The sequence below is a fragment of the Leptosomus discolor genome, chromosome 1, assembly GCF_034619465.1.
Source record: "Leptosomus discolor isolate bLepDis1 chromosome 1, bLepDis1.hap2, whole genome shotgun sequence".
NCBI classification, from domain to species: domain Eukaryota; kingdom Metazoa; phylum Chordata; class Aves; order Leptosomiformes; family Leptosomidae; genus Leptosomus; species Leptosomus discolor.
Window position 1 is genome coordinate 137,633,055 of NC_141391.1, and position 1,111,468 is coordinate 138,744,522.

General features: G+C 40.9%; 9 protein-coding genes across 11 annotated transcripts in view; 4 read left to right on the top strand and 5 right to left on the bottom strand.

Moving 5' to 3' along the window:
- CCDC91 (coiled-coil domain containing 91) overlaps window positions 1-24,761 on the bottom strand; it is a 128,767-nt gene extending 104,006 nt beyond the window's left edge. Inside the window, exons 1-6 of one of the 2 annotated variants that reach the window (XM_086465886.1) lie at window positions 24,732-24,761; window positions 24,544-24,622; window positions 14,618-14,775; window positions 13,685-13,729; window positions 11,358-11,546; window positions 9,216-9,320 (exon numbers count right to left, since the gene is read on the bottom strand). In XM_086465886.1, the coding sequence (XP_086322012.1) occupies window positions 9,216-9,320; window positions 11,358-11,546; window positions 13,685-13,729; window positions 14,618-14,775; window positions 24,544-24,622; window positions 24,732-24,761 (606 nt within the window). The remainder of the gene's footprint in view (window positions 1-9,215; window positions 9,321-11,357; window positions 11,547-13,684; window positions 13,730-14,617; window positions 14,776-24,543; window positions 24,623-24,731) is intronic. The other variant, XM_086465891.1, reaches the window with a different exon arrangement.
- A 141,045-nt stretch (window positions 24,762-165,806) lies between these two features.
- Window positions 165,807-171,970, top strand: PTHLH (parathyroid hormone like hormone). The gene is made up of 2 exons (XM_009954005.2): window positions 165,807-165,907; window positions 171,544-171,970. The coding sequence occupies exons 1-2, from the start codon at window positions 165,807-165,809 to the stop codon at window positions 171,968-171,970; spliced, it is 528 nt and encodes a 175-aa protein (XP_009952307.2).
- Window positions 171,971-246,006: 74,036 nt separating this feature from the next.
- Window positions 246,007-258,567, bottom strand: KLHL42 (kelch like family member 42). Its single transcript, XM_009950365.2, has 3 exons — window positions 257,660-258,567; window positions 250,327-250,520; window positions 246,007-246,458 (listed from the first exon to the last, which is right to left on the bottom strand). Exons 1-3 carry the CDS (start codon window positions 258,565-258,567, stop codon window positions 246,007-246,009), a joined length of 1,554 nt encoding a protein of 517 aa, XP_009948667.2.
- A 10,844-nt stretch (window positions 258,568-269,411) lies between these two features.
- MANSC4 (MANSC domain containing 4) lies at window positions 269,412-275,639 on the top strand. The gene is made up of 3 exons (XM_009961493.2): window positions 269,412-269,637; window positions 273,851-273,985; window positions 274,951-275,639. The coding sequence occupies exons 1-3, from the start codon at window positions 269,412-269,414 to the stop codon at window positions 275,637-275,639; spliced, it is 1,050 nt and encodes a 349-aa protein (XP_009959795.2).
- Window positions 275,640-284,155: 8,516 nt separating this feature from the next.
- Window positions 284,156-310,177, bottom strand: MRPS35 (mitochondrial ribosomal protein S35). 2 transcript variants are annotated; one of them, XM_086465925.1, is made up of 8 exons: window positions 310,024-310,177; window positions 307,951-307,991; window positions 306,559-306,726; window positions 306,097-306,157; window positions 302,742-302,881; window positions 297,966-298,075; window positions 296,141-296,210; window positions 284,156-284,668 (listed from the first exon to the last, which is right to left on the bottom strand). In XM_086465925.1, exons 1-8 carry the CDS (start codon window positions 310,175-310,177, stop codon window positions 284,390-284,392), a joined length of 1,023 nt encoding a protein of 340 aa, XP_086322051.1. In that variant the 3' UTR covers window positions 284,156-284,389. The 2 variants fall into 2 exon arrangements, with proteins under 2 accessions (XP_086322051.1, XP_086322057.1); XM_086465931.1 differs by lacking the exon at window positions 310,024-310,177 and having other exon boundaries at window positions 307,963-307,987.
- Window positions 310,178-324,780: 14,603 nt separating this feature from the next.
- Window positions 324,781-843,673, top strand: LOC104347009 (potassium voltage-gated channel subfamily KQT member 1). The gene is made up of 16 exons (XM_086465940.1): window positions 324,781-325,163; window positions 355,422-355,512; window positions 374,894-375,020; window positions 381,780-381,858; window positions 384,801-384,897; window positions 389,694-389,834; window positions 396,796-396,906; window positions 397,930-398,025; window positions 398,895-399,023; window positions 401,243-401,405; window positions 429,382-429,496; window positions 619,821-619,896; window positions 623,434-623,528; window positions 624,511-624,551; window positions 633,507-633,568; window positions 843,518-843,673. Exons 1-16 carry the CDS (start codon window positions 324,781-324,783, stop codon window positions 843,671-843,673), a joined length of 1,962 nt encoding a protein of 653 aa, XP_086322066.1.
- Window positions 843,674-901,608: 57,935 nt separating this feature from the next.
- CDKN1B (cyclin dependent kinase inhibitor 1B) lies at window positions 901,609-905,456 on the bottom strand. The gene is made up of 3 exons (XM_086465947.1): window positions 904,923-905,456; window positions 904,190-904,320; window positions 901,609-902,905 (listed from the first exon to the last, which is right to left on the bottom strand). The coding sequence occupies exons 1-2, from the start codon at window positions 905,395-905,397 to the stop codon at window positions 904,199-904,201; spliced, it is 597 nt and encodes a 198-aa protein (XP_086322073.1). The 5' UTR covers window positions 905,398-905,456; the 3' UTR covers window positions 901,609-902,905; window positions 904,190-904,198.
- Window positions 905,457-1,029,322: 123,866 nt separating this feature from the next.
- On the top strand, window positions 1,029,323-1,030,570 carry GPR19 (G protein-coupled receptor 19). Its single transcript, XM_009951846.2, has one exon. The coding sequence runs from the start codon at window positions 1,029,323-1,029,325 to the stop codon at window positions 1,030,568-1,030,570; it is 1,248 nt and encodes a 415-aa protein (XP_009950148.2).
- Window positions 1,030,571-1,041,380: 10,810 nt separating this feature from the next.
- Window positions 1,041,381-1,048,399, bottom strand: CREBL2 (cAMP responsive element binding protein like 2). Its single transcript, XM_086465964.1, has 4 exons — window positions 1,048,271-1,048,399; window positions 1,047,494-1,047,691; window positions 1,046,201-1,046,348; window positions 1,041,381-1,042,096 (listed from the first exon to the last, which is right to left on the bottom strand). Exons 1-4 carry the CDS (start codon window positions 1,048,397-1,048,399, stop codon window positions 1,042,092-1,042,094), a joined length of 480 nt encoding a protein of 159 aa, XP_086322090.1. The 3' UTR covers window positions 1,041,381-1,042,091.
- Between the last annotated feature and the right edge of the window lie 63,069 nt (window positions 1,048,400-1,111,468).

The window sequence follows — 1,111,468 nt, forward strand, 5'->3', positions numbered from 1 at the left end:
TGTAGTATAATGGCAACAGACAACTTCTTAGATGTTAACTTCCATCCCTATCATTTTTTATTCCCAAGAGCTACCCTGCTAAATAGAAAAATTGGTGTCTCTATCAAAATAGGATAAAGACATATCTGTTTGCATGGGGGTACACTATATTTACTAGAGTATTAACACGCAGGGAATACGTCCTCCAGAGAAAGTTGTATTTCCGATACAGGATACGAAATTTATTAATCATACGGCCAACCACCATTGGAAAAACATGACTATTTCACCCTGTCACTTCAACTGCAAGTGCTTCCAAGAGCTCGTTTTGTTTGACATCCAAGTGCAAGATGGCTTCTTGAAATTACTTCAGGAAATGAATGTTCATACAAGGCCAGGACTGCTTACATACATTAAAAGCATAATACAGGGGTCTTCCAGAACAGGAAGATTTCTCTCTGGGATCATTTGTGTTCATTCCAAATATACATTTAACACCTTCCTATTGTCAACATGAACAGGCCTACCGTTCAAGGAAGATGCGCATTTCAGATTTCTCTCATGCGTCCTCAGGTTTCAGCAACTAAGACTCCTCACAATACGGACAGCTGGTGGGTCATATATTGTAGGTCTAGCACTAGGTAGAAATTGACAACGTTCCTCTATCAACAACAAAACAGAGGCCGGAGAAGTTAGATACCTGTTTGCTCCTCTCTCAAATGCTGGGAAGTACCCATACTAGAGGCAAAATTAAACTCCCCAGTTGTCAACAACAGATAAGGAAGAGGTGAAGGCAGACAAAAGGCACAGGAGGGCTGAGTTTATCCATTAGGTAAGCAAGGTCAGGAGCAAGTGAGGAAATAGAAGAAAGAATAAAAACAGAGAAGGAGGAGAGGGCAAAAATCCAATGATGCAAGGAACTGCAAAGGAAGAGATGCTTTAGGAAAGGTGCAAACCAGAAGAGTTATCCCTAACTCAGAGTCATCTGTGCCCTACGCACACCAGCCGTTCTGTGTCCAGATCAGCGGCGCATGGCATCACCGTTATAGGACAAGGTCCCTTAGAAGAAGTACTAGCCCTGGGACAAGATCACACTGGGAGTAGTGAGGAGGGGTGCTACCTACAATTAGCTTCCCACTCCCCTATCCCTGTTAGTATGTTCTATTCACTTTTAACTGCTATCCTCCTCCCCTTCTTGGCACACACTGAATTTTCAGCCCTCAAAACCAAAGCTCTCTAAAGCTGCTTTACCCTTCTCAGCAACCAATATCCCTACTTAGTTCTGGAACATCTGTCATCATTGTAAAAGTGAATTTTGCCATCATTAAGACAAAATTAGTTAACTTGTTTCTTGCTCTTGGAATTGAAAAAATGTAATGACAACTCTCCTCCAAGATAAATTCTTTTCATTATAGGAAGTTTAGCATGCAACCACTAGAGCTAGTTCTCACTTATTCAGCCATTTAATTTATTGAGATTACTATGATAATGAATCTAAAACCAAAGATCTTAAGAACAACATTCTATGATTCTGTGATTATGAGGCTTAATTCAATTCTGAAAGCAAGAAACTACATGGTGAGGGGGAAACAGTTAGGACACATATTTCTAAATACTAAAAGAAAGAGGAAAAAAATCAAAAGGATCCATACACCTGAAATCAGGCATCACATTAAGCCACATTATTTAACACTCCTTTTTCAACACTTTACAAATACAAGCAAATTTTCACATGTATTACGCGCAAAGTTTGAGATTCGCACTATGTTCAGTCCTAAATTATTTTAAAGGCAAAACTGTGCAGTGAATCACAGAATCACAGAATGTTAGGGGTTGGAAGGAACCTCGAAAGATCATCTAGTCCAACCCCCCTGCCAGAGCAGGACCACCTAGAGTAGGTCACACAGGAACATGTCCAGGCGGGTTTTGAATGTCTCCAGAGAAGGAGACCCCACAACCTCTCTGGGCAGCCTGTTCCAGTGCTCTGTCACCCTCACTATGAAAAAGTTTTTCCTTATGTTAATGTGGAACCTCCTGTGCTCCAGCTTGCACCCGTTGCCCCTTGTCCTGTCATTGGACATCACTGAGAAGAGCCTGGCTCCATGCTCCTGACACTCGCTCTTTACGTATTTATAAACATTAATGAGGTCACCCCTCAGTCTCCTCTTCCTCAAGCTAAAGAGACCCAGCTCCCTCAGCCTTTCATCATAAGGGAGATGTTCCACCCCCTTAATCACCTTTGTGGCTCTGTGCTGGACTCTTTCAAGCAGTTCCCTGTCCTTCTTGAACTGAGGGGCCCAGAACTGGACATGCTATTCCAGATGCAGTCTCACCAGGGCAAAGTAGAGGAGGAGGAGAACTTCTCTCAACCTACTGACCACACCCCTTCTAATACACCCCAGGATGCCATTGGCCTTCTTGGCCATGAGAGAACATTACTGGTTCATAGTCATCCTGCTGTCCACCAGGACCCCCAGGTCCCTTTCCCCTATGCTATTCTCTAACAGCTCAGTCCTCAACCTATACTGGTACATGGGGTTGTTCTTTCCCAGATGCAAGACTCTACACTTGCCCTTGGTGTATTTCATTAAATTTCTCCCTGCCCAGCTCTCCAGCCTGTCTAGGTCTCTCTGAACGGCAGCACAGCCTTCTGGTGTGTCAGCCACCCCTTCCACTTTTGTGTCATCAGCATATTTGCTGACAGTGCACTCTGTTCCCTCGTCCAGGTCATTGATGAATGTATTGAATAGTAGTGGTCCCAGTATCGACCCCTGAAGGACTCCACTAGATACAGGCCTCCAACTAGACTCTGTCCCAGTGACCACAACTCTCTGACTTCTTTCTTTCAACCAATTCACAACCCACCTCACTACCCAATCATCCAGAACACACCTCCTCAGTTTAGCTGCAAGGATGCTGTGGGAGATGGTGTCAAATGCTTTACGGAAATCAAGACAAACCACATCCACTGCACTACCATCATCTATCCACCTGGTTATGTCTTCATAAAAGGCTATCAGGTTGGTCAAACATGACTTCCCCTTGGTAAAACCATGTTGACTGGTCCTAATGACTCTCTTATCCTTGATATGACCAGAGACAGCACCAAGGATAAGTTGTTCCATCACTTTTCCAGGGATGGAGATGAGGGTGACCTGTCTGTAGTTAGCTGGGTCCTCCTTGCCCTTTTTGAAGACTGGAGTGACATTTGCTTTTCTCTGGTCCTCAGGCACCTCTCCTGTTCCCCACGACTTACCAAAGATGATGGAGAGTGGTCTAGCAATGACTTCAGCCAGCTCCCTCAGCACCTGCAGGTGAATCCCATCAGGGCCCATGGATTTATGTATGTCCAGATTGCTTAATTGATCCCCAACCCAGTCCTCATCAACCAAGGCAAACTCCTCCTTTATCCTGACTTCCTCTGGGACCTCAGGGATCTGGGGCTCCTAAGGACAGTCTCCAGCAGTATAGACAAAGAAGGCATTCAGTAGCTCCGCCTTCTTTGTATCCTCTGTCACCAGGGCACTGCCTCATTCAACAATGGGCCCACACTGCCTGTAGTGTTAGTTTTGTCTGCAATGTATTTGAAGAAGCCCTTTCTGTTGTCCTTGACCTCCCTTGCAAGGCTTAACTCCAAGGAGGTCTTAGCTTTCCTAGTTGCCTCCCTACATCCTCTGACAACAGTCTTATATTCCTCCCAAGTGGCCATCCCCTCTTTCTTCCTTCTACAGACTCTCTTCTTCCATTTGAGTTTGCCCATCTGTTCCCTGTTTAACCATGCAGGTCTCCTGACCCCCCTTACTTGATTTCCTACCTGCTGGGATGCTCTGATCTTGAGCTCGGAAAAAGTGTTCCTTGAATATAAACCAAATATCTTGGGCCCCTTTACTTTCTAGTACCCTGTCCCATGGGATTTCCCCTAGTAATTGCTTGAAAAGGCCAAAGCTGGCCCTGCTGAAGCCCAGGGTTGTGATCCTGCTTGGTATTCTGTTCCTACTGCACAAGATCCTGAACTCCACCATCTCATGACTGCTGCAGCCAAGGCTGCCCTCAACCTTCACCCCTTCAACCAGACCCTGCTTGTTAGTGAGTATAAGACCCAGCAGTGCTCCTTTCCTAGTTGGCTCATCCACCATTTGCATCAAGAAATTGTCACTGATGCACTGGAGGAACCTTCCGGACTGTGAATGGCTGGCTGTGTAGGCCTTCCAGCAAGTATCTGGGCAGTTAGAAACCCCCATGAACACCAGAGCCTGTGATTGCGAGGCTGCTGTCAGCTGCCTGTAGAAGGCCTCATCAACTTCCTCATCCTGATCAGGTGGCCTGTAACAGACACCCACAACAGTATCTCCCATGCTAGCCTGCCCCTTAATTCTCACTCACAAACTCTCAACCTGCTCCTCATCCACCCCTGGCCAGAACTCAATACATTCTAGTTGCTCTTTCACATAAAAAGCAACTCCACCTCCTCATCTTGTTGGCCTGTCTTTCCTAAAAAGGACATGGCCATCCATGACCACATTCCAGTCATGTGAGCTGTCTCACCATGTCTCTGCAATTGCCACCAGATCATAACTCCTTGACCGCACACAGATTTCTAACTCCTATTTATTCCCCTTGCTGCACACATTGGTATACAGGCATTTGAGGGAGCAAGCTGAGCACACTGTCTTCACCCTAGGGGGATGGGAGGCCTTCTGGTCCTCCTTAATGCTAGAACACTGCCCCACTGGCGCAAATCCAGCTACAATCCCACCCCGCTTTGAATCTAGTTTAAAGGTCTATGTATGAGCCCTGCAACCCTTTTCCCTCTACAAGATAAGCCCTTCCCACATATTACCATCAGGCCTGGTATCTTATAAAACCAGCCATTACCAAAGAACCCAAAACCCCGCCTGTAGCACCAGTCTCGGAGACAAGTATTTATGGATTGGATCCTTTTATTGCTTCCCATGTCATCACCCGCAACTGGATGGAGGGAAGAGAAAATAACTTGTGCACCAAGAAAATAACTTGTGCACCAACTTTAGCATTAACATGAAGTTTTAATTCTTATATACCTTACAAAATATTTTAAAGTTTTGAAGCAGCATCTCCAAAAACAAGGAGACAGACACAACCAAGTATGCATTCTGTTTTATATGAATGTGTGTAATATATGAGTCTAATATACAAAAACCCCCAAATTAACACGCAAAATTGATCAGAATAAAACTCATCCCTCAGAATTAGAAGGGATGAAACTAGCCCAAAACCTTAAGTTTACCTTTTCCTGTCTTTACTCAATGGCACTTAAAGTCTTTTCCTCATAATTTGAAGCTTTATAATTTAAATATGACATGTACTCAAATGAAAAATTCCCCAAACATCAACAGTTACAGAGATAAATAAATGAAACAACGTCTAACACCAGTAATGACTGTACTTAGGTTACCATGCTATTTAATCCCAGCTAGGTGTTACTGTATGACTTAGTGTAGTTTCTCTGGATCATTATGTACTGATCTGTCAATGTTTTCTTCAGTATAAACTTTCTCTTTTACCTTTCTAAAACATCATTTAAACAGGGAGTCTATCTGACCTGCCTCTTTTTTTTTTTTTTTCCACACAAAAATATCATTCAAAATGAAATTATAGTACTAAGCTAATTCATTTTTAATCATGACTCTTTGCAACAACAGGAATATTGCTAAATAAAATAAGCATATTAAAGTCACTTTTTCAATAAAAATTTAAAAGATATTCCCCCAAAAAAAGGCGGAACAGAAACAAAGGATTCCAAAAGAAAACATTTTTGGTGCTTTCAAAACAACTATAGATTTATTAAGTTAGAAGAACAGATGTCAGTTGCCAAAGGAAAAAAAAAAAGCCTATTTCAAAAAGAAGGATCACACCACATCAACAATATTGTTCTTTAAAAAAACCCAGCTTGCTTAACTTCCAGAAAGGGTTGATGATGGGAAAAAATGTGTATAACCGCAACTAGAATTTTCCAGCAGCAATGCAGTATTACTTCAAATGCGACTGTGTGGTATTTTTTTGATTATCACAGGAAAAGTATGATCCAGTTCTTAGTGAATCATCAAAACCAGTTGTCTGTAGATAGACCAAACATCAGAAGTCTTATCAGCTAAACAATCTGTCCAAAGAATTAAGTTTACACTCAGACTGCTAGAACCCAGGCACTATTTTCCTTTCTCAAATTAAATCTTCCCTCTCTGATTTGCAAATAAGAGAACAACACCTACTAAACAGGAGTATTCACTTTGCTATTGAAGGGTTTTTTTCACTATATTACGAATTGGGGTTTGGTAGTTTTAAAATACAGCATTTCTTCACTTCTACAGCATATTGCAATGGGGCTGCAGCAAAATTTTAGACTTACAGGATTAAAATAACCACTAATTCTACATTATAGTAAAACATGTGTATCACCTGCTAGCACTAAATGTCTCGAAAATATGCAGCACCTCGCATTTTAGAGAAGAGCCAAGTTGTTACAAGTTGAGATGACCATATACGACCATGTGATCAAAAAAAGGGAAAAAGATAAGACTGACATATCAACCGAAAAGATAGAAAAATCGAACATACAGTTGCACCTGTTTCCTTCCTGTCTAAATAAGCAAGGAATTATAAGCCTAACATTGCATTTATGCAACTTTATGGTTGCAACACTGCACACAAGGCAAGAAAACTAAAACTACACTTCCCACAGCAATTTTAACTCAGCTACATTTTGTATACAAAGAAGTTAGAATTACGGTATGTTATTCTGCCTCTTAAATATTAAAAACATAGAAGTAGGAATGTGGGAATCATAATTCTAATTTTACCAGCTTGTATGAATTCAAGATCTCAAAGAGACCATTGCATTAAATATCTAAACAGCTCTGTAATACTAGTTAATAGCAATTTGCTTATCCTATTTACGAACCCACTGCTGCCCCTTTACTGTCTCTGGTGGTTGTAGAAACATATGGAAACAACATTAAGACTGTGAAAATACTACACGCTCTGTTCAATCTTGATTTTTTGAAGCTAATTTTATTTATATGAAACACAGGACTTTTTACTTTTCTTTTTTACACAGGCATAAATATGGAAACACTCCGTTGTCATTCATTGGTTAAATGCTAACACTACACTTAGATTATTGCCTCCCTCTGCTTAGGAACAGGGAGTATCGCTCCCCTTCAATTCTTCCATTTTCAGTACTATCAAATTAAGTATAAGGCTTTTCCCACACCTACAACAAAGAAAGTTCGTGACTAGTCCAGAACACAACTTACTTCACCAGCATGCTAACCCTACTCAGAGAAAACATCTGTAATATGCTTTATGTTCCCACCTTGTCTTTCAAAATATTTTTTTATATCAAAAAACCTGAAAGCATATTCTATTGAAACAATTTTGTCACAATGGAACTGTGATAACCTAACTATCACCCTTGACTGAAGCAGAAATCAATAGCAAAAGATTAAAAAAAGGAATTACTGGCTTAGTTGACAAAGATTAATGAAAATTTCTCTCAGAACTAAGCACAATAACTTCACCAAAAAAAAAAAAAAAGACTCTAATCTAAATATCACCTTGTTAAAGATCTGACTAACTGGCCCTATTACCTCCAAATCAGCTTTTGAGAATTCCCTATGTCGCAAGTGCCACAAGTTAGTTAATTAGTAAATATAAAGGTGCATGAAACAATGCATGTTTGTGTAAAAAGCAGTTTACCATCTCATGAGGCATTTGTTTCACATATTATACTAAAATATTAACACAGACATTTCATTTAAGAGGAATTAAGTCAATGCACACCTACAGCTTAGGATGCCAGAATCAGTTTGACTGGAAGTCTTATCCTGAGAGTTCCCAAAGCTATGCCAGAGTCATGACTACAGTCTGCTCTTAAGCTTTTCAAGTCAAGAGCACTAATAACCAGCTGTTTCTACTGGAAAAAGAAACGATAGCGAGACAATTTGTGTAGCTGCCAGATTTACTCAGTGTGTGGCCACAGGTGTTGACCCTAGTGTTGTAGGAGCCAAAAGGAGAAAGATAAAAGGAATTGGCACTAAAAGCTGTACTAACAGAAGGTATCCAGTATTCAAGTTTCATGAAAGTAATTTTAACTGTCAAGTCTTAGAAGCATGGCTCACCTTTCTTCTCTGATTTGATTCTGGCTACATCCAGAAGACAACAAGAGGAAGTACACAAGTTTTTCTACAAAAAGTTAAAGGTTATGATCCTTTCACTGCCATTCTTGAAAACTGTAGTACCTGACTCAAAGAGGTATGATACAGACAGACTGACACTTGCAAACCTCAGTGACATTTCCACTACTGAAATACTTCTGCTTGAAGAGCATTGTGAAAGTATTAAAAAATGAAGTCCACTAATTCTATTGTGAAGAGTTTATGACTATCATTAACTTTAGCCAGTATGATACTCCATAAATCAGGTTTTTAAGGAAAACTTATTTTTATAACATAGCTAAGCGAACATTTCTTTCATTGAGTAGGATGTTACACACATAAGAAAAAAAAATTAGATTATTATATTACCATAAGTTCTGGGAAGTACTGCAGCCAGGAATTCAATACAGATTATTACAGCAATGCTTAAGTACAAATGGGAAATAATGCAGTAGCTACTTGAAAACCATCCACAGCAGCAACAAAACTAAGTGAAGCTGAATTACCAACAAGAAACTTTTGAAACATTGAAAATCTGTAATACTGAGTTTGTCCTGCTATAACACTGGAAAACTGAAAACTTCAATGAAAACTTTGTCTTGTATGTGAGGCTACAGACACTATTTAATGAATGATGTTGATTTTTGCAATGGACACAAACTATTATGCAACACAAACTATTCTATATTCAAGACAGCTAATACTTTACAAATAATTGGCAATAGCTACTCTAGAACATGTTAAGTCATACTATCAAACATGTCTACTGTGCAAAGTATTTTCGTTTCATCTGTTCTATGAAACAGATCACAATAGGGATGAGTGATCTGAGTTACAATAATGTATTTATGCAAGTGGGTTATTAAACCTATACTCTCGCTAATGTCAGAAGTCAGGCTCTGATCCAAAGACGCTAGAAGTTTTTTTAATTTAAAAGGCTTTGGAGCAGGCCTGGAGATATCTAACAGAGTATTTGTTGGACATAAACTTACTCTATACGAAACCCTCATGAAAAAAAATAAGAAACTGGAAGAAAGAAATTACCTGGAGCATCTTGTAATGATCTTGATGTGAAATTACTTTTTCTTTTCTTTCCTTCAAGAAATCCATTTCTAGAATATTATGTTTTTCCAGTAAATATTCTAACTCCTATAAAGTTTACAAAATAAAATAAATGAAGTTACAAACATTTGTGAACTGCGAAAATACAGATTCAGTCAATCATTCAACTAATTTCATTTTCGAAGACTATGACATTTGCTGTCGTAATATAGACAAAGATAAAGGGTTGTGCAAGAAAACTCTGACCACAGCCTTTAAACTGAGACAATATTTTCAAGAAGTGTAAGGTATTTAAAATCAAAGGCATGTCCTGGAAGGTATATCCTATGAGAAGCACCTAAGGTCACTGGGTGTGCCTAGTTTGGAGAAAAGGAGGCTGACGGGTAACATCATTGCTCTCTACAGTTTCCTCAGGAGGGGAAATCCAGAGGTAGGTGCTGATCTCCTGTCTCTAGTATCCAGTCACAGGACATGTGGGAACAGTTCAAAGCTGCACCAGGGAAGGTTTAGACTGGACATTAAGAAGCATTTCTTTACCAAGAAGGTGGTCAAACAGTGGAACAGGCTTCCCAGAGAGGTAGCCAATGCCCCAAGCCTGTCAGCGTTTAACAGACATTTGAACAATGCCCTTAACAACATGCTTTAACTTTTGGTGAGCCCTGAATTTCTCAGGCAGTTGGATCAGACGATTGTTGTAGGTCCCTTCCAAGTGGAACTATTCTATTCTACTTATTTCCGTGTTTTTAATAGCTTGCTCTGTCTTTCTGCATTTGAAAAGCAGCATATTAAATGTACTTTTAGGAAATTATTTCACTAAAAAGGAAGAGACCCCATTACGTACAGCCCTAATGACCTCTACCTATATCTCCAAAATGAGTAAAATTTTAAAATATTCTATGATTCTGCAGAAAGCCTGTGTGATCTACTCTAGGTGGTCCTGCTTTGGCAGGGGAGTTGGACCAGATGATCTTTCGAGGTCCTTTCCAACCCCTAACATTCTGTGATTCTGTGAAAGCCAGTCTGGAAGCCTGCCCAACATAAACCAATAGAGAGGAAGGAGAATGACACTACTGACAGTAAACTTAAAAATTATTTGCTATACAAAGAGCTAAAGATTTTTTTTTTCTTTATGCAGCTGTTGCTCCTATCAAACTCATTCCTACTATTCAAAAGCTGTTGGCACCCTTTCAGTTGCTCAAGAACAACTATTGCTGCAGCCACGCAGGAAGCCAGTATAGAAACAAATGACCTGCCAGATCACTGTACAGCTATTCAAACAAAGGAACAACTGAGAGGGTCATAAGGAGGACAGAAAGAGCAGGTTTGCTTAGTTCAATTCTGCTTTTGGATGAAAAAATAAAAACAATTCTTGAGATTCAAAGTCTTTGATTCAGCTGTAGAGACAGAAATTGATTATGCAACACTTCTTCCATTCAGAGCCTAGCTCTCAACCTATCTCCTCTTATATATTCAGGCTTCCCTTTCAGCCCTCCTTTATACACTTAATTCCTAGCAAAATCAATCCATTCCAGACCTCCTCATCTTTGGCTCTAGTTACTCATCCTCATTTTCATTTGCAATAAGCTATTTCCTTCCTCCCTAGCACACCTTGATAGCTATCAAGGAACAGTATTACGAATCGCAGAAATTAAACTTACACTCCCATGCCTCTGACCTTTCGCTAACTCAGATGCACAACTACAGGCAGAGACCTGCTTGGTACTCTATCATATTCAGGTCAGAAGGAATATGAAGAATTCTAGTTACCAGAACTCCCAGGGGAGGGGGGGGAGGGGAAGTGTTAAGCATTATGTTCATAAAGATAGCCAAAGATACTTTCAACTTCAGTGACCACACACTCCCAAAACATGGGGGAATCACTATACCGTCTAACCACATGGCTCCATGCTAAGAAAACTTGTCTTTTTTTTTTTTTTTCCATTTAGAAAACGCCAGCCTAAAATAGACAAACATGAAAAAAAAAGTATTTGGGGTAAATTTGGTCAATCTGGAGTTTGGCTAATTTCTACAACAAAATACATTACAAATCTCTGCCAGCTCCAACTATATTTAAATCCTATATAAATGCCAAACATTTCCATTAAAAAAAAACCCTATCCATACCTTTTTAATTTTTAATTTTTCTTCCTCAGCAGTGCAAAGCTTGATTTCTAGATTTGCAACAGCTTGTTGAAGGTAGCTCTTTGGTTCGTTTTTTCTCTGATTTCCAGCATCACCCAAAGCAATGGTTGATGTAACCAAAGTCTTGTCTTCAATTACATTCGAAGAGGCAACTGGAGTATCTGCTTGAATCTAATTCATATGAGACACAAAATGGTAAAGGAAATGGTAAAGGGAATTTAACATTCCAGTCAAGTCAAATTTTTTTCCCGATGACATTACAGAACTTAAGAACTGTAAATACTAAAGTTACTTTTTTGAAACCACACTTCTCTCAAATTGGCCATGCACACTCATATGTAGGATATGCTCGCCAAAAAGAAAGCTCCAACAATGGAACAGTAGCTAGTAATTCTAGATGGATTCACATCAATTCTTCCAATCTCCTCGACTGCTTTTCAAGAACACTTTAGGAGAAGGCTTTAAGAAGGAAGATGGCACAGATACCTCAGTTTCCAATGAGGTCAAAATACTCAAAAGAGGTGAAGAGAGACAGAAGTGAAACTGAATCATCTGGCTCAAAGCATCAGACTTAGAGAGAAATAAACTTTCCTTGGATTAGTCACTCCATGCTTTCACCCAACACAGACTGCAAACAGTAGCCATGGAAAGGGAATACAAATTTTTTATGCTAAAATAAATATCTCATCTTGAGGCTAGACCAACAGAATAAGAGTAATTGGGACATGTCCACAACATTTAGTTAATGCTATTTCAGTGAACTGTATAAGTATAAAAACTGAAACGGAGGATTCTAGAATACACAACCCAAACCAGATGAAACACTGATAATAAGCTTGTATTTTCAGAAAAGCACAAAAATAAATTAGGTGAGGTTTAAAATATTTTGTGGTATAATTAACAAAAGCCAAAGCTTTTTTTTTTTTTCCTTCTTTAAAAAAAGGCAGAAACTTGTTTATATCACAGCAAAGGAACTTCAAAGGAAAAAGTTGGTAAATTAATTTCAGCTGCCACTTTTTCAACAACAATTTGAAAGCCAAGAGCACTTGAGGAGAGGTGGTAAAAGGAACAACTCAGTGTGTTTATTAAGAGAGATTTGACTGATCTGATTTAGTCCATTTCCTTAACACCTTTATTCCAAACAGATATTCAAACAATAGGTTGGCTTTTCAATAAATAACTCTCAAAGGATTCGAAGAAAGAAACAAACAAAAATAGTAGCTCTTTTAAGATAGCTCTTAAGTGTACAGGATACATAAGATCCAATGGGCAAAACAGCCAGAAAGAAAAATGCATTTTGTGCTCTGAACTCCCCCCTCTGTATGAGGCAAAAGAGAAGCTAGGTGTGCTAATTCTCCTTTTGAGTACTACTCAAGATTACAGTCTGGCACTGGTAAAAATTGTGATGTGGGAACCTGAAATGTTGAAGGTTTTTTAACATGAAACCTCAAGAGGCTCCAGAGATACAATGATAGAAGAATACAGTTCTCCTAACATCCTCCTCTAACAGGTGTAAGAATATTTTGTTATAGTTTTATGCCCATCGTTTTCCTTTAGTTTTACTGAAAAGTGCAAAGCCTGATCTCCATTGCAAAATAATGTTAAAGGACCTCCTCTTAACTCCCTTTCTCCCTTGCTAATGTTGTATTCTTTAGTTTGTAGTATTTCCTGCATTAAAGAGAGAGTTTATGGAACCACGGGTCTGTCAGTAGCTGACTAAAACAAGATGAGGAAAACTGAAACATGGCCTACAACTAGAATTTGCACACATAATTATTCAGAAGTAACACGTTGTATTTCTTATTTTTAGTAAGATTACCTAACCAAATGACCTTTTAGTTTTAAAAAAATACATCTAAACCTTTGTATTCTGGAATATCCAACATGCTCTTTCCAGATTACACACAAGCTAAAGCTGCTGGCCTAGCTCAAACAAGAAAGGATGCAGGTTATTCACATTTCACTGTTAGCCAAAATCAAAAAGGGTAAGATCTGTTGCGGCTGAAGAAAAGCATATTTTGATCATCCTGCCAGTAACAGAAATTTACTTATCAAAATATTGTCAGAGGCGCAAATGAAGAGCTTTCAACACAGAAAATGACCCTGGCTGGCATCAGTAAAAAAAGAAAACAAACAATCCCCCCTTTCAAGAAAAAATCCCACAACTTTTGGATTTCTAAGAAAATTTCTTTGGTATCACTTGCATCTGGGCACATTACTTCACTTGTTATAGGCCTTCCCCAGAACATTAGGCTGGGAATAAATATGAAACAGTAACTAATTTGTTACTAAGACTGAACAATTGGAGCTGTAACAGCCACCGTCTCTCTGGGAGCGTGAACATATAGATGCTGCTCAAAGGAAAATCAGTAAGAGTCAGTTTAATCAAAACAAGTATTTTGTACAAGTTGTTTAAATAGCTCTAGAGAAATGCTTTTAAATGGTCAGATTAGGGAATTCTGACTTAATTGTGAAATTAAACTTTCACCATGAATAGCCCTAGAACTTGATGAGACAAGTAAAGGTGTCACTGCAATCAATTGCAATAAAAATTCACTTGGGAGGGTAAATCTAATTCTTGTCCACAGTAATCTAGCATTCTTGTGTTAATCTCCAGGCAGAAATTCTTTTCCCTCCCTTGCCCACCTAATCATTTAGTTAAAGACTGAAGACTTTCACCCCCGCTAAAGAAGCTGAGATCAGTTCTCAGCAGTAAGGCAGCCACAAGGAGAGATCAAGATGAACAACTAGGACTCTGTCAGACCACACACACAAAAAAAAGTGGGGAAAAGATATAATAAAATAAAAAATAAAACTAATGTAACTATAAATAAAGATTGAACACTGATTCTCTAATCCTAAAACCACTTAAGAAAACATTCAAGTACGACATATATGTACAGCCATAATCTCTACAGTTTTAACAGTAACCATTTTTTTTTGAGAATGTTCCTGCTATTGTTTCCTACTTTCATGACTAGCACTATCAGCATGCCTTTAATTTTTAATAACTCTTTAACACACTTATCTCTCTTGCAGTCCATACCCAAGTAGTATGGTGTCTCCCAGTTATAGGATTTAAACATAATTTAAAAATTATTTTACTTCAAAGTCTGTATCACAGAAATTCAAGGACCTTTTGCTCTTAAAATGCAATTCAATCCAAATTTGCACAGAAAAGATACAATGCTAAGTTATTGTTGTATACCTTACTTACTGAAAGGCAAAAATTGTGGTTTTACCTGTTCTTCAAGAACAGCTGGGTTTATAACATTGTTGGCTGTTTGAATAGCTGCTGCCACATTATCACTTGATAAACTGAATGAGTCAGAAGTAACTAGGCAGGAAGAAGGCACAGAGTGCTCCAGAAGAACATCAGGAGATAGATGGACTTCAGACACTAATGCAAGAAATAAAAGAAAACACACACTGAATATGAAGAAGTATTCAAAAATGAATTCTGTTTCTGAAATCTATACCTAGCAAAACCTGTCACACTAGCAACAAGTATCATCATACTAATGTAAGGTTATGTACCTCTTATAATCTAATTGTACTGAAGAGTAACCATACAAAGTTCCTGTATTATTGAGTACTATCAACTTGACATTCAAAATTGTACAGTCACACCAAATTTAGACTTGTAACTTACACAGGTAAGTTTCACAAGACAACTGCCATCAAACCCAGCAGTTTTAACTTTTGTCTCTTTCCATTCACATAACGTCTCAGCTTCAGCATAATCTTTAATCATTTTAACTCAACTGTACTTACAATTTCCTAAGTGTTACAAATTCTAAAGGTTAAAAAATCCTCAACTGTCTTAGAAGACATATACAAACAGTTTATCAAGATACAGGATAAAAGCAGTTTTAAGCTTTATAAGAGATCAAAAGATAACAGAGTAAATAACTCTCTAGCTAATAAAACTTAAGTGTAATTAATACTGGAGTGAAAGCTCTTCCACAGCAATTTCCAGTTACGCCATAAAAATCCTGAACAGTGGATCGTCACTATCAACCCGGCACAACAAAAACTTGAGCACTTTTATGAAAGATTCAGATATAAACTAAAAGAAAAAGGAAGGAGAAGAGAAAGCTTTGCATACATTTTTAAATTAACAACTAAGTCCTGTAAACTTTGATATGGTCAGCTACAGGTATGCCTTTGCAGTAGACAAAAAAGTACATTCAATTGCTTTAGAAAAAGCAGTCCACATTATCGTTACAAATCTGGTAGAACATAAAAGATGCCGCTAGCCCAGAGCAAGGTTCAGCCTCTCAGGAACATTGTTTAGTACCGCACGAATGCGCATATACAGCACAAACAAGAGTATACATTGGCCTAAAGGCATTCAAAGGGACAAACTAATCTTTGAATTCAGGTGCTCTGTGTCCCATCTTTACCCCCCAGTTCTGGGATTCAGGTTAACATAAAGGAACATACAAACTCCATCTGACAGAAAGAAGAAAGAAGAAGAACAAAAAAAAAAGAGAGAGAAAGAAAAGTAGCAGGATGCTAATTGCAGCAACAGTAGATCTGGACATGCAGGGACAGCAAAAAAAAAAAAAAAAAAGCCAACCAAAACAACAAAACCACAAACAAAAAAACAACAGCTGAGCAGAAAATGCAAACTTGGATGAAAAGCCTAGAGGACAGTACTTCAGCAAACAGAGCAGGAACCAATTTAGGAAACCAGGACAAAACAAAGGACTGAGACACAACTGTATCTTTAAAAGTAAACTCTTCTTCAGAATTAGAAATGAGACTTTTTAGGCTTTCTTTATGTACATAAGACAACCCTCCCCTTCCAAATGTCTGCTTACAAAGGCAGCTTCCTATAACCATTCCCTACTCTGTTAGTTCAAATGACGGTGAGATGACAGAGAAGCTGATACTTCTGCTTCTAAAAAAAAAAAAAAAAACGAAACAATAAAAGTCTCTGGTTTATGCTATCACTTAATACCCCGAATTTCAGTCTGAAATCAATTTCCAACACATAGAAAACCAACTAAAATAATGTACCAGGCAATTCTGACTGAGCAGACAAGCTGTTTCTTACAAAAACTGTCAACTCACAAGAGAAAATGTAGCATGACATTGATCCTGGTGGTGTTAGTGTTCATCCTTTGGTGATGATCACCCGGTATAGGCACAGTTCACATATAAAATCACAAAAGTGAAAACAGAAGCTTGAGTCTGGATATAGGTAAAGAATGGAGACTTACAGAGATTAAAGCTTAAGGTTTTCGCATATTTTGGGGTATCTAATACTAGACATAAGACTTTGTTTTTCAGATAATAGTTACATGTGGAACCTTCTACAATCAAATTGAGCTTTCAGTGATTACAGTTATAGTAATGAATGCTTCACGTTTTAAGGGGGGGAAAAACAAAACAGAAACAAAACCCCACCTCTTAAGTTGTCAAAATAAAGCCTAGGAAATAAGGAGCAACAACTGGTAACCACCTCTGAACACTGTGGTTTAAAACTATTCAACTAAATACATGACCTTGCAGAAGACAAGAAAAGGCGGCAACTCTCCAAGGTATCATTCAAACATCTTTTTTATAAAAACCTTCTTTTCACTTTCAGCAACGTTAGAGATTCATAAATTAGACATTCCTAGAATTACATGTGCTATGTCTGTAATTCAAGCTCTCTTAATTCATTCCTCTTGTGTATATACTGGTGAAATTGCATTAGAATTTTACTTCAGCTCAAAATTCGCTTATGAAGACGACCCCTCAATCGTTCCTGCTCACCATGCTTTAGTTATCACAACGACACAGTTTCAGAACCCCTGAAACAAAAACTTGCCTCTGATAAAACTACCTGACTGGATTACAACAGCTAATGCATGTTCCAGTCCACAGGACCAGGCTAACGCTAGTCTGAAATAAATCTCCTAAAGCACATCTAGTATGGACATTGGCTTTTCAGCACCACTTTACGGATCTTCTCCTCTTCAACTGCTGCACCACCTGCTATGATACATAGCCATTCTAGTAATAATGACAAAATATTCTTTCACAGTATCCTGCCCCAATGCAGTATATCTCCTCTAACTTTTTCAGTAAGCAAGGCAGGAGTCAGATAGTCCTGATGAATTTCCAAATAAAACTTATTGTTCATTGATCAAAGCTGCAGTACTATAAAGAAAAGTAGCATGTTTTCAATTACAGCTATATCAAAAGTCATATGCCCTAGAAGGCTGAAATAATATGCAGGTACAAGTTCTTTCCAGAACAGTACTTTAAAAAAATCTGATACTTTCTTAACCCTTGACTTCCTAATATTAAGAATCTTCTATTATAGGTTTGTAAGTAAGAATTGACAAAATCATGCAGTTTCTTAATAGAAGCAGAGATCAGCAACAGCCTGCAATCTTGCTCACACAAGAAAAATTCTGTATCTTTATGCTAGCAAGGAAGCTCAATTATTAAAAGCACTGGGGGATCAGAAATTCTGAAGACAAAACCAAGAGGATGAACATGAAATGTTAAATCAACCTTCCATATTGAGTTGTATACTTCATACTGAGCTTCAGAATAAAGATATTAGATATGAAATACACCACTGTAAAAATAAACATGAGTAACATTTACTAATTGAATGTTATTTATACCCAGCAATTAGGAGATATGTCAGCAGGGATCTTAGAAAAAGACCATCTAATAGTTCTTTGACATAATTTTGTAGAACTCTGCAAACTACTTGCAGCACAGTTCCCCTGCATGTAGGTTTCAGCTGTCAAAAATAAAAACTACCCACATCTTCGATGATACAACACAATGACCCTTTAAATTGTATACACTGTAAACTGTATTGATGAACATTTTCAGTTAAAAGTAACATTCAGATAGAAAGTTTAAGGCTGCTTTAGTGTGTCCAAATTTCAGTGATCTGTTAAATCCCAGCCCCACATATGGCTGCTCAAGCACAACTGTAAGAGACAGAAAACTGTATTGTACAAGGCAGGAAATTTTGTGAACTGTAACATCAGAGCTAGAACACAAGGACCTACAGCCTGCATAATGCTGACTAAGCAGCTTAGGGAAAAATAAACTGAAAATTACTGTATTTAGAAACATCAACCAATTTGTTTTTGCCAATACATAGCAAACTAACACAAAACAGAATATGTCAAATACATTCCAAAATCTGTAAGTAACAAAGACCAAATTGTTGGTGAAAAACAATTCATGAAAGAAGAACAGAACCAGTTTAAAAATAAAAATCTTCTTTTCCCACAAAACAAAAAGCAACAACTAATAAACTTAATTCAAAATAGACAAAGTATTTCCTGTACTTACACTGCTTTTAGCTCAATATAACTGGATAAGTATCAGAAAGGGTTAAAATGCTCAAAGAATGAGTGGCGGGATAAATTAATAGATACCAATTGACACCCAATATGCCCATAATAAGTGTTGTAGAGTCTCAGATGGCATGCATAGCATTCTGCAAAGCTGTAGAAGTTTTAGTAGCTCCCTTAGCAATTTTCCTTTTTTTTTACCTTAGCAAATTTCCCAATTTTTCCCTTTCCGAAAACATTTTTAATCACTGTATTTGCAGATCACCGCTTCACCAGAATGAGCTGCATTTCCACATCTGTTGTATAACTAGAATTAGATCAACATGTAAATGTCTATATAATGCTTAAGTGGATAGCAATTTCTCTGTTAAATTCAATGAGCATGAATGTCCTATCAACAGGAAACACTTGGCTGCTTCTCTACAAATACCAGTTTACAGCAGTGCATCAACATATAGAGAGGAAGAAAAACCACTCTAATGTACTTTCAAAAGGATTTCTTAGAGTTCACAGCAGAAAGTTCTTCCTCACATTTTATTCTTCCAAAGTCAAACTATTCTAGAAAATAAGTAATTACATATACTATTCCAACATCTTAAATCTGAAGCCATATGTAAATACTAATTTTATTTCCTAACTTTTTATTTATTTACAGCTACCAAAAGTTTACAACACTTAGTTGAACCTCAGAAATAAATCCTTCAGTATGGATTGACTACACAACATAGGAAAACTGAGAACTCATTCCCATCATTTTTGGTTTATTTTTTAAAAAGAAATTGGTTTCCAGAAAACTGCCAAAATGTTCAGTCAATATGACTGTCTTTTAAAGCATTTTGGACAACTGTAAGGCAGACAGAGAGGAGGTGTTATGTGTCTAATAAACAGGCAACAAGACAATCTTTTAACCATATGTAAATTCTAGATAGTCAAATCTAAAAAGTTACATGACTCAGTTTCAAAGCAGCATACTGCAGGTAATGGAAATGTTAGCAAACCAAAACCATTCCAGAGTTAATTGAGGCTGTATATCATTATCAAAGACTTTGAAACCTGTCCAATTGTGGCAAGGAATGAAAACAGTTCCCTCAAATCTACTTAGGGATACATTAGTTTCCTACTACTGTCTCCCACCCCTCCCAAATCAAGATGCTAATATTCTGCAGAAAATAAAAATTTATTATGAAAAGAAACAACTGAAAACAACCATGTCAACACAACAGCTAAAACCAGCACCTTTCAAGCCATGCAGTCGTCTGCTTACATGTCTGCACACTAGCAGAGATCACCCCATCTCATGTTGTACAGACTTCAAAACACCCGTTCTTTCAATGCTGCAAACAAGACCATCAGAAATACTGAATTCTCAGTTGAAACATGGAAAATAGGCTTTGCATGTATACAGTCCCTCTGCATTGTTAATGAAAGAATATTAGAACAAGGAGAAAAATCTTCTCCAGTAACTTGGAGGATGATCTGCTAGTCAAGCAGGCATTGAGAACTCTATCAGACCAAACATAAAACTTGGCCAAATTAATCCAAAGGGAAAATCAAGAGCTTCAAAATTACATACGCTACCTACAGATCTTCTTACAGAAGGTAAACATGTTGACATGATACAAAGCACAGCAAAGATTCCCAAAAGAACTTAATAAATAAACAAATAAATAGAGCTCCTCTGACACATCTTTGCTCCAGGAAGTACAGAAATAATGTTTCAGTCAAAAATTAGTAAGTGAAATAACCTTGGATCAATACAGATCAGAAGCCACACATAAAACCTAACAATTTTTCTAATGTATGTGGCCAGAGGATAGAAGAAAATTAAAGAAAAATGTTACCCTGTAAGCAGCCAAACCAACGAAACTTGGCAATGTGACATGGCTCCACATTAAGAGATGTAAACTCACACGGCTACGTGAGCATTACACTCATCAGAGACTTAGTCAATACAACCGATGGACACAAAGAAGCTACTCAAGCTCACCCTAAAAGCTGAATTCAACTTCTGAGCATCTAAACAGCTCTCCAGTTCATGGACTTAACTGACTACATTTCCATTAAACAAATGAAGGTCACCTAGGTCACATAATTGTGAAATTAAGATGTTTATACTTTAGTACTGGCTTCCATACATCTATGTTCTTGTCCCCTAGCTCTTTTAGTTCTGTCATCTCCCATGGTCCTAGATGGCAGCTATAGGCTTTAGCTCTTCTGAATCTCCAAACACATTTCAACATCAGACAGCTTCTACAGAATCTACAGTGGCTGGATTCAACCTTTTCTCTGGTGAAGCACCAGGTCAAGCTCTATCATTAATCAGTTCTTGATTAAAAAATAATAAAAAAAAATAAAAAAAGAGAAAAGTGTAATTAACTGAGACTCTAAATGATTCCACTAAAACTAAGCAACATGTTCAAAATCTATAATGGGAGAACATGGACTGAAAGCAATAGCATAAACCACATTTCCTCAAGGAATTAAGCTAAAAAAATTAACACTGCCATTAATCTAGTTTCACCTAACATTTGTAAACAAAATCATTCTGAATCCCTAGAACTTGAATGAGAAATGCCTGCCCAGACAGCACTTCCAACCCATTCCCAGATGGGAATTCTGTCTTAATTTCACTGAAAAAGCATTTATCACCCCATTTGTTTGTTTGTTTGTTTTTAAACAACTTTTGTTTTACTTAGAACAATTCACAACAGCTATCTGTGGCAAGGACTATTCTACAGTCTAAAATACTTGAGAGTTACTTTCTTAAAAAAAAAGTGTATCAAGTTACCCCCACTAACACCTCTGACGTTGGAGAATTAGATTTGGCCATTGTATTAAAAAGTAGCTCAGCTTAAATACTAATATTAATGTTCAATAAACAAATTTGAGAACAGCATAACTGTTACTTTTTTTTTTCCTCAAAAAAACTTAATTTATGAATCCAAAGAGCAAAACCTCCTGAAAAGTGTCTTACAATACCAAAACAACAAAATGAGTTTTCTGGCCAGCTGTAATAATTAATACAGTCAGCCTCTTTGAATCTCTTCTGGGAACCAGGCAGACTAGTGATAAGGCACTAGAATATTCCATAATTTATCTGAGTTCTTAAAAACTTAAATTTTTGTTTTCAGTTCTGAAATGTATTTAAGTCTGAAGCTTAAACGTAACACTTAGTACTCCATTACTGTTCTTAGAGAGATCTCATCTTTCCGAAGAACAACTTTTTATTCTCAAAGTGTTTTGTTGGTTTGGTTTTGGGTTTGTTTTTTAAATAATTTTTCCTCTTTTTCAACTTTATGAATACATTTACTGAATCCAGGCTAAGAAAACACTGATGTTTGAATAGTTTCCTCACAGCTTTCCAAAGCCCAGACATTGGGCGTACAATAGTGATTCTTTTAGTACTTCATGTTAAGGCTGGAAAGAAAAAAAAGGAAACCCATCACATATTTAATGACAGTAAGTAAGAACTACTTATTTCTACCTCAGTTAAGCATCAGAAGGAACAGACCCAATACAACAGGCGGCTCTTCGGACTTTACTAACAGTGGTAGCAAAGACATCTAACAGGATCACACAAATGCATATTATTTGTCTTTCACTACTTGCTCATTCCTTCATACTCATAATGCACACTTCCTCACAGAGCTAAGGTCTTTGGACCAGCCCTACTTTCTATTTCCATGTTCATGCAGCACCCAGTATGATGGGTTCTAATTCAAACTTGCAACCTTGAGAGATAAAAAATAAGTAACCCTGTTCTCATTTCTACCATTTAGAATAAAACCAGTGTTTTCCTATTAGGTGACACTGCTAGAGAACCCTACCAGAAAAACTCTGGTAATTGTCCTGGTGGAAGGGGAAAGAATGCTATAATATTTCTGCTGTACCAATTCTTATTTTTCTCCCTTTCTGAACCAGCAACCACAATTAATAAACATTTTCTGTTTTTAAGTACTGCATAGACTATTTGCACATACCAATAAACATTTTATCATACTGTAAGTCTATTGAAAAACTGAAATCAACATTCAAAAAGATTGTAAGAAGAACAAATTTCAAGGGCAAAATTGCTCACTGTAATCAACTCTGAGGCCTTAGAAATAATTTCTGATTTCTTCCTGCACGCTGAGAAACACTGCAACAGGTTTCAGTGGGTTTTATCTTCTTGTATCTTACAGACATCAAATACATAGTAACCGATGAGATTAGTAACAGACGACTCCTTAAAATTCACCAAATCTTGAGTGTATATAATGGTATCAACTCCAAATTTATCAAAATCATCTCAACAGCACTATAATACATTTGAATTTCTGACATTTTTCAGCACATCTTACAGACTGACAAATTTCTAGGGTAAAATAAGAACAACTTATCTCTAAATAACACGGGGCAGACAATGCAGTCATTTCTGTTACTGAATCCATCAACTTACAACTCAATGCCTAACAAGCATTTTGATCAATCCTATTAAGATCCTGCCTTTTCCAATAAGCTGATTTACTCACAGCAAGACTGGCATGAAAAAGTCATGTAACGATTTTACAGTAATAAAATATAATGAATTTAAGGGGTTTTCTTTTCATTTTGAAATACTTACAATACCTTGGTATAACCTACCCTAAGACTTCTGTGTCACTCACAAATCATACAAAAAAAATCTGTGTTACTGAGAAATCATTTAAATTCTACACACCTTATTAGATTTAAATTAGACTTCATGAGATAAATCAAATATAGCTGTGCAGTGTCTAACACATTCAAATATGCTAACGAGTTTAAGCAGTACTTTTGAACAACAGTCAAAATGACAAGGTGAATAATAAAGTTATTTAGGAAAATACAGTTTCCTTACTATTTGTTTTCCTTTATTTCAATGAGAAATAAAACTTATTATTCTGTAATGGATGAAAGCCAGTAGCACCAGAAATACATAAAAACATTTGAAGGACATGATTTACAGAGAGCTCATATTGCAACAAATCCCCGTTTTATTTTCAAAACTACAATTAGGTTGCATAATTTATTCAGCATAATAATACAGTAACAGGCAGAAATCTTTAGTTCTTGATCAAAGAATAAAATGTGGGTTGGTTTTGGGTTTTGGTTTGCTTTGGTTTTTTTTACTTAACACTACTGAAGTGATGTTTATTTTTGTGAAAGCAGTGAAATCTAGACTAAATTCCCACAAAAAAATCAATTGCCAGTCAGTAACACCTCCTTTGTCTTTTAGTTCTACCGATATTGTACATTTATCCACTATCAATGAGCTTTTATTGCTTTCTTAAAATCCAGACAGGCATCAGACATTTGTAGAAATTAATAAAAGTAGCTCCATAATGTTTCAGCTTCTGCTTGACTTAAAGGATGTGTAATATATTTTCTAACTGTAAAAACTGCTTATGTAAAAAAGATGATTCCTTTGCCTCCCCCAAGGCAACTAAAAGACTTTATCACAGTCAAAGAAATCTAATGGAGGAAGCAACATGTTCAAGCCCTACTTTTAAGTTTACTTTTTGTACATTTTCCCGTCATTTGCAACAGACCTTCCATACTCAAAATTAAGAATATCCTTTGAATGAAGAAGCCCCATTTCTTCTTTCTATGAGATGCCAATCAGCCTTTGAACTGGATAAACTGGTTTTCTCTTTCATTCTTCAAGGAAGTTTTAACTTTGAGAAGTTCAGCTTCCCAAAATAATTACTCAAGAACATTCTTACGCAAGGTTTTCCCTGCTCACTATTCTTTTATTTTGTACATACACCCTTCTGGGTACTAACATTTACAGTGAATACAGATGGGCAGCAATATAATATTATGAATTTTTATAGTAATTTTATCAATACCTGTAGGAAATGCTGCCCAAGCAATAGCAGGGGACGTAGTCTGCTTTTCACCATTTCCAAACTCATAACTCTCTGCTGCCTAGAAACGCAAAAAAATTATCATTACATATTTCAAAAAATGCTATAAATTCCTGTAAATATAGTTGAAAATAGTTAAATTTCAAAATTAAGTCATCCAAATAACATACCTCAAATCCTCCAAAGTCATCGTCATCCATCATTCAACTGGTACTAGAATGCAGCAGAAACCTTGATTCAAAAAACAAAAACACTAAATTGTTATATCCCTTTTACCCATGGAAGAGCAATAAAAACTTTGTAAAACCAAAGGTACAGTGTTAGTTTTAAAGGACAGACTTGGGTAGAACAAGTTACTGTGGTCAAACCCTAAAAGCCCAGCTTTTAGGGTTTCCACTATATCACTTCGATCGTATCGAAGTGATACGATACCCTAACCCTGAAGAAAAATGGGTACATTCAATTGGCACAGAAATGTGCTGATTTTATGATCAATTAGGAATCAAAAGACAAAATTACTCATGTATTTGTACTTCAGTTACATGACAGATGAGTAGAGACCTTCACTCAGATGCAACTGCTACCTAGCTCATCTATGTGCTCTTCATAACCTCACCACCTTCTCATTTAGAAATGAGTATTCAGTCTTTCATCCAAGTACGCATCTCCACAGGTTACTTGAAGTCTTCCTAATTTACAAGTACTACAAGAGATCGAGGTACCTAAATAAGAAATTTTCACATATAGGATGCAAGGGCTAGAAATGCAAGATCTCTCTTAAGAAGCACTTTTTTATTGATCAAGATAGTGAAAAAATTGAGTATTTTATGATGGGATTTGAGTATCTTCAAGGGAAAAGTTAAGCATTACCCCTCAATATCACCAAACACCTTTTCAAAATGAAACTGTAGCAAAAGCTTTCCAAGAGAGGAAAACAGATGATACTTTAAAAGCTTTCAAGTATAGCAGTCAAGTCCTCAATACCTCAACAAATGGTACTGAAAACAGCAAATAATCTAGTCTGGATATATATATTGGAAAAAAAAGACCAGCAAGTATGATTTCTGACCATCAGATTCCAAAATGAAGAATTTTCTTCACTAGTAATGAAGATGACCCAATTTAATGCAATCATGATCTACCACGTACTTCATAGTTTTTTGTTTATGATTTAAAACACAAAAACATTTTCCATTGTTAAGTTGCTTTTCCAAATCAGCACTGTGATTAAATCCAAAAAGATTTCCTGCTTTTCCCATTTCTTCTTAGCTGTCTGGCAACATCAGCACAAACTGTAACTTAGAAAAAGATTGTGGTGAATTTCTGGAAATTTTTCTGCTACCACAGAGGTCCTTCCCTGGGTTTCATGGAGGGGCTCATTTAGATTTTACAAACTGATCAGCATTTTTGAGTTGTAGCCCTGAATTCTGTGGCATTTTGATATATTTATAGTTAAATCACAGCTCCTTTCACAAAAATGCAGAATAAGTTGCTCAGCTAATGAAAGTAACTTGAGATATACATGGCTGTTCAAATAATAGTATTATTTGTATTTAAAAAAATGTCATTCTGATACGTGAATGAAGCATGATCAAAAAACCTTTAGGGTCTTTTTAAAAATACCAAAACGTTTGTAAAGTTAATTGCCTTCAGTTAAAATAGACTATAGACTGGAGAAACTTCTATTACTGTGAAAGCACATGCCCAGAAACAGAAGAGTTCAAAGGGTTTGGAGAAAATCTCCAAATTAAAGTATTAGAATGTCAGAAGAGGACACTTTCAGTTTATATCCACTGCTGAAAATCACTACCAAGAAAGACCTCAACTCAAACACACCTCTTGCAAAGTTTAACAAATTATTTCCCCATTTCTTATTGATGAACTTAGTTTAAATCACCACTATCACAGTGTAAGCAGATTTAGTTAAATTAAAGAAGAGAATTGTTCAATATTCACATGTGGTGTAAGAACTAAATATATTTCTAGGGGCTGCAAGGGGTTTTGTTGGTTCTGTGTCAGCTGGGTTTTCTGTTGTTTCATTTTTTAAGACAGAAAGAAGGTAATTGGGTATTGGTCGAACATTCACGTATTCTATTAATATTCAAAGCTTTAATATATAGTTCAAAAAAATAACACACACACAACTGATAGCAACGGAAGTTGTATAGATAGAACACCACTGCTGAAGCAGACAGTAGTGCACAAACAACTGAGAATGCCAACATATTCACACTACCCTGACTATTAAATACCATCCAAACAGACTGGTGATTTATATAGGTACTGCAAAATGCAGCATTCAAGTAGCAATCAGGGCAGTCAGTTGAAGAAAGTGAGGCTTTAGAAAAGCAAATAAATATTTTATCTACACACTGTGTATCACATCAACAGGCTGTGCCCAAAGTTGCTTCGAAGGACCACAGTAATTGCTTCAAAGGACCATAGCAGATTTTCTTGCCAAAGAGCAAGACATATTATTCCCATCATCTCAGAACTGGTTATGTCTCAACGGAAGAAAGCACATTTCATATTCAGCACCGTGTTTTAAAAAGACGAAGTGGAACAAATTCAGAGGAGTGCAACAGGAACTAAAGCAATTTTGGCACACTAAAATGGAGAGGCTTTTTTAAAAAAAATAAATTAAAAGGCAAACAAAAAAATACAAAAAATAATGTTCTAATAAATTATTAGCGACTTTCATTTATCATCAAATGCAGCGCCGAGATAAGGCAGTAAAGGACAGCAGGTAAAATGGATGTTAAATACCAGTGAGGATTTCCAGGAAGGCAACAGAAAACTCTACAACAAAATTTATAAGAAACTATGTATACATAAAACAGAAGTAACTTTTGATAGAGAAAAAGGATGTAGGACAGAAGAAAAAAATGGAGAACAACCTGTTATTGAATCCATCATCTTTGTTGTTACATTTCACACACAGTTTTCATAAGTCTGGTAATGATCACAACATTATTTTGACCTAAGATTACCTTACTCCACAAATTTTAACACAGACATTTCATGGCTGTAACAGCATGATTAGTCTATGATTATTTCACACATCATTTAAACAGAAAAAAACGAGAAACAGACTCCAAGCAAGTCTCAGTAGTATCAATGGTGTTTTCATGCCTAACTGCTAATCCTCCAATTCCCAGTTCTTCAGAGATCCCGCAGGAATTCTAGGCTAAGTGATTCGAACCAGCTAAGAAATACTGTTCGCTATTTGCCTATGTATAATATATATTCATACATGTACACGCACCTCTGTTTTCAAAGACAAAGCTAAGCTTTTAGTCCATCAAAAAGAAATTCTGATTTGTTCACATTTTTATGTAGGCAAAAAAAATAAAAATACCAGATTGAAACTGGCAAACTTGGCATGTACCACAAGCAAGCAGCACGCAAATTAGGATAGAGAGCATGGATTAAGACCTGAGGGACACTGACATAGGGCCCTTCAAAAATGCAAAGGGAGAGGTTTTGTTTTTAAAGAGTGTTAGCGCAAGAGATTTTACAAGGAGATGTCTTTCCAAAAAGATATTTCTTACTGTATAAGAATAAAAGGTTATTTCTACAAGGAGGAAGAAATAGGGCTACCCCAATGTTTTAAGAACTGTTCAGAGGGAGGAAAAAAAAAAAAAAAAAAAAAAAAGACGACTATTTTTAGCCAGAAGTCATTCATAGCCCTCAAAAGTACATGGGCATTTAGCTCTAAAAAATGTTTGACTAATTTTTTACAAACTTAACTGATAAAAATGCTGAAAATACGACCAAATACACAATTTATCAATTCCACCCCTTATTCTGGTGATGGAAATGCATTCTGGTATACATAAACAGCAGAACTAGCCCAACACCTCACATAGAACTGCAACAATTTCGGGAGCAACATTTTTTAAGCAATCATCTATTCCAAAACGGGTAATCAGACTTTTCTTTCCTCACAGACTAGGAACATTATTTGTGGCACCGGAATAGGAAAGAATACATTAAGTGCTGACAATCTGCAAAAAGATTTAAAAAATAACACAAAAAACCGAAACAACCCACACAGTCTTACCATGACTAAATGTGGTCTCTTAAAATATGCTTGATACTGGAATTAAGTAACTGTAAAATTGGGCAACAAGAAGTCAACCTCGAATTTACAGATTCATAGAAATTATGGTTGGAAAAGGCACAGTAGATCACCCAGCCCAGCCATTTCCAAAATATTACAGTTCTCAAGTCAGTCATGTCCTAAAAGGATAGAGAAGCTCTCCAGTCACACTCCTGTGAAAAGAAGTAAACTTTTCTTGGATCATGAATATGTAAGCCACTGCATTTTCAGCAGTTTTTATCAACAATTTTGTATTCATCAAATCATACTATGATTTAGGCCAGAATTCAGATCAGCCGGTCATACGATCCAAGCTCCTGCTCAAAGCAAGGCCAACGCTGCATTCAGATCAGGTTGCTCAAGACTTCCTTCTCTATGACTGATAACAATGCACGAGGAATGTACTCAAACACAGATAGCTGTGCATATCTGAGATGCTTGAAAGCTTTCCTACATAAAACACAGTCACCAAAGCCTGACCATCAGCTTAACCTAGGTCATGAGAACTTTGTGAAATGCACTTACAGAACAGACATACCAAAATCATGGTTTTATATACAGGAAGATCAGGAGCCATTCAGAAGGAATAAGACAGGAAAATGTACGCTGGGAAAAAAAGTCCCTCTTCCCTATTCCAACTGTTAGGAGGAGAAGGAATGCTGTAATCTCACCAGAAATCCCAGTATCCATATCCAAAGAGCAAAAGTGGTAGAGAGATCAAACTGAATTAAGGATTCCTCCTTCACCTAAAGGTCTACCTCTGGTTAGTAAGAATTCAAATTAATCAAATCCTGATCTATTACTTAATAAATCAAATATAAATTTGCTTCAGTAACAAAGACAACTAATTTTGCCAGGTATGTTCAACCGGATAATATATTACCTGGCCTGTAATTCTGAGTAAGTAGCTAACTTATTTGCAGAATTTTATCCATTTTAAGGGAACAACTCACAGAGCATATTGCCAGAACAGTATGTGAGGAACTGGCTGAGGGTGGGGCTGCTGCATTTCTATTTCTGGCAAACACTTTTAGTGGTTAACTCCACCTATGGCAACGTATTGGTTTTACTTGCATGTTTATGTTTACTAAATGTCTCATTCTTTGTCGGCGACAAAGACACTGGGATTGAGCACATCCTCAGCAAGTTTGCCGATGACACCAAGGCACGTGGTGCAGTGGACACGCTGGAGGGAAGAGATGCCATCCGGAGGAACCCTGACAGGCTGGAGAGGTGGGCTCGTGCAAACCTCACAAAGTTCAACAAGGCCAAGTGCAAGGTCCTGCATCTGGGACGAGGCAATCCCAAGCACAAAGACAGGCTGGGCAATGAGTGGAAAGACAGCAGTCCTGGGGAGAAGGACCTGGGGGTGCTGGTAGATGAAAAGCTGAATATGAGCCAGCAATGTGCGCTCGCAGCCCAGAAAGCCAACTGCATCCTGGGCTGCATCAAAAGAAGCGTGGCCAGCAGGTCTAGGAAGGTGATTCTCCCCCTCTACTCTGCTTTGGTGAGATCCCACCTGCAGTGCTGCGTCCAGCTCTGGGGCCTCCAGCACAAGAAAGACATGGACCTGCTTGAGTGGGTCCAGAGGAGGGCCACAAAGATGATCGGGGGCTGAAGCACCTCCCCTGTGAGGACAGGCTGAGAGAGTTGGGGTTCTTCAGCCTGGAGAAGAGAAGGCTCCAGGGAGACCTTATAGCGGCCTTCCAGTACTTAAAGGAGGCCTGCAGGAAAGGTGGGGAGGGACTCTTTATCAGGGAGTGTAGTGACAGGACGAGGGGTAATGGTTTCATACTGAAAGAGGGGAGATTTAGATTAGATCTTAGGAAGAAATTCTTTCCTGTGAGCGCCGTGAGGCACCAGATCAGGTTGCCCAGAGAAGCTGTGGCTGCCCCCTCCCTGGCAGCATTCAAGGCCAGGCAGGTTGGATGGGGCTTTGAGCAACCTGGTCTGGTGGAAGGTGTCCCTGCCCATGGCAAGGGGGTTGGAACTAGATGATCTTCAAGGTTCCTTCCAACTCAATCCATTCTACGATTCAACGTGTTCAATCTAGAACAGGCTGCTTCTTCACCAGACATAACATAGACCGTATTGCTTGAAGAATAAATCTTTGGCTGAAACCACAGGCTCCAAAAAGCCCATGCAAAGTAACTACAAGATTAAAAAAGCCAACAATAAAATAAAAAAGTAGACATTTAGAAAGCATATATACTGTCAATACCTTTGTGATACAGAGCAGAACAGATGATAAATTTCTGTACACATTCTAACCAGCTCACATGCACTTTTCCTCATGGCTCTTCTGCCAAAACAGGAACAGACTTTCTTCTTCTTACCCAGCTGACACAGACTTTTCTCCTTATCTATACCAATTACACCTGCAGGATAAGCACGTGGCACCATAACAACTTTTAGTAGCTACTAAGACATTAATTAGAAATTTTTGATTACAGAGTACACATCCCAAAGGATACATAGCCCAAGAAAGACCAGAATATAAATGTACAGCATGATGGAGACTAAACTAAATTTAGAGCACCTGTAAAATTTTCAAAAAAAAAAAAACAACTTACATTTCTCACTTCACTCCTGCTTGAGATCTCAGCACTAAAAGTAACCTGTTTAATAACACTTAGACCATAAACAGAGGAATACTTTTCATTTCTTATGGTCAGGAATTCAGTGGCATGAAAAACAATATAAACATGACCAAAGACCACTGTCAAAACAAAAATTAAACAACAGCTACTGGCAGGTGTTTGTTGGGTTTTTTTTTTTTTTTGAGATCAAGGAATTCTAACTTCCCTTCCTAGCAGTAAGGCTAAATTCTTCTAGCATATCTGTCAGCTACCAATTTTTAAAAATGGTAGCTGTAACAAGGTACTGAAGTGCAGATGATTTTTTCTTTTTTCTTTTTTTTTTATTTTCAAAAAGAATTAAATAGTATGATGCAGTAATTCCCAATCCTTCAAATCAATGGAGAGTTCAAACATTTTAGTGTCTCATTTTTGTAACTTCTAATTCTGTAATTTGCCTCATAGGAATATCTTGTTTGCAATGAAAAGCTGTACAAACTATTTTTTCTTCCTTTTCATTAAAGCAGCTGACTACACAATAAAATTTGACGCAAAAATTGCCTACAAAGATAGTTTGATCCATGTGGTCAACATTCACTTAGTGGTTTGTTATTTAATTAATAGAGTTCACACTCTTGTTACAGAAAAAAAAAAGTTTTCTGTATTGGTTTTTAATGGGAAAGCTCTTAACAGCTTCTAAATTCTGCATGAAATTTTCAGCATTTATCATCTATATCTAAAAAAGAAAGTATATAATTGAGCAGGGGCTAACATCACAAGACCATGAGGACCCAAGAGCAGAGGGAAATTCAGGGCTGTCTTTCAGTTTGGAAAATTATACTGCATTGGTAATTACAATAAACATGACCTTAAAAAAAAAGAAATCTTTGGAAGTAACAAAATTAACACAAGTCTTCCATAAGAAATTAAGCATTTGAGCCAAAACCACAATAGACCAGCTATATAAGAAGAATTTTGGCTAATTATTTCCTCAGAGATACTTCAAATACTTTGACCCCTCCCTTCAATACTTCAAGGCCAAGTTGGATGGGGCTTTGAGCAACCTGGTTTAGCAGAAGGTGTCCCTGCCCATGGCAGGGGGGTTGGAACTGGGTGATCTTTAAGGTCCCTTCCAATCCAAACAATTCTGCGAATCTATAGCTATTAAGAAGTACAGTACTTCAAGGGCAATGCTCATTAATGAATCTTGGATAAGCTATAATTTTTTAATGAGATATCTGTAAGACTTCTGGCTAGAACCAAAGGTAAACATTAGGAAGATTTTTTAAGAAGAAATAGAAATACAAGTTTTTAATCATTTCAGAGAATGGAATGCCCAAATAAACTTGGAAATTCAATTAAGTTTTCTACTTTTAGAAATGGGGAGGGGATACAGCTCTCAGGTTTTGGTTTGGGTTGTTTTGGGGGGGTTTATGTAATTTTGAACCACAAGGCAAAATACACTTTCAATATTTTAAGAAAAACGAGAAAATTAACCACTTTGGAAAGTACCATTTAACATTATCCGAACCAATGAACTGTTGCCAAATGCATATAGCATCCACAGCTCTATATTACAGAGGCAAACTTTGATTTTATGCTGTATCAGAATAAAAGAAGCCTATCTTTTTTTTTCTCCTTGATTAGAACATCTAAGTCCGTGTAGTTATACAAACTTATGTCTGTCTGTACATGCCAATTGTTAAAGAAGGTGGTATAGACGAGGGGACTGAGAACCTGTAACATCTAAGATGCAAGGCTGAAATTGAAATATTTCACTTCTTTACTCAAAACAACTGCCCTTTTATCTTTCAAAAAGACAGCACCACCCCATACAAAGTTGTTCAAGGGCTGTAAGCTCTACTCCTATTATGAGAAAGTGAAAATCAGGCATCACCAAAATGCCAATGTTCTCCCTCACATTACAGTGTGTATCCAGTCATATACTGAGACATGGAGGAAATCCCAACCACCATGAAGCAGTATGCCTGTCAGTTCCCATAATGAAAGACACAATAATATGGCCGTTAGCATCTGTATTTGAACACACAACAGAAGCATGCCCAATCACATATCAAAGGAAGAGACTTCAAGGTTATGGGGAAAAAGATGACAACTCAGAACAAGTCACAGCAATCTTCTCCTGGGAAGTGAAGCTGGTTCATTTAGTCTGGAGAAAAGGAGGCTGAAGGGAGACATTATTGCTTTCCACAACTACCTGAAAGAAGGTTGTAGGGAGGTGGATGTTGGTCTCATTTCCCAAGTAACAAGTGATAGGACAAAAGCAAATGGCCTCGAGCTGTGCCAGGGGAGGTTTACATTGGACATTAGGAAAAATTTCCCCACCAAAAGGGTTGTCAAGCACTGCAACGGGCTGCCCAGGGAAGTGGTTGTGTCACCATCCCCGGAGGTATTTAAGAGACACTTAGTGACATGGTTTAGCGGTAAACTTGGCAGTGTTGGGTTAGTGGTTGGACTCTATGACCTTAAAGATCTTTTCCAACCTAAATGATTCAATCATTCTATGAGTTCGATCCCAGTATTGACTTAATAAACACTTACTAAATAAAATACCTTTTTAATAATAACTAAAAAGAACAACAACAAAGGAATCAGATGCAAAACGTCACCTACTTTACAGCAGTAGTAGCTTATACTACAATTGAGTCAACAGAAATCTACGGGACTTTTAAGAAAAATGCGAGTCTGGCCCTTTGTAACTAATTCTTTTCCACAGCCCAAGTAAACAGATACAATTTAATACAGTCAAGGAATCACAGAATAAATTTAGTTTGGGAAGCATTTCAGAGACACCTGATGCAACCCCACCTGAAAGCAAGGCCACCCTAGACACAATATCAGACTGTTTAAGGCCACACACAGTCAAGTTTAGAATAACTGCAAGGACCCACTCTAACAAGACAACAGCAGTCAAACACTAGAGCAGATACCCAGCGAAGTTTCTTTTCCTAGCCACCATTGTTATCTATTCATTCATCCATTTATTCTGAAGAGTGTCCAGGAAGTTTCAACACTTAAGAGATGAGAACAGCACATTAAAGAATGTGACAATAGAAGTCAACAATTAATTTACACAAAATAGAATATGTAAAACAAAAGCCAATAGCTAAAATTTTTCTATCAATTCATACAGTGAATTTAAGACTTTTTTTTTTTTTAAAAAAAAAAAATCGAACCACAACCCAACCCCCTCAAACCAACCAATAACTTTTTTTTTACCATTTAGTCCTTTTTTCTCAGGAGACACTCCCTGGACCAAAAGGTCCAGATCCTGTAAGAAGCACATAAGATTCTATATCCTATGACACGGTATTTCATACCTAGCTTTATGAGTAATTTTGAAATAACACTTCTTATATGTAACAGGGCAAACAATAGCAGCAAAAGCTGTAACATTTGTATGTTTCATGTAACAAGATGATCTTATGTAATATGCAGGACTTCTACAACTGCCTTTCCCACTTTCATTCAAAAAAAAGCATTTTAGAAGAAGCATGAACCACAGCAAATGATTAAACTCCAATAAATACACCTTTTATAAGGATCATAAGGGTGGCAAAATTTCCAACAACTGCATAAAACAACAAACAAAACTTCTTCTTTAGGTGAATATAGTCCTTATTAAAGAAATTGGAATAAAAACGCTGTTTACAAATTATATTCTCATCTGAAAGGTACTGAGCTAATACGAGCAAAAAGCTCAGAAATTCCACAAACATAGGTATTAACATAATCTGCAAAATCAATTCCACAAAAATTTGTGTTTTAGAACTTGTGGGTCCTTTTCTTCAGTATACACTTTTGGCTTTTTTAAACAGTGCTTAAAGCAGAAAAAAGCAAGTCCATTTCACTTCCCTTCAGAGAAAAGAAAGCGAGAGTTCCATTTTTTACCCACGAGAAGAAAAGGGTCTCTAATAGCTCCTACAGAGAAGGCAGGTACTGGTTTGCAAATTCACCTAAAACATATGAGAGAAAAAAACACTACAGTCTTGTGTGGAAAATGTATTCAAGAACTGGCAATTCCTCAGACATATCACAGAAGAAACTAACATCCTAAAACTACCAAAACCGTGTTCTGTGAAATCTGATCTCTGCAAAGCTATTAAGAAATGTATCTGTAAAAGGTACAGTGCACTAAAGTAATTTAGAATGGTATTCTGTAAGTGACAAAGAACACAAGGGTATAGACTGTGAGCAAAAGAAATTACTAGCGGGGAAAAAAAGGTGCAACATTAGAAGAAACTGTATGACTTTTACTCATTGTTCCTGAACTCTAAATATATTAAACTCACCAAACACATGGTGTGCATTTATGTATAGGAAAGAATGAATATAAATTGGGAGAATACACACTGCTTTGGCCTCAATCAATAAAAAGATGCAAACCCTAGGCCAACACCTAAAATTCTACTCTGCTTGTGATTCAGAAATAATTGCTAAGGTTGACTTCGGAGAATTTCCTGAGGTAGAGATCTACCACATGCACATACTGTTTTTGTCTCTACACCAGACCACAACCCATGGACCACATGGGGATTCCATGCGTAACCCTAAGTACTCAAGAGGATAGCATCATTCAGAAGAAAAGACTTTGCAAGTATCATGGTGGTATTTTTAGCACATATTTTCAATTAAAAGGCTGAAGAGGAAAAAAAGTCTGTATACTTTGGCTTCCAAATGTCTTGGTCACTGAGCCCTATCTATGGTCAGGAAAAAACAAACAAACAAACAAAAAATCTCTAACAAGACAAATATACATTTAATTCCAAAGGGTTACCTATTGACATGCGTACCTATAGTAACACATGTACTTCTTGACTGAGGATCTTTTTAAAATTTTTCCCCATGATTCTTTGTCAGCTTCTCCCAAATTCAAGAATTTTCCACTTAGAAAATACCAACTTTTTCATTCTGGATACTCAAAGATGAGTTCAAACTCCAGCAGAAGTATCATATTACCATATTATTCAGCTTATTTGCCTCCAGAATCTACAGACATTTTCTGAAGACTACTACTGCAGTAACTCAAGATTTTATAGGAAGTCCTTCCAAGTTCTTCAGTCTTCACCATAATCGGTTTCTTGTGACAAGAACACAGAAAGACTAGTTTTTGTTTCATCCTTCTATGATGGGGTTAGAGCATTGGTGGATAAGGGAAGAGCAACTGACATCATCTACCTGGACTTGTGCAAAGCATTCAACACTGTCTTGCACGACATCCTTGTCTCTAGATTGAAAAGACATGGATGTGACGGATGAACCACTCAGTGGATAAGGAATTGGCTGGATGATTGCACTCAAAGAGTCACAGTCAATGGTTCAATGTCCAAGTGGAGACCAGTGATGAGTGGCATTCCTCAGGGGTTGGTATTGGGATTGGCGCTGTTTAACATCTTTGTCAGTGACAAAGACAGTGTGACTGAGTGCACCCTCAGCAAGTTTGACGACGACACCAAGCTGTGTGGTGCAGTTGACATGCTGGAGGGAAGGAATGCCATCCAGAGGGACCCTGACAGGCTGAAGGTGGGCTCATGCAAACCTCACAAAGTTCCACAAGGCTAAGGGAAAGGTCCTGCACCTGGGTTGGGACAACCCCAAGCACAGAGACAGGCTGGGAGATGAGTGGATCGAGAGCAGACCTGCAGAGAAGGACTTCGGGGTGTTGATTGATGAGAAGCTCAACGTGACCCAGCAGTGTGTATTTTCAACCCAGAAAGCCAATCACATCCTGGGCTGCATCAAGAGAAGCATGGCCAGCAGGGCAAGGGAGGTGATTCTCCCCCTCTGCTCTGCTCTCATGAGAGCCCACCTGCAGTGCTGCGTCCAGCTCTGGGACCCCGAGCACAAGAAAGACCTGCTTGAGTGGGTCCAGAGGAGGGCCAAGAAGATATCAGGGGGCTGAAGCAGCTTCCCTGTGAGGACAGGCTGAGAGAGTTGGGGTTGTTCAGCTTGGAGAAGAGAAGGCTCCAAGGAGTCCTTATAGCGGCCTTCCAGTACTTAAAGGTGGGGAGGGATTCTATCAGGGAGTGTAGTGATAGAACCAGGGGTAATGGTTTCAAACTGAAAGAGGGGAGATTTACATTAGATCTTAGGAAGAAATTCTTTCCTGCGAGGGTGGTGAGACACTGGAACAGGTTGCTCAGCGAAGTCACGGATGTCCCCTCCCTGGGAGTGTTCAAGGCCAGGCTGGATGGGGCTTTGAGCAACCTGGTCTAGTATAAGGTGTCCCTGCCCACGGCAGGGGGGTTGGAACTAGATGATCTTCAAGGTCCCTCCCAACCCAACCCATTCAATGATTACAAAAACAATCAGACAGTCAACTGATTTTTAAATTTCTCTAATGTCCCTCTATAAACTCTCTATCACAAATATCTTTTTACTTCAAAAGCCACACACTTTTACAAAATGTAAATGAACTGCTCTGAAAAGTGTGACAAAGCCAATACAATTCAAACATATTGTGCTTTCTGAAGGAAAAACCTCTCCCCTCAGCAAGCCTTCTCCGCATCCACCGCCAAAACCCCCTTCAAAAAGTAGCTTGAATTAAAGTGGAATTAACATTTCTGTTATGAACAGCTAGGCAACACAGTATAACTATAATTAATCAAGTTCAGATTAACAATCTCTGTAACCCTTATTCAGAATAATGACAATCGAAGCCCTGGAAATTAGTTTGTAATCTACAAAAATAGGTAAGAAAAGCATGACTTGTCATCCACTAACTAGTTCACAAAGATCAGAAACTAACAGCCTTGCAAATGCCTGAGCAAAAGTGACCACAGTAGGCTAAAAACTAACTCTCATATTTAAAGTATTCTTATTGTACTGGAGACCATAGAATTGGACACAGCCCTCTAAAAGACAAAGCCAGGCTTTCCTCAGAGTTGCACAGGGATTAGGACAAGATCCATAAGACAAAAGTCAAAAGTGAAAATTCTGACCAGATATTGGAACAGGCTGGCCACAGACATTGTGGACTTTAAAAACAGAGGTTTGGACTGGAAAACCTCCAGATGTCCCTTCCATAATCAGTCTATGATTCAATGCTTTCAGTTTTATCCAGAATAATATAGTAAGAAAATTAAAAAATAAATAAAAATCCAGAATCATGGAAGTAGAGGCTGTAAAAAAAGTAAATCCACCTTTGAGATTGTTCTTCAGTTGAACTGTACTAATACCTATGAACATCTCTCCAGGATCATTTTAGGATTGGGTTTGCTACTAACAAATGAAACAACTTCAAGAGAGAAGCATGAAGGAGAACGAGTACGTCTAGAAATCTTCATTGTTGTAGGGTGCACAAAAGTAACAAAAACCTAATGAAATTTTTTCATCACGAGTTCAAAGAAAAAATGTCTTGCATAAATCTCTGTACCCCACAGCCATATTTCTTGAAGAAGGCTGAGGTAAACTTAGCATTAAGAAAAAAATCTTAAGAAAGAAAAATTGCACGGAGATGTATCTTCTCTGGAATCATAGAACCATAGAAACTTTCAAGTTGGAAAAGACCTCTGAGATCATCAAGTCCAACCATCAACCCTACTCTACCAAGTACACCCCCAAACCATACCTCCAAGCACCATATCTAAATGACCTTTAAACACATTAAGGGATGGTGACTCAACCAGCTCTCTGGGCAGCCTGTTCCAATGCCTGACAACCCTTTCAGTAAAAATATTCTTCCTAATGTCCAGCCTAAACCTACCTTGCTGCAGCTTGAGTCCATTCCCTCTTGTTCTATCATTAATTACCTGTGAGAAGAGACCAGCACCTACCTCTCAAAACCCTCCCCAAAAACAATTAAATTGCATGATTTGACTGTGAATATGGTAAGACCACTACAAACAGCAATTCTTTTTTTTCCAAGAAGTCTAATGTTTCGTAACAAATGAACGGCTTTTTGAGCCAGTTTTAGTAGTCTCAGTCTGTATCTTTCTGTTGGCTTTGACATATACAGAGCTTTGTTATTTAGTTCTATTTAGTGCTCTCTCAAGAGAAGAATTGGATAGCAGTTCCAGACAGTTCATGCAACTGGACACTCCAAAGATATGCTTAGTTTTTGTAAAGTGCTTATTCATGTAACATAATCTTTTTACTTAGAAGCAAAGAAATTAATGGTACAGAAATATCCACTGTCAAGGGTTTGGGAATGCTTGGACAAACAGTGGTCTTTCTTCTACAGTCTATGTTTGATAAACTTAAGAAATGGAGTGTTGAAAAGTAAAATAGAAGGGTCATAGTTATTTCAAATGCATTTCCACTTCAAATATTGAGCTTCAAGAACACAGACTAACAATTGAAATACTTCTGCTTCTCTAGTCTTTTTTGTTAATATCCAATGTTCCTAAATGTAATCAATTCTCTTACTTAGAAATCGCACTAATGCGTTTTACTAGAACTTAGAAAGAGGTGTCCATATGATGAAGGAAGAAGCTTTCTGAGAGTAAAAACCACCAAGTTCTGCCTCAAGGGAACTTTGTTACAGATTTAGATATCTGAAAATAGAAGGTTTGACACAATCTTAGTAACAGTTAGAGCATCATAGCAACACAACTTAATATAACAACATGTCAAACAAAAACATGTGTCTCAATACACACTAACATGGATGTGTGGCAACACGTACAAATAAATGTCATTAATGCTAATAAAAATAGTGCGCAAGTCCTTGCATATTAAGAAGGAATACATCCTTTATACGATTTTTTTTTTTTTAATAAACAAGAAACAGGATAATACCAAATTTTTGGCATGATGCACCACCTAGGAAAATTTGGTGCTGGGTGAATCACTGATTCTGAAAACCAACACTATTTCCACCAGAAAATGAATCTTTCATGTAAAAAAAATAAAGCTTAAAAAGTCAGTAGATTACCTTGATATGCAGTTAAAAGTAGGGTTTTTTCTCTGAATTAAAAATAAAATAGAATAGTAAAGGTCAAAATATAAAGGATGCTCAGTAAACCTGACAGTTAAATATTATGAAAGAGATTATTTTCCTTTAACTTGTGTATAGACAGTTTGCAAATCTGCAAAATGTCAGAGTTTATGGAATACTAGTCTATTTTTATGTTAGAGAACCTGACAGGTCACTACAGATAGAGAAAAAAAAAAAAAAAAAAAAAATCACTATCACCTTGTAACTCCATTACACAAAACAGGATGTGATACCATTTACACTAAATAAAAATAAATAGCATTCCTTTATTATTACTGTATGTCTCCTAATAGACAGGAAGACTCACTTTTCCAATTGATAAAACTCCTCCCCTCAGTTTCCTCCAAACCCTGGCAGTACAGTAGTTCTCATAGGGACATGGTACTAATTTGAGGCAAGAAAAAGATACTAACCTATTTCTCTGATATGAGATGATACTTTTAAAAAGAATAAGAATTATGTCTCAGATTTTCAAGTCTTAGTGACTTTACATGCCTCAGCTGCTAGTCTTGAAACAGCACACCTTAAATAACCATAATAATATTCTTCCCCACCCCCAACCACCTACTGGTAATTCAGATTCTATGAAAGTTTAATCCAAACACTGAAATAAAACATGACTGGTCATTTAAAAAACTTTTAATCCTTTGTTTTGCAAACTCTGAATATACTGTTAGAAGCCAAAAAGACCAGGCATTACTCCCTCCCACACAGAAAGAATACAGCATCATTGCACCTTCTCCTCCCTTTACTAATACGTGAAAAGAGTTGATGCCTTTTTTTTCACATATCAAGCAGATGAATTTGATTTTTCATACTCTCCTAAACAGAAGGTTCAATTCATGGAGAAGCAACTCAAGATGTGATTTTAAATTCATTTTTATGTGACTCCTATGAAGCGAACTGGAAAGGTTTCACATCGTCCAACTCCCAACCCTTAAACAAGCAAAATGAAAATGCTAGTTTGCTTTCCAACAGAAAACATTGTTGCCAGAATGTCTGTGCACATTATCTTTCCTTTTTTCCTTCTTCATTTTTGTCCTACTCCTAAGCATGTAACACAACACTTTAATCACATGATCCTTGACCAAATGTATATTGTCATAATTGTATGTTCTCTGTTGAAATCAAGACAAATATATTTACTTCTTGCAGAAAAGGCTGATTGCCATTGATGCCTGAGGAAGCTGGGCGCAGAGACCACAGACAGGCCAGAATGAAAATGGGATAAACGCTCAACACCCAAGTCCTTTTCTTTTCAATCAGAACACAATGCTTTAAAATAACTTCTTTCTCCAAGTTGATTCTTTATACCTACTACGCATTTCTAGAATACTCTTCTTCTCTAGTCCCAAAGCTTTTGACAAAGATGGGTATGCACTACCATGCCCTTTTCAGAAAGAGGGAGACATTTTCTAGGAGGTTCCTTATCTAGCACGTTACCAGGACATTTAAGTACCAAGTGTGTGATGAGCGCATTGATATCAAGGATATTACTCATCAGTTAACAATTAAGCAAAAATTATTTCTCATTAGAGTCAAACACCCCCCATTTCCAAACAAATAGACAAGATACCAGTCAGATTCTCCACCCATCCTGTAATGCATTCAGTGATCACCTTCCCTAGCTAGCCTACAAAGATATGGCAGGGAGTATGCCAGGCATGCCCTAGAAACACAAACCCAACGATTTTCTGTTCCAAGATCTGCACAACTCCTTTCAATTCTATTAGCACTTAAAATATCATCCTATAACAAGGGTCATCAAGCAGATCCTTCTAGAAACAGAAAAACACAACCATATTCTGCTATGCCACTAGGCAGACGTTATCACCTTCAAAACGTCCCTGCCTTCCACGTTACTTCACTTTGCAGCAATGACGGCACCGATGGCAATGTGGTATTAGAGGACTAAGGATATCCATCCCCATATTACAGTAGCATGCACGCACTCTACAATGAGGTAATTCATAAAGCATACATTACCTCACAGCTAAGATGCTGAATAAATTGGATGCACTAAGTTTGTTTGCATTAAAGCAATGTATGCTGACAAGCCTCCATTCATCACAGAGTGAGTCTAATTCAAAATGGTCCACGTCTTCTCAGTCGAACAGAAACTAACTGTTCTTTCTCCCCTGAAACTTATTTTAAATTCACAATTTTGTATATCCTCCAAGACCTTTGTTAAACTGGAAACAAATGCATGCCCTTGGAAATAATTGCATGCCTAACAGATATTCATCCTAAAGTATAAAACCACCATGCATGTAGAATATATATACAAGAACTAAATAGTAACTAACTGTAGTGCACATTTATTTCTTTATATATATACATATAGTGAACTTGTAGATAATATACTTGAGAATTCGTGGAATTATTTAAGTTAACAAGGACCTTATATATTCACAAAGCTTAATAGCTTTGGAAACCAGCACTTTTTAAAAAGAGAACTACTGAAATTTATCCAAAAATTACTATGCAGAAGTGATCCCTTCTGGCAACACTTAGAAAACAGGCAGAACATTGAAGTTCCAAAGAGTAAACTACATGTAGAGTGATATCTTTTGACTACATTAATTACTGGGCAATTATATAGTCTTTAGTCAGCAGAATTCCAAACAAAGACAAGTTTTTCTTGACTTAAGTTAGCAAGAAAAAGCTTGAATACTTGAACAATAACCATTAATATCCTATACTTACACTCAATAATAATTAAAAAGCAATGCATTTAACAATTAAAAGTTCTAGGTAATTACTATAATTTTCTGTAGAGACTTCAAGAAAAAAAAGTAACAAGCGATAGGACAAGAGGAAATGGCCTCAAGTTGTGCCAGGGGAGGTTTAGATTGGACATAAGGAAAAATGTCTTTACTGAGAGTGGTTAAGCACTGGAACAGGCTGCCCAGGGAAGTGGTGGAGACGCCATCCCTAGAGGTGTTCAAAAAACAGCTAGACGTGGTGCTTAGGGACATGGTTTAGTGGCCGTGGTGGAGTGGAGTTGATGGTTGGACTTGATGATCTTGGAGATCTTTTCTAAACTTAATGATTCTTCCACATAAACATAAGGAAAAACTTCTTCACGATGAGGGTGACAGAGCACTGGAACAGGCTGCCCAGAGAGGTTGTGGGGTCTCCTTTTCTGGAGACATTCAAAACCCGCCTGGACATGTTCCTGTGTGACCTACTCTAGGTGGTCCTGCTCTGGCAGGGGTGGTTGGACTAGATGATCTTTCGAGGTCACTTCCAACCCCTAACATTCTGTGATTCTATGATTCTAAAAATTTATGTGAATGAACAACTTCAGGTAATCCAGTCATTTTTTAAAATATCAGATTGTTAAAAGATATTAACAGAAATAATTTTCCTTTAGTCATAATAAATGGTATGTTAGGCTACTTCCATAATCAAACTATTTTCCCAGGACAAATACCACTGAGCACACAACTGATATGGAAAACTTATCATAAAACATTTCACTAAACAACAACAACAACAAAAATCGTTTTTTTAATCCAAAATAAGTTTAAGAAGGCCAAGCTAGTGCATTTAATGACAGCAGCTCAGAAGGCAGCCTGGCGAATCCTGTCACCAGGATACTGAATGGGAGGTGCAGTCCTCCAGAAGACTATAACTAAATCCCCCTCTGCAAACTGTTGGTCTTCTTTCACCCTTGCCTCACTTTTTTATCTAGCATGTGGTTCTATAATTCAAACCTAATGGAGGAACCAGGATTGGTTTTATAAGCAAGAACTACACAGTAGCCCCTGCTGTAACAAAGATACTGCCAGTGTTCTATCCTTCATCAGTTTTACTAACTCCAGATGATCCACAGTCATCTATAGTTTAACCAGGTTAATACAGATGTGTGCATTTTTCCATGTTGACATAAAATTGAACAAATTTTAATTTTTTAAAATAAAACCCCTTTTTTATTATCTAGGCTTCTAAGCTAGACACTGTAATCAGATCACAGTGTTATTTTGTATATGAGGAAATCCAAACAATTTAAGTACCGCTGCTACCTGAAGACGACCACTTAAAATAAAAATGTGTTATGTTCCTTTTTTTAAGAAAAGTGATTCAGGTATGTTACAAAGATAATCACTTAATTTCTGAGTGTGTGTTTTACAGATACCACCACGTGGATCAGTAGTAATAAAAAGTGACTTTTTTTTAATAACTATTTTTGAGCACTCTTGCTACTCAGTATTCTTTACTCAACTTTGGTATGAATCCATTTTACTAAAACGTGTCTTTATTACAGTTCACAAGACAATAACTGGATAAATTAACTTTCTAAATCCTTAAACACTAAGGCAATCCAACAGGTCAGTATCTTTACCCTCGTAAAAAAATTTTAACCTTTTACTGATAAGTTCACTTTCTAACAGTATTACCTTGGGCCCTTTCAAATGCATCACAAAAGTGGTTTAATGCTGTCCTGGTTTGGCTGGGATAGAATCACAGGCCAGCCATGCTAGGCAAGCTCAAGCCAGCCAGGGCAGCTGACCTGAGTTAGCTACAAGTGTAGAACCATCCCATAATGTCATGGTCATTATAAAGGGAGAAGGCTCACTAAGGAGAGTGAGCTCCTGTGGAGTTCTTGCTCCTCTTCCTCCTCTGACTTTTGTTGAGGAATTGGCTAAGTATTTTTTTTGTTTGTACTGGTGGTTTCACCAAATCTGTTGTACTTTTACCTATGGGTCTTCTCTCCTTTTTCCCTGATTCCCCTCACTGGTTGGTGAGGGTTTATTGTGTGATAGAGCAACTGTTATAGTTTAGCCCTGTGTACAGGCTAAACTTAGACAACCTCTAAAAGTGTGCACTGAAAGTATTAAGGATGTATTTTACATATTTTCTGCTTGCTATAATTAAAAAAAAAGAAAAAACAACAAACTACTCATAACTTGCTCAACCATGCATATACCACCGGGGCAATATGTGTGTGTGTCTATATGGAGAGAGATCGCACATGCTTATTTTGAGATAGTAGAATAAAAAGCATTTATGTATACCAAAGTCTTCAGGGCACACAGTCAATTTAAATTTAATAGTTTCCAAAAATAAATATAATTTGCCTCTATCTTTGAAAATTTTCAAGCACATTCATTCCTGTCTTTTCTCCTTTTAAAGAAAATATGGTTCCTAAACCAATATTGCTCTTTCAACCGCAACAAAGGCTAAGTCAAGCTTCTTTATAAACATTAAAGGCAGTTCATGTATGTATTTATAAGGATAACTCCATCAAATCTCAGGTACCTTCAATATCGATAAAGCTAGATAGCTGTATCACACACTTTTTAAACACTTTTTAACTAGAAAAAAAAAGTATTCACAAAAATCCTAAAGCAGAAGCTTTTTTATCTTCTAATACCCTTTCCACAGCCATTTTACAATGTTACTATACATTAGTGTAATCAAGTGTGCAAGAACTTGTCCACAAAGAAGAAAAAAAGTAGTAAATCAAACTGTTTAAAGTTCCCCATGTAACAGACAGAAACATGAGAAGAACTTGAAAATCCACCAGCAGAACATATCACAGGCCGCAAGATTTGACAGAAGCCCAGCATTTCAAACTAGGTACAACTTTTCTTCAATCTATTCAAGATACTGATTTTCACTCCAGTGGCTTATAAACTAAAAGCAAGTCGACTGGCATGTGTATCATATGGAAACCTCTTTAGAAGATCTGCATTATTTCAGAAGTTGCACCCCATAGAAAGTCCTTTTAAAAGCTTAACTGGCAAGTGTATGGTAAAATATTTTGTTTTCCATCTAAAACTACACTAAATTCCAATCTTCAGAGACAGGATTTCCAGTTTATTTCGCTCTATACACAGGCACACTAAACTCAAGAACTGTAACATAGGAAAGTGTTGTTAAAGTTTTGAAAAAAAAACAGTAAGCTGAGTGCAAAGTTGACTGTAGGTCTTTCTTCCTCAGAAATTTAAAAAACAAAACGCTGTCCTGTGTTCTCTGATAAATAAAAGATATTTAAGTGAAAGCGTAGGCCTTTATATAAAGGGGTGTTAAAACAAATTTAAAGTAATGCAATTCCAACCTTCTTCTCAAGCCCACCTCAAAATAAATGAAATCTATTCTAGTTGTGTGTTCTGGCAAAGTATTTAATGAGGAAAAATTCAACTGTAAAGAACTAGAAGACCAAATTTTGGCAAAAGTACACAGAATATTGCATAGCTTTTACCTACATTCACCTTATTCAAAAACCTTAAGGAGATATGTAATGAACTTAAATTTAGTGCATTATTTAGTATATTTACTTATTTACAAGCTAAGAGAACTTCAGAATCTAGAGCACATACAGAAAGCACTGTAAGAAACAAAATGTTTTCATGGTACTAGATGACAGGTTTCAAACAGACCAAGTTCTACAATCAATATTTTCCTAACTACTTTTTATGTGTACTTACTAGTGGCCCCCATTCTACAAAGACTTCAACTGTAATTAAAATAAGACTTTCTTTTTCTTATTCTTCTCCTTACAATTTATTGTGTTCAAAACTAATTTACAGCTAAATAATTCTTCTGATTAAAAACAGGCTCTTGCATTGGCAGCATGGTTCATCACCACCTTCTTGTTTACCAAATAATCACTTCTGTGCAAGAAATTACACCGTAGCAAAAACTAAACCAAATACTAAAGCAAATAAATCAAGAGCAAGCACAGCATATGAGTAGGCTGTTGACTTCTTTGGCTCTGAAACATCTGAAAATAAACCATTCCACAGGACCTATAATGGAAAGCAGAAGAGGAATAGCTTAAGAGTGAATTCAGCATTTGTTTTTATTTGTCAAGGGTATCTATACATATTTACATAGACACCAAGACTACTTCAGAAGTATATTGTTAGTATGGGCTTCTAAATCAATATCCAAAGCACTTTGTTTTGGTTTAGCAGTTTGGTGCCTCAATCTGACTAATTTTCCCTTCACCGCTGCACACTGAGCTAGGGACTCATTGTCACATCCACTAAATAACCTCTATGTGCAAATTGTCTCAGGTTTTTCAGAAATATTAACAGAAAAGCACAGCCAGTGCTGTTTCCCTTCATATACAAAGCTACCTTTTTGCTGGCCTGAAAGAGAAAAGAATTGACTAGCAATGAATAAGTACTATTTTCATGTCCCCTATTTGAAGTTCAAATTAGTTTGGTCCCTCAACTACCTACAATAACCTAGCATCACAAAATCATTTCCAAACCTTTGGAAATTTTGTATTTTGAATCTTCAAATTTTACCTGCAGCCTAGCTCAATTAATCAGTGTCTATTACTATTATTACCTACTCTCTCACACACACTAATTCTCACAGATAACATTTAACATCCAAACTCATTTACTTCTCTGATCTAGATGGTACCCTGAATATAAATTTCACTATTATACCAAGGGATGTCTTCTAGCAAACAATCAGAACTGTTGATCTCTTCAACACCTAAAAACTTTACATATCACTCTGTCTTTTACAAAACAAGAGCTTCTTGTAGCAAGGCATGGCTTTTATGTGCCTTTCAATGGACTGTGATCAGACACAAACACCTGTAGGAAGCAGATGGTAAAGCATGACACACAGTAACTTAAAATAGCTATACCCTTCTTCCCAGTCCATTCCTTGCAGATACCGCCAAAATCAGAAGCATATTAAATCAGCAAGCTTTTAGTCCCTTCCTTTACCGCAGGGACCAGCAGTCAGAAAAATAATACCCACATATTCAGCCTGAACACACAGAACTAAAAATGGAAAAGAAGTTCGCTCCTTGGACAAACCTCTCTGAGGAGAAGAGCATGAGAAAAAAGTTGTAACTGTGCCAGCGATGCTTACCTGTTGATCAATGCCCTCTGTTCAGGCTTAACCGCAGCCTAACAACACAACAAAGAATCTGCTGCCTGGCTTAGCACAGACACCCATTAACCAAAGATACTGACAGTCCCTTGCACGAACCATCAGGAAATTGCTGTAGAGAAATATAATATGTAAATAAATGTTAGATGAGCCACTCAGAATTTTTTTTTTATGTCATCCCTCCCCACCTCAGCTTAGGTCAATAGTTGCCTATTTCTACCATATGCAGTTTTATTTTATTTTCCTAATAGGTCTACTATCAGTCAATTAATTCAAATTCCTAGGCTGTACCTATTATAGCCAAAACCATATGCAGAAGGTTAAACTAGTTTTCTGACAGTTCCTTTTACCCTAACTTTACACCCCAGCAGAAAACAGAAATCTAAACAAAGTACCAGTGGAATAAAGACTGGTTTTATCTTGAATTATTTCACTTGAATATAATCTCCACAGAAGGAGACAAAATATTGCTTATGAAATTCTAATGTTAAGGCTTGTAACACATTGTTACAGAGAATCTCTTCATAATTTTGTATATTGAGTTTAAACTGTTAATGAGTTTCTGCAATGGGTTGTTAGTTTCTGCTTATCAGATGAAGGGGGCTTGTTCATTTGGTTTTTTTCCACGTTAAACTACTTTCAGGGCTAGGTTAAGCAACCTGTTTTGCTCTGCATTTAAATGGAGTATGGGATTGTAATCACTTTTCCCAACTGAGTTAAGAGAGTAGCCACCATTAACCAAAACTGAAGCCTGCTGCTGCCTAGAGAGTAGCAAGGCATAAAACACATTTCAAAGGGGCACCAATTGCCCTCCCAGTTTTCTCTAATCCAAAGACTATGCAATGTATTTCTTCCCTTACCGCTTAAGATGTTTGAGGACACAAGATCTTTATCTTACTGAAAAAATCATTAAAAAAAAAACCCACCACAAAACCCTACCATCTCCCTTTTCTTTCTTAGAATAGAAAAGCAACTGAAACTGGTAAGTCCTACATCAGGTGTGCCTGGAGCTCTTCACCAAAAATACATACAAAAATATATTAAAAATACAAAGTCTTGGTCCCAGCTGCTATATCACTTCTGCTCAACTAAACATGTATCCAACATCTTGGCCATAACGAAGTGACTACTTTAAATAATGCCAAAAAAAAAAATCCCCCCAAAAATAACAAAAGCCACCCAAAGATAAAGCACGCTGAACAGCCAGTCCTGAAATTTTAAGTTTATCTTACAGCTACCGACAAAGCAGCATTTTGATCTAAACACAAATGGAATTCATAGGTGTGTATGGCCTGGTCAACTTCCAGGCTCATTTTATACAACATAATTTGCCTGCTAACAAGCTGGACTGAATTTAGACGACTGATTTTGAAGTGGTAGATTCCGGACCCCCATCACTATGTCCCCAAAGCATTCTGATCTGCGCTACCCTCACCCCTTAAGAAGGTCATTAACAACATTTTTAGTAAAAGACACATACAAGCTGCAAGACTTCTAGAAAACTTCAGATAGACACCAAATAAAAATCAGTGGTTTATGCTAACAGATCAGAATACATGTAGTCAGTTTTGCCTTTTTTTTTTTTTAAATAAGGAATGTTTATTATCACTTACAGATTTTGCCTTAAAAAAAACCCAAGTTGTGAGTAGTGCAGATGTTTTCGAAATCATCACTGTCTTAGCAAACACTTCTTTCTACAGTCAGTCTATAATTCCTCTAGGAGTGAAGCACAGAATGTTTTCCCTACCACATGGAATATTTTTTTTTTTTTAAACAGGACTGTCATTGGCCACAAGCTCCTACCACATCACAGATTAAACCCTTTCCATTTTCTTACAACTACTCATACAGTAATTGCAAATCTAATGTGGAAAAGGAATGAAAACTGACTTCTTTCTGAAATCCAGGCATTCCAAACAAGGGCTGCTATACTAAACAAGGCCAAAGGCATACCTACAAAAAGACAGATACCCGTCTCAACAGAAGATACAATCCAAACTGGAAATCTAATTATAAAATCATATTACAATCTGTTCTCACCTTATGAAGCTTGTCAATCGGCAAAACATTTTTATTTTTTTTTTTTACATTTAGTTAAAAAAATAAATTAAGTAAACATTTTAATAAAAATTAATGTTTAATTTTTCCTTTTACATTTCATTAATTCATTATTAGTAACATCAATGATACATAAAAACATTAGCAAAGCATGCTGGAAACAGTGACAATAAGTACAAATCCTACAATAACAAAGTGAAAATTGAAATCCACAAGACTTTCAGGGAACAACTAATAACTCTGTGTGACCCCGCAAATCATTTCTAAAAGTGTCAGCTGAACTCAGAATGAATATGTGGGGAAAAAAAAGAATAAATGCATCTTACCTCCTTTACATTTTTCCTAATCCTTTACCATAGAACCTGAATCAAGCTGGGATATAACATATATAATAAATAAAGTTTATATAATCATATACTGCAGAATCACATTGCCCTGATGTTACCGTTCCCTTTAGATGCTGACCTAAAGCCAGAAGAAACCTCATTTACCCACTGAAATTTTCAAAGCTTTAAGCTTTCTTCAGCATTACAGAACATATGCCTCATTGAAGTATGTGGACAGAGAACTCAGGAGCCCAGTTCTTCATTTGTAGGTGGCACCTACATGTCATAATCTTTAAGAACATCTTTTGCCCAGTGAAGGTGCAGGGCAATCCCTGAGCAATTTCCAGTACTTTAAAATAGCCTTTACAGACGGTAACAGTAATCCTCTGGAGCCAGGCTCAGGGGGTAGTTCATGACAGAGACATCCCCTATATATAATGAAAAGCCCCAAACAGTACCAAGGAAGCACAGAACCCAACCTCAGCAAGGATTAATGATGAGATTTTCCCACAAAGCAGGTACCTACTCTGGGTACGTAAAAACAGTTGAAGCATCTCTAAACTTGCTCACCTTCTTCTGGATTTCTCCTGCCTTCATTCAGTGTGCCCAAAAGAACATGTTCAACAGCAAGTATGTCTACAGCAGTAATTTTCTTGAAAAGTCCATAGCTTAGAGCAAACATTTGTCATCCTTTCAGCTCACATTTATTCAGTATCCTCACCCAGAGATGCATCTCTTCCCCAGAGTGTTCACAGAATAGTATAGTTCAGTTGGAAGGGACCTACAACGATCATCTCCATCTGCCTGACCACTTCAGGGCTGACCAGACATCAAAGCATGTTGTTAAGGGTGTTGTTCAAATGCCTCTTAAACACTGACAGATTGGGGCATCGACCACCAGTGTATGACCACCCTCTCTGTAAAGAAGTGGTTCCTAATGTCGAGTCTAAACTTCCCCTGGCGCAGCTTTGAACCCTCCCACGTGTTCTGTCACCAGATCCCAGGGAGAAGACACCAGCACCTCCCTCTCCACCTCCCCTCCTCAGGAAGCTGTGGAGAGCAAGGAGGTCACCCCTCAGCCTCCCTTTCTCCCAACTAGACAAACCCAGAATCCTTGGCTGCTCCTCACAGGACTTGCCTTCCAGCTCACAATATTCATATTGAAGAAAGTATGAAATTTTCATTACATTTTATACACGTTCACTGTCACTCAAAACAGATGACTAAATTCTTTGTTTTTCTGCTTCTGTTCAGATCAAAAGACTATAGTGCTTTGGCATGGCTGTGTTCTCACACAACAGCTTGTAAGAATGCAATACTTCAATACAGTTCTTCAATACATACAAAAACCAAAACACAACCAATAAACATACTCAAACATTGATATCCTCTTTGGTAATGCCACCATGAACTGCTTTTAAGTCCTTTGTTGAAGTAAAAGCAACAGCTGTACTAATAGATTCAGGGCTACAGCCTTGAAATCAGTATTTTTCCAACTGGAAAAATTTGGGTTTGGATGTTTTGTACCTTAACATGTGCTTGCACACCCTATATCCTTTGTTTCCAAGAAAATAACTTTTAATATTATCAGCCCTTAGTGCCAATTTTCAACTGCATTACATGGGCAATGGGCTCTCCAGTAGGGACTGCTTTGCCCTGTACAGTATCTGCTACAGCCTTATAATCCAAAGAGAAGATGAACAGAAGCAAGTCACAATTTGGAACCACCCCTGCTACCAACATAATTATTTCAACTATTTTTTCTTAAAACAAACAAAAAGTCCCAACCATTATTGTTGCACAGTCATCTAAAATGAGCTTACACATGGGCGCAAAAGCCTGACACCTTTACCAGGACTGCACTCAAATAAGAGAAGCAACATTCCTGGAGTTTAAAGGAGGAAAAATCGGGCAAGACCTCACTTATGTGTCACTGCACGTGAAAACTTGTCCAACTACTTAATATTGGAGTATTACGATATCATATTTTATCAGTTACGGAGATTCACAAAAATTAGCTACAACATTCAAATGTGGTTCTTTCCTCAAGAAAAGTGCTGAATAAGTGAAAACTATATTCTAAAACTATGATCAGAGTTGCTAGTGTGAACCTTAAAAACCAGAATTTAGTCCTGTAATGTTTTCAGTAAGTGGCGGTTTTTAAAGCCAGGGTTCCTTAAGCTGCCTAAGATTTTACATCTTTTTTACTAAGCTAGCACTATAGTTTGGGCATGCTTGATTTTCTTAAAACTAAAACTTAAAACTTTGTGCAAACGTAACAGAAGACTTACTCTACATAACCAAAATGGAAAAACAACCCCTACTCTGAATTTCTGATGTATTCTTCTGATTATAAATATCCAAGTAACAAAGTAGTGAAACGTAACAGATGTTAAAATGCAATGTCTGAAAGTCACCTTGCAACACTTTAGATAATCTACCACTTGTAATGCACTTAAAGGCAGATTTAGTCAGCAGGACTTGAATTTACACTATCTGCAGCCTGAAACCTCTAGCGTGCTAGGGAAGAAGCCCTACACAGAAGAAAAAAACATAGCTGAAAAAGTATCAAGATTGGTTTAACAAGAGTTTTTCCTTCATTGTTATGATCTAATTAGCCTTGCATAAGCAGAAAGAACTTTCTTCTAAGAGCATTTAAGCACCAAAACCAGCACAAACGGACAATAGCAGATTGCAAAACACACAAGCCTATCAGACCATTGCAGACTGACACAACCACCTTGTGAGCCCGAGTGGACTCAAACAAACATGAGCAAGAAGGTATTGTGAACTCGACGTTCAAAGATTCACAAAAAGCTTGTCTCCATCATACCGCAAACTTTTTTCCATTTGGTGTTGCAAGCCTTCCTGGAAGTTGGTTTTCAGTAAGCCAGGAGGAATCAAGCCAACTGCTCAGATACACACCATACTTAGATGCCTTAGCAGCTCTATAAACATTTGGAGAATGCCAGTTATTGCCCTTAAGATTGCGATCCAATTATTCCTCTGGACCAGAAATACGCATTATAGCATAATTGTATTTTGGCACCTACAAATCTATGCAGCTATCATCACGCTGAACATCAGCCTGACACCACATAAACAGCTAACATTGTCTAGACAACATATATTCTTCACCAAGCTCTGGCAGGAGTTGTGTCACTTGGAAAGAAACGCAAAGGAGCTGGCCTAACAGTCCACGATGTTCAAAGACATGCAGAAAATAATCAAGGAGCACACAACTAAATGCAAAAGTACTTAAACTGCATTGAGAGCTCTAGTGAGGCACTGACTGATCAGTAGGTGTCAAAATCCTTGTGGAGGTTTATGTATGAACATCACAGATGTAAATGTGTCACCAGGTATACTCAGTTTTCAATCATTTGTATCTCTAAGTAGAATTAAACTGGAAGGAAGCCTTAAACTTAATTATAGCAATGGTCAGAATAAAGATTTGGATAAAAAACATGTCCAAAGCTGACAGACTCTATTTTAACATCCACTGTCTCAACCTGGGGTGTACAAAATCCACCTACCTCCTCAGATGAGCTACAATAAAATATCGTCTCAGCCTTAAGGTAGAAGGAATCAGCATGCAGAGGCTATGACGTCCCAGACTAACAACAGAAGGCATTATTGGTGAAGCTATTCACACGTCGAAGGCTCACAGCACTGACGTTACTCTCAGCCTCCTATACTTAATCGTCCTCCTTTCAAAACAGCTTAAATTAAATTTGCACCATATTCTCAAGAACCTCTTTAAGAGGTTGTGAAAAAGGCTCTGGGATCATTCACTATTCATTGAGCATCCAGGCGTCACCCGTTTGAACAGCACTGTGATTTTCTTCTTTCAGATCCTACTAGCACAGAGTTCACTACTGCACTTGTTAACAGACATGGTCTACCCTGCAAACTCTATTTGAAAATGGTCAGCAGTCTGTTTCCTGTATCTGTGACAGAGAAACTGACATCCCCGGAGAAAAAAACAACGCGGTACTAGAATACTAGCACCAACAGTTACTTAGACATTCAAGCCATGGATATGGAGGCACTCAGAACAAAGTCATAATTTTAAGAAATATATGCAGAAAAGCAAAATCTGAAGAGCAGGAGAAAGCAAAACAGACAGAAAGTGCTGAGAACAAAAACAATCAAGCAAGTCTACAGAAACAGGTGCTCAAGCACTGTGACAAAAACTACCCAAGGTCCCGCTAAAATGCTGCGTTAAGATGGCAAGAAATGCATCTGCACTGTGCATCTGACAGGCAAAAAGAATTGCTAAGATAGTTAAGGAAAACTGCTTGTAGTCTCCAGGGAAAAACCAAAGCTGCAGAGAGAGGTCATCAAGGAAGTATTCCAAAGCAAAAGGTTAAGCTCAGGTGCTGAGGTATCAAGAGGACATAGTCAACCCTATTATATGCATGGAAACCTCAAAACCTAAAATGTTTAAAGATCAGATTTATAGACAAACTTTTAGCAGCCTGAAGATTCGGATAGCTTTTCAGAAATATTTCAACACCTCACTCCATTTACAGTAACAGATACTAGGCACACAGATCACCTTTGAAAAATGAGACTAGATATTTCACCACGACTTAATATTCCGCACAATGTTTGAAAATTTGACCATGCAGATTTTGGCCTCACAAGTGGAGGAGCAGAGAAGCCATAGCCAAGATTTCCAAACCTCTGGGCTAGAGAACTACTCACAAGGTTCTCCTTCCTGTTGACAGGGGTATCAGTTTTCTGGTGCAGGGAAGGAAGGCTCCTAAACTACTTTTAAAATCTCCTTTTGTAGCAACCCTTCCTCCCCAAGAACGGCCCCCACAGCACACGGATATCGATACTGGCGGGCCCCCGCTGTGGCACAGGCAGGGCCTGGACCCGGGGACAGCGCTGAAGGAGTAGTCAGGCCTCGCAGACACCATCCCCTGCAGCAACCACTGCAGCCAGGCTCTACCACCGCCGGTACCAGGCCGGCTCCACGCCCCGCAGCCACGGTGAGGGGCGGGCGGTGAACCAGCTGGAAACAGCGCCTGCCTCCCCCTGCTAGGCTTATTCAGAGGAGGGCGGGAGGCGGCTTCCCCCCTTCGCTTCAGCCCGCTCCGCGGCCGCCCCCGCCAAAGACCCCGCGGCCGGCGGCACCGCTGCCGCTCCGGGCCCGCCGCCGCCGCCGCCGCCGCGCCTCGCTCCCGCGCAGGCAGCGCGCGCGCCTGCCGCTCAGGGCCGGCTCCCGGCCCCCCGCCACGGGAAAACCGCCCCCGCGCGCGCGAGCCGGACACGCACACAAGCCCCAACCAGCGCGGCCTCACCCGGATGTGGATTTCGCGCCGCTCCCGCCCCCCCCCCCCCCCCCCCCCCCCCAACACACACCCACTCCCTCGGGCACCCCGCGCGTCACGTGGTGCCGGCCCGCACGCGCGCGTTGGGAGACGGCGGTCGCTGATTGGGCGCCGGCGAGGGCCCGCGCGGGGTGCGGGGCTGCGGGCGCGAGCGCCGCCGGTGCGGGGCCGCTGTGGCCGCCGTGACCGCCGCAAGCGCCGCTCGGGGCCCAGCGCCGGGGCACGGGGCGCCGCCGGCCGTGGGTGCCGCGGGGAGTGGCTGGTCATCCTCGGACGGCTCCCCGGCCGCCGCGGCGCCTTGTTGTTCTTTACCGGGCCAATCGCGGAAACCTGACGCCGATGGAATCACCGGCTGGCGCCGGTCTCGGAGCAGCCCCGGCCCCTGGATGGAGCCTTTGCCTCTTGGCCTTTGGTGCTGCAGTCAAAACGTGGGTGCTCGCCCTGCCTGGGCGGTGACCTTAGGCTCGTTGCCTCAAGCGTTGGCCTCCAACAGCGGCACCAGCTGCCAGCCTCGTGCGTCATCACAGCAAATGAACGGACGGTGAAGATCAAACCGCCCCCCGGTCTGGACAGGAGGAGAAGATAAGCCTCTGTCCTCTGCAGCCGCTGCAAAGGTGCTGAGAGGACATGGCGTGAAGTGGCGAAAACTGAGGCGGAGCATCCGAGTCGTGAATGCCATGTCATAGTGTGATGAACTGGGCAAAGCTGACTGGTGGTTTTCGCTGCTGAACCTGGTCTGTGGACAAAACAGTTTCAGTGTCTGATAGAACACATACTTATTTAATGAGCAGTGCATTAAAAGGCATAGAATGAAAAAGATAAAGCATTATGGGACAGGAACAGTACGCTGCAGTAATGTTCACATTCCATGCCACAAGAAGAAACAGAAAATGCAATGTTTTAGGCAATACGTCCCATTGCATCTGACTGTCAGATGGTGTCGCCAAAGGTGTCGCCAGAACATGAATCTTTTTGTAAATAACATATGCGCCTTTATCAGTCTTTTTACAAGTTAAGCCACGCATTAAAAAAAAAAAAAAAAAAAAAAAAGGCTTCTGCCTGAGTCACTATAAAAGTTGAAAGTTTAATGGACATTTCTGAAACATTTTATTCTCAGCAGACAAAAAGAGCAATTCTAAGGGCTCTTCTTTTCTGCATTAGTTAATCTTCCATGGCAGTATTATCCCAGCTAAGACCATTATGTAGGTCAGTCAGATGGTATAGTTTCTTCTTGGGTGTACAGGAGGAAAAAAGTCTTCTTAAGAGAACTTTTTGGATATATTAATACATGGACATTGAAAAAGTTCTATAAAGTTTTAGTCAGTAGTTATCTCACCGGTTTCTGTAATACTAAAAGTGAAAATTCACATTCTCAGGGCTTCAGGAGATCCTTTCCAGAACAGTGTTCAAATGCGCTCTCAGGCCAGGACTGCCTGCTCCTGTTTTGTCAATAAACTGAAGATTTCGCTTTTTTTACTATCATGGTATTACTCGCTTTGTACAGATTAATGCAGTTTTCTATTACTGATTACCAAAGGCAGTACTCCCTATGTTTATAGTTTATGTTTATAATGAATGTATTCTGTTTTGCCTCTCTGCAGCATGTTCCTTTTCTTTTTTAGAGTTTGCTGTACTGTTTTTGCAAAAGGCATAAGCATATTCTGGGCAAAAAGCCAAGAAAAAGTAACTCTTACCAAGCGAAATTTGGTAATTATATTTTCACTGTGTTTTTAAAGCACAGCTGTATCTTTTGGGTGGTGAGAATTGGTATATAATATACTTAACTTTATACTTTTCTTCTTATGTAAGGGAAAATGTCCCTTCAAAATGCAGACTTGCCTAATTAGGTAATTTTCTCCATTTTGAAAATCAGTAAAAATAAATGCATTGCTTTTTATAATTTTATTTATTTATTTCCCCCAAATTTAATGGTTTATAGTGTGACCGTTATCAGATGTGTCTTACTTTTTTCTGTGTCAGAATTTGCTAGATGAGAAAAAAATGAAATCACTTTTGTTTTAATTTTCCACTAAACCAATTACATTAATATTGTAACAATACTTTTCAGTACTACTTTGATGACAGGTAGTAAGTATCAATGAAACATGACATATAGTTAGTCAGTTTTCTCTGTGCTACGAAAATGACACTTAGTGCCATTCTCTTGGTAACCGAAGAACGCTGATAAAAATTATGTTGTGATTTTAAGTAGATACGCACTAAGATTACAGTAGCTTACAGAGTTCCTTGAGGCCTTCAATCTAAATAGTCACTAATATTCTAAGACTTTTTTAGTGTTTGTAAAAATTGGGTGTGCAGCTTCTATGTGCATGTACAGTAACCTAATACTGGTCTAGAAAACAAATTTGTAAACTACTAAATGTAGGCTTCCTTAATTTCAACTGCTCAAAAATTTCTTGAAACAGTATGCAAAGGTATCTTCACGTATCAGCGTCACAAGAGAGAAAAGTGTCCCTGGTGTGCTAAAACAGTTCCAAAAGGAAACAAAGTATTAAGGTTTTTCATGTACAATAATGTTTATCTTGTCCAAATATCACTTTCCGCATCAATTCTGCACAATTTAGATTCGTGTAACACAAGCCACTATCTCTGCTTGTTTTTTTTTTCCCCAAATTAACTCAAGTGGGAAAAGTCCTTTAAGTCTATAATTTTCTAAATATCTGTATTTTATGGTTTCCTTGGGGTCTGATGTGGTTTTGTTTCGATAATCATCTTCCCTGCTGAGCTGCCACACTGTAGCCCTTGAAATATGCTGCTATTGGTGAATCAGCTTCGGCTTTTACTTCAGCTGACCTGTCTCAAGGCACTTGTCAGTTAATTTTTAAAATCTCCCTGGATAATGCCCCTTATATTTTAGGAGTCTTTCCTATTTTAACGCAGGCCAAGGAAATACAACAAAAATTTTCTTGCCGTCTATCACTGCAGTTCATTGAATACCGATTTGGAGAGACCATCAGTATAAATTGTTGGCATTCTTCCAAAGTAGTCCTGATTCTTGATAGCCACCATATTTTGGGAAACTAAAGAATGAAGAAACAAAAGGAAACATGAAAATCCATTTGTCTCACTCTCAGACTCATTCCCTGAAGCCTGAAATGGACAATTTAATAAATGTAAATTCAGCAAATAAAGAAAAAGCAAGAGGAGGAAACACATTTCAAGCCATACACTGAATACAGTTTTGAAAAGGAGTCAGGAAGTAGAAGCTGTATAGGAGGCTTATATTTTGACTTAAGATTGGATGCAGCAATTAGCAAAACGTTGATTGTTTATGTTTTGTAGGTGTACTCAACTTCAAACTGTGTTTCTCTCTAGAGTTTTATGAAACATGAAAAAAGACCTTTTGTAATACTCTAGATTACTGAAAAATAGAAAGTCCAGTATAATTGCACCCAAAATAGTTTGAACCAATCTAAGACCAAAAACTTCTTAATTTGGCCTGAATGTTATTGTTATGTCTCCTAGAGAGCAAAGTTTATAGACATTCCTGACAGTTCTGGAACTTTTTTTTTTTAATTGATTCAGCCTTACATGGTGATGTTAGGTTGTTATAAATAAGTGGGTAATACCACCCTTCAATGTAGCAGTTTGTGTGGTATGAAGCCAGTCGTATTTGTGGGTCTTCCAAATCAAACAATGTTTGTAATGTTATTGGACTGGATGGTTTTTTTAAATCTTTGTAGAGAAGTGAGAAAAACTCTGTTGAACAAGCATGATTGATGAAGTAGATATGGATTGATTTACCCCTATTAAATGCCGTCATTCACCTAAAGAGCTGAGTTCCTTACTGAGGGAAATTGGTGATATAACTGACAACAAAATGAAATACTCACTTTTTTTAATTCTGCAGCAGATTGAGACAATGGGACGTAACAGCAAGCTTCTTTATATGAAAGATTGCCACTGTTTTAATACCGTGCTATTCAACATTTTCAGCTACAGTCAAGGCTTATAGCATCTCAAGTCTTTATGATCTGTTATTTGGTGAGCAGCAGGAAAGAATGGACCAGCTTCAGCTGGTTAGCAAACTATCACTTCTGTGATAAGAACCAAGGTACTCCCTCATTCTTGTGGTCAACATTATGAGCAAGATCCAAACGGTTGAACAGTTTGAATGGGCAGGAGAAGAAAATACTGTGTCAGCCCTGAAACTAGCCATCATGTGTAGAACTACAGGGTCTGTTTCATCAACTTAAATCTCTGATTCCTCCCATATTGAGGTCACTGCTCCCATCACCACCTAGTTCAGTCCTCACTGGTATTACCACAATTGGCAATAAAGCAAGAAGCGTATTTGTTGCTGAACCACAATCCGCCTGCTTAGAAAAATTCTGCCACCCTTTGCTACCCACTGAAAAAACCCACAGTCAAAGCATACTATGCTTGTTTGCCTTTGAAGGTTTTATAGGAAAAATCATGGTATAGAAATCGTTACAATTTCCCATCAAGAAAATTTACTAAAAAGTAGACATTTGAAACTCCTGCTGTTAAACAAAAAGCCTTCTATAGAGTACTTTTTTTTTTCCCCATCCTATTGTAATATATTTCTCCTTTTGGATGACAGTAGCAGAACCCAGAGGCCAAGTTCTAAAGTATTTTTTCCCGTTTATAGAATCTGTCTATTGGCAAACTCTTTAGGCAGTTACAGGCCAAAATGTAGTTTTCTCCAGGTTCATCGAGTAGGCATTCTGCTAAAGTATGATACTGTAGCTGCCATCTCAAGTCCTGCAATCCTGTGCATGCAGTGAATTAGTAGTTCCCACTTTACCAACCTTCTCTAATTGTTACAGCTTTTGTGCATCTAAATAGACACCATACTAGGGGACTTGGTGTTTTTCTGTGTTGGGTGTTTTTCACTTAAATATTTGGTCCTGCTGTTTTTTAAATCTTGTGGAAGTACTTTTGAATTTGCAATCAGTGGTCTGTTTTTCAGCTACCTTTTCCCAGGTTTGATTGATTTGTATGTTAAGTGCATTTGTATAAGCAGCAATGCTACACTGGAGACTTTGTGAAATCATGTTAAAAGGTTTAAGACAGATTTTTGATTCACAAGGGCAACTCTTTTTAAATCAGCTTTTGCATACATCTGCAGGAGCAATTTATGAACAGTGCTCTTACTTCAAGTGGTATTTTCCTACAGTATTTTAGTTTCCCTTATTTAATGTTAAAATAAATAAATATTTGAGTTCATAGAAATTCTAGAGAAAACAATATTGCACAAAGAAATCACCTAGTTAATCATGGAAAACTGCATAAGTGCTGTGAGTTTGGTTAAGCTGTGAGGGAAATGTCCAAGTAGTCCTTTTTAAAGCCATTACAAGCATACTTGCAGCGCTTTAAATCAGTCAAACCTCGTCAACAAGAACTAGGGCTGTATTCTTCAGCTGGTAGCTAATGTACACACATTTTTGTGGGGATTTGAAAGAGTGGACAAACAAGGTCCGTAAATTTTCTCAACGCCAACTTCAAGAACTCTGAACTTTGCCCAAAACAAATAGTTTCTCCGGACAAAGGTATTACCATTTGAAAATAATTCTATTTTTACACTTGGCTTTGTTAGAACTTCAATATTCAAGATGTCTATGGATCATTCGGAAACATAATTTTATTTCTAACGTAATCAGTGCCTTCTCCACAATGTTTCCAAAGTACATGAAGTTAAGCATATGTTGTGGGTTAACCCCAGTAGGAGACAAATTCAATGGGGCAAAAGTTTTCCTGAAGCTTTTGGTCCTCTTCCTAAGTTTTTGGCTGTGTTGTTGGTTTTCTGTATTTATTTTAATTTTTAATAAAGTCATCAAAAGGAAAGGACAGGCTTTGCAGCACTACTTATCCCGTCAACATGGTTTTGTGGAGACTACCTCAAGGAATGAGAGAGCAGTTAGATCATGCCACTTCACTGACATTTAGTGCCTCTACTCAGAGTACCGATATTTGAAAGGTAGAGCTTTATCATAAGGATTTTGTTTGTCTATTTATGTTTTGCTAAAATTACTGAGGAAATTTATAATAGTAAGTTTGCCATATTAATAGCAATGACTTGATACAGACATTAAGTAATCTAGGAAGTCGTGCAGTCAGTCCTGAACTTCCCTTAAGCATGAACTGGCACAGTTCTCTCTAAGCTGTGGAAATCTAAAGCTGACAGTGTAAACAAATGTGTCCTAGGAGGCATCTAGGAAACTTAGTTTCGCTTGCAATTTTACCAATTTTAAGTTCTGCCCTTAGGACTGAAGAATATTAAAAAGTACAGCCTTGAGAATCATTCACATAACATGGTACAAGTATTGCTTTACAATGTCAAGCCCTTTCTTAAATGATGTGCAGTAACGTTTGTATCTAGCCTATAATCATTCTTGACCTTTGGCAAGATTATAGACTCTTTGGCAAGATTTGATATCTCACTGACCCCTACCCCAAGCCATAGAAACAGTTTGCAAAATTTTCATTGACAGAATCTCTGAAATCTCAGGTGGATGGTCAAACAACTTTTTTTCGGAGAACTTGAGTGAACAACTGTCCCAATTACTGAGTCATGGGCTGAGCTGGAAGGCTACAAGTGAGCAAAGGCAGGATTCTGTAAATGAGGTCATCATCTAAGCACCAAAGAAGGACAGATACTGTTGTTTTGGAATGGCTACTTGGAATTGCATGTCCTATAGTACAAAGCATGACTTTAGTGCAGTAGTTGAACCAGATGCAGTACCACATTAGTCAGTCCTGGAATCCACTCTCACCAGATTTGCTGGAACCAGGTACTACATCAGAACGGTCAGCGTATTAGCATATCATTCCTTATGAGTAATTTAATATCTACTCTTAAAAACAGCTTGCAGTAAGACCTAATTGTATTGCAGATGAACTCCAAAAATTATTCCAAGAAAGTACTTTACTGTCTCACATGAAAATCTTCAGACTTGCCTCTTCACAGTCCTGGAGTTATTTATAATCAACTATGACACTGTTATGTTTGAGATAGGCTCAGGCAAACAGCCAGAAATGTTCTGGAACAAAAATCCCTCAATTAGTTCTCTTTCTAAAAAGTGTGCATCCTTTTTAAGTCCTGGACTTTGTCAGCAATGGTGGCTGCACCCACTCTTGTTGGACAGCTATTACATAGGGAATGGCATTCTTTCCACCATCAGTCAGAGGGGACTGACCATTCCTTTCTTCAGCAGTAATCCAACAGTGTCAGACAATGGCATCAAACGGGAGCCCTGAAGGAATTTCAGTCTGTTTTAATGTATCCATGTCTAGATATAGTCAAAGATTGAGTTTGAAATTACAGTACTAAAAGGAACACAGATTTCTGTTCCACTCCTGTTTCCTGAACGAAGACACGTTTTTTCCATCTCTTCACACTAAAGTTGAGGGATAATGATCTGTCTCTGGAATTAGAAGCAATCAACCATTTTTGCTGGTTGACCACTTGCAAAAGAGCTACAGTAGGAATTTGTTCATATTAGAGTTCAGAATATTTTATTTAGGAATGCAGATAACTGAAATGTATCAATGGACAATTACACTTCTCTTTCAGTTGTAGATAAATTAATCTCTGTTTTATTAATTAAAGTGTCTTTAATGCTGCTAATTGAAGAGGTTTAGACAAGAACTTATGTAACCTGTGTAGTTGTGTTTCATTATGGAAGGAAAAAAATAGTGGAATGAACACCTGAAACAATAATTATTTCTTGTATTACTGTCTGATAGACAAAAATCATGACATGCACATAGCAAATGTTTTGTATAGACTGCACCTTTTCATTGTCGAACCTCTTGATAAGCCCTTCCTTGGGATAGCATTATAGTAATAATCATCAAACAAATAGGTGATTATTATCCAAATCCTGATTATTTATACATCTGCTGGAGCTTGTTTTTCCATTGGAAGCACTCCCAAGTAATCCAGCTGCTAAGCAAAAAAATAATTAAAAGCATAAAATGAGAGTTTTACTAGGTATTTTTATTGAAAATAGATAAAGCGTGGAATGTTTGCTAACGTGGAAGTGTAGCAGAGAAACTGCCTGAGAAGAAAGGAGTATAAGTAGCATTGAAGACTTTTAGCATTCATAAAATACATTGTCACCTTGGGGAAATTGTTATGAGAAGGCACCCCTTGGTTTTGTTTTTTTAAAAAAAGTGCATTGGGCAAACCTGGGAAGTTGATGAGCAGATTAGAAATGCTCCCAACTCTTACTGCTTTCAGTGGAATAACTGGCTGTTAAACACATTAAGATTTGGTATTGTCCTGTGTTTAATTTTTTTTATATTGATTTGCCCTTTTTTCCTCAAATCGTAGAATCGCAGAATGTTTTGGGTTGGAAGTGACCTTAAAGCTCATCTGGTCCAACCCCCCTGCCATGGGCAGGGACGCCTTCCACTAGGCCAGGTTGCTCAAAGCCCCATCCAGCCTGGCCTTGAACGCTGCCAGGGAGGGGGCAGCCACAGCTTCTCTGGGCAACTTGTGCCAGTGTCTCACCACCTTCACAGGACAGAATTTCTTTCTGATACCTAATCTAAATCTACCCTCATTCATCTTGAAACTGTTACCCTTTGTCCTATCACTACACTCCCTGAGTCCCTCCTCACCTTTCCTACGGGCCCCCTTTAAGTACTGGAAGGCCGCTATAAGGTCTCCCCGGAGCCTTCTCTTCTCCAGGCTAAACAACCCCAACTCTCTCAGCCTGTCCTCACAGGGCAGGTGTTCCAGCCCCTTGATCACCTTCATGGCCCTCCTCTGGACCCACTGTAGTAGATGCATGTCTTTCTTACACTTGGGGACCCAGACATGAACACAGTACTGCAGGGAGGGTCTCACCAGAGCAGAGTAGAAGGGGAGAATCACCTCCCTCAACCTGCTGGCCATGCTTCTTTTGGTAGCAACAGCTATCAAGCTGTTGCCGCTCCAAAAAAAAAAAACACCCTGTTGACCATTTAGCAAGTATTTTAATTACAAAGACAAGATAAAATATTTGTTACGCTATAAACTAAGACTCCTTGCATCTTAACCTCAAAAAATGCCAATATAACATTAGAAATAGACCTATACATATAGTCTGTCAATAGTACTTTAAATGCTTGCCAATTATTTATACCAAAAGAAGCAATTAAAAAAATGAACTGTTGGCTTTCTGGTGAGATGTTTCAGTTGACAAAATTTGATGGCCGCTACTGTTGTGATTTTCATTAACCAGCATTTTGACTTCATAAATAAGCAAAGGAACATTCACAACTGCAAATACATTTGCAGCACCAGAAAGTTATTTGCCAATATTTTCTATTATCATACCTATTAAAGTGCCAGTATTAATTGCATAGAATTACTCTGAGCATTCAAGAAACTTATGAGAAAGTACTGAACACTGGTATGGCCTGAAATATTAGACTCTGAGAGCATACTTGCAAGATGTTTGTGAAACAACTTGTGCATATATACAAAATTTGTATTTCTCAGTTGCACGAACTATTACTAAACCTTTAAAGTAGTGGAAACATCTGTATTCTGAAAATATTTTTTAAGAAATTTGTCCGTATGTTGAAAAAATTATATGAATATTCACAACATTATTCAGGATAATTTTGACCTTAATCTGTTGATCCACATTTTAGTATACTATATGCATTAAAAATAACATTATTTATTAGCATATTATAATGGAATATCACAATGGAATAGTATTTGTATGAGTGAATAAAGCGAAAACATAGTTCCAAACCTGAAGATTTTCTGGTTTATTGTGAGTTACTACATATGAGAGAGAGTAATTTGTCTTCCATTTAAATAATTTAGACAAATATGTACTTTTCTTATATTTTATAAATATAAGTCCATTTATAAGTAAATGTATGTACATTTCTTGTATTTTTTAAGTTTTTATGAACTTAACAATATGAAGTATTTTAAGCAATGATCACATTTTGTATTTATCTTGGTAAGGAAACCAAAATAACATGTAAGTAAGACAAAAATGCATATCAATAAGAAAAAAAAAAACAATAGTCTTATTCCAGTTTAACTAAATAAGTAATAAATCCTAAACACTCTAAATAGTGGCAAGTAATTTAGTTCTGAAACATTTTCAGTTTTGATCAATTCAAAGTCACTGTAGTACAGATAAGGAAGGGGTTTTTTTAGGCATTGTTTTGAGACATGTCTTCATAATGTCATTTTCATTTAATAAGCAAAGACAGACCAACTATTTCCATAACTGGAAAACTAGATCAGCTATATAGTAGATAATATAGGAATCTTTTGACAAGTGTAGGTCACATACAGACATCATCATTCAAATACCTTTGTCAAAACAGCACTAAACAAGGGGCAGCCCTCATACCTTGTAGATTTCAGCCAGACCATGTTGCTAAATGTCTTTTGTATTTGTTATTAATGCTTATACTTTTTAAACATTGCACTTTGTGCATTTATTTATATGACTAATTATTAGATAAGATACACAGTAAAGTGGAAATCATATGTACAAAGTATCTGCTGAGCAACTTTTTTAATATCTGAAAATACTGTCTTTCAGTGTTTTCCTATCTGAATTTCAAGTCCTTACCCACAAAGAGTGGAGTAGAGCATGAGCAAAACTCCTTTTAGTTGCTACTGTGGGGCTTAAATCCCTCTCAGTTTTCCATCAGTTTGACTTGACGGTTATTCTGTACTGTGGACCCATACTGTATCATTGCATAGTCTCAAAAAAAACCCCCTCATTTTATGCACCTGTGATCCAGTCAAGAGTCATTCTTGCTGCTGCACAACTTTCTTTGAAGTGGGGCTAATTTTCATCGAAAACATAGTCCCACTACTATCAATTACATTATTCTGAATTGTCTGCAAATCTGGCCTCTGTGGTACTATGTGGGGAAAGCTAACTTACAGAAACTTTAGGAATTTCTCCTCAGTTATTATCAAAGTAATTGAGGTTGGAAAGGACCTCAGCAGATCACCTAGTGCAGCCTCTGGCTCAGGTCAGGATTAACATCGATTTCAGAGCAGGTAGCTCAGAGCTTTACCAAATCTGACCTTGAAAACCTCCAAGGACAGATTCCACAACATGTTCCAATGCTTATCTGTCCTCTTGTTTTCTACTGTTCTGCTATAAAGCTCTGGAAATGTCTGTTCTCTTTTATCCTCATCTTTATAGTCTCGAAAAGTAGAAATCCTATTGAAGCAGGTAAGCTTTTAGGAAAATGCACCAGAGATGTTAAAATTTATAGAGCAAATGAGGTAGAGCACTGCTGCAGACATTAGAACACAATGAACTGAGCTGCATTCTCAGTTTTCTCCTTGTAGTGCAGTCTAAGATCAGTATAAGCCACTCATTACCGGGGAGAACAGAGAGTCCAATCTGATATATTCTTATCCAAATCACAGCATCCTTACAGTAATGCCACATCACCAGATGTTTTTTTTCCTCCTGTGAGTACTGTAGAGTATCCTTCCTAGCCAAGAAGAGACAGGCAAGAGGAAGGGGAAGTAGCAGGAGGGGAGACAGGAGCCTGCTGCACAAGAAACAGAGAGAAAGGCAAGTGGAACGTTATGCAGGGATGTCACTCATTTTCTGAAACAGCATAGTTGATTGACCTCAAAATTCAAGCAGTTTTCATCACACTACAAAACAGCATTAATCTGAGGAGAAATTTCCTTACTGTGCATTTTCCCTGCTACATCTCATACATAGATGAAACAGCCACTCTTCAAATTTCAGTTTCCTTTGGGTTTTATAGTTCTCTTAAATTCTTTTATTTTTCTCTCAGGATCCTTGCTTTTTTCTATTGTTTGGTATTACTGTTAATTTTTCATCTCCATAACCAGGTATTTCCATAGGAGTGTGCTTCAGTATTGACAGATTAACTATACATACGAAAAAAGTATGTGAGGCACAGGTAATGGTGACATAGTGACATCTTCAAGACTTCTAGAATACTGGGGTGGAAGGGCAGGCTAAGAACCTCAGAAGAACTCTCCCAGTATCACCTATGTATTTGTTAAACAGCTTCTGTATCTCATACAAACCCATGTCTAAGGCTGCCCAATATTAGTCAGGTTGCTTCAAGAGAATCAGTGCTGTTTATTGTAGTGCTAGCTTGCACAATACAGACTTCCAGAACACTAATGACCCTTCTGTTGATAATGGTTCTCTCAACATTTGCAGATTGTATATTAAGTGACTAGAAAAAGGGAAACGTTACACTCATTTTTAAAAAGGGTAGAAAGGAGGACCCTGGAAGCTACCAACTTGTCAGCCTCACCTCTGTGCCTTGGAAGATCATGGAACAGATCCTCCTAAAAGCTATCTTAAGGCACATGGAGGACAGGGAGCTGATTCAAGACTGTCAGCATGGCTTCACCAAGAACAAGTCTTGCCTGACCAACCTCTTGGCCTTCTATGTTGGAGTGACTACATCAGTGGCCAACAAAAAAGCTACAGATGTCATCTATCTGGACTTCTGTAAGGCCTTTGACATAGTCCCCCACAATATTCTCTATCTAAATTGGAGAGATATGGATGTGATGGGTGGACTGTTCAGTGGATAAGGAATTAGTTGGATGAACACATCCAGAAAGTGGTGGTCAATGGCTTAATGTCTGGATGGAGATTAGTTACAAGTGGGTCCCTCAAGGGCCCATATTGGGATCAATACTGTTTAATATCTTCATCAATGACCTAGTGAGTGGGATCAAGTACCCACAGCATATTTGCAGATGACACCAAGCTGAGTGGTATGGTTGACACACCTGAGGGATGGGATGCCACCCAGAGGGACCTGGACAAGCTTGAAAAGTGGGCCCATGTGAACCTCATGAGGTGCAACTATGCCAAGTGTGAGATTCTGCACTTGGGTTGGGGAAATCTTCAATATCAACACAGACTGGGGGATGAAGGGGTTGAGAGCCCTGCTGAGAACCACTTGGGGGTACTGGTGGAGAAAAAGCTGGACATGAGCCAGTGATACATGCTTGCAGCCCAGAAGGCCAACCGTATCCTGGGCTATATCAAAAGAAGTGTGGCCAGCAGGTTGAGGGAGATGATTCTCCCCCTCTACTCTGCTCTGGTGAGACCCCACTTGGGGTACTGCATCCAGCTCTGGAGTCCTCAGCACAGGAAAGACACAGACCTATTGGAGCAGGTCCAGAGAAGGGCCACAAAAATAATCAGAGGGATGGAACACCTCTCCTATGTGGAAAGTCTGAGAGAGTTGGGGTTGTTTAGCCTGGAGAAGAGAAGGCTCTGGGGAGACCTTACTGTGGCCTTTCAGTATTTAAAGGGTGCCTATGAAAAAGATTGGGACAGACTTTTTTGTAGGGCCTGTAGCAATAGGACAAGGGTAATGTTTTTAAACTAAACAAGGGTAGATTCAGACTAGATAAAAGGAAGAAATTTTTTACAATGAGGGTGGTGAGACACTGGAACAGGTTGCCCAGAGAGGTGGTGGAAGCCCCATCCCTGGAAACATTCAAGGTCAGGTAGGATGGGCTCTGAGCAACCTGATCTAGTTAAAGATGTCCCTGCTCACTGCAGGGGGGTTGGACTACATGACCTTTAAAGGTCCCTTCCAACCCAAACCGTTCTATGACTCTATGCTTTTAACCACTGATACTGTTGATATACCTTGTGCAAAAGACCATCAGTCACGGTTCTTTAAATAGCTTTAGAGTACCAGATTCTTACTTAAATCACCAGGATCCAGAATCTTTTTCTTGCCAACTCTCTGATTTGAATGGAATTTTAGAGTTGTATTGTTACTGAAATAGGTCTTTTGCTAGGGACAAAAATCATTGGGGTCTTCCGTACAAACCTCTGAGATCCTATTCATATTTTTCAGGCCTTAATGAGTCTCCTGGAATGTATTTCAAGCTAAAGGGTTTGCTTCTAGCACCTGGGCAAGATCATGGGATTTCCATTCCCTCAAGGTTCTGAGAAGGATCCAATAAATATGTCCATATTAGCATTTTAGTTTAGATCAGGAATGTGGCTTTGAAGTGAATCTCTCAATTGTCCCCACTTACAGCACTTCAAGTCACATCGTGGAATAGTCTTGGAACACATGAGCTGAATTCCTTTTGAATGAAACGAAATTGGAAGATGCCTACCAGGTAGCGCACCTAATATCCCCAGCTGTTAATAATTGTTTAGTGTATAAGACCAGATAGAGTTAGTCATAGAATCATAGAATTATTTAGGTTGGAAAAGACCCTTAAGATCACTGAGTCCAACTATTAACCTAACGCTGCCAAGTCCACCGCTAAACCACGTCCCTAAGAGCCAGATCTACACGGCTTTTAAGTACCTCCAGGGTGGTGACACAACCACTTACCTGGGCAGCCTGTTCCAATCCTTGACAACCCTTTTGGTGAGGAAATTTTTCCTGATGTCCAATGTAAACCTCCCCTGGTGCAACTTGAGGCTGTTCACTTCCATCCTGTCACTTGTTACTTGACAGAAGAGACTGACACCCACCTCCCTACAACCTCCTTTCAGGTAGTTGTAGAGAGCAATAAGGTCTCCCCTCAGCCTCCTTTCCTTCAGGCTAAACAACCCCAGTTCCCTCAGCCACTCCTCATAGAACTTGTGCTCTAGACCCTTCACCAGCTTCATTGTTCTTCTTTGGACACCCTCCAGCAAAAAATAAACACCCTGGTAGCAGTTCTCTAAAAAAAAAAATCATGGTTTTGCACCTCTTGCCTCTACTCTTAAATTTAAGAGTCTCATAGAAGCAGTTGTGCTGAAAAGGACCTGGGAGTCCTGGTCAATAACAGATTGAACATAAGCAGCAGTAGGCTCTTGTGGGGAAAAAGGCCAACTGCATCCTGGGCCGCATTAACAAGAGTGTTGACAGTAGATTGAGGGGCAATTCTACACAAATCTCATTTTAAAGATTGGGATTAATCAAATAACTGAGAAGTTTCACATAATAGTGAACTCAGATCATAAAAAGACTGCTAGATGCTGCTGCTAACATTCAGTAGGTACTTTTCTGTTGTGTGGATTATGAGCTAGTATTAGGCCAACTCTGAAGTTTTCTTCATTGTGACAAAATGGCTCCACTGCTTTCTTTGCAGTGGATGGAAGATTTCTTCTTCCAGTGCTCCTGAGCAAGTAATACAGCCTAGTGGTTTTGTGGCCTACAGCTGAGATGGAAACAGGACTTGAGTCTTAAATACAACAGAATCAGATCTTGTAACACATAATCACCTCAAATATTTGGTTACAATCAATTCTCTGTGTATTGCTAAAGGAAGGGGATTTTTGCTCATTTGTTAGAGAATGAATGAATGACTCTATTGTAATTAGAATCAGATTGCAAAAAGTGTTTGCATTTGTATGAAGAAACTTCAAATTTAAAAGTCACTGTTCAGTCTTGCCCACAGTTGTGAGCACATACTTTCTAAAATCAGCAAGTGTTGGCTAGCATTGTAGCAGATAAATGACACATACACATCTGTCTAGGGGCAAGATTGACCCCACAGGCTGTAAGACTTGCCACCACCTAACTTTTCACATTCCATAGACATGGTGTGGATAATTCACACTAATATGCGCGCCTGTACATTTTAAAATTCTGATAACATTATTGTAAATGTTCTTCTACATAGTTTAAACACCTGTTTATAAAGCAAAATGTGACTTCCATTTCTGTGTACATTTTCTATTCACTCAGGTTTACTTTGTGAGAGTTTTTATTTAATGAGGGCATGCTAGCTAGAATTATGGAAAATTAATTTTCAGGCACATATCAAGGAAATTAACAAAGGTATGTAAGACAGGAATTTTCATCAGGTAGTTGTTTTCTATAGTATGATACCTATTCTCTTGTACTTTACCCTTCTAATGTGTCTATATTTTTGTGTGTTTCTCAGAGATATGAAACATCTGCGAAGGTACAGCCTCTGGACTTATGCACAGACTGCCCTGATAGCTCATGATTAGACTCATCCTAGGGTCAAAGAGTTAGAGAATTTTCACAGTAGGAGTTTGGACTTGCCAGTTATTCCATATGTGCTGCACCTTTCATGACAGACCCTCCATCTGTGCTCAACACTGCAAGCATCTACATTATGCATGTGTAGTCAGACAGATTTGATCTATCAGACCTTCAGTAATGGTCTGCAACTGAAGCAAGTATAAGATACACATCTGTAGCAAGGGGATTTCCAAACTCCTTCTGGCTGGCACATTAGGGGTCGATGCCCTATGACCTCACACCTTGAATGCATCATGGAGGCTGTGGCCTAACTTGCCTATTTCACTTGCAGTCACGCAAGTGAATCGCAGGTGCTCAAGAATTATGTAATATAGATTACATCCAGTCTGCTCATCATGGAACAGGCAAGTGTGCTCCTGCATGGCTTGTTGAGGTTCCATATGTACAAGTATAAATTCTTCATTTTTTAGTCTTGTAGTTGTATTCTCCTGTTGCATCCAGATCAGAGTCATATTCCCTCTGTGGCCTTCTTTGTATGCTGGTTAGAGACTTGTTGGAAGAAAACTTTTTCTTCCTTTAACTGTTTCCAGAAATCTTGGTTTTGTCCTAGGCCCACATAATTCCCTTGTATTTCATTATTTACTAACCCATTTCACGTAATAGCCATGTAATTATATAACTCCCCCCCCCGCTCCCCACCCCAGGAAGCAAAAGTCTGTTTCATGCCTAACATTTTTAATAGACCACCAAGATTATGTTGATATTGAGTCATGGCGGAAGGGCATCACAAGCTGATACACTTTTGGAGGACTGGAGCCAGGACAACTTAATTCAGCCATGGCCATTACCTTCTGTAACAAAGAGTGGAGACATAAATCAGATCTCAATCCTTTGTTCTTGTTCCTTCTCTAGCATAGAATTTTGCTGCAAGTGAACAAGCCATCATATGCTGAAGTTGGGTCTGAACATGCACTAACATGTAGATGATAAAGGTGTTACAGGAACTAAATTTTGAGATTGTGCAAACGTGACAGTGCAGATGCGTCCTGAGGAACCAGGAAAGTTTATGCTCCAGAACAGAGGCTTCTGACAGAAAACATCCTTTATTTAGGAGATGACTGTCATTCTGAAGTCCAGTGACACATTTCAGGTCTATTGCTTTGTTGTAGCAGGTATTGTAAGAAGCCATGAGAGTAATTATGTGGTACTGATAGAATCTATTCGGCTTCAGGAACACAGGATCAAACCTGTTCTTAGTTTTGGGAAGGGATTAATTCTCAGGGATTCCATTTTGTTTAGGGTGGGTTGGTTTTGGCTTTTCTCCAATAAATATCCTGAGGTTTTAGTGAAGTTTCTCTTCAGTCAAAATTTAGGGTTTTTTTTTTAAAAAAAGGCATTCATTAAGCACATTCTTTCGAAACAAATTATGAGACTACATCAGCACTGCCAGTTATGATTCTTTGCTGAACCGAAAGATGAAATGAGAGGAAAAAAACCTCATGAATCATGTATAAGTGTAGATAGTGTCTGGTTGTGAAAGGTTGTCAGTGGCAATCATGGCTTCTTTGAAAGGAAGACAATTATCAAGTAATGATAGTCATACCATGGTCATTCCCAGATAACTGTCAAAGGCATAAGGCAGTTTTTTTAAGTGAGAAATCACATATGATTTCCAGAAATGGGTAATAATCTACTGAAACTGAAGATTCTTCAAATTACTTATCTTCTGTATTGTTTGCAGTACTTATCTGCAATTTAACTTTTTTTTTTTAAAGATTACAGAGCTGGGTAGTTGAAAGAGGCCTTTTCCTTTACAGAAAGCAAATGCCCTGCCTACAATCCTCCAAAAGGTGCTCTTCTTCTATGTAAGACTTATAAATAGGATAAGACATTTGTAAGACAGACAAGTGGTGGCTAATGATACTAGAACTGCAGTTTTTCTATAATTAGTTTGTCTTAACAGCATGGAACCCAGATAACATCAATTATGATGAAATAGTGACCATCTGATTATGCTACCCTAATCATCCTGAACTATCAGTGGTTTAGCAGCAAATAATGTAGTGCTGTAATAATGCTTGTTTATACCTACACTTTAAAATGTTTATTTACTGTTATATATGTTTCCCTTACAAATTATTTTAAAAGAGTGCAGTTCTCATAGACAGCTACAAAAACAAACATTTGATGTGTGAATGTGGCTGTGCCATAATAAAGATATTTTATGTTATTAGACCATTCTCCAGCTAAACTATAGGGTTCTTGAGTTTAATTAAAATAGATAATAAAATATGCTGCTGCAACATAGTAAAATAACTTAATATTTTTCAAAGAGAGGGGAAAGGCTATTATACGAAATAGGTATACTGTTATGCATAAAACATTTAACATTCATTTGTATGTAATTACTTTCCTTGATTGCTTCTAGAAGTCTTTCAGGGAGCGGTAAAAATGAAAAACTTTATCAAAACATGGTTATGTGTCATTATATTTAGTAGGATTTCAAGTTCATTTTAGAAACACACTAAATTTCATTGGGTTTTGCATATGGCACATTTAGCTTTTTATTTCCACTGGAAAACAAAATAATCAGGCAGTTTATGAAAGGCTTTAAAACAAATCTGAATTGCAGTTTCCTTTTCTTAACCTGTTTTATATTTTCAGTTGGTGTGTGATCGAGTTACATTCATTTCGGATGCATGAAAACAATTTTAGCAACTACTTTCTACCAAAATAAACAGCAGTAGAGCTAATTTGCCATAGAATTATCTACTTAGCCCACCCTGTTATCTGTGTAGAAGGTGCGTCTGAATGGCTTCTGTAGAGCTTGAGAATGCAGCATTTGTCTGCAAATATTTTAGTTGAGATTTTAATTGAATATAAACATGACCTGCATGAACTTCGGCACTTGAAGGACTCATGAGAAAAAGCCATCACTGGTAATATAGGACTGTAAGTACTCATATAATGTAAGGATATTGCATCAAAGCTGTCGCTTGGTAAGCATATCGGCCTTTCACTTCTGTCTTAGAAACCAACAGGATGCTATCTAAGTGTGTTTAGCCAGCTGAAAGCTATCAGAGAGTTCCTCCAAACAAACGTTGTTTGAATTAATACGTTATTTCCAAATGAGTTACATTGGCAAGGTATAAGGTAACATGTGGTTTAGAAAAATAAGCCTAAATAAAATGAAAACAGAAGCAGCAGAAACTGCTTGAGTCTTGTATGAACTCTATGTGGATTTTATCTCATATGGTAAATGACTGAAAATTAAAAGTAATATTCTGAGGAGAAAAGGTCAAGAAACAAAGCAAAAATTTGAATATAGTGGAAGCACCCAGTAAGTCTTAGTTAAGTGTGGAAGTGAACATTCGGTAACATGAGAGTGAAATTGCTACACCTTATAATATAGGTGTTATTCAGTTCTGATAGTACTACAGGTATCTGTTTAAATGAATTTCCTTTACATGTGAGACCTGATCCAAAGGCCAACAATGTCAATGGGCCAATTATCAATTCTGTGATTTCTAAATGGACAAAGGTGAAGATTTGGAGAAGCTGGGAGTATTAGCTGATGATCAAGAGTGACTGACTGCAGAGCTCATGGAAGGAAGCAATCCAAGCATTGCTGCAGTCTAGTCACCTGGATGCTCTGCAGATTCTCCAGTCCTGCCTTTTCCAGTTTTATTTCATACACAGTATTCTCTGCTAAAGCATTTGTTAATCAGAGACTACTTATGCTGGTAGTTTTGAGATATGAATAAAATGGGACTGTGATAATAACAGGAAATAATTTAGGTGCAGATTACAGATTATTTATTTTTAGAAAGCTCATCAGCACAGAATCTGATCATGTTCAAGATCTACTCTCAGAACATTTTGTAAGTTAAGAAAATACTGCCTGTATTTTTCAAATGAAGGGATAAGGCTCATGAAAAAAAGGTGAGGATGTTGATAGGTGAGGTTTAGGCATAACTGGGGAATGAATCCACAAGTCCACATTTCCTTCAAGGTATTTATTCTATACAAGTAAAGCACATTTAGAAAGACTTTGAGCTCTGGTCTTCTGAGCTGCAACTTGCAGAATCAAATCAGTAAGTAGCGCAAGAAGTATGGGAGGTGAAAAATATCACCTTCTCCCTTTCTTATGTAAAAGAGCATTAATGTAGAAAAGGTTAATGAAATGAGAAATTTCACTGGATTTAACTGATTTTCTGTTTGCTTGTAAACTCACATTGATACTAAACATTAATTTGTAAAACCTATACAGGTACTTAAATTTTGAAATGTTCACTGAAAATCATTTATGTTCTCTTAAAGTCAATTCTCATTTGTTTTTAAGAAAATCATATTGGTTTAGTATTTTTCATTTAGTGGAACCTATTGGTCGATGACTAGACATATTTAGCATTCAATATACATTCAGTGCTCAGTTGCTGATAAATACATAAAAGCATGTTTGTCAAGAACAAGACACAGCATGGTCTTTAGGACCTTTTTGGATTTTAATGACATCTAGTAAGCCACAAAGTTTTCTTCTTCTCTATTTCTTTATGGATTACATTTTTTCATGGCCATGAAAGTAGACAATACAGATGCATCCTCAAAATGAACTGGTTTTCTTAATTCACAGACCCATACAGACCAAATGGATGTCTGTCCTTTTTTGAAACACCTTTGATCTTCTGCATATAACATCTCCTACCACAAATAGAAGAAACTTAGATACAAATCTCTTTCCAGAAGTTGTTAGAATCCATGGATGAGAAATTGTGTTCTAACACTCTTAAGCTTAACACTCTATTACCCTTAAGCAGTGAAAGTATGTTTTATTTGTTTTCGGCTTGGTTTTTAAATAATATTCTTCCTTAATAATACCACAAACTGGTAAAGGATTAGTCAAAAATGGTTGAGAGAGCAAGTTAAAATAAACAAAGAAGAAAGAGGTGTCAAGTTGTACAACCCAATTTCCTTAAAGTTGTTAAAACATAGTTATGCCCCTTTAGGCCTATTTGGAGTTATACCGCAGGCACTAGAGAGGACTGACCCCTCATCTTCTGATTTACGCTAACCTTTGGTCTAAACTAAAGTCCAGAGGGAGCCCAAGTTTTGGTTAGACATTTGCTTGATTGACCTTGTCTGTGTTTATCTAAGAATAGCTCATTGTCCAAGTTATAAGCATGCCACTTCCTTTCTTTGCAGCATTTTCCCCCCATGAAATCCCAGGAACTCAAATTCACTGTATAGAAATGTATGCTCACTGATTTTTTAGCAAAACTATCCTTGGAACAATCTTAGTATAAATTACTATCAGAGGGATAAGAGGTTTCCAGTGTCCTTATCCTGACAGATAGCATCCCCATTATTTTTTATACTTTCAGTCTTAAAATATCTGTCCCATCTACAGGCTAGATGGCCATGATCCAACTACTGAAGAAGCAGATTAAATACTTCAAAAGCTGAGAAAACCCTATAATGTCAGATACTGTCAAAGAAAGTTGTTCTGTGCCAATGTTGTAATTATTTATCCAACCTTTATAGACATGATTGTATGTCCACACAGATTTTACATGCCACTATTTTTCATACCATCTGTAATTTAAGAGTTCTCTGGTAACTAATTGTAAACAATTTATCAAGTATGGCATGTTTATAAAATCTCTACCCATTCTGGCTCGTATTTAGTATTCATTCACTTTCATCAGCTGTTAAAAAAAAAGTTTTGGAGAGATCTAGATCAACCAAGTAAATTCTATTGAAATTTCCAGCATGTTCTCACTCTAGAGCTTCTCAGTTTAATACTGTTGCACATTATAATCTTCCTTCACTTACTGTGGAAGGGGAAGTGCGTAGGTAATTCCATGTCATCTGATACATGTATTGTGGTAACTATTGGGCATCTAATATGGAAGAAATAAAATTATTAGTCCTTTCCTTCATATGCATGACTGCCTTGAAGATCTCTGGGAACTGCATATATGTAAGGCAAATTTTCGTTTTAAATTCTTATCTCTGCATTTAAAGAGATAAAAATAGCCTTGGAATGAATGACCAGTGTCATTAGAATTGTACTCAGCCATTACAATTGTAGCTGATCTTTATTTTGTAGACAAAAATTGTGAAAGCTTCAGTTTGAACATGATATTTAACTGCTGCAAGTCTTACTCTTCATAACGCTGGTTTGAGCTGTATCTTTCTTTTTTAAACAACTTAAAACATATTGCATATTGTAATCCACATATATAAGCATATTGCTGCCATCATATGGTTACACGCTTATTTGCCAGAATGGTATAATGAAAGCAGTTCTCCATTTTAAAAGAAACATTGTTATGTAAAGAAGTATAAAGTTGCACAGTGAAGTAGTAATGAGTGTAATAAGGTGTCTAATCCTTTTCCATGTTCAGGCTTTAACAGCTCTGCCTGTCTGTGAATATGAAATACACTGTCTTCTGAAGCTAAATGAGTAAGATGATGTTCTGTGTGATCCATACAAGATAACACAAAGATAATGTACTTAAATATTAATCAGAAAAAAAAATACCATGGGAGAGAAGTTAGTGGGAGTTCTGCCTGAGTAAGGACTGAATAAAAACTAGGAAAAGCTGTCAGAACATATCCCAGGTGGTTACAAAAGTAATCATGTCAGTGTGTTAGAGTATGTTAAATCAAATTCAGTCTTACTCCTTTTGTCTCTGATCATCTACTTTTTGGAGCTTCTCATGCAAACTTCATCAATTAATATGTTGGCTGTCCTTGACTGATTTTTTAGAATTACATGTACTGTCTTTTCAATCTCAGGCCTGTGTTTGTGCTGGCAGGCACAAGTCATGTTGAAGCAAATGCTCTTTCCTTTCTGCCTATTTGTCCCATGGAGATCATAAGCCTAGCCAATCTGACAAACACACAGTAACAGTGTGGCTAGTAAGAAAAAAAACATGAAAGGGTGGGATACAAAAGGAAGAATATATCCATATGAATATATTATGTTAAAACTACTCAGGTAGAGAAAACTAGTGCTAAAATTAATGCAAATTTTGAACTTGTTTTTTTAAATAGTAATCATCAATATGACGAAAACTGTCAGTATTTGAAGAAAATTGCTTTTTTTCTTTTAACTTTCAGTAGTATAAAATCTCACATGATCAGAACTGTTCAATTTACCTCACATCATACGGCTTGCATTAATTTCTACAATGTATTATTTACTTTGCAATAATTCTACAGGAAATGACATGTACACTTACATGTTTGTACAAGGTTAACTTAGGGTTAAAATAGCTGATTCGTGGTGTTGGAGGAAATATAGCTAAGACAGGTAAGTCAGACACCATAGAATGGATTCTGACACTATAATCATGCTAGAGGAAAACAGCAGAATAAAAAGGGATAGAAAGGACAGAAATTGAATATTCTGGTCAATCAGCGTAATGAAGTTTACGATGTTCAGAAAGATGTGTATCTTCCTCAGCTATAAAACAAGGGTGTATCATTTCCAGGTGAGATTCATTGTATTGATCCAAAATTTCAGAGCAGATCAGCAAAACAGTATATTCAGTAGAGATTTTAATCCTAAGTAAAACTGCCAGATTGCACTAAACAAAAAAGATAAACCTAGTTCTCAAATATATTGGAAACAGATGTTGAAGGGATGTAACAGTTTTATAAACATGAGTTTGGAATTACTACATTGCTCATAAGTGATGAAATAGCAAGTGCAAGTTCTCATAACTATGCAGGGTTTATTGATACAAAGGAAGAAATGATAGAAGAAAAAAAAATATCTCCAGTGGTGTTCTCTCCTTATAGAAGGATTTATTTTACTTTTTTTTTATCCATGAGGTTGCAGTGTGGAACTGGTTTTGCACCTTCCATTGCCCAAGGATGCTCAGGTACTGAAACAGGCCAGGAGTCTTCTATTTCACAGGTATCTTTAACATTTGTGTTTAATAAGACTTATAGAAAAGCAGAAGAGGAAAACTCTATAAAGTCTCTGGCTATCCCTACCAGATATTATAGAAATAAAAGTGAAGACTCAAACCTCCCTCGAAATTCCACTCCTGTGGATGCCAACTGCATACTACTTCTAGCATACAATGGAGGTCAGTAGAAGAGGAAAATAGGTCATTCCAAAGCTGAAACATTCTAACAGAGTGTAGTCTGTGGCTAGCCTTCTGTCTTTCAATCAAGAAGGATTTAGCTAGAATATTTCCACTTGAAGAGACAAGCGTTTAGTCAGGCCACAAGAACACTGTCACTCAGGACTGACTACCAATACCTTAGAGCCAAATCCAATTTCTTATATTCCAGTTAGGAGCCATTCCACAGCGAGGAACACAGGGGCATATATTGCTGCTAACAACAGCAGCTCTTCTTTTGGTATTCTGTGTTTTGTAGGATTTTGGATTGTACCCTGTATAGTTCACTTTGACGTAATCCAGTCCTGAAGTATGAAAACAAGTATCCTTACAGCAAATTTCACAGTCAAAGGCAATGTTTCAAGCACAGACAATACAGCATTTTTGATAGCTTCTTCTACATGTTCAGACAGCAGCTGGTATCCAACATAACTGCAGATTTGCAAACATCAGTAAGAAATAGTGAAACAATGAAGGATTTAGTGGTTTTACAATTCAGTTACTATGCCCAACCATGCCATCAGTTTAATCCCAGTTGCACTGGATGAATCAGCAAGATTTCAGCCTTCTGCAGTTTCCCCAGACTTTTGGCAAGATGCTACTGCACTGATTGTTAGAGCAGTGAATAAATTATGATAACATCCTGGAAACAATACCTGGCTCCTATTACTCCAACTCACCCAACAGCCTCAAATCCATTGAACAGGAAAGATGACAAGGCAGATCTTCAGTGTAGTCTCCCATCACAGTGCCTTAAGGGGAAGGAAATTTCACACAAGACGTTCTGGGAAAAGCAGATTAGGAGAGAAAACAGCAATTCAAAGGCAGGGCTCATGTCTGTTGTGTAATATGAAAGTCAGTGAAACTTGGAAGAGAAGTCTAGCAGTATTACCATAGACGTGCAGCCATAATTCATTCTCAGATTGATGGAACCAGTGCAATTTCCGTCCCATACCCATGCAAATAAAGGGACTGAGAAGGATCAAGGAGTTCTGAGACAAGTAGATCTTTGGGAATTTTCTTTGTCACAGGGTCTGATGTGATTGTAATGAAAAATAGAATATAAATTATAGGTTGATAGTTAATCAAGTCACTCAGCTTCAAGTGTCCATTTTTCTCTATTGCAAAACCGGTTATTACATATATCTCACACATGTAAAATTGAGTTAAAAGGCTTAAAAGATCATGTAGGATTGCAAAATCATAAAGTCTTCGAAGTAAGGGACTCTCAGAATTTCGGGTCACCTGATGTGTATCCACTGAGATCATGAGATTAAAGACCATATTGTTTTTTGTTTTCCCCAGGGAAATCTCTGTCTCATTGAATACATAGCGTGGACAGTCCTCAGTTAATGAACAGGCATGGACCATCTGTAATATGTTTTTTTTTTTCAGTATGTGATTTTGTGCCTTGTGTATTGCAAACTGTTGGATCCATGATGTAAAAGCAGAATTGCTCATTTCTCTCTGGCTTTTTGTTTACTATTCATGTCTACAGTTTATGAATGCTTCATAAATATTTGTGGTATTATTTTCACAAGACAATCTCAGGGAACATGGTATTATATGTAGAGAACAGAAGCACAAGGAGGTCAAGGTCAAAAGTTTTCACTGATTGGATGGGTCAGATCTTGCTTGCCTGGGAGTAGATCTTTTCAGAATGTAAAAAATTATCTGCTGCTTAATGTGCTCAAAGCACAGGTTCCATACATGTCAAATACGGTCCTGAGCTCTAGGCATTTCTATAATTGAGGCCTAAGGCCTAAGGCAGACACCTAGAAAACAGAGAATATGCTTACCAATCATCTGGGAAAGACAGATTTAAGTCAGCTGTCTGTTATTACATGGGAATTAGTAGAGTCTGGAAGCAAATCCTCCAGGTTGGTATCCGATAAGCGTTAAGACATTCTTTCTCTTACACTGTGTTCTCTGCCTAATGACTCCCTTTGCCTTGGACTTCTGCTATAGCTAAAATTTCCTTCATTATACTGAAAAAAACGGTGATCTTGTGTATAAATAGCTCTTTGACTATGTAATTAAAGATGATGTTATGACTATGTATGTGGTGGCCAAATTAAGGTTGCATAAATATTCTAGTTTGGGCTTTTCATAAATGGTAACATTTGACTTTATGACTATAATGCATAATTCTCATGTAATGTTTTGTTTCTTCATAAGTTTTTAAGAAATTATCTGGGAAAAAAAGTACTGTATTCTGGCAGCATGTGAAATGTCAGCAGGATTGGAATCTAGATCCACTGTACTTCTTTGTCCTACATAAACTGACAGAGTAATTGATTGCAGGATGACTAACCATTGTCTAGGTGAACCAGCACAACCGGAAATAGTAGTTTTTTCTACCAGAGTAACAACATGATGCCTGGAAATTCCTAATTCTACTCGGGACTGCATTCTGCAGTTTCCTCTTTCCAATCCCAGTCTCTTTGCCTTCCTCTGGGATTTTTATATTTTCTATGTACTGCTTCTGAAAGACCCACCTGGTATTCACTGAACAGTTGTCCAGCTCTTCTTTCTCCTCTCACTTTTGCTTATCTACGTGCAGCAGACTGGGAATGTCTGAGCTCAGCTTTCCTGCTACGCACTTTAGTTGTAGCTTCAGACAGTTCCAGTTCCAGGTTGATGAGAATTACTGCTTATCAATTTCTTCTTCTCCTATGCACAGACTTCAACAATATCTCCCAGTGTCTCTTTCCTTCCTGTCAAAGGCCAGCTCAGCTCTACTCCCTCCTCTAAGCTCTCACAACCTAACTGCTGTTCTTCTCTTCCCTGTACATTCAAACATCCTCCTTCCCTCTCCCTGCCTTTCCTTGCTAAAGGGACAAAATACTTCAGAGCGTTTCTCCAAATACTTGAACTTGACCTGTATGACTAGCACGAAGCAATCCTGGCAAATGTGCATCTCTGTTTCCCACAAGATCTGTAAATACGTAATCTTAGGGTGTTCTTCTCCCCTATGCATTTTGATCAGCTGCTTTCTTGTTTTGCTACAGGTCAGCACTAGTTTGGTTTATCTGTTTTCAGACATGTACAGAATACTTACTATGTTGTGAAGTGGATTACATAAGGAATAAAAATGCATTCTCAATTAGATATAATCAAGGTTTGATTTCTGCCTGTAAGTTTGAGCAGGGCTGGTTCTATCAGTCCTCCTAGTCCCCACCCTGTATCACTTTACTGCAAAGAGAACAATTTTACATACGGAATAATAGTGTCTTAAGTTAGAGAAAATTGAATGTTTTGCCATTATGGGATTATGGTTTTGCAGAGGTGCAAAGAACTCCCCCCCACAAAACCTGGTGATTAATTTGGCATTGTGGGTGCTTGTTTTTTGTTTTTAATTTAGGCTTTTAGAGGTTGGTAAGCCCTGCCACCCTGTGATAAATAAACTTTCTTCATCACAAAATAGTAAGTATTCCTAGCTTTTGAGCCTATAGACTGCTTAATAACGGTTTCTTTTGAGAATTAAAACAAAAGAAATGTTGGACTGTAACTGGGAGCATTAGCCATTGCATTTAAACTAATTTTCAACACAATTGAACTGAATAACTCTCCTTACCAGATTTTGTTAATTTTTATTTTTAAGTGAATGTAGTGTCATTCATCTGTTTTGAAATGCTGTATGCTGCTGAATGGCTACATTTCAGTGGGCTTGCTTTATGAACTCAGTTTCTTTCCAACAGCAAAAGTCTATGAACAGCTGGTTCTCAGCGACAGGAAGGCCTTTTGGAGAAAGCTGGGGCAGAGAACGGAAAGCAATGTCAAAGGTACTCAACACTTTCTTCTCCTCCAGGGGACCAGCCAACTCAGCCTAGAAATCGCGCAGCAGAGTGAGAAAGCGCACTGATTCACTGTACATCCTGGGCAGTCTTGGCCAGAGCAGGTTCTATGGGACCCCACCCCTTTCTTTATTCATGGTAACATTTTATTCACTTTTGATTGCCTTTTCACATTAAGCAGATGTTTTTATTAAGCTCTCCAAGGTGACACACAGGTCATTTTCTTGGGTGGTTACTGTTAATTCAAAATCCAACAATGTGTATTAGTAATATCCTTCCAACACACCTTATTTTGAATTTTCCTTCATGAACTTCCTCTGCCATTGTGCTGCTTAATTGCCTAGGTTTGTCTTGACTAACTTAAATAACTGCTTAGTTAAATAACTGTTACTTGTTAAAAAAAATAGTTCCATGGCATATCTTGCCACCATGCTGATTAAGCCCTTTTCTAGAACATTAATGAATATAGTGAAGTTCTGGTAGTCTTACAGTGTACTTCTGCTAACCACTGCCATATTGAAAACTGACCATTTTATTCTCTTCTGTTTTCTTTTAGCTATTTTGTGATTAAAACACAACTACACCTCCCACCTTACAGCTTCTTAGTTTCCTTACTAACCGCTTGTGAGGAATACTGTCAAAAGCACTTCAAAAACCCAAGTAAATTATATCAGCGTAATAGCTCTTGTTCCTTGTCCAGCTGAATTCTCTCAAATTCTCTGAAAACTCTTAAAATATACTAATCTAATTCAGAAAAAGAGTCAGGAATGCTAGTAAATTGTGGTTGATTTATTTGTTTTTCATAGTTCTGGCACTAGTAGTACAGGCAATAACTGTATTGATGCTATGTCTGGCCCTAAGCTATTTATATTCATGTCAGAAAAATTAGTAGCATTAATTGTTACTCTGGGATTCCACTGAACCCCAGACAGTTTCCGGTACCAAAGGGAGGCAAAAAGCTCTCATTGCGCACCTGGTCTGTCTGGGAACTGTATGTTCAGAAGTTCTGGGCAGTAGTAGCAATGGAGGTGCTGGGCTGGAGGTCAAAGAGCACTTTTAGAAACTGGGTGAGGTCAACAACTCTGTGTGAACTGAGTCCCGTCACATCCCAGAGTGTCTGCCTTTCTGCTGCCAGAAAGCTTTAATTGATTCCATGGAAATCCTCTCACAGCTGACCTAACCTCTTCACTGCCAGTTTTATGTGTCTGGGGGACAGGAAATATTTTTGGCAGGGAGAAGACAGAGAACATGCTGAAGGTAGTAGAGAGAAAGCACAATCACAAAGGGTTGAAATTATTTTATTGGAGTTTGTAAATTGACTGGGGGGAAAGGAAGTAACCTGATTCTGTGAAAGATAAGATCCTAGATAAGGATGATGGTATCATCTTTATGGCTAAGAGATAAAGATATATAGTAATCTTTATGGAGAATGCTTACTGTCTACAGGATTAAGTTCCATTCAGCCTTTCAGCTTCAAGAAGAACACCAGCACTGCCATACTCCCAAGCTACAATCTAGACGTGCTTTAAGCTAAAGTTTCTGATCCAAACACTGTTAAAAACTTTAAGGTGAAAATTGGCTAGACTGGGAACCTCTTTTCATATACCTGTAGGTTTGGTGATATCAGGAAACACCTGCTTTTGCATTTCATATGTTTGCAGTTCGTAATAAGTAAATTTCCCTGCAGATGGAAAATTAATTTAATGGAAATTTGGATGATTCACTAGCCAAGTTTCATCTATTACATCACTGAATGGCTCATGGAAGCAGTTTAAAACATGTGGGTTAAAGCCTGGCCTCTCTTATGCTAAGGGGAGTTGCACCATCAATTTCTTGTATTCATCAGGGCGTCAGACTTTGAGTGATTCTTCTGCAGTAATGTCAAGCAGGAGCAATGCAACTGAAGTTCTTAACATAATGCCAAAACAAAGTGAATGAAAAGAACTGCAAAGCACAGTTGTTGACTCAGTGGCATTTCTTTTTTTGACTAAGGCATCTGTAGCTTTGTCAATAAGAAGCAGGATGAATTACCATTTGTTGTAATATTTGTTGCACTATGTTACACATTGCTGGCACAGAAACTGAGATGCCACTAGTTCTTACAGCTAGGCAGTTCAAAACCAGCTTGGGAACATCTATGTCATGCTGCAAGCAATGGCTACAGTGGATTGTTGAATGTCTTTATCTCTTTTATTCTTGTTTTAACACAGACTTATTTCATACAATGCATGGCCCACAGATGGCACCTGAAAGTACAGTATCTGTTCCAAAAGAAATTCCAGGCTCATTTTTTTCCCTCATCTTCTTCCAAGAGAAAAAGCACACATACTTTTTGTGTTATGGCCTTATGTAGGACACCACCCACAACCTCACCCTTTTTTCCCCTTCCATGGATAATCTTTTCACAGGGTGGAGAGGGGATGGGATGGGAAAAAAAGAGTTGCTTTCATGTTTTCTAGCAATGATTTTGTCTATAACTATTTCCTTCTTGACTTCTTACTCACTGTTTATGAAATTTCCCTGCACTTTAACAATAGTATTGTTGCCACAGCTGCACTGATTATGTTTCCCTAACTTCTCGCATTTTGGGGCCTGGAATCAGTGTGGTTTGTTTTCATACATGGTAACTTGGAACAGCCTATAATAACATTACAGAAAGCCTTGATAATATAATTGTAATGTGCACACACACTACTTTCTCTGCTTCTTTGTCTCCATGATCAAATACCTAATTTGTTGGGGTTTTTTTCAATACTCTGTCTACAACAAATAGTGAAGTGCTGATTCCAGATAGGAACATTACAAAATGTAGGTTTTTAATAAGCCTATTAATAAAGGGTCAGTGAATGTTGTGTTTCATTGCACAGGCATGTATCTCCATGTGTCGTGGGGTTTTTTTTTGATCTGCTATATCCATTCTCCTCTTTAAAATAAAACAAAAATATTGAGGAAACCATTCAAAATGTGTAACAATTTGATTAGGTTTATTTTAGGTTATTAAAAATCTTGTGCCCTTCTCAGCTGATACTCAAAGATTTGGTTCTTACGCTAAAACCTGTATGAGCCCTTTTGCAGGATAAAGGTTCATCCCGACTCTGCTGAAGTTCACCCTTTGAACTTCAGGGCAAGTCCCCCTTTGCTGGAACATCACTCAATATTCTTGATGTACTTAAATAAGAAGGTTGTATATTAAATGTCATTTTAAAAAGTCCTTCATTTGCTGGATTATCACCTGGAGACATATAGGTGTGTGTGATGAACAGCTACTGCAATCAGAAGTTCCCCGGCATAAAAATATGGGTTATGGGACATTCATTTAGACATATTAGGTAATGCAACAGGACTGTCTCACATTTAGATTGCATCAAATACCTGTGCAAGTCTTAACACACTATACACTTTCTTTCCATTGTTTTCAGGGCTGATTATTGCTGACAAAAGATGGCTCACTGACAGTCAAGGACACAAAAATTCCCTTAACCTGCAAAACCCAGACAGGATGAAATGTGGAAGTCAGGACATCACCCTCCTGTCCTGCTATGCTGCACAGGGGCTCTCAGAGAGTTTTAAGGTGTTGGGGCAGAGTGTGAATGATAGTGCACAAGTTCTGGGTTGCCCTGCTGCAAGCCAGCCCCTGAGAGAGGCATTCTGTGATAGTAACCTTGAGCAAGCTGGGCAGACCCCTTGTTGACTACAACCAAGACAGAAGAAAATATCTTTTAGAGTTGTCCTCCATTGAAAAGTTCTCTTTACAAAGACCTGTACACTAATGTCACATAAAAGTAAAAGGAATTGGACACTGACGGTATTCCATCATTACCACTGAATCATCCAGTCTCAAACAAATAGCTTAGAAGCAAAGCAGACTGTTTTTTTTTAATTATTCCATTAATTATTCCATTCCTCATGTTCTACATAGTGCATCCCAATTACAATATTTTTCCTAGCATGTGGGTTATAAGTAAGGTAGTTATTAAATCCAGAGTCAATGAACAGCTTTGGCTGTTTGCATGGTACCATTTGCTTTTATAGCTGTTCCCTATATGATGACTTCTAATGAACTAGGATTGCAGCATTCATGATTTCTTTTTGTAGTAGCACTGCATATATTTAACCGATAAGAAACAGGAGGCAGCATGCTGAGATTCCTAACACATTGAAGAAGAAAGTGGATTTAAAATCCATAAGGCAAGTTTTTTGCAGCTCCCTAGTAATTGCTTTTTGGCAAATTATGTTTGAAAGGAGAGCCAAAAACCCTTTAGAACCAAGCCTGGGAACCAGATTATATGTTTCAAGGATAATCAATGCTCTCATCATCAAATGCTCTCACGTATTGTCTAGCAGATGCAGAAAAACCTGAACACAATTAAAATCAGGATTGTCTGCACAGGCCACAATAGATTTTTCTCTCAAATAAGTAGATGGTTAAAAAATATAAGTGTCTGATGTTGAAAGAAAGTGTTTGCACCAAACAAATTAGAGAGGTCATCAGTCAAGACTGTTTAATACTAGTCAAAATAGCACCCTTGCAATAAACTGGCAAATTGAACATCAGTTTTAGTTATCTTTTGTTGTAAGCGTACAAGTTATATATGCCTAAGGGAGTCTGTTGTAACATGCATATACTTAAATCCACTTCAGATGATGTTTTCATTTTATTTTATGAACAGAGGTTTCTATCTCTCTGCTTTTCACAGATTAGCTTGCCTCTTACCTTATCGAACACGTTTGTAAGCTACCAGATGCATGTCTGAAAACAAAGCCATGCTGGTGACTGCAAGCTAAGGCCGAATGATAAACCTCTTGAGAAACTGGTGCAGTTTTAAGGTATACCTTATACAAAGTTCCTCAGTTTTTACTGGAGTCAAAAGCTTTCTCTTAATATGGCATCAAAATTTACAACTGTCCTTTGAATGCACTACTATTTTTAATCCACTGGAAAAAAATCCCAACAGCCACATGTATGTTGCACTTGTAATTTGAGTACCAGCCAACTGTCATGAGGTTTGAACATAGCCTCAGTTCTTCTATGAGCTCTGAGCAATTTATTTCCATATTTTTCTTTTTGATCCCTATTTTTGCAAGCATCTGTGCTTCCTAGTTTCATCTAATGTGAGAAGCAGAAATACTGAAACATCTTAGAGGAAGTCATATGGATTTGTCTGGAAATACTACTATAATTTTTTTTTCCTAAAATTTCAAAACTGCATGCCCAAGAAATTTGGGAAAAGTGTACCTGTTTGAAATGCTTTCCTGCACCTAAACTTCCAAACTCTCTGATACTGACCAATTGGAATAATATGAGAAAATTCATTGTCCTGGGTTACAGTGTAAAATGTGCCAAAAGAAAAAAAATATATTCTATTACCATCTTCAGGAGCTGTTGAGACCAGGTGGGGCGGTGCTCCCTGCCTCCCCCCCTCTGGACTATCTCCTGTCAATGGGCACAACAATGCCTTATCGCCTGACCCATCGGTAACTCGCTCCTGGGCTATCTCCTGTTAATGGCCCATCAAGGAACTGCCTCACGACTCCCCATCCCATTGTGAGATACTCCGCCCGGGGAGGGGGGGGGAAGGAGCCAAGCAGTCCATGCCAAATAAAAACGGAGATTTTGAACACGCTAGCCGCCTTTCTTCCACTGGATTCCCAGAGGAGCTTTTCCCCCCACCTGAGTTCCAGAGGACGAGAGCTACCTGCCGACCACTGGACCTTCGGAGGAAGACCAGACTCTTTTACCTGATTGCTGCTTCCACAGAACTACACCCATCACTTCAGGAGGACTGCAGCCAGCATCTTATCGGACTGCTACTGCCACCCTAACAGGGTGTCAGGTTGTATTCCTGACTCTGTCAGTGTAAACCAGTGGGTTGTTTGTTTTTTCCCTGCCTTGTGTTATATATATATATATATTAGTAAAGAACTGTTATTCCTATTCCCCATATCTTTGCCTGAAGGCCCGTTAATTTCAAAATTATAATAGTTTGGAGGGAAGGGGGTTGCACTCTCCATTTCAAGGGAGGCTCCTGCCTTCCTCCACAGACACCTGTCTTTTTCAAACCAAGACAGATTTTGGCGCCCAACGTGGGGCTCGAGGGCATCGAGAGATAAAAGGAATAACGGTTCTTGTGCGTTGGATATAGATTCCTTGTTAAGTGGCATCATGTGGGCTAGCTTATCCCGATTCGTGTGGCATGTGGTGGTGGCTGTATTTCTCCCATTTGCAGGCCCTTATCTAAACATGGGTCCTATAACTAAGGCTACCGTGACTGTTATCCAGTTTGTTTTATGGATTAATAAGGTGAGGAATTCATGGCTTATTAACTTCCTCTGGAAGGCGGGCACATGGATTCGGAGCTATCAAACACTAAATGTATGCTTTTGGGGTTACTTTAATAATGGTACCTACTGTGAGGAAATGACACCGGGAGAAACTTTCTCCCAACCCCTAACCCAGCTCTTTGGGTCTACTCCACCAGTTTTCGAAGGATTCAGAGCTTTCCTAAGTGCTAATGATATCATACAGTGGCTGGTGTTGCTGATAATCCTGTTTTATTCAGTATTCAGAGATCAGGGGAGATTGGCTTGGATAACTACCCTGACTAGGAATGCTGCTCCAGAATCTGACCCTGCCTCACAGCTCACATCAGAAATGAACCACTCGGATTGGGTGAAGGAGATACGTGAGATGGGCCAGATGCTGAAGGAGTGCATTCTCTCAGCTGCTGGGAATCCCTCCTCCTGCCTTGAAGAGGGAGAGTCTAATGGTGCAGCAGTAGAACCCACAGACGTTACAACCGTCCAGGTTCCAGCTGAAACGCAAGGGCAGTCAGAGCCAGCAGCAGTCGCCCCTGTGGAAACGAGGAAATCTAAGATGAAATCAGACCACTCAGTTAAGAAAGGAGGGCCCTCAGAACCTGCAGGCGAGCCAGTGGTTGAGATAATCACAGAGTCCCTGACGTACGACAGTCTCCGTAATCTGCACAAAGACATCGTACGGCGGGGGCGTGAGGCTTTTACAACCTGGTTACTTCGGGTCTGGGATCTTATGGGTACGGGTGTGCAACTGGATGGCAGTGAGGCAAGGAATTTGGGACCCTTGACTCAGGACTCAGGTGTCAATCTGGTATTTGTAAGGGAGCCAGGGACCCTTTCCCTCTGGGAGCGGCTTTTAATGAGTGTGAGAGAGAGGTTTGTCCACAGAGAGAGAATGCAGGAGCACCATCATAGAATGCGCTGGAAGACCCTTGAGGAAGGGATCCAGCAGCTGAGAGAAGTGGCAGTATTGGAGGTACTCTTTGGGAGGGATGGACAGCATGGTAATGACCCTGACAAAGTCAGGTGCACAGGGCAAATGTTGTGGAATCTGGCAACTCTAGGGCCATCCGAATACTCCACCTTCATTGCAATGATTAATGCAGATAACGACCGAGAGACAGTGGGTTCTGTCACGAGCAAGCTTAGAAATTTTGAAAGCATGATCAATGGCCCAATGCAGGCTAACGTTTCTGCTGTGATTAAGAGCCTACAAGAGGAGATGAGGGAAATAAAGCAGGAGGTGAGGAGGAGCAGTTCCCATTTGGCACCGGTACAAGTCACAGGCCCCAAAGTCGGAGCCCAACGTCCCCCAGCTAGAGGGAGAGGGTACACCCCACGAGCTGAGCTATGGTACTTCCTGCGCGACCATGGGGAAGACATGGGAAGGTGGGATGGGAAACCCACTTCTGTCCTGGCAGCACGGGTGCGTCAACTCAAGGAGGGAAACACTAACCGGGGGAGTAACACTAAAGTGAAGGTAGCCTCAACCTCCCAGGACCGAGCTGCCAGATATTACAGAAGGGAGGATGATCTGACAGATCCCCTTGAAGGAACCTCTAGTATGTATGTCCAGGAAGGGAATGGTAACCAGTGCTAGAGGGGCCCTGCCTCTAGCCAGGGAGAGGCACGGGAAAACCGGATATTTTGGACGGTGTGGATCCGATGGCCTGGCACGTCAGAGCCACAAAAATACAAAGCGTTAGTTGATACTGGTGCGCAGTGTACCCTAATGCCATCGGGACATGTGGGGGCAGAACCTGTTTCCATTGCCGGGGTAACGGGGGGATCGCAGCAATTGACTCTGTTGGAAGCCGAGGTGAGCCTTACTGGGAAGGAGTGGCAGAAACATCCGATTGTGACTGGCCCAGAGGCCCCGTGTATTCTGGGCATAGACTTCCTCCGGAATGGCTATTACAAGGACCCAAAAGGTCTCAGGTGGGCATTTGGGATAGCTGCTGTGGAGGCAGAGAGCATTAGGCAATTGAACACCTTGCCCGGACTATCAGAAAACCCATCTGCAGTAGGACTCTTGAAGGTGGAAGAGCAACAAGTGCCAATTGCCACCTCGACAGTGCACCGCCGGCAGTATCGGACGAATCGAGATGCCGTGATCCCCATCCACAAAATGATCCGCGAGCTGGAGAGTCAAGGGGTGGTCAGCAAGACCCACTCACCCTTCAACAGCCCCATTTGGCCTGTGCGCAAGTCTGACGGAGAATGGAGATTGACTGTGGACTATCGTGGCTTGAATGAAGTGACTCCACCGTTGAGCGCTGCCGTGCCGGACATGCTGGAACTCCAGTACGAGCTGGAGTCCAAGGCAGCAAAGTGGTATGCCACTATTGACATTGCCAATGCTTTTTTCTCCATTCCTCTGGCAGCAGAATGTAGGCCTCAGTTTGCCTTCACCTGGAGGGGCGTACAGTACACCTGGAACCGACTGCCCCAGGGGTGGAAGCACAGTCCCACCATCTGCCATGGACTGATCCAGGCTGCACTGGAAAAGGGTGAAGCTCCGGAACATCTGCAGTACATCGATGACATCATTGTGTGGGGGAACACAGCAAAGGAAGTATTTGGGAAAGGAGAGAAGATCATCCAGATTCTCCTGGAAGCTGGGTTTGCCATCAAGAAGAGCAAAGTCAAGGGACCTGCCCGAGAGATCCAGTTCCTGGGGGTAAAGTGGCAAGACGGACGGCGTCAGATCCCCACCGAGGTCATCAATAAGATCACTGCGATGTCTCCACCAACCAGCAAGAAGGAAACACAGGCTTTCCTAGGCGCCATAGGTTTTTGGAGAATGCACATTCCTGAGTACAGCCAGATCGTGAGCCCTCTGTACCTGGTTACCCGCAAGAAGAACAATTTCCACTGGGGCCCTGAACAGCAACAAGCTTTTGCCCAAATCAAGCGGGAGATCGCTCATGCGCTAGCCCTTGGCCCAGTCAGGACGGGACCAGAGGTGAGGAACGTGCTCTACTCTGCGGCCGGGAACAATGGTTTGTCCTGGAGCCTTTGGCAGAAGGTGCCTGGAGAGACTCGTGGCCGACCACTGGGATTCTGGAGTCGAAGTTATAGAGGGTCTGAGGCCAACTACACTCCCACAGAGAAGGAAATCCTAGCAGCCTATGAAGGAGTCCAAGCTGCCTCGGAAGTGATTGGCACCGAAGCACAACTCCTCCTGGCACCCCGACTACCGGTGCTGGGGTGGATGTTTAAAGGAAAGGTTCCCTCCACCCACCACGCCACTGACGCCACATGGAGCAAATGGATTGCCCTCATCACACAACGCGCCCGTATTGGAAACCCAAATCGCCCTGGGATTTTGGAGATAATTACGAACTGGCCGGAAGGTGAAGACTTTGGCCTCACTGACGAAGAGGAGCAGGAACAAGTGATGCGGGCTGAAGAAGCTCCACCGTACAACCAACTACCAGCAGAGGAAACACGATATGCTCTTTTCACTGACGGTTCCTGTCGCATCGTAGGGATGAACCGGAAGTGGAAAGCAGCCGTATGGAGCCCCACACGACAGGTCGCACAAGCTACTGAAGGAGAAGGTGGATCAAGTCAACTTGCTGAACTCAAAGCCGTTCAACTGGCCCTGGACATTGCTGAAAGAGAGAAGTGGCCAAAGCTCTACCTTTATACTGATTCATGGATGGTAGCCAATGCTCTGTGGGGCTGGCTGGAAAGGTGGAAAAAGGCCAACTGGCAGCGTAGGGGAAAACCAATTTGGGCTGCTGATGAGTGGAAAGATATTGCCACTCGGGTAAAGAAGCTACCTGTGAGGGTCCGTCATGTAGATGCTCATGTCCCCAGGAGTCGGGCTAACGAAGAACATTGTAACAATGAACAGGTAGATCAGGCTGCAAAAATAGAGGTGTCCCAGATAGACTTAGATTGGCAACATAAAGGAGAGTTGTTCTTAGCTCGATGGGCCCATGATGCCTCAGGCCATCAAGGCAGAGAGGCCACTTATAAATGGGCACGGGACCGAGGGGTGGATCTAACCATGAACAGTATCTCCCAGGTTATCCAAGACTGTGAGACCTGCGCTGCAATCAAGCAGGCCAAGCGGGTGAAGCCTCTGTGGTACGGTGGACGATGGTCGAAGTACAGGTATGGGGAAGCCTGGCAAATTGACTACATCACTCTTCCCCAAACCCGTCAAGGCAAGCGCTACGTGCTGACCATGGTGGAAGCAACCACTGGGTGGCTGGAGACCTACCCTGTGCCTCATGCTACTGCCCGGAACACCATCTTGGGCCTGGAAAAGCAAGTTCTTTGGAGACATGGCACCCCTGAGAGAATCGAGTCAGACAACGGGACACATTTCAAGAACAGCCTCATAAGCACTTGGGCCAGAGAACATGGAATCGAATGGATATATCATATCCCTTATCATGCACCAGCTGCCGGGAAAGTTGAACGGTGCAACGGGCTACTTAAGACTACCCTAAAAGCACTTGGAGGGGGGACTTTCAAAAATTGGGAACTGAACTTAGCAAAGGCCACCTGGATGGTCAATACCCGAGGGTCCATCAATCGAGCTGGTCCCGCCCAGTCTGGACCCTTGCACACAGTGGACGGAGATAAAGTCCCTGTGGTACACACGAGAGGTATGTTAGGAAAGACTGTTTGGATTAATCCCACATCAGGCAAAGGCACACCCCTCCGTGGGGTTGTTTTTGCTCAAGGACCTGGTTACACTTGGTGGGTAATGCAGAAAAATGGGGAAACCCGTTGTGTACCACAAGGAGACCTAATTTTAAGTGAGAACTCTGTGTAAGGTTTCATTGTGTATATATGTATATATGTATCTGTAAGGGGGCATTGGGTTGGGTATGGTGTAGATGGTAATAGAATAAGGGGTGGATTATGTCCTGGGTTACAGTGTAAAATGTGCCAAAAGAAAAAAAATATATTCTATTACCATCTTCAGGAGCTGTTGAGACCAGGTGGGGCGGTGCTCCCTGCCTCCCCCCCTCTGGACTATCTCCTGTCAATGGGCACAACAATGCCTTATCGCCTGACCCATCGGTAACTCGCTCCTGGGCTATCTCCTGTTAATGGCCCATCAAGGAACTGCCTCACGACTCCCCATCCCATTGTGAGATACTCCGCCCGGGGAGGGGGGGGGAAGGAGCCAAGCAGTCCATGCCAAATAAAAACGGAGATTTTGAACACGCTAGCCGCCTTTCTTCCACTGGATTCCCAGAGGAGCTTTTCCCCCCACCTGAGTTCCAGAGGACGAGAGCTACCTGCCGACCACTGGACCTTCGGAGGAAGACCAGACTCTTTTACCTGATTGCTGCTTCCACAGAACTACACCCATCACTTCAGGAGGACTGCAGCCAGCATCTTATCGGACTGCTACTGCCACCCTAACAGGGTGTCAGGTTGTATTCCTGACTCTGTCAGTGTAAACCAGTGGGTTGTTTGTTTTTTCCCTGCCTTGTGTTATATATATATATATATTAGTAAAGAACTGTTATTCCTATTCCCCATATCTTTGCCTGAAGGCCCGTTAATTTCAAAATTATAATAGTTTGGAGGGAAGGGGGTTGCACTCTCCATTTCAAGGGAGGCTCCTGCCTTCCTCCACAGACACCTGTCTTTTTCAAACCAAGACATTCATCCAGTAGAGATGTTCTTGCAGAGGTTAGTATTTAGGTCAAGGGGCACAAAGGTCTCATTCCTGTTCCTTCCTCTTCTGATGTGCTGAAGAGAAAGCCATGTGACCTCTCTAGGCTATGTTCTATAGCCCTGATGTTGATAAGTCAGGGGAACTATTGCAAAATAAGGTATGGCTCAGTGTGAATAAAAGGTCATCAGGAAGTTTCTCTATACCACTACCTTTTTAAAGGCACTCCAGCACTTTGATTTGGTGGAATTTGGGTACCTTGGTCCCTTTTGTACTCCCCATCATGTCTCTCTGAATTTTGGGGTAATTACACCGCTTAAAAGAAAGCACTAATATCTTAGACATTGAGGCTGTGAATATTTCTGCATGTGCTCAGCTTTAAGCACATGAATTGATTCATTTATGTTACCGCATCCCAGATGTAACAACTCAGAGGTTTATGCAAAGATATAAATATTTGCAAGTCAGTAGTCTTATTTTCCCAAAAGCAAATAATATTTAAGGGATATGAGGTGGGGTGGGGGGAAGTTACAGGTTCATTTGCAGCCTTCTTAAAGTGTGATGTGATCCTCACACACGGAAGCAACATTGTTTGGTGTAGCTCTTTGTCTCGTTTGGTGACTGAAAGTATTAAAATACTTACCACATGATAATAGAATTGCCAGTTTTAGAATGAAAATGGCACTACAGGACAAGGAAGAAATGTCTTTTTTAATCCATATTAGTGCTGAGTCAGTCTAATCTATGGCACAAGATGGCTCTTTTGCTCATATAAATGACTTGGCTAAGGAAATATCCTCCCCCTCACATTACAAATGTCTATCAACAAAAGAAATAAAGGTTACCTAATATGTCATTCTAAGATCAAGTCAAGATGTTCCAAGTATATTGTGTTTTTCCACTGAAAATGGATTCTGAGTTACTAGATCATTATCTCTTCCTACGTTGTTTTGACACTCTATCCAATATTAAATGTACATATTGTTTTCTCCAGAAAATAATTAATAAATTTTAAATCTCTTTATAGCTGTAAAAATTGCACAACAATTTGGCTTTGCAAAACAGTGAACTAGTGCTTTGCATCTTTTAGTGTTTTACCTCTGTACATGAAGATATGCTTAGGAAAGACAATTGTTGCGGTCTACGTTCCTGCAATTACCATACATTACATTTAATGTGAAAGAAGCTATCTACTTAACACAGTTTGTCAGATTATTTTGAAGTACAGACACAGAGAGGTTGTAATTTTTTTTGCAAATTGTAAAGACAGAGAATGGCATTTTTATTAAAAGAGAGGTTTAGATTTCCCAGGAGGACTGTAAATTGTCAAAATAGCTAGCAAAATTTTAGCCTTAAGAAACAGTCACAGTGAGTAACATGCCTTTTTGCAGATGACGTTCACACAGCCTCGCAAAGAGGAATTAAAATGGAACATCCCTCTATGAAGGAGGGTAATTTTAGAGACGTTCGTGCAGAGAAAAGAAAGAACTGACCTCACTTTGTTGTGTGCTTTTGGGAGGATACTATAGCTACTGCTGGCAGCCTATGGGAAGCTTGACAGTCAGTTTAATCAATGTTCCTCTTCATTTCACTATTCAGGCATCCCGGCTTCGTCAGGAGAATGTTATGACTCCTTTGCTCCATCATTACCATTTAGCTTTGCCAGACTTTCCTCTATCAAACTATCTGTCTTCTGTTTTACACTGAAGGAAGACAAAAGCCAGGGATGAGTCTAGTCTCTAGAAATCTATCTTATTAATCTCTAGCTTGTTTGAACAAGAATCTGCTTTCCAATAATATTACCACTAGGTCTGTTTTTTTCATGTCACTTATCTTGCCTGTAGCAAAGAATATACTAGAATTTAGAAACCACAGAGGTAGGTCTCAGAGCAGCTTGCAATACACTAAGTCATAAAATAAGCTTGAGTGATTACTTTAGAGCATGCTTCTTTTTGGAGAAAAGCGTAATTCGTCTGTGCTGTCTTGATAAAGTTAAGGATTGTAGAGTCCACTGGTATTTTGATAGCTATATTTTTTCATTCTTCGTCCAAAACAACGTGGTTAAAAGTTTCACCTTTCTCCCGTCTTTCCTTTACTGATAATAAAAGAGCGCTAGGGGATCTAGGGTGGTCAGGCAAGGTAGTGATTATATTTTCATGTGCTATGGATAAGCATTAGTTCTTTTTCTGTAAAAAAGAAAAAATGATGAAAATTGGAGGTGTTTAGAAAACTTAAATACTTTTGTAGTACTAGAAGTCTCCTCAGACATACCCCACATTTGATCTAAAAAGCATACAGAAAGAGGACATTACTCAGCCCAAATATTGTCATACCATCTGCTGCCTTGCAGGGGGCTAGCTCACCATCAGTAAGCGAGGGCTTAACTTTCTTCTGAAGTCATCAGTTGCCATTACACATGGACATGAATGTAGCTTAGTAAATGGGCTTAATTATTTTTTTTTCCTACCTGAAGAAATATGTATTAAGAAGAATAAGTCTCTCTGAGAATTTATGGCATCTATCCCAAATGAGTCTGACAAGAAGCATTGAGAGATCAGAACTCTTCCACTTGCACATCCTTTCTACACCATATCTGGTAGAGATCTCCCCTTGGCTGCATCAGGCACATGTAAGACGAAAGAAGAAACAAGACCATATCTCCTTCACTGATTATTTATGTTCTGGTCTTACTGGCTACCCCAATGAAAGAGTGACTTGCAGAGGAGCCATGAACACAGGTCTTTTCCAAGTCCTGGCCACATGGCTACCTCACAGACAGCCAACATCAGGTGGCAAATTGATGTATTGGTGCATTTGGACATGGGTTGTAAAGATGGGTCCCACCCATATGCTCTAGAGGACTTGCTTTAGACATATCTAAGGCTGTGATTTCAGGTGGGAAATACGAAATAGGTGGTTTTAGTTTCAGGAAGGAGATTGCTCTTAAGAAGCAATGCAAGCAATGCAGTGCAGTGATTTCAGGGAATTTTATTTTTAACTCCAGGGCTAGTTCAGATATGTTTATAATAGTGATGGAGTAGGATGATATCTGGGTAAGAAAGAGACTCATCTTTGTTTCCACATCTCCTGGCATGGATCAGGCTTTCAGGAGTTCGCGTTCCAGCACTGTCAACACTGGCCTCATCTTCAAGGTTTTTTCAGTCCTTGTTTTTTCTTTGTGATGATCATGGAATATACTACTCGCTCTATCTCCGCTCTGCGGGAGGAAAAGTGAAATCAGATCAATGAAGACTGAAGGGATATAGTAACAGAGATGTAATGCTAGGACAGAGTGAAGAGAAAAAGTAGAGCAAATGCTGGATGCAAGAAACCTTCACAGCAGAGTGGGAAGGTCTGTGGAATCACAAGAAAGGACTTCAAAAATAAACAAGTTTGGAATATTCAAAGACATAACAAATTATATTCTAATAATTAGCCTAAGGAAAACAAGCCCAAATGGGGGAAAAAGACCCAACTCCAAAACCAAAACCCCCAACCCCCTCTCAAAAAAAGAGCAAGGACCAATAACACAGGGAGAATACGTTATTTATAGCTGTCATGCCGTGTAAGTCATGCTGTGAACCTTAATTTGCATTAAGTATTTAAGAAATAGTGCTAGTTTCTAACCCACAACAGTTTCCTCCTTTGCTTGGAGGAGGTGGGTATTGCATGGCCACTCATCACCTAAGATTTTAATACTTTCTGAACAGAATCAAAAGCAATAGTGAAATTCAGAGATTTTCTGACATTTGCTTGGAGTCCTAAGGTAACCTAAAACACTATTTTGGGTACAAATTTTACTTTTCCCGCGCATCTTCTAAATTTAAGTGAAAAGAATCAACATCTCTTATAAGACTTCACCTCCTTTTTTGGCTGCAGATATTGTTGTTATTCATCAGTTATTCTGTTAGAGCAGCTCTCTGATGGCCTTTTCTGACATACTTCATGAACACAGAGCCCTTTTCCTAAACAGCTTCCAATCACTGCATATTTGGACTTACCCAAAGTAACAAAGGAATAAACCCACCACTTAGAATACTGATGAAATTCAGGGTGGGAGCACTGGTATAAAGTCATTATTAGATTTATCTCTTAAACCTGCATGCATATCCATGGTTACATTTAAATACTTTTGAATGAGATAAACTTCTATAAAATAAAATTAGAGAGAATGTTTTTTCAAATGGAATTAGGAATTTTCCAGTACTGAAACATCTAGCATGCCTGTATCTTGACAAGGCTTTCATGATTGGTGTACAAAAAAAGAGCTTTCATGTTACTCAGAACATCTTAAACAAGAGCAACATCAGAAAATAATAGCAGAGTTGTTCATATTAGGGCAAATATATAAACCACAGTATCTCTGTGAGGAAATAGACTTCCTGTCTGCTGGTTTTTGTGTGTCTAATTAAGTACAGATTTTTTTGGCTACTAAAGCATTTTTCCAGAGCTACCAAGAAATAAACCCTAAACAAGTCAAGTAAAACCATGAATGGATAAATACTGTGGTACTCTTTCACAGAGCAAGCTCCACATGCAGGTAAGCCCAGCTCTTTTAACATCGCTATTTTTTAGCCGTGCTATTTCTAACAAGCTCTTAGCTGTCCTGGAAAGACCATCTCTAAGCAAGTTGTTTTCACCTTCATGTGCTCAAGAAAATCACTGTAATTCACCTTTTGATCTTGTAACTGGCTCCACTTAAAAAGAGATGTTTATACCAAGCAGATGGTCATGCAAGTGCTTCCCAAACCACCTAGCTGCTAAAAAAGACAGAAGGGATAGAAAGGGGCAGAGAGAATGAATGGAGCAGAGAATTGGGTTCCACAGTACTGAAGATTGAGGTTCTGCCCCTACTTTGTGAATTTCTAGCCAGGGGTCCATGACAGCAACTACACTCAAGTTTGTTCTCTTTAACTGACAGACATCACGTGGTAGGCTGTGCTGTATGACTCCTACAAAGAGCTATGAGGGGTGCAATGTTGCCTGGTAGATCCACACAAGTTCCTATGCACTTTTGACTGTGGGAATTTCACTGCACACCACATTCCTGCAGCACTTCATATATTTTGATCCATAAGTAAGGAGGATCATATAAATTACTTTCTTCAAGTCTGTTCCTCCCTGGAGCTTTGCCTGAGGCCCTCTAGGCACATCTGACTTACAGATGAAGCTGGGGGGTATATGCAGAGATTTTCAGTGAAGAGGAGATGGCAGTGTTTCTTCACAGAGTTGTGGGAACCAGTGGGGTTTGCGAGAGGGCATGCTATATGCTAATAGCTGACATAAATTGAAGGAAACAATTTACACACATTTTAATGGTGCTATAAAATGGGAACTCTGCTACCAATCCTGACCACCGTCTACTAGCAACTTACCTATTCCATTTGTATAGATGTAGAGTACTCATGCATCACATAGAGACTACATTTTTTGGCTGACAAGTAATCACCTTCGTTCCCGTCAAAATGTTTGAAATGGTTTTTATCCTGTTTTCCTTGCCCTCTCACCATGCGACAAGGACACATTAAGGTAGGAAAAACTCAGTGAATAGGTCTCCAGAAGCTGATCACCACCATTGGCTGGTGGGAGTATTTCTTACGGAAGGAAATGAAGCAGCAAACTGGCTCAGGAAACGTCTGAACTGACCAGTACCTTTTCTAGGAACTCACACAAAACCCAAAGCAGAAAGGCTTAAAATATTGGAGATGGCAGTAGAAGGCTCAGTCTTGGGAGATTCTCACCAAAGTTTCTGAAAGGAAGAGGCTTACCAATCAGGTTGGGCTTGGTTTTGCAGAGGGATGTGTCAAGTGAAACATACAGAACCTCAGATACGAGAGAGATTTCTTTAATCAAAATGATATAATGATTAATTTGGGGGTTTATGCAAACTGACAGGTCAGGGAGAGACTTAGTGTATATGTTAAGGAGTCAAAGGATGGTGTCATAAAGAAAGAAATGATAGCGAGGTCCTTTTCCTGCTAGTTAGCCACCTCACCATGTTCTAGGACATCCTTGCAGACTGTGCTACAGCAGCGTAGGGCTTTATCCTGTTACACAGCTTCACAAGGGTCTGTTGTTACTGTTGCTCCTTAATGAAATGTAATAACAAGTAGCTGCTTCTTCAGTCTTCCTTTTCCAAATGCAATTTCTTTAGAATACCATGTGCTTTAGAATGAGGTAGTTTCCCACTTTAACAAGACTTTCACAACTGGCTAGAGAACAAGTTTGTAGATGAATGGACTGAGAACTTTATGACATCTCTAGCTCTCAGTTTTTAGAAAGCAGAAAAGCTGTAAATAAATGCCTTATCCTGAAATTTGGAATTTATCTATTCTGCATCCAGAGGATATCAACAGGAGAGTATAGCAGGACATAACAGTCAAGCTACTAATTTCATTTTCAGGTAGGAGTAGGTTGAGAAGTCGGGTACAAAAACATGGGATTTTGAATATGTGTGGTTAAGTGCAAGAGTGAAGTAAGATGAAAGATTCATCTTATTCATCTTAATAAACACAAGGAAAGCCACAAATAGTATTCTCATATTCTTTTATTTTTGAGTCACGGGCCTAAAGGGAATGCAGAGAAACTAAATCATGCTTGTCCAATGTATTTTCCATCAGCTTCAAGTTATATATCACTGTGCACGTTTACATGTATTGAATCTTTCTGCAATATCTTTATGGCTGATAGCCAGTGGGATTAATGGAATGTATGAAATACCAGAGAAACTGAGTAGGCTGAATCCCTAAAACAAAAGCTAGAAAGCAGGGTGGTCCTCTGAGTTCAGTTTTCACTTAATCTACTGAGTCATTTGGTGACCTTGGACAAGCAATCTGACATTCTGGCACTGTGGTGAAGCCAAGTGCAAAGCAGCATAAAACCAAATGTGGAAGATTAATTGCTGCAAAAAAAGCTGGGTTGCTTTGGTAGGATAGTACCCCTTAAGCACCCCTTCTGCTCATCAGAAAAAATCCTAGATAAGGCAACACACTAATATGTGTTTGCTCAAGTCTGTAGTGATAAAAATTGGAAGAACAGTTATTCTTTGAAGGTAATTGCCAAGCCTTACTGAGCTACTTCCTCTCTCTGCAGTTTTTCTTTTCTAGGCTTCTCCATTGCCAGGCTTATAGGCTCAATGAAAAAAAAAAAAAACATGTATCTGCCACCAGGCCTTTCGATGATTCCAATTTTTCTAAGCTGGGAATCAGAAAAGCTACTTCAGAGGAGGCTAATCACTAGGTTCTGAGCCTATTCTGAAAGCAAAATTTTGAGGTTTGAAGGGTCCCTCTGGTTTTACTTGGTTTTAGTTTTGTTTTTTAATGTCTGTGAGGTGAGCCCAAGGCCAGACTGAGGATTGCATCAGGAAAAAGGAAAGATGAAGAGAAGAGAGAAAGAATGGCCTCAGCCCTAAAATAGCACTGTAAAGGGCGTTTTACTTGGAACTTTTTTTCAGCTGACATCAGTCCGGGTAAGAAAAGGTTTTTAGTTCAAAAGTGTAAAGTTAAAACAGAACATTTAAGGCCGGATGTAACACTCAGATCTATTTGGTGTCTTGAAAAAAAATGAGGTTCCACCTGGACCAGAAGTTTAGTGTTTTTTTCAACTTCAGAAACATTCGGTTTGGTTTGATGTCTTTGACCCTGGATAAGACAAAGGCAGCACACAACTCAAGACACACTCAGAAAAATAAAAGGAACTGAAGTGCAACAGCAGCTATTGGGTTCTTTTATTCCTGGTGAGCTGGAACTTTCAGGAAAAGCCAGTTTAGAACAGGGGGTTTTTAAGCCAGGCTTCTGCTAATCTCTGATGTCCAAAGCCAACACCACTGGGAATTTTCTAGCAAAGCCAACAACACTGAAAATTTTTAGTATAATGTATAAGCAAGAGACCATTTCCTTTTTGTCCAAAAGCTACAATTTCACTAATGGAGCTCCTTCAGCCATGCCTTGTAAACCAAAGAAGGTTTTTATGCATATTTGAACTCAGCAAGACATCATAGCTAGCCAGGGCGCCACATAACTATGGCTGTGCTCTTCAGCAGAAATAGGTTTGTCTGAATCAATGCTTGCAATGATACGTTACACAGGTCTACCCCGTGCTCAGAAAATTCAGTGAAACTATCATGTTACCCAGAACAAGTAATCCCCTTCTTCTACCAAATTGTCTGTCACAGATTCAGATTGTAGTGCATAAAATTGACATCAAGCAAGTTGGGCCCAGTGATGAGACCCCTCAGTGATGAGGAATAGGAGGATTTGTTACTTCTGCATTCCAGTTGCTTGTGCTCCTCATATGCCTTTATGCAACTAGGGATGCTTTTTAACCCTAAATAACTCTCCATAGACTAACCTCATCAGTAAAGGGATATTGGAACAAGTGTTTTCAAAACAGTATCAGACATATGCCACAGTTAGTTATTATAAAAATTATTGCTACATCCAAGAGATTGGCTTCTTTAATTAAGATGACTTGTGTGGATGCAGTGGTCCACTGGCAAGTGAACAGATTGATAATCTGCTAATCACTTACCCTAATTCATAACTCTAAGCACTATGCTACTTAAACTCTGTTTCATATTTGTATTAACATTAAATGGAAAAGACGGGGTGAGGGAAAAGGAAAAACAAGTCTTTTCATCAGGCAGGTTTGTACATGCTTAGCCAGCTCTTCTGTTCTGGTTTTAAGGCAGAAGAAAAAAAAACACAACACTGAACATAAAGTAGTGTGAATTGTATGGAAAATTTGACTCAGATCAAGTGCCTGGCCAACACCACAAAATGGACTGGAGACAAATCTGATAATTAGAAAAAGCAGTGAATAACAAAATATTTTTGACTCATGCCATATCAGGCAGACTCCGAAAATTCTCAGAGGCAACAAAACAGGATTTCATTCCCCGCAGCTTATTACAGTCTTATGCTAGAGCAATGCCACTGATTTCAGAGGTATTATACTGATGTAATACTGGAGTTGGGCATTAAACCCAAATTCACCTTATTCTTCCATGACAGTTCATTTTTGCAGCTATTTACTGAAATTGCAGAAACAACCAGGTAAACCAGGAGTGACCACGCTTACGCCAATTTTGTACAACTGACATAAACAAGATTAGAAAAACTCCTATTGTATTAATATGATTTACAGTACCTGGGGTTGGGGTTTATTTTCTTTTTAGACCAACTGGCCAGGGTAAACACATATGCTGACCGGTCCACAGCAAGGGTGGAATAAACATCACAACCATCACACAAGACATACCATATAGGGGTAAGTATGTCTGATGCCTGGTTTTCATCTACTGCTGCCACTGCCTCTGCCAAGTCGAGCAGGTAGTGGAGGCTGGAAGGCACAGTGATAATGTCTGGAAAAGAGAAATTTGCCAGAAAGTAGTCAAATAAGAACCAGAAAAAAATAATGCCTGTGAAGGAGCCAGAGCACAAAACAAGGACAATACTAGGCAAAAGAACCTAGGAAATATCTGGACCAAGCAGTAAAGTAGACAGATAAGGAAAGCCTTCAGAAGAAGCTGGAGCTGAGAAGAGATGAAGCAGGAGGAGGTACAAAAGGGGGAAACAAGCACCTGAACAAGAATCTGAAGTGAGGTAAGAGGATGCACAACAACCTCTTGTCACAGCTGTTGCACAATACATTTAGCAGAGAAGCAAGATGAGAGTAGTCATAACAAGCATATTTCTTACCTGGATGCTTTAAATGACTACAGAAGATTAAGGCCAGTCTTTAGAAAGCAGTGTTCTCTGTTGCACCAGCAGGACTGCTGTTTCTGCTTAAAGAGAGTCTCAGGAGTTATCAGAGACACCCAGTATGGTCTCACATGGCTCTGTTTTTTCTTTGGAGGTATATAAGGAAACTCAAGTAAGCAGAGTCGGTTTGTGCTTGTACCTCTCCCCAGAATGTTTGATCCTTATGGGATTTTCAACTAGATTTTCTCACTCTCCTCAATACTAATGAACAGCAAACAGATGTTTGATGTAACAATTCTGGCTGGAAGTTTCTTGGACTGTGACAGTGTATAATGACCCCTCTCCCAAAGATCTCTGTTGGCTTATGCCTTCCTGCCTCTCTCCTGGTACTTCACTTCTAGAGTAATACATGAGTGATCCAGAGGAATGGGGAAGTGCAGTATGAGGATGACTTACAACCTCTGGCTTGGAAGGAAGCTTCCCATTTGTAACTTGCAAGTGGGAAAAACTGGGGCTGAGTGAGGAACTCCACCTTTTCTAAGCTACACTGAGCTTTGTAATTGCATTGGGTTTACATGACAAGGTTTTGGCAACAGTGGAGCTGCAGGAGTGGTCTCTGTGAGAAGAGACCAGGGGCTGCCCACCAGAGTACACAGATGAGCCCATCAGTCAAGCTGATGGCACCCCTGGGAAAATATATTTTAAAAAGGACAAAATTCACTCATGGCAGTGTGAAGAGTGAGGAAAATAAGTGTGAGAAACAACCCTGTGAATATCAGGGTCAGAGAAGGAGGAGGTGCTTTAGGCTCAGAAGCAGACAGTCCCCTGCAGCCTGTGGAAGAGACCACAGTGGAGCAGATATGCGCCTGCAGCCAATAGAGAGGACCATTTCGGAGCACATATCCACACTGCAGCCTATGGAGGACACCATGTTGGTGCAGGTTTATCCTGCAGGACTACAGCCTGTGGAGTGGACCCATAGGGGAAAGTGTGAGGAGGAAGGAGCAGCAGAAAGGGATTGTTATGGACTGAGCCCATAACCCCCCACTCCCCTTCCCCTTGTACAACCCTGTGGGATGAGGGTGAGGATATAGAGGAGCTGGGACTGAAGGAGTGAAGTTGAGCCTGGGGAAAAAAAAAGGTTGCTGGGTGTTTTAATTTTTGTCTTTGTTTCTCACCGTCCAACTCAATTTTTATTTGCAATGAATTAATTTTCTCCATTGAGTCTGTTTTGCGTATTGACAATAACCGGAAAATGCTCACTCTGTATTCATCTTGACCCAAAGCTTTTTCATCTTATTTACTCCCCCTGTCTGTTGAGGATGGGTAGTGAGAGAGTAGCTGGATGGGCATCTGGTAGGCAGCCAAGGTCAACCCACCGCAGTGATACACATTTGTATTTTGCCACTCCCTTCTTCATCTCATTTCTTCGAACTTCCTTCCTCTCTAGGAATACTGAAGCCTGATAAAGAAAGAAAAGTACCCCATGATGTCACCCACAATGACTCTGCTCTAAGTAGCAGGTTAGCTGAACAAAATAGCCCAATATGTAAAAGTTAATGAAGATTTTCCTTTGAAGAAGAGGAACACTACCGAAAATAAAGTATAAAGCAGAAAAATTGCAAACATCAAATAAAACTTTTCCCCCTTTGTGATTTGTGTGCTTCAGTTGTTGGATAACAGGGAAAGCCTTGTTTCCAAATGAGCCATAACTAAACAGTTACCTGCAAAGAGCTAAGTACTTACTGCTTGTGTATTCTCATTTGCATAGCAAATTAAGAAGATGTAGCAATGCCCTCAACTTTCATAGGCTATTCTGCTGTCTGCATCATACATAGGAGAAGCAATGCCAAATTTTAATAGTTTTGGCTCAGAATTATAAAAAAAAAAAAAAAGAAATCTTTATGTGGAATTCAGCAGCATGAAATTGGATCTTTTTGAAGCTCTACCTTAGCTGCCAATGCTGAAGTCTTTCTATGATCAGTCTTCTCTTGAAAGCATTGGTAGTGCTGAGAAAGCACCCACAGGAATCACAAAATTCACTCATTTTAAACCCTTAGGTTTCTGGATTTCTCCATGGCACTAAAGCTGTTGTCAGAAGCCCAGCCCACTGAAGGCATTTCAAGGTTGACACTGATGTCAACCCCATAACAGCTTCAGACCATTCTCACTTGTCCTACATATTCTGATTCTGATTCATGCCTCTTTCAAGGTTTCAGTTCAGAGCATGATATGCCTACAGCCATGTTAGGTTTCTTTTACCTGGACAAACTTTAAGTAGGTATTTCTATCAAGGTAACTGATGACGGGGTGATTACCATCAAAAAAAATCAACATTTTTCATCTCTTTCCACAAAAGTATTACCAAAAATGTATTTTTATTTCTATTTCCAAATATTCTTATTTGGATGACAATGCTTGTGTAAGTAATTTGCTTGTGTAGGATCTCTGCTAATATTTTAGATAGTGACTACAGAATACTGAATCATAACTTGGGATAATTCAAAACATTCAGCTCTCCATTTATGAAAATCATTCCCATTTCTCAGTGATACCATTATCTACAAACCTGCTTAAATTGCACAAAGCCTTACGGCTGAAAAACTGATTACCAGAAAATATTTATGGTTCCTTATTCCTGGAAGACTCTCCTCAAATGTAGCAGACATTTTCTGAAATCTTTAAATTCGCTGTCCAGAAGCTGTCCTAATGCAGGCACATTCTAAAAAAACAATTTTTTTTCGTGCCAGTCTGTATTATTAGAGAGGTCAGTTAGGAATGTTTAACAAGCTAGAAGAATCTGCATCTGCAAAAGAGGTACAATGTTTGTTGGAATACTTTTTACCTTTCAAATTTGAAAACTGTTTAACAAACAGCTATTCTATTTAAATAAAACCATTTAACCCCAAAATTAGTCTAGAGTCTCTTCCTCATTCGTGTTTCTTCCATTTTTGAATCTCTATCCACTTTTCTATAACAGATTAACAAAATAAACAAATTTAAATTAACAAGAATAGGTATTCATGTTGTATTCACTGTGTTTTTATGTAGTCATTTATATAGATATATATGTATTTCAATAGAAGAATGATAGATACATAGTATTAAAAAATCTGACTTCTATCTGTGAGTGAAATAAAATGTTTTACACAAAATAGGGAAACTGAAGAGTCATAATTTTAATCTCTACAGTGTCTGTATCTTGGACTACCCTTGTTTCTTGATATGTAGTAGTTCTACACATCAGACATCGACAAATCTATCAGTATCATGAAATTATCAAAGCTGATTGACTTTATTCTGATTTGGATCAGAAACTAAACATTAAAATTTTACATGAAACAGAAACAACTACAACAACAATTATTGGAAAAAAAGTTAAGTTTGAAATCTAAAAATGCTCTCAGAATGAAAGCTGTCCAGATTTATGCAATGAATGTTACTCATGTAACAACCAAAACTCACTGAAGTCACTGAAATGGTGGAAGTTTTTTTCACTTATGTCACTAAAATTTGGATGACACCCATAACACTCTATTAGTGTCTATAAAATGCTTTAAAAATAGATGATGTAAGGAAAATGGTCAGTTATGGAGCTTTTCTTCTCATTCTTTGTGTCAGAAACAAAGAATGTATTTCTATGTTAAGTGTTTTATTAGCATATATTAGTGGTAGATGGAAGCAAAGGTTTTAAAAAGTAAAGACATTGTACTGTCCTGGAATCAGGGATTACAGTACAGAAAGTGGTTTCTTTGTGATTGCATGGAGAAGTTGTACTAAATAGTATAAAGTCCAGTTCACTATGAAGAACAGTAGCAAAATGAGGTTAATCACCATTTGTGATTTGGCACTATGACACATTTCAGGATCATAGGAGCTTCTGAAAGAGGAAGCGTTTTGCAAATATTACTGCACTATTCAGATTCTTGAAATATTTCAGGCTTTTACATGTCAGGTTGCATATTCCCTATGCAGGAAGAGAACTTCGAATCTGCAGCTACTGGTACCTCAAAGACAAAACAGAAGGTAGAAAAACATAGCTTTTGCAGACCCGTTATCCTCAGAAATCCACAGCTTTCTGGTACACATCTAAATGCTGAAAGGGCAGTCGTACCTGTAAAAGGGTTTCTCTGGATTTAAAGGGAGTAAAACGGCTAGCAGAAATACTGAAGACCTTTCCTTGTCCTGTCTTGGCTCCTGACTTCCTCATCTGTCAGCTTTCATCCTCACTACAGCTGTAAATATCTGTCAGCTAGTGAAATAATTCGTCCAGTCTGTGAGCTCCTTGTATCAGCTAATGGCTAGCTATATTACATGCCAGCCCACGTTCTAGGGTAGATAATACTTCTTAATCCTGGTCATATGGTCACAGAAATTGAAAGGCAGTGTCTATAATAACCTCTACAGTAATTGCTTTAAATAAACTGAGAAAAATAAAATCAGTAATCCTGCCCTGAATCTATATTCTACTTAAGTAGAGACAAGACTTTCCAGAAACATTATTCTTGGGGCAGTTTTATGCCATGCAGATTTTCAGTGCTTTTTAGAGATCAGATTTAATCAGGTCAATTATATTTTGGCTTTTTAAAGTATGTCTAGTATATAAAGAAGTTGCTGAATTCTGATCTGTAACACTTCTACTATTCTAACCTTTAATCCTCACATGGCTTTGCTAGAGCGTCATAATTTTACCCAACAGATACATTAGCTGACATTGATATCACCCATGGATTCTCAGATGGCTCTTTCTTACATTGTAAAGCAAAACCATGCACAAAGTGCATACATATGCCACCCATGTTACTACTGCTTTTTTTCCCGCACTTTGTTTCTGCTGCTTGCCGCTATTTGGGTTATGATTTAGTGAACTGCTTCAAGTGGATGCTTCCATGTGCCCAGCTGTGGCTCAACTAATCTCAGCAGAGCTTTGTGTTGCCATGAAGATCTGTTCATCTAGATCATCTTAGAGGAGAAGAGGCTGAGAAATACCTAAGAGCTTTACATGAAGATGTATGTTTTCCTGGAAGTTTGTAAAACACATAACAAGTTGAAATCCTGGTTCTAAAGGGCTTCTTAGGAAGTTGCAGCAGTGCGAAACCCAAGAGTTAAGGAAATTGACCCACGTATCTGTCCAAATAATTAAAATTATTTGACACTTTTTTTTTTTTAATACTAGAAGTTTGCAGGAAGTCAAAACGAAACACTTTTCTAAAAAACAATTTACAACTGTCAACTTTCAAAAAGTTGCCAAAAGGTGGAGAGGCGGAAAAACCACTCTAAAGTCTGTCTCACCTGAGACAAGGAGATTTATGACAGTAAGGTAATAAAGTCAATATGTTCCAAGTTCACCATCCTCGCTCCTTTAGCTACCGTTCTGTTTCATTAATGCTCAACATTAATTGAATATGCTAGAAATGTTATCTAATTAAAGATACAAAATCTTAACATTGTTTACATTGCATTGTTTACAGACGGCAACTTGACTGGAAAGGGCAGTTATGATGATGTAGAAAACTAAAGCTAGTCAAGTAAGAAGTCAGAAATGAAAAGCAGAACATTTTTGATACATATTGGCACAACCTCTCTTCCTACCAGTTGTTTCCAAGTTCTGGTTAAAGCACCTTTTTTTTTTGTTTCAGCTTAAGACAGGCCTTTTTTCTGTACAGTGATTGCCAAATGTGACAAACCGTAAACTGTTTGTCAGCAATTTAGATCATGGTGAACACAGTGCTCCATGCTGAGTTTATGGATGAGTTATGCTGACTGCTCTGTTAAAGAAATCTGTACTCAATCATTTAATCAATTGAAAAAAGAAACACTTTCAATTTTCATGTGATCAAGCCCACAGTTATGTCAGACTGACAGCATTATTTGGCAAGGAACTCTTCCTTCTCTTTGCAGAACTGTAAAGGAAAAACGAAGTAAATTAAAGAGCAGGGCTTTTTTAATTATCAGTGAACAATGGAAAAACAAAGGTGAATTCTACATCTGAGATACAAGAATGACCACAGGGGAGTTCAAGACGAAGATACCGTGCTTGCCTCAGCTAAGATTGGAAATGAATTCTTAGATTAAAAATCTATTTCTGGCATAGGGTGTATGGAGATCACAGAAGATGCCATCCATAAAGGATCACCCTGCAATTTTTGTAATGACACTGTTGGGACACATCTCTAGTTGCAGTTTGTTACCACTTGGCACAGACGCTATCAGTAGCATTTAGACCTCAAACATTTGGGTGCTGGTTTAAGAAAACTCTCGCAACTGGTAACCTGCAAACAGTTTCAGTTCATTTACTGATACAATACTGTAGCCTGCTAGATTGCGTAAGTAAGTACAGCTGGTTTACTGTAAAGCAAAAAAAGTCTGGAAAAGTCTTGGAATAAAACACCCTGAAGCTGAAAACCTTTCATCGGTTAGCAGTAATATTTTATACTGATATTTTTAAAGTATTTCTATTTACCTATCCGGTTCTTCAAATTACTCCAGAATGTTCTTACAATTGACTTTCATTTTATGTTTCCAGTTATACTTTGAGGTCAGAGTCTGATTTATTAGCTTGTCCTAAATAAAAATTGAAAACGTTCGGCGGCTGGAGCCTTTCATATTTATGCTTCACCATTATGGAATCAGCTTCTTATTTATATTCAGAAATCAGAATCCAATTTGGTTTTTGAATCAAAACTGAATAGGCATGTTTTTGATGCTGGTTTTAATTAGCTCAGATCTGTGAAATTTACTGGGACTTTTTCTGGATGATGATGTAGAAAAACTGTTATGAAAGATCCTTACCTTCTTTTAATGATTAGTGTATTGTCAGACTTTGAAAACATAGCACAATCCAGAAATCTCAAGCATTTATTTGCATAAAGCTTATTTTATGTGGGAGAAGGTAGTGAAATGAGATACAAGAACTCTAATACATAAAATTGCATGAAATATAGCCCCTTAGTACATAGATGGAAAAGTCTCTGTCATTCTGGGTCATTCTGACACAAAATTAACCTGCCTTTAGAAATAAACCCAATATATCAAACCTTAGCAAAACCTTGCCCTAGATTCTTATCTTCTGGTTAGCTACCTCCGCCCCTACTGACTTCTCTCTTCAGATTTCCTGGCCTCTTGTTTTTCTCCTCAACTTACCTGTTTTTCTGTTGGTACAGAAATTGAATATCCTTTCTCTTGGTAAAGAATTGAATAGTATTGAACAGCTAGAAAGTCTTGCGTGTGAACCTAATCTGCTCAAGTACTGACTTGCAATTTCAGCATAAAATTTTTATCTTGGAATGTAGACACACGTCATTAGGTGGGTTTTTTTTTTGTTTGTTTGTTTGTTTTTAAGAATTATTCCATCCTTATCCTCTGCGTGGGAGTCAGTAGGCTTTCAGAGGAACAGAAAAGAGAGAAAGAACAGTGGCACTCCCATGACCCCAACACTACTTCATGCCGTTGGAGAGAAACTGAGCTGTTAAACAGATGTCCAAAGGCTAATTAAAAAGGATCAAGTAATGATAGCAAATAATTGCTCTTTCTGCTGTGGCAGGGAATCCCCACCCAACTTCGCAACTGCTGCCAGGGACTTGCCTAAAGCTTTCTATCTTCTTGTAAGAGGGGAAGTGGAGAGGCTGATGACTAATTCCAATAAGGTATTTACCTCCATTTCTGCTACCCCATTTCCAGGCATTAAAGCCAAAATAAAATTTGCTTTCTGGGTAGTATACTTCTCTCTAGCTCTTTTTCAATGCAGGGGTTTTTTTAGCCTGGAGAATAAATTCTTCATCCCCTTCAGAAAGCAGCCCCTCAAAAGAAAAGAGTGATTAGACCTGACAGAGAGCAATGTTATAGAGATACATAACATAAAAAAAGCAGATGATAAAAGAAACAGCTGTCACTGGGCTAGACTAACTAAGCCCTTGCGAAATGGCCCCAGGCAGGCCTTACTGCGAGTATATGAGGGTATAAACTGAGCTCACTGAATTCTCTGACTTACCCTTTCCTTCTCCATAAGGAGCTGTAATTGCCCATTGCAATCATTGTCTGATGGCAGCTAGTGATATCACAGGGGAAGAGGCAGAACTGAGCAGCTCTTTCAGAGGGTGCATGATATACTTTTGCTAAGATCAACACTTCAGCTTTTCACCTCAGTGCTTTTTTTCAGCTGAAGAGAATAAGCCTTACTGTTCCCAGGCTCTCATTTACATTGAGACCTCACCTGGAGTACTATGTCCGGTTCTGGAGCCCCAACGCAAGAAGTATGTGGACCTGTTGGAGTGGGTCCAGAGGAGGGCCACGAAAATGATCAGGGGGCTGTAGCACCTCTCCTATGAAGACAGGCTGAGAGAGTTGGGGTTGCTTAGCCTGGAGAAGAGAAGGCTCCAGGGAGAGCTTATAGCGGCCTTCCAATACCTGAAAGAGACCTATAAGAAGGCCGGGAAAAAACTGTTCACAAGGGTTTGTAGCGATAGAATGAGGGGTAATGATTTTAAGCCAGAGAAGGGTAGATTTAGGTTGGACAGTAGGAAAAAGTTCTTTAATATGATGGTGGTGGATCACTGGAACAGGTTGCCCGGAGAGGTAGTGGAAGTCTCATCCCTGGAGACATTCAAGGTCAGGCTTAATGGGTCTCTGAGCAACCTGACCTAGTTAGAGATGTCCCTGCTTATTGTAGGGGGGTTGGATTAGATGACCTTTAAAGGTTCATTCCAACACAATACATTCTATGATTCTATGATTCTATGATTCTATGATTTGGTGTAACTCAAAGACTGAAGTTTGTGTTTTTGAAAGAATATTTGAAGTGTGTTCTGTGAATAAAACATTACTCTTGAACACCAATTTTCTGTCCTTATGCAGAAGGCAGTTGCTACATATGCCACAGAAGTCTAGCCAGGACTAAAAACAAGGAAGAAGAAAAAAGAAATCTCTTACATCCTACTAGAAATTTCCAAGACATCCATTCACCCACTGGAAGTGTGTTTATTTTCACCCTCCTGTCTCAACAGGACCGGCAGAAAAAAGCTGAATGAAACCATAAGAATGCTGAAAATGTTTACTAATGGAAAAACATTGTCGGTAACAATTCACAAAGAGAAAAAAAATGAAAAGAGCCCATGGGAAATGCTCTAGATTGGATCGTGTTTTGTTTTTGCCAAGCTCTACATGCAGCTAGACCCTGCTGATAAGGTCAGAGACCGAATGGTGTGCAGTGTTGCTCCAAGGTGTCAGGAGCAATGGCAAAAGTACATTTTCCTCCTAAGAAGTCATGGCAGACGGGTGCTTATGAAAGATTTTTGGGTGCAACATGCATGCCCTGTTTCTTAATAGCTTAGTGATGGTAGTTGCTCAAGTACAGCAGAGAGGTCAGTGAAAGGGCACCAATGCCATTTCAGAAAAGTCTACTGAGCTTTGTCTTCCTTGCTATCATTTTGTGACATAAGCTTCTGGGAAGGGAAGAGGCAGCTTTCACCAGTAGCTTACTTACAGAAATGGAAACTCACTCTGTTGTAGTCATATGGTGATGTTACTTATAATACTGGTCACACATTTGACAAATGCAAACAATGTTGGAACCATGGAAGTTAGTATGTATATATTGTTTCTATAAGTATGTGTATGTGTGTATAAATATGTGAATATATGTAAAGTAAATATATATAAAGCTACTCACACTGAACTTTTGGACTGGGGTGAGCTGTGGCAAAAAAAACAGAAATCCGAAAAGCAGGAGGCAAGTCTTTCATTAGGCCTCTTGAGGAAGGAGGCAACAAAGTACTTAATCCCTTTGCCCCTTCTTGCCCTGAGCTTAGTGTAGTCAGAAGGGTGTGCAAACTCAGGCATGTTATGATTCATTCTGCATGTGTCATCTGGTAGAACTTAGCTGTAAATGCAGCAGTCCAAATTACCACGTAGTTTATAACATGGCATAAAGTGCTTATTATACTATTCTTGCTCCCTTCTTTTTGCCCTTACAGCATGTTATAGACGTTCTCAGGAGTCTGAGGAAGACAAACGATCATTAAGACTACTGGAAGCAGCAGGTAAGCAACTTAAGGGCCAGGTGTTGTCCTACTCGTGGCTACCTGACAAAGGCTGTTTGTTTCCTGTCAAGGACAACTAAGTTATAAAACCAGATCAAAGATATCTCAAAAGAACAAATGAATGCCCGGCCCTAATTCATCACAGGAAAATTACCCTGTCTAATGCTTACTTCCTTTCATTTGGTTTCTCAAGATCTTTGAAAAACAGCAGCAGTTAGTCTGCCAAAGTAGAGGATGTACCTGTGGGATAAGGAAGAAAATGATTCACGATCACCCAGCAAACTGAGCTCCTAAAGGCCTCATGGAGCTGATCCAAAGCCCATGGAAAGTAACAAAATCCTTTCCATGGCTTGCTGGATGGGGAGTACTGAACTGGTATTCACATTCTCTTCAATATCCAATTCTTAGTGGAGAAACAGAATAGTGAAATACTTGAAAAAAATACTGCACCAAAGCACAGTGCAACTCTCTAGCCATTGACTCAGTCTCTCAAATTCTGCAGTTAACCTCAGTTCTCACTAGCTGGTTTTCATTAACCCTGGTCACAGAACTGCTCTTTTCAGCTTGGGCTTTGGTAACCACAGTCTAACCACATTGTTTCCTAGCTAGCTGATCAAGCCTTCATCTGTAGCTTTTGAATCCTCCTGCACTTTCAGACTTTGTCTTTTGACACCAGGTTTAGGTGCTTTCACTCCTACTTCTTTTGTTCCATTTCCTATTTCTGCCTTGACTCTGACCCTAGATATTGCAAATTAAAGGGTTCTTACTTTCATGCCTTATTTCTGCTGTCTTCCTTTCAGGTGACACCTGTATGCAAGGGTTTTCATCTGTCAAATCAGTTCTTCAGTGTTTGTGAGGAGCCTTGGAAAAGCTCTCCATTTGCAGTGGTAGATTTTTCGTTAACAATGGGCTGATGCACTCTGACATAACAGCTGCAACAGGCTCAGGGTATGTTTTTATCAAGTGACGGATATCCCTTGAGCAGTGAAACAGTGGGACTGCGCCTCAGGGTGCCTTAGGGAGAATCTTTCAGCAATACTATCCACTTTAGGAGACAGAGATTGTCAATTTAAGCACTGATATTTACATGGTTTTCTCTAAGGAAAAATGAAGCTGATTCCCAGTGAAAGAAGATAATCTGAGAAGTCCCAATAGTGAACAGACCTATTCACAGGAGCTGTGTGACACAGGGGGCAGAAGCATACACTCCTTCACCATTGTTTTGACATTCATCTGAAATTTGCTGTGATAGACCACATCCAAAGAGCAGAAGAGTGATTTATTCCCCTTGCTCATTAAATCATTGGTTTCTCTGAGGCTGCCTGTGGAGAAAATAGGCAATTTCAGCAAGGATCATTTTATTTATGGTACAGACAACCTTGTACTAAAACTTGAGTAACTGCTTGCAGGCTCCCAAATAGTTGTGAAGTGGTCCTTCATATCAGAAAGGAAGCATCAAAACAGAGGTGAAAGCTTTCTGGTGTTTTGACAGCCCTAATAATCCATCATTTTCTAATAGCTGCCACTAAATGCTGGTTTAGATTCCTTTCCTTCTGGTATTCACAATCCCACTGCTGGCTTCTAAATTAGATTGACATTCCAAATCAGATTGTGCAAATCTGAAATAATTCAGATATCTTCTTTGAGTGTGCAGTACTCAGCATCTTAGCATTGGTTTCATGAGCTTCTAGAAAACTGATATGAATCAGATGCCTGCCCTTATTGACCTGCCTTGGGAAAGAAAAGTCAAGTTGTTTACCATAAGTAAGTAATGGCCAAGCGCTGGTGTAACTGGTCTGTGACTAGTTAGAAGTCAAGATCTGTCTGCACTTAGATATGACATGAACTTGAGCATTGCCATTTACAAGGTACAGTTCAGAGTTTAAAAAAATATTGGTTCAAAAGGGTAACATTGGAAAATCCTCCTTGCTTTATCTTGATATGTTATCTTCTAGCCATGTGGCCTTGGAGAGAAGTGAAGCACATGCATGCTTGAGAAATTGTTGCTTATGTTCATTCCAACAGGGGGAAGTCAGGGCTTTCATATATCTCCAGAAGCTGTTGTAAAAGTTTTCAACTGGTAGGACTAACTGCAACTTTTTTAAAAAAAGGTGTTCTTTCCTCTCTCATAAATAACTGATAGTCTTCTATTCCCTCTCAAACTGTAGTATATAGCAAACCTGATATTTCTGGTTGCACACACAAGCTTGCCCTTCCCTGTTAAATGTTCCTATTGACTCTCTGCAGAGATTTTTGTGTCAGTATTTCTTTTGGATTCTGTATAAAAATAAAATGTGTTTTTTTAGGATTCTTAGCTTTAACCTCCAATCATTCTATAATGGCATTATGGGTTAACATGAATAAGCAAGTCTAGTTATAATTGTTGATAATAATGTGTAGTTTATACATCCTGAAATAAAATAGCATATATTGCTTCAAGGACACATGCCAAGCATGAAAGTAAATTGTGTCACCCTTTTAGCAACAGTGCTTACAAGAAAGCACTTTTATGGATTTAAGTTATGCATCTAGTTATCAGAAAACAGCCCTGAATTGCTGTAAGTTTAATAAACCCCAACCATTCTGTTTCAAAACTAAGAGTACTGTAAAAATGGAACAATATCACATATCTAACATAGATTTAGTAGTAAGATAGTACTTAAAGAATTATTTTATTTACACTTATTTCGTATTAGGAGTCTACCTTATGCAAAATAATAATAATAAAAAAAAATCATTGGTATTTCTTTCAAAACAGAAGTACTTTAAGGTCTATTCAGCTTCACATGTTGAAGGTTAATGGGTAGGTCCTGCTTCCGAAAACCTCTGCCCGAAGGTGGTACTACTCAGCCACAGAGATTTGGTAAGGTAAAAGAGTTTAGCCAAGAAGATCCAGCAGCAAGTTAAATCATCAGCTTCCACAATATAAGCACATACATAATTCCTTGAAATTCCCACAAATGATGACACTGTGCAGAATAACAGCAAAGACTGTTTAGAGGACTCCATTAGGTGCTGTCTTACTAGCCTGGGAGAAGGATTCCTTCCCAAGTTTCCAGGTACACATGGGAATTACAAGTTCACTGCTCTGACTGTTCTTCGTGTTTAGCTTATTTGTCAACTATAACAAGACTAGCTCCACAAACAGATAAGCCTGATCAGAGCCACCTCTCTTCTGACCCTCTCTGGCTTTCCCCCAAGGATATTAACTCCTCACAAAGCAGTCTTGCATTGATTATATCCTTTAAAGCAACCTTCTTCCTTCCCCCAAAACAACGAAGCACAATCTGGTCCATGTGACTACAGATTTGACAGATTATTTTTTTGAAAGATTAAAAAGCTATATAGAGTGTAGAACTGGGTAAAGTGTTGATGTAGTAACAGTCTATGAACAGTTAGAAATTTGTGAATACTGTCACAGGTATAGCTCCCAATTCTATGATCTGAATGGTACATGAAATACCTGCATTCTAATCTCTTGACTTGCCCTCTCCAAATATGAGGTTGTTTTAATTGTGAGAGAGGAGAGAAAGGAAGATTTCAGATTTGGGGGATGTGATGATAAAGAAGAGGAGGTAGGGAAATTTCCTAAGATCTGTGCAGCAGTAACCCAGGGCCACTTCCATAGAGTCGTAGTTGAGGTTGGAAGGAACATCTGCAAGTCTCTAGATTAATCTGCTCAAAGCAGGGCCTGTTTTGAAGCAAGATCCTGTTGCTCAGGGCCTCGTCTGGCTGAGTTTTAAAAATTTAAGGAAATCCAACAGCCTCTGTGGGTACCTTTTCCAGTGTTGTGCCTCTCTCAAGTGAATACATTTTTCTTATGTCTAACCAGAACTTCCTTTGCTGAAATCCAATCCATTTCACCACACAAGTTTGAGAACAGTCTAGTTCTGTTTTCTCTGTAATCCTCCTGTGGGTAATTGAAGACAAAACCAAGATTCCCCCCTGTCCTCCACCTAGCCTTTTCTTCTCCAAGGCGAACAAATCCAGCTTTCGTACATCATGTGCTCCGTGGACTAACTGCAGTATGCCCACATTTTTCTCGCACAGGAAGCCCATAACAGGACATGGTACTACAGGAGCAGCCTCAGGGGATAGTCAAAAGGGAGGAATCACTTCTGTTGGCCCACTGGCAACACTCTTGCTAATACAGCCCTGGATGTGTTTGGCCGCCATCATCACAAGGACACACTGCTGACTCAGGTTCAACTTACTCACCACCGGAACATCTCAGACCTTTTCTGCAAAGCAGCTTTTCAGCCAGTGAGTCCCAGCCCATACCAAGGCATGAAGTTATGCTGTCCCATGTGCAAGTCCCTGGATCTGCTTTGTTGGACTTCAACAGGTTTCTGTCTGACATTTTCTGTAGCCTGTTGACATGGTACTGAGTGGCAGCCCCCTCCTCCAGCACATTACTCACTCCTCCAGTTTGGTGCCATCTATGGACTTTCTGCGGGCACACTCTATCCTGTCAGTCTGGTTGTCGATGAAGACGTGGAACAGTATCAGCCACAGTAACCAGCTACCAGTTTTTCTTCAAACCTCTCACCATTGCCCTTCAAGCATAGCAATCTAGGCAGATTTTGTAGTCTACATATCCAGTCCCTTCTGCTGCAGTTTACTAGCAAGTCTGCTATGGGAGGCTATATGGAAAGCCTTGCTGAATTCAAGGTTTCGCCTTTTGTTGTTTTCATCTCAATGTTTTCAAGTTCACTGTGTGAACTCAGCCACAGCAATATCACCCCAAATTTGGTATGGGGGTGGGAGGGAGTGGTTAGATACTTAATGAGAGATAAAAGTTTGAGCTATTCTATTGCTTAGAAAATATGAGACATGAAGAGTAACTAACAGCGGGCACTGTTATGGACCTGTGAGCATACCTTTCTCTTGTATGGCAGAAATATCAGTTTCTCCAATCAAGACAAGCTGTACAGCAATGAAGATGGATGCCTTCTCTGGAGACACATAGGCATGTCTTTCTTCCGAAACATCTATTTAAGACAGAGGTTCCTCTCCAGTCTCAGGAGGTAACAGTTAAATTCATTAATTCCCTGCATGAGTTCCCTTTCCCCCATCCAGCTGCATATGAATTATTTGTGCTGAGTCTGGTTATTCCATCCAAGTGTAAACCTTAAATAAGAATAACCGAAACTCAGGAAGGATGATTATCTCAGGCCACAAAAATAAACATTTCCAGCTTTTTTGTTTTCAAACTTACTCTAAGCTTTTTAAACACAAACACAATAGCCCTGAGAGGCCATATCTGACCTATAAACTAAAGGCTGCAGTGAATTAAGTGTATTTGCTTTGTTCTGCAGATGTTAGAAGAATTGCCCACAAAATATGACAGGTTCAGTTAATTTTATCTTAGACAAATGTAATGAGCATCTGTTTTGATTTTTCTCAGTCATTGATACGATTTCCTTTTAAACTTGATACCAGCTGGTTTATACAAGTGTGCAAAAGTTGTAAACAGCCAAAGATGAAGCTATTCAAATGCTGAGGAACATTTATTCATTCCACTGTTATCTTTATACTAATAATACCAAAAAAGTCAGCAATATTTCAGAACACAGCAGGATATTTATGTATAAATAGGGTCCTATTTACAGATGTATTTTGTGTGTCTATGTAAATATTATACACAGCATATGCATAAATATATGGATGGTGTTATCCTCATGGTAAGCTTAGATAAACTTAATTATCTTAGATAATCTTAGATAAGATAAACTGCCAAGCCATGCACTAAATAATATTTATTACATGGCTTCACAATTTATTATGTGCTTCTGAACACCTCATCTGGCCTTTCCCTGCTAACCTGCCTCTTCTGGGACTATTTCTACCATTCCATACTTCTCAGCACCTTCAAACAGCTGTTCTTTTCTCTCTGGGCAATGTACCACAGCAAAAAAAAAATTTTCTCAGAAAGTACTTCTGTAAAATTCTCAGTCTTGCCTCTCAGCTCGTTGAGATGAGATAGGCAGGCAGCACCACTAACCTCTTAAGAGGTTTCTGAGCCCAAGTGCCAGTGCAGTCCACTTATCTCATCACTCTTCCACTCACACACCAAGATGGAAACTCAGTGTCATCTCTACTGCTGAATACTTGTCAGCACTCCACAGTGCATACACACAGAAGGAAATGGAGGGGCCATTTTTCATGTAGCCACAGAGTCTGGACTCTGCTAAGATGGGGATGTGAAACACCACAATAGGGCATGCTTAGTGCTACTGAATGTAGCACAGAAGGGTTTTGAAATGCTTCCAATCCCCCCCCCTAAAAAATAAATCCAAACCTCCTACAATATTCAAACTGTGGGCTGAAAAATGCCTGTTCCATAATTATAAATCAACCAAATGTAAACTGACATTTCTGGAACCCACAAAAGGCACCTCCCTAAGTCCAGATTTATCCTTCCAGGAAATTTTCAATCATACTGTGAATGATAGAAAAATTAGAATAATAAAATAAAAAGAGTTTATGTGTACTTGCATGCATGAAGATGCAACAGTAAATACCGCTCTTCTAACAACAAATACAGTGAAAAAAAAGCACTAAACATCTTTGTAATGACTTATGATGCAACATCATCTCTGGCATTAGATATTGCATTTGTTTGCCTAGCATTTCAAAAGCTCCTGGCTAGAAATCCTGACCACATGGCCATTTTCAAGTTTCTTTGTTCCATATCTTTGGTGTAAGGAAGGCTCATTCAGCTTCCTTGCATGCACTCAGCTGTTGTGAAGAGGTACCATTTTTTTCCCATTTAATTTCCAGTGGATCTTTGGTATAGCTCAGAGGTAAAATAAAAGATAAAGAGAAGACAGGGATATAGACAAGTAGTAGGAAGATGGACAGAATAGAGGAGACAAGGAAGCTAAATTTGTAAATCGGCAATGTTGCCTACTGAACTCCTGTATTTTGCAGAAAACACAGATGCTAAAATGTTCTTGCTTGACATTAGTGGAAATACATAATAAAGCCACTGTTTTTCAGGGAATGTATCTATACATATAAAGGTCTTATCATTCATATTGTGATAAAGCCAAAGAGGAACCTCAATGGATAAAGAGCCGCTGTGCTTGATTTCTACTTATAAAAAAAAAGAAATAGACCCGAACTGCATTGCAAATGAAAAATTTCTGATACACTATCAGGTATCTCAAAAAGCCACTTTAAATTGTTTCTTTGCATTTAGTTGTACACTAAACTCTTTTGTAAACGTGCTGCTTGCTTTCCTTGCTAAAACAACAGCAAAATAATGTAAGGTGTTAGGATTGTTTTTAAAATAGTTTTTAAAATTGTCTAGTAATTTGCTTTCTCCTTTGATGGAGATGCTAATAGGCATAATTGAGACATTATTTATTTAGTGAAATAACTTTCAGAGTACTCTCAGTTTCCTTCTGTTGAGGTAGGTTTTCTTCAACATGTTTATTGCATATGGCATGGATTTTGTTTATCTGGAACAAGTACAGTCTCGCATAGGGAGGCAATCTGAATCGGAATTGGGTCAAAGGGAAAAGATTGTGTAGTATTTATTTGTGTATTTCTTAGATTTAGTTACTTTAGCATCACTTTTCATCTGAATGTTTTTTTCCTTTTTATTAAACTCAGTGTGTAATAACTGCCATCTATACCGGCCACAATTTGGTCCAGTAATTATGCTTATTGTTGTGGAACAAAAAAACATATGGATTGAAAGTTCAACAGATTGAGTGGCACAGCTTAATTACCTGAAAAGGCTGTGGTTCTTTCTTCTGCTCTAAGCACATACGGGACAACAGAAATATCTAATAGAATTTTATATATTATACAATATATAATTCTCTCCATATAGTACAACACAAACATAACAGTCACAGCACTCGATTGTATGCGTCAGCACAATCAATTTAGATTCTCCAGGGGAAAAACTAGTATTTGTTTGTGATTATGGTCCAGATGATAATTCTTCAGAAGTTTTATAAGAATGGTAAAAATATTCTTTCCTCCCTGCCTATAGATTTTTTTTTCTTTAAGTGTTGAAGTCTTGTAACTGGTCTGAAGTGATTTCATGCTGATATACCCATGAACTGGTTGTATATTGCACAGGAGTTTGAAAACTCTGGAATGTGAAATAATGAACCTTCATTTCAGGAAAAAATGTAAATACAAGTAGCTGAACTAAGATTGTCATACTGCAGTCATGTCTATGCAGGTGGTCAAGTGCTCTTGATATGCCTCCATGGGGAAAAAAAACCTGTCTTTGCCATTTAAGTTAACAGGGCTCTTCAGACAAAGAAAACACTTGATAAGGAATACAAGACCATATAATTGCATGTCGTATCTCACTAGTCTGTGGATAAGATACAGAACATAGGAATATATCTTGATTCTATTTGGACCAATCTCAAGATTAATAAATGTTACTCTGATGGAAAAGCCTATCATGTGTCATCTAGGGGCATAATCCTTCACTGTTACAGAATGTAAACCTTTTGAAATAGTTCTGACTAAAAAAAATTTTAAAGTTAACAATCAGATTAGTGAAAATGGTGGCATCATAAAAGTCTCTGTTTTAATCACTGGCAAATATTACCTGTAAACACTGTAAAACGTAACAGCTGCTAGAGCAAACCAGTGCTATTATGGCTTTTTATGATTTATAACTGTAACAGTCCCATTCCCAGAACAGCCAACTTGTTTTAATGAAATGTAGCTTTCAGTTTCATACTGTAAAGCAATCAGCCTCTTCTATAAATTATAAATTTTTTTGGAGTAGAGACTTAAATTTCTTACAGGGGATGTACTGAAGGAAACATATCTGGAAAAGGCATTCTCTTCCTGTTAGTGGCACTGCTTATGTGAAGTTAATAAGAACATAAATCTTTAAACAAGTTTAGCAAGCAGATTTCCCTTCTTTGTATTGAACTTCAGAGGCTGATACAAACAGGGATGTTATAATATTGGTATTTCACATAGCCGTGTGAAATGACGAGTGAGAGCGCAATATCCATCTCTCTGTCTCTCTTTGTAAAGGCTTTTGACTGATTGTTTTCTGATGATTTAGACAATTCCATCCATGGAAGTCTTCCGTACACTGTTTCCAAAATTCACACCCAGTTTCCAGACTTCACTCATATTCAGCTTCATCACATTAAAATGTTATCTTCAGGAGCATGTTCTCTCTATTACCAAATTTCTTCTCTCCATGTAGGCGTGCGCAATTTGTTAACAAGCCTTTCCATATCATTCTTTTTGTTAAACTGAGCAACATGAGATCCTTTCTATTTACTCTTCATCATTCTGACTCCTCTCTGGACCATCTGATTTATCAGCATAGTTTTTGATTTCTGGCCCAGACATAGTGACTGTGTGTGTCCTCTCCTGCTAGAATTGCCTCAGTGAATATTTCCAACCTGCCTCTGGTGGCCTCTGTCCCCCAACAAGCTTCAGGCATGACAACACTGCATCAAAGCTGAGTTGCCTTTGGAAGTACCTACTGCCCTGTAAGAACATAGACCTTCTGGCACTGATACTTAGTAGTCTGCTTTGTCTTTGGCTGCTAGATCCACTGCATAGCACTTTGTAAGAAGTCCCATCCAGTGCTGTCCTTCAGCGTTCACAGTGTTCTTGTTACCTCAGTGCACTGCAACAGGATGCTGGCACTGAGAAAGCACACCAAAGAAGTTAGAGGCTTTACAGACAGATAAATAGGGGTACAAGCTTCTTAAATACTGTGCTGCCCTAGCCTTCTTCAAATAGGCCACTCTTTCATATGTCAAAAACACAACTAGGTTGTTCAAGGTGCTACCACCAAGGTGATGTTCACCATGTACCAGTGGTTGTGGTTGAATATCTAGCACAGGGATATAACTCCACAGGCATACTCATACAGATCAGAGGTATGGCAGATGGGCATTGCCAGTCCATTGTCTGTAATCATTATGGAAACCTTTTGGTCGCATGCTGGCAGGTCTGCCCATGAGTGGCTGCTCATCAAGAGAGCATCTTGCCATTCAGCGCATTCAACCTTAAACAATTCCTATTTGCTGTATGTCAGAAAGATTCCCAAATTATTCTAACTATTCTAACAGTGCTATCTTACTTCAGAGTCAGAGTCTATGCATCTCAACAATCCGTGCTTCTCAACCACAGCAGGTTGGCTCACCTTTTATATGGCATTTTTTCCCCCCAAATCCAATATCTATTTTACAAGAAAATACAGCCCCCACTGTTGGTATCAGGTGTTAAACCCTGTGGTTAAAGGTACCTGTATGTCTGCCAGTCTCCTGCTGCTTTTTGTTTGTGGCCTTACTGTGACAACCCAGATACCAATATGTAGTGCAGCTTGGTCCTCAACTTCTGTCTGTTGACCTCTGAGTACACTTGTGGAGTCTCAAGGATAGCTGTTGCTTCCTGCTTAATCAGATGGACATCGGCATGGAGAGCACTGGTAGGATCACAGTGACCTGTTTATCTTCTCTCTATGATCCGCATGAGGATAGCAGCAAACCTGTCCAGCCTGAGCAATATGGGAAGTCTGAGTGCTTTGGAGACCCTCTATCCTACTGGAAGAGCCCCTGGGTATGTTGTCCTCAGTAGCTGTAGCTCTGCTCAAGGAAGGGTTTTGTAACATGTCCTGTATGTGCTAGTGAAATTGTCTCCACCTTTGTGTCATGGCCCTGTAACTTGGCTCTGCCTCACTTGTATACTCTTCTTTCTTTCTTCTCCCTCCCTCCAGCAAATTTCCCTAAGCTTCTCCATACTCCCTCATCCATTGCCTTGGTATTGGGAAGCAGGTTAGTTGCACTGCTCATGCCAGAGTTTCATGCTTCCTCCATCAAAATTCTTCCTGTTTTGAAAAATGTTTGCCACCTCCTGGACTCTACTACTTGAACAAAATTGAAGAAAGATTTGCTTCTCATTGCCATCCCCAGCTTAGAGAACACGCTTGACAATGCATCACATTGACACACACAACATTTAGTTATACTGTCAGTGTAATTCTTTCAGACATGCCTTCTTGCAAGTCTTACCCATGGATGAGGGAAAAGCTGTAGTTCTGTTTTTTGTTCAACATACCACTAGGTAGCTAGCATCTTACATATCTGCAAGATAATAAAATCATCCCAGAGGATGCTCTCTTCGTGCTTTTCAGTCACATAGAACTTGAATATTGATTAACTTTACTTCTTATTTGAAAGCAAAATGGTAAACATTAAGATTTTTAATATATTTTCTATTGTGCAGCTAGACCTGCATTTGTGGGTTGGTTTTTTTTCATGAAAATTGGGTTTCCTCAAAATCAACTTACTTCCTAGAGTGGACAGTCTCTAGAGGCATTCCTTGCATGGTAGGTCGTTGATTTCACAGGGGGCAGCCACTAGTGGCAGGCTCACCTACCTCTGCCTGTCCTCAGGTGAGTTTCAAAAGAGCTGGAGGCAACTCCTGCACTCCTGAGATCCCAGTCTTCATGTGCCTCTCAAATTCAAACAGCAAAGAGGCTCCTCCTTTTCTCAGCTTTAATATCATGGATTGGGGCAGGGAGTCTGTGACAAACTTCATGCTTACCAATGTGGATGCACACAGCTTAAATGATATGAGCAAAGAAAGTTTCCTAAAACTTCTAGAATATTTTCTTAGTAGAGCTAGTGTATATGATTTAATGAAAAAGAATGCTGTGAACTTATCAATCCACATTACCATTCCTTAGTAAGGATATCTCACTGGAGGTCATAAAAAAGCCCATGGTATCTCTGTAAATTTAGTTAAGATACATTTTAACCACTTTCCCTACACAACACCTGCAGCCTCAGGGATTCACATGTTTATCTCACTCAGCAGTTGTTAAATTCTTTAATGAGTTGCAGTAAGTAATTCAAGAAATCAGTGGAACTTCTATACATTGTCTGATGCAAGGCAAGGTCACATGCGCCATGAAAGTCCCTTCTATGAAAACTATTTTTCTTATTGCTACTAATTGCTTGAAAAGTGGAAAAGATGAATTAGCTCCCAGGCCAACCTCATGGTGTGTTTCATACATATGAAGTCTTGCTCTCATTTCATATTGCAGGTCACCACCCATTATGGAGGTGTCAAGGACTTTTTATTTACATAGCCATTGTAGACTGTAGCTAAGGAGTCAGGTTCAGGAATTTCCACTCTGAAGATCCCCTTCATTTATGTCAAACATCCTGTGTGCTTATAGATGAAATTTATATTCTTTTACCTTTTTTTTCTTGTTTGAAACAAGGTGTGATGAATCTGGCTACATTAAACGTCTTTTGCTGTTGTACGATTAAATTTACAATCAATGTACATATTGTTTTATAATGCATACAGTTATGCTTAGTTTTATACACTGATGCTGCACAATAAAGTAGTGTTAAGTCTAAGAAATTCCCCATCTGTGGGACAGATCTTTGTTGCAAACCCCTTTCTGGATGAGAATACAAACATTTCCAAAGAAAAACACATTTTGTAAGAGTCAATACTATTCAGTTGCCATTAAGCAACACAGTAATTATTGTAATAAAGAGTGTCTTACACCAAGCCATCTTGCGGTTCTTAAACGTCTCAGTCTTGCTTTAGTACTTAGAGCCAAATTCTGCTTCCACTCAAATCAATGGGGAATTCTGCAGACTTCAGTGAGAAATAGACTAGATCCTTCATCAGCTGCAAAAGCTACTTCTTTGTGTATGGTAACTCTTCAAGTACCATCGCTTTCAGTTGTACAGATATGCGAACTTGTAGCTCTCCTAACCTTAGTCAAGCAGGAAATACTACCTCAGAGGACTTAAAGATGTCTAGTAATTATCTTCACTGTATTTTTACTCCTGAAGCAAATTTGAACTCCTTCATGGCTCATAATGCAGTTTTGAGGCCTTTTATTGTAGGTCAGCAAAAAAGGAGCAACATCTAACTTTTGGTTCTTCCATGCTGCACATTGCTGGTTACATTTCTAACATTCAGCTATTCATTGAAAGAGTTAAACTTTCACAGTCTACCTGATGTAAAACAGGGGAGACTTTATGTCTGGAGAGATGGCCCAAATTCAACTATCTCAATAGCAGCTCCTCTCTGCTGCCCTCCCTAAGTATTGGTGATGAAACGCACTTCTACTTGTCAGCATTGAGTTACACAACAGAAGCCTGATAAACCTTTCTACATTCTATGATTTTCATACATTAATGAGAGGGTGATGATAAGATATTACAACATACATGTGCAAGACTGGGCACTGTTTGTTACGACAGACGTACTAACTAGATTCGTTAGAAACAATCTAACCTCTCCCTACAAGAAAAGCAAGCACTTAATTAGCACCATGCGCCCAAGTATCAGTCACCACCTTGTAGATTTATAAAGCCTGATGCTTGTGCAGGTACAGCAGTAATTAAAGAGGCAGGCGTGCAAGCTGGGTAATGTAACAAAGTGATACCACCTGCGTATTGGCCAAAAAAGGAAATATGTAGTACAAAATGACCACAATTACTTACAGATCTAATTTTTTCATCATCTGGAAGTGGAGTTCGTCTGTCCATATGCTTGTGTTTGAGTTCAACGAGAGACAAAAAATGAACTGGAATGTATTTCAGCTGGAATAAGATGTGTAGGCGGTCTAGGCAACTTTGTTGTTTCTTAGTCTTCACAGGATTCAACAGAGGGTTGCTAGCATCAGATCCCACTGTGCTACTGTCCTTGGAGCTGGCTTTTCAAAAACTGGTATTTACAAACAGATTCTACTTTGGATGTATATTAGACCTTTGATAGTAAAGTTTGCTCTGTTTTCTCACTGTGACTAGCTTTGCCAAACTTCTGACTCTTTAATGCCAATCAGTGTTTTTATACTGTTTTCAGAGGGCTGATTAACCCTTTTATGGACATGAAACTTGATTCAGAAGCGGCTTTAGTTGTCAAGTAGTCTAGGCAGAGCACTAGTGCTTAGCATACTGGAATCTTATGAGGTACCCTAAAGGCTCTTTTTTTTTTTCTCTGGTAGAGGTGCCGCCATGGACCCACAAGGTCACATCAGAAAAATTTGCATCTGCTCCTTCTGCAGGTGCACTTGTGGTGTTCGTCATGTACAAGAAAGAAGAGATGGAAGCTCACTCAAGAATAAAAAATCTCCTGAGGACAAGGGACTAGACTCATTGCTGAGCCAAGAAACTTTTGTGTGAAAGAGGAAACAAGGAGCAATGGAGGGGAGGGGCATCAAATCCAGACATTACCTCAGGCATTAATGCCCTAAGGGCTAGCAAGAGATATGTTAGTATGTTTATAGAGACAGATTAAAATCAGATTTCACGCATAGATATCCAGCACACCAAGGGTTATGAAAATCCTCCTTGACTGGTGAAAGCACAATAGCATGGTCGTTGGTTGCCCAGCAAACCTGAGCAAGATTCACTTTGGTTCATGCCAACAAACAATAAAGAAACCGCACAATGAACAACTGCTTTCGTACCAAACTCAGATCTTTTACCCTCTGAGGAAATCTTCTCAAGTGAAGGAGGACAAGATCTAAAGGGTAAGCTTGTAGTTACACAAATCCACCCTGTCTTCTTTTACGTACACCTCAGTAAGCTATTACTCAGAATGTGAAACCATGCATTCACCTTCTGTGCCTTCTTACAGCAAGCGTTAGATACAGTCAACCACTTCTTTAAGCCTTTGAGCAATCTTTTTTTTTTTTTTCCAGTGCCCTAGCCTAACATGGTGGGAATGCCGACATGACATTTAGTATGCAGACAAGAGCCAGGATTGCATGTGCCTTGACCAACTGCCAGCTCAGCCTACTTGCTCTCTAAGCTGCCCAGACCAGAAGCAGTCAGTGACCAGAATGTGGTCAGTGCTGAGCTGGAGCTAACCTTGCTGTGCCAAAGCTAATAACGCTTCTCTCCCAGCTGAGCTAATGGAAGCTTCATGGTGGCTCACAGAGCAGCCTAAGCAGACTCTCATCAGCCTGGAAAATACCACGCAGATAAAACCAGTGTAGCTTTCAAAGAAGACAAGAAATGTATATGCTTATAGGCAGAAGAATACATGCCACCTGTAGATCCAGAGAATTTAGCACGTGTGATGCAAAACAACTCGCTCTAGCTATCTGAACTCTGTCTCGCTCCAGCAGTCATGCATTTCCCATTATTGACTGCACTTAAAACACTCTAGCAGGCAGATCTGGGTGCTCCCAGTGAACCAGTGAGTTTTTTGTAGTCTGGACCTCAGTTGTGCAAGCTATCTACGCTCATAACTTCTGATCTGAAAATAATGTAGGGCTCTGTTAAGACATGATACCGGAAGGACATTCCCCCACTACAAAATTAGGAAAGAAAGTGGTTTCAGTATCTCTCCTTGCTCTTGTAGTATGAGAATTGAAGCCATACACACTTATTTTTCAATCCTAGAAACTTATTAGCCAAAACTAGCTATTTCAATACTGTCTCCCAAAGGAACACTTTTGGATGTTTTCCATTAAATAAAACGAAAAGGTAATATTTCTCCTTTATGTTTTTTTGTCATTCCAGCTCAAGAAAACTATAATCATGAGTCTCACTGGGGCCAAAAGGCAGGTATGACAACGTCTCAAACTGTAGGGACAGTATTCGTGTCCCATAGGCAAGAAAAAAGAGCGTATTACTATCAAATTACTGAGTGTTAAAATCACACACGCGTGGAGATGTATTTACAAACAATCGTATTACAAAGTTTAACTTAGCTGAAGCTTAGGGGAGCATCAGTGAAATCTATGGCAGCACTTACATATGGTTAGATGCACAGGAACACTGTATTATAGTTATATAATTATATACTTTAGCCAGAGTTTTATTATTAAGACAGTATCTTAGCTGACTTTGCCTCCTGTTTTTGTGCTCTGAGTAAGCACATTTATTAAACCCATTCTATATTGTCTTCAAGTACACTGAATCTTCTGTAAAGAAAATACAATAGGTCTGTGCACAGAAATTTGCGTAGCTCTGGCATATTAAAAATTGGTCATAAGTAAGTGATTCCCCATAGGCCTCTTTCACTACCTGGGACCAACTTGCTATAAAGCACTTTATAGAAAAATTGTCAGGGGATTAAACATCAAAATGTAAGTAGAATCACACAAAAAATAGTCCTGGAAGAGACCTCAGGGGGTTATACTGTCTACACTGCTGCCCAAGATAAGACCAACCAACTTAACCTTGATTGAGGTGTCTCCAATCTCTTCTCATAGTCAGTAACCTCCACAAGCAACTCTTCTTAATATTGGAAAGATTTTTCCTAGTATATGTATTAAACACTCCTCCCTCCGATTTGGCCTATTACTTTAGTCCTATCTGTCATAGACACAAGAAAATAAATTTTTACCTTTGTCTTTGCAGCAGCTTTTTTATAGATCTGGAAAAGTTACCTCATTTTTTTTTCCGTAGACCATTCATCCAAAATTCATTCAATTTTTCTTTATATGACATTTTTTCTAAACCTCCAGTCACTTTTGCTGCTGTCCTGTTGAATTTCTTTGCCTGTGCAGAGCCAAAGAGAGCGGTAGATGTGACACACTGATTAACACAACCTAGTAGGACTTTTGCCTTTTTTGCAATTAGATTATTATTGACTTATTTTCAGTCTGTAATCTATTATCTATAGCATCTCTGTGATCCTTCAAATGCCAGCTTTATTTCATTCTTCAAAAAATATTCTGAAGAATTTTATCCTCTATTTTGAAAAGTGTTGCAATAGATAGACAAATTTAATTTCAACCACATAATTTGCTCCCAGCACATTAATCCATCTTGCTTAATATAGGAGATGGAAACCACAAAAAATTCTGATATTCTTGCAGGAGGCTTAGCTTGAGCATGGTTCTGTAGCAGGCCACAGCTTTTGTACCTACATGTATATATATATATATATATATACACACACATAAACATTTAATTATCTTAAAGTTTGATAAATGAAAGCCCTCCAGGGTTAGATAAGGGAACTTTATATCTTTTAGAAGAGGGAATTTCCCAGCATCCCACTGAAGCACACAACTATTGCTTCTAGCTATGTAAGGGCCCAAAATAAAACTAATTAAAGATTAAGACCAATGTAAGTGAAATTCCTCTAAAAATAACCAAGAATAACCTAGCTGTGTTATTTTATCCTGCTCTTGAGTTTCAACTGTATTTACAATAACTATGGTATTATATGCTCAAAATAGAAGAAAAAATACGCATTTCAAAGCTTTTAAAAATCCATTTTTGTAGTACATGCATATTTTTACAATTTTTTTAATTACTCAGCTGAGATTATCTACACACTTACTATTGCTTATTTTTCCTGATCCAACCTTAGATTTACTCATGGACTTGATCATAACATATATGCAAATAGTTTACATAGATATTCATGCGTACAACTGATTTACAGGAAACTGATGTGCTATGGATGAAATTTTCTGAAGTGCTGAAACAGGACACTTTGAGTATTTTGAAAACATAATCCAACAAGTTTCAACATGTGCAAACTCATGTAGCATTTCTCTGGGTACTGATTCTTCTGGAAACACTACAACTAAATGTATATACATTTTAATCTGCCTCTTGCCAGACTAGGTATAAAACTTTTCCCATTTCTCTGGTATGACATCTTCACAACTGCTATTTGCAAGCCTTCAGTTTAGTATGGTCTGTGCCACTTTTGCATGAGCAATTCTTATTCATCCAGATAAAAAAAAAAATAACAGTTGCATTCCAACTTAGTAGTGATCTTATCTTTTCCTCAGTGACATTTTAGGTCTTTTCTTTCTTCCTCTCTTTCCTTCCATGTTAATTTTAGTCTTTTATACAGTAGAACTAAGAATTTTCAGCTGTAGTATATTAGTATCAGTTATTAAATTATACTGAAGAATGGGGTTCTTTAAACAACAAAAGGTTTCTTTAGGACAGTGCATCTCTAGCCTTTGGAAGCACAGACTATATCAAAGTATCTGTGTAGTAATTTCACTTTGCAACTAGTTAGTGCCCACAGATCTCAATATGCAGCTGCTCATATTTCACAATGCTGTAAGAAATATTCATGGACTATGACTCGTCTCAGGCAACTGGTTAGTCTCTTCTTTTTTTTTTTTTTCCTTTTACACACAAGATGGAAAGGATGTGAAGGGAAAGTAGAAGAGATGAGAATAAAATCAGACTTTCAACATGAGAAGAATGTACTGAATTGCTTGTAACTTTTAGTGACAAAACAAAGATGAAGAATAAAACAAAGAGCAGGATCATAGCAAATATTCTGTAAGATCTGATGTCCCACTTCTTGTGTTTGGGGAGCAGGACTGAAGATATTAAAGTCTTTGTGCTCAGTACATCCTTCCAGAGATTGGAAAAACTGTTCATCTGGCTTTCTTGAGATTACTTTCAGAGGAAGGTGAAAATAGAAAAAAAAAAACACCAAAAACAATTATGAGGACAATTTATCTGAACCTTGGCAAACACCAGTGATGCAAATCAGCTGTTCCTTTTTAAAAATTGTTTCAGTACAGTGTTGCCTAAATGGGTTCCATAATTGTTTGCTCTTTTCAGTACAAAGGACATTTAGGATCAACAAAAGAAAGAGTTAAGTATGGTAGATCATCAAGTTTAGGAAACAGTTGCCCAAAGGCATCTCCAGAAATGTTTCAGATGGAAAGGAAGTGCATAATAGAAATGTACTACCTTACTTTTGCCTATCCTGACATACACCGTGTTTGAGGTGTAGCTTCATTCACTCCTAGAAAAGAGACTTGACCTCAGAAGATGATTTGGAAGGTGAGAGAAGTTAGATTCAAGAAAGTTTATTTGGACAGAGACCTGTCACATGTTATGTCTCCAAGATTAAATCCTTAGAAAGTAAGTAGGGCGGGAAATACCTAATCTGTCCTGCATATCAACCAATCTATCTTCCCTCTTCCTTCCTTCCCTTCTCACTCCTTTGCTTCCTTCCAGGTTTCAGTAGGATAGAGCTAGGTGCTTCTCCAATATATTTTGAAAAAAAAATGCTTTGCTCAGTGATCATGAATTTTGCATAGAGACTGCAAGACCCAGGAGTAGATCCCTGCTTTGCTTACTTCAGATAAAGCTCTTAAGCCTGGACCATCTGTCTCTGGTAGGAGCATTCTGGTCCAAGGAGTCTCACCCTTCCAATCCTTTTTTCTATTCATCTTTACATTTCTGAGATTTTCCTGACTCAGATTTCTTCACAACTGATGTAGTTCATGGAAACATGAACTTCAGCAGGTCAGCATTTTCCATAAATGAAATAAGTAGTGTCAGATAATTCTCTGCTAACTCTGTATGTGTTTCTCCTGAAATCTCTTCTTGGAGAAAAGATATACTCCCTGTGACTGCTTGGAGAGAATCTTTGTGTTTAGTTTGTGCAGGTAGTTGGGAGTATAGGAGCAGAATTGGGCCCTTGTAGCTGAGTGGAAAGGAAGTCTGCAGCAAAGTACGGGCTTCTCTTGAATAATTTGGCTACAGCTCAGAATTAACAGTGTCTTCATTAACCAATAGGTCAAGCTCTGAAATTTGTTCTTCCTCAAACTTAAATACTGCCACAAGGAAACAACCCTTCTCTCCTTCTGCCTGCAAATGCCATGCAGAAAGGTGAGGTAGCAACCAGCGGTGAACAGACAGCTAGAAAGAAGTGAAGATTTTCATTTTATTTTTGATGGACAGGCTGACAAGAGGCCATGGAAGTGTCAGAGGAGGAAAAAGAGTGGGAAATCTAGGAAGGACACCAAATCCTTGGGATTGTATTCATCCAATTCTGAGCAGGACTTGCCTAATAGTACAGGAAATGTATTATCTAAAAATCCCATTTATTGCACATACCAAAGTGAAGTTGTGTCAGTTATAAAATTTCCCATACCACTATCCTGTACTCATTCAGAATACCAATGATTTCAGCCATTTCTTAAGAAATAGCCACCACGATGTTTAAGAAATTTTTGAAGCTTACTTTCACAGTGGCAAATTTAAAGTGGAACTGGATTACTTCAAAACATGTTAACTCTTCAATCCATATTATAGCCACTTAAGCATCAAGAAAGCCAGAGAATAAGAACAAGTTTTAAGCCTTTATTTTAAAGGGTGCTCTAATGCCTGGCCGCAGTGTTAGTTGTGTTCTCCCAGTTATCAATCCCTGGGAAATGCCCATACATGTTGTTACTCAGTTTTGAATCTCAATTGCTTACCTTACCTTGCTAAACCATTTACTACAGGGAAAAAAAAAAAAAAAAAAAAGGTGCTCTAAGTTTCAGTTCCTACCTTTGGTTTCTTCCTTGATACTGCACAGAGGTATGCTTAGTGATGCATAGTGTGAAGCATAGATCAGTGAAACATAGTGTGAAACATAGATTGATGTAGTTTTATTCATTCAAGGAAAGGAGCACTTCCATCTGTTCTGACTGAGATTAAGTGAAAGAGTAATAGCAAACCCATACTGCTAGCCTATTTTTTATATGGTGGGAAATGGAAAACATAAAATACAAATAGGATAACAAGCCTGCAATAAATCATGACAGTTCTGAAGTCTGCCTAATAAAAGTATCCATTAAGGCTTTTTTTTTTTTCCTTCCAGTCTTTTGGGTTCACCATGTACCAGACTGATGAAGTCTGAACACTTATTATTGCTTTATCAACAGATTCTCAAAGGGAAAAAAATAAAAAGATAGAGGGCATGAAACAAAAATAAGTTTTCTACTTTGTTTATTTATACTACACTGCACAATTAGGATACTTCTTTTGTTTTAAGGAATTAAAATGTTAAGCAACATATTTAATGCATAAGGAAATAACTTATTTGATTGAGCTCCCTTGAAATATGATAGATGGCAATTAGATGTATTCTAGCCTACAGGATGATATGTTTTATTCATTTTCTACCAAACAAACTCAAGAGTTGAAAAGATATGAAAGAATACATTTTGCAAAGCTAGCACAATCCTGTGTGAAGCTAATCTTTTCTAACAACCTAACAATATTATCCAAATTGCCTAAGGTAAAGAATGAATATAAAGGGAGAATGCACATTATGTTTCACTAAAGAGAATAAATGTTAATTTAATTAAATAAAAAGGCTTCATAGTGCTTTCAAAGTTACCACAAATGTAAACACATTTAATCCCTGGGAAAGTGTCTATTATAGTAGATGGTACATCTCAGCTAGTGAAACTGCAATGGGAACATGACCAAAGCCTTCACATGGAAGCAATACTGACCCAAATCCCTCTTTGCAAAGTAAGACTTGTTTTGACGCCAGCTTCTGGAGTTTAAAATGCCTGCACTCATGTCTCTGCCATGACACTGCTGCTGTAATTCTTGACAGGAGCAAATCTCTTCTCAGTTACATAAAGCAATAACCATACTTTTAATAGTTATTTTGCATTAGCCTTTATGTATCCGAAAGCCATATCTGTAACATAGTAATGATGATTTTTTATGTCACAGAGCCAAAATAACACCCGCTTTTTCTCAAAATCTGGTAAACGTCCTTTAAATTATATTCCAGTTTAGCAAAAATGATCCAACAAAACTTGGGTGAAATGCATGCCTGTGCAATGGACTAACATAATCCATTCAAGTTCCGTTAAATATTCAAAGCCAGTATGAACAGAAATGATACCTTTATTTAACGGGCCTTCTATGAAGGTATTTAAACAAGAATTGCTAAGGCAAACCACTAGAGGAAACATAAAGTTGACTTGGACAATAAGCAGTTTTTGCTTGGGTGTTCCCTTGCCCTTCTTTTTCTAAAACATTTTTAATGTGATTAGCAAGGACCAGATTTTATTATCTCTATTACTGCTGTGTCTAATTTGGTGGGTCCTACTGATTCTTCCAACTGTAGAAAATAAATATTTCACAAGGTGCTCTGTACACCCCTAGAGTCACAAATGTAACACTATGCCGCTCTATACCCTTGCAGAAAGCCTTCAAAGAAAGTGGAAGTGCATGTGGATTTGTCTATGCACACACATGTGAATACATACATGAGTAAAGAATGTCTGTTCCCACTGTCATAATAGGTTGTAAGACAAAGAGTTATTTTTCCATCATTTGGTTGTTAAATCAGTGAAGTCACATGTGTCTATGGCATCTTAGGAAGAAATATATGGTGCATGGAGAAAAAATATTAATTTAAAATGTTTGAGAATTAAACCAATAAAATTGGTCAACTGACAACCAATAAAGCTCTTTAAGAAAAGAAAAAAAATCCATTAAGAGTTAATTATAATTAATAGTAACAAACATATTGAAATTTCTAGGACCTTCTGGAATACAAACCACAGAAGACAGAGGTAGATGACTGTCAGCACTTTCCCTCACACACAGACATACACACATTTTACTAATGTCCCTTAACTAATATTAAAAGTAATCAGTTTTCAAAATGTATGCAAACTTTATTTGGTGGACAGCAAATGCATTACTAACTTCTTCATTGTATAACTTACATTGGGCATCTTATGCAGAAGGACATGAAAAGGTAGTGGACAGCCCCCTTAGCACCCTCAGTAAATCTGCTCCTGGTTATCCAACAGTGCATGGGGATATCAAATATACATCCTTTCTAATGTCTTTACTTTCTAATAGACTAGAAACATTTAGGTTGGAAAAGACCCTTAAGATCATCGAGTCCTACCATTAACCCAGCACTGCCAAGTCCACCACTAAACTATGTCCCTAAGCACCACAACTACACATCTTTTAGATATCTTTAGGAATGGTGGCACAACCACTTCCCTGGGCAGCCTGTTCCAAAACTTGACAACCCTTTCAGTGAAGAAATTTTCCCTAATATCCAACCTAAGCTTCCACTGGCACAACTTCTTGTCCTATCACTTGTTACCTGGGAGAAGAGCCTGACACCCACCTCACTACAACCTCCTGTGGTGGGTTGACCCTGGCCAAAACGCCAGGTGCCCACCAAAGCCACTCTATCACTCCTCCTCCTTAACTGAACAGGAGAGAGGAGAGGAAAAAAAAATAACAATAGGTTTGTGGGGTTGAGATAAGGACAGGGACGTCACTCAGCATTTACCATCACGGGCAAAACAGACTCAACTGAGGGAAAATGTAATTTATTACCAATTAACTCGGAGAGGAGTAATGAGAAATAAAACCAAATCTTAAAACCCCTTCCCCCCACCCCTCCTTCATTTCCTGGGCGTAACTTTGATCCCAATTTTCCTCCCTCCTCCCCCCAGCGGCACAGGGGCAAAACAGGGAATGGGGGTTGGGGTCAGTTCATCACACTGTTGTTTTCTGCCGCTTCTTCCTCCTCAGGGGGAGGATTCCTCACATGTTTCCCCTGCTCCAATGTGGGGTTCCCCTCACGGGAGACAGTCCTCCATGACTTCTCCAACGTGAGTCTTCCCACGGGTTCAGTCCTTCATGAACTGCTCCAACGTGGGTATCCTTCATGGTGTGCAGTCCTTCAGGAACTGACTGCTCCAGCGTGAGCCCCCTTCACGGGGTCTCTGGCAGCAAACCTGCTCCAGCGTGGGCTTCTCTCTCTCCACGGGCTGCAGGTTCTGCCAGGAGCCTGCTCCGGTGCAGGCTTCCCACGGGGTCACAGCTTCCTTCAGGTATCCACCTACTCCGGCATGGGGTCCTCCACGGGGTGTAGACAGTCATCTGCTCCACTGCCCATGGGCTGCAGGGGGACAGCCTGCCTCACCATGGTCTTCACCACAGGCCGCAGGGGAATCGCTGCTCCAGCGCCTGGAGCATCTCCTTCCCCTCCTTCTTCATTGACCTTGGTGTCTGCGGGATGTTTCTCTCACATATTCTCACTCCTCTCACTCGCAGCAATTACTGCTGCGCAACAGCTTTTTCACTCTCTTAAATACGTTATCACAGAGGTGAAAAACGCTGTTGCTGATGGGCTCGGCCTTGGCCAGCGGCAGGTCTGTCTTAAAACCGGCTGGCATTGGCTATATCTGACATAGGGGAAACTTCTAGCAGCTTCGTACAGAAGCCACCCCTGTAACCCCCTCCTGCTACCAAAACCTTGCCATGCAGACCCATTACACCTTCTTGCAGGGAGATGTAGAGAGCAATAAGGTCCCCCCTCAGCCTCCTTCTCTCCAGGCTAAACAACCCCAGTTCCCTCAGCTACTCTTCGTAAGACCTGTTCTCCAGGCCCTTCACTAGCATTGTTGCCCTTCTCTGGACATGCTCCAGCACCTCAATGTCTCTCTTGTAACAAGAGGCCCAAAACTGAACACAGTATTTGAGACGTGGCCTCACCAGTGCAGAGTGCAGGGAGACAATCACTTCCTTGATCCTGCTGGCCACACTATTTCTGATACAAGCCAGGATGCTGTTGGCCTTCTTGGCTGCCTGAGCACACTGCTGGCTTATATTCAGCCAGCTGTTGACCAGCACCCCCAGGTCCTTTTCTGCTGGGCAGCTTTCCAGCCACTCTTCGCCAAGCCTGTAGTGTTGCATGGGGTTGTTTTGATCCAAGTGCAGGACCCGGCACTTGGACTTGTTGAATCTTGTACGGTTGGCCTCAACCCATTGATCCAGCCTGCCCAGGTCCCTCTGTAGAGCCTTTCTACCCTCCAGCAGATCAACACTCCCTCCCAACTTGGTGTCATCTGCAAGCTTACTGAGGGTGCTCTCAATCTCCACATCCAGATCATTGATAAAGATATGAAACAGAACTGGCACCGATACCGGTCCCTGGGGAGCACAAATTGTTGACCAGCTGCCAGCCGGATTGAACTCCATTCGCCACCACTCTTTGGGCCTGGCCATCCAGCCAGTTTTTTACCCAGCAAAGAATACACCCATCCAAGCCATGAGCAGCAAGTTTCTCCAGGAGAATGCTGTGGGAAATGGTGTCAAAGGCTTTACTAAAGTCCGGGTAAGCAACATCCACAGCCTTTCCCTCATCCACTAAGTGCGTCACCTTGTCATAGAAGGAGATCAGGTTAGTCAAGCAGGACCTGCCTTTCACAAACCCATGCTGACTGGGCCTCATCACCTGGCTGTCCTGTATATGCCATGTGATGGCACTCAAGGTGATCTGCTGCATAATGTGGTGTGTCGGACACTCTTGTTGTCATAAGCTGGGTCACATATACTTAGGTACTTTTTCAGCACTACAGATGAATAACTGTGAAAGATTTTGATTACAAATTTTTTTCTGCTTTATCCACTAGGCTCAAAATAGGCAACATCTTTCATGAATATACCTGTTAGTGGTTCTTTTTTATGCCTTTCAGTATTGTTCCATGCACACTGAAAAGGCTGAAGCCCAGCAGTGTCAAACGTTTTCTAGGAACCAAGAAAACTGAGCAGGACACTTTTCCAGAATCCTAAATTTTGCATTTGATCATGCTCTGAACTAAGTGAAACACGACTGTTCCATCCTTTCCCATAGACAAGGAGTTAAATGCTTCCTTTCATCAAGTTTTCTACTATGTCCATATAAATCAGAGTGAGTGCCACCACCTTGAGGAAAGTGTTCAATGCCCATTTCCTTCGAATTCTGACATTTTGCGCTCTGCAGTAAATGCAATAAAGCATTATTAACAGAAGGGGGAACTGGGCACCATTTCCTAAGGACTTAGGACTCCTGAACTGGTCTGAAATCATGCTGAACTTCAAAAGAAATGTGAAAGGGAAAGAAAAAAATAGACGAAAAAAAGGAAAATAATGAATGACAAAAAGAGGAGAAAGCGGGGGAAAGGGAGAATAAGCTGGGGAAAGGGATGAAGGATAAGAGAAAAAGAGCAAAAAAGAAAAGGGGAAAAGGACAGGGGGGAAGGAAGAAAGGGAAAAGGAAGAAAAGTGGGAGGGGAAAAGAAAGGGAAAAGAAGGAAAAGGGAAGGAAGGAGAAAGACTGGGAAAGTGAATGCATGACTGGAGTTCCAGTCAAGCCAGGATGTAAATCTGTACAGCTTCAGGTCTCACTTGTTTTAATGTTTATGTATATCTGTTTCTAGATCCTGACTGCTCTTTTGTCTAGTGTACCGGTTTCTTACCCTTTTAAAATCGGTACACATACTAAGGCATTGCGCTGTCTGGGAGTCAAAATGAAACGTAAAGCCCTTATCAGTCACCAAGGAAAGGGTATTCTTCCTCCAGCAAAAACAAGATGCCATTTTGATAGCAGAGCTTCTGTCTAGAATACATATAGAATGTAGGCAACCTCTTCATTTTTATTCAGTCAATTAAGTATCACTGGTTTTACCAGTGAAGGCTCATGGAGATGAGTCCTCATTTAGCCTTCCATGGTGTTGTAGAAAAAATAATTTCTTTCATCACATCTTTCTACGAAGGGTTGGCTTAGAATATGACCTGCTAGAAAATTTAGAATTAGTTCTCATTAGTCCAGTACAACTAATTGCAAGCCAGGAAATATCTCAGTATTTTTATCATATATTTATATTGTTAAATCTCGCTTAAATTCTACCTTAAGGCTATTTTTGAGACTCAGGTGTTGCACGAGCCTCATTCTGACTTTCAGCACAGATATTAATTCATTTCTCAGTGTTAGCAGTTCAATTCACTGCATTTTAAATATATTATTTGTAAAATGGTTTCCTTCATATATTTATCTTCATACGCACATGCAAATGCACACACATTTGTGATTTTAGCAAATGAGAAACATTAAAGGAAATATGCATTGATCAATTCTTAAGTGTGGCCACAAAGCAGAGTTTCAAGAGCTATTAGTTGTTACAAAGATTAAGACTTGAAAAGACGAAAGCAGAATTCAGAAGAGGTGTGGTGAAAAGGAATAAATAAAATAATTCTCCCAGATTTTGTGTGGGTGGACCATGGCCAGAGGCACCCCATTTCCATCTCCTCCTCCAAAAAAAACCAAACAAAAAACAAAACCAAAAAACCCAACCAACCCTCTTTTGAAAGCAAATAAATACCTTAATAAAAATCAAGACTCAGAGTGTATCCATTGACCTAGCCGTGAAAACTTTAGCAATCCCATGGTTTAGCAAGACTATCACATACTGTTTTTCTTTTCCTGTTAATAAAGTTTGATAGATTTTATTTAAATTGTGCAAATAAAAAAACTTTAAAAGAAGTTATAATTGGCATTTCAAAAGGATTCTTCACAATTTAACTGTAAAAAGACAGGTGATGATGGGAAGGAGACAGGGAACTCAAAACTATACAAGTAAGACCTGAGGTCTACTATCTCTCATTCCTACTAATTTTCTTTTGTTCAAAGCGTGAGAAACAGTGATCATACTAAAACTAAATGAAGCTAGCAACTGGCATTTCTGTGCTGAAATGGTCATGGCAGCACTCACAGGAATCTTACAGTTCCCCATTGTATTGAGAAGGTGTAAAATAATAGTGCAGACCTGGCATAATTACGACAACTGTGTTTCTTCAGTCAAGTATGAATTCTGAGGCTTTTCATAGGCCTTTTTTTTTTTTTAACCGTCACTGATGTCCCAGACCATACAAATACTCTGTCTCCATCATCTCTTTAGATCAAGATTTCATTAGGACACAGTTTATATTTAGCAAAAATGATACATACATTCACAGGAATCCATGAATGAACGTGGGCAAAGTTTTCCCCTACAATCATGCTTGCCTGGGCAAAGAATCTGAATGTAATAGAGCTACATAAAATTATTGTCCTACGTGTTGCTTGAATATCTTTTTTTTTTTTTCAGCATAGACAAGATGGCATGCGTAGATAGGTATTTTCAAACATACCCTCGTTAAGACACCAACAGTTAGTTGGAAGTGATTTACCTTCCCTTACTCACCATTTGTTATCACAGCATTTCCATAACCTAAAATCCAGCAGACTGAGGAGTACTGCTGGAAAATTCCCCTCCCCTTAAAGGTGTAGATTTCACACACTGCCAAATAAAATAAAAATAAATAAAAATAAAAAATAAAAGAGCAGCTTCAGACCTCACCCTGTACATCTGGTTTCAGGATATTGGCAGTTACTTCACAGAGATGCAGAGCACCAGTAGCCTGCTATTACATTCACAACAGCTGGAATCACAGACCCTAATTTGGAGTAATAAAGTAATACCATAAAGGCAAATGCTTATTTGGGTTTGGTTACAGCACTTCAGCTTTCACAACATCTGACCCCACCCACACAGAGACAGTTTCATCTTACAAAAATGAGGATAAGGCCTATTATCTGTATAATTGTGTCTGTAGACATGTGCATGACTTACATTTCCAGATTATGTCTGGCAATAGTCCTTCTAGACGAAGCCTTGTCCCCTTCAAGGCGTAACTGTAACTTCAGCAGCTTGCTTGTCAGGTCTCTTCTCAGACAGTCCACCTTCTAAGACCAGCTCATTTCCTTGGTATTGCTCCTCCTCTGTGGCCCCAAGCCCCTTTCAATATTTTACTTTGCTACCCTCCCTGATGGCCTCCATCCCTCCAGTACTAACTCATTCCACAGTAACAGCAGACAGCACAGTCCTCCAGCATGGGGACCATGTTTAATATGGCAGAGGGAACCCTTCCGATCTCACCATCACTTTCTTAACAAGGGGCCCTTTAGCACTTGAAAAACACCCTAACATTAAAAGCAAACAAACAAATACCTTCCTTGAAATTTTAATAGCTCACTTTTAGTGGTGGTGACAGATGTCAGGTTGACACCAGTGCAGAAGAGAGTTTTCAGTGATGCACACATAGGTTCTGGGTAGGCACTGATATTCCTTTTTGCTTCCTGTGCCACCCCCCAGACCTCACCTCATGAATACAACATGGTGCTGAAGCCATCACCTGGAGAGACCACCTTGAAGAACAGTGTAATCCCCATTTCAAATTAATGCTTAGGTTCCTAGCTGATGCTGCCAAGAGAGGTGCCAGTCTTGATGGCCTTTGTAATGTAGATACCTGCCACCCACTGAGAGCCAGACTAAGAGTCCATCAATTCATAAATTTATTCTATTTATTTTATGACATCACATCAATTAAACTTCTATTCCAAAACCTCGGGTTGTAGCTGAAAATAGCTCCAGGCAATACCTTCACCTCTAAATTAAAAAAAATATTTCACTTCATCTGGCTTCTTCTGTTCCTCCTCCCCCTCATTGTACCTCAGAAATGACATACAACAGATGAAGAAGTATAGAAACAAACTTAAAATCACCATTTTAGACATTAACCCAGCAGGTGTGCTTGTTTTACTTGGAATTTATGAGATGTAGTAAATATTGCTACACCAGTTCTGCCTATCTTGCCTCAGTTTCTTTCTGGCCAACCTACATGCAGTGTCCCGTTGCCACTGGTGGCAGTGGGCATGGCTATCAAAACTCACTACAGTAGACTCTAAAAAGCTAACGCTTTCTAGTATTGCCTCCCTGTAATGCTTTAAACTTGTCATAAAAGCTTCTATATTTTGTCTATTTGAATGTATATCAGCAATCAGCAGAACAAATCTCTCGGTAAAGTAATGGTTTCTGTTCAGATGCAAATCACTTGGCCTAAATAAGCAGCCTGTCACTGCTGAATTTCACTACTCATTTCCTGTCATTAAACTAGTTGAGATTAATAAGCAGAAACTGAAAGACAGTTGGCCAAATTCAGCTCTCCAGTGAAACTCATCCCCAAATGAAACTGTGAAGAGAGACTTCTTCATTCACTATATGTACTATGGAATCTTTTTTGGTCACTGTGGAGATGCTCAAGTATAGTGGGATTGCTTTTCCTAATCTCTTTTCTTAACCACATTTGTCCCAGACAGGAGTCCCAGACGTATACCTGATAGGAAGCACTCCTAGACACCAGGCAGGTTTTGAAACAAATGAGAATCCAGTCATACAGCAAAAGCGTAACAAATTAATGACACCTCACTGAAATATGGTAGTCACCCTGTCCTAATGCGGCCAGAGACGAGAAGACATTCACAAAGAGAAGCACCAGGCAGCCTACGCAGCCTACACAGCCTTCAAAGCGGTTTTCTCTGCAAGGATACCGTAAGCCACACACCCCACTAGCACCTATTCTTCTGAGGTACTGACTTGAAACTCTCCCCAACATCCATGTTTCCCCACTTTCCTCCCCAAGGTTAGACCACTTGGTTAAGCAAAGAGGGCACGTGAGAAAAGCTGAAAGAGAAATAAAAATCAGACTGCAGTTGACACTTTGTCCTGAAACTGATCCTATAGTGCCTGGGCATGGTGAAGCAGAGGAGACTGTTATTGTAGTGGCAGTTGGCACCAGTCCCTGTATGTAAGTTGCCTGATGCTTTCCATTGTAAGATTACTGCAATCAATTTTTTGAATGACATTAACACCTCTATTGTTTGTCTTTGAAATCTGGCAGAAGCGGGTACTGCCTTAGGGCCAGTGTCATGCCTTTCACTGATAGCGTTTAATAAATTCAGATTTGGACAAGTAATAGAGGTGTTGAAAATCACTTTTTTTTTACTGTATTTTCCAGAACCCAGAGTTATTTTGGCAACTAGCTAAAACACCCAGAGATTTGATGTGTCTACCTTCATTCTGCACCCACAACATCTCCATGAATGGCTATGTCTGGCTGGTACAGGCAAAACAGTTCTGACAGCCCACCAAGGGGACTTTGTAATAGCCACAGGATTACAATGGCGAGTGTGGGGACATGGTACGGTGGCAGCTACGTCATGAAACAAGGAAGGAAGAACAAGTCACTGGGATGAGACATCCAGAGTGTGGGAGCAGTTGACAAAGAAAAGAGATTGAAATTAAAGGAAGAGGGAGGTTTGTTGGCAAAGATGTGATGAAGACATCACTTCAAAGGAAAATTGACTCAAAGAAACAGAACTCACTTTACATCTCCCTCAAATGTCCAGTTCACACAGGGAAAGACCTTTTTTTAATAAACTGAATAACCTGTTTCTGTTTGATGAGGCTCAGTCAGAAATTGTCCATGTTTTTATTCCCGGAGGTCAAGTTTTATCAATGGAGAACAATAAATGACTGTTAGAGTAGAGCTTTTTTTGTTAAATTTATTAATTAAAAGCCCGCAACTAATGTGACAGCAACATACATAATGACAGAAAGTTGTCATTTTAGTTGCCATCTGAAGAATTCCGAAGGTAGAGAAACAACAAATTTACAATTGCCTGCTGTAAACCTATGTATTGCAGACCTTAATGACAGGAAAACATCTATCTTTTCTCACAGGAACTCTGTGTCAATCTGGAAAACAAGTTAGCTCCTAGTTATCCTGAAGACATGGCAACTTGAACCAAGTGAATTTGGACCCAATACAGGAAATGCTGACCAAAAAAAAAAAAAAAATAAAAAAAGAGAGAGGAAAGAAAAATAGATTAATGAAATAAGGAAATACAGCATATCTCCTTAGGTCACGACTTATGTGGTCATAGTTTCCTTCATTGGTTTACACTTTTGTGCTTAAAGGTAGACCTCAAAGCAGGAACAGAGAATGACAGGGAGGAAGAGAGGAGCACCGCACTAGAAAGCAATGAACTGCGAGGCATTCACATTGCTGATAGAGGATGGAGGCAATGGCAAACCCACACAGCATCATCAACTAGGCACAACGCTCACGCTTAAGAAAATGGGAAGCAGGGTTGAAATCTGGTCTGCTTTGAACTAGGCAGAACTGCTGCTTTTAGCTCAATTAGCCCTGTAGCTCAGCATCTTAGCAGAGCCCTGGGGACTCACATCCACCTTCAGCCTACATGCAGTTCTCTAACCTTTGTCTTCCCAACATCCGAACAAGCACTGCGGTTGTGCTTAGAGTGCTCCCAGGTTCAGCACTCTGGCATGCACTGCTTGTCTGCTACTGTCTTCAAAATCCAGGAGCTCAAAGACTTCATCTGTATGTTTCCAACTGCAGAGTCAGTTGTGTAGTTGTTATAACAGAAGTTATAGTAATTGAGTGTTACATCTGGCTTAGCTAAGATTTCTTGATATGATGATAGCCTGCAGTAAGATTTTGCAGTTGTTCAGCAGGGGTTGAACATAAGGCATTCCAACAAGGCAGAAGTAACAGTGGCCTGCTTTGGCAGGAGAGGGGAAAACTCTATTCCTATGGTTTCCGTGTCATCTCTAGGCACATTTTTATAAAAATCGCAAACTCAGCATGCTGTATAAGCACAAATTCAAACAAATCTTGCAAGGCCGCCTGAACTTCCTTGGTCTATCTAACAAAAGGGAAGAATTCCTCAAATAAGTGTGTGGAAACTAACAATTCCCGTTCCAGCTGAGACTATTAGGATTACCTCTGAGATTACTGTTTACTCATTTCCCAGCAATGCTTACACATTAATTATTCCAAGGCAATGTTCCAAACTTTTTTCCCAAGGAGTCGTGTTAATATAGCCTTCCTGAGCTACGCTTTTAGTTGGTATACACCAAACAAAGATTTGATAATGTAGAGGTAAGTTCTTCTGCTATAAAAAATTCCACGGTGCTTGTAATAGACTAGGAGAAGATAATGTTCATGTCCCACTGAAACTTCTCTTCAGGTATTGTGTTTTAATTGCACTGCATCTTTTGATGAGTGTTATATTCTTTTTCCGTGTGTATTTTCTTGAAATATTACCAAGTATTGCCACACAATACTTTTCTATTCCATCCCATTTTAATAATGAGTGAAGTTATAGTATCTTCTTAGGAGTCATCAAAGCTAATGGAAGTCATTCCTTGGGCTTTAAATCAAACTCATGTTAAGATTTACAAGTTATATTTTAAATCTGCACAGTATTTTGAAAGTTCCTGGAAGAAGGGTGTTTTGGAAAGAGGAAAAATCATTGTAAGGTGTAGTGGGTCCTATAGGATAAATTATTCTTCAATAATAGAGTATATAATATAATTCTTATGGGATTGTGTACTACAAAAGAAAAGAAACCCCAAATCCACCACATCCAAAACCAAAAGAAACAATTTGTTAAAATAGACATTAATCACAGTTTCAAAATGTAACAAAACCGCCATTTTTATAATTTTAAATTAATTGTTTCCATTTAGCAGTCAGACCATAGCGGGAGAACTGAATCAGTTATGACATGGAAATAGTGCTCAAATAAACGTATTTAACTTTAGGGAAAAGGCTTGTTCATCTCTGCATTAAATGTAGAATGATTAATACTTCAGCTATTGTTTTAATACCTAAAGGGCGACGACTACTATTTTCCCATTATACATTAGTACTGACTCAGCGTGTGGTTATATGAGGTGTTCCTTTTTTTGGATGTGTCAACTGAAAAGGGAGCCTATTGCAACTGCAGTGCAACTCTGAAGTAAATGGAAAGACGCACGTAGTCAGAACTTGATGATGTTGGTAAAAATATTTTTTTTGTGTGTCAGTCTACCTTCCCATTAAAAGTCAGTTTCGTTTTAAGATTTTATTATTTAACCATACATTATAGTCACACCTGTTAATCTTCTCGCTCACCGGTACTATATACTGCTAGGTGTGTGGTATACTGGGAGAAACCAGGAAAGCCTCACAATGGATGCTTTCTAGGTGCAGACATGCAGTTTACAGAAGTACAGTTTAGCATTTTGGACAGTAAAAGCAAAAGTTCGTTTAAAATGGATTTGCTGAGAGAAAGGAGGGAAGGGGAAAGGACTTTCAGCTCTCTCCAGTACACATTGGTTGGTGTGGTAAATGTTTCCCTACCACAAGATGCAGTCCCAGACATGAGGTTTCATAACCCCTTGCCAACCCTTTCTCACTAACCAGATCAGTTCTGAGTCCTCTCCTTCTATACACATTTCTAATCTTGGATTTTCAGTTGCTTAAAACTTTCCCAAACCAGTTTACTTTGGGATGAAACACCCTGTGCCCACTTTCTACCAGAAGGCGATTTCTTCTTTAGCTTAGTTTCAGTCTGAGTAAATCTAATTTATGTATATCTGCACTCTCAATGCACATGTTTCCCATGTGTTCCAAGTGAGGTCTTGCACTTGCATAGCTAAAAAATCACAACCAAAACTGTAACTTTTTCATGTGGAGGTTCCTGCATCTCCTACTGTTGTGAATAATGCTACCAAAGAATGCTACAAATTTCATGGGACAACTCAAATAAATGATGTAACTGATACCCACCCTAACAAGCCAGAAGCTAGGAATAATACTCTAAATCAGGAAAAAATAACTAAAAAGAGACAGGAGAGAGAATGAATGTAGTCCAGGACTGTAAGGCATTCAGCACCAAACCACAACTCTGTTGAGCAATATGTGAATTTATATCAGGTTCATAAAAGTGGAGTGAACATAAATGCTACACTTCAGTTGTTTACCTCAAACAGGGTCTCCCTAAACAGAAGAGCTTCCTATTATTCCCCAGACTTACTGCTGTTTGCAAATAGATAGGTCTGCAGATATGTACAAATATAATGCATGTATCAAGTATAGGCTGCATATGTATACTAGATACGTGTAAAATACACATTAAACATATTTTTCTGTTACATATAAAGTACAACCTATCTAGACACATGCATATGTATGTATGAATAATCACGTTTTCTGGTTTTATATATTGGTCCCATAAACTCAAAGTATTAGGACTGAGCAACCTGAAGTATAGCACTTCATTCCATGCCCAGATATCTCCGTGATAAGTGGGCTCCCCAAGAAAGTTGAGCTTTTCCCCAGCAAGAGCAGCTTAAAATGCTGAACATGGCTTTTTTTTTCTCTAGCCAGACCACAAAACCCTTTCTCAAGAAAAAATGACCTCATATCTTATTAACCCAAACACAAAGTGAATGAGCTCACGCGCACCCTAGCACACACACACACACACACACACACGTACACATGCAAACAAACAGCCAAGCAAAAGCTGAGAGACAGACTTTTAGGAACAGGACTTCCAAGGAAAGATGACTAAATACGGATTATGGAATCTAAACTACTTTCTAAAGGTAATGCCTGATGATGGTTCTTCAAAAGTTTTGAAAATTACATAAAGAATTTGCAGAATTATTTTATACTTTCTTTTTTTTTTTCCCTTCTAACAGACAAATCAATAAAAATTCCTTTCCTTAATCTAACAGACAAATCAATAAAAAATCCATATTTTTCATCTCTTTGGGTTGCTTAGAGGAGAAAGGTAATTTGATATTTTCTTTATAAATACTCCAGTAGGACAGAATACATAGAAACCATTCAGGACAAGCAGCACTAAAGCTGCCTACAAAAGCTGCAGAACAGCAGTGAGTAACTGGACATTACTGTGGAAATGACATACTATAAATGTCTGAGGGAAAAGTAATCTGAGTTCTGCATATTCTTACACAGTGTGTTTGCACTCTTTTGAATAATTTCCTAATTCTGATCATCCTTTGTTGATAATGATACAGTAGAAGTGGAAAAAATACAGAGCATAACTCTTCTAAGAAAACCAACTTAAATTAAGGAAAGGCTTGCACAGGAAGAGAAACAAAATGGACTACAACTTCCCTGCTGGAAAAAGAAATGACAGAGGAGAAACATAATAGGGTCTACAAAATTATGAATGGCAAAGAGAAGATGAGCAGAAAATGACTATTCCCTATTTCTCATAACATAAAAAATTAGGGAGAATTCAGTTCCCTCCACATTAAAAACAAACAAAAGGAAGTACTTCTTCACACAACATAATAATTAAACTGTGGAAGTCTGCCACAGGATGTTGTGGAGGCCAGCACTGTAACCGAGGTCAGAAAAGGTTTTAGTAAAACTCAGGAAGAATAAGTCTATTGGTGGCTATTCAAAATGACGGTACAATGCATCTGCCAATCACTCTCTAAATCAGCGATTACTGAGAAATGGGAGAATTTAACTAGAGATGATTCACTTTATATTAGCCTGTGCGTCTGCTGCTGGCCCCTGCCACGGGCAATCCAAAGGGCTAGCTGCATCTTGATTCTGACCTAACATGGTTATTCTTAGCCTCTCTGAAGCCTTTAGATATCAAGGTCTGTATAAGTGTAGGTCCTATGAAATAATACACATAAATAGAGAATAATTATATTTTCCTTATTTCCAATATTCTCAAATTGATGAAGAGATGAAGCTACCATACATGTTAACATGATTCAGCAAAATCTTCACAACATGTGATGCGGGGTCATTTTTCCCCTTAATCTCCATGTACTTTCACTTACTTTTGACAACATGTGCGTGTTTTAACATGTGAATGCTGATTTTAAAAAGGACTACTTGCAGGCTGAATGCTAGGCATATTCTTAGGCTGGTTTGTGTAAATAAATGTAACATTATCAAAGAATTTACTTTTTTATAAAATTAACAAATATATGGTATAGACTTATGCAGGGCATTGTGTAACCTTAATGTTTGTTTAAGATGCTAATACTGCCCAAGGCCAGGCATGCACTAGAAGTTTTCCATGTAGTCCCGCCATGCCTCTCAGTCCTGACATAGGTTCCAACCCTCTTAGTATTTTAGCCCCTGTTGTGCTTGGTTCTGAACCAGAAAAACTCAGCAGCCTTTCCTTAGCTTAAGCACTTGGGTAGTCTCTGTGAAGTTGGTTTGGCTATTTGTACTTCCTATCTGTTTTTTTTTCTCATAGGTCTAGCACACAACTTCGGCTTTCAGCACAGTTTCTGTTCCACTTCTCTGGACTACTTCAAAGTACGGATTTTGTAGCAGCTGTATCTTTATTATTCATTAGGTATCAAGATGAAGAAACCAAACTCGCGTCAACTTATTCAGGATGTTAGCCCAACTCTCATGAGATGAAAATTCTGTCAGGGCCTAACTAAAAGGACACTGTCCCAAATTTATAATTTATTCCTAACAAATCCTACTGCAGTTTTCTTGGGATTGCTATAAATTTTCAGGGATCAACATTACTTCTGGAGTGCAGACTACCTAAGCAAGGATCTTATATGAAAATTGGGAGGGATAAGTGGTAATTTTTAAATTGGTTTCCTTTGAACTTCTGCAAGTGCATTATTCTGTTTACTTCCCAATGGCATTGTTATGTGAAATGCTGGTAAGTTTTCTGCCAGCCTGTGTAATCCATAGTAGCTGCTCATATTTAAAGCATGTCACACTCCTGAAATGTTGGGAAGTGTCACAGCCCAGTATAATATTTGGCCTTCATAGTTTTGTTTTGCAACAAGAGGACCAACAGTCTAGATCAGCAAAAGCGACTTTGGTTATTAGAGTTTGAACATGAACTTGGCTTGCTAATACCAGAGAAATACAAGAGCCTCCTTTCATGCTCTTAATGAAATCATTAATTATGTCAGCAGCTCAAACGATATATCTCCAAACACTTTACATTACTTTGCAAGTGGGTAGTCACACAGAAGTCTTAGAAAAAAATATTCTTAAATTCTAAATTCATAAATTCTAGTCATAAATAGATTTCTAGTTGCAGGGATTTGTACAGTCATGTTCTCTCATCCTCTTATTCTGCCACACTGTGACTAGAGATTCTGTTATTACTTTGGAAAAAAAGTAAACTGAACAATATATCTATATACTGTTGCCTTGTTGCAACCTAAATGAACTTCCTGAGCCTGAAAATTTGCCATGCTTCTGATTAGCAAGGAAACCAACTCAATAGACTTCTTTCTTTTTAACTAAGCATTTGCTGTACCTTACTGTGACCCTTACTGTATTTCCTATAATTACTAATTAGCATGTTTTGATTAAATAATCAACCTGTTGACAATACTATAAATAATAATTAAATTATTTCTCTTTCTTGATTTAGGTAGACATAGCTTCACCTTTTAAAACAGCCTCCATTACAGAAATGAACTTTTATACATGATACAAACAGATTTCAACTGTTAAAATCAAAAGTAACCTTGGGGAAAACTGTTTCTCACAGAGCTACAATAATGCTGTCTGTGCTGTACTCTGTTGTACGCTTAGCGAGACAGGGAACTTGTGAAGTAAAGCAAGACCAGCATTCAGAGTGGTTTTGTTAATCTTTCACATAAAATTTATGATCTAATTCTTTATTCCAAGAAGGCAAACTCCACTGCTACTGTTTGTTTCAGTAAACAGCCATTTGTTTGTCCTTCCCACACCACTGAGAGATGAGTTTTCCTGTTCTGTGATGGCATAAAAAGAATAAAAACCATAGTAGCATGACGAATGAAGCAAAATAAACAAGATTACATAAATAAATTGAACTTAACACATTTTGTTACAAAGTCTGTCATTATGTTTACGGCTGAGCACTGTATTCACATGTCTTTTCACAACAGAATGAGACTTATAATAATAAAACTTCTGCAGAAGACACTGGAAAAAACCTCCCAATATTTCTTCACACAGCAATGTTTTCATGGAACTCTGTGCAGGGATTTTTTTGGACTTAAAGGTGTGATTACATAATTTACAAAGTACTTCCAGCAAGACCCTGGAAGTAATGACAGTAGTGCTGAAAAACTTCAGATATGTCCCCCGCCCAATATACTTAGGGAACCTTCCAGTACAGAGATTAAGCAAAGTACAGATTAAGCAATCAGCTTTAACTGGGATTTGAGAGAATGGTTTCAGGTCAGTGAACTGGCTGGCTTGGTTTGGTTGTTTGGAGAAACTTGAAAGGCTCAGTATCTTCCATAAGAATTACCTAAGGAGGTAAAGTAAAACTTAAGATGTTTCTAAAATAACTGTGATAACAGAGGGGTATAACCAAACTGTACACAAAAACGAATAAGCCAGGGTAGAAAAGCTTGGGGATCAAGATATAAACCAAATGTAAGAAGCAAACTTATTACAACAGTGAGATATCCACGAAGGACAGTGATGGACCTGAAGGATTAAAAACAAAGAGAGAAAAGACAGACTTTTCATATTAAGGTAAAAGTTCAGGAACAGGAAGACTAAAATATGCTATGTTGTAAGCCAACTGAATTGAAGTTTGTACAAGAATTACAGTATACAAGCAAAGTTACATACTTGTGAACTTCGCACTTAGCAAAATATTCCTGTCCTACACTAATGGGATGAAATAAGACAGAGAAAGCCACAGCATTGTTTTAAACGTGCTATAGTTCTTCCTGTCTTTAAACAACCCATACTTGACACCATTCCCATTTTCTTTCTCCCCTCAAATGAGGAGGCATGCCTTTTGTAACACCAAAAAAAAACCCCTAGAATCCTTCTCACTAGCATCCTCCTCACTAATACTATTCACAGCTGTCTCTAGTTTGACTTCTAGCCTCTTCTTTTGACTAATGCAGCTCTCGGATAAGTTTCCAACCTCTTTCACTCAGCTAAGTCCCAAATCTCCTCTATCCACATCTTCATAAACTGTTCAGTTCTTCTGTTGGGCAGCACCCTGTTTAAATTCCACATTGCACTGGGGATCATGCATCATTACGTTTCTTTACTTGGCCATTTAGAACCTTATCCAGACGACCTTTCCTCTTTTTCCCCCTTCCCTTTCTTTGGGTTTTACATTGTGCTGTTATTGAACCCTTCCTTTATGACTATTATGTGTTTCCATTATCATAACAGCTAAGAGCTTAACTACAGACCGAGACCCACAGTGTGTGGCCTCTCTAACACAGAACCCTTATTCATTCTCAGGCTTTATGATGATGACACATGAAACTGCCTCCATCCAATTCCCTTTATTTATATTTATATTTATATTTATATTTATATTTATATTTATATTTATATTTATATTTATATTTATATTTATATTTATATTTATATTTATATTTATATTTATTATTCCCTACTTTATTCCATCTCTCACTTGTATAGGCTTCAGCTTAAGCTGAACACAGTTAAGATCTCAGCTGAGCTCTTCTCCAAACCCACATTCTTTTTTTTTTACTATTTCTCCCTGTTGATAAGAATTTTATCAAACACACAGACCCTTGGGTCCTGGGTTACAGATTTTTATTCTGGGGATTCTTTTGAGGTGTTTTAATGCTTCCACCACTTGGCTTATACTCAAATACTTCCCTCTTTCAACATCTCCAGAATGTATCCTGAAAACAAAAACTTTGCCTGAGTGCTTCACCCCTGCATCTTAACCCTCAGACACTGCAAGATGTTCACCACCTGGTCGGCTCAAAGAATTGCCCAAATTATCCTCTTTGCTAGTTATTTGAGTCCTACTCCTTATGCCATTCATAGCCTTCTTCTTCCTCCCTCTTCTTCCCTGAAATGACAAAAAAAAAACCCAGACAAACAAAAAAACCCCACCTTCTATCCCTCCCTTTAAATCCTTTCACAACTGAACTGCACCTTACCTGGCTGTTCAGTTCTTGCCATATGCCCATCTTCACTCTACTAGCCCTGCCAGCTTTCCCTGCCTGTTCATCCACATCTACCTTGCACCCTCTGTCCTTTCTCTCCTTTTGTCCCTTATGCCATTAGCCACCTCCTTACACACCCTTAAATTCCACCTGAAGTTTTACTTCTGCCACGATGTCTAGCAGTTACTGCCTTATAGACAGTGGGCTGGACTGATACAAAGGTAACTGAAATGGATTTAGGTTTATTGTTATCCCATTTGTCCTCTCCCTATTTGCTTGTTTTGTTTCCCTATTGCAACTTGTTCCTAAACTGGATTGTTAAGCAGAAGATATTTTTGTGCCACAGGATGGTATATCACCAAACACAGCAGAGCTCTTATGCCCACTTGGAGCCTGTAGATGCTGTCTGTGGTGCAAAAGCTCTGTAGAGCATACATGGGATCTCAGAGGCCCCGATGCTTGGCAAAACTTAACAAGATTATCTTAGCTTTTGTGTGCTTACAGAAAAAGGCTTTAAAATTTAAGAGAGATGTTGTTTTGTGCATTCTTACATGCACTTTTTTTCTTTTTTTTTTCAGTAAATGCATTTTGAGACATAACGAGTAAACAGCTTGCACAAGCCTGGGCCTGAAGCTGAGCACCTGCAACTTAAATAAGATCATCATTGTTTGAGTAGGGTTTAAATAATTGAGTACAAATTGGCTTTCCTATAGGTGTTGACAAGCACATCATCACTACCTACTAATGAGTACAGGATTCCAGAGGACTGCACAGATTATCACACTCCTCCTCAGACTGCGCATGTGTCCCTCAAAATGAAGTATTTCATAAACAAGCACCTGGAGAACTTGATTAAAAAACACCTGCTCTGAAGCTGTTGGGAGGACAGATTGCACAGCGTGCAGATGGCCTTCACAGGCATGGGTTGCTGATGTTTCTGATATCTGTAGTCACTGAAACGAGGTTTGTTTCCCTTCCTGCCCCACACAGACCCAATCCTTTATGCTGCCTGGTTTCATGAAAGGAGTTTACAAAAGTGCCCCTAAAGAGGAGGTTGAGGAAAGTCTGACACAGTCTGACAGTGACTGCAACCATAGAAATGATGAGTCTAACAAACCCTGCCTTTGTGACAGGACAGGCTGTTGTTATCACTGATTGTCTTTTGGTCTGATATTGCAAGAATAGTGATATTTGGTGAAAAGTGGATAAAGGCATCCCAGGGGTGATCAGTGATAAGCAACCATCTGATAAGCCTCACCACCTGTTGCACAATTTTTCCTTATTCATGCCTGTGACTCCATGGATTGTTAACAGAAAAAGCATACAGATCTGACATTCCCCGCTGAGTCCTGCAAGCTCTTTCTCTCCATAAAAATGGTATCTCTCAATTTTAATGTCAGCTTTTCTGGTCTGCTGGTCCTGGTGCAAGATTCTTGTAGGAGTTTCAGTGCTGTGCTTTCAAAGATGGAAAACAATAAAGTGAGGAAGAGCTCTGTCAGGTCTGGGCACACATAAGAAATTTCTGCAACGACTAGGGTCTGAGAGGGTCTCTGAAAAGGACTGGGATAGCCACATGCCCTGAATTACTTAACTCTTTGTGGGAAGCCTGGGAGGCTTTTCTGTCTGCATGTACGCATGGTTTCAAAACTGATAACTCACTTAGGGCTGGAAGCAAGAATCTTGCCACATTTCCATGCTTAGCTACTGGCGCTCTCCAGAAAGCAACATCAAGCAGGCACCTTCTGGTTACTTTAGACATGCTGGTTGTACTGCAGGGGCAAGGCTTATTCAACAGGATATACAGTTAGCCGGATAGCAAGTGCAATACTCCGACAGGACAAAGATGGGAAAACCACTTAAAGATTTTGTTTCTCATCCTACAGTCTGTAAAGCAATTGAGAAATGGAAATATTTTTAGTAAAATAGAAGCCAATCCCTTGCTGCTGTTCTGATCTGCACGTTGAAATGTTGACTACAGCCTCCTTTTGTCAAGGCTGTGTATTACAACCTTGGATCTCAGTCCTGACAGCATAGCAGCCTACAGATCCTTCCTAGAGCTGTCCTCAGCCTGCACTAAGTATAGCTTGCTTTGTTTTTACATGCATTATGACTACAGAGGCCATCCCTGAGTCATACCGGCTGGTCTCAGAAAGCTCTCCCATGTGTCGTTCCCTCATTTGCCAGCTCAAGTCATCTCAAGGGCTCGGAAGATGGAGTGATTTCAAAAAGGGCAGCAGAACCCAGGAACTCTGACTGTCAACGTCCAGTCCTGCTCAAAGCCAAAACTTTTTTTTTTTTACTTTTAGCAGAAAATTAGACCTTGCCACCTTGGCCTACTAAAGCCAAATATTGCTTTACCAACTTTTTGGCACCTTTACACTTCTGTTTCCCACAGCCACTTCAAGCATTTGGCAGAAATAAAGTAGTCAATATTCCCAAGAAACAAAAAACAGCTTCTAGAGAACACCATTGATAAGTCAGACCAAACACACAGAGTGTGGTTTCTGTTTTTGAGAGAGGTGAAATCTGGAGATGAAAGAGCAATTAGCTTAATCTCAGTGTAAGACAATGTGTTAGAATGATAAAAGAAACAGTTTCATCTTCTTGGGATGAACAAATAGCAGCTAATATATAACTTTTGCAGTTGATCGTTATTTATGTATTCAAGTTAATTGAATTTCACATTTGATAAGCTAGTAAATTTAGAGCCCTAACCTGCAAGGGTTAATTGAAGCTCCTCAAAAAATGTGCTTTCTCACATCTCCTGCTGTTCAAGTAGGTTATACAGCATGACATGGGTGGCTCTACAGGCTACATTTCACTATGCATGGCCTGTTTAAAGCAAGTCACGTGATCATTCTACTTTGCTTATTACAGCTTAGGCTTCACACCCTACAGGACATCGTGTCTGAAAAAGTGACCACACTGCAAGATCAAACAACATTCACAATTTGGAGAAGGGATGGGCGTGTAAGATGCTGACCACCACCCAAATAAAGTGAATGAAGAGAATCAGTTTGACTTCAGTGAGAGCTGGACCAGATCCCATGACTTCTGGGAAAAGTTTAAAGATGCAGTCTGTTCTGCTAGGAATTAGGGATATGAAAATGGATAATTAATCTGGTATGAAAGGAGAGAAAGCAGGGTCCTTTTACTTGTATAGGAGCAAAGGAAGGAGCAAAGCACATCTGAGTCAAAGCAGAGGATGTACATAACAGTTCCAGTCATGTCTATGCTTTAAAACAAAAAACAAGAAGCAGCAAATTTCCTGGAAGGTGGACTAGAGATTACCGAAAATAATTAGATTAATAAAACCAATATGCATAAACCAAACATATGTATTAAAGAAATGCTAGAAAATAAAGGCTATGCTCATGGTAGAGCATGTTATGGTACCTTGTTGTCCAGACTCACAGGCATGACTTCAAGCTTCACACAAACAAGTTATTTCCATCAGCCCAGGTGTGGAAAGGCAGCCTGTCTTCTGAGCTGGGAAGTCAAATGAGGCTAGAGGCGATCCTAAGTGCAACTTTCTCTCCTGATCCATTTGGTAAAGAAAGATAAAGATCAAACAAAACTGTATCTAAGGAAAGTATACCTTAACCGTACTAGCCCCGTGTGCCCATGGGGAAAGTCAGAGTCCTCCTTTTTTCCAAATAATCGGCAAATGTAAAGCTGAAGAAAGTATGTCTTAACCACACTAGCCCTGTGTGCCACCAGAGAAGGAGACTCCTTCCTTTTTCCTAGCACACCACTTCTTTTCACAACTTACAGTTCCCTTCCATTGTTGTATGATGGCAGTCTGGACTTCTTGTTTAACCAAAAATCCCAGGCTGCTCAACGTAACTGTTAGATGGGAATTTTTCCTTAACTAAACATTCATTTTTCACCCATCGGAAAATATCAGTTCATTATAAATGTCATCGGAAAGGTTTTTGGGTCTGGGATAGAACTGAAAGAAGTCAACAGTCCAGGGATTAGGCTCTGAATCAGAGAAGGGAAGAACTTGAACTCTGGTGTCCCACATCCCAGATGAGTACACTAACCACTAAGCTATTCCAAGGCAGGAGGTGAAACTGTCTCCTTTCAGAGAAAAAAAGAGAAAAAAAAAACAAAACAAAACAAACAAAAACAAAACAAAACAAAACAAAACAAAACAACCTAAAGGGCTGGATTTTGTTCTAACATAGAGCAAAACCAAATTACAAATCTTCTTCTCTCCCCGCCCCCTTTAAATTGAATTCTTGTTCTCCAGCCAGCCCAGCTTGGTAATAGTTTTATGTAAGTTAAATAGACCAGACACATTTGTTCCTGTTAGTATTTAGTAGATATTCAGTCACCAAAAAATGGAACAAAATAAAACATCCCAATCTATGTTAAGATGTTTTTAAAGCTGATGTCAAGCCCAGACCCAGAGAGAGGCCGCTTAACAGCTTGGGGTTTCAGCGCACTGAATGAAAAGACATACATCACTGCGAGCGGGGCTACGTTACCATCAGCATCGCAAGCGCCACGAACGTTCGGAGCGGGTGCGTGTGCAAGAGCCGCCCGTTTCCCTCGGGTCACCTACCTACGCACTGGGGTTCACGCCGGAGCGGCAGCGCCCCGCCGGGGCCGGGGCCGAGGCCGGGGCCGGAGGTCGGGGGGCGCCCGGGGGGCAGGGGGCCGGCGGCGGTCGGTCGGTCGGTCGGGCCGGGCCGGGCCGGGGCGGGCCGGGGCGGGCGGAGCGGGCGGGCGGGCGGGCGGGCGGGCGGGCCGGCACCACCATGGACAGCTCACTGGGGCTCTCCGGTCCCGCCGCCGCCCGCTGGAGCCCGGCCACGCTCCGCCGGCCGCGCCGCCGCGGGGTGCCCGCCGCCCGCACCGCCAGCGATCGGCACCAGGGACGGGCTTTAGGAATTAATAACTGACGCTTTGCCCTCAAATTTGAAAATTACTCCTCGCAGTGTCTACTGGATTCTAGGAACCAGACAGAAGATTTGGCAAAACCCACCTCAATTCCACACAGATTTCCCCCCCCCCCCCCCCCCCCCTCCTTTCTCGAGAGCATTAAATTAGATACATATTGTCTAAATAAACCGCTCATTGTGTCAGTCGCTGAACTTGGGGAGCTCCGGCCGCCTCTCGGGTGGGAGAGGCAGCTCTACTCAGCTACTCTATCATTGTTTAATAAAGGAGATTATTGTGCACAGATGGAACACCACGAAACGTCTGGGTCTTGCTGATGGGGAGGAAAAAAACGGTTTTCTCCTTCTCCCCAAGCAATCTTTTCACCTAATTAGAGGATTACTCCAGGTCAGACATGGACTAAGGAGTTACTTATCCCTGACAGCCACGGGAAAGTCAGAGGGGAGGAAGGCAACCTGTATGAAAACAGGGGACGGCAGAGCGCACCAGGGCTAGACTGGGGCCAGGAATGAATATGTGCTGGAAAGTCTGCCTAAACCTGCAAGCAATCGCGTTTGCTACTAGCTGCTTAACAGCCTTGCCCTCAAGACCACCCTGGGAGCTTTGGGGGGAAAATAAAATAAAATTTAAAAAAAATCCCTGTGACTTCGCACTTCGCCTGCGGAGAGCTGCTCTCACTGGCTTTGAACCTTGCGAGATCCCAGGGGCTGTGCAAGTCTTCAGTGATCTCGGGTCCTCGCAGGACGAGCCCAGCAATCGCGGTTCTGCCGCTCCCTTCCCCTCCCCGCCAGACTCTCAAGCAGTCAGCGCGCCTGTGTTTTTTTGCTGAACACCATTTTTTCCACCCTGGGAAGACTTGGGAGGTTAAACTCCCCGTCTGAACCGAAGCCCTGGATGAGTGCAACTGAGGTTATAGAAATCCGGGAGGGGAAATGACGAAAATGCTTTATTGTGAATAAAACAAGAGGGAGGAGGGAGAGGCGGAACTTCACAAAGGTGAAGGATGGGAAGTTTGGAGAGCTGAGGATTTAGCCTGTCCCTGAGCCCCGGGCGGGGGGTTAGTCATGATTTCCCTCTGTCTCTCTGAGGCTGCCGTGGCACCTCCTCCCCAAACAGCTGAACCTGTCCCACTTGTTGGCTTTTGTTTCAGGGGAAGGTTTCGCTCCTGAGCGGCTTTTGGGGGAGCCCGATCACACACACACACACACACGCCCGTAGCCCTGGCCCTATTCCCCGCTCGGGAATTACGTGCCAAACCTGGAACAGGGACTTATCTTCCTAGCCAAGCTCCCAGGTCAACTTCCTCGTAGGAAAGCTGATTTATGCCTGTTTATACGTATGGAAAAAGGAGACAGAAGCCAAGCGCGGCATCCCTCCAAAATCTCATTGTCTCTGAGGCTGGAAGACGGGAAAAAGCGAGAGGCAGAAACCCTAAAACGATAAGTTTTACCTTGTCGCGTCAGGGAGAGCTTGACCAGAAAGGCAAACCCAAGGTTTTGCCTCACCTCCCCTCGGCTGAAGCCTTTTCCAGGTCCGACAAAACGACCGATCCCTCCGTGCGTCCCGGCTGGGAAAACAACCAGCCGCCGCAAGCGCCTCGCCTTGGCTGGGAGCCCTGCCGTAACCGAGGCCCCGGCAGGTGAAACCCAAACAAAAACTGTGGCTTTTCCCCGCTCCTAGACACGGGACCAGCCGTGCCCGGGGGTGCCGCATGAGCGGAGCGATGCTTTGGCACAGGGGTGGGGACGGGAATCGCGCGATTCCCGTCCCCACACCTGTGCCAAAGCATCGCTCCGCCGGTCCTTCCTCCAGTCCAGCCTCATCCTCTCCCCCTCTCCCCCCTTACTCCCGAGGCCAAGGGACAGCCGGAGCTAGCAGGGAGGAGCGGCCGGGACCGGTGGGGTGAGATGCTGCAGGTGGCGGCTGGTCCCTGCCGGGAGCCGCTTCCCCCCGGGTGCGCATCCCTCCGGCCGGGCTTCATCCTGCGGGGAAAGGAATGTGTTTAAATCCTGGTAGAGGGGATTTTTCGCCCCTTCCTGCCACGGAGAAGGGCTCAGGCTTGCCGTGGGGATAGGTACCAGGAGGAGCTTGCTCACGGGTTAAGCATTTGTGTAGGTGGCAGGAGAAAAAGCACTGCGCCGGTAGTTGCAGATGACAGTCTTCAGCGCGGGGGGGCGGGCAGAGGGGAGGTGGGGAGGTGGGGGAAAGAGCATGGTATCATGGTGTGATAGTAAGTCTCCTAAACGTGTTTGGCACTGCTCAGTTCCTGCCATATTAGCACAGCCATAGTTGGGTTGTTGTGTTGGTTTTTTTCTTTTTTTTTTTTTTTTTTTTTTTTTTTTTTTTTCCCAAGCCCACTGAGGCAGAGATGAGGCAAACTCAGCCATAGGAAGGTGGTTAGTGATGTCACAAGTTTGGTCTTTTCAATAAAAGCCATAGAGAAGGGTCTCCCTCACTATATATATTAGGAGAAGCTTCTGTTCTTCATAATAAAAAGAGCAGCAAGGGAGAAAAGCACCTGCTTTTAACACCCTTTATTTAGCACTAATCTGTTGCAGACAGAATATAAACTTTGTAGGGCTGGAATTCTTTTGAAAAGTATTACATTTTTGATTTATTTCACCTTTTTTTTTTTTTTTTTCTTTTTCTTAAGGATAGAACATAGTTTTGGAAGCGATTGCTGAGAAGATCAACCACTGTTGGCCAGGGTGATCTCTGAGAGGCACAGAGGGCTGTAACTCAAGGAAAAGGTGAAGTAATAAATTGTGAAGAAACTTCAGTATATTTATAAAAGCTATTTATTTTTCCTGAGTCTGTAAGGGTTGGGGTGAGGTTTTTTATTATTATTTCTGGGGGAAAGGAAAGTCTAAAAATATTTGATGGACATTTACCTTTAACATGAGCAATAGACCTGTGAGTGTGGGGGGGTTGTTTTCAGGGGATCTCACAATTATTTTTAATTAGTCGAAAGCACAGTGTAAATCAAAGAAGCCTATTAACTATACACTTCAATTTATAGCCTATCAGGTGTTCAGGCAATTTATTTACAGCATAAACGATTTAATGCTTTCAGCATGATTTCTATTTCAGTTCTTGTGTTTTCGGTTTTATTTGCCTGTGTGGTATGACATTTGGCTAAGGAGCTGGGCTTTTAAATGATGGCAGCAAGTGTCGTTTAAGGTAAAATAACCTGCAGGTAGAAAAAGGGTTTGCTTTGCAGCTAAACTTTCTCCAGAGAGCGTTCCTTAATAGGGGGGAGGATGAGAAGGAGCAACCAGCCGGCACACCTCGGTGTTTTGTTGCGGCTTGTGAGGGTGTTGGGAAAGAATTTGCTGTAAATCAGGCTGTCAGTGGCAGAAACCAGCGACCCCTCCATACCTGGGGGCAGTGGGTCTCTCCGCGCAGGCTTCGGCGGGGAGCGGAGCGGTGCTCCGAGGAGGGTGCGCGGCCGCGGAGCGATGAAGTGTGCCAGGATGCTGCCGGGACGGAGCCGGCATCCCCAGGTCTACGGTGCTGCCCTCCTGGGCAGGGCCACAGCGTGCGGGAGAGCCCATCCTCTGCCGCCCAACAGCAGATTGGCTTGGGAAGCATTTCGCTTTCGAAGAGCCGCCGGGAGGGGTGCGGGGCAAGGGGCGCACCAAAGCCCCCCAGCCTTTCTCCCTCTCCCTTCCTTCTTGTGAGCCGGGGGCAGTTTCTTGCGCAAGCAGGGTCTATAAAGGGGCGGATTGTGTTACATTCGCTTTTTTTACATAAGTGTTTTCCTGTGATGGAAAAATTTGGTCCCTCCGTCGGGGGGTGCGGGGCGTGGGGGGGGGGGGGGGGGGGGGGGGTCGGGTCCCGGTGAGGCCCAGCCGCGCTGCCGCCGCTCCGGGCACGGCCGGCGCGGCACGGCAGCGCAACCTGACACAGATATTTGCAGCGCCCTGGCCAGACTGGCGGAGGGCAAAGTGGAAGGCGAAAGAGGGAGAGGAGGAGAAAACTTTCCACTAGTTTACTTTTTTGGCCAGGAGCGCCTGTGTTCATAGCCTGCGAGTCCTTCCCCCAGCCCTCCCCTTTAGCCCCCCCCGCCTCCCTTTTTTACTAGCATGCAATTAACATCATTAGGAATCAACCCTCCAGCTAATAGGGGAGCTGCGACGAACAACGGTAGGTGTGTGAAAGGAAAGGTGGCAAAGATCCCAGGCTGGGCTTTTGGGCTTGATCTAAAAGGCGCCCCCACTGATGGGGGGATCGCCCTTTCCACTGTGCTATGGCAGGGGAGGCGCTGACCTAGGGGTAAACAGAGAAAGGGGGGGTGGGGGGGGGTGGGGGGGGTGGCGGGAGAGAGAGTAGCCCGTCTGCAAAAGATGCGAAGAGCTTGGCCGGAGTCCTTAGGGTCTGCTGAGTGCATGTGCTGTCGGGTGTTTCCCTTTCTTCGCTCCTTTTTGATTCCGGTCCCGGGCAGAGCTGGTTTCTAGTCTCTTTTTTGGCTGTGGGTATCCCGCCCGGGCTCTCGCTCTCTCCGCACATGTTCCTAGGGCGCCATCTCTTTGCAAAAACCCTCCGTCCTGCCGCAGGTCTCCCAGAAGACTGCATCGGAGCGTGTGAACATCGCAGGCTCCAGCCCAATCCAACCTGCGGAGCCAAGCATGCTTCCCAGCCCCTGAGCCTCCCCGGGCTACCGCTGCTCGTAGAGCTCCCGGGCTTTCCAGCTAGGCAGCGCTCTTTGCTTGAGGTCCCTTTCCTTGTCACAGTTGGGGACCCAACTTTCCGGAAGCAGAGGACGTGAACCTGACCTCTTTTTTTGTTGCAGAGGTATACTTAAAGACAGATGTATAGACGCATCCCCCTCCGCCCCGCCTGAATCTGTGTGTGTATGTGTGTGTCCGCGCGTGTGTTTACAGAGAAGCGGAGAGCTGAGCTGACTTTTGGGAGTCTTTCCTTATCTGCAAAGAGGGCTTCTCCTGTAACACAAAGCCCCGAGGCAGAAGTTTAGCGGACTAGAATTGAGCAGGGCTCAGGGAGACAAATGGACGCGCCCTCTAACTCGGTTCAAATAGGAGCTAGAGGATTTTTTAAGTAATATTGAGACAGATCTTGCCTGCGGGCAGCGAGAGACGGAGAGAGAGGGAGGGAGGGAAGGAGGGAGGGAGGGAGAGGCAGACGGCAAGGAAGGGAGAGAGACGGAACGAAGTTTGGAAGAAGTGAGCCGCTGCCGAGAGCTCAGAAAGTTTGTTTTTCCTTCGCAGCCGGGGAGCTGGGAGAGCCGAAAGCGGGGACTGCTTGAGGACGGCGCTGGCGCATGTGTCCCTCGGGACTGATCTCCCTTTCCTTGCAGGTTTTAAGACCCGGAGGATACAATGTTCACTAAACTCTTCCAGCAGTGGAGTTTCGCAGTGTTTCTGCTGAGTTATTCCGTGCCCTCTTACGGCAGATCAGTAGAGGGGATCAGCCGCAGACTGTGAGTTTCTTCTTGAGTTTCTTTTTTTTTTTTTTTTTTTTTTTTTTTTTCCCCTCTCGCTTCGGTGACGGTGCGGGTGGGGAGGGAGGTGGCCGGGCACCCCCAGGCCGGCAGCGCCAGGGCTGGCGGCGGGAGCAGCCCGGGAGGGAGGTTTTGCAGCCTCCAGTAGCCCTGCCGGGGTGGCTCTGCAGCGAAGCGGCGCCCGGTTACCTGCCTCAGGTGCTCACTGCGGGGGTCTAAGCCAAAGGCAGAGGCCGTTTGGGGCAGGGAAAGGGTGCTTAGCAGCTGGCTGACCTTATATAGCTTTTGGGAAGGAGATGCTAAAGGTGAGGGTCTCTTCTCCCGAGGGGAGCAGCAATGCAGCGGTGTGCTTGTCCAGCATGTGCTATTGCCCGTGCACCTTTCTGCGCCCTGGGAGGGTCCTAGCGGGGAGCATCCCGTTTCATCAAACTGCCGTGTGTTACATTAAATAAAATATACTTCTTCGGCACTGGCATGGAGCCAATATTGATAAGGGCAGGGGAAACACGCAGCAGTGAGGGCCATTATAAAACTGAAGTACTGAACAATTTCTTGGGATTTCTGCCACTTCAGCAAAAAAAAAAAAAATAAAAAAAAAAAAAATTCTAAAGGGAGTCCAGTATCTGACTTGGAGGCAGAAGTGTGTTTTTTGATAAATGATAATGTAACTTAAGAGAGTCTGTTCAGGAAATGACCTTTTTGCTCCTTCCAAAATAATCAGCATGGTTTATACGAATACCCCTACGCAAAGTGCAGAAGAGAAGCCACTGGGCTGATGTAGGAGCAGCTGTCTCACACATCTAACTCACTGGCTTTCACTGGACTTGCATCAGATTTTCTAAGGAAGAAACACCTCAGTCATACTGTGGAGGGCTGTATTGTTACTAAGTTGAAAAGGAAGTCAGGTTGGAGAAAGAGGACTGGAAAATCCAATCACAACGTACAGGGAAACATGACACAGCAAACAATTTCAGATTGGCTTTCCTTGTAAATGTTTTATTACATACATAAGGACAAGATCTCCAAATAGCACTTCCTCTGCCATTTAAGTAACAAAAAAATCCCCCAGGTGAAGTGATTTCAGACACACCTAAACTTTGGCACCAGGCAGACAGCTGTAACAAATCTCCTACAGCAAATTGTGTAGAACAGGTTATTGCTGATAACGCTACAGTCTATTCTTCCCAGTCCATTCATGCTTAGCTGTTTCGTACTCCTGCAAACTATTGCTGAGCTATTTCTGTCATTTGACTCCATTTTCTTCTCTTTGAATATAGAGGAACCAAACTTCAGCCTTAGAAATAAAAAAAAAAAAGAAAAAAGAAAAAAAGAAAAAAGAAAATAATTGAAATCAGTCAAATGCTGTTATTTTCTTGGCTATGAAACTCTAAACTGGATCTAAGCCAATTTTGGTTGTTTTTTTTTTAAAAAAAAAAGTTAGATTTGCTAAGAAATACTTGCTCTCATTTTGAAGTTAATGTTGTTCTAACACTTGTTTTTAAAGGTCAGGATTACAGGTCTTCCCAACATCCCTGTTCCATCCTGACAGGCAGGAAAAAAAGTGGAAGCTAAACAGTCAAAATGCATTTCTCATCTCCCTCTTTGCTATGGCATGTAAAACACACACAAGAAACCAGTTAGCTGTCAGTTAGTGGCATTCACGTAGTTTTGTTTGTGGGTACAGCACAAACACAGACACCACACTCAAACACGTCTCCTGTTTTAATGTCACCACAAACCATTCCTAGAGTTAATGGTTAATAACTCACTTAAGCGTAGAGATTTTTTTTTTCAGTCAAAGGCTTAAACCAGTAACGGATGAAAATACTGAAGTACATTATTATAGCCATGCGAAAATAATCAAAATGACATAGGCCTGGTTCTACAGACTTTACTGAGGCAAATCTCCCATGGAAAGCAATAGAAAATTGTCCCAAGAAAAGATTGCCAGACATATTATTTGTTATAGAAATGCTTTAGCTGTTAAAGGTCTTCTGAGAAACCCAGTAATGCCTCAAAGTGAAACTTGATATTTTTATCAGCGTGCCCAGACACTGCAGCATCTTGTCCCCAGATCTGTTCAAAATATTTTTCCTAACTCTGAGATAGGTTGAGCAGTTCTCACTCCCTCTGGAGCCAGTGGCAAGGGCACTCAGTCGTGCAAAATCCAGACAGAGAGCTGACTGAATCCTTTCCAGCTATTTTGCTGAACTTACGATCAGACCCAGCGTGAATAGTCAAGGATAACAACAATTAAATAAGAGCAACTCTGAGACAGAAAGTTGTCGCTTGAAGAATGTTGCTTCTCAGTGACGCTAGATATCTAGAGGAAAAAATGAAGAAGGAATGTGCTTGAAAGGAACAGCTTATCTGGAAGTACATTAAGTCAGGATAGTCACAAGTCATGGATTTCTACTGTTTTCCCCATAATGAGACATTGTCTCGTATGTGCACAGTGTACTTGGTAACAGTAATTAGTTTGGACACTCCAGTCAAATACAAACCGTCAATATCCTTCTCTCAAAAGTGCCTACCACATGTAAGCTTAGCATTTACTGCACTTGATTTGGGTACAGACTCTTTTTCCTTGAATGAGAGGTGCGTTTTATAGAAGGATGGAAGGGACCTCTAGTGGGTCATCTTAACCCTAACAGCCTAATATTTTTTTTACTTATTGAACCCACTATGTGAATGCAATCTTTCCAGTTTCTATTGCCTTCCTACTCTGTATGTGTGGGTGAGATATTGTTGATATCTCCATTATGAAGCACTTCTTACATCAGCCTTCTTGGGCAAGTGTTTTTTTCCCTGATTTACAAACATAAGATTTGTTTGAATAACTGAGGCAGAAGGAGGCAGAAGGTCAAAGAGATATGTGTCTACCACATCTCTTTTTTTTAAGGAGATTTTTGATCTAGAGCATGCAAAGGAAGTTGGTAGGCAAAATGTAATCCTTAAGTCTGTCTGGGTAATAAAAGTCATGTGAAATGTAACACTACATAATGTTATACAATCATCTGGAATAGCAGAACGTTATTTGGGACCAGACTTGATGCTAAATATCATACAGACATTTAAACAGAAACCCACCCTCTTTGGCACACTGACCCCTCACACTTCAACCCCTGCATTATTTTGGAAATGCATACTCACTCAAGATGTAGATCTTGTAATGCTCGTTGACTGCATTGTGTGTACTGGAATCAAATCTTTAGATTTCAGCTCTGTAAAATGGGGTGGCTTTTCAATCAAGAGTACTTTAATAACAGGCTTTAGAGAGTCAATATTTTGTCACAGTGGGTAAACTAACCAAATACACATTACAGGATTAAGGCAGCTTTAGGTCGTCTCTGATAAAAGCAATTATCCTTGGTAGTTTATAAGAGGTGGTAGGAAAGCTTTGCTCATCACATGAGATACACTGTTTTAGACTCAGTAAAGCACTGAGATTTTTTAATGCTTTTTATAAACTAGGAGAACTGCATTTCCCATGCAAATATCCTGGGAAAATAGATTACTAAAGCTAGGAATGTAATGCGAGCCACAATGGACAGCTTGACAAGCAGCATAGAAGTATGCCACTCAGAGGAGTCCAGGGTGCTAGTTTCATTAGTGCACTGCAAATCAGACTGACCTTAATGAGAAGATTTTGGAGATGGCTCTTGAAGAGCTTCAGGGAGTGCACTGGTCAAAAAAATTCTCCTGGGGGAGATCTTGAGCTTGCGTCAATGGTCACAGCTGCGCTGAAGAGAGAGAAACTATATGGGTTCATCTCAGTATTATCACGTTGCATTTTTGCTTAAGGACATTGAGTTGAAGGGCATAAAATATTTGCCCTAAAGCCTGAAGTCATCCAAAACTGATTGTGGGATGCTTAAAACATAGATAATGTTTGGTCAAATGTGTGCTCACAAACCCGAGTATATCTAGGCCTGATTTTGAGAAAGTATCCGTATTGTATGACTTCATGAAAAAAAAAACAGTCATCTTTCAGTCTCATTGTGGAATGGGGGAAAGCTGCTGTTTGAATTTTAGACTGAATTGTAGTATCACTTGAACCCAATAGTCCAAAAGTGCAGCTCTGCAAAGACAAAAATGGGGTACTCTTAAACCAATGCTACTTGAAGTTGCCAATTTCAAATAGCTTTACTATTGATGGAATCACAAAACTTCAGTCGAAGGGACTGAGAAAGATAAATGGCAGAATATTCCCAATCATTTAGCATGCTATCTTTGTCTACCACATTTTGAAACCTGGTAGCGTAGCAGGATAATTAGGGATGGGGTGGAAGGAAGGAATATTCACTCGCAGTTAGGTATCTTCACCCATATGCAGAAACAACTTTTTATCCAGCTAACTGAACAAATTATTATACGATGGGCAAGGCAGTGAATTCTTTTTCTTTGGCCGGTAAGAATCCAGTCACATGCAGTACCCTGATGCAAGATGAGAGGATACGTGTAGCCTATCTCTGCACACTGAAGTAGGGCAATTGGAAGGATAAACTGTATTCCAGCATTCTTGGGAACATAGCTAAAATCCCAGCTTGCGCTCTTTCTGTGTTCACAGTGCAGCTGTGCATCTATTCCACATCAAGGAAAAAGCACGTATTTTCTCACAGTTATTTATTATGCAGGTGCCACTTGTATCGTCTTTCCTCTGACATTTCATACCTTCTTTGCCAGTACAACATCTCTAAAAGATAGCTAGCTAATGATCTCCCATTTCCTCTAAAACAAGACAGAAGTTAGTGAACCAAAAGGTCACAAACTCTGGAAAAGCACTGGAAACCCACTCCAGGATGCTGTTGAAGAAGATCCAGTGAAAAGGGCTAGCACAAAACTCAGAGAGCATAGCAGACAAAAAATTCGTCCCCAAAAGTTCACACTTAAAGGAACTAGTAAGGCATCTAAAACCATAATTAGACACAAGTGGCCAAGCAGTAAAATCAACAGGAGTGGCTGAGGCTCATCTCTGCTGATGCTCAGACTGCCTCTCTGGATAGCTCATTATGGATTGAAGTGCCTATGTTTTAGGCACCCGAATTTGAACATTTTTCCATTACGCTCCTGCAATTGCACTTAATTTAAATTTAGAAATGAAATGCACTTTTATGTATTTATGGTTTTGAAGTACATGACTGAGCAGAAAAAAATTATTAGAATGATGCTGTATAAACAGTGCTTCCGGCTGCAGTACAAGTACTTGTTATTCCCTCTTTTGCTTGACTGCAGTGCTCCATTATCTGACCCTTTAGTTTTCCTATCTCTGACAACTGCCTTCCTGTTTTTACTGCCTGAAGTGTGATATATTAAGAGCTATAATGCTTTCCTAGAAGAGAGCAGTGACTAATCCAACTGCAGGTCCAGTGGTGTGTGATCGGTCAGCTGAGAATTATTACCCGCTTAGGTCTTTCCCTTCTCTGTAGGGAGCAGCTACTCTGAGAAGCAGAATATGCTCCAGTAGTCTGACTTAACTGGATGTCTCCAAGCCTGAGGGCTGGTACACAGTCGCTGTGGCCACCGCTGCCAGAGGAGAGAGGAGCTTTGCCAAGTACTGGACAATAACCAAATCCTAAATATTTTTCCCCCCTTCCTCTCTTCTCTTTCTGCAGCAAACGTGCTGTATCAGAGCACCAGCTATTGCATGACAAGGGCAAGTCAATCCAAGACTTACGAAGAAGAATATTCCTTCAAAATTTAATTGAAGGTGTCAATACTGCAGAAATCCGTGCAACTTCAGAGGTTTCACCTAACCCTAAGCCTGCTACTAACACGAAGAACTACCCTGTCCGATTTGGTAGTGAAGATGAGGGCAGATACCTAACGCAGGAGACAAACAAATCACAGACCTACAAGGAGCAGCCCCTGAAGGTATCGGGGAAGAAAAAGAAAGCAAAGCCGGGAAAACGTAAGGAACAAGAGAAGAAAAAGAGGCGAGCCCGCTCAGCTTGGCTAAATTCTGGCATGTATGGAAGCAGCGTGACCGAGAGCCCACTCTTGGAGAACTCTGTTACTACACATAATCACACTTTAAGGTAATTCCGCTATATCCTTTTGGGGGGCACACTGTATATTTGCTGAAATTGTTATCCTTCAGTCTAAGAGGCCAAGGCCTCACTCAAACCTGGAGTAATAGCACACCTTTATGCTCATAACTGGGCAGCGGCTTTTCAAGCAGTGCACAGTCTCAAGGTGTTTTCTGGAGGTAAGTACCCTTTCTACTTTGCATTGGTGACAAAGTCTTTCTTTCCTATGACAAACAATTCAGGTAAACCACTTATTGCCAAAATGAGCTTCCTGAAGTTGAGTGAGTAGTAAGCAAAGTTATTTCTACAAAAAGAAAGCACATCATAACCATTAAAATTTCCTTTCTTGTTTTAACCATAGTGTCTCTTACGTCAGATCTTGGTCCCATACTTGGGCCTCAGCAGATTGAAAGCTTTGAGTTTTATTTAAGGCTCTGCATCTATAAAATGGTGAAGTTTTCTTTCCTCCCTCTCAACACCTCCCCTTTTTGGCAACTCTCCTACCCTTACTTTACAGTTTTTCATTTTACTGTTTAACCTTAGGGGAGAACATGGAAAATTTCTCTCTTAGTAATATCTGCAAACAACGCAGACCAGCCTTTCACCATAAAATTTTCCCTGCCATTAGGACCTTTTAATTCAGCTCCATCTTTTTGCCAGCTTGTGAAACAATTACGTTGCTGCTGAAAAATGTTGAGCATTGCTTTTGGAGAGAGACGTGCTTCCTTCATGTATGACAATGAAGGGTTTTCAAGGCAATGGTGAGCTGGAGACTTGAGCCTAGGTGCCCCAAGTGATTCATCTGCCTGCAGTCTTCTCAGCTTGAGTGGAAGTCTGCACACTTGCAAAGTCAAGGAGTCTGCTCCTCAGTTCTCCTCAAATGTTTGCATTTTCAACAGCAAAACCCCCACCCTTTTCTCTTCTTCTCCCCTTCACTTCAGCAGAATAGAGACATAAAAGGAGTGTCACTTGTTCACAATAAATCCCTTTTTTTGAGAACATGGAAAGACATGCCAGCTGTGGGATTTACTAAAATCCAGTCTTGGGTTAAGTTTTACAGTCCACAGTTTGCAATGTGCTCCATCGCCTCAAATTCTGCTGGCATCTACAGGAGTTATCAGCATTTGGGGCTAGGCATTCAGTGTCCCAGACAAACCAGTTAGTGTGGCTGTAGCAGTCAGTAGTGAAGTAAGAGAAGCAGGTTTGCCTCAGTGCCTTAGGAAGGGCATGCTTTGGGACTCCGTCAGGAGATGCCTGATGTTTCAACAGATGTTAAGGAATTGTGGTGACCCATAAATAACGTCTGTCTTCAGCACATAGAAATCTTGAATGTACAGAAAAAACATCCTAGGGCATTTCAACTGTTATTTCTTTTTCTTACCACTCTGTCTTTGCTTGTATAGCCAGTGGAAGATGTAAAAGAATTGCAGGTACAACCCTGTTGATTTTCCTGGTTCAGCCTTCCTGTTTCAAGTATGGTTGGATGGCTGAAGGCAGTCCAGCTTTACCTTACTGATATTATTGCCCAAGATGCAGTATTTCTCCAGGGCAAGAAGACCTATATTTTAGATACTTAATTGAAGATGATTAAACAAAGAGAAGCCATAAAACAGGAAAATGAAATCCCTTCTTCACAAGTACAGGGCATAATGTGCTGGGTCAGCTCTTAAGAAAGTGTTAGTATACGAGCTTGTAGATATCCCAGTAGGCTGGCAAAAGATGTAATTTCTAGAAAGCAAGACCCAACTCCCTGACATATACTTTAGATAGGGAGAGTCAGGTTCAGTGCAGTTGTCGACGTGGTTGTTGGCACAAGGTGGGCAAGCACATTTTAGATGGAGCGATGACCACATCTGAGTGAGGTTGATCCCTCACTTGTACTAAGCTGTATTAGGAACTTCTACTCTACCTGCTGGTGAAGGGCAAGGAAAGTGTGTGCAGACAGGATTTCTATATGCCACACCAGCAGAAGCTGCTTTTGTAGCACCCCTAAGGCTAGCTGCAGCTTAGGAGAAGCATCATAACTTTACAGTGAGTAAGTGGATATGCGTAACGCAGCAGGGTAAATATCAAGAAATTGCAAAGATAAACTTTAAGTATATTTTTCACTGTATCTTTGTGCTGCTTTTCTGCTCAACACACTGAGTTAAAATCCATGTGCCTGATCTTGATCCCAAAATTTTTGGTTTAGGTCAGAAAAAAGATCAAAAATAATGTGTTCTCTAAATCTTTTGACTTACTATGGGAAGTATCTGTTAAAAGAAGCTGATCTTGCAAAATCTGGGATCAAATCACAGAAAGCAGCTTGCAAGTAAGTAGTGATTAATACAGAGCCCATTGTCAAGATGTGGCTTAGCTTAAACTCTAAAACAAAGCGTAAAATCCAAGCCAAATTGAAAATGTCACCATCTTAAAAATAGGCCTGTGTAGTGCAGACACACATGTACAGTCACGCTGTATGAATTGTGTGCCATTATTATACATATTGTAATATAGCCTGAATACACCCTAATATTACTAGTTAATTATTAAGGAGCTTCATGCTAGCGTTTCCATTCCAGGCACTTAGTAAATTCTTTCTCATGGACATTCCAGCTATATTCCTATTCCCATTCAATTAAGCTGTTATTACCTAATTTCCTTAGAAACCTTTCAAATGAGTAAACTCCCTGATGTAAAATGTAGTCTCACTTTCAACGTGCACATAAAACCCCCCTTCTTAAACTCTCAAGGATTTGATTTTTTTTGTGTCTCATGCCCACACATGTATGCCATGTGCAGTGCTACCTGCAGCTTTGATGATCAGTCCAGCAACAGTGTGAATCCTGCTCCATCCTACAGCTTTGCATTCCACCTATAGCTGTTTCACAGGAAACTAATGTGCATTACAGAAATGTGCTGTTCACAGGGACAGGAGGGAAAAAAGCCCAACCCTTCAAGCCCAAGCCCTCCTGCAGTACCGCTAAGAAGTAACTTAAAACAATATTGTAGTATAAGTAATATACTGACAGAACAGAAGCAGGCTCTGCTTTTGTTCTCACGCCTTCACAAGGGAGGGAGGAGTAGAGAACTCACACCAGGCTTCCAGCATCCCTTAGAAAACTCCCAGATCTTAGGACTGTGCACAGCTGACTGCTTCAGCTTGGACTGAATGCAGCAGGAGTCAGAGCTTAACATGACAAGATGCTCATTTTCTTTCAGGAGCAAGCTCTGGCTTGCAAAGGGAAAGTTTCAGGACTATAGACTTTCATTCATTCAAGCACTTAGAGACACGCTATCAAGGGTCTGTTCACTTCAAGACCTAGGCAGCCTTTACTGCGTAAGGACTGCATATACTCATGCACATGACACCACAGAAATATATACCTCTAAGATGAACAGACCTTTGTCTAACAGGTGGTCTATCAGTGGGAAAGACAGAGCAAGTAAATCCTGTGGGACTATTTTAATCAGAAGCCTGGCGTCACACTCAAGCGGTTAACACAGCAGGGACATGATGACACAGTGTTCAATAAGGGCTTTCTTATTCTTGTCTTCAGAACAAATTTCTCATTTCTCCAACTGTATTATTTTCTTTTTAGCACTTGGTACATTTATTATAGGTTGATACAATTTTTCTAGCTGTAGCACTCAGCAATCTTCTTGCATAGTCTTTAAAAAAAACTAAAGCCCCTTCCTGTATCTCTGAGAGTACAATATAGGGGAATAGATGGCCTCAGTGTCATGACAAACTGCAGGTCTTCATACTGCTAGCTGAGTTGCACTCAGAAAGAAGTGAAGAAAATATAGCAGAGGTCTTGAAAAGATGTCTAAAACTGTAGCATTGTTAAAGAGACCCTACTATTGCAAGTATTTACTAGCAAGGCATACCTGTTAGAGTCTGTGGCACTTGTGTTATTAGTTTTATGTCCATGTATTTGAACTGAAAATTAATTTTTCTATTTTTTCTGTTCTTTTTTTCTTTGCAGGAGGCGCTGACATTTTCAGCAAGATATTTTTGGAAGACATATTGCAGTATTCTGTAATAGTGAACATATGGGAAGTATTAAAATATTTATTACCTGTAAATATTGTAAATGCTCAGAATAAAACCTTTTTCCCCCATTGCTCTCTGAAACTGCACATTTGGTTATTGTGAATTTTCCTTTTTTTTTTTTTTTTTTTTTGCTAAGGCTAAGACAATTATTATTGTCACATTTACCATAATTTATTTTTATTGACTGGTGTATTTATTTTGTGAACATATCTTGGTGCTGCTGACTTTCTATATTTTTGGTAACATAATGCACTTTAGATATACATAATGAGTACATTGATAACTGACATAAAATGTTCCTGTTTTGTGGTTGACTTCAATGAATCCCTACATACAATTGTTCAAACTGATTTTCCTTTGTGCATGTATAATAGCAGTATTTTAAAATTTGTAAAAAATGTCTAATAAAATATAATCTAATTAAATCATGACTCAGAAGGAAAAATGTGTCCTTTAGGAATTTCAAGGGCAGGAACACTATTTTTTTCTTTACTGCGTTTGAAAATCGTTTTAAATTTAATGTGTTTACATTGGTTCAGACTCCCACATTTTCACATTAGTTTTTACTTAAAAATCACTCAAAACATATTTTGTTTCAGTGCTCTATTTCAAGTCAGCTAAGCTGCTGAACAACTCGGGGGTACTGTCATATAGCTCAGACCCTGCTGCAGGGAAAGCATAGTTCCCAACATTTCCAGCCCCCAACGCTGCAAAGGCTGAAGCACTACGCTCTCCTAATGAGAGGATATGAAGAGCAGCCCCAGGGGATGCATCACTTACTACACTCTTGGAAGGTGCTCACATGTCATACCCTGTAGTCTCATTCAAAAACAGACAGATGCTCAGTATCTTTGGCTCCCACCAACTTTACTCAAAGGTGCAAACATCTACCACATGATAGAGTCTCAGCTCTTTGTACTTTGGGACCACCTTATGTTAATGTGAGGGGGAAAAAAAAGGTGTTTCCTCAGGTGAATATATAAAGGAAAGAAAAAAATGGAAACTGCAGTAGGTGACACATCACTTGGTACTGTTGCATTGCTTGAACAACTTTTCCCCTCTCCCACCACAAAGATGCCTCACATGGCTCTGTTTCTGAAAAATATCTTCATCAATTTTGCTTCTGCCTTATACACATAGATAATTGCAGTTAAGGGGGAGACCACCTTCGTTACTTCACAGCCACTGGCTGAAGAAAACAGAAAAAAATTATGATCTGTCACTTTTTTTTAAGTGAACATGTTAGCCCTGCTTCCTATCCCTTTCACTACTACCCTCTCCTTAATCACAGCAGCTGCTATGGGGGAGATTGTTTCATGGAGATATCTGTACTTTTTAAAATCCTACTGAATTTCCTCTGTCTCACTCCTTTAACATCAGCAACATCAGAAAAATGCAAGCGTGGAAAAATAAATTACAAATCCTGGGAATTTTAGGATAGTTCTCGTAATTGTTGCTCCATTCTGTAGTTGCCAAGCTTTTCTTTTTTATTGTTCTTTCCTTTTTTTTAAGTGCCATCTTCTTCCATTGCCAAAGTACAGCCATCATATAATATAAACCAGATGTATTTCTGCTCTCTACCCAATCCTGCAGAAAACTACCTCCAAGAAAGCACAAAAAGGAAGGAAACTTGAGAAAAACTTACCCATCTTCCCCCATACACTTCTCTGAAGCATGAAATTCATGCTTCCTTATGTCCAGTTAATTACTACAGCCACAAAGTACATGCATACATACATACATCCTTTTCAGATGAAAAATATTATACATCATGAAACGTAGCACAACTTTGGGGCTGCATTAAAGAAAAAAGTTCTGGTTTCTGCACATTTTCAACTTGGCCTCCTTGCACATCCTGCCTATTTATAGTATCCAGCTAATGCTTGGATTTATACAACTGAAGTTAACTGCAATATATTCAGAAGACGATTTTGTATCTCAGGATTAACAGCATATCCCAGCTGGAACTAAAACCTGAAGCTACGGTTGGCAGAGGCCATTTATCTTTGTCAGAAAGCATGATCCTCAGCAGACAGGGGCCCAAAGAGCATAAAACAAAACCATACACCCAAATGCTAAACCTTGGCTCCACAGAACTGGCCACTTTGCGAAAGGAGGCCTGATTTTGAAGTGCATCCAGTCTCCACCATATCTTTACACTGTCCGTTAAGGGCTTGCAGTTTTTTCCTAGTTTCTATATATTTGTGTATATTTTTCTATATAAAATTTGTGATTGTAGCAAATTTAAGCAAAAGTCCTGTTTTTCTTAAAGACCTTTACCCAGGCCTTACGAAAGTTGTCTATGGATCCTGTGGTTCACAGACTGTGGTTTGAAAGTTACTGCTGCAGACTGTTGGCGTTAACTCAGCAAAGCTGAATGCAAGTGTTTTTTGAATTCTCAGCTTTGCAGGAAATAAATCCTGAAGACCCCTGTTTCTGAGACAAACTACAGCAGCTTTACCTTCCTAGCCGTGGGGGGTTAAAATCTTCCAGAGATTTCAGTTTCTCAGACAGTTCAACCCAAATGACTCAACTTGTCTCAAAGACCCTGCAGTAATCAGGACTTAGATTGATGTTTTATGATACACATGATGTCAAATGTAAGTGGAGGAAAAAAATGGTGCTAGAGTTTCAACCTTTGTATTGTATAATCTCTTGGAAGACTACACTTTTACGTTCATGTATATCTGCCCACTTAATGTTCCATGTGGCAGACATACACACCTTAACAGGCCTAAAATGGACAGCATTATGGGTAAGTAGGCACTTCAAGTGTTTGGGAGTACCAGAAGGCAGGTTGCTCACCCAACTTTCAGTTGGCCTCTTTGCTCCCGTATTACAGTCAGAGCTAGGGTTACAGAACTAGATGTTAGTTCTAACTTCTGCCATCTATTTTCTTTTCCCTCTCTCTCCTCCCACCTCTGCTTGTCCATCCATGCCTCATTCCTTTTCCTCTGCTGAAACCAAAACCCAGCTCTTGTCTTTTGATCCAACATCAGCTGTCCTATCCTCTCCTTGGCTCACTGTTTCTGCTCCACACCATTTCTGTCACCATCCATCTACTCACTCCTCCTTCCCTCTCCACACTCCAAGTCCTTTCAGCTCTGTTTCTCCTGGTCCCCACCAGCCCCAGCAACACTCCATCTTCTCTCGCCTTCGTCCAGCTAATCCCAGACCTCATCTCACCCACATCAGCTTCTTTCACCAGTCTCCTAGCTCAGCAAGTCCTTCCTCCGCATCCTCACTCACAGTTACTGATCTTGTGTTTCTCCAAGCTCTTTGTCTCGGATTTCCTCCTGGTGGGTTATACTCTCCCCTCAGCAGCCATACCAGCTTCCTCCTGCTCTCTACCCACCTGCCAGCAGGAAAATCAACCAGAGCAGTGCAGGGAGGTTTCCTCCTTACTGTTGATTTACACTGCCCTATCCCAGCCCCTTTTCCTGATCTTCTGGCTAAGCAGGCATTGTGGGGGAAGTCTGCATGAACCTGCTCAGATGGCAGGGTCTGCACTCCTAGTGGAACATGGGAGTTGGAGGGTCATGGGGTACCTTTGGTTGTTTGGTAAGGGATGTGCACTCAAAGTCCAGTCATGCACAGGAGTTGGACCATGATCAGTGATGAAGGCTTTTGCTGATAAAGGAGTCTTCATTAAATTAGTGTGATTTTTCAGAGGGCTACAACATGACCAGGTGTTCTTCAAGGTAAAAAACCATTGCCAATGCAGAGGATGCACTTCCAAATTTCTGTTTGTTTTTTTTTTTTTTTTTCCTCTGAGCCACAAAGATGTCAGGACTTCTTAGAACAAATTCCAGAATATTTTATATTTTTAACATGGGTAATACAATGGATTTTCCTTGTTTTGCACTTTAAAATGGTATAGCAATTTGGCTGAGATTTTCTAAAAGACAGTTTACAAGTTTTCAGCTTGAGCAATCAAAGATGAGTCAGGACTACAAAGAAATGAAGCCAGGGTGTCACGCTAGAAGATGTTGGACTACCTCAGAAATTCACTGAAAAGCTTCTCAGATCCAGCTAACACAGTCAGAAATGTTGTTACTGCCCAAGACCTCCGAGGAGAACCTGCATTTGGCACTCCACTGCTGCTCTGGTTTTGAAGTAGTCATCATGTTTACTACAGAACTTAAAAGCTGTTAAGAAACATCAAATGATGACAGGTCTTCACAGCAGCTACCCTGTGCTGGCCCTCAATAACAGACCTTTTTAGGCTCTGTGCCCTTGGCAGCAGTAGCTTACTAACAGTGGAGTTCCACTCACAGTTTGTTTCATGGTCCTTTGTAAATACAGACACTCATCTGGCATTCAAGACACACCAAAAAAAAAAAAAGCCAATGTAGTTTATGCCTGTACTATGAAATGACTCTATGCTCTCAAGGAAGGGACTTCAGCCACAGGAACTATTGGCTTAGTTTTAGGTATTCACCATCTCAACATGTGGACAGCACTATTCCCAATACAATGCACCTACAGTGTAGTAAGCATGCGTGTTCACTTATGAGTAAGTGCCCTTGATCTTCTGAGGCACCACAGAGAATTTGGCTGTCCTGCAGTAATTCAGAAAGTAGGCGAATGCTGGCTGCATTTAGTTACAGCCTTTGAGAGTTTAAAACATTTTGTTATTTGGTTGTAATTTACTGCAGAGAAATGGTGCTGGAATAGTTTCTCTGGAGTCTGAAGGTCTCTAATTACAAAATAGATACAAGTAGAGGAAGCACAAATGACCTCTTAAGAACCACACCACAATATCTCCCATAATAAAATGGAAACCATCAGCATGAGGAGCCAGGTCATGTGAGCAACAAACCTATTAAAAAGTATATATTTTGTGCTCTACAGAGACCATCACCAGTTTCTTCTAAGGACTTCAAGAATAATGTTCAAAACGGGGTCAGACTTGCCTACTTTTAAAAAATGTTCTGATCTCTATTAAAACTTGGTGCAGAAAGGCAAAATACTATTTTATAGCCTGCCTTCCTGCCCCTAGGTTTTTGTTTTGTTTTGTTTTTCCATGGTTGGTTATCCCAGTTCTTTCACTCAGGCTATGAATACAGTCATCAGATAGTAAGTCGCAGGGTTTCAGTATTCACCCAGATAGAGGTGACCACGCTTAAAGACAGTTTCTCCTCACCCATCCACCACAATGCCCCTCTAGACATTGACTTCAGTGGAAGTTACGCACACAACTTCCCACACAATTCTTTGAATACATACCCCCTAGAGTCCTCTCTTTTAACTGCTTTCCTGGACACTTCTCCTCACAAATAATTTTTTCCTATAGTTAATGTTAACTAATTTACTGTGGAAAATATCTATGATCTAACCCTCTCCACGCCTCTCCTTCCAAATGAGTTAATGATCCAACAGTGTGGTTTGCAATGCATACACCATGGACTGTCTTTTTCCAACAGCTGAATCCTGCTCTTTGACAATGCAGGTGAGCATCCTCTGCACCTTACTGGGTGTACTACTACACTACAGTACGTGTCTGGACTTTAGAAAGCGTGTTTGAGACCACTCTACATATTGTGGACAAGCTTCCCCTAAGGAAAACTTCAGAAAATTTGAAAAGAGTGTTTTTATCGGTGGAACTACAAGGTAAGTTCTACTTATGCAGTAATGAAAATCCTTCATTAGCAGTACGGTATTGGAACAGCCTTTCTTGCCATGACTGTGCATGTACAAGCGTGTTAGAGGTAGGAGGGATTTGTGTGGATTAATGTCATTAGAACTACATTTTATAAGTTCTGGATCACTGAAACAGAAAACCAGGGCATGAGAAAAAGAAAAAGTATCCCACCTTGTAACCTGAGTTTTCCAGTATGTATCCATATGTCTCAGTCCTAGCCTCCAATGCTCTTCCCTTTCATTCTCGTCCTCCATCAGCCCTCTTCAGAGCACAGGTTTATATGCTGTACCTTTAAGCTGAGCAGGCTTATAGCTTCAGAGCTTCTGGCACAATTTTCCTTTTTGTCGCTACACTGGGGGAGTGAAGAAGACCTACTCTGATACATGTCAAGTTTTCATGCTGTTAGTCACTTTACCTGTGTTCAGAAACTTATTCTTGCCCTCTTTCACCCTCTAGTAGCTGAAAGGACATGGAAACACACAAGCATGTCAGAGTAAATCACTGAGTGAAGATAAACTCTTCAGTTGGTCCAAATAAGACCAATTCTTTTCCCAATAAGAAGAAAAACTGGCTGTGTACCACGTACTTTGTTAATGGTTCAGTCCTGCAACCAGATCAACTGTCAGTGTGAAATGTGAACTTCTGCAAGGCTCCTCTCATCCAGGCTGGGACTCATAGGTGTGGTGACCCATCAACATGAGAACTGGGGGTATTAGCAACCAATTCCTCAGTCAGGCTTTTGGGCCAGTCTGCTTTTGCAATTCTGAGACAAAACGGGGAAGATTTAGTGCTTTGCTGTACCCGCTTAAAATGTCTACAGTTTTCAATGCCAGCAGGCAAGAAGTGTCTTTCCTTTCTACCTTTTGCCTATCTCCAGTTCCTGTTCCAATAATAACCAAGAGAGATTTACCAGGAAAGCACATAAACTTACTAAGTTTTTTGTACGACAAAATGGCCTTATCATGCTTTTGGGGGTAACAATGGGTCTCCTCATTGTGTAGTGATGACATTCCACTCACATATATGAAATCACAAGACATGAAGGACAAGCCTCTTTGTAACTCACTAACTATACGGAGAAGTTAGCTTAAATGTACCTTGGGTTGATAGGCTTGCTTTACAGCCTCAAGCAGTTTGAGTATTACACCAATGAATCCCACACGATCACTTACTATCAATAAATAAGCGAGGATTGCATGGTTTCCTTGACCACAGAGTGGTTATTCACACACCTGAGTGCTCAGTATTGCAAGCACTGATCACAGAGAGGTCCTACATGTTTGTTGGATATAGAATCTACCAGTCACACATAGCAAAAGCTTGACAATGCACAGACTCTGCAAAGCCAATGTACTCCTGGGAAGAACAGGGGCAGAATCACCATCAGTAACTGGGAAGATCTGAAGACTCACTTCTCAGTACAACTGGGCAGCACAGGACAGCATTACTGACAATCACTTGGATGACAGTCATTTCCAAATGATACGCTGTGAGGAACAGGCATCAGTATAGAAACGTGACAAAATTGCGGGGTTTTTTAAGTGTGAAAGAGACAGAGAGGCTAGGCTGTTCTTTAAAAGGCCTCTTTTCAACTAGCCTAGTTGTTGTGCAATGGCTACAGGAAGTTCCTTACAGGACAGGGTAGATTTGTTTATATTTGGAACACCAGATCACGAAATAAGATACAGAAAATGCTATCTATTTTAACGAAATGCAGCTGACATCCACTGATTTTTTTTCTTTTTTTTTTTTACATTGCATTTACTCTCACTTCAAAACTCTGTAGGGCTAAGCAGATCCAGAACTCTCAGCTTTGCTCAGTTTCAGAGGCTCACTATTGGCAGGAGAACAAAAACTTTAAATAAATATATCACAATCACTATGACTATATTGAGTTATTCAGATAATAAGATGACATGGGGTAAATACTTGGAGTTAAGAGCCGCTCTAACGACAGATGATCCGTCACTTATATTTAATCTGTTTAAGAGACATTTTTATCAGACAAAGATCAACCCACTGGGACCATTAATAATTACACTTATAAAAAAAGCCAGCAGCCAGAGACCAACAGAGACAGGCATAACAAGAGTTAGTCTCACAGTCCAAAATCACCAGTAAATTTAGAACACACATGAACAATTTGCTGTGCATGTTATTATTTAAACAGCATTGTAGTAAGAACATATGCATGCATAATGAAAAACAACTACAGGGATCTAATTAAAGTTTTGGGAAAAAAAAAAGACCTTTGGAAAATGCGCAGCTCATCCTAGGTGATTTTAACACACAACAAGAAAGAGAGCACAATAGCCAGTCACTTCAAGCTGGGAAAGAGCAGTCCGCAATGTGGTCTTATTTGTCAGAGCCTAGGTGTGGGATTATACGGAACAATTTACAGTAGTATATACAATGTCTGTTATGTATTCTGAAAGGAATGCTTGCCTGGGTGCACTATAAATGCCACGCAGAAGTTTTGTTGATGTTAGCAGGAGCTATCCTGGGACCAGTGCACACGCATCAGACATTGTGCTGCAGGCTGCACTCACCTGCTCATCATCTGCCTCATGTGCACAGGTGGACTCAGCTTGTCTGAAGGCAGGCTCTTCATCCAGCTGGAAATAAAATATCAGTAGCTAGCACATAAACCAGAGGTTGATCTTACACTGGATTCTTGGGAGTCATCCTGCATTTCACCAATATTTTCCCTTCTTCCACTAGACAGGGCTAGCAAGAATGTGGAAGGTCTCACAGCTGGTGAGATGCATAGCTATCTCAGAACAAAAGTGAATACCACAGGCACTTCCGAGTGATGAAATTTATGTGTAAATTTTCCCCGCTACTATTTTCAAAACCAGACTACAAATTCATTCATAGTTCTTTTCTGTAACACCCAGACATCTGCTTTTTTTTTTTTGTTGGGCTTGGGCAAGCAGGGGTAGGAATGCTTTAGGGCTATATTCAACTGCCCTTAATCAGGCAAACCTTCCACTGAGTTCACTGGCAGTTTTGCCTGCATAAAAAATATTCCCAGGGGCCCCTTGGAGTTTGACAGTATTTGACTCGTTTTCAACACAATTCCTCTTCTGGCCTCTAATGATCTGTGTCTGCGTACAGAGGTGTCTCAGTCCCAGCCTCTGATGCCCTTCCCTTTCATTCCCATCCTCCATCAGCCCTCTTTAGAGTACAGATTTATATGCTGTACATTTAAGGTGAGCAGGCTTATAGCTTCAGAGCTTCTGGCACAAGGTACAAAGTAATAGCAACAAAAACACTGACAGATGCAGCTGTTACTTTAAATAAGGGAAGGCCAAGCAAGGTGACCGCTGCCAGCCAAGTCTGAATGTATAAAGAGAACCACTTCCAGAAAGAGGGCTCACAAAGTTCTTGAAAGTGGGACCACCTCAGAGATGAAGTTAGTCTCTTCCCCTCCCCCAGTCTTCCCTGACCTGCTTCAAACTTGAGCAAATCAGTTTTTCCAGGCCTCTCACCCCCTCCCTTCCCTTGAGCAGCCTGATTTTTCTATGTGAACATTTTGGCAGATCTCAGAAGAGTTTTACTCATTCATTTAATAGTCACAAATAATGGTCTTGTTTCACCAACTAATTATTTCACCAGTCTTACAGATGCATGCCTTTCCTGCACGTTCAGCAAGGAGGAATCCAGTGCCCACACAAGCAACAATAATAATCTGATTAAAAACCTGATGTGTTCTGATTTCTTCCCTGCATCAGATTTTGTTCCGTGGATGTTTAAAAGAAAAGAAAAAAAAGAAGGAAAAAATTAGCCCAGTTTCTTTAGAAGGACACACCGCGCAAGGACATAAATGAAGAGAACCACTGGAGGTCACTGTGACAGAAAAGGAGAATGAGTCAGATGAAAGCAGACCTCCAATGCACCAGCCACCCTTTTGAGGTGGTGGTGGTGGTGGCGAGGGCTGAAAGGGTGAGAAAAGAGACTGAATCTCCAGTCTGACTTTACTGGAACTTGGAGGGACTGGCTGCAGAGTCAAGGCAGGAGATGAAGCTTGTGTCCACATCAAAAGCTTGAATTCTGACCAGGTTTCCCTCCAAAGAATCTCAAACTTTTATCTCCTGTATGTGTTTACCGTCTTGAATCTGACTGTGAAGTGACCTGCACTGCTCAGAACCTCCCAGTTCCACACCACGCTGAATAGGAGCTTTTGTAAAAAACAAAGTTACATTATATGTTACATATATAACACTATTTTGCTTTCAGAAATACCGTTTTTTCCAGCACCAAGGGAACTTTAACCAAAGGCTGTAGATGCTTTGCCTCTGCCCTGGCTGGCAGCAAGGCTTTTGCGCCCCAGCACTGTACACAGTACATGGGATTTGTTCCTAAAAGGAGAATCACACATTGGTTACAGTGCTGCCGGCTCTCCAGCCTATTTCCAAGAACTGCATAGCTTGAAATCCTTATTCGCTTTATTAATGCGTGTGTAGGAGGAAGGGAAGGAAGCGCGGTGGGGGCGAGGGGGTCAAGGCAAGAAACATCACGCCTTTCAAATGTAGGGGGTCATTTTCTGCTTTTTCCACCCTTCCCCCCGCCAGCTGTTAAATCCCACGCTTCTCCAGCGCTGCCTGCTGCCTCTGCGACAGAGGTATGCGTAGCAATCATCACTTGCAATGGCTGAAATCACTTGGCTGGACACACAGGAGAAGGGGTTTGCAAGTTCGTTTGAAATAAGAATCAAAAAAACTATACAAGGTTTTTTTGCCCTTTAGAGGCCCCCTCTTCAATCTTCCTCTTTAGCAGCTTCCTTTCCACCCCATAGTCTCTCTCTCAGACCAATTTCTGCTGTGCCCTTAATCCACCCTGTTGCCCTCCACAAGTTTCTGGTAACTTCATATTCAGCACAGAATACCTTACAAAAGCAGAAGAAAAGTGAAATATCTGCTATCAAATAAAAGAATGAAAACGAAGTCTGAAATGCTACATCTTGCAAATGACGTCCCTTCAAGAGCAGCTTTCATTTCTGCCTTGTTTTTTGTGTATGTCTGAATGTATTTTTGACTAATAACTATGCATACATGCACATGCACGTACGAGTGTGCGTGGGAGTGAGAGCCAGAGAGCATATAAAGGGTATTTGGGGATTCTTTGGTTTTGGACTCTCACACACTGTTGGGGGAGGCAAGTTATAAACATATAGGTAGATCCAAGAATGAATACTTTAATATTTGCAGATCTTGATGGCTGCCAAATGCTAGCATTTCAGGGATGCATATTCACATGCAGCTGGCGACACACGTTGGAAGATACCCAACATTTTGCCAGTTAGGTTCCAGACTTGAAATATCTCAGCAGATCCATATGTGTATCTTAACACCAAGCAGGGAATGTTTCCCCTTATTCTCCATACTTATTAACTAATAAGCAAGCAAAATGGTTTGTTGAGAATAGGAGAATGGAAATTAATCCTTTACTAGAAATGCTGGCCTTTTAGAAAGGGCACGTTATCCTTCTCAGCGCCTCCAAGTCAACCTGTTAGCTCCCTAACCTGGAGAAAGATACCAAAGATTGTTAGGCTCAATAAAAATCATCCCCCTTTGGGACACCTCACCTTCATGATACTTTCTAGGCATTTGTGCTAAACAGTTCATTGCAGCTGGACATTTTATTTAAGTTCATTTTCTTAAGGCTATCACACAGCTCCAACATTCCCCAGCTTGTTTACTGCTAGTCTCACCAGTAAGCTGGGTGCCAGTTTTATTCAATTTGTTTTTTCCAGTGGCAGCAACAATCTGTGTGGAAAGCATAAACAGAGAGAAAGAATCTGGAATCAGCAAATGGCGTGCACAGCTGCACACCATAATTTCTGCTAGTGAAAGTTTTAATTCAGTTCATCAGAAGAAGAGCAGAAGAGTTGGAGGCAAAGAAGAGGTGGAGTAGTGGAAGAAATATAGCAAGAGGAAATAGTAAAATCCAAGGCAGCTGGAGAATCTTGGAGTCATTATAATTAAGGCCCAACAGGTTACAATTTCTCCAAAAAAAAGAAGTCAAAACCAGAAACCAGCCAACAGGTCTTCAGGAGGGATTGCTCAAAGATGTGATTCTAAAATACATTGCAATGGAAACAGGAAAATTGCATTCTGCCTTCATTTCTCTGGCAGATAAGAGCATTTCACCAAGATAAAAAATGAGGGGGAAAAAAAGTCATAAGAGGAGGAAAACTACAGTAATCCAAAAGAAAAAGAAGTAAATAAATTTTAAAACCTGAAGTTCAGAAGCATAACTACTGGAGGTGAAATGTCCAAGACGGCATTTCAAAGCCCTCTTTAACAAGAATATGTCAAGTAAATGGTAAAGTTGGAAACCATGGCAAAAAGCAAGTGTAAATAAAGAAATTACAAGAAAACATACCCATCACCTGTTCCTTGAAGGCACCACACAGCAGCCATTATTGGTCCTAGGTAGAAGCAAATTAGCTAGTGAACAGGCTGAAGTGCTAATAGCTACATTTCGAAGTAATTAGGACAGGTAATGGAAAAAAGTATAAAACCAATAGTGCTACTTAAACAGAGAGGAAGGAAGGATGAATGTTGCAGTCAGGAAATAAAATTTCAGCCTGTAATTAGAACAAAACTGCAAATGCACAGAGAAGCATCCTCACCATTTAGAGGCTGGTAGGTGAGTCAGGAGGAAATATGGCTCCTGATTTGTCTCTGGCTAAGTATCTTCTAATGTCAAGTCTTTCCCTTTAAAGTTTTTGTACTTTCTAAACCATCACATTTTAATTAATCTGCTCATCCAGACGGATTCTGCCACTTGCCTTGCTGAAAGCTTGTTGTAGCCCATGTTCATGCCTCCACGGTCATAACTGTCTTTTATGCCTCTACTTGTGAGATACTATTAACTGGGCCATGTTCAGAGGCAGGGGATGATCATGACCATTGCTATTGTTGTTAAGACTGAGCTCAACAGAGTAATATAATCCTCCATGAGCTTGGATGATTCCTTCCTGCCACCCCCCAGCAGATCTGTTTCATGGGAGCATGCAGGCTTTCATCTAACCACCTGTCTTGTAATTTTTTTAATGTATGTGTTTGTGTGAGCCTAGAGAGGCTTCTACAATGCTTTGGGTTGCATTTGAATGCCCAGTACATTTAACTATTTTTTCGCAGTCAGATCTAGTTGTGTCATTGCTTCTGGATCAGGCTTTCAAAACAAAAGCTGTTAGATCAAGCTGGAGGTAACACAGATGGAAAGAATCTAAGTTACCACCAGGAGCCATGTTTCATCCTTCCTTTGCCAGAGACTGCACTTCTGTTCAGTTTGAGGAGCCAACCCTGCTCTTCTCCTGGTGGGTCCTGAATTAGCACTGGTGTCTGGACGGGCCTCCTCTTCCTCACAATCCTTGATTTCCTGTGGCTGACAAACCTGCCTAGAGGTCACCACTTCTTTCTCTTCCCTGGTGAGCACTTATTAACAGTTAGCAGAAGTCAGGGAGAAGAGAAGGCGATGGCCCACAGCTATAACCTCCCAGTACAGCATGTACCAGCAGGCCTTCACTTTTGGCCTTCATCCCCTTTCTAGATAACAGCTCCAACTGGCCTTGTCGGGCTCAGATTATTGTCCAAATAATGCTCCTTGGCAGCCCTTTGAGCACTTCATTGATCGCAGATACCAGCAAATTGTTTGTCTTGGTGATGGCATTAGTACAGAAGTGCAGCATGCTTGTGCTTCATGTACTCCACAGCTACCTGCTGTCTGTGAGGGCAACTGGAGACTTAGGCTTAACCTCAGCTTAGGGCAGGTACTGTAAGGCTGGTTCCAATTAATATTTTAAACTCTGCCTTCTCCCCTCTATAACCTTCCTCAGCTGAAACAGAAACAACCCAGATAAACCATTCAGCACACAACACCTGACAGAATAGCCAAGTAGTAGGGCCATGGTTACGGGTCTGCTTTAATCAGATACTGGTTTGCGCTGTGTCAGAGGAACAGTCCTACCCACAGTCATCCTTGTTCCACTGCTAGAGTTTATGCAGCCATGTGTCAGAAAGATCAGGCTGAAAAATAATGCTAGTGCTGCCACAGGAGAGGCAGAAAAAAGTGGTAGGGGAGGATGGCAGAGATACCCTTTTGGCTGCATAGATTTATGCCAAATTAGTGACCATTCAATAGCTGGGCGAGATCTGAAAAACCTGTGGTTGTTGAATTTGTTGATGAACTGACATATTCTCAAACTTTTTACAAATGTTGACAGCCCTTGAAATTTTCTTTTAATTCACCATCACAGAATTGATGGAAGACTTGTCCCTTTCAGCAGTGGCTGACATTCACACTAAGGTATTTAAAAGAGTTTTAAAATATATATGTATAAACGCCTGAGTGCCAGACATGCAAAAAGAACTGTTAAAAACACAAATAAATGCAATAAATATAAAAATTAAGTCTTTTCAGGTAAACAATATCTTTTTTATTATTATTATTCTGTACTAAAAGAGTTACAGATGAAGCAAACACAGTGAAAACCATATCTGAGTGTTAGCAAAGATTTCAAGGTATTGCTATTGAACTTTCCTCATTTATTTGAAAATTGACTTGAACCTCTATATGTCAGACTGGAAATTGGCTGAAAGACCATAAACAAAAGGGCAATAAGAAAGACTGCATTTTTGTCACAGCTGTCATGTGAGTCATGGATTTTCATGTGCTTTCAAAGTATCCGTGACTTTTGATATTTAGGGATTTTGCATGTGGGCTGGTAAACGTGATGGTTAAAGAGCTGAACCAATTTCTCTGAAAACCCTGAGTTCTGCCAAGCTAAACCCTAGACTGCACGGGAGGCTAATAGAGAGCAGGAGCTCAGCAGCAACACTGTGGTTACCACAAAGGATCAGAGCAGTGAATTCTCACTGAGAGCTCTAATTCCTCCAGGGATAGAGAGTTTTCTCTTTCCCCACAGCATTTGCAGTTAGGTTGAATTTGCAAAGGCGAGCTCTGGCAAAACAATGACTGAAGCTAAAAGGCTTCCTGTGGCAAAACATAACACATTGATTACTTGGGGGAAAAAACCCCCACCAAAAACAAAAGAAAGAAAAAAATAAAAGAAAGAAAAGGGGGGGGAAAGAAGACGTGTTACCTCTAACAAAAAAAGCACTTCTTCACCTGCACCACTGCAACTGTCACATCTCTGTCATGACACTTCTCTAAAATTGTAACAGTACTGAGTCAAACCAAAGATCTGTCTGGCTCAGTACCCTGTCTCCAACGCTGGCCAAAACCAGATGCCCAGGGAAAATTATAAGCAAAAGATACAGTTATACTTCCTTGGAACACTCTTCCAACTTCCAGAAATTTGCAGTTTAGGGACTTTCTGGTTTTGCATTTAATAGTCTTAGTAGATTTTTCTGCCATGAATTTGCCCACACACTTTTTGATGCTGTGTAATTTTTTCTTGAAGTAACTGTCACTGAAGATTAATCAGAGAATTCAGTACTAAACAATGATACTGAATAAATATTCAGAAAGCACAGGCAAACTTGCCAAAGGAGTTGACCTTGGTCCTGTGGTGAGCATTCCTTTAAAAAAAAGGAATGAGGAGAAAGAAATCTTTCTATTGCTCCATCAATTGCCTGGTCACATAACCAGTATGAAAAAGTAGTCAAGTATCTCAGAATACACTAGAGCTAATTATAGACCAGAAATACTATATATACAAAATACACAAACAAGAAATAAAGATGGAAAAATAGTGTTTACAGTAAGAGATGCTGTTAATAGCTATTACAGCATAGAGAGAGATTTCAGACAGACAGATGATAGTTTCTTTAAAAAGCAATGATCAGTGTATTCATCTTTCTCCAACAGCACTTGTTCAAGCAGAAGATGAGTTTTGCAAAGGGGCAATGAATTTTCTCCCCTACTTTTTCTTCTTTTTTTATTTAGCCAGGGCACCTAAGGCTTAACCGATCCAACCGAAAGTCTTAGTACCTGTTGTTCCTTGTTTAACTTCTGTGCTGTAAACAAAACGGCAGGAGCTGGAGTATGCTTGATTAACTGTGCACTTTTGAAAACTCCAACTCTGAAAGCTCTTACCACAATAATTCATTAACTTATCATAAGACTGTATCTTCCTCATAGAGCTCTCTTATTTTGTCTGAAGTGAAATCCTGTGCATATGCATCTGTACATAAAAGTGTCATGTTGTCTGCTCTGACATGCCAAGTTCCTTGCTGTAGAGATTATGTACTCCACTAGCAAACATAAGATGACATTTTTTTAAGACGATATTTTATTTTCAAAAACACAGGTAAGGAATGGCAATCAAAAAATCAAGCTGCAGAAAAGATTCTTATGGACATTGCAGAAAATACAGGCCACTAAAAGCAGATTGATTACCCTGAGCAAATTAAAATTCTGCATTGAAACTTAGTTTATGAAAATGCTAGGGAAATCACCTGTCCTTGATTTGCATGCATAATTATAATATTCAAGCATACAAAAGAATGTTCATAAGGGGAATTATTGAAATGACGTACCAAAATAAGGCACTTGGTAGGGCAGCCTCACACAGCTTTCTTATCCCTGTATCTACGGGTCACTGTGGATACAGTAAATCTCAGAAACTATCATGTGCATTGAGTTAGACCTGTGGTGTGGAAGATGTCAATTGAAATTATTGCAATTCTATAAATTCAAGTCCAATAAAAGTAGGGTCTTACACCAACAGGTAGTACTGCCAGCTCTGTCTTAGCTATCTAAACCGTACTTTTTGTACCAGGCTTTGGAAAGCCCTACTGTCTTGCAGATGATGTTTCCTTGGGCTTCAGAATCCTACGGGCCCAAGACTGCAACGTTGTGGTCCAGTTGGAAACCCATCATGCAGTACTTTTGCTCAGCTTTACCTGCTTCTGCCATTCAAAAATCGTTAGTCAAAATAAAGAAGCTTCTTTTTTTTTTTTTTTTTATGCTGTTTTCTGAATCTATTATGTATCTTTTGATCTGAGTTACAATACATTAGTTTTCTGTTCCATATACAAATCGCTGAGACCCATATAGTGTCTTTAATACCTATAGGATAGACAAAAAAAAATCTGCTTCCCTGTTCAATATCTGCTTTTAAGGCTACTTCCCTTTAATGTTTTCTGAGTTTCTGGGGTTTTTCCTTTTAAAGAACACATTTTCTACCTTATTGTCTATCAATTTGTATTAGGTTAATATTTACTTCTAAAGTCCTTGATCACATCCCTTGAGGAGGAAAAGAAAGATTTTTTCAATTACTCCTGCTTCAGTCTCATAAACCGTAGTGGCCCATGGGAATTCCACAGTGCCATCTACTGCAAGGTACTAGAATGACTGATAATGCATCACGGTTTTTTCCAGTTCATCTTACCTTCCTGACTTCTTCCAAGGTCTCTTTTCCTTCTGCGTAGATCCCAGCACATTTTGTTACCATGCCAGTTTCTCTGGCTCTCTTTTGTGCTGTACTTGTGGTCGTAGTATTGTGCTACTTATTTCCAACCCTAATTTCACTACTCATATTATTTTTTTTTTTGTGGGTAGGTGTGGCAGAGCCGCATTGGTTTCTGCGACATGACTGTACCCCCTTGTCAGATCACTGGCATCATCTTTCTTTTAAGAAAACCTTGAGAAAATTCCCTTCAGAGTCTGCACATGTTGATTGTTCATTGGCTAGAGGGTGAGGTGAGAGATTCAAACCAAACAAAGCACTAACACCCTTCCAGAGAGAGACAAATGTGCTGTCTCTGCAGCTTCTGCTGTCCTTGGAAGCAAGAGATCAGGAGAGAGAAATATACCACTGCTCAGTTTGAGAGCAATAGAGCAGAGCCTGTGTTGACTGACAATTCGAGCATGGCCTGGCATGGGATCAAAGCAACTAAGGTTCACAAGAGTGATGCTTTTTCCTTTGACACTCTGAGTCGTTCCATTAAGGTAAAATTTGGAAGCCCAATGCTTAAGTGGGATGTAAGTGGGCTGTAGAGGCCTTGGGTTAACACTCTCTGATGGTCTGATTTTCAGGCTTTGATTTTGTTTTAGGGAAACTTTAGGGCACAGTGAGACACAGTAAGAAACTATCAGTTATGATCACCTGCTGATGATGTAATTCCAAATATTACTTGGAATAGAAGTTTTTTCAGTATCTCAACAGTGTATTAGCTTTAATACATCTAGAATAAAAACAATATTAAAAAATAAGTATTCGATATCATCAGACTCCACTACACTCAGGCAATTATTCAATCCTGCATAGTTCTGCTGAGAGATCTACCAATCAAGGGAGCTTCATCTTTGACCATGGAGTATGTAGACAGAAAGGCACTACCTAGCACTTGCCCAGAATCTGGATAGATTGTATTAAACTGAATGTTCTTCACTGCAGCTGCCAGTAACTGTATTCTAAAAATCCCTGTAGAATGACAAAAAGGAAAAGGAATGGAACAGAACGGGGAAACTATTAGGCTGCAAATCACAATATCCTTCCAAGACAAAGTAAGGCATATTTATTTCCCAGACCAGTTCTCACCTCAGATTTGATTGATTACTGTCATGTTCTGACCGGATTTGAGAGCTAATAGTGAATTACGCATGTTATGCAAACACAGAAAAGAGAATGAAGTATGGTTATCTATGTGTGTTTCTTTAAATTATAGGCTTTTGTGTGCACTGGTTATATGCAAATGTTTGAACATTAGTGTATGTTTGACAATTCCAGGCAGGAAGATTGCCTTCTTTGCTATAAATAGGGCTGTAGCTGGTTAAGCACTAACACAGTCATTAACAAATTATGTTTATTCTCTCATCAGAAAATAGACCTACCTAGCCATGCCAAAAAGACACTGATAGTTCTAAAATTAGACAGAGGAGATCTAATCTTTTAATAGCACTGTTAAAAATTTTCATCCTAATTAAGTTATGATTTGCAAAAGGCTTTTCAAGCTGGAGCTACTTCCTTAAGGACCAAATAGGTGTATAAGGAGAAGTTCCTCATTAAGTCTCAATTCCTTTCTATACAAGTAATGCCCAGAAATCTTGAGTATGGATTGATCCCAGCTACGTCAGTGTCTTGAGAGCTAGTTAGCTGGTTGATAGGTGATCTAAGGAAAGGATAATTGTAATTGTGGTTTTATTTTATTTCTGTGTGTCTGTTTTGTTAATCTCTGAGTAAGAAGAAATTCATTCTTTACTTTCGCTTGGGGTTTTTTTGTTTGTTCCATGGAAAAGGCAGTTGGCAAACCACTGGGGAATTTCAGCAGAATTAGAGTATTCCTCAACAGGGGGACAGGACCACAGCTGTAGTGACCAACATTTCCAAGGTATACTCGAGGTCACAGAGGAGGTAGTAAGGTGGTTCCTTGCTAAGGCGTATGGAGGCGAGTCTGGCAGGGCCGCTGTTAGGAATTGCTCTGGAAGTGGGCACCTTACCAGGCTGTCCAGATAGTGGGGCTGTGGCTTCAGCATCTCAGCCTTGATGGTCACTCAGGGTTTTCTAGAACACACAGAGGAAACTTGGTGGTGTGACCCTGTTTAACACAGTCCTAAACTGTTTTTTAAAGCATTTTAAAAAATATTAAATTAAAGCTTCCTACTTCAAAACAAAGGATCACCTTGGACTGCTGATGGTCTACCTCTGCAATTCACTGTAAATGACCAGAAAGGCCACTCATGTTCTCCCCTCTGCAGAGGAGTGCAACTTTTCATTGGGTTGGGTGCTATTTTCCCATGAAGAAACGACCCCTTGGGCATTACAACATGTGCTCAGTTCATATTTACCTGATCCATTAGAGGCAAAAGCAGTTCTGACAAGAACAGTAATTAGAAGAATGTAATGTTCATTTCTACAGAAGCCACGGTGTCTGCATGTCTGGGAAGGGCCCAAGATGCTTACAGCATTTCTATTTTCCATGCTGTGGTGAATTTGGAACCTTTACACAGCTTAAGACAGAATAAATTTCACTCCAGCACAAATCTCTTGATCATTTCTCCTTCAAATGTGGGAAAACAACACTGAGAATGTGGAAAGTGTAGAGCACATCATAAATCCATGGACACAGGAACTCAGAAAGCTGCATAAGGCACATAAGGTCTGCTATAAAGGAAGCTCTGTGCTTTCATATTATTTTCTGTTTAAAATCTACATGTGTGGTTTGGGACAAAGGTCTTTTAGTGTGGAAGAAAGAAGGTTCAGTGTTTTTTTTCTCTTTTTTTTTTTTTTTTTTTCCTAAAGAGAGGTATGTCTCTGGAGGGACAGTGGAGAGATGTGCTCCAGTCTCTAGCATACACTGCTGCAGGAAAGGTGAAATTTTTGAAACCACAGAAATAATACTGAGGACCCAGCATAACTCAGCACCCAGGATATAGTTCACATCTGAATAACCAACAAGTGTTTAAGCAAAGATAAAGGTTTGCATGCTGGCTGTCATTTGATGAGTTTCATTATGGATTTCTGATCATAAAATTGGGGTGTCCTGGGGAAGTCTTCCTCCACTACTTGATTTTATCAGAAAGCATGTATGTTCTTTCTCAGGAGGGTGGAGAGATCCAAACACTCACTCTGTGTTCTCAGTAGCTTCTGAAAGTAGCTATCTCAGTAGCACTGCTAGAAATGCCACCTATATCTTCCTACTGCTGCTTTAGAATACAGATGCCCAACATAAAAGAAAAGTTTATATATCTGTATCACATGGTTTCTTAGGGCGTCTGACTCTGTGTTTCACAGAGCCTGGGAAATCTTCAGGTTTCCTTTCTGCATCTTCATATGCTCAACATGCCTGCTGTTTTCCTTGTCACAGATGAAATGTAGAATTACAATCCCCAAAAGGCTTTAAGTACACATAATCTAGACAACCTAAAAAGAAATTGTAGATGAGTCATCTGTTTAATGGAAGAACTCAAATCGTCAACATCAGCTGTCACAATTAATGCTATCAACTCTATTTTTGCTAGCATATGCTCTATATTAGGGAGAGACATAGAAGCTGAATTTTGCAATTCACATTCATTGTGCCTATCAATGGCAGCAGAGTTTAGGTGGAGCTCATCTCCCCTCACTTTGAGTCTTTACACAGCTAATTTCACTCTATAGCCAAATGAGTCACTACTCCAAGCTCCCTGGATAAATAGTGAAGAGAAAGTGGCACTTCTGGAGACCTATTTTAGTTGTCTAGCTTTGGATAGGATAGATTATGCTCTAGGTATCATTAATTATACATTTTTCCTCCTTTCCTTATATAAATGCACTTTTTGCTCATTCAAGGAAGTATTTTAAAAACTACACACCTAATAGGCAAGATTTCTAATCCAAATAAATCTGTGCAGTATACAGTATACATACGTGTTTGTACATCTTTGTTGAATTGTGTGTTGGAAAGGAAAAGTAAGATCATATTTTCCTCAAAGGAAACTTGTTTAGACGCAATGAATTTCAAAAGTTATTATTATTGCTTTAGGAAAAAATTATTTTTGCTTGTGGCACAAACATACAGAAATGCCAGAGTGCAACTAGAACTAAAACTACATGAAAGATTAATCAAATTCATGGACATCACAAAGACTGTTCTTTATGCAGATAATGTACAGCACTGCAAATTGCAGAGCAGTGAGGTGGCTTCTATTTTGCTACTGCTGCTCCTGTGGGCTGCTCTGGGAGAACAATTATTCTTCTCTGCTCCATAAATGTGGGTTTTGACAAATTGGGGGACTGTAGAAAATCCAGGTTCCCTATTCAAAGAGGTTTGCCTGTGCCGTATTTCATGCCTGACCATTTACTACTCAGAGCTACAGCCACCCCAACAGCATCTCCCTTTGTAAGAAGCAAAGTCCTCAGTAGGATCCAGAGGATCGATGAGAAGCCCTCACATACATGGGATCTTGATACCATTAGAAACCATTGTACTACCTGATTCCAGGCACCCAGTTCCCCTGGGGTCCTTCTACAGGTGCTGCTGGAGGTAATTATGTCCCCCTTGCATCAGCCTCAGGAGAATCTTGTCACCCTTGTGTATACAAGGAGACCAGGGACACAGGTAACTTAGCCAGCTCAGCTCAGTTCCTAACACTGGATGTTAAAACTGGACTCTCCTAAATAACTTAATTTGACTTCTCAACAAGAAGAGGATTAACAGCTGTTGCCCAGCTGGGAGGCACCAATTTTCCCGTGATCTACAAAGATCTGGCTGTTCACCATAGTGCCATTTCATCTCTGTTTCAAGAGGTATGTAGCAGAGAGTGATCCAGGAAGGCAAGATCTCACCCCAAATTTCTACATGTCTCTGGATTCTGAAAAAGAAAAAGCACAGTGGTGGTGTAGATACCAGGATTTGTTCACCCCTGATAATACTGGATTGGAAAGCACCTGTAGAAGCTTTAAGCTTCACCATTAAGATGCTGACAATGTTCAATTACCGGTAAAAATCTATAGCCACAGAGCAGATAATGAAAGCAGTAAGAGTACTTGGCCTACTGATCTCTTTATAATACCCTCGCCTACACATAGACATTCCTCTTCACATGTACAGTACCTTCTGTGACAAAGTATCTTTAATTCTGCATAAAATCAACACAGGAGTCTGTGACAAACAAATGTCATGGTCTCACACACATGCAGAAATTTCTAAATACTAATGCAAGCTTTTATTGCATTGTGTATAAAGAGGGAAACAAACACACAACGTATTTAAATTTCTGCCTTAAAATCCAGGCAGATTCCAGCAGGCACCACAAACCTGTGTTAGCACTGCAAGCAGGAGACAGGGGGATGTATTGAAAAATGTTGTTCTACCATACCATGCAATAAACAGCTCTTTAAAAAATCTTTTCTGGTTACTGGCAGTGTAGGTAGGAGAGCTAACCTCCCACCTATTGGAACTCTCTCAAATCCATGGAAAGAATATCAGTGATTTTATTTTGGAACAGGCTTTAAAAGTGTGCATATCTTACATAAAATCAAAGAAGTTGCCTTTCTGTGAAACAAGAGCGTATATATTGTCAAACTTTTCCAAATGGAGCTACCTTATTTGGCATTGGAATCACACCCATCAAATATCTGAACACATTTGTTCCCGTGATGAACTTTGTTATCCCTAGAATCCACAGTTAACCCTTATTGAGAATTGCTATATTTCCTATAAATTCTTAGAAGTAAATATATTTTTTCCTAAAACTGTTACTAGCTTATCATAGTTGACTGTCCTCTGTGGTTTTCCAAGGAATCTTTGGGATCCTGTATGGAAAAGTATGGTGTGTTACATATGGAAACATGTTTGCAGTATTCACTGGTCTTGGAAACTCCCACGGCTTGGAAACTTCATGACACTGAAGGATTTATTCTATCATCAATAGAAATATTAGATCCTTCTGAGAATCTTTCATGGATGTAGGCTCTTTGGATCTATAAAAGAGTGAATTTTCATCTCAAACAAGTGCCCAGCATTAAAATCTCCATCTTGAAAGGACAGAGTGAATTTTAATATGCATTTCAGTGCCAAGCCATGTCAGTCAAATTATTATTGGCTCTAGCTGCACTCTCACAAGCTGTTACATTCTTTACCTGCAGCAGAGTGGCACTCAAAAAGGTGCAAAATTCTTCTTTGCTTTTGAAAACACCAATGAAAGTTTAAAAAACCCAAAACCAAACCAACAACCCAAACCCTCCAATCTAATTCACGCAACTGAAAACCTCTGATCTTCATACAAGAAAGGCAGACCCACAAACTTCAGGAGAAGTATCCTTTGAGAGACAGAAGTCCACAAAGCCAAAATATTTAATAATTAATGTGAAATCCATACAAATATCTGATTCCTGACATAAACTGAAGCAGGCATGAATTCTAACCTTATTATGCCTGTTACCACACATGCATGTGTGTGCATGTACGTACAGTATTACTTAAAGGTGCATAAGTCACAATAGTCTCAGGCTTGCTTTTATCTCAGTTGACAATTTTTTAAATCATAACTGCATCTTGCAAATAAAATCTACCACACTGAAGTGTTACATGGTTTAATATTCTCAGGATGGGATTTTTTTTTAGAGAAAATGAATTATATTGAGAAGGGGAAGAGGGAGAGAAAGAGAAGGAAGGGGAAATCAGAATTGTTATTTTTAGTTCACAATGTTTTGAAATGTGATCTGTCCTTTAGTCTAAGATTTCCCAGCTGCCCTGTCTTCTTTTTTTTTTTTTTTCCACTCCTTTTTCTTTTTTGTGAGGGAAGTGTTGAGATGGGAGGGAAAATCATATATATACAAAATAGCTTTGCCTAGAAACTCTAAAAGTGTGTTTGGCCTTGCAGAAAATAAGTCCTATATGAATTTGGGGAGTGGAGGCTAGGGGGTGTTTTGCAGGGAATCATACTACTATGTAATTACAGATCTTGTATATGTATAAACAAACTCCACCTTAAGATAAGCAGAGAAAAGACTTGCTTACTTGTCTGATGGCCAAGAAAAATTAAACTAGAGCAGACTATAAATAGAAAGAAGAAGAAAAGTGAGGGGGAAAAACAAAAGCCCTAATGGCTGAGAGAAAATCTGCTTCCTTACAAAAGGGTTAAAGCTCTGCTTACAAACTTATGCTAGAGCTGCTATAAGCCTCTTTTTCTTCGGACTTCATAAGAGCTATCATGACACAGATCTTTCCTGTAGAGCTTTTAGACCATTCCTTGGGCATGCCTCCAAATAAGTGTCAAAAGGTTTCATTTCAAGACAAGCCTAAAAGTGCGTTTCAGATAACATGGAACGACAACAGCAAAAAAGTCACAAAAACTTGCAACGATTCCTTGCTTGTGTCCTTTCTTCCAGGTCAGAAAAGTACAGCCTGTTACAGTTCCCAGTCTTCCACAACTCTGGGATTAGCTCACTGTGCTGATCCACGCTTTCTGTGACAGTCTCTAAGGGGTGATCTGCCACCTGAGAACTTCCAGACACAGCTACACCATCTGCTCACAGCTCTCCCGCCTCCCGACATAGAGCTGGAGCTGGAGCCAGGCAGCAGGAAGCACCTGTAAGTATTTTACATCCACCAGGGACAACACCTCCCAACTTGCAGACTTCTCATCTGGCCAAATACGGTCAGGGACCTACCCCCTCCTCCTCAGGTAGCCAGAACCCTGGCCAGGGTGCTCGTAAGCAGCCACAGCTCATGGGATGAAGGCATTTCCTCTCTGCCATAAAATGCATCATTTACTATCACAGCCTTTTTTCTCCATCGGGAATGGCTGGCAATGGATATTTGCTCCTCTCACCCTTCCTCCTCTTCTCCCTCCCTTTTTTCCACCACCACCGCACATGCTAAGCCCCAGAAGGTTTCACAGGAAGGAAGGAGGAGGTTGTACATTGTCTGAGAATAGTTTATAAACTGCCCTTCTGGCACAGAACTAGCATCAAGACACTGTTTAGCTACATGTCTGGAGTAGAGGAATAGGCACAATGACACTGGATGCCATTGAGTGGTTCAAAATGAGTAAATTAGTCTACAGTATGTTAACCAGCATACCAGTGCAGCTGCAATTCTCTCTCCCTTCCTCTCCGACCTCGACTATGCCAGGTAATATGCTCACAGCTACAGCGCAATGCCAAATGTACTTTGGATTATTCCATGTTTACTGCATAACACAACAGCCTCTGGAGACAGAGCTGGAAGCAGAGCTGGAGACAAGGATACCTACACAGTCTGAGGTCCATCCAGGAAGTCAAGTCAACTAGTCAAGATAGGAGACAGAACCAGAGACAAGACTACTGATGTTGTAGCTCAGACCAGAGACAAGATCAGAAACAAAGCTACAACACAGGCCTGGTGTCCATCCTGGAAATCCAGTCAGCAACTCAGGACAGCAAGAGACAGGCACATCCACAACATCTCTCAGGCACTCTGGGGGCCCAGGCCTGAGCTTAATGGAGCTCGTGGACTAAAGGGTAGGGTCTGCATGGACGGAGGTCCTGGGTAAGGCTGGTCAGGGCAACTAAAGGCTTTTGGTGCACTCGAGGCCCTGACTGCTGTAACTAGGCAGCAGAGGTTGTAACATGAGGGAACTACTGTCCTTCAGTAATCTAGTAGTGCTCTGTCCCATTGCTCAACTCACCTCAGCACACAGACTCTTAAAAGGATGGTCTCTCAAGTGACTGGTAAGGTCAATAGATCCATATATTAAATTTCCAGACAGTAGCTGTCATGCAGATAGCTAGTGCTTGTCCAGGTACCTCCACCCAAGAGTCCAGCAGTGCACATGAAAGAACCTAGCATCTCTGTGTAGACACTCAGATCAATAGGGAGATCGAGCGTATTTCATGGCATCTTCAACACCTTGCCCACTTTAAGAATAAAGCTATGAATGAAGTACAGAAAGTTGCAGAAGTCTGGAAATAAAAGAAATATTTCAAATGGGTTCCTCAACTCTTTATTCTCATCTTTAAGATTAGCGTATCTAGTACCTTGACTGGATCCTTGAAGGAGCTACTGGAGGAAAAGCATCACTTGCTTTTGTTTGAGTTCAACTAGACCTCTTAGTGACACTCGTGGTTACATTAATCATTCAAAGCAGTCAGAATGTCCTCCTTTTTGAAAACTCTATGAGATAAGACCATCAGATGCTCCCACAAGCCCATCTGAAGACACCATATCTCTGCCTGAAGAGAGCCACTCTTAACCCTGTTTTCTAATGTAACATCTTTACCAACAGTACTGTCTCTCTGCTCTCCTGTAGCCTAAACACAGTTTTGCACTCTAAATCCAAAGTTCTGCTTTGGTACAGCCAGGCATTTAAAGTTTTAATCTTCATGTCTGAGAACAAAACCCCTCATCTAACTGGTGCCGTTTCCAGTCAGAACCACCCTTGCTGTAAAGCGTTCCATTTTATAAACTCCAGTCCTTGAGGGCAAAGAGCTAATTGTTTAAATGTGTTCTGCAAATATTCTAGAGGTGAACAATCCCCCAAACACCTGTTGCTGTAGTTGCATTGTGCCTATGCATTTACTTCTAGCCATAACATGCATATGTATAATCTCTGTCTATGAAAAGACATTACGGAAAAAGTTTTAAAAAGGCAGGAATGTTCAAGCCACTTTCTTCTAGCTTTTCTTTACCAAAAAAACAGAAAGATAATGTGCAGATAAGTGTGATCTCGGACCAAATGGTGAAAGGATTTAATTCCTTTTTATATATTCATGTGTCAGAAGACACACATACATAATGGAGGGCTTCTATTTTGTGTGGAAAAGTGGCCATGCAGTGACTGGACAATAAATCACTTCCCAGCCTTGACAATTTTCTGCAAACAAGATTTAATATAAGGCAGCCCACTAGCTGTGCTTCTTGCCTCCCACACGAGCTGTGGAATCCCTCAGAAGCAGGGGGATCAAAACCAGTGTGGCAGCCCCTGCTCCACAGTAGGGCTATTGACCATTCCGGTTTGCTGTCCTCCCCTTGGGCATCAACTTACTCGGGTGCCCCACACCCACTGAAAGCATCCCACAAACAGCTCAGAGCAATAAGCAAGAGCAGAAACAAGTTCTTTCACAAGCTGAGATGGCAGTTTATGCCCAGAAGCAAAAGAACTGATAAACCTCATAATACTTTAACCTCACAAGTTAACTGCAGGTATTTTTCCTATTCAAGTGCTTAATCCTGCCCTGACTTTCAAACTGTTTGCCTCCATGTCCCACAGCAACAAATTCCACAGGCTGATTAGATGCCACTTTAAAGTTTACTGCCTTTCAAGTGCTTTAAACACGTAGTCTTCATTTTACCATGTTGATCCAGCATGAAGAGATAAATGGAAGTGTCCCGTTAATTACAACCCAGTCAGCTCTCATCCTAGTAGAATGAGAGCTGGCTAGGTAACCAAGAGCTCCTAAATGTAAGGATGTTCTTAAACTAAGGATACAAGGAGCTGAGGTTTCAACCGTCTTAGATGGATGTGAGAAATGACAAGGACTGTGACTCCGGGTTTTCTGAAGTGGCCTGCCCTTGTTTCCAGAGAAATTTTATAACATAGTTTAGTGGAAGCACAGTCATTTATGGAATAATCCTCACTTTAATTAACACCTGAAAGCCAGTTTATTCCCTCTGTCAAAAACTGGTTAGGATACTATCATAAATGTATTTTTCTTTCAGAGGCAAATCAGTTCCCACAATAATCAGTATAGCTGGACCTGTTTGGCTAAGTAGGAGCATTGCAATGGTGGTTTAAAAACTTTGAATCAGTATGTCAAGTTCTTCAGTACAACTTCTGCTCCTTCTTTGCTCAGGTCAGGATGTTCACCTCATGTGAGTCTGCAGAAAAACATAAACATCCACTAGTATGACTTTTACCATGCATTTTAATGTCAAAAATACCAGTTCTATAAAGCCAGAATTCTTGTTGGGAATATGTTAATTTAGAATAACTTTGTATCAGGAAATCACTTCTGAATTTTGAACAGAATTTTCTGCAAAGTTTAGTATCAGTAATTTGACACTCACCTGAAATATAGGTCAAAACCTTGTTTCATTGAAAAAATACTAATTTATTTAAATAAGTGGGACTGCTCTGAGATGAAAGAAAGACTAAGCTACAGATCTCCCAATAGACTCGCAGCCAGCAATCATCCAAAACAAACTGTAAGTATCTAAGTCTCAAGAAAGCAGAACAAAGAACTCCAGTGAAGCCAGCCACTGTATAGCCAGGACCTGGGGGGAGCTTGAAACAGATTAAAATCACTCCGTTTTAAAGCTTGGCAGAAATTCTCGTTTTCTTTGTGCAAAACAATTAACATGGAAATCCTCTTACTGTGTGTCAGAGATAAGACTGCCTGTGAAGGAGGAAAACCAAAGACCACAGTGATATGAGACAGGAGAGCTACACACAAGAGGCTGACCAAGTAACTTCAGTGTAGATGATAGCCTACTGATTTGGGCTGTCAGCTGGGATATAAAAAAAAGGATTTAAACCTCTGCTAGGTCACTCTCTGCCTATCTACACAAGTGCCTTAAGTAGACAGCTCTTAGCTGTCCCAAGGTGTCTTTGCACATGTGTGTGAAAATATTTTACAAGGTCTTTTAGTTTTCCTTGGCCTTGCCACTGTACAAGTAAAGAACCTTTCTTGAACCTCAAACACTTCCATGGGATGAAGCGCTCATCTTTCTGCCGTTGAAAGCTGTGCACTTTTAAAGCTCAACCTTCTGAAAATTTTGACACATGGAACTGGCTGTGGTAGTTCTATAGAGGATTCTGCTATGCAAATGGGCACTGAAGTAATAAAATCATCAAAGCAATGCTAGCTATTCAACAATGAGCTGCCATTTGTTGCCAAAGAAACACTGTGTTGAATGAAATGCATTTAGAAAAACATTGCTACAAAGGGAAAATATGAGTAATCAACCTAAAGCAATGAGCCATGGAAGCTTGTTTTATGAAATATCTTCCGGACTGTCTCAAAACATTAGACATGCTGACAGAGATATCAGAGAGGTTTTCTGTTATTTCTTATAGAAGTGGTTTCAATTTTAGATTCATCACCCCATCACTATATCATCTTGGTCTACCTGTCATGTTAAGTTTTTGAATGGAGGAGACTGTAAGTCTGAATGTCATGAGAGAACCTGAAATAACTTCATTCTAACCAGCATGCTCACGGTTATGAATTTTTTCTTGGTTTCTTTTTTGTGTGTGAATGTCCTTCTCTAGTTCCTCCATATGACTTCCTCCCCCTTCCTTAAAGACAGAGAATCAAATCCTACCCCTTGCACCATATAATAGAGGCAAAGAAACTCTCATATGAGTATAGAAGGAAAATGAAATTTCAGGAACTTAAACTGACCTCTCCAGAATGATCTCCAAGCTTGAAGTCTCTTGTTTTATTAAATCCAAAGATTGAAATATCACATAGTCGAACTGACTTATGACGAACACAAATTCAGTTTGTACGTAAGCAGCCTTCTTTACGGCATGCCATGTTCTGCACAGAGAGTTGCAAAGTAATTGCCGATGATGTGGGCTAGTACAAAAGTAATACTTTCTCCACCAGGAACAGGAAGACAGCACAAAAGGAAATGTGCCTCTTTAAAGCACGCATTTTTTTTCCCTTGGGTGCTCCTGGAGTTGCACAACTTTAGTTATGCTTACATTGAGAAAATATACATAGAAACACACTGTAGGCCTCACCCTACTGGGTGATTTTAATAACCTGCAAATATTTGATTTGGAAAAAATTATCTCCTTACAAATGAAGTTAAGGAAATATACAAGCAAGTCTGGTCATATCAGCATTCCATATGTCGGCATACAGATGTGATTTTTGACATCTGCACGGAATAAATAAGTGTATTGGCATATTCTCTATCCTGTAAGATAAGCAATAGCTATGATATCAACACCAAGAGACATTGAATCCATCGCATTTGTCTTTTTTGTTTCAAAGGTACAGGGTGAGTTGCAAGTTCAACAAAGTACCTTTTCATGTAAAACATGGAGGCAAAGAGAAATCACAAGTCGATATGAACTCCCACCTGGGCCTGGAGATTTCTTGATTGGCCAGTCAACAGACCAGAAAGGTAGAATAAAATAAATAAGACCTAATCCCCTTACCCTTTGTATCTTAATTGGCTGTAAAAACACAGACTGCAAAACACTCATCAAATAATAAAAACACTGACTCATAGCAAATATTTTTCTTTCCTTTTCATTTTAATTTTTTTCCATCTTGATTCAAGCCTTCTTAGCTAATTTAGGTGTCAATCTACCTTGTAGAAATACTGTCAACTTTATGACATTGTTTCCATTAGAATGTGCGCTTTTCCATCTTGGCAACTCTCCTTAATAAGAAGTGCCATCAGAATTAAAATACTTGAGGGTAGGATTATGTCTAAGTATATCCATTACGTTTGCTTGAGGAAAATAAACTGCTGTTGTCACTTGATAGGTACTTAATCTGTTACAACAGGATTTTTTTATTTTTTTTTTTTTCTTTTTCTGTAATTCTGCTTTTACTGACTGATGCATATTCTCCTATGACACTTTCCTGGAGAATTTTTCCTCTGGCCATATGCAGTGGTCATCAGCAAAGCAAATAACATTCCAGGAATGCAGCTGGTTCTAACACACTGCAGGCACAATATCTGAGCCCTTCCTAAGCCACTGTCTGTTCTGTGCTGCCATCATACCTCAAGGACCTGCTCTACCTCCTCCAAAGTAACCCATATGCTAATCCAGATAGCTCTGAGGACAGATCAGTAGCCTATCAAAACGAAGTGAAACAAAAAGACACATTCATCTGACCAAATATTATTGCCTAAATACTCTTGGTAAAGAGCAGGTAAAAAGTCAAGCAATTTGAGATGTGACCTTTCTCCTGCACTTGGAGACTATCTGAATCAAAGGCTTTAGTCCAGCCTTGCCGTTATGACCTACCTAGTTGAATGCTACAGCTGAGGGAAAGGCTGTTGATAATACAGACACATTTGACAATGCCCACAGAGGGATGATAGTTAGAATCACAGGCCAAAGGACACCAGCAGGGCTAGATGGAGATCAACTGTTCAGATCTTTCATTGCTTTTATCTCACTCTCCAAACCTCTTCATTAGAGTTACCTTCATGCTTATCAATGACGTGGGAAGTTTGCTGATATCCCAACAGTCCACTGAAAGCACTCCAATTCTTGTTCATGTACTGAGTAAGGCCCAGCCCAAAATTCAGTTATGCCAGATGAAGTACTGTCTCCCAAGCATCTCTGAATGGATTTAGGCAGCTGAAGGAGAGGGATTATTCCAATATTCTCATTACACTCATGTACATTTAGTGCCACACGGTCAGCCTCAGGCATCCAAGAACTATGAGTAAGCACTCTGCTGCCACACAAAATGGTGAGATTTAGTTTCACTGAAAACAGAAAACACAACAGTGGGTTTTGTCGATGTTCAGTTTTTAACTCCCACTAGCTCAGCTGTGACATTTAGTTTTGCCAACTCCTGCATATTTGTATAAAGTGACCTTTGGCCTCAGGATCCCCATATGAATTAATTATGCACTCCTTCAGCCCTATGACAATTCTTCAGTGCCCAAAGAAGTCTGTCCTTTGTGTTCACTACACATCTGCTGCTTCTGCATCTGCAACAGATCTTCACCTTCTGACCTAGCTTGGGAATGGTAGTTTCCAGATTTCTCTACATCTCACTCTGTGCCAAGGCACAAGTAATTAATTGAGAGGTATTTTGTCCCATTTATTTCCTGGAATGGAAATTAAAGGAGGATGGTAAGGAGGGAAGAGGCAATCAGAGTGCAAACTGATCATTTTTCTGTATAGTGATGGACGCAGCTCAACTGTCCTAAAATAGTGGGTAGTTTCTGTTCCACTCCCATCCCAGGAAAATTACATCAGATGCTGTCTCTCCTTTAGATTCTATGGTAGCCTGAGCAAAATGAATAGAGGAAGGGATGGCTTAGCCTCCTGCAGAAACCCTCACTAACTGCTCTTCCCCACAAGGCAGGCAGACAGAAGCAACCTGTGAAAAAGCCAGCTGTAGACAGCAGCTTGGCACAGCTACCTGGCTGCTAGCAGCAGGGGTCAAAGACATACGATTAAGGTGAGAGGTTCACCAGCTGGCACTGTTGCTACAATGAACTCAGAGACCAGGGTGGCTCCAGATGGAAGTAGTTGCTGATGCTATTAATAAATCATGAGCTTTCTGTCCAACCCTCCAGCTCCATTCTACTCCCCAAATATCCAACTAGACTAAATAGTAGATTTGGGCTTCTTTGTACAACTCCACCGACAGAAAGTGAGAGGAGCCAAACCTGCAGAGTATTCTTGGCCTAAGGAACTTTCCTGAATGGCCAAGGGAGGGCATTGTAACCCAAAGCTCTCACAGCCTTAACATGACAGGCATGGCTGAGGAAGAGGCAAGTGCCTCGGGCTGAGGCAAATTAATTTAGTCTTGTGGCTGTTTTAGTTCACCCTGAGCCAAGTGGGGATCTGGCCTAGCTGGGAGTAACAGCATGTGGCATAAAGCCAGCTGTGCCATCCCCTTCTGTAGGGCTTCAAAGTTGGAATCCAGATTTTATTTGGCTGGATTGCTGTGCTCCAGCATTGCTAGGCTGGACATCTTTTTTAGATATTACATTTTACATGTATGTTTAAAATAAATAGCCTGTATTTTAGGAGCACTTAGCCATAAGTATATAAACTGCTCTGAGGTTTACCCCATTGGAATTAGAATGAACCTAATTCATAATTCAGACATCAGGCTAGAAACAGCTCAGCTTCGCTCCATGGACCTATAGCTTGATGTCTGAACTGCCCACGAGACGCCCTCTAATCCCAATAGCTGTAACCTAACCTCAGAGTGGTTTCTAAACTTACTAAATAAATATACTTTTTAAAGAGGAATGCTCCATATTTATTAGGGTTTTTGCTCTGTTCAGGCAGACTATCATTTTAGAGCTGTTCCTATGAGAGAGGCTGTGGAGAAACACAACTATATTCAAGAAAAATTTCAGAGCATCCTTTTTTTTCTTTTTTTGAAAAAGGAAAAATCCAGCATACTCTATTTAACTGAATACAGAAAGTATCTGAAGATACAAGTTCTTAAGCTACAGAGGGCTACCTCCCATTAGCACTTACCCATACAAAAACTCTTTTTGCATGGGTAGCCAAACTGAATTCACTATGACTGCCCACTTCGTAAAGTTACCAAAGAATGGGCTTAAGCTGTCTACTCTTGTGTTTGTTCTTCAATCAGCATGTTTTTTGCATGCTCACACATGGTACTCAGGTAAATTAAAAAAAAAATACTTTCCCAGTTAAACTGCATTTTGTTTTTCATTAAAGTGTGCATTCAACCGTCACTCCCACTTTGTATCAAAATCTGGTTTATTACCAAGAATTATTTTATACGCATCAATGTCTGCAGACAGAAAAGCTGAATTTTTAAAACAGCATTTTTTGCAAGAGGAAGGAATATATTAATAGCGTGAAAGTCTGGCTGTCCATTCAGATCACAGCTTTCAGATTTGATATTCATTGATAAATTTTCAACTTCATTCAACACTTCATATACTGGAAAAGGGCCGTGCAGCAAGGACTATTCTGAATACCTTAATACCACAAACTGTATCTGGTCAGTCTGTCTGCTCTCCATGTGTGCCTGGCTTCACAGCAAATAAATGCCAGAAATAGCATTCCTACAGGATTTCCAGTTCAAAAGCCACAAGAATGCTCTTTCTCATGGTATGGCACCGTGCAATAAAATGGTGTCATCTGGAAAATTACAGTCTTGGAAATAAATGTTTTTCCCTCTTCACTGATTTAAATCATCTAAAAATAGATGGGTTGTCACATAACTTTTACATTTGTCAGGGGAGCCCCTCATTTCATCTCGTGACAGTACATGAAACGTATCCTGTAGCAAGGCAGACGCATCTTCCTAGGGAATCTCCTAGGAATATCTTTTTTCTTTAGTTGTGCAAAATCCTCAGAAATAAAACCTGAACGCAATGCATCAAATGTTGAGAACCCATTCAAGGTCACTCTAAGCAACGGTTTCAGGGAGTATTTATATAGTACAAATGTAGGGGGAGAAGGAAGGAAATGTCACGGACTAAACTTCTCTTCAGCTCTTTTTTATGTTTTCTTAAGACAGACTTCTTGAAATTGACACCATATAAAAACAGACTGTCACATTTGTTGTCTGAGAGAAACATCATCTTAATCCATCTCCCTAATCAGCACAGCTGAGCCACTCTTGAATGATGTTTATCTCTTGACTTCAAAAAACAGGACAACCTTGCAAGTGAGAAGTCATTTAAGATAAGAAATCAAGGCTTCTCAATGGTCAACTGATCAAGGAAGAATTCTTTGTTTTTTAACTAGGATAATAGCTCAAAATTATTAGGATGGATTTTTTATTGCTTAAGGAAGGTCACCAAACTATCAAATCCACTGTTATGTTCTTCCCTATCCACTATTTCTGACCTCCCTCCTCAAACTTCACTTAAAAAAAGATTCCCAAACCCTTTTGTCACCATTTAAAGCCAGTGTAAGCACAGAAGGGTTTTCAAAAACATCACCGTCTCTCCCTAAAATCAACCACTCATGGATCAGCAATAGTTCCAGCCTCCATATACTTACTGACTCTTGCACAAGCTCAAGAAAAAGCATATAAGTAATAAGACACATTTTGAGAGTAGCTTATTCCCTTCTTTTTTTGACACTTTTTGCATGATCAGCAAAAATCTCGAACTATAAACTACCTTATTACATGTCTAGCTCTTTATTTCCATCTGACAGGATTCATGCTTTCACTATTAAGAGTTCAAGGGTTCAGGCCACACTGATGGTCTGAAGTTGTGCAGACACAGAAACTCTGGCAGTCTCTTGAATACTACATTTGCAATTCTATATATAAGCTATATCACATCAAGGATCAGAAAGTCTTTATAAGCAAAGTAAGCAATAAATCGCAGTGTCTGAATGTGTCTTCACAGTTTTCAGTGACTCACTTCTCAGAAATGCTGATGATGGAGAAAAGAACAAGTTTACAGGTAGAGAGAATATTAATTATCATAACTGGCATACCAAATTTCAGGTAAGGAAAGTGCATTGCAACAGTTAAAAATAGTATACATCAATTAAGGGCTGAATTGTTTTTCTTCCGGTGTCAATCCTGGTATTACCTCTATCTACTGTACCAAACTGATATATGCAAGCAAAACTCCAATACACCTTACAAAACTTTTAGCCTCTCTTTCTTTTAGAAAAAGATGTTGTTTTCTTCATTGGCAACTAGCTTTCTGATAGCAGCTCTATACTATTTAGCAATAATATACACTGCAAATTGCCCTATAAACTCTAGATTCAAAAGACATATTAAAAATTAATTTTTCTAAGTGGGGAAACCTGCCATTCCTTAGAGCAAAAGTCCTTTTCTGAAAGTACTTCATTGCCCAGCCCAAATAATTAACATCTTCTGGACTGAAAAGAAAACACCTCTATTTGGCACACATAGAAGAGAGATTTGCATGCAAGCTTTCTTCCACATACTTTTGTTCAACAGCTGTATACAAGATCAGCCAGGACAGGCATATGACATGCTTTCACATGAATACACATATGAGCCATAAGCCTGCTAGAAATTCCCAGAACCACAACATTTCACTTGTCATTTTATTTGGCTTCATTCCTACACCTATGGAGTATCAGCTTCAGAGACTCACTAGAAAAACAAGCATCTTACGTTTTCATTTCAGGCACTTGGTGACCCACATTAACAGCGATATCGTAGCCATTTTTTAACCATATATCATTCATAGAATCATAGAATGGTTTGGGTTGGAAGGGACCTTAAATATCATCTAGTCCAACCTCCCCTGCCATGGACAGGGACAATTTCTACTAGACTGGGTTGCACAAAGCCTCATCCAACCTGGCCTTGAACACTGCCAGGGAGGAGGCATCCACAATCTCTCTGGGCAACCTGTTCCAGTGTCTCATCACTCTCATAGGACAGAATTTCTTCCTAATATCTAACCTAAATCTCCCCTCTTTCAGTTTGCAACCATTACCCCTCATCCTATCACTAGATTCCCTGATAAAGAGTTCCTCCCCATCTTTCCTGTAGGCCCCCTTTAAGTACTGGAAGGCTGCTATAAGGTCTCCCCGGAGCCTTGCTCTCTACCTCTCCTCTCCTCTCCTCTCCTCTCCTCTCCTCTCCTCTCCTCTCCTCTCCTCTCCTCTCCTCTCCTCTCCTCTCCTCTCCTCTCCTCTCCTCTCCTCTCCTCTCCTCTCCTCTCCTCTCCTCTCCTCTCCTCTCCTCTCCTCTCCTCTCCTCTCCTCTCCTCTCCTCTCCTCCCCTCCCCTCCCCTCCCCTCCCCTCCCCTCCCCTCCCCTCCCCTCCCAACCCCAACTCTCTCAGCTTGTCCTCACAGGGGAGGTGCTCCAGCCTCCTGATCAGCTTCATGGCCCTCCTCTGGACCCACTCGAGTAGGTCGAGGTCTTTCTTGTGCTGGAAGCCCCAGAGCTGGACACACAGTACTGCAGGTGGGGTGTCATGAGAGCAGAGTAAAGGGGAAGAATCACCTCCCTCGACCTGCTGGCCACATCATTTTTCTTCATCTTTACTTATGCTTTCTGAAAGGTTATCTGGCAGTTACGAGCAACAGACATATCCTTCTCTTACAGGTGACAGCAAAACATTGGCTGGTGACAGTTTCAACACACACAAAATTGCCTCAAAATCTGTATGGAAAGAAAGCTCTGATGACCAGATTTTAAAAAGTGATTAAGCACCTGAATAAGCTGGCAGACACTGACCAGAATTTTTAAATTACTAGATTTTTCATCATCTAAATCTCTTAAAAATCTAGTCCCCTTTAAGAAATGGAAGATATCATTAAATAAGCCTAAGATCTTAGTTACTTTTTGTGGATATTCTTTCTGTTTCACTGTGTTCCCTCCCTCCAGACCATTCGTAATTGTGCCTTGGAGCACAATTTCCCTCATCTGGGAAAGATTGATGGCAATGAAGGGATAAGCAAAAGCTGTGTTGATAAAAGCTTGCGAAGGTCAAAGCACTTTCACCACAGCTTTCCACCCTCCCAAGCCAATACTTGAGATTTGCATAAGCAGTAGCCTCAACTTCTCAGCCTCTCACAGCAGCATAGCTTTGCAGTAGAGAGCTAGGAATGACAGGGAGAAAGAGACATTGGGCCATTCCCTGCTCCTTGACCAACAGCACAGAGCCCAGCCCCAGCTAAGAAACTTGAAACCATCCATAGAGTTTAATTGCCAGATCCCACCTCATTCTTGAGCTTCTGCAAGGTTATCTCTTTCCTTTCTGCCTTTCAGTCACTGTGATACAAGGGCTTACTAACTGCATGAGGCTGAAATAGCAGCAGGCCTGGTAACTAAGAGACGGGAGGATGAAGCTCCAAGCTGACAGAAAACATCAGTATCTTCTAGGGGGCAAAAAGGAAGAAGTTGTGAGAAAGAAAAGAAGCTCTCTGCCACTCTGAACTATTTTCATAATGAGAAGGAAATATCCACAATGGAGTAAACGTATCAGGTTGTATAAATCAGCACCAAAGAAGCTACGTGTCCAGGTGGACCTTGAAGTGGATGGAGTACCTTTCTGAGGGGCCCTTCCACGCAGATCAAGAGTTGGATTCAGTTGCGATTCTTCTGGTCAGAGCATCGAAGTATCTCAAATGTAGATGTTACATAGCGCTAGTCTCAGAGCAATATTTTGCTAGCTGGAATTTGTGAGCATTTCTGAGAGCAGCCACAAACACAGCATTTCCCCCAGTTGCAAACAGTTCCCTGCTAACAAACGTTAGCCTGAGAGCTCCCTGCAGGAAAAAAAAAGGAACATAAGGCTTGTATCAGCATCAGGACGGGAGCTGCTGTTGTCCACTAAGTGTCTAAGTATTAAACACAGATAGAGCTTGTATCTTTATTTTTATTCTAGGTCTGCCAAAATCAGTGCAAGTCTCACAGCACTGAATTGCCACTTCATTTCCTAATACAGGTTAGTTTAACTATCATGACATCCTCAGTGACAGCACTGAGGATGCTCAAGCGGTTACCATTACTTGGAAAAAAATACATCAAAACTGTACTTTAATTGTGGCGGTTTTGCATCTGCTTCACATGAAAGACTGTAGTCTGACTTGTAGATCCTGTACAAACTAATTGTTCATATCAGAAGTACTGTTACTTCAGAAAATGCTGGACCCTATTTTTTTGAGGCCTGCTCAAGAAAGCCAGTAACTACCATATCCCTACCGGGCTGACATAATTTTGTCTTCATGCAGGCATTGTTGTTCAACAACTTAGTGCTTGTTGCCGAATTCAAGATTAAATATGTATTCAGCTCATGTCCACACACATCCTGCCAATGTGCAAAACCATGTACTCTAGAAAAAAAGCAGAAGGAAAGAGCATTAAGCAGCAGGAAGAATCCTGTACCAACATAAATGTTTTGCTCATTAAATTGTATTTTTGTTCATGTTACTGAAAAATGGAAACAGCAAAATACAGCTTGTCACAACACTTTCAAGCTTTCTGTGTAATCAGATCTCCTTGAAGAGAGGCACGTTGGTGAAGAAATGGATGAAATTTTCAGAGCATTTACAGAAAACTGAATATGAGCCAGCAATGTGCGCTCTCAGCTCAGAAAGCCAATTGCATCCTGGGCTGCATCAAAAGAAGCATGGCCAGCAGGTCGAAGGAGGTGATTCTCCCCTCTGCTCTGGTGAGACCCCACCTGCAGTGTTGCATCCAGCCCTGGGGCCCCCAGCATGAGAAAGACCTGGACCTACTCGAACAGGTCCAGAGGAGTGTCACCAAGATCCTCAGGGGGCTGGAGTACCTCCCCTATGAGGACAGGCGGAGAGAGTTGGGGTTGTTCGGCCTGGAGAAGGGAAGGTTCCAGGGAGACCTTATAGCGGCCTTCCAGTACTTAAAGGGGGCCTGCAGGAAAGGTGGGGAGGGACGCTTTATCAGGGAGTATGATGATAGGATGAGGGGCAACGGTTGCAAACTGAAAGAGGGGAGATTTAGGTTAGATATTAGGAAGAAATTCTGTCCTGTGAGGGTGGTGAGACACTGGCACAAGTTGCCCAGAGAAGTTGTGGCTGCCCCCTCCCTGGCAGTGTTCAAGGCCAGGTTGGATGGGGCTTTGTGCAACCTGGTCTAGTGGAAGGTGTCCCTGCCCATGGCAGGGGAAGTTGGACTAGATGATCTTTAAGGTCCCTTCCAACCCAAACCATTCTGAGTCTATGATTCTATGATTCTAGAAATATGTTTAACCAGTGGTGGAGTTGTCCATCTAAAGAATCTGAATTTATCAGAAATGTCAATCAATAGCTTATGCTTTTGTAAATTTTAACTAATCATTGTTGCTATGGACAGAGTAGAATCCACTTCGGCTTTCAGGGAGGACAGTGAAGGATTTGATATCATTTAGCGAGAACATGACTAGGCCCTGAGGACCATATTCAGATGGTTTATAACCCACTTAAGTCCCTATGTTTACTCAGTGGAGAAAGCCAAGCACATCTGAAGGCCTCTGAAGTATGGTTCAGAGGACTGAAGTAAGCTGAGGATAGAGACAATAAAAAACAGCTGATAGGAAAAACTAGGCACAGGCACTCATGGGATTTAGGCTGCCTGATTATGGCCTTAGTATGTAGGCACCTTGCCATTTAGTTTCCATGCATGTTTCTGCAGACTGTCAGTGCTTGACAGAGATCTTCTTTTAATTGTCTTCTTTTAAGTGTCAAGGACCTCTGTTTCGGAGCTGCAGTACCAGAGTTGTAGCCCTGCCCTTCCAGGTGCCTGGCTTGTCAGTTGCTTCCTCACAGTTATAGAAAAGTTGACAATTTTCCTAACTTAAAAATAAGAGAAGTGCGTACTCCCACACTCAGTGCAATATCACAGACCACTTGAATGTTTTCTGAATATTTGCAATAGGCACTTTATAAATTAAGAGTTCTTATAATTGGTTTTAATACATATTTGGATCCCTTCTTCTGTATATCTAATAAAGATCTTTTGGACTAAAAAATCGGGAACAAAGACAGACCAGGGAGGTTTTTAAAAGTAGAAAGCATAAAATGTAAACAAAATTTACATTGCTGGAAAAAGAGAATTCTCTGAAGAACTGGAATGGAGACATACATTGTTGGTCTCAGAACTGAATTGGCTAACCTTCAAGAAGCAAGAGAGACTCCAAATCTGGTAAAGCGACTCCTCATCCTGCATTCCCCCAACAAAATGCCCCCCTGAATTCAGAGGAATTTTCCAAAGGAAGGAGCAGAGGAAGAGAAAGTTTGCCAGAGGTTACATAGGGAATTTGCAGCACAGCCAGGAACGGAGTTAGCTGCTTGCTAAGGAGTTAGATGCAGGTCCTATCCATTAGACTACAGCAATCTCCATATTTAGTTAGACCAAGAGTAAAAGCAGTCAAATAACACCCATCTCCCCACTTTCCTAAAGGTGTTGAGACTTTCAGATGAAAAGTATAACATGTGCTCAAAACATTACTTGCCATCGTTTTCAGAGATGAAGCTGTGTGGGTTTCTGCCTCAGCTAAGGACTAAAAACACAGTATGCCATTGTTTTGGCTGCACTGTATTATGCTGAGTTTCATGTATACCTTTTTGCTGTTTAGGTAGACCTCCTGTCTTCTCCCTGCACTGCCACAGATCTGTAATGGAAACCAGAAGCCATAATCTGACAGCCTAAGGCCCACCTTAGCCTAATGATCCCCATTGACTTGTGCCACTAAATATTTAGACGCAGCCAACAGTAAAAACTAGAGAGAGGGATTTAGGTGGAATTTAAGGCTGTGTGAACACAGTCCCAAGCGATGATCTGAAAGAAAAAGTTTAAAAGTATGTCTCCTGCTGCAGTGAAGATAGCTATTGAGACCTGAACCCATGCCATCACTCTGAAACAAAACCAAGTCAGCGACAGCAATAAAAAGGGGGTTAAAAAGAGCTAAGCTCTTCCAAACCTGTATGTAACTTTAAACCAAATATTAAGAGAAAAAAAACTGGCATTTAAGTTGGCGCTTAACTCTATTTAATGAGGAGTTCAGATTTCCATTCTAACCCTCTTTTACTGTTGCTTATAATTTTCTCAAATAAACTCCATTTTGGGCTGAAATTTTCCATACTTGAGATTTTTTTTGGAAAGTTTATACAAAATCAGTTAAACAGTTTATTTATGTTAGCACTGAAAACAAAAAAAGCCACACAAAAAAATTTTCCATCTACATTCTGATCAGATATTTTCTGCTCAATGAACTCAAAATCAGACACAGTAAGGAATTTCCAAATTTTGCTTGTAACTATCATCGATCTGAATAAGTTTAGGAAAACAACAACAACAAACAAACACAAAAACCTCGAGCCAAATCTGAACATTAACGAATTTAGTGCTATAAGTCTTTTAAATTTTATTTTCAGGATTAACTTAAGTACTTTTTGTATTTCAAGATGTAGTGGGAAAATTTATAAATACCTAGAGTGGCATCACCACGATTAGCCTAACTACGCTCATTGGATATGTCCACACAGCTCTGAAAGGAAGTTTTAAAAGTATCTATTAGCATAATACGCCTTATATTGTGCCTCTATGGGTATATTATGGACTGTACATTTTTTCAACCAATTGAGTTAAACTTACCTGAGAGTGTGCCAAACCGCCTTGTGGACCTAGGCGAACTGAATTCCACTTGTAGGGGCTGTGCTTTGGCTGCAGCAGTCTGTGAGCTGTCTTGTAAGTTCATAAATCTAGTTTCAATTATCTTAAAGCCACTGGTTTCAATGGGAAAAGATAAGGTCCAGTAGAGCAAGTTTTCTGAAATCCTACTCTCAGAAGCAGCAAGTCTTCCCATGTGTCAATAATTCATCCTTGAAGACTGTATATCCTGAAGACAAAGTCAATGTATACACACTTCAGTGTGGTCCTTTTTGGAGAAGCAAATAACTTTTTTGGTCTAATTCATCAAAATATCTAATAACATGCATAACTATATATATTTATATATATGTGTACATATGTATATATATATAATATACACGTTAATTGGCTAAACATATTTCATTGAAAGTAGTTGTTTCCTTGCTGACTTGAGGTCAAGGAAAAGATGCCAAAATATAGTCTAGCAGACATTTTGGTATGGCAAAACACAAGACACTAGCTATGCAAAACACTTTGAATATGTGTGACATTTCTTAACGCAGACAACCAACCGAAGCAAGATAAATCAATTTCCCTACTGGCACTGTGTAACAACCTTTGTTTTATTCACCACTAAACATTTTGTTATTAATGGCTGGGTATGTTCAGTATGCTTGTGAAGAATGTATTTCAATCCCTCTGATGAACGATCTATACATAGACTAAATAGCTTATTTCCACTGAGAAATCTTGCTAGTTGATAACAACAAAAAAGGAAGAAAAAGGGAGGGGGGGGGGGGGGGGGGAAGTAGAGGTCATTACTTGCAACCAGCAACTCCAGCAGTCAGGAAGAGTTCGCTTCCTTCGTGTTGAACTTTCTTACTGCAGTCATTTCATTTCTGGGAGAAAAAAATCACAAACATTGTTCTCTTGAACACAAAATTCTGTACTTCATTGTAGACTAGTCTGTATGAAGCTTCTCATATGCACCGTGATTAAAGCCTTATTTTACCAGTGGGAATATTGAACAGAAATATCACACCAGACACAATTCACAAGTGAAGTTACAGGGTCACAGTTACACAGAGCACACCGATGGCAGTATTTCTGCTGTATAAACTCACAACTTTGGCACTAGTTCAGCTAAATACTTAAGCACACATGCAGCATAAGCACAGGTATTTTCACTCAACTTTTCTGCTTATGTTAATATTCTGTTGTTTTCAACTAGGAGTCTTATTACAGTATGTTTCTGAGCAGTTTGGAAGAAGAGAAAACAATGGGGAATGGTCCTGCCTTTGGGTAACCTGCTTTCACAGTACTAGTAAGTAAATGATGCTTGGCAAGATCTGATGTGAGGGAAATGTATTAACTAAAAACATTGAAAGCCCCTGTGAAAAAAATCCCTATCAACATATTTTTCTGCCTTCAGAGAAAAAAAGAAAAAAAACAGGCAGACTGTCTGAACCACAGACTCCCCTCAGTCTCTGAAGCCCACAGACACACACTTTGTACAAATATATGATCTTACATACAGACACACAGATACTCCCCCCCACCCCCCCTTTCCCTACTACATTGCTGCCATACTTACTCACAAAGGCGGTATGTAGGCTGTACCTTGTAAATACAGACACTATAACATATCTTGGCACTCACAACATTGAGTGTTGGCACAGACACACATGAGGATGTGCACATTATTCCCGAAGCCAAGAAGTGCATAACACATTAAGAGGAAGCAAAAAAACCACCATATTCTCTTTACATTAATACTATTTGACACTTCCAATGGGACCTCAAATCCAAGAAACTGAAGCTTTCTCCAAACACAACGAACACTTCAAGTCACTCATGTTTTCTTGATAAGCACCACTAGCTCCATTCTACAGACAGCAAAGCTGAGGAGCATGGAAGTCAGAGTAACTGGTTCAAGTCAATGGCAGGGCTGGAAATAGAAGATTGGGCTCTTAATTCTTCATTCAAACTCATCCTTACAAGACAGTCTCACATGACTAGCTGAGTGTAGATCTGAAGCAGTGTAATGCACAATGGTTACCTTTTATGTCACAGGGCATCCACAAACAGGTGGGGAACAGGACAGGCAGTGGCAGGAGTAGTGCGTAGGAGGGCATAGGAATTTTGCCAATGAATTGGTCTGTCCTGGATCCACAAAGCTTCATTTATTCTGCAGTTCCTCCCACTCTATATCAGCTTCTAGCATGGGCTGAATTGGCAGAGGAAACACCTCTTAAAGGGTTGGGAGAAGCTCAAAGGATCAGGGAGGGGGATGGGGAAGAAATGCATCCTGCCTGCAGGGACCACTCTGCTCAACTCTGCCCACCTAAACTGCACGGCTTCTTGACAGTTCACAATAATTGTACTCTGCTCTCTCTCCTCATACTGCATTGGAAGTACCAGCTTCCATTAATTCACTTTTCTTCTCACATATCCTTATGTAAGCCTTATGTGTTAGATATGGCATTTTTGGTACCTAGGAGAAATACGTACAACTATGAAAATGTCTGGTATTAGCAACAGCACCCAGACTTTTATTAAATAGCATTTTGCAGCAAAAAAATACAAACAATTTTCTTTCTCTCTTGATCAGTTTTATTCTGTATCACAATTTACAGATTGTAAAATACAGTAGTACATCTAAATGGGTGTTCAAAATTCTTTATTGACCCGCTCCAGTTTATTTCAGCAAATCCTTCTTTACTTCACTCCTTTTCCTGCCAAAGATTCTCCACATTGCATCCTGAATCAGGGGTGGAAGAGCTAAAACTGCCAGCTCAGCATTTACTGCAATGGCAGAAACAGTGTGCTGGTAGCAAAGATGATATTAGAAGATCAGGAGCTCAAGTGGAAGACGGTTAGTATTTTTCATGGTAGACAATTGTCTTGGGTAATACATTTCAGTAGATAATACTTATTTACAGGAAGTCATTCTGCTTTCAGAAGAAGAAAGCTTTTTACCCCTCCCATCCTTTTTAGGGATATATTTCTGTACACGTAGTAGAAATATGGCTGTACATCTAGTGGTGGCGGTGGTGGGGTGTTATCAAAATGTGGTGCCTGTACACCAAGTGATGCGTAAATTACTTCATTCTGGAGATAAGGAATGGCTGCCCAGCTCTGAGCATGTGAATGGTCCAGCATGGAGCAGGTGCTGCTGGTGGGCCACCATGTTACAACACAATTCCCTTTGTACTGTTGTGGTTCCACAGAGATTAAGATTGGTCCCCACCCCTGGTATAATATCCTTTCTGCTTGAAAGGATTATATGTCTGTTTTGGTATGAGACAAACCATAAATTGGGTACTGAGGCACCAGTTCACTTAAGCAAAAACAAATTTGCTGCTGAAGTCACTTAATATTGGTGGGTTTCTACAGTACTCAAAAACTAAAACTGAGTAAGCCAGCTATCATCTAACACGATAAACAAACAGTACACTAACGCCAAACTTTATGAGTGGTTAGTTTACTAAAATTAACATGCTTGTTCACAAGATGTAAAGTTAAGCACATGCCTAGGTCTCTGCAGGACTAGGACTGAACTGCTGCATTTCGATCAAAGCTGAGAGGTCAGCATGGGACACAGCAGAATTACTGAGGTCCAAGAACAGCAGAGATCTCCTGCTACTTGGGGATCCTTGCTGAAGTCAGTGCTCTGATGCCATCAGATGCAGATTTAGCCCAGAAGAACCCTGACGCTGGGATGAGAGCCACACACAACAATGTCTATTAAGTTGATGTTCGTTTTAACTTGTTCAGGGATGGAAATCTATAGTGTCACAGGAGCCCCAATGTCCCTTGGTGGGACAGGCAGTTAATTCCACATTACAAAAGGTCTGCTTGGAGACTTGAGGTCAAAAGGGCTCCTAAAAGGATTTTGTCTTGCAAATGCTGAATGTTTAAGTTATGATTAAGTCATGTTTACCCATTAATTGTGCAGTAAATAAAGCTGTGGCTTTAACCTTCCAGTCATAGCATGGCAGCGTGTTAATTAGGGCTGAGAGACTGGCAGCCTTCCAAAGCTATACTGTATGGGAGGTTGAGAGGTACAATTTGGTTATCAGTTATGTTGACATGTGCTGAGCGTTATGTGGTCACACTGCATACCCAACAGATCTAGTGCTAGCTCTCCCAGTTATGAAAGGGCTGCTGTTTGAAATATTTGGCTCTCAGTCAAAGTTTCTAAGTCTGAAGATCAAGAGTTGGTTGGGCTTTTTTTTTTTACTCTCGCTTCTATTACTTTTTATAGATCCACTTTCCCACTTAGAGGGGGGTTGCGGAGGGAGAAACAGACTGACTCATGTAACAACAGTGCGTGAGGCAAGGTTGTGGGGAGAGGGAAAAGAAAGGGTGTAAAGATTTGACTTGCAGCTCTGTATCTATTTACTCTTTTCCCACTATTTCTAACCTCAACCATTTAACAGTGCTTGGAGCTTAGTCCTAAGATGGGACTTGAAACTTTCCCACGGGTTGAACCTCCTTGGATTCAGAAATCTGCACATGAGCTATTGCTAAACATTTACCAAAACTGTCTACTTTCAAGCTCCCAAGATCTCCTATGTTCCTACAGCATAGAACAGAGATACAGGATAAAGAGATGGAAGGGGAAGACAATTAGGAAGTGTGAGGAGGAGAAAGGTGAGAAAAAAAAAACAGCTGTTTTTTCATAGAAACAGTCTTGCAAAAATGCTTCCTAGATAGAAAACAAAAATCTAAAACTTCTCATGTGAACTCTGTCATTTGCATCTACATCTCAGATTTCTACCACTCATGCAAGTACCTTTTCTTTCCACCTCAATTGCTTCTCCACAGCATGTTTCTTATGAACTTGTAAGGATACTAACACATAAAATTCCTATGATCTCTTACAGTAAGAAGTCAGTTCTTCAGTCCTGATTCACCAACCCAACTCACAAACTGCATAATCAAAATACAAAGAAATTCCAAAAGAAAAAGGAAGAGATGTCAGTGGCTGAGAAATTATCTGGTGGGCAGAATTGGATGGATCTTGAAATAGTTCAATATTTTGTTGTTTTTTTCCTGGTAGATTTTTTTAAAAAGAAACCATAGTGGTTGAGATATTACAGTCCTGCAAGCACAGATCTAGACTAGAACCCTGGAAATACAGATCTAGTTCTCTCTTCTGATTCATTATGCACTTTCTGCCTGTTGTCCCCCTATTTTTGTCTGCCAGCAACATTTGTTATAATAGCAATCAAAATTTTGTTATAAGCTTGTTGAAGCACAGATTATATCTTGCTATTTTGTTTGCAGAATAAGCACAATGAAAACATTAAATCCAACTATAGCAGAGAGTGATTTTTCCACAAACACATGGTTTCTGTCAGAAAACACAGCCCACCTAATGTTTATTCTCTACTTAAATGAAAAAATAGATTTGCTTTTTCATTACTCCAACAATGAATTATCATTATATACCCGCTGTCTGCAAAGTAATGAATGGGATTCTATGCAGATGATCCTCAAGCAACAAAAAAATGTGGATGAAACTTGTTCCAGTATGAAAGCCATCATGTTACTTATAAAGAGCTTCCACTCGAGGTGATTCTCCAGAAACCTATAAAACTCACGCAAAAATGCTCACTATGCCATTCAGAGGAGAATATTCACATTAGGTATGTGGTAATATTAGCAACACGAGAATAACATAGATGTATTTCCAATTCATTCAAGGTGGAAATCAATCAAAGGGCAGTTAAACACTTTGCCTGGTCAAACAGCAGGTTATTGGCATAGATTAAATTAGAATAGAAAATTCTCCAATCCTCATATTTGTTCTTAATCCATTTTGTTCTATTGGCCCAGAAATTGCAAACTGGATGCAAGGCAATTAGTTTTACGTTTCTCACTTTTTAATCAGCCACAACAGGAGTATTTTGTTCTCATTCAAGATAAAGCTTGAAATCAAGGACAATCTCTCTTGCTATTGTTTGTCTGTCAAGGATATAATTTTTGGAAGACAAATTCTCATGGACTGTTTTGACAGTGCAAATTACTGTGGGATCCATGCAAAGAATGAAAATCAATTTCTTGTTCCCCAGAGGTGTCTCCACACATGGTCATATTAAATTAAAAGGCTTGAAGCAAAAGGTCCCTTTTACTTCATCTTGGTACAACTCTTATTACTTGAAAGAGATATTTTGAAATACCTCATGCTTACATGCAGCTATGCATGAGGGTTGCAGACACAACTTTAATTGGTCCCCAGGACCTTGCTTTGAAGTGATGACTCACAAAGAGTATTTTGTCAAGCCAACTGTGCCGTAAAAATATTAAGTGTGGCTTAAAACAGTAAAGGTTTTATTATCCCGTTCACTTCCTGTCATGAAGCATTGCATTAAATTGTACTTTTAGGGGATTAATGACCTATTTGCTTCATTCCACGCTGCATTTGTGGTTATAAAAGCTATTAAAAGCCATGTTATCAACACCAGTGTTAATGAAGATATTGGAAAATCAGTCAAGCACAAATATATTCTAATCCATAGTATTAATCTAATTGCCTTCCCCTAGAAGATTTTTTAGTGTTCCCTGGTGACCTTGCAGCATTGTGACCATTTTGTGGGCACCATCAGGAAAGTTAAAGGCTTGAGAAAGAGAAAACAGGGAAGAAAAATCTGAATCTATGTTATATAAGTATAAAGCCCTCTCACTATAAAGGATCGTACGGAAGCATAGGAAATGTCCACATCAACACAGACAACAAATAGCACGACGCGTCATTGCCACAGCTGAAAACAAAAACAAATTTGAAACTATGAGAAACATTCAGGACTTCTTGTTTTGCATTTTTGAACAGACACACCAGAAGACTGAAAATTAATCCAATTTATTCAGTAAGAAGCAAGTCTGCAAAATAAGCTTTGTAGAACAATGACGAATTCTTAAAGTTTTTGTTTATAAATAGAACCGAGTAGATTGATTTCTTCGCTTTTTGGCAAATAGCCTATTCACAGAACTATGTAGTTCTGGGAAAGCTGAAACCATTCACGAAATTGTGCTGAATTTCACAAATGCTTTTGACTAAAAAAGACTAAAATGTAGGAAAGCTGAAATGTTTCGCACTGATGCTAACTGAAATATTTCAAAGTTTATTTCAAAACAAGCTTTTTCACTTTTAAAAAAGGAGATTAAAAAAAGAAGTTAAAAGTGAAACATTTCAGGCAGACCTAAAACTGGATCACATTTTCATAGCTTAACACATGCTTTTTTTGTTTTAGCTATCTAATTGTCTACCATAACAAAACAGCAACAGACTGCTTCGTACTATTATACTGCTTGCTATCAGTGGATCTCACACCAAGTTGCCACCACCCACAAGGACACTAGGCAATTAGTACAGTACACTTACAACCAATACACTGATGAGACAGCAGTGAAAAACACTCTACGTTCAACACTAGCAGAAAGAAGAGTCAGGACAAAACAGGAAAAAAATAGAAACAAGAAAAACCCCACCCAAAATCCTGTCTTGTTTTTTTGTACAGTGATATAGGAGGATAGGTCACTCAGTCACTGACACCCTCCGTATGTGGTGACTTTTACCTCTACATCCTCAAGTGCTTTACTGGGAGAGAGGCTATCACAAATGGGGTCTCCAAGGCTCAGCAACTTTCTTAACCCCACACAGCCACTCCGAGAGAGAACCTACACGAGAACCCAGCTCAGCCAATTCCCAGTCTGGTCCCTCATCAATGGACCTATTATCCACACAATACAGTTTTTAACATCTTATATGAAAGACCCATACATATTAAGACACATGGCACTCAATTTATTTACCTCAGAAAGGTGAAGAGATTCAAAAATTCTGTCTAGTGAGTAATTTGTGCCAAAGTAAGGAAATAAATGTAAGCTTTTCTTCCTTCTAGGTTATCTTGGTATTTTACTGACAGCATGCACAGTCACTGACAGAAGAAAATTTGAATGTGACTCTGCAAAATATTGAAAAACGTTTGAAGACACTGTTCTCACGAGCTGAATTCTAAACAACTCTAACACAAAGTGTATATTTAGTAGGTCATTGCTTATGCATTGCAAATTAGGTGAGTTCTTTCTTTACTCCACCATTTCATTGTAAAAGCACCAGAGTTGCAGAGAAACTTAGGACAAGTTTTCCTTCATGTCTGCATTGAGAAAGCAAGCAGGGGCCAGTGTCATTGGTCTCTCTCTTGTGAATGACCAGGGCAGCACCCACAGGGGGATCCTCTCCCCTTTGGGACACCTAAAACTGGAAGAGACAGAAGTTTCTCTGTCTCCACTTTGGCTGCTATCATCCTCACACACAACCCAGCTATCCCAACATGAGTAAAAGCTGACCTAGAAGACGCAGTGGGCAACAAAAGTCACTGCTTCTCTGCTATGATTTCTTTTATTCTTCATTCTTTCCTTTTGTGAGGTTTCCATAAGATCTATGATCTTTCAGCGTAAGTGACACTTTTCTCTCACAAGAGAAGACCAACATGTAAACACAGGTACTCCCCCAACAATCCTGTTATTTTAACAGAGCGGCTCCACCAGGCACAAGATCTAGTAGCCAAATTCATTGCAGTGAACCAGGAAAGAGTTGTGAACTCTTGGCTTTACATAGACGTTTGATTTTACTCTAAAGTAATGGGATAGGCTACTTGAGAATTTCTGCACAGGCTCAAAAGTTTGTTTAATACTCCATTAGCACCAAAAAAGAAGTGAGGAGCGTTTTCAAAACTATTTCCAAGGTGATGAAATTTACTAACAGCTGCGTGTGGCTTAAGAACGGGTTGATACTCGAGTGGTATTAGAAGCACAGGTATGTCAACTGAACTGGTTACTTCTTTTTTGTACTTCCCTTTTATTTCTCTGATTCTTCCTCTCTTTTAATCTCTCTTTTTTACTCCTCTCTCTTTTTCTTTTTATCTTTCCTGTTTTAACTGATTACCTTGGTAATCAAAGACTATTGCTCATCTATTTCTCCCTCCTTTCAGGACAGTTGATGTGCCCTCTAACTGTGTATTTCAGAAGAAATTATAGTTTGAGGTGTTTAGGTTACGCAGGTTGTCGTTAGGAAGCATTGACTGTGAAAGAGGAGCAGCCTTCAGTAGACAGCAGAGTTAACAGCATTGAACACACAGACGCATGCCATACCCGTTTCCAAAGCTTGGATGTAGACCATGCATCAAGCGATACCAAATGTCATTAATGCAAATGTTGATACAGGTTGACAGTAATTTGCCAGAGTTTTGTCTCTGTATAATTTGAGTTGACTGTACGCAACTCTGAAAACTATTTGAAACAGAAATCTATATATACATTACAGGTTTAAAACAAAGCCAACAGTTTATCAAGGAATGCTCTGCATTAGGGAGCTTTCAGAGATGTTAAAAAAAAGGCTTTTGTCTCAAATTTCTAGCGAGTAACTAGGGATTATATTTTTCTAGGAGTTGTTTTTTATAAATCTGGTATGCTATACCCCTAAAAATCCCAAATGATCGTGAACTTCTAAAGCTTACAATCAAGACAGAGGTGGGGAGACAGGCAAAAAATTATGCCCACAACCACGCACACACTTTGGGAAATGCACATAGAGCATAAGCCATAGCACTAAAAAATCCATACCAGATCAGCTCATCTAGTGTCAATGAAACTAAAGCACATCAAGATTTTTATTTGATTAAAAGCACTTGGGGAGCAAATGCTTGTATCTAATATTACATTTCTCAATTACTCTGATATATTTCATATTTATAAAAATTAAATAATTCTACATACAGGGAGAATAGAGGTAAATACAGGCTAATATAACACTGGCTGTTGATTCTGATTGACAGCTGTGAACTAAGGCCACATATGGTGGTTGAAGTTTAAAAGGATTTTAAAATTAGAAGTAGCATTTCTGAGCCTAGTACTGAAAAACCCTGACATTTGCAGTGCTGGGAGCAGGCTGTGAGAGGGATTTCTATCCTGGTTTCCCACCCAGAAGAATATATTTACTGTTCAAACATTTTGAAGCAGGCACCCATGGAAATCAATGGGAACTCTGCCATTGGTTTTAATGGGAGCAGAATCTGTCCCTATGTGTAAATATGCAGCAATATTTTTTTTCCTCTGACTGTTAAAAACCACCATCACAACTGGATGGAACCTGGTTTTAAAGACTCAGACATGGGGCCTCTTTACCGCAGGAGTCTCCAACGATGTCCATCCTTAACACCACACCAGCTGCCAGCTGAAGGCTCTGAAATGCTGATTTTAATCAAAATCTTTCCTTTCAAATCTAGCTTACAGTTTACTCATAGCGCAAAAGTGCTTCTCAGCACTGGAATTTTCAGGATGCGATGCTGAGCCAAATACTGCAGGCACAGCTTGCTCATAAGACAGCAATCTTGTGGCCCACCTTGGAGGCTGTAATAGGGCTACTGTACTCAGCCTCCCACCCTTGGTGAAGCCCACTAATAACATCTGTTTTATAGCATTCACTCCTGCAACCTGCTAGTTCCTTGGCTCTACTGCTGTCATAGAGAGGATGTGCTTTACTATGCTGCAGGTCTGGTGGAAAGTTGTCAGACTTCAAGCCAAATGTAAAAGGAGCCAGTGCTGAATAAATGACTTGAAGTGCTTTCTCCAGGGACCCCTTCCAGGTCCCAGATAGGCAGATTTGGCCAGTGTTTGTAGACAGTCTTGCTCAGAGGCAAATTAAAAATCAAAATACAGACACCGTTTGAAAAACATAGAAAGCTAGACTCAAACATCCACCATGTATTAAGACATTCTTATATAAAAATAACCACAAGGTTGCAAATTCATACTTTCCTACTTGGTGAGACCAACTGCAACCAGGAATAAACCTGGAAATGTGTGGGGCAGACTGCAGCACTGCCTTTAGAGAAAGCATAAAACTGGAGGCGAAAAGCTGGAGCGAGAAAAACAAGACACTTTGAACCGAGCAATTGAATCGAGCAGTGGGTGGCACACAGGGTAGGACTCCCACCTGTACCAGTGCTGCCTGGGGGAGCTGCCCCACTCAAGTCAATGGAAGCAAAGCAGGACACTCACCAACTAAATATCTAAGCTTTAATTGGGTAAGCCCATGGTATACTCAATACCTGACTCCCAAACAAACTAAGCACGCTTCTCACCTATCGCACCAGCTCTGCTGTGACTGAAGCCCCCGCTGCAGTTCAGGAGTTTGGATACCAGCCCTCAGTACCACAACAGCAGTAAACTATCCTGCTTCTGCTCTGTGGGGGTGAGAAAGAGGAGTGGAAGGTTTGCCAGCAGACCGGCAGGATACCAAGAGTCAGGTCAGAAGCAGACGCAAGGTAGGGCTTCTCCACACAGTCCAAACCAATAAGACAAAGATTTCCAATTGCCATGTGTTTTGACAGGAGAGACCAACACCTTTTGTTCCAATGGGGAGCCATTAGCAAATGCCAACTCTCTTATTTCATCATTGGTTTTTTGTACATCCAGAGCATTAGGAAAGCCTGCACTCCAGCTGGCAGGCTTGGCTGCATGAATGGTTGTGCTAACCAAGGCGACAGGGCACCACAGAATGAGTACAAAAGAGTTGTAAGGTGGGAAAAGGGGAGAGATGAAAAATTCAAGTTTTGCTGCCAGACTTTATCTGAGAGCCACAACTTCAACAAAACTAGCTAGACATCTTTCAAATCATCAGCCCCTTCACATGCCCCTTCACCTTGGCAGTCTCTTTTTAAGATTCTCTGACTGGGTTTATAGCATGGCTATGTAAGTGATTTATTGGCACAACTGAGTGGGTAGTGTGACGTGGTACAGAGGCAGGAACGTGCGGTGAGGGCCGTAAGCCAGGACTGCCACCAAAATCTTGATACCATCAGACCACAGGCTGTGGTTGCACACACATGATTTTGGCAGCAACCCTGGCTTCTGCAGACTACGCTCTCAAGCACCCAGTCATGCCCCAGCATCACACTCTTTCTTGTGCTGGCAGCCCTGCACCTTCCGAATCTGAACTGACTCATGACGCTGTGAGAATGGTGGCAGCCAGGGATGACTTCAAAGCAACCATGCAATTCTTAGTGCAGAAGCATGTATATAGCCATCACTCTCCACATACAGAAAGACTAAGCTCAGCATATTTCTCCATGAACCTCCTTTAACATCATTCTGCTCTCCTTCATCAGTCATCCTGCCCTATAGCAGGATCATATCACTTCTCTTCTTCCTAACCTGGTTATCATTGTAAAGCTTTAGAGATCCAGGAATGATAATTCTGCCTCTTCACATGACTCCTCTTGCTATACAGGACAGCCAGAACCATTGTGAAGACTTACAGGGCTCCCATAAGTGCCACTTATGACAGTACCGCTGTCTTGATGCTGACTGTGGTTTAGACATAGCTTGGTCATCTGCTTATCATTGCAAATCCATGCCACAATCAAAAGAGAATGTCCTGACAGTCAGCGCTCTATCAGCCACACCATCCAATTCTTCTCACGTAGCTTATTCTCTATTTGATCGTAGTCATGGTGATTACTTTCACCTACATCTGGCTAGTTCTTTTCCTGCACAAAAGTCCCATGATACCCTTGCTGAGTTACAGAAACACCCAAAGAGCCTCTCTAATGAAGCCACTGCTACCTTCCTAATGTGCTGGCTTCCACTGTACATCCTAGAGCTATGCATCTACTGAGAATCTACTATCATGATGGCATTTGGGATACTTTTTATTTTGTCTGCACTGTTCATCAATATTTTCATCCGCTCATCAATCTTCTTTTGCATGTGTTACTGTCCCAATGGTACAGAAGCAGCAAAACAAAGAGAAGCCTATGCTTCCACTAAAATAAAGTCCATCCTTACATCCATACCTTAACAGAATCTCTCTAAAACAGTTTATACAAGGTTAAAATCTTAAATAGGCTATTTCAGGATGCACTGTTTGTACAGTTATCATAAATGCTCTCATATTACCTGGATTTGGGAATAATTTGAAATGTGTTAAAAATGCTAGTGAGGAAAAAAAAATGGTTCCCCATGCAGTAAGGAAAAGATCAGAATTTGTGTCATGTTTCCAGATTGGTATTTAACATAATCTTCAGCCAACTCAAATCCCCCCATGAGACAATATTTGCCTTCTTTAAAATGTTTGTTTACGCACCAAAAGTTAAGTTCTGCCAAAAACCATCACAGCTTCACTACAATGTAGTGGTGGCTGGAGATGTTGTTTGCAGCAACTATTTCAATTATCGTCTTCATGAGAAAACTGTGAAAACATGAGTTAGGAGAAAAAAGGTAGAAATAGCCTGGAATTAACCACATGCTCCAGTTGTTCAAGCATCACAAGGTTTTCTAGGGTAAGCAAGCCCTCTGAGCTGTTTAAGAGCCCAAATTTCTACTTTAAAAAATAACACCAATCTTGCTTCATTTATATTCATTAGGCATTGACAGTACTCTTCGTGCAGTATCTGCTCTGGTGAGACCACACCTGGAATAGTGTGTCCAGTTCTGGGCCCCTCAGTTCAAGAAGGACAGGGAACTGCTCGAAAGAGTCCAGCGCAGAGCCACAAAGATGATTGAGGGGGTGGAACATCTCCCTTATGAGGAAAGGCTGAGGGAGCTGGGTCTCTTTAGCCTGGAGAAGAAGGGGCTGAGAGGTGACCTCATTAATGTTTATAAATATGTAAAGGGCGAGTGTCAGGAGGATGGAGCTGGGCTCATCTCAGTGATGGCCAGTGACAGGACAAGGGGCAGCGAGTGCAAGCTGGAGCACAGGAGGTTCCACATAAACATAAGGAAAAACTTTTTCCCTGTGAGGGTGACAGAGCACTGGAACAGGCTGCCCAGAGAGGTTGTGAAGTCTCCTTCTCTGGAGACATTCAAAACCCCCATGGACGTGTTCCTGTGTGACCTACTCTAGGTGGTCCTGCTTTGGCAGGGGGTTGGACAAGATGATCTTTCGAGGTCCCTTCCAACCCCTAACTTTCTGTAATTCTGTGATCTGAGTGGTTTTGTCAGTGGGTAAGTTAAGAGTAAATTGCTATAACCATTGGGGAAGGAGATAGAAAGAAATAATCTCACTCAAAATCGAAGCAAGAAAGTGAAGATACTTCACCTGTGCTGACCCAGTTAACCACACAGTTACTAGACAGCAAATAATTAGTCAAAGTGGTGGTATTTTAATCTTTCTTGAAAGTTTTTCTAAATTTGAAAAAAAATAAAGCAAACCTTCTCCTTCCCTTCCATGCACACGAGAGCCTGAAAGCCCCAGAAGATGCAAGGAGAACTTCTTAATGTGCTCACTCATGGAGAAATTGCTTTAAAAGATTACACATGAAAGTCCTCTTTTCAAGAAACAGATGGGACCTCGTGTCAGTTCTGGGATACCTTTACTGTTGAAAAGAGCTGCCAACGCTTATTATTTCACATCCAGTTTGTTGTCATAAACAGTTCAAAAGAATGTGATTAGCTTCACATTAGAGAGACTCCACCACCAAGCCAGTAAGGGAACAGAGAGCGCCAGGGACGCCAGAGCCTGGGGCTTTGCTCTTGGCCCATTGGGAATGCTTTCAAATCATACAGCATCAGACAGAAGACGTGCTGGAGGCAAAAGAAGAATAAACGTAAAAGTTAAAACAGAGTGTGACCATGCGTATGTGTTATTATTGTGTCTTACTGGAGTGCTGTTATCACAAGCCTATAATGACATCATGATAAAACCGCAGGAAAATGCACCATATTTTTGTAAGTGATCTCTAGCCTCTGGAATATTTTGACTAGAAGGGAAAGCAAAGCTGATCTCCCATCTTCCACAGATAACAAGAACTGACCTTTCCTGAATTTCCTTTGAAGACTGTACGGTCCAGCAATAAACATGTTTCATGCCATATGTGTATCTTTAGTTGAGGAAAATCAGAGTTCTACCTTTAAATATAAGAGGTGAAATGGAACCATAGGACAGGGAGAACAGACATACAGTTAAACCCAGGATACAGCCACAACATTGCTAACACAAGTGCCAAAAACACCAATAGCATATTGCCCTGGGAACATGGGATTTGAGAGGCCAGGTCATACCCTGTTCAGCAAATCTGCACCTTCCAACCCTGCTGGTGTTTTTTAGTGCAGTTTGGCTCTCTCCTTAAACAACTGGGAATTATTACTGTTACTGAAAAGCCTAAGAAAAGAGATTTCCATCATGATCGTGAGCTGCATAAACATACGATTAAAATAAGCCTTCACTCATTGCAGGTTTTTATTTCCTACAAATAATCTTTTAACAGAGTCAAAACCATGTATTTATTCTAGATAACAGATGCACCACTATTGCAAAAAGCAGGTTGTGCACTTGGTATAGCAACATCTTCTCCCCCCAGCCATGGGGAAGTCTACATCTGTGTTGGAATAGATTAGATACAGCTACTTAAATATTTACTAAAGGAAATGTATTATATGATAAATGTTTATAGAATGCATGGTATGCTTCTCGAAAGCAGTACGCTAAAACTGTGGAATAAATGCATCAGATTTATCCTAGGTGTATAAGTTTTACTTTTGAAATGTTCTCAAACAATGCAAGGTACGACATTTTTATAACATTTGACAAATGGGAGTTTGTGTCAAATTCCACGTTTGGAATTGTAAGTTTGTGTGGGGCAGAGTACATGCATGATTAAGAAGTCATTAAATCCATCTTACCTAGGGTGTAGATTCATACAAAATTTGATAATTTCTAACTTTTTATGTTTCAAATAATAAGAGTATTTTAGCTTCTCTTTATTTTTGTGTGCTCAAAGTGTTAAGTTTGTAATTAGGCATTCAAAACCAGCTTGAGTGAGACAGACTATGTGGAAACTGATCTCTTTTAAATTAAACTTCCTATAAAGTTGAAGGAAAAGCTTTGCAGAGATAACAACGTAAGAGATTTTTGGAGCAAGGGCCTGGATGAATGCGTACACAGACTCATTTTTACACATACACAGAGACCAAAAGCAATGAAATCACAACCTTCCTACAGGCTCTCACCAGCTGGAGAGCTGAAGGTATCACAGACTGACACAAAAGGTACCCTGGTGCCATGGCCAAGCAGAGCTGGTTGAAATGCAAGCAGAAAAGGGAGTTTTCACTCCTAACTTCACTGGGCTGCTTCCACCGAGGCAGATTAATTCCTGTCTGAGCCTTCTGAGTAACATTTCTTCATACCAAAAAACCCTGAACACTATGCAACCCATTTGACCCAGCACAGATTAAACTGTCAACTACCTGGAACAAGTCCACTGTGAAACATTACAGGGTTATAGGAAAGGAAATAGATCTTTGCCTCCCCCACACAGCCACCTCTTACTGCTTTAAAAAAACACTCTGTGGTGCAAATCAATATGATGCAGCCTGAGACTTCTGTTGTGGATACTCTGTACTGGCTCCTTATTCATATAGATCATCTGCAAACCATGGAGACCTGTGATGACAAAGCCCGCGAAGTGGCTTCTCTGAGGTTATCAAAAAAATACTCCGCAATATTCTACAACCCTGCTAGGTCTTCATAGCAAACTATCAGCTAAATAATTTTCACAGTTGTTGGCAGTTCTGGGATTCCATCAGCGTCATAACACATGACATCAAAACTGATATTTGTTCTGCAGATTTGAGTCACAAATTAATAGATCATTCCTTCCAATAGAATGGCAGTTTTAGGTGAATAACGCTAAACAGTGCAGTAAAGAACTTCGGGTGCTAAATATTCTCTAATGGCTACTGCTGTCAGAAAATCAGTGGAGAGACAGAAGTGCAAGGCTGCCCCCTCTTCCCAAAACCATCTATAACATGCAAGGAATTTCCCTGCCACAGAAAACACAAGAAATAGGAGAGGAAATGGAAAGGTGAAAAAATACAAGACAACTCTTAGCATTTGATAAAACAAACCTTGGCTTAAGGGAAGTACAAAAAATGGGTGGATGGGTAGACAGACACCTGCACAAAAGCAATGTGCATCCAAACCCAAAAGTCTGTTTAGCACTTTGTTGTATAGATATAGACCCTTTATTTCCAGGTACTTCTGTTTCTCTATCTCTTCCTTTGAGTATGCATTCTCTCTCTGTTGCTTAGCTTAATGCTTAACTAAAACAACACTGGGTGCTTTTCCTGCGTCACGCTATTCTTGTTTACTGATCACTGTTCAATAGCTTTTAATGGACGGTACAAATACAATCTATTTTGCAATCTCTTATCTAGAATACACTGCACAAAAACTGAGGAGATTTGAATTGGAAGAACTGCACTTCCACACTGGAAGTGAGGCAAGTGCCTCACTATTTCTGTCCAGATAACACGGTTTGAGGGAAGCCTACCCAATTTAACTAGTTCCGTTGTGCAAAAATTGCTTTCGAAGTTGCAAGGCATTCAAAAGAGGAAGATACAGAAAGCTGCTTAGTAAAATTTACAGAAATTTCTCAGAGCGATTGACTATAACTTCTAGATGCCCAATTAGAAACACTTTCAGAAAGCGTTTAAGTGCTGAACTTGCAAAATATCAGAGTCCATTCTGAAGTGCCTGAAATCTAAAGTTGCAATGCTTAAGGCATTGTAGATCATACTGAAAAACCTTTCCTCTTTTTTTCTGTCTATGTCTGTGTCTACTGAGTTGCCATTGCTGTACATACCTGTGAACACTGCAATTACCACTGTGCTCTGTACCCCAATTCACATTTCCGTGCACCAGAACATTTTCTTGACCTTTGCACAAGTGCATTTTAATTCTGATAAAAAGACAAGTAGATTTTAGTATTACTATGCATGGTCCATGCTTGCTACAGAGGGTGGAATTCAAATCCTGTACTTGCTGCCTCTTCAGAAAATCTTGAACTTCTGTTAAGACCTCCCACAGAAATCAGGAAAGAATTAATGGGCTGCTGAGTTCCTAATATGTCCCACCCTACAGCACCTGAAGAAAGTAGGTGTTAGACTGGCAGGGAAGAGCTTGACAGGTTGAGTATCCAGCTATTAATGGTGACTAAATGAGAGGCCTGAAGCCAAGGGAGACTGTTCCCAATTAAAGCCTCCCTTTAGTGGAGAAAGCCTGGCAGAAAATAAGTGATTTTTCTGGCTGCCAGTGAGTTAAGGGTCCCTGATCCCAGGCAGGATGGAAGTATTTGCCTTTTTTTTTTTTTTTTTTTTTTTTACTTCTATTGACCATCAGAGGAGTGAGGAGTCTGCTGAGTGCTGGGCCCAGAAAGGGTGAAAGAGTTTATGTTCCTGTATGTTTATTTTGGACTTCAGGGGCCACATAGAGGGTGGAACTTTTCATGCAATGCAGCTGGCAGAACATCTCTCTGATTTGAAGGTGTTGGAGGTAAATGGATCAACCAGAGATCCCGAAGGAAACAATGTCAGAGTTACTATTACATTATGCTGCTTAGAAAGAGGATGTTCTAGAGGTGTCATGGCCACACTGGTCAACAACAATCACTCCTCAAAATCATAGACAGTCTTTAAAACTAGTCTTGGAACAGCTCGTTGAACCCACTCTGACCAACTGCCCTAATGAAACCATGGCACCATAAAGCCCGTGCCCAGTTCACAGAATCACAGAATCACAGAATGGTAGGTGTTGGAAGGGACGTCTGGAGATCATCTAGTCCAACCTCCCTGCTAAAGCGAGTTCACCTACAGCAGGTTACACAGGATCACATCCAGGCGGGTTTTGAATATCTCCAGGGAAGGAGAGTCCACAGCCTCCCTGGACAGCCTGTTCCAGTGCTCTGTCACCCTTAACGGTGACAGAGCAATGGAAGTTTTTCCTCACATTGAGGCAGAACTTCCTGTGCTCCAGTTTGTGCCCGTTGCCCCTTGTCTTGTCACTGGGCACCACTGAAAAGAGCCTGGCCCCACTCTCTTGACAACCATCCTTTAGATATTTACAAGTGTTGATAAGGTCCCTTCTCAGTCTGCTCTTCTCCAGGCTAAAGAGCCCCAGGTCTCTCAGCCTTTCTTTGTAGAAGAGAAGCTCCAGTCCCCTAATCATCTTCGTAGCCCTCCGCTGGACTCTCTCCAGTAGCTCCCTGTCCCTCTTGAACTGCGGGGCCCAGAACTGGACACAGCACTCCAGATATGGCCTCACCAGGGCAGAGTAGAGGGGGAGAATAACCTCCCTCAACCTGCTGGCCACACTCCTCTTAACGCACCCCAGGATACCATTGGCCTTCTTGGCCACAGGGGCACACTGCTTGTTCATGGCCAACTTGTTGTCTACCAGAACTCTGAGGTCCTTCTCTGCAGAGCAGCTCTCCAGCAGGTCAACCCTCAGCTTATACTGGTGCATGGGGTTATTCCTCCCCAGGTGCAGGACCCTACACTTGCCCTTGTTGAACCTCATTATGTTCCTCTCTGCCCAGCTCTCCAGCCTGTCCAGGTCTCGCTGAATGGCAGCACAGCCTTCTGGTGTGTCAGCCACTCCTCCCAGTTTAGTATCATCAGCAAACTTGCCGAGGGTGCACTCTGACCCTTCATCCAGGTCATTGATGAATATATTGGATAAGACTGGGCCCAGTACTGACCCCTGGGGAAAACCGCTAGTCACAGGCCTCCAACTAGACTCAGCATCACTGATCACAACGCTCTGAGCTCTGTCCTTCAGCCAGTTCTCAACCCACCTCACTGTCCACTCATCTATCCCACACTTCCTAAGCTTACCTATGAGGATATGGTGGGAGATACTGTCAAAAGCTTTGCTAAAGTCAGGGTAGACAACATCCACTGCTTTCCCCTCATCCACTGAGCGAGTCATACTATCAGGCTATCAGGTTGGTCGGCCATGATTTCCCCTTGGTGAATCCATGCTGACTATACTCCTGATAATCTTTTCCTCCACCTGTTTAGAGACAACAGCCAGAATGAGCTGTTCCATCACCTTTCCAGGGATGGACGTGAGGCTGACTAGTCTGTAGTTACCTGGATCCTCCTTTTTTATTCTTTTTGAAGACTGGAGTGACACTGGCTTTCCTCCAGTCCTCAGGCACCTCTCCTGTCCTGTCAAGGATGATGGAGATCAGCTTAGCAATAACATCTGCCAGCTCCTTCAGCACTCTCTGGTGTATCCCATTGGGGCCCATGGATTTGTCAGTGTCCAGTCTGGCTAAATTCCCCATAGATAGGTACAATTATACCAGGTTGATGAGAGACACTCTTGTTCCATGAGCTGTTTTGCAGATACTCAGAGGACATTGCATGAACAAGATGTATTTGAATACTGCAGTAGTTGAAACAGATTTAGAGAAAAAAAGACAGGAATTAATACATAGGAAATGCAAGCTTGAACACCCTGATTTGGGGGTGTTATATGTAGACAGCTTGAGGTAAATATTTTATTTTCTGAAAAAACACAGTTTGATTATCCCATATAAAGCCTGAGAAAAAATTTTTGGCTTAAGCAAATAACAAAAACTAGTTACACATACAAGCTGAAGAGAGAAGGGACTATGTTTACTGGGAAATTTGTCAAGACATAAGAGATTTGGGTTCAAGTCCATCTTCTTCCTCAAGGATTTCAACTTGGGACACACCCCTATCTTTCCTACAAAGGTGTAGCCCTGAGGTGGTGCGTTCTCAAACAGTTCCTGGAGCTGTTTCACCTTGCATGGAATATCAGCCAAAGTTACGATCCTTTTGCAAATAAATCTTTTGCATTTGTACATATTGACAATGTAAAACAGGAATGATGCCTGTCTATTCCACATGACCATACTCAGCATTTTGTTGTGTATGGCATTATTACAGCATGTGAGAGAAGGATCCAAATGACTACACACAAGATTTTTTTTTTGAGGGGACATTGTGAAAAAAAAAAAAAAAAAGAAAAAAATCCCCCCCCCCCAAACCAAAACAACCTCCCATACCACAGTTCTTGGTACAAGAAAATGTAGACTAGGGCACACAACAGTGCTTTGCTGTTCAGAGTCATGAAGTATCAGCAATATTTTCTCAGTGACTCCCCAACAGTGTAAGTGCAGAGATGTTCACCTTCTCCCCAGATATGCTCAGGAAAACACCATTCTTCTGACTACTTCAGGGCCAATATATTTGAAAGACTTGTGTTAACAGACGTGGACAACTTCACATAGAAATTGAACAAAAAAAACACAGATGGCGCATATCACAGATCACACTGTAACAAGATTCTCCAAGTCTTCGGTCTGTGCCTCTTCTTTCATCAGCCAATTGTACAGTTAACATCTCTTTGGATTCTTTCACAATTATCTAATTCACTGAAATATGTGCCTAATTCAAAGCTGGTTCTTTTTATTAACATCAAAAGGCTTTGGATCAGGCCCTATTAAAAATAGTCTTTCTACAAGCCTATTGTGCATTTGCTATTAGGTACACAATGGGGCTTCTGTGATTCCTCTCCCTGCCTCACCTATCATTATACATACATTAGCAGATAACATGTCATTAAAGAGTCATAAATGTCAGTCAGAGAATCATCCAGAAAAGCTGAAGGAAGGTTTTTTGGTCTGCCAAGCAGTAGTTCTGATAAGGGATCACCTGCCCAAGTAGTGCATTCCTACCTCACCACTAACATTTGCTTCCAAATGCACAGATGCCTTGCCACAAATTATTGTGGTTGAAAGCATTTGAGTTTCAGGGGGAGAGATGGGAAGAGGGAAGAAGGAGCTGTTATTTTAAAACCATTTGAAACTTCTTCTGCCTGCTTCTGCATTTGAAAATTGCTTATGCCTGGAGGTTAGAGAACAGCTGTTCCTAAGCATCTGTTTTCTAACTTTATCTCCACCCCTACCACCCAAAATCATGTTTTTATAGGCTTTAGAGCAGTTATCATCAATCAATAATTTACAACTGAAAATACACGTTCTCAAATGACACAGCTCTGGTCTTCACAGTAAATCAAGGCCCTACCTGTAAAAGGGCAAAATTTTGCTCACAACCAACTAAAAAGGCAATACAATGTGATACCAGACATATATAATATCCCCAGTAGAAAAAAAGAAAATTGTAATAACAATATCCAAAGATGAAAACAGATCCTTTCTAACATCACCTCCCAAAGCACCGTTCAGCTACAAGTTTTTAACCTCAGTGAATAGTGTAAACCTTGAAATTAGTCTAAGTTCCAAAGGAGACTAAGTAATGCTACTTTTTATATTTCAAACCTTGCATAGCTGAAGTCTCATCCTTGAAGAGCTACAGATAAGATTTCCCTACCCTTACACTGCGTAAATCCCTTATATTGTGAATACTAAGTACAAGAAAGTACTCAAAATTCTACAGAATCATTTTTCAAAGCATGACAAATAAAAGCAAACCAGAAAGTTTATAGACTAAGTCATTTTGAAGATGCAAGAACTTAAAATTAGGAAGATTCCTGGAAAGAGGATTTTAAGTTTTTCTAATTATAGAAGGTGAATGGAGAAAAAAGCTGTTTCCTAGGAAAACACTATCTGAAGAAAAAACAGCACACAGAAGATACGGATTGATCTGTGTATCCTTGGATAAGTTCATGTGGTATCACAAAGGGGAGGAATGGGAAGACCCAAACCTACATAGCAGTTAATTTTCATTTTGAAGTGTAATATCCTCAGGAATTCCCTACAGTAGGTGCCTTTATACTAGACTTGCACTTGTTTACAGTAATCTTGAACAAGAAGGGTTAGGTATGATTCCAAAAGAGACATGCAAGACAGCATAGAGGAGGCTGACACTTGCATCAGAAATCTGCTTTCTGCAGTGATTTGTGGACTGACAGTGCCTCATTAGTCAAAGTTGAGTTACTGTACAGTAGAAGCAGTGAGTTAAAGTTTTGTCCAGGGAAAGGAATTTTGGACTTGCAGTACAACATAAGATATTATATGATCAGCTTAGCCTCATCTAAGAGTGCTACCAGTTTGGGGTGCTCATAGAGGATAATATCGTGATCAGGGCAAATGTGAGGCAGCTTTAGAGCAGCACATCAGCAGAAAGATGACAGACCTGGCTGGGTAAAATCTTCACAGGCAGAAGACAGTGAATCAAAGTAAACTGCTTTAATTTCTGAAAATTATTTATAAAGGGTATCTTATCACAAGGCACACCCTTAAAAACATCTGGAAAGCATCAGAGAGCAGAAAATCAACAGCAGATCAAATAGTCATAAATTTCAACTGAAAAATGGAGTGAGGGAAGGAGGATTCAGAGTTTGCATTCACTGCTGAATCTTAAATAATGGTATAAGTACCAACAAACAGGAAATATCTTTGCTTAGGTGCTGAACATCTTTCTCTCCTACTGAAGCATATATGAGTTGAAGATGTGCAACACATCATATAACTGGATACTCTAAAACCAGACACTGCCTAATCTGCCTTCCACTAGAAAAATACAGTAATTGCAGTAAAATCTTTTCTTTTGTAAGTCACAGTTTGTATTTCAGAAATTAAACATGTTTCACTCTTCTAATTGCAATAAAGAAACCAAAAGTTACTTTAGAAAATACCGCTATTCATAGGACATAACAGCATATGTTTACTGGTAATGTCAATGCTTTTAGAAAAAAAAAATCCACATACCATATATAATTGGGATAGCAATTTTAAGGCTGTGAATGCTTGATCCCTATCAGTTCACAAAATCCAGATTCCTTTTCCAAACTCCACTCTCCTTTTGGGGAAAAAAAGACAAGAGATTACACTAAAATAGGCTCTAAGTTGATTAGATAGAAAACATACTCCAAGAATAGCAGTGTTAATATTGTAGAGAAAGACATTTGAACTTTCTGTATCTTACAGCATTTGTTCTGGTTCCTAAGACTTACTGTGGGGATGGGGAGCCACCCTTTGGTCATTATTGTAAATGCAAAATCAATATAACGTACCACAGATGCTAACAGTTTCTGCCCTCTCAGGAGGGTTCTTGGTAACCACCTATAAATTCATTGGTCATACTGACAGATAGTCTTTGAGGATTGTCTCCGGTTTAACACCATTTACGGTATGTATCTTACCTTCCAGGGACAACAGGGATGAGTAATCTCTGCTTGTGCAGGGCTTTGAGCATTTTACGTGTTAAATGTTGTCATTACATTCTGTGCCTTCCGTTATCTATCACATTACTGACGCATATCAGTTCCCACAAACTGAACGTCCATAGCATCATTCTCACTAAAATGTGGATTAAATGAAACAAAACATTTGTAGCTTCACAGACTTCTCTTCCAAGAGTCCAAAATTGAATAAATGAAAAGGTTCAACCCGAGTTACAAATCACTTTACTTTTTCATCATGGTGATTGACGCTCACAGATCAGTGTGAAAAGCTGACTAACAAATAGAAAAGACCAGTAAATTGCTACCATATAATTTCAGCAAAACAGGCTGGTAGATGTAGATGTAGGCAAAATCCTCAAAGAATGGAAAACACAAATATTAAACCCAAGGAAGGTCAACTGACAGGGCAGAAAGGGAAACCTATGGAAACTGGCCAGGGAGATTAAAGTTAAGCCCCATACAACTCTTGTTTCACATCAAAAACCACAAACCATTCCCGGAAAGGAAGAAACTATTATGTTCTCCCTTAGCGTTGATGTGAGCAACCTTCTTAAATGCTTTTCTGTTTTATGAGAATGGACTAAGTTCCCAGACTTTTCCATTTACTCCTCCCTCAGGATTTTGGAGGCTGTTGTGCTCTCTTTTTAGTTGGGATTGTCCTCTACCACAGTCAGCTTTTGCTGGTCAGTATCAAGTGGAATTGGTCCACGAGACAGAGAAGATGAATAGTGGATATGCGAGCACTGAATAACCCAGACACGGAAGGAAAGCAGCAGTTTTGAATTTGGATACAGACTTCAGAACACCAAGACTAAGAAACTTAGATGAACTACAGGGTATTAGGTGACCAAAAAAACCCCAAAAAGAAACAGAGAAACAGACTGGAAATGGGCATCACTTCAAAATAAAGGTAATTAGCAGAGACCACAATGAGATTCCTAGCCGCCTTCTATCCTGCCACTTGTCATGAAGAAGTTTGAATAACCAAATAAGCAGTTACAACAATGATAATATACACACTTCCTCACATGCTCAAGATGTCTTATAAACACTACACTACTACACCAGACAAACCATTTGTGTTCCCACCAACCGAACATTCCTACTCACGTGTTACATTTGGGAGTGAAGATGCAAGAAGGTGGAGTGATTTCTCCAAGCCCACAGAATAAGTTTAAAAGCAAGATCAGGATAACACAGGAGTTCTCAGTTGATCAGATGGCAAGGCCCCTTGGTCTCTGCTTGTATCACTGTCATGCAAAAGAAGCTTATTTGTCCTTAAGTTAAGGACTTTTTCCCTCCCATCACCAAAGTAAAGCAAGCACACTGAATCACTGAACAACAGTTCCAATGGCTAAAAAGCAGCTTTTTAATTATGCTCTGCTAGTGACTCTCAACCAGTTTTCCTTGCCTCAAAGGGCAGAAGCTGCCCAACAGTGCCTTATGTGAAATATTAAAGTGACAGAAAGAACACAAAAAGGGCATGAGAGAGTCATTACAACGTTTAGGTTTTTTCCTGAGGTACGGGGTCCATCCACATTACATACTTTTCTGTAATGAACTTTGTTTCCAAAATTATTAAAATTTATTTCAGCCTGTAGTTATACAGGCCATTTAGATCATTATAATCTGGTGCGACCACTAAATTCAACACTAGTTTTGATTTGTGATTGTAGTACTGAGATGTCAGTATATGAGGAATTTGCACCATGGATTGACAAAAAGGTCTGACTATATTTACAGTCTGAGCCATCTTTCTCTTCTACATTTCAGCAGCTTCTCCAGATTTTCAGGGTGGTCACTTGATCACTGGAAGCTGAAACCAACACATAGATAAACACAGTGTGGAAAGGCCTCTTGTGAAATAAAGTAATCACACCTAAAAGATGACGTCATAGCTTTTGGAATTATGACTGAACTAAGAAATGAATGCATTTGAAAGGACTTGATTAGATATACAATGCTGTAATTATAGGAGTGACGGATTTTCACAGTTAATGCTAGGCAAGAGAATGCTACAACTCAGATGTGACTCCCTCCACCAAATCTGGGTTGATTTATGGATGACTGTAGGGTACTGAATCTGGAACAGTCAAGAAATGAAGGAAAGCAAGTAATATAGTGTGACTGAGATAATTTATCACCAGACAATGACACATTGCTTATATTTCTTCTAAAACAATTCTAAAAGAAGAATCCTATGAAAGTCACCTTATTTCTTCACTGCAGAAGAGCCATTGTTTGGTCTGATACAGCAGCTGCTCAATGCACTGTGTTTTCAAAGGAATAAACACTAACACATAGACATTGACTGAACTAATGAAATTCATGCATACAGCTGAATGGTAGACACTAGTTTGGGCTGAAGCACAACAGGTTACTCCACCAGGCTGCAAAAATTCCGTCCAAAAGGTAAATCTTAGACACCCAAAATACCTTGCTTCATATCCACCTGTATCCTAAAGTGTTCAAACCCAAATGCCCTCATTCTGGACGAGTTTCCTGGGATTTTCTGTTTGGGTTACCATGCATGATTGGAAGCACCAAAATTATGCACCTAAGCACTGAACTGTGTGAGCGGTAATTGGCAAGGCATTTCAAGTCTGATAGATCTTTTAGTCAGCACTGATTTAATTCAAAACCATGGAAAAGGAGGGAGTTAAAAGGACCTTGAGGGAACCATTTCTGCCTCTTTCTCCTCTGTACAACAGGCACTTATCTTCAAAAGGAGATTCAGATTCCTGAATTCCAATGAAGAAAAAAAAAAAAAAAAGACATCTCCACATATTGGGAACCTGTTCAGGTGAATTAAGTCTCTTGTCTTCTCATGTGGAGAAACTGCTGGTGCAGAATCAGCACCTCTGCAATGGGTTCAGCACATGTCTAATCTGGTTCTCTCTTCCCTAAAAGCAGCCGCACTGAAACCTTCCCATGGTGACCAAGACCTCCTTTTCTTGTTGCGAGGACACACGTTCCATACCTGGGCAGGTGCCTTCAGAAGATGCTTATGAACATGTCAGCTACAAAAAGAAAACGGGCCAATCATGACTATAATTCTCTCAGGCAATAGGCAAGAACTGGGTGAAGCTCCCAGAGTTATCTACCCCTGAAGCCTCACAAAGAAGTATTCATGGTGACCATCTTACAGTGCTCTTTGTAGAGGACTAACAACTTTGAGTGGCAAACTTGAGGTGATCTCTATCAAGCTACTGGTAACACAAGAAAAAGCCAGCATTCATGTGCACCTGGGTGGTGTTGGCAGGAAGTCATTTACACAAATCAACCCTTCCATACCAAGTGATGGATGTCCTAGATAACTGTTATCAAGCAGGATGCTACTGGTGAAGAATCACCAGTAACTTGATAATAACTTGATCTTTAATAACTTGATCTTTAACACTCAGTACTACAGAATACAAGGTAACTGAAACTTAAAACCTTACTGAAGATGAGAAAACTTCTCTGTTTGAATTTAGAGCCTTTTTACCTCTATCTTAATGGTAGCAATAAATGCTGCCAACTTCCATTACAGAGCATCTAGTATCCAACCAGCAACCGTAAGCCTCTACGCAATTCCTCCCAGTCCCTGTCAAAGCATTTCACTACAAATAATTCAGGGGAAGTTCTTATTTCTTGATGGTATCCCAATTGCCAGCACCTTTGGGAATCTCTCTTGTTACCACAGAAGAATTAAAAATGTGATAATATAAACAATTTTAAACATTGTGCATTCGACAGAACATAGTCTGAGTAAAAACTGTATTTTAAAAGAAATCATTCCCTTTGTGATTTTTATTATACTTACTTACTTTATTGAATTATTTCCACTTTTACCATGTATACTTCTTACTCATCTTCTATACTGTCTATTAAGATGGAGAACAAAACTAGACTGATGAGTTTCGCCTTCGCAATTCCTTTACCAGTTACCAACACAACATTTTTATGTTTAAATTGCAAACAATACCTGGCAGAATTTTAATCCAAAACAACAACATTTTTAAACTGAAAACTTAAAACTGTTTCTGGAAGCATTTCTCCTCATATTGGATTTTGCAACTTTTTTAAAGAACAGAATCAGTATCTTATGCGTATGTTCTGCAAACACATTACATTCTGAAAATGGAATTATTTAGGAGTAGTAATATTTCTTCCAAGAATGATTAACGAGCTGAAAAGAAAGACCTAATGCTGTTACACTTCTTGCACATCAGGCAAATACATAGAACAGATCAGCATGTTTTGTCCAAAGGCTGGAAAGCGTCTTAATGACTCCCAACTGTCTGTAAATATATTATACTTAAGAAAAACACGATGCTCCAAGCTTGTAGATAGAGTAATATCCCTACTCAATATATAGACTCCATCATTGTGGAGAGTGCAAGTCAAGTTAAGACCCGATTTTGATGTGTTCTCTTTGAGGTAGAGCCATTCTTTGGTAGCAATGTTGTAAGACTGCACAGTTAACATGTCCTCACTTTGGCTGGATTTTTGGTTTGGTCCAAGTTCATGAATACAACCCCCTACCAGATATATAGTTTCTTCAACAGAGAGCATCTGCTGTTTGCGAACATGGACATCACAAAGTTCAAAGTTGGTCCAGGAATCAGAAGTCGGACAGTACTGCAAAATGTTCATGTTCCTATCTGAAACAGAGAAGAGATATTTACAAATAAATAAATATCTTAGAAGGTACTCATGGAGGAGGATTCATCCTCAGTACAAACTGTATCAGCCATCGTTACAGATTGCTAATGTATCACAGTGCAAAAGCATAGTAGACTAGGGAAGAAATATTGATTATTCAGAACTGCAACTCTTTGCCCTTGACAACAAAGTCTGAACATTCCGTTCCTTTGCAGAGAGAAAAGTTAAGCTACTTCTGGCACATTACATGCTGTAAATGGTCTGGGGATGCAGATTTTAGCAGAATAATCCCTACTTTTTAATTTATGCTTTTAATTTCGTCTCAGATTGATATGTAAGAATTTTTTATGAAAAGGGAAATGGAGCAATATTCTGCTCTCCAACAGTGATCACAGATTAATCAAATTACCATGAAGACAGTATGCTTCATTAATGGCTGTCAAGTGATGATTTATCATCCAATCTTAACTTTGATACTTTGCATTTCATTCCAGAAATCAAAGTTTTATGGAACAAAATTCATAAAGCTAGTTACATTTCAGCAAGTGGCATGGGCGACCTAAGGGTACATGTTCAGTACCTTATAAATAGAGAAACACACATTGTCAAAATCATTTAAGAACCAGGAACTCTGTGCTCCAGCATCAGACAGAGACACAGGAAAAAGCTGAAGCCATATCTATACTTCAGTTACAACTCAGTGGATGCACGTGCTTGCAATACTGTTATTCTATGAAATCGTTACAATACCACCCTGATTTATGGTGCAGTGGAGACCTTGGCTTTATCCAAGTCTTCACTAAACTAACAGAGAATGTGCAGTACTCGTTAGCAAGTAAATTCAGTTTCAATCTCTGGAGACCTAAGCTTAAATCCAAACTCAAGTGAGAAGCAGCAACAGGTTTGCAGACTCCAGCCCGGTCTTTTAATAAAATCTGCTCCATATTACAAGTCTATCCTGCATGACGATCTCCAGATGAGCTCCTAAGTGAAACAGCAGACGGTGACATACTGACAAGTTATGTAAGGGCACAGGTATAAATAGCCATAAATATAACTGGGTTGTCATGAATGAAGTGCATTAGCAGCATGATTAGGGAGGTGCTGCTGTAGCATTTGCTTGCACTCTGACGATTTTCAGTCATTGTTTATTACTTTACATTGCCTTCTTGAACACCTAATCCACTTTAAGTAAAGAAAAAAAAAAAGGAAAATATCACAGTAATGCTCTATGAAATTGCTGATCAAAGCTCTATGTATAGATGATCTTTGTCTACAAACAATGTGTCATTCTCTGACTTATTGTGGGGGGAAGAAATCCCAATTAAGTTTCTATGTCTATCTATAGCAATAATCTTCCCAGGTAAAAAGTGCCGTGGTTCGAAAGGGAGAATATGAAATGGAAGTCAATTGCAATATGGCCCTCATTTGCTCAGTCCAGAGCCTGAGCCTTTTATATGCACTCAAAAAAAACCCAAACAACAATACAAAACATAAACATTATACTGCCTGACATGGAGTTTCTATTAGGATCTAGGTTCACAAGTGAGAGCTGAGAACTGGAAGGAGAGTCTTTATTCAAGAAGTGTCATTATAATTTACAGTGGGAAATTCCAGATCCTACCATCTTCTGCAAAGTGCAGTCTCAGGAGAAAGCTTACAACAGATTAAAACAATAGCCCACAAAATCCACCAAAACTGAGGTATATGCAGAAATATTAAAAATAAAATTAAATAAAAATTAACATACTAATTGCTGCATGTGGTTTATGTAATGAATGTAGTGAAATAGCAAATGAACCTCAGTGTCTCTCAGATTGTTAGGCCTTAACACTCTCCAACATCTGCATAACTTGGAAGATGAATCTCCAGTGCAATTGTGTCAATTCTGGTTTCTAAGTCTGGTAGCTGTCCTGAGCAATGTGTCACAGGAAAACTGATTCTAGATCCTCATTCAGGAAATGTTCTTTTTTTCTAACAAGCACAGGCGTTTGTTGTCCTAACAGTCTTGGATTTAAACATAAGCCTAAATGTGCTAGTTATCCACTGCTCACAACTTTATAGTGTTTTACTATCCTGTTTCCATCAAAAATGGCTTTTAGGAAAAGATCTAGGAAAAGACGGATGCCTGAAGGTCAGGCAGTCCCTTGAGGTGTGGAAGAAGCAAGAGGTAACTCACTGACTATCCTCCTTCAGTTGAAACCACAGGTAATAAGCACCAAATAAGCAGCTTGACACAGGGCAGCAATCCTGACTAGACACACTTTGTTAATGAATTTTAAGGGAATAGGAACTGCATCAGCAACATGCTGACCTTCCTATCCATGACACCAGAAGCAGGCAGCCTGAGGAAAAAACAGCACAAGCACCAGAAAAGGAACTTGAAAAGTGCAGGGGATGTAGGAGAAAAGCTGGTACTCCCATAATCTTGTAGCACTATTAAACAAATCAGAGCTTTTTCTTCTTACCTCTTCTTTCTCTTTCTCTAGATAAAAATGACAAAACAAAGTTAGTCTCTAGAGACTAACTCCAGTCTCTAGAGACAAGTCTTCCCATTACTCTGTTTCAGTCCCTTCCCTTTGCTCTCTGCTCTCTTTTCTCAAAGGATGTTTCCCCTTGGGTCTGACTTTTCAGCACAGCACGTGGTGTGTGCCAGGCATCTTCCAGTCCTAGTGCTGGACCATCAGGGAGCACAATGCACCCCACAGGTTCTTTAGTGGGGATGACAAAAGGACTGGGGCTGCAGAGCACAGCACAGAGTGGCCCTCCATAAGGACACAAGCATGCTGATATCTTTTGTTTTCCTCAGTGAAGCCACCAGGTTCTGTGTCAGCAGGGACTGGACAAAATGCTTTTGAAGGTTATCATCACCACAAGGACCATTAGGGCTGGAAGTGTGTCTTTTATAAACCTTATAATGATGGAGAGCTAAAATCTGATTGGACACTAGAAAGGACAGATTGTTCTAATGCCAGTTTGATTTTGCTTGCAGTACTCTTTGTAAAAGCTGATCTAATTTTATTCTCAATTTGGAAAAAAAACAATTAAAACTACTGGGGTCAAATGAAGCGGGCAAAGGCCTACAGACAGGAATTTAAATTTAGGAAATCCTGGTAAATACTGAACATTTGACATGAAAAAAAAATAATTGACTTCTAAAACACTGAGAAAATTGTATTCCTCCCAAAGAATGGCACTATGTGCTTAATGAACGAACAGGTAATTGTCAGGACAGGACGCAACTTTGAATCCTTCCCTCTGTACAGTATCCTCAGAAAACAGGTTATAGAAAGGAAGTAAGTTTAAAAAGTTGGTTCTTGCTTAAGCTCTTGATTAATTATCCAACTAAGTTATTTCAGCACTGAGAATTTTACCTATAGCTTGAATTGGCCTGTGAAACACTGAAATGCTATAGTGAAAAGACCAAGACTTCTATTAATACGAGAGAAATACGGATGCAGGCATATATTTTCTTCATCTTTTTCCTCTGACAATCTAAAACAGGTATTTAGAAAATAAACAGTGTCCATTGAGACCTCTCTACTGTGTGATCAAAATATAAAAAAAGGAGGGCTAAGCTGGATGCTGAAGTACCCATGAGTCTGTTCCCTCAGAATAACAGAGCTCCAGGTCCATATAGGCCCTAAGAAAAAAAAAAAAAAAATATCTGATTCCTCTAGGACACAGCTGATTTTTTAAATTTAATTTGTCAATGATTTTCCACCGGTGATTTATTTCTAAATGTTGTAATAAGTATTATGCAGCTTTCTACATCAGTTCAAAAGATCTCCTGAAAAAGAGAAGAAAATTATCTGGGCCTTAGAAGCAATCAGGTTGAAAAAAAAAAAGTAAAAGCAAGTTTTCTACCTCGTGTAGTGTATCCTCCGATAACGTAGATCTTGCCTTTGCATTCGCAAGCTGAGAATTCTGCAAGAGGGTTTGGCATGGATGCTACGAAACTCCACCAGTCGTTTTCTGGGTTATAGCACTCCACGTTGGAAAGGGATTGACCACCAATGGCATAGAGTTTTCCACTTACAGCCAGAAGCTTAAAATTGGACCTGAAAGAAAAGATTGCAGCATTGAAATAGGTTGCATAGAGGTATAGAAAAATGTAGGAAAGAAAGTTCTTCCTAGCTAGGCTCCAACATACTCATCGTCACTTGTACCTTGTACCATCACTTCATATATTACAGCATACGAACTCTTCTGTGCAAGGCCAAAATACTGTAATCACACTCAGGATAGCAAACAGTGACATTATGGATGTTAATGATGTTTACACTGAGACTGATGAGTATTTTATTTTGGATTTCAACCCGTCACAGTTTGAGCTCTAAATGTTTAGTTAATTAATGTGTTCAGTACATGTCTCATTTTTTACTAGGCTTTTAGTAAAGTAACTTTAGTACGGAAAAACATATTATATGTGCACACAGTGAAGGATATTATTTTAGTTAAAACTGCAGAAATTTCAAACAAGACTTGATGAATGCCTGTGTACTCATCTTAGTCTGTAATATGAATCTCTTTAATAACCCTAATAAACAGATATTTAAAATGGTACACATTGAACCACGTTCTGCAAAAGAAGGAAGAGAGAATCTCCTGTATCTTATTCAGCATTAAACTACTAACTACATCCTCTGTCCCACTGAAGCAACATATATCTATAAATTAATGTTCCACCCATAGCTGAACAAAATACATTGCACTCCACGGGCAAGGCCCTGTTCTTTTATTTCTTATTCTGTTCCACTATGCTGTTATATTTCACACATGGCAAAGGCCAGCTTTCTAACTGAAGCACAAGAAGCCTTATATCTGACACTTTTAAGATAATATAGGCAGAAACAAATGGTCTGTGGAAGCTGAAAGTCTGTAGGAAGAAATTGGAGGACTTGAAGACAGAGGGCTTGCTCAGCTACTCCTTCCAGCTATGGATGCAGGTCTAATAAAAGATGAGGCCTTCCTCTCCTCAGAAACAGTGTCATTGCTTAGAAAGGTTGCTCCTTCTCTACTGCTGAACCAAATTGAGATTTTACCATGCAGTATCCCCATTAACTAGACGCGTGAAAGTCACTGGAGTGCGCCAGTCCAGCATAAAGCCAAATAGGGAACTGCATTATGTCTGTAAAACTGAAGTAGTGCTTTAGACTCGCATTGGCCTGCTGAGCAGTAAAGTGAGTTTCACTCTGCATGAATCCAAGATTCAAAACTTACCGCTAAGTAGTTTTGCAGGGGTTTGTCTGGACAAAATGAACCCTGCCTAGCAGCAGACTGCCCTGCAATTTCTTTTTATTAAATATATTTGGAAAAAGAAGTTGTTTCCAGATGGAATCATTTTGTTCTTGTCATCCTGATATAGCTTTGGAAACTAAAACGCTCTTTTGAAGGAATTAATTGCTTTTTATTCATTTTATTTTTTGCTGACATTTACGATTAGGTCACTGTTCATCTCCTCTCTACAGCAATTATGTTTTCCATCTTAGTGAATCCAGAATAACATGGCAATCAATAGTGGGTATGAAATGAGGATAATTACTTGCAAAACATTATGATTTTCAAAGCAGTGTACCTGTTCTAAAAGTTACGGTGGGAAAAAAAATATCCACACACTAACAAAGGGACAAAAACACAAGATGTAAATGCATTTTCCAAGCAATCCTTTACAATCTAAAGTACGTCAGAAAGTCTGTAACTCTGTGCCTATGATGGTGACAGTGGAGGAATTTGGGCTTATGAAATGAGTTCACACACACAGATAGCATTTTCTAAGATCTTCTAGACATTTTTTAAACATGCTAAAAGTTCTGCCCCAGAGGACGTGACATAAACAAGTGTGTAGTGTCAGAACAGTAAAGAATTCAGGTTTCCTAATTCACATGTGAGTCTCTAGTTACCCTTAAAATTGTAGCCTCTTACTATTTTGTCTAAATGGAGGTAACTTACCCAGTTTTTGCTTGATGGCTTTCGCATCACTGAATTGTTTCTTGCAGCACAAGGAAAACTATCTAGTGAAAGACGTACGGCACAGCTTTCAACTTCAATTATTCTAGAAGGAGGCCACTTCCAACACTTGTTAAAATGGACGACATTCAGTGTAAGTATCTCAGATTTATGGAACACATTAACTATAAGGTTCATTTTACTCAAAAACAGCTAGAAGTATCCATCAGCACACTTTATATGAAAGTTTGGACAATGGCTCAACATGTTATGAAAAACTTCTGCCATTCACTTGCCGTTCTTTCCATGCCAATAACAGCAGGTGTTTTTATGGAGAGTGAACATTAGGAAATATTTAGTGTATTTTTACACTCTTTTAATGTGTTGGAGCAGCTGGAAACAAGGAAAGCAAACATTAAGCAACCAGCCAGCTCTCCACAACTAACAACTGTTCCATGGACTACAGCTTGGAAACAACGGAGCTGAGCAGTCTGTCAGATTCAACTGCGATGTAACTCCACTCACACCAGTGAGATACTTGGGAGATCAAAAGTACTTTCCAAATGCCAGGCCTAGTGCATACCCTCCTTGCTGAGACAAGACTGGGTATGAGCTGTCTTCTGATGTCCCTCGTTTCCTCTGAAGGGCAGTCACGGGGTTTTACCATAGTTCAAAATACATTTTTCATTCAATAAAGACAAGTGCAAAGCACTATATGCACAAAGGAAGAAAAATACAATGCATAAATGCAAAGAATCTAGGGGTCAGGGTGCATAGCTTTCTGAATACAAGATGACATTCAGCAGCTTGCAAAACCCCCTACATTGCTCTGGATTGCATTAACAGCCATGTATGTATTTGTAAGAGAACACTATGAACGTGACTATAAAGACTGTAGGCATTCTTCTTCACTGACAGATACCATTTACTTAGTATACAAGACAAAGTTAGCATAGATATTAGAGAGGTTTTCCTGATCAGAGGGGTGGCTAAACATGGGAACAAGTTACCTGGGAGGAAGGAGGTTGGAACCTATGTTGCTAGAAGGTTTCAAGAACAAGTTAGACATGTATTTGCAAGGTAAGCTTGGTCCTGCAGTAGAACAGGAGGCTTGGACTAACTAACCTGTGCTTCCTTCCTGCCAAATGATCAACTTTAACCTTAAAATTTGTCAAAAATTAGATGACTTCTCTGTACTCAAGCTAAAGCATTTACAACAGAGATAAAGAATCATGAAAGCACAGTTACGAAGGCAATTTCAAAGCATTTTACATTTTTTGCATGAACTACTTTTTTTACATTCCTTATATAAGTCTGCAGAGCACACTCTATGCAGTATTTAGCTTTGGAAGAGTGTGATAGATTTATGATAAATACAACATTAATATTTCTAACTTAATAATTTTTGAAAAGTCTATTTTCCCTCAACACAGAGAAATTTTGAGTTAAAAAAAACCAACCTAAAACGTGTAGAAAGAGATCTCATAAACCACTACCATTCCCCAGGAACATCCTCTCCTATATTCCTGTAAGAGTCCTTGGAGTGGCAGCAGTTCAGACACAGATTGCTCACAAAACCTATGTTCCACATGCATGTGTATAATCCCAGCCAGGGGCTTACAAGGGTCTTCCAAGCCTGAGAGATTTACCTGCCATGAGTAGGAAGGTTCTGAAGGAATATAAAACTTAAATATACAGCTGTAACTGGCACATGCAGTAGAAATCCTACGAGTACATTATTTTTAAATAGCAAATTTCAACTGACAGTTTCAGTTTAAAGGAAAATAAGGAAAGGCATTCAAGGGCATCACTTGAACAGTCCCCAATGCCCCCAAAGACCACAGTGGTCTTGGGCGATCTTTACATGAAGTTTCCTCCATGAAAAAGTCCAGGTCGTTGTCTGAAGACACTAGTACAAGTACAGCAATAGCTCTAGAATGAAAAGATCTAGAAACTGTGTTCTGTTATGGACTATTTGTGTCCAGCACTAGATTTAGACCTCAGATGATGAGAAATTCCAGGCTCAGTCATGGGCTTCCTATAGGAGCCTGAGCAAATTATTTTATCTCCCTTGTATATGCATAAACAGGGAACAACACTTTCTCAAGCTTACGTGGGCATCACAAGAATAATATACAGAAGTTACTATTGTGAACAAATTTGAAACTACAGTAATAAGACCTCTACGTCTAGAAAGAAAGCTAACAGCTATAACCTAAACCAGAATGACTGCTAAGTATTCAGTATACATCTGATGGCCTTTGTCTTCTACTTAGAAGTAAGCTGGGACTATTCCACCTAAGCACATGTAGAGAATCCCAGCATCCTGGGATTCTATATTACACTAATGGAAACAGTTAAAGATAAAAATGTCATAGAATCTACAAGGTTTGTTGACAGCAGAGAACTCCTTACTTTAACAGCAATTCAGCACAAATATTTCCATAACTCCTCAGCCTTCCCTTAAGGCCAACATACACATCCATTCATACAGGCCAAATCCAGATACTCTGTTGTCTGAAGTCAAACCAACTTCAATGGCAACTAGAACCCTCCCTCAAGATATATAAAAAACTAATCCATGGCATGTAATTATATCAGCTGACATAAATTCATTTGGCAGACAGTCACATGACTGTAATTCCTAAGCAGCACGCTAGGCAACTGCCCTGCTTATTTTACTACAGCATAACAAACTAAAAATACAATGCCGAGCAAAATAAAGATCTAACTGCAGCACATCTGTGTGGCAGACAGGCAACAATTCTGTTTCATGTTGAATGCAAAATCCCTGATCCTAAAAATCTCCCTGCTTTTGGCTCCTATGGCACAGGCCATCCCCTCCTACATTCTGGCACAAAATGTCAAGCAGGTCAACAGAGCGCTGAAATGTTATGTAAGAGAGAAAAAACAATAATTAATAACTTCACAGTTGAGACTCCATGAAAATGTTAAAGTCAAAAACATGTTTTGTGAAGCGATCAACAGAGTTTCCATGAAAAAAACTTTCCCCTGATTATCCTTCTAGCCACTTGCTGCTATCTTGCAGTCTAGGGACAGACATATTTCTGGGTTCTTTTTGGCCTGCAAAAACTACCATGAAATGCAAGAACAGAGACTATTCAAATAATGTTCATATGTTACTCTTCTGCAGTACGTGGACAATGTGAAATTCTGTTCTAAGGAATACCTTACTGTCACCTGTGCTGGGCTTCAAGATTAAGTTGGTATGGCAGTGCAGTTGAAAATAGTAATATAAGGAGAAAATATCCATGTGTTTATTTCAGACATAATGATTATATATCCTAGAAGAAAGGGAAAGTGTGGGGGGAAAAAGGCTGATCTAGAGGTTGAACAGCCAGATCATAAGATGAAAAAAAGGGCCTCAAAAAAGCATTTTTTAAAAAGCCCTCATTTGCCATGCTGCAGAATCACCGCACATACTAACATCTCTCTTGCTATACATATCACACAAACCAATGCCAAAACCTCGTAACTTGATCAAACTTCTATGTTTAAGTTAATTTCCATAGGAAACGCTGCATAGGCTGACCCTATCATCCTTTCCTACCAAGGCCAATATACTCTCACTCGTGCTCATATAGGCAAGACTGCTGAAGCAAGGCCGGCTAAAACATCTAGGCTCCCACAGGCGCCTCATTGAAGACTGCTCATAGGCTCAGTCTCTAAGATATATGTCTGTAAGAAAAGGTGTTTGCAGTGTTTAAAAGCTAAACACTCCTTTTACAGGGGAAATTTTTCACACCACATTTCCAAGAAGCCAGTAATACTGAAAAAACCCTGTTTCTGATCAATTCTGGTGACTGATTATGAAGGCAATCATCCCAGTGAAACTCTCACAACAATATAGGAAGTGGAAAAAAAGGTGAAATGGGAAAGAACTAATTTTAGGTCAACTCTTGTTTTGAGGGGGTTTAGCTGGCTAGAGCGAGAGACTGGACTTGAGACAGTTTTACTACCCAGACACAAAGCATTTTTGCTAATGGTTTGGGTCTCCACGTGCTCTTTGAATTTACTGGATGAAGAAGAGAATTTCCATTCTACAGTGAATTTCGGCCTCCTTACTTGTTCTTTTTCAGACAGAGAAGATAAAAACTTAAACACTTTTCCTAAAATGGAAACAATGAGGAAGTTCACATTGGATAACAGAAACATTTTGTTTCAGTGAAGTAAAAGGCTTTGTTTTGATACCTCTGCAGCACGACTAAGGTAGAGCAGCCACAACCTTGGCCAGGGAGATGGCCTCTCTTCCTGGGTTCCCCTCAAGGCTAGCTCTCTATTCTCTTTCAAATGTAAATTATACAAGTGTTTCTGAATACTAACTTAAACATGAATGTCAAACAAACAATTCAAAATGATAAAAGAAAAAAAGTAAAATGGTCAAAATTATGAATGATTCCCAGATTCAAATATTCTCATGAAGTGAGAAATTTCTCACAATCTTCCTGACATTTTTCTCGTGAAAATTTCCCTGAAACGCCGGCCTACAAAACACTCAGATTTTTATGAAAGTACAAACCAATGAAAAACTGCTCCAACTAAATTTTTTCAGCCATCTCCAGCTCTGATAGATTGCATTAAGAGCAGGAAAACTTGTCACTTACAGTACTGGAGTTAAAGTATACCATAAAGTACAAGAATTTATTTATTTATTTATTTTTGTAAATCTTTGTTATTTCAAAGATAATTTCAACTACCAGCAAGACAGGTCTTTGGAGAGGCTGGCTCCTTGTATACTACAATCCAAAGGAAAAGTGGTAGCCCACCACCATTTCACACTGAGGTCAACAATCACACATGGTGGAGGGCTGTATTGCAATCCTCTACCGATGCCTACCTTGTGTTCTCCCACAGCTGAGGCCTTAACCACCAGCATTCACGCCACAAAGTCCCGTCCCCCTCACCCTTCCCTCGCCACAGCAGCTCCCTGCGCCATGCAGAGGGGGCCCCTAAGCAGGAGAGCGGCAGCAGTGCTGTGCTGTGGTGGGATGACTGCTGCTGGTAAAGACAAGGTTTGCCAGGCCTGCCTGGTGGCGTGCTGCCAAGCCATGGCCAAGCACTGCAGTCCTTCCCACCACACCATGCAAGAGATACAGGTCATTCATGGCACAGACACGCAGGGCTGAATCACTTCTCATAACGCTGAGTCCAGTCAACACCACGTGATGTAACAGGGTCTATTTTGACAATATAACACGGACACATGTGCATTTCAGGGAGCAAGGGTTACCTCTTCTGGTTCATTGAAGCCAGTTGGCTCCATTCGTTTAGGCAAGGGTTGTAACAATGGGCAGCCGAAATCTCCTGACTGGTGATCCTGTAGCCCCCGACGATGAATAGGTAGTTGTCCAGCATTGCCGACCCGTAGCCTCGGACGTTCACCAGATCAGTGGGCAGGTTGTTGGCCAGGGGCAGCCACCTCTGTGCTTCCTCATCATACCTCAGCATAGACCAGGGGGCTTCCACCTGAGCCTGACAGCACGGAGGCGGGCCCAGGCAGGAGGGACCCATGAAATCCCCGATGGCCACGAGGGTGGCGGTGCCCCTCATCCGCCTCTCCTTCAAGTGCTGCTGGAGAGCGTGGGGCAGGAGGAGATGTGGCCGGGCATCGGGCCTCCGCAGCACTTGATGATAATGGCTGGCCATGAAGTCTAGACAGGCATCGTGCAAGTCCTGGAGCCCGTAGACCTGAGCCAGGCGGTGCAGCTCGAAGCAGTTGCCCAGCCTCACCTGGGAGAGGAGCAGGCGGAGCAAGGGGGTGACCTGCAGGTAGGAAGCGGCCTCCACCAGCTCCTCCAGCAAAGGGGGTTCCTCATCGCCCCCCTCCTCCTGCTCCAGCCTGGCCAGGCAGGAGGTATTGATGAAGTCCAGCACCAGCTCCAGCCCCAGGGCGCTCAGCCCCCCCCGCAGCAGCTGCTCCTCCTGGCCCTGCCCTGCCTCCCGCATGCCCGAGCGGTAGAGGGCTCGGAAATAGTCACTCTGCTCGATCAGCTTCCTCTTGCACACCGGGTAGCACTTGTCCCCCAGCCGGATCTGCACCACCTCCTCCCCCGCACCGGCCCCGGCCCCATCCCCTTCTCCTTCCCCTTCCCCCTCCTCTTCCTCCTCCTGCCGCCGCCGCCGCTCCGCCCGAGACATCGCTCACCCCCTCCCCTGGCTGCGCTTCAGCCCGGCCGCTGCCGGCTGCGGGCAGGCTCCTCCTCCGCCCCGGCGGCCGCTGCCGGGATGGGAGGAGCGGAGCGGAGCGGCGCCGGGCCGGGCCGGGCCGGGCCGGGCCGGGGGAGGCGGGCGGGCTTGCAGGCAGGCAGGGAGGGAGGCGGGGAGGCGCAGCCGTAGCCCCGCCGGTTCCGTCTCTGGAAGGAGAGAAGGCGGGAAAAAGAAAACAAAACACACAGAGAGGAAAGAAAAAAAAAAAAAAAAAGCCCTAAAAAGGCAATGTTGAGCGCTCAGGCGGTGGCCGGGCCTCCCCGCGCTGCCCGGCTGCCCGCCGGGGCCACCAGCGCCGAAGGGCGCGGCAGGGCACCCCCCCCCCCGCCGTCCCCGGGGGCCCGGTCGTGGGAGAGGGGCGGCCGGTTCGAGCACGGTGGGAGAGGCCGAGGGCTCGGCTCCGGGGTGCGGCACCCGGGAAAGCCCGCAGCCGTTCCTCCGCCTCCCCCGCTGGCGCTGCCGAATTGGGCCGGGATGGCAGCTCCAGGCGGCGGCTCGGACCTCTTGCCATAAATGTACTTCTGCAGCCCTGAAGAGGGGGAATATTCTCGAATCAGACGGGCAGGGGAAAAAAAAATAATGGTATGTGTACATGTATTCGTGCACAGCCAGAGAGGAGGAGGGAGGGCTACAGGCGGCCTAAAGCCACAGCATCCTGACACCGGCATTCGCTAGCAAAAAAAAAAAAAAAAAAAAGAAAAACAACAGAAAGGACCACTTTGCACGTCTAGTGTGGCAGTAGGATTTAGGAACGGCAAGTACGATACATAGTTCTGCTATGACGTCCCCGATTCCACCTGCGTAAGTCCCTCCGTGCCTCAGCTCCTGGTTTGGCATGTAAAGATACTACATAACCTGTTCTGCTACTCCATCTTTCCTATTTAAACTAAGTTCCTGGAACAGGACATCTACGTTATTCATGAGTGATCTACATACCAGGGCCCTGAGTTTGTTTGACAGGAACAAGGAAAGAGCACATTAACAACTGAACATCTTGAGCATCTTGGGCATGGATGAAGTGACTGTTTTGCTGTTTGACTTGTTAGATTCTTGAAATATAATGACAGTTCTTTTTTTTAAAACAAACAAACAAATAAAACCCAAACAAAACCACAACTACTGAAACAGATGAGGAAGTCTGCCATCCTGTGTGTTCCTATATCATGATGCTTAATATAAATACTTTAAAAATATATTTTATACTATTTATATTTACAAAGGTATTTCCTTCACCTCGGGTATTGCAGACCATAGAAAGCCGTTCCCTTTAGGAGTAATGTGACTCATCTCTAGTTATTGCAGAGTGCTTAGTTTTCAGACAACTCTCTATTTCCACTACTCAGAAGGGGTCATTTGCCCCAACTATTAAAACTCTTCAGAGTGGTATTAGGTTGTTTCTTTATTTCTCTTTTTTTCCTCTTTTCTTTAAATTTTTTATGGAGGTCAGAGTTGTTTGCTTTTCAGCATTTCCTCTGTGAAATAATCGTCTCTCACTGTTTTGTTCATCTTCAGCTTCTTAACTCTAGCCCATACAGATGACACGAATGTCAGTCTCAGAGGTACAGGTGTTCTTTTCTGTTGACTTTTATAAAAGTATTTGTTGAGATGAGATAGAGTTCTCTGCATTTTTGTTTTCCACCTCACTTCAAAGGTTTTTCTTCATCGTGCTTTTGAAGGGCCCATTTCATGTTCTGAAATCCTTTTATATAGGATTTCAACCAGTTCCCAAGTGCTCTCTTCAGCAGCCTCAGTCCCTAGCTAGGTCACCCTCACCTCTCAGTTTATCTTGCTTACAAATGAATTTCAATGTTTGCTTGTTTTGTGTTCCTCTCTTATTCTCCCTCAATAATTAATTAATTTTCAAATTCCACTTTCCAGTCTTCTGTTCTTGATGAAGTACTGCATTGTTTGTCTTTTCGCATTTCTCACACTTGGCTGAAGCCTGAGTTTAAGCACTGGCTGTTTTTTTCTCTGCCTTAGGTTCAGCCTTGAAAAGATCATCACACACAAGTGTCTTACCATTTCAGTAGGAGTCCAACCCATATTTCCTTCTTGTACTTTAATTCCCATAGACATTTCCATTCAATTTCCATAGGCATTTCAAGCAACTGTAACAATTCATATTCCAGAGGTAAACAGAGAGCTTGTGTTTGTCGTGGCCATTAAGCTCCCCTGTTGGAATACAGTATGATTGCCACACACAGTGGTATGATTGCCATCTTTAGACATGTTTTGGAGTCTCATCTGTTTGATGTATTGGCAAGTTAGCTCCTAATTGGTGAGTGATTTTTTCCACATAGTCAGTTATGATAAGTTCTGTTTCCTCAAAGTCCTGACACTGCAGCCTGGATCGATGGAATATTTCTTCTGTCGCCTTATGTGCCTTTCTGTTGCCTGTGTGCCTGCACTTGCCACTCTGCCGAGGATTTCAAGTCCATCTTCCTCACAGTCCACGAGGTTTTTAATAGGCTGGATCATGTGCTAATATGTATTTTCTTCCTGCCAGCAAACTTCCAAGAGCACTGACTTCTACAGCTTTCATCAGGAGCTGTCACATGCACAAGGGGTCAGCAGTACTCTTTGCTGAATGGCCCCTTTTGCAAAAGGCCTAAATCTGTTTCCTTAACCAATTGATTTTACTAGGCTGATTGTCAGCTATCTGTGCTTTATCCAGGCTTAGGACTGGGCAATTGCGTTAAGTCAGATCATGCTAACAGGGCAGTTCCCTTGTTTTTTAACTATGCTAATCAGCCAGTCTGTATGGTGTGCTTATATAGTACTTACACTGCAAATGCAGCATGGCAAGGACTACCTTTTTGTTCCATATTTGTAGACACAATTTAATCTGTCTCCCAGTCCACAGCTACACTGTTTTATGTTAAGATTAATAATACATATTATTATACTGGAATCAAAGAAAGGTCTTGCTGTTTCACCAGCAATCATCTTGGTTGATCTTAAGAGAGTAAGACATGTATTTTCAAGACTTAAAAATGGAACTCTAGTGCTAGAGCTACAAAGTCAATATATGTAGTTAAGAGCCATAAAAGATTTGCACGATCTTTGAAACAAATATGAAAGACCATCTATCACTCTTTAAGAACATGCTGATGATGCATGAAATAACATGAAAACAAGTTGGCATCATGGTAGATATGAAATGAGTGCATGATAAAAAAATGTGCCGTGAATAACAAGACATTTACACAGTGAGGAAGGCAAGGGTAACTATGCTCAGCTTTTCAATACCTAGCTTTTAGAGCTTGGCTTCTGAAGCAAAACCTTCAAGCTGTTTTAGATAGTTCAGGTCTCTCTTTACAGTGCCTGAGAGACAAATATTTCTCAAGGAAAAGGATTCTCAAGCACCAGCAAATGGAGCGGGAAGGCACCACAGAGTGTCAATAAGGGCTCTCTCACTTTTAGTTGAGATGGCCATTTCTGCTTGGGGTTCACAGTCTAGACACTTTTTCCTGTGCTTGGTGCCTGAACTATTTTCTTGTAGTTAATGCCTGAATTATTTCCAAGGCTGAAGAGAGATCACTCTTTTCTTTTAGAAAGACTTGGAAATGGAAGAAGCTCTTTTATACAGCAGCTGCATTGTAATAGACCATTCAGCCATGATACGGAAAACCAAAGCTTCTGACCCTTTCCCTGCCTGGGTATACATTTCTATAGCCCTCTGACTTTTCCAGCGTAGCAAAAGCAAGGAAACACAGAGAGTCAGGAGAAGCTACTGCTACAAAGGTGGGAAAAGCAAAGCCAGAGATAACTAGACAGAAGTAGCACTTTTTGTGTTTTGTGTGGAACTCAGCTCATGCTTCCTGACTGGCAAGGGATGTGCACTTGCTGGTGCAAGCTTGCTCTGGGTGCTAAGACTGAAGCCTGCTTACACTTTAGATTCCCTTCAGGTACTTAACACTGCTTAGATTTACTTAGAAAACCATGGCCACTTGTTTTTGCTCCCCAAACCACTCAATGGCTTTGTGCAGTAAGCTGGATGGGTCTCCAGACTGGTAAGGTCACAAGACACAGCAAAGGCAGGTAACGGAAGTACCAGTGACTGGGAATCAGAATGATAAATGCTTTTCTTGGCAGGAAACCTGGTTTGCATATGCACGAAATATAGCCTGAATTTCTTTGTAGGTCTAACCCAAGATCACACACAAAAATCTGCAGCAGAGGAGAACCAAACCCTGAAGCACCAGTACTGTGTCTAAAGGAAGACTGCAGTGGCTTTGTATTTGTTTTAGGCAAACCTTCTCTTGATTCAACACAGAGACACTGGATAATACATGAGAAAGTAACACCAACCTGATTGCTCTAAGGAAAGGACCACATAGAGGGAAAAAAACAAAGGAAAAATTGAATTCCTTTCAGCCTTATTAGTCTAAAATGTGAACTGGAACCAAATCAGGGGTTATTTAAAATATACATGCTATCTAATATAAAATATAAAGTGCCACATTCTTCCCTCTGAGACGCCAGGGAATTGTACTGTACTGCCAGGGAACTGTGTATTGAGTAATAGTGGAATTACTCAAGAGAGGAATTAGTCTTTTGGAAATGATTCACCAACTGCTGCCATTGTTTAGTATTTTCCTTGTCACAGGATACAAAGTAAGCATCTGTGGAACATAGGAAATATCCTGCAGTATTTCAGCATTAAAAACATCAGTGTGCTAAAGGATCTTGGCATTTCTGAGAGGAACTGACTGGAACATAATTTTATTTCAACTGAAATCTCTATCATTTTTGAAGGATGAGCTGCTAAATAAAGGTAATTTCTTTTTTCAGATTTGCAGCCAAACAAAGCACTTCTTACCCAATGCCATTAGCAATGGTATTTCAAAAAAAAACTCACTGCTATTTCTGATAGTACTTGTTTATTTCCTATAATTTTCTGTTTAATTTTTCTGCTTTTGATATACTATTTAATACTTATTCCTTGTAAGAAAAGTATGTTGTAACATTACTGAAAAAACACTTGGAATGGCATTTTTATTTGAATACTGATTATTTATTATCAAGTACTTAACTTATGCTTTAGTCAAGTTTAATGAGTGATTAATATTAAAGTGTTTGCTACTAAGCTCTCTCTGGGCAGCAAAAAGGCTGTTCCAACAGCTTGTGTGCTAGTGGGCATTCTCTGTGGATCATGAGAAAGTTCAGTCACCAGACAGCAGAATAGAGGCACGAGCATGTAAATCATTACAATGGTGTTCAATCTGTTCTGGTTTTTACGCCAAAGACCCAGTAAGGAATTTCCTTGAAACTCTCTCAGGTGAAATAAGTGTTCCCTGACAAAACGTGAATAAGGGTCAGGCTGCTGGAGTGCTCTGCCTGAGGTTGAACCTCCCGTTAGGGATGTTTGTTCTGCATAAATGCATCATGCATCCCCAGACAGAATTTTCCTGTGTAGCTCTGTCTGGATGAGAGTAAACGGGGTGCTTTTAAAACAGCATATATTTTTAAATCCTGGTGCAGACAGGCACAGCTGAATTGTAGTACAACATAACTAGGTAAGATGAATGGTAATCCACATGGAAGACTTTCACTAAGTATCCAGATGTATGAAATTCACAATATTGAAACTCCATTCCCTTTGCCTAGTTTCAAGTTCTGTCATAAATAAGCATTCATTCATTAGTGTTTTCTAAACATTGTGCCTGTTGTCATAAACCTTGGCTCAAGTTTATATGTATGCCAGTAGATTTATATTTGTATAAATCTAATCTGGCTAAGACTTCTGTTGCTCTTTGTTTGAACACATAGACTCCAGCCTTCATGCAGAGGTTTTACCAGAATTAGTCTGAAGCCAAGCTCCAAGAGAATCTCAAGGCCTGGCAGCCCTTTTGAAACAAGGGTTTAAAAAACGGTTTGCACAAAGTCTCAGCAACAGAAACTGTAATATTTCAGCTCCTTTTACTGTGTTGCTGGGATGGGGCTGAAACCAGAATCTTGGACCAAACTGTCCCAAACCTTGGAGAAGGTCAGATGCATTAAAAATGTGATGTGTTGCTCCAAACCAAAATCTGACCACTAATAGCTGTTTTTGACAAAACAGTTCTCTCAAAAAATGCTGGTTTGTTGGACTTAAGACATTTTGTAAGAATGTTTTGATTTCAAGGAAATTTTAAAGGAGAAAGACAACAAGCACAGTATTTCAATAATGTCAGAAAGATTTGCTTTGATATTTTTTCAAAGTACTTACATTTCATTATTTCATGATATATTATATTAGTATTTTACAACTTTTGTACTATAATAGAGTTAGAGTGACATATTCTGGCATTAACAAAATACTTAGGTAAAATTTTGACCTTAATACTGCTGTAATAAAGGGAAAACACATGTACATCTCTAAGAAAAATGAGATAAAGACTATTTCAACACAGGCCTGCAATTCAATTTATTCACACGGAGTGCAACACAGGCACAGAGCTCCACTGACTTCAGCAGAGATTATTAAGGCTGACGTTGCATGGGATTAAGCTGCACTTTTGATTACATAAGCTTACTGATGTTCAAAGGAGGACATAGGCAGGTTCATACCTCACCTGGGAAAGTGCAGGCTCTGGTCTCACTTCTCAGCTGGTAGTTGTCATCTTTCAGCTGCTCTGTCACAGGCAACCTAAACCACAGATGATTTAAGCTAGTATGTTTGGCTTTGTAGCAGAGAAGTGCTTTACATAGTTAGCACTGGTGTCTTCCCACGCCTGAGACCGGCTGGGACTGTGCTAGCAGCAATCATTCACTGCCTACTTCTGCATCATCATGGCAGCATCAAGGAGCGTTGCATCGCTGCGTCTGGGCCTCGAGGGCTATCTCCCAGTTGTCTCCTATAATCTTCTTGGGAAAGGGAAGATGCAGATAGGAGGCCCAACTGTCCCCTCTTTTCTAGTTTGCATTTATATGAGGGATGCATCTTTCTCTGATCATACTGGTTTAACTACCACTGACAGAGCAGAAGAAAGAAGAAACTATCAAAGACAGGCAGTAGCCTTTGCTGGGACATAGCAACTAGCACCACTGTCTCCCATAGCTGTTCAAGCAGCATAAATACCCAAGCTTCATCTTCACCCAGGAAGATTGACTGTCCTCCCCAGTTAGGGCTGAGACAGGACTTCAAGACATTCAGCAGAAAGCACAGGACAGTAACGTCGTGGGCAGCAGGTGACCCATGAACAAAGCTGATGTGCAATGTAGTTTTAGATGCACTGATCGGACTACAGAATGAAAGCCTTGGCATTTTTAGTCCTTTTCAGGAGTGCTTTCCTGTACTATATAGATTCTCTTTCTTCTGGCCTTTACATATTATGAGTACTAGAACCATCTATTCTGTATAAGCTAAATATAGTGCCAAATATCAATACATATGTGTTACTTTATATGGAAAGGGTGTGCTTTTTTTTGTATTTGGCAAAAAAAGAGTTAATGCCTGATGATGAATCCTTTGTGCTAGGAAGCTCTTGGATTGTGCCATTATCACTGCCAGCCCAGGTGAAAAAATTCAAGTACTGTTTCTGTTTATAAGAAGAATCATTAAAAAGATCATTCTCTCTCCTTGTGGCAAGTACATTTATATCTCTTTTACTGAAAGGTCTGCAAACACATCCATGTTCTCGCAGAAAACAGGCAACTGCCTTTTTGTTTTCCAGGAAGAAATTTGAGAATCCTGATGAAAAGAAGTACTAAATAACATGAAGTGCTGGTTTGATACTGGCCAGAGCGTCCTTACTAACAGTAAAAGTCTCTTGATCCCTCCTTGCAGAGCACATGGAACAGTCGGTCACTGGTTGGCAGGTAAGACTCGGATTTTCCTTCTTGCAAAATGTTTGCGATTTAAAAATTCATCCTTAAATTATATATATGCATTTCCTATAGAAAAGTCAAAGTGAAATTATGGGGAAGCTGGCACAAGGCTCTGAAATGTAATAGAACTTTTCAGTTTTTAATCGAAATTGCCTAAAGCAGCCATTTATTTACTTATTTCAATCTCTTTATATTTAATTAAATAAAAGGTTTCCCTGCAGCTATACATGCTCTCATAATTTATACGGAAACAGAGAAGGGAGAAAGAATGACAAGTAATGAAAAGGAAAAAAGGCTGCTTGGTTGAAGCACACAGCAGAACAGAGTAAAAACATGAAGGTACTAAGACTAGCAATGTATCTGTTAGCAAACAGTGGCAAACAAGCAAACAAAAAAGATGCTTTAAATGTACACTGAAAACACGGAGGTCTGTACACAACAGGACTGGTTACCCAAGCCTATTTTTTTAAATACCTAATTAAATACTATGCACAGTGAGCACTGTCACTTACTGTGTTTGGTGACTGCCTCAATGGAAGCAACAGGTACTTGAGCATTTTTTACTTTATTCAAAACACGATACCAGAGGAAGACCTTATTGAATGGTCTGAAAGACGCATAGATGCTCAGGCATATTCACATCCAGTCTCGCACTTTATCTTAATGTCTGGACAGAGCCCCACTGAAATCAGAGATATCCTATGGTATTTCAGGTCCACCTAACTGAATTAGGTCACATGGGTAGTCCTTTTTTTTTTTTTTTTTCCTGAAAAGGAAGAAGCAGACATATCTTTTATCTACACATATACTTTGCAGGGTATCAAACAAAAAAAACCAGAGGAGCTGAGACAGCTCCTTTTTATGTTACTCCTCTTTATGTAACTACAAATACATATGCCATTAAAGCTACCTGTTACATCTAATTTTTTGCTCATGCAAATAATTCTATTAATTTAAATGGACTAAAGACATTCAGCTTTACCCAATAGAAACACTTGGTTTTTATCATTTTAATCTCCTTTTTAAATACTTCCCCAAGTTATTCAGAATCTTCCAGGTTTCTCTTCTTGGAGATATGGGAAGAGTAAGAGTGAGGAAAACAATCAGAAATCAACATTTTTGTGTGCAAGTCTTGCAGAACAAAATAGATCCAAAGTTCATACTAAATGCTGGAGCTAATGCCAAAATACAGACATACCTTTCAAAATTCTGAGTGTGTCCCATATCAAATGATGCCTTGGAATATCTGGAAAACAGAAACAAATATTTTAGAAAAATACAGTGTCAATAGTGCTTGTGGCAATGGTAGGTAAACGCCTAAAAACATCCCTGTGCAGTCCACTGAATGCAAACTAACAGGTGTATTGAAACATATTCAAGGTTTTAAGTAGTGATGTTCACAGGCATGAAAATAAAAATAAAGCACATCAAACTACCAAAACAAATACCAAAAGCTGGTTTTCAGGACAGAGGCTTAAAGAATTACCCACTTAGGCTCTTCCTTACAATTTAATTCTCATATTCCCTACAACAGACATGCAGTCTGCATAAATCAGGCATTTATTTGGAATCCTCCTCATTGTAGCCAGTAGTTCCACTGAATAGATAAATGCTTTGGTCTTGCTATTGGATCAACAGGAGTTAATCTGATTTGAGCTTTATTAGCTTCTAAGGAGCTCTGTAAGGAAAAAAAATGTATACATCATCTCATTTCCAAACTGGGGGTTTTGTTTTGCAAAACAAACACCAGCTATAATGAGTAAAGAATTAAAATGCATTTAAGGCTTCCCCCTTGCATGTAACTGTTCTATACTTTATGTAGAACTGTGGAAAACCCTTGATTCTAATCTTGAGGGAAAAAAAATGCAGTCAAAAATATTTTTATATATTCAACATAAATTTTTTATTGCAGACAAACATATTTCTACCTAATTCTCTCAACCTCACTATATAGTCCATTGAGTTTAAATCGACTCATGCACTGCAATATTTTAAAGCCTTTCTGCAAGAAGCGGGAATCAGGGATCAGACTGGGCCCTTGTAAGAAACAAAACACTTGGGAGTTTCAGGTTTCAGACCAGGTGCTTGAAAAATTGCCTCCCTATATGCCAACTATATTTTCTTTCTTTCACTCTTGTAGGCCTTTTCCAAGCTTAAACATAAGTAGAAAAAACCCATACAGACTGCACAATATTCTTAAACTTATTAGGGGCAGGACTTTGACTACCTGTCTGGTCCAGAGATGAATGTAGGTTACAGCCTTCTCCATTCATATTCAACTATTCCCAGATCTTTGCAAATAAAATTGTATTGTTCTTGCAACCAAAACAGATTAGGGAAGGGGAACAAATTTCCACCTCTGGCTGGCAGACAGAATTAGATAGTTCCATTTGTTATTAAAGAAGGAAACTATATTTGCAGCCACCAGATAATTCAAAAAGTGTTAAGAAACTAAACAGCTGTTTCTTCTGTGTTGAGTGTAACAATGCCCGAACAAAGTGGCAGACCAGCCTGCTCTCAAGTGACTGTACTGCATACTTTCAGAGCTGAGGTGAAACAATATGCTGAGCTTATCATTATTCAGCACATGTTAAGGCTGTCTGCCTAGTTTGGTCTTAGAAGGACAAGAGACACAAACTGGGGACCAAAGAAACAAGCTCTCTGAATGACTAAAAACAAACTGTGCCTTTTGTGTCTCAAAAACTGTCTCCAAATAATTAAGTCAGAGAACAACAATAATAACTGTTATAATCATACGAAGATCATAAAATGGCTGCTTCCTTCCAGCAGATGTCCAAACACCATCATGGGAATTCTTTGGAAAAAACATCCCCTGGCTCATGTCCCTGGCAGAATTGGGAGTATCCTCACCACTCAAGAGATTGTCTCTTAAAATGCTGGTCCAAAAGTTAGTGCATCCATGGAGGAGAAAGCACGCTGACTGAGCCCATTCCATTGAAGAAATGGTTCTGCTGGCGGCAATAGCAGTGCTGTTGGTTCTGGGTTTGGCTGTGGAGTCAGACTCTCTCTGCTCACCCACTACCTTTTACAAGAACTGCTGGATCCGACGCTTCCCAGGTCTTCTGATTGACCTGCAGGAATCGCAGAAGAGGGGAGCCCAAGTGCTGAAGATTTATGCAGAAGTCTCACCCCAACAGTGCAGCAGAACCTGCTGCCTGCAGAAGAATGGTGAGTGTTTATTATCAAGATCACAGCATACATTAAAATTTACATCGTAATATATAAGAAAAAACATTCTGGATAGTTTTAATATAAAAATTCCTTTATTAGAAGAAAAAATAATGCAAAAAAAAAAAAAGTATTTTTTTGAGGCAGGAAAGCAGAGGCACATTGTATAAGTGTTCCTCCATCTTCAGTCCCTTAGAAAGGAATTTGATAATCTTAATTTTTTAGAAGACTAGTCCAGAAACAGATGAAAATCTTAGGGTCTACTTTGAAATTTTAGATCTCTGTAACAAAGCTTGTGGGCAATGCCAACATTAAAACAGTAACTCTTCAGTATCCATCACCATCTACTGCTGTAGAGGAAAACCAGTGACACTGATTCCAACAGGACTCTTCTTCATGGAGTATGGTATTAGACAAGGGCATAGAGAGGGGAGAAGGGGAGGGAACACACAATTTGTCCTTCTCTGAAATACAAGAATATTCGTTTTCTTGGACAGAGAACTCTCTTGTTCTGTGATTACATCATGTTTCTGGTGCAACCCAGGTATTAATATGAACAATGAAGTTACAGCAATAAATAAAGCAGTTATTCAGCTGGCAGCCCCTGTTCCCTAGCCTTGTAAATTCAGACTCAGAATAAAACCAAGAAAAATCATTGCTTGTCTTAAGTCCAAGACTATGCTTTCTCTGTATCACACTGCATTGGTACACTATAAGAGTATATTTTAGGAGTGTATGTGAAGTGTGTCCGTGATGCCTGAATTTGACTTGAAAGGTTTTTGGATATGGAGGATGAAAGTGAGATACCAGTTACTAAAACACAGGCAACATAAATTTTTATGGCATTTTGAATTATGAGCAAAAATATGACCTTGACAACCTGACACTGACATAACTAATGCCAGCAGCATTCCTGGGAAAAGTCAACTTTCATCTTAAATATTGTGAGGAAAGAACAATTATACACATTTCAGCAATGCATCTCCTATTTGGACAACAAACTACTTCTCCTAGAACATGAGAGTGGATACCTTACAGAGACAAGTAATGGTAACTTGGAATGTCACTTTTATAACATTACATAGTGAAGCACAACTTTCTTACAATCTTTACTAAAATACAGACATTAGATGGCATTTCAAAGGTATGCTTTAAACAAGCCTGTGGTTTCCTTATAATCCCAAAGAGACAGAAGTAGTCACTACCACAATATTGCCAATAAATGTCCTAATTAAGTTTTCAAGAAATGTTGATAAAAAGTTTGATAAGAGAATTTTCTTTGCTGGATTCTTAGTAATAGCACAGTTACTGAAAGCTAATCTTACAAGATAAAAAGAAATTTTGAAGTAACTTAAAAACAAGAAATAAAACATGTTGTTTATATCTCCTCAAATGAATGCAAAATATATAGCATGCTTTTAAAGTCTTTTTCCTGACCAAAGAATCAGCCTTCCTTACAAAAAATAGGCTTGTGACTTATTTTTCTTACCTGATTTTATGCAATAAAATCCATCACAGATCCCAAAGGGAATATACCCACCGAAGCCAAGTTCTTCAGATGAGATTTTTTTTCCTGGTATTTAATTATGTTTTCATAAAGTATGCAAAGTAATTATTAAAATGAGAAACATTTATAATTATGTTGTGCTAAAAACCAGAGTTTCTAATGACAACAGAACTTTGCAGAAGATTGGAAAGGTTTCGAAGATTTCACTCCTCCCTTCAAACAAATACATGTATTCCCAGGTGTTTTATATATTCTTAAATAAGATGGTCTCTGTATCAGAAACCTGCATAGTATTCATGCAGCACACAGAAAAACAAACATACTACTAGCACAAAACATCCATTCTTTGACAAAATCCAGAACATTGTATACTTGGGTCTGAAGGCAAGGGTACATACTGCTGCATGTAACTCAAGTGAACAGTTTTCTGTTGGAAGAAAAATCATCAACATGAACAAATATCTGAAAATTGTGATTTTTCAAACCACTACTTCAATAATACCTCCTTGTTAGTGTTTGCAGAGTGTTTAAGAATCCTTGAACAAAAGATATCACAGGAAAGCAAGTACTACATAGATATTTCACAGAAATATTTGAAGGACTTTGCCTTTTAAAATGTTAACTTGTGTGGAAAACAATACAAAATGTTTACTGATGCCTAGAAATATGTCTATATTCAGAATTACGTTCGGAAAAATAGTCACTGGATTTTAAATTCCTTTATCCATAGAAGCCAATGGTTTGTATATAACACCTGTAGAAATGCCTGTAGTCCTCAGGAAATATGTCAAAATAGTTAGGTACTGGCTAAGTATGCTTCTCTAACATCACAAAATGTTTCTAATCTTTTAAAGAAAAATGTAAACCAGTTGGCACATAATAAAGCCAGAGCTTTCTATAATCCCTGTAAGATTATTATTCTGTGTTCCACAAGTTATGTTCTTCTATTGTTTTGATAATCATAACCTTCTTGATACCAGTCTTATTTTCATAATTATCTACTCTAAGCTCAAGTTCCTGTGACATAGAACTGGAAACTGATGAAGCCTAACTAGAAGTAGATCTAGAACAAGAAAATTGTATCAGTGAAAGAAAAATTGCTGACTATCATCTTTGATTTAGCTTTGAAGACAAATTGTATCTTTATCTTGCTGTCGTTAGTGTTTAGGTTCCCAGTTTTACTTGTAAATATTAGTGTTTCTATTTCAGCTAGGCAGACAGCCTTGATCTTTATATGTAAGTGGCTAAGACCCACAAGACAATATAAATTCTGTAACAGCACTTCTGCCATTTTTTCTTTCGTACAGCCACTGAATTTGAATTGTTCAGACAGACAGAGTGCATTGTTTTCATTGCAAATTTTTATTTAATTAAGCTTCTACATTATTTTAAAATAATGCTTCTCTCTGAGTGCAAGTAAGTTCACTATGATGGAAAAAACCATTTTCCAGGTGTGTGTTTACTGCGCTAAATCTATGATGCAGTATTGAGGCTAGTAATACAGAAAAGACAGTAAGCACAAGTTTAATGTATTTTCTTCCTTTTCTCATTTGTAGACAGGTTACGGGTGTTTGGGTTTTTTTTTAGCTACACACAAAATGGAAACTGTTGCATGACTTTTTCTGTTGTTCATTGCAGAAGTATTGTAAGTTATTTTCATTACTTATAAATGTGAGAAAAAGATTTGGAATAAATACCTAAGTAAATAGAATAATTTATAAAGCCCTGCCCTGTCAATACATTTTTAATAGCCATATTGGTTCAGGTATAGAGATTACATTCAAGGCAGGTAAAATGAAATAAATAAAACCCCCAAAACTTTATATGACTAAAACCAAAACTAACATTGATCCTACTCCAAGCACATTGATAAAACGAAATTAACTTTTGACTTGGTATTTTGACTTGAGATTTTGACGTACTGTAAGACTCTGAAAGAAGAATCTTTCCTGCTTTTTATATATTGTGACTCTAACCATAAGTATTTGAGCATATATTTTCAATCTAAGTCTTAAACCACTACGATTCACATATCTATATACTTTTTTAAAAACTGGGTTTCAGTGACAAGTTGTTCAGGCATTTTTTCATTATTACTTTAGCCCTGACTCCTGATGTGGGCAGACAAAACTGAACCCCCAAACAAAAATGAAGAATTGTCTAAACTGCTCTATTCACAGAAATACAATAGCCCAAAGGCTAACAAGGAAAACGAATAGGAACTGGCAGCAGGGCAGGATGTCACTTACTTGCTGTAATTCAGGGTGGTTTTGTTAACTGTCTGGGTGAAATGAATGGCTGCAGTCCAGTTGCAAGTAGACAGGTGTATTACACAAGAGCAAACACCTCAAAGTTTTCTTGATTACTTTTAGAAATGGTCCACTCACTGCATCTGAGACGTGAAGGCAGGCAACTGGTAGGAGGACTACAAGCTAAAGCATATAATTTTATTTAATCAGAGACACATTTATAATTCAGATGGCTATTCTATTCCTTTTCTCCAGATGTAAAATAAGAATATTATTATAAGTAGTTCTACTTTTATGGCTGGATGCTTAGTTTGCATGATAATAAGAGAACCACAGACTTAAAGTACTATGGAGCTGCCCAGTAATAATGATCTTCTGATCTTAAATAACATACTAACATGCAAAATGCAATGGTCAGTATGCTGATAAATTCAACTTTATTCTTCTTGTATTACAGTTTCCTGCAATCTAGCAGTGTTCTACCATGGAGCCATTCACGAGAATATGAATTGCCTGCACATGTCTTGCCCAGCATTGGAAAGTTGCATACTAAAGGCTAGAATCAATGTCGTTTTGTACAACATCACAACAGGTAATTAACCATTTTTTTATAAAGGCTGAAAACATAGCAACTATAGGAAATGTTAAAATTGTACTAGATCAGTTGCTGTGCTAGAAGATCTTCTGAAGTAACCTGCAATGCTAAAACAGCATAAGACTTCTTTCCTTTTTCATTAATGTACCTACTTCTGAGAATACTTTCCCCTTTTCTTCCATTCAGTATATGAGAAAGGACCTTGAAGATACACCCTGCTCTCAAGATTCATGCTCTGACTACCTAATCAATACCATGCTTGGGGAAAATACCAGATCTGAGAGACTGGGAGGCAAGGCTGCTGCTGCTCCATGTCCCCAGATCCAACCAGTAGCGAGGCTGACAATGTATTCCCATTAGGCACATGCACAAAGACACATACATACCACAAGTGTACATACGTACACAGCCAGCCACACAGATAACACAGACAAATGCATAAAGCAGACGCACAAACACAGGTAGCACCAAGAGCCTCATCCTGCTTCGCACAGGATGGAGATCTGCTAGGGAAAATATATATACACACCTATGTACAATGCAAATCTCCCCAGCAGCTGGGCTCACATGCTCAGTCCACCCAGTCTGGGCCCGAGACTCCCCAGTTGCTGCCACCCAAAAGTATGAGCCCTTGAGGGCACAGCCCCTCTCCAGTTGCTGGTGCAGACTGTCATACATGCACACACTGAGCTTGCCAGGACTCCTCTACTCCCCAGTAGCCTAAGTCCCTCCCTTTCCTCACCTTTGGTTCCTTCCCTAAGCATCCCATAGTAAGTTCTGTGCAATCCCCACTTCCCTTGCATCTCATAAGATGTCACATAACCCTGGGCAGTGACACCCCCAGTCCAAAAGGTGTTGATGGGTATTATTTAGGCTGCCCAACCTCCATTGTCTCCATGTGCTCCTTTTGTGGATCTGATGAGCTTTTATCACATAAACCAACATTGTTTATTATTTAATAGGGATTGATCCAGATCTTCTTATTTTTGAAAAACTGACATCCAACGAGTCAGATACTCACTCCTCACCGAGTAAATATGAAAAACAAAACAGCACGAAGACGACCGAGTGGGAAAGATGCCAACATCATAATGCCACGTCAAGCTCTGTTCTGCTCCAAGCTCCATATTCTACCACTAGCCACAGCTTAACGGCAAACACTTATACCTCCAGCACAACCTGGACAGTCCAAAAAACTGAAGTTACTACTTATTCCACGGCAGAAACTTTTCCACCAGATGATCATTTTGCTAAGAGAACAAGCACAACTTCAGTAAGCACTAGGTCAATCACCAGCTCAGGCAAGAAGCCTGTACACTCAACATTGATGTCCAAGTCTGCCGAGGTATCATCCCACATGCCCACTCCTCCTCGGCTGAACAGCAGTAAGCAACACTTAAATGAAACCAAAGGCTACAGTGGTAGGAATTACACTTCAGATAATGAGGCACCTGCTTGGGAAGCTGCAGCTTTGGGTGTCTGGTTGATTCCGGTTGTCCTTTGCTCTTCTCTCGTCTTCCTTTGCTGTTGTACTGTTGCTTTCACAGCTGGGCGTTGCAGCAATAGGAAAGGTCAGTATAAGCCCATAAGGAGAAGAAGAACAATGTCGAGACAGTTTTTAAAATATACTACTGTCAAAGGTAATTGGTAAAATACTGTCACCATCCTTGTTTTGGAACAAATAGCTTTTTGAAAATGAATCATATATACCAGCTTATTTTTTTACAGAATCAAAGATAATGTTTTCACTGATGGTTTCAGAATCTTTTGGTTGTAATTTAATTCTTGACAGATGAAACACAATTATCTTGTGTCTTTAGGCAAGAAGTACACACTTATAGCTCCCACTGCATGCTCAGAGGTGTTCGAGCACATTTTGGTTCATAGTCTGACTCGGACTAATGCCTAACAAACAGTATAGCATTTCCCTAACTTAAAAGAGCAGATTCACTGCTGCTGTATGTATTCTTTCTCCAGACTTTAAACTAACATTCTGAGAAAAATCAGTAAAGCTGGCAGGTTTATAGTATCGTAAAACCATTTAACTCTAATCATCCTTTAATTGCCGCAGAACTCATTGTTTCTATAAAACTTTGAATTTTCTCCAGACTTTGCTTTTTTCCCTATTTATCCCTAATACTGAGACAAAATAATTTAGCCAGCATTCTTTACTTCTTCAAAGAAAAACACCAAACCCAACCCAGGTCCCCAAAATTTCTGAATTCCATTAACTCATACCCAAAGATCTGATGATTCAATCTTTATGCTTTATTTTTACCCCAATTCTCACTTCACTCTTCTGATAACAATCCCTTCAAATGTTTTTCAAGCCCCTCCAGAAGCTTCTTCAGACTTCATCTGCTCTTGTGAAGTTACCTGCTCTGCAATGCATTGACAAATCCATCCTGTTACTGGCTAAGGAAAACATAAATGCGACTAACATTTGTTCGTGTCTTGCAATTAGCATCAGTCTGCGTTGTCCACCTTGACCTGCTTTTTCTTCCCTACTTATATTTATCATTTACATTATTAGCTTTTTTAAAATAGGGACAGTCATTTAATGTATGTTGCACCGGAATACACAAAATGTTTTGAAAGCTCTGTAACTTAGCTTTATAATAAACCCTTTTTTTTTGTCTCCTCATCCTGTATACCCTCTTCATAAAAGTGCTCCTACTGAATATAAATCAAGCAACTAGATCAACAAGGTAGCAAGGTATTTCCTTGCCTTACCTTACCCAGCAAGTTTGCAAAGCAAACTTTTTCAACAGTAACCAGGATTGTTCTTCCTCTTTTAAACTTGTTGGTGTCTCAGAGTTTCTCACTTTCTTCTCTTGCTGTAAGAAGCTTCTATTTCCCAGACAAGTGTAAATGTTATAAAAGAAAACAATAAAAATATAAACCTGATTGTCACGTCTATGTGGCAGAAAATTATTTTAAAACTAGTAAGATTCATGCAATGTTCGAAGACCACAGAGATGAGGTTGTAAGGCCACATGAATACCTAATTACAGTTGAGCAGGTTGGTTTCAGAGGAAAAGGCCTTGCTAAAATTCTATTTTAGCCCACATTGATCAGCACTGTAGCTTAGAAAACTGAAGTTTAAGAACACCCTTGTTTATAGTATTGACCTTGTATGCTAATTTGTACTAACAGAAGAGAGCCTGACACAGGATAAGAACATTTTAAAGGAGTGGGGTTATTTCATCAGTAGAAATAACACAAAAGACATTCCTTCTATTTTAGCTAGAAAAATTAGAATTAGGTATGATTTGTTTTTAAGGGCAGTTCTACACTTATATGTAAAGTGCTACAAACTCTAGAGATGTACCCACTGCGTGATGTACTTTAAATTTGAACAAGATTACTTTTATCATCAAATTGTACTTTCCTAATTCATCATGTGGCTGAATCTAGCACACAGTTTAACTGTCATTAAAAATGATGAGACCCCCAAGAGCTCTTCTGAGTTAGTTAACAGTTATTCTTTTCCAGGCTTTTAACACCAAAAGGAAAGGAAGTAGGAGAAAGGACCAAAATATTCTATATTATATTGAAGGATGAATGTGGTGATATTGTAAATAAAGAATGTCCGTCCCATGTGATGTGCTCATCATCTTAGGGCAATCCTCATGGATCTGACCCTGAAATGGAAAAGTATCAGGTTATGACTCATTTCATTAGGCAACAAAGGCACACACCTATCAGAGGCGGCGCTCATTCCTCAACCTGCGGCTTACTGTGATGTGCTTTATAGCCTTAGTCCACAACTTAGACTGGAAATGGTGATGTGCACTGAGACTGTCAGCATGCTCTTTTACAGACTAGGAGCTGCAGACCATGTGGTTCAGGATTCTCTTTATGCAGTGCTCTACCAACCATTCTCTGTCAAATTCTGAAGGAAATTCATGTTTTGATCTCTACCACAGATAACATCCAGATCCTTCACACATCATGACAACCTGATCAAATAAACAAATTGATTAACCACATGCTCCAAGCCATGTTGTGATACTTTTAATCTCACTCAGTACTGATGACAAGCACATTTTGACACAGGGTTCTCTCACAAAACACTTCAGCCAGCATTGTCACATCAATTTGCAATGAAAGTACTTTTAAAATTATTTTTTCTCCCCATTTTGGAATTCATGTAACCAAGGAAAACACATTTAAAAACAACTTACATCTAAAATGTGCAGATGTATCAAAAGCAGATCTAAAATCCAGCTAGTTATCTTTCTGCTTGTCTCTCTGCTACCACATGAATAAACATCCATGTAATGCAGTAGTATGTGTCTTGTGAAATTGTCTCTTTGTTTGAAATGATCAAAACAATCAATGTGAAGTGTACGTTCACTGACAAAGGGCTCAGCAAAACCCACACTGTAAAGAATGTTGCATTTTTATATCATGAAGAATTAAAAAGCCTAAACCTAAACTCAGAAAAATACTTTGTAAGAGAACAAGTTCTGCACTCTGTGGTGGGTTTCTTCAGGCTGAATACAGCCATTAAAATTCTGCTTGTGTTCACTTTAGAGTCTCAATTGCTCCCAAAGATGTTACTTGAGAAATTAAGGCATTTCGAACTGCACAAACTTTCAAGACCTTGCAGTACTGAATTCCAAATATAATTTCTCCTGAAAATCAGGGAACATACTAAAATTATTATTGCTACATAATTGCATGTAGTTTTTAGAATACGGAATTCACATGCAGGCAGTTTAGTCCAATTCAGGTAGAAAAACTGTGTTCTGTTTACCTAAAAATTGCCCCATAGCATTGGCATTGAAATTAAAGGAATGTAAAATGTTATTGAAGCAATGAGGAAGCTGCTCAGAGCCGTTTGTATGGTCCTGATCCAACTTTGGTGAAACAGTAACTGGACATGATTTAAGACTAAATTTAAGAACTAACTATGGGACAACGTGGCTCTGTCAGAAAGTGTGATGGATTGTGGTTTGGCCAGCAAACCACGAAGAACTGCTTGGGACTGCCAAGGTTGGAGAAGGAGTAGGCAAAAGGTAATTCCGGCAAGGGGAAATTGCAACCACCAACTCATTGACCATCTACCCAAGTGATACCACCTACTCAAAAGGGGCAACAGAAGAAGACGACAGAGACTGTGCACTAATTTGCATCAGAAGCGAGGAAGAAGAACCAATCATCGAAGAGAGTAATGATGAACATATAGTTAGTTAAGTGTATAATTACGGGAAACTCTTGAGGCCAGTTCCGCTGTCTTGGGACAGACACCCGTTGGTGCACATCAGTGAAATAATGTACCTCAACTGTGTGTGTGTATTGGCGTTTCGCACACCGGGTACCGGACCTCGCTTGTGGGACAACAATAGTTTCAGATGGATAGTGTATTTCAATTTTCTTAGTCTAGGGTTTTGCCAAGCATTGCTGAGCATTAGTTATCTTCAGTTAGAGGCACACACATTTTGTATTAGAATTAGTTGTTTCATACTTAAAAAAAAAAAAAAGAATATATATTTATTTTTTATTTTCCAGGTTTTAAAGACAAGAGAGTGCACAATACCTCTTTCTCCTTGCTTCATACAGTAAGATTTGCAGAACTGTTTAACAGTTTGAGGCAGTAATATTATGTGCCCTTTACTCATTAATTTATCATAGTGAGAAGAATGCACTTCTCATTTAAGTCGTTATTTAATCACGCACATAAAATAGGGGAAGATGCTTAAATTCATAATATAAGTATTTATAAACTGTTGCTGAACTTGAAGTCACAGAAGCAAGATCGCTGCATGTCTAAGGCAACATAGTTCTTGCAGTATCAATATGGGTAACATTCAAGACAGGAAACAGAAGTAAACACGAACATGGGACGCCCCCTCTCTCTTCTTCCTGTGCTATTAAGGCATCACTGTTCTCAGATAAATATTATGCAATTCAACTGCAAACTGACAGGTTCTAACATATTCCAATAGCTTTGTTATACGAGGCTTGAACTAATTTCATTGTCCCCAAGTCCTTAGTATCCAGTCTCACTCTGACTCTTCTTCCTATTCAGGCTGGGCTGATACCTAAATGCCCCACAACACATCTGCTGACACTCTCCAGTGCTGCAAACTCAATACTGCTTGGCCTCTTCCAGCTTGTTTAACTCTTCCCTTTGTTATAAACAATCCTCCAGAGCAGATTGATTCAAGAACAAAGAAGAAAAGCTAGTCTTAACGGATAAATACTACTACTATTTTTTTTTTTTTTAAGGGAAATTAGCTACTGAAAAAGTGAAAACATGCTATTCTTGCACCAGGGATCTCATATACCCACAAATGCAAAGACTAGCAAAGAAATCCTTTCACTAGATGGGAGACACTCCAACACGCCAGAAATGCACATCTCTGCAAGAAGGCATTAGTTTTAACAGAAAGAAGTCATAGGTAATGTATTTTTGCTTTCAAATAGGTGTTTTTTTCACCTCCTTTTATTCTCAGAAAAGTAACTTCTGATCATTGATCAGTTGTGTGATCTGCAGCAAGTCACAGTCATCCCTTGTGTCCATGGTTTCTCCATTTCCAGATTAATGACTGTATAGTGCAGTTCATAGCACCTTGATGCTCCTTTGCTACTTACCCTCAGTATTTATGTTCTGTAGAATTCTATAATGGAACTAGGACCTCAAAACTTACCAGAAAAAAATGAGATAAAATTTCATATAAATGAAAATTCCTATCTGTCTCACTCATAAATGCTTCCGGGGCAGAAGGGAATGACTAAAATACATAAGGTCATGTTCTGGAGAGTCTTCTTTATTTGATGGCATATAGAGGAAAAAATAGGCAGGAAAAGGGTTATATAAAGCACAGTAGCAGGACTGTTTTATTACAGATTAGGGGAGTCGCAAGAAAATAAATACATACATTTTAAGTATGAGGGAAAACAAGAAATGGGTAGAAAGATGGTTTGTCCAGACAGCACATCCCTTTTCAGGCAGCTGTCCCTTTATCCTTTACTTCTGCTTGTAGCAGTGCTACACATGAGAATAGGGGTCCAGTCAGGAGTATAAATTAGTTCCCTGAAGACCATGAGATTATCTGTAGGGGTTTACCAACTCTTCACACACAGCCAGTCATATCCAGGTCTTAGGGCTTGGTGAAGTTAGAAGTAGTTGTAACATCTACGCTCCTTGCCAAAGACCAAATTATGTCTCTTTACACGCCTTCTTGTCTAATCTGAGCGAGGGATTCTGCTCAGTGTCCAACAGCCCTTCTTTAAAGGGCAAAAGTGTGACAGAGCATAAATCACCTCAAGAAGCTATTTAGCGACACTGTGAATGTTCCACTTCACAACTCTTAGCACACCGTTTAACTAAAAACATCTTATGCCAGTGACTACAGTAGTTTCTAGATGCAAAAAATTAGCCAGAACACTGACAAAGCAAGTTCTTTTCCAGTTTGACCAAGTGCTAGATCTCAATCTTTCTTTGGAATGTTTGTATGGGAGATAAAAGAAAGGTTAGTCTCCTCAACAGCACCAGCGAAACTATGCATCACAACTATTCCAGATGGCCAAGAACTTAATTTGTGCGAGTTTTTTTTCCATTGGAGACAGCTTATTTTTCCTTGCCGTAAGGAACTAACTTACTTTTCCAGTTTACAGGGGCAAGTATTTGGATTTGAAATGAGACATCTGCTACTTGGAGGTTAGAACAGTGACCACAAAGAAGCGCATGTAGTAGACTTCCTGCTCAAGTTTCAGTTTGTGATGGACAGGGTTGCCTAAGGTCAGGGCTATCATGAACTATGTCCGTGTTCCTCTTGGCCAGGAAACACCAATAAAAGAATTACCTATGGAGACAGCCAATGCCTCTAGATATTACGTGTGGGTTTTTGTTCCTTCCTTTCAAATTTGTGCACTGCGGGGCCTAATCTGCTGCTTATTTCAGTGTTATCTGTCTACATTTCTATTTAAAAGTAGTATGAGCACTTCCATGCAACAAGAATGTACATATACACAGGGATGTAGAGGGATATACACCTTAAGAGTTATGCATTTACGTTATAATGTACATGATACATTAATAAGTGACCATTGCTAAGGATGTGCTTATTACTGTGCTGTAGAGTTGCTTAACCTGCAAGTCCACTACTCTCTAATTCTTCGCAGTTTTTAAACTTCAGTGCAGGTTTCCAATGAGATGGTCTGCAAAATTATTATACAGGGAAAGAAAAAAAAAGAAAAAAAAAAAGATGTGTATTTTAGTTCATAAAAACACGTGCTATATTATACATCAGCTCCAGTGGGAATCTTCCCAAACTGGGTAAGATCCCAGTGTTCTACATAATCAGAAAGAAATATTGCCACCCTCAAACACAACGAGTTTAAAGGGAGAAACAGAAAAACAGAAAGAGAAACATCCAAGAAGACAAAGAGCTCAAAATACAACTCAGGCTACCTTAGATCCAGTCCACTGCATTACATAAGTTCCGTACTGTAGCATATAAACCATTGGTAAACATCACAAAAGTAACTCTGAATTTTATGTTGCCTTTGATTCTAGCAGCTTGACTGGGCACTTACAGGATTATAAAGGTTTTTAATTTTGCTTGCATGTTCCTTAGCAAGGAGAGGAAGTGAAGATGACATTGAAAGGCAAGGTTGGAGGTCAGTCTTGCAGATTTCTAAGGCTAGGTGGCCAAGTGTTCTATAACCATAGGGTCATTAAACCAGATACTACTGGAAAACTGGTATCTTTAACAATTAATTACTGATGGTTAGCGTTGGATGCGGTTATGGAACATAGTGAATTAGTCTCAACGTAGGTTTTGGCCAGTAGGTATAATCTACTGGTGGCAGAGACATTCGAGTGTTCTGGCACTCAGAAGACAGCCACCTTTTTCCTGCCTGTATTTCTTGAAACATTTATAGGATGTATACATGCTGGGCTTGAACACTTCAGCAGGAAGTCTAGTAACCTGTGCATTTTAGGTTTTCCATGAATTAGCTGTGAAGCTAATGAAATGCTAATACCATCAAACGAAAAATCATTTCACTTGCTGTACTGTTCTACCAGCAATTATTATTAGTGAAGTCAAACTGTTATTTTAACTACAACTTTCATACAGAGTTCTGCTTCGCTCCATTTCAAGCCTATGAAGGGCAAAGGAAAATTGATTTGTCCTTTGCTGCAGAGAAGATTTTATCAGGTGCTCGGTATATTCTGAGCACATAAGAACAACTTTATGGAGGAAAGCAATCTTATGAGGTTTTGAGTTTCTTAAAACATTTAAGGACATTACTTGTGATAGTCTAGTAGAAGACATGCCACTGCAAAACAGAAGTTAGTTACATACGCTTGCTGGTATGCCAGTCCTTATGCAAACACTGACAGAGCTAATTAAGGAAACAAGTTTCTCTTGTGTACACACTAGAATCAAACCAGCTTTGGAATAAAACCAGGCACAACTCCACCATCCATACCATTCCCTGAGTCAAACTGCAGTTACTTCCTCAGTAATTTTCATCTCATGCCGTTCAAAAAAAGATCAGGAATTACACGGATGTACTGTTTCAAATGAGAGTTTTAAACATCACCCTCATTATCTCTGAATAAAGGAACAACCTGATTACAGCTAAAACTTTCCCCCTATCAAGCTTCTGCTAAAACTTCACATTTATACAAATCTAAAAGGAAGGACCACTAAATAACCAAGTTGGTAAGTGCAAAAATGGCATTACAGGACAATCATTTTCAATCTTAGCTACAGCTCTGGCAAATTCTCACAGGGAGAATGAAGCTGCATTAAACTGTCTCCTGCCATACGAAAACAATATCTACCCAGGAAGAATCCTTCCAAAATGGACAATGTTTTGGAAACTGGAATACACACGCCCTTTGACTGTATGTAAACACAAAACACACAATGAGAAATCCTAGCAGTGAGTGACTGGAGGCACACAGAACACTCTGCAGAAATCAATGACCTTCAGTTTTCAATGTCCTTATTCTTATGCTGTTTCCTCTCAATGAGTTCCTGGAAGGACCATATGCTAGATTGTTCTATAGGTATGCAAAATCCTTAAGTCTGATGAATAAAAATTTGTTGCTCTGAGTTATATGCCAAAAGAAGTTGTGATTAAGCAGAGAACTGAACCAGAGTCTCCCAAGCTAAAAAAGCACAGAATAGAATGCTCAAGTCACCAACATTCAAAACATACTTTATTCAAAGACAAGATTCATGGACAGGAAAATTATGTTTACAAGAAAATCCAGCAGTAAAGAAAAATCTGATTACTACTGAAATTAATTCATCATCAAGTTCCATGTTTTTGGTTAAGGTTCTGAATAATTGTATATCCATCTCATATAGAAATATTAACATAGTAGTTTAACACCTCCGTAACAATCAGGTGTACCTGCAGAGCCTGCTTTCATGATAATGCTTGTATATTTAATAGTTTCTTCACAGATTCCTTATACTGAGATACGTTATTTTCTGTTTCACCTTCATTTTTCAGTGCAATTACAGAGTTTCTGTAATTCTTAACCACTTCAGATGCAAGAAGCTCTTCCTTAGTTACATTACTGACATTCTCTGAGGCTTTTATTCGAAGCAGCGTATCCAAGGCATTTTTCTGAGAGCAGCTATTTTCCCAGATATACTCTTCCATATCTTCCTCAGTCTTCTCGCTCTCCCACATTTCAGTTTTCTGAAAGAAAATACAAATCATCTTAAAAACTACTCAAGACTGAAACAAAGCTACAATAATTAGAAGAAACTTATCTCTCACACCAATTCACTTTAAAAATTACATTCCTTGTGGAAGACAATTCCCCTCCTCTAAAGTACGAGGCATGTAAATCAAGCCTCAAACAGAGTTTGAAAGGTGCCTGTATGCCATACATTTTCTGTGCACAATGAGTTTCTTTCTTCCCACTTATCAAGTTCTTTATGTATCTGGCATATATAACTAGACGAGTCAGAACGGGAAGAAAAGCTTATGGACTATACATAAAGAACAACAAAAAACTTCGTAAAAGTCTTCTTTTATAAATAACTTTAAATAACCTTAAATGCTCAAGCTTTGGAAGTAGCCACCTAGCTATTATGTCCCTGGCATACGATTTTGCTATGTTTACATTGGCTATAAGATGCCAAGTGAGACAGCTCATACCAAGTAACCTATGATGAAAGACAGCAATCCTCCACCATTTGGGAAATGTTTTAATTGTGACTCATGAGGAAAAACACCACCAATTAATCCATTTTTCTCTTCCTGCAAAACAAATTGCTCCTCAAAAGAACCTTTATCCACAAGGTGCTAATTTTTACGTAATTAGTGTTGCAAGATTAGACAGGATCAAAAGTTGAACACAGACAGAAGACATCATCCCAGTGCCTGTAAATACTTGACTTGTGCAGTTGTTGTTTATAAATTTTGTCCCTGAACATTTCTCCAGTTCAGCAGGCCTTCCTCTAGCTTCACAGACTGTTTAAGGGATATTTCAAATGTTATAACACGCTACTTTTGTACATTTAATTTTTATTGTACTTTGGTAAATAAACATGCTTTGTAGGTGTATTTGTATTTTTATATATTGTAGATTTTATATTTATTTGTATAGTTATTTAGTACTTTACTGATGTAAACAATACATAGTATCCTTGTATTATTTCAACCATAGAAGAATCACAATTTGAAATATTTTTAATGGTCATGTTTTTCTTACAATTATTGTAGAAATCATGTCTAAACAAAACATATTTCTCTGGGAGTAAGTTCAAAGAAACATTATAGTAAAGCATTCACATCATATGTTGAGGGGGTTTTTTGTTGTGGGTTGTTTGTTTTCGTTGGGTTTTTTTTGTTTGTTTGTTTTTGGGTTTTTTGTTTGTTTGGTTTTTGGTTTGTTGGTTTTTTTTTTCCCAATACGTTGCCAGAAAGTGCTCTTCAGTAAGTTTTTAGCTATGCTATGCAGAATCCAAATAAACCTGGCAATCACGGGAGGGTTAGTGTGTTGCCTTTTTTTTTTTTTTTGGGGGGGGGGGTGGGGGGTGTTGTTGGCTTTTCATTTGTTTATTTTAAAGTATTCTGTCCACTAGTCAACAAGGTCAAACCACAATATTTAATAACACCTAGTTAAGACCCAAGATTCCGCTGTCCCGTGTCCCCGTGTTCACCCACCACCACCATGCGCTTGGGTCCACCTATGTGAATTTAAAACTACTTTTAACAAATGCTGCATCCTGCACCTGATAAATGGAATCTCATCTTTTAAATCTCTCAGTCCAAATGTTTAGTCGGAAACAGTGTTTAACACTGCTAAAAGGCTCATATGACTGACATTAAACCTGCACACAGTACAACACAGAAGTAAAAGAACCTCATTCAATTTCTAGAGGGGGGGAAAAAAAAAAAAGGACATACTGTAGCCCGTATTGCTAAAACGGTAGCAGAGCAACTGGGTAGAGCAAAGTATTCCTTATATATTTGAAATAATGCAATTCAATGCGGAGATTTAGATAGTGTTACATTAACGACATCATCCTGTTTTACACATCCCTTGTTTATCTGCATAATGGCTAAGACATTTCTTTCCCAAACTCCAAAAGAATTTTAAAGCAAATGAGTCTCTCACAGAGATAGGGTTTCTCAAGAGTAAGAAAATATGGGTATTGCCCCTGGTCACTCCCTGGACCAAACTCATGTATGAAGTTCAAACTAAAAGCCTCACAGTAATCTTTTAACACCTTTAAGTTATAGCAGAGACAACAAGAACTAATTACAGTTATTACATTTATTTCTTCAGGAAAACCCTTCTCTGCACACATTAACTTACAGGACTTTGGAGACACACGCCGATAAACAGATTAAGATTTCCCCGTATCTTTTGAGTGATACAGAGCAAGACGACTTTAAAGGAGGCCAACGAAACTTTTCAGTATTTCTTTCTTGGAATCCTTCCCAGCAGAATGGTGCATCAAAATGGATTTTAAAATAAAATCTGACTTCTGGGGAGGAGCGAGGCAGGAAGGGATTTAACAGTAGGGGGAGATTTCAAAATCCATTCCTCAGCCCTGCTACAAGCAGCCAGTATCCATTGCTGCAATGTTGGTGGCCATGCCTCAAAATGAAAAGTTACCCTACTGTACACAGCTCCAGACATATATCACAAACAGGAAACTGAACAGAAACCAGATTCTTGCAAACTGACTGTATTGAGTGAAACTTAAATACCTTTCAAACCAGATTTATTGCAAGAGAAAAAGTGAATCTGGAATTATATTTTCATTTGAAAAAGTACCCTAAGTAGACAAGCACCCATGAACTCTGAATAGTGGAAATGTTACAAGCGTTGCAGTCTCAGCTTAAGGTGTTATGAAGAAAACTAGTAAGACAATGAAAGAAACTTCAAAAATTAGGTCTTCATCAGTCGAAGTTTTGTTACTTGATTATTTTTGTCCCCTGCACATTAAAATGTTAGTAAACACTGCAGTAAGTCTTACAAACAAGAATAAAACCATGAAAACTGGAATACAAGTGTGGCACTGTGTAATGCTTTTCTAGAATCACCATTTAGCGAACAAGGTTAAAAATTAAGAATGTGTATTTCTTCAATGAATTCACTGAAAATGACTGCTTCATTCTATCAGAAGTAAGACAGAATTTCAGTAAGTATTAACCAGCCTGGCTGAAGATGCACTCCGCTGATAATTTCAAATGTTTCTCTTACCAAAACTTCCAATAAGAACCACCAAAAAAAACCAACGCAAAAAAAACCTGCACAAGAGAAAACAACTTTTCATATAAAGTCAAGGGATCTAAACCTATTATTAAAGAGGCACAGAATAATGATTTTTTTTTTTTTAAAAAACACATCCTAATGCAAATATTTTTTTAATGTCATAAACAGAATGGGGATTTGTTTCTAAGCAAATCTTTTATGCTACAGTTTAAGCCAATATTTTGGGAGGTTTACAAGCCTTTACAGTGCTTAATGTGAAGTGCTGACAGTGTAAATACTAAAGTAGTACTCTAGCCAGTGAAATTGCTTTTTACATAAAAATCATCATCAAAAAGCTTCAATTTATATTGTACCTTTAACTATAGAAGGAAGAAATCCATTTTTGATCACTTAAGCAGGCATTTTCACCATTATTTTTCTTGGGGTTTTTTTCTGCCAGTTTAACTTTCATGATTTTGCTGTCACAGTGATATGGAGGAGGATTAGAACTGTCAGTTCTCTGGTGTTTCTCTTGGGCAAAACATTTTAGTTAAAATTTGTAACTGGCATACAGAAATCTTAAAGGCAATTAAAGACATTAAAAGTCAATTTTCTTGTCAATGGTTTGAACAGTTAAAAATCTAATACTGTTTAACAAAGACTGAGTATTTTAGTGGTTTTTTTTTTTCTGAGGGGAAGGAAAGTTAAGTTATAAGTCAAATTTCAAACTGTATAGCTTTGAATAAATACACTTATTTCTTAGTACTACATTGAAAGAAAAGATACTCTGTGTGGTACAATAATCACAGATTTTCAGGTAGCATGTGGCAGCTATGCTAGCATTTTCCAAATTACTGTGTACCTTCAATCCAAAGAGGAGTTGCCAAAACAATTACACACTTACCTCTTTGGATATATTTACCTTTGAACTGTACTATTTAGTTAGCAACTTAAAAAGAAGTATCATCACAAATTTGTAATGAGACAAAACATATTTGCATCTGATGAAATTAGATTAAAAAAAATAATTGCTTTATGATGCAGACTAGGCTAAAAAACATTTTTCTGAAGGAGCAGAACATTATTTTCCAGGACACAGCAATGGCACAGGGCAGATAAGACCTCTAGAGCACCAGAAAAATCAGGAGAAAGACTCTGAGGAATAAACATTCCAGTGAGGTACAAATGTATAATAGAAAAGGAGAACAAGCAGAGAAGAAAGAACATAACTTTGCCTCAAGAAAATAATACTGGATGTAAGAGATGCTCTCATACTTAATGATACTCACAGGCTTAATCTCTGGTTCTGTCACTAATTTAAGAGTCTTCAGCATAATCTAGATTGCCTCTTTCAAAAATGAGGACAGCACCTAATTTCTCTGTACTGAAGTGGCTGCACGTACTTTCTGGAAAATCCAGGCTTCTGAAAGGGTCATTTGTAAGGCATTTATCTAACTCAGTTGGTTTTCTGAATGCCGATCGGATAACATCCTGGCCTCATCAAGAAAGATCAGTGATATAAAGGGTCCAAATCTTTGATGATTTTCCGTTCATTTTGTTAATATCTATGCCCTCTTAAGATTTCGTTTCACTCCAACATTCAGACTGAAAATTAAATCCCTGTAAAAAAATCTATTTATGCATCAAAAAGAAGCCTTGTTTTGCCAACAACTAGAAACATGGGGCTTGAACACAAGGTATTGCAAAAAGCCTACCACAGTCTGAAATAGTACAAAGAATTTTTAATTCAACTTTTTGCTTGAATGTTCATCTTTTGTGGTTCCAAGCAAGAGGTACTAAAAAAAGTTTAACCTTTTTTCACTACAATACACATTTCCTGTCAGCAAAACTCTTTCCTTTGACTTTTAATGTTTGAATTCAGATCGTTGGAGAAAGTTCATTAAATTTAACATCTACCATGCCACTTAGCTGTATCTTTTCTGACTCACATTAACGATGAAAACTCCTTCAAGTTAAGATTTTGAGCACTGGTGAGTGTACAGTGACACGTAATACGTACATTAAAACAATTACAACATTCAGAGACCAGCCTTACTTCAGCCTCAGTTTGCATTACTTAAACCATATATGATGACATACTGAGAAAGAACACTGTTGTAGGAATATTTAATTATTCTAAGATCTCAGTCTCAGGAGATTTTCACTAAGCAGTCTTCAGTTAGACCAAATGGTGCCCAGAGCTCTAGAGCATGGACCTGGAAGAGACAGATTTGATCACTAGGCTACAGCCCTCCTTTTCAGTTCAGTTAGTCTTGAATTTTCTTCTGCCCAGGGAGAGAGTTTCAGGAAGACTTAAGAGTGTCTCCCTCCACCTCCCATTTTAACCCTACAGCCCACGTGTCATAACATCCTGAGTGGTCAGACCATGAACTGAAATTATATTTTTGAAACCTAAGTAGCCAGAGACCAGCTTAGGTTTCAAAAGTGGACTCCTATCCTTTCACACATTTGAGTCTGAATTACAAGGTAAACTCCTGCTATGAAAAGTGCAAAATCCTACTAAGGTCTACTGGCACAACCTGAAGCGGTAAAAATTACAACGCTTACTTGTAATGGCTTAAAATGACTGTAGATGAAAAACAGACAACATAATTTAACTGCTAAGTGAAGTCTAGAGAAAAGCTATACAATGGATTTTAGGATTACCACCAATGGCTATGTCAAAATACTCATTCAGCTGCATGCATACACAGACTGCCCATCCCACCAGTGCCTTGGTTAAACACTACTTAAAAAGAATGTAAAAGCCATGTGGGACACTTTTCTCAAATTCATTCAAACTACACAGCTTTGGGGTTCATAGATAAAATTTTAGTCAAGCTTCTAGTGTCACTGTCCACTCTTCGGGTTTTTTTTTTTCTCCTTCCCTCACCTTTCTACTTCAACTTCCCTGTCCTTTCATTTCAAGCACTATTAACATATACAATGCAAGCACAATGCAAAGAGATGCGCACAGAACACCCTTTGGTTATTACTGTACATATTCAGTAGCTGCTTTCCACTTATCCCTACTTCTATATTCCTCCTTCTTTACTGTTCTTTCTACATCTTGAATCTTTTTTATCAGACTCCTGTAACTACACTACCAGAAAAAAACAAGAGAAAGTTCAAAAGTGTGTACAGCATTACTCTACTGTTATTCTTAGTAAGTCAGATTAGACCTTTTACTTTAAGAAACACACCAGAGAACAGAAAATGCAAGCGCAACTTTTCACTGCTCTCTCAAGATCTCGGCTGTGTGATCCAGAACAATATCCTCCACTCTCCATCTTGCATTTGTGTATGTTGAAAATCATGTGGAACTCGAGCAAGGAAAATTGCTGCACTTTTTTGTAGTCTTGACTGGTTTAAAACAACTGTAAGTTATTTTCTCCTCACTATCTTTTTCAGATTTCTCCCCTTTATGACGACTACAAATATCTTTCCTTACTGGAAAATCAACTTCCTGCTCCACTTGTTTCTCCTTCCTGCTTTCAACTCACAAGAGAACTTTACTTTTTAGTAATAAACTATTAAACTGATCCAAGTGTGAAGAAATAAGCTTATGAGCTTTTTAACCACTTGAGGGCAGCAAACTCTTACTGTTTAAAAACCGCTTGCTACCATAAAACCACATGCAGGTTTAGAGAGCTGTTACAGCATTCAAGAAGTACCATCCTTTAAAGGTAGCAGAAATACAACTGATTGAGCTGCTGCTACGTAACATATCTCACCCTTTCATCGTTTAGTTCAATCCAGGCACAATCCTGGGGGATAGTTTGAAAGGAATCACAGAAAAAAGCCCAAAGTAGGTAAATTCAATTCTTACCAGATGGTGCAAATCAGATATTTACTGAGTACATTCTGAAAGCTCATAAAACACGAATAGAACCATTAAACAGAAAGCAAAAGATCTCAAAGTATTTTAAAGTAAGAGAACAAATTGATATTCCGAAGTTTTAAAATCTGAATGTTTTAAAGATAACTGAACTCATGGGCCTGATATCTATCTGCATTTATCAAAACCAAGGTGCCAAAAGCATCAGCCTGCGATGATCTTACTTCTTATCCATCTCTGTAAGTAACAAAGACTACAACTAAATTGTGCTCTCCATTAGATTTAGGCAGCCTCATTAGCCAAACTGTAATTCAAATAGGTTGAACCAAGAACACAATATGCAGATCCCTAATTAATACTGCTCCCACTGTTCAGATCCATCTTAAGAAACAGCAAGCAACTACTATCAATCCACCAATATGCTGCCAATATTTCGAACAGCTTCCCACAGTTGTTCTGCTTTACAGTGTATCTAATTTTAACCTGTGATAACAGAGGATGTATCAAGAACCAGAGGATGAATTTATGTTTTTCCTCCTCTCTTCCTTCACTTCCTCTATTCAAACAAGCAAGAATTTTTCTTTTTCCTGCCAGAAAAGAACGAGCACTAAAGATTTCCTTTGCCAAAAGCAAGGGTAGCATTATCCCCTATGGGAACGCATTCAGACAATGAAAGAAAATCACCACACTTCTTTTTTCAAAGTAAAGGGGGTTATTTGTTTAAATCCAGGTCAAATACCAACTGGTAACACTACACTGTGTTTTGGTAAATTCTACCACAATCCTGAAAGATCCTGAGCATCCTGAGTTTTTGCAGAATTTTGCATGGTCAAGTCCATTGATGGCATTTCTGTGTGAACATGAGAAGACAGGAAAGACAATACAGTTTCAAATGCAACACTACTTTCAACTACCAGGGGTAGCTAAGGTAGGGGCTATGTAGCCCAGAAGGCTACTTGTAGAAGTGGGATACTATGGGGTAATCAAATAGTTTCAGCTACTCTCTCCATTCCCAAGTCATGAATGTACCTTTTTGCACTCTGGCCACCTTTGTCAGCTTCTTCATCTTAACTCTTTATTCTGAAAATCTATCAACAGTCTGACAATTCTTTCCCCCTGTCCCCCCCCCCCCCCCCCCTCCCACAGCATGGAAACTCTGCTTTTTCCTCCAACACTCACAAAAACAAATCAAAAAGGACATTCATTTACTCCTTTCACAAAAAAACAACCAACCAACAAAACCCCAAAAAACCAAATAAAGCTGCTCCTTCCTTTCAATTCCTTTCCTTTTTCTTATTGTCCCATGCATTCAAAAAAAAAAAAAAGAAAGGAGCTCTTACATATGATTATAAAAAACCCCTGAACTTCTCTGAAAACTTCTCTACACCAGGTACAATCCTCCAACATATCCTCAAAGCCTTTCACAATTTTGCTAGTCTGTCTTGCAGCATCCCTTGATGGCTAGCAGGTTAGTGACAAAAATGCTAGTCAGTGCATTAACCTACCAACACGCTTCCCTTCCTTTGGCTGCAGTACCTCTCAGAAACCAGTTTGCCAAATTTGATTTGGATAACCTTTCATTCATTTATTTAAATGCAAACAATCTCTCTTCCCCACACGGCAATCCAAGGAAGAAATCTATTCTTAACAAGGTATTCAGCGCCTTAAGGCAGAGCAATAACTGTACCAATTGTTGGTAATCTCCTCCTCTTTCTTTTCCATTTTGTCTGCATACTTCAACTGTAACTCCATTATAACAAGGATCCTTGAAAACTAATTTCACCTGGATTAGTGCAATAGCGATACAATTAGTGAGCTATGGATGCCTTGGGTTTTTACTGAAGCAGAGACTGGAAAAGCATATGAGAAAATTTGTAAGAGGCTACTGTTGACACAGAGATAAATTTTACCTTCTAACCATGCATATAGAAACAGACAACCCAGAACTAAACTCTCCATACTCATTACTTTAAGAGTAACTTTCTGCTGGAACTGCATCTCTACGCAATGGAGCTTTGTAGCACACAGTTCACTACATACCCAACAAAACTACAAAGAACTGTCACTGTTTTAAAAATGTTTCCAACTCCTGAACTACTTGGATGCCCTAGTTCATAACTGTAATAGAAGAATTATGCATCACTGGCAATTAAACTATAATTACGCTTGAAACGACACTTTCTGATGTATATCTGCATACAATTTTTCCTTTTATATATATTCACATGCTAGCTGGTTCACAAAATTCAGTAATCCAGCTATTAACATACATTGTAGAATTATGCCATATTTAGAGATATAGTAGGCAGAGTTTTCAGGATTGAGAGCAGAATTTACATGCAGCCAGCTTTCCCTTCACTTAGAATGGAACACTGCCCTCATCTTTTTATTGAATTCCATCATGCACATGCATGAAAGTGTGGCACTACTTTGCTGGGAAAGTCACCAAATCTTGCAATTAGTTCTTTAAACAGGATTGATGTTACTGTCTACATGGAATGCTAGTCCCTGTCCATCCACCTCCAACGTTAAAATTCACACAAATTAAAACAAACCATACATTGTTTGCTTATGGTTTACAAAACATACCCAAACTGTCTCTGAGCAAGTTATTAAAAGGCATTACCACTGATCACGGAAAAAAAAAAGAAGCCACAAAACATGTCACACAAAAAAACCCATGTCTCAGGAGACCATTAATCTTTTATGGAAATCAAAGACAATTACAACTGATTGATGAACTCATCAAATATTAACATGGAAGTTGAAAGGTAATAAAAGGGCAAGAGACTTGTGCATATTCAATACACACTGAACACTCACGTCGCAATATCGTATAGCCCTGTCTTCCATCACTAAGTAATGCTAGAGCAAAGGACAGATGTGGCATTTGTCTGGAATTAATAAAGTGAACAGTGTCTAGCCTTCTTGTCATTGCTTAATAGTGGAAACCGATCTGCCATTAATTTAAGATTTGTAATGCAATGTAATGCTGTTGAGGAGAAAAATATCCACGTGTACAAAGCACTTGAAATCTAAAGTAAATGTATCTTTTAATATGTTGGTATAAGCTGAATTTAATTTGATCCATTCTACAACTACAAAACGTATCCTTCAAGCCAACTTCCAGTGAAAGGGAAATACAGCTTATCCTCCTTATTATGATTTTCATGTCATCATGGCAACAATCAAAATCAAGAACACTGAAATTCCTAAAAATGCTAAATATGGATATTTAATTTAAATACTATAGAACAAATGAAAACAGTAAGTGTGAATTTTGGCACCTAATCACCTACAACTTTTTTAAAGGAGTACCTCTATGGAAATATACTGATGATGAAGGCTTTCACTGTTTGTATCAAACAAAGTGGCTAATAACTTTGTTTAAATGTAGTATGTTAAGTTATCCAAAAACTTAACTATGGGTTTTCAACAATAATTTAATTTCAGACTGGGAACTTGTTTCCTGTAAAAAATGGCTGTAAAATTGTGGAAGGCACTGCTTATAACCAACATGATTAAACACAAAAATACAGGAGACTAGTCTGAAGAATTCACTGTAAACGAAAGGTCTAAAGATACCTTATTCTATTTAGAGGACTACTTAAGAATTGTAGTAAACTACCAATAAATTGGAATAGTACCTTTAATACATTTATATTGGGCATTTCACATGTATAACGATTTAACAAAAACTACTGGGAAAAATTCCAAATATGCCACATCCTCAATGATTATAGAAACATCTACATTACACTTGCTTTGGTAGAAATATTTATCTAAAAGAGTTACAATAATTTTATATATTTTTTCAGAACACTAACTTTGACCCAGTGAAATCATAGAACTAACAGTAAGTGGGGAGAATGTCCCTTTTCTGAGCAAAACAGAGCTCAGAAAAGCAGCCTAAATCCTCACTCCTTCCATCTTGAGGCAAGATTTGTGAGAGAGCACTTAATAAGCAAAATATTTCCACATTACAGACATTGTTTGCTGTAGCCCAGAAAGAGATCAAAAAGACAGATTCTAAGCAAGAGATAAGAGTCTGGAATCAGGCAAAATGTAGATACTGTGCTGTATGTTTGTTTTTATACCTTTAAAGCCAGTAACACATTCCTTTGCTTTTTTGGAATAGTCTTTGTGTTTGTCTTTAAACATGGTCACTGTTAAAAATGCACAGATAACAGGTGATAATCACAGAGTACACCATTTCTCTGGATGCACTCAATTCGTATTTGAATATTGAGCATAGGCAGCCCAGCATGCTGCCAAACTAAATCCTGAGAATTAAGGCATTTTCCGCTAGGCTCGTGGTCAGTTTTAGGTTCATTGTTGTGAGAAAAAGTATTGGGAAAGGTCGAAAACCAGAGAACTTCTGAAAAGAGACAAACTATGTATACAAACAACAGAACAGCACCTGTGCTAAAGAAATCCACTTTAAGTTGACTGGGGAATTAAGATTCAAACATAAGCAACTTACCTTAGTTGAATTTGAAGAAGAGTGAGGTGGAAGAGGAAAAGAATCTAAGATAATTTAAGCTGTGCACAGTCATGGAATTTTTAATAAGTTACGAGAGAGCGTGTTAGAGAGTGTGTGTTATTCACAACTGCTTACCCAAGACTCATGGTACAAAACTGTGAGGAGGTGTATGCCATAGTCATAGTTCTGTCTTCTCAGCGGACACCTGAAAATTCATAAACAAAGCTAGTCTTTTTGAAATCAAGCCACAGCAATATACTCTTGAACAAAATGTTAAACTTACCATCAGAATTTCTAATTTGTAATGTAGGAATCTTAGAAAAACATGCGTTTGATTCACACGCATTTTCTGAATTACACATAATCGGGAATAACATCACAAAGGCATGAGTATTAAGAACATGGAAGAATGGGCAACTGCAAGTCAGTAGGAAAATGTACAAAATACAAGAATTTACAAATCTTCAGGAACACCCAAAACTTCCTTGCCCTCTGTGCCAAACTGGAATCCAATGTACATTAAGCCTGAACTCTCTTAAAACATGATTTATTTTTTTTTCCCCCCTCAGACCTGAAGGGAGGAGGATGACTGGTGAAAACAGCCATGAAATACAGTTCAGACCAGGAGATCTAGCCAACTATTTAAGAAGGAAAGTTTAAGTCAATGTAGCTGTAAGTCAAAACAGGATCACAAGTAAAATTTGTTGTGATAAGACACAATCCTGCAAAAACAGTGTATTTAACACTAGTCATGAAAACCTTCTGCTGAGAACTTGATGACATTAATCTCTTCCTCATGCTGATCAACCATAACCTCCTGTTTCTTTCTCACACTCACTTCCTGCAAGCTCCTTCACACCCCTTTTTGATGCAAAACAAATTGAATCATGCAAGACTACATCTGAGACACTAAAATTTAGCTACTCATAGGAATGACTGTGGACTATGATTACTCTAGCAAATAAAACTTTAAAAAGGACTCAAGCTTTTGACTCATAATTCCTTCACAGTGAAAGAGTCTTTGTCCAAAAGTAACCTAAACAGCCACCTGGAAAATCCTGTATTAAAGAAATGGATACCAATCAGAGCTTGCACATTTGAATTTACTAAAATTAAAGTGAAATATCAACAGGCATATTATGAGTTTCTTCTGGAACTCAGCACGAGACCATTTCACAGATGCTGTAAAGGGTAAGCTCCTTTCAGCTACGCTAATGTTTTAGCCACACAGTAAGTCTTGCTAGAGAAATGAAACTTGGTAGTACAAGGGGTCCCAGCAAACTACCCAGATTTCCAAATTTAGTCAAAAGAGATATGCACAATTTTATCCATTTTATATTTTTTCATGTAGAATAGAACAGTATATCATACTGAAGGACAGAAAATTTAAAAGGGCGAAAAATTCTAATAAAAACATGCAAAGACTACCAATGTTTTTCCTACCACTAAAAGCAGCTGTGAATTCAAGTGTACTGTGAATCTAGGAATACATATGTATTCTTTTAAACAGTTCAGAATTCAACACAAAAGACCAAGTTTCTCCAATACAACCTTCTGAACATAACTAAGTAACTACAGTGATTTGTTTATATCTAGAACATCAAAACATTGAGAAATGTCTGGTCACCAATGTAATTTTTCTTGCCTGAAACTTCAGATCATTGTTAAAACTAACAGAACCCATGGGTTCTGTTGGAAAACATGAGATCTGCTTTCATATTTGAGACTTCTAAATATAGAGCTTTAATAACTACAAATATTTAACAAATAATAGGTTTGACCTTATGTGATTTGCCAATTGCAATTCTGAAAGTTAAGAAAGGAGTGCTGCTATATTTAAGTCATATTTTGGTGTTAAAAATATAAAATTTACCAATAATTAATATTACTGGAAGTCACCCAGCCCTTTCTATACTGTGACCATTGTTACAGGCATTTTTTTTTCTTCTTGTAACCATACCTGTCCGTTGTAATTGTGAGCATATCTGTATCCTTACAGTACCGCTCTCCTACAAGTTTAATGAGCTTCTTCTTTGCATGTTCATCCAAATTCAGGTTAGAAAGTTTAACCTTCAAGTACAAGAGAAAACACCTTTAACTACTTGGATAAATTCAATCTCTGCACCCTGAAAATATTTTGAGAGAGTTAGGCACATCTTTTATCAAGAATTAAAAGGATAGCTATTAAGAATGTATTTGCAGAATTTCTTCTGATTGTATCACATCAGAAGTCTTGACACAGGGTAAATATAATCTGAATAGTCCAACAATAAATTTCTTTTCATCCAAATACCAGAGGTGCTAGGGGAGAATATTTCTACTCAAACTTTTTTTCAGAGGAAAAAAAGAGCTGTTAGCTTAGTTTGTAACTGTATTTCATATTCACATGTACTTTGTATGGAAAAATAAATCTTTTTTAGCTTTTTTTTTTTTTCCAAATAAACATCAGTAAGATTAATACTAAGATATATCAAAGATACTTACTGCAAGCATCCAGAAGAGGAAAGACATCAATTCAGGAGATATCAAATCAGAATTCTCAAAATAATTTCTGGGAGATTAACAGCAGTATGCAAAGATGCACACAGATAACAATATAATGGACCAGAACAGACTGATCTCACATAATTGATCAAACAATAGCGTGAATGGCTTGTCTCCTGTTCCAATACCAGAAACCCCAGAAACATAAGATATACAAGTAACTAGTATTTCTTTAAAAAAAACATTAAAATCTAAGAAGTTAGTGTGAAGTTAGTTTCAATATGCAATAGTATAATAAGTAAAGCAAGGTGGTTTTAGCTACCTGTTCACACAATAGCAAATAAGAAGCCTGTGAACCTTAATAGTCTAAAGACACATGGCGTTGGAAACAAATTTCTATTAATTGAGAGTTGCTGAGGAATATTAACAACATGAAGATGTAATAGCAGTCTCTTACTAATTTGTCCACCGTTTTTCCTCTATATTCTTTCTACTGTGTCATGGCTACAGTACTAAAAACCTGTTCAAAAATCAAGAAACCTGCATCAGTAAAACTAACAAGAGTTGGACGACTAAAAGAAATTAGAAGCTCCAATAAATACCAGAGGAAAAAAAAAACAAAAACAAAACCACACCTGAAAAGAAAAAACCCTACTACTGACACCAGAAAACTGAAGTACTAAACCTAAATATGACATGAGACAACAGGGTTTCAATACCAAAACTTCTAATCTTGAAACACCCCTAACATTCATTATCCCATAGATTCTATGAAAAATGTCTCCTTTTTGAGGAATTACAGGCTCATCTACTATGCATGCCTGGAATACTGGTGAGCAGGAGCTCACCTAACTTTGTTCCCTAGCTCACATTTTGTCAAGTCTAACTCTACCAGACCTGTGAGGTGCATCCAGCCTTTAAGGCAATGGTCAAGCGACAAGAAAAGAGATTTATCCTTAGTGCAGCCTAAAATGAATATGAACAATCACTTCTGAGGGCTCTATACTTCCAAGACCCCTTATGCACACAGCATCCCCTTGTAAAGGTCTGGCTTGCACTCAAGGCTACCTCACCACAGTACCCTTCAATACAAAGCAGCCATGTAGCCTTGAATCAGTGGCGACTCAAAACAAAAACAGGAGCTATAAGAAGGTGAGCCTGCCCCACCTTTACTGAGAAGCTGCACCTAAGCTGAGGCACCCTGCCTCAGTCTCTGCCTAAGCCACCACACAGCGATGTCCAGGCCTAGCCACAGCCCCCACTGACCCAAACCTGGCCCCCACTGACTGAACCCTGGCCCACATCCTTGATTTCCTGGCTTGACCCCACCTCCTGCATGCATCGCTACGGACTGGCTTGCCAGTCACCAGACTGTTGACTGATGCTAGTTACTGTCACCAGACCTAATCCTGATCCACTGACTTGCCTTCCCTCTTTGACTTCAAACCTGTCTTATCATTGTGAACTTGCCAGGAGATTACTGGGCTGTTGGATGGACAAGGTTAGTATTACCAGACCCGTCCTGCTCATCTTGCTCAGGTAGTGGCTGCACCCTTTTTAGAGAGGTCACTGCCCCTGCCTGCCTTACTGCCTTTGGATCACCTTCCCTTACAGAACAGCCTACCCTCACTGCTGGCTGGCAATGCTGACCCAAATTGATGGGAAACACCTTTTTGTAAAACACATTTTCTCAACATTGTCTAACACTCACAGAAAGAAAGAATGCTTCAAACTCTAAAGGGTTTCAGACACAAATTTCTGGTAAGCACACAACTTTCCACTAATCTTTCAAGATCTCAGCTGTGTAATGCAGAACGTGTACTGTGTAAGTGCACGAAAGCACTTTATGGCCATGACTATCTAAACTTAATGGGATACCCCAGGCCCAGATGTCCAGCATTAGCTGCTTGAACCAATAATGCAAAACAATTTCAGTGAGTAGTACTGTTTGCACTGTCTTAAAAGGACAGCTGTATCATGCTGCCTTCATGCAATATGATCATCTGAAATTTACTGTTAAAAAAGCTATGATTTTATTCTGCATGACTTGCTTTTCCTATAAAAACTAAAAAGCTATCTCGTCTCTTGCCTATATTACAGGATCACAAAAAGTACGTTGTTTTTACTAATCCAAAGTCCCTTTAAAGTGAAAAACATTTATATGGCTATTTGTTTCAAAATGGCATAGCAATTGGACAGCTTATAATTGGTAGCTGGAATGCTGCAGACTATTTTACGTTGAATTTTAGAAAAGTCTGAGCTCCACAAAGAACAGCAGTTGATTTAAAAAAAAAGTCTCATTTTACATCCTGTAGTACTATGTGGTCTGGCACAATGTGGGCAATTCCACTTGGGAGTAGACTAGGAAAAATGTAACGACAAGAAATACTGGCATTAGGCTACAAGAGATGAAAAATTAGCATCTCCAGTATGATACCTGGGAGAAAGAGAGACATTTTTTTAATTAAGACTAAAAAGGTTTAACTTTTAAACAATATTTAGAAAAGGAAACTTTACCATAAAGATCCACCAGACAGTTTGTCATTGTCTATAACACAGCGCACAGTAAATGCTCTCTCACTGATACAAACTCAACCACTATCTGAGCTGGTGCTATCTGCTTTTTCCCCCTCCCTAGGCAGATTTTGTTGTCAGAAGATTAATCAGAGAGAATTTATTAATGAAGTCTGGGATCAGAACACCAGTAACTAAAAAAGCATATGGATAGTTGCTCCATTTTTGTCTCACACCCCAACCCCTCCTTTTTCTAATATAAACTCAGAATACACATCCACATAATGCCTTACAAGTACCAAGGCCAGTTAACGTTAATGGACAGATTTATATAGGATAATACAGACACGCTTATTTGTGTATCATTTTGAATTATCCTCTCAACTGCAGCACAGCCAACCCCTAGTCCAACAGCCACATTTAGCAGAAGACATTTGTATCTAGTAATGTTTCACATGATTTATAAAGCAATAAATTCACATACACTCACCACCTCACTGTTTTTAATGTGAGGAGATTCAAGGCCATGTGAGCAAGTAAGCTCTTCCCCCTACCTGTGACACCACACTCAGCACTGACCTGCAAATGTCAGTGTTAGTCCATCTGAGACAACAGAACATGGGAGCAAGGCGGGTCCAATGTGTGCCTCCTCTGCACACATTCACAACCCAGAATGAAGTCAGGGGCTTCTGTTCTCACAGAAACACTCATTTTCTTTTCTTTCTAATGCATATAAATTCGTGAAAACTTGCTCTTGACCATGGATCTGAATTAGGAGACAAAAGGCTAAACTCTAGCATGCAATGACTACAAGGGGAAGGTGAAGTTACTGCTAACAGTGGTGTAAAATATATAAGTCAATGACAGATCAAATTAAGTTTCAGCCCAAAAGGTTTTACAACATAAAGGCAAAGTGGAGACTCCTACAGACAAAACGAACTACTACTGTTCAAAGCTGCCATGATGAGACGTATAGGTATTATGAGCATGGGGTATTTTAACTTCTATACCGACAGAGTAAGAACACAACTTATCACTGACCCCACTGCTGCTGCTGTTCTTAAGATAGGCTCAAATCTCACCTCAAAACGCATGTTCAAAAGCCACAGGACAACCCTAACTTTACTACCATGAGGACAGGGAAGCACTGGAACAGGTTGTCCAGGGAGGTTATGCAATCTGCAGCCCTAAAGGTTTTCAAGGCCTAACTGGATAAAGCCCCAAGTAACCTGGTCTGATCTCATACCTACCTTACTTTGAGCAGAAGGTCAGACTGGAAAACTCCTGAGCTCCCTTCCAACCTCAAACATTCCATGACTTTATGATCAGAAAGCTGCTGCTCCTACTGCACACACACTGGTACCTGGAGGCCTACCAAGTCAATACTTACGTTTCAATACTTGTGCACTTCTAGGGGCTATAAATTAGCAATGACTGAGTCTAAGGAAGACATTGAGTACAAAGGCAGTTACTGCCTTTTCTATAAGTGGATCCTTCAGAAGGTACACTATTTTGTTTATATCAGAGCTTAGTCTTCACTCATACACATCCATAACCTTACAATCTCGGTTCCAACATGTTGCAATATACTGAAGAAAATCCACTGCTTTTTATTCAGACATTCAGTACACCATTACCCTCCTTTCCTTACAATATTTCATACTTGCACATGTTTTGAAAAGAAAGCCAAGCATTCAGGTTTTTGAAACAAAGTCCATTTACCAAAAATACTACTTACCCTTAAAGTCACCACTCTTGCTTGGGGATTACGAATAGATGTCCCTGAAGAAACATAATCTACTGTTTCAATTTCAATAGGAAAATGCTGTTCACATTTCTCATCACTGTCCAAAGCATTTGGCCATTCAGTGCAGAAATCTGTATAATAAAGAGAAACACTCCACATAGTATCTGTTGTTTTGTTTGTTTGTTTTTCAAATTTATTGCAGTGAATCTTCTTAAAAGTACTACTTATAGAAACCATACTCATCTAGATAATGGCAGCATCTCTGCTAGACTTGCTCCAGTTTTTCAATGTCTTTCTTTGTACTGGGTTCCCCAAAACAGGATTCAGTACTCCAGACACAGACTCACAATTGCTGAATAGAATCATGGAACGGTTTGGGTTGGAAGGGATCTTCAAAGATCACCTAGTCCAACCACCCTGCCATGGGCAGGGTCATCTTTCACTAGATCAGGCTGCTCAAAGCCCCATCCAACCCCACCCTGAATACATTCAGTGATGGGGCATCCACTGCTTCTCTGGGCAAGCTCTTCCAACATCTCACCACCCTGATAGTAAAAAATTTCTTCCTTATATCCAACCTAAATATCTACCCTCTTCCAGTCTAAAACTGTTGCCCCTTGTCCTGTCGCTACAGGCCGTAGCGAAAAGTCTCTCCCTGTCTGTCTTATATGCCCCCTTTAAACACTGAAAGGCAACAATAAGGTTCTCCCAGAGCCTTCTTGTCTCTAGGCTGAACAACCCCAACTTTCTCAGCCTTTCTTCACAGGAGAGGTGTTCCAGCCCTCTGGTCATTTCTGTGGCCCTCTAACAGGTCCACGTATTTCTTGTACTGGGGACGCCAGAACTGGATGCAATCCTCAAGAGGGAAAAGAATTCCTTTCCTAAAAGGGATGGCTCAACTCTTGTTAACACAACCCAGTATGCAGTTAGCCTTCCTTGCCACAAGGGCACGCTGCTGACTCATGCTCAACTATCAAATGCCCACCAGGTTCCACACGGCCTTTTCTGCAAAGCTTCTTTCTAGCTGCTCGCTCACCCACCCACCCCATGCTTGTACTACTGCATGGGTTATTCCATCCCAGATGCAGGACTCTGCAGTTGCCTTTAACTTCATGAGGGTCCTTGCAGCACATTTCTTTCCTGCTGCTGACATCCCTCTGAATTTCAGCTCTGCTTTCCAGTGTATTACTTGTTCCCTCCCAATTCGTTACCCAAGTCCTAACAAAGCATGTTTCTGCTTGCTTGGAAATGGCTTCCAGGAAGGTTTGCTTCATAATTTTCCAGGGAATGTCATGACACTGACTGACCTGCAGCTCTCTGTATCCCCTTTCTTGCCCTTCTTGAAGATCGTTAGGCAAAAATCTCCTGTTCCCTCTTGGGTAGTCTTTACCTGCTTCCACTTCCTGTGTACTTCCTTTGTGCATCTCAGGTCACTCAGGAGTTCACTGCACACCCATGCTGCCCTTCTGCCATGCCTTCTGCACACTGGAATGACCATTCTTGCTCTTTTAAGGAGGTTGAACTTAAATATCAACCAGCTCTCGTAGGCCACTTTCCTCCCCAGGAGAGTCCCCCATGAGATCTGCCAAGCAGATTCCTGAATAAACCAAAATCATTCTCCTGAAGTCGAGACCGTACTTCCAATGTCTGTCTTGCTCACTTCTCTCAGGATTTTCAGCACCACAGTTTCATGACCACTGTTACCAAGGATGCCACTAACCTTCACATACTTGACCAGTTCTTCCTTATTTCTGAACAACAAATCCAACAGGGCATATCTCCTAGTCAACTCAGTGACCGTCTGCATTGAGAAACTGCCTTCAATACATTACTTGCCTTCCTCACATTTCTCAAGATCTTAACCTCCATGATCTTCTTTTCGTAACCAAGGCTGCCAGCAACCTTGACATCTCCAACCAGTTCTTCCACACTTGCGAGCACCACGTGCAACACAGCACCTTCCCATAGACAGTTTGTCCAGCATCTGCATCAAAAAATTATCTGCAACATGCTCCAGAAATCTCCTAGATTGCTTCCATCCCATTCTGCTACCCTTCCTGCAGATGTTGAGATGGCTGCAGTTCCCCACAAAAAACAAAGCTTGCAGTTGTGAGGCTTTTCTCAGCTGTTCACCCACTTCCTTTTCTCAACCAAGCAGTCTGTGGCAGATGCTCACCAAGACATCCTTTTTGGCTTCTCCTCCAATCTCTACTCTCAAATTCTTAACCAGCTCACTACACATCTCATTGCAAAGCTCTGCATCTCAGCTGTTCTTCTGGGTACAGGTCAGCTCCTCCTTCACGTCATCCCTGCCTGTGCGTCAATCACACAAGATTTCGCTCTGCATTTCTGTGACTCCAAAGACTGACTAATTCCTCCTGTTTCCTATGCTGCATGTATTTGCATACAGGCAACTCAAGACAGGCCTCGTATCTCTTATCATACAGGCTGAGGGGAGACGTTATAACTACCTACAACTACCTGAAAGGAGGTTGTAACGAAGGGGGTGTCAGTCTCTGTTCCCAAGTAACAAGTAATAGGACAAGAGGAAATGGCCTCAAGTTGGGCCATGTGAGGTTTAGATTGGATATTTGGAAAAATGTCTTCACCAAAAGGGTTGTCAAGCATTGGAACAGGCTGCCCAGGGAAATGGTGGAGTCACCATCCCTGGAGGTGTTTAAAAGATGTGTAGATGTGGGGCTTTGGGGCACGGTTTAGTGGTGGGCTTGGTAGTGATAGGTTAACAGTTGGACTCAATGCCCTTAAGGGCCTTTTTCAATCTGAATGTTCTCTTATTCTATCTCCTCCCTGTCCCCTTGTACCTCCACTCCTCTTTGGGCTAACCTCCTCATCAGGTTCTCCTTATTGTCTTGCTGTCTGGCAGAGACACTCTTGATCTTCACTAGATCCTGTACCTGCCCAGCAGACCTTGCTCTCATAAAGGGTTTCCTTTATTAATAGCTTTTTCTTTTTAGATGCATACCAGAATGGATACAGATTGAACCCTGGTTTAATTACAGGTAATCTGAGAATTGAGTCACGTTCATCATTCACTTTCCTTAAGACGCTAAACTGTAAGTTCTCTGGTACAAGCAGAGATTAATGGAAAAGTAAAACTACAGTCTTACTGGTGTGCTGAAAACCTCTCAAGACACATCTGCCTACCACCTGTATGACTCAATGCAGCAACAAGAAAGCATACGATACTAGCTAAAGCCTGACAAATAACCAGCTTCAGAGGCAGACCATCTCACACCTTCTACATCACCACAGAGTTACATTTTGCATAGTCTTAAAACTCCAAGAGAGATGTTTTTTAAAAACAGAAAAAATAAAAACCCCTCACCTTTAAGAGCTGCACAGTGTTTCTTAATTGCAGGAGGAGTAAGATGCAAAAAATTGGGAATCTGAAATAGACATATTAAAAGATACCAACATAATAGCTTTTTGTCTGTTCGTAAATAAAGGGGCATTACTGAAACCTGATTACACTTTTAAAATCTGTTAAGGTAGTACAATACACTCCACAAAATATTCAGATACAATGACTCTTTTCAAGTATGATTTAGCAAAAGACTTAAGGGAACCCCATTACAAAAAGTAACAGGCATGATAATCCTAAAAAAGTCTCCTGATTTTGTTCATTACCTACATTTGTATTTGTTATGATTTAATTCAGAAATTAAATACAGTGTTATCCTACTTAATAATAGAAAACAGTATTCTATACAATATTCCAATCAAAGCAGTGCAGTCTTAGTGAACAATAATTTTAGAAGTTAGCACACACCGACAGCATGTGTCTCACCTTTATAAGTTCTAAGTTGCCTTCTTTCGGTGGAGGTACTCCTCTCTTCACTGGGTAACCCATTCGAATTGGGAGAGGCACAGAGGCAGGTTTAAATGCAGCTGCTGTTGGATAAACACTGGTCCAGTCCTGATCAACAGTCATCCTCTCAGCTCTGGGAGGCACATGCTAAAAAAATTGAACATTATAAAAGTTTGATGAGACAAAGCAGGAGCAATACACACAACAAGTTATTCCAGGAATAAATTCCCAGAGCCAGAAAGTTCAAGACACCTTTACATCAACAGTTAAGGCTCATTTGTAAAGGGATTTTTAAAAGATGGGCTCTAAAAGCTCGGGTAGCAGGCCTTTCCCAATCTTTAATTGCATTTTATTTCAGAAATGCTTAGAAAGAAGAACGTACCATCTTCTTGTGTGGTGGTAAGTCAGCAGGGGTAGGAAGGGGAATCAAAGAGAATTTAATTGCAAATTCTATTTACTATAGTGTCTAAGCATTTGGTGAGGGGCAAGAAAATGAGTTTTAAAATTCTGGAATTCTGAAAGTCTGTACAAGTTCATATTAAAAGAAATAGTTGTTAATAACTCCAAAATGGCTTGCTATAGAAATTTCAGTATAGGAACGATGTATTACTATATTGCAGAAATAGTTTATATAGACTATATAACCAAGGTTTCAGTCAAATGCTCTTACCAAAAAAAAAAAAAAAAAAAGCCCAACAAAAAGCAAACAAAAAACCCCACAATCAAATAATTGTTTCTTTCCCCAAAACCTTAATTTTCAATTTAGAAGGACAAAAGACAAGTCGATACATGCAGTCAGCTGGTCTGACTGCTTTTGTGTATCATTAAATCTCCTCTTGGAAGTTAACAAAAATTTAATACATCCCAGGTCCGCTTTTACTATTTGCCTTTAAAAAAATCATAACACATAATACACTACTTTTAAAATTTATGTGTGGAATAAAGAAGAAAATGTTCAGTGATTAAACATTCAGATATCAGTTTTAATTCTACTGTGCAAGAACAGTTTCACTTATGCACAATATCAGACCTTTTATGCCAAAAAGCAACCATTACAAAACCTGTAAACTCATACTGAAAAGAACATTAAAATGTCTGGTTTTATTTTAAATGCAATTTTAAGTTACTTTTAAGACCTGCAGGACATGCTGTCAATACAAGCTAACTGTTAGCTTGTTATTGTTCATGTTTTTCCCTTTATGGGAACACAGCCTGAAAGCAGCTGGGAGATTAAAGAAGCCAGGTGCTGGTTCTGGAGTGTTTCACTAAGTTTTGACCGCAGGAGGGGTTCCTGTACAAACTGTTAAGATGTATAGCTTAGAAAACTTTTTCAAACACCCGAGTTAACTGCAAATAAGTTTCAGTATTTACTGTTCTTACTACCTGTGGTGTCCTGCCTCTTCTCATTGAAGCTGAAAGAAAAAGAAACATTTTCAATGCAAACTATTATACAGTTTTGTAGAAAAAAAATGTAACATCATCCTGTATGCTTTCTTTTCTTTTTACAGGGACAATATACACTAATACTTCCCAGTCTTTACATGGAAGAAAGGGAAGATCGGATACTCATGCTGCAGATGGAGTATTTATTTTTTGAAACTTAGAATAAAAAGCAGCTTGGAAGACATTTTGTCTGGGTCTATCCTAGAAACACATTAACTATAACTTAGTGGTTACATACCTAAATGCATTTTGTTAGCATCATTTATTCCAGCTTGATTGAGGAGGAAATAAAAATGAGATGACTGAAAGTACACTTTTACCTTCATAACTGCGCTTCCTTTTCGCTTTCCCACAGGACTGTTAAGTCACAAATCACTCTCCACCAGCAATACAAGACAGCTAGACCTGTCAGTTCACGATTACCAAAAGGAGAATCCCATGGCTCCATTCTTTCCTTCTGACAGCTTCACTTCACACCCTCTTCTGTGCCACTCTCAAGCTCATTTAACCTCTGTATAAAGTTAGCAAATCAAATTGGTTTTCTTCTTGAACTGGGGATGGGGAACAAATTGATGGGTTTGTTTTCTGTCATTTTATCAGGTTACCTGGCTTATTGAGCAGTTCCAGAGAAGATGCAACAAAAAGTGAAAGTTTACTCCCTTTCAGCAGGCTGAGCCACCATTTGGCTCAACTTTTTAGCCAAGTGACTTCAGTTGGAGCTGTGGTGAGGGACGCACAGAGATGCATGAAGATACCAAATAGCACCAGATTTTCAATGTAACCAGAGATCTTCACTGTCTTGTCTTCATTTCCTCACCCTCCTCAAATTCTAATTTAATCACATTCACACTCCCTGCCCATCCCCAGAAAAACCCCACACCAAAACAACATTCCCTTTATAAAAAGTCAGACAGGTCAAAGTGAATCTGATGACATCTATTTTCAAATGTCCTGTCTGAGATTGGGTTTTTTTTTTGATTGTTCTTTTTTAACTGTTGCCACATCATGATACTATACATACTTAGCAAGAAGTTGAAGGAATTTAGGAGTGGACCTTTGGGTTCTTTTAGACTCCTTAATTTGTTTTACAACCCTAACCCAGATAAGCCTTGGAAAAACTTGTGAATTTCACAATTCTTTTGTTTTCCTTATCTAAGTATTTCATGGACCCAATTCCTTTCTTCCTGTTCTTGCCATACAAAAATTTAAATTTAAGAATACCTAAGGGGCTCTGCAACAGCTAAGACACAGCATACTTTTATCACTTGATCTGCCATTTTTGCGGTGCTTTCGCAAACAAGACACACTTCATTCATACCAATTTCATCACTTCTGTTACAAACATCTGTAATTTCAGGTCAGGATACCTTTTATTCCCGCAGTGCCACGGGCCTCAGCATCAGACATCACTTAAAGGCCCTTCCAGCAACCTAGTCTGCTCCTGAAGCTGCAGATGGCAAACGCCCACCCAGCCTTCAGAAAAGGTCGGTACGACCCTGTCCAAGTTTCCCTTTGCCCTCAGAACACCCCGACCAGCTCAGCTGGAGGCCGGGCACGACGTGAAACGTTCAACACGAGCACACAGCCCTGAACAAGCGACGAAATTCCCATTTGGAACACCCAAATACAGGCAGTGCACTACAGGGCCACGGCACCACTGTACTCCTGAGCTGAAAACCTGTCTGGCAAACACACTTTTACTCACTTCTTTCTTCAGACCACTCACAATATTTGCGCTGCCAAAATCTGTGACCTTTACATACAGATTTTTTTTTTTTTTCCTTAAACAAAAGGTCTCCAGCAAACACTTGCAAACAAAACGTCTTTCCCAGAGCCGCCTGCAGCCGGAAGGAAGGAGGGCGGCGGGCCCGAGCTCCCCGCCCGCTCCCACGGCCCCGCCGGCCCGGGGCCAAGCGTAGCCCGACCCCTGCCCCTGCCCCTGCCCCCGCCCTCGGCCGCCCGCACCCCCGCCACCCCCGCAGCGGGCCGGGCCGCTCTCACCTTCCCGCTGCTGGCCCGCTCTGCTGCTCACCGCAGGCACGGAGGAATAGGCTGCGCCCCCGAAGGGAGGCGCGACCACGACCCTCCCGCAGCACCGGGAGAGCACGGCCCAGTAACCCGCACCGGCCCGCACCGCCGCACCGGCGGGCGCCATCTTCGGGACCTGCCGCGAGTAGTCTCCCCTCCCCCGACCCAAAACAAGCTCCCGGCAGGACGGAAGCCCGCTCGGGCCAAGCCGGTTGTAAAGGAGAATGGCAGCAGTGCCCCGCCCTCAAGGAGGAGGGGAGCGGGGAGCGGCGCGGCCGGCGAAGCGAGGGGCGGGGCGGGACGCAACGCCACCCCGGCAGTGATCTTCCTGCTCCCCAGAGGGGGGCGGAGGGCGAGGGAGGAGCGGAGAGGGGCTTGGAGGGGTGTGCGTAGAAATTGCCTTGCCCGTGGCTTGTGCTTCCGCCATCTTGGTGCCTGTTACTCCTCCGGGGGCGGTGGGACCGGTGCCCGCCGCCGGGCCTGGCCGGGGCCGGGGTCGTGGCAAGTGGGATGGGATGAGGATTTGTGCCGGTGACTTTTTCCCGAAGTCAGTTTCTTCCTCTCACAAGCGAAAATGTAACTTGTCAGTCCCTGCGTGCTCTTTGTAGCCTCGAAACAGGGAGAGGCTCTTTCAGCGACCCCTTTAAGCAAATCTCCGTGGATTTGTTAAGCAAAATGCAGATGGGTTAAGCCTTGTCATATGGAAACAAGATGATCGTGCTGTCGTGTGTAAATCCGGACTAGATAGTGCTGCTTTTCTTAAATTTAAGCTTTTTTCTGCTGCTGAGAACCTGTTAGGTGCAGGTGTTGGGCGGACGGGATGTATGTAGGAATATACTTGTACCCCTGGCCACACTCAGGAGTTCCTGGCTGAAATCTGTTTGTTTCAAATTACAACGTACCTGCATTTTACCCTCTTACAGCACTTACTCAATATACTTTCAATTATAGATTTCCACAAGATTTTTGTTAATTTTACAAACTGTGAATGTCCATCCCATTGTTAATGGTGGGTAGAAAAAGGATGAAACAAGATGTGATAAAATTCTTAATAGCAGTGACCGATAATTGCTCCAAATTAAGAATGAGTTCATTAAATCTTTACATTCTCGAGAAGTTAATTATGAAGCTAAAGTGTCTCGAGATCAAAGAGAGCTAACTATCCAAGTGAGGATTCGGGCTTGAGTGCCCAAAGAGGTTGAATCTATCCTGAAATACAAACTGAATGTTACTAGTAGTGAGATGCACAGACACACTTCTGGAGACAAAGTATATGTTCTTCATTCTGTATGCACAGGATATCTAAAATTGCACTGAATATCATACAAATATCCCTTTTAAATAACTGCTTTTCCAATTAAAAAATGTTATTGTATCTTCATTTTCGGAATATGTCAGGCACACCCTATTGCGTTCACAATAACAGGTCGAGAAAAACACTATGTTTATGAACACCTACGCTCCTGTCTATATCCTCATTACAGAAACTTTGCAAGTCAGTTTATGCACATGATGACACAATGGAGAATGGTGTGAATATGTCAAGTTTGATAGGTCTTAGGTTTACATTAATGCTTAGTATAGTTAGTGAATTTTACAAATACCTTCTGAAGTGTTGCTGTATATTCTCACTGGAATATTCTTACTTAGAAGACACTCTGAATTTTCTCTTATTTTCACATTAGGGTAACATAAGATAACATCTTTTGTTGTTGACAGCATGTCGTGCTGGTAACAGAACAAGATCCAGCTCCAGGTGTTATGTGTTCTCTAGGAGTTCCTATTTCATGGCTTGCACGTGTTGGGTTGCAGTGTCAAAAGCTATTAATTTATTTTAAAATCATCTTCAAATTTTTCATGCTTTTCCTAAAAATTCTTGTTTAAACATCAGCTTTCAGTAGAATGGTTCATGTTCAACACACTGCTGCTTGTGTTAGATTTTACTCAAGAAAGTGAGCAAATTGTCCACTTCAGAAGGGTTTTTAAAAGAAACATTTGTGGGATGTTCTAGTTGGTAGAATAAACAGCTCAAGAATCACAGCTTCCTCCAGAATCCTTACTGTCAAGGCAACCTCTTTTCTACTGCTACTTTTAAACAGATTATGTCTTATCACAAATTTCTTTTAGATTTCTTTGACTCAGCCAAGCTAAACACAGTCCCATATTTCCAAAAGGTAGACAAAATTAGACTGAAGTGCCTCAGATCTGGAGTGTCTTTGCTGAACTCATCATATTCAGCTGATTCATCACCGTGTGTTATCACTGGTTTGTAAACTGCAGGTGCTACAGTCATAGAGAATTACATACATAGGCTAGGAAATGCACTAGAATGAGAAGGATCTCTGCAGCCACCAAGGTTTGCTCAAAATATTCCATCAAGACTCTTTCTCCATTCCACTTTGACTGGCTTCTGCAACACATGTATACCTAAAAAAAAAAAAAACCACAACAGTCCGCACAGCCAGAGCTTTATTTCTTGTAAAAAAAAAAAAAAAGGCAGAGAAAAACCTGCCAGCACTATTTTTAGGATCAAAGGAAACTTTTAAAATAACATATTTCTTACTCTTTCCTGGATTTGAATTATATGGTGTTTGCATGACAAGATATTAGAGGTCTTCTATATTTTTTATGTTTGGTTTATGGTTATTTCTCTGTGAAGATGTAAACCAGATTTTCTCATCATTATTAGTCCTGTAATACTCGAGAAAGAATTGTTATTTTTAGAACTGAAGAGTGAAAGGGAAAAAAAAGGAGAAATAGATGCAGATAATAAAGCTCTAGTTTTCATACAAGTAACGATGAGACAAAACCAAGAATGCAATACAAATACATTGTTTTTCAACTTTTCGTGCACCATCACTAGTTACTAAAAATTACTACACAGATAAAATCCTTTGTTGCTACTTACTATAGCTGCTACTTATAACTATTTTTGACAGATACTACTGTTCAATTAATACACGTCTGTGGTCATTTTTTAATTTAATCTCTTTTTCATCCTAGCAAGCTTTTCCGGAAATCTAAAAGATAAATAGTGTAATTGTATTTTTATAATTAAACGCTTCATCTGAGTGGTTTTTCTTGAGCAATAGCTTAATTCTGTCACAGAGAAACTAGTTAAAATTAAAGAGATATTCCTAACACTACTGCTATAGCCATCCACTTACAAGTACATTAACTTGAAATCCATAGACCTATAGACTGGCCTTACAAATTTGCCTCGGGATACATTCTTTGTATATTTCTTCAGCATACGTGTTCTTCCTTTATTTTGAGATGCACATGCATTTTGAAAAGCGTTTCCAGTAACTGTACAACTGAAACCACTTCGTTTTTATTTGAAGCTATGATTTTGCATAAAATTGCTATATGGGGAAGAAGAACAGACAAGTTATTTAGAAACTCAGATGAGCAAAACCATACTGGAGATGTTAGATAAGTGCACATTCACTGTATATAGCTAAATCATAGATTATGTTACTGGTTTCCTTTTTCCATTTTTGTGCTTTCTTTTCTCATCTTCTTCATGAAAAAGCCAGCATTTACAAGGGCTCTGTCATCTCTCTCAGTCAGAGATTATGGTTCCTCTTTCATTTTCCTAGTCAGATTCAATTTCACATTGATAATTCATAAAGCAAAAATTTATTGCTGAAAGAGGGATTTTGCTTCTATGGTTGAATGATGCCCCTGGTTAACATTCTGAGTGCACAGAGCATTGGCATGGTAATTACCAGGTAGTTATATACCCTTCTGCCTGTACTGAAGCTAAGTCAACCTAAGTTAATTTGATTGCTTGGAACACAGTGGGAAGGCACTTGGCCAGCCTTTCTGTGGTCGTGCTCTTCAAATCTGTGCGGAATAGATTATGTGGACTGAAGCCTGACTTTCTGGTCATGTTGTGCATATCCACTGCACATTCCATACTCTAGAAGCGGTAAAGAATTTAGAACTATCAGAGAAAGTAATAGACAGTTGTCTTAAAAAAAGGACAAGTGATGGAAGTGATAAATAGGAGATTTCTTGCTGAGGATATTCTCCATTTTGGGAATGAGGTGTACATTTTCAGAAGAATTCCTGCCTCAGACTTTCCTTATATGGAAAGATAAGGTAATGTGCACCTGTTAAATTAAGAATTTCAAGTTTAGTTTACTTCTCTTTAATATCAACTTGACAATCAATTAAAGGTTGTACACAGAAAAAAAATTTGTGGAAATCTTTAAAATTAACAGAATGTCTTAATTGACAAACTCATACATGTAAATGTAAAAATTTACAACTACACTTAACCTTAAATGATCGTTGCCATCTTTCCAAACTCTCTCTTCACTTGTAACAGACAGCTCCTATGTAAAAAGGTCTCTCCTGAAGCAATAGTTACATTCTGATCAATCTTTTCAAATATACTTGTAGTAAGCATCCATTTCTGATGGTATTCTGTTACAACCTCAGTACCGATAACAGTATCCTTCTCCTCCAGTGCATCACTAATGAGTTAAACCAAATAAAACAATGCTAGGACACTTAATATAATTGAAGATAGGAATCAAGTAACAGTTGAGGTTTACTGTACAAGAATTTATATTGTCTCTTATTATTTGAAGGCTCTCCATGACTGCTATCTGATACCTCTTCATCAATTAGAATAGGTACGATATTTCAAGCAGTAGTTTTGTCTTCCTTTTATGCAACATAAGCATATCAACAGATACTTTGTCCTATGTGATAGCAGTTTATTTTGCTGTTTGGTGGTTTTATTCTTATTTACCCAGGTATTAAAAATAGTATGGGTTTCTATGAAGGTATACTGTGGTCATAATTAGTTTAAGAATTCTGCTAACCTAGTAAAGAGCACTGAACTTAAAGACCAAGCACACCTTAAACTGCACACCAGGCTGTTCTCTGTTGTCCAGGTAGAATAATGACCTATCAGCAGAATTTGGCTTCAGCATTGTAAAAAGTAACTCATGGAACGCATTATAATTATTGCTTGATCTACGATAGTACCTAAAGTAGCAGACAGGATCAGGACCCTATGACACTGACTTTCAATAAACAAAATTTTCTGAATCAGCATATAATGCCAGATTAGAAAATGCACTCTCATGATAGAAACTTCTCATTTTTCTCTGTATTTCAATCGAATAATTCCCTTCTTCCCAAAAGCCTAGTGAAAGGTTGCTTACTTTGTCACATTTTTTTTTTTTGTCACAGTGCAGGATTATTGCTGTGCCCAGTGAGGTCCAAGAATAGTGATGCCTGAAGCCATGACATCCCAGAGTTATTTCCTTTCTGCTATGGATCTCTCAAACTCTTGAATACCAAATCTCACTCTGCCCTACAGCTATTAACCAGACAGAGCACTGCTCTGTGCAAATGAGAGTGACGTCTCTTCCATAGCACATATAGCCCACAATGGCATTGGCACAGCGTCTAACTAAAAATTCAGTGCACTTGAAACTTGGCTGAACCGTGGTGCAAAAGTCATGGAACTGATCACTTTCACAGTTCCTTCCTACAGAGGAAAGCATACTACTTTGTCAACTCTTTCTGCTGATTCTCCAGCTTTTATCTCACACACACACACACCTTGCGCTGGGAGACAACATAAAGTAGCAACAAGATACCAAGCTAAGAGACTGAGGCACAGAATGTATATTCTTCATGGAAATTTAAATTTATCCTGAAAGACTGTGGAACGATAGTTAAGACACACAAGAAATTTGCTTATCTGAGATTTTTCCCACAAAAAAAAAAAAAAAAAGATAAGCTGAACACATGACATCTTTGCTGAAATGTGTGCATTTATTAAGAAATGAGCATCGGACTGCTGTTGACCCTGCAGAACTCAAAGACGAGAAAAACTCAGAAATAAAGATTGTGAAGTTTCTGATGTTTTGTGTGGGAACAAATGGACGGATAGATTCTTTCCCCACCAGCATGTTCCTTCTTTCAATTATAAGGAATGTCAAATTTTACCTAGAAATAGTATGCTGGTCTAAGGGTAATAAGTATCTAAGATCTTTAAGGTAATTAATAACTAAGGTCCTTTATGAAATAAAAACAGCGTTGACTTAGAAACAGATGTTTTACTTAACTAGTGACATACAAGAGAAATTGCACAAAAGCAAAGAGTTAACAATGAATAAAAATAATTCTTTCTGTTGCTCGTCTCGTCTCATCCTGAACCATAAAGCAATTAAAAGCTTGGCAACATAAAGAGATAAAATATATAATCTCAGGAGGCATTCCCTCTTCTTATCTTTATAATGAAAGTATTTCTCTGCTTTTTGTAACCAATGACCTCTAAAGTATAAGTCTGCTTTGGAAATGTTCCCTTAAAAGACAAGTTGTTCATAATACCAGTCCAAAGGGAGACAGGTGGCACTTTGTTCCTGGGTTTCATCTTGGCGAGTTAAAAGCTTAACTGTTTGTACTGTTCTTCCTGGACAGAGACCTTGTAAGGCATCATGCACTGCTATCAGAGGTGCTCCAGCTGGCCTTTGAATGGGTTTGTTGTTGCTAAACTGGGTTGAAAGCTAAGTGGAACAAGCAGCTCCCTGTTGTGAAAGATTATGGGAGACGGGGGGCAAACTGTGTGATATGACCTGAAGAGATGGAGTGTCCCACCTAATCTGAATGGCTTGTGTCTGTCTTCTGCCTGACCTCTCTAACAAAGCGATGATTTCACACATAGCCCTGAATGAGCATCAGATAGCAGAAGTACAAACAGAAAATACTTAGCCAGATGTATATGCTGTCATTAGAGTAGTCCTCAGCAGAAGCAGAGGAGGAGCAGGAAGAACCCCAGCAGGAATAACCTCACAGTAAACCTCCTCTGTTTATAATGAGCATGACATTATGGTATGGGCTACATCTGAGGCTAACTCAGATCAGCTGCCCTGGCTGGCTTGAAAATGTTAAGGCCTATGTCTGGCCTATGATTCTATCCCAGCTAAACCAGGACACAGTTTTTAGTATTTGCAAGTACACAGCTTATTTAGAAAAAACAAATCACACAAAACATATAAGCATTTTACAGCATCAACATTTGGGAGCACTGTTATCCTTTACTCACAGTGCTGCTGCCTCTGCTGTCCCATGCTGTCTTCATACCTTGTTCACATGCACATTTCTTTGCATCGGAGCTGCTTTCCATAGTGACGTTCAGTATCCCACAGGTGCACTCACCCTGTATAAGGACACAGTAGCCCATGGCTCTTTAATGATCTAAATCACTGATTTGAGAGTAAATAGATATACAAGTTCACAAGTGTTAGTCCAGATGCTGTCCCACTTTCCCAAGCAACCTAATCATAGAATCATGGAATGGTTTGGGTTGGAAGGGACCTCAAAGATCATCCAGTTCCAACCCCTCTGCCATGGCAGGGACACCTCCCACTAGACTAGGTTGATCAAGGCTCCATCCAACCTGGGCTTTGAACACTGCCAGGGATGGGGCATCAACAACTTCCTTAGGCAACCTGTTCCAGTGTCTCACCACCTTCAGGGTGAAGAACTTCTTCCTTGTATCTAGTCTGAACCTGCCCTCTCCCAGCTTCCAACCATCACCCCTCATCCTATCACTGCAGACCCTTCTAAAAAGTCCCTCCCCAGCCTTCCTGTAGGCCCCCTTCAGGTACTGGAAGGCCACTATGAAGTCTCCCCAGAGCAATCCCAACTCTGTCACCCTGTCCTCGTAGGAAAGGTGTTCCAACCCTCTGACCATCTTGGTAGCCCTCTGGACTCACTCCAACAGCTCCAGGTCTTTCTTGTGTTGGGGGCTCCAGAGATGGACACAGTATTCCAGGTGGGGTCTCATGAGAGCAGAGTAGAGGGGCAGAACTATCTCCCTTGACCTGCTGGCCACACTTCTTTTGATGGAGTCCAGGGTGTGATTTGCTTTCTGGGCTGCAAACACACTGTTGGCTCATGTTTATCTTATCATCCACCAACACCCCCAAATCCTTCTCCCCAGGACTGCTCTCAATCCACTCATCACCCAGCCTGTCTCTGTGCTTGGGATTGTCTTGACCCAGGTACAGGACTTTACACTTGGCCTTGTTAAACTTCATGAGGTTGGCCTGGGCCCACCTCTGCAGCCTGTCAAGATCCCTCTGGATGGCCTCCCTTCCCTCCAGCGTGTTGACCTCACCACACAACTTGGTGTTGTTGGCAAACTTGCTAAGGGTGCACTTGATCCCGCTGTCCATGTCGCTGACAAAGATGTTAAACAGCACCGGTCCCAGTACCGATCCCTGAGGAAGACCACTTGTCACTGGTCTCCACTCAGACATCGAGCCATTGATCACAACTCTTTGAGTGCGACCTTCCAGCCAATTTCTTATCCACCGAGTGGTCCATCCATCAAATCCACGTCTTTCCAATTTGGTGACCAGGATGTCATGTGGGACAGTGTTGGAGGCTTTGCATAAGTCCAGATAGATGACATCAGTTGCTCATCCCTTGTCAGTTGATGCTCTAACTCCATCATAAACAGCCACCAGATTTGAAAGGCAGGATTCTCCCTTGGTGAAGCCGTGTTGGTTGCCACCAATCACCTCCACATTTTGCATGTGCCATAGCAGAGCCTTCAGGAGGCTGAACAACCATTCTGAAAACAGGATTTCCCTTCTTTTTACCAGGACTACCTGAAGAAAACATCACATATGCACCTTGCTGTCTTGGGGGGGGTGGGGGGGGGTGTGGGGGTGGCGTGATCTGAGAGCTCAAATGTTTTGTGCATTTCTGTAGAAGTTTCGCACGAGTGAGGTTCCCTTTTGGTGAAGTGCTGGTGATGGGGTGGGGTGCTGGTGGTGGGGTGGGGTCCTGGGAGCGCGCCTGGGCGGGGGGAGCGGGGCTCGCCGGCGGGATCCCCGCGCCTTCTCCAGGGTCCTGAACCAGCGCACGCCCGAAACGGCCTCTCAACGTACGAGCTGTTGCGCTTTCCCCCTCTTGCCATCCCTATGGGCCGAGGACTGTGATCGTGGGCAATGCGATTGGATGTATACAGTGCTATTATTATTTCCAGATCAAAACCTGCATCCTTCAAATGAAGACACTCTTTGTGAGCAGATGTTTTACATTGATAGCCTTCTCACCCTTCTCTTTGGGTTGCATCTTTACCATGCTGCCCAGTGCTTTAGTATGGAACATTCAATAGCATTATTGTACCTGTCACTGCAACCGGCACTCCTTCACTTTTCATTGCACAAAATAGCAGAGTTTGCCTGGATAGAGTGGACAGTTGAGGTAATGGAAACAGAACAAGCAAAAGGAGGCGTACTATATAGTTTGTTTCAGTTTGGGATTGCTATATGTCTGTTGTCAGTGGTTTTTAATTTAAAAGATCTGGCTATTTTTATCTGTCTATGGTCATAGGTTGCTGAATAACTTTTTAACCAACAAGTCAAAACCAGAATTAGAGATGCCCAAAATAAGATTTCAGTCCATAAGCTTGCAATGTTGATGAAATTTCAGAAAAAAAAAACATATAAAAGGATGGGTGTGGTAGGAAGAGATGGACAAACCACTCTGGAAGTTGCTACTAGTTCCCCCTATAATGATCATGTGAATTAATTAATTAATTATTTAACTAGTGTTTCCACCAGGCAGATAGAATTTGTTTCATTAGAGTTGGCGTAACAGTCAAATTTTGAAGTATAAGACCTAGCTTAGTTCTTACACTAATGTCTAGTATAAGAGCTATACATATGTGATATATACCATAGTAAGAGACCAACGTTTTCACATCACAGCTGTTACTAATTTCAGGCATTTCTTTAAGGACTTGTGTTTTCTGTTTTGTTTTTCCAGTAAAATATTTTATTTTCAGTTTGAACAAAGAGAAAAATCCTGCATAACTGAAGGATTCATCTTAATTTCTTACAGCAATTCCATTATGGAAAGGAGAGATTTATAGAATTGTTAGATACTACACTGGGTCAAGCAGTTAGCCTTGTAGACTATCTGTATTAATACTAAAATAATGAAGCAGTGCCAACATGCGTAAAAGGCAATTTAGCATTTCAAATCTTCCCCCATGTAGAAAAATACTACAATATATTTTACTTGACAAGCTTTTGGGAGTGAATGGAAGCCCAGTGTCACAATCTGCTGGTTTTCATATACCATCCTTCCAATATCATAGTATACAAGTCATGATAATCTTAATTTATCTTCAGCATGTCCTTATGAAGAAGAATAATGCTATTCATGGTGCACATTACATGAATTGCAAAGTGCTCTACAGACAACTAAACTACCTAACATATTTGCAAGACAAGTATTACCCCATTTTCAATATGCAGTTCAAAAATGAAAAGTAGAGGGAATACTGTTATGTGAACTTGGAGCTCAGGCCTGTACCCCATCCAAGATCCCTGATTACCCGCAGAAAGCTTTGGTTTACAGTCTCTTGTAAGACCATTGGCTCACCAGGCTTGGAAGCTCAAGCAGAAAGCAAGGATTGGCGTTTTGCCCCTTGCAGGCAGCTTGGGCACAACCAGCTCAAGCCACACAACATGCTGAATTTGTGCCCCAACATGATCATTGCTAAGACAAGATTCTATAGCTAAAACAGAAGGGTACATGGCACTCAGCAGGTATCCGGTTCTAGAAGTGGAATTTACAAACCCGAAGTGGATGTTCAAGACCACTGTATGCAGCAAGCTTAGGTCCTGAGAGTGGAATTTGAAATGAACAGAGGAGCATGGGAAAGTTTTGCAAGTCTTATCTGTTATTTATCATTCGAAACCTTTTCTAGCATTTGGGTTCCAAATTTTCCTTTATCCCTTTGTGTTTCTTGCATGACTGATTAACACTTTTCTTCCAAAACAGCCCCCGGAGGAGACAGTGATGGTGATATAAATGGGAAGTGGGTTTGGCCTTGAGTTTGGGATAGTTTCCCGAGCAGTGTCTCCTTGTCAAGAAGGGGTTCAAATCTGCACCTCAAAACCAGTCATTTCCCTGTGCCTCCCCATCCTGGCCTTTTTGTTCTAAGTTACCAGGCTTGCTGTGCCTAGTGCTAAATACAGTGCTGTCAGAGTGGGGTAGATATGCTCTCTGAGCATGTGGGCTTCATCAGGCACATCAAGATTAAACATGAGATGAGAAGTGAGCCCAGCCATAAAAGCTATGCTTTTGTATATATGCAGTTGCCTGGCACTACATGCATATGTAATTTTACCAGTGAAAACTTCAGCAGTTAAGATATTCCTGAAATCATGCATTTCCATTTCTCCTAAGTAATAAATGAGGTGACTAATTGAGAGTTTGACCTAAAGATGTGATATACTACGTTGGGGTGTGTGTATGTGTGAAGGTGTTAGTTCATGTCTTCTACAGTTCAGTTTAATAAAATCTTAACACTAAATCATCTTTTTCTTGATCAAGAAATGGAAGTCAGATGATCTGGTTCTATTTCTGCAGTGGTTTCAGGCCTGCTGCTATTATGTTGAGTTTCTATGCGGTGAAGCTGGGTACTACTTTTCCCTCAAAGGAAACTTATTTTAAATCTTAAAATATCCAAGATAATAATTGTTTGGTTGTTTGGGCTTTTTAAAATGTTTTGTTTGGGTTTTTTTCTACATACTTCGTCTGAATGATTATGTTCAGGAGAGTCAGAGTTGACAACAGACAGCAATTTTTGCATTTAGGAAATTACTGTCTGGAAAAATTAACACAGCAGAGAGTATAAAAGTATTAATTGATGCAGGGAAGAAGCATGAGCAAAAACGTGTAGAAGGATCTCTGTGGATCCAGTCAGGTATTAATCCTCAAAGGCTCACCTACAGTCCTTTCTGGAATACTGTGTTCAATTCTGTGCACAGTGTAACTGTAAATTGAATCACACAGCATCCAAAGGCAATGTTTTGGAGGGGTTGAGTAGAGAAGTAAAAACATAAGACCAATCAGACCTAGCAACACTTTTTTTTTTTTTCTTTTTTAATGGTGTGTAATTGTGACTGGGAAACTAAGAGTGTAACTTTCTGGGATAATCTTTCCAAGGAATGAGACGTCTTAGCCCCATGAACAGTTATGATAAAGGTCGAAGACCATGTACAATGGCAACCTTCCACCATTGCCAGAACAAAAGATGAAATGGTTACCTCTGTTTCATTCTCAGCCACATGACCATGGAAAATGAGAAATAACTCATGTTCAGAATGCTGGCATTTTGGACAACAGTCTTATTTCTGTTACAAAAGGGAGAAAAAGAGAGAAACAGCAATATTCACTTTCTCCTTCCTGATTAGCAAGTTCAACAATAAAATGAGGAGTTTTATGATGGAATGGTTATGTCTGGGATTCTCTTCCTCTCAAATTAATAATAAAAAAAAAGAGCCATAGTTCACAAAGGCAACAGTAGAGAACTCTGATTTTCCATTACTTAATGTAACATAATGAAGTGCTGCTTTTGGTTTTGCCAAAACTTCGATGGAAAAAAACCAAAACAGCTGAAGCTGCCTGTTTAGACTTACTGCATATGAAAGCCTGCTGCAGAGCTGCCAGCTAGCTACAAGCAACACCTAATTCAGTTTTTTAAAAGATGCACAGTAAGGAAATGGCACTTTTAATCCATTGCAATTAAGTGTTTGCAGATAAGAAAAAGGCTGGGAAGGAAAGGAGGATGATCCTCAGCAAAATTAAGCTATTGCTTGTGGTTGCTAGTTTTGACAACAGGAAAAAGCAGAAGTAGCTCCTCTCTGAAATCGTCAAAACTGTTGCCCAGTTCTTTCTTTGCCTTTCACAAGGGCAGCCATATAAGGCAGATAAAAGGGAGGGACCCTGCCTTACTCAGGGTGGGACTTGATAAGCTGGGGGCAGAGTCAGGCAGCAGCTCCTCTCTCTGCACCTATCCAGGGAGTCTGCTGTGTGGAGCTGAGGGAGCAGCAAAGAGAAGGATTAGGAGGACATATGACAAGAGAAAGGAGGTACTGTTCGCCAGCTGGTTTCAGGTTTTTTTCTGTGCTTTTTGTCTGACTATGTGGGATCCCTGTTTTGATTAAGCAGGTTAGCAAATATGTTTTAGTTAACTTTGTTTGCAGCTGCTGGCTAGCCAGCCATTGCTACAAGCGATTTGTCTAGGTAGCCTCAGCACCCTAAACTGAATGATATGGGAGGAGCGTACGTCTTACAGGTGTTTCTTATGTTCTGTTTTACATTGATGTGGATGAAGGGCTTTGTGTTTTAACTTCAATGTTTGGTCCTTCCAGCTTTTTGTTGTTATGAGAACTGATGAGGGAAAGGAAGTATTTCTGTCTGCTGTAGGACTAATGTAGAAATGTATCAGTCCTCCTTATCATGACCAGTGTTAAGAAATGAGCACATTGTAAGAAGTCCACTATTCCACTGTTGTGGAATAACTTAGAGGGCTCTGTTCAGATGTCCTACAATGGGGGTTCATCCACTACACACGAGGATTTAAGCAACAGCAAAAAGTAAGCTTGATTTAATAAGAGGGGGTAAAGGCTGAAATTCTCTCTAAATTACTGTATTGTGCTGAGGTTAAAGTAACTAAAAAATGTGAGTGTGAGTCTCTTCTAACAGAGGAGCAGTCAGCTGCAACTCCTAGGCATGTGGACATTATATTGTGGATAACACAAAGCACTAAAATGTGATATTACAGACATAGTTTTGACATTCACATCAGCAGTGCTTTGAAGTTAAAAGTCACCTCTCATGATACTTTTAACGTTCTCATATTTTCATAATATTTGTATTTTCCTTTTAGCTAAGCATTTTAAATAAGGAAACTTTTAATGACTGCAAGAAATGAGGCAGTACAAAAAATGACACTTCAGAAAGGCAGCTGCTCTCAGTCTCACAAAATGTTTAATGTTGCTGCTAGTATCTGTGTATTAGCAGCAATTTAAGTCTGCCCTATGACATATATATTTATCTATATAAGTCTTATTTTCTATTTTTCTCTACGTACTTGAGAATAGCAAAGTTAGCAGCAAACATTAAGCAGCTTGAAGAAAATCAAGAAATCAGACCAGAAGTCTTTGATCTTTTCCCTTGTAAGAGAATTAACCTCCCAGTGACAGTTACTGTTAATGGCATCCTCCTTTTTACACTTGAGAAAAGTTGTTCCTGAGTACTGTGGACTGTAAAATCAGATCCCATGAGATGACTGAAATAATTTATTCAAGTCCTAAAATCTTTCTGTCATTGACACTCTAGTCTAGATAAGATCATTTGAGATGTTGTAGGTGTTGAAGTTCAAAACCTCGATCAGATGTTTCAGGCAACAGCAAGTTTGTAAATTCCAGGAATTTTTTTCAGTTGCACCTCTAATCAGGATAATTCAGGAACTGCTCAGCTTAAAATAATATCATAGGATCAGCTCTCAAGACAACTCTGCTGCTGTACTAGTGTTGCACTATTTAAATAGTTTTAAGCTTCCTTTTTAACAAATGTGACTTTGAATCTTAATTTTCTTTCTTCTTCCAGAAGTCTTAACCTCTTTCCTTTCCCAGTCTTCTGTTACTTCTGATGTCTAGCTTGTGTTGTTGTCTAATATGTTTTTCTGATTTAATTTCAGAGGCTGTGAGTGACGGCAGGTGACAGCTGACAGCTCACACTCGTGTCTCAGCGAAGCTCTGTGATAACAGCAGAAAGTCATCTTATCGGCTGCTGGAGAACACCCTGGGCTGGGAGGACATACAATACCTTCTTTATGATTTTAAATATTGATCAGGGTTACTAATACCTCTGCGTTGTTACAGAATGTCCTGTGATAGCGGAGAAACTGTTGGGCATCCGATGTATAACCGCTGTGGACATGTTCAAGGCTCCACTTCCCAGCTTAGCAGTCTGAATGGAAATAGGAAGTCTGCAGCGTTGCTGGAAGTCAGGGGGAACTTAAGAAAGATGCAGTATTCTTCTGTGGCGCTGGATCCAGAAACCCTGGTGAATAATGGATCTGGGATTCCCTGCAACTCTAAGGAAGGCACGAAGGCTGCAGCCTTGACAGAAAGTGAAGTCCGCAGGGCCTGTACAACAAAGTGTTTCCATAGCCATTATTTAACTAAAACTAGTACACAGGGAGATGTCTACAATTTCCTGGAGAGGCCCAGTGGATGGAAGTGTTTTATCTATCATTTTACTGTGTGAGTACCTACATTTTCACATAGTCTTTGGTGTAAGAAAAATCTGAAACTGTCCACTTAATCAGACAGAAATCATAATACTTGAGCTCCTGGGCTTAAAACCTGTTGCATGAGTAATCTCACTGAAAGCAATGGAAAATCCAGTTTCTCAAAGGATCAGCCTCTATGTCCATTAACATTTCCAGAGGAAGGCTTTTTGTTCTTCACGTGATATTTGTCTTCAAAGACGTACAGTGTATATTTGATATTTCTGAGGGGAAGTCCTATGTGCTCACGACAGTTTTTATTGCTTCTTTGCCTGCTTTTACATTGTTCTAGCTTCAGACACTGCAGTTTTTAGCATGAGATGTGGAAGGTTTAGCTGTGATCAGATAAATCACATTTTTATTTAGCTGTGGTCAGATAAGTCACGTTTTTATAAGGTCATTTTGCTCATGTTGAAGTGCCAAAACAATTGATTTCTTGGATAAACATTTAATCATAACATTACTAATTTGAACTGATTCACAGTCATGAACACACGAGTACAAATTTAATGAAAAATTTTTCATTGTACCATGTATATAGTACATGCAAGGAGGAAATTAAGGCTTCTATTTACTCTTGTAAAACATTGCTTAATACATTAATACAGCTGCTACTTTTTTCTTTAAGCTGATTATGGTACCTGTCAAGCTTAGCAAAACCTCAATTACTATTTTGAATGCTGCTTAACAGAATGATAATTTGTCACCTTAGCTGTAGAAAGGGTCCAGTTGTGCTCTCATTGAGGCAAGAGGAAGTTTTACTGGCTATGGTGAGTGCAAACTGAGCCAAAAGACCTTGCTTTTATTATAAAATTAGCCTATATCTTAGAGAAGTGCAGACTGTTGAAATTACTCTGTTTCTCAGGTGAACTATGGCCTGACTGCATTTTGGAAAAAGTGTCAGGAACTGCCCAGAAAAATATATGGCAATTGTAAGAATGAATCATGATGCTTCTATTTGGCTTAAAATAGATGGTGTTATTAATCCTAGCTTCCTTTCACCCCTCAAGATCATATAAGGATTTTTTTTAAATTATTTTTTTGATTAATGAAATTTTGCCAAGTAAAAGGATAGGGCCTCTTTTGAGGACTAGGCTTATAGTATATAATAACTCCTAAGGCTTAAACAGATGTAATTTATGTAGATTTAAATATGTGAATGGTCTTGATTCAAGCCTATTTGAGCTTGGGACTTATCTTGCTAAAATGCATTTGTTTCATGATCTGTGTTGCTCTTATCTCAGACTAAGGTTGACCTTTAATATGTACTTATATTCTGCAATGGGTATTAAAATAAAATAATAATAAAATAAATCTATACACCACCCCACCCCGCCCCAAATATTTGAGAAAATATTTGTATTACTAACAGGAAACTCTTTTTTTAACAGTACAAGGATTTCTAACGTAAATGAAAGAATATGTAAATTGACATATTTTTAAAACTTTTCCTTTGAGATTGCTTGAAAGCAAACTTTCTAAACATAGGGGTTTTTGCCAGCATTTTGTCTTAAGTATATCTGTCCTAATAATTATCCCAATAATTACATGATGTGCTCATATATATAACAAGTTTCTGTTTTGGAAAGAGCATAGTATACGACATCGAATATCATTAAATTTAAACATTGTTAAAGCAATAAAGTGCTAATCTAAAATACAGTTACTTTTATAATGCGAACCACCTGTAATTTGTTTTAAAAAAAAGTTTCCCATGTTATATCTGTGGTTTTGGGGTAATTTATGTAGAGTTGATCTGATGATGATGACTATTTTCATAACAAATCCAGTCTTCCAATTATATAGCTGATATTTGTGTAGCCTGGAGGAAATGGATGTGCAGCATCCCTTCGTTGTCCTTTTGTCCTTCATATGTCACAAAGACCACATAACTCATGTACAAATTTCTGGGAAGTGTCTATCCAAGAGGGACTGGAGTCTGTTCTGATCTGGAGCCAGTTCTGCTAGAAAGAACCTAACTTTCCAGAAACGTGCAAGGCGAGGGAACAGCAAGTGCTCCAGGAGGTGACCTTCCTCTTGCATTCTGAAATTACCAAGATAATCACATGTTCTATAACATTTGTAGTGTACCTGATACTTCAAGTTTCTTTTAAGGGACTAAACTCACGCTTCTTAAGGAACTTCATAGAGAGTGTTAGAAAAGGGAACTATTTTTGCCTAACTAAATCTGGAATTTGCGTTATTTTAGTGAAGTTATTGTAGGCTAAAAATTATGGTTTCAAAACGAATTGTGTGAAGGGGTGAGTGAATTTCCTTGAGAATTCCCCTTCCCAGTCCTGAAAACCTTCTTAGGTAATTTTCAGCTTCACTGGAAGTACTGTGAAAAACTTAACTCCTGAAATTCCTGAGAACGAAAGAGCTCACTGAGAAGTTAGAAAGAGGTGAGGGCTTGAGAAACAGCTATGCAAGAGCAATACAATGATCCTAACCAACTAATTCTTGTGGCTATGTAAGAGCCTTAAGGTATTGGATGTCAATATATGTTAGAGTCCACCTGTTTGCCATATGGTCCTTAGTCAAGAAAAAGAAGTATGTGCCTGGCTTGAATTTGATTTCTAAACTCAGCTATGCACTTACTTAAATCACATCTGAATGTCAAGATATTAGGGTATAACCCACATATTTTATCTTTTGAATGAAAAGTACAATATATATTGGCGATGAGTTATGTATGGTAATGAAGTTACTTGGTAAATCCACACATTTAAATAATTCAATTGTAAGTGTGATGAATTTGTTTCTGGAACATATATACATTTAATTACAACTGCAATGGCTCAATTATAGTCTAGAATATTGTGTTCATACACATACATGTGAACTGGGTAGTAAGGGATGAAGTCAGATAATAAGATTATTGACCCCTTTTCAGACACCAAGGTAGCAATGATCATAAACAAAAACCAGAATCCAATGTACGTGTTCAGAGTGCTAGAATGTAGTTGTGGTGGGGAATGTTACACTGCCAAGTCTTTGCAGGCCACCTCAGATGTAGAAAAAGCGTGGAGAAGATAGTCCAGTTTTAATACCACGTTTGTAGAGGCAAAGAATCAGAAGCAGGAAGGCATGACTCAAGCCTATCGAAGGAAGATGATCACTATATGTGCACCGACACGCACGCACACACTGAAGTGGTGACTGGTGATAGAACACTGTGGTTTCACTGGTGTTCAGGGAGAAGAGATAACTGGTTGCTGTCATACATTATTTTTTTCACCTCCATTCCTGGAAAGGTGATGGAACAACTTATCCTCGGTGCTGTCTCTAGGCATATCAAGGATAAGAGGGCCATTAGGAGCAGTCAACATGACTTTACCAAGGGGAAGTCATGTTTGACCAACCTGATAGCCTTTTATGAAGACATAACCAGGTGGATAGATGATGGTAGTGCAGTGGATGTGGTTTATCTTGATTTCAGTAAAGCATTTGACACTGTCTCCCACAGCATCCTTGCAGCTAAACTGAGGAAGTGTGGTCTGGATGATCGGGTAGTGAGGTGCATTGTGAATTGGTTGAAGGAAAGAAGTCATTGAAGGAAAGAAGTCAGAGAGTTGTGGTCAATGGGACAGAGTCTAGTTGGAGGCCTATATCTAGTGGAGTCCCTCAGCGGTCATACTGGGACCAGTACTACTCAATATATTCATTGATGATCTGGATGAGGGAACAGAGTGCACTGTCAGCAAGTTTGCTGATGACACAAAACTGGGAGGGGTGGCTGACACACCAGAAGGCTGTGCTGCCATTCAGTGAGACCTAGACAGGCTGGAGAGCTGGGCGGGGAGAAGTTTAACAAAATACAAGGGCAAGTGTAGAGTCTTGCATCTGGGAAAGAACAACCCCATGTACCAGTATAGGTTAGAGAGTAGGGTGAGGGAAAGGGAGCTGGGGGTCCTGGTGGACAGCAGAATGACCATGTGCCAACAATGTGCCCTCATGGACAAGAAAGCCAATGGCATCCTGGGGTATATTAGAAGGGGTGTGGTCAGCAGGTTAAGAGAGGTTCTCCTCCCCCTCTGCTCTGCCCTGCTGAGACCGCATCTGGAATAGTGTGTCCAGTTCTGGGTCCCTCAGTTCAAGGACAGGGAACTGCTTGAATGAGTCCAGCGCAGAGCCACAAAGATGATTGAGGGGGTGGAACATCTCCCTTATGATGAAAGGCTGAGGGAGCTGGGTCTCTTTAGCTTGGGGAAGAGGGGGCTGAGGGGTGACCTCATCAATGTTTATAAATATGTAAAGGGTGAGTGTCAGGAGGATGGAGCCAGGCACTTCTCAGTGATGTCCAACAACAGGACAAGGAGCAACGGGTGCAAGCTGGAGCACAGGAGGTTCCACATAAACATGAGGAAAAACTTTTTCCCTGTGAGGGTGACAGAGCACTGGAACAGGCTGCCCAGAGAGGCTGTGGAGTCTCCTTCTCTGGAGACATTCAAAACGCACATGGACATGTTCCTGTGTGATCTATTCTAGGTGGTCCTGCTCTGGCAGGGGGTTTGGACTAGATGATCTTTTGAGGTCCCTTCCAACCCCTAACACTCTGTGTTTCTGTGTGATTAGTCTGTGAGTGATAGAGGCCATCTTGTGTCAGCCTAAGGCTGTGTCTGCATCACAGTGCAGCCCTGTGCTGCACAGCTGCACTGGCTCAGGTTCCAGGAAAAAAAAAACACCTGAGTTTGCCCAGGTTTGCACTGAGGCTAACTGGCCTTATATCTCAACAAGCAAGGTGCATCCACAGTACCTTTTTCCCCTCAGATGTGCCCTGTTGTTTTCACTCACTGCAGTCCAACCACCCTGTCCTGTCTTTTCCATTTCTCTGGAACATCCAGTGACTTCTAATTTTGGTCTTTTCAGCTGCTGTTGGCTGGGTGGCTGAATTTTTCAGTTAAAAGCCAGAAGCTTAGAGAGAACCTGAGTGGGTAGCACTTGGATTAAGACATGAGGAAGCAGAACAAATGGCTATGCTGGGTCTGGTGAAACAAGAACAGGGGAGAACCTGGGACCAAGAGACAGGAAGCTAGATTGGATTGTCATAGAAACTGGGACTGGTGCCAGGGATGCTGAAACTGGAGGAAAAGCAATACAAGAGCAGGCTAGCTTAAGAACAAAGAGAAACAGACTTAAGCAGGAAGGACAAAGAAAAAAGGACTAGCAGCTTTTGGACATCAGAAGGCTGGATATAGGCACAGAGACCTGGAACTGTGGGACAGTGGAAAATGGTCAAGAAGCTCAGAGAGCCACTGGGAGGAAGAAGGGGTAGGAGATGACAGCTGGAAGCTAGGGGAAAGAGGGAGCATGGAATGCATGACAGGAGAAGGAACCTTTCACCCGTAGGCAACTGGTTTGAATCTCATCCAAGTCAATAGCAAAGAAGAAGAAGTAATGACTCTGGGGAGATACAAAAAGTGCTGTTGGTCTCAGTCCAGTTCTTAGTGAACGGATGTCAGCATCACTGCTGGAGTTAGCACAGCTGGAAGGCTTGCTGGCAGTCAGTAGAGAAACCACAGGCTGGTTGAAAAGGGAGGCAAGTCTAAGGCAAGAGGGAGGCTCATGAGAGGGTCTTTTAGACTGTGTTCTCAGGCCTACTATGATCTTGTCGTGTAACACTGCGAAAGTTTAAGTGAGAAGTCACAGCTGTTCCAGGTTACTTTGTGCTGGTTTGGCCACTTGTTAAATGAGTGTTAGATCTTGCTCTCATTTAAAAATTAGACTAGTCTTTATATTGCATAAGTTCCCATGGGGTGGGGTGATCTGATCTAACAGCCCATTGCTAACAAACCACCTCCAGTTCTGCTCCCCTTGTCCACCTTAGCCATTCAGCTTGCTCCTGCCAGCTTTAGTTGTCCTTGGATATCCTTAGATAGCCAGTTCAACTTATTATGCCAGCAAAGACCTAACCCAGCTGGAAAAAGTGGATGGTCTTCTGTCAGGTCAGTAATACACATTCTTAAATGTGTATACACATACAGCATCTTAAAGTACTGTCCACTGTTTTTCTCTTAGTGCTCCTAGTGGAGCATAATCACTGGTTAAATTTCATATAAAATTGTACAGAATAATTGAAAAGTAACACTGCAAATCATCTGGCAAGGACTGCAGACCACCTGGTTTTGACTGCAAAACATTTCACAAATGCAGAGTTTGCCTAGCAACAAGATCTACTCTCCAGGCTCCCTTATGATTTATGGGGAAACAACTCCTCCAAATGGTGACTCAGAGAGAATAATGGCTATTGCTGTAAATCATTCCTAGGGGATGCTGTCTGTCTTTCTGTCGACTGTATGGGAAAGATAAGGAGAATGTCCTTCCTGGAATATGGTTTCACAAGACCTGGCATAATACTTTATGAATACCAAAAGGGTAAGGTTCCCATTCTCACCTTCACGTCTTTCCTGGCCATTCAGTTCTTCTGCATAACGTGTGCTCCTTCTGGCACTCGCTGTAGCCCTCCTAAGTCAACTCACTGTAATGGCAGAAATCTAGCCCAGCAAGAAAGTGAGTAGCTTTTGATACCTTAAGGAGTTACAGCATGTCAGCAAATGGTCTGTTGGTGCTGGAACCAGTACTAACCAGTTGGCCAAGACTGGAATGGGATGAGGGAGAGCTCTACTTTTTTGCCAGCAGACAGCTGCTCAGTTTCATATGAAAACATGCCCTAAGTTTACTTTGTTATCGCTCTTCTCCTTTGGACTGACTCCCACAGCTTCTTCATAGAGAGGAACGCATCCACACACACATACAAGTTCCTGGCAGCTTGTTGAAAAGAACTCATCTAAGGAATCATTGTTGAGTAATTTGAAAGTGAATTTACCTTACAAAAGTGTGAACAATACCAATAATGTCACTAACTTAAAACTTTGGGAGGAGAGTACAGAAGATCAAGAACATGTGTGTAAAATGGGGTTGGCCAGATAAGGGTTTTCTCCTTTAGAAAAGATTCTGTGTAGCAAAGTCTGTGTCACTGTGAGTAATACAAAAAGAAGAGAGTTCAGATTATTGGGAAAAATTTAAAATTGTAATTTTCTCTTATCATTTTTTCTCTTTGAAGTTTGCTTTCTACTTCCCTCAGCTTCAGGTAAGAAATGCTATAGTCATGTTGTGTTAATGCAGCTGGTTAACAGCTACCATTCTGGCTGATATTCCATTTTCATTTGGCATGCAACTGCTGCTGATGTAAAGAACATTCAAAGGCAAAAATATAAGGGTCTAGTGGTTCCTTTTAACGACTGTGGGACACTTGCCTGCATATCCTTTAGTTCTTCGGGTGCAGCAGCTCTCAGTGAAACTAAATATCTACAGCAAGTAAATTAGCATAGTGTTCTTCTGCTTCTGTTTTTATCTGTAAATGGAGCATATAGCCCATTATTTATAACTGTTTATCTCAAAGGGACCATCAAATTCTCATTTCTGTCCTTTTCATGATTATCTCTAGAATGCAAGCAGGTATTTTGCTTTTTCCAATGATGTGATTGTAATATGACCAACATGAGCAACAACTAAAGTTCAGAATAATTATAAGCATATGACTGCTTCAAGATTCTGGTTTTGACCTTGATGTCACAGCTTAGGTCTGGACACGATGTGCTTTCATAAGTGTAAGTTAGGGACTATTATTATTATTATTATTATTATCGGGTTCAGGGTGTTTCTTGCCAGCATAACAGTTACTTATTTGGACATTTTGCACAGAAATTGAACTGACATGTTTTCCAATTTAGAACTACAGTAGCTACTTTTCATCTGTACACTAGCTACAGAGAGATACTAAGCTGATGTCTTGTCTATGATGATAAACTTTAGGTTTGCAAGTGAGCAGTATTAAAGGGAAGAAACTCAAGAACTATTAATTTTATTAAAGTGGAATATTTCTTTTACTGCTTAGGGTTGCATGTTCAACTGGATGATATGATGGAATGGCTTATGTTGCTAGTGGAGCTGCACAAATATTAAACAGAATTGTCTTTATGATTTTGTGAAGTTCCAGGATTTGGCTGTTCTAAAAATACATGGGGATAGATATTAATTTTTAACCTCTTTTCCTAAGGAAATGAGGTTTATGCAACCACACTGTCTAAGCGCGTCTGTCTGAAAGTGCCTTACCAAAAACTTTTGAGCCAGTTGGCAAGTTTCAACTAATATTGACAGGGGATGAGACACATCAGAGATATTAAATTTCTTCACCCAAATGTTAAAATAAACATTTGGATAGAGGACAGAGAAATTCGTAACCCCAAAGATGAAAAGACTTCACTTTGAGCTCAATTAGATTGTTTGGCACCAAAGAGTCTTTTCAGGAGAGAGATGTTACAAAAGTTAGAAGGAAGAACTTTGATCTGAGTGTACTTGACTTTAAGCACAGAATAACCTAACCACAGGGCACGAAGCCACAGGCTACGTGAGTTTTATTTTATTCCTATGAAATTATTGATGACTTTTTCCATCATTTATGTAAGAAATTCAATCCATCTTATTCTAGAAGCTGAATTTTGTAATAGGCTGAATATGCATTAATGTCCCTGCAGGCTAACATTGTTTCTATAGTGAAACCATTTGTTTCTATAGTGAAAACAAATACTGTATTGTGGCATTGATACGGTGCTATTGATGGAATTTGGTTACACTTTTGTGGAAAACCCCTCTGTTCTTACAGAAACCAACAAAATAAAAAGATATTCCTTGATGTTAACATTACAATTGCTTATTAACTTGTGGACTCCACAAATTCAAGAAGAAAAGTGTTTTGGATGTCTTCATAATAATCAAACTGGTGTTAATTTATTATGGGCTGTATTTGCACAGCATCATTATATGCCTTTGTTCTTTCCCTTTTTTGATACTGAACCTGAGAAACATTAATTAATGTGCGTACTACAAAGAGGTTGGTGTTACTTTGTAAATGGTAGTAGTAATTTCCCGTTCCAGTGGAGATGTGTCATAGGTCATATGCCAAAACCTCCTGATTTTTTTGTCTCACAGTCAAGGTTGATGATAAATGTATTGGAGCCATGAACACTGATCATGAAGTCATGATGACAAACTGTTTCTGTGAGTGTTTAAAAAATTGATTAGGTCTCCTCTAGAAAGTCTTAGTGATATAGAATCCAAATGGAAACATGATTCTGGTGCCCAGGGAAGGAGAGGACATCCAGATATTCTGGTAACAAGACGTAGGGAGATAAGAGTGAAAAAATACAAACATAGCAGCACAGACATTAGTGGGAGATACAGGCACTCAGTTGAATTTGGGAGTTTAAATCCTAGGAATGGCAGAGCATTGAACTAAAGGTTTCTGTAAGGTCAGTGCTTCTGGTGATTGTAATGGATGCATGAATGTAATTTGTCAGTTCTGGACCAGTGCCAGCTAAACTCAGAGAAACGGCAAAATCCAAATCTTAGTGGTCTTTAAAGAGCAGCAAATATGTTAGGCTGTTAAATGCTTTGAAATTGTGAAGTACTCATTACTAATAGGAGCTGTGGATGTTTTTTAAAATAACATATATTTGGGCAGTTGATTCAGAAAGTTGGAGATCTTTTTGTATGTGTGTCTCATGCTGTGATTTGAACAGTGTTGGTATTAGCTATTGATTCAGACTGCTTTGTAAAAATTTATACATATGAAGGTGAAAGGTCTCAAGAAAAATACAAAATAGTAGTGTCTATTTATAAATTAGTTTTAAAATTTTCTAGGTGTTATAGAAATACTAGCTAGTTACTTCTGATTGGAGCCAGGTGGACAACTTCATGTTACATGCAATGGGGCTATCAGGCATTTCTGGATGCAACCTAGAATGAGCTGAAGAAAAAAATAAAAACAGATATCCTCATACGCCCATGTTATAGGTAGCATTTTCCATTGGTTGAGGGCTTCAAATCCCTGAAAATATTTTATTTTGAGGCAAACCAGAAAGTCAGATATGCCCAAACTCCCTGCCAGGCAGGCTGCCTGTTAGTAGAGTCCAAAGCTAGGCAAGTTTCCATTAAAACCTGTCTGGTCTCCTTCTCCAGTTCTGCTGAAACCAACACATTCCCAGACTACTTTCTAATTTAGACATACTGGTATTTTCAGCAGAAAAATTGTTCCTTTACCACAATTTCCAACCAACTCTAATTTGTGTATGATCCCATACGTATAAGCACAAGACCTTTCGACAAAACATCAAGCCTCAGGAGCCTGGAAATAGATCTATGAGAGAACTGAGGGACATCAAAACTTGCCTACAAAGGCACATGGACAACCTTCTCTTTATGACTTAGAAACTCCTTTGGATAGCAAAAATATGTAAGCACCAGGAACGAGGTTTTATTCAGACTGGCAGGAATGTTTTCTAGAAGCATGTGGCTATTCAACGTATGACAGGACAGTCCCATTTAGAAGAAAGTGAAGAGCTTCATGGACCCAGGAATAGAATATCTTGCACTTTTATAGCATGAAAAAATGGAAATGTTCTTCTAATTTTCCTGCCACAAAATAATCACTTAAAATAAAAAACAGCCTGTGCCTCTGGAGCCCCTCAAAGAACTTTCTGTTAGCTAAAGTCATTTATTCTCCCTAACAACAGGCTGTCTTAAAGCTATCAGTCTCTGCTGGGCAACTCTGTAGTCTGTCATCAAGCAAAAAAAACGAAGCTCCAATGGCTGTAGTTGCACATAGATTTACTTGGACATATTAGCCTCAATCCAATCTCTTTTTCTTGTAATTTAACTCCAGCTGAAGCAACTGGTTTTCTTCTGTCCTGGCGTGTTAGCAGAACAGAATGTTTTGGCTTCGTATCTTGCTGGAGCAAACAGTAGATAGGATAAAAAAAATTATCTTAGAATTTTAAAAAGAAAAGGTTTTGGATATAATTTAAACTGGACACATGTATAAGCCGTTTGCAATTATCTAGCTGTAGGGCTTTCCTATAGTGAAGTAAGTCACAGTAGCTCGGTTTTGAGGAAGGAGCACAGTAGGGGAAAGACATATCTGATTGTGTTAAAAACATCAGTGACCCATGATCAAGGCATCTAAATACTACAAAGCATAGTTTTCAATAGCTTTTCTATAATAATTTTTGTTGATTTTCTTTCACTATAGAGCTCACATTTTTCTAAAATTGTTTTCTTCGCTAAACAGAGCTTTGCAAAGTCAATTAATTTTGGCAAGCCCAAAAGGCCACAAAGCTACTATTTTGTATTTGGTTGCCAAGGAGTATATCTCTGTCTACCAGTTTATAAGTTTGTCCCTCCCTCACCCATCCCTTTTTTGTTGTTCAAGAGATAACATTCCCAGAAGCATCTCATATATCAACACTTCAAGTACACTTATCTGCGGTAAATAAACATTAAAAAACATGCATAGATAGTCTTTGCTAGAAATGGCATTGTTTGATACAAAACTTAAGAGGAGAGGTGATTAATACTTCTCCTTTGAGAGCTTTCATTAGGCTTGTGTTCTATGGAAAATGAGATTGTTACAGCACGACCTTGAAAGAGTTGACCCTTGATAAAGTACTTGACATGATTTTGCTCTCAGTGTTGTAGTTAACCTACTAGTTCCAAGTGTTTGTAGGCTTCAGTAGAGCATGCTCATGGCCAATTAATCTATTAGACAGAATTTGTCCCTGGCTACAATAACAACAGAAACATGTTTATGCAGTTGCAGAAGCTACTCTTCAAGATGAAGCAATGTTTAGGAAGATCGGGACACTCAGAGGCACCCATTTGTAACTTTTAACCCCAGTTGATCAACTGTCTAATGCACCATTACTGCCTATTTAAATTTGTTAACACATGAAACATTTAAGGATGATGGTTTAAAAACACTGTATGCATAAGCTTAAGGAATTCAGGACAAATCAAAAAATACTAAAACTTAGTGTAAATTAGCAAGACCTGTCTTGGGAAAGCATGGCACCTTCATCTTCTGTTGATGTGAACTGCGTTAAGTGAGAATTCAAAACCAAATGAGAAATTCTCAGATAGTCCTCTCACCTCTGATTAAGTAAAACTTTTTTTTTGTTTCATTTTTCTTCTTAAAGAGAATGAGAAAAAGTCTGCAAATAGGTGATTTTGGGTTAAGTTTCTGTCTTCAGAAAAGTGAAAAATTGAAGGAAAAGCAAGCCATATGTTTTCAAAGGAAATACTTCTCTATTTTTAGCAGCTATATGGTCAAAAAGGAGAACAGTGTTTGCTGAAGTAATAGCTCAAACCATGGCTTGACATTCTTGGGAATCACAGAAAGACTCAAAGAGGAACACAAAATACCAGAAACCAGCACCTCAGTTCTTTTAGGACAGGAAAGAGTAGACCAGCTCTACTAGTTGGTAATTATTTATGTCTCCTCCTTATCAGCTCCTTCCATTTAGGAACTGAACAGCCGCCAACAAGTGAGACTGTTCTCTACTGATGTAAATAACTAATTGCAAGCAAGTAAACAATCACAACATGTTTTCACCCCCTCACAGCACAGAGAACTGCCATTTGCAGGAGACAGTATGGATAACAGGGAACATGAGAAAGGCAAACTGGCAGCCAGTGGAGAAAGGGAAATTGCCACATGAAAAGCTTTAAATACTTTCGCCCCAAGCCAATAATGTTAAACTCACACCCATCTGCTTACCCTACATATAAGTATCCCAGAGATCTAACCAGAAATATTTAGGGAGATCCAAGATCTGGTTGTCACTTGTCAACCGGTTAATGCTGGTAGACTTTGCCACTGCATTTTTAGGAACACCTTGTTTCTCAAAACAAAACGTGAAGCAAGACCTAAAGACAAACCAGTGATATTTAGTGGTGAGTCTTGCTCAAAGTTTGTATGTGGAACCACATATTCAACTATTGTTCTGCTCTTTATAGGGAATTTGGCTCTCACCCAAGGTTTTTTTCCTCCAGTGTGTTTAAAAAGGTCATTGGTTAGAGCTATGTTTAGCATCTCAGAGGCTGCTAGGAGCAATCCACAAGGAGGTTTCCCGGCTGCCTGAGAGGCAACAGAGCTGTAGCTTGTTGGATTCTGCAGGTCAGTTGGCAATTAAGCCATTTATCTCTAAGGTTAGACTTATCAAAACTAACATGCATTCTGATGCATGGCTTAATGACAGAGGTGGTAACCTGAAAAAAATATGAGGGCAGTATGCACTGACTGCTGCTTTGAAGTTATCAGAGGGAGAAGGAAATGCTGTTCCACTGTATTAGAGAAAAAGGTGCAAGAGGATTGCTTGCTTCTGTGGAAGTGGATTTACTTGAGGTACAGGGAGGACTTGACCATTGTTTCCACTACTTGTCTCCAGCACTTTTGTCATAACACAGATATCACTTACCCAGCTCAACTCCATGGCTTCTTTCCAACAGCCTGTGTTGTGCACTGAGAGTATAAACAGCTCCATTGCTCTGGCAAGGGCATTGCCAGCAATGGCTAAAACCTGTCTCTGGGACTGCTATGTAAACCATGGGTCCTGAATGGCACCTCAAGGGTCTCAGCTTCAACCCTTTCCTGCCTCCCTCTCCAGGACACACGTATCCAGTGAGAGGGGAGAGCAGTCCCAGCTTCCTCACACTGAGATTGTGTCCACCCATGAACTGCTACCAGTGTTAAGTGAAAGGGAAATTATGTACTGTAAGATCATTGCGTGGAACAGTACCATTTTGGGTGTTGTGTATGTTTTTATATATACCTTAAAATGCTCCTGTTACTTCTGCCGTCTTCAGTCTATCTGACTCTGGCTGATAATACCAGAAATTTTCCCGTACCTGTTTCAAGTTCGGTTTCTAGACACTTCAAATAAAGAATGGGAAGATCTACTTCCATGTTGGTTGTGAGGAGCAGTAATTATGTACTTGCCATTCCCACTCACTTCAGCAGGCTTTTCTGTCCTCATGGAGATGACAGACTCCAGTAGCCCACAGACTGTACAGCAAGATTATTACAGCATCTCAGGTCTAGGTCCTCTGTTTGGGGTTACTTGGAAAAGGGAAGTACAGATGTGTTTGAAATGTAAAGCATCGCTAGTGGGGGAGGTTTCCAGCATTTTGGTGAGTTGTGATCAAAAAAGAGTTCTTGGTTTTGGGAAGGCCTTGGTTCTTGCACTTAGAGGAACCTGTCTTCTGGGATTCAAAACTGGATAGTATAAGGCTGTCACAGAGCCTGGAGGAAGCCAACAGAAAATTATCCCATTAAGTGCATGCCTGAGCAGTAGGACTGAGAGTCTTGGTTTGTCCTTTACCTTCATCAAATAGGTAGTACTGGAAAGACAGAGCTTTTTACTGAGATTATACACACTAGAAAAAAATACTTGTTTCTGTATTCTGGATCTTCAGTGTAATAACTAATGCTGTATATGCCTGCTGATTTTTTTTTTTTTTTGTTCATGTTATTATTGGAAAGAATGGAATATAGATAATCTTGTACAGTATTTCCTAGTGATACCTGAAATGTAATGGACAACAAAATACAGCTTTTGTCAATGCAGTGTGGTTTGTATCACATACAAAGGACTGTGGAACAAAACGCAAAAGTGGCACTGTTGCTGAAGCTATTAATTTCCATACAGTTAAGGATTATTTTTCATGCTTGCATCCTGCTTTTCTCCTTTTCTCAAGCTAATACCACTGACCTAATATAAGTCATCCTGCTGTTGTCTGAATGCTGGCTCAGAATCTCACTTGCTCTGCACAGACCAAGAAGAAACCTTGTACTGCTCATCAATACATGGTCTTGTGGGCTCCTTTAGCCTTCACTGTAGCCCTGTTTTGCCAGCTTTCCCTACAACCTAGTGTGTAGCTCTGGGTCCTCTGTGTAGTTCTGTGGAACAGCATAGGTAATATAGAGTGCAAGAAATGTGCTGGTCAGGTGGTGGTAGGGAAGGTGCAGAGCAGGACGCAGCTGCAGGCAGGTAGCAGCAGGAGGTGGGGTGGGAGATGCTAGGTGTAAAGAGAAACTTGAGAGCAGAAATGCTGCTTTGTTTAACATCTGAAAAGACTGCACAGCTATTGGACTGCAGGTTTCCTGAGCTGGTCCCTGAGGACATGTTGCTCCAGGACATGGCAGCATATATGCATTCACTTTAAACTAGCATGATACTACCACCACAGCAGACCAGAAAACACACCTAGCATTTTAGGCAGCTAACCTGTGGTGAGATACTGTGCATCATCAGTTCCCAGGCCATCTAGTTCAAAGCTAGCTCAGGTGTATCTGTTTCAGCTCCAGTAGCATTTGTGTAGACAGGCCTGGAGATGAATTTAGGAGGTAATCACACATGTTGCCAGCACACTGAGTGTACCAAAAGGCTGACCAGAGCAAATACAGCCTGTTGATGCACTCAGAGCCCCAAGAGCAACCCTCTCTTCAAGGTGCATCCCTGCACTTTGCAGAGGTCTGGTTTTGGAGGGGGACTTGTAAAAAGGTCTTGTTTTAGCTTCATGCATGGTGTCCACTGGTTCCCAGGAATGTTAATCTGGTCCATAGCTTTGCCAGTTGTTGAGGTACTGGAGCTTTCCACAAAATAATCCAGTAATCAAAATCTGCTTGCCAGATTTTGACAGATTCTAGCTGTCCTTGTACCATGACTGATGGAAAGTGGGTGGTAAGGCATTAGCAGGAAGACCTAATTTACTGGGTATCAAGCAGTCATGGTTGATCCATCCATCTGTCATGGATCTCAGGGCAATTAGAGCCTGTTGGTGTCCTCATAGCCTTGACACATCCTTTCCATTGTTTTGGGTTCTCTGTAGATTCAGATGGACAATGGCAACATGTAGTGTAGTATTTTTAGGGTTATGTTTTCAAGCAGGACCTTAGAGAGCAGAGCTGAAGTCAGGATCAAATTCTGCTGTCGTGGAATCAGCATGTTTTACTGCTTCTGAAATAGTCATTGCAACATACAGGCAAAAGACTTTTTAATTTTTGTTTTTTTTTAACACATCAGGAAGTCAGGTAATTATTACTTTTTTTGTGGTATGTAAAAACACACAGCATTTAATTGCAGTGTGAGCTCTCATGAGCATGAAAACTGATCTTTGGATACAGAAAGCAATAAACACCATCTGCTTCTCAAGATGCCTTTGCTTTTGCTAGTAAGAAGCTTAACTTTATTTTGATGTATTTGAGTGTGTTTGTGTTCATCATCCAAATTGTTTACAACTAATAACACTTTCAATAGTTCTGTTTTGGGATTCTTACGTTTATTTTATCTTAATATTCAAGGTAAAAATCTGAATTATATTAACAGTACAGCTGTTTAAATTTAATTATATATATTTTTAACTTTAATGTTTTAAATCTAAAAATTCAAAAATAAGAACATGAAGAACCCTCCAAGTGTTGTTAAATGTCTATGAGTTTTAGTCTCAATACAATTTTGAGATATCAAAATATTAAAATTAATAATTTGTCCCATAATTGTAATTTTTAGGATTGATGTCCATTTAACAGAAATTAAAGTGAGACGCAGGTATTACCTGCAAAACAGGTTCCTGTTGTGTCCTGTTTGGCATGTAAAATGGTGTCCAGTCTCTGTAGAGAATAGCCATTTTAGCTGCAAAAAACTGTGGAAGGAAATGACATGAGAAAACACACCATGAACAGAATCTTTGTCATCAAAACCAGACAACAGAAGCACAAGACATTATCAAGGGAGCTAAACCCCAATCGACAGTTTGAGGCACTTCAGTCAGAGATTTTATTTTGCCGTGGCCATTTTACACATTAGCTTCCCCCTGTAATCCTCCATCATAGTCCTTTGCCAGGAATTACTCTGGAAAGTAATTATAGAGGAAAATATAGTGCTTCAGTCCTTTGACTAAGTGTATATTATATACTTAGAAAGCTCTAAAAAGCATCAAATGATAGTTCTGAATGGAAATTCATCATGGTGGGAACCCTTTTCTTGTATATATGCAGACCATCTTAAACAGGTTACAAAAACTCAAACTGGCATATCTCTTCTTTTCCTTTTTGACTTTTTTCCCATCATAATGAACTAACTGAGATCTGAACAGTCCGCGGCTGCTTTCTTCAATCTGAGCCCCACTCTTAATTTCTTAAGAATCTTCTTAAGTCAGGCTTGATTTATAATGTATTTGTCTGTCTCATCCTCACCAAAATATTCTCATTTTGGATGAATAATCACATGTTAGCAGTCATGCAGCATTGGCAAAACTGGGTCAGATCATGGGATTTGTGCTTTCTCTCAATACATCAGGAAGCAAAATGATCTTTAGCAGTCTGGGTGATCTGCTGGTAATATGTTCCCTAACAGCCTCAGAGGTAGATGTGCAGCAGTCATTCAGTTAGGTTTTGTGTGTGAAGGAAAACACATTCCTGCTGTGGGCTACAACCTATTTTAGAAATGCCTTGATCCAGTGGTAGCTAAAGAAGCAGTATTTTTATAAAGGCTTCCATAAGATTGCTATGTAAGGCTTTTCTCTCCTATGTGTGCATAGTGGTTTCTGGGTTCTTTGTTAGAAAGGGTTACATATACTCTTCAGATGTATTTTTTTAAATACTAAATGCTTAGGTACCAGTGCTGTTGGTGTAGTAAACAAATAAAACAGCTGTTCAGCAAGAAAAAACTTAGACCAACATACATTATGGTAAAATCACAGCTGTGAAGAGTGATTTATAGCTTCTGGTATTTAATAGTACAGATTCTACCAGGAAGAGGTTCCTCATTAATCCATGAGATATTTTGGAACTAGGAGGGCATGATCAACGCCACATCATGCCTTCACTTCTGTAGCATTTCATTGTTACTCACTTAGGAAAACTCAATTCACCTTTGGTGTAATAAATAGCAGCTGCAGCCTAAAATGGCAGGTGAGCATTCAGTAAGCAAAGTTTCATATCTCATTGAAAGGCTTCGGGATAGGACAGTGGATTTAAAAACAATTCTATGAAAGTGCCCATTTCAGTGCAATTTGAAAGCTTCACATGGAAGCGATAACACAATGTTACAATGCAGAAAGGAGATCAGTAGGAACAGTTAGTCCTCCCTTGCCTGGCGAGGGAAGGTTGGATGATGTCAGGGCTCTGCAGGGGCTGGTGGCTCCCCAGGGGCTGGAGAATGGAAGTATTGGGGGCTCCCCAGGGCCAGCAGGGCAGGGCTTTGCAATCAGAGCCCGTCACACCATGCCAGGCAGGCAGCAGGGAAAGATGGAGCAGCCAGGGCAGTCCCAGCCCCAATGCCTAGATGCATTGGGCATCTTCTTGGGGACTGGGGTGGGCTGAGGTCAGGGCTTACAGGGTCCTGACAGTTATCTAGGTAATTATTAACAGTTTTAATGTCTATTATCACTTTTTTCTCCCTATATAAAATGCCTAGCTGGAAAATAAATATGGGCTTCCCCATCAGATAAAAGGGAAAAATCACTGTGATTGGTTTAGGATTAACAACTGAGGACACTTGCTGGTTTTATCTTTCAGCCAAGGTGGGCTCAATAAGAAGAGAACTTCGTTTTTATAAAACACAGCTTTCTCTGGTGACAAACTACTTGCAAGAATGTTGCTGCTGCAGTTTGGTGCTGGGCTGTGCCACAGAATGATACCTACAGCACGTGTCTCTAATTCCATACACTTTATTGTACTGTCTTCTTTTCTAAACCTATTGTTTCTGTGACAGAGCTTTGCTGTGATTAGAGATTACTGGAACAGCATCTTTACTATCAGTTCATGGCTTACTGGTTGACTAGGTGAACTGTCTTTGAACTGAGCTTGCTTGCTTTTTTTTTTTTTTGCCCCTTTTTTTTTCCTTGCTGTTCTTGTTGTTGGTAATTGTGAGGAATTTGATTGTGAGGAATTACTCACTCATTAGTCTGGTTATCTTTGACTTTTTCCTTACTGCAATATCTGTACTCACCTCATATGAGCTGCCCTCATGCTTGTGGTTCAGCTACTTTTGCCACTGCTTAGCATGGCTTTTTATCACTTGGGCAAACAAACCACTCTTTTCCCCACTGTGATGTTAATTGCTGAAGTCTCCTTGTGCTTTCTGGCATTCTGGCTGAATATCGGGCTTTCTGACATTACCTAACGTTTCTGTGTTTCAGTGTCTCTTCTCGACGCTTTGCTCTGGTTTTATTTTTTGGATTATCACTCGCCAGTAGCGCTGCCTACAGGAAGAAAGTGAGGCTTTAGCCCCCTCTGCTGGCTGCCTTATCTTTGGTCAGTGTAATGGCTCATTAAAGCAATACATCAGTTTTATTATGACTTGGCCAGATCTCTGTACCCGCTATAACATACCACCATTTTCAAAGAGATAAACATTTGGGGCTGCAAGTAAAACCGCTCAATACACTCGGCAACTTGTGTATGTTGAAATGAAAGAAGTAGCAGGATTGGATGATGGCTGTGTAACTAGTAAATCATGAGAATGTATCTAGGCTCTGTCCCATGCTAAAAGCACTGCTAGCCTTGACTAAGATATGTTAATTGGATCACTTTTCCCTTTCAGCCCTGGGTATTTGCCATTAATGAAGAACTAGAAATCATTAAGATGCTCACCACAAACACATTTTTCTTTGTTAACATCACCAGAGGTGGTGAAACAGCTTCCTGAATATGAGAGACTCAGAAAAATACGATTTTAATTTTCATTAAGCATAATAAACATGTTTGGCCATTGGCTCCTTCTCTCCTTTCCTCCTGGCAGCGCAGGTTTGACTCGTTCTTCTACTCAGTGGTGCTGAATCTTAGGCCTTTACTAGCTTGCTCTCAGCTAAGACAAAGCAAATGCAGGACATACTCAGGAACAGAGTTCAAAAGAACCAGGTAGAGGCTAGGTATCAGGAGAAGCTTACTGAAGGTGTCCAGAAGATTGTTGCTTTGAGGAGTTAGATAGGAACCTCAAAAAGCATGCTGCTTTACATGACTTAGTCTCCTTTGATCAGTTTTCAGAAAAAATACTGAACTGTTTCAAATTCCCCTTTGGAAATCAATGCAGTATCATATTTATTTATTTATTAATTCTACTAATAGATCAAGATGTCAGGCCCTTGGGATAGAACCAGCAGCCCTGAACCGTACACCTAGGTAAGAACAGATTTTACAATCAGAAGCCACATCCTTACAACTAGTGCCTAAGGTTTTAGGTGCCTAAAATCATTCCCCTATGTTTGGCCCAGTATTTCTACTTGGTGCTAATGACTAGCTCCTGCTGCTTCTGCTTAGGAGCTAAAGCACGTGCTTGGGCTTAACACCCTTCTGAGACTGAGGAGATTCATACCCTCATCTTCCACCAACCAAATGTTTCTTAGCCGAAACAATGTGGCTAAGAACGTGGAGTCACAGGCAGAACAGTCTAGAGCCAGTGAATTCTGAGGGATTTGTTGCCCAACAACACAAACTACTGATCTGATGATACTGAAAAAAAAGAGACCACCACAGTCAAACACATTAAACCCCCATCCTCCCCCATCTCTGGTCTCAACTTTCTGTATATTCAGCACAGGTTACACTTAATCCATCAAAACTGTTCCATTAAGATGTTGGGCATTTTGGGAGACTGACGTGGTATGTGACCATTTCTTCCTGTGACTCAGCATAACAATCTCTTTCTGCTGCTCTTTCCTATGAAACCTATGGGTTTGTAAGGGTGTAGCAAGGTCAGGACTACTCCACGAGAGGGAGCAAACCAGGGGCAGAGTCTGACCCTGCCATAAGCAGGAACAGTGTCCTCACCAACAGGGCACCTATTTTAATCCACAGCATGCTAGTAGAGTAGGCAAACCAGGGCGCTGATAACAGGGTCCATTGGCAGGTCCAGATAAGCTGCACTGGGAATTGACTCCATATTAACTGTGATTTGTAGCAGCCAGTAAGCACTGGAAATAAAAGCTACCTGCAAGAAGAGCTCACAAATACTACGGTTCATGAGACTGGTTTTCTTAATCATTCTTCTATTATATGGTATGGTAAAGTCATCCTTCACATGGACTTAATTTACACAGTTCCTTTTCTATTATATTCCCATTGTATTTTTAAAAGAAAAAAAAGACCATTTTCCGTTTTGTGTTAGATAGGAGTAATGGTTTAAATCCCAAATTTTGATTTGTACTGAAATCAATCAGTAGATAAAGATATGAAAACAATTTAAAATGTTTATTAAGATGATGAAAACAAAAAAGTACCATAGAGAATTACCTTTAAGCATTATAATAAACATCAACATTCTGTCTAATTCCTTGTGAGTTATGATTTACAAAGCTGGAAAGAATGGCGTTTATTATTGCTCCCTGTTTCCTGTAGCATGCATAGTGGAATTGCATGTCTGATTTTCAAGGATTCGGTTTCTGAATCCCTAAGTTTTGCCAATCAAATAATTTAGACTGGTTAGTCCTTTACTTCTGTAGAAACCCCGAACTTATATAATAAGCATTAGAGCTATTTTCTTTTCAGTTATCATCTTACAATAGTATGGTACTACACTTATCTGAAAGCATCTGAAAATCTGCTTTACAGTAATACCTGAAACAGAATACATAGTGGTGGATAGGCATTCTTATCCCCATAGAGCTCACAGTTCAGAGTAAACAGAGAGGAGCCATTATCTTTGCAAGCTCATCACCAAAAGAATTTTAAAAATACATCTATCTAGATGATCTTTTCCCCTTCCATTTCACAGTACTGATTTACAAAAAACCCACAGACTTAATTGGTTTTTTTACCAACTACACCTACACGTGATGTGCCTGGGCTGCCAGTGTAAACTTTCTCACCAAAGTAGCTATTGTTTCAGCGAATTAGAGATGTACCACTTGCTACCCATCACTTATACAAGGTTTGAAGGGAGGCTACAAGTTCAAATAAATAACTTTCACACCTGTAGCTGACAAAAATAGTTCAAAATAACCTAAGAACAGAATCTAATCACACAAATTTCTGAGTTGCACATCACACAGATTTGTCCTGTGCAGATTTGGTTTTCAGCTTAATAGAAAACAGTAACTATAAAGCACATGTACTTTGGCTAACTCTTCATTAACTACACAATAATTACACTGTAACTGTAAATAATTGGTAGAGAGCTTTTTAAAGTGCAAATAGGTGTCAGAAACCTATGCAGGGGGAGGATACTAAAGAACTTGAGTTGTCATGAAGTGATGGAGAGAAATGGAGAAATTAGCTAGAGGTGGTGGGGAAGGAAAGTCAGGTGAGATGATTGTGGTTTCCAGTGAATGTACAAGGCCTGTGCTAAGTGTGTTGTCCTTCCTGAACGACCTCTGAAGGGATGCAAGAGGAGTAGGAGAAATAGCTGTCGTCCAGATGACATCCTTGTCCCATTTCTGGCAGTGGACAAGAGCCATTGGAGGGCCTTTGCCACTGCTGCACAGTGTGCTCGGACTTGTGTGTTGACTGAGCCATGGTGGGCTTCCTGAAGGAGCTGGGCCCAAGCTGGTGGGGAGGAGAGGTGATAACTGTCTTGCAGGGTCATCCTGAAGCCATCGCTTCCTCTTTTCAGGGGGACCTCAGCCATGGTGACATGTTGTGGCAATGCAACTTGTCTTGGGGTGAGTTGTTGTATATGGTCTGCAAGGCTGCTTGCTGCTTGGAAGAGGGAAGCTCATTCGTCCCTTGTGGTTTTCCCCACGTTGCTCCTCCTCCTCTGTGTGCCCTTTCTCATCTTCTGCAGTCATCCCATCTGACTCATAGGTGCCAGAAACCCTTGCTGAGCAGGAAGGGACACCAAGATCTCTGTGGCAGTCTCCTACCACCACTGGAGGCCCTTCCTGTAACAGCCTGGAAATGGCTTCAGGAGGCCATTAAGATTTCATGCATGGCTTGGTCCCCAACATGAGGGGAGGGTTGTGGAGTGAAGGTTGCCCCACTATGGAAGGGCAGGGGGCTGATGGGATGAGAGCTGCTTTCCTTGGGACTGTTCCTGTGGGCCATTCTCCTTGCCAGAGAGAAAGTTCCCATGAGTGTTCCTGCTCCATGGAAAGTGTTGTTGGCCTTTCCATGCAGGTCATCTGCTCCAGGACTGGACCATTCTGGGAATCCTCTGCCAGAGTCACTCCCTGGTGTCCCTGCCTGTAGGCACCAGGGAGCCCAGACTAGGGCCCAGCCCTCCTAGCACAGACTCACTAGTGCTCAGCAGAAGAGGCCTCACTTCCCTCAACCTGCTGGCCATGCTCGAATGCCTTGGGAAACATTGAAACATTAAATGGTCATGAGGGATATGGAGAAGGCTGAGGTTCTTAATGACTTTTTTGCCTCAGCCTTCACTGGCAAGGGCTCTAGCCTCATTGTCCAAGCTGCAGAAGCTGAAGGTGGGGACTGTAAGTGAAGAGCACCCACTGTAAGTGAAGAGCAGGTTTGTGACTATCTAAGGAACCTGAAGGTTTACAAGTGCATGGGACCTGATGAGATCCATCCCCGGGTCCTAAGAAAACTGACAGATCAAGTTGCTAGGCCACTTTCCATCATATTTGAGAAGTCATGGCAGTCTGGTGAAGTGACTACTGACTGGAAAAGGGGAAACATCACCCCCATTTTCAAAAAGGGGAAGAAGGAAGACCTGGGCAACTACAGGCCGGTCAGTCTCACCTCTGTGCCTGGCAAGATCATGGAGCAGATCCTCCTGAAGGCTCTGCTATGGCACATGGAAAATGTGGAGGTGTTCCGTGGCAACTGACATGGCTTCACCAAGGGAGAGTCCTGCCCAACGAATCTGTTTATGATGGAGTCACAGCATCAATTGACAAGGGAAGAGCGACTGATGTCATCTATCTGGACTTGTTCAAAGCCTTTGACGCTGTCCCGTACAACATCCTGGTCTCCAAATTGGAAAGACATGCATTTGATGGATGGACCACTCAGTGGATAAGAAATTGGCTGGAAGTTCGCACTCAAAGAGTTGTGATCAATGGCTCGATGTCTGAGTGGAGACCAGTGACAAGTGGTCTTCCTCAGGGATCGGTACCGGGACCGGTGCTGTTTAACATCTTTGTCAGCGACATGGACAGTGGGATCAAGTGCACCCTTAGCAAGTTTGCCTATGACACCAAGTTGTGTGGTGAGGTCAACACGCTGGAGGGAAGGGAGGCCATCCAGAGAGATCTTGACAGGCTGCAGAGGTGGGCCCAGGCCAACCTCATGAAGTTTAACAAGGCCAAGTGTAAAGTCCTGTACCTCGGGCAGGGCAATCCCAAGCACAGAGACATGCTGGGCAATGAGTGGATTGAGAGCAGTCCTGGGGAGAAGGACTTGGGGGTGCTGGTGGGTGCTAGGATGAACATGAGCCAACAGTATGCGCTCACAGTCCAGAAAGCCAATTGCATCCTGGGCTGCATCAAAAGAAGTGTGGCCAGCAGGTCAAGGGAGGTGACTCTGTCCCTCTACTCTGCCCTCGTGAGACCCCACCTGGAATACTGCGTCCAGCTCTGGAGCCCTCAACAGAAGAAAGGCCTGGAGCTGTTGGAGCGAGACCAGAGGAGGGCTGCCAAGGTGCTCAGAGGGTTGGAACACCTTTCCTACGAGGACAGGCTGAGAGAGTTGGGCTTGTTCAGCCTGGAAAAGAGAAAGCTCTGGGGAGACCTCATAGCGGCCTTCCAGTACCTGAAGGGGGCCTACAGGAAGGCTGGGGAGGGACTTTGTACAAGTGCCCGCAGTGATAGGATGAGGGGTGATGGTTGGAAGCTGGGAGAGGGCAGGTTTAGACTAGGTACAAGGAAGAAGTTCTTCACCCTGAGGGTGGTGGGACACTGGAACAAGTTGCCTGAGGAAGTTGTGGATGCCCTACCCCTGGAAGTGTTCAAGGCCAGGCTGGATGTAGCCTTGATCAACCTGGTCTAGTGGGAGGTGTCCCTGCCATGGCAGGGGGTTGGAACTGGATGATCTTTGAGGTCCCTTCCAACCCAAACCATTCCATGATTCTATGATTCTAAATATCAATGTGCTAGCTTAGCTGCTTGATATTGTTGAACTTCCGTGTTCTTTAGTCTGAAAAAGTATATAGTTTTTCTTCATGTAATGATTGATTCTCCAATTTTATTAAAGAGGGTCATGTGCTAAACTTGGACTCTTATGTTGGTTTCAAGAAATGACTGCATAAAAAAGATGAGGATTTTATCCTTTTGGTTTTTTTTCTTAACTTAACCTTTTTGATAAGAAGATTGTTTGCTTCAGTTTCTCTTTCATCATGCTTTACTTTTGATATTAAATATCAGATTAGATTTAGGTGATAAAGCTCCTATTCTGATAATTTTGACTCCCTTTTTCTTCTGAGTTTATAAAGCATACTATGTTAATTGTGTGGCTTTCCTAATGTGTTCTAGTGAGAATCTAGGGATGAGAAGAGTAGATGAAAAATCCTGGTATTTCTAGAGTTGAAAGAGAAAGTTTCAACACCATACAGTAGAGTGCAGCACTGAAAATTGTGAGTTAATGATAGCTGAGTTAGTTAGTGTACCTATGCATGGAAGTGTTAGATACTGTATGCAGGGACTAGTTTGAGACTAAAAAGTAGCATAGCCTACTTAGCAAAGCATTGCACTAGATCAAATCATAAAGTGTTCTCTAAGAGCTAATAATTAGCTCATATACTGAGCTGTATTAACACAATTGTATTTCATTTATGCTATATGAAAAGCCTGAACATGGATGGTTCCACCACAGTGCTGGTGTAGTTGGTATTGCCGTGAAAGTTTCTTCAGTAATCTCCACTAGGTGGTATGGACAAGTCCAGTGACATCCACCAGCACAGCTTTACCATATTATTTCAAATTTGCATTGTGCTTTTCTGACTAGAGTTCAAATAAATAAAACCTAGATTGCAATTAATATTCCTCCAGCTTTGCAGTTACAAATGCTTGTAAATAGTACGCTTATGCTTGCTACTATTTTAGAAATTCTGTATTTGTATCCTATATCTCTTCTATCTTTTAATATGAATTACAATTACACTCACACGTGAATTATAATTACATTACAAATAAGACTTTTAGAGGCTTTTGAAATGTACAAATAAAGAATTTTTTCAAAAACTTATTTGAATACTTACATATGAATCAGATTATATCATTTAAGTGCAAGAAAGCACAACTGCAGGTATCAAACAGAGCAGTTGCATAACCAGCTACCAGATACTGTTGCCCTGCCTTCAGCTCAGAAGGAACTAGAAATACCCCACTGTCCATGGATGCTGCTAAAAAAAAACCCAGTCAGTTGATTAGGAACTTGGATAATCCATGTTAAAGGTCAGTCTTAATAGTGTGGATCAGGATAGGTAAATACTGAAGAAATGCAGACTTGATTCAGAGACAGTTGTGCATGTCGAGCTCTAACTACTACTTAAGAAATTCAGTTATTAGTGGTGGCCCCAATCTTCCCAAATCTCTGCTTGTGGATAACGGTGACAGAGCCCTTCCAGAGCCATATGAATGGAAGCAGGATTTTTTTATATCTTCAAATCCAATTTTAGGCTTGAACAAAGTCAGCTGTTGTCTGTGTGGCAGCTGAGAAACAACTGTCTCTGCCCGTGTTAGCACATACATGCAGTTGACTTGCAGTGTGTAAATGACCGGACCAAGCATATCAGTTATGTGAATGAGAATTGTTTTCAGTGTTCATTATTCTCTGTTTTCAATGTTCCTGGGGATCCTGAAGCAGTCTGAAAATCTGAAGCATTCCTACAAGAGGAAAAGGAAAGCTGAACGGCCCTTGTGTGCTCCTAGATATTAGCTTTCTCCTGTTTTCCCTGGTTCTAGTCATGGTTTGAATGTGCTGCATAAAGAATATTGGCTCAGTCTACTCTCCATCTGAGGCAAACGTATTCTGGGTGTTTCCATACACAAGTAGTTTTTTGCAAGTGCTAAACCTTGAATCTATGTTGTAGGTAGCTTTGTCTCCAGTCTTAACCAGTCCCAGTCTCTTGGACAGACCTTGGACCTATGTTACAGTCATGTCCCTTGCTATTCTTGCCTGGGCTTCTTGAATGGACATGGGCTTGCCTCCCTACCTCACCTTGTGTCACAAATCACTGAAAGGCTGATGGAGCTGATTGCTCTCACCACCGTGGCCCACCTTAGGTATTGCAAATCTGCACCCTGGTGAGTTAGGGGACGGCCTTGCCTGTGCTGTTGTCACCCTTGGTGCCTGACTTTGGTGGAGTAACGTCACTCTCACTGCTCCCTGACGTCTGTGTATATACTCTATAGTGTGAATATATATGTATATAAAGTGCAACTATGAGTAAATAAGTAACATATTATGCCTATTTGTATAGTCCTTTATATCTGTTTATATGTATACATACATTTATTTTTCTATATTCTACATTACATATTCTGTGTTCTTGTACGGGGTTGTGGTGCCCAGGTGCTGGCAGTGGGGGCTGCAAGGACAGTCTCTGTGAGGAGAGGCCGGGGCTGCCCTGTGCTGGACACAGACGGTTCCAGCCGGCTCCAACCAACACACCGCAGGGCACAGCTGAGACCCACAGCCGTGGGTGGGGTGCCTCTGCGAAAACACATTTAGAAAAGGCCAAACCCACAGCATAGGCTGTGAGGCGAGAGGGAAAAAAACTGTGAGAAACAGCCCTGCAAACACCAAGGTGAGAGGAGCAGGAGGAGGGGGAGGAGGTTCTCCAGGTTCTAGAGCAGAGATTTCCCTGCAGCCCCTTGAAAGCCCACACTGGAGTAGGTTTACTCTGAAGGACTGCAGCCCATGGAAGGGCCCAGGCGGGAGCAGGGGAGCAGTGTGAGGTGAAGGAAGGAGGGGCAGAGACAAAGTGTTACGGACTGACTGCAACCTCACATTCCCCATCCCGCTGCGCTGCTCGGAGTGTGTGTGAGGGAGGGAGATAGAGCAGCTGGGAATAAAGGAGAGGAGTTGAGCCTGGGAAAGGAAGATGGGAGGGAGATTTTCTTTGATTCTGACCATCCAAATCTATTTTAACTGGTAATAATTTACGTAGTTTTCCCCAAGTTGGATCTGTTTGGCCCATGACAGCAATTGGTAAGTGATCTCCCTGTCTTTATCTTGACCCGTGAGCCTTTTCATCTTATTTTCTCCCCTTGTCCTGTTGCAGAGGGGGAGTGAGAGAGCAGCTGGGAGGGCATGTGGTAGCCAGCCAAGGTCAACCCACCACAATTCTATAGTCTATAGTCTATATTGTTTATATCATCTATATACTACATATATCTATTTCTACAGGTAGAAACCTATATACACACAAAAATGTGTATTTTTTTTTATATGAACACTTCCTAGTTCAAAGGAAATAAGTAGCCAGTCAGAGGGTGTTTTGACATCATGTGGGTATGACAGTTTCAAAAAAAAAAAGACAACCATCCAGTTGCAGAGAAGGATGAAAATATGTGGGGGGTGACATAAAAAGAGTGGGTCTCTGGGTATATCATATCAGCAGCATCCCGCTCTGATGCCTTTCTGACGTAGACAGGCAGAGGCAGCTTGTCCTATCAGCCAGTCACAGGGCAGTATGTGAACAAGCAGCGTATGATGTTTTACAAAATGGCAACCCCTGGGGGCAGAAAGAGGTGAAGGGAACAGATTAGGTGACTGGAAGACATACAGGACTTTGGGACAAGTGGGACACATGGTGGGCAGTAGGGGCAGGGCTTCCCCTGCCATTAGGGTTGTGGTACCTGTCCCTTCTCATGCTGCTTTTGCCTTCCACCAAGCTCCCTCTGGTCTGATGCCTCTGTGCTGTGCCCTGGGGTCCCATCTGTGTGCACCACGCCAGGTGCAGTCCAGCAAAAGGGAACCATCACTGCCCTTCACATGCTGGCAGGGCTACAGGGCATGCAGCCCAAGATATGAGCAGTCTTCCTCCAATGTGGTTTTGGGCCTGCCCCGTACCATCTGCAGGACTTGACATTTGTTCCTATTGAATTTTTTGAGGTTCCTGTAGGCTTGTTCCTTAGCCTGTCCAGGCATCTCTAACCAGCAGCTCTACCCTCAGGTTCATTGACTGAACCCTTAATTTGGTGTCACGCATGGACTCGATGAGGTGCATTTCATCTCCTCTTCTGGTTAAAAATGTTGACCAGGGCAAGTCCGTGGATAGAATCCTAAGGAATTTGTCTTGCCACTGATCTCTAGGTTGAATATGAACTTTTGCCCTTCCTGATAAGCTCTTCCTGCTATATTTTTCATGTAAAAGTCTATTTGCTGAAGTCTCACAGTTTTAGTAGTAGAGCCACCAGGGCTGTTAGTGTGTCATTTGCTTTGAAGTTCTTGAACTAGCCTTGTTGGTAGTGTTTATCTTCTTCAGAAGGGTTTCTCATTGGAAAAATGTTACATCACATGCAGGACTGTTAAAGTTTTAATTGCTGGTTTGGGAGTTAAGGAGCTTAGATACAGCCTCTTGGCATGGCATCAGAGGAAATGACAGCTGGATGAGCTGGTACACAAGAGGGAATGTTTCTGGCTGTTAGTGGAAGAAATTTCAGTTTTCCTACTTTTCTCTTGTTTTCTGCATGACCTTAAGAGATGGTGAAAACTGTAGTGCAAACATATCAGAAGTCTGTCTTTCTGGTCTGTCCATCAGAGTTCATACATAATTTATTTTTGCCAGTTGTTTAAATGTTTAACATGTTACCAATAGTGGAAAGATGGATAAACATTGTACACATCAAAGTAATGGGCATTTTGCCAACATTTAAGCATTTAATCAACTGGGATTCAACTGTGCATCTTGTTTTTCAATTGTCATGACTTTTCAATTTTGCTTTTTTAAACTATATTTGGGGGCAGGAGTATATATTTTGAGACTTCTGAAATTTTTTCTTGATCTGAATGGTGATACTAGAAATACTGTGGCAGTAGCTGTTTCTTCTGTATTTTTGTATGTTTTGAATTTATGGAACACATTTAATGGACCATTTTTCATTGAAGTTACTGTTCCTCGCTCCAGTCATATGTCTAATTTTACTTTAATTAATGCATTATCAATTATGATACCTTTCTACTGCAGCACATAAGTTATATAGCAATCCATGAAACGTGAAACATTCAGTATGACAAGCTTCTATGGGAAATTATACTTAATAATGTGAGTTTTAGCTATTGATTTAACTGTGTTCAGGTTTCCTGTCATTTTTATTCCATGTTTCTTAAAAGTTAATGAATGCAAAATGATGATATTCACTTGACTAGGAAGAATTAACTAGTTAAACACATAGTACTTGTGACGAAAAAAGGCATATGAATGATAGAGCTAAAACTACATCTAGATTTACAGTTCAACTTGACGAGTCACTAAACACTGTTTTCTTTCTACAGATTTCTCTTGGTGCTGATTTGTTTAATATTCAGTGTACTATCTACTATAGAGCATTATTCTGATTTTGCCACTGGAACCCTTTTCTGGATGGTAAGTGAACTTTTTCTTGGGAAAAACTCTAATGAGTTTGACTAAATCTAAATTGCTTTAAGTGAATAAGGGAGGTAACTGTTAAAAATCCTCAGGCAAAGCATGCTACCAGGATATTTAAAATATTACCTGCTTTCCTTAAAGGAAGGTCATAGTTTGATGGGGATGGTTATTTTCTAGATCTGTAAACTATGATGGTACTTGATAAATTAACAGTTTTTATATACTTGTTTTTCATAAAGTATGAAACTATACCCTGTAGCTTTTATAGTGGACAACTGGTGTTCATCAGTCTTAGGCGCTGTGGAACAGGATATTCTATAGACAGGAGTGTATTTTTAAAACTTACCTCTTTTAAGTCTTATGGTAAAAAAATGGCCTAGAACCATGCTGTTCAGAAGTAACTGAATCTCGGGAGTAGGTGATTTCTGCCAGACTAGTTTGCCAGTATATAGAACAGGAATGAAGAGCTCCTATCACACTTCTACATCAGTGGTTTGGCTTTGAAGTTGGTGCTTGTTAACTGTTGTGGCTGTTAGCAATCTGCTAGGATGTCGGATTCTTCTTGAGCATACGTTAAGTTTTGTATTTGGTCTTTTGCAAGAGCATGAAGACATTATGTTGCTTACCTAATATCCTTTTCTTGCTATTAGGATCTTCAGTAGTAATTTAAACAACAGGTGTTGTGATAGAAAAATCTGCTCACTTGGAAGTATACAGAGTTGGCTTACTGTTTTCACAGTAGCCAGGAAACAATTCTTTTATCACTGGACTGAGTGGCTAATTTACAGATGAAATGTACCTGAACTATGTTACCAGTCCTGAGCTATTAAGGCTCTTAAAAATGTGAAATCACATCCAGCAACTGTTGCAACATATGTACAATATTTTTAAGTGTTAATTTGAAGGAGGTGGGAAAATAACAGTACAAATAATTTGCATAAAGACTCTAGACAATGCTCGTTCTCTGTTCCCCTTTGCCCCTCTTCACCTGTAGAAAGTTAAGAATGGAGATGAAGTATCCTTGATAAAAAATGGAGTAAAGAACTTTTAAACGATTGCTCACAATATCTGTATTTTATTCGCTCAAATCCTCTGATCTCAGTGTGTGATAATCTCAGTATTCTTAATGTAATTTCTTTTTGCTAAGTGGTGGCTTCTATTGTGCTGGATTTTGGTTTTCCACCTGGTTTGAAAATAAAAACGAGTTACTTACTCATTTCCCTGTCGCTTAGACTACATTAATATATGCAGCTTTTTTGTGCAATTGATTAAGCAATCATTAGGATCCCAGAGTTATTTTGGGATTTTGATTAATGTTAATCATAGCAAATGTTGCTTGGCCTTTAAGCCATATTCATTGTCAAGCAGAGTGCAGTATTCTACCAATCATATGTAGTCTTCTCATACTCAGTGAAGGATGTAGAGTGATTAAAAGTCAGTATAACCATCACCCGAAACAGTAATACTGGCAAGGATTCAATGCGTAGCTGATTGTTTTTGTGTGCGTGCTATGTGCATGTGCAGACGCATGCTATTGTTGGACAAAATATAACTAGATGAAGACAGATATGTGGTTCACATAGTGCCCACATAGCATCGCCGGCTATTTTTAAATGATGTAATCATCTAACAAATGAATCGTGCATAGTCAGTGGCAGTGCTGGAACAATTTCTTGGCCACCTTATGTTACAGACTTACCCGGGAGGATACCTCTCTTGAGTTTATTTTCCTCCCTGTTTCCTGATCTTCCTTCCTAGAAACAGCCAGCATAGCGATTAGCTGTTCTGTTGGCTACTGTAGATTCACGTACCTAGAAAACATTTGTCTTAGAACTGTGAGTCTTAAGAATATGCTCTGAAATAAATTCACTTCAATTACAACACTTGAAAGAGTGCTTTTAGAGCTGATTAAATTACTTCTTTTTCGTAGAGTTGTGAGGTTTATTTCTAGTAGCTAAATAGACTCCTGCTTGGAGCACTTCTCCCCATGTTTACCTGAAAGAATTTCAAACCACATCTCCCATTTTAGCCAGGATAATGCTAACCCCACAGAAGCCTGGAGATCATTGATCTTTGTAGTACATCATTACTCTGATCTACTTCATACCATAGTTGACTGTTTATGGAACAAGAGAGAGTTTCTCTTCTCCAAATATGAAAACAGATGCATATTTATTCTGCCTTCCATGCCACTCTGCTCTCTTGGAAGTGTTTGAGAACAGTGGAGACAGCCAGTATGGTGAGAAACAAAATTGAACCAACAAAGCTATTGGATCAAGTTCGAAATGAAATGGATTCATTTCTTTCCTGGTTGAAGGAACCTGTAATTCTTTGTGTAGCTCTGTTAGTGCGTCAGTAGCAAATAGATACTAGTATGTGATGCTTGTGATATTTTCTCACTTGTGGAAAAAATGCTTTTCATTACGTTGGGGTAGATTAACAGTTGGGAAGGATCAACTTCAGAATTGTAATGTTGAAAATTGGTAAGGCCTGACAAGAAGGATAGTATTTGATACTTGTAGACACTTAAAAAATGTTTTTGTATTTTCTTAGACAGGGTGAGATGATGCGCCAAATAAGATTTTGGGTAATATGTGTCACTGAGGTAGATATGGCACATTAGTAACAGATATAACTGCAGATGTTTTGTAAGCCACTAAAGTCTTGTGTTTTAAAGACTAAATTTTTTAATGTTTTTAATATATCTGGGTGGTGTAAGATAATTTCTTCTCAATTATGAAACCTATCATCATTCAGACAAGCTATGTGAATGTATCAAGGAGAGAATATCATATCAAGAAGGCCTTTCGAAGTAGTTTTTGTAATTTGTATGGAAAAAGGGGGCTGAAGAAGCAGTTGCTAGAACTTAAAGTAAAAAAAACCCCAAACGCTTACTCCCCTCCCCACGAAGCATATGTTTTCAAGTCTGAAAATTCAAGTGAATACTGGAGGAAAAAAAATATGACTTTTTGGCCCTGTGTTTGAATGTTAAGGCCAATCTGTCATCTTTGAGACTCTTGAAGACGTTGCATAGCTACAGCTACTGTTACAGGCTGATGCTATGCCTCCCCAAATGCTGTAAATTGCTCTGTTTGATGCCCTTGATTGGGCTTAAAAGAAACTTCTGTTCTTCGCGTTTATGAAGAAAAGTCCATGTGCGTATGTCCATCTGATCATCGTTGTGGTAAAATCAGTTTACTTCCGTGGTAGTAAGACTGGTAAAATTTGTCTTGAACTTGCAAATGCTGTCATTTGAAGGAGGTTTTTTGTTATCATATACCAAATATTTTGTGTATTCATGACCACTCTTGGAAGGGTTTTTGCCAGCTCTGTCTGAGATAATCTAATTTAATTTTTTTCGTGTACATACATTGTGTGATCTTTGTAAATTTCTGGTTATTCTTTTTTTTTCTCTCCTCTGACTGTTTGGCAAGCCAGCAAATGAGGGAAGTGGCAGTGGCACTGGCACAATGAATCATGCTGATAAACACCAACAGAATAAATAGTGAAGAACATAATTCTTCCTGAACTTTTTATACTCGCAGAGAGGAGCTTTGAGTTTCAAATAGTGTTTAAAACGGATCACGAGACTCCTAGGTAGAACAACAGTGTACATGATATTTCACAATCCACAAAGCTTAAATGCACTTGCAGTTGTTTTTTATTCAGATTGCTGTGTATAGTGTGGGCTATGATAAGGAATCTCTAGATTCCCCTGCTTTCCTTGGTCCTGGATCTGTACTGTTGGGAGCTTTTTAACACTTGTCTATCCATCAGTATTTAGGATCTGCTACTTGACAAAGTTCTTGTACAACATCTGGGGAAACAAGCACCGTGGAATCAGCCATGGTTGTGAATAAAATGTTTGCAACACTTAAGGCAATGCTACTTTACCACCTGCCTTCTAAACTTGCACTGCCTTCTTCTCTCTTCAGCTCCTGCAGACATTGGAATTTTCCAAGCAGTAAGGACAAATGGGGTTTTCCAAAATAATTGTGGCCACTGTAGTTACAGATTGCATAATAGGAGGGAATAACATCTCCACTTGCCATAGCATGCAAATGCTGGATCTCACAGAACTCTAGAACTGTGTGCCTTTGTGGTTTCTTCTTTTCATACAGTCATAGAATAATCTGGGTTGGAAGGGACCTCAGGAGGTCTCTTCAACCTCCTGCTCAAAGCAGGGTCAGTGATGAGATCAGACCGGGTTGCTTAGGACATTATCCCACTGGGTCTTGAAGACCTCCCAGGATGAAGACTGCTTAGCCTTTCAGGGCAGCTTGTTCCAATGCCTGACCACCCCTCATGGTGGAGAAGGTTTTCCTTATATCCAGTATGAACCTCCCTTTTTTCAACTCTGGTTTGTTGTCTTTAGTCCTTCTGCCATGGTGTTTTCTTTCACCTTCCTGCCATGCACTGCTGTTAAGAACCTGGCTCCATCTTCTCAGTAACCTCCTTGTGTGTATTGAGAGGCAGCTCAGAGGTCCTCCATGCATTCATTTCTCCATGCTGAACAAATCCAGTTCCCTCAGCCTCTCCTCACAGGGCATGTGGTCCAACACCTTGACCACTTTGATGGCCCTATGCTGAGCTTTCTCCAGTTTATCAAAGACTTTTTTTTGTAGTGGTGGAAAAAACAGGTGCAGTATTCTGGATGCAGTCTAATGAGGGCTAGGGAAAGGGGGATAATCACTTCGCTTGCTCTCCTGTTGTTAGCTTTCAACACTTCCTTGCATTTGGAAGAGGTTGTCTTTAAAGACCTGCTATCTATCCTGAGCTTGTTGACCCTTAAGAGTTAGCTCCCATGGGATCCCACCTATCAGTTCCCTGAATAATTAATTTGCTTTCCTGAAGTATAGGATCTATACTTCCTTCAGGATCTTGAATTACATTATTTCTTGGATACTTCATCCAAGACATTGTCATCCATTACTCTATCCTCAACTATTTTTTCCTTGTATATCTGAACAGCAGATCCAGCTGTGTTTCATTCCCAGTTGCCCACTCAATACCTGTATATAAAAGTTACTCCTGAAACTCTCAAAAATCTCAGATTGCTCTCATCATACTGTGTTGCTCTTTGAGTAGGTGCTAGCTGAATTAAAGGTCTCTATAAGAACCAGGGCATGATCTAGAAACTTCCTTGAATTGTTCAAAGAAGACTTTGTCTGCTGTCTTATCCTGATCATGTGGTCTGTGGCAAACTGCCACCATGATGACACTTTTAGTGGCCTGTTGTCAGATCCTGGTTTGGTGGACTAAGTGCTTAATACCTGACTTCTGGAAGAAGTCTGTCGTGCCACTTTTAAGACCCCTGTCTGATGTCCCTGTGCATTTCTTCCAGTATCTCATGCCCTAAATATTGGAGCAGGTAGTCCTTTAAGAAATCCTCCACTTTGATCACCAGAACAAATTGGCAAAACTGAGCAGCATACTGAGCCAAAAGAGCAGTGTGAGGGATGACTATGGGCAGTTCTGTAAGTGGGACTGCTGAAAAGAGAGGACTTCTATTGTACACTAAAACCAAGTTTCTGAAATAATCCTGCCCAGGATGGTGTTTATAAACTTGGGATACAGCCTCCCAAGTTGTCATGCTATGACTGAGTGAGTACCAGTACATGGGTACCCAGGGTGCATGGTATGTTCTAAGAGTAACGGTTGAGGGTAGGGGAGGAGAATGTGGCTTTTTTGCTTTTTTGTGGATGACCTGGTAAAGCCTGTTCCAAACAGGCATGTGAGCATCAGAATTTTGGAACTGGTTTTAAATTCTTTTTAAAAAATGGATTAATACCTTTGGCAAAAACAGGGAAGAAAAAGCCCTCTTACATAGCTGTCTTTTTTCTTTTTTTTTTTTTTCCTACTTAGTTACTCTCTAGACACTTCTGGCACTCATGGAGATATTTGTCAGGGTTCACTGGCCTTTTTAGTATCTTTTTCCAAATACAAGTCAAGAACAGTGATTATGGGATTTCCTCCAGTCAATACTTAATCTTGAGTCAACGCTGTTCATTTTCTGTCTTTCATAGAAACGACTGCTAATTATTACTTGTGTTTGTCTGCTACCTTCCCAATGGTTTTCATAAGTGCTTCTTAAATACCATGTGACTGAGTGCAGAGTGAGTTTGTGATTCCTGCCTGATCTGCAGAGTTGCATCTGCGTGCACTTCTCTGACAAGAGCCTGGCTCTTAAAGTGTGTTCATCTTGAAGAAGGTAAAATCTGACAGCTGTGTTTTTGCTCCATCATCCTTACCTGTTGCTTGTTATTCTTTTTTTAATATCAGATTCTTTCAAAAGGCATATTCTGAGAAATCAAGAGAACAGGCATAGTATTATTTCTTTTAAGTTTGAAACCCTACCTGCTTGATGTAATTTCATACTTCAGTTCTTCAGTGATATTTTTACAGATGGTTTGGTAATAAATAATTAAAGAAAGAAAAGAGTAGTCTGTAAATATTAGAGTTGATTTTAATCTGTTTGTTCTTAAAATAAATATATGCACTTTTATCATAACCTTGTATTCCTGTTGTGGGTCAACTCTATTTCCATTGACCGTATTTCACAGAGTTCTAACCTTTTTACTTCTTTTTGTTTTCACTTGTTGAAATTTCCCCCGTGAGTTCAAAAGATCAATCAAATCAGTGCTGATTGCTTATGATGTCTTTCATTACAAAAATTCTGCTTGCTTAACAGTTTGTTTTAACTTTTAGTGTTTGTAACTTGTATGTAAGTCTTCCTTTTATACTTCTTGTTCTGAGCAAGATCCTCTAAAATCTTATTTACTGTAGTTTTTGAAGTTAGGTTTCTTCAGCTACTTTCTCCTCTGGGAGATCATCAAACTTGCATGGACATATCTTCTTCCTGATGTATAAAGCTTTCTTTCAGATGTGTGTGCATATTATATAAGAAATTTCTATATTTTCACTAGTTAGTATTTTTGGATAGTTGTTCAAAGCAAAGAATGTCTTGAGCTATTCTCAGGGAGTTGCTGATGTATTAGCACAGACTTTTTGCACAACCATAGACAAACTTTGAAGTTGTCTGAGTCCAAGATCACACTCTCTATGTGACTGAGAGTAAAAATAAAAAAGTGTTTAGGAGTATTTTTACTTAAAGTTCTCATGGAAATTATTGTTTTTATTTAAAAAGTTTATGCCAGAAAAGGGAAAAAACCCCAATGTTTTCAGCAAACCATGCATATGCTTATGTCCATCCATTTTTTCAGGCTTCCCGTATTGTGTCACTTTTAGGTAACATTTTGTCCTTTGTCCCAACTTTTAATTCTCTAATATATACAGTTATAACTTTATCTTTGTCTAAGGTGATTCTATTGAAAAAAATATTTTTAAAAAGTTGATAAAGCCTCTTGTATAGGCTTTTGCCTATATAGCAGGAGGCTGTAATGTTTTCTTAATGATCTAGTAGTTTGTGTGTCAGTTTTGATTTGTAAATGGTATCTAGATCTTTAAGGATGTGGCATTAAAAAATAAACTATAAAGTGGGCCAGGTGTAATTCCTCCTTTGAGGCTTAACCTGACAGTTTTCACAGTTAGAGGTCATATATTTTTCTACCAGGAGAGGTCACCATGGTAGTTTACAAAAGACAGATTTTAATTTTTATTGTAAAAGACCTTGCAAAAAGAGTTTCTTAGCTCGTGGGAGTAATTTCACTAATTATGCTGTTCTAAAAACAAGAACAAAATATTATTTTTATCATACACATGGCGTTTTTACACACTATGAGTAACAGATCACAATAAATCATCAATTTGTATAATGACAGAGTGTTGTAGGTGAAAGGGAAATTCTTCAGACTTAATGTCTTGATGTTAATTACTTTTTAAAATTAAGAATGCCAAGGGTGTTCTTGACTTTGAGAAAATAGAATGTTTTTGCTATAAATCATATTGATTCTACTTGTATGCCATGACGTATTTAATGTTGTGGTCATTACAGTTGGAATGAAGGAGGGGTAGGAAATATTTCTTATCTCAATATGCTTTCCAATTCAGAGCACATAATCCAAATATGAAATCACTGCAACATTTTCAGGCTAAGCAGCAGTGGCAAAACTGTGTAGGAATTGATATACCGGATTGGACAAAAAGCTTAGTTATTTCAGCGTTGTATCTCTGATACTAGTCTGTTTTCAATGGGAAAAAGGAAGACTTTCTTACAAACCTGTAAGATATTAAAATAGATAAAGCGCTTCTGAGTCTTTTCTTTTGCTTCCACCAGGGGTCACTAGTTTCTAGTGGTTTCCTACTGTAGTTTTCTCAGACTTACTGGGTAAGACTTTAAAGGCCATGTGCTGGTTTAGAAGCTTTCTGCAGCAGAGCCACAAGCAAGGTGGATATAGTCTTAGTGTTTCAGCTGGGATCACCTTCTCTGTTTCAGCAGTGGATCCTGGATTACGGTGGTTTTTCAAGATGAGCTCAGCTCCTGTGGTACCTCTTCCTTTGGGAGAGAGACTTTATGCATCCGCTTTCCTCTGATACGTGTCTTCGCTGGAAAAAGCTACAGCATGTCTTCCAAACATGTTGACACCTGTAGTTCCTAGCAGTTAGGTACTAGGGGGTACACAGTACCTTTAAAGACTGTTTTCAGGGTCCTCACTTGTTGCGTCTGTTGTAGGCCCTTACTACCCTCTCATGTTGCTTGGTTGCTAGCAAGCCTCATGTAGTGACTACGTGTAGCATGTAGCTTTTATTAACATTCCTGTGTTTGCAAATCCTATTGGAGAAAAGGCAGAGACATAAGATTAGGAGCTCCCCATATCAGCTGCTGCTTAAGCTTTACAGAAGAGGGGCTCATGCTGTGGCTGTAGTTAGAGCGAGGGCTGAAGGAAAGGGTCTCATGAAAGACTTTGAGGCTGCAGATGGGTCACATTGTTCTGTGTCTTTCCTGAAGTCACTGCTTGGTTTTGGCTTTATATGATTTCTTCTGTATCATATGCCATGAACACTTCTTCCTGCTGTATATGTAGGCTAGGCTTCTCAGAGTGCCCAAACTTCAGAGTACCAGGTGATAATTGGTTTACTATCAGCTAAGGCATGTGTGTATTTAACTGCTCTGTTTCTGAACTGAACCTCAGAGTGGCTTTTCTTTTTTGAAAATAGTGAGTTGATTACACCATTTTCAAAGTGTGTGTTTTTAAAAGAAGATACACTCTTCCTGTCTACAGTGGAAAAGCTCTCTCATTCCTTTATTTTTGTCTCTGCTTTTCTTCCTTCTCCCATTTAAGCTATGCAGCCATGTCATAAAATGCTCTGTTATCTTTAACCTATTAACAGAGTAGAAAAAAGATTGCATGGAATATAAGTTTAATTTAGTCTTCTTTATGAATTATGGTGAAGCGTATGTATTCTAATAGGTTTGAGGGCATTTTCTCCATCCTATCAAAGCAGTCAGTGTTAGTAAAAATGGTGGAATTTTTATCCATTTACTGCTTTTGTGCCAATTTATAACTCTGAATCTGTGCTTTGCCATGTGGCATTAGCACTTAGGGCCTTCTCCAGGTCTGTTTAGTAAAGTGATATTTGATAGTCTAATACATGAAGTTCACAGGTACTCCTCCTGCTGGCCTCACCACATCATTTCTTACAGATGATAATGGATTTCTGACAGATTAGGGCATGCAAAGTAGGTCTCATATTTAGTGGCATTCTATGGTATTTGTGCAGCCTGTGAAACAGTAAGTGCTAATGAGGTGTTCAATCCCTTAAAGGCACTGACAGGTAAACTGCTTCAGTAGAAAAATACACTATTTTATACTATATATAAATATATATATATATAAAATATACTATTTTAGACTATGTTAGTGTAGAATACATTTGAATAAAAATAACCACATGACTCAAAAGCTTTTGCTCTATTCTTTTACTCCTTGCAAACCTGTGAGAGCAAATAAGACAGAGAATCCCTGTTTCTTACTTCTTACTCTAGCTCTATAGATTTTTCTGTGCAAAGTGGTTTCAGAATGTGGCCCAAGAGACTAGAGAAACATTTCTTACTTGGGAGTGAAAGGAAGGTGTAGAGGTACATGCAGGATTTTTCCAATTCCTGTCCTTGAAATTTTGAGACCCTCCCAAATCAAAAGGTTAAGAAACATGGTTTCTTACATTACATGGATTATTTACAGTTCTGAAGTGGATATTCACATTGGATAGATTCCACTCCAGGAGCAAAGCTGAACTCTTCCTTCCTACCAGAGGTGGTCCCTTCAGGTCAGGCTTCAACATATGCTGTTGGGGAACTGGAAGGCCCCTGTGGGGTACTGGTGGATCAATAGAGCAATTAAGAACTTCAGGCACCAATTTCTTGAATCTTCTTGATTCATTATTTGATTGTGTTTGCCTTAGCAGTATCTTTCTGAATTAAGCAATGCTGGAAAAAAAGTCCTGCTCAAAAATAATTGTAACTGTATTTAATTCTTTGGAGAAAAATTGATGCCTGCCTGAATAGAATTAAAAAATAACTACTCCTCTCTGACTCACCCATCTCACTTGAATGGTACTTGTCATAATGTGACTAGGTAATGTGACTAGAGCACCGTGTGCTTCCCTCATTAATGTATGACTTCATTCTCTACAGGAAATAGCAAATGTCAATAAACTGAAAGATAAAGATACTCCTTGTATGAATTCAGCAAATTCAGCATATTTATCAGGCATGCATGGAAACATTTTTTTAAGAAATATTAAACAAATCCTTTTGTATCCAAATAACAGACTTAAACATTAAATGCATTGGTTTCATCTAAGAGATATAAGTGTGAATAAGCTAATGATACTATAGGACACTTGGCAGCATTTGGCATCTTCCATATAATGGACATTACATTTTCACATATGTTCTGTCATCTTTACAAGAACAAGCATGATGGTAGGAAATAAGTATTTTCAGTATCAGTAGGCTTTCATAGTATTTGAGTAACTATTAAGCTAAACAGGTTACTAAATTGACATTTTCAACTCTAAGGACTGGAAAACCTTGAAGACAGGTTATCAGATTAAATTTTGGACATAAATACACGTGTGTAAACATTCGGACTATTAAACCTTTATGCCTGCTTCTGAGGCTTCATTGTTTCAAACTGCCATTCCTTGATTGAATCTTCGTGAGCACACACTATTCATTTAGCCATCCCACTTCCTCCTTTTAGCCGAGCACCTAAATATTCCAATAAAAAAAGTGAAGAGAGCCTTGTGTGTGCTCTCCACCTAAAACACAGCTGCAGCTGAGAAAATATTCGTCTTTTTCATGTGTGCACTTTAATCACGCCAGCCAAACTCCTTCCCTTCTCCTGCTTCCCCCATGCAGTTATCCATAACTGTACTGGAATATATTGTAAATTCCTGGCTATATATTTCGTTTACACATACTCCTGTATAAAATTATTTTCTGTGTCAATGTGAGCAGTTTTTATTAGGTCATCAATGACATTCTTGGGTAAAAGTTGATCGCTTTTACACAAGAGTTTCTTACTTGACTGATTGAATTAGATACGGTTGGAAGTTATTTGCATACATATTTCCCTTTAAACTTATCATTTTCATATTTTTAATAAAATTAATAAAATGGCATTATATTAAGAATAGCATAAACAAGATTATGTATTATTTAGGATTTATTATTTTTTGGGGGAAAAAGACTTATGCAGTAGCTAGACTTAAGAAAAAGAAAAAAAATATACATAGATGAAATACGCTGAAGGGATTCCACCTGACTGGGCAAAGAATAATATAGGTATGTGTTTCGGGAATTTTTTTTCCCAGACAGCAGGGACAAACGCAGAATAATGGAACACTACTACTGACTTTAGCAGAAATGCTAGGTAGTACAAGCCCAGTTTAAAATCTGTAATTACATTCTATTATATGTCCATTCTTTACAGTGGATAGGAAATTACTGCATGTTAAATGCTTTCCCTACTGTTACTGTGGCAATCTGAGTTGCCAAGAGTATCCTTTACCACTAACAAAACAGGAAGAAACTAACATAGGACTGTGAAGAATCTGGTCCGTACTGTTGTTTCCTCACCATGTGCTCTGCTTCCTGGAAGATAATTGGAGTTGCAGTGCTGTCTGAAGACCCTCTCTACTGGTACATTTGCCAATACAGTGTGCCTCTGGCTGTGCCTCTGGAGCAAGTTCAGTGCCCCAGACAAAGGATGATGCTCTGTGTTTTTACACACCCGTCTCATGATCCTTCAGTGGGTCATGGTGAATGTCCTGACAGTTTATGGCAGCTGTTCTGTTCAAGGAATATGTAGCTTTCCTTTCCCTTTATTTCCTCATAGGATTTTGGAGGAGGGTTGCTGAGAAAAGTGGAAGGCTGACACTCAAAGCTGATTTCTAGATAGAGTAGCCAAGGGTATTTATTAGCAATATTTTGATCAAGCTTGTTGTGGCTTTTATTTTTTTTTGAGGTAATGGTTTGTTCCTACTTGTTATTTTTGGTTTTGTTTTCATTAGAGGAGTTCATCCCTGTCTTTCTGTTGATGCCAAGTGGCTTTCCAGGATTATGAAATATGCTGAGAATCCTCCATCGTGTATTTCTTCCTTCACCATTTGCAGGAGAAGGGGAAAAATACTGCTGGGAGCCTAAATAAAAAAGTTTTGCATGATCCTTGTGAGTATAGTCACAGTTTGAAAGCAAGGGTTCTGGAAAAATTCAGAATGCTGAAGAAAGATCTCAAACTGATATGCAGATGGATGTAAGTCATCAGAAGCATATTTGGTGTACTATTTAATTTACAGATTTATTTTTTTTTTCTGATATTTTCTAGTTCATGTTTTGTTCATGGTTCCTCACCATCTTTTGTTGCCATTTCTGTGAGAACAAGTATTTTTTTGACTTTCCAGAAAATTGCTGGAGATTTTTTTCTTTACCAGAAGGTAAATGTGAGGCAATAAATTTAAGGTTTTTAAAAGTGTTTATGTGTATAGGAGGAAAAGGAGGCAGGCTAGGGCTTTTTCAAAGGTAAATTTAGTGAGGTGAAGCTTGATCAACCTTGACAGCCCTGGAAATGGATGTCTTCTGTTTCTTCTGTCTTTCGTTAGAAGTATACACAATGAGAGTGTAAGTTTCATAATCTTCCTTCTTTTTTTCATTTTTTTTAGGGACCACCTGCAGAGCTGTGATGTTTGCCTAGTTTTCATGCTGTTTTGGTCTTTGGCCTGTCTGAGACTGCCAACAAATTTGTTAATTGCTGTGGTTTTGGTAATGTGGACACCTGTCCAGGACAAAATGAACTGAGATCAGTAATTAATTTCAAATTTATTGAAGATGTTGGTTCCTCTGTCTTCCTCCTTCCTGTCAACAATTTATTTTTGGCTTCCATAGACTGTGCATCCTTATTGACTTCAGCAGGCTTTCCTGGATGTAACCAAGATGGGTTCTTGTTGGCAGCTGAAATAAAATCATAGGTTCTGGAATTTGCCTTGAGAATAAAATACCCACAGGACAGATACAGTTTTATTTTCAGCTTTTAAAAGTACCCTCAGAGGCTCATCAAGGAATAACTTGAGTCCAAGAAGTTTGTGCTTCCTCAGCGCTATCTGCTTGTCTCCTTCCTACACAATTTTTTACCTAACTGACCCTGTGATTCTAATATGGAGTTTCTGTAGGAATGATTCTTCCGCTGCCATCAATGTTCTCTGGTAGGAACAACATTGAATAAACTGCCACTGAGTGTCAAAAGCATGCTTTTGATGCAGTTGGGTGGATGGCACGTTTCTTTTCATTTGAATTGCTGTAGATATCTTAGAATTGTAGAATCGTAGAATGTATTCGGTTGGAAGGGACCTCTAAAGGTCAGTCTTCCCTTGTCGAAGGGTAAGTTACCAATATTGTCGACAAAGTCACATAAGCTATGCTTTCTAGTTGTGTTTCTTCCTCTAAGATTGTGAACAGATGTATTTCTGAGGTGGAGTTCAGTGGAGCTCAGCCATTTTAGTCTGCAGATAAGGACATGGAACTGTGCTTCAAAAATACTCTTTCAGTTCAAGCTTTGAGACTAGCTTTCTGCCTGATTACAGAAGGAAGTGCTCATGACTTCACAGTCTACTGCAAAGCTTCAGTACTATTCCTCCAGCAGGTCTGTTAGATCTATGTAGACAGTGTTCTGCTTCCTTTGGTGAAAATGAGAGATCCTTAAAAAGAGACTTGAAAACAAATGCTACTGAGTGGTGATACCAGGAACCTGCTAAAAATGTAGACAATTTAACAAGTGAGAGAGCATTTTGCAAGATTCCTGAAATGCAAGGATTATTTTCCTTTGAAGATTGTTCTTGAATTGTGCTTTGACTATTATGCTTGAATAAATGTTTGCATTTAGATTTCAGACAGAGCACAAACTTAGAGAAACTCTAGATGATACATTAACAAAAAAATCCAACTTGTGGAGTTAATCTACTGTGTATTCTTGAATTCCCTTGAATTCTCTTGAAATAATTCCCCTGAAACTGTGCTGTGAACTTTCTTAGCTTTCTACTAATCCTTGGTTTTAGTCAGGCTGAAAGTGCCATGAAAACAGAGGAAGACTATACATATTTTCTTGGTTCTCACTCCAGGCAAAACAAGGAGGTAGAAAGTGAATACAGAAATGTTAACCTAACTTTGTTAAAAATCAAAATTGATGTGCATTTTAATGTAGAGTTTTTCTTATCTGTTTTTCAGCTTTAAAATATTTTGGTGTCTTTTCAACCATTCAGAATGTCAGTTTTAAAGACATATTGGTATTGTTATTCAGTGAAAACTGTGATTTGAGTATATTCACTCTTTGGGTGCTTTAGAATTCCCCAGGTGCAGATTGCAAGCATGTTTAAGTTGAAATGCAAATATTTTCCAAAGCTGTAATTTATGTAGTAGGTGTCTGGTGACTCTGAGTTACTGGATACAGTTTGGGTTGGAACAAAGCCTAGAAGCTGTATTTTGGTTGTGCTAGCATATTGCAATGGTGGAGGAAAACAAGGAAGGAAGGAACAAAGATCTCAACAAATCTGTCAATGTTGTGATCTCTACTAATCTGCTTTCTTTAGAAGTATCTCAGAGTACTGATCCCTGGTTATGCACAAGTGCTTTACAATATAGTGCTACAGAGGGAAGCAATATTACAATATAAATCATTCATTTATTTTATATGCTGTATATATACTGCTCGCCTCAGTCACTGAGGTGAGCAGCTCCAGTACTGGCAGGATCTCAGCAGAGCCATGGTGCATGGGGTGGGAGTCCTGAATCGGGGGAACTTCAGGGGGAGCCAAGAGACCCTACAGGAGCGCGCAGCTTGCGCAACAGTGGCTGATGGGACCTGGGTGGGGCCAAGCCCCCACCACCCACCCCCCCAGAAAGAAACCCCTGGGGAACGCTAGCGACCAGGCCGGGCAAACAGGTTGTGGTGCAGCAGTTTTCACACTGGAAGGGCACTGTAGCTCTGCTGGCTTGACTGGGGAGTAACAGTACCCACCTGGCAGAAGGCCGTGTCTTCTCTAAACTCTTCACCTGCCACAACTGACACAGCTTCCCTGACAGAGCTCCAATGGGAACATGCTGCCACCCATGTGTCAGGCTGCAGGGTGTGCTCACTATGCAGACTGGACCCTCTTCTTAGGGAAGTCTGCTGCCTCCCTGGGTCCTGGGTTAAAGATGTGAAGAGAAAACTTCCTACCCTAGTATAGCCTTCAGATTCTTATCCATTATTGATTTTTCAGGTAGGCAGTAATGAAGGTGCTACAAGAAGTCCAAGGGCAACCAAGAGATACTTCAGAGCCTTGGGATGAGTGGTTAAGGGATCAGGAACACAAGTAGTGTTTTCCTCTGTCCTTCCAGTTGCAGGGAATGATGAGGAAAGAAACAGGAAGGCCCAGCAGATCAGTACCTGGCTCTGAGCCTGGTGTCACCAGCAGAACTTTGAGGTTTTTAATCATGAGTCTGTCTACAGGACACCAGGCTTGCTGGTGACAGATAGGGTACGTGTCTTAAACAGGGAAAAGAAACTTTGTACAGGACTTAGCAGGGCTCATGGAAAGAGTTTTAAACTAGATTTGAAGAAGGAAAGGGATAAAACCAGACCTTGGGTATGCATCGCGATGTTTGAGGGACAGTGTGTTAGCCAGGTCCTACAGTCTGCTCCACGATGTGCTGAGTACACTGGAGCACATTTGAAATGTCTCTATACTAATGCGAACAGCATGAGAAATAAACAAGAGGAGCTAGAAGGTTTGGCCCAGTCCCAGAGCTACAACATCATTGACATAAGCAAAACCTAGTGGGATGAGTCCTGTGACTGGAGTGTCATGAAGGACAGTTATAGGATCTTCAGGAGGGATAGGCAGGGCAGGTGTGGTGGGTGGGTGGCAGTGTATGTAAGTGAAGGGTTGTATTGTATGGCTCTTACAGTTGACGATGACGTGGTTGAGAGCCTCTGGGTAAGGATGAAGGGGAAAGCAAATAAAGCGTATCTTGTTGTGGGAGCCTGCTGTCGACCACCCAGCCAAGATGATGACATGGATGAATTAGTCTACAAGGAATTAAGGGATATCTCTAGGTCAGTTGCACTTGTCCTTATGGGTGATTTTAACTTCCCAGACATCAACTGGGAATGTCATACAGTGCACACAGCAGTTCTAGGAAATTTCTGAAGCATGTTGAAGATAACCTCTTGGTGCAGATAGCCAACTAGGAAAGGTGGCCTCCCAGATTTGTTGTTTGTAAACAGAAGGGGACTTGTGGGTGAAGTGGTGATTGGTGGCTGTCTTGGAAGTCACCAGGAAGTAGTTGAGTTTCAAATGTTGGTGCTAGGAGAAAAACTGCCAGCAAAACTTCAATCCTGGATATGGGGAGAGCAGAATTTGGGCTGCTTACATCTACTTAGTAAGGTCCCCTGGGAATCTGCTTTTGAAGGTATTGGGGTCCTTGAATGCTGGTCACTGTTTAGGAGCCTTCTTTTAAGAGCACAGGAGCAGGCAATTCCAAAGTGTTTGAAGTCAAGAAAGTCGGGCAGAAAACTAGCTTGGCTGAGCAGGGGTCTTCTAGAACATAGGTGGAAAAGGAAGGTGTATGGACATTGGAAGCAAGGACAGGTGACACGGGAGGACTACAGACATGCTGTTCACTATGGTAGGCAGAAAATTAGTGTGGCCAAAGCTCGATTAGAGTTCAAGCTGTCCAGTACTGTGAAGGACAACAAAAATGACTTTTTAAAATATTTAATAGCAAAAAGAGAATTGGAGATAGTGTTGGGCTGTTGCTTGATGAGGTTGGTCTCCTCACAAATAGGGACATAGACAAAATGGAGACATTTAATGCCTTCTTCACCTCTGTCTTCAACACCAATGATGGGCCATAGGAACCCCAGAACCCTGTGTCAGAAGACTGTGACTGGGGGGATGATAAACTCCCAGCTGGCCCTGAACTTGTCTGAGACTTGCTGCTCCAGCTGGATGCACATAAATCTATGGGGCCCAATGGGATTCATCTGAGAGTACTGAAAGAGCTGGTCGATGTCATCATGGGGTCTCTCACCATTATTTTTCAAAGGTCTTGGGAGTCTGGAGAGGTCCCAGATGACTGGTAGCTGGCAAATGTTGTCCCAGTTTTCGAGAAGGGTAAGAAGGAAGACCCTGGTAATTACAGGCCTGTCAGTCTCATTTCAGTGCCTGGTACAATGATGGAGAAAGTTATTTTGGGAGTTACTGAAAAACGCTTGAGAGACAGCCAGCAGGGGTTCATGAGGGGAAAGTCCTGCCTAACGAACTTAATTTCTTTATGACATGGTCACCCATAGCTAACCAGGGGAAGTCAGTAGATATGGTGGTTTGGGATTTTAGCAGAGCTTTTGATACTGTCTCTCACAGTATCCTTCTGGGTAAACTGCCCAGCACATAGCTAGACAAGTTGAAAATACATTGGATGAGCAATTGTTTGACAGGTTGTGCTCAAAGGGTTATAGTAAGTAGGGTTACATCAGGCTGGTGGCCAGTCACCAGTGGGGTTCCCCAGGGCTGAATTTTAGGGCCAATACTCTTTAATGTTTTTATAAATGATCTGGACACAGGAATCAAATGTACATTAAATTTGCCAATGATACTAAACTAGGAGTAACTGTGGACTCCCTTGGGGGTAGAGAGGCCTTGTAGAGAGATCTGGATAGACTAGAGAGCTGGGCAGTCACCAAGTGTATGAAATTTAACAAGAGCAAGTGCTGGATTCTCCACCCGGGAAGGGGTAATCCTGGTTATCCACACAAATTGGGGGAAGAGAGGCTGGACAGCAGCCCCACAGAAAGAGGTCTGGGGGTTTTGGTTGATTGCAAGTGGAATGTAAGTTAACAGCATGCCCTGGCAGTCAAAAGGGCCAACTGTGTCCTGGAGTGCATCAAGCACAGCATAGCTAGTTGGTCAAGGGAGGTGATTATCCCACTCTACACTGCACTGGTGCAGCCCTACCTTAAGCAGTTTAGGACGCCTCAATATAAGGACATCGTATTATTAGAGTGTGTGCAGAAGATGGTGACCAAGATGGTGAAAGGCCTTGAGGGCAAGACTTATGAGGAGCAGCTGAGGTAATTTGGTTTGTTTAGCTTAGAGAAGAGAAGGCAAGGGATGACCTCATCGCAACCTACAACTTCCTCAAGGCAGGCAGCAGAGGGGGAGGTGCTGATCTACACTCTCTGGCGAGCAGCAATAGGACACATGGAAATGGAATGAAGCTGTGTCAGGGGAAGTTCAGATTGGACATTAGGAAAAGGTTCTTCACTGAGAGGGTGGCCAGTCACTGGAAGGGGTTCCACAGGGAGCACCAAACCTTACAGAGTTCGAGGACCATCTGACCGATGCTCTTAGTCATATAATTTAGTTTTAGATAGTCCTGCAAGGAGTAGGGGGTTGGACTTGATGATCCTTATGGGTCCCTTCCAAGTTGAGATATTCTGTGATTCTATTTTGAATAGAATAGGAAAGTTGACATTACACTTTCTGGTTTTAAATTCTGTTTCATGATCTAGGAAGGTTTCATATACTTGTTAGTTTTAGGAATGGTATGCTTGTAGCCTCTCGCCAACCTTATTTTAAAAAAATTTAAGTTTTAGAAAGAAACAAAATAATAAGAATATTGCATTTTCCTTATCATATACTATCGGAATGGAGTTTAAACCGTCCTTTTATTCATGCAATTCACATTCAGCAACAGATTATATCTGCCTTTTATGTACTAGCTGGCGTATGCGTGTAAAAAGTGAACAGATTAGGCACAATCCTTTTTGTTCCATCTTTCATCTCAACAAGCTTATTTGTGTTAGTCACAGGAATAAATTAGATGTGCAAACTGTAGTCTGTCTTTTAATGAAATAACCTGATATTTTGTTCCTTATAGGAAATAGTTCTGGTTGTGTTTTTTGGTGCTGAATATGTGGTCCGATTGTGGTCTGCAGGCTGCAGGAGTAAATATGTTGGCTTCCAGGGAAGAATACGGTTTGCCAGAAAGCCAATATCAATTATCGGTAAGATTTACACTTTTTTTTTTTTTTCTTTTTCTTAACTTTACTATTGTCATCTGTTTTAAGGTAAAGTTGTCAACTACTGCAGAGATCATATTCCAATTCTGAGCTATGTCTAACACTCAAGCATTTATCTGCTTTATGAACCTATGCAATTATTTCTTCTTTTGGATTGCTAGAAATGAATGTTCAAAATATGGCTGCGAGACACAGGCAGACATCAGCTTAAGAAAGGCAAAACTGTAAAGTGAAGAAATCTTTACTAAATCTACTTGTGTAATTGGAGAAAATTGTCAAGATTTTGAACACAAAATCCTTCCTTAGGTCTGCTGTAGAAAGCAAACACAAAGGTGAGTATAAATTGGGAAAAACATGGAAATGTGTAAAGTATAACTCAGGAAAAATTCCCACAGACAGTACTAAAGTTAGGCAGTTTTAGATGGTTTGAAGGACTATTGCGAGTAGCTTCCCTGGAGTAGGAGACAGTTAAGGAGTAGAAGTGACTAACAGAACCTGTGGAACAGTGAGGTATTAATAAAAGGTGATATTTGGACAAAATTGTAGTAGACCATAAAATCAGTGTTTCTGTTTTAAGCCTGTGATTTTATATAGACTCCAGTAGAGCTGCAAATTTTAAACTACTCAAACATCAACTCACTGATTTTTAAATATAGCAAAATGGTATAGGTGAAAAGGAGACAGAACAAGCTGATGCTTCCTTAACCATCTGTGACTTCATGAAACTTGGTGCAAAAACTCAGAAAACAACGTATTCTATTAGATATCTAGATGTGGGTAGTGAATAATGTGATGATGTACTGTACTCAGTTTCTCAATCACTTAAGAAAGAAGTGTTTCATTACATACGAACAGATTCTTCATCTGCTTCTAGAGCTGACCTAATTTCATAATCTAACCATGAAGCCTATAGGTAAAGTTTTTTTCCTAAGCATGTTCTTGACTTCTCTTTAAATTAAGAGTCCTTCTTAAGTAGGTATATTAGAGTACAGAGGTGCAGGAGAAAATACGTCAGTCCCATTAAACTGTGATTTCAACTTGATAGTGGTTCTGTATACCGGTATTGTGCATCTACCACAGTAAACGTTAATGTTTGTGTAGCCTTTGGAGAAAACACAGTGGTTTGTGTTAAGGAAAGCTAAGAATGACTACAGCTGGTTGTGCATTCAAAGGTATCAGTACTGCTTTTACATTTAAAATTCCCCTAACAATACAATACATTTAAAGTCAAGATTTGTTTTTACATATCAAATAGAGATGGAACTGTGTCTACGCTAATCCAGATAGCTGAACTTGGGAAATACATTTTCTGTGAGTGATAGAATCATCATTTTCAAATCAAGAAGAATAAAATATGAACACTAGAAATAGAAATTATAGCATTAGAACAGAGTGTAAAAACTAAGGTATTAATTTTGCTTTTGCATTAATACAGAAGTCTTCATTTTAAGATCAGAAAATATCATTGAAATGTCTTTGCTATCAGAGAGATTTCTTTTATGGGTTTCTGTCCACACTAAAATTTGGGTTAATTCTTAGAAAGTTCAACTTGGGTAGCCATTTTGAACTTCTTTGATTTTTCCCATTCTCTTTCCTTTTTTCCTCTCTCTAATTGTAAATAAAAATTATTTACCAGAAAGAAATTTAGTAGTCAAGCCTAGTTCTTACTGTTTTTTATAAACTTGTCATGTTAACATGCAACTTCTGTAACTGGGGAGGGAAAATGTTAAGATAGTACACACTATTTCTTGAATGCTATTTTAAAATGTTGTCTAAAATGGAAAATGATGTAACTTCTCCACCTTGTAAATAAAAATTTTTAGTTTCTTAGGTAGATTTTCTAAAGTTAGCCTAATTCTTCTCCTCTTTGCAGATAGATTATCACAGAATCATAGAATCACGGAATGGCAGGGGTTGGAAGGGACCTCTGGAGATCATCTAGTCCAACCCCCCTGCTAAAGCAGGTTCAGCTAAAGCAGGTTGCACAGGATCGTGTCCAGGCAGGTTTTGAATATCTCCAGCGAAGGAGACTCCACAACGTCCCTGGGCAGCCTATTCCAGTGCTCTGTCACCCTTAATGGAAAGGTGTTCTCATGTTGAGACAGAACTTCCTGTGCTCCAGTTTGTGCCCTTGTCCTGTCACTGGGCACCACTGAGAAGAGCCTGGCCCCATCTTCTTGACACCCACCCTTTAGATATTTATAAGCATTGATAAGGTTCCCTCTCAGTCTTCTCTTCTCCAGGCTAAAGAGCCCCAGGTCTCTCAGTCTTTCCTCATAAGAGAGATGCTCCAGTCCCCTCATCATATTCATAGCCCTCCACTGGACCCTCTCTGGTAGTTCCCTGTCTCTCTTGAACTGGGGAGCCCAGAACTGGGCACAGTACTCCAGATGTGGCCTCACCAGGGCAGAGTAGAGGGGGAGGATAACCTCCCTTGACCTACTGGCCACACTCTTCTTCACGCACCCCAGGATATCATTGGCCTTCCTGGCCACAAGGGCACATTGCTGGCTCATGGTCAACTTGTTGTCCACCAGAACTCTGAGGTCCTCCGCAGAGCTGCTCTCCTGCAGGTCGACCCCCAGCCTGCGCTGATGCATGGGGTTATTCCTCCCCAAGTGCAGGACCCTACACTTGCCCTTATTGAATCTCATTAGGTTCCTCTCTGCCCAGCTCTCCAGCCCGTCCAGGTCAATATACCAATCATTGTAGGTGGTTACACATAAGTCAGAAAAGACAATTCTATAATTAAAGAACCTATCAGGAGACGTAGATTGAACTCATCTCCAGCATACCAAGAATCCCTAGAAAAATCTTCTTCATTCCATTGTTTACAGAATAAGCATGTTTAAAGAGTGTGTGGTGCTCATGTACTATGGCAGCAGCTGTCATAGTGATACCTTTCCTAAAAATTGATTTAACACTTCCATTACTTACTATTTTAGTAGGGTTAGATTAGGAGCTACCTGCTTCTGAAAATCTCAGCCTAATTAGGGTTTTATAAAAGGCAGGTACCATACACTGGCAAAATCAAGAGAATTTCATTTCACAACCTCTTCTATTCTTTTGTTGTTCTTGCAGAAAATGTCACAGAGAACCAATTTATGAATTAACTTTTGTTTCTCCTGGTTTTGACAGCATGCAATTTGAAAGACGTAAGGGGGACGTAAGTTACTGGTCTAAAGATCTGAGCCCACATATGTGTGTCCATCTCATATTGTCCTTAAGTAAAGGACAATAGAACTTTATCAGCACCTTTAATTGGTTATGTATACAGCTATGAAAAAGCATCAGCACCTGGTATATAAAGCTCCAGTTACTTTGTATAGACCTAATTTATGAAGTGCCATCAGAACACAAAATTTCAGCAAAAGAATGTGATGTAAATCAAATTCAAATATGTCCATATAATCTGTTTAATTTAAATTGTTATGGATGTCATATTACCTCCAGACTACTACTACAGCAGCAAGCTGAGAGCTATTTACATTCTGTAAAATACTGTGGCAACTAAAAATTAAAATCCAAATGCAAATATTTTTACTGCTTTAAATGTTAAAAGGATTAATTGCTTTTAATCAAAAAGATGAGAAATGCGTACTAGAAAGTAAACTTGTGAGAACATTAGAAACAAGGTAGCAATTTGCTCAAAAGCAGTACTCAGGTAAGCTGCATTATACATGTTGCTATGTGCTGTGCTGAAGTTTATGCATAACTAACTAGTATTTCGCTGGGAAGCTGATTTTTTAGATAAAAATGGCAGCTGTTTGGAATTTCTCAAGGGTCCAGAACATAAGAGTAAGCCACGGGGACAGTGGACTAGCAGTGGACAAGGTTTTCAAAGCTGTTTTCTAAACATGTTTGATGGCAGTGAATGTGATTTATGTAGGTCTGTCGTCTGCATATGTAGTGCACATATTATATAGAAGATGCTATGTCATTTTTGCCTCTCTACACCTCAAGTGTATATACAGACATGTTTGCAAACATGTAAGTAGGTAGAATGTTTGAGAAGGATAGCCACGTATCACTGTTTATAAATTACTGGAATTCAATTTTTAAAATTACCAAGGCTTCCTGACACTTTTTTTTTTTTTAAACTAGTATAAATACTAAGGTAATGCTAATCTAAATACTAATGCCTGTTAGAGTTGAAAAAGTTATTTAAACAAATATTGGCTCTTTATCCTGATATTTTTCATGCCAATTGTCTGCTTCAGTTTGAGGCTTGTGGAGACATTTCATGGAAAATGTTTAAGCTGTTCCTGAAAAGGCAATTCTGGTGATTTCTTACAGAGAAGTGCTAGCACTTCCATACTTTGAAGCAGATTCTTGAAATTTAATCAGAAAATAGCCTTTTTATTGTCACTGAAAATCAACTCCAAGCTGACTGACTAACAAGCCTCTGAAAATTTTGTAGCTTATTTATGCTTAAAATGCCCTGCTAAAGAATGCTCATATATTCTTCAATGATTCAGTCTGCATTGAGCCAGCACGATTCAAATTTCAGGTTTCTCTGAGCAGCAGTGCTGAGGCTGGAAGTAGAAAATCTGTTGATCTTATTTTTATAGTACTCTACCTGAAACTGCCCAGGGCACATGGAAAGGAAAAACACCAGGCTCGAATGCTGAGGTGAAGTGGTGGGGTAGGAGGAATGGATTGGGACACACAGGCTCAGTGAAATGACAGGAAGATGGATGCTCATGTAAGGCTTTGGGAGAAGGACGTATAAAGAGACTGATAAATGAACAGGAGACTGAAGGAAAAAAAGTTAGGGCTGAGAATACGTGGGATTGAAAGGTGTAAGTGCAGAAGGATATGCTGAAGACCTAGAGTGTAAAATAGGACTGTTTGAACCAGTAAACTGGGATTAGTATGAGAAGCCTAAAGATTGAAAACTGGCGTGAACACTAGGAACAGAGAAGAAGCAGAGATAGAACAGGTTTTGGGGGGGGAGGAGGGCAGGGAAATGAAATATTTCTATCATGAAGAACACGCTTTCAGGAAAGTGGAAAGTGGAAATGAAAAGTCTGTTGAAGTAATGAAAGCAGAAATGAAAATGTTACTGTCACTAACTGATTAAAACTCCTTTCCTAAGTGTCAGTCTTTTCCTCCTTCAGTGCTGATCATTGGATGGATATGTGTATGCCTGATAATTTAGTAAGGATATCGGGTGCATGATTTGCTTAAGGGCAAAGATCTGTATGATGGTGTAATGTGAAGAAAACCTTCCCTAAATTCTGAGTGTTTACAAATTTATGTTCACACACATACATGATAATGGGACAGCATAAAAAATTTGGAAGGTCAGAAGTTAAGGTTGTCCCAAAATGGAAGTTCTTTCTGTAGCCTTAACTTATCCCTCCCTATATTTATTTTAATTTTCATAGATGTACGATTATTGTAGTACAGTCTTCAAACTGATAGAGTGCTATCTGTCAGGGAGGAATCCTGCTTTTACAGCAAAAATCAGACCAATAATAGAAATTAGTCCAAATCAGAGAATGAAGGATACTGTTGATCGTGGGACTGCTGTAATATTTGTTGCAGCAACTACATGGTTGTGAATGAGCCAGGAGAATGTTTAAAGGAGAGGAAAAAGTTACCTTTTTTGAAAGCAACTGTTTTTGCCTCCGAAGTCGGATTCTATCCTGTATCTTGCCTAAGCATCGCATGGAAACTCTGTGGCAGTCATTTAAATCAGTTTTCACAAGTATGCCTCATTTTCTGGATGTCCAAGAGAAGACTTTGAAGTCAGGTTACAGAGGTTCTGAACTCTCACAGCTGCAAATGAAGTCAGCAGGCACTGGGTTTTTTGAAGTGCTGTATAACTTTAAGTGCTCTGAAGAATAAAGTACTGCCTGTTTAAAACTGGTGAGAAAAATTTACGAAAACTTTTCTTCATTCTGTCTCTACATTTGCTACCCATTTATAATACTATCCTTTATTTTCTGGTTAGAATTTGAAAATGAAGCATTTAGATGCTCTAAAGAGGATTACCACAGAAATGCATATGAGGAAATCAGAAAAATGTCTTCTCAGAATAATGTTAGAGTAGGGTTCAATAATTAAAAGCAATAGAACTGTTCACTGAACTAGGACAAGAGAAAATAAGGGGTGCTGGCACTGTGAACACAATCCATCATTTGCATTGTATAATGCTGGAACTGTGTAAACTGTGGAGTTCTGGAAGAAAAATGGAACTCTGGAAACAATTATTTTTTCATACAATTAAAGACTGTATCACAAAGTAAACCAACAACTGATTCTTTTTTAGGAAACCTTTGTTCTGACAGTTCTCTAAACTTTGAAAGCTTGCCTTTACATCTTTGATACAATTTTTAAAAGAAGTGTATGTGTATGTATATGCGTATGATACTTGACTTTATGCATTTCATTATTGATTGAAGCAAACCCTTACTTTCCCTCTTAAATCAAGAGCCTTGAGCCAAAATGTGGATTTATTTCTCGGGTGTACATACGGCTTTGCCTTTGTTGATTTTGTGGCAAGCTGCCTGATCTGTCAGGATCTTTAAAATTTCCATTATTAAATTCATCATGGAAGAAACTGTAGTCATTGTTTTCTTGATGTGAAACTGTTACATTAACTTACTGCCCACCAAATTTCAGCTGACTTAATTTATTTTTTTTAAGTGCTTTCCTCAGTCTGTATTTGTTGTGTGTTTCAGTGCTGAGAGCTAACATTCAATACATTCTTTCTTTTTTTTTTTTTTTTTTTAACAGATCTAATTGTGGTAGTAGCCTCAATTGTTGTCCTCAGCATAGGCTCTAATGGACAGGTGTTTGCCACATCTGCAATAAGGTATGTTCTAGTGACTGTAGCTCTTCACAACTGCAACTGTTATTAGATGTGTATCTAATATCCCAATTTCTGAATTAGATGTATATGTAATTTTCCTAATATAGGAAATGTTATTATACAGAAACACTGGACAGTGGAAGACTCTGTAACTGTGCTTGATCACTGGTTGGGAAACAAGAGTGCAGAAATAAGGCACGTTCTGAATGGTGGGAATGCTGAAGCCAAGAGAAAAAAAACTAAAGAAACATTATGTCCTATATAGAACATCAAACAGCTCTCTTTCTGAGACAAAAAAGTATTACAGAACATCAGTTTATTTAAGAAGTAATCCAGACCGCACTTAACTTGGTACTTTTTGAGTATGAGTAATTACTTTGTTTAAAGTGTAATTATGCTTTGGTGGATTTGTTTGGCACAAGTAACTCATACCATGCATGAACCAGAAATATTTGATGTCTACAGTGTTTGTTCAGCTTGCATTAAGTACTGCAAACTTGTTTTGGGAAGTAAAGTAAATAGAAGGAAGGAATGATAAGCAGAGTAGGTGTACTTCCCACGCCTTCTAACTTAAATTGCAAGATGTGCTGCATGTTCTATTACAAGCCTCTGATTTCCAATGCAGTCTAATCACTGGGAAGTGAGAATGTACAGTGCTGTCTAAACCGTCTAGCTGTGTAGACAAATACTGGAGGGAACAACATGTATAAAGTATTTTTAAGGTAACTATTACCATAGAACATCAATCCTGACACGATGATAAAGACTCACACAGGCAGTATGAATGTGCTTTATCAGCTCATATAGGAGAAGAGGAGGGTGAAGGTGAAAATTCCAAAGATTTTGTTTAATTTAACTAGAGATGTAGGAAGACTTTAATGAAAAGGCCCTCTGTGTGTTTATATGTGAACCCAGGTGGCTTTGGCTCAGTGCAGCCTTTTCCAGTGTTAAATTATAGAGTCACTGCCCTACAACTCAGAATGCTTTCTGCCAGAGAAGCTTCACCATGTCTCTGCAGTGTTGTTATTGCACCACTGAAAAACTACCTGGGTCAGGCAAGTCTCAGTCCCATCAAGTTTCCTCAGAACTGTGATGTGAGTGGCTGGTTTTGAATTAAGGAGGCATGAATCTCATATCCTTGCCTTTGCTTTTGTTGCTTTTAAAGTGTACTGTTGTGGTTCACTTTGGACCTCCCTTAAATCCTGGGAATCCCAGAAAACGTGGGGGGTTTAGGTTGTTTTCTTGTAGAATGTTAGGCTGTTTTCTTGTAGAATGAAGTTGGAAGCTCCAGACACACGAGGTATGACAGGCTGACATTTTGATCCCTGCAGCAACCAGTGAGACTGAAACCTAGTGGCACTGCAGAGTTCACAGCAGAATCCTGTAGCCTTCTGTCCTTACTGTTTTAAGTTCATGAAATTGGTAAAAATGTTCTTTCCAACGAATTTATTTTCTTTTTTTTTCAGAGGAAATGGGTTGTGCGTGTTCAGAGGCTGTGTATCTGGAGTTTTTTGTTTGCTCTCTTGTTTTTTAAATCTTTATTTGTAAAACTGCCAACCTATAACGTGTCGGCACTTGACTGTAACATAGCCGTAACCGTCTCTGATACAACAGAGACAGGAAAATCAAGAACTGCTGTTAGGTCAAGGCATCAAGAGGTGCGTTTAATAATTGTTCAGGGGAGCTACGTGTAGATCTCTCCCCTCCTGACGTCAGCAACCAATGCGCTGCTACATTCCAAAAGTCTGTTGGTGCTCACATATTGGTAGTCTTGTAATTCTTCTTGGTCTCACGTTTAATTAACAGGTTTTAAGTGGATATTTTGAAGCTTCCAGCTAATTAAAATCATTATTCCAATGGCATATCAAAGAAATAACAAAACATGGCGTTCATATACCCAGTCACTGATATGTGATTTGATAGTCAGGACATGCCTGATCAAATGACATTTGACCATTTGGCTGTCAGCTGTGAAAGCTCAGAAAAACCTGCTTTCTGAATAAAGGCAGAGTTGGGTCTTTCAGAAGACAGTATGCCTTCGCAGTCTGAGTAACACCAGCGACTGAAGGATGGCACTGTGCTGAATTTCCTGTCTGTTGATGTAAACCAGAAAAATGCAGCCACAGTGGAACTGAAATAAGAAGATTGGATTAAAAAAAACCCAAACAAACAACCAAAAGCAACAACAACAACAAAATTTTAAGGAGAGATAAAAAGAACTAAAAATACTTTTAGTGAAAAAAATTCAGATAGATGAATGCGACATTCATCCTGTTCTTCATTGGTTTGTTTTAGTGCTAAGATAGTAAAATGAGTGTAGGCAAACAAAGTTCATTGTTGAAAGGGTAACTACAATGAAATATTTCCATCGAATAAAATTCTGCTGAAGAACCATATGGATAATTATTTTTCTTTAGTTGAAAATATTTGGAGTTTATGATTCAGTTGTTGTCCTAAAATCACATAGGACCGTATCTATTTCCAATTAGGTAATTTATATAACTTACACAAAAAGGACTTCAGTTATACCACATTTGATTCATATTCTGCTTTTGGCAAATAGAGAAAAAGGTTTGCTCATATTTATGTTAGCAAAGGTTGAAGCACTGGTTTTGCTTGGAAAAGAAGCTTTTGAGGATCGTAAACAGGTAAAATACACAAGTTTTCTCTGAGTTTGAAAGCATATATATTAGACTTTTTGTTCGTTTTTCTTTTAACTAATTGTCCTAGTCGATGTTCTGAATATATTTGAATATAATGAAATGTGATCTAAACATACAGTCTACTGAGATGCCTCAAGTCTAAGATGCAACCCTACAACCAGGAACAATGGTATCACAGTTCTCTAATAGGGCAGTATGTTAGTGAACATAGTCAACTATGTATAGATACAGCAGTATTGTTCTCAATCATTAGTTTTATTTAACGCCCTATTTTTCTTGCAGAGGGATCCGGTTTCTCCAGATACTTCGCATGCTTCATGTAGATCGACAGGGTGGCACCTGGCGACTATTAGGATCAGTTGTTTTCATACATCGTCAGGTACTAGATCTTTAAAGATCCTCAGCATTTTGTTTACTTTAGTATATTCTTTTAATGGACTTCGAATCATAGTCTGATTTAAACAAACAGTTACTGTTGCAAGAGAAACAATACTTTAAAAGTCCATCGTGAGTTTCTTTCTACTTTTAAAATGGGAACACTATGCCTTACTTCAGGCCAGTGGCTAACAGTGTATCAGCATCAACATTTTTTTTGGAAACTGTTGTAGTCTTTGATGTTATCCTTCAATATAATTTATTAAATGCAGTTATGTGGGCTGCCTTTCATATTGAAAATACTGTCCACTGTCTTCACAGAAGGTGTGTTCCTAGCTTGGTTGTTCTGTGGAAAAACAAATACTAGTCGAAAAGCCTTGATAGAACAAGTCAATTATTTAAATCATTCTGTTTTCTCTGTCTGAATAAGGAGTATTCTAATCCATTCTATAAATAAAAAAAATTAACTACGTTGTGGTAATATGCAAGAAAAGTTCCTTTTTCAAGGGTGTAGTCACAGAGATAAACTTGGCTGCAAATAGTTACGTGTCCACTAAAGCTTTGACACACTTAATCTGCATAAAGGTTCGTTAAGCAGGAAAAGCTTTAATGTTTTAGTGCAGACTTAAAAATTTCTAGTTGAAGGCTTCTTTTTGGGGCTTTGTGGAATCTCTTGATGAAAAGACGACTTTATGACAATAATAATGAAATTCTGTCATTAGCCTTTAAATCTTGCATATCATACCACAATGTAGAGGGCTAATACTGTGCTATGAATCTTTACATCAGATTCGTAAGGATGGTTCTTTAACATACTCTTTGAGAATGTAGATTTGTTCTCCAGATATTGACAAATAGTTACAGATTTCCACACAGACATAGGTTCATTTGGTATTTTGAAAACTGATGTTCTGGGGCAGAAAATGGGAGCAACTTATTCCAAAAGACGAATTTAACAATAAAAGTTAATTTTCTTCCCTTTGTTTTTTTTTCCTCCAGTACTGTAGGACATTTTATGTCACAGTGGCTGTGCAGCATTGATGCACACCAAAGTGCTCTGCTATGAAGCCTACTTTCATCCTGTACAACAGGATGTCTTCTAATGCTCCAAGTCTGTGTGGTCTTCAGTTATTATGGTTGCATTGCCTGGATATCTAGCTACGGCAAAGCTGATACTCAAATACAATTTCTCAACATTTGTTAACCTTACTGACAAAGGTGTTTGAGATAATTTTTTCTGGTGGGTGTTCAGAGTTTTAGTCAAGAATCTTGAAATACTATCTCCAAAATATAATGCTTAATTCTTAAATGTCACAGACATAAATAAGTTTAATGATTTGAAAGGAAAAAAAATACCTTTGGAGAAGTGAATTTATGAATAAATGCACCTAAAGTTCTACTAATCCAGAGAAGTGATTATGATGATATATAAAACTCTACAGATCTGTAGTACTTGTCAAAGCAGATCACTCACTAACACATTAATTAAAAAAAAAATCAAACACACAGCTCTCTATTGACATTGGACAAGTGTAGCTGAAAGCCTAGCATGGTATCAAATGGAAGGGAAAATGGAACCTTTATTCCTGTCCAGTCTCTTAGAGAAATTTTTGTTTAAAAAAATAACAAAACAAAACAACCTCAGCTGGTTTTTCTTTACAGGCAGAGTACAAAGTCCTCATTAATTTGTTGAGTTTGGTACTCTTTCAGAAAAAATGGGACCCTGAACCCTCAAACAATGTGAGAAAATAAATTCACATCTTTGGGACCTGTGAAAATAACAAGCAGTTGGACCTCTGTGGGCCCAGAAGAGCTTACAAAAGTTGTCACCAACGATTTCCATGTGTTTTGGAATTTTACATATAGCTGTATTGGCTAGGGTGCTCTTCTGTTTTCATGAGGTTGAGCTTGTACAATAATTTCTTGCCAAAAGCAACAAAACATGAGTCAATATCACATGTGGTGATGGAAAGACATGGAAATCATGCAGCTTACTAAAAAACTGAGTTAGCCAATCCAGCACCAGCTTGGAAGCATCTCAATGAGTTTTACTTATTCATCACCTTGCTTTGTGAGGTCTTATACCGCCCTGAGGAGGGAGTTACTGATGAGTCGTGTACTTGTGGTTTTCTTGTATTTTTCCTAAGTGTTGAGTTTAATATTGTAAGGTCTCATTGTAATTGAAAATATATATCTCTAAGTTAAAGAAAAGTATTAACTGAAGTCTTTCAATATTCAGATTTACCTTTGTGCATATTTGTTTTTTGTTCTTACTGTTTCATTTGCATATATGTATCTGAAAGGCCATGCTGAAAAGCGTCGTTTCTATTAGGCAGCACTCTTTATTCTTAAGCTCTTATCTATTAAAAAACCATATACATGTGAAGTTTTAAGTCCTGATTTCTGCAAAATGCTCTTTGTTTTGAGATCATGTATCAATTCATACTATTTGACATTGGTAGACACCTATCTGTCCATATTTCTTGAAGCATGAATTATTCTAAAACCTTCTGTGCTCTCAAATGCAGTATGTAATAAATTGCTGCCATTGTTCTTAATAATTAAATATAGGCATGTAGTACTTTGTCTGTATACATACGTAACATGGAGTGACATTTAGAATAAGTCTAAGAAAATTATATTTTCATCTGGGCTTTACTTAAAAAGAGTTCAGTCTTTAGATAAGTAGGACTGGAGCTGAGACGTGCCCATGGTGAAATAAACCAAGTAGCTCTGTTGATATTTCAACCACTTTGAAAGGATCTCATAAACCTGCACATAGCACTTCTGAAAAGCATATTTTTCTGCCCGCTTCTGAAAAAGCAATTGCTTAATAGAGAAGTATTCCAAATGTCATCCCCTCTCTAATTCTGTCCTCTAAGACAAAATTGAAAGAAAGCAGTGATGGCCATTCCTCAATAACATGTAAAATTTGTTAGTATCACAGATGTAAGCAACACGCCAAGTGTAACTAAAAGATTTCTGTTGATGTGGAAGGAAGTCACAAATCTACTGGAGATGAAAGCAGAGTGTTTACTTTGTAAGCAGGCAACAAGAATTAGTCTCCATTTCTGTTGTAGATTTCTATGGATCACTGAACTTACAGTCTCAGGTGCAAAACAGTTTCATCTTGCATTGAAAAACATTGTGTAGACAAACAAAAAGTTGTGGAAAATTAGACAAGTGCAAATAGTCAACTATAAATGTAACCACAAGGAACTTTTGACAACAATGAATTCGTATCTATAAGTACACAGTGTACCATTATCATTAGATAAAAGGATGAGAAGACAATGTTGACCAGCATAGAAATCTGAACTACTGAAATCCCAAGTTTTATTTCCTCTTTCAGCTGCCTTGTTTAGCAAACCATCCTGCAAAAAGTTAAGGCTTAGATTAAAAGACTTGCTCATGGCAAAACTGAATACTATCAAAATTCATTATTTAGGTCGTTATTAAATGATTAGAGGGGAAAAAACCTACTTTGCTTTGTGACAAGATTGCTTAAAAACTGGCTGAACCTAGACTTTAATTACTGCTGTAGCAGAAGGAAAGAGTATATGTATAGTTCCTACTGCTGAATGCATTTACTAGGTACCAGGGCTGTATTTTATAAGGAAATGAAAAGGAGGAAATTAAAAAAAAAAAAACAAACTGAAGGAAGTTTGATGATAAAACCTGAACCTTGCCTTACAAATGGTTTAAGAGACATGGGTAGAGTGTTACAGAAAATCTGTGAATCCAATTTACTTTACAAGTAAAAGTAATCCTTCTTAGACAGGTTTTAATTTTAAATTTACCTTATGGGAGTATTTTAATTTCTGTCTTGGTTTGGATCCAAGGAAAGAAAAATAACTCATGAGGAATTTAAGGAAGATGCCAATGAAGATGTAGTATGACACATTTCATAATAATGGTGGCTAAATACGCGCAAAGAAAATAAAGGAATAATATCTGCTAACTATTGAAGAATTGTAAACTTCAAGTAATTAAAATAAGCTATTTCCCCTCATAACTAGGCATTGGATTTTCCTGAGGGGTAGGTGAATAAGCTTTACACATTTTTGCATCTGTGACAACACACATTTTGGCTCATTTAAATGCATGAGCACATTTTTCCTGAAGACTGTAACAATCCTGTATATAAGTCATATCAGTTCTAATACAACTTTTCTATACAAAAATCTATAGAGAAATGTACATTCACAAGGACTGTATCTTGCCCTAGCAAAAGTCCCTCATAATAATCTGGCCTAGCCTCAGACAGTCTTTGTTTTTCAGGACTAATGTAGAGATTACACCTACCTAACATGTTTTATCTTAAGATTTTATTTTATCTTAACATGAAACTGTTAAGGCATCATATACAGTCTTAAGCAATCTAAATATCAGATACACAAGTTCATTGCTTAGAAATGGTCATAAGCACAAAAAATGGATGTTAATTCTTAACTGTTACTTTAGTGTACTGTTCATAAAGTGTATTTCTAAAGCTGTTTTACTATTTCAAAATGTATTAACATTTGGTGTTTTGAGTGGGCAGTTAAATGGATTTATTCCCATTCACAACACATAAAACAGGAGAGATGCCCTACATTTAGTTGTCCAAATGATCTTGTAGCAATGATGCTTCTTGAAGTCTTTAGTCTCATACAAATAAAAAAGAAGTTACTGAACTACCCATTTTACTGGAAGTGAATTTCATACCTGAAATACAGCTTACTATATTCACACTGTTTTACAATGATAGAATATATATGATGCAAACCTTATGTGCTTGTTTGCTTTCTCTTTTAATAGGAACTCATAACCACATTGTACATTGGATTCTTGGGATTAATTTTTTCATCCTATTTTGTTTATCTTGCTGAGAAGGATGCAGTTGATGAGGATGGAAAGACAGGTTTCTCCAGCTATGCTGATGCTCTTTGGTGGGGTGTGGTAAGTCTTCACCAGGAAAATACATGCACAAACTTAGTGCACAAGATTTGCTGTTGAAGTTGTGATCTTTTTAAAAAATCTGGCATTACTTTCTTTGCAGATCGTATTTCTGTAGGGAAGCTCAACAACCTTTTAAAAAGGGCACAAAAAATATAATAAATACAATTAAAATGTTTTGGTGTTAAACCTCATTGTGAAAGCGTGATAGAAAATCTTCAGCAAAGGACATTGAATGTTTACAGATACAAAAAGTCCGCATTGAATTCCACATTTCAAAAAGAGTATAAATACCCTCCAAAACCTGTACAACTTCTTTTAAACTCTACTTAGTTATCTACAAAAGGTGCATAACTTTAAAAGTATATTCTGTTTGTGGAAGTTGCATTAATGATTCTATTTTTTGGATCTTTTGGTGTAAAGCTCACTTTCTCAGTTATAATGGAGATGTTGATGCAGGTTGCAGGTTCCTGGTTTTTTTTTAATAATTCCGTGATTCAATGTAAAGGTAAATAGCCCCATCAAAGGCAATTGGCAAAGTTCACAGATTCATCAACTACTTCGGATATCAATCATCAGTCAGGATCACTGCAAATCTTTGGTGAAATAAAGAAAAAAAAAAATCATTAAACGGGAACTGGGATTTCGAGAGCATTGTGGTAGTTATAGTGTGCATGCGTAGAATCTGTCAGAAAAGGAATGAATGAACCAAGTAAGAGACCAGATTGTTTCTACTGTCCCTTCAAATGGCTCTTCTTATCAAGTTTCTGACTGTGACTCATGCTTTCCTTCCTTATTAGCTGTTGCATGAACCATCTCTTCTCTTGTGGTCGCTTTTCCCCACTAGAGAACCTCATATGCTTTATGAGTTGGCTGTCTCATTATGACAACCCAAGGAGATCTGTCACATCAGTTTTAGTGACAGAGAAAAATGGGAGGATTAGAACAGATGCAGAGCCAACAACTTCCAGAGAGGGAAGCATATATTTCAAGAATGATTTGACATACAATAAACTGGATTTGTTCTTAGAAGATAGACTTGGAAAATGCCAATATAGTTATTGGTCCATAAACCAATTATTTATCTGCATCCAAATAAACTGGGGACCAAATCTGGGAAGGCAAACAAAAAGTTCCTCCTAGGATATATGTTTCTAATCCTTAACTTAAATGCTGCATAAGCCTCTACTTCAATGAAGTACAGATATATAGATTGTATTACATGTAGCCTGAGTTACCACTTTTTAAGTGGTTCAGTATAAAAGTCTTTTAAACATTAAATTCCTGTCATTAGGTTGTCAGCTATTCATTTCATTTGCAGAGTATCACCTATGGCTGTGCAAAACAGTACAAACCAAGAAGAATCTAGTAAAAAAGAAAAATCCACTAAATAGCCAGATGCACATGATTATCAAACGTACTGGGAAGAAATGAAACCATGAACTAGCCCATAGAACAATCACTTATTAAAGTCCTTAATAGACATATGATAAAATTTTCAGAACATAGAACCTCGTGGTTATAGACACGAGATAACATCTAGCTAGTAGAGGAAAAGAAGAAACGTCCCGGAAGCACAGATTTTGCTATATTTTAAAAGCAAAAGTGAAACAATTAGGGTGTAATTGATGTTGCGAAAGATACCCCATGTCTACTTTAAGAAAACAAACCAGTACACAGATTTGCTTTTTCTGCTATTATTTGAGCAGTTCAGCTCAAATACCAGTGTTCAAATGACTGAATGCAGTGGAACGCAGCTACTCTTTCTGTTTTTACTAGTGGTCTAGCTGAATAGTCTGTGAAGTACATCTAATTAAAAGTGAGGCTGCTTGTGGGAAGTTCAGCAGCATTAGGGGCTCCCATAAAAGTTTGCGCTAGTCCAGCTAAATCTATGAGAAATATCTCATAATTTTTTTCCAGCATTGTGGAATTCCAAAGAGGTTTGTAGTACCATGTGAATTAGGATGACACCAGTGAAAGAAATGGAAAGCATATAGTTTATTAATAAGGAGGCCTTAATTTAATATGTAATCATTAAAGGTTGTGATTCATGTTTTCTCTGCACAGTCTTTGGTGTCTCATAAAGTAATTCCTAAGTTTCTAACTGCAAAAAGCCAGAAATGCCTGAATTCAGACCTGAATGGGAGGGAAGAAGAATCCATTATCAAACTGAGGAGAGTGAGGTACAGTGGAAAACAAAAAAGGATTTTCAGCAATCAGTTTGGGAACTAGCTGTGGTTTTTAGCATCCAGTTCTGCCCCTGTGTATTCATGCATGGGTTATTCCTGCATGTAATAAAACTTCCATGTGAAGCCAGTGTACTTTTTTCTACCTTTACTTCTTTTTTATTTTTTTTAGCTCTAGTTATCCAGAGCTTGCTTCGTGAGTTGCATTGAACTCTTAGATATGGATTACAAAATATTTTTGGAAATATTTGGAAGCTACAGCCTTGATTTGAGTAAAGAGTGAAAAATTAAGGTTGAAAAAGTCAGACTGTGTTCATACAAGCATATTTTGTTAATATTTTGTACTTAAGGAATTTAAAAGGAATTCAGTCATGAAGGCTGGCAGATAAGTTTAAAATGTGCATTACTTTACCTTATTGAGAAAGATGACTTCGGATCTGTATTTCGAATTGTACGTATATGCCTTGCAAAGTGTGCAATGGGTTTTGTTGTTGTTTTCCAAAACTTGACTTGTTTTGTGTAGTAGCAAGATAAAATCAGCTTTGCCTTTCTCTAGCTGTGTGAGGTACACGGAGAACACTGTTTAAATTGTTGTTTAAGCTTTTCAGATGTCTAGGCCTCCTCAGCATTAGTGAGTCACGGTGCAGGTGCAGTTCACAGCTGGGAACAGTGACAAAGGACAAAGTGAATCAGTTTCTTTTTCTTTTCAAATTTTCTGTAACATAGAAACACAGATGTGGAGTTACTAGGGAGTGAAATTTGGTTTCACTTTTGCCTTTCAAAACTGAACCATAGGAAAAACATCTTGGTATCAAGTATTTGAAAGTCTTATGTGTCTGACAAAAACCACAGAGTGTATTATGGGTAACATTTTGCTTTGAGTAGAAAGTGCAAGCTTGCTGAACTTGATACAAATGACCTGAAAGGTTTAAATACGAAGAAAAGGGAAAATAAAGAATGAATGAGAGTTGGAATTAAATGTTAGCTACATTCACCCGCTCCAGTTAAATGCAAGGTTGTTTCACCTAGATTTGGCAGGCACACAGATTAAACTTCAAAGATGTATCGAAGGCTTGTGGTATATTATATGAAGCCACTTTCAGAAGTTATAGCATGTTAGAACACATGCAAAAGCATTTCCAACAGCACTGTCAGTCTGCCAGCATTGCAACCCATGTCACAGCAGTTTTTCTGTCCTTTCTGGGTACTTTTTCTTGAGGAAAGAAGACGGGCATGTAGGAGGCTTCTCTTCCATTGGTCCATGCTCATTTCTTGCTGTTGGTGATGCTTATTGCGTTTGCTGCATTCTGTACCATTGAACTTGAGTTAAACAGTCACTCCAGTTTATTGGTGGAGGTACTTGGCATCAATTACCCAGAATTTCCAGTAGTAAATTTCCATGCTAGGGTTTGAACCCCTTTATATTTAATATGGTTTTTTTATTTAATTTTTTTTTTTTGAGGAGTGCAGTTCTAACTCTTCAAACTTCAGGACACCTGCCTATCTTAAAGCATAGGAGAAGCTCTGTTGACTTCTACTAAATTAGAGTTCTTCATTTTTTGAAGTGTACCTATGTATTTTCAGAGCCTGTGTTAGAGCATGTGCATACCAGCTGGAATGTGCCATAACAAATCTGTGTTACGAAGGAGGTGTCATTTTCCAAAGCCTAGTTATAAAACATTCTCTGAGCAGATAACTAATAACTTTTGGATATACAAGTAGAAAAAGATTCTGGTTGTGATTAAGAAAGCTAGAGAATGGAATTATTTATAATCCTTTCCACATACTTCACTGCACTAATTAGATTACAAAGAAGCAACCCTCTTAAGGAAGCCAGGGAGAAACTTTCTGAGACATGTTCAGGCACCTGCAGGAATCTGCCATCCAAATGCCTGCTGTTTAGACAGAAAATCATCTTTTCTGTGGTTACAGCTTTCATGCTGTCTTCCATAGTAACACTAAGGCAGCTCAACATTACTGCAGTTTGTTTTTAAGACCTGAGTGCTGGAGAGCTCAACAACAACAACAACAAAGAACCAAAACCAAAACACCCACAAAAAAAACAAGAAGCCTTTCATAAGAAAAAAAGAGGAAAAGGAAGGAAAAATCCTGGGCTTTAAGGGGTCATCTGGGTGCACTGAGGAGCTGAAATGCCATTAAAGAAACATTGCTTTAACTTCCTCCACTCCCCACTAACACATACTGCATTTCAAAGCTGAATTTGCAGGGGGTCTGGTTTAATTTGGGAGGCTGGCAAAGTCATCTATTTGTACCGCTGGTAGTACACAGCACATGAATCACCTCATGGGCAAGCCGGATCAAATCTGGACAAACGCCTGGCAAGACAGAGCTCCTGCTGAGAGCAGTTTGCAGTTCAAAACAACAATATTCATTAGAGGATATAGATACTACAAAGTTGACTTCATCAAGTGAGAAATTCATGATGAATAAACACTAGCCTATTATTTTTTGAACTTGGAAAACCACAATTTGATAGTAGCTGGTCATTTTTTCCCTGCAGATCCTCCTTCCAGCTCTCTGTAGAACTACTCTGAGAGGAAGAAGAAATATACTCTTCCTATGCCTTTATTGCTGATAGTTTCTTCTGAGAAGCCTATTTTTGCATAATATCTAAGTATTTGTCGGCAACTTTTCCCATAAAAAAGAGTATTTCCACATCTTCTTTTGCAGTCAGTGTAAATTTACACATACTTTTAAGTCTGTTTTGGCTGTATTTCTGCTACCATTCAAGGCAAAGTGAAGGCAGTAAGATTGGGTTTAGGGCTGGTGTTCCCAAATAGAAGTACATTTTTTCCATTTAAAGCTCTCCACAGTGGTTGGTATTGGTGATAGAATTCTTCATTTTCTTATGAGAAGCTTTCCACTTCTCAGAGAGATGAGTCCTCTTTCTCATACCATTTTATGGCAATGTCAGGGCTCTGAGTGTGGTAAAAAGCTTAATGCCTCTGACCAGCCACACCTGAGGTCACGCCCAACACCCACAGCCCAGGGCCTCTATTTAGGCTCAGCCCTGGGTACTTATTTCCTGCCTGAGCTATGCTGGAGGAGAACTGATCTCCAGCTCAGCCGTGGTCTGCAGCTCAACCTCTTCCATACTCAACCTGAGACTTAGCTCATCACCTTGATATTGCTGTATGATTTAGGCTCTTTGTTGGACATAGCCACTGTCTGTGAGTCTATCCTGCTGTGGGGCTGGGCCCTAACTGTGGGATTCCCTTGGCTTGCCTTGGGATCCCTCCTTGGAATCACCTTCTACTGGGGAGCAAGCTCCAACTTCTGTTGGAGTTTGTTACATTACAGACCCTTCTGATGGACCAGCCTTCACCTGGACTCTGATCCTCCCACAGCACCAACCCTTTACTGACCACTGGGCTCCTAATGAATTCTCTTCCAGCCTGCTGGGGCTCATCAGAAACAGCCCAAAACCTCTGTCCCACTCAGGCCCTCCTTGCCTTTGTGGCTTTTCAGCTGTGGCCTGATGCCCCCATAGTGATTTAGCCACTCTACAGCTAGTCCCTACTGATCCCACACCTGTGTGAGGACATGCCTTGCTGAGAGGAGAGGCTGTTATCATGGCCCTGAGGGCACTAATTGGCCTAATGGCCCTGACTGGCATCACTTGTGGCTTCCACCCACAGGGGATTTATTTAAGCTCAGTGGCCTGCTGGAGGAAAGGTGGTCTTTAGCTCAGCTGCAGCTATGCCTGGTTATGGAGTCCCTAGATCCTGACTTCAACATGCGGGCTCATGTCTTGGCTTTGCCTTATCCCTGTGGGCCCACATGCTGACCACTGGACCTGATCTGAACCCTGACCTGTGGAGGCTTGATGTTGGACCTGCCTTGTTGCTGTGATATTGCCTTATGATTTGGATTCTTGGTTGGACCTGGCTGCTCTTTCTGCATCTGTTTTGCTTGGGTGCTGTGGGACTGGGTTCTGACTGGGGAGGCACTGCCCTGCTGGCTATGTTATCTCCCTCACCTCTGGGCTCCCCATCCCTTAGGGAGTATCTGGCCTTTGCTGCACGCTGGTAAGCAATGAGGAGATCCAGGTAGAGTAATATGATGCACCCTGTGGCTTAAACACAATTTCGAGTGGCAAAGAACTGTACTTACAGGGGAGGATAAAAAAGCTGAACATGGGGCTGAGCTATATTTAGGTCAGGTCTACTGGCATATTTACTCTGGGAGAGTCATGTAATGGTTGTGTGTGCCTCCTCTTGCTATGAAGATTCAGCTGGGATGGTGTTAGTTCTGTTCCTTTTCCTTCCCGCTGGAGCAGGGCACAGCTTACCATACTGCAGCTAGTGTCTCTGCCTGGCTGTGAAGTTTGGCAGATGCCTGTGCACTGGTTGTGTGCAAGTCAGTGCTTTCGAGGCTTTTTATCTCAACCCTGTGGTACTACATTTTAAAAGCAAAAGCAGAAAAACTGTAAGCCTATGGTTTCAAGTCCACAGGGCCAATCCTTGCAGTTCTGGGAGGGTGGAAGCAGCCAGCTACAAACGGTGAGAACAGGCATCTTGGGTCCAGACTGCTATCGTTTCCAAAACAGTGGCCAGTTGTGAATGGCTGCTGAAGAATGTAAAAACAGGATAAACCTGCAGTGACGTTTAGTGTACTCCTATGGTTTAAATATGCACAAATCCAAATGCTGTTGGTCTATGTGTATCTCCTGATACTTCTACTTTTTCTTTTTTTTTCTGCTTTTGGGGAAAAGAATTACTGCATTGCAATGATTCAAATGTTTCTTTCTGGCCCAGGTAACAGTCACAACAATTGGTTATGGAGACAAAGTTCCCCAGACATGGATTGGGAAGACAATAGCTTCCTGTTTTTCAGTATTTGCTATATCTTTCTTTGCTCTGCCAGCGGTAAGTAGAACTTGGATCATTGTATTAAAGTGTTTGTCTGACTTGGGCTCATCTTTAGGTAGTTTTAAATTGGTGCCTTTGATAGGAAATAATGGGGTTGGGTGTTGCTTCAGAATGTGCACACATCCTCAAATGTATGTGTGTCTGTGCACACACACAAATGTATGAAGCTGATGTATCTTCATTGCAGTCGCTTTAGAGCGATGTGGCCTAGAAAGGATGTAAGAATAGTTTTCAGTGCTTGGAGAACTGAAGCTATTCTGTGAAGTAAAGAGAGGGGTTTTTTATCAGTGTTTCAGTGCCAGAAGTGAAACTTCCTTCTTTTTTGCTAGTTTGTGATTATATAAGAACAGTTTGGGGTCCTGTGGGGAGAGGAACACTGACATGAGGCATAGGTCTAGGAAACTGTATCTGCTTTCCTACATGGTACTATAAAGCGTCTTTGGGCTTTTTGGATCTTAAAGTAAATGAATAGGGGAAAAATAGACTACAACATAAAAAAAATCAGAAAAGACCAAGTATTTCTTCAGTAACTATTGGTTTTAACAGAACTGCTGAAATTACAAAGCAGATCTTTGGCTTCTTTGCTCAGTTTGCCTGGAAAATCAAACTGGGTTCTGGCTTTTAGTTGTAGGGTTTTTTTGTGGCAATAAATTAAAAAGTGTGAAGAATAGCTGTAGATCAGTCATGTGACATGGGCATTTGCTTCTTCCACCATCATGTAGGGTTGCCTCCAGAACGTAACTGCCTCTGTGAATGTCTCTGATGTTACCTGTAGATCACAGCAATAAACACATGCTGTTTATTGAAGTTAAATGATGTGACTATCAATGTGCTTGATTTCAGATTTATTTGTTGGAATAAGTAGAATTCTGTCACTGTGGATCTTCGAAAATTCAGATTATTATTTTTTTTTCCCAAGGAAGGACTTTTATAAATGTCTGTTTATTTCGTATGCTAAGTATTTCATTTAGGCATGTGAAGCCAGGCTGGATTCGGACTAGTAATTTTGATTGTATTTAGGGTATTCTGGGGTCTGGTTTTGCCCTGAAAGTACAGCAGAAGCAACGTCAGAAGCATTTCAACAGACAAATACCAGCTGCAGCTTCTCTAATTCAGGTAAGGCCCCTAACAGTACAATGCTTAAAGTGTTGCAGAGGAACTATAGCCTAGTAGTTAAAATACTGAGCATCACAGTTACTAGATCTTATTATAAATCTGTAACTTGTGTTTAACCACTCTGTCTTTTTGATCTACTTCCGTCACTAGCGAGAATTAGTTAACTGCCTGCCCCCCCTCTTATGAGTGAGCATTGGAGCCTTTAGTAACCTGATATTCACAGACATAATTACACTAACTGAATGCAGTGAGTCTATTTGGTTAAATAGTAAAAAAAAATAAAAATCTTTGTTATAATCTCTAATTCCTAACTTCCTTTCTATATTCCCTTAGGTCCTGTGCATCTGCCAGATCCTGAGGTGATGAATATACACACCTCAGTTTAGAAAAATGTCCCAGCATAACTTTCTATATGATAATATAAAGAATGCAATAGCATGGTGCAGAAATACTAAAATGTGGCACACTGCACAAAAAGGGAAATAACAGTATTGTATGATGCTTGTGGGTATTCACTTTTATGAGGGTTGTTTTTGCTTTGGTCCTTTTTCGTTGTTTTTTTTTTTAACTATGGGCAGGGTTAGACCTCTGTTCTAGGGAGAAGGCTGCAAAGAGTATACTCAAGGCCAATGTGTGCTGAGTGTATGGTTCCTGGTGCAAATTACAGTCACCACAGTTGTATACAGGGGAAAGTGTACTTCATTAAGTACAGTGGTGTGTAGTATAGCACAGTGACTGCAGTTAGAACCCTTTGCAGCATGTTTATATTGAAGATTTTGCTGTCTGATTTGCGGAAAAATCTGACATATCTGTCCTGCAGGACAATAGCTGATTATCACCGAGATTATTGGTTTTTGGTTTTATTACAGACTCTGTGGCGGTGCTATGCAGCAGAGAAATCCTGCAGTTCTACAGCAACATGGAAGATCTACGTTACATCACCGGTGCAAAATCCCAAAAAACCGCCAGCGCCATCTAGCCCTAGTCTGAGAAAACAGGTAAGAGAGAGTTAGCAGAGGTGTCTTCTGGTTTTGCTTTTAATTTGATTGGGGTATCTTGCCAAAAACCTTATGAAGCCTCCAAAGAGTTTGGGGAGATGAGAGGCATTTGTAATGGGACATTCATTTGATTGTTTTCCTCATGACACAGCATGATTAGTTTCGTTTTTCTTAAAATATTTCTAAGGGACAAATGTCTTCTAATTTTAAAGTTGTCCTGGTGGTCAGACAAGTGACAATTCTCCACTGTTTTATCCCCGTTGAAGTCTCCTCTACCTTCTCAAAGGGTAGTGTAAGTCAGTGATGACACTTTCCCATTTTGCTTAGTGGTTCATACAGAAAGAAAGGAGAAAGGTAGTTAAATTTATGCTCAGATTCATAATGTGGCTGACAGTATCTATGCTATTTCTCTATGCTCTTCTTGTTCAAGTACTTCTCTCCATGGTTACTTTTATTTGGGGCTGTGTGTAGAAATTTTGGCAAATTCCTGAGCTGTGGCTGCAATAAAGTGGAAAAGTGTTTGTCTACACAGGTGGGATTGCCTAAACATAGTTACGTAGTTTCATTGGCAAGCTTGCCTAATTTTCATCACCCCTTCTAGATAGGCCCAGGTCTGCAGCAGGTCTACCCAGGGTTTCTAAAGTGATGTTAAAGGCCTGGTTTTGGGCAGTGAAATCCCACTGATGCCTGTTGCCCAGCAAAGAGTTGCAGCGCAATTTCCTCACAGCACATGTAGAAAGCTCTGTCAGCATGATGTGTATGCATGTATATGCTTTGGTGTTACAGCAGAGTGATCTACTCAGTGATTTCCCTAATATATTATTAAGCCTGAAATTCCCTGTGAACTGTTAACCCTAATTCAAGATCATAGTAATGGTTCTTCCATCTCTTACCAATGAATCATCAACTTCTCTTGTCAAAGGAGACTAGTTTGTTCTTTCTTTACCTAGACTTAAATGTATATTGATCATCTTGTGCATGCTGTAGCATTTTGTTCTCCAGAAAATTCTTAGTTTCTTCTCCTGCTATGGAGCCTTTAGGAACATCGTGATGCATGGTAGTGCATCCACTGTCTACAATAAAAGCCCATTTCTACCATATTTTTGTGCCCTAGGTGACTAATTTTGGACATGCTTTTGTTTAATTGCTGCAGAGCTGAACAGAATGAATTCCAAAAGACTGAATGCAGACTAATAAAATAACAATTGGGTTACTTATACCAAGCAGCATTGTATTCTTTGTGAATATATTGAGCCTGCAGCTGTTTGTGTTGATATGTGCAAATACTTGTTCTCTCTGATGCTTAAGTCTACTAACTGCTTAGTGGTCACGTCAGAGACCAGAGTATTTTGCAGAATTGAATGCAGTAGCCTGAGATCTCGGCTCCTTGTCAGAAGGTTACTCGAGCATTGGGCAAACTACAGTATGCCTCTTGCGTCTGTTTTGAGGTGTGTGAGTAGTAGAACCAGGTGGGACTAGAGCCAAAGGGTAGATAGTCACGAAGACTGGAAATAAATGCTATGTTGTGAAAAGTAGTAGTTATATAGCTAGGTGGCGGCAGGATCCAGGAAGCAGACAGTACAGGCTGTGTGTCGGTATATCAGTGGCTGTTATGTTGGTCACTTCTAGTCACAAAGGCAGATGGAGACCAGCCTTGCTTGGAACAAGTTGAATTGAAACCTTCATTTTTCATTCTTGCGTAACAATTGTAGGGTCTTTATTAAGCTGCTTCTTAGGTTTCTAAAATCAGAACTTCAACTTTGGAGGCAGGGGAAGGATTTATCTTCTGATAGGCCTTTTTGATAAAAGGTGAAACTTTCTTTAGTTGAAAAGGCTGCACAGTGCCTAGCTCATAATTCAAAGTCTATGGTTATGTTCAATTAGAGCTTTAGAAAGGTATTATAGCCAAGCAGTTGTATACTCAAGTGATTAATATTTTGGATGCCTTGAGTTTTGGACTCCATTTGAGACATTTTATTTGAGACTTGATTTTCAGAATGTGCTAGGCATCTTCCTCTGAATGAAATTCTTACCAGATTTGTTAATTCAGAATCAGCTGCTTTGAAAACATTAACCAAGGTTGTAACACTTTCATTGAATTTCAACTTTATTTTTTAAAAAAAATACAACCTCAAATGAATTTACTATATAGTATTCACATGTGTACTTTTCTTTTTTTGATAGTATCTTCTAATATAATCCCATTTCTACTACCACAGGCTAGAAGATACAAAAGAAAAGGGAAACTAGGCTGTGGTAACGGTTCTGCACCTGTAATAAACCCAGGAGAGAATGCCTTGTCTATTCCACAGATCACTTATGATCACATTGATGAACAAGACGACAAAAAAGATGTGTCTTTCTACATTGATGAACCAGGAGGTAATTTACTTATGTTCAGCATTTTTTTAAGAGACAATGTCAAAGTGAATTGAACTGATGAAGGGAAAATGTCAATGGAAAAAAAATAACTTTAAATTTATCAGTAAAGCAAAACGCCTCAAACCAAGGACAATTACATAACAAAAACAAGGGGATACAAATTGAAGGAAATCTTTAGTTTCATGCGGTGTAAGCATCAAAAAAGCTTTATTTGTTTACCAAAGTTAACTCAATTAAGATCTTGGATGTATTGTTAATTCTACTTTTTGAAATTATCTGAGAGGCAGATAGAAAGCTTCCTCAGGTCTATCCCGCCTTTAAACTTTGCCTCACATAGAGCCTGGAGGAAGGAAAATAAAACAAGAGAAATATATTTACTCTTTTATATCACCCACTTAAACACTGTGCAAATAAATTGTGATAGGAAGAGCTAAATATTTTTATGCCTACACCAACCAAGAGGTTTTGATAAAATAAATTTAATTTAAAATATTATGTGTTGTTATAAGTGACTGTTGTATTTCCAACTGGAAACTGACTGAATTTCCCTGCTAAGCTAAGATATGCTTTGTCTGTAAATTCATTTTTTAAATTAAGTTTGAAGCGGAAATGTGGCTGTGAAATAGTATTGCTTACTGTAAAGTGAGGGTTTTTTTTGAAAGCTAATTTTCCCACCTTTGTGTTGGTTTCCTTTGTCTGATGGGGTTGGGGAAACTTGTGCTAATTTGGTATCTGCTAAATATTTAGCTCAAGGGGAGATTGTTTCCTCCTAGTCTGAGGAGTTATGTTCCATAGCTAGAGGCATGCAAAGTCTTGCCAAGTTAACTGAGCTATCCAAAGATTCTGGTGTAGTCAAATGTATGTTATCGTGTGATGCTTTGACTTAGGTTTTCATTTGTCTTTGAACCTGAACATCAACTCTGTATAAAATTGCTGCTCTTATGTGACATTGAAGCTGACACCCAATTTTGGCCTGGAGAGAGTATGGCTGTAGTCTTGACATGATGGTTTCTTTAAAAAGTACTTTAAATAGTTTTGCCCCTAGAAGGAATATGTAGTGTCATCTGTGTTCAGTGCAATCAAAGGTAAGAGTTTCACTGGGTTGCCCTGACTTTACAGAGTTGCTAGATTGTATTGTCAATGCAACCTATGTCATCCATGCTAGAGCAGTCAGTCAGATGTGGAATAGCAGGGATCTGAGAGCTGTGGCCTATTGAGGCCTATTTGTAAGGGGTAGGAACATCTGGCTCCCACAGGGATTTAAAGACGTTCAAGCCTCTGCTTCATGCAACTGATAGCCATGAACTGCCATTGTGGGAGGAAGAGTTTTTCTTCCACTGAAGGAGCTTTTCATTACCCTTCATGTTCTTCCTTGTGTTTTATAGTCTTATATAAATCTCGTATCTGTCACTTTAATGTCAGAATGCTTTTCATCAATGGTGGTAATTTGATTGGTTTTTGGCATTTTCAGTGCTTTTGTAGAGTTCTGGGAAAGGGAATGAAGGGTGTGATTTGATAAATAAAGTTGCTACTTTAACTACGTGTCTCTTAACACAATACTACGTTCATTCTTAGCAAGTTTATTAGAGCTGTGCAGCTTCCCTTGCTGACTGTGTAATAGCAGACTGTCAAGTTTATTTTGATACTGTGGTATCAGTCAGTGATGGACAGAAGCAGCAAAGTGTTGTGTAATTTGTAACAGTACTGAAGACAGTTAGGGTGTTGAGGAATATGTTGTCTGTATTCATGACTCTGCCAGTGCACATTTATTCAATTAAGCTATGTTCCTTAAAAGTTCATAGTCAGAGCAAAGCTCTGTGCATCAGAGGAAAAAGATTGAAAAGGCACGCCTGTATCTTTTTTTTGCCTGACAGCTTGGTAACAGAGGAAAATGAAAGCTCTTTTCCACTTTTTCTGAAAATGTTTTCTTGTTGTACTTTTATAGATAGTCTAATTTATTCTTATTCTGGGAGACAGCTATGCATATTATTCCCTTACCAATTAGGTTTTATCTATTTCATTTTCTTTCACATTTTGCCTTAGCTAGTGTCAGGGGTAAGTCACACTTCATTTGATTTTTTTTTTTTTCTGATTCATTCCTTCTGTTGCAAAGCTTCCAGGAATGTAGTTGGCCAACTTGAATGCTCAATTGACTGAACATTCTTGACACCTCTCAAAAGTTTAAACCTGATTTCTCTTAGTGAAATTCTTCTTGCCAGAATTAATAGGCTTCTATCCTTGGGAAGTGGAACTACTAGGCTTCAAGCCTGTAAATAGGGGTATTTTTTTCCTCTCTTAAAAAGCTGAAAGTAGAAAAGGCAGAGAAAATAACAAAAAAAGGCATTTGAAAAGGGCCATGCCAGCTTCTATTTCAGTGTTGCTATAGTGGAATATTTTATTCATTGGTTGTGGGGCCTGGATGTTTTACAGATGATGGCAGACTTCAAGGTTGAATTAGATCACTTTTATAGGCCTGACCTAGGAGGAGCAGAGCTGTTGCTTTAAAACAGCTCTTCTAGTCTGCCGCTCTGGTCAGATGTGAGAGAGACTGTAGTGAGACCTGAAATAAATGCCTGTCAAGTGCAGGCAACAGAATATCAGTTCAACTAAGAAAATTTCTTGTTCTGGGCAGAAACAGACTGAATTACATTAAATTTTCCTTGATAAAGGAGAGATTTACCTTAATTCAGGAACTGCATTGTGTGAGCATATCTTTTTTTCATGAAAATAAGGTTTTTCTTAGGATATCCTGTTCATACATCTATGTCCACCCAGCATCCTGTTGGCTTGCTCAAAAGTTGCTTAGGAGGCATAAACTAGGCAAATATGCTTTCCTCTTCTATACGAAGGTTTGAGAAAAGGGAAGCCTTATGGAGCCTTATAAAGCCTATAGATATGATCAACATGAAGGTTTCTGAGATGCTTTTGTATAAGTAACAAGAAACATGTATTGGGTAATGCCTAATATAGAAATTAAATCTTTACAGACAATAAGTGATGGAATCTTGAAATAAACACTTGATAACCTGAAAGGTAAAGAGTTTTTGACTTAGTTCAGCACCATGCATGGGGTTTCAGGTGTGACTAACAGAGTGCTCTGTAACCCTAAGAACTTGACCATCCTTGCAGAAATAAAAAAGCCAAAAGTCTTCTGCAATAATAGTTTCCTTTTTTGAAGTAAAACTTCTCGAAATGAGGAAGCTATTTAGAAAGAAGTTAAAAAGGAACAGCTAAAGAAAACATGGATTGAAAAGAAACAATTTTGGAAAATAACTGTGGTGCCAAAGATACTCTAGTGCAATATATTTTCATGGATATCTGTTGCTTCTACTGAGGCACTCTTTCATACCAAGGTGTATGGTTTAAGTTTTTCATTTAGTGCTTTAAAACCCTCAGTGATTTCATCCTCACCTGAGACTATAGCCGTAATTGTTCTCTATAGTCTTGAAATTGATCTTTACCTGCACTTCTGTCAACCATAGCGTACATACTCCCCTGCAACAGGGTCTGTTATCAGGATGACAAGACACATATGAACTGTCCAGCAACTTTAATATTCCTGTAAGATTTAAAGAACACACTTAAGTATCAAGAAGGTAGTTACTTATGATAGCAGGATGAGTGGCAGGTCATAAATATGGATCCAAATAGAAGAAAACCAAAAAATGTTTGAGTGTAACCGAAATCTTTTACATGCACTTGAGCTTCATCTTCAAATAACAGCTATTCACCATGATGTATGCTTCTCAATGAACAGAATAGCTGTCTCATAATGCTTTTTATGAGGGAGGAAAAAATTATTAAAAAAGTGAAAGTTTTTGGACCTTGAAGGTCAGCCTCCTGGGACATCTCCAGCAGATGGGATATATTATTCTGTCAGTTATTGTAGGTTGTGTACACAACTCATTATTGTAAAATTTGTCAAAGTCACAAGACTCTCACAGTGATGAATCTCTGCTGGGGTGAAAATAAAATTCCTTATTTATCACTATGCTTTCCTGTTTCCTCTTTGGAGTTTCTTGCATGCTGACATATTTCCCCCCCCATTTAAAGCAAAACTACATGAGAGTAACTTTTCACCAGGAAGGGGGAGAGAACTGTAATTTTTCAATGACCCCCAGAATACCTTTGTGAGCCCTCTTATATAAAGTGTGTAATAGTGTTACTGTTGATTTATTCTGTCTGTAATGCTAGTTTGGATGCTGACTTTCCAGAATTCACCTATCTAGTAATGGGTTGGTTGTTCCTTGAAACTGGTTGCATTTCCATGGGGAAAAAGGGCTGCTTTCCCTCAGTGGTGTAGATGGATTACAATCTGCAGTACATATAAAGAAGCAAACATTTTAAATGAAATGGATTCATAGATTCCAGTGCTGACAAGCTGAGTGAAAGGTGAGAAAAAACATGTGGCTAAAATTAGCAGAATAAAGCAAACACTAAAACTTTTGAGGGTCTGCATAACTGTCAGTAAGTCAGAAAAGCATAAATATAAAGATATACTCCAAATGAGTGAGAGAAAGTATCCAGATACCAAGCTTCTGAAAAAGGTCATACGCTCAAGAAGGTGGTTTAGTAGATGCTGGTGGTTTGGCAGTGAGGATCTGTGTCCAGCATAGGGCTGTTTAACTTCCAAACTTGTCAGTTGGTTCAGGACTTGTAGGTACTAATGGTACTTCTCTGTGAGTAAGAATTGTGGAAACATACCTGTATGCTTCTACCAGATAGTTTTCAGTCTTTGCTGTTTCATTCCTGGCTGTCCTGTGTGAGAACATTCAGTGAATTCTGTGGTTTACCTTGCATGACCATGGATAGTAGAACTAGGGGTGGGGGGGTTGTGTAAGGGAGATGGAGACTGAGAAGAAAACAGCTGCCTCGGCCAAACTGACTCTTACTTCTGATTAAATCTGTCAGCTTTCGAGGTTTAAAAAAAATTATTTTTGTTCTGTGTTTATTCAACTCCCTGTTCTGCCTGATTTAGGACCAGAGTTTCAACCGCTAGTCATATCGGACTTGAGCAGGATCTTTCTACCAGATAGTCCCAGAGACCATAGGAGTGCATAGTGAGAGAAGGTATTTGCAGCTCCCTCAAGTTTTTTATTAGTAATATCAGTAAAACTGAGTTTAGACTTTTTATGCAGAAACCATTTTTGCTTCATCAAAGCCAGTACAATTAGATGAACCTTCATTTAGTTGAAAATGTTCCAACTAAAGTTGTGATGCAAGATTGAATTTAGCTGTTCCTGCATGGTAGAGAGACTTTATTGATAGTGTAAGCTTAGGATAAACACATGGTGAATGACAAGGTTGTGCTATAGTGTTAAAAAATAACCAACCAAAAAAAAAAACCCCAACAAATGAAGAATGGAAGTCCTGTCCACTATGGACTAGTGGCAGTGCTGTTTCTGTTAAAGCTGACTGGAAAAAAACACTAATAGTACAGCAGTGGGGAAAAAAAAAATTGAGTTGCAAAGGAAGGTATACCCCAGAAGAGGATTGGTTTTTTCCAAAAATTAATATTTCAGTTAAAACCTTAAAAATGTAGAAAATTGGAGAAGCAAATAGATTGTGTTTAAGTCAACAAGCTACCTAATAATAAGCAAAAGCAGCTTTTAAAAGTGAAATTCAATTGACCTAGTAAATGGTATAGTTTTTGTAAGTTATCTCACAGTACTGATGTGGCTCTGATCATTTTTGCTCTTGGATCACGAATATACATCACGATAGTCTTGCTGTGTAAGTCTGGGCAAGAGAAGGGAGGAATAAAGAAAATCCAAGACCCTGTCATAGGGGTGTCAAGGGAGAATTCAACTGTTGACCATAAAGACAGGAAGTCAGTTTTTCATTTATGTTCAGACAACCAGCAGAATCTTCTCACAATACAGGACCTTGTGGGGTTTTCCTGACATATGTCTGAAATAATGCATTGGAAAAATTTATTATTCACTTAGGTCTTCAGTAGCCTTGGTGCAGAAGGTGGAGATTGGAAGTAGAGGAGAGACTGTTCTACATTTGAGTTCTTCTGCCTTTTTTTTATTAAAAATATGAAAGGCATGTTGGAGAGTAATCATAAACTGATAGACTTAGCCAGCCTTGGGAAGAAGAGACAAGTGAAATAGAGTAATTGGACTTCGAGAATGGAAGAGTTAATATATAAGGTATGGTAGGAAGCAAGACTAAAGTTTTATGCTCAAAGTCTACTTTGTAAGCAAGAGGAAGCACACTATAAAAGTAAAACTAGAATTTAGTGCTGCTATAACAGAAATCCTGAGATCTAATCATTATTAGTCCAGATCTAATTGTTACAAAAAAGAATCAAATGCAATATGTTTTTTGCATATGGAAAAAGTTGCAATAATAGCTAAAAAAACCCCTCAAAAACAAAACAAAAAAAATCACACACCCCCAACCCCCTCCCCAAATTAAAACCTCTAACACATACTTCTTAATTTCTGTCTGTTTTCCTGGCATTACACTTTTCTGGTTCTAAAGCTTTGTTTGTGGCAGGGGGAGAAGGGGAAGTGTTACAATGAGTTGTTGAAATCTGGTCTCATTCACACAAAATATGATGTTTGTGGTGATAGTTTCTTCTTCCTCTCCATGTATCTGCTTGGAGTCACTTATAAATGTTTCCTAACACACTTTTACATATTTCTTCATTGGATTGGAGCTCCAGGTTTTATCTGAATTTACTGTCTGTTTCCTTTTATGTATGTGAGATAGTATTACTTTGTTTTCTGTTACTCTTAAAACCAGCTTTGTCCTGCTCCAGGGCTGCATTTTTGTTTAACTGACCATTAGTGAATTGTTTATAGCTGTGGGGTCTCCAGTGCCAAGCCTGTGCCCCATCTCTTATCTCATGCCTGTACTCCTGTACACTGCTTCCTGTGTTTCTACTTGTTAAGGCCTCTGATATTCTGCCCAGCCTGTATTTCTATAAACTATGTCATTATTTAGTTGTAAATATCTCATTCTACTAGAATAACTGCTGTTACTACTGTAGATATGAAACTATAGTTGTACAACACGAAGATAAACAAAACGAAAACAAGTTAGATACAAACACCTGGTCAATTAGAGAAATTGCTGTCACAGCTAAATCACTTGAAGTTAGGCCAGGAAAAGTTTGGACAGAGCAGGCCTGAGAAGCCTCATTCCTTAGGTCTTGCAAGCTCAGTACAAAGCTTAGTCCCTGTTATTAGCAGTTCTAATACAGGACAACACAGAAGAATTCAGGAGACATAGGAGCTCCTTAGTGAATTCACGTGAATACCTCAAGCTGTCAGTTTTCCAAAATGTAGGAAAAGTAGGAACAGTCTGGGTAAATGGTGAGCTTTTTTGAGACCTAAACTTCAGATGGGAAAACCTATGCAGAATGGAAGTTTGGCCCAATTATAAAACAAAGTGTAAAGTAAATAATGATGTCAGGAAATAGTTAATGCTTTTTTCTTTTCACTGAAAATTAACGTTGAATTTGCTATAGCTGACACTACAAATTGTGTCGCTTGCTATTATTTGGCTAATGAGCAAATCAAGTTGGAACAGAAGAAAGAATTGGGGAAGATACACTGAAGTCAGGCTGGTTTTGGTTATCTGGGCTTGCAAAGTAAATAGCTGAGGTGTAAGGGAGTGATTGGAAACAACCTGAGAGCTGCTAAGAGGACTGATAGGAGGCTTGAGATGCATTGTTCTGTAAAAGGACACACAATACATGCTTTGAAAGGGAGGGAAGGAGGAATTTCCATTTCTAGGAAAGTCTATTTCCTAGAAGAATGCTGGAGTGGACAAACTACTTGTAAAAAAAACAGGCAGTAGGAAGGAAATAAGTAACAGTGAACATGAACTGGTCAAGAGCAACCACTTCAGATCATGTAGGGTATTTTTCTGTGGTGTGATAATGTGCGTTGTAGATGGGAGAGAGGCAGAAGACAGTTTACGTGCTGATTTTAGTCACCCTTTCCTGTCTTATCCTTATGTGTGCATAAGCAGCAGATCTAGATCTGGATCTAGAAAATTAGCTTAGGCTACTGTAAGAGGGATGAAAACTTGTTGGAATATGATACTTAATATTTACCAGTGATTCACTGTTTAACTGAGAAATGTGGTGAGAGGTTTTTGAGTCTGGTGCTATCAAATAAGCCTATCAGTGGACTAGATCATGGACTAGAGTGGAATTTTTATTCAATATGCAGTTGGTATCAATTCAGAAGTAGCTGAGAGCACTTTGGAAGGCAGCCTGTGGGCCTGAGAGCCTCCCACAGAGGCAGCAATGCTCACGCATTTAGCTCCTGTCTGATGTTCCCCCACTAATCCTGTATCTCACTAATTCACTGCAGTGATCTATCACCATGCTTTTGATATCAAGTGCAAAGGCAGCTGCTTGACCTGATCTCTGGTCTATTAACCAGCTGTTTATGGTACATGATGCCATAGTGTGGAAAAGATAACTCCCTCCCTACATAGCACTGGGGGATACGTTGTGCTCAGATAAGCCCTTGTAGGCAGAACCTTTTCCAGTACGGCATAGCACTGCTGCACCTGCCCTTACTGAGGTCATATGATCCAAATTATTTTGGGGAAGTGAGGGCAACGCTTGAGAGAGAGCAAGGGGCAGGGAGCAATTTGAGATTTAAGGCTTCCCTTTTTATGGAGGGCTTGAACTCTGGTTAAGACCATGATTTTCTAATTCTGTTCTAATTATTGAAGTAACTTAATATTAAAAATTATAATGCAGATTGTGCATCAGGGAATGGGAAACCAATATATAAATGGAGGTTGTCTGGGTAAAAACAGTCTCTGAAACTTACATTTAAAAGCACAGGTAAGTATGTGGTACACAATTGGTATTTTTCTCACTGCTACTTTAGAATCTCATCTTTCGTTAATGTTTCAGTGAGGTAGCAACAGTCTCACTCCAGTGCAGCCCAGAATACAGAATATGTGGTCTAACATGCCAAACATCAAACTTCAAACAATAGTAATTTACATTTCAAAATGCAAGGTACATCTCCACTGGATCAGAAAAGGGAAAGGGAGGTGGGAAACCCAACCCAGTGACTACATACAGAGCAATTGTAGTATTGTGGACCATGATGTTTTCCATTGCAGTTCACTAGTGACTGTATGGAAGTGAAGGCCTCTTTGAGCCACCTCAGCACCTTCTAACTGAAGCTGAGAAGCAGGTTCATCATCTTATAAATGGCAATAAGGGCAACTTTTTGCCTTTCCTACATTATTTTTTGTGTGTGTACTGGTTTCATAAAAAGCCAAGGATTGTCAGCTTTTGCCTCGAACTCTTTTTCACAAAAGAAGTGAGGGCAGCTAGAGACTGTTGAAATGAGGATGGAAGACAATGATGAAGCCTGAGCATGTAGTAGTGGGCTGTTACTGCAATGGGAACACCATTTTGGTGTTAAGGCTGTATGTAAAAGGCTTGTCTCCTGTTGAGGAGGGAGCACTGCATGAGTCAGTGTTCCTGGATTCTGTTCCTAGCTCTGTTACTGATTTCCTATGTGACCTTGGACAGACAATTAACTCACTGTGCTTCAGTTACGTCATCTGTTAAATGAATAAAAGGCTTGTCTCTTCAGAGATACTGAGTTTTAATTGTTTATGAAGTGTTTTTAGACTGACACAGCATTACAGAAGTGAAGAATGCTATTATTCAATGCAGTATTAAACATAGGCCTATGTGTTTGTTTATTGTTAGCATAAACAAGGAGGAGTGGTAATCAGGAATGTCAGCTTTTGCAAGAAGAGAAGCTGATTTTTGCAGAAAATGTAGTGAATGCTCTGTCATTAAAATAAGATGTGATTTAATCCAGAATGTAAAGCTACTTTTTAGCCACAAAAACTTGTTCTTTCTGATGGGAATGACAAAACATTATTGTGGGAGATCAGGGCATCACGTTAAAGAAAAATTATGGCATTTTTAACTGGTTCAACTTAAATGGCAGAGTAGTAAATATACTTTTACTGCTCCTTCAAATACAGTTTTCATCTTGAATATGAGTTAATATGGCTTGAAAAGCATGTATTTTAAATATTTTACCTTATATGTCAGCTGGAAAAGCTGAAAAGTTTCCAGAATTGGAAGCAAAATAAACTCTGGTTCTTTGGGAGGCATGTGGTGTGTGTTTGGATGTATACGACGCACTGACCATTAACTTTTTTTCTCCTCCATTTTTTAAGTGTTCTCTTCTTTTTTTGGTTTTGCTCCCTGTTTAGGTACCCAGGTGTTATCCACTTTCTTAACAATTTTAGTTTGCTTGATATGTTTCTTTAGACAGCATGCTGTTTGCAGTCTCATAGAAAATGCTTGGAAAATAATTTTAATATACAGGGGTGTATGGTGTTCTTTCCAGATTTTCCCAACCACAAATCCATGGGAATCTTTGTTTTTACTTCTCTGCTTTGGAAATGCTTCCATGCACCACCTGGAATAAGTGCTGTGTTAGGAAACCTGGCCTGTCAACTTGCCTAAATATACGTGCACAAGGGACTCTTACAACTTTCTGTCAGTTTAATCCTATCAGGTGTTAAAAAACCTCTGTATGTTTGAGTGTAAATAAAGGGAGAGAAGTCTAAGATATAAAGCTTTGTTCCAACCTCTGTACATGGTAAAAACTGACAAGTTCGAGTCAGGGATCTTTGTTTTTTGCAAGTAAAGGTTTAAGAATTCCTCAGAGGGTTAGCTAGACATAGCTAGGCAATCTCCACATTTAAAGTGGTCTTGTTTGCTATTACGTTGTGAATCTTCACAATTGAATAATGTTGAGTTTCTAATTGCTGCATCTATTTCTAGCTAAGATTGTCTTTCTGCTGCTCTCATGGGTGTTTTGCCTGGGAACCTGAAACCAGTGCGCTTTGCTGTTCTGTTTGAAATGGAGTGATGGGTCATTAAGGTAGTACCAGTATTGCACTAAGCCATGATCAGATCTAGTGACACTATAACGTTTTCCTGGTTTATTTCTACTTACTCCAGTAGAAACTGGTATATGCAATGAGCAGTTGTGTCTTAGGGATGTATGTAATTGAGGCATTCCAAAGAGAGATGATTTTTTTTATTATTGAGCTTCTTCCTGTTAAGTCTGACCTGTGTAAGAGCTGACAGATTGGAGGTGTATATAATTAGTTGCTCTGAAGACTGTCCCCAGTCCTTATGAATCATGAAAACCTAGGAAAATAGGTGCTGCACTGTATGTCTGCCAGTTAGAGGTAGTCAGAACTCTAAGAGTATTTTTCATGACTGTTGCAAGAAGAAAAGCAGCTGCTTGTCATTTACTTAACCTTGCTTGGGCTGAATTTAATCAGTGGAAAACATCTGGAACTGATTCCCCTTCAATTTGGAGAGTCCAGTAATCTGCTGTGTACATACAACTGGTGCACCTTTAGCATTAGAATACTTGGCTAAACAGACTTTTGCAATATTGTTATCTTTTGGAAAGAAAAGGGGAAGCAACAGTAATTTCATAATGAGCAAACATTTGCAATGTTCTGTATAGGTTGCGTTGTTCATTGATTTTGTGCAGCTGTTGTATGAAACATATTGATCAGAGTTAATAAATTTCTAAGTGAGTAAGACTGCTTATTTGTATTGATTAAAACTGGGCTGAATTCTAAACTCTTTAGCATTGCTTGAGTACAACTGATGAAACAATCTGACCTTGTTACTTTTTTTTTGATAGAATGTGATGTTGAATTATGAGCAAACTTTGAGGATGTTAAAAAGCTTCTGCTTAGGATCTATGAGTGGTTTTGCTTAAAATTCTTAGTGTTTCTTGCAGAATCAGGGTGTTGGACTTTATAGTGATCTATTGATACCTACTTTTCAGTTGACTTTTCTGTTAAATAGAACTAAAGGAATCACTGAATTGGCTACTAGTACTGAATAAAATGCTAACCACTGTTAAGTCATTCAGTGGGAGATATATGGAAAAATAAGTGGTGCATTTAAGCAATGTTTTTGTGTTGAGAATACATTCCTTCTTTACAAGGGAAGTTGGCAAAACTGGAGTATATACTCTTTTTAATATGAATCCTGTTCACTTGCAGGAGAACATTTATATTTAAATGAACCTCTTTGGAAACCATAAGTGAGTAAATGGATGTCTGGGAAAAGCTCTTTCTTAGTGTTCTCCTGCAGAGAAATTTGCAGTGAATATCCCAGCTGACTTGGCAATAATTTCTATGGGAATTCCTCTGGAGTAAGGCCTACAGGGACTGTGGGGGAAAGGTAATGAATTATTTTGGACTTCCCTTCCTCTCTACTCTGCACCCTCTATTAGAGAGTTCTCTTGCTTTTCCTTCCATGCTAATGTGGGTAAGACTCCTATATGGCACCCTCCTGTCTCCTATTGTGAAAAAATACAGATGTGATCAGTGCTACCCAATGCAGCAGAAAAGTACCCAGCTTGGAAATATAAAGCAATACTGGCTTTTTAAATTATGTATTATTTTAACAATGTATTTTTGTATTAAGCATCTTCTAGCAGTGGAAATCCACCATCAAAGAAAAAACCTTCTGGGTTTCCTCTTGTGCATTCTTGCTGTGGTCTGTAGCATGTGGTCTCAGCAACAAGAGAACTGTGTGTAGTTGGCATGGACTTAGAAACTCCTCTGTAAAAGGAGAAGAATATTTTTTTCGTCTTTGAATAAGAAGAATTACAGGGAGAGCATCTGTAATACAATTCTGATAACTAATTCCTGGAATTCTGGCTTGCACACAATCTGGTCCTGAATCTGCCTCACGGGTGTATAAACTGCAACTGTCTTCTGACCCTTTCAATCCATTTGTGTTCCTTTAAGTATTACATTATGCTGAGTTCTCAGAACTTGATGCCAGTTTTCAAAAAAATCTTAAGCAGCATAATGCCAATATTTGTTGCTAGTGGCTTTTTCATTCTTTTAGTGGGGTGAATCAGACCATGGCAATGGGATACTCTAGACCTGGTTGTACTAACTCAATTAAGATCCATTTCAGGTCAGGTTGACCTGAATCTATCCTAGATTAGTTTGTGCTGAGTGAGCCATCATGAAGCAAGTGTGTGCCGGCAGCCGTAGACAGAATTCTACAAGTTTCCCTTGTTGTTTATTTGAAGGGCTGCTCTTTCTATAACCTTGTGAAAGAGAGAGAGTGTGCATTAGATTTTGGTGTACATGGCAGCCTAGCAGCTTAAGGTTTACAGGGATGAGTTTAGACAGCCTGATGACCAGAAAGTATATGCAAAAGTATACACGAACTTGCCTTAGCATAAAAATCAATGTTAAATAGGATTTTTCCTTTTCTTGCTGGAGAAATTTTGTCTTTGGAAGTTCTGCAGTTGCACCATTTCTATTAAGGTAAAATCAAATTTATAAGACATAGGCCTATTCATATGTTGTATGTATGACATCTATTCTAGCTGATAGAGATTTACTTAAATAAGGTAGTGATGCCTTTTGCAGGGAATTGCTTTGGTAAAGATCCTCAATTCATATTACGTGCTGTCTTCTGCTTAAGTCTCCTTAAGGGAGTAAAGATGTTCTCTGCTAGATAAATAAATGCATTAGTATTTGCCAAACTCGGACATGGACTGGCTGGAGTAGGAACAGCCTGTGGGAGAAAAGACTTCTTGAACCTCATTTACAAATGGAGAGCAAGGCAGTTTAAGTTGGGTTCTGTAAAGTTGGTGTTAGTAGCAGTTTTAAAAAAAGATTACTTTGAGCAAGTTCTCTGTTTACTATTTTTAAAACATTTAATTTGGAATAAGGCTTATTAAGGAGACTTCTGATGCTATCTTCTACCTCCTTCATCTCCATACCTCCCCTCTCCAGCACTGAATGGACCTTAGTATGTTCCCGTTTCATAGGATGCAATCGCACATCTACAGTCTCCTCTCTTCCTCCCTTCATTTAGATGCTGCTGTGACTGATTCATGTAATTCTTCTCTATATGAGATGGAATTGTCTGAGAGATTTTTCCAGTGTTCATCTTGGTAGCTTCTCTGACAACTATCTGAAGAAACTATGCCACAGGGAGATAGGATGTCTTAGCTTTGCACATCCTCCCTTGGGTAGTGCAGGTGTGTCCCATCTCAAACGCTGAAATGTTGCTCTTTTTTTCTACGAGAGACTCATGGAATTGACAACTTAGCCATGAAAAAATGAAGGAATTGTTGTAGAAAGGGTCTCTTCAATTTCAGTGATCTCATCTAAGTGGTTGCTTTTGCAACTGAACAGCTAGTCAAAGGTAAATAATGCTGCTGAACTTTGTCTCCATGCTGCTAGCTTTTATTTAACCTGTTGAACTGCAAGTAACTGAGTATGTTGTGCGGGCTGCCAATCTATAAGGACCTTGGAGTGGAACAGGAGAGCGCTAAGGTTTTGGTTGTGAATCTTTTGTAATATCAGATGAGTCATGGTTAGAACGTGGCATGAGAGAAGCAAGTCCTTATCAAGAAGGTGCTTCTGTGCCATGCTAGCAAACAACATCATTATAATAAACTTTGTGAAACCAGAAATGGTCAGTACTTTGAACCAAGCAGCAAGGTCTTCCTTTCACTTGTGACTTCTACCTAATTTAAATGTTTCCCAGATGGAGAAAGGACGATATATGAATCTGGTTAAGAGAACACTAAAGCATTTATAGCTTGAATGCTAACACATAAGGCATGGGTTTTGGGGAGGGGTGAGGTAGGGGGGCAGTTCCCCAATAGGGAAACATAGTCAATGCTCAGAACAATGAAGTAACTGCACAAGAGCAATAATGAAAAAGAAGGGGCTGGGGGCAGAGGAGATGGGGAATAACGTGTTAATTTCTCACTGCTGGTCTGAAAGCAAGTCTCCAAAAGCCTTGTGTACAACAGTCAGTAGCCTTTATGATTCCAAGGGTCCAAATGCCAGTGAAAATCTTGAGTCTTAATGCTTTAGGATTGTAATAAGAGTCTTCACATTGTCCTGTCGAAAGAAGTAATTTGCCTCTTGGGCAAATTCATTATTTCCAGAGTCTGGAGTCTGTAATACCTTCCTCTAAAGATTTATTTGGATAAAGTTCATTTTACTTCTATCCTGCCTTTCTAAGCTTCTGATGTGGTGCTTCACAAGTGTTGCATTTTTTTCCCCCATAGCCCTATTAACAGTGTTTGAGGCCACTGTGTGAATTTTCCATTTGCTGGGCAAGTGCACGTTCAGATCTGTACTAAAATCAGTGTAAACAAATTTTGGTGTATCCTCAACTCCGTGTGAACAAATTTGCTAAATAAGAAGACGCATCAAGAATTCTTGGATACTGCCTCTCACTTGGAAAGTCCCACAGCTGCAGACCACAGAAAGTTCGCTGTGAAGCTAGCACTGTATATTTGTGCTGTCCTTGTTCATCTGCTCTTCACCTCTGATGGAGACAAGGCAGCGCATAGCACAGTTTTTGGTCCTGATCTGTTGTTATCTGATATTAGAAAAATCCAGCTGTTTTTTTCTATTTCAGCATTTATTCAAAAGTGCAAAGCATTCCAGGAAGGTATGTATATGTTTGCGTTTAAATGACCGTGGAATCCTGCTTCCACTCCACTTACACTTACCAAAAATATATATAATGAATCATTCATTTTCTCCAGATTTAATGGATGAAGCAAAATGGTTATCATTTGAAACCACTGGTGAATGAATGAACACATCAGAATTCTTAAATATTCTTTATGTAGCCTGTATATCAGGTGTTTGCTGAAAGAAAAGGTGGAGGCAGGGTTACCTGTTCTGTTCTAACCTAGTCTTTGAATGCAATAGAAATTATTTTGGAACAAAGTGCCTTGTCTTCAAAACCCAGCCTCCCTATGGCAAGAAGCCAGTAGCCATGCTCAGAATACAGACTCAAGTCAGGTGTGCTCTTGGGTTTATCCGCTGGACATAGACTTCGTAATACTTTTGCTTTACTCAGAGGTTCTTCTTGGCAGTTAGTCAACAGCAAAGGTTTGTGAAATCTACTGTGAGAAAAATCAAGCTGATGTGATTGGGGGAGAACCTTTCACAGTAGTGATGAAACTGTCAAGTATTTGATGTTCTTTCAAAATGAAACAGTTTTCCTCAGCTGTCTAAAGTGTCTTACAAAACAGTGTTTCTGATGAAAATATTTTCCAGGGCTGATTCCTCCCCACCCCACAAGAGAAGTTCAGTCTTGAGCAATCTTTCTTATTTCAGCTAAAAATGTGTTTGTTGGTTTACTTAAAATCAAATTAACAATTTTCTGTGAGTTTTTAGTAGTTGAGAAAAATCTATCCAAGGGCTCTAATGAAGTTATTCTAGACACACTTTTATTCCAGTTATCATATGATCTTAGTTTTTATTATAAGACAGAGGAGGGAAGTTGGGAATCACTGTCTGTATTCTTCAACTGAGTTAAGACACTGAGTGGTATCTGAATCTCTCATGCTGCAGAAAGCTGAAGGGAATGTTCTGCAAGGGTAGTCTGTGGTTCGCCTACCAACAAATAGCAGAACTTCTTTAGTTCAGTCAGTGGCATAAAGAAGATTGTCATAATCACATCTGCAGTTTCTTGATGGTGTGTCTGAAACAATTAGTAATGTTTAGAAAACAAATTGTACTTGCTTTTTTTTTGATGAAAAATATTTGGTTGGAAATCAAGACAGTATCATGGAAGTTGTTTTTTCCCCTGTCCCCTGCTGTCTCTGTTAGGGTTCAACAGCTGTAGCTGTGTGCGTGTATATAAAAATAATGATGTTGACTGATAAATTGTTAGGTTAATGGCATTAAGATTGAGAATTGAGCCATGTCGCTTTCACACATAACGAAGATGAATGTAGTACAGATTAAACCAAAGCTCTGTAATGGGGCTGATAGGGTAAGAAAATACGTATCTTTTGTGATTTGTGTACTATGCTTTATCTGAAGATGCTGATACCAGTCAAATCACTCCTCAAATTCAGCATTCATCCAAATTTCTCTTTGGGGTTGACAGAATCTACAGCCAGTTCATAAGGTACTGACCATTGTATTCATCAATCTCAGCACTAGCAGCGATCTCTCAGTTCTCCGCTTTCCAGCGATTCATTGCACATATCTTCAAGAGGAACACTCTTTGCTCCATGAAGATGCTTTTTATGGGGAGAGTGGGTCAGTCAAACTGAGAAGTGCAAAGCATGCTTAAGAGTGAGATTTTTCATCCTCTTGCAGGCAGACCCTTTGATGGAGGGGAAGATGACATACAGTAGAGCTATGTGTCTTGTTGGATCTGTCAGTGTGGTTCTCACTGTCACTGGGATTTTTCAAGCAAAATTATGGTCTGCTGCCAGAGGAGAATCAAGGTCACCCTAAGCCTAGAGAGTTACAGTACACACTCAAATGTTTTCCACAATGTCATCAGCAAAGAAAGACTTTAGGCCTCTGACCGAGGGCATGTGTCAACTTAGAGTAGTATCTCAGTTATGAACATCATTTGTTCCCTTGTCATGCAAACTTTTTGGTTGCTATTTGGAGTATAAAATACTAACTATGCTGCACTTTCTAAAGCTAACAATTTGAGTCTCAATAAAATTGGATTAAAGTCATGTTTTATTTGTAGCATTCTAGAATTGTATTCTCTATTTGTAGTATTCTTTGTAATAAAAATTAATTTAAGAGGAAATAAAAAATATTCTAAATATTTTCTAATGGAAATTCTGAATAAGCAATATGAGAAAGTGGGAATGTAGATTAATGAGTGTACATACTGACTGAGCTCCAAAGCGTAAGGTTGAAGACCCCATGAATTTAAATAAAATACAATCAGTTGGTTTGCAGTATTTCTAGGAAGACAAGTTGTTAGAAAGTTACAGTTCAAATTCTATGATCTGAAGATCTGTCAGTCAAAATGTTAGTAGTGTTGGGTACACATAACAATGAGTATAAATCTTAAGTTACAACTAAAAAAGGAATTCAAAATAACCAAATTACTGCCCTACCTAAAATATCTTCAGATTCAAAACCTAACAAATAAGTGTGCAGAGCAAATATATTTGAAACAGGAAAGGAACACTCCCATGAATTGTTATTTCTTTTTTCCTGGAGTGTACAAGATAACAGCTGGAGCTTTAGGTATGAACAGTTTTGATTTAGTGCAGTCAGTAGCTACAGATTATTTTGCTGAACTTGCTTTGAGTTTTAGGAGAAATATGGCAATTATTTCCTCTAGTATTAAAATTTACTGTAATTTGCAGATTTTTTTTTCTGGTCAGTATGGAATAAACAGATTGGTAACAATGTTGTATGTCTTGCATTCGTGATTAACTGCTAGTCAATGGGAAATTGTTTTACAAGGTTTCAATTGTGTGATGCAAAGAACTGCATCAGACCAGCAAATAATTGTGGCATATTTCACTGTAATTACAATAATTGGGTTTTGTGCTCTTGTGAGTCAAAACATTGACAACAATTCAGAAGATGTTTCTAATTTTACTGTCATTGCAATTTGTATGCTTTGACCATTAACAGTCATGAAAATAAAAATGTTTTCAGATATTTATTTTCTTTAATAGCCACACTAAAGCTGTACTTCCTTTTTAAAATAAACATTTTTACTATAATGGCAGTTCTGAATCCCATAATGGAAAGTAACTCTATATATTTATATTACATGATACATTCCCTATGTGTAATTCTAAGAGTTTGTATGTGTTAAGAGCTCTCCCTGCAGAGCTAACAAGCTGCCAAATTACATTTCACTGGCTATTAATTGTTTCATTTTAAGGTCAAGTTCTTCTTGTCCTTAAAAACCAACAAAAAGCCCAAACCAAACAAAAAAAAAACCCAAACAAAACTCAAACAAAGAAGCAGTGGAGAAGGATCACTTGAAGCTGTTTTTGTCATATATTTCTTCGCTGTTCTTACTGTACATTTTGTTCTTCAGAATAACTGAACTAACAGTCAAGTATTACTAGCCTTAGAAAGTGAAATGCATTAATATTGGTGACTTGCATTTAGTCTTGGAGAGCTGATATCTGAACATGTGAAGTTGGTGTAGATGGTATCTCCAAGTTGGAAAACGCATTCAAAGTATCTGTGGGCACAAGGTTTGTGACACATAAACAAAAGAAGCAGAATGAGGCTTCAGTTCAGAGAAAAAGGAGATGCTTTCCAAAGTTGAACTGAGGCAAAATACTTTGCTGTAGAATACTGAGAAACATTGTTTTCTTGACAGTATTTGAATACAACTTGTCTCCTTACATGCTTTACCAGAGGCGTCTAGTTCACATTCCTCCTGGACTTAGTTGTGGCAGCATTTGGGCCTAACGTATGCAGGAAGAGTAGCTCACTGCTGACAATAGATGTCAGCTACTTTGTGCCGGTTCAGCCACTGAGTGTTAATGGCAAATATAAACTACTGTGGCAGAATTGGAGCTGCTCTGCAGAAAGCTGTGACTGCAGATTTGCCCAGTTATTGACATATTTAGTGCAAGACTATGTACTATTAAGCTAGTAAACCTGCAAAGAAAGAGACAGGAGAGGAAGGATATATAGTGATATCTTGTTGGTCGTGAAGTTGATTTGACAATGTAAACATGTTAAAATACGTTCCAAGACAGACTTTTGCTAGGAGATGTTTGAGGAGATGAGGTACCTGCTGTCCTCACTTGAAAAAGGATGACCTCAAGGGCTGGGAAGTCTTTAGGTAAGGTAGGTAGGTGGTTTGCTTTGGACAAATGTTCTTTTTCCTCTTGATGTCACTTACTGTATTTTCCCTGCTGTCACAAATCTCCTGCTGCTGCCATGTGGCACAACTTAATAGCTGAACTGTATCTGCTGTGCAATTTACTCTGTGGGTTTTTTTGGATGCTCCTCTTCCCCAACCAACCAGGAAAAATCTGTTTTCCAACCTCTGTGCCAGACCTTACCCCTTATTACTGTCCATATCAACCACATATTTGACTGAATTTGGAAGCCTGCTTGGTTTTGTGTTTAGGAGAAATAGCTTTCACGAGAAAAAAAGACATTACTTTTTTTCAGGAACATAGCTCAAGAGAGAACAAATGTTAAACCAAAGTTGCCGGTGTTCAATTCTATATCCACATAGAAACCTGGGAAAGGCTAGCCATTCGAGATACATATGTATAGACCCTGTATGTTAAAAGATGGGAGATGTCTATGGATGATTCTGGCTGAGAATGAGAAACTCCTCTAGGGTTCAGTGATAGGCTGCCTGTTTCTCTGGCTTCCTTGTTTTTGGCGTCTTCTAGTCTGTTTGGCTCAGTAAGATGGAGGACAAAAATCCATAGAGGTAGATTTTGTTGTAACAAGTAGAAGATTTAAGGGCATGTTGTGCATGGAAAAAGGTATCTGACTGGCAGAGTTGTATATACTCCTGAAATGCTATATCCTTTCTCTTGTGGAAGGCTGGAGGGCAGAGATAAATATCCAGGCAGTTGGACTACATACCTAGCCATGCAGTAGATATTCATATTGTCGTCCAGTGTGCAGTATGACTAAATGATGATAATAGAATGACTACAGCATGCTGACAGCTAGCTGTGTTTAGCACTGTTGGTTTTTTTTTTTTTAAAAAAAAAAAAATTACATCTGACTTTTTAGAATAAATTTTAGCATGCTGTTTTGACAAGGAATTGAAAACAGCTTCCTCTAGCTTTCTGTTGTGGGTCGTTCCCATGAGGAAACCTGAAAAACAGTCCAGGGCATAATCCGATCAGAAATGTGAAAGTTAAAATAGCTAGATTGGTATTTCTACTTTGACACTTAGCTGCATGTTTTCCTTAATGCTTTTATCACAGCACAATCAATACTCATTTAAAAATAATTAATATGCTCAGATTAAATTGGCCAAGGAAAATCCTTTCTTAACTTAAGGCTTTTGAAAGGGACTGAGCACAATGGAAATCATAGTTTGCTATCTGAACAGATAGTGAGTGGCACCAACACTGCATGCTTCTCTACTATGCTCCATTAATCTCCAATTCTCTTCTGACAGGTCATATCTTTGTATGAGGAGGTACTTACAGCTCTTTGTGCAATTGGTCCCTGACCACTTTTCTGAATCTATCAACAAACCTGCTTGTCAGTTAATGCTGAACATTATACAGATTCAGTGGTATGGATGATTGTTTACAAGTTTTGTACAAAATATTCAGCTAAATATTCTAAGCCAATATGCTTCATTTAAAGAAAAGAAGTTGATTTTGTACTGAATGTGCTTTTTCTTAAGATGACCTGGTTTATGGTGCTGTAGAAAGATTTTGGTGTGGGGTTTTTTTTGTGAATATGTTGCATCCTTCTTGTTTGCTAGGTCTTACAAGGATGTTCAGGCAGTCGGGTAGGTAACAACATCTTCATATGCATTCAATAGTACATTTCATTGTTTTCTCTCTGTGTGTTTTCCAGTACTACATGCCTTTGTGATTTTGAATTATGTGTTGGTATTAATTTACATCTCCATGCTGTCCCATTAGATGTGTAATGAGTGATTGTGGTTCCATGGGGTAAGTCAGTATGCCATTTGGCCTGCAGGCTTATCTAAACAAAAGAATGTACAACAAATAAAGTCAGCATTAGTGCATTTTGAGTGCTGATTGTTTCAAATCAGATACACAGGAAACCAGATGTTGAAGTTTATCTAAAACACTTGCAGCTGAACGTGTAACTAAGTATGGCATGGCACTTTTTGCATATACTTAGCAATATGTTTGCAGCAAATAAAAATTTATTCTTATTCCTCAATTCACTTTTTCAGATGCTCTTTTATTTCTATTCTGCTAGCAAACTACTCTTTGGTTAATTTTGGTCTGATTCTGCAGGTCTTCTGGGAGCAAAATCAAGTTCGGGGAGAATGTACAAGAATGGTAGTATCAGCCACTTATTGTCTCTGATGACAATAAATTTAGATGCCTAAAATTAGGTACATAAAGTGGCTTGGCTTTTTTAAATGTACTGGGCACTTGTAGCTCTTGGAGTTGTGTATGGGGCAATCTGAGTATTTGGCATTTGCAGATGGCTTACATTTGAGTACCTAGTAAGGATTTAAAATCCCAGCTTCAGATGCTCAGATTTTTAACACTTATACAGAAAACTAAAATAAAAATAGCCCTTTTGTATTTAGATTAGTACAGAGTGCATTCCTGACACTTTAGTTCCACAATAGCAATGAAGAAAAGCTCTTATAAAATAATTTTCATAAAGACGTTATTCAGTCTATGCTGGTGATATGTTTTGCCCTGTTCTAAGACGACTGCTCAGGTAAGCTTGAATACCATTTGACGGCTGAGATGAATAATAACAGCAAGTTGAAGAAGTTTTTAAAGGCAGGCTAATTGTCAGGTATCAGACACGTATAGGTGCCTTAGCTTTCATAAGCGAATATCTCCTTTTTTTCCGAGGAAAGTAAGGATTTGGAAATGTCTCGGTCTAGGTCCCAAACTAGTTGGCCTCCCTATACAGCTTTAAAAATACTGCATTTTGAGCAGCGAGATGATCTGAGTTCCTGCCACAAGAAAGAAGACAGGAAATAATGCTGTCATCTTACAGGTAGTTCTTACCTGTGGATGAAGGAAGCATAGTCATCCCATGGATTTTCTGTCAAGGTGCAGCATTATATTTAAAATTAAACCATGTATTTACCTCACAGACATTTGTTACATTGAGTAGTGGAGTCTGGTGTTACAAGACAGTGTTTTAACAACTTCTGATCTGAAAGGCATTAAAAAACAGTGGCACTGAAGGAATAGATTGGAATTTACTTTTGGTGTCTCAAGCCTGGTTTTTTTATAGTGTTCTGTTAAAAAAATCCCACCCAACCAAGCAAAACCCCAGACAAACAGAAAAGCCCCAACCCTTACTTTCATCTGGTAAAAGAGACCTTATCCTCATCAGTGTTCTCTTTACGTTAGTCTTTTTTACTGCTTTGAACACTTGTTTAGCTTACCTTTTATGTCCTGTCTGGCCCTTCTCCAGCCCTATGTTTTTACATGCAGCTCTATGGCTTTCCTGGTCATCTTGGAGAGGGACTTTTTACAAGGGCATGTAGTGATAGGATGAGGGATAATAGTTTCAAACTGAAAGAGGGTAGATTTAGATTAGATGTCAGGAAGCAATTCTTTCCTGTGAGGGTGGTGAGGCACTGGAGCAGGTTGGCCAGAGAGGTTGTGGGTACCCTCTCCCTGGAATTGTTCAAGGACAGGTTGGATGGGGTTTTGAGCAACCTGATCTAGTCAAAAGTGTCCCTGCCCATGGCAGGGAGGCTGGAACTAGATGATCTTTAAGGTCCCATCCAACCAAAATCATTTATGATCTTTATCCATCTGCTCTGTGAGTTTTACCCTGTCACCAGGTACTCACATTGTCTTCACACAATCAACTACTTAGCAATTTGAGGAATAAATATTGATGTGATAGGAACTGTTTTATGTTAAACTGTCTCAAATTTATTGTCCATTTCTATCCATGTGCCTGTGTTTTCCCAGTTTAATTTGCCAAATATCTCCTTTCTTTCAAGTTCTTTAGTGTTTGTATTCCTAGGAGTAGAAACTGCAGGTAACTTTCTATATAAAATCAGCAACCACTGCAATTCTCTGCAAACTTTTATAAAGTAGACTATTTGGGAATGGTATGAATTATCTTTAAATTTGTGTTTGGGATTTTTTTGTGAATATGAAAAAAACCTCCAAATAAAAACAGTAAGTTGTAATTATTTGCCATAGAAGAGACCTGCTTGTTCTTTTTTTTTTTTCACCCTCTTTAACTGAGAAGACAATAGTGCAAAATCTTCCTGGTTGTTTTGTCCTGGTGTTGATAGGCATTGCTTATTTGAGGATGACTGTGGTAATGGGAACCATGTGCAATTGAATTTTCTACTGCAGTTGTAAACTAGGACTTACCTTTTTCCACCATACTACAAAACAGAAGTTAGTATAATATAGATAAGGAATCTAAGGTTAGGTAAAGCTAAGATCTCTGGGTTACCTTTCAACGTGTTTATTATATGTTCTCACCATTTTAGAAACTGACACTGAATATAAAAATAGAGATATATGAAACTTAGCTTTCCTTTTGCTGTTTCATTTAATGAGTTGATATGTTTCATGGATTCCTAGGTCTATGGCATTCACTGGTGTTTGTTTTACTGTGGTGGATACTATTCTGAATTTTCAACTTGGTGCTTCCAACTATTCATGCTCAAAAATATATTTATTTTATAACCGATTAGGTACAGCTTCTTCATACTGTTAGTAATAGCATGTGGAAAGGAAGGATGGCTTCTCTTGCCTTTCCACTTCATATTTCTTTGCCTTCCCTCCTTGCTAGTCTGCAACAACAAAAATTACGCATTTGTTCCCATAAAGTCAGTTTGGAAAAGGAAAGCTTATTAAAATAAATATATAGAGAGAAGATATAGTTGCTTTGACTTGAGCTGCAGACATTACAAACTTACTATATGTAGTAGCTGGACCTTACAACTTTGAGTTTTATTTCTGGAAAGCATTACTGCCATATGTTGAATGTATTTTAATGCTCCACATTTCCTCAAAATCAAAGCATTATCATGAATGGTTATTATGAATTACTTCATTGCTCAGAAGCTTATGGATTCTTGACATTCAAAAAAAAATTTGTTCTTTTTTGAGTAATTTTGGGAATTTTGATTTATGACTGAACATTGTTGTCTAAATGAGTTTTGGAAGTTCAGTCAGGGAAGGTGACAGTTAACTTCAGAAACTGAGTTGGTACCAGAAAAAGTGTTTCAAACAAGAAAACTGCTCACTACTCTCACAGTCACCTTAAGGATAGAAAATATTTAGAACAGAGGATGTTACTTGCATTTACCATTGACATTAATGTTTTGATGTGTGGATCAGGAAACATTATTAATGGGTTAATATTTTAAAGCAGGAACACACAGAATTAATGGGTGATAAAAGCTTAAAGGGATTTAGTATTAAATAGCTTTTATTACAAGGGATAAAGTGTTCTCTTGTAATGGCTTAATACTTCACAAAACACTAACCTGAAGTGACTCTGAACACAGTCAAGTGTCTCTGAGAGTAGTAGGGAATCTTATAATATCACCACCCAAATATTATGAGCATCAGAGCTGTGATTTCTGCTTTAACTTGATATTTAAGAGCAGCACTTCCAGGAGAAGCTCTACTTTCTCTTAATACTTGTGTAAACTAGAGGCAGGTTTTTGAGATAAACCAAGTCTGCAACCAAACTGACAAAAATTTTGTCCACAGATCTGACCATATGGGAAGCATGGGAGGGGAGAGGGGAAGCAGGGAGGAAATCTTTGAGACATGGCCCAAAGTATTTAGTTTTATGGACCCAAGTGCATCTTCAACTAATAAAATGAGCTAGGGAGTGTATGTTACAGAGCTCTTGTTTGTATAAATTACTTAATCACGTTGTTATCTTTTTCAAAATGCTTGCGGGAATGAAATGTAAGTGTACTGCTTGTGGAATGAGACTGTCACAGATAATTGTATCAAAGTCTTCACCAAACAGAAAACTTGCATGCTTTTACCCCACATAAAAAGGGAACAGAAGCTTGCCCTGCTTGCCTAGGTAACCAAGCATGGGTTGAGGCCGTTAAGCCCAGGATTACATTCTACAGATATTCTTTGCAGAGGTCCATGCTCAGAGAAGCGGGGGTTCCAGGTGCACCCTCCAGTAACAGCAGAGCTGCTCTGCAGCTGTCAGCACAGCACCCACAAATGAGAAAAATGAGAAAGTGAAGGTTTCAGAACTGGCCTGATACTGTTGTCCCTCTTTTCTCATAACTATCATGTTATGGAGCAGTCTTTGTAGTAGTGAACACTTCTCAAAAAAGGAATTCAAAGTCAAACAAACAATTACAGTTTTGTGTTTTTTTGAAGAACCCATGGATGCAGATTGCAAACAGCAGTGTGATGAGACTGAGCTAAGTTTGATAAGGCAGTATGGACCAACCTTTAAAATGACAGAAATAAAATATCCTTCTTCTTACATTGCAGTACTTTTAATCTCTCTACTGTCTGTAAAGGAGGCAAAACCCCACGAATTAACTAGGTCCTTTTCTTACCATTTCAGCAGTCCATTGTGTAGTAGGTCTTGATAGCAATACAATGTTTTCCTTTTAATTTGATTATGGCTTATATGGGCACAGTGATTTAATTCTGCCTTTGGCCAACTCTCAAGTTTTGCTAGGTTTCTATAAGGAAAACCTTACTGAAGTTAAGGCCAAAACTTCCCAGTTTAATTTTGCAGATGTGATCATGTGCCATGTTACTTCTTTACAGAATGAAGGAGGCTATTCCTAAATTTCCTAAATGTGCTTCCCAAAGCAGTACTTCAAATATTGGATCTATGAGTCTCAAGACTTTGTCCAGAAATAAGACTACATAATTCTCTTACAGAAAAATTTTCTTATCAGAACAAGTGCGGAACTGGCAGGTCTCAGGAAATAAACACCAAAGTGTTTCAGTAGTGCTGGAGGAGCATGGAAGTTCATGTTTCCAGCACCAGGAAGACTTGGTTTTCCTCTGGAAACATAGTTCAATTGTGATTAAATGCAGCAAATGTAAATAAAATAGATTTGTAATTTGATGTCCTTTAGCAGTATTTAGTTATGCCATTTTATAATTATATTCCAAAGACTTCATTTCCACTCCTTGCCATTTATGCTATGGCTCTTCCAATAGTAAGCTCTGATGTTGTGTGCTCTTCAGTATTTAGCCTGAATGTAATCCAGCCAAAGCAGTGCTGTAGAATTAACTTGAGATTTCAACAATTTGGTTTTCTGGGAGGCAAGCCACCTCATTTCTGTGGGTTGCTTTTCTTTTTTTCTTCTTACCCATCACAGCATATGCAAGTGACGCTACTTTGTCTTTTACTTGTTTTGTTTGACACCTAATTTTAGTGATTCCCTCCCACCCCCAAACGTTCATCTTTTTCTTTTTTTTTCTCCCTTGAATTTATATGCATCATCCTATGCATTTTCCAAGTTAGACTCTACCAGCTCATAACTGTATGTGCCAAGCTTTCAAGAATGATCAGAACTAAAATAGATAGGGAGCTCCCTTAGACACTGTTAGGGTCACCAGTAGTAGTGAAAAAACCTGCTATTTCAGATCACAGCAATTTAAGCTAGATGTACTTCATAGCTTTTGAACCAAATAAATATAGGAAAAGATACTGAAAAGACCTTAAAGTAAAAATTGCTTATGAATATTGATGCAGCTGAACTCAGAAAGGCAGGTACATATATACTTCACATTTATGGTGGAAGAAGTCAGCCCTATACTTGATGGAAATGAGTATTGGGGCTAGAGATTTTTAAAACATCAATTTTCATCAGTTACAGGGCTAGCTGCACTTCTGGTTTTTTGTAGTCTATGAGTGAACTCCTTCATTCGTTGGTCATCATATGTCTTCCCAATCTGTAATGAGATTAGTGGCTTGCTTATGCTTGAAACATAAGCTGAGCTACAGTACAGCTTTATATCTGTCACGGTTACCTTGCTGAGCTGACTGCATTCAAACACCTGAGGCTTTTCCCTGGATGGTGGGAGAATTTTTGAACACTTGTGACTATAGTGACCAAATAGAATACTTGAAACAAAAGTACTGTTTATATGATAATAGCAATAAAATTTTAACGAAGGGTTTTCAAGAAGTTAAAATATACATATCAAATAGTATTAATTGAAGAAAAGAAAGTCAGATTGTTTCTATCATCATGCCCATGTTGAAATTGTGTATGGTGAATTTCTGCTTACAGGGCGACAGTCCTCAGGAAGACAAACCTTTTTTGTAAGAGATTCCTGTGTATTTGAACTGTGTTTATGCACATATATATTTTTGTACACCATATGTTATAAGCATCAACTTCACATATTCTGACAAAAAAAGAAAGCCATGTCTCGTATTAGAACCATTTTGTTAATCTATTGCACAATATCTTAAGCAAGGGAAAGAGATTGTATGTGCTGTCTCCCTAATGTATTATGATTTCTTTGAATTATTTGTGCAGTGAAAAGACGTTTAGAAGGCAATACCCAAGAAATGTCACGGGCCAACAGCTTCACTGATGACATTGACCTTATATCAGAAGAGTCACCACTGCCAGCTGTATCTGATGTGGCACAGTAAGTGGAACAACAAGTTTTTAATTGATACTGTAAATGCTCATTAATGGTGAGAGAGACTTGTTGCTGAACAAAAGTATTACCCTTTGGCTGGCTGCACTTGAAGTGATTATGAATTTGATCTTGTTTAAGAATATGTGAATATTTCTACAAAATGCAAGGTTAGATTCAAGTTTAATGGAAGTACTTAGATGTGGAAAGAGAAGCATTACTCTGTAAGGGTGGCTTGCAGTCTCAGTGTCTGTTGTTTTACAATTTAAGGCAGCTGACAGTTCTTGAGATTGAGTTTTACAGGTAGGTTTATACTTTGTAGAGTTCTGAATCAGTGCTCTAAAGCACTTCTGGTATAAATAATGTATGAATTGATTTGAAACATAAATGAAATAGTCATTTATAGCTACAGCCTGAAAATAGAAAGGCCACATAATGTGTAATATTTTGATTAAGTAGGCGCACTTCTAAGGAAATGATGTTCCAAACATGTAAAAGTAAAATTATTAAGGAGATGCTGAAGGTGTCTGGATTCACCAGGACAGAAAATCTCCATTATCAGTGAGCTTGCTGCAATCGTTGAATGATCTCTCATGTTGCTTGTATTTGGTTTAGCAAATGTCTATTTCTTTAAATAAGCATAACAGTATCTTCATGAAGGACACCTGCATGTTATGTTTTGACAGGATCTTGAGTAACCTTCATGCTTTTGTCATATATGTACAATTCCATTGTTGGGGATGGGGATTCTGGAGTAAATTTCAAATGTGAAGGGAGAGCATTAAAGCACACAGCAAGGCCTGGATGGACCAGAGCATCCAGGTATCATCCTAAGGCTTTATCTTACATGCAGAAACTGATATAAACAATGCTGGTGAATAGAATTCTTGAGTTAGCAGTGATGTACGGCTTAAAGGTACGGTACAGCTGGCATAAGCTCACGAATGTCGTTTAGATGTTATGTTAATGTTGGTGAAAGACTTGCCTGAGTCGAGCCTGCAAGAGAAAATAGAGAATTGTCATCGGAAAAACCCTTTGGTAAATATCTGAGACTGAAAAGAGGAGCAAAAATGGTTGCTTGCCTTCAGATAGGAAAATATAGACAATGATGTTCACGATGAATTTGAAAGCAATGCTTCCAATCTATGGTGTGATTGCTTTTAATTTTTTTTTAAATTTTTTTTTCACATCAGATGATTACTTTCTATCCAGGTAACTCACGCAGATGGTGTGTCTACTAAATCTACAGTAACTATACTATGCATTTATACAAGATATCCCAGTGCTCATATTTTCACAACATATGCTATATTTTGGACCTTCTTTCAAATGAGAGAATTATAAATTGTTCCATTCAAATTGGTCTTTTTTTTTTAATCAGCATGGTGCAAGCACAGGATCTTGCATTTGGAAAGAAACAGTTCTAATCTTATTTCTACTATTTAGTGCATGAAAAATGGTGGTTCTCTATGTTATTCTGTATAGTGCACCTTGCAAACTGAACCTGTGTTTCTAGCTCATATTAGAGTCTAAATGCATTTCTTTCTTGTGTGGAAAGTAAGAAAAATAGTAGAAAGTGAGCCAAATACACAAATGAAAAGAATTTTAAATATGGAGAGTATTTCAAGTAATATGCTACACAGTTCAAAGTAATATACTATCAATTCATTAATTCCTCTTGATGTGGAGGTCAGGTGCATATAAACGGAATGATCTTGCAACTAAATATTGCTAAATTAATTATTATTAAGTTCTAAGACCCCCTGCATATAACATATGTATAAATATTAACTTCTGAATATTTGTAATTAACTTCAAATATACAGAATACATAAGGTCAAAAGTTACAGATGTAATATAAAGTTATGAAGGTACTAAGTAAAAACAAAGCCCGTTTCATGTAGTTTTTGCTTCTAAAGTCAAGCCTGCCAGTTTTCTTCTTTATCACAGATAATCTCATTTTGTCTGTGTGTAATATGGCTTAGCAGGATGTATTCATTTAAAAGTTGTCCTGATTCTTGAGTAGAAATGTAGTATCGTATTATTTAAACTGTGAACTTTGGGCAGACACAGGACATGATGTATTTTAAACTGCCATTTCTCATGCAAACAATAAGATATTAACACTGTATTTGCCTGATAGGTATATGTCTTCTACATGAAAATTAGATACGCTTAACATGATTATTTGTCTTTTTTAGCAGAAGTATAAGCAGGTAAGTCTTCATGTGTGTTATATTTGCTTTAGTGTGTGAGCTTTCCAAAACAGCATGGCTTTTGCTTTGCACTTAGTAGAATATTTCCTACACTAGTGTGTCTTGGAATTTGTGATGGGAAAATTTTTTTTTCCTGTTAAAAGTTGCACTTTCATTCTGCATATTTACCTGGCTAGAATAAACATGTTTATTCTGTTTGTGCACATAGATGTTGTTTCATGGCCTGGAGTTACGTACCAGTTAGATTTTTATCCTCCCGGCCCTTTTGGAGTGAAGTACAAAATGGAAAGTGGTTTTATCTCCTTTGGAAATGACATGCATTTGACATGCGACAAGTCTTCATCCTAGGTTCACAATGCAGTCAATGAATTAGACAAAAATTCTTCCAAGAGTAGAACTCAGCCAAAGGTGTGTATATAAGCAATGAACCTTCCCAGTTTGCAAAGTAAGTGAAAGCATGGCTTTTGCATAACAGTTGATGATAGTATGCTATGATGATGACAGTTCCACGCGGAGCACTTCTTTCTGAAGTCAAGCTTGACTTTAAGCTGCCAAAAAGCAAAGTTTTCCTTGCCTTCAACAAGCATTATGAGTTACAAAAATCAGTCTCACAGCATACCCTTATTCCAAAGCCAGTAACTGGTTATTTTTTTAAACTTCTTAATGTCAGGTCTTTAACTGTAGTGCTTTGAGGGTTTTTTTTTCCTCTAATGTGAACAGCAGATTCTTCTGAAATCCTTTCTGCTAGGCAGATGATAAGAGAGATGTTCTTTGATGACAGTAACCTTTACTGTTGGTCAACCTCTCTTCAAATCTCCCTTCATTGTGTGAGAAGGCAGATATTGTCCCAGGAGAAAAGAGTTCCTATGCTTAAGCTGTGCTACCTTGGACAAACATCTGTTGCATCAATCTGCACATATGCATTAGTTTCATAGGTTTCACCAAGTAACCACTTCAGTTACTATCTGGAAACTGGTGATACTACCATTTAAGAATGCGTCTTGAGTGAAAGCAAACCAGTTCAGTGGGTTGCAACACTGCCCAGGTTTCGGTGGTTAATACATCCACTATTGGATTTCTGATGTTAGTGATCCATGCAAACTTAGAGAATGTATGCTGTCCTGGTAGAAAATGGAAGGTGTCCATAAAACTAAAACCAAAGAACAAGCTTGCAAATTGATCTTAAGATACCTTTCTGTAGAAATATAGCTGCTTTGGATCCTTTAGATAGTTGGGATGATATGGTGATCTGGGCAAAAATGTGGAAAAATGCAACCTCCTGAGCCAGGGAACAAAAGCATCATATTCAATATGTAATTCTGTGGTTGTTTGAAGTTCTTGGTGACTATCTCTGGCCCAGCCTCTCAGGGATAAAATTCTCATGTGGTTGCTGACCTGAGAGGAGCTATGTTGTTTTATACTGACTGTTTCTGAGTTGTCCAAAGTTGAATAAGAATGATGTTGTTAGAGATTAATCAAATCTGTCAGATGAAATGCATACGTTAATCTCAATCAGTTGATGAGTAGTTCTGCTTTTAACAATAAATGCTTAACTACTTTATTGCCTGATGTAGGTCCTCTTTCTTCCTAATTTCCTGCTGTATGCACACAGATGTTTCTACAGAAGTACAGAGGATCTGGTATAGAATTAGACCCACTTGTGAAAATAAGGCATGGCAAATTCCTGTATCTCTGTAACAGATTGCTTACTAATAAAAGAGGCAAAAGATTACTCCGAATGGCACTGATTAAGCAAGTGGCAGGCTGTGATTTTTTAATTATTTTTTTTAAGTCTTGTCTCCTATCCGTTGTTGGCAGTACTGTTTTATCTGTGTGATGCAGCCTATCATGTGTATCATAACGTCTTTGAGGAAAAGAGTTGACGTTAAGCTCTGTAAAATGAGTAAGCTGTAAGCTTTCTAATTCTTAAACTGTCTGTAAGCAACAAAAATGCAAATAAAACCTCTCAAAGTGCATATGAATTTGGTAAGTGGCAAAAGGAAGAAAGGAGGAGAAATACACATCAGAATGAGAGCAGGGACAAACCTTAGTGGATTTCTGATCCTTCTTCCTAGTGTCAACATTTAAGGCCAGCCACTCCCAAAAGCTGGTTCAATACAGAAAATACAGTTGTGCTTTACCTGTGTTAAGAGACACAGCCTTTGGGGATCAGTATGTGGCTTGTTTGTCAAGCAAGGGTGTGAAGGTCCTTGAATGCATCTAGAGGAGCGCAACTAAGCTGGTGACAGGGATGGAAGGCATGTCCTGTGGGGAGCAGCTAAGGACTTTGGGCTTGTCTAGTTTGGAGAAAAAAAGACTGAGGGGTGACCTCATTGCTCTCTACAGCTTCCTGAGAAGGGGAAATAGAGAGGGAGGTGGTGGTCTCTTCTCTCTGGGATCCAGTGACAGGACACAGGGGATTCAAAGCTGCACCGGGGGAGGTTCAGACTTTGCATGAGGAAGTGTTTCTTTGCTGAAAGTGAGGTCAAACACTGGAACAGGCTTCCTAGAGAGGTGGTTGATGCCCCATCCCTGTAAGTGTTTAAAAGGCATTTGGACAATGCCCTTAATAACATGCTTTAACTTGGCCAGCCCTGAAGTGGTCAGGCAGTTGGACCAGATGGTCGTTGTAGGTCTGTTCCAACTGAAATAGTCTATTTGTCTACAAGTCCTGTAGGCTACAAGGATACACTGGAGCATTGCAAGAGTAAAGAAGACCACCAAACATAACTTTAAGCCTTAATGTTCTTTTTATCTCCAGCTGGTCCTATTGTTACACAGATTGTGATGACAACAATGCTTGGCCGTGAAAATATTTTCTGTCATACACACCAGAGTTAACCTTCCAGCAGGAAAGAGAAAATTTGGCCAATAGACTGTATTGAAAGATTACACGAACCTGGTCCTAGATAGCACAGTCTCAGGAAAAATATACACAGCACCAGCTTTAGAGGCAGACATCCTGTTTTTGTTTTTCAGAGTTCTGTGGTTTAAAGCTGTGGTGTTTAAAGCTCTTTACACTGTAAGGAAAATCAAAAGTTAGAAATTCTATGTCAGCATGGTTAAGCAACTGTGGTTGATTATGCATTTTGTAGCTCACTAAGGTCATGTAAAGGTAAATGTCAGTTGGTCTCTTAGCAGAAAGCAGTGTAATGCTGCAGTTCAGCAGTCATCACGTCAGCTCTCTTGGGAGGAAACCTTTAGAAGGTGAGATCCACATACAATGACCATTGTCAGTGGTGACTGCCATCAGCTGAACAGCTGTAGTAATAACTCTTCATCTGGAACAGGCTGCCAGGGAAGTGATAGCTACACCTGTTCCCCGCGGGAAAGTGGGGTCTTAATTACTTTTCATGGGTTGAGAGTGAAACCAACAGTTGCTCTTCCTTCTGAGGCCCTGTCCACAACAGAGTCAAATCATGTTAAAGAGCTGTTGGTTTAATATGATTCTGGCTAAAACAATTCTTTGCAAAAGTTTGAAAAACTTTTATGTACTTCTGCTACATTCCTGTGTATTAATCTGTGTAAGATGGCTGTGAAAATGGCTCAGTGTTTCAGTTTGACGTCTTAAAATGGTTTAATAGAAGCATAGAGATCTGAATGTGGAAGCAACCAGATATCCACGATTTCCACCTCCCCTTTTTTTGTTTCAAGCTTATAGTATGAAAACCAGCTCTTAGATTGTTTGAGGGAGATCTTATCTGCAAAATGATTAGCAGAACAACCCAGCATTAATATGTGGTTATTGCACAATCAAAGGAAGTGGGAATATCTGCTGTTTAAAAAAAAAAAAGGAGGAAATGACTGATTGCCATAAGCCACATAAGAACCCTGAAGAGCGGTTGGAAAGACAGATCTGAGGTAAGGCAATGGCTGCAAAACCTTAAGGCCTATAATGTAGCACTTCCTTCTAACAGGGGAAACTGAGACTCCAAGGGTAGGGATAACTGAATGCCTTGTTCTGTCATCGTTGGTGGCTCATAATGCAAAAGGAGTATCACAAATCAGTCTTCAAGAGTAATAGAACCTTCTGTGAGGACTGAAGCTTAATGAGGCAAAGAAGTTATTCTTGTCTGTTGGTGATGAAATATGACTAGTTTCTTCCATTGCCCACTAACGCAGAAATTTTATACAAAGTGAATGGAAGAACTGTAAAACTTACGCTAGGTCTTATCACTTACATTAGATGTGCTGAAATAAAATGGTGCTGTATGTCCCTTTTTATGTTATTGGTCAGCACTTGAAAACTGGAATGTTAAATCTATCTTTCAGCTTTATTTCAGTGTTCCAGTTGTTCCTTCCATCTGTAGATGGCAGTGAAGGTTTTATCAGAGACTTAAGAATATTTTTATGTTCTCCTTCTTTGGCCTTCTGCTTGAAAATCCAACAGTGTGCAACTCTTGACACAAAGCATATTTTCAGTCTTTCTATGGTTTTGGTCTACCTGGGCAAACACCATTTATCTTTGTATTTTTTTCAAAACTTCCTCCAATAGCTTATCTCTTTTAGTTTTACTAAAGAAACAGTTCACCTCATCACCAGCAAATCTATCACATTGAATATCGTTAGATCTAGTAATTAGATAGTAATTATGTGTAGAATAATTGAATCTACTGAAAGCTCAGTAATGCTTTTATTACTAAGATAGTGTCCCTAGGGCCCTTAATCATCAGCTAGATCTGTTGTACCACCTGTTGTCCTCTTGCATATGTTCACAGATTGTTTTAGAATACTGATCTTAAAATTTGAAAGCATCATCAGGCACTTGATGTACCATGTAAATATTGCCCATATTGTCACTAAGCTAATATAGGTACTGGAGAAAGTTGTGAAGCAATACTGGCCATCAACCAGCTGTTGAAGGGAATGCTGTTGTAAGAGGTAACATCACCCAAGAGGAGTGGGTTGGCCAAATGACAGCAGAATATTCCTGAAGATGTTACATTTTGCCTACAATCACTGCATTTATTTTTGAAAGAAAACTGAAGTGAGAGGGATAGATGAAAAACAAATAAGTGGGCAACCCACAAGAACATGACGGGAGGGCATTTCTGTAAATCTTATTTCCAGTTTTCACACTGTGTTGTTGGCTCTTGACAGTTATTCATCCTCACTCTCAGATACATCCAGTATAGGTATTACTGATGCAACTAGATCTGTCCACTGCACTCAAAAGCATTATCAATTGCTTCAAAGAAAAATTTAGATGACAGTATGTCATTTCTGAACTGAAAAAGGTGAAATAGTGAAAATTCAACAGACAGTAGTAATTGCTAATCTGGGTGTATGCTTTTTACTAAGGCCTCGTGTTAAGTTACACTTTTTAGTACCACCTATTTTTGTATTGTTGTCTCTAATTTTCAACTCTAAAAAGGTTGCTTCACAATTTATTTCAGCACCAAAAGTATTTTTATTACCATGTAATATGAAAGCAAGGCTAGCATTAGTATAAATTGGTGCCATTATGGTAGTTACTTTTTCTAAGTATTTATCACTGCTTCTGAGGGTTTTTGGAGGGTTTTTTGGGTTTTAGTCTGAAGAGTAACTTTTCAGAGAATTTTTGCTTTTTTTATTTTTAAGTGAAGACATTTGGCCAGTGGAGGGCACCACACTATAACACAATGAGAGACAGGCACTCCCGTTTCAGTTTTCAAAATCCGATTTGTCATTTCAACAAACTTACTTATAAACGTAATTTATAAGCACCTGAATTTCCCCAATGTTAAACTGGCAAGTTTCCACACTAAGGAAAAATGCTACATGTACTCGAACATCAGTTTAATGAGAAGCTTAACCAGCCCCTAAAGGCTCAACTCGGTATTGTGGTTATACTTTCTTTTCCGGAAAACAGACTATTGTAACAGCCCACTGAAGGTTGTCAAAATATAACTAAGTGCATATATCATGTAAGCCTCTACGCAACAAGTGGTTCAGATCTGATGGAAAAGTCTGAAATAAAAGGTTGGTTTGGAAACAAAAGTTTCTACAGAAACATGACATTTCATGTAATTAATTTTTTCTTAATGAGTTTTCTAATAATGTCATGGAAAGTTAGAGTAGTGATAGAATTTTTCATAAAGGGGGTAAGATGAATCTGGGATGTATAGCTGCAAATGTCTGTCTTCTATAAGAAATAGTTCACAAAGAATGTCTCTGTTTTCAGATGAGAGTAAGAGACTCACATTTGTGGCTTTGTTTTATTCAGAAATTATTATTTATCTCAATAGCAAGCGCAAGAATAGAAATAAGGCAACTCTCTCATTTGTTATTGAAAAGGGTGTAAAGAGCTAGACTGGAGTCCTAGTCATCAGTATTGACACATTTTGTCTGTATGTGTGAGGATGAAACTAGTAAAGCAAGGAATCGTTTTATAAAGTCTTTGTTTGGACTTCCTAATTTGTTGAGGTTTTCAGTTAAAGTTTCATATTACAATGCACACAGTTTTCTCATCAACTCCATGACGCTTGACAATATTGATAACTGCATTTATATGCATCTGTGATGAAAGTTTGAAAGATGTAACATTAAAGTATGTTCTTTACTGAAGATGACTGTACAATCCTTCTTATCAGATCACTTCAGTCTCTCATTGTTACACAAAATAAAGAGCCGAGCAAGATTTTTCGGGGAGGGGGGGAAAATAGTGGAAAACCGTGATGATTGCAATGCAGAGAGAAGCGTGACTTTATCCTTTACCATAGCATAGGTAGAAATAAATAAGCATATATTTTCTTTTAACCTTGATCTTGTGGATTTGCAATAGTTTCAACTTTAATACTTTTTATGTGAGACTAACTTTGATGTATGTGAATCATGCATATACCTATTCCAGTAACAAGCACTTCATTGCATTCATTGTATCCATTTGTGTAAAGTATATTGAGGGAAAGGAAAAGCACAGTGATAGGACTTCATGGTGTCTGCAACCAAAACATGTAGGTCATTCCTGATTGGGTCTTGCTCCATCTACAAGCCACATCCCAGAGTGTGTTTGGTATTGGCAGCATTCAACAGAAAAAAATACTTTAGACATTACATATACAAGTTGTCCATCCTTTTTCCTTCTGCAGTTGTTTCCCTGGGCTGCTTCTGTGACAGAAAGTAAGGCAGCCCCCCTATCAAGCCAAATCAAAAGCTCACCCCTGCTGATGGGGAGTGTATGAGCAACTAGGGAGGAAAGAGTGAAGAAAAGCTTGAAGGCCTGGAGACACCATTTGTTTTCCTAGGAGTTCAAGTTGTGCCAGTGGAGGGGACAGCTGGAGTATAAAACTAACATTCTTTCTAAGGCAGGGGGTATAAATTTTACCTTAATAACTGACCGTTATACTGCTGTCCTTCTGAGCACTGTGTTGACAGGACATCCTTGACAGCCAGAATCCTGCCTTCTAGTTGACAGTGACTTTTCATCTCTGTAGCATACTTTCTTAAGAAGTGATGTTGTCTGTTCCTCTGGGATGTTATTTCTGGGGCAGTATCAAACAGAAAAATGCAGAAACTGGAAGTGAAAGTTAAGGAAGCTCAGTGTTGTTACTTGATAAGTTGTGATGAATGAATTAGAGGAAGAAAAGAGATAGGAAATAAAATTTTGTTACAAATGTGGAGAACAGTTATGTAGTTAGGGAATGCTGGTTATGGGTGCTGTCTTTGGTATTTCATAATAAAAAAATATTATGAAAATCTATTTTTAAACTTTCAAAATAATGTGAAAAATAATATATCAATAATAAATTAAAATGGCATGACTTGGTTATGATGTTTCATAGTGGAGTTTGAACAGAAAAAAAATAAAATTGGAGTTTCTAATTTATTTCTACCCAGAAAGCAGGTAGACTGTCCGCTTACCCTAAGATAAAAGAATGAAGGCCTTTTTTTTCCTGTGTTTTTAAGTGTCAGTTTAATGTTTACCAAGGAGTGTTGCCGTCTTACCTTATCTGTTAGTCTCTGTACAGTCTTATTCTGGAATATAGTAAAACGCTTTTCCTTACTGAAATATAAATAATTGTTCGTTTCATTCAGGTCTCTCTTATAGACTTTTGTATGCTGTAACATAGTATGTGGTGTGGAGCAAGACATACATCTACTTTCATTGCATTGAATCACGTTGGAGTTTAGATGACATGGCTGAGTTGCTGAAGCTGCTTCTGTTATATAGGATGGAGTTGACTGGATCATTTATGACAGCTCCAAAAACACCTCTCTTATTAAATGCATCTTTCAAAATTCTTGGTTTTAAAAAAATATATTTCAAAGAAAAATATTACAATGAAAAATAAGTTCTTTAGTAAAAATATTGCTATATGCATCATGTGTTTAAAAGCAATACCAATTTTGTTCCTCAGATGAACACTGTGAGACCACTGGTTATTCAGCTGCAGTAAAAGTAAATGCACATTTATGTGCTCCATATTACAATTTTTTCCACTGAAATAAAATTTAGATATTTTGCAATGAGCAGGCATCTCCAGCTAATAAAACCATCTTACTGAGTACAAGAAGAGTGTTCATAAAAACAAAAATCAGTATTAATTTGAGAGACTATGATATATCTGTTTATCACAGTTTTCTTGGGTAACCCTACCTGAATTGAAGGAATGTATTCTAGGTCTGATATTCTGCTCTTTTCTAAATGTATATAATATGCTGGGTTTATGTAGATAATATCTTGGGCAAAGTTTTAAAGCAATAACCAAATGCTCATTACTAAATCAACACACAATTTAGGTTAAACACTAGTTGCCTCTATTTCTGTGCCTGGGAGGTGATAGACGTTACAGCCAATGTTGTGCGTGACAACTAATGTACATCTGTGTTTGACCCTTTAAATAGGGCTGATATGTAAAAGCTGATAAATGACCAAAGCAAAGATTTTATCTGACTACTCAGTACTTGGAAACTTTATTTTAATAAGTTACTTTAAAGGAATTTAAGTGATAGAAATTCTTTAAAACCTGGAGCTTCCTTGTGGATTTCTCAGCTCTGACACTTTCACAGCTGCACATGTGAAATATTCCTTTTTATAGGCAAAACTTGATTAACTCCAAATGGGACAATGAAAGTTATGTTTCAGGTCGGATACACTGAAATAGATGCCAGACAAACACCAGTGCCGGTTGCTTGTCTGCTTCTTTTTAGTGCACTGTAATTTGGAGAAGCAATTATACTCTCTCCTTTACTTCAGATTAAATACCCTATCTCCAGGGCTGTTTTCCCCATCACCCGACAATGCTTTTAGATGTTATCACTATGTTCTCCAAAAACTTTGCCCTAATTGCTTAGCTGTTTGTTTGTATTGCTAAGACAATTTATCTCTGGTCTCTGGGTCAAAATGAATGTATCGGACCATTACAGTACAGAAAGCTTAGTATGTGGGCACTGAAGCTTACAGTCATTGCACGCTATATTGAGTTCTGTTCCTCTCATTTCACATGGCTGTTTTGCTTCTAGCATGCAGTAATGGCATTTTTCATAAGTTACTGATATTTATCTCCTCTGGTTTACGTTAGTTAGACTGCCTATACATAAGGACTAGCAAGAATAGATAATCTTGATGGCCTTATTTATTTAGTCATCTGTTGACAATATATGTGGTGCTCATTAGTATTAAAATATGTTTGAAAGCAAAGCTCAAAGAACTAATAAAGCTATTTGTATGCGGATTTCTCTTACTTCAGCAGTTGCTGCTGAAGGATCCACTCCAATGCATTTTGTGACTTGTCCCTGTAGTAATGCCAATCCAATAATAGAGTGTAGTTGGTATTTGTTTTCTTGGACATAACTTTGCTAGAAGTTTCTGCGTGATCCTATGCTTACTTAGCTATTTTATTTGCAAAAAAAAAAAAATTTACTTCTAAACTGAAATGCATGGAACTTGCAGCATTCACCAGGCGTTTCAGGTAAACAAAGCACATACTCTTCTTGTATTTAGTTATTTTCTTACTCTTTCTAGGCTGTGGCTGTGGTAAATTTTATACATTTTCATCTCAGAATTTCATTATGTGTTGGAATTTCACATGCTTTCTCATCTTGACAAAGAATGACAAGTGGGTTTTTTAATTTAGGAGAAGTTTTGATATGATTTGTATGCATAATCTTTTATGTCTAACTTTGAGTGAAAGGCTTCTATTAATCTTATGTTATCCACCTGCCAAACTCTGCTTAAATTTTAATCTAGAAAATAAGCCTGTTGGTGTTGAAGTTAAACAAGCACTGGGCAAGAAGGACTTGCTAGCCAAGGAACTGCTATGGTACCTTGAGAGTTTTGACTGCAAGCCCTTTGTTTGGCCCCTCTTGCAGGGAAACCCAATGTCAGCTCTAAACAAAATAAGGTATAATTTATTAAGCTAGTTATCCCTGCTGCTTTTATACAGCGCTGTTGCTGTCAGTGAGGGAGAATTGCTTTGTGACATGAACTTTGATGTCTCAGAGGCAGGAATGGGCCAAACCTGTGCCCCCTTTCCTCCCAGCAACACTGGAGACACAGGAATAATGGCAGTTCCTAAGGATGTGGGATCAATTACATGCAGTGTTAGGTGGTGAGTGCAGGTTCTGTCGACTATGGTAGAGATGGACAGGAGATGGGGAGCTCATGCCTGAAAACAGAGGAGAATAGATGCAGGAAAACCAGCAGCAATGTGGATGAGGATTAAAGGGATCCTGACTCTCACCCAGATCTCGCTTGCACATCTTATTGACAACTTCAGAGCTTACTCTGGCTCCTCTCAGCTCCCTTCATCATCCATAACAACCTGAACATCTCATCAATCCCTTCAGTTTCTCCTCTTCTTTGTGGGGTGGGAGTAGTGTGTGTGCATATGTCTGGGGAAAGCCCTGAGCAACAAAATTTGATTTTGCTCGCTCTGCCGAGAAGTCTTGGTTGAGCTCTGACTTCTATTCAAATGATTGAGCATTTGAGTTTTGTCTTTCTAGGTCAAGAATCTGAGTTTATGCACCCTGAGAGGGCTTTAAACCTTTCCCAGGAAGAGTGTCTTGCATTTGGAAAACTGGGAGAAAAGTCTTTATCTTTCATTATCAACACACGTCTTCAGCATCATTGCAACAGGTCCTTGCTGTGCAGATGTAATTGATAAGCTAGGATGCAGAGGGTATCCCCATCCTCTTCAGATTTACTCATTTGCTAGAATAAGCAGTCAGCCCTGTATATAGTTGATTAAACATAGGTTTAGAGGCATAATCATGTAGGTAGCTATTGGATTTCGGTGCAACAGTCTATGACTCTCTTTCAGAGGTCTTTCTTTTCTATGATATTATGTTACACCTTTTTAGATTTCTTTTGTTGTTTGTTTGCCTACTTGTGAAAACTCTTAACCAACCTTGGCTTGAAGCCCTGCATATTTACTTGGAGTCTAAGTTTAATTTTATCACTCATGCATAGTATTGAAACGTGAAAATTAAGTCAGAATTATCCTTCTGCTTACTTTACAGCAAGTCTGTGTGTGTGATGAGTAAACACACTGTGGGTGGCCTAGAGTAAAATAAAATTTAAGTGCTTGTTCGCAAGGGCAGCTTTCTTCACCTTCAATAGATAAACACCTAGCCATGGTTTAGCAGATTTTACTAGTTGGTTTATTTGACATGAGAAACAAATATTCTACAGATGAATGCAAAAGTTTTGGGTTTTTTTTAAATTTTTAGGTATTTTCATAGGCATATTGTAAGGTTTTCTGACTTCTTTAGTGCTCAAAACACTAGTCTTATTTTTGCTGTTTGGATTAAAGACCTTGCCACAGCCTATATTTCAGACCTCTGTAACTAAATTTAAAATAACAAAACCAAAATATATACCCTTACATTACGCATTCAGTCTTCATCTCAGATAAGTATCACACAATAAAATGATAGCAATTGAGAAAAAAAAATTCCTCATATTATCACAAAGTTGTCGTCTGTTTGAATGGTGTCATTTGAGCACCAGTAACGAACATTTCTAAAATCTCTGATTTCAGCAGAGGAATTGTTGCTTTAATTATCATGAGCTAATGAAGAACTGGAGCTGTGACCAAGGTTATTTAATCTTATCTTTGACTGTTCCTTGTTCAGTGAGTGCTTATCTCTTTCACAAATAGAAGGGGCATGAGCTCATTGTACAATTTGCTATTCAAGACATCACCATTTCCCTCAATACTTCTTGTCAGAGATGGCTTTTCTTCTAGCACTGTCTGAGCAAGGTTAATATAAACATCAAAGTTTGACAATGGTTATAGTTCTCCCTGGGTGAGGGGTTTCTGCTTGTTTATTGGTTTCAGTATTCTTGTTTGGCAACAAAGAAATACCAGAGAATTGTCTGACAATTCAGGTGGGTGACTTCGCCTTTATATCCTTCACAGTAGTAGCCACAGCCCCCTTATCTATATGTTTTTAAATGCCTCAGTTTATTGAGGGCTGGGAAAGCAAAGGAAGCAATTTAAGTTCAAGGTCTTTCAGTTTACACAGTTAGTTCTCATTTGAATTCTTTTATTTAAGCACAGCTGGCCTGTCTTGGACTAGCAACCAGCTGTGTTCTGGCAGGTGAAATGTGTAGTTGTGCTGCCAAAGCCAGCAATGAAAGTCTATGGAGTCAGGGAGAAATCTGAGGAACTCTTTGACTTGGGATATTAGATTGGCCCATTCTCAGAGTGCAATGGAGTAACTTCTCCGTGCAGTATCTGGACACAAATTACTAAATGGATTGTGAACTGCGGTGTTTACACATGAGTTTGTGTGAAGTGACTGAGAGATGTAGTCCATGAGCTATCTGGTTGCATTTACTATGTAGGCAGGCTCTGAGGGTCACGTGCTTGCCTGTATCTGCTACAAAACTATGACTTCAAAGAGGACTTGCTGTGCAAAGGGATTGGGACTACTGCACAGCAACCTGTGGAAAGACAGCTTTTGTACAAATACAATCCACAAAGTCCAGATCACAAATGGGAAGCTAGTTTTGGGTTGTGTAGTTTCTCCTTTGATATTATCGTAGTATATAAATCTTGTAATCGTCAGTGATATTGAGTATGAGATCTGTGAACATGTATTTTTCTATCAATGAGATATTCTGATAGGCAAGTTTAATCTTCCCTGTCTTAAAATCCATTTGATAGTTTTGAACAACAAACTGATAGACCATCTCTTATTTTCCTTCAAATGAAATGGGCATATAAAGCTAGTGGTTGATCACTACTTAACCACATAATACTTAACATGTTTGTTGTAATGTTCTGTCAGCCTGCATTTTCTGTAGATCCCACCTTTTTTCCTCTTTTGCATGTGCCATTTTGCACAATAGCTGTGGAGCAAAGTGAAAGGGAATTTCTGTGTTTAACAGCAAAGGAATGTAAAAATTGTTCTGGTATTAATCATAGCTATAGGACCCTTAGCATTTTATTTTATAACTTTAATTGCTAACTTTTCTTATGTTCCTTAAAGGCAATCATCTACAAAAATGTTTGACATAAAAAGTAAGGTCAAATTTTGGCTAAAGCAATTATTAGTTTGAGACAACAAGAAAAGAAGAAAACACTGGCATAAGAAAGTGTTGCAAAAATAGTTTTTCTACTTTCCTGTTTGTATGTCAAAATCAAGAGAATTTTCCAACACTGATGCATTAAGAAGTTATTTGGGGCTGGGAGTTATAAGCCTAGATGCCTATTGGTTTACCCAGACTTGTACCTATGTACAGTAAAATGTTTTATGATTATAAAGACAAGAAATTTACATTATCTTAAGGAAGGTTCTTGTTTATGTCTGTCTGTTCTTAGTCAGTAGCACGTATTTAAAACAGTTTCTCTCTGGCATGAAACACCTTTTATTGTCTAACTGCTACAAAGAATGATGTTTTCCAAAAGAACAGTTGTCAAAAGTATGAATGTAATGTTGTGCTGTAAGTATTTTTAAGGGGAGTAGTAAATGATGCTGGCGATGTGTTTTCCTTTGGAAAAAAGTGCTTTAATGCTTTGGCAAAAATTCAAGTGAATGATGGTAGAAGAGTGGAAGTTTGTTGTTGATTTGCCAACAAAAATGAGATGTGAACTAAAAGAAACATATGGCCACCTGCCTGAAAATGAGTGTGGTTTTGTTTGTGCTTTTCTTCTTTTCCTACACCAAGAAATGCCCTATAGGTATTCTGTATCTTTGCTTAGTTCTTTAAGTTCCTTAAAAAAAAAAAAGCTAATTAGTGAGATTCTCAGCTACACTATGTACTTAACTTAGCCATGCTAAAGGATAAATGTCAAGTCTTACAATCTGTCACAGTGGTTAATGTTTCTTCTCTACTTATGTCTAAGCTTACTATGGTCATTTAGATAAGCCCTATCGTAGGATCATGTCAAATACTTTTAAAAGTACAACTGCTGTAGCACTTGTAAAGGAGTAACATACTTTCTGGTCTTCATTTGATATACTACTGACCTTGATTATTCTATGCTGGGAAGTTCAGTCTCTGCTTCATATTACCCTTTTGTGAAAGTACAGAGTACGTACCTCAGAATTGCAATGAGATTGCTGAAAGCTCCTAGATTCCTGCAACATACTCTGAATTTTTCAGATGAAAAATGATACTTTAAAAAGATCGCTAAGCACTGACAAAATGCAAACAAACACTTTTTTACCAATCATACACAAATGGCCGTTTATCAGTGTGAGGATGAATTCCTTCCATTGCAAAAGAAAATTGGTAATGCAAACTGCTCTGTCCTTTGGAGCAGAAGGTTACTCTTCCTCTGGAATCTTTAATTAACAATTACAACTGTTAAAATAAAACACAGGCCAGTGTAGCTTCCAAATACTCTTTAATATTGCTACTTTCTTTTTAGAACTCAATGTAGAAACGTGATGCAAGAGGACTGAAATGGGAATAGAGAAGGGAAGAAAAATGACCTGTTAAAAAGCAGCTGTTTAGTAAATGGTAACAAAAGAGGTTTTTAAGAAAATTCTGTTGAGTCTGAATAAACAAAAGGAGTAGGGAGTGCAATTACAGGTGAATTATAGAACAGATAAATGAAAGGTAGGACAAAGAATAATAAAAAGGCACAGGTGTGCTTATTTTTGGGGGGTTTTGTTTGTTGTATTTTTTTGAGCTCACACAGGTTTCTTACAGAACTTGCGTGAGAAGGATGAATCAGAAGAAGTTTTTCTGTTTCCTTTTTATCCTTCAGAAGAATATGTGAAGGTTTCTTTAGGTCTAGATTTGTGGAAGGCATGGCTTAAGAAAACCAGTTCCTCTAGGTAAAAGAGCTGTCTTGTTGGGGAGTCTCCAAAAGCACTTGAGTAACTTAGGGCAGCAAATTGTTGGGAAATTTGATATAGTCATTAAAAAAAAATCACATCAAAAGGTAGAAACAATATTTAAACCAAGAACCTACCGTCAACGCTCTTTCTTGATGTTCTTTTTCTCACCAAGTGCTTCATTTTCTTTCACTAGCTCCTTTCCAGGTCGTCTTACTGATATATTACAGAAATCCTGACTGTTTCTCACTTTCATGGTTGTGGTTTCAAAATTAATTTATGGTGATCTAAGACTGTGCTGCTTCCAAAAATGTTTGTCTGGCTCTTCCCTCTGCTCTCCTTCCTCTCCAGTTCCACTTTTCCCCTGTTCTCAGCACTAGATATTATACAGGTCATTTATCTGGTTAAATACCTGCAAAAGACCCAATAGAAGAGGCTGAGAGTGTAAAAGGAGAAAAGAAATCCTTCATTAGCTTGGGACAATTCCTTTCTTTGAAAATATAATGAAGACAGAGTTTTTTCCATGTGGGCTTTCAAAGATTATAGAGCTACTCTTCTGAACTTCAACTTTTAAAACTCTTGGCCCTCTTCTTTCACTTTACATACAGACACATTACTGGTATGCTCAGCCTTCTATTTGCCTATGTCTGTAGCTGAACCAGGTCATAATACACTGATTAATGGATGCTACTGAGACGACCTACAAAAGTATGTGGAATTCAGGCTGATATATTTTCCTATTCCTTATTTACAATCTTCTGTTTAAGGATGGTAACGTGAAAATAAGCAGTTGCATTTGAAGCATGTATCCCAAAGCATCTTTTTGTATTTTCACTTAAACATTGGCAGATGTTTAAGTACAGTGCACACTTCAAGGGAAATAACTTTATATCCACTGAGGGAGTGGGACACAAAGAAGCAACAAATTAATAACTTTAGCTACAGTGTCCTGTGTCAGATTTATCCGCATTCAAGAACAGTAAGACCATTTTATAAATTCACCAACTAGGGTTATTTTAAAGAGAAAAATCCAGAATAAAAAGGTTCCATTTCAAAAGAGTTAAATCGGACATTTAGCCAAAATGGAAACACTGTTCAAAAGGGAGAGTGAACAAATAGGGATGTGCCAGGACTGACTGGACAAGGTCTCTTCCAACCCGAACTATTCTGTCATTCTATGGCAAGGAGTCTAGGCTAAGGAATAGCATGTGTGCAGGAGGAGGGCCAAGGTTTAGGAAGAGGACCTGTTCAACGATCCACTGAGTGACAAGGAGTAATCTGCATATTTATTAGACTTAAAATAGCCCTCCTTCCCAACACCCCTCCTTTTAAGCAGCAGTGGGAAAGAAGCTGTTTTCCAAGGCAATTTCAAGGTACTTCAGTCTTGCCTTAGAAAGTATTAATTTTCTTCTTGAATTTCTGTTTATTTCATAGACAGCTTTAAGATGGAGTTTTGCTCTGCCACAGTTTTTTTGGATCTTAAAAGGCTTGGGCAGTTCCACACTTCACAGCCCACTTGGACGTGCCACCTGGCCTTGTTAATACTTTCTTTGTGCCAGCTGCTTGTATGATAGAGGCTGCAGTATAACAAGCATTCATTTTTAGGATGCTGGTGATTTCAGGACTGGAAGACTGATCTATTACTCTTGCAGTAAACAGGTATTTTAAAGGTCGTGTTGAATTAAAGACTCTTATTTTCCTCCTGTACCTCCCTACTATACCTCGGCAATAGTAAATTTTCCAGTCCCACCTATGGCTCTCCAGGGATGAAAAGAACATTTGGATTTTTTAACGGTGTTATGTTGCATCGGCTATGACCAAAGCAGCAGAAGAAAATCCTCTATTTCTTCTGACAAGAGGGAAAATCATCATGCATGTTTGCTGATTGTATTGTGCACTTCCCCTATCTGCAGATAGTTGGCATGGAGGCGTGTCACTGAGTAGTGTTAGGCTTTATTTTTGCTTCTAATTATAATCTGCTTGCACATATGTGCACAGACACATTTTTAGTTTTTGAAAACTTATTACAACGCTAGTATTGGAGAGTTGTGTTTCCTGTGTTATGACTGGTAGAATTTGCTGGTTTTTCCAAACCCTATACTGTGGAGGAGTACCTCTACCTCCTCCGCAGAGCTTCTGTAAAGGTTCTCCAGCTAAGATATGGGTGCATGCTGAAAAATTACAGGAAAATAGTGTCACATTAAGTTCGAAGAGCTTGCAGATTAGGTATGAGTGTTTTGAAAGAAAACTTATGAGTATCAACCTTTATAATTAACTAGGCTTTTGGAAGCAAAAATGAGCGATTCCTTGTTTCAGTAGCTGTTTACAAATTTTGCAGTAGATCATTCTTGTAAAGGGAAAAGTTGGTAAGGTCATATTTTGCGTATGTATGTTCAGTGATGCAACAGCAAATTCTTTCTTCACCCAAAGTAGGTATGTCTGAAAAAATGGAACAGGAAATGGCATAGAATTTTTTTGTGTGATGTTAAACAAGTACACTTTAATTGTACTTGAGTTGCAAATGCAATTGACTTGGATATGGTGATAAAATTATGTATTTTGTCAATATTTTGCTACTGCTGTCTCTACAAGGTAACACTTTGTTTTTTCCTTTTCCTCTGTTATTTATTTTGATCTTGAAATGCAAGATGGCTTCAGTTGAACAGCGACAACTCAGTGAAGGCTGTAGTCACTGCATCCCCACTATACTCACGTTCAATGAAACATCTGAAAAAGCTGCTACTTCTTATATAGTAATGTGTGTTACAGAGCAATTGTGTTACTGGAAGATGGCAGGAAGAACAAGCTATTCCTTCTCAAGGAGAAGCACACATTCAGTTCAAGGTTAGCTTTGGAACATTTTGAAAAGCACATTGTGGCCCCAGTTAGAGTAACTGTACTAGGAGTGGCTATAAGAGGCTGGGGTTCATGAACTTAAATGCTTCCAGCTCAGTCAGAGTAAGAAGCCTGGAATGTGGTGATATCATGGGCAGTTTTGCCAAGTGACTTGCAGAAGTAACTTTTTGTTGTTTGATGAATATTGTTTTCAGAAATCCTTTCATACTTTGTGACATTGCCTTTAGATGTATTCAGCACAGAGAGCTGTCAAGATTTTGGTACTCCTTAAGGTCTAAGCTAGTATGCTTGATTTGCTGTCATCCATTACCTATCAGTTTCAGTCTGAATTTTTTGAAAGATCTGGAAACGGAGGAAAACCAAATAAATCTAACAACTGCCAGTAGTATCATAATTGAAGTATAATCTTCAAAACCACCTTCTTTTTTTTTTTTTTAAATACCACCTTTTCATCATCCCTAGAGACATACCTCTTACATATGGACCATTTTGGTGCTAGGCAATCTGTGTTCCTTGCTGGATTCCTTAGAGCTTATCTGCTGTCTTTTGGCAAGTGACTGTGTCTTGTTAAACTTTGAAAAAGAAAATTAGGCTGTCATTTTAAGTATAGCACCATTTTTTTCCTGTTACATCCTTCTACTACATTCCCCAAACACATTTAAAAATCTACAGATTCTTTTTTTTTTTTTTTTCATATTTTCAGTCATGATGAGCTTCATTTCTTTTTTACAGCAAGGTAGCCAACAATTGCGATTTGGATCATGTTGTGAGGTAACTTGAAACCAGAAGTCTGTGTACTGCCAGCAGGGCTTTGGTGGTATCATAAAGGTCAGTGTAGCTACCTGCCCAAATGTCTTCATCTTCCTGAGCCCTGTTTACAGGCCCTAAAGAGGTTTATTCTACCTACACCACTGCATTTACCCTAAACAAATGCAAAAGGTGCTTGGGATAAGCAATTTGTATGGAACAGACAAAACTAGGATAAAAGGTCAGTTGCTTGATACGCTGGGGCTAAGCTGCTGGTACCATTACTCATCTTGTCTCTCTATACATCTCAGTCATGCTCCAATGACTCATACTAGCATGCATAAACCATCTGAAGATATTGTTAAAGTTCTTTGTTCTTTTTTACTTTAACCAAGACATTTTCTGTAAGATGTGATAGAAGAGCACAACTTTTCCTGGTGCATGCAATGTGTATTTCATTTTGAATTTATGTTTTTCAAGCTAAGGACTGAGTTTGATTTCTCAAGAACCTACTATTTCAGGGCACTTGCATGTTCAGAAAAAAGCTTGAACTGGTCATCCCTAATTGTGCCAGGTGCACAGGTGCTGTGAGATTTCTGAAAATCTGAGTTTTCATTATAACTAGTGTGAGTTCTTCTGAAAATCTGTCTTGAACCCAATTGCTGCAACAATTAACACAGAATCATAGCATGTTTGGGGTTAGAAAGGACCTTAAATATCATTTAGTTCCAATCCCAGGGACACCTTCCACTAGACCAGGTTGCTCGAAGCCCCATCCAACCTGGCCTTGAACACTGTCAGGGAGGGGGCAGCCACAGCTTCCCTGGGCAACCTGTTCCAGTGTCTCACCACCCTCACAGGAAAGAGCTTCTTCCTAATATCTAATCTAAATCTCCCCTTTTTCAGTATGAAACCATTACCCCTTGTCCTATCGCTACCCTCTCTGGTCAAGAGTCCCTCCCCACCTTTCCTGCAGGCCCCCTTTAAGTACTGGAGGCTGCTATAAGGTCTCCCTGGAGCCTTCTCTTCTCCAAGCTGAACAATCCCAACTCTCTCAGCCTGCTCTTATAGGGGAGGTGCTCCAGCCCCCTGAGCATCTTCGTGGCCCTCCTCTGGACACACTCGAGCAGGTCTATGTCTTATGTTGTGGGGGCCCTGATGTTATTTTTTATGTTTAGAATTACATAGATGAAATTAATGAAGTGTAATACTGACCTGAACTTTCCCTCTGCACACATACTAGACTTAGCCCAAAAACTTCTCATTGCCCTGAAGTAGATACATCCACTGCACTTCATAGGATAAGCCACAGGCATTGAAATGCTTCTCATGGGGCTGTGTTCATAGTGAGCTTGTCAGGTATGTCTAACACAAATGGGAAAAAGAAGCACTGGAGATCATAGTTTTTTGTTCCTGCAAGTTTTCCAGCCTAGCCCAGACAAAATGTCTTCCACTGTATGAGACTGATTATTGGTTCCAATGATACTTTAAATTTAGTGACTACTTCACACAATTAGAATCTTTAAAGTATGAAAAAACCCTTTTAAGCCTAAATAACAGTCTGATAGAACCTGTGTATTTCATTGTTCTTCATTACAAGAAATGGCAAAGTGCTTTTAGGAAAAAAGCTCCCACTTGCAAATTAAATACTCCAATACTAACTTGGATGTTAAAGTTTTCTTTTTCATTTTCCACAGATGTTGTTAAATTTTAGCCAACTTCAAATTTTATGGACAGCAAAAACTTTCTTTTTTTTTTTTTCTTTTTTGAACATGGTACTAGTTAAATCAACCCTGGCAAAGATAAAGCAAAACATTGACGCACAAGCTTGGAATGAACATATTCAGTCCCTTCTCATGCAAAACCCAGCAGAAACCCCAAAAGAGTTATTTTTAGCTTTTGTTTTCTCCCAGGATAGATAAATGGAATCATCTGTGACAGAGACATGATTCACCAGCATGAAAAAGAGACTGATAAAATCCAGAACAAACAAACAAAAGCAGAAAAGGGTTTCAGGGAAAAGGGAGAAATGGCTTTATTTTTAGTTTGAGTCCATAGGTTTTGCAGAGTTAGAATTCCTCTTTCTCCCACCTCTGCACTGAAAGTTGAACAACTTTTAGACTAATAAGCAATAGGCAGGAGCAAGCTCTGTTTATGCTAATAGAAGTCTGAAATGTACCAGAACCCTTATTATTTCTTTATTTTAGCCCTTGCAAATATAAATTAAGGCACAGAAGGTTTTCTAAGGTATCTCTCAATGATTTAGTATTTTATAATATGACTGCAGAAAATTATTTCCTTCTCTGTATCAACAATCAGAATGTTACAGTTTGTGTATCTTTCCAGTAACAGAAACTTGTGTTTCTTATAAGGCAGAAAGCACATTAGAATGGTGACCAGTAGTTACATAATGCATTTTCTTCTGTATCTTAAAGATATGCAGCTTTGATACATTTCTAGTTTAGTGCAGATGGTTGGTATTAAAAATAGAGATACTGCATGAGTCTTGAACCAGAAGCTATTAGCAAAACAATGTGTAGCGTTAACTTCTCTTTAAAGTATAAATCCCTCCAGCTCCCATATTTTACCAGACATTCAACCACCATTATTACTGGTTTCTGTTTACTGTAGTTCAGTGTCTAAGCTCAAATTGTTGCTTTGTTTTGAAGGTCAAGTGTGTGCATATTACTTATTTAATAATTATTTTTCTGTGGATAGGATTTTTCTTGTGTTAGGGTATGAAGAGTTTCAAGTAAACTCAAGCACATTAAGGTGTTTGCCTACAACTTTGCACAATGTATTGGTGTCTGATGATTTGTACAGCTTTCATGGCAAAACTGTGTGTAAGTTATTTCTGAATCTGCTGCCTTTGTGTGAAAGTATAGTGCTCCCAAACAATTTTTCCATGTCAGGTTTTGCAGAAGTTATCCATTTTGCAGTTTTGTGTGGCTAAGACAAATGCCTGTTCCTTTTTCCTCTCTATTCCCCCCACAGCCTCCACATTTTGCCCCGTTTTCCTCTCTTTTTGATACTTGAAAGTAGCAATATGGAATTGGTACTTGTGTGTGGTTTGATAAAGCCTAGCTCTCTGTGGGCAGGAGTCTCACAGGAAAGCTGTTTTATGTACTTCTCCAAGGAAAGGCTACAATGCTTTATGAGCTGGAGGAACAGGAGCAATTTCTGCAGACAATGTAGAGAGATACTGAGCTTGTCTGCAGAGAAGGCAGTTTGACTTTGTAGACCCACAATGGTAACAAAAAATTCTAGGCATGACTTCCTTGCATTTTCTCCAGAAAGGGTAGTGTGAACTTCCCAGCAAAAATAGTCAGTAACTGGCTACCGGTCGATTCAAAAAGCAGGGAGCCAAACAATAAGTGAAGTAAATTATGCTCTGTATTTAGCAATCATAGAAACTTATAGGCATTTGAAGGCTTTAGAATAACAAGTGTTCATATCAAAGGAGAATCTTCCTCCCTAAGGACTATATTGTTAGAATTTGAACACATTTTCCTGACAGACCCTATGTATTGATTGTGGGCCTTGTTATGTACTGTAAAACTGTCAGTGCTCTTGTGCTCCCTAAACATTAGACACTGGTCTCATGAAAGCTTACCTGTATGCATGTTTCAGGAGTCTGTGGGTGGTAACTGCAGCATCTGCAGATTTATGTTTCTTGATCCTTGTAATAAATGAACAGCCTGTTTTCCCTCGAGTAGGTGACAGTCAATTTAACTGTAACTTTATAAACAAAAAAGGGGGAAAAAAGTTGAGTTTCTTGTGGGAATTGGCATACTACAAGTGTGTTGTGTGTAGTATCTCTATTTCTGGTTTCTTGCTAGTGGCAAATAAGCACAGGGACGTTTCTTTTGTGCATTCATTTTACCTCTTCAAATTATCTGGTTGTGAGGGTTTTCTGTTTCAAGCTTATGTGAATTTTGGAAAAAAAAAAAAAGTTCAGAAACTTGAGAATTTTCACAGTGAAGCTCTGTGTTCGGTGACCATGTAGGTAGGGTAAAGAAATGTAACCAGGACAGTGTGTCTGTCTTACCCAGGGTGCAAACATTGTCTTCCTTATGTTATGAAACTGGGTGTACTAAATATGAGTAATCTACTGATCTTTTATCCTCAGTCAATACTGGTAGGCTTTACAAACCATACAGTAGGAAAAGATGGAATAAATCTTTTTTAGAGAGAACTTGATTAAAAAGGACCAGAGCTCAGTCAATGCAGTAAATTGACTGTCAGGATCTCAAATTTATTAGTTATTCTTATATGTGAGTCTTGATTTTTTATAAACGGTTTTGTCTTCCTTATTCATGGTTTCATGTCTTAAATGTGATTTGAAGTGTCTTTCTTTGGATAGTTGGAGCTGCAGAGTGTCAACAACTGATACTTGACAGAGACCTGAGTTCATGCTTACTGCTGCATTTGGAGGATATTGTCTTCATGACCATTCTTATGGGAAGACGATTTTATGCTCCGGCCATTTCTTCCTCTCTCCCTCCGTGCAAGTATCTGCTAAAGATCCCTTGGATTTTTTTTCTTTGCTTTCTCAAGCATGAACTGGGTAGTCTGGTCTATAAAAGCTTTGAAAAAATTCATCCTGCTTATCACCAACGTGATCATGTGAATAGATTATTCAGAGCATAGTAATATTTTTAGTAAGCGTGTAGTAGCATATTTAAGTACTCTATTAAAAATAAACTGTGAAACATGTTCTGTGACATTCAGATGCCATTCTGTGTACAGTCAGCCTGTGTAATCTTCATATCAATTTTTTAAGGTATAGAAGATTTCTATTGAAGACTTGTGACAAATCCTATTCTAGCCTTTGCTCAAGACCGAGAACAGTACAGTACAACGTGTACTCTGTAAGAAGGCTATGTCAGAAGATTTTGAGATTTTCTATGATACATATGTGACAATCTTTGGTCTGTATCAGCTATCTTTTCCTCTTACATTGGTATTTACTCATTTCTGACATAGCGTGAGTATCTTATGTGAAATTCTGGCACTTTCACTTTTGGTTTTGTGAGTTGAATTTTAGAACATTTTCCTCCCCCCTCCTATTCTTCTCCCCTTTGAAAATAAAATTATTTTTCAGAATTAATGCTCATAGGGCAAATAATTCTATTTCATCACGAAATCGTGCTTGTAGCAAACTCATGCAACTTGACAGTTGGGTGGGTTTTTTTGTATCTATATTCCCCTACTTTTTCTCCCTATTGCTTGTAACTGGATTGTTGCAGTTTATTTAAAATTTGTCCCTAAAATGTTTTTTTACCAGTAGATGGCTGTACCCCCTGGGCAAGAGCCTGTTTAAAAAAAGTAGCTGTTTAATTTATAAATATGCATATTCTGAGTTAAAGTCAAAGCAGTAAAAAACCACATCGAAATCTGTCTTACAGTCTAGTCCACTTGGCTTCCATGCTGTCCATGAAATCCTTTTTCAATAAGATGAGTGCGTGAAAGTTCTACTCTCACTGCTGTTGTAATTTAAAAACAAAAATGTCCTACTACAGATTGTCACAGTTCTTGCAAGATAACAAATACCATATGAGTTTCCATTCTGCTCAGCAGAATAAAGTGGATCAAGTTTAAGGCAGAGCTTTAAGGCATGAAGTAGATCATAAGTTGTTATATAATGGTCCTAGGAATTAAATGTTGAGATTATTATTTTTTTAAGACCATAAATGACAATCATTTGAAAGCCCTATGATGATATTAGTTTAAAAATCCATGAAAGAAGTAATATGCAAAGGGATTTATTTCTCCAGTGGTCGTACCAACTAAAACCCCTTGTTCGTAAAAATCTTTCTATTGTGTAGATCACATCTGCTGCCACAAATCAGAGACTTTTCTGAAATGAGAAGACAAAATAAACACAGGAAATTGCTGTTTTTTTAAGAAAGGTTTAAAAAGAAGCTGCCTTATGTCACACCAGAAACTGTGCGTAAAATTAGCAGACTTGAGTATCTTTGTTTTGGTGACTTTTCACTTCCTTCAATAATTAGAACAGTTATAATATTACTCAATAAACCAACTCATTTTGTGGGATACAATTCTGGACAAACTGATAAAAAGCCTTTAGCAGAAAATAAAGGGTGGAGAAAGGGAAGATTTTTATCCTAGAGTTTACATTTTCTCTATTTTTCTTGATCACTGTAGTTGAAGTGACAGTGGCAGAGAAGTATGCAAGAAAAACAAGACCTCAGTTTTTCTTTCTCTCTTGTTTTGAAAGGCTGTATAGACAAGAATGTATGCCTTTGGAGTGAACGATGTATTAAGCTTTCTGTACCTGATAGGTTCACCTGCACACATGTATAAAATCTATATACTGATTCATGCAGTAGATCACTCAAATGCCTTATACAGGCCACTACATTTCATCTTTAGGGAATGTCTTCACTAGAAAGTTAACTTGTGTTTTCACCTTAGGTTTATTCTTATTGTGCCCTACTCTGTATAGGTAGTAGGTAATAATTCACTTCACCCATCTAAATTTCAGCTTGTTTTTCTGCTTGCTTCTCTATTATGTTATTGTGGATACAGATATTGCCTTTAAAATTCAACAAACAATAAAAGCAGTATAGGACATAGTGTTGAGTATTATCTTTTTATAGACCTGTTGCAGGTAGCAAATACTGCTGTAAAACTGGCTTGGAGCACTAAGAGTTCCCATGGCTAAACACAAGCCTGTTTTACTGCCTTGATTCCTAAAGGGAAGTAGGGGAAAAGTCACGCTTATTTTCAATTTAAGAAATATTTTTGGTTAGAGCACAAAAATAGATGCTCAGTTCCTGGGTTCTGTTCCTGACTTTGATACTAATTTATTGCTTATCCTGAGCTTTCTGTTTACTCAAAGATGAGGGCAGCATGAAGAATCTGTGATGGATATGAACTGTCTCTTTTGTAAAGTGTTTTGAGATCTATTGGTGAAGAAATCAGAAAAGGTTATGCAAAAAAGTAGTTATTACTTTAGTTCACCTTGACCAGGTAGAATAATAATATCATAACGAACTGTGTTCAGAGTGTTCAGAATGATGCCACAAAGTCTGTGCAAGCGCTGTTCTCATGAAATTCAAACGAAGAAACTAATTTTATGTGGTTTTGGTTTGGTTTTATTTTTACCAATAGATCTCAAAGTACTTTACAGATGAGACTGCTGATGTTATTTCCATTTTGCAGGTGGAATCTGGCACACAAAGAGGGGATGTGTCCTTTATAATGCACCCAGTGGAAGGACTGGAAAGGGAATGCAGTCCTTCGGGCCTTCCCAGCTCACAGATGCCCTATGCACTCACCATGCACAATTTCCCTTGTGTTCAGTCTCTATTTTTCTCCCCACTTTTCTCCCTGCTCTGAGGAGGTAGACATTCAGTAGTGGAAAAAAGAATAAGGGAGTTTCCTTCCTTTCTAATTTTCAAAAATGGGCCTCTATCTTTTCCTTTTGATTGTAAATCTATCTAAAAATTCTGGTAATAAAAGTAACTAGACTCATACAATGTCATCTACATATTATCTTGGTCCTCATTTGTCTTATGTCATCCAAGGAACATTCTTACCAGATAGGGTCTTACCAGCTCATGAAGAGCAATTATTTTCTTTTCACATGGCCCTTCAGACTCCTTAAGTAGTCCTGTAGGAAATTCAAAATCAATTTGTAAAAACTGCTGCAGTGAACTAGAATGCTTGCCTTCACTGTCCACAGCATTTACATTTTTTTCCCTTCTGTTTTCTCTGATGAAATCTGCCAATGCTTCTATAAATGTAAGCAGCACTAAACAGGAGTTGCAAATTCTTCACAGAGAATGGTGCTGTAGTATTATGGTGTCATGGTACTGGCCCGCTGCCAAAAATCTGGCCCGGTTGTACACAGTCCAGCTGCATTCTAGCCCTACCTGTTTTTCCTGTTGCCTACCTAGCCTCTCCATGTCAGCAGCAGGGAGGAGCTCTGCAGCTACAGATGCAAGGCCAGCAAGAGTCTGTCGCATCTGGGAAGAAGTTGTACTGAGCACTAGGGTAGGATAGGAAAAAGGAGATGGTACCAAACCGAGTGCCTTTTTGCACTACAACAATCTCCAAACAGTAAAGCATTCTGGGACCTGTTCTGGTTCCTCAGCAATGTTGACTGTGTGCTGACAAGTGGGATTAACTGGAAAAAGGTTTGCCCCATCTTCAACTTTTTGAAAGTCTTATGTGCTCCTTTTCCGAAAGTGTGAGAAGTTCTATGGTACTTAGTGATATTGTAGTGCTTTTTTTAGTGGGAACTGTGGAAAAATTAATATCCCTCAGCATAAGCTTCTCCAGAAATTTACAATCAGAATTAAGGATAAGTGGTGTTAACCACTCAGATTATCAATGTTGATGAACGCACAATGCTGCCAGCTTTTCAACACACAGTGCTGTGTACATGTGGTGGAAGAACTGGCACCAATAGCATCAGAAATAGGTCCTGCATCTACGGTCACGCAACAGGAGAGAAGTCTTTGTGCAGCCTGTAGATTGTAAAAAGTGATCTTTGAGATGGAGCTCTGAGAAATATGCACCTGTTTAAACTGTGACACAGGTAGCCTGATGCAGGCGGTTGTGCTGTGGGTGTACATTATATTGATTTTGTGGAAGGGAGCCATGAGGAATCTTATTTGTAATACATGAGATACACTCAGCCAGCACACAGGCCAGTGTCTCATCCGTAATTATTGTAGTGGAGTTGCTTGCTGTTGTGTATTCAGTGGTCCAAAAATCTGTCCCAGATTCTCGACTGGTGTAAATTAATACATCTTTATTAAGTTTGGGAGTGCTGCATTAATTTACACCAGCTGGTCCAGCATGTGAACGAGTGACAGCTTACACCCATAGCACTCTGTTAGCAGTAGCAGTGGTTGCTGCTGCTTTGTACCTCAGCCTGTGCAATTAAGTTGCTTCTGCCTTTTTTTTCTCCTTGCTTTGCTCAAGGGAGCAATATTTTAGACATGTATGCCATAAATGCAATTAATATGAGGATGATAAATATAGAAGCAAATCACTGTGGTAAAAAAAAAATCGAACTTGAGCAGACAATAGCTGGGTTTCTTTCATTTCTAGAGAAGAGTGTCTCTGGTGTAAAATTTGGAAAGGAAATTAACCTTATAAATTTTTTTCGGTTTCCTTCTAAGTTTGAAAGTATAATTGCTAGCACAACTATAATGTCATAATTATTCGTAAGTTTTCAAGATATTTGATGTGAGTACAGATAATTTTGGAAATATTGTGATTTTACATTTCTACAGAAATGGAAAATATACATTTGGCTACCAGAATAATATATACAGGGTTGTATAATTTTTTGTAAAGGGTGAAGAGTGAGACAGGGAGGCTGAGAACATAATGTTTATATACTAAGTCAACTAAAGAAAAAAAGAAACACAAATGAAGCAGCCATTTAAGCAAAGATCACCATGCTGAACAACAAATATCCACACTGGTTTTTCTTTGAAGTCAGGCACTTAATGCCTTTTATGTCAACAGAAATCAAAGGGAAAACTGAAGAACTGAACTAGAAAAGTTAAGTTGCACATTGGTCATGGCATAGTCCAGTATACACTGCAAATGTACAAAAAATGCAGAAAAGTTTTCAAGCTTTTTTTTTTTTTTCCTTAATGAAAGACTTTTGGTAAGTGACTGCATGAGCAGATATTCTTAACAAGAGCAGGCTACAACTTAATGCTTCCTTTTTCATTTCCGATATGTCAGAGAAACTGATCCTCAGTGCTGAAGGGTCAGGAACTATTCACAGACCAATGTATAACTCTGTGTGAGTAAGGGAGGCACAGATTTTCTTAAATCTCTTAAGTGAAAAGCAGTGTAAGACCCAGAGTAGAGATGTGGTCTCCTGAAATGAAGCTATTGTCATTCTCCTGTGCTTTAGAGTCATCGGTACTGTTTGCATTCAAAATACATGCTGATGCAACCATTATTCACTCATACTCTCTGCTTAAAATGCAAGCTTTGTTTTCTTGACAAAGAGTAACACAGGATGTTAGTGATGCAACCAGATGTCATATAACAAATGACAGAACTCTAAGTAGGAAAAGAAAACCAGAAAATTGGATGCTTGAGATTTTGAATTTGCTGTCTTGCAGCCTGTCTGCATGTCTTCTAGATAGAATTTTGAAAGCATATATACTTCAGAGAGGGAGGGGAGAAGTAGCATAGTTAATTTTGCCTGTAAATTAAACCAAGTTCATGAAATAAGTTAAAAATGCAGAATTTTTATGATTTACAATAGATATAAAAAGACATAGCATTTCACATTTTAAGTAGTCTGCTCAGAGAAATTATGTTTTCATACACTTCATTCCTGCAAAAAACCAGCTGGAAATAAAAATTGATTTCTTTTGGAAATGTGTTTATATGGTTAATTTTTTCGTTGGCAATGAAATTTTGTGCTTAAAGCATTCAGTTGTTAGAAAAGAAACATAGCATGCAGGCAGTATACAGTATGTAGCTAAAGCTTGCTTTAGTTTTTCCCAAGCTATCATAAATAATCATTAATGAAGAGAAATAGAGTATACTTGATAACTGAACAAGGTTTTGTAAATGCACAAACTTATTGACGCAGACATGTGTGAGTGCAAGCATTTAGAATTTGATAGTGTTTAAAAACTTAACCAAACTGTCTCTTGTTTTTGAAAAGAACCTAAACAATACATTTGTGCCAGAAGTAAGGTATCAGTTTCAATATTTAAGTTGAATCAAATCCATTTGTTAAATGTCAGCTCAGCAGTTATTGACAGGAGAATCATCACAGGACCAACTTTCCTGGACACAAAACATCAGCCTGAAAATATTAAGTAACATCTGGCAGGGACCTGCACTTTGCAAACCATATTTTTGAAATCAGCTTAGCATATTTTGTCTAAACAAACCAAGAAATTAAGATGCAGAGGAAAGAAAAGCATTCCAGCTGCAGATAAAAATAATTGCTGAAGTACTATCAGGAGACACTGGGTAATTGCAGAAGTGTGATTGAGTGGAGGCAGCAAGTATTTTGTATTTTAACTGTAAACCAGGACATCAGAAAAGAAAACAGAAGGTCTTTAATATGGTACTATCATTAAAAAAATGTTCAGTTAGGCAAGTATATTGTACACAGAGAAGTGCTATGTTTGTTAGAATGTGTATGGAAGGAACTGAGTATAATTAGACTTATAATAGGAGTTTTTGGCTCTGGTTCTGCTCTGTTTCAAAGCCTCAACTGTTCTTGAATCCTTAATAAGTTAAGGAATGAGTACAGCAGAGGAGAGAGCAGGCAGAATATGTTGTAGCAGCTTGCCCACACCAGTTTGCCAAAATCTAAATAGCCCTTTAAAAAAGGCTTATTTTTTGCTGATGACATCATTCCTGCCACTGTCAAATTGTGACAAGTCTTGGCTTGCCTAAAGAAGAAAAAAACCTTTCTAAAATTGACACTGCACAGTTTTAAAACACATACAAGGACTACCATAAATGTAAGATATTTATACCCTCTTTCCATGCTATGATTTTTCATTCAAGAATAATTTTTTCTCAGGCATTTTGATTCTGTAAATCTTTAAGCAATGCATTTTAAACATCCAGTTTGTTCTTTGTGATTTTGTTATGGCTGCCTTAGCTTAGACATCGGACTGTTTGGATACCAGTGACCACAACCTGCCTCTTTTCCATTGTAGTTAATTTTGAGATAACTGAAAATATCTGTATAAAGACGGGAAAGCCACAGGTGTTTCTGGAGGTGATTTTAATTCCTGCTTTCCGTAGCACCATATTAATCTTATCTCTTTTTTCTTCTGATTTCTTCTGATCTGAAGTTTTATGGAGAAGATGCTTTATGAGTGTATTTCTTAACATGCATATTATTTGCCATTTTAAGCATCATCACCAGCTGTGAATTGTACAATGAATAATTAATGTTGAATGGCGACCTTGAACCTCATAAAGCTGATTAGTAAGACAATGCATCTGGGAGAACAACTTCAAGACTGTGCTTGTAAAAGAATATCAAAACAGCTTAACACAGTAGGGAAAAGCCCCCTGGAGCCCTTTTAAAATCAATTGCCTACAAACACTTCTAAAAGAACAACTCCACAGTGGAAAAAAAGCGTGTATAAAAATCCTATGAAGTTCAGAAAATAAAACAGCCTTTATACTTAATTGTGACAGAGATATTTGCAGTTAAACACTGCATAACATTATATAGTGTGTATGGTCACCCAGAATAGAGCATATTTGTCTTCTTTCTAGTTCAGATTGTTACGGCACAGTTGTTTTCTAGTTCACTGGATTCTAAACTCATTCATAAACAGGGACAGTACACGGCTTCACTGATACTTCAAAAGAGAAAATATTTGCCCTGGTTCCCTGTGTAGAAGCTGTTGACAAACTGCTTTTAAACCCAAGCAAAATTCTGCGTTGTTATTGCACACTGGCAAATCTAAGTATGATGGAAATTTCAGAAATAACTAATCATTCTTTTCTGAAAAAAAAATTGAGAAATGGATATATATTTCTTTATTTTTGCACATTTACTAAATGGTGTTCACTTCTGTTAGTTCTAGTGCTGTGGCTGGGAGAGAGGAGTGTGTCCTTTCCTCAAAGTTTAGATGATCTGGAAGGATATAAAAGATCAGAGAAAAGAAGCACAATCTCTTTCAAAAGCTGAAGAGACGTAGCTCAAAGCCCGAGATGCAAAGATATTAAGGAGTTTGCCTGAATTTATGAAGGAGTCGTGTGACAATAAGTCTGAATTTACCCAGAACTGAAGGATTTAAGCTTCTGATCTAGACCAGCGGGCACAAAATGGACCCCCATGTTACATGACAGAGGAGCAAGTATGTGCAACTCCTTTAGTTGACCGGGAGTACATCGGTTCACGTGTGACAAAGGTGGACCGGTCTCAGGCAAAACAGCTTTAATCACAAGATCAGTCCTTCATCTGAGTATCTTCGCTGAGTGAATGGAGGGAGAACATAGGTTTTATGGTTGAATTTCATTTGTAATGATATTTATGAAAACATGGCATGGTCCACTTGTGAATTACAGCAGCTTTAAATCAAAAAAAGTACTCTTTTATCTTTTTTTTTTTTCCTAAGTAGATATTCTAAATCATGTTATAAGCCCTAAATTATAGAGTACACAATTCATACGTTAACATTGTTTTTCTTCACAGATTGTTAAATCTGTTAATATTTAAAAGAATTAAGGAGCATTTTTTTGTTAAATGATTTAGTTCAAGAACTAAATTCCTGTTTTTATTTGATGATCTTTGATTTAAATATTTTAATATTTTGTAAACAAATTGAAACAAAGGAAAAAAGTCAACATATAAACAAAATACTCTGATTTTTTTTCCAGTTGTAGTTCACAACATTTTTTGAGATTTTATTCCAATTTTGTATGATTTCAAAGTGAAAATCTTGAAAAATGTCACAGCTTGGAAAAACATCTGCTGCTCAACCTTAATCTATAAGTAATCTGGACTGCTTTCTTAGAAAACTGAAAAAAAGCCTGTACACCTTCAGTGAAACAAAAAGTATGCCCAAATTTAGCCTGGATTTAGCAAGTAGTTTGTCAGTGGTAAGGATTCATTCCATGGCATCTTTTAAAATTTGTAATATTAATTTCTTCATTTTAAAAATCACTACAGAAAGAGTTAATCTGAAAATGATGCAAAATTTAGATTGGCATCAATCTAATTAAAATTATTTTTATACTATAATGTATAACACAGTATAGTGTTGAATCACTTTCAGGTAGACTTCCTAATTTTTACTGATTTGTTCTCATTATGGAGATAAAAGCAAGTCATGTTCACTAAAACCATATGAGTTCTGCACTGCAGACCTAATAAGTTTTAAAATTATTTTTTTAAAATATGCTGGGTAATTTTGCCAGTATAGAGAAACTTTTAGTGGTTCAATTTAATACACTCACTAGTCATATACAGCTATACTTTATAAAATAACACTTTGCTGAAATTACGATGAATTATCCACAAAGGGACTGAATGTTTTTTGTGTGAGCTTATTTTCTATAGCTAGATAAAGATAAAATACTTTTAATTCTAATTTAAATACAAAGCACAAACAATTATGACTGTCATCAGATCTAAACTGAAATTTTAAAAGGTATTTAACTTTTGGAGTATTTTGGTTTTATACTTCTAGGGCAAAGCCATTCAAAATTTTTTTTTAACCAGTCTATGAAACACACAAAGATTCAGCTTACCAAACATCTGAATGTAGATTAAATTACATTAAAGCTATTTATTTTAATTACGAGTAGAAGAATGTATTCATAAGGCGTTCTACCCTCTTAAATAAATGATTCGTCTTTGTAGTGTTAAACTAGAAATGACTCTCGGATTTGTAGTTGTACTTGTACTTTTGTGCCTCACATCTCTAGACAAAATCTGAGCAGTTTGCTAGGACTTAATCCTGTTGGCTTTCCGTGACACAACACAGGGGCTACAGGATGTTGAAGACTTGCACCTGTGTGTTTGGCACATGCCAAACCCCCAAAGTCTTAATATATTGTATTCTGAATATGGAAAAAAATAAGGATTTCATCCTACCTATTACCAATTTATGTGCTGCTCCAATTTTGTTTTGAAGGCTTGAGTGAGGGTTAGAGGAGATTGGTGGCCCTCTTACCCCACATGGGTAAATTTCATTCTGCTTGAATATTAGCTAGCTTAACTGCACACCTCTTTTTATTGTGTTGTTTTTTGATTTAGATTTCTACCCTCCCTCAAATACAGTACTATCAGCCAAGAATAACTTAAGGCTGAATTCAGGACTGCTTTTTAATGCTTTCAAAACATTACAGGAATGTATCTGATGCTTTTTCATACTAGAGATTTTTTTTTTTTTTTTTTTTTAAGGCACTTAGTAAAACCAACAACTCCCTAAAAAGCAGCAGAGTGCTTGGCTGGAGCTGCACAGAACAAAGGTTCTGAACCCAAAAACAAAATGCTGGGCTACAGGAGAGGCTGCCTGGCAACTCTCTGGCTTCAGGCCTGTCACCATCCAGAAAGTTCATTGTATCAATGTAGGCAAGATTTGTTCCACTTGTATTGCCAAAAATCTTATAAATATCAGAGTGCTTTGGCTTTCCTGCCCTGAGCTTTCTGTGTATTTATCAGAGCTCTACATCTCTGTTTTCTTATTATTTGACTCCTTTTCTCACACATGGACTTTTTATGAATGACTATATATTCTTTTTTGTGTGAAACTCATTGGGGTTACAGTGACATTAAAGGATACTAATGGCCTCACAGCTGTCATGATTAGTATCTATTGTCATGAAGCAGCAGATGCAGAGGATTCCCCACATGAACTTTCTGAAACTCAGTACCTCTACTTAGTTTATTAGGGGTGAATAGAGGGAAGTTTTTACATTCAGTCTACAGCCCAGAATAGGTCTGTGCATGATTTCAAATTTTCCCTCGTGTGGTGCAATTTGATCACATTGCTGTGCCACCAACCATTTGTCCAGCTGGTGAAAGACTTTGCCCTGAAGGCTTTCAGCATCTCAGGTATCTGGTTGAAGTGTAGGAGAACTTTGCAGCGTATTCTGAGCCCTCTGCATTGCATCAACTCATACCAGTTCCTCTTCCTTGTGGGGCCAAGGCCTGTGTGAAGAGCTTTATCTGAGACTGTGAGTAGCCACACTCTAAAATTAGAAAAACCATTTGAAATCTGATTGTATATTTGGTGGGGTATATCTGTGTCCATTCTTTGCCATGTACCTTAGTGCAGCCAAAAAACCAAAATGCACGTGCAAGGTGGGAAAGCATGAAAGCTTGCCTGCTCTCATCCAGCCTGGCAAGGTACTGCTCAGGACTCCATCAGATCTCTTACTCTTCAGTCACTCAGCTTAAAACCAGAAGTCATCCTGCTTATGTAAGGCTAGTGAAAGTAGATATCTGCACTCCTGCAGAAAAGCTGTAGGAAATCTAACAGTAAAATTACTAAGCAAGGAACTACCCTAGGTGTGTCAGACTTCATGGAATTTTAGAACCTGTGCTGTTTGACAGTGTGATATGAGCATGGCCCCTTATAATGGTGTTTTGTTGTGAATTATCTAGTGAGAGCTGATACATGATCGTGCTGCTTGTTTTACACAGATCATTAAGCAACTATGAGATGAAGAGTAGCCTTGCGCTGGAATGGTTTCCTGTTTCAGTTATCACAGCCGCATGTTTATTCTGAAATACTCAGATTCTGAAAATTAAGCTGGCAACTTAGGTCTACCACTTGCCACCTTAGCGAAGTAGGAAATTCTGTGGGTTTGGACTCTGTGTTGTGACTTGTGTTTTATTTTTTACATTAATTGACTTCTGGCACAACTCATCTCGGTCATTTATAGTAGCGTGGTTGTATGATGTTATCAGTTTTTCTTTGCTGCCTTGGAAAAGTCATCAGAGTTTAGTTTGGGATGAGTCACATGTCAGAGTCAACAGTATCTATTTATATTCTTGCATTATGTTCAAAGAGAAAGAAAAGTAAATCAAGATTTCAAAGCTGTTAGACAATAGCTGTACTGTTTTGTTAGAATGACTGCAATCTTTCATTCCAAATTTTTGATTTACTAAGAAGATAAAAATCACTTTAATTTCATAGAAAGAGAAATTTCTTAAAAAGGGTATGTATCATACACTTCAGTAGTTAAATAACAAAATTTATGTAACTCTCAGATCAAAAATTATAAATTAGTCTTGTACAGTGTTATTATACAAAAGTGGGAAGAACTGTGGAGTATAAAACAAATAGCAAAAAAATTAAATTTATCATTAACTCATTACATGACTTGTGTAACTTAAAAACTGAAATAAAAGGTGGCATGCTGATTTTGTTTTTTCTGTCCCCAGAATATAATTTTCCTTATAAATTATATTGACTTTAACAGTATTGGAAAAAAACCCCCATGTTTATATTAATTCTATTTGCATGAAGATTTCTTGCCTTTTTTATTCTCTTACATTTTAACTGTACTATCCTTTTAAATATAATGGGATTCTAGAGTTTAGATTTATTTTATGGACAAGTGTTTTCTTGTTTATAGTTTTGTAGAATAATTTGCAAAGCAGTTTCTCAGAAGACTTTATCATGGACTTACAAGGAGAAGCTGGGATACAGCAGTGATGATTTGCCAAGCAGACGTATTAAAAATGCTTATCTTTGCTGAGAGGTAATGAGATGGACTTTCAGATAAATATTGTTCTGACAAGGCAAATATCCAATATGTTTCTCTGCTGAAAGTCCCAGACTTTCCCCTCTGCAATGCAAAGTGCAGAGGTGACAGAGAAGCATCCAGGCAATGGGAGGTACTGAAATTACAGAACAGCTTTTGTATTCCAAATAAAAATAAAAGTGGATTCTTTTCACAGTCCAGCCTGATGTATATGCTGGCAAAATAAATCAAGTGCTGGCCAGCTACAGATAGCTGGAATACTTTCCAGAGAACTCAATTTATCAGGAGTTCTGTAACTATCCAGGCTATCAAGAGGGGTTTCCTATGAAACTGAGTGTGACATGGGAAGCAAATTAATGTGTAGTTTTATTAACAAAGATTGTCTGATACTATATATTATCATGTTATCGTTACTCTAAAAATTACTAGCCACTAAGTGAAAACTGTCAGAACAGATTGGCAAGGAATGCCTTGTGAGTATGAATGAATTTAGCATGTGCCAGCCATGGGTAGGTGGAATGTGCCACTTAACAAATTATTCTATTTTTAGCACCCTAACCTTCCTCATATGCTTTCAATCAGGAGACGAGCCTTATGTGTGTGAGGCAGCCAAAACAAGCTGCCAGTTGTGGCCTTTCCATTAGCTTTCCATGGTTTTAGTTTGGAGACCGAACGCCAAAAAATCCTGCAGCAGCTGGCTGCAGAGTGCTGGCCCGTTTGCTGTAGCCATGGTGTGGAATTTCTCTGTATTGAGTATATTTAGACAGCAGCACACTTATAAACGTGTTGTAAAATTGGACGCCTGCCGGGGGAGGCTTGGGCCTCCTTGGTTTACTTACTAAGCCTATGTTTCAATGGAGAAGCAAATTTGATTTTTCTCTCCCCTCCCTGTCTTTTCTCTTTCTCTATTCCCTCCTCCCCCACCCGCTCTTTGCTAAAGAGGCATCAGTGACTGGTGAGAACTGACCAACTTGACCTCCTCTCCCACTGGTGGTCATGAGAATAATACAGGAGGGGGTCAAAGGTTAGCTTTTGAATACTCTTAGGAGCTAATTTATTACAAGGAGGGAGTTTCACATTGGCTGAATTATTTTCTTGAAGAGAAGACCACACTTGAGTTTGTTTATGCCTTGTGTTCATTGGGAGTTCTCTTTAGGAGCCTTTCTATGCACCTGTGCAGAGCACAATAACAGCCCTTTTCTGCAGGGCGGAATAGCCGACAGCCAGAGAAAAAAATGGGCTAGCCTGAAGCAGAACCTGGAGGTTATTTGATTACAGAATGTAGTCCAGAGGGCTTTTTTCATTGTAACTCCTTCCCCCCACCACCTCCTCTTTTGCCCTTCTCCTGTTGCTGGATATTTTTTGGCTGGTGGAACATGGGGAAGCTGGGATGGGGGAGGAAGTAAGGAAGGGAGAGCACATTTGCACAGGCATCTTTCTGAGAAATAAAGGCATGGATCCTTCAGGAAATAAGGATCTGGCTTACTTGGAAGTCAGTGACAGTAGAAGCTGCCATTCTCTCAGTTATCACTTCCATTTGCTGTTGGGATGCAGGGAAGCAATATATTCTGCTTGCATTTCTAGTTGCCTTAGCTGCCTAAGGTATCAACACTGTGATACTTTATGACTTAGGAGTTTGGAAATTATTTGCCTAGATTTAAGTGTCCTGGCTACAATTAGTCTCTCTGCTGCTCAGCTACAGCCCAGCAACCTACTCTCTCAGTCATTCCTCCTGGTTTTGTACAATGTCTAGTGATATCTCAAACATCACTTACAGGCAGACAAGGCAGCTGTGGCTATATATTCTATTGAGACCAGAAAATCTTGACCTGTTGCAGTGACTTTTCTTTTTACAAAACAAATTCTAGCATTTGTTTGCAGTTTAAAGAAGGCCAGTTGTGTGTTAGGAGATGCTGTATGTTAGGCACTGTGCACTGAAATCTGTAACTTTGCTTGAATGTTCTACTGATTTGAATTAGTCCAGATTGTTGGTGAAAAACTCTGAAAGCTAAATTTATGAAAACAAAACAACTTTCTCTTGAATGTGGTGATATTAGGAGGCTGAACCTGCTCAGCACTGGAATCTGGGTTTGTTGGGGGAATTATACATAGTCCACTTTTCCAAGCACCAGGACTAGGTAAGTATCAAGCTTTAAATGTGCTTGTTAGCTTTGTGCAGGCCAGGGGGCTGAAGTTTGTGGGGTTTGAAAAGGAATTACATAGATCGTGGAGCTGTAGTCAAATTTAAGGACAGCAGACTTTCTGCCCACATTTCTCCCTCCCTCTGCAGTTTACATTTTGTCTTAATATTTAAGACATTTGCCTGTTACGATTTTGGAGGGACATTTACAGCTGTTTAGCAGATGTCATTGGTAAACATTTATACCTGTTAGGTTATGTGGTAAAAGGCTCACCTCTACAAAAACAGACACAACGGCAGGCAGATGTGTCCCTATAACCCAGAGAAAGGACTCCCCCGCCCTGGGCCCTCCCAGGACTGCCACAGGGAGCATCAGCCTCATTGTCCAGCATGACCATCAAGATGAGAACATGTCTCCTGGTAACAGACAGAGGATGTCACTGCCTGGGGGTATGGGACTCATTATGGCGTGCAGGGGAAGAGCACCTTGGGATTGTACAAAGTTTACTATGGGTTGTTTAGTGGAGGAAACAAAGTTGGAGAAAGGGGGAGACATTGAGGTGGTTTAGGGAGAACGTAGTATGGAAAGTAGAGGGAAAAAGAGAGAAAATGGGTTGGTCACAGTTGCTTCTCAGTACACCTGTCTGGCCATGCTTTCTGCCTGATCAGCACATTCTGCCCTTTGTGTAACTGTGTGTATAGAGGTTAGCGACGGGAGTCAGAGCAAGAATTGCAGTGGCTGTACGTCTGTGGAGCCTGCAGCTGGAATGAGTGAGGATTTGCAGGTCAGTCTGTGATCGCTTGCCAATATGAAGCCAGACTAGCCAGCGAGTAGCCCACTAGCCCGCTCTCCATAATATTTGAAAAGTCATAGTAGTCAGGTGAAGTCCCTAGTGACTAGAAGAAAGGAAACATTGCACCCATTTTTAAAAACGGTATAAAGGAGGACCCTGGGAACTGTCAACCTGTCAGCATCATTGCTGTGCCTGGGAAGATCATGGAACAGATCCTCCTAGAAGCTATGGTAAGGCATATGGAGGACAGGGAGGAGATTCAAGACAGTCAACATGGCTTTACTAGGGGCAAGTCCTGCCTGACCAACCTAGTGGCTTTCTACAGTGGAGTGACTACATCAGTGGACAAGGGAATAGCTACAGATGTCATCTATCTGGACTTCCGCAAGGCCTTTGAGATATTCCCTCACAACATCCTTCTCTCTAAATCAGAGAGATATGGATTTGATGGATGGTGGAAAAGGAATCTGTTGGATGGTCACATCCAGAGAGTAGAGGTCAACAGCTCAAAATCCAGATGGAGAGTAGTGACAAGTGATGTCCCTCAGAGGTCTGGGGACTGGTGCTCTTTAATATCTTCATTAATAACATAGACAGTGGGACGCTGTTCACTCTCAGCAAGTTTGCAGATGACACCAAGCTGACTGGTGCAGTTGATACACCTGATGGACAGGATGCCATCCAGAGGGACCTTTCAACAAGCTTGAAAAGTGGGCCCATGTGAACCTCATGAGGTTCAACAAGGCCAGGTGTGAGGTTCTGCACCTGGGTTGGGGCAATCCACAGGCTGGGTGATGAAAAGATTAACAGCAGCCCTGCTGAGAAGGACTTGGGGGTGTGGATGGATGAAAAGCTGGGCATGAGCCAGCAATGCATGCTCACAGCCCAGAAGGCCAACCATATGCAGGGCTGCATCAAAAGAAGTGTGGCCAGCGTGTCGAGGGAGGCGATTCCCCCCCACCTCTACTCTGCTCTGGTGAGACCCCACCTGTAGTACTGTGTGGTCCGGAGTCCTCAGCACATGAAAGACATGGACCTGTTGGAGCAAGTCCAGAGAAGGGCCACAAAAATAATCGGAGGACTTGAGCACCTGTCCATGAGAAAAGGCTGGGAGAGTTGGGGTTGTTCAGCCTGGAGAAGAGAAGACTCTGGGGAGACCTTATAGTGGCCTTTTAGTACTTAAAGGGGGCCGTAAGAAAGATGGGGGCAATCTTTTTAGCAGGGCCTGCTGTGATAGGACAAAGGCTAATGGTTTTAAACTAAAAGAGAGCAGATTTAGGCTAGATATAAGGAAGAAATTTTTTACAATGAGGGTGGTAAAACACTGGAACAGGTTGCCCAGAGAGGTGGTAGAAGACCCATCCCTGGAAACGTTCACGGAAAGGGTGGATGGGGCTCTGGGCAACCTGATCTAGCTAAAGATGTCCCTGCTTACTGCAGGGGGGTTGGAATAGATGACCTCCAAAGGCCCCTTGCAACTGGACTGGAGAATAGCAAATGTGACACCCATCTACAAGACAGGCTGACAGGAGGATCTGGGAAACTACAGACCTGTCAGTCTGACCTTGGTGCCAGGGAAGGTCATGGAGCAGATCATCTTGAGTACCATCACGAGCTATTTACAGAACAACCAGGTGATCAGTCCCAGTCAGCGTAAGTTTATGAAAAGCAGGTCCTGCTTAGCGAACCTGATCTCCTTCTATAACAAGATGACCTGCCTGATGGATGAGGGAAAGGCTGTGGATATTGTTTACCTTGACCTCCATAAAGCCTTTGACACTGTTCCCCATGGAATTCTAGTGAAGAAACTGGATGCTCATGGCTTGGATGAGCACATGCTCTGCTGGGTAAAACACTGGCTGGATGGCTGGGCCCAGAGAGTGGTGATCAATGGAGTTAACTCCAGCTGGCAGCTGGTCACAAGGGGTGTTCCACAAGGATTCCTCAGGCCCACTTCTGTTTCACATATTTATTAATGATCTTGATGAAAGGATAGAATGCACCCTTAGTAAGTTTGCAGGTGACACCAAGTTAGGTAGGAGTGTCGATCTCCTTGAGAGTAGGGAGGCTCTACAGAGGGACTTGGACAGGCTGGATCAATGGACTGAGGCCAACTGTACAAGCATCAACAAAGCGAAATGCTGGGCCCTGCTCTTGGGCCGCAACCCCATGCAGTGCTACAGGCTTGGGGAAGAGTGGCTGAAAAGCTGCCTGTCAGAAAAGGACCTGGGGGTGCTGATTGACAAGTGGCTGAATATCAGTCAGCAGTGTGCCCAAGTGACCAGAAAAGCCAATGTCATCCTGGCTTATATTAGGAATAGTGTGGCCAGTAGGAGTAGGCAGGTGATCATCCCCTAGTACTCAGCATCAGTGAGGCTACAGCTTGAGTACTGTATTCAGTTTTGGGGACCTCAATACAAGAAAGACGTTGAGGTGCTGGACAGAGTGCAGAGAAGGGCCGCAAAGCTGGTGAAAGGCCTAGAGAATAAGTCTTATGCAAAGCGGCTGAGGGAACTGGGGCTATTTCGTCTTAAGAAAAGGCACCTGAGGGGAGACCTTATTGCTCTCTAGAACTGCCTGAGAGGACGTTGTAGAGAGGTAGGTGCTGGTCTCTTCTCACAGGTAATTAATGATAGAACAAGAGGGAATGGAGTCAAGCTGCACCAGGGTAGGTTTAGGCTAGACATTAGGAAAAATATTTTCAACGAAAGGGTTGTCAAACATTGGAATAGGCTGCCCAGGGAGGTGGTTCAGTCACCATCCCTTAATGTGTTTAAAGGTCGTTTAGATGTGGTGCTTGGAGATATGGTTTAGGGGTGTACTTGGTAGAGTAGGGTTGATGGTTGAACTTGATGATCTCAAAGGTCTTTTCCAACCTGAATGATTCTATGATTCACTAGACTAGTGAAGCTAAGTAGAGGCCAGATCTATGAATTGTGAACTGTAGGGATCAAGCCATTTATGACGGAGACTGGAGGGCTTGAGGGTCAAGTAAGTGTATGCTTGTGTGCCTCTGTCAGTGAGACAACTGGAAATTAAAGGGTCCAAGGACCGATTACTGAGTAGACTGAGTATCTAATAGCCATTACTGGAAGAATCTATAATGTGTTTGTCTGTGCATCTGGTGGTGTGTGCAAGGGTGACCTCTACCAGCAGCTGGAGCAGGCTGTGGGCCTCAAGGGCTTGTATGTCCAGGCCAGCTACTGGAGAGGTCCATATTGTGTGCAGACATATATATTTTCCTGTAATGGATCTTCATCCTGATCCACTAGCAAAAGGAACAAGATAAAGCCATTGCTGTTTTTTGCATGAGTGCTGAGTGTTTCTGTCTGTGTTGATCTGTGTGGCTGGCCACGTGTATATGTATACATTTGTTGTATTTATATATGTGTGTGTGTGCCTGCCTACTGAGAATACACACCTACCAGTTGAAACTGCTGGCATGGAGCTGCCACAGCCTTGCCTGTCTCAGGCTTCTGGATTCAGCAGTTGAGGAGTTTGTTTACTATCACCTGAAGGGGGAGTGAATTGCACTGCTGGATGCCTGGTGCTGACAATAGTAAAATCTCTTATTTTAGGCAGAACATTATCATAGTCTGAGCTGTGATGATAAAACCACAGACCATTGTGATGAAACTGAAAGGAAAGACGTACATTTTCCTGGAGATCTGGAGGGAAGGAAAGAGGGGAAAAAAAAAAAAGACATTTTGCCATGCTCTTTGAACACATGGAGTTCAGTGATGAGTCCCACAGACTTCAGAAGACAAGCATCATCCTGGCAAAGTGGTGGACCCAGTGGTGGTCTAGTAACAGAAGTTAGATCGTCTCATTTCCGCCGGTGCATCTGACAAGCATCTTGAGACAACTGCTTTTCATTCTAGCTACGTTGCCCTGTGAAATAGGAAGACATCTGAGAAATGATGCTGTCTGTGCTTAATGAAAGGTTGTAACTAAGCATGTGCTAACCATTGCCCTGGCATTGCTCATTCCACATTGTAACACTTAGGTCTGGGCTTTGTTCTCCATCTTTTGTCCTTCAAGTTATACGATCTGCAGGCCAGAAACTATCGTTTCTTCCACTTGGAGTGGGTCCACATCTCTTACAGCAGTATAAATGATAATGTCTATCTGCCAGACGAGTTTACCCTTCTGTGAGACCAGGGCACTACTGGAGTGTAAAAGGGAGAGCTGGAACTGCATTGTTGTTGTGGGCAGCAGCCTGTTACTGACGCCCCAGCCTGCATTAAAAGTGTGGCTCTGCTTTATTATATATTTTCTCTGCTGTTTCACATGCTGTTGGTCTTGCTATGCAAAGTGCTGTCTTTTGTGTGATTACAGAACAATCATTGCTAGTTTGTGGGGGTTGAGAAACACATTGATGAAGGTAATCAATGTAAGCAAAGCTGAGCAAACCTTTTCTAAGTGTGAACTGGTGTTAAGCAAACAAGTTTGACGTAGTGCCCACATCACTGCCGTGTGGTGGGAGCTGGGGCTTGGTGTAGCTGAAGGTTTTGACTTCAGGATAACTTCCCTCTATTGGATTGGGTGAAGTTTACTACATGCCAAACTTGCTTCCGTTTTCTTCAAGAAGGAATTTTTACGTGAATCCAGTTCAACAGCCAAAACAATACAATGTCAATAGATTACGTTGATATATAAATTTTGCAGAGTGAAGCAGGGCTTTCATTACTGCTTACACTAAGTGGAGGCTGGCCTGTTTCAAAGTGTTCATGTGTATGAGGTAAAATGATATCTAAAGTTTCGGCTGCTTCCTCAGAGACTTGTCAAACAAGGATCCTACAGTGTTCTCCAATATTTCCTTTCTGATCAGCAAGGACATATGTACAAACATACTCCCTGCATTTGATTTCCTGAGAGATAGAAAGCACAGACTCAGTAAAGCCAAAAGCTTGAAATTAAATTGGTTGCAATTTATATATGTGTTTTAATATATAAAAGCTCTAATTCTATACACAATTAAATCTGGTTTCTAATTTAATTAACTAGCCAGCGAATAATTACATACATCATCTCATAAGCATACTTAACATTTTTCTTGTTCATGTGTAACTGCAGTCTGCTTTTTCCCTCCTGGGAAGATTTTCTTCCATTTCAAAATACAGACACTTCAACAACTTAGCTGAATTAAGCAATAATGAGTATCAAGCAAAGATGATAATCTGTGGGTTTTTTTCTCTTATATGTTAGTGACAAGAGAGTCTGTATGGACTGCTCACATTGTTTTTTTTCTCTTCACTTTCTATTTCCTTTGTATTCCACTCAGAAATCTTTATTTCTAGGAATGATCTTACAGTTTATGATAAATTTTAGTAAATTTTTTAGTGCTTCAATGTTATGATGTTTTTCTGAAACACTATGAAATCTGATAGATAGTAAGATTCTTCATGTCTGTTCTACTTTGAAAAATCACATTCTTCATTTTGATTTATAACCTTACCTATTTTTAGAATAAGCAGTCTGCCAGACTGAAAATTGTGAGCAATAAAGGTCAAGATAGATTTTATGGTGGTTAAAAGCTGTGTAAAAAGAGTGAACATGGTCATTTTATAGTGGGTGATCTACCCCATGGAACCAAATAGCTTTAACTTGTGTGGTTATAACTGTAACCCAGAAGCTAATAATTAAATTATTCTTACTGAAATGTTGTTCCTTCACAAATAAACAGTGTCACACCACCTTATTCTCAAACTAAGTGTTTATAATATTTGGCAACCTAGAGAAAGTTATTTATGTTTGATTTTTTCTTAATTCTTGTAAAGAGTGCTTTTTGTAAATTCATAAAGAAAAAGAAGCAGCTTATTGAGCAGGTTAGTAGTTATTTATTTAGTACTTCTAAAGCTTTTAGAAGAGAGGGCCCTACTTGAGTAAACACTGTGTGTACATGCAGACAATCACCAACCCTGTTAAAAAAAAAGGGGGTTTTACCCTCTTCTAAGGGAAAAAGATGCATTTCTGCAATATATAACCAGTAAAATGGAAGAGATTCAAAACTGTATCTTCTCTACAGAGCTACTAGTTGCTTAGCTGAAGTGTCCCTAGATTGTGTTCTGAAAATGTCATAGTTCTAGCAGCCCCCTCTGGTCTGGCAGGAATAGCTGAAATTAAGGCTTTGAGTGGGTGAAGGCTATTTGCAAGATCTCCTGCTGAGTCTGCTAAGACATATATTGTGGGGTAATTTCTGGAGTTTTGCCAGTTGCAAACAGGGGGCCCCCAACAAGCCTATTAAGGTAGGAACGAGGTTGGAATGCCACACTTTGCTGCACTCTGTTTTCCACTGTCCCTGCTCTGCTGACCACCACAGTAAAAATAAATTAGAGGAATTTTTTTTCACTATAATATCTGCCATCCCTTATTACATGTTGTGATTTATAAATAGTTCATCTGATTAACTGTGATTTCTTTTTTTTGTTGTTTTTAATACTTATGAATAAGAAATATTTTCCCATTGACCTCCCTCCTTGTATCTGCAAGTAGCAGGACATCCACTTTATTTTGTTGTGAAGCCATAAGTCTTTATTAGCTTTTTGTTGATGTTGTTGATGGAGAATTAAAATGCAGTTTTTACATACCATTTAAATGTTTTTAAGAATGCTGTCATTGGAAAGTCCTGCCAGTCTAACTCATTTATAGTTCAGTAAAGTGTTGTATCTTGGTTCCCAGGTCTCAGCTGCCCATTGTGAGACTGATTTTTGTGTGCTACTGTACTGTGGAAAGTGTGGCTTATGACAGAAACAGAGTTGCCTTAACATTGGGAAAGGCTACTGACTTGCCATAATACTTACTGACAGTAAGGGATTTTGGAGGTTGGATGTGGGTGTCCAATAAGGATGTTTTCTGAAGAGAAATGTTCTTGGATTTATTAAACCAATAACTTTATAGCTCTGGAGCAGGCTTCTTGCAATTTGGTATAAAGCATGCAATGCAGAAGTTTGGAAAGGGATTTTTTTTTTTTTTTGTGCAGGTTTTTCATCTTGGAATCATTTAGAATTAAAGTACTGTACTGTATGTTGCACACAGATGTGGTTTAACACATAAACTGAATAGCCTTTTGCTCTTTTCTTCAAGGTTTCAGAACTAGATTTTATAGTTTTTGGCAGCCTGTACCTAGAAGTTTCAAAATTGTTCTATAAGCAATATCTTGTGGTCATAAATTATCACAACCATTTTAGGTTTGTAAAAACCCTACATAAATCTCCATGTAAGCACAACAATAAAAAGTGCAAATGTGTTTAGTAATGTTTCTTGGGTCACTATTGCTCTGAGTTGTGTGTAACAGTGCCCTAAAAACTACAACTAGAAACTTATCTTATTACCTATTTGTTAACTCCCACCATAACATACTGCAGTAGTAAAATCACTGAGCTTTGCTGTTTATTGCCCTTCTGATATGTGGCAACATAAGTGGACCACAGGCACTCCAAGATAAAACAGGAGGAGGCTTTTTTTCAATATTAATAGTGCAGATGTCAGATCTTTGCCTCCTTGGAGCCAACAAACCAAATTTGATTGTTGTGGGCTTTCTGGGAAGTTGACTTTGTGTAACCTCTGGGTTCCTTATTTAGTGGTAGAGAGAGCATTGCTCAACACATGGCTGGCATCACTCTCAGTCATTTTGGAAGAATATCTAAATGACTGAACTGTTATTGGAAACATCCCTGTAAGTTCAGCTGTACTATGTGCTTTATGAACTTATAGAAAAACATGGTTCTTGCTTCAAAGAGCTTATAATGAGGTTCAAAATGAGGCCCACCACATCAAAAGAGAGATATAGTATAGGAGGGCAGAATGACAGAAGGAACTGAGGTGCTTTTGTCCAGGGGGACATAGCAGAATCATGCCTTTAGTTCCTAACTGGTTTAAGTAGCTTAGTTTAAGAGTTTTAATTGTGGTTGTTCCAGTCAGTCCGCCTTTCCATGTGTGTGCCCACAACAGAACTTGATCTGAATCCAAAACCTGCTTTGCTTTCCTTAGCAGAACCATGACCCAGATACGTTAGCAGCTGAACAGCTGCAGAGCACCAGACTCTGCTGGTGAAGGAAGGCTCTAAAGCAACCAATCTGGAAGTGCAAGCAGCTGGATAAGATTTCTGTTGTGCACCTGATCTACTGCTGCAATTACATTTCATATAGTAGCTGCAAATAAGTTAATAATAATAGTAAATATCTCCCTATGTGCATTTTTTCACACAGTTCTCTAGTCACCTTTTAACATTACATAAATGTTATATTGTGAGGAGTATGGCAAGGCTTACCCAAAGGATTCTCGTTTTCCAAGCAGGTAGTGAAACAAAACGTAACCTTATGTTATTCAGTTAACGATGGTGCCCGAATCTCATCACAATAAATGGACTATGATCTTCAGAGTAGGTAGGCCAGATGATTGACAAGATATACTGTAGGAAAGAGTAAATCTTTAATATATCTTGGCTTTTAAGATTGATAAGAAATATAGAAAGCAGATTGACTCAAAGGAAAAGAGACCTTCAAGTGACTGAAAAAGATACAGTAGGACTGTTGGTTAGAAAAATGTCTATGTGTAGGTTTTTTTCTGAACAAGGAATAGCATTCTATATGACTGTGGGAAACTGAGTTCCAAGTTCCTCCACCCATAGTCAGCAGGGGCATGCAGCTGAACCTGGGTCTCCCATTACATACTCAGTAAATGATTGAAGTGGATGCATTCTTGTTTGTATCGGAGATTTCTTCCTGAGACCGAGAAACTTCCCATATCACAATTGCCGTAAATGTGCCCTTTAGAGATTTTTGGTTGCAGCTCATCATGGTCTGTTGCAAAACAGATTTTTGAAGCTCTATTCCAGAGGTGGTGGTTGTGGAGGATAGGTCAGTATATATATGTACACTATGGATGCATCTCAGAATAGAAATTGGTCCGTCATCCTAAGCAGCTCAGACTATTTCTTTTCCTCAGTTTCAAGAACTGGAGGCTGCATGTCCTGGAATAAATGATGTAGTTAGAAATTGGTGTAAAGTTCACTGAGGCATAGATCAAAATCATGCCAGCTGTCCGTTTTGTTCTACTGTTGACAGTTGCTCTTTCTTATTCCTTGAACTTTGGTGAAGCCCTGTATGCTCAAAGACTCATACTATCAGTGGCCCTTTAAGGCTAGCTAAAACGTTTTTAAGAACAGCTGAGCCTATTCCTATTGGATTTACTGTGTCCTCACCAGCAGATGATCTTTCATCCTTGTCTGTGTGTCAGTGCTTCTGAAACTGCAGTTGCTGCACACTGTTTAGTAAAAGTAGGCCTGCAGTAGAGCTATTCAGACAGCACAAAAAAAAACCCAGCTCTTATATAAACAGTTCACTGACTGCTGAATTATTTTGCGAGAAATGTATATTGCAGGTATTTCTCTCCTACCTGTGTCTAATGTAAAGAATTACTCAAAATAGATAATTGTCTTGCAAAAAATAAAATAGCCAAACCTAGCTAGTAGTTGTTCTCTCACAATTTTGTTTGAAACAGGACCCGGGAGATAAAAGCAACTTAACAGCATGGACAGGTTCTGTTCATGTGTTGAGGTGAAAGCTCTGGCTGTTCTGTACCTCTGTCTTGTCCAGTTCTAGACAGCCGTTCAGTGTGGGAGTTTGTGGGTTAAGTTCAGCCATTGCTATATAGTAGTGTCACAAACCAGGTTACTTTACAGATGTCGCTCTGTATGGAAGGGCTGAGGAGAGAAGAAAAACTCACCCTTCCATTTTCTTGCCCCATGCACTGACTGCTTTTTTTCCCAGGTAAAGCAAGCAGATGCATTCCCTGCTTTCCACTAGTCCTCAAAAGAGAGAGAGAAAAATTATGTCCAAGAGTGGCTGGAAAGAAGAAAAAAAAGTAGTTTGGAGTATGTTTAAAGCAGAAATTTAGACCAATATGCACCTCAAAAGATGCAGAGGGCGCTCAGACACTGAAGGAACATATGCTGCATTGAACTTCTCTTTTTTTAATTTGTGTACTTGACATTCTGTTAACTGCCTTGTATTTTATATTTAAAATTACTAAACAAGTGATTACACCTTCAAGTGAAGGTGTATAACTGATCAAGTGAAAATCTTTTTTGCTTAAGTTGCATAAACTCCAGACAGGATGCAAATGATATTTCTAGGGTTTGTTTGCATTTGGGGAGGGGGGATGGTGTTTTCTGTTGTTTGTAATAACATAAAACCTACTCAACGGAATATGCAAGATAATGTGATTTCTTGAACTCTAGAAATGGCAATAGTAGTTGAATGGTATTTTAAGGATGAAAGCCAACATACATTGTGTACAAAATATTCCATTCTTAGGTGTACTGTATCTAAAATTATGACACTGTTATCCTTGGAAATGTGACTCGTTCCTTTGATAAAATATTTAAAAGTAGGTAATTTTGAGCGTTTGGATACATAAATCCAAAATTCAGCTCTAGTATTAATACTTAGCATAAGATTTGCTGACAACTGTCTGCAGTACCTCAACATCCCCATTGTAATAATGAAAATGGTCTTTTTCCTTTCTTCTCTTAAATTCAAAATGTGGCTTGATCAAAATAGAGGTATCTTGGCTTTCTTACTTCTTTCTCTCATATATTTATTTAAGCCAGGTTTTTCAGATGTGATCAGCATCCAGCACTAAGAAACTTGCTGTTTTCTGTTCACTAGGCATTGAAATGTAAGATTTTACTTTTTCCAGCTCTAGTTATCTGCTAAGTTTCTTGTTGTTTGTCAGCACTTTTTGAAAATCTGTCTTTGAATATGCCTGCCTAATTAGAGATTATATATGGAGCAATACGTAGAGTGAAAAAGGATTCAATTCTCACTCTTTTTCAGTTTTTAAGATGTTTATAGCTTTTCAAAAAATAGGCTGAAACTATCCACTTCTATTGTAATGCAGAAGAAGCATTTTCCCAAAACTTAAGCCTGTTTAATTTTTTTTTTTTTTCTGGCTGAGAAAAGTACTTTGCCATATTATACGTACATAGAAATACACATACATAGTATATTTTAAGTGGCTTGCTTTTTTTCTTTATTTATTTATAATCTCTTTCACCCCACAGGATTTTGATGCTTTGGAAGGGTCATAATCCCAAGTCATACATCTTAAGGAAATCTGTTTTGATATGACTACATTGTAGGGGTTTGATGAAAATGGTTTGTGCGTGCACACCAGCCTTTCTTATACTTTTCCCCTCTTTGATCTTTGTCTTTATAAAGATCACTCACCATTCCATTGATCCTGTGCATATAAGTATAAGTAAGCTGAGTTGATTTTCATTTGTGTTTATTGAGCTGACAGATACGGTCTGCAAGGTGAGAGTGGACTGTTTTTGTGCTCTGCAGCCCATATGGATATATTCTAGTTACTAACGTTTAATTCATAGTTTTTCCAGAACCTATAATAAGGATTTTGTTTAAATGAATATTCCATATTTGTGGTATGCGAAAGAATGAGAAAAAGGCATTACTCTAATCCAGCTTTTATGTATCATGATTGAACTGTACTGATCATACTTTCATGGTTTCCCAAGGAGATGAGGTTTATGAGATCATCCTCTCTTTGTCACTGTTTTTGTCTCCTCTTCCCTCCCTCTCCCTCAGTCCACACCAATAGCTTTTGAACCTGCTGGCCAAGTTCAGTCACATTTGCTAGAGGAGGTGAAGTTTGAAATATATTAAATTTCTAGAGATATCATGAACACTATTGAGATATCATGGCGGTCAGGTAGTAGAGAGAAACTCAAAGGAGTTGCCCTCCAAGGAGGAAAAGACTTACGGTGTAAAAGTAATCCTTGTTAGAGTGCAGATAATCCACACAGGGGCAGCTGTAAACAAAGACAATATCTCACAAGTTCTACTGTTTGCAGATATGTTTGATTTTAGAGTCCTAAATGTTGTACTTAGCATCAGGATTAATCACAGAAGTGCTATTGTATGGGAAGTTTATGGGAACATTCTAAGGTCAGATATTAATTTATTTTCTTTACTTATTTGCACACTTACCCAGCCAACTGGTGGGTGCAAGCACACACAGTCTTCATCAGCCGTTCAGGCTGAGCTTTGAGAGGTCAGCTTTTGACTGTCTTTGCTTCCTTCTATTTCTACTTATAAACAAACAGCAAGGTGTATTAACAGGAAAAGTAGATACTTTTTACAAAGCTGTGTAGTGGGAGGTGTTGAAAAGGTGAAACAGTTTCACTACAAATGCCTCTTACTCCTTGGAATGTAACTATGGTACTAAATGCTCCTGCAATCCAAAGCCCTCTTCTGCAGATATAGCATTACTAGTATGCTATATTTTCCTGTTTTCTCTCGTGTGTAAGGAAAGCTTGCCTCTTCTCCTGTGTAAGTCGTTGATAATACTTCAGGTGATTCTGCAATGGTAAACACAGGCCCTGGCTGAGGGTGAACTGTTTTCCCACTTGCCAATGTGGGAATCAGTGGATGTAACCAGGGTGGTTCCACAGACACCACTGCAGAGTGGAGTCACTCAGGCTGTATACAGTAGCCTTTTTCCCACAGGTTTTGAGTATCATGCAACATGGGTTGCTGGACATCCGGAACTAGTAAGGGTGGTGATAGTACATAAAGCAATGCAGGAGAAATGATAGACTTAGGAAAAAAATTGACACATTTAAATAGTTTTCAAAGGGCCATATTTAGGGTTATTTTCCCAGGTAGGATTAAACAATCACAGCTGTATGTCTGTATACACACACATATATATGCATATATAGTACATGTTTTATTTTAACGAACAAGCTATATAGAATATTCTAATTGTCACTGCCCAGTGTTAATGTTTTCTCTTTTCTCATGTTGTCTGTATATCACCAAACTGTAATAAAAAGGCCTGGCTATGTGGTAATGACTCACTAGCAGCTGATCTCAACAACTATGCAGTCTGTTTTTTATCTCAGAGTTAAAGGAGGATTTTTATGCACAGAGCTGTAGTTTGTGATATTTAATATTTCAGGTCTCATTCTCACTGACAGTCTGGAGCAGACGGGGTCATGACTTAACTTGTCCGTGAAGTAAATAGAACACTATTGATGCTATAAAGATAAGTAATATTCATTACAAAGACCACATTAAAGTCACGTACTTGAAGGGGCAAGTGTTTGGAAAACAGGGCATGCCAGATTTATAATTGTCTTTGAGAGATTAGTTCAGTCACTGCACACAGAAGCATAATGATTAGAGCTAGTTGATAATTCAGTAACAGATGTTTTGTTTATGCTTCAGAATGCATTAAATGTTTTAGAATTCTGTAATGACATATTTAATGAAATATAAAATACCTTAGCAAAAATAAAAACAGACATCTGTTTTCCTGTCAAAGTGATACCTTGGCAAGACTGAAACAACATTATGTGTTTTAGTAAGCTGCTTATTTCAAATTGGTAGCAATTCTGTAATTGCCTGGCTACAGTTTCATTAATGTGTATGGAGTAGACGCACAAGACAGCTGTTTGCACGTTGAACTTCTGTAGTTCTCTCATTCAGGGTGGGATTTGATTACCTCGATGTAAGTATCTGTTGTCATTTGAGACACTGAGGTATCCCACCTGGCTCCAGGCTGCTATTTCTGAAGGGTACAAGTCCCTAATCGATCTTTTTTCTTGTCTGTAATCCCTGTGCAAACATTTCAGATGCCTTACAGTGTCTCAAATGGCACTAGTGTTTACACATAAACAGTTAACACCACACTTATGGGACTTTGCATGCTGGAAAATATTTTTTAAATGGAGTTATATGTATAATAATGTTAATATGCAGATTAATGTTAATCCAAGTAAGGACAGATCACTGGTATATCAGATGTCAACATCTTTAAGTAGTCCAGCACCGCAAAATTTTGTTAAATGGAACAAGACATATGCAGCAGGAAGAGGAAAACACAGGGCATAAATGTGTGTAACTGGAGTCTGTGCTCCCAGGGAGGTATATGGGCTCATATATGGTGAAATAACGTAGGGCAACATCCTTGTGAGCAGAACAGTGGCAATACTGATAGGAACCAAAGGCCTGTCCAGCCCCTATCTCCATCTGTAGTCAGCAGTAGATACTTAGAGAAGATCATAATCAAAACAGGTTAAGTGTACAGTGCTTTGTACTTAAAAGCCCTCACTAGGATTCTGAATCCTTCAGGAATACATCTGGTTACTTTGAATTCATGCAGTCACTTTTTAAGTGACCATCCCATTTACTCGCCCAAGACCACTATCTGCTTTGCCATCAAAGGCATCCCTGATATACTAATGGACTTCTCAGAGGGATAATGGAGTAATAATTAACACTTCTGGTTTCAGTGCTTGGTTTTGGACCTATAAAGAATTAATAATAATTTGCCAAAACTTTTTGGTACAGTATTTGTTCATTTACCATCAGATATGGAGCTAATCTAATTTTTCAACACTAAAAAAAAAAAAAGTGCAATACTTTTTTGGTGAAAGGAGAAGTCTCTTTTAAAAAGCTGTGAAAAGACATCAAAGCTTTCTTTTCGGTGTCTTTTTGGGACCATATCTATTCCCCATTTTATGCCCAAGCAATAGCATAAAATACTGCCTCAAAATCTCTAGGTCTTAGATATATCAAAATACATTCCTTGGAGTGTTACTACATGAGATGTATTTATTACAGAGTGATATCCAAACATAGATTTTCTTGAAATCTGTGAATCTTAATTATTAACCTGTTGGATAAAGAATGAGCTGCATGTTTATATTCTTCTCAGTGCTACCCTTCTAATTTGAAGGCAAGGAGTTACAGCATCTCTAACTTGCTTATCTGGTATTTGGGACATGAGAGCTTTATGTGAGTTCATCACTTTCATCCTTCTGGGCAAGGTTTCTGTGAGGTCTGTTGTTCCTTGATCTCTAAACTTTTTATTTTTCAAATCGCTGGGCTTAGGAAGTTGACTAATCAGGAGATTGTAGAAGATGAGTATAGCAGGCCACAGGCCTTTGGGAGGTCTTCAGCTCATCAGCATTTTGTTGGATTTTATTTCAAATCTCAAGGCCTCTTTGAAGTCATTAATGCAGCAGCACTAGAATGCAGCACTGAGGTCAAGGCATGGAAAACTTCATTACTGGCTACAGACTTTTGTCTTCCCTGGAGGGACAAGTTTCTCTGAGCTAGCTAGTGACATGACCTTATCTCTTTGGCCTTCTGGTACAGATGTCTCTGCGTGCTGGTCTGAAGCTGAGCTGCTAAACAGGTTAGTTCAGCTAATTAGTTGTCAATACTTGAAGTAGGTTCAATAGTGAAGAGAATATAGAGGAGGGGTGAGTGCTCGTCTTATTAGGTATGAGATTGTGTTCTTATTCAATAAAATTTTTATTTTGCAACCATACTTGCCTCAGGTCACCAAGTGAGAGAAAAAAATTAATTTGCAAAAGTCAATGCCTCTAAAGAGGGGCATAGGTAATCCATGAAGTTCTTAAATGAGTTTTCATGTGTGCCCAGAGAAGGGGGAAAAAAACGACACAGAAACAAGGAACATGAACCATGTACAGGATTGTGCCTGGTAATTCAGCTGCTGTTATATTCCCTTTCAGCAGATGGATTTTTGCCTACTTCAGATGTCTTCACTTTAAAACCTTCCACCTAGTGTGTCTCTTATTCTCCATTCTTGTTGACATAACAGAAGGGAAAGGATAGCAGAGCTCTCTATCTAATTTGAACTACTGTAGTCTTCAACATTTCTTGTAGATAAACTATCAACAAATGCAATTCTGTTTGAGCACTTGATTAAACCCCCTGATTTTACACAGCAAAATATACTGAAGTTTCTGGTAATCTTTTGAGTAATTGCTTATCATTATCAGAGTTAAAAATTACTCTTGGACTACAGTTTGTACCGAAGTTTTAGCCTTATTTTGCACCCTCTTGACATTCTGAGCAATAAAGGCCTCTGCATAGGTACAATTGCACTGTACCTTCTTTCCCACTTATTCTGAATGAACTACAGGTTAATGTAAATGCCATGTTTTCGGTCAGGTAGTAGCTTTTTTGCCCTCAAACCAGATACCATAGAGGGGGTTTTGGTTTGGTTTTGTGGGGTGTTTGGTTTTTTGTTTGTTTGTTTGTTTTCTTCAGAGATCCTGGCTTTGAATTGTTGATATTTTCCATTCCTTTTGAAATAAGATACTGTATGCATTAAATGACAGAATAAAAAGTAAGATGTTTTGAAACTTTGCTTTTTTCTAATCCAGCATATCAGTATTTGCTTCTATGTGCTAAGGATTTACATCAATGTTTTCCATCAGCTAAATGAAGTTCCAATGTTTTCCTTAATTCTTGCTATAATATATTTGATAAAGTAGAGGCTTTCTGCATTCTTCTCAGATGGTTGGCATACATTTTCCTGTTACACAGTATTCTATTATTTTAAATAGAAATCTCAAAGGGTTTCCAACTCTCAGACCTATCCTTGGAGTGGATGAAGGACAACAGAAAGTATAGATGTGCATGTAACTTAACAACTGAGAAGAGGAAAGGTTTTGAGGGGCAAGTATACAAGACAGAGAATGTTTATTTAATGGTTTGTTGACAAGACCGACGTAAAATTTGTTTGGTTAGTTTAGATTTCCCTGTTAAAAAATTATCTACAAATGGTCAGTGTGTGTCTTTACCCATTAAATTTTAGGAAGAGTTTGCCAGAGCATTCCACAGTATTTAGAATTATATAGTCATTAATAATTCTTTTTTGGAATTCATGGAATTCTGACCCAATAGATTTTGTACAGATTTTCCTATCTGTATTTAGATGACTTCAAAATAACTTTAGTTTAGAGCAATTGATTAAGATCTAAACATTAGGTAGGAAAATATTTTAACTAACATTAGTTGTCCACAGACATGATTGTATAGCTTCCCTGCAAGGAAATCCAAGTAGACAACTGTAGAGATGGCTCTTCCTCTTGCCTTTTACTCTCCTTTCCTTTCTCCTCATTCCATGCTTTTGAGAAGCAGGATTCTTCAAAGCTGTTTTAAATTCCAGATTGTGTAGTTATGGAAATTTGAACAAATGCATAGCTGTGGCTAGATGATTCAGCTTTTACTCCTGTGGTATCCAGCAGAGGCTGCCACTCTGTGTGGGAATGATAGGGGTGGAAGTAGAAGACATTAGGAAAGTTAAGTTTTGTGTCTGCTCGTTAGGAAGGTGTTTGATTTTTAGGTGTTTGTGGGTCTGTGCTACTTCTTGGACGCCTCATCTCTCTATTACTGACTCACAGCCTTCATTTAGTTAAGCCACAAATCTTAGTTTTGGCACAACCAGAGCTTGTCAGCTGTGTGTCTGTAATCTCCTGGCTGGATGACTACAGTGTGTTCTACCAAGAGAAGACATTGGAGAATGCAGCAGGGATACATAAAACCTATTTTCCAGTGGCTACCTAAGCTATACACTGCTTGCTTTCTGTACTGCTTTTGGTTTACAAATGCTTCTGCATCCTTGCAGAATTCCTGCATCTGAAAGGACAACCTCAAAAAGCAACAACCACAAAAAGCCCAAATAAAGTCAAAGCAGATGAGCTATGCAAAGGTTGATAAGTCAAGTAGACAATGCTCACAGTATTTATGGTTATTTAGGGAGTAGGTAGTTCTTGTGACCAGTGACCATAGATTGACATATTGTTCGCTTTCCTCCAGAAAGCAGTATCTTGTCCTAATATTTAATATGAGCTGTTAGCAGAACTTGGATTCAGACATGCAAGATTAGGATTGGCCTAAATCTGCTTCCATCTATGTATATTCACTCATCATTTCTAAAATCCCTCCCTAATGCAGCATACTTATTTCTATAGCCTTAAATGAGGGCAGGGAAAGAGTTCGTTTGTGTGGAGTGCACACACTTTTGTAGTTGTGACCAAGAGACTACTCAAGGCAAGCTTTGTAAGGGAAGGGTAGTTTCTTTACTTACGCTAACTCATACAATTAAAACATAGGACAAAAAGTCCCCCAAACTTTCCAGTACAGCAGCAGCATCTGTTTTCAGTATTTCTGTTGGTCAAATCAAAAGGTGAAATCTCTGTAAAACCTTGTCTTGTTTATATAGAAGAAAATTGTGCGTACTGTTTTCATCCAACAGCTTGCAATACTTAATAGGTGAGCAGTAAGGAAAATAAAATTTTTTCATTCAGCTGTCCCTTGGCTTCTTTCAAGTTTTGTTTTTATTTGACAAGAAGCAAATCAGAAACATGTAAGTTTTTGTGAGTACAGTGTTCTCTGTATTGAGCAGTTAATCAAGACTTGTCTGGACACACTGACTTTTTCAAGGCACACACAGAGCATTTTACTGTTATTACTGGGAGGTGCATAACATCAGTTGGTTGTATTTGGCCTCATTGACAGTAAGAGGAAACAAAGAAGTCTTAAGTGGATATAATGCTTGGTCATTATTAAATAATTTTATAGTCTAGAAGTTTAATTAGTTAAAACCACTATGTAAAATGTTGGGGTTTTAAATCATATTTGTAGATTTATCTTTTTATAGTTCCCTCTAGACTCCCTCCCAAACTCTCATACAGTCTTTGCCCAATTCCACCCTGACCAATTTTTTTGCAAATGACTCAAAACTGAACTCTTTTCCAAATTCAGAAAACCCTATCAAAGTTGGTTGTTTAGATCTTAGAAGTTTCCATTTGAAAATTTTTAGCTATGTGCAGATGCTTCACAAAATGTCCACAGGAGACTCTAGAAAAGTAAAATTATTTTCCATTGATTTTGTAAATGTATATACAGTTAGAATCAGAGCTTTGGTTTAGCAGGCCTTTAAAATTACAATAATGTGCCTTCTGCAAAATTAAGTCACAGTACAGTATTCATACTGGGCATTTGCTGTTCCTTACAGATTGATGCCCAATAGAATATACTGTTCAGTGTATTTATAGAAAGAAGAACTTTGCTAGTTGTGAAAAAGAAATGATGTCTCAAGAATTAGACAAATCACCGCATAATTTGCATTCTGAAGGTGCAAAGGTAACATGCATTACAAGAACAGAGGAGCACTAGTGGTCTATTTTTGCACAAGCTCTGCAGATAACCACAGCATGTGTATTAGAGAAGAGGAAAGGATGGGGTTGTAACTGGAGCTGTGGCTGCACTTCTCAGCTCTGCTACAGACTTCCTAACATCAAGTCACTTAGAACTGAGACTAGAGGGTATCTTATCTCAAGACCATGACCCACAGCTGCTCTGGGTTTGAATCTTTTATATGGTCAATCAAGAGAAGTAATCAAGGCTTTAGACCACTCCTTTTCATCAGCCATGTAAGGGCTTTTGAGTCTGGATAGCATGCTGGGTTGATTATTGCTTTCCTGTGTTTAAGCACACTGGAAGAGTCTATAAATATTGGAATTAATATGTATAAAGTATTTGAACTCATGTTATGATTTCATTGTTCAGTGTGAACAGAGTTACTGTAGGGCTTATTTTTGTCCTTTTCAGCCATGCATATATGTAGCAGGGTTGGACAAGGCATGCTTTGATCTAGCTTGCGTGCACATCAAAACCAGGCTTGGTCCAGAGAGCTTTTGTTTGTTTGTTTGATGAGGGGAGGCTTATTCTTTTAGATTTCTGTGTACATTTTTTTGAAACATTGGGATCTTTATTTTTTTTCTAATGCAACAAACAGATACATTAAATCCCAACCTATGTATAAACTGACATGGGTGTGAATCATCAAGACATTGGGCTTAGACCTATGTGGCGAATTATTTTGTAAACAAACTTGCAAAATAGAAAGGTAAATTCCATAGGGAAAATTAAAAATAAAATATAATAATATTATTTTGCCTTAGTTTTCCTGAAACAGAATACATGCCTGTGTGGTATTATTTCTAAACCTAGTTTCAAGTGTAATGCCATAGAGAATGTTTATAGACATTGTTCTGAAGTGATTTATCCTTTAAATCACAGCTGTCTTACTGCCTTCCTTCATCTGATCCTAAAAGTATAAATGAACTCCAAGGCTTTGATCTGGAAGGTTCAAAACTCAAAGGAGATTTTCAAGGGCTTTGAAGTTGAGCTCTAGATGGGACAATGCACTGTGCACTTATTCACTGGGGGAGTGCTGTCATCGTACAACCAAGCCTTTGCCAGTGTAAATTCATCACAGTGTTTGATGTAGCATTATTACATTAGTATTCCTTTCGATTTAGAGTTAGAATACAGGAAAAAAAAAAAAAAAAAAGCTTCTTTTGCTGTTTGACTCCATTTTTTAATTGAGATAAATATACATTAATTTTCTTCTGGCAGAATTTTTCAGAATGAAAAAGAAGTTTCTCCTAGTATCACCCTTTCCACTGTTAAATAAAGTTCTGAGAAACTGTTCAGAGAGATTCTTACTTCTATTGGTAATTTTCAATAAATGACAGCAGGGAATAAAAATTGATGTAGACTTTAGAAAAATGCCTTGTGAAGGCCTTTTCCAAATTTAGAAAATGCCCTGTACCCTTCACATGCGATCACATAGGCAAAGCCTTGTGCCTGCAAAAATTGTGATTAAAGTTACAGAGGCTGCATGACTGCATGGTGACATTTCTGGTTCCAATGAGTAATTGAGGCCTAAAATGACAGTCAGAATTCTATGACTTTCTTCTGACATAAACTTCTGAATTAGAAATGTGGGTTACAGCCCATGGAGATACAAAGTGACTTGTGTGGCTAAGCACACCTTCACCATTAAATCAGCAGGTACTGAAGTTATCTCTGGATCTGAAACTACTATCAGAAGCACAGAGTAGCGTACAGAAACACTATGTGAGTTTCCCCAGATAACTTGATAAACACATTTTGGTTATTCTGTCAAAAACTTCGGTGTTTTAGTTTTTGGTCGGTGCCTTTTAGGTTGAGCTGCATGGTACCTCATTGATGAGAACATTTGATTGAAACCACCAAGCTCTTATCTTTTGTGACCTGAAACAGATTAAAATAGAAGCTTTTGCAGATAAAAGGCTTGTAGGTTTATCTTTTCTACTACCTAGCCTGAAAGAGCTGCAAACTTTTCTGTAATTTCATGGTCCTTTTGTTGGAATGAGTATCATGAGACTGGGGATAATGGCATGCTGTGACTGGCTGTTTCAATAAAGACAGGATTATGATGATGAGGCTTCCCCCCCCCCCCCGCTTCCTCTATCCTTGTCAATTGGTATGATAAATAAACAAAAGTCAGCTGGCACATTCATCTTGATATTTCAAGTTTATACTGCTGCCTTCTCACTCCTTGTTCATAAGTTAGCTATTCTCCAGCATTTGTAGCTGGGAAGTACTCATTTTATGAAAATCACAGATTTTATTCTCAGTTCATCAAACAATTCAAAAATTTGCCTAGACTAACTCAATGATCATTATTCCTTATTATGGAGCAATTTCCTGGTCTTTGCATACACTTGTACCCTAGGCTTTTATATTCTTCCTTTCAGAATTTCTGCTTGCTCACAGGTACTTTATAACCTAATGGGTTAAATGTAATCATTTAGTTCCCATTGCATAAAATCTCATATCATAGCCACCATCTTCTACCTGCTAAGTGGACTGGATCCTTGGCTTGCTCCTTGTTACTGAACTTACTTGGAGCAATGGGTTCTCAGCCCTCATCAGAAAATGTAAGCGCTTTTGTGACTGTCTATGGTGCATTATCCTGTCATTACAGGGGACATGAAAATCTAGGAGGAAGAAGAATATTTCACACCTGGTGTTTCATTCCCCTTTTGCATCTTTGCTTACCTATCATACAGAATGAGTGAATTTAAAGCTTATTGGCAACTGCCTTAACTGCAATTCCCTATATATCTTATGAAAATAACCCAATTAGATGTGATCTGTGTAACCAGATGAATGAATTAGTTGCTAGTCATCAGGTGCTTAAGATGATAATTCTTTAAAAATACAACACCATAGTTCGGAGGCCTAAGAAACATGCTGATCCAAAGAAAGTGCAATCAATAATATTGCAGATTTAACTAGTGCCATGCCTCATAGGTCTGTGGGATCCTCTGCCTGTAAGAAAAGATGCTTCTGCATTATCACTTCAGTTTAGAAGTGCAATTTGAACTGCCCCCATTTTACTGCAGTTTAGTATGTATTGCACAGCACTGTCCAAGCATGCGAATGGATTTATTTTGGTGAAGTTGAACAAGGAGATGCATCCTATCTGTGAACAGACATTTAGTCAATAAACCTAGATCAGATCTAGCCAGAGGTAAAAACCCAACATACATATAGTACACGTGTCAGTTCCCTGGCAGAAAATCTCTTTACAGATCTAATCTTCTTTTGCTGCCCTACTTGCTAGTGTAAATATATCCAAAGTGTAGCAGGGTAGAATACTTTTCCTAAAGTGTTTATCACTGGAAGTGACTGAATTTTCAGTTTAAACCATTTGTGACCAGAAATTTAGCTGAATGTCTGTAATGCTGAAGGAGAGCCTACAGAAACGTTTACTTCAGCATTTCTCAGGACATGAATGCTGCTTGGAACACAAAACAGGACATCGTGCCAGATGCAGAACACTGATGTAAAAGTTTATATTCCTTCAGAAATGTTACTTGAGGGACACTATATTATTTTGGCAGTGGTTAATTAAACCTGGGAAAGGTCTTTCTGTGCTTATCCACACACTTTTTGTCCAGAACGGTGTTGGCCACTCTATTTTTACATGGTTGATGACAGTCTAACAGTCACTGGTGTCTCATGGATGGAAATTTTGTTTTACTTCAGTCCACCTGCTTTTCTCCAAGTTTAATGTCTCAGGATTTAGACTACATTCCATCACCACTGCAACTAGACCTTTTAGTCTAACACTAGTTTTGATAAGTAGCAAAAAATAACCATCTCTGGTCCTGTCTCCCTGTGCTAGTTCAGTAACTAAGAAAAATCTAACTGTGTGAATAAATATACAGAATCTTATCATGTGTGATTGCTATGTGATATTTAATGTATGATGCTTACACACATAGGTGGGCATGTGTATCTCAAACTGAAGCTTAAATGTCCTCCTATATCACACTACAAGTCCTTTTTTCCTTACTAAGGCAGATTTTGGGTTTCTAAACTTGATGATTTTCCTATTGATAACAGAATTTATTTAAATTATTTCCTGTTGGTCTGGAATGATGGAAATATATCAAAGCAGGTGTCTCTCATTTGTCATTGTGTCTTCAGATTGTTCCGATGCAGGATGGATTAATAGAGGTTTTAGGCCTTATTTTCTGGGGCACTGGCAGAACTTAGCCTTCCAGCTGCTATGCAGCTCTCTGGCTTTTTCCAAACCAAGGAAGGGCTGCAGAGAGGTTATGCAGTCAGGCTGGATGATGAGCTATGCTGTCTGTTCCTCATCCAGGCAGCTGCACGCTGTGGGAACAATCCCACATCATGAGATCTGACATAGGGATGCTTAAACCAGAGTGGATAGGAGAGGGCTTGTGCCTCCCCATGCTGCCCCTCCTAATGCTGCTATACCCAAATCCTAGCTGCATCATGAACCTGCAGGGCTGCTGTTGCCACAAAAAGCTTTTATTCTGCACGATCCTAGGAACTGTGGACTGGATGCATATGCTGGCTGAAGACACTTGCATGTTAGAAAGAAGGCATAGAGGAAGAAAAGCTTTACTGAAGATTTTTTCCCAAAAAAAAATTTGATTGTCACTTCTGTTATGCTCCTACATTTTCTTTTTACCTAGGTTTATTTTTTTGCATTATAAATTTTCCTATATAATTTCATCTTTTTATTAATATTAGTATTTTTGTTACTCTGATCTGAATACATTCTTTATAAAGATTTTATTATGTCTTCTATGTGCCTACTGGCCAAGAAGTAGGGGTGCTTATAATGTTAGATTTTATTCTCCCCGGGGTGTAACAATTGTGAGTAAGAGATGTTAGAACTGTCTTTAAACTGTAAATAGATCGCTACAGGTCATCACTATGGTTTAAAATAGACATACTGTAATCTTCTGTCAGATTATTCATTTGTCCTTCATAAGGAAAAGAAAGACAATTTGAGGAAAAAAAAAAGTAGTTTCATATTGTGTCCAAGAAAGCTGACTGGTGATTTGGGAATGAACATAGTGAATTCAAAGGAACTTAGGTAAAGGGTTAACTGTGCAAATGTCTAATTCATATGAAAATGGGTAGAAAGTGGTGTGTTGGTGGGGGTGGACTGGTGTGCAGTGTTTGCCTAAAGTGTACATCTCTGGTATATAATCAGTGAGTATTAGTAATCGTTTTCGTGATTGTGAAAGCCTAAAATGTGTATTAGAATATACAATGAAATCTTTAAGTGTATTTCCTAAAGTTAATTAAAGTTGGTATGGCTGTTCTGTTCAGGGACTGGTGTGTGTGAAAGCTGTATAGAAAAAGAAGGTAAGAATTTGTAGAAATCAGTGTTCATGTTAAAGTGGGATTTTTCTTTCGGATTGCAAATGTTCTGTGCTTGCAAATTAGCTTGCCAAATGTTGAGTCCTAAAGGCTTGAAAGACTGTTATAATATTTAGCTTACTGTAAAAGATAGCCTTTAAAGTTACTGCTCATGTTTTCTGAAGTAAATTGCATGGAATTTTCTGCACAGCAGTGATTAATGTGGTTTGTTGGTACTGGTCCTTCCAGTACATAAAGGGAGCCTACAGGAAAGATGGGGAGGGATTCTTTATCAGTAAATGTAGAGATAGGACGAGGGGGTAACAGTTTCAAACTGAAAGAGTGGAGATTTAGATTAGATATTAGGAAGAAATTCTTCACTGTGAGGGTGGTGAGGCACTGGAACAGGTTGCCCGGGGAAGCTGTGGCTGCCCCCTCCCTGGCAGTGTTCAAGGCCAGGTTGGATGGGGCTTTGAGCAACCTGGTCTGGTGGAAGGTGTCCCTGCCCATGGCAGGGGGGTTGGAACTGGATGATCTTTAAGATCCCTTCCAATCCAAACCGTTCTGTGTTTCTATGATTCTGCTTAGCAATAACTCTCGGTTATCTCAACCAAAGATTGGGTACAATTGCATTGGAGTATTTCTTCCCCCCAACTCCACAAGGATCTTTCCTGTATAGAGCCTACATATGGAGTTAATTATCCTGATGTTAAGTAATGATAGTATTGACATTCGGCTTGAAACACAGAGAATTATTTCCAAACTTTCCCATTTTTTTCATACTTCGAGGTACAAATCACATCTACAGAGTTTTACTCGTGATTTCCGTCAAATTTCAATGTCTGCTAATTACCACCTCAGGATAGAGTTTCATTCTTAATATCTTCCAAAAGAAATTTCAGTCAGATTCCATAACTATTTAAGTTTCATATAGCAGAACAATCTGTGTGAGCAAACAGACGTTTTGGAAATTACTATCTGTGCATGGAATTATTCTTAATAAACTGTTCCTGAATATGTTCCCTTTGCAGGCACTCTTATTTTCAGCTTACTACTACTTTTCTTCTGAGAGTGAATTTGGGAAAGCTTGACCATTTTACTTTAAAATTAGAAATAAATTGAAGTACAAACCAGATTAATCTATGCTAAACTTAGCATTCCTTAATAAGCGTATGTAATGATTTGATGTTTCACTCCTCACTCAGGCGATACACTAGGGTTCCTGAATGTGAAAGACTGAGCTAGATTTTTAATTTACTAGTTTAACTTGGAAGTTGCTTTCCCACATAAAGTGTGGAAGTATTTCCATATGTAACTCACCAGCTTTTAGATATCAATGGAACATTTTTGACCAACTTACATGGAAAAATACAGAAAGAAGCAAATAAAATATTAGTACTTTAATAAAGGATTTATTTTTCTAATCCATTTCACATTATACAACAGTGTGTGATAAAAGATAGTTGAAGTTAATTCCTGAAGCAAAAGTAAATAAACTAAAGCCAACACAAACAAAAAACTTTAGCGTATTTTACTACAGAAGTGGTTATGCAGAAACTCCTTTTCCTTTTTTTAAATAGAATCTGCTCTCCATTAAACCAGAAACTTGGTTTTGCTTGAGTTTTAAAATGAGTGTTATTAAAAACTTGTTTTGAGTGTATGATTTAGATCTCTATCCTGATTAGGTCCTAATTCAGAAATGAGATGTATACATTTAAATGTTAGCCTTTGTTTGAGTTATGGTAAGAAAAGATGTTTTCCTGAGTTGAGCTTTCTTATATGGTCAAATTATTTTCACAAACAGCACGCTAATGTGCATGTGATTTAACATGTTGTTCTGACTAGAGGTTGCACACTTAGGCTGTTACATAGCAAAAATGTCTTCCGTGTTTTGAGTCAGCTACTTCAGAAGGAAGTTGGGAAACACCAGGAAACCGGAATTTTTCCTTCTGAGATGATGTTTCCTCTCTCTTGCTATATGCACTACAGGAGAGATGTGGAAAATAGCCTTATTTCAGCAACTCACTAGAAAAGTGAATAGATTTTTTTTTATGACTGACTTATGCTAGTAAAATAGAGATGAAAAAATAGATATATCCAAGTTCTCTTTTTTGTGTTGTCTTTTATATGCTTTTCATAAAAGCATAGTCATTTAAATAAAAACAAACACATTCAAAGTATAAACTTGTAAATGAAACAATATCACCATTTTCAACCAATTCTGTGAAAGTCAAGTATACATTAAAGATATGCTATGTTGAAATGCTACATATTTCACTATGATATGTCTTTTATCTCAAATAGATATGTCTTTTAAATAGAAATGTTAGAGTTATGAACTTTCATATGTAAGAATACTTTTCTATGGAAGCCCTGCTTACAGTTGCATTTTGGTAGGATACATATCATAGTTTATAATATACCAACAAATTCTCTATTTCCATACTACCAAATTTGCCAAAACACAGGTTCATCTAACAATCTGCAAAAAAGTGAAAATGTGTTAACATCAACTTGAATTTAAATACCTTGGGTTTCTATTGCTATCACTTTTATTTTTATGACAGTATTTTAAAAGTTTGATTTCAGGTTTCAGTTTCTCTTAGTAAAGTAGTTCGTTACCTTCTTTATCTAACCTAAGTTTAGCATCTATAAATTAGTTGCTAAATAAGTATTGTAATATTTTTTTTGGAGATACAATAATAGGAAAATGCTGTCAGCTGCATAGTTATAATATTATTTGATAAGGCATTATCTACTGCAGCCTTAATAAAAAGTTAAAACATTGACTGATAAGTAGTTAAACAATTCAAGCATTGTCCTCTTTGGAGTACTTTTAGTCCATTACATTTCATGTATAGTTAATTTATCCCATTCAGCCTATATTAAAATGTCAGTTTTACACTGAATTCTGAGGTCATGGTTATGTGTGACCTCCTCAGAAAACAACAATGGAAGTGATTCAGGATGAACAAGTGTGGAAAATGCTGTTCAGTGGATTTTCAGTTCTCTGTATTTTCAGTAGATTTTATGATTTTATGAATGTATAATGCTCTCCATTTAAAAGAACTTTTATTAAGTCTGCAAGATCACAAATTTGCTGTGGTATTTCTGTCATTACATTGTTCGGGGATTTTTCAGAAAATTGAATTGTAAAGTGTTTTTAGAAAGTGTGAAAAGTTCCTTGCACATTGCCATTCTGTTTGGATGTAAATCACTAGCCACGCCAAGCTATTCTTTTCCCACTTGCAAGCTGAATGTGAATGACAAAAATGATGCACATGTTTTGGCAAGTGCCTTCTCCTGTAACTTAAAAAGTGGGCGTTAGAGTTTGCTATCAAACCCGCTGTGTTGTAGAGAAAAAATGCAGCTCCTAGAATATTTTAAAACTAGGCTACAGCAAGTGGTGTGGTGTGCGGGGGAGGGGAGGAAAGTGTGGGGCAAGAAGCTAAAACCAAGAGCCATTAATCATGCGCTGGACTTCAGAGAAATTTTTTTGCAAGTAAAGCTAGCTCTACAGTAAACCAGCTGTAGAAATGAGTTTAAAGTCCATGAAGACAGAGACCTACAAATCTGGCTCTGTCCCATAGGGTCAAAGGGCACTTCTCCTGCAGGCAGAGCTGCAGACAGTCCCATAAATGCAGGACTGTTGCTGTGACACAAAAAGGTTGTCATACAGAGCAGGACAGCAAATCAGTAAAACTTTCTTCAAGCCTACAGAAGGGAGTTGGGAAGAAAAGCTTGAAGTAGATAAGTGTTCTTTCTGAAAGCCTATGCATCTCAGACACTGCTTCACAGTATTTTTTCAAAGCAGTATCTCAGATTGTTTTATCTGGCCTGCTAAATGATGTGATTTAAAGAATTTAACAAATTGGACTCAGATTCTGCTCTTGGCCTGTGGAGACAGGCACAGGAGTTTGGTTACATGTATTCCATTTTATTTTCAAGAACAGAGAATAAATTAGTTGCCAGTAGCAGATAGATATTTGATATATTTAGATTTATGATTTTTTTGCATTGAATTTTCATTAATTGTACTAAGCCGCATTCCAGTGGTCCTGTTTAAACGAGCAGTGGTACTCTCTCTAGGCAATGATTGAAATGTATCTGACCTTCTTTATATTTTAAACAGAATGTAATGAGCACTTGCTTCATAGTATAATTTTTGGTGGTGATAATAGATTGTAGAGTTGATTCTCTGATTGTTCGAGTGATCGCTTAGGAACTCATAAATTAAAAGTTATAACAAATGTATAGACTCTCTTCCCCCCACTCAGTACCAGGCATCTCTTAGATTAAGTTGAGAAAAAATAAAAATATTTAGGCAACAGATCATGGAATCATAGAACAGTTTGTCTGGAAGGGACCTTTAAAGGTCATCTAGTCCAAACCCCCTGCAGTAAGCAGGGACATCTTTAGCTGGATTGGGTTACTCAGAGCCCCGTCCAGCCTGACCTTGAATGTTACCACGGATGGGGCTTCTGTCACCTCTCTGGGCAACCAGAGATAAACTAGCTATGCTCACAGTGGGAACCACCAACAGTGAAGGTGTGTGTGAACCAACACATGAAACATATTAGGGAACAATGGTTTATGGACAGTCCTATAAGTCTTGCCTATATGTGTTGTATAGAGATTGATTAAATAACCCCTTAAAGGGCTAAGCCTTCCATATATGTCTAATGAAATATGGACATGTTTTAGCAGATTGTCGGTTGATTGAGATTTAATTCCAATAATTCCAATTAAACAGTTGCGTGTGAAGCAAAGATTAGCCAATGTTTGAGCTAAATGCTCTTTCCGCAACTGGCACATCCAAATGAATCTGTTCTTCAGGAAGGACATACAGTGAAGGCTCAGCTGCCTAGCATGCTGCACCATTGCATTCCTGTGTCACCCATAGCATGGTGTTCACCCTATCAAGAGCACACACTTGATCTGGCAACAGATGATACAGAAAGTGGAAAGGAGATTCCTCTTCTTTGGTTTCAAACTAGCTTTTTGTTCTGGGCTCAAATCTTGCTGTTTAAGAACCTAGGAATGATACTATGGATCAGACCAAATGTCCCACTAGCTCAGTATGCTGTCTCCAAATATGACCAGGAATTGGCCTCTGGGAAAACAAAGAAGCAGCAGGGAAAGTAAAAAGTTGCCCTTCCCCCGTACTACTTCTGGCATCAGCAATCTATGGCTCATGGCCTGAGCCGGGGTTTGTATCAGGGTAATAATATTCAGTGTTACTAATGGAGCTATGGTCTGAAATTCACCCTTTTTCTTCCATTTCTATTTGGGACTCCCCCAAAACATTCGTTGCAATGACTTCCACAGTCCTGTTGAACTGTTGCTTGACAATTTCACTGGCTGCTCCTTGATCCTGACATGTAAGTAACACTGAATAATTGTTGCTGCTCTGCTTTCTCAAGACTGTCTATGCTTTTGTATAAACCTATCATGTTCATCTTATAATCTTTCTCTCCAGGTAAGGAAATGCATTGTTTTCTAGTCTCTGTTATTACTTTTTGTACACAAACAATTTTCATTTCCCATTATCATCCTTATCTTGCCACTCAATTCCTTTTCTAGTTCTACACTTTTGACATTATTTGGAATAATATATCTGTTTATTAAAGATCTTGTGACAGGATCACAACATCTCCTGTTTAAATACTGTCTCAAAATATTCAGTTTATTTCCTTCAGCACCTTTATTTCCTGTATTTTTATTTAAGTAATAAAAAAGCTAAGTATATTATTGTGCTCCCACTGCAACATACAACAATGTTCCTTTCTTTGTATGTTGAAAGTGCAGCTTTCTGTGTGATCCACAGTCAGGGTAGGAAGGAAAGTTTTAGTTGCAAGTGAGTGTACATCCCTGTGTCATGTTCCCATGCATTCAAAAATTCTCTCATGAAAAAAGTGTAATGCCTGTTGCTGTCATTGTTTATGTTTTGTAGCAGATGTAATTAAAATCAGATTTCTGTGAATGAAGTGGAAAGGTGTCAGGTGGATTCAGCAAGAGGGGGATATGCTGCTTTGTTTTGTATCATGTATGATATAAAAAAAAAAAATCCCAAAATATATTAATGTGAGAAGATTTAGACTAATACATGATCTTGGAGCTAACAGGATTTTAAGGTTAGCCTAGGAATAGCATATTTTTCTGGAAACTGAGTGGAACACTGCTTTACATTTGAATTTTATTTTATAAATGTTTCTTTTAACTTGAAACAAAAGATCTTAGAAGATGGGAGCCCTTGTAAACGCTGTGACATTTGAAGGGCATCTGGATAACAAGGATGTGTTCCCAGTATTGAAGAGTGCTTCATTTGCAGTGCTGTGGTCTAAATTTCACATTAGCACTTTTTGATTTCTAACTTCTGTGGGTTTCTAATGTAGAGGTTCTATCTGATTTCTGCTAGGACACCTGGAGCAAGTAGTGAAATACTAGTTTCTCACTTCGGAGTAGACAGAAAACAATCCTAACAGTCCCACTTTGGGAAGACAGAATGTACTGGATCAAAAATCTTTAGAATTGACATCTGCTAAATTCTTTGACTCTAAAGGAATAAGTTGCACACAGCTTTGTTTCTTAGCTCATTATAAGTGGTGTTTAGAACTAAAAGGCTGATATAAGCATGACAAATGTATTAGATGAAAGAAGAATATTCTCAGAAAATCAACTTACTTTCACTTCAGGAATTGCCAACCAGCAATTCCTTCTGTGTTTTAAGAGGTTTTTTGTGTGCAACAGTTGTCAAGTACCAAATCTATTTTAAACTGCTATCCTTGAATGCAAGCAAATGGGAAAACCTGAGTCAAGAAGAAAGCACAACAAAAAGAGGAAATGGCTTTTGATGAATTTACTGGCAGTTCAGTGTATGTTCTAGTGGGAAAGCAGAAAACATGCACCAGAGTTATACCACCTGTGGAGATTAGTTAAAGCGGAAGCCTCTGGCCTCTGTCGTTATAGCAGGACTTAGGATGCTGGAATACTTTTTTGGTGGTGGGGGGTGTGGGTGTTCTGTTTTTTGTGAAATCTCTCATCTTTCTTACCAATCTTTTTGAAAAAATGCACATTGAGATTATAGGGGCTTTTTTCCTTTTCCTTTTGTGTTTTAAAAAGCTGGGGCATGTGGCTCTTTGTCCTGCTTAACACTTGTGTTTGACAGCCAAATAGACTAGGTCAGGAGGGGATGAGTGTAGAGACCTACTGACGATTTGAAGAACTGAAAGTTCGTTCAAAATGTAATAACTTTGGGTGGTTTTCTCTGGATGACACATGGGAATAAGCATTTGAAATGTGACTCATTTTCAAATTAATAAAAGGGGAAAGAAGGTGGCTCCACTTTATAAGTATTCTCAAGTTTTTCATTTTCAAAAGCAGCAGACAAGATTTTAATTTGCAGCAGATTCCTCTTCATAAGAGCACCAGTCCAACACACTGTTCTGAGCTACAGTTAAGCAGCTTGAAATAGTTAATTTTACAAAACAGTGCAGTAGTAATACTTTTCCCTATCCTTTTCCAGATTTTTCTTTTCTCTTTCATCTACTGAATAATGAATGAGTGGTCCCAGAGATTTCCATATATATGGAACAGAATATTTTCTATCAATTTTTATACATTTCTTTTTGTACTGAGAGATGAGTCTTTACCTTTTAAACCACAATGAGATGCAGGAAAATCAAATGTACAATTTATCTAAACAATTTTATTTTATTTTATTGTTAGTTTTACTTGGAACACGAAAAATAAAGTGGTAATGAGCTTATATAATGCAGAAAGTCGGTTTCCTGTGAACTAAGTAGATGTTGTATGTGTAACACTGAAGAACAGAATGTATTACAAATAGAGCATCTCCCCTGAAGGACAATGACATTGCATTCTTGGTGAAAATAGTGCTGCTTTTTACTTGTGGAGAAAACTGGTGCTTAGAAAAATAGTGCTTGGTTTCAAAAAATGCAAAGGAGGAATTTCATGCTGGGGGTAAGTAACAGAGTTTTGACTGAATTCTCCTTTGAAATGGTTGATGAGGAAAACAGTGGCAATATTAAGGACAGTAACTTCTGCCGCAGGAGCCTCTTCTGGCAAATTGTCTAAACTTCAGTGACTAGAGGGTATATTTGGTGCTCTAGGGCTGATGGCAAACTCTACTACCATAGGAGATCTGTATAGTAGGTGCCTGATCACCCTTTTTGATGCACAAGAGAAATTTAGTGGCTCAGAATAAGATTTATAATATCCAGCCACTTTGAATGAAAATATGACTGAGCAAGGCACGGCATAAACTTGTATCTCAAGGCCCTTTGGGCCTAACTCAGACGTAAAAGAATACATTTATTTTCAACCAGACACAGTCTGGAATCATCTTTTACAATAAATGCTAAAAGATGAGTTTCAGAAGGATAGATGGCCTACTCATTTTTCTATTAAAAGAGAAAGAAACAGTACCCACTTTTTATATGACAGATTAAAACATTCATGAAGTAGGACCTGGTTTCAGTTCCTTTATCAGACAGAAGAGATTGAAAGCCAGAACTTCCACCTACTGGGAAAGCACACTAAAAAAAAAAATAAATACTTAAAATTAATCATGAGAGAACAGAATAGTGGGAGGGGAGTGTTTTTTTCTTTTTGAGATTGTTAAAAATCTGTTTTTGGGGAGGGCAAACTATTTAAAGTATTTGCACACAAGTAATACATGTAGTTTTTTAGTCAGATGAGTGGTACAGCTAAGTCAGAGGCATTAAGTGAATCATTATACTAGAAATTTCATGAATGCTGAAGCATGTCAGGTCACTCAGAGAGCACTAATCAGGACTGTGAGCATATTACAAAACAGTAGGAGTGAAATTGGATTACATTCAGTTCATAGTGCTCATACCAAAAGCAACACTTGGCACTTTCTGCAATTACTCATTTGTGCCACTTCTTACAAATGTTTGTGACCTGGTATAATACAATATATATTTGCGGGGACAGTAAGAATTTTCCACAAAGGAGAATTTTCTTGATGTTATTGCAGTAATTTCCTAAGGTAAGTGTACCCTGAATACATAACTTTAAACTCGATACAACAGTGTTGTTGGAAGTTGTTTTCCAACAGATCATTCTGGATTGACTCCCTCTTCCAGCTGGTAATCATATGGTACAGGTCATCAGTGTGTCGTCCATCCATGTCCCTCCCATCTCATTCTTTCTTCATTTTATTGCAAATAAGATTGCACATTCTTACAATAGTTATAGAGTTGTTATTCTCTTGGCTTCCTCTGCAAGCATTTTTTATTGTTTAGCCTTACCCTATCCCATACCTAGCTCGAAAAAAGAAACATTTGACTGAACTGCAGGAGTAAATGATGACCTCCTGGAGGCAGAAAAAAGTGAGTGAATGTGTGCATGACAGACCAACGATTATCTGTACACAATATGTCTTCTTGAATTGTTGATCAGGACATTTACTGTGCTTAATCCTTAAAAATTATTTTGCTTTGCTCATCATTAGCTGTTGAAAGTCATGGTTGGGAGCAGTAGCTAAGCAGTCAGTGAACAAAGCAAATTCAGGAGTTAAAATTCACAACATCAAGAAAAGGCTCAAAGGACAAGAGTTTTCCACTACTGCCTTTTCCAAATGTGTGTGCAATGGTGTCTCTTGAGGCTTTATCTTCCAACAGAGCAGGGCAAGGTCCAGATACATGGAATTGCCTGAAGTCAGAAATTTCATGGATTTGTTAGATGTTATCTCCCACTTGAGAGCTTCTACACTAGGGAAAAAATACCTCCTGATGTATGACCTCCTGAAGTCCTTCCCCTTCTCCACATCAGCCTTACTACATCCCATTGGCAAGGGAAAGGAGAGGTGAATTGAGTTAAGAGAGCTCTTTAGATGCTCTTTCCAAATCCCTAATAAAACTTTTACCTCTTCTGCTGTAACCTCTTCCATCATCTACTATGAGTGTAGATCACTAAAAATTTTCATCCTTTAGTGAGGATATGAACCCACCCTTCTAACATTAGGGCCTACAGCTGCCCAGCTTTTTTCCCATCTCCCACTAGGGTTGTTCACCATTTACCTCATTGTTGATTGACAGCTGGAGTAAAGACATCAGTGTTTCTGAAGGCTGGTATCAAGAGACAAGAGAAGAATGGTCATTTTTGTCACAATTTGTGTTCAGTGCAGATAAAAGTAAAGGCCATGTAGTCATTAGCAATTCAGCCTTGGTCCTCTAAGGAGAAAGAGAAACCTGAAGACTCCAAGGTGCCCTTCAGTATTCTGCTCGTCTCCCACGAAGGATGCCAGTAATGAGTACATAATATGGGAAATTCCCTGGTAGGTCAGACCATGCAGCCTAGCATTGCATCTCCTTAGAAAGGCAAATGCAACAGCAAGAGATGTTGTTTACAGAAGCACAGAAGTATCTTGGCCACTTTACTGGAGCACAGGAAGTTCCACCTCAACATGTGGAAAAACTTTTTTACATTAAGGGTGACAGAGCACTGGAACAGGCTGCCCAGGGATCTTGTGGAGTTTCCTTCCCTGGAGATATTTATATCCTGCCTGAGTGTGATCCTGTACAACCAGCTCTAGGTGAACCTGCTTTGGCAGGAGGGTTGGACTAGATGATATCCAGAGGTCTCTTCCAACCCCTGCCATTCTGTGATTCTGTGGTCTTTTGCCATTGTGCTGGCCCACCATTCCAAACTGCTGAATTAAAAATGTTAGAAAAGTAAATCCTGCCTTTTGTCGTTTTTTTTAAAAAGTATCTTTTGTATGTGTTTAAGAACCAGTTATCTATTTTATATAATGTATTTTTGGATGCTGATACTTTGGACCTCCACAGCCTCATATAGCACCAAGTTTCAGGAGTTCACCTTCCTCTGTAACGAAGCTTTTTAAAATGTCATTTAAGTTGTTGTTCTACTCATTTCTATGGTTGGTCCCTAGTTTTAGCATTGCAGGGATTCAGTCGAACTCTGTATTCTTTGTTATGAGTTGGAGTAATGTAGCAGTCTAAATCCTTTAAGGAAAAAAGAAAAAGGCAAAAATCAATCTGTATATCCATGCAACTAGGTGAAGAAAGGAAAAGCATTCTTTTTTTTTTTTTTAAAAAAAAAAAAAAATCCAACATATGGCATTTGAGATACATGACTGTGAAATTAAGACTGCCTCATACTCCTCATGCACATAGAGTTAGGATGGTGTGATAAACTTAACTGTGATGTTTCCTGAATTTTTAGTGTTAAATTCTCTAGCAGAATTATATGTTTACAAAGAGGGGAATTAGTTAAGATTCTGAACAAAGAGACTGAACTCTACCTTTAAAGTTCTGCCGCAATTTGGAAATTTGAAAATTGAGTATGTGGGTCAAAATTAATTTCCAAAGATTTACCGATGGACTGCTCCTTCAGTTAAGGCTATTTTCATACTTTTTCAAGACTGTTTTTCAATTTCAAGACTAATTTCAAATATCTGCTGTTTAAGTCAAAATAAGCCAAAGAATTGAGTTCATTAGCAGCACAGAAAATGTAGAATTGAGGTGTTTTTTTTTAGCTACATCTGTCTGGAATCTAATTGTGATTTCAGCCAGCTCTCAACTGTAGCAATTTGATGATAAATTAATATGTGGTACAGTTAAGTCAAGTATGAGCGTAGTCAGCATGCCAGGTGGATGAAAGAGGGACCTGTATCTAGAAAGAGAAGTAATTTTTTTTTTTTTTTTCCTGCTATATCTGTTTAAATTTTAAAGACAAACTTTTTTTTCTGAAAAGGACAAACTGACTTTACATTTTCATTTTAAGCTGATTCAAATAGTCATCTAAGCTTTTACCGACTTGCACACTAAGTTGATGCTCTTGAAAGATATGTAACTATGGATTTGAGCTTGCAAAAACCAACTTAGGTGGTTTTATTTTGACTTTTAGATGTGCGCTAAATTTTTTTAAATTTCATTTAATTCACTTTTCTTAAAACAATGCTCTGTGCAATGCAAAGTTTCCTAATTGTGATCATGATTTGAAGTTTAAACTAATTTTTAATACCAGTGCCTTCAGTTTTGAACTCTATTTTTTCGTTGCATTTATGACACACAAAATGATGTCCTGTGTGGTCCTGCTCTGGCAGGGGTGTTGGACTAGATGATCTTTTGAGGTCCCTTCCAACCTCTAACATTCTGTGATTTTGTGATTAATACAACTGATTTTAGGGAGTGATGTTGAGAATAATTCAACCCTCTTTTTCTTAAGTTTGCTTAGGTTTTTCACATTACTTGTATCTTTTTGTCTAGCTCTTGGACAAGCATTAGCAAAGCATCATCTTCAGTTTGGCTGTGATACAATATGGTTTGCTGCCTTGCAAAAATACCAAGTCTCACAAAACAAAAGTGGGTTCTTAAGTTGGTTAAAAAATATGCTATGATTTCATTTTTACTTTCACCAGAATGAAAGGTCTTTGTGGCCAGTTGTATGCAAGTGACAGCTGTATCATTAAAACGGAATAACCCTGGAGAGGTAGCAAAGAGGAAGATGTTTGAAAACTGAAACTTTATGGAAATACTTGTTAAGAACACTTTGTATAGGGATTCTTCGTGCTGCCTATGGAGATACAGATTTCTACCTTTAGAAATGAAGCTGTCTGCTAGAATTCAAGTTTTGCCATCAAAGGTGACTATTTTTATTACAGCTTTCATGCTACAGTATAGGTTTTATTCCAGGCACGATTACATGGCACTAGTGAACAGTGGTTTACCTTTCATACCCATACTTTTTTATTTAATTAGAAAATTGGTAATGTTTCCTGGGTAGTGAATGTTTTATTTAAGTATGGAATGCAGAAATATATTCCCACAATTGCAATTCATAGAATCATGGAATCATAGAATATTTTGGGTTGGAAAGGACCTTAAAGATCATCCAGTTCCAACCCCTGTTCCATGGGCCGAGATACCTTCCACTAGACCAGGTTGCTCAAAGCCCCATCCAACCTGGGGAAGGGGGAATCCACAACTTCTCTGGGCAACCTGTTCCAGTGCCTCACCACCCTCACAGTAAAGAACTTCCTAATATCTAGTCTAAATCTACCTTCTTTAAGTTTGAAACTGTTACCCCTTGTCATTACACTCCATGATCAAGAGTCCCTCCCCACCTTTCCTGCAGGCCCCCTTTAACTACTGGAAGGCTGCTATAAGGTCTCCCCAGAGCCTTCCCTTCTCCAGGCCAAACAACCCCAACTGTCTCAGCCTGTCCTCATAGGGGAGGCGCTCCAGCCCCCTGATCATCTCCGTGGCCCTCCTCTGGATCTGCTTGAACAGGTCCATGTCTGTCTTGTGCTGAGGGCCCCAGAGCTTGTTGCAGTACTCTCCCTCGACCTGTTGGACACACTCATTTTGACGCAGCCCAGAATGCAAATGGCTTTCTGGGCTGCGAGCACACATTGCTGGCTCATACTCAGTTTTTCATCTACCAGTACTCCCAGGTCTTTTTTCCACAGGGCTTCTCTCGATCCACTCATCACCCTGCCTGTATCTGTGCTTGGGATTGCCTCGACCCAGGTGCAGGACCTTGCACTTGACCTTGTTGAACTTCGTGAGGTTCACATGGGCCCGCTTTTCAAGCTTGTCCAGGTCCCGCTAAATGGCATCCATTCCCTCCAGCATGTCAACTGCACCACACAACTTGGTCCATGTCCGTATCTCTAAAAAGATGTTAAACAGCACCGGTCTCAGTACCGACCCCTGAGGAACGCCACTCATCACTGGTCTCCACTCAGACATCGAGCTGTTGATCATGACTCTTTGACAGTTACTTTACAATAGCACATTTGGCTTCTTTTAAAAAAATGACTGACTTTTACTTTCGTAACTTTTTAATTCTAAAATATTTTGACTCTTGGAAATGGGCAAAGGAATGCAGAGCACTTATGCTATGTCAGTATGTGACTAGTCAAACATTTGTCATTCTTCTTAAAAGTTCTTGTTTTTATTGAGAATACTTTAGAAAGTGCTTCCAGTGGATATGTATATATTCGTTTGTGTGACCATACATATGAAGAGAGAGTGACCTCAATATCCTAGTGTTAGCAGTGGAATAATAAATTATCTATTTATTTTACCTCATTTTCTTATGTATGCCCTAGGCTTCTGCTGAGTAAAAGCAGTGTGATAGGAATCCCATCCAATTTTCTACCAACAATTATGTTCTCTTTCATTACAAATCCATCAGGTCTGAAATAAGCCAACAAGGTCTTTACATTGGTTGTTTGAAATTCAGGCCACTTTCATTTACTGTTGTGTATGACATCAGAAGTTTAATTGAGGCAATGCAGTTAGAAATGTGTGTCAGTGATAACAAAACCATTGTTCATCACTGTCAGTGCTAATTAGTTTTAGTGGTGGAAAGAAACTTTCATTCAAAGCTGAATTGCAATTCTTCAAAAGCAACAGTGGACAAACAGTAATAAGCATCCAGCAAAGTGAGTTAGGACTTTGTCACTTCTCCTGGTGCCCAATGCAAATGTGCCAACAGCAGCAATGGTAGATGGCTTTTACATCAGTGAGGGCAAGTAGCTGCCCGAGATTCAAACTATTTCAGAGCCATCAAGGGAAGAACACGTCTTTTCAGAAAAAGACCCAGTGCTTTGCTTTTGACAGAAAGAAAAATGCAACCTTCTCCTGATCTTAGCCATGCTTTCTCATGACATCATCTCTTGTGACATAGGTAAGCACAGGAAATATGATCCACAGGAGGGTACTGTTGTGTAGATCCGCCAAGCTGGTTGGGAAATCATATACTGAGAGCAGGTTGTTGTGGGTAGGGCAAACTATGAGTTAAGATCAAATTATCTTGTAAAACGAGGAAAATTATTGAGAAAAAATTAAACATTAAAATTATTAGGGACAAGTTCACAGCAGTACACTTATGCTCAAATGCAAGAATGATAAAATGCACAAGTAAAGGATGGGAAACAGGAGCAGCTTTATAGAAAAGGGTACACATGTTATTTCAGCACACAAGCAGAGCATTAGTCAGCAATGTCATGCTATTGCAAGAAAGCAAATACCATCTTGGGATGTATAAACAGGAATGTAACTTTCATGACATATAAAGTAATCCCATAAAGCCTCAGTGGGAGTACTGTGTCCAGTTTGGGGCAACATGTTTCAAGATAAAATGAACAGACTAAGAAAGATTCTAATGGAGAGCAATGAAAATGCTCAGCAAGCTAGATATTATGACCTGTGAGAAACCTTTCTTCTACCTACAGAGGTGAAGCTTGACAATGTCTATGAGGTTTTTAGAATATTCACAAAACTTGTATAAGGAGAAAGGAACTGGTACACACTCCATTTCCTTGACAGACACGATATAAAATATGGCATATACTATAGCAAGATGGATTTTTCTCCTGAGAAACTTTCTGATCGTAGGAGATGCTCTAAAACAGACTGTATTGAAGGTCTTTGTGAGGAAACTGAGGCTGTATATCAGAAATGCCATTTGTATAAAGCCTTATGCCTTAGGAAAAGGGATTGATTAGATATATTTCTGAAGCTCTAACCAGGTCCAGAGCGGGATGCCACTAGTACAAAAAAATATTGTTAATTGGGATTGTGGCTGGTTTTTGCATAGGCTTTTGAAATGTAAGGGTTTTTTTTTCTCTGCTCTTTCTCAGATACCTTATGCTCTGTTTAGAAATTATCAAGCATCTAACGATGAATGTTTTGAAATGTAATTCTAAGCATTTATGCATATTATGCAATTTTATTAAGAAATGAAGTCTGCTCTGAGCAAAGGGAACTTAAAGATTTGAGAGAGTTCATTTACCTCATATGATTACTAAATCTTATTCTTTCCTGGGGGATCAGAACCAAAATTAGCCATAGATGCTCATGACTTTTTTGAAGACATAAGTGTTACATTTAGTGAGGAAGTAGTTCACAAATGCTTTATTTGCACTGCTAGACTGGATTGTGTGTTATTCCAGCAACTGAGAGCCGTGTGGTGAGACACACACCCACCCACAGGAGCACATCAGTGTTCCTGTAACACAACAGAGGCAGACACAGACCACCCAGCAATATTTGGGTTTCAGGGTAGAGCCACTCGTAGGCTGATTGTTTCCCTTCAGTGGTCATTTTTAAAATGCTACCAAATAACATGTTGGAGGAATCTCATTGTGATGACCCAGAAAAAGGAAAATGGTCCAGTTCTGACGCCACATGGGAGTTTGTCTAGTAGAAATGGTTGAAATAAATCAGTCTGAACAGGGGAGTTTTGCCTGTTTTAAAGGAAAAAAAAAATAGCCGTGTATTTTCTCCACTATCCTATTGTGGACTCTAATCCATTCCTGAACAGCTCCTCCTTTTTATGTTTAGCTGTCATCTAACTTTTTACGCCTGAGGTTTTTGATTGCATTTTGACAGTTTTTCATTTCATGCAAGGACACCTGGTAAATTCTTGGCTTGTGATCTCTGTCAGAGACTTAGCAAGTACTACTGGCAACTTCCCAGAAACCTGTAGCATCACACTTCAGGGAGCTGGTCCAAAAACGAAAAAAGGTGTCTAATGGAGGAACGTAAATAGAATACCTATGGTGTTTGGTGTACTTTTAGGACTGCCTTTTATTCTCTTTCATTGTGTGTGCTGCATTCTCTGCGTTGTTAGTCATGGCTACGTTGGTTTTAGATTGTTTGCTACTTGCTATTTTTCTATCACATTCATTATTCTGTTGTGAAGTTCTTTATTAAAAGCAATCCCATTGCTACTCATTGTCTCCTGTGTGACATATTACTTTACCCCCATGGTAGCAAATCTTCATGGGACTTCTTGTGGTTTAACCCCAGCTGGCAACTAAGCTCCACACAGCCGCTTGCTTACTTCCTCCACAATGGGGCAGGAGAGAGAATGGGAGGGCTGAAAGTGAGAAAACTCATGGGTTGAGATAAAGACCGTTTAATAGGTGAAACAAACCCCACACACTCAGGCAAAGCAAAACAAGGAATTCATCCACCACTTCCCATTGGTGGGCAGCTGTTCAGCCATCTCCAGGAAAGCAGGACTCCATCACGTGTAATGGTTACTTGGGAAGACAAACACCATAACTCTGAACATCCCCCCAGTCCTTCTTCCCCTAGCTTTATATACTGGGCATGATGTCATACAGTATGGAATATCCCTTTGGTCAGTTGGGGTCAGATGTCCCAACTGTGTCCCCTCCCAGACTGCTTGCTGGTGGGGCAGTGTGAGGAGCAGAAAAGGCCTTGACATTGTGTAAGCCCTGCGCAGCAATAGCTGAAACATCCCTGTGTTATTAGCACTGTTTTCATCACAAATCCAAAACAAAGCCCCATACTAGCTACTCTGAAGAAAATTTGCTCTATCCTAGCCAAAACCAGAATAGACTACAAGCACATATTCTTTACATAGCTGACAACCACAAGATGCAGTCTATGTACCTTGGAAGTGTTGGAGAGCATTTAATGGCTGAGAAATTACATTTGCCACCCCAGGATTTCACTACTCCACTGCAGACCTGGGCTAGCTAGGTGTGCAGCCAGGATGTCAGTCTTAGCTTACAGTGATGGCTCACCTGTGAACACACAAGAGTTGTGGGTTACCTAGGAGCCAGCACAGCTCCAGTACAGGAGGGATGGTTCAGCTACTCAATGCTGTATGTGGCTCACAGGTCAGAGGCTGGCTGCCACTGCAGTGCATCAAGTTGAGATGCTGTGGGTTTAGACAAGGACTTAACAGGCTACAAAACAAAGGCAAACATAGCTGTTCTGTCCTGAGGAGGTATCTACTACCTATTCAGACAACAGGTAATTAGGGAGAGAAGTCTGGTGTATTTGATGTTTGTGTAGACATGGTAGTTGAGATTTTGGAGGTTTCATAACAATTAAAACCACACAAAAGGAAATTGGTTTAAGTAATGCTGAAGCAAGCTCGCACTGCAGCTAAAAAAAACTTTGGTAGAAGCCAACAGCAGCTTGGTTTTTCACCAATAGGTGTGTACTGATTTAAATCTCTAGCTAATTGCTAGTCTTTTAGGTTTGTTGTGTCATCAGGCTTCATTACACCACTTGATGTATTTGATACTGCATGCCAAATTGTTGGCTATCTGCAGAATAGCTGAAAAAGCAGTTTTCCACTATGACGAACCTGTTTGTACAGTACTATTTCTTCCTGAAATGTGCGCAAAAATATCCGCAAAGAAAATATTAAAGCCAGAAGATTTCCTGCTTCTTGCGGCTAAACAGGGGCAAAGTAGAACAGTTGAAGATCAGACAAATAAGTATCTTGAAGTACGTGGGAATACACATTTCATTACCTAGACAGTTTCCATACCTGTATATATATATATATATATATGTATTATTTTCCTTTTATTTTAGGAAGTAATTTTTTCTTCCTCTCAGAGACCAAAACATGTAATCTATCCGACCTTATTTTCTTGAGTGAGGGTGAGAATGTGGTTGTTAGCTCTTTTAGCCTTTCTTTTTCCCACCCACTTCGGTAGGTGGGTGTCAGATGTTTGTTCACTGGTGCCCACCCTCTCCACTATGCTGTAAGACATTAAGAACATGTCCTGGTAGAGAAATCATTAGACTCACTAGTTTTTAATGTAGAAGTCTGTTTATATGGTAAAATGATTTCCATACCATAAGTTAAAAATATTTTTTGGTTGTGGTTTTTGTTTTTTTTTTTAAAAAAAGGGAACAGGATTAAAAGAAAAGCTAAGACTTTTTTTAAAAGAACCTGGTGGTTTTAGTTGACCAATATTCTTTATACTGTTGATTCTCTGTGGGTCATTTTTGGTTCATTTCAGTTTAGAAGATGGAATTAGCCAAGTCAGCTTCCTATTTCTTCATTGTCTTTTGCTTGCTGAAAGTCATGACTTAGGAAGTGTTTCAGCTGCCAGGATATGAAGTCAACTTTAGAAAGAAAATCTCTCAATCTAGAATTTTGAGGACTTTTTTGGATTTGCCATTGGAACGCTTCTGTCTGTATTTCAGCTTATGATACTTTTCTATTTTACAGAACTAGATATAGTTTCTTTAGGGTTTTTTATACGTAATAGCTTGCTTACTTAATCGATAAGCAGCATAGGCTTCTCTGTCTTTTGTAATAATTAAGTCAGTTTGTATGTCACTGCGATTATTTGACTTTCTGTGCAGACTCAATAACGTTAGTTTGGCCTCCTTTGGGGAGAGAGATGATAAACCTCTTTTGTTTTCTGAACATATGGTTAACTTGCTTCAAATATCCCCTTCTGACAATCAGTCAATCATTCTCCAGAGCTCCAGATAATGAGTTACTCCCAATAACAGTATCCAATCACAGTTGTCTAGGATGAAAAGCAAGCTATTTTTTCTCACATAAGGAAAAACCAGAGTAAGCAGTCATCTCATACCTTTACACAAAAGGACCACATCCTCTCCCCTGCTCTGTGTTGCTGCATACCCCTATGTAGGTGACTGATGCATTCTCTCATCAGGCATCAACTCTGATGCCACATGTAGTCATGGAACAGAGGAGAGATGATGAGCTGGGACTGCAGTGGTAGTGGGTGCTGTTATTGAGTACTCAGCTCAAAGAAGTTGTAGCTTTCTGCAACCCAGTGGCATGCACCAGGTTTAAAGCTGAAACAAGCTGCCTTGCATGTAACTTGCAATATGAAAAAGATATCTTTGACACCTTGGAATCTGTCCTCTAATTCTTAGGGTTACCTGAACAGAGTAGGACCACATGGCTGGCTGGGACTGCATATTTGCGTGTAATGTATCATGACATGCCTGTTACTGTCCTGATTTTTTGCTTGTTTCGGTTCATCTGTGGCATTACTTCAAGCTTTTGCTTGTTGGGAAAAAAAAAAAAAAAAAAAAAAAAAAAGAACTTCTAGTAATTTACTTATTGAATTCTAAGAAGAAAGATTTTAGTGTGTATTTAAATTCATGTTAGTCCTCTTACACATTGCTATTTGTAAGTCGTACACTATTCTGTGCAAGCTGTTCAATATACTACTATTTGTTTCCTTTCTAGTTTCATAACTTCTAATAAATAGGAGAAAGATATATTTCAAACAGTCTGAATTATATTATGAATCCAAATATAAGATAACAATCACAGATGAAATGCATTTCATTTTAAACTACTTTAAAATATGGTAGACTGTTAGGAGCATCTGTGGCCATTGTGAAGTATCATCACGTGCTGTGGACAGTGGTGTTACAAACCTCCACTGAGATTTCAATATGTGAAAAGATTGTTATTATGTATTGTTGTTTTATAAAAGGGAACCTTGGTTCCTGAAGGAAAGCCTTATTCTTTTTAATCCAATTAAATCATCTTCCACAACAAAAGGGTGTTGAAATTGTGTGTTAGCAAGCAAAGGACTTAACTGTTAATAATTTACAAAAGTAAAGAATAGGTGTTTAAACCTCCAAAAGAAACAGAATAGAAAGTTAAATTTGAAACCTTAGCTTCAGTCCATTGCAAAGTGCTTACGACTGTGTACTGGGAGAGGTATTCTTCTCTTCATATGTATATACATAACAGTACTATTGTACCTTCCCTTTACTGACAGAAAAAAATGTTTTAAAATATTACTTTTTCTCAATCAGAACCTGAACCCAAATTCTTAAGACTGCAAAAAAGAACAATGACCCTCCTCAAAACCCACTTTCCTTTAATTAATTAGCACTTTTTACCATCTCCCATCTCTTCTCTCCCCAAGGTGTTTCTGCTCTGACATTTAGCAAGTGTAGTCCAGCATTTTGTCAGACAATCTTTTATTGGGACATCTTTAAACTCCAAATGTGTGGACAGATCAAGAAAGCTCATTGCTTAATATCCTTTTTTTTTAACCAGTCTCCAGAGTTTCTACTGCCACAGAGTCTATGGGATGATATCTTGTCTTTGGAAGTAAAATTCCAAGGTAAATCCATGAAGGTCTGCAAACGTGTGATATGTAGTTACTGAATAAAACTAAATCCATTTTATTCAGTGTAATGAAAGCTTGCTCAAGCTTAGTTAATACATTTGTTAATCTTGCTCAGTTAATTCCCTAGCATTGATAAGAGATGAAGGCTTCAGTTATGCCGAGAACTAACTAGCAATCTTGTAGCAAATGATCTTAATATCGAGCCATGCTAATTTTTCACTTGCTACTTTCTGATTTACATTGCAGTGTGGTGATTTTTCTCTCTAAAGTATTTTAGTGAGGTTGTTCTTTAAGCCTTGTCTCTCATTTCAGATTTTTTTATGTTAGGATTAGTTCTCAATCCTGAGTTGCTTCCAGCACATTGGTCTGACATCCTCAAAGACTTCGAAGTTGTCACTGAAGCCAACTTTTGCCTTAGCATGACTAGGTCTCTCTCTGCTTTCTAGGCAACATGCTTCTACTACAAACAGCAACACTCTAGGTTTGTCTATGCATTTTAGGTATTTTCTCCATTTTCTTCAATACCTCCACAACTCAGCTCGTATCTCCAGTGATATCTAACTGAGTATTAATCTGTTGCTTTTTCTACCTCCTAAGGCCACCAAATGCTGTACTAAGATGTTCTGGGAAAAGTAGGGTACTGTTCTTTTTCAGCTGCAGATTTTTTCCCCGCACACTTGATTAAAGAGTGGGTATTTTTAAGCACCAATTTAACGGTGAATAATGTGCGCTATAATCCCAAACTATAACCGTGAAATTACCTGAATTCTATTTGCTCAGTCAAAAAGGCCTCACCTTCACTGTAAATGTTGGATGCAGATATATTGTGAAGATCTACCTCTGACCTCAACCTTCCAGAAGAGTAGACACCTTATTTAACGATCTGGTTTTGGCTTCTTGCTAGAGAACATCAAGGCATATTTGGCACACGGAATGGAGATGTGTTATTCACACAGAGCAGCAGAAACTTTAGTTTTGTTTTAAAGTTCATTAAGATAATACCATAGAAAAGCATAAAGCTGACAAAATGGAACTGTTTAGTAGAAGGTAGCTGGAAGTTTTGGACCTCCTGGAATAAAAGTATATTGTTTGGAACATAATCAGCAATTTGTATTTTTCCCCATATGCCAGCTCTCAGAGTGGAATGTCAATCTTGATGACAGTATGTTGAATCTGATGGTCCTGGCATATCAACTTGTGCAGATTTACAAACATCTCATTTAGACTTTCATACAGCCAACTGATGCCTTTGGTCAAGGTGGTCTTTGACTTGAAACTTTTGCTGTATCAAGTGGAGAGATGAATAAAGAGCAAGGAAGGGAAGAAGGAAAACATTTTCAGTCTCTGGATTATAAATGGAAAAAAACCAACAACAAAACCCCAAAGCTTCACACTCCTCAGTAGGATTTTTTAGACTGCACTGGACAAATTGGTCTGTTGGTAGAAAAAGGCAGGAAAAATAGTCATCTGCCACTTTTGATTTTGGAATAAATCTTACCTGTCAGAGGTTTGGGGAATAGCTGTCCCTGAGGTCACTTTTACTTTAAAACATAGTCTCATCAAGCTTCAGAAATCTTCGTAGTTAGAATTAATGGAGCCAAGATCACTTTCAGGAAAATCATACTTTTAAAAAGGCAAATTATGTATTTTGTGGTGAGTCAGCAATGTCAAGCAGTCTGTATTCCTATGCCTTCAAAGTACACTGACTGGGTGTTGTAGAAACAGGGTCCTGCCAAGCATCTTGTAAAGAAATCCCTGCTTAACTTTTGGAAAAGTGTAACGTAGGTCTGTTAATTTGCATGTGCTGCACTATACATTAGAGAGGCACCTGTATCTTGAAAGACACCCTTGAGTACCACCCTCACAGAGTATCTTAGAGCTGATCAGAGGGTGGTAAGAGCAGCACTTTGTAAAACTTAACTGGACAGGCCCAGAAGTTGATTTAGTGCACACTGTTAAATGTGAGTCCATCTAGAGGGAAGAAGAGTTGTGTAAGGGTTGCTTGGTTTGGGGTTGTTTTTTCTGTAAAGAAGGAAAAGTGGATGGCAAAGACTGCTGAAAATCACAGTAATTTTCCTTACTATGAGTGCAAGAACTCCTTTCCCCAGAGCTCTGCATTTAACTAGCCACTAGAGTTTGCTGTAGCAGTGGCACAAACCTCACAAATCTGTTATGAATAGAGAGTGCTGTGTACCATCACTGCCTTTGAATGAGAAACAGAGTTTAAGGTAAAAAGTGGATCAGTCAAATGGCATCACTTCATGCCAAGTTTCAGTCCAGTGTGAATGTTTATGGCCTCTGAAAATTCTGTTGTAACATAAAGGCTGCTAGATTCTTAAGTTCAGCGGTGTTATTTGGCTCATAGTATAATACAAACGTTTTCTTTCTTCATATGATTTATGGGCCTGTCTCTGTATCTTTTATTTTTCTGGGATCTTGAGTACTGAAGCAGAGTCTTAAGCATGCCAAAACTCTAACTGACAGCTATCTCACCGGTACTAGAAGAAGGGAGATTTGTTGGTTGGAGTACCCAGCTGACCAAAGAAAATAGCTTACAGTTGGCATTGACAAAGAAAAGCGCAGTAAAAATATCATGACTCCAAATATGCAAACCACAGACAGTTGAAGCCAAACCTGGGACACATAAATGGTGCAACAGTTTGGACCAGCACTTTTTCCAAGCAGATAAAAGAATTTATGTAAGGTAGAGTTTGTTAATTTAATTTTCATGCTCTGTAAAAATAAGCAAATCTTGAGAAGTTAAGATTTATTTTTTATTTTAAAGTCATTGACAAAATGAAGTACTTATTACTAAAGAAATGTGTGCCAGGGTTCCTTAAACAGTGCCATTAGTAAGGCAGGGATGATTACCCTGCTGATACAACCAAGACATAAATATATTGAAGACATTAGGTAAGTTAGGTGCTTGTAATACTGTAACTTAATGTGTGTGCCAGGATACTGGAAGCAGTCGTCTGTTTGTGTTCTTAACTTATAAACTGTGAAATGCAGTTTTGCTTTAAAATGTGCAGTCCTGAGGAAGAACTGGTTTTTTTAAACACATGCTGCATATCCAAGATACTTTTCATTGCTTGTTAATACAGAATAATTTCACACTGTGTTCTATGGATATATTAGGGGTTTTGGTGAAATGGTCATATTCAGCTTTTATTTTTGAAGAAAGCACTTTTAGATGTTGTACAACTTCTCTCTCATTTTTTCATGCCAGCTTAAACCTAGCTTGACCTGGCACTGTTTCAGGACACACATTTTTATTCTCTGAGTTCTCACTGCTGGATCTGTTCAAGACTGAGGTTGCCAATTTCACTAATCACTTTTAGCCAAGTTTGACCCAGATGGTAGTCTTCTTTCCCCTCAGAAATAAAACTAAATTTGTTGAGGAATAAGAGCTGTGTCAGGCTTATAATGATGTATTATGGTGCCATCAGGGTCCTTGAAAGTTTGTAAAAAGGTATGCACCATCCATAGATCTTCTGAACACAAAGCAGTTTGCAAAACCATGTGTCATGCTTTTACATGTCACAATACAAAAAGTATGAAACCACTGTGCTTTGAGCATCAGGTGTGAGCAGAAAGGAATCTAGTTGGCACTTTGAACAAAGGCAGAAATGCAGCTTCCATTCTTTATGAGGTGCGTAACAGAACAGAAAGTATCTATTTTCACGCCAAATATTGTAATATTTGGATGGAAGGAATAATTTTGGAAAGTTGTTTTACATTTAAAAACTTAATTTAAGGGAGATGCAATGTTGCCACCAAAAATTACAGGTTTGTTCTGAATCTAATTATGTGCCTCTTTTAGCTTATGGTATATTTAAATGGCATCATAACAGCATCTTTGATTTCAGTCCTTGAATGTTATTTAGAAAGAAGTTGATCGTAACATGCTACTGACAGAAAAAAGCTCAGGTTCAGGCTTTTAGTTGTGAGTTTTCCACAGAAGTTCTTGGTTACCTACTTAGGTGAGTGGAAGGCAACAATTTGTAGCACGCCTGAGTGGAATGGAGAAATACGACTATGTAACATGATCCACTACCCCTGACCAGCTTGATAGTCCTTTTCTGTTGTTCTGCGAGGATTGCTCCAGTGAAGAAGAGTGCTTTCTGGTGTTTTTCAAGCTTCTGCTTCCCCTGCATCTTGTCTATGTTTCCACTGTTTGTGCAAAGGTTGGTGTGGAAAAGCACAGAGCAATTTCAAGTCCAAAATGTTAGGATTTTAGGAAAGCATAAGCAGTGCAAGCCAAACTGACTGCAGGTGCATGGATCTAGTCTTCAAAAGACCAACCATGAGATCAATAAGCAAAAGCCTTGTCCCTCTAAACCATCGAAACCTTTCTTGTAGTGATAGACTTCTACAACCTAAGTCAGTAACTGATGATAGACTTTTCTTATGCCTTCTGAGAAACTTCTTCTAAAAGTGTTGTTGCCATGACCACTGAGAAAACCCAAGTCCCCTGTCAGTGGTAAAGCTAACACCAGTGCTAGTAGCTTTCTCAACTTTTGAGGTCCTGACTACTAGTAAGACATCGGATTAACCTGGTGACTGGTTTAGTATACTTCATTAGCTTTAAAAGTTGTTCTCTGAGGTCTGTTTACTGATTGTTACCTGTGGTTTTGCCCAATATGCTGATACAGCATCAGGAGATATTTCCTTTATATGGATGCATAAATAGGGAACACTGCTTTTTTTCTTGGCTCAACTCCTTCCTGTGACTGAAAAGAGCAGTCAAGAAATGAGAATGCTAGTACATCTCCACAGAGAAATATATTCATTAAACAGCAGATTGTTTTAAACCTAATTTAAAACGTAAGGATATAATGCAGCATCCTGCATACCACTAGCAATTACTATACATCTAAGTCACTCCTGCTTATTTACATCATAACTTGTTTTCTGACAAATATTTTACTTATATAACGTAAATAAGGTTTAAATATGTGTTTAAATGTGTGTGTGTGGTTTTAATTTTAATATGTATTGTTATGTAAATACTTCATTTACATTATGGGATAAATCTCCATTTGTTTTGAAACTTTATACTATGGTTTACTATCATGCTTACCAGGCTGTTTTGCTTTTAAAGTGGAGTAGATCTGTGCCACTACAACATTAATGTGCATTGTAAATATTGTAGTTTTGTGAAAATCTGTAGCTAAGGAGCCACGTAAATGGATAGATGGAATTTAGCAAATGTAGGCGTAAAACTGAACTCGACCTGTTCCTATCCCTCTGTCTTTGAAATCCATACTCTCCCTGAAATGGAAGAATTGTGAGAGAGAAGCTGAAAACTAGGATGTACTGATGGATTTCCTGTGACTTTAGTTCGAAGTTGGGTGTTTATGTTTGTAAATTCCATTTAAGCAACAATTACAAAGATAAAACAATTGAGTAGATCTGATTTATAGACCTTTCAAAAGAGCCTGTGAATTAAAAATGCTGCTTACTACTTCTTTCATGAAATCAAACTGCTACTTTTGAGCCTGGAAACTTCAACTGAATTTTATTTGTATTGCCAACAGGTTTTGCAAAGATTGGTTTGTATTCTTTGTTCAGTATTTCCTAGACATGTGGAGGAGTAGGCCTACAGCAGAAGTATTGTGGGAGAAAACTAGTTGCAGAAGTTTTGAATATTTGGGAGAGGGATAAGTGGCTGGGAAAGTGTGGGAGATCCCAGCCAGGGTAGCGCTCTTTTTATTCAGTGTGATGTGGGAAAGTGTGAAAAGGAAGAAGAAGAAAAGAAAAGGCAAAAATAAATATTCTGCAATGCACTTAGTGGGAATTTTCAAAATGAAGCCAAGTTTTTCCACTGTGAACCACATGAAAAGGATGTGGACAACTAATTGACTAGTATTTACTTATCGATGAGTGCTGGTAATAATCCACTTATCCCTACAGTAGCTGCTGTGTTTTGATATTGAGTAGCTCTTCTAGGGTTTTTCAATCTGTTTCAAGACAATCTGCCATTACTTTTTTAAGGTTTAATATTTACATTTTTATTGTTATATTTTATTTATACTAAATTTACTCAGAATTTCTCTTCAGTTTTTGAATTTGTTTAGTTTTCAAAAAATAATTTTGAAAAACACTTTTGAGTTTTGGTATAACAAGAACGTGATTCGTATGCTATACTCCCGTCAGTGTCAGGAGTTATTGAAACACAGAGCAAAATAAAAATCTACCCCAAATGGCTTACAGTTGAAGAAGAAAAGGAAAGCACATAACAATGTGATCAGAGGAAGATTTGGCAAAATTCTTTTACAGCAGGTGTTTCTTTCCTATTCAATTTCTTCCTTTGTAGTGCAGTCTGCTACTCAAACTACACCAGAGATTGATTTATTTAATTATTTCTCTGTTAAATCCATGCTTTAAATAACTCTCTTCTCACCAGGCTTTCTTCTCTCTATTTAAGTCAATTGATGGTTGTTTTTAATCTCATGTCTAGCTGTACTATTGTATTTAAGTCAATGGAAAGGCTTTACAAAACTTACTGATGGTGCAGGTCCAAAGACTGATGTGGTGAGTTGAACCTGTGCTGTGATCCAGTTGAAAACTACTTGCATTTTTTTTTCACCTTTTCTTTTGTGCAGCTAGTTTTCTTGAGACAAAAATACTGTCATGTGTGCTCTTTAGCTGACTGCATGTCATCAAGCTCCATTTTAAAAACAGCAGATAGAAATCAGTTGCAGGCATCAAGCTGAGATGATATTACCCAATTAGTCTTTTTCTCTCCTTCTAGTTTATAGCCATCTAGAAGGGAGGGATATTGGAAGGAGATAGGAGACATATGCTAGAGTTTGTTTTTTTCTTTCAGGTGTTTCAAAATGCTGAAAAGCTTGTGCTGGACATCTTCATGTACCTTTGGATTCTCAGTTTAGGCCTTGATTGGCTTTGGATGGTTCTTTTGTTAGCTTTGGTTAGGTGCTGGTTTGGTTGCCTAAAATCCTTGGATACTCTATTCCTTCCAAACCATTACATTTCTGTGAAGCACACAAACGAAAAACATGCAAGTCAATTCATCTCAGGCAGCAACAAATTGTTTTTGTGTGCAGCAAGCACAATGGGCTGCAATAAAACATTAAGTGTGCTGAACGGGAGATACAAAGTGTACTATTTCTTTCAGGGGGAGACAAAATTTCAGAGACTGATGGATTTTATGGATTCATTTATCTTAAATATATGTTCTTGATTGCTGCTCCCCGGAATGATTGTGGATATGCTTTTGATATCTGGCATTCTGCTGTGTTAGATCGGAATAACAGTACAAGCAGTTCGGTATTCAACTCACAGCTTATCCAAATTTTCCTGTCCTATGCTAGGACTGTGGTAGAGACTTGCATGGGCCAGTTTGTCTTTGAGCATGGCTGGTTTCACCCCTCACAAATTCAAAGGAAGATCTCTCTTAAAGCTCGAACTCTCAGACCTAGTGTGCAAGTCTCAAAGGCCAAGTGTAGCAAAAAACACATGGCAGGTGATGAACAGAACTTTCCTTGCCTGCTAGCTATTTGGGTATCTCAGGATCATATTTTCTATCCACAGTGCAGTAACACAGCTTCCTTCCCTTTTTATAATCCCCTGGGGCAGAGTTGGCTGGTTGGTAGATCACAGCAGAGTTTGCAACATGATTTCACAGAAAAGACCACTGAAAAGTAACTGGGAGACTGATCAAGTCTCACAGTCAGGGCTCAAGACTTTGCAGACTTGGCGTCTTGGCTAGTGAATAGTTATGCCTTCTTGTCCCCTTTTTTAGGGGAGAGCAGAGGTCTGGGACCAAATAGTAGTTCAGCTGCTACTCCCACTAGTGAGAAATGTCTGAGTCTTTGTCACTGTTTTGCAACTTTGGTTAAGCTTCTTAAGTCTGGCAAAGAGGACACTAGGGATGTCCTCAAAGTCTGTCTATTAATCTTTTTGCTTCATCTGCATGACTTAATTTTGCCACATTTCTAGAAGTAGAAAAAAAAGAGGCTGGAAAGCAAATTGTCCATTTTCAGATCATGCAGGACAGAGGTGAAGAAAAGAGGTGCTAAAGTATGTGGCATTCTTCCTTTGCCAAGAAATACCTAGAGAATGGGAAAACTAGCTCATGCTGTGCACTGCATCAAATCATTGACTGATTTTGATGCATTCCTGACTTTCCTTTCTAATATGATACATCAGCAACATGCACATGAGTGCTGCAAACAGCTATACTATTATTGTGTGTGTGTACTAATCCATAGTTGTGCTTTCTAGTGAATTCTTTAAGGAAGTGCCCATTTTCTCTTGTGAAGACAAAATGAAAGCTGGACAAAAATGAAGGACAAAATGAGCTGGACAAAACGAAAATTAAAATTCTTTGTCGAAGCAACATAGAAAGTTCCCTTTAAGTTTAGTCATGCAACAAGCCCGCTGCATTAAGGAATGTGGAGGAGGTTCTCTGAACATACCACTGTAGCACGGAAAAAGCCCATAATAAATGCAGTAACCTGTTCATTAGTTTCTACTGTGCAGGCAACTCTTTCTTGCCTCTTCTTTTTCCACTGTGTAATTATATTAACAAAGCACAGAATGTTGAAGGGACCAGAGTACATTTCCTGGATGCAATCTGCAGCATCCCTAACATTTTTCACCATCATTTTATTCTACGTGTGAGCCCTGCCATAAAATACAGCACTGCTGGCATAAATTGAGCAGTTATGTTGTGTGCTGCCAGCAGAAGATGGAGAAGGCAGTCAATATCTGTGAACACTCATATAGTACTTCTCTCATTGCCGCTTTTACTCATGTGAAAAGAGGAATCAGTGCAGCGTCTGTAGTGCATCGTTCATCCTACATGGGTCATGTAGCTGTTACCCTGAATATACAATATACTTAGTTCCTGTTTGCTTGGAATAAAGATAGCAAAAACAGCAGCCAAACTTCCCAGGGACAATTTTACTGTCAGTGCTTCAGCTAAAACAGCAGTGGCTCAGCACTTTTTTTCCCTCATCAGCGGCCACTCTGTTTCCCATGCATGCCCTCTCTTCATTTCTAGTGTGAGGCTTCGTCTGCATCCACAGGACAGAATTTAAGTGGCAAAAATTCCCGCTGTTGCTTCTACTAGTTCAGCAAAAGGGATCCTTTGTCAAGTAGTTTCCAGCATTTCTGCTGCTTTTTATTGTATCACTTTGCCCACCACAAATGTAAACACTTCAAAGTCCTTTTATACTGGGGCTGACACTTAGAGATCACAGCTTCAAGTCAGCTTCACCGTCTTCTTCTGTATGCTATTTCGTTCTTTCATCTATGTACCTGCATGGTTATGTTGCACAGCCAGCAGGAATCGTTTCATATTTTTTGCCTCCCGATTGTATTTCTTCTTGTTCTTTTCCTTTTAAAGATACAAAGCAATAGTCAAACATGCTGCATTATCTCCGCTAACTTCTTTATGTGATATCTTGTCCCATGGAATTCAGTGCCAATCAAGTCATTGGATTCAGTGGGCAGCATTTCTATGGGATCTGATAGCTCCTTGTAAATTTTATATTCCAGCAAGAATTTTAGTCTGATAATATTTTATCTGTGAGAAAAAAGATCTTATTACTATTCTTTGGTTTTAATGCACTATAAAATATGGAAGTTTGCATACTGGGCAAGAGCTCGTTGTGTTAAACCTGCACAGATATGGAAAAGTAACTTTTGCCCTGAACTTAAAGCCCCCAAGAATGGTGATATCTCAGTGACACATATATCAAATAGTCATTGTTCACAGGATGTCTGTATGTACAGAATAACCTTCCACTAACACATACTAATTATTTTTACTAATTTAATGTTTAGTTACTGATATTGTATATTGCACAAAGAAGTTAGACTATCTCAGCCCAGAAATGATTAGCCATGCAAACAAGGCAGAGATCAGAGATAGGGTACTGACATATAAGCAATGTGGCTGGCGTGATGGTTTTAAAAGCCTTACATTTGTACTTTGGTTAACTAAAATTTTCTAGTGATCCAGACACTGGTTCCCAGTATCTTTTAGTATATATTCAGATTAACATCTTGCAGTGCCCAAAAGTATGCGAGTGGCTAAGTAGTCCAAATAAATAGCACAAAGTTGCTGCCATAAAATGTTCGTTATCTAACACCCTGATCTTGCAGGCACCCAACCACATACATAGATTTGCTCCTGTGAATGGCTTCACTGATTTCATTGGAACGTCGCGGCTAGATAAAATTATACACTACTTAAATGTTTAAAAGTTCAGGACCTAAGACTGAACATGGTATGACTTAGTGGGTAGAGGGGAAAAAAATAACTGGGAACAGCAATGATTCAACTGTTATATATTACCTTGTTAATTTTATTCAGATATGGAATTGAGATACCTGGATACTTGCACGTTTTTATATCTTGGTAGTTTAAGCTTTTTCTCATAGCTTAGAAGAGGCTTCAGTCTGATAGAGTTTCTTTTGTCTTCTAAAAGTTTGTTATAAAACTATTAACAGACCTACTATCAAGGGATTTTTTTTTAATTTGTGTATATATTAAAATTAAACATTTTCTGTAACTTTCTTTATGGAAGTTAGATGAAAAAATTAGGGAGGAAAGAATACAAACACCCGGGTAACATATCCTGGGCCACTATTAATATAATTATCTTTTAGCCTGCCTCCCTAGGGTAGTAAGTCTTAGGTGAGTTCACTGTCTTTTAGTATTTTCTCCTCAAATCTTCGAACCCATGGTAAATTTCAACGAAAACTGACAGACTTACAACTATGGTCTTGCATGTTTCATGTAGATCTCTTGCTGGTGGAAAAGGGACATTGAAGTTAAGGCCTTTACTGAACAAAAAGCAAAATGTGGCTATTAAACAGTCTGATAGGAGCTAGCCAGTCAAGTCAGTACAGGCATATGGTCCCTGAGATACGTAGATCCAGACCAGCCACGATGGTAGTGTGTCTTAGCTGATGGAAAGCCCCTAAAGGTAAGAAATTGTTACAAGGGAAAGGAGAACGTGGGGGACAGAAGACAGAAATTGCACCTTTATTAGAGACACTATCCATGAAACAGGTGTTTTTCATGTGGTTGTGTGTAAGCTCCAATTTAAGGGAAGTAGGCTACCTGCTTTATAGTTTGTACACAGAGAGGTCATTTGTTTGTTCCTCTGTTCACTTTTAATGATCTCAGGCCAGATGCAGCATCTTGTTATCCCTTTTTAGTGAAATCAGATGCTCTACACACACAAAAGGAAATGAAGAAATGCAGTGGTGATTGAATTCTAATCATTCACTCTGACCCAGCAATCTTTAGTCAGGTAAGTTTTGTAGCCTCCTTATAGCAGTGGCAGCTGAGAGAACGACATAGGATTCAGTGCTTTAGTTTAATCCTTTAAACACTAACCCACATATTTCATTCCTTTCTCTGCTCACACTCTGCAAACCAAATGCAAGTAGAATAATGTGACGGAGTCTATTAAATCCTGGTGATAGAAGCAGCTGGAGAACATGGTAGCTGCAGCGTGAGATAGACAGGTGAATCAACTTTACTCTTAGTGCAAGTGAATGAGGGAAGAGGAAGGAAAGTAATTTAATACTACAGCAGCAGAATAAGTCATTCAAGTTCAACAGATTACTTTTATCAGGGCCACATTCATAGGGATACCATATGGTGAGTTGCTGTAAAAAATTACTCCACCCAACTCTGCATATGGTGCCCACCATTTATAATAGATGTTGCTAAATGTTTATTAAGCATTATTAAAAAGCTGATGTTACAATATCCCTTCAGAGACACCAAAAGCCAGGGTAAGATTACAGAGATGGCAATATCCAGCTTTCAGCTGCTTTTTTTGTAAGCATTTATATAGCATTATTTCTATAAAATGTAAAATGATTGAACTTGTGTCAGTATGCATAAATGAAGATTTTTGTGCCGACTTAGCAATTCTGGCAGCAGTATAGACATTAACAGGTGATGCTTGTCATTTTGAACGCCTTTGTAGGAAAAATACTTTCTTTCTTCTTTCCTTTGTGAATGAAGATTGTTTTATTTCAGCACATGCTTGCTGAGATAATAACTAGCTTAAGTGATAAGAAGGGGGAGTCTGAATGATAGTCTTTGTAACTTTAAAAAAAATAACATAGCTCACTGAAACTTTTGGGCCAGCTTTTTGTTTTGTGGGTTTTTGTTTCATGTTGAAATGTGCAATAGTACTCAGCCTTGAAAAAACTGAGAACTGGCTGTGTTGATTAAAAATGCTGAGTGCTACAAAATGGTCATGGTCAGTCTGGCATCCTGATATCATGTTGCAGTGTTTGCATTGTGGTGTTGTCTTGAGTAGATACATTATGCTGACATTGTGATTTAAAACACACCACAATGAATCCAAAGAACCAGCTCACCAAGGGAAAGAGAATCAGCCTGGGCTCTGAGGTACATATGAATTTTAGTCTCTGGATTTTGACTCAGCTTCATCCTGCTTTCTCATTTTTTCACTCTCTTTATTTCTGACTCCAAAAAGAAGAGGAGGAACACTGTGCTTGCAAGAAGGAAGCAAGTTTTTTTATCCCTTCTCCTGTCTTGTTCCTTATGCTCCTCCCATGCCTTTCCAGGAAAACACATGCCCTTCTGAAACAGTGTTCTCACTTTCCAAGAGCTGGTTACCACCAGGTTTCCAGAAAATGATGACATGAGTAGTGGTTTTTCAACATCTTTCAGTTTACAGATCCTAAACATTTTCCAATGGGTATGCAAAGCTCTCTAGAAATTTCACAAATATGCACAGCATAGATGAATTTGCTTTCCTTTATGACATTTCCTAGCCTCTTATAAATAGCCTGCAGACTACAGGTTTCTGCAGGCAACAGCTAGAAAACCAAGGAGTCATTATAATAACTCCTTGTTTCATCTTGGACCAGAACGGCTATGGATTTGAGTGTTCTGCTTGACTGAACTAAATCACCTTTCTCTTAAAACAGTGGCTTCTTAGAAATCATTGTTCAAATCATTTTATAACTGGTAATCATGAGTTAAATGCTGGCTATATTTAAGTAGTTTCAGGTCTTCCTTAATATCTGGAAGCGCGTTTTTGTCATCATGTTGAGGACAGAGGCTGAAAACAGCTGGTGTTAGGGCAGAACAGTGGAAGGTAATGATCTAGCAAGGGAGGCATCTTAATAAAATCAGGATACTGCTTTATGACTGCAATATCAAGATACATTTGTGTATCTTGAAATGTGAAAAAAGACCAGTTTTATAACGTAGTAGAGAAGAGCACCTGTTTCCTCAAAGGATACAGTTGATGCTGGGATGAACATTTTTGAATGAGATATAGTTTTGAAAGGTAAGGTATAAAGTGATATAAGTAATCTCTTAGACTTTTAATTAAGATAAAAATCCAAATTGTTCACTAATTGCCTACCCTTTGAAGTGCTTTTTAAAGTTAACTGTACTTTTTGGCACGCATGAGATTGTGTTTATATAAACACTTAAACAAATTACCTTTTGTTATTTTTTACTAATTAATGAAAATGGTTTGTTTTACGTAGTTGAGCATGGCTTGTTATTTTAGGGAGAGTACCATACTTCTTGTGTATGGGAAAGGCTGGCTTTTCTCATTTGATGAGTGAGCCCAGATCCATGCATTTTCAACAGCAGAAAAGAGGAAAAATCAGGTACCCAGAAGTCTTCTCTGTTATGTGTTCCTACAGGCTACATGTGCCTATATGTAGCTGTGACTGAAGGTCCTAGTTAAAAGTGTCAGTTTGAAGAGACGGCCCTTAGTAGTCCCAGTTAATTCATGCCTTGAACACTATACATCATACATATGCTGCCCTTTTTCTTCCAGTTACTTGTCCCACAGCTTGCCAGAAATCTGCTACCACTGAGGTTTTCCATTGAGTCTCCCCTACCAACTGCAGCTGCTAAGTACTTCTGCATCTTCCTGGCCAGTACTTGTTCCTGAGATTTCCCCAACACCATGCATCTGCCAGCTGCTGATACTCACACCTTCCCTTTGGTCACTACAGTCAGCCTCCCCCACACCTTTTGGCCAGCTTTTTCTTTAAGAAAGTAGATTCTACACGTCCACTTCTGGTAATGACTTAAGGACTTTGGGCAGGAGACCTAGCCACTTGAATCCTTCTCAAATGACACCTTCTCCACACGCACCCCACCCACCCCCACCCCTCCATCCAAGTGACTCTCTACTGAACTCATGCAAGTTGATCAAAGTTTTCCTTTGGGGGACCCAAAAAATGGATGCAGTACACATTCATACCTTTGGCTTCAAATCTCTATCTAGCATAATCCCCTTCCATGAGTCTCCTAATGCAGTTTCCCCCCAACATCTTCACAGGTCACTTTCAGAGGGATTCAAAGTCAATTGAAGCCAAAGTAGTTCTTGCCATTAAGTGTAGAAGACTTTGTACCTTGCTTTCGATGAAGACTGTTCAGCTGGGAAACACTGGTGCTGCATCATGCCAGCCTTCTTCACAATATGAATTTAGCATATGGCTTAACAAAGATTTTTGATTCCTGCAAGATCTGAGGAAGCCCTGAAAAGATTCATCAATGCTCTTGCAAATTGTTACCAATTTTGATTTAGCCCTGTGTGAAACCTGTTTGAGGCTTAGTAAACCTTCAAGGCTCTGAAATAATCCAACAAATATTAGACCCCACCTCAACTCTCATCTGCCTAGTTTGGATGTTGTTACATAAAGATTTCCTTCAAATCTGTGAAAGTTCTGACTGCAACCCATCTGTTGACATAGGTCTTCTTGACATGGCCTTACCTTACTATTTTATTAAATGTTCTTCTGTTTCCTTTGGTGTGGGATTTTGAAGGACTAGAGATGAGAGAGATTTCTGGGATTTTTTTTTTTTTTTGGTCAACTAAAGTAAATCAATAGCAGCTTTCAAATTTTGCTTCCCTAAAATATATTTGGAAACCAAGCTTTAAAATTACCCATTTTGCACGGCTACCACTAAAATATTCCTTATCAGTTCAACTTCAGGGCTGTCATTTTGTAGCAGCAGTCTAGGAAGCAGGTTTTGACACTTCTTACATTTTAACCAGTGTTTTCGTTTGCTCAGTTTACAGAACAAATGCTTCTTATAATACATACAGAAATAAAAATGCATGCTATCATTATTCACTTTATTCATGACGTCCTGAGATAGATAAGTTCTAAATTGTTCCAAAGGAGTTGTGCTGTATTTAAATAGAAGGTAACTGTTAAAGACTTGATCTGCTCTATTTTTCCAGAGTTTCTGTTATGAAAGAGACAGAAATACTTGATGGTCTGACTTGGGATTTGAAAATTTTAGCCCATGACATTAGAAGCAAAGGTGAAGGTATTAGTGAACAGAGTTAGTGTTTTAGGGCAAAGGGCAACATATCAAGACATTACCTAACAAATAAAAATGGAATCTTTCACCTTATTTGTAAAAGAAAATGGTGAAGATTTACTTTTTAGAATGATTGTAACACACATGTAGTGCTGTTTTATGTCTCCAGCAAAGTATAACAGATGGACTGTGGGTTTATTGGAAAAAAAAAAATGTGCTGAAAGATTTTTATTATGTGAGAAAGAGAGAACAAAACCCAAGGAAACATCTGGACAATTAATCTCTCAAATCTTTGTATATAACATGTAGAAAATTACTCAAATATTTCAGAAGTCTTGCTCAGAAACAAGTTAACTATTGTTAGCAAAGCACAATAATTTACCATCCTACAAGTGAAAAGATCTTTGTAATTAATAATTAATTGATGCCACTTTGTTCTTCACCCATGGAAAAATAAAGAACAGGGAGAGCAGTGTGTTTCTCATGAGGTTTCTACTTTGTCATTTTAAAGTGATGAATCACTTTCACCAAAGCTGAACTGATCTGTCGTCTTTCAAGGAAGCATATGTCATTACGGGGAAAACGGTTCTTTACCTATTATTCAAGTCTGCACGGTGTCTGATTACTAAGATGGACCTAAACATCTGGTAATCATGCCACCTCTTCCTGACATGTGTACGCAATATGCAATTCTGCTTTATGGGTTTTCTTCTTCTGTGGAGGGTTTTGGTTTTTATTTTAAAGCTACACAACGACAGATGAGCAAAGAAATAAGTTCTTTTGTTGGCTAGTGAAACAGTATCTTTTTTGAGAGAGTAGGTTACTGTTTAAGCTAGTGTTTCTCAAAGTTGTTGTGCCATTAAGCTGTTCTAAATGAAAACGTTGAGGCCTACCATCAATGCCAGCTGGCTGTTTCTCCACATGTTCTTCTCACGCAGTGCCTTTTCTGTGACAGCAGGAGTGGTACGCTGCAGAGAAAAGTCATAGATTAAAAGATTTATATGCTCATATTTTTGCTCTTAATTGTGCTCTTAATATGTTGATTTCCTCTCCCTCACCTTTACATATTTTAAGAAATGGGAAAGAGTTCCTTTTGTTGGTTTACCCATCTATACCCTTTGAATTCTGTTTTCTTGCTTCTCGTCCTAGCAACCCCACTGTGGGTTTTCTAGTAGATTTTCATTCAAACACTATTAAAAATGTGCGCTTTGGCCTTTCTCCTCTTCTCCGAGCCAAATGAGAATACAGATACTTTGCCAAGTTCAAAACAGTGGTCTCTCTGGGCTAGTGTCCCATTTCTGTCAGTAGCCATGTGACTTCCAAAGCAAGAACACTAAGGAAGGCAGTCTGAGCGATAATCAGACCCCAAGAACAACTCATTCTCAGTGTTCGGTCTGACTCATGACTGAAGCTGGAAAACCAATATCCTTTCTGAAACTCAGGCTCATTGTTTGTGTCTAACCTGTGCTACTGTATGTCTAGATGTTTAGTTGCATATATTATTTGTCTTTAAATCTCCTTTGAAACTCATTAAACTGCCGAATTTGCTTTTATCATTTTTTAGGTGATGAATGAAGAAAATTGCCAATTTATGGATTGAAGGAGGAATGTAGGATTATTCTTTTTTCTTTTTAGTCAATCTAACAGGCAGAAAAACCTCTAAGTACACAGGCTTTTAAAACAGCATGGTTCAACCCAGTCTCTTAAAAAATATTTCTGATATCCAGAGTTTAGATGCCCAGTACGTATGTGGATCTTCCCCATCCAGTATCTCTGTTGCCAAATACTGTCAAAAGATATTGAAAACTGAGTGCCTTGGTGGCAAAGTATTTTTAGTCAGACAATTTAAAATCTGGTTTTGGTATAACACCTATTTCATGTCCACTCCAATACTACTAGACGTGGCATTGCTGATTGGGGCTTCTTGAAATAAAATGATGACAGTTATATGTTAGCATAACATCCGGAGTCTGGTGCCAGCAAAAAGATTGAAACTTAATTAAAGGGTAACAGTTTACAAAATGTTTTGGAAAAAGTTCTATCATACTTAGCAATATATTTCACTTTGCTTTTGTCTGATATGAAGACACAAAACAAAATGCAAAATTCTTGTAGAAAGGTGTGCAGGGAGATTCCCTCTGGGAATGATTTCTACTTTTTGAGTGCTGCTGTGAATGATGACCTCAAAAGAATCAAAGAGGGGTTTTGATGGTCTCACTAGTGATTTAGAAAAAAAAAAAAACACAACAAAAAACCAAGAAAACACCTGAACTGCTTTTATTGATTCAATGTATGTGTTTGTTTATTTGTTTTTCTTTCATGACTCATATTTGAAATGGCATTAGTAAATATATTTAAACAGACAGAGTATTTTGACCCTTTTCTGTATTTTGGCATTTAATTTTTCAGTGTGTGCTTACCAGATATATCTGACAAATTAATTAGTATCAGCCACTGAAGAATAAAGATTTCAGGCTCTAGATATCTGTACTGACGTCGCATTCTGTGTCTAACACATCTGCAGTTTAACTGAGATTAGCATAAGAGTTTTCATTTGAGAAAAATTTTTTCCATAGCATTGCATTGTACTGAATGTTATCCTCTGCAATGAACTATTTGATATTTAATTCAGTCACTGTTCATTGAAATATTCTGATCTTCGCGTGGAGTGTATCTATCATCAGTATTTCACCAATTCATGCCTCAATGGGAATAATACTATAATCTAATTTTTAATATCAGTGTTATAAATTAATGACATAGCATGAAGATAACTACTTTCCTTTACAGATCTTGATTTAAAGAGTGTCACACCTCAGAGACTGAAGATTTTTTTTTTTTTACTTGAATGATACTTGAGTTGCTAGCTGAATCATGGTGGTGCTTGTGGTATTTTACTAAGGAACTGTGGCAAAAAGAATTTTGTTGGCCTGGAAGCACTAAAACAGAAGACCTTGTTTTAGAAGAAGGAAAGTGATTATATTCTGGGCTTCGGTTGGTTGGTTGTTTGGTTTTTTAATTATTTAGGGAGTGGTAATAATGTCATTAATTAAAAGAAGCAACAAGAAAAATGTGAACAGCTTTTTTAAAAAATAACTCATTCAGAGAACAACCAGCCTTCTCTCAAAATGTAATAAGAAATGTAATAGAACTTAAAAGTCCAATCTTCCCATTTTCTAAAGGATCAGTTCAATCCAGTTATTATATGTGAACCTAGTATGTTTGTGTACCATAGCAATAGCCAACTATAATCAACTTGGAAAACTACAGGACCAAATTTCTTCATTTATGTCATTCTTAATCCAAATAAAATTACATGTATTTGAATGCAAAATAGATTCAAGAAATTAAGAGGTAAATTATTTTTCAGCTTATATTTGGCTAATCCATATATGCTTTCATGGATGCGCGGTTCAGTAAAAACCAAGGACAGGCCTACAAGCAAAACCAAAATGACACGGCAATGAGGGACTCCAGGAACTGAACATGGCAATTGCTTTCACCAGTACTGTTTCAAAACCCATTTTCTCCTTTGAAGTGTGAGGATGTTGGGGTCTCATTTGCAGCACCGGTATTACACTTTGAAAACAGATGTTTCTCCTCCCCACCACAGTTATTTACTCTGCTGCAATAAAAAGCAAATTTCATCATTTACGCTATATACAAATTCCAGCTGGCAGCTTCCAACCTGCAGGTTCATTGCATCTGATCTAACGGTAAGGAGACAAATACTTTCTACTTACCTCAGTCAAGAGAACATAGCTCAGCAGGAGGTGCTACTGTCTCAGAAGGAATGGGTGGTCATGGTAGCTCAACAGTGTAGTTACTGCAAAGCAATGTTCATGGCATTTCAGCAGCTAAAACCCCTTCTGGTCAGAGCCTTTCAAACAGTGTTTCTTGGGCAGCTACTGCTCACAGTGCTGGGACACTTGAGGGTGGTCAGATATCATTGCCTCCAGTTTGTCCTGCTGCAGGCCCTTTGATCACGCTCCCAAGCAAGTCCAGCAGTGAAGACTTGGAGAACTTCACACACCTCCCCATGTCTGTCAGCCATATTGCAAAGGAGTTTGGACAATTTGCCTTCCTGCCTCCAATGTGCATCACCCTGGCCCAAGTAGGTGCCCTCAAACATGATCTTTCCAAAGAAAATGGTCGGTCCTTTTCAAAGCTTCATGTCATGCTTTTGTAATAATTAGGGCTTTTTACATTTGAATGCACAGTAAATTATGTACAAGTCCTTCTTATATGACTGTCTGTTCATTTTCAAGGTGAAGCTGATAGAGACAAAGACCTTGGAAAGGTCACATGTTAAGTCACTAATAGAGCCTGTTGTCACTGAGCAACAGTGGCTTTTTCTTTATTCCTAGCAATTTAGATGATGTCTTCCTTCTGAATTGAATTCCCCTTTATGTAGTGTATTATTTTCTTGACTTGTTAGGGACATACATGAAACCTGGTGATACATTTTCAGTACCGTGAGTGCTGAATCAAGCACTCTGTTATTCATTGGTAGTAAACTCAGTCTCTTAGCCTGACAGCACTTCTAAATCAAAACTGCTTATTTCACTGCCACGTGATTTAGTGTTCAAATTCATGTTGTATAGTCTAGGTTACAGGCATCTAGATGTAACAGTATCTGACATGTCAGTATAGTTCTTTTGAAAACATGGTAGACCCTTTGTTGTTACACAAATTTTGTATAATGAGAGGGTGTCCAGTTCCCTGTATTAAGTAATGGCAGGGCTAAAGCTGCTATCACTGAACAGAAGTTTCTTTTGATGCTCAGTGAAACAATACAGTCCTGTCACAAGGACCTGACATCTCCAGCCTGTGTCACGCCTTTTGTCCAAATCCCTGAGAATTGCACTTGTATACTGGGAGCAAAAACAAATGAAGAATTCCAAAAGAATTTCTATATATTCCACTTTAGTACTTCTAAGTCATTCTTCCAGTATGCCACCTACTAATTTTCTCAGTTTCACTAAGTATTTTTGCTGTAGTCCTTATTATTTCTTTTTCATACAAGTTACTTTTATGAGAAGTATTTCCTGAACTTATTTTTGGTTCTGTTTTCAGATAAGCTTTCACAGCATAGAAGCTCTGTGGAGACTCAAATGAGAGATATCAATTGTCTCTACCTGATTCTTTTTTGTAGTGGCAGAATGTGTCCTCCCAGGATTCTCAGCTTATTCTCACAATTACCATGGTATTTGATAGCAATTTAAAAAATGTATTTATGTGCTTATATATGCTGTGCATTTCTTTCCAGCATATTGCCCAGAAATGCTCTGTTTGGAGTGAAAACATTATATCTCATTAATACCTTGTGTAATGCAAAACATATTCAATCAGATATGATTTATTGTTTCTGTTATGTTCTATTGTTTCTGTAATTCATCTTTGGTTTAACATTGGTGCGTTGTACTCCAGTATCCGTTGTAGTCAGAACTGTACGAATATATAAAAATGCTTTCTTAAAGGGCCTGTTTCTGTACACCTCATTTTGCAGAAACCCATTCTCTTGTATGAAGTGAAAAAATTCTTTTAGTTTTAAATTCTTCCAGATACCTTTTTGCTGCATGGACTTCAAGTTTTTATTGGTGCAGTGAATCTGGGGGGCTAACTAATATTATTTGTGTGTGTTTTAAAAATGCTTTCATACTCATGTAAATGGAAAATACATAATTACTACATACCAAAACTGGCCTTAAAAAGACATCAGTGGTTCAAATACGGTAATTCAGAAGTTGGAGTTTCACATTATGCCCAGTCTCATGTGCATAGCCCAGTCTTTAATTGCAGAATCACTTAATGTTTTTCAATATGATGTTTGCCTCAGGTTGTATTCGAATTTGTATTTTTAGGGGGTGTTTACTCATTTCTGAAAGGCTTGGCTTTGACACCACAGTATTGCCTTGATAGAGATGTTTTTATATATGTGTGTGTTTTAAAGTTTAATTCCCAGCAACTATAATGTCCCAAACAATCTTGTTTGAAGCTCATCATGAAATTCCCATTTATTTCGATGCTGAAGTTTCAGGTTCTTGACAAGTGTTGGTAAATGGACAGTTAAAAAAAACCCCACAAACAGTACACTACCACCATCCCCAACCCAACAGAGAAGTTGTCTACTTATAACACATTCAACCTTGCATGCCTTGAGGTACTGAGTATAACCTGCCTGCCTGTCTGTTTCTCAGTGTTGCTCAGGTGGCACACAGCGAGGTCCCCAATCTCACAAAACAGGTATGTATATGGAAGCACACTTGAAGGAGGGATCTACTCATAACTCCAGGCAATGCGTCCTGGCACCTTTGCATTCAACTTGGCCTCAAAAACTGATTTATTTGCATGACACAGAAATATAATTTTCCGACTCTTGCTGAAGCTCTTCTTCCATTAAATGAAAAGGAGGATAAGAGAAAGAGAATAGGTGGTAAAGAGCTTTTGTCCCTGCTGTAAGACACTGTAGCTGAATAGGAACACATGGTTTGAATTGCCAGAGGGGAGGTTTCTTCCTGTTTCACACAGCTGAAGTCCAGAGTCATTTGAATCCTCTCTAGTGTTCCACAAAGATAAAGACTGACTGGTAGGTGCAAACGGTAATTTACTTCTCTAGTGGCAAACATGAAATGTGGGGTTGGTGTTGTGTTTCTTCAAGCTAATGAGTATGTTGAAGTCTAAGAGCTCATGGGATATCACAAGGGGGAACTGGGGCAAGAGAGATTTATCTCTACATGGAAACAGATTATGATGAGGAGCAAGGAGCAGACACCCACTGCAGTAACCAGAGGAGACTATTTGGGTTTTTTTTTAAACAGAGAAGTTTGCAGCCACAAAGTCACCAATTTCATTAAACCCGGAAACTGAGCAAGAATACAGTAGATGAAGGAGAATCTTTTTTTTCCTTCTTTCTCTCTGGCTTAGCTATTTTACGCTTTTGTTTCACAAGTATCCAGTTTTTGTTCAAATGGATGTTCGGGGTTTTTTTGTTTGCTTGTTTTTTAAAAGCCTGTCAGACATTTGATGAGGAAGTCACTGTGAGGGGAAAGTGTTGGCAGAACTATCTCAGTCCTTTGTCTGTGGGTTTTTTTAGCATAGCCACCCTGTACCAAAAAAAAAATAGGCAAACTACAAAGAACTTTTTCTTTCTGCCACATTACAGAGTATTAATTTCTAGGCAGGTCTGTGCGTTAAAGCAAGTTACTTCAGAAGCGTACATCTGTGTCACAATGTGCCCTTGTGAAGCTTCACAGCCTTCAGAAATATGCAGATTTCAGATGCCATGCCATGTTTCAGCAGTATTCAGATGGGCACTCAGTAATCAAAATACCTCAAATCAGTGACATTTTTAGAACCCTTAGGCATAATTTTCTCCTTTTCTCTGCCATGGACACTAACATGCTGTAACTGCTTGTTCTGTGTGTACTGGTGTCAGTGGGCAATGCCAGGTGTACTCCAAAGAGTACCTGAAAGCCTTTAAAGTAACCTAAGCAGTTTACTTTGTGCTGTAGTGTCTTGAGACAGAAGATAATCTTCCATTCACCTTTTTTAATGTGAAACATCTCTCTCATATAGAAATTATCCTGTAGATGTCTTGTTTGCCATCTCTACTGGTATAATGTACTGTTTCAACTTACATGACCAGTGCTTCCTCGGACAACTAAATCTGTTTTATAAGTCTAGGTATAAGGATTTTTGGCATGATAATACTTAATTTTTTATTAAAATTTCCAGACATCACAACTGTACTGCCAATGTATATCACTGGGAAACTGGACTACTCACACAAAGTATTTTCTTATAAATGCATTGGCTTAGGACAATCCTCCCTTGGGTTTGGCAAGCTGGATATGAAGTCTAATAACAGTGTTGAAGAAAAAGAAGTTTAAAAGGATTTTTAAAATTAATTTGAGATGAAGCCTGAACCTCACTTTAGAGGAGGTAAAAAATTATTTAAAGGATTTTTTGTTTCACTTCTACCTGGAAGATTGGCATAATAACTGAATATTACGTGTTTGTTGTTATGCTGTATTTGCCACCAAGCTGAAATTCTGGCTTCCACCCTCTTCTGAGTTATGGTGTTGGAAAGAGTCAGCTGCCGTGTAATGCACATTTGGGTAAAGCTTGAGGATTTTACTGGTAGGTGCATTCTAGTTGGTGCTTTGAACTACGTTATGGGTGAAGCTGTTTTGGTTTTGTTCATTTTTAAGTTTTACTATTGACAGATTTTTCGTAATGTGAAAGAGATGAACCTCCCTTTTTCTCTGCTGTTTTTGGGCAAAAGTTACTTTAAACCTTTATGTGGAAGTAGAGAAAGTGGAGGCACAGGGAAAGAGAAGTAGAATTTCTTTTTTCTTTACCTGAGCCTCTTTGTGCCAGATTGCTCCCATCCTACCACCTGCAGCCAGTTATATGTAGGCAGTGAAACACTTAATTCCACTGCTACAAATTGTTACCAGGATTTAGAGCCAGTGCTCTAGGAGTTGCATATTTACTTGTACAGATTTCATGTAATCAATGGATGCAAGAACATTGCAGTAACAGTTGCACTTGCTTCATATTTGGAACACTGTCTTACTGATTGGGAAGCTGAGCTTCTGATGGCCCATTATGCTGCAAATTAAAAGAATTAATAGTCTAGGGCTATGCAACCATGTGTGTGCAGCCATATTTGTATTACATATATTAATGAGCTGGACTCAGTTTAGCTATCACTTTATGAGGTGATCAAGGCCAGATCCTCTCAACTCCCATCAAGCAAAGGTTAAGAGTAAACTGACACTGATTAGCTCATTGGTCATGTTTCTTCAGGGCAAAAAGTATTTACAGTTTTCGTACTAACCTGTGGTGCAGGGCTGTCCTTTCTGAGATGTCCAGAAAAAGGAATACATTTCCAGAAGAAGAATAGATTCTGTATGGGTGTCTGGCAAATTTCCTTGGAGGCACAGCCTGATGTGATGAATGATTGTCTAGGACTAGTCACTGTCTGTGTTTGCTAGGTAAATCAAGGAAGAAATTATGAGGGACCTTGAAAAGAGAACTGAGAAGTCCAAGGGAGCCATGTGATATCTGGCATAATTTACATGCCTCTTACCCTTACCGCTTACCAGTATTGCTTTTTTACTTGGGTGGGGTTTTTGGGGTTTTTTGGTGTTTTTTTTTTTGGGGGTGTGGTTGAGGGAGGGAGGGGGAAGTGTATTGTATACACTGAATTACAGAATACATTTCAGTTACTGACAGGACCTGTTGGAGAATCATAGTCTGGTGGAAAATCCAGTGTCTACAAAGTCTAATTTTTACGTGTGAAAGTCTGAAATATCGCCAAAACACAGCAGGAAACCTAAATTGCAGTATATAGTTTCAGGTCAGTTTGGTGCATATCAGAATTCAGTTGAATGAATTGCAAACATTTAATTTTAAAACAACTTACTATATACCTACATTTTCCAACCATCACATTTCCCTCTGAGGCCTGAAATTCAAGCTCCCTATGTCTCCTGAAGTTTGAGATAACCAAAGGACTATTTCTGCCATAAAATAACAGTTTCCCCTTTAACCAGTCTTTGTAGTGCATCGTGGGGCTGCACAACTGGAATTTGTGGTGAGATGCAGAAAGCCTAATGTAAATAGGATTTAAACTAGACCTCCTCTATGGAAATGGGAAATGCATTTTTAATGTTGAGATTAATTCTTCTGAAGTGTTTTGTGTCAGCTCAATAAATTGAAATTAGATACTTTTGTTTAAAAAATATTGAAATATGTGAATATTGATAGTGCTAGAAATCCAAGTAAAACTGCCTTCAGAAACTGTCCATGCAAAATTTTGGTTGTTTCTGGTTTTCTTGGTATCCAAGATCACCTTAAAAGTGTGAGAAAAAAGGAATAGATAAGCTTTACCTGACACAAGCAGTGGTCTCCTTGAGATATACTGATGTAGGTTTGAAATATTGAAACTTCTCAGTGAAGAAAGGAAGTTTGAATAATGAAATGGATGTTAACAATTTGGTACAGCATGGTTAGCATAGCTGTGATGTAAGGGGGCAGCTGAGTTTTTTCTTTCAGCCAGCAATGCACCACTTACCTTATAGCCTACTATTACACTCCTCCAATGCAGTTCCTACTCCTGCATTGTACACGTGATTAGTAGTTATGGTACTGCCACAAACCTGCAGTGTTTAGATGATGACGCCTGAGAGAACATGTGTAGTGAATCCAGATGAGGAAGTAACCTCATTAAGTCATATCATATAGAAATTAATTACACATGCTCAAGTCAAAGCAGCAACTTTTGTGAAGAAAAACATAGCTGAATAAGATGGAGATGAAATGTTACTTTGTAAGCACTTCTGTACTACGTTTATTTCCACACAGATGGTCTCATATTAGTACAGAAATCTGGAGACCTTCCTGAAAAGGAGGACAAAACAGTATATCTCCGTAATCATGTTGTGGAAATTTAACACCATCTTGTTTCTCTCATCTTTCATCCTTTAGCATGATTCCCTTAGTTCACTCATTTTGCATTAAAGTTCAATTGCTTTAGTAACATAATACTGGTGTCCAACTGCCAAAGCAAATGTAGGGTACAGATTTTCATTAGCTACAGATCTGGAACCTTTTATTTGATTAATTATTCTAAGGCAACAGAAGAGTTGTGTGAAAAAAACTTTACATGCTTCTTTTACCGCATGTGCTTACCAGAAGAGCTTGGGGGGGTTATCTATGTATTGTGGTAAAAAATTACATTAACACTTGTTGCTCCAGCAGACTTCTTGAGTTTTGCTAAAATTCTTCTCTGATTATCTGTTGGCCCTGTGCAGTAAAATATAATGAAGGGTTTTGGGAACTTTTCAACACATCAATTATCAGTTTTCTACAAAGAGCTATCAGTGGACAGGGTGCTTACCCATTACATTGGAAAGACTGTGGCTTTTGTTCACACGGTAATGATAGGCAATTCACGAATAGCCAACAATACAAAATCATAACATTAGCCTGGAGTTGGGCAGATATATTACTACTGCCAGAAAGAATAATTTTGATGAACTGTTAAAGTCATTATTCAGTTCCATTACTCTGTCATAACATCCATTCAGCCTGTGTCTAGGTTATGTTTGGTTTGTTGTTATAACTTCTGTAGTGGAAGTCAGCTGCAGTGTAACCTTTGTCAATAAAAGACCAACACAAACAGTTGGGTTTTGTATGTTATTAGCCATGTTGTCATGGACTTTTTGTTTTCCTCTCTGGTGGTTCTTGAGGTCAGACATCAGTCTGAGGGCAAAGAGAATAGCACTATGATGGTGTAGAGATTACCTCATTAAATGACTCTGCGCAATGTTAATAGTGGCTTCGCCAATGTTACTTTAGGTAAACCCTTGCTTTTTCTGTCGTAGTCATAACACTGAAACATTTCCTGTTAATTACGAGCTTCCATCGACAGTGCCTATAGAACAGGCAGACAAAGTGGATGTGCCACTAAGCCTATTTCCTGGCTTCTTGTTTGGTGTAGGCTATAAATTGGTGTTACGATGATAGATAGTAGAATGGTACAGAACTGTGCGAAAGAGAGGTGGGGTTTGAAAGGGCAGAGGAAGGGAAATAGGAGAGTTGGCTATTTTTCTCTTCCCGCCTCTTCCCACTTTTTGAAAGGGTTATGCTGAGAAGCAGTGAGCTAACTTAAGAAACATGGTGTTATCCTTGACCACACCCTTCCCATGGAAAATGGTGTGTCAGTGCTGCAGAAATCCCTCATTCAGCTGTGCAGTTTGCACAGACTTTCCCCATGTGTATCCTGGGATGACCTCTCAAAGGCAGTACATATGCCCTGGTGACCACAAGACTCCCTTATTGTAATTTTTTCTTAGTTGGTCTTGGAGTTTGGCTCCACCACTGCGCTGGAGAGAGCAGAGAATGCACGCCTGCCTCGCTGGATTGAATAGCTGTGATCAAATTACCCCTCTGACTTCTTTATATTGGCTCCCTGAAAAAAAGCTAGTGGTTTAATTTTAAAATTGGCCTTTAAGAAAATGAGTCTTTAGCACAAAGAGATGTTTTAAGATATCTAAGACCTGCTTTTTTAGAGTTTTGAGATGGCATTCGTTTCAAAAGTGTTTGAGTCTTGCAGCTTTGATTGGCAGGATAAAACCTTTGCTTTAGTGATTCTTGAGATGTAGAATTTATTCCTCTTGGACAGCTGCCTCGGCAGATCCTTTGAGAAAACAATTCTAAAAATACGTTGGTTTTTTTTTTTAACAGAGTTATCATCTGGCTCTTGTATAATTTTCTGCCCTTATAGTAAAAGTTTTCTATGTGGCTTTTAATACGTTGTTACATTTTTATAGTCTGTTAAACTGCATTGCATTTTAGTGGGGTAGATCTGCTTGCTGGGGCTGAAAAGATTGGTAGAGAAAGGCATTCCAGACATAAAATGATTTAGCTTTTTAAAACTCCTATTGTCACATTATGACTTTTGAAAGGATCACTTGCCAAAACTCAAATATACCCCCTGCTGTAATTCCCTTGCCTTACCTGGAGATACTCCAGAGGGGAATTTTGGATACAGCTTCAACAAAAGAACAACAACAAAAAAAAACGTAGTTGCAAAAACAAAGGTTTATCTTGTAACTTATCCTTTTGCCAGTCTGTTTAAAAATGATGCTGTCATAATAGTGTTACTTTAATCATTCTTTATAATTACCCTGTGGTGGTTTGAGAAGAATATTTATTGAACTCTTGTTTTCCTTCTATTCTTTGGCCTGGATTATTTGTTCTTGTGTTGGTCGTACAAGTTGCAAGATGTAGGCATTTTAAATTAATTTCCTTCTTTAATAATAAGAGTCTTCATTATGTAAAAATTCTGAAGCATTACATTTATTAAGTGCAACAAAAGACACAATTTTAAATCTTGCAAGTACTTCACAGGAAAAAAAATAATTGCGTATTTCTACTGTCAAGTATTATCTAAACATTAAAATACAGTATGTTCTCAGCGTAAACAGAGAATCATTCCTTTCACTCCAAGTCCATTGTTATTTGGTTTTTATGAAGAACTCATCTTGTAATTTGTAGCAACATGAGCCATGCTGTCCCAAGGCCTGAGCCAGTGAAGTGCAGTCCCTTGTTTGAAACAGGGGTATTGATAACAGCCTTGCAACACAGTGGGCAGACATTGGATGTGATAGGTCTATTGTGTTGTGCATTTCACAGCTAAATCCTGTGTGTAGTGAGTCCATGTTCATGGTACGTTAATGTCCCCATGTTTGTACACATACTCTGGTTGTGCCTGCATTCTTGCCAAATTTGTAAGGATAGTGTTTTATGAAAACAATAAAAGGAGAATTAATTTTATCACTAATAAAAAATGAACGTGACTACCTTATTTCTGTTTTTACCGATCTGTATAGTGGTGCCAACACCCAATAACTGAAATCAAATCCATATGGCATTTCAAACTAAAGACTTTCTTCCTCACACTGAGCTCTTCCGAGTAATTGACTGTGATTAAAGAAGGATGAAAAAAGGACATTTTAATAAGTTGCCCTCACCTAGGAGAATCTGAAAGTTCTTTTTGCCAGTTTCATTTGCTTTAATTTTTGAACTATACTTTGTTTGCGTTTCATTTACTTATTTGATCATTAAACTCCCAACTAAGATAGGCCTTGGAAGACTTGAATTATAGCAATACTCTTAAGAATCCAGAGTTAATCTCTTTTTAAAAAAAATCTATAAACGTTTGACAAAGGAGATAAGGTTGTGTTTCAGATGCATAACACATTTTATAAGGAAGTTATGAACTCCACATAACAGATTCAATTTGACAATAAAATTATCTACTTGCCTTTCTAACTTTCTTTCCTTTAATCTTCTAGTTCACTGCACCGACATTTGCATCTTTTTGTTTTTGTTTGTATGGATTTTCTGTAAGGTATATGTGACTGAACTAAGGAGAGGCTTGAAACATCATTCCGTCCCATAATATTCTCCACTTCCAAGTTAAACTCCACAATTTTATTATAAATATACAGTGGCACAAAGTATGATTCAGTTTAGCTGCTGTAGTTTATAGGGTATTGTTGAAAAGCGATTCATGGTTTAAGTCAAAACATTGAAAACACTATTTGCTTTCTTTTGCAACCTGACTCCTGTGTCATTTAAAACAGGACTTGACTGATTAAGTAATGTAGGGGTAGCATGATGTATCTTTCAAATACCGATACTATTCTGGTGCATTCACTGTGACATTTACCTTTTACTATGGACAATAAATTGGCATCCAATAACCTTTCTAGCTGGGCATAGCATGGTCTACTGAAAGTATGTCAAATAAAATGAGTCCTTTCTCAGTCTGGAAACAAAAATGGGAAGGCCCATAGTTTAATAAACCAATTCTTTCATGTACCTAGAGGGGGGAAAAAGGACCAGGAGCTTCTGACACTTGCATCTGCAACCTATAGTTTTTTCTTCATTCTGGGGACATGTGAGAAGTAATTTAATGTGTGTCCTTCTTTGCTTTCATATAGGAGAGAGTTACAGGATGAGGAGAGTTGGCACCTTCCATTTATTTCAGCTATTGCTGGAAAGAAGTGTGCCAGAAGTACAAGTTCTAATCTAAGTGTGGATTTGGGTCTGCTAGACATCTCTTAGAATTTCTAACCAGTGCTTTTGGTCACGGCAACAAAAGCAGCAGTCCTAGTTAAACAAGATGGTATCAAAATTCATTTAAACTGCTATTTTGTCAGAATATGCCTGTACAAAACCTACCATTTCATCTAGGATGGGGGCTTCTGGCTGCCCACCAGTCCATATGTACAAATCCTCGGCTTCCATTATGTGGCTGTGTAGAAGGCAGGACCAACTGCCCCAGTGACTGTCAGGAACTAAATGCCTCCCCAGATGCAGTGGTGCTGCACACCCCCATAGAGAGGTTCAGGATGGAAATGCTGCCCAAAAGAAGCTGCATCCTATCCCTATCTAGTAATGACAGCTTTTTTGATGTGCTGGACTGGCTTCTCAAATAGCAGGGACAGCTGAGATAGGAGGAGGAGGAAGAAGGAGGAGAAAGGAATTGCATGGAAATGAGGGAAATACAAGGGACTCCCAAGCTGTGAGAGGTCCAAACAGGGAGTCACTAAGTGCATGGCTTGGGAGACTGGGGCCTTGAGGCACTGAGAAGGGCTGTGAGATAGAGGGAGTCTGGGCTTGGAGGATGTGGACCAGCAGAGGTTAGTGCACCTGCAGGTGGTGGACATAAAGCGGTGGTGGACAAATCTGGGTAGGAAAAACCTTGGGATTCAAATATTCTGGCATAGAGGTCAACCAAGAGGCAAACCTGAGAGGAGGAGACTTGAGTGGGAAAAAGGGGTTTTGTTGTTGTTGTTTTGGGCTTTATTTGTTTGCTTTTGTTGTTGGTTTGGTTTGTATTTGAGAGGGGCCTTCCATAGCTGAAGAAGTTCAGTTACTGTACTAATAACGATGAATGTTGTCGTACAGATATCTGAGAGTCAGGTGTGTTTGGTAGGAAAACGAGCAATGTCATATTAGCAGCACTCCCAAACTTCCTCTCTTTCATAGAGCACCTTTTAGCTGGTAATCAGAAAGTACTATATAAACATAAACATATATGGATAAAGGAATCCTGACCCATGGGAATGTTTGATTTTTTTTCCTGAGATCACACATTGAAGCCTGGTGAAAGAGTCGGGAAGAATGCCAAAGTTTCCCAATTCGTAGTGCTTTGTTCTCACAAACAGACATTATCTCCCGCAGGCTGTGTACATGCTGACTGTATTTATTTGCATGTACATATGACTGGGATTATAATGGCATTAAATCTCTGATAAATCTCTTATTTATTAGCATATTGTCTGTGAGTAGTGAAACTAATGAAGCCTGGTTTCCTATGGATTTCAGTTTCATGGTTGGACTCTCTGATGTCCAGTAAAATCTAAATTCCAATTGAAGCTTTTCCAACAGCCGGGTTATTTACAGAGTCTCTTCTGTGCCTGGATTCTCTAGTGTCTAATGAAAAGGGATCTTATATTGCACTCTTTCCTGTTCACGGGGCACCACTAATGGAGGTTCTTTTTTTATCCTTTATCTTTTTTGCCTCTTACTTTCATTAATTTTATTAGAAAAAAATATAATTGTGATCATTACTCCTCTGTTAAATTGGTTTTGAAAGTCCATCTCAGACATACTAAAATGGAAGGCCAACAAAGATGTAAAATTATGCAGACTGTATGATCACTTTAATTTCCTTAGGACATAGGGCTAAAAAATGGGTTAGCCTTTCAAGGATCATGTTGTTTCTTTCTATATAAAGTATGAATAAGCACTGGTGAATAAGCACATGATGGTGTACAAAATGGAGATAATACTTTAATATGATAATAGGTTGCCATCAAACCCATAAAATATGATTAGGCTGACTGATAATAATGGATACAAGTGCCTGAGGACTTCTGAGGAGAAGAACAAATCCAGTAACAGCAGGGTATGCAAAAACAGGCAGAAGTCCTGGAAATAAGAGAGTTGATATTATCCAGAAGTAAAAGCAATTGAACAGTCAATTACTTCTAGAAGTTGTTTGTTTAAACATTTAACCACTGCTAGCATTTAGAGTAAGTGCTCTAGCTATCCATCTGTGAACAAATAACAATGCTGCTGTATGTCCCTCAGCCATTAACTACAAACCCTTAGGACCAATTCAATTTTACTCTCTTGAATCCACATGTTTTTGACAAAATAGCAGTAATAACGTGGGTTGTAAATTGCGCTTGGTTTTAAAAAAATTAAACTGCAATTTAGCACAGCCAATGAAAACATTTGTTTCACAAGTTTAAACTTTCCCATGGGAATACTGGAGCAGCCCTTCTGATCTCTCTGTGTGTGTATTCAAAGGAAACATCTTCACAATACAGATGCTTGGGAAAACATAGTGGAACATAGAAACTGCTTCTCAGAATAATCACAGAAAGACAACAAACTTGCTGATGTTTGTTTGTAGTTAAAGGTTTAAAAAATAGAACAGCAGTTTTTGGATGGTTTCTTTTTTTTTTTTTTTTTTTTTCTGTAGTTTTTGTGCTAAGGGTCTCATTTTTTTCTAAACATGAGTAGGCATAAATAAATGTTTGTATACCAAAACTGAAATAAAGAGGTGAGCTTGATGTCTGCAATGGCAGTGGATGTGGCTGCTGCTAAGTCACTGCTGGATCTGGGACAGTTAGTTCAATGTCACCTCCCACAGATATGAGTAGCCCCAAAGAGACAGTGGAGGAAACTTCTGTCCACTTGGTGCTTAGGTAATATGTCACTACTTGAGACATGACAAATCCATGAGAAATCTACTTTTACATCTGTGCTGGACATGATTTTGTGTCCTTCCATTGGAAAACCTTCTCTTCTAAGATGGATAATACCTGACAAAAAACAGGTGTCTTTACCTTCAGGTCTTGGTCACTACTGGGCCATATCTCTGCAATGAATGAGCTACAGTGGCTCTGTTGAGTAGATTGTGGTCCAATTCACATACATCTAAGCACCAATCTGTCCTGCATATTGAGGAAACTGGCAGGGGGCCAAAGCTTTTATGTGGTATTCCTAGTCAGAGTGGCAGAACTAACTGGCAGAAGTACCAGTGATGATTGTTTTCAGAACTTGCTGAAACTTTGGCATTGGCTTTCCTACCAGAATCAAATGGCTTTATGTCATTTTAAGAACTCATGAGGATCAGCAGGTGTTTGAAGTAGGTGTTTGTCTTACAGGAAAACATAGCAATCAGTTCAAGAATATCCCATTCAGTATCAAGTGTGCTGCTAGACTCAGCCCCTCCCTGTAGCAAATGACTGGATACTTTCTGTCAAAGGTGATGAAATGTCTCCAGGCTGTTTTGAGTATTTCTTTAAAATATCTTGCTGGGGCTGAGTGTCTAAATCTTGGTTACTGTGATACCTAAATTAGTCGCTTACACAAAGTGATATGAATGTAGACTAAAGTTTATTTTTTCTGATTCAGTCTTGAATTATGATTGCCATATTATGTTATTTTGGCTGGTCTTCTAACTTGTTCTGGTGCTGAGATTCCTCAAGTGCAAATAGTTCCAACCTGCCCTTTACAAGGGCTGTCAGGTTTGTCCTGCTAAAATTCCTAACACTTCCAGTAAACTGCGTTTTGCATTGCTGAGTAAAGAAATGGACTTCAATACTCTTTTTCATCTGCTCTGACTTCACTGTGGATTCTCAGTGAGTTCAGTGTCATGCCTTCCTTTGGAAAAGGTCATATTGAAATCACATTGCACATCCATCCTATTGGCAACCTCAGAATATAATCTAATTAAACTGCTAGCCTTCTTCCTACATATTGTGTATGTTTTTGGTGTTGGATATGTGACTATGTTAGGACAAAAATTTTAGTCCATCTTAAGTGGATCATAAAGTGGTTTTCTATGTAAGAGTGTGATATTTCTAACTCAAAATGTTAGAGCAGATTTCAGCTATAGCACAAAGCAGTAATTTATTATTGTACCTTAACCACAGTTAAATACTGTGGTCTTGACATATGAGCAGACCTTGATGCTGACTTTAGAAACATGTTCAGTCATGACTAGAGTAATGAAGTTGAATACAATGGTTTCCACTGCCAAGTTCATCCCAGAGTCACATAATCTCATATTTGAAAAAGAATACACTTGCAGTAATGGATTGCTCTTTGAGATGATGTAAACAAAATGGATCTTCAACACAGCTTTTGGTAGGCTTATAGGAATAGAGACTTAGAATTATAACTCCGAGAGTTATGATGGAAATGTGCAAAATGGCTTTTGAACCTTTTTACAGGAACAAGGTATATGCATGGTCCCTGTTAACATTGCAGATAGGAGACTACAATCTTGTCTGCTTTGTGTGCTCTTAGGGTAAGATAGGCTGTGGCTATTAATAGGCTGTTTCAAAGAAGACAGTTACTATATATAAATGGTGTCTTTATTTTTGTTACTGCTGATGGGGTGCCTGATTTATAATTGTCTGGGAAATATCTGGTGTTCAAAACTAAATATAAATCTAAATTCCTAAGAGAATTGCATCTGCTGTAGGAGACAGCAAAGTAGCTTGGTTCCCCAGAAAACTTATTTGAGTAGAATCAGAAAGAATACAATGTTCTTTTTTTTTTGTTTTTTGCTTCTAGGGTAACTGTGCATTCCTGAAGATAAACTGTGCTTTAACCATTCATCATGAACAGTTCTTGCTTAATCAAATTGACTATCCCAGTTTATTATAATTTTTATTTTTTTAACATTGACAGAAACCGTTGTTTATTTAAAGAAAAGATGAAGCAAATCTGGCATACACTAGTTAAACAGACTGAAATGTCTGGCTCAAACAGCTGTCCACAGGCATGTGTCTTTTCCAAATACCAGCTGCTTCCGCTAATCCTCTTGCCAACACACCTACACTGCAACAGCCTAATCATGGCTTGTAAGGGTAGCAATCCATGTAAATTGACAAAAACATTACTATACCACTCTGTTCCAGTAATAGTTCCATTGAAAAGTTCCAGCTGTTGGAGGCAAAAATATTCTGATTAGGACAATGTGGTGTTTTTCTAGTTTCCTTCATTTTGCAGTTAAGGGTAGGTTGCCTTTAGCAATATTTGCCTTTGTTCAAGTCCTTCTGACCTGAGGGTTCTGTTTTATAGTGCACTCATGACCTCTCATTACTACGTATACAAAACAAGACATGGATGGAATGGTAGAAATACATCTGTTAAGTGAAAAAGCTAAAGGACATCTTACTGAAGACTTATAAATCCTAAAAATAAACAAACGTTAGTGGAAGGGATTGAAGATCAGCTAAAGTGAAGCTGACAGTGGGTCTGGCATCCCTTTTTCTGAATTAAGTTTTAGTTTTATATTTAAACTGGTGCACTGGCAGTTCCTTTTCTGAGGCATGCAAAAGCCGTGTATCTGTCTACACAGTTGATGTTCGTAATAAATAGTTATGTCAGTCTTCAGTTACTATGGAAACTCCTATATCTTACTGCTCATACCCCTCGAACACACACACGTTTAGAAAAAAGAGAGAGATTTATATACAACTTCCACATACTCTTGTGCCAAAGGAAATTATATTTAAGCAGTTATTTTTTTGCTGAGATAATTCCACAGAATTGTTTTATTAAAGTAGCCTTTTGAGAAACTTGATTTAAAAGGAAGGAGCTTACAGTCCAAGTAGTGTCTGTATCCAGTGATGTCATCAGAGTAACCTCATGTGCTGCAGCATCTGGGTTTCACGACTATAGTGCAAATATTACTGAATATCATATTTTATAGCATACATGTGTGTTGAATATCTTGGTAGGAACTTAAACAGCATTAGTTATGAAATGGCTGCTTTTACTGCTGACCAGCAGTTGCTCAGGACAGTAAGAGAAATCACTGTGTGTGTAGAACTGAAGACTTCTTGGGGGTGCAGAACAAAAAAACCAAGACATGGCAGAAAACTTGCAGTGCAGCCAAGGGAATTTTCAAGTATGTGGAAGGAAAAAGCTCTTCACATTGAGGGTGATTAAGCACTGGGACAGGTGTCCAAAGAAGATGTGTATCTCCGTCCCTAGAGATATTAATATCTCAAGTGAGCAAGGCCCCAAGCAACTTGATGTAATTTGAGTGAGAGGTTGGACTGGGAAACCTCCAGAGGTCTCCAGCCTTCAGGGTGATTCTGTGTGGCTGCTTGCCCATAGTTTTGGCTGTGTAGCTGGTATAGGTTGCCTAATCTAGAGGACTTGCTCTATTGCAATGCTGGAACCACACTTCTAACACACTATTAACAGAACGTACATCTTTCTATGTAACAGTGGAAGAGGCCTCTAGAAGTAACAAATTGTTAACATCATATTTTCTTTTTGAAAACTCACTGCTTTGCAGCAGGGAAACTGGAGATTCTTGTCATATTTCTAGGGGCAAGAAACCCCCAAATACTTCACATTCCATTCCCTAGGAAATCTGCAGTCTATGAAAACTAGATGCATTAGTAGTTGTATGGCTGGACTGTCTTTGATAAAGAGAAAAAAATACAAGACGGGTACTGAATTGTGACCCCCATCAGGAAAAATTGAATTTGCAGTTAAACAGGCTTAAATGATTTTTCGTTAAGAGCATGGTATCACTAAATGCATTAAAATTGCATGCAATAATTGACAAAATACTGAATTGTGAAAGACTGAGCTATTAAGTATTTAAGCTTCTTAAATGCATGACATTTCTCTACTCTATAGCTCAGAAATTAACAGTAATATGAGCTAGTTCCTAATGGCCTAGATAAAGTCATTGAAATGTATAGCTAAAACTATTTGTATAAAGGCAGCTGTTGGAAGTATTTTGTGTCCATGTCATGTGTAGCTAGAGAAAAAAATTCTGTTTGAATTTCTAAAGGAAACAATACACAGTCTTTTGTCCTTAACTTTTTAAAGCTGTAATTCTGAATCATTGGTAATGAATAAATAAATGGCTCTGACGTTTTCATTAAAATATGTATTTAGAGAAGAATTTTAAAATCAAATATTGATACCATTCACTCCGTCTTATAATGCTGACCTGACTGTGCAGCTGCAGCTGACAAATTGCTCCAGGTTGCATGTGGTCTTAAAAGGTTGATATTAAAATTCGTAAATACTGATCAAGCTCTTTTCTAAAATCTGAGACTAATTAAGCAATTGTGATCACTTTGTTAGAATCTTAAGATCAATTACCTAGGACGAAGAAAGGAATATAATAATGATTATTATATATATCTAAAAGGCTCCAGGCTTTATCAAAGTACAGAAACACTTGGAAATGGTCCAAGTCTCTCTGAGTGTTAATTATTCATGTCCTGGGGAAATGCTGGTAACATCAAAACAAGTGAGCAAACTGCTAATAAGCGCTATTTTGTCTCCATTCCACATAAACTGAAATCTGGTTTAAATTTCAGAACTTCATTCGTATTTTAGAATAAAATAGGGATGGTTTCTCCAGTGGATTTTTTTGGTGGTTTTTATCTTTTTTTAAAATGCAGAGCTCAATGTGTGGAACTTCTAAGATCTTCAGCAAGACAGCTGCTAAATATGAATAATTTAAGGGAAGTTTGCTTGTTTATAAGATTTTATAGGAAGGTTAAAATACAAATTTCTGTGTACAAAAAATTTAGATAATTATTAATGATAATGCAACAGATACGTTGTATTCTTCTGACTGAGTGCACTACTTGGGCCATTAGTAGGTAGCTCATATTACTGTTAATTTCTGAGATACGATGCAGAGGATGGTTGCGTATTTAGGAAGCTTTCATGTGATTGAGCTGCATTAGTGAAGGTTAGGTTTATGAGAGAAAGAGTACAAGCAATATCAAAGAATTGGGGGTTTATAGACTCTTCATATGTTTCTAAAATTATTCTTGTATATCTATTTATCTGTTGCTGTGTTTCTGTACGTCCTTATTCTGTATCGGATAAATCCAAAACAGCGCTGTGTACCATAAACGGTAAGTTTCTGCTGGGCTAGGACATTCTGCTTAAGTTACTTATAGATTCTCCATTTGCAGCTAATGCTGTTTTTCTGATCCCATGCTGGATGCAGATTCACCTGCATGATCTGCATGCCTCAGTCACCTGCTGAAATGTAGGAAGTGTATGTTTGTAAGCTCGTTCTAAGTATTACAGCTTCTAATTTCTCCTGTGTAACACTGAATAATGATGCCTTTTGAAAAGTGTTTGTAAGATCCAGATAGGCCACTGAGACATGCCACAGAAACACATGTGATACACTATGTACGATTAAGATACGAGAGCATTGAGGTATGATGGGTCCATTCCCTCTGTGAAATAACTTTTCTGTTCTTAGTACTTTGAAACTTTTACTTATTTCACACTTAACCAGATTCTAATACATTTTTGGCATTTTAGTCTGCAACTATTCCCTGTGACTTCAGTTGTTGAACTGGCAGAGTACTCCTAAGATGTTTAGGAGACTGGAGTACATGACATATAAAACACTGGGAGAACTGGATTTGTTCAGCCTTAAGGAAAGAAGGCTCAGGGGAAGCCTTGGTGCTGTGTGCAACAACCTGATGGGAGGATGTAGAGAAGACTTCGTCTCAGAAGCACAGAGTGACAGAATAGGAAGCTGCAGGTCCAAGATGGACGATCAGAAATACTGGATAGATGTAGAGAAATGTTTTTTCATCATGAGGATGATCAGACACCAGCACAACTGATCATAGAGAGTGTGGAATCTCCATCCACGGAGATACACACAACTTGATCGGACAAAGCTAGATCTGGTCTAAGCCAGTGCTGCTTTGGACAAGAGGCTCGGTTAGATGACCTCTGTGCATCCCTTCCAAACATTAATTATTCTTTGATTCACTGGAGGATTTCTGAAGCAGTGATCTTTTATGAAACACAGAAAATCAGCAGTTAGCTTAATATGAGCCATTCAAACTTACTGAGGTGCTGTGGACTAGGTTGTGTGTATTTTGGAAAGTGATTGTGTGGTCACTGTGAACTGGTACCATGCTTGACCAGAAGTTCTTGCAACAAAAGGCATGGATGGCTCTACTGTAGCCATTGTAAGAGCCCTACAGTTTCTTTTATGTTCCAATAGCTAAAACATTATCTAGAAGCCAACTAATGTATTTTTAATGCGTTTTTATCCACTAGAATATTCTACTGTTTTATATTTATTTTGGGGGCAACATGGAGATATTTAGCATATACAATTGCCACATTAATGTAAAAGCATTTGGGTATAGAATATCAATTAACTCATATTTCTGTCTCATGCTGCAATGTGTCCATGTAATTGTAACAGTGTTACTGCACCCATGTGCCTCGGTGTTAGTTATTGTATGATTAGCCATCAGCAAAGGCTGGATCTTCTAACAGCACCTGCAGATCATTCTGTGCTTTTATTGATGATTCCAGATATTGCTGCCCTTGCAATTAACTGTAAGGAGCAATTGCAAAGAAACTCCCATTGACATGTGCAGTCCTCAGCCTGAGTGTGTAGGCATCGTGTAAGGGCTCTGTAGGAATACTATCTGCTTGGTAAAAATGGAATCATTAGATCACTGAGCTGTCAAACTGTAAGAAATCTCTGCTGAGCAACTGTAACCTCAGGTCTTTCAGAGACATAATTGGGTTAAATTTGGGTGATTTCTTTGGAACGGCAAAAAGTACATTGTTGACAGAAGTGTGAAGTGTCAAGAGTTAGCTTTTTGCTTTAAAGAAGAGTTCTATTAGATCTTTGACTGACACTGTTACTAACTGGACAGAGGGATCTTTTTTTAAGTACTTTTGTTTGTTACATGGACATAAACGCTAGTTTTCTCCCAAAAGTCTCAGAAACTGCTGTATCATTTTTGCAAAGTTGGCAAAGTTGCAAGGAATTAAATTAGGATATTCTAATAGTAAATACCAGGCAATCTTAACAATAATTTTTTTATCTGTATGCCAAATTTTTGCCAGTAATTTTGTGTTCTTTCTCATGATGAGCTGGATTATAGGTAATTCTTTTTTTAATTAAAATATATTTCTGCAAGAAATAATCTGCTTGGTTATAATTGGAAAGACATTTTCTAAATTCGAACAAGTGTTTATATATTAGAGTTAATCCAAATACATGTTTTGAAAGGACAGCTTAAAATAGCAAAATCATCATATCATAACTCCCAAATCAGAACACTCATAAGAAAATACCATAATCACAAGATTAGCTTGAAGATTTAAGTGAGGTCAGACACTTGACTCACCAGCTGTACTCTGATTTTTTTCTGAATTAAATGAGAGAGCTCTGTATGGTAGCACAGGGGCAGATAAGCTCTGCAAATTTATCTGTAATTTTTATTCCATTCTCATTTTTTGTGTTTACTACTTTTTAGCATTTCTGGTTTATGATAACAGTAGTCACTATCTCTTACTATTAGTGCTATTGTGCATGTATTACAAACCTAGTTGTTGTTGGTATATAATTTTTCCAGAACAGTGCATTAGAGGTTGTTTCCATTCTCACTCAGTTGTAAAACACTTTTTGTTGCTTTTCTTTAATCTTTTCTTATGTAGACATTGATAAATTAAAGGAAATCATTGCACCAAAAGATATGTGAAGGAAGAGACTTTCCTTATCTAACATTACTACTGTGCCATTGACTGTGGCTTATCAGGTATCATAAGCTGAGTAAAACTAAGCCTGATCACTACTTGACTGAATAATCATGAGGGAAATACTAATTGCTTCAGGAAGTAGTGCACATTTCTTGCTTGAAACATCCTTATTCTGAGTTGCGCTTATTCCATTACTGTGGTTGAGTGTTAAAAGTGCATACTGGCACTTGGAAGTAGTAAGAAATACAGATCCACTAAAAATATCAGAAGCAACATTTTATATACTTGTGTTAAGCATGCTAAAAATCTGGTGTTGGTTCCTGGCACTAAAAAGTCCATACACCTTTGCAAATGTGTTAAGTGTCTTTGTAGTCCAGCTGGCATTTCTTTCCATCCAAAAAATAAGTGTCACAGTCCAACATTCAACAGAACCCACCTACAGTTTGGCATTGATTTTTCTTAATCAAAGCAGATATTTGATTTCCATTTTTCATTCTTACCACATCTTTCACAAGAAATGTGAAAGGTCTTAAATTGACTGCGCTTTAAATGCTACCAGTCGTGAGAATTTTAAGGTTTATAAATAGTGTAAATAGTTTTGTACAAACCTTGATATAATTTCTTAGTGACAGATGAAATCAGCATTTAATATGTGTCTCAGATGAAGACTTTCTAAAGGTCTAGATATTTCCTGAAATGAAAATAAGTTCTCCCTCATTATATAAACAACTAGGCACAGGAAAATGAAAATTTAAGCTTATAGGTTACAAAAAATACTCTTTCATGTTAGGAATGGTGTCCTTAGTAAACATCCTCATTTAGCTTAATGACTTTAATATGAATGGTTGATTTCAAGTATCTGGCAGTATTGGGAACAAAAGTATTTTACTTAATATTCAGCACATATGTTTCTAATGGAAGAACATACTCTTGAAGTCTCGCTGCTCTGAAACTTTTGATCCACAAAACCAGGCCCTTCAGTTATTTCTACTCACCTGCTTATTTAAAGATATGTTTTATCCCACTCTTAACTCAAATTGAAATTGTGGCCTTCACTAAAAGGCAAAGAGATGAGCACCACTTTCCTATTTGGAAAGGAAAACTCTGAAGAGCAATTAGTAGGGATCTACCAAGGAAAATTTCATACTCTTCTCCTCTGTGCTTTCTAACCAAACCAGTCCTTCCAGTTGTCAATAATTAAAGTCTTTGTGGACAGATGCAGGACAGACAAAAAGGACGGAATGATTCACAGTGATCACACTGCTGTCTTCCCTGTAGTGGTGGACATGCAGGCGGAGTCCCTTTCCCATAACAGAGCAATACTTATCCTCAACATAAACAGCCCTAAGCTCAGCATGGTACAGAAGTCTACCTCCTTGAGTTTTTCTTTGTTTAGGCAAGAGTAAGAATTCAGCCCTAGTATTGCCTGAGTGTTCAGAGATCACCTAAGCCTTGGCACTTCAGAATTTTGCATGATCATTACCAAAATCACAATGCAATCTGAGCACTCATCATTGTAAATAGTGGTAGAAAGTAGGACAGTTTCTACATGCAAGACACTGGATTGCAAGAACACTGTTGAGCCCAGACTGAGAAGCCCCACCATGTTGCCAGGATTGTGCAGTCTTGTTCAGCATTACATTGGTCAAAGAGCTTTTGGATCAGAGCTGACTTGTACTCTAACAACTAAGAGGCTGGGCAGAATTAACTAGTATCCGTGGGCGTCCTCTCCGTGTGGCACACACTTTGCTGGCATGTATATTATTTGTTCTTCAGCCTTTTTTTAGTATTTCGTGAAGGAAATTATATGGTCTCAAGGACTGGAATTTCAAGAAGAAACCAGACATGCAATAAAGTAGTGAGGTCTGGAAACAGAAATAATACTGTACATCAAAAAAGAATTTAATACCATTTGTTTTGTTATATCTGTACCATTGAAGGTATTCTTTGTTCTGTGCCGGCTAACCTTTTAAAAACGGTTGTCCAAATCCATGAATAAGATGTCAGGTCAAATAACTCAGAAATTTTGTTATTATTTTTGTTTCATTTCCTCCCTTGATAACTACCCATCATTTTCTATTCAAAGTTCATGAACAGAAATTTTCATCCATGCATGTGGTCCATCAAGTGCAGTTCCTATGATAAGAAGCAACCACGCAGTTGCATGTGGCTTGCATATCAGCATGTCTCAGAAAACCTCTTGGTGCTCTCAGGCAAGCCTGATGCCCATGCTGCTGTTCCTGTGGTGAGATGGGTTGGGATTTGTATGCATCAAGAGCCGTGTGGTTCCAGATCGGGATCTGTGTATTCTCAGCCCTTTGCGTGAAATCTGTGAATGCTGCTTGGATTTAAAAACTCTCAGTGTGCAAGTGAATTATACTTCAGAATGTGCAGAATATCAAACATTTGAAGCCAAGAAGACTGGACTTTTTTTTCCCTTTTAGAACAGACACTTAAATACTTTTTTTTTTCATTAAGGTTTGGCAGGCATAATGTGTATAATGTAGGCCTCTGGTGAAATCAAAGTCAGCTGATCTAACTGCATCTTTGAAAATGCAGTGAAGATTTTGGAAAGACAAGGTTTTTAATTAAATTTAACATGAATATAGCAAATTAAGTTAGAGCACCCCAGGGCAAATCATTTGTTCATTCATAGATACCTCATGTTTATGACAACACAGAAAACTGGCATCCAATCCTCTACCTACAGAGCTTTTCTAGCACTTTTCTGTCACAGCTGGAACTCTTAAACTGTAACCTCCGTCCTCTGTCAGAGCAGCAGAAGCTCAGCCAGGTAGCAGACGGGCTGCTTGCTTGAGTGAGAAGAGTTGCTTTTGGCATCCAAGCACCCTTTTTTTCTGCATATGAGGGAGACCATCGCCATCTTCAGAACAAGGTGATATCCTGAAAAATTCCTGTGTTCTGGAAAACAGCTGCCTTTTCAGCTGACTACTTTATTTGTGACTTTGTGACAGCATGGTAACAGAGTGACTGTTAAAGTAGTTCATATGGAAAATGTGAAGTAAATTTAACAAATACTATGAAAAGGGAAACCTTGATTTTTGCGTGTCAGCTAGGAAGTGAGGATGAGGAAGGCAGTGTTACTTCAGTTTGAGAAGGAGGGGGGAGTGGGTTTGTTGTTTCTTTCTTTTTTTTTTTTCCCCCCTCTAATTTTCCTGGATTCACTACAAGTTCTCTGTGGCAGACTAATAACTTTTCTGACCTCAGGTTGTCTCTCTCCAATTTAGGCTTATTACAGATAACTATCAAGCCTTTTCTCCACATATATAAATCCATAATTAACTCTGGTTGCAGCACAGATTGTTAGAGGACTTCTGCCTTATAGGCCCATCAAAGAATTTGAAATCCCTTAGAAGACATTGTCCATTTAGTCCTCAACTTCTTATCAGTGGCATTTCCTGTTAGCCTAAATACATGCCCAATTAAATCACATGCCTCAGCCTTGAGCCTGAGCAGTAGTTTCTACTGCTTAGTGAGCTTCCTTTCTCCCTCCTTTCCATTCATTCTTTTTAAAGAAAATTTTCATACTCAAAAAAGCTTTCAGACATGCCAGATGTAAAGCCTGGCTGCCGTGGGGTGATGCAGGTCTGAGTGAAACTGCCTTGATTCCACAGTGAAGGAGTTGGAGGGATCCAGAGGAGGGTCTCTGCCTTTTCTGTCCTGTCTTTTGAGCCTGTTAGAAAAAGACTTGACCACCAAAAAGAATAGTGGATAAAAGGGTGTCTCAGGTGCAAAGGCCAGTAGGTCTGTGAAGTGCATGTTCCTGTGGAAATAAACCTTAAAGAAAGCAAGATGAGGGTAGTGACTACTTCTAGGCAGACCCAGCAATGGTGACTCCCTGATTCTTGACTAGAAAGTATATAATCTGTCCTCCCCCTTACACACGATTAGTTTCTTCAAGGTCTGTTAACAAGGTGACAGCATCATTATTTAAACAGAAATTATTTTGGTTTTTTTTTAAGATTTAGCTTTCTGTTCATCTAATTATTGAAAACATCAGTGGAAACTTGGAGATCTCTTGCTTTTTGTGCTTGTCCTTTCCAATCTGATCCAGTTGTTGCAATTCTAAATTGAATCAATATCATTAGTACAATTATTTTATGGCTAACAGATTTCAGTCTCTCAAATCCAGGACTGTTACTCAATGGCATGATCAGGCAGAAATAGGAGTTTGTAAATTGTAGGGCTCAGCTGTCAACTGGGACTCAAAAAAAAAAAAAAAAAAAAAAGAGAAAGCATGATTTCCCTAGTTTTATGTGGGTTTTTTTTTTTCTTTTCTTTTCTTTTTTTTTAAAAATTTGCTCAGGGTCCAAAAGGTTCAAGACAGTCTTGGGAAAAGTCCTGGCAAATCACGTGCTATACATATACCTAGCTATATTTTCTACTTACATATAGCATCACTTGGCATTCAAAATATTTTGGTGAAATATTGTGCCTTCCTGCTTTCTTTAGACTGCTGGAATATGCATCACTCAACTCTTAACGAGTGATGATAATATTTTATTAAAAATGACATCGTTTTGCAAGTGTATTTCTCTGAGTATGAGAAAAACCCCAGCACTTCAAAAAGGTACATTCAAAAAGATACTGAAAATTTTGTCTCAGAGAATGCTTGAGTTGTCTGTGGCAGTGGATAGACATCCCAACCGTAGACCTCTACTTATAGTACTCTTTCTGGGATGTCTGTCCTGTCTCCGCTATGAGTACAGGAAGAATACTTGTATTTACAAGAATCCTCTTGACTGCCTACTCTTGAGAGCAGAACATAGGGGTATAGATGACGTGATGTCTATTCTTCAGGTCTACAGTACCCGCTTTGATGTTGTCCTTTTAATTTTTTTTTAAATCTTAACAGACAGAATTCAAATGAACCTTTTGTTAGGTTTTGTTAGGACAGAGTTGTCCATCTGGCTCTTTACATATGACCACTATTAAAACGCTGGGGTCAAGACACCCTGTTGTTCTTATCTTTCTTCTCTTGCATTTGAGTGAATGATCTCTTTTATACCAGGATTGTTTGCAAAGGTTTATAATTCTCAGGAGCCTTTCACTTTATCCTGATTCTCCTGAATTAAGGACACTCCATATGTTTTATCATCAAGAATAGATGCTACTCACATAACTATATCCTCCCATGAAATGAAAGGGAATTTTCCAGCCATGCAGAAGTTACTTACAACTTATTACATACCTCTTTGAAAATAACTTGCCTCATTCAGTATTTTATTACAATTTTTATCATGGAACTGTAGCAAATTAGAATTCCCTCATGCTGGCCCACACCGCTGGGAGAATGGCTGACCTATAATAGCTTGGTCTGTGATCTGTTGTTGTCAATATGGGTTTTTTCCCAACAGACTTATAATACAGTGATAATAATGAGTTTTATTGCAATTAATGGAACATAACTCTGCCATTTATATCATTATAAGGGAATAATGTTTAATTTCACATCCACATTTGGAATTTCTCTTACTGGTGCAATTTTCTTACTAATGTCTTATTCTTACTCTTGGAATTTTCTTATTGTTTTAAACTTTTTTAGATTATAAATCTGAAACTTTGTTTTTTCGATCCCAGTATGTATTATCTGAGCTGTTTAAAGTTTCCTATAGTCATTCATTTTCTTCAGTGCCTTTTTTTGCATCTTGTGCACAAATATGGTCCCTCATTTGGGCCTTGAAATATCAAATTGTACATTATAGGAGTAAGAAATGGGATTTTTTCCAGGATTTCAGTTTAAGACAGCTGGCAGTTCTGCCTCTTCTCTTAAAACAAAATATTTACTGTCCTAGCATTTCATCCTCAAGGCATGTTTTTATTTAGGGGAGAACCCAATATTACCCTCAGCCAGGACACATAAAGCCCAGAGCAATTTATTATGCTAACTGTTTTTCTTACTGAATTTCAAATTGCAACATTGTTGGAGTTTTTCATTGGGGAGAGGGAATGCCAGAGATTTAGTTACAGGTTTTTGTTTGGGTTTTGCCCCTTAGGAAAATTCTGGGCTGAAACAGTCATAGCTTTCATATAGCAAGCCTAATAGGTGTTGCTTAAAAAAAATCCTCTTATGTCAGTGTGTCTAAGATGAATTGGTAAATTTTCATAAGAACCTCCATTACCACAATATGTTTCCTATTTGACTAATGTAGTATGTGTAGATGGACAACTCAACACTTAAAGGAGGCAGACTCTTTAATGTTGAAAGTATTACCATTCACAGTTTGGAAAAAAACAGAGTAAGCCTAACTTTTTGCAAGATTTGGCTTTCAAGACCAAACATATACTCTTCATAAACACTCTATTTGCACTGCAGGGTGGCTGAGACAGCAATAGTCGCAGGGATCAGAGCCTCACGCAGCTTAGACTAGTGGCGTGCAATTTATGTAGTCTGCTCTGCTGGCTCGCTTTGCTTTCTTTATCTCACATCTTTATTCTGACTACAAAGATGTACAGTAGGTGGAATCTGTCAGGCATGAAGCCAGCAGGCAATGTGAAAGTGGAGACTGCTGGCGTCAGATTGATTAAGCCTGTGCACGTGTCTGTAGAAAGGAGACATCAGGTTTAATCACTCTGCCTGAATTTCTTTCTGTTCCTTTCTCTTGTAGATAAATGTCTTGTGAAATGTCTTGTGCAGATCACAGTGGGAGCACTCCACTAAAGCAGAAAAGTAATCAGGGATAAAAACTTATTATCTTACTCCTATTGTTTTGTTATCAACAGAGGTATATGGAGAGTGTACATCTTAAAGTAAGAATTTCTAACATATTTGCTGAACTTTTCCTTAGACGGTATTCATAGAGAATAATAAATGTTACATATGTTCTTAAGAACTATTCAATAGCAAATTTTTTGAAACATCAGTCTCAGCATTTCTCAATTTATAACTTTGATCGTTGTTTTGTTTACTAAAGAGTATAAAGCAGGAAAATATTTTGGTTATAAGTTTTTGTGAGACCAACTAGATATTTTTTTAAATACAAGTATATTTATTTTTATTGGTTTACAAATGCAGACTGATTCCCAAGTCTGCAAAGCCTTGAGGTTGCAGTAGAAAACACAGTGTATATTCATTGTGCAAACTGACAAGGAACTGCCAGATACTGGATTTGCTACACATTTTATTGTTTAAAACATTTGGCTGACTTGTTTGAATAGACATACGAGGGGGGAAGAAGATGAAGGAAAGAAATAGCCTGAAAGAAGAAAAGGAATGTAAATTAAAAAACAAAGGAAAAATTCACAGTTGATCTGTGATTGAAATTATTACAGCTAATGTCTTTCAGAGTTGTCCTCAGTAGTTAAAGTGCACATAAGTATTCTTTTTTTAAGTGCTGGCCTATGCTACATAACATAAATTGTTTCCTTTCCGTGTAGTAAAAATAACATACAAACACAGCAGTTGTTCATTATTTCAAATCCCTTGGTTGAACAGGTATTAGTATCCCCTACATTTGTTATTTGAAGTAAGGGAATTAAATATCTTAAACCAAAAAAAAAAAAAAAAAAAAAATCTAAATTGGACCTTTCAACCCTATGCTTTCTCTAAGGTGCTTTATACTGTATTCAGGCATACTGTGTTTAATGTCTTCCATTTATCTCCAAGGCTCTGTCTCTATGTCTGCTGAGCTTGTGCATTGTCTCTACTAAGTCCTGAACCAAAGTTCTTTGAAGATTTAAAAGAACATGTAACTATTCCCAAATAGTTATACTATGGTATGTTCGTGTCTTTGTTAAGTAGGGGTTGCCACAAGTTAAAGGAGACCAGAGACAAAATACAGGCTCTGGATACAGCAGTAATAATGGAGTGTTTTACCCAAAGAGGAAGTGTGGGATAAGAACTGAAACAGACAGGCATGCAGGATTTTAATTTTAACTTGCAGATCCTATTAAGTCACAACTATTTGGCTGAATGCCAACAGTTGCAAATTAAAAGGATTGAACTGAACTGAAACTCGTTTGATAACATGGAGGATTAACTATTGCAACTCCTGTTTGTTGGTCTTCCAGAATACAGTATAGGTAAACTTGATTTATTCAAAACTCTGCTGTTGACTCCCAAAGTAGGATGTTTGCTCAAGAGATGAAAACAAAGCGCTGAGCACTTGTGGTTCTTAGAGTTCCCATAATGTATTTGCAGAAGCTGAAGGTGTTAATCCTGGTGGCCTGGCCAAACTGCTGCTTGAATGTTTGCACTGTAGATTTTCCTTCACCTTTGGAGCAATTGCATTTGGCTCTGAAATTCATGCCTAACCTTAATAATTGTGTAACACTGCTGAGTTTTGTAAAATACGGCATTGCTTTGCTTATTGTTCTCCACGTATTCAAGACTCAGATAATGCAACTTGGACCTGTAGATGTGGCATAGTAACCGTTCTTCTATACTTTGCTACACCAGTGGAGCTGAAGTGGGATTCTTTCACTGGGCTTACCTTCCGTTCTTTGAGCTAATCTTTATGTGCAAACTCTGAGTAACTTCCATATCCTAGAGCTGCAAATATCAGAAACTGGATTTCAGTTATGTGTAGATAGACCCCCCAGTCACAGAGAATCTCTCCTGTGCCCAGCTAGTTCCTCACTACGTGGGACTTGATGCTGAAGTATTTTCCTCTCTTGTAGGTTGGGAATTTACAGTCCCACTTAGCTAGGCAAATCAGCTTGCTTTGCTTAAAATGTAGCCATTGAACTTTATTACATTTTTTCAACTCTGTTTCCAAGAATCTGTTGTAGCAGTGAGTTACATCAGTACATAGCCGGAATAACAGAGAACAGATAGTTTTGCCCATATGAAAGGAGCAGTTGTATGTATTTTATTCATCAGAAGGAACATCCTTGGCAACTAGATGTGATTTTTTTGTACTATATGTACAAGGTCAGAGACTTTTATGAAATTATTTGTGAAAGTAACTTTTTTCCTTCTCTACCTATCTCTATGCCTAAAAATATACTTTCTCTGTGAAATGTGTTTCCACACATTAGCAAATACTGTATTTTGGACAAACATAAAACTATTTCATGCTGCAATGATTGCTTCTCACAGTAAAACTTTTCCTCTCCCTTTCTTTGAAAGTGACCAGTTCCACTTACGTTTTATTTGACTGACTTCTTTGACCTGCACTGTCTACATGTGACATCTTACTGTGCTGGAATTTAAATAACCTGTGCTGTCCTATGAAATTAATTCAAGACTTGCATTGGCAGGCACTCTTGTTGAAGTAAACCTTTTCCCTCGTTGTCTTCCATTGCTCTGCTACATAGCCTAGAAGACAGCCTGAAATAATGAGACCTAATCATCATTTGCAGGAGGAATCTGCCCAATTGCTTGTTCTCCCTTGGTCTAATTAAGCCCTGATTTTAAGGCAAGACATTATTCCATTTCAGCTTGGCATTTAAAAGCCTCCATCTATTTTGAGGTATGATGTAATAGAAGATAACTATAGGTTAAGCATGACTGTTTTCACTAGGTAAAACGATCTTTTTTTTTTTTTTTTTTTTTTTTTTTTAGTGCTGATCTATTGGAATGCATTTTTTGCATTTTTCTTTTATGGTTTTTTTTTTATGCTATAATGTCTTAATTACAAAGTATACATCTTAATTAACCAAGACACTACACAGTTTTTATTATGGAGTTGGGCTACTGTGGTTAATGAAGGTAGTTTACAGACATAACTGAAGGTTTCAGTAGCAGCAGCCAAATGACCATCCACCACAGTAATGATTTCAGGTTGGAATGATTATTAAGATGACTATATCATTGAAAGCAACTGGAAAGTGTTTACATTGCAATGTTAAGCACTTTGGGAATTATATACATGTGTGTACAGTTACTCAGGGATATGAAGGGGTTTTTTTTTCTGTGTAATGATTACAACAATTTGCACTCTATGCCAGCTATTTTTAGTTTCTCTGTTAGGCACAGTCCAAGGAGAGGAAGTTTTGATATGTCACCACTGCCTTCTTGTGGGTAGGTTTTTTGGGAAGCAGGTTACTATTGGTTGCAAGTGCATAATCAAAAATGAAATAAAGCATCATAATTCTGGAAAAGAAGATTTTGAAATGTATTCTAGTCCTTTCTGCTGTATTCTTTTTTCCTTCAGAGAATATGAATTAGGATTCAAGGTAAAGACATGTTCAATGTAATAATTGCTCTTTCATAAAAATCAAGTGAAAACTTTATTTCAGAGTTAATTATAAAGATGGTTCCAGCTCAGCTGGCTTCAGGAAGATGGTTAGAAGAGGATGGGTGAATAGCAACTCAGACAATCAGCACTGACTCAGTGGCTTCAAAAAGCAAGCTTAAATTAGAAACGTGAAAATATTAGAAAATGATGCCTTTCATAAAGAAACTTAGTGAGATCTTTCATGATAATATTCAGCTTTTAGAGAGGCAGGAAGACTGATTTATTTACTTTGTTATTGTGTCATTGTTTTATATATCTATGCATGCTCCTTTATTGAAAAGTTATTCCTTCTTTGCTTTGATTTGAATGGTTGGTAGATGTCAAGTGGGAATGGACTCCACAGAGGCCATAGAATAGAATCACAGAATGCTTTGGCTTGGAAGGGACCTTAAAGAGCGTCTAGTCCAACACCCCCACCCCACCCCCCCCCCCCCGCCATGGGCAGGGACACCTTCTACTAGACCAGGTTGCTCAAAGCCCCATCCAGCCTGGCCTTGAACACTGTCAGGGAGGGGGCAGCCACAGCTTCCCTGGGCAACCTGTTCCAGTGCCTCACCACCCTTACAGGAAAGAGCTTCTTCCTAATATCTAATCTAAATCTACCCTTTTTCAGTTTGAAACCCTTACCCCTCATCCTATCACTGCACTCCCTGGTCAAGAGTCCCTCCCCACCTTTCCTGCAGGCCCCCTTTAAGTACTGGAAGGCCGCTATAAGGTCTCCCCAGAGCTTTCTCTTCTCCAGGCTGAACAATCCCTACTCACTCAGCCTGTCCTCACAGGGGAAGTACTCCGGCCCTCTGATCATCTTTGTGGCCCTCCTCTGGACCCGCTCAAGCAGGTCCATGCCTTTCTTACACTGAGGGCCCCAAAGGGTCCATGCATTACTTTCAAGGTAACTATCTCATAGTGTTAACAAGGCTAGGTCCTGGATACACAGGCTTTGGAAAGAAGAGCAGTGGAAATTGGGTGTTGAATGAGGTGGAATGCTTTCTTTTGGTCAGGCAACCCCTATTCAGTAGGGTATTGGATGAAACAACCTGCTTCAGATGCTCCTGTTGAATAGCTTCTGAATGGAGTCGTTGACTTTGTAGAGTACATAAAACTTGCATGCTGCTCCTGATGGAAACGTCAATTTCGGCTGTCTCATCAGATTCCTGTTTAAATAGTTACCTCAGATCTGCACTTCATTCAGATATCACAGAATCATTGTGGCTGGAAGAAATCTCAGAAGATAATATAGTCCAATCTCTACTGAAAGTAGGCTCAGCTAGGTAGGTTGGTCGGGGCTTTCTCCAGTTGGGTTGTGAATATCACAAAGGAGGCTCCATAACCTCTCCAGACAACCTGTGCCAGTATTCAACCAGCCTTACAGTAAAAAAGCTTTTCCTTGTGTTGAAATGGACTATCCTGTATTTCTGTTTGTGCTCATTGTCTCTCATCCCACCACCAGAAACCGTTGGGAAGGGTATGGCTCCATTTTCTTTATACCCTTCCATCAGGTATGTATGCACATTAATAAGATCCCCCTGGGCCTTTCCTTCTCAAGGCAAATTCCTCTTCAAATTTTCCCATGCTCTTTTAATAGTGCTGCAGGTACAGCGTGGGCGTTTTAGTACATAACTTGTGTTCTATACCTGGTTTTCACTTCCTGTGGGGTTCTAAAACAATCCTAGATTAAAATGTTTAGTTACCCTGTAGACACCTCTGGATTAACTTCATGAATACTTCCAGGGTCCTTCACCTGGGCCAGGGCAAGGGCTGGTATCAATACAGGCTAGGAGAAGACATGCTAGAGAGTACCCCTGTGGGGGTACTGGTGGATGAAAAGCTGGACATGAGCCACCAATGCGCAATTGCAGACCAGAAGACCAGTCAAAACACCTGGGCTGCATCAAAAGAAGTGTGGCCAGCAGGTCGAGGGAGGTGATTCTACCCTTCTACTCTGCCCTGGTGAGACCTCACCTGGAGTACTGCATCCAGCTCTGGACCCCCCAACACAAAAAGGACATGGACCTGTTGGAGTGGGTCCAGAGGAGGGCCACAAAAATGATCAGAGGGCTGGAGCACCTCTCCATAAGGGAAGGCTGAGACAGTTGGGGTTGTTCAGCCTGGAGAAGAGAAGGCTCTGAGGAGACCTTATAGTGGCCTTTCAGTGCTTAAAGGAGGCCTTTAAGAAGGCCAGGAAAGAACTGTTCACAAGGGTTTGTAGCAATAGGACGAGGGGTAATGGTTTTAAGCTAGAAAAGGGTAGATTTAAGTTGGACATTAGGAAAAAGTTCTTTAATATGATGGTGGTGGGTCACTAGAACAGGTTTCCCAGAGAGGTAGTGGAAGCCCCATCCCTGGAGACATTCAAGGTCTGGCTTGATGAGGCTCTGAGCAACCTGACCTAGTTAGAGATGTCCCTGCTTATTGCAGGGGGGTTGGACTAGATGGCCTTTAGGGGCCCCTTCCAACCCAATACATTCTATGATTTGATTCTATGTATTCATTGTTTTCATCAGTTTGTTTAAAATGTATTGTTTGAGGAAAATTAAAATATTTCTTATTTGGATAGGTTTTGAGAAAATAGTTCCTGTAAAATATAATTGGTTTTCAGTATTTTAAGCACTTTTTAATTTGACTTGTCACAAGGCAGACCTATACATAGGGGTACTAATGGCATCATCAGTCATCTTTGCCTTCATAGCCACCCTCTCTTGGTGGGGAAGTTTAAAAAGAAAATACATCTCATAGACTAGGGAGTCATAGCTCCTCCTGTGATGATTTTTTTTCAGAGACATGTGAATTTGCTGTTGTACTTAATACTGTTCTGAGTTTTATACATTCTTGACAGTATACTTGTCTTTGTATCTTTAGAAAATAGCATTGCTGTGGTCAAGAGGTTATATCACATGTGGACAGCTTACTTATACATTTGACCTTGTTCTATCCCTGCTCTGGGAAAAGTTTTGTAGCCTCATTTTTCACCTACAAAATTGAGATAATAACACTTACCGATTTTGTAAAATGCCTTAATGTCTGCAGATAAATATAATTATCATTACCTGGAACTAGAACTGAAAGCTGTGTACTTTTGAAAGGAAACTGAATGAGAGTGGGTTTATTTTGTCAGATTAGAATAAACAGAACTGTAACTGAAAGGATAGATAAAATAATCTCAAAAGATTTTGGCCACAATGTAGAGACAAGAATCAGTAAATTGAACTCCACACAAAGTGCAGTAACTTTATCCGCAATTTTTACGTATTCATGAATGGTGCTATATGTAACCACCATGAGTTGTGTAACACCTTACAGTTAATGAGACTGATAGCACCCAGGCCAGATGGAGTTATGTTGATGGAGGTGTTCTCTGCTCACCCCAGTCCACCCTGCAGTAACCCTGAACTTGTTTTCAGCCGTACAAGCTTACCTTCTGCTCTCTATCACTGAACTTTAATTAAGTTCTCACTGCAGTTAATACGGACACAGACTCCCCTTTCCCCTTTGGCAATAGTCAGACCATAGATAGGCTGAGAACACAAGAACTGATTGAAATTCCACAACTAAAGGGATGATGTGGGAAGCTGAAACACCAATTACTTGTTTTGCTTCATTGCTTGTATAGCCATAACACTCTAGCGTAATTCTGTCAATTGCTTTGTGCTGTCTGTCACTTAGGGCAGCCAAGCTCCAGGTGTTGCAGTCGGATGGCCCGATCTGCCGTCTTTGCAGGGGGAACGCCTGTGGCATGGAGTATCTCCAAAAGTAAACACAAGTTCTATGGAAGCTAAATAATCTGATCTTTCTGAAGGAGGACAGTAGATACATTTGCGTTACCGTATTCCTGTATGTTTTTAACTTGCCCTTGGGTTGTTCTCCAGCACATAAGCATCTAAGAGAAAGAGAGAGAAACTCATCAGTTTAAAATGGAGCTATCGATATACTAGAATGGTTCATTAGATGGCCTCCTAGAAATTAAAATACGAAGTAACACAAAGAATGCAGAATAAGATCACATAATCATGAGCAGCATTGAGTGAGTCAGTATTTGTAGAAAGTTTGTATTACAGGCAAGTAAACTACGCTTAATTGCTGTATCACAGACTGAAACTGAGGTATGATACTCCGACATTGTAGCCTGGTAAGAGAGCATGCGCTGGCTGAAGGGAACCCTGACTCAGAAATTTATGGAGTTCCTAGGCCAGCCAAGTGCTTATTTTCTAGGAGAAGAGGAATTTTCCTTTTGGGACCTGTATTGTTTCAGCTCCCAGATGTGCTTTTTATTTGCCTCTCTCTGAAAATGTTCCTACCTCTGTCCAGATTCAAAGGGAAAAGACTGCCAGTAAAGATATAATTCAGAGAGGCACAATTAGGATATAGCAGTGGCATTTCTGAAACTAAAAAAAAGAGAGAAAGGGATTGGCTTGTCAGTGGTAGTGGGTTATTATATTTTCATTGATAGCCCCCTGGTCTAAGTCTATCTCATGTTACCAATTTACAACACACCTCCAGTTTACTTGAACAGATTATTGTGATTCCAGTCCTGGTGTGTTTCTGGATCTTATTCTCGAGGCCAGGCTACTATGACAGTCAGCCTTGGGGGCATTCTCAAGGGGAGATCAAGGTCCAAAATCAACCATACAAGGACAAAATTATCCTATCACGACCCGCTTTAGGTGTGGTTCCTTCCAATCTGAGCAGAGATTTTATGGGGAGAACGCCAGTCTCCAAAATCATCAACACAGCACATTTTAACTGGAAATGTGAGGAAAAAGAGTGGGGATCCTTCTTTCTGACATGTGAAGTTTTATCCATGTCTGTGTCACCATACGTTCCCAAATCTTCTGTATTCCTTCCCTTAGAATCATGCAAGGTGGGTAGTGATGGCATTTTCTAAGGCTTGTTTGAAGCTTATGAAATCCATGCCCTTTAGTCAGAGATTTAGTTAGCTCAGAGGTGGGGTTTTGTTTTTTATACTTATGCTACATTCAAGATTTGAAGCAATATCTTTAAGTTTTATCATGCTTATTAGGCAGCCCTATGTTTCAAAGATGTTACCAGGTTGTATGTCATCTGTAATTACTAAATAATATCAGCCTCAGCAGCCTTACTGAAGTATTTTGATTTTCTTTTTCTCCCTCACTCCATCAGCTTCCTGGCTGTGCCATGTTGTCTCACAAACAGCCTGTTGTTATAAACCCTGCAGAAACAGCACTGCACACAGACAGCCTATTGACAACTGAGAGACGACCCAGAAGATAATTACTAACATTGCTCGGGAAAAAAAAAAAAAAAAAAAAAAAAAGCATAGCCAGACAAGGAAGGATATGTTTTTATGAAAGCAGACAGTCTTAATTCCAAAATTAATTGTGTCTCCAGCCCTGATAATTAAAGGGGGGAAGGAGGCATTTCCCTTTGTTCTATAATTTACCTTATCAGAAAAATGTGCTCACATGTAACAAGACAGGTTTGGAGGATGGATCATCTGGCTTTTTTTTCACTGCTTTGTAAGCAACAGTGAAGGAATGGTTTAGAACCAAGTGACTGCAAGGAGATTTGTATGTGCCAAGCTTCAAATGGCTTTGGGTGACAAAGAAGTGTTTTCCTGCATTCATTCCGAGTAACGTTAAATGTGGTCATATCTCCAGAATAGCACAGCTAAGTGCATGAAACCAGCTCCCTGCTGCATCAGCAGACAGGGCAAACCGTAACTTGTTAAGTCTGTCAGCACCTAATCTCCAGACTGTGAAACAGATTACAGAGACAAAGAGACCATGCTATTTAAAGTGCAAAGCAGACTGCCAAAAGGTTTCCAGTTTTGCTGAACCAAGTCAAAAGAAGGTGGTACTCAGGTGTAGAGCTGATAGCCCAAGGGTACACGGTTTTGAGTTTGCTTTTTGGCACGTTGGGAAAATACACCCTTTAGGATAAGGAACAAAGATTCTGTAGTCAGTTCTGGAGAGCAAAATTAAACACCTGCTGTATCCCTTGCTTCACTGTTGCATCCATCCTTGTCTTCACACTAAAAATGGACTAGTAGATGCTGCTATGAAGGAATACTTAGTGCTACCTGGGGAGTTTATATGACTCCTGCAAGTTTCTCAAGTAATAGTCCCATAGTGCTCTTGCGGTTCCTCAGTTCAGAGAACACAGCATGTGTTCCTGTGGCATTTCAGACCATGCACACACATGAAATAGAGCTGGCAAAAGTTTCAGTCTGAACACATAAAATTGTTTTATTTAAAAAAAGAAAATCATTACCAACAAAAATCTCAAAATTTTGCTGTATTTGAAATAGTAGTTCACCACTGCTGTGTGTGGACAGCATTAAAAGAATGCAAAATGCTAATTGCCATTTCTGATAAATATAACTCTATAAATTATTTTTGAAGTTAGCTGAGAAAAAGGGTCTGAAAGTGTTACAAAAAAAAAGAAGGAAAAAAAGAAAAGAGCCTATCATTACACATCTTTCTGTTCCTGATAGCTGTTTCCTCAGCTGGACTTCCCTGTAGTTGCAAAATACAAAATTCAGTTTTCCGCTCTGAACAGGTTCTCATATCACATTCCTTTCCAGATCTGCACTATGCAATGTGACCAACTTCTGTCACATATTGTTTGTTAGCTTGGCATGTTAGCCGTGGCAATATTCATGTCCATAGCTCTGTAAATTGAATTTAGTACAGTAACACTAGTGCTTAAAGTCTGAAATAAAAAGCAGCGTAGTATCAGGAAGTTGTATTCAGTGCAATACCACACATGTAAAATAATCTGGAGGGGTGGAGGGGTGGTGCTCAGAACAGTCACTGAGAAGTTACATGTTAATTCATTCTCTCACTCTCATGACTGTTTTTTTTGACACCACGAAATTGGAGGAAACAATGGCCCCAATTCATACAGTCAAGTGGTTTAACTTGGCTGATATAATAATTTAGTATAAACAATCCTTATATAGAGTTAGAGATGTGCACATTCATAGACATGTAAGGGAATTGTCATTTTAACAGTACAAGGAACCTTTACAGTGATACAATTATACTTATGCGAAGGCTTATATGCATGTAAGTACTTCAGTAAAAATATTAGATCCTTAGCCAGATTAGTCACCCTGCCAAAAGCAGTGAGAATGAATCTCTCTTGATATTCATCCCCAACAGAAATAAAGGCCAGAATTACACAACTGTTTTTTGCATTTTGGAGAAAAACAATACAATCAGAGTTAGGCATAAATCAGACAGAATAAAAAGAAAGTGGTATTTTATAACCATACTCTTTCTATTTCCTGTTTTAATGCCTTTATTTTGGTATGAATTTCTATATTGAATTATGTTAAACGGTAGCTTACATCTGCTGTAATGCAATAGTGCAATATTTTTCCTTAAAGTAGTACTTGAAATTGAACTGCCTCCTTTCCACAGAAAAACAAAACAACAAAACACCGTAAAGTTTCAATGATTTTAAACATGAAAAAGAGAAAGCAGTAACAGTGATTACATCATTTGAATGGGGTATGTTGATTATTTCATTGGAAGGAGTGCAATCCTTATGATGCATGAATGCTATCCTTGGTAAAGCCAAAAATCTTGTCTCAGATCACGAAAACTGCTTTTCTATTGTTACAAGTAATGCTATCATGCAATCCAGTTCATAGCGTTACCTCTATAAACTCTGTGAAGTAGGAACTGTGTGGTTTTGAGCATGCACGGCATTCTCTCTTTTCTAGAGGCTGTAATATACAATCATATCAAAACTGCAACAGTTTTATTCAAAACTTTTTCTTTAAATGCTAGATAATAGATATGTTTCTTGGTCGGTTAGTATGAAATTATGATTCCTGAGGGGAAAGAAGGTCAAAGCATTACATTTTACTAAATGGAAAAGCATTTGTTACGTTTAGGAAGGGCAGTCCAGTATTCAATGTCATCACTGCAGAAACACAGTGTATTTAATTTAAACAGCGAATCAGGTTTCTTCCTGGGTGGACTCATCTACATCCAGTGCCACAGTGAAATGGACTAACATTTTAAAAAATGACTAATGATGTTGGGTACCTAAGCTGACATCTTAAAGAAACTTGATGTCTGGAACTGTAGGTCCTGTGTCATTAGAAAAAATTTGCTATTTCAGGTTTCCAAGGGATAGAAAGAACAAACGTGTGTCATTGAGTTTTGGGAAAAGTGTAGTTTCAGCTGTGCATATGTACTCACACGTTCACTTCTAAACAAACTCTACTGTGTAACCAGTGAAAAAATTAATATAATAAATGCATGCCCTTCAACAAGGATCATATTAGATTATCATTTGAGTTACTGGACACCAAGGTGTCATTGTTCTAGGCACAATGGAAAACCAAAGAGTGCGTAAGTCTGATAAATGACACGAGAGAGTAAATATTGACTCTGTTTCACAGCAAAGGAATTGCCTCACGAGTATATTATTGCAATCCCAGAGCTGCCCACTCTTATGACATTAATTGTGTATCAAACTTATGCTGACCCAGATCAGACTCTGATAGAATTAAGGTGTTGGAGGTGTCCCAGAACTGAGCCCTTTCCTATTGAGACTTTGTTGACATTGCAGTATTTGAAGATAAAATAATGCTGCCTCTGTTGCAGAACTCTCAGCTCCGCTGCAGAGCATGCAGAGTATGTGTTACCATGTTGTCACGGCAAATTGCACACGTGTGATTGTGCTTTTTTACCATGACTGTGTCATTGTTTTCATTCGTTTTCCTCAGTAGAGGGATAGAGAATTTTCACATCCTTTGGATTATTGTCAGGCTTTAAATTACTTGTAACACAGTGGGAAGTTAATATTTTACATATTTTGAAAGAAGATAGCAGCTATTTAGTAAAAAATACCTTACCAATATCCACATTTAAAGTATACTCTGCTTTCGTTCTAAGCTATGTTCAGTGTTCTTTTGAAAAGTCTGTCCTGGTTTTCTTCCTAAAACTAAAGACACTCTTCTGATTCAGGATTTTAATCTCATGTCACCTTGCAGTAGATTTTAGTTTGTAATGAATTCACTTTGACTGAATAGACAGGTGTTTTGAGTTTGCAGAACTGAAACAACAGAGTTTTCAGCAAATATTTTGAACAAGTACTGCAACTTGTACCTATCAGAACCAATCCTTGGGGACTGGTGGCTCAAAGGAGTATGAATGTTATATTATGTAAGCAGAACTAATTGAAACATTTGCAGTCATTCTTCAGTTGTTTGCACCCTATTTCATTATTGTTTTATCATTAAAAAAGTATTTGAAACTGAGCTTTCCTGAGCTCAAGAATAGTTTATGGATTACTTACTCCAAGATATAGTGAAAAATCTTAACGACATGCTCCATAAGAAAAGCAGAATCTTTTCTTATGAAGGAGTGGACAAATCTTGCAAATATTAGGTGCATGCTGTGTGCTAGTGAAATAATGTAATTTGCTTCTGTAACTGAGGTTTGACTCTTCTAAAGTAGGAAATCTACTTATAAGACCTACAAATAATTTGTTTCAAAGATATTTGTCTTAATGGATTAGATTTACAGTCTCTAGAGGAAGGTGAAGAGTGCAAAGCCATGCATTAGTTTTCATTTCAGATCCAAACCTAATCTGGCACAGTAGTTTTCATTCCCAATGGTTCTGCAGGCACTAGAGAGTATGAGGTTTTGTTTGCTTGGTAGTTTGTTTTAGCGGAGAGGCAGAACTCCGCATAGTGAATTCAAATTTAATGATAATTTTCTTTCCTTTACAGATTCTTTCTAAGTAGTTCAGGGACAGTGAAGTATTTGCGTATCACTAGCTGAAAATTACTAATTTAAAAGGCTGCACAGGTTAGGCTGTGTTGCACTGTAGTGCATGATTATTTTGTAATTTTATTATGACCTGGACAATATTTGATGTTCTACTAAGGGAATACATGGGTAGAAATTGGGAATACTGGGGGTAAATAAGTTAGATTGTAGCTTCAACTTTTGTTGTCTTTTGAAATATATCTCAGGTGAAATGACTGTAGGGAAAAAAAATGCCCATAAATGTGACATCAACTCAACAATCCTAAAATTAGAAGGAACAAAAATGAGTTCTAAACTAGTTAATTTAAAAACCTCTAGCAGTGTCTGTCTTCTGATCCTAGGAATGTTGGTTTGTAGGACTTTGGATTGCTGATGAACTGTGTATCAGTAGGACGAACAGAATTTCGTGGGCTGGTACCCCAAACTATCTTTTAAATAAAGTAGCTACCTGAAGTATTGTAATATAATGCAAGTTAAAGAATCAGTGCATTAAAACATAGTTCCAGGCATAATAATATAAAATACAATGAATGGAAAAACCATGACTGGATAGATTTCCAGTGCAGTTGCCTAACGTACATATGTCAGCTCATTTCTGATTAAGTCCTCTATGAAAAATCACCTTATTCCTCCTCAAAGCACATTTCACAGCATTCTTGCATTATTTTATAGGTGATGGAAACTGTGTCTTTGATAATTGCTGTTCCTAACAACAGGATTGAAATACAATCCAGATGGAACCTCTCAGTCTGGTTTTGAGCACAAACCACTGACAGCATGAATGGGGCTAAAGTGAATAATTGTTTAGGGTTTTAAACATATTTTTAATGGGTTTGGTTGTCTGCTCATTAACCATTTTTACTCACTGGTCAAAATGGGTCAATATAAAACAGTATGACATGTGTGCATTTCTCAGAAGATCGAGCATAGGGTAACGATAATTTTCTACATGTTGAAATAGATTAGAAATCTAAAGTCTAAATATCTAATCTCATAGTATGACTTCTAAATTGACATTTTACCTATACCCTTTAATGAAATATGACAGTGGGGCTGTTTTTCAGTTTGGATTCTAAATGTAGTTTGAAGTGGATGCACAGAAGCAGTAGATAAGTAAATAATTGCAGCTCTTCTGCCTCTCATAATTTTCTTATAGACCTATTATTGTATGTAATGAGCAGAACAGCCAAAAGTTCAGCCAATATTGCCATTCCAAGACATTCCAAAACTGCAAGCCAAAAACCTCAAAAATCACAAAATGTTGCTTTATAATGATTCATTTTAAATTCTTCCACATTTCATTCCAAGTTTTGAATCTCAGACATCATGCCCGCAAGTTTTTCTAGAGGCCTGGGAACTGGATGTTTCTCCTAATGAAAGCATTAATTCTTGTATAATCCCTTGCTGCCAGTGGCATGGGGTTCTGAGAAGAAAGTCATGAAGTATCATGAGACTTTCCATGAAGTCACAAGAGTAAATGTTCATTAGTCACTTCAGAGGTCTAATCTCATGCCGGTAAACAAGCATTCTCAGAATGAGTGTCTGAATTTGCTTTTTATCTGAAATTTTTCATATACTTCTCTATGCTATGGGTAGCATACAGACTGCTTTTAAAATTTGGTGCATTCACTTCCCAGGAATTCTGTGAGGTGTAATTTTTGTTTGAAAAAGGGTTTCACATCTAAGTAAAACATTTTCTGTGCAGAAAATATGATGCTGACCATCAGTGCTGTGTTCCAAAATAATTTGTCCTGTCTTTTGAATTAGTGTTTGTTGCCAAATAGCATGAATATATTTTTACAACCTTATTTTTATTATTCGTTGCTGGGTAACCTATTGTTTTGGAGCCTAGCAAGAATCCGGTCAAAGCCAAGTATTAAACTGCTGCTAATGACCATTTTGTTAGATTATTGACCCCCCTCTGTTTCGTCTCTGCCTGTACTAATGACCAGTTTTCAAGAGAATGTTTTTTAATTAGTTCTGCCACACGATTATTAGCTTTGTCAAATATCTAGTATCTTTTTTCAAATTATGAGAAGAGCTAAACTTGAAGATTTTTGTTACTGCTGCCATAAATCCAGTGAGTTCCTGACTTGATGGTAATTCAGTTCTTTCTATGGAGACCATGAGAATGGAATCACCTTCTGCAGGTGCTGCTTAAAATAGGTATGTGCTTGAAATTTACTCTGTTCTTTGGAGGATTTTTAGTATGTTTTCCCATTGCTTTAGGTAGGTATCCATTGCAGTTGGCAATGACAGAAGAATATATATCAATAGTTAAATGTTGAGAACACCTCAGTCCAGTGAATGCACTTGTGACAAAGATTTTACAGATTGCTGTTATTTTTCATTAGCCATTTTTTCCTACTGTAAATAGATTCATCTTTCATCTACTAGGAAGACTAAAAAGCAGATTTTCATTTTCTGCCTATTATAATTCCGTGTTCAACAAAGTCATCCCAATTTAGGCAACTAGTTAGTCATTTTTTTTCAGTAATAATGGGGTTGCCAGAAGGAAAATGGTCATTCTGTTGCTCACAGTAGAGCTCTAGGGTTTTGAGAGCAAAGTGATCATGCCACTGGGGCTTATTTTCTGGGTTAAAATTACCTAGAGCTGTGCATTATGCAACCACTGCAGATTTCCAGAGGAATTCTTTAAATTAATTAGCGGTATAGTTTGGCCATCTGAGTTTCTGGAGAGAAAGTATTGCATTTTTTAAACTGCCTTAGATGTTTTAAATTCAGAAAGAAAATGAGCATGATTAAGAACTTGTTTATGAAAAAGGCTCTAATACTGGTTTAATTAAGCTGCATTTCAGATTCCCAAGGAATAATCTGGCTTTCAGATGCTCTTCCCTGACCTGAGCACTTTCCTGACACGAGCTGCCATTTCATGCACGTGCTTTAGCATGAACGCTGCTGGGAAAAGTTCTACTTTCTCTGCACACGCCTTTTGCTCTGAAACCTTAGCTTGGATGTGCTGATAGTTTTGTTCCACATTTGCCAACAGAAGTAAACAACTGCATGAAAACCATAGAATGTTAAGAAAGTAAAAAAAGTAAGAAAGCTGTACATCTTTTTTCTTTTGCCTTTTTTTTTTTTTTTTTTTTTTTTTTTTTTTTAAAGAGAGGAGCAGGAAGGGACAAAATAATAACATCTGTAACAGGAAATCCCATCCTAAGTGTTAGTGAAAAACAACTTCTTCCTACCCCCAACCACTTTACAAGAAAGGTTTCAGTTCCTTACCATGTCAACAGCAGACATCATTGGAGAAAGCACAGTCAGCACGTTAGCATAAAACCCCTGAAACAAACCATTAAGTCACAGAGCATGCTGTCCCAAAGACTTGGAGGGTTGAGGTCACTGAGGTCATGTTCCTAATAAGGGAGTGTTTTAATTGGTTTCTAGTTTTTCTCCCCTGACAATCCCTCCTTTTCCTCCCTCCTCCCCTCCACCAACCTTCACACCTTTGATCCCTCAACTGCTGTGATTTTGAAACTGTATGGAGAAAACCACAATTATACAAATATCACCATTACTGTGACACATTACAGATACAGCGAGCACTGGGCCTCCACTACTAAGTAATCCTGTAAATTGCTTAAAATAACAACGAAGAGCACTATACACTTTTCTCATCCATTGTCAGACTGAAATAAATAGGTCTTTCTTTAACATGCCTAATCCTGCTAAACAGTACAAAATCCTATTACTCAATGAATTATAAATCCTGCTTCAGCACCTCATTTGTCCTGGAGTGTTTCATTGTGAAAACCAGAAATTCAATACCTTATTTTAGTCACACAATCCCTAGCACGACTGATTTTCCCCCTCCCTTCCCCCATCCTCTCCTCCCATGTTGATTGTGCTCAATGAGGTTTATCTGAGGGCCACTACAAACTCTGGTGAGGAAAGTAAAGACAGGGTTAGCCTGCTTGAAAAACAGCCTGCACGTTTCTGTACCTACATTCTCACTGTGCACTTTTTCAAAGGTAATGCAAGACAGATTTAAGACCTTGCTGAGTTAATGTTGTGATGAACATCTGTCAAGTCACATTTCTTCTTCAGGTCCACCTATAATATTACTATATCTTTATTGTTTTCCCCTTACTTGTTGTAAGTATATGTCTCAAGAGGTGCTCACATTTTTCACCACTGAAGCCCTATATTCACCAAATTTCTCAGTCCTTTGAAATGCATCAAATCTGCATAAAGCAAATTAAGTTGCTTAGGGTCTTGTCTTTGGTAATGTGGCAGTGCAGCCTATAGAAACTGCAGCTCCCAGTAGGCAGTGCCTCTCTCCAGTTCCTGCTGTGATTTGTTACTATTCCTGCAGCAAAAATGAGGTAAAGCTATTTCAGTGTTTCGCAAATCAACAGTCAGTGTCAAGCTCATGAGATCGCCAAGAGAAGATCGCTATAGTGCTTAAGGAAAATTGAGGCACAGAGGAAGAATTTTCTGGCAGATAAAACCTCATGAAAACCAGCTGAGTAAGAGCAGGGTTAAGTTTTATTGATTTTCTTTGGTTTGCAAACTGACGATACACGAGGAAGGGAGGAGGGAACATGAAAAACCATACTTCTTTGGCTCACAGCATAAGCATTTGATACAACTCAGGGTCCAGCTCCCTGAAACTGTCTCAGACATTTGATTAAATGTGCCTGGAGTTGATGGGCATGTTGTGCTGAGGGACAGCATACAATGCATCAACAGCTAAGTCACTGGGGCTAGAAATTAGCCATTCCTCCTGGAGATATGTTGGCAGGCTTTGCTAGAGTTCCTTCTGGGCTCTTCTGCTGTAGCTTAGATCCTTGTTACCCTGTCCTGGTTGGGCCTCTGGTTGTAAAAAGAAAATCTAAACCTAGGTATTTGAAGGATTGTGTTTCAGAATATACACCATAAATATCTCCTATCCAGTCCGAGATCTGTTTTGTTTTCTTGCCATCTCTAAACACTATTTAAGATGCAGTGAGTATGTTTAATTTAACTAGACCTTTTAAATGGAATTAATTTATAATGCATGACCACATTTGTGTCATGCTGTCTCTGCATTTAATTTTTTGGGGGCTTTGTGCAATAAAGAATTCCATTTATTTTCCCCTACCTACAATACATTTTAAAAATAATCCTTCTATGTCAGTTCTGTTTTCCTTTTAAAACCAAATACAAGCTGCTCAGGGATATATTTTGCACATAAAAAGTAAACTCTTAGTCATACATGGCAGTTGGAAATGAAACATGAAGGTTAGAATTGATCAAGCTATAGTCAAAAGTCTCAGAAACTTTGCATCTAGAAAATAGTCTTTTCCTGTTATGTTTTATTTTTATGATGTTGCCCTTCCCCACTGATAGCCGAGGTTCAAAACAGCAGTTTTGCAGCACTATGAAGTTATTAAGTTCCCTCTTCTGAGTATGGCTGAGCACACATCTTTACATAGCTGCCTGTTGAGACTGGCTGTTTTATGAACATCTCTTCTGATTCTTCCTTGGGCCAGACTGGAGGCTTCTCAGGTGCCGCTGGATCAGCATGGGTCTGACCACACTAGGAAAGACCATTTGAGGTGTGGAGCAGATGGGGAAAATGAATGCCTGCTTTCCCCAAGCAAACACTGCAGAGCAGGATTTGAGGGTGCAACAAATTAGTGTTCAGTAATGACTGGCAGAGGCTATTTTTTTCAGTGATAATTTATGTGGAACTCTGAGGTTTCAATGCAGATGACCTGTGAACTCAATGTGAACCTAAGGCAGAGGTAGAATTACAGTCTAAGTACTGGAAAGATCACCTGTAGCTATGTCTGATTAAGTATTTCAGATGACGTGTCTTTTTTATTGGACTTCAATTGTTCCTGAAATCAGGTTGAATTTATTTCTTTTTGGCCAAATTAAAACCAAATGAGATTATTTCTTTAAGGTTTTAATTAATTAATTTTATCAGTACTAACATGAACATTTTGACTTATATTCTGAAAACGTTCCTATTTAGAAATATATGTACATTTTATTTTAAAAAGTAATTTCACAAAGACATGAAACATTTTTCTCTTTTCGCTCAGCCCAGCAATATTCATACATGCCTAAAATTACTTTCCACCCAATGCATCATGTTGTAGACTCTAGTTATCCTAAAAATCCTTGAAATTTCTGAATAAACATTTTTGTCTCTAATGATTTGTAGCTGTTATCTAAACTATGAGATGATGCTTCCAGCAAGTCATGAAATAGACTAGTCAGCAAATGTATTATAGTAATCTCAATCTACAGTCTTGACATAAATCTGGGAAGTACAAACATGTAATGAATTCTGAAATAACTCAAAACAAGTTGCAACTTTCATCTCTCTTCCTATATTTACACAGTTAAAGATTTAAAAGAAAAAACACGACAACTATCAGCAAACAAATTTTCCTGGTGATGTGAAGAAACCAAAGCATTGAGCATGTGGGAGGGGAGGGGGAGGGGGGAAGAATGAGGGTGTGCAAAACCGCCATTGATTCAGAAACAAGAGAGGATGCTACAGCTGTGAGAAAGGAACACAAAATAAGTATTCTACTTGCTGATACTAATCAGCGGGGAAAACAATCCGGACGGAGAGGGCTAAGATTTTAAGATTGTAGGGCAAGTATTTACAAAGGACTTAGGAGAAGAAAAAGAAAGCGACATTTGCATCCTAAACTATGGAGTAACAAGAGTTATCCCATTACTAAGAGCAGATTTATGTAGTTAAAAATTGACATCTTGTACATTAATATGATTCAAGACAGTATTACTGTTGATGCATCTTTTTGATAAGTTCTATAGGCAAAACTTACAAATCTCTATCTCAAACCTTTCACGGTCTGAGTCCTCAAAATTTGCTGGTCCTTTCAGTCATGATTAATGTTAGACATGTGAACCAATCCCCTTGAACTCAGTGAGACTCAGCACACATCAGCTTTGGCTGGGTTACGGCCCACGCAAGCAAGGATACGAAAAGATGGGGGAGAGCAAAAATGCTGAATATAGGAAATTGGTAGCAAATGCTACAATGAAGCACAGCTGAGCTGTTCAAGGCTGCGCCTTCAACTACACACAAAGAAATTTACGTTTTTCTTTTGTCTATCAGGATCTTTGATTGCTTCTGACTAATCCTTTCCTATGTGCTCTTTCCTTCTATTTCAGTCCACATTGCGTTCCCACAAGTAGAAAAGTGTCATTTCATGTGCTTTTGCTGCAGTGAACCAGAGCAAAGCCTTTGTTTTCATAACATGTTAAACTGTATTCTTTACATTCTTCATTGATTCTATTAAGCTTTAAAAACAGTCCTTTCCCTCTCTCTCCTTCTCTCTTCCCTACCCTCCCCCCGCCCCCCCCCCCAAAAAAAAAAAAGGAAGAAAAATTCCCCCAGTCCCCCTAGGCAGTGGTCTGGAATGATTGGCAGGCTCTACTTAGAAGAGACCCCTGGATCCTAATAGCAAAGGTTGCTGCAGGTCAGGATGGAGGCTTATTTACAGAGCTATGGAGGGGCCCAGGACTGCAAAGATAGCAGATAGCAGGAGGTACTGCAGGGCACTGGAACAGCCTTCGCACAAAGCTGCGCGGCAGCTCGGGGAGCGAAATAGCAGGGAGCTCGGTGCAGGTCAGAAAGGAGGTCTTAGCAGAACCTTTTGGGAGGCCCAGGACTGGAATAGCAAAAGGCATCACAGGTCAGGACTGAGGTGTTTTGGAAGAGTTGTGCAGAGGCCCAGGACTGCAATAGCAGGAGGTGAAACAGGTCATTGGCATTGGCAGGGACGCGTGGGAGAAAGTTGTGCAGAAGAGCCTGCCTTGCTTTAGCTGAAATGCTATTACTCCGACTCTTTAATGAGTGCTCTACCCCTAAATACAGGAAATAGTTCTTTCTCAAGCCTGCTCCTCTACATTCTTAAAATGGCATTTTATGTATGGGAGAGAGGTGATACCACTAACTAAACCAGTGATTTGTGTTGTTACATAATTACTGATATAAAAACAAAGCAAAACTGAGTTTTCAAAGGATCTTGAGAGGTTTGGGTTTACCAAACTCCCAGGCTAAAGAGACTCCACAAAGTCTGCAGACAACAGGAGAAGAAGTCACTGTGTAGATTCCCTCAGGGCTCAGAGCAATAGCTAATAAACAGACTGAGTTCTTGGGTATCAGGCTCTAATCTGCTAACTCTTGCAATATTGTATTTGCACTATTTATGAGGTTACCCACGTGTACTTGAATGATGTCATTGTACTTTCCAGTAATACGTGGTAAAGAGAGCATAAAGTTTACCTCTTCTTGTAGGAAGTTATTCTTCCAGCAATACCAGGAGTTTCTGAATATTTGTCAGAGCTACTCATCAAAATAAAATGAGAAATTTGCTTTGGGGGAGAGTGTAATTAAAAAGAAATAAAGTTAAGAATTGTATGACTAGGTCTAGAGCTGGTTAAATTGTTTCTCCGCTCTTCTCCTCTTCTCTTACCTCTTTTTCTGCCCCTTGCCTGAGAAAAACAGTTTGGGAAATATTCAGGTTTTGTAGTAAACTCTACTAGATTGTGTTGATTCCATCTTTGTTCAGTAGTAAACATTCAGCTCCAGGAACATTTAATTTCATGTGAATAATAAGGAATAAAAAAGAAAAAGAACTACCACTTCACAGTTGCTATAGAAATCTACTGAAAACTACGTATTTTACTACATATTAGGTATTTACTTATCCATTAAAGAGTTAAAATATTACTGTCATATCCTGTCATACTTAAAATTTTGAAATCCAAGTTTCATGAGCAGTAGGCACATTAACTATTTTGTGACCCATCTACTATAAGAATAATAATATGAATGCAAAATAGTAATGGCATCATTAGAGCAGTAAAAGGATACATTTGAGATTACTATTCTGTTGGGATAGGTAATGAAAATTATTCTCTGCCCATCTTTGGACAAATCTAAATGCAGTATTTTGTCTTAATGTGGTGTCCTTAGCCCAAGCAATAAATTATTTTCCCAAATCTAGATTAAAAAAAAAAAAAAAAATTCCAGAGAAAAGACTAGATTGATCTGATCTTCCCGTTTCAGGGTTGTATCTGAGTTTTCATCCATACATTTTCTGGTTTGCATTATGCATGGAGTGGAATTGTTTCCCTCCTTCCTCTCCTACTCACTGCCATTAACAATAAACCCTTGCACTGCAAATGTCAATGTGTGCATGTAAATACATTGCTAGAAGCCACAAATTCTTCCAGTCTGCTGGCTGAAATGCATCACTGGACCCTAGCACAGGGGCCCCATTTTGTGACTGACGGCTCCAGGTCCTGTGACAATATTCACTATAACAATATACAGGGTCCCATGAAAATATTTCATGGATGTGTCAGCTGAAGAAATGCGGCAGTCTGGTAGATATTCCTTGATGCACTCCAAACGTTCCTTTGCCATATGTCATAAGTAGACTACTCGTTTTAGAAGCACTGCCATTGCAGTTGTCTAATATGGTGACATATTTTTTGTAATTCACCTTCCTCCTTGCTCATCAAAATGGTTACAGTCCCCTTGTCTGTCATAGCTTGAACCATGTGATAAATGCTTGAAGTTCTTGCGTCTGCTTTCCAGCACACTTCAGTGCAAATTCCTTCACCTTCGAGAGTAAAACACGTAAATAACATCTTTTCTGTTTTTCTTGCATTTCCTTGCCTTTTCTATCCTTGCGTATTTCTCTTTACAAAAAACAACTCTTTTTTTTCCATGATCTGCTTCTTTCCAGGCTGGGTACCTCCTCTTTGTTCCATCATGCTCCCATCCCCCTCTCATCACTTACATCTATCCAGATCCCTTTGCTTCTCGGAATCCTTCTGGTGATAACTCGGAGCATATGTCATATCCCTTTTGCTCCTTACTGGACTTAGTCTGAAACAGCATGAGTCATACAGATTTATCCTGGAGGGTATTTGGTATTTGAGCCTTGTCTTTACATGGGGCTCTTTCTCTTTTGCCCATGCACCATCCTGTTCTTGCAATAGGAATGCTTAGGCATAGCTTGACTGGTCTCTCTTAAACAAGCATGGCTTAAGACTGTATACAGCAGATTGGATGCCAATAACTGGTACAGAATCTCTCACAGAGTGAAAATGTTGGTGAACTGTGGTATTGGAAACTTCTCCCACACCCAGAAGACTGAGTGCTTGAGTTGACACATAGGATGGCAAAATTGACCATGTGACAGAAAAATGGTGAAAACTTGCTACTTTTCTTTCAAAAACAGAAGTGTGTTCGGAAGACTGTAAGAGCAAAAAGAAGGGCAGTATGTAATGGAAGTAAGTTTTATCAATACTGAAAGAGGACCATCAGCATAGTTCTAATGCCTTCATATTTTTGCTGGGATATGCAATTAAATACAAGAATTCTGTTTTTGAATATGTGTTGTTAATGAGGGACTGGTTTAAATAAGCTAAATATGCATTTATAATCACCACGTTCACTACAAATACTGTAAAATGCCAGTTTACAAACACAGCTGAAGCATTAAGTGTATCTCTGCATTTGAACACAAAAAATAGCGTACTGGATTACAAACACATTTTCCTTCAATTGTTTGTGTCTGCCATCACAGCACAGTTTATTGTGCTCACCGTTCAGAAGAAAATAGGGCTGACAAAACTACTCTGTTTTCTTCATAATTTTTCACCAACAGTTTTAACTATTGCTAAAGCTACAGGCTCATCCTTTAATTCCCTGACAGCCTGGGCAAGAGATACAATTAAACAGTTTTAGCACCAAGTAATAGTCATTCCATCCATTTTCAGCATAATGCTCAAATGCGCACTTAAACAATTGCTTTGCTGAGTAATAAAGAGGTTATTCTTGTTCTTAAGTGCTTCACGGAACTATGTCCGTGGGCTATAGTGGTCCCTGCAGCACAGATATCAACAGATTCTGCACTTTTTTAGCAGATCTGAGATGGAAACAGTAGAATGCAAACATACGTGTAACAGGAAATAGTATAGAGCCTAGATAACTCATGTGAACTAAAACAAAGACATGGCAACTGTGTGTTACTGCACGGTCAATTATAAACATCTTTTCCGTGGTTCCACTGTGGAAAGAAACAAAATACAGACAGTGTTATGGCACACTTGTCAGACTAGTACAGAACCACAACTCTGACAGATTGAGATTGTAAATAAGTAATAATAAAAAAGGAGTAGATGTGCAGTAAAATAAGGCCACATATTGTACATGGCTTTTAGAAAAAATTATAAAATATTTTGTAAATATTTTATGTCCTTTTCAAAATTTAACAAGCATGCTTTGTAACAGAACTAATTATACCCATTGGAATGATGCTTCTCAGTACAGTATTAATCAGTAGAGCTATTCCACAGTTAAGACATTAGTATCAAGAAAAGTATGTCTTAAAAAAGAGGAAAATATTTGTGAATATACAGGATCATTTTAATTTTATTTGTTAGTTTGTTTATATATTTTAGCTCAGAAGGCTTTTATTTATGAGAGTAGGGAATTTATAGTTGCAAGGCTTAGGCCTCTATCCATTAAACATCAGTCTAGGTTTGCAAGAAGTACCATTGAATGCAATAATGTTCATGTGCACGAAACTGGGAGTGAGCAGGTCTGGGCCTGAACAAGTGACTCCACATGCTATTATTTGACTCTAGGAGCCGTTTCTTTCCCTTTTTCCTTTGCAGGTACATTTTTACACTACGTAAAAGTTCAGTGAAGTAGTTCAAACATGGGAAGGGAAAGAAAAATCTCTGCAAACACGAATTAAAATTAAATTGATACTAAGAAGTATGAAGTGATTAATATTGGCAAAATATAAAGCCTCAGTGCTATCTTTCAGTAGCCAGAGTTTGTCATGACTTGCATTGACCCACTCTGCAGAGCATAAACCTAGGGCCAGTTTCACAGCAGATTAAATGGGTCTTCTTTCTTTTGTCCAACAATAGTGTACATGCCATTGGTCATGTATTGTGGAAGATACCTACCTGTGCAGGCCGCACCAGTATCATGCTTCATTTCAATTCTGACATGTACATTGCGAGCAAGTTCTGGCAGCAAGGGACTCCTGGGCAACCTGAATTAGTAAACATCTCTACTACCTTCAGCTTTAAGCTTTCTTAATAATAAAGTCTTAAGTAAGTGCTTAAATTTGACTGTTAAAAGTTTGATACATTTAAAAAAAATCTCAAGTCTCAGTGTTCCTCTTTGTTGGCATTCAAGAATTGAGAACCCAAATTAGCCAGTTCTTCTTTTCTTTATTCTCACTGAATTTCCATTCCTGTTCTCAAGTATAAGGTAGCACAGCCAGCTGCTTATTTCTGCTCCTTTGCAGAGGAATGTTTATTTACATCTATTCACTGAATTTAAAAATGGCAAACTAAATTTCATGAGATGATGACATTCTTCCAACTGATACCATTTCTTACAGCTCACATGTTTTGCCCCAGTTCAGTGATAATAAGGACTCACAATCACTAGGAACAAAAAAATCTTTTCTACCTGGAAAAAAAAGTTTTTCTCTCTCTTCATTAGTGGTAGATGGAAATTATCCAAGCATTACAACATATCACTCATTGCCTTTCTGACATAATATAAACCCTCAGAAAGACAGTGTCTGTTTCTTTTTCATTACAAAGGTCAGAAATCTGGTATGTGAACAAAAAGGTAGTTAATATTGACCAATACAACTGTAAGAGAAGGTGGGCCTACTCAGAATAGTAGCAGTCTTTAACATTTGATCTGATGCAAAAATTTTGTCCTAAATATCACATTAATGCTAAGATTCCATATGGAATATTTGACAGTTACTTGAGGAGAGAGAGAATTTTAGCCACCTATAGATTTTGCCTTTTTCTTGCCCCTCTTTCTCCCCCTTCCCACCCCAGCCCAATTACATTGGTTCAAGAGATCCTCCAGCATCTGCTCCTCTCCAATGCCACGGAGATCCTGATTATCATTATGCTTCAAAGTGTACTGTTTCTTTTTTTTTTCCACATCCTGCACAAACAGTATATGACTGTCCTTTGTAGAATGCTTCGTTCTATGTCAAATGGAAGTGAATTTCAGCATCTCTCTTGGTTAGGAGCATCTTAAAACCTAATTTATGCCTTTTGAAGTTCTGCTGTTGGGCTCAAGGCTGGGAAGAACAACATGTGGGCAGGCTGTTCTTGTAATTAATTGTTTGCTTTCTCCAGATGCTCTGAGAATCTGTTCTTTGTCCTGTATATCTGATAATGTCATGACTCTAGCATTCTTTATAGCCATAGTAGCTAATGTACCTTAATGCATTTGTATTTCAGAGTCTTCAGCTGGGTTCCAAGCTGTGGTCTTATTAACAGAAACCAGAGCAGGGTGGAAGCAGCCCTCCTGATAACCACACATTTGAGGCCTCTCATTCTGACTCTTCTCCCTTGTTTTTCTGTGACCTCTCCCATTCCACTCACAACCCAGCCACAGTCTAATCATCCTTATTACAGCAACAAACATCTTGCATTCTCTAATCTATTGTTTCTAATCTCATAATATGTGCTTGTCTAGAATGTCACATTAATAAACACAGACAGAGACCAGTGCCTTCTGTTCCCAAAGCACAGGCATCCATCATGCGAGTGAATGAGGAATCCTCTCACGCTCTAGGAGATTTAGGGTTTATGATTAAGATAACAATAACTTCCAGGTGTAAGGTGCTGACTTTATGTGTGGAGCAAGGGAGTTTTAAACTTAAAATGTAGTACACAAACATCAGTATTAGATGAAGTCACTGGGTTTTTTGCCCTTTCGAAATGCTTGGTTTAAAATCAAACAGCAATAGGCTCATTGTAGTGTAGTAGTAGAATCACAGGTAACAAAAAGTACCACGCAGACTGGCTGAAATGCTAGACACCAGAAGGACCTAAGAGGATTGAGCCCTTCTATCACCATCTCTCACCAGCATGATTCACACCAACGGGACTGCTGAAGCCCTAAGAACATACTGAATCAGAAGTCCATCCAGCCTAGTCACCTGCCAGTGGTGTGGATACTTTGAGAAAAATAAGAAGAGGCACCCAGTGGTACTTGCTCAGCTTCCCAGCACCTGTGGCTTAGAAGTTCCTCAGATCTCAAGCAAATATTCATTCTATAGATGCAGTGAGTCATATGCATCCAAACACACATTTTGTGCAGTTACTCTAGACGCACTCAGTTAAGTCTTTTGAGACCTGGAGGAATCAGGTTTCCTGTATGTGCCCTGGTCTTCCTTGAAATGCTTACAAGTTGAATACTGCAGGTCTGCTGCATATGAAGCTCAGTGTACCTGGCACATGCACCAGTATTTCTTTCTAGGAGTCTGGTACAGATAAAGAACAAGAGAAACAGAAAAAGAAATCAGAAGATATCTCTGCTTGAGGAAGGAACAAAGGTACTAACGAACAGCTGTGTTCACCCCTGTCAAAGCAGGACTGTCAAAGTTTTTTTTCCTATCAAAATGACTCTCGGCACTGTAGGCATCTCTTCAGTCTATAGATATCACTTTAGATACCCCATCATCAACCATTACCAGAGGCGTACCATAAACTAGTGCTGGCTTGAGCCATGGCAATGTGTGCATCTGAAGTCAAAGAAATCAAACAACTGTGACCACAATCATCTTATCACCTTCTGCACAACCTAACCCAAAGTGAGAAGATCTAATATTAAACAATAATGTGCAGAATCATCCATACTCACTGAAGAGTTTTCACTGTTTGCTTCTCCCAGTTTAAGCAGATGAGAAGAACAGCAAGAAAGGGAAACATACATTGCAAACATGCCAAATGGACAAGGTGAGGGTGTAGGAACAGTGATTTTCACTGAAGACTTACATTGCAATTTCACAGAACTAATTAATGACAAATGTCAAAACTAGCGGGCTATAATAGGTAGTCGGGGAAAAAGCAAGACAATGAAGAAGAGAATCATGCAGGGCAGGCGAAAGTGAACAGATGATGAGATGGAAGAGGAAGGGGTTTTAAGCCAGTGATCTTTTCTCAGCAAAAGCAGAGAACATAAAACTAGGGAGTGTCATGAGATCATCAGAATGGCAGCTGGATGTCTTATCACTCATAATTATAACATATTTTAAAAGGGTGGAAAAATCCTAACCATTTATAATACATAATATTAATATATAATAACCATTCCTCTTTTTTAATAAAGCATCTGACTTTCACATTTACAGGTTTCATCATAACCTCTGGCAAATAAGTGCTAATGGGTTCAGTTTTCATGTCTGCACTTCAGAGTGAAAAAAGGGTCAGAAATAAGTTGCATTTTTCCTCTTCTCATTTAAAAGAAATTATATTTTGACTTGAAGGAGCCAAGTGCAGTTCACGTGCTTAGTTTCCTCTGTGCTGCACATAAAAACAGGAAAAGCCAGTCTTTTGGCTGTGCTTCTTTTTATTGTTGGTTGTTTGACATGTTTTTCTATTACAGTTCACAGCAGGGAGCGTTTATCTCCGTTATGAAAACCAGTTGGCCCATTGTTAGGAAAGAAAGCTGCACTTCCCCAATAGGAAGTCAAGTGTCTCTACAGTGTCATAGAAAGGCATTCTGCAGTTGAAGTCAATATATGTCGGTGCTAGGAGACTATGTGCAAGCAGCACTAGTGCTCCTGTCTTTGATTAGAACAAGCAAGTTTCCCGTTGCACACGTCGGTAAACGATGGCGTACACAGCAGGCAATGGCAAATCCAGTAGTAGTCCCGCTTGCCACTCGTTAGAGATGGGGGGAGTGTTTGATAACAGTGCCTTTTGTGCACATTAGCTAGCAGAAGCTGTGAGGTTTCTTTCTTTCTTTTCCTGATGTCGGTTATTTTGAAGGATGTGCTCAGCCACTCTCTTAGAATTGTTGTTTCTAGTCACTTAAAAAAAAGCAAATATTTCACCTTAAGTTTCTTCTACTTCCTCTTTTCTTCCAAAACAGTAAGAAATACAATATTGCTTTCTTTTTTATTCTTTTTTTTTTTATAGTCTTAACATTGAGAGCTCAGCAACTTTTTTCCCCCAAATGCAAAATCCTTAAATATTCATGTCTGATAGTGCCCAATTATTCATGTGGGCATTTCTTAGAATTTACCTTCCTGTTCAGCAAACATGGTAAATACAGTGTTTAGCTCCAAGGTGTAAGTGTGACAATTGAAAATTAAGCCGTGGGCTGGTTTGCTTCTACCAGTCAGTCTTCTGGCCATTGCTTGGGTGACATTACATCTTTGAGAAGACCTGTTAGTTACATTCAGTCCACGTTGAACAAATGTGACTTCATCTGTGTTCATCAAATAATAAAATATATTTTAAATATCATCCGAATCGTTCATCAAGGACAGAAAGCTCGGTCTATGTGATATTTCAAAACTGGCTTCAGTCAGATCTCAGTATCTACTCTTTTCAGCAAAATTCAGATCTGAAGTTAAAATTTGTGTTTGCATAATGTTATTGTCAAAATCTGCATCAAGAACAGGGAAAGTCAGATCTTCATCTTGATGTGTATTCTATGACTTGGTCATATATCTCGTAACATTTAAAATGCATAATTTAATTACTTTCTTTTTAAGTCATTATACACAGTGTATTGGATAGTTATAGTTTGTTTATTTATAGGATTAATCAAATTATTGTGTAATCCTGTATTTATTATTAGTAATATTTCTTTTGGGCAAGTGTTTGTTATTATACATGGGTTACAAGCTAATAACAAGCTTTAAGACTAGAAGCAAAGATAAAATATAAATGAATTCTCACCTTTTAAACTGCTAGTACAATGCTTTGTTTTGTGCACTTGCCTTTTGGGCTGTTTGACCTTTGTAAACTATACAAAAAAGTAGGAGACTAGACTCCAAGAGTTCATGTTCTAGCATCTTCCTTGTAGGCTGTATTTTTTTAAATAAAGTCTGATTTTCACTAGCTCTTCAATGGATATGAAGCGATTGTTTTAGAGCAAGGTGTTTAATATGCTGTCAATTGACTTTGAAATTTACATTGTTTCTTATTGCTTTTGTTCTTTTATTAAGTCCTTAAAAATTCAGCATACTAGATTAAATCTGTGCAAAAAGTATTTATACCAAGAGATCTTACAAAGATAAAAAGCTCACTGAATATAGCTTTTCTGTTCTGGCTTGTGTAATTACAGGCAAAACAGCAGTACAAGAAAAATAATTGGTTCTAATGCAAAAATACAAAGCAAACAAATTCCAAATAGTGGGATATTTTTGAGTTTGTTTCCCAAAGATTTTAGAATTCTATATAGCAAGGAATATGAACTTCCTCATCAAACTGTGTTAAAAGTGCAAAGTATAGCAGACTTGAATTCCTCTCTGTTCTAGTTATTTTTATCTGAAATTATGCAAGACTTTGTCCGTGGGTAAATCATCTCATAGTATTGAAAGCTACAGATATGCAGTATTTCAAATATCCACACACATTCACTGCATTGTATAACCGGACAAAAAAAATATTGGTGACTTTTGACACAATGTACAGTATATTTTAGAAATTTATGCCCTTTTAATTATGCAGTTTCTGTACAGTTTCTTGTTTATAAAACGTACATTAGGATAGAAGTGACTAATATTTGGGACTGAAGTACTCCTGTCAATAACTCTCTGAATTAAAACAGAATAGAAAAGAATCTCGAAATCTTTGGAATATTTAGATGATGAAGGCATATTTGGGGACTATATCAATACAAATCATATTGTAAGTCTAAAATGTTAAGATTTAGCTTTGTTGATCAAGGCCTATAATCAATACAAGGGTCAGCGCTTTCCAGGAAAAGAAACTCATTCCCTGGCAATGGGTAAATTCTGAAAACATTTTGAAAGGGAGATCAAAGTGATTTTACTGCCTTCCTAGGTTTGCAGCCATTAGTAGAGGTTACTTCTAAAGAGCAAATACTTGCCTTTGAAATGGAGTAGACTGTCCCAGGTATAAGGTGTCTCCAAAAACGTTCCCCACAGAGAAATACCAAAGATATCATTCTCCTAATTTCAAGTGATATTAGTTTCTATACTAAATCACATCATCCTAGAGTGTATTTTAGGAAGAAAGTATAAATACTTCCAGCAAGGCCACTTAATCTGTTTGCTTACTATCTGCTATCACCTTCTGAGACTGCTTTTTCCTTGACATGAAAAAATAAATGAATGATTCTGCAGGCATTAGTAGATTCTTCCTTCTTCTTAGAAGCATCCCTTGGAAGGAGCTAAAACTTCTGCTGGAGTCAACAACAAAATTCTCATGGACTTCAGCAGATGAATAGTTCATACAGGATTGAAATGGAAACCTGTTTTGAAAAGAAAGAATAATGGTGAAAAGTCATTACACATATTTCACTAGAGCTTGAAAAATAAAGAGGATCCTCTTGATAAGGGTTAATAAAAACCAAGTTATTGGTTTCATTATGAGGGACAACTGGGTGAATTTTCACTGACAGACACAGTCACTGATAACTGTTTTCTGCCTCTCAAATGTGTTAAACATCTTACCATTTTGAAAACAATAAAAAAATCTGCTATATCACATATAACGAAAATCAGCTATAATGGGCTAACTATAGGTCCCTTTAATAAACCCAGAGTTGATCTTTAGCCTTCAGTTTGTATAATTGTTCACCTACATGCATTTCATTGTTGGCTTTAATTGCTGTATTGTGCATTAAAACTGACTGTCATAATAGACTCTTTAGTAAAAGATGCAGTAAAGTTTCTCACGAGTAAACCTAATTCCTCTCATATTTATCTAATTGGGTTACATCTTCGTTGTTACTGTTGTTATTTTTTGTAATGTAATAGCATCTATAGATCTCATGCAAGATCAGGGCCTCACTGTGCTAGACACTGTATAAATAGAAAGTGAGAGACAGTCCCCATCCCTAAAGCACTCCTAGTCTAAATAGACACAGTAGGGAAGGAAGCAGAAGCATGGAGCACTGAAGTGATTTTGCCTGAGGTCACACAACAGTTCATTAGTAGTTTTTGGGAAAGAAGCTGGCCTTTCTGCTGCACTTCAAAAATCTCTTACATACACCTCTGATATGGTGATTGAAATTTTCTTAAACGTTTATAGCTGTAACATTGCTCTTGCTTGGATTTATGTGTAGCATGCTGGTGATTTGCTTGCCACAAAGCTGATCCCCATTCTTGTATATTAGTGTTAACAAACAATAAAAGTGACATTAGTTTTGTAATAAAAATCCAGCTTCATCAAAACGGAAGCATTTCTTTTGTAAATTACTGTTTCTTATAGATAATAATGTTTTGCTACTACTGGTGCCTATTGCACCAGCTCTTCCTCCTTCTATCCTTGCCCTAAACTCACTACATATCAGATGTGGCCAGTGGTATGGTTTTGGTCAGGTAGAACAGCTAATTATTTTAGGACGACTTGAACTTTAATAGACCTGAATGTATCTAACTTGCAGTGGTAATTGAAGTCGCTTATGTTATCCCTTAGCATCCCCAGTAAGATTATGTTGTTCACATTCACTATTTTGATGGCTCTCTAAAAGAATTCTAGTCAGGAATTAAGGAGAGTATTTTTTTTTTAATTTATTGGGATCATGTAGTGCGTTGTTAGATATTGCAAAGACTGTAGATAATGTTCATGTGTCTATTTAATAACGATTTTCTGCTCCTTTATATGATATTGGAATAAAGCTTGCCAGCCTGATGGGCCTCTGGTATAGTTATTACCCGATAACTGGAGATTCTGTACCAAAGATTTTCAAAACATGAGCAATCTGACCTAACTTTGACATTAGCCCTGTGCTAACAACAGATTGAACTGTACTTCCAACCTGGATGAGTGTACAATTCTGGGTTTAGTGGTGACTAAGCCACTTCATTCTCACATTTTTTTTATAGCTTTGGCAGAACTTCGTCTAATTCTGAGGGAGTTTAATGTTACCGTTCTTTCAACACAGCATCTACAAGCAGCTTAACCCATGTTTTTACTTTGCTCTTTTTGTCTGTAAAGAATGCCTAAGAGAGAGCTGCAAACTCAAAGCAAGCCTTTCAGTTCACTTGCTGGGTAGACCCACAACTTTTTTTTTTCTTTGGCAGTTTAGAGAAAGCACTGACACTGCTCACATTTCTGAGTTCTGGTAGGCTTACCAATGTTCCTCACCTTGTCCTTGGGGACTTGGAAACATGTTGCATAAGAGGTGTAGTACCTATGCAGCAGATTTATAAGCCTGACAGAGAGGAAGAAGGGTATGCTGTCTGCCAATTGCAGTCTTCCCCATTCGTTCATGTATGAGATGTTGCTGGCGTGGCAGCTTCTCATGTGAGCAGGAAGTTTTCTGAGGAAAAACTTCAGAACATTTTCTTTAGAAAGACTTCTGTCACTGCCATGTATGCTGTTCTCTTTTTTCCCCTCTCTCATTATTTAATATTAAGAAAGTTTGCATGTAAAGGAGACCTTTTTTATCTGAAGAGTACAACTTACTCTGGTAACAGTAAAAAATATTCCATGCAAATAGTCCTTTAGTGAGAACTTATGATCAAGATTCAAAGGCACAAAAGTCAGAAGTTTCAGCAGCAGAGTTTCCACAGCAACTCTAAACTCGGCTCTCTAATTGCATTTTTCATGACACTTTTAGCCTTTGTATCTATCTCCTATCCTGATTTGCTACTGTGGATCTGACCCTTAATGTCTGAGAAAGTTAAAAGTTTATATTGTAAATTTCTGACACAAATCCATCTCCATTCAGCACTATGGCTTAACTTTGCAAACTATGAGCACATTTATGTAAAAAAAAACCCTGAAGTTAAGTTTCTCTGGGAACTCTGTGTTGAGCTAGCTGATTTCTGTAGGTCTAAAAAACATCTACAATTATGTTACATGAATAGAAAGCTTTTGTACTAAGTTTCTTCTTTAATGCTTTTGAGTTTTCATATAGTGGGAAAGTAGATCATCTGTTCATTGCAACTTTTGTTGTTCATTTAGTTTGTATTCACCTTCTTGGAAAAAAGTAAGGCCTTTGAGGGCAGAGGAAACCTAAAGTAGCCAAGATCACTGGGAAGGTTGCACAGACATTTATTTAAATTGCTAGCCTAAATGCCAGTTTGGTACTAAGTTTACTCTTACATTGAATTTCCCATGTGCACGTTAGTTCAGACTTTTAGAAAACAAAGTTTTCCATTTTCTTGAAGCTGACTCTGCAATGTACTACCATCTGTGAAGAAAGGCACACCCTTGGTTGCTTCTGGTTTTCCTTCAGAGTAGAAGATGGTTAGTAGTTGAACTATGTGGTTAGTCCATCTTTAAGTGTTTCGGTCTCCCACCTTTTTTGGTTCAACCCAGGCAGTTAATTTTCCCACCACCTTTCTTCAGCTGTAAGAGTGGGCAGTCTATTTGGTTTAGGATTATTTTAATGACTGTGCAGTGACCCAGATTTTAAATTAATAAAATAACTGAAGCTTCCCTACTGTGATGCTGGTTTACTGCACTGTATTTTCTTTTCACAAAAAAAAATTAAAAATTGCAGTCATCTGAAATTTATTGCAAAAGGCAAGCTAAATCAGTTAAAGGAGACCCTATCAATGAATACGTTGTAACGTGTGAACTTTCTGCATTCTCTGGAAAATACAGTGCAGTAGGTAATATCTGAATTTATTTTCTCTCAAGCAGTCCTATTATAATGCATATACCTAGAGGCTTGAATTGAGGTTATGAAGGTACTTAACATACGGCATTTACTAATCTTTCTTGTTTGACAACACCACCCTAAAATTATTTTTAAAAAATTTATCAATAATTTTTATTTCTGTGATGTGTTTGCTGTTTCAATAAACAAAAAAATATCCTAACAGTAATGACACAGTGGCATCTTATCGTTGATTTAAGACTTTAGTTGTAAAACTGTTATGTAGGCCAACACCAGAAGAGGTGCAGACACATAACAAATCTTTCTACCATATACCAAACTTTTCCTCCAGCTGTTTTCACTCCCCCAGCTTCTGTCCCTGGATTTTCTCCAAATGTTTTTTACGTCTTCCCCATTGCTGGTTCCTTGTCCCAGTCTATCCTCTTTACCTCCGACTTGGTCTAGTTTACTTCAGCTGGCTCTAGCCCCTCCTTCATAACCCTACATCTTTCTCTCTTTATCTCTCCACAGACTTCTGACAGAGACACATTGCCACTCTGTATTTCCCAAGGGCATAAATACAACAAAAGAAATGAATCAGCAAATAAAATCCCCTATGATCTATTGGGGGTGTGTGTGCAGGAAATAGATAATCTTCATATAGCCCAAATCAGAAGTGGATAAACATTTATTGCTGAATACATCATGGTCTTTTCTCCTTCCTGGCTTACCAGACTCCATTGCATTGGAAAACAGGGAACTTTATTTAGAGACCTGTCTCAAAATCAGGCAATATAAGTATGATTGCTGGTGTTCTTGATTCTTCTGTTTTGAGGAACTACTGAGAGGACTCTTAGGTTGCTGTATTCAGAGGTGACACATGAACTATAAGAAAATAGTGTTAAATCTTAAAAGAACAAATATATGCCCTCCCCCCCCAAAAAAGATGTAAAATTGACATGAGCCCAGTTTGCATGGAGCGGTTGCTTGCTGCTGACATGTGAATGAAAGGAAGAAAAACTATTTCCATCTGCTGGGCAACATGCTAACAGCGTAAAGCGAAAAAGTATTTGGGCACATCTGAAAGATTCATGGGGATTAGTAAATCACTGACGTAAATTCCTAAACTTGAGTCTATGCCCACAGACCATGAATTTCTCTGTGCTGTTCCCCTGGCACCCATTACCTGAAACATCCACTCACTACTGGGTGGCTACTTAGCATCTGCACCACTGACACCTTTGAAGGGAGATTACGAACCAGATGTGAGGTATTTCTGCAGAGCAGACCTGCAGAAAAGACTAGGGAACAAGCTTTGGCAACTGGCATTTGGAGGACGTCGAGACCAGCTAACTTGAACAGGGTAGGGAGCAGAGACTGCAGGTGTATGGTGAGGAGTGTACTCTCGCAGGAGCTGGGATCTGGCCAAGCAGAACAAAATACTGCGAGTTAGGTGTAAGGTTTGCTAAAGAGATGCCTGCAGGTATGCTGAGCATGTGGTAAAACTAATTGTAAGCTGGTAGTGATTCAAGCTCACCTGACTGCAGGTCTTTTGGTAGGGATTTAGAGAAGGAAGAGGGGGGAAAAGAACTTTTCTTGAAGATACACAGGGTCTCCCTCTATGCACCACCTAAGAAAAGCTGTTGATACTGTGCATATGATTTTGGGGCTGTTTGGGACCTTCCTGAGGCAAAATTAGTGACGTTAAAGGAACTTTTGTGCGAGCAGAAATGGTGGTGCAGAACAGGGCTCTTACTCAGCTACCCAGGAGGCTTCCACGGTGTGTGGTAAGCCATTGGGAGTCACCAGATGGCTGCCGAGCTTGCGATTAAGGTGTTGGGACATCCGAAGGAGTATGTTTGAAAATATATCTTGGACCACACATGGTTCTGAATACAGCTTTATAATTTTCTGTTTTGTGAGGAGTCAGATTTATTAACAATTTGTATACTTGAAGCTTTGTGTGCTGGGCAACACACCATGCTCTCATTATTGTTAATGGCAATAGGAAATATGCACGTAACCCCTTGTGTACTGCCTAGGCAATTTGCCTGTAACAGTATAAGTTTCTAGAAAACAAAATTAAATCATATATGTAAGAAAAGAAAATGCTTACGTCTTGACTTTATTTCACCTTAAACCTCAGTGTTTAAAAAAAGTTAGACTATTTGGTATTAATCAAATCAAGCTGGTTAAATTTGCCTTTTAGATACACGAAGTGGAACTCTGTTTTATAGCTTGAAATATTGTTTTTTAGGAAGATAAAGTTGTGAGAACCTTTGACTGATCTGCAGTAAAATATTTTACTGCAATTTCATTTGCCTGAACAAATATTTTTAGAACATTAACAGAAATGTATGGCATAAATTTCAAAGCCTATCGTATAATTTAATGTACAAATATTTATATACATGGTCCCAGGGAAGTTAAAAATGTGATGTTTTTATAGAAAATATACAATATAGCATATACTCTCCATGCAGTATGTAGTATCTAAAATGAGAGAAGAGAGAAGCTTCTTTCAGTATCTCTAAGAAAATAGCTTTCATTCAAAATGCAGCTGACAAATATTAGCAAACAGAAATTTTATTTTGTAGTACCGATAAACCAAGAAACCCAGGTACAGGACTAAGGATATGCTTTTGATGGAGATTAGATGACATCACAGTGACTGCAACTGTAGGAACTCTGTTACAAGGGTTAGCCTTTGCCTTTACTTATGAAATCTTCTGTCCCACACACAATCCATTCAAAGCCATTGCTTTTCACAGTGAACAGTCATAAGCTGCGACTCACTGGGTATTTGAAAGGAGGTTTGCAATGCAAGTTAAACACAGATCCAAGTCCTTGATTCGAGCATTTGCCCATCTCCTGCTGGTGTCATTAAAACGTAAACCTGAGTTTAAGTTTGTCTGATCCTCAACTAGAAACTTGCCAGCAGGCCTGAGTTCAGCACAAGGAGATGAGACCTGGCTTACATTTGTATGTAATGTAAATAATACTTAAGTAAGTGAGCTGACAGCCAGCCAATTCAAGTACCCTTATTCTCAAATCAGTGCAGGCCATTTTCACTGCTAATTTGCCCTCCTTCCTTGCCAGATGCAGTTACAAGACAGCACTTGGTTCTCAAACTTGCCAAGCTTCACCTGTTTCTTCACAAACCATCAAGTGCCTGTTGTAGCATGCAGAATCACTGAGTTGAAGTAATAAGTCAGTCTGAGGCTGAGCCAACATAACAGCTCACCACTACTGACAGGGGCAGGTCCTGCTTCAGCTGCGCACCCCTTTCCTCCCTCCTCTACTGATCATCGTGTGATATTGTCCTGAGACAATTCAGATAGCTACATCAGCCCAAGAGCAGTCTGACAAAACCTATGAACAGTTTCTGCCAGGTCAGTGCAGTGAACTGACTTAATAAGCCTGAGGAGGCAGCTAGCTTTCTTAAAGGAAAAAAGAAGGTTTGGTAGAGTTTTAATGTAACTCTAGTACATGACTAGTAGATGACTGAGAATGAGCAGGACCATGGTTATCCACAAAATAGTAACAACAATGTGTTAACAAAGCCAAGCATAAAAATGCTGTCCTTTCATCTTACAACCCAATTCGCTTGTACTAGTATAGTGTGCAACAGAGCAGCAAAGTCTGGCCACTCCCTAAGGGAGGGCGAGCTGGGATCCATGGGTGACTCCAGCATGACCAAGGCCCTCACCGACACGGTGTAGACCCTCAGGGTCCAAACAGTGGGCAGATCTGGGGGCTGATGTTGTGTCCATTGACAGCCATAGACAAGGAAAGTGCCAGGTCCAGGACCTAAAGGAAATGCGGTCAGAGACAAGACTAGGAACAAGGCTGCAATGTGGGTCAGAAGTCCACCCAGGGGACAGGACCAGAGACAAATGCACCTACAGCATAGCTCTGTCAGCATCTGGGCTGAAATGGGGCTCCAGAGCCCATGGGCAGGGCTGAGGGGAGGCTTAGTAGTCAGGGCTGCTAAGGCCTGAAGGCCCTGAAACAGTCATGGCTGTCCTAAAGCGTTGCTGATTAGGGCTAGTCAATCAGTTAGGAGGGTTTTGCTATGTGCTAGCATTCTTTTTATTTAATTACCCAGTCTGGAAATGCACATATGGACATAAAAAACCTTTGTCACCAAACTTGGCAGGTGGAACCTGAGTGCTAGGACAGTGGCTATGTGTCTTGGCAACTTGAACAGGCCTACATCTGAGCTACTGCAAACCACCTCTTCCTTCTTCACCTCTCAGTCCCCCGCCAAATGCTGCTGTCATCTGCCCTGTAAAGGTGATTTTGCTCAGGGAACCTATCCAACAGAAAATGCTCTTTTTTCCACCCCTTCAGGGTCATTTTTCTGACAAACTGATGGCCTGACCTGAGTCAGTGTGCAGCTGTGAGGTCCTGGGTGCAAGCAGGCAGTGAGATCTGCTGACCACACAGGGAGTAAGACTGTATCCTCTCAGGAGGCATGGTCAAAGCTTGATCTAAGCTAATCGTGAAACACCAGTATCAATTTTGGCTTGTATATTTAATATCCATTAAAAACCTATTCAAAGGTCCCTTGAAATTGCAAAAGACTACTTCAGTGTATTCTGTGACATTCAGTGGTCTTTGCGTATGCTCCTGGGTTGTGTTATTTACCAAGCAGCTATGATTCCTTTTTTGCAAATTGGTTCCTACTGTGTGATCAGGTCAAATTCTTTTTGACAAAACCTGTCATCCATTGCAGTAAGAGCTGTTGCAGTTTTAATTCCAATGCTGGTATTTCTTTAACCTTGGTGTGCATTTATTGCTCATTAATTTAAACAACATTTGGATTTTTATACAGGAATTATTGTAAATGTAAAAGCATACAGTGAAGTTAGTGCTGTTGCTAGGAATTTGAAAGCAGTGGAAGGAGACAGCCAAGGACTGCCCAGGACAAACATCTCCTAGTACTCCATAGATACTAGGAGATATTCATATTCGCATGAAATCTGCAACCTTGGAAGTGGGGGGTTTAGAAAAATTAGACGTAGACTGTCTAATTTTTCACAGGACTGCTTGAAGGTAACAGTAGATTATTCCTAATGATTTCAAGACTTCAAATTGCGATTACTGTTGAGTTTCTTTTGAATCAGAACTGAACAGGCTAATCTGAATATACCTCTTACTAATGAGTTCAGGACTGTGACGCTGGGCAAAAGAAATAACCCTAAACACTTTGAGGACCATTAACTTTAATGCTTGCCTGGTGACGAAAGAATAGCCTAGGCCATGTGTCTGGACTTTACAGTGTATTTTTTTTAGTAGTGTGACAACTTCCATTTGGAAGCATTAAAGGGTTCAAAATTAATAAGTGCTGCTATAATGGACACTTAAATCTTGTATGGAAAACATCTCAGTTTACTTCCGATCTCAGTTTTTCAATGGCAAATGTTAGAGGACAGAGCAAAGCCTGCATTAAATGAGCAGTTGCTGATTTTTTAAATGTATTTATGCTTCTTACATAATCTGTCAGAGTAGTTGCTGTTTTGTTTATTTTCCCCTTGTATAAGATATCAAGGTAACAGGTTTTGCGTCACAAACCCAGCACTATCCCAAATAATGTTCATGATGCAGTCTGATTTTGTTCCTGAAATCAGATATCTACACATTTTTACATTCCGTCACTCATTTAAATATCCTGCATTTGAGCTTACTCTTCTTTGAAAGGGTTAATTTCACCTCTACTAATATTATATGAGTCTATTAGTTATTAATGCAGTCAACTCATAAACACAGGTTAGGGGGACTGGCCTTGGAAGAACTTTCCAGGAGACCAATATATCAAATCAATTCTGAAGTCCCTTGACCTCAGGGTAGAATTACAGGTTTATAATTTACTCAACACTTACATGACCCAGAGAACAAAGGATTGCCAAGTTAGTCAAAACTAAATTACTCTTGACCTTAAATTAGTCATTTTCATGCTATTAAAACTATAGGTAAATCACTGTTGAGATAATTTTGAGCTTATAGATCAGGTTTGTATATTTCCATATTTATGCTCACAACCTGGAGCTATGCATATAATTTAATACGTATTTAATTATTTTCTGAATGTTACCAAACAGCTTAATTAAAGAAAGTGTATTAAGTGTGTTTATTTGTATACATACATGTGTGTCTCTACAATGGCCAGTTTTCTTGTGAGTGACATTAATGTATGTAATACACATCAGCAAGTTATAGCTGATAATGTGGAGTAGTAAGAATCCTGTAGAATGATGCCAGCTGCCTATTACTGCTTTAGAGATTCTGCGGTCCTTACTCAGGTACAGGATCAGCTCTATGTTCAGCAGATAAGGCATGACAGAGCAGTACGGTTCTGACAATATACATTTTTGACAATATTTGTCACACTTTTCAGACATGCAAAAATAGTGAGGATAAATAGTTGAAGAACATTCCCTCAACACCACTTTTAACTGTATAATTAGGGTACAGTTTTGCAAATCTTAGGTTTGAACACGACTTGATACCTGTCTGCAACCCATGTGGTTCAGTGAAGCAACTCATGTACAGAGTTACTTAGATGTGGGTTTGCAGAATCAAACCCTTCGTTAATTCTGATCAGATCTTAACCTATGCAGGTATTTCTCATCAGTCACTGGGAAAGTTATCTAGTTCCTCCTTCTCTAGGCACTTGCATTGAAAAGCTATTTTTGAAGGTTTAGGAGAGGTGTGTATGTAGGTGCTTAAACACTTTCAAGGTTTAATACTGTGGCTGCCAGGAATGGAAGACTGCAGTTCCACAGTGTGACCTGAGATATTTGAAAAATAATATGCAGAGATACTATTTTTTAAAAAACTTTGTGTGCATTTTCTGTACCTCAGTAATGCAAAAAAAGAGTTTTCAAGAGTCTCTATGATAGCTGTGTAATAGCTGTGTCCCCAGGATGCTTGATATAGAAACACAAGTTGATGGGAGTTGCTTTGGACAGAAATAACATCTTCACTGCTGCTTTGTGAGAACTTCCATTTCTGAAAACTTCTGTCATGTCAGGCAGCCATTAATTCCTTCAGAGTCTCAAAGCCAGAAGAAAGCATCTCCATACTATGTTCACAAGCTCGATGTTTGAATGTGTTTTATTTTTTTAGACCATCTCAGGTCTTGACGTAACATATACTGGAGTTCCACTCTGGTCAGCCAGGAATACTGTCTTCAACAGGATGCTGCAGTCTTGATTTAAAGACTGTCACAGATAATTTATCACATAATTTAGGTTAACAGTTAATTTGCATTTGCTTGGTAGATACTAGTTTTGGTGATACTCTTTGACTTCATACGTCCACCAGAGCTCAGCTGAAAATTGATTTTTTTTTTTTCCGTTGCAGCTTCTGATCCAAATATTTAAAAAAGATATTCAGTTTGAATGAAATGAACAATTTTTCAATTTCTTCACAAAACTTAAAATATGTTTCCTATGGGATTAAATTCTTTATTTGACTTGAAACCTTTTTCCCCTGCAGCCATGCAAAAGTAGCAGAGGATTAGGATTATGAAGCTCCTAGAAGAGAATGTGTTCTGTCATTTAATGCACAATGAATCCACATTGTGAGAGGCTTAGGTTCAATTATCAAATCCTAGGTGGATGGGCATTTTATGTGCTGGTTTGTTAGAAAAAAAAATCTTTCAGAGTTCTGTATTTTTCCCTGCTATATCCCGGTTCCTTACATTCTGAATTTGCAAATAATTGTGTGCTCACTCGTGATATTTTATAAAATTCATGATGCATTGAAAACACTTATTTCAATTCTAATAAAAATCCTGAGCAGAATATTGCTTATTCTGTCATGAATGGTTTTTAGCGTAAGAATACATGGGAACTAATAACAGATGTAGCATAGACATATCCTAATGTGCAAATACATATAGATGCCAGTTTTGAAGAGCTATTTTCTAATTTTCCCTTAATCTTTGAGAATACTAAAAATTAATTCTTTATTCTGTCCTTAGCTCTCTCCATGGTCTATTCAAGTAAAGAAGCCTGAGGAGTGTATGGTATTGAGGTGTGTATGGCCAGTTTGGGTAACCAGGAATGGACTGTATTGTGCTGTGGATCAAATTGAACATTTCCCTCAGTGTGATGGGGAGACAAGCACTCTCTCTGTAACAGAGAAACAGCTACTTTAGGGACTCTGTGCTTGAGACTGTTCATCTCTGACCAAAAATTGCCACATAAAAAAGAAGAAGAAAACCCATCCTGGTCTTTATGAACTATTTGCTTGGATCTTGTCCTGGTTTGGGCTAAACCAGAACTAATTCTGTTTTAGTGCTTTAACTTTTCAGTTAAGTCTCCTTAACACCTGCAATACATTGATGACAGATCACTTCCCTTGAAGAAATATATTTTGCTTCAGATAAGTGATAGTATCAGGTTAAGTTGGTTATCGCTTCTGACAGTATATAATTCTGGGAAGTTATCAGCTATCACTCAGACTCAACTGGTTCACCAGGTTGTTAGATGCATGTGATTATTCTACTGAGAACAAATTTAGATGGTTTTGGGTAGTATAAAATGGCTCTATTTCCCCTATAGTTCTCACAGCATGAGGCTTGAAATTTTAAGATTGAAGTGATGGTAATAGGAATTTTAAGATGGGGAGGGGAGCTTAAAACTTGAGATTAGTGAGGCTTTGTGGTTGAGAAGGCTGGTAATAGGAGAGATGAACTGTTGTTTTGCTAAATGTGAATGAAGTAGATTGTGTTCAAAAAATGTTCCTGTCTGATTCCTGATGTGTCAGCCTCTGCTTCCTCTCATACGAAGTTAGGTATCTTTGATTCTTGGAGTGTTGTGTAAATGTTTGTTGATTTCTATCTGTTCTGGTTTACATTGCTGCCCTGAGGTTTGCTTTGAGTTTCAGGTTTGGGCAAACTACAATTGTCAAAGTAAATTCAGTTTAAATTGCAGTGTTTCAAGTGGTTTTGCTTCAAATTCATGCCAAACCTCGGATTTTGCATAATTTCTTTTTGCATAATTTCCAAGCAAAAGTATAAATTCTGTCAGACTCCTTCGGAATGGGGTTGAAGTTTATAGGTTTATATGTTTATAAACTTTTAGAAAAATAAGCCTGTAATTCATTATCAAACCAGTTCAATAATGTGAGGACTTGTTGGAGCATGGGAGGATACTGGAAAAATTCTATATAACAGAAGTATTTTGGAAGAGAAGAAACATGGCCTTATTTCGGCTTCAAATGGACAGATGCTCATGACCTATTTCACATTTTCGAGCACTGAAATTTTGGGCTTGAGTACATGAATATTTGAGCTGCTGCCTCATCCCTGCATTAAGTTCCTTCATATCCAGAGTAAACTGAATTGGCCAAGAACAAGATAAAGCCAATTTGAGGCAACACCTATAAGTCTGTTCCTTGGATAAGAAAATAAATTCCACTTCTTCGGTGGGAGTCTTTATAACATCGTTCCCAGTTTTTATGTCATTCTTACAAAAACTTCCAAGAGGAGTTCTCAGATCGTTGTCAGAGAACAATCAGTGGAAACGTGTCAAATTAAATAAAGATCCCTTTGGTTTTGGTTTGTGGGTTTTTTTGTTTGGGTTTTTTTGTTCGTTTGTGTGAACACATTTCTGTTTCTGGATCTTAAAAACAGCCTTCAGCATGGCTAATATAATTAATTGCTTGTATTAAGTGTTCTAATTACAGCAATTCAGATGGTTAGCCACCTAAATGAGTGCATAATTATTTAGAAACACTTTCGATTGCAGTACTGGCATCCTCAAGGCTCAAATGAAAAAACTCACGCAAAACACACAAAAAAACAAAACCCCAAAGCTGTTATTCTGTTAATTAGATCACCTCATATGTACTCAATACTATATGGATATCTTTGACTTCTATCAGATCTTCATTTGCTAATAACTTCCAGTGAACATAGAGCTGATGATCTTTCAAACAGAAAAAAATTCTTTAAAATGGAGATTTTCCATGAGAAAACTTTGAGGGGGAGAGGGAGTTTTATTAATTTGATTTTATAACAGAAGGAATTAAAACAAAATTCATTTGATGCAGGCACAGTTCAAAACACTATGATTAGTGGAAAATTGTCAAAGTTAAGTCCATACTAATATTTGAACTGGATCTGCCCAGCATGGTCTTCTGTTCTATTCATAGCATAGATGTGCCATTCTTTAATAGTATACCGTAAACCAGTTTACATCTTCTCTAAGGTGTGTGGTCTTCATCTGCACCAGATAATGCAGTGTAGAGTATACGTCCTCAGGGCAGAATCCCAGTTACTGGGAGAAGAAAAGGCATGAACCAGATAAAATACATTAATTTTGTAAGAGGATAAAATATTACCTTTTTTGGAAACAAATGTGTATTAAAATAGGACAAAATGAAACTTATTATCATTTCAGGCTGAAATGTTTTCAGAATCTTTTGTTTCATAATGACTTTTAAAATATTTTTCCTGTGAGTTAAGATGGAAACAAAGACAGGAAAATCAGAATTCCCCAGAGCATGAAGACACAGATTTCCTCACTTAACTTTGAAAAAAAGAATTTTTCCTGTTCTTTAATAGTAAGTCACAATCAATTGGCATATGAACACTTTCCTTCTGTTCATCCACTGACTGAGCTAAAGGTCTGCCAGAAAAAAAAACATACTAAGAGATAGCATCTTTTCCTGAAGTTAAAGAAAAAATGCACGGTCTTTGAACAGAATGTAGTTTCTCAATAAGCAAGTGAAATCTCTTGAAATAAACAGCTCAGCAAAACTCCTGGTTTCAGTGATAGTTTTGTACAAGTGATGTTTGCAACTTTTAGCCAGATATTTATTTCTGTAGTAAACTATTGATAAGCACTGCATATTTTCAGTATTAGGCAAGTGAGGCTTGTAAGATTTTTGTGCATGTTCTTACTTGAAATACAAGGTGGAAAAATAATAAGTGTCTGTGGCCTCACAAAGTTCCCTGTGAGGTTCTGTGAGTACAATCACTGTTGTCTGCAAAATAGTTTATGGATACTAGAGTTTAAAAAAGGAAAGATCATGGATTTTGTCTGGTTTTGAAATGCCAGTTCCTCTAATCACAGAATCACAGAATGTTAGGGGATGGAAGTGACCTCAAAAGATCATCTAGTCCAAACCCCCTGCCAGAGCAGGACCACCTAGAGTAGGTCACACAGGAACGCGTCCATGTGGGTTTTGAATGTCTCCAGAGAAGAAGACTCCACAGCCTCTCTGGGCAGCCTGTTCCAGTGTTCTGTCACGCTCACAGTGAAAAAGTTTTTCCTTATGTTTATGTGGAACCTCCTGTGCTCCAACTTGCACCCGTTGCCCCTTGTCCTGTCATTGGACATCACTGAGAAGAGCCCGGCTCCATCCTCCTGACACTCACCCTTTATGTATTTATAAACATTGATGAGGTCACCCCTCAGTCTTCTCTTCCCCAAGCTAAAGAGACCCAGCTCCCTCAGCCTTTCACCATAAGGGGGATGTTCCACCCCCTTAATCACCTTTGTGGCTCTGCGCTGGACCCTTTCAAGCAGTTCCCTGTCCTTCTTGAACTGAGGGGCCCAGAACTGGACACACTATTCCAGATGTGGTCTCACCAGGGCAGAGGGGGAGGAGAACTCCTCTCTTGACCTACTGACCACACCCCTTCTAATACACCCCAGGATGCCATTGGCCGCCTTGGCCACGAGAGCACATTGCTGGTTCATGGTCATCCTGCTGTCCACCAGGACCCTCAGGTCCCTTTCCCCTACGCTACTCTCTTAACAGCTCAGTCCTCAACCCATCCTGGTACATGGGGTTGTTCTTTCCCAGATGCAAGACTCTACACTTGCCCTTGTTGTATTTCATTAAATTTCTTCCCGCCCAACACTCCAGCCTGTCGAGGTCTCACTGAATGGCAGCACAGCCTTCTGGTGTGTCAGCCACTCCTCCCAGTTTCATGTCATCAGCAAACTTGCTGACAGTGCACTCTGTTCCCTCATCCAGGTCATCGATGAATATATTGAGTAGTACTGGTCCCAGTACGGACCCCTGAGGCACTCCACTAGATACAGGCTTCCAACTAGATTCTGTCCCATTGACCACAACTCTCTGACTTCTTTCTTTCAACCAATTCACAATCCACCTCACTGCTCGTTCATCCAGGCCACACTTCCTCAATTTAGCTGTGAGGGTGCTGTGAGAGATGGTGTCAAATGCTTTAGTGAAATCGAGATAAACCACATCCACTGCACTACCATCATCTATCCACCTGGTTATGTCTTCATAAAAGGCTATCAGGGTGATCTAATGGCAAAGCTATATTCTTTCTTGGCACATGGGTTTGTAGAAACTGGTGTTGGACCTCAAAAGTGGGCTGTGACTTGGTGATGGGAGGTCTCAAGGCCATTGTGAGAACATATGTGTTTTGAAACGCAAATTTGATGGCGGTCAGACAGTAAGTCAATTTTAGAGCTAGCTTTTGAGAATCTTTGCTGATATAAACTGGTCTGTCCACCATGCCTGTGTCCCAGCTGCATGTATCCAGGTGGGCTGCTCAGGATTCCTTGCAATTGCATGGAGGACCAAGTAATGCTCTATTGAGCCTTCATGTCTGCTGGGATCTCCTTAGCATGACATTCAGCTGCCACTGAACCTTTTTTGCCTTTGGGAGCTGACAGTGATCAGGATCTTTTACCTCTCTGTGCTCTCCCACCTCTGGGAATCATTAGGATTTATTCTCTGGACTCTGTGTCCTTACTAGATATCTTAAGACTCCAGCCCTGTTCTGTATTTCCCCACCATCACCTCCTAGTGGCTGGAGTCCTTTTCCAGTCTAGGTAGAGGCAGTTCCTGATTGTACCTGTTCCTTTATGGTCCTGAATTGGTTATATTCAAAAGCTGCTTATAAATATGCTATGATGTTGGTGGTCTAGGTCCCACAAGCACTCTCTTCCTTACACCAGAGCCTGGTCTCCCCGTCAGGCCAGAGGCAGTGCACCTGTCATCGCTGAAGGTCCCTGGGAGAAAGAAGGGGCTGGAAAAGGCTAAAATTGCTGCTACTCCAGTTGGAGAGAGGAGCCTAGAAGCTGAATGCTGACAAATCTAAATAAAAAATAAGGCACTTTTTAACAGTGTATAAAGGTCTTTATATCAAGGCCAGATGCTTTTCTGGAAAGTTACTTTAGTACTACACAAGGTTTTTGGCTCAGGGCAAGGGCAGCTGTGTGAAGTGCAATCCCCTGCACTGTTGAGCAGGTCACATTCAAGATCTAATGGTCCCGTTTGACTTCAGATGCTGTGGATGTCTTGTACTGCTGGGTATCTGCTGAATGGGGAGCTAATTCCCGAACAGGTTGCTTAGGTGCTCAGGAGAGGAGGACTAGACGTTGTGAAGGTGGAGAAGGGAGAATGGTTTGGAAAATAGCCTCTGCTTAGGGGGCAGTGATGTGGCAGTTTACCCCAAGCCTGCAGATGAGTCTCCCTTCTTCCTTATCATCATTAAGGGAAAAACATATTGTCACTACTCTTTTTTTCTGCTGAGTCATTCTATAAATAAAATACAGCTTCATTTGGGACTGCTAATTGCTTAAAATCCTCAGTGAAGTAAGCCTCATGACACCTCCATGACTTAACATTTTACGCTTACTTTATAGACATATAACCTAGAGCATAGGCAGGTAAAAGGCTTGCACAAGATCACCCAGAGAGACAGAGGCCAGTGAAATCAATCAATTCAAGAACCCAGGAGTTGTGTTTCCATAGCCCCTGCTGTAACTACTAAATCACAAGAGCTACTGAGGAAAGATCCTGCCAAAAGCCACTGCTTTTTGTTTTTTAAAACCACAAGAAGCATTTTGCGCAATTCCACAGGGTCTCTCTCTAGTACTTGGTGCAGATTAATTAATTACTTATTTTTAAAAATAAATGTAAAGCCTTGGGCAGCCCAAAACCCATTGAAGTTTTAATTCTCAGAGTTATTCTCTGATTTGACTGTTATCCAGTTCCTATTCAGGCAAGATAGGAATTAAGATTAATGACCCCAAACAAACTGGTATTTCAGAGAATCAGTCTTTGCCAGGCATTATATTCTCATGACAGAAAATCATTGAGGCATAAATACAGCGCTCAGTCACTGGTGTATATTAACAACACCACGTTGTTCCCATAAATGCTGAATACAGTGAAGAGGAAAACGAAGTCTTAAAGTTCATTAATTTGGGTTGTGGCATTTTTTAAAGTGAGCAAACCAGAGCCCATCGAATAAGGCTGTACCATTCTAGTTCCCTGGGCACTGCTGTGAAGGCTAATTCGGATTCCAGAAAGGCATCTCCTCTGCTGGGAAGTTGGTTGAGCTTGGTAATGGCTGTATCTGTGGTGCCTTTTGCTAGCTAGGCATTCAGTTATGTTGGCATTTTTTAAAAGATGAATTGTTGAAGAACAAGTCTTAAGGAGGGAGAAGTGAAAAAAATACCTTTATCTGCTAGGATCAGTAACTGTTGTAGTATGTGGGGTAAAAATGTGTCGTTGTGTCAGCGTTTGTCTACCTCCCAAGAAGGTGGCTGTGGCTACCATCTGTTTTCTAAGCAAATGAGAACTGACGTGGAGACAAGAGCATTTCACTTATCCTGGGACCAGAAGTAGTCTTGGTACAGTGCTAATACAGAAAGTTATTGTGGCAATTTCTAGAAGTTGTTTGCTCAGAAAAAAAAAAAATCTTTCTCTGTATTTCCACACTGAAAAGACACCTCTATGACATCATCTTGTTTGTTCTGACACTGCAGGAATAATGGAAGAAATAAAATGGCAGAAAAGAGACCAGGCACTTTTATTTTGCTGCCAACAAAACATAGAGGAAAGATGTAACCAAAATATCCAATGCTTACTTTAGTTCTCAGAGACAGTTCAGCAGATGAATTGTTGTTCAAGGGCAGTTGGGCTCCCAGACACAAGAGCATTCTGTAGTAAGCTTAATTACTCATTTTAATTATGCATTTTAATTAGCAAGGGACTAACACAGAGCTTTTCTCCCACTTTCTCAATAAACCCACTTTGTAATATTACAGAACAAACTTGTAACTGAAAACTCCAACTGTCTAGGGTTGAGAAAAACAACTCAAAGTTCAAGGGGTTTTCTTCCTCATTAAATCACGTTCAGTGAGCAGGTTACATCTACCTCTGATATTTTTCAGGAGCCGCCACCTTTTTTTTTTTTTTCTGTTCATGGACAACATCAAGAAAACACCCTGCACTGCTTCTTCTCCCAGTGGTGTTTCCTCTGCCAATATATTGTCTTGCCAGTTGCTCCCTATAAGTGATGTCCTAGTTCTTCCTCTTCTAACAGTTTCTCCTCAGAGCTGTTCCTCTGTCCCTGCACTATCTGTCTTCCTTGCCGCAATCCCTAGGAGCACTGCTGTAGGAAATCTGCTTTCTTTCTCATTCACTTCAGGGAAGGCCAGGTTAAAGAGGCAAGTAGAAGCAGAGGCAACTGCATTCTGAAATTAATTCCGAGAGGCAGCAGTGTATATTGTGATGGATGAATGGAGATAGCAAATGCTACAAAATCTGCAGCAAAATAACCAGATGCCAGTATGCAACCCCCCATGATCATGCTGCTTCTGTACTCTTTCCTACTTTGCCTAAGACTGTACCTGCTGAGGAGGGATTTGCAAAATTTGCAGCATTCCTTCATAAATTGAGGCTGTCAGCAGAGCTTGGTGAAGCCAAATAGGCCTCCAGGCTGCTCTGTGTTTTTAGAGAAGCCAGTCCTAACTTATGTATAGTTTTGAGCCAAACATGGGCTTGAAAAGAAAAGGTTCAGATAAGGATATCGTTAGAACAGAGATGAGGTAGGTTTACGGTGGGATTGTGATTAAGAATAAAGAGAGAATAAAGTTGTGCCAACATTTTCTGAAATGTTCTCTCAGGTTTCAGTGCAAATGGCATTGTATAAAGTTTCCATCATCTAAGTAGTGGAAATTCTCCAGAAATATCTGTTCTTCACAAAGCTTTGATGAAATGTTACAAAACTGGAAACCTTTTCTCTTATATTTATGTTGTACCACTCTGCTGCTCCTGGCTTGGGGTGAGTTTTGGGAACAGAATCATTGCCTGACATTTCCAGGTGTTTGCATGTTAGATTCAATCTGCAACCTTGTGGTTTAAAAGGCTCGAGGCATTTTGTCTGGCTTTGCTTACCTGAAGGCAAAACTAATTTTATTTTCATGTATTATTAGGAAGACTTTTTTTTTTTTGTTTGGACATTGTGACTTCCCTCAGTATTTCCAACACATTATATAAGCTTCTTTTCTTTATGGTTCTTGCGATGAGAACCGTGTCTCTTCACCACTTGTCTCCATCAGTAGAAGATCCACCTGGTGTGTGTGACTGCATATGGACTAACTGCTGCACCTGTCTGTAATAAACTATAATTTTATGCTCTCTATGATTTCTGTTTTCCTACCCTTCTTCTCCCCCGACAACTTACTGGTGCATGCTACCCATATGATGGGATAATTATACAGTTTAGCTACATTTGAATATAAGTGATATTCATCTCTGTTAAATATTGCCCTTCAGTAACAGTGGGAATTTGCAGTTTAATGAAAATCTCACCCCTGAAAGTTTGTGGTCTGTGCTGCCTGCATCTGGAGACAAAAAGTACCCTGTGATGCCAACATTTCATGTTTTGTATTGATTCTGGTAATGCTTTCAGTGCAAATGAAGCTTGCTTTATATTTTACCTAATAAAATATCAGCTCTTTTGAGATAATCATACATGTGAAAAATTAAAATTATGACTGAGAATCAAAGTTCTTCCAAGAAACAGAGCCAGAAAGCGAATACTCTTAATCAAATGTGATGGAAAAACGAAAAGGCAGATGGAGGGCTGAACTTCTCAAATAACTTCTTTACATTTCATTTGCGATCACTGACCTAGTCACTGTTGCTTCTGGCTTAGAAACTAACGTCAAGTGAAAAACTCCAGAATAGATGATGCTGCATATTACTGTGGGCAGGAGTTACAACATTATCCAATGATCAGTATTAAAACAGAGTTAATATGACTTTACATATTTTCCCGCTAAGCGATCAAAACGTAATGAATTAAGTTCAGCAGTAATCCAAGTACTGTAAGCGTGTATCCTCAAACCAGTTTTGCAAACTGGGACAGAGAGCTATAATTGACCTTGTTGAAATGGCCTTTATTTTCCACAGTTCATGATCAAAATAGTTGCGTTACACTGAATAACGCTTCTAATTCATGACACATGAATAAACGGCAGGAAAACCAGCCTGGAATGCATGTTCCGCTATCTCAAGCCATTCCGCAGCACAGTCTGAATAAAGTCCTTCCCCTTGTCTCTGCACTGAAGTGAATTCTAATGATTAAAAAATGCTTCTGGACTGAAAGGTGCATCACACTGATAACAGACTTGTTTGGAGACTTGAGCTGTGCCTCAGCATGGCCTGGAATAGTTGTAACTTCGCCTGGGTTTAGGTTCCGTTTCCATATCGGTTTTTCACTTAAAATATTCTCTGACTGTTCCAAAGCACATTAAGCTGAAAGTTATCGGGCTTCATACAAAAGGAGAAGAAAAAGAGTAGGTCTGAACTGGCCAACACAAGCTGTTAACAAACAGAGTAGTGTATAAAAAGAAAATTTTTTAAAAAATCTCTGGATAGTTGCCAGAGTTGCTTTGGATTTGATCATTTCTCTTTCCTCCTCTGGTTCAATTATTTTCAACTGATAAGTTTGGCTTCTTTGGCTTAGGCTACTGCCTTTCTGCAAGTAAAAAACAAAACAAAACAAAGTCTTAATTGCATCCAAGTGGTTGAAGCTAAAAGTAGTGACTTTTCACAGTGCTTTCTAAGCCACGAGCAGAGGACCAAACCTGAGGCTGCAGTGCCTCCTTGGCACACAGCTGCCCTGCGAGGCTCTGCAGCTACACAGACCTACTCAAAACCTGCAGAGAGGAAGGTCGAGTCAGCCAGCAAACAAGGCTCCTTTCCCCCTCACCCTCTAGAATAGTTGCCGGAGAGTTACTCACCATCGGATCAGGGTAGGGACTGCTTTTTAACAAGTATGTTCTAGTCCCACCATTCTCTCCTCTTTCTTGCTGCCCTACCACAGTGATATGACAGCCCAGAAATCCATAAGCCAAACTGGGAAAGACTCATTGTAATTAAGGATAGTTTTGACTGCTGTTAAAATTTAGCATACTGCTGAGCAATCGGTTGACAGAGAGGTAAGGAACACATGCTGTTTTGCAAATGGGTCCAAGGCTTGGGTCCTACTTGAAAACATAGTTATAGATGATATCACTATCATTTATGGAAACAAATATATGTATTTCAGTAGACATTTCAGGGTATCCATTATAGTTACGGATGCTACAAGCTTCAATTATAAATTTTATTGTGTGCTTATAACTTTCCAAAAACCTGATCACTTCTGTTCAAATGTCATTTTGTTCTCCTATACAGTCTTGGTGGAAGATTTTAACAAAACCTGCTTACCTGTTGTTTAGGTTAAAAGATGGGAAAGTACACCATTGTCTATCAATAAAACTCTGATCATATTCTTTTGAGGAAAACATACGCAAAAAAACAACCCACCCAATAGTAACACCCTAATATAGCATGGACTCTCCATCCTTACGAGGTCTAGTGTTTATGCTTGGGTTTATGGGTAAAGCTTTTAAACAAATTAATTTTTAATGTACTGGAAAGGTACATTAAAAAATCTCCTATTGCGTGTGTGCCACTGCTGTCTGCTGCACAGAGGCATGACAGCTTGGCTGCTTTCATAGGTGAGGCGGTGTGGTCACTCACCCACCCATACTCACACAGCAAGTGCTCAGGTCCTACTAACTTCCTTTGGGAGCCAGAGCTATGGTAGTAGTTAAATCTTCACCTCCACGGGAGTTAGGGACTGTAATACCTGTGAAGATCTGTCCATTCTTGTCTTCTGCCAGTAGAAAATGTCACGTGGAAAGGGTGTGCAAGTATGGTATCCACTACAACCCATCTGCGTTATTGTTTCGTGTGTTGCATATCTCAAAATATCTAGGAGATTGACTGCAAACAGTGTTGTGTTTCTGTTAAGCATTTCTAAAGCATGACCCAAAGCATCTCTGGCCTTTTGTTCTCTCCTGTTGTATGCTTCTGGTGTGTAACAGAGTGACACCCTCAAGGCTGAAAGGTTTTTGCCTAGTCCAAGGTTTTTGCCTAGTCCAAGGTTTTGACCTAAAATATAAGCCTTAGCAGGATAAATGTATTGGGCTAAATGTAACCTGTCCAGTAATAGCTGTAATTATTCATTCTGGACATCAGTGCTAGGAAACTATGAAAATCAGCTAAAATCTCCAAAAATGTTTAGGATCACAGTCAGCCACACTGCCACAGCCTCCCGTCAGGAGGACAGCTCTGCTTACTATAGAGAACAGGGAGTTTAACTCATATAGAGCTGTTCTCTGTCATCTACAGCTGTTACGCTCCTTATGGATTTATTGAGGCAATTAAGATACATCCACGTATCTCAGTCTATGCAGTCTATGGATTTGCACCTTTTCACGCTGTCTTTTTTCCGTTAAAACCAAGTTTCATGTATTTCTGTCCCTCAGTTTAATACTAGCGACCATCAAATCTGAACAGTAACTTACTCCTTTTTCAAAATTTGCTCCCACAAGGTTGGTGTTAATTTTGCCAGTTGGAACAGGCCAATATCAAGTGCTTTTGAATTATAGTTGGGTGATTTTTTTTTTTTTTGGCTGTATTTCGCAAATGAATAACTTTTCTCTCTAAAAATAAGGCCTATTCAATTATGTATCAGGTTCCAAGAGTCAGGTTCATGGTTTTGGACACTTAAACTTGGTTACATATTGGAAAAAGTTCTGTAGCTCTGATTTCTGCTGAAGGAGGGGAATTACGAGGAAATTACTGCCTTGGTTTGTTTCCATCTCTGACTTCTTTAAGCTTATCTGTTTGAGGCTGTTGAAACAATGCAACAAAGGGCACAATCTCATGTGGGTTGCCCTAAAAACCCACTCTTTAAGTGTATATATGAAGTCTCACATCATTTAGAGCTAGGGGATAATTTCAAGCTTTTATCTTAACAGGTACACAAAGGAGGTAGGCTAAACTCTACACGTTAAATTGTGATTCTTTTCTAGTTATAAATATATATATATATATATATATATATTACTTGTACAGGCTGACAGACAAAGATTTCTCTATCAGGTATGTGCCATTTACAAGCAGAACGTTGTCTCCATACTAGTCACCAGCCACAGGAGCTCATCTGGGGCCCTGAGTGTCAAGCCAAGAGCTTTTCCTTTCACCATGATAAAGGTCCTGTGGGCTAAACTACTGCTGGTCCATCAGTGACACTTCTGAAATCCCTTTGATAGACTTACACAAATGCAAAGATTCATACCTAGGATTGCTGTTGATAGTATAGAACAATGATAGTTCTTGAATTGTGCTTACCTTGCACTGTCTTCTGTGTATTTGCATGTGTGAGTGTATATATATGGATATCTGCATGAATATACATAGATATATGAAGTGTGAGGATATATGTAATATAGACACCTGAGTTTCACACATATTTGTGCATGTATTTAATATTAAACTGGGACTTGAAATAGAAAGAGCAAGAAAAAGCTGCTGAAAGCTTATTTAAAAACCTGTTCCTGTGGCACTAATTTTATTGAAGAGAAATTATAAAAATGAGAAATGACGATAGTTCTTAAATACAGTCTCTCTTTGTTTAGCTATTATTTACTTCACTTTGAAATAATACACTGTAATCTTTCCACTTTTTAAAGACTTTATCTCTAAACTGCAGCATCTAAGTAGGTGGCCTAGCCAGTACTTCCTTTTCCCCAGTCAGATAGGCTGGGAAGAGGTGGCAGATAGTGTTTTCAGGAGACTTGAGAAATTTGCTGGCAGGCCGTCTTAGGGTTATCACCACATGTCAAAGATGATGTCTGTATAGAAGATAGATTTCCTAACAATGTGGCTTCCTTGGAAGGAAAATTTTGTTTTCTTTAGTTCACTCATTTTGAATAAAGGAAGAAGTCCATGGGGAAAGAGTCAGTCCTTAAATAAAATACTTGGTCTTATAATTACCCTATTCCTGCTTCCTCTCTACCCCTCCAAAATGTACTGTAAATAAGAGGATGTGGTAATTAATTGCTAGCCAAGTGGCACAATTAATGTTCTCCAAATGCAGTATCCTCTGGGTGAAGTGTTATTGCCAAGTCATAATATGTCTAGTTCTCTCTTTGAATACCAATGCAGACATCACATGTACACATATACATGTGTGCTGAGAGGGTGTGTCATGTTAATTTTTTTTTTTTTTTAGATGTGATAATTCAATTTTTCTTTCATTCCAAGAGAATTCAAAGTACTTTTTAAAGGACTTGACTTCTGTGCAATACAGATCATGGGAAAAAGGTCAATAAATTCAAAATAAGGAATGCAATCATGGTTCTAAAAACATTTCACATTCTTCAAACTGATGTGTCACATGCATTGACCGTAATCATGTCTAATCTCCTCCACAAGTATTATCTTTGTACACCTGCTTTCTTTGTTATAAGTTTTTTATTCTTAGAAGCACAGTATACAAGAAGGTAAAGCGATAGGACAAAATACTCATACATACACAGTGTGATAAGCTACAATTTTGCATTGTAGACGTAAAACATATTTTTAGATTTTGGTGCTTAGGTTCAACATCTTCCATTAAGATATTGTTCCTACTTTTTTTCCCCCCACTGGTGTATGCCTGTGTTTGTCTTTCTTGGCAGATTAACTGAAGCACATCGAACAGCTGTGAAAGTCATCAGAAGAATGCAGTATTTTGTAGCAAGAAGAAAGTTTCAGGTAAGCAACATCATTAACCATAAGTACAATTTGTAAGCTTAAGTATATGACATTGAAATGCTCTGAGAGTGAACTTGTCTTTGTGCATACGATTGTAATAAGTTAAAGGTAGTGTTTAGGATCTTGGCCTCATACTTACCCTATGTGGATCTTTTCACAGAGTAGGCAAAACGATCAACTATCCAAGGGTATAACATGATATGAAAACCTTCTGAATTTGTGGAGTCAGCATAGTTATCTTTTCACTTCTCTTTTTTTACTGCATCTATTTTGTTGTGGTTCTCTTTGTTTCTTTGTTTTACCAATACATAAATATGGACCAATACATAAACTACTTACCCATCAACTAGAAGAAGTGAAGAAAAGACTCTGTTGGAGTGTCTGCTAAAATACTGGTACTGTCTATAGTGATCATCTTAATGACCTGTTAGAGTATGTTCAGCTAATTTCAGATTTTCAGGGGCTGACAAATGATGACTTGCTGATGAGTACTATGCTGTGTAAAGTTGTTTTCACATTTGTGACCCACATTTCCAAATTTGTTTCCCAGAATGGGACATCATAGAAACACCATATTTTATAGAATTGTAGAGCATCTACCTTCTGGAAATTTGCTGTCTTTATGAAGTCTGAAGTTAAATTTCTCAATACATTGGAAAACCTATCTTATTTTGCCTGTTTACCAAGGCCCATTATGATAAAATTTGTTTGGAATGTGATTCTGGTATTACATGTTATCCATGTGCTGGTGATGCCACGGAAATGAGTAATTAACTTCCAGCCTGATTTTCAAAGCCCCTGTTATTTCCATCTGAAGGTTCATGCTTTTTTGTCCAAGAGGGCCCACTGCAAGTTAGTCAACTTCCATAATCCTTTTGAAGAGATTTTAAAAAGATAAAACAAGAACCTAAATTTCAAGCAAGTTTGATTAGAGCTGAGCACTTAGTTGCAAGGAATAGAAGTCTGAGATAAGCTCACAGCACTCTGAAGACTCTGAATTAGGGCAGACAGAATAGCAAATACATTTCCCAGGCTTATGCAGGAGTGTATCTTCAGATGACCTTACCCTATGAAAGAAGACTAGGAGAAGTCAATTTGTTTAACTCAGCTAACAACAGGAGAGCAGGATTATCTTGTAAACACTGTGGGAAATTAAAAAAAAATAATAAAAAATAAAAAAATTGAAGACACCCTTCCTGGAAAATAAAATCAGTACATAAATGAGTTAGGATAAAAATTAGGATCTTTCAGACCACTGGAGACCTAATGGTCTGGAGCTATAAGCCAATAGCAACCATGCCAAACCTTAAAAACTGAACTTGGTCAGTCCATGTAAAGGATTCTTACTTGGTGTTAGTGATAGTGAAGAAGAAGAAATAAATATCTTCTGGTTTTTTCATTCTTGGGGCTGTGAAATATAGCTTATAAGGACTCCCCATGCTAATTAGATTTTGGAAGTTCAAAGCTGGTAATACTGAGTTTTGCATTAGGAGCTCTAAGCATGCTGGATGTAGAATGCTGAGCACAAATGGCCAGGATTTGGGATTATAAACAGAATGGACAGAATGAAAGCTAAAGAAGTTCTTCAAGTTCTGCATTTACCAAACCTCCCTGGAAGACCATTAGCTCCTGCCTTAAGTTGTATTGTGCTAGCATTTCCTAATAAAAACATGACAAGAGATTGTGCCCAAGTTTGGCAGGACATAAGATGCACAGATCTAAAGCTTTATGGGAAAAGAGGAGAGAAAAATGGTGACATTTGGAAGGATATATTTACTATGCTTTAGAGGGGACTTAGGCAGACTGCAGTATACAGTAGTTTACAACTATAGGATTCAGAGTTAATAATTTGGTGAAAGGGCTAACAGATAGAGGACTTTTTTGAGGGAGAAAAGAAATTTCATTGGGAATGAGTAGAATTAGTTATGCACATAGTAGCCCATGGGGGAGAGGGGAGGGAGGTGGGGAAAAATCCCTAGCACATCTAGGCTCTACGCCATGCGTGTTTAAATAGAGAGTGTCCAAAGGAAAGGACAGAGGATTTAGCCAAAATGCTCTCAAAGCACCCCTGCTAGTCAATCTAAAGAGTGATACTGGCACTGTTTCTCTGGGTGAAGACAATAGACTGCTTTTCTGGCCAGAAATAGTGATGTGTCAGCGTCTGCAAAATGTGAAGCAGGGGAAGGCAAAAAAAAAAAAAAAAAAAGCGATAAACTGAAAGCTGAAACCTCCCTCCCCCGCAAAGTATCTCTTCTCACACAAATGTACACGCACGCTACCAAAGCCATGAACTCTTCTGAAAGTAATAACACAGGTAAGTGCTGATAGCTGAGAGCAAGGAAGGCATTTTATTACGAAGAGCTTTTGCTTCTTCATTCATTTCACAGGGTTTGTTTCCATTCCAGTTCATGCTTTCATTTGAAATTTCTAGGATCCTGTGGCTGCCTTCCAAGCATGACTCCAGCACATACTGTAGGTGTTCAATGCATGTGTGCAGTGATGCATGCTAATGGCTCTGGCTGAAGCTGTGACACAGTGGAAACAGACAACAAGATAACTAATGAGCTGTTTTCAGTAATTTCCAATTACTAGATTTGCAGTTTACCTTTCTTTTTTTTTCTTCTTTTCTTGAGTCTGAGCCAAAAAGGAGACATCTTGCCCCACATTTCCCATAGGGGTTGGTATGGCTTTGAAAATGCTGGTATTTTCAAAAGGATATCATTTGCCTTTATTCCAACACACACACACATTAGTTATAATTGATAAAATTTTACCATGCTGAACTTTTTGTAATTGTACCATTTTATGCAAATTCTCTAGACTTGTTTCAAAATTCTGCCTTACCAGTTATAGTGAGAAACCAGAGCTTGGCAGAAGCATCTGGATTCTCATTAGAACAGGAATAAAGCTGGGCAGATGGCAGTTTTTTAGCTGTCCTGCATTTTTTATCTGTCCTTTTTTATTTATTTGAATTGTACCTTTTTTCTGACCTTGTAGGTATCATTAAAGACAAAGAAGTGAAAACAGTGTCTATGTGCAGCAGCCTTCAGACTTAGGCAAAGCATCTGTCACCCCAGTTACTTAAGCAATAATATTTCTGTCGCCAGACATCTTTAGTCTTTAGAGGCATTTGATTCTGGATCCATGTTTAATAAATTTGGCCTATCTTTGTGGTTCAGTCCTCTGAGACGATTAATGTATGGTTTTGGAGTGAGCAAAGAGATACCGCACAGGACAGTCTTAGATAAATTATATGATTTTTTAGATACGCTGTGAAGGTCTAATATTTTGATCAGTATGAAGTAACATGAAGGCATGACTCTAACTGACAGTAATGGGAATCATTTGGCTCCATTTCCACAATAAATATGCACTCCCACAGTGCCTACGTATTTTTTATTCATAGCAACAACCATTGCAAAATAGCCAGCAAATGACCTCTGGAAGATAAAAAAAATAGAATAAAGGCCTGTCTGAAATAAAAATCAAGTTTAAACAATACTTACCTTTCAGTCTCATGTATAACTCCTTTCACAGCAAGCTCGGAAACCGTATGACGTACGTGATGTGATTGAACAGTACTCACAAGGACACCTCAATATGATGGTTCGAATAAAAGAACTTCAAAGAAGGTAGGCCCTGTCTACCTCATGAAATATTTGATTTCTCTGGTGCCAGCTGGCTTTAGGAGAGATGTGTACTTAATGAACAGTAATTGTCCAAAATTGCAAGCACAACAGGGAGCACAATATCTAGAGGATTTAACTTGGAGTCATTTTTAACCCTTTTTATGACCAAGTTTACAGTTGTCCTTTATCCTCCTCTAAGTGAAATTAAAAGAAATCAAGGTGCATGCTGTGAAGTTTATAGTTTGAAGTGGGCTTTTCTGCCTTCTTCTTAGAAAAGGAAAACTTTTCAAATAATGGTTTACCTTTCTGTCCCCTCTCTGTTGTTCTCTGCAATTGAGAGAAATCTCATTTGTTTGTGCTCCCCTCTCTATCTGGAACTTTTCTCTTCCCACATTCCTCCATGCATATGCTTTCTCTGAGTTTGGGGATCACAGCTGAAATATTTTGCCACAAAACTATTCTCTTCTGTTTCAGCACAAAGTGCTTTTCTCTTTACAAATTAACACTGCAGAGTGGGACACCAGACTGAACTCCTTTGGCCCTCAAATGAAATGAAAAAAAAATTGCTATTGAATGGAATCTACTGTGTCAACATATGTAGATATTAAATCTGCCTGCATGAGATTCAAGGAATAGTTGCAAATGTTATTAAGAAGCCATTCTGTTTGTATAGTCTTTGTTATTAGGTTACATATGACACAGAAGAACTATGTTTTAGTTACAACATGAATGTCTAAGAAATAAGATACTAGTACTCATGAAAATAACGATAATAATATGATTTGATTTTGGAAAAAACTCTAAAGAACTAAACTGCTGCCTGTACGCACAAAAAATCATGCTATTCTCATGGCTTTACCTGCTTTGTTTTGGGTTTAAAGCTACTGTAAATTCTCATATAAATTATGCTCCTATGCTCTTCCTAGCAACAGAGTTTAAGTTACTTGGTAATTGCACAGCTGTTAATTCTCTGTTTGCTTTTCAGATTGGACCATTCCTTGGGAAAGCCAGGCCTTTTCCTCCCAGGTATAGTGACTACATTTTAGGAAAAATTATTAGCTTCATACCTTTGTGAAAATACCCATGGCTAAGGTAATATGGATTTATAATCCAGCCAATTATGCATGAATAGATAATTCTGTTAATAAGCCCTCAAATGACTATGGAAAGATAAATACCTTGCATTCAGGTGGTAGTGGAGTAAATGGAAATTAAGAAAAAATGTTAAAAATGTGTATCAGTGCATGATGAGTTGGAAATACATTGCTGGAAATTTTTCCACAAAAATATTTTTCTAAATCTTTTGTGCTGGGGTTAGGATATCTGTTGGTTCCACTTAAAAAGTTTTCTTCCTTTCTGAGCAACCTATGGATTTCAGTTTGGGAAAGCTCAAAGGAAGATCAGGGGTATGATTCAGGAAGAACTGGGGTAGCCTTGAAAGCTAGGGTGATAGAAATAGTATGAAATTAAATCATAAAAAATGCAAGATCAGGCACACGGAAACTTAATTAAAAAAATCTCCTACATGCTACTAGTGGTGAACAGTCTCGTAAGTCTGAGAAAAAGAAAGGCTTGGTCTGCTAATTAATTGTAAGCAAATGCCAACTGAATGTAAGAAAATGTTATGATATATCCATGAAAAGATTAGTCTGATGCTAGGATCAGGAGAGAGATTTTCAAGACATACAGGGAAGTATACATGTCTCTGAACCTGACTCGGGTAAGGCCTTATGTGGCTTATTGTGCAAAAATTTGATTCCATATCTTTAGGAAAGACTAGCTGCAGCAAAAATAGGGAAGAAATGCTAGGATGACTAGGGAAAAGGAGAATCTATTCTATTAGTAGGAAACAGAATTTTGCTCTTTCTAACCTAGCAAAACAAAGTGCTGGAAAGGGTTCTCTGTTAATTCTGCAAGGGGAGTAATTACCTGTGAGGCAAAAGAAATACATACAGGACATGGCAGTGTAAGCAGAAGAAAAAATGTTTGTGCACTGGCCATAAATACATTTAAGCTGAAAATATATGGCCAGGAGGGAAGTTCCCAGCCATGGTCAGTGATGAGATTCTGGGAAAACCTTGTGGTGGGAATCATGGAGATCAGAAACCTTAGTGGCTTTCCTGAGTATGGGTAGGACTGGAAGAAGTCTTCATTATTTATCACAACAGATTGACTTCAAATTTCCCAAGGCCCCATTTCATTCTCTGTCCCTACAAGCTCCAAAGTGACTTAGGAACTAAGTCCCATTTCCTCAAGTGACTGTGAGCGTTCATGGGCTAAGTGTAACTGAGGGTGCCATTAAAAAAATGCCATATTATCAGGGGTTAAAATAGTTTATGCTATCAGAATGAGGATCATCTCTCAAAACACATATTTAACATCTGATTGCTGCAGAAGACTCAGTAGCACAATCCTCTTTCCCTGTAGCTGAGCAGGTTTCAGACCACAGCAGAATAATCCATCATCTTAAATATAAATATTTATGCTTAGGAATTCATTTCACAATGTACAAGCCAAATTCATGGAAAAACTTTGCTTACCTCCAAGAATGTATTATTTTATTTCAAATGTAGTTACCAAATTAAAAATGTAATTTGTTCTCAAAAAGACTAGTGTTAGAGGCACTTTTTAGGAAACAACTTCTTGTTTCAGAGATGAGGAATAATTAGAAATGTTGACTGCAAAGCAGCTAATTGTGAAATAATTATCTGAGAAGTCTTTGAAACTAAAGATGTTGAGGAAGTTTAGTCTCACCAAATCTTGGGTCAAAAGGGTCATAGCAGCCGTTAGGAGGAACTTAGGTGGGTTTGTGGATTCAAACAAGTGTTCAAAGTGTTCATGTTTTGGAAAAAGTCTAAAGTACTGAGGAAGAGCCATGGGGTTGTGTTCATGATTGATTCAGTCCTGGGCAACTCATGTGCAAAGCTTACACTACAACACTGGAGAACAGAAGCAATGTGAGTGATCTACCTGTAGGTCTGAGGTTGCACAGCAACTTGCTGTACCAGCAACATCCTGGAGAAGTAGCCTGCAAATACACACCCAGATGATTAAGGGGAAAAAAAAAAAAAAAAAGTTCAAGTCAAAATCTGCCACATGTTTTTTACCATTCATTATCATTTTTATCAAAAAATCTTACTTTGATTTAATATGTGGAAAAAACCCACTGGCTTCCAGAGGTAAGATAAATTGGGTTGGACTCATGATGAACTTAGAATTCATGATGGGTAGTCTTACTGTGGAGAGCATCATAGGACTTCAGAGATGTTTGGGAAAGCCGTAATCTGTGCTCTGGAGAAGATTATGGCATCTGTGTCCATGTAACTACCTTCCCTTGTTAGTCTTTTCTTGCAACATTATTGCTGAACAGCTGCTTTGAGACAGCTGTCTCGGATGCAAAAACATGGTGGCCCTGCTAAGAATGATGTCTGTCTCCACAGCATGCCAACTCTACAAAGTCGTACCTCTTGCAAAGACATATGGCTCTGCCCTCAAATGGACAGCATAAATACTCTCTGGGAAAGGTAAAATTGTTGTTAGGGATGCTGGCAAGCTCAGTTATGGGTTTGCAAGACTAAACCAAAAAGTTATCTTATCTAAACCCTCCACAAATCCAAAAATAAAATAAGTGGTTCCAGATAAATGGTCTGCAGAACTAAAACTGGGGCTAGTTTATGATTAGTCCCAGTATTATCCAGCCTGCCAAGAATCAAGTGACGAATAGTGATGAGTGGATATAGCATTGGTTTGTTTTGGGTGGAAACAGCCTCTCGCGCTATCCTTCTCCTCTGGAAAAAGAGTTCTTCCTGAGTTTTCCTTAGAATGGATGGCTTATTCTACATCGAAAATGTATTTTCAATATGATATTTTTCCAGTTCAAGGGCATTGCTAAAAACCTCATTTGTAAACAATATGGGTGTTTCCTCCAGACTCTGTTATTTTTGTATCGATGGCGAGCAAAAGGGAAACAACAATGCAAAGAAAATTAAACTGCCAAGGAGAAAAACAGGACAATTTTCCTTCCAGCTCCTTTTTTCTTCCTGTTTTATTACACTTCCATTCAAAGAATCTTAAGGTCTGATTGCAAGCCCGTTGCAATGAATGGGAGTCTTTCCAGTGACCTCAGTGGGTTTTGGATCTGGCTGTTACTGAAACACTGTTGTCAACTTTGATAATATTATATGAAGTAACTGCAGTGTCTGTAGTATTATTACCTTTCAAAAGTGAATGATGTCATAAAAGATCCAAAATCTGAATTCACTGGAAGCAATTATTGTTATTTTTCAAGTTAGTTTGTCAAAGATAAAAAGCACTAAAAGCTGTGTTAAAACAAGATAAGGATACAAGAACAGAATAAAAGCCGTGCTGGGTCAGACCAGTCCTGACTCCGATGGAGCCAAAGGCAAGTCGCTTTGGGAAATGTATAAAAAAAGGGCATGCATAAGCCTCTAATCTTCCTGTAAGCTTTCAGCAATTTGCAGATCAGAGACTTCCTAACATGATTTTTGTGTATTTAGTAGTTTTAACTGGTTTGTCCTCAACAAGCTTGTCTAGTTTCTCCTGTAAACTTTTAACCTCTGTGACATTCTGTGAAAAGAATTTTAGTAATTCAATTTTCACATACACATATTGTGAGGAATCCTCCCTTTTTGCTTGTTTTGGTTTCAACTAACTTTCTTTCACACTCCTAGTATCAGGAGTAGATCTAAAAACATTAGGATAATGAATAAATTTTCCAAAGACTTGAATCCCATTTTTATGAGAATACCCAGAAGACTGTGTCTTAGTTTCATTGAAAGCCCGTCTCTGTGCTCCAGGTAACACAGTTTTGTAAGATGAAACAGGGATTCCTGTAATAGTAAACAAACCCCTTAATGATTGTAAGTGTTGATATAGAGGTGAAGCATATGTTAATAAATTTTATCCAATTAACAAAGCAGACACTTATGTAATGATACCAATAAGAAGAGTGTAATGCTTGAGCTTCACTACACGTGATGGAGTGAATTGCTTTTGAATGCAATTTTTGAAACTTACTGTAGCTTTTTAGGGGCAAAGTTGAATAATAATGCCGAGGTAAAACAAAAGATCCAGTGTTTGGGTTCAGAAAAGTATGCAAAAGTCTGATGTTTATCTGCAGTTCATCTGAACCTCTTGGGTCTGCATAACACATGTGGGAATCCCTGGATAAAAAAGCTTTTCTTGTAAAATTTTGACAGTTCCATTGTTTGTTTGTTTGTTTGTTTTTCTACGAAATGCCACCTAAGCTTTCTGATGCTATTTCCTTCCCAGCTGTTAAGAAGAAATTGGGTCACTATATCTTTTAAAGCATAATAAATATGCTTAGTTTAATCTTCATCTTAAGTCAATTAATATTTGAAATGAGATACACCCGTATTTCTGCAGGAACTGATTTATTCCACACCTCCTGGAGACAAAATACAGGGAACTTGGTCAAAAATAAAATCATTTAGGACATTTTCTATAGCTGACAGGTGTTCACAGTCTTGTCTCTGAAAGTTTGTTTCATTACTGGGGTTGATCTACCTCAATTCAAAGAGCCAGCAGAAATATTGCATATCCTAGTCTGTGGGCTTGGAAACTGCAGGTAATTTACTGTTCGTCCAGGTCCGCCGAACAGTGTTGAATTGCATTCTTAATAAAAAGCTAATAAAGAAGCTTGTATTTCATTTTGAACTTGGTATATTAATTGTTTTATATATAGTATAATGGTAGTGTGTTTGAATCCTGCCGTCAGCATCTCCTGGAGGAAGGGCGGAAGTGTGAGGCAGTTCATACCAGATTCAGTTTATATGACTTCTCTCTAATGAATTGATTATGTTGTTCCTCATGAGCCACTTGAGAAAATTGTTTCATCTCAGAGGCTGGATGGATGAAGCAGGTAGCCAGATGGACCTTTTGTTTAGGGTTGTTTTATTTGTTGAAAGGCGCTTGTGTATCTTTAACTTGGTGAGTTATTCACTGCATCTAGATTTTGGCAATTTGAAAAAGCTAGAAAATTCTACTTCCATTATATACTGTTGAACCTTCATCACAAAACAATTAGCTTTATCACAAACTTTTCTGTGTTGCAGTAAATATTTTGTTAGTTTACTTTTTAAGTTTTCTTTGGTCTGTCCAAGGGAAATCACAAGTGCCTGATCTACGACTATGTCTTACCTCTTTTTTATTTCTTCTCCCTATCAGTTGTAAAAAGCTCTGGTTGACAAGAAAAGAGACTCAAGTCAAAAGTCATTATGCCTAAGGCAACGTTGTTATTTGATATTTTGGATCCAGTATTTAAAAGGGCAATTCTGACTTGCATTTTCAGAAGCACACCCGGTTTATAAACTTAAGAATCTAGATCTTGCCCTAAGCTCATCACGGTTTTCCCTACACAGAGCTTTTACAGAACTGGAGTAAATACAGATCCAGAAGGCTGTAGTTGCATAGAGTTAGACAAAAGAAGGCAATAGTGCCTCTTGCACTATCATGCTTTCTGTGGTCCCAGTACTGAACTTGATATAGTTTACCAAGCTTTTGAGACATCTTTAGCAATCTGGAGTATCCTTGTTGTGACAACGTGCAAATTCCTCATTTTCTGTTTAAAAGAAACTGGTGGCTTTCAGAAAAATTCTAAAATTTTTGAGTTAGCTCCCTTCTAGTTATATATACCATAAAAGTGAAAAATCAAGGAAGGGCTTTTGCTCTTTAAAAGGCAGCAAGGTAATTTCCAGCTTTTATAATTTTCAGACCATCTGTCTGAAATTCATTCATTGTCCCAATGCTCCCCATACATTTTTTTTCTAACCAAAGAAAAAAATCTGTTTTCTTAAAAGTTTGGTATATTCTGATGAGGTGGAGCATACTAATTGAGTAAAAAATTAAGATTGTGGTGCTGTCCCTCATTTAATTTGCTACTTTCCTTTTACTCATTTCATACGGTAATTGCTGGTTTTTGTAAAAGAAAACTGATTTGAATAATGAGTAATATGTCATCATGTGCTTCCATTTGGGGAAAGAATTGGGGATGGCCTTTCTTGTTTTCTAAACTGGCATGGGGAATACCTAATTTTTTTTTTTTTTTACAAGAGGCATCTCTTGCTGTTCATTAGAAAAAGAAGTGGGCCATCTTTGTGAAAATACTAGGAAATAAATACAGGATCATGGTCATTTGAAAGTAGTATTGTGTGTATACTCAGGAAGGCAAAGACTTTTAGGGAGTAAATTTATATATTAATAAAGTTGAGAAATAGACTGGATGACCCAAGAACTATTCAGTCTATCAAAGTATAATATCTATTGTTTATATACTAATGTTTTATCTGATTCACGTCTAAGTATGTAAAATGGTTTTGGATTGTACCAACCATGTGACACAAGCTTGTCTGAAGATATTTTTTTTTCTTCTGAGCTAAAATTTGTCCATATGTATTTTCATCCAGTTATAAATAATTCATTATGATCATGCATGTTTTCTTTATGTCTGTGCCTTTCACATATATGTACACAGCTACTGGATCACTTAGCTGGTCTATCTGCTTTATTGCAGAACAATGCAAAGAACAGACAAAACTCAATACTAGAAGTTATTTTACTTTACAAAGCAAAGATGTAATTTATAGTTAGCCATGCAATCTTTTCAGCTATGTAAAAGCAAATAATCTAATGTTGGAAGTCTAAAATCATGTATCTTGAAAAGACTTGAGAGAGAAAGCATAAACATGAGATAAAAATCAAATGTACTAGAGCCATGTTATCTGAACTTCTGCCCACCCTTCTTACCACAATGCTCTGCACATTGTATACACATCCATTTACTTTTAAAGATGGTCTTTATTAAGAGGACAATTCTTGTAAAGTAGAACTGAATGCTGATTTAAATGGAGGCTGATAAAAAATGGCAGAGAGCGCAGCCTTTTGTGACTTATACAGCCTGCATGCCAATAAAGGGGTGGACAAGACACAGCTACATGCATGTATGTAATTCTTTTCACTTCATCTGATAGAGTGCCACATGCCACAAAGTAGCTTCTTACTGATTATCTGCTTCCTATTTTCTTGTTTTCTGTTCCATACCACATTTGAGAATAACTAAAATAGGAAACATTATTAACTTGGTTTGGTTGTTTTGGGTTGTCTTCATGATTATATGAAGGATGTAATTAGAGCTCGTGAGGAAATGACTCTCTTTTTTTTAAAATAAAAAAAAAAAAAAAGCAGCTTATTGGACAATTTTTTCAGGTTTGGGGGGGCTTCTTGGTTTTAGACCTAAACAAAAACACTACCTACCCACTGCTGTTCAAATCACATCCCAATTTAGAAATCCTTACAGGAATGTTTTTTCTGGTATATACTTTGAAAGATGGTAAGTGTCTACAGATTTACTAACTAGACTGCAGAGTTGATTATTTCATTTTAGGCAGAGATGAATACATACATAGACTTGATCCTCAGCCACTTTTATTTTAAGAGATTTCTGTGGTTGTGAACTAATGAATAATGAACAGCACACATGTATGAGCCAAGTTATGTCGTTTATTTTCTGTCCCCACACTGTGTGCTTTAACAATCTGAGTTTTCCCTCCTTATGCTATTTACTACTGCAGGTTCTCTGATGAAACACTTCTCCTTTCTAAAGCCTACACAGAGCTGCCAAGGATCCATGACCTTTTTAATATTCTATGTGGTCTGTAGAGGAGAAGGAAAGCAAGAAGAGTACTCTTGCCAGCATTGCTTTTCACTAAAGTCTTCCTCTAAGTTTGTGCTGCATATAGTACAAGCTACCTTGAGGCGAACTTTGGTTCAAACATATCACTAAAAATATCACATTAGCAAATGTATACACTGCTAATGGTAATGGTAAAGTAAGTACCCTTCACTGAGAAATGCAAGAATGTGAGTTCCCTGCAGAATGAGTGCACATACAAGCAGTTACAGTGGATGCTGATGCACTGTAAATGCACATCTCAGACCGCCTTCCACTAAGCCTTTCACATTGCGCTCATGCCCTAGGCCAAATAGACTAAAAACCAAAGCTCAACCACTCATAAAAGAGGAATAATTTATGGAATAAACAAGGAGTAATTACTTCAGACTGGTATTGGAAAGGTAGTTTAGCAGAGAAAAATCTGTCCAACTTCATTGACATAGGCTTCTAAGTTACTTTAGTATTGAGGAGTGGAGTTTTTTTCTTATGAATATGTTCTCCCACCTCAGAATATATGTGTTTTTGTGCTTCGTTCCCTGTGAAATAACACCCCCAAGCTATGGCGTTCCTTCACAATTGGCCACATAAACACAAAGAATAGACCCGACTTTACACAGCTTTCAACCTTTGCTCCCAATGCCACCATTTGCAGTATGCGAGTGAAACAAATTGCATAATTGGGATTTAATAACCAGGTCTCATGAAGGCTAGGAAGGAAAATGAGGACAAAAATGCAAGGGCTTTTCCTGATGTCACTCGTTTGCAGAGAGGAGCTAGATGTCTGCCACTCCAGCCTTTGAGCCCCTGGAGAGTGCTGCCTCCTACATCTACAACCTCAGTTGAAAACTATCCTGATTTCTTTATGTATAGAAAGTGTACATTGCTCGTGTCAATAATACTCAAAATGGGGGTACACCTAGGGAGAATGCTTATTCCATCTAACTACATGCAGTTAATTGAGATAATCAAACAAGGAATCAAGCTACCTCAGACACTGTAGTCCTTCATGTCCACAGACTACCTCTACGAAGGTCCAGGTTGGCCTTTAGACTAACTTAATCTTGCCAGTTAGACAAACTAACTCCCTTCTCTCCAGCTACTCTTTTTCATTTCTGTACACCATGAAGAAATTCTTTCTTGTTATGTTCATGTTACTTATACTACCCTACTATTACCAGCTTCTTTTTTGCTTTAAATACCATAGATATAATACTTAGTTTGAGTTTATTCTCCACCTAATGAATGTCCCATTTTTATTCTTCTTTATTTAGAAAAAGGGGTAGACAAAGGATACTATACTGTAGGAGCCAGACTGATCCGGCTAGAGGATAAGGTAAGTGCATGAAAGCTTTTTTTTTTTTCCCTGAGTAATGATATCTGATCTACAGACATGCAAGATAGTATCTTGGCATGATTTACTTTAGAATTACAGGGCACCATAATAAAGAATAATATCCTAATTTTTGTAAGGGAGTTGATGAAGTATCATGTGCCTGTTGTTCAGCATTAACCATTTACCTGCCATACAGATTTTGTTCTTGATTTTAGAAGGGACTACTTTCATGTTGAAGCCAAATCACGCATCTTGTAGATAAGTACTGTGAACTGACGAGGTGTTTGTCACACACGGATTACTGAGTTAAACAGAAAGGCTAGTATCCAGAGTCTTTGTAAACAGCAACAGCTGATATCTCAGTTAATAATCGTGACGTTCTTTAATGTTTACTCCATTTTTTCCCCTGTGCAGTTATCTTTGCATCGTTTCTGCCCCTCCCCCACTGTCTTCTCTCCAAGAATATGTTCATCTTTGTTATTAATTAGAGTTACTTAGAAATACGCCTAAAGGCCAAAACTCAGTGAGGCTTTATTGGTTTAGACCTATTCCAAATATCCTGAAGAGCTTTTCCTACTCAAGTGATAACAAAAATACAAGTTTCCTTAAAACTAGGAATCTATTTCTCTAACAGTTGTTTGGTCAGCTCTCTTACCTACCTCTAAAAACTTGTGTCCCTAGAACAGTGTGCTTTCTGTGGACAGTAGCAGCACAGTAGCTTTGGTATATGGTACGATGTAACAGCTGAAACAAAAGTCCATTTGAATTTAACATATCCATTGCCTACTTGTATCCTTGTCTTACTCAGATTTATCATGCAAATTTTCTTTTTCACTTTTTTGTGGCAAAGTGAGGTGAGAAGGAAAGAGGAAGGAAACTTTTCATTATTCTTGAGAAAAAATGTGCATCTTGCCAAACAGCAGAAATTGAAACTAAACAAATATAATTCCCCTGTCTTGCCTAATATTTAATGATCATTCCTAGAATAACATTGTAAATTTGTGACACTGTGATGTCAAAGGAGAGATTTTCTTTGATTTTTAGCTTTCTTGGACAGTGTCAGAGAATCAGCTTCACAGATAAAGACAAATTATCTGAGTTAACATTTAAGTGCATTAGTCCCTTGTGCAGACACACATTAAAAGTGAAAATGGGTTTCATTCAGATTGCCTTAATTCACTTCAGAAGAGATATAGTTCTCTCTAGCCTCAGTATATTCTGTAAATTCACACCACTAGTTCATTCTGATTTCTTGAATATGCATATAGAGAGAAACCCACAATACATATTTGAAAATTTAGCAATAAAAGTATCTGTGATAACTGTTAGGTTACTTTGTGAGAGAAATATTGCTAGTATTGTAAATACTTCTGGAAGCAGTTGTTCATGGTATCCTGACTGTTTCATATTTATGAAGAAGAGGTCAGAAAGATATTAGTGTGTCTGGTGTTGGTCTAGCTTTAGGAAAATATGCTGTGGATTTTATAACTTTTTATTCCAAAGCCTTAATTAGAGTACTGCGGAGGCATCTTGGTGTAAGAGCGAAAGAGAGACATTACAGGAGTTTCCAGTGTAGGCAATAAATGCTGCAGTGAATGATCTATCGCAAATACATGCTTATGCTCTGCCTTTACAGCTTAAACCTGCTAGAAAATTGAACTCTAGCTGAATCAAAAAGGTTGTAATTTTCATCAATACTGCCTCGATGTAAATACCTTGATGTACAGTTGACAAAGCCCAATAATTTCATCTTCTCATGTTAAATGTCTGTTGTAAGCATGTGGTAATCAGTCTGTAGCAGGGATTCACAACAATGTTCTCAGAACAACAGGCATGCAAGTTAAAAAACCCATAATGGTATAGCCATCTTAACTTCATTTAAGCATGATCTAAACACAGGTTGCCCAAGCTCAAACCATTAGTGTGGGCAAGACCTATCTGCTATTTTGTTTGAAGAATTAAACTGTAGTGCTTTAACTGACCACATATTGTACCGAAACTGATGATTTCTATCTCTCTACTTATTGCTCTGGAAAAAATAGATAGAAGGGAATAAAGTTATGTCAATGTATTTTCATAAGATGACTCTGTAAAAGATGTTCAATCATTCCACCTTCCTTTTTATTCTCAGGCCAAACTACAAATCTAAAATAAAATGCCAGAATCTGATGGAACTCAAGGCATTCAATACAAATTAACTTTCTTTTAGGTGTACAGGGCTTCATTCTCATATTCTTGCTAAGAAAGTAGAGACAGTGCACAAAAAGCTCAAACATTTGTTGTGTTGGTTTGTTTGGGGTTTTGATGGTGTGGGTTTGATTGGGTGGTTGTTTGTTGCTTTTTGTTTTGTTTTGGTTTTTTGGTTTTTTTTTTTTTTGTATTTGCATCTTTTTGGCACACTAGGCCAAAATACATATGTTTACATAATGAAAACAAAGGTAAGCTTCCCAGATATCTCTATTTTAATGGGACAATAGAAACAACTGCATCCTGCTGTCAAACAGCTTCCCCTAAACTATTTTCCCATGTCTCATGGGCTCTGTTGCTTTAATAGTTCACTATGTAGTAGCTGCTATGTGCCCAAATGTGAAACAATATTGGAGTCAGGAAGGACAAGCTGGGTTTCAACCTCTGAGGAGAATAAATGAAGCAAGGGCATGTCTGACATCAGGCTCCAGCTGGTGGTGAAAAATGATCTCCCCGTTCAAACTAGAAAACCTTTGGGATCAGCCTCTTCCCCCTGGAGAAATTATTTTAACATTCAGTCACCCAGTATAGTCATGGCAGCCTCCCAACCAACTGACACATCTGATAAAATGACACATTTCTGGACAAAAGCCAGTTGGCGTAGACTGATGAAAATGCAGTGCAGATTTGAATGTTTCATCTGCTTAAAAATCTGTATCAATAAGCTGTTAGTACACCTCTAGCCCAGACTGATCTTTCCCACCAGCATTTTCCAGTTCATTAGTTTTAGTTGTTTCTCCGAAAGGGAATCAGAATGTAATTCACCCATTCAGAGCTGTGTGTTGTTCTGCATAAAGCCATAATTACTCTTTTTATAAATTGAGAGAGAGAGAGAAGCATACGTTTCTGATGGTTAAGATGAACTTCATTCTCTTGAGAGGTTTGCTACTATTTGAGTTAAAATGTGGGATTTGCTGTGTAAAGGGCATAGGCACAGATCTCTGAAGTGGTTGCTTAGTGATAGATAAAAGCTTTGAGGCAAAAATGTTTCAAAGATTCGAAGATAACAGCCTTCCATTCATGTGGCATGAGCTGCGTTGTCTGCAGCCTCTCTTTTGTGACCATCCGGGCTCTGTATGTAAGTTTAAGGTAACAGGGAAGACTAAGAACAAGTTTGTGTAAGGATGAAGCACCATGCGAGTCCAGCATAAAGCAGAGTTGAAATACACTTGTATCATTTTTCTTTCAAGTGTTGCAAAGCTGACTAGAAAGGGATAAAATTTATGGTGGCAGTTTCCAGACAATATGTAAAACCCTTTTTGGCAACATCAGTGCTGTGTAAGGCTTTACTCCTTTCATTAACATGGCATGTTGCATAGTGTAAGTTTACCCGTGACACTTTTCAACCTGTTTTTCCCTGAGTAGGGTATAAAAATCTTTTTTTATTGTGGTCAGTGTAATAACGTAGTGTGGTTCTTTTCATAAAAACACTGATATGTTTAGAGAAAGAATGGGGCTTCTTTCCCAACACGTGATATGTGCCATTTGGCCGACCCTTTCTTTAGTTTGATGGCAGGGTTTAATTTTAAATTGCGGTATGTAGCCATTGACAGATTCTTTTGAAATGTATTAAGAGGGAGATTGGTTCCAAGATGATGTTCTAGAGCTGGCGTTAGTTTCTTTTCAAAATTGTAAACTAATGCTTCTTTATGATGAAATGAGTCTTCTTTCTTTTTCTTTTATTTTCAAAATTAGAAACAAAAATAGTGGTGTGCTATGTCAAACTGCACGGCAACCTATAAATAAAAACAGGAGAGAAAAGAATCTACAAATGAAAGGTTAGAAGGGACAGCTGTGTTGTCTTTGAAAAAGAAATCTATTAGGTATTTTTATAATTATATGGCAGTCTTCTTTATGTGGTATTTACAGTTATGATTTACATCCATATTACTATAACTATTTCCATACTTATAGACAACATGTGATAATGCTGGGAGCCAAAAGCAACCATTTGGTAGCATTTAAAAAATGCAGAAACACTAAGAGAAAACAGGGCAGTAAAGCAGAACCCTTCTGAGCTTTATCCATCTGAGTAATGCGAGCCAGAACGAAAGTGTCATCCAACATAAACAAATGTAGAGGTTGGATTGTGGTGGTAAACTCTCTCTTTATCAAGTTAAACACTCGTTTCAAAGTTGGGAGCTAAAAAGATCGGCTCAGAGAAGAGTGGTATTTCCCTACCATCTTATTCCTCCTGGATAACAGTGGAGAGATGGATGTTAGCAAATCTGACTCCTGCTGTGGTTACATCAGGAGTCATTAAACAGTAAATTATTTATCATGACAGTGCCTGCAAGCACCACCATAGTGAAGGCCCTGTCAGAATTTCCATTATAAACCCCTAATTCATGGGTGGGGTGATGGGCATAACCAAAATGCATTTAAAAAAAAAAAAAAAAGGGGGGAAGAGCTGAAAATTGGTGCACAATGAGTCAGTTGCAAAATGAGCATGCTACATTTTTGAGGTTTCAAGAATATTTCTCAAATAAACCCAACAAATGCATTTGTTAACAAAACCATATTTTGGCACTAAGGTGTTTGTGTGTTGTTTTCACCCGGTTCCTTAAAGATTGAGTCATTCCATAATATAAAGCTTTTCAGAAGGCTTTTTGCAAATGGGTGTTATGTGGATTTTCTTAGCTACTAAAACAGGCTAATAGTTCTTAAAAGTGGCTGAGTTGCACTGCCACTCCTTATAAATACAAAATACGTTTCCTCCCAGCCCTCTGTGTTTTGCAAATGTGAATGAACACTGCTGATTTTTGGAGTATCTCTTCTCAACACAAATGTGCATGAGTTAATAATTAACATAGCTAATGTGACTTGTGGTTATTGGTTTTATCTCTAGTGAAGAAGGTGTATTGCTTGTTGCATATGTTCTTGGAGTATCCCATGTACAATTCAAGGAGATGCGTAGGAGGTTTACAGGGAGAGATGCTGTGAATGTGTATTTGGAATAGGATGCCAGTCAAAGCCTGATCTCATTTACTCCAGAGCAGTCCAGCCCAAATCCATTGATGCTGCACCATACCCATGAAGTCATTAGATTTTTATTTTTAAGCTCTTGCCTTATTAAAAATGAAAAAAAATAAAATGCCTGATGCTTCAAGCCAAATTGTGCTTCCATTTATGCCAGTGCAGTTACTCAGGATTTACACGGGTGTAAATTGCAGCAAATTTCTTACATGGCTTTAAACAAGATTCCAGCTCATGTCTTCACACCCTGCTCAACAGGAATGAATTGACAGAGATGAGGTAAAAGCAGAAATGGGCTCTCAAAAAGTTCAGAATTAATCTGAGTGAAATCATATTTTTCATCTATTATGACTAGGTGAATCTTTGTGATATGGTGGGGATTTAAGATACCATAGAACTGAAGTCATGCATGTGTTCTTGTACTGAAACATGAAGACGGACTTTTAATCTGAAAACCAAGTAACACTGATTTAAAACCTTAGATCTCAGCCACACAGCTTTTTTACTTTGCTAGCTGATTTCTCAATGCACAGAGGAACTATCACAGCCTGGACTTCTTTTAACTCTCTGGGATGCTTTTATGCTTCTTTGGAAACAAAACCTTGTTTCATACAGTTGAGAGGGAAAGGATGGTTTTGAGCTGCCTGGTTATGATGGTAACGTCTGAAGGATCAGTCAAAAATAAGAGCTAACTCTGATATGATTTTCAAGCAAAAGGAAAGAAGAGATAGATCGTATATTTGGAAGGATATCTGAAATTCTTCCTTTATGGTTCTTGTTATGGAATCTTATCATATGTGGTACTTGGTAGCATCCTCCTATTATTAAGGTTGTACACCACTTTCCTTTATAGAGCTCTATTTTCAGCTGCTTACATCTTCGCCAAACTTTAGCCATCTGGGCTGAAATTCTCCAAGGCAGATGTCTGCCTCAGGCTGAGATTTTTTGGAAAATTTATGTCAGTTTGGGTCATCCTTTCTATATCACAGTAACCCGACCCACTGTGAAGATTTTCCCAAAAGTAAACATTAAAATGTTGATGGAAAACACTTGCACTTCTTCTAAATTTGAGCAAGAAAATTGGACAGAAATTGAATATTATCTGCCAGTCTTGAAACTCAGAGGCCTGATCCAAAACATAGTGAACTCAGCAGGAGGTTTTCACATGGATCAGGCCCTGATTTTTAATGGGTGAGGGAGCAAAGAGTTTTGCATAGTGAAGGTTTGCCAGGATGCAATTCACCACCATAAATCAAACGTTAAATAATTCCAAAGCCCAGTAAATGAGCGTTGCAGATGGCAGTGTCTGCTCCCCTGTGATTGCACTGACTATTGATTAGGATCCAGCTTGAATAGTTTGATCTCATTTATAGAAGTCTCAAGGATTGCTGTGGTTAGGCAACTGGTGCAATCTAGTGGCTGAAACTCTTCTGGTGGAACCAAAACCACCCAGCAAATGCTGCCCATGACACCTTGGAGCATGCTGGGGTGGGGGGAGGCAGAGGCTCACAGACATATGCTGCGTAGCAGCCTGACTGCAGCTACCTTAGGTGTAGTAAAAAACAAGCAGTGGCTTGCAGAAGATGTGCTACTCTACACTAAAACTCCTTGAGGAGAGCACACAGATTGACTGTGAATACCAAGGAAGATAGAAATAGCAAAGTGATTTAAGGCTGCTGGTAAGTAATGGAGCCTTTGGGGAAGGGAATCTTTCATGGGCTGTTACGACGTGGGAAATCTAATCCATATCGATGTGTCCAGGCTGTTTAACCTGTAGGGAACAGGGCCTGGAAATAGCAGCATTGACCACAAAGGCTGTGGTTGAGGGAGCCTGTCCATCTCTTCCTGTTCTTCACCAAAACCTTCCCAGCATCACAACTGGTTTTAACTGAAATGGAGAAAGGTCATGAGCTTCGAGATGTTGATTTCCTGTAAATTTTAGAGAAGACAGTCGCTCTGTTAATCCCCCTGCTCCCACAAGAAAAGACTGCAGTGTGAGAGTGGTTCTACTCAGTTGCCAGAGAGTCCTGCAACAAATGTATAGGAAACAAAGGTCTGTTAGTTCTGTTGTTTATGAAGCAATGGAGAAATTTATTTACTGTTATTGGGTGAAAAAATATGGTTTTACCTTAAGAGTATTTTGGAGATTTCGACAATTTTTTTTGGATGAAAAGTCAAATCCTCCCACAAAGACCATTGACCTTAAGTTCCAAAGAATAACAGAAATCTAATCAGCTATAAGTATTTTGCGTCTACCTTTTATAATTTTTAATAGGTGGTTCTAAATTAACATAAAGTTCTAAACGATCGGTCGTCCTCGTCCCTAAAACAAAATACTTTTATTTGGAAATGTGAAAATGGAGTATTTCAATGATTCTTCTATCCTGTTCAAATAAATAAAAATTCATTAAACTTGTCTTTTATTATGAACAGCTTTTAAAAATTGTTATTTTCTGGTAATATTTTCATTTGAACAGTTTTTAGGACCTCCAATTGTTGCTAATGTTAATCAAGTTAATTGGATGAAAAAACCCACCAAGATACACTGGAGTACTGTGGCAACCTTCCCTGACATGTTGGCTTGTGTCTAGGGAAGAAAATTTTCACTCAACAATACATTCATATGAAGGACTTTATACAAAGGCTTATGAGGTAGGGGGGAGAGATACAAAATGTCAAGAAACTGAGAAACTCTTTTCTCCCTCTGTTTACCACCAGATTGTTATTTGCAACATACAGCTTTAAATTTTATGTATCAGGAAAACAGTGAGCACAGCAGTAATACATAATCACTTCTACAATGTAATTTTCCTACTACTAAATAAGGTTGGTAGATTTTATTCGTGTTTTTCTTGTTTATAAGTTTGGTTTGATTTCAGTGCTGTGTTCCAGGGGGTTTTAGTAAAACATAGGTTAGTCAATGTGTCTGTTACACATTGCAATCCCTTTACACAGGAGAAGAGGACTGGGTTTTGAGTCTGAGGAGGTGAGGTGTGTAGAGTATCTCAGATCTCTTCTGATCGCGTGGGTACAGTGCTTAGTTTATTACAAGCTTGATTCTCATGTGTATTTTTACGCAATTTCAGAGTATAATTAAATCATACTAAATCACTGAGCAGTTTATCTAGGGATTTATTCATGGTCTTGTGGTTGAAGAACTGTGCTTTTTTCATTATCAGCAAGTGTTTTTCTGCAGGTTAAAATGGTTTTGTGTGGAAAGGTTATGACTGTGAATAGACTGAAAGGAAAGAAGCACGGTCTGTTGGCTCATGCACTGAGCTTCAGCTTCAGAAACCCAGGGTGCTCTGCCAGAGCACTGCAGCCCAAATGCAAACAAGACATAGTCTGCCCCTCCAGAAAACAATTCTGTGCTACTTCAGTTACTATAAGGTACTGGGATGCGATCATACAGGGAGATGTATAGATACCTTATCTAGAAGTATATCATGCAGCATCTAGAGGTATTCCTCACAGCCTCAAATACTGCTGTCTTAAGAGTCCAATAGCCTTCTGTGTACTGAGCGATCCTAAACATCTCTCCTCTAATCCTTTTTTGAACTTAAAATGCCTGTCTGCCCGTGAGGCAAATTATCTGTAGTCACATCAGGCCATAGCTAGCATTCTCAATTCTATGGTTGTGGTGCCATAAAATATCTTGGGATCACAGGCTAATTCAGCTTGCAGGGGGCCTCAGGAGGTTGTTTATTCACTGCAGCACCCCAACATCTCTTCTGTGGGTCTAGCAAGCTTCTCTGGTAATATCACGTAGCATCTAGATGAAGAAATAATCACTAAAGGTGTGCTGGCAGGCTTTGCTCCTTTTTAAGGGGCATCATTAAGTACCGAATTGGCAGGTCTCTGTTTCTGAGACTGCAGCCCACAGTTAAAGCGCAATGTGGAACATGCAAGTGTCTTGGGCCTCAGTATTTTCAAAACCTGACAACTAGAAGTACTGAAAATTCTGTCATATTTTCTCTTCTGAAAAATACTAACAAAAATAGGAGGCTATAACTGACATAAAAAGAACTGTTTTTTTTTCAAGAGGCGAAGCGTACAGCAACAGCATGTAAAGCACGTTTAACAGGTACAGAAAGTGGCCAGAACAGTGTCATTTAAAATGTGAGGTAGTACAGGGCCATGGTGTTGCTGCCAGGTCAGGGTAAGTGTCTGATCAGATCTGTATCTGGATTCAGGTTCTGGCTCACACAGCTTCTCTTCCTGTTCAGGAGCAGAGATTGAAGGCTATCAGCTCTGCGATAATATCACAAGTCTACTGCTACTACGCATGTTTCGTAAGGCTTTGGTATCTGGAGACATGCAATTATGTGAGAATTCTTAAAATTACTCGTTTCTAGCCCTTGCTGTGGAGATACAGATGAAAAGCAGGAATGCTGAAGCCTCAAAACTCAAAAAAGAAACAGGATTTTAGGCTTTTTAAGACAATTTAGTTGTACTGATTGTAAATAGCTCTAGCAGACGCTCATTTATATTGCTACACACTTTCCAGGGGCGGCAGAAAAAACAGCTGAAAGGCCAAGTAAATGTCAGAACTAGAGCATTGTGGCCTTTGTGCCACCATAAGTACATTGCCAGCTGCACTGCAGTTAGGAAGTTTAACATGAGTTCAGGTATCTCCCAAGCAGCAGTCACTGCCATGAAGACATACCCTAGGAGGCAGCAGAAGCCCATGTTCTTTCGCAGCAACTCAAAACACATCAACAGTCTTTACATTTCTTACTCTACCTTCTCATGAGCTGCCTATTAATGTTAGTTTTGTTACTGGCTTTCAAGGTGATTAGCAGCTGCAGTCTTTACATGCTTTGCACATCACTGTACGTATCTGGAGAGTTTCTAAAGCCACAAGCAGCAAGGCTTCTTGCCTGTGAAAGGCTAAAACTGTAACAAGATTGAGTGGGTGCCATGCAAAGGGCATTAACATCTTTGTGCAGTGTTCAGTTTGCCTCAGTATTTACAATCAAACAGAACAAATAACAGCTGTTTTCTCTGCTTTTGTTTCGAAAATCTGTAGTACCATAGAAGGAGGATGGTCCTTGATGAGTACCCAGAAAGTGAAGCATAGCAGGCTTTTCCCAGCACCACCACCTGTACCTGAAATTAGTATGGGCAAGCCAGTTAGAAACCAATTTTTGAAGGGCAGAAGGACTATATCCAAGTGGTATGCTCACCATAAAGCCAAATTTATAAGTATGATTACCATATAAATGGCATATTCATCTTCACAAGTGAATGGCTAGGTAGGCAAGACCACAGTAATGCCCTGAGGACATGCATTTCTGGGCACCCCTTAGCTCTGACCTGTCCATTCACACCCATCATTAAATGAGTGGGCAACTGCCCCAGAGTAACCATGCATGCAGTGTGGGGAGAAGGCAGCTGTAAGGCTGGGGAGATGGCTGGAAGATGAGGTCCAGGCAGGAACATGGGGTTGGGGAAATGGTAGTTTGACAGAGAAGGATGGAGGTGAAACATGGAGTGATTCTTGCTGGATGTAGAAATTGCAAACAAATTATATTTTCTTAAAGAATTTTGGAGCCTGACCTCCAAATCATGCTTCAGGCTATATTTTATTTGAGCCTGGTGCTGCAGCCTTGCAAGACTACCTTAGTCAACATTTTTTGGGGTATTGTATACGTTAACTGTGTGCACAGTTGTACGGATGTGTGTACAAATTTATAGCTCTGATTTAAATTTTGTGGTTTTACATCTAGATTTTCCTTTTTTTCAGGCTATCTATTCCATTTTATGCATTTTAGCCTCCATTTTCTAGAGTCTAAAAAGCACTTTCAGTGCTCTATGAATACTGGATATTGTTACCATTTCTGACTGGAGCTTTTGCTAGGTACTCTCAGCTCTCCTTTTGTAGCACATTCTGACCTCGCTATCCAGAGGAAAAACAAAATGGAACAAAACAGTGATTCCGATGTTGACAGCAACATTTATTTCTCACCCCAGCTACAGGGTAACTATTACTGTAGGGATCACTGCCAGTGGATCAGGTCCTAGAGTCCCAATGAAGTTTTACGCTGAGTTGGGATTGCAAAAATAGACCTCTGATCCTGTGGAAAAACATACCTGCTTGGGGGGTAAGATACTGAATGGTGACAGGAACTGCTATAAAGCTACACAACTTTAATACGCAGGGAATAGAGTACTCCATATGCTGCTGTGTGATTTCCTTCTTTGGCTTGGAAGGCAAAAATGAACTGCTTGTATTCGGAAGGTAATTTTCAATCCCCAGAATACCTTTTCTGCATTTACTTAATTTTGCTAGATGGTTGGGCAGGCTGACCGTAGCTTGGACTGATGGGAGTACCGGTTATGTCATTCAGCAGAAAACTCCCTTCTGTGAGCAGAATTTTGTGGTGGGTTTTTTTGTTTTATTTGTTTAGTTGTTTTTCTCCTCTCTCCTTCTTCTCCAAGGCTATACATACAGAGGGAGGTCACGAAATAAAAGTAAGCTGGAGCCAGCAAAGTTCAGATTTCAAAATAAAAAACCCCTATGTATACTTATTAGAATTTCTTGTTAATGAGGTCATTTATGTCAGGGCAGGAAATGTACAAAATAGCACAGGATAGAAAAATCTAGACACTGTAAAACATGCCAACAAATTTGGCGCACACATAATTCCCTTAATATGCCCCCAATGTAATCTGTAGATCCCACAAGTGACCACATTCTGTTTATATATGTAAAAACTCCTATATATGTAACACTCATAAGAGTACCAATTTTACTAGTGGGAAAAGATTATTGTGGTCATTTTATATAGTATATAGGTTTACTTAGAAAGAGTCCTCGTAGAAGAATGCAGAACCATGAAAAACTGTTAAAATGTCGTGATCATATTCATTTCATATTTAAAGGAATACTTCACTTTAAGTTATGGCTCCAAAATTACACTGCTCATTCATGATTTTTTTTAATGTATAATTGGCTGCCTCCAAAAATGTCACAGTAGGAGGAAAAAAAAGTTCATTTTCCTTGGCGTGTGTACTGTTGCTATTCCTGTGTTCATTTGGCTTGGCTCGGGTAATGAAATGCTGCAGTCTGAAATAACTTTTTATATGTTGACATGTGCATTTAACTAGAATAAGCAGGCAGAGTGGACCAAGTTGGATTCAGCAATGAACAAAATATATCTTGTATTGCACCTTTTAATATATAAGCATACATTTATGATTCTTTTTCATTTCTTCATTGTAATGGCATACAGGCACCTCCTAGCTGCACACAGCCCCAGCACAAAGATGTGAAGGATGCTAGGCAGCAAGTTAAGGTTAATGGGGGAAGGAGGGGAGAGTAAGAAGAAAGGAAGGAAACTGAGGGATACAATTTCATCTCCTGAAGATAAAGTTCAGTAGGGATTACTATTGATCTGTTGAAATTTATTTAGCCAAAAAAAAATCCTATTTTTTTCCAGAGCAAATAGATCTTTGCTCCTTTGTTGACTGTCCCTTGGTCTGGACTAAGGAGAGACCTTTCAAGTCTCACTTAACCTGGACCCATGAAACCTTGCCTCATGTTCGCCCCTAGCCTGGCCTGACTCTTGTTCATTTCTGGGATCTGTGTTGAGACTTCCGCCAAACTCCAGGTACCAGATTTGACTTGCCAGTCTGATCTCTAAATCATTGACCACTGACATCAAGCAGCAGGAGAAAGGCCATGGTCCTGCGCAGTATGCTGTTGTGTGGGGCCATAATGGGCAGCACTTTCCCCCCATGGCATGTCATATCTGCTCCTCATTTCATCCCCAGCACGTGGCTTGGCATGTAGGTCTCATGCCAGGAGGCACCTGCAGGTAGCCAGAACTCATCAGTGGCGCTCTGAAATATGGGTGATGCTGATGTTCAAAAACACATGGCTGGTGTCTTCCCATGGCCAGCGTCCATGAGTGCTGGGTGTGGGCAGATGACAGCTTTGCTGCAAAGCCTTCCTCTCTGGGGCTGCAGGTACATGGCTTAGAATAGTTTCCTAGTTCATTGCACATCTCCTCTGCAGTTGGGGCTTTCCTCCAAGCCCAGCTCAGAGGATTGTCCCATAGTTTGATTTGTGGTTACGTGACAGCGTCTAGACCTTACACAGAGAAAATCCTGAATGCTCACAGGGGTTTAGCACAAGTGCTTAAAGGCAAGGAGACAAATGAGAATTCCAAGGAAATTTTATAGGCAGTCCTGTGATTGAATTTCCATTTTGCTGCCTTAGCCACTGTGGTGGCATACTTTGCTTTGCTTTGTGCATTTTCACCGGTTGTTATTTCTGGGGAGAAAAAAAGTTCTTCTGTACCCACCTCCCTACACTCATGTGGGACTGACAAACAACCGCAGAACAGATAGCTGTGCAGTGCGAGAAGTGTGTCTGGGAAGCACACGTTAAAGATCAGCAGTGGGTAGTTCTGTGCTTGTTTTGCAAACTAGACGAAAGACACCTTATTCGGTTATAAACAGGAAACCTGGGCCAAGTTTGTAGAGGTTCATGCCCAGGGCCCCTCCTTAAGCTAAGGCTTAATGTATTTGTCAAGATGAAAGTCACAACGCACCCCATGACTTGCACATTGTTGAGACCTGCTCCTAAATGCATCTCAGCAGGGCTTTCTAGTTTTCGTATGTTAAAATTTTGTGCCCAAAGAACTAGGGGTCAGTAAAAAAAAAAAAATCCAGGTCAAAAATTAAGCATAAAAAGCCCCTTAAGACCATGTTGTTAAAAGCCTGCTACACTGAAGTCTACTGCATCAGTCTAACAGCCTATGATAGCAGTACCGAAGGGGCTGGGGTTTGTGGGCTTTTTGTATCATTGTGTCAGTCTTATGCCTCTGCAGCATTATCACAATGGAGTTGGAATAAAGCAAACATGGCATGAGAAGGAAAGAACAGAGATTCAGCATCCACTTTACAGATACTTTCTTTCTCATCCAGCTTTGTTTAGATACAATCTTTTAGGTAGATATTATTGAGGACTGTACACATACCAAATTTGGTATTTTAAGAAGTTTTTACACTTCACGCAAGTGCCATTCAAATTACTTTCTTTTGTTTCTTTTCTCCTTATTCAACCATCTTGCTCTCATTAAGAAAGCTAAGTAGAATTTTACTGAACATACCTTTGAAAGTTACTATGCATCTGAAAACTAAGAATCTCAACCTGCATGGCTTATGTGCATGAGATACCTACAGGGAAAGCTTGGAATGAACTCATAAGCCTTCACTATAATTGCTAGGCTAGTACTGAAGAAAAGCATTTATACAGTAATGCAGATTTTATGGGGAGATAGTGAAATGTAGAATAGTGCAGTATAGGAAGTGAAGTAATAAATTACATGTAAATCAAATGAAGCACGAACTGGGTGACCTCATAAGTATATGTGTCATTTCAGTGAGTTGATGCTTGGAAATGTATGTTCTACATGACATCTGTTGATCTTACAAATTATTGTATCTGTGTTTAAATCCCATGAGGATATTTGTGTTTGTGCCACAGTTACTTCTAACTTTTTCTTCAGTAGGAATAAGGATGAAGATACAAGCTGTTTTCTGATATCTGCATATTCTGTTGATTTGTCCCTGTGATATACCTGATACTGTGGGAAAAAAAATCATCTTTTGTTGTGCGTGTGTTGACTCATTTACTAAAAAAAAAAAATAATTCCGTTAAGACTTTAAATGAAAATGCTGAAGAAATTTAATTCTCAGGTCCTTTATTCTTATTTCCCTCCATGCTCAAAACTGCCATCTGGGCCTGAGGAAATGATGCTCAGTTTTTGAATTAATTGGCTTTTTAGTTTCTCTTTTATTTGCTAAGTTTTTATATGTCCTGTGGTGGAGGACAAATATCACCAACGTGAGCTAGTTTTTAAAATAGCTTTATAGTTTACAGCAAAATAGATTTTGGCTTCTCTGTCATTTGGGAGAAGTGTTCAAATGTAGTAATTATTAGCATTTAATTAATCTGAATTTTACACCTTTATCTGCACCCATGTTTTACTTTTAAACCCTCCTCACCCTCCACCCCCAAACTGTTAATGAAATTTGTTGTTCTTAAAATAGCAGTTCTGTTTGGAGTACCAAATTGCTGGGTTTCTGTTGTAGTCCCTGCCTCGGTACATTGGCCAAAAAAAGAAATGTAAAGAGCAGCCCATGTATCCCTGTGTTCAATAGGTACCTGTGTTCCCCCTCTGGTAGTCTCGCAGCCTTCACTGTCCTGTGGCTGAGGAACTCAGCTCCCTGTTTTAGCCAAGCTACATTTAGACCTCTCCGTTACAAGCAGCAGAGACTCAATTGATGGAGACTGTAAAATGGCTGCATTTCTTTTTGAGCTGAATGATTTATTTATTTATTGCTTCTATATTTATTTATTGCCAGTGTCAAAGAAAAGGTTGTACTTACGGCCTTTTCATCTTCTCCCGAGTGTTGCCTGCACACTTTGCTGGCCCTGCACACTTTGCTGGCCCTGCACAGAAATATTTCCCTCCTCTAAGTGCACTTGCTGATTGGAACTAAATCCTCACAGGCAAACTGTAATGCTACTGGTACAATGTCATAATATTTCATAGGTCATTTATAAATATTATTGCCAGGGCAAATAAATTTCTCCTGAGTACTTGGTCTACTGCTAATAAATAGTTTATTTAAGCTTGTAAGAATGGTGACATTTCACTTTGAATATCTTTGAGCTCTTAAAAACTGTTAGTGCAGAGAGGAAAAAAGGGAAAAATAAACTGGAAAAAATATGCAGCAGATCTTTTAATATTTTTTTCTATATTTTGGCTTGCTTAAATGGGCTCTCTCGTCAGACTACGTGTCTCTGTGTGAAGCTGGTTACTGTGTTTGTTCAATATATGTTATTTGACATCTCATTTAGTGCATCATTCCCTCTTATTTTCTCTTTCATAGCTGTATACAGCTGAAATATTGTTTGAGCAGGTTGCCTCGCATATCAGTAGTGGTAATTAAATCCCTTTTGTCACTTTCTCCTTTTGACATAAGAACTATGCATGTGGTGGTGGTGTTTTGTTTGTTCATGTTTTAATGTTTTAGTGTTGATTTAGACTTATAATTTTTATTTGTCTTTCTCTTCGGTTAAAAAGGTTGGGTTTCGGCTGGATTTTTAAATAATGATATGGAGACAGACACAAGAAGGAGGAAAGGATTTTCCATCATCCTTGTACTCACGTTAAACTTTTTTGGCCAAGAAAAGAGGCACTGTACATATCTTTTGGAAAAAATGCAACCCACTAATCCGCTGGTGGGGGCACGTGGCTGCCAGTGCTGCATTTTGGACAATAGACAATGGATTCATGGTTGAGGTTTTGCAGTGGGGTTTATTGGGGGTTCATTTGACAGCTCAGCAAAGGTGTTAACTCTCAGCTCTTTTCATACAACAACTGAATTCATTTCGAGAATAAATGCCAAAATATCCTTTCGTATGCTTCCCATAAAATGTGCCATTTCATGAAGGCTCAGGAGGAGGTATAAGGCAGATGATTTTATTTGAGCATGTGTGGGAACATTACATTTCTATTGCAATCATCCAGTGTGGAAAAAAAAACATGTTCCGTTGAAAATCTCTAGCAATTTTTTAAAATGGCAGTCACTGCAACTCTAAAGATGTTTAATACCTCTTCTGGTAGATGACTCCGTACCAGTCTCTGCCAGATGACAAGCCATGACCAGGCACTCTCCAGAAACTCTGGGAACAGGCAAGGAAAAAAGTCAGCAAACTCCAAACAAATACAGAAGGGGAAGCTTTCTAAATTAAGAGAGTCAGCTGGAAATTGGTCAAAGACTTCTGGTGTAAAAAGCCTGGAAAATTTGTACCTACCTCAACCAAATCCACATAAGACTAGAGGGAAGGGAAACAAGCCTCCCATATGCTCTTTAGATGACAAATGACAGGGTTTCCAAGAGCAAAGCCGAAAGTTCTCTGCGCTTACTTACAAGTTTATGACAACACAGGTGTACTCTCCTGCAGAATTTGACTTGCACATGATTTTTCACGTTTAAGAAATTGGGAGGAGAGGATAGCTCTTCTGACTTGGATTTCTTCATTATGATGCTTGTGCTAAAAGATGGACTTCCCCTCCATTTGTGGTTTTTACTTCAGAATACCATGAGCTTGTTTTCTTAGTTTCATGTGTATGAGATTATTTTTTTTTGTCTCTTGGAAAATATCAGTTGATTCTTTGAGCGGTGGTTTCATTTTTTTCCTTCCTGGAGGCATTTGTTCTGAGGTTCCTGGTTGATTTAGGCTGTGGTGTCTGCCCATGGCCCCTCTAGAACACCCATCTTGAACCCCAATGAGCAACAAGGATGACATTGAAAGGCAAAATAGGAAGTTTCTCTAGTCTGTCAGAGTGTCTGCACTAAAACACAATAAAAAGATAATCAGTTTTCAACCAGATTTATGCAGATGGCTGAGAAAAATCTGGTCTTTGGGTCCAGTAGTCAGTAAGTTTGTCACAATATAATCTGTCTGAATCACTTTAGAGAACTCACACACACATCGATTGCAAACTTACTAGATAGATGTCTATAGTTTTCGATCTTCCATCTGTGGGAAAGTGTACAGAAAAGAGGCAGATGTCTCCAAAGCATCAATACTGAAACACCTTCAATGGTAAAGCTTTAGCATGGTTTTGCTGTGCAAAGACACAGGCTAGTCTGCATTCCTGGGCTCCAAAGACAGATCTCAGGGTAACTGAGTATCCAACCTGAGAACCCTCTGTGCTGATTCCTGGCCACCACACTAACGTTTTCCTCTGAAAATTTAAAACTTTATTCCTCATTCTTAAATGACCCCACAGCTTCTGGAGGGGTCATCGTTCTGCTGCACCTGTACTCTTCATTCCTCAATGAGCAGGGTGACAGGGAGCTTAAACAACTATTGCAAACAGCAGAATTAGCTTCCAACAAGATCTTCCATGTTTTCTAGGGGTTTTATTACAAGACCACCTTAGTCCCTTTCCTGACCATGTTTATGTAGGATGGAGAGCCTTGCAGGAAGGCAGGATGCCTTCCAGCTGTAACTTTTATCTTCTGTATGGTCTTCAGGGCATGCAGCAAAAAGTGTAAGCCTTTATGTGTGTTTAATATCAATGGAGTATTTTGGTTTGGACTCCTCCCTTTATGGGCTGCATAAAGGCACGTTTTGTGAGATTCTAATTTCACTCATAAAACCCCTTGCTAGTAGCAAGCTGCATTCTGCTCAGTAAAGCTGTCAAAATTGCTAGTTTCAGCTTTGATCACAGTAACAAATCTGTTTGACCCCAGATTTTCAGAAGCGTCCCTTATACAAAGGGGTAAGGCAGACTCCAAAGCTTAGGGAAAATATGCTGGTTTATGTGAACATTTTGACTATTACTGACATTTGCTGAAAGAATTAGCTTGAAATTTAGCTGTTAGTGAATATGACAACAAACACCTTTGTGTTTGAAAATGGTGTAGGGAAATCAGATGTATTCACAAAATGACTGTTTAGCCTTTTTCCATGCATGGAGCTAACTCTTTAGATTTCAGTGGTGTAACTGAAAAAAGTCAGATTTTGGGATAAGTAAGTGTTATAACTTGTGTGTATGATAGATGTAATCATTCTGAAAAATTACAGATATTTAAAACTGCTGAATACCATTTCCAGATACTTAAATGTTCTTCGGATAAATAGCTAATATAAAGCAGTTTACATTTATGTGAGCCCAGATGGGCCTGCAGCCTGACTCTCACCTGGGTGAGATTAGAGCTCCAAAGCCTGGCTGCTCTGTGAAGGCTTCTGCCTGCAACTGATGGAGCTGAGCTTCTGCAAGCGGCTATTAAAGGTTTCACTGTGAACTCTCAGAAGTCTCTGTTAAACTGGTTGATTGAGCAGGAGAGATTCCTTGCAAATGCTTTTCAGTCTATCCAGAAATGGAGAAGGTGGCTCTCCCTTTGAGGTACCTCTCTTTCTGTTAACTGCAGAAAAATCCCAGACTACTGGTTTAAATTAGACACCCAGCTTTCACATAGCTAACATCAAATGGGATGCATCCTAGCCACATAGCCTGTAACCAACCTCCAAGCAGTGTTAGATGCCTTATTTCTTCATGTGTCCTTTGCATGATGTCATTTTCTGGCAGAGACAAGTCCTGGGAAAAATATGGCTGAATGATTCTACCTCAGTGCAAGCCTGGTAGCATGCATAGTGTGCAGTGTTGTGTAACACAACTCTTCACCTTCTTGGGTTTCCAATTCCATTACTGCTACAGCCAGTGGAGATGCACCAGTGCTGAAAAGTATTAGCAGTTTTTCCTGTTGAGGAAAAGAAATAGGACTAAGGCAGTACAGGGTCATGGGCAGGAACTGCAAAGAAAGTACACTCGCCTCTCCTTAACAGTCTGCAGGAAAAAACAAAAACAATATGGTAAGAGTTGATGAGAACTGGGTGGAGGTAGAGTTCCCAAACTCTTCTTTTTTTTTTTTTTTTTTTTTTTTTGCTAATTGTCTGTACATGTGGCCGATGTAAGTGAAAAACACTCTGATTCACCCACAGAAGAGTGACATTTTTCATGATAGTAAACCAACACTCTATAAATACCTGTAATCCCAGCATTTTAACCTCAGGGGCAGCATGGAAAAAGCAGTTTAGAAATCGTATGCTCAGTACTTCATCAGAACAGTGCTTTCTTTCTCTCTCTCTGAGTTTTTAATAGACATCTCAAGTTGAAATGACTGTCAGCACTTTCTTCTGGTAAGGCACAATTTTGCTAAATATATATTCTATGTGTGTAGCTATAAATATATACACAAATAGAGTATATACTTTCTGTAGTAAGTCAAGTTCCATTTCTAGTTCGTTTTCTGATTTGTTCAGTGTGTATATTGCTCTAAATGTTCCTTTCTTTTTATTTGCATACGTCCATTGTGAGAAATTTTATTACATGATTTTACACGAGTACTTTTTCAGTTCCTATGCCTCTATAGCTGAAGAGTTCATTTCTGTAACTTGGATCTTTAGGTTGGTTAGGGCACAGCAGCAAGACTGAATTTGTGGTTTTGAGAAGCAGAATCTTGTGCCTGGAAGAATAATTCAATGATCTTAAAAAAAAAAAAAATCAAACAATTCCGCATTTAGTTAATTAGTTGTATGCTTTTATAGATTGAAGGGGTTATGCACTGAAATGAAATAAGAAATAAAGTTACAGGCGGGTTAAGGGTATTCTTTATTTCCCCAAATAAACATACTCACATCTGTGGAAGTGAGCACCTCATAGATTATCAAGTTGAAGAGTTTTGCAGGATTAGATACTTTATGGGTAGCTAGAACACTTTATTTAGCATTTTCTTAAAACCAAACATATGCCCCATGCCTCTCCATGCTCAGAGACTCATCCTAACCACTATATGAGGGACTTAGAAAGCAATTTCTGCTATAGCCAGGTCATCTCCTATAACTGTCCACTAACAATGCCATCACCTCTCTGTGAGACATCTTTTTATCTGACCCAGATGCTAGACCCTGTTTTCGTTTGAAAAAAAACGCCCCACAAGACAAGCAAGAACCCTTTAAATGCCATGAGACTAAAAAATTTTCTTAAATTCAGGAAAAAACCTGCCAAAGACAAGGTACCCCAACTTTACACTCTGAAAGCTGTCTCTGAACACCAGAACAATTAATGTAAAAACATGGCTCTGGGTGAAGGAGCTCCAGTCAAGTTAGTATGTCACTCAGCAGCTAAAGGAAGTTCCCTAAAGTAGAACCAGACCAGCATAATCAAAACAGCCCTTCGTGTTTTTTGTAATCCAGAAGACTGTCTAAAATAAAATAATAAAATAAAAAAGATTCTGTTTAAAAAGATATTGCTGACTTCGTCTTTTTGTATTAGCGGACAATAGCCTAATCAAAAAGACAACTCACTTTAAACCATTTTAACAAAACTGTTAACCAGGCTGCAGATACATTTAGCCAGTGATTCTTCATGCTTCTCTAAAGAATCAGATGATCTACTCATGTACAGTTTATGGGGATCTGAGGGATGTAATATCTGTAAGCAGCCTGTTCAGAAAGTATGCAGATATCCTGAGTTCGCAGTGAATATCTAAGATTTCTATGTATAAAACTGAGGTCGAGACAGTGCTGAGATCCTCTTTACCCATGGATTTCTCCTCCTCCATAAAAAAGAATGGAAGGATGAATGGACATGTAAAGAAACCTGCAGCTGCACTCACCAGCCTAAACTCTTTTGTGTATTATCTTTATCGCACAGTTCAATCTCTAATATTCTACAGAATGCTTCAGCCCGAGAGAGATTCCCTCAGGAATGCATAGTTTCCCCTCTGCAACTCCTCTCCAACACACACTCTGACACAGTTAAAGCAAATCCCCTATAAGCTAATTCGATGACAAAAAAAAAAATCTTTGTTAACACAGAGTTAAAATTGCCCAGTGGTTTCTCATGCCTTTCCAAAATGCCTTGCTCAGCAAAACTCAAACCTCTGAAAAAACAGAACACGAGGAGTCCTGGCATATACCAGAAGAACCTTAACTGTGACCCCCTGGAAGTCACAGTCCCTGGGAATTACTGGCATGCTCGCCAGATGAGTTCACTGCAATAGGTTTTACTGAGCCTGATGCTCCAGAACCGCATGCGCTATCAGCAGGCAAGCTTCAGTGTGCATTTGTTTTTATTTTCCTTTAGGTTTTTGACAGTAGATTTCCTGTATTTTAAACAGGGCCGGAGGAGTATTTTGATAGAATTTAGAAAAAAAATTTTAGTCATCCCTTCCCTTTCATTGCAGTCAGCTCTCTGCCTGATGCAGGAGCAATATATGTCTTGGCATTTCTGGGAGTTCAAACAGTTACCCCTTTCCATGTCATCTATCTTAGATCTTAGCACACTTAAAAGGGAAGAATACACCATTGACAGGCTCCTTGCGCTTGCTGACTTTGCCAGCCATTTCATCTTCCTCCAGTTTCTCTCCTGCCACCTCCTTTCACATTGCTGCTTTCCAACCCCAAGGTTGGAAAGGTTTCCCTTCCCAGGACTATACTCATCTGTGGCTTTACACCACTCTGTGCCCTGCCTCCTCTCAGTTCCTCAAACACCACAGTCTTCCAGTGAGCATTCACAGATGTACTTTACATACCTCTTGCAAATGTATTGCATCTCCCCAGCAAAACCCCAGCTTCTTGAGCAGAAGTTGGTTGTAGCTATCTGCTTGAGGTTCATCACTTATGTCTTTTATTGATCTTTCTGGGACTGGCTACAGCTCACCTTCTGAGGCCACGGTATCTACATTGAACCACACAGGATCTGTTGCAAAAGGCCAGCTGGAAATCTTACCCCAATGTTGTGTTTATACACGTAGCAATCAGATTTAGACTGAAGAGTGTTCACCATACTAAGTCCCTCCCTTAAAAGCTTTATCATTACTTCTCCAACATCTGGAATCAATGAAGTCAGGTAAGGAACAGTCAAGCCACGATTTAAACCCCAGGAACATTCAGAATAATCCCAACACAAGTCAGACCTGCCCCTCTGAAGGCAAGACAAGACAAGAGGGAAATTGATTTGGAGTGAAGACTGGATTTTGGGACCACCCTGCTCAGATTATTTCAACCTTGTCCATGATGCCAGCAAATTGCAGTGTAATCTAAATAAGTCTCGTGGGTTTTTTAGGCACTTAAAAATCAGCCCAATTTCAGCCTAAATTTCAGGACTTTCCCACTTCAGATATAGCAAAACCAGAGTTCTGCTACAATCAACATTTCTCCTGCAGTCTGCTTGTGTTAAAATATGAAGAAAGAAAGTGATAATGTTATTGTTATCTTTTCTTCAAAATATTTAATTGATCATATGCTAAGGTGAAGGAGGGCTTTAAAGTAACCTCAGTAGATACCTCAGTAGGAACAGAGGTGCGAAATGCTTTGCAGAATCAGGCCTTTTGTTTGAGAATACACAAAACCCAAAACACTTTAATGGGTAAAAAAGTAAAAACCTTTAAGAAAACTCTATTTCATCTCAACTTCTTATATGTGGAGTTATACAAGGAGCAGTATTTTCAGGCATAGTTGTGATGTTTCTTAAAGTATGTGATGTCTTAAAGTAAGCTTACGGTATCAGCTCTTTATTTCCAAGATGGAGCATTGCCAGATCCTTGAGTTTTAATGCAAATGTTGGTAAATAACATACGCTTTTTGGCTAACCATACAGGTACAAGTTTGTGGGTTAAACCAAAAAAGCAAGGCCAGCACACTGACAGAAATTGATTCACATGTAGATTCTCTAATAGTTGTGCTCTTGTTCCAGCCTTTCAGTCTGAAATGAAAGCTCAGTGCCCTTTTGATTTGAAGCAGAGATTTATGGTTAATTATAGCATTTCCCGTGATTACATGTTTGTGCTTCAGTAACTGCTAGATGAGGAGGAAAGCTGAAACAACTTTAGGGCTAGTATGTTGCTCTACCAAAAGATATGCATTCAGATATCTCAGCATGGGCCCTTCCTTATTTCCTTATAAAGGAAAATACATGACAAAAGTTACACACCACTAGTTGTTCAGAAAGCTGGCAGCAGGAGATGGTGATTTCCTCTGCTGCTTCTGTCCCTCACCTTTTCTTCTATAGGCAAATCGTTCAACATACCAATCTGAAAAGTGACAGTAATGGTCTAGGGTTAACAGTGAGTTCAGCTCATCCAGACCATGAGTTCTGCAGAGGTAAGACGAAATGTTTTGCCATCAGGAGCACATACATTTGATTATGGAAATGTAGTCAGATGCCCAAAATACTTCTGCTGTATATGGTTGACAGCAGTGCTGTCTTGGCCAGGCTGAACATCTAGGCATCTCTCTAGTGCCTAAAATTATTTGGGATTCATGGAGGAAGAGTCTTCCCCATCCCTTTAGCCCTTGTGGTCTGTGCCAGTGGCGTCCTCGGAGAATACCTCCCACACAGCAACAACTCTGAGCTCAATACAAAACTACAGCCAGGACCATTTTCTCTCAAGGCATAACTGGGGGAGGCAATGCTCATGTTTTGCAGATAGCTTCAGGGCTTAGAGTACTCAGGAAGAAGACGGGAGCCCCCTGGAGACTAGGGAGACTAAACCTGAATCTGGTTGATACCCTAGTAAGTGAGCCGGTGCAGGGGGGTGCAGGAGTAATGGACTCCAATGAGAGGCAAAATGAGCAGGACTCTGACTCTCTTGCTCACTGGTTATGACACCCAGATAGAAAGGTGGGAGGTCTGAGCTAAGGGCCCAGCTCTCTGTGCCATTTCTTCTTTTTGAGCTAATGAAAGTGCGTTTAAAAAGCGTGTTTTCCAACAGATATACTGTGAGATATTAATCGATAAAGTATTGATTAGTAAAGTACTAGAGAGCCTCCAACCAAGTATATCTAGTATTCATCCTAAGTTTTGCTTTCAGAAATCTAAAATCCATTGCAATTATTTTCATGTTTTCTTCCTCTTCGTTTCTGATCTTTTGGTACTACATTTAATATCTTGGATAACAGAACTCTATGTCTGTTCATACCAAATTAAAGGAAATTTGAATGTTCAAGCGGGTAAACATGTCATGTAGAACTCAGCAGTCTTGGCTAAGAAGGTTAATGGTTTGTTTCTAAACAGTTTTCTTCAAATTTTCTGTTTTGGAGTGAAAATCATATAAATGGCTGCTTGAGGTTTTGTATTTTACAGCCACAGCATGCAGTAGTTGAAACTAGTGTTATTTCCAAAGTATTTTCAGTATTCGGGGAAAGTCTAAGTGACAGAACATGACACCAGGCATCCCATAAAGGCGCTGATCTTGGCTTGTACGGTAATTCTGCTGTTTATTCAAAATGTATGATTGCGCACTGCACAGTAAGTATAATGTTAGTAAGTTCTCATCCTTGTTTCATAATCTGCATCATAGTTGCCTGAGGAGCTATATTTAAAAGAAGCTTTGTTTACTTTCTTAGCTGAAGGCTCCTATAAACACTGTATTTTTCTTTCAAATTTACGCACAAGGAGAATATTAAAAAAACAATCTACTGTGTCAAATGTTCAAAGGATTTTTCTCCCTCCAGCTACTACTTTTATGACCATGGAAACATTGCTTTTGTTTCAGTAGAAAAGCTAAAGTGAACCTTAATGAACTGAAAACTAAAGAACACGTCAGATTTTAGATATGGGGTAACTAAGTATAGCTATAGCTGTACTGGAGATAGAGCAATGAAATACAAGTATACTTTGGAGATACTCAGTAACTAGATTAGAAGATTAGGATCACAAAATCCCTTGTTGTGGTGGAATGCCTGCTAAGCAAAAATGAAAAGGAAACTCTTGTCAAAATTACAGAATATGTTTAAAAAACAAAAAAAAAGAAGCAACAACTTCAAAGTGAAAGGAGAATGAGAACAACTTATGCCAGACCTTTGAAATATATGGGATGTTTTATTAAATGTATGTACTAATATATGTTCCAAAGTAACAAAATTTTTCAAAAGTATACATTAACATGCACTTAGATAGCAATTCTCCTAGTCTCAAAGACAGTTGGAGATTGCCCAGCCTGGTGAGGAAAAAAGGCCACTCATTCCTCTGGTGATCACCATCTAGGACTGAAAGCCAGGGTAGCAGGATGCAAAGAAAAGAGCATACAGTAGTGTTCATTTAAACCACTGGCACCAGAAGGGAGGTGTAGAAACTGAGTTCTCTATTAAAACTAAGCAGAAGCTATGTTTTGGGGGCTATTGCAAACATGTAATCAGTTGCCTCAGGAGAGGAACAGCTTTTCCCTCACCACCAAAGCTGAAGGAGCAAGGCGTGGTGTGTTTCAGGTCCACACCCAGAAGAGGCAGTACAGCAGCTGGGCTAGGCTTCCACAATTAATACATGACAGGTGTTGGTTTCATACATGCTCTGAGCACCTAATAAACATAGGTGATTAAATAAATTGTAGTGATTTTGTAGATGGCATCCTCTACTGGAGCAAGGCAGAGAATTAGCCAACCTAGGATAGAATTTATCAAACATAAATTCAAGTCTGAGTTAGCTCCCTGTATTGCCAGTGTAGAAAAAAATCCATTTTTGAGGTATAAATCATCCTAAAGTATGTGTCTGACACAGGTCAGATAAGTCTTTCTCTGGAAGTACTTGTCTCTCTCCATTGACTGCTAAGGGAGTCTAGATGTCTAGCTTAAAAGGAAAGGAGATGAGTTTAGTCCCACTCCTCATGCCTGGTGTAGAAATAGACACACTTTCTCTCTCTTACTAGCAGAGGGTGATGTCTTCCCAGTGATAGCTGAGACCTAGAGGGGAAGGGTGCATGGGGGATGGCAGTCTTTAATCAGATGGAAATGATTCAGAATATGTCACAGCCTGTCCTGGACAAGTTATTGCTGTGATGAATTAAAGAACATTGCAGTTTAATTAATCCTTATCCTTTCTGTCTTGGTTGCTCAGTACATTAAAGTCAGTGTTTTTCTGTTCACAGATACCTTTGGTGCATCAAAATCTTGCTCACTTGTAGGCACTCCTCACAGGCTGGAATTTTGCTTTTGAGATGTGGTCCTCATTTGATAGTCCCATGATCTTCTGTATGTAGTCGCATTAGGCTCCACAACAGGCTGTGGAATGAGACCTCAGTAATTTTTATTGCTAGTAAAATATTGCTGGGCACCTTCATAGGCAACTGTAAAACAGGATACAGAAAGCAAAGAGAATTATTTTAAGCTGACTTTAAAAAGAACCAAGTACTATTTTTAGCGTGTTTACTACTTGTCAAAGGGATTTTCTGTTGTCTGAAACCCAGACCACTGAGGTTTACCACTGCTTGTATAATGTTTTTTCAATAATGCTGTTCCTTTTTAAATAATTGGTATGGCTTCATATGGCTTTAGAAGCCCTCCTCTATCTGTGTAGCCTGGAAGGGAGGATTTACCCCACAGTGGGGGTGAGAGAGGGTGCAGCTTCTGGGTCTGGCCTTGAGCTCAGTGAGGCAGGTGGAGCTCATATTGACTTCATCTGTCTCGCTGGTGACGGAGTTAGGCCCAGGACTGTTTTGGTTTCACTGAAGCCTACTTAGTTTCCTGGTAAGGATACTTTTCTAAAAATAGCTCCTTACACTGGATTCAGGAATGTTTACCCATGCAAAGTCAGGCAAGGTAAACACTTTATTTTTTTTTTGGTTACTATCTTTTTAATGGAAATGGTTCCTGAAGTATATTTGGCATCATCTTGGCATGCTGGAACTAAATATAGGGACTGTCTTCCTTTTTTGGTATCTGCTATTTCTAATTTCATTTTCACTTGGAAAGGGGTGATTTAGTGATCCTTCGTTATAGATGTGTCAGTCAGAGTGGACATTGCAAGCTCTGTGAATTTTGCATTCATGTTTTAAATAACACAGCCCTGAATGAATCTGTTGACGGAAGCTGAGCAATTTAAAAATACATTTGAAAGTGTGCAATAGGATTATGACAGAGGGCCATGCCAGAAAAAATACAGGCTCTCACTATACTGTTACAGTTGCTTAAGCACACATTAAATGCATAGTTTGCACTCTCTTGCTCTCTCTTTCAGAGAGGAATGTATTGTGAAGCGCATGAAGTGCCATCATGTTAATTCAGCTTTGATTCTACTAATGGATTTTTTTTTAATTCCTCCTGTTTATTTGTGATGAGCTCTGACTTGAGATTTGACATAAACTTGTCATTTTGTTAACATAAATGTGATTTAAAAGCTATTTATGAGAGTAGTTTACTTGAATTCTTTAAACAGGAGGATAAATTTCTGACTGGGCTGTTATTTTCTTGTGGGTTACAATCATCAGCTGGTACTACTGTACCTTTGAAGAGCAGTAGTCTACTCTTCACCAGTCATACTGAAAAGGTTGTTCTGCCTTATCACTCTTTGTGGTATTTTCTATGCACTTTTGTGTAGGGAAACAATCTATTTTTGGTACAAAGATGGAGGAAAAAGAAAACCTTTAAAATAAATTGCTGGCTTTTTAAAAATCAGTATCCCTTCAGCAAGCTCTCTACACAGGACACACTAGTGAAAAGAACACATTTGAACATTACCCAAAGGAAGCATACAATTCTCTTGGGCACACTGTGCCTCACTTACATCTTCTATCTGTGCTGAGACATGGGTTTCACCTGAGTCCTCGAGAAATGTGAATTGACGATACTACTTTTTTGCTCATGACAGTTTAATGACTGGTTTTCTGCTATAGAATCAGGGAGCTTCAGTAAATTTCAGCACAGAGGACCCCTGGCCCAATATTTAGTGTTTCTTTCATGGCCTGGATTTCTCCACTGTTGCAGATAGGCAGAGTTTTTATTGAGTCTGGCCCTGAATTATGAGATCCAAGAAGTGCAATGCCAGTGGGAAAGGAAGGACTAAAGCACGACTCACCAAAGCAACAAGTTGTGCTTGGCCAGGAACAAGGTAAAAATATTGCAAAGAAGATGGAGCTCTCCCTCCCTGGAGAGCAGCAGGTTCCTCTGTGCCATGGTGGGCTGGAGCTGCTGGTACGGTTTCCCCAGCAAGGCCGTGAGTACTCTCAGCGGCAGAGAAGCAGCTTCTGGTGCCTCAAATGGAGAAGAAAGGCAACTTCCCTCCTGCAGCTGACTCAAAACAGTTTCACTGTTCCTCCCCAGGAGGAAACACACAGCCTTGGGCTTCCTCTCAGAGTCCCACCTCTCAGGTGTCCTACCTTACAATAAGGACCCTCAGTCCCAGGGATGTGTGTGCCAGGACACCACCAGAGATAGCCAGGGTTATGGTGTGAGCACATATCTGCACCCTTTATTTTAGCTCTAAGTACCCTCATGAGAGATGGTGAGGTACAGGATTACTATGATCCCGATTTTCTAGCAACCCCAAGTGACTGGCCCACAGGCAAACAGGGACTCAGCACTGGTGATTTGGACCTGCACTCTCTTAGTCCTTTACACCAGTACCCTGATCCACAGCCCATCCTGTGGCCTTGCACTGGCTTATTTCTCTTCCTTTGAATCATGCATAATAATTCCTTTGAATCAGTATCATAAGAGAAAAACAATGTCTTTTGGTAAAAGCAGGTGGATTATGACTAGAGAGAGATCTAGAAAGAGAGAAGGATACCAGGAGCAGGTCTGTAAACTTCTCCATGCCCCAGCACCATATCTATAAAGTGAGGGTCCCTTCCTTTAACTGCTGCAGGCATGGCACAGGTGAAATTCTCAGTGCTTGAGAAGCACGTGTGCTTTGCAGTGATGATAACCCTGTAAAACAAACGCTCCTATACAACAAACTCCAAGTAATTTTGTTTGACAGTTGCTTTGGCTCTTTTTTTTTGTTTTGTTCTTTTTGTAATAAATGTTTCCATTCATAACTGGTTTCCAGTTGCTGAAGCAATGAACATGACTGGTATTCAGCTCCTGGGAAAACAAATTGAAATGTAATGAGGGAGTTAAAAATCAGGTAAGGTACAATTTTGTAGCTCAAGCTTTCCAAATAGAGTAAGAGATTAAAAATTCTTGTATGTATTATCAGTGTATATCCCTGGCTAATAATGTCTATCTCCAAGTGAGTTAAGTGGAACAGATTTCAGCCTTAAATAATACAGTAGTGTCTGTGGTCTCATACCATATATGAAATTTGACTGTTGCAGCAAGTTTTGATCTGCTTTTGTTGTCCATAATGCCAATATCCCCCTTATACAGAGTTCAGAAGCAACTTAGTGTTTACTGTAGTGTATTCCTTCATTGTACTGCAGTAGTATGTCAGAGCCCCAGTTATGCAGCAAGACACTGTACTAACACATAGCAAAATGCAAAAAGATGTAGGGTCATCTTGTGCCATCCTTACTCATGCTGAAGGTCCCTATCCTTTCTGAGGAGTGCCACAGAGGAAGCCTCTGTTCCCACAAAAAGAGCCAAGGATCCAAGCATCACCAGAAGCGGCCAGATGAGAGGGTGGGCAATGTGTATCTGAGACTGTCCAGTGCTCTAGAAATCTTGTTAATGGGAGATCCTGGAAAGAAATTTGGCATTTGAGTCATGCTGCTCACACACGGTGAGTCATGGGGCTGGTAAGTCACAGACGGATGAACCTTGCCAAGTGTGGGCAGAGTTGGGGGAGCTCTGGATGAACAGGACTCCCTGGGAAACATAGGCCAGCTCTAATTTACATGTATAGTAGGCTCAGTACTTCCTCCATCCATAAGCTACAAATTCTCCCGGGCTCGTTTGTGTGACATCCCAGATTGTCAGCTGCACAGACATTACTCCAGTTTGGTGGATATTTGCTCTCACAAACAAATGCTCAACACCAACAGTCCTAATGGTGAGAGGGGAGAAGGCTAACACTGCTTGAACTCCTGTTACTTTCTCCACTTCCCTGCTAATCCTGCTTTCCTGTCCAGTGAGCGAGTTCTTGGGGAATTCAGCAAGAGTTGGTGGCAAAATGCATGGTGTCGTCCTGTGAGCACTCTGAAAGGAAGTGTAATATTGGAAATAAAAATAGAACAATTGATTTGTGAGCTGAGCTCTACATTGACACAAAAAGGGTCATTGAAAGGGCTTTGCAAAATGTAAAGGAAGATATTTGAAAAGTGCCCAAGTTGCAGAAATCCTAAACAATGTTTTTTTTACTGTAAAATACTCAAGTGAGCCTCTTGAATCATACATAGCTCTGTGACAATGCATGTCATCTGTTGATATACAGAGAAAAATTGAAACACATTCAGACCAGAGCTATTTTGGGCTGTTTGTTATAAGCCCTCTGCTTGGCTCAGGCTATATGTTTGAGTCACTGTAGACTGCCTTCTTCTCCAGTCAAGTAGCCGTGGGTTTGGCAATGACCTCCCTCCCACAGGGAGATAAGGCAGTTTGTACCATGTCAATGACCAGAGGCAGCCACAAAACATTAGGCAGGCTCCTGACTGTCGAGAAACTGCTTGAAAACAGCAGGGTCAGTCTGCTCTCAAACACACTGATATTATCTCATTAGTGGTGGCATTTACTGCACAGCACAAGGAGCAGAAATGGGAGTTGTTAAAAAAAAACCAACAAACAAATAGTTACAGTATATGGAATCATTAGGCAGAGGGAACGTTATTCACATGTGGGCTTTTTCTTTGTCAAAGAAAGTAGTTGTTCCCATGGATCGTATACAAGCAGCGGATTATCACTTCCTTATCTTACCTCTGAATAATATTCTCCTTTCAGATGGCAGAGAACAAAGGCATTTTACCTGAAGCTCAGTCCTTGATTGTAAAACAACTTATTTTCTTTTTTTTTTTTTTCTTTCTTTTTTTTTTTTTTTGACCAAACCAGGAAATACAGTGTTGTTTATAAGGTCTGAGTTTGGGAATGAGAGGCTAGCCCTACTATGGAGCTCTTCTCCCTTCTCTCCATGTTCACCTTCCCGTTACTCTCATTGGACAGTTTTGCTGTCAGCTCCTCTACTGCCATAAATATAGTTTTGACTTTGCTGTAGCATTACAGTATAAAGATTCAAAAAGAGACTGGTCAGGGGGATAAAAACACTAGACTATAAACTCTTGAGATTAGAAATAGCCTACTTGTTCTTTATCTGTACAGCACCTAGCCCAGTGGGTGCAGGACCGGTGTCCCCCCGGCCAGAAGCACAGCACGTGAGTAATAACCAGGCAATACTCAGGAGCCAGTGGGAGCAGCAAGAGACGTGGGAAGTGCACAGGAAGCTAGTTTCTTCAGCAGCACTCTGAGGATATGTTTCCAGCAGCCTGTAAACACAGTCACAAACGTATGAATGTTTGAGATGTTTTTCACAACAGGACCTCGAAATAGAGCTGCTTAACACTGTTCCTGCTAAGTACTTCAGGATGGACTTTGACTGGCAGCAACCCCAAGACGGTAGCAGCCATGTGCTCATCTGGCCCTGTGAGCTGTTGGCATATGTGGTTCTCACAGGCTTTAGGGGGCATTTGTCACACGAAGGCTTTGCAGGGTCAGAATTTTTCATTTCCACCGAAATGTGTATTGGTATAACTTGCTCAGAAATTAGTCCTTCTTTTAGTCAGTGATAAGTACTCTCTGCTGTCATGGTGCAGTCAGTTGTGACCAGTGAATCAAGAAGTCACGCAAATAATCTGCTAGGAAAGTTATCAAAGGCACCCTCCCATAATAAATAAGTTCATGTGATATCAGAGACAGAGGGAGAGAAGCTTTCTGAGAGAAAAGAGCAGCGTATAGGAAATCAGAGACCAGGAGCATATAGTGGAAGAGGAAGCTGGGGAAGGGGCTCTCAGCTTCCCTTTATATACAAATGTTGCAGCCATATCTAACAAATAAGTGATACACATGAAGATCTGTTTTGTAAAAGCACCAGAAGAAACTCCTTGGGTTTCCAGAATACAAAATAGTTCTTAATTGTGGTTTCCTAAGGTGCATGTGTTATTTAGCAGGTAACATAAAATCTGTGCATTCACTCTGAAGGATGTTCTATCTGAACTGTATTGATGAATTGTACTTTCTCAGGCAGATTAAATTATATGATTTAGTTTCTTGCTTGTGTACAGGTGTAGTTCTGGCTCCCGTAAGTTCATGTATACAAGTGCTAAAAGTACAGTTTCCGAAAAATTGTGAGGGGAAAAAAGCCCTGCTCTTAATTTCTTGGCTGTTTTGCTGATGTAGTTTTCAGAAAACAAACCCAGAGAGGAGTATGCAGAGAACCAAAAAGATTGTGTTGAATCACACAGATGCAAAAATATTCTGGGGCTTGCTCACTGGTATGGGAAACTATAAAAAGACACTGATTTAACAATTTGCACCTATTAGAATAGGATTTGATGCAACTGAATTGTCCTGACAAGTTTTTTTTTCCCCAAATTGCCAATTTCATATGTTTTTTGGATTGTTTTTTTTATAAAATGTGTAACAGTGACTTCAGGCTGCAACTAATTCTGTGATCTGCTGGGGGTTATTATATTAATATAAACTTGCAAATAGTAGGGCCCCTACTGTGTTTGTTGTCATATATAGGCACACTGCTTTATAGCACTAGAGGATTTAATTTCAGACAAACTAAAAGTGCTTCTGATTTAATAGAAAGAGTACAGGCCAAGTTACGAGCAAAGAAATGTGCAATGAGAAAAGAATAGGACAGGAACTATACTAAATAACACAGTTGCAATTCAGTACCAACAGAAAATATTTTGCAGTATTTTTTGAGTAAGGAGTGCACTTTGTCATAACCTAGTAAGGCAAATGTTATATTTCAAATTTTTGTCATGAAAACCAGGATATAGGTATATAGTGAAGTTACAGCCTGTAATTTTTTTTTTTTTAAAGTATTATCCACTTTGACTCAGAGATGCTATTGGTAAAACATAAATTGTTCATACTTTGCTTCTGTTTCTTACAATGGACTGTATTTGAATACACCTATATGGTGTGGTTAAAGTCTTTTTCTTTAGCACAAGGTCACAAATATAAGTGTACAGAAAGATCAGTATGAACTTACTGGGAGAATAACTTCTTAAATGCTTCCAGAACTTATATCCTTATGAAGCATATTGTTATTCTGGCCTCTGCACAAATTAAGTTCTCTTTCCTTCTTTGTTTATTTATTTATCTATTTATTTTCTGTGCCTGGAACATGTTTATACTAGGTAGCTATTCTTGGGTCCATAAATGAAGTGAATGCAAAGAGGCTTTTTTTTAATTCACTAGTCGAGAAACTGCCTGGAATATAATCAGCTGTATATCAGATCTTGATAATGAGAGACATCTTCAATTAGTTTGCAAGAAGGCTGCATGTTTGTTGTTCTCAGGTATTCCTATGCATACTTGATGATATGGCACCTGTAAAAAAATGTTAAGACTTGCGTGTAAAGGCATACAAAAGGGTATAAGGAACGTGGGGTTTTTCCTATTCTTGAGTAGTCATTTCTTCTTTTTATAGATTGGTTTTATTTGTTATCATATGCTACACTTAGCTTACTGATAAATTCGTTCACTCTACCCCAGTTTTCCTGTAAGATTTCTTTGTGAATGAAAGTGCAGACCGGCACAGATAACAGCGTAGTTCACTGCATGTGTCTGTGTGTTAAACTGCCCCTGAACGGACTAGTAAAGACAGTTAAAATACGTTGTTTGTAGGTGAAACTAAGAGTGATTTGATTGATCTTTCTTCACAATACTGCAAAGGGATGCTTAGAGTGGTGAAACAGTCTCAGCCTGTCTGGCAAATATCCTGCAATTTTAATTGTGTTCAGACAGGAAAAAATACAAGGCATTTGCTGCAGCTAAGTGAACAATCCAAAGTGGACAATGTATTTAACACATTAAGGTTAGGAGTCTGGGCTGCATCATGCCTTAAGAGCTCTACTCGGGACAGCTCCAAGAACAGAGGCAAAAGTAGTATTAAGCAACCCTCACCAGTCCTTCCCTCAGCACTTACGTTGGCACAGCCTTTTTTCACACCGAAAGTCAGTGTGGGTGTAATTTTTGCACAAATAACGTGATGGAGGTACAGAGGCAGATGTGCGGCATACAGGCTACCTGGAAATTCTCCCAAAAGCACCTGTAGAGTGAATCTCACAGCCTGTAGTTCCTTTGTAGCATTGCAATGAACTTCTCTGATCTTCTTTTAGTTGTGCAATATCCCTGAGTATACAGTGATTTCTTTATTTATATATATATAGAGAGAGTGAAAGTCTTCTGATTGACCCTACAGTTAGCTTTTAGAACTGTTTACTGCGTAGGTTGATCCCAAATAGCCCTTTTTTAAATTAGCATTTATTAGCTGAATCATCAGTCACTGTTTCCATTCTTTAGCTTAGGGTGAGAGTAGGAAAACTCAAAAAAAAAATTCTCAAATGCATTTCAAAGTTGTTTTTCTGTCATTCGTGGTTCTAGTGCAAAACTGGAAATGAAGAAAAAAGAAGTACAAGCATTTTTTGTAAAAATGTTGTTACATTTGTGTTATTTTGTCTCACTGACACAAATCGAAGAATTGAAAAGGTGCAAGGAAAAAGACAAGCCTAAAAGAGAGGCAGGAGTCAGTTGGTCTTTGGGAAAAGCAAGGTGTAGCTTGTTGTTGTGCTACTGTTGTTTGACTGCCACTGTTACTAATCCACTCCAAAAGCAGAATTAAAACCAGAAAAAAGATATGTCAATGACCAAGATCATGTCCTTGAAAATATCATGTAGAGTATTGGTTTTCTTTCCCATTCACCCACACTTCAAAAAGACAGAGGAGCCACAAAGAAAAATTATTCAAAAGCAGCTAGTTGATTTTTGCTACTTTTTATTTTGACATGTCAGAACTCCTTGACAGGAAAAAAAAAAAAAAAAGTGTTCTAAAAATCAGGCATCATACAGATATCTCAGAAAGAGAGGCACCAGAACTAAACTCTTGACCATCTCTGAAAGGGCAGTTAGTTCAGCACCAGAGTCTAATGAGATACTGGAAATCAGGCTGCTTTCTGCTGGGTCCCCTGACATAAAGATACTTCTAGATACTCATTAGTGTAATACTGTTGATAAATAATAAAATTGTATTGTTTGTCTGATCACATTTCCCACTATATCCATAATACCCAGAGTACTTATCTTTTTTGCATTCAGAGAACAGATTTTTTTCTTGAAGCTTATTATTCCATTTTATTATAAATCACAAGGAATTAGGGAAGATTCTGGTTGTCTGTAATATATATGTATAAATAAGCAATGAAGGACAAATTAATTGTCATATATTACAGAGGAGGTGAGGGAAGGTAATGCTCTTCTGCAACATATATCATTTAAACTTTGTTGGTAGGTGTGTATACACAGAATATGAGTAACAGAAAATCTACCCTGACATCAGGCATAAGCTGCATATAACATACAGTGTTGTGTGCCATTAATAATACTAATGTTTCAGAATTAGAAAAGGTACAAAACAGAATGGCCAAAACAGCCTGTGATAGGGCGATGGGAAATGAATTATCAAGAAAGATTAGCCAGAATTAGGCAGCATTGATAATAGGAGACTCAAGAGATATGCCGAAGACAATACTGAAATGAAAGAAACAAAGAGAATGAATCATATTAATCTTTTTAAGATAGTCATTAATATGAAGAGTCTGGGATCTAGGATAGCAATGGGGTGACTCAGAAATGATAAGTATTTCCGGCACATTTATTTAGTGTTGTTGAAATACTGAACAAATAGCTGAAGTCAAGAGCAACAAGTCAGGGGTTTAAAAGGAGCTGGTTTGTTTTCTTTTTGTGAAGGATTTTTGAGATTACATTAACTACATATTTGAACTTACAATGATAAGTTCTACGGTGATTTGTATTTATTGGGGTTATAAGGGCAGACCTCGGTGGACCATATGGTATTTTTACAAGGCTGTTTTCATAACAAAAATGGCACAAAACTGTATTAACTTTTCACAGATTGATAGAGAAACAAACTGACTAAATAGACATGTTTGTTTACAGAAGGGTTTAAAAGGACTTGGGGTGGGGGGAATCCCTTCAGGTTTTCTAGTCAAGTGTGTATCTATAGGTTTGAAGTCTTAATTTGGGCTTGTATTTCCATTCTTGTAAAAAGTAACTGAGAAAAGAGACAGTGGGAATAAATATAGGATTAATAACAAGGGGCAAGAAGGAAGCAGAATAAGGAAAGAATGTGAAACAACCCAGAGAGACCCTCAGGGCGAAAAAAAAAGAAAGGAAAAAAAAAAAAACCAAAAATTCTAACATTCAGATAGTTTCTATGGGGCAGAATGGGAGCAAATTCACATCTCCCTCCAGCTTCCAGACTTAGTCATGCCTTTAGTTAAAGTTTCTTTTCCAGCTGAACCCTCTTTCTTCTTCCTGGGTACTGCAATTTCAATGGAATATTTCCAGCTTAATTCTCTGGAGCCAGCATGAAGATAGACATTTGCTTCTAAAAATTAAAAAAAAAATTAAAAATCTGATGCCCTGATAAAATCAGACTCAGTCACTTAATGGAAGTGAATAGCAATTTAATTTTGATTAATTGGAAGTATAACAGTTCTTACAACACAACATTTTGGGTCTGTAAACCACTGATTACTAGAAGGTGGGAGGGCACAGGGGAAAAGGTCATTTTTAACTTCTCCACTTTCCCGTATTAATCATGGTAACAGATAGGAAACTAGGTTACCTGGAGCATGTGTTTGGCCCAGAATGGCCAGTTCTATGATGTATGCTTTTATGAAGTGATGAAGTCTAGAATGAAAGTTCCAGCATGTTTATTTGTAATAGCCGGGGTTTTTTAACATGCTTTTTTAGTTACAGTAATGATTCCAATTCGGAAAATTGAACAAATAAAAAAGAGAAATACAGAAAGTTTGCTTTACATTAAAAAAAACTAAGCCAAATTTCATATTGGGAGTTAACATTGAGTCCTGCCTATATTACAGAAAAGACTTGCATAATTTTCGTGATCTGAGGTTTGGTAACTAATGTGAGCTAAATTCATAACTCAGAGAAAGCAAACTGTTTTTTTGTTAGCTCACCAAATTGAACATAAGGAGATGGAGGGGAACTCTTATAACTCATATGTATTTTACCAGTTTTTCGACACATCTCTTAATATGTGAGTGTGTCCAAGCCAGGAAAGGCATAAAGTAGTAATTAACACCACCTATGGTGTAATGACATCATTAGTCTTAAAAGTTTCAGGACCTGTATTCTAAGATATATGTCAGAAACAAGAAAAAAATGGAAATGAATATATCTTGCAAGCATTTATCTGTGGCTGCATGGTACCTTAAAAATGGTCTTCTAGATAAAACCTGCACTGTCCCCAGGGGCCCAAGGTGTCCCAGCCCAAGTCATCTCCAGTGGGATGCCTGTGAAGTGGTGGCAAGCATTTCCCACCAGATAAGGGTAACTTGAGTTCAGAATGCCCACAGACCTTATACGTCCTTGTGTCACGTCCCAGAAGGGCCTTTGGTCAGCCAGTACTATGGCCCCTCGGTGGCCCCAGTTGCTCATCCTCTTTCTGTCTTTGGTACTCCATCAAGCTCACCCTATGGCTGTGCTTCACCACCAGCTTTGGCACCAACTTTCCAACAAAATAAATGAGCCCCTGTTGATATTCCTAAATAGGCACATAAAAAGTGTCCCCCTGTTGTAAACTTTCATGCATGTTCTGAAGTGCCTATGAAAACAGGACACTTGAAATTCAGACCAGACCCTGGGGGAGTAGGTTACTTACTGCAGGTCAGCTTTGTACCGTAGATGTACAGCAAAATGCAGAGTGCCTATCTTCGCTAACCCAAGCAGTAGCCTTTACCTCCAGGTCAGTCTGACCAGCTGCACATTACTTTCCAAAGGGCCTATGCAACTAAACAGCCTTGTCAATCTCAGATTAAGTCTGTGTAAGCCTGAGGAGAAGCACTTTCGCTTTAAGGAAAAGCAGTCATCCAATTAAAGCACTGAACTGGTGCTGAGTAGAAATGAGTTCAGTTTCCAGATGAGAAAGACGACTCCTAACAAGCTGCACATCAAATCCACTTAATTGATTTTGAGAATTACACATCCTTTCTCCCATCCATGGTCTCTGATTTTTAAATCAACTGTAAACTCTTTGAATCAGGGTCTAGCCTTTACTAGACACATTAATGTAATCCACTGAGATTAAGCCGTAGAAATTGGTCCAAAACACCTTTGCAGACAGAGAAGGAATCTGAGACCTTACGCTCATACTTGAATGCATCCTGCAACTCCTGTGTGCTGCTTTGCCTTAGCTCTCAGCACAGTAAGGGATAAGTACTGAGTGGCATTAACCCATTCAGTCAGCAGCATGATTTTTAACATCTGACCCACTCAGCAGTTGTTCCAGTTTACATCCAGAAATGTTTGAACTCTTCCTGTGGGCAAAGCCCACTTCATCTGGGGATCTCCACTGTGTTCCTGGATGGGAAGCAGGGCTGCCCTCAGTCAGTGCAGCCTCTGGTGTGGGGTGGTCCAGTTTTGGATGGGGGCCACGCATTTTCAAGGGCAGACCTTTTCAGGCTTGCTTTTTCAGCACAAGGCACCTTACTGATATGGCAAATAGGTGGCTGTTTCTTCCTGTGCTTGTGTGACTGAAACCAGGCAGCAGGCTGGGTGACCACAAGGCCAAGAAAATTTTTGTGCCAAAGAGTAACCAGAAGGCAAACTGTGAAGAGGGAGGGGGTTTGAGGGAAGACCAGGCTTTCTGGGCCGAAGCAATTCATCCAAAATCCCTTCACGGACACGAAAGAAACAGCCCCGCTCCCACTCCACCTCCTAATAATTTGGTGTCTGTGTTTGTTGGCAGCTAGGAGGCTTTTTTTTTTTTCAACTTTGCAAGAAAAGGAAGGTAGGATTTTAGCAGAATCCTACTGCAAAGCGTGTATTTCTTCTTTTTCTTTCCTTCTCCCCACCTCCCCCCCCAACAAGTCCCTGAGGTCAACTTTGTAATAAACAGCAGGAAAGGCCCAATTTTCTGCACCTGTGGCCTTGTTTGTCTATATATTTCTATAGGTGAATGGGCACTGGGGACACAGAAAGGAAGTGAATTCAATGGATTGGTTTAAAAAACTCAGCATGCTAATCAGCAGGCACTCAGGTGAAATAGCTTTAAAACCCTGTTAAAATAGACCCAGAGTGAAACAGGGTGTGTAGCGACAGTGCATGCAGCTTGGGCTTTTTTAGACTATAAGAACATGGCATTGTTAAAAACCAGACTCTAGTGAAGTAGCTTGTTATTTGGGATGCAAACCCCTGCACCTGAAGTCTCTTACACAGAGCAGAAGAATGATTTTGGTTTTAATCTCTTTTTTAATCCCATGAAAATTTAGTGCTGACAAAAGGTACTAGACTAGCAGCCACAGAAAATTAGGTGCCTTTTTTTGGAAATAGGACTGGCTCAGACACTGTGAGCTTCCCCACCTGCTCTTCTCCCTGGGAAGGCTTCGTGGGAAGTGTCCAGCGCCTGGCCGCAGTGGTGAGACAGCCATGAAGAGTACTGGGTTAGCACCAGTGGTACTAACAGTTTTAGTGTTACTCACAGGGTAGGAAATGTCAGTAGGACTGAACCCCCGTGCACTAAATAGGCTGCTGTCTTGCAGGACAGGAAACCCACCCTCTGCTCCTGACCAGCTGCTCACTGTAGTCCAAAGCCATAATAAACAGTAGGAGGTACATTTTGATGCTAACTCCAGAATGACACTAGTCAAACCAGGAGGGCAAAAGCTTTCCAAGTAGAGTATGTAAAAATCTACCAGATGGAAGTAAATACTGGTTGCTAACAGCCTAGGCTGGACCTCAAATGGTGTCAGGAGGCTATGAAGGAGGTGCAGGCCCAGAAGTCTGCAAGGGCTGTTTGTTCACTGCCTGGCAGATGTAGGCAGAAGGCAGGTGGGCATTTCCTTTTCACATTGCATCTGCCTTTACCACAAAGTCATAGGAGTTTGGGAAGCTAGATTAGCCTAGCAGAGCATCTGCCCTGCAAACCCCTACTTGAGCTGAGCCATCTATCTCTCTGAAGGCAGATGGAAAGGAATAAACCTTTTTCTAGTGCAATGTTGCTCCAAGTTCCCCAACTGCGTAACACAGGTTTGTTGGGTTTATTTTCCCATAGTAGATATTGCTTTATGTGTAAAAGCTTCATATGCCAAGAGGTCCACAAATCCCCTTACATTTGGACTGATTTATTTTTCAGAGTCTTTTTTGAAATGTCTAAGGGAAGTGATTTGTAAACCCCAAGAATTTATCTTCTCCTGATATTTCTGTTCCTGAATGGTGGATGTACTGTGAAAAGACAAGATCTCAGGTTGTTATGGCTTCCTGAAGGTTTTGAAAAAGCTAATTAAAAAAGGTAAACACAAATGCAAAAGCCAAACTGTTTGCTTTTATTTGGGTTTAACACTGGGTTATTTCTGGCTCTGCTGTTTATTCAAGTCCCTACTGAAAAGTTGTAGTATCCGCCCATCTGAATACATGCTCACTTGCACTCTGCACTGCTGCAGAGGAGCAAATTCAGCCCCTGAAGTACTTGTGGTATTTAATTTATTTGCAGCATGAAAAATTAAGCCTGAAATAGAAAAGGACCTCACTGAATTTTTTTCCTCATGCTACCCTTCTGAGGTCAAGTGGAGCTCCAGCAAGGATGTATACTGTTTATTACCTTGTTTTCCCAGGGGCGTGGCTGTGTGGGGAGGCAACCTTTGCTAATGAACTGCTCCTTTCAAAGGATACTAAGGCCTTAGACAAGATACCATTGGGAGAGGGGAAAGAATTTAAAATGGAGAAACCAAAAGCAACTCATTAAAAAACGATCAGGTCGAAGCTCGATATAAAGAATTGACAGGAGTTCTAAATAAGCGTTAAGGTTAGATACAAAGAGATAAGGACCAGTATAAGTTAGTTGCATGAATAGTTTGTTTGCTTTTTGACCAAAATGCTATTTAATGCACAGTCTCATGTCTCTTCATAATTCACCTCAATAGTTTGTCTGAACACATGCATTCACAGTTGTATATGTGTACTTAATCTCAAATACAAATACTGAACCACGGTTATGTTTGTTCAACCCTTTGTTGACTCTGGTGATCAATTTTGAAGCCTAAATACTGGTTAACAGCACTGTAAATAGCTCAGAGGCAGCTGTTTATTTACTCATTATGTGTCAAGTATTTTTATAAAAAACAGAGGCATAGGATTAGTTTTATATTGCTTCCTCGATACCAGAAAGAGATACCAGTCACCTGAGTTTGTGTTTAGCAGGAATTATCCTGTCTGTTTCAATTGGTTATTCAAACATTCTTCTCAGACTGAGAAGCACCTGTGTCCTGACTAAGGCTCTTTCCCAGACTTAACATGTAACCTTGGACAAATTGCAACATCTAAAGATGAAGCAATGGTCAGTTGGTCAACAGTTCGGTTTGCCCATCTGTAGATTAAGGATGACTGTTAGTTAGGAGCTAGACATGGGTACTAGCTTTAAAATTGTGAAACACATGACTACATACATAGTAATAGTTTGACATGTGTGAACAGACCAGGTAGGTTGGAGTCATTCAACTGAACAGCAAAAATAAGATCAAAACCAACCAACCAGCTAACAGAGATCTCTATTTATAGATCATACTCTCTGTTTAACTAGGAGGAGCCTGATAAAATAGTCCTCCATTAATTTTGAAGTGGACCAAAAAGAAGCCTATTTGACATTTTCCTCAGTACCATCTGACTGCTTGCTCTCACTCACCAGAGCAGTCACACCCTCATGCCATGCTTATCCCAGATTTCTCTCTAGCACAGTCAGCTCTAACAGCACAGAACACCTGTATTATCTCCAGTACTTCAGCAACAGCCAACAATAACAATAGGCAGCTGGATGTCAGAAAAGCCCAAATCTGTCATGATATGACACCCTGCATTGCCTTTGCAGCAATAAAATTACTGGTGGGTCAGCAAAGACAGCATCCAGAGTTGGTTTGATCTTCTGTGGAAGGTGTTTGAGATGACTTTTGAATTGCAACATTTTATTGTTGTTATTTATGACTTTGGTTGTTAATTAATAATTCTACTGGTAAATTCAGTTTACAGCACATGGCATGACTGTTATGTCACTGTGTTCTTAAAGCATTCTTAACAAGCCTCTCACCATGCTTTGCAGGCATTAACTATTTAAGTCTATGCAGTAGTTAAGGGAAACTGTAGGGACCACTTCACTCATTGCTGATAAGTAGCTGCCAGCGAAGTGACTCTACATAGCTGTTTGGCAGTGCATAGCAACACTAATCAATATCTGAAGACAGGACATGGGTGTATATCTTCCACCTGCTGAAAAGAGAAAGTGCTGTTCTTTAGCCCGGTGTTATTATACACATTCATTGATATGGCAGAAGGGGGATTTTTATTTTTTTTTTATCGTCATGCTTTAGAAGGAGTTGTGTTTACCTTACCAAAAAGGAAAAAAAAAAAAAAAAAAAAAAAAAAAAGGAGAGAGAGAGAGATTAAATGGTAACCTCAGCTTTTTAAGTCAGGATTTTTAAAGCCACCTCCAGTCGCTGTAGCAACTTATTTCAAATTTGTAATTCAAGGCTATTGGTCCAACACAAAACACATTAGTCTGGAAGAAAATCACAGAGTGAACTTTCTCCCACTAAAATAATTTTACATTTCTTCATTTGTGTAAATAGAATCAGAGCAGATTTAAAATGATGATCTAGCTTCATAGTCTCCCTAGGCTTAAAGACATTCTTAAGGTTTCATTTCTCAAATTAATAGCTTTATAATAATACGGTTTGATGGTAGCCTGTTGCTTGGATTGGGGGGTTCTAGAGGGTGGGTTTGTGGTTTTGTTGCAAAGATGGTTTTGGTTCCTGAAAAAATTAGGGAGGAAGAGGAGCTATTTACTATGATGAATACCATATTGATGCTGCAGTGTCTTTAGACCTTAGCCTAAAAGAGCCTAGGTCAAGAAATCAGAGTGCTAAAAATAATTACTTCAGTAGATGGCACTATTCCCTCTGTGTCACTCCTAAGTCAATACCTTTACGTGATGCTTTGGGACTAAAGAGACATAAAGCAAAGAACCCTGTTGTTTGTGATTATTGAAGGCCACTCGTTACCCCTCCTGGCAGTGGTAGTTGCTGGTTCTTATAGTCTGATCACAAGACGAAAATGCAGCCTACTTTCCATCTCTCTTTAAATGGATGAGGTGTTTTTGCTTCGTAGGTTAGGTTTGTTTGAGGGGGGAGTCCTGAGATTTTGCCCTCAACGTATCACATATTTATGTGGTGCTATTTTAATGGCTGCTCTGTTCCAGCCCAGAAAGGCTGCAAAATGATAGGTCAAGTATCTCCCTTATAGGCTGAGTCATTCTTCATCTCTATCTTGCAAAAGGCATTGTTTAACTTAGTGCAGTGGTAATTACAATGATTTAAAAGCAAACTCAGGAAAGGCTCATTCTTACCGTGAAACAAATAGTATTCTGTTAGAAATATACAGTCTGGTAGTCACAAAGCTCTACAACAGTGCATAAATACCTGCCATCCGTTCCCAAAATACTTTCTTATGCAATTGCAGTTTAGTCACTTCTCATAGCCGTTAAGCAATATAAATTAATATATGGTTGTAGTAATTATTTACATGTGGCTTCACCTTACACTCTAATGTAATATTGGATTAGTTTTTCAGAAGAGCTGTAGAAGTAATTTTTTTCTTTTTTCTTTTTTTTTTTTTTTCTTAAATAGTGTATTCATTTTGCTTGGCTAAACTTCTCTCTTGCTTTGGTGATAACAAGCAAGCACAACTGTGGGGCAAGATTTGTGGAGGATTCCTGTGTTGCCTGAGCATATTTGAAAGGCAAATCCTCCAAGTCAGACATCTATATAAAATGGCTGCAGTTCTAAAGCATCTTTGTGGCATCCAGTGGTAGTTGTGCTAGCCACAAATAGCACTTGGACCAGGTATGTTGTGTTTCCTATAAAGCAATTAAGAAGGAAGGATATTGTTTAGAAAGTGGCTAGAGAGTTTCTCAGTCAGGGAGTTCCCAGCTAGAGAGATCCAGCCTGATTTTGAACCTGGCCAGATCCTGGTCTTGAATCTAGTTCCATAGGCTCTAACTGAAGTCCTTTTGCTTTTCATTTTCCCTGTCATTCAGCTGGAATGCAAGTTTAATGATAGTTTTATATGTTGGAGGCAGCATCAGGAGGCAGGACTTAGGAGTCGACAGCATCAAAGCAAATTTTCCGTAAATCCCACCTCCTTTTGCCAAGCACTGTTAGGGCCATCTTCTGTCCTTAATATTCTGCCTATGAACATTCCTGGGTATTTACCACATAAGGCTAAGAATAGTTCAACCATTTAAGGGCCTAAGCTTACACACAGAGCCAGTATGAGTAAAGGATTGCTGGGCTGGATCACTGTTAAAACATTCTAGCAGTCCATGTTTGTCAATAATAAGGTAATAAAACAACACTATCTGATTTCAGCTTTCTTACTTTAGCAAAATATTAGTTCTTTGTCAAGCTGAGGCTTGGTTCCTATGTACAAGGAAACAGAGGTTTGTGTAATTACCAGCTCTCTGTTAGGCTTGGTGATGATACTTAACCATGTCAAATATTTGTTTGTTTTCTTAGTTTATCTTATCCATGTTCAGATGATGAATGAGCATATGGTACAATATAATATAACAAAAAAAAAAAATCAATGAAACAAGAAATTACTTTAAAAAAAAAAAAACAAATCTCTAAAGGGAATTTATAAATCCATTTGTAAGTCTAAGCCTCTAGTAACGTACTCATGTATCCTTTAAGATGCTAAATCAATCTTCAGTGTTTTTCTGCCAGATGTCTGGATTCATGACATGAAGCACTTGAAGAACTGGTGTCTGCTGCACTATCACCAGGGCTGTGTCTTTTCATTGCCACCGTGTAGCTTCAGTCTCATTTTCCAGTAGATGACAGACCAGTTGCAATATCCTGATGGTGATGGTGATGCTGAGACTTTTTTCTTCTCTCTCCTTTGCTATTGCAAAGCCTAACCCACTGCAAAAGCATGAGATTTTAAAATGAACACCCTTAGAGGAGGCTGGATGAGGGGAAAGGGAAGAGGAATTACTCTGCTTTTTACAAAGTATTCTGGTGTTGAAGTGTGCAGAGTTCATGTTGGAAATGTCCCTCAGCATTCGTAAGAGCTTTCTCTTACATTTTTTTTGAGGAAAACAGATTCTTGTACTGACACCACAGTACAGGAGCAGAGATGTCAAAATCATAAATATTTTTAACATTGCAGCCTGATTATCTTTCTTATCCTAGATAAGTACCATTTTCATAACTAAGACTAGACATAAGTATCTAAGTACCACAGAACAGTGGTTTTCAGCTTGTGATCTGTGGCTCCGTACATGACTTATAAGGTGGCTGCAGAAGCTAGTGGTGAATACTAAGTACCTAGTCAGGAGGCTTAAATTCTTTGCGTGGAAGTCTGCACCATACCAAAAAAAAAAAAAAAACAAAAAAATGTTGTCCATATATTGGCAAAGTTTGAAAAACTTTGTTCAAAGAAAAACAGGGAAATAGAAGAGGAGGGAGGCACTTTCAAGCAGATTGCGAGACTCAGTGGTGAAAAGACCGTGGGTATGTCTCTTGGCAGACTGACATACAACGTAAGTGGCTTTAAATGAGCAAGCCCAGATACTGGATGCTTTCTAAGGAACAGCCACATGGAGATTTGCGTGGGCTCATTGGTGCTACTAAAAAAGACAGTGCCTTGGGCAGGGCCTTGCCGCAGCTAAACTGCTTCTGGTACGAATGGAAAATAACTTCAGGCTTGCTGTGTAGAGTTCCCTCCAAAGGGAAGCTGGAATAAACTGCTAATCTGTACAGATTCCAGATGAGGTAAATGCAAGGAAAGGAAGGGCACACAAGGGTGAAAGGACTTTTCAAGAGTTCCAGCACAGTAAGAAGCAGAGTGGGAAGCAGCGAATGAGGCAAAATAAAATTGTGCATTAAAATATGTCAGCGGACATCATCTGACCAGTTTCCCTCACCCCAAAGATGTACTTTGATCTATGTCTCAAGCCTATTTGTTACATTAAATGGGTCAAGAAAAGGAGACAAGGTGTTTTCATCAGCATTAGGAGCTAAAGCTTACTTCAGAAAAAAAGCCTTAAAATAAACTTGAGCTATTTTAATGACATATTATTAGTAAATTATTCCTACTATGTCATGAGAGAATAAAAAAAAAAAAAAAAAAGAAAACCCAGCTAGTTAAAAATTATGTCCTGAAATGAAAAAAAAAAAAGAAAAAAAAAAGAAAAAATAATATCTTACTCTTTCTTTTGAAATCGGGACATTTTTAAGTTTTTATTTGGGTGAGAACAGAGCTTTTCATATGACAAATGGTCCAGCTACATTTTTCCAGCAGACTCTGCTGCTCGTTGTACAGTATTTCCACAGTGGAGAAACTCCCAGTTCCTTTCCCAGTACACAGAAGAAAGCAGGCACTCTCTATGCATTTATCTTCAACAGGGCTCAAGCTGGGTTAGCAAGGAGCACCTGCTGTTCAGGCAGTTCAGGCTGTATATGACAGGAGAGATTCTCCTGCCTTCTCTCCTCACCAAAAACAAAGCAGATTAGGCACCTCAGTGCTTCAAGTTATTCAGTATTAATCAGGGTTGGGATGCTCTTACAGTCCTTAAACTAACACCCCCATCACGTGTACATGTGGGAGGCTCACAGCAACATGAAATAGTCTAAAAATACTCCCATGGATCTGCATTTGGTCCAGCAAGCAGTGGTACAACAGCCAACTACCTCATTTCTTCACAGCAGCGTTCCCAGGTAGAACACGTAGAGCAGGGTTTAGCCTAGGAAGATTACAGCAAGACTACTGGGGTCTATATGTCAGGGAAGAGGGCAGGTTTCCCAGGCCAGCAGCCCTGGCCAACTGCCTTGCACTGAGCATGTAGATACTTCTGTGAGTTAAGTAAAATCCCATGGCTGTGTGTTGCTCTAGTGTTAAGCAGTCAGATAATGCCAGAAAAAAAGCCGGTATAGACACTCCAGATGCTCTGAATGCTTCCCTTTCTCTGTTGGATGTTGGAGATCCCAGAGATTGTGTTTGAACTGAAAAAAAAAAGTCACAGCTCAGTCTGATACCCGCTTAAAGCTGGTGGGACAGTGTCCTCACAAGGACTGCAGTCCACAGAGATGCCGCCCTGACAAGGGTCTCTGCAGAATGGGACTGTGACACACGGCTCTGTCAAGAGCAAAAGGATGGTCTCTGGGGTTGTTCTGAAAGGAGTGACCTGGAATGCTCTTAGAGGACTCCTCTGTCTCCCTAACCTGAGGGCAGCAGTACCAACAGCATCAAAAGATCAAACGCAAGGAGATCTGCCCCCTTTCTCTGTTCCTTCCATGCATCAAAGCTTACCATTTCCACCGAAGCTGAGTGGTGAATGGAGTGGGACTCTGAAATTTCCACAGGAATTTTGTGCTGTCACAGCCACCCTGCCCACATGTGTATGTATACACACATTTAGGAAAAAAAAAAAAAAAATAAAGTGAAAAAAAAAACGTTTGAGATGAGCTCCCAGGAGCATTGTTCTCCAGCATCATTTTTCCTGAGAAGAGGCTGTGGTATCTCAGTTTCCTTATGGGTTAAAGGAAGAGTTCCATAAAAGCAGAGAGCTTGTTTCTGTGTTTCGGGCCATTCAGAGTTTCAATGTAGAGGAAATACTATGTTTCTCTCTTTAGCACAATGGGAATGAGATGTAGAGATTGCACAAGGTCTGATGGAAGTCTCTAAAGGAGGCTGGAAGCTCATCATAGCTTGAGAGCAGACCTGAAGGCTGAGGGCTTATGCTGTTCAGCTGGTCCCTCACTCGGAAGGAACTGGCCGTGCCCTTGGGTATGAGACCTTTCCACACGTGAAGTCACACTGCGCAGCTGGGAGACCAGGCTGGGAGAAGTACCAAGAAATGTGTAGTGACTGCTTGGTGGCACCAATGTCCTGCCTGTGCTCTGGCATGGGGGACTTTGTGGCTGTCTCCCCATTTTTATGCTCATCTCAGGTTGCCCAGTGCGCAAAAGTGTTTCTTCCAGTCCTGCTGTAAGCCTCTTGCAGTCCTTCTCCTTCACCCGCCTTTCACCTCCTGCTGGAGGGAGCCAGGGGTGAGGTTGGTTTGTGGCAGGACAGGGTAGCATTTGCGAGAGATGACAGTTTCTGTGATAGACGCTGCAAGGGGGGTACCCTAACAGGGGGCTGTTTACAACGTGATACCTCAGCAGCTGCTTCAGTCACGGCCGTGAGCTGTCAGTGCTTACAGTTTTATGGCACTTTCATCACCATCTGTCACTCCTTTAATGGCATGGTTTGTGCGTCTTGCCACCTTCCCCCTGCCACCGCCGTGCCCTCGCCCCCTGTCGCACGCACACACACGCACGCTGAGGAGCTCAGCCATATGGCGCTGAGTAAGCTGCGCTGCACATCCTCCTCTTCTTCTGGGTCGATCTTGAGGGAGTGCAAGGAATAGTAGCTAGATAGGGTGGCCCAGGTAGGACAGAGTTATGGCACAGGAGCAGAAAACAAAATGTTGACGCACTAACATGCGAACTGTGGTCTGTCCCCAGTTCCATCTTTATGGATGTGTCTACCATCCTAATGTGGGCTGTTGGGCAGTGGTGGATGTTTGGCCTACTTTTCTGCAAGGAAAGGTAGCCTAAAGGTTACTCTTTGTTTATACTTTGTGCTAAACTGTGAAAGAATAAAAAACACACATACACATTTTAAAATAAAAGTATTTGTTTATGTATACAAGGACACACCCCAAGGCTTAATATCACGCCCTTGCCAAGAAACATATGTTATTTCAGCTTGACACATTTTAATTGCAAAATTCGGGATGTTCTTTTCGTTCGTTCAAAACAGGAGAAAACTCCAAGTGAGCTGTAGCAATCGCAATCCCTGTGGCTGTCTTCCATCACTAATCTGTGTCTGTGCCACGAGCACACATGGTTTGAAATCAAAGCCTTCTCGAGCCTTGGAGAAGCACCCGCAGAAAGTAATGAGATCTGGTTTGCCATGCCTTAACTTTCAACTCATGGAGTTTTTAATGCCTGGAAGCTTAATGCTGTGCATTATACTGTTATCTGCATTACCTGGGGCGGTTTGGGGGAGAGTTTGTGGCTGAGAGTAAACTTCACTGTAGCAATCTTTTTTTTCTCTTATGTGTTCTTCTGATTGGTCATTTGATTATAGTGAATCCCCAAAGGCTCATGGATTAAAAACAAAGGCTGGTTTGTAAGTGAACTTGCTGTTGATGGATTAGGGCAGTGTGCCGGCTGTAACCAGATCCACAATACAAGTTCATTCATTTGGAGAGCAGCTCTCGACTCGCATTACACTCTCTCTGACTTGCTCTTTACCATCCAGCCAGTGAAACTTTACACCTCCACGATTTTATCGCAGCCTCAGTTCACCAACAATGTGTGTCATGCTGTGAAAAATATAACTATAAATCAAAGTCGTACATATGGTGGAGTGGTAACCTTTCCAAAGACCCTGTTTTGGAGGCCGTCGCTAAACAGATTTGTTTGTGTTATGTGTGCGTGTGTGATGCATATATACATATGACAATCAAAGGCTACCACAACAGAGAGCTCTTATTTTCTAAGCCGACATTTCACAGTATGAGCCAAAAAAGTTCATTTTGGACCATAATGCAATGTTTGTGATATTAATATCAATAGATGCCTTTTAGATTTTCACTCTAAAGCCAAATACATTTGAGGATGATACATTTTTATATCATTAGTTGGGAGGCAAAGCAAAGCATGTCCACATTTCTGTGATATGCAGAAGGGAACTTTCAGCCCTGATTTTTTTTATCTCTGTCACTCTCTTTGGCTCACGTGCCACTCTGAGCATTCCCAATCCCTGGAGAGTGCGATCTTTAAGAGCTGTCATTACACTTCTCAAGTTTGACAGAAGATAAGAACGAGAACAACTGGTTTTAATCATGACAGATTCCAAGTCCTGGAAGTCTTTCCAGAAGTTACTCCCAATAGCTGACATTTTCTAGAGTCCCTTCTCCTTTTGGTGCCTGCGTGCGTATTCACACAGTCCAGAGATCCTCACCTCCAGATCTTTTTGCTTGCCAAACCCTGTCCCTAGTAGACAGGAAGACTAAACCATGATGTACTTTTGCAAATTATGCACGATCAACTATTTCTATTATGGAAGAGAGCCAGGACTAGGAATGCAATAGCCCAGCAATGCAAAGCCCCAAAGAAAAGTAGTCAAGCCAAGACTGTGCTGTGCAAATGGCAGTTCTACCTCAGGAAGAAAACCCTCACCAAGGCCCATTTCTAGTCAGCGATCCTGATGATTTATGCAAGTCTTATCTGCTTCTCTTGCCTAGAATTAGGCAGTGTCAGAAATCTTACAGATATGCTTTTCCTGGTTTTACTTCTAGGAGCTAATATATAATAATATATATAATATCCTTTGCATATTTCAAAGGGAAAACCAAGGTACAGAAAGATTAGTTGACTTAGTAAACTAGAAATCTGTGGCAGAATGGGTTGTGAAACAAACTTTATACAAATTCGACTATTTTCTGCTGCAAGAGCTTGACTCTGTCATGAGTCAAAGTACACTGTGATACTTGCTCTTCACCTGAGGAGGTAATTTGCACTGGCTATGGGTTTAGCCATGCAAGAAAAAATAGCAAAATTTGGGAAAGCTCCTAAGTTCTGTATGACTACTACTTCTAGGCTTTTGCCAGCACTGCCACAGTTTCCTCTTCTGTTATGTGTCAGTTCCATCTTAGAAAAAACAAGACAGACCATGCACTACCTGCACAATTATCACACAGCCTTAGCTGTCACTAAGGCTTTTTTGCTTTAATAGTCTGAAACTTTACAGCACTTTCTTCCTCATTCCTTTTTAAGTTTCTAACGGACATGGAAATTAGACACAAACAAGGTCTGAAGAACATCTTATGTAATATTTTTTTAAAGAACAACCAGCTCCTCTGTGTTTTATTGCCTTTTCTTTACAAGAGATATTTTTCTATTAACTGTGTTGATGTTTGTCAAAATTCTGTGGAAAAACCTCCTTTCTGGTTTTGTCATCCACAAATTTGACAGTTGGGAGGTCAACTGTTGGAAAATTAATTTGCTTTTTAATTAAAAAACCTTTCATTTTTCATTTTTATCATTAGTTTTTCACAGAAAAATAATTTCTTGCCCTGCTGCAAGCTCTGCTGAAAATTTTTAAACAGATAAAGTTTATGCTGAGACAGCAGTATGCACCACAGTTTCTTGTCCTGCCTCATGGCTGGATTTGGCTGGTATTAAAGATTCACTTGTGTTTTCTTCATAAGAGAAAAAAAGACCTACTGGAGTAAAGACATAGGGAATGAAATATGTTCCCTTTATCTGCCTTGATATTACAACTGTGGAACAGTTTTATGGAGGAGGGAGAGGAATCTCCCTTTCTGTGTTTTAAGCTTAGTTTTAGGTTACTCAAATTAAACAACATTTTATTACTTGGCTTAGAATATTTTGTTAATAACTTCAAGCATTCACAATGGAGCCAGTTTTAATATTACAACAATCTGCAATATTTAGGCTTGTCTCCACTAAGAAATTAACTGTAACCATGAGTCATATAGTAAGAAGGAAAACAAGAGGGAAAGAGAAAGCATAGTGCATGTTTGAAGTATTGGAAAATAAATGGACAAACCTTCAACCATCAATGCCTTTTAGTTGTCAAATTAAGCCTGTGGAAAAGCAATGGTCTAGAGTAACCAGCAGCAGGGCTCAACAATTGAGTGACCGTAGACCAAACCAAGGGTCACTGAAATCAGGGGTGGGCTTTCCTGAGACTTGGGTGGCTGCTGGACATTGTCATTTCCAGAGATGGTACAGATGAGACTGCGGACAAATGTTACCTATATGTCTTCACTTCCTGTTCTGTGGATGAATAGAGGCGAGACATCAATTGAATGTCTCCCACCAGAGCTACAGTTAGTGCTGAGAGAGACACACACACTATTGACAAGTACTACCTGACTTGGTCAATGCCTTTTGATAGCTGTGCTATTGTTGATGATGCCTGCTAATATGCTTTAGCTATGCAGTACAAGACATAGGGCCAGCACTTGCTCAGACCACTCCAAGGACACCGCTGAGAAGACAGAGATAATTTTAGGTTTAAAATAGTTGCATTTTCTGTAATGCAAGTCTTGTATTTGAAAAGGCTTAGAGTTGTTGATAGATGTGCTGGTGTGGGTAAGTGCACAGCTGCCAGCTGCTTCAGATAAAATATTGCATGAAATTGTGCCATTTATATAACTCTTGTTTACAGACTCGGAGCACAAGAATAATCGTGGTTTTATATGAAATGACACAGTCAACATTTTGGGCATGCCTATGTTTATGAGAATTCTGCTGACATAAGGAAACTCAGTGATTTTAAATCACCATACCTGGCATTGAGCTCTTTGGAATTAGATGTCAGGAATGTTTACGCAATATATATTTCACAGGCCCTTCAAAAAACTTGTGATTCCCAGGAAAACTGATTTAGATTTGTCACTGTTTTCAACCCTGACTAGGGAATACACCACAGTTTAGCTCCTTACAGTACTTGAAGATGGTCTCATTCTGTTTATCTTTCTCTTGTTTGTTAATATTTGAGCATTGATTAGCTCCAGACATCATTTTCTGTTCCTTCCGTGAGTTCTATCAAAGATTTGTAATTAAAGTTATTGTTATTTATTTTTGCCTAGGTCCAGATTATTACTGGTGGAGTCTAACACCCATTGTAACACATTTTAAACATGTGGCTTTGGCTAGAACAGTTTGAGAAGCCTTTTTTTTCTGTTTATAATTATATTAGCTCTGCTCTTTGCAGAAATGAGACTGTCATACATTTTAACACCCCATCTTCTGTCAAGTGGATATATCTACTATTTATTTCTTCCATTACAGCTGCATAAAGTCAGACTTCACAACATACTTGAGTTTGAAGACCCTTGTGTTGCTCAGGCAATTTGAGATTATCTTTGATATCTCCACCTTACAAAACTTTTGCCTCAATTTCACTTGGGCCAGGATTTCATCAGGATCCTGCTTCCTGGCCCAGTTCCTTTGAGTGTATCAGGTAGCCCATCCAGAAAATTGACAATTCATCTTTTTAGATCCTACATAGACTCCAGCAAAGATAGTTGAGCTACCCTTTCCCTACAGATGACGGAAAGTAAAGAAGTGCCAAGCCAAGATCTCACTCCAAATATGATTTTGGTTAAAAACCTGAAGAAAACCTGAAGTAGTTGTACTCATTCCTCCATCTAGAAATCCTGAAGTCATATGTATTTGATCCATTTCACGGCTCCCTACAACCACATGGTTGTTACCATGTTGTATATCGTGCTGTGTTAGGTGTTGTCTTCAAGTTGTTTCTGTATCTCAGAAGGTAGTGATCTGCACCTCTGGAGTCTCCTTTTTCTGTGGCTCAAATTTCTGAAGCCCAGCGGTGTGCAGCTGAGTAACAATGGCGATTTCGTACATAGTCACAGACGAGATAGTGGCATGAGCTGAAAGTGTTACTTCTTTTACTCCCTGCCATCTCTATATTTCTGCACTATACTTTTCACTGCCTTGACTACCTAGGTATGATATTTAACAGAAACTTTGAGCTTGTGCTTACCCATACTCCCCCTTCTAGAAGAGGAGTGCAACTCAGCTGATTCTGCTGGTGAGCTGCCACATTTAAATATATGTAACGTATATATATAAAAATATATCAAATTATATAGTTATATACATATATATGTTACTAGTACCTTCCAGAACAAATGATTAGGTACAACTCAACATTAAGTCTTTTTCAAACACCTAGCTCTTGACATTATACATTCTAAACAAACTTTCACATTTAAAAAAATCCAGATCTTGGAAAATGAACAGTTAAGAGGTGCAGTGAGTTTCTCTATTGCCAGGCAAGCCTGTGTTACTTGCCATCATTTTTCCTCAAGCTGCTGCTGCTGTGCAATTCCCTAACATTGTTTATAAATGGACACACACACAAGTACCTACAACAATGAAATGAAGAGCCATAGTATTTTTCATTCTGTTATTAAAAAAGAAAAAAAAAAGAAAAAGAAAAATATACGTGGCATTACTAGAGAAACAACGGTCTGTACTGCTGTTTAAGATGCCCTAGGACACTTCAGCCATCCTCTAGCCTTTTTTCCAGAAGGGCACAGATCTTCAATACAACATGTGTTATGTCTACAAGGAAGGGTAAGAAATCTTAGATACCAAGGGAGTCTAGAGTGTCTCTGGGCAGATATTTTTGAGTACTTTTATCACCGTGTTTGTCTAGGCAAAGAAAAGTGATTTTGCTTCTAGCAGGTGAAAATTTTACAGGTATTGATGGGACTTAATAATTGCCATACAGAAAGAAACCTTGCAAAATAACCCAGTAGAGTGTATCAGATTGTTGAGATCAAGCTTTCATCATCCTATTAACAGTTTTCTAAGAGCTTGGAAATCAAAATGTTCCCAGTCTGTATCCATTCCTACTCCACCCCACTCAGCACATGCAAAAATATTGTTTTGAAAGGCCCAGGTTTCCCAACCTTCCCCTGCAGAAACAGAGGTGATGATTGTAAAGAGATAAGCTTCCCAAACTCAAGGGGAAAAACAGTGGGAAAATCTGTTAGTTTGTAACAGGCTTATTCTTACGTACAAAGATACTTGCAAGATTCATTTCATTACTAGGAAATGACATGAAGAAAATTACTACAAGTATTCACTTTTAAAAATATTTTAAAGTAAATAAGGAAATATTTAAAGTAGCTAGGAAAGTGTATAGAATGTAGATATCAAGATATTACTGAATGCATAAAACTATCAGCTATTAAATTCCACAGCCAGTTTATCAAAGGATAGCTAAAGCAATGATGTGAAAGCAATAAATGATCTTTTCCCAGCTAACAAAGCAGACTGTAATGGGTGAGGCCAAGTTCTTATCTACACAAGAAAACAGGATTGTGCCAGCAGCTGGGTTGAAGAAACAGTGCCAAATATCAGCTAACTGAAAGTACCCTGACTTGTAAAATGTAATCAATCCAGGATCATTCTGGTGCTGGTTAGACCCTGCTCCAAGAAGTTGTGGTTGTGGTGAGCTGATCCCCATGGATAAGTCTTGCTGCCATTACAGTTTATTCAAGTTCAGAAATGCTATTGAAGAGGTTTTGTCTTCTCGTAGGCAAGGTCCACAATGCACATCTTGCTCTGGATTGCACACGTAAGGAAGGCCATGCTGGAGCTGTTCACAAGCCCCATTTGGTTTCACTGCTGCAAGATGGCTCCAACAATATGGCCTGTTGTCCTGCACCACATCAGTTCCTGCGTTTCAATCCATCTCAGGTTAGCAAAAGCTACAGTAAGCAGCAAAGGGGCTGCAGGGCGGCCCATGTAAGGAAGACTTTTGGCAATTTCACTACTATTGCTATTAGTAAGGACCATAATGTCTGCAATGACATTGTTTGTTTGACTGCCATCCTGCACCTGAAGGACAAAAAGCAGCCACCAAATTTAATCTTTATAATCAAGCGTGGGCAAGATTTTACAGGTATTCCCTTTAGGGATGAAATCGTATTGGCAAACCACTATCTATGGCTGTATCTATGTTATTTGTGTAAGATAAAAAAAAAAAATCAGTCGTTGGATTAATCCCTCTCACACCTTCCATGACCCCAAGGTCTGTTGCAATGCTATTGTAATTGCACAATTCTAATTACATAGGTGCTTGTGATATCTATATGATTGAAAATGTGTTTTTTCAATGTGAGCACAGAATAGTCCTGCGGCAAGGACATTAACTTAACTAAGGATTCGGTTTTGGGCTCAGCTTTCAACTCTGCCACAGAACTTTTGCATGACATTAAGCAAGTCACCTAGCCAGGTTTTCCTCTTTAAAATGTGCATAATGAAAACCTCCTTTTACTCTACTGGAAGTATAAATGCTTTCACTGTTGAGAACCCTTTCAAATTCTTCTGATGAAAGCCAGGTACTATTACTAGGATGCTCATGCTGATGTATCTTGTATTTATTTGCTAGTCTGTCTTCTAAGGTTACTGAAAACTTTCCAGACTTCTGGCTAGTTTCAAACTATTATGTTAAAAAGAGAAAAGAAAAAAAAATAAAATAAGTGCATAGACAAAGGATTCCTCTTGCACATGAGCCACAGAACCATTTTATTTCTCTCAAGTCTGGAATTCCTAATATTTCAAGTCAGGATTTCCGAAATAATCGACCTCCTCGGATCATCTGTTTGCGTGCAGCTTCACTCCTTCCCCCCACCAACTGAGAGAAAACTGAACAGAAATCCTTAAGCTTAAATATTTCTTTAGCTTTTTCTAATGCTTTGTGACCCCATGCGAACCAGCTTGACCCCAGCCCATGTGGGGTCATGACCCACAGTTGGAAAACACTGGCCTAAATCTAAGATGTTAGTCAGGCTGCTTCTCAGAGGTGACTTGACAGCTGTCCACTTCTGTGGATGTGGTGCAATCTTGGAGAGGATGCTCTGACTTGCCAGTCATGAGATGCTGTGTTTCATCCACATCAGGGAGTTTGTGCCATGGAGTTTAAGGAGGAACAAAGACCACACCGTACAAAAATGAAGTTTCTGTTTAAGCTCTTGGCCTGCTGTGACTCCTGGGGACCTCAAGCTGGTTTATTCCTTATTTAACTTTTATCCTGAAATGGCTCAGATTCCAAGACGAGATTATTTTTTTTTTAACATGACAGTCATTTCGCATTGATTAGACATAATACCCCAGGAAAAAAAGAACTAGATGTCAGAAAAAGACCCAAATGAAAAAAGAGCATAACAGTTACAAGAGGGCTGTGTGTATTTTCGATGTTCTCTGAGAGACAGATCTGCAGAGCTGGCAGTAGCAGTGACAGGTGAAGTCAGGAAGAGCAGAATACAACAGAAGCAACTGGGAAAATGAGGAGTAGATGGTGGTAGAAAAGGAAAGCACTAGAGAGTACATGAAAAAAGTACCAAATGGAGCAGAAGCGTTGAAAAGCATGTTAACATTGTCATCGAGGGGGAGAAGAGACATAGGAGGGAAATCATTGGGAACATGTGGCTTAAGGGAGAGAGAGGCAGTGATAGTTGATTTATTTTTATTGAAGAGCAAATGAGACAATATTGATGCAGAGCTGACATAGCTTCCTTTCTTGGCCACTTGTTACACTGTTGGGTCTCAAGCCTCCATACACTAAGCCAGGAGTGACTGACCTGTCAAGCATAGGTATGCCAGGTTATATTTTTCATTCTCAAATTAGAGTTTATTGGTGCAGGCAGGAACTCACCTAGAACCTGGCAGTGGTTGGTGTCTTTCAAACAGACAGCATATTGTCTGCTACCTACGAAGCAAGTTCTTGCCCCTGTGATAGGCAAGAAATTCTCATGTCTATTGGCATCAAAATCAATGAAATGAGAACTTCTGCTTCTCCCAAATCCATCTCTTGATGCATCACTGCTCGTAGGTCCTCAACTGCCTTGTCCTCACTGCTTGCAGTTCAAAATGCTCACTCTTTTGCCCCTGTGTTACCAAGGACAAACCTGTGCCATCAGTCCCTCTGAAGCATATTAGATTGTTAGCACTGGTTCTTTACTTGGCTTTTCAGGCACATTGGCAAAGTGTCCTCTGTGTTATTACTTTCTGGAAATGGAATTGTTGCAGCTGAGGACAGTTTGTCATAGATACCCAGATTGATCTGGACTCCAGGAGCTTAAACATGTCCTGTTCCAGAAGTGCAGGTGTATGGCTGCTCTGGCTAATATCCCTCTTCACGGACACCTGACTGGCCATAGCTGACAAAGAGCAGAGAGGCTGTGCCCAGGATTCTGAAATACTATTTTTCTCTCTCTGTGGCATAAAAATAACAAACCATAGAGGATGCTTACTTCATTTTTCTCACTGCTTAACAGTGTTATTTGGATAAAGGTTGCCCACAATCTTTATTCTGCAGCTCTCTCTTGACTTCTGAACTATGGATATGTTCTGGCTAAGCTTAACTTTGGCAGATACCTCACATAATCCAAGCCTCTCTGCCCTCCTCACAGAAAACCCCTGTGCTGCTTGTCCCCTTTCTTCCCTCACCCATAGCTTCCTGTCTAGTTATTTTCTGTCTAGGAATTTTCCATTTGGTAAACACCTGCTTGCTCAAGAGACATTTGGAGAAGGAGTTACCTTAAACTTTAGTCAGCTTCCTTAGCAAACCTATTGTTTAGTCAAAGATCAATTGTTGACTCTTAATACCTTCCACTGTCTTTGGTGTGTACACACTAGTGGCGTCAGCAGAAATGGCTACAGCAAGATGTGTTCTCTGCCACACCCATTTTCATAGCTTGATTTCTTACATTAGTCGAAGTGTACAAGTGCCATAAACAGGTTTCTCCAAATAACTACTTCAATTACTGTGTCTTCTTTAGTTTTGTACAAAATCCCCATGTTTTCAGGGATATAGTTGGTCACAGCATCAGGCACAAGGTGTCTGTTCTGAGAGAAAAAATTTTTTTCCAGGTACGGTTTGTATTGAAAAATAGTGTGATGTGTGGTTGATATTTTTCCTTTGAAAATTAGTATACTAAAAGACCAGAATTTATGGGTAAAAGAGCACTTTTTGCTTGTCACACATTCTTGGTTCTGATATCACCTGACAGGGAAACTAATATGTATCTAGTTTATTATAATACATAGAGAGAGAAACAAGATGCATCTGATTAGCATACCTTATTGTAAGAGTGTAAAGGTTAAGATCTTAGCAAGAGCCATGAAGGTTCCAGGATTCATACAGTTTTCACCTGGTAGAAGCACTAGAAAAAAGAAGTTTCTGAAGTGCCTCTCTGTAATTGTCCCTAGCCATTATCAACTTTACCTTCATTGGCATGACGAGGAGTCTATTTTAACCATTTCTCTGGGGAACTTTAAGACCCGCTAGGCTGTTAATAACTTTGATTTTAAAAATATCTTTTCACAGTCTTGGTCTTCTGCTGATTTCCACTGCCTTCTTTGAGACAACGTGCCATTTTCATTATTTGTCTGCTCTTGTAAATCCATGCACAAAATGTATGTAACATAATGAAAATGGGAAAAAATAGAGAAAATATAATTTGAAAGAAAAATAAAACACAGCTTTCAGGATTACCGGGATTTATGTATACATTAACAGGTTGACATAATCTATCAGGCAGGAAATGAAAAAATGAAACCCATATATGTTTGCATATTACGAGAGTGTCAAATAGAGGGAGTTCAGCAAGAAATCCAATACCTTTTGTTAGGTGAGCATATTTGGTAAATCATGTTTTATAGTTGAATGTGGATTAGACAAGCCATAACTAATTTGTCAGATTTTGACTGAATGCCAGTATTTTTATTACATATATGACATTTTAATCAACTTCATCTCTGAACTGAAGGCCTATTGGAGAAGGAATTTCCATCTGACCTGTCACTGTGCTTGAACAGTGAGCAGAAAAAGAAAGAATGAAATGATCTAGAAGCAAATTGCTGTTAGACAAAAAGTGTGGTAAAACATAATGAGATAATCAAACTGGATGTTGAGAAGGAAATAAAAACATTTCTCATGTAACTGATTGGGTTCCCTCTGATGTACTGTGACTTTTATACACTGTGGGGTAAGTAAACTGCTTAATCAACTTCCCGTTACTGCTGCAAAACACATGATATAAATGGTCTGCTCATGATTCATTAAGTCCTCTGAAAAAGTAAGGGCTGATTCAAATGCTTCAGCTCTGCCTTGTTAACCTCGTTAGTACTCAGCAAATGGCAATAAGCTGAGAAAGAGCAGAGCTCGTTTTGCAAGCACCCTGATTTACAGATCCCCCATGCAAGGACACTATCTTTGGTACATTTATTACAGATGGCGGGATCCTAAGTCTTTAATCACTGTGCTGTTAATTAATACCCTATTTGTTACTGTCACTGGTTGAATACTGGATGTGCAAAATTCCACATGTGAAAGTACTTAATGTAATCAGGTAATACATTAGTGAGGTGCTGTTCAGTTGTCAGTCTGGTGGAATGTCAGGGGGTGCCAAGAAAAGCATTGCAAGTAAAAAAAGAAAAAGAAAAAGGAAGGTGGGAGGGAGAGGGCTGAGATTGTGGGTAAGATCTTCTTTAGACCTGGCCTATAAGGGGCTACCTCTCTAGCTAGAAATGCTCAGGCTCACTCTTTGAAATTGTACTGCACTGCCTTCTGTGGCTGGTGGGGTGTGATTTCTCTCTGAAGCGACCGTTGCACAAGTGTAGTGTGTGCTGCTGACTGCACAAAGAGCTTCTATAGAATAAATAAGAAACAACACAAAAGCATGCATAAAGGAGAAATGTCTCCCAAACAGATGACAGACTGTTTCTGGGTTAAGGAACCGTTGCCATTTCCTACTGTTGTTGTTCTGAAGAGAAGTATATGCTAAAATGTTAAATGTTGGTGCACAATATTAAGGATAGGCAAGTTTCCTATTAAAGAAACAATTTCATATTCAGAGTTCAGAGGGGGCGGGCTTGCCTGTAAGCATCCCCTGTCTTTCAAAATGACACGAGAAGTCTGTGTGCTCCATGTTCTTTATAGTGTGGCCCCACACATCCCACTTGCTCTTGAGAAAGGTGTGCTGTGCCAACAGAAAGTGTGTACAAGTTAGGAACTGAGACCTCTTCCAGAGTCCAAGGAGAGAGGTGGATGGCCCTTCTCAGACTCATTTTGAGCAGGAACCTAAGCTGAGTGCTCAAAATCATTCCCCAAAGAAAGCCATTTCTTTCCCTGGAGAGTATATGGAGAGAAGCTGGACAGCTAGAGTGAGTGCATGAAATTAGTGCAGAGGAGTGGAAGAATGAACGCTGTTTAATCCCAGAAATAGTCTTTCATTTTGGTGGTTCTGATTTCTGGATGGATTATTCTAAAAAGCAAATAAAGGTAAAATAAGATTATTTGCAATGAAAATCTAGGTTTATATTGCAGCACTCTTAGCAGGACTATGGCTTACGGTCTCTGATAACACAATGATGTTCACCAGTTCACCACATTACTTATCCTCAAAAGGGATGCAATTTTTTATATGACTTCTATCATAAAGTAATGGTAAGCCAGTGAAACTTTTAAAGGCATTCAAGAGGGAGCTGGTCTGTGCAATGGAAAGACTTCACTTCTAGAATCAGGCAGTCATGTTATCTGAGTAACATATTTACCCAAGACCTGAAAAGCTTTTTTTTACTGACAAGTTCTCACTACAATAAAGTAGGTGAAAAGGAAATTTTCTTCTATGTGTGTGTTTGAATGTCCACAGGTGATTCCATAGTATCAAGGCAGATAATTCTCTCTTCTATATTTCATTATTAATGACTGAGAAAAAGAACAAGACAATCTAAACTGACTTGATAAAGGAACTAAATATTGTTGAAAATATTTAACTGAATTTTCCAAACTCTTAACTGTGATCATCAGATGGGGGGTAAAAACCATATAAAATAAATTCATGTGGGATGTAGACGAGTGCTGTGGTGGTCAATTTGGTAAAAATCAAGCTGGCCTTTGCACTCTGGTTTTGTGGGGCTTGGGGACTTAAATTTCGCTTTTGATGGTTTTCAAAGCTGTAAAGTGGTCAAAAGATTAAACATGCTAGTTGCGTGATATGGTTGGTAATTTTCAGACAATAAGATTGGTGTGCACAAAATATACCTGAATAATATAACAATTCCTATACTAATTAGACATAGTTAAACTACATCTAGAAACTTACATTGTGCATGACTGCTTTAGCCTTATCTTATGTTTCATCCATGCAGCTCAATGGCATTTATTTCTTGCATTCATTTCCTTTCCATTATTTCAAAATCTGATCAACACAAAAAAAAACCAAACGGTTGGACCTGATGATCTTAGAAGTCTATTCCAACCTAATGATTCTATGATTCTATGATTCTAAGGTGTGGTCCAGACACTGGTGGGCACAATGCTATGCATTTTAATGAAAAGAAGATAAGAAAAGATAATAAAGAAAGTGAGAATGGGATCAGATGAAGAGCCCCTGGCAAAAAATCAGAATGGGGACGCCGGCATGAAGGAAAAGAGGAAAGAAGAGGTACAAGTGTAGGGATGAGAGGAGCAAGAAATAAACTGGCTTCCTGACGGGGGAGAAGATGGAAGCTTCTGGTAAAGGCAGATGGGAGAAAAAAAATGACTGGATGTATTTTCTTTTCAGTTACCAACACCATCTGTTACTGATAATTTCTCTAGTTTTGAAGAAGAGCTGGTACAGTAGGTGAGCCAGCCCACCAACATAGCCAGCAAAGGAAAAAGAAGAGAACAGGTTAGAAGAAAGGGAAATGCAGGGTTTTTTATATCTGATGGTAAACATTTGCATCCTTCCCTGCTGCTTGAATAATGCATCCTAATTTGACATGACTATACTGGTCACCAAGTTCATGCTAGGGTTATATAATCACAATCTGATCATTTTTCTTAAGTGCTGCTCAGCACAGAATCCTTTTATGTGGATAAAGGAAAGCAGCTATTCTTTTTCTTGTGATTTTTGGCTTGGGTTGATAGAAGTGTCAGCCAAGAATAAAAATACCTTTATAGTCTTTAGCCTTTTTCCGTATAACACTTGTGAGTTGTACTATTATTTCTTCATTGTCCTTCTATCAGCTGAAACAGAACTCAGTGGTTTAATAGTATATGGCTTTCGCTCAAGTTTATTGAAGCATTCTCCAGAAAATGAGTGTGGTCTTCAGATTGTGTCTGGCCATACATGAATGACTTTGGGGTTTTTTTTGACCACTCTCTACTCAGAGGCACTAAGCTGGAACTCAGACCCATCTGATTGCTCCACCTCTGTATCATGTGTCTTTTATGACTGACAAAGTCTACATTTTCTGGCAAAACTGAAAATGTCTGCAGATGGTGTGCAAAATGCCTGAACTTCAGTGACAGCTTTTCTCACGAAAGTAGGAGCACTGCCTGCTGGTTACTCGTCTACTCTTCCTTTTCCAGCTCCGAAGTTGCCTCTGTGAACGAGGCTGTAGGAATCCTTAGAGATGTGTGTGTTGAGGGAAGGGGTTATCGCATACGTAGAGTAATCCTTTCTCAATATTGTATTCATTTTTTTTGTTTTTATATTATGTGGCCACTCCTGCGGCAAGGAAAGACTCAGTTACTCAGAAAGTCCTTGCCAGTCCTTTTTTGTTATAAATGAAATAAGGCAGTAGCACAGCCACCATGCTTCAAATTGCGCTTGCAACCTCATCTCAGGATTTAAGTGTGCCTGGCTTTGCATTTGATAGGAAACTTTAAAGGTAAATGATGCTGCAGCAAATAGCCTTGGTGGTGTCACCATCTTCTTCGTGAATGGAATTGCACTTGTAGGAGAGCTGAGCTCTTCTGGATTATATGCAATTTTGGCACTCACTATTCTGTAGTTTTAAAAAAGCCAGCAAACACTTTTCAGATCCTAATTTACTTGACTGTAGCAACTTGTACAGACTGTGTTTCATATGATTTGGCTGGTTATAGCATAGCCTGCTTTTAAGCTAGAACAGGTCAGATGAAGCATTCCTGGGAAGTTCCTGTGCCCACTGATGGTGGAGGGAATCTGGATGGATAACTTCAGCTAGACACCTATCTTCCAGATGACTGAGATTACATGAAGATGGGTCTCGTGTACTGTTTTCAGCTGTGGTGAAATATTGTTTGTGATTTGAATGCTACTCATATGAATGACTAGCTACAGAAACCTTGCCCGTGCCCGTCTGCACATGTCCATCCAAAAGCAGAACCAGGTTTATGCAAATTTTACACACAGGATTAGTAGTTTTCATAGGAAGTTACTGTTATCTGACTATTGCTTTAGCAAAAGAAATAGGTGTATAGTAAGTACTCATACAACTGTAGAGCTGTTGATATAAAAATACAGGATCAGCTTTATTTCACTTGGGTTTTACGCATATGTTGCATTTAAATGCTTGCTGCAGGGATAGATGTTGATTTTCATTGTGTGCTTGCTTGGTAGGGATTTTTTGGATTTTGTAATCAGCAGCAATGTGCTGAATAGACACTCCTTTTCTGACAAGTGTGTTACTATCTGTACATCATTTCCTCTCCTGTAAAACAGAGAAAATGAGTGCACTGCATGGAGGGCCTCTGTGCTTCTGCCTGGGATTAGATATGTCTGAAAAAGGCTGGTTTGTGTCTGTGCTCTAGGCAGGGGGTTTGCTCACACAGTGCTAACCGAACACATGCAAGTTATACTGGACTTCATGTAATATACAACTTTGTATAATTCAGCTGTACAGTACATGCACAATAAATCCATGACTTCCAGAAAATACTGGCTTTACTTCATGGATGGAGAGGGAAAAGGGTAAATCCTGTAAAAGTGGGACCTATAATAACACTAATATAATCTTTCAAGGGTTTCTTTTGCATATAAATTCAAGAATGTTTGTGGAGCAGTCCAACACTAGGTCAATGCATTATCTAAGAAAAAAAAAAAAAGAAAAACACTCATGAGGAAATGAATACTTTTCTATTTGGTGCTGGCTTTGGATGATATGCACTAAAAAAAGGCACTGAGTAATTTGTACAATAGGAATTGTAAATAGATTTCATGGTGCTGAACCCCATCGAACCTTTACACTAAATGAGGCAGGGTTCCTGTGGAAAAAAAAGAGTGTATGATCATGTAATTAAAGACTCTTTCATAATTAATACCCACAAGAAAGCTGAATTATGGCTGTGGTTAACATTAACTCTGGCACTTCCGAACTTTTGAATGTCTGACTTTGTGTCTGTAAACTTTTCAGGATTTGTTTGAGTTTTTTCAGTTTAATAGATGTCTAAAACTAATGATCCAGGGATCTTAGCCTGGTAGGGTAGAAAAGGTGGCTGGGATTAATGTACTGTGTTGATTTTGAAAGATTTAGGATATACGGATATAATTTCAGGGAGATTTACTATGTATTTATAAATGGATATACCGTAAGATGACCAAAATTTGTTAGCCTTCAATAAGAGTTAAACCAGAGAGTAGCCTAAAGCCTCAAGTAAGAGTTTGGATAACTCTTTTACAGTATTTTAGGTCCTAGTATCTAAAACACCTGACCCGTTATGATGACTGTTTTCTTTAATGTGTGATCTAGGACAAGACTGGAAGAGAAAGTCATGCTGTCTCTGAAGCTGAGAATGGCTACTTAGCGTCCAAATATGTAATTAGGGAGCTTTTCATGCCTTTTTAATAAGTGGTAGTCATTAGCAAATTGCCAGTCTCATGCCCCTCAAATGATTCAGTTTTTAAACTTGACTGGACTGGCCCAATTCCATGCAGAGCAGATGCTTTTTTGTCTCATTTCATTGTTTCCTTTTTATTAGGAGCTTCAGCTGCAAGGAGAAAAAAATGCTAGTTGTAATAGAAGGCAGGACAATGAAAGCATAGCTCCTCTTCTATTCCAAAACTAGACACAGAGACCTCCCTCCTCTGCCTTTCTCCGACTTCAGAGTAAGTGCTCTGATACTGCGTCATCATCCCGTGCCCAACTCCACACCCACCCCAGGAAAACAGAGATAAATCGTAGATCCTGTGTAAATAACTTTAGAATTGCATTTAGGGTTCACCTATATGGATCCTGAGGAAAAAATAATGCAAATGAACAAGAAGTATGAAAGGGGATTAAAATGCATTAAAGCTAAAGTGCACGATCTTATGTAGATGCTGTTACCCAAAATTGCAATGACTTTAATTTCATCAGGATTAATGGACCTCTAGTATAAATTCAGGTGAGCAAAATAAACACATATTGGCTCTGAGTTAGAATGCTTATAAATCAGTGATCACATTTAAATCCATTTCCTGATTAAAAACTTGTTTGATTAATTACTTTTAAATTAAGTTGTTCATATGGCATTAGGCTGGCATTTCAAGTTTTAAATTGTATTATTTATATGGCATAATTTATTGAACTGGAAAGTCACCAGGTGGATGCCCACAAACCTCTACAAATCTGAAAATATCCAAATAAAACGCTCTGGGTAGAACCTTTTGAGTCCATGAAGTTAATTTCATTTTGTCTTACGGTCTATAGTAAGGATGGGGAGTCACAGAGTTTTTCCCTTATTGATTTCTGGACCATATATGCTCAGAATACAACAAGCTATGCAACTGTGTCTAAGCTTACCATCTGCCTTCAGGTACATTTTTTGTTTCTCATGGGATTCTCACAAGCAGGTGAAATGTTGCACCAGCACAAAAACCTATGAAGTCTTAAGGTAGTTAGAAGTAGTGATTCACTCATTCTTCTATCTTTTTTTTTTCATGTATTCATATATATGTTTGCACCAAGAAAGTCAGCAGGACTTCAAATTAATGGACTTCCAAATCATTTTGTCATCCTTTCAGGATGTTCTAGATGGCTGAATGGAAGTAATAATCTTCCTGTATCATTTTTTAATTTACTTCTGCAGATTTTTCCCTGTCTTATCCCCAAAGTATAGGTAAGTCAGGAAATATTGTACTTGTGAGATAAGGGAAAATAATTAGCTATCATTCTGAAGACAATTGTAAAAAAAGTCTTCAAAATAGTATGCTCCGAAACCACAGAAGTCTATGGATTTACATATGCAAAATAGAAGGGAAACTTTTCACTTCTAATATTTTCCAGGTTTTGAGACAACTATTTTAAGATGTATATGAAAAAAGAAAGATATTCTTGAGATAATGCAGAAACCAGCAAACACTATTGGTGCAGCATCACATGACATTATGCTGAGGACCTAAAGTGTGGATACCTTAAAGCAGATGCTTTAACAACAACCAGCCTGTGGAAAGTAGATGTTGTCTTTCAGTGACGCTTTCACTGTGTCTGATAGATCCTATAGATCCATTCAGGTTTTTTCAGGCATATATCAAATTCACATTCTGTTTGTCAGACCACAGGATGCATTTCAAAATATAAGCTGGTCTGTGTTGCCAGTGTTGTGACCACATCTGATCACTTCCTGTGCATTTTCAGGTCCTGTTACTTCTACATTAGAAGAGGGTTTGCCCTCAATACTTGCAACATGAAAGGAGTCTACACGGAGGCATGAGAGAATGCGAGAGTTGGTAAGCTCTCTGGGTTTTGAATGTGCAGGTACTAAAGGAAAAGTGAAGTAACTTCCAACCTGTTGAAAAATAGTCAGATATAATATACGTAGGCCAAAGAAATGTGCACAAAGTGCCAAAGCCATGAAGAAACTGTTAAATGGGAAAATAATTTGGCTAATATTGCATATAGGCATTTTTTTAATGTCAAACAAATGAATTATCACTATATCCTTGTCCAGTGAGCCCACCTGTCATATCCAAGGGATGGATATGCTCTCATAGATTAGCTAGGGCTGACAAGGACAGGGTTAAACTGGAAGGTGCCATACATGCATAACTGAGAAAATATACTTTTCTGATACTTGGAACTTCCGGACAAAACGTAGCTTTCCTTTTAGATCCTGCAGGATCTTCTCCTTTTTCTTCAATAAAAGCTATTTTAAGGGAATTAACCTGATAACCTTGAGTTTATTCAAAGACATACTAGAGAGTCTGCCTGTTAGAGGGAGATGCACATGTTCAAGTGATACATATTACGATGCACCCTTATTCTGGGGAGAGTTTTACCCAGAACCTGAGATGGGTATCCTAGCACTGGATGTTACTTGGTCATTGTCTTTCCTGGCCTTTCTTGAGTCACAAAACACTTGTTCAGCCATTGCAATAATTTAGAAATCATTTAAATACTTAAGATCCTCCCAGCTGTGTTATTTTCTGCGATAACCCACATAGTTTTTCATGTGCTGTCTCTCATCTGCCTGGAACCACTCTCCACAACCCCTGCACCCCCATCTATGTTGCTGTGGGGAGCCTTCAGTCCACACACTTCAAATCAGACAAAATTTTGTGGCCCTGAACTACTCTAGACCAGACAGCTGACATAAATCCCAACTGTCTAGTAAAGCCCCAGAGGCCTGGCTTCAGCCACAGGCTCTCCCAGTTGGGCAGATTAACTGGTATAGATTACTCGTTTTTATTGTTCATCCCTATCTAAACCATTCAGGCATGCATATTTCCAGAAGGTAAAAGAAAAAAAGAAGAAGAAAATTTTTTTTCACATTACTGGAGTCTAAAATTTGTACAGAACCGCTATTGCTGCCCTTCCTATTTATCAACGGTCACTTTTTTATCTTGCTATGTGCAAGGTGTATGGCACATTGTAAATTCAGAATTGACCTACAGTGAGGCCCAAGCACTTTTGCATCCAGTCCAATTTCTGACATGTTAAATAAGGGGATGGATTCAGGTGGGTCTATGACGGCTTGACCGCCACCGCACGGTTGGCCCCTATTGAGTACATCAGAGAACTTTTCTGAAGATATTGTCCCCAGTGTGCTGGCACAGTTACCACTTAGGTAGCTGGGTCACTCTTTTTTTTTTCTTTTTTTTCTTTTTGACTCTCGAAGTGTGAACATTAACTTTTCCTTTAAGTCACCTTAGAAAACAATATTGTAGTCACTGTCACTGATTTCTAGGTGCTCAGGCAGGCCTCAGTAGGGAGATGCACAGTTTCCTCCAGTGAAGGTGAGGCTTCCATAAAAGGAAATTGATATGAAGCTATAATTATTTTCTTGGCTTATTAGTTGTGCACAGTGAGTAGAAGGGCAAGGAGGAGCAGAAATCCGGGGAACACAAGGAAGTTGAAACAAATGTCTCAGGGTGGCAGGTGAAGATACAGTTGCTTAAGTATGTAAGTCAAACAGGAGGAAAAAATTGCAACAGCGAAGATTTGGAATCAGCAGTCTGCACAAGAGACTGAGAGGTGTGGATAATGTCACTCAATGAACGTGGCAATGCGGATAGAAATGTCTTGCAGCATTTGATTCGATTGCTCTGCAAAGTGGTTAAAGTCTGATTCTAGCACAACCATGGTTTAGATAACTGCATTCTTGAAACTAGAAAGGGAAAGTGGGAGAAGTGAGCTGATGTCAGGAAGCAGCAGGAATGGGGATAGCTGCAGCACTGCAGTAAAGCCACAGCACAGCTCAGGCAAAGACCCTGGGCCAGGGCCTGAGGGTACGCACAGCTCTTGGGCAAGGGGGCCACATGCTTTCTCCTGACAGGCTGAACCAAGGCTGCACGGCTGTACTGTGCCATGCCCTCCTTGTGCACAGGTGGCCAGGCCCCTCGGTGGGGGTTGCATTCATGGCCCACACTCTGGAAAGCAACGAAGCTCAATGAAGTGCCTGCATCCTAAAATCAATATAATGAGAAGATGCTATTTTTTTTTCTCTCGACTTCAAAAGATGGTAAGGGGCAGCTCAGAAAGCCTTATATTTAGAAAGAAAACAGTCTACACAAATTATATTAAACCTGTGCTACTTGAACCAGAGCAGGTAAATTGAGTGCTTATACAAAGGTTCCTTGACTCATTTTTAAGAACAGTTTCAACTTTTACTGGTATAAACAGACACACCTGGAACTTTTGCTAAGAATTTATATTCATGTCTACTAAGGTCACAGCTTTTCTAACACTCAATTGAGAGATACCAGCTGGATTTTAATTTCTGTTGCATTAAAACAGGCACTGCTAGAAAATACATGGGAAGAATCATTGTGAAGTGTTACAAAGAAGGCTGTCTGTGTAGGATCCACATTCTCTGCTATCTCTGGGGATGAGACCTTCAGAAGAACAAGATTTCTTTCTAATTCTTTTGTTTGCTGATGACTCACAAACCTGTTGAAAAAGACTTTGCCTATCACCAGTGCTGTGATCCAAGTGGAAATCAGAAGCCCAGGCAACCCTATTTCTCAATAACCACTTCCTCTCTGGTCCCAGTGATCACTGATAAATATCAAATGGTGGGTGTAGAACATCCTGTCCCGTTCACTACTGGAGTTTTTATGGTGACTTCGTATTTTCAGATCCCAGGAAAATGTGGGCACCATATGACAAAACTGCCAGTACAAACATCAGATTGTGGGAGAGCCAACCTAGAAAGCGTAGTTCAAGGAGTTACACAAAGCTCTAGTCTATAAATCCTGTATCATTGACTGATCTAGTTGTCTCCTTTTGCCAGCTCTGCGCTTTTATTATACATTTAATGATAGCTTCCTGTAAGCTGCTTACGAATCATATCCACACACACCTGCTTAGTTATTCCTGCCAGGCCCCAATACGTTATTGACAGAAGCAAAATTGATCTTTTCCTTTGGACACATGTTTTTATCTTGTCTGTGAGATTCTGCAACGAGGGAAAGGGACAGAAACACTGTTCCCACTAAACCCAAGTGAAATGAATTGAAGCTGGGGACACAAACTGCCATTTCCTAATATCTGTCAGCCTCAAATCAACACAAAGAGTTTTGAATTCTAGTTACTTTTTATGGCTCTTGTTTTGTCTTTGAAAAGGACAATCTGGGAAAATCTGGAGTTTTTCAGGAGGAAGATTTTGATGGGCTGAGGAGAATACCATGGAATCAGATCATGGCAATCTTTTCAGGCTGCCTTGACTCATGTCTGTCTTTCTCTGTGTTCCAGTAACAGCAGTGGCAAATGGGTTTAGTTCTTAAAGGTCTGTGATTATCAGAAAACCAATACATGTGTACTGGTCACAAAGCTAGTGCAATGGTGACTCTTAGTTACTGAAAAGGCAAGATAAAATTTAGACACTGGTTTTCTATTTCCGGAGCAGAAGGACTCTGCTTTCTCCTGCAAAGGAATTAAGGAGGAAAGGTTAACAATTTCAGGCCTTTCAAACATCAGACTATTTGTTGCATTTCTTAGAAGCTCTGGGTCTGACTTCAGACTCTTCGTTAGTTCTTTAGGGTTTTTTTTCCCTCACATGTTATTGACCAGGGAAGAGTTTTGGTGGATCTTGACTAGGTGCTTTGTACTTTCTTTGAAACGGGAAATGATGAAGACATACAGTTCATCCCTAACTTACAGAATATTGTATCCTGCCCTCTCACACCTTTCCTCAATGAGACTACTTACCCTCAGAGGAGACAAATTGCGAGGTCCTCTGACCAATCCATGTCAAAGTCTCAATGCTTTTCCTTCAGTCTCCTCTGGATGTCATCTTGGCAACTACAAAATGAATGGAGAGGCCTGCAGGGAAATGTGTGTATTTTTATAACCCACCTAAACCTGCCAAAAAAATGAGCAAAGCTATTTTTCTGTCATGTATTTGTCTGGTATATAATTGTCCATGAAATTCATATCCAGGCATATGAAATTAGAGTGGTTACTATATGTAACAGTTTTTGCAATTCAGGATAAAATATGGTTTTGTTGGCTTGTTTCTCTTGAGATGATTTCAAATACAATGGACAACTGAGAGAGGAAAATCCAATGATTGCACCCATGGGCTGGATAGCAGCCTTCTGCCACTTTGGCAGTTTACAGTAATTCAGTAGTGTTTATGACGATAAGAAAGCAATTTGGTGAAAGTGAGGTAAAACAGCTAATATAGAGTAAGATAAAACTGCAGTTAATTCAACCATCAGGAAACTGACCACTGAAAAATGGTCCTGATATGTCATTTTGAGTCAGTCCAGGTTGTGATTTTACTCAATCCACTCCTTGTTTAAGTTTCAGTGCTAAAAAGACCATTTGTCAGACTGTCACTCAAACAAACTTTATGCAACAGATACAAAGCAACCATAGTACATTGCTCTGCTGTAGCAAGACACAGAGGCCCTTGCCAGTAAAGTTTTTCTTATACTGTTTGTATTTCATCAACCTTTCCAAAAGATAAAGATGTGATGCTGGTGGGAAACAAAATCCAGTAGTCCAATGGTGTTTATCAACTTCTTAGAGCCAGAATTGTATGAGAAGTCAAACTGAAAGTGCGTAAAGACAATAAACAGAATGATAGATGTACTGGCACCTATTTGCATGTTATTTCAAGTCGTTGACAGGCTGGGATATAGCCTGTGCATACACAAATGTGCTTTTGCCCTCACATTTTTGCCAGGCATTCTCTCTGCAAGCAGCAGTGTAACTCTGGCGCCTAGATTCAACAAAAAAAAACAGCTCACAAGAATACTGTGTACCAGAATACTGCTTATAGGCCTTATTACTTTTCATAATACATCGTCAGCAAATAGAGAATATTAATCTAAATATTTCTAGTACATTCAGTCATCAAGAAAATGTTTCCAATTCAGATGAGAAATTCAATAGGAGACACAACAAACAGTCCTTTAAAAAGAACATGTTTTCAAGACTAAATTGTGGGTGTTTTTTCCACTTTACAAGTACCCACACTACCACCACTAAAACTGTCACGTAAACTTTCACTGCTGTGAATAAGTGTTTCAAAACATGATTCCTAACTGGCATTAAAAAAATGATCATTTTGGAAAGCAAGGCTTTGTATGCGAAAGTCCACTGGTAACAAAACAGAATTTCCTCTCCTTTTCCACCAGTCAAAGACTGGAACTGGTAGAGAAATAACTCTTTCTTACTGGAACTGGATATCTGATGTTCTGAGAAGAGAGAAAAAATGTGTTATGATGTCAGGTAATCTCTCAGTAGAGAGGAGGAGGACAGCTAAAACCTGGGCTATAAGCCTGTCAAGTTTTTGGAATTTAAGTCAAATAACTGTGGGGCTAATCTAGGTAATGCTGATGTTATTACAAAGGCACTCTTAAGCAGTCTATAGATTAAGAGCTGAATTTTTCCATTACTTCATAAGCACACTCAGATCATGAGGTTTCTGACACTTGGTAACCGCCATTGTCCAGTAGGAGAAGCTGGCTCTGATATTAGATGGAGAAGGTTGCTTTTTCACATTTTTAAGAACATATGTCTTCTTATACATATTCCTACAAAGATATTCAGCAACACACTTCCTATTTAAACTTCCTCTGATTTTCAGATTCTTCTAGTTTTACATCTGCTGACTACATCAAGGGTCAGTGAGGGGTTGTTTTATTTTAAAAGGCACGGAATGTAACACAGTTGAACAAGTCATCTCAAAGATATTGTCAGCTGCATACCCTTGAAACATGAAATCAGCCCAGTGGATTTCTAATAAGGAAATCAATTTAGGATGATCTGAGTGAGAGCTGTTGAAGGAATACAAAACCACAAGCCAAGATTCATTCTAAAATCCCAGCTCTGACAGCAGCTACACAGTGGAAAGCTGTCGTGTGTTATGGTGGGATTCATTTTGCTTAACTTTTGATGTCTAAGTATCCAAGAAAAAATTGTCAACAGAGCTTCCTCTGTAGCATCATAACACAGATGGTAGGCTAGGCAAAATGAACTGCTCTTTGGAAGGGTTATGAAAGCTATGGAAGTGCCATGAGCTCACTGTTATGAGCAAGAAGCCTTACTAACATGAGACAGGTGGCTTCAACACTTAATTCAGGTTAGAAACCTCTCTTCATGTGATGTTTTCAGAGCTGAATCCTACCCCATGAGGCATAGCCATGCTGCTGTTGCAAGTAATGGCAGCAGGAGACTATAAAATTTAGGGCGAGTCCACACTTAAAGCTTTTAATGATAGATTAATATTCTTTAGAGGCATGAGGTTATTTTTGACAGCGCCTACCCTGGCAAAAGTCCTACTGTAAATAAAAATTGCCTGGCGTAAAAAGTGGGGTTTCATTGTTGCTTTTTTCTATTTTACTTAGGAGATGGGTGTAGGTTGTTTGGGCACCCCTTCCAAGTAAACCTCTCTTCAGTGCAGGAGAAAGTGTCACCTTCATTGATGTGATGGAAAACCCAGCGGCACGTGAATCATGTCCTGGCAGAAATGTTACTCTGGGCTGCAGGGTGGCAAATGATCATACCTAGCATTGGGTTAGGCTCTCTTTTGCACACACCCTCTTGACACTGTTCAGGTCATAGTCTCCCCTGCTCCACGAAATTGCAACCAAGATGCACCTGGGCAGTGGTTTCTAAATCAGGGCAGGCTGCTATTTCTGACCTATGGGACACAGAGGAGAGCGGTGGTCACTGTTCTGCATACAGGTGAGACACCTAGCAAGAAAGTAGTGCTGACACTCGTTAAATGAGTGTCTTGCTTAGTGCATGGGTTTTGACAGGCCTGCTGCAAAAGCAATCTTCACCTAAATTGTAAAAAAAAATGCTGTCACACTCTCTCACAAACACAAAATCATTCTAGCCTACAGACAGGAGTTTTAAGTCTGGAAGTAGACAAGCTGCACCAACCCACCTTCTGCAGACTAGGCCTTCCTTTTGGTCTCAGTATCTCCATCTCCTTTCTGTGCATGATAGTACTTTACTTCACAGAGGCGTTGCAATGACTAGTTTATTACTGTTTACTAAATGTTTGCAAGATTAAATGCAAGGTGTAGGAGATACATATGGTGACCTGACACACATGTGGCTTGGTTATGCAAGATGGGCCTATCTATGTTCTTCTGCAAAGGACAAAACCCCTTTGATATTGGAAATTGCTCATTACGAATTATGATTTTATTTTTTGTTATAAAACAGTTCTAGAGTAATGTGGAAAGTGTAGCCTCTCTGTGTTCTCTGGTTCTCCTTAGTCCTGACACATCAAAGCAGCAGCCAGGGGAGACATCTGTCACTAGTTAATGTCATGGTTATGGAGGTAGAACCTCCTCTTCTGTTTGGGCCAATGTGGTCAGCCCTTTGATGGATGTGTTCAGCCTTCATCCAGTTTGATCACCCCGTGCAGCCCCTTGTTTAGATCTGCATGTGAACAAGAATGTCCTGACCTGAGATCCTTTTTAATACAGCAGGGATCCATGATATAAACCATCAAAGGAAACCTTTGATCTTTTGACTATCTCTTAGTCATCTGCTGCACAATGCAAATAATAATGAAAACAAAGCTAAGGAGCAGAGCAGCTACATTAAAGAATCAGGCTTGTTGCCGGCAACGAAACTAATCACTGAGGTTTTATCCTATCGTCAGACTCAAAAAGAAAGAGGGGGGAGGGAAGAGAAAAAAGGGATGAAAAAAAAGCTGGGCTCAGCCCTGAAACCTCTTTACTAAACTGAAATATTCCAGGAACACTAGTTATTTAATATTAGAGGAGTTTATGAGAGACACAAATGTGCAGCTACTCTTTAGAGCATAATTTAACAAATAATCCTTATTCCAGCATATTTACTCTTTATTTTTTGGTCTAATTTGCACAGAAATACGTATGAACATCACAATTTGAGTATGACACAGTTTCAGATTAAGTTAGTGGTAATGGAGTCTTCATTGCCTGTTTTCTACTATTTTTTTTCCTTCTTTTCCTTCCTCCCCTCGTAATAGAGCCTTGGGATGGAAAGCATGTTGATTCAGAAAGTGAATATATCACTTTAGGAAAATAATATCTGAAAAATGTGAATCTCTGCTGTATTCTCATTTGATTTTGTAGCTTTTTCTGAGATCCATAAAACCTCAAACAAGTGTGTGTGACAGTTGCAGCCTGAAGAAGTATGTGTGTGCATATGCACGTATGTCTGCACATATGCATGTTTTTCTGTCTGCATGTGCTTTTGTGGACTTACTGAAGGATTCTTTCAAGCTCTGATGCCAAGCATGTCTGTTTATATACATTCTTTCTCTTATATTCCTTTTGCACATAACTATTTAGCTGGAAATTTTGAGGTGACAAAAAGCCTTGAAGTTTTAAATTGTATATTTAGTAAGTGAACAGAAACAGCCTAGAAACACCAGTAATTTTCCCATTCTGTATCAGTGTCTCTGAGCTCTGCTCAAACTGTCAAACTGTCTCAGAGGTTGAACACATTACACAATTTCTACAGCCCATTTGCACTGCCAAAATGGGTTGCTCTTCTGCCAAGGTAACCAAGTGGCACAAGGGGGCAAATAAATAAGTTATAGCTGTCAGGCCAAATAATCTTTGTCACCTTTGTGTTCGTCTGAGTGAAAGCTTAACTCAAATACTGGAATCTGTATAAGAACAAAGATTTTGTAGATAAAGAGGCCAAATTAATTCAGAATATTGACTTCAGTGGAGAGATATTATTACAGTGTTGTTAAGTTCACAATCTTAATTTCAGTTATTCTGAACTCTAATGTTTCAAGAAGAATCTACACCTTTGCTAAATACCGAAGTGAAGTACGAGGTATTCCGGGGACAGAGAAGTTTTTAATAAAATTGAAGCTGGAAAGCTCCGAGGATAAACCATGGTATGGGACCACAAACATGTTAGGTTGATGCAAAGAAACTTTCAAACAAGGTCAAAAGAGTGGTGCAAACAGGCTTGCCCTGGAGAAAGAAAATCACTTTTGGGGGTGGAAAAATTGCTGCCCGTCATAACAAAAAAGTGAAAAATGCTAACTTTTCTTGAATGGAAATTTAAGAGCAACCTCCAGGAATAGAAGTAGCAAATGATGCAACAGATTTGGCCAGGAGGAGAGCAACAGTAGATAGGCACCCTTGACAGGGTGTCAAGGCAACAGGTAAACAAGTTGGTCAAAAAGCCTGCCTGGATTATTCAAAAGTTTATCTGGAGCCACCATACCCCTGCAAACGGTCTCCATCTTAACAAACCAAACTTCTTCCGCAAAAAACTCCTTAGGAAAATGTGTTCTCAGCACTGAGCTAAGCTGATGAATGTTGCCTAATTTCTTTAGGGAAACTTTTATGCCTACACGTGTGAGCCCAGTGAGCTTAGTTTGCTCAGCCCATGCAGCTGGAATTTCACATCAGGCAGCACTGCTCCCTCAAACTGACCTCCAAAAAGCACTGCTAGGCTTTGAACAAATTTGACCCTCCTTCAGCCAGAAGGATGGAGGATCCCTGGAGAATGGGAGCTATGGCGAAGAAGGAAGATGTAGGAGAAAGAATTTGTTAAAAATATCCAGGACTCTATTACGCTCAGGAAGTAGTGCATTAGAGAGGAAAGCAAATAGAGTTGTTAGAAAAAGCAGCTCTAAACCTTTGATTTATAAGACCTTTCCTGACACTCTAAAGAAGCCAACAAGTGAGGGACACTACTGACTATTTTCTGCTCTGTTTTACACAGGAGATTCAGCATAGCAAAAATAAGAGGCACTCTGATCACTAAGAATGGGTATTTGCTGTAATGTACCTCACTGTTGCTGTACATTAGCATCAGAACAAACTAGCCCTTTTACCTGCTAATTATTCACAGAGAAGCCCAGACTAGCCCTGTGTAAGGGTTCTCAACTATCATGAAAAAAATAGCCTGATAGATGCGATTTCTAAAATCATGTCTCCTTTAAATTATGGTTTTCCTTTTCTTAGAGGTTAGTGCACAGAGAATAACTCTTGGATTTGCTAGTTTTGTCAGTGCAATCATGTTAGAAGGGACATGAGCAAGTTTACTTTTACAGCTGGATGAACCTGGGCAAACACTGAAAGTGTAGGTGCTTTGAATTTTTATGGTGGCTCATCTCACAAAAGCCAGAGCAGTACAGAGGGGTTGACAACACCATCATTTTTCTTAACTGTAGCTGAACTGGGAGGCCTTCAAAAGACTTATTGTTACACCAGTGTTGAACCCTCAGACTGTATCCAGAGGACTTTAGATTGGTTTTATTTTCATATATGCATGTCTTCCTGATTTTGTTTTCCTGTCTTTTTTTAGCACCGCAGTTTTTTAAGTAGTTATTGGCAAGGGAGTGGAAATTTTACTTAAATATGTCATTGGTGGTATTGGAAAGGAAAAAATAAAGATATTTTAAAGACCTGCTTGAGTAACAAAAGGATTTTGCTTTTTTTTAATATATTAACATCCATGAGCTTTTCGTTGTCTCTTGTTCCTTTCTTTTTGGACTTAAACTAAGAGATCTTTTGTTGTGTTTACTCTTACTAGCTTTTGTGCCACTTTGCTGTAATTTCTCTGTGTGATTTTTATCAAATCACCATCTGTACAATTAATGGAAAATCCTATTTTTACAGAGTTTTTTTAAGTTATTGTTTCAATTGTGTTACAACACAAAGATAGCCCCTGTCCCAGGGAGTTTCCAGTGTGAGACTTAAACAAAATACAGCCACTAACTAAACAGACTCTGAATCTTTCACAAAAATGAAACATTGGTTGTCAGAAATAATATATAGAACTCTTTAATATGAAAAATTGCAAATCTTCAACTGACCACATATCCTGCAGGAGTAATTATGTCATTTCAGAAGAAAATAAAACAGCCATGTTTTGTCAAATATAAGACATTTCACACACTATCAATTTTACAGATATAAATACCTAGGGGCATGCACAAACTCTATGATCACCAATGGCAAATTGCCAAGTGAGGACAGATTCATTAAACATTAGAAGTATCAGGCACCCACCCAAACCCATAAATTAAAATTTTAAGCCTTGAACATAATGCCACTGCATACAAGTTAAATATGTTTGGAGACATTTTTATGCAGCCTAATTAGAACTGAATGGAAATCCCAGTTAATGTATGATGTAGCTCTTCCTTAGTGTAGTTTTCTTGGCTAAAATCAGTCTTAAAAGAGTCATATTCCTTTCTGCAACTTGTTGCAGCTAAAAGAAGCTGGTAGTAAATTGGGTCCAGAAGACGTTAGGAAACTGCTGCAACTGGATGGTTAAAACAACCCCAGTCTGTTTAGGTTAGTGGGACTGCCGGTAAACCTTTGTAATCTGAAGGCAGAAAGAGTGAGTTCTCAATGAATATTCTCAATAGCAGTGACTAATCTTCTTTGAAACTAGCTCCTGTCACCAGATGAAATTGTCAGCAGGCTTCTGCAGCTACTGTTTGAGCAGCCAGTCTCTATTTACAGTTTTGAAAAGCTACATGCATCTCGGCAACCAGATACAATTAAACTTGGAGTTTAAACAGCACGGCAAGCCCAAGCCTCTTTTTCTCATCTTGCTTACTAGGTTACACTCACCCACAGCAGCTACCAGGAAAGACCTTTGTGCACTGGACACAGCAAAGAGAATAGCTTGAAACATGAGCTGTTTAATTTGCCATCTAAGGAAAGATTGTGCAGTTTGGTCTATAATCAGCTACATTACGGAGTTAAAAGATGAAAAGCAATAATGGACTGTTGCACTCTTGTAGAGGGAGAGATGTTCATTCTCTTAAACTGAGCTCAGGCATTATCTGTAAGGTACTTGATATTTCATCCAGCTCCAGATTTCTTACTCATCTGAATTTGCTGGGTGCCATTTCGTAAGGAGCTTGCAAAGGGTTGCTCTCAGTTGTGGTCTTTTTCTCCTTTTAATCAGGGAGTTGGTGTAATGGACAAAGATTCCTTAGCATTGTGTCAAATTCCTTCTTAAACTGAAAATTACAGAAATATACACATTTTTCTTCCTGGCTTTTAATAGAATTCAATGGTTCTGGCCAAGACATCTCAGTGCCCTAAACTTTAAGGCATAGAAAAAAAAAAATCTGGTCTCCATATTTTTGAAATATTATACAGAATATTCTCCATAATGTTCCTTTCTGTACCACTGTGTTTCTTTGCATGCAAAGTGAGTTTCACAACAAGGCTTCCTCTTGTTTATAGCTAACAGGTAATTATGCAGCTATGCAAACCAAAGCACAGGCAGTGATAGGAATAAAGTTAGACCAAGCAGACCTGTCATGATTCGTTTACGGATAGCAGCTCCTACACAGTGGAGAGCTGATTCCCTGCTCCCCTAAATCACAGCCGTTCCCAGAGGAAGGGCTCTAGTCCACACCAGAGATGGCGGAGGAGCTAGATGCGGTGCAAGTATAAGTAAGTGGGATGCCGGACAATAGCATGACCAAGAGTCACATTTGGCAGCTTTTTCACTGGCACTGATGCTCATGCTGGGACTAAACCCAGGTGCCTCCCCATTTTTTCTCTCCTTTCCTGATAAGCCTGAACTTTAATTGAGCAAGTGCTAGGTAGTAATAATATTTTAGAAGTTACAAACAGTCTGAGCAATCCAGTGAAGAATGAAGTTATCTTTTGGTCATGGGAGTCACAGAAGAGAATGACAGTTATGGAGTAATGAATTAGCAGCAATTATGGTTCTCATCTTGATTCCCTCTTCAGAGATAATGATGAAAGGCGGTGGAGGTAGAGGACACAGGATGAATAATTAATTGTAAAGCATATTCAAAAGTAGGAAACAGCAACAAAAAAATCTCCACTGACTGTTGCAAAGATCCTGCAAGGAATGCTGATTGTGGATCATTTCTGTGAAGGACTGGATATTAGTGCCTTTCGTGGTAAATTAAGGCTGGGTTACTTGGCATTAGCTCTGTTTGAAGGTCACACAAAAGACAAAGGCCCCTTCAAAAATAACACAAGAAATTATTTTCCTTTTCATGTTTTGTTTTGTTTTATCAAACTAATAATTCACCCTGCGGCTATGATTCATATGTGTGTATATGCGTAAATGAGAGATACAGGCTCTCAGATTTTACCACAAAAATTAAAACAGGAAGGCAGATGGCAGTCTTTTATTCCATCTGTATTTCACTTAATCAGCTACTCTTATCAGAACTGCTGCTTTGGAAATCAGTGGTTCTTATTTGTTCTTTGCAAACTGGAGACACACAAGCTGCTCTTTTGTGAACGTTCTGCTGGCTCACACATATGCAATACCTATCTATATGTAAGAAAAGTGAAAGAAAGTGAAATTACCTTAAAACATTTAGCATATATTAGCTACGTTTAACAGAAATACTTTGTTTAAAGATAGACAAGTCTGAGGCCTTAATTTTCCTCTATTTGAGCTATTGTAAAGGAAAATGTCAGTGGAGTCATTCTGACACAGGGAGTGAAGAACCATGTCTCTTTTGCATGACTTAGTAAAGTCTCAAAATAAATGAAGCTGGGGGGAAAGAGGGAGAGAGAGCTTGGCACTTATGTATCCATTCTTACTAGTCTGGTAGCTCACTATGAAAAAAAAAAAAAAAAGAAAAGAAAGAAAAGAGAGGGAAAAAAAAAAAAAAAAACACCAAAAAAAGAATGGCTGGCAGGCTGGACACTGTCACATCAGATTTGTAGAGTTAATTTACCTATTTTGCAGGCATGTATTTTAATAAGATTTAATGAGCTGCTGAAAAGAGGAGTGCTGCTTTTTTCCGACTGATGGCAGTAAGATGAAGACAAGCGGCTTGTTAGAATGACGTTAACTAGCACTTTAAAAGTTAATAGAGCTCCTATGAATCTGTGTTGGCAGCACCTGGAAGAAGCAGGTGGGAATTCCACTGAGATAAACGGCAAGCCAGGGGCAGAACAAAATAATAGCATCTTATTTGTAAGATCTGGATACAACATCAGCCCTTCTGGCAAAATCTTTTTCAAAATCAGTAGAAGTCTTGTCTTCAGTGAAAAGTAAAAAAAAATATTTTGAAGAAAATCTGGTTCTAGTATAAAATTTATAGTATTTCAAATGCAGACAGTTCTCTTAGAATAGTATTTTTTGATTGTTGTAACAAAATTTCAAATCACAAGTGTGATAGGTGAAGGAACACGTAAGCCAACCACAATAAACGTCCTTGTTCCACAACAATTGAAGCTCACTGGCCCCATGTGCTGGATAATGCGTTTTTCAGGATCATATCAGTTGTCTGCATTGTAGAGATTAAGAGAAAGAAAGCATGTGCATAAGCAACATGTCCAAATTCAGCCCTGAAATACTTGCATACTTTCCCCTGCCATTGACAGTGGGAAATGCACACCACTGTCCACTGAGGGCTGGATTTTGGCCTCTTGCTTGCAATCCAAAACCAGCATAAAGGTAGAAACTGCTTTGATTTCATATGTTCCTTCTGAGACTTGTTTTTCAGTGTGCTGAAACACAAAGGCTCTGCTTTTCTGGTTTGGCTAAGCTCCTTCAAGGGCAGTGTCCAAAGGGAGTGATAGCAGCAGCAGTGGGTTGGTTTTCAGTCTTCTGTGTTAACTCATCAGGCCTGATGCCAGCTGTGACCCGTATGCCCAGAGGACAACTAGCCGATAAGCAAGTCTTTTGACTCCGTCCCGCAGGTTTTCTCATCAACACAGCAAAGGAAGTGTGGCCTGGAGACATCTATGAAGGGGTGGCTGGAAATCTAGATGAAAAACTGTATTCAGTGGACAGTTATTTGGGGAGCTCCAAAGAGATCTCATACTGTGCAATGTTTACATTAATGATCTTGGTGATAGAGGAGAAGAACACATTTATTGAATTTGTAGATGACCATATCGGAGGGACTGCAAGTTTGCTGAAGGACAGGATAGAATTTAAATTGATCATATAGAAATGAGCTGAAAATACAGGATGCATTTCAACAACAAGTGCCAGAAACTACGCTTAGCAGTAATCAACTGCAAGCATGAGGAATGGGAATGAATTAGCAAGACAGCAATTCTGCAGAGAAAATCTTGCAAGTGGATCCAGGCTGAACACAATGCCAGCAATACCATGGTTTTCAACACAGGCAAATGCCAGCCTGGGATGTGTAACCAGTAAAAGAGATTGATGACAGAGAAAATGATTACCTGGAGGCTTGCAAATGTCTTTAAGAATAGGCTTGATAAACATGTACCAGGAAGAACAGGGATGCATCTGACCTGTGTTGAGCAAAGGATGAGCTGGGGTGACCTTCCAGCTCCATGGTCCTGCCGCCAGGTTACAATCTGTGTTTCACAGCTCACTGCCAGCAGCCTGAAGGGGTTGTGACAGAGCACAGCCCCGCTCCAGTACTTGTCCAGTCCTACAAGGACTGACAGAGATTTACTTGGCAGGAGAACGTGTGTCATCAAGCAGGTTGTGGCTGCTCTGAGCTGACAGGAAATGGATGGGTAGTCAGCCTAAAATGCCAGTAATGTAACAAAGGGGCTGAAAGTAGAAGAATTCAGATGACTGTCTGTAGAGTAAGGTGCCAGCTCAAGATGTTGGGCAAAGCTTTACTCTGTCTCTTTCAGTCTGTCTTATCTTCGTCTTCTTTCAGTTTGCTCTCTCTAGCTTTTTTATCCCTTAGGAGAAATTAATTTTGAATGTTTCTGTGAATAAATAAAGATCAGTGGCTTGTGGTTTTCGTAACACATCGCTTTGTGGTATGTTTTCATCTGCATGTCACAAACTCTGGTAGATAAGAAAACTGAATAAATATTTCATGTAAAAAAATTACCACAGAAAAGAGCTAATTAGCTGGATTGATCTAAGTTGTTCTGTGACCTGTGAAAATATGTTAGTCATAATACTGTTCTTGATAAACTCCATGCAAACTCATTCAGACATGCTGTCAAGCTGAGAAAGGGAAATGTGAAAAGTGTGGAGAGGCACTCAAGGTAATACTAAACGAAAAGTCAGAAGAAAGATTTTTGACTTAAAGATATCCCACAATGTCTAACTTGGTTCTCTTGAAAGCTGCTGACAGCACCATGGCTAAAGTGGGTAAATAGCCTCCAAGAGTTATGAAACTGGAGTGGTGTGATTGTGATTTGTTCTGCAGAGGGTGGAGTAAGAATGAGGGCAAGGCTTGAGGTGTGGCTTTTAAATGGTGCACTTAAGGTCACGGACCGACTGGCTCCAGTCAGATTATTGCCCTTATGTCTGCAGACAAGCCTCTTAATAGTATACCCCGCCTTTAGAAACTACACAGAGGGAAAACAGTCTATCTCCAGGATGATGTCTAAGATTCAACTATACCCCCTTCACCAGAGAGGACTCAGCATTTTGGTCTTAGAATATGATTCTTTTTTTGAGGTCACAGAAATGAAGACTTCTCTGTAATTGAAAGGTGAAGAACAGAAATATGTTTTTAGAAGAAGAAGGGTGTGTAAAGGAAGATCTGTGTGAATGTGCCTGGCTGTTTGTATATTCCCCTTCATTTAGCATCCAGGAAAGTCAGGCTATGCACAACATTTCCATACTGGAAATCTCCTTTCAAGGCCAGGCAATCTGCCCTCTTTCTTCCTCCTGTGAAGTCAGGCTTCGAGGCAGAGCAGGAAGCAGCAACAAACTGTGCTCCCTTGGAAGGCTTCTGGTGGGTTGCTTCTCTGAGGCAACCCCTGAAGAGTATAAACCTGCTCCTATCACAAGCCTCTCCTGGGGAACTGAAAGGCCTTAGAAGCAACAGTGTCCCAAATTTGAAAGTAAGAAAAATAAGCCACCATCTACTCCTTTTATTATCTCAAGCAGAGACTGTGTCTTGGCAATGAGATTCCAGTAATGGGAACCCTGTCCGTTTTTTCAGAAGCCTATCTCTGGCTCTGGCAGAGTTGGGCTTCGTTTCTCCTCTACAGTTTGGCAGATCCCATGAATCTAGTGAAATTGCAACCACGACTCCTTCAGCCTTCTTAACTACTGAATTATATACCCCACATCTCATTTCTATGAAAAAATGTTATTTTACTATGCATTTTAAAGTCACTTGAGTAAATTGGTGATGTCTTGAAATTATAATGGATTAGAGGTCCTGCCTTTGTCGTCAGAGTGACAGGTGGAGTAACATCATGTGCCAATAATAAATGTAGTTTCTGGATGTCAGTTGCTTTAAAATGTTTGTTTGCACATGCATGTATACAAGTACACACAGGAAAACCTCTTTAAAACTTTTGGACTAGAACTTCCACTGTTTATTTCAGTTAAAAGGTGACAATCGTTGAGCAGAAAGTTTTGAGCAGATAAAGAGGGTGCGAATGAAATCCCCAAACTTTTTTCTGTGGTGTCTACTAGAGTTTTGTCTTCCATAAGGCTAGGTTTCTCAGTCTGCTTTTAGATCCAGTGTCTCTATAAAGCATACAGTATTACAAAGTCGGCCGTATCAGGAGGAATAAAACTGGAAGTTTCTAATGAAAAGAAAAATCCCTTTATATATACTAGAATCCAGTTTTAAGGTGCTTTTCAGTATGTAGAGGAGTTTCACTCCTGCCTAGGCAGTGAAGTTCAAACAGCAAGCCAGGCCAGACATCTGACGTTCACATGCTTGGCTTCTGCTTCGTGCATGGAGGTGCACAAAGCCATATCTTGCACCTGCACCACAGCATCTTCCCCTCCCTGTGGCCTGATGCAGTGGGTGTTGCCACTTTGCATTGCTGGCCAGCTTTGCCTACCTCCCTGGTGGATGCTGTCATCCTCGGGCACACCCAGTGCTGTAGTCATCCTCACCATCTGACTCACGCAGAAGTGCCTTGCTCACTCATCAGGTTAGGGTCCTGCCTCGCAGGGACCTAGAAACCTGCTGGACCCTGCCCGACCAGCAGAGACCAGGGAAAGAAAGGCTTTCCCACCTCATCTGAGGTACACTGAATGGGAGGTAAAGCATGCCAGGGGGAGAGGATGCAGCAAGTGGAAAGAAGAGACCACTGCTCCCAGTTACGCAGCAGTGCACTTCCCTGAGAGCCTGCTCCCCTCCAGGGGCTCAGGGCACCTATGGATCCTAGCCCAAAGCTGCTCTTTTGGATGCTACAAAAATCACCTCAAAACTGGGATTTAGAGTTGCTAGGGCACAGAGCTGATGTCTCTAACAAATTTCAAAACAATTCCAGGCTGAGATTTTTAAATTCATCTTGTGGGTCCAGGCAGCAAAGACATGCCTCAGGCTCCTTGGCAAATGCTGGCTGTAAGAGCAAGTGCAGAAACCTGCAGAAGGCTATAAACTGTGTCCTGGCCATGCCACATGTTTTATTTCCATTTGAATTTCCTCTACTCCTGTATTCCTGTAATTTCACCCTGTCTTTTGAACACATGCAAAAAAAAAAAAGAAAAGAATACCCAAAAATAAAACACAGTGTTGCTCTAAGGAAAGCAGTGATTAGACTGTGACTGATTTGAGGGGAAGTAGATTCCAGAGAGTAGGGGTTTATTTTCAATTTAATTTGATATTCACATTCACCATCAGACAAAGTTTCCCCAAAACCATACCTTCAGAGGAAACACTAGTCAGCATTTCCCTAATTCAGGGAAGAACTTAGTTTAATGTACATAACATTTTTCCACTCACTGCTGTTTCTGGATAGCGTCATGTTTGAGAAGGCACCTTATACCATTTGCATGTCCTTTAAAGTGTTAGTCAAATGAAAGCAAAGTCCTGAGAACACTTAATTAATAACAATAATTGACTAATGAATACAAATGAATAATGAATGATGCAATAAATGGATTTAATTGCAGTAACAGTAAAATACAATGTCAGCACCTTTCTGTGGAACATGGCCAGCCCACAAGAGTTTTGAAATCACAAATTCCAGTCCAAGATTTTCACACTGCTTATTTCAGATGCTTTTTGGCGGGGGGGGAGGGGGCAACGACCCAAGCTCAAGATGAAGTAGGGCATAGGGGTTTTTTTGCAGAAGAAGGGCGCTCTGGGCTTTCTAAGCTGGGTACCAGTATGGTATCCTAAAATTTGCATTCCAGAATGAAGGGTCACCAGTTCACCTTTGGGAATCCCAGTCATATGCTGAAGCAGGTGCCCACTCTACTGGACTATGAGTGTAGGGTTGCTTTTTTTAAACATACATAGTTATGTTGAGAGTCCACTTTAAGTTTGTAAGACACATCCATACCACTTTAAGCAGCTGCAAAAATGCAAAGATACAAAGAATGAGTGTCTGTGTTTGGGAGGTTAAAAACTCTGCCTGTGGTTAATTCATGCCTCAGAGCTCAAAGCTCTGAAAGTGCTGGGTGGATCATTGTGGTTTTTCAAAATTAAGGTGTTTCTTTCCCCATAGTTTCTCCATCTTTGTGTGTCATCATTTTCAAAGCTTTTATGGCAGGCTTAAATTTAGAGTCCTTGTGGCTTTGTTGGGTCACCACCTTTACCCTATGTGGTCAGAATTTTGTGCTTCCTGTCTTGGAAAGATGGTGCCAAGGTGGGTGGGGCGCTTCTTAGTGAGCTAATCAATGATGGACAAAATAGCATCACATATCGTTTATTTTCCAATTTCAAGGCAAGGAGGTAGGCAAGAAGTATGCTTAGGTAGCTAACTTCATTCAGAAAGAAGGGGGAAGAGTTAAGTGAAGGCAAATGTATTTCATGGTTCCAGTGCTACTTTCATGTGTTTGACAGAGTAGTCAGGGATGTATGGGTGTGTAAGCATAGTGAGATAGGTAGATAGATAGATAGACCATAGAATCAGAGAATCATTTAGGTTGGAAAAGACTCTTAAGATCATGGAGTCCAACCATTAACTTAGCACTGCCAAGTGCACCCCTAAACCGTGTCTCTAAGCACCACATCTACACATCTTTTAAATACCTTGAGGAATGGTGAATCCACCACTTCCTTGGGCAGCCTGTTCCAGTGCTTGACAACCTTTCAGTGAAGAAATTTTTCCTAATGTCCAATCTAAACCTCCCCTGCCACAGCTTGAGGCCATTTCCTATTGTCTTACCACTTGTTACTTGGGAGAAGAGACAGACACCCAGCTCACTACAACCTCCTTTCAGGTAGCAGTAGAGAGTGATAAGGTCTCCCCTCAGTCTCCTCTTCTCCAGACTAATCAACCCCAGTTCCCTCAGCCACTCATCATAGGACTTGTGCTCCAGACCCTTCACCAGCTTTGTTGCCCTTCTCTGGACACGCTCCAGCACCTCAGTGTCTTTCTTGTAGTGAGGGGCCCAAAACTATACTCAGTATTCGAGGTGTGATCTCATCAGTGCTGAGTACAGGGGCAAAATCACCTCCCTATTCCTGCTGCTCACACTATTTCTGATACAGGCCAGGATGCTGTTGGCCTTGGCCACCTGGGCACACTGCTGGCTCACGTTCAGCCCACTGCCAAACAGCACCCCCAGGGCCTTTTCTGCCAGGCAGCTTTCCAGCCACACTGCCCCAAGCCTGTAGCACCGCATGGGGTTGTTGTGACCCAAGTGCAGGACCCGGCACTTGGCCTTGTTGAACCTCATAGTGTTGGCCTCAGCCCATCTATCCAGCCTGTCCACTGCAGAGCCTTCCTACCGTCAAGCAGATCACTCTCACCCAATTTGGTGTCACCTGTAAATTTACTGAGGGAGCACTCAATCCCCTCATTCAGATCATTGATAAAGATATGAAACAGAGCTGGCCACAGTACTGAGCACTGGGGAACACCGCTTGTGCCTGACCACCAGCTGGATTGAACTCCCTTCACCACCACTCTTTGGGCCCGGCCGTCCAGCCATTTTTTTACCCAGCAAAGAATATCCCTGTCCAAGCCATGAGGAGCCACTTTTTCCAGGAGAATGTGTGGGAAATGGTGTCAAAGGCTTTACTGAAGTCTAGGTAGACAACATGACATATGTAAAACTTAACAAATATTTCCTTGGAATTTTAATTGCAATGTCTGACATGTAATCATATTTACAGGCGACCAACATTTTCCAACCCTAGTATCTAAAGTTAGCTTTCTAATTTTGTATCAAGGTTGTTAAATGAAAGAGGCCTGAGCTTTTTAAAAATCGATAGGAATGGCTGCCTGGTCAGCCCTTCAGGAAAGCAAACCACTTCTACAGGCAGACAACTGAGTATTTAATTTAGGGAACCAGCTTTTTCTGCTACAAAGAATAGTATCTGGCTTGCCCATAGACAGGTGATCTGTTAGTGCACATAATACATTTCTATGTAGTCCTAGCACCGAAGACATGTTTCCTAGTAAAGGATTAAGGATACAACTGTTCTGTGAAGCAGCAAACCACCATAATGATCATACAATATGGAACAATTTCTGCTTAAACTGCAAATACTCTTTTTTTTCAATGGTTGTGTGCTCCCTTAAATGTTGTATTACACAGAGTGAGCAGCTGAAAAGTATCTGTAAGAAGACTTTTTTCTTCAGTTTTATTTGGGGTATCATCTCTTCCTATATTTCCAACATTAGAAATGCCATGGAACTCCAGCATGATCATCATGTATTTGCTCTGCAGGCCTGTCATGGCCTCTGGAAGACCAGGATGGGCACTGCAAAGGCCTTTTACAGATAAGAGGGAATTTAGATTTCTCTTCTAAATATATCTCTCCTTAAATATCCATTTGATTTTGAAGTTCACAGGATTTTTAAAACAAATTAAAAATGTGATTAAAAACAGCCTATGTTCTAAAATGGTCCCTTATTTTTTTAAGTCCAGTGGTTTTACAGTTGTCATGCAGTACGGGAGAGTCACATCTCCATTGTAAAGGTATACATGTGACATATTTTACAGCACTCTGAGGGTTGAAAGCCTGAAAAGCAATTGGTATTATTGCTGCTTTTGTAGAGCAAAGCTCTGCCAGTGTTAGTCATGCAAAACTATTGAAGGAAGAGATTTTTTACACATAAGATTTTGTCCACAGTACAAATTAATTAAATGAAAAACAGAAGGAAGATACACTGTATTGTCTTTCCAGATACAATTACCTTGTTGACTTGAATTCATTTCAGGAAAATGCATTATTAATAAAAACCTACCGTGAATATGAAGCAGATGTCCTAATCTGATACAACTGTAACCTGGAAATAGAGGTTGCACTGCAGTGATTCAGTGGTAAATGAGGTAAGAGGTAGAATAAAATATATAGCAGATATGAGGCAAGCCCAGTGGCTGAGGCTTTGAAATCTGTACTATTACCCAAATATAAAATCCTGGTTTCATGACTGATAAGTTCATATTATTCTCCACTGTGGATCTTTCTACTGGCATGGTCTTGTGTTCTGTAACAAGTCCCTTCTTACTGAACTTTTTGGCCATTGCCAAAGTCCTCTTCAAACTCTGAGGTAAAATAACTTTTGGGTTGAGAGGAAGCTAATTGTAATAAAATCTGCTTCTGGATAAAGCTTATTTCTTTTGAGAGCTCCACAGATATCAGCCCATATAATAAAAGTACTATGAACACCTGTTATCAAAATGGCAAAGGAAGCTCAAAATATGTACAAAGAAATAAAAAGATCCAGTATCAAGCTTTTGAAAGTGATCAAGTATTTGGGGCACATTTGGTTTTAGTGGTTCTGCTCAAGACTTCCTGTATGCATCTAATTTTCAGTACCTGCCAGTCATCCCATCCCCACCCCCTAAAAATGACCAAACATATTACAGACTTTTTTTTAAACCAAATACACAAAAGTCTAAGTTACTTTGGAAGCTGTGGCCATAATTTCCAGCATTTTATGGACCACAGTATTTGTTTCTGCTATTTGCCTGTCTGCTTAGACTGCAAAACCTTTGAAGAAAATAACATGTTCTCCTTTGTGCCCCATACAATACCTTGCATAATATTAGTTAATAAACAAGCATGCAAACAACAAAAAAAATCCATTTAAAACATGCAGAGTATTTGAGTCTCTATATACCTTATTAATGGAGTAGCGGTTATGGAAGAGTCTGTTTTACAATGCATGTGGGTCAGCTGCAAAATAAGAAAACAAAGGCCATATTTGGATTAATTTTGTGGCTTTGATCCATGCTCTTTTCATTAAAGCTCCTTACCTCCCCAGCCATCTCTTGCATGAAAAAGAGACAGGGTAACCTGCAGGTTTATAGAATAACAAAATCTGAAGGAGTTTTGGAGACAGTGGAAAGAATAAACAGACTCAAATGTCAGGTTCTGCCAAGAAAGCACCTGGAACAGATGTATTTTTCTATTATTGTATGCTAAGTGGGTTCGCCCGAAGAATTGCTTGGAATTTAATAGTGGCATTTCCTGAGGAACAGGTTTGAAATGGGCTTAATCACAACCAAGTGATACTTTGCTAATTTTGAAAAGGCAGATAATTATTGGACATTTCCGTTGGCTTTTGAAGGGGTGAGGTTTTGGAGGGGCTTGGGGATTTTTTTTCAGTTTAGAAAAGAACGAGCAAAAGCTTGTGCACCAGATGTTTCTTCTCAGATTACAGCAGCCTGCTTGGTCTACATGTACAAAATGGGAATAGGACTGTTGCAGTACCAGGTGTTATATCTAACATACAGCATTACTGTTACTGTTGTTTATACAGTAGTCCTCTAGCTGAGTCTTAGGCATGCCATAGGCTTACACTACCATGCTTAATATCTACAGGAGTGACTATGAGAGGGCTCTGAAACAAAGTTCCCTCTGTATTAGAGAAAACCCTGCTTTAAGCTACATCAGCAGAGATGCACTTAGCCTACGTTATCACGATGTAGTCCAGCACCTGAAGCTTTTGCCAACTTGGACTGCAGTTGCTGTGTAGTCGTCTCCATTGAGTGCTACAATAAATGGCTTAAGGTGAAGAAATTACACGGGTCAGTGAATGTGGGGTGACTTTACTGTGACTCAACATACATATTTCAGAGCTGTTTACTGTTTAAAAGTTTCAGTCTGAAAATAGGAAAAACACAAACAAGGGAGGAAAAAATCCATTCTACAAGCAAGCCGGACTGATTTTCTTTGTTTTTTACATCCCCATCATTGCACCTACAAAATGCCTCTGAAGAGAAAGACATTCTGGATGTTCACATAATAATGTTCATATACAGAACTACCGTTCTAAGTGTTTAAAACCCATAAATTGGACTGTATTTTTATATGATATCTGCTTATCTTTTAAGCCATGGCCAGACTTTCATAAGTTATCCAACAGCTAGCATCTCCTGCTTGTTGTCAGCATTTGCAAAGAGCTCAATATTTACTCCAGTGTTTGCACTGGAGTTGCACTGTCTTGAAAAATTCAGTCGTTAACATAGTACTTAATGGTGGTCTTGAAAGGACGACTGGTGCTGCTTCAGAAAGTCCTTGTCCAGCACTGTGACAGCAGGTAGCTTTTAAATTCAGAAGCAGAGTTTTCCCAGGCCAAAAATTTTTACGGACACTTGTTTTATCTTGTCAGTGCTTGTTCGTATGGTACACTACTTATGAAGCATAAGATAACATCAACCCTATAAACATATATTTCATTTGTAGGAGTGGCTTATTTTCCATGAATACATTCACGTACGCAATCTGGATGAAGAAAACAAGTTGCACACAGCTAATCAGTGTTAAAGCAACAGCTTTATTCCATAACTTGAGAAGAAAACAGCTGAATCATTATCAGCTTTGAGGGGTAAAAAGACATCCAAATTTTTTCTGCAATATAACAAATATTCGTCTTTTTTTTTTTTTCTTTCCTTGCTCATCCTGCATCTCCAGGTCTTGTCCAGACTTTTAAATCTCTATGTTCTCCAATTTTGAGGAACTTAAGCCATTCTTTAACTACAGAATATCCTTAAGGGGGCAAGAGTCATCCATACTTTGCTAATACAGACCAGACTTTATTAATACAGATTGTAACTGACCAGTTACTGGGCAGAAGAAATGAAGAAAACAGAAACAGTTGCATTCTTGCTGCCTCTGAATAAAAGACAGATGCTTAAATATGGGATTAGGAGCCTACCTGTAGAAACCTGCTTTTGGGATGGGGGGGGGGGGGAAAATCTAGCTAAATATTTGCAGGTGTTGATCTCCTTGAAGAAGTTAGAAGTCATTGTAAGTGACTGATTTACTTGTAAGAATTGCTTTTATGCATTTCCCATTAACATGTTGCTGTTATTGGTTGTCGGAAGTTCATATTCATCCACACAGCCTAATTTTTTCTAGGAAGGAAAAGGAGTTTATTTCTGAATGGCTAAGAGAGAGACAGTTTTTACTGTTCTCTTTGTGATGAGTTAGCTTAATTATGCTCCAAAGGAACAAGAGAATGGCTGTTCTAGATCAGACCAAAGGTCCAACTATGCCACTACCCTGCCTCCAACACGGCCCAGCAGCAGATGTTTGGAGAAGAGTGTCGGTGCATGGCACGTGTAGTGCTATTCCCCACAGTATTTTCCCAGCTTCAGCAATCTGTCCCAGGGAACCTCCCAAGAAAGACATGCTATCTATTAAATGCAAAGCTCTTGCTGGACATCTTTTCTATGTCTTTGTACAATGACCTTTTGAACCTCTGCTAACTTTTGGCATTGAGGGTGACTTCTGGAAATAAGTCCCACAGTATAACTGTGTGCCACCTGGAGTTCTCTTTCTGTGCTGCAAACTGATTATTTCATTTCGTGCCTCCTTGCTCTTTCATGGTGGGAAGCAGTGGACAATTCTTCTCAAAGGTGGCAGGTTGAAGGGGTACCAATCACAAACTTGCCAATTCTTGCTCAGCTCTTCAATGACCATCACATCTCATAAAAGAAGGAGTCACGCAAACCTGAACTGTGTTTGCAAAGATAGCAATGACTCCTGCTCAGGTTTTGAGGCACTCTTCATGAGGAGGCAGATCTGGAATACGAATCCTGCCAGAATGGTCCCTGACTTGACAGTTTGGGCAATTTTGAATGGCATCCTAACACCGGGGCCCTCATGGCCTGCATTCAGGCAGGGAGTGCCTGGGGGAAGGGACTGTGCTTAGAGAAGTAGGACTGGTATTCTTCATCAATACACTGAGCTGTAACCCAACAAGCTCTGCATATGCTGTAGGGAGCATGAGCACCCAGCTCCCGCCCATACTGCCACTCAAAGTACTTGTAATGCTTAAGTTCCTTTATCTGGGCATCAACCTTTTTACACTTTTTCTTAACGCAGGTATAAATATCCCTGGCAGAAACCCTTGCCATTCTTCTGTATGGACAAGATTTTACTGAGCTGTTCTCTTCTGTAGTGCAACAATATTCAGCATTACTGATGATTTATTTGTGCACATGTTACTGTATGTCATATGAAGACATCATGTGAGCCCTATTTAAGGACTATGAATGCTTATATTAACCCAGACAATCCATTAAAGCACCAAATTTTTGTAAGAAAACAGCATCCAGGAGTACCCCTGCTGGCTGTTGTAGTAATGAAGGGTCAGATTTTCATAATGGCACACTTAACACAGCTGTCTGAAGTGCCTGGAGTGTCAGAGGTTGTTTCTACTCAGCTCTTTTCATACTCCATCTCTATCTGAAGAGAAAACCTGGGAGGTACAGGACACTTCCAGAAACCCAACTGTTTTCAGTTCCTTGGTGGAATTTCAGCTCTTTGACAATTTGCCCATGGTTTTAACTGCTGAACAGGTTTGGAAAAATGGCAGCTAAGGTGCTTTTTTTAGTATTTTGAGCACTTGAAGTTCTTACTAAAATAACAGGAGCTATATATCCCTAAAAATCCATTTATATATTTACATTCTTAAAAAGGAAATTAAATAACATGACTTTAAGTATTGTTTGTTCTACAAGAACTATATCCTCAAATGTTATAAGAGTAATCTCTGCCTCAAAAGTTTTTTCCTCTCTCATTGTCGTTTACCACATAGTTGTGTGAACACAAGAAAGGGTGTGAGACCAAGCGGGACTCACTTCACTCTGACGTGGAAACTGTGTCATTAATGAGTCTGTGTGCTTGTCCCACTTTGAATTCCTCTCTTTTAAGCATGGGTGAATGGAATAATACAAGGTTTTCTGGAAAAAGTTGTCTCTGCCCTCTACAGTGATATGGAAACTTTCCTGTTTTGAGTAAAAATAGTTATCATGGGATTACAGCAATCTTTTTCATAGCTTCCTTACACCATGGCTCCCTGTCATGCTGTATTGCCAGCATTTTCAAGCTTCCCTGAGTTTTTTTTTTACTGAACTTTTCCAACTGGAGAGTTCCCAGCTTTTTCCAGAAACTGTTATCATTAGTTCACAAGTGCATGACCTACTACACTTCTTTTATTCTAATAGTCAGTTCAGTTCTTCATGTATGACAGTTTGATCCTTTACTGTACTGGCAATATCCCAAATTCTCATCAAAAAGTTTGATTAATGCGTTCCTGTGCGCGCTCCTATTATTGTGCCAAGACCATTCATGAAAATAGTTGAAGAGATCAGCCCAAAAGCTAATCCTTTCACTAGAGCACAGGAATGTTTTTGCTTCCACCTCCGATGTGGTAATCCCTATTGTGCATTTGTGACAAAGACGCATCTTTCTCTTGATCCCAGCCCTGACGCAACCTTCTCGCATAACTCTTCAAGTTGTCTGCCACTTTCAGTACTTATGGGCCTGGCTGACAATTTCTACTGTGATTGTCACAGAATGCTATTTCCATGGCCCCACTGGAGAGAAACCCAAATTGACGCAGATCCCTCGGGACAGATCAGCAGTCAGAATGACATTGCAGCTAGGCCAGATAACCTTTCTCCCATAGATTTATGTTCGCTGATCGTCTGGTAAAGACGCAGAATTGTCAGATGAGAAACCATCTTAGTCAGGTCTTTGTCTGTCAGATAACTGTTCATGGACCTTGAAACCCCCCCACAGAACAAGCATCAGTGGCTGTGCGTGCCACTCTGCATGTGCTTACCTAGCCCTTCTTTGCTTCTCCTCCTCCTCCCCTGCTCTCACCTTAAGTAACTTTTCTTTCAGGTGACTCCATTTATCCATACTCTAGAGATGCACTGTTGAAAGTTAATGTCAAATGGATGGTGCTGCCAGTACCTCTGAAGAAAAGTGTTTTCTATCAAGTAATGTGCTCTTCAGTCCTGAAGGTTTGTCACACTCAAAGTAAAACAATGAGATTCAAGTATCTCCAGACTTCTTGTCTCTCAGCCCAAGACAGGACTTTTAACACATTCCTGTATCCAGTACACCACACTGAAAGGCAGAAACACAGCAAGCATGCAGGTTTAAAAAATACTTCCACGTTCTTTACGCTGTCCAGATGTGTGCTCCATTTCCCCTCCTGCCTTTGGCACTCCAGCCGATGCTGTTGTACTTACTGAAATATGCGGCAAAGTTTTTGTTCTGTTTTATCATATACCTACTCTATTTTTAAGCACAGAAGTTTTACACTTATTTTCCCTTTTCTCTTTTCTATTTATATGGCTGAGGAGCCCTTTGCCATTTGTTTTAAGACAATTGAATTTTCTGAAAGAAGTTGACTGGGAAATTTTCATAATAGCCCTACAATTCTCCAGTTGTAAGACAGTTTTTCTTTGACAGATCTTTTCTGAAGATGGATCCTTTTCTCCATATTAGGAGAATCTCTTATTATTTTTGCTATCCTATTTTGAGATAGGGTTAGCTGTGAAATTCTGCCCCAAACATCAGTCTGACAAAGTTCTGGGTAACCCTGTGTACCTTAATTCAAAGATAGTCTATGTTTCCTCCACATTCAAATCCTAGAAATTCTCAGACCAGTTTGTGTCACTGAAGGTTTCCCTAAGTTTGTTGAAGTTTTTCCTTCATTATTTATAGTTTTAGTTTGTTTTTCCTTCTCCTAAGTTTAAGGTGGATTGAGTCATGAGCATTCAAGCTAAGATGTGATGGGTTTGACCCCAGTTGCATGCCAGGTGCCCACCAAAGCCACTCTATATCACTCCCCCTCCTCAACTGGACAGGGGAGAGAAAAGTATAACAGGCTTGTGGGTTGAGATAAGGACAGGAAGATCACACAGCATTCACCATCATAGGCAAAACAGACTCAACATGGGAAAAAAAGTAATTTATTACCAATTAACTCAGAGAGGAGTAATAAGAAATAAAACCAAATCTTAAAACAACTTGCCCCCACTCTTCTTTCCCGGGCTTAACTTTATTCTCAATTTCTCTCCCTCCTCCCCCTGAGCAGCGCAAAGGACAGGGAATGGGGGTTGGGGTCAGTTCATCACACTGTTGTTTCTGCCACTCCTTCCTCCTCAGGGAAAGGACTCATCACACACTTCCTCTGCTCCAATGTGGGGTCCCTTCTCATGGGAGACAGTCCTCCATGACTTCTCCACTGTGAGTTCTTCCCATGGGCTACAGTTCTTCATTAACTGTTCCAGCATGGGTCTCCTCCATGGGATGCAGTCCTTGAGGAACCAACTGCTCCAGTGTGGGCCCCCCTCCATGAGATCACTGGCAGCAAACCTGCTCCAGCGTGGGCTTCTCTCTCTCCATGGGCCTGGTATAGGGTCCTCCATGGGGTGTAGAAAGATATCTGCTCCACCGCCCATGAACTACAGGGGGACAGCCTGCCTCACCATTGTCTTCACCACAGATTGCAGGGGAATCGCTGCTCCTGCACCTGGAGCACCCCTTCCCTGTCCTTCTTCACTGACCTTGGTGTCTGCAGAAATGTTTCTCTCACATGTTCTCACTCTTCTCTCTTTTGCAATTACTGCTGCGCAATAACTTTTCCCTTTCTTAAATACATTATCACAGTGGTGCTACCACCATCACTGATTGACTCGGCCTTGGCCAGTGGCAGGTCCATCTTAAAGCCAACTGGCATTGGCTGTATCGGACAGGGGAAACTTCTAGCAGCTTCTCACAGAAGCCACCCCTGTAACCACCCCACTACTAAAACCTTGCCGTGCAAACCCATTACAGGTTACTTTCTGAACAGTTTGGCCATCATTTCCTCAAGTATCCACCAAAACCAAATCTAACATAACACCTCATTTTGCTCATTCCACGAGAGTAGCAGTGGAAAAAACCTGTCAGGTGCCACTACCAGGAACCTCTGATCTCTACTATTATTGGTAGAATTTGTTCTCAAACATATTTCTGGAAAGTTACAGTATCTCAACATACTATAGTGCTCAGAAATGTTTCTGTCTCTACTAGTGTTACATAGATCTTTGTTCATATCAAAATGTGACTCCAGCCTGTAGCCCATTTTTTCCCATTTGAAATGATGGTGACCAGATAGTCACATTTTATTTCTGTTTATCCATGTTATCTCTCTGTTAATGTATAGGGTTACCCATGATTTTTATTGTTACATGTGTTATTGTGGAACTGCAAGTACTTCCAGCAACTGCGTTTTGATCATAGCCCCTATTCCAACCATCAACCAGATTTGGGTTATTTCTGCAATGATATGTTTGAAGTCCTGTACCAGATGTTCTGGTTTCTTCCTTTCAAGATATGTCCCGTCTTTGCTGTAGAAAATTTAATTTCTCTTTCCCATTGACCATACCTGTCGCTAACTATCACCTGCCTGGCTGCTGTTCTCATCCTTACGCTCTGTCCATCTGTTCTTCCTTGTTCTTTCAGCTACTGTAATAGAATCATAGAATCATTACGTTGGAATAGACCTCTAAGATCAAGTCCAACCATTGTCCTAATACCACCATGCCCACTAAATCATGCCTAGAAGCGTTATATCAACACCTTTTTTGAATACCACCAGGGATTGCTGGGCAGCCTGTTCCAGTGCTTGACAACCTTTTTGGTAAAGAAATTTTTCCTAATGTCCAATCTAAACCTCCTCTGCCACAGCTTGAGGCCATTTTCTCTCACCCTATTGTTAGTTACTTGGGAGAAGAGTCTGACCCAGCTCACTACAACCTCCTTTCAGGTAGCTGTAGAGAGTAATAAGGTTTCCCCTTAGCCTTCTCTTCTCCAGACTAATCAACCCCAGTTCCCTCAGCCACTCATCATAGGACTTGTGCTCCAGACCCTTCACCAGCTTCATTGCCCTTCTCTGGACATACTCCAGCACCTCAGTGTCTTTCTTGTAGTGAGGGGCCCAAAACTGCACACAGTACTCAAGGTGTGGTCTCACCAGTGCTGAGTACAGGGGCAAAATCACTTCCCTACTCCTGCTGCTCACATTATTTCTGATACAGGCCAGGATGCTCTTGGCCTTCTTGGCCACCTGGGCACACTGCTGGCTCACGTTCAGCCGGCTGTTGACCAGCACCCCCCAGGACCTTTTCTGCCAGGCAGCTTTCCAGCCACTGAGCCCCAAGCCTGTAGCGCTGCATGGGGTTGTTGTGACCCAAGTGCAGGACCCGGCACTTGGCCTTGTTGAACCTCATAGCGTTGGCCTCAGCCTATCGATCCAGCCTGTCCAGGCTCCTCTGAAGAGCCTTCCTACCTCAAGCAGATCAACATTCCCACCCAATTTGGTGCCATCTGCAAATTTACTGAGGGAGCGCTCAATTCCCTCATCTGGATCATCAATAAAGTTATTAAACAAGACTAGCCCCAGAACTGAGCCCTGGAGGACACTGCTTGTGCCCGGCCACCAGCTGGATTTAACTCCGTTCACTACAACTCTGTGTGCTTGGCTGTCCAGCCAGTTTTTAACCCAACTTAAAGTGCACCTGTCTAGGCCATGACTTGCCATCTTTCTTAGGAGAATGCTGTGGGAGACAGTGTCATGATATCCTTTAGCATGTGTGCTTTGTAGACTAGGAACAGGCATGGAGACCACGTATATCTCCTCCAGCCCTTGCTCCTTGATTTATAATTTAAAGCTTTTCTTTTCCATTTTCACAGATGGTCAATTACTCTTCCCCATCCCCCTTTCCTGTACAGTATCCTACTGTACCCATCTTGAATAAGATGGGTCACTCTGTACCCATCTTGAAAAAAAGGGATTTTTTGTCTCTCATAATCCCAAGAGTAGTCCATCCAGACCTCAGCTTGTCTTTGCTGGGGTCAAAAAGGGAGTAGGTAGCAGCATACTCGAATGAGTATAACTTATTTAAAACAAACTTCTTTGAAAAGAGTTATACTGAATTAAGATATAATTTTCTTTTTCGTTTGTAAATGAGCTGTATAAAGGATTATGCAGTTTCTCTTTGTTGTTTTTTTTTAAAAAAAAGTCCTTCACTTAATTAGACTGATCTTCAATAATTTGAGGTATGGACAACTAAACAAGCTGCCACATGTGCACGATGATTACTGTACTGCTGCAAGTTCACACCTGAATTTGCCTTAGAGTAACCAGCTTATCCATCTTGACTCTTAGTGTAATATTGGACATTTCAGTGCATATCCAGGGAGGATATCAAATAGTCTTGGACTCTCGGGAGCTACAGGAATACAGCTGGACAAATATTCATAATAATTTTTAAATGGAATTATGTAGCGAGCTTAAACTACTAGACTGAATACTAGTCAAACAGAAATCAGCATTTCTGCAATGGCCTGATTATAAAGCCCTTCAGCAGTAAGCCTCAGTTCTGGTGACACAGTTGTCTTGGAATACAATAGCAAAGTACATAACAGTAGCACAACTGGCTTGTCTAGTCACAGTATGTTTATTTTTATGACAGTGAGTATTCGTAATATTTTTTCATGAGTAACACTACATGTCATTCACGAGGAGCTTAATTGTGCTGTGCGGCCATTGCACAAGCTCCATACATTTTGAGTTGTGGGCCTGTCATGATGTTTACTAACCTCTCGTTTGACTTTATCAGTTCTACATAAGAAGGTAGAAGTGAGAAGGAAGGTGACATTTCTGAAACCATGCATCTGTTCAGTGAGTAGGTTTTATTGCCACTTTACCTAGCCCAGAAAGCTCAACACAGCCAGAAAGACAGCATAACCATCCCAATCAGGGTGGCCCAGAGACTGCAGAGAGGTCCTTTGTCACCCCCATCCACCCACCATTTTCTAACCTAGCAAAAGGTGGGATGGACCAAAAGAAGGGATAATTGAACAGGGGCTGCTGCCTTTCAGTTCCAGTAACAACCAGCTGGAGCCAAATGTGGCCATGCAAGGCCCGAAGTAGGGCTGAAGCTGTGCTGCAAGGCTGCTCGGCATCAGGAAGAGCTGTCAGTAAGAAACAACCCAGCTGGGCAGCCACTTGGCCATGTGAAGGCAGGGCTGATGCAGCTGGAGCTGTAGATGCTGAGTGACTTGAGGCTTGACAGCATCAAAGATTTCAGTATGTGAAAAGCTTATTTCACTGGCTGTTTCTGATACAGAACTTGAAAATTCATGTGTTTTTTTCACCACCAATTTAGCTAGGATTCTTCACTGTATGGAGGCTAAAAAGACTCCCAAGCATTTGTAGTATCTGGTTTATATAACCAGAATATTACAAATAAGCGGCTAGATGAGATCAGTCCATCTCATGTCATGTGGCTGTTTCTACTCTGTTCAGTTAGTTAAGTATCAAAATAAAAAACAAACAAACAAACAAACAAACAAACAAAAAACCCTCTTATGTAGTCCATATTGTATGGCTACAAGTCACACTGCCAGAATGACCCTGAATTCAGTTTTGAACTTACTGTTTAAAATGCCAAGAAAGCCCTGGAGGAGAAAGAGGGAGGTCTTTCTTCAGTCTGTGTATATCTTGTAAGTGAATAGCTGTTTGGGGGCTTTTAAGTTATTTGCTCGGAATGGGATTTTGTCTAAAAATATTAGAAAAAGAAGACAAGGAAAACAAAAAGCATCGTATTCAAAAATGATAAAAGCAAACACTTTCTCGAAGGGTGTGTAATTAGACTACGGGATTCATGGCTGCGGGAAGCTGTTGAGGGAGACAATTTGGCATTGTTCAGAGAAGGGATTAGTGTATATATGTGGCTAATCATAATTTCTGTGAACAGAACTAAAAAGTGAAAGGAACAGAAAACTCAAAGCACAGCTGCCTTCTGCAACATTTCTGGAGCTCTCCTCAGACAACCAAGATGCTGACTAGCAACAAAGACAGAGCAGGAGTAGCAGGATCTGTATGGAACAGTCTGTAAGGTGGACCTTACAGAGAAACCCCAAATACCCTGTCTTGTACATGCAGAGAGGGAGGGATCCAGTCCACCTGAGTTTGTTATTAGTGAAGTACAACAAAGAAAGAAATAGTTTCCATGCTAAATTGGAAGTTTGATTTAGAAATTATTTTCAATACTCTGTGGTGACGAAGGGGTTGTATTTAGAGGCAAAAAGACAGAGCAGAGGGAGGAGGTGTCTCCATCAGGATGAGTATCTTCCTTAGCCATGGGTCACATCAGCAGTGACCAAAGGTAGCGTGAGGCCTGGAAGCAGTCGCCTGCTGCTCGACTGCTAGATATCACAGACCTTCATAGGTTTGGACACAGGTTTGGATCCCATCTGCTTTGCCTTCTCATTCTGCTGTCTTTCATTCTCCCGTTCCTCACATGTAGTTTAAAACTGTTTCTGGTAAAATTGCTTGGTTTGGACCTGATCTTGCAAACTTTTCCCCATATCTCCTCCTCATCTGCCTGCTGCTTAGATTGAGGTTTTGCACAGCTCTGGGCCTGGCCCTGTCTCCTTTTCTGCCAAAGGAATCCATCAGCAGTTCTACAAACAGTAATACTTGTGAGGAAAGAGCTTTCTCACTGTTGGTAAGGGTGGACAATACCTGGCCCTGCACTAGTTCATGTGTGAGAGAGAAAAGTAGGAACAGTGAGCTGTACAGTATTAAGAGCCAACTGACATAAACTGTGATTTAGACGGACAGCTATAAAGTCGAAAGAGTATTTTAAGTGGAAAAAAGAGTCAATACAATGGAACATCCCAAGAATAGAACATGAGTTTGTTATACTTTATAGTCCTAAGTAACTCTGTGTCACAGCTACAGGACTTTTAGGAAACCATTACTTTTCTTTCTTTTCTTTTCTTTTTTTTTTTTTTAATCTTGCTTAAGCATTGCAGCCAATAGCTTTCAATTAACTTCTTTTACTGCTCCCATCAGTTGCTGGCACCTAAACAGAAGGATATTTAATTTTGCTGAAATGTGAATGGCAATTTGGTAGGAATAAAAAGTCAAAGTGAAGCAAAGGCTTTTCAGCCTCTGGCACATCAGCAATACTTTATTGACTCAAGGGGTCTCTGCATTCAGCTGTCAAAATGGTACAATGACTAATATGATGTTTCTTACACAAACAAAAACTGAGGGCAATTTGCAGGGCTTTGGAACGTGTAGTGAGCAGGTAGGCTGACATGTCCGCTGGATATATGCAGGCTTCTTAAAAGACTTGCTGTGCACCAGGGGGTTTGTGAGTTTTTTAAATGAAGGGAATGCCTTGAAATTGTCTTCTACAGATGGTATTAAAGGACTTGCTCACAAGTTCACTGCAGTCAGTAGAGACTCCTACTGATTTCAGCATGCTTTGAATCAGCCCTGCTCCCAGTATCAAAAGCCCATTTTAAATTATGTCATCCCTTACAATGAAAATGTTATTGGATTATATGGGGTGAGCTCAATTTAGCCCATGACTACCTTCAAATATACAGCGTCTCTCATACTGTCTTACAATAAAAATCTCCACATGTACAGGCATGCTTCTTGGACCTGATCTATCCCTATGAAAATCACAGTTTGAAAAATCTTCATGAGCTTTCATTAAGAGATTTTCATGTTAAGGGAATGTACGCTTGCAACATCCAAGAAAAGGCAGAGGCGGGGTAGGGGGGAAGACAGGGAGGCAGAAGGAAAAGAAATAAAAGGATGCTTATGAAAATTGGACAGAAAAGAATCATTACTCAGTTTCAAATATCTCCCTTTTTTAATCTATCGTAAAGTTTTAAAATAAAATACTAGTGCAGTATTCAAGTAGAAAAATACTGTGCATGGCATGAAATTATTTTATTTACAAGAATATGTATATATCATTACTTTAAACATTATTTTCCTGTGTTTTTCCCAATTATTGGGAAGGCAAGTGAGTAACTGATACTCTGCTCAACAGAAACCAAGTGTGGGAGGGTCATGGGTAATGAGAAGGTGTTTGGATTAAGTTTGAAATGACACTAACTAAAAACTGCCCTTAGAAAAACTACCGTTTCTGAAGGAGAAATATCTTGCCTTCATGCTGAAAAGTCTTTTAATAATCTTATCTTTACCTAAGAGAAATACAATTAAACAGTGAATTATAAAGCGAATCACTGTCATTGAGAACTCTTCTTTTTGCAAGGCTGCAAAAGTTGACAGCATTCCTGCATATATACTTCAGAAAGAACCCATTTTAAGTAACCTAATTTGCACTATATCACTCTTCAAGTTTCCTTTCATGTAGTAGAAAAATTATTAAAAATAATAGGAGTGGCCAAAATCATTCTTATTATTATTCCCTTGTTTTCTATGGAATTTTACCAGGAACTGAGTCCTTGTTGGAGAATTCCAAAACTTGATTAGGAGAGATTATAATTAATAATAATAATATAATGATACATATAGAAAACCTCTGATACTGTTACAAAAAAATTCCCTACATGCCTTTTTGAATGTAAAGAGACTTTAAAATTGGGTGTAAATAAAGTTACAGTATGAATGAGAATCAAAGTTACAGTTTATAATACCTCATGTCCCACTTGAGCTTTCTGAGTAACTGTGAGTTGCCTGGAAACATTGGCTCAGTTGTACACATAACAGGAAGAATCATCAGAATAAGAATAACAGAGAGAATATTAAGCCAGACACTTGAGAAGAACTGACATTTTATTTTTAGCTCTTTAGCTGTAAAGTTTTGCTTCACAAGCTGCTTCGTTTCAACAGGCTTGGCGCACCTTTTGCAAGTGATGGCTACATGCGCAGCCCCCCCACCTTTTGAGAGCAATGAATGAGGTAGATAGTCAGGATCTATTTTCAGTAGCCGTGCACTCAGAGACAAGAATACTTTGGGATTTTTTACCTTTGGCAGATTCAAAACCTCTTCTTTTATACCAAAACATGGGAAGTCAGATTAAATTTGCAACATTTATTGTACCGTATTTTATTGCTGAAAGGTGCATCTTCGCTAAGGTAATAGAAAATCTAGATAAAAATGTGAAATAAATTTTTTGAAAGTTCTTCAGAAATATTCCATGGACACAGTATAAATAGGCCTGTGATCTGTGTTGCACCTTTCTAACATCCCAAGAGCTATTTTTCTTGTTGTTGAAACAGCTCTTGTTTTCCCCCAGGAAACCATTAACATCTCCCTTTGCTTTAGGGATGTGTTTTCAACATCTTCCCCTCCCATTGCTCCCAGTGCTTCTCGTCACAGTGCCCACAGTCTCAGTGTGGAGGGCTGGGTGTCAAAGTCTACTTCAGAAGTATTAAAACCAGTTCCGGATGGTTCCCCTCACTGCAGACCGCTGCAGACTTTTACCTGAGTTTAGCAATTCAGCAATCCGACAACTGTCTAAATGTACTGGTATGGAGAAGTCAGTGAGACACTGAAATGTAGATGTAGTACCTGGTAGTAACAGGCACTCCTGCTTGCCTGGAAGAAATACTGGCTCTTCTCCAGGAGATGGAGAATTTGCACTTAGCCTCTAGGAAAAGACCTGCTTGCAACCATTCTCATGTTTAATACGAAGAAGCATTTCCACATGTTACAGACAGACATGATGCACTACAGCTCCTAGCATCTCAGTGTTTTCTTCATTTTAAACACACACCACTTAGATCAGCAAGACCTAACTTTAACTGTAGTCATGATGAAAAGCTGCACCGCACACTCTGTTCCTGGATGGTATCCCCCGTGACAGCTTACAGTGTGATGTGCAGGTCAGTTTGGGCTACCTGTGTACGTGGCCATCAAGTTTTGCCACTGTTTGCAACTAGTGGAAATCTCAGCTGCTGTGGCAGCACTACTAATTTTTCAGCCAAGCTTCCAGAGACTTCAGTGCTCTTTGGAATTTGGCCCCTCCTCCACAATTTGGCTGTAAATTAGTTTTTCTATCCAAATGACTAGCCAAGCAGGGCATTGTTCAGGTCTTGAACTTGGTCCTTGGCACAGCTCCCTAGGCTGTGAGAAGAAGCGCTCTACATTGCTCCTCTCAAGCTTCCTCTAAACTCCAGAACATTTCCAGATGGGTGGAGGACTGCCATAGTGCAGCAAGGAGAGATCGCGTGTGGGACAGAGACTCTGGAGTCCTCCCCACCACCCCAAAAGACAGGGCTGGCTTTGTCTTTGACTATTCCAGCTTTTCAAGAAGAGACTTAATTATGGGGGTTTATTTTGTTTGAATTATGATTTGTTCTGTGTCAAATCAAATGGACCTATCCTCCAAAGCTGGGCTAGCAGCTCTCTAAAACTTTCTAATCATCTGGCATGGCAATTGTTAACAAGAGGCTGTGATTTACTGCATGTGTTGCTGCCTTCTCTGCCTGCTGTGATAAACTCGACTGTGCAATTCAAACATGAGGGCTTAGGAAAAGTTGGGTGACCTGTGTTGGATGTGTAGATGCAGTGGGCAAATCCCAGTCTGCCTTCAGATATTCCCAGTTGTACTTGGATGCATCCAGAACCCCAGACTTCACATTTGTATCTTCTTGGGCATCCCCAGGATCCACCCTGATTGTATGAACACTGAACTTTCTAAAATATAATTAATCTAATTGGATAGCATTTATAGAATAGTGGCCTTAGCAGGGTTCTTGCTGAATTTTTCTGGGAGCTGGCTAAATCACATTTAATTCATGAGTTCTAGCTTCTCTATAAAGTAAATTTCCTGTTCTTTATTTCTTTAATGTAACAAAATGGGATAGATCCTCAATTGCTAGAAATCATTTCAGCTCCAGTCACTTTAGTGGCGCTTGACTGGCTTACCCCAGCTGAAAAGAACCTGGCTTTCTGGTGTCTGACTTGTACATATTTTGCTGAATTTCCTCTTTCCTTTCCACTTCTACACTTTTTCCTTCTAGACGCTTTTTCCAGCACTTCGCGTCCTTCTCTCTTTTGGTTAAAAACAACCTTCATCATTTTCTTGTATTCCCTTCCAGTCTCTCCCCACAGCTCTCTTAATTTTTTCCCTCCCTCCCATTGCTTGTGGAGGGAGCCAAAAGTCTCTGTGGTGCATAGAAAAATATCAAGGGAATGTTTGGTTCAAAAGGGGCTGCATGGATCACATTGTATGCGCAGGTAATATCATTACACTAGAAAATTTGGGTTTATACTTATATCCAGAATCTTGTAAAATCTTCAGTTTATGCCAGCATTTTCTGGTGTTCCTGGTTTTTGTTGTTTTTTTTTTTTTTTTGATCATAAGGACTTTTTTCCTTTGTAGTTATTCAGTATACAAGAGTTAGTTGATGATGATGTCCACAAGAGTGTGTTTTCCCTGAAGTTATGCAGCCAAAAAGAAATAGTTAGACAGACAATGGGAGGAGATAGCTCTAATCTTTGTATCTACAATATTCAGAAAATGACCAGAAGGGGAAACTTGGAAATATCAGGTGAAAAACTACTTACTGTGTCATTCAGGGCTAGCAGACAGGCTGATCTGTGGGACATGCCTCCCTAGCATGTGACTGTTCAGATACCTGTATGAACCAGCCACCCTACACTCCACTCTTGAATATACTTACCCAATACACCCCATATACTGTGGGTTTACTTCTTGAAATCCACCTTGATTCAGATTCAATAGTATGATGCCGATAAACAAGAAAGCACCACACAAATGGGAAGGTAAGACAGACTGACTCTCCCTCTCTCTCACTGTCTGTGAAGGAAAAGCCTTAATCTGAATGTGAAAAAATACCTAAGCATGCATGGAATTTTACTTGCTTGAGAAATCCCATTAAGATCAGTAAAATTAGTTGCACAGGTGAAGTCACACCATGCTGTTTGGCAGCAACAGACAGTGCTGCTGGGGCATCTGGCCTTTTAATACGAAAGTGGAAGAGTAAAATTGGCAGGAAGGTGATGGCTAAGAATTTTGACCTGTTAAAAATACCCTAATATTTCACCTAATACTTGTTGGGGGGACATTCTTCATACATTTTCCCCCTAAAACTTTTACAGAGTTGAAAGAAACAAGATGCTGAAGTCCACCAAATACTGCTTTAATCTTTGCATTTGCTTGCAATGCTTGTCTCTTCTCCCATTCTTAGTTTCTTAAAAACTATGGAGCTTGGACTGGCTTTCCTCCAGTGATGCTTTTGCCCTGATGGAATAAAACCAACAAAACAAAGCTATCATTTTTGTCCTCACTCTGACAGCAAATTAATTCCATGTATGATCCGTGTTAGTCAGTTGTTTCCTAGTCAGGAAAGTCAGGGCTCAAGGGAGCTGCCCTAGTGTCATGGCTTGTTCCAAGGATTGGTTTTCCCCACACTTTAGTTTCTCATCTTGAAATGACATTACACTCATCACTTCTCAGCATCACATGCCCAACATCTCTGGGCGCCCTCATAAACCTTTATTAAAAACAATTCTAACATTAGCCATATAAGGCAGCCTTTTGCCTTTTTTTTTTTTTCTTCCCTTTGGCCTTCCTTAGAAGCTTGAAGGGAGAAGGAAAGAGAAGAGCAGTCTTGCGAGAGCAGAGAGTTTTATTTCCTATATTTCAATTGCTGTTCCTTCTTGTCATATCCAGGGCTCTGCTGATCACCATATCTGGACTTCAGATGTGATTTTCCCTCAGATCATGTTGGCAGAAGTTTCTGGTTACTGTTTTGCTCTTGCTCTTGATTTTCTTACTTCATTGTTTTTGATTTGGAGACTCTCCCCTCCTTCTACACGACAGAGGTGGGTTTGTCTGCTGGTATCAGCTGGACTTCTCTCACCTCTCTTCTTCTTTGAGACTGCAGAATTCTTGAGCTGCGTTGACTTTTCATCTCTCCTGTTTTCCATCTGTGGCATACAGTTTAATCCCCTGCGTACTTAAAGTGCTGTAGTCTCACTTTTGTCTCTGAGCTTAATATACTGGTGTCCGGGTGAAACTTAATGGGCTGTGCTACACAGGAGGTCAGAGTAGATGATCTAGTTGTCCCTCCTGGCCTCCTACTTTATGAAGCCTGCCTAACTGATATTATGTCATAAATCAAGAGAAACAAATGAAATGAGAGACCACAGTCTCTCCTACACACACACCTGCTGACCGTAAAAACTGGGGAGAGAGGGGTTGAGTGATGAAGGGATACAGGAGCTTTTACATAGAGGTTGCCAGTTCAAATCCAGCTGTGGATGACTGAAAGTTTTTACTGACTGGAGGATTTGTAGCAGCCTTTGTGAAATGAGTTCCGTGGCCTCCGTCCGTTTCCCAGCAAGCATAAAAAACTCAACACCCTTTTAATAACTGGTGGAGGATCTCCATTTTAGAAGTTTTGTTTGTATCAGTGCAGGAGTACATTGGCTGAATAGTGATTTTCCTCATGTTGTTGACTGGTTTGGGGGACAAACAAAGGTGTTTGGTTTTCAGAACTGCCAGCTTCCCAGAAGCCACAAATTCTTATTGAATCATGCTGAGCCGCACTGCCATATGGCGAACGTAATACACACAGAAACGCCAAAGCACCTTGGTATGTTAAGTCTTAATTTCTTTTGGTTTGAATATAGAAAACTTTCACCATGAAAAACAGTTTCATGGACATTCTCTCCTGAAAATATTAACAAATAAATAAGTAAATGAAATACACAGTAATTATTTTCATTTTCAGACTAACTTAAAAATTTAGAAGTCCCACAGTCAATTTCCCACCAGGAAAAAAGTACAACCGTGTTTATGCTTCTGCCCTGGAGCAGTCATCTAGTCCATGCAACTTATTTAAGAATCTGAACTAACAGTATAAAAACAGACAGTCCCACACTGTCCAGTCGACATTCATGGGACATGTGTAGTCACCAACACAATTCAGCCATCCCATGCCTTGTCTCTGGGTTTTTCCTGAGGCCCAAGAGCCCCTAACTTTTCATATACCCAGCAAGATATCACAGGGTCCATGGGAATGCTAGCAGCCCTTCACCCTATTCCCTGGGTATCTCCAAGCACGCCTAAGAGCAAGGGCTGACAGAAAAAACTGTTCTAGAGGTGATGCCTTGTTTTGACTGTTCTCTTTCCTAAGGACTCTTCAGAAGAACTGGAAACACTGAGCACGTCTCTAGAAGCAGTCAGACATATGTGCAATTGTCTTTGTATAGCTGGCTACATGGGTGAAGGAGTTTCTGAAGGGGCTTTCACCTACAATTAAAAGAAGCTCTGAGGCCAAAGTATTTAGCCAGTCAGGTTGGACCACACATCTAGTGAACTGGTCATATTTAGAGATACAAATATGCTGGAATTAAATTTTCAGCATGCAGCTGCTGTTATCCTAATTTCTTAGTTCAAGGGCTCATTCTCCAGTGTTCTGCCTGACCTGAAATCTCCAAGGGGGATTTCTGGGTGGTAGTATTTTCTCAGAGCACCTTCAAATAAATTTTATTAAGTAGCCATCCCCTCTCCACGATAATACAGAATCATAGAATGGCAGGGGTTAGAAGGGACCTCTGGAGATCATCTACTCCAACCCCCCTGCTAAAGCACGTTCAGCTAGAGCAGGTTACACAGGATCACGTCCAGGTGGGTTTTGAATATCTCCAGGGAAGGAGACTCCACAGCTTCTCTGGGTAGTCTGTTCCAGTGCTCTGTCACCCTCAATGTAAAGAAGTTTTTCCTCACATTGAGGCAGAACTTCTTGTGCTCCAGTTTGTGCCCATTGCACCTTGTCCTGTCACTGGGCACCATTGAAAAAAGCCTGTCCTCATCCTCTTGACTCACACCCTTCGGATATTTATAAGCATTGATAAGATCTCATCTCAGTCTTCTCCAGTTTAAACAGAGCCAGGTCTCTCAGCCTTTCCTCATAAGAGAGATGCTCCAGTCCCCTCATCATATTCATAGCCCTCCCCTGGACTCTCTCCAGTACTTCCTTGTCTCTCTTGAACTGCGGGGCCCAGAACTGGACACAATACTCCAGATGTGGCCTCACCAGGGCGGAGTAGAGGGGGAGGATGACCTCCCTCGACCTGCTGGCCACACTCTTCTTAACGCACCCCAGGAAGCCATTGGCCTTCTTGGCCACAAGGGCACATTGCTGGCTCATGGTCAATTTGTTGTCCACCAGAACTCCCAGGTCCTTCTCCGCAGAGCTGCTCTCCAGCAGGTCAACCCCCAGCCTATACTGGTGCATGGGGTTATTCCTCCCCAGATGCAGGACCCTACACTTGCCCTTGTTGAACCTCATTATGTTCCTCTCTGCCCAGCTCTCCAGCCTGTCCAGGTCTCGCTGAATGGCAGCACAGCCTTCTGGTGTGTCAGCCACTCCTCCCGGTTTAGTATCATCAGCAAACTTGCTGAGGGTGCACTCTGTCTTTTAATCCAGGTCATTGATAAATATGTTGAATAAGACTGGGCCCGGTACTGACCTCTGGGGAACACCACGAGTCACAGGCCTCCAACTAGACTCAGCATCACTGATCACAACTCTCTGAGCTCTGTCCTTCAGCCAGTTCTCAATCCACCTCACTGTCCACTCATCTATCCCACACTTCTTAAGCTTACCTATGAGGATGGGATGGGAGACAGGGTCAAAAGCTTTGCTAAAGTCAAGGTAGACAACATCCACCGCTTTCCCCTCATCCACCCAGCCAGTCATGCCATCATAGAAGGTTGTCAGGTTGGTCAGACATTACTTCCCCTTGATGAATCCATGCTGATTACTCCTAATAATCTTCTTTTCCTCCACATGCCTAGAGATAACAGCCAGAATGAGCTGTTCCATCACCTTTCCAGGGATGGAGGTGAGGTTGACTAACCTGAAGTTTCCTGGATCCTCCTCCTTGCCCTTTTTGAAGATTGGAGTGACATTGGCTTTCCTCCAGTCCTCAGGCACCTCTCCTGTCCTCCATTACCTCTCAAAGATGATGGAGATCGGCTTAGCAATAACATCTGCCAGCTCCCTCAGCACTCTCTGGTGCATCCCATCAGGGCCCATGGATGTGTGAGTGTCCAGAATTATTTAGATTATTATCATTTAGTACTTCAAATTTGGAAAAGGCCACTTCTTAATTTGCTAAAACTTGTGTAACTTTGGATAGGAATAATGGTCAAAACAGCTGTATATGGTTCATGAAAAAAAGCAGCTCTATGAAATATCTGCCTTTACGTTTCTGCATTACACTCACTTACTGTGGCTAATAATAGGCATATATTATTTTACATATTTAGAGTACAGTACAGAAATTAGTTCACAAAGATGCAACTCAGTGGTTCTCTAGGTATTTTCTACATATATATTCAGTAATAGAATAGGCCATTAAATGACTTAGTTGTACATGTGAATCACTCCCTGTGAATCACAGATAACACAAAAACTGCATGCAATAACACTGCAAGCTATGGCCAAGTGTTCTCAGCAGACATTTAATTCTTCAGGCATGTGAGTGGTTTCATCCATATATTGCACAGCTCTAAGAAACACCCTCTGCTACAGAAAGACTTTTGGGGGCATTTGAGTAAAAGCAGATAACTAGGTTCTGGCTAACCTCCCTTTGCCCCGCTCACAATGGTTCCATCTTTGAACTTGCATCATTTCACAGGCGCTCACAGACTGCACATGCATAGCTTGCACAATAGGTAGTTCAGCCCTGGCATGCTGCAGCTGTGCATACTTGGTCCACAGGTGTTCAGTTTTATGTCAGCTCGCCAGCCAGCTGCAGCCAAATCTGCCTATTGTCTCCAAGAGGGGCTGGCGGGGGTCAGGAGAGAAGCATATCACTGGCAGTTGTTGCCTCGAGAAGGGGAGAGAGTAATTCTGCCATTAATCCTTCCCAACCCGTTCGCCCCTTGAAGGAGCCCAACCCCTGACCGTGCAGCGGTGTTGGAACAAGAGAGGCCCTGCGACCCGCAGTGCTTCTGCGCCCGTCTCGGGTGGTAGGTGATGACTTTATGGGCACAGGTGCCATTGTGGTGCCGAGCATTTCCCCACAGAACACCTGCTGCAGGACCCCGACGGCTCAGTGATATATATGCAAACATGAATCTCATTGACCAAGAGTTGAACTCTAGTAAAAAATCACTTTATGGCTGCCTTTGTGACCATTGCAATGAATCCAAATTTCTTCTGGCTTTTTTTTTTGCACAGGCAAATAGGTCCCAAACAGCAAAATAAACACTTTTCTCTGCTGAAACCCAGCTCTCAGCTCACCCAGTGTGAAAAACCACACTAAGGAAAATCATGAAGTGGGTGACCACCTGTCTTCCCTATCAGTTTATTAAGCCCATACTCGAGAAGAGCATATTGTGGTAATAGGCACTGAAGACATGCTTTGGAAAGAACTCATAAAGTCTGAACATAACTTAAGACAGGGAAAAACAATTTTAAAATTATTTCTAGTACACCTGAATTTCCACTTTCATCCCTAATACTTACCACAAGCCTCATTTAACTTAGGAAACATGTCTTAAATAGATTTTCTTTTTTTTTTTTTCTCTTTTTTTTTAAGAGAACGAATCATAAGGAAAAAAATTTTGTAAACTAGTTTCTCAAAACAGCTTGACTGATTTGCAAACCCTAGTCACCTATTACTTCACCCCTCTAATTGAAACCAAATGAACTTTGCCAGCCTTTCTTCCTGTAAGAATTAAAACGTTAATGAAATTAGGAGAAATGTTAAATACTGTTACCAGTAAGATGGCTTTGTTGTTATACATGTCTTTCCCCATCAAAACATGTTTTATAAAGACACCAAAGTTCCCACAGTTTTTTGATGGGTGTTTTGTCTCCACGCAATGCTATTTATCTATAAGTTATATTTTTACTTGCAGTCCAGACTCTGCCGTGGAAAACACACTGTTCTTACTGCATCCATGAATAAACAGGCAGGTACACACTTGTAAAGCCACTATGACAAGTTAATGCACAAACAACCCCCAGGCTTGCACCTCCCATTTCCAAAACGAGCAGTACTTGCTTATTTTTGTTGTTCACGTGCAGATGATTCCTTAGTATTTGGAGTCCTTTATTTCTACTTTTCTACCCTTTTCTCTCAATTATTTTTAGAATTAAAAAATTGCACTTTGTAAAACAGCGTGGTCCTTTCCTCTGTCAGAGTATAGATGCTTCATTTGTTATGTTCGTTTTATGAGAGGAGAGTTTGTGAGCATTTTCAGTGAGAACTGACTGCCTGTGAAAAGTTAATAGCCTGAAAACTGAATTCATCTACTTGTTTACAGAACTGGTCAAACAGATGCAGTGTCAGCAAAGATGTCAAGTGTCTGTACAAATGTCTGACCCAGGAGGGTTTCTTAGAGATGACAATTTTTCAGGAACTGTTCACAAAGGCATTTATTTTATGAACTCACTCTCACACTCCTGTGTATACACAGCATACATCCTCCAAGGATCCTTTCTTAAATGCTTTATAGGAAACTCCACTTAAAAATTCATTTCTTAAGTTTCTTTACAGCAGTATGGGAGTTCAGTGTTTTATATGGACAGTGCCATTCCCTTGCTGCTTGTAAAACAAAGAGAAGGGAAAAAAAAAACTCAGTGAAGGCACAGGTACTATGGAGGGAACAGCATCTCTATAAGCCTCTTTGCTGAAATATCCCCCCATTCTGCGCTGGAGAAGGATGCAGCTATGTGCACCCATACATACACACTGGGGTTGCAGCCAGAGCAGAGGAGTGAATTTGTTGCATGCCTGCCCCTGCCTCCGCAGAGCCAGAGGACTATAGGTCTGGGCAGTGACAAGGCGGGAGCAGTTAAGAATTTTTCAGCAAGAAATGCTTTGCTTGACAAAAACAGGTTTAAAACAACATGATCTTTTGTTGGAATTTGTCACTGGCAGGAATTTTAATGGGGAATATTTCTCCACGTCCGGGGAAGGATTTCTGCTCTCAAGAGAGCAAGATCTGCCCCAGCAGAGATGGCACAGGCATCTCTGGGTTACTCCCTGGCCCAGCATAAGCCTTGTGCCAGGGGAGGGAGAAACCGGTGCAGCATCTCCCTGAGGTGTGGAAGACACACATTCAAGTTCTTGCATTAAGAAAGATGTGATTTCATTAACAAAGGTGGGAACTATTAGCATCTTGGTTGCTATCCTTGAACAAAAAAATTATTAAGAGGTCTCAACAATGAACATAATTCTTAAGTGAGTTATAAGATTCAAGGGAGTTTTGCATGAAAAGAGTATGCATTTTGTCAGCTCTGAAAAGTCCAGCTGTTCAGAGCTCAGCCATATTAATAATCTCTTTATATCATTTAATTTGTAATTCCCAAGAACTGCAAAGTAGGTTCAATACCAATGCAAAAGTCAGGCTATCACTTTAGACAATGAATTCATGTAATCTGTGTATAGTAATATATATGTGTATAAAGCTTTAAACAACACAGAGAATCAGTAAAGTGCATGCAGTTATGTTTAAAGTGTAATCTAGAGATGTGACTGCGGCATCTGAGCTAACTTTAAGTTAAATTTCTGATCTTGTCCAAAACCCAGTGCCTCTTCCTGCAGCACATCTTTGCAGTTAGTGTTCCCTGAACTTCGTGCTACGGCCTCTCCACTTGCAGTGGTGAGTGGGACAGCTTTAGGATAGCTTGACTGTGTCTGTACCTGTGGTCATACTTCTGGTTGCAGTGGGAGCATACCAACAGGGCAGTTTCTGCTCTGAGGAGCTCACAGCCTGTTACAAAGCTGTGGAATATAACCAAGACCCAAAATGCAAGGTCAGAAAAAAGAAAAAAATAATTTTATTATCATGTGATGGTCTCTTCCCTGTACTGCTGCTGAGTGTGATCCTCGACAAATGTCTCTTCTGACACTTTCCTCACCTTCCCCATCTGTATGGTGACAGTGAAAGTGCCTTCCCTCAGAGAAACCACAACCTTTAATTTTTAGGGTATAAAAAGACCATCCCAGAACTATCTGGATATAAGTAATTTGTGCCACAAGGTGACCCAGGGTACAGTATCTCAGGGAGAATGAAGAGAATTTGGCTGGAATGAAGATTGCCCATGCTCTCCCAAGCAGATCCCAACCCAGAGCAGCTTACAGAAACCTCACTCTGGTGTTTTGGCCTTTCCTTAGCTCTGGTTTGGATTAATTTCCCCAAAGCATTTCTGAACTATGTAATACCTTCTTCAGCTCAATGTTTTTCTATGCTATCATCTTAATCAGTGTGCTGGGTTGCCAGTTTGCCGTGTAGCAACTAATTGTAATGAGCTGATCAGGGATCACTTAGAATTGCCTCTTATTGATCTGGGTGCCAGATCCAGCGTCCAGCAGCTCCCCTGGGTGACCTGTTTGTGTGCTTTTGCACCATGAATATAGCGTAACACAACACAGCAAAGAAGTGCAAGGGAAGCTCTAACATCATCCCACGGTTCTCACTAGCCGTAGTTATCAGGAAATTATGTCAGTGTGTGTATTAGATGCCTAACCTATTTTGGCACCTTTAAAAAAAAAAGAAAACAAAACTGCCAAAATACCTTTAAGAATTTGGCCTTGGGGAAAGGCCAACATGAAGTCAGTTGGCACAGTCAGAAGCTGTACCTCCTGACACCAGGGTGATGGCTTAGCCATGAGACTGTTCTTCTACACAAGGTCTGTTGGCACCTTAAGGCTCCTGAGTTCAACATCCAACCACAAGCAGAGTTTTGGAGAAATTAAAACTGTTCATGAATACACTTAGATTTAGGAATCTGTCCCAGCAAAAGTGATGAGGGAAGGGTTTTGAAAATGTCGAGAAAAAGCAATTAATCATTTTCAAAAATGGAAATGTGTGGCCTGTGGGAAGTTGAAACTGTGTTTCATCAATGCTGAAATGAAACTTTCTCTTACTCTATGATGACCTTTAAAAAAAATCAAGCCATATTTCATTAAAAGCAAGGGAAGGAGGGCTTTAAAAGGATAAATATCCCAAAGAAAATAACATATTTCAAGTAAATCCAAGAGAAAATTTTAGAGTTCCTCTATTTCAATATATAATTCATAAAATCTTAATGCCTTGCAGATTGCACTCACCACCTCGGGTTGCTCCCTGTGATATATCTATGGATTTTGCCAGGATATTTTTCAAGACCCTTCTTCCCTCTCTTATACCTCTTCCCTCACGAATCCAGTCCTTCATTCACCACCCTACCAGCTCTTCTGTGCTGACATTCAGTTTGTTCTGTCACATATTTAAAAGCAGAGCAAGCTGCCAGTTTGCTACAGCTCTGAGCTGGAGCTCTTTAAAGAGACCCACAGACAGAGGCTGACTGAGTCAACTCCCTGGGGATGCTGCAAGTCAGCAGACTCAGCTGTTAAGCTGCCGGGAGGTTCAAATGAGGCTGCCCATGTAAAAAAAAAAAAAAATTTTTTTAAAAAAAAGAAAGAAAGTCAGATCAGAACTGGAGCTGGGTGAAGTCAGACTGGAAGCACTTCAGACAATTCCTGGAAAGTAAACAAAGAAAAAAGAACGAAAGACAAAAAAGATACAGGGACAGTCTCACTGTTGGAAGCTACACATGGGACACTCGGCCATGGTCCTGGTGGATGATCATACCGTGGGCTGATTATCTTGTATAAAAGCTACTGAACTTTTCAGGTGTTTCACACTGAGAGACAGACGTGCAATGCTTAACTGTTGAATAAAGTACATTTTTCTGAGGGCAGGGGAGTGTCGGAGTGCAAAACTGGTGCAAAGTTTTAGCTGTACCAGGGAGTCCCATGAGCTTTGAGATGAGCTCTCTCCCTAGGCACGGAAAATGACTGCTCTGTTCTCAAGGGGGACAGGAAACAGCAGAGAAGCAGCCCAAGCAGACCAGCTAATGTGGTGGTTCTGCCCCTGTGCAGCTTTGTCCATGAGATTTTGTGCAGAGCCTGCACACCCTGGTGAATGGAAGAGCTATTGATATGTGTGGATGCTACACATCTGCTATGTGTGCTCACCTCTAAAGGGTTCTTGGACCAGGTTATTCCTTATAATGCTGCTATTATAACTTTAAATGTCACTAAACACTGGCTTGGAAGCAAAAAGTATCCTTTAAAAACTATTCATAAAAATCCATGTATATGGATCATTAAAGTAATATTTCAGCTGAAAGCTGAAATTTCCCAGATAAACTATTTCTCTAAAAATAACACTTATTTCCACAGTATCCTATTATGAAAATTGACTACAGTTCCACAGGAACTGCTCTTTAGCCTTATCTCTACCTAGATGCCTCCATCAGAATAGGAGTTTACTGTTTTAAACAAGCAATATGCAGTAGCAATCATTATGTTCTTTCTGGGTCATTGCTTGCCAGTGCAAGTGTGAGCTATTCAGCGAAAGAAATTTGAAAAAAACACTAACACATATTTTCTGCTTTTGATCTGGGAGCTTCTCTGTGGCAGAAGAGAGTCCAGCCTTATATCCTTCGTATCAAGGACTTACAGATTTGCTATTGTTGGTGGCAGTCTGCAAAGAGAGAGGAAGGTAGCCTGCATGCAGGAAAGTCAGCACCGTGACTGTGGCAAGGAAGGTGCTCCAGAAGTACCAGGAAGCATTTTTCATGACATTTCATTCAACATACTTTGTTGTAAGGGTCAATGCTTCAGTAAAAGAATACCCAGAATGCAGTTTGCAAAATATGTGGTGTAGTACTACAAGACAGGATCACAGAATCACAGAATGGCTGAGGTTGGCAGGGACCTCTGGAGGTCATCTGGTCCATCTGCCTGCTCAAGCAAGGCCACCTTGAGACAGTTGCCCAGGACCATGTCCAGATGGCTTTTGAATATTTCCAAGAAAGGAAACTCCACCACCTCTCTGGAACAGCGCTTGATCACCCTCACAGTAAAAAAAGTGTTTTCTGATGTTCAGGTGGACTGTCCTGTGTTTCAGGTTGTGCCTGTTGCCTCTGGTCCTGTCGCTAGGTGCCTCTGAAAAGAACCTGGCTTTCTCTTCTTTACACCATTGATAAGATCCCCTTGAGCTTTCCCTTCTCCGGGCTAAACAGTCCCAGCTCTCTCAGCCTTTCCCCGTAGGGAAGATGCTCCATTAATCATTTTAGTGGCCCTTTGCTGGACTGTTTCTGGCATATTCATGTCTTTCTTGTACCGGAGCTAAACACAGTACTCCTGGTGTGGCATCACCAGGGCTGAATAAAGGGAAATCACCTCCTTCAACCTGCTAGCAACACTGCTCCTAATGCAGCCCAGAATACCATTTGCCCTCTTAGCTGCTAAAGGCACACTTGGCTCACGTTCGTCTTGTTGTCCACCAGGATCCCCAGGTCCTTTTCCATGAAGCTGCTTTCCAGCTGTGCACCCCCCAGCATCTATGGGTGCATGGAGTTGTTCCTTCCTCTTGTTGAACTGCACAAGGATCCTGCCAGCCCATTTCTCGAGCCTTTCAAGGTTCCTCTGGATGGCAGTGAAACCCTCTGGTGTATCAGCCATTCTTCCCAGTTTGGTGTCATCTGCAAACTTGCTGAGGGTCAACTGAAATGGCTCCCTTAAAGCAACTACTTTCCCACCCAGCAATGTAAGGGGCACAGCACAGCACCAGATGCTCAGACCTGGGTAGGCTCATGCATAGAGTGTTGATTCAGAAATGTAGGTGGGTTAAACTCAGAGGGTCTTCATCTGCTTAAACCACAGCAATTGATGTCTGAATCAGACACTCCTACCACAGGTAGTGACAAATTCAAAGAGAAGAGCAGAAGCTCATCTATCTGTCTGAGCTTAATCTGTTAGATGTAAGTCAAAACTCTCACAGAATTGACATTTTTCTTATGTTCCCCATGCATAGGTGTAACTCTATCCATGTGCAGCTCTGTACAATAGCCCACCATCCCAATCAATGTCTTCTGTACCAGGCTGACGGTTGGCCTCTACAACAGTTCAGTCACTGGCTGGATCTATTATACAAACCTATACAAACCATATGGGTGTGTATACATATGTGCGTACTAGGCAGGGACAATGGCCCTGTGGCACTACAGCTGGAGCACCTGACACCTGGTGGGACACCAGACTCATGAGTCCCAGGAGACAACATGCTCTCTCTTTGCAGCTGCAGCACAGCCTTCCTGATGGCACACAACCTGCTGCCTCCCCTGTTACATGGCCCTGCACAGCAGCCACATCGCCTGTCTCATGATATTGCCTCTCACACAAGATCTGAGAGTCTGACCACTCATTTGGTTCACTTATCCTTGGGCATTTGGAGTACCCATAGCTGTGGCAAAGGCACAAAACCCCAGGGTGGTAGAAACTCTGCCATGCTGCACTCCTTGCCAAGCTGTCAAACTATAGCCCTTGCTGTTGCAGATGTTGGCAGCAATCCCTATGCTAGTTCTTGCCAGAGGCTTGTGAATGGTTGTCAAAGAATGAGGATGCCCCTCAAGATCAACAGATTTATGATCTGGGAAGTCAAGTCGGATAAAACTTGTGCATTTCTCTGCCACAGCTGCACTGCCTCCTTTCTCTCTCAGCAGGTTTGCAACTGCAGCCCAAATGCAGAATTATCCTTATTTCCTCTCTCCTTTGGCAAACATTTCCATTCGGTACTCTTGAGGGGTGCAGTAAGTGTGGAGCAACTTTGTTCTTGGGGATTGCAGTTTTTGAGTGCAAAGTGGAGAATGTCCCCATGGAAATTTATCCTGAAGCTCAGTTATTTTGGAGAATCTGCTCCCAAATATTCTCTGATTCAAAAAGTATAATGAATGTGTACGTGTTTTGGAAACAAGGCCTCAGGGGGGTTTTTATGGTACTATTAAGTTCCAGCTTTCAGTATTATCGACTGCAGAATGGAAAAGATACTAACTTTCAGTGCTATAAATTAAAAGCTAAAAAAACCTTATGTTTATTGAAAAAGTAAAGATGCCAAAAGGGCTTTCTCTCTTGAGAATACTGAAGGTCTTAAAGTACATCTATATGTTATCCTCACTGGGTCTGACAAGGGAAAATAATTATGGAACATAAATACCTTTGCTTTGTCATATCATGTCAAGCTCTGAGACATCTTTGGACCATCTACATGTTTAAGAATAGAGGCTGGCAACTTAAAGACCAGTATGTCTTCCAGCCTGGAGACAAGCTAGGTTTTCTACAACTGCAGCATGTAGATCCTTCAAGGCTGAAGCGCTAGTAGCAAGTACTGTAAAACAGGACATCCTACTTTAAGACTGCTAGAAACCCTAGCAAAGCAGGGTAGACTAAGGTAAGAGTACTCTGCACTTGAAAACCAATTTGGCATTTTGTCTGAACACCACTGTTCCAGAAACAAATACATTCCAGATTGTGCAGGGAATGTTTTCTATGCTTTCCTAACCGAGAAAGAGGCATTTCTGCACATGATAGGGAGAGGGAGAGTTACTTCCATACACCAGCATTCCCTGCTGGCTAGAAAGAAAACAGCAAGTGCAATGGCCAGCCAAAGGGGTTTCCAAGAAACAGACAGCTGTAAATCCTGTCTGCAAGGCAGGTATCAAAAATGACTGATAATAAAAACAATCTCACTACATATAAGGGAAGTTAAAAAATTATGTTCTTGGTGTCATTATTTATTTATCCACTCCAGATTCAAGATGTGTTCAAGGCCCAGCAGCAGATTTGGAAGCAGAACTTGAGTGTCCAAAGCTCCTGAGTGGTTTCAGCAGGGATTTGTACCACTTGCCAGACTCACATCTAGATTTTGGCTTTGCTCCTTCCTCAGCAGTCTTCCAAATTTTCAAATACAGAGTATTGAGCACATTCCTTTCTAAAGTTTCCAATTTCCCTCCTGTATCAGGGTTAAAATGGGTGTAGCTTCATCAACTTTATCTAATATTGTCAGTATCAGAGAACGGAGTCCTGGTTTTAGACTTGTGTCCTTGCTTTTAAGCAAGATGCGTAAGAACTCTGAAATGCGTACAAGTCAGAATATATACACATTTACTGTGATAGATGCAGGCTAGTATTTAGCATTTAAAGAAGAGAAGCATGTGTACTAAACAGAAACTTTCACTTTTAATATATGACCTCAAGGAGCCCAAGCTGAGCATCTGCTCTTTCCCATTCATTTCGTCCCTTGAACATCTTACCTGAATAAGTCTTTAAGGATGCTGTCTGTCCAGTGCAGTGTGACCGTATGCCTTAACACTTGGCCTTCAGATTGAAGAGCGGGAAGTGTCCTGTCCTAATTTTGGAACTATACTGTCTAATGTCTTCTGAAAACACACATCACTTCTAACACTTTATCCATTCACTGAGCCCTTGGCAGGATTTTTGCACCTTCATTCCACTCTGACTGGGTATTCTGTTAAACACATTAAAGCTCAAAGCCTTCTGAAGAGTCTTTATTCCATTTAATAATATTTTTTTAATAGCCAAGTGAAGGAGCACTCAAAAATTTTGATAAATTATAAAATAACAGGCTAGAAAAAGTATTCTGGCTATTGTATTCAGGTTACCGTAGCAGCTGTTCAGTATAACTGAATTTTTATGTCCCCAAAGAAGTCTTGTTAGGGTTGGAGGCAAAGAAGTATTTCTGAGTAGTTTCCTTTTTTTTTATTTTACTGCATATGGTGTCCTCCAGGTGCACAGGTCTGAAGGTACATTTTTTGGAAAAAATAAGCAGCAAAATCAAGAAATGATGCCAGTCCTTGTGTATGTTTCACAGGTGGTTTCCAAATATTGTCATGGCGGTTGGGAGGCAACAAGGGTTGAGACTGTTTTCAGTTTATTTGATGTTGTATATTCATTTTTCTAGCTGTTGAGTAAATTTGCTCTGAAGAAATTGCTCCTTTACTTCTTTAGCTGTATCATCATTATTTCATATCCAGGTCAATGTGCTAGCAGACAAAAGTTCTCTTTATTTGGAAGCTATTAGACATGCACACAGAAGTTCATGTATACATGTACATGCTATTTACTGTTATGTTCAATCCTATGCAAGTGTGTTTGTGTGTGCGTATGTTATATATGTACAGAGGTGATATATACAATTTTAAAATATGATTCAGACTGAAAAGAATAGGATTGAACTTCATGGTTGATCAAGTTTGGTTTGACTCATGCTTGAGGTGTGTTATCCACTGCACGTTCATGAAGGCAATCTCCCTCTAACCCTGCATTGTCCTCTCCCTAAAAATAAATATTTGGAAGGCACTTTATAGCACTAAAGTTCTAGTTCAAAATGTCTCACACAATAAGTATAGGTTTGCTTCAGAAAACTCAGCAAGTCATACCTGTGTTTGGATAACAAAAGTTTCACCGGATCTTTTAAGGATTTGATCTAATAATTTTACTTTCTGTAAAGGATGTTGATTGTAGGCAGTCTCCAGAATTTTTTTATTGGGTTTTTTGTTTGGGTTTTGGGTTGGTTTTTTTTTTTTTTTGCTTAGTACAGTCCTCTTAGGAGCTGAGAACATAGTAGATTGGCCTTGCAAAAAAAGAGGACTTTTTCTCAGTGCAACATAAGTGCAGACTAAGAACAGGACTAAACAAGAGGAGAGGGGTGATATTTTGGGAGTCAAGGATATCTTTTTGTTGAAAGAAAACTTTTATGAGTTTGTACCTGAAGCCCGATTCTTTTCTTTTTGATAGTGCAGTCAGATGAGGAACTCCACAATATGAAGCTGTTGTCAGTGAAAGGAGACTCAGGGTCACTCTTTCAGTTGGTCCCTTGAGCATTTCCCACATGAAATTGGGAGGTGAGACTATCTGACAGTAGTAAAATAACTAGAGTCCTCCTTCTTCTGGGTAGTTCGACCACCATGTGAAGAGACAATTACCAGTCATTTTATTTCAGAAATATAGCCATAACATCATGGACCATAAATGACACAAGGTTCAGAAATCTGAATGCATCTTCTCTTCCAGCCTTGCTTAAACAACTCCCTTCAATTATTCTTTCTGTACAGGTAATAGTTGAATTTTCTTGGTGTTTGGGCTTATGTAACAACAAAACGCAACTAAGATGGCAGGCAAACATTTCCTTCCAGCTACAACTGTTCCAAGAAATAACCGCCTCTGGCTACTTTTCATGCCTTGCATTGCCTTAAATCTTGGCCCATTCCTGTATGCAACTATGCAGCTCTGCTGAGCACTTTCCAGCTAGATGCAGATTAAGAAAGATATGCTGCGGTGGGGCAGTGATGAGGAATTAGGGGAATGCAGAATTTAATACCCTGCATCCAAAGGAAGATACAGGTATCTCTGAGCATGGCCAAGCCTTTTGCTTTTTTCCTCCACTGAGTAGCATCTAGCTTCTTTGAGCTGCTGCAGAAGAATTGTGTAGTGGATTCCAATGGGTATATTCATTTTTAGGTGTGTATATTCATTTTCACTAGCCTGCTAGGAAGATTCAAAACTTCTAGTACAAACGCTTTCAAGTGATCACCACACATCCTGTACTTTTTTCGTAATGTCATCAATTGTTGAACTGAGCAAGCTGGCATAAGAGATCTAAGCTAGTGTGACTGAGGACAGGGCAAGTGGAAAGGCTGGGAGACTAAAGACCCCTGCTCTTGGAAAAGACCTTAACCAAGGCTCTGCCATTGGTCATAAACTGGATTCTTCATGTTGTGTGCATGTGTATGTGTCCCACACAGTTTACAGCCTGGCAACCATGTTCAGTATTTTGTACCAATGAGCCTATTTAACACCATCGAAGAGAAAACCCATTGTGTGGTTGTCAAGGGTCTCCTCCCTCAAGAAACACTATTATTATTTTTTTAAATGTCATGTAATGCACTCCAAAACCAAATATTTGTTCTTTGAATGCATCCTTATGAGCCAGGAATAAACATCCCAGAGTGATTAACGGCAGCCCATGTGGGTGTGGATTTGCTGTGGGCATGCACATGCACACCCACAGGCTTGCACACCCACACATTCGCACAAGCCTGGTAATTGTTTGCATATTTAGTTGTAAAATTTTTGGCATTTGGACTTCTGATAATTTTTTAAACTGCAGATACATTTGGGTCAGATTAGAAGAAGCAGCCAAGGAGCCATACCCCTCTCTCAACCCCAAGACATTTGTTCTTACAGTTACTTGGAGCAGAAGTGAAACAGAGTTAGAGACTTCTGTTTAGTGAACTTCCAACATAAAATCATCTTACTAGCAAGCCTACAGTTAACCTAGCAGGGACAGCTCATGACAAGAGACAGATGGATTACTAGAGCTGGGTCTGAGAAGTTCAGATTACTGGGGAGGAAATCCAGGGAGTAGCAATTGCTTGTTAGTCCCTCATTTTCTTGGTCATTCAATTCACTTGCAAACACGTAAGTATGCTCTATTCACATTGCAAAATTAGTCATTTGCAAAATGACTAAAATTTCCAGTCATTTTGCAAAATTATTATTTCAGCCAGTCATTTAGTAAAATTACAGTTTCATTAATTTCTCAAAATTTGGCATTATTTTTCTACGCATGTATTTTTACAGAATTGTACAGTAACTTCCACATTTGAGACTATTTTGTAAAATTATTTAAATTGTCAGTCATTTCACAAAATAGACACATATCTCACATTCTAACTGTGAAATATATTATGGGACCTTTAAGGTTATTAGAAGGATTATTACATAGTTATTACAGAGACATCAACAGCATATTTCAGAGTATTTTAGTTACTGGAAAATAAACCTTTTCTCTAAATTCTTGTCCATAAGCCCAAGCAATATTCCTTTCTGGTTTTAGATGCACAGCAGCTTCCTGAACTCGTCTGCCACATATGGCAACCCATCAAAATGCTTTGCAGTGCCACAGAGCTTGGATCCCTGGGGACACTGGAAAGGGAAGTTCAGACCTGCATGAATGGGACAGATGATCCCCATGCCCCCCATTTGTTGTCATAGACCCAAAAATGTTCTCCAGAGAAAACTTACCCTACTCAGGATCTCCTTGACATGGTCTCTCAGAGGTGATTTTTACTGCTCCTAGCAGTACTGCGCTGTCATGTCAAGCATCACAATAAGACTGCGGCAGTAACACTAGCCTTTTCATAAATGTTCTAAATCTTGTATATGTAACGTAGTTGTGGCCGAGATAACTTCAGCTTTGTAGCATTTCAGGTAATATTGAGGGTGCTTCTGGTGCCTCAGATTGCCCATGATGCTAGTCAGTCACAAAGGCCTGAAACTTTTAGTCACTGATTTCATAATGTAATTATACCTTTATTTATGTGTATATACATATAAGTATACACATGGTTTTCACAGCTACCCAGTTTACAAGTCTGAGCAGAAATCTGCCCTGGCCAAGTACTGAGCGAGTCTCCCTTAACAGTCAATTAACAAAATGGGCAAGTGAAGTTATTTAATATCCAAGATATTTAATTCAACTAGCCATATTTTCACTTAAACTGCACTGTGGTGTTCATGCTTTTTTTTAATTCTTCAGGGTGTTGAGGAGGAGGAATTATTTTATATCTACTGAGCAACCATAATTATTAGCAGTTTTGCTGCTTCTGTTCAGCATAGATTTTCAGCGTAATGTTGTGCGTTGCAGTGGTTTTTCCTTATGTGGGTTTTGTCTGTAAGAAGGGAAGGTTGTCTAGAGCTGTATTTATGCGTCAGTCTGAAAAAGGGGAAATCCTGGTCTTTCAAGAGCAATGTAAACACAAATGTGTATTGCAGATTGCTTTGTAATGGAGGAGAGATCCAAGTAACCTTTGCAAATATGAACTTGGGTCAAAGTTGGATGCAGCCAGGATGGGCAGCCTCTTCCCTTTCACCTCTCAAAGCAAGGACCCCACAGTGACTCAGTATTGGTGGGTAGTTTGGTCTCCCCTTCTTTCTCCCCACACCACAACCCCCATACCAACCTATTTGTAGGCAGGTAACCTCTCTACACACCTTCATGCATACAGCATTAGTTATTTAGACCCAGTGTAGAAATATTTATACTGGATTACAGGCTCTAGATAATCCTACCTGAACACCATCATACACACATTTGTCCAAACAGGACAACCCAAAGAACAGATTCTTGTGCAGCACTGAACGTCTGAGAACAGTGAATTTTAATACAGACTGGATTTGATTTCTACAGGCATGTGGACCCCTTTAATCAAGCTTTAGATAGGTGAAAAAATGTCGTCATCTGTGAAAACATGTGCACTAACCCCCAGGTCATGCAAATATTTCCACATAAAGATGTCCTTCAGGCATGTAAACTTTGTCAGTTGCAGTTGTTTCAGTAGGCAGTCCCAGAACTTGACACATGAATGCATGCAGGGCTGGGGCTCTTGGATGCTCAACAGTAATTGCTTGCTTGTATTTGTGCTTTTAATTGGTATTTTTCACAGTATTTAATGAGCTGCTTTCAAAAATTAAAAAATAAATAAATTGTGCATTAAATTTGCTTTCAGTTTGGAAGTGAAGCAAGTTGTCCTTCCTTTGTTTTTTTAATACTAAGTAGGCATTGAAAAAGAAATGTCTCTTAATGTACAAGTGTTCAAAAAAAAAAACCCACCAAACCCTGAAGAAAATACATCTTTCTGCAGTTGTCAGCAGATACATTAGGCTTTCTGTGGCAGCAGAAGGACCATCTATTTCCATCAGCTGAAATTCCATTGTCTTATCCTTTTCCTTCTTTTGACAAGATCTGTTCCCATTGAAACAACTGGAAAATTTTCGGTTTACTTTCCTGAGCTCTGTATCTGTAATGTTGTCCCCCAGACTATGAAGTCTGTCAAAGAGATATACTGCAGGTTGAAATGAGAAAGATGCCATATGTTATTTGGGTAGAGTAGCTTATTGTCTTACAATAGTTAAAAAGAGTTATGATGGGGTTTTCCCCTGATGTTATTTAAAGAAGAAACAGCATTTGTTAGAGATGAACCTTTGCCAACATATACTTTCTAAACCATAAAAAAGTCACATGATTTTATCTTATTCCCATTGAACATATTTTTTCAAAGCCAAGACAAGAGCATCCTAACAATGGAGTACATAGCTCAGAGTAATTGTCCTAGCGCTCTTTGTGTCTTGGTGCACTCCTAAATAAGCATTGACAGATGTTGCAAGTAGTTGTCAGGAAGATAAGAAAGTGGGGCTGGTTCAACAACTGAGAATAAATCTCGTGATTTTAACTACGTAAAAGAATCAGAGGCAAACAGCACACAGCTTCTCTTACATATTTTCTGAGTGGAATCACTGAAGGATTGTCACAGTTACATAGTTAAAGGTTTATCTTCTGATGCAATGGATAATACACGTGTAGAGTACAGTAACTAGTTTGCAAAGCAAAGAGGATTATTATATTGGTGGTGATAAATCCTCAGTAACTTCAGTTTGGGACAGCAGTTCTGTATGCAATGCCCCGGGGGCTGTAGAAACATCAGGCTCCTCGGAACATCCATGGCAGGTGGAGAAAGAGATCCCTGGAGTTCACTAGTACTTGCTGATACAATTGACTTGCACCATTGGCTCTTTTATGTTTTTTTACTTCATTTCAAATAGACCTGAGCTGCAATAGGCAAATCCCCTCCATAGTACAGACATATTCTTCTGTCAGTATGTCTGTTTTTCTGTTTATCTGTTCCTTCTCTGCATTATATAAAGGATAGACTGGATGAATATAACCTTAATATGACAGACATGTAAGATCAAAGTGTTAATGAGACTTGTTCTCTCTTGTGAGCAGTGGCAACAGAAGCCAGTAATTTAGGATTATTTAGCATTTTATGCGTGGCAGTCTTCTGTTACTCAAAATTATTCAAGGTACCCAGAACTATAATGACTATGAAGAGCTTCAGCTGACAGGGTAATAAAATAGTAGACTGAGTTCAGAGAAAGTAAATGCAAAATAACACATAATAAGAGGAGAAAGAACCCTAAGAATTCCTGTTGTGGGAAGTCCCTGCATGAGCAGCTAGCACTCACGAAGGAAAACTTGGAGTCCTTTTCTTCAGTTCTCTAAAAAAGCCATCTGAGGCTCACAGTGAAAAAGGCATTTGGGAATTACTGGGAGATAAAAGAAAAGCAAAGAGAAGCTATATTGCATTATACTGTGATATAAATCTCTGCTGACCCCACACTGTGGATCTTGCATGCAGTTCTAGAAAGACTATAACAGAACCAGAAAGAAAGTACACCTGAGGAGCAGGAATGCTCAAAAGCATGGGAGGTTTCTGTACAACTTTAGATTGAGTAGACTAGGACTCTTCAACCTGGAAAAGAGGCATTAGAGAGGGTCCATCAGATCAAACATAATGTACAGAAGAAGAAGGAGAGCCATTCCTTCCTTCCACTTGTACAAGAAATAAAGGTCAGCAAATGGAAACAGAAGTTTCCAACTTAATCAAAGGAAATACCGTGTTTGTGACTAACATGTTGAATTTACCATTGCAAGGTACTTTAGATATGCATAAACCAGTTCAAAACGGTAATGTAGACAAATTAACAAAAGCAAGGTGTATCAAGTGCTCTGACAACGTGGTTACAACCTCTGGCCACAGTTTTCCCCGAAAATAAAATGGGGAAAGCAAACACTTTCATTGTCTCTTCCTGGATGCTGTCAGATACAGGATGTATGTATAGATGGTCCTGGGATATTCTTATACATAGTAGACAGTGTGCTGTTGTAGTTTCTTTCTCAGATTTATCTCCTGCACTAAGATCTCTGGCAACTCTCATGGGCTTTTTTATCAGCAGTTTTAGGATTTGCTTCAGGCTTGCAATGTGAATGCTTGTTGAGTGGGCTGTGTTTCTATACTACAGTTTCTATACTAGACTTATATCTTCTTTCTTCCTCTTTAAGCATATCTTGACCCTCATTAATTAACAATATTTTACTCACATGCACTACACGACTGATGAAAGTACCTCTAGGCTACTCTAGGCTTCTCTTTTTTGTTTTAACTTTTTTCTATTGTATATCCTACACAAGACGTCAGCTCTCCTATCTTCAAATATATTCTACAGTCTGTTCTATCCATCTGGCATCCTCTTCTCCAAATTAGCATGGTAATAGTACATTTTCCCCTGGGATCATAAGTAAAACATGGGCTTTCATAGATGTTCAGTTGCATGGGAATATTCACAGCTCGATTTAATATAAAGCCCAACAAAACATGGAGGGGGGGGCGGGGGGGGGCGTGGAATTCAGCCTGTGTGTTTTGTTAAATGTGACTCATTTGAAGATGCATATTCACTTATCTTTTGTGGGCATAGTGTTGGTCAGGACATATAACACAGATATTAAATGAAATTTCCTATCATTTCCTTTCTGCATCAGAGGTTTCAGAGTAGAGAGTGTTCAGCAGCAACACAGCGCTTCAGGTTTTCCAGTATAACACCTCTCATTCCTACCTCTAGGAGAATAAATTGCCTTATTTTAAAATTTAAAAAAAGAAAATATATTGGTTTTGGGAGCATCTACCAAATTCCCTGACCTCCTTCACAGCCAGGTCTCAGTAAGAGTTTTGCTGGCGCAGTTCAGGGGGTAGGAACAAGCAGGGTGCAGGCTTGAAATATCTTATGTTGCTGCTGCCACCGAATCATGTTTCCTGAGATTATCTCTTCACTATATGCTTCTAAATGGGTTATCAAACCAAAGTTATCAAAATATACTTATAAAATTATAAGATGCCAAACATAATCTGAATCCTTTTTAGCATATCTAACAAGAAAATTGATGTAGTTATATCATTCAGACTGGAAGCATCTGGTAGTGGCCCGTACTGGAGAAGACACCACATTTGAAGATTTACTAAGAGAAGGATAGTTTTGGTGACTAGAGTGTGGGATTAAGGGAGCTGAAGCTGTGACACAGGCCTCCCATCTGAACCCGGGAAAAGCTCTAAATAATTCTTTGTCTTTTACTTCCTATCAATAATAAGGGTGTTCATTAGTGAAGTTTTACACTTCACTAATCTTGGCTCTGTAAAACATTTAGGACAAGTGAGTGTTTCCACAGCAGCCAGCACAGTGTTTATGGATCACTGATTGCTACCATAAGGAAAACACTAATATCATGACTTGCTCTGCCACTTGTTATAAGACAGCATTACACATACTGACTAGAAACTAATAGGATGTGGCTGAAAACTCAGAAAAAAATACATTTCTTCTCTACTCCAAAAACTCCAATATGAAATCTTACATTCAGATAGAAATTTAAATACATTATTAGTGCGGTGAGGTGTCGAGGGGCAACAGGTATAGATTAACCCTCCAGGCAAGGCACTTCATGAGGAAAATGGGGAAGATCCAGCTAAGGCCAAAAGGAGAGAAAGCATAGCAGGCAGAGTGGCAAATAAACCAGTTCAGAAAAATATTGACTGAATGAATGAAACAGTGTCCTGGGATCCAGCTGCAATACCTGGAGGTGTTTCTTTCACTCCAGGTCTCACACCTAAGAGAGGATGTGGCCTATTTCTAGGCAAGCCCCCAACCAGTCCTAGCATCAGGCAAGAACATCAACAAACAGCTGCTTCCACCGCTTGCTTTTTTTCACTTCTTCTAACCCTTCTGTAACTGATTGTGGCTACACAGGCAGGATGACTATTCAGGTCTTCACAGAGGCAAATTGACCTATGAAAATAGTCCTGTTCATTCAAGCTGGGCTCTGCTTTATGCATCATTGGGTGGCTTTATTGCCATCCTAGCCAAAATAGTGAAAGGGACTTAACTGTATAGCTCTAACCTGTCCTGTAGCTACTACATGTTGTTCTGGTACCATATTTTTCTGGAGCAGAGGTTATGTGAGGTTAAAAAAAAAAAGCAATCAAGTGGAACTAAGTGGAATTTGAGGAATTTGAATACAGTACAATATTTGGCCCTACAAGGATTTGTGTTACACCAATGCAAGCTTCCCCTCCTATATCTTAACCTTGATTTGAAAGATAATGTATTTTTCATTCAGCCTGGTAATCTGCACTGGTATACGACTTTGAAACCATCCCAGCATTAAGGCCATATTAATATATCTTGTTACAAATACCTAGTGCATTGAAGACATTGAAGCAATCTCTTTACTGAAGGGATTGAGGCAATATGACATTTGCCCTAAAATGTCAGCATAAAAACTTCAATCATTTTGGAGGGATGAAAGAAACTTATGGAAAAATTATTTTCAGTTTCCGTATTGTTTTCATTTTTGTCTTCTGTGAGTCACCTTTTAAACTGGCCTATTACGTGAACCACCTGCCTTTAGTGACATGTGAAACAGTCATTTCTACTTGTAACACATGCAGCTGGTAAGGTACAGCAACCATGTCCTTGAAAAGGCGATTGATTAAGCATTTTTCAGCTCAAATAAATGTTATTGTACCTCCTGCAGGAAGTTTGCTTACTAACAGTGATGCATACAAGTGCATTTGCAGTTTGGGCTATCTAGAGGCCAGAGCAACTTTGCCCTAAACAAAAGCAGAGAAATACTTGATTGTTTTTGCTCTGCCGAAACTGATTTACTGAAAAGGGTGCCTCTGTTGTCCCAGAACTATTGCCAACTTTGACCCTAATCTGATGAGTTAAACGCTGTTGTAAAGAAGCACAAAGCTAGAACATGGATATAGATTTACAAAGCTGGAAAAAGAAAATGTGAAGCTTATCAAATATCTTAGCAGTTAGAGCACCCCTTTGCTGTAAGCAAGACATGTTGACGGTCCTTGTGTGGTAAGGCTTATAGGCAGCACCTCCCTCCATAGACTGCAGCTGGCAAAGGGAAGGGGGAGTTTGTGACGGTAGTGACAATGACAATTATGCACAAATGGAGATGGTTTGAGACAGCTGCATCAATCTCTCAGCTCTAGACCCTTCTCTTTTTTTGTTGTTCTTACAAGATGGAAGCCCTCCTCCTCCTGTTTTGCAAGATCAACTGCAAAAGAACTATGTTATTTTTATTACGTACATGATCTTTTAGACTTAAAATGGTAAGCACACCTAGGTCAGAGCTATCTAGTTTTATTTCTCAAGGACTCTCAGACAGTAGCAAAGCCTTCTGCCTTGCTTGTGTATGCCAGCAGGCAAATGTCTGTGAGCCCAGTGCTGTGGGAACCGCATGAGCCAAACTAGGTGCAGTGGCCTCACGAACATTTGTTTGGGAGCCCTTGTCTGACTGCTCAACTATCAGTTAGCCTTGCAGTCTCAAGCAACAACGATAAGTATTTGTGGTAGTGAATTAGCTACTGAAATACCAAAACCAGTTCCTAGTGCCGAGAACATGTCCTCTTTCACCCTGCAGGGGACATGTCAGCCAGCAAAATACTTAGGCGCTGTGTTCAGGTGGTCCTCGAGTTTGGATCACAAAAAACCTCATGACCTCTTCATTAAATTTGGTAAAAATAGTACTCAAGTTCCTGGCTTTTTGACTACACTGGATTTTAGAAAGAAACCTCTAGTGAAGTGTCACAAAAGGAGAATCTTGGCACCACAGGAGGGTGCACCTTAGTGCGTATCCTCATTTGACATTGAAAAGAGTTGCAGGCAGAATGAGAATATGTGGTAACACAATCCACACAAATTTGTGCGTTGGTTGAATCTGTCTCTAGAGTTACCTAGGTCTTTCTATAACTAAAGGACTTTTAATCATTTAACTGCTGTTGAGTTTCAAGCTGTCCCTAAAACCATTATAAAATAAAGTCAAAATAGCAGAAGGAAAATTATTTTATTCTTCCAGTAAAGGAGCTAGAGGGTTACTTGAATTCAGAAAGAAATACTTTGTAATTCTGAATATAAATTACATATTTTGCAAACAATTCTTACATTAGATTAGTCCTTTCTTAAGATGGAAGGGAGAGTTTGGGTTCCTTCTTTGAAAAGGGTTTCTGTCAAGTCAGATTTGCAAAGGCACACAACAGGGCTATTGCAACTTTTTTATAAATCATGCTAAATTCATATCAGGCAAATGTACAAATCTACTGCTTGGCATTGTACCCTGTACTTTGAGTGAGCCACGTGCCATGGGTGTGTTCAAGTAAAAAATCCTGTGTTGATTTTGGACACTTTATGCTTATATAGATGCATTTTGGCCTGTGTGGGCCGGAAGAGAAAGCAATGACCTGAATAGCCAAGCATGAATCTCAGTTAAAACATTTACACAGCTGAGACCAGGAATCTCTCCTGTGCATAGAAAAAACAGTTGAAGCTGTGAAATGCTTTTCAACGTATCACTGCCTGAAAGAGCAGCGTGAGGGAAGGCTTGTCTGGAGATTAAATTTGGAGTGAACAGAAAGATGTTTCCATTCCCATCACTGGCTGGTGCACGGCTCTGGTTTTTCTTCCTCCATTTCATTGAAGTTGCCACCCATCAAAGCAGAACAAAATTAATAATAAAATATTCTGAATAAGGCACTAAGTTTTAAATTTCATGTAGTGATAGACTTGCTTCTGTAATTAGCAACCTGTCCCTCCTCTTTTGCCAGAAGAGTTTGTGTGTGTACGCGTTTATGTATACATATATATACATACACGTATGCACAGGTACACACAAACCTTGTGGCACTTCAAACTTTCCCCTAGAAATAAACCCAAAGGATGAAAAAGGATCTCGGCAGACAGTTCTTGTGCATCATGCAGCATTTGAGGAGCCCTACATATTTTGAAAAATGAGGTGGCAACCTAAACACTCACATTGCAACCACGGCCTCACATACTCTTTGCAGTGCCATTAGGGAGTCTGCAGAAGATTTTAAGAGAGCTCTTTACTCTCAGTGGATTTGGATTCTGTGGAAACAAAGGCAGCTGAAAACTTTAGGTCTTCTATTTTGTGGAAGGCCAGCACCCTTTGCATGAAAGATAAAAGAAGTCCTGTCACTTATTCTCACAGCAGCCATCTTTTAAGGACATGTGAGAGCTCCTGGAAATAACCCTGCACAGAAAGGCCTGAGACAGCACAAACAGGATGTCTTCTCAAAACTAAACCACTGAAGGATTGCAGGGTATTGCTTTAGCAGTCACCTGGGACTGTTCAAGGTGGCCAGTAGAACACCCCTGCCTTGCTCCCAGCCATGGGTCCCTACCACATCCCTTGTGCTGGTATCATTAAATCATCCATCTGCATCACCTCATTGATCTGTCTGGTCATTTCTGCATTACCTCTGTGTTTTGTAGCCAGAGCAGGCCAGAGTAAGGAATATGTGCCTGGAAGTGGTGGAGGAGAGCAGGTCTGCTCCTGTCACAGTAGCAACGTGGTTTTAGGTTGACTCAAGCACCGTGTGAAACAACATTCATGGACAGAAAGAACCCAAGCAGAGGCTTGGCCAAGAAACCTACAGTTAAACCTCCTCTATACTTACAACTAGCAACAGTACATTTGTAGTGCTAAAATACTCACTCTTATGTCCTGGGTATGACTTTTCTCTTTTATGCTGAAGTAAAGACTGTGCAAAGTAGTTGAAAACACGGCCATTTCTCTCTTGCAATATTCTATCCCTATGAACATGCTAAACACTGAGACAGCACCAATTCAAAGTGCCAGCTATAGAGTCACTAATGCAACTTTCTGAAATAAATCTTAATACTGTCTGAAGATGTCCCATCCAGGTATTAACGAGGCCCAGCCTTTCTTAGCTTGTGAGCTTCCACAGCATGGCTGTTGCAAGCCAATGAAAACGTTATCTTAAACATACGGCCCTCCTGTCTGTGCACTGAAGTTCAGTGCGTTGCATTACTTCAGATGTCCCCGGTTTCTGCTCCAAGTATGAAGAGGGGCTCTTCTTCAGCTCTTCTTTCAGCAACAGAAATTTGCTTAAAGAAAAGAAAAGAAAAGAAAAGAGGAAAGGAAAAGAAAGGGAAGGGAAGGGAAGGGAAGGGAAGGGAAGGGAAGGGAAGGGAAGGGAAGGGAAGGGAAGGGAAGGGAAGGGAAGGGAAGGGAAGGGAAGGGAAGGGAAGGGAAGGGAAGGGAAGGGAAGGGAAGGGAAGGGAAGGGAAGGGAAGGGAAGGGAAGGGAAGGGAAGGGAAGGGAAGGGAAGGGAAGGGAAGGGAAGGGAAGGGAAGGGAAGGGAAGGGAAGGGAAGGGAAGGGAAGGGAAGGGAAGGGAAGGGAAGGGAAGGGAAGGGAAGGGAAGGGAAGGGAAGGGAAGGGAAGGGAAGGGAAGGGAAGGGAAGGGAAGGGAAGGGAAGGGAAGGGAAGGGAAGGAAAGGAAAGGAAAGGAAAGGAAAGGAAAGGAAAGGAAAGGAAAGGAAAGGAAAGGAAAGGAAAGGAAAGGAAAGGAAAGGAAAGGAAAGGAAAGGAAAGGAAAGGAAAGGAAGATAAAGAAATTATTGCTGCACAGGCTTCTACCTGTGAGAGATGGAGAGACAAGGAAAAAAAGAAAATAACTCTCAGAGAATAGTCATGTTGCTACATCAACTACTGAAAGTCTTTGAGATACACTGTATTGAGGGGATTGGTCTGAACAGCCAAAACAGAAAACTGTGACAAAAATATGTTAAAATACATTGTGTGATTGTCTGACTCAAGTACAAGTATTTTGCAAAATCTGTTGAAATGCATAAAGTTAAACATATATAACTCTTCCCAAAATACTGTACATAAGAATTTAGTTACTCCCATGCTTTCAAAATTAAAAACAATACTGTGCTATTTTTCTAGCAAATTCACATGAAATACAGTCATTATGGAGAAAGTCAGTAACGTATCTTAACAGCTGTCATGAAGGATTGTGTGTATAGCAGAGGAGTGGGGAAACAGTATGTCTGTTATGAGGCATTGTATAATTTTATGTGGATTTTCTAACAGCTAGCATGTGTTACTGACAACACAAATTCAGTGTTCACTTGAATGAAAAGGAAGGCAGTAAGAAAACACAGAATTAGTAGAACATCATATATTTGTTATTTTGAATAACAAGCATAACAGGAAATGCAAAGAAACTTTACAAAGGAAAACTGACCTTCAGTCTTTCCTAGAAATATACAACAGAAAAAAACACCTAGAAATGACCTGTCTATGTCAACTTAGTCAAGATACCTTCAGGCCTTGTAGTCTAACTAATAAATCCCGTCATCTACACAATAAGCACAGATAGCTGTACCCAGCACGAAATTTATCATTACTATAGTGTGACATTACTATAGTTGCAAAGTATGCAAAATATGCTTAGGATACAGTGACGTACTGTGTCTACAGATATATCAGTTACTACAGAACATCAGAAGGCAAACACATTTAATATTTGCAATATCTCTGATGCTGCTCAGATTCTTCCATCTGCAGTGGATGTCATGTCAGTGCCAGACTCAATATGGCTGTTACCGTCCCCTGTTTGGCACATTTCCGCCTACCTGGGGAGCTCCTATTAAGGAAGAAATAGTCGTGACCGATGAGTCAGCTCTGCTGCTATTGTGGCTGGTAGGATCAAAGGAACAGATGAGCTCCAGGAAGTTCACAGGCTGCGTATGACACAAGACAACGCAAAGGCTCTTTGACTTAATATAATGAATCACCAAAAATATACTAGTGTTGTAACAACTCCAGAAAACAGCTAGCGTACACAAATCTAAAAATATTGGTTCTATTCTCTCGCCACAGGATACCAATAACGTCAGTGGGAGCCCACTTAAAGATAGTGGGAAGTCTATGGGAGTTACTCACATCCTGCATGAGTCCATGTCTCCTTGAAATCCGTAGCCATTCCTTTAGGACCACTATTTGTTGTTATTTACCAGGCTGTGACATTCAACTTGTTTATGTTTTCCCATTCTCTTTTAACTCGTGCTTTTCCTTAAGAGAAATCATCCGAGAGTGATTTAAACTTTAGTTAAAAGTTTGGGACCCCATGGAAATAAATCCCTAGGAGTGACGCCCTTTCTAATTTCTCCACGATACCCTTTTTATCTCAAGACAGTGTTGTTATTTAACATGTGTCCAAGACTGGTTTTCACTGTACTTTTTTTGTTTGGGGATGTTTTCCTTTTTTTCTTGAGAAGTCTCAAGAGCTTGGTCCGAAAACAGATGACCTCTGAAGGAGTTTGGGTTTGTGCAGCACCTTTTGTCTTCTCTTTTTTAACAAATTCTGAGTGCTAAATACGGCTGTATATAGAATATTGCCTTACTTGCTTCTCTGTGTGTGTTATTCATCTTATATTTTCCATGTCAGACACACAATATCTTTTCTCCTCTGCTTTGCTTTCTGCAATCCCAGATGGCAAAACTAGTCTCTGTTTTCAATGCTGAGAACATGCTAGTCTGCTTTCTAGGTAAAAAGCAGTACACCAGAAGCTGGAAAATTAAATCACAGGGCATATATCCCCCATTTGGCATGCCAAAAAATTACAGCAGCTGTGAAAGAACCATTATAGCCATATGTAAAATGTGCCATGTCATAGCACCATTGCTCCTGTTCAGAAATAAATACACTGCCTTTGCTTCGCTCCCTTCTATAGAAGGGAGCACTTCCATACAGACATTATTCTGTTGACTTCAGCAGAGTCACTTCTGGCTATCACCAAGGTCACAACAGGCCACAGTTAGGACTCAATGGAACAGCAAGAAGCCATGCAGTAAATGGTACTTCATTTCATCAAGGGAAAACATCCCCTTATAAATCATTTGCATGGCCTATTATTTTATGTTTCTTTGATGCTCTCCATTTCTAGGCCATCTGCATTGCCACACAGTTGTATAACCTTAAATTTTGGGAACATTACTCTTTTTCATTAAAACACTGGCTCAGTTTTTACCCTGCAATATTTTTCGTGCTGAAGTCAGTAAGGTTATATTGCTGCATGAAATGAGACAGGATCTCATTTATCACATTGTCAAGATACCAGCAATAGCCTTCAAATTATTGTGCTTTTATTATACCTCATCAGTATGTCTACTGACTTACTCTGGATATTATAAATATCAAGCCAGTAGAATTTGCCTTGGATGATTTGCGTATTATTAGGACTTTCTGCTTCAGATAAGGTTTAGTAGATAATAAGCCATCTACTCAGTGTTTTCTATTGGTCTGAAATGATAAACAGTGAGTAAAAAATTGTATAATGCTGACAAAATTCTGGGTAACAATGAATGAAGCTTTGTTTCCAGTGCTCTTCTCTCTTTGTTTATATGGAAAACTAAAACAAACGGTTGCAAAAAAAGCACCTAAGAACTAGTGTCCCCATGTGGGTGTGACTCAGTTACTGACTTATGTTGAAATAAATGCCACAAATACCAGGTCTGCTACTCACCAACTTGCAATATGGCTGTGTCCTTCATCAGAGCAGCCATATGCTCAGTTGAAACATGTAATTAAAACTGGTCACAACAGAGAAAGTATTATATGCCATCATAGCCCCTGAGGACAGGTAAATTCATTGAGACATGGCTAGCATTAGGAGGTAGGAGGGAAAGGACGGTGGTACAGATTAATATGTCAGGGTGGCAAGGAAAGGATACCAGCCTCAGTAGACTATGTCAGCTTTTGCTTATTTGCTGTGTATCCTGTGTTCTTCTGCCACTATCTGATGGATAGTGCTGGGTTTCTGTGGTTTACTTCTGCAGAGCTCTTCCACAGCTTATCACATCTTTCAGCAAAATTCAGATTACATTCCTCTTCTGTCCTTCAACCACTGATGTAACACTGGATTGCCTTTTTCTTTTGTTTTATTTTTTATTTCTGTGAAGGATGATTTGATATTCCAGCAGAATGTGTGTAAATGTAGAAGTCTGTTTTTTTCAAGGTATTTTTCCACACTGCAATGGTTTAGATTAGAATTTAGAGAGTTGAATAAAAACAGGACTGGGGCACTAGATCAGCTGTAAAGGCTGGGGAAGGAGCGGTCTTCCCATTATTTGAATTATCTGCCTTCTTTATGTAAATTAATAGCTGTGCTTCAAACAATAAAAACATCATGAGTGCTTAGTAGCCAGTGGATTATTTTTAAATACCTAATTTGAAAATTATTACCTCCTTATCCTTTTTGAGAATGTATGTCATATTGGTCTTTCCACAATCACGCAAAAAAATGAATTTGAGACTTTCAAATATATGTGCTATGATTTTCCTTAGGTGATTTTTACCTCCAGCTCATATGGGCACTTACTGTCTTGAAAAAAACAGAAATACCTTTGTGCTCAAAGGGCCTTAATTGTACCTGTTCATCCTTGGGAACATAATTTGAGTTTACAGAGAAAGGAAAGAGTTTACTGTAATTAAGGTATATCACGATGATCTATTCTTATCTTACTGGTGTTTTAAGCAAAATTAAGTAGAATTCACAATTCCAGATGAAATAGAAAAAGTCAGGAAAAAGAAAGGAAAATTCACAAGAGATTTAGAACATGCCTTAGCTCTTTCTTTAACACTACCCTTAGGCACAAAATGAGAGGAGCGAAGAACAGGAGCGGAGGACTTTAACGCCACCTGAAACATCGTGTGTATTCCAGGATCATAGATATGGATTTGAGAATGACACAGCTTTCATCCTCCCTCTGCTCTACACAGGATATCCAGGGAGGCAAATCCTTGTGGTTTAGGCTTGTTTGGACAGGGCTCCCTTTTATATTATTTTTGACCTTGATCAATCAGGTGTAGGGTCTCCAAGCAAATTTTTTCCCAAAAAAAAAGTTTCCAACCTGAGAAACTGACAGGTACTTCCTCTCAATTTCTAGATGTACTAGTCAGGCAACTGTAAACTAAGCGTCCAGGTTCTGCCATCTTAGCCATCAGATCGCTGCCAGCATCCCCAGATTCACCAACAGCTGAAAAACCCTTTCCGAAAGCATGACTACAATACTCAGGTCTGATGCCCACACATTTCAGGACACTGGAGAACTAGAGAAGGCCCAGCAAAGGGCACCAAGGATGAGCAAAGGTGTATGTGGTTCCACCACACAAGCAGCATAGACTAGAAGCCCTACATCCAGAAAAGATGTGGTTGAGGGGATATATGGGAGAAGTCTCTCAATTCATAAATGGGAAGAGAGAGACAGCAATTAACCATTAATCACTAAGTTTTACAACACAAGCAACAGAACACAAAAAATTACACTAGCAGGTTAGGGGGGAGAAAAGCTCTATGTTTTATTGGGCATCATATGGTAACTTTGCAGAGCGTGTTGCCATGGGACAGTAAGGAGAGTCATATCCAGAGACACCGGACAAATTCACGCCGGAAAGCTCTATTGGTAGGACATGACTGTCCATATTGCACATCCAGCTCAGGAAGTCCTGGAAGAGCTGATTACCCAAAATGGGAGGCCACACAAGGAAATGAATAATGTTACACATCCTCAGTTTTATACTCTCCCATAAACATCTGCTGCTGACCACTGCTGGAAACCAAGATGTGATAGGTGGCCGTTTGATCTTCCATACTACATTCCACCTCTTGCTCCTTTTCTTGTGGCATATTCTCCATCTTTACAAGGATCATCTTTAAACCTTGTAAAAGGCCCGTGATGCATTATTCTTTTCTAAAAAGAAACATGAAGGCTGTACAGATCTGGGTAAACTAAGACACAATTCTTAGTCATGTTCTGCTGCTTTTTCTTCATTGTTGGCTAGTGTTCCTTGTGTATTACACCAGTGTCTTTCAAGATTTCAGGTCACCTCAGATTTACATGGCTTACCTTGTCTACCTTTGAGTCCTGCAATATGATTCTTGCAGCTTTAGCATGATAGTTTAAAGGCATATGCCCCTTTCCCCTTCCATCCTCCCTAAGACTTCTATCTCTGCAGGTCCTTCTGAGGTTTACATGCTGATCTGAACACCTGGCTCCTTCTCCTCCCTCCTGGGAGGCATCCACTTCCTCAATTCCTTGTTCTCTACAGAGAAGTTTCAGGAAAATTACCCTAACCAGGGAGCAATTGCTCCTTCGTTCTTCCTGAGCCTGGTACAACCCAAACATAGTCACACATTATTGCCAAGTCTATTCCTAGGCAGAGGCACTAGTGGCATTCACTTCTCCCTTAACCTAGGGTGTCAGCTTAGAGCCTAGTATCATAACACCTACAGATAAAAGCAGTTCCAAAAACCAAACCAGAATATATCTGTTCCCCATACAAAATTTAAAATATGAACTTCAGCATACGAACCTAAATCTTGCCCCTACTTGCAGCAGCAGTATGTTGTATTTGGGCAAAAGCAGTTGCTGTGGGGCCTGATCCAACTCCCACATAAGTCAATAGGAGCCTTTAAATTCACTTCAGTAGGAGTGAAGCCTCAGCACTTGATTATTTTGTGAGCACTGACATTATATGCTATAAAAACGATACTTTAGTTTTTTTACATAAGACCAAGAAATGTCAGTGACAGACTGATTTGTGAACAGAGGCCCTCAGTGCTACTGTATTGAAAATAATAAGTACAATTCATTGCAAATCTGTTTGTTATTCCTCATGTAAAAATAGATCAGTCCAGCCAGTGGGATTAACCACTCCATTATATCTTGGCTGGTTTCTTTATCGTTGTTGTTGTTTTTAAATAGATTTCCTGTTCTGTTGTTACAGATGAATTCTGCTAAATATTTATTCTTACACTTGCTGTAAACGTGTTCCTTTCCCGGTGGGGCACTGCACAGCTCCAGATGTGCAAACTGAACCTTTTCAAAAACAAAGGGGGCCGCAAGTGTAGCCACACATCAGAGAGGGGGCAAAAGCCTTGCTGCATCTTTGCGAAGTTGCTGTGTGTGGCTTTGCTGAATACAGCCAACTCAGATCTCAGGGATGTTTGACTTGGCCACAGCTGAAAAGAGTCAGGATGAAGAATTACAGACAGGAAAAGGGTAAAATCTTGCCTCTCAAAAAGTCTTGATTAAGTTTGAGTGTGTTTCTCCTTACACCTACTAAGATCGAACTCTCTGAGCTGAAACTGCCATGGTTCATATCCAAGCCTGTCACTGTCCTTTGGAGGGGTGGTGGCCGCGAGTGTCCTCTGCACAGGAAGTTCTCTCAGCCCCTGGTCCCTTACATCAGGACAACACACTGAGTTGAGCAGGAGGGACCCAGGGTGCAGAGCAGGAGTTGTGGGCATCCTGGGTCAGGCATGGCAGGGAACTGGCATTGCCCGTGGGGTGCTGATGCCATCCTTTCCCACAGCAGCCCTGGGCAGGTGCAGCCAGTGTGCCCACACCAAGTCCCTGCATGGAGCCGCTTGTGTCATTAGCCCTGCCACCAGATCTGATGCCCCAAACTGCTTTACCCTCACTTCTTTCCCCATCTACTGCTGTTCATCTGAGGGCCTGCCTTTCCTAGCTAGGGCCATTCCTGCTTATTACAGCTCTGCACCCATCAGCAGTCCCATTTCTGGCACTGGGAAGGGATCACTGTCCTGCAGAGCTTAGTGGCTGTGAGAACAGCAACCAAAGGTGCAAGAGCTGTGTTACCCAAGCAAGTCATCCTGCACAGTATCCAGTCATGTGGTGGTTACACTGGGCTACCCACAGCTTCATTTTCATCAGTTCACCTGGCTTCTCCTATCTTGACTATGTGCCTGGTCTTCTTGGAGGGAAAGGGACCAGCATCCCATCAGAGAAATGTGTTCTGAGTTACATGCATCAAACCATGAGAGGATTTGGGCTGAAATTGTATTTGACTCACTGAAGAAGATGAATTCTTCCTTTTGCCTTTTTGCAACAAAGGAGTGGGATATTGACCATTTGCAGCCAGAGCAGACTTCCAGGGCCTTTTGGATACCTTGAACATAACTACCAGTAGAATTTGAGTAGCAGCAGATCAGGGCTAACATCAGTTTGTGGAGGTCAGGCCTGAGATGTAGCCACCTGCCCACTCCAGACCTGGCTGAGCAGGACTGACGTCACCCCACTGGCCTAAACACGAACGTCTTAATCCCTCGTGAGTGTCCTCTGCAAAACACAGGGACCTAAGGAGGCTACCTTCAGAGATATGTAAAGAAGCATTTGTTGTTGACACAGCAGATCATATTAATGTGAAGAAAAAAAAATTCCCTGCTTTCATTGTTAATATGCATGACTTGGCTGCAGAAGCCTAATTTTTTGCCTAAAAAGGGGAGCAAGGTCAATGCCTTTTCTCAGTAGTATTTCTCCATGTTTTCTGCTGCCTTGAAAAACAGCAAAAGCCACGTGGTGTCACACACCCCCCCCCCCCCCCCCAGGTAAATACTATACAACTGTTTGTTAGATAAACAGAAGTGGCTGACAGTTGACCTTCTAAACACACCTGTTACTGTTTCCTAGTGCACATACACATTGAAGCAGGAAACAGACTTCCAGGACATGAAAGCAAGATTTGCTTGCTTATCTCATTGTATTCTAATGTGATTTGAGGTAAACAAAAGACAACTGTGGGCTTTGTTATCTTAATTATTCTTTACAACCAATATAGAGCAGGATTGCACTTCATGGTTAAACATAACTCTTATTGACTTGAAAATTATTAACATAATTCCAGAAATTGCACATAATTTAGGAAATATTTTTCCTAACATCCTGTCCTAAAGACAGCTTTATTCAGGCCAATGTCACATAATAGGATAAGAAGAGATCTGAAGATAATATTCACCTGGTATTCAGGTACTGCCTGTCCGTTCTGCACATATTTTCTGCATATCTCTTAGCTGGGGGTTTTGGAATTGATCTGACTATATAAATAGTTGTATTTTATGATATGCAGTGAAATTACTGTTCAGTGCAAAGCATGTGGGAGTCCTTTTACAAGTCAGGATTTGCCCTATGTATTTTTTCTCTCTAACACTTTCTAGAGAATCTAGCAATGAAATACTGTGATACACACTGAATAACTGTGGGGCTTAGGAGGAGAACTGTTTGTGCCTTGTCAGACTGGACTGTTTTAAGATATTTTGTTCACAGGTATTGAGAGTTAGAGTCTTTCGCGTATTAGTTATGGGTCAATTAGAGCTTAATTTCAGGTAAGATGAAGGAAGATGGGTGATAAGTGGAGAAAAACTGAAAAAAGCTGGATGAATATTTGATTTTTTTAAAATGTGAGAAAATTCAAATCAATCTGAGATTTGCAAAGGAAAGATTAAATTCTGCCAGCTACAGTCCTAGAAATAATCCTCTGTAAATATACCAAACTAGTCACATGAGCCAAATTTTACTTGCAGACTCATTCCTCAGATGTGTTCCCACCCTTATGGTATTTTTCTTTTTAAATATTATTTCCACTAAAAAGGCTAAAACACATTTGGCTTTTTTGATTACACATACATGGTGGTGTGATGCATTTTGATGATTTTTTTTCAATATTCATGACACACAGTCCCACTCCCTAGGCTATAATTCCCTTTGATTTCAGGTGAGATTTTTGCCTAATGATCAGGCCCTGGGGTGTTTGGCTCATCAGTCATAATGTAATCAGCTACAAAAAATTTGAATTGATGAAAAGCAAGAATATGGCACAGCCTGCTGGCATAGCAAATACATTTCAGGGTGTATGTGTATGAAAAATTGGTCCCTCAAAAAAAAAACATATAGAAAGGCACTTAGTGTTGTGTATGCTACTGTGTCATCCAGTCACAATAAAAGACTCAAGGAGGGATTCAGACAATGTTGTCAACTGTCAACCTAGTCCAGCAACTATTTCAAGTTGCTGAGAGAAAGTTGATGGGAGAAAGTAAATTCCCGACATTCTATGGGACCGAGTATTTGTTCATGCAGGAAGTCCTACAGGTCTAGCACAGAGCTTTGAAATCAGCTCTCTGTGCCTGGACATCTGCCTCCCAACATCTGTAGCCACCTGAAGGCACCCCAGTGATGTCAAGTAGGTGCCACACAGGCTTAAGTATAGGCCAGTAGGGACACCACTGTAGCGGTGGTTCACAGATAATGGACCACTTATGATACTCAAAGTTGTAGACTGGGTGATCCAAAACTGGCCCATGGAACTGTAGGAAACAACTATGTAATATTTCCAAGGTTTGATGAGGAAGGAGAACCATGGTACAAAAGAATTTTATAAGATGCCATTAACTCATGCAAGTAGCTTTGGGCAAAGCATTCACTGACTGAACGTCTAGATTTAACTAGTGTGAACCAGCAAAGCTCATCCCAGTACCTACACTGCATCTCTTAAGTTTGAGCAAGGTTTCTCAGTGAAGTAATTTTGGATGACTTCTAAATTCAAGTCAAAGACCTAGAGGAGAAGTCTTTCCAGAGAATAGCAACAAGTAATCTTAATGAAGCCGGATTGCACAACATATAGTTTCCCTTCTGTTACAGAAATCTTACACAGCATCAGAGACTGGTCTCACTTTTGTAATAAAATGTTTTCTGTCCAAATGCTGGACAAAAAGCATCCAGTCTCTGAGGCTGTTTTAAGGTGGCTTTTAGCCACCAAAGCTCCTGATATTTCTTTAGAGCATTTTCATTTTCTAAACAGCATAAATGATGTCACTTATTGATTGCCAAACCTATTTCATAATTTCAATAACCTCCAGGGGACTGATTAAATGTGAAATACTTTGGCCTATTTTAAAGGAAGTCTAATCGTGTTTTTAAGTCAGCCTTGGAACACATGATTCTTTATTAACCTAATAAGCCTCCATTATCCCATTCCCAAAGTTCTATTCAAGCCCTGTATTTAGTGTAAAGTACCGTGCACTGGTTAATTAGAGCATATTATCTTGGATGAAAATGCTGAATCTTATTCTGCAGAGTCAGTGCTTGGAGAATTTGTTAATACGCTGCGTGTACCCAGATTGGTTCTTATCTGAGCCTTGGCATGTGTTAGCAGAGCAATTACCTACTTGCAATTGCTGCCTGCTACTTGGCAAAGCAGAATGCTGAACAGAGGGTTATTTCACTAAAGATAGAAAGTGACTCATTTTGATTACTCAGTCATGTCCTCTCCTACTTATGCATGCACAATGGGAAAGTCTGATGGTACCAGAGAAAAGAGAAGCAGCATGTGTTCGAGTCACTCCTCTTATTCACCATTTAGCTGTAGCAAAACTAAAAAGCCAATAATTATAATATAACAAGAGTGAGTAATAAGACATTTCACCTTTGCACATTTAGAAGGTGAATCTGAATATAAAGGGAAATGACAAGTTAAATATGGCAAGAAGTAAAGGATGTAGATAACTCAATTTCATTTTTGTTTACCGCAGTTTCCAGTCAGCTTGGCTTTCTGGTCTTTGTCTTTCTTTCAGTGTCACAAAAAGAAGTGTTTTTGTCCAAACAGCATCCTACTTCAAATTAGTGCAATACATTTCAAGAGCAGTCCTGGGGAGAAGGACGTGGGCATGCTGGTGGATGATAAAATGAACATGAGCCGACAGTGTGCACTTGCAGCCCAAAAAGCCAACCGTATCCTGGGCTGCATCAAAAGAAGTGTGGCCAGCAGGTCAAGGGAGGTGATTCTGCCCCTCTACTCTGCCCTCGTGAGACTCCACCTGGAATATTGCGTCCAGCTCTGGAGCCCCCAACACAAGAAAGACCTGGAGCTGTTGGAGCGAATCCAGAGGAGGGCTACCAAGATGGTCAGAGGGTTGGAACACCTTTCCTACAAGGACAGGCTGAGAGAGTTGGGCCTGTTCAGCCTGAAAAAGAGAAGACCTTATAGCGGCCTTCCAGTACCTGAAGGGGGCCTACAAGAAGGCTGGGGAGGGACTTTTTGCAAGGGCCTGCAGTGATAGGACAAGGGGTAATGGTTGGAAGCTGGGAGAGGGCAGGTTTAGGCTAGATACAAGGAAGAAGTTCTTCACCCTGAGGGTGGTGGGACACTGGAACAGGTTGCCTGAGGAAGCTGTGGCTGCCCTCTCCCTGACAGTGTTCAAGACCAGGTTGGATGGAGCCTTGAGCAACCTGGTCTAGTGGGAGGTGTCCCTGCCATGGCAGGGGGGTTGGAACTGGATGATCTTTGAGGTCCCTTCCAACCCAAACCATTCTATGATTCTATGATTTTACATTAAAAGTGCATTTATAAAATACACTCTCCTAATCTAGTCTAGGAAGATTGAATCGACAGTGTATGTCAGTTAATATTTGTAATGCCTTCTTCTGACTTGGTAGCCTCATTCCCACATTTAAGTGGCCCAGGCCTATGGAAGTCAGCCTATGGAGACAGACTTCTAAAACTATCCCTTACAGACATATTCCATTATTTTAAAAGAATTTTCACGAAACTGCTCACCAACTATGTCCCATTTTCCTACTGAAAAAAGTATTATTAAATTCAAAATTTTACAGCACTGAGAACTACATGGCTAAAAAGTCAGAAGTAAATTGTTTGCCTCTACAATAATCTATTCTGATTGATGGTGTGTTCGTTAAAATGTTGTTATGTGTTTTCAATATTTACTAATTTAGTAACGCTCTCTTAATCAAATGCAACCTTATTTCAAAAATTAGGAAACTATTTCCATTAAATTTTTCATTTCATCCCCATAAGGTTTAGACTAATAATGTCATTCAAAATGCATGCATATTTATGGTTATACACCTGATACACTTTTACAGTGTCACATTAACAGGGCAACAATGTTTAAAAGGAACATTGAGACAATGCATATCATGCCCTCCTGTCACACAATATGCACAGTAGACATTTTAATCCACAAAAGAGAATAATAAATCTCTATGCCCTTCATGATTTCAAAATAAAATAGTCTATTTCAGCTTCCGTGACATCAGTAGTAGTACATCAAATAAAACAATAACAGTTTCAAAACTATGGAGTAAAAACCTTCAAATGATTTTCTAAACTTTCTGAGATTAAACTCTTTCTTAAAAAAACACATCAACCCTGAGTTACCAGGAATGCCCCCTCAGATAGTGACTACACTAACAATACATGCTTCTTGACCTTTCATCAGTGCTCTGTGGCTATCCCAAAACCTTCTACAGTAAAGTTCACACCTCCTACTGCTGAGACCGCTTTCCTCACTGTCTGAGCCCCAACTCCCAATTCATTTCATGGTTTGTTTTGTCCCTATCCCTTGCAAACAATGTATGATCTCTCTCTTCACCCTTGCTTCCCATAAGACTTCCCACTCTGAACAGTGTTTGAGATGAGGGAGGAGACCAACTGACAGGACACGGAGCAGCTTCCAAACCAGGGAGCATGAATAAGGCTTGGAGTGAGGACTGAAGGTTGAAGCCAGCTCCACTACAACAAGTACTGCGGGTGACATTCAGGCTGCAGTGATGAAGGCTGAGGCCCCATGCCTATAACATTTAAGCAGTAGACCTTTCCTAATGCAGTTTTCTTTGGCCACAGTGCGTTGGAGTGCGCTCACAAAAGCAGCACGGCCCACATGGTGAAGGGGACTGTGACTCCCAACCACAGAGACAGTACTGAAGGGCAGGAAGCAATGATACTCCTGGCAGCTTAGCTGCCACCATCAGAGCACAGGGGCTGAAAAGCTTTGGGCAGAAAGAAAAACTTAAGACACTTTCCAGTAAAATAGTAGTCAGAAAATCTTGACGTTTTCTTATTTCAATTGAAAATAGTCCTCTTTTAGGGAACAAAAATTGTTGACCAACAAATTGCCCACATTGTTACATTTTTCATTAAACAAAACCTCTGATCACTGTTTCAATGAGACTTTAAATTCACAGGGCTTTAAATTTCCTTTTAGTACTCTTTCTTTGTCTAAAAGCTAGTTCTCAGTGGAAAATTGCAGTTCTCTGCAAATGAGAACATTAATACATGATTTCAATAAAAAGAATGTATAAAATTCTGCCCGAATGGATACATTTGAACTTTTCAGAATGAAAATAACTTCAATAATTCTGGTTTTTTCCACAAAATTATTTCCCCATTTTTCAGCCATCTCTAATTATAACAATAACTTGCAGGTGTTTCCTGTTAAGTTGGTAATAACTGTGTCCTGGGATAATAAAACTCTTGGGTTTGGCCCATTTATCATATTTAAATTATAACTTAAAGGTGCATCCTGTTTACAAGGTAATAATTATATGTGGGACTAAACAAACTCCTCTGGAGCCAGTCCAGTCTATTGTGTTATGTCAGACTGGAGCATGGGCTTCAAGAAACCTTAGATGAATAATGCCATAGGTAGTAAAAGTTGACTCTCCCCTCTTCAGAAAAAATGCAAAAAAATAGAAAAAAAAAAAAAAAGTTGGTGTTTTGCCTATATTAGGAAATGAACTTTGAAAAACAGCCTCCAAAATGAGTGATCAAATGATCTTAAAACTTCAGCTGATGGTCAGACAACTCAGTCAAAACACACCCATCCGAATTCTTTAGGGTGAACGTCAGCACAAGATGTAAACGCACAGGCACGCAACCCCCATTTTGTCTTCCGTATCCTTCCAGCAGACCTCATGCCCCTCTTTGAACATTGTCCCTGGCTGTGAGGCAGCAATTCGACAGCCCTGTTCGAAGGCTGCTGAACTCAGCTCCCATATTCCTCCTTGCTCTGTGTGGTGGTTGGGATCTTAAAATATGACATTTTTTGTTAGGAGCAAACACCTAAGAAGGTTTAAAAAAAAACCAGCCCTGAAGAAGGAGATCAGCTGTTGAACTTGCAAGTCCTCTGCTAGACAAATGCATTACAATGAGATTTGGTTTTTTTCATGCAAAGCTCTCCACCTTGCCCCAGCCACTTACACTGATGTGGGCCCAGATTTCCAGCTCCTTCCCCGGTGCCAGCTCCCTTCAGCCAGCCGGTGCTTTCCACCTCAGTTGCTTAACAGCCTGCAGAACCTTGTGCAGTGGGACAACAGTCATTCCTTTGTCGAGGTCAGGACTTAGGGGGCTGGGGAAGGAATTTGGCTTGCCTTGTGTACATAGGAAAGTAACAACTTCAGCATGAAGCACAGAAAGAGATACTAGCATTCAAAAAAAAAACCACTAGAAAAATAAACTCCAGAAGCGACCAGTGCATTCACTTGCATTGTAGCTTTGCTTCAGTGTTTCACTGTTATTTCTTAAGAGCAAAATAAGCCCCAAACTTTTTTTTTTTCTTTTTTTTTGCTACATACTGCACAGTATGAGTAATTCAAGAAGAGAATAAAGGCCGGCATTGTATAGCACACTTTCTCATGCGCACACAAACCTCCTTTCCAGCTTACTGAAGGAATCAAAGGGTGGAGGGAGTGTCTCCAGCGTTTCATGTAAATGACGTCTTTTTTTCTCCAGTTTTAATGCCACCATAAACTCAGTGTGATGAAGCATTGATGAATAATGAGCCCATGACACATCGTACTTTTAGAACAGCTCGTATATTTGGTATACGACAGACCCCATTTGTGTCAATTTTTTTTCCTCTGCTCAGGCACAGATTTGTAAACACTTTTACCATAAGTAAGAAATGCAGTTTTATTTTTACTCCTCAGGGAAGCTGTGTTGAGCATCCACGCAGCTCACGCCAGTTGCCCTATCTCTTTAGGGTGTTGTGAGGCAGTGAGGTTAGCTCTCGCCATCCGAGCAGGCATTGCACACTTGCAGAAGTCGCTGCCCTGCCAAGCCAGTTGCCGCCCTCCGTTGGGAGCCACTAGTGGGGCTGATGGATTGCTCTTACCTCACCTCCCCAAGCATGTAACTGTCATCTTCCCTGAAGTAGTGTCGTGATGGCTCAGAGTAGAGAAATCAAGACACCTTTGTGAAAAAATGCAGCTTCTTATCTATCAAATGACTTGGAGAAAGTTGGGTTTTTAACTTGCATTTTATTGAGAAGAATACCTTTTTTCAGTATAGCATTGTCCTGGATTTCTTGGTAACAACTGAACCTGTAACTTCTGGATTTAAAACCGCCTAGGAAAGAAGCAGTAGATAAGTCATAAGTCACCAAGTGTGACCTGGCTGCCAGAAGGGGACAGGGAGCTACACTGTCATATGGGAAATTAAAAGCCTTTCGTTGTGGACCTCCTGCAGCAGATGTGTTTCCACCCACATCTGCCAGTCCTACCCCTGCAGGAAGGTCTGTCATTTAAGGTGATTTCTGCTGTCAGTGATAAAAAGGAAGATCAGAGATGATCTCCTGGTGCAGACATACTGGAGATCTCAGTCTTAACTTCTGATCTGGCCTCCTAAGGATTTGTGTTCAGCTGGCAATGTAGATTTCACCAGGTGAGGACGCTCCAAATGGGGAAGGAGAAGAAAACTGAACAGTGCTAGAGGCACAGTATGGGCAAGATGTTTTCCCAGGAAAGGAGAAGACTGGGCACAGTCCACAGTTTTCAAGTTTGGCAAAACCACCCATCATGTAGATGAAAAGGCCTGCTTTCTTATTCTTCAGTTTAAGAGAACCAGCAGCATAATGTTTTGTCCTATAAAAATTATCTGTAGTGTCTAGCCCAGTGTACAAAGTTTTCTTTCATTTCTCATTTGCCTTTTTCACTTTGCCTGTATTAACACACAGGACAATATTTTTTTAAAACCTATTTTTTTCCAATAAATGCTTCTAAGTTTTCAAATATGAAAAAGGACTTCTCCCTACTCTCCAGAAAGGTCCTTCATTTCTATCATTGAGGCTTTAAAAGCAACATAAGTGAACAGGACATAAGGAAACTACTTGAATCTTCATGGCTTTGAAAAAACATGTAAACATAACAATTGAAAATCAGACAGCTTTTTCTCCATGGTTGAGAAGAATCCTATAATGCTTTCCACAAGGCTGTTTGAGCAGAAAGAGGTGACATCAGATATCCAGGCTGTCAAGATCATAAGGAAACCTGGATATTTCTGATAAACAATGGGCTTTCCCTTCATTTCCAAAGTTATCAGCAACCCGCATTTAGGATCACACATGACACTAGCACAAACAGATGCCGTCTCTCAATTACATTATGCTTATTTCCCTGGGTGACAATCTCTCTGTGGGCAAGATAAGCCCCAGCTACGCAGCACACGTTTCACAGCACTTGTGCTGGGAGCCAGAAGGCTGTGCCCCGGTTGAGGTTTTTGGGTCATGTGCAATTCAGAAATCAGGATGAATCAACCCACTTTATCTCCTAAAAAAAAGCCATTACCAGCAGTTTTCTCAGTTTCGTAACAAAGCTCCAGAAGGTAAATGAGCCAGTTTCTGATGTCAGAATTGTCTCTTTTTTCCTCCTTTTTCTTTAGGCAGGTTGCACTGAGAGTTTGAAATAAAGACCTAAATGAGTTTCTTGAAATTTACTTTTCCTGGCAAAAATGTAGCAGTACTATGGAAACCACATGGATTGAAATTGATTCCTCTGGGAATTAATTTCTTCTGGCAGAAATAACAGTTCCTATAACTTTTATCAGTCTTTTCACATCCATAATTTATATTTAAAAACTTATTTAAAGCTAAGGTTGTGTCTGAGGCTAATTATTTGCTTCTAGAAACAGATAAAGCTAAAAGCATGCTGATAATCTGCTGCTAATCTCTCTGTACCAACCTCCTTTGGCCCCATACAAATATTCTGGTCAATGATAAATTCGGCAGCTCTGTTTTCAGTATTGGCTCAAACTCAGCTGATCTGAATGCTCTTTTCAAAACAAAAACAAAACCATCTCCTCCTTTACAAAATATATGGTCACTATTCACTCCAGTCTGCAACTGGTTAGGCTGAAAAAGAGTTAAATCCCAGTTTTGCACGATCGCATTGAGAGCTCCCATTTTATTTGCCTCCTTGATTTCATGTCAGACACATGCCTGTACTGAAACTACAATACAGTCAGTGTCTGGATCTCTGACAAAGATTAGGCTTTCATCCCTGTTATTTGTGTTCTTCCTCAGAGTTTTTTAATGATTTTTAGCAGAGAAAAATAACAGTCATGGCTTGGGAGCACTTCAGAATGACCCAGAATTTACCATCATGCAGCCTTTTGAGGGATATTTTGGGATATAGGTTCTGGCTGTTGCTCCACAGTGATCTATGTCTTTTCAGGCAGGTTTCAAGTGACTGGCATGGGAAATATAATAATCTGTAATAATAATGAGCAAAGTTCTACATTCGCCCCAGAGACTATGGCTTGATACTTTCAGAGATGTAGCAATCGAGTGGAAGAAACATTCATTGGATCACATCAGCCAGAGCATGTAAAATACCAGCTCAGCATGGAGATAGGACAGTGATACCATTCCATGTCACCTGCAAAGCTCTGACAGAAGAGCTGTCTTTATTCACCACGGACCTTAACCTTTGTCTGGATCTGAATCCAGACTAGACCAATTACTTCTCTACATCTTTTTTTTAAAAATCTTTTTTGCAAGGAGCTCATCCCAGAGCTCTCTTCAAGAATTAGAGAGCATGCAGAGAGATTTATATCTCCTCCTGGGCTCCACACCTGCAGCACTACTTGCCCTAAACAGCTTACATAAGGAGAACTTTGACTTCTTTTTCACATGTGATATGTTAGCACTATTCATTGAAGTAACAGTTTTTCCATCTCTTGAGCATCCTTTTCTTTAGTCTTTAGCCACTACCTTCTGCTAGACAAGATTTTCCATGGTTTGCTCTTATCAAAGTGTATATTAAAAGTCACTGTTTGCCAATGGCTACATAACATTACATACAGCATCACGCACAACCTACTTTTCCTTGTATTAGCAGTTTGGCAAGGAAATAAAAAATGATCATCTTATAGGGGTGACAGAATTAGCCTCAGAACTTACCATTAGGTGTTTGGTTTACAATGTAAACTTAAAATTTTCCAAGAAGACCAAGGAATTCACAAACACAGTGAACTTGCCATTGCCATTTGCATCAAGATTTGAAGATGAATTAGTAACTGTCTGATCCAAAGTCCAGTGAAGCCAGTGAAGGCCGTAAAGAATCAAAGACAATAAAGATACAAAAAAGTACTGACAGTCAAGATACTATTATCCTTTTTTTTCATAAAACAGTTCAATTAACTCTTTCATTTATTGTCCACAGCATACAAATAAACATACCATGACATATTTTTCCTTCTTTGCAAAAACAGTTTAGTAGAATAACATCAAATCATCGGTATCAATCAATCCATTAATTTCAACTGAGTTATGTAAGGAATTAATTTTGTACTCAAAGACTTAGTAATCTGAGACAAACAGTACCCTGTTACTAAATCACAGCTGCAGAGGGAGAGACTGGGCTTATGATGAGAAAAGTAAGAATTAGCAGCTTTCATTTGTCCAACATATTATGAACTTATTTGGATTTAACGTACTTACACTGCCTCTACACAAGCCGTAAAGTACTCTGAGAGCAATCATATATGCAACTCAGACAAGATTATCAGGCCATCACCAGCACATGGGAGCAAGTGGTATTTAACCAAGAGGAGTTACAGCACCCGCCCCCTCCTGCTTCCCCGTTGTCTGATTCCAGTATTTTCTGCCTAGAAATCTTGCTCAGCTGAAAAAAAACTATTTTGGCTATTTTGCTGGGATAAGTTTGTGAGTCTTATAGCCAAGTCAGAGCTACTGCTAGAGCCCATACAGGGACATCTACAAACTCCAAGAGAAGTCTAGCCGTACATTTGCAAATCACTGGTGCAGTACATGCACAGGGTAAAGTCACTGCATAAGTCACGCATGCTTACATCTCTCTAGGAAATCCCAGAGAGAGATATGGGAGTCCTGCCCTCAACTCTGTCCAAAATGGCTTGGTTTTAGCTCTCCTCCAAAGCCTAGCAAATAGATGGCCTTTGTCTGATGCCCTGGAGGGCAAATGCAAGATAATAAAAACTGGAGTCCACACAGATAACATATAATTGTAACTGGGTTTTAGGTAATGGTCTTCCAGGCTATCTCATTATTCTCTTTGAACAGGCTTTGAATTACTCTTTTTCAATTTTAGATAAAACTGAACTAGTGGTTTCGCAGCATTAGCAAACTAAGTTAGACTGACTAGTTAGAATTAATGGGCGCTTTGATTTCATCATTTCTCTTTACCCTTGAAACCAGCAGTCAGACAGCAAAATAATTTTTTCCCTCCTCATGTTTTCTTTCTCCAGTCATTTTTCTCCATTCTGCTCCCTCAGCCACTTGCTTCTGGTTTGTCCCTGAACAGCTAGTTATACCAAGCTTTGCCCATACTGCATTTCCTTGATATCTAATTCACGGGTGCTCTCTAGAACATCAGACCCTGTGACACAGTATTTCCAGTATTTGAGTGTAAGTATTTGTAATTAGGATGAAGTCGAAGTATTTCTGTTGGTGGTGATAAAACCAAACAGTTGTTCTGACTCTACTTTTTTTTTATCATATTCTGAATCCATTTTAGCAGCCATTAGTGAAACTGCTCTGTTGTTTGAATTAATCTGAATGAATCATAATGATCTCCATTTACCTGCTGAAGGCAGGAACACTCACTTGCCAACTTGCTTTTACTCCAGTAGCTTATATGAAGCAGAAGCAATCTCTGAGGAGCTTTCACACACATTCTCCCTTACCCTCAAGGAGGTATAGCACCCCAAGCAAGCCTAAATCAGACATTTCCAACCATGATGAACCAATGGGGCTTTGGCAGTCCTGAAATGAACTTAGCCTCACGTAGAGCTATTAAGTCTACAAGTCCTTGGTTAATAGGCTATCCAAGACAGCTGTAGATCATGCACCCAGCCTCACCAAGCAGTTTGAAATCCACTGACCTACAACAGCAGGATACCTGTTTCCACTCTAGAGGCCACAGATCATCTTCTGGTGGATGGGGAGGACTATACATCACAGCTCCACTAGACCTACTGTACAGGCATAATACAGACAACTTAAATGAGCATGCAGTCTGATGCCAGTGTTACTGCAAATAAGATATGTGCAATAAATGCATAGGTGATATGTGCAACAGTCTGGGTGACACAAGCATAGTATATAGACAAGATGTGTCTTTTCATTCATTTATTGCATGGTTCACACATGTTAGTCCACCTCTCAGTCCTCTCTCTGCTTTGGACCAAAGAGGACACATAAATGATAACAGTGGTAGAAGTTGCCACAAAAGCAATGTGTGGTCCCAATGCTATCTCTTGCAAGGGCCCCACAATCCCTCTGCTTCTTTGAGAATCCCATGCGTTCTTCAGAAGGTGTGGGAGGAATCATAGTTCACCAGGAGCACTCATATCTGGTGTCAGGTGAATTGTCACGTAGGAAAGCCCTTTCTATGGCCAAACTCTTTGTCCAAAAGCATTCTGTCAAACAGCTGCACACCAGTGACAGTCATTGAACTACCTCAGCCTAGTACCCACCTCTAGGATAGTCTTCCAGGCCATCCTTGTGCCAAGCACTGGAAAGCAGCTTCAGGGACTTGTGGGGCTCATGCCTAACCTGGGGCTATGTCTGCAGGGCTGCACAGGCATAGTCTTGAGGCTGGGCTGGTGGACCAGCACATCACTCATCTGTGTTACTAAACTGATAGCAGGCCCACAGGGCTGCCTCCAGTGCACTCCAACCTATGGTCTTGCAGAGAAAGGCTCAGAACCCATAAAAGCATGCTCCAAGCTGTGCTTGCCTGTCAGAGGAAAAGTGCCCGTCCCTTTGTACTTGATCCATTGGCCTTCCTCTAGCCTAGCTGCCTTTGCTGAAAGGTACAAAACTGCTAGTGGACAGGCAAGGCAAATCCAAGGCTCACACAGCCCCAACCTGTCATTCAGTAAGGGCAGTGGGTATGTGTAGCCAGCCCTTGTTTAGATGACATGCAGAAAAATTACAAATGGTGAGAGGCACATCTAAGGGAATTCAAAGCCTACCCAAAAGCTCAGGTGTAGGAAAGGTGAAACCAGCATGGCTTTTTTCTTCTCACCAGCATCATTTTTCCTCCCCTCTGTTTATGATTATTTACTAACTTCCATCACCTAGGGGAGAATTTGGGGCAATAGTCAGTGACCCCTGAAAGGGGTAAAATCTTGTGGCTGTTTATCAAATTTCAGCTTGGCTTCCCTTTACTCCTTTTTTTATTTTTCCTCCCCAATATTTATTTGAAAAAGTGTTTTGGCAGGATTTACAATCCACAAAGCCCTACAGACTTGGAGAGGAAAAAAAAAAATCTCAGGTGCTACTTAAGAAATTCCTCCTTTCTAAACCTCAGTGGATTAAAGTTTCTGCCCTAATGATCTGTGTGAGTGCTTTTGTGTAAAACTTTGAATAACTTTATTGATTACATTCTGTATAGTATAAGTCTCTGGACCCTTATTCTTATTTTTCTTTTCTAAAAAAGCTTCTATAAAGACATACAGTACTAGAATGGATTAGTGCATTAGCCCTTGCCTTTGCAGACTTACTTGCAATCCAGACAGGATTTGGATGAAGAGAGTCTTACCAGGCAGGATCATGCTTCTCAATGGAAAATATTTCCATACTGGAAAATGGAAAACATAACATTTAGCACAATTCCACCTATTTGATAGCCTTTTCTCTGCTGAGGCACAGGGATGGCTACAGAAACAGCACCTCCAGTCAGCACTACGATGCTTCAACAGAGCTGTCTCAGAACTAGGATAGTTTTCATAAAGAACTTTCTCAGAAGAAGAGGAAAGAAAACACTTTGGTAAAGCTGAATGGGAGACTACAGCTGGCATAACAGAAGCTACAGGTGAAAAATGAAGCATTACTGGCAGAATGCTCCGGTCTGACTGAAACAGCAGCACAGTGCCCAGAATTTTCTCTTTCCTCTGACAGTGTCTCCATAACTATTTTCTTCCTGATGTTTCCCAGCACAGGACTCTTTCACAAAAGCAAATAGATGAGAATGGGAATACAAATTTTAGTTTTAAAATAACCTACAGGACCTTCGCTCTGTTTTTAGAAAGGAAACAGGATTTCTTTCTAAAACCAGACTCCTCACCCTCCCTTTTTACCCTCCCTTGTCTTTTCCACCTGTTTAGATGTTTTCACAGTGGGATAACGCATTCATTCCCTGCAGACCAGGGCTCAGCTGTTAGGAATGGAAAATAAAACCAAAGTTTGCAGAGTATTTTTAGCCCAGAGAAAATAAAGCGGTTGCAAATACCGTACACCCACCAGCTCCTCTGGCTTGTCAAGATCCGTGCCCAGAAAGAAAGGAAACCGCAAGACCAGGCTGAACCCATTGATTTGATATCGATGCCAAGTATTCTGGAGTGACTCACCCAACAATCCCACCCTTCTTTTTCTGTCTGTTTAAAGGTGCCCTCCCCAGAAGTCACATCATCTGTTCTTTCCCATCTTTGTGGCACTGGTGCATACGCTACCATATATGCACTTAGCTGGCCTCAGCCCATTACCCTCATCCCTTTGTACAAGATAATCTGTTGATGACTGACTAATCAGCAGGTTGCAGATGGGTCTCCTGTTTCCCTCTGATCTCACAAATCTCGAGGGACTGGCCTTCTGAGAAGAGACAGTGCGTAAGGGGATACAACACTAAACAGATGACACATATTTTAGATCCACCTAATGGCTGCTCCTGGTTTCCAGACTCCCCAAATGCCATTTGTTTTTAACAAATGGCCACACAAGCTGTGGAGATGATATTTTAAAAATGTCTTTGAAAGGGCTGACTTGCCTCCAATGGCATTTGCAGCATGTGTGCCCCCGACAGTAGTCCTCTATGCTGTCAAGCTGCTCCCACTGCAGGTAAAAATTAAGTGTTTTGAAAAAGAAATTATAACTGACAACAAAATGGGTTTAGAGAAAGCTTGTCCTGAACAGCAGAGGTGGTTTAAGAGCCAAAAAGAGGAAGATCTAGATCTCACTATCATCTATGGTTTGGTCTAAGTATCCTTGGACTGTGAGCTCTAAGTAGAGTTTATACTTAATTTGTAGCAAAACAGTGATTTCTTCATTGCTGCATGGACTGTGCAGCATCTTGTATGCAAGAGAAACACAGGATGCAAAACTGTCCAAAAAAACCTGCTGAAAGGACGTTGTAAATCCTGACATTCTTTATGCAAATTCTTCAAATTTTATGTTTCTATCCCAGGAAAATCTGAAGATTTTGTACAACGGTCTAGGACATCCCTCACTGCACATCTCAGACAGGCCCCCCCTGTAGAGGAGCAAAAGGCATCCTAGCTCAGCTTTGCAGCCCATACACAGTGGTCATATTTTTAATATGAAACAAAACAGCATAGGGCCCATTTTCCTGCACTTATGCCAATGGGCTCAGCACAGTTCCCACCCATCCTATTTTACCATCCAACACGGAGTGGTGTTTTCATACCCACATATTTTCTGGGAGGGCAAAGTTGGCCCAAACAGAGCCAGCACCACGGTAGCAATGATGATCAGGTGCCAGGGCTTAGCCCTGTGTTACGAGTACAGGTACAACCACAGGGCCTGAGGTGTGCCAAGTGCGTTTGACCCATTGCACACACTAAAGCATTGGAGCAGTTCACGCATAGGAGGTCTCATAAGGACCGTACTTATTATGAAGGCATCACAAACAGCTCAGACATATAATTCTGTCCAAGAAATCCTGGAAAGAAATATGGCAAATCCTTTGGGAACCATTGAACTCTCCTCCTCCATCTCCATTTACTTAGTCATCATCAGCACGCTGTTATGGGTTCACTTAGTTGTAGGAGTATTCCCAACAGACCTCCTTAAAAAGCACTTTCTATTTAAGACTGAAAAGCAGCTGCTGATAATGCTGCCTTAAGCTGGCCATTTTGCTTCTGGCTTCTATAGGTTCCACATTTTTCCTATCCAGCCAGCACAATAAGCATTTTAGCTTCCATTGTCTGGGATTTCCAAAAAGCTCAGCACTGACCTAACTGATCTCACTGTAACCAACACTAAGTGTGTTTTGTTTTCCTCTTTTTATTCTTGAAAAGATGGAGCATCAGCAAATAAAAGATCATCTGCAAAGCTAAGGCCAGCACACAGTTATTCCAGTAGCTGACACACTGCTACATGAATGCCGACTATTTACAGCAAATGTAATCTGAGTTTATCTTCTACAAAATCTTTAGCACGTTAGATCTGGAAGTTCAAGTTATAACTGCTATGATTTGCGAGCAAGTAATTCAAGGAAACAGTTCTATTAATCCATCCAGTTTGAGGGGCTGGAGGAAAAATATATTCCTAAAGCTTTCTGTCCTTCTGCAGGGAAGTGAGCAACATATGCCTGGAATTTTCTATTAGCAAGTGTTTTAACCCTCCCCACGTCTGGCAATATTGCCACTAATATATAGCATAAATTCCTTGGGCATTAGGCTTCTTTTCTTTTAATGAGTCTCAGACGAGGCACCCCACACAAGTTGACCAGATTTACCCAGACTGGATCAAGGGTGTCAGCAAAGAGCCATCTAGACAACTCTGTTTCAGGACTGCTAGCCTCTCCTTAGAAATTACCAGACGAAAAAAAAGAAATTACAACAAAAATGAAAACTCTAACAACATAAGCCAGATTTTTAAATGACAGAATCTCTGTTTATCAAAAGATATATTTTCATTTTAAGCAATGGCTGTCTGAAACCCTGGTTTTTAGTACTTTTCCAATCCTGTGAATCCAGGGGGGGCAGTATCCACTGAAGACTATGCTACAGCAAATTCAAGCACATAAGCCTAAAACAAAAAGCCCTGGCTTTCTCTTTTTAAGCTCCATGGAGCCCTGTAAGAAATCTGCGGACCTCAAGTGAGTCTACCAACCATAGCAGAAAGTAACATTAGCAAAAATATGCCTACAGGTCATGAGAGAGGAAAGCACAAGTTTCTTCAGGAGTGACTTTTTTCCCAGATGGTCTTTCTGAGCAGTCTTACAAAACCTTTGGTGCAGTTTCATGTTATTTGCAGGATGGAAGGGGGAAAAATGGGAATTTTAGTCAAGGCACATGTAGCAAAACCCCTCTATTCAAAGTCTACTTCCACCGAAATTACTGTTAAACTCATAGTGACTCCAACAGGACGAGACTTCAACAGACACCAAGTGCTTCTGAAGAGTCCAGTCTTCATGCCAGGAAAACTGGAGAAGCAGTAAATTCTGTAACTTAGAACAAGAGCGCTCTGGACGCTGAATGGAGCTCAGATGTTAGCATTTTTGTTACACAACACAAGGAGTATACACTTCGTAGATGAATCTCCATACATCTATTCAGCAAGATGCGCACTTAAATACATACTTACAGCTGCTAAAAATCTCATTTTCCAAGAGCTCTCAAAAAAAGTTTAAGGGCTACTCAGCCGTGACTTGGATGTCAAAAATGGTATTTGGAGGAATCTCAGTTGTTCTCTGACAGAGAACAGATTTTTATTGACTTACCCTAGATAGACGGTTGAATCAGACGGCTGAAATTGGATTTCTGCTTTCTTGGAAGCTGGGCATTTGCCTTGGCTTGCAGTAACAGCTTCTGAGTACCTGGTCCCACATGTAAGCAGGTAAATAATTGACAGATGGTTTTCTTTATGCAGCTAAGTAATAACTTTCAACATTATGTCAGGAGAGATTAGGAAGCAGGGGAAAAATGCATTGAAGAAAGTTTGGGCTTAAGCTGCCACGCCGTTGTTACCCAGCATCCCCACCACGCCAACTGCAGCAGGCGGATTCCATGAGCGCCTAAAGGTGCTCGTTATAGAGGGTGTTTACAGGTATGCCATTATCAAGTACTGATATAAAATACTACCACGGAAAATCGTGTTTAATAAGCTCCAGCTGCCTGTTAAATTAAAACAAAATTCCTGCAGCAAATAGCCAATTTGAAAAACAAGCAGTAGTAGGACTGAAACAAAGGAGCTGAGCATGCAAAGATCCTTGACTGAATCAAGCTGCAGTTTGGAAAGTATATCAAATGGATGTTTTCCTAGTTTTGCTTTTATGCAGATACTTGCTCCTGCCAGCACAAGTAGCTGCTGAGACCACAGGCTATCTTCTTTTCCCTTTATTTTCCTACATGTGCCCCCAGACTTTGTTTCTGTGAGATTGTAGGCTGTATTGTGGGGCTGGCTTATAAAACTCAGTAGTTTGCAGAGGTGTAATAATGTGTTTTATTTCAAAACAGAACTTAGAACAGAAATACAAACACAAACAGCAAGGCCTGGCAGCCTCTTTCCCCTCTTGCTCTGAAGATCTGGTTGTCCTGCTTCCCCTCCCAATTTTTTGTTGGCTGAGCGCCTCCCCAGCTGACAAAAAGCGGGGCAATTAACCCTTTCTTCCTAAGGCCAAATGCTTACAAGACCCAGTTGGCTTCCCTCAACAGAGCTGCAGGGCTGTGCACTGCCCCGTTGCCTGTGTCTTTCTCCACTGCTTGCACAGTGCCTACCCCAGCAGCCCCCATGTTGCGCTAGCTCTCCTTCAATAAAATAAAATAGCAAAATAAATAAAGCCTATGTGATCTGAATGGCTCTTAACTTTCACGTCATGGAAGGGAAATCTGGACTGAGAACCTACAGGCTGATTTTCTCATTCATTTAAGGAAGACCCTATGGGACTATCAGTTGTAGAAGAGGGTAGAGAGACCCACACTGTCTTTAAGTGAACTGGTTTGTGTACCAGAAGCAGCAAAGCTCTGTACTGGGTAATTCACTGTTGTTGTTTCCTGCCTAAAGGAAACAGAACCTGCCTTCTTTCTCATTTTCTTTTCATGAGGCCTGGCACATCTGGGGCTACCATAAGCCCAGACTTCATTTGTTTTATGACAGAATTCCAGTAAGGGCTGCCCATAGATAGTGAGCTTTCTCAAAATGCTGTCCCAGAGCATGATAGGATTTTTTGCCATTCACCTTCATTTCCATTATTTTCCATTGTTGCATAAATGATTTTAGTCTAGAAGTATGTTTAGAGGACCAATGCTGTTCAGAAAGGATGCTGGGGACCCTTCCACACCTCAGACAAAGGCTTTTTGTTTTTCCCAGACTCCATCGGAGTACCAGACTTGCATCTTCCATCAAAGCTCACTAACAGTGTTTTATCATGGCTGTACACCAGCAAATCACAGTGATGAAGACTGAATGCAATTTCCATTCTACCGTCTACGGACACACACTCTCTCAATCAAATTTTACTGGACCAAAAGTGTCCATTCTGTTTATTTTTGAGTATCAGGAAAACTGGCATAGCTTACTTGTGCTTCAAAAAGCAAACAAGCAAATGCATAACTGTGCCTTAGATGCCAACACAAACACTGCATTTTTATTGTAATGGTTGGACATACTAGCAATACATTTTGAATATAATAGTAAAATGTAAAAAGCAGATTAAGTATGCAGAAAACTGGTTGAGTAGCTTTGAAGTTGTGATAATAACCATCTTTGTACACAGTAAGAATTTCCATTACGTTTCTTGACTTGGTCTAAATTCAGGAGGCTAAATGTTGCACACTTGGTAGAACTTGCTAATCAGTTTTTTCTGTTTTATCTAAAGTACTTTTCACTTTGGGGGCAATTGTGGAGCAAAATAGAAACAAGGATCAGCACACTCTAAAGGCGTTTAACGTAGTCAGGAGCAGTGTACTCTTGGTGACTAGACTATCCTGAGACATGAGCAGATCTGCCTTTTTTGTTTCCATGTTTTTCTTCAACAAGGCTTAATAATACTTTCTAAAAATCTCTTAGGACTTCATAAGCTTGTTAAGTCTGTCACCTCTCAAGGTGTCTCTCTCATCATCAAATCTAACCTGATGGGAATTTTAGGTATTTGCTGAGTCTGTGTAATGTGTTCCAGCTAATCATCTTTCAGAAGATTTCACTAAAAATATCCTATACCATTCAGTAGATTTATATCTTCTCCTTTGCCATTTCCCTGGCAGCAGGAACGTAGCTGGGACTGCCAGGTGGTGAGGGTCTGCTGTCGGGATTAAAAAGACCCTTTACAGACTGCATAGAGTGAAGAAGAACATGGACTTCATTTGTCAACTTTTTTTTTTTGCTGTTTCCTTTCACAGTTTGCAAAATGATAATGCTGAGGGCTTCCAGAAACTTATCCTAAACTGAGCCCTTCCAAGTTATTTCTTAGTCCTGAGTTCTGCCCTGTATTTTCTTTTAGTAGCTGGGTATTCCCTTCCAGCCAAGATGGTAAAAAAGAGGAAAGCCTTCAAGCACCTTTCCCTTTTTAGAGGGGAGGAGAGAAAGAATGCAACCTCCCAGCAGCAGTAGCACATTACCTCCCAAATCCTCCAGTTCCTGTGATGGTACAGCTGATGAGGTTGACAGAGGCAGAAGCAATACCACCCAAACTCATGGGCCCATGGACCTCATGCTCCCTTGCTGGGTTTGATAGTAGAATGTCTTAAAAGCCCCCACATGCCACCTCCCCAGACAGCTTGGCCAAAGGGCAGGTCAGACTGAGATAGTTCATTCTGTTCTCCTTGATCTTTCCCTTTTCCTTGATCTTCAAGTCTTCACAGGAAGCCTTTGAAGCAGTGCATATAAGGGCAAGAGCTGCTGCCTTAGGTTTAGATCCTCACAAATTACATCCATCTTTTACCCAGCTCAAGATGTTGTATTGAACGATAGACACAGATACCAAAAGAATCATTAAGGCCCTTTTCTCCAAACACCAAGTTGGAGTATATCCAGGTTTTCAAAGGCTGGACATCATTTAGCCAATCTACATCCTCCAGAGCATCTCAGAGGCAGTCATTTAGCCTCTTAGCCTTAATATTCCTTGAAGATTTCAGACATATGGCTCCTGACCATTTTTCAAATGTGCTTCAGATTCAATCTACAGAAAAAAATCCAAATTATTCCTTTCTCCAGGAAAATATGTTACAATACTTGTTGCCCTCCCAGAGCCGTTTCATATTTCTTTGAATTTTTTTGTTAACAGTAGGAGAAATGGACTGTAAAGGAACAGGGCTACATTTGATTTATATTCATCTGAAAGGATATATTTCAAATGTTGCACAGCATTTTCTAACATAATTAATAGAACAAACCAGTATTTCTTTTTGCATTCATCTTAAGAATTTATTACAAGTGCCAAGTGATAATTTGAACACAGGTTAGACCATCAGCATCAGAAAAGAAATTCAAAAGTCTAGGTGGGAGATTTTGAAGGACAATTACGATTTATAAGGTGTGATTTATAAACTGCGATTTATACTTTTCAGATACTCTTTTATTGTGTACTTTGTTTTGCGCTGGTATCTTCATCTCGTTCAGTTTGAATTTAATACATGTCATGAAGCCATTTGTTTATTTGCAAAATTTGCTGAAAATCTCTAAGTGGAAACAGCATTTTGGAGAATTATGACATTAGATCTTCAGAGCTCATGTAATAGATTTACTAAATGAACTTAAAATAGGACTTGCAAAGATATTTCCTGATTGCTCATTTTTTTTATGAGACCTGCTCATATTAGGGGTCTTACAATATTTCTTTTATTATCTCCAGTTTCTTGTAACCACTTTCAGCTGGGATTCCATTTGAAACTTTGATCATTCTTGGAGCTTGTATGGCAGGATGAAAAGGAAATATGGCCCCTAAGAAAGAAAATGCTTCAAGAAAGAAAATTCATTCTATAGGTGAAGGTGTTTGGACAGACCATATAAAGTCAGATCTTTCAATTAAGTTTCTATTTAGACAAAATATTACTGCCTGAAAATCATTCCCACTTGAGAGATCTCTGAGCAATAGGTTAATGCATCAAGTCCAGCTACTAGAAGACAAACAGCATGAAGACATTAAAGTATTTCCACTGTTAATGTTGCATTGGTTTCAGCATACAGAAGGTAACTCTCCTGTGTATGCAATAGAGGCTTCAATAATTTTAAACAGCATTAGTGTGGTAAGAGAGTGGTGGCCATCTTCTGTTTTGCAATGGGGACTGCAGGGGATAGGACAGTCAACACCAATCTGCATAAAAATAAGATAGTTGTTGGTAAATATTGAGGTGAACATTACTCAGAGAACAGCTCCTCAGGTTCAGCTGGGCTAGACACAGGGACTTAACTGATACGGGGTTTGCCATCCTGTTCACAGAACCACAGAATCACAGAATCACAGAAAGGTAGGGGTTGGAAGGGGCCTCTGAAGATCATCTAGTCCAACCCCCCTGCTAAAGCAGGGTCACTTAGAGCAAGTTGCACAGGACAGCATCCAGGCAGGTTTTGAATATCTCCAGAGTAGGAGTCTCCACAGCTTCTTTGGGCAGCCTGTTCCAGTGCTCTGCCATCCTCAATGTAAAGAAGTTTTCTCCATGTTCAGGTAGAACTTCCTGTGCTCCAGTTTGTGCCCGTTGCACCTTGTCCTGTCACTGGGCACCACTGAAAAGAGTCTGGCCCCATCCTCCTGACACCCACCCTTCAGATACTTATAAATGTTGATAAGATCTCATCTCAGTCTTCTCTACTCCAGGTTAAACAGACCCAGGTGTCTCAGCCTTCCCTTGTAACAGAGATGCTCCAGTCCCCTCATCATTTTCATAGCCCTCCCTTGGACCCTTTCCAGTAGTTCCCTGTCTCTCTTGAACTGGGGGCCCAGAACTGGACACAGTACTCCAGATGTGGCCTCACCAGGGCAGAGTAGAGGGGGAGGATGACCTCCCTCGACCTGCTGGCCACACTCTTCTTAACGCACCCCAGGAAGCCATTGGCCTTCTTGACCACAAGGGCACATTGCTGGCTCATGATCAACTTGTTGTCCACCAGCACTCCCAGGTCCTTCTCCGCAGAGCTGCTCTCCAGCAGGTCAACCCCCAGCCTATACTGGTGCATGGGGTTATTCCTCCCCAGATGCAGGACCCTACACTTGCCCTTGTTGAACCTCATTATGTTCCTCTCTGCCCAGCTCTCCAGCCTGTCCAGGTCTTGCTGAATGGCAGCACAGCCTTCTGGTGTGGTTTAGTATCATCAGCAAACTTGCTGAGGGTGCACTCTGACCCTTCATCCAGGTCATTGATGAATACATTGAATAAGACTGGGCCCGATACTGACCTCTGGGGAACACCACGAGTCACAGGCCTCCAACTAGACTCAGCACCGCTGATCACAACTCTCTGAGCTCTGTCCTTCATACAGTTCTCAATCCACCTCACTGTCCACTCTCTATCCCACACTTCCTAAGCTTACCTATGAGGATGTTGTGGGAGACAGTGTCAAAAGCCTTGCTAAAGTCAAGGTAGACAACATCCACTGAATCTTTTACAAAATGCTTCAGATACCAGTTCTAGCAATCTGGCAGCTCTCACCAGCCCAAAGTCACTTCCAAATCATACGTTTGGGCACTGCATTAAATAGTTTACTTACAGTTAGCAAGAGCTTTCTCTGCACTGAGTTTCAATTTTGCACTGTTTCCCTGTAGCCCTTGAAACTGAACTTGCACCAGCCCACCAGCCAAGTGGTGAGGCTGAATTTTTGCCTGTGGCTAAGCTCCTGACTGCCCACTCATTTTTCAATCAACCAAAAGACTGTTCTTGGGACATTGTGGGGACAGAAGAGACTCCTTAAAAGGCTTTATAGCACAGAGAGGAGATTACTGCATGGGAGCTCAACTATCCCTTCATCTGACCTGCACTAACTGGGGTAAGGTGGGAAGGAGGAGGCAGATGCTGAGAGAGCATAGTGTGTCCCTGTGCCTTCTCACAGGACAGACATCTCCTCACAAGACAGCCCCAGCCTCATCCACCACCTGACGAACACAGGAGGGAATCCAGCCCCTTCACACCAAATAAAACAGCAACTTGTGACATGAAACTTGTCTCCCTATACGATTTTGTTTGGATGTATTAACACAGCACTGGCCAGAGTGCAACCACTGCCAAGCCCTCACCCTCCCCTTCTACCATTCAGCCTCCGACAAAACTAACGTTAGTGCTGTTGTAAGTAGGATATCTTAATGCAACACACACACACACAGGATCTCTTTAGATTCTGGTTTATATCTTCAGTGAGTACCTTGGCAGCTGTAAAAATATACTTTGGTCTGGTCACTAAGCTAAAGATTTTTTTTTCCCTCTAATTTCGTACACAGTTATTAAAAGAGCCAGGACTTTTGGCAGTGACATTGCACAGTTCTGTCAGCTAATCCCTCCCCCCATACACAAGTTAAAAAAATGATTAATTAAAATTCATCCTGGCTTGTATGATTAATACATTTAAACAACTTGGAAATGGACATGCTTTTTATTGTTGTCTGCTTTACAATGTGATGCTTCATCAGAATGAAAGTGGAATGTTAACAGGGCTAGGATGTTAATTACTTACATCTGAGCTCCCCAAGCGCAGTAACTAGCTACAAGCACGAGCATCTGGAATCGACAAACAGATTTTTACAAGGCATTACACCAAATTTATCCAGTATTAGTGGCTGGATATATCAGCATGTCTACATCAGCTCTTTAATTTTGGTTGAACACAGTGCTCTTCATTTACTGCTTTGCACTCCTGGGTGAGTCTTGCTGGTCACTGTTGGACAGCTGGTACCATTTGATCCTGGGGGCAATTTCATCATTAGCACTGAGAGTTCCATCCCATAGTTTGCATCTTACTAATGAGTACATAAACTACTTCTTAAGGCTGGGTTAGGGAAGGCTAGCAAATGCTTCCAACTCTGCTGGTTTGCAGGTTTTAAGGGAACACACAAATATAAAATGTTTCTGGAATCTGAGCACCTATCTGGTTTGCTGCTGCCAATGCTAGTGCTGCTCTTTCCAACAGCGATAGTATGAACCCTTGTCTGAAAGGCAGGGCCAGAGCAGAGGTTTGGGAGATGCCATGTGCTTTAGGTGTGTAAGAACATGGTTGGAGTGAGCAATGAGATGCTCACAGTTGGGGAGATAAGGGTGTTCATTTAGAGCTCTAGTTTGCAGGGGGCTGTGCAGAAGGAAGGTTACATGGGCTAACTGGAAGCTGGGGTTTGGAAAGTAGGAGTGTGAATGGACATCCTAGAAATCAAAGCAGGCTACTGCTGCTATCACTGATGGTGACGTGGACACTGAGTTTGGGACTCCTGCATTTGTCTAAGTACTCACAGAATCATAGAATCATTTAGGTTGGAAAAGACCTTTGAGATCATCGAGTCCAGCCATTAACCTAACACTGCCAAGTCCACCCCTAAACCATGTCCCTAAACACCACATCTACATGTCTTTTAAATACTTCCAGGGATGGTGACTCAACCACTTCCCTGGGCAGCATTGCTTGCCTGCTCCAATGCTTGACAACCCTTTTGGTGAAGAAATTCTTCCTAATGTCCAATCTACACCTCCCCTGCCACAACTTGAGGCCATTTCCTCTTGTCTTACCACTTGTTACTTGGGAGAAGAGACCGACACCCACCTTGCTACAACTTCCTTTCAAGTAGTGGTAGAGTGCACAAGGTCATCCCTCAGCCTTCAGTCTCCAGACTGATCCACCCCATTTCCCTCAGCTGCTCCTCACAGGACTTGTTCTCTAGACCCCTTCACCAGCTTTGTTGCCTTCTCTGGACATGCTCCAGCACCTCAATGTCTTTCTTGTAGTGAGGAGCCCAAAACTGCACACAGTATTTGACATGTGGCCTTACCAGCGCCGAGTACAGGGGCACGATCACTTCCCTACTCCTGCTCACACTATTTCGGATACAGGCCAGGATGCTGTTGGCCTTCTTGGCTACCTGGGCACACTGCTGGCTCATGTTCAGCCGGTTGTCGACCAGCAGCCTCAGGGCCTTTTCTGCCAGGCAGCTTTCCAGCCACACTGCCCCAAGCCTGTAGCATTGCATGGGGTTGTGGTGACCCAAGTGCAGGACCTGACACTTGGCCTTGTTAAACCTCACACAATTGGCCTCGGCCCATCAATCCAGCCTGTCCAAATCCCAGAGCCTTTCTACCTTCAAGCAGATCAACACTCTCGCCCAGCTTGGGGTCATCTGCAAGCTTACTGAGGGTGCACTCAATGCCCTTGTCCAGGGCATTGACAAAGATATTAAACAGAACTAGCTCCAGTACTGAGTCCTGGGGAACACCACTTGTGACCGGCCTCCAACTGAATTGAACTCCACTCACCACCACTCTTTGGGCCCAGCCATCCAGCCATTTTTTTACCCAGCAAAGAGTATCCCTGTCCGAGCCATGAGTAGCCATGTTTTCCAGGAGAATACTGTGGGAAATGGTGTCAAGGGCTTTACTAAAGTCCAGGTGATCAATATCCACAGCCTTTCCCTCATCCACTAAGTAGGTCACCTTGTCATAGATCAGGTTAGTCAAGCAGGACCTGCCTTTCACAAACCCATGCTGATTGGGCCTCATCATCTGGTTGTCCTGTACGTGCCATGTGATGGCACTCAGGATGATCTGCTCTGTGAGCTTCCCCAGCAGCAAGGTCAGACTGGCATGCCTGTAGTTCCCTGGATTTTCCTTCTGGCCCTTCTTGTAGGTGGGCTTCACATTTGCTGGACCTCCCGAGTTAGCCAGGACTACTGATAAATGATTGAAAGCACTTCCACCACCTCTCTCAATATCCTTGCATGGATCCCACCCAGCCCCATAGACTTGTTTGTGTCTAAGTGCTGTAGCAGGTAACCAACCATTTCCCTTTGGATTATGGGGGCTTCATTCTGCTCCCTGTCTTCCAGCTCAGCAGGTTGGGTACCCCAAGAACAATTGGTCTTACTGTTAAAGACTCAGGCAAAGAAGGCATTAAGTGCCTCAGTCTTTTCCTCATCCTTTGTCACTATATTTCCCCTCACAGCAAATAAAGGATGGAGATTCTCCTTAGCCTTCCTTTTGTTGTTAATGCACTTACAGAAACATTTTTAATTGTCTTTTACAGCAGTAGTCAGGTTAATTTCTAGCTGGGCTTTGGCTCTTCTAATTTTCTCCCTGCATAAACTCACGACATTCTTGTAGTCCTCCTGAGTGGCATGCCCCTTCTTCCAAGGGTCATAAACTCTCTTTTTTTTCCCGAGTTCCAGCTAAAGCTCTCTGTTCAACCAGGTCAGTCTTCTTCCCCACCTGCTTGTCTTTCGGCACGTGAGGACGCCCTGCTCCTGCACCTTTAAGACTTCCTTCTCGAAGAATGTCCAGCCTTCCTGGACTCCTTTGTCCTTCAGGACTGCCTCCCAAGGGACTCTGTCAACCAGTCTCCTAAACCGGCCAAAGTCTGCCTTCCAGAAGTCCAAGGTATCAGTTCTGCTGAACCGCCTCCTTACTTCTCCAAGAATCAAACCCTCTGTTATTTCATGATCACTATGCCCAAGACAACCTCCAGCCATAACATCGCAGAGTCACAGAATGTTAGGGGTTGGAAGGGACCTCGAAAGATTATCTAGTCCAGCCCCTCTGCCAGAGCAGGACCACCTAAAGTAGGTCACAGAAGAATGCATCCAGACAGGTTTTGAATGTCACCAGAGAAGGAGATTGCACAACCTCTCTGGGAAGCCTATTCCAGTGCTCTGTCACCCTCACAGTGAAATCACCTACAAGTCCTTCTCTTTTCGCAAACAACAGATCCAGTGGGGCACCTTCCCTAGTTGGCTTACTTATCAGCTGTGTCAGGAAGTCGTCTTCCACACACTCCGGGAACCTCCTAGACTGTTTCCGCTGTATTGTATTTCCAGCAGACATCTGGTAAATTGAAGTCCTCCACGAGAACAAAGGCTAGCGATTGTGAGACTTCTCCCAGCTGTTTATAGAATATTTCATGTGCCTCTTCATCCTGGTTGGATGGTCTATAACAGACTCCTACCATGATACCTGTCTTGTTGTCCTTCCCTCTGATTCTTACCCATAAACACTTAACACTATCATCACCATCATTAAGGTCTAGACAGTCAAAACCCTCCCTAACACACAGGGCTACCCCACCACCTCTCCTTCCTTGCTTAACTCTTTTGAAGAGTTTATAGCCATCCATTACAGCACTCCAGTTGTGCGAGTCATCCCACCATATTTCCATGATTTCAACTATATAATAGTTTTCCTTCTGCACAATGGCTTCCATCTCCTTCTGTTTGTTGCCCGTGCTGCGTGCATTGGTGTACATGCACTTCACTTGGCTTGTTCTTCCCGCTACCTTTTTTTGGGGAGAAGCCCTAATTCCTACATGACCATTCTCGGGTGCTTCCATGGTTTCTAACCCAAAGACCCTTGTGTCTTTGCTGTTGCATGGATCTCCATCCCCTACCTCCACTGAGACGGCAGACTAAAGGGACTCACTAGCACACCATCCCTCAAACATTGGCATGCCGTCTCCAAGCTTATCTCTAGCGAGCCTGGTATTATCCCTTTCCCTCCTCAAATCTGGTTTAAAGCTCTTTCAATGAGCTGTGCTAACTCCTGTGCAAAGAGCCTTTTCCTCCTTTGAGACACATGCACCCCATCTGTTGTAAGCAGGCCTAGTGTTGCGTAGATTGACTCATGATCAAAAACCCCAAAATTCTGCCTGTGACACCAGACTTGGAGCTAGGTATTGATCTGCTGGGTCTTCCTGTTTCTTCCCTCATCATTCCCTGCAACTGGAAGGATAGAGGAGAACGCTGCTTGTGCTCCTGATCCCTTAACCACTCATCCCAAGGCTCTGAAGTGTCTCTTGTTTGCCCTTGGACTTCTTGTAGCAACTTCATTGCTGCCTACCTGAAAAATCAATAATGAATAATAATCTGAGACCGTACCAGGGTAGTAAGCTTTCTTTTAACGTCTTTAACCCAGGTCCCAGGGAGGCAGCAAACTTCCCTAAGAAATGGGTCTGGCCTGCATATCAGACCTTCTGTTCCCCTCAGGAGAAAGTCTCCTATGACAATGATCTGTCTTTTTTTTTATGGAAGTGGTTTTGATGCAGGGCATAGGCTGACTTAACCTCGGCGACACCTCCAAGCTAGATGAACCATTGTCCTCTTCATTGTTTGGTTGCACTTGCAGAGCCTCATACCTATTACGCAAGGGCACCTGGGAAGGTAAAGCAGTCATGGAGAAGATGCACTTGCTGCACCAGGCAGGAACTTGTTGCCATTGCCTCCTATCCCTTAAGTCACCACGTTCAGCCAGATGGAGAGAGGCTAGGGAATCCTCCATATTACGTGTCCTGTCTGCCTGATAGGCCCATCCCAGGGAAGGCGGGGTGCGGTTCCAGTAGTCTATCTCTTTCTTGGACTCCTTCCTTGACACAGAGCTCTCTGGCTCTACTAGCTCTGGTCAGTGTAGCACTAGCAGTCTGACGTCATTAACAAAGGTATTTCTGTGGATTTAAATGGGCTTTTTGTAGGGATATCTAGAACTATAAAAGTCTTTAAGCACACAAAATAAGACTTTAGCACCTCCCACTTAGACCCAGCACCCACAGCTTTGTACACAGAAGTGAACAAGTGTACTTACATCTATGCTTTGGGGTGTGCCTAGCAGTGCCTCTGTCTTGGCAGGACTGTGCTGCACAGTGCCTGCCTGCCTCATAGTTAATCCCTATCATGACCACATATTTCACACATACAACTTGATTCATTCAGTGATCTCTGAGCAAGCCCATTGAATAATGCTCTGTATGAAACGCTGTGGTCAGTGTGGCTTTCCTTCAGAGCCCAGAGGGTGACAGCAGTGGTATGACTCCTGCTTTAACAACAACTATATTCCTCTGGGTACAGGGGATCTGATTTCAGCTCCTGTGGGGAGTCAGGCATATATTGCTCCCCTCCAAGTGTCACACTCGCTGGACTATCCTGAGAGGGTAAGGTCATTCCCAGTCTTTCTGCTCAGCCTACTCTACATGACTTCCAACAACGAAAGATGCATTTAGCTGGAGTCAGTGGGGGCATAATTTCTTTCCCAGATGTGAGAGCAGTCACCACCAAAGATGCAAGTTTCCATCCCTCAGATAAAGTAGAAAACTGACCCATTTTTGATGTGTGGCTTAACCATTGGATGCTTGCACCATCAGGAGCACCTGTGCAGCCATTTCTGATTAAAGAGGTGGTCCTAATGAGGTCCTTTAGAAGAAAAGGTATTGCAATCTTATTTCAGGAGAGTTCTAGGTTCTTAAATAAAGAAAGAACAACAACAAAAAAAAAGACTAATACTTAACTTTTTTACTCTGATTGATATCAGGTGTGTAACATAGCCATACTAAGCCGTGTAACTCAAAGCTTCCCGTTCTTGGCTTCTTGTGGTTTGAACTACAAGATAATAGAGGGATGGCTGGGGTTTTAAGGAAGATTTCATTTTTAACTCTATGAATTAAAGAAAGAACATCAATATGTCAATGTAGCATTAAGGATATGAGCACTCAAAAGTCATGTGTTGTTTCTGTGCAATTAAAGCTGCTGTGTCATAGCAGAAACCTTTTCTTCCTCCTCTTGCCTCTCTGATTGACATTAGTTGTCAACTTTAATTTAGAGGCACTCTTAAAGAACCTACAGTACAGATGAGTATAAGAACTTGTACATACCAGCAGTAGAAACTGAACAGCTGAATCAAGGCCTACAAATATTGTCATTATATTCATTAATTTGCATTGGGTACTTTCAAGTAATCTGAAGAATCAGCATTGAAGTGAACAAGGTTGCTTGATATGGCAGCACATGAATGCATGTGAATGTTGGGACGTGGGCTACAGAAAGGATGGCTGTTCTGCAGCTTGGGACAGCTAGTCTACTAGACAGCTGGAGGCTGTGGATCAACATTTATTTCTGTTTGTTGTTCTTCAGAAAAGACAAATGTCTTTTCCACTAGTATTTTTCCCTTTTAATACCCAGCCATTTGGTACCACAAAAAAAGAAAGTACTATTCAGAACAGTATCTTTGCAAACAACAGATAAAGCAAATGTCAAGCCAAGATGCTTTAGCGGTGCCGATGTCTTCAGATCAGAAAGAGATGACTAGGCCAGAGGCAAGAAAATCTGTCTCGTCTTTCCACCGCATGACATTCAGAGAAGTAAATGAATCTGGGCATTTTAATGTCATCAGGTTTCTAGGTTTTGAATATTTGTTACAGGATGTGTACTCAGGGAATGAAGAAAACCAAAAAATATCCCCGCAATATGAAACTGTCTCTGGACTCACACAAATAAGTGTGCTAGTAAAAAAAATGTCCTTGTGTTAAGAAACAAACTTGTAGGGAGCACAGCAGTTGCAGTCATTATGGCAAACAACATGTAATCATTTAAAAGCTAGAGGTGGGGTTTTGATGAAATTCTTTTGTTCTCAGTTGATTTACCTGAAGTCAAACTGATCCTGAGTAAACTGTCTTAAAGTACATATGCTGAAGAATGGTGCCAGATTGCTCATTCTGACAAGGACTTTGTCATTACAATGAGTTCTTACTATTCAGCATTTAAGGACCCTCTGGAATTTGTAAATGAACATACATTGCCCTCCAAAAATTTCAAACCCTTGCTTACCTTGGACTAGATACAAAAATCATATCTACAGTGTTTCCCACTGTGTAGGAAAGTGTGTGTGCACACGTGCACAAGCAAAGTCTTCTCATTTTGTGGCTGTAGGGTGAAAGTCACTTGAACTTCCTTTTAATTGTAGATGAAGCTTGAAGTTTTGAATACGGGTAAATATATCAGTCAGTCCTGTTCCAAGTGAAGTCTGAGGGATGCCTGCTTCTCAGTTCTCTGGAGTTGGATCAGACTGTCAGCTGTTTGTACTCCATACCTTGCCTAGGGACTTCCTTGTATGAGTACCGAAGGCCCTTGCCACCAGCAGCAGAGAGTTTAATCTTAGTTTACCAGGTTTAATCTTGGCACTGTGGGATGGCACAGTACAAGAAATGAGATTGGTCATATACTAGAACAGATTTTATGTTTTGCTTTGTGGTCTGCCTACAGATACCTGGCTTTCTGACATAGTTTGGCCTGACCTGAGAAGACAGGTAGCTGTAATAGTAACCTCTTTTGCACAGGCTAGAGGATCTTTGTTTTTTATAATTACATCCACTTTGGTTTTTATAATTACTTACTTTATTTGGTATTGAAGCCAAACCTTATAGCACATGCTTATGGAGCATACCAGGAAGCAAGCAGCAGCATTCATTTCCTTCAGACAGTGAGCCCCTGTTAAAAATACAAAGAAGTTGCATCAGAATAAAAATGAAAGGTTCATCTAGCAATCCTCTGAACATGAAGATTCTGCTGCAGAGCAGCCAGGCAGGTAAGGTGTAGGGTTCAGGACATCTGGTTATGTGGCTCTCATCTGTTGTATGCTTTGAGGGATTGCCCAGGAGAGGGTGCAGAGGGTGGACTATATAGGTGAGTTTTGTAATTAAACTCTTAAGACTTTAGATTAGTCTCCACATGGGATTTATTTTTTATAAATGCCATAAGGAATTCCCATCTATCATCACAGAAGATGCTAATGACACCAGAGGTGCAGGTTCTGGTGTCACCTGGGAGCTCTGGACTCCACAGCCAGTTCCCTTGCTCAAAATGGGCCTGGGACTTGTAATAAGCAATGAGAGTAACAGTGGCACTTGTTGGTGGCTTTATCAATAGGTGGCTCCAATGGCTTAAATCCTTAGGCTGCAGGCAAAGGTAACAAGGCAGCACTTTTAGTGTGTAGCATCTTTGCTCTGGTGAGGTTCTAGGCTCTCCAACAGGAAACATGCTTAATCAGGTCCTTCATCCAAATGAGCAGAAAGCACAATAAGGAAAGCGCAGGAATAAAGAAAAGCAGCAGCCATACACCACTGACCTGTAGCGGTTGTGACAGAATCCGCAGTAGTTCACATCACTGTCCGAAGCATGGATTTTGTGGCAAAGAGAAAGCTACACTGTGTTATAGATCAACATAAACCTGTAACTCTTCCTGCCACCTTTCTGGAGAGGCGCAGCCAACTGCTTGCACCATTTGCAGGCAACCCAACATGCTACGCCAAATGCCAGTCAATGGCAAAGTCAAGTGATACTGTTGAACAACTACAAGGAGCCCATTGTCCCCTTGGCCACCTCCCCTTCAGCAACTGAGCAGGCTCTTAAATATCTAGGAGTCATTAGCAGAGTAAACCCAGGCAGGACAGCTTTGCAGCAGGTGGTGCCACCTGTGATTGCCTAATCCTATCCCAAGCAGACAGCTACCATCCAGTTGTAGAGGCGGTCAGGCACTGCATGCTGGTGAGTCAGAGCCATGAATGAAGCGAGTTGGAGCCCTGGCTCAAAGCAGAGAGTTTACACACTGGTGTTGCACCTCTCTGACAGTTGTATTAATGTCAGGGTAAAACAGATGCGAAGATTCCATCCTGTTAATTCTTCTCTTTTTGGGAAATACAGTTGAAGTGCTTGCTCACAGTCTGGTTAGATAGAAAGTAGCTGAAGTTTGTTTGTATAGATTCTATACACATAGTTGTGCATGCTCCCTGCTGAGTCATCTGCAGCGAGGACTCCATGCCAGCTTCCATACATAGACTGATCTTGGAAGGAGGCTTCCTTTGAGAAAGTTCACACTATAAACTATCTAGCAAACACTGGCACCAGACACCGCTACATTCAAGAGAAAGCACTTTTTAGCAGTGTTGTCTGTTGTGTACCCAGCTCAAACTAACTCTCTAATAGCTTCCTGCATTGTGACCTGACCACTGAAAAATAGTAGTAGGGCCCAACTGGCTTGGTCAGCACTACTCTCTTTCGGTGAATCGTATGATTAGGAATCGATGGAAAAGGCATTCTTATTTAGCAGCTGGTAAGAACTGGTAGGAGTCTGGATATCGGCATCTCAAATAATGAGGCTCTTAGATGGTGCCACAGGTTCTTCTCGTAGTAGTAGGTTCATTGATTCATTAAGGCCAAAATAAGAAAAGGTGTAGTTTTAAGTGACTGGCAATAACTTTATATAGACATTGGAAGAGCACAGTTCCTCCTTCCCTCTGGAGGAGCTGAATATAGGAGTCCCCATACTGGGTATTAGCATTTGTCCCTCTCATTCACAGTATCCAGTGAAGGGAGGTCTGTATACAACTTCTGCAGGCTCAACAAAAGATAACTGAGAAAAGCAAGCTATTCTCATGACTTCACTATGCAGGAGACTCCACTTCCACTGGGAAAAATTTAGATAAGCTTGAAAACCACTATTCTCATCCTGGAGAAAACAGAAGACTTTAGATGGGTGAGAAAGAGCTTTTCCATCCTGCCAAGTTTTTTCAAGCTTCCACAAATTTCCCTCATTCACATTAAGTTGAAACTGAGACCTTTTGAAATGTTGCATGTCAAAAAAGAAAGCCAAACCCCAGAATAATCAACAGGTCTGAAATTAAGGCTGTCAGCTGGGACGTGGGAGGCCCAATTCCGCTCCCCATGTTCCCACCCCACTTGGGAGTCAAGGTTCCCCAGTAGTTCTTGGCTGGCAACCTAGGGGGGGAGCTTGGTTTTTGAAAGCAATGAATGCTCCCTCAGAGCTGGCCTCTAGGTTCCCAGCTCCCCTGCAAACTGCCAAAAAAGCTTGGGATTTCAGGGCATCTGGCCCTGCCAATGGAGCTGCAAGGAGATGGTAGCCTTTGCACCCAATTGTCTTTAAGAAATGTGGTTATAAATGAAGTCGTCTCTTAGACCTGAATCCATCTCTGATTCCTGGAGTACAAAAGCGAGTACTGTATCAAAAAGAAAAGTCAGCAAAATGTTCTGATCACTTGGAAACAATTTCTGTCTTTAAGACACAGCAGGTTTAAAAGGATTGGTTATTCAGTGGCTTTATTGCTTGCCTTTCACTTCGTGGTTGAAAATATTGATGGGGTCCAAGTGAGTACAGCGGAATTAGTAGAGCCTAAATTTATGTGACAGTGAGAAAAGAAAAGAAAAAAGCATGCAGCTCATTAGTTTAATGGGATTTCAGTGAGCAAAGTGAACATCTAAATCAGATGTGTGCATTCTACTCTGCACTAGGACATGCACCTGCAAGAAGTGTTCTCAGTGATGCAGATGTCGTGGATGGGGGTATGGTATACTGTTTCTCAATGGTTTGGCACATCTTCACATTCAAGGCCACCGCCTATGTCTTTTAATTTAATTGTGAATGAAAGTGCAGGCATTCACCAGGGCCGCTTAGGCTCAGAAGGAGGATAGAGGAAATCCTTTGATATTCAAAGTATTCAAGAAAAAAAAAATAGATTCTGCTACATTAACGATGACTTATGAATAGAAATTATAAGAGTTAGCTTCTCTGGAGGCCTGTGGTAGTAGTAAAACCAGTATCACAAAAGAATAAAAATTTTAAAGGGCTAACTTGCTCCTCCAAGATGTTACAAGGCTGAAAGGGGCCATTAACATGGACTGCAAGCACAGACTGTGCTGCCAAGCATTGTCATAATGAAAAACAGCAAATACACTAACCAAAGTGAGTATTTGTTTAACAAATAATCATGCAAAGTGGGTTGCTTTATTCAGGCTTTTGTTCCTTGCTAATTCTCCCCCCACTGCCCTGCCTGCCCTCTGAGCACTGCAAGACAATTCAGGCTTAGCATGAGCAGAGGTGACTGTTGGCTTGGGTAGGTTGTCCTGCCATTAGCCCTCACTTGAAGCTGAGAGGCCAGGCCATCCACTGGTGTGAGCCATGGTGCTGCTGCAGGATGGGAAACCTCTGGACAACACTGGCATTGCCACTTTCCATTTTCCTCCCTCTGACTTGATGAGGTATCAAAGCTGAAGCCTCTGCTCCTCCAGAGCCTCATGATTTTAAAACACTGGCTTTTAGACATGTAGTCCACCCTTTCCAGAGCATGACCAGCATTCCCTGGCATAGGTCAGCTAGTTGCTGCTCCCTCTCCTTGGCCAGGCAGAAGTCCTGGGGAGCTGGGCACCCATCAGTGAGTTCAAGGGAAGTTCATCCCATTCAAGTTTTCCCCTGTTCCACATCCTGTCAGCGAGTCCGGGCTTCATTTAGTCCTAATCCATCCCAGCCGCACACATGGCTAGGAGGGCTTTTAGATTTCAGCGTCTGGGTTTCAACGTTGCCGCATGACTTTCCCATTAAGGAGTCAGGGAGAAAGTCCAGCTCATCTGCTGGGACAGCTCGGCCATTTGCTGGCCGCTCTCTGGCAGAGCGGGGCATGCCGTGGCTTGCCTTCTTTGGAAACCCCAGCCATCCTCAGGCGCAACGGGGTGAAACAAGGACAGTTTGCTTTATCTTTAAATTTCCTTGTTTTCTTGGGCACCAGCCAGACCGTTTGTTTTTTGAATATAGTTGTTTGTGGTTTAATTTCCTTTGGGTTTATTTTTTTTTAGTATTATTATACCAGCAAAAACTCAGCTTCTCACTGGAGTTGTATAAGAGGAGGGACAAGATGGAGTGCAAAAGCTCAATGAAACTGAATGGTTTTCCCGTGAGATCTTGCAAGGTTGTGCAGTAGATATCACACAGCAGCTGGAAATTACCGTATGTCACTACCACCACATACAATGTCCTTAATGGCATTGGTGGTTTAACTTGTACAAGCAGAAGCCAGAGGAAACAGGCTGCCATGGGGTCTTCCACTCCCTTGTTCTGCCAGACTCTGTTGGGGGCCCAGAACACGCTGTCATCCTGAGGACTACCTGAGCGCAGCCCTCAAATATGTCTGGGTGTGCTAATGCTTGCTTCTGATATTCTGTTAAGTCATTGATGCTGAGATCTTTCCTTGGAAAAGACCTTGCAAATAGACCGTCAGAAATAAATCATGGGGACATCCAAGAAGCAACTCAGGCTGCATTTTCCTAGGCAGCAGTGAAGGAAGCCTTGGCCACTTTGTCCCACCTTTGCACCATCTTCTGCTCTGTGCCAGCACAGGTGTTCATGGGACTGTGCGATGAATCAGGTCAGGGAACTGATCCTGCCAAAAAATAACCATTTTTATTTTCTGAATTCTCTTTCACTTGCGTCAGTTTCCTCTACCATTTCCTGTGTAGCCACAGACAGACAACTATATGGGCCCACAGTGTGGCAATCAGAAACAAGTGCCCACAGGTGCAGGAGTCGGGGCAAAAAGCTGCTGAAGTCGGTTTATGAAGTTTGCATGCTGAATGTTAACTTCAGCCGTGGACAGAATCTGATTTTAAATTGCATGCAGTGGCATACCTAATGGCAAAGTCATTATCAATTACACAAGAAAATCATCATAAAATAACCATTTACACATGAAAAGATATCCAAAATGCACATCAGTGACATAACTGTACAAGTGAGTTGTGTCCCGTTGAGCACAGATAATTTTTAAAAAGATTCAAGTGTGAGATGCAAAAGTCATCTCTGTTTATCTCAAGGGAAACCAAACATAAGAACAACAAAAAAATGCCTGATAAACAAACCTCTTTATAGCATTCCTCTCAGTCATTCTTTTAGTGTTTTACAAACTGATGGCCCTGCACGGCAGGCCTAGAGAAGGCAAAAAGTCCCATGGATCTCAAAGAGAAATATTACAGCAGTTCAGTTTACAAGAACCATGCCAGAACAATACGAAAATCACTTTTCCCACCACTGAAATGCAGGCACCTCTATCATGGGATCTGCCAGATTTTTAACAGCTCACAACTTGGGCCAGAGAAGACATTTCCATTCCACAGCTGAGATTACTGTGCAAATAAGACATTATTATACAAAGAAGGAACACTATGCCCTTTACATCAGTGCAGATGTGAAATAGAGAGGGAGCCCAAATCCTTCAGATACATCAGTGGAAGCTCCTCTGGTGACACTGGGTTGCCAACCATCACAATTATATTGCCAACAGACTTAATTGTAACTCTCAAGATACATGGTGGAATGGGGTCGGGATTGGGGGTGGGGGCTAGGGCACAAGTTCCTGGGGGGAAGCAGTTGTGCAAGAATCTCATCTTTCTTTTGAAATACAAAGGACCTTCCTTGTCAATATGATTGCAGAGAAAAGTCTAAAAGCTCTACTGCTCGAGTGGTCCAAAACAAGGAGGGGGCTTTTTATTAGGTTCCTGAAAAACGATCAAGAAAATAAAACTAAAAGCCCTCACAGTTTCAGAGACCTTAATGAAACCTTGGGTTGCAAGCTGACTAGTTCAGTTTCAGTGACAGTAAACTGTTTATTCACTCCCAATACAAAGTTTTCATTGTCTCCCCTGCAACTGGTGACAGCTGAGCTTGCCCACCATCTTCATAAATCCCTCTCCTATATAATGACAAATGCCCGTCACCCTGGCATTTGGGCTTGAAAAGGTTTGCAGGTTTGTTCTGCATGCTGAACCAGGGTGTTGCCACTGTGCAGCCCCTTTCCCATAGACCCACTCCTTCTAGGAATGAAGCCAAGTTACATTTAGAGGTGTTAAGATTTGAATCCTGGGGGGAAACTTGAGACCATAGAAGGGGGCCAGCCTTTGCGGATGGACAGCATCCGGACAAAAAAAACTGCCAGGTATTGCTGAGAAAGAAAAAGCCTCAGTTTGGCAAGCTTCTCTGTCCTCTGAATATCTGTGCCTCTTGTTAAATAAAGCTGTATTTCTGCACCCAGGGCAGCAAGTTACCTTTGCCTTTGTTTCCAACTAGTATCAAACAGTTCCTGTATTGGAGATAGACCTATACCTCTCAGCTCTGAGGGTTCCATGGTCCTCCAGGAGACATGTTCCCATTGCCACCCTTCTGCTGACAAGAACTGACCCTCCAAACCCAGGCTGCCTACACCTTACCAGGCCTGTGAGGCTGCCAGGCAGTGACACAGCAACCCCCCTGCTCACCCAGGACTGATCTCTTCCTGCTCAGTCTTTGCCATCCCCTCCCTGAAGGTGGGAGCAGAGAATTTCCAGTTCCAGTAAAATAACACCAAATTCCCCTGCTAAGATTTCATGAGCAAATCACACCCATCCTCCTTTTCTCCTTTCTTTGCTCTTCTGTTTCTCCTCTTCCTCCTCCTCTTTCCTCCTCAACTATCAGATGCTGCTGCTCTTTTTCCTGGAAAGCAGCGAAGGAATAAAACCCTTGTGAGCTTCAGCAGGCAGCATATCATAAATTGTCTGTCCCAAGACATAAAAGCTCTGCCGCACTCATCCAGCGACTAGGCATTTTCTCAATCCACCCATGCATCTATATGTGGTGACGAGCACTTCCTGATAACTGCCTGCAAATAGGCAGATGCCCTTTAGGAGCCTAACCCCCAGTGCCGTTATCCTATTCAGTTAGTACAGAAGCCAAATAAATCTGCCTGTTCCTCACTGGGGCAATTTAAACTGCACACAAACCCAAGAGATACTGAAGATGTTTTTAGGTGGAAAAACACACGCTTTTGAAGTCTTCCAGCCCTAGAAAATCCTCTGGCCACTAGAAGAATTGCTCAGAGCATTGCAAAGTCATCATCCCCTTTCGGGAAGTATGTTTTTTTCTCGCTGGAGGAGGGGAAAGGGGAAGTGTGTACTGTGGTCAGGATTAACCCTGCATGCTCTGCCCCAGGCTCTGCAGGATGGCAGGGCTGGCAAGTCCTCTAGGCTATGCATGCACAGTGCCTCCCAGAGCTGCTTGGGTTATCTTCCCCTCCTGCTCTCCTCAACCCTCTCTCTCACTGCTGTGAGGCAGCAGGACAGATAACCCGAGTCTCAGAAACGCTCTGTTTTCAGGGAACAGGACAGCATATTCCCAGGCAATGCTGCATCCGTGCCACTCCATCCCAGCCAGCACACGCAGGCATGGCACAGCACAGCTGCTCGCCTGTTGCTCGTGATTTGCCTTTAACCAAACCTGCCAAGTTTAACAGAGATGCTGCCCTGAGGTAAATGCAATACCCGCACCATTTCTCTGCCTTGCAGTTTGGAAGAGGAAAGGCTTATTCAGAAAAGCACAGATACTGCAGACCAAGAGGGACAGAAGCTGCTTGCAGCTACCCAGTTTCTGTTCTTACTGTCTCTAAAAGTAAGCAGGAGATTGCTCTGGGGCAAAAAGCACACGGCAGTATAGCACACATGACTTTGCAGTGTCGTTAGTATGGTTGAACTCACTTCCACAGTCAATGGTATCTTTTTCTGCAGTCCGGCTCACTGACGGGGTAAATAGCTGGAACTGAGTCTCTTCTCCCAATGTTTGCTTCCCCACACCTCGCAGGTTTCTTTGTTTTAAACCGAAGGTTCAGATGAGTCAAAGTTAATATTTGCCAAGCACTTCCACTATATGAAGTGTCCATATAAAGCATGTAAGTATGATCATTAAAAGGTAGCATGCTCTTGCCTTGTTTGAACACCGTGTAACTTCTCACTAGGAAGGTGGGAGAAGAAATGTGACAGCTGGGGATATTTCTTGATTTCCTAAGGATTTCTCCAGATTCCCTAATGTGTTTAACCTCCTTTTTCCACAAGCTATGTAACTATTTCATCCCTTCACATTCTATCTATCTTTTTTTCTTCTCCACTGACCCTTAAATATATCGGTAAACACAAGGTCAATTGCAAAGCTATCGGAAAAGGTGGAAACTAGATGACTGACTCGTTAATCTTCTCCACAGGGTTTAGCTGTACCCTGTGGAAAGCCATTGCTTCTGCTTAGAAAGCTGGCAAGAGGAGACCAAATTTCAGGTTTTCAGAGGCGTTCAATTTCCTTCAGGAAGAAATAGCCAGTAGGAAACCAGGAGAGATGAGTCCTTGCTTGAATTTAATTATCGAGGAAACCATATTCCATCACTGGCATTCAGGAGGCTGTTTGTTTTTTTTCTCATCTCCGCAATACTGACTAAGCCGTGCTTTGTGGGCAGCCTCCCTGCATTGGATTTGTTTTCTTTTGGCAGTCCCGATCCTGCTGGCTGACTAAGGAGCCTGGGCCCCTTTATTTGTACTAAAACGGCAGAGGGGGGGAAAGGGAGGGGAGGGAATTTTCATCAATGGTAAATCACGATAAACCCTCCCTGATACTGCTTGCTATTCTTGCCTTATGCACATTGTCCTGCAAAATCTTATAGGGGGTGGGGGGGACCAAACCCCAGGAAGATCTAGAAAGTCCTGAGCAGACTGAGCTTTGCAAAGCCACCATCCCTGAGCCCTGCCTGCTGCCGCAGGTGGCCTCTACCAACTTTAGCTGAATCTAGAAGATGGCCAGGCAGCTCGGAGGAGCTGGCAGAGCTGCAAGTGCTAAAGACCCTCAATGTTTTTGGTGTAGGACTGTGTCTTTTCAGTTTTAACTCTGAACCCGTTCACTGGAGCTCAGTGCCCGGCAGAATCAGACCCATCTTTAAAAAAGCAATGTGTCTTGTCAGCATTTCATGGTCAGCATGTATAGAGAAAAAAAGGGAAATCCTGCAGTGGGGTGAAATGCAAAGAAAAGCTATTACCATAACATGTAGTAACGGGTTTTTTAGGGTTTTGATTTTTTTGTTTTAAACATTGAAGAAATAGACTGAGCAAGCTGTTTACCACATGAAACAAAGCTGGACCGGGATATTTTCAGGCCACTAAACTTGGATTTCAGACAACAAACTTGGATTGACATACTGGATGAGCTACAGCCGATTGGCATGGAGAAGTGAGCAAAATATGCATCTGTCCTGATGCCAACTTAGGCTAGGCTGCCGTTTTGTTTGGTGTCTAGAGAGCTGGTTTTCGTAATTAAACCAGCCTTCAAACCCCTTTTAAATAAAGCTGAAGAAAAGAGGAACTGAAAGGGATTCCTCTCAAGCGTATGCACACTGCTCTAGCAACTCTTGCACCGTTTTCTGTGCAGTCCCTGAAAATGTTTGCTTTTTTTTTTAATACTTCCCTAGTAATACGCACACATACAAACACACCCCCCCCCACCAGCATGCACGAACGTGCAACACCACCACGGCGAGTGAGGGGCAGAGAGGAGCCGTCCCTCTGCGCTGAGCCGGGTAGAGGCATTCGTCTGCTCTTCCCGGAGGAGTTTCATCCCCAAAATCGCAGGGGCTCCCCCGAATTGTTTAGCAGCAGCAGCAGGTCACTGTACCTGCACACAAAACTACCGCCAGTGCTGCAGCCGAACTGGCTGAATGGAGTACGAAATGCTCTGTTCTGTCCCAGCAAAGGGCTGGCGCGGGGGCGGGAGGGGGAGGGGGAAGGGGAAGGGCGGAGAGTGGCTTGATTTGGGTTTTTTCCCTTTGTTTTTTGTTTTTCCCTCCATCCCCGGTATCAGAGCCTGCAGTGACTTTGATTATATTTGCCTGGTGGAGTATGAATTGAATCCTAAACATTATTGCCGTTACAGAGAACACAGGTCTGGGGTGAGGAAGGATTAAGCCGCATTCAAAATTTTGTTACGCAAATAAAAATGTCATTTTAAATCATGAACAAAAGCGTGAAAACTATAGCCAGTTGCATTGTTAAACCAGGCAAATGAGAACACTATGCATGTACACATATAGGTGCCGTAAGTGTTAAAAGCACGAGCAGAAAGTCAGGGTAAGTAACTTGAGCCTGCACCCATCGAAGTGGGTGGGAGGTTGGGCAGTCCCCCCAGCAGTCACCCCGAGGAGTCCCGGGACACCCCTCCTACTTTGTAAGACATGGCAAACGGCCAAGAGCTTTTGCCTCTCTAAAAAGTGCGCAGATCTAGTGTAATTGCACACTTTGTCATGCCATGTTGTTGGTTTAAGTCACAGATGCTTGGGATTCAGGCTTTTATTTGCTGTTGTTGCTGAGCTGATTTAAAAAATGGCAATTATGAATGGGACAGCAGAGTGGGGAGGGATCCCTTATTTTTTATTGATTTTCTATTTATTTTCTTCCTTTTTAATAAAATTTTGAAACTAACTTTTTAATTCCTTAGAAAAGCGTTTGTTTAAAATAAATACACTTTCAGTAAAAGGGTTTAAAACAATCAGAGGCTGGAAATTTAGGATGTTAACTGCATTTCATTTTTAAAAGGAAAGTAGAAAAATCTAAATAACTTTGACATCACTAAAAACAAATCAATAAGCAATATAAGTCAGTCAAAACCATTTACAGAAAAATCTTTCAACCCTTCTATTATTTTAGTATCACATATCCAGAGCCGGGTAATTTACCATTCCAAATGACTAGCATACATGAAAAAAATTGTGCAGCAAAATAAAATCTCATTAAGTCTGTTGCAAAGACATTATTTGCATAGTAAACGGTTTTGTGAAAATCACTGGCTGAATTTCTCCGTGGTGTTGATTTCCCAGGAATTTGGTCAGAAGGAATGCAGGTTGACTCACTGAGGGTGAAATACAGTTAAAATCAGTTTTGAGGGTCAGCATTCACAGCAATCTGCAAAACTACATGCTCTGCTCTGAAAGCTGGAATTTGCTCCATGCCATTTACAAAACTCCCTGCCATGCCTAACAGCAGTGACCACTGTGAACTGGCTTTCACACCAAGCAAGTTAACTTCCCAGCAAATCATCTGCCTTTACCTTACTCTCATAAGGGCGGACATTTAAAAAGGGCTTGCCCCCTTGCTTTCATAAATTCTGCACCGCCGCTTTCTCAGTACAGTATAATTTCCCTGCTGGCGTGTTTCCACCTTGTGATTTTTTTTCACTCCCTACTCACACAGATCTCCTGCCGAACTCCAGCTCCTATCTCAACAGCCTGGGCTTCCTACTGCTGCAGCAAAATGGCAGCACTCTTTGTGACAGATGACAGAAACATTTGCATTTAAGAAGACATCGGGGCAGCTATAGTGCAGGAGCTTTGCAAAAATAATAACTTGTCAAATTTTTGGCAACACTTCAAGTAAGCGTTGCCTATTGTCAGAGCGGAGCTTTTCTGAAATCTCTCTTCTGAAGTGAGATCAGCTACAGCCTCGCTAAGGACATCTTTACTATAAGAGCATGACCTTTCAGTGGCAGGTTTTGAATGCTTGGACCAACAGTATTGTGTCTGGGACATATTTAGGGTGAGTTGTGCTGGGTGACAGCTCAGAAACCCAGTGTGCACAAAGCAGTTGTGGGGACAGATCCCCCTCAGTGGCTGGGCTAGCTGTGCTGGCAGCAGCCTTCCTGCGGGCTTGCCCCATGCAGCTGTGCTGGGTCTTGCTTATGCCCAGCTACAGCAGTGCAGGAGTACAAACAGCTGCCTAGCATCAGTGCTTCCAGCTCAGGAGGGACGAGGACCAGGACTAAGGTTTGTGGGGAACAGACAGGAGGGCAATGGGTGCCCTGCGGTGGCAATGAGTTTGCTGCAGAGTTAGCCCAGGTGTTATGGTTACTCCAGCAACTCCGCAGTCATGTGCAAGCATCAGCTTCTCTATGGTGTTTCATTAACAGCTTTGTATTGCCAAGACAGCATTTGTTTTGTGCTGCTGGGAACTGAGGTGCTCCCTTGATGACTTGGAAGGTCAGAGGGAAGGAACTGCAGCCTTTCTGGCTGGGGGATTATCAGCATTCAAGCAACTGCTTTGGTCATCTGGGAGAACTAGACACACTGCATGAAGGGCAAATGTGGACCACAAATCATCTCAGCTTGCATGGCAAGGCTGTGAGTGAAGAGGGAAAGGGCCTTACAGCATCATCTGAGTTAAAGCCTAAGCTGACATCAAGGAAGATTTGCCAAAATACCTGTACTTGTCCTTCCAGAGATGCTGTGTTTCTCACAGACAGGAGCACTCTTCAACAGAGAGCCCTCTCGAGCCCTCTGGCACAGCCCTTGCTGTGGCTGATGGTTTCCCAGCCACAGCTTGACCTCATGACTGTCTAGGAGATCTGAAGCATTTGCAGCTGACCTTCAAATGAAGGTTTAATTTAGAGCAAGAGGACTCCTTCCTGCTTTTGCTTCTTTTCTTTGAAACCCCACTCAGCTTGAGACCCCAGCTCCCAGCCCAGCACACACACTGATTGCGAGCAAACCCGTGAGGTGTTTGCATTTGTCCCTCACTGCTGGGTGTCTCAATATGGGGAGCAGAGCAGAGCTGCTCCCCTGCAGCTGTCCTGTGGCCTCTGCTGCTCAAGCAGCCCTTTGTCGTTGGCCTGAGGACAGCAGAGCGCTTGGGGCAGGAGATGGGAACAGAAAGAAGAAAAGAGAGAGAGAGAGAGAACCTATGTACCCAGCCATCTGTGCCACAGGAAAGCTGGCCTCCTTAGCTCCTCTTTTCCCAGAACCGCACTGCCATAAGCTCTGGTTATGCCCACTGATAAGGGCATAAACACCGTTTCGGCACTATTTTCCTCATCAATTCGGCAGACACTAAATCAGCGAATGCACTGCATTTTTGTTAAATTATGCATTTCTACTCAGAGTGCTTACTAGGGTAGCTTGAGGTTAAGATTCAGCCGGTGACACACTTAATATTGTGGAGGCTTCAGTCACGTAGTGTAGGGCGCTTTTTTTCTGCATTTGTATATGGCACAAGAAGACCATGCCCATGGCTTGAGCTCCTCTGCTTTACAAATCAGAGATTATAATACTGGCTCCTGGATCCCTTCACAGCTAAGCACAAATTATCTCTGTCACTGAATCTCTCATTACTTCAGGGGAAGATATTAACCTACCTAAGAAAGTGTGAAAATAAACCATTGCTATGTGTTCATGGTGACCACAGTAGAAATTAATTGACTCCTGTACTTTCAAGAATTAGACTTTTTTTTCACAGGAAACATATTTATGCTCACTTTCTGTGTGCATGGTGGGATGTGCAAATAGAAGCTTCTGTGTGCTTAATAGCTGCCTGCATTGGGCATGCCACTAAGCATTTTGCTCACAGAAAAGCCAGCTTATGCATAAAATAACCCAGAGACAACACATTGCACATAGTAAGGACCATTTATGTTCCCTCAGCCGTCCTTTGGCTGGCATACTTGAAAATACCAGGCATCTCAGAATCAATAACACCTCTTGGCACTAAAAAGTCCCAAACCCAACCAAAACTCTTTTCTTTGATGATCAGTTGGACAGCTATAAACTTGTGAGAAATGTTTTGATGTCTTGCCAGGAACAGATAGTTTTTCTTTACTGGCTGATCTCTTTGATATTGTATTGGGATCTCAAGAACTTTTTCTCTGGAGGGCTTGGAGAAAAATAGATCTTGTTCTTGGACTCTCACAATATGTCCTGCAGGGATTAAAATAAAACTTGTTTATAATCTATTGCTTCCTGCATTGAAGGGGCTTGCAGAGTCTGCCAGAAAACACTGTACTTGGTTGCTATTGCCACTGTGCTTTTTTTTACATAGTAATTTCACCTAAGGCCAGGCAGCAAAATCAATAGCCATAGTTAATAGCAAATTATTGAGAGAGTTATCTCAGGATTAACTCGTTCCTCTACAGGACTAGTTCTCATTAGCAACATTTAAGACCTGCTGCTTGTTGACCAAAAGAATATTTTGCTCCTCTGATTTTCATGAAGTTCTCACTTTTCCTATACACACAAACCCCAAAAACTAGAACTGCTCAAATTTAGAAATCTGAAGTAAATCAGCTGATGGTAGCAGACAGCAAACTTGTTTGCAAGCTCAATGGTCCGTTATCTGAAAGGATAACAAGAGTAGTCCAAACTCATTAGATGAATCAGCAATATGAAATCAACTTTCCTAGAACCAGCAACAAAGAAGCAATTCACAACAGATCAGTGTGGATGTGCCCAGAGGCTTTGAACTTAAATAAATAATAGCAGCTGCAAAATAATTTTTTTTTATTAAAAATCCCCCATTTTACCCAACACAATAGCATGTCCACCTTCATTTTTCACTTTTCTGTGAATGAGTATTCCTGGAACAAATTTTGGATTGTGTGAACCGTAACCCTTAAAATCTTTAAATGACTGCTCACATCTGTATGACTTCCCTTCACTTGAAAGGGCTAGAAATGCAAATTAATTAATTTGCAGGATGAGCTTGATGCAGAAAAATGTTGTTTACTTCATTATGTTTTGAACAGTCCACGGTTACCCCCTGCTTTGAAAAAAAGGCAAAAGCCATATGACACCAGAAAAAATCTCAAGACCTTTTAGTAACTACTGAAATTAACCTGATGAACCCAACTCTTGCCACAGGCAAGGTAAACAAATTGACCCTATGACTTACACATAGCTTTGCTTTGCATGTAAGTAGAGGATCACTGGCGTCAGGGGTTTTGACAAGAAAACTGAAGCTCTGTTTGCTCGCACAACAGTTCTCTTCAAAAGTCAAGGACAAAATAAAATGGCATCGTGATCAGTACAGTGAGGGCATTTCCATTTTAATCTACAAATCAGCCTAAGTCACTTTGACTTTTTTCTTTACAGAATAATTTGTCTGGGCATGGCATTCTTGAGTTTAAGCCTCCAAAGTCTTAAGAGGTCCTTAAGTTTTATTGCACGATTGTGCCAACAACAGGACTACATTAGGTGATGGGCTTTTCTGTGAAGGCACATCCCACAGCCTTGAGCATTGTACTGAGGTATTTTCCAACTTATCGTGGGATACTTGTCTTTTTCCCTTGATCTGCCTGCAAAGGAGTAATAAAACAGAAAGCTCTGGTTTCACATGTCCTTCCTTCCAGTGAGTACTCGTTTGTTGGAGCTGTTTACCTTCACACATCTCTCTGGACATAAGCACTGGGTATGTGATGATTTGGCTGGAGGCCACTTCAGTCCTACCTTGTAATCTTGAGAAAACAATGGTGAGCCTTGCCTAGCAGCTCACTCAGGCTGAGACATGGCAGAGCAAAGACACTTGACATAGGTTCTATCTGCTGTGGACACCCCAGTGCTGACTCATTCCGGACCAGAACAGCACACACAAAACAGTAGGACTGTATCACCCTGCACCCTTGGGTCGATCATGACGGCTCCAGAAGTACGGGAAGCACGTCTTAACCCTTCATCCCCAGGACACCCCAGTGGGATAAGATGTCAGTTCAGGAGGGAATGCTGTTGCCCATGAGAATATGGCTATCCCAGAGGATCCGTGATTGGTGGCTAAGTGCCTCCTCTTGTGTAGTCACGATGACCTATGAGGTAGCTATTGCTACAGCTTATTGGCAGGGCATGTTGCTGAATTAACAGCAGGAATACAAAGAACGATGTTCCTGAAGTGTACTGGAGCAGCTGACAGCACTAGTGTATACAACATTTATCTTCCACCAGCTCACAAAGTATGCGTGAAACAGAAAAGACAATACCGGTTCGTTATTGCATGCTTAAGCCTAGCTCCAGTAGAGATCTACAAACATTCATAATTCAAGGTTTTCTGGCAAATGGTGGGGTTTCAGGGTATTTTGGCATTTATTCACTCATGCAAGAGGAGATTTCTGTGTCCTCTAAGCTGTAACTGTCTGCATCTGTTGCTGGTCTATAGCTGTCCTGATTCCTGAAGCTGCAGCCTTGAATTAGAAGTCAGGTTTAACTGCACCCTAAAGAGAGGCATGAATTGTACCCACATAAATGAATAAATGTAAACTGTGTAAATTGCAACATGGCTATAGACCATGCATTCAGCCAGCTGGAAAGACTACGTTCCTCCCTACTGCCTCTTCTGAGATCCACCCTGCCTTTTGTGTATGGAGGTTATCACCATGTGCTACAGATAGCATCCACGGTGGCAAGAAAGGGAGAACTTCCAGCAGCAATGAGCTGAATATTATGCTGGTTTGAAGGCCTATTGCAGGCATCTAGCAAGTGCACTTTCTGCAGCAGGGATCCGTTAAAGGGGAGCAGGAAAGTCAAGGGTGATTTGTTCTTTCCTCTGCTTGTGGAGAAAAATGTTAGCAGCACAATTCAACTGTGACTACTGTCATGAGGTTTTGTGTAAAGCCTTGGTATCACTTTCCCATCCTCCCACACAACCAATGCCCCGTAAGCAGGCACATCCTTCAGAAGCAATACCAGTATGTCCAGCCCAGATCCCACCATTTGGAGAAGAAACTGGGTAGAAAACACAATGGCGTTACCCTGGGTGTCAACAGGACCTTTCCTCAGCACTGTAGCAGTGAGAAAGCAGAGGGTGTTGCTCTCTGTGCTCACTGACATGCCTGCAAGCATGGGTGGGTGCAGGGTCCAGCCACAGCTTGCTATGGACCCCCACATATGTCCCCAGCTCCCATCCGTAGCTTGGTGAATAACACACGCCAGATCTTTGCGTGTCTTAAACCGTGACCTTGTATAGCTATTTTTCCACACACAAACATTCTCATTTTTCTTCTGCTTGTGTTTTTGTTGTGCTTTTTGCATTGGTTTTCTGTTATTAATGTCCTTTAGTTACACTGGTAATAGCTAGGTTCCTTCACTGCAGACGTATTTTTCTCCTCTCCCCAGAGGGTTTGTGGGCACAGCGAGGCGGAGAGCGGAGCGGTGAGAAGTACAGTCTTCATAAATCAGGAGGCTAAATGAGCTTTTCCCAAGGTAAAAGCAATGCCTCAGTTTCTGTTTCATGTAAAATAGGTATCTTAGACTGTGATATGTAGGGGTTTGTTTCATGCGCTGGAGCTACCTTCAGGAATGAATCTTCCTATTGTATATAAAGCCCATGAGAAAAGTGGGCTTTTTAAAAAATGCATTTCATCATATAATGTTTACATTTGCTTTACATTGTTGCAGACTTACTGACTATTTGGCAGCTGAGACTTTTTAATAGCTCTGTTTTTCTTCTTTTTTTGAAAGCTAGAGGTATCCTGTCAGATTTGGAAGGGCCAGGAACTGACCTGTTGTCTCTATTTGCCAAGTCCATATAATTCCGTGTGCAGGATATTTTCATAAACGAATGCCTCAGTAAAGTTGTTTTAAAAGGAAAAAAAAATAAAATAGAAGTGGCAGGAGCCCAACACCCAGCGATAACAAACATGTGCAGCTCAGCAGAGGGGTGAGCAGACCCTTGGTGAGAAACCTCTGAGCAGCTATAAGGCGATGAGTAACCCCCACTATGGCCATGCCTTGGCAGTCAGAAGCCATGAGTCAGCCCCCTTCGTCCAAAGTATAAGAGGGAGGTCGACTTAAGAGTCCTTAGTCTTTAAAAATAATAATACATGTGGGGTTTTCTTTTTTGCCCGACTTTCTGATGTTTGGACACTTGACTATACATTCTGCTCATGTTTTCCCATTTGTCTCACAGACCCTGCGGTCCAGCACAAAGTTACATCATTTTTTTAAACTGCAAGCCGAGGTTCTCATCTAATCACATCACTCCAGGAGCTGAGGCTTAACAAACAATAAATATCAGAAGCCTGGCAAGGAGCTCTGAGAGCTCGCGCTGGTGATTGCTGCAATAACAAACTTGGATGTTTACGCAGTGTAGAAAATAGACGCAGTGAGAAAACAGGCTTTAGTTTCAAGATATAAATCTTCCCCATTGTGAGAAATAGCTTCAGAGCGCTGTTTGTTTTAATTAATAGTTGCAGAATGGTGAATAATTGGGATAAAATAACTGGTCCAAACCTTCACCTAAATCCTAGAAGAATAAAAACCCAACAACCAGACATTACAAACTTCTTTTAAGATATGAAATTTCCAGCTAGCTTGTGGCTAAATGTTTTCAAGTAAGAACTTATAGCTAGACTCCTGAACCCAGTCTTAAAGAAGTGTCTTGATTTTAAGTCTGGCTGTTCATTTAAGTTCCTATATGTAGATTCAGGAAATCTAACATAAGGCTTAATTTCTAAAAAAATATATCTTGGCCTCTTTCATAAATATATTTTTATATTCGTGTATATATATATATACATAATAATATAAATATATACATGTAGCGAGAGAGATGCATGCATCTCTGAAATTCCTGGCCTCAGGCCTTGACTTGGCAGTGAAAAGAACATGTGAGGAGGTTTGTGAAAAATAAATCTTTGCATTCCTCTAGCACCTTTCACCTGAGTATCTCAAAGCAGTTTACATCAAGGAAGAATTATGCCATATAGGGAAATATTTTTAGCCTTGCTCAACTCTAGATGAAACTGCAGCACAGAGTGGTCTGGTTACTTGTCCCAGGTTGTTGCAGTGCATACAATGGGTTTTCTGATCTGATCCAAGCTAGGGAGTGCCGTCTGCCTCCTCCATCCCCCCTACTGCTCTCCCAGTCTCCTGCCTCCTATTCCCAAGCTCACTGCCGAAATCCAGTGGGGCTGCCCTGTGGGCTGCTGATCCTGCTGTTACCCTCAAGCACCTTCGTTTCGCCACTCATTTCTCACATCCTATCTCCCTCCACATTTTGGAAAACATGAGCCCGACCCCAAAGAGTTTACGTGGTAAATAGACACCATTTTATGTGTGGGTGAGAGAGATGCTAAGAAAAGCGGTTGTCTTGCCAACACCCTCTAATCACGTTGCTTACGTGTTTTATGTCTTTCCCTCATTCTTTATCTTTTTTCTTTATTTACATTATAAACTTTTCAGGCCAAGGATCCTGCCTCCTTCTTCTGCCTTTGCAACACCTACCACAGCATGGCCCCAAAGCCAGTTGGAGCCCTGCGCTGCTACCACAGCACAAACAATAATAAATAAAACCAGGACTGTGAAGAGATTATAATTAGAGCTGTGCAAAACTCAGCAGTTTTGGTTTGCATCGGTTCCTCCCTGCTGAGTCTACATTGTGTTTTGGATTTATATGCAAAAAACCCAAAGCAAAACTCCCAAAGTGCCAAGCGTAACCGAGTCTGGGCTCAAAATCGTGCACAAACCAGGGTGTTTTTAACGGTTCCTCCTTGAAATTATAAATCTGCCAAGGCTCAATCCAGGTTTACTGAAAGGTTCTTGAACCTTCGCAGATTTGGGGGACCAGCCAAGTTTTTGGTTTCATTACAAAAGTCTCTCTCAGCTCTGCTTAACATACTAATTGCCACACCATGCTGCCCTGTGGCTAACAAGAGGATTTAATCTTCCTGACTGGCCATGCAGATCCCCTTATGAGTGCCACGGCTGGCTTTAAAACCATATTTCAGATTGCCACATTTGCTGGCAGTGCCCAACTGCTGCGGGTAAACAGAACCATGTCCAAAATCCTGTACCGAGGCGGTTACTCTGCCTCTGGGGTATAACACCACCACTGCCTTCAACCCAGCAATCCCTCACCTTGCTCAGGGTCCCCAGGGGAGACCATTAGGAGGGAAACGATGAGCAGGAGTCTGAGGGGAAGCACAGTGTTTTGACTGGCAGCACAGATGTGCAAGCCTTCAATCTTATCCCCTTATGCACACGTATGCTCTCCCCTCTGCCTCTCTTGTAAGGGCTGGGGGCAGAGGTGAAGGGCTCCAGCCCCAAAATAGTGATGATGCTTAGTGGCCAAACAGCCCAAGGCTGGTAAGTGAGGTAATACCATGCACTGGGGCCAAAATCAGAGGGGCAGGGAGAGTAACAGCCTCCCCAGATTGGGGGAAGCCCTGCACCCAGGGGATGTACATGGGGCTCTGCCTGGGGCTAGCAGGGTATAGGACAGCTTTTTAAATAGCTGGTTGCCAATAAATGCATCATAAAAAAGTATTTTGAATCAAGACACTTCCACTCCCTGCCTGTGATAAAGAGCAGCAGACAACTAGTGCAAAGCACGGCAGCTGCTCTGGCCAGGAGAGAGGAGGTGCAGACATCTCCCCCCATCACCAGGAGAGGAGGGGAGTACCAAAGTGAACCTGCCCGTTCCAGGGCTCGGCACAGTGCCAGCTATGGCCTGGTGCCCCTACCAGAGCATCCAACATCTCAGAGGAGTAGAGACCTCCTGGGTCCTGGCTTGCAGGTCTCCCAGACTTCTCCATAGGCTGTGCAAGTGAGGCTGGCTCCTGGGGCTCCCACGCTGTCTGTCTGTGCAAGACCACATGTGCTTTTGGCATATGCTAAGTCACAAGTGTTTGAACTAGAGCTGGCAGGAGCTTTTACATTCAAATGCAGCTTCCCTGGCAAAATTTGCAGGATCTGGTGTATTACAGAAAATCATATTGATTTTTATGAACTTTTTAGGAACAATAAGTAAAAACAAGTGAAGATTTGAATGGAGGTATTTCAGTGTTTTCAAAATGAAAAGTTGTGGAGGCATGTATTTCACAGTGATTTTTGTCTTCTGCAAATTATTACAAAATAATAAAGAGAAAAATTTAGATTTCATGGAAAAGAAATTATTTGCTTTTGCCCAGGTTTGGCATAGTCTGGGGGTCCGGGGTGGTTTTTTTATTTTGAATCTTTTTGCAGGAGGGAAAATCCACTTCCTTATTAACAGTAATTAAAACCTTAGCTCAGATTCCCATAAAAAAAGTAGTTGTGTGTCTTACTATGAACATTTCAGCTGATGATACCAGAGCTAAGGGAAAGCAGGGTGAAGAACCCCAGGTTTTTTGGCAGGGTGCACAAATGCCTCAGCTGGAGCATAGCATATGACCCTTGTTCACTTAGGGCTTTTGCTTTTTCCCTCTGTTCCTGTGTAACCTGCAAACAGTAAGAGAGTCATTTAAGCATGGAGGAGGAGGCATTCATGGCCCTAGGATCCAGGCTGGAGGCAGCTTTCCAACATGGATAGTCTTTGCTGTGCTGCACAGCTCTCCTGAGCTTGCTCCTGAGACCAGCCAAAGCTGGACCACGGACATGTATAGCACAGGGAGGGCAGGAGGGTACAGCTGGGGCAGGCATGACCATGCCTATCAGCAGCAGCAGGGCTTAAGCATGCTTTTTCATCCTGGTTTAGAGGCTGGGCATGCAGTGAAGGATCCAAGCACAGTGGTCAGGCAGCCAAAACCAGAGCCTCGATGTCATGGATTCATGGTGATGGTCATTTTTGATTCAACTATATGATGCAGAAAGACAAGCACACAGTCACAGCTGGGATCTTTAATATGCATTAAAACATGAAAGTGAAAGCTTTCTAAAGTATTAATTAGCAAAAAGATAGATATCTTATTTTCCTTCTCACTGGTGACTGGTTCCATATGGAGTTAAACAAACTTGCTCTGAAAGGATGAGAAACACTGCAGAAAAACAAATAACCAGGCATCTTTAAATACAGCTTAGACATATTATAGATTATATTGAGTCAGTAGATCAAAGTCATAGTTCATGGTGAGTAAAATTAATAAAAGAGCAAGTAGATGTGAGGATAAGCAATTAAATCTGTGGGGTTCTCGGTAGTCCCAACAGGTACCTATTTTGTTAACAAACTTTAGCCTATTGTCCTGAAAAAGATCTTTTTTTCCCTCACGGCAGAAAGTTGCATAAAGAACTCCATGGCTTCCCAGTTCCACCTCTAGAACCTCAAAAAAGCCGGTAACCCAAAATCTTAATTAAACTGCAGCACCAGTTTAAATTATTTTACTAAATGCTGGGACAATGAAATCTCACCAGGCCATTTTCATATTCCTACACCTCAATGTTCATGTTAATACATGTCCCTTTTTATTGCTGTGCTTTTTCTTTGCAATGATATATGAAAAAGAAGACACATGCAAGAGAAAAATTATTGTTTCTCCAAACAAGATCTATAATACTCTTCTTCCCAGCAGTATTCCCTGCAGTATAAGGCTAAAGAGCTGTAAGAGTGATAGTAGGTATAATCGGCTTTTTTTTTTTTCGTTAATTAACAGTGTAGTGCCTTGCAACAGAAAACTGAAGCAGGTTTCTGCTGACTTAGCATATGCCTCATGAGGAAGAAATCTATCTGGCAATTATGGCTTTGCGTCTCCCGCCCTGTCTCCTGTTGTTTGTATAAGACACCGGTACTTCTGCCACAGGCTTCTTCATACAGCTGTCCTGTCAATGCCAGCTTTCATAGGTAATCCATCTAGCTCAGCAGAGTTCAAATAAGGCACCTCCCTTTCTTTGCTTTAATTAATGCTTTATTTGAGTCTCCCCTGGGGATGTAGCCATGCTGATTTTTCAAAATTCTCTGTTATTTTTCAAGCACAAAAGGAATGGAAAATGTCCACCATTGAGATTCTGGAATTGGAAAATCTGCTTTACTCAGTCTCCTATTCTCAGTCAGTGTTTTAAATGCCCATGGACATCTCCTTAGCTACAGAGCGTATTATGCAATTAATTCTCTAGCTTGGGAAGGAGAAAAAAAGACAAATCCAGTCAAATTGATTGTCCCTGAAATCTCTTCTGATGTTCTGCATCCACAGTTACTGTAGCTATAGCCAGCTTATGCACTGACTTATGCTGTCACACCCCACATATTGCTCAGACCCTTCCAGGTGCTGAGCAATCTCAGCTCAAGTCATGAACTGTTTCTTGCTGTGTAGTTGCTTTTCCTGCACAGTTTATGCCTGTGGCTTTTGCTGATCCGGGACCAAAGGCTGTGGCTTGGTATGACTGAACAGACAGATAGACACCCTCAACGTTAGGTCACTGCGGCTGCAAAACTGAACCAGACAGTCCAGAGTCCACCCACTCGCCGTGACTTTTTCAAGAATACATTAAAAATATGTGTGTGACAGTGCTGTTAATCAGGCCTGGTATACACAAGCAAGCTAGTAAAATCCATTAAATGACAGATAAGCCAGACAAGCTAAAACCAAAGGGTTCAGCAAAGCATGTTTGAATCAGTAAGAATCAAGAACATCTACACCCTCAATCAGCACTGTCTGATAATATTTTACTTGCTTTGGGTTTCTGTGTTTTAATGAGCAAACAATGGTGTTTTGTAATCCTCATGATTTAAATACATAACACCACGTTGTGCTTCTGTAGCTTCTTCCTCAAATTGCATTGTGTGCGTTAAGCAAGGCTGCGGCATCCTTCAAATGGTGTGAGAGTTTCAGTGAACTTGCTACATAAAGGGGACCTCTGTCCCACACAAAGTAAAGAAGAAATAAGGGCAGAAGTTTTCATTTGTCCTTTTCGACGGTGCATAGTACAAGGTACAGTTTCCACTTTCCAAGACCCTTATGAGTTAGATCCTATCAAGCTTACTTCATCGCTTTCACTGAAATAGGGCACATCAAAATGAGTGTCCAGGCACAGCTTCCCTGCAACAGAGAAAGAAAGGTTGTAGGCTTGATTTCCTGACATCAGCACAAATCTGCACACAGACCAGCCCTTAATTTTGCTACAGGGTTTGGCTAAAATGGTATGATAATTCTTTCACAAAGCTGAAAGTAGAAACCCAGACAGTGGTCTCTCAGTGAAACCCTCTGATCTCCAGACAATCATCCTTCTGCTTACTGATTAATTATTTTTTCCTGGCACGACCACTATGCCACACTCCCAGCCTTGCTCTGCCATGTCCATTTCAATCCTCAAAAAGTCGAAGACAGGAAAGACAAAGGAGCACCACAATCTTCTCTCCTCCTGTCCTCTTCCAACAGGGACTGATCTTTTTTCAGTACAACTTACTTCCTTCCTACGGCAAGCGTTTCAGTCCCCATTTTAGATTACTCTTATCTTTTGTAGGTCTGTGACTTTTGTTTTGTATCAAGACTCAAACCTATCCAATTTCATGTGATTTCATGTCAGAAAGATAAGAAATGGCAAATTATTTGATCCATGTAGTTAACAAATATTGATGATGCTCATCCAGGAAGTGACTTGTCCTCAATGCAAAAAGACCATTCTGAGAAGTAGACTGGAGCTTGGGTTTATGAAGTCCTGGTCTAGTCCTACAAGAACTGCCTGGAACTTTTCTAGTACCTACATGTCTTACTATCTAGATCGCCATCACCGTAATGCCTGTGCTCCGCCCAATAACAACACTCCCTCTCCCTCTCTCTTTGCCTTTCTTGCCAACCTATAAGAAAAGATGGACTGATAATTTGAAGTAAAGCTTTGTGTGTGTGAGTGTTGATGGAGGGCAGTTGTGTATCAATATGTGCTATAAGGCATATAAATATTACCTTGCCATACACAGTCCATCAGCTAGATGCTGATGCTAGAAGCTACCTTAGCTAGATGTTAGAACAGTAGTCCTGGATTAAAGGAATTCACTCACTGATTTCAGTACCAGTAAGTAATCCTTGCAACTAAGCTGAGAAGAAACAGACCAGCTGCAGTGCAGTCCGAAGTGTTCTCCCCATTGCAGGAACTTGTGACGCCTATCTAGCCATGAGGCTGATGGGACTAGATTTTGTTCTCATGGAGGAGATTTAATAGAGCTCAAAAAAGCGAAAGTAAAGGCAAAACAATCAGACCATAGAAGGCATGATACCATCCCTTCAAAGGGTTAGGCAAGGCACAAACACTGAGTTCACCACACCCGTCTAAAATGCTGAGCTTATCACGTCTGTCTAGTGAAAGGCTAAGGTCACTTCTTTCTCAGTGCTCCTTTGGCACCATTGAAATACTCAGTGCTGCATTTTCTTTCTCTTGTTTTCCTCAGTCCAGTATTGTTTAGGCGTTTAAAAATTAAATTAATCAGCATCTTGGAGTGTAAGTTCCAAGGTTGCTTTATTGTGAAATTAAGGTGTGACTCACAGTAACTGCATATCCACCTTTGAGGCTGGACTAGCTTTGTTATTTTTGTGTGTTGTTTCTTTCCACACTGGTTTTGCAGCAGGACCTGTAGCCACACAATACAATATGCTGAGAAATGGCAGTGCGTCATGCAGGGTGTGGCTGAAGAGCGATGTCGCAAAGAGATGGCAAGATTACAGGGAGGATCTGAGCAGGATCTGGAAGAGGGTGAAGAACGAAATGTCCTGCAACAACAAAAATAACCATTTATGTATGTAAATCAGGAGAAAGACAGTTCTGCAGAGTCTGATTTACCTACCGGGAAAAATCAGGGGAAAAAAAACCAAACGTTTCAAAGCACTGGCTGTGAACAGACACACAGGTGCACGTGCAAATAGCGAAAATGAGACAAACTCCCACAGTAGTTACAGCACAGCCAGCAGCCGAGTGCTGCAGCACAACGGTGGCTGTGGAAAGTTACTGTTGTGTCCGCTGAAAGAGTGGCATCACTTGAATTTCTTCAGCTAGGAATAAGTACTTCTGGGAGCAGTAGAAATTACACTGCCTGGTTTCCTGTGGGTCTGTATTTTGTGGTTGATTATCCGAGGCTAATAAGGGGCAAGAGCTGAATAAAGCTTTTCCTGTGGTCAGGGCATCCTGTGTGGATTCTCTGGGGTCTAATAATACAGTTCACCTTCCTTTTCTGCCCTTCCTTCAATGAGGCAGTAGTTTGGATGTCTGTCTTCTACACAAGTGCTGGATTTTCAGAAATCTGTCCAAACTTTTCATCTGGAAGGACTCTGTCTCTGCAAATGTGTCTGAAGCTGGCCAGCTCACTCCAAAGCTGCTGTGACAACATATACATAGATACATCATCAGCTAAACTTTGTTTGCTTAGGAAGCCAGGATTCATTAAAAAAAAAAAAAATATATCACACCATCCCTGAAGCAGTAACACTGCTAACATAATCTGTGTGCTGACCAGGCCTGCTTTAGAAACGCAGGGCCGAACTCTCGAGAGTTGCTTAGCGATTAAGCAAATGGCATCTTACACCAGAAGCAGCAACCACAGACACAGGTCTTACTGCAAAGGTTCATCAGTGCAACTGTGGCATAGGAAATATAAACATATAATGCTCACCAAAAGGGTACCAACAGGAAATACCCCAGGAACAAAGTGCAGAGGGATAGACTTTTGTGTTTCCATTTAAAACAGGAAAGGTAGATGGAAACCAAAATAAATGAAGCTATACTTAAAATAAAGATTACTATATTCTAGGCCACCAGAGGTTGTAACACCTGACCTAAGAATGGGTGGGGATGTTTGGGATAAAGGAAGGGAGGCCTGGAAAATTGTGGACTTATCTAGATAAGTTTCATGGAATGAAAATAAACAACTGATATCTGCTAAGGGGTACACGGAATAAGTCAAACAAGACAGTGTGGTGGTTTATATATTTTTTGGTGTTCATGGAGAATTGGGTCTGCCAGAACAACAGACTGTCATGAAAGTGGGTTTTGTGTAGCTTCTACTCATGTACCTCTCTACCTGACCTTTGAGGTTAGCGGCAAAAGCTCCCGTTGACACAAGCTGGTCATTCTGCACTGTTTGCGCCCTCAGCAGAATGAAGTGAGGAACTCACAGCTCAGTGTTGGGGCAGGGATTGCTGACAGTTGGCTATGAGACATTGATATACCACAGTGAGATGTTTCCCTGTGTACGTGCCACCTGGGATACAGCATCATTTTAGGATTGAGGCCAATTCCAAATTTGTTACAAGTCATCCCAAAAACAGTCAGTTAATGGGAGCCTGTTCATCAAATCCCTCTTGTTGTTGTTGTTGTTGTTTTAAGAGGAGAGACAAGCTGCTAGTTCTCTGCTAATATGAATGCCCAAGTCATTTCATGAAGGATGCCACGGTAGATGCCAATTATCACTCCTGAGACTTGAAAAATGGTGGTGTAGATATATTTCTGTGCATATGTGTGTATGAGTACTTTAGGAGACTCCACAAGCTTATCCTAAAGGAATAGTCTTGTGAACTATTGACCATTCTGGCTCCAGTCCAGCAAAGCACTTAAATATTTGGTGAACTCAGCAAGACTCTTCACATGCTTCAAGCTAACACATCCATAAGCGTTTTGTTGGACCAGGCTCACAAAGGCTGCACTAGAGACACACCTTGCACAAGAGACATCTCCCCAAACGAGTCGTGGTCTCTATGGCTGGCTTGGACATTTGATTCCTCACAGACAGCTACCAGCAGGCTACACCAACATTTGCATAGTCTGGCCGTGCTAACAAGGAAAAAAAGTTTCAGTGGCTTCAGCATTTCACCTCAGTGAAATTTCTCTAACAGGGGACAAGCAAGGTGAGAGAGAGGTAGTTTTGCATGCAGTGCTGTAGAGAAAAGGTTTCCCTTCCCAGAATCAGCAGCCTCTGGACAGCAATAAATCCACCCAAGGATGTCTAAAAAATAAAGTGATTCCTAAATAAACAGTTCAGCCTTCGAACCATACAATAAGCAATTAGTATGTTTGAATAATTGGGTGTAACTGTAGGCAGAGAGAAGCTACAAGACCAGATGTGCATATGAAGCTAAATATAGGCTTTACAGCATCTAATCAGATCAGTCCACCATCTGGTATGAGAAGAAAAATCATGTGACAGACCTGGTCAACATGAGAAAATGGCATGAATTTCTGGATAACAAGCTTAAGCTAAACCAATATGTTATACGAGTCAGAAATGGAAGCATCCATAAAATGGATTGCACTAGTTCAACTAAATCACAACTGATTTTACTAAATTAATACCATTTTCTCCTATGAACTAGACCTTAGGTGACCTATCACAGACAACAAGCTGGGAATATTCAGAAATAAGTACATGCAGGTAGAATAGCTCATGGGAGACAAAGATTCACATACACTCTTATCATCCAAAATAAATCCTACCCATCAGATGACTCTTTTCCAAGCAGTTGGTATTAGAGCCCTCAAATCAAGTGTTTTTAAGTCAGAGCTGCAGCAAGTGGATCCTGCTTCATTTTAGCTGCCTTGGGAGCCAGGAGCTGTAGCAAAGGCTGAAGACAGAGGGAATGGTAGGGTCTTGGGGGTACACGTCTATGTGGTGGTAAACCTGTGAGCCCAGAGTTGGGACACTGCTAGAGAAGGGGTGTTCACTGGGCTGAGCTGAGGACTCTGGAGGTTTGGAAACCCTGGGCTGGGATGTTGTATTTGCATGGCCACAGCAGCTGTGGCCCCAGATGTGGTTGGCTTTTCAGTGTCAGCTGGAAAATGTCATATAACACCTTGCAGAGACTCTGGGAATGCCCTCACTCACCTCCTGTGGCCCACTGTGCTTTGGTGGCTCTTGGTCGTCCATTTGCAGGACAGAAAACTTAGTTTTGCAGTTTGTTGTGGGATGAGGGCTGTGCATTGAGGAAAGGAAGCCTGGATGTCTTGTGGAGCTTCCAGAACCAAAGCACCCGTCATACAGTGGCTCTGATAGCAGAGGTTGAGGTTCAATAATACAGTGTCTCTTCCAGTCCTCCACCCCTGCCACAACACCTTGGGCTGTCCTGTGGGCACAGCTTCATAGTTTTCCCCACTTGAGTGAGGCAAACAGGAAGCCAAAGTCAATCCAGCTTAACCAAAAGCAGAACTTGCTGTTGCGCCATAACATTTTGATTGGTAACACAAACTGGGCTATCTCCTCTCCCTTCTCCATTTCGTGCTGCATTCCCAGTACCAGCAATCCAGACATGTTGCAGACAACTGCGCAAAGGATGTACAGCTGAGCCATTTTGATCAGGTGGGACTGCTACAGACAGGGAGAGCGCAGAGCCTTAAGGAGGTGATAGCAACTTTATTTGATTTATGGGGTTTATCTTTTGATACAAAGCTCCACCTATTTAGCAACATATGATCGTGTTTGTAGGTTTACAGATCTACTTCAGTGCTCCAGCAGACTGTCTTCCCCTTCTGCTGCTCCTCTGGAAATAGCTCAAGTCAGTGTGTTGTGCACATAATTGATACTGGCTTTCCCAGCCTCCAGAAATCATATTAAAAAGATAGGCAAAACCTAGAGGGAGGGATTTTTCTGGCTTAAAGTGAGATGAATTGCGGGAGACCATGTGGCCACTCCAACTGAGTTTTCCACACATGCATTTTTTTTTATAGTGTGCCTGTGCAAAACATGTCAGAAAAAAGTTCTCAGGGGAGTTAGGAATCTGTCCAGCATGTAGCAAATCACAGACTCACAGAATGTTAGGGGTTGGAAGGGATCTCGAAAGATCGTCTTGTCCAATCCCCCTGCCAGAGCAGGACCACCTAGAGTAGATCACACAGGAACACGTCCAGGTGGGTTTTGAATGTCTCCAGAGAAGAAGACTCCACAACCTCTCTCCCCAGCACAATCCAGCCCGCCTCCTCCATGCTGTTGCCATTCCTAGGGCCCCCTTCTCTGCAAGGCATTTCTGCAACAGGAGCCCACCAAGGTAAAAAGAGGTATTTAGAGACACCAGCTTTCACAAACAGAAGCTCAAAAGCAACCTCAACCAGCACATAGGTATTGAAAGCCAACCTTGTGCTCAAGGTGGAGGGCAGGGATGGCTCTGACACCGCAGGCTGAGTAACCTAGTTCCCCTTCATGGCTGGCTGTAACTCACTGGAGATGGTTGCAAGACATTTTACAGTCCTGTATGTCACCATGGAGCCCAGCCCCCTTTCACAGGGCATGTTAAAATGAATATACATCTCAACACTCCTTCAGCTCACCTCATAGCCCCAGTAACAACACTGTAATATTTTAAACTGCTTTTGCAAGTCTCCTTTCTACAGGGCAGTTGAAAGGATGTTAAAGCATTTTAACAATTTTATAGATCATCTCCAGAGCGCTTTTGTGATGTGGGAGAACAGAAGTGTTGTTGCCATTTGCCCATGGACAGCTGCCAAACTCACCTGTCTCCACTGAGCCTGCAAGGGCCATATCACATCTCTCTGGAAAGCTGCGGCCAGCCCTGGATGGCTTCTCACTTTACTCAACCGAAAAACATGTTGCACAATTTAACCCTTTGCCCACACACTTGTCTGGGTGTGTTACTCAAAACAGCAACCCGTTCCATTTCGGCTTAAGGAAAGTAATAGCTGCTAGGTGGTTTTGGAGAAAGCTAAAATGAGGCCTCTTGTGAAAAACCTTCACCCATGTGAAAAGTCTTCTAATCCTGCAAGTCATTTTACTGACCAGTCAAGCCTTGAAGTGTCCACAGGTCCCCTTTCATCACTCCTTAATCACAGTTACCCAGCCTCCAAATTTCACCGCTTTTTAATAGGCTTCAATTCGACAAGGTACTTGTCTTTCTGACTAAAGTTTTACCAGTCTAGTTGCATGTTCAAAGTAAGGCATATTTTAGAGCATCTGAAAACAGAAAGTGGTGGCTGGAGCCTGTGTACAAAATACAAAGATTAGAAGAGCTCTGCCACTGACCACATCTTCTTATAAGTCACTTAATTTTTCAGTGTCCTGCTTCTAATGTCAAAAATTATCGTTAAAACTCTCTCATGTTGACACAGGAGAACCGAGCAGCTTCATTTGTTAATGTCCAGGAAATATTTGCAGATCCTTGTGCGGAAGATGTGATAGAGGTGTAGTGTAATCTACTCCCTTATGTATGAATTTTTAGTTTTCCCTCCCTAGAAATGAGTATTTACGTCCTCCACCCTCCTCTTCTCCTGGAAAGAAAAGTGCATAAAATTATTCCCCATCACATTCTTTCACTGAGTTGGCAAAATACAGAGAAATACAGCAAGTTTAAATGATATGGAATATGCAGGCGTAGCTTATCTAAGATCAAGCGTGCAGATCAAAATCAACAAAGCCTCACAAAAGAAAGCCCCAAAAGTTCTTTCATCTGCCTGATCCCATTTCCCTGCCTACACCTCTTGTTACCCTACTGTAATGTATTAGTTCTGCTTTAGTTTCTGCTCTGCGCAACATTTCTGCTTAAGAAAGATTCTGTTGAGTCATTACCAGCATCAGCCAAACAGGCTTTTCAAGAATGGAGGAGAAAATAAAGGCTGTGGTTTTTAAATTAATTCCATGCTGCTTAACCCTTAAACCACTAGTGACTCCCAGGCTTCCAACCAAGTTAACGCTGAGCAGAATATGTAGCTGTTGTGCCCAAGATGAGAGCACTGTCAGTGCTTCTGCCGGTGACCACACCAGAGAGAGAGAGAGATCTGCCACAGCAGCATTGACCACTCTCTCCTAGCAGCTCATTACATATTGGAAAAGGCAGAAATGCTACTGGTGGCATGGGGTCAGGCTGTCCCGGAGGTGGCTGCACCTCTGCCAGACACAGCCTCTGCCACGCTCCCTTGCCCTCAACCAAACAGCATCAATATCTACTCAAGTTGGTGTTCGACTGTGATTCATCCCAAGCCAGGCTTGGTACCAACTGCCCTGCACCTGGGGCGGCTGCAGTGAGCAGCCTCATCCTGCCATGCCTGCACACCTTGCCCTGCCCACCCTGGTCACTGCTCAGGCAGTGCCAGCCATGAACCTGAAAGCACTCGGGCAGAAATTGTAGTGAAAGGCAATGCTGTCTAACCCATGCCCTAAATACTCCCTCCTTGCTGCTAGAAAATACTGCCTTAGATAACCCACACCCACACTAAAGCAGAAGCAGAGAGAAGGGCTTCTCTACTAGAAGATAGTAGTCATGAAAGTAGAAATGAGAGATGAGCACATCCCTCCCTCCATGAGGTAGAAGAGATACTCCACTCCTCCTTCCCCCAGCAGGTTGTATATCGGACAGAATAGGGGTTGCCAAAATGATATAAATTGAATAAGCTCCTGGTACCTTAAGGTTTGAGGGGCCCCTGGGGGAGCCAACACTTGGAGTGAGAAAAGGCAGAGGAGTGGAAAGCAGATAAGGTGATTTTCTTTGCCTTGGTTTTTAAAACAATCTCAGTCTGCTAAACTTTCAGTCCATGCTGCCAATGACTATTTCCAAAGTTATCTTTGCACAGAGAAAGGCTGGAATCCTTCTCTCTCTCATTCTCTCTGTCTCCCTTTTTAATGAAAGCTCAGTTTAGATCTGTTATCACTTTAAAAGGTTTGCTATCGCAGTTTATTAGACCCACTGGGACAGATCACAGTTTTCAGAGGCTCAAAGTTTCACAGCAGATAACTAAAGTGAACCATCCAGTGTTATTCAAAATGCTTATTCTTCTTGGGCTCATCTATTACACAAAGCTGCACTGTATTCAAGCATCGTTAGAAGCGATCCCAGTTGTTTACATGATGATGGCCACAGTTTTGCCTTTAGAGCAAACTAGAGGAGTCATCAGTCCCTAGCCTATTCCACTGGCTGGTGCTAAGGTGAGTGGGATGCCACTTGCAGTGGAGGCAAGCACTACCAGCACAACAGGATAATGCCTGCTTGGCACTCCTAGAAAAGGCCAGAATTTCAAAAAAGTGGTTGGAAGTATGACAGCAGCATCCCCTTAAAAATCCAGATTCACCTTTCCCTGTTTAAAAATGATAACCAGGAAAAAATCCTCTGCCTAGGGACTATGCCTGAGAAATTTCAGCTGGAAAGCAAAGAAATGAGAGGAGGGATTAGCATGTCAAGCTTCCTATAGAATGGTTGTTCTTTTTCATGAAGTCATTGGTATATTATGTGTTTTTTAGTAGGCTATCCTCCTAACAATGCCTGGGAATAAACACCATATCTGGTAGGATCTCTGACTGTAACATGTATCACAGAGGCATCTATTTACAGTGTGAAGGGAGGGGAGCTGTTTTGTTTCCCGAGCCAGTAATGGAAAGCATGATGTCCTACAACTAGGGCTGGTGAAGCGCTGGGAGAGGTAGTGGGAAAAAAATTTATGATAAACTGAAGAGCGAAAGAGAGTTTCAGGGCAGATACTTGCAGGATGTATCATCACCGAGAGAAGTTGGCAGCCCTTGGAAAAGTCTGAGAGACAAAATGGCTGATTCGAGTGGTCAAGTCGTCAGGCCACCAATGTCCTGTCCTTCTGCTGCCACTTCACATGGCTTTACACCCTTGCCTGTGACTTCGTAGCGTCATTTGATCTTTCCAGAGCAACAGACTACACAAAACTCAGAGGAGCTGGTGGTTCTCAGACGCCCATGCTCCCTGCCAGGCTTCATGATTCCAGAGCTTTTGGCCATGAATGCTTCACACCAGAAGCATGTGCAACCATTTGACAGCTCGTCTGCTTTCTGATTCCTTAACAGGTCATGCAGATGGACCAGAAGCTAGATGACATCCTGAACATGCTCCAGGCTCAGTTTGGGGATCAACCACAGGCACAGATGTCAGGGCCAGCCGCCCCACCTGTCACACAGCTACAGACAACCTCGGATTCCCCCCCAGTGAACTGGAAAATTTGAAAGCTGGAGGACATCCACATGTCACCCTCTCATTCTTTTACATCCGGTTATTTTTAAGTCTTGGTGTCTCAAGATTTGGCTGTGTCCTAGGTGAAATTAAATATACTACTGTAGTAGATTAAATAAAAAAAATGAGAAGCAACAGCAAGAAGCCAGTCATGACCCTAGAAGAGCACATAAGTTTTGCACCTGTTTTATTAGCCGTCATTAGCTAACCTCTGTCAGCCTGTGGTGGCCCCATGCAGCTAGCCCCACTTAGGCTGACTGCACATGCACAGGGCACACTGTTGAGGTAAGCATTGGAGCGAGGGTTAGGATGACCCATTTGTGGGCGCAGAAGGGGAAAAGGACTGGTTTTTTGGCATTTAATCACTAAGTTTAATGCTCATAGCATGCCCAAAACGGGGAAAAGAGCCAGCATTTGAACATGAAACAAATGGAAATCAGTGAACAGGAAAATTAAACAGCATGTTTTGACTTCTACCAAGCAGTGAGGATCATAAGAAGGGCAGATTTATATGCTAGTGCGAATGACAAAGTAAAGACAACAGGCTACTGATTAAAAATATGGAAGTGTACACAGGCTGGTTGACATATGAAAGGCTGAAGCAAAGACTTCAGCTAATTAAAGCAAAGGGTTGCAAATGAGATGAGATGCATGTTGGAACAGACAGACAAGAGAGATAGTATCTGCGTAGGCTTACTGCACAAGAACACTGTAATAGCTATCAGCTACGCTGATGACTGTTATGCAAAATGTTCTCAAGCTTTTACCTTCATTCAGCAGTGGTTGTTGACTCCAGTTACCTTAATTTTAACATAAGAAACCTAAACGATAATTGGCTGTGAAATATCTGTAAAGCTCTATTCAAGTCACTGAGTAGCAGAGGGCTGCAGCTGTGATTGGGAATGGCAGCGTTTCTTAAAGAAAACAGAAATGCACATACTGTTGATGAAAGTTAATCGCTGTTTAAATAAACTCCTGTATATAATTTAAAATGCTAGATATTTTTTTTCCTTGTAATCTGATTGTAGATCAAGTGTGTATGCTGGTTGATACACTGTCACTGTGAAATGGAACTTACCTGGCACTCCAGAAAAGGAATGATACAACACTGTTGCTAAATATGTAAATAAATAAAAAAAATAATAAAAAAAAAAACAAACAAAAAACCAAGCTAAAAAAAGTGTAGTGTTATTTACTCAAGTCTTTTTAATATATTTGCATAACCAACCATTTGAATGAGCAGAAGTCTGCCGAGCGAAGACCTGATTCCTGGGAAATCCTAAATATATTCTATTCCCACTCATACCCATGGAAGCAAAGAGCAAAGCCTGCACTGTGTTTAAAAGCAACCTGAAAGACTGGTCCCTTAATAAGTGTTTATTTGGACCAATGACGGTCCATTTCAATGTAATCAAATTAGCTTCTAACTATTACCTGTCCCTTTAAAACTCTTTCCCAGGTTTGTGTGTCTGGGAATTCAAGCTTGGAAAGAGCACAATGAGACTGATTCCAATCTTTAGATTGCAGGCGCGTCTTAGACAGAATATTAATGATGTGTGAGAGGCAATAAAAAAAAAAAGCAATGTGGTTTTAATTAAATCAGCTGACAAGCCGTCGTTCCATCTTGTCTGATTACTACAGAGTTACTGAACATGACCAAATACAGCATGTAACATGGGAAAATGGTAAATAATCATTGTCAGAGCATTGAGTTGCTCCTGGCTTTGAGTCAGGGTCACGAGCTTCTGCCACTGAGAGTTAAATGGGCAACAGGACACCAAATGTAGGTACCGTTTCATTGACCACAGGAAAAAAAAAATCTCCCTGGAGATCCCTTTGCCACAGAGGTTCATAAGACAAGCAGTGCAGCTTTCAGCAGAAGGGCTCAAGGACTTCTGTGGCAAACACAACGTGAAACTTCATTCTGGTACCCTGCAGATATTTGTGTGAGCAGTATGCATGGTCACTGGTGGACCAAGGATGGCAAGAGTGTTTTACTTATTAAGGAGTCTCACTAGAAGTATACATAGAGTAACACCTACTACTCTGAAGTGCCTGGAAAACACACTAAATGCCCTTTCCTGGAAAATACAGTTAAATAAAATATAAGTGGTATCAGCTACTGAGAGTGTCAGAAGGGATGAGTGGGTGGGAGAAAAGGAGAAAAAGGCACAGAGTGGTCCCTTCAGAAAAAAAGAATGTGTGTCAGTGTTTGTTCATATGTGTGTGTGCATGTGCATGCACGTGTCTTTTTTAAAAAAAAAAAATACAAGCCAAAGTTTCCCCAGCAACTCTTCAGTGAAGCCAGAGCCTGAGCCTTTAAGGGTTTGAAAATCCAGCAGTGCTGGCCGTCCATCTGCTTTACAGCTGGCCACTCCAAACACTGCAGTGTGGCATAACATGTTCAGACAGCACCACCAACACGTGACCATGACCATCATTATTGCCACGATGGAGAGATAAGGGTGTGGCCTGAATAAACTACAGCGAGGAAGGAAGACAACTGGTGGGAGACACCCATTTTCATACACATACGATGAGATTAACGGTAAAAAAATAACAGCAACATAGGTTAGCCTTACTTAAGCAAATCTCCACACCCACAGCTAAGAGAAGTTGCCATCCAGCAAAATCTTCCTGATTGCCCAGGGGTAAAAGCATCCAGGAGTGACACTGATGCGACCATCTGGTAATACTACCTGACCCTTCTTCTGAGCAGAGAACAGACTGCATAATAATACATTTGCATCTCATGAGTATTTTGAGTGCCCCTCTACCAAGATGTGCTATCAGCAAACATTCATCAGCAAGCTATGATTTCCCAAGGCAAGAACTGACTTCTACTCAGTAAGTTTTTGTCAGGATGTCAGAACAACCCCCAACTCTCTCAGACTTTCTTCATAGGACAGGTGTCCTAGCCCTCTGACCATTTCTGTGGCACTCCTCTGGACATGCCCTAGTTCATGTCTGTCTTGTACTGAGGGCCCCAGAGCTGAACGCAGTACTCCAGGTGGGGTCTCACCAGAGCAGAGGGGCAGAATCACCTCTCTCAACATGCTGGCCACACTTCTTTTTATGCTACCTAGGATATGGGTGGCTTTTTGTGCTGCAAGAGCACATTGCAGGCTCATGTCTGATTTTCCAGCCACCAGCACGCCCAAGTCCTTCTCCTCAGGGCTGCTCTCAAACCACTCACTACTCAGTCTGTAGTGACATTGGAGATTGCCCCGACTCAAGTGCAGGACCTTGCACTTGGCCTTGTTGTACTTCATGAAGTTCACATGGGCCCACTCCTCAAGCCTACCAAGGTCCCTCTGGATGGCATCCCTTTCCTCCAGCTGCACCACTCAGCCTGGTATCATTCACAAATCTGCTAAGGGTGCACTCGATCCCACTATCTGTGTCATTAATGAAGAAGTTAAATAGTATTTGTCCCGATACAGACCCCTGAGGGACATCACTTGTCACTGGTTTCCATTTTGACATTGAGCTGTTAAATGAAACTCTGGATGCAACTATCCAGCCGATTCCTTATCCATCTAATTTTCCATCTATATCTCTCTAATTACAGGTAAGAATGTTATGGGGGAGCCTATCAAAGGCTTTACAGAAGTCCAGGTAGATGACATCAGTTGCTCTTCCCCAGCTGATGCAGTCATCTCATTGTAGATATCATCTACACTAGAAATCACTAGATTATTCAGGCATGATTTGCCCATGGTGAAGCCATTTTGGCTATCTCTAATCACCTCCTTGTCTTCCATATGCTTCAGCATAACTTTGAGGAGGGTCTGTTCCATGATCTTACTGGGCACTAAGGTGAGGCTGACTAGTCAGCAGTTCCCAGCATCCTCCTTATTACCCTTTGTAAAAATGGGTGTGATATCGATCGTTCCCTCTCAGCAGTGGCTCTAACACAAAGCAAAATTACAGAAAGTATACCCAGGGAAGCCCATTCCTGTGTTTTCACCTCCGTTCCCACTAACACTAGTGCACTGATATTCATCCTATTAATTTCTCCATGATGTGAGTCCAGCACAGACATCACACACCCAGCTGCTGACCAGAGAGTACATACCTACAAGCAAGCTCATTCCTACAGCAACTCTTCTTGCATCAGTAAAATGGTAATAATACCATGAATTAACATGATCCGATGAAGTTATCTGCACTGTGCAGCCAGGTCTGCAATGGTCCTACACTGTCTTTTGGTTCAAAACAGAGGCAGCCAAGGTCTCTCAAGGCCACAGTATCAGCAGGGGTGGCTGTCAGGAATGCAGTTTACCGATGCATCAAAAGACAAGAGAACAGAAGATCAAGTAAAGATTAGCTATTTATTTTCAAAAAGATCACATGTTTTTCTACCTGGTCCAGTTTCACTGTGAAGATACATGGTGTCCTCCCTTACCAGAGACATTGACACCAACCAAAACAAGATTTTCCACATTCTTTTTAATAATGCATGGCATCCTGAAGCCTGCTGTCTGCCTATGATGATGCAAGATGCTCAGAAGTCATTACAACAAAGCCTGAGGAGATTATTTTCTCATTTCCATAATTACACAGTCAGTAATATTATCGTGAACCAATCTTATCTCAAAATGTATACCCAGATCTTTAACGGCGATATTTCTGAAGTGATGTGTGGGATTAAAGTCCTGCATATGATAAGGCTGCAGCAAGGAGGGATAAAAAGTTCAGCTTTCCTCAGCTGGGGGCTTTCATTCCTGAGAAAAGGTAACTGTGCCCCCAAACCAGCTGATATGGGTCACAGATCAGAAATTTGCTGCCTCCTCTGGAATACTGTGTCAGTCTCTGGAGACATCTAATTTCAGAACTGAGTCCATTTAGTGGCCCTGGATGTTTTCCATCCACCTGCCTTGCCCTGGCATCAACAGAGGAGCCTGTGCTGGAAGTCCCTCCTACCTCTGTAGAGCCATGACTAAGCTCCCAGCTCACTAGCTATGGAGAATGAGCAGGATTCTTTTGGTGTTTCTTTTCTCAGTACCTCAAACAGTTTTCTCTTCTCACTGGTGTTTCAAACTAGACCCTGAAGGGTCTGCACTCATAAATATATTTAGGATGTGCATGGAACCCTAAATGGCAGGGCTCAGTCAGCACTCTTCCAAACAGCCTGTCTAAAAATAAAAGCATGTTTTAGCGACTAAAATGCCGTTGGGTGAAGAATCTCAGTCATCAAAATTGCATTTAGTATTCTGAAGGAGTATATGCTAAAATCATTGTAACGGCCCAGTAAAAGCACGGTGAAGGGCCTGGGTGGAGATGTCTCTCAGGCATCATTTCTAGCTCAAGCAGAGCCCAGTCAGCAAAACTAAACAAGATGGTACCGTTCTACCTCCGTGGTAGGAAAAGGTTTGAGTTCCTCTCAGCCTGACTGAAGTGCAACCTCTTTTCTTAGTCAAAGCAACCTCATTTCTTAGTCAAGGGACAGTCAAACGTAGCTGGATATATTAAACTCTCTGAAAGAGAGAACAAAGTCTAACTAATTTTTGAATCTCCTATTAATGGTCATTATTCTTTCTTCCAATGCACACCACATGCTTTCCTAACCTTCAGAGAACCCCAATCTCCAGGCTATATTCATGTTATTGGTGATAGGGATGTGCATGTGCTCTCTCCCCATCATACAGAAAACAGTGTCCCTCAGACACAAAAGAGTAAAACAACAAAGAACACCTTCCTTACAATGAGCTGTTTTGCCAAAATACTTAGGATGTTGTGTTTAGCCTTTATTATGGTTTACAGTGGCTCCCAAACAACTCTGTAAAAGTTCAATGTCTCTGCTTAGATTCCCGGCTGAGCACTCGTTCCTCTCAGGGTTTGGATTTGGTACATGTGAGTTTGTGAACAGAATTTTAACTCATCTTCATGATGTTATTTGATCTCTGCCTGGGGTAGGTGGAGCTGTGTGGAAGGGACCGACTCAATGCAAGTGCTGAAGGGAAGGGGATTTTTTAACTCTGTGATTAATGTAAGTGCTGTAGCATCTGCTCCATCAGACAGGCAAAGGTTGCTCTTTCTGTAACAAAAGAATCATAATTTTCAAGAACAATGCCTACTAAGCATTTGCCTGAGACTCACCTCAGCCTTAGAGGGGAAAGAAAATTCACATTTCAAAAATACCTGTTGAGCACTTCTTATGCATAACTAAAATGCAGCTTCTCTTCTTTACTGCCATGTACCTTGGGTTGTCACATCTGTTGTTAGGAGAGCCTAAACACAGCCAAATAGCCTAGCAGCACTTTACACCTACTTTACCTAAGGACCAAGCTACAGAGAAGCAAAGTCCCTGGTGTTTCAAATTAAGCTCACAGGTTATAAACAACCCTTACCAAAAAGGTCTAAGAGGTTGTTTCCTTTGCCAAAAGACAAACTAAATGCTCAATAAAGCGTATCCTGAGAGATGGACACGCTTACAGTAGGATAAACACGGCACCAGATGTCCATGAATACCACTTGCTGCCAAGATGTTTAGAGTCTTTGAGCAGCAGAAGGGACAGGAGCAGGCTTTTGCCACATCTCCTAGTCTCTGCTTTGTCAAGTGAGTGATGATTTGCTTAAGGCTAGCCCAGCTTGTAGTTCAGTCATCGCTGACACCACAGGTGATGTGACAGCAGGCAAAGGTAGTGTGTCAGCTCCTCTCTGCCTGCAGCTTGCCCTTTGTCATCGTCCTAGAGTGCAACATGAAGGTACTCTGCCTCTGAAGTTTGGTGACTTGAGAGGCTTTGCAAGTGGCTTCTGAGTTTTAATCCAAATGACCCCAGTTATCCTTATGGAGAGAAGCTCTTACCATTTCTGATGCAGAGATAGAACCACCCCATGCCTAGTCAGCAGGGCCTTTCAAGTAGCTTAATGTTTGTGGAGGAGGGGCTGGGCTTTATAACATCAAGGTGTGGGAGAAGGGGAAGCATTGGTGCACTCCTGCAGCAGAAGAGCAATTGCCTGATGCAGTGTCTTAATTCTTTTTGTTTTCTTTGCTGAGAATGTTCAACTTTCTGAAACACTGAACAGCTCGTTTCTTCCAAGCTAAACAAATCATTCTGCCAACTACTGTTTTTTTCTCCTTTCTACTTCTGATGGTTGGTACTGTAAGTACAAATATTCCATTGTTTGATAGCAGGTCAGAAGGCCAAGAAGAGCTAGGGACAGCTCCTGTGACACATCAATACTGAGCCAAGTTCTTCAGTTTGGCTACATCATGAGTGTCATCACTCTTGGATTCCACCAGCTCTGTTGGCCAGCTCTCAGGGCACTACTGCTTTGGTCAGAGACTAGCAGAGTAGAGTAAGAGACCAACAAAGTCCCCATCCTCAGAGCAACATATGTCCCTTTTACTGCCCTGATGCTTCCTCTCTTCTTTATTATCATGTTATTCCCCACACAACAGTCCAGTTAAGCCAGTCTTCCAGATTAGGAAGGCTAGTGCAATGAACTTCAGCATCAACCAAGATCTAGTCCAAAGGGCTGCAGCTGACAGCCTACAGTCAGCCTTTTCACATATTTTATAAGGAGGAACATTAGGGACAAGAATGAAAATTGCTACAGAGACACAGACCACCGAGAGGTTATGTACTTGAGGGTCTGTGGTCAAAGCAGGCTAAATTCAGTGCAGTTATGAATCTAATGGAATAAATGGACTTACACCACAGATTAATTTGGCTCAATCTCTCTTACCATGTGGCTGAATAAACAGTTGGTAGGTTAAAAGAAGACCTAGTTTTACTAACCTTACTGGAGCTCTGAATTAGAATAAAGATTTTCCAGTGGTCTGCAAAACTCATATATTGGTAGATAGCAGCTTTTATACCACAGAAAATGCATGTGTTTCGAAACAAATAGAGACAGACATGCCAGAGGTGCCTAATAACTGTGATCAATTTTGTGAACAGCATTGCTTTGAGCGGGTTCTCAGATGCCTAAGCTTCCCTTTGAGTTTAATACATGAATGAACCCAAGGCAAAAAAAAAAAAAAATGAAATTGCAGCAGAACTTGCACATTCTGCCTGACTTGGGATCAAAGTCTGAGAAGGTTGCTGTGTGAGCAGTGCTGAATTAAAATGATAAATTATTGAAAATACGTCAGCAATTATCAGGTGGAAAAAAAGCTCCCAAATTATCTGGGCCTTGCCCACGCACCCGTTTTGTAAAAATAACTTCATTTTCACTGACAACATTTTGCATGAAGCTGAAAATTAAGGTGACAGTGGAACTGTTGAATAAGCATAAAACCAGCTTATCCCTTCAGTCATAAATAGCTGAAGGAGCGGTTTGTGGCAAGGAATCACCTATGACAATCATGCTCTTTCATGTCCTGGGACAGAGCTGCTCCGTGTACTCCCCTACTCCACCCAACCCACTCTCCAATTTGGGTGAAGTCGTGTGTTTGGCCTTCAATAGGCAGTCCTTCCCTACATGACTGGTTTGGAGAAGCACTGCAGCCCTGGAGCTGTGGATCACTGGAACTGAAACAGCAAGCTGAGGCTGCATAGCTGCTTCTGGCTTCTTCTAAGGTAATCCGGAGCAGGGAGTGAGGGAGTATGAGGGCTGGCTGCTCTATGTGAGGAGGGGAGACAACCAGGGTGATAAAAAGGCCAGCGGAGGCCATGGTCTCACCAATGAGGACCCTGTCCCACAGGACCCAAGCAAGACGAGCACAGCAGGTTCAACCAAGAGTCCTGATCACCTGCCAAGTCCATGGAGAAGGAAGGAGGTCAAGCTGGGAAGTCTAGGCATGAGATCAGCCTCCAGATCAATGGGGTACAGGGCACAGGCATGGCTGCAATGCAGCTGCAGTGTAGCTCAGGCAGACACAAACAGGGGGAGCCCCTCAGCTTAAAAGCAGCTCCTAAGCAAAGCGGGGGACATGGGGGCATCCTCCAGGCCTCTCCTGACTGCAGCTCCTATCAGCCAAACCCCTGGAAGAAGGGGAAATGCGCTCTGTGTCCTTCCCACCACCGCCGCCCTGCACACCCGGCTATGTCGTGGCGTGGTGCTGGGTGCTGGGGAGCAAGGGAGTGGGAATGGGGTTGCCAGAGCAAGGAATCCCCTTCTGCCCCCACCCCCAAGCAGCATTACCCCCTCCCACAGGAGGCTGTGTGCAGCTCTTGGGGACTCAGCAATGCTGTTCAAGTGGGGTTATGGATTCCCCTGCAGGAAAGAAAAACTTAAAACAAGAGGATTATAAAAGTAGCTGGGAACTTGGAAAAATGCATATAAAAAAGTTGGGGGGAATTGGGTGGTTAAAAAGCCCCCCCACCCCCAGGTGCCAGCAAGGTAAACAGTGGAAAGGTTGGCCGCAGAGCATTCAAATGGCTTTGTTTTCATAAAGTGCTTTTTTTTTTTTTTAGACTTTTGGTTCTGTTTTTCTTCTTTATCTCTCCCCAGCAGCCGCTGACAGATGACCTTTAAAGCCCCAGAGAGCCGCACCAGCAGGTGATTTACTAACAGCTGTGCCAGTCAACAAACCCGAGGGGGGCAGAGGTCACCGCCGGCCAGAGCTGCCCACCGAATTCAAGGGTGGGATTTAATTAAAGAAAGATGCATTACACTTTTGTTGATTTGTGTGCATGCATGCACGAGCTTTTCCCCTTTTTTATTCTTTTTTTTTTTTTTTTTTCTTTCACTCCCGCTCCCTGCACCTGGACATTTCATCCTGGATGTGTCAGCCCGGCTGGCCTCGCTCTGCCTCCTGCTCCTTCCCCCTCCTTCCCCACCCCGGCTCGCCCCCCCAGGACGCCACCCGCTGAAATCCCATCTCACACTTGCAGAGGGGCCTGGGAACAGGTGGGGAGGAGGCAAGCGGAGAGGAACCCAGCAGCTGGCAGTGCACAGCGTCCCTGCTTGTCCCTTGATATTTGTGGGGTGCTGGATGGGTATTTTGGGTGATGCTGGGGTTTTTTCCCCTCTCCTCTGCAGTAAACCTCTGCCCATCTTCTATCTTCCAGATAAAAGGAAGAAAGTTATAGTTTTTTCATTTTGTAGAGGCTTGTCCACTAAACACAGTGGGCATTTTTGGAGCAGCAAAATGAAGAGTTAAATGGAAGTTCAGTGGCTCTGTATTCACAAGCCAGTGTAATTCATTATATTCACTCATACATCCAATACCCTTTTTTGCTAACTAAGACTTTTATTATTACTATTATTCTGCTGTTATTTTTAGCTGTTTATTTAAAATACAGTATTCACATATAAACAAACTTCTGTTCAAGCTAGAACTAGAAATGAGTGAGTCTTTGAAGACCTAGCACTTCAAATGTGGAAATTCAAGTAAGAGCAAGCTTAGTACTGGTGGACTTAAGTCACAACACTTTTGTTAAGAGCTGAATCCCATTGGGAAAGAGCACCAGCAAATCATGACTTAGGACCAGGAATGAGACTAGGTATTCCAAAGAGCACAACACAGGGGATGATCACCTGTGCTGGGACACAAATAGCACAAGAGGAATGGCCACACATTAAGTGCTTCTGAAAATCGAGCCCTGCAGGGACCTCAAATATGTTAGACAATCCTGTTTGGGGCCTCTCCAGATCTCATCCAAAGTTAGGAGAGAGCCTACATTCTTAATTTGATTATATTTAGCTATGCATTGCAACCATTACATTGACTGATTTTATTAGCCTGAAATGGCTGGCTAATAAATTTGCAGGATATTGCAAGAGCTCCAATCCAAGAAGTCTTTTGTACGAGAATAAGAAATATGAAAGCTTAAAGAAATACTACAGGAATTTTTAAGGCAGTATATGATAAAATTCTTTTTCTATTTGACTTTCTAAGCTTGTGAGTTTAAAAAGTGCAGTGACCATCTTGCCTCATTCTTACTTTCTCATACTTACATTCTCATTGTCCTTTGCTCCTCACAAAGACACTCCCAAATCAAACTGAACACTTCTGCCTGGCCAAGGCCATGGCTTCGAGAAAAGCTTCAGGTTTGCTGTCAAATCTTTCAGTGATGGAGAATCTGCTGTTCGAGTGGTGAAATTATTATTTCTCAAAATAAATAAGATTTTGTGTGCAAATTTGTCCAGGGGCGCTTTTTAGTCAAAGAATCTTACAAGAAGGGATCAGATAAATTAAGAAAAAAATCACTTTGCTTCTTTTTAAAAGTCACTGCCCATACAGACTTTTCTACTAAATTACTTTGCAGTCTTCCCTTGAGTAAAACACATGGAGCTTCTGATGACTCTCAATGTAAGGCAGATTTCCTAGGCTTCAGATCACTTGGTGAGCTTTTCTCTGAAGCCTTTCCAATTTTCCAAGCTCTTTTCTCTGCCTTGTTGGTCTCTTTCCAAGACATAGTGGTTGTCATTGGTCTGGAAATTCCTGTAACAGGTTAGGTTTCTATGGACCTAGATGCTCCAGGCACAGCTGCCAAAATTCACTTAAAAGCATTCTCTACAGCTAACTAGCCTGGACATAGGTATCCAGCTGCGATGCCATCAAGTCTTGGTGGGTTTCAGGTGGCTTCCGCAAAAGGCAAGAAGGGGCAGCCACATGCACCAAAGACTAAGGAGGTTTCAGAGTAATCAAGATTCTGTGGGTTCCCATTTCCCTCTCGCTGTTTTCTACCTATTTGTTTTTATATCTGTACATCGATGGCAGCTATTGCCCATAGGTCAGAATTCTGCAGCCCTAACTTGAGGCAAACTCTCTCCAAAAATGGATGTTCTTGGCATAGCAGACTGGCCTGGAATGTCTAGATCTAAACTAATTACACAGCCGTCACTGACTTCCCGTCATCCCGCCAAAACTGGGATGCCTGTGTTTGGCTGAGCCTTTCAACACAACCAAGGCATCTATGCGTCCAGTTCCCTTTAAAATGCATGGGAAATAAATATCCAACATCACTATGTGGCTTTGAAAACCCCCCTGCAATCTCTAACCCTCACTTCCCATCTGTAAAACAGGAATAACAGCAATTCCTACCCCATATCTGCTTTATCAGTCTTGTCTATGCAGACCACAAGTTCTACGAGACATGAACTGGCTGCTACTAAATATAGGTACAATGTCTAGCACAGTTTTTATTAGAGCCCCTAGGCACTACAGCTCCATAAATATCCATGTTGACTTTTTCCAGATTAAGAACACATCAATGGGAGCTTTGCTCGAGTAAGGACTGCAGGATCTGGCACTAGTGCTTTTAAACCCTAATAGGAATTAGAGTCTGAAGCCTCTTCCAGCCTCATTCACTGGTATCAATGCTTTTAATACCAAGTCAGCTGTTGTGACACAAAGGATATGTTTCTTTTGGTGTTGTTTCTTGGAACCGAAGAGCCCTCCTGAAGTTTTCATTTTCTTTACTGAAAAGCCTTGCTATGGTAAATCATCAACTCACCAAATTTATAGGAGGCACAGCACTCGGTATGTCACGTCTCTGAGCCCAGCCTAATGATTCACTTACTTATGCTTTTGTTCCTTTGCTTTGTAGTTCTCTTGATTTCAGCAACTGTCTATCATTTTCATGTGGCTTGCTGGCTAGAATGCCCCCTACTATTCCAATAATCATTGCCCTGCTAGAGTGTTTATTGCTGACTGAACGGCTGCACAGACTGGTAAAATGACCTGAGCTGTATGAATTTTCCTTCAAGTCTCTGGGGCCTCACAATTCTTGAAAGAATGTAAAGGAAGAAAAAGAAAAAAAAAAAAAAAAAAAGAAGCTTAGTTATGGGGAAAGGTCAAAGTCAAGTTTTTCTGCAATAGAAGATTTCTTCGCTGGCTTCAGTGTCTCTGTTACTGAGCACTGCCCACATCACCTTCAATATTCGAAGAGCAGCTGTGAACTTGCCATGCAATGAGAATTGAGCCAGGTAACGTTTGACAGCCTATTGCACATCTGTGCATCAAGAGACTGTTGCTTAAATTGTATGTGTTCATCCTGTACAAAACATGCACCCTGGGTAGGGTCCCAACATGCTAGTGACTGCCTGGTTGTTTGGGTTGTATTTGAATTGAGGTTTGTGGTAGGTGCACTCGGAAAAAAAAAACAAAAAAACAAAACCAACAAAAAACCCAAACAAACCACACACACACATACAAAAACCAGTGACCAATACAAGATAATACACAGATGTGTAAATAACAGTGGGAAGATTTCCAAAACACAGACACTGTCTAACTTTTATCAGTGGTTTGTTTTCCCTCTGGCTAAGATTCTCAAAAGTGGGTGCCTAAAGTTAGTCTCTCCTGGGTAAAAGCTTCAAAAGCATCTTAATAAGACAGGAATCTAAATGCCTAGTAGAATACTTCTTAAAGGCTCTGGAAAATCTCATCCCTCCATCCACACTGTTAGCGATATGATTTTTAAATGCTCAGAGCTCACAGTAGCTGCTACTGCAGCCAAGGGTGAGGATTCTTCCGAGGAGCCCGAGGAAGTGAGGCATCCATCACACTTTGACTCCTGGCCTGACACTTTCCAAAAAATCACACCTAATATGGATTTCCATGTTCAACATGAGTCTAACCTTAAGCCTCAATTTTTTAAAATCCTGGAGTCAGTTTCTATGCCATGGATGCCACACTGTGGCATTTGTATCTACAAATCAGACCACAAGTACTGTCATTTTGGGGAAGATTTCACAGCACTGTTATTCCCATATCCAAGCCCATCATTGCTGTCAGATGTGCTAGCACTAGGCAGTAGGGGGTATAAAGGGCACCAAATAAACAAATACAAATTCTTCTCTCATGCAAATTTTATTACAGCTTTATGCGGGGACTGTAAAAGATTTCTGTGTTTATCTGCTTCTTATGGAAAGAGGATTTTTTTCCATAGTACTAAAACAAAAACAAAAACAAATTTCACCCTGGGAAGAAGGGCAGAAGGACTGCTGGCACAGCTATTTCAGAGTAAGCTGTTCCTTGTTCTACAAGAGCTCTCTGTGGAAAACAGAGAAAAAGGCATTTTTTTCCTTCTGGGATAATTTCACTTACTGCACAAGCTGGCCCTTGGACCAGAAATCAATTAGCAAAGGAACATCAAGGCTTGGATATATTACATGTAACAATAGGTATGCGGTGTGCCTAGCACAGGAGGCTGGATCTCTAGGTTCTGATTGCACCTAGGGGAGAACGTCAGCTCCTGAAGACAATGCATCCCTCCATGGAATAGGTACTTCAGAAATAGAGGAGCAAGCAACATTTGCCGTTGCCCGGCTGTCTCTCCCATGAGGACGGAGGGAGACAGATGAAGTAAACCCAGGCCAAGGACTGGAAGGCACCAACACAGCTACAGAAACTCTGGCAGATGCCAAGGGAGAAGTGCCTTCACAAGCACTCTCCAACCACACTCCCAAATCACTGCTGGTGATGGGAATGGAAACTTTGCTGCTGACAAGGAAATCAAAGAAAATCAGTAAAAAAGTCAAAGGCAAAAACTAAATCAATGCAAAAGCTCTTCAAGCAAGCACTTTAATCACTGAATTTAGCCTTGTTCTCGTTTCCATATGGGTCACATAGAGGTTGTGGCTTACTCATCTTATGTATCGATCTCATGTCTGAGCTGTTTTCAGGATGGATCATATGTCTCTGCACTGCTTGTCAGACATTTGTTATGATATCAAAATTCATGCAGTGTCAGTCAGCTTCCCTATATACAAGGTCACACAGTATATAATTTTTGGTCCCCAAATGAGGTCGACAAATCTTTATTTACAAGGTGACATTTCTCCATGCAAGCAGTCTCTATTGTTAACATTTTCTGCTGCTATTAATATTATTGCCAGTAAGCTACTCACTGTGGAGCATGTACAATGAAGAAGAGGCACTTGAAGGTCAGAAGGAATCAATATTAATGAAAAGTAAACATACAAGTCAGGGAGGAATCACAAACCCAGCTTGAAGCTAATTTGTTTTTTTATTCCAGCAAATATGCATGGTTGCTTTTGCATTGTATTCACAAAGTTCTTGTTTGGAAGTGTTGTTAGGAACTTTTGAACTCGCCTTCAGTTTCTAAGCCACTGTATTGTCAGCCAAACATCTCTTGTTCACCAGGGCCCCACTGCAGTCCTAATTCAAGAAAATGGCAACTTTTCCCTTGCTGTCAATAGGGGAGCTCCTAACGTCCAGTTTCCTCAGGATCCTAGAAAAGCCACCAGCCACGTTACCTGCAGCCTCCACACAGTCATAAGCCCTTTTCCAAGCCATCGTTCTGCTTGGATGTACAACATATCTTCCACGTACTGATGTGCTTCATGCTAAATATGGAACAGCATTCAACATCTGTGGAGAGTTCGTATTTGGCATGTTTACATGAGTATTTATTCCTCCTTTGTCTTCAAGCAACAACTACTACATAATATATTTGGTATGATTAATTGCGGGAATGTTGCTTATCCCAGCATAGCATGACATCTCCAATTACATGACATCTTTCTCTCATTTGTAAGGGAAGAGACGATTCTTGTATCTTGACATGTTTATCATTGTGAGGTTGAGCTAGTTATCTTATATGGGCCTGCTCCCTAGGCCTCAGGGCTCACAGATTATGGTGTCACATTAAAATCACATATGCCTTGTTATTGCAGCTGCATCTCGAAAAGAAAGCAAATAGAGGAATCTCCACCACACAAGAGCTGTAAGATGATGTTTTGTTCAATGAGCCAGTGGTCTGTAAGGTTGTTTTAGGCTATTATAATTTATACAGTTATTTAGTATTTGCTTTTCTCAACAATGGAAAATTTGACACATATTTCCATAGCGCTGCATGAGCTTCAACTGATCAGAAACTTTTCCTGTGCGTGGGACTTGCCTCACCTAATTTGAGCCATCTATTTAAAAGTTGGGCATCTGCTCTAAGTTAAGCACTCAGTCACAGATGCTTCTTGAGAGATGACTTATCCCACCTGGTTTCTGCTGGAAGCTTAGAACAGGGAGCCTAGCACCCTCGCACATGGATGCAGAGCAAAGCAAAAAGAGGAACTGTTGTTCCCAGGCAAAGCCGTTATTATAACCCCACCAGAACTGCTGTACTCAGTAATGGTCATTCCAGGTGAGGGGTACACCACAGAGGAGACATCAAGGATGAGGTAAAAATTCAGATACAAGGAAAGTCTAAAGATTCAATATTTTTTCCCAATTTGTAGTGAAAAAATGTATCTTTGTAGCTCTGCTTCAAAACTGCAACATTTTTGTCTTTAGTTTTTTTTCAAAGGCATTCATGCAAAGATGTATTCAAAAAAGCTCTCAAAAGAGCTGTGAGATCCAGGCTATAATTCTCATCCTGGCAGACTTCACAGAACTTTATACAAAATTCAAGACACCAACATGAGAAAACTACTTCGAAGCATATCTCTAGACTTCATGTTTTGAGTGGCAAACTTAGCTACTGAAGCACACATGGTGCAGTTTAACTGGAGCTCACACACCAGAATGACCTAGAAGTCCAACCGTATAGTCATGGAATGAGGGAAATAAGCCCCAGTGGCTGGATGAACAGAGCATTCCTTTCACTTCCTTGCAGTAGGACTGCAGCCAGTACGGCTATTTAAAGCACGGTGCTGCTTGCCTGCCCTGGAGTTTGCAAACTAAACGGGTGCATGCAAAGGTCCACATGCAGTTTAGTTCATGCACTAATGAAAATTTGCCCAGCAACTTGGATGGGAACCTAAAACTGTGTTTGTTTCTGGAGTATAAAATTTAGTGGTTTAGAGAAAACTGAGGAATCTGAGATTTGGGAAAGCACAGAAGGCCAATATGATGGTCTGATATAATTTTCACCAACACACCAGAGGGCTTCCGGTGTCCTGATAATGTTTCTGTTTGTTTAGATGTTTTATTGTCTCTGAGCAGAAGGAGAAATGACCCTTTGCACATACTCATTCAGATTTACTATACTTTGAAAAACTATTATTTTCAGGAGACACTTACAGTCTAAGGCATAAATGTGAAGCTTTCTTCTATATGCACTTGAACAGAAAAACAGCTCCACACAGAAATCAAGGAGGCCGGCATTCTTATTTGCAAGCACATGGGTGTTTTCCCTCACCCTACTCATTCCACAGTTGCTTTTATTGGTGAAGGTAGAACTGCAGAGGCCAAGATGAACGTGAAGTGAACTTTCAGTTCAGTAACTACTGAATTCCTCAGCCTAGAAACTATATTCTGTACAGGCAGGGCAACGGACTGCATGAAAACCCTTTCCATCTCTGCAAAACATAATCTTCTGGAAACACTACCTTGTGTTTTTCATTACAGTTATTGGTATGACAATTACTTGGTTATTAATACTTAATGCTTAGCTCTTGCAAACAGTTTCAGCTCCACTGCTGCTGCTTTATTTCTGCTGCTGTGGGAATGACAGGGAAGAACTGGTAGTCCTTCCTTTCAGAAAACGGACCTTCATAAATTCTATCCCACTATATAATTCTCTAGTGAACTACCCACAGGGTAGTTGGAAGACCAAGTCTCTAATTTTTCATTAACCTGCACTTGCCACTGGTAAGTGTGAAGTTTCTTAAGTTGATGCTTTGTGTATACACACAAAAAAGCAAGACACACACACACACACACACACACATAGGACTAAAGCTCAAGGCAGCAGCAGCAATACAGATAAGTTGTCTTTTCCATAGGTTACAATTAAGGGTTATCAATAATGGACCTGGACGACTTCCTAAAAGGACTAATTAGTGCTCCAATTGGCTCTCTCTTCATCATATTTTTGTCTACCCGTGCCCATAGGATCTCCAGCTGTGTTAAGCAGTTTTCCAATTAATAATGCATTTGAACTTAATAGCCCATTTTTTCTGACTCAGCCGTTTTTCTGCCTTGTTTATTTAGCTGACTTACAGCATGTAATTTCCACATATTTCTCAGCAGCTGGAACCCACTGAATGCTGCCACTGTCCCTAGGCAAGGGCTGCCCAGTAGTCTCCGTGTCCTCTGTGGGAGCCATTGTAGCCCTCTCTCCGCAGATGGAGGGGGACTGCCTTTGTAAAAGTCCACTGCCTTGTTTGTGGTTTCTCTTAAGTTTCATGGCCAGCCCCTTCCAGTCCTCCCCTTTCCTGAAGGTTTTTTTTGCAGTAATGACTCAGCTGTTTATTTTCCTTTTCCTGCTTCTTCTTCCACTCTGTGAACAAGCCTCTTCCACCCACTGTGCAGTAAGAGGAAGGTGAGAGACTCCTCATTTTCTTTCGTGAAAGCAGGAGGGGGCAGGGAATGAATGAAAGCATTAGAGAAAGAAAGAGGAGAAAATAGCCTGTACCCCCAAGGCTTCTTCCTTCTAGCCCTCAGAAGAGTCCCAGGGGAGTTCATCTCACTGGCCTTGCTGGACTGCCTTCTGTTCAGAGTGCCCTCTGCATCACCTGTTGTCAGCTGGTGGTGGAAGAGCAACACGAAAATATCATGAGAGAGGCTAGTCTCATGGCCGAAACCAGAAAGTATGCATCCCAAATTAGAGGCTCAAACTGCTCAGATACGCTCCTGAACCACCTACCAACCCTGCTGTCAAACCAGTCCTTCCCCAGTCATTTGGAAGAAGCCACGGGGGATCTTTCACCAACCGTTTCATATGTCCTCAGGAGAGGAAGGTTACCCCTAACCTGAAATAAGGAGTGTCATAAAATAAAATAATGCATGGGAACACGAACCACAAAGAAGACAAAAATGCAATGAGTACAGTGGCTCCAGCACACCTGTTTCAACTTCCACTAGAGCAGAACAGCAAAGAGATGGGTTTTGCAAAACCCTGCACAAAAGCTGCTCTGTCCAAATCCATCACCTGGATCAAAATAACATGTGAGGGAGCCTTGCTAGCAAGCACAAGGCGGATGGGCAGGTCTCAGCTTAGAGCCCACTGCCAGCTCCAGGAAAGCAGTTAAGAGACACCCTGTTTTCTTCTCTCTGCAGTAGCTCTTGGCATGCCTAAGAAAAGAAGATGCTTTAACACAGCAGCAACAGTAGCACTAAAAAGAACACTTGTGCGTTAAATCATCAGGGAAAAAACAATGATTATCCTTTTCTTCTCTGTGTTTTTTGTTTTCCTGCCAAATACCAGAGAGAACAAAATAGCAGTTTTTTTGCTGTGCAAGGCAAACTTGTAGTCAGAGGGAAAACAAATCCTGAGCAAATAACTCAAAGCAAATAGCTGGAGGAAGTGAGGGTGGGGAGGTAGGCAGCAGGAAGACCAGCTGATACATTTTCAGCCTTTGCTGCATTAAAGCCTTGAAGTAGGAAGACAAATGAAGAATGGCCATCTCCATAATCAGGGAATGCTCTGCTTTCTTTAGTGAACAACAAAATGCTTAAAGTTACATCCCAAGCCTAAAACTGCCACTAACAACCCGCAGTGCAGCTCCAGACACTTGGGGGGCTCTCACATCAAAACATCCATGGGACTGGATCTGACTGGGGAGGAAAGCTTGTGCTTAGAACTAGCTCTAGCTAATCTAAAACAGAGTGATGGATCAACTCAAAATACTGGCTTTACATAAACACTTCAAATTCAAGATGTGATGTTTTAAACTTTCAAGACAGAACCAGAAGAGTCTACTGGTTTTGGTGGGACTACAGTTCTGTCTAAAGCTACCTCCAGAGCCTGAGGATGCTCCTGAAGCCCCATGTTCAGTGGATGATCAACATAACATATGAAGGAATTCTACCAGACCACTCCGGACTGGCAGGAAAGTCTCAGCCTGGCACTCTAGAAACAGGACTCAGTCTGATTCAGTGTGACCATGGACACCTCAATGGACTTATAGTCTGGTGGCCACACTCAGCAGGGAGTCTGCATAAGCATTATACTGCTTCCCTGCACACACTGTGCTGGGAGTATGTCAAGAAAAATACCACCTTACAATATTCACCAAGGGCCAGACTAGGACACACATGTCTGTTTTGGGTAAAAAGCTCTCCACTTGGGCTGACATTGACAGGATTACCTGATGCCACCGATTTCTGAGTAGTAAAGCTGAGGGCTTCTCTGCAGGGCTAGGGCCATGCTAAAAGTGACAGAGGGTAAGCGCTGCAGCCAGGCCTTTCAGCATCAGTGCTTCATCCGCTCTGGGCCAGGACACTGACTGCTCTGGGCAGTTCTCCAGACCTCGGAGCCATGCTGGGAGCAGAGGTGTGCTTTGTTTTCCAACCCTGCACGTATTCCTCTGCGAGAACAACTCCTTGAGGCTGAGCCAAGCCAGCATCTCTTGTTCTTGGACTCTCCCACCATATTGGACTCTTTATCAGGGTATTGCTTTCTCTCCTTGGTTACTCCTAATTTGAAAAATGAGCTCAAATCCCCACCTATTGGCACACAAAGGAACCTTCCTCCTTAACCCTGCTGTGACCACAACAGCTGCTACAACACAGAATTATATACATACACATACCATGTCAGTTTTCCCCCCCCTTCTTTAAAAAAGAAAGGTGTCTTCCTATGCAGCAAGCTGAAAATCCTGCCTGTTTGAAACAAAACAGCGGCAAACTGAAAGAGATCTGGAGGCCACTGCCTGCTGTAATAGGATTAAGGGCTATATCTCAGGCAATGCTTCTGGAATCAGCTGTTTCTTATCTGAGCTTCTTTGTAGAAGCTACGATCTCTTTGTACCAGACTGTTACCGGGCTGCCTAACAAATGCTATTTTTATCTGACTGTACAAATGCCATATATAAAACCTAAGTTTCTAGGAGGGAAGTTACTTTGCCACTGAATAGCCAAAATGCAGGTGCTTTAACTGGTGAAATAAATGCAACTCTTCTTCACCAGCCTTTGCTAAGGAGGCTGTCTCTAAAAGCAGATTGCACTTTCTCCCAGCTCCTCTGTACCACACACTGAAGATTACTTTTTTTACCACAATTAAGCCTCTGTACTATTTTGAAATCCCACACAAAGACAGTCTGGTACAACATGCATTGTGCACACATGCTTCCACATGCCTCCTGTTTACTACCAGTACAACCCATGCTATGTAAACTTGTTCCCCGATCATCTTCCAGACACATCTCCTGTTTCCCATAATCAGAAAATGTCAGCTTTTGTGGAAAATAAGCAAGTGGGATAAAAAAAAAGTGGCATCAAAATGACTTCTTGGTGCCCTACTCTCTTGTTCTCCTGGAACAGCCATTTCTCTTCTACCTAATAAAACACCCAGACAGCTAATTAGCTCCCTCTTATCCCTGCAGTCAACACATTTTGCCCTAGTGAGAGGCTGCTGGCTTCCAGGAGGAGCAGTGGAGAGGAGGACTACAGGAGACATCCCTGCCTCTTCTGCTCTCCAGAGCTGAGCATGCTCCCATTTTACACTACCATCAGTCCCTGAAGCCCAGGCCCAGGGCAGAGCAGAAGAGATAAGGATAAGAAAGTGCCAAGATTTTCAGTCCCCCTCTTCCCGTCCTGCACTCCATGCTTAACCTAATTTTATGAGCTGAGCTGGGTGTCCTTCACAGGCAAAAGCTGCCTGCAGTATGATTTCTATTCCACTCACTCCCAGCCCTTTTCCTCCACCAGTAAGAGCCGATAACCATCTCTTGCAATTCAATAGGCTTCATATCGTCTCCAGGAAATAATTGAACCTTTAGTGGCTTTCAGAGCAACATTTTGATATTTTCCCTGGCATCAAAATACTGCTGGATTCTGTTTAAATGGAGGAGATGGCCAGTCCGCATTAGCTGGGGGAAGAGAAAGACAAGAAGAAAAGTCAGTTGCCTGCAAATAAACAGGGTAAGCAGGGCAAAAGCAAAGGGAAGGACCAGTTCTTTCATCATGTGTTAACCGGCCTCCCTCTTTGCCTCACCCTGAAAAACAGATGCACTGGGAGTCTGAGTCAAAATCCATTGTTTCAGTGGGACCAGTCCCTCACTTCACACCATACCAAAATAACCTGACATGTTTCTGTTCTGGCATGGGATTCCCCCTCTCCCCTATCCGCATCATCACCATCAAACTCCTGCAAAATAAGTCATCCCAGCTGATACGGAAATCCCAGATGACATGCGCTTTGTAAGAAAAAGCTAGAAGAAGGAACTGGCCAGGCTTACCAAAGCCCATGCCCAAAGTAAAATTAGCTATTTATGTATCATTGTGCACTTGTCTGGTGCTCTCCAGTGACAGTTTGTTGGGTACAGGAGATTCCTGGATACTGTCAGCCTGAAATTGGAGTCCCACCCCGTAAAACTTTTCAAGCAGACATAGCCTCCTTACTTCAGGTGAAATACCTTCACCTGAACAGTTAACCCACAGTAGCTAATGGGATAGCTCCCATGATGGCTGTGTACCATTGCAACTATTGCAAAACCTCCAAAACCTTTTCTATGGTGATATTCAAACACATTCCTGCAGGGCTTTCACATGCCACATCCTTCTGCCTGCCTGCTATTGATTTCGTGCCCTGTCTCCTTGCTTCAGTGCTCACAGACTTCTACTGGAAGCATTAATGAGAGCAATGTGCAAACAAATGTGGAAAATAATCTCTAATGTTGCAGGCTCAGAGGCCAGCGGAAACCAGAGGATGTTTTCTGGCAAAACAGCAGCAATAAGAGCTGTTCCCTAAATAAACAATGTCTCCACACATAGAAGCTTAGCACCAGCAAAGAGACCTTGGGCTGAAGGCTCTAACTAGTGTTTCTTACCCACCTCCAGGGAAGCACTGATGCACAAGCCCCTACCATTAAGCCATACACCCAGGTGGGCATGGTGGTCAAAGTTCACTCAACCGGCAAAATTTCAGGACTCCTCACCTTTCCTGTTGCCTTTACAAAGACGTTTCATCTGTCCGTAAAGTAATTAAGTACTATCAGTCACCTCCATTTTACACAGGAGGAAAAGATACCTCAGAAAGATTACAGCTAAGAGCCTCCTCACTGGGCACACAGGAGAACAGAAGTACAACAGAGCTGAGAGCCTGGCACAACTCTCACCGTGAGCAAAACCCTATATAAACCTGACTTCCAGGATTACAGCTCCTGGGGGCAGACCATAGGGATGCCTTCCTGCTGCTAACCACTCACATGCCAGCTGGCTCTGCCCTGCCAGGAACGATCAACTGTGGCCACCAGTGTCCTGCCCCATGGGGCCAGCTCCTGCCCACTCCCTGGGCACACCATGGCACAGCCCAAAGCCTGCCCACACAGGGGCATCATGCCCCGTAGGCTTCTCCCTTTGCTCTAGCCACTTGGCTCTGAGCAGCAGACAATCAAGAGCTCGTTACAAAGCACAGGGGCCACTCAGTGGCTAGCACACCTTGCGCAGAAATGTTACAACAGTTGTCTAGGGGGTTGTTACCACTCTATATCACACGCACTGGGGCTGGTGAGACAGAGGAGGCCAAGTCCAGCGCCCATTTGTTGCTTGCCCTGATAGACATCCTATTGATAGCTCCATCTCACACTGGCAAAGCCCTTTGTACCACTCTGGGACAGCTGCTCCGATGCCAAGAATTCCTCGCAGGCCGGCCAGCCCTCATGGTGCTACCAGGGAAGCTTCAGTTTCAGCAAAGAATTTGATGGTTGTCTGGCAAATGTATAAATCATAAAAGTAGCTTTGTTCTGCAACACTTCAAACCTTTTGGGCTCTCTCGTGTGGCTGCAGTTTGCTGGCACTTGCTATTCAATTTATATAAGCTAAGCTGTGCAAACTCATACCTTTCCAGCCTGTAGGCAGCCTGTTATACCACACAGAGATGATGCCCTGCTACTCTGAGCTGCATTTTGCTGACAGCAGAGCCTTTTTGGAAAAGCTGCAGCCACTTTTTTTTTCAATATTTAATTTCACAGGAAACCCAGTGGAGTCCAGGTTTTTAAAACCAATTCACTTAAGTAAAATCAGGAGGCTGCATCTGTATCCAGGCGAGCCCTGTGCCCAGGAAGGAGACCTAGAGAGCAAAGCTTCAGTCTTCCTCGAAACAACTGCATCCCAGCCGGCAGCAGAGTGAGTTGCCTTACCCTGGGAGATGGGGAGGATGCAAAGCAGCCAGGGACTGGGGCTGTGGGAATTTTCCGACCCGCAGGTTAAAAAATGGGGAGGATTTCAGACACTTCATGCTGGATTCCCATGAATCTGTAGGCAAAGCACTACTGTCCAAAAGGTCCCTGCAAAAGTATGGGTGCAGAAAAAGATCCCGCTATTCCTGTTTGCAGCACGTGGCGTTTATCACCCCCGGCAGAGAGGGCATCAGCAGGAGCGACAGCAGCCAAGCACGCCTGTGCCTCTGCACCCATGGCAGAATCAGCAGCTGCTGCCTGCAAAGGAGAAGGCGGCAAACGAAATTCCCTTTGTAGACATGGCCGGGGGCGAAGGCAGTGTTTGAGTCTCTGGGTGCCTCCAGCAGAGAGGGAATGGGTGCAGAGACTGCCATGCTGAGCAATGGTCCCACCCTACCCCCTACCCCACAGCCAGCCAGGTGGGAAAGCAGCATTACGTGGGCAGGGAATGGGTGTATCCCAGGAGGGGTGGGCCAGGCTTTTATCTGGTGTGAATCTACACAATGCCTTTGATGTTGATGGGTCTGACTGGTAGGTTGGAGCAGGAGCCCTGTGATAATAAGGTGAAGCCAGTGTAACCTGCTCAGAGGCTCGGCTCATTTGAAAATCAGGCTTTTTATGGGGCTGCTGATTATGGAGAGCATCTGTGCAATGCAAAGTGGGGCTGTGCAGGTACCCAAGATAGAGGAAGTTAATAAATAAGTAAGGAAGAATGGGAAGGAAAAAGAAAAGCTTCGGTTTCAGCAAAACCTCCAAATTTCTTCCCAATGCAAAGCACTGAGTTCTGTGAATTGTTAGAAATCTCAGCCATTTAAGCCTTTTACTCAGCCTAGGTCAGGTGTTTCCAAACTGTTCTTAAAAACCCAGCTAAATACATGGAATGTCAGGATGAGGACTGTATAAAAAAACAGAGTTAATATCAGTCCAGGCTCAATACATGTTGCCCTTCTCACCTCCTTGGTAGCTGCACCGCTAGACTCTCCCATTCCCGCAGATTGCCAGAGCTGCTCGCTGGGCTGCGTTTTCCTTTTCTGACACTCCCCAGCACTGCAGGCTGTGGCACAGACCTGCCATAGTTTCTGACCACTATGCCGAGGTGTGATCCGGGGGAATCAATCAGTATAGCTAGGTGGGGTCAGTGTCAGGGCTCTGATGGGCAGATCAAGACCCCTGAGCACCCACATGCTCAGTTCTCTGACAGCTGGAAAGGACTCTGCAGGCAGCAGGACACATGTTGAAGATGGCCATGATTACACATTCTTTTTATAAGTGATGTTTAAAGGTCCCGTGGACTACCAGAGTCCTGGGGAAGGATTTTATGAAGGCCTACCCTATATCCTAAGGGCCAAGGGAATCTCCGGGTTGGAGTGAAATGAAAAAGGAGTATCATTTGGGATCTCAGATGGGAAAATTTGGGTGGGGAAGAGACGTATTTCAAAGCTCAAGCTATGTATATATATTTATAGATGTATCTCTATGTATGCATGTATATACATACACTCCTCTTTTAACCACTGATATACAAACATGCAGTGCACACACATACATGCACATGCCCACGTGTCCATCTGTTGCCCCTTTCGTAAGTGCAGCCCAGTGACACATTACAGCTTGCTGCCCTAGACCCCCCTGGAAGGTCAAGACTCAGCCTATTGGGGAAATCAACTGTCCAAACCAATTAAAAGGCTGCAAGCATGGGGGTGAAATGAAAACAGAGACTGCAAAATGCCAAAGAGTTATTTTCACAGCTAGCTTCCACTTCTGTTGATCCTCAAGCCTCCAGACTTGGTGCAAAGGTGGGAGACAACAGTACCAGGGTGCTGTCACTCATCTTGTGTTCATCATGTCCACCCTGCTCTGCTGATGGCCAGCAGCATCACCACCACTATGTGCGCAACCCTGCCTGTGTCATCTGTGACATAGGTGGCACAAGCCATAGCCTATTTTGATCTTCAGCAGGAGACAATAATTCAGAAGTTTTCACTGGCCAGACCATTTCACCCCTTCCCTCCATCCATCCAGATTCTGCCATACCAGACAGACCACTAAATGCACTGCTGTATGCAAGGATACACTGGTAGTGAATGTTTCCCAATTGCAAATATCAATATGGATGGGCTGTTTTACACTTTCCAAGGAAAACATAGCAAATGAACTCTTATTTTTCCTCTCATGTATGTGAATAAGCACTGACACCACTGAAACCAATCAAGTTACAATCTGGAGTAAATGAGATCTAAAGGAGCTCAGGATCTCAAAAGAGGCAGTTAGGGGCATAGAAAATCTCTAAAGCTAAGGAAAAACCTAATGGGGGAGGCAGAAGAGGGGAGGAAAAATAACAAAGCACCTACCTGCAGGCCATAAGAAATGTTTCCCACAGGAAATTAAAACTCTTAAGTCATGCATGCCCACCTAAGCTCATGCCAGGAAGAAGAAATAAAAGACTAGGGAAAGGGAGGGAGTAGCAGCCGTAGTACTCAATAACCAATAGCTTTGGTTATCTGAGCTTGGACTCAGATTTCAAAGCCTCAGGGGGATGGGAAGAAAACACTGTGGCAAAGCCTTGGCAGCTGGAGCTGGTGCCAGCACTGTGGACCTGTGCAAATCCTCCAGATGGGTGATGTCATGGCTCAGTGTCACCTCATTCACTTGGACACCCTGGGCCACGTCTTGCACACAGAGCGATGGGGAACACTACCACCCCACAAATACTAGGGCAGAGAAGGGGAAGAAAGGGCCATTGGTTTGCAGATGCTTCTGGCTGTGGCTGTGGGCCCTTCTGCAAAGGGAGAGGGGAGGTAGTGGCAGTAGCAATCAGCAGAAGGAGAGGTTCGTGGGTAAACAGCAGAAAGGAGAGCGGCCAAAACCATGCAGAAGACTCACTGTGCATGAGTGAGGGGTCTGCAGGAGGGCCAGGAAGGCTTGGGGAGGGCTGCAAGGAGGATGGACATGTTGCGCTGCAGGAGAGGGCATTTCCTGCAGTCAGTCAATGGGCTATGGCAGAGAAAACACACTCACGTGCCTTGTAAACTATAAAGGCCAAAGCAAGTTTCCCCAGGGGAAGCCCCTGCTTCTTCCTGCAACATTTTCCACTAGGGTTTTTAGTAGTTTTCTCCATTTTGGTTTGGGGATTTTTTTAACATCTCCTTTGTGAAAGCCTCCCGTTTCTAACCAACGCTGCGTTACCACCACAGGATGAGGCCTTCAGAGATGACCTCTGCCCAAGGCTGACAAAAGGCAGAAATGCCTTTGCCCAGCTGCTGCTGCTTCTCCACATCTGTGGGGAAACCCAAGCCTTGCAAGGAGCAGCCCTGTTAGGACGAGCGGTCACTCTGTGGGATGGGTACATCAGGTCTGTACCTCTTTCATCCATCTTTTTGGAGGCAGCCACTGGAGGCAGCTCTGGACTGGCTGCAGGGGGGATGGATATCCTGCCTGGGTGGCCTGGCCCAGCCATGCCTGATTGCCCTGTCTGGGGACCATCTTTTCTCTGTTCCCTTTGAAATCTTATAGTCTGCAGAGGGTATTTCTAGGCTTTCTCATTGATGGCTGTCTTTTTGTCTCAAATGCAATGCCTGCCACTGAAGCTCTCGAGGAGGATGACACACTGCTGTGGAGAAGGAAGGGAGAGATACTGACACAGTTGTTGTAAAGGAGGAAAAAAAACCCACCAATTGCTTTTGGGTTTTATATTTTTCTAACTTTCTGGTCTTTCATTAATCTGTTAACTTTCTATTTTCTCCATGTATTTTTCCTCTGTAATTGTTTGGGGTTTTTTTCCCTCACAGACCTCCTTATCCTCACAGCACACCTACTCCCTTGGTCTTCATCTGGAGGAAAGCAAATTACATGCAACTCTGCTTTGTTTCTGGCAGTGTTCATAGCTACACAGCACCTCTTCAGACTAGGGGCGAAATCTGTGCCCTAATCGCAGCAACTGCTAAAGCTCAAAAGGAGACAGTAGGAGCAGCATTTCTGCTGGTCCTGAAACAGCCAAATTCATCAGATTTCTCACAAAGAGTTCTTTTTTTTTTTTCCCCTCTAAACTTAAAACAGGGAAGTTGGTGCACCGGAGTCCCTTGAGGGTGGTGTTTATTCCTCTGCCAGAGCAGGCTGGAGTCAGACCAAGGCAGACACAAGTGTGTGGTCTGATTCTGGTCTGACACCACTGCTGTCTTCTGCACCAGAAAGGACATCCTTAAAGACACTCTGCCTCCACATGTCAGCCCAACCCTGGTTTAGAACAGCAAAACTTGGTTCTCCGGCCCAGCCAGAACCCAGACTGTGCTAAACACTGCTATTATTGACTGTAGCTTTCACAGTGTGGAAAACTGAATCTATGAAGAACAACCTGTGGAAGAACCAAGCTATTTCACACAGGCTGGCAAAGCTTGCCATCAGGTGGAAATGACCTCTGATTGCTGACAGGCCAGACTACCCTGGCCTCAGCACCTTCCAAGCAAAAGACTCTCCCATCCAGAGACCTCAAAGCATCCCAGCTTTCTGCATAATTATCTGTAGGGGGGAGTGCCTGGGGGCACTGCTCAGGAAATATAGACACTTTTAATGAAAAAGGAGTCCTTGCATTTAACAGCTGCAGGAAAACTAGCCAGCAGAAGATTTTAAAATATTTTTTTTTCTGAATATCCATGATCAGGTTTTTTCTGGTTCACCTGCAAGGGGGGGGATATGTCTTGTTCACAGCGACTAGGAGCATCTACATGCAGCACTCATGTTGAGTGAAAGTATCTGACACAGCACTGGCCTTGAGCTCCTCTATCAGCATGACTCACTCATGTACACCAGAGAACTAAGAAAAAAAATAAAAAAGGCTGTTTTGCTTGTGCTTTGGAAAATGCTTGAATAAAAAAGAATAATAATTTTTTTAAAAAATTAAGAAAAAAAGAGACCACAACACGTCACCACATCCCACGGACTCCTAGACAACATTCTGCAGAGCCTCGAGAAGAAACAAGGTCTTTGTTCTTAAGCTGCTGAGCTGGACTCAGTGAAGCAGGCCAGATTCACAAGGCAGGCCAGCACACTCCAGCAAACTGCAAAACTTAGCAGCAAGTTTGCTGACTGATGGGATTCACAGCACTGAGTTATGGACTTCACTGTATCCATGCTGCTCGCAGGGATGGAGAAAGAGAGAACATGAAAGGAGAAAAAATCTAGTACCAACAGCAACCTAGTATGTTAGGCACTTGTCTAGGAGTGAGACAACTGGCATCCAGTTCCCAGTCTGAAGACTAGCTAAGGCTGACACACAAGTGCTTTGACTCCTGGGGCTGAGAAAACCTAGGCTTGAGTGTCTGAAAGCCTGGGTGTCCTCACATTCACCTGGCAGAGATGGGCCAAAGTCCTCTGAGGCAGAAGCAGGACTCAACAATGGATTTCTGACAGCCTCCGTGAACTCTCCCAACGAGGCTATGGGATAAAACTCAAGAGGGCACTTCGTGTTAGCAAAACCAAGGTCTGAGATGTCCTGAAAGCCATGTCACAGCAAGCAAGATGGGAGAAAGCTGATTTAGTAGAAATGGATAGGAATACTCACAGCCCTGTGCTGTGACTATTGCACATATCTAGCTGTAGGACATGTCTGGAATGTTACCAGCACAAACCTACAGTGGGTCTCCAAGCAAAACAGAAGTGTGAGGTTAACATTCATGAGCATTTGAGTCCTTCTGCATTTACTCTGTCCTCCAAGGAAACACCCAGCAAAACAGATAGAAGAACAGTAAAACCAAGGGTGGTATATCACACGCATTTATTTTAAACATGGGAAAAGATGTACCTCTCCTCTTGAAGTAATATTTTAAAAATAAAGCATCCCCTGACTTCGTCATCACAACTATATATTTTAGGCAAGAGTTGCCACAGTGGGAAAGATTCAAGCTCCAGCCTGTTCAACATCCAGAGGCTTCATTATGTGCACATTATGAATATTTGTCTAGTCTTGGCTCTGATGTGTTACCTTCATAGATTTCTGCATGGAGAATACCTTAAAATTTCTGGTTTTCCCAGGGTGGAGATAATTTGCTATATTCTGTGGGATTTACTTTCAGCATAGCTGAGTCTTGAGGGTTTTTACCTTACTTTATCTCAGCTTAGCTTTAGCCAGATCCTGTCTGAGTACAAGCTCTATTTTATTATGTATTTTTCTTGCTAACTAATTAGGAGTGCAGCTGTAAATAAGAGATACTGGGCTCACTCTCTGCCAGATTAGCAGTAAACCAAATCGCACTTTGTCAGCAGCCTGAAGCTTGTGTCTAAAAGGCTGAAAAGAAGATGCAATAAACCTCTGCCCTCTTCTTCAATAGGAAAGTGAGGCCTGAAGAGGTGGCTGATCTCCCCATTCAGCTCAGACGTTTTGACCTAAGCAGTGCTCTGTTCTCGGGAAAACAGAAACTGGCCCTTGGGATTAAAAATGTCCAGGACTGTCAGTGGCTTGAGTATGAGCAGGCTGGCTAGTAACCTGCGATGGGCCCAGAAAGCTGGAGCTTCTGCATCCAGGCTGGAGCAGGCTGCAGGAGCAGAAGGACCATTCACCAAGAGAAGAAAATGTGGTCCATCTCTCCAGTGAAAAAGCAGCAGTGGCAGGGAGCAGAGCTTGCAGGGAGCAACTTTGAACAGGCAACCTTGGAGCCATCTATAAATTTTAATAACCAATTTTATTGAACCAAGCCAACATGCTCATAAATAAATAAGTAAATAACTAACAGCTGCTCTGAAGTTGTATGTGAGGTTTTTGTGCTAAGGATGGAGGACGGTGACAGGATCTGTCAGGACCAGCTCGAACTCATGCAACAAACTTCATGAGTAGGGAGGCGATCATTAGGAGAACAAGTAGTCTTCGGACAAGCAAGAAAGCCTACTGCTGAAGTCAATGAATACTTCTTTTCACTCAGTCCTCATTTCCCTTTACCCCTTCACCCATAAACTCGGTGAAAGGCCAAGCATTGAATAAGGCCCTGTTCAAATCATGCTTGAATGGGATGGGAGTTTGCACTGCACCCCATACAGGTGCAAGACTAAAATCTTTGTGTGAACAGGGGCTGCAGGATCAAGCTCCCAGACCCCAGCTGGCACACCCCATTTCTGGGTTTCAGGAGCAGAAGCCTTAAACGTTGCAGGAATATTTTGCTGACCGTGTGATTTCTAACAACCAGAGCAAAATGCTCAGGGACCGGATTTTGAAATAATTAGGAAATATTACTGAGAAGGAGGAGAAATTTTTTTTCCCTAGAGTTATTTATTTTTTAACAACACAAATAATCAGGACTAGATACATGTTTTAAAGACTATTTGTTCCCCTAAGTGATGCCACAACATGCTCCATCAGCTGCAACAGCATGCTGCACTCTTCTGAAAAGGGGCACTATGTCAGAAAATTACGAATACGCTGCAAATGAATAATTACTCTTGCAAATAGGCATATGTGGCAAAATGAGATGTGTAAACCACCTGCACTAAACTAGAGGAGAATAAACCAGGAGACAACTCTGAAGGGCTTTTAATGGCTCAGCAGAGAGTGCTTACAGCCTCTTTGGCAGATGCTGTCTCCGGAGGGTGAGTGGGAGGGCTTTAGCCCCAGAACACTAAAAGCAGACAAAACGTCGGGAAAGACAACACCGCCTCTCACTTTCTCACCTCTTACCAGGCCCAGGTAAGTGCGAGACCGAAGCAACGCATCGATCTTGATTTTCCAAAATCTGGTTGTTACTACAAACGTCCTTTGCTCATTCTTGCTCCATCACTGGCAGATGAAATAAGGCTTTGGGCATCAGTATGAAGTAAGCAGCAAGCCACAAGAAACAGAGGACACCTAGCATAAATCCAACCTGCCTTGTGGCTCAGACAGACCATGTCTCACACCTGGGGCAACAAGCAGGCCATCAGCCATGGTGAGGTTCAGGAAGGCTCTGCAAAAGCTCTGGTGGCCCTGAAATAGGGCCAGAGCTCCTCTCGTTCCCACAGAGACCAAATCTTTTAGTACAAGCAGCCACCTAAAGCAACTCCTACTGCAATTGGCACAAATCATCACACACAAGAACTGGAAGTCCTGTGTCTTGGTAATCTTACATGTATGGCTGCGTGTTGATGGCTTGAGTATCCTGACAGAATAACATGAAGTTTCTACTGCTGTTACTCAGGCTATATTTGCACTAAAAGGTAGTAGTTCAGAAGTGACTTGTCCTCTGGAAACCTACAGATAAATGCCGGCTTGTACTGAAAAGAGGAAGGAAATCCAGAAATGGACACTTACATGGAAATACACCTTTCTTCTGCCCTTTAAACACTCCTGCTGAAGATGAGATGCCTGCCACCCCTACAAAGACTATGGCATGGCTGGATCCAACAGAAAATGTTATTTCTGTAGGATGGCCAGCCACTCCTCCCAAAGACTCATTCTGGATGGATCCATTCTCCAACTTGTGAACTAATTTTTATGTATATGTGTTTTTTTAAACAGCATTGTCATGTTTAGGAGAAGGGGGAAAGCAAGAATGGAGGTCGTCTTCCCCCTTTCCTTTGCTCTGTAGCAGAACCACACTGTAGTGTCAGCACTCTCATTACAATATCTCATTATTAGGCAACTGGAAGCTTAGAAGACAAATGGCCAGCTGTTGACAGGCCAAATGTGAGCCTCCGGTGAACTCTATTATCCCCGCCTTCAGGACAGAATTGACATCTGAATCTGACTTCTCCAAACCGTAGCTGCGCTTGGGGGAAGGGCAGCTTCAGTGGCAGCACAGGGGTGAGGGAGGAAATTGCAAGCCTGCACTGATTGCAGAGAACAGCCTTACAGGCTAGTTCATTTACAGGTTTGGTGGCTAAACACACAGTGATAAGTCTTCGTGATGGCTTTCCACACTCTGGAAATGCATTGCCCTCTTCAGTGCACTTTGCAGGGGGGCATCTCTGCCTGGAAATCCCTATTGCTGTGTTAGGATTTCATCTGCAGCAACAGCAGCTGTGTGAATTTTATTAGCAAAGGCTTTTGGTCTTTAATAGTTTCCACTGAAAGAAGAAAAAAAAAGAGGCAAAAGAAAACAACAATGCTGTGAAGTGGTTTGCTGCATTCATGTTCTGCAGACCATATGCACACACACTGGCAGGCAGCATGTCAGGCGGGTCTTTACTCATGACGTGAGTTGTGGTCAGTAGAGGAAGCTAAAAAAGGAACTTGGGGTTTCTATTAATCGAATGGGGGGGTATGAGCTTACAGGAATCTAGGAAGCATTGCTGCAGATTTACATACAGCACAGGAGATGTGTGCCTCAGAGATATGCAGCAGATCACCAAGAACTAGCAGTCCTGGAAAATGAAAGCAGCTTCCAAGAAATGCTGAAGGTCCGAACTGTTATTGCTCAGCATTTTCTAGGCAAACATGGAAGACCCACACTTGCTTTCTTGCCCTTCTGGGATGTTTCGGGTATCAGACACAGTTACCCCAAGAGGGAACAAAGATAAAAACCAGTTGTGAGCTGACAGCACAGAGCAATGGGGCCATGTCTCTAGACGTGGCAGGGATCCTGCATCCCATCTCCCTGGCTGAGGGGGTTCCTGATACCCCCCCATTCATCTGACACTTGAAGATCTCAAGAGCTGAAAGAAAGAAAAAGGGCCAAACCTGGCAGCTCATCCCTTGGTTTAAGGAATGCCTTTGACCTCCCTCCAGCAGAATTAAGACTTTTCTTTAGGCACTAAGAAGACAGTGCATGTAAACATGTAAACACTTCATCATAAGAACTTCCTCTTTTCCTTCTTGGGGTTAATAGTTATCTCACTAATAGCCAGGAGAAAATAGCATGATTTCTCTTGAGGATCACTGTCTTTGGAGCCGGGAGAAAATAGCATGATTTCTCTTGAGGATCTCTGTGTTTGGAGATTGATTTATCTGTTTGGAACAGCCACCCCTCTTTACAGCCACAATTCTCCTCTTTGGAAATCCCCCTGAATTTTCCTCAATTTGTTGCGGAAAAAAAAACCAACACAGTAGTGCTGTTTCCAAGAATTAGTGCCACTTTCTGTAGCATCCTCATGCCTTTTGAATAACACAGCACTTCCTCCTCCATAACAAAAAGTCAGTCACTCATTCTCACAGCAGTTCTGTGGTCCAGTCCAAAAGCTAATCGCTTTCTTAGTGATAGCTGTAAGCCTGGAGGAGTTTTTCTTCCTTTTTTTTTTTCTACTTATCAAGAGATCATTTAATGCTGTTGTTCACCTTCAGAAGGAGTCCTGCTCCAAAAATGAATGCTGTCAGGCAAAGCTAATCCTGAAGCTGATCAAAATTATGTCAAAATTGGGATCAATATCAGTTACATTCATTTATCATTTGTACTGTGATATGAGTCACATCCATATGAGTTAGATTACAGATTTCACCACCTCTCAGGCCAGCCTCTGTGAAAACACAACATGAACATGATTTTTTTTCTCTCTGATGAACTTATAACCTTCATCTCCAAGGGGCCTTAAAATAAATGTGAAGGGCCAAAGATGGTGAACAAGGCAAAACTCTCACATCACCTGAGTTTGGGACTGCTTAAAGGCTAGAGATGATACAGGACAACAGAGAAAACAAAGAAGCTGTTGTCATGACTTCAGCATCAGGTTGGCCAGGGGACCAGCTTGTCTCGCACCACATCCACTAGACCCTCAGGATATTGAGGACTGCCACCTCAAAACCCAAACTCAGCCCCTTACCTCCTAGTGTCTCAGCTGGGGCAGGGTAGAAGAGAGCCAGTCCTAATGAAGAAACTCTTATTCATCCATCCCTACTGTTTCAGGCTGTACAGATCCAAGATTCCAGATTTAGTTTTTTCTCTAATTAGATGCAAAACCAAAGCCCAGGAAACCAGAGTTATTTCAGGAGAACTTACCAACAGCTTCCCCATGGACCCTACAAAATTTAGAGTAGACCACTACCTCTTTCTATAAGTGCCTGTTAAGGGAAATGATTGGCTTATGCAATTGTCATGCATGAAGAATTAAAACCTCATTCCCTACAGATGGAGAGGGCAGAACATTACTCATGACGCTACACATCCAGAATAGTGACCTACCTAACGCTGACTGCTTTACTGTGTGCACCTTCCTTTACCACAAATTATTATCTCACGGCACATGTCACAAGAGTACCGGTGTTTTCTCCCAATGTCCTGGCCAAACTCCAGTAATTATGTTCCCTCTACCTAAATTCCCTCTGCAGATCCAGCCAAGCACAATCATTAGGTCTCCTTTGCCAAAGTGTTCTCATGTGCAGCGTAAAGCAGCTGCCATACTTCACACCAGAAGCAGCTGCATCTAAGTGCAAGGAAACTGAATTGCCTTGCAGGAGTGTGAGAGTCCGTAAAGCAGGACCAGCTCCTTCAAAGCAAGAGGTGATTTTGAAATACAAGACTTTGAGATTTGCACCCATTCCACCACGCTCCGTCCCCAGTCAGTGTACCAAAATGGCTCAAAGAGTGTTGAACCCTGGCAGGTTGAGCTGCCAGCTGGGTCAGGGCCAGGGCCAAGAAGCATGAAGGATAGGGCCAGGATGAAGAACTAAAAAGGGCTGGGCCGTCCACTGATGGGAACAGAGCTTTTTAGGTCTGAGTCGGAATGGGTGGGAGGAGGAATCATACATAAAGCCCAACCTTGGGAGCCTGGATACCAGGAGAGACAGCAGCAACTGCAGGGAGCTGAGCTTGCCGAAGGTGACTTTTTTAACAGCCAGCTCAGGAAACTGCTATGATTTTAACAGCCAATTCTACAAAACAGGCCTGAAGTGCCTTTAGCAGAGCCCTAGCCCTAGCTGTCCCCGAAGCCTCTCCTGACCCTGCTCTGCATTTAAAATGAATTCCAGGGAGCATTATAATCTGGACAAAGCAGAACAGAATTAGATTTAGGAAAGAGCAACTAAGGTGACTGCCCAGGGCCCGAAACTGGAGGGAGAACCTCACTAATCCACATTAGACAGCAGAAAAAGTCAGCCCCTCCAAGGGGGGCAGGCAAGAAGTGACCAAGCCCTGCCTTTGCCCTGTGCCCCCAGAGTTTAATGCCGGCTGTGCGGCGAGAGAAGCGGGGCTAGGTCAACATAAGCAGGAGAGGTGAGGAACAAAGACCCCACACAGGATAACAGTGAGGTGACTTAAACATTTACAGGCTCTCTGCAAGCAGGGGGTGAGGAGAAGTCAAGTTTTGTGCAAGAAGGCAGTAAATTTCCTGTTCAAATCTGTACATCGTGTTTCCCAGAAGTAAAGCCACTATTTTCAAAGCTGTCTAGGCTGCTGTACAGGGCAGTGTCTCAGCGATTGCAATCTGGTGCTGTGGGGCTGGTTTCTGTGTTTGCAGGCACCACAGACACTGTCAGCCTAACTTTAGTGTGAGCGACTCTGACTGAATAAAAACTAGTTTTCAAAACCTCATAGCATCATAGCACAGCCATGTCCTCCCAGGCACATTCCACCAGCCCTTTCTGGAGAAAAAAAAAAAAAAAAAAGCCATTTGGAGAAAAAAAAGCCACCAGAGAGGGGGAGAGGAGCATAGTGACCACCTAGCTGACTAAGGTCAGTGATGTGCTCCACTGAACGGCAGCTCTCTAGAGACATGGAAGAAGCCCTGTCGCAAAACAAGTTCTGGGATCGCAGCGAGAGAGGAGAGCATTGAGACCTGTGAGCAAAAGTGAAGACATCCTGGTTTCAGTTCTAGCCACAAGAACTGGGTGAACCTGAACCTGACCCAAATTACATGAAGATATTTGCATCACAATGAAAACACATTGCCGCTGCAACAGGGCAGCTGGTGTCCTGCCTCCCGCACCCCACCCCCTTCCCCGGTTTTCTGGAAAAAATATTTCTCTAGCGCAAGGTTTTTGCTCAACCCATCGCTTCCTCATTTGTCTCCAGCTACTTCTCCATCCAGGGCCATAGGGGCTAAGCCCAAGCACACAGGGACAGCATCCCAGCCCCAAGAAGAAAGAAAGGACTCCAGTGCCCTACTTCCACCCTCGCTGCAAGCATGTGGGGAGGGGAAACTGAGGAGGAAACTACTTCTCTTCCCAATTAGCCAGCAATGTAAACAGGCTGGGGGAAAGGGTGTCATCCCTTGTGCACCCAGGCCATCTCCAAGGCAGAGGTATGGCTGTGACAGGATCACTTGCTAAACCCAAACGGCTTCCCGGGAAGTTCGGCACCTTGTAAATGCACCAGCCCCACCCCCTGCCCCCAGCTTCCTCCCGCCCTCCAGACAATCTTCTGCTCCTGCTAATTTGTTACTTCCTATGTAAAAGCCTTTTCTTCCTGCATTCTCCCCTTTCTCCAGAAAAGGCCTCTGGGTTAGGTTTCCCAAACCTGGTCTCCTGGGTTCTCTTGGCATGCAGTTACTCCTGCATCCTTCAAGGACTTGTCACCAGGACCTTCTGCGGGAAAAAAAAAAAAGCCCTAACATTATGTTTCTTTTCCACATATAACACTTCATCTCCTTGTCCCCACCGAAGAAAGGAAATACTCAGAAATACGCTCAGCTAGCTGTGTTTTCAGCAGTGTATGAAACAAAATTCTGACGCAAACCTTATCTCAGCAAATGTACATTCATTGTGAAACTTCAGTTTCAAGAGAAAGATTTCCTTGTTAAGAGGGAAATTCAGTGGAAGCTGAAACAAAGTGTCGTGCTAGCCGTGGTGCCGGCAGCTGTCTACAGTCCTCACATGGCATGTCTCTGGATCTTGTGCAAGCAATGGCTGGAAGGATATGAACGGTGTGTGCTACAGGGTGGCTGCTTCCAGGAGTGGACTTTGAGCTGGTGTAAGACAACACAGCTCATGTCAGTTATATGGGCCTGGCTGATTTACACCACTGCACAGGTGGTCTTCACTGCTGTGTGCTACCCTAATGCAGCAGTGATAGCGACCTCAAGCCCCTCAATGACACTTTTGTGGTAGTCACTGTCTAGCACTGCTACCCTGTTTTCCATGGAAGATGGCAAGTGTTGTTCCCACCAGGTGGGTCACTGGAACCTCAAGGTGAAATGCATCTGCTGCCCGTGCTGAGCCTGGTGTGTGGGGAGCATCTTCTGAGGAAAGCCAGATCTCATGGGCAGAGCAGAAGAAAAGTGAGATACAACAACAGATGGTTCTCTTTGCTTTCCTGCTCCCAGGTGTGGCAGTGGTGGAGTTACTAAATCAGACTACAAATCATGTCTCTGAGACATGTGCTTATATCCCCTTTTCTGTCATACCCTACTGCATGCAGAGGATTCTTGCTTGTAAGAAAGAAGGAAGAACAGGCTATAGGTAAAACACCAGCCTAGGGGAGGTGAGAGTGACACTCAAGTCCTTGTCCAGGAACACACTTCTTCCACAGCCTCGAAAATAACCTGCAGGCATCAGGTCATTGGCCCTCAGAGCAGATCCCTGCCTCCCCCATCGCCATACAGGGCCACAAAGCATCACTGAATGGAGGTCACACACAGAACATGATAAATGGAGACACCTTAAATGCCTACACAGCTCTTGGGACGAGTTTCACAGCCTCACGCACGCTTGGAGAACCATGACATTAGGCCATATGTGCCAAGCGCAGGTATGTACCTCCTGCTCCAACCTCCCTGCCCAGTTTTCTTCTACAGTCACACTTCAGCAGTGGCACTGGACCAGGACAAAAAAAAGAGGCCATGTCATCCTAGGCAGGGCTGATGGGACCAGCCTGGGTAGCTGTGGGCAGGCCACACTGCAGAGAACCCTCTGACCATGGTGCGGGAAGGTGATGATCCAAGGCAATATTGCAGGCAACTGGCTCCCAAACACCTGGGGCAAATGGTCATGTTTTGTGGTACCCCTGCATTATAAATAAAGACCTCAAATGACTATCATGAGGATGAGCACATGAAGCAAAGCAATGACTGTTGCAAAATCACAGCAGGTGAATACCTCAGGCACCGAAAATGTCTAATCTGCCCGTCCTTACTGATGTGCCTGTCTCTCACTATCAGGGGCTAACACCAAGAGATTCAATTACTGCTATCATTAAACTTCGTACATATCCCCTGTGTCGGTACCTGCTCAGCACTGCCTTGTCTAACACTGCCACAGCCCACTGAGAGCTGGCAGAGAGTCATGGGAGCCCATCAGCACTGATGCCCAGATGGGGAAGCAAGCCGGCATGAATTGGGAAACGAGAGCAGCTCTTCCTGTGTTGTTGTGTTTCTGCTTGTGCAAAGAGGAGGAAATGTTTGTAAAGCCCATTTCCCAGAATGACTTGCCCCTGACTGCAGGAGGTCCTGCCAAACCTCCCGCGGGGATCTTCTGCCTGTGCACATTTGGTGCAAGGGTCACCTGTGGCACCTTTGCTGAGTACCATTTATCTAGAAAAAGGACAGTTTTTAACTGTGTGCCAACACTGGTAGTGGATCGCAGCGCTTTTGTTTTCTTGACTTTTGCACAAACAGCAAAACGTCCCTTCCTCTTGGCATAGCCACCAGTTTCCCAGGCTTTGCTGACCAACATTGCCACAGCATTTGCTCCTTCCATTCTTCTTTCAAGGAAACTATAACACAGGGTGGATTTCTTACAGGGCTTGGTGTGGTCTGTTGGACATACGGTCTCAGCAAAGGTTTTGAAAAATAACTTCCAGTGAGTCACAGCCACATGACTTTGTCTAGTCTCCCATCCCCACCCTGGTGTCGTCCTTCAGTCCTCGTGTGCCATAGTGTAAGAGCAAGTCATCTCCCAAGCCACAAGAAATGTCTAAAGAAACCATAGTGGTGGCGACAGCAGCTATTTCCTAGCTCAGGAAGCACAAACTTATGGGATTTTTTCATGGTAAACAGCTGCTTCCTCACTTGTGCTGAAGAAAGTCCTTCCAAAGCTTTTAACTTCTGCAGCAAAACAAAATGAAAAACAGAGACAAATGTGTGAGGCTGCCTTTGATTTTCTGCTGTGGCAGCAACCAACTAGCAGAAAAAAAAAAAAAAAAAAAAAAAAAAAAGAGAAAAACCAGTCTTGGACTATACCATTCACCCGGGCAGAGAAGAATGCTGGAGGTGGTATATGCCAGGATGACATCAGGGGAGTGATGCAACTGATCTGCAGCCAGGAATCCTGTGTAGAAAGGAGCTATGCAGCATGTATATAGAGAAAGGTGTATATTTTTATACATAAAATTTGCTATTTGGAGTACATATACCCAAGCTAATGAGCACAGATGGTAAGCTGCATATTTTGCCTGTGTGCCTCAGCTACGTGGAGCGAGGAACTCTTCCTATCAGAGGTCACCCAACACTTTTCCACGAGAAGAATGTGTTTCAGTTTGTGTTCAGTTTTGCCAAATTTCAGCTGTTTGGGCTGGATTTTTTTCCATGCTTGCTGACCGCCCCAGGCTAAGTAGTTTTTGGGAAAGCTTCAGCGAAATACTTCAGTCACTTCTTAGCACAAGGCTAGGGGAAAAACACATTTTGCCCTTGTTACAGACTATACATATAAAAAGAGCTGTTTGGAGGATCGTGTAATGGCTCCACACACTGGAAAATGAATATGGCATTTGTGCAGTCAAAACTGGGCCTCCTGCTGCCCCTGTGAGATTTTGTCCAAATCAGCCATGTTATAAGCTTCACAGAAACCTCAGTCTGTACAGGCTCAGGGGATACTTTTTAGGTTTGAAAACTCCACCTGTGTGCTTCATCCATGAGCCTTGACCATGACAGAAAGAAGGGAGAAGTCTCATCTGAATCAGGGGATGGGGGTAAATGATGGCTCTCCAAAAGGTTCTAGCTCACAAAAGATCAGTTGCTGCCAACCAGCCTTGCTAGAGAAGCAATGCCTCCAAGCCCACTAACCTTGTTCCTACTCATATGCTTAGTCTCTGCTTTTGTCAAGCATTTCACAGCATATCTTCCATTAACAGTGGTCAACCATTGCTACAATAACACAAAAGGAATGGGACTATTCCTTAAGAGTTCATGTCCCTCTGGAATGAGAACTGGTTCCCTGAGTCTCACCTCCACTGACAGCAAAACCTACTGGGGTGTACGTTTCCTTCAAGGGATTGCTCCAGAGAGAGGCTAGCCTGGAGAAATTTGCCCCGATGCCTCTCTGGGTGCCTTTGGAAATACGTTCTGGGAAACTTGCTGATGAATCAGCCTGGGTCCTTCCCATAATACAAACCCCTAAACGGTTCACTTTGGGGAGTTTGGTTTCTCTTTCACTTTTTCTAATTTAAGAACATTAACTGTATATCCAAGAAATCCTAAGCAGAAAGTGAAGGTGACAAAGCCAAGCCTGCAACAGTTAAGAAATCCAGAATGAAAATGAGCTTGTGCTTGACTCACTTTCCTACGCACTTTTAAAACTGTGTTTTCATGTGCTGTGATCAGGTATCAACATCATGAAATATTGTTCACGCTGCTCTGGATATTTATTGCAAGCAAACAGAAATTAAGCCAAGCTGCACTGATAAGCCCCTACTCAAGTAAGTATGCCTACTAATTCAATGGGACTATCCTTATAAGTGACCACTGAGTTTCACAATTTAGCCCCAAATACCTATACTTTAGGAAGTAAATAGATAGGAAGAATAATTAGTGTAAAGAGCTAAGCCAGGCGCAAACTCCCGTTACTTTGACAAAGAAATACCTAATTTATACAAAAACATGGTGGTAAGAGCAGAAAATACCCCATCAATTGACATAAATCACTATCTCATCGTCTGGCTCTAATCCCATTCAAAATTAGGAGAATAATCAGAAACTGCAAGAAGAACAGAGGAGGTAAAGGATAATGAGATAGTTTTATGAGGGGAAGTACGTTGGCACGGAAACATGTTACAATACTGAGATGAAGTTTGAAAAAAAAAAGCTGGAATATCTTCTGGTAATACACACATTCATTTTTCTAAAGAATTAATAAAATTGTCAGAAGGCGTGAAGCAGAACTGGAAGTACAGCTCATGCTCCTGTGCACTTGCTGAACTCTGCGCAAGAAAGAATTGACGTGAGCATTCGAAAACTGTTTGTTTAATCCTCCTTCTGACAGGTTTCCCCATCCAACGTGATTGGAAAAATTATAAGGCAAGCTCTGTACTTTAAAAATCCATTAATTGGTAAAGAAAGGAGGAAAACATGTGCTATTGATTATGTAATTTATGTGTTATGATATCCCGGTGGGCTGACATGTTTGGTGGTGACCTTAGCCTTTCAAATGGTGGATTATATAGTATAAATCTGCCTCTAGGAGTAGTGGACATTTTATAGAGAAAATCTTTCTATTAATATGCCACAGCTTATGACTGATGAATGTATTTTTGGTCCAGCCTTGAAAGAGGAAAAAATGGGAGGACTTCTGCAATTCTTTATCTCAAACAATAAGCCAAAATCCCTCAGTGGCATTTTGGCAGATGTTCCAGGCAGAGAAAACTTGGTCATTTTATCTTCACTCAAATTAGTGAGCATCTGGATTCCTTTCTGGAAGAAGAGATTTACACATTTGCCGCTGTGTAAGGTGGAGAAGGCTGTGTGTTTTATATATCCAAGTGAGACGCTGTTTTTCTCTGACAGAAAAATACCTCAGTTTTTCCTTTACAGTTAACCATTTCTCTGGCCATGGCACTGCTGTTATCTACTCTTCCCTGCCTTTTGGAAACATCTGAGTAACCATTGCCAGCATGCTGCATTAATAATATCAGAATAACAAATCTCCTACAAACGGGTCCAATCCTCTGCAAAATTTCATGCTAGTTTCCTGCAGAAATGAGCCTTATGGAACCATACAGCATGTGGGTGGGTCCGTACGTCTCCAGTTATCTGCCCTTCCCCTTCGTCCTCCCAGGAGCTTTTCAACTGCTTAGGAAATTTCTATCAAATGTGACAGAGGGGCAGTTGTATCCAAGTTAGTATGAAGCCTCACACTTCGTGCAAGTGGGTGGCAAAGGAGAGAAAAGAAACTTTAATGATGCCCCCAGTGATTGACTCGCTAAAATAGCAAAAAAACATCTTGCCCCTAATTAGACGTCAGAGACTCTACACAACAGATGGCAAGCAGGCTTATTTCCACCTATGGCAGAAAAACTTGCTCAGTGGGACATTTCTATTTTTATTTTTATTTTCAATGTAAGGAAACCTGCAGTGAATGTTTTGATGGACATAGGGACAGATGAAGAACAAAAACAATCATCGAAACTGTGTGTGCTCCTTCTGCAACACCTGCATGGTTATCTAAGAAGCAACAATCTTTTTACTCTTCATTTCATCCTCGCCTCAACTAATTTTGTTCTTTAATTATGACTCCTGGCAACCTTCAGTACAAATGAGGATTTTCCTCCTTTAGGTAATGCATGTTCTTGGCTCTGAGGAGGAGGCTTGTCTGTCAAAACATTAGCTACCTCTTTTATATGTTAAGTATTAATTCTATTTATCTTCGAATTATTTTCAAATACTGGAGGCATTCTTCCCTGTATTGGAATGCAACAAGTACTTAATTTCAGGTTTTCATGTTATTATTGCTCAGATATGAGGCCAAAAATGAGTAATTAAATTCTCATTTAAACCCCATTTCCTTAAATACACCTATTCTCTTACCACACACAGCCTCTTTACTAGCCCCATGCTCAGAGCCTGCAGTCCACGGGGACAGGTACAGCCCACAACTTCATTTCAGACAGCCTGTAACCGCACTATTATTATTCCACCATTTACCGGGTAACACTAAGGCATGTGTTAATGTGCGGCAGACCAAAGGTGTTCAAAAGACTTATTTGTCCCTCAGCAAGGAAAGAATTTCTTGTCCTTGATGTAAAGGAAGGAGTTAATGGCTTACCACCACCCAATGCAGACTCCTTCTCCCCTGCTATGTATGCCAAGTGACAGTCTTTACCTGTGCTCGCGCCTGGAGCCATCGTAGGTCTATGCTTCCAGCAGAAAGAAAATGAAGGGTTAAATCTGGGGTGGTCCAAGGAAAACTGAGAGACAAAGGTGGTTTGTGTGTTCTGTGCATTCAGGGCCAAAATCAGTACTAGTATCCCGGCAATGTAGGTCCACACTGACCTCCGTGCTAGCCCTCCAGTGCCTCTGACGGCTATTGGCATTATTCTCTTCTACCAAGGGCTTCTCAGTGTGAGCCAAAGAAAGGGAGCTGCAACACCACGGGCTGCAAAGGCATCACTCCTCTATAAACTGAAAGAAACCACCACTTGGTTTCATTCTGCCGAAGGAAGAGGCAGCAGAGAGAACACTGTCATGACCAGACTGCTCTAAGGTCCCACTGAGACCACAGAAGATGTGACTTCAATCCTTTGAGCTGCCCAGGACCCCAAATCCTAAAAAATGCATTTAAGGCACTGCAAGATGCAGGCAAAACTTAGGCAAGAAGCACAAAAATAGAGCCCTGTATCGACAGCAAGAAAAGCACATGAGAAGCCAAGAACTCCAGAGTGCCACTTTTTGAGGCTCCAGCAAAGCGCTCTCCAGAACCAAGGATGGATGCCTGAAGAGCAAAACACACTTTAGAAACACTTTCCTACACTCTTTGGAGGGGAAGGCCTCCACTCCTCCCACCTTGTGCCACCTTCCCTTTTCCCAAGGGGCAGCCCGCCCTGCCCGTGCGCCTGAGCAAGGAGCACAGCACCCACGGTGATGAATCTGTTTTCCATCGTGAGGAGGAGCATGACTCATAGTCCCCATCATGACCCAGTGACTTGCGGTATCCAAAGCAACCACAGCTAGCAAGGCTTTTCAACAAACAATCAACAATTCCCTGCTAGCTGCAACAGTCCACCCCATGAGATCCAGCAGTTTAAGGTTTTTTCTCGCTTTGTCCCTCGCCTTTGCCTTCCTTCCTCCATTCACTCTCAATGAGAACAGTCATGAGCAAAGCCTGCCATGCATAACCTCACTTTCCCACACAAGCTAAGCCTGGAAGAGTCTGTGGAGGCGTGAACAGCGTACTTCTTGGTTTTCATCACATGTCCCAAAGCCTGTTGGATAATGCTTCTAGGAATATTCAGAAGGAAATTAAATCCTCACCTCCTTCAGGAAGCTGCTTTGATTTTAGTAACCCCATCTCCCCTTTAGAGGGGGGGGAGGAAAAGAGCTTTGCACAGGGACCATGGTAAGCGATACAGGAGCTCCCTGCTGTGCCAAAGAGAAGACTTAGAGCCTGAGCTCCAGTGTCTGGGCCATGTTCACAGCCACCAGTTTCATCCTGTAGCCTGACAGGCTCCATTGGACAAGAGCCAACTGTGTTCAGCCTCCTCCGTCATCATCGGGGAGGGCACAAACACACCACCTTTGTCATCAACGTGAGAAGACTTCAGTCCCTTCCCTCATCCCCACCAGCTCACCCACATGCCCAGCGGTCCGCTGCACATACAGAATGCAGACAGATGGTATCAGCAAAGAATCTGGGTATGATTTTGCACAATTTGCAATGAGTTTTTAATCTTTGCTGATATGATCTTCAAAAGTAGCAACTGGCTTTGCAGTACCTGCCAGTAAGGAGTGAGTATGAAACTGCTTCATTCCAGCCATCAAATAGCAATCATATGTTAACGACTTTCACTTTATTCCCTGCGGTAATTGGTTCAGATTTGTGAAAGCAGGAAAACTTGCTAATATGTTTTCAGATTAAATGGACCTTTTATTTTCTTAATGTATGTGCCTAAAAATAACAGGAGTTGCACAGTCATGTCAAGAGATTAAATTACCCTAAAGTCTACAGAGGGATTACAGCTGTCCGAAAACAATACGTATATACTTTATTCAGCAATGGTGTGCTTAGTCAAGACAAATTTGAGTGGTGATGAAGACTGCTTTGTTTCTCTATTAGTCCAGTGCTTGTGAAATGCTGCATAAAAACACGGCAGTGTGAACTGCTTGACATCCACGAACAAGTCTGTCTTAGCAATTGCCAAAAATCAGTAAATCCACATGGCAGTTTCCAGGTTTCACTTTCCAAAGGGCTGTCGTACACAGCAAAGTGTACGATACGCAGCCATATGCATCCACACCCAAACCTGCCTGAAAGTTTATGCTATAGAGCCATATTTTCAGTAATTTACGATCCTACCAAACTAAACGATAGAGTGACATTTTCCCTTCCCGAGCGTCTGAATTCGCATTCTTACACCCCTAATAGTATTTGCAATGTCTGAACCAGGTACCTAGACTCTCATGTTTATTTTTAATGGGAATTACAGGCCTACAGTGACAGCTCCAAAGCCCAAATGCAGGGCAGAGGAAACTGCCTGACCCAGGAAAAAGAGAAATCCTCACGAGAAAGGTATGCCTGTCACCCTGCCTGCTTCAGCATTTAGGCCTGTAGAAAGGCATCTCCTTGCAGGCAGGCAGCCAGCCCTGTGTGCTTTCTTTGTGGATGAGGCCAGCAGTGGCAGCATCCTACGAGTCTCCAACAGCTCAGTGCAGATAGAATGTCTACCTGGTCCACCATCTCCCAGGAGTGACACAGAGGGTTACCTACAGCACGATCTCATGGGAACGAGTCAGCCACGCTCAGTACTTCTGGGCAGACCTTGACACCTCAGCACCATCACAGGTAAAGTAGGTACTGATGAACTTGAGGCACCTTCAGATATGGGTGACAGATGACCACGAGTTTTAAGAACAGACATTTGGGATCTAGGCACCTAACATGACAAGTCAGGCTCTGGCTCCCAGTCTCTAGTAGATTTACCTGCAGAGGTGGTGCCACCTCCCAGCCAGAGGCAGCCACTCAGGTGCAGGGCAGACACATGTCAGATCCTCAGGAGTGACAGGGAATAGCCCTGAACATTAGCACAAACTGCCAGCAAGACTGGGTTTGGATCCAGAGGTCAGTTGCAGGTTGGATGAAAAGTGTAGCGAAAATAATGACATATCACAGAGAATAAAAAGACATACTGGATGAGGAAAAAAAGACTAGGACCAAAAGGTGGCAGAAGGGTAATAAAATACACTTGAGCATTTGTAGGACTCGGTGCTTCTCTGGAATGACTCAGGTCTGCTCAGTAAGCTCTCTGTAACACAGACAAAACCTACGCAACACGCCACCCCATCCTATGCTGGAGGCAGATTAGCCTGGACTTGAAACTCTGCCTTTACCTGAGCTCCAGATCAGCTCAGAGGGGTAGCAAACAGATTGAGGGGTTGGTGCTAGGCAGGGCAGTGAGGTCGATCCTTCCCAAGGGCTTGAGGCCAGGAGGAGGTTAAGACAGAGCAGCTCTATTATGCCTCTGCTTCATCCCCACTTGTTGTGTATTTTCAGTGAGAAGTGGCTGGTGGAGCAGCTGAACCTCCGTCTTGCCTTGCAAGCCTTCTGCCAGCCGAGTCCCCTCTGTGAAGGGAATTTGTTGCTGCCCATCTGCAGCCAAAATCTCACCCTGTCCATCGATACTCATTTGCCCAGAAAAGTTCACTTCAAAGGCAACAGCTGCTATTCAAAGAGGCAACAAATTGCAGTGAAGTGGAGGATCAGTGGCCTCCCCAGCCTTAGCCAGAGATCTTGCAAGCCTTTGCAGGGGCCCTGGCCCAGACTGCCGAGATAAGTAACCCAAATTTTAAGGGGCGGGGGGGGGGGCGGGCAGATTGTTTGCAAATTTTGATAAAGAAAGAAAACCCTTATGCTTTCTTTGGAAAAGCCCATTTGTCATTTCTAATCCATTTCAGTGGAGATTAAAGATGGACTGTTATCTACCTCCACTGAGATCACACAGAAAATACCTATGGCCATCTGTCAGTTCTGAGCATCCCTGTAAAATTACAGGCATCCAGCCTCTGGTGGGGTACTAATGAAAAAGTGGCCTTTTTGCCCCTCATCCAACCCAAGAAATGCTATAATCCTTTCTGCCTGGTGTAAGAAAGCAAAAAATGATGTTCAGATTCTTCAGCATAATCCGAGTGTCCTCAATTTCTTTTGGTCTTTTGAGATTGCCACACTGGGTTACCATCATGTGCTAATGAAAGTTCATACGTGACAATGAAGTGTCTGTCTCCCCACAGAAAGACACTCTGGCAGCCTGGAAAAGCTCCACCATCCTGTGCCCTGTCTCACATGACTGAAAAAGGGTTTGTCATATATGAGAAAATTTTACATTTATCAGGCTTCAAAAACAATGCACACACACACACAAAATCTATTTACATTTCATATGTTTTTTGTAACTTCCCCGCCCTAGTTTTCTTCAGTGTCCCCCCCAAAAAATTTGCATTTGATCAAAGACTTCAAATTCATATGGTCCCACCATCTCTCTCCCTGCACTCTCCTACCCTTTCTTACAGTGTACCTAAAACTGCACTCCCATATGGTTACTTAGGACCTGTGTTCTGCAAATAAATGCCCTAATGAAGAGCCTCATCCCCACAGAGGTTCACAGGCTCAGTTCAAAGTACTGTGATGATGCTCTCAGTGGGTCAAGGGGACCGGAGACCATTTTTGATTTACAGAGCTTACCCAGAGAGCCTCACAGCATCCTCAGCACTGACACTGTACCAGGGAAGGCCTAACAGCCAAGGGACTTCTGGAACATTGTCATTTTTCATCTCATCAGACAAAATACTAATTTGAGTGTCAGTTTTATCCTCCATAATTTCTCCACAGTTACAAAATGTCAGTTCACCACACCATTTTTTAATTCTTTTTTAAAAAAGCACACAGATTCCACAGAAAGAGGAATCCAGTGCACTGAACTGTTTAGCCGACGAAGAGACAAACTGATGAGCAAGCACAAAGCACTCTTACTCAAAGCGAGTATTCACAACATTCATTGGAGACTTCATGCAAAACCCAAGCAGGACATCCAAGAACTGGGGAAAAAACAAACAAACAAACAAACAAACAAACAAACAAACAAAACACTCAGAAGTATCTGGCTGTTCAGTTAAAAGCAGGCTGTCATGACAGAAGGACCCAGTTTGTACTCCAGTGTACGAGAGCTCTGCCTTCCACGTGCCTGTTTCTTGCCTCAGTAGCACTGTCAGGCACGTGTCTTGTCCTTCGTAACTTGAAGCACTGGGGCATTTACTTATAAAGCACCATGACCACACAGCTTCAGCCCAAAAAGCATTTCCCCAAATGGCAGGTCTCTGCTGCATGTATATTACCTCTTAGTGCTTTCTCTACCAGATATGTTTAATTTACTAGAAAAATGTTTCTCTTTTCTAGCCGAGATAGGTTTGTAATACCACCCACCTGACCACAGCATCTAAGCAGCTTCCAGAACTGCATTCAGCAACATGCCTAACATCTGTCACATGTGGTTTGCTTGCTCACTCTCATCCTCTTGCCCAGGGAAGGTCTCTGTGTTCAGCGGCTTGTTTCACTTTGGCGTTTTATTTTTAAGGTGCCTCTGGATGCTTGCTAGAGAAATCAGCACCAGGAAGCATGGCTTAAACAGAGAGCAGAAGGAAGTAAGTCTGTGATTCTCCTTGGGGGAATTTCTGCCATTTGGTCTTGGACCGACCCTTGAGAAACCCTCTGTCTCCTGGACAGACAAGCTCACAGGTTCCCCTGGATCTGATTTTTTTTACGATGAGAGTGGCGAGGCACTAGAACAAGTTGCCCAGAGAGGTGGTAGATGCCCCATCCCTGGAAACATTCAAGGTCAGGTTGGACGGGGCCCTGAGCAACCTGATCTAGTTGAAGTTGTCCCTGCTTACTGCAGGGGCGGTGAACTACATGATTCCAACCCAAACCATTCTGTGATTCTACGATTCTATCTGAAAAGAAGGGATTCGGATTGCTTTATAGATAGGAAGTGTCCAAGCCACCAAGCACCTGGAACGTAAAGACAAAAGACATGAGCTTGATGCCACTCTCCTATTTCAAGCCACTGAGATCAGAAGCAGCAGTGGTTCCTTAAATCCCATTAAACCACCTACACAGCATGGTCAGCCAGCAAAGCCCTCTGCAACAGCCTCTCTAACCACTGGGTATGAATGTGGGACATGCAAACTTATCCATTGCTGCCCAAGAAAAGAACCCAGAGACCCTCTTTCTTATTTGTGCTGAACAGATTAGCCAAGTAAAATACCATCAGTATCACTGTTTTCAGACCAGAGCCATTGTTTAAGATGAGAGTGACAGGACATGACGTGGTGGCACCAAGAGCTATTTCAAATAAACGGGGCAGTACAAATACAGATTAGATGGGGCGGTAAATGGCATCAGGAGGGAGAGATGTGCAGGAAGCTCTAGAAAGCAGGGGCATGCTTTTAGGTTGGATTTTAAATGAGCATAGCAGAGGGCTTAATCTGCTATGGTGAGGTTAGCTGGGCTTGGAGCCTTCCACTTCCTGGGACCTGAACTGATCAGGTCTGTCAAGCTTTTCTTTCCACTGGGACCTCAAAGATCTGGAAAGGGAGAGGAAGGACGAAATGGAAGAAAGAAAAAAAAAAGCAGGCTTCTGTACTTAGCATGTGGGACACCGTCTCAGCACAAGGAGCCCCATGTTCCAGCTCCTGCCCAAAAGACTTCTGGACAATACAAAATGAACCTTTCACTCTTTTTCAGAGGACGGAGCCACTCACAAGGACAGCAGAACCCAGGTAAGACAAGAATGCAGTACCCAGGACACTCTCCAGAGAGACAAGAAACTTTGGCCCTCCCAGACAGAAGAGGTAGTTGATGTCTCCAAAATAGTGGGTGCTCTCACCACTCAGTGTCTGGTAAAAGGGGAACAGACGGGGAGGGTGGAAGGAAAGAGCATAAAAGGTGGCCATGGAGCAACTTCTTCTTCCAGTGTCTTTTGAAAGAAAGCAAGTGCTTTTTCTATAGAGATCTGTTGGGAAAGGTACAGTAAGAGCACCTACTACACCAAGCTGTCTAAAGACATGCAGGGGAAAGGGCTGTCCACCCAGTGACAGCTGGAGCTTGTACTTTCTCACAGGTCCATCAGCTCAGGGGCCTCTAAAAGGCTGCCTAGCTGCGGTGCCTTCTCCCCTTTACCATGATCCTACACCATGCACAGACCACAGACCAGGGAAACAGCTGGAGGCACAGTGACAGCAATCCATGGGGTACACAAGCAAGGCATGGACCTGGCCATGGGACTGAAGCAATCACGGCAGCTTCTTGCTGCAGGTTATGATTTCACAGGAATGGCTATGACAAATGGTCCGGAAGCCACTGCTGCACCTCTCTGACTTTGCATCCAGTGCACCAGGTTACTTTCCTGCAAAAAATGGACAACTGTGACTCAGTAGTATCTCTCTAGAACACCTCACCCCTGGCAGAGAATGTAGAAACTTCAGACCATTGGCACTAACCTGTATTTCCCTAGCTAAGCAGCTCTCAGGTCATTTGTGGCACAGATTTTGAAGGCCAGAGATGGGAAATGAAAGCTGGAAGGCAGAGCCCTGGGCTGCAGTTGCAGAGATTGCCCAGCACCTTCTAGCAAGACTCATCCCTGTAGGATGGACACCAGTTGTCCTGCACAGGGCTTTAGTTTTTGCTTTACTGCAAAGCACAAGGAAGACACCACCAGCTCACAGCCTGTGATTTCATGGCAGTGCTGTCAGCTCGCTCATTCCCACCCACTGCGCTGGTCAGGTTGTTAGAGCAGCCGCGTGATGAACTAGATCAGAAATGGATCCAAAGAAGGGAAGGTGGGAAATCTCTGCAAGATCCATTCCCTGATGCAGTTCCTCAAGTAACTTCACCAGCAATGCCAGGGGCAGGAATGAGTAGGCTGGAGGAGGAAGGAAGGGGATGCCTAAGCCAGTATCTGAGCAGTACAGACTCAGCTATGAAACTACTGCCTCTGTTGTTTTCAGCCAGACTGGCAGCTCAGGACTTAAAGGCCTTACACTCCACGAACAACCATGGCTCACACAGCTCCACCTGTTTGCAAACACCAAGCCCTCTTTTGCGCTCAGATAAAGATAGCTTTGCTAGAAAAAAATCTGTATATTAACTTTTACCCAACCCATGAAGACAAGCATCCCCTGATTATTGACCCCAAGTATGGCCCAAGTAGGAGTCAACATCAATCCAACTGCCTGACAGCAGAGGCAAGATGCTAAACAACACTGACCCAAGAGAGATAGTTTCTGAAGCCATCCTCATTGCAGTACTATACAACCAGCTGGGAGGAAGAACAGAAAGAGAATAAAAGGCAACTGAAATCGATGGAGCGGATGAAAACACCCTGTTGCCTTGTCCTCCAGTAGCGATAAGCCTCTAGTTCTCTGCCATGCTTCAGCACCCAAGGTTCATCCCCTCCTAAAGGAAATAAGCTACTTTACTCACTACATTGAGCACTGTCACAAACTCATGTGCTAGCAATTGCAAACAAGTGACTCCCTCCATGTTAAATTTTTTTCAAAAGAAGGGAAAATGGGAAAGGTTGCTTCTTAGCTTTCCTTGGCAAATGACTGTGACACAGGAGGAAATTTCCAAAGTAGGTGAAGCGAAGGCGATTGAGAAATCCCACCAGCAGCAGATCTCGGCTGCGGCCGGCTGCTGGGCGGAGGTTCGGCAGCGGCTCTTCGATCTGAGCCAGTAGAGGTCTCTCTTCCACTAATCCACTAATAAAAATAAATAAATATCCATCTATATTTGTCTGCGTGAGCATGTGTCTTCCCTTCTGATCGCTGGTCCCCAACTAGAATAAAATAAATACAGCAGGAAGCCAGCAGTTTGGATGGGAACAATTTATCACTTCGCTCCAGAAGAAAAAACAAACCACAAAGTTTGTGGTCTACCAGGTTACCAAGCTTATGGCATCGACTCCAGGCTTCACATCTGGCAGGAAAAATATATGGTAGGGTCAGTCCCAGACCTCCACCTTCTCTCCCCAAGGAAAGTGAGGACCACAGCTGCCACTGTGCTGACTGGGGCACAGCCGTCTGCTTGCAGAGCTCTTCCAGCCTGCCCAGGCAGCAGGGGGGGCAGGGAGCCCCTTCCGCGCTTGCAGGTCCCTGGTTTCAGTCTGGGTAGACCCAGTCACGACAGAAAGGCTTTATCAGGCAACGCTTGTTTTCTTGGCCTCCATGTAAAGGACTGCTTGGTCTTTGTGGGAGTAGCGTCTGGAGCACACAAAATGGGGCGTCTGCCCACGACTGGAATCCTTGCTTGAAGTCTCAGATGTGAGGCCAAGGATAAAATTGGAATGAAACTAATGTTCCTGCCTGCTGGCTCCTCCAAACAGCTGCAGGCACAGTAGGACGGCCAGGTATAAAAGCCTGAACTGGCACAGCCTGTCTTTGCGGACAGGGAACACTAAACCACAAGGTGTGTTTCTCCCCGCTTCCACCCAGAGCTGGCTGGCAGGTGCCAAGCTGCCGAGGGGCAGCGGGGCACCCCCCTGCCAGCACAGCCTGCCATGAGCACCCGCTCAGGTCAGCTTGGCTTAGCTGGGCCATGAACCAGCATCTTCCACTGCAGTGACACCAGTATGGGTATCACAGGCTGCGGCAGCCCACCACAGAGCGTGCTATTTCCCTTTTCCAAAACCCAGAGCCAGAGAACTCCCCCCTAGAGCCCTGGGAGGTGGCCCCACGGGGTCCTACAGCACCTCAACAGCAAACAAAGTGCTTGTGCCCTTTGCTTGCAGAGAAACTGCAGATTAGCAAGGTTTATTAACATGGGGAGGGGGCACACAGCCAGGCCCAGCTGGAAAACGGGGGGGGGAGTCCAAAGGGGTTCCCACAAACCCCGCTCCCCAGTGACTGCAAGAGTGCAGGAGCAGCGGGGAACGGGCAGGAGGCAGAGCTGTCCTCTCCCCAGTGGCAATGAACAGGGCAGCCGCAATCCACTGATGCACAGCTGCACCCCTAGTTTCAGGGGGGGGGGGACAAAAAAAGGGCAAACGAGCTGTATCTGTTTAACGCGCGTATATCTTGACTGAAGACAGACATCCCTGAACACGTGTCAGGCCCTTGCGAAAGAAGGCAAGTTCACTTAGATCACATCTTGGCTTTGGCTTAGGCCTGGAGAAGCTGAAGGTGTCCTGCAAAAGAAAAGCCACTTTGGGGAGCGTGCCGACGGCGGGGCAGCATCTCTATTTCACCTTGGTCCTCTCCACCCGTCCACTCCTTGGAGCCTATCGTGTTTCCACATTGCTTCTCCTGCGCAGGGAGCTGCAGGCTCTAAACCTGTTCCCCGGCTGCAATGGCAGCCTGGGGCTGGAAGTTGACCCCGTGACACGTGACAAAGGTTCCCCATCTATCTCGGGACACCTGGGAGCAGGTTAGCTCCCAACTTTGCAGTCACCTCAGCACGTTCCCCTCTACTTTTTGCCTAATTTTGAGCCTTGCAGTCACTGACACGGGCAACGCAGAGAGCAGGCGGGGAGAGCAAAGGCACACGAGCTCCCTGGCTGGAGGAGGTGGCCAAGCCTGGATGAAGCATGGCAAACCACAGATACTACCCGCCCGCTGTGAAAAAATGTCTTTTTTCAGCTCAGTAAGTAAATGAAACATCAGAGGTGGGGGGAAAAAAATCAATATTAAAAAAGAGCGGAATGCCTTCAAGGTTTTTCCAGTAAAATCAAAGCAGAAAAGATTTTATTTGGGGATGCAGCAAAACAATTCATACACTATAATCTAATTATTTTACTACAAGTCACACGTTTTGTTAAAGCCATTATACTGTGAACATTTTCTTTTCGTGGGTATTTGAAAAAAAGAAGTAACAAACAACAGAATAGTAGATTACTTTCGAAATTAAAAAACAACAAAAAAAAAGACATCTTAAAACGAAAAGTTGAAAGTATCAAAATACCGTCAGATGTTAAAACAAAACATGTTGACATTTCTGAAGTGGAATGTTTTCTTTTGCAAATGAAATTCAGGGTCTCTTCAGGTTTTTTCAGCTGAGGCTACTCAGATGTACAGATGGGTGCGGATGTCAGAAAACTTTATTTTCCAGTTAATTTCCCCGTTTGGGGAAGAGCAGGCTAGCCCCCACCCGAAAAGCGGTGCCTGTTAACACTGACTTTCAGGACACATTGTTAGCACTTTCTCCTCCAGCCAAACGTCTCTAGTCAAAAATTGTCACATCCACGTCCAAAATATTCCTGCCAAGGGCCCGGCCGTGCCATGGGCGCAAGCAGCGCCCCCCCCCCCCCCCCGAGGGCCGCCAAGCCCTCCCCGCGGCAGGCCCTGCCCGGCCCCGCGGCCGCCCTCCGCCTCCTACACCCCGCTTCCCCCCAGCGCTCTGCCGGACACCCACCGGGGTCGCGCCCCACGGTGAGGTGCGGGACGTGCCCCAACCCCACGGCCCCCCCCCCCCCCCCCCGGCACGACAGGCAGCCCCCCCCGCCCCTCGCCGCCGCACCGCGCCGGGCGCCCGGCGGCGCGTACGTGTGACCGGCGGGCGGCGGGCGGGGGAGGGAGCGTGGGGGAGGTGCCGCCCGCGCGCTCCCGCCGCCGTCCGCGCGCGCGCGCCCCACGGGACAGCCGCGCCTATTGCATCAGTCGGGGCGGGCCCATCCCGTCAGCGCAGGGGCGGGGCGGGGCCCAGCCCACACGAGCCGTTTGCGCCACCGCCACCGCCCCCACCTCCCTCCCCCGCCTCCTGCCCCCCCCCGCCCCCAACGCCCCCCTCTTTCTTCCTCGTCCCCGGCGGGCGCGGGGAGCGGCGCCAGGCGGAGGGAAGCAGCGAGGCAAGGTTGCCTCCAGCCGCCCGAGGAGGAAACGCTGAGAGGGGGAAGAGGAGGAACGGGTGGGGGGGGGGGGAATAAAATTTGAAAAAATCCATCCCGCCGCGCAGGCGGGAGGCTCGGCCCGGCCCGGCCCAGCGCCACCTTAACACCCCACCCCCCCACCCACCCCACCCCCCCAGAGCCGCGGCGGTGCCGCTTCCTCCCGCGGAGGCTCGCTGGGCTCCGCCGCCGCAACAACAAGCCCCGGGGAGGGGGGGGGGGCTCACTCACACCACACACCACCCACCCCCCCCCCCCAGCCCCCCCACCGCTCCGGGGAAGAGGGCGCGGGTTGGAGCCCGGGAGGGGCGGGGGGTGGGGGGGGGGTGCTCCCGCCCCCGCGCTCTGCCGCCGGCTCCGCGCGTCCCCCCGGGGATCGGCCGGGAGAGGAGGCGGGGAGCGGAGCGGGGCGGGGCGGGCGGGCGGCGCCGGTCCCCCGGGGTGGTGCGATCGCAGCGGGTGCGGCCCCAGGTGAAAGCGGCGAGGGCGGCCCCCGGCTGCAGGGCGAGGTGAAAAGCCCCATCGTCCGCGATTAAAAAAAAAAAAAAAAATCTATTAAAAATAATAACGTGGTTGATTGTGCAGCCGCTGTCGCGGGGGGGTGGGGGTGGGTGGGCGCTCATAGGGCAAATCCAAATCCTACGGGATGGAGCAGCGGGCTGAACCCCGGCCGCCGCCCTCACCCCCACCCTGGGGGCTCCAGCGCCGGCACTGACCTTGCCCCGCCGCCCCCCCGGCCCCAGCCGCTCCCTCCGGTCCCCCCCCGCGTCCCCCCGCCCGGCGGCGGCCGGACCAGGGGGTGCTTCGCTTGCGCCTGCGGCGGGGATGGGCCGGCTCGGGGACGCGCCGCTGTGTATTATCCATCGTGATCACTTTGTTCGTGCTGGGGGGGGGGGGGAACAACACCCAAAAAAAGTTGGGTTTTTTTTTAAATTTTCGCGAGGGTTTTCCACGTTTACCGGCCTGAATCGCACACACCTCCCGCAACCCCCCCCCCCCCCCAGCACCCCTGTTGGGCGTCCTGGAGGCAAACTGGGGGAGGGGGGGGGCGGGTCCCGGAGCGCGCTGGGGGAGGGCGGAGGGCAGGGTGTTCAGCGATCCTTTGCAGCCGGAGGAGGAAAAGTCCATCGCAAACAGGGGCCGTGCCCGCTCCCTCTCCTCGGCCCCGGGACAAGCCCCGGGGTGCCCCTCTGCCCGCGTCGGGGCGCCGAGATTGAGGCGGGGGGGGGGGGGGCTGGTGTCTCTCCCCTCCCCCCCGTCCTTCCCCAGCGCTAAACCAGCACAACCCTGCGTTTTCGGGGAGGTTTCAGAGCGAGGGCGAACCCAGGCGCGGCCGGGATAAACAACAGGATCGCGTTGCACCGGACGGGGCGGGGGGGGAGGTCCCGGGCGAGCCTCTGAGAGGGTGGTGTGTGTGTGTGCCCCCCCGCCCCCGTATTTACGTATTTCTTGATTTCTCGCAAGCCCTAGGGATGAAAACGCCTCTCCTCCGCATCGCCCTCGGCGGGGGGGACAGGGACAGCAGGGAGCGGCTTGCGGGGGGCGGGGACGGGGACAGGACGCCCGCACCTTGCCGGCCGGGCGCGGCAATGGAGAGGCTGCGGGTCCGGGAATCCCCCTCCCGGCTTTCCGCCCCCGCCCTCCGGTGCCATCCCCGCTCTCTGGGGGGTGACTGGCCCCCCGGGCATCTGCCCACGGCGGACGAGGACACGGACACGCCCTCCCGGGACGAGTAGCCGGGCGGGTGGCGGGGGGGGGGGGTGTCACCGCGGGGTGGGGGGGAAGGCCGCTGCCGGGGCTGCCGCGCCGGTGGCTGCACCAGCATCTGCTGGGATAGGGGTGTGCGAGGCGCCATCTTTGTTAGCAATAAACGCTGCCGTGAGAGCAGAGACACAGGTTTTCTGTGCAGAGCAGACGGATGGGAGGATTGTTACTGAGGAGGGGGGGGCAAACCCCGAGATTGGGTGGCTCTCTAGTCCAGAACGGGCCGCCGTTCGGCTCAGGAAGGTGACTAATTTGGGCTCAAGTTTTAAGCCTTATGAGTCCAATGACCAAGTGCAGGAAATACCTCGAGCTACGTACTCGTAGGTTAATGTACCGCAAAAAAAAACCCAAACCCCAAAAAAGTAAAAATATTGTGACAGACGAAAATTCCACTCTTTTGCGTGAAGAGGGCACGTTATTCCCAATTATCACAGAGGAGGAATTGATAGCGTGGCACTGAGGGTGAAGAGAGCGAGCTGCATTCCTCACTTTCACCTGCGCTGGAGACGCAGGAAGAGATACCCAAAGGAGACTTGCCGGTATTTCTTGAAGGAGCCTCATTTCGTCCTGTGTCAGGCTGAGGGAGGTTGAAACACACAGTAATGAAGAACATATTTTATATATGGCAGTTTTCTTTATTGATTGCTTGATGTGAAACAGTATCAATCTGTGGTTTTTTTTTTTCCCACACATTACAAAAAAAATTATTAAATTGGCTCAGTCTGCAATCCTTTAAGCACAGCCATATTAATTATCAGAAAAAGGAAAAAAAACCCCAACAAAAAAAAACCCAAACAAAAAAAACCCCTAAAAAGTCTACCAAATAGAGCATTTACAAATGCACAAAAACATGCCACTTTGGCTTTATGGGGAAAAATATTGTCTTCTAAATTAAAAAAAAAAAAAATCTTTTAACATAAATAAGTTAGTATAATTTCTCAGTGTCTTTACAGAGTTATGTACACAGGTACACTTCAAACTTTTTTTTTTTTATTTTTACATACAGGTACACAGGCAATGTAGAAATACTGTTTAAAGATGTAGTATCCCTTTTCCCTCACACACAAATACTTCGGGAAGTGGGTCAGATCAGAAAACAACAAATTCAATATTCAGAGCAAAGGTCCTCCAGATTACGCTAAAAAAAAAAAAAAAAAACACCAAACAAAACCAAGCAACACCACCCCCCCACCCTGGGAAATCAGGCTATGTAACAGGATGATTTTACACAACTTTTACAGGCATTCAAATCTGCTATATGGATTTGAGGTCGGCGGTGGTGGTGGGGAACTTTTGCTACTACATAACGGAATCATCACAGCTCCCACCTCTTCATCTTAATGCAGTAGGCAGAAATTTCACAAGTGGCCTGTTATAATCTGCTCTGAGCAGGGTTACCACGATGGTACATTAAAAAAAAAAAAAAAAAAAAAAAAAAGGAAAAAAAAGAGAAAAATACGGTGGACCCACTTAAAGGGACAATACATCTTTAAGTAATAAAAATAACTACACTGCTTCTCTTCATACATTTCTTTGCTTGCTAGATTGTGAAAGCAAGTTCCAATCGGTCACCCTCTTCCACTCCCTCCCCCCTCCCAACAAGGTTTATGTGCTACATAATGTAAAAACTATATACACAGGTAGTACAATGAAGCAAATAAGGAAACACCTAATTGCACAATGCTACATCCAATGCTTTTAGAGGCAGGTCTTTTAAGAGTGCCTAAAATTTTTAGTGTTATTGTTTGCCTTTTGTTGTTGTTGTTGTTGCTGCTGTTGTTTTTTCAGTGCTTGTACAGGACCTCCATCCCACGGAGATCGGCGATATGTATTTTCGTTTCCACTACAACTTTACCTCTTCCTCGCTTCATCGCCCCCCGCCGCACCCGATGAAGGAGGACACGCACATCCTCCGCTCTGCGACGGGGAAAAAGGGGTGGAAAGAAAAAGACGACGGGGAGGGAGAAGGCGATTAAAAACCGTCCAAAAGAAATGCGATCCGCGCCGCAACCGGTTCAAACCGACGCCGCATCCCCGGGGCGGGCAGGCCCTGCCCGGGCGGGGCCCCGCCACCGCCCCGCACCACTGGCACCCCTGATGTACGGCACCCCTGATGTACGGCACCCCTGATGTACGGCACCCCTGATGTACGGCACCCCTGATGTAACACCCTTGCTGCCGGCCCTCGGCCCCTTTTACCCCTCGGCAGGGAAAAGGAGGACGGCGGGAGCCCTCCTCTCCGGCCCGGGGCTCGGCCAGCTTCCCCCCGCCCGCCCAGCTCCCCCCCAAACAAGCGGGCGGTGGCGGCGGCATTTGCATAGCCACGCATGCTGACGTGCTCCGCCGCCGCTCACCCCAGCGGGACTAATTTGTTGCAACTTCTGCTTTACAGCTTAATCTCTCTCTCTCTTCCCCCCCCCCCCCCCCCCCCAATCGCAAATCGTGTTTGTAAACCTCACTCCTAACCTCGGCTCCGAAACCACCGGCGCAATTTACCAGCTCCCTCCGCCCCAGCCCGCGCCTTAAAACAAAACAACAACAAGAAAAGGGAGCCAGCGCCTAAAACCAAACCAAAACAACCGGAAAAAAAAAAAAAAAAAAAAAAAGGTAAAAGAAAAAGAAAACTACTACCTTGCCTAGCTCCGATTTTAAAGCAAATGCCCAGATTCCCCTTTAGACTCAACTTCTTGACTTCTTTCTCTCGGGGTGGGAGGTCGCCGCGACGCGCGGCGGCAACGCAGACATTGTAGGTGACAAAAGCATCGAGGGCGACAACACGGGAAGCCCCCCGAAATCCCTTGTCATCTGACATCATGCACCAGCCGCCTTTGAAACTCCGCCGGGTCCTTGGGCAAGGACCCTCCCTGCCTCCGGTCCCGCTCCCGGAGGAGAGAAGGCGGGGTCGGTCCCACCGCGGCCGGGGGTCCCGCCGCCGCTCCGGCCACTGCCCCAGCCCGGCCGCCGCCGCGCAGTCCGGCGCCGCGCTTCGCTCCTTGTTTTGGTCCTTTCAAGTCCTGCGCCTCCCACCCCTACCCTGCAACACACCCCCATCCCGGAGCGCTTGGGGAAAGCCACCCTTCCTCGGAGAAGAGACCCCGCAGGGACCCGAAGACCCTGCTCCTTACAGAACCAGGACACCCGCTCGGTCACTCTTTCTTTCCCTTCTTTGCATCCTAATGCAAGACCCTAAAGGGAACCTACCTAAACGGTTTACGTTTGATGTCTTCTTGGGCTTGATTTCTTGGGTGTTTGCTCCACTGAACTGGCACTGGGGGAGTCTTCTGAAACCTCTTCTTCTGTTGTGTTGGCTCTTTTATTTTGAGGAGAGGAATCTAGGAGGGGAAGATTAAAAACAAGGGGGGGTGTGATATTAAATTATTTTCCTTCCAGATGTTTGCTCGGCATCCAGAGGGGATAGACGGGGCCGGGGAACAATATTCCCGGATCCCCATATCAGCCATCGGCTACATGAAACCGAACAGAGGGAGGGGAGATGGGCTTCTCTCTAGGTACGAGACCCAAATTTCCCGTTTTAGGCTAAAATCCCTGTCCCTCTTTAGCTTCGCGGGAGCGTTATGAACATCCTCCCACCTGGGCAGGAGGCCGGGTCCCCGCAGTGTCGCGGAGAGGGGTCGAGGGGCATGATACGCGTCTAAGGGCTTTTCCTTGCATATCATTTACGGGTTCCCATTTAACGCGCCCCCGCCGCTCCCCGGGATGGCAAACAGCACCTGGGCTTCTTTTTCCTTTAAGCGAAAGAAGGCGGGGGGGGGGGTGGGGGGGTGTGGTGGTACACCAAGCTGGTGCCCGGCAGGGCGCAGCCCACTGCGGCCAGGCCACGCGTGGCACGGGCGGAGGGGCTGAAAGCCCCCCGGCTCCCAGACCGGCCGGCCTGACGGAAAGAAGCGCTGCCGCTTTCGCAAGGGTACGTTACCATCGGTGGCAGGTCTTTTCCTCTGCCCAGTGCACTGCTCTGCAAAGTCCGTCTGATTTTCAGAAACATCAGTCTTTTGAGCTACACAGTGAGTGTCCTCTGAGATTCCCTGAGAACCGACAAAAACCACGGTTTGGCAATTCCCGTTTACATCCAAGCTCTGGCGGCCAGCGGACTTGCAGACAGCTTTCAGTAGCCTAGGAGGTCTGAAGTAGAAGTCGGGCGAGCTCCCCTTCTCCACGGCTTGCCACTCGTACCTGCCTTCCAGCGGCTTGTGATTCTGGAAATCGAAATTCCACTTCCTCTGGCATGCCTCCTCCATCTCCTGGCGGTGCTTCTTCAAGTCCCTGTTTAACTCTTCGTGATTCACCGGCCCGAAGAGGTTCCTGCAAGCTGACGGCTTCGGGTACTCCGACTGCCTGGCTTCCATGCGCTCCAGGGTAGGGCTCCCATTAGAAATACGGACGTTTGACATCTCCCCCCACCCTCTTTCTTCTGGCGGCGGTTGTTTTGCTCGCTGCTCTCCCCCCTCCTCCCGGCCGCCGCCGCCGCCGCCGCCTCCTCCTCCTCCTCCTCCTCCTCCTCCTCCTCCTCCTCCTCCTCTTCTTCTCCGCCTTTTTATTTCTCGGCGCTCAGCGGCTCTCCTCTGCGCCTCCTCTCCGCGCTGCCCCGCTCTGCGGCCCCGCCTCGGCTCCACTCGCCCTCGGCCCACGGAGAAGGGGCGAGGAGACGCCCTTGCATAAGCGCCGGCCCGGGGATGAGCCCCGAGAGCCGCCGCCGCCGCCGGGAGCGCCGTGCGGGTGGAGGAGTGGTGCGCGGGGGAGGGGGGGGGACGGGGGAGGGGGACAGGGGGGCGCGCAGGCGGGGAGCGGCGCTGCCCTCCGCGGCTCCGCGCTACCCCGCCGGGGATGACGATGCCCCCGCCGTCCGCACCGGCCGCCGCGTAGTAAAAGCGAGACGGAAAAAAAACAACGGGAGACGAGCCCTTTTCTCGGTCCCAATATGGCGATTGAAGGGAGGCTGACGAAGAAGAAAATGATTGACAGGACGAGTCTATTTAAACAGCCCGGCCGAGCCATTGGTTACGGCGGCGGGCACCGCCCCGTCGGCCCGGCCCTACCTCGCCGCTGCCGGCGGCTCTAAAGGTGGCCCCGGCCGAGCCGGGCCGGGCTGGTCGAGCTGTGCAGAGCCGAGCCGAGCCGAGCCACGGGGAGCGGGAGCGATGGAGGCGAGAGGGGTGGGAAGACGGCACGCTCGCTGCCTCCCTCCGTAAAGCCCAGGCCTGGCGGCATTTGTGCCCATCACCCTCCCCCCCCCCCCCCCCAAAAAAAAAAAACCAAAAACCACCCCATCCTGGTGCTTTGCCCCTAGAGCCCTGAGTAATGGTGGCGGCTGGTTATATTTTGACGCATTTCTGGTGACAGGAGTCTCCAACCGCTCTGATTTTCCCGGGTTGGGCTCTGGCAACACACACCTCCCCCCCCCGCCCGCCCCGAGGTCCGGAGTTAGGGGCAAGCTCGCGGCTAGCAGCGGGGGTTGTCCCCCCGGGACATGCAGGGGACACCGGCACCCTTCACCCACAGCACCCCGACCCTGCTGTCTGCAGAGCCAGGCTGGTGGCTCCCAGGGGAGAGGAGGATCACTCTTGCTGTCTTCTCAGCAGAGAAAGGACTAGGTGAAGGAATGGCTCTAAAAAAAATCCTCTGCAGTGATTTCGGATCTCAGCAAGCAGGGGAAAGAAAACAAAAGCATTCGATTTTGTCCTGTTTGTGTGCTTCGAAGATTAGATGAGCCAAGAGTCACAGCCAAGGATTTTCTAAGCAACTTCCTTAGATAGCCACAGCAGGTACGGTGGAGATAAGAGCAATGCAGCATCCTCCTCTCTTCCCTCATTGTCTCTAGCCCCTTCCATAGCCATCTTCCCTCCCTAGAAAGGGCAGCCCCCTCAGTGTGTTGCAGGACACTTTGGGTGCCCTCAGGTGATGAAGGTTTTGACTTTTCTAGATGCCCAGAGCCAGGGCCTGAATCTTTGGAGGGCTGGAGGCTCTTCACATCAATCCATCTGGCCAAGTCTCCTCTGCAAGCAGAGCAACCCTCTCCAAATTTTGCTTCTGGGGGGGACCGCACCAGTGAGAAGTTATCTCAACAAGGCAGGGGTCAACACAACTGGGTTTAACTGGCTGACAGAGACGGAAGAGTCAACTGATTTGGCCTTGAAGACGCCAAGCTTTAACCCCCTGGGCTGTACTTAGACACACAGACTCACTCTGGTTTGGGGTCTACAGTTTTGATGGGCCACTGAAACCTTTGTTGCGGTTGCTCCTGTGAACTGATACGCTAAACTCTGCACATGCTGCAGAGGGGACAAAACCTCTATGCAGCACTCAAACCCAGGCCACAGCAGTCTGCTGGCCGTCATCAGCCCTGAGGTAGTAGCTCCTGGCCTCTGTTCACATCACTCACTTGAGTAATCTTAGTATCACCAGACCCAAGCTCAAAAAAATGATGTTTGCAGGCAAAAAAAAAACCAAAACAAACGGCTGAGATTGGTTTAAAAAACCACAAGGTTGAAATAAAATATCAGCCATGTTATTTTTATTTGTTTGCCAGCTTTTTAGCACACAGGAGTTGTTTTCCAAATCTTCTCAGCAACTACAAGTCCTAGCAGTTCACTTACAGAAAATTAAAGCTGACATTCTCTTGTCTGCAGGAGCTGAGAATTTTTTTGAAGTTGGAAGCCCATGATAAAATTGTATTGGCTGGCAAAGTGAGGCCTGCTCATCTGCCTTATTTGCGGGATTTCATCTTCGTTTCTCCATGCTTTCCTGTCTTTGACTTCCATAGCCAACAGCAAAGGAAGTGCCATTTCAAACTTCTCTTCACTTTCTCTGTCAGGTGTGAGACACTTGGCTTGTTTTGTTGACCTACACAAGACAGTCATTGTAGGCTAAGAAAGTGATCTGCAAAATATGTCTGGGGGCTTCCTGAAGATGTCCAGGGCTCACCCTGCTGATTGGGGCCTGCTTGCTCGTAACCTGCTGAGTGTCCCACCTGTGACTCCTTAGATGAGGATTTTGCAGTCCCTGCTCCCTGTGAGTCACTGCTCGTCTCCCGAGTCCACACAAGAAAGGCAAACCCTTTGTTGGTAGGACTACAACATCGTACTAGAGTAGACACACGTACCATAAAAATGGAGGGCCAAATATTGGAAGAGTGTGTGCCCCACAGCAACCAGCAACACGACAGCAGTGCAAAAGAGCACTTATTTACCCACAGCCTTTGGAAAAGGTGCAGCAAGTTACTGTAGGACAAGAACCTTCCTTTTTTTGTTGTTTATACCTCCCCTAGCACAAGGCCCTGGGACTAAGCCCCTGGATGCTGTACAGATATATGGAAAACAAATCTTTAAAGCCAAAGGGGCAGGCAGGGAGAAGCAAATAATTTAAGCCACTGATGGAAGCAAAAGAGAAAATGAAAGAGTGGTCTGCGCCTTGGCTTACCCCTCTATTCCTTGTCCCACATGGAAGCTACCCTGAAGCATCCGCAGGGATCGAGCGCGACCCCCGAGCGTGGCTGCGCTCGGGGGTCGCGCTCGGTCCCTGCTGCCCTTTCAGCTTTATATCTCCCCCCCCCCGCGGTGCGGTGCCGGCAATCCACCTTAAATCGTTGTGGCTGCAAGGGAGAAAAAGGCTGTGTCTGCAGCGACCTTGCCATGATCTAAAGTGTTTTGTTTACAGTCAGGCACCCCCGATGGCTGCAGCAAATCGTGAGAGAGGCAGGCGCCCGCCCGTAGTAGCAGCAAAGCGTAGGAAAAAAAAAAAAAAAAAAAAAAAAAAAAAAAGATAAACTAGAGTCCCAGAGTAAAGATCTGGAAAGATCAGAGCGCCATCATCTTGCGAAAGAGGGGCACAGCAGCGGGGCTGTGCAGGGGAAGCGGTGCGCGGGGTTTGCGCGGCCGCGCAGCGGGGGGGGGATAAGGGGGGGGAAGGGGGGGCGAGGTCTGAGAGCCACCCCCAAAGCTCTTGCCTCCAATAGACAGTTTTTCCCTCGCTCTGTTGCCGTTTAAGCTGAAGATGCAGCCAGTGAAATATCGGAAGAGAGAATTAGAGAAAGAAAGGAAAACAAACAACGACAAAACCAAACCAAACCCCAACCAAATCTTGGAGGACTGAACCAAGAAGGGGGGAGGAATGTTTATAGGAAGGTCTGTGCAAGGAATGTCCTGGCTTCTCTAACAGCCTCTGAACACCCTGTCCCCTCTCTTCGCAGTGCCCTGCTCCTCTCTCTTGTTTGGGCTTTTCCACTGGCAGAGCTGCTCACTGTTTTTCTTTCCTCCAGAACCGCTTAGGCAAGCTTCCCGTCCTTATTTTGGCCACCCTCCTTCCCCAGCACTTTATAGAGTTGTCAAGTGAACCAGTAAAGCACATCTAAACTGCACACATAAAGCATCTGGGTTGTTTGGGATTTTTCAATATTGCCTTGCAAATAGTGGGGAAACTGGAAATTCCAATACCTGAGCTCCTCCACAGGATGCATCTTCCAGAGTTGAGGATGAAGAAGGCAGGGGCATGGTGTGACCCATTTGAAAGCTGAAGGCTTGAGGAAGTTTGCTGCTCCCTCTACCTCAGCGGTTACTGAGCTGATGCTGTTTCCCCATACCTCCAGTTTTTCAGGCAAAACGCTGATTTCCTTGAGAGATGTGGGGTGAGTCTGCCACGAGATTCGAGGTGCAGGCCCTGAGAATTCACCTGAGTGAATATTCGTAACGTGCTTAACAGGAGCCCTTCCCTTCTGGGCAGGATTAGGGCCCACCGGATTCAGCAGCAGGGACTGTCAGGTAGGAAAGAGCCATTTTAGCTTACGAAGACCCTGGGATACCATCCAGCAGTGCCCAGGACCAGAGTAGTGCCGAGAGGGGGTGGCTAGGAGATGCCAGCCCCGCTCTGTGCGCCTCACTGTAGAGGCAGAGTGCAGCACAAGCGGAGTTTTAAGACCTTTTGCTCATTTGATGTACTCTAGAGGGAGCCTAAGGACAGAGATCAGGCCAGCGCCAGGACCCGGCCTCCCTCCTGACAGCATCCCCCCCCGCCCCGGGCTGCCCACCCGAGCAGGGTCCCTGCTCTCATCCCTGCTGTCCTGCACTTTCGGAGGGCTCTGCTCTCTCTTTGCTGCAGCTGGAGAGAAGTTGTTCCCAGGGGTGTGGGCCCCGTCAAACACCTGCAGAAGCCTTGGATGGGATTAGGGTGCGAGGACCGGTTCAGGGGATTTTGAGCCCTTGACAGTTGTACACCCGTACATCTTAGGGGTGTCCTTTATGGGATTTGTTTTAAAAAGCAGATAGTCTGTCAGAACTGCCTTCTCTGCACTAGTGCAAGGGACCATCTCACCGTGCCATAGGACAGGTTATACAAACAACTATGTCTGCGGATGATACAGGTTAAATTATTAGCACTAAAAGTTACTCATTCTTTTCTCTCTGGAGCTTTCTGCTTGTCACCATCCTTCCCTTGACTTGCCAAAGGACCAGTCCTTCTAAACGACCCTGATTTTATCTCAGGGAAGAATCTTCTAGTATGGCTCAGACCAGGGTTTTTGGGGGGTTTTTGGGTTTGTTTTTTTGTTTGTTTCGGTTTTTTTTCTTTTCATTTTGCCAAAGTGCAAAATGAGAGAGAGAGCTTAAACTGCTCTTGAAGCAGGTGAAGCTGGGAGTGTCTTACAGCCAGCAGCAATGCACCCTTCTGGGTAATCAACTCTTCCATTTTCACACCAGGGACAAGGAAGAGGATGTTCATATGCAGTCCCTAAAAATAAACACACACACATGCTTATGTTGAGCTACCCCAGCAAACAACACTATTGTGGAGGTGAAGCTTAAATCAGTAAAATGATTACTTGCTGTAAAGTGGCCTAATTTCCCCAGACAAAACACACCATATGAAGAAAGCATTTGCAAGCCAGTATAACTCCATCTGTGTAAGACTTCCTATTTAATACATCACATATCCCTTGCCACTTTGTTAGAACAGCAAATTTTTGACACCAGAATCTTAACTAGAGGCTTCTCATGGCAGATAAACAGCCCCCTTCCCCCCTTCCCCCCTTCCCCCCTTCCCCCCTTCCCCCCTTCCCCTTTCTAGGCCCTTGCCTCAGCAGCAGCTGTACCTCAGGCTGAAGACAAGCACCGCTCAGGTGAAGTACTTCAGGGAGCCCCAGCTCCAGGAGCACACCTCTCCACAGACTCCCAGAAAGACTCCAACAACACTTTACCCCCTCCCCAGGGTACGGTGAGGATTAAGTGCTTCATGTTCATAAAGTCTGCTGAGTATAGAAAGTGCAATGCAAGAGCTAAGTAGTAATAATAAAGATGAACTATTATTGTTACTACGAGATTAAACAGTTTTCCAGCCACTTGCTCTGTGACCTACGCCTTTAAGAAAGTTTCTCAACAGATGAATTATATTCAGTGGAAATGAGTTGTTCTGTTTTTCTACAAAGCCTGAAGTGAACCTTTCTGGGAAGGGGATGATATTTTGTAGCAATGTTTTCTCAAGTACAATTCTTTAGGTTCCCAAGTGATGACACATTGTACAGCAATGCTCTTGGCACATCTGTGAGAAGGGACACTGGCCCCGTTTCTTAAAGCCATTCATTAAATAAAAACACCGTATGTCATGTGTTATGTTCCTCTGAAATGTTTAAAGGTTTTAGCACATGAAATCATATGGTGCCTGGATTTTTTTTTTTTCCAGAACGCAGCACTAACCTCTAATTCAGTTACCGAACATTGTTGGAAAAGCTTGTTATTTTTCTTTAATGTTGTGTTTTGTTTTCATTTGGTAGGATCCCAACTTTATGCAATAGGCTTTTTCAGAAATACAGAACTATGTAAATGTGATGCTTACAACTGACCACAAAGAGGCTGCTCACCAAAAAAATAACCCGACACAAAAACATCTGCATCTGTGAGAATTTTAGGCATTCTGGGTGCAAATTACGTGAGAATCTAGCCCTTTTTTTTTTTTCCTTCCCCCCCCCCCCCCCCCCCCCCCCCAATGGGCTGTATTAATTGCCTTAGGATCAAGAGGTCTACAAACATCTTCCTTATATAAACAGAGGAACTGGTCTGGCTACTTTCTAAACCCTTTAAGGGAGATGACCCATCCCATATAGCAAAATGATGGCATTAAGTAACTGATTAGTATCAGGGCTTGAGATCTGAGTTCTGGTTCTGGCTTCCCTGGGTCATGTTATGCACATTGCTGCAACTCTTGGCACCTACATTTCTCCCCTCACCCTTTTTCTGATCTGTTTAGAACCACTCTATCTGTACAGTACTGGGTACAGTGGGACTTCAATCTCAAGGTCTCTAGGTGCCAGGGTAAATACAAATATAACAGTACCCATTACACTTCAAGCTTACCACGTCTTGATCAAGTTAATCAACCCAGGAAGGAAATTGTACAGCTCCAGGATACAAAAGCCAGGGCAGTAACCTACAGTAACATGATGTTATTACAGAGAAAAATTGAAAGTGGATTATGCAAGCAGTTGGCAACAAGAAAATCGTTATGAGGTAGGTGACAGGCACTTTGAGACAAAAGAAACCATATCATCCCAGTGACCCCACACTGGAACCAAACATGGTCTTTTGGGGGATACCACTTAGGGAAGAAACCAAACCAAAACAACCCAAGAACTGTCTCGAAGTTGATCTTCTCATAAGCAACCTGCGTATCAGGTTCAAAAAGATCCCCTCCTTTTCTCAGCCCTCTAAGAATTTGCAGCCCAGTTGCCAGTAGCCAAACTTACCATCCATCCCTGCCAGTGGTAGTCCTGCCAGGGCAAGAGCCACCGAGCCCGATTACTAATAGGCTGCCATCAGTGCTCCTAACCCGGTTCATGGCTAATCTAAATCAGCCATGCCTAAAATACTAAACTGGCACTCCAAAAGGCAAAAATTATGGAGCCAGCCTATTGCAAAATGCACTGGGGCCATGATTTCAGTTGCTTGTGAGAAAGATGGAAAAAGAGAGCCCTTGTATTTGCCAGCATGTGTTCTGGGTTTCCCTCACAAGGAGTTAAACATTTCTCAGAGCAGAGGCCTAATCTGCTGTGTTTTTTGATTCTTAACAAGCTGCCTGGTTACTCCCTTTGTTCTGGCTGCCAGCAGCTAAACTGGGACATCTATTCAAAGACAAGTACCTGAAAGCATGGTTTAAAGGATTTGTCACCTTGTTATCTCTAGATGGAAATGCTTTTTGAGAACAACTTCCACTCAAAATGTTTGCAAAGGACGAAGTTAGCATAGCAAATATTGTAGTTTATATTTAATAGCTTACTTGAATGACAATGACGAAACATAGCTGATACTCTGAAAGGCCCAGGCAATTATTCTTTCTGCTGTTGCCCCCCACCCCAAGTCTGCAAGAGACAGGTGGGAAATCACAGAAGCAGCAAAAGCTATGGTCTGACTCAATAACTGCTCTCCAGATCTCTATAATGAGGTCCTAAAATAAGTTCTTCTGTTCCTGGTGGTCTCGTCGCCAGTACTCACAATCCTTGTGCAACCTCTCAGAACTACTTTGCCCTTCCAAAACAACCAAAACTACCAAAAATTAATCCAAGCCCTCATCTGGCCTTGTGGGTGTCTGCACACTTCTTGAGCCTACAGCACTGCATTGGTTCAAGAGTGCTTGAAGAACCTGAGAGCAGCCAAAGCTTCTCAGGCCAGTGGGGAGCCCTTTCTAACGTGCTCCTTGCAAGTCTTCAGAGCACACTATTAGACCTTGCTAGACCCTTCCTTCAGGTTGCCTCACTCTGCTGTGGTTGGTTTGCTCAGCCCCAGAGATAGAAACAAAAACCCCAACACTTGGTACTCAGCAATCAAAAGAGGCTAGTCAGCCACCCACCAGGCCAAATTAAGCCTGCTGAGAACTCAGGGCCAACTCCTCAAAGGCATTCAGGTGTCTAAATACCTTTGAAAACCTGTCTCTAATGCTCTAGAAGATGGTTGGCAATAAGCCTTCTCAGGGTGCCTGGTGGGAAGGTGGAGGTTGGGCTCTAATGAGTACGCAGCTCTGAAGGTGTGAGGTCGCTTCAGGGTTTTAATAATGCTGAGGTTTCCAAAAGAGTAAGTGTTTGGGTTCTTTTTAAAGTCTTCTGCTTTTTGAGACTTCCTCCTTATCCACAGGTACCAGGACCTCATTCTACTGGAAAGACTCAAAACTCTCTAGCAGTATCATGGCTTCAGGACCACAAGCTTTAAGACAAAAAACTAATCAGCACAGCAAAATAGTGAGCAGTGCTCACATGGGAAACTGAGGTCCACTTTGGCCGCCCAAGTGAAGGGGTGACTTCAGCTCTGATCATGTGATCTGGAGAAGCATTTGGTAAGACTTTACAAAGCCAATTAGCTTTGGTTCAAAGCTGCTGAAGTCCTGTCTTCAAGAGTGACTTTAGCACTAGGGCACCTCAACTTCATTACAATCATGCAGACTTCCAAGGTCACATTCTCAGTAATAATTACAGCAAGATTATGTAGCTTCATCATTTTTTTGCCTGTGAAAACTGTTTTGATTTCAGTGAGTTGATTTTAGGTTGGTACTACTGCTTCTGTGGATGTGCCTAACAACATTTTACAATAGCCATTTATATTTCTTACAAATTGTTTATTTTTGCAAAGGTGATTTAGTGGAATCTTTCAGTGAGAACAGCAGTATCTACTACAGCTTTTTTTGTCTCTCTGCAAATTATTGGTAGAAAAAGTTGATGACAATGCTAATACACTTTCTTTTGAAAATTCAAATATCAGGCATCTGTAGCTTGGGCCCTAGGGGCTGGTTATTTCTGAACAATTTTACAGAGTTTGTATTTAATTAATAAGTAATTTGATTCTTTTCCTTTTCAGCTTCTAACAAGCGATAACAGCCTATACTTCAGAAAGTCAAGTACGATGCTTTCTCTTCCCCAGTAAGTACTTAGCTCTAGGCCTGGAAAAGGGCCAGAGCACACAGAGACACTGTTCCACAGTAACATTTTGTACCTTATTAAAAAAAATAACAACAACAACAACATCCAGCTCTCACATGAAATAAAATGTCTTTCTTTTCCTCTTTCCCTCAATGCACAAATATTTGTTTATTCATTATACTTTCTGCATAAATGCCTGCACACATACACATTCACACTGGATTTTTCTGCTGAACAAATGATGTGTTAAGATGTCTTGTATTATTTTTATGAATTTAGTTTGGTTTACATCAACTACTATGAAAGATCCCCCATCTCAAGGTTTCTGGGGCAAGGGGTTTCTGGGTGACTGATGGTTTGGATTACTTCAGTTTGGGGGTGCTTCTCTTAAAAAAATCTGCAGAAACCCATTGTTTTTAAGGTTGGACACCTTAAAGATGAGACACTCTAAGTCACTCTGGAAAATATTGGCCTGGAAGACTTCACCCATCTGTGCAAATACACCACAATCCAATTAAACCAGCAGACTTCGCAATTATTTGCAGATTTCCACAATCTGGCAGCAGCAAGCAGATACAGCCTAAGATACTTGCATAAGCAAGTTGTTGCAAGCCAGCGTGCCCCACAGCCTGACCAAAACCTGAAGAAGAGGTGGACAGCATGGTGTGGTCTGAAGATGGGCACACACTGCTCCTCAGCTTCAGGCGGGCTGCAAAAGGGATGGTCTGCAGCCCCAAAAGCCCAGCGACCCACAACTGAGCTCCTGGCCCCAGCCTCAGACGAGCATGGTTAAACATTACAATTTGCTGCACAATCCCCTTCACAACTTCACTACAAGGTCACAAAGCCGATTTAAGAGGTTTCTGCCCTTTGTCACCCTTGACCACTTGTTCCCACCTCAACTTTAAGTAAGGTCTTTAAAAGGAAACTGAAAAGTAAGAAAAGAAAAAAATATTGTAGGGGAGGAATCATCCAGATGATTTTGCAGCTCTGCTGTAAGCAGTTGCACTTTCACAACCGAGGAAGAGGGAAACAGAGGCCAAAAAGTGGTCTTTCCTAAGGAAGGAAAGAAGATACTAAACTCAGGCATAGCCCCAGGACCTATTAACCCAACCTGTCTCAGTGTACAGCTGTGCTAATGCTTCTAATAGCAAAGAGGAATGAGGCTTTGGAGAAGAGGGAACACAAGAAGGATGAATTCTCTAACAGTGCCCCATTGGAGTGTTTGTAAGGGCCCAAATCCTGCTGCTGAACAGACCAAGGTACTCAAAAGCTCAAAGTACTTAGAGTACTCAAAGATACTTCAAACTCAAAGAAGCAGGACATTTGCCCCTAACAGCTGATTTGAAACAAATCACATTAGTTCAGGCTTCAGGCTAACTTCTTAAAAGCTAGGCCTAAGCTATTTAAAAAAAAAACAAACCCAAAATCTTATGAGCTGTGTCAATGTTATATTTTCTCCACTATCACCATTTCCAGCTCCGCATTTTCACCCTGATTTCACCTTCCCCCTCAGTGGAGTGGATGCTGCTGTTTGGCAAGCCACAGTTTGAGCTAGGTCACTGAAGTGCCCCAGGCTAAGTTAGCCATAAAGGAGGGATAGAGAGGGGTATTTTAATACTCAGTGTAGCTCCCAGGTCTGGTTCACAGTGCAAACCCATGAACAACTGTGTTGGCAGGACTCCAACTTAAGAGGTGGTAGAGCAGGGGAAGGCACTGACACTTTTGGCCACTGTAGCACCCACGTGTGGCTCAAGCTGCCCAGCTGCAGAGGGGATTCCTAGTCTCTGGCTGGCCTCAATGGATCCCTGCCCTGCAGGCCATGTTGCAGATAGCGGTCAAGCTGGTGGCCTTCTATGACAGGATTACAGCTTTGGTGGAAAAGGGAAGAGCAACTGATGTCATCTCCCTGTACTTGTGCAAAGCATTCGACATTGTCCTGCACAACATCCTTGTCTTTAAACTGAAGAGACATGGATTTGACAGATGGACCACTCAGTGGGTAAGGAATTGGCTGGGTGGCCGCACTCAGAGTCCAAGCGGAGACCAGTGATGAGCGGCGTTCCTCAGGGGTCAATATTGGGACTGGTGCTGTTTAACATCTTTGTCAGCAACATGGACAGTGTAATTGAGTGCACCCTCAGCAAGTTTGCTGACGACACCAAGCTGTGTGGGGCAGTTGTCATGCTGGAGGGAAGGGAGGCCATCCAGAGGGGCCTTGACAGGCTGGAAAGGTGGGTCTGTGCAAACCTCATGAAGTTCAACAAGGCCAAGGGCAAGTTCCTGCACCTGGGTCGGGGCAATCCCAAGCACAGAGACAGTCTGAGCAATGAGTGGATCGAGAGCAGCCCTGCCGAGAAGGGCTGGGGGGTGTTGGTGGATGAAAAACTGAATATGAGCCAGCAATGTGCGCTCACAGCCCTCAAAGCCAATCACATCCTGGGCTGCATCAAGAGAAGCGTGGCCAGCAGGTCGAGGGAGGTGATTCTCCCCCTCTACTCTGCTCTGGTGAGACCCCACCTGGAATACTGTGTTCAGCTCTGGGGCCCTCAGCAGAAGAAAGACATGGACCTGCTCAAGAGAGTCCAGAGGAGGGCCATGAAGATGATCAGGGGCTGGAGCACCTCCCCTGTGAGGACAGGCTGAGAGAGTTGGGGTTGTTCAGCCTGGAGAAAAGAAGGCTCCAGGGAGATCTTATAGTGGCCTTCCAGTACTTAAAGGGGGCCTGCGGGAAAGGTGGGGAGGGACTCTTGATCAGGGAGTGCAGTGATAGGATGAGGTGTAACAGCTTCAGAATGAAAGAGGGTAGATTTAGATTAGTCATAAGGAGGAAGTTTTTTACTGTGAGGGTGGTGAGACACTGGCACAGGTTTCTCAGAGAAGCTGTGGCTGCCCCCTCCCTGGCAGTGTTCAAGGCCAGGTTGGATGGGCTTTGAGCAATTTGGTCCAGTGGAAGGTGTCCCTGCCCATGGCAGGGGGATTGGGACTAGATGATCTTTAAGGTCCCTTCAAACGCAAACCATTCTATGATTCTGTGATTTCCATGCAACAAGAGAGGGAGATATCGCAAAGCAAATGAGATGTTTTTACTAGCTGCAAGGTTGCTGGATCCCACTGCCCTCCACAATGTGGGTGGATGTATAAGGAGGAGGTCCATTGAAGCCAGTACTCTGAGCAAGGTTCCAACTAGGTAATTAATAGAAAAGGCTGAGATGAAAAGCTCTGGCCTGAGACCTGCCACTCTCAAGGCCTGCAATAGTCAGCACCCATGGCTGCTGCAGGGTCTCCTGAAAACCACGAAATTGCAACAGACACCAAGCTCTGCACAAGCCTCAAAAACCACTGGAGGAGAAGATGAGGGAGATGAAACCTTGCTACATTGCGGTAGCCAGCCTGTTTGGGATACCCAGCTCAGTCAGGTGAGCCTGTGCAGCTGGCTCTGGGCTGCAGGGGAGATAGATGCTTATGTCCTCTCAAGACCCACAGCCATGAAGGTGCCTAAATTCTTCCTTTCCAGAAATGAGGAGGAATCAATCCTTTCAAATAATGTCTGTATCCTCTCCCACAGCACGGAGGTCATACAGCACCCCCATTTTTGATCCCACCAGCAGCTCACACAAGAACCTCTCTGGATCACCCAGCCTGGGGCTTCCTTGTCTTTTGGGGTTGTTAATGTTCAGGGCCTGAAATGTAGGTATTTTTAAAATGGCTATAAATGCTATTAATTCTCTCTGTTTGATTCTTTGTTCTCATATTTAATTATGTCATGCAAAATGAAAATATTTCACCAGAGGAGAACCAACAGACTCTAAGATATGCAGTTCAGTAATCTTGGATGAACCTCCATTTTAAAATGGATTCAAGAAGGATGACGTTCTAGCCATGTGGTGTAGGCATCTCCATAGAAACAAGGGAGAAAATAGGCAAGAAACTGAATGAAAAATAAGAAGAGTTAAAACAAATAGCTGCTAAAGCATCCTTCTCTACTTGGTTTACATAGCTAAGGCTTTTAATCTGAAGGCTGGGGTTTGTCTTTATTACTGCACACACAGTAATACAGGCTGTCATCCTGCTGGGGGATTTCAACCACCCCAACATCTGATGGAAGTGGCATGCCAAGCTGTTGGTAATCCAGGAGACTCCTGGAGTGCCTAGACGACAACTTCTTAAGGCAAGAAATAGACAGCCCTACCCAACAGGGTACGATATTTGACCTGATGGTCACAAATGCAAGTGAACTCATCAGGGATGCCAAGACTGGAGGCAGCCTGGGCTGCAGTGATCAGGCACTAGTACAGTTCACTGTCCTAAGGGGCATGAGGCAGATTAAATGCATTTGTCAATGTTATATTCAATTTTAGGAAAGCAAACTTCCAGCTCTTCAAAGAGTTAAATAGGACCCCCTGGGAAATGTCCCTCAGGGACAAGGGAGCAGAGCAGAGCTGGCAGATCTTTAAGGACGCTTTCATAGAATCATTAGGTTGGAATAGACCTCTGAGATCATCAAGTCCAACCATTGACCTAATACCACCATGCCCACTAAACCATGTCCCAAAGTGCCATGTCTACACATTTTTTGAACACCTCCAGGGACAGTGACTCGACCACTTCCCTAGGCAGCCTGTTCCAATGTTTGACCACTCTTTCAGTAAAGAAATATTTCCTAATGTCCAAGCTAAACCTCCCGTGGCACAACTTCAGGCCATTTCTTCTTGTCCTATCACTTGTTACTTGGGAGAAGTATAGAGCGCAAGAGCTCTCAATCCCCAGGTGTAAGAAATCGGGCAAGGAGGGCAAGAAACCAGCATGGCTGAGTCGAGACCTGCTGGTCAAACTAAAAGGGCAAGATGGAACAGCACAGGTAGTGGAAGCAGGCACAGGTATCCTGGGAAGAGTACAGGGACGTTGCCCAATTGTGTAGGGACGAGGTCAGGAAGGCCAAGGCGTGGCTGGAGCTGAACTGGGCGAGGGATTCAAAGAAAAACAAGAAGGGCTTCTACAGGTAAGTAAACCAGAAAAGGAAGGTCAAAGAAAGTGTACCCCCCCTGATGAGCAGCAATAGTGAATTCGTAACAACAGATGAGGAGAAGGCTGAGGTTCTCAACAACTTTTTTGCCTCAGTTTTCACTGGCAACCTCTCTCCTCACAGCTCTCAAGTTAATGGCCCACAAGACGGAGACGGGGGAGACAAAGTCCCTCCCACCATAAGTGAGGACAAGGTTTGTGACCATGTGAGGAACGTGAACATGCACAAGTCCATGTGACCTGATAAGATGCATCCCAGAGTCCTGAGGGAACTGGTTGATGCAGTTGCCAAATCACTCTCCATGACATTTGAAAAGTCATGGCAGTCAGGTGAAGTCCCTAGTGACTGGAAGAAAGGAAACATTACGCCCATTTTTAAAAGGGTAGAAAGGAGGACCCTGGGAACTACCACCTTGTCAGCCTCACCTCTGTGCCTGGGAAGATCATGGAACAGATCCTCCTAGAAGCTATTCTAAGGCACATGGAGGACAGGGAGGTGATTCAAGACAGTCAACATGGCTTTACTAGGGGCAAGTCCTGCCTTAGTGGCTTTCTACAATGCAGTGACTACATCAGTGGACAAGGGAAGAGCTACGGATGTCATCTATCTGGACTTCTGCAAGGCCTTTGACAAGGTCCCCTATAACATCCTTCTCTCTAAGTTGGAGAGATATGGATTTGATGGGCGGATTGTTCAGTAGATGAGGAATTGGCTGGATGGTCGCATCCAGAGAGTGGTGGTCAATGGCTCGATGTCCAGATGGAAAACGGTGACAAGTGGTGTCCCTCAGGGGTCCGTACTGGGACTATTGTTGTTTAATATCTTCATTAATGTTATTGACAGTGGCATTGAGTCCACCCTCAGCAAGTTTGCTGCTGACACTAAGCTGGATGGTGCAGTCAATATGCCAGAGGGACAGGATGCCATCCAGAGGGACCTGGACAAGTTGGAGAGGTGGGCCTGGGTGAACCTCATGAGGTTCAACAAGGCCAAGTGCAGGGTCCTGCACCTAGGCCAGGGCAACTGCTTGTATCAATACAGGCTGGGAGAAGACATGCTAGAGAGCAGCCCTGTGGAAAAAGACTTGGGGGTACTGGTGGATGAAAAGCTGGACATGAGCCACCAATGCGCAACTGCAGACCAGAAGGCCAATCAAAACACTTGGGCTGCATCAAAAGAAGTGTGGCCAGCAGGTCGAGGGAGGTGATTCTGCCCCTCTACTCTGCCCTGGTGATACCTCACCTGGAGTACTGCATCCAGCTCTGGAGCCCCCAACACAAGAAGGACGTGAACCTGCTGGAACAGGTCCAGAGGAGGGCCACGAAAATGATCAGGGAGCTGGAGCACCTCTCCTATGAAGACAGGCTGAGAGAGTTGGGGTTGCTTAGCCTGGAGAAGAGAAGGCTCTGAGGAGACCTTACAGCGGCCTTCCAATACCTGAAAGGGGCCTGTAAGAAGGCAGGGGAAGAACTGTTCACAAGGGTTTGTAGCGATAGGATGAGGGGTAATGTTTTTAAGCTAGAAAAGGGTAGATTTAGGTTGGACATTAGGAAAAAGTTCTTTAATATGATGGTGGTGGATCACTAGAACAGGTTGCCCAGAGAGGTAGTGGAAGCCCCATCCCTGAAGACATTCAGGGTCAGGCTTGATGGGGCTCTGAGCAACCTGACCTAGTTAGAGATGTCCCTGCTTATTGCAGGGGGGTTGGACTAGATGACCTTTAGAGGTTCCTTCCAACCCAAAACATTCTAGGATTCTATGCTTATGCACCCCCCCTTTCTTCTTATTCCTGTAAAGTATCTTCTTGCCAGCTCCTGCATCACTTTCTGGGAATAAGCTGAACTCTTCTGGCAAGTGAAAGATCTCATAGTTTTTCAGCTAACAATCCATGGAGGTGCAATCAGCACTGGCTCATGATTTCTGGGGCAGTTTTCAGTGATCTGTCAAAATCACAATGGTCACAGAGGCCAGGATTCAAGTCACCTAATTTTAGCTTCCTAATATGGGATTGCTAGTCTAAACTACTCACTTCCCCAGAAAACGGAGGACCATCAGAGGACAAGTCATCCCTCTTCCCTCGGACACCAACTCAGGATAGGTGAATCATCCTCTGGATATGCCTGTGTCTGTTCACTGTCTACAGAAAGTACCTATATGTGTAGTTCAGACTGGATGCAAACTTCTAGTCAGTCAAAGTTAAGCAAGTTGAGTCCTACCCATAGTGCTGGCATCTCCCCATGGTTTCCATTTGCAGCAGTACTGTAACAGATGCTGAGAATACATTAAATGCTTTCCTAATGTCACATTCCCATGTCTGCAATCATGGTAATTGCCTCAGTGAAGTTTTGCAATTGCAAACGAGCAGGAAGCCATCTGCAAAGGAATCTGTCTATTAAGATGTGGCCCCTACTCTGAAAGTGCTTGAAAAGCCCCAGCACATTTCTTGGGCTAAAGATAAAAAAAATAAAGGTCAGACTCCTGCAGCAATATGGAAAGTATCCAGAACGCACTCCAGTGATCCAAGGAATAAACTGACTTTTGCTTCAGGACTGTGCTAATTAAATACTGCTAACTACATCTGAATAGAATTAAGTCTAATTTAAGGCCCTTTCTGAGCTCCAGGGCAATGTAGGCTTATCCTAAAAAAAAAAAAATTACCGACTGCTGACAACAGGTGTCAGCAACAGAAGCGGCTGAACCGGGGCTGAATGTGAATTAGCTGCGAGTGTGGACAAGGACAAACTAAGTTCAGCACCGTTTCTGCAGCTACGATGAAGACCTAGCTGGAAGCATGGTGGAACGTGGGCAGCAGAACAGATGCGAACCAGAACAGTCCTGAGTACAGCTACCCTTGTCAATGCATGCAGATAACCAGTGCAGCTCTAATTTTTGTGGTGTAGATAAGGTTTGTTTTAGCACCACACATGCCAAAAGTACCTTAGGTTCCCATAGGAGTTCTTGAGTGGCAGCCAAGGGGAATATTTTGCAAAAAGTACTCACTCCCTTCCTTTTACTTCCTCCTGCCGTGCAGTTCACAGGGATTCTCTGAACGAAGGACCTGGTGTTTCACTTCTCTTTTCCATTTTCCCAGCCTCTTTTCCCCCACACTTTTCCTTCCCTGTTGTCCTCAGGTGCATATGCCCTGCACACCACAATGTGTATCCATGTTAAATCCAGCAGGAAAGGTACTACACAGGTCTTCGACAAACAAGAGGGGCAAAATGCCACCAGCCCCACTGGTCCTTTTGCTGGCAGCTATTTTGCTACTATTTCCTGCTGGCTCCTACGCCATCTCTCTCATCATGTTTCTTCAGCAACATCCCATGTCTCCTCTTCTCCCCCTTGCTCCTTTGCTTTTAAATACACATTTAAGATGTTTTGTTTCCATGCCCTTTCTCGGTAATCTATCCCATATGTGTGCATGACTCCACACGAAATGCTTTTGCCCAAGTGTGTCTTTGTAGCCAGTTTTTTGTGTTTTGGTTTTATTTTTAATGTATTTTTTGCTGTCATGCTCCTTTTCTCCACTGTTTTCAAAAACAGGCCTGTTTAACTCTTCTGAATGCCCTTCCCCACCTCCACAAGAGCAAACATCAATTTGAAGCGGCCCCTCATCTTCGATTCCCTCTCCATATCCTGTCTTTCCCTCTCCATCAAGAGAGCAAGAAAAACGGGTTTGCAGTCAGTATTTGTTAACAGAACAAAACCAGCAGGTTTAAATTCCTCTGGGCTTGTTTTTGTTTTGGTAGAAAGAAAGGGTAAGGGCAGGACTGACAGCTGAGGACACACACCCAGGCTCCCAGCCTGAGCTGAGAGCAGCACCTGCTCTTCCACAGGCGCAGGGAGGGAGAAGGGAGCAAATCCAGACTTGGTGAAAGGGAGGGCCATTTCATCCATTTCAAAAGAGTCACACCCGTTTACACCCACTCCAAATTAACATCCCTGTTTTAATTTACCTTCCTACCTCCTATTAGAGTAATTTCTTTCTGAGTCCCATTATAAAATAAAAGTTTTGCCAGGCGTTAAGGGTGTTGGACCAAGCTCACAGGCTTTCTCCATTTATAAGCATTCAGCACTTATGTTTTCATTAGATTCCCTGTAAAATAAGGAAAGTAAATTTCTGTTCCTGATTTGTGACAAGGCTGTATAATGGGCTCTGATCCATACCTAAGCCCAGAATAAAAGCCTTCAATTCTGTATCAAGAAAAACAATTGTGCATATGCTCAACTTTCCACTGACAGCAAGACAGCAAATAGACTTACAATATTATGTTTGAAGGATGCATGCGCTTAACACTTCCCTCAGAAAGCTTAAAAGAGAAATGGTGGCAACGGACAGAAACTGGGACCATCGTTAGTGTCAGTGTGGAACAGATGCAGCCATCTTCTTGGACATCTCACATCAGGAAGGCTTAACTTACCTATTAGATCTTTTCCATCTCCACTTTTAGGAGCTAGAGGTATCTAGCTAAGGAGCGGTCAGAAAGATTCACTGAGGGAACAAGGCTGTTGCTGCAAGGCCACGAGATTCCCCTGCTTTCCAGTAGGATTTGCCAGGGCAGATGAAAAGCCCTTACTTGGAAAGGATGAGTCTGAACTCATTTGGGTCTGAACTCATTCAAATTGACCAAATTTGTTGGCTGTAAGTCTAATAGCAGAAGACTTTTCTAAGGGAAGATGCCACAGTCAGACCTGAGAGATCACCTTCCATGCCATATTTTACTCTCTTTATGTTTGGTTGTTTGGGACTTTTTTTTTCCAGATACAGTACTTCAGACAAATCAGGGTGTTTATAAGAGGGAATTCCACAGAGAACATATAAGTTTGGGTACCGAGACCACACTACCAAGCCCCATTGTATGCTAAAAGGAACCAGCTAAACAAACATCTAAATGTGCAAAGGAATAACCGTCCATTTGTTTCAATACCCAACTGCCAACTCTGCTGTTCACCTTCTGCCATAATTCCACTCAGGTTAAACACTTGCATGTGCTCTACCCACCTGACAAGGGGTGGTGAAGTCTGCAGAGATCATCTACACCAATTTCACATTACTCTGTTTTTTAAAGGATGGTGGAGTTTTCTATGATGAATGTTCCTATTCCTAGAAAATGTTTATACATTGGCATGTAGATGACGACTGTAATGAGGCTAAGAGTATCAGTCAGTTGAAAGGTCCATCTAGCCCCATTTCCTGTCACTGACACTGGCTGAAAGCAAATGCCTAGTGAAGAATGTAGGAACAGGGCAAGCCTACAATGCTGTTTCTCAAGAGTATTCTCCTAAACTCTAATGGTTTGAGACTCAGGAATTTCATGGTGGTTTTGTGTTTAATAACCCAGGATGGATTTCCCTTCTGCAAACTTGTTCAATCACCACTTGAGCCTATGTAAACTCTTAACACCCACATCTGCTGGCGATGAGTCCCAGCGCTTTACTATGCCTGATGGGAAGAACTGCTCACCCTTCGTTATTCTGAACTGTCACCTTGACAGCTTCTTTGTTTTGTACTGGAAGAAAAAGTGAACAATCACTCACTCTAGGTTTATAGGTTTCTATCATAGATGTCCTCAATCAATGCTCTCCCAGGCTGAAGAATTAGGGAAGCTTAAAAGATCTGGGTTAATTAATTGTTGCTTATAAGTAAGCTGTCCCATGCCTTGGATCATCTTTGTTATCCTTCTCTGAACATCTTCCACTTCTGTATGTTTTTTCTGAGGTGGGAAGAACTGGTCATGGATATGGGCACACCACAGATTTGTACAGGTGCAAAGGGAAGATTTCTGATTTGCTCCCTAAAATGAGATGAGGTCTTTGACCCCTGCTGATCCCCTAGGTGGTTTCCTGTATTATGGCCCATGAGTGCATTCCTCTGCAACAGCAGCAAGCACTTCTGTGTAAGGCAAGACTGCTTTTTCCCATGTGTATCACTCTCTGTGTTTATCCACAGTGACCCTAATAAAGTATCCATGCTGCACATTCAGTCTAAGCTGCTCCTTGCTGCTCTTCAGCTTTTACTTGCCCTCTTCTCAGTCCGGTGCTCCTGTGCAGCTCACTCTTACTTTGGCCACAAAGCATGTGATAGAGTTGCAACTTGAAGGACTGACTTTCATCTAGGTATCAAGCCAGAGGCAAAGGGGCAATATGCCCAATCCTGGAGGGGGGTAACAGTGAGGATAACTGTCAAGTACGGGCAGAACTTCAGGCTCAGACACCCCTTACCTGACCCTTTACACATATCCCTGCTCCTCATAGCCAAGCCAAAATGAACCACTTCTGACCACAGCCTGTACTCTTAATTGTAATTGAGGGCTCATGGACTCCTCCCTCCTCCCTGACATATGCTGTAGGAAACAAATGGTAGTGGTTAGAAGCCTAATATTTCAACCTTTGTCCCTTACTCTGCCTATTTGGGTCACCAATTTACTTGAATCACAGAATCATAGAAAGGTTTGGGTTTGAAGGGACCTTAAAGATCATCTAGTTCCAATCCCCCTGCCATGGGCAGGGACACCTTCCACTGGACCAGATTGCTCAAAGCCCATCCAACCTGGCCTTGAACACTGCCAGGGAGGGGGCAGCCACAGCTTCTCTGGGAAACCTGTGCCAGTGCCTCATCACCCTCACAGTAAAAAACTTCCTCCTTATGACTAATCTAAATCTACCCTCTTTCATTCTGAAGCTGTTGCACCTCATCCTATCACTGCACTCCCTGATCAAGAGTCCCTCCCCACCTTTCCCGCAGGCCCCCTTTAAGTACTGGAAGGCCACTATGAGCCCTCCTCTGGACTCTCTCGAGCAGGTCCATGTCTTTCTTCTGCTGAGGGCCCCAGAGCTGAACACAGTATTCCAGGTGGGGTCTCACCAGAGCAGAGTAGAGGGGGAGAATCACCTCCCTCGACCTGCTGGCCATGTTTCTCTTGATGCAGCCCAGGATGCGATAGGCTTTGAGGGCTGCAAGCACATGTTGGTGGCTCAGTTTTTCATCCACCAACAGTCCCAAATCCTTCTCAGCAGGGCTGCTCTCAATCCACTCATTGCCCAGCCTTGGGATTGCCCTGACCCAGGTGCAGGACCTTGCCCTTGGCCTTGTTGAACTCCATGAGGTTTGCACGGGTCCAACTCTCCAGCCTGTCAAGGTTCCTCTGGATGGCCTTCCTTCCCTCCAGCATGTCAACTGCACCACACAGCTGTTAAATGATTCTTTATTACATACTAAAAATTTTTCTTGCCATTTGCACTCCTTGTCTCCTTGGGTCAAATGGTGAATCCATTAAAACCAGACTGACCGCAAAAGAGACCACCCAGCTCCCGCGTGGGCCCCTATAACCCCTGCTCAGCACCACTCAGCTACTGCTCCACCCTTTAAGTGCATATACAGCCCTAGGACCAGAGACAGAGCTGTTTTTCCTTCCCCTGCTACTGAGCATTAGGGCTGGAGGATACCTCTGGTCACCTGTGAAGAGGGCAGGTGCACAGTGCATCTCTGAGGATCAAGAGGAAGACCCGGGTAGGCCATGGCATGGCACTGACAAGCCTTTGCCTCTCCAAATCTGGTCCAGAGAGGCTGAGTAGCCAGAGACCTGAAGCATAATCTGTCTTCCTCAACCAATTTAGACAGCAAGGCTTCGATAGAGAAACCAGAACTATAACCAGACGTATGGCAAATCGAACATGTTTAAAAAGACTTTCATGATTAGGCATGCCAAAAAGAGATACTAAGATAGGACCTGAAGTATTTGGGATTTGTTTTTAATTTATGTCATAGGCACATGCTATATTTATGTGTAGACTGACTACTCCGTTAATTTTACAGTGTACATAAACATGAACTACTTGGTACAAGATCCACTTTTATGTGAATGTAAAACATGATTAATGAAAGAAAACCCAGATATTGTAAGATATTTCATCTGTACTATTTCAAAGTGAATCTGATAAAAGCCAAACAGATCACAAATCTGTATTAAATTAAAGCACTCCCACCACTTCCACCACTCCTACTCATGAAGTTGTTAAAGTGATTTGGGGGTAAAAATGTAAACTTGGAATATCAGTTTATTGCTAAACTGCAAGATAAAAAAAAATGCAGTTGCAAAAAGCAAACTCTCATTGGCTTCACTAGGAGCAAATATCACTCTTGTTTCTTAAAGCTTCATAGGTTAATGCTAAGGAATTTGAGACAAGAATATAAATCACTTTATGCCTGCATGTCATGAGCTGTGTCATCTAAAGTCCTCTCTCTATCAACCTGTAATACATACAAAAAAATTAGGAGCAAAATAAGCTAACCTAATTTTTGCCTATTTGCATTACCAGAATCTATGCTTCGCCACGCATTTATTGTCAGTCTGAAGGAGGGGGATTAACAGTAAGGTGATAAATTTTTTCTGTTCATGAAGATCCTTAGATTGAATTCCTTACACAAGTTTACATGTACTTTACTATAAGAAATTTCATACAGGATGAGAAATCACTAAGAAAAAAGGTAGCAGAATGTGACTTGCAATACTTTTGGCTCATCAAGTTTTGTGAAGAGCCAGAAGTCATGAGCAGTGGTCTTGTGGTTGATTGCTAGCCCAGTGCTGACAATATCCCTGGAAGGCACTCATGTATGAGTGCTAAATGCATTTGAATGACAGAAAAGTAATCTAAAAAACCAAGGAACACTTCGTGGCCCAGAAATGTAATCACACGTATCAGTAAACATGAACTGTTGGGTCAGAAGCCCTTAGAAAGAAGTGAAGCCCTCCAGAGGCTCACTGGTCACTCAAGAGTGGCCACTGAAGACCCTGCCCAGAGGACAGCATGAAGCAGAGCAGTGTCCAACACATGACACATACTGCAAGTAAGGAAAACATGGAACACCATTGCTAGAATGATAGAACGGACCCAGGAAAGAAATGGAAGGAAATGAGGCACTGAGAAGAGTGTGCAGTGAGGAGAACAAATGGCCCAACACTGTCAGAAAAAAAAGACACGTCAGGTATGTCTGTCCTCCCAGGGCAATGTGCTGGTGGGGCTCATCAGGTCACAGGATCCATTGCAGACAGGAACGGGTGGTTGCTGTCCTTACCAACCTTCCACAGGGACATCTTCACAAAGGGATACCTCCCATCTTCCAACTGTGGGCCCTTCCCAGAATTGCATCATCTCACTCAGCAAGGTTTGACCAATAATTTTCAAGTATACCTGTGTTCATTGCTATTCACCCTGCTCACGTAAACATGTAAAGCCCCTGAACAGGAAGGACAGCTGAGATCTTTCCACTGTCTTTAATCCTTTCTTGGGCCAAGGGGGAGTACTTGTGGCATGAAAAGAGACAGCCTCATAACATGAACAAGTCCTGTGAGGAGCAGCTAAGGGAACTGGGGTTGTTTAGCCTGGAGAAAAGGAGGTGAGACCTTATCGCTCTCTACCACTACCTGAAAGGAAGTTGTAGCGAGGTGGGTGTTGGTCTCTTCTACCAAGCAGCAAGTGATAGGACAAGAGAAAATGGCCTCAAGTTGGGCCAGGGGAGGTTTAGATTGGACACTAGGAAAAATTTCTTCACCAAAAGCATTGTCAAGCACTAGAACAGGCTGCCCGGGGAAGTGGTTTAGTCACCATCCCTGGAAGTATTTAAAAGATGTGTAGATGTGGCACTTAGGGTCCACTTAGTGGTAGAGTTGGCAGTGCTAGGTTAATGGTTGGACTTGATAATCTTAAGGGTCTCTTCCAACCTAAATGATTCTATGGTTCTATAAACTCGTAACTGTTCTTTGAAGACACCTTTGCAAGACTCCTTGACATGACAATGGACATTAGAAGAACAAATGAGTCATAGGGCCATAATGCACAGCACATTTGAGAATTTCAGAGATTAAAGCCATAAAGAACAGCAGTCTCTAAACAACTCTTCTTGCCCCCGCTGCCCATACAAAAAAGGGCTTTTTTTGTTACCCTCTTTTTAAATTAATTAGCATACACAAAAAATATCTCAAAAGAATGCAAAATAGTCCCTTCCTGAAAAATCCATGCTAATTTCTGGAATTCACAGATAAAGGTAATTCAGTATTAATTTCAGAATTTACCCAAGAGGTTCAGCAATAGCATGTTTTAAAAGTTATTATGATACCAAATGCAAGGCTAGAAACAAACCTTGCTTAAATTATCCAGCAGGTTTCAAAATATTTCAGACCATGTCAGCAAGAAAGCAGAAGAGATCAGAACCATGTTCCCAGGGAGGGCACACAAACAATGACTCAAAAAGGAAGTTTGTGAGATGTGTGGAAATACTCAGTAATTACTTTTTGTTTTTGTTTTGCTTTATTCAAAGCAATTAAACAAGAGAACATGAAAAGTACAGCAAACAACAATAATGAACTTAGCCCGGACTAAGTTTGTTATTTGTGAATACCTACCACCTCCGCAAAATAGAACAGACAGATTTCACTCCAGAAAACCTCTCTGGTGAAATGCAGGGAGATGTACCTTGAAAACTATGACCAAAAGGGAGAGGAAATCATATTGTATTTAAGCACTAGCCTGACTTGCACTAAAATCAGGCAAAGCTCTCCATCAACTTCAAAGAGAGCTGGATGTCCAACAGTAAATGGGAATGAACCGCAAGCTAAGGTCCTCCTTCAGCCTCTCTTCATAAATTCCAACCACCCAAGGCGGTGCCCTGTCCAGGTACTCTTCTGGGTCAAAACATGTCACTTCTTTATACAAAGCATGTGCCTGTGGCATAAGAGAGGAGAAAAAGGAGCAAAGCCCTGCAGCAGTTGTCCCAGGCACTAGGTGTCACTCTGAACTGTGGGGGAATGGGAAGGAAAAGGTAGGGAGGGAAATGAAGACCACGAAGATGACATTTCCCGCTGTAAAGGTGGGACAGATGTAAGGAGCGACTCGCTGCATCAGGAACCTTATGACTGGGTGTGCAGATGTGATTACAAAACCAGAAATGCTGTTTAAGTGGCAACTCAAACCAGAAAAAAAAAAAAGTTATTTTAGAAAACAGAGAAGAGAGAGGTTACAGGTACTGACGCAGTCTGTATTTCTGAAGCACCAGGCAGGAACTGGCCCAGACAGCTTTTCCCTTCAGTGGGGCTGAGGGGAAGGCCTCAGCTGATGTCAAACTGCAAACCAGTCTTTGAACACAGATGTCAGCAGCAAGGCTCTTGAGATGGTGTGGGATAAAAGTCAATAGTTGTTTGCTTGCTTAAGCAAGCCAGAGAACTGAATGAAAATACATTGTCCAATTTATTTTCCACCTGCCTCCCCATTTCTATCCAAACAGTAGCAGAAGGATCTTGCCACCCACATTTGCAGTGTCCTTAGGAATGCATGCACCTATTTTTGGATCACTTGGAAACATTCCTTGTTAATAAGCACACTTACTATTTTCTTTCCTATATTCCCCTGTGAATTTTCTCATCTTCCTTTGCCAGTTTTGTGTATTGAGCCATTCATGACCCAACAGCAAGGCAATCCCTGGAACTCCAGGAATCCTAACCTGGCGAAGCATTTAGCACACAAGGGGGAAATTACTCCCTTGACCTAAAGAGCAGTTGTCTCCAGTCAGCTCTAGACCTGCACTGCTATAGTCAAGCTGTTTCGTCTGGAAGGCAGAAGTAGGGGAACCTCAAAAAGTTCTTTGTGTGTATAGGGGACAAGGACAAGGAGGAACAAGTTCACATGAGCCTCTTGCTGTTTACTAAGAATACTGCCAACATGATGCTTCTGATAATGTTTGCAGTACTGGTCCTGAAGGAGGAAGTGCAGATGGGTAAGGAGACAGAAAAAGCATTCGTTTTTCTGCTTGTGACACATGTAACTGCAGCCCTGGAGAGAACTGCCAGTGAGGAGCATCATCAGGGTCTGCTCTGCCTTTCCCAGGTGGGTACCCATGGAGAATGCAATGTGGCTCACCGCACCATCCCACTGCCATCCTCTCTGAAGGGCTTGAGTCTAGGATGATGTTATAATCTATTCTCCCTGCCCATCCAGTCCATGGATTGCCAACCCACCTAGTGAGTCACTGGAGACCAGGTTAAGCCAAATAACATTCACTTGGTAGTCTCCTAACAGCTGTCAGATATCAAAACTATTTTGCCCACTATTATCCTGTGCTGAATTTAAAATAAGATAGGGATTCACTGCAAAAGTAGCTCAAGAAATCTGATTTAGTTCTGCTCATGAAAGTTTAAACTTAAAGTCAAAAGTCCTTACCCTTTCAAGATAGTCAAAACCCAACTGGATGTGGCCCTGAACAACCTGCTCTAGCTGACCCTGCTCTGAGCAGGACAGCTAGACCACATGATCTCCAGAGGTGTATTCCATCCTCATCAGTCCCCAGATTCTGTGTTTCTGTGGCAGTGCATGGACTCTCCCAGGTCCACGTCCCATCTAATGGCCTTTCAAGTCTTGTGGGTCCCCAAATTTTCTTTCTCCTATATGGATCATTCAGATTCTATGGGTTTGGCCCATGGTTCTTCATACTACAATATACTAAGCCATTCTGTTATTTCTTACAAGGCATTTGGGAGGGGAATATGCCTACTCTTCTGCACATGCAGAAGAAAACTGAAGGAAGACAGTGCAGGACTATAAGGATTTTAGTAATTAAGCCTTCGCCTTCCATATAAGCAGGATACATGCAAATGAGAGTAACAACCCAGCCACTCTGAATCTGCCAGCCACTGTCACACTTGGTGGGGGAGCTCATGTGTGGAAAACTTGGGGTTAGGGACTACATCTAGATCTAAGCCTGAGATAGGTCTGCAGTAATGTCCTAAAGTTATTATGATACCAAATGCAAGGCTAGAAACTAAAGGTTTCACTAAAGGTGAAAAGCTGTACTGTCCTTTACAAAATCTTTGAGCCTAACCCTTCTACCTGGGCTGTTTCCCCTCTCCTCAAGAGGCATAAGTAAAAGAAAAAAAAAAAAACACCACAAACCAAAAACAAACAAAACACCAAAGAGTTTGAAGCTTAAGAAAGGCAATTCCTGTGTTTAAGGGACAGCACGAAGAGTCAGGAAAACGGAATCCTCTCCTGCTTTCTCTGGAAAGTCACTGCCCTGCTATTATCTTCACTACACAAGGGGCCTAATAACTAACAGAAATATTTGAAGGTTAAAGTAAGTGATGCCTAGTAGGTCATTTGCAATTCGTGCAAGACAGATGCTGTAGGAGAGCTAAGCACTGTGACGCACTAAGGGTTTATGTGGCAATTGGATTTTAGGCCTTTCTACAGCACGCTGTGCCACCCCCACATCTCTGCCATATTTATCCTGACAACACTCCTGTGAGGCAAGGCAGTCCTGTTTACCCATTAACTTGTGGGGAACAGAAACTCAGATGTCTAACTGACTTGTCCAAGGTCACCCAGTGACCCAGATCCAATGCAACTAAGCCTTCTTTCCTCTTGCCTGCATGAGAGATTTGCTGCCTTCTGTCCACTGCAGCTGCATTAGGGCAAGTTTCAAACACAGACAAGCAGAGAAGCTTCTCATATATAACCACACAAGCAATAGGACCTCAGTGACTCTACCAGTGGAAATTCCCAGTATAGATATGGACTCTTTATATCAACCAGTTCATATAGGACTGTATGTTGGGTCTGTTATCTCCCTGCATCTCATCCAGGTTTTAGGCTTCTGTTCTACATCAAGTAGGTGGTGACAGGGGCAAAGTACAGTGCTGTGTGTGGGCTTCGGCACTCACCAGCATAAAGCCAATCTTCCTGAACAGAGATGACTTGTGTGAAAATTTGTGCCTTGCCAAAAGGCTCTTCTGGATTTGCATTTATTATTTGATATTCCTAAAGGATCCCCAGTGGACCGACAAGATCACAAAATCAGAGGTACAAGGCAAGTCCATAGCAAAGGTCTTCAGCAACAGGAGAGATCTTCTTTCTGCCTGGAGCAGCTACTAGCCACAGGCAACCCAGGGGGAAAACGTTTTGCTAGAACTGTGATCTCACACCAGAAAATCAACCATTATTTCCTGATCCATCAGTACTAAGCAGGTACAACACACTGGTGGCCTTAGACCCTTTGCTCATGATCCCCTAAGCCACACTACTACACATTGGCAGCACAGCTGTGCACAGCTCCACACTGGCCATCCAAAACAGCTCATTGCAGGCAAGTCTCAGGGGCTGCAGGTGCTGAGGCTGCCTGCAGACAGTGCAGAGGCTGGGCCTCACCTTCCTCTTGTATTCCTAAAATGCCCCATAACAAGCATGTAAAAAGGTCAACTGTAATCCGTCAGCTGAAAACGAGATATGGTTAAGTGGTCCTGAGTATACTATCAGTTACCGCAGAGGCATTCTGCTCAATCCTGAATTATTTATCCAGTGAAATTAGTAACACATCTTTCAACATGGAACGAATATCACGTTACCTGGAAAAGCTGAGCAGTGGACAGTGGTCTGTAGCGTTCAACTTTTTCAGGACAGGAAGACTCAGAAAGCACTGTGCCCCCCAAGGACAAGAATACTGTTACGATATCTGGAGGAAATATCAGTGGGATCTGGGGGGAGCTCTGAAAGGGGTGGTCAGTCTTTCCACCCCCCACCCCCCCCTCAGTTAAGTCTCTGCTACCCATTTAGTCTGCTCTCCATGAGGCCAGGATCTGTCCCCAGGAGACTTCATTTCATGGTGGAAGCTGCACCTTGATGCATAAGTGCGACTCCCAAATCATCCCTCAGATGCCAGCCCCACAACATCTCCTACCCCAGCCACCAGCACTTTGGCCCCTGAGCTCTGCCCTGCTTTAGCGCCTCATTAAGGGAACAGGGTGAGAAGAATATTGCCAGGCAGGGACTCCTTGGTCAGGGAGTCCCCATCCTCCTGACTCCTCACACAGCACGTGTTGTGGGGGCTTCTCCAGGAAGCCTGAAAGCAGCAACAAGATTGCAGCCTACCCACCAGCCATACCTCAGGAAAAGAGCAGAGCAGACATCCAGGGAGAATCCAAGGCACACAGGCTGCCCACAGAGCACTCTTATTTACTGAAAGCACATGGTGTGTGACAGATGGCTGCTTATCTAAAAGAACTGATCATCAGCTGATACTGAATTGCAACCATGTTTTAGTAAGCTCACTGAGTAAACGGACTTTTCTTTGTTTGATTTCAAACCACCTGTAGCTGCTCTGAATTTCCATTGTAAACTCTGCCTGACACAATAATGCTATTATTCACACAGGCATTGAATATTGAATCTGGCCAGGTGGGGCTTATAACATTAGCTTTTGTGTTTGCTTGGATATTACACATGGCCATGCAAACTTTAAATCCAATGGAGATACAAATGCAACTGAAGTACAAAACCTTAATATGGTTACGTGCTCCATGGGAGCAGGCCACAGGTTATTGATTGCTGGGGTGAGAAATGCAGGATACTTTCCAGGAAAATTGTGTTTGGCAGTGTGCAGGGAATGTCTGTTGTCAGAAAGCTGACTCTCCAGCTGAGGAGATCCCCAGCATTCAGTCTGCTGATCAGCCACTGAGACTAATAAAAGATTCAACATAAATCAGTAACTTCAAGTTATTCCTGTATCTGTATACGTGCATGTGTATGTACACATGCATGTGTGTTTGCACTAATGTACATGCAAATACATGCATGGGTGTATGCATACTTGTACCTCCAGAGCCTGGGCTGGGAGGCTGATCCGCTGCATCTACTCAGCAGGGACATGATGCCCATACACCAGCTTAGGATCTTCACTCAATGCGGCATCTCCCATCACTGCCTTTTCTGATGAGGACAGTAGAACCTAATATGAGTGGCAAGAGAACTTCCGAGATACAATGCCTAGGTTGCCTTCATGGCAGGGATGAAACTATTGAACCTTCATAAATGCTCTAATCACAAGCCTCTGTAGGCTTTTCTGGACATGCATCTTCTCCTCTCCAAAACAGCTGTCTCAACACAAAACATTCATTTAACCATCGAAAAGCCAAGAACTGAAATAGTACTCTGGGGTAGTGACTGCTGAATCCTATGCTCTTTGTCCCAGCCCCAAGATTATCATTAATTTTTACCCACCCAAGATGTATCGGAATGTATATAAGAGCAGAAGTAATACACAGGAGCAGAGACCAGATCAAGGGCTTTCCCTCCCCAGCAACTACCCTAAGGATTAGGCTACAGAAACCAGCTCTATCTGCTCTTTTTCTGTCTGCAGGAATCTGGCACCCTCTGCACAGTAGCATAGCTCTAACAAGAGATGTCTTCCTGAAACTTAATGTTTCCCTGGACTTAGGACAAATCTGAACCAGTTTGGTGGCCACTGTGCTAACCACTGAACTATGAGAGGAGGCTCCCATCATTTGAAAACAAGTTGTACTGTATTTTGTGAGACATCCATGCCACTCTGCTTAATTTTTGGATCTGCTGGAGCTCAGGCAGTAGTTAGCCATTAAGCACATCATCTTAAGGCAAGTGCTTAGGGAGCTTTTAGACGTTTGTGCTGAGAGATACGTGTGCATGTACTGTGAGCAGCACACCCATAAGATCTTTGACACACCGAACTTACCAAATATGCGCTGCACAAATGACAAGCATATGTGCAGCAAACAACTGCTCCAACCAAGCTCAGAGGCATCTGCAGATCTTAGCCCAAAGTCCCTAGATTTCCCCTGGGTAAGTGTTTCAGTGGGAAAAAGAGGGCATTTCTGGGGAAAACTGGACAGGCAATAGCTGTATTTGCAGGGCAAATAAAGATGCTTGCATCCAGGACAAGATGGTGGAGGAGTTTAAAACAAAATCTAAGATTGAAGAAACTGATTTGTATTAATGAAAAATCTCCTAAATCATTTGGGGGACTAGCATGTATTTCCTTTCCCAGTTTTGTAATCCTCTCCATGCATACTTTTCAGCTGGGGAAAGAAATCAATTCACTTCATTTAAAGTCCTCGGTTAAGGTTTATAGGTGTGACCAAAAATGAAATTTGTTTTCTTAGCTAGACCAGCCAAATGGTTAATTCTTTTGTAACAAGACTTCTTTACAAGACTAACACGGCTCTTTAAATGGATGTCCTAGGTTGCATCAGACTTATTGTTAAGGGCCTGGTTAACTAGGAACCCACCCCATGTGATTACAGGACAGCAGCAGAAGCTGCTTTGATTATTTACTCTATGTACCATGCTCCATATACACATATTGCATATGAAGACCACATCCCAGTCCTATGGTGCTCTAACTCCAGCATCGCGGTACACACCAAACAGGAGCAGCAACAGAAAGAAGAGAATTAACCTTCCAGACATGAGCAGCCCCTCGTTGAAGTCAGCTGAAGAGACCTACTGCAAACTATCTGAAACCAAGGCTCTTTTTCAACAGCGAGTCAGCCACCTCCAGCACAGGTGCCAAAGGAAGTACGTGGCAGATCCTGAAAAGCAGCAGAAAGACCTGGTGCAGGCCAGATGCAGAAGACAGGGAAGCTGTGCTGGGCTGCATCTCCTGGATCACTGTTTCGATAGTTATGCATCCAGCTGGAGTCACAGCCTCTCCTAGAGTTAACACAGTGTCTTGGCTGTCCTCATGCCCCACGTCCCAACTTCTACTCGTTCTTTCACACGAGAAAGAAAGATGCAGCTGGGCATCTCAGGTGGCTCACCTTTGGAAACTCTCAGGTGTTACCACTGAAGTGATCTACTCATGGAAGAGGACTTGAAGAAGGCAAGAAAAGCTCAATGGAGACATTGGATGGTTACCATACACATGGCCTAGAGGTCTGTTTGCCCCTGGAAGCTCTCGAGACTTTCTATATGTCAAGTGGATGAACATAATCATCAGTATTTCTGTGATTGTTAGCTTCCCAAGACCATTGGTGCACTCATGGGAACAGCTAACTTCAGTCTGCTCCTAATGCAGACTTTTCCCAATACGAGACAGAGAAGGAATGGGTCAGCAAGGGAGGGGTTTTTTTTTCACCAACAGAAAAGTTTGTAGCTTGACAGGCTTGTAGTAAACATAAATTAACAAGCAGGTCACGGTTCAGACCCCGAAACTTTGCAGCAGCAGCTACTAAAGAGTAATGGTGGGGATTTCCCTTGTATGCTGAACTGTAGCTATAATTAGACTATTTAGATATTATCTTCCTAACAGAGAAAATTGCTCAGCTCCACAATGACTGCTACTGCTGATTCTGGAAGTTCCCCCATATATTTATTTACATAAAATCAAAGATCTGAACTCTGTTTTATTTGCTGAAGCAAAACTCTCCCTTGCTTCATGGGATCCCTATCCCAAGTTGTTCAGGATTAGCCTTCTAGATACCGGGAATAAGAAGACACCTTGTTATTTACATTGTTCTCCTCTTTCCTTCCCCCTCTACTTCCACCCCTCAGGGACTTGCCCTCTTTTGAGTGATGAGCTGTAAACAACGCAATATACCTTACAAATTGTGAGTGCAAAGAGGACGGGTATTTATTTTGAAAATAGGAAATACCATGTAATCACTCCCTTCACCGGTACCAAGAAATCCCTTCAACTTCCAAACAAGTTGCCAATTACTGAATTTACATGTAACATGGATGGGCCAGATCTTCCTCCAAGCTCCTTTAGGCAAACAGAAGACAGCTGAGGTCTAGTCCAAAGACTCATTTCCCAGCTGGGTTCCCTACTCCACTCCCAGCTTCTCTGGGCACTAGCAACTTTGCTGGGGACATCATTTCATCACCGTACTGTCCCACTCTCCCTGAAATGGGGTTAGCCTGTTTCCCAAGGACAGTATTTAAAAATCTCTTAACAGCCTGCACTCACTTCCAAGAAAAATTTGCTGTACATGGCATTTAGGCATCATCCTAATGAGAGCTACACTCTCAACCTGTTGTTCCACCTGCCAGGAGAGAAAATATAGATGCCCATTTTTAGCTAATTTTCATACTAATGAGAAATATTAGACCCAGGAGGTTTCAATATTGTTGCCTTATAAAGGAAAAATGTCAAAATTGTTTAAGGTGTCTGTTAATGAACACCTTGCATACCCGCTGATCTCACCGCAGTAACATGAAAGGAGACTCTACCCCACCTCCCTGGATAGAAATGCAAGCTGAAGTCATGCAGATTGCTTCAGGCCATTCTCACCTACTTGGCAGCCCTGTTCCACTGCAGGCAGCTGGGTCTGTTTCTTCTAGGCAAGTTCACTGAGTGGAGAAAATAAAAGGAAAGCAGGAAAAACCTTGTCTGAGAGCTGACAAGTGACTTCTGAGTTCTTGTGTCTTGCTCTTGTCAAAAAAAGAGGAGTGTTTGTAGAGACTCACTTTACAAGGTCAATCTTGAGACCATTGCAGGACGAGAAGCCTAAAATAAGTATTTTTTCTTACATCACTGTTACCACTGTTAAGTGCGTAATTCTTCACTTTGCATCCTGTGCTAACAGACTCTCTGTCTTTTCCAGCTGCTGGTTAGACCCCCAGGAGCTCCTGGTGGGGAAATCCTCAGCACTGACCAAACCAGAAGAATCCACCTGAAGTCAATGCAGAGAAATGTAAAGAAGGAGGGCACCACTGGACAGTGGCTGCTGGCTTCTAACATCCAAGCATTCGCGGATGCCAGGAGGCAGCTGCTGTCACACACCTCACATTATCTGCTTGCTTTAGCTGTGCAACAAACTGCTGTGCAGTCTGGAGAGGAGTGGAGACAGGAGAAGGAGGAGTGCAAGGTGTTATAACAGGACACTTTAATATCTTTCCTATGGCATGGCATTGCTGATTCTGTAGAACAGGGACTCACATTAGCCTAAAGCAGCATGCGTATACCCCTCCATGTTCTGCAAAGATCTTCATGCAGAGGTGTGAAGCCACTTTCATTAACCTTTACTCCAAGGAGGGGGGAGGAGGACAGAGCCAACACATGCTGACAGGGTTCCTGGGGAAACCAGGAAGGGAAGGGCATGGGCAGCCCCAGAAAACTGTAAAAAGGATCAGGATATTCCTATATGGAACAACTCATGCGTGAATCAGTTAGGAAGGAGTTGAGATTTAACATCTGTCTGACAGACAGTTTCAGCAGATGTTTAAGAGAATAGGTATGCCTGGCAGGGCAGAGAGGAAGACTGTGGGCTGCTGCTTTGAGGAACAAGTAGTATTTTCAGTTTTCCTCTGTACTAAGAAGCAAAAAACAGAGAGAAGTGGGCTCCTTCTTGACTCTCCCTCAGCCTGCTGAGAGCAATTCATGGCTGGAGCATCACTCTCTGGCTGAGCTTTTGGTTCCCCGTGACCTCTTGGTGAAGGCTACAAACTACCATGTTGCAAGCCACAGGAGAAGTTTCTCCTCACTTGACACCATCTCTCTCTTGCAAACACCTCCCAAAGAGTCTGAGTGTCTGCAGAAATAAGCATGACTTGCACCTTGCCTATGGATGTCAGAAGTAATTTCAGACCACTTTTCTGACATTATTTAGTCACCTGAAGAGGCCAACTAGATGTATAGTGATGCTGCGATGTACATACTTGGGTACTTAAATAACTGTAGCCCTTAGGCTGCATACACACATTCTCTTGTAGCTGCAGCTATGCTTGTTAAAGAGATTATGACAGACAGTCCACAGCTGCTCTTCAGTCTCCTGCCAAAGCTGCCAGCCCCCCAGGTCTGCCTGATTATCTGTCGGCATGAGTGGTTCCAAACACATTCCAGTCTAAAGGAGAGGGACCAGGGAAGACTCACTACTTAGACCATCTCAGTTAATCTGGTTCATGTCAAATCAACCCAAAACTTTGTTCAGGACTCCAACCAAACCTGAATTTCTTTGGCGTTCAGAAAAAAGTTACCACTTTTACAGTTACCTCAGCACTTGGCGTAAAATAGCAGACCTCTGATGTAAACTCTGCTAAATGAAGCTGTTTTTAAACCCAGAGAGATTAGAGCCATTTGCACTGATAAACTGGAAACTTGCTTTATAAAACACTAGAACGCTATAGGAAAGTTTGTATCATGGTGTTTCCAGCCTGACTGCAATTACCATGTTTTCTTAAAATTTTCAGCCCTTAGATGAGCAAACCAATTCTTCACACTTTTACAGCAGTATAAATCAGTATTTACTGCACTTGAAGGACATGAGGTTAGTTTCAGCGCACAGGATCCTAGACTTGACATTCATGCAACATTTCCCAACAGTCAGGGACGTGGCTCGTGTGTTTAGGCAGTGTAGCACAACAGGGGCTTTCCATATCGTAATACCATGTATGAACTGCAGATGACGATGGCACTACATAGAGGTGGTACTATAGATAATGCTGGAAAGAGTTGTACCAGAAGGTAGGATTCCCAGCTACCACACATTGCTGCTTATATCACACAGCTGGAGGCACCAGACATCCCCTGCCACATGATCTTACAGTATTTCCTTGCTGCTCTTGAAGATACATGAGACGTCTGATTTAGTGAAACACAGGAAAATCAAGTCAACTTGATTCTCCACAGCTTTGCATTGTAGAACTCTTCCACCTTTGTATGAAGCAGATGTAAAATAACTGTTCCATGTTATTAATTCTGGTTTGAATGCGATTCCCCTGACCAATTTCTTTCCTTATGGTAAATGACAAGGCTGCGAGCTTGCCAACACTTACATATATTTATGGTTAATTTGTAAGCGCGTGATTGGTTCCACTGAAATTCATGAGACACTTGAGTAAAATTAAGAGTTCAAAATCGGGCCTTTCAGGATGACTGCCAATAAAGTGGCTGGAGTATCATGACAGTCCAGCCTCAACGCAACACCATCATTTCACGCTCAGCGTTGGAAGATACGGGTATTTGCAGATGAACATACAAATGCATATGCACACCACCAAACTACTTGGTCACCGTGGCTTCAGTTTTAATGTATTTTTAGGATATTCAGATAACACTGTTTGCTTCTTTCCCCCCATATTGCCTTTAGCTTCTTCAGATTTTAACAATCTGCATTTCTTTTCTCCATGATATTTCTGCTTATTATGCTTTTTAATGTAAAGCCAGGTGCTCAAAGCAAATTAATGCAGGCTTAGATGTTCACTCCATTTTGCCTCAGCTTTACACCAGTATCAGTCCATCACCTTCAGGTCACTTTCCCTCCCTGACTTGCAAAACAGATTTGAGAGGTGAATCAGCTCTGCCTGTCTTAGGACAGGTTCATTTAGCCACAGACTCCTAACAAAGACCACGAGTAAACATTTCCAAACAATCTCCCAGTGATTTAGGTGCCTGTGTCCTACTTTCAGAACTGATTTGGGTCAACATTTTAAAGGGATTTGGTTATGTAAGGATGCAACTAGGAGTAAAAGGTCTGCCTGAGCTCTTGAGACTCAATATTTGGGACAGCTAGTCCAAAACACCTGTCAATAAGCTCCACAGCCACTGCTGCCTTTGCTCCTAGCTCAGGAGGAACTGGAAGCAATGGAACCAGGCTGCTGGTTCAGGATCCTGAGCGGCATACAACTGACCCTTTTAAAAGCTCCGAGACTGGCAAAAATTCTACTTTATCCTTGCTAGTACTGGGAACTACAGGTCAACCAGAGCGGGAAAGCCCAAGTAACAGCTCCAGCAGCTCTATCTGGAGCACACTGGCCATTTCCCTCCTGGGAAAACACTCTTCATCAGAAGTCTACCTGGTTCCTTACCCCACGAAACTCTGCCAGGGAGACAAACTACACTGTCTCTGTGTCGACCTAACCAAGAGGCAGGAACAGCAGACAGGACATTAATTGTGCTGAACAAGTCATGCGGGCAGCCCTGATGGGAACAGCAAGGGAGATGTCATGCAGGTGAGGGCTGAGAGGGGCTAGTAGAGGGCAGGGGGGGCGGCTCAAAAACAGGGAGTGCAAAAGGGCTGCAGGGTCACACAGAGCTCTGTGGTGGTTCGGGACTGGGAGACTGCAGGAAGGAGAGCAGCCCTGGTCTCAGCTTGGGGATATGACCCAACTTGTGTGAAGTGCCCTGGACTGGGATGGCTGGGAAAAAGAATAGGAAGGAGAGAGGAGAGCATGAAAAGCCCGGGTAACGCTGCACAGGGGGTTACAGGGCAGAGCTGGGAGCATTACAGGGGAAGCTCAGAGGTGATAGTAAGGTATGGATGGGGAGGAAGATCTAGAATAAGCATAGCATCACAGTTCAATTGCAGTACTTCAGGGAGGCCAGCTGTGCTGGCGTGGGATGGCTAGGCTCATGGGAAGAGCCAAGAGACTGTCGTGCATAGTCCATCCGTTATGACTGTGTCTACACCGCAGCACAGATACTTGCTGTTTTGCAGTCCTGGTCTTTCAGGTGTTCAGATAGCTTGGACCTGCTGGATGAGACGGCAGCACCCTCCCAGCCCAGACATCCTTTGCCTGGATAGCAGGGTGCAAAAAGCACCAACAGCCTTTTCCAGGTCCTGCCCTGAAATGAAGGCAGGCTGCAGCCTGGGTTTTACCTTGTTTAACCAGCCGCCATGGCATAGACAAATAAATTCCTTCCTCCATATGAATTCAAATTACTTCAATTCGCAGAAAATAATGAAGCAACCAGAAGATGTCCGAACAGAGCTGCAGCCAGTGCTTTTCTGTTTCTGTCTAAACTGGGTATATTCCTCTGCTTCAGTGGCAGTAAATGCAACCATGACTGGGGAAGCCAAGTGCTGTACCTGTCAGGGACTCATTTACTGTAAACAATGCTCACCAGAGAGAGGGCTCTAGAAAGGTCTGTGCCGGTGTGTAACTGCCCTTCCCAGCACAGCATGAGATAGCCCTCATCAGATCCCTTAATTAAAAATTAATTAGAAAGGAACCAGCTGTACACAAGTCCACAGTGAGGACTGAGGAGAGACGTGCTCTGATTAACAACCAAGGAGATGTTCTTCCCAGTCACACAGTGAAGACATGCAGGTGACTCCTGTTAAGAGCTAACAAGATTTAAATATGCCAATAGCCTTTGCTTCTCACCTATCCTGGGAAAAGGATAATAGAAAATAAGGCTCTTGACTGTCAGATAGAAAGAGCAGGCAGAGGGCTGTAACAGGACATAGGTACCTCTTGTCCCTCATCAGCATCTGCAATGAAGCATTCTAATGAAGTACTGACTGACAGACACGAAAACCCAACTGGAATTGGGAAACAGATTTTTATACCAAACAGCTTTAACGCTCTCCTGCCTAAAGGAAGCCCAGCCCATACCGTGAGGGAATGCACTGAGGCTGAGCCAAAGCAAAAGCATCTCTCCTGCTCCTCCCTTCTCCTGCTCAGATATCAGACTTGGCAGCACAAAGGACAGGACTCCAGTCAAGCTCCAGTAAAAAACCCTCTCTCTACAAAATACTTTGTGGTCTGGAGATGAGGAAAAGCTTGTCTGCCTTGGTGGTTGGCAAGTCCTCTTCTCAAAATCTGCTTCTTTACTCCACCTTTCATAAATACTTTTTTGGTTTTTTAAGGAAATAAGGGGGAAAACTCTTTTTTTTAAAAAAAAAAAAAAAGCCCTCTTATTTCCTTTAATTTCCAAATAAAACCAAAGACAGGCAAACACAAGCTGAGATACCAAACTTCATAAGAGATCTTCTTGCTCCCAAACATGCCTCTGGCTAAGCCTACCGTGAAATCATAAAGCAGACTTTCCCTACATGCACGCACACATGCACAACCCTCTTTATAAAAATCCTCTACTCCAGGAGCTCCTGAGAACAACAGCAGAAACACTGACATAAGGACAACCACCATCTTCCCCTTCTTAATATTTTTGGTGTGTTCCTCCCACTCTTCCCCCATTCCTTCAAAGAGAACTGTGTTGCTGTTGAAAACTGGTGGCTTTGCTGCTCCCCTCCCAGCTCTTCAGACGTGGTTGTGCCTGCTGAGCCACCGCTATCAATCCTTTCTTTCCAGCTGCAAGCCTTGTGACTCAGATTCTCCAGAAAAAACCTTGGCTCAGCATCATAAGAAGGAGGGATTAAAACTCATGAAAAATGAGCTCGTACCAGCCCTTTTTATAAGCCTCTAATGGAGGGTCATATGAGCTGGTCAGACCCCCTGCCCTCCCCTTCTCCCCCCTTCCCCTTCTCTGATCCTCCTGTTATTCTTGGCCGCAAACTGCTGGGCGTCCTAGCCGGGGCACTTGGATCGGGAGAGGATATCCCATTCAAAAGCCCAATTCCCAGCGTGGCCTTTTCCTGCTGGAAGCAGTTGTAAAATTTCTTCCTTTTTTTTTTTTCTTTTCTTGGTACAGTTTGCCTGACCTACATATTCCAGCGTGCTGTGACTTACGCTCTATCGCTGACCTACATTCTCAAACTAAAAAATAAAAACTCCGGGAAGACACGCTAGTAGACATGTATGGGAAGCAGGAACCCAGCCCTATGGGGAGATCTCCAAGCAGTTGCCTGAAAGTAAGGCTTATTAAGCAGCTTCTTTTACTCCCCCCCATCCCTTTGCCCCAGCTGTTTCTACTTAAGAACCAAAACAAAACGCAGATCTCGGGCTAATTCAATTTCAGATTGGGAGAGATTTTGAACAAATTACTCAGGCTGCTCTAGACTGTTCCCCTTCACCCATAGCCCATTCAAAAGAGGAGGCCCAGCACCCCCAAAGGGATTTGAGGTCCTGCCACCCTCTGGGAATTAGACACCTGACCACTTCCAGGACCTGAATCCCCATGTGGTGGCAGAGCCCCCTGAAAAGCATCACTGCCTGCTGGGCAAATGTCCCCAGCCCCATCGGTGGTGGGGCGGGCAGTGGGAAGAGGTGGAGAAGACCAAGCCAAATGCTGCAGAAGAAGCACCAGGAGTGATCCCCCCCAGGCTGGACAGGATGGACACAGGGGTAGATTGAAGGGGGCTCGAGACAGCTGGAGGAGCACAACCCTGCCTTCAGCCCCACACTGTCCCTCAGGGTCACCCCCCCTCAGTCTCCCAGCTTTAATTGCCCTCCTGGAGCTGATGGGCCACAGATTCTCAGGTCTCTGCCTGTCCTTTGTATGCTCCTCCTTGACAAATCAGGTTTAATATAGCTAAGACCAAACACGTTTTCCTTTCTCCAAAACCCTCCTGTCTTTACTCACCTCTCTCCCTCCACTCTCCATTGCAGCTGACCACCCTAACCCTCTCTCTGTCATGCAAACTCATCATCTGGGAGCTAACAGATTCCTCCTCCCTGCTTTTCCTCCATTTATCAAAATATTTTTCCATAGCACATACAAAATTCAGCCTTGTCCTTGTTGTTGCAGCAGCAGCAATGCCCAAGCCATTATCTTCTGTGCCAGTATGAGGAGCATGTCTATCTGGCACCTACACATTACTCCCTCCAGAATCAGTAACGTGGCTGCTGAATTTGGTCCCTTTTCTTGTAACCCACAGATCTTCATGTAACCCACAGTGGCTCCCTCCATGGGCTCCCCATCGACCACTGCAGCAACTTTAGACCTTCTGTCTCTCCCTGCAAAGCTGTTTATGCAGCAGAGCTTCAAAGACAAACTCAGACTACTAAAGAATAGGGCTCAGATAGATCTAAATCATTAAATCATAATCATAGGTCAGCCTTTAGCACAGAAAAGTTACCAGGAACTATGAAACAATCTGATATAGCAAATGAGATGGTCTAATTTCCGGAAGAAATTAGATTTTCTCAAAGTCAGGAATGAAGAGGAAAGCAGCCCATGCATCTATCCACTGCACTCTCCTCTCTTTTTCCACTAAGTGTGAGGAAATCCTGTCACGCAACATAAAAAGTCAGTTCCTGTGACCTCAAAGCTCCTCAGTCCTTTTTAAAGTCATCGATGTAATCATGGCCACGCGGACGGTGATGCCAAAACACCCATTAACTTCTGTCATCCATCAGGGAACTCCAGAGCAGCATTTGGTATGCTCTTGCTTCAGCTGCAACAGCCTCATGCAGGGCAAAGACACTGGTATCCTGTACAACGATGGGTGGCTGGACGCAGGTGCACACAAGTGTTTTCCGTTTGGTGGGATTTTTAGCAGCAATTGGCACTGGCCAAAAGCTGCTCTCTTCCAAGTCCAGGAAAACAGTCTTGGGACTTCAGTGGAAAAGAGTTATGCCAATATAACTTTCTTTTTTTTTTTTTTTTTAAATCCCCATAGCAATAAAATATTACATCCATGTATAATGTCTCTAGTGAACAATATGCACTTATCTTTGCAGATATATGAAATTACTTACTGTTGCTATTATTGTACTTCCTGCTGGCCATTAAAGCGTAGTCTCTAGAATTCAAATGCTGTTATACCTTCACTACATAGCACATGAAACATTTAAAGCCTACAGTCCCAGGGAGCTGGGGGCACAGACCCTACTGAATTACAGCTGAGTGGCTAACTCTCAAAAAACCCAGCTAGCAATCACAGTTGCAATACCAAGTTCAGGTGATGGGATCTTGTTCTAGGCCACTTTCCACCACAGATTTCTAATAGTAATTAATATATAGTTGAATATCCACTTAAGTATTCCAATGTATTGTTATTATTTAATTCTGTGCTAGTCAATTAAGATGGTCAGAAGGTCAGCAGATGTAAAAGTGTTCAACAATGGACTTTCACATAGGAAAGATGATTTCTGAAGGCTGAACATCTATACCTTGGGCTCTGTAACTCATTTGCCTTTTTTCTTTAAAGCTATTTCTAAGCATATATATGCTACAATAGTACACAGTGGTATCATTTAATACGATACTAAATACAACTCTAGCCCAAGGATGGCCGTTAATAAAAAGTAAGCTTTCTTTTCAGACTTTGACATTGTCTTCTTTCTTTTCCCAAAGCATCAGATCATAAATGTTTTACCACTGAGTCATGTAAAAGTTTTAGCTCATCATAATGTACCCCTAATAGATGGTATAATAATTAGTGCTTAGATCCAGAATACACAGGGGCTTCCCATTGCTTCATAGACCTTCGCTATGAGTCCCCATCGCGTTGCTCGAGTCACTGCAGTGTGAGCCTACAGGCTTCAGGGAAGCGGGTCTGAACAGGATCTCTCAAGTGAACCCAGCAGTGGGGAAACAACCTCTAGACTTTCCAGAGGAAAAGAGACGTTGTCTTCTAGAGTGCTAAGCTCCCTCAAATGCCCCTGGCTCCAGTGGGAGTCACCACCACTGCATAGCATCCTGCAGGACACAGCTCATTGTTTGGGCCCTGAAGCCATCCAACATGTTAGCAGCCTCCCTGTGTTTAAACATGCAACAGTACCCTCAAAGTCAGGGGGACTACCCACACACTCCAATTGACATACCTGTAGGAAGTTTTGCAAGGCTGGGGCCCTGCTAGGTGTGATGGAGGAGTCAGGCAGGCAGGGCACCAGACCTGTCTGAACTGAATGCCGGGGGGGGCACAGTGGGCTCCCACCCTCAAGGACCCATCTCGACAAAACCAGCAGAGCCTCCCTCCTCTTTCCCATTGCCCCAAAACCTAAAGAGGCAGAGGGAAGGCCTTGCCAAATAACAAGCCCAAAGCCTTTTGTACCAATTCCTAGTGCTCACTCGTTGAGACCTGGGGGAGGAAGAGGGCTGTTTTTTGCCATAAAGAAGGGAGAGAAAAGCCAGCATTGCTGGTATGCTGTAGAAGTCAGCTGTCTTTCCAAGGAAGCTACATGGGCTACAGAGAAATGACATATTCCTTCACAAACAAGTCCTAAACTATCAGTAAATTTATTGCAGGCTTACAGCCAAAGCAATGTGATGTATGGCAGTCCCCATTTATTCCTCACAAGTGAATTGCTTTTTATCTTGATTAATTTGTGTTTACAGTGAGGGTTCATATGGACTCTGGAGATGCATATCATTTCTGTTCACATTCATATTCGTATCCCAGTTTGTAATGCACACATAGAGTAACCTGCCACCAAGTCTTGTCCAGGGTAGGAGGACAGGAGATGAGGGGATTCAGCAGCAGTTCAGCATCACTGGTGAGGAAGTGGTTAACAACAGGGAGGATCTGGAGCTGGCACAAGGCAGTGGGTATGCAGGCTGGCACATCAGCCAGCCATGTGCTGCCACAGGCTTGCCTGCTCTGCTCTGCTCTGCATAAGGTGGACAGGTTGCAGACACAGCTCCCTGCCTGCCTGAGCGACAGCCATGCCTCCGAAGCACTCCAGCATCTGCAGCAGCCTGAGACAACCTCTCCTGGGCCAGGGAGGAGAGATTTTGCATTGTCAAGCAGAGGAGCCTGTCCTCAAGCAGCTACCATAAGTGGAAAGGGCTCTATCCCAGAACATGGGGAGATACCCTCAGTGCATGCAGGACACAGGGAGGGGCTCCAGGCACCACAGGCATAAGTAACCAGCAGATCACAGGCGAGCCAGGACTGGGCAAAGGCATCTATGCAGAGATGTAGAAATCTGAATTTTAAAAATAGCTTCAAAATACCTTAAAATCTAAAAAAAACACCCCACCTTATTGAATTCTCTCTCCTTCCACCCCTGCCCTATCTGGTCTCAGATTGCAGGCAGGGCAGAAAGGAGATAATTTTTTGCATAGGTGTTCATGGATAGATTTAACAGCCTAACATGAGAGACTTGGTTTTGATATACTGAATAGCTCAAACATACCATGACTGCTAAGTAGTCCCCTAAAAGGAGGAGAAAGGAATTCACCTACAGCAAAAAAACCTGTGCCATGGGGATGGCTGGTTTTCCCTCCTGGGCATATTCCTGAGGAGAAATGGTGAGGGCTGGGACTCCTCTTTGTGTTCTGTCCTTACATTACACCAACCAGCCAGGTCTCCTGCTGAGACACGCTCTTCTGCCATTCATTTCCTGCACCAACTATGTAATTCCCTGCATGATCACAAGTGTTTAGTGGGGACTTTCCTGATGAGCATTTTGTGGTGCTATGGCTTAGCAGGGCAAGGAGGTAAGTACTGCTGGTTTCCTTTACCTCTTTCCCCTTACAATATGCCCCATTTTAAGAGACAATGAGCACCTTCATCTCCGCGACACAGTCCCCACTCAATCATATGGGCAATGAGAGGGTATGTTGGGGCTAACGTGGTGCAGTGGTGAGGCTGAAGGGCAACACCTTCACAGTGGGGCCACCACTCTCCTATCACAAAGAGCATGTATCACCCAAATAGGGGATAAAGGCAAGGGCTGAGCCACTTTATGAAATCTTTCCCTAAAAAAAACCCTGAAACAAGGAAGCCATGGTTACACCAAGCCTATATGGTCTGCAAACATCCAGGGAGGGGACAATGAAAAAAACAAAAGGACACAGACACCGAGCAGTGATCTGCAGGGATTTCATGAGCTAACACCAGGCCAAGCAAGCCATCCCAGGGGCACAGTGAAGCATGAACACAGCTTATGCCTTCCGTATTCCAAGCACAGCCAGGCTAGTGCAAGGGGAGCACAGGCATGAAAACAGACAGGACTTGGCTCCCCTAATCCACTGTTACCCCTTGGACTGGCTGAGCAAGCAGCACCAGGTCTTAGCACCCTCCTCTCCCCTGACCCACTCCTGCCCAGCTTCCATCCTGCTGCCACGATGGGGTGGCACCACATGCTCAGACCTTGGTGACTGAAGGGAAGCCAGGGTGGGCATAAAATACCAGAAAGTGAGGGAGGATGCAGTGAAGGGAGAAACCTGGCAATGTGGTGGGAAACCTGGAAATCTGTGGTGGTGCTAACCAGCAGTACAGCTGACCTGTTCCAAGATAACCACAACCCAGTGGCAAATTTTGTTGCTCAGAGATTAACTCCCTCCTTTTGCTGTTTATTATGAAATCTCAGCAGCTTTGAATATGGTGTTTGGAAGCCAAGACTAAGGCAGGGAAGGACAGGAGGGTTGTAAGAGGGGTTGAAGAGTACCATGTAAGGAATAAAAGGGAAACAGAGAGCCTTTGGTCAAAAAGTAGGATCACAAGAGCAACAAGAAGAACAAAATCCCCCTTATTTCTGGCTACAGAGTTGAACCTCTGTGTTGTGACACCCAAGTGACAGTTAACTTAAAGGAGGCTGTGAATCTGCCTAATTTGCTTGATCCCAGATCTGTGCCCCCACAAACTATGGTGTTGATTCTCCAGCACCTCTCTGGAAATCCCTCCAAGCCACCTCCAAGAGCTGTGCCAGCCAACTGCTAGGACACAGACATAAGCTGATCACCTTTGGGATGGCCACAGCACTAATAATAGCAATAACCAGAATAGCCTAATATCATAGCAAGTGCAAACAGGACCTTATATGGTTAAAGATCTCCAGCTGCTTCGAGCTCTGTGGCTGGGACTACCAAAAGGAGCCTAAGTGAGTTGAACACCCATTCTCTACTGAGCCAGGGACTATCAAGGGCCTGATTTGCCCAGCCCAACTTCCCCTTATACACTACACTTTATATTTCTAATGACCATCCACCTGTACAAGTCTGAAATCAGCTCACTAGAGAGATGAACAAGGACCTGGGCACAGTTTAGGACCCACCCCAGGGCTGGGTGTCTCTATCCTTGCACATCTACTTGTCCAACAAAATGGCCACAGATGGTCTGAGGGGAAAGCTGGTGGTCTTTGGCTAACAATGTTGTGTCAAGCTCCGACTCTCAAGATAGCATTAGGGGATCATAACAGTAAATGCAGAATAGCATGGGGATTAATATTCTACAGTTTCATGCAAAAGACTACTTAAGGATGCCTTTGAGAGAGAAAAATAATCCAGTTTAAACACCCTGGATTTTCCAAAGAACCTCAAGGAAATCTCTAGGTTTTTACCCTATTCTTATGATCTTGCTACAAATAGGAGAAACTGTTTGGTGTCAGGTGCCCTGCACAAAAAACCAAAGAGACCTTTAAAGTTAGAGGGTTAGAAATCAGGAATCTAAATCTGTTTCCTGATCCTCTAACAGTAAGTGACCCAAATTTCCAGAAGTGCTGAGCAGCCGTGGCTCGCACAGCAGAGCCGAGACAGAGCACTATACAGTCTGCCAGCAAAATGAAATGAGCCACAAACCTGGAAGCCCAAATGACCCATTTTTTTTTTACAAATCATGGTTTCCTGACCTGGTTGTTCATGACTGCAAAAAATTCAAGTATGGATCCAAAGCTTGCATCTTAAAAAAACCCAGGCTGGAAAATTCACCATGAGAATGCGAATAGAGAGGGTTGAGGGTTTTTCCCCCTCCTAGATGACTAATGAAAAGCTTTCAGGAACAGAGGGAAAGAACTAAGAAAACAACAGTGACATGTGATGCAGCAGTCACATTGCACAAAACTGATGCATAGCAATAACCCACAGTCCTCCTTTATAGGTTGGGAGGGAGCAGGTGGCAAATGAGCCAATCTTTTGATGCTGTAAAGGCGAGTGGAGCAACAGTCATCAGGCTCCAAGAATGTCAGCAGGCTCAAGCCTCCATTCAGCACAGCACTGAGAGGGTGAGGTCTCTAGCCTGCAGGCTATTGAAGCACAACATGTTTAAGATCCCCAAGATAAGTAAACCTGACATTGCCTTGTTTTGACTGGAAAGACGCCTCCAGCATTAGAAGCAGAAGTGGTGAAAGAATGTATTTTCTTCTTCCACCTACTTCCCCATCCTGTAATCTGTACGAATTTTGGGAGCCACATAAAAATTTTCAGCACTTTGATACACTGTAAAATAACACATTGGTACTAGCAAAAACCTGAACTAATGAGAAATGAGACAAAGACTCATTTCAAATCAAATAAGAGAGAAATCAATACAATTTCTGGGAGGATGAAAGGAATATTTATGTCATGTTTATGATAACAAAAAATACACACTTAGAAGCCTTTCGGGAAGCCCTTGTTAGTCACTGAAACTGGCCATCTGGCTGGCTTGAATAATGTTTTTCCAGATATGCCCCTTAACAGGATTGGATGCCATTTTGTCAGTCAACACGGAAGTAAAACACGCCTTTCCAGAAACGCTGCTGACCACACAAAGAAACAACTGCAAACCTCCACTTGCACTTGCTGGTGCTCAACTATCTACACTACAGACCTCTCAAGAGTCTTCCTCAATACTCAGGGCTTCTCAAGTACTTCAGTCTGCCATGTCCAGCTATAGGAAAGGAGGGAGGAAAGGACCAGCTGGTCTAACAGGTCATGCTACGGAGAAAGGCCACGAAACTAAAGTGCAGGAGGAGAGTGTGCAAAGAAGAGAGCCCCAGGAACCATAGAATCACAGGCTGGTTGAGGTTGGAAGGGATCTCTGGAAGAAGTTGTCTGAGCAGCCAGGGATCAGGTAAGGAAAGCTAATGCCCAGAGAGAATTAAATTTAGACAGGGACATTAAGGGTAACAACAAACTTTTATAGGTTCGTCAGTGATAAAAGGAAGACTAGGGAAGCTGAGGGCCCTCTCCAGAAGGAAACAGGAGAACCGGTCACAAGAGATATGGAGAAGGCTGAGGTTCTCAATGACTTCTTTGCCCCAGTCTTCACTGGTGAGGGCGCTAGCCGCACTGACCAAGTTGCAGAAGCTGAAGGTGGTGACTAGGAGAAGGAAGATCTGCCCACTGTAAGTGAAAAGCAGGTTCGTGACTATCTAAAGAACCTGAAGGTGTACAAGTGCATGGGCACTGATGAGATCCATCCACAGGTCCTGAGAGAACTGACAGACCAAGTCGCTAGGCCACTTTCCATCATGTTTGAGAAGTCATGGCAGTCTGGTGAAGTGACCACCGACTGGAAAAGGGGAAACACCACCCCCTTTTCAAAAAGGGAAAAAAGGAAGACCTGGGCAACTACAGACCGGTCAGTCTCACCTCTGTGCCTGGCAAGATCACGGAGCAGATACTCCTGAAGGCTCTGCTATGGCACATGGAAAATGTGGAGGTGATTGGTGGCAACCAACATGGCTTCACCAAAGGAAAACCCTGCCTAACGAATCTGGTGGCCTTTTATGATGGAGTTACAGCATCAATTGACAAAGGAAGAGCAACTGTTGTCATCTATCTGGACTTGTGCAAAGCCTTCAACACTGTCCCACGCGACATCCTGGTCTACAAATTCGAAAGACAAGGATTTGATGGATGGACCACTCAGTGGATAAGAAATTGGCTGGAAGGTCGCACTCAGAGGGTTGCGATCAATGGCTCAATGTCTGAGTGGAGACCAGTGACAGGTGGTGTTCCTCAGGGATCGGTACTGGGACCGGTGCTGTTTAGCATCTTTGTTGGCAACATGGACAGTGTCATCGAGTGCACCCTTAGCAAGTCTGCCGACAACACCGAGTTGTGTTGCAAGGTCAACACACTGGAGGAAAGGGAGGCCATCCAGAGGGCCCTTGACAGGCTGGAAAGGTGGGTCCAGGCCAACCTCATGAAGTTTAACAAGGCCAAGTGTAAGGTCCTGCATCTGGGTCAAGACAATCCCAAGCACAGAGACAGGCTGGGCGATGAGTGGATTGAGAGCAGTCCTGGGGAGAAGGACTTGGGGGTGCTGGTGGATGATGGGATGAACATGAGCCGACAGTGTGCGCTTGCAGCCCAAAAAGCCAATCACATCCTGCAACAAAAGAAGTGTGGCCAGCAGCTCGAGGGAGGTGATTCTGCCCCTCTACTCTGCCCTCATGTGACCCTACCTGGAATACTGCGTCCAGCTCTGGAGCCCCCAAACAAGAAAGACATGGAGCTGTTGCAGTGAGTCCAGAGGAGGGCTACCAAGATGGCCAGGGGGTTGGAACACCTTTCCTACGAGGACAGGCTGAGAGACTTGGGCCTGTTCAGCCTGGAAAAGAGAAGGCTCCAGGGAGACCTTGTAGCGGCCTTCCAGTACCTGAAGGGGGCCTACAAGAAGGCTGGGGAGGGACTTTTTACAAGGGCCTGCAGTGACAGGACGAGGGGTGATGGCTGGAAGCTGGGAGAGGGCAGGTTTAGACTAGATACAAGGAAGAAGTTCTTCACCCTGAGGGTGGTGGGACACTGGAACAGGTTGCCTAAGGAAGTTGTTGATGTCCCATCCCTGGAAATGTTCAAGGCCAGGTTGGATGAAGCCTTGAGCAACCTGGTCTAGTGGAAGGTGTCCCTCCCATGGCAGGGGGTTGGAACTAGATGATCTTTCAGGTTGTAATGGGTTTGCATGGCAAGGTTTTGGTAGTGGGGGGTTACAGGGGTGGCTTCTGTGAGAAGCTACTAGAAGTTTCCCCTATGTCCAATACAGCCAATGCAAGCTGGCTTTAAGACAGACTAGCCGCTGGCCAAGGCCAAGCCAATCAGTGAAACGGTGGTTGCGCCTCTGTGATAACATACTTGAGAGGGAAAAAAGTTACTGCGCAGCAGTAATTGCAGCAAGAGAGAGGAGTGAGAACATTTGAGAGAAACATTTCTGCAGACACCAAGGTCAGTGAAGAAGGACGGGGAGGGGGGTGCTCCAGGCGCCGGAGCAGCGATTCCCCTGCAGCCTGTGGTGAAGACCATGGTGAGGCAGGCTGTCCCCCTGCAGCCCATGGGCAGTGGAGCAGGTGACTGCCTACACCCCGTGGAGGGCCCCCACGTCAGAGTAGGTGGATACCAGAAGGAAGCTGTGACCCAGTGGGAGGCCTGCACCGGAGCAGGCTCCTAGCAGGACCTGTGGCCCGTGGAGAGAGAGAAGCCCACGCTGGAGCAGGTTTGCTGCTAGTGACCCCAGGGGGTGGGGGGCCCACACTGGAGCTGTCAGTTCCTGAAGGACTGCATCCCATGGAGGAGACCCACGCTGGAGCAGTTCATGAAGAACTGTAGCCTGTTGGAAGGACTCACAGTGGAGAAGTCATGGAGGACTGTATCCCATGAGAAGGGACCCCGCATTGGAGCAGGGGAAGTGTGTGAGCAGTCCTCCTCCCAAGGAGGAAGGAGCGTCACAAAACAACAGCGTGATGAACTGACTACAACCCCCATTCCCTGTTCCCCTGCGCTGTTCAGGAGGAGGAGGGAGGGAAATCGGGAACAAAGTTAAGCCCAGTAAAGAAGGGAGGGGTGGGAGGAAGGTGTTTTAAGTTTCAGTTTTATTTCTCATTGCTCCTCTCTCAGTTAATTGGTAATAAATTACATTTTTCCCAAGTTGAGTCTGTTTTGCTCATGATGATGATCTTCCTGTCCTTAACCCCACAAGCCTGTTGTTATATTTTCCTCTCCCCTGTCCAGTTGAGGATGGAGAGAGTAAGAGATGGGCTTTGGTGGGCACCTGACATCCAGCCAGGGTCAAGCCACCACAGAGGTCCCTTCCAACCCAAACCATTCTATGATTCTATGAAGCCATCTGGTCCAACCCCCCTGCTCACACAGGGCCACCTACAGCCAGTTGCCCATAGCTATGTCCAGATGGCTTTTGAACGTCTCCAAAAACGGAGACTCCACAATCCCTCTGGGCAACCTGTGCCAACACTCAGTCACCCTCACAGTAAAAGTGTTTCCTTATGTTCAGATGGACTCTCCTGTATTGCAGGTTGTGCCTTTGGTCCTGGATGGAGCCAGGATCCTCTTTGTGCATTCCCTCCAGGTGTTTATATACATTGGTAAGATCCATTCTGTGCCTTCTCTTCTCCAGGCTAAACAGTCCCAGCTCTCTCAGCCTGTCCACACTGCAGAGATGCTCCAGTCTCTTCATCATTTTAGTGGCCCTTAGCTGGACTCTCTCCTGCATGTTCATGTCTTGTACTGGGGAGCCCAGAACTGGACACAGCACTCCAGTGACCTCACCAGGGCTGAATAAAGAGAAAGGACCACCTCCCTCTACCTGCTGGCAACACTCCTCCTAATGCAGCCCAGGACACCATTAGCCTTCTTAGTTGCCAAGACATGTTGTTGGCTCATGTTCAACTTGTTCACCAGGACCCTCAGGTCCTTTTCTGCGAAGCTGCTTTTTAGCCATGCAGCCCCCAGCATCTATGGGTGCATGGGGTTGTTCCTTCCCAGGGGCAGGACTTTGCACTTCCCCTTGTTGAACTTCACAACACCAGCCCATTTCTCCAGGCTGTCCAGGTCCCTCTGGATGGCAGCATAACCCTCTGGCATATCAACCAGTCCTCCCAGTTTGGTGTCATCTACAAACTTGCTGAGGGTATGCTGTGCCCCATCATCCTTACCATTAACTATACTGAACCGTATTGGGCCAAGTACTGACCCCTGGGGTATTCCACTAGTTACTGGCCTCCAACTAGACTTCTTGTGACTGATCACCACCCTGTGGGCCTGGCCGTTCAGCCAGTCTTCAATCCGTCTCACTGACCGCTCATCCAGCCCACACTTCAACAGCTTCCCTCTGAGGATCTTATGGGAAGCAGTGTCAAAAGCCTTCCTGAAGTCAAGGTAGACAATATCCACTGCAAGACAGGAACATACCTGCAGGTAAAAACAAACACCTCAGTTGTGGTGCAGTGCTGCAGCCACTGTCTGACACATTGCTTCACAGGACGCACTGCTGATCACTGTTCCCAGTAATCCATGTTTAGGGGTTCACATAAGCGTGCTACATGGATGGGCTCGCAGCAGATGTAGTTGTGCAACAGGAGAGAACCTGAAGTGCTGAACTATCGGAGATGCACTCTGAGCTGTGAAAAGTGTGAGATGAGAACCAGCTAGAGAAACCAATGCACAGTGACACTGCACAAGAACAATGCACATCGTTAAAAGCAACATTAAGCACTAGATATGTAAACACCATGGCTGACAAATTTCAGAGGTGAGTGACAGTCTAAAGTGGCAAGTAGGGTTGGGCAAAACCATACTGACTCATCAGCAAGACTGATGCCCAGGACACCTTTGTCACCTGAGCTAAGCATCACATAGTTGAAAAGATGTCCCTGTACTACAGCCAGACGAGATACACTGCCCTCAGGTTTCACAGAGACTTGTCAGCAGGGCAGAATCAGAAACTCTGGTTCCCTTCCAGGTTTGAGGGGGCTGTGCTCCTTGGACAGTCATTTCTTGCAAACCATTACAGATAAGCCCCTTCCTGTGCTGTCCTGTTTATCTCTTCCATATTTCTGGTTCCTTTTTCCAGGCCTTTTTTTCCCAGTTAGCTGAGGCACACCTCTCGTCGTTCTGTTTCTCAGCAAGACAACCAGATCTCCTACCTCTACTCCTATTCAGCCTCTGTGCTCCTGCTTTCACTGGTCCCCCTCCAGTCTGCCTTGTTCCCCAGCCTGGCCACCAGTCAGCCTTCCACTGACTCAGCTTCATTTTTAACAACCTGCTGATATTCACTACCACAGCCCCTTTGTGCTGCTTGATCTGTGCTGACAGTGCAGCACTGATGCACCACACGAAAAGCTGTGGGTGTCCCCTCGCCTGTCCCTCAGCCTCCATTTCTTGGTAGGGATTACCACCACATGCCAAGGAAGGAACCCCAGAGTGAGCTCTGTACAGTGATGGAGCAGCAGCCATGGGATGAATATGGAGAGCTCTAAGCCCACAATGAAATGTGGGCTTAGAGGTGGTGTGTGCAGCCATCCCCACCCGAATGGTCAGTACTGGAGCAGCTTCACGGTGAGGTACAGTGGCAGAGATGCAGTGCTCACACAGCAGAGGCACTGTATCATGCCAGACTAAAAATATCAAACCCACAATTTTGCATTCCGACATTCCCCCACCCTCTCCACAAATTAGTCAAAGGCATCAGGAGACAACAGCTGTCGAAAACTCCGCTCCCTTCTCCAGTCTTTTTTTCTGCATCCTCTACCTCTATTACTACAACAGCCCAACTTCTCTTCCTCTGCATGAGAAACAGTGCATTATTAATCCAGCGAAAGATAAATTAAGACCATCACAGAAATATTCTGCCTGCCTGTAGGGCTAAGCTTTCTGCCAGACCTCAGTGCCACTGGAAAAGCATGACAACATCCCAATAAAGATAATAATTAATTAAAGATCTTTCACACTCTGAACCTTTGAATTTGCATAGCTTTCTGACTTTGTGAAGCCAGGATTTTAGCAATGCCCAGACCATCTGCCTTTTGTCTGTGGAGGAGTTTATCCCTGTTTTCAGACACCAGCAAGGAAACCGGGTCTGTTTAGCGTTCTCACCTAGTTACAGTCAGTACGCTGTGTGCTGCTACTGGAAATAAATGTGTGCCTCTTGCCTAGACTTAAGAGAAGATTCTGCATGCCAATTTTTTTTATAAATATATATTCCTTTGAAAAACATGATTACTTCAAATCTGGGGAATGTTTTATGGAGACTTCCTTACTTGGTAAATAATGCTACATCTGCCTTGTTTATTTGTTGAAAGAAATGGCAACAATGGTTTAAATACTTAATCCAGAGGGAAGTGGGAAGTTTCCAGCATCACACCTAAGTCTAATCTCCCTCTGTATCATGTTTTTTCCTCTGTACTCCCTAACATGCTGGGAGCGCTCTCGCATTACAGACTTTTCTGACGGATAGGTCAGACAGGAGTGCAGGAATGACTGGCCGGTGGAAAGGATTTGTGATGGGATACCAGAGAACTGAGTCAGCCCGTTCCTGGCCTGAGCACGCCACTTCAAGTAAACCTCTTCTCTTGGCCGCCTCTCAGTTTCCTCATATAAGCAAAATGTGGATAACAGTCTTCCCTGCTCTTAGCCAGGTGCATGGAGCTGTAGGGGTGAAAAACGGTGTCTCCTGGATAGTGACCCACTACTGTGGGAACACAGCACACCCCGGTCCCCCACAGTAAGAGACTCACAAAAATCTGGGGGAAAGATGGAATCAGAAGCAGGAGGAGACCCAGTTCAGTCCCTGAGGGCAGGTAGTGGGGGGGGAGAGGATGAAAGAGCAAGCACAGGAAGGAGAACGGAGGGTATAGAGCAGAAGGAAAGCAGGACGAGTGGGAGAGGACATGCCATGTTAACAGGCATCAGATACACTGTGGTTGTTCATATAAACAAGGGCTAATGGGAACGAATTAACCGGGGAGCAAGAACCACAGAGGGCAGAAAAGAAAGGAAGGGACCTCGGCTGTTCATGCAGAGGCCGGTTTGGGACTGGTTTTGTTTGTGAATTTTCTCATTCTTTGCCCCGTTTGGTTTTAAAAAATCCTGTCCTCGTGATTTCCCCTGGGAAACTAGTCAACACTATAACAGCTGACAGAACATCTTTCCTGAAACTGAGACTAAACTTTCCTTTTGTATATCCTATATCCCAGCCTTTTGGCTCCTCGTTACTCACGATGTGCCATGTGAAACACTCCCCCCTTTGCCTCTGCCTTAATACACTTGAGATGCTAGCAGGCTAGTCTAACCTCCCCTTACTCCCTTCTCCCTCCCGCCCATCATCTTTTAACCAAATGATGCTGATGTCATTTCACATCCACCTCTTCTGCTCAGGGACAACACTGAAATAAGCATCAGTATGGTATTTCCATCACATACCTGTGGTAACAAACTGATACCACCACCGCTCCCATGACGTTTTCTAGCCTGAACAGTTAGCTGAATGTTGTGCCTCTTTTTTCTGCTACGGGGAAAAATTGGCTTATGCTTCTCTCTTTTACTACAAAGCACGTATAGCCAGCCTGCAACCTCCAAACACACTGTAGGAATGAAGACGGTGTCTTTGCTCACAGTTTCTAACCTCCTTCTACCTAGCACCAAGACAAAAAGCTCCTTTCCTAGCATTTTCTGGGGGTTAGCCTAGCAGTCATACTTCTGTGCCTGTTTTTAATCTTCCCTGACACTTCTGCAGCAATGCACATGCCCCCAAGACTTAACTTGTCCCAGCTGAGCTGTTTCAGAGCACATAATGTGAAAACAGGATTAAAAAAATCTGCCATCTCCCTTGACGGTACAGACTCACCAGCCCCTGATGAAAGCATAAGCTGTATGAAGAGATGTCCAGCCAACTGGCTAGCTGCTTCAGCTGGGGACTAGCCAGAACTAGGAGTAAACATTTGGGCTGGAGACTAGAAAATCTACCCTGTGAAGGATGTTACAAGCCATTGTCTGGCCTATTGCCCCTGGTGTTCAGGAGAAATGAGGTAAGTAACTGAAACGGGGAAACAGAAGTAAAATTAAAGAAGTCCCAAGAAAGGTCCTAATCTGATTAATGTGTTTGGCTCCTGACTCTCTTCTTCACTTTCAACATGTCAGGCGATGGGTTAAAGGGTGGGAAACTGATCCTGAGAGCTCTTTTTGCAGATGAAGCCATTAGGGTGGGTTTTTGGTGAGTATGTTCTGTGCGGTGTGAGTGTTCGTTTGCATTTCCCTGAGGAGGAGAAGGAGGGAAAAGAGGGAGGGCTCGTGCCCTGGTCAGCCTTCACCAAGCTCCTCTCCTCCCTCTGCTCTTGCACGCTCTGCCACCCTCAGGGGGGGAGAGAAAAACAACGAGAGAGAGACAGCTCATTTCCAAACACTTGTTTCATTCACACAACTTTATTTTTGGTAATGCTACACCAAGGCTGTAAGCAGCTCGAGTGGCGGATGGTGCTAAAACTCTGTCCTGGGCATGTTACCAGCTGGAAGGATATCACAGGACGCTAGCCCACCAGGGAGACAGCAACGTCGGCATTGCAACACCACGGCAGACCGATGCTTCATCCAGCCCCGCGTCCTGTCTCAGACAGTGACCAGCACCAGATGCTCCAGAGCAAGGCACAGAACACCCACCATGCACCTAACTGTGTAGCATTACGCCAGGAGGAAAGCCCCGCTCTTTCACCTGCAGGCACTGTGCCAAGGCACGCAGACTTCAAGCCCTTGTGATCTCCCTCTAGCTGGCGTAGCCACAGATGCAGCTTGGTGACCAAAAGCAGGCCCGCTCTGGCTCCAGGTGTGAGCAAAATCGCTGGAAAATGGTCAAAATTGAGCAGAGGCTCTCCCAGTAACATCAGTACTGGCCCCAACAGGAGCCCAAATGCATCTCTGAGTACCAGGTCTTTCTTCAAACACTTGACAGACCTGGGGCTGCTTTGATGGTAGGGAGGTTTCAGAAGCCTTTGCTCTTCTGACTGACCAAAAATGAGTGCCTTCACTAGGGAAAAAAAATGCTAAAAAAAAAAAAAATCACAAAACAAAACAAAGCTCTGCACTGTGACCTACCTCCCTCACTATCAGGCCTCAGGTGACGTGGGTGACCATCCAAGCTGACCTCTGTGGTCCCCTGCTGGAGGCACCAGGCAGCCCACCACATTGGAAAGGTTGGTCTGTCATGTTGGATCTCTTCTGTCTCTCGCAGTCTCTAGCTTGTCTGAAATAGCAGGTCAGCTCTTCAACACATAGTTCTCCCCCTCCAGTGCCTTTTATGCTGACCCATCACATTCACACTGGCTTTGGGGAATTCAGTTTCAGTCCCAAGTCACTCAAAGGCCTAATCCAAGTCATGGTGAACAATGGAGTGCAGTACAGTTTCTGAACTATGGCCTTTCTTGGGTTTAGGCTGTCTCCTATGTTTATATGGCACGTTTCACTCCATCTCCCACAGTAAACAGCCCTTTTAGCAGAAACTCAATACATGAGAGATACCATGTCTACTCTGCTAAAATACAACCTGCAGACATCATGACAAACAGAGGTGTGAACAGAGCTACAAGCACCGACCAACAACTTTGAACTCAGATCCCGTACTGGGGAAGACATCGTATTTTTAACAAATGTTTTCTACAGTGTAACAAACACTGATCCTTCCCTTTTTGGCACTATGTGTAGAAAGTAGGAAAACACATAATTACTGGATAATAACTACAATGAGAACACTTCCCAGAGTTTTAGGTCAGAGGGCAGGGTGGAGGAGGCCAGGTTCACCACTCCATATCAAGTTCATTTCTTCCTTAGGAAGCTGCACCATACTTAAAAACTCAAGTTGTTCTCTGTAGTTTTCAGACAGCCATGAAAGACCTCCCATGCCAGGCCACTCTGTACAAGCCCGGCTGCAAGGCAGGGTCCACCACCTCGGGTCTGCACCATGTCATACTAAAACGCAGATGCACAGCTTACATCTGACTTAAAGTCCACGCAAGGCGCTCTCATGTAGGCCTACCATGGAGTCCTACCTGAGTAAATGCCTTTCCAGAGGCAACTTGCAGCCCAGCACACCTTCCTCATGATGAGTCAACTGCTCCCCAAAGGGAACTGGCAGCATGTGCACCAAGCACCCTTATCGCCAAGGGTTTAAAACCTCATTCAGAGAATTAGTGCTGGCCTAAACTGCTCTATGCAGCATCTTAATTATTATTTAACTGAAAAATTATTTAGCTGTTGAGGTTGCCAAAAAAATTACGCCGATGAACGTTTAGATAGGCTTTTTTGTGCTACTACAGGTAACTGTTCACTCAAGCACGCTTTGGTCTTACAAATCCATGATCACAGTTGAACAGCCTCATTTTGCTTTGAATGAAGGTTGGAGCACGTGCAGCTTGCCTTTACTGCTAACAAAACAGAGGTGGAGAGCCAGAGGCAACATCTACAATGCTAAGTGAAACAGGGTCAGGGACCGTTCTCTGATCGCGAGGCTAAGTGGCACATGCTGCCTGCATCCCTGCAGCGCAGCGTTTAGCCCACGGAGCCCTGTAAGGCACTCTTGAGATCCTATTTATTTATTTTTCAGTTCAAAGTGGGAAGTGCTGCACATCTTGGGAGCACGTCATGAGAACATGGACAGGTGTTTGAGGGTACAAAGCCCGTCGAGGTAGGGCTGAAGAACCGTGTTGCACGGAGGGCACGAAACTTCATGCAATCCCATCCACAGTGCTGATCAGAAATGGCCCTTGGCACGTGATCCCCCAAACCACGGTAGGGCACCACCTCACAGCCTGAAATCTGGCCCACACTAAAGCCAAGCCAGGGAGCAAGTTAACACTTACAGACCAGAGGTGACCAGAAACAAGGGATACACAAGGTTCATAGCTCAGTTTGCGAAAGTGTAAACAGTAGAAGATCTAGGATAACCACAACCATTTGTGTCCTCAGTAGGGAGACTTCGGCCACCTTGATCTCACAGGCCTCCCAGATAAACATCAGAGACACTGAGACGCTCTAACTTACATCCTATTTTTCATGGCTTCATGCCCATACATACATATATACAGGATGAATCAGAAAAAGGAGGCATGGGGGGCAGATAACAGCCATAACATGCTGCATTTGTCACATTCTTAATCAGCTGCCATTTTTGCCTGGTCTCCAAAGCAAATGAGATTTATCCTCATCCACCCTGCTGTCAAACCTCCCGTTGCAGCTTCGGAATCTATTGGCGCATTTGGCAGAAGGGAAGAAATATCAAAGAAAACTATGTTTTCACAAGTTTTGTGAAAACTGGCAGCTGAATAAAGGAAACGCACCCAAATTAAAGTGCCAGTGCAGAAGGCAAACAGAGATCAGTCATGTACTCTAATCTGGCAGCATACAGCTGGTCAGGCAAGGCAAGCGTAGTTTTAGCCTTGCTGCAGATCACGTGTGCCTCAGCTCGCTGGGCAAGAGAGTAAGTGAAGGAATCAAATCCTTAAGAACCAGGTTCATCACTTCTGACACTTACAGAGCATTGGTTGCACTGGTCCCCATCTGAGAGAAAATGACTGAAACCCTTTGATCTTCCCACATCCCTAAGGCTCCGACCAGCTTTGGGTGAGTGGAAAAAAAGGGCAAAAATTACTGTCAAATTTTGAATCACAGAATGGCTGGGGTCAGAAGGGACCTTTGAAAATCATCTAGTCCAACCCCCCTGCCACAAGCAGGCACATCTTTCACTAGATCACGTTGCTCAAAGCCCCATCCAACCTGACCTTGAACACTTCCAGGGATGAGGCATCCACAACTTCTCTGGGAAAATTTGGATGTCGGATTGGAAACAGACAGAAGCTATGAACTACCTCTCACTGCAGGACAAGCATGGGACAAAGACTGCCCGGCAAAACTTCCCTCCTTCTACCACCATAGCTATTGGCTGCTATGTGACCTTTGCAGCTTAGTGAGACTCTTTGGATGTCCATAATGATTAGACTTGCAGACACCCCAAAAACTTTCTTTAGAAAACCAATTTACATACATTCATTTTCCCTGTGTCTGTGAGACTCTCCAGAACTCACTGGGAACATCACACAGTAGCTTCCATCCTAAACAATGAGTTAAATTCTGGATTACAACATTGATAGGCCAGGTAAAAATAAGAGCATTTTTTAGAAAGGAACAAAAATGCAAACTACAGCTGCCATCATTCCCCTGTTCCCATTTGATCCTGGTCTCCTGAGGAAACAAGGCTCGACATTTGTCTGGCAGTTCTACCCTAATCATTTTCAAGCATATGGCACAGTATGTTCCAGCACAGAGATGCAACAGGTCATGTCAGTGCCCAGGCCTCCCTGGGTTCCGTATATATTCCTGATGTGCGTGCTCTTTGGTCTGACACTGGCTAAGATGCTGTGTACTCCTTTACATGGTATACCTACCAGGTAATGCCTAGATCTAGATCAGCTATAGCACCCGCTGCACAGAAAGGGAAAGAAGAAAAGCAAAGGCTCAGGAGTGCTATGTTTCCACCTCCTGCTTACACCTCTGACATCTCTGAATGGCAATGAATGAAGGTGAATTACAGCTCAAGAACTCCTCTTCAGAAGTAGGCTACTAATTTGTGGACATTTGTTTTGTAGTCTTGCTGCTTGTCACTTGAGAAAAAAACTGACCAAAAGGCAGGCATGACTCAATTTTGCTGCCCAAAGACTGAGTGCCAAAATTTGATTCAGGAGGGCACAGAGCAGCTCCAAGCACCTCCTTCAAACACTCACAGTCACAGAGAAACCCAGTGTCCACAGGCAGAAGTGAACAGGAAATTCTCCTGCACCTTTGCCTTCGTTTGCCCAATTCACAGCTGCCCTGCTAGAAAGCGCTGGGGAGAGTAGGGCAGGATCGTGATGGGCAGCATTCTGCCTGGCTTTCCCCTTAGTGTATGAACTCTCCTTTCTGTCTCTCCCAACCTGCAAAACCATTTTGGAGGTTACCAGGGAGCACCAAGCACAGGATCAGCAGAGAAGCATAGGAGGGAAGGACATGTTGATTTGGGTTGACACCTTTCACCTAGGTTTTGCTTTGCCACGTCCTGCCAGTGCCCAGCAAATCTGCCCTGGAGGGTCAGCAGCTCTGGCATGGTAGCACATTGTCCCTAACTTCCTGCAGACAGACCATCCCAGTCCTTCTCCAGCTCCTCTCCACCAATGTGGAGGAGAGGGCACAGACATCACCACTCCCCTGAGCTGCCTGTGCTACACTGGCAGGGTGGGGATGCTGAGCTGGCAGAGCAACCAGCAGCTGATGCCACACATCTCTATAGGAAACCCATCCTTTCTCTGTTTCTCCTGCTCTCCCTGTCCTCCTCATCCACCACCGTGCAATACTGAATGCAGCTAGAGTACAAGGTTGTCCCACCTATACAGCCCTGGGCACCTGGAACTGCGATTCGGGAATCTCAACCATGTCATGAGCAGTCACTCCCTCTCAAGCTGAAGCCACCTAAACTACCACTTCTCTTCACAAAGAGCACTCACAGCCACCATCCTCTTTTTTTCCTCCCTGCAGAGAGGACTTTGCTCATCTCTCTCCCAAAACAGAGGCTCCTAGCTGTGCTTTTGCATTTATCTCCTCTTCATACAGCCAACCGGTTTTCCTTTCCCCCATACAGTATCAGCTTTCCCTGCACTAGCATCTATGTTACATCTGCATAAGTATTTTTGATATTTATAGCAGTAACCTTCCTCTTTGTTATACACAGATGCTTTCCTTTTCAGTATTTGTTCTTGCTCTCCCTGTTCGGGGATATCTCAACAGGCAAAAGGCCATGTAAATGCTGGCTCTATCTCTAATACAGCGTACACTAACTAATAAATATACTTAGCTACATTTTCTATATCCTAAATTACACAGAATATCTTCCTCACTCTTAAAGTAAAAGTAGTTTTATTTCAGTAAGCGAGGTACATTGCACATATGAAAAATTAATGGAAAACCTGTTTTCTGGGGTGGAGGGGGAGCAAAAAGTCTGGAGTTTTCCTATGCCCTCAAAATCTTACAGGGTCTAGTTTCTGGGACTGAATTTTAAAACCAGTGTAAGAGGATAAATGGAGTGTGAAAGGTTGTCTAGCCCTCAGTTTTTTCCTGTGTTTATGTCTGGGTTTTATGTTATAGTCAATACTCCTAAGCCTATTTGAAAACTAATCTCCAGTGAACAGGTGAATAGATAATGGACCAGTGATTCTTCTGCCTTCATTTATCTTTTCACTTATAGAATTAATTGAAAATAGGAACTTACTCAAGTTACATTTTTCAAGGCACACACTATTAGAGAGCTCTGGCATCATGCAGTAATTTGTCTTTTGGTTCACTGGCACTTCATAAAGGCTACAAGTTACAGAAAATACAAGCCCTTAGCTTTGCACAGAGACCAGAACTGATACAATAATAACGGAGCTGTCACTCTTCACATTTATCACACTTGCTTCAAGTTAACAGTCCTTTCCCACCAAACCCACCATCATCCTTCATTTTTCTTCAGCTTTCGGTTTGAGCTGTCACACAATGTCCAGGAACACAAACACTGTATTTCTTACTATTACGTAATTCTTATTGGTATGCACCAAAATAGGAAGCTGCAAAACTCTACACAATCACAACTGAGAAAAAAAAAAACCTTTGTAAAGATCTACTGTGTCAGTGCTCCTGCCTTTCTTACACTACTTTTTCCATCTAGAACTATAAAGGCAGCATCATATCTCAAAGTGCTGATCCCAATGGAGCAAAGGATATGGAGGATGCAACCAGTATATGACTGGAAGAAAGACACATACATACGGCCTTCTCTCTGCTGCAAGCCCTTGCGTCATCCCGTTGCCTTTTCCTTTTATCAATGAATTGTAAAGCAGTAGCTGGGTATTAAGTTGAGAGCAAGAGATATCAAAGGATGAGTGATCTCAGAAATTCAGAATGGATGGCAAACCTAACTCGGAGAATAATCCTTCGGGGAGTAATCCGTTGTAAAAAGCACACTGCAAACCAAAAGCAGAACCTTGAGGATGAGGTGATGCCTAAACATGAATTGCCTTTATAATCTTATGAAACCTCAGATTGTGATTGGAAATGGCTAAAAAGGTGATTCACAGCATTTGGCACAAATATATCCACGTGCCTAAGATAAGGCACATGATTACACACAGCTATGCCAGAAACTGTATTACTAATTTCAGTTTCCCAAAAAATAAATCCAGTAAGAAAAACAGGAATGCTGTTTCCAAAAAGTTAAATTTTGTGAAACAAACTGAGCCCTAACATAAACAGCATTGCTACTTCCATAGGAAACTACCTAGACTACAATACAAACAAATGTTGCCAGCAAAACACACAATTTCATAGTTTGTGATTTGACAAAGGAACAATCTCAAGAAAAAACTGCCTAAAACATGAACATAAGGCTGTCTTAAAAGATGAAGGACAACTAAAAAACACTTTGCAAGATGTAACAACACAGATAAAGGCAGGTTTTTTTAACATCTGAAATTGCTATTAACTCTTAAAAAGAAAATTCTCGACACTGAAATGCTGGACTAGCACAGGAGCACCTGCAGTGAAAATGGAGCAAAAAGGGTCTCCCCGTTCCACAGGTGGAAGGGTCCGAGTCAGGGATTTCAGCCCTCCACCGGCCCCAGAGCTAGATCTCCCACTGCACAGTCCCAGCGGGGTCTCTCCCCATGTTGGGGTACGATGGTTCGCCGTTGGTGGGTTTGTGTGCAGCAAGAGCACACGGGGCGGCAGGTGGGATGCTATGAGGGGCTTGAGGGAGGGTTATGTGGAGGCTGTAAAAAGCTGTGGGCTCCTCTGATGGAAAAGACTCAACATCACGTGGTTAAGCATGCCAGCTTCTACAGCCGAAGGCAGACAAGGTGATGATGTGGCCAGTGCCACCAGCGGGCTGCATCCCACCCTTGGCAGGGAGACGTGAAGGACCATCACCGAGCTCTGCTCCCCTCCTTGCTGCTGGGTTTGGCTGCAAGAGCTCTCCTGCCCCGGAAATCACACATGGAAGTACAAAATGCCCTGTCCACTTTCCCCTGCAACAGTTTAAAGATGGTTTTGAAGGGGGAGATATAAAGCAAAGTTTTGGCGTTGCCTTTGCAGGGGTAACGCTCGGGGTGGAATATGAAAGTATGGTGTAAATCTTATACATTGGGGGTGGAGGAAGCTGGGAGAAAAGGCCCCGCTGCCTGAATTTAACAACAGTCATGTTCTCATAGAATTAACATTTTTACCCCTTTCTCAGCTGAAATCTTCATCTTTCTGATTGTTAATGCTACTTTTCTGCCTGGTTTGTAAATAAACTAAAGAAAATCAGCCTTTCTCTAGTTCTTCCCTCTCATTCTGCTCTTAAATATCAGCATGGAAACCCAGAAGAATAAAAACAAGCTGACCTTTCAAATTCAGAAATGGAAAACTCCAAAGATGGGAGTCCCCCCAACGCCAACAAAACCTTTGCCCACTTCTCCCTGTGTACCGCAACATGAAAAATGGAGTAAATAATACAGACCTACCTCCCCACAGAGGGATTATTCAGCCTACCCCACAGGTCTTCTGAGAGCAACTGGGAAATTAAAACACAAAAATGCTCTACTTCTGCATAAATGCTAAGGATTATGGTAACGCAGGAAACTACAGTGGTCATTATGATGATGTATAATCGTATGTGACCAAAACTGGCCATGACAGTCAAGGATCTATTCATCAGATTTGTACTTTCTTCATACCTCCACTGACATAGAACATGAACTCTCCCTATGCACTCGCCACAGGTGTCATCAACACCTACAGGCACCCAAGCCTGGCTTAGACACCCCCCACGTGGAGGTGGTCAAGGTACCCCTGTAGAGCCTCAGGGTGCCCAGACCCTCCACAGCCCCCAGCCCAGCTGCCACCGAAACCCTGGGCACTGCCCTCGGCGCCCTTCCACCCGCGGCAGAGGCGATGCCGCCCAGCTGCTCAGCGCCACGGCCCTGCCAAACCAACCCTGCTTGCTGCCTCGCCACAGACCCCTCACTAGGGGGCTGCTGCCCTTTGGACACCCCCGACCGACTGTCCCAGCACTCCCTGAGGGCCGAGGGCTGCCCGCGGCGGGGCGCCCTCCTTCTTCACCTGCGAGGCTGCTGCTCTGCGCGGGAAACAACCCCCTGCCAGCCCCGGCACCCCAGCGCCGGGCTCCGGGGGAAAGGCTCCGGGGCACGAGCTCCGCTCTTAGCGCCCACCCCCAAAGCTGACGGCCTCGAAGCACCGCTCCGCACCCGGCACCAGGCCCGACAGCGCGGGGGGGGGGCGGGTGTCCGGCGGCGGCGGCAACATCACGTTGCGGCGCCACGTGCCCCGTCCCGCCCCGGCGGCACGTGAGGAGGGGGCGGGGCCGCGCCATGATCCCGCCGCCGCTGGACCGCCGCTGCCCCGGCCGCCACCCCTCGCCCCCCGCCGCTGCCGCCGGGGAGGTGGCAGTCGGGACGCCCCGCATGTAAGTGAGCTCCGGCCGGCAGCCCCGGCGCCGGGGGTGGAAGCGGAGGGGCGGAGGGGGGCGGTGCAGGGCAGCCCCGGACAGCCCCGGGGGGCGAGGCTGCTGGTGCGGCTCGCTCGGCGTTGGGCGCCGCGCACCCCCCGCTGCAGGCTCACGCCCGCCGTGGGTGTAAGCAAGAGGCGGGGCGCGGCTGCGCGGCGGCCGAAGGGCAGCCTCGAGGGGTGGAGCACCGACCCCGCCGCCGCCGCCCATCCCCGCCGCCTCCCGGCGGCGCATCACGGCCGGGGGCCTCGCTCGGCAGTGCCAGCACCGGCGCGGCGGGGGCTTTGCCCGCCCCGTCTCCGAGGGTGCCGCTGCTGGCGGCGACTCTCCCGCCCCGGTCCCTTTCCGCCGTGCCCGGGGCGAGCTCGCCCGGGACCGCTCCCCGCCGGGGGAACACGGCGGTGAACGCTGCCCGGGCACTCGGTGTCTGTCGTTGAAGGTCGTGACAGAGAAATCCCGTCCTTGCACACGCGCTCCCCCACCCCTTTCACCCCCGCACAAAGGGGATGTGTGCGGGGGACGGGTGGTGGCAGTCGGTTGCGCCGCCAGGGCAGCGGGCACCGGGGGAGGCAGAGAAGAGGTGAAAGGCTTTAAAGGCAGGGATAAGGGCTGTGCCGTGCTCTGCGCTCCGGAGGGACGGGGAGACCTTTTTTTCAGCTATAGTTTTTAAAAAAGAACGAATTAGAGGTACCTGAGCACCTGCCACAGGCAAGTGGTCTGTCTAAGATTTATAGCTAGCAACTTTCCGTATCAAAATTATTTAGGAAACAGACCTTCATTGAAATAATGGGAATTAAATAACCACAGCATTAATTCCCTTGCTTGTTGTCATCTGGTGCATATGTAGGAAGTTCGGGAATGTGAGGTAGTTTTCCTCTGATGCTCTGATAGTGCGCTGCAAGGAACAAGTGCTGAACTGCCTAGGAAGCTTTTGTTTCTTTTCAAGTCGTTCAAGCTAGCGCAAAACTGGAGAGAAAACAGAAGTGGCTGCTGCTAGTGCAGAGTTCCAGCCTTCAGCATTTGTCCTGCATCTTGGCTCAGTAAGGATGCATGTATGGATAGGTACAAGCTTGACAGGATGGGGCTCACAGCTTGTTCTTAGGTGGTGCAGAAATGGTGGGTTAGGAAAGGAATGACCCTACCAATAGTAGTTTTGCATTTCAGAAACATTGCGGTCTTGTTTTATGGGCGTTTTAATACACCCACGCAACTCAGAATAAGCTGTGGGAATAGTGACGGTGCAGCTTTGGAGCCAAGACCTGGAAGGAGTCCTGAAAAAAGCGAGGAGCCGCGTCCAGGTTCTGCTGCAGTAAACTTGTGCTGACTCCTGCAGGGCCAGGATTTCACCCTGGATGTGACCGTGGATAATAGAAATGACAAAACAGCAGTATATACACATGATGTAAATTTGGAAGAGTTAGAAGCGCTTGTGATTCATGACATAGCTAAGCACATTAGGAGGAAACTTTCCACAGGGAATGGTTATTCTATAATTGCCATCTCTGCAGACTTTTTGTCTTCCTTTGAAACACCTGGAATTAGACAGTCTTAAAGACGAGGCACTGGATTCGCAGTCTTTGCTGGAATAGCCATAATCATTAACAGAGCAAAGCAGAGTCTTTTTTTACTTCATTCCTATGTGATACCAAAATGTGCCAATTAGGAAAGGCCATACTTGTTTCATAAATACCTTCTTTCTTCCTAACCCTAATTCACTGATATCAAACAGTTCCAAATACCTGCAAGGAAAGTTTCTAACACAGAAGAATATTCCTGTAAAGCACTGCGTATCCTTTCCTTAGACCTTTTGCCTTTTCACAAGACCCAATTGCCTTTGAATGAGCTCAGTTTAAGCTGCTGGGGGCTTGACACCAGATGAAGGAGTGGCGGAGGTCTGGTTACGAGCTGTAGTGGCAACCAGCACCGCCAAGTATCTTAATGGCTAAGGGCAAGGCTGCGTGCAGCCCCAGGAAAAGTTTTGTATGAAGTTTGGGGATTCTGGATGCCACCTAGAGGATTATCCTTGTTGTTGTGCTCTTGGCTGCTTTTCTTCAGCAAAAGTACTATTCCACCTTTCCTAGGCCTTGTGGGGAGTGAGGAGCATCTGGGGGGCACTTGCCAGCTTTGCTCCTGTTGGCAGCTGAGTGCTGAAGGCTCACCGAATGAGCCGGTGTAACCACGGAGCATGGTGCAGTACCACCACTGGGACCTGGCTGGAGCCCAGAAGGCACTGTAGTCCCATCAGACCTACTGATCAGCCCCAGATGGTGTCCTAGGCCGAACAGGGCTACTCTGTTTCCCATCCTGGAGCTCCATGTGAGACATCAGCCTCCAGAGAACCACACCCAGCATTTGGAATCAATCCGTGCACCAGAAGGGCAACCCAGACCTGGCACTCCCTGGTTTAATTTCCTGTGCCTGTGAGCCATGTGTTTGTGGGATGCCAGTTCGGAGCCGCTAAGGGCAGGGAATAAGATTTATAAATGGATGCAGGAGCCAGTCTGCTTCTTTGGACCTCCACTGCTCAGCTGTGTTATCAGCTGCAGAACTGACAGTCAGCTTCCACCTAGGAGGAGGTAGCTGCATCCTCAGTATCTGAGTTTTCTGCAGCAGACTACATGCGGAACCATACCAGTGCCAACACCACCCTGTTGCTGCCAAGCTCTTGACGCCAGAGCTGCCAGGTGACCTTCTCAGAGTAGGCCCTTGGGGTGTGATTGCGAGGAGATGCTCAGAGTTCAGGTGGATTAGATACAACCCTGCAAAGATGGTATGGGGGGATGTGATTATACCAGTCACATTGGGTTTATGTCTGATGTGACTGAAGCACCCTTTGGGGTGTTGGAGACCAAGCCTGAAGCTTGAGGTTCTGCAGGAGCTCTGCTGCTCTATATGCATGGTCAAATCACCAGTTGACCTCTGTCAGCTCTGCCCCCAAACTCTTTATGGCCTTCAGAATTCGTAGTGCAACAAACCGAAAAGTTGGCTGTTTGCTAATGCTTAGCTGAGGTTTCTTTTTAGCCTGTCCGCTGCTGTGCATCACAGCTTGTGAGAGGGGCTGAGTTTTGTGGATCCACAGAGAGAAAGAATTGAATGACCTTAAGTATCTATTTCCAAGCTCTTCCAGATATTAAAGACCTGCAGGAATTAGTGGGTGAATGTATTTGGTATATTTATGCCCTTCTGGCCTATGAAATCTGCAAAATGGCTGATATCTCTTCTCCATCTTGCCATGTCCCCACCTTACCTGCCAGAGGAAGGTGTAAACCCCATCTCTTCTGTCCCCATGCTAGCCTACCAAATGGGAAATCCATCTGCTGGTGCTTGCATGGGATTTGCCATTGTAGGAGAGACAGTGGTTTTGTCTCGGACTGGGACCGTTTCTCAGGCAATTGCTTCAAGAAAAGGGAATGAAAATGTCAGGCAAGAAACAGGTGATTGCTCTGATCATCGTTAGCTTCCAACTTGGCTGACCCTGCAACACTAATGGTGGTGAGAGTAGTCAGGAAAGAGATACAACCTCCACTATAAAATTAAACATGTCTTCTGTACTTTACTGATTGCCATCAGCCTTAGTTATCCTGGAAGTCTTCCTTTTCAGGCCCTTTCCCTTGTTTAAGGTGAGAGTCATTGTTGTTTTCCCCGAGTACCACTTGTGCTTTCTGTCCTTTGCTGCATTCCTCATGGGACGTTGTCTACTTCCTAGTGTGTCTCTGTCCCCTTAGGGCAAACCCTCATTCAGTGTACGCTGAAATAAGGATGTACAAAAGAGGTGAGGGCTTTTCACTCTTCCCTATCCTTCTATGAACACATCTTATAGATGGGAATTCTCACTCTGGACTGGAGACTGGGATAAATTTCTTTCAAAATAAGCCAAATTTTCCTGTAGTGAGATCAAAAGTGTATCTAGGTTTACTGCTACCCTCCCCTTCAAGAGTATGCAGTGCCCACTAAACTGAGCGTGGAAAGGGTGGCTGATGGTCTTTCTGTCCTTGGCAGGGAGTCGCTGCTGTGTACTCTTGCTGGAGAGCGGCACCAAGAAGAAAAGCTGGAGTGGAGGCTGGGGAAGACAACCCACGCCCAGAGGAGCCTCTTTGGCCCCGTAGACTACGAGCAGCTGCGGCAGGACTTCCAGCACATGCTGCGCAGTAGCGTCGAGGGGGCCCAGCAGAAGTGGAACTTCGATTTCCTCCAGGACACGCCAATGGAGGGGCTCCTGCAATGGGAAGAGCTGGAAGGCCATGAGGTGCCTGCCTTCTACCACAGCTGCGTGGTGGGAGATGCTCAGAGACCACTGCAGCACTTGAACTGGCCCCTGGGCAGAGAGGACAAGAGTCACCACTTTGCCCAGGTGGCACTGACAGAAAAACCCAAGACTTCCAAGAAAACAGGGGGCAAGAGGATCTCTGAAGGGAAGAAAAGAAGACAGACATCTTTGACAGGTGTGTGAGGCCCTGGTGTGGCTCAGATGATCAAACCTGGTCCCAACAGCTGGTTAGAAATTCTTTGATGAGCCCGTAAACCGGTGTTGCTTTAAGAAAGTGCAAGTCTTCAAAGAAGCGTCTGAAGGAGAAGGAAGGCACACTCTAAATTGATGGATACAGGGCTTGTGTTTTTCAACGGTGCTGTGCCACAACCCCTGTCCTGACCCTGGCGGTCTATTTAGGACTTGTCACAGTCAGAGCAGTAAGATAACAGTCAGTTCTTGCAGGAGGATAGTTGGGCTGGTTAGGAGAGGTAGGTGTTTAAAAAGGCTGTCTAAGAAAGGCAGTGAGGTGATTTCTTTAGCAGGAGCCCAGCAGAAATGCAGGGTTGTCCATCAGATGGGAGGTTTTGGGTTTTTGCTTTCTTGTAGGTTTGGCCGTGGGCACCCTTTCCTGAGTGCAATAAGGAGCACCGTTCAGCCAGCTTAGCCTCAGGAGGAAGACCAGAAACCAGAGAAGGCAGCCAGGTCTCCTGCTAACTTCAGCTTGGATATTATACTCAGTGAAGGCATCCAGGAATTTTAAGGGCAAATCAATCTTAAACTTAGCCAGGTGGCAGAAAGGACTAGGTTTTTAAATGCCTCTCGCCAGGACTTGCTGCCAGAATTTCAGCATCCATAAAAGAGCTTTAGGGTTTTGAAAGTCCTCAGCATCCTGCATGGTAAGCTCTTCTGAACATCTGGCCCCTCATTTTCTGTTCTCAACAGGATTTGAACTTGTTCAAAAAAATCTAATCCCATATATCAGATTTCCCTTTTCCATATTGGGGTTTTGGTTTATCCAAAACTGAGATTTTTCAAGACATAGACCATGGATTTTCTTTCAGGAATTTGATGTGAGACACCATCTTGAAATTGCCTGGAAGATAATTGAAGCTAAGGTTTCAGGAAACAGTTTCTGAACAGTGATGTTGATCTCAGTTAAGTCAGACAATAGACTAATTTGCTGTTTGAGGGTATGAAACTTAATTGCTAGCGAGAGGTTCAGGAAAAGGTTGGAGATTAATGAAGAGTGGAACATTGCACAGTGGAGTTCAGAACAATGATATTTAATGAGTACTCTTTTCTTCTCCAAAGCACTTTACAGCCATTAACTAATTAACAGTATAATTTACAGGTAGGAATACAGAAGTGTAATTCAGAGCACAATGTTGTGATGGTTTGAGGGAACTGCTGTTCAATTGTAAATCTCTCACTAGGTATGTGGGAGTAAATTATGCAGATATTTCCAGGGGATATTTTTCTTCCGTTTCATTTTCCCCAGGCAAGAAGCATTTCATCAGGGGATGAGGAAACCGAAATACCACGCCGCACAGTTTTAACACTTTCCCACATGTGTTTTCATAAGAGAAAACTCTTTAGTCTGACAACAGTACCCTTCTCCCTGAGAAATCTGTGTGTGCAAGATGGGCCAGAAAAATTATTTGCAATCTTCTCTTTTGATGAGGCTCGGAGATCAGTCCCTCTCAATCCTCTCAAAGGTGCCCACACACACATCCTTCTTATTGCCAGCTGAAGGATGCATTAGAAGTTTCCTTCTAGCTGCAGGAACCTTGTCCCTCTGGGCATGGCTGAAGTAATTCAGGCAAAACTGAGCCAGGGAAAGTTATACCTGCTGCTATGGTCTGACCCCACACTTCCACCCCTTTGCTCATCTTTTGCCATCCCATAGTGAAAGGTTAGTTTAGGATTAGGATCTGAGGTTGGATTTTAACCTGGTCGTCTGCATTCTGCTGTGGTCAACAAGAACAGTGTAATGCTTTATGTTACGATCCAACAGTGTGCATTTAATTTAAATTTTCAGAGACAGCTGTGGCCCATTAAACAAATATCAATGTATTAAAAACCAACCGTGGGGTTTTGTGGACATTGGCACCTCCAGAGTGGAAGGAGCAGAGGTTTTCCTGCTGCATTTGACTCCTCAGACATGCAGAGAGTGAACCAGTATGAAAATAGATTTTTCATTCTATCTCCCAGTCCTTTTATGTAGATGTACTCCCATCTCCATTCTCTCTTTTTCATTGCAGACCCAGTGTGGTTCTGCTGTCTTTTATGGGAGAGTCTCAAATTCGAAAAGCAGCTCCAATACAGGCTATAAGCCTTTTCCACGTTATCCTTTCTTTTTTTTTCTTTTCTTTTTTTTTTTTTTCCCCCCCCCACTAATCAAGGGTGGCAAACCTTGCTCTTCTCTTCTAAACTTTTTGACTTGCCTCAGTCTGATACACTTAGCTCTCACTGAGACCTTGGCTCTCCTGGGAGACGTTCTTAAATCCTTGCCTCCTTTGCTAAAGGCCAAAGAGAAAATTGGTAAAAATCCTGTGTTTTCACTAGCTGGTCTTACTTCTGAAGCAAATAGTTCATGCAAGATAGCTGGGGAGAAAATGTGGAGGAAAGGAAAGCAGGTATTTAGGTAGGTATATTTAAACAACAGGAATTTTTCCCTCCTAGATCCCCGAGGCCAGGCTTTCCTACTGACAGGCTGCAGGCAGCATCCTCCTGAGTACCTTACCTACTCCAGTGCAAGCACTCTTTACAGTCCCTCAGGCAAACCAGCCAATTTCCATGAACTCTGTTTAGCATCTTAGATGGAGGCTAGACCATCTGAACATGGCTCTGGGGATCTGCATTCCCCTGGCTCTTAAGTGCCTCCATCAGTTTTGAAACTAGGCTCCATTATGTGGGTGTCTGGCCAGTTGGCCTCTTGCTAAAATTCTTCACAGGCAGAAATGGGAGTACTGACTACTGAAGTTTTCTGAATGTCACCTACTAAGCATAATTCATAATGCATTTATTTTCCAAAAATAAAATGAAGGATAGCTATATACAAGTCTTCTAAATGGAAGAAATAAGTAGCAAGGATTACATTTGATAATGTAAGCTTTTTTTTCTTACTGCTATTCCTTTCCTCTGCTGTTCCCCTAAGAGACTACAGTGGGTTATAGTAATAGCAGGATTTGCTTTTCTACTGAGTTGGCAGTGCATGCTCCTGCCCAGGAGAATACGCTCTCCTTGGAATCATGTCCTGCTCCAGAAGTTTAGCTTAGGGCTAGCTCAGGTACTGCTGCGCTCCCCTGCACTGTGCCATGCAGATGTATCCTTAAGGAAGTTGGCTGCAGAAATCTCATTGCACGAATTTGGCTGTGAAAGCCTGTGGAATTCCAGTCATCCTGCCAATAATGTTCTGCGTGGAAATTAATGCAAGACTTTATACTGCGAGGACTTGATAGTTGTTGCCAGTTTGACTGTATAGAAAGCTCAGGTTTAAATGTCGTGGAGTCCACATCCTCAGATGAAATTGGAGCAAATTGATTGCTATGAATACAAACAGTTTACACTAGGTAAATCCCGTGAACCCTAAAGATAAATAATTATCTGTCTTCCATTTCAGCTAATTCTGCCCTATCACCTGAAAAAAATATGTATTTTTTTGTGTGAGGGTGGGAGGGAGGGAAGGAACCCATACGGAAACTTGTGTTGTAATCGTGATTCTGTAGTTAAGGTTGATTTATATTTGCACCTGAAACAAAGATTCAGCCTCATGTATGTATAAAAATGTAATGGGTGTTCTCCCCATAAGCCACAATGCTTACTCTGAGCAAAGAATTCATTATAATTCAGTGATAGTGCAAGGTTTTATGCAGTCCTCCTTGAATCTGCAGTTTGATCTAATAAATCTAGTAAGCAGAAATAAAATGCCCCGTGTATGTGTGTGTGTATATATATATATATATATATATAGGTAGTTCTTCTGATGTTATTTTACAGAGTATTTTTTAAGGAGGAGGGGAAAAAAACCCCACTATTTCTGTCTGGAAAGCACTGCAGCAGTGGATCTAAAAGTTGGAGTGAAATGTCACATTGCTCAGCTTGCATAAGAAGGTCCAAAGTCTTTTGATCTAAACTGGATAAAAGCCAGCACATTTCCTTTGTTTTGCTTGGTATTGCATAGCTTTATGTGGAACATGCTAAAGGTATTAGTTTTGTTCGTTCATGAGCCATAGAGAAGTCTAAATGACTTCTTCAACACGAAAGTGGGATTTGAGAGATTTCTTGAAAAGCAGCCGTTATCAGTGTAATAGCCTTAGTTCTGTTTATGTGTTGTTCTCCAGATTACTACTCAGCAAAGAAGCAAGTCAAAACCAATATGCAAGCTGCTGCAAAGAAGTCAACTTCTTGAAAGCAAGGAGAGGGTTGCTCTGCACCGGAGAGGTTGGAAACATCAGCCAAGCTTCCTCAACCTTCAAAAACCGGGTGTGCAGGCTGCGGACACTTAGGGGCATCCCACAGAGGTGTGTTCCTGACAGCAGCAGTGAAAACAGAAAATACTTTTATTGGGATGGGGTCAGGCCAAATCAACTGGAATCACTTTGAGAAATTACTGGCCTTTAAAACCACTGGTAAGCAAGTTTGGACACTACAGAAAGGCTAGCAGTTTAACGTGCATTAAAAATCACTGCACGTGAGAAAGTGCTAAACAGTTAAAACAACTGTATACATGTAATAATGTGCTTGGACAAGTCGCTGTACAGTTAGGGCTGTTCACATTGTCACATCTTTACGTACCCTCTTTTTTGGTTTTAGCAGGCATAGCTTACTAAGTTTCACCATCTCAGCTTTGCAGGTCTGACACACTACAGAAAAGTTCCCAGCCCTTTCTGTGGGTTTTTTTTTTTTTCAGGTACACAGAATTTTGTGCTTGCAGCTGTTCAGGGTATAAGTAACAGTGCTTGGGTGCCAAATGCTGGGATGTAAATGGAGAAAGCTGAAATTATTTGCGACCATTTCAATTTCTATCAGCAGCCATTTAGCCTTGTATCTAAGCCCCACACGTAAGAATTAGGTTGTTAAACTTGCATGTTATGGGGAGAAATTTGCAGATACATTCTTGGATCTTTCAAGTCATTCTTGTTCACAGCCAGGCCAAATCCAGCCTTTAATTCAGGTTGTGCAGTTCCATCTGGGTCTATGAGTTTGCATGGTGAAAACAAAGATAAAACTTGCTGTGCATTTGTCCACAGTGTTTTAAAATGCCTGCTGCTTGTAAGAACATAGTAAGAATGAGGGAGATGGTTTAGTTGCCATTTTGTGCTTTTTATTCATACTACTTTCTGTAAGAAGAGAAAGGACATTAATAAAACAAATGTTACACATGCAACAATCTTGATGTTGCATGGACTGCTTTTCTCTGGCGTTTGTTAACATATACTTTTCCATCACCTACTTTTTATTTCCCTTTTTTATTCCCCTGACTAGTTGGGATAATTGAAATTTTACAGCACATAATAATCAGCGGGTAAAACAGAAAAAGAAACCTATAAAATATACAGTCTAAATTATACTGCTGCATATGGCTTTAAGATGCATGCAGTGTTTAATGAAGTCTTTTGGAAAGAGCTCTGTAAATGTCAAGTTTTTAGAACAACAGGAGATGATGGACTGCTGCTTTTTGTCTCAAATCTGAAGAAACTAACTTTTCTCTTGGGTAGCAAAAATTAACATGTTCTTGTGTGTGTGTGTCAGGTGTACGCACAAGAAGTGGTGTAAGCAAGCCATACGCCCTGCGTTACGTGCAACATAGGGAGGGTCTAGCATGTTTCTTTTTTTTTTCCACATTAAGAGCTACAAGTGTTTAGACACAAATAATAGTTGATTTTCCCCCAAATGGCAAAAGACAGTGATTTCGGTGTGTTTCTGTACAGTGAGATAAAGATATTCAGCAAATTGCAGGGTCAGAGCCTGTTTCCAGCCACACACAGGACTCAGGAGCTGTGATTTTCACTCTTGATTTTTTGATTTAGCTGGGAGCAAACCTTGCTCCAGCTGATGTCAAGGGGATTTTCACCCAAATGAAGGAGGATGAGGGCTAGCCTGGCAACTGCTGCTCACAGAGCCTTCAGTGTGTTTGTGGGCTAGGCCAGTCTGTTACAAGCTTTTCAGCCCATTGAGATGTAGCACAAAGGTGTGGGACTGGGCTTTTTTGTATATTTGGTTTTATTTTTACACCCTGCTTGTGATTAGAACAGTCTGATCTATTTTTTAAAGTGTGGTGATTTTCTCTAATTAAGAAAAATTGCACAACTGTTTCTCCATGTGTTTGTGGTTTCAAAGCAGACCAGTGACACTGTGCAGCATTTTTGTTTGTAGCAAAGTTACTTGTAGAGTTATTTTCTGACCAGGATAGCATTAGCTGTGCATAAAAGTCCTAAAGTCAGCCATGCACGAGGCTATTGTGAAGTAGCTTCTCTTTATTAGGACAAATGACTATCCATGTACTGCTGTCCCAAAAAACCAAGAAAGGATCTTTTTTTTTTTTTCATATTAATTCCAAAAGAGCTCAGTGCTTAAGCGTGCATTTAAAAGGAACTATCTGCCTTAAATGCTTTGTAATCAGGACACTATAATGTTATAGGAATTTGTAAAACACAGGTTTGGATTGCAATGCAGATACTGGCCTTGGAGTGGAATTTCAGTATATTCAGACTGAAAGGTGGAGACCATGGTTGAACATTCGGCCTGTCTGTGTTTGGAACATCTTGATTAGCTGTGATTGTGACTGGGAGCTCAGGGCTAGGGTAGAAAAAGCATTTTCTGCTGATTAGACAAGGTGATGTTAGTGGTTTTTGAAGTGGCAGAATATCGGAGAGGATCCTGCCCTGGTGTATTACAGCTCCACGGATCTGTGGTGAAACTGCCTTGGTTTACACCAGAGGAGAACTGAGGCTGAGGTGTTTTACACTAGTCCTTTTAGTTACTCTACATAATAAATGGACAAGCAAGCAGCTAGCTGTGTAAAGGCATTGCCTCCTTTCTACATACACAGGTTTTAAAAGATGAAAAAAAATGGTTTCTGCTATAGTTTTTTGCGTGTGACAGCCAAAAATAACAACAAACCTCTGATCAGTGTCTGTGCTTCATCGTCAACAGGGTAGATAAAGTATATCTGTGTTTCATTACCATGCTGATGAAAAAGAGTGAAACATGGAATATTTCATTATTTTGTTCAATTTGTGAATTGCACTTTCTTGTTTAACACAATATGCACAAGGGGGTATATCAGTGTGTAGCTAGGCTGTAATAATAATATTTTTTTAATAGTAGGTGCGTCTAAAACATTCCCATTCTTTAAAGGAGGCAGCAGACCTGATTGAAAAAGCAATACACTGAAGCTTTGGTCTGCTTCGTTCCCTGGGCATAAACAGTACATTGAACGTACCAAGCCTAATCCTGTAACAAAGCTGTTGAGGGCTTCTTTGCTGACCTGTGAGTTTGATAGGCTGCAGGGGTCTATGGCCGTCCATCAAACCCCAATGCGGCACTTTCTCGTAATGAAAAGCAAGGGGATGTGTTCAGACTTTGGGCATTAAAGACAGGGTAGCAGCTCTGGTCTAAGGTCTTGTGCAGCTATGTGAGGATTACACAGCAGAAGGGAGACTGCAGCGTGAGCACGCTGTAACCTCAGCATGCTGATAAGTGGGTACAACTACATCTACCTGAGCCCTCCTCCCTCCCCTTTTTTGAATATAAGCTGCATGCATGGCTCAGGGGCCATATGTTACTCAACAGCCACAACCTAGCTTCTGCTGGTACCACGGTGTGACCAGCATACACGTTAGGGAAATCAGTAGTTCAGATTTTTTCCATCAGAAATAAATGTATCCCATGTGCAGCACAACCTGAGCTGAAAATGGGACAGAGCAAGTCCAGAACACTTGTTTTATGTTTTGTAGAAACATGGAAATAATCTCTCAGGTATGGATTATTTCATTAAATTCCTTTCAACAGCAACTGGAGAAGGTTGTTTCATTTGGGCAAAAAAGCCAGGAAAAGAGATTCTCCGCATGCTTCTAGTTATTTTCAGGGTGATACAAGTACAGCTTTCTTCTACTTAAAGCAACTCCTTAGCAAACTATTCTGAAGTACCCTTCTGTAGGGTAGTGTTGGTTTCCTGGAGAAGCTATCAACTTACTGTGGTAGATGCTTTATTATTTTACCATTATCTTCTGGATCCTTGTTAATAGACTCTGGGGGTGGGTCTTAATATCACAGAAATATTTGGCTGGGAGGGAACCTGGAAAGTCACCTACGCCATTCCCCTATGCGAAAGCAGGATCAGGACTTGCTTATTCCAAAGCGTGCAAACTGCTGTGAGAAACTATTTGCTCTGCTCACATGGCAAATCTCAGGGGCGGCCAAGATCAACAATGTTCCTCCCTAGATTCAGAGGGTCTGTGTTATACAAGATGTTTTCTTTCAGGTATTCGTTGTGTTTTGCCTGTATTGTTGCAATGTTGTAGATGCAGTTGAATTCCACACGAGCAAGCTGGTGTGTTGAACCATTTGGTTGTCGGATGTGGATATTTGCAATGTCATCAATAAATGCTGGTGCATAAATATGTTTTAATAGCAAAAGAAGTTGAATTTTCTTCTTTTTAGGAAGGTTCTTATTGTTCTGTTTCTGCACTGCTCTGACCTGGCCTCCCTACACTGATCCCCCTGTGCTGTTCTACTTTCTACAGTTCATCACTTCTACACGCAAAATAATGGCTTGGGTTGTGGGGTACTATAAGCTAAGCTGACCTACAGCCCAGAAAATGTGTTTCTGCAGTGAGTATTTCATGGTTTCCCACTGAGGTGTCACAAACCATATAGGAGGAAACTCTCTTTTTTTTTTTTTTCCCCTTTTTTCTTTTTCTGCTTAAGAAATGCTGCCTCTCTTACTTTCAGCAATCTGTTCCTTTGGCAAGAAATATGACTATCAGGTGTTTAAAATTAAAGTTGTTAAAATCAAATTTGCAAAGGCAGGAGGGTTTGCCCCAGTGTCCTGGACATAGTCCAACTTTGGTAATTACGTCTCGCTTAACTAAATCCTTCTTGCAGTTTCATGGCGTTCTTCCTGTGCCGCTGAAATCTGCTATGGAGAGCTGCTGTGACACAACATGTTAAACATCTGCCATGTTTTTACCCAGAAGTGGCGATGTTTCAATAGGAGATGAAGTGATTTATAATACATGGCATGCATACACCCAGATTTTTTTAATTACAATGGCTTCTACTGAATCATAGGAGGGAGTTAGGAGCAGCACTTCTGAAAAAAAAAAAAATCAGCTCAGGAACTAAATATGGATTTAAAGGTCTGATTCTCTAGATCCTTCTTTCAGATGATCTTTTCCAAACCCGTCCCTTTCTCTTACAAGGAGGTGCTGAGAAGTGGTGGGGTCGTGTGATCAGCTGTGTTTATAGGACAATAACCTTCATGCTGCCCATTAATCCCCTCCGTAAAGGCAAGGAGCATTCCAAAGTGCTGAGCAGCTTCAGTGGTCAGGGGGTAAAACCAACACATATGCACCTGCTAAATAAATATTTTCTCCAGCATGATACAAGCATGACATTTCTTCCTGCACAGTTATGTCAGCGAGAGGCCAGACTGTACTTTGTCCCGCTGCAACAGCGATAGGCTGGTAAGGTAAGCTGGCGATTAGAAAGGAGTGCCCTGGGCAAGTGTTTTGCAGCACTGGCTGGGCCGTCTAGTGGTCCCTGAAACTTCAGGAGAGAATCCACGTACCAATTAAAAGCATTTTCAAAAATAAAAAACCATGGACATTCTGACAGCATAGCATTGAGGAGGCAAAATGAAGAAAATGCACAGATGTGCAAAGATCAACCTGGTGTGTAGCTGCTGTAAATTAAACAGGCAGCGGTAATATAATTGGTCTACTGACTCATTTTCCTAAAGATTTAGATGGTCCTTGGCATGAAGAAAGTGGAGAAGGACGCTCATGATCCCACTGGAAAAGGGAAACTCACAGGATCTGTGTAATGCATAGCACTTGCATCTGGTTTTAGAGTGTCAAGCAATTTTACACTTTAAAATCATAACATTATAGTAAGCAGAAAAACTTTATTACAAATATTTTTAAATCCGTGTCTCAGATGTGTCCTTGGAGCTGGAGCTGTGCCACTAAGCATACAATGAAAGAAATCTTTTTAAAACTCTCTGATAGGAAAACTCTGTGATAGGAAAACTCCCATTCTAATAGTTTTGGATCATCTGCATCCTGCATTTGGTTGCACGGGGTAATAGAAACCATCTGTCTCCTTTCTTTCCAATATATGGGTTTATATCTGTGTGCGGAGCTGTTTTCACTGACATAGTGCACAGATCCTCCCAAATGCGTGTTACGAAAATGCATGCACCTAGGAATAGCCAACCTTTCTGACCTTACAAGCCACGTATCAAATTCCTCATATGGCCAAGAACCACAAGATGCACATTTCAGCATGTCAAGGAAAGCAGGGAACTCAAGGAATTAATGGGAAATGCCAGTGGCTCCCCTTTACTCCCACCAGTCTCCCGGAGCACTGGGCTATGTCCTGGAGCAGCAGAGGGATGCTGTTACCAGCAGCAGCATCTGGCGCTGTCTTCCCTTTAGGGATGGGACACCAGCTGAATCTGTCCTGTTACAGGGTTTTGTACATCTCACTCATACGCAGCCGTTGTGGCCAGGCAGACGTGCGTGCAAAATCTTGCTAGCAATATCAGGACCCTGTGAAACAGTATGTTGGGCTGAGAGAGGAAGGATAGAGGTGGAGACGGGTGGAGAGGCTCATGTCAGGCACTCGAGCCATGTAAAAAGAGCATCAAGATGTCACCAGCCCTTCAGAGGAGTAAAAGTTCATTTCTGTTCAAGAAAAAATTATGTAGTTTGCATTTCCCCATGGTTTCAGAGTAAAAATCTGCAGTGAAATTTTCCTTTTCATAAAACAGAAGTTATTTAAAAACCTTCATCAATTATCAGATGGCTTGTCTGGCTGCGAGATGGTGGGGGCAGTGCCGCTCGGACAAGGGTAGCACCGGAGGGAGTGGTGTGCCTCCCCCTTCCTCCACCACAGGCACCACCTCTGAAGGTTTCTTAGCCAAAAAAATGGCGAGGGAGTTATTGAGAACTGTAAATCAAACACAGTGGGAATAAATAAGCTTTATGGCAAAGCTACGTTAAGCTACAGCTCCCCCTTCTATGAATACACCTTTTGCTGAGATATTGCGATAGTAGACTTTAAAGGCAGCAAAGCAGTACAGAACATTTCTTCACTCAGATTAAAAGCATTGTTTAAATTCTTGTGGCTAGACAATTTGTCTTGTCCTTTAAAAAAAGAGAAGCCATAATAAACAGCAAAGCAGCACAAAGAGGCTGGGATGTAGGATTGAGAGACTGCAGGGAATTTTTAGCTTGCCTGCTGCAAATCAAGATCAGCCTTTTTACCTTTCCACAATCTTTCTCCCTTTGTTATTTGCGGTTACCATGAAATCTTACTCTAAGATTCTTTCAGATGTTAGAATTAGATCATGTCTCTGGAAAACGGTGCCATGGTCTGGGTAAACATAGCCACAAATAAAATATTTTATGTTATGACACCTTTCATCCAGCAAGACTCCAGGGGAAAAGATATGTAAAAACACATATTTATTATTTAACAATTAATAAAATGCTTATACATATGTTATTATTTATTATGTATCTGTATCCATATATAGCTATGTAAATAGATAGAGATACAGGTGTATTTGCATCTTTGACATACAGACTTTTTTGCCTGATGCAAAGCAATCCTGTTCCAGGGAAGAAGTGGGGCAGCAGATGGGTAACACATAACACTCACGTTGCCTTTTATATAACAAGTAAGCGACACAAAGCTCTTCTTGAGAGAGAAGCCTTGCAAAGCGTGCGTCACAAGCTCCCCTGGGACAGCCAAGGACCAGGAGGGCATCCATCACAGAACACGATGTGGGAAACACCTGAGGTAACATGGAATTTTCTGGTGGCCAGCAGCATTTGTTTGCGTCCTGTCCCAAACACATCAGGCCAGGCTCAGCAGAGGTGACTTCAGAGAATACCTGTGGCGTTTTAAGGGCACGCTGTGATTTCCCTATCTTATTGCACGCTATCTGTCAGGGAAAGGACTGGCTAAAAAACATGGGGTGAAGGAAAAACAGAATGGGGATGTTCACATCTAAATTGTCCAACCTGGGGAAGAACAGGGTTGTTCCACAGCACCAAAAGCCTGGTGATGCCAACTTCAACAACTCATCTTCCATGACTGTTGTACCCCAGACAGGGGTACAGAGCAAGGGAAGGGTAGAATTCGATAGACAGTATGTGTTCATGGGGAAACGAATACCTGAATAAAAAAAAAGGAAAAAGGCACTTGTCTGTAGCCGCAGGAGCATCAGTCTCACCAGTGAAGAGGAGGCTTTGCCATGAATCCTTGAACTCCACATGTTCATCCAGCCATGCACTTGCCGTGGTGTCAAACAGAAGACTACCCTGATTTTCTTGATAGCAAATTGTTTACTGTTTCCATGTCAGTCTGTAACTGGTTTGCTGTAATTTGACATGGGAGGAAACTGTTATTTGGATTGATGAGGTATTAACCTCCTTTTATCTGCAGTTTTATGAAGGAAATCCACACTAACAACTCAATAATATATATGTAAACTTCATCATCTTGCAGGCCAGAATAAGCAGATATATCCATGCAGCCACAGAACTCATTTAATAACATCAGCTGTATAAAATGCAAATCTTACTCGTGCCATTTTTCAGTCCCCACCGCGGTATTCCAGCAGCATGCCCGTGCTCAGCAGGGCTGTAGATCCAGCAGCAGCTTTGCAATTCCAGATGCCACAATTTGCTTCAGCCCACATCCAGCTTTTTTTTAAAAAAAAAAAAAACTTTTCCTCTCAGGGAACAATAATGAGATCATCTGATGGTTTCATAAAGGTGAGTGTCTGATCAGTGTCTGAAAGAAAGGAAATGACAAAGCACCCAAGTTCTTGTTCTCACAGAGCAAACCTTTGCAGTGAGCATGCTGGTTTGTTTTTCTCAAAAAAAAACCCCTCAAACTCAGGGTTTCATGCTAAGTGCAAATGGGCAGACTGCTCTGCCTTGCATATTTGTACATGAATCCAGCCCAGTGGGGAGAAAAAAAAAAAGACTATTGAAGGCATTGAAAAAAAAAATAAAATCAGTGCGTGGAAAGAGGCTTAATACATTCACAACATTATTTAGCTCTAACAAAGAGCAGCAACCCCAGATGACCTTCTGGCTCCTGTCTCCACCCAAGTTCCTGGCCTCTGTTCAACGTCCTGGCAAAAGTTGCAGACATCCGCAACACAATGCCAAGTAGCTGTTTTGTCTGTAGATATGTAACAGAGATTAGCCGAGTGGTGGTGGGGAGCTGCTACGCATAAACTAGCACCTCCAAACAGGGAGCTGGCATCCAATTCCCATCAAAGAACCTTTTTCCCGGCGGTGCTAAGCACCTCTTCAAGCCTTTGGTGGCTGGGTTAGAGGGAAAAATTTCCACCGCTTCAGCTCAGGGGGGACTACACATTGCCCTCCCCAGCCTGTCAGTGGACAGGCAACTCTTTCATGTCAATGATTAACTCGATGGGACAGGGGCGCCGCCGCCTGCGCAAAGGATGGATTGAGCGCAGGGGCCATTACATCATACCTTTCTGATGTGCTCAGCCATGGATCATTGATTTGCCTCCGATTGCAAGCTAGCAAAGCTGACACTTGAATGGAAAACAGAATGTAACCCTGTGCACATTGCTTGTTAACACCTCCCGTGTGTGATTGCTTTTAAAGAGATGCCTGAACTGTACCCGTAATGGAAACAGCTTTTGTTTTCCTGTAGTAGGCTTTAAAAGAAAAATTTCATTTTGACTTTAAATACTTTTTTTTTTTTCCCTCCCTTTTTCCACCAGAGACAGGAAAAGGTTCTTTCATGCGTTCAGAAATACAAATTATGATTGGCAGAACATTAGAGTGCAGAAAAAGAACTTTTGAAAGAGATCCTGGAGGAGCGATCAAGGCAGATTAAAGGTTAGGCCCTGCACCTAGCCAGCCAATCTCCTTGAGTCACACCCCGCCCCAGCTTTCAGGAGTTTGTTTGTATTTTTATCACAGAACTGGCTAGACCTGCAATTTCAGTAAAACACAAAGCAGGAAAGCAAAAATGCTTGGGTTCTCCTCCTTCTCCTTCTCCTTCTCCTTCTCCTTCTCCTTCTCCTTCTCCTTCTCCTTCTCCTTCTCCTTCTCCTTCTCCTTTTCTTTTTCTCCTTCTACTTCTCCTTCTCCTTCTCCTTCTCCTTCTCCTTCTCCTTCTCCTTTTCTCCTTCTCCTTCTCCTTCTCCTTCTCCTTCTCCTTTTCTGCTTCTCCTTCTCCTTTCTTATGTATGAGTTACAAAGAAAACAACAACTGTTAAATGTTTTGCTTCAGCATGTGTTTGCTATTACCATTTTATCCTTTTACCAAGACCATTGTGACTGGGGAATGACTGTAGAGGAAGCTGCTCTAAAACAACATGTTAATTCTGTATAACATAGTATGTCCAGTTATATTGTATTTTATAGAATACGAAATAGTTACATAATAAATTCTCATTGTGCTAATATGTTGGGTGAACTTAATAGTGAGCTGTCATGAGAAATCAAGCAAGAGAGCATGAGGTCTCTGTTAAGCACACAGATTCAGTGAACACTTTGGGTTTGTTAGGAAAGGCGGCCCAGGCTGCCTGCCATGAGACTTCACGTCCTGGCCTAGCCAAGTTACAAAACTTGTCACTCAGGACCATTGCCGAGGAGCAGAAGAGGTAGAAGACAGTAGCACTTTGAAGAATTTTTTTTTTCCCTCTCAAAAAGAGGCTCCACTACTGATGACTGGATCCAATCATGGCATAAGAAGGGGCACTCTCTGGAGTGCATCAAAAATGCTTGGCAGAAAGCTTGCTGTAATCATTTATGCTTTGTTCCTATGACTAAATAAACAATATCTCATAAGAAGAGGATAAAAAAATAAATAAAACACATTCAGCATTGGCTACTGATTTGTAAATGCAAGACTGATGGGTGCCAAACTCACTTGGCTTTTCAGCCTAAAAGCGTAAGTAAACAGAGCATTGTAGTTCTAGGTCTAACCTAAGAACAGGGGAAACGAAGATGACATAATGAGGGGGTCGTTCAGAGAGAGCAGAAAGTGGGCAGGGCTGCTCTGCCTGCCCCCAGGCTCCTTTTCCTCCACCTCTGGAACAGGTTGGGATTCATCTGGCAGGCAGCTTGGTGTGGGAGGATGCTGTGTGTAAACCTTCCCTCTGGGAGTAATTAACCAAGGTCAACATTGCTGGATCCTTGGATGGGAAACTGTCAAGGAAAATGCAAGCACTACAGAAAGTGGTGCTGGTAACTCGGTATGTGGGAAACCATCCCTGAGTCAGAGATGAACCGAGCCCTTTACATAGCACTAAGAACTTCCGCAGCTGTATGCTTCCCAGTCGTTAGCTGTAATCTTATGGTGCACAACATCTACACTACAAGCCCCTGATGGCAGCTCCAGGCCCTGGAAAATGCTGAGGTTTTGTGTCTGAAGCCAGCCACCTTGCCTGCTCTCTTCCTTGCCTCCCTGCTCTGTGTATTTGGCATTTATTCAAGCAGGGGAAGTCCAGCATTGCCACCCTCAGACGCTCTGTTTCTGACCTCCAGGCACTCCAGCATCTCCCTATCTGCTTGCGCTGCCCCTAGATGGGAACACGGCAGACTGGTTAAGCAGATTGACCCTGCAGCATGGGCAGCTTTGGTGCTGGTTACTGGGTGTTATCCAAGGTGGACACAGCAGATTGTGATGTGATATGAAGTGAAAGCGATGTGATGTGATGTGAAAGCACATGCAATTCCAGGGGGTTTCCACAGCAAATCATCACGTGGTAGTACATCTGGGGAAAAGCTGCTCAATTCACTTTGGCTACTTGAGAGCAACTTACAGCCTATCCCAAATAGCTCAGCAAGGACAGAAAATGGAGACCCTAACAAGTGCATGCTATCTCACCTTTCACAGAAACAGGCTTTTGAGACTCTGAACCATCAGCGGCCTGTAGTCCTGCCTGCTCAGCCCTCCCCTGCTGAACTGCTGTTTGGGGTAATATCCACCACACACATTGCATTGTACACCAGGAAAGCAAGCACAGCCACTGTACAAGAGACAGCAGCATTTTGTTTTCTGGAGAAGTGGTCTGTATCCAGTTTGTAAAAGCTTCTGAATCCTGAATTATCTGAATCTGAGAAGGAGGATGCTGATAAATTATTTCTATCCCACCATTGTAATTTCTCTCCTCCCCATTTTTCCCCCAGTTCCCTGCGCAATTGAAAACCCTTCTTCCTTTCCTCTTCTGAACAGGGATTGCCTGATTTTTGTTTTAAGCTAATAATGAAAATAACAAATGCATACTGGAGACATCAAGAGAGCTGTGCTTGAGAGCACTGATATGTTGTGAAGATGAGAGGGTGAGAGAAGGGACCTTTGGCTGTGATGAGACCCAGATGTCCCATTCTGGATGTGTCCAGCAAAGTTACTATGTCAAGTCTTTGTTTAAATTGGGACCCACTACACAAGCATATTTATTAGCATAACAAAGTTGTAATGGCCAAAGAAAGGAAAAAATGACTTGCCTAATGGAAATGAATTGTGCAGCATAACCTGGTGGTACATAGGACTCTATCATGGTATTTAATGTCTCTCCCCACAGTGAAAGAAAGAGTCTTGACACAGGCGCCAGTAGGTCTGTAGAGCCATTGGTAGACAGCCAGGGCATACCATTTAATGGAAGGACATCATTAAATATGCCTTTATTTTTATTACTTTGTAATATTATTATGCAGCGGAAATAAATCACAAGTTGTTTTTAGTGGGATTCAGTCACAGCCACAAAAGTAGTGAGCTGGGTGGCTTGCTTCTCGATCTCCCTGTAAACAACCTTCTGTGCTCTCTGCAAAGAGCAGAACTTTTGCATGAGGGTCAGCCCATGACCTTTTGCTCTTTTAATATTCATTAAATGCATTAATAAATAAGTACAAGCTCTTGATCTCTCAGGACCAAGTTCTCAGCTCCTGCAATGCAAGTCTGACAGCAAACATGAGCTACAGAGCCCCCAGACCAAACTGGATGTCTTGCTACTGATTCTACATCACCACCTCACTGGCCCAGGGCTAATATGTGCCAAAGGAGGAACAGGGGAGATCTGGTGGAGGCTAAAGGTGTTTCAGATATCTTGCCTGGTTCCTGCATGGCTCCCAGATCCCCTCCAAAATCAGGAAGGTGTAAAGGTGCTGCATGCTCACCTAAGCAATAATCTGCAGCGCAGCATCAGTGAACTGGAGAGGGAATTTGGCTCAGCATCCCGCAACCAGATGGGCAAAATGTGAAGTCTTCAGGCACGCAGCAGAGAAGTTAAAAAGGAGGTGTAAAAATCTGTGCTTGGACCTTCACCAAACTGACTGGTTGTCCTAAGAACCCATTCCTCACATCTGTACATCAGCAAGGATGCAGGACATTGTTTGGTTTTAAATAGGATGGACATCGAAAGGTTCTCTACACAGTCAGTCATTTTCTTCTCTCTCATGGAAGTAAGAACTTTGCAGTGCAAACATTCTGTAGAAAAACGAAATATGCCAGTGGGAAGTTATTACCCATCATGTGATAATTTTAGCATAACCCACTTTGTGTTTACTATGCTTCCAGACCCCTCTGAAAGTGCTGCTAGGTATGCAAGCTCTCCCTTGAACACTTCTTTTCTTTCTTTCTTTTTTTTTTAATTTATATTTATTTATTTTATGCTCAGATTATTTCAGAGGGAGGAAGAACGGCAGACCATGATTTAGAGAGTACTGCTAAAATACTGGCATTATTTGTGTAAAACACCCCTTAGTTCCTTCTTTTCATCTTTAAGATGCCTTTTTGTTTCTTTTTGCCAGGTAAATATTGACAGGAGGTTTATCATTAATCACCTTTGGGTTTTTGTAAGAGTTTGTATTATTCACATGAACACTGTCTGTTGCAAGACTCTTTTTTTTCACTGTTTAGATACAAATTATACAGAGCTTGAGTTTTGGGTAAGCTGAAGCCAAACTGAAATAGGTAAGCTCTGCCTCAAAAGGGAGCCTCAAAAGGCCTCAGTTTAAGTCGAATCAAGATACAAGTTTCACGTACTTGGATACTGAAATGTGTGCAGATCAGAGAGACGAGTTATTGTGCTTCAGGATCAAGGAGAAACATTAACAGTATGATGTTGAATTTGAGGAGATCATTCAATGCATCTATTGCGTAAGTTCAAAAATATTTTTATGGCCTGCTCTTTTCTGCAGTGAAGTTATATCTCAGTCAAGTTTATTCTCACTGTGGCAAGGAGCAAAAGGTGGGCTCAAAAGTAGATCTTACCATCTGATGAACAGTTGTCAGAAAGAAGACAAATGACTGCTTTTCCAAAATTTCAGCCGATACTTTGACAATCCTATGAAAGACACTTCTGTTTGTTACCAGAAACAAACTGGAAGATCTCTGTTATTTCATAATCAAAGACTGGTTAATATCTTGATTTCTACAGAAGAGACGTCCCTGATGACTTCCATGTGTTCCTCTGTCAGCAACACATAGCTCAGGTTCACCACGTAGGTATGAGCAGCAGTAACAGCCACGGAATAGACAGGATCTGCTCAGGGGATTTTCTTTCTAAATGAAAAAGCATTGTGGAACAGACAACTCTGAGTAATGTGTCAGAGAGACAGTAAATCCAGGCCCAGTTGCTGACTAGTTCTGCCACAGAACTCCCAAATCATCTTATCTCAGTGTGCTTCACAGTACATCTCTAAGATGATAACTCCCTCGTACGGCCACAGCAGGAGGAAGCCATGAAGGGGAGGGAGGAGAGCTGAGGTACAGATGCAGCCACTCCAACAGCTCCCAAACATCAACACCATGAGAAAGTCTTCAAAAGGACAGGTCCATAGGCAGAAATATTCAGCATTGCCTGCCAGCACTGGTTTCACAATTAGGCCTTGGCATCCTTTTGGGGAGGAGGAAGTTTCCTTCTATATTTTTATTATCCTATAGCTGTTGTTTCTGAACCAGAGGAATGCTTCCTTACCAAGTCTTCTTTATATCCCTCTGCTATGCACACACACAAACACATAAACTTCTTATTTGCATTTGTGTTGCGGATTACAGAGGGATTCTGTTCATAAACCTAGAAGGACCTGTGCTGCCAGGCCTTTCTCTTCAGAGCCCTAATTCCTCCTTCTTCTTTTGCTATGTTTGCCAGTGGAAAAAATTAGCAAACCCTATTTACAAATATTTTTGCCTCTTGGCCCTCTGCCTAATGCTGCGTTATTAAGGCTGTCGTTGTTCTGCTAAACAATTGCCAAATGTTTTTGCATGCATGCATTGGCTTGCTTTTGAGTCCAGATATTCTTATTCCACCAACTGCCACCCTTTACTTAATTCAAGGTGAATGCTCTACACTTGAAGTTTGTTAGAAAATTTCCCCTTTATTACCCCACTAAAATATACTATCCCAGCAACAATGTAGAATTCCTCCATTAAGACGTTTTCCTGCAAACAATTTTTCTGTTCCAGCCTCTCCTTTCATGATAGAAAATGCGCTGCTTACATTGGAGCAGTATACCCCAAAGCCTTACACTTACATCACACAAGGTCAAAGAGGTTGCAGCCAGTGAGACCTCAGCGGAATCTGGGTACACAATTCCAAAAACTGTGTCCTGGAGAAACATTTTCTCAGCTGGAGCCTGATGCCAGAGACAAGTAATCTCCATTTCTGCGTGCCCAAATATGTCTGAGCAGCTTAGTGTCTAAGCCGAGTTACGATCAAGGAACAAAATATTTCTCCTCCTCTTTTCCCTGAGGCTCTTGACCTAGTAACCAATCTCAGAGCATATTTTCAGGATTCTCCTCCCTCCAAAAGGCTATGGTGGCCAACACTTTCTTTTAAAGTACAGAATGAAGAACTAGTCCTCATTCACCTTCCTACCCTCTTCCTTTTTTTTTACACACCTGTTGGTTAGAGCACTGGCCTGGAAAGGTGGGTACCTGCTTTCCCTTCTCACCATCTGCAGGGACTCAGTCTCCTGGGATGCCCTTAAGGAGCATCTGCCACCCATCTGGGGACCAGATGTCCAGCTAGCCTTGTTCCTCACCACTCCTGCTGAACCTGGGCCAGCACTGCTCAAAAGACTAGGTTACATATGCCCCATTTGAAGGATCACTGCCATAATGAATTATTTCTTTCTGCCTTTTCTAGTTGATGGAGGAGTCTCCCAGGTCTACTCTGTGCCCATACAGACCATTTTGATTAGGGATTGACACATTAGTGTCTGGTGAGCAAATAACAAGGATAATGGTAGTGCTACATGATTTGACACATGCCATCAACATGCATACCCCATGGATGGCCTCACCTTTCTGTTGTACATCAGTTTCGTACTCAGACAAAATACGGACCATATACATAAATTATAGCAAATCCATCAAAAAAAGAGGAAACTTCACAGATGCTCGTTCACTCTTTTAATTTCTGTGCAAGTATATTCATGCTTCTGTGTATGGTGTTCAGTCCCAAATGTAAGGGTGATACAGTTTACTAGCATTTCAACAGCAGTTGAAACAGCCAGTGATAAATGAATGTTGAAGAGCAGTCAAAGAAAGCAAGTTTCATATCTGTAATTGCAAATGGTAGCATGGGAAATGTGATTCTGAAACAACAAAAGAAAGATTTATGTCTCTAATGAAAACAGTTCCAATGTCAGATACAGCATAACTTCCCAGACAAGATAAAATCACAAGAATTATCTCCAGAAATTACTCGGTGAAAAATTCTGAGTAACAAATGCAGTTGAGAAAATTGCTCGGACAGTTTGCAAATAGGAAAAAGGAAGGACATAACAGATTTATTAATCATTGTGATTTATGCATTGAGCTTTACTAGCAATGCAAGACAATAAATTAAAGCACAGCCAAGATTTCCTCCACACTATTTGGTCAGTGAACCTTCATCCTGGCCTGAGGCACTGCTGGTTGCAGGCCAGTCCTACCAAGCCCAACAGTGTTTCTAGGATCATGAAGTGCCAACACACAAAGATCCTGATGGTCTTCAGGAAGAGCATTCCAGCAATTGATTTTTGTCTCTGCAGTTGAAAACTGATGGTATAGGAGATAAAACTGCAGACACATAAAATCTTGCCTGTGTAGCCTAATCTAGATAGTTTACAGTTAACCCTAAGAATGAAAGTGAGCCACGCAGCCTTTAGTTCAGACAACCGCACAGAGCACAACACTTTGATGGACCACTGACTCCCATCCCAACCACACACAAAGCCCAGTGCCCATCCTTTTCCTGCTGTCGTTGCTCTGGCTGGTACGTGTGGCAATCACACCTCTTCCTTTGCTGTGTAAACATGTCTTATGTCATCACCGCCTTCTTGGCCCTCCAGTTTGTCACCACGTCCAACTATACTGATTTAATCCTACATCTGCCCTCAGGAGGGAGGGGACAAGTTAAAACGTACTCCTCCTTTTAGTTGGATATTCAGTTATAACAAACACTAAGCAACCAATCACATTTATCTAGGCAAAGCCTTACCTTTTGGGGTTGGGTGAAGTTGTTTTTTCTCCTGAATTCCCTCACTCTTGCATGTCAGACACTAAGGTGAACACTCATCTTGACCAGAAGGATTACAAAGCTTGTGGTCCAGGTGTAAATACACCCAGTGGGAAGATTGCAACAAAGGCAATTAAGCTGGATTCTTCCCATGCTGAGCACTTCCTAAGTGTCCACTTGACAAACACCCATGCTGGGGCAGGCTGTGAAGAGAAAGTCTGGAGACAGAGCCATGAGAACTATTGAGTATCTTGGTCTTGACCATCCTGTCCATCTATGCAAACTCCAGGACTGTGTCTTTAACTAACCAGTGACATCTTAAGACATAAGTTTATGATCTTTAGATTTATATTAAGAAAGTGTACAAAGCTGCAAGAGTCAGTGACACTACACTGGAATTGGGCAAGGTTTAAATGCTGCTTCAGAGTCACAGGAGCACAGAGCCACCCAGAGCTTCTTTTTATTATATTTCCAGATCGTGCCACAAAATCCTAAGATTACAAGGATGGAGAATATTTTCAAAATACATGCAAAGTCTGCTTGGGTCTTGCATACCCCCTGTGAAAGAAACACAGGCATTCTTAGCAGGGATTAGAGTCAAACCTTATCCTGTAGCTAACTCTCCTAGCCTGGCCTGAGTTGCTCCACTGTGACCAACTACCCTTAACTAATGAAAATCAAGTGGGCAGATACCCACTTTGCCAGCTCCATCATTAACTCCTTTTTATGGGTGCTGCCAGACCCTGCACACATCACAGGCCAAGTGTCCATCACTCCCAACCTTCCTGGTGACCTAATCATGACATCATCATAAATGAGGTCTTATAACTTGATGCCATAAGGCACTAAAGCCAACCAGTCGGCTCATCCTTTGGGTTTCATGTCTTCATAAAACAACACTGGCTTGATTGTCCGTGCTGGAAATGGAGGTGACTTAATGCCTTAAGAACTGGGTAAAGCTCTACAACCTCTCTCCAGCTCCATTCAAGCGCTCTTCGTAACCCACTGTGTATAGAGAGGCGCTTCAGTCCAGTTTGACAAAACAACTGTTAAATGTCACCAGGTGTTACAAACATGGCAGTAGTGAGCCCCTGCTCCATCCTCACTGCATCCCAGACTCAGGCTGTGCACCGCTTCAAGTCTCCTTTCCCAAATCCCATAGGGTCACAAGAGAGAAAGCTGCATCCCACCTTCCCCAGAACCAATGTTCTTTATCTTTCTTGAGGAATGTGCATCATCTCTGTATTTTAAGGCTGAGGTAGAGCCCGGAGACTCAAATCAGGCTAGGTGCTGTGACCACATAGCCAAATGGAGCCTGCCCAGCACAGCTTGTGATGTGATGAAGCAAGGCAAACAAAGACAGATGGGCCGTACACCGGCAGCAAATCTAAGGTGTAAGTCAATGCTGTTTTTAAATGAATCTTCCCCCTCCCTCACAGAAACACTGTGTCCAAGGGCCCTCTGCAGCCCTTTTCAACAACTTCATGAGAGACATCCCACCACCACATCCTTTTACAGTGTTCACTTTTAAATGTGGCCTCAAGCCCTTTTATTACTTAGAAAAACAGAACATGAGGTTTTGTAAGTAAAAGGCATTAATTCATTTCCTTTGCAGAAGGGGAAGGGGTGAAGTATGGAGAATCTGCCCACAGCTTAAATACTGGTCTTGTGGTCTGGAATGTCGCTACCACCCTTTTCACGGTATTTTTTTTCAGGCCTAAATCAATCCCAACCCTCTGTTACCCTCCGCACACCCATCATATAAAGCCCAAAATGACAGATGGTCATTCAGACTAATTGGCTGGGAACAATTTTAAAAGATTATTTTCTCCGCCAGCCCAGATCACACAGTAGCTGTATACATGAACCTCCACCGTCAGCTATTAGCTGGCTGTGAAATGGGGTGACGACACGATGTACCCTGGCTAGCTACAGCTCAGTGATACAGCACAGTGTTAAAGCAGAATTGTGGAGTGCCTGGGATTCTTTAGCATATAAAACACTTCCCACTAAATGCAGCTCAATAAAGGTAAAGCAAAATGAAAAGGGTACAAAGGGCCATGAGCGAAGCATTAAATCGGACGGTTCTGGAAAACTTTTTTGACATTATTGCTATGTGGCTTCTGAAACAAAAAGATTGTATTGAATTAGTGCAAGTGGAAAATTGGTTCTTTGACCAAAAAAAAAGCAGGGGGAGGGGGGAGCTCTGTGGGAAAAATTCTTTTAAATAACCTTTTTTTTTTCCTTAATTGGAAAATTGAAAAAATAAAATAGAGGTTGGCAAATTTTCGTCAAAACATTTCAATAGCCAAAACCTAAATTCTGGCTTTAGTTCACTCTGCAAATGACAATACCCTCTGCAAAAATGTTCAATAATATGAGAAAAAGTTATTTTTGTTTTCATTTTCCAGAAAAAAAAGCCTTGTCTTTGGTGCAACTCTCATTTCAGTCTGTACTGGTCACAAGCTCCATGGGCAGTATTCTTTGCCTCAAACATCTCCCCTCCACTGAAACCTTCCTGGGGAAGGGAAGATGAGACAAAGGAATGGGAAGAAGAGACAGGCAGTAGAGGAGTCCCAATGAGGGGTAAGACAGAAGAAAAGAGGATGAAAGCACCCAGCAAAATGCCAGGGAGAGAGGAGGAATGGTGAAAGAAAGAACAGGGCTATTTTCTTCTCCCCCCTCCCATTACAATAAGCTTAATTTTCTTTTCTTCATCTGTTGTAAGAAACCCAACATGTTTATGGTTTAAGTGGTAAACACAAAGGCTGGGAAGGGAAACAGAGTAAAGGGAGCTGTACAAGGTCACAGCCTGTTTCATCTCCTGAATCCAAGTCCACACCTTTGTCCATGCTACTTTGGATTTAACTGTCATTTACTGATCTCCTGCTGTCCGTTACCTTCCTAAGCAGTCCGTAGATAATGAGATGGCAATGAAAATTCTAACTGAAACTGATTTAACATTACAGCATTTCAGAAAGCTATAAGATACTGGAAAGTATCACTTTAAAATGCTACAAAATCCATTGCTCTGGGGATGCAAGACAGAGGATCGCCTCAGTTCTGAGAACTGATCTGCCTAGCATTTTTGTGACACAAAATATAGAAAGCTGGCAGCCCACACTGCTCTTTGGTGAGAGAGATCTAATATTTTGAAAATGCCTACCCACATACAATGGTTCAGAAAAGAGCTGTTTGGAAACAGAGGGCTCAGGAGCTGGGAAATATTTGCAGAAAAAAATAATTTTCTGTAGTACATTTCAGAATGCAATGGGTAAACAAGAAGCTCGTATCAAAGAAACTGAAGAAAAAAATTTTTCAGAGATCCAAAATGGATCCATGCACTGCTTTGTTTGCAACGTATTACTTTTTCCCTGGAAAATAAATGTCAAATTGTGGTGGAGGTTCTTAGCCTGTGTGTATTATGACTGTTTCTTCCTTAATACACCTATGCAATTTATCCTTCAAGGTGTCCTTACCACAAAACCATCCAACCATGCCAGGCAACTGAAGGGCTACAGATGAAAACAAACACAAGAGCTGTTCCTAGCCCATCCCCTTTTCTCTTAAGCTCCCTTAGTCCTGCCTGGGCAGATGAGCAGCGGTCCGACACTGCTGCAGAGAAACTCCTCGCAGAGCTGCTAGCAGAGCTTGTTCATTGTCAAAATTTGGCTTGGACGCTACTGGCCAAGTGGCTGCAACAGGGCAGAGCTTGGAGTGCTCTAGGCACCAAGTAGGTACCTATTTTTTCGAGGGCAAGGATGTTACAAAACCCCGTCACTGCTTGGCTGCCCAGCTGATCCGGGTGTGCCCTCCCACAAGCTCTGGTGGCTTGTGGGGCACGTGGGTGAGACATTTACTTTGTCTTTGCCTTGGCCCTGTGAGCACATGACAAATGTTCCTGGTATACCGGGTTCCTCCTGGAAAGGGTACACTCACTTCTCTTGAAAGCTTGGCAAGAAGTGGCAGTGAGCTGAGGTCATCTGTGCCGAGCTGAGCTGAGTGACATGCCAGTGGTACTGGTGCCCAAACCTGTGGCTAGGGGATGAAATGAGGCAGCAGGTTCTGCTGAGGACACCATCACCCTGACAGCCAGGGTGATCCTTTGTGCCAGGAATAAAGCCCCACTTGGAAACCAAATGGTGAGCTCTTCTTTCCATCTTTGAACAGTCCTTCAGCAGTCAGAGAGCTGAATATTACAGTATAAAATTTCTGGAGTCCGGAGGTGGTTTAGATCTCGACCATGGCACACAGACACAACCTTTTGGAGCCATAGGGCCAGGGGACTGTGTCTAGCTCAAGTAGAAATCTTCTAAGCAAACTTACTTCTGATTGAGTGGTTCCAGACTGCAAACCATAAAAACTTAAATCATCCATTTAGCCATAGAAAGAATCATAGGAAATACTTTTTAATGCTTTACAAAGCACTGTTATTTAACTGCATTTCCCCCCTTTTTCATTTATTCTGCGAATATTGCAGATGTACATACGTTTCCCAAAAAGATTTCAGTAGGTTTTTACAGAAAGTGAATTTACCACTGCTGACTGTGGCTACTCTTGGTGGAAATCTCAGGGTTGCACTCATGTAACCATGGAACAGAAATGACATTTTGACTATCTAAATGCTTGTAGGCAAGCTACAAATGAATGATTATTCACAGAAATTATGGGCAGTATTATTTCAAACAACAAACACATTCAGGAGCATCCAGGCAGGCTCACAGATAGTTTGCAAACAGAAAAAAGGCCAAACACTTCCATTCAGTTACTTGCTGTAGATTATTCACGCAGCTCTAAAAACAGTCCCCTGTCTCCATGAGACTGCATCAGATGCGGTCCAAAACTGGGATGGTGGTGAAAGCTCCTGCTCTATTATTATGAAAACCCATAGTTGAAGCTTTTTTTTGCCCATTCATTTCTACAAAACAAAAGCAAAGGATGGGATTTTCTTCACAAGGGTTGTTTTGGAGTTGCTTCATTTCAGTGGTATGCAGATATTTTCACTGTGGTTTTGCAGGGTGACCAGAAACACCTGTTAACTTTCAAAGAAAAGCACAAAACCCCTGCAAAGCCATTTTTTTTCCTTAGCCTATAACTATCTGTTTTTTACATTACGACAGCAAACACAGCTTGCAACTAACATTGTTTGGAAGCTGTAAAAAAATAGTAATTGGTGTTGATCAGCGGCTGGTTGCACAGTGTATGATAAATGGCCTACCAATGGCTACACATAACACAGCCACCAGTCTCTTGGCCAAACACCCTCAACAGCTCACAGCTTCCCACCACCACTCCTCAGAGGTGGCATCCACCTCCCAGCTGTTCCCCCTTCCCTTGCCGATGCCATGAAATACTCCCACACCGTACTTGGGCCTCAGCCAGCTGGGATGCACACCACAAACATCCTTCCAGCAAAAGTATTAGGCCCTCTCTTCTGAGGCAGGGAGATGAAAAAGAGCCCTGCCAGCCCTCAGCGGTGCCCAGTGGGGCTGTTCCTCTTCACCCTTGGTAGTCAGCATGGCTAAAGAAACTAATTTGGGCTGGTGGTATGAACTGCTATTCACGTTGAAATGCTCCTGTCTTTCTCCTAGAAAAAGTTTGGTCACATCTTCACACTTTCCATGAACGAGAGAGTGGTTTGATCTCCTTCAGCTCAGGGGTTTTCAACAGCAACTCATCGACATGACTGTCATTTGTGGGTCAGTTTGGGAGCTGTGCTTGTGAGTTTGGGAGCTGGATGACCATATTACCGTAGCCCTGAACCCAAACTCACATCACTTGATGTGATCTTCACACCAAAGCAGTGGGGCTATACTGGGCTTTTGCACCAGTTCTGGTTAAAGCCTCACACACTCGGAGATGCTGAGCACCATCTGTCGCAGGCATTGCCTGTAGGGGCCTTCTTTGCTTGAAGGATTTGCTAGTGTGCTTTAATTAAATACCACATAGGTCTGTGGTTGTTTACTACAAGAAATAAACTACGATGCATCTGCATCGAGCTTCTAAACAGATGACTCTGTGCTGCTAACCAGCCACCAACAGTGCCCTGGGGGGTCTGCCCATCAGTGCAGGCATATGAGGGAATATGTAAGTTGCCAGGGGTCAAGTCAAGGGTGCATATTTGTCCAAGTCAGTCATACAGAACTTTAATTTATTTTTTGGACTCGCATGGGTGAAATTCAAAGGTTTGAATTTCAGTTCACGTCTGTGCGTTGCACATCAGCTAGGCTGGTAGAAGAGCAGGAGAAGCGCAGGTGTATGAAGGGCTGATGGACATGTGCCCTGCCTCAGCCAGCTCCTCTGCTGAAGGAGCACGGCACCTGGGAGGCACTTCGGAAAAATGCTGTTCACTCCTGTTTATCTAAACAACCCCTCTGTATTTCTTCTCTTTCTCATACGGCCTGACTCAGTGTGCTGACTTTACATATTATGTAGAAGAAAACCGTGGTTGTTCTCCGTATTCAGGAAGGAACACCATGAAGTCATCTGTCTGGGGCATAAGCTGCCTGCAAGCCCAGGTAAGAGTGTCCATGCAAGTTCTAGCCCGTAGGCTCAGCCAGTTCAAGTGCAGAGAGCTGCTGTGGTCAGGTGAGGAGATCTGGTGTGCCTGTGGGGAAAACTGAATTGAATTACTATAGAGGGAACCAGGCAGGGGCTTCAAGGTCCCTCTTTCCTCTCACCTGCATTTTGGAATACTTACTGTCCTCCCAGGACAGCGATTCCCCAAAACAGTCATGCCTGTAACTTGCTCTGATCAAGGGTGAAATCTCTGCCAGGAGATCTATCCATCAAAGCAGCCACACTTACATGGATGCTAGTACGGGTGGAAACTGCCCTATGCAATTGCGTCATATCTGTACATGAGACAGAACCTCACAAGCTGTTCCTTGGGTTTATTAGTCTGTGTTTCTGTAAGAGGGGATGGTGACACAGATTGGGAAGTGCCCCATGTGCTCCAGCAGACTGGGCAGAACCATTAGAGACCACAATTGATTGTTTTCCAACAGGTCTTTATAAACAATGGAGGGGGATGTGTTTAAAATGTGTTAACTTGCTGAGATTCATCTCAAGTCTCTGTTAGAGCTAGTCTTTTACCAGCTGGCATGTTTTAAAGAGAATCAAATTACATGCCAAAAAATATGTTTAAAATCGTAGGCAGGCCAATACATTTTTCTAATAGGGCTTGTTTTCTCTGCCCTTACCTGCTGGAACAAGCAAACCAGTTTTAGCTCAAGTTGGAAGGTTACTGCATCAAAACTCAATTTGGGACCCTGTAGAGGACAGGCTCCTCATTCACTGCAAAGAGAAAAAAGGGTAAGAAGTGAGGAAAACAGAAAGGGAGCTCACAGGAACGTCATGTCTGATGCCTTGGGCTGGGGCTTCACCTCCTGCCCACTGCTGACACAGCTTTTTAGTAACTGCTTCATCTCAGTTACATCATGGACACATAAATAAATAAAAAAACCTCAAAGTCTACCTGAAAATATTTCAGACCTTGAGGTTCTGGGATGAAGAAGCAGGAAAGGTTTTTCACAACATATGTCACCACAAAAAATGGTTCTTTGCTGGTTTTGTTTTATAGCCATCTTTGCTTCACAGTTACGCTCCTGAACAATGAGCAGCCGCAAAGGCACCACTGCTATCCATCTTCTCCTCTGCCTCTTGGCCTGGCACATGAACAGCTTTTGTTGAACCAGGGCTGGGCACATGGGCTGCTCAAACACAAAACTCTTTGGAAAACAGGAAGTTTCCAAAATAAAATCCTAATTGTTGTTGAAAAAAACCAACTGTTAACTTGAGGAGCAAATGTTTTCACACAATGACTGTCACAAAAAAGAAAGCCTTTCAGACAAATGTTAAGAAATGTTAGGGTTTGACCAAAAATATTTTATGAGGAAAGTAGGCGTTTTCTAAAAATACTCATTTAGCCAAAAGCTTGAGTTTTCAATCAAAAAATTAACAGTGAAACAGCCAGGCATAGAAAATTCACGTTACACTCCAAATATGCCCCTTGTGTCGCAAGAGAGCTGGAGATAGAGGAAAATGACCTGTAAGATCAGGAACAATAAGTTAATATTTAACACAGGGAGGCTGTTTGGGAGCTGCCATGCAAGAGAAACACACACACACATACACACACATCCCCTGCCCCAGCCAGCACACACCAGCTCTTCAGTGTCTGAGCCAAAGCCAGGCAGCAGGATGTTTGGACAGTTTCAAGGTACTATAACTACACTGAATAGCTAACAAGTTTGGACAACACAGACTGACTCTATATGGAGCTCTCCTTCTCCACCACTTCCTTTTGCCAGACGAATGACAGCTACTCCAGGGATGTGGTGGGAGAGCTGAATTTTGGAGCACGATGTCACAGGGGTAGGCTCTAAGTGCCTCATTAACTTCATGCACAGTGTAAAATATTCAGACATACAGACACATAGGGGAACTGTGTGATGTTGCCTAATCATTCCCAGGCCGAGCAGCAAACCCAAGATCCTAGATGAGGGAGGAAAAGGAAAGCAACTTTTGCTTTCTGAACTGCATTGTCTGCTCCCTTCCTCAGCTCCAGGGCTGAACACAAGGCTCCCTCTGCTGAGCCTGCCACACAACTGATGTCTGCTGGATCCAGTTTACAGAGGTAGTTTCCAAAATCTTCCCACCTCCTGCACTTTCATCTCACCCTCTAGGCAGGTGGCAGGCAACGGAGGAGCCAGAGAAGGACCTTTTACCCTGCTCCACCATTGGGGAAGAAAGAGCTGGAGGTGCAGAACAGGATAGCACCCACTTCAGGGGAAAATTTTCCTCAGATAAACATATACGTGCATATGTATATACTATATCATGAACACTTACACATCTCCAAACTCTTATTAAAGATCGTTGGTGCAGTTTCTGAAGGACACTAGCTCAGTCAGCCTCAGTGTCTGGGCTGAGGAGCTGCCAGCAACTGCTCAAACACTCCTCTGGTTAACTGCAGAGATGATACTACCAAGGCAGGGATAAAATGATCCTTCAGTTTCAAAACAGATTTTGGAAGCTTCTGTATCAGATGCAGAACAAAACTAGTGTTGTCATAGCTGGAAGCCGAAACATGGTATGAATAGGGACCACTTTTGTGATTTTTCCATGTTATCCCAGGAAAATGTTAAACAAAAAGTAAGAATCACCTGTTGTATATGCAGAGATCTTTTTTCTCACTGCTACGTTACTCCTCACTTGGCTACACATCATCTTCATAAGTGTACTCTCCTGATCTTAGAGCCTTATATTTCTACATATCCTCCACCTCCATCCCTCTCATATCATGGCTTTTCAAAGTGCAGTCCATTTTCCTCACTAAAAAAAAAAATAAAAAAAATCTGCCTTCCACCTCCCAAAATAAGTTCCTATTTTCCCACATCCTATGAAAAAACTTTCATTACACCATCCCTCCCTGTATCCCCCTTTAACCAAGCCCAGGTCTTCTGATTTCCGTTTCTACCAAGTAATCTAACTAATCTCTGCAAGAAAAATCTCATGCCTAGGGTTGCCAGGAAATCCACTTGAGGCCTTAAGACCTCTATTACATCCTTTCTCTCCTTAAGTCAAGCATTTGGTGCCCACAAGTTAAGTGGATTAATCACATGCCTTCTATAGGGTACAGGACAGTGCAGTAAAGCTCCAAAGTGCTGTTGGCTGTAAAAGCACTGCTGCAGGACCCCAAAGTTTCTGCAACCTGTACTCCTCCCTTGTGCTCAGAATACATCTGCAGAAGATGCTGAAATTTTTTTATTATTTTACAAAAGTTATTTGAGCAGATGACAGACGGTATTTTTTGACAGGTTTCCTGATACTTCTGTTCCTCAGCTCCAGACCTTCACAGCTCAGTGCTGTAGCAGCAGCCTGCCTGTAAGCTGGAAAACTTCCCCCCAAAATCCATCAACACAGCTCCATAATCAGAGAAACAGATTAGGAGCAGCCTCTGCCCGTTCCCGGCTCCACAGCAAGTGCCCCCCCACAGAGCAAGTCCCCTCTGTCCCTAGCCAAACTCTGATTCCAAAATACATAATCTCTTGTTTAAAAAGCCAGCTCTGGAAATGTAATAGTAAATAGTAATGTTCTGCCTACATGTTTTGCCACCAGAGTAACAAGATATCAGAAAATATCACAGTCCCTGAGATAGATATTTATACTGCCTGCATGGCTGAAAAGTATCCCTATCTGTATCTTAAAAAAGAGGGAGCTGAGACACAAAAGGATTAAAGGCTATAGTTAGACCACCTACCATGGCATCTGTAAGAGACTTATGTTTCTGTGATGCCTAATTCGAAAGACTGAAGGAGTGTTTAGATCTCCTGTTCTCAGGGCTGCCAGGCCTTGGCTCCCTGCAAGTCATTAAAAAGGAGGAGAGTTGTATTCAGTTTTCTTTGCTGGGTAAATAGCTTGAATGTTGTGTCACAGCACAGCTCACTCACCATATTAAAAAGTTGTCTCCTGCCTGGAGAGCAGGAGCTGAGGAATCTCTCATTCCTCTTTTTAGCCCAGACCCCAGAGCTCATCTTTTGGTGGCCACAGCTGTGCATGATTCCCCATAGGTAACATGGAGAGGACTGGCAGGGCCAAATACAAAATCCCATTTACTTCTAACTCAGCCTGTCGCTGCCACTGACATTTCATTAAGTCACCACTTCAGAAACTGGGTTTTGCACAACTGAATCATGTCAACCACTCTGCTGCATGCAGCCACCTCCAGCGCACAGCAGAGCAGCTATACAAGGCAATTTGATTATACCTGGACCCATTCAATTACTTACTTTAGATATTGAAAGATAGTCGCCATGGGTTTCATAGCTCAATTATAAGAAGCAACATTGTTCCCTAACTATACTTATTAGCTGTCTTTACAGGCCGCCAAAGTTGTCATTTTTGCAGGTCAGTCCAAAGAGGGTAAGAAGACAGATGCTGAACATCCCCATTCCAGGGCATAATATCTCTGTTCCTACTGAATTTTGATTGTTTGAGTCAGATGTGAAACAAGTAGCTTGTGCTGTAACCCTGGGACACCAGTGGGTGATTATTATTACCTTCATTTTACAGGCAAACCACAGCCCGTGAGATGAAGACATCTGCCCAAGACGTCACTATCCACAACGTCAGGATGGGGTGAATTTGCCTAAAACGCCTCGAGGGGCTTGTCTATAGTACTAAAAAAGGTAGGAGTTCAGTATCTTCTAACCAGTCACAAAACTCCCTGCTGCAACTGTCCACAGTGCACAGCCAATGTCTATGAGGCTACCTTGACTCACCGAGGAGAAATTCCCCAAACACTCCATCTCTCTGTCGCATTACTGTCCTTACTCCATCTTCCACTCATTTGTTTGCCACATATTTCCTCTGGATTTCACCAGGGTTTTCTCCGCGCTGGATGCCCGGGAGATAGGCTGGTGGCCCTGGGAGCATTGACTGGAGCTCGCTGACACCTACTGACGGAAGTAAGGAGTGCACAGGGGCTGGGGAAGGAGGGGAGGCGGCAAGGCCAGGCTGCCCAGGGAGGCTCTGGAGTCTCCATCCTTGGAGATATGGAAAATCTGACTGGACATGGCCCTGGACAGCCTGATCGAGATGGCCTTGTTTGAACAGAGGGTGGGACCAGATGACCAGAGGTCCCTTCCAACCTCAGCCATTTGTGACTGTGTGAAGAAAGGAGGGAGTGAAGTAGAGGAAGGACACGGTATCTGGCTGCCAAGGGACCAAACAGAGCCAAACACTGTCAACGAGGCACTTCCCACCTCTGAACTGACGAGCACCTCGTGTTCAGCCTCACAGGGTCCAAATTAAAACAGTCATGAAAGGCCAACATGGTGATGTAAAACCAGGGCCTTGCTCTTCTATAACTGCAGAGCTTCCACACCTGCTCTCCTCCTCCTGAAGTCCTCCACAGGCACCTCTGTTACAGTCCTGTCCTTTTCACACCACTGTCCTACCACCAGTTATTTACCCCACAAGAGCCATGGCCTACTCTCAGGCACTGCAGGCCAAAGGCATCTTCCACAAGCCACTGGCAGTCAGTGTGTACATGGACCTGATTCAGCATCCCTGAAAGATAAGAAAAGTGCTGTTGATACATGATCATTGACACACAGATTGTGTAAGTGGCATCTGGTGTTACAAAGACTATGTCTTTACTTTAGCAACCAGGAGCCCTTCTCTCCTTGATTCCCAACATTTTCATGACTTGGGACCAACCTATGTCATGTCAGAAGCACTAGAGACAAAACATTTTCAGCCAAACCCTTCCAATAAAATTGACCATCATTCCCATCTACGAAGACTAGTACCTAACAGACCATGTGCATCTACTGATGCTGATTTCAGGCACATTGCCTTACAGAAAAATATGCCATCCAGTATAAGTTGAAAGGTAGGATTTAACCTTAAACGAGGAGAACACTCACTCAGGTATAAGCACTACAACCAAGAGGTAACCCCTTTCATCCCAAGAGACGTCTGTGCACCAATATGTACCACAGCCAGGTGTGCTTTTACTAGCAAGCCAGAGCCCCGTATGCAAGAGCACAGCTTTGCCAGCTCTTACTGCATTAACTCGGGTCTCACAATATCTGGCGGTTTTCCTATCACCCCACTACCAATATGTGTGGCTGCTTTCATTTCAAAAAATAGGAGGAGAGTTTTAGCACTCTCAGGGTCACAGTAAAACCCTGACCCAGGCATTTAGACCGTGCTGGGGAAAAGAAAAAAAAAGGCATAAAATGATACCTACCTTTTAATCCTTTCTAAGCCAAATTCACAGTTTAAGGGAGAGCTAAGCACTTTAAAAGAGAAAAGTTTGCAGTGTTAAATCTACAGCCATCTACAGCAAAACACCTGTTGCCTAATCTCCCTCATTTTACGAAAGAGCCCATTAAGGATACTTACTTCCTCTTCTCTTCCTTGAACCACTCGCATGAGAAATGATACACTGGAAAAAGTACAGGAAAAAAGGTCAGACAGTATTAACAACAACAGGGGAGACATCCATCTCCATTTTCCTTTCCTGAGAACCTTAAAATTCACATAACTTCATTGCTACAGAGCATCCAGCTAGCACAAACCAGCGCAGCACCATCGATTTCAGCAAAACTTTGGTTCATTTACAAACCAAGGCTGGGGACGCTGATGTCAGCAGAAGTTTTTCTGAATTATGCTGGTTTGGAAGAACATAAATAGCATTGTCATCATGAAACACACACTGAATTTCACTGGAATAAGTAGGCCCTGGAGGAAGAGGTAGTGTGAAACCAGGCTTGCTGAGGTGAGGCAAGTAATACCTTTCATGGCCCCAGCACAAGGTTACCAGCAACAAGCTGGAGCATTATAGATTTGTCCACTTCTCTTAAAGCCAGTGCGCACATACAGAACATGCATAGCGACCAAGTGGCTAAGGTGCCATTTTTATTTAAAGGTGGCAGACCTAAACCAGCCTTAACTGTAACCCTAACTATATATAAAGCATTTTAATCTGCTACAAGTATGGTCCTTCAGCACTAACATACTACAAGCCCAGCCATTTCTCAGCATAAGTAATACCTTGCTTGGGCTTCATTATTCCTTATACGAATTTCACATCTGATAAGCATTAAAATCCTATCAAAAAATAGAAAATCTGTTCCTGCAAGAACAGTCTTACCCTCTGTAGCCATTCCTCATGACTCTTAGCTCCCCTTCCCAGCTACAAAGCTGGAAGGGAAGAGGCAAGAGATACCAAATTTTACCCCCAGATGTGTGTACCCTCAGATATTGATGTTAGCAGGATTTGTGTATGAGGACAGAAGTCAGCCTGGTGTCTTTCTGTTCAAAGCATTCAAGGTGTCTGTTGAAACAGGCATACCTCTTGCTTCACCTGCTGCTCAGTTACAGTAAGCCCAGTTGCATTTTTTTTGTCTTGCTTGTGGAAGCTCTAGTGGAGCTGAACTACATTGAAACAGGCAGGCATGTGACGGTGTAGAGGAGAGCAGAGTCTGGGCCTCTTTTATAAAAGCAAATCCATCAACCCCTCTAAAACTAGAGAAATGTGGTGTAATAAGCCAGCCCCAGAAATGCTACTAGAAAAGAGGAAAAAGAGTTTGTCAGAGCTGTTGGATTTCTCTCTGTCTTGATTGAACTTTTCCTGAAACTCTTCAGCTGCTGCACTTTTTTACGTAGTTGCAAAGTCAACTTCTGCTCTCCAATACAAGAGAGTCAGTCCAAAGTTTCTTTACTTATTTCAGGGCAGTTACTCCAGACTTAAACTTAGTACAGAATTTAGCCCTATTTAACACATCACAACCTCCCCAGCTCACCAGCTGTCACCCAGCATAGCACATTTGTTTAATATACAACTGCTGTTGTCTGGACATTCCTTCACTAAAAATCCTCCCTCGCCTAAATCTCGTTATAGCAGTGCAGGCATCTCTGGCCCTCAGTGGCAGCAGACACGGGTCATCCGAAGTGGACTGGAGATTTTTAGTACAAGGAATGGGTGTATTTGTGTGAAACAAGGAAGATAAATGAGACAGTAAGGCCTCTTGAAGTGCTACCACCTTCTACATCCAGTCACTGAGAAGTCCTAAATAGGCACCGTGGATAAAAAACGGGATTCAGAGAAGCCTGGTTGTGGTCGGCACTGTCATTACCCAGAAGATGTGCTGGCACTGATGGCTATTGAGGGTCCTGCCTCTGTATTGACAATCTTGAGTTCACCACATACTCAAGAGAAGAAGGCAAGTTCCTCCAATGGGCAATGACAAATAGCTCAGTTAAGCTGTTATCGTTCTTTGGTTTACTAGGTGGGGCTTCAAACTCAGGCACCTAATTTAGGCATTAGAATGGGAGGAGGTGTGAAAAAACCCCGTGTAGAAATCCCACTGCCTGGTGGCTCTCGCTTTCTCCCTCCAGAGTAGAAAAACCGGGCAGAGACGCTCTGACGGACATCTGCATCTTCCTCCTTGCATGGAGCCTGAGGCCGCAGGAGGGCAGCATTGGCCTTCTTTCCGAAGCGCCGTGTACGGGATACCAGATCTAAGTTCATTCTTCAGAGAGTGAGCTTTTTAAAGACTAAGTGTGCAAAACTGTTGTGGGTTTTTGTCTCGGTGAAAGTGTGAAAAGTTACAATGAAGTGTCACTAAGAAAGTATAAGTGCAGCCTTGGCAGATTTCTGGTGCACAAAGGAAGGCAGCATCTCTTTTCTGGTTTATAAACCATTCAAGCCAAATTCATAACTGTGGAGTCTTCTTGGCCAGAAGGCTGGGACAAGGAACATGAGCCTTTGAACATGACTGTCACAAAAGCATACCGACTATAGACACTAAACAACTATAACCACCTACGGCCACTGTTTGTCTCTTTGGAGTACATTTCTCTCTCATTTATGCATACAAGAATTTTCTCTGCCATAACCAGGAAAATCTGCTGGGGAGATAGAGGAGAGATGCATCCTTCTCTGCCCTTCCCCAAGGCAATGTAAGAGCTTCCAGGGCACTGATAGAGCTGTTCCTAAGAGCCACACATTTCTGTGAGATCTCCCAGCTCCTAGCAACTTTCAGAAAGTAGCTCAAGGAGTAAAACCTGAACCTATCCCAGGAAGGATTAATGAACTCGGTGCTGAGCTGACACTCCAGGGAGGAATTTACATCCTGACACAAGCACCTCCCTACCAAATCCATCTCAGGCACTCCACAAGCAGAAGAGATCACCCTGGTTATCACCACCTCCCCAAGGCCTCACCGCCTGCAGCTTGGCACAGAGTCAGAGCCAATGTCCCCACCATCACCCCCCAGTTCATGCGTCAGCAGGGTCCCCATTCTCCCTTTGACACTGGGATTTCGTATGCAGCTTACTGCTCGCCCAGGGAAGACAAAGGGCCTGAGTCCAGCAGCGTCACTGTCGACACTTCAAAGGGGTGACTTAATTTAGGCTCTTCCCAGAAAAATAATATTCAAGCTAAAGGCTGGAGTGCTTCACAAATAACCTCAGAGTTTATTGCACAGTGAAGGGAAAGAAATTACCATGTCTATTCAAGTAAGAAAATCTGGTGTCCCTACTGAGTGACAGATGATGGCTATTTTTATAATAGCCACATGTAATAGCCTTGCACTCATTTTTAAGAGCAAATTCAGAGGTGAGGGAAACAACAGCCAGTGTGTGGCAAAACCTGGTGTCCATTCTCAGGCCTTGTCTGTCATTTGTTATATTTTTGTTTAAAATCAGGTCTTTTTTTTTTTTTTTACAATGGTAAAGCTAAGCCAGAAGAGAAGTTGGCTTTTTAATGACACATTATGCTTCAGCCACAAGGCTTCCTATCTCATATTCTCCCAGAAATATATTTCACAACTGAAGTAATATTCAATCCACTAACCAAATGTTCTGCAGACATCAAAAGTGACTTGAGGTTCCAAATTTTGTGCACAGCTTTCTGACACAGAAGTTACTTATTTTGCTAGTCAAGAGTTATAACAATATGGCATTTATAAGTAGTTCATAAAAGACTGATGAATGAGCATGATATGCCTATCAGCAGCATTTATCATGGTGCTGTGAGAACATCAGTCAAGGGTGTTTTATCAGTTGTTGTAAGCAACCCTTTGACCTTTTGGGCTCTGTAAGAATTGGTCATCAGTTATTAACCCTGTAATAAGTTATTTATATAAGTAACTGAGATAAAGCCTGACCTTGCTTCCTTGCAGACAATTCCAGAGTAGGAAATTATTTCCCTACTGAAGTCAGTGGGAGTCTTTTTACTGATTTTAATGAGGCTGCCATCAGGCTGAAGCATGCCTGTAGCACTTCTTGGGTGTATTTTTCTTGCTAAAGCCGTCTGATTGCATCTTTTGGAGGGAGCAGATGGACCTGATTTTCCAGCCATTGTCGTCAGCCAGGCTTGACCAGAGGGGTGTGAACGAGGATAATTAAAGCATACAGAACTGCTAAGCCTTATGCCAGATTTGCTGAACGAACTCCATCAGAGCACAGGCCAGCAGCTACATGTTTTAAAAGCCAGCATCAGAAAGGAAGTACGTAAGATGAGAAGGTCATTGGGACCTCATGTGAGTTCAAGCTGTGCAGGGAAGTCCCTGGCCCTCCTTCACTAAAGCGGAAACAAGCCACTGAGTTTAACAAGGCAAGGATTTTACAAAAAATAGCCAATTAATTAAATGTGAACATGCAAAAATGCTTATGGAAGTGTTTATACGAGGGATCTTTCCAGTTTAGATTTCTTTCCTGGGAAAACTAAAGAAGTCCACATTAGCGATTATTAAAAAAGTGTCATATTTCTTTACTTGCCTGGATGAAGTGAGGAGCACGCTTTCTATGTTGACCAGGTGGATAAAGGATCAATTCACAGCTCTACCGATGTCTAGCATTTCACTTGTGCTTCTGTTTTCCCAAGCATAAGACAGAGCTCATCAGAATTTGGCCCAGATTTTGGAAATGCATTTAAGCATTGCTCTCTTCAACATAGTAAACCTATGTGGAAGCAAAGCTACCACCCCATTTTCAGGAGACACTGCCCGTAAGGCTTGGTCTCCTGAATGCCTAGTTCACTTTTGGCTCACTGGGTAAAATTCTATGTAAAAGCCTTAGCTGGGTGAAAGATGCTGAGGACTAAGGGCTACTGTTTAGCAGCATGTGGCAGGATACTTTTGTGGCTACAGCAGGTCTGTGTGTTGTAAGAGACAGCTCTGTAGTAAGATTTGTTTAAATACCTGTCCTCCTTGGGCACCTGCCCACAGCACTGAATCAAGCAGACCCCTCTACTGCTATACCAAGCTGTAGCACATATTTAGGGTTGGACACAACCCTGATCTGACTAAGAGGGTGTGAGGTCAGGGCATGTAACACAGCAGCTGAAGATCCCCACCTCCTCAGCCTCCATATCCCTGTAAAATTAGACCTGCTCTCAGGAGGACCATTACATTTTACAGTGTTGATGTATAGTCAGTTCACATTTCTGCAGCCCAGCAGGGTGATGCTGCTATAAAACCAGGTTAACACTGTGGGAAAACAATCCTGATGATTGATAAGCATGTTAAACTTATAATGGGGATAGTTCTTTTAAGGAGAGCCATGGATGCGTGCAGTGACCCAGTCTTCTTATCTGAAGGTAGGCAGATCAGAGCAATTCATAGATTTGGTTTGGTTTAAGGCAAGCTCACGTCACCAGTTCTGGTCTACACATGGCCCCCAAACTAAGCTGTGGTTCTCTGACTCACTGTGTATACAACAGATCATTTCTGTCACCTCCATCCTACTAACCCAAAATTAAAAAATACTAGTCTGCAGCAGGAAAGTGAAAGTATTTTTTTTGCTCTGCTAAGTAGAAAGCAGGTACCCAAACAGTCCAAAAAAGAGCTCTCATTCAGTCATGTTCAATCACGAGTGTGTATCAGATTAAAATAATACACTGTGACTCCATTTTCCTTCGCACTGGATTATCCATGCTTCCTGTACTTGCCATTGCCCTTTACAATGCTCCCTGCTGTTTAGGATTCCCTGACTGGCATTGCAGAAATCCTTTCTGTCCTGATCCTGCTGACCTGACTTTGACATCAACATGTGATTGGAAACTGTCTCTCAGTAAGAGGCACAGCATCAGTGTCTCTAGGGAAATGAGTTCCTCTTTAAAGGAGGCACAGATCTTACCACTGCTTTTGAACGAATGCTTCAGCATCAATCCTCCCCCCATTTCAAATATATTGATTGAAGAATGTAAGAGATGTGTTGGCCACAGGCACAGAAATCTGACTCATCCCAGCTGCACTCTGTGCATGTAGGTCACATGAAATGTCATCTATTAGAATGCATAATACAGTAATTAACTTCAAGGGCCAGTGAATGCTGCTTTGCATGCAATGCTTGGGGAGGAGACAGTGAAAACTAGTTCATACTAATCTTTGATTAAACCTAGACATTCCCCTGCTTTTCTGAACACAAATAAGAACGAGTCCTATTTCCTCCAGACAATTTACTATTTCCCACACCAAGCAGATATAAGATGTCCACAGAGCTTGTTAACACAGAAATTTACTTTCTTTTTATGGGTTTATGCTTAGACCTTACAGGGGTCTGAGCACAGCTAAGCAAAGCTATGGCTTTAGTTCAGCTGTGGGACATTTCTCACTACTCTCTGAACCACTGTTGGGATTTAAATCGGTGAAAACAACAAACAAAACCAAAACAACCCAACCCTTGATAGGCTACCCTTTAGGGGCACAATTCACACCAGACCAAAAAGTCCTGAGAGATCCTGCCTGAGGTATACCAAGTCACTAGTCCATCCCTCAAACACAACCGGGATGAAATGCAGCGTTCTTAGAGAACATGGAGTCATTCACGCACTGGTCCGAGTTCTCAAAGCTCTGAGCCAAGTTCAATCCTAGGACAACCAATGGAGTTCTGTTTAACTGGTAACAGGTTGGGCTTTGCCACATGGCTTCAGTGGAGTCAACCTGAATTTAATCCAGTGCTCCTGAGCAGAATTTGGCCCAGAGAGGTTAAATGATGTATCACAAACTGCATGTCCGAGGCATCAAACGAGGCAGGAATTTAAGACAGATTTTTTCTTGTGCAACCCCAGTGCTGCCTTCAGGCCCCTAGGGCTACTAATCCTTGTGTACTGAGCTTCAGAGCCTGGTCTCGCTGAATAGAATGGAAAAGCTCAAGACAGGTCAGAGTTTGGCCCCGTGCATAAATAACAACTGCTTTCCCACCGCCTGACCCTACAAACACAGACTCCGTATGCACCATGCGGAGTAGCTTGGGCTTAATGGTCCAAATGCACAGAAGGCACAATGTGCCGTATATTTTGATTTGCACCTATTACCTCATGTCTCTTTGTGTAATTTATTTTTCTGTGCCCCCCGCCCCAAAGCAAACTTTCTAGCTCTGAGTGCACAGAACGCCCTTTTGTCCCCGGTCGGGTGTCAGTTGAGGGACCTGATGTCTCTGTCTGGGTTTGTCACTGGATTCATTGACAGGAATAAAAGCTGCTTTAATACCGGGAATGTGACAGGTGTCAAAAAACAAACCTGAGATTTACTTCCAGCTTTGGTCAAACAAATGCACAATTTCAAATAGATCAACGCTGAGCAAAAATTACTTTGCCCTAAAAAAGCAGTTCCAAAATATCAACATCAACTGTGACTCTGGCAACAACTGACGTTGGATTTGGGACAACCTGTGTATTTCAGGACAGATTTGAGAAAATGCTTAGGTCTTGTCAGAGAAACAAGTCTCCAAATAAGAACAAATGATGTTTCAGGCTCTCTGAATATGCTGGATGAGATGTACATCCTCACCCCTATTCCAGTTTACCAATACCAAAATAATGTACCTGGATTTTATAAAGGCTTAATTAATTCAGCAGTGACTAGAGTAGATAATGTGAGTTAAACTCATGAGAAACTAGTATTGCTACATATTTCAAGCCTTGATCCTTATGTCTATGTAGCAGGAAAAAGTGAACCCCCAAAACAACTGTCAGGTGTCGATGCCTTCTTCCAAAGCATTGTACATTTACTACTGCCAAAGGCTGCATCCCTAAACTAGATGAACAATCACGTGAGTTAGTCCAGCGTTGTCCATGTCCCTGTGCAACACTCCCCCAACACAGGTGTCAGGCAACCTTCCTTCACCCTCCTTCGAGCTTGAAAGAAGTGAAAAGTAAGATTATATTTCTCTGATATGGATAATCACAGGGAAGAAAACAGTAAAAAAAGAAACTTGCTGGGAGAAATCAGCAAAGTTTTAAATACACAGTGTGAAATACATGCAAATGAAGCTGGTGTATGGTCAAGTTGCCATTACCATTGCCACCCTCTACCTGGACAAGGATGTATTGCAAATGTAGTTGGAAAATCACACTCTCACCCCAAACTTGATAAAGTTATTGTCTTTGTTTAAAGATACCTTTCACTGAACCTCAACACAATACTTTCTCCAAGAGTTCTCCCAACCTCTAACTGTTCAGAGCTCAGATTTTCTGAAAGTGATGTGGCTTATTGATTTAGGACACTTTAGATCTGTTCAGCACTTTTCCAAATATTTGTTCAATCTCCCCTCAAATTCACATGAAATTCTGCACCCACAACATCCTTTGGCAAGGAGCCCCATAGAGCTACACCCCCACTTCGAGGAAACTCCCCCTTCTGTGTGTTCTGAACCAGGCTCCTTCATCTGATGCCCCTTTCCAAGTTCTTTGGTTGAAATAAGAACAGACAATCCTTGTTCACACTTTCCATGTCATTCACTCTATCAAATCTGCCCACACCTTACCCATTTCTAACCAGGCAAAACAGTCCTAGTCTGTTCAAACCATTCTTTGTACAGAAGCTATTCCATATTTCTGACTGGATTCCCAGGATACCTGCTCCACTGCATGTAATGTAGCTTAAAAATATAAAACATAGGAAATGAAACTATGCTGCAGTAATTACTCTGAAAAAAACACTGTTTATTTCAATGTTCTTCCTTGAAAGCAACTTACTTTTCCTCCATTGCCCTAAAGATATCTAGGGAAAAAATTATAATAATATACTTGGGATTCTCCACTGAAAATTGAGGGTCACCATTTGACCCTCAAAGAAAAATAGCCAGCCTTTGAGTCAGCCTTTGTTGGCTCAGCCTATCTATGCACCTAATGAGAAATCCTAAACCAGCAGAAATCCAGGCACCAAAAAATTTTCTTGGTTAGTTCACAGGCAAAAAGTTTGCCAGGACTAAAATGGTACACTGATACCTCTAACCTACACTGCAATATAATTTACAGAGCATTTGTACTTCCATGGGACAAACGTTTGTGAAAGACTGCTCACCGAGATTTGGGGTGCCTTTCTTAATAGAGTGTATGTGGCAGAGAACAGAAGGAAATGGTGTCAGTGCCATTCCCCATAAAATAAGCAAATAAATAAATGTGTCCAATGCCGAATGGGGGGACCAGACAGCCGTATTTCTCTTTTTTTCTTAACAAGTGTCAGTATCGACATGGGAATTAAAAAAAAAAAAACAAAAAAAAAAAGAGCACGAATTCCCAGAGGAAGCTAATTAAATATTCTGTCCACCTCCTCCTGCTTATTCATTCCCTTCGTTTCTTTCCATTGGCAGGGTCCCATGGCGACCATAGGGGAAGAAAAGCATCCTCTTCAGCCGCCGCGCCTCACCATAGCAACCGAGACGTCAGCGCCGGTAGCCAAACACCGCGGCGGGCCGGGGGGCGACACTGCCCCCGGGGCTGCTCTCCCCACTCCCCTGGGGGCTTGCGGTGGGCCGGGCCGGGCCGGTGGGCGGCGGGGCGAGGCGGGGGGGGGGGGGGGGGGGGCGGGGGGCCGCAGCCCGGTGCCCGCCCCGTCGGGGCTCCGGGGCGCGGGCGGGAGGGCGCCGCTGTCCGAGGTGCTGGCGGGCCCCGACGGGGAGGTGGAGGGACGGGCGTCCCGCAGGGAGGGGGGAGGAGGGAGACTCGGGGCGGGGGGGGGGGGGGAGGAGGAAGGCCCGGGGCCGCTGTGTCCTGGGGAGGGACGGCCACATGATCCGGATCCCACATGACACAGAAAGAAACTGGTGGCAGCAGCCAGCCCTGCGAAACGTCATTTTTTCCTCCGTTAAAGAAGAGGGGCAGGATACCCCATCCCTCCCCCTGAACCAGATTTACAAATATCCGGGTCAGAGGCGGCTGCAGATGTGAATACATTCCGTGGTTTTCAGGATGATTGGCACCTTGCCAGGGGTGCCTTCACTTGGGATAACAAACAGAGAGAAGACGACACCAGTGCCTCTAGGATTATGCTTTGGAGCAGGTATGTGGATGGATAGGTGCTGTGCTGAACAGTGCCGTGGCTAAAGGGATAATTCTCTTTGCAGAGAGAAGCAAGGTGATCTTTTTCAGTAATTTGCCTTATGTGTATTTACTACTGTGCATTTAAAATCCTTGGGTGTTGGCAAAGAGGACTCATTCCTCGGGAGCAAATGCTCTGCAGGGCTTGAATTTTAAGCTGATTCTGCTGAAAGCAGAGAAGTGTGTAGAATTACTGCAGAATAGCTATCTATATTTTCTGCACAAATCTACATTCTGTGTATCTATATTCTTTATTTTTAAATTATGCCACTTATTTGTCTTAAAACAATCCCCTGATGTGATCAATTTGATGAAAGCAGAAAATTACTTTTACCAAGATGAAGCAGACCAATCTGCCCATCTGTTTTTTTCTGTCTCTACATACATTCAAACTGCTTCTTCCTTCCTTGTGTTATTGCACTAAAACAGCTGCTTTTTCAGTCATGAATTTGAAATCATCGTTTCTGAAAGTGTTGTCTCCCTTTTTCTGTGTGGGTGCCTGGATGCAGCTACTTAGGGAAACACCACAGGCATAGTAATCTTTGCTTATCTGTAGCCAGCAGAGGCAAGAAGGGCTATTGAGTTTTTGCTAATTCAGGCACATACTCTCTAAGAATGCATAGCAATATTTTTCATTTATCCAGCTGGCTTCCAGCATGTCAAACAGTATGTTGGCTCCACAGAGTAATGGAGAAGTAAAACTGCCTTCTGCTTTCAAAAGGCCATTCGTGTATATGAGGTAGGATTCATAGCCAATTCTTTCTGGCAAAGATTTTCAAATGTGGTTCTTGAAGACTGTTAAAGCCACTGTTAATCAGCTTGGTTTGCAGAAAAATTGGGTGCCAAACCAGAGGCATCTTTAAAAGCCAATTTTTATTTAGGTGTCTAAATAAGGATTTTTGGAAGCTTGATTCATGAGTTCATTTTAAATATCCTGGTCTCAGATGAGTCAGTAAGGGGAGGAATTTCTATACCTTAGACATGTTTGGGGAGCTCTGCGCCTTAGCTTAAAATAAGAGCTTACAGACTCTTACTCCCCCGCAGTTCTGTGAAGCCTCTATTTGCCAAGCTGTGCAATGCAATTCCCCCATCTGGGTCACACCATATGATCTCCATCTGCATTTTCCTTTGCAGCCCACCAGGCATCCTTCCATGGGTGTTTAACAATACAGAGAGCAACTTCAATCAGGCAATACAGAATAACCCCGTAAATTCCTCATTAGAGTCTGCTCCCCCTCCCTACCACAAACACAGTTCTCCCAGCATCAAAACATGATGTAGTGCTTGTGCGTTTGGGATTTCTCCATTCCAGCATCTTCCACCATTCCCTAGACTTTTCCTCTGACAGGGAGCCAACACAGTTCTTGCAACTGGCACTCTGCCCAAGAAGACATCTCCAGTTCAAGGGTTATCAGCAGGCCAGCATCTTACCTCAGTGGCTTTTCCTAGCCTGCTTTTGTCCTCCCTAAGCCTAGCTCAGCTGAGACATCCCTTCCAACAATCATCTCTGCATAAGGCATTTCCAACCTAACTATGGGCTTTGCATGGCCTTCAGCTCTCCCAGCTTCTTCAGCAAAGTTAGTATAGGAAGACTATGAAATGCTCTCACTATTGGCCATATCCTCTTGATGGAGGCACATGAGAATGTTTTCCTACTGCTCATTCAGGTCTCCTCCTCTTATTCCTAACAGATGAGTCCTCCTGGAAGCATCTTAAGATGTCTAGCAACTCTGTCCTGGCATGGTTAATAGCAGCCAGTGCCACCCCACTCTGCAACTATATCTGGCATGGTTGAACTGTGTCATGTGAGCACTAGATCCATGTTACTGAGAAGGGTCAAGAGCCATATGACAGGCATTCTCACATCCCAGCACAAATGTTTGTACCAGTGCAAAAATCCTGTTACCATATTAACTTCTTCTGTGCTGAGAAAGAAGCTTTCATAAGATTTAATATCAAGAATTTATTTCTATATGACCTTTCCATATAGAATCAACAAAAAAAACCCTAATGTTCTCCTAGGAGGAGAACTTGTGCTTGCTGCTAGCGAGAGGGTGAGCTAAGCTGCTGGAGTCCTCACTGAAGCTGCTGGCACATTTTCCCTGCGGGGGAGAAGAGAGGAGAGGGTGAGAATTTCCAAGAGATGGGCAGAGAAATCAGCCAAGCATGAGATTCACCACAGCTTATCTGTCAACACCCACCATGGCAAACCAACCCTGGTAAGCACTGTGTTCCTCACGTCAAGCAGAAGATCATGCTGTGTTGTGGGCAGTTCACTTTTAGAACAGTGCTAATCTAGAGTTTTGCCTACTAGTCACAGCAGTAAGAGGACAGAATAAAGCTCTGAGACACATAAAACTCTGTGGGACTTTCCTTAGGGGAAGAGTTACCTGTATAACAGGAGACTCATAACCACTGTGTACCTGGTTGTAAACTGTGTGTTGCACACGTTATGCTTATGAGGTAGTAGCCAGAGCACTGTGCTGTGTGTATCTCCTACAATCAGCCAGACGAGGCTGTGGGCAAGAGCAGAGGAGACAGATAGAAGAAACAGGGAGTCCAAAGGTCATGGCAAACCCAACAATTCATTCGGCAAAGCCCAGGTCAGTGGAAGGAAGGCCCTCCCTGGGCCTTACTGATGACCCTACCCTACAGGTTCTGGAGGATTAACTTCTCACTGCAAATGACCTTGCCTCTATCTCCAGAAAGGTCATTCTTTCTACAGATCTGAGGGTTGCAAATTCCACGAGTGCTTCAGTATAGCCCTGGTTGAAGAGTTACACCTGTTCCCTCACTCTGCAGATGCTGAGGAGGTGAGGGCATCTATCTGGCTAGTGGTGAGCACAAATCCAAACCAGAGCATGATGCTGGATATTAGTGGAATCAGCAGTTGCTCTAAGGGCTCCTTCCCACCACCAACAGAGAATAAACACACTCTTACAGCTTAAGTGCATGAATGAATTACTGGCTCTTAGCAACTCACCTCAGGTTAATAGACCTACAGTGACTGCCTGCATGTCAGTCTTAACCCGCAGTGAATACATGAGAAAAATTCATTGACTTCAGATGCAGGAAAAAAAACATTGCTCCCAGATCTTTTAACACCACTTGAGCTTCAAGAGATGGCACCATCTTCTTAAGAAGACTCAGCCAATATGCAGTGACTTGTGACTTATATAAGGTTTTGAACCCTGAATGTTTGTCAAAATCATGCCCCATGGATCTGCCCTGGGCCAGGCCTCAAACACAGAGCTACAGGTCTGCAGTCAGAGTAGTTATTCCAGATGTGAGCTGATAGACCCAGAAGCAATAGATGGACCCTGGTTTTGGTCTAGTTAGTTACTGCATGGCTCACCACTTACTAATCTCAGTTAAAAGGATAAATCTGAAAAAGGATTCTTCCTCAGGCAAGACGACAGAACAAGAAATAGAAATTGGCCCCAATCCCAGTAAGTGTTGCAGTATTATATCCTTGTTCTCAGCTTTGATATCTTGTTAAAACAGTCAGGAAAGAACATGAAGAGTCAATGAAGGTTGATGGCAAAGTGACTGTCTAGTTGCCCTTACTTTCCTCAAGCATACAGTAGAAAAATCTTGTTTAGATTCATGCTTATGAAGTAGGTGAGTATAATGTATATTCTCTAGATGTGGTGGAAATTAAGAATATTTCCTTCCTTTATTTGATTCCATCCATATTTTCTGCTGTCATGCCCTCACCCTGGAATACAGGCTAGGCTTTCAGATGCTGATAGAAGATGCAATAACGTATATCAACTTACCTTATCAGTTCAGTTCAGAAGCTTTTACCATAAATTGAGCTGAGACCACACCGGCACTGAAAGCTTTATCCATGAAACAGCCTATTCACACTTCTAGTCATGTCATCTTTAGCTACCCACACTGCAGAACAGGAATCTCCACCAGCTGGGCAGAGCCAGGAAGCAGGCAGCAGCATGTGAGACATGGGTATGGATCTCAGAGTTTCGTTGCATTCAGAACATTTTATTCTCCTGATAAAAGAGGGGCAGATGTTTTCTATCACCACGCACTGGCATGCAGCAAGTGAGGAAGAACACACTTCACCTCAAGAGATTTTCAGGCTTTGCTCAGAAGAGCTGCCTGGAGAATAGAAAAGCCTTCCTAAGAGGAACAGGGTGAATAGCTGAGCATTTTTATGAGCACTAGACTAGAGAAAAGAACTGGCAGGGAATCCATGTGCTTACAAAAGCATGTGTATCCGCATTCCTCCACTGGAAGTGGAAGTACTAAATGGCCTCAATATGTACACAGACATCTCCACATAGGAAGAAACAGAGAGAGGTTAAAGATTCTATGCTCTTCTGTAAAAGGATTATTACATTGAGATGATGCATGGACAGGGTAATTAACCTGAATTTAGGCAGGGATGAATGTCACCTTCTACACCCAGACAAGAGACCGCCCCATTCTAATTCCATTTACTCCTACTTCTAACATTGATTAAACTCATTTAGTGGAAGCATTCCTCTTCCAGCCTGGCAGCTATTCCCAAGATGTTCTTCAAAGAGGAAAGTCTGTAGAGTAAATGACCAGCTTAACGCTTTTGAAATAATTTGCTGGGCCAAAGTTTGCCTACTATTTTGCAGTTATGATTCAGAGAGGTAAAATATGTTGAATGAAAAAGCCCCTCTGCTGGCACCAGGTTAAGCAATGTACAATGATCTGTTTCTTTAGCTACCTTTTTAATCCTAAAAAACAGCGGTTGGGAAAAAAAAATGTTTAGTCAATTGATTAAACATTTTAAAAGCCATTTATTGCATTCTTTTGCAAATCTTAATAGGTTTTACTCTTCCAAATTGCAATGGACACTACGTTTCTAGCCACAACATTAAATATGCAAACACATAGTAACTATGCCATATGGGCTTTATGCAGCAGCAAAGTAGAAGTGGTAGCGATTTAATGAAGTTCTTGTGGTTCAAATACTTCACCTCTAAGTAACAGATCTGTTTTGCAGAGTTAGCAAGAATGTTTACTTTGCTATCAACCCAAAGGGATACCACTGAAAATGCAGCGTTTGAGCCTTCAAACGGCAAATTAAGGTCTATAAAACAGAAACTGTGGCACCAGGAAATCCCTCTTTGATGATTATGAGCCATTTCACATCCTCTTTTTTTTTTTTTTTTTTCCCCCTAAGCAAATGCACAAGATTTATGGTTTTAAACAGATATAGTTTAAACAAGAAGTTCTTATACCAGTTTTGAAAGAATTCCCACTCTAAAATGTTCAGAAGAAAAAGTGAGGGTGTTGGCACTGCTGCGTCCATGCTGACTCACAATTACTAGAAAGTATCCTTTCACTCAGCTCAGTGTTTTATAAGTTTAAAGTGAAAATCAAACAAAAGCATGTTTGTTAAAGAAAAATGTAATTACACACATTTGCTATACATAATTTTTACTTTTTCTGTTTCTAATAACTGCTTATTGACCTGCAAGGCACAGGGAGACTAAAGAGCTCATCACTGTTTTCTTATAGATCTGACATCTGCAAGTTGAACAGTTCACTAACACTTAAACCGTATTTCAGTAAACAATGCAGCAAATGGGGACAGGGGAATTGGAGATACATAATGTAGCAAGATACAGAATCTCTACTTATTTGCATCCTAGACCCATATAAAGCGGTACATACACTGAGATTTTTGTGCTTGTGTTGCCATTGGGAGCATTTAAAATGTAGAAGTTTAAATCCCCACTATAAAAAAAAAAAGACTTGCCCACAGAAGAAAAAGATACGCTGGGCCACTAAAGTTCTTAGTGCTAAATCAAGGCATGATTCTGATCTCAGTGCCACCTAGGAATAATAGGGTTAAATAGAGATCATTTAATATAAAAGGAAGTCAGCTTCTGGTCCATTAGAAGGAAAATTTACTAGGAATCTCAGAGCGTATTGGTTAATCAGATAGCACTTACTTTAAAAAAAAATAAAACAAGTAATTGCTGTTCAACCAGAGCAATCCTATGCTCAGGGTAGTTAAAGTCCCTATTATTGCATTTATATTTTCACCCGGACCTTGTAGGCAGTGTGCTGCATGATTTTTTCCCAAGGAAGAAAGAATTGCAAAATACAGTATTACTCACACCTGTGTTTTGTGTCTCTTCTGTTTACTCACAGTGAGGAAACCACCACCACCACCAGAGACATAACCGTATACTCCAGCTCTCAACATAAGCATACGCTCTCCGGTGAAAGGTGGCACACAGGAAGGCTTCTCCCATTCAGGTACTGCTCCCTCCGTTAGAAAGCTCCAACACAAGACTGCTGCATACATCTCTTGCCATTCTCCTTCCTCTATAGGCACCCACTAGTTAGCTCTCCACACATGCCTCTGAGGGTGTTATACACTATACCCTGAAAGGGCTGCTGAATTCCTGTCTTCTGATAACCTGAGTTGTCCAGTAAACAGTGGTTGGGCTGACTTTTAGGCAAAAGACAATATTAAAAAAGTACTATTTCAGTGCTACAACTCTGTAACTATTTTGGGGTTTATCCACCTGCATAAGTGTCTCAGGTCTGAACAGACACGGACAGCAGATTTGGCTCACTGGGAGAAATGTCATGAGAACAGCATTAGCGAGTCTGCATATTCTAACAGCTTAGGAAGGTCATTTCGTTCTTGTACCTGACTTCCACTGCTCTTCAATATTGGTCAAGAAATTTCATCTAGTTATTATTCTATGAAGCTTAATTTGTGCAGCTGTCTATTTTTGAATGGCACATACTTCTGCAAGACAAGAGGGGAAATTAAGAAAGAAAATTAGCCCATAATGTTCTTTTCTACCTGGTTAATAGGCTCCACATGTATTGTTCTATTACAGATAATTCTAACGTGTAATTTAGCAGGTTGTACTGTCAACGCATCCTGCCACTCTGCCAGAGACAGCAGCCCAAATACTCTGCAGGCAGCTGATGACAGTAGGGTATCTCCAGAGGAGCAGATCCAGAGGGTAGGGAAAGGCAAGCAGGAGCTGTTTGAGAAACCAGGAATCATCTGCCAAGCAAAGCTACTAAGAAAACGATGAGGGAAGGTAGATAAGGATGACGGAAAAGCAAAAGGCCAGGCTGGGCAGCACCCACAGCCTCCATCAGAAGACAGGACAAAGTATGATTGCAGATGGTGCCCCTTGCAGGCAGCTGGCAACTCAACCGCAACACCCACTTCTGGGTCTCACTATCGATATCCCCGAGTGTTATTTTGTCAGGAGGCTACCATGCAAAATTCCGTGTTTAACATGCCCCATTGAAACAAATCCCATTGTCAGTAGCCTCAAACTGCTTCAGCTACGAGTCCAACTTAACCTGACCCATGTGTTCAGCTCCCAGACACTACCTACATACAAAAGCTGCTAAATACAGCAGGCTGCTTTGAGAGCAGCGTTGGTGACTCACGCATTGACCCACTTTCTAACGATGCAGAGTCAGCGGTTGGGCCCCAGGGTGCAAGGTGTGGAGGAGAGGCACAGGGGCTTCCTGCAGCAGCCCAGCTGTGGCTAGGCGAACTGCTGTGTCCGTGCAGTTCTGCTGTGCTGCTCTCAAACACACTCCACATTTTCAAGTATGCTAAATTCATGCTTGTGCAGTGCCTCTGATTGTACATCAAGCCTGTCCACATGAAACACGCAATGTTGCATTAAGCGCAGCTAGTGAATACAAGGGTCTAATAAGCTCAAGGAAAAAAAATCTTCCCTAACCACATAAAGCAATTAATACATCTTTTCCTCTTCCACGGCTGGCTATTTTTTGCATTGTGTTCTTGAAAATGACATGCAAAACACTGCAAGGAGCAAGATCCCAAATTCATGCAGTGGCTTTGCACTTTCAGGCTCCTCTCTGAGTAGGCAGAGAGGAGAAAAGTAACCTGTGATAGATGAAGAGCTGGAGTAGGTAGAGCAAAAAGCATCAGCAAAACCCTGAAAAAAAAACCCTCAGAAAGCAAAGCTTGGAATTTGGATCATTTGGAAAGCTGAGGAGGATGATGGCTTTTTGACCTTGTTCATTGGGCTTCTGGAATGAACTTTTCGATATTCTAATTATTAATTGAATCCTGATTTATCTTGCACAGTATCAAGATTCTAGAGTTCAGCATTCAAAATATATAGCCACAGAAACAGATTTTCTGTTCCTAATGAGTAAGAGGTCGTCCTGCTTTGGGCTAAACCAGAACTAATTCTGTTTTAGTGCTTTTACTTTTCAGTTAAGTCTCTTCTAAGTAACTGCACTTTCTGAAAAACAGCAGCATGTTTTTCCAGACAGTGACTGCTTCTAGCAGTGATAACACTTGATGTATATAGTCAGTACCAAGGAGTGGTATGCAGAAAGGTCCTTGCCTATACTTGTTCTTATAGCAACCAAGATCACTGCTAGATCTTGTACTCCATGTTGGGGTGCCGTAAGTGAAAAGGGTCACAAGCACCTAAAAGGTCGCACCTGCAGGGAGAAGCGAACAGGACAGGTGACCCAAACCTGACCAACAGAGTATTCCATCCCATATACGTCATATTTAGTATAAAGCTGAGGGATCACAAGGGTCAATCTCTCTTCTTCGATGGCCGACATCTGAGAAGGACTCTGTCTGTTCTTCTGTCGTTGATCCCAATCCGTGCATCCCTGAATCCAGTGCCTGAGTCCACCTCCTGCATCCGGTCCCTGTCTGCTGCCGAGTCCAGCCTGGGACTGCCCCAGTGCCAGCCCTGCAGCGTCAGTGGTGACGTATCGTCATCAGGGTGGGGGGAGTTGTGTTCGGTATTGGTTCAGTATTGGTTTTGTATATATTTGTATATATTTCATTATTTTCTTATTCTTATTATTACCCTTTATTTTATTGTTATTGTTTCATTAAAGCTGTTTTAGTTTTCTTTTCCAAACTGTAAAGTCTTTCTCCCTTGTTCTCTCCCTTCACTTCTGAGAGGCGAGAAGGGTTAATAGACAGTGTCTGTCATTCCTTAGTGGACCCTTAGTCTAAACACTTGACAGAGGCTTTGCATGTCAGTACCATGATTGAAAGGACACTTTATGGAACATCAGGCCCCAGCAAAGTGTTTGTATACACATAGCCACTAATACTAAGTATTTTTGTATTTTATCCCTGTGACAGCCTAGGAGCAACCCAACCACTTAGCTAAATCGAACACTGTAAACTCTGTCTAGCAATATATCGATTCTTATCTCAATCCTCCTTAAAACAAGAGGTCATAGCTATCACATACCGTAATGTGTACCATGTCCATCTCAAAGAAACAGCTGCAGTTTTACCTCAGAAGACGTATGTTACTGCAAGATGAGAACTAGATGTCACACTAGCAACCATACAGGTGAAAAACACTGTCCAAAAAGCAGACGGATAATTGATTGTGTTAGCATTAGGGGTACTCTTGATGAGGCAAAAAACTAACAAGGTAAGGATGTAAGGGGACAGCGTTGATGTGCAGGATAGACGCTTTAAGCTAGACAGTGCCCAGCTCTTGAGGAAAATTTCCTTACTGTGGAAGGGCTGCCAGTGAGGAGCGTCCACCCAGCTTGGGACCAGTCCTTCCACTGTGCTGGTCTTTGCTTTGCCTTCAAATCCAGACCTCACTTACCTTCCAAAATTGCCTCCAGAAACACAAAGGTTCAGGGATAGTAGGGATATTAGCACCAAGGTCACCAAGGATTGCATGGGAGCAGGTTTTGGCTGCCGACAGCCTTGGCCATGAAGATGGCATGATAGCAGAAAACATTACTCCCCGTTGCACCCACCTCTCGCTAGAAAAAACATCTCTTTTCCTTGTCTCCTTGAGGGGCTTGTGTCATGCTGTGGGAGCAGGGCCACTCCTGGTCCCGTTCCTTGCCACTTCCACAGACCCTGGGAAGTACACTGTGCTCACTGCATTTGTGGGTCACCAGCGATGGTGAACTGCACCTCAGGCTCTAGCTCTGAGAGGGACTTTTCTCTTTCAGGGGACAGAAATGCCTGCCCTAAAACACTCAGGCCATTCATCTGTGAGAAACTTAATGGCCTCTGCTGTACCACTCGGAGAGTCTCACTGGATAGTTCTCACCCCTTCTCTCCAATCTGCTACTTGAAGTAGCACCTCTGCTCCATCAGCATAGCTGGCTTGGGATACAGTAGGTTTTTCACACCTCCTTGTTAAGTAGAACCTTTTCTCTTCTCTCTCTATGCAGCCAGAGGAAAAGACGTGGCCATGTTTCCCCACAGCATGGGTAACAGCAGCGCTCCTTTTCTCCTCCCTACCTTTCTGCTCCTGCTGCACAACAAGAGCTACCCTGAGACCTCCGTCCCTCCTGCTGGCTACCAGACAACCGAGTCACCCGTAGGACCCAGCTCAAGCACGAACCACACCATCTTGTCATACGAACTGAGGTCGGGGGAAATTGCAGCAGCCAGCATGGTTTTGGGAGCGCTGTGGCTGCTTTCCCTCTGTGGAAACTCCCTCGTGTGCCTAGTGATCCACAGGAGCAGGAGGACACAATCCACCACCAACTATTTTGTTGTCTCCATGGCTTGCGCAGACCTTCTCATCAGTGTGGCAAGCGTGCCCTTCGTGCTGCTCCAGTTTGCCTACGGCAGGTGGCTGCTGGGCAGCATCATGTGCAAGCTGGTAAGGTACATACAGCACCTCACCCCGGGAGTCCAGATATACGTGCTCCTCTCCATATGCCTGGACCGATTCTACACTATCGTCTACCCCCTGAGCTTTAAAGTGTCCAGGGAGAAAGCCAAGAAAATGATTCTGGCCTCTTGGCTGTTTGATGCTCTCTTCACATCCCCGGCTTTCTTCTTCTACAGCTCCAATGGCGACGACCACTGCAGCTTTTTTCTCCCCACTTCTTCTTGGGAAGGGGCCATCTACGGTATCATCCACCTCTTGCTTCTCTTCCTGATCCCATCCATCCTCATTCTCCTCTTCTACCACAAAGTCATCAAGTACATTTGGAGAATAGGCACCAACGGCAGGACTGTCAGGAGGACGACAAATATCGTCCCAAGAACAAAAGTGAAAACCATCAAGATGTTCTTACTCTTAAACACCCTCTTTCTTCTGTCCTGGCTCCCTTTTTACGTGGCACAGCTGTGGCACCCACTTGCAACAGACTACAGAAGGAGCGCCTTGCTTTTCCTGGCCGTCACCTGCGTCTCTTTCAGTGCTTCAGCCTCAAAGCCAGTCCTTTACTCCGTCTATAATGCAAACTTCAGAAGAGGGATGAAAGAAACCTGTTGCATGTCAGCTATGAAATGCTACAGAAGCAACGCATATACCATCACCACCAGTTCCAGGATAGCCAAAAAAAATCACGTTGGCATCATAGATAACCCAGCTCCGGCCAAAGCTGTCACAAAAGACTCCATTTATGATGCTTTCAATAGAGAAGAAAAGGAAAAAAAGCTTGCCTGGCCTATTCAGTCCAATCCTCCAAATACATTTGTCTAGATGGATTCGTTTCTGTGAAAAATTCTTATGTAATCCCAGAAAAAGGAGATCCCCACCCTTTTAAAACAATGTAATTTTCAATATTTTTAAAAAAACTTTTAGGTATGAAGATAAGATGTTTTATTTTATTAAATGCCTTGATTTTGATGTGTCCAGTCTCTTTCATTTCAGTTATACTCTGCTTTTTGGAAACGCTCGCCCTGAATCACGGGCATAACCTTCCCACAAAACACAAAAGCTCGCACACCCTCTCTATGGAGGGGGAAAAGGCAAAGACAAAACACTGCTGTTTTTAATCCCTGTCCACTGGCCACGGTGTATAAGTTATACCTCCACCCAAAGCTATCTCAACTTCCTTTCCTTATGGCTCTGTGAATATCGTCGCACTGGGGTTTTCCCTCTTGTTCACTGCCTGCGCGTAAGATGTCCATACGTGGGCGATGCTGGCCTAACTCGGAGCCCACTGACATCGGTGCTAAAGTGCCCACTGCCCCTGGAGGGTGTATAAGGCATAAATCCACTCAAAGCCACCTCTCCATCCTGAAACATTGTTTTGTTTGTTTTTTTTTTTCACTCAGCACCCTCATTGATAAGAGCTGCACTGAGTTTGTATGTGAAATATTTATTTATTTTCTTAATCCTCACAGAAGTATAGCAGTGTGCTCTCAGGAAACCCAGATAACTATTTATCCACAAAATTAGTTCAGGACTATCACCTGGTAGTGAATTATTCTCACTCTGCTGGATCAATATGCTCCCATGAGCTGGAGCTGTGGAAGGTCCAGTTCAGGCTGCTGCACCCGTTGGCCGGTAAGGTTTCCATTTTGTCTTCTTACAACATCAACCAGAGTGTCCCGCAGGGTTTAGATCAGAATTATGTCCATCCCAGTATCCTATCATTGACCATTGCCATCAGCATGTGCTTGAGGGCAGATCATAGGAAACAGGGAAGCTACAGAGAGTTCTCCCGATACCTCGTTCCAGCCTCTGACAGTCACTCCTAAGAACTAACAGCTTTCACAGTGTAGCTGCCAAAAAGTAGTGACTTTCAGTAAATCTGGAGCAGGTCCATAATGGGCCTAGTCGTAACGTCCTGAGATGGGACAAGCAGCACCATCCTGCTTGCTCAGGCCCCATCTAAGTGGATTTCAGGAGAGTTTTGCCTGAGAATCAAGGACTTGACCTCTTTTCAGTTGAGGATCTCAAGCACTTTCTTCCTATTCTCTATTTGCTTCTCAAGTAGCTCTGACAAAATCAGTATCTGGTGAATAGTTGATCCTCACCCACTGTCTTTGTGCCAGTCTTGGGTTTGTAAACCTCTATCATGTATTCTCTGTTATTTCTTTTCCATACTGAAGAGTCTCATCCTACTAAGTCATTTCTTGCACAGAACCAGCTCCAGACCAGGCTCTCCTTGGAGTACCCTAATGTAGCAGCCAGAGCATGGCCAAGCATCCTCAAGTCCAGACTACCAGTTCGTATTTCACACTTAAGTCATGCTAAAAGTGTGGTGGACACTTTGATCCCAGGCATTAAACTAGGCAATAGAAGATAGTGTGCACGTCAGCTATCCCTCCACATACTCCCATTTCAAAATCTCAAGTGCCCTGCTGTGTGGTTGAAAGAAACATCCTCAGCCACAACCTTCCCAGAGAAGGATCATCTTTTTCTTCTGTTTTCAGAGCAAATGTTGCACAGCTGGGTTCCTGCTCATGCTTGGGGTCTGAAAGTGCTGCAGTAATGAAAGTTAGTTGAACAAGAGTAGCGAGTACTACAAGGTGTATTAAACACGCTTGAGTATCTCCCTTTCCTGTCAGCAGGGAGCAGAAGCCCACGTGTTGTGGAGTCTCAAGCTGACAGCCTCCAAAGAGACTCTCACGCTGGCCACGTGGGTGGGGAAACTCCTTTGTTGAGAAATATTACTGCATGTATGGTAGAAAACTTCCTTCTCCTCCTCCAACACACAAAGTGTGGTTGTAAGAACCCTTACTGACTGAGGGAACACTTCCAGTATGATGTATTTCACAAATTCAGAAATCCCCATTAAATAAGGATCCAATATTTCTCATTAAAGCCATTAGCAAAAATACCCATGAATTGGGAGGAGAGAGGACCTTGAAAATGAGACAAGACCAATATTTTCTGTGTGGTTCATGTTCTGAGCAGGTTGTTTCTCCCTGAAACATCACCGTACGCTTAGTTTTTCTTCGCCACTTAATTCCAACACAGCAAAGCCAGATCTAGGGTAAGCAGGCCAGGGCAACTTCACAATGTTATTTTTAACATTGGGTTGTGATACTGAAACCCAACAGTTGTTCTTTTGGTTAATAGTTTCATTAAAGAAATGGGACTGAACAGAATGTCATGGTTACCCACCTCCTGCTAGGTCTGAGTCCAGAGGGCCCCAGGACACTTGTTCCTTCAAGTTTACATAAATGGGAGTGCATGAGGCAGCCTCATTACCCAGGCATCACAGAAAGGACAGTCCAGAACAGTCACTGTCCTGTCAAGGTGTATCCAAAGAGGCTGTAGGCAGTGAGTCCTCGTACAGTTGGACCCCAAAGATGTTCCAGTGGATGTTGCCTGTGCACAGCAAGCTTCCAGCCCATAGATAAGGAGCAGGTCTCTGACCACTATGGATCCCAAAGGAAAATGCTGCTGCAGCCACCACATACAGGGGCTGCTGCCTTCAGACTTGCTCCATTGCTGAAAAAGAAGGGAGAGAGAGGCAGTCCACCCTTAAGGCGCTAGCACCACCTTGCAGGCCCACAGTTTGCCAGATGTCATTTCACATACAAAGCCCAAAGAACACAGACTTCCATGCAACTTTCCCTCTTGTGAACTCAACTGCATTTCCCCACCTCCCAGAAGCCTGTAAAATTACACAAGCAGGCCAGTAAATGTCCAGGACTGCCATGACGCAACAGCTAGGGACACAATGTCCCTGGTTTGAAACAACTGGCAGTTCTGCCCCGAAATCACAGGCCTAACTGCCCTGTGACCATGAGTGAAGTCTGGTGGTTGGCATTCTTACACCATCTTTCTGTATCAGTAAAAGCCAAGTCACAGTTGTATCAGAGTGAGCATGACTGCTTGTATAGCTTCTTTTAGCCAAAACTATACTGGTAGAAAAACATTCTCACTAATGTAAGCTGTGTTTCAACTAGGAGGAATTTGCCCATGCAGCTGACCCTTTGTGCAGTTATACCAGTAAACCTTCCTGATTTCTACTTCCATATAATGCAGCTTTCGGTATCATTAAAAGAATTATCCAGAGAAATCGAACAAAACCCATTGCTTCTATTGCTAGCTAGCTGACAGATCCCTCGGTCTGAAAAGCCAGCCTTCACCACACAGCACAAGCAAAAGGAGCAGTGATGTGCCCGTACGTCGGGTGCGTACGTACATGCTCACTCCTACTTTCTTCCTTTCCCTTTTTCCCAAGTCCTGCCAGTCCTCTCTATCCTTTATCCCATCAGCCATGGCTGCTGACCAGGCTCATGCCCTGCTGAACACCCTGCTTCCAGGAGAGGTGCCTCAGGAAAGGCAACTCCAGCCCTTCAGATGACACCCAGACACTGGCAGTTCAGTGCTGCCACTGTGAGAGCTGAAGAAGACACCATGCTACAGCAGTGCTGAAGATGGAAAATATCTGGCAGCTTGACAGTTGAAATGGCAGCTAGTCCATGCTTAGGGTTGACTTTGGAAACCTGTAATTAAATGGATGGAAACTGACAAGTGCTGACCTGGCACCAGAGCAAGGAGAATTCTTTTCCACTCCTTCCATCATTTTAGGACACGTTTGATGGATGCGTTTGATAGCACCAAGCGCCAGGTACCTCCGGGTCTGTCAAGGCCCCAGAGGTGCCAAAGACTCAGGAGGAAGATCATGGATTATCTAAGCAAGAAATGGAAAATGCTGCAGGATTTGCCTGATCAATATAAACAAATCTCTCTGCACTCCCTCACAACTACTCATTGCCAACAGATTGTTTCAGTGATATACCTGATGCAACAATAGTTAATGAGTGTGTGGGAAAATAACGGAAGATTGGTGAGGAGGATTATAAGCACACTCAAGTGACCTGCAGCTGAGGCGTAGAAAAACACATATAAACAAGTTGTTTAGCCTTGTGTGTTGGACAAGTAGAACAACTGTGTTTCAATAACGTAAGTCTGTGATAGAGGCACCCTATCGAACACGCTTGAGATTCCTGCCCTGCTGTGGGAAAGATCAAAGCCCAGGGGACAGCTACGCCTGCGTGAATCCCTGAAACACAGGCACCAACAGCAGGTTCTGTGATTGTCTGGCAAGGACCGAGCTGCGTGGTGCCTGTGTCCCTGCTTGTGTGCCTCTGCCCCGGTGCTGCTCCGAGGATCCCTCGGACAAAGTAACGAGAATAAATTTACTCTTTGTATTTCATCCATGGTTTTGTGGTTTGTCCTGTGTCCTGCCTGTGTCAGCTCACACAGAGGGGTGAGGAAACTTTAGGACTAAATCAAGCAGCACTACTCAGATAAAGGCACCTTGAAGAAACACACTTTAATGTGGGAATATCCAGCAACTGCCCCTGGAGCTTCATCCAGCTCTCAAGACACCCCTGTATCCCAGAAAGGTTGGTTAGGTGCCCAGGATGCCGACCGCTGCTCCTGTGTGGGTACACACACGTGTCTGTGAGTGCAGGTGTAAGCGAGGAGGAAACCAGCATGCGGACATGGGCTGACGCTGGCAGAAATTATTAGGGCAGGTTTGACACTTAGCAAACAAAAAATCCCGGTTCACAAACACATCTCAACCCCATCTGCAAAGCAGCAGTTCTGGGAGTGAAGACTCCTGGATCTCTAACCCATCCACCCCTTAGTCTTAAACATTTTCTGTCTAACAACATGACATAGTGTCAACCATTAAACATTTTTTTTCCATTAAGCAGACACCCGTTGAGTGGAAATTCCATCACTGCCATTTACTTTTGGTATTAAGTGGCTTGCACTTGGGAATTACTATTACAAATTGCCAAATTATGTGTGTCCCCCCCATTTTATTTCTGCAGAAAGTCAGGGGTTCGGTTAAACATATTTTTTAAATTTCCAGTTGAGGGGTGGGAGCTAGTGAGAAACAGACACACACACCACTTGAACCTATTTTTCAGCCAGCCTCCCGGAGGTGATACTGAGGTGGCTATCACCCATAATTGGACTTAAGAGTTTCCATATGCCCAGTTAAGAATCCCCTGAGTTTTTCCAGTCTCCTCAACTCAAACAGTTTAACTTTTTAACAGAATTAATTTAAATTGATTTAGGAGTTGGTTTTCCAAGCTGCTGAACGCACGCCATCGATTTCAGCTGAAATTCTGAGTGCTCAGCCTTTCTCAGTATCAGATCATTCCTGTTCAAAAGAACAAAAAGCAGACTTGAAGTTTATTAAAGCCAGACCCATATGCTCAAAGGAAGGGTTATTAGCCTCCTAAGTGATTCTGTAAGTTAATATGTCTTTATTAGTTGGCTCTTTTCAACCTAGCAAGTGCTGTGGAATAGGCCATTATAAATTACATGAGCTTTATTTGAACTGGCTTCTAGTAAAACGTGACACACCTACTGGAAGACTGTTACATAAATGTCACCTTCTGGTGAGCAGTTTAAACTAAAACACAGATTTATTCTGCACTACTGCTAACACACACATAGTCTTCTTTCAGTTTTCTCATGAAACTGGTCCCTGGATAAAATTCAGAAGTGGCACAGACAGCAGTGACTCCTTTGTGTTCAGCATCTCAAACATTTCAGACCAGCTCTTGATTTGGTCCTACGTTTGCAGGGGAAGAAAAAAAAAAAAAAAGATTACATCACCAAACAATTTAACTTGTCCTTGTCTCTTCCTAGCCAGACACTAGCTTTTTTCACTGCAGGTACAAGCCAGAGCAAGAGACACTTTTGTTTCCATGGTTTGGGGAGGAGGGACTGATCAAGGACTTCCATTTTTTTGAGGCCATCTAGCATTAGCCAGCAGAGGCCACATACAGATGGGTGGAATTATCCATCTTATTTCCAAAGGCACCACAGCACTTTTCTTCACCCCTGGAGATTTACAGTCTCCGCTGCCGTACATAATCTGCAGAGTCCCTCTCTGTATTGATCCAAATACAGGAAGGAAAACAATTAAGTGATACCCAGACTTAGCAAAATTTCAGATTATTTACCAGTTAGCTGTAAATGCAGCAGGAGTAGCCCTGATTTTCTTACTAACTCATAGCGCTGCCAGGAGCTGATCTGCTGTCTGGCTTTCTGCAGACTCTGAAACAGCTGTTGCCACATTATTGACTTGGCCTTTCGTATTAATCCAGGGCATCTTTCACAGAATGAAGTCTTGAGGTTGTGCATTTTTTTCCTTAAGAGGGATGTTGGGGATGTGGCTCTTGGCTCTCCCACCAGGAGTTGCACTGCCAGAACCAGCCTATGGCAGCAAGCATCGAGTTTTCAGAGCTAAACCATGCATAATCTTAGGACATCAGCAGAAGGCAGCCACCACTTCAGTACAGGCCAGAAAACAGATAGACACATAAAGAGTTATTTCAAAATGTTTCAAGAGAGGGTGATGCAGCACTAGATGGCTCCCACAAATTGCTCCTGAACCTACAACAGCACCTCTAAGTTCCACTCAAGAGCTCCAGTCCTGGGTGCAATGACAGATCTGCCGTCTTTTCACTACCACTTCACACCACTGTTCATCATGCCCATGTGCAGAGGCTGCCACCCGTGTATCCCAACACTATTACTAGCCAGCTTCTGACAGCCAGACAACGTTTTTGATGGCCAAGTTACCTAGTTGCATCTTCAAAGACCACTTCCAGCTTGTTGATCATGTCATGACAAATTCCTATCAAGGTAATTGATTTGCATTGGAGATTTGTCTTCAAGCAAAATAATTGTCTCTTTTGTCCATTAAAAAAATCTGTTCATACTAGTAAACACTTTTAAAATGTATTTGAGTGGAGGAGACTGAGGGGTGACCTCATTAATGTTTATAAATACGTAAAGGGTGAGTGGCAGGAGGATGGAGCTGGGCTTGTCTCGGTGATGGCCAATGACAGAACAAGGGGCAGCGGGTGCAAGCTGGATCATAGGAGGTTCCATGCAAACATAAGGAAAAACTTTTTCACTGTGAGGGTGACAGAGCACTGGAACAGGCTGCCCAGAGAGGCTGTGGAGTCTCCTTCTCTGGAGACATTCAAAACCTGCCTGAACGCCTTCCTGTGTGACCTACGCTGGGTGGTCCTGCTCTGGCAGGGGGGTTGGACTAGATGATCTTTCGAGGTCCCTTCCAACCCCTAACATTCTATGAGCCTGTGATTTGATGTCATCATTGAAGTTTTGCTTGAGAAAGGACATGGAAGGAACATCTTTGATTGAAAACGCCCCCTTCAGTGGTCTACCAAAATTCTCCACGTTTTCAGGAGCGTAAGAGATGTAATCACTGCAGTGGCTTTTATACTATGAGCGGAGTGTGCACAGGATGTACACTATCACCAACCTTGCACGGTTCCAGCTCACACTGCACACACATAGAAGCAAAGTCAGTGCAACCTCATCGTTAGCATGCAGGATGTAGTCTTCCCAGCTAAACTCCTGCTTGGTGAATGGAACAACTTGGTTTAGAGCGACACAGTCAAAATCCCTTCCCATGAGATTTTACCATGCAAACATTTCTGTAATTTCAGTGTATGAAAACAGCACAAGCATAACAGAACATATTAGAGTTATTAAAGCTAAAAAAGCAAAAAACCCAAGCGTGCTACATATTCATCCTTCATCCAAATGCTGGACCAAAACAAACGGATGCTAGTGATGCTAGCTATGAGCTTCTGTATCATTTAAGTGTATGGTTATGAGCGAACAGGTTGGAGCAGTTTAAGAAGTTTCTGCCTTCCAGGTGAGAAACAAAAACTGACTCTAAATAGGTCTACTCCAATCAAAGCCAAAGGAAAATGAGTTTGTGAAAACAGTCCCTCAGTGGCCCTGGCAATATCCAAAATACTCTCTGACACAGGTAACTATTTTAATCTTCAAAAGAGGGAGCTAAAGCGACAATTCTCTATAAGAAAACTTTGAACGGAAAAGAAAAGCTGGTGTACAGGTAGAAGGAGAGCTTGAATCCCTAGATTAACTATTTAACGAAAAACACTTGAAGTTCCATTTTTCTTTGGAGGGCAGAAGACAAGTTTGCAGGCATTCAGGCTTACAAACATCACCTACCCACAGGACAAATGACTGCTGCCAAGCACAGGCCCCACATTGATTCTTTATTGTAGCCTGATCACTGCACAAGAAACACTACTAGCAGAGTTCTCTCCTCTCCTTGCTATAATGAAGTTGTAACCACAAAAGCTCCCAGTGCTCCTTGGAAGGCTAGTGGTCAGCTCCCCACAACAAAAAACAAAGCAGAGTGCATCAGTACTGATCTGCCACTGATATCTCCATGTGCAGCTTCAAATCAAGCATGACAGAAAAATGGCACATGAGGAAAAAATTATGCTTAGAAGCATCCTTTCAAATTAACTTGAAATTATTGTTTTATAAAATCCTCACTGATGTCTGAAAACAGCTATACACTAATGAAGACAGGGGAAAAGAGGTTTTACAGCAACAATCATTTTAATCCCTGTTAACTGGTGATATTTAAAGTTACAGCTCATGATAGTACTTCTGGTGGACCAAGGCAAAGCTGTGTTAATAACAGGCACATTTGTTTTGTTTACAGGATTTATTTCATGCAAAAAGCATGATTCAGAGAAACATGCAGGGTAAATGCAAGCAATCACAAGAGGCCATTCATCATTCTGCCTGTATTTTCTTATTAATACATCCATAGAACTGCAACTGTGCTCATTCCACAAGAGAGAAGTTCATGGCAGAGGGATTAAAACAGAGAACCTTTATCAACACTCTCCAGCTGTCAGTCAGCCTTTTTTAATCTGCCAGCATGTGTAGACAATATCAGCTCCATTAACAATGCCACTACTCCTTTCGTGGCATTGGATTGAAACGATGGCAACAGTAAGCAGCTACTGCAAAATGACACAAGATTACGTAAATCCAGAAAGATGAAGTAGTTAATTGGCTGTTTCTCAAACACCCGCAGTAATCCACTTTGGTTCCATCAGTATACTTGTAATTAAAAAGCTAATGGCTATTTTATTTCAGAAGGCGAGAAACCCTAAGAATAAAGTAACAAGAAATGCAGCTTGCTGAAGTGAGAAGGTAGCGCGCTCTGTTCTCATCAACAGACCCCTGCAGCACAAGCGAGCTATCACCTTGAGAAGGTTTACACAGATACTTGTCACAAGAGTAAGTAGCTGATCAGAAGAAATACAGGCAATACCTCCTTCCCCTTTCTCTATCCACGATCCCAGGCAAGATGCAAGGTTTAAACAGAAAGCTAACATCGGTATTCTGCTTACTTTGATGAAACCTCTTCTGGCTGACGTTCATGAGATAAAGGCCCTTGGGCCAAAATTTCCTCTCTCACAAATGAATGCCCCTCTAGCTCCAAGCTGAGCTTACCCTTTTGGTCAAAAACACTGTTACTGGTAAAAATGCTGGGCAACCTGGAATTTTACAGAAATACAAGTAACAGAATAATCTCCATCTCCATGTTTCGAGTGAAAGAAGACAGATTTGTGAGCAGCAGAGCCGCTTCAACGCACACCCAACATCTACAACCGAGCAACGCTATCACTGCCAGCTGCTGCCACTGGCTGCGAACGGTGTCACCTTCCTCCTGATCATACAGCTGAACAGGGGAACGCTTGAACAAGCCAAAAACCACTCTGGGGTGAGCTGCTACCAGCACTGCTTCTGCTAGGCTATGTGGAGAAACAAGAAGTGGGTCCTGAGCTACAAAGGGTGATGATACTACTAAGAGCTTGCAATGCAGAAGGGGTATTTACACTGATGTTACTGAGAGCTTAAAATGCAGAAGGGGTATTCAGTGTGAGTTGGTGGGTGTGGTACAGCATGTGTGCAGAGGCAGAGAAAAACAGCAGAATAACTCATGTTTTTATGTAGTCCTCTGGAAAAGGAACCCTTGACGGCTTTTGAAAATAGCTGCCAGGCCACTTGGGGAAGAAAGGAGATTCACAGAAGATTCTTTTTCTGTAGGGAAAAAGGAATGCATACTGAAAAGTAGATTTCAAAGGGGAGAGGAAAGAAAAAGCCCAGAAATGCAAAACAGAAAACACTGACCTAGCAACACAGCAGGATCTATGTTCGATAGGGAGTAGGAAAGAATTGTTCTTACATCAGCAGGCATTCAGAGCATGCCACATAAGGAGATGGTGAAGTTGGAAGACACTGCTGGTATGCTCTACCACAGCGATATGCAGCATTGCTGTCGCCAGCACTGTATAACTTGATCAAAATGTATTTTGAAAGCTGCCATGAGAAAGAAGGCATGGAAAAAGTCACCTTTCATAGCAAACTATTTCTGTTCAGAGGGAACACCCTGTCTCATGAAAACAGACATTTTATAACCCACTTGTAGTCTTTTACCCACAAATTTATTTCACCATCAGAACACTTATCAGCTGCAGCATAGTTAAGAATGTCACCATTACCCACCCTAATACACAGACATCATACACAAGAACTCCTTGAAGTAGCAGTTAGTGTTAGTAGCGTTGATCTGCCTGTAACTCACAACTGGCTTGACGCACAAAAAAAGCAGAGCTAATCTTGCAGTAGTTCTGGAAGCAAAATTTCCACCTCTGAAGCGCTTTTTATGGAGGGAAAAAAAAAAAAAGACACTGAAAGTCAGTTGTTTAGGTTTTTCAAATTTTTTTTTAAATGAAGTGTTGCTGAAAATCATTAGCTGAACAACAACAGCATTTTCTAGTTACAATTTAAAGTAAGGTAAAGAAAATACAAACAATGATATAAATAACATCAAGCAACAGCCTTTGCAGAAATTGCTTATGGCAATGGCTATAACTGACACTACAAATTCTACTTCTATATCTACATGTACAAATCTATACATTCCATAAATACAGCATCAGTTGAATTTCAGTCCACTGATGTGGTAGTCAGTATGGGATATCACAGATTTTACTGCGGATTAGAAGGTGTTTTCTCATACAAATTCAGAGTCATACAAGAAATTCGATTACTGACATAACTTACAGAGAAATGAATGCTCAGTGGCACTAACAGCAGGATACTCACAAGCTGGTGTTTTGCCTTGCTTACCTACAACAGGGATTTCTATGTCAGCCGATCCTCTGTCACTCGTGCTGTAACTCTTAAGCATAATGAGGACTAGGGTTCTTATTTCAGCTTCTCCTCACATTTCTCTGCATTTTTAGACTAGTCTCAAACATTTGGTCCTTACATTAACAGTTATTTTATACCTAATTATAGAGATTATAATTTCTTGGAAAGTAGCAAATGGAACTAAGATGCCAAATCTTCTCTATCTCTTCACGGGATGACAAAAGGAACTAGATTCATTATTGATGTGGATCAATCTTCACCCTAAAATGTAAAAGGAAAAAAAAGGAAAACCAAATCAGTCACAGGCACTCTCACAAACCTTGTCAGGTTTCAGCTGTCAAGAAAGAGAAAAGCTTTTTGAAATTTATCTCATACATTAAAAAAATCAAACACCTCTGATAAAAGTTATAATAGTCTTTTGAAAAGCACTTAATGGAATCCAGATTCTTTGACAAACACTTATTATCAGATTATGAAAGCAGACTGATTTTTTTTTTTTAATATATAATTACTAAATGTTCTTAGTTACACGACAAGTCGATATACGTACCCACTTCATTTTTCAGGATTCTATGCACAAAGCATATATACAGCATACAAAAATACATGACGTAATGCATGTTTTTATTCTGAAGTTTCCACTATCTGGTCAATCCTTGGGTCACGTTCTCCAAAAGGATTAGTGTAACTGTACAGTACTTACTCCATCAGCATCAATCAGTTCAGTTTTATCACACCCTACTGTAACACAGTTCTAGCGTTGTTGTAAACACCAAATACTACAGACAGGATTTTTTGAAGACTGTGGATAGTTTCCAGGAGATAGAACCATTTGCCCAGCTAAAGGTGGGTATCTGACCATTAGATTTCCATAGCAAGTGGGAAAACGACGCATTTCCAGGCTTACTGCCTTTCTTCCATGTTTGTGAGAAAGGACCAGCTGCACACTCACTGCAGGAGAAATGGCTGGAAGGCTGTACCCACCTTACACAAAAAGAGGCTACAACTAAACCATCCTCAATTATTTAGGATACTACATGAGACTCCTAGTCAGAGGACCTGGTTGTATCACTTCTTGGAGCCACGTCAATGTGGATGAAGACTATAAGCATCAAAGTATCAAATGAGCATGAACCACAAACATTTCTGTTAGTTTTCCAGGGGAACTGCTAAACTCCAAAACAAAGGACACCCGGAGATCCATCTAAGGCTAGAACATTTATAACATAGGATGATCTGCCATGTGATGGAAGCCACAGAACTTTACCTAATTAATGATGGTTGCCGAGAAACCTACATTTCATAATGAACTACAGCATCTAGAACAGATTGGAAAATTGCAGTTAGAGCCTCTATCTGCCACGTGTATTCTGGCTTGCAGGACAAACGAGGAAACCTTTTAAGATGATGTAGGCTGTAACATGCCTCCTGTCCCATCTGCACGAAGCACAAAAAACCTGTTAGAACAAGGATGCCACTATTTGTGCCACAGGGTTCAGCCCAGACTTGCCAAACACAATGCTGTAATGCCAACCGCTGGCTAAGCCAAGAAGTGGGAGCCACCACGGTGGGGAACAGATGAAAACCATTGCTCATCACAATGAGAAATTCCAGCTCTCCATTTCCTCCATAAAACAGAACTCCCAAGAAGTTTCTTTTTTGGCATCACAGAAAGTGAAACAAAGAAAGTGTGGAGGGAAGAGAGTGAGTGGGGTCTTTCTGGTGAGATGAGAGCTGTGTTTGTCACATTACCTAGTGCTGAGTGCAGCTGTTTTGGTCACACATACTGTTAACACCTCTGCATGTTTTCTACATCCCTGATTCAGAAAGACACTTAAGTACACACATAACATTTTAAATATATTTTTTAATAACAATACATAGTTGACATTTGAAACCAGACTGTGTAAGTCTAATTCTAACCAAAAATAATATATTACACTTCTGGCATGATCATGTTACAAAATCCAACTGCAAGGTTCACAGAATATAGTTCTGGACATCTGGCCTAGGGTTTTTTTTTCCTCCAGAGAATCCAGAAAAAGGGCAGGCAAGCATTCAACATAGACAAAAATCCCCAAAACTTATGGGTTGGCTTTGTTACTATCTTTCAGGACAAACTGTTGTTCAGAGCTTAAAATACACGGGGGGGAAACCCTCATATTCTTCCCATCTCTGCTCCAGTGTTACTTAACCTCTCATAATAGTTTTCCATGTCTATGCAACATTTCTAGCAATTGCTAAGTACACGTATGGAGGATCTAAAAAATAAACTTAAAATCATGCCTTAAGGATTAATATGAGTGCTCAGAACAGAATTCTGAAGACAACCGTGCTATACACTGAAATATGGCAATTTTCAGTGCTTTCAATTAATCCCGAATTGAGATAATGCTAAAAAGACACAATTAGTTCAACAAAAAAGGCAACATTCAGTCTAGCAAAGTCATTCACGATAATGTTTATTCTATGAAACAAAGAAAACGTAAGATTAAAAAATGTTCCATGCATTTCATAAAACACAGAGAAAGACATTGTCACAAACAGCACAGAGAATAAGCAAGCAAACCCCCCCCTGAAAATCCTGAAAGCTCCACTCCTCACATTGCATCACACAAATACAAAAAGCATATACAGGAGAAAGAGCAGTCTAAGGAAAGCAGCAAGTTATCTGTCAAAATCTGGGATGAGTAAATCAGCCTGCAAGACTTTTGGTTCTATGATAAAAGAGAGGTGATGGCAAACTAATGCAACTTGTTTTCCTCGCTACCAGCTCTTGGCATTCTGTTCGGCTGGGAAACCACGATAGCACAGCAGAACTGATATTAAGTTGCAGTCTAGAAAGGTAGTAGGGCCCAAAGTGCAGGCAGATACAGAAAGATAGCAGGGCACGACGGATGGAAGGAGATGGCAGTTGTTCCACTGTGGGAAGTAAGGTGGAAGGACATGCTTTGACTACCTTACCAGGAGCATGCAGGGGTGGGAAATACACCCCACGAAAGAAATATGGGGCAGAAGCAGGGAATATATCTAATACCTCTCTTTAACAGTCCCAGAAACATAAAAGACGTGCTGCATTATGAAAGGATGCTGAGAGCAACATCTTTATTTAGGTTACAAGTTACATGACTATAAACCTTCTTATTGAAAGCTTTTGATCCAGTTCCTTCTCCTCGACCTACAATACTCCATTTGGCTTTAGCAAAGCTGTTAGGAGAACCTCCTCTTGCTTTTATTTTACAGAACCTCTCAGATTCCCACAACGGTTACCAACCACATGACTACCGACCACAAAGCCAGTCCAGTTCTGGGCTCTGACACAAAAGCAGTCCCCATCTCTTACCGGGAATGCCCAAAAGCTGCCATAGCTGCATTGGGGAAGAGTGGTGCAGAGAAAGGAAGAACAAGGCTCCGCTTACACAAACACCTATTACCCCAAAGGCCCCACTCCATGCAGGCTTAGGAACACCACAATCAAAGAGTTTCATGTGGGGAGGAGTAAATGGAAGACAGAGGACTAGGATCCTTCCCCCTGCATCTGGTGATGCATCCACTTCTCTCACAACAGAGTTCTTCTGCTAGCTACCAAGCTATCTCTGCTGCAGTGCGGAAGGTTCTGCATTGGCCTCCTGTGAACAATGCAGCATGTGGGAAGATTGTTACAGTTGCAAATGTGGTTTTCACGTTGTTTCTTAACAATATAAAGCTAGGAATTCCTATGTTTTAAAAGTTTACAGTAAAGTGTAATTTAACCTGTAGCATGAAATAGTACAAAACTAGAAGATGTGAGATATAGAATTGCCCGTACTACACCTTAACTCTGTTCCTTTGAATGTACGTATCAGGAATAGGGCTTTACATCACACGATCTTTTCACTTTTCAATCCTCAGAAGCACCTTATTTCATTCCCTGGACCAGCACAAGTGAGGCAGAAAGAGGACTCCATAGGAAATCCCAAGACCACCATTTCTCACTTTTGAGTGCCTGCAGCTAGAATAACGTTTTCTTGATGGAGTTCTTAAAATTCAATTACGTTTTATGTGCTCCGTTTACCTTGCATTAGAAATACAGAAAATGCTGTAAAAGATTAATGTCTCAAGTCTTCACAGGTCTCCACAGGTCTTGGTGAAACACAAAGATTGAGTCTTCTTTTAAAACAACTGCCCAGCTTCCTAGCTAGTGTAATTTCTGTGTTGTCCATGTAAACACTACACAGAGTCTTTGTACCACCCACTAAGCTCTTTGCTTCAATCAACCATTTGTGCCCAAAAGCACATCCTTATGTTTCTTCCTACACCACAGTCATCCTCCTACACCACAAAAGATGTAACAAAACAGGAATTAATCATAGGCTGGATACTTACAGGGGTTGCTGCTGTTTGCTTCTGTCTTCCCAGCCTTGGCAAGTTTGGTTGAGTTCTGCTGTGCTTTGCCTTGCTCCTCTCCAGTTAGCAGGGCTTTTATTTCAGAGGGGATTTTCCCTTGGTCCATCGCCATGCACCACTGCTTGTACTGAAATATGCAAACACATTAGGCATTAGCAAACTGCCAGGATCACATTAGCAGACAAAACAGAGCTGTAATCTTTACCTTCCGGTATATTCATTTAAGGTTTGAATTTACTGGGTTGAAGCCTCTTACAAAACTGCAGAGCACTAATGAGCTAAGCACGTGTCCATGGTTGCATACCTGGCCTCAGTAAATCCTGTTCCAGTCAATAAACTGCTACTCAGTGGCAGTACTAGACACAATACTGTAATTATTAAACAACACGGAACACTTTGTGCATTTTCTTGCTGTTGGCATGCCAGAATACCGTTCCAGTTCATGGCCTATTAAAAACAAGTATTTCACATGACTCTGGGGCTGATTGACTATTAAGAGGTCCTCTCTGATTGTGCAAGGCACGGTTACAGCACATATGCCTTATTCCTAGTCCCCTCATCTTAAATTCTTCGTTGGCAAACCCTGAAGCGCACTGAAAAACCTGTGGTCAGTTGGCTGACTTTCCACCCAGTCCTAACTCTGTTCACTTATGGTGATTAGCCCTGCCTATTCAAACAAACCTAACGCAAGGTCAAGGCACTATCCTCAGCTCCAGTGAAATTTCAATGGCATCTCAATATCACTGAGGAGCTGAGTCTGTATTTCCAGATGAAACATTCTCTTCAGTTAATGCAGCTTATTTGGCCAAGCCTCCCATCTTATACATCCTGGAAGACAGGACAGCTGTGAAACCATCTACACGGAGACTATACCGCAAGAATCGACCTTCCCAACACAGACAAAGGTCTGTGGGAAGCAATGACACGCTGCGGATATATGTTCCCCCTTGATATTTTAAGACATCTCTTTCCACCCTCTACCTCTTTCTACCTGTCAGAGGTTTTCCAAAACAAACATTTCAAAGACAACAGACTCGTATGCAACAGCTCTTTCTTTACTTGCTTCCAGCTCAAAACCAGCAGATAATTTGCAACATCAGGTTCATATTCAACACGCAAAATACACAAACAGCTGAACGCATCTGTTACTGATGTTTTGATACCTTATGGCTAGCCAAATCCCAGCCTCAGCCACAGTGATTTCCAGAACAAATGTCCACGAGGACAGGTCCCAAATAATATCGAGGGTTACATTAAATGATAATGTCTTACCATTTCAAGCTCTTCTCTGAGAGCACAGATGGCTCGCTCTCTGCTTGAAACCAGCTCTTCCAGGTACTGGTACCTCAGCTTCTTCCTGGCTCTGCACTCTCTTGCACTCTGACGACTTCTTTCAAGTTTTGCCTTCAAGTCTATTTTGGCTGGTTTACGACCTCGTTTGCCCGGTTTCTTTACCTTGCCCCCAACCACCTGGAAAGGCAGGGTACAGTAAAGATCCTGTTCTGCAAAGGTAATGCTGTAACCATGTCATTGTGCCTACCAGGTGTCTCAAGCAGAAAATCTTGCATATACTTCCACTGATTCTGGAGCAACAGAAGAAATAAGGGGCCTGACATATGAAGTTTTCAGTGGCAGCATCAAAAACAAAAGGGAGGGATACGACTTTGTAGTGAAGCCAGTGCTTAAGCAGCCCTATTGCAAATGCTACTAATCTGATTTGGAGGAGCTCCACAGAATGGTTGAGGTTGGCAGGGACCTCTGGAGGTCATCTGGTCCAATGCCCTGTGCTCAAGCAGGACCACCTACAGCTGGCTGCCCAGGACTGTGTCCAGATGGCTTTTGAGTATCTCCAAGGAGGAAGACTCCACAAGCCCTCTGGGCAACTTCTGCCATGCTCAGTCACCCTCACAGCAGAAGAGCATTTCCTGATGTTCAGACAGACCCTCTTGTGTTCCAGTTTGTACCCATCGCCTCTGGTCCTGGCACTGGGTACCACTAAAGAGAGACGGTCTCTTGTTTATACCCTCCCCTTCAGGTATTTGTACACACTGATGAGATAACCTGAGACTTCTCCAGTCTAGACGGTCCCAGTCTTCTCAGCCTTTCTTCATAGGAGAGATGTTCCAGTCCCTTCATCATCTCAGTGACCTTTTGCTGGACTCTGTCCAGCAGCTCCATTCCTCTCTCGCACTGGGAGCCCAGAACCAGACACGCTATTTCAGATATCTAGGAGGATATCTGGGGCGTTGAGGAGACAGAAATGACACTCAACTTGTAATGAAACTGTTCTAGTAATACCTGCCCTAATACTTGCCAGCTCTAGAAATGTTGTATTATTGAGTGTAACACTTTAATTTGGAAGAAAAAAATATTTATTTATATCAATATAATCCAAAACTTAGTTTTGTTGCAATGAAATGACCACAGTTTCGGCCTACTCTAAAGCTAAAACTTGTGAGAATTATTCACTAGCCATCTGAGCTTCCTCAGTCTCAATTTCCTTCCAAGAAATCTTCTGAGGATTTTTACTAAACAGGGAACTCTGTTACACTGAGTCCTACCTCTGCTGCCTCTATTCCAGTTGTACCTAACCACTCTGGCCACATTTACCTTCAAAACATTACTACACAGCCTGGAAAATTGTCTCCTCACACCTCCTCATGCAACCTATTCCAGTGTTCAACACTCCCAGTGCCTAATTTAGATCTTCCTTGCAGAAATGTAACCCCCTAGCTTCTTGTCCTATGGAGTGCAGGTTTTTGCAACCATTTTCCCCTCTTCTTTCTGGCTCCTTTTTTTTTGTTTTTTGGGGGTTTTTTTGTTTGTTTTTTGTTGTTTTTTTTTTTTGGTTGGGGTTTTTTTTGGTTTTTGGTGTGGTGTTTTGGTTTTTTTTTGGGGGGGGGGTCAGGTCTGAAAGCTTCTCTTGCTACAAATAAAAAAATAAAAGGAACATTTTCCTCAATGTTTAATGTTTACTCTATGCTTCCCTCCCCAAATATTTTACTCTTAACATGAGAGCATGGCACAAGAAAGGCTTAAATATAGCCTGAAACCTAGTACACCGGCCATCAGGTAGTATCACCCTGTAAGCATTACAGCAGGCACACACCCCACCTCCCCTCTGAAGTGAGGAGTTCTCTTTATTTGCATTCTGACCACACTGTTTGAATGGAGGGGGTGTGGAGAAACACACCTAACACACACACACCTACATGCAAGAATTTCACTGCAGGCTTAGTGTTTCACCATACCGTATACAGACATGACTTTTTGAATAGGCAGTGTTCAAAATATCAGAGTTCATCATTAAAAAAAGGCACTTTTTACTGTCTGATGCTACAAAGTAAGTCAGCTTTGACAATCAAAGAAGTCATTTGTTCTACAAACTTAGCGGGCTGCAATAAAAACAATAACATAGTGAACTGATGTGCTAGAATGAAGAAAAAGAAAGGATTATACAATTGAGCCTATTCTTTCTTTGGAAAGTGAGTCAACAATCACATGCCAACATAATCCTACCCTCTCTATATTGCCTCTCCTAATTTATTCAGGAGTAGCTGCCTACCATAAGCAAATGGAGAAACACAAAGTACTTAATGGACATCTAGTGATAATGGAACAAACAAAATACATTCAGAAAAGCAAAGGGAAAAAAAAAAAAATCAAGCTTTTTTACACTTGAACTGCTGAATACAGTTTGAATAATCCATTCACTCCACCAAGGTGCTCTCCCTAAGATCTTTTAGTTCAGATATTAAACAGCCATGGCCAAGGGGGAAAGTGACTGTCCCCTTTTGGGCATCACAAGCGTGGCTTTGACCTCTCACAGGACCACACTCCAATTTATGCATGGTGTGATTTACACTCCTAGCTCAGCAGGAGTTAGAAATACACACAGTCTTCCCAGCAGGGGCTGTAGGCACTCACAATTTGCTATCTACTATTACTTGCACTTGAAAGATTCCTGGGTATTACACTACACACTACAGCCAAAGTACTTCAATTCTCAAAGATGTTTAGCACCTGAGGCTTTTCTGTGCCAATGCAAGGCAATTTAAAGTAAATCTTTGAATTCAAGAGCTAGATAAGGTCTTGTAGAGACATACACTCCATCTCTCTCAAAAAAACCTTTGCCGCTCTGAGTTCTGACCCTCTAGACCAGTGAGCCAGCACTCAAGGTCGGAGTCCCAGCGCACCACATACTGCCGTATGAACAAAAACTCAAGCCTTGGTGCTGCGCAGGAGCACGTCACAGCCATGCACCTTCACCGGAACATCAGGCAGGTGACTGGCTGCTACCACGCTGTTTCTCATAACCAGCAAGTTAAAGCTACTGGCAAATAGCAGCCAACCTTTCCACAGCCAGCATGCTGGGCAGGCACCGGCAATGAAAAGCACTTGCAAGCAGCACAGCTTCATAGCAGTTAAATCCATCCAACACCACAAGCTCACAAAAGAATTTCTTTTTAAGGACCTGTTATTTTAAAGCATCTTGTGTATGTTTATATGCAGCTGGCGTCTTTTTTAAAGTAGGGGTCACATCGACACAGAAAACATACAAAGGGGAAGGGAGAGTGGATCTTTATTCCAGTACGATACCAACTGAGCTCATACAAACTCTGAGTTTAAAGACATGTTTTTACAGACAGATCTAGAGATGCGGCCATAAAACAGTTAAAGGCACTTGGTAGTCCGCAAGGAAATTAGATGCTGATCTAGACTGCTTTGCACATTGCAAATGCATCCTGGTTCCACCATTATCAATTAACTGCTTTCCCTTTAGTCACTCCAGAGACCTTTCTACAGACAGGGGTACTAATTGCTCTCTCTCCCCCGAGATCTTTTTACCACTGCAACAGACCTGCACACAAGCCCTCTTATGGAAGGAAAAAGGCTTGTACCTCTTGGGTCATCGCTTGACAATGCTCTAACCAACAGAACTATGGAAATAATTAAAAGCTTCCCTCCCTTTTTATCTGACTTTAGCCAGTAAGACCTTAATAATCTGCCTTCACACCATCCCGAAAGACTCATACCATCTTCATGGCTCCTGAACTGGAGTTCACCATACAATTAGGCATCACCCTGCACAGCTACTTTGGTAAGAGATTTAATCAAATCCTGCATCCTTAACAGTTTTCCTTACCAGTATTTAGAAGCCCCTGCTGTAACCCTAAGCAACCCAGGTGGGGAAAAAAGGCCTGATAAATCCTTTCCCATCATCCCACATCACTGTATCTCCCTGGCTTCTAGTCAATGTTTGCCTACTCAGCTGCTATGCTGATGTGACAGAAAGAAGACAAAGCAGAAGTGCCAGTTGATGTTGAACATGGCAGCAGACCAAGAAAAAAAACAAGCAAGCAAACATTTTTTTATTCCCTTTGTATTCCTCCAGAGTTTACAAAGGGATGTGATCTATTAGCATTCAGCAGCAGAGATTTAGGGTTTTTTTCAGGGAGTCGTATCAATCAAGACCCGGAATAACATTAATCAAAATTTGTCGTACAACGTTAAGAATAACCTGTATTTTTCAGAAATCTGACCAAGCTCCTCTTTCAGCTCACTCAGACTTCAGAAAATAGCAGTAACTCCCTCCTTTTTTAATACCAGTACTTAGATCATAACACCATTCTTGCCTGGCATCAGGTGCAAAATTATTTGACTTTGAATTGGAAATAGCTGCAATTACTTGCCCTGATATAGAAAAAGCCCTCAGATTTCTGTATTTTTTATTAAAGGGATTCAGCAGATCTCTACAGAAGCACTGCCAGACTGCAAGATGGAGAAGTCCTCCTTAGGAAGGGGATACATACGTAACACAGCTACTAGCATTCACACTCCTGAGAACTGAGCCACTCAGATAGAAGACTGTGATAAAGCTGGCCTCACTGTGACGTCTGAAGGCTTTGAACAACTCTGCAGACTAAAGCCACACTATCTGAATCACTATTCAGCACTACTGATCAGCAGTGCTGATCGCATTTCCAGTTCAGCATCTTCCAGCAGCTCTCAGTTCATTCACAGATAAACAAGTAGCTCTTAAGTGCTCCATCAACCAGTACTTGAGATCCAGCTCAAGAAATCATCTTAAGCAGACTCTTGGTTGCAATTAGTGGCTGAAGGTATAGGTAGAGCAGGAGATAAATCTATATACAGTTGCAAACGTTTTCTCAAAATCAGTAATCTAATGAAGTTAGTCACACGTCTCCCAATAAAGATGAAGTTACCTGATCTGGTAAGTCACAGCATACCTTTCACAGTAGCAGTATAAAACCCAGCTAGGAAGTATGCTATTACTCCTATTATTCCTCCACTGCATGACATTTTATACGCTTAACACAAATTATTTAGTTTACTTTCACTGGCAGACAAAACACATTCGATTATGATCCAAAAATGTACGGTATTATTTAGTGAGCAAACATTTTATAAGTCTTAAGCAGATGCATCAAGAGAAATTAATCCTAAAACTCTAATCATACAAAGTGATTAAGATACTAAGAATGTAAGCTTTAGCATAGATGTGCAATGAATACTACCTCTGCTGAAACGTCTATTTCAAAAAAGCCTAAGCTAGGAATAAATACCAAGTTTTCATAAAGTGTTAGATGGGCACGCACAAGTCAAGATGGGTAAGTGTAAGGTTCAAGGCAGGAATCGCTACTTAGACTGTGCAGCCATCACCCAGATGCCACCTTACTGCTTAACAGGCAAGAGTCCTTCTCTTCGCTCAGGAAGGACTTAAAGCTTCACATGTGGAAGTGCGGCTACCAACACGCCATACACCGTCTCCCAGCTTACACTAACAGAACCCAGGCACTTCTTTAAACCTGTCTGTTAGGGCTCGAAACAGGCAGCAGGGATGGTCAACTAATACCACCACGTACACCGTCCTAGCCCACTGCAACAATTACATAAAACTGTTCTAGCTGCTCTATAGGGTTTAAGCCCTCCATTTTACTCACTCATTGCAAACATGAGAAAGCAGACACGCCATCTGAGCAATGCTGAGCAGTGACTTGTTAAAACATCTGATAATTTGAAGTTGCCCATCTCAAATTATAACCAAAGCTATTTAGGTTTTATATTTCCAAGCAAGCAGCAATGAGAACACTTTACATTCAGGACAGACACGATCCTGCGTGGAAGACTTCTCCAGCACTTTGCAAACCTGCATACTCTGAAAATGCCCTGAAGGGTGAAAACCTAGTAAGCCACCTTCTTAACAACTGAGGTCATTATGAAAACAGATCCTGTGCTTTGCTCTTTGCACTAGCTCTCAGTTCCTGCTGTGGTGTTCAAAGCATTCCTCCCAGTCGATTCCAGGATCACCTGGGAGATCACCCGTCACTTTGTGATCCTGGTCACCCACAACACGGAAGGTCACTGGCAGAGACACGTTAGAGGACATCTCATGAATGAAGACCCATCAACGCCCATATTTTAAGCACAAGATTTCACACCTGACTTGCTCCCGCACTCCCTCCGAGGGACATCTGCGTCCCCGTAATTATGACTTACAGCAAAACTCCCCTCGGGATCACACACGACTGACTATTTGATGATCCAAAACTAGGCAGTGGAGAAAGCAGCGCAATCCCTGCGCAGCCTTCCCCTGTCCCAACACCAAGTGCTCCCCTAAAGTGGAAAGGCTGTATGAACACCAGAGCAAGACAGCAACACATACTCAATTCATAAATATAAATGCCCCGTACGAACAGTTTATCTGAGGGCTTGCTTTTTCAAACTCAGTTAACACCTGAAAACACTCTGACCTTACCTATTTAAAGGCGTTTCTTTCACTTCACACATTGCAAGTTTGTGCAAGTTTAGAAACAGCCAGACCTCAAGACCAACGTCCTTGCCCAAGACCCTGGGACCAGACTGATGGACTCTGAGCTGGAGACTCACCTTTCACCAGCCACAGCCTCTTTTACAGGTATAAAGGAATTCGCTTCTTCATTTACAGGATGCAGCAAATTTACTTACAAGCAAAAGAAAGCAAACAACCAAGAACCAGCCTGTTCAAAGTTGAGAATCTACCCTGGAATTAAAACAAATGCAAGAGATTGAGATCTACTCTTTTAAAAATCTGAAGGGTGGACTGTTTTATTGTCAGACCTAGTTAACAAAAAGGGTTTCCTAAGCCTGCCTTTTCACCTTCCTTTATATAACCAACACAAATAAGTAGCTGCCTTCAACTAGCAAGGCATTTTAAAAAGCTATTGGGTGCATTTCAGTAAATTTTCATTCCCATTCAAAAAAGTAATCAATTACTACATTTCACTGCCAGGATTAAGAATGATGCATTATACATTTTTTCAAAAATATCCCACTTCAAATTTAGAAATACTGTTTAAAATATAATACTTGTCTCCAAAATGCTGTTGTTCTTAAAACTCAATCTACTCATTCATGTTTTGGCTCAGTTCATCTTATTTTTGAAGAAAAATAAATTTCATCTAAACTTTTTGAAAACTAAAGCTATCTTTTATAACAAATATTCTTGTCGTGTAAATAAAAGAGGGCAACCACAACCTTTTGGTGGTGGTGGTCTGGGTTTTGTTTGCTTGTTTTTAATTTCACTGGAATAACAAAAGTGATCTAATGTTAAGAATTTTTTTAAATTTCTCATTTCTACCCATAAAGCGAGAAGTTGATTATTCACACAAGTATTGCCAGAGTGTACCCTGTAAAGACTTGTATAATTAACACAAAGGATTGCAGTTAGCTATGTAGAACTGTATTTTAACAGTTACCAACAAGAGTTATTTACCAACTAACACAAATGTGAAAAACACTTCTACCTTAATAGAAACCCCCTGCTTCCCAATGTATATTATAAATATGTAAGTTATACATAGTCTTGAAAACTAACCAATTAATTTCACCTCTGAAGGCTGAAATCATACTGACAGAATTTCTCCGCTTTCCTGTGTCTAAATACTTCAGAAGTACATAAGTGTTATTTCAACAGGGATTAATTGCCAAGGAACAGCTACATCTTCTTTCCCTTAACACAACCAATAGCTCAAACCACAGCAAGGAGGAGCGAGACCAGTATCTGAACAAGCCCTAGTTTCAGAGAAGCTTTACAGGAAAAAGAAGAGAAATGCATATTTTGGGTTTGGTTGGGGGGTTTTGTGTGAATAATTTAAGAACATCCTTTAAAACTGGAACACGGAAGTTTTCTAGATCTGACATTCAGATAGTCTACCTCTCCCTTTATTTCTTACTACGGCCTTCCCATTTTGAGGAATATGTTACAGTGAACCATTTTTCAATTGCTCTCTTAAACCCGGTAAGGCTAAATTATAGTGCACTAAGCATTAGGGAAAACATCACAGCCTGCAAGGCCAATCCTGAATTCTTTGTGCATGTCATGTAGATGAAGGAAAACTCTGAACTTGCGGAAATGCAGCTATAGAATGGTTATCTCACTACTACTGTAATTTAGTTCTCAGTTTTTACAGGGAAATTCCTTTCACAGTCACACTCACTCAATTCACAGATACGATTCTCCTATCAGGCAGGGCAACTCTCTCAGTAAGGAGGAAAATGTGACTCGGTGGAACTTTTAGATTTGAAAGACACACTGGCTCGAGCTGTAAGACCGCCCTGGCTATAAAATGAAGTATAAATAGTGCTTACCTCACCCTGACACAGCAATGTGAAACAGGAAGAGCCCTCCCAAGAGAAACAGGATCTCTTGAATGGAGCCACCAAACCCTTAGGGCAACCTGCAGCCTCATGAAGTTGCTCCGAAAGGAACAGCAGCCCCTCGAAACAACTTCAGTGAAGCCTTTCAGAGCAGCAGGCACTTTACTGACTAATATCAGCTATTTTCAGTAGAAGATATGAGGATCCTATATCACCCGAGATTGTTACCTAATGAAAAAGCTGCTGAGATAAAGATTTTCAAAGTTTTCCTTAGACACAGCCATACCCAGTAGTTCTGGGCAGGTCCCTTTTCAATGCTGCTGTCCTCGCAAGTATCTCAGTGGTAAGTTTTAAGTAAAAACATTGTACTATGAAACTGCAGTTGAGACTGAAGATAGGGAGAATAAATGTTCCACTCTTCATATCTTTTTTTTCTTCACTTGACATCAGTTTTTCTCAGGAAAAAAAAAGAGCAAAGACTTGTCTTACTGACTGGATGAAAAGTTGTAGTTTATTTAGTAAATACGTCCAAAAATGTTTCAGAAAAAAAAGCAGATCATGAGGACTCCACAAGACACAATAATAGATTAAGAACTGTTTTTAAATGAAAAATCTGGAAGTTATCTGTTACAAATCAGTTAATTCTGATACAGGAGAAATGACGTGTTCTTAGCACTAAAAGAAATAAAAATCAACTAAAACTCCCAAACTTTATATGCCTCCAGAATCAAATCTTATGGATCTTCTAAACTACTGCCCTGGCTACATAAACTTTCATACAATTCTCACAGGTGTGAGCATTTGGTTGACTTGAGTGATGCAGATTCCCCCCACTCTCCTTTGCAGCTTTCTGACAAGGCCTCGATAAAATCAAATAGTATACATGTTAAATTGGCAAATCATCATAAACCTTTCATATACTTATGATCCATTCTGCGGGTCCTTTGCACTGCCAAATTATTGATCCCTTCTAAGTTTCTGACCCTAAGAAATTACACCCAGTATTTTTTTCCCCTCTTTGCATTAAGACAGATCACGAGTGCGATTTTGTTTTAGTAAAATTCAAGTGATAAGAAAACCAGGCAGCTTGAGAACAGATAAGGCACCACAGGCACGTGACTACCACATGACCAGTTTTAATACTCAAGTCAAGCTCAGAATTTATTACAAGTCAGAAGACGGCTGCCTCACACTCTAACCTCAAATGTGGTTCCACCTATCTTATTCCTGGGGACCTCAGCTATCTCTGGCACGAAATCCAGGATACTGCCATAACCACCACTCTAGAGAGCTGAAATACCCAAACTCAACTGGGAGTTTCAGTTGCAGAGCACTGCACTGAGTGGACCCAGCAGTTATTTTCTCAGTCCCAACAAGGGCCCTGTAGATCCTGCTTTAGAGGCACCCCTATGCATGCAGGCAGAAGAGGCGTTCCTTGTGCATCTTCTGATGTTTCACTCTGCTTAAATGGAAGACCTGTACCTTCAGGGGTGCCACTGTGCTGTTCTCGTAAGAAGATGCAGGAAGAACCAAAGCACCAGTGCCCATTACAAGGCTGCAACCCAAGCTCCTACCCTAGTACCTTATCATTTGTCCACAGTTACTATTTATTTAAGAAATTCAGGGTGCTATAGGAACATGATCCACTGAACCAGACCAGACCACTGGTCTGTGTCCAGCCTTTGGCCCATAACTGGAGCTTTAAGGAAAAGCCAGAAGCAGCATCCAAGCGCTGCACTCCACTGCATGCAGCAAGTGAGGAGAACGAAGGAGACAACCCCTCCTTCCTGCCATCAGCAACCAGAGGCCTTCAAGTGAAGATTTCAGAGAAGTTTACTTCAAAAGTCACCTCATTCGCTGTTCACAGAATCACAGAATGGCAGGGGTTGTGAGGGACCTCTGGAGATCATCTAGTTCAACCCCCCTACAAAAGCAGGCTCACCTAGACCAGGTCACACAGGACTGCATCCAGGTGGGTTTTGAATATTTCGAGGGAAGGAGACTCCACAACCTCCCTGGGCAGCCCGTTCCAGTGCTCTGTCACCCTTAATGGAAAGAAGTTTTTCCTCACGTTGAGGCAAAACTGCCTGTGCTCAAGTTTGTGCCCGTTGCCCCTTGTCCTGTCACTGGGCACCACTGAAAAGAGCCTGGCCCCATCCTCTTGACACATGCCCTTTAGATATTTATAAGTGTTGATTAGGTCACCTCTCAGTCTTCTCTTCTCCAGGCTAAAAAGTCCCAGGTCTCTCAGCCTTTCTTTGCAGGAGAAGTGCTTCAGCCTCCTAATCATCCTCGTAGCCCTCCGCTGGACTCTCTCCAGTAGCTTCTTGTCCTTCTTGAACTAGAGGAGCCCAGAACTGGGCACACACTAGTCCAGACGTGGCCTCACCAGGGCAGAGTAGAGGGGGAGGATAACCTCCTTGGACCTGCTGGCCACACTCCTCTTAACGCACTCCAGGATACCATTGGCCTTCTTGGGCACATTGCTGGCTCATGGTCAACTTGCTGCCCACCAGAACTCCCAGATCCTTCTCCCCAGAGCTGCTCTCCAGCAGGCCGACCCCTAGCTTGTACCGGTACACGGGGTTATTCCTCCCCAAGTGCAGGAAGTTCCCAAGCTCCCTGCCTATTAACTGCTATGAGGCTTTGGGGGGGGGGGGGGGGGGGGTGTTACATCACACACTTGCACACCGCTTGGAGCGTGAACCCATCGGGTTCAGGCGCAGGAGGGCTACCGGGGCTGTCTGCACCAACGCACAGCCTCACCAGCTGCCCTCGGCTCCGAACTGGTCCCAGTCCCCGGGCGGGCCCTGCAGCCCCTTACCTTGCTGTCATCCATGTGTGCCGCCAGCCCCGGCCCCGTACCGCCGCAGCCCCTGCACGGGGAACGCACCGGAGCCGCCCACCCCCGCCCCGGCGGACACCGGCCCTCACAGCCCCTCAGCGCAGCCCGCCGCCATTGCCCGCCGCCCTGTTTGTTTACAGCCGCCCGCCCCGCCCCGCGATGGGCGGGCGGGGGAGCAGCGGCGGCGCGGTGAGCGCTGGGAAGAGTAGTCTTTGCCCGGCCCCGTCGCCATTGGCCGCTGCCGATGTGAGGCCGGGGTTAACTACAACTCCCAGCAGGCACCGCGGGAGAGAGGCGGGGAGCGGCGCCGCGGTGGGTCCCCGCCCCACTGTGAGAAAGAACTACGTTTCCCAGAAGGCTCCCGGGACCGGCCCGCCTCACCGCGGCCGACCTCCTGCCGTCCCTCCGGCCAGCGGAGGCGGCCGTCTCCCTCAGCCCCAGCCGGCGCGGCGGCGGGCGGCCCGGGGGGCCGGCCGTCCCAAGGTGTCTGATGCCGCCGCCGTTCCTCACCTGCTTCCTGCCGTCCGGGAGGGCGACTGTCGGGTGTGACTCTCGCACAGGCTCTCTCGAGTCTGAGCCCTAATTTTAACCCCAGTCTTTCCCGCCGCTGATGTGACCACCACCAGTGCCTGCTTCTCCTCCATGTCCGAGCTAGCCTGACTGCCGCCCTGCCCCGCAGCAGCCTCTCTGGTGGCTGTTACAGAGCCATTAAGTGCCGAGCAGGCGTGTCGTGGCGTATTAAAAAACAAACCAACAAATGAAGTTTTCTGCTATCGTTTGCCTTGCTTTGCCCTTCGAGTTCCTGAAGACAGAACTGAGTCTTCCTGGTCACTTGATGCTGCGTGGAGTACAGGGGCAGATCCCGAGCCACCCCAAGGCTGCAGAAGCAGTCCCTTTGACAACACCGGGTTTCCCCTCCTTTTCATCTCGACACGTAGCAGAAAAGGTTACTGTCGAATGCTTTTAATGCAAAGCCAAGCCGTGCATGTGTGGCCCCCCGCAGGTCCCTTGAAATTAGGCCCCTGCTTGCTCAAAAGTCACACGTACCCCAGCAAACAACTCTGTAGACATGATCCGTGTTTCAAGTTTGCAGCGAAACCTGAAACTAGGCATGTTTCATGTTGCTGCATGTTTCTTTTTATTCAAGCAACTCTATTGACAAGAGTTTCCCATGACTTAATCTCTCTTACATGCAATTGTTGGGGCTAAAGGCTTTGTCATGGGACTTTCCCCCTGAATCACAGACCTTCCTCTCAGAGGGATATGCTTTCTGGATGGTAGACACCAAGCACTTTTATAAGGGTTTTTTTTTTTTTTTTCTATAAGCTTATATGCTTTTCAGTTGTCAAAGACAAAACAGTTTGCACACTGCTTCCTATTTGCTTGTCCAAAACCAATGTATCAGTTCTTGCAACTCTGCCCCTAAAATAAAAAAATAAAAAATAAAAAAAACCCCTAAAAAAGCAGGGATGATCAGTACGTTAAAGCAAGAGGCATCAGCTAAAGAAGTGGAAGGAATAGCTCACTGCGAGCTTGCCTAGGTTGTCTCCTGTGATCCCCTCCCCCCATCTTTGCCTTCAAATTCTTGAAGAAGGTGGTGAGGCGCCTCATACCACCTTTGGCACTATCCTGGGGCCATAAAGCTGACTTTAAAAGCTAGTTGGGGGTTTCCCTGGTGAAGGGAAATATTGAGTGGCAAAGAGCCAACATAGCTCACTTAGGCAACCCTCTGTTGCAACATGAGTGGAGGAAGGAGATTAGACAGAGCCCTGATGCTGATTCAGAAAGGCCAGAATCCTTTTAACCAGCAAATTAAAGTTACAGCTGCATCTTTTCCTTCCACTAGATTACCCCACAATATCCATTCTGCTTTATATCACTTAAGAAGCAGAGCTCTTAGCTTCTTCCAGGATAAGCACAAGTTCCCTGCCTAAACACTTAAGAGCTTCCATATTTTTGCAGATAACAACTAAAAATATGCATTTCAGTCTGCTTTTCCACTATGGCTATACTGTCCTCCTGAATGAATACGAACATTCAAATTGAATGGGAGCCTGTCAGAACGAACAGTTGTGAATGGAATTGAATATTATCTATATGCATGTATATAGTGCACAAGCTTATGATGTTTTAAACTGATTTTAACAGCTAGAAGAAAGTACTTTTCAGAATAGTGAACTCTTGGAGTTTACTGCCACAGGACACTATAAGGCAGAGAGTTCAGCAGATTCAAAAAAGGATTAGACAGATTTCTGTTTCATAAAGAGGTACTGAAGCGATCCATTCTCCACCATCCCTAACAGTTTGGGATACTGGGGATGTATGAGAGGAGCGGAGCACAGAAAAAGGCCAAGTTCACATATTCTCCCTGAAAAGAGTCTCCTCCTGCCACTCCCAGAGACCAAGTACTGAACTAAATGGACCCATGGTCTGATCCAGCAGGGCTTTTCTTTTTCTCATATTGTCTAACCAGTCACCATTTTGACCCCCGAAGACTCACAAGTAAATTAAGATTTTTAAGCAAAACTTCCTTGGTTAAAGTAAAGGCAGATGATCTATGTACTAGGGCAACTCACCCTCACTAACTGCAGGTTACTGTTTTTCTTAGTACGTGATTATTCCTAAGCAACTCTCTGAGACGTCCTGATGGTTTTATTGCTAAACCATGGTGATGCACACCAAGGAAACACTACCTTGTGTTAAACCAAATGTCACAAATTGTCTTACAGAATAACTATTGGCAGTTCCCTGCTCAAGTGAATTATACTTATTAAAAGAAGGCTGTGCTTCTGAGATTCAGAGAGACTTTGAGGTATATAAATAAACTGGGTTTGGTGATCAGGCAATAGTTTAAAAATCATTGCTTATGTCAGTGTGACTAAAAAAGAGAAATAACTCATGGGGTGATTTTGCACCACGTGCTCGTATTTGCAGTGATGTCAACACATCCCAAAGAGGTGTTTATTCTCTCTAGACGTGTAAATGTTTTAATTTGGGCAAATGGAAATCTGTTTCTCTGAAAGCCTGTCTGAAATAAGAATAAATCTTGCAACCTGTTGGTATCAAGACTCAGCATTTTGCTGAAATTGTTCCACTGTCCGTTTGTGGAGTCTTTGCAGATTCAGAGCCTTTGAGATCCGTTTATTCATGGATGGGGAGTGACAACAAATGTTTGTTTACATAATATTCTATATCTTACTGTCACTGATATAACTATGATAAAAGCACACTAGGTTGTTTTGGGTTTTGGGTTTTTTTTTTATATTAGAGAAATAAGCTATATATGCTAAAGCCCTGAAAGAACTGGTAAACACATGAACGTCACATGCTAACAAGTACAGTGATCGATCACCTTGTTGGTATGATTAAAAGAAAATTATATTTAAAATAAAAGCTATTTGAAAGCTGATTTTTAAAATCTAATAAGTGTTTGAACGAAGCACAGCACATTGGGAGCCTGATCAGTGATTACTTGCTATACACTGTATAATTAAACGTTGGTAACGGGTTTGCTCTCATATTTGTTAAACGTTCTACTTTGTGACAAGATGAGCAACTTCTGTAGTTACAAATGCTTGAATTCACATCTACAAGGGGAGCTCTTCCTGTTTAGCTATTGCAAATTAACTTCTCAAGTAAAATGGACTCAAAATAAGTTAATTTGGAATAATCAGCTCTTGTCCTGTGCATACACACGGACAGAAAAGTTACATCTTTATCTAGCCAAACTAACTTTCCCATGTAAGCAAAATCATGAAACAGTGCTCACGAAGCTTTTCTGTTGCTGAAGGGATAGCCTATTTGTAAATTAAAATATAGCATGAAAATACCCCTGCTGCGGCTGGAAAGGAGGTACTTCATATTTTCTAGCTAGTAGGAGGGAGGAAAAAAATTCAGATGCTCCTATACTTCACGCATATGATTGATAGTTCCAAATAAAGTAAGAGAGGAAAACTAGGAATTGTTCAAAAGGCATTTGAACAACATGGATTTCATGCAGAATTTAAACTAAATATAAAAAACTGAGAACCAAAGAGCAAGACAAACAAATCACTGATTAAGAAGATGACGAAGAGTGGGTTAAAGTTCAATGCGGTGCGCAAGTGAATAAAATTTAATCTTGTTCCGAAACAACAAACAAACAGAGAAGCACAATATGCCACGTTCAGGAATGTGAGAGCCATGTTGTATCTGGCACTTGAACAACAGAGAATTATTGCTGCTGATATGGTAATTGCAGAGGTACAGAAAAAAGTGGGTGGATCATGTGAAATTCATGAAATACTTGAGGTGAACTTACAGCAGGATTAGTCTTTTTCTTTTAATTGTGTACACTGATCTCCATGCACAACTGGTTTAGTAAAAAAGCATATTGTTCATTCTCAAGAGGTTTAAAAATCCACTTCAGCTCAGTGTCATTTTTTGTTCTTAAGATATTTTGCAACGTTCTTCTCCCCTTTGGCCTACGCAAACAAATATGCCTGCATACGCATACCTATTGGAGCCAAACAAAAACTGCTGCCTGTAGCTGGCCATGCTGGTAAGAGTATTTCTGGTTGCTTTCTGCAGCACTTAAAAACATTTTAAACGGTTTTGTCCAGACCTAGATTCTATGGCACGGGCTGTGCTCCCTCTCAAAGCATTTACTAATCTAAGTCTGATACTGTTGTCTTCTTCAAGGGCACAAACAAGGTTTCTGCACAGCTTGAGCACAAAATGAAGGACTCGTATGGCAAGCTGGATCTGCGTTGTAACTGGGTCAGAGGGCTTCTATGATGACCTTGACTACTTTCAGAAATGTCACTGTGTTTCATGTGAAGGGTCAGGTCATCAAACACAGTGCTTTGCCCTGGACTGCGCCGCTCACTCCATCTTAAGTCAGCATCCTATCAGCTAACTTCTGTTTTGCAACTGTGTTTAAGCATGCTGGATTTCCTAGTATTGTTGTAACTGCTGATGAGCCTTGTATGTGTGTTTAACGGGGTTTGCATTTAATGAGACTGCCCATGTGAACAGAAGTTACTTACAGGATCAAAGGCTGCACCACAAAAAGTGTTCTATTAACTGGATGCAAATCAAGAACAGACTCCAGGATAACACAAACTCATTTGCAGGGCTATTACAAGGCAACAGGCAAAATAAGCAGCAGGTTATTGGGAGTTGGCAGGCTGCCCACCTTGCCCATCCACACAGGGGAAATAAAAATGTGCTGTTTCAGAAAGATACAGAATGAAGCACAGAGACCCTTAACCTGTCATCAGCTCCCTTCTCTGTGGCTCTCAAAATCTTCCTGACATGTCCCAGAGCTCCCACTCCACCACATCTCCCGAAAAAAAAAATACCAGGTTTTCTCTTCCCTTGCCTACATTGCCTCTGCTGCCCTTCCCCTCGGCCAATGATCTACACCACCTCTCTGAATGAATCTCTGTTTGAATTGGCTGAGCTGACCAACCTTTGCTGACAGACATGTCCATGATGGCACCTGGCAGTAGTTACGGATGGACACAATCATGCTCAGTGAGCATGGGTCAGCTGAAAGGGGCAGAACAACACCAGGTAACACTTTTTTAACATGGCTGGAGCTACCATGGTTTGATTCTCCTGAGTAGGTTGGGTTTAGAGCAAATTACTTTTAAGCATGTACTTCCAAAACTAGGCTGATCAAATTTTGTATTTCACTTCAGTGTGGTTGCAAAATTTTGCCTGTCAAGTGGACAAGGTGTGACCCAGTAAAGAACTGCAGGTACTCTTGAACTTCTCTTTCTAGTTTCACACAACCTGATGCTCTGTCACCTTCCTTGGGAAGTACTATTGACACCTAAACACTGAATGTAAATACTCCCATACTCTCCTGGTAACTCACAGCAAATTGGAACAGCTTCTCAGGTATTTGGAGTAATTTGGGTAACAACTAAAATGAGAGACCCAGAAGCTCTGTTAAGCTCCTCAGTCAGGTATATACCCTGATCACATCCACTACCTGGGTGAGACCTAGCTAAGAGCCAGCTTCTTTCTCCTCTCCAGTTTCCATGCAAAGGGAACCTGAATGGATGCTCCTGACAGAAGCTGTGTCATATTCAGGTGCCCTGCTTTGAGACGGAGCACTAGGATTTGCCCAAGTGTGACACCATCTTAGTGTAGACATGGGCACGCCCCCAGCAATACAGCACAATACAGCTGTTTTGGAGGATCTAGTGCACTTTTAGCCTATTGCTACTCTGCTCGCTTCAGTCTTGACTTGCCTGAAGTGATGGCCTTTAAATTGGCCTTGACTTGCCGTTGGAAGAAATGGCCTTTAAATTTGTAAGTCAGACTGCTAGTTCTCAAACTATCACGTGAAAACTGTAACAATCAAGAAAATCGACTGCAAATGCACATAAATACTAATTTTCTCCTTCTCATTCACATATAAATATATATAATAATTGTAAGCTCCAGATTATTTCTGACTTGAAAGCATAATTGATTTGTGGTGACTGTTTGAAGATTTGGAGGATTAACTGTAATTGTAAGATCAAAATTAGAAAATATTGCCTAGTTTGCAAAAAGCATTAAAGTACAAGATCTGGAGGGGGTTTCACCTGTGTCTAAAAGGACCATATTTTAAATCAAAAAACACACTGTGGACTTTTATTCTTTCTTTTGAATGTTACCATACTGTTAAACAAATTTCAGACAAGACTGATCCAAGGGAAGAAGGAAATGGGCTCTATGAAACATGAGTACACACTGAAATCAAGCTATCTGTTTTTAAGCAGGTGATCTTTTTTTTAACTTCTGCCTCAGGATTTCCCTTAAGAATTTGGGACTGAGGACTATATTGTACCCCCAGAACTGGGGACTGACACTAGAGTTTCAGAAAACTATCTAAAATAGCTTACCCCATTTATGTCTCTGCTGTCTTGTGTTACAAACTATTCATGGTCAGACTGTGCGGTTCTGCATGCGGCAGAAGCTCTCTGTGGCACTGTGCCCCTTTCGCACGTGTTCTTCCACAGTTTTGCTGTCAGACCCAGGAGCAGCGTCATTAAAGCTTTCTTAATTCCTGAATGGCTCCCCCTTTATAGCACTCCACAAGGGACAATTAGTGGTTTCTGTCTACTGGGGCATATCTCTAGAAAAGAGCTAAATGATGATGTGAGGTAACTGAAGGGCAGTAAACCTATGGCAAGAGGAGCTTTCGTCCTCCCCAGGATGCCTTGAGATCCACAGCTATCCATTTCCAAATAGGACGTCGATGAGTTTTCTCCATGCATTTTCCATGATTTTAAGGTCCAGGTTAAGCTGCAGGAGAAGGGCCTGACGTACATATGTAGTGTTGATGCCCATGTTAGGCATTGGTGTGCTTGGTTTCAAAGGCATTTCCAGAGTCTGATTTAAAGCATTTACCTCAGTCGGCTGCTCAAAATCACCAAAACTTAGAGGTAAGAAGCTAATTATAGATGCCTTGAATAGACCCATCAGTGGTCACTTCACAGGACCAAGTGATGTCATGCTACAGAATAGCTTTGCCATCAGTTTGACAGGTATTTTACAAAAAGAAATACACGTGGGGGGTTTGCATGTGTGCTGTTATAGGGGGGTTTTTTGTTGTTTTTTACCATCTCCAGTTCTTCATGCAAATGAGCTATTTATTAACCAACTGCTACAATGTCAGGTGTAAACATTAACCAAGGAAGCAATGAATCTATACACAGATTGACAGCTGTTTGCTAAATGTTGACTTTGATTGCATATATATAGTCTTTAGATGTCTAGCTTATTGAAAGAAGCATCAGCCCCAGAGCACTGTAACCTTACTTCAGTGAAATCATTCCCTTCCCTCTGCCTCCATCTTTCTTAAAGTCCTTTAAATGTCTAGCTATGTCAGGGATAAAAGACCCTATTGCTGAATCTGTGTTGAGACTGCTATGGAAAATTTTCCTCTGACAGTGTCAGAAATGTTATTCAGAGTCCCTCAGATAGCTACAGCATTCTTAAATGGAATACAACTCACCCTTTTCCCCCTTTAATGTGTTCAGCAGACAGGTGGCGACCCAACTGGTGGCAAATTCCAAAGTATTTATATCCTTTAACTCTCAAATTATATGAACAAGTAATAGGAAATGTCATGCACTCAGTATATGAATAATGTTCCCATTAATCAATCATCCAAAATAAACTGGAGTATTATGTCTGTTTGTACTATACTGTAGCTATTTGCAGATAGATGTACTGAAAGAGCAAGCCCGATTCTTATTGTCTGTGCTCCATGTGGAGATTTATGGGCAGAATCTCTTACAAAAGTTCACTGCTCTTCCACAGGTGCTTTGGCCAGGCACAAGAGAGATTCACAAACGTAGAATACTGCCAAGCTGCATTGCCTACCTTCTGGTGTCAGCATTTGACCCCCACTTGGACATAATTTTCAACTGAGTATAGAAGCTATGAGGCACCGCAGAAATGCTCCTGAAGAATGAGATCTTTAGCTGCTCTAAACTAGCAGAGAGACACAGCATGTTTTAGAGACAACTGGAATTTTGAAAATTAAATCCAAACAAAACAAGCAATTTTGAATTCTTAGTTTTAAGAAAGAATGGCTGATTCACTACTTAAGTCGGTGACTGTTGTCCTGCACATCAATTGAAAGAATGAAACTGGAATTTGTGAGTTACACGGGGAAGTGTCACCTGTCTCAATCCTGGTTTTCTCGCATCAGTTTTGGGAGCAGACTACTACTTTTAATGGATGTGTCACACGGTGTCCAGGAATCCTAGAAAAGTCCTGCTGTGTACATACCTGGAGCAACTCACTTAACATCTGGTACAGAAAAATATCTCTGCAAAGAACATGTAATTCCAGACAGGTTGCAGTCGCTGCCAGTGTAGTACAGATTCTCACCGCGTAGAAACAATCTGCACAGGCAAGCACCCTGAGGCAAATTTATCTACAACACATTTATTTGGTGGGCACTGTAGGGCAACACATAGCTTGATCTGTTCAGCACATCTCGGGTCCAAATCATCCCTGGTGCCAGACAGTTTGCAGTGTGGTTGCATTTGCACTTGCTTAGATAGGTGCCTTACTGCTCAGGATAGGGTTGTACTGACTTGTCCTCAAATGCAGAAAGGACGGATGTCCCCAAATGTGTAGTGCTAGCAGACTGTATACAATTAAAATAATTTCAAAAAATTACAAAGCTCCTTGGCAGGACAGTAATTCATAAACAATTTAGATGGCTTTGTTGCTTTGTCTTTGGTTGGTTTTGGCTTATAAAGTTCATAATCTGGCTGCACAACTGAGAAGAAACAAGAGAACTGTACAATATGGCCCTTTTGCACCACTCTAGCAGTGTTGAGGAACATTTAACTGGAAGCGAATATACCCTGTGCAGCTACACTGTAAACTTACTCTCCAAGCTATGGAGAGGGAGGTATGTAATTGAGAATAAGACTCTGGGATTTTTTAAAGATATGTTTGCATACACATTTGTTACTAGGGATTTTGTTGTTGTTGTTGAAGGATTTCATACCTTCATTCCTTCAATTACATATATACAGCCTTGACTCATTTTATTCCAGGGCCTTTTTTCACAGCCCTACCAATGTGAAAGGGCCTGTAAATGGATGTAAATGTAATTTGCTACCATAAAGAAGTCCAATTGCTAAGCACAACAACAACTTTTATTGGTCCAATAAAATCCAGAAGCCATGCTGCATCACAGGCATGCCACAGGGAGACAAAGTAGAGACAGAATTCAAGCGTGTTTTAACATCCACTGAGATTAATCTGAACCAGTTGAAATACATTATGTACCATCATATGGTTATTCTAGAGTCTCTCTTCAACACAAATTTAAGCTTCTTTGTAAACTTTAACTGTGTACATGACACTTTAGTATAGTAATTTTTACTGTATAAATTGGTATAGCAATAATGAGATCAACCCTACAATACCTATAAAGTACTGACTTACACCATCCAGCCAAACTTCCTCGTGAAATAGCTTTGCTCATAGAAGTTTATACATCAAAATCTATACACTGAAATTTCATAATAATGACAGGACTACCTTAATGTTTGACAGATAAATTTTCAGCCAGGGATACTGATGCACTGAGATTTCTCAGAGTACAATAAGGATGCAAGATACAGGAATCATGACTGCCCCCTCTATACCATATAATAATTTAGGTTGGAAGGGACATCTGGAGACCAGCTGGTCTTACTCCCTGTACACTGCAAAGCCTCAACATTAAATCCAACTCCAAAGTTAGATCAGGTTGCTCGGGGCCTTCTCCATTCCAGCACTGACCATCTCCAAGGATGGAGAAGCCACAGCCTCTCTAGGCACCTGTTCTGGTGTTTGACCACACTCATTGTAAAAAGCTCTTTTCTAATATTGTCGGATGTCAGCCTAGTGACTGTCAAAAAGAGCAACTCTACTTCTGCTGGATTAGCAAGCTGAACAGACTCATGTCGCATTATAACAACGCCAGATCTACAGCAAGGAAAGTGGCAGGAGCTCACCGTTAGAAGCAGAGGGTAGGAAGCTGTGAGCTAGAGCATCTCCTTTTGGCATCGGCAACCTGTTAGATGGGCTCAACCAAGTCATCCGCCTGCACCTTCTCAAGCTCTGTACCGCCCCGAGAGTGGGGACTGCCACTGACACACATTGGTTCACTCTTTTCCTACTGATTGCTGTGCATCCTTGTTTCCATGTTGCCGTTTCCTCTGCAGTGGTTCAAGCCTTTGTTCATCCACATGCTTCAAACCAAACAGGAGACCAAGCTCTTCTTTCAGTGACATCCAGCTTACAGTGTTTGTGCAACTGCACCCTGATCTCCTGCCGGCACTGTATGGTAAGAAGGTATTTTAAATGAATCATCAGTTATAATAACCATTTTTCTTAAACTGTAGCTGACATCATGTAATTGTAAGTCCTAGTACAAAATAACAGATGAATAAACATGCAGTTTCTGCAACTTAGTAATTAGACAGGCCCTTCTAACAGGGACTTCTTTTTCCTTTTATATTCTGGAACTCAAACTGCATCTACCATTTTCCCATAAATGTCTCCATTGCCTGGCTCACAAAAGAATCTGTCCTCATATGTTCCTGTCTAGGAAGTTCTTCTGAGCTTACACAGTTGCCAAGAAATAATGTCTTGGAAAGTCATGTCCTCTACTTGAAATTCCCCCTCTTAAAAAAACCTTCTGCCCTATTTGATTTCATAATATCCCATTTAGATTTTAAATGGTTATGAAGATGCACATTCTTCAGCGTAAGTTTATCTGGAACTCATCATCATTTGATCAGTGGCTTGAAACCATTTTTTAATGACTGGAGAGTCAACAAGCCAAATTTACATCTGAGGTAAGTGAGTGCAGCTTCAAATAAGTCATGAGAAATCTGAGGCAGACCGTCACACAGAAAATAAAACATTAGATTTGCAGCCCTGTGCTTTACCCTCACTGATCTTCTCCCTTTCTTCTCACAGCCTGAACATAAACCAGTGTTTTAAACATTTTTAATATGTCAATGATTCCTCCCCCGGCTACAAGGAGAACAAGTGCCAAACTGCTTTGAAATAGAAATGTTCTTGCAAGATTTTCAACCCCACCGTGGAGCTAAAAGAGTTGTACCCATACGTAATATATGGAAGCCAGCTTGTTCCTCAGCATCAGAAGCATAGTCAAGAAGACAATATAAAAATAAACAAGCAGTCCTTCACCTCACCTCCACCTTAGAGTTTTGAACTCAGATTGCTACTAAAATAGGCATATTCTAACCTCGCCTCCTAAAAAAAAAAAAAAAAAAAAAAAAAAAGACACGGTCTGAAATTTTCACATGCTGCTTTTCCCTGTAACCTGATATTTTCACCTGTCTTTCTCGACAAACTCTGCTGTCTGTTGTTGACAATTGGGCTAGTACCAGACTGACAATTTTCTGACCAGTGCATTCAACAAGACACACAGTCCTTTTTTTCTATGAATGTTTTTACGGTGAGGCCAAAATATTGATGTTCTGGGTGTTATCCACTTAAAGGTTTATATGAATGAAAGCTTATAAATGCAGGGCATTGTGGTGCTCATGCCCTTCTTTCCCACAGCAACAACAAATAGTAATTAACTCAGTTTTCTTTTCCCTTTTAGAACTCAAGGTTTTCTTCATTTCCGTTACGGGTTTGTCCGTCTTCCTTTTTTGATATGAGGCTCTTTTTATCTATTAAGTACATTTTAATGATTCCACAGAAGAGAAATCCATCTCTTTCATAACCCACTTGAGTAATAACATCATTTCACTTGCATATTACTGCAACGCCCGAATTGCACCTTAGAAATGGAACTAAAATAAACATCAGCCTATCAAATCCACAAGGCTTAGGATATCTGTAGGTGTCAGGAGCTGTTAAAGGTAGACAGAAACAACAAAATGGATTAGGAGAAATGGTGAAGACTCTGAATCTGTCAGAAAATTTCCTCTCCTGTGTATACGTCTTGAAAATGAAAATATTTAAAAATAAATATAAATAAACTGGTCTTTAATACTACAAGTTATTCATTCACGTTCTACATTCAGACTTTTAAACAAATTTCCTGATTGTGAGCTTACTTTAGCATGCTATCAAGACAGTAACTGTGTACTTAATGGTTTATGTTGACCCAGATTACATTTCACATATCGCAACTTTAAAGCATTTTATTGCAGCTGTCCTTTTCTCATCATATGCTTGTTACTCTGAAGAAAATATTTCACTATCAGAAAAAAAAAAAAAGTCTAAAATGTATTTAAGGTTGGTAATTACTGTACTCTCACATCATTTAAATTATTTAAGTAGTTAAAAAGGATATGAATAGTCAAAGACCTCATACATTTTATGCTGCCCTCATAACAAACACAAATACATTTTAGTTCTGATTCATCATTGGCCACAAACAAAACATGAACATACAAAGCTACTCTCCAGACAGTATAAATTGGCATAGCAACTTAAGTGTTAGTTGAGCAACGATGATTTACACCATCTGTGCTTACAGCCCATTACAAGTTGATTTCAATACAAGTACACCAGCCTACGGACAAGTGACTAGCAGTGAGTAAGAGTTGAAAGAAAGAAGGTGAGGGGAGTGTTTATTGTGACAATTATCTTAATTTCTGGAATGTGCTTGTGATTTTGTTTTTTAATGTATCACTTTTGTTGTTGTTGTTATTGAAATATTTTCTTCTTAGATATGCAGAAAAGTGAGAAATGTTACCAGTTAAGTTTCTCAGCTGCTGTAGATCTGTCTGAGCTTGCTGTTTCTTGAGAACAGTTATTCTGTTTCCTGATGACAACATGCTATTATGCTCCTTATCTGTAAATAACATTTATTATGATCTCCAATTTCAAATGCCTTCTCAAAACTTAATCTTGCTGTTTCATACAGAAGTGGCTTAACCATCAAAATAGCCACTTTTTTTTCTGTTTAAGATGATTAGGATTGATCAAAAGCCCCTAAGCTTTATAAAGCCCATCCATAGAATCAGAAAGTATTTGTACTTCTTCCTTTGTCTTTTCCCACTGTCTTCTGTTGTCTATCTCTCAGCCTTTGTGTGTGTGTACGTCTAATTGCAAAGTAAGCCAACAAACTTTTGTGCAAGTGTTTGATTTTACTACAGGTGCCTGCTCAGGTAAGTAAAAGAAGTTACTATTTATTTTGAGCGATGGAAGAAAGGAGAGGGAGGAGTTGTTTGTGGTTAAATTTGGAATTTAAGAGAACTTGGTTCAGTTTTCTGATCTGCAACCAGCTTGCTAAACTACCTTAAATGAGTTACTTTATCTTAGTGACTTATTCTTATACCCATAAAACATGGCATCATGATACTTCTCTGTACCACAAAAGACTTACAAAAATAAAGGGTACTCGGAAACTATAGAGATCATGTAAATTCCTATTGAGTATTGGATACAGGATTTATGAAGTAAGGAGATACAGGGAAGCAGACAGCTGATGCTCTCCCTCCTTTTTCTTTGTACCTTCTGCTGCTCCAGTTCCTATAACTCCCCCTTTCTCTTCCACTGCTCCAAATCATCCACTGTTGTCCTACAGAGAACAAGAATATTGCTCCATCTTGCCTTGTATTCCTCCCAGCTCAAAAACACGTATCTGCACTGAACTTAGACCTCTCCACTTGCATACTAACCCCAGCTTGTTTGACATGCTATGAATCTGGCAGTCCTGGAGAAGCTGCAGGGAAGTAGATGTATGAAAACTACCTGCAGTGAGAGACTAGGGAGGCTATTCTCATTTAAGCATTTTCCAGAGGGGTAGAGTTTCTGATGCGCACACGGAAGGGAAGAATAGGGAGATCCTGGTTGTTCTCAGCTCACTGTTTTCCCCTGAGCATTGCTACTCTGAACCTTACATCTCTGATGCCTGCATTTCTCACACTACTCAAATTCCTCCTCTCTAGACTGAGCTCTGTGATGTCCCACTGATCTCTGTCTGCAAACTTTTCTCTCTCTTCTGTTCAGTCCTACATCTTCTATTCCTGTCGGTTTCCAAATCCTCATGTTCCCATTGCTGCTCTCCCACAAACCTGCACTGCTCTGACTGCTGTACCCTGCTCTCTATGCCAACAAAGCTAGTAGTATTTAAAAATTTCAGTGTGGGTATCTCGGCAACCCTCCTATTTTTAAATACCCTGAAGAGCTGTCGGTAGCAGTTACGTCTGGCACAGCAGCCTGCTCTGGAAGCAGATTAGGCCAAACTACCACTGCCCCTGAAGCTGTCCATGAAAAGGTCATCACCTCACTTCCCATCTGCTGACTTGGGTTTCCCCTAATCCATTTCAGCCAAAACAAACCAGTTCAACTGACATCTCCTATTTAAACTACTTAAGCTACTCTGGTTGACTTTAGCCAAAACAAGTTTGGGAGGAATTGTGTGAGCAGCTTGCGGGTAGGTAGGTATGAGAGGCGGTTAACTTTTGGCAGAAGACAGCCATGACTATGTCTGGGAGCTCTCTGGGAATGGTAACCTCTTCAACAACCCCACTTCAGCCCGTGGAGGAAGCGAGCACCCACAAGGGGATTTTAAAGCGTGGTAAATTCTGTGCTTTAATTTCAATTCTCACATATTTCGCAAGAGGTTCCTCTGGCAAACCACTCCTTTCCACTGTGCAGAAAACATGATGACGTTACTCGGGCTGTCATTCATCTTTCCCCTGTTTAATCACTGCTAACTGATTAACCAAGTGAAGCGCCACAAAATCCATTCGCTGGAAAAGGAACAAAAAGCTATGCTAGCTTTTACAAACAAATAAAGAGAAACCTTTGTAAACAAGGTGCATGACCTCCAGCTCTTGAAAGTACTCACCTATTCCCCCTCCCCAGCCCCCCAGCAATAGGGGCAGTGAGTGGTGACACAGCTGCTCCTGCCAGAAGTAGGACGTAAACTGGTCGGACTTGGGGGAGTGTCAAAGCTCAAGTGCTGTTGCATAGCCTGCTGGATAGCCATCACAATGTCTTTTGCCCTTGTTTTACCCCATATAAACACGTCAGGTCTTCTTATCTCATGAGCTTGATTAGGAGGCACAAGAGAGGGATGCTAACATTAACTCTTTCGGTACCATATTGTCAAAAAGGGGCAGTGAACACTGAGGCCAAAAAAATCCATTGCCAGAAACATAGCAAAATACATTTAATAGAATTAACAGACCTTTTGAGAATCTGGGGAGGGAAGGTCAGTAGCTAGGGACATTAGCAAAGCCAGGTGGTCCCTCTCCCAGATGATTCAGGTGTTTACCGGACTAAGGCCTGACTCCCTCCCTGGTTTGCACCTGGGAGAGTTTAGATCATTTCCAGGAGCCTGCTGTGCAAGTGGCAGGGAGGAACAAAAGGCTTTCAAGGGGGAAAAAAAAAAATGTTAAGCTGGAGTTAGACTCTGACACGCAAACGAGTTACTGCTCCGTCACAAGTGACCACCAGCCAGCTGAGGCATGTCAGCTGCCAGCACTTGCACACTTCGCCCATTGCGAACAGGAGGTAAAGGACGTGGCTGCTAATCTCAGCGAAGCGAGGTCAGATGCTGCCGCGTTTGAGTCCTCCAGACTCCTTCAGTTTCTGTCTTCAGTTTAGCAACAAACTCGTACAGCTTCACCCTGCAATGCTCTCCCAGATCAGAGTCTCTCAATAACTTCAATGTGCAGGAGTTAATTGTGATATTACTGTGGTTTAGTTGCACCTCTTATTACATTAGGAAAAATAAATATCCTGCCTCTATACTGAAAAGGCTTTAACTTGCTGTCCTAGACTTTTCTGTATTTATACTTTTTCTCAGCTAAAAATAAAAATCTTCCAAAGAGATCACAAGTACTTTTTATTCTCACAGTTTTACAGTAAGGAAACTTTTTCAGTCTCCCCAAATAAAAATAAAAATTTAAAAAAAAAAAAAAAGAGAACAGTTACATAAGGTGTTAGCGAGTTGAGACAACAAAAGGGAAGAGAGAATTGAAGTGTCTTTCCTCCTCACCACGTGCCACTCTCTGCTGCTCCCCACTTCTCTTTGTGAGGATAACCATGCTGGAACTATTTGTTCCTGCATTTCTCTGGTCTGAATAAGCTGGGGCACTGGCTGTCACCTCGAGCTTCTCTGGCACGCTTTGATCCCCTTCATCGAAATGGGTCAGTTCTAGCTCCGTTAACCAACAGTTAACTGCGCAGACTTTCAATAGTGTGGCCAAAACTTTGGCAGTTTGCAAAAGGTATCTTCAGGGCCACTGGTTAATTGAGACAAAAAGGCAAAGCTGCTCTTTAGCTACTACAACAAGAGACGTGCAAAATAGAACTTACGGACATAAATTGCTTTATCACAATTTCTTTGCTGCTTCTAATCTTTCTTTTGTCACTGCCTTATGGAGACTGCGCTTCTCTTAGGACTTCTCTCTCTCCTGCACGCTCCATGCTCCCTTGCAGAGGACATGACTGTTCAGTATGAGTGCCAACAAGGCTTCCTCATGAGAGACAGCTTGCAACTCCTTACCGCTAGGCCCTTCATCAAGGTGGTTCTTAGTCAGTTTTGCCAGGACAGCACCAGCCACCGTATAATTTGTTCAGTTACCTGCTTCCTGAAATACCAACCACACAAACCATTTTAACATGGGCAATAATAGCCCTGTGCCTTTCCCAAGGCACTTTGAAGAGACAGCCACCAAGAGCATAAGGACCCATGAGGTTAATCCTCTTTCTCATGCTGTCTTCCAAGGGTTTGTGGTGCAGGGATTCAAAAGCCCATAGAGGTGACTGACCGGAGTTTGAATGCTGCTCTGTGAGACGTCCCGCATACCCAGCAGTTCTGGCAGGCTCCCCTTAGTGACGATGCCTCTGAGGGAGAAAGGGGGCTACAAAATGTTCTGGTGTACCTGGAAGAGGGATGCGTAAGTCAGACAGGACCCATCAAAGCCCTGAAGGATGTACCTTGCTAGTTAATATTGGTAGTAGCCAGAACAGATACATCAGATAAAAATAATTGTATTTCTGTGTATCTGTTTAGAGTTAACTTTAACTTTCCTCAAGTTATTGGGTTTAGATTTTTTTTTTTTAAATTTATTTAACAAGGTTATTTGAAGGGTGAAGGCCCTCAACATGCCATGTAGCCAACGGGGCGCCCTGCCCACATCAACACCACCACGGGAGGACTTGACACCGTTAACACTTCAATGGTGCCACATCACACCGCACAGCATTAGTTTTTAAAAGAAAAAGACCAGCCTTTATGGAGCCGCCTGCAGTGCTCGCTGTGGTACTGAAGGCCCTTTCCCTGGTGGCGCCGAGCACGACGCGGCTCGACCGCGGGCTGCGGGAGCGGCGAGGGGAGGCCGCGCAGGGACAGGGCTCGCCACGGCGTCGTGCTGCGCCACATGCCCGGCGAGGCCACGGCGACGGGCCCGCCTCGGGCCTCCGTGTGGGGACGAGCGCGGGCCCCGAGGCCGGAGGTGGAAGGGGACGCTGAGGCGGGACGGCCTCTGTAGAGAGCGGACGAGAAAAGCGACGGCCACGGCCACGGCCGGGGAGCGAGGCGGGGCGGGCAGAGCCTGCCTCCCTGGCCGGGCGAGGGGCGGAGAAGGGCCGCGCCGGCGGCTCGGTTGAATCGCTCCGCGGCCCCGGCTCCTCCCAGGGGCCGGCTCGGCGGCTCCAGCGGGAGGCCGGGGGCATCGGGTGCGTGTCCCCCACCCCGCCGGTGACAGCATGGTACAGCGTGAACCCCCTCCGCCACCCGCTGCCGGGCTGCGCGGCGGCGGCTGCCTCCGTCTCCATCTCCCTGCGGGGATCCTCTCTCCCCGCTCCTCCTCTTTCTCCTTCTCCCTCTCCCCCCACCTTCACCCCCCGGCTGAGTTCATTCACTGGGATTGGTTTCAAATGACGCCATCGTTTTATTTTTACACCAATGACCTCATCCCAGCAGCTTGAAGTTTACTGACCAGCAAAACTCTTTTCTCTCGCTCGCTCCCCTCCTTATGCCTGCCTGCTCTGCCCGTTTGTTTGTAATAGTTCGGGTCCTTCTGGGAACAGAAGGCTTAAAAAAAAAAAATTTAAAAAAATCACTCAAACCCCAAAACTTTCTTCCCCTCCCACGAGCTTTTCAGTGTGTCCCCTCCCCCCCCATCACTGTCCCCTTTTAATTTTCTTAAGCCATTTTAAGGTGGGGGGGAGGGGGGTAAAAAAGCTCCAAATGTTTCCTTTTCCTTCTCTCCCCTTCCACCTTCACGCTTTCTCTTCTTAAAAAAAAAAAAAAAAAAAAAAAAAAAAAAAAAGTCCAACATAGTTTCTCTGTTCTTTTTTATTTTTAAAATTGTTGGGGTTTGGTGTGGGGTTTTTTTGATTTTTTTTTTTTTTTTTTTTTTTTTTTTTTGGTAACTGAAGAAGGAGGAAAAAGAGGAGCTTTCCCAGCGGCTCGAAGGAGACAAAGTTGTTTCAGGCGGCAGCGGCGAGGCTGGTGGCAACAACTTTTACCCCTGCCGAGGGGACAGACAGACAGACAAGGGGTGAAACAGTAAGTGCCGGGAGGAGGGCAGGGACCCTTCGCCCGGGGCCGCCCCGTGGAAGCCAGCCCGGGAGGGGGGGGGCAAGGGGCGCCGGGGGGTCCGTGGCGGGGCCGGGCTGGGCCGGGCAGGGCTGGGCGGGGAGGAGGAGGAGGAGGAGGGAGGTGAAGGAGAGGCGGGCGGCGGCAGCCCTCCCTCCCTCCTTCCCTCCCTCCCTCCTCCCGCATGCCCTTCCCCGCCGCCCCCTCACCTCCGGAGGAGAAAACCCGCAGCGGACAGGTCGCTGCCCCGGCCCGGGCAGGCTCCGGCCGCCTCCGCAGGTGGTAAGGAACGGGGGTGAGAGGGAGGGGGGTACGGTACGGTACCGGCACCGGCGGGCCGCCCCGCGCTCCCCCTACCTGCTGCGGGGCGGCCGGCACCCTGCTGTCCGCGGCGGCGGCGGCTGCTGCCGCCTCCGCCTCCTCCTCCTCGTCCCTTCCTTCCTCACCTCCCGGTATCCACCTGCTTCTCCCCGTAAAGGCAGGGGAGAGAGCCGGGCGCCTTCCCCGCGGGGAAGGGGAGGCAGCTCGGCAGGGATGAGCGAGAGACCGCTGGCTCCTCCAGCGCGCCCCGGAGCCGCCCGCAGGGGATGTGTGGGGCGGCTGGGGATGAGCTCCGGCGTGCGCGCCTGCCGGTCGGAGCTCGGTAAGCAGGGCTGGCTCCGAGCAGGCTTTCCGCTGCTTAAAATGGTCGAGGATGCTGTGGAGCCCTGAAGGGCTCGCGAAGAAATGTTGCAAGTCCTGCCTTCGACTTGGAAAACATTTAAATTGAGGCAGTTGACAAAATGGAGGGCTGCCGCAGAGCTCAGGAGTGAAGCAAATAATTGTTAACCTGGTGTTGCGCTGGCGTAAACTCCGAACTCCGCGGCTGGGGCCGGGACGCGGCCTGACAGATACCCTCGCCCTGTCCTGGCTTTATTTTTGTGCCCCCATGGAAGCGGCGGGGATGGGGAGTTGAGCGCGCATCACTGCGTGCCGAACAAGGTGCTGTGGGATGCGCCTACTGGAACGCCTGACCAATGGTAGGGTTTTTCAGCGGCCAGAAAACGTTTGGTTAGATGTCAGATGGGAAGCTGGTCTCTCTTAGAGAACAAAAGCCAGGAGAATTTACTTTCTTTGATTGTCGTTTCAGCTGGTTGAAATAGAAAATCGATCTCTCGGTTTTCCTTCAAGTGAAGGGTGTAGTCATAGCGAGCTGTATTGTCTCTCCTATGACTAACTTTTTTTTTGTTCAAACATTCGGTGTATACCCAGCAGAATAAATAGATCTGTGCTAGTTTTGAAAGCTAAAAGCAGATTGAACTGTTTCTCCTTGTAGGGATGCGTGTTGGAGTTCTTAAAAGAAAAAAAAAACCCAACCAAAACCCCAAAATGATTTTGTAATCCTGCCTTAGATTTATGTTATTCCTGGCAGTGTGTGGTTTGGTAGATACAGAGTTTACAAAGTCACGACTGACCAAACAGGAGTTGGTTTAGACTTCTTGTGTTTTTAGGGGAGGTGGAAAAATAGTAAGTCTTAATTTCTTTTTATGGTGTTCATCCCACTGCCCATTGGAGATTGAAGCATTCATCACAGTTGTTTATATTGTTTGTCTGGGGGTTTCTATTTGAATGTGGAGCAAGTATGCAATGGGGGGGGGGGTGTATATGTATTTTTAGCTTTAATTTTTAGTGACAAACTGTACAAAGAGTAGTGTTATTCGAAAGTAAATCCTGCATTTACTGAGTATGCTTATTGACATTTTTGGGAAGGAATCTATAAGAAATGTCTGAGGTGTAATAAATTCTGTTCATTATCATTTAATACAACAGTGTTTCAGTGTATCTTGATCACAGTTTCAAAGTCTTTCTTTAAATGAATAAATAAGTAAAAGCAGCAGAGAAGGTGCCAGTTCCTGTGCTAATTAGAGGTGGTAGCTGCAAAATGTTGTATGGCTTAATAGATGTGCAAAGGTCCAGAAAGCCCAACTAAGCATTTAAAAACACAACATGTTGTATAAAGATACGTAAATACATTCCTGCTGCAGTAGCTCTGGTTTTGTTAGCTACCTAAGCAGATGTAGTGGAACAAAATCACAGCAGAAAAGCTCCTGTAGAGGAAAGTGAGTTCAGTTTATCTTTGTTTCTGTGAAATGCGTGCTCTTCTTTCAGTAAAGGCAACTAGCCTGGCAAGGATGTTTGCTTTTAGCTAGAATAGCTTCAACCGTCTCTAGGAACAGTATCAGAAGAAGCTGTGCAGGAATGTGTTAAATGGATTTCGCTAGGAGCTCTGTCTCCCAGGCCAGCCCTGGCTCCTCTGGGGTCTTCGCCAGCCCTTAGCCTGTGGGAGGAGTTATGATTCTATCTGCCATGTGCCTGTGTACCTTTCTTGGCAAAATGACTCTGCCCTGGGACTCGTGTGCCTCTGTATTCACAGCCAGCAGCTGGAGACGGGGTGAGTGAAGTCGTACAGAGATACTAGAGACTGGATGGTGGGACAGGTCAGCCTTTAAGAGAAGTGATTCATGTAGGCCTTAAGAAGCCCTCATAGGGCAAATTCAGGCTCTCTTCTAGACCTCTGTAAGAAATGCCGAATAGGCAAATTAGCCGTTGGTTTCTGTTACTTGCTTTGGTCTTCATGTAAGGTCTGCTCCAACGTGTTGTGCAGTAAGAGCTGCGTGCAGAGTGAGGGCCTTGCTCAGTCACCTGTCTTTCCAAAGTTACAACGCCTTAATCCCCAGACCTATTCAGGAATATTTACTGTTCTCAAAATACAGATTTTCTAAGAAATACGGTAAGTACAGTTGAAGCATTTTGCCTTCAAGAAAAAGGAGGCAGGGTGATAGCTTTCACCTTATAGTTTGTCTGTTGAATTTTCTGGGACTTTTTTTTTTTGCCTTTTTTTTTTTTTTTCTTCCTTTAAGAGCAGTCAGGAAAGCATCATGGATATTCTTCAAGTGCTGACAATCCTTAATAGCCAGATGGCGTAGAGTAGTTACTGTCAAAGGATGAGGTGTGGAAGGATTGGCACATCCTTTCCTTTTTTGCTTTTTTTTAACCACTAGGAAGAAACGTGGGTTTGGCCTGCGAATCCCGTGGATCTGTCTCTACAGATTTGTTGTTACACTGATCAAATGACTAAGTGTTTCTTGCAATCTTGTAGTATTTTGCGCGTGGTTGTGTAATGGGCTGTCCATGATTATTTAAGAAGAATTATCAAGAAGCTGTTTTTCTGAGTAATAGGGAAGTAGCCGTGTCCCTGATGCGTTGTGTGGTGCCTTCACTTTCCCTACAATTCCTTAGGGATTGCTTCCAGATTTAGTGTAGTGACATGGAGGGTTTCTGTAGAATATTTTAAATATCAGTAACTATGTATCGTATCAGTATCAGTAATATTGCTCTGATTTATTTGGTGTCCCCCTTCATAAACAAAGGGTAACGTGTCATTCTTTAGGACTGTTGATTGCATACGTGGCCTCTACTTTCTGTGTGAATTAAAAGCCGTAGGTGATGGGTGGCCTGGGGATGTGTGTCAGGATGTTGGCCTGGACTAAAGCCAGCAATTAACTGAAGACCAGGAGTCATTTGTGTGAAGGTGAAGTGGACACTGTAACTTCAGGGTACTTCCTAGTCACTTGGGGAACCCTATAGTCAGGGTTTTCTTTATCACTACTGTAATAGTATTACCACCCTGATACTAAAGCTAATTGCGATGAAACTGGCTCTGGAGCAAGGCTAGAGGCCAAGATGTCCCATGCTACTGCAGTGTTGCTGCTGTCTGAAGACGGCCGTGGGAACAGGGAAGTTCATATCACCGCTTCTTTCCTTTGCCGTGACCTGATCTTTAGGGTGGTATTAGCTTGGCAGCTCCAAATAAGAACTCTCCATTATAGTTACTCTGTAACTTCCCATAACACCTGAAGGAAGCCAAAAATACACATTAATGGTAAAGTTTGGCATCTTAACTTCTGGGTTTGCATAGTTTTCGTCTGAGCAATTCTCGGTTTCCTTATGGATAGGGCCTGTTGGCAGCTATCATGGTCTCCAGTGGAGATGATGTTGGCCACCAGTGAATTACTGTTCCTCAGCAATCAAAGAAAATCTGCATCTAGGGTGTGTGTATGGAGGACGAGAGGGAAGATGGGCGTGAGTTCAAGGCCTTGTGTTTCCTTTTGCTGTGCTATGTGGTCTGCTGCTGAGCCAAGACTGACCTACTCGGAGTTGGCTCTGGGAAGGCTGGCAGCTTTCCATTCTGTGTCCCTACAAAATGCTCTAGCAGCTGAAAAAAACCCCAAAATTAATAGTTGGGCAGGGTAGGAAAGAGTGTTGCCTCAGTGACAGGAGGTTTCATGTGGGGCTGTGGGGATGCAGAATGATTTATTCTGCCACGGACCTTCCTGAGCTTCTGTGCTGCTGCTTTTTTGGGCTTGCACTGTGCGAAGCTGTAACGTTTCTGCTGCCTAAATATATGAAAGGAACTACTGAAACAAGGTCCTTCTTTGAGAGGAAGTCAGTTATCTCTGCTCTTTCTTGGTCACAATATGAGCCATACGTCGCCAGTAACTTACATAGCTTCTCTTTAATGTGTTCTTGGAAGTGATTTTGCCCTGTGTAGTCCAAGTTTTCATCCTGTTTCTCAGAAACTAGGAACAGTTCTTTGCACAGACCTCCTCAGGTAAATTTGCACTCTCATTTGGTTTCAAGCTTAAGTTGTAAACTTCTGTCAGTTGTTTGGAAAATAAAGATACACAAGTGGAGGTGTGCAGAGGCTTTCATGAGTTGAGAATAAATGTATTTTTTTTTCTTCCATAAGGTCTTTTTACATGCTATCCAGAGTTGACAATCTGCTAAAACAGTATGAAATTTTTTCTTCATAAAATCATAACTGTGTTCCATTACATTAGTTTGGCAGAAAACTGACACACGATTTCTAATATTGAGACTAGAACAGTGTTACCCATTTTCATTGTTCTTCACTTGATTTTGTTTTATTATAATAATCTATGAATCTAGCCTGTTTGACTAAATGGTAGATGAGTGGCTTGTACAAATACTCTCTCTTTAGACATCCTTGCCTGCTTGTGTAATGTTTTTTATGTTACTGAAGGCATTGTGAGAGGCAAAAAGATGGGTCTGAGTGTGTAATGTAGCAACATTGGAATGAGAACTTTACAGAAAGCATAAAACAAGGAGGACAACAGAGACTAATTGTATGAAATTCCTTTTATGCACACGTTCTTGAGTTTGAATAACTAGTATGTATTCAGCCTGCTGGATTAGAAGGCTTTGGCTCTGCATGTGTAGCATAGATGTTGCTCTCAAAATAGGAAAGCAACTCTCCCTCCCCCCACACTATTCCGGATAAAATTGATTTGGTACTGCATGTTATTCCTACTGAACCCCTAGTGAAGCTTGTTTAAAGGCTGAATAATTCATAATGTTAGGGATATAAACACCACACTTTTAATAGCCCGAGTGTTGTTTTTGCTTTGACTTTAAAGACTAAAATCCCATGTCAGGACTTGGGTTTCTACCTGCAGGATGGTGCTTGGCAGGGGAGTGACTTTCTCGACAGCGCATATGTCTCTAAGTTTATACAGTCCCTTAAGCATGGAAGCCATCAGTCTTCTAAACACTGTCTTCCAAATACATGCAGAGTCTGAACTACACTTCAGAGGGCTTCTCTCAGCAAGCCTTAATTTGAAAGGTGGGTCATAAACACCAAGAACATTTGCCTAAATAACAGGCATGAGTTTACTTTCTACTCATTGTATTAATGCTATCTGGAATAAGTTTAGCACCTATTATCTATATAGTTCCCACAAGAATTATGTTACAGGTGGAAACCTGCTTAGGTGTTGGGATTTCATACCTTCTATTTTTAAAAATTATGCTTGGGACTCAGCGTTTCTCTTGCTTTCCAGCTCTGGTGTCCCTGACAGTTTCATGGGAGTCTGTTTGAACTCTGGAAAACTGGGAGGGAAGAGAGCTGGAGGGGGAAGAAACTTGGTGTTACATGTCTCTCTTCTAACCCAGCATACTCAGAAGTGCCTTTCTAAAAAAGGAGAATTTAGGTAGAGGCCTCTTAGTATGAACACTGAGGGAGCAAACAGAATAAACTTTGTCTTGGTTTCAACAAAGATTCATAAAGCTTGGCCAGTTTTTAAGCAAGGACAAAGACTATTCTACCAAAAAAGTACAGCAGAAATTTTAGTGCATTGGGTTGACATGTTGTTAGGTCCAAGTTAAGTCTGAAAGTATGCACTAGAGTGAATTCAGATTAGCAGAAGACAAATGGTGTCACCACTTTAGTAGGTCTCCCTCTGCCTATCCCAAGACCCTGGGTACAAGGCAGGTGTCCTCCAAATTGAGGATAGGCTGTGAAAATCTCTCTTCCCACAGTCTGTTTGGAGTTCTGCGTTAATGGCAAGTCTCTTCTCGTAGCAACAGGACCCAGTACCTTCTTTTCCTTTGTCTCAGGCTACTCCCATGTCATTTCAATTTCCTAAAAGCTCTCAAGCTTTACACAGCGAGTGCTGCGAGGCCTTACTGAAGAGAGGTAATCAACAATAACTGGTCTGTAGGCTCATAGTCCTTTATCTCAGGAAGACACGGCAGCTGAAGGCAAACGGGCACAGTCCATATGAGAGCTGGTAAACGTCATGTTCTCCTAGATAGCAGGAGGCTTATTTAAGGCATATTTGGACAAACTAATAAAGCTGCTCGCACTTGTACTCTCCTCTGCTACCTTGTTTGTTTCTCACAATCTCCCTTTTTTGTTTTGATTTGGCTTTTCTTGCATATAGCTTTTCATCTGAGTATGTATGATGATACAGTTTTCCTCGTCAGTGGAGCGAACTGTCTTGTCCAGCTGGTGAAAATCCCTGACTTCTCGTGTTTGACACATTGTGATCATGTTGTCAGCTTTTCAGTCATCCGTTCTGCTTGTTAGGTCATCCATATTTGGATACCATCCAGCTGACAAAGCCTGTTTCCTCAGCATGGCTCACTTCACCTGTCTGCTGCGATTTCCAGGTGGGCCCATTTGAAGATGCCTGAAAAAAATCTGTTTATCCAGCCCAGGCAGGATTGTACCAGTAGCCCATTTGTTGCCTATTTCCCCTGAAAATATTACTGAAAGAAAGTTAACTCCTTCAAGTGTAAAACGAGTAGTAATACAAGTGCAAATCTCCAAGATTCTAGTCAGGACAGCAAAAGAAAGTGATGAAATACTATCATTGTGCATTTTTCCAAACTACTCTTTCCATGAAGAGACTTACATCTTTCTGCCCCCTCAAATTTACAAGACTCAAATATTTTTCTCCAACTGAGGCTTGCATGACTTGCCAACTCTCCTGCAGGTGTGACCTGTTCTGGAACGAGGAAATGTGTAGTGTCTTTTCCCCTGCTGCTTCATGTGTGGTTAAACCTATAGAAAGCTGTGGAGGGAGCTCAGGCATGCTGTTCCTCTGAGAGCCTTCTGCAAATACAAGCTATTAATGACCATTGCCTTTCATGGGCAAAAACAGGACTGGCAATTCCTTTGTGCACTTTATTTAATGGCGTAACAAGCAAGCACATTAGCTATTTTTATTCAAACGCCCAGACATAAGCCAGTATGGCAAAGTGGCTATGAAATGTCTGCATAGCTAAGTGAAAATACAGCTGCTGTTTAACATGAAATCTTTTTCTTTTAGTTACAGGATTTTGAGAGGGTTCAACTAATGATCATCTAATCTTTCTAATTGAGCTGTGGTGAGGATTTTCAAGTTTTTGCATTAAAATAGTCAGAATGTTCTTTTCAGTCGCTGACTTTGTCTACTCTTTCAGTCAACAATAAGGAGGTAATGCAATAGTAGAGGTGGGTGGGGAAGGGGGGGATTGATTCAGGTTAAAGGTTCAGGTCTTGTCCCTTCAGGAAGCTTTGGGACTATCTGTTCCTATGTGCTGCTTAGTGGCAGGCACACAAAAAAAGCGGAATACAGTGACACTGTTAGCAAATGCTAGCTTAGAGAGATGCAGTGTTTGTTTTGGGAATTTTTAAAGGCTGCCAAGTCCTTCGATGGTGGTTTTCCCGCTTTTTTTTTTTTTTTCTTCTCCTGTTTCCTTGAAGACACTGTCTACTTTGGCAGAAAAACGGCTTTCATGGCTTGATGAATAATTAAAAAAAATTCAAGAAGGTGTTGATGATTTAAGTCGTTGAATATGTCAAAACCAAGAATTTATGTTATGGATTAATTTGGGAGGGATGTTGAGAATTTGATTTTTTTTGTGTGTACATGCTCAGCAAATAGTTATATCTCAGTATTGACATGAGTGGTCTCCAGTTCAATTTTGGTTTTAAAAAAAAAAAAAAAAGAAAGGAAAGAAGACAAAACTTCAAGCATATGGTAGAAGTTAGAGTCCTAAGGTTAAAAAAAAAAAAAAAATCACTCACTATTATGCCTTTCTTGACCTGGAACCTGCTTGATACTGGAGTAGATATCCAGTACTAGCACACTTTTATATATCTTTGCTTAACTAAATTACAAAGTGCACTTACAAAAATCTTCTTATATCCACCAAAGTAAGGCGCTTCTACTGAGTGCTTAATATTTAGTCCAACTGGTGATACTGCTTTTCAGTACAGTCAAACATTATTCTTACTTAGCTATTTATCGCTTATTTACCTGTTTTTTCCGTTTATGTTGGCAAAGTGAGAATCTACAAGTGTAGCTTCCTCCTTGAAAGGTCTCTCCCTTTCAGATGTCAATTGTTATGCATCAGAGCACAGCTGGAGAAGTCTACCTATTGGTAGAAAATATCATTACTTTTTTTGGACAGGTGGAGTTGGATGAGCATCGAGTCAATCAGCTGCTTTGGGACATGATGAAGGTAAAGTAATTAAACCCCCAACATATCACCACATCTTTCAGCTTTTCCGCCAGCAGTAAAATAGGCTTCCTTGAATTCAGAATTCTGCAGAATTTGTTCTGATTTATGTTTAAGTGGTTAACTTGAAATGTGGTACTATTTTCTGATGTCTGTGGACTGAGCTATCCTTCTGCTTTTACTCAAGATGTCATTAAATTGCACTACAGTGGAAAAGTATTCAGGCTTATCACTTTCTGGAGCTTAAGTTTCAAACAGTATGTCCAGTTTCAGAAATTGTGTGTTATTAGGGTCGATTTCTGTCATTGTGAAAATACTAGAAAAGGGAGACATGCATAAGAAACTGAGAGAGAGAAAGAACAGGGAATAATGGAAAAGGTATTGATCACATGCTTGAAAAATATACCTATATGGGCTAAATAAAGGAGGGGGAAAAAAAGAAGAAAGTAGAGTCAACAGAGTTGAAAAATATGTTTTAAAAGGAAGAAAGTAGTTCTGCATTTTGCTATTAGCAGTTTATTGTGGCTTTTTGAAAATTGAGTATATGTGTAGTTATTCTGGATGGAAGAGAAACTTTTATATTTTATCTTTTTTTTTTAAAGTTGGTGTATTTTGTATTTGCTTCTAGAATATGTCCAGTTCAAGAGGCTGATGTCCTCTACCTACATTGCAGGTACAAATGTACCGGTTTCCCCTCACCCCTAACATTTTTGGGCTATGTTATGTGCTGCCATTGGTGTGAGTGCTTTCTAAGTACAACTAGTCAGTACCACAAGGAGCTTTAACCCAAATAGACAAAGCAGAAGAACAGTAATCTAAAGGCTGTTGACAAAGTGTCTTTTTCCAGCTGTGCTAGTAGAAAAGGTTACCAAGTCCAACTGCTTGACACAGTCTCTTTGCCTTTGACTGCTGCCCTGAGTCTGCTGCTTAGAGTAGTTTTTACGACTGCTCATACTGCTTAAGGCCAAGTCAGAGAATGAACTCACAAGTGGCCTATTCTGCTGGTTGAGCTAACCTGTTCGTGTTTTGTTTGAAACAGACCAGAAGTCCATTGTGCTGTTTGCTCTATAGGCTTTAGGTGGTTGTTAGTTCCATGCCAGACCTTAAATTACCTGCCTTTTTGACACATAGGCAAACCTTAGAAGTAAAATACTCTGTAGAGTATCCTCTCCTTTCTTCTGCATTCTGCCCAACTTATCATCATTGTTGTCCAAAAGAAATAGATTCAGTAGCTGTAAAAGTGAAATGGGAGTATGTTAGCATGGATCCACTGAAACTGGTGGTGCTCTCTCAAGTTAGTGCAACGTAGTGTGCATTTCTATGGCAGGTAACACTGAAGGCTTACAGTTACTGTGGTTCTTTTCATGTCTTCCCAGCCACTGTCGTTGCAAACTCACTCTTTTAATGGCTGTCAGGATTCCACAGTGAGCCAGAGCCAGGAAGCAGCAATGGCTGCAAATTGTTTGGATATGGTTTACTTATGTGTTTGTTTATTCTGCTTGTTGTACAGTTAGTTTGTGACTGATTTAGCTCTTTGAGTCAGCTCACTCAATTAACATGGGAGCTAGCGTAAGGGACATGGCTGCACTCTGGTAGCCCTGACTTGGCTTGGTTTAAGCTGCCATGGACTGTACTCCCTCAGTCTGCCCTGTCGATTGGGTGTGTGTGCAAGGCTCTGAAATATCAGTTCTTGGAGCAGTCAAGGTAAGATGGGCTCTGTCTCCTGTTCATGTGTCTACCTGTTGAGGGGATAGGAATGGGCTTTGTGGTTTAGTAGCCAGGCGTGCTCCAGCAGAAGAATTTCCTCTTGTTCCAGAGACCTGTCTTTTGTCACTGTTTGGGGGTTTCCTGTGCGCTTGGCCCACAAGCCAAGTCTTGAGTTGGAGTTCTTCATGTCCTGCAGCACAGTTAAGGCCATCGTAGCCCATGGCAATCTGAAAGCAGTTGTTGAACCTCAGAGGAATTACTTTTCAAGCTTGTCTTCTGCAAAGGCAGCAAGAAGTATATTCGTTCATTACAAGGATTTACCCACTGGCAACTAAGGCTGGAACCATCGATTCAAGCTAAAACGCTTGCTGCTGTGCATTCGAGTTGGCTTGGCTTGGGTTGGCTTCCCAGAGCTCCAAGAGCTTTGTGCTCCATTGGAAACTCTTGCTTGTGTGCCACCTGACAAGTTTAGAACTTGAGTTCTGTCAGGATGTATTTTCTTTATAACAGTTGCAGGATGTGTGTGTGTGTTTTTTCTATACATATAAACTGTGTATCTATACATAAATGAACACACGCATATGTGTATGTGCATGCATACTCTGTCCAGAGCAGCTTATATCTTATAAAGCTTTCATTCAAAGTGATTTCTTGATGTTTTATATGATAAGAAAAGCAGTTCATTAGCTAGCAAAGCAAAACACCCTTGCAGATAAGCCTTCTTAGGCTATGTCTAGGTATAATGAATTGAGATCTAGATACATGGTCTTCATGGAACACTTAGCTCTAGCTACTAAAACTACATGCTATCTGAAGTAGGCAGATAAATTTTGTGCATTTGGTAGCTTATGGTGTATCTGAATATGCTTGTAATTTCTGATCATTACTTGGTCTTTCAAAGGAAATAGAAATTAAAACCTCATTGCTTTCTACTGAAAACTAGAAAGTGTTTCTTTTATATCATACTTACTCGGTAAAGTGAAAAATCCCTTTTCTGCTTTGAGAACGGATGGCTGGTAATGTCTATTTATTTTTTGCCCTGATTTTTTTTTTCTTTTGTCCTCATATTAATTTAGATGGTACCAGTGTCTTCAGAGTTGTCATATGAAACTCTCATTTTCCTCACTTGTTAATTGCTTGTTGTCTCTGCCCGCTGCTCTGAAGGAGGTGTTGATTAAACCTACAACGCGACTCAGCGTTCCCGTTCCTCTTCAGGGGGTGTTTCTGACTCCTTTTTAACCATAACACTGTATTTTTATTATCTCAAAATCATTTTGTTTTTTTGAGTGTTCTTTACCTTTACTTTGAGTAACAGTATGCTGATACCAGGGTCATCTTCTTGCGGTCCTGTCTAGAGTAAAAGGGTTCTGCTGGTTCAGCATGAGCTCTACAGAGCGCCTGTTGCTGTATGGCTGCTTGCACTGCTGTAGTGCAATGGCATCCACACTGGAAGAGATGGTGTTGCAGAAGACAGTGTGTAGGGCAGATAGGAGTCTGGATCACCCTACTGGTGAAACCGAGGTCCCAATAGCATGTTGGCGCTAGTCTTGTTACTGGTGGCATTTTGTCAGCCGAGGGCTTTTGTCATTCAGGGAAGACGCTTTTTTTCCCCGACCATGCACACTGAGTTTTGCTGTCTTGAATCAAGTTTGTATGCGGGTTTGTGCAAAGAAGTCAACTGAAGCAGCCCGTTTGTTGACACAGGTTTGTCATTCAGCCAGGTGCAAAGCTAAAGAATTAACCTGAAAAGTGGTTAATTTCCAATAACTTAGTCCAGTATTGTCTCTATGAACAGAGCCATCGATTTGTCCTTTTTGTCTTTTTTTTTTTTTTTTTTTTTCCCTTTACTACTCCTCTGAGTTTTTTTCCATCTCCTCAGTGGTGGTGAAAGGCTCTGTGCATATGGTTGTAAATATTGTTTTTATCTTAGCATTTAGATTCTTTGGAACTTTTTGTTACAGACTACAAAATGGACTTTCTAGTAGGTCTACATAAAGTTCCTTTAAACAATTAAGTTGACATGCTCAAAGACACCTGGGCAAATTTAATTGTGGGTTTGGGTCAGGTGGAGAAGGGTGGTTCTGTGTCCTCCCTCGTTTCTTGCCTTGTGCTTCTTTATGCCTGTCATCAGGTCTGCCAGACACTCTGTGTGGCTAGTTTTAAGTAAGTTTTTCTAGTACTGAAGTTCACTTTTTTTTCTTTTTTTTTTCTGTCACCTATAGCATGTTTTACAAACACTTGGTACTTATGCTGGAATGGCTCGCTTTAATGAGTATTACATATTTCTGTTTTCTACTCAGCCCTTACATTCTTTTATTCCCTCATAAATCTTGAGGACGTGGTGACTTGCTGTTAGTTAATGACTAATTTTTTTTTTTTCCTCCTCTTCTTCCGTTACGTCAGTCCTGACAGTAGATCATCTTAGTCCATATTGAACTTGTCTTTTGCCATCATCCTGTGTGGGAGAGGCTCTTGCAAATAAACCTATTTTTGCTTTCTCAGCTATTATTACTTAGTTGCTACTATCAAATTTAATTACACTGTTCCATTTTTTTGCACCAGCGCTTGGGATTTTTCTTATTCTTTTGATACGTTTTCCGATCTGATAGTCTTTGATCTTCAAGCTTTTTTTTTTTCCCTTTTCTTTCTGCTGTCACTTATTCTGCTTTTTGTTTCTTTACCCAGGCTTGGATTCACATTTTTCTGGGATATGCTCATTTGGCCTGTGTAACCTCACGAAAATGTTACCATTTGAACATAATGACTCTTTTCTTCCTTGGCTTCCTGTTCCCTTTCCTTGTGAAGTGGTATGTATACCTTCTGCAACTTTCAGACTCAGCTGGGAGCTAAACATGCAGCTTTTAATTTCCTCTCTGTTCTTGAGTTGAGGATCTTTTGGACTGTCGGTGTCTTAATCACCATTTCTGAAACATAACGGTGTGGTAATAGTTTTGGTAGGATTCCTTCCATGAGTGTGGTGAACTCAGTTGTATTATGGCCACTGTCATTTAGCGGTGAGCTAGTGCAAACAGTAAACTGGCTTTCTGACATAGTACTAAGATCGCTGTATGAAGGAGCAGGGGAAAAGCTTAGTTTCTTATTTCCAGGTAAAGAACAAACACAGAACAAAAAATGTCCCTTGGCATGGCCTGCATGCTTCAAAGGCTAAATTGAAATGTAGATTCTCCTTCATCAAATTAAATTCCTCTTGTGTTTGGCATGGTATTCTTACTTCCTTCGCTGAACAGAATTGTCTTGACTCTTCCCCCTTTTCCACAGTAACTGTGTGATTCCTTGTTTAGTTTGTGGGAATTGCAAGAGCTCTGATGTTTTCCCGAATTAAAGACACTAGATTTGTAGCAATTTCTTCCTCCTTCCTGTTGTTCCTTCCCTCCTCCCAACAGCCACACACAGTCTCTTTTGGAGGTTTATTTGTTTTTATTTTCCCCTAGGAAGAGACTCTTTCTCATCAATCTTCATGGCAACTTATGGTTCCTCCTATACAGAGTGCTTCGATTGACTTCAAATGTAATGCCAGTGCTATTTTATTGACTAAAGGAGTAAGGAAGGCTGGACCGATAGTATAGTGCGCTCTCTGCTTCTATAGCAGCTGTCTTACTTTCATTTTGGGAGCATGATTCTCTAAATTCCTTCCTGATAGGTTTCCATTTTGAAATATGCTCTGTCCAGAGTGACACGGCATCTCTGTGAGCATGAAATTGTTATGGAACAGTAAGCACAGAGAATTTACCAAAATATTTGTTTCTTAATTTTTATTGTTAAGGTCACTGTTGTGAAATGGAATGATTAAGAAGTGTTACTCCAGAAGTAGAGAAAAGGTATTGGAGATTGCATCTTTTTTCTGCAAAAAAACAGTGCTGTCTTGAGACAAATTACTCAAAAGCAAGTTGTAATGAAAATATGCTAAAATCCTTAGCTTTAGCTTCATTGTTTCAAATACCTGGTAGAACTCCAAAGTGGTAAATAACTCCATTATTTTCTTTATGGAGTACTAATCTTGCTTGCTTTGGCATCTAAAACCAAAGTCGCAGCTTATTTTTACCTAATATATGCTTTTTTTTTTTTTTTTAGAGTATCCCTTCCATGCAGTAATACAGATATTTATTACAGAACCTAGGAGGCCAATCACAGCCCATGCACTCTGCTATGTTTGGTGGCCCCAGAGGCAGAGAGGAGTGGTGTTCACCTAAGCAATTCTGGTCGACATGATAGTCTTGGTACTGATGCCAAAGTCCTTGTAGACATTGTGGCAAAATATGGTTTTGAGGCAGTGTTTGGAAGGAGTGTGAGATAAGTGAGGGTCTCATGTTATCTTTTGCAAAGATACATCTGATCAAAGGAACAGGTCTGGAAAATTACATTTGCTGCAGTGTTCTGCGTAGGCGTGAGTAGCATTGTCAAGGCCAAAAGAAATGCTGCTGTGCTACTAGCAAAAAGAGATCATGTGATTAGGTGAGCGATTTTCTTCCATCTATGTTGTTTAAATTGTCTTAATACCAAGTGGAAAAATGGGCAGGATACGACTCTAGCTTTGATGTAGAAGTCAGGGGAGAAATCTGTCATGAGAGGAAGTAAGATGATGGGAAAGGGGGTGCAAAATGAGGAGCCTCTGGGATGTAGTAGATTTTTGAGTTCCTTCAGGAGGGTACTAGAAATTATTTAAACATGCAATGACTTGATTTGTATGTGAAGCCATTAGCTAGTGACTTATTTTTCTAGATTGGCCATCAGTTAATCATGTTTTCTTTCTGTCACTGTTTTTATTGCAATGTGTGGTGGTTAAAATCCAGAATAAAGTGTAGTAACATCTTAAGTTGCCTGTCTTCTCAGTTACTTCTGTTAACAGCAAGAATTTCTATTTGTTTATGACTGCCAACAGTTGGTATGCACAAGGTGACATCTATTAAGTAAGTCTTTAACAGACAAAAACACCTTTCTGCCATAAATTCTGGTGTTAATTCCTGTCTTTCTACTTTTTCGCTTGTGACTGTTTTACAAGCAGTGGTTGTTTCCTTAATGTATAGTTAGGTTTGCTGTGGAGGTTTTAACAGAGCTAAATTTTGGGACAGCGGTCTAAGATGAGATGAGGGTGTATATGGTGGTTCCTGACAGTCGCCAAAACATAGTTCATGAAAACTTATTTCTCCTCCACTTTGACCAGTGTCGTTTGGAGGATGCACCCCTTTGACTACCCTTTGATCACTGTGTTCTCTGAGAACTTAGTGAAGTAGTGCACGTGTGCGTGTTAAATTGAGATTTGCTTTCAGGGTGTTTTTTTAGGAAACTCAAAGCTACAACAAATTGGCAAGTTTTTTGATTGAATTTTCAGATCTGACTGTGCCTTTAAAAGGCCCATCAGGCGCTAATATGTAATGCTGGGTTTTCTGTGAACTGTTGGTATAGGATGCCACAAATTCATTTATCTTTCCGTGTGGCTGTCAACATGAAACAATTTAGCTATGTTTATAGTTTTATAACAGATTAAGTGACTCTCCTCCAGATTCAAAAATTAAAATCGAAACACAATTTTTCATGATAATAATATAAATATGGAATTGTTCATGATAATATAAATACGGTAACAAAATTACCGGACCTTCCAGGAGGCTTAATCTCTTGTTCTTTATGGTTTAGTTGAAACCTGTGGAGTATAAAAGGTGGCCCAGAGTTGCTCTTCTGCTTCTTCATAATTATTTAACTTTAAGGTTTTCTTAATTGTTGTGAGACAATCAGAAGATGCCTATCTCAGTAAACCTGGTGGCAGCGTTTCCTCCAGGCTGTTTGCACGTTGGCTGCTCTTTTTGTAAAGTTCTGAATGCTTCTGCCATGGTGGATGCAACACACCATTCCTGCTTGGGGCATTGGTAGTCTAGAGGTGGATTTTGCAAGTTTGTGTGTGAAACTATTGGTAATCTAATTGCTGGGTTCAGACATGGAACTTGCTCTTTAGAAAAACTTTCTCATGGATAACCCTGAATGCATTTAAAGGTCTGAAAAAGCAAGGGTTGGGTGGAGTACCATGGGAATTGCCTTTAGCCTTGCTGGATGGATAGGCAGCCTGTGAAAGGCCCCAGGAGGATTTGATTGTGCCTTAAAAATACTGGAAGAAGGTACCCATATTTAGATTCTTAGTCTGGTCCTCTGTGATCATTTATCCCTAAAAAAGAAACACAAATTCTAAGTCACTAAATAATTTGCTTGATGTCAGTTGTTCACCAAAAGAAGTTTGGATATGGCTATGGTTTTGTCAAAATAGACGTGTACTAAAAGATGCTTAAGTAGACTATTCAGCGGCCTGTCTGGAAGCCACTGTTTTAAGTCGTGGGAGTTCTGTACAGTAGTAGGTGCAAAATGCAGTGAAGGAGTGCGCCATTTTATTGCACAGCTCTGTCTTTGTTGAGTGGTGACAGCACGAGTGGTGTTTCAGATGTTCTCCTTGGAGTTGGTGAGCTTTGTCTGTTCAGTCCTTTAGGAAGGAACCCCTCAAATGCCTTTAAGTAGCTAAAGCAGAACAGGATTGTGCTTTTCTGTGGTTACAAGCTCAGGTGCTGGTAGTAAAGGTATTTCTCATGCGTAGGGAGAAAGAGCAGCTGATGTTCCTGGGTAGATCTGTGCCACTTAAATTGCTGTGTGTAGTGGGATGGTCCATTTTGCATTTGTGAGGGGCTAAAGTATAACAAGAGACATTTTCTTTCTTTCTCACTGTTTTCCTTATTCCAGTCTATCTGAAGCAGAGAAACAATGACTCCAAAGTTGTCATTAAGCTTCCTAAGAATACTTTTCTTTATTGTAGTTGACTGCACAGTATAGTTTGACAAGATCAGTGAAGCAGGGAAAGCACTTCCTCCTGTTAGGCTTAAAGTTTTTCTTTTAATTACAAAGTTCTTCGGATTTGGCAGCACAGCACTGGTAAGGGGATATTTGGGGCAAGTACTCGTAGCCAAGCTCTTACCTTTTTGCATAAGATTTTCTTTAACAGGAATGCAAAGCAGATGGGATCATGGTTAAATAATTACTTCTCAATTGAGCAAGTACCTCTCTGAGGAGGGTGCTTATGTAAGGAACGTCCCTATCATGCTGTGTAAGAGCAAGGATGCTGAGCTGAGACCGTGTGAGCAGTCATCACGCTGGTGCTTTCTCATACTTGACTCTACAGGCTTGTGCTGAAAGGAGTTATTAACTTGAGTTTTACCTTAAATGCACCAAAAAACTATGGCAGTCTAGTGTAAGGGACAATGGTGCACTTTGAACGGTGCCACAGGAGTTTAGATCTTTAGACCCATGCAGCAGGCACCGTCCATTTGTACCTGTGAAGCAGGAGTTCTTTGTGGACAAGTCCCCATTTCCTATCTAAGCAGTGCGTGCTTTATTTAAAGCTAAAGGTGTATCAGCTGTAGGTTTTGTGGATTAATGTCTGGTGGCTGAGTTCATCTTTTTGGAGTACTAGTGTATTTTTCCTCTCCTTCAGTTATTCCAGCATACTTCTTACTCAGTTCCGTATACCGACCACCGCTGCTGTGTGCAGCGACTTCTGTGTGCTGGTGGTCAGATTATTTTCCATTCCTTATGCTGTCTGTGTGTCTGAGCAGAAGTAATAACATAAGCTTAAGAGATCATCTGCTTTCTCTGGTGTTTGGTACTGTAATAGCACACAGCAGCAATTGCAGAACAAATCATTCTGGATGTGGCAGTGAGGGGAACAGTGCAGCTTGAGATGCTCGGCCTAGTCCGTCTGCCCTATGCTGCGGAGTACTGCAGAGAAAGTATTTAGCCTGGATATGGAAAGTTCTGTAGCCATGCTGTGGGGTGAGCCTGCACAAATAAACCCTCCTGTCTATCAAGGCTAGTTTGAGCACCAAGTTGGTGGTTTGATTCAGAGCTAGCTCTTGAGTCTTAGGTTTAAGCATCTCCCCTGCACGCTGTCTGTCCCTGCATTCATGGAGTATCAGGAGAATTTAGCTGCCAAACCCATTTAAAATAATAATAATAAAAAATAAAAATCCCTGCAGCTTCTTGCTTTTTGACTAAAATTCAAGCATATGGCCGTAGGCCTACCAATAGGCGTACCTTTGATGCCAGATGGTCTCCCTGCCAAACCTAAAGCTGGTTCTTAAGAAGATCTTATGTGGTTATGCTTTCAGTAAAGTGCCAGAAAGCTGAACCTTGGCAAAACTATGCTTTAAGATGATGGTGAGAACAAGATTAGGAAGTGTTTTAATCTTGGATAGGCATTGTAGCTAAAGGTAAAATAAATATATTTTCTCCTAGATCTAAGTAATAGTTTTCTCGTTTTGCCTGTTCCAAAGCAGTCTAAGCTAAATTAAAATTTAGATGTTCTTAAAAAATTGTTAGAATTTGTGCTTGACTTTGCCCAGCTCCCAGGTTCTGGATTATTTGATTTCAGAAGCACGTGCCCTAGACATTTACTGATCTAGCTTGAGCCTGATGGTGTGGCTGCAGAGGAAGAAGCCTGAAGGGGGTGGGAGGAGTGCTTCTCCTTCCCCTCTTTCCTGGTAACCTCCGCTTCTGTGGTTGCGTTCAACTCTTTTCCTGCACTTTTTGACCTGTTCTGTAATCCTATCAGAGAGGGCAATTGCAGTCAGGGGTGATATCTTTTCTGGAAAAGATTCCTTGACTTAGTCTGCACATCTGAAATGCTTTTGGCGTTCATTGGTAGAAATTGACTTTTCAAGTGTATTTTTGCCATGACGACTCCTACTCTGTTGTTCAAACCACCAGGATCAGTCTTTTCATGCCACTCAGAGTTCCCATGGGAACTCTATCTGCATACACCATTTCAGGTGGCAAACTAGCTAGCTAACTTTTCTTTGCAGTCCAAATAAAATTTTAAAAAAACAAAAAAACCCAAAAAAAAACCAAACCCAAAACAAAACAGAAAAACCCACAGGTAACAAACGCATCAACCACATCTGTCACAGTCGTGACTTTTAAAAAGATGTGTTTAATCTCACCTGCTATCCTTGTTACTGATACCTTTAAGTCAACTTGGAACTGAAGGAAAAGAAAATTGGTTTTACTTTAGAAGAGCTAAGTTATTGCCTTCTAGTAGCATTGTAGAATGAAACTTCTTGTTCTGTAATTTTGAGTAATGCAGTACATTTTTAGTTGTAGCTGGAAATGGCCAAAGTTTATCAGTAACTGAAAAATAACTTTACGGAAACTATAATTTTTGTATGGAGTTTTTGTGTGCTTTGGTTTTTGTTGTTTGTTGGGTTTTTTTTTTTGGTTTTGATTTGGGTTTGGTTTTGTTTTTTTTTTTCAGAAAATACAAACTTCTCTTTCAGACAGGCTATAAGAAAAGTTTGTAAGGAAGGGGATTTTTTTTTTTCCCCTTCTGTTTAAACTGATGAGTTTAGGGAAGACAGACAAGGGTTCAGGAACACAAACCCTACTTGAAACAAAAGCAGTGAATATAAAGCTAAATCTAGGTCAAGTTTGAGTTAACAATAATAAACAACTTGATAATCTAGAGAAAGTTTGTTTATGGGAAAAATGTACCAGAAATCTAGTAACTCTGTGATGATTCCAGGAGTTTCTTGTTTTGGTATTAACTCTGAGAATTTGGGAGGGAGTATGTTCTTTCTTTCTTTGAGGATATCTTTTAGGTTTCTTTCTGTCTTTTGTTGCGTATTTTCAGTGGTGTAGCTTCAGCCAGACAGTTTCCATGAGGCATATGATTCATTGGGTAATTTATGACATACTTTGGGATGTGCTTTGGACTTCTTCTTTTCCTGTTTGGGAAGAGGGACAGGCTGGATGTGGAGATGTTTTGGAAGCCTTGGTTTTTGTTTCTGTGTCACAGTTTGGTTCTGTTTCATGTCCGTGTGTGTGAGGAAGGGCTTGTGCATTCTGGAGTTCGTGCCCTCCCTCCTCTTATCGCTCCATATTAACTGGTCTCAAAAGATGTCACCTCTCCCTGCAAGACTTGCCTTTCCTGTGTCCTTAGGCAGTTGTAGATGCAGCAGTAATAGTGGGGATCTGTTGGGTATGCAATTCTTTGAATTCTGTATGTTTTCATTCATAGAGTAACTGGAATTTAATGTGGTGCTGAAAACTACTGTGAGATAATGTGTTTTTGCCTGAGACAGAATGAGATGCTTTTCTAACCGTGTTAAGGATTCATGCAATAGCATTGTTCCAGGGATGTATAATATAGGTTTGAACATACTGGCATGATAGTTTGAAACAAACAAAAACCAAATAAAAATATCTGTACCAGTTCAGAAACATGGCATCTTGAACAAGAGAGTGGGAGAGTCTGGGCTAGTGTTATCTCTCATAGTGTAGCCCCAAGAGAAATGCTTTAGCAGCACATAAATGGTAACCTTTTTTTTTCTCTTTTGCTTCTGCTCCAGCTGAGTGTTTGTGAGGTAGCAGTGGCTGCTGCAGTGGGCAACATAGATTGACTGTGGTTAAGATGCACACAATGTTAGGTACAGATATTTAGTGACAGGCATAAACATGAGTTAAATGGTGAGAATTAGGATCGCTCAGAAGGAGCTTGCAAGTGGCCATATTCAAACAGTAACTTTTTTTTTTTTTTTTACCTACCATTGTATTTTTAGATGGCTTTCATTTGCTCCCACCTGAGATTTTTTTGTGCCCTTGAGTTGAGAGAGTAGCCACATAAAAGGCTGATTGAGCCTATCTGAGAGGGTGAAGGGAAAATCAGTGGGGGAAGAGGTAGTGTGGCACCTCAGAGTGGGTCTCCTGCTGACAGGCATGAAGTGGAAGGGGCTAATAAAGGAGAGATTTTAAAAGCAATTGTCTTTTTCAGTTTAATTTTGCCATTCAAGCAAAACAAGCAGCAGTGGTGGTTCGAATACCTGCTTCACTTGAGTCTAGTTAAAGATGTTTGCAAATGCTTGCTGCTGGGTCCAAGGCTCATTTGAAGTATTGTAGCTATCCTTGTGCTTCACTCCGCAGCAAGTTTTGTGTCATAAATAATAACAGAAAGATATCTTCCTTGAACATCGAAAGTTATGCCAACAGATTAGGTTCTGTATGTGAGCATGCTTCTTTTTGAGGGGGGGGGGGGGTGGCTACATAAGAAGCATTTCTGTATGAAGTCCCAATTCAGTGGGATGCTTTGCATCCTCAAGAGTTAGCTGAATTTGGGTAAAATACAGGGACATTGAGGATTTCTTTAGATCAGGTAAGGATGGGCAAGTATCATAGAATAGTTTGGGTTGGAAGGAGCATTAAGGATCACATAGTCCAACCCCCCTGCCATGGGCAGGGACACCTGCCACTGGACCAGGTTGCTCAAAGCCCCATCCAACCTGGCCTTGAACACTTCCAGGGAGGGGGCAGCCACAGCTTCTCTGGGCAACCTGTTCCAGTGTCCCACCGCCCTCATTGTAAAGAAGAGTTTTCCTTAACATCCAGTCTAAACCTGTCCTCTTCGGTTTAACATAGTTACCCCTTGTCCTGTAACTACAGGCCCTGGTAAAAAGTCTCTCTGCATCTTTCTTATAAGCCCACTTTAAGTATTGAAAGGTGGGTTGAATTAGTTCAAAGCATCTGTTTCCCACACCTTTTAATGGGCAGTTCTTTTCTGGATGTTGTCTAATGAAGATGAGGCCTAAAATGGTAACCTGAATATGGCCACGTGTTCTTAGAGTTTCAGTCCGTAAAGTATTAAAAACCAAACCAAAACAAAAAACAAACAGCATAAAAAAACCCCAACCCTCCCAAACTGTGCAGTATTTGACGGGAAGCCAGTGTAACTCCCTTGAAACTGGAGTGGCATGCCTGAGTCAGTGAAGTATGAGCTAAGAATCTGGCAGAAGCCTTTTGCACAAAGGAAGGCTGAGAGAGTCTCTCAGGAAGCCTGTACGCTGCTAAATGTGGCATGTTTGAACATGAGACTGACATCATTGTGAGTTCATAGTAGTGAAAGAACAAAGTATCAGCCACAAATTAGACTGACCTAATTTTTAAGTCGCTTCTAAAAGCTTAATAGTGCAGTGTGTTGCTTGTGCAAGCTGTTTATTTCTGTCCCAAGCTCTGACTACTTAATTTAAACTACAAGTTAACCCTCTAAACTGTCAAAGGAGTTGTTCAGGAAGGTGTGTGTGTGCGTTTGAGGGGTGCTGTAGACTTCCTTCCTTGGCTCTTTTTCCACTCTGACCTCAATCTTCACATAAAGGAAGTGATTAAGGACCACCCATAGTGTACCTTTATCCTTCAGGATCAGTTTCCTGGAGGTAAAAACCTCAGGATTGCTTACCAAAACCTAACTCATTCCTATGGGTGGCTCACATGAAGACTGGAAGTCTGTCTGAAAATGATCATAACAGTTTTCAATGGTATCAATGGGAATTTATGTATAATCAGTAAGTTGTTATAAAACTGATCAGTTACTTATTGATGTATCTGTGATTGTTGACAAATAACCAGTGCTTCTTCCATTGCTGAGTACCTAAGAAATCCAAGGATCTTGCAGTTTGCAGGTGATAAAATTCTTTCCAAGTCTTTTAGTTGGCTCCGCATGCACTGAAGTTGATCCATGATGATGATATATTACTTCAGTTATTGGAGAAGTATATTGAACTCTGCTAGCTTGGGATTACTTTGACAACAATCAGTGCCTTTGTGGCTGCTTTTTAAAGGACTTTGTAAAACAGAGCACCTCTACAAATTCTGGAGAAATATAAAATCTTGTTTATAGATTTGTACAGAACTGCGCGTACACATAAGCACACTTCAAACAGGATAATACAAATGTAATTTAAGGGAATACATTTTTGTTTCTCTTTGCTATTCAAAATCCTGTTAGAAGCCCAGCAAGCTTGCTAGGAAACATTTCTTGTTGGCCCTGGTCTTGACTAAGGTGCATATCAGATAATAACAACAGAATTTACTCCCTTGGTTTAGTATTGCATACTTTTGCTCTTCAAAATTTAAAAAATCTGGATCTAAGGTTTTTACAAACTAAATGGTTGTCACATTTTGTCAGTTGTTTTTAAGGGAGATTAATATATTTTGTGGTTGTGTCACTCTTCTTCCTCTACTTAAATGGTAATGTTTATAGTGATGTAAGAGACACAGCTGGGGAACATAAGTCACTCTCTGCTCTCTCCTTTCATTGTAAAGATATATATGGCTTCTCTTTTCATCCGTATAGTTACCACGCTAGACATGTGGCTTTGGCGCTGCTGCAGGTCTTGTATAACATATTCAGATTCAAAGAAACACTTGGGATCCTTCAGGAAAGACATACCAGTGCATGTTACCTAGAGCGTAGCTCAGTGAGATACCATGACTTCTGCTTTTGTTCCTGAACTGAGGCCCTGTTGGTACCATCTTGTCAATTAAATTAATATTTGAAAGCAATTGTAATAAGCAGGCCATCAGAATTACCTTTGTGGGTACAGATTAGATATGAAAATGTGTTCTGTTCCCAGTGTGTGAGCTATCAGGAATCTTGCACCATGGTGAGAGATTTGGATCTCAATCATTTGGATCTAGGAGTTTGTTAATTTATTTTCTGTGCCTCATCTGCAATTCAGCAGTTGCTCTGTGTCATAGCCCAAACACCTTCCTACTCTGCACATCCCAGAACAGGAGGCCTCTTAACAGGATTACTGTGACTGTTTAATTTCTGGGAGCACCTTACAACTTGAATTATTCCACCACGTTAATTGGGAGCTATTGCTATAGACCGTACACCTCTGCATTTCCTTTTCTACCTCCACCTCAAGACAGTTGAGCTGTACTGTGTTTGTGGACTTGCTGTTTTCCACCATCTATTGCATTTCTTTGCCATATAAATGTAATTTAAGGAGAAACTCAATTCAACTCAACTGCTTTACTGAATAGGACTGAGCTTACATGCATTTAATGCAAATGATTTATTCAACCCAGCATCGCTTTTGAAGGTGCTTCTGTCTACTTTTATCACTATGTACCATATACTGCTCATAGTACTAGTTTTGTTTTGAGTATGCAGAGGGTTTTTTAAATGAGTTTGACAACAGGTTTAATTAACACTTATTAGGTTTGTTTTAAACTTCTAGATGTTTCTCTGTACAGCTGACAGGACATGAATGCAGCGCAGGGCAGCACTGTATTTTCAGACACAAGCAGGAAGAAACAAAGTATTAATGTTGACAGTTTAAAAAAAAAAAAAAAGAAAAAAAAGAAAAAAAAGAGATTCCTTCCAAACTTTCTCATGCCCTGATGTGAAGGGGTTGAATGTGCATGTTGCCTTCCGGGAGAACTGGTGTCATTTCCTCAAATGAGTGAGAGACCAGAACATTTTAACCCACAGCGTACCATACTGTGGAAGCAGTTCACACATCTCTGTTCTTAGAGGAGATTGACTCACTGTGATCTTTAGTCATTCAATTTAATTTAGGAGAAGAGTCATTAAAAAGTCTGTTGCAAGAAATTCACCCCTGCCTTGCCCAGAAGCTATTCTGATTTATTTCCCTAATAAAATTACCATCATTATCCTCTGCCTTTCATCGGTCTTGGTTCTCGTACGAAGGCTTCAGATCCACCTTCTGTTTTCATCATACAGTGACCACAAAGCAGATCAGAGTTGCATTTTTCTTTTTAAATTTTTGGCTCCTTATTTGCAGGCCCATATTATTTGAACATCTTCCCATTAAAGTCTTTCACTAGGCAAAAGGCATTAAACTTATAGGCTAACTATTATCTGAAGACTCTGAGGTCCCATCTTACCTTCTTTCATGGGAAGCCTTTTAAAGAAGTAGCACGGACTATTACCGTTGCTGTGCTTGATGTTTGTTCAGCACTACTCTTCAGAGCACTCCTTCTAATCAGTTTCTCAGCAAAAAGATGACGATGTAAAGTACAAAAGTCACCATTCATATTGGTCTGCAGAGCTGCAGAACATGGTTGGTCAATTCAGGATGTGCAGATTGTGTAGTTGGAAACCTTGGTGTCATGAAAGGGGCTGCTGTAAAGCAGTCTTGTTCTACAAAGAGTAGGGATACGCTGGACTTCCAACAGCTTGAGGATTTAGAAAGTAGTTCAGCCCTTTAAGGTTTTCCCTTTTTGTACTTTGTGTCTTTGAATTGAGCTAAAATACAGTTGCTGGTACAGACAGGCAGGCGTGGACTTTGCCAGTAGTCACAATTAAATGATGAATCTTCACCATTCAATATGCAGGAACCAAATAGCACTTGTGATGTGTTTTGTAAGGATAGGCAGCTGTCCTCCAGTTTTAATTCAGTTTGTGAATTCTTATGTTACGTGCTGTGGCTTTGGGTTGGATCTCTTCAGACTCAGATTACATAGATAAATAAAGTAATTTTATAACTTAGTGTAAATTTTATACATTTTATGCCAAATACTTCATGCAAGATTAGATTTTTCGGAGAGGACAGGATTAAACTTTTAGGAAAAGAGGTGGGTACTGAGGTCCTTAGAAGGATGCTGTCACGCTTGACTGTTCAATCTCTCCCTAGCTTCTGGCTTGCTTGATGCACGACAACTCTGTAGCTGTGGGAGGAACGCTCTGTGCGACCTGACTGGTTGGGTTCGTTTCACTGCAGTTTAGGGAAGGCCCTGAGCAAGACTGGAGAAAAAAGGCTTCCATTTCTAATTCTGGAAGAAAGAAAAAGGTATTTAAATAAGGCCTGGAGGACGACTTATTTGCCAGAAGTAAGTAAAAAGGCAAGTTTATATCCTTCTGTAATTCACCCTAATTGAAAGGATGTGTATGTCTTTTCCTGAAGTCAGCAGAAAACTCCTGGCCTCTTAATGATGAAAGACTTTTTTAAAAACTTTACTCCTAAGCACAAATAGCTGAAGTTTCCACTTCAAACTTGGGTGGCTCATTCATATTTCACTTAATGGTTATATGGTGTCCTCTTTCTCCCTCCCCCTTCTTACCACGGAGGCTAAAAAGGAGGAGGGGAGATATAAAATGTTTCCGAAAATTACAGGAAATGTCTGTTCCTTTAACAGCATTGCCAGGGAATTTCCAAATGTGCTTAATGCTTATGGCTGAACTTGCAGCAGCTCAGTCTTCAATCATGAGTGGATCCTGTTCTAAAAATGTGACACCTTCCAGTAAACTGTGGTGAAATTAAGTATACGCTTTGTTTCTCATCTGCTTTTCAGCAGAATTAATTGCGCCTAATAGTGAAATGAGGGCTGTGCTTTAAACTGCTAGTTTACTTCTGTTCATTAAAGTGGGGAAAGTAGTATGTAGTTTCCTGAGGTGGTAGCTAGTTTATTTGCAAGGGCTTTGAAGAGGCATGGATTGCAGGTACTAGTGAGTGCGAAGACAACCTGGCAGTTTTCAGAGACTTCAGAAACTGCATGTGAAGCACTAAGGAACAGAAAGGGAGATGCTTTTTGTCCCTGTACTTTGTTTCCTTGGACTGTTTCAAGGTGGTCGCTGATCATTTGGTCTTGTATCTAGGCGATCCACCTAATCGGTGTTAAGCACTAGGTTAGTTTTAATTTCCAGGGATGAGATTAGAAAAGGGGATAGTGATAAATATGATGAGTAGGATGAGCTTTCTCTTCATTTTCCACTGCCTTCTGCTGGGCTTCTGCCACTGGACGAGGGGAAGGATGAAAGGAGATCTGCAGAGCCTGTTCCTGGGCTTGAAAGGGTATCTGCCAGCTGGATCAGGAAGGGGGCGAAATGGACCTGGTACAATCTTCAATGGATCTTCTCATCCACTTCTCTGCCCTGCTGCTCTCGCATACATACACCTGTGTGCTAATGACGGACAAGTGAGAGGATCTCCAGCCTGGGACCTCCCAGGGACAAACACATGGGCCTGAGTCAAAGTGTTTGTCCCAGTGAGCAGAGCTTGTTCTGCGTAGCAAACTCTTTAATTACCTGTCTGAAAGGCTCTAGCCCCATGTTCTACTGTTGGCGTTTGCAAGGTTTTTAGAGCAGTTGCTTAAAGACAGAGAGGCGGTTCTTGTAGCTCCTTTTCTTGCGAGGTGTCATGGGTTTTGAATCTGTTCACCTGTTGTAATGCGCTCAGCCATCTGCTGCAGTGGCTCTTCATGGTTGTCATCTCATTTACAACATGGTTTGCAGCCACTCCTGGATTTCGTAATAAGGCGGTGCTTGGCAATAATTTATTATCATGGTTTGTGTTACAGTCATTAAGCGGAGCTGTCATCTCTTGATAGTCATGATTTGAATCTTGTTTTATCTGCCCAGGAAACTATTTGGAATGACACTAATGTGTTTATTTTTGCTTCCTCATGTAAAGGTTATAATTTAATTTGTTCATGTAGGAACAGCAGGTTCTTTGTGTAGAAGTTGTACGGGTATGGCTATACAAAATGATTGGTGATGCCAGGGTTACCAGTTTCCGTTGTTGGTTTTTGTAGCATGTGGGGAGGTGGGATTAATTACCCAAGATGTTCTGTTTCATTAGTCTAAATATAGCTGTAATCAGACTTACTTATGGCAGCCTGCTATATTAATAGATGCTGAACAAGAGTTTGTAAATTTGCTTCCATTCATGCAAATGCATCACCCGTGAATGCCTGTTACAGGTTAGTTTTCTAGCAGGGAGATTTGTCAAATTGTTTGAAAGGCTACTGTCTGTTGGTTTTGTTTGTTTGTTGGGGTTTTTTTTTAAGGTTTTCCAACCTTTTTTTTCTTTTTAAAGATAGTGGAGAGATTTGCAGTGTGGGTTTTTTTCCTTTTCTTTTAGAAATTCAGTGTAACACAACTTGCTGTTTCAGACCCCTTCCATATAAATGAATGCTAGCATTTATAAATCTATTCTTGCCTAGGTTTTCATGTGTTTGGGGAGTTTTACAGCAAATGACTGCACTGGAAGTGTGAATTCCATTTTCTGTCTTTTTTTTGTGTGTGTGTGTCTTCTAATAAGGATTTTTTTTGTTTTCCTAATTTTCCTATTTTTAGGTATTTCCCTCTGCTGGCCTTTATATGTGGACCACTTCTGTCCTGTTCAGCCGGTTTAGATTGTGACTTAAATGTAGGTGAGTAATAGCTTTTGATGTGAAACAATAATAAATTCGTATAAAAGTACTCCAGAATTTTCAGTCTCTTTGACTTGGAAGTCATCCAGGGAGAATAATTTTTTAAAAATGCATTGATACATTTCCTGGTTGTTTGGTGTCCCAGGCAGTAGGAAACTAAAAATGTTGTGTATTATAGTGTTTGTTTGGAGTGGATTAAGTAAGCTTCAATTCTGAGTGTCACAGAACTGTGTGCTGTGAAGCTGCAATGAAAAAGCATTGTGAAATGGAAAAAGCTTCTTGCTGGTATGGGTGGAGAAGGGAGTCCCCAGATAAAGTTTCTGAGCCAATGAATAGAGTGATGTAACATATCAACAGCATGTTCTAACACTTCTCATGAGCTCACATTCTATCAGTCAGGTTTCCCTGCTATAATACTTAATAAATGTTTATTGTTCCACAGTGGATGTCAGAGGCTGGCTTCTTGGTAAATGTGAGTGATGATAATCTGGTTTATTGCTTAGAGTGGGTGATGGTGCCTGGATGATATTTGCAAGAACGTTGCACACATTTGAGGGCTATGTTGAGCAGGTCGGCAAAATGCAGCGTTTTGGTGCTGTGTTGTTTGGTTTTGTTTTGGTAGTAGAACACGTTATATTATTTCAAATACCACTATTTGTATGAAAAGCAATATCTTACTGTTATCTAAATGGAAGGTCTGTTCATCTTGCTTAACCCAGCTGTCTTAGAGTGCTGGTGATTAAAAATGTCGTTGAACAGTAGCTATAGAAATAGAGCAAACTTAAAAACCTAAACTGGAGATCTTTTATGCAGTTTATTCATGGGAAGTTGATTTCCTTTCTGACTCTGTCTCTCTGTGTCTCAGTTTTCAGATTGGTGAGCACAATGAAATGGGGTGACTTTTCTTTAGAATCAAAACTGAGTAATTTAGTAATCAAAACTGAGTAATTAGTCAATTAGGATGAAAGATAATAGGATACTGAACAGAAAATTCTCCTTCATCTATTTTTTTTTGCAGTGGATTATAGTTTCCATTCTCATGAATGTACAGTGTGTAATCTAAAATGCATGTGGCTGCTGTTCTACAAGGAAAAGAAAATGAATGCTGTCCATTTTGACTGCATATATAGATCTGAAGTACAGATGTGCTGAAAGTAGGAGAGGAGGGAGCAGCCATTCTGGTCATACAGATAAGCAAAGGAAAGCAGGGTGAAATTCTTAAAATTGCTTCTCTTTTATGAACACAATACATAAGTGACATTAAAAAAAAAAAAAAAATTATGTATTTCCATTTGAATGATTTCCTTGCTGCTCTCCACTCTTGCACCAAAGTGGAGTGTGCTCCGGAGGGTGGGGGAAAGTCTGTATTCTTCCATCCCCAACCAATGTGAGGAAATGATGTACTTATGAAATGATGACACTTGCTTGATTCATCTGAAAAGCTAAGAGACACCCTCATTCCCCTCAGCTGAGGAATACGAGCCCTTGTTAACAGAGTTCTTCTTTTAAATCACAGACATTTCTAATCTCACTCCTGTGTGGTCCACACAATGGCAGGCAAGACATAGGCTTCTTGTAACCTCAGTTACACTTTTTTTTTCCCCCCTAGACTTTACACTTTATTACACAGTTGTCGATGTCTGGAATGTATTGGCTTGCTTGCTGAATTCAAAAGAAGTATAGCCATTCCTCACTTTCACTTAGAAATCTTATTTCCTTTGTGCTCCATAGACATTTTGTGTTTCTTGCTACTGATGAGCAGCAACTTAAGCAAGGATCGGCCCTCTCTCTCCTTTATTGTCACTCAGTTGCTAGTAGTATGGGTTACAAGCATCTGTCCAGAACAACTTTTATTTCCATCTTTCTGAGGCTCGTGAGGGAATGCTGTGGCTGTCACATATGTTGGGGTGGAAAAAACATCTTGCAGGAGTGGGAATTCACCCTGTGATCCCTAGGTCAGGAGTTCCTCTCTGATGAAGGAGTCTGTGTAGGCTTGTTTGTTCAATATCACATGTGGCTGTGGTGATAGGGCCTAGTACTGATGGTATTGGCACCAGCTATTGAGCCACTGGCAGCTCCCAGCTCGGTAACACTGAATTCGAATACTCCTTTGGAATCAGCTGATGTGCCAGCAGTGGTACGTGTCCTCCAGTTTAGGATCTCCTACCTCTGTGATTTGATTCAGCTCTTGGGTTTCTTTTTTTATGGTGGTGTGCCCATCCTGAGAAACATGAAAAGGAATTTGGCTGTAGGGAAGGATAGTGTTTTTCTCATATGTGCATGTGTTTGCCTCTAGAAAGTAGAAAAATACACTTGTTTTTAAAAAATATGGTCTTTCACATGTCTCAGGCTGAGTATGCAAAAGCTGCCCTTCAGGACCTTCTAATGTTCAGATGCTGTAAAGTTATTTTGATGGCATTTTGCCATGCAGCAGTGATGTACACGGGAGCATTGCTGTAGGCACCGGACAAAGCAGGCATTGGTGACGTCAGGAATAAAATTGCTGAGCGTTTATGACACTAAGGTTCAACTTCAAGGTTATCTTCTTATATGAGGTAGGAGTCTTTCAGGGATTGTAACAAGGCTTGTAGAAGCTCTGCTAGTTCCTTAACTGAGGTAGAATTAGAGCGTCATTCTAAGAGTTTTTAAAATATATTCTTACTACATCTGCCTCTTTAAAAATAGTTGCTAGCATATAAGCCAAAGCCTGGGGTACAACATCACAGCAGGATGCTTGTTTGAGTTAAGGGAATTGCTTGGAGTCAAAGTGGTAGAAGTAGAAATTAGGAATGCTTATAAAATGTGAGTTATTTTGACTGAAGAATCAAACACACAACTTATGTGCCAGATTTCCAGTTATGTGTTGCCCTTTTTGCTCCATCTGAGCCATCTGGGATGAGGACAGGAATCCCTGAGGCGAAGAGGTATACTGTAGTTTTGTGGCAGCATTACATGTACACATTAGAGATCTACTGTTGTTAGTATGGAAAATAGTAGGAGTTTTGTTGTTTTGGTTCTTTAAGCAATATGGAGAAACTGTAAAGACACTGAGGAATTGTGAAACAGATCATTTTAGTTTTACAGTGAATTAAAAGTTTGATTTTCCTCTTCAAAAGAAGAGGTAACAAGCAGTGCTGCTTGTTACAGTCGATCTATGAGGAGGAAGCCTCCATGCGGTATGACCAGTGTGTATGAGTGACTTCATGCACTATTCTCGCAGCTTGATTACAGATCACTTTTCCGTAATCCTGATTTCAGTGTTGAACATCCTGTGACTAAGATGGTTTCCTAGCTTGAAGATCAGCAATGTAATGGCCTATTTAGGGCAAAGCATTATATTGCATCATTTTATGAGACACTGTGGTGTCAATACTTACCCTTATGATCTAAGTCACAAGTAGCACAGCAGAAAAACAGTCAAGAAATTGAAATTTAGCTTTTTATAAACTATGATTAGAAATGACACTGATATTTCAATACCTTATAGTAGTTGAATGTTAAGAGCAGTCACCAGGAAAGGGAGGAGAGTAGTGTTTACCTCAAGCAGGAGGCTGCCTGTTTCTCTTGTTTAGGTAGGTCCCAAGGAAGAGTCCCAGAGTCTGATAGTACCAGAAACAGAGAGAATTAAAACAAAACAAAAACTGGTAATTGGTAAAAATATCCTTCCTCCCCTGCCCTGTTCCTGTCAAAATAGTCACAGTAACTTGAGGTGACATTACTGTTAAGTTTATTACTTTCACGCCATGGGCAGAATAATTTCAGAAACTTAACACATAGCTATACGTTCAGGTAATAGTGTTATTTAAAAGGATCCTTGACTGGTTGCCCACTTGCCCTACATTCTTTACATGCTCTTTACCGAGTTGCCATAAGGGTCTTCTGAAACAAACTTCTGTCATATGAGAGTGAAGGCTGAGGCAGCGAGCAGCAAGCATTTAGAAGATTAGAAATATACCCAAACTGAAAGTTGCAAATTAAAGATTACATATTTTTAACAGTCTCCAGTTTAGAGTTCTGTAGTTTCTCAGCTGCTTTATTTTCTTTTTATTACTTGGACTTTAGGTCAGCAATTTATCCATCAAAACAAACTGTCTAGTTCACGAACAAACTGTCTAGCTCACAAAGGAGCTAGAGCCAATTCCCACTAGAGCCAGTATAAAAAAGTTTTCATTGAGTTCAGTGGGTTTGGTATCTGTCAGCCTTTGATATGAATAAAAGAGAATCAAAATTTGTGACAGGACATGTTAAGAGAAATAAATAAAATGCAGAATACTTTTTTTTCTCTCTGAAAAAAAAAAAAAAGCAACTATCAAGTTTTGCTTTTCTCCCTCCTTGCATAATGGCATAGTCTTTTGGTACCTTCCTGAGGCCAGTATATAGTGACTGCTCTTTAAGGGGGAGCACACCTGCCAACCAGGTTGCAAAGATGAGGTTTTTTGATAGGTTTGATTAAGGCTTGTTATAGTAATTTTTCCAATAATTTTATAGTTTAAACCAATATGCATTTCACTGCTATACACTTCTATTTATCTGGACAAGCTTAAAAGCACTGGTTCTATAGCATTAGAGTCAGGGCAAATAGAAAAATCACATTTTGTCAACATAACGGTGTTTATGTGAAACCTAATATTTTTCTTGTATTGCTACATGAAACTCTCACCAAATAAGTTTCTTTCAGTTTTCTTTTTTGGGTTGTTAAAGTGAAGTTTGTACTTTTTTTTTCAGAATTTAATTTATTTAAGATTTTTGTATATATAGATTTGTATAATCTGTCTAATGAGTAAAACATCTGCTGACCTGGAATTTCGCATTACTAAACACAACTGACCTGTTGCTGTAACAGGACTTCTAATAAACTGTCTATAAATTAGTTTGAATTAATGACTTCTCTTGCAATTAAGATATGTAGCAAACATTTCAAACTGAAGCAGCAAATAAACACAGTAAGTAAAATATAAGTTTTCCAGCTGAACCTGTTAAACTGAGGATGTAAAATTATTATTTTTTTCATTTATAAAACCTTCCTCACCATATGTACATGTATGTGCATTAACAATCCAGGAAAACAGCCTCATAACTTGCTTCTGTTTACAAATGTTTCGCTGCCTTAAGAGTCTCAATCCGTTGGATTTTTATTTTCTTC

Excerpts from the sequence above, each read along its gene's own strand:
- PTHLH (XM_009954005.2), top strand. The coding sequence starts at position 165,807 with ATGTTCACTAAACTCTTCCAGCAGTGGAGTTTCGCAGTGTTTCTGCTG. Across the intron at positions 165,908-171,543 it reads GAGGGGATCAGCCGCAGACT|CAAACGTGCTGTATCAGAGC; the intron begins GTGAGTTTCTTC and ends CTCTTTCTGCAG.
- KLHL42 (XM_009950365.2), bottom strand. The coding sequence starts at position 258,567 with ATGTCTCGGGCGGAGCGGCGGCGGCGGCAGGAGGAGGAAGAGGAGGGG. Across the intron at positions 250,521-257,659 it reads GCTTCAATGAACCAGAAGAG|GTCCAATTTTAAGCTTCTGG; the intron begins GTAACCCTTGCT and ends CTTTTCTTTCAG. Across the intron at positions 246,459-250,326 it reads CGGAGGATACACTACACGAG|ATAGGAACATGAACATTTTG; the intron begins GTAGAAAACTTG and ends TCTCTGTTTCAG.
- MANSC4 (XM_009961493.2), top strand. The coding sequence starts at position 269,412 with ATGGTTCTGCTGGCGGCAATAGCAGTGCTGTTGGTTCTGGGTTTGGCT. Across the intron at positions 269,638-273,850 it reads CTGCTGCCTGCAGAAGAATG|TTTCCTGCAATCTAGCAGTG; the intron begins GTGAGTGTTTAT and ends CTTGTATTACAG. Across the intron at positions 273,986-274,950 it reads TTTGTACAACATCACAACAG|GGATTGATCCAGATCTTCTT; the intron begins GTAATTAACCAT and ends ATTATTTAATAG.
- MRPS35 (XM_086465925.1), bottom strand. The coding sequence starts at position 310,177 with ATGGCGCCCGCCGGTGCGGCGGTGCGGGCCGGTGCGGGTTACTGGGCC. Across the intron at positions 302,882-306,096 it reads ACACTGTGCAGCTCTTAAAG|ATTTCTGCACTGAATGGCCA; the intron begins GTGAGGGGTTTT and ends TTTATTATACAG. Across the intron at positions 284,669-296,140 it reads TTTTGTACCATGAGTCTTGG|AAAACTGAAATGTGGGAGAG; the intron begins GTAAGCAGTTGT and ends ATTTTCTTTCAG.
- LOC104347009 (XM_086465940.1), top strand. The coding sequence starts at position 324,781 with ATGTCCTGTGATAGCGGAGAAACTGTTGGGCATCCGATGTATAACCGC. Across the intron at positions 396,907-397,929 it reads CTTTCTTTGCTCTGCCAGCG|GGTATTCTGGGGTCTGGTTT; the intron begins GTAAGTAGAACT and ends GATTGTATTTAG. Across the intron at positions 624,552-633,506 it reads GCCAGGCCTTTTCCTCCCAG|AAAAAGGGGTAGACAAAGGA; the intron begins GTATAGTGACTA and ends TTCTTTATTTAG.
- CDKN1B (XM_086465947.1), bottom strand. The coding sequence starts at position 905,397 with ATGTCAAACGTCCGTATTTCTAATGGGAGCCCTACCCTGGAGCGCATG. Across the intron at positions 904,321-904,922 it reads GAAAAGACCTGCCACCGATG|ATTCCTCTCCTCAAAATAAA; the intron begins GTAACGTACCCT and ends TTCCCCTCCTAG.
- GPR19 (XM_009951846.2), top strand. The coding sequence starts at position 1,029,323 with ATGTTTCCCCACAGCATGGGTAACAGCAGCGCTCCTTTTCTCCTCCCT.
- CREBL2 (XM_086465964.1), bottom strand. The coding sequence starts at position 1,048,399 with ATGGAGCTGCTGGACAGAGTCCAGCAAAAGGTCACTGAGATGATGAAG. Across the intron at positions 1,047,692-1,048,270 it reads AGTCTCAGGTTATCTCATCA|GTGGTTGGGGGCAAGGTAAA; the intron begins GTGTGTACAAAT and ends CTGCCTTTCCAG. Across the intron at positions 1,046,349-1,047,493 it reads TCAGAGAAGAGCTTGAAATG|TACAAGCAGTGGTGCATGGC; the intron begins GTAAGACATTAT and ends TGCATATTTCAG.